General features: G+C 45.4%; 5 protein-coding genes across 10 annotated transcripts; 1 reads left to right on the top strand and 4 right to left on the bottom strand.

Annotated features, from left to right (window-relative positions):
- Positions 1 to 141,927: 141,927 nt before the first annotated feature.
- Positions 141,928 to 143,863, bottom strand: DKK1 (dickkopf WNT signaling pathway inhibitor 1). The gene is given in 7 exon segments (XM_068416714.1): positions 141,928 to 142,178; positions 142,888 to 142,998; positions 143,132 to 143,288; positions 143,401 to 143,703; positions 143,706 to 143,777; positions 143,779 to 143,838; positions 143,840 to 143,863. Coding segments are annotated over 7 exon segments (978 nt in total).
- Positions 143,864 to 146,401: 2,538 nt separating this feature from the next.
- On the bottom strand, positions 146,402 to 723,767 carry PRKG1 (protein kinase cGMP-dependent 1). 3 transcript variants are annotated; one of them, XM_068416564.1, is made up of 18 exons: positions 723,488 to 723,767; positions 653,321 to 653,487; positions 490,856 to 490,969; positions 351,962 to 352,067; positions 314,780 to 314,843; positions 279,385 to 279,462; positions 276,234 to 276,328; positions 229,493 to 229,558; positions 220,901 to 220,975; positions 183,319 to 183,415; positions 167,044 to 167,183; positions 161,438 to 161,527; positions 159,419 to 159,560; positions 157,106 to 157,269; positions 155,814 to 155,936; positions 155,662 to 155,724; positions 154,579 to 154,645; positions 146,402 to 150,434 (listed from the first exon to the last, which is right to left on the bottom strand). In XM_068416564.1, exons 1-18 carry the CDS (start codon positions 723,751 to 723,753, stop codon positions 150,336 to 150,338), a joined length of 2,016 nt encoding a protein of 671 aa, XP_068272665.1. In that variant the 5' UTR covers positions 723,754 to 723,767; the 3' UTR covers positions 146,402 to 150,335. The 3 variants fall into 3 exon arrangements, with proteins under 3 accessions (XP_068272665.1, XP_068272666.1, XP_068272667.1); XM_068416565.1 differs by lacking the exons at positions 276,234 to 276,328; positions 279,385 to 279,462; positions 314,780 to 314,843; ... (2 more) ...; positions 653,321 to 653,487; positions 723,488 to 723,767 and adding an exon at positions 232,258 to 232,405; XM_068416566.1 differs by lacking the exons at positions 146,402 to 150,434; positions 154,579 to 154,645; positions 155,662 to 155,724; ... (7 more) ...; positions 229,493 to 229,558; positions 723,488 to 723,767 and adding an exon at positions 689,777 to 690,087 and having other exon boundaries at positions 276,230 to 276,328.
- A 29,745-nt stretch (positions 723,768 to 753,512) lies between these two features.
- Positions 753,513 to 781,595, top strand: A1CF (APOBEC1 complementation factor). The gene is made up of 12 exons (XM_068416633.1): positions 753,513 to 753,548; positions 760,091 to 760,234; positions 763,569 to 763,703; positions 763,902 to 764,032; positions 765,506 to 765,744; positions 769,116 to 769,280; positions 772,878 to 772,975; positions 773,860 to 774,130; positions 775,613 to 775,821; positions 778,125 to 778,261; positions 778,910 to 779,043; positions 781,444 to 781,595. Exons 2-12 carry the CDS (start codon positions 760,136 to 760,138, stop codon positions 781,593 to 781,595), a joined length of 1,770 nt encoding a protein of 589 aa, XP_068272734.1. The 5' UTR covers positions 753,513 to 753,548; positions 760,091 to 760,135.
- Positions 781,596 to 789,949: 8,354 nt separating this feature from the next.
- LOC137672349 (putative neutral ceramidase C) lies at positions 789,950 to 811,044 on the bottom strand. The gene is made up of 20 exons (XM_068416502.1): positions 810,909 to 811,044; positions 809,049 to 809,128; positions 808,497 to 808,646; positions 807,764 to 807,940; positions 807,233 to 807,360; positions 806,553 to 806,630; positions 805,224 to 805,344; positions 803,657 to 803,782; positions 803,184 to 803,270; positions 801,412 to 801,516; positions 801,198 to 801,279; positions 800,584 to 800,699; positions 798,470 to 798,564; positions 797,780 to 797,819; positions 796,910 to 797,005; positions 796,008 to 796,103; positions 795,090 to 795,239; positions 794,271 to 794,330; positions 793,483 to 793,571; positions 789,950 to 790,154 (listed from the first exon to the last, which is right to left on the bottom strand). Exons 1-20 carry the CDS (start codon positions 811,042 to 811,044, stop codon positions 789,950 to 789,952), a joined length of 2,217 nt encoding a protein of 738 aa, XP_068272603.1.
- A 9,385-nt stretch (positions 811,045 to 820,429) lies between these two features.
- Positions 820,430 to 950,221, bottom strand: SGMS1 (sphingomyelin synthase 1). 4 transcript variants are annotated; one of them, XM_068416572.1, is made up of 9 exons: positions 950,145 to 950,221; positions 916,042 to 916,149; positions 888,926 to 889,068; positions 870,660 to 870,949; positions 838,953 to 839,795; positions 833,480 to 833,597; positions 828,108 to 828,261; positions 825,566 to 825,732; positions 820,430 to 822,921 (listed from the first exon to the last, which is right to left on the bottom strand). In XM_068416572.1, exons 5-9 carry the CDS (start codon positions 839,573 to 839,575, stop codon positions 822,742 to 822,744), a joined length of 1,242 nt encoding a protein of 413 aa, XP_068272673.1. In that variant the 5' UTR covers positions 839,576 to 839,795; positions 870,660 to 870,949; positions 888,926 to 889,068; positions 916,042 to 916,149; positions 950,145 to 950,221; the 3' UTR covers positions 820,430 to 822,741. The 4 variants fall into 4 exon arrangements, with proteins under 4 accessions (XP_068272673.1, XP_068272671.1, XP_068272675.1 ...); XM_068416570.1 differs by lacking the exon at positions 888,926 to 889,068; XM_068416574.1 differs by lacking the exons at positions 870,660 to 870,949; positions 888,926 to 889,068.
- Between the last annotated feature and the right edge of the window lie 29,844 nt (positions 950,222 to 980,065).

The raw sequence follows: 980,065 nt of genomic DNA, 5'->3' as shown, positions 1-980,065 counted from the left end.
GTTAACTTTTCAGACAGTTCTATACATGCCTAGCTTGTTTTTCTGTATGGTACTTGTGGCTATACTGTTTAGATTTGGAATTTGTCTATTTATGTTCAAGATTTATATCCAGAGCTCTTGATTCTGAACTCAGAGTAATAAATTAAAAATAAATCCATGAAAGTCAATGGAGCAAAGCCTCGGCTGGCTTAAATCTGAGTAACAATACCAAAGTCAATAGTGATGCACCAGTTTATGCAGAGGATCTCTCTCAACACCCAGCTAGCAAACTTACGTATGAGTGGAATCAGGGTTTATAAGAGTATAGCAGTGTTACATAGAAAAATGGAATAGAAGATTAACTCAGATAAAAATTGCAAAGAGGAAGGAAATGTGTAGCAATTAATCTTATTCAGAGTTACCTGGCCGTGGTTTGTTCATTTTCTTTTGTAAATTAGCTCATTCCAATTTTCTTCTCCAGTCAATTTTTCGTCTTTTCATCTCTTCCCACATCAGTTCAGTTTTCTTCTTTATATGGTTTTTAGCTCCTGTTTTTATGCTCCATCAATAATTGTCATCCTATGGCTATATTCCTCCGAAATAAACCAGGATGATACACGAGTCTGTGTGATAGTAAAATTAAAGAGTAATTAAGAGGAAGGGGATGGATACACTTTCAAGCCCAGCTAGCTGCTGGGTTAAATGGTACAATCACCATTCCACTCCAGTAGAGTTGAACATAAACCTGCTGAAAAGACAAATGGATCATGGTGAAGAGGATAAAAAGTGAATATTTTATAAGGCTAATGTGCATAAACGGATCTGTGAAGGGCAAAAGGTGTCAGAACACACACACACAGAATTGTTTCAAAAACTTGAAGTAAGCATTACTTGTAAAACACACTACATAAATTTTGGCACCTGCTTATCATTTCTGTTTGTACCTCAAAGTAGTGAGTGTGTTGTGTTACGACTTGAAGAGGGAGCTGAGAAATGCCACTGTTCATGGTCACCAAGTCATACCTAAAAGACACTACTAGCAATAGAGAGCGAAGTATTTTTCTCCAATGTGATACAGGGAAAAAAAAAGACAACACCTATTCACATGAGAAAAGTGTCCTGTTGTATTGTACAAACTTTTTTTTCAGGATAAGATCAAACTAGTTGGGAGAACAATACGGATACCTCTCAAAAGATAGAAAGAGTCGACAGATCAACGCGTGTAATTAGTAAGGAAATGTTTTGGCATCATCGTTCTTTCCCTGTTGCTGTAGTTGAAGTTTCCCCACAAGATCTGGATGGAGATGGCTGTCAGTTCTACCTTGGCAGTCAATGGACTTCTGCGACTGTGATTGTACTTGTTTTCCCCTTGCACAGGTTCTCCTCCACGAGATTCCTCCTCATGTTTGTCTTCAGCTGTTCGCATGTTATGCTGATGTAAATGTGACATTTCTGTCAAATACCTCCTTTTCAAGCTGAGGTTTCTGACCAAATATTTTGAGAGACGGTGCTTGTTTTTAGGCATGAGAAATGCAATGTAGCCTACCACGCAAGGGGAAAAAAAAAAAAGACCAGGTATTTCTGTCTCCTAACTCTCTTATCTTGGCATATTTGCACTTGGTACCTAACAAAAAATAACTGTTTGGAGTTTAGCTAGAGTCTGAATACATGAATAAGAATGATGGAAGAAAAAAAAAAAATCTATTCTTTGAAATAACTAGTAAAATGTTATATTTTAATCCTGTTTAAGATACTGTTATTATTTCACTACATCATTTTTATTGCAAGATCTGTCAGTTCGGTTCTTAGTAAATACTTCGATAAGGTCATATGGTTTTTAGAGAAACATTTTCTCCCAGCTACTCTCAAGTTTTCTGAGAGGAAGAAAAAAATGTTTCTTTTTCTAAAGACTTGACAACTTTACCAGCTTTAGCTCTAGCTCTGTGGAGGATTGTCAGGCCTCACACTGGTGGTCAGTAGTGCTGTGTGTGCTTATCAAAGGGAAGCCTGTCAGTGCCATCTCCTTTGTGCTGCCCAAGCGCTCAGAACCTTTCCCACAATGCAAAGAGCATAAGAAATTTCACTTTTTCAGCAATGGGTGGGGTTTGTCTAAAATCTAACTCAATTTTAGCTAAACTTGTAGTGACTTTCAAAATCTTGAATACAAAGAGCTTCATGAAGTCTTTCACAGGTGCAGAAGATTTGGGGGGGGTATTTTTTTCTTTATTTATTTTCTATGGATGTAATACTGTAAAACAATACAGAATTCCAATCTTTATTTTCTGGGGATGCTGTTATTAATATAGATTTTAGACTGTGAGCAGGCAGTGGGTGCCAGAACCAACAGCAGTAACAGTACAGACTGATACAGTAAAAAAAAAAGGTCGCTTCTACTTTTCCTTTGGGAAGGGAAGTATTAGCACGGCTTTGGTGGCTACAGTAAGTAGAACAAAGTATCTGGGTCTTGGGATACAATTTACAGCTCTTTAACCACTGAAATTTGTAAAGCTGATGCAAGGCAGGAGCATGTTCCCCTGGGTGGCGGAGTGGCTGACCGATCAAGGCGATAATCATTGCTCCTGACATTGATTTACTTTGTACACTCCTCCAAGCAGGCACTGATAGTTTTGTGGTTTAGTTCGGCATCAGCTACATTTTCACTACAAGCAAGGATCAAATGTCCGACGTTGTGGCTCTAGAAGGGTGGTGTAATGCCCACTGTGAGGCAGAGCAAGGAATGTCAGGAGAAAACTAGAAACTACTTTTTGTTTTCCTTTGTTTAAATATATACTACTATGAGCAGGACTGCAAAGAAAGCTCTGCAGATCTATCAGGGAGCTGCTAGGAAGCTTAAAATATTTATGTGTTAATGGTAGGTAGTTCTTGCACCCAGGATTTGCCTGAGGGGGTGTGGGGGAAAGGACTGCGTGGTTGTGGGGGTGTTGTGTGTGTCCGTCTTGGTGCCTTCTGCTGGCAGAGCGATGTGGCGGCGCGATCACTCAGCATCGTTCGGGTTGAACCCTTCCAGAACCTGGTTACGTAGCTGGAAAACTTGCACAGTCAGCAAAATGGAAAAGAGATTGAAAAAAAATCTGAATTTTTAGCAGTGGGAGAACAGCACCTATCTCTGACACAAACTTCAGCTTACATGGTAGAAAAACACAGCAGGAACGGGATATTTTGGGCTGATCACAACCATGAAAGGGCTTTCTGGAAAGTGGGATGCACTCGTCAGGGAATGCAGCTCAATATTGTTAACAAGTCTCTAATGCAGCCACAGTGGTTCTGTTTTCTCGTGGTGGTCGGCCCCAGGTTGCTTCTGTGTGATGATCTCAGTGGTTGGGAAGTTGCTTTTCCTTTTAACCTGTGTTTGCCTCTAGCAAATGTCAGTTGTAACTCAAAACTTCACAATTAAGTATATTTTGCAGCTGGTGGATGGTGATAAATGCTTCTTACCTGGTAAGATTTATAATTGTGCTGCAAATGGGGATATAAATTTGAATGCTTTCTCATCCAGCCCTAGTTTGTGGCTGTGCAAAGACGCACAGCTAGGCAGAAATAAAAAGGGCAGCAGCTTCCTCCTGCTCAGCACACGCTTGCTGACCCCTCAAATGCTGCACGCAGAAATGGTGACTTGGAGTTACCACGGACTGTCTCATTGCTTATAGTCTGAGAAAGGCTTGCATTTATTACAAAGTATTGATAAACCCCAAGGTCTGATAAACCCAAGGAACGGTGCAGTTTGTCAGGTGAGTTTTGAAGGCAGCTAGTTCTCAAAAGCCCATTAGGTGAGTCCTGACGAATATTACCTTTTCTCTTTGTTATTGGGAGAAGAGAGTTTCAGTAATTCCGCTGTTTGGACTAGGAGCGCTAAGGCCAGCTGACCAAATGATAAAGCTGTAGCACAGGCCTGGATCAATATTGTAGCAACAACATGAGCAGAATCAAGTAATTCACTCGTAGCGTAACAAACCCAAAGCTTTCAGGGTGGCACCAGCCTGCGGAGCTGAAATGCAGTTTATCTTTCTGACACTGGTGGTTGCTCTTTACCGATACAGGATAAAATTATGTTGTTCATTTCAGAGCCACCCAACACGAGTAATGCCAACCCTGCAAACCGTTTGCAACGGCCATCCGCGATGCTGCCGTGATACCTAGAATGAGTTGCAGCTTTCCAAGGGGTGTTTGCCAGTCCCCACATGGATGCCAGAGAAACGCGGAGGTGGCCGTGGCGTTCAGGAATTGCCACCATTTGGCAATGTCTCAGCAGCCAGCATGGGGTGAGCAGGCATGGGGAGCCCATGCTGGAGTCCAGCAGAAGGGGATGCAAGCTCCTGATCCCCCTTGTGTGGAGAGATCTACTTGGAGATAGTAAGTGGTTCTAGCCTGAGGGGGCTTAATTTCTATGCTCTCAACCTGGCACGGAGCAGCAGTTCCAACAGAGAGCTGGGGAGGCACACAGAGCTCTTGAGGCAGCAAGTCCGCTGGGGCACTGTGGGCAGAAAGATGAAGACCCTTCGCGTTACCATGTTTTCCATAGTCCTGTAGGTTTTAACCAGTATTTGGCTTTCAGGAGGTCTCGTTGAAACTCTAGCTCTGGACAGGCTGACCTTGCTTGGAGCAGATAATAGATGGTAAGTTGTTTGTGCTGTATTCAAGTGTGTTTGAGGAAGGGACAGTGTCTGTACGGTGGCTCTTTTGCTGTTCTTCTAAGAGCAAGGACAAGATCCTGTGGTAAACTGCTTACAATCTTTCTTTTCACCCTCAAAGCTCTGCTGAAATGCTTAAAGAATAGAAAACATCATCACCTTTTTAAGGCAACAGAGGTAAAATTAGCCTTTTTCAGTGCATACCGCTCGAGACTTCGTTCTCTGCTCCCAGAAGACTGAGGACATGGTACCTGGCAAAGTTGAATGTGAGGGCAGGACGGGGCTTATCTCATTGCAAGAGTTACCATAAACCTTGCAAGTGCCTGTTCCTGGCAGCCCTGTGAGTGCTACAGAACTACAGTCGGAGGGTTTTGGGGAGCGGGGATGGGATGCTATAGAGAAGGTGCAGAACTGAATGTTGGGTTACATTTAAGGGAGGTTTAGTTTTATTTCAAGAGTTTAGGGAGAATATAAATCTTCATATTAATAACACCACAAAGCCGTGTTGTACGTCAGTGTTGCTGAGATTGATATTGAGTGGCTCATTGGTGAAATCCATCGTTGGTTCTCCTCAGCAGTTAGATTTCCAGTATGCATGAGCATGATCTCTGTGGCTGCCTGTAGATTATCTGTTGTCTTTTGAGGCATATAAATTTCAGAGGGCAGTGGTCTTCTAAGAGTTTGGCACCCTGCAGCCAGGCGTCTCGTAGAAGTGCTCCCTGTAGCGCAGTAATTTGTCCCCGGTCGTGTGGGTTGGAGCTGGTGGCGCTTCATTCGTGTAAGAGTTAAGCCCAGCCTCTCACAGATGCTGCATTCTGTAACACGCTCCCGTTTGGCACACAGAAGCCACTCCTGTGGAGCTACTGGCAAGTTACGTGCTTATGGGATGTAATTAGTGGTTCTCAGCCATGCCCCGCTGCAACGTAGCAGTGGGTCACTGTTTTCTGTGAGAAAATGTGGGAAAACCACTGCGTTCAGCACTGCCGTGATTTAGCTGCTACTCACTGAGGTAACGCTTTAGCTTCTCCTTAATGCCTCTGTTGAAGGCCAACAGGAGAGTTTAGAGAAACTCTACTTCGCCATGATTACTTTTAGTATCTAAGAAAGAATTTCTTATTTCCTCGATAAAGGTCACCAAGGGAAATTGTATTGAGGTCATTAATTTTTCACAGGTAGAAAGATTGTTATTTTTTAATGTATTACATTTTAGAAGTTAGACCTAGACAGCATCTCTTTAACATCATTCACAAAGAGCTGTTTTACTTGTTATCTCAGAAATGCTGGTAAGAGTCTGTTTTAATGAATAAGGAAAGTGCAATTTTTAAATACATAAAATATTAAGCAGGGTCTGCCCTGATTTAGTGTTACAAAAAGCTACCACAGCCCGCTCGTTCTAGGAAGAGGGCATAAACAAAATGGTGAATGCTGATTAATCACCACTGTTTAAATGAGGAACACAAAGTGTAAGAAAGCAATAAACTACAAAACTTAATACCATCATCAAGCCAAGTGAGAATAGTAAACGTTTGTTTCTCCCATCAGTGTAATTTAGTGATACACATTTTTCCCTTGCAGACTGAAAAATTGGTGTAGTTACACTACCAGTATTCATAAATAAAGGAAGTATGAGGATGCAAATTGTAAGTAGACGTCAAGGCACAAAGTGGCCTGTAGGCACCTTGAAAGACCTTCACAATGTGGGTGGGATTGTTAAGTCCAGGTGAGTTAGAAGCACAGGACGGGGACAGAAGCGGTGCTCCCAGATCTCCCGTTCAGCAGCTACGCTTGGCTCAGCCACTGGCTCCTTTGTTTCCTTAAAAAAGGTGAGCAAGGACAGGAGAGAGAGGAGACTGCACAGCGCGTGGAGAGATGCCCCGTCTAGCACGGGTGCCAGACTAGAGCCATGCGGGGCGTTGTGTTGCCCAGGCTAATTATCCTGCCAAGATGACAAATTACAGTCCCTTTTTTTCTGGGATTTGGAATAGCCCTGCCCTTGTTTGCTTGGAGGGGAGCTGCTCTCTTTGTGCACATACGCACGTGTATCTGTACCCATGCACCCACCTGTCCATCCATCCTTCTCCATCTATAAATGTACAGCTATGGCACAGGCTATTAGATAAAATAGGTCTTCCTAATGAAACAAGCTAATGGCTAAGGAGAGACTACTGTAAATGAAAGATGGGAATTCTGATTTAAAACTGAATTTGTCTGAAAGGGAGCAGGAGGAGGGAGAAGGAGCAAAACAATGAAACGTGCAGCACTTGTTATCACGCTGCAGTACTGTGGTGCGCACTGGGAGGACTTTGCAGCAGCAGCCCCTCCTGGTCCCACCTGCTGGACACAGCCAAGTGGCTCTGATGAAACACAACACGCTGCCTGCGTGCTGCCCTGTGCCCACAGGCATGAGATGTAGCTCCATTGAAGCCGGAGCACGTTGCTTGTGCCACTGTGAAGGTAACACAGGTAAAGAGCTTCCTGTGCCAAATGAGTTTGGGTTAGCAGGAGGCAAAGTGCTCAGCTGGAGTCTCCACAAAGGCAAGCAGAAAAGTCACATTGATTTCAGCAGCTGCTCTGTTTATGACACAGCTTTCTGGCCTTCCTGATAACTTCTGCATCCTCAAATTAATGAAGGTGTAGTTGTTAAAGGAAAAAAGTATGAAAAGAAAAGACAGCAAAGCTGCTGAGATTCAAAAACCAGGTAACAGGCTGCAAGTACAACGAAACACCCCATCTGCTGCTACTGCAGGACGTGTCACCTTGATTTCTTGTGCTTCCTCCCCAGCATCCACTCACCTGGAATGTTGCATGAGAAATCAGATGAGGTCAAGACTTGGTTTTTAGGAATTTTGTGGTGGGTTGTAGAAATTAATCTTAAACTGTGATAAACGTTCATCTGAGTGCTTGCTAGTTTAGCCTAGAAAATACGGTCTGTTGTTACAATTTTTGGGTAATAAAATGTAATCGTATGAGACAGCAGCTGGAACTACAGTCCTCCTAAGGTCCACTTAAGAGCAGAGACTTTGCTGGTGTGTAAGCACACCACCCTGCTGTGTTGGCAGTACCCTGAGCACAGGTAAGTGCAAAACTGTGGCTGCTACAGCTGGACCTTTTCCAAATGTTAGACCTTCTTTTGCTGATCTATAGACTGCTTGTAAAAATTAAAAAAAAAAAGGGGGGGACTATGGTCTTGATACTTAAGGCCTGGGGTAGTTAGTCACATAATATTGCAGATAGGCTCTGAAGGTATAGTATCACCCTTAAGTCCGTCTTAAGGAAGCTTCCTGCTTTGGCCAAAAAAAAGGGTGTTAATTTGCCGATTAAAATCAAACCATCTCCCAGAATTACATAAACTTGTATCGAATATGTTTAGCATATGCTGGTAGCATACTTTAGTAGTTGAGGGCTGAGCTTGTCGCATCTATCTAGCCAGGGTAAGTGCCCAAGTACAACTTGCTTGCTGAACCTTAGTCTTGGTTTCACTGCAGATCACTAGGAACGTAGTGATTCCTTCTGCAGAGCGAGGTACAGGTTACCAGGGTGCCAGCACCTTGCCAGTGTACCCTCCATTCCCATCCTTCAGATCTTCTTCTCCAAACATCCCACCCACTTTCTAAGAGCTGACTGCACTTCATTTTTGGTTCATTGTCCAGATCTCTGATAGCTGTAGAGCAGCTGCATTGTTGGCATTGTACACCTGTGTATGAATGTGTAGGAAAATGAAGGGCTGGCTTCATCAGTAATTAGGTATTGGAGGTTAACAAGAAAACAACACCAATACTTTAGGTTTGATCTTTTCTGGCCGAGTCAATTAAGAGCAGGCTGTTAAAGTCTTTGAAATGCAGTAGCTGCTGTAGCACTGCTGTTTCTGCGCATGACTGATGTTAAAATCAAAGGATGCTCAGTGGACACGCACACTGACCATGCCTCCATGTAGGAAAACACTCTGCACTGCAGTAACATGAATTCTGACTGATGGCAAGTCTGTTACAGGAACACATCATCCAAACAGAGAGAAGTTTAGGAACTAATGAAAAATATTCCTCCAGTGCTTGGTGGTGGTGCTGCTGAAATGCAGGTTTCTAGTTGCATTTAAAAAATGACGGAGTGGGTCTCCTCCATAAAGCAGAGAAGAACAAACCCTCCAGGGACAAACCAATTCTCACATTGCCTTAGCAAAGGGGACTTCTGTGAGGCCATTTCATGAGAATGTGGCCTCGGCTCTTATTACTGATACATATTTTAGAAGCTTGAATAATAAATGAAAAGGTTTATAACTACAGGAATATAGGCCCTTCCTTGTATTCAAGCAGCAAAATGCTACGTGGATTTCTAAAAGGAGACTATCTTTATGAATACACTGAAATAACTACAAGAAACACTGTAACACGGGACTTGGTTTGAAGTGGCTTTTTTTATAGTAAGCTCATTATGGAAGCTATTCACAACTGGTCTTTTTCATGGCTAGCTTGAGCCATGATAGTTCTGTGTTGCAGAGTTCAGGGCTTAAGGCCATATTCCTTTTAAGTGTAAATATGTAACTCCTTAGACTTGATTCCCCGCTGTATGTCCCACTCCTGTTTTCACATTTCCCTTTTGGCAGGTTGGGTTATGGGCATTGATTCTGTGCTGTTTCTATAAAGGCAGATTTAAAAGCAGATCATCTGTACTGAATGCCAGCACCAGGACACAGAAGTATTGGTTAGTGCTAGTAAAGCAGCCTGGCTACAGTGTGTGTTAGATAAACAAGCTGACTTTTCAGTCTAAGATGTCTTTCCAGTTAAGGTTCACCATCCAAGGCAGTTTTCTCTGTCTTTTTTGCAAGCAGCTTCTGCAGCAGGCTTTGCGTGGAAGGAGTGTTAGGCCTTTCCTACCTTCTTTCTCATTTCATGCAAATATGAAGTAGAAAAATGTCATCTCTGCCATGATCTGTCTGATGATGCCCGATTATTTTGACTGGTTTTGGTTACCGATACATGTCAGGCTGTGCCCTGATTTCTGAGAACTGTCAGGGATGACTCCAGGAGCTCTTCCTGTAGTTGTACCTATCAGTTCAGAGTTCAACATCATGCAGGTAGTGTTTGGATTATTCTTCCCTAAATGCATTTCCTTGCATTTCTCACTGCTGAAAGTCACCTACCTCCCTTTTTTTTGCCCACTCATTCAGTTCTGCGAGGTTTCTCTGGAGTACTTTAGCATCATTGTGGCATTTGACTATCCAAAAACTACTGGTTTATTTGGGTTTGTTTGCTTTGGGTTTGTTGGTTTGCGTTTTTTTAAATATATTCCCTACTATGGAGTGAAATAGCATTTGGTGGACAGGTATTCTGTGTTGCTGCTGGTGACAGTAGCATTTATTTGTATTTGAACAGTGCAATATGAATGGGACGTTCCTAGCAGTCTAGCGGTGACATGTGAGTTTAGCTGGTGCTTAATCCCTCTCCATCTTTCTAGGAAAGCTTATATTTATATATAAATGATAAAATAAAAGGTCTGGTCACGTAGGTAGTGTTGGGGAGACCTTATTTAGAGCTGAATACAGCTCTGGGTGGCTGAATTGAAGAGGAAAATATAATCCCCAAACCAAGCGGGGGAAAAAACTGAGGCAACAAAAGGTGTGGAAATTAGAAGCAAGAGTCTCATGTGCTCCTGCAAGTGGCTTTGCTTAAGTGGGCTAATGAAGTTCTTGTAAAAATACATACGCTATAATGTACTCTGATTATTTTTTCCTTTTTAAACACCACGTTGTTGTTAAAAGTTCAGCCTGAGCAAGCATTCTGCTGATGACCCTACTGGTACAGACTAGTGTGTTAACATCGCTAGTTTTAGCCTGTGAATTTACTGATTTGCAAACCAGGTGGAGTGGATTTGTTCTCTTTCCTACTCTACATTATAATAAAAGTTGCAGACTTATCTTTTGAGAAAGGTATAGGAAAGAAGTTTTTAAGTTTTACAGTCTTGCTTAATAACACATTTCCAGCATGTTTCTAGCTGAATCCAGAGAAAGCAGTGTCAGTTTTGATCTTATAAGACCACTAAAATCTCCCAAACCAACCAAACAAAAAGGTTTCTTACAGTAGCGCTTCTCATTAATTTTAAATTCTGAAGGCAGACTGAAACTCTCTTGTATCATGATCACTACTGTTGCTTCTCCTTCAGTACCCAGACCACTTATTTCCTCCCATGAAAACCTTCAAGGTTTGGTTTTAAGAAATATCGTTCCTACTGACTTTCTGCTCCATCACTTTGAAGGCATGGTTCTGGGGTGCCTTCTTTCTACACTGTCCTGGTTTCCTTGGGCTTGGGTTTCAGTTTGGGGCCAGCCATGGTGATCTGGGCCCTCAGCAGTTAAATCCAGGGCAGCTGACCCAGGCTGGCCCACAGGTGTGTTCTATATCGTTGACATCAAGCTCACTATAAAAGAGAGGGTTTGGTAGGAAGAGGTGGGGCTTTTCCTGCTCTTCTTGTCTCTCCTCCCTCGTGATTTCTGAAGTAAGTTGCTGGTGCTCTGTGGATAAGTATACTTTTGTCTGTTTTGTGTTGTCATTTTTATTGATTTCTTCATTTCATTAAATCTGGTTAACTTCATCCTACAAGTCTCCCTCTCCTTTTCCCAATTCCCTTCCTCATTTGGGGAAGGGACATTGGGTGAGAGAAAAACTGTTTATTGTTTAGCCCTGGGTGTGGGCTAAATGAAGACAGTTTATACATCAACTTTCCATTGACCTTCAACTTGCCAGACTGCATTAAAAAGCTTTGGTTTTGTGACATGGCACAGGCATCTGAAGTCTGGCCAGCATTTCAACTAGCTGCTGCTGATTGCCCTTACTGCCAGGAATTCAAGTTCTTTTTGAAGTGATTGTTTAATTTACAGATTTGACTGTGCTCTTTATATTGGGCAGAGCCCTGTGACCTGTAGTCACGCCTGTATCTTGTGGGATGTGCTCACTCCCTGTACTGCAGCATCGCTACACCAATGTGCATATATAACCTGTACTTTGCAGATGCCTGGTCAAAATTAGTCCATCAACAATTAGTTCTCCAACAGTTGTGAGGTACTAATTAGCTCTCCTAAGATTTGAGGAGCTCTTTTTTTCTAACAATGTTCTTGTTACTCTCTTGTTTTCAGTTATATTTCCTCGGGAAACAACACTTGTGACTGCAGTGTCCACCCACCTGTCCCTCCTCCTCTGCATAATTTCTGAACCGGATGACTGATTTCATCCAAATTTGAAGGAGGGTTAGCAGTCTCCAAATTAATTAAGTTTCCACAAGCTTCAGGAAAATTGACAGCTGGGTAGAGGAAAGTGAGAAGCAAATGAATGCTTCTGTGCCCACAGAGAAAGACGAGAATTCGGCCATTACCCATTCAGTTGGCCACAAGCAGATGGCCAGCCAGGATGCACCTGGCTTTTCCGTGACTGTTGGGAGTCTCCTGGTGGCCTTGGGACACCTGATGTGGCTGTGGTGTGGGTGGCAGAGGGACAGATGACAGAAATCCAAATACTTCCTTCACTCTCAGTGCAAGTTACTTTCTTTTCCTACTGTCGTACACAGCTGAGGTCTTAAAAACCATTAAAAAGCCAGTCGTCATCGTCTGATATGTACATCTGCCATGAGATGTGAACGTGCTCGTCACTGTTGCACTTTGACTAGTAGAACATTTCAAGTACTGTCGTGCAGCACAGACTTAAAAACCTTTGACTTTTTGATTTTAGTTAATGTTTTGAAGATAGACTAGGAATTTATTGTGTTGAGTAAGAACAATTATTTGCTCACTTATAATGAGAATTATGGCAGCTGTGTAATACAAGTTTTTTCCCCATTAAAATGAAGTTCTAATTATAATGATAATGCCTCTTCTTTGGGGAAGCTTTTAAAGTAATTACGAGGTCACCTACGACTTCGTTTGAATAGGCAGTTAAATCTCAGTTTCGTTTTAGTTGTTATCTGCTGTGACCTTCACCATAAACCCACAGCCTTCCACTAAATGTAGCTGCACAATAACAGTTTCAGTTAGATACTCAGGTTTTCTTTTGCATTTTAGCAAAGAAAGGCACCGTACAGACAACTCAGGGTGATATTTATTGACCCTGTTATATTCACTTCCTAAAAGTTAAAGGGAACAGAGCTTGTGTTTTTAAGTCTTGATTTTTCAGTATATCATCATCATAGAGTGAACTCTAAATGCCAATAAACCTTACAAGGTGTGCTGTGTCTGAGGTAGAAAGTGACGTACGCAGCTGTGCAACACCAAGCTTTCATGGTAGCTGAGTATTAGTAAGAAGTACAGCAAACAACAATTAAATATGTGCATGTTAGAAGAAACCATAAACTGTGTTTTTGTTCTTCTTCTGCCAGTTCATAATGTGTTACTCGAAGGCAGGCATGACTCTGTGGATGGCTCAAGCTGATCAGCACTGGGCCACACACCTCTTCCCTCCCTCCTTGCGCTCTTCTATGTCGTATTCCCCTTCTCCTGCTCTGCTGCCCAAACCCCAGCCTGCAGCCCGCACCCCTACCTGTCTCACTACTTCTCTGCATCCTCCACCTATGCCACCATCTGTCTTCTCTTGCACTGTGTGCACTGCTGGACACATGCCTCGGCAGCCCAGCAGGTTCTCCCAGCCCTGGAATATAATCAGAGGTTTCTATGTGGGTGGTCATGGTTTTTGTTTGTAGTTTTTATCTATTGGATCAACAAAGGCTCTTAAATTGCCCTCTGTTAAGAAAAATTAATAGGGCATTTGCAATGTGCAACATGCAGTGTAAAGCCAGGAGCTGAAAGAAGCCAGAACACCAGCTGGCCATGAACATAAACTGATACCTGTTAATGAATTTTGCAGATTAACAGCTCCTGCAGGCTTAAAACCTTAAAGCCTAAACTGGTCTCTGCACATTCAGCTGCAGAACTGATTTATTCATCCTTTTGCTTCTCTCTGAAATTATTTTTGCCCTATGAAGTTGTAGAAGAGTCCCCCTTGTGGTATGTGCCATAAAAGCAACAGGCAGCACTGTGATTTTATCTGCTCTAGTTTTGGTCTGCAGGTTAAACGTATAGCTCTCGATTAGATCAGAAGCATTAACAAATCAAAGTGTGCCCTGGCTTTTTCTTGGGGAGTTTTGCAATTGGTATTAGAACACCAGAAAGTAAATACAATGGCTGATTTTCTTCCACTTATTGCAGCTTTAAATTCCCAGCTTGTCAACTGAGGGGGCTTCGTCACAGCTTCTGCAAAATGTAGCACTGGAGGGGTGAGTGCAGAGGGGGAGACAGCTGTGAAGAAGGCAATTTGCAGGATTTTCCTCAAGTCTGAAAAGCTGAAGTGGGGGAGTGGAAACAAATCAGTGGGTCTGTGCTTCCAGAAATGCCAGTGGTGCTGGGAAAGATCAGAGCTATTTGCTGTGGCCGTCAGCACTCAACTTGCCCCTTGGTCTTCTGGCAAAAGATGGAGCATCTCTTCCTCTGGCCACTGCCCCTTTCCTTCTCCTCTCTAATGTGTCCAGTTCTGGGCCCCGCACTTCAAGAAAGATTTGAGGTGTTGGAGCGAGTCCAGAGGAGGGCGACCAAGCTGGTGAAGGGTCTGGAGGGTCTGACCTCTGAGGAACGGCTGAGGGAGTTGGGGGTGTTTAGCCTGGAGAAGAGGAGGGTCCGAGGTGACCTTAGTGCAGTCTACAACTACCTGAAGGGAGGTTGTAGTGAAGTGGGAGTTGGCCTCTTCTCCCAGGCAACTAGCGATAGGACAAGAGGGCACAGCCTCAAGCTTGGCCAGGGGAGGTTCAGGTTGGCCATTAGGAAGCATTTCTTCTCAGCAAGGGTCATTAGCCATTGGAAGGGGCTGCCCAGGGAGGTGGTGGAGTCACCATCTCTGGAGGGGTTTAAGAAAAGACTGGACATGGCACTTAGTGCCGTGGTCTAATTGCCATGGTGGTGTCAGGGCAATGGTTGGACTCGATGATCCCAGAGGTCTCTTCCAACCTGATTGATTCTGTGATTCTGTATTCAGATTTGTTTTTATTGAAGTGTACAAAAGTCTGAGCGCTGTGTGGGATTGCTTATGGAGCTGCAAATCATCATTTGCATGTTGTTCATCTTATAATGTGTTTTCTGCTTTGCTCCTCCACTGTGGGTGTGCCAATAACTTTACCCACTAATGAGCTGTTCAGGGCAGTTGTGCTTTGTGGGCTGCTCCACATCCCTCCCAAAGCAGAGGCCTTTCTTGAGTGCACAGTGATATTATTTGGCAATACGTCTAGTTCTGACTGCCAGGTCACCGTCCCCAGCACAAGTGTGATTGCATTCAGCTCCAGACGGTAAGGAGAAGGAACTGTAGTTTGTGTGGCATGTTTTTAAGACTGAATTAGTGCTTAGGCTATCTTACCTGCTGATGAGAAGAATTTCCCCTCTGAGAGCTCACACGATACTTCTTTTTCTTTTTTTCCTTTTTTCTTTTTTTCTTTTTCAATTGCAGCAGCCACTGTTCCATTTGTTATCTCTGCATAGGAAAGGAGGAATTCATAGCTTAGAGGCTCGATACCTTGCAACTTTGATGCAGCAGCATTGCTGGGTAAAGTCTAGTTTCACTGCAGCTGTTTCCTGCAGTGTGGGAGAAAACAAGAAATGAGGCCTAAACTGTACGAGAATTCTGCACTTTAAAGTAGGGTGGTCTTTAAAAGGGTTGTCCTTTCCATTAAACTGAGGATAGCCAACCACCCTGCTTTGAGGGTTGGCCACACAGACCCTCTGGAAGTATTTAAGGGCTATAAACTGTTTATCCTACCAACTCACTGACCACACAGTTGCTTGTGAGGCTCACCTTTACCATTGTTAGGGTCCCTGGTCCCTCCCTTCACCTGGGACCAAGGACAATTTATCACACGGGATGGGGTGGGGAGGATGTCCTGTCTGATGTGACCAGGAGAAAGCTGCAGTTTGGATCGTTTCTAGTGGACTGGGTGTACCCAGGTGCCCTGGAGAGCATATGGATGCCCAGCCTAATCTCCCTGTGGGAACAGGGGAAGCATCAGACATGGCTTGCCTGGCCCAGCTAGAAGAGGGAAGCCTATAACATGTTCTCCCCTTTATTGGTTAAAGTCCTTCCATGGGATGGCTCAGGTTGGGCGTATAATGGTCCTGTAACTTTTTCCTATCTGCTTCTCTGATTAGGGTGCCATAAGAACTACCCAACTAAAATTTCTTGTTTTCTCCATCTTGTCAACCTCCTATTAAAAACAAAAACAAGATAAAACCCCAAAAAACAAGAAAAAAAAAAAGTATTTGTTTGGCTGCATGCAGAAACCAAAGGCTTTGTTCACTTATCTGCAGAGTGCAGAAAATTTTGCATCTTCTTGGATGCAAAATTATCAAAAGGGTTTAGAAGTGGGAAGAGAAGGGAGACAGAGATGAGACACCAGAAAGTTGTCTGTGATGCTATAGAAACCTCTTAATTTTTAAGTATGCCTGCACTGAAGAGGTGATTTTTGTGTGTAAGCTTGACCGATTGCCAGACCTGAGATGCAAAATGGATGGGGCCTTTTTCACCTGTTTCCACCACCCCATACTTACTGCAGGTCAGTGCAGAGCAGCAGCTCAGGCTCTCCTTTCCTCTCTGCGAGGACACACATGATGATACAGTCTCCGGATGACCAACAGCCTTTCTTCCAGCCCAAGCTATTTGGCTTGATATGGGGGAAAAGGGATAAAACCAGTGTCCCGTGACAGAACTGAATACCAGACTGTCTGTGCTAATGCTCCCTTCTCCAGGAAACAGCTAATTTGACATTTGGTTACACAACATCATTTTTATGTGTCAAGACTTGTATTCGAGCCAGCAGCACTTAGAACCACTTTTTAAATTATCATTGACTTTTTTATGTACCGTCAAGTCTATTTCCTGCGTTATAGGTTTATTTAATTGAATGAGAAGGTGCTGAAAGAGTTGTGTGTATTCACTTGTTAAATACACTGCACTCCTCACCTCTGTGTTTGCATTGTTCCAGTTCATTATCCATGAGGCTACAGCAGACGAGAGCTGGGTGAATAGTTACTGATCAGCTCATCTGAAGCAGAGAGGCTCGTTTTTCAAAAGGATGCAGGTAAACTAAAAGGGTGGAAATAAGAGGCCTAAACTCTGAAATTATATTGCAAAACCTCCTACTCTGCAACAGCTTGACCCTGGAGGCCGGTAGCCTCAGTAAGCAGCTTCCTTGATTTTTGGCAAGGTTCTCTAGGTACCACTTTGTATGGGCAGAAACCTTTGTCTCGGGGCACAGGCCCACAGGCTGAGCCCAAAGGCAGCCCAGGACCCTGTTGGGTGGCTGTTTCAGGGCATGTGTAACAACTGGAAGGGCCCAGACTCCTGTGAGGAGTCTGTGACACTGTGAGGCCTGTGTCTTTCAAGGCAAGGGAGGAGAAGTGCAGTTTTTCTAGAGTCACTTAGCCATTCGGGGGTGAGTTGGGGGACCCAGGGTACCTGTGGGGCTGTCCTGAGATCATCTGCAGAGTTGGTGTCTCCCCAGGTAGAGTGCTAATGTGTCACTGGGCAAACCTCTTTGCTTCTTCTGAGGGGCAGTTGTTCCATACTCAGCTGTAACACATGTCTGTGTGAGGACCAAGCAAACCCTTAGCCTGAACTGCCATGCCAGGTGAGATGGGGGGCATTAAGCTCTTGGTCAGACCACCTCTCATGTACACTGTGAAGGCATTGGGGGTAGAAGACCTCCATACCCCCTGAAAGAGCTGTGCAGGCCAAAGCTCGGGGTAATTGTCTTGATTCCCCTCTATACAGCTCCACGATGAAAGTGCATAGCCAGGGCATTCCTGTTCTGCCTGGAAGAAAAAAAAAAAAAGGATTTATTAGGGGATTGGAAGTTTTGGAAGTTGAAGTAGCCTTTGGACAAAGCAGCAAGGTTCGAGATGCATTGTATTGGGAAGCTGAGGGGTGACTTATACCCCATACCCTAATTCTGAGCCCTCCTTTGTTACAGCTTAATATTGGTGCAAAACAAAAAACAGTAAATTGAGTCAGTTCTTGGGAACAGGGTGGGGGGGTTGGTTGGTTTGTTGGGTGGGGTTTTGGCCAGGCAAGAAAGCTCTAAGGAGAAGAATCCTTGTGAGAAAACAGGAGTGAGTTTTGGTTTGTTTTTTTTTTTTTTGTCTGGTTTAAAAGTCTCTTAATGGCCGCAGTCTGGAGGGTTTCTGGGCTGTCCACCAGTGTCGCTGGATGTGTTTTTGTGCAGTGTGAGCAGGGCCCAGAAGATGTCACCACAGGACAGCAGGCAAGCAGGCAAGAGCCTCGAGTCCTATTACAAACAAACAGGAGTGCTGGATCTATGCAGTAACCAGTCCAGGCCACCTCTAGGGTTTCTGTTGATTTTATATTTAGGAAAAATGGTGTGGGGTTTTTTTTAATAATTAGATTAACATTAATACAATTATGGTAAGAGAAAAGCCAAAAATGTGGTAGTAGTTGCAATGCTTTTTTCGAGGAGGATTTTTTTGGTAAAGGCTTGCATTCTGGAATAGTTATTTATAAGTGACTTACAACGCAAAACTGAGACTATTTTTGAACAGCTACAAAAGCAGTCATGGGAAAAAATTCATTTTTCTCCATAAAAGGAGTGGTCAGATGGTCAAATGAGTGGGTTTATTAAAACAAGCAGTGTCCTGCCCTTGTTTTTGCATTGCCCTGGGGCTGTTCCTCTCATTTCCTCTTCCCTGCTGTAAGTTTAACAAGTTTTTCATTTTTACTAGAAAGCTAAAGGGCCATTTTATAAACATAACAATGACATAGAAATAAATAAAGCAACTTCTTCTTTTGCAAAGTCAGCATATAAAGAAATGGTACAAATATATCCATGATGTGTCAAAGCAATCGACTTGGGACTGACACAGGCATCCACGTAAATTTTATGAAATCTGCAGCTGTATGCTCAGATGTATTTTAGTTGCTTGCACTCACTTAACTCTTGAGCCTCCAGTCTAGTCTACTGGGAGATCAGAGTGTAAAACTCAGCCTATCCAGAGCCTTGCGAAAATCACTGTGTGTACACATAGTAGCTTCAAGCAGCTTTGCCTGCTTGTTTCTGTAGAAAATCCCAATCTCTACAATATTTCCCAACGAGTTATGTTTCTCATTTGCCAGGAGTAATAAGACTTTGAACATAGTAATGGAAGAAATAGATATGCTATGTTACATCCTGAAAGAAAGGGGTATGTTGCACATACAACACAGCATATCCCCACTGTGCAGGCTGTAAGAAAAGCAATCTGCCTTGTATGCTGGATGAGTTGGGCTCTTACACCTCCCAGCTGCTGCCTGTTTCTCCACCTCATTCCTCTGGGCCACCACCATCTTTTGGGGTCACATTGTAACACGACCTGACTTGTGAAATGTGTTCCCTTTGCTGGTGCTATTTGAATAAAAATGTATCTCAAGAGAAGCTGCTCAATATAGGACAGCACTAAACAAATTACTTTTCAGGCAGTTGCCAAACTTGCTGACATCAGATAGATTGTCCCGTAGGCTTCAACTCACACACGTGAGGTGCAGGGACAGTTATTTAATAACACATGCTTTGTAAATGGACAAAGTTGTGAGGTTTTCTTTAGGTTCAGTTTTTGAAGTTATTTATCCATTTATTTATTTACTTTTAAGCCACAGCAAAGTCACTTTTTTTTCTAGCAAGCCTTAGCAATGCAGCAGGGAGAGAGTCCCAAGGTGGGGGAATTGTTTTCCTTCCTGTGTTTAGGCCTGAGACTCATACCTTTGAAATACAGCTTTTCCTGTTTTGTGGCTTGCATTGTCAGCTGAGATTTGAGAGCCCACCAAAGTCACAACTCACCATGGTCACTCTAATTTAAGACTAAGCCAATGCTGCAAGCAGACATCATCATGAGCCGCTGTGCTGGTCCAGGGCTGCACACAGCACTTATGGGAAGGTCAGGGGCATCATGGACCCGCGCGCTGTCCAAGCAGCAGGTCTTCAGGGTATGTTACAGCTGTGCAAATGAACTCACAGGTATCAGCAGAGGAACCCTCTCTGGCAGAAGGTGACAGAGATACAGTTCCTGATAGAGGCACTTCATGGGTACACAGTGTACATTCATCCATATGGATGCCATAATTCATCAGGCTTGTACATCAGCACACAAACTTGCAGCAAATAAAAAGGCAAAGATATGAATAAAAGCTAAAAATAGCTAATACTAACAAATAAAGCCTTTCCCCAATGGTATCTGTAGCTCCAGATTGACTCAATATATACATAATTCTTCCCATAGCTAACTAATACTTCCATAACAGACATCAGCAAAGAAAAGTTTGTGCAGCAAAGGAAAGTTTCATTCAAATATAAACCCAAAAATACATGTCCCCGCTTAAAATAACTTTTGAGGACAAGCCAAATTGAAAAACCTCATGTTAAAAGAAGAGGAGGGTTGCAAAGCCAAGGATTCAGCTTCAGAACTGAAGTTACCTGATCAGCTGTAACTGCTCACATGCATCATGATGGAGTCATTACGGTGCCATTTTCTTCTGTTAACTACGTCCCAGTGCACAGGAAATCAAGGCAGTCTTCTCTCATGCACTGAAAATACTTGCAGCATCTCAAAATTTGGAGAAATAATTTTTCTCTTTGCCCAGTTACCAGCAAGAATATAAACAGACCAACTTTGGGGGATTATGGGATTATCTCCCCTTTTCTATAAACTGCTGATCAGGTGAAAGCATTTACTGTCTCATTTTATACCCTGATGAGTGAGGTCTTTATTGTGAGACAACAGAGGAAAATGTCAGACTCAACTTTCTGATCTCACCACGTTCCCATGGAGAGCACCTTTCTTCTTGGTCAGGTAGAAATAGTCATGCATTAGCCCTGCCTGCTCTCACTGCCTGTGTACCCTCCAAAAATTCATGGCTATCCCAGTACATCTGTGTTTGGCAGTCAGGATGGGATAATAATGGCACAATAAAATGTCTAACAAGCTTCCTGATGGATGCTGCTACCTACTGCAGGCAGGAAAGGATCTCTGCCTTCTGCGGCCTGTAGGTAGGACTGACCAATACACAATTTAGCCGGAATGAAACCCAGCCAAAAGCTGGAGAATGGGATGAATACATCTGGAGTTCTAGATGTTTTTCCTTTCCTTACTGTAGTACTGTTCTAGACACTTTGACAAACAATCTTGAGAACTGATGCTCCAAAATCCAGCTTTTCATGCAAACAATAATTTGGTTTTGTATCGTAAAGTCTATATTTTATAAAAAAGTGATGTGCTGCATTATATTTGAATTTTTCCTGGAGGACTAATTGCCTTTAAAGAATGTACATTTTCCTTTTACCTTTTTTGTTGTAAGTGAACCATTGCATCTTTGCAAATGCTTGTCTTTTTTTTTTTTCTGAAAGGTTTTTTTTTTTTTAGATTTTTTTTACCTAGCTAGCATAAACTGAAGGGAAAAAAAAAGAAGAAGAAAGAACGCAGATAGTTCTAAAGGGATGATCTTAACGTTTTGAATTAGAAGCTCAATGTAGCAGGTGAAAAGTATGGTAACTCAGATAGTTATACCCTGTCTTCTGTGTTGGATTGCAGAATCAGTTGTTTAACTACCTGGCTTTTGACATGGTTCTCTGATAACTGCTGCCACACGGGTCAGTTTAGCTTCATTGTAATTTTAACTCTTGTGCTTCAATACTGTACTTTCATTCTATGCTGCCAGCATCTTTACTGACTCACAGTGTTACTAATCCCCATCTCTCTACCCTTTTTTCTGTACCTAAATAGTGCAGTCACAACATCATCACACTAGATGGCAACGATGTCCACGGAGAAGGAAAACAGAATCGAGCACCAAGTTGTGCAGAGGAACTGAGTTATGTCAGAGATTTCACCCCCTCTTATTTAAAAAAGAATATTATATTGGCTAGGGAAATCAAGGTTGCAAAAATAAGGTGACAGTGATTCACATAAAAGAACTTGCCAAGATGCGGAGGTGAAATGTGTGTATGAGGACAGCACAGCTATTACTTCCAGGGCTGGTTGCATTTTTGAACGCTATTGATGTCAGAGAAATGAAGGAAAGCCATACCTTAAAAACTGAATACCGACATCTGATACTGCAGTGGACGAGCGAAATTACAATATAATTGCCTTTCAGCACATTGTTTCCATAATTCTCCTTCAAGCCTTGTCTTGGATGTGTGCTTTCTGTCCTGCTTCATCCTTCATTTTCTTTCTTAATTGAACCATGTAGCTGTAAATCCAGAAAATACTACTTTAGGAAAAAAAGAAAGGGGAGGAAAAAAGCCTTTTATCTGTCAGAAATCTACAGTTCATTTGCATAGTTGAGTCCTTAAGGGCAGCAATGCCACACAAGTGAAATTTGCTTGAAAATGTTATGCACTTTGCAATGTGTTGCTTTTGGGTGGAAAAAGGATCAAAATGTTAATCTTCCCTTGTGGTTTTGTACACATATACACATGCATATACGTATGCACACACACACTTATATATTTACTTGAGCCAGCAGTGTGCCCAGGTGGCCAAGAAGGCCAATGGCATCCTGGCCTCTATTAGGAACAGTGTAGCCAGCTGGTCTGGGGAAGGGATCGTCCCTCTGTACTCGGCACTGGTGAGGCCGCACCTTGAATCCTGTGTCCAGTTCTGGGCCCCGCACTTCAAGAAAGATGTTGAGGTGTTGGAGCGAGTCCAGAGGAGGGCGACCAAGCTGGTGAAGGGTCTGGAGGGTCTGACCTCCGAGGAACGGCTGAGGGAGCTGGGGGTGTTTAGCCTGGAGAAGAGGAGGCTCAGAGGTGACCTTAGTGCAGTCTACAACTACCTGAAGGGAGGTTGTAGTGGAGTGGGAGTCGGCCTCTTCTCCCAGGCAACCAGCGATAGGACAAGAGGACACAGCCTCAAGCTTTGCCAGGGGAGGGTCAGGTTGGCCATTAGGAAGCATTTCTTCTCAGCAAGGGTCATTAGCCATTGGAATGGGCTGCCCAGGGAGGTGGTGGAGTCACCATCTCTGGAGGTGTTTAAGAAAAGACTGGCCATGGCACTTAGTGCCCTGGTCTAGTTGACAGGGTGGTGTCAGGGCAACGGTTGGACTCGATGATCCCAGAGGTCTCTTCCAACCTGACTGATTCTGTGAAAAAGAAGTATCTGTGAGAAAAGTGTACATATACATGTTTATATATAGATGTGTACACGAACATGTGTATTTATATTACCCCACAGTTTGGATTTAGGTAAAACTTAAAAACATTTCCCCCCTCCCTAGGTCAGCCCAGCGCAGAAGACTCATGTGCCTCTCAGGCTTTATCCTGGTGAAATCTTTGAGCACGTTCTCCCTGGGATCCCTTGGCTTTTCTAGCACTGTGTGTAGCTTCTGGCTCCTTTCCCTTCCCTTGCAGCAAATCAGCTTTGGAGCACTTACAGCTGGAGCTATCAGCTGGTGCTTACTGGGAAAGCCCCTCTTGGCTACTCCTGCCGAGGGCTAGCACAGAACCAGCACCCTGCAAGAGCAAGGGGGGAATCGCCCTTTCTACAGCTGCCTTTGGTTTAAGAGGCTGAAGCCCTCTATGCAAGACCAAAGCAGCTCTGTACGCAAGGGTGGGCTGTTTGTACTTGCCTACGTGGGTCCTGGCACATGCCAGTGCTCGCTGCTCTCTGGTTCTCTCCTCTGGTGGGCTACAGAGACCCAGCTTTTATAAGCCATACAGTTTACCCTGTGCAACCTCTGTGTAACGTGAAGGTTTGCTGCAGGTACAAACTGCAGAATATACATGTTCACCTCTTGGTTAATTGCCCTGTCTGCCATCCAAATGCTGAACGGATCTTCTCCTGGGTGCCATACCCTTTCTTCCCTAGGAGTGTGTAAGACAGCAATGACCTTTTGCTACAAAAGCTTGGCAGTTACAACACCTCGGTGCCCAGCTCAGGGGTTTATTTCCTCATTAAGGGCCACTGTGTGTCTGCTTGTCTGGCTGCAGTGTGTGCAGCTGCGCTGTCTGCCCAGGAGGACCCAGCTCAGGGAGGCTCTGCTGCTGAGCCGAGCTGTCTTCTGTAAAGGTAAGCAAGTACACACAAGGAGGCCTCACACTACCCTGTCTCTAAAAAATACACTTTTCAGGAATGAGTTCCCTGTGTTTTCATGTAATTGACTTTTCCTTACTGAAATGAGCATCCTGTGTGATGCTGCCAGCTTTCTAGTCCTTCCGCAACAGCAAAAAAATCAAAATTCTGAGGTCATACCCTGCCTGTCTGCCCAAATCTAAATATTTTGGTTTTAAAGTTCTTTTCATTTGAAATTAGACATTTGTTTTGGAAATATAGGGTCTCGGAAAAGGTAAGTGGGCTTTATCTCTAAATCTCGCTAGTTTTTCTCAAGATCTTGACAATGGTTCAATGTTTATTCAGTGGAATTTTTTCTATTGACTTAAAGAAATTACAGACCAGCCCCAAACCTTCCAAATGGACTCTCTGCTGCCGATAAATTACACTGTATTTTCTTACTTAAGGGCATTTCTTACACTTAATGTGGGAATTCAAAAGGTTATATATATAGAACTGGGAGCTATACAAACAGAATTATGTTTACAATGTAAATGTTTACCATATAATCTGACCTGTTCTTGCCTCTTGGCTATGGTGCTGTTATTAGTTAGTCTGGCTAGATATTTTTACTTTTCCCTGTTTACACAGAATTTCATACAATTTAAATTTATCCATTCATTTTTTACATGGAAAATTTTATCAACAAATAGATTTTGGGGAGGAAGATACTAGTATTATTTGGAAAAAATATTTTAAAGGAGTGACAGATTTAAACAGTATCTCCTAGGGTTATAAAGTTGCCTGCAAATTTAGCAGAAATTTAAATCACTAAAACTGATTTCTGTTAGATTTTATCATGCTGGAGAAGTTTTGGTGTAAAGAAAAATTAATATTTAAAGAGGTGAACAGGCCAATATAGGCTGGTTGGCTTGACAATGAGTCTGAGGCTGGATATTGGGAAGATATGGCCAGATGCAGTCAGGGAAAGATTTGAGACAACATAATTAACACCAATCAAGGCTATTTTGTGAAAAATAATTCTTGCAAAGCAAATATGAAATCTGTTCTGATTTAATCAATAAAATTAACTTTCAGTAGTGGGGCTCCGAAATCATTTGCAGTACTTAATTAAAGTCATCATGTGGTATTAAATCTAGACTAGGTTCAAACAGGAGTCAGACTCTGATGTTGGTGAGTGAAGTCCTGCAGCAGCCAGCTTTGGTGAGCCATAGTCCGTTCTGCCCTTCAAATCTCAGAGGTGAGTTGGGCAGATTTCCTCTAAAGCTCCTTTAGGTGTTCAGGTAGAAAAAGAAAATCATTAACAACCTCAGTACCTGTAGATACTGGGGTGTATATTTTTTTTTCTCTCTGCTCACAAGGCTGATGTTTACTTTTTGTTTTTTAATGAACAGTGAAAATCTAAAGCCGTTGTTATTACCTCATTAACTCTAGTCCTAACAAAATCACGAGGGTTGGCAGCACTGAAACAAACATTTTCTATCAAATACGGACCCTCAGTGTACTTTTCTGTATGCTTTTTACCATGAATGTACACATCAATCAGTATAATTACAGTGCAGTGCACTTTTTTGTGGTAAAAAGTATACAGAAAAGTATACAGAGTTAGAAATACTGATGCTAAATTGTTTGGTGCTGTTTTCAGGACAGCATACACATGGAAAAAAACAGGATTGGAGACCTAACAGAGGATCCTAACTAGGCGATGCATAAAGGAGAAGATATCTCCTCTTGTAGCTTCACCATGGATGAGGAGCAGAGAAGAAACCCTCTGAGTGCCCAGGAATCCCAGGGCAGGTAGAGAGGCTTTCAGTCAGTCATCCTAACCCACAGGTCAGATTGCACTGGAAATAAACGGCTGGATCTGACTTGACAGCAGGGCTTTTTAGGAAACCTACCGTCGAGGTGTGCTCAGGAGAGCCTGCCTCACTGTAAAATGAAGTCAGCTACATGTCTGGGCTGTGAACTGTACGAAATGTCCAACCTCAAAGTATGTTCTTGCGTGACAGCATTCACTGTTTGTCCTGCTGGGAAAATAGTGTCAGGCTTACTCACTCCCACATCCTTTTCAGGGGACCTTTGCAAAAGTGAGAATAAGTCTTGATCTCGGGCAAAATGTGGCAATTACTCGCTGATAACAGCAGCTCCTTATCAGTGTTGTAAATGTGATCAGCCCTTGATCAAGTGCAATGTTTTAGGCCCCTTGAGGGTGGTTACAGGTTCCCAGAGAGGTCGTTTCCCTCTCCTACAGTTAGAATTAAATTCACAGCTTTAAGATACAATAATGTTATTTAATCCTGGGCTAACGCCCCTTTATGCCTATTTACCTGGCAATAACACACCCTTTATGGGGCTTGATCACAAAGGTGCTGATCCAAATTGTTTAAAAAGTCATTTTTAACTCCAGATAATATGAGGCACTGCAAGGCAGCTGTTACAATTTGGAAATCAACCTAGATCTTAGTCTGAGGGAGAAGATAAATGTTCCCCACCACCCCTGCCCCCTGCTTTCTAGGGCTTCTGTTGTGGCATTAAACCATGGGTTTGATTTTATTCATTGTGTTCTTGTATATCTGGTGCAAAATGGTGTCTGAACTTTTTTCATAACTGGTTTTAGGATAACTCTCCTGAATTCAGCTTTTATCACCAGATGTGCAGGTTGGCAGCATGTTGGTTTCCTTTGCAAGGAATGGATGAGGCAGAATTTGAAGTAATTTTATAGGGAATCATCAAAGATATTCAATGGTCTAACTCTATTTCATAGCTGGTTATTTCTCTGGCTCTTCTCAGTTTCGGTGCTAATTTATATAATGAATGATTTGGTTATTTTGAAATTGCAGCTAATCCTACAATAAGTTGAGGGATTCTGTTATACTTTACAGCATTTAAAAAAAATGGAATAACAGGTATAAATGATATAAACCAAGTAGTAAATTAGCATTGAAAATGCATTTTGAAGCAATCAAGCCAGAATTGCATTTTCTTCCCAGAAGACAGTCACTCCATCAGTTCCCCTGTGAAGTTATTGAAATCAGAAATGAGGTAAATTTGCCATCACTTAGATGGAATTGATCATTTATAAAGTACAAAGATTTCAGCGTCAGGGGAAGAAAGGGTTTAGAAAGGGCTAAATAGCTTGTAGGAGTGTTACTGAGTAAATGTAGTCTGTCCAAAAAGAGTGTATTTTGTGCCAAATTTGTTGAAACCAGGTCTAAATAAGATTTTGCAGAATAGCCTATATCTGAGTGCCCTGAATACTGTTGAACTGGCACAGGTGATGGACAGCTTGTTTCCATGTCATGTCTCAGGCAACTAGAATAAATCTGTTACAAAGGCAGAGTGAAGATTAAAGAAGTGGGAGGAAAACTTGCACAGTCCTGTCACTTAGGTCTGTAAGCACTAACGAAAACCAAAGAGAAACAACTCACACGGAATAAAACCCTACCAATGAGAAGGTGGGTAGTAGAAAAGTATTTGGAAAAATGACTGGAGGCTTCAGCAAACCTCCCCCACCCGCTTCTGCAGAGACTTAATTAGTTTCTGGTGCTAGAGCAGGTGCAAATGGTTTGCACTAAGAGGTGCAGCCTGTGGGGGATGATGCGGGGCTGCCTTCTGAGAGCCTGCAAAACCTGGCTTGAAGAGAAAAATAATTATTTTTAAAAAAGTTCCTTCTGCTTCTTTTCCTGCCCGTGATGTTGTCTTTTCCTCTTTTTTTCTTAACCTCTCCTCTAATTTCCCAGGAAGTGGCTAGGCAAAGGCACTGGTGGTGAGTAACTGAATGGGTATAATCTCACACCTTTTTCTCTGAGGGACGTGTTTTGGGGGGTGGTTTCGGTGCCAGAGCTGGCATATTTCAGGAGTGAAAATACTTTTTTTTTTTTCCTGAGTGTTTTCCTCACAAACTGCTGGGTTTTGCTGCCAGCTGCCTGACAGCTTTAACATCAGTTTAGCCTTAAAAGAAAGCCGCGCATCTCTGATGCCCCTTTGCCTCACATCAGGCCCCAAAATGGGGGACCCGGCTGCGGAACAGGCTCAGCGCAGCCCGCATTTGGGAGGGAAAAGCTTTCCCAGCCCTCTGACCGCCTGCCTGGCAGAGCCGTCAGTCCTCGGCCGTTAAAAGCTGCCGTCGGAGCCGGCCTTGGCCGCGCCTCCCACCTTTCCGAGCGCGGTGACAAGACCTCGCTGGTGTCGCAGCCTCGGGGCTGGGACGGCGAACGCTGACAGGGCGGGAAGGGACCGTGAAGGGACTGAGGAGGAGGCGCGCGAGAGGTTGCCAGGGGGAGCGCGCTGAGGGGAAGCGGCGGCCCCTGAGGGCGCTGCGCGCGGCGGGCTGGGGGCGCGGGAAGCCGCCGGCGGTGCCCCGGGGGAGGCGGCTTGGGTCATGGGAGGGTGTTTGGGGAAAGCTCAGCCCGCTGAGGCAGCCGTGGGGGCGGCGTGTGAGGCCCCGTGTTTCTCTAGGCACGGTTGTGTCTAGATCATAGAATCACAGACTGGTTTGGGTTGGAAGGGACCTTAAAGACCATCTAGTTCCAACCCCCCCGCCACGGGCAGGGACACCTTCCACCAGACCAGGTTGCTCCAAGCCCCATCCAGCCTGGCCTTGAACACTGCCAGGGAGGGGGCAGCCACAGCTTCTCTGGGCAATCTGGGCCAGTGTCTCACCACCCTCACAGGAAATAATTTCTTCCTAATACCTAATCTAAATCTCCCCTCTGTCAGTTTAAAACTGTTTCCCTTACCCTGTCACTCCATGCCCTTGTAAAAAGTCCCTCTCCCGCTTTGCTGTAGCCCCTTCAGGTACTGGAAGGCTGCTAGAAGGTCTCCCTGGAGCCTTCTCCAGGCTGAACAGCCCCAACTCTCTCAGCCTGTCTCCATAGGAGAGCGGCTCCAGCCCTCTGATCCTTCTCTTCTTAGAGAGCTAATGCAGATATAACCCTTTTGTTCCCCCAGGGTGCTGGTCTGCACAGCTAAAATGATAAAGTGCTGAAATAATACCTTCCAAAGCACTCTTAAAGTTTGCATCTGACTGGACAGAAGTCTACAGAACATGTTTCACCTGCAGCGCTGGTTGCTTTTGCTTCAGTTCCTGCATACTTCAGGGTGAGTTAATTTGTAAAATTCACATCACCTGCACAGTCTTCCAGCTCTGCACGGGTGAATCACTTTTCCAAGGTTAGACAGCTTGTCCTGAGGTGGCCCTGCTATTTAAGCAAGGTAACAGATTCAGCCTGTTGCTAGAAAGGCATGATTAGAGCAGGGATTATGGAAATTTGCTTGCAAAACACTCAGGTTTATGCTGTTGGTTGCTTAGGTGGCATGCTGTTCACTCATGGAAGTATGTTCCGTGCACCTTCAGTGCTGGTCAGTATGGTTCTAAAAGAATGGATCATTTTGATTCCAGTTGCCAAACTTTTGGACATCTTCACAATTTCCAAATTGCTTACAAGGCAAGGGAGCCATGTGGTGGCTGAAAATCTCCATGCGTGCTCCTGCGGCTTCAGCTTTAGGGAAAGACAGTTATTGATTGAGGAAAGTCTGGGAATGCTTGGATTTGTGGGGAGATGGAGGGAAGAGTCACCTGAAAGATAACTGAGTAAAACTTATTTTATTGATTGTCCTATCCCACATGTCTTAGTATTGTATAGGTTTCCATATACATACAGGTTTTTGGCATTGCTGGATCCCAGTGAACAGCAGTTCTTAGTCTGCACTAATATGCATGAAACAAAAATTATGTCTCTCTGTGTCTAAGAGTACCAAGAATTTGGGGACATACGCTGACATTCCTCCACAGTCTTGAGGTTCATCTGTGATGTTCAAGATGTAACTGTTGACTATAAATGGCTTCAGACTTTACTATGGGGCACCTAGGCCGTAGCCGAACACTGGGGAAGACTTTTGAGTGAGAGCTGTCAGCAGCCAGAAATACTATTGATTTTGATTCGCCTCCTTCGTGGAGTTCAGATAGCATGGGGTTTTGTTTCTTGAGTTCTTGGTGCTGCAATTTCATCTCCTCATTTGAAGATGTAGGGAAAAAAGTTGCACTAAAGGATGATGGTGGGGTTATTGATGTGCAGGTGGTTGGACGCTGTTGTACAAGGGCATCTGTTGAAAGAGCACGTGTGTATGTAAGCAGCAGATTTTTTTTTTGTTGGTGGTGGTTTTGTTCTGGAGCTCGATTGAAGTATAAGTTCTTCTGGACGTTTCTGTCTATTGTACAAGGGTTATGTTTGGAATATTGTCTAAATCTGAGTGAAATCAGATACAGTCTTGATACGTTTTGAAAATTACATTAATAGGCATAAAATGCGCAGATTATTGGTTAACAACTATTTGCACAGTATTGGCGTCAGTGCTGAGTTCAGAGCGGGCTCCAGTGCAATGTTGCATCTACAGGTTATGAAGAGGGCACGGAAAGAGCTCAGGATGAAAAACCAGACGCCCTTTTTATACTGCAGTTCAGCCCCCAAAACGTGGCAGTAAGCCTATACATCAGGTGAACGTACTTACTAAGAGACTTACACTTGGGTGTAAGTAAACATACTTTGTGTTGTGCTTCTGTTGTTAGACAGTGCTACATGTTATCAAACCATGAGGTTTGCTTTGCCATATACAGTTAGAGCTAGAGTAGTTTCTGGCTTGTGGCTTACATATGTAAAGTTATGATTTATAAAAGCTGTTTCAACCTTCAACTGGAATCTACTAAAAGGTCCAAAAGGCTGCGTGCTGCATCTTTTTGTACTGAGACTTACACAGTAAGTAATATCACACTGTTTTGGAGAATAATTTTATTCTATTCTTTCTGCTTAAATTTTTCTCAGGCTTTAAATTTACTAGGTGGCTTTAAGCCTACCAGCTACCTCAGTTTTATTGAAGTTGTCAAAATTCCACACAACAGAAATGTACATCAAGAAGTGCTAGTGCAAGAAACGCTCCTAATGGATAGTATTTTCACAAGAAGAAACAAACAAAGGTCTAGAAAAGCATCATTCCTCCATATTAAAAAGTTGCTTATGCGCATCTTATAGAGGTGATACCTGAGGCCATGAGTCTACATGAGTCTTGTACTGACTCACCACATTTTTTTTGGTGAGACTAAAACTGTGGGGTCACAAAATTTCAATCTATACAGAGCCAAAAGAGTCAGAAAGGCCATGATTTCAGACGTTGCAGTTCCCTGTAAACAAATATTTCAAGGGTTCCCTGTTATTGCATGTATTGAATGCAACATGAAGTGGCAATCTAAGTGCTGTTACTGTTCTATGGACTAATACTGTACTAGGTAAAAACATATACTTTGTGTGAAATTGCTTGTTATGCGTAATATCCCTCTACAAATGAGATAATAGTGTGATGTAGTTCACGTGGCTCTTTGATGACATCACTAGAAATGCTTACTGTGAGCTCTCTGATTTCTTTATTACAGCCCAAACGTTGTGGGTGTCAAGACATTTGTCTGCTGTGTAGGCAAGCTGGTATGCCGATAACTTCTGGCTCTTGAAAACAAATGCAAAACTCCCACTGCAGAGTAGAAGCCTGGAGACTGTTCTTTGGGGCTGGGAGTCAAGTCCGGCAGCACTCAAATTCAGCAGCGGATCCAAGGAATTTAAACTGGAATTAGCAAGGTCAGAAAAGGCAGGGCTCCCAGAGGACATGCCTTGGAAATGGCAGTTAACCCACAATATCATGAAAATTATTACAAGTAACAGCTGCTGCATTTTCCTGTAATTGTGTACTGTATTTTGGAAATCTTGGGGATTTTGTTCCGTCAGACCTGGATACCAGGATAACCAAAGCAGTATATTAGCTTTTAAGAAAAACTAAATTCTGCAGTGACAATTGGATTGATGGTGATTTGAATACAACTGTTAAATTTCTTGGTGGGGAGTTGGGAATATCATGTGTAGACTCATGGTCTCAGGTATCACCTCTATAAGATGCACACAAGCAACTTTTTAATATGGAGGAATGATGCTTTTCTAGACCTTTGTTTGTTTCTTTTTGTGAAAATACTATCCCATTAGGAGCATTTCTTGCACTAGCACTTGTTAATATACATTTCTGTGTGTGGAATTTTGACATCTTCAATAAAACTGAGGTAGCTGTTAGGCTTAAAGCCACCTAGTAAATTTAAAGCCTGAGAAAAATTTAAGCAGAAAGAGTAGAATAAAATTCTTCTCCAAAACAGTGTGATATTAACTGTGATTTGGACTGTGTTGAGGTTTATATCCAAATTCGTGCATGCTAAGACTGTTTTTGGAGTCTGGACATAAAGCTAGCATTTCTATGAAGACTAGTGGGTAAAGTTTTCTATCCTAAGTAAATCCAGAGCTTGACCTTTCACACCTAATTCTCATGCTGGTTTGCTCCGAACAAACTCCTCCTTCCCCCAGGAAAAGAAGTTTGAAGGTTACGTGACAAATTAGGGCAGGATAAGTGTATCATTGAGTTACACAAGCCCACAAGGTGACTTGTAAAGGAAAAATGTGTTAGAGAAAAGTAAAATAATAGGAATTCAGAATCAAATTGCTGGTGTGTAAAACTTTATCTAGGATGAGCTTCTCTTAACTGGCAGTAGTGAACATTCCACTTTGTGAATCTCTCTCCTAGAAAGCAGGAAAGACCAAATGCATAGACCTATCTAGGACCTACCCCACAGTGATTTGCACAGTTCAGGTTCGTATTTGGCTTCTCATGAATGGTCACTAGCAGTCCTACTGCTATCTGGTGTTTTAGATTGCTGCTGGGTGAAAATCAGCTTCCCTTCAAATGTGGGTTTAGTTTTGAGGCAGGTATCCCTTCATCCCAGCTGGGTCAAAATGTGTGTGGAGTTGCAAAGTTACACGGCAGTTTGGTAGCAGGTCCCATGGAGGAACCAACTTTTCCTTTATGTTAGTTCAGTGATTTTGGTGAACTTTTTTGGTAAAAATTTTTTACTTTCCTGCTTTTAAGTATGGACTCACACTTGGTACAACAGTGATGGTACCAGGGGGTTGGTCTGGAGTTCTTTCTCTCCCAGTATAGTTCCAGGCATTGAAAAAAAATTGTGTTTGCTTTTAAAATTGCTTTTGTTTTCTGTAAAGCCCATTTCTTTCTAAGACTTAGTGAAAGACAAATGAGTTTACAGGGTCTGGCTGTTTCCTCAAAAGCGGTTTTAACCATAGTGGTGTTTCCAGAAAACGACAGTAGAGGGGGCTCGTGAAATACACGTTTTGTTAGTTTCTGCAGTAAAATACCGAATTTCTTCATTTTTCTGCTGCTGGGGGTGGAGGAGGATGCTGAAATTGTTTTTCAGGCAGGCAGTGCACCACCGCTGTAGCCTGGAAGCCTCCTCACAAATTATCCTCAGCTAAGTGAGATAAACTATGGGAAAAAGCCTAGGGCACCCGAAGAGTTAACTTTGGGTTATGTTTAATTTTTTTGTTTTAATGTACAAAGTCTCTATGGAGCATGGAGTGACCTCAGTTCCTTCTCTGTGCAGCTTGCAGTCCTAGATTCAACCGAATGAGCTTTTTAAAAGGCCTTTGGAAGTGGCTTTTCAACTTTTATCATGTTGGCAAAAATTTCATTCTATTTTCAAATAATTATAGCAACGTCCCTCTATAGAGACGTACGACCAAATAGTGGATTTTTCATGATAATGACCCAATCTTAAATGTGACATCAGTGTAGAAGGGGTGAGAAAGGTGAGTCAAGAGTGGACAAGAGCCATATGGGTAAAATAACCCCGTCAGTGGCATCTCTCATGATGCAACTATAATACACACACATAAGCAGTTTCTTTGAGTGAAAAGTTATTGCTTATTTAATCAAATCTTCTATGTTTTTCTACGTTTTAGGCCTGTTTCTTCAATGTTTTTTTGTACTTAATGTGACAGCATGTTTGCTGTTGATAAGACCAAGTATCACAAATACTAGGAACAGAAGAACAGTCCTGCTGTAGTAAACCAGCGTCGTTCTAAATGTTACATATTTGACAGCATTTTGTTCTTCTCCATCTAAGTTTTAAGCACCTAAAAAAGTGCTCTACAAGCTACCAGTTGCACTATTTCAGTGTCTGGTCTGCCAGCATGCCCGGGACACTAAAATATCCCAGGGTTAGCACATTACTTGTAAACAGAATCAATATACTGTTGACTCAGAACAGTATTGCAAACAGTAGGACATAATCCAACATCGATTAAATATGTACTTATCTCTTCTCTTAATGTTTACTGTGCTGTTGAACAGATCAGAAAGGTGAACCGATTCCTTTTTAACTTGAGGTTTTTCTCACTGAGACACATTTGCTATTTGACATGCCACCTTCTGACATGACTTAACTGTTGATGGGAATGACCTTCGATTTGCTGTCAGTGGCATCATATTGAACCTTGGTCAATATTCCCTTGTAGAGACATGGTCATAAGTGGTGTGTTTAGTTCCACATTTCCCTTCCATAATAGCAATGACATAATAACCAATGCACTACTGGAACTGCAGTGTATTTTTTTTTCCAGGTAATTGAATTCATATGGATTTTGGCCTCATGTCCTGTAGGAAACCACAAGTACAAGGTGCTGAAAAATCCCCTGTAAAGCTAGGGAATGAAAGTGGACCTTTACAGAATAGAGCTTTCGCTGAAACGCTGGGTCCTGGAAAGTGTTCATTGTTAGTGGTGTTTAAATGATACCTGAAAACAAAACCCTCCCAGTAAAACAGCCAAACAGGGTGATTTTTTTCCATTCAAAGGGCTACAGTCCTGTTGTGTATGTTTGATGCAGAGTAATATTTCCTGGGGACTGCGGAAATGTATCAAAACCCATAACAAGCCTATTAATAAAAGTACCTCATTCTGAATACATATTTTGTCCAAAGTACTTTGTCAGTAAAATATCAGGTAGGTATAAAGAACCCCCCTTTAATTCTTCACAGACCGAGTGCTGTAAAATTGAAATGTTATTCACAAATCCTTGACAGAAAGATTGTGTTGTAATAAGAGAGCTTTTTTATTGCACAATAAGTAGGAATGTGTGTATGTAGAGGGGCTTGATCATGCCAAAATATGCCCTATCTCTGGCAGGCCTTGTGTAAACTGAACAATATGCAGGGTTGTCTACAGACTTTGGACTTAGCCTTGAGGTGAAGAGCCATTATTGATGGCTCTTCACCTTCTCCTTCCTTAATGGTCCAGGAGTATTGTCTGCCATAGTGTTCATGTGAATGATTTGGTTTGGGTTTGGGTTTTGTATGTTGTTGGCAGAAGGAGGTGAGCAGCTGAGGTGAGGGCAAGAGCAGACGTCCCGACCATGTACTGGCTGCTGAAGAAAAGCAACTTCCAGCACCTGTCGTATGCACTCTGCCTTCTCAATCATCTCGTGATTTTTCTAAGTACAGGAGGTTTTTTTTCCATTTTCTTTCAATTTTATCCAGTTTCCTCATAGTCCAGGTCCTGCATGTCTAATACACCTGCTAGCCACAGCCTCACCTGTAACTTGTTTTCTTTCTGGAATAGCAGGTCCCAAAGATGTGGTAATTCTTCCACCTTTCCTTAACAGGTCAAAATATGAACTGACTGTAGGAACTGTGTTATTGGGGCCAACAGGAGACCTCTCTGCTCCTGTGGCTGACCGTGAGCGAAAACCTGGAACTAGGTAGATTAGGAATCTTTTGATCTTTTGTTCCTCTGTATTGAGAGTCATTCTGTCACTAGTGGCTGGAGATTAGAAGTTGTCCAGAAGTGCAAACACCCAAGTATTGAAGTCTAGCTTACATATTGAAATCTGACACAAGGTTTGGTAGAAAGGTGCTGTGCTGCTTTACACCTCGTCTCAGCCCCATGTTGCTCTGTGCAGCCATGCACACGTGACACAATATCCTTGCATCTCCCGAGCTGTGCTTGGTGCAGAAACCAAGTGGACATCTCATCACTGGTTTTTGCAGCTTTACTGCAAATTAGGTTTACCTTGAAGTTGTAACGAAATTGTTCCATTTGTTCCTCATACTTTGATCTTGTGGCCTATGTTGAAGAGCTGGGCTAAGAGGAGGTGTTTTACAGGCAGCAAAAATCCTCTGGGAGCTGGCTAAGCAAATTCAGGACTAGAGCAGAGCTGACATGTGATCCTAAATGGTAGAAAACTTCATGTTCCCAAGACTTCTGAGATCTTAAATATCAATCAGATGTAGAATAGAACCCATCAAAACCTTCCCTTTCTCTATTTTTTTTTTCTATTTTAATAAGCAGCAAGCAATTATTAATTCAATCACTTGCTGTTGAAAGAAAACGATTCAACACAAATCCTGGTGCTTAACCCTGTCACTGTTGTCTTCTGTGTCAAGCATAGAGGAGTTACAAATTCTCTTGCTTTGAGGAATGGGGAAGCAAGAAACAAAGTAGAAGTATATTATGCTATTTCTTAAGTAAACTGAATATGAAAGGCAGAAATATTAATGGCAAACTGTAAACTTTCCCAAGTAAGGAAAACTTAGAGCAAAATAAATTTAATTACTTCAGCATTTGTTGCAGCAACTTTACAAATCGATGTATTCTTATACTAAACTAGCTTTTTTCCTCATGCCAGTTGTTTTATGTGAGGGTTAGTGTCAGCACAGATCTTTCTGTCTTTGAGCTGCTGCAAGCCACAGATGCTACCTGCAGGATGAGAGATCACTCTATAGGAGTCTGAAGTCTATAAAGTCTATTAAATTTAAAGCAGGGGGGGAGATTTTTAAAGAAAAAAGGTAACTATAGCTGAAAAGATGAGATAATGCTCCATTTTTTTGCCATAGATTTTGAGCTGTGTATTTGTCTGTGTGATTTTGTTTTAAACTATTACTGTTAGTTTTCATCTTTTTTTCCTGATAAATACACAGTGCTACTCTGAAGTATGTCCACCACATGGTGTCTAACAGACATAGAACTGGCCAGCCCAGATTTTTATAACCACAGCAAAATTAAACTTTTGGATGCACTATTTTACGTCCTAGCAGACACTGGAGGAGGTGATAGGAAATTCCTCTCCTCAAGACTATAAAACTGCAGTTTTAGTTGGACAATAGATAATTGCCAACTTAAATGTCTCACCTAATTAAATACCTCAATATCTGAATGGACATCCTTTTCTACTCCAAATCAATATTATTTATAGGGAGAGCTAAGAAAAATGAACTGAACTGGGTATTTGTAATGAGAAGGAAAAGATCCCTCCCTTCTTCTTCCTATGAAAATGAAAAAGAACCCAAACCATTAGCCCGAGTCTTGCCAAATTTACAGTTACTGGAAGCAGCTGAGTGGTTGGACAAGCTGGAGCTGGATTAATGAGCAGAGTACGAGTAGGCTTATTGGCGCAGAGGTCCCTACTGCATGGAGTGTTCCTATGAATCACTGGGTGAAATGTCTCCTGCAGTCCTTGACATGAGTCTGTCATGCTGAGGTACTTCGAGTTAAGTGGCTCATTAATGGTGCATCTTTTGCATCATCAAATTCCCTCAGGAGTTGTCTCAAATTTCCCCTCATCTTTGTTGGCTTATGTACAGCGATATCCTTCTAAGTCCTTGGCATCTGTCCCCTGTATGTAATTATGTAGAAATTAATCTCCATGTATCTGAATAGCTCATGTTCCAAGATTAGCATGAGGGCTGCTTGCATTGTTATTAATAAAGCACCTAAATTTATCAACTCTGCAAGGAACAGGCACATAAACTTCAGTGTGTAAATAATACGCTAATACTCTAGCTGTCTGGTCTACAATCAGATGTTGGAATGCAAACGCTTTCTTTTGTCTGTGAAGACAGCAAACGTTACATGTTTTCTACTATGTAAATGGCCTTAGTTAACATTAATCAAAATTGCTTATCAGCTGCTAAACACACTTCTAGATGTGCATCTCCAGGGCAGCCCAAAGCCAAATGGGTGACAGGCTTCTAATAGATAGCTCATGAAACCCTGTTCCGCCAGCACGTGTCTTTGTTAAAGCTGAACTCTAGTCCATGTTCTCATCCCGTGATACGGGGGCTGGTTCTAGAAACCGTGACTCCTTCATGCTAAAGGAAAAACAGGAGCATGAAAGCAATGCAAATATGCAACCTGAACACATGCGAGTCTCTTTTTCCCACAGATCCCTGAATTTTGAGGGTTTCTTGCAAGACTGTAAAAAGCTCTCTCAAAAAAAAGCATCCAGTCAAATCCACACAGAGGTTCCCTCAGAAGTCTGATGTCCCAGTGGGCTATGCCATCATTTCCCAGTTGAGGAAAAGTGCATTTCCACTGATATGTGCATATAAGCTAGAAACTGGAGCCCCCACTAATACAGTAGGTTGACTTCTCTGGAGGGAGCAGAACAGAAAGTGGGTCAGGGAATGGGCTAGAAGTCAGCAGAGAGACTGCGTCACAAGCAACTAGTTTTGCACTTGGGACTGAAGATACGTAATCCATAAACTACTTCAAACTGTATGTATAAAAATATGAGGTTCCAACAGATTCTCTTGATAACTTTCTGAGTAATGGTTTTCTGTTGCTTTCCATGCAGCAGAAAGTTAGCTGTGTTAATAAAATGAGAAGTGGTTGTATTTAAAAGCCGCCTCCCCATATGGTTCATGGGAGCATAGACCTCTATGTGTTTGGGAAGGTGGAGCAGCCAGTAGTGGAGTAACAACAGCCTAGGCATTCTGTTTGCTTGTTCACCCTCACATCAGTCCCTAGAAAAGCACGTCCTCTTGGATTCCATTTCCAAATATTTTTAAGAGCGAGAGGGATAATGAAGGATGCTTTGCTGAGAGTGAATTGTGCTTGACCAGCTGGGTCGCCTTCTCTGATGAAATGACTGGTTATATGGTTGAGAGGAGAGCAACAGTCACAAACTGCCTCAGTGTTTAGAAAGGCTTTTGGCAGGGTCTATCACAGCGTTCTCGTTTGGAAGCTGTGGAAGGTATGGGCTTGAAGAACAGACAGCCAGATGGGCTGAAAGTTGCCTGAGCTGCCAGGCTTGAAGGGTAGTGATAATGGGCCAGATGTCCAGCTGGTTAAAGTACCCCAGGGGCTGATTCTAGAGCTGATATCGTTCAATACCTTCATCAACAACCTGGATGATGAAACAAATTGCCCCCATGGCAATTATTAGGTTGCCCTTTTTAGAGGTGTACTGGTTAGTAACAGAACCTGTGAGGCTACTGTATTTTCTGGTGGTAGACTTGGGATTTTTGCTAGTGCTGGGTTTTGCCACACATGATCTTCTCTGAAGCTATGGAAAACTTTTAAATAGGCTGAGTTTACTTGCCAGTATTAGAATTGAAAAGAGACCCTGGTGAAGTAATATGTGGGACCTTGCTAGGTCCAGTTCCGTAAGCAGCTTAAAACCTTGTAAGCAAGGTGAAGCAGTCCAGCCCCAAGAGAAATTCAATTATTATTTTAGTAAATTTTATAAATTTGACTTGCTGGAACAGTGTAGCATCTTCATGCAATATAAAAGTTACAGTACAATGTCATTCTCTTGCCAAAAAATGGAACTTTGAAATAGGTCCGTTTTCCTATTTTGTTCTAGTTTTCTAGAATAGCTGCTTAATTCATTACTTATGCTGAGAGGATTTTTGCTTATACAAGCTTCAAAATACCAGCTAGAGGACTAAAATGTATTAAAAGATGTCATTTTTTTTCTGCTGTAATGTCTTAAATTTTGAACTAATTACGTAATGGCTGGAAATATTCTGTGCTCTCACATAAAATAATTTTCTATGTGAAAGGACAAAAATAGTAGCTTAATTTCAGGGGTCCCTGAGGAGGGCAAAAGTAAAATATTGTTTCCAATACGGAGTTTCAAGATTTTGTGTAATTAATTAAAGCATGTTCTGAGGCTGTTACCTGTTGAAGGGCTTAGAACTTGCAGTGCCTTATAAAGTGCTCTAAAAAAGAAATAACTTCAATTACACGTCACGGGTGCTGGTTCTTGCATACAGGTTTGTGTTCTCATGATGCTTGTTTTGAAAGAACATCATATAAGAGAAGAAGGGCAATACTGAGAACAAATGTGCTCTCCCACCTCCAGTCATTTTCAACTCAAGGAACCTCCTAAGCCCCATATAGTTTGAGTGCTAAGAAGCTCGGTGAACTTTTCTTCCATGCTTGTGTGCATCTGCCTCCTGACTACATGTGAATTGTTCGCATCCAGAGCATCTTGTGGCAAGGAATTATGTGGTTTAACTAAGTATTGTATGAAAAAAACACGTTCTCATGTGTGTTCTTGAACCTGCCAGCAGCATAATTATGTTCTCTGTTTGCTTTTTTAAGAATGCTGAATGATTTCTGGGTTTTTGATGACTGTGCACTGAGCTGATGTGTTTGTTAGGTATCCTGCCTAAAATCTTGCTCTTGAATGGAAATAGGCTGTACATTCCTCAGCATTGTATCTGTGAAGTTAGGGCTGTTTTTCCACTTATGTTACTTTATATCAGAGCTGATCTGTCATTTTCACACTGTTGCTCAGTCCTGTAGGTTCTCCTGCAGTTCTTCACCATCTGCTAATTTCTTTACTAACTTGAATAACATAATTACTAGACTTTGTGAGTTACTATTTATCCTGTTTTCCATGTTATTTGTGAGTACCTTCCCACATATACTGCAGTGTGACTAGTGGTTACCACCAAGCAGCCAAACATATTGGTTGTTTTGAGGCAGAAAAACTGTAATTGCTGAAGAATGATGGAACTGATTCTGATGTAGACATGGGACTGTGTTGCGAGTGTGTTTGCTAGGTCATTACTGTTGATTTTGGACATTACACCCATTACCTCAGGTCCACTATCTTACCCACAGCAGTGAGACTGGGGCTGCTGTTGCAGGATCCCCTCAGATAAGTCTGCAGTTTGTTTCCTTGCTCGTAACCTCCAGTCCTACCTTTCCAGGCAGTGCATACACAGGGAGCCTGTCTCTGCTTCTTGGCAGAGAGCTGCTGACCACTGGCTTCTGCTTTCTTTGGTTTTTACTGAGTTTACTACTTCAGTCTCCATGGTTTTTAATCAGTCCCAAATGAATTCCTACAGACCTGCCTGGGTAAGCTTCTGCTCAGGGTTTGCCGTGTTTCTGCCAGTGCTTGCCCAGCCAGCCTGGGTCTGGCTTACTTTTATCACTTCCAGCTTGTGAGTGATTAAGCAAAATTTCATTGAAGTTGCCTGTATAATTCTGCTTAGAAACAGTTTTCTGTGGAGTACAAAATAGTTTTCTGTCAATATTTTCTACGTGAAGTACATAAAGGTACCTTATAGAAACCCAGCTTTGCTGATACATGTTCATTTTAAAACCTAATCTAATTCCTTCAATTTAGTTGGAACAATATCAGTCATTAACAAAAACACAAACCAGAAAGAAGTTTGATTCTGCATTGGTAGAAATCTACGAAGTTTGGCAAAGGTCTTTCCAGCCCAGTGGCTCATCCCCAGCAATGACCAGTAGTGGATTTTCAAGGAAGAACCTAAATCTATGTAAAGAACATGCTGTTCTCCTGCTATTTTTTGTCATAAGCAGAGGTAGTTTTGCAACGTTTGTCTGAGAGATGCGCACACAGGCAGCAGCTGGTCAGGGTGAGGGCTGGCTCCAGGGTGCCTTGGGCTGAGCTGGCTGTGCTGCCCATGTGCTGTACAGCTGGGCCTTCCCATGTGCAGGAGCTGGCACCCAGCGCTGATGCATCCTGAGTGCCCTGGCTTTGCTCTGCATGCGGGGGCTGTCTGTGCAGCACCTGGGCAGCAGATGTGGTACGGCTGGTCAGTGCTGGGCATGCACCCTGCACGTGTGCAGAGGGCTTCTCTGAGACGGGGCTGCTCCGGGGACATTGCTGATCATCTTGGTCATCTGAATGTCTCAAGCCCACAACCTTTATATGGACAAAACATCCTTTGTAAAGATGATGTGTCCCGATGAGTCTGGATAACGCAGGATATGCTTAGCAAGAAAGAGGTTTTAAATAGCCACAACGGCTACATTTCTCGTGCATCTCAAAGGTTGGGACTAATTTCTCTTCCATTAAAGCCAGGGCCAAAAATCAGTTGTTTCTGCCGAAGCAGGCATTGGGATCCCTTTCCACTTTCACCAAAGAACCTACTGCCAGTACCTATGAGAGGAATCAGACCATAGGGCAGGGCAAAGTGCAGTGAGATCAGCTCCTGTTTAAATCATGGCAGTCGTGTCAGTGACTTGTCTGGAGTCAAGACTTTGGCCATGGATTTTAATTCTTCCGGTGCTGAACTGCTGACAGTGAAGAGGAAGGAATAAAATCATTGCATTCACTTGCTAAAGGAAGAGGTTCAGCTCATTGCTTTGCTACAGTTGCTCTTTGTCTTGGGTAGTTCCCCTGTTGTTAAGAAAAATCAGTCTTGATGCATCTAACAAGGGTTCCACGAGGCTTGCAAACATCTCTGAGGTGCTCACAGCTGCTGAAGTGCTTTTGATTGACAATACCACTTTCGTGTAATTCTTCTATGTTTCCTTTTGTATTGTTTTCAATTACAGTAATTTCAACAGAGCTGTCTACAATCAAAAACTCTGGAAATTGAATACAGAAAGATATAGTATTTCAAGGAAGAGTAAGTATAGCAGTGTCATTTTTTTCCTAGAGAAAGGATATAGATTTGTCAAGACCAGCTCTGTATTCTCAGTTTAACTGGCAGACAGGAAATGTTTTGTTTTTTCCTTTAGGTCCCAAAGGATGTTTCTTTGTTGGAAAGCCAAACCTCCGTTTCCTCTATTCCTTGTAACTGATAGCAAACCTGGTGAACATAGAGTAGGTTTGGCACCAAATGCATGAACTTGTAGCCTATTTCTTTTACAAACCAAGTTCGTTTGAACGTTGGAAGTCTGCCTTTGTTTTCTGCTAGATAACTTGGTAGGCAACTAATTGATTTTCTTGTGGCCAGATGCTGGAGCCTACCCTGATGTTAATGAGACTTCACTTACACAGTCTCAATGAGGTTAACAGCAACTCGTGTGTGCGTGGAAGTCCCTGATGCAGCTGTTTTATGCTGGGAAATGTTGGCAGTGGCTTTGTCTCAATCCCCACATTGCCTGCCCCCCTTCCTTCCCTGGGATCGTGTGCATACACTGGATATGGCTGGGCTGCATGGTACGTACATAGAGGTACCCACGCCAGCTTTGGTAACAAAAACAATAGCTATGTACAGCCACAAACCTGCTTTTAAGAGAGCTAGTTGTAGTCTGGGTGGCAGAGCATGCTGTCCAAATTGCTGTGCAGCTAACACGTGGACTCATGTCCTGCCAAATGGCAGCATGGTGGAAATTTCGAGAGCGTTTTGAAACAAATCAGTCTTGTGGTGATCAAAAAGCTGTGACCACAGCCAAGTGGTTGAGTAAGTTGGGTATCTAGGATGCCAAGCAAGTGTGGCATGATGGTTTGGAGCAGGTACTATGCAGCTGAGAGGGTTGGAGAAGTATGGCAAGGATATTCAGAAGCATCTTAAACAGCACAAAACTGAGGCATGGCAGAAAACAGCACTGGAAGTCAAGCTTCTGCCTGTTACTGGCACATAATTGTTTATGTTTATAATTATGTTTATAAATATGTAAAGGGCAAGTGTCATGAGGATGGAGCCAGGCTCTTCTCAGTGACATCCATTGACAGGACAAGGGGCAACGGGTGCAAGCTGGAACACAGGAGGTTCCACATAAATATGAGGAAAAACTTCTTTACGGTGAGGGTGACCGAACACTGGCACAGGCTGCCCAGAGAGGTTGTGGAGTCTCCTTCTCTGGAGACATTCAAAACCCGCCTGGACGCGTTCCTGTGTGATATGGTCTAGGTAATCCTGCTCCGGCAGGGGATTGGACTAGATGATCTTTCGAGGTCCCTTCCAATCCCTAACATTCTGTGATCCTGTGATAATTGTCAGCTGGAGGACTGCAGGAGCAGAAGCATCATATGGCTGAATCTGCCCTCGCATTCATGTATATAAAACCCTAAGCACCAACTGTGTCTTTATTTTCCTGTATAGAGGTTAGGAGCCTTGGTTGATGGAGTCTGCTATCTCTGCAGACTAGTCTGAGTCAGTATCTGCAACATTACCTCTTTGCTGTCTTTATATTTTCAGGGGATGATTTTTCTTCATTTACCTCAGATCAGGACATAATACCCATGTGCTTTGAAGGATTGCTGCCTAATGACGTGATTCTGAACTCCAGTGTAAAGTTTCTCAGCCATGAGGCTCTCCTCTGCAGAACTGCTGAGATAATTTTCATTTGCAAAGAAATGAGAGGTAAAGTTTAACCACCCATTTTGTTCGGGTTTGTGCCCACACCTCTGAATTGCTTCTGCAGTGGTTTGTCTGACCACACAGCTGTAGAGACCGAGCAGAGACAAGGAAGGCTTCAGCTATTTGATCGTCACCCAGCTGGCAACATGAGTGTTTAAGTTGTGTTCTGGGAGTTTTCTACCTGATAAGTAGGTTTATATGTTTGAGTTTGATTATTCTAGGCTGACTGTTGTGTTTACTTCTGGTTAAAAAGTTACTTGAACAACCAGCTGCTTACTTTCACCACATGCAGAAGTTCATGCTTTATTGGTGAATTAGCTGCATATTTCTTGGTTAAAAGTTCCAAAATACTCCCTCATGCTGCTTGTCCTTGATATGTGAATGGCAAATTTAGGAATCCCCTTATAACAAGCATACAAATAAAAATTAAGAACTCATAAAGGACCAAATTATAGGCTAGAATTGTGATAGTTGGATATCTTAATAAAAAAATATTTGTTCTGCTTGCAGACAACCTGCAGAAACACTTTAAAGGATTATCTGTGAAGACAATATTTTCAAAAATAAATGCTACTATTAGTTTTCTTAAAGGAAACTACAGCAGTGAAGGAGCACAGGAATAAAAAGAAAACATGCAAGAAGCAGGCCTGTTATGTTGCCTGACGTGAATTGTATACTTCGCTTATCCTGAGGTTAAATTTGATCTCGATAGTTAGTTCTGTGATGAAGTAATTTGCTGCAGCACTGTTGCACTACCATTCAAAGAAGGCAATTAGGCTTTTTGACTGTCATAGTCCAGCTTTTATAAAATGGGAAGGTAGAACTGCAACTTTATTCAAGCCAACAGTAAATTTCAAGTGTTTTAGCTGGCAAGAAAAATAATATAAATTCTAATAAAATTGATAAAAATAGTTTTATGGTATGAGGTGAGTAGTCATATAGATAACTACTGGTCAGTTTTCATGTAAATACTTGATATGAAATTAACCACTGTTAATAATTTAATAATCAGTCTAACTTTGATAAAATGCAGTCATTAGCACCTACCTATTTGGTCTAATGCTGAGACTCCAAGGTTCTTTTAGGTCATGTTCTCCAAGCTGGTGAAGAGTCTGGAGGGTCTGACCTACGAGGAACAGCTGAGGGAGCTGGGGTTGTTTAGCCTGGAGAAAAGGAGTCTCAAAGGTGACCTTATTGCAGTCTACAACTACCTGAAGGGAGGTTGTAGAGGAGTGGGAGTTGGCCTCTTCTCCCAGGCAACTAGCGATAGGACAAGAGGACAGAGCCTCAAGCTTGGCCAGGGGAGGTTCAGGTTGGACATTAGGAAGCATTTCTTCTCAGCAAGGGTCATTAGCCATGGGAAGGGGCTGCCCAGGGAGGTGGTGGAGTCCCCATCTCTGGAGGTGTTTAAGAAAAGCCTGGACATAGCACTTAGTGCCATGGTCTAGTTGCCATGGTGGTATCAGGGCAATGGTTGGACTCGATGATCCCAGAGGGCTCTTCCAACCTGATTGATTCTGTGATTCTGTGTTCCCAACAAGAACTTATTTTGTCCATTTGTCTCCAGCTGCATAGTCTTTGTAAAATCATAATAGCAGGATGTGGTTAGAACATCATACATGATATTACAGCTCTTAACAAGGCTTTTCCAGGAAGGGATGTTGGAGACTTGTCTGATATAGTGCTTGCAACCGTGCCCTGGCAAAAATACTGACATCTTGTCAGACTGGATGTCTGCAGTCGGCTTACCAGCTACAAGAGAGGAGCAGTGAGCCTGTATGAATTGGTGGTCTTCACAGCTTTTCTCATTGGTCTTCAGCAAAGTCCCTTGACCCTTACTGGAAAGTTATGCAATAAGGTACTTTTGTTTTACTCAAACAAAGAAAACCCAACCAAACACCCCATCAGTCTATCACTAACTCAAAGTGAAGCAACAGAACTGTACTTTTCTGATAGAAAATATTGACTGTGATCTTGTTGTTACAGCACAAAGCAAATGTCACCTATTTGCAAAGTAATTCTTCGTACGTGTTGATGGCTAGCTTTGCCACTGAGTTATTTTTAAATGGGATCCATTTTAAATGCAATCCATTTTCTTAATTGCCTCCTAATTAGTCTTCTGTAGACATTATGTAGGTCAGTGGTCCCTCAAGTAGAGATGACCTGCTGCAGGAAGGATAAATAGGGCTCCGAGGTTTGTTCACAGGCCTCACAAATCTGTGTTGCTCTCCAGAGGGTTGGTTTTCTTTCTTTCTCGTTTCTTCGGAAAAAAAAAATCTGTGGTCCAAAGCAACCTTGAAAAACATAAGGTAAACACAACCAGCTCAGATACCTGAATCTGTGAAGAAGCTAAAATCAGGTTCCAGAAATTAGCTGGGATTCATATGCCAGTTCTGTGATCTCTTTGGCATCTTCTGAATAGAAACCCTGCTCAGATTTCCAACTAGTGTTGCCCAAAGCAAAGGTTAAAGCAGAGCTCGTTGGGCACCGTGTTGAAGACAGACAGTCAAAGACATGTAAACTTGTAATGTCGGGGGGGGCTTTTCCTGAACCAGGGCTCAGTTACCAGTGATTTGGGAAGCATTACTGTGGTCGTGTCAGGGTTTTGTGAGAACAGTTCAGCCAAGAAAGAGGAGAGAAACTGCAAAGCTTTCTTTGTTTAGGCTTAGTCCATTGTATAGGACTGAGATCTCAGAAAATGTAATGACAGATAAAGCATCCCATTGCTTCACTTGAGTTTTACTTTGTTGTAAAAAACCTATTAAATAAAGAAACTTATCAGAGCACTATATTGGAAAGAACCAATCGTTGCTGTAGACACTGAGGGACCTTACTTAACTTGTGGCAGCCATATCCTGTAAGAAGTCAGTCCTCATTCAAGCAGTGGTTGGACAATGCTTGGCACGCAGGAGAGCTGATAGAGCTGACAGGAGTGTGACCGAAGTATGTGTGTGTTTATACAGCTTGCGCTTATCACGAGGCAGAACTTGACTTCACTACAATAATCCCCTGGTGGATGGTGCTGTGCTGATGTACGGAGGTTCGCTGTTTCCTCTTCGTTACGTGGTCACTTTGCCATGTGGGCAGAGGCAAGGTCCTGAGCTATGTGGACCTGGAGCGAGTCCAGAGGAGGGCGACCAAGCTGGTGAAGGGTCTGACCTACGAGGAACAGCTGGGGTTGTTTAGCCTGGAGAAGAGGAGGCTCAGAGGTGACCTTAGTGCAGTCTACAACTACCTGAAGGGAGGTTGTAGCGGAGTGGGAGTCGGCCTCTTCTCCTGGGCAACTAGCGATAGGACAAGAGGACACAGCCTCAAGCTTTGCCAGGGGAGGTTCAGGTTGGACACTAGGAAGCATTTCTTCTCAGCAAGGGTCATTAGCCATTGGAATGGGCTGCCCAGGGAGGTGGTGGAGTCACCATCTCTGGAGGTGTTTAAGAAAGCCTGGACATGGCACTTAGTGCCATGGTCTAGTTGCCATGGTGGTGTGAGGGCAATGGTTGGACTCGATGATCCCAGAGGGCTCTTCCAACCTGATTGATTCTGTGACCTCACCAGGCCCAGTATGGCCATCCTTGTGGGTGCCTCCTGTGTAGCACAAGGAGAGGAGCTCCAGGGAAAGCAACATGTTTGCTGTGTGCTTGACCCACTGATGGGAAGAAAAAAAATCTTTGAGGTTTTACTATGCACCCTGGTGTTTTGCTTTCCATAGAGAGCAGTGGTGAGCCAAAGAGGCAGCCGTTTTAGCGGGTGAAATACAAGTAACAGTTACCAATGGCAACAGGTCTCCTGTTGTTGATGAAGAAGCTCTTTTCCAGGTTCTGATGACCTACTGAAATATATTCATCTCCAATCTGGTATTTCCCCCCTCCCCATTCATCAAATGAACTGTAGGTTTCAATAGCTACTCAAGATCCTGTGGCTGAAGTAGGATCCAGAGGTGTAGATGTTTATACTTACCAGCTGCCGTAGTAAAAGCTCTGTGGTTTGGTGATCCAATTTACTATAAATCACCATTTTAATGCTTAGTGATATATCATAGCGAGACATCAGCCTTTGAGAAGGGTCTTTGTGGCTGTTACGGTGCAGTGATGAGGCCAAAAATGCTTGCTGCTCTGAATAAGGATCACTATTAAGGTGGACTGACATACTAGTGTGTTCTACCAGCCCTTGCAATCTACATCACATCCTTTCTGCAATCCTTGTTTAAACTGCTGGCCTTGGAGCTACGTCTTTCTTAGTTGCTATACCAGACCCTCATGTAAACTTAGCACAAATGCTCTTTGCTGCTTCTTCAGAGCTGTTAATTGGTGCCATGGCTTGGTCCTTGTTTTATGCAAGAAAATCATGGTGCATCATGTGCTTGCTGATTCAGTTGGGAGGGGGGAGGTGGTGAAAAACTCATTTGTTCCTTTTGAAGTAGATTTTACATTTCTGCCCCATGTGCCATTTTTCCTGTGTTGAAACAGTTGGATTTCCAAACAGACATTGTGGAGCCTGGTTTGTCCAACAAATTTTAATGAGGGTTTCCAAATGTTTCAGGCAGGAAGGCCTAAATATTAATGCTAGGAAAACAACAAACTTAACACACTTCTGCTGTGTGGAATCAATTTGTTATTTCCCGAGGTGCTGCAGCTTCTCAGATAAGACTTGTGTGTGTTTTTCTGGTTAGGAGCTAATTCAAGTTTAGCTGCGTCCATCACGAAGACTGTCGATAGCGTCTTTGTTGCCATGATGTCTAAAGATGTGCATGAAGATCCCACATAATAATTTATTCCTGTCATTTGAGTATGAGGCAAAGTGTGTGAAAGAGAGAGAGAGAGAAGAAAAATAGATGAAGTCCGGGAAAAGAAAATTGTGGTGTTTCTGTAAAGCTCGCGGAGGTGATGAATGCTGTTGCTGTAATATGCAAACGGCAAAACAAGTGGTTTGGCAGCTGCTGCAGAGCGATTTACCTTGCTGACCAAGATCACCTCGGTCGCATTTCTGTGCTCCTGCTATGGCTTGCACACTCCTGCAGTTCCTAGTCTCCAGCTCTGAGCCTGGGCTGGCCAGGGCTGTTTTGTTTCTGTTGGTGCCTAAAAAATGGTGTTGCATGACTGCTTTTTACTAAAGGTAATAGCAGCTCCATCACAGCTTTCAGATCCTCTGTGGGAATGCATAAGCTCCTGCCCATTGCTGTGGAGTGTGCATGACTAGCAAGAGGCTCTGAGATCCCCTGGGATTTTTCCAACCTGTTCTGGTTTGGGTGGGTATCAGTTACCTATGGTAGTCAAACACTGAGAGGACACTCTTGTTACCCTGGACTTCAGGACACAGAGCAAGTGAGAGCCCTCAGTCTGATCCAGGTTTCACTGAAGACAGCTAAAACTCTGATGTGCTCCCATCTGCCAGGGAGGACAACCAGCTAAACATGAGCTAGCAGTGTGCCCAGGTGGCCAAGAAGGCCAATGGCATCCTGGCCTCTGTTAGGAATAGTGTAGCCAGCCGGTCTGGGGAAGTGATCATCCCTCTGTACTGAGCACTGGTGAGGCCGCACCTTGAATCCTGTGTCCAGTTCTGGGCCCCGCACTTCAAGAAAGATGTTGAGGTGTTGGAGCGAGTCCAGAGAAGGGCGACCAAGCTGGTGAAGGGCCCTACGAGGAATGGCTGAGGGAACTGGGGGTGTTTAGCCTGGAGAAGAGGAGGCTCAGGAGTGACCTTATTGCAGTCTACAACTACCTGAAGGGAGGTTGTAGTGGAGTGGGAGTCGGCCTCTTCTCCCAGGCAACTAGTGATAGAACAAGAGGACACAGCCTCAAGCTTTGCCAGGGGAGGTTCAGGTTGGCCATTAGGAAGCATTTCTTCTGAGCAAGGGTCATTAGCCATTGGAAGGGGCTGCCCAGGGAGGTGGTGGAGTCACCATCTCTGGAGGTGTTTAAGAAAGCCTGGACATGGCACTTAGTGCCATGGTCTAGTTCCCATGGTGGTGTCAGGGCAATGGTTGGACTCGATGATCCCAGAGGGCTCTTCCAACCTGGTTGATTCTGTGATTCTGAGGAGGCCATGTCTTCTGGCTGGACTGCATACTCTATGGCATAAAAGCTATGGTAGCAAGACTGAACCTTCGCTCTGTGGGGACTGTACCCAGTTTGTCGTGGAAAAGCTGCAACACAGCACTCAGAATGTGACTGATGACGTCTCAGATGCAGACACAGCTCTGATAGCCCATTAAAAAGAGTGGTAGGCTGCTCTACCCATGACCTTTGGTCTGAGAGGATGGGATAGCCCAGCTGAAACTGTAACAATGAAGCTTCTGTGGGGTGAAAATATCAGTCCTATTCACATTCCTGTAGGAGCAGAAGGTTACACGTGCACTTTAAGATAATAAGAAAGATTGTAGAGCTCCCTCACTCCCTGCCTGCAGCAGCAACGCTGTTTGGAGCGTGGGGTGCAGTGCTGGCTCTGTGGCGGCACTGGTGCTGCTCCAAGCAGACGTAGCTGCTGAGGCCCTGCTGGTAAATCTGAGCAGGCCCGTGACATACCCTCATGGGTACACAGTGCTGCATCTCAGCTCCTTACACCATTTTGTTAGACCTGGAGGCAGCTCCAGCATCTCTCTGTCAGCAGCAGCCTAACTCTGACCAGTGGCCTGTGGATGTTAGTTAACTGGTATTCAGCTATCCCTGTTCTGTGGGTATTGGTGGGCTTTTGGGGACTTGTATGAGCAGTAACGAGAGTCTGCTGGGTTGTCCAAATGACTGTGAGTCAGGTGAGAACATCTCACCTGGGAGGGCACTCCTTATCTGATGAGGAGAGCAGGAGAAAAGGATTGGGTAAAAATCGCTGGGTATGAAGGATGCTCACGGAATGAAAATATTGGCTGGAGAAGATGAATTGTGACCTTAGGATTTTGGTGCTTAATGCTTTTCGGTGTGGCTTTTTATACTCAGGTAAGACAAATCCAAATGAATATTTAATGTGAGTGTGTGTGGGCACAACGCTGGCTTGCAAAAGCCAAATCTACACTTCAGATGTTTCTGTAGCAGTGTCCATATAGGGGAAAAACCCACTGGTGTTACAGGTGTTTTGTTTCCTTGTTATTGGTGCTTTCCACTGTTACACGTGGCCAAAAAGACTGTGCCAGCTGACATGCTCTGGTTTCTACAAGGGTTTTAATGCCCCTGTGACCAACTGAGACAGGCTGGCTGTTTTGGTAGGTCTCAGGAGTGATCTTTGACCCAACCGATCACCTTTTCTGTTTGATGGGTGATTGTGTAGGATAATAATGTGGCAGCCTGATTAAAGTCTTAAATGGAGACTATTTGCTTGGCTAATTCTGGTCAATATGAAGCAAGCTCCCTTTCCTGTGGTAACCACCAGCATTTCGTGTATTCCCATTGTTACTGTAGCAATGGTGAGCTGTCTCTTCACAGGAATATTGAGTGGCCATAAAACTATGCATGTTTCAAAGAACAAATATGTGCTTAAGTTTTTAAGCCGAGGTTAAGTGTGGGAAGGTATAGCTAAATCTTTCTCAATAACAACTATTTTGCATTTCAGTTGGCAAGTCCCAGGTGTGTTTCAGACTAATTCCTTCAAAATACGCTTGCTTACAGCTGTAGGCCAGCTGTGCAACGAGAGCTATGAAATACTCTGAATTTAACAGATCTGGTCTTTTAAGCCTATGAAACCACATAATCCACAGAAATGCTTGATAGGAAGCAATTAATTAATTCAAATGTTAAATTAAATTAAAAAAAGAGCATCCTGATTTGCAGCAGAGAGTTGTCTTCAATCTACAAAGACACACTGAATTTTTTGCCCCTCTCTAAATTTTATGGTGGAGAACAGGAGTTATGGATTTTGTAGCTTGAAAAACCTCACTCTCCTCTTCATCTTTGTCTCTTCTAGTGCCTTTTTCTGCCATCATGGATTGTACTTAAGTGAGCGCCATACCCTGTCTGCAGTGTAGAAGAGTTTGTGGTGTCTGGCTTTCCACTTAACTGCTCGCCTTTCTCCTGTCCCTCTTTGAGACCTTACGCAGTTCGCTGCTTTTAGAGAAATGCTCTAATTTGGTGCTTCAAAGGTGCACTAAGCTATTTTAAAAGAGTGCTCTTTGGACTGTTTCCCCTCGCAATAACTTGAAAATAATTGTCTTATATAGTTTATATTTCCTGAGACCTGTTTTCTTCCCCTGGCTTTTTCCTGGGTGAGGAAGTATTTATAAAACCACCACTTTAATTCTACCTTTCCACATCCTAGTGACAAAAGAGATAGTTTGCATTAATGTCACAAAGTATCACTGCGGGGGTTATTAGTACCTTGGTTTTGTTATCACAGCTGTAAATACCAGTCAAATTCCAGCAGAGGTGTATTTCTTCCCAAAAGTGCAATGTGGTAAGATGTTAAAACTGTCAGTGATTCAGAACGAACTCTTCACTGTAGCAAGTGTGGTTGAAAGGATGCTTGTGTGATTAGAACAAGCAGCTTGGGAAAACACCTTTGGAAATCATCCCTCAGAGGCGCCTTGCTGCATGTTCTCTGCAGCCTGCTTGGGAAGAAGGAAATAATCAGTAATTAGGGGGGAATGTCGGGCTGCCCATCTGCACCCTCTTACCTCCACGCTTCCCTCTACCCCAACGCTTCGCTCCTTCCTAGCGAACCTGACTTTTGCTGCACTTGGGAGCTAAGAGCACTTTTGTGTTCTTTGCAAAGCGAAAATCATAGTTTTTGGTAGCAGGCTCAGAGTTGGCTTTAGCAAAGAAGGGTAGGGAGGTAAACTGTGGCATTTGCCTAGGGTAGAAGAGATGAGCTGGCTGCTCTGAGGGTAGGCTGAGCTGCTAATCCTTCCCTCTCGCTTGTACAGGCCTATGCTAAGATGCCTTTGGGCTGGCTTTGAGGGAAGACTGATTCACTGGCAACATCTGCTCCCATGTTCTTGCTTTGCAAGCAACCATACGTTGTGGTGTGTGCCACATTCAGAAGAATGGATTAGGAAGAAGTAAAGGAATGTTAAAAAGGCAGGTTTGTGGTGGACTGGAGAATCAAAGAATAACCTTTCCCAGAGTCATAGCTGGATAAGGTGCTGAGGACACATTTTTCTGTGATGATGTATTTTTAGCGTAACTTCACAGCATCCTCTGCTCAGTATTTCTGTTATGGAAGCTGCTCACCCCACCTCCCTGCTGCTTTGTGCCCTGTCTGCACCTCTCCTAGCAAGTACCAGTACATCTGCTCATCTCTGACACAGCATTGGCTTTGCTAATCTGCAAAGGGATTCACTGCTTCAACAAGAGAATCTGTGTATGTTTTATATACGTAGAAATACTCGGGAGGGGGGGGGCAGAGCTAAACCAAACTCTCAAAGCATCGGCAGGGCAGCTCCTACTGTGCGTGGTTGGCTGCTGACATGCGCACACGAAGCTGGGCAATGGACTGTCAGGAAGGAAAAGTAGCTGAGGGTTACCTGTAATTCTGTACATTTGTCCTTCTCATTCTTGGATCTTTTCAAAACGAGGTTATAAATTGTCTTGAAAATGTAGTAGCAGCATGAATCCACTCAAATGTCAGCAAGTGTGGAGTGAAAGGTATCTGTCATTACGTACCTCCTGACAGCATGCAGCCCAGCTCTCCCATTTGCAGCTCACAAGAAGGAAGCTGAATGCAAACACTCTGAGCTTGCAAATCCAAGGCTGAGGTGAGGCTGTCCCCTCTTGAGCCAGCTTGGGGTACAGCAGGAGACTCTATTGCCTCGGCCACCCCTGCACAAGACCATCCATCCTACCTGTATGGTAAGAGCTTAGGTGTGAAGGGAGCAGCAGCAGCAGCTGCTGCCTCTTACCATAGGGGCAGCAGTAGGAGAATGCCCTTCTGTCCAAGACCTCTGCTGGCTTTTCCTCCCAGCTCTGTCCTTCATCTTTTACCTGTTGAGGAGGAGGACTCTGTTCTCCTTCATCCTAAGGGGGTTGAGGCAGGGTAGCTTGGTCGTTGTAGAAGGAGTAGGTAGGGGACTTGTGGAGGCCTGCTGGTATAGTCCTCGAAGGAAGATGATGAGAGCAAGTGATGGGAAGGGAGCTTTCTTCCTCCCTTGTGCTTTTAACCCCAGTGCTCCCCCCTCGCCTGCTCTGCACATTCCAGGACGCATTCTGCTGCTGTGGAAGCAAAATCAAACCTTGCCCTTGGGGCTGAGATGCCTTGAGTGGCGAGGTCTCCCTTGTCTGCCAGGGACACTGTCCCACATAATGGCCTCTGTTTGGGGTGTGACTCTGCATGGGCATAGGTATTTGCCTGTGTTCTGGGAAATTTTAAACACTGGGAATATAGTGTTACAGAAGAAAGAGAGCTGGGAGGGAGCTCCAGTGGTCGGCAAGTCCAGCCCCTTGCCCAAAGTCAAGAATGATTGCAGCTAAGCCATTCCTGTGAGATTCTTGCATCATCTCCGTTGCAGAAGACTTGTGATCTTCTTGGGCGCTCTCCTTGTATTTACCTCTCCATTAAAAACCTTCGTTAACCTCTCTGTTACTTCTTACCCTATCCACTGCACATCCAGAGAATGGGTGATCCGTTTCCTTGGGGCATGCAGTGGCTTTTTATCAGTTTGAAGATGGTTAGTGTGTGTCTCCTCCTCCTCTAACCCTTCTCCCAGTACCCTGGAATGGATGGATCTGGTTATTCCAGATGGATGCCACAGGAGCGACTCTCTGGACTCGCTTCAGCTGGTTCTTACCTTCCAGGAAGGGTGTTGTGGAGTACAGGATACGACGCTCTGGCAGAGGCCTCCCTGATACATCATGAAAGTACATGGCAGAGCATAACCTTTCCTAGCTGAAAGTTAAGCTGTTCTGCTCAGGAAGAAGAGAGAAAAGGGCTGCTTTTAATTTGGTTTTTTTTTGAAAGAAGGTAGAAAAAATATTTGAGACAGAAGGGGGGGGGACAGGTTATTGTCATTTTTATTAGGACAGCTTCATATAAAATCTTTTTCTTCCTCCTGGTAGACAGGGATCCATCCGTGGTGGCATTGATCCACCTTCAGCAGCGTGGATGTATTGGCAAATGAGTCAGGCACTGTAATGGCTCTGTGTTGGTGGAAGGGTGTCTCCTTGAGGTGTTTCAAGGGGGGGTGCTCCTGTCCTTGGCATGATCTAAGCCTTTCTTCTCCCCAAAGCACAAGGCTGGCTTAACACTTGCTGACAATTGTGAAAGGAATTAGTTTTTGCATGTACATTAGGCGTAGGCTGTAACTGGTGTTGCTGTGAACTCTTTCCTGGCTGCAAACCTCTTCTTCCCACACAAAAATCCTGCAGTAGAAGACAAAAACATTCTTTGTAGTGCTGTAATGAATCTGAGCAAAGCCATTGTCTTACTGCCATCCTGAAGCGCTCAGCACTGAATTTTGATCGACTGAAATCCCCCTAACTTAAATTGTGTGTCTGTTCATTAAAGCTGCAGATAGGATCACAGCGCTTTTCTCTCTCGGGTTGGAGCCTTCCTTTTACCCCCAACATACCACTAAATTTCTCCTACTCAATGAAAACACTCTTTTTATACAAACTTCTGCTTCTATTTCTTTTCCACTCCTCGTTGCATTGGTGTTTTTTTTTTCCTCTGGCCTTTTGTATTTTACCTGTGTTATTAGTATCAGAGTAATTCCTCTTTTTACAATTGTCAGTTAAGCCTTCCTGTGGGGTGAGGCTTTCCTCTAGCCTGCACACAGATTAGGGACAGGTAAATCAGAAGAAGGTTAGTGGGGTTTGTAGGTGATTCCTCGAACCTTGCATGGCTGCCGCCCTGGCCCTCCTAGGGGAAGGATAGTTAGAGCTGATAAACTGTGTTTGTGGGGGCAGTTACAGTCCTGAAAGAGATGCAAAAGGTGACACTGATGGGAGTTTTTGAAAGAATGCAGTTTTCTTATCATCTCCCATGTTGTACAAGGTTGTTCATGTTCATAAAGACGTAATAAGAAGGGCCACATCTCTACTCTTTGGCATGCAAAATGCTTCTCTTCAACTGTACCAACAAGGCTCAGTGTCAGAGAGGCACTAGGATACCATGAATGACCAAAACCTTATTGTTGTTATCCTGAAACGCTTACATTTTTCCCAGAAACCACCTCTTGCTGACACTCCCATTTTCTGCATGCTTCTAAGAAGTCTATTGAACTGAATTTCCCTCCAGACGTTTTCAGTAAACACCAAAAATAGGGTTTTTTTTCTCTATCTGTGCCATGTGTGATTAGACACTCTTATCTGTATGCCCATTTCCATAAGTGCAATAAGTTTCCCCCATCTTCTAAAGCTTTTATGAATAGCTAAGAGCACACATGTTGGCTTTTAGGTTTCTTTACAATAATGAACAACATTCAGTCTACAACTACCTGAAGGGAGGTTGTAGTGAAGTGGGAGTCGGCCTCTTCTCCTGGGCAACTAGCGATAGGACAAGAGGACACAGCCTCAAGCTTGGCCAGGGGAGGTTCAGGTTGGCCATTAGGAAGCATTTCTTCTCAGCAAGGGTCATTAGCCATTGGAAGGGGCTGCCCAGGGAGGTGGTGGAGTCACCATCTCTGGAGGTGTTTAAGAAAAGACTGGACATGGCACTTAGTGCCATGGTCTAGTTGCCATGGTGGTGTCAGGGCAATGGTTGGACTCTGATCCCAGAGGTCTCTTCCAACCTGGTTGATTCTGTGATTATTACCTCTGTTAAAGCAAGTTAGGAGCCTTCATCAAAATATCGATAAGCAGTAAAGTGGAAAGTTTTACTGCGTGGCTGCTGGGAGTGTGCATGCATACAGATGATTCAGCTGAATGCTTGTAAAAATGTACATGTAATTGCTGAACTTAATCCTGAAATTTATGGGACAGGGAATGAAATACCTTGGTGTGCTCTAGAATAACTGTGCTTATGATGGCCTTCAAAAACCATGACTTAGTTACATTAGAATATTTTTCTGATCAGTCATAGCTTCTTTTAAGCCAAAGGCATGATATTACCAAAGGATACCTGCCAAAGGAAGGTAGCCTTTGATCTAAAGTTACATAGGACAAGATTTGGACATGATCCCATTTGCATTTGGGATCTGCTTGCAAATGACCTCTGTATGCTATGTCCTATTCACAAAATTGCGGTTTCTTTAATGACTTTTGTGCACGTGTGGTCATTTTTTTTAATGCTCTGTGTGTACCAGGAAGAGAGGCTGATGGTGGGTGGCTGTCAGAGTAAACCACTTGAGGCAGTGGACTAGCAGAAATGTGTGAAAGTGAGCCTGGCCAGGTTCGTTGATGGGGAAAAAGTAATGTGCAGTGGCACCTCTGGGAGGGGAGAAGAAGGTCACAAGGCTGATATGGCTGGTATCAAACTGGGAGCTGCCTGGAAATTGAGACAAATGCCAGAAAGCCTTAGGCAAGAAACACAAAATCATGAGCAGCCTGAGCAAGGTTAGGAAAAAGGAAACTCAGCTGTAAAATTGCTGTTGTTCAGAAAATGAGCCATGAACTATACAGAGCAAAGGCTGGACTTCTGTAGGGGTAAGGATCCTCTGCACAATGAATGCCTTGGGGAGAGGAGGAAGCAGAAACTGGGAAGTATGAATGGGGGAGTTTGTTGTGTCTTGTCCTGGGATTAGTGTTCTTCAGGTTATTCAGCAAGGAGCAATTACATCTCTATTTCCCTTAATCCGATGGATGCCTCTGAGCAGGTAAGGTGTCACAGCTGCAGGGGCTGACCGAGGGAGGAGAAAAATTGTTAATAAGAAAGGAATCTAATGGCTCTACACTAGGCCCGTGGAAATCCTGTAGTGAAGGGTGTCTGCCTCTTCAGTCCTCGCTCAGATTTCTATCCCAGGGCAGGAAGGATGTCCCTGAGCCTTCCTCCTCAAAGCAGCTACAGTCAGTTTTGTCCCATGCTGTTGGAAAGCTCAGGGCTGGTTCTACTGAAAGGGCTTCTGATTTATCTGTCACTAATGAGATATGATGACTATTCTGGGAGATTATGGACCTCTTCAAGCTCTCTGTATCGTCAGAGGCCACACCTTGAATCCTGTGTCCAGTTCTGGGCCCCGCACTTCAAGAAAGATGTTGAGGTGTTGGAGCGAGTCCAGAGGAGGGCGACCAAGCTGGTGAAGGGTCTGGAGGGTCTGACCTATGAGGAGTGGCTGAGGGAGCTGGGGGTGTTTAACCTGGAGAAGAGGAGGGTCCGAGGTGACCTTATTGCAGTCTACAACTACCTGAAGGGAGGTTGTAGTGAAGTGGGAGTCGGCCTCTTCTCCCAGGCAACTAGTGATAGGACAAGAGGACACAGCCTGAAGCTTCGCCAGGGGAGGTTCAGGTTGGACATTAGGAAGCATTTCTTCTCAGCAAGGGTCATTAGGCATTGGAAGGGGCTTCCCAGGGAGGTGGTGGAGTCACCATCTCTGGAGGTGTTTAAGAAAAGACTGGACATGGCACTTAGTGCCCTGGTCTAGTGGACAGGGCGGTGTCAGGGCAACGGTTGGACTCGATGATCCCAGAGGTCTCTTCCAACCTGGTTGATTCTGTGATTCTGTCAGGAGACCAGCCTGGGACCTTGACATTTGTATATATTTAGCTCTAGAAAGTATTGCCTCGCAAAACAAGATTTTTATCAAGAAAGGTGATAAAAATATAATGAGTACAGAGTTAGGAATACTTTGATGTAACAGTAGCCTGGAGATATAAGATACATGAAATGCTTCTATAGCTTTACGCACAGATTTGAGAGAGGATTATTAATGGACAGTGAGGTGGTGACGTACCGATTTCCTCAAGATCTACAGGTTTGGACACTAGCTAGATACTAAAAAGCACACGTCATCAAATATATTCTTTGTTGCATTCTCTGAATTTTTCTTAATCTCTAACATGTCGCAGCTCTGCTTGTGCATTAATGTCCAAGCAGACGTATTTCTATTGCTGTCCCAGAGACTCGGGGGGAAAAAGGGCCGGACGGCTCCAACCTCTTATCTCTTTTTGCAAGCAAAATGCTCCTCGGTGAACACAGATTTGTAGCAGCAGCAATGTACGTGCGTTCTCCCTCCGTTTGCATTTTAATCACATCTGAAAAACAAAACTTCAAATAGCACTTCACAATCTATCTTAAATAATTAAGCGAATCATTTCTATGAATTGTTGAGAGATATGAGGAATCTAATTTAAATCCAATTTCAGCTGGCCCTTGCTTGCTTTTAGCGTCCCTCTGGCGCTTGCTTATCTGTTCTAAAAGTTGGTGACATTCTGTTGAATTTCTTCTTTTCTTCCCCGCTCTCTATTTTACACTTGGATCTTTTTCTGACACTGTCCTAAAAAGGAGCAGTGCAGATGACTACAGGGTAGTGCTGTTGATTTTGGTGAACAACTTGAATTTTCTCAGAACTTCTGCTTTTATTGGTAAAAGGATATATTAACATATCTGGGCCCCGCACTTCAAGAAAGATGTTGAGGTGTTGGAGCCAGTCCAGAGGAGGGCGACCAAGCTGGTGAAGGGTCTGGAGGGTCTGACCTACGAGGAACGGCTGAGGGAGCTGGGGTTGTTTAGCCTGGAGAAGAGGAGGCTCAGAGGTGACCTTAGTGCAGTCTACAACTATCTGAAGGGAGGTTGTAGTGAAGTGGGAGTCGGCCTCTTCTCCCGGGCAACTAGTGATAGGACAAGAGGACACAGCCTCAAGCTTGGCCAGGGGAGGTTCAGGTTGGCCATTAGGAAGAATTTCTTCTCAGAAAGGGTCATTAGCCATTGGAAGGGGCTGCCCAGGGAGGTGGTGGAGTCACCATCTCTGGAAGTGTTTAAAAAAAGCCTGGACATGGCACTTAGTGCCCTGGTCTAGTTGCCATGGTGGTGTCAGGGCAATGGTTGGACTCGATGATCCCAGAGGTCTCTTCCAACCTGGTTGATTCTGTGATTCTGTGATAAAGCTCTAAGTCTAGTGTACTCCATAGTGCTGTGCCTAGTGAGGGGAAAAAGGCCCCTGACCGTACAGTATTGCTTTCTGTAGATACTACTCCATCGCTAGCAGCTTGCCAGAGTTTTGAGATGGGGAATCAGACAGGTAATGAGAAGTCCTCTAGCAAAACTTTGCCTCTTTTATTTGTTTGTAGTTTTTGTTGTTTGATGGGGGCATGGGCAGGACATGACATGACAACACAGCTCCCCTCCTCTAAAATAAAGTACTATTTTAGTCCTCTCAAACTCCCGAAAATAAAGGATTTAGGAGGATGTAGTTGTATATTTTGATCACTCTCCACACCTTTTCCTGGGCTACTTCTAACCTCAGCCACGAAGTCTGCAGTGGAGAGTGCGAAGCAGACATCAGATGGGGTTGAAAAGACTGGCTCTAGGACGATGAACAACAAGCACGAGGGAAAGGTGAGAGTGAGGGGAGAAATAAAAGGAAAAGCTCTGAGAGACAGGCAAGTGGGGTGGGAAGTGGAGTTAAAAATGGGTAAAATTGTCAGGGGCCGAAGGGGGTCTGTTGCACTGAAGAGGGCTGAGAGGGAAAACCTGAGCCAGGTAGAGATCTTTATAATAGATTTTATTTTACCTTCCAGCTGTTCTCACCAGTATATACATGGTTGTAGGCAGACAGATGAAATAAAGGCTCCCATCGGCTGCTGAGGCTCCTGCCAGTGCATCCTGAGCACCTCTAGGAAGTGGAGACTCACAGTCTGATGGAAGCGTGTGAGGAATGGGATGAGAACAATAAATAGCTTCGTTTTGTCTCTGTTTAATTAAAATTAGAAATAAAGTGCTGGCCCAGAGATAGCAGACTAGCATAATTCATTATGCTATTCAGACCCACTTTTGTTTCACATTTAATTGTATGATAAGCAGCAGGATGCTTATGGAAGTGTAAGAGGCTTCCAGAGAAGAGCTCTGGCAAACTGTGCAATCCTGGATATGAAATAGCAAAACTGAGAGAGGTTGTACATAAAAATCTGATGTTACAATACCTACTTTTCTTTTTCCAGATCTTCCAGCATTTCTGACTTCTGAAAGCTGTCTCGCTGTGGTAGGCTGCCTGGTGTGGATATACCAGCAGATGAGAGTACTCCGAGGATTAAATGTCTGTACTTGATGCTTAGCAGGCGAGTGAGATTTGTGGGCTAGTAACTTGTTTGCACCACGTTCCCTTTTGGGCAATGTCAGGCTCCAGGACTGCCAATCTAGCACCTTTTGGGAGCTCTGCATTAACAAAACCAGAAACTCGCTTTTGAAAGCAAACATGTACTTAATAGAATAATCCTTAATTTCAAGGCCTCTCTGAGATGTGGGATCTGTGTCTGAATTCCTTTGACAAAAGAAAATTGAGGGTTTGTTTTTTTGTTTTGCTGTGTTTTTGACTAGGGCTCCACTAATTAAGTAGCAATTTAGTTGCTTACACTTTGAAGTTTCATTCATTACCTGTCCTGTGTTAAGTCAACAAAAGGCTACATCTAAGGCAGTGAGTCTCAGGCCATCACTTTTTTGGCTGCCTAATTAAATGTAATTACTTTATTTTGTGCCAGGGTTCATACTTGTAACATTGCCTTGTAATAATTTAAATTGCATGTATGCTGCGGGGGACTGTTTGACGCCAGAGAGGAGACGTTCCTGCTGTCCTTCCTTGCGATAGCATGCGAGTCAAAAGTACAGAGACGTCATTTTCCTACCTACTTATTAGCTGCCCTACAGGAGAATGACCAGTAAGGCACTGGTTTTATAGGGACAGGATGTATAACGGAGCCACTATTGTGCCTAAAAATAGCCCGTGTTCGGGACATGCTGGGATTAGCCACGGAGGGAATCCTGGACCTTTAAAAGTGAGTGACCTTCCCATGGCACGTGAGCTTTGCATCCGTTCTCTTTTCTTTTATAATTATGACAGATCAAAAGCATTACGCTGCCACTCATTATCTCTTTAGAGGGGTTTGAAGAATTACTGTCCTCTTGACAAGCAAAATACTCCTGCTGCTTCTATTTGTTGAGATCAAGCAGCAAACAGCCCTCAAACAGAAAAATCACCTGTATTTCATTTTTCCCTTCATGCATTAGGAAAAAGGTGGTTGCAGAAAGAGTAAATGAGTAGCCCAGTGCAGTTAATGAGCTCTGGTAAAGCTCCCTGACCCATGGAGTAAGTACAAACCCGTCTGAATTTTGAGTCAGACTTCAATGATTAATAATATGGTAAATCTAGTCTCACTTGCACTAATAATAGGGCTTGCCTTTGGCTCTTTGTTGGCCACTGAAACGAGCGCATCTTCGCGGCGGGTCGGAGCCCTCCCTTTTTGGCAATGGTGCCAGCAGGTCTACAGTGAAGCAGTTAAAACTAATGTGAGATCTTAAGTCTCTCAAGCTGCATTCAAGTTTAAAGAGGAAGGAGGGGGGAAAAAAAAGCCAAACTTCTGGCTTTCTAAGGGCTAGATAATTTGTGGAGTGTTTGGAGGAACATCACAAAGAATACAAATGGAAAAACAATTAATCAATTAAATGTAAAAGATGGATGGGACTGTTTCTTTCCAGAAACAGTGTCATATCAGTATTTGCATACAAACAGGAAGCAGGAGTTAATTTATAGTGTATTTGGTTGAATATAAAATGGTTTTGTGGGGGGAACACTAAATTTTCATGGCAGTTTTGTGAGGGGCAGCAAGAAAAATATCTAGCGTGCATGTATTTACTGTGGGGTTTTGGGTTGGTTGATTGTGGGTTTTGATAAATGTTGTTAAGAAAACCTGATTCCTGCCGCACGCTGTTTCAATTTGAACACCTTTGGAGATTCAAGTGCTGGCTATGCCTGAGCTAAATCTTTCTCTTGCTGCATGAGCTTGGCATCCAGCCCACTAAGTTTGTCCTATCTGTGACAGAGAGCACATGTCACTTGCAGAAAACGGTGGGAGATATTGGGAAAATATTTGCTCTTTGATTATGGTAGTAGGTCATCAGGGTTTTAGTCTGTTTCGTAATCTGCAGGAATACGGGGAGGGGGGACTATATGTTTAGCTGATCCTCTCGTGTTTAGGTCCCCTTTATATATGTCGTATCAAGAGACTGTTTTATATGGGGGATGAGAATGTTCACCTCCACAGAGCAGGCTAGGCAGCATGAAAAGCATTTCAGTTTTGCCCCAGTAAGTACATAAGCTAAACCATATCATTTACTTTTCTCTTTTAACTTACGTTTCCACCCTCTTACAGCCCTGTTTGCCATCTCACGATGGCATACGCTTATTGAAATAGGGAGCCTATCAGTCTGTGTTCGATTTTAGATGTAGGGGTATCATTAATGATTAACTTCTTCCATTGAATATCAGTTTAAATCGGGTCCGTTTAGAATGTTGCAAATGCGGAGTCCTCAGACCTCCTTAGCAGGCTCACGTAACCAAATTAATTTAAGGATAAAGTAAACAAGATTGGGGTAATACAGGCAAAAAGCCTTTATGGACACCCACTGCAGAGCGTCAGAAGCCTGCTTTGCATGTAACTAGTGGTTCGGTTGGAGAGGAATGTAGAGCCCTGCCTGCTGCTGGTGAAAAAGCTTGAAACACATGGAAAATACTCCTGCTCCAGTTCTGCCTCTTGTGAAGCCCTCTCCATGCTATGCTGGCAGTGCCAGGGAGATCAACCTGCATTAAAGGAGTAGTGGGGGGCTATCTTCATAGCTAAGTTGGTACAGCCCCCTAAAGCAGCAGGTCCATGGTTAGGTGTGACTGCCCCTACAGAGATGATGGGCTATGGAAATTCAGGGTCAGAAGTAGAGCTTGTGATCTGCAGTAGGGGCCCCTCAGGCAGAGCAGGCTGAGATGGTCTATCTTGCCTCCTCAGACGGGCTGTCTTAGATGAGGAGGCAGGTGGCAGAGCTATTTAAAGCCAAAGAAATGAGGAAAAGCTGAGAGCTGCTATAAAATGTGATCTGCTCTGAGTTTTCATCTCCAAACTGTAAGAGACCTGTATTAAGAGGGGTCTGAGGTGGTCCCCATCTTACCTCCACATTTTTGCCTCTTGCTCCACCAAGGCTCAGGGCATCCGAGTCTGGCTGTGTCCTGCCAGAGAATTACAATGGAGAAGAATTTGTACATTGTACAATAGAAGCTAAAAAGAAAGAAACAACTCATGTGAGGATCGTGAGCTGATGTTCCTCTGTTTCTGCACAAGAACAAGTATGATCCAAGTCACTAAGCAGCTATGCAGCAAACAAAAAGAAAAAAACCCCAAAGATCAAACATGGAAGTGTTAGCTGTCTTAAACCAATGCATAATGGTGCATGTTTTTACTGTAGCTTAGATTAATGCTCGTGTTCCACTTCGCTTCCTACCAGATGGTTTCAAGCACAACTGCCTCTTGTTGCAGTGCTCTCAGTGGGCCCTTGCAGGATGGCTGGCAGAGTTTCTTTTCCAAACTGAAGAGTCTCAGTCTACGCTGTTCTTCCTTGCCCAGAAGCTGTTCTATATTTTTTTATGACTGCTCTACTTACACCCCCCAGCACTATCTATTATAGTCTTTCTTGAGATGAGGAGACCAAAGCATTCAGGTTGTGGGTAAACCATCAATTTGGCAGCATAATGACATTCTTGGTTTCATTTGCTGTTTCCTCCCTAATAGTTCCTGATGTTTGAATTGCTTTTTGACCTCTGATGAACACTGAGATGATGTTTTTGTGGACCTCTTGACTGTAACACCAAGATTTGGCAATGATCAGCTCAGCTCTCACTATTTCTGTGTATGCAGTTGGAATTTTTTTTCTCTTATGCATTGTTTTACATGTATCAATCTTGAAGTTGATCAGCTTTTCAGTCTCATATGGTCCTTCAACAATTCCTGTCAGCCCTTATTATCTTAAATTGCTCAGTATCATTAGCAGACTTTCTCATCTCTCTGCTCAGATCATTTTGTTAGTATGTTGGATAAGGTTAACCATTCAAATATAGTCAGGGCGAGTCAGTTTGCACATAAACTCTTTGTGAGACAGTTCTTGCATTGGGTGTAAGTACTATTTAGCTCCCTTAATGCTACTTGGGTTATTACCCACCATTACATTTGAAAGAGTTATTTGAACCCAGCATGAAACTTGTGAGGCCTTAAGAAATCTCTCTACCAGCTGCGATCCTGTTGCTCTCAAACAGATTCGAATGGATTTGGGAGCAGCAGTCACATTGTCTCCCTCTGAGAGATTTCTGGGCTGTGTATAGACAAGACGTGAAGCCAACTTCCAGATCGTTGTTTGCCAGGAGCCAATGGGACTCAACTTGAACATCAAAAATACCAAAACAAAATACTTCCAGCCCCTGTGTCCTGTTATCAACAGATGCTATTGATAGGCCGTTCCACAGTAAAACAACAAAGGTCTAACCAGGATCTTTAACAAATTGCCAGCGGGGAGGAGGGGGGGGAGGATAAAGGAAGAAGAAAGATGGTGCCTTGAAATAGAAAGGAAGGAAATGGAAAAGATAATACTTACAGTTTTATCATTGCACAAGTCCTGGGGCCAGCAAGAAGAAGACTCCGTCCTATTGGAGACCCACAAATGGCAGCAGAGTAGGAGAGTGAGGAGAGGAATGGAATTGCTCACAGAATTTTGAAGATTTTCCAATATTAGAAACCTTGAACGATATCAGGGGAGTACCAAACCACTCAGCAGCAAGTATAACATAGGTTAATTCTGCTTTCTTGTACGTGCAGCAAATATCCCTGTATCTGTTGTTGTCACACTTAGTTTCAAAAGGGGAACTACATTTTTTGCAAAATGATCACTTAAAGTAGCTTTGTCTTTCTGCCAACTCCAAAGGCATGATACAAGGGCATCTAGTCTTGAGAACAGGGAAAGCAGAGCTACAGGGAACCACAGACTGTGAAGCCTGACATAAGAACTGGGCAATAAGGAGGGACTGTCCTCTAGACCAGACTTAGCCAATGCTTTGACAAACATCACATACCTGGGAGGAGCTGGTGGGGCGTCTACGAAGGCAAGTTAAGTCTCTCATTTTTTGAGTTCTTTGAGGCAACCCCATTGCTGTGTGTGTCCCGACTCCCACTTAATATAGATTTTGAAAAAATGTTTGGCCATTAAAGGCACTGTGGGATGAGTCCCTCTCAGTAAACATATTCCCTATGTGTTTACACGAGAAGTAATTAAAAGACAGAAAAAAGTAAGCAGGAGTAAGTAACCAGCCTTCAGAAAGGAGAGAGATCACCAGCAGGTTGTGCGAGGATTTGTTCAGTGTTCAATGTACTGAGAAATGAGTGGGAGAACCGTGTGGTGACAAAGTTTGTTGATGATACCAAGCTTTTCAGGAGAATAGGGTTGAGGACCAACTACGATAGGCTGCAAACGGACACTGAGACTAAATGACTCGTGTGACAAGACATATAAAGCAGTGAAAGTGACAGTACGTGAGAGGGTGGGGGAAGTGCTCTCATCTTTACACTTACAGCTCTCAGCTGACTCTCCACCTCCGTTAAAGCTAATAGTGCCGTGAAAACACTGGCTGAGTGCAACAGCAGTCAAAGGAGGAAATCAAATGTCAGGAACGGAGATGCCTGTAACACTATGAATCTGTTGTAGGTCAGTGCAGAGCAGTCTCTGTGGTTCTGGTACCTTCGTTCCTGAAAGGACGAGGGCAACTGGAAAAAGCCCAGAGAAGGTTGATGGGATAATCAGAGATCTGGCGTGACTTCTGTATGAGCAATGACTAAATAGGAGGACTCATCAGCCTGGAAAAACACTTGGGAGGATATGATAGAACTATGTGAAATAAGGAGTGTCACAAAGAGGGTGACTGCAGACCAACTGTTCAATGCCAGTGTAATTTTTTTTTTCCCCTTTGTAACCAGGTGTCCAAGTGCTGATCAAGATCTCCAAGTTTGGTCTCAGTCTGCCAATATCTTTTGCACTGCAGAGTGGAATGGATCACAAGTGAAAAGCAGGTATGTCTGTAAGTGTTTTAAGGTTCAGTGCATACTTTAAAGACCCATTGGCTGAAATACTGTCTGTACTTTTATGCAGCAGAATATCAATGTATCGGTCTCGGAGCGGTTGCAGAAGAAAGTACTTAATATTGAATTTTCTTGCCTTTAAATTTGAATTATAATGATATACTGTCATGGCTTTGCATTTTATAGTACAACTCTAAAAATACTACACAAATACTTTAAGATACTTTCCTTGTGATTGTAATGTCTGTCTTGGCAAATGGTGTGCATTTTAAAGAGACATTGTAGCTGTATTGAAGGTATGTGTTACACCAAAAAAATCCTCATTAAAAACAGATGATATATTAATTATAAATGTATGTTCTTTTTGAAAACTGAAATGACTCTTAAAGCACCGATCAAAAAAGTTCCAGTTACAAACCCTTTTTTTGCTTATGTATTTCATCCTCCTTATCTGTAGGGGAAGAAAAATCTCCAAACAGTATAGGGGTTCAAACTGGAATGTTGTTGCTATTTTCTTGAAGCTTTCAAATAACTAAATGTTGCAAATCGAATTTTGGTGTGTGCTGCATAAGGAACTCTGCACTCTCTCTCCCTATATCACTTTTGCATCTCAAATTGACTATTGCGTGTCAGAATAGCTTCTGCAGAGTGGGGGGCATGTATATATAAGAACAAGGTGGTGCATGAAGATCTGAGGAGAAATTCTGAAGAGCAGATTGTTTTAACTACACGGTTTGGAGGTTGTGATAATTTAAAAATGTCTTGGGGGTTATAAAGAACCTTTTTTCAGGTATAAGGTAACACTAGTAAACAATGGTTAGCAGAACCGCTGAAAATGTTTGAGTCCATTTAATCTGCAAGAGAATCCTTTGAAATCCATGAAATGTATAACAAGGGTTGCTGTAAAAGTGGGATGAGAACATGCCAGATGTCCTCTTAGGCAAACATTTTGTTCCCAGTCAGGCAGACTGGATATTCAGCATCTGAAATAAAAACAGTGTCTTCATAAGCCACCATTAGCACCTGACTCGCTCTGTCTCTCCACATAACTGATTTGATCATGTCCCACGTGTGTTCAGTGATGTGGTTTCTCCTTATTCAAACCCCTTCCTTGATCTGTGCTACTCTGGATTTGTTATTCTTTGCTCTGATGAACTGTAATCATCAGACTCTTGATTTCTTTTATTTCAGTTGCAGTTTCTTGTGTCATTCCACAACATTGCAAATGCTGCCGTTTTCTCTCTTGGTGTTTCTTGGGCTATCTTACCACCTCTGTCCCTCAGACACTTCCATCTGTAATGATACTGCCCAAATTCTTCTTTCACCCTCTTTTCTAGTGCAATCTTTTTTAGCCTTTGAGCTTTTTGCACTTTGAGTTGTCTGTGACACAAGGCCTGATTCGTGCACTCCCAGTCCCTCTTTCCCATATGTGTTTCAGGTTCTACTCCAAACTCCTCCATTATGTCCATAGTGCCATCCAGGACCACTTGTCACCTTCTTCTTGATAGGATTTTTAAAAATCCTAAAGTAGGTCAGTTTGCTTAGAACATTTCCTCTGAATTTCTCTTTCAGGCCGCGTTTAGTTTTTCATGGGTGTGAAAAGACTGATGACTGAAGGCCTGGCCTGTTTCCTAGGTAAGCTCTGACCCAGTTTTATTGCAGAATGATGCAAACATTTATAAGATAATCCATTTAATACACAGTAGAAAGGACAGAGAAGACCTGTTGTAAACTGAGCCAGAACAGAAGGAAGGCCTTTCAACTATTGACTACATGCTTTTGTTGTCATCTTCTCATTTCACTTAATGTCTGGAAAACAAAGGTGTTTTAGCAGAGGCATCTGCAGTTACACGCTTGATCACCGTGTGAGTGTATGTATGGCCAGTATTTCTGTCGTTATGCTGAGATAGAGACTGCAGTTAATTAGCTGTTACTGTGCTTTGTTGCTGCGGCAGCTGCTGGGGACAGTTAGTGATGGCATTGCTCTAGGCTGGGAGGGAAGTGAGGAAAGAGGTTGTTCCAGTAAGTGCCTTGCCTCCTGTTTGTAGCTTGGCCCGTTGCATCTTGCCAGACACACAGACTCCTCCAAGTACTTTCACAATCATCTCTTGTCTCTTCAATTACCACTTCCTCCTCCCCCTGCCTCTCTCTTCCGTTTGACCTCCTGGTAATTCCTCCGGCGCTAGTTCAGAACGGTGCAGCGGGCTATACTACCCCCTCCAATTAAACATGTAAGTATGTGGCACGTTAGAAGTTACCCCCCTCAAACGAGAGCCCGCAGTCTCATTGATCTTGCTTGACCCATTTTGAATCCCCAGTTTTTGTAGGCTGCAGTTAACTGTCTGTCACAGCAGTTTCAGGGTTTTGGAACTTTGCTGTTGCTTTGCTTTTTTTACTTTGTGCTGTCAGCCAGGAGTAGTTGGCTTATACTTCCAGATTTAGGCACAGACTGATTTCCCAGGTTCACATGTTACACTCGGGGTTTATTTTTAATTCAAAAAGACCACTTGATGTAGCGATCAGCAATCAAAGAATACGCAATTATCACTCTAGCAAACTTTCCTGTGCCTCGGTAATTAAACCAACAAATTAGTTAAAGGCTCCAATGCGGAAGAAGATTGGTAGACTGTGGTCAAGACACACATTTACGGATTTTCCCTTAAGCTGCTTTTCTTGAGGAAGCTTTGATAAAGACCATATGATATCAATTATCATTAACTCTGTGTGGTTTCTCTGCGTTTGGAGCTCTCAGACGTTAGTAGACAGGAGCCCTGTGTTAAGTCTTTAATGTATAACTGGTATTTATGCTGCATAGCCCATTCTCATTTTGATTTGTCAGCTGACATTTGAAAGGGAAGATTTGAGACAATTTATATGCGCAGACTGTGGCCTGTTGCGCTGAGTGACACTTCCTCCTCTGATCTGATTTGACAGCGAGCTATTCTCACAGCAGCAACAACATATTTTAAATGCCAGATTCAAAAACAAACATTTTAATTATACCTCGTGTTCAGTTACTGCCTGAAAAATTGAAGGATGCATTTTTGTTAAGGTGTCACTCCCTGAGCTTGACAACAAAGTCAGCATGATTTAATAGCCTGATTTAAATCCTCTCTTCAGAGAGTGCACGCTCGTATAAAGTCCCTAAACATCAAAGTCTCTCTTGTCTCGAGCTCTGTTCTACAGTCCGTCAGTGTGAGCCTTCCTTCACAGGCAGCGGCAGGAATTCAGCAAACATGTAGATGTGATTCATTCTTAAGATCTTCAAAAATGTGGATGAGTCACTGATAAGTACATGTAAGTTGTGCTGACCAGATTTAGAGTGCAGCAACCAGCACTGGAAATTACAGGATGTAGCTGGGAACAGATGAGGGAGCTTGAAAACTCTTACAATCGAGGAAGTACACATGAAAATCCACAGCAGCCTGGAGAGTTCATTTCACTCAGTTAAAACAAAAAAAACAAAAATCTACATAATTCATTTTATTTGCATTTATAGACAAGTTTATGCCTGATAGTTCACAGGTCCTCTTTGCTACTTTTTCAGTTTGGGGTTCTCAACAATTTGGGAAAAAAAAAAAGGCAAACAAAAAAACCAACCCTGAAACATCTTTATTCTGTAACTTTTTGGGAGCTGAAAAGCAGCTTCTGATTGGCAATATTGGCTCGTAAGTTAGCTGAGCTTTATGTCCATGTCTAACCTGGATGCTGTGAGCTGGGGTGGGGGGGTGAGCTGTAGTATGGATGTGGATAACCAGGAGGCAGAAATGTCTTAAGAAATTATATTTTCATTATATTTTGATTTTTTTTTTTATTAGCAACAGGTAGGGCTAGATCATAAAAGCTGAGCGAACCTTGAAAATTTTCTCTTGACCTTTTGTTTGCATGGCAGAGCCATGGGTTGCTGCTTTACTTCATATGTAAGAACCACAATTTTAGGGACAAGGAAGGAGGAATCATGTTTGAACACACCACGTGCTCTCAGGCAATGTTCTTCAACTCGGACAGTGAAACCGTGTGCAGCATTTTATACCCTTGTTGGTAGAGAAATCAACTTCTGACTCCCAAGAGAAATTTGGAGACTTCAAGTGACACTTCTATAGATTACCTCAGCCAATCTGACCAACAGCTGCACGAGGGTATCACCTTCTGCTGTTTGTCTTTCTGGCTTAGTGCATCGTTTTGAGTCAGTCTGATGCTACTACACCTTGTGTCATGTTTTACTGAGGGCTTTTCTTCTGTTCATCTAAAGCTTGCGTGCCTCTTTTAAAGCTACAGTAGTAAGCGTGAAGTAGTACAGGTGGTGCTTTCAAGTGTCATAACATAAAACTTGTGTATGTTTTGCTGTTACTAAATATGCAAATTCCTGCCTGATGTCAGCACACAGCAGGGCTCCACCTGCACAGCAGGCCTGGACTTGACCTTGTGATATTTCATACTGATTCATCAGAATGTTATATTTCTGGGATGTTGCTGTAATCATGGTGGGATTGGAAGATCTTATGCTGTTCAATCACCTTTAACCACCTACTCTTGTAACTATATATGAGCAAACATCTTTAAGGACAGCATGCCAGGGGTGCAGTTTCCCCATGGCTATCGAGAAGAATTCAGTGGGTTCCAATTTTTCTCAGAAAGTTTCAGAACTTTTGGGTTATTGGATGCTACAGTCAAAAATATCAGTTCAACAGCTTTTAAAAATACCATCACTTTTTGCTAGACATCATTTAAAATAGCCGTGCTGCCTTAACGTTTCCTATTTTTCAACATTTTCAGCCCTTCTCTTCCCTAGCCATCTCTTTATGATACTCTGAACACCTCAATGTTCAGCTTGGGAGTTTGCATTTTAACTTCAGATATCTGATAGTTCCTGCTTAGTTGATTAGAAACATGTATCCTATACTGAGGTTTTTCTCAGCCAAAGGTAGTGGGAGCATAGCCAGGCATAGATTTAACTTTTTTTCCCCAAATTTCCCACACCAGGTTACACACTGCATTAAATAGAAATGTGAGAATCCCCTATTCCTTCTGTGAAACTCTAATATTTGCAGTGTCCTCTGACCCAGGCAAGATAGAAGCCCGTGACACACAGTGTAAACTTCACAGATTACAGGTTTCTGTAGCGACCCACAGAATCACAGAATCAATGAGGCTGGAAGAGCCCTCTGGGATCATCGAGTCCAACCATTGCCCTGACACCACCCTGTCAACTAGAGCATGGCACTAAGTGCCATGTCCAGTCTTTTCTTAAACACCTCCAGAGATGGTGACCCCACCACCTCCCTGGGCAGCCCCTTCCAATGTCTAATGACCCTTTCTGAGAAGAAATGCTTCCTAATGTCTAACCTGAACCTCCTGATGTTGTTGAACAAAGCAGCCTAGGTTTTTTTACTTGAATTATATCTAATTTCAAACTTCAGTCTATCTGCATTAAATTTAACATCCTGGCACATGAAGGGCTGATTTAATACAAGACTTTCATCCCTCCAAGAGGGTGGCATTCCTAAATGATGCTAAATTCAAGATGGGGCTGAGCTGAGTGGTTGATGCCAGGGTGTCTTCACCAAGAGAAGGTCTCTTCACATAGAGAGCCTGGGCATGTTGCTGTCTGGTTAGATGACCCCAGCTTTTGGTAAAACCTCTCCCAGTAATGACGCCACCAGATCAAAGAGTGAGCGGCAGCGTAGCAGTAAAAGAAATGGGGAGAGGTAGAGGGAAAACAAAGAGACTTTCACCAGCCACTTGAAAACTGCTCCATCTTGTAAGAACTGTGACAGGCAGCCTAGAAGAAAACGCAGACAGGAGAGATGAAAATTTCTACCAGCAATCTGAAAACAAGAGAGTGTGGAATGCATGCCCGTGTTAAACAGAGGCTGGCCCCTGGCTTAAACACAGTCCTTGCTTAACCAAACCTAGCTAAGAAAAGCTTGCGGCGCTCGAGACGTGCAATTTCTGAGCATGGTTAGTGTTGTAGTGAGAGCCACCAAAGAAACAAAACTTTAAATACATCACAACAGCAGAAATGCTGTATTTTGATTGAGTAGTTTTGCTGTTGACAAGGATTTGAATTAATGGAAGTTAAGTCATTTCCCATCAAAACTTTTCATTAATTACCCCAGTCTTTCCATTTTAATAGCAGATGAAGGCAGGAAAATGTTCTTGCATCAGTCTCTCAGCACTGCTACTGAGATTATGTTTAGTGAAGCTAGGAATTAATGATATTTACTGAGGTACATCTTGACCGTTCATTGAGCTTTCTGTTAGTGCTGCATTTTATTAATCTGCCTCAGCAAAATATGCTGGAATTACATTTGCTTACCCTTTGTCTAGGCTGTTACCATTTACACAGAGCCATCTCCAAGCTAAATATTATGCCTGCACTGTAAAGCCTTCAAAGCCATACTCTTAATCGGCTGGATTTATGCAATGAAAGTTGAATAGGTTACTGAAATTCATAGTGATCCCATCACCTCTGCTCCTTAAGCTAAAACCTTTTGGGAATATATCCTGCAATGCCCTTTTCTCAATTTTCAGCTTCTTCTGAAACAATACTTAAAAGGATGTAGGAGTTAGTTTTCAAAATCCTGTTAGTAAACTGGATTAGCATCCTGGCAGTGTGTGCCCCCAAAGCATACACTGGGAAACTAAAAATGAGGTGCAGTTTTAAAGACTCTTGTAGAGAAAGCGTGCCTCTCTCAACTCACATGGACCATCTTTCACTGCCTCGCTGTGACTATGTGTTAGGACAGAGTCATGACAGGCTGCACGGCAGTTATGCCGTGTGTTTCATCACAGGTACAGCTCTGCCAGCCGTGCACAGCTTGCACTCTGGAAGATACAAAGAATTAGTTACATGCAGTTTTGTTTGTCTTTTTAAAAAAAAAAATTAATTAATTGGTAATGTGATCACCATCTGAATAAGACCTAGGCAAAAAGCCTCCAGTAGAGGGAGTGACCAAATTAAAAATCCCATCTAAACTGCCTCCAAATTATATGTTGCTGGTAAACATTTTTATTCCTCAAGTGTGTGTGCCCTGGGAAGCAGGGAACGATCTCAAACACGACTGTGTTTTACAGAGCCTCACGTGTGAGGCTGACAGTCACACTCCCACGTGTGAGCCAATGCAATTCAAATAGTGAACAGGATTAAGGGTAGTTTTTCCTTTCTGCAGTTCACGTGCTGTGGCTGCTGTCACCCGTGTTTACTGCTCTGCATTGCAATAATCGGTGTGTCACAGGCATGCATGACACTAATCACACTGCCCTTCCGCTCAAAAGAAATCCAAAAATCCCAGCTTTGATCCTCAAAACCCTCCCTGAGCTGAAGTCCAAATACGAGTCGTATTTACTTCTCTTCCTAGAAAAATATTCTGATTAATCAAAAGGATTAAAAGATTGGTTAGCTTTTAAGTAGCACCTAAACCACTGATAACTGCATCTCTGAGGTGTATTTCCCTGATGCTGAGGCTAATCTGTCCTCTTTCAAATCCATCTTTATTAGCCTTCCACAGTCACCCAGGCATATGCACTGAAAAATGACTCTTCAAAGGCAGCTCAGAGAAACTAGTCGTAACCAGGGTGATGGTAAAACATAAAACCCGCTTTCTCAGTGAACTTTGTAAATGCATGTTCTTTCCATCACATCTCAGTTTAATATTTTTTGTATAAAGTCTTTTTACATATAGTGAGTACTCTGAATGGGAATCTTTGTGTTGCAAGGCATCAGACAGTGGAGATACAGTTTCAGAAGCCTCTCTACAGATGCTCACTGAACAGTTCAAACTGTCCTAATAAAAAAAATAGCATATATTCTATTTAAAAATGGGATTAGAAAAGCAGTGTTTTGGGATGCTAGAGAAACGCTGCACTTGAGAGCAGAATTGGGGCAGTGGGGGGGAGGAGGGAGAACCCTACCTAGAAAAGAACTTCCAGCATTGAGTTTAAATATAGTTTTTGATAGCCAACTAGTTTTTTAAATGATCCCTTACCTTTGTACTGTCTTGCAGCTTTCAAATGTAGGGTTTTTTTCTTTTTGTACCCAAGCTGAACTGTGTGTAAAGTAGCAGTCCCAGTTCAGGTGAATTTTTAAGTTCTGTAAACTTCATAATTGTAGCACACAAACACTTTCTCCCAAAGACAAACAATGTAATATCCTCTGGGGAAAACAAGAGGTCTCCAAGTTTAGAAAACAGGCTGGAGTGATCATTAGTGAAGCACAATTTCATGGCAGGAAGTCGGGTTGGATCCCGTCTATGTATCCCAGACATTTTATGGTCTGGATACAGAAAGCTCATATGGTGAATGTTGGGGTTTTTAACGGCCATATTTTGGGCCCATAAAATAACCAACTACAACAGTTAATTTTCACCCACACACCCAAATTGCTAGTTGGTATCACAATTTCAGTCCCCTGACACCCCTTACACAAACATACACTATTCACCACCAAAAAAAGTAAAACCAGGAGGGTAGTCTTTGGGGATTGCAATGGAAGTTAAAAAAACACACACACCACACACACAAAAACAAGCAGCAGATGACTGATTATACCTTCCAGCAAGTCACAGAAGGAAACAGTTTACAGAATGCGTTGCCTCACAGCTCTTCCATCTCTCCATCACCTCCCTGTCCTTTTCCTTTCTTTTCTGCTCTGGTCTCCATCGTCATCCTCCTTTCATAAGCTGTTGTAGCCCAGAGCAGAATCAGCAGCTTCCAAGAGTACCAGCAACTTTAAAGTTCTCTTTAACTCTTTCCAAAGCAGCTCCATGTGTTTTAGCAGGAAATACGACAGATAGGTTGCTACTGTGTTGTGATTAGGGATGCCTGGAGGATGTCATCTTTTTAGGGAGAGAGGTATTATTTGATAAATTATAGCTAGCTACTCAGTAACTTAAACTGAATTGAAATTAAAATGGAAATTTTCTGGGGTGCATAGGTCTTCCTGAGATGTATGAAATGCTGGGCTAAGCATCAAGAGCAGGATGCTGGCTCAGCAGGTTCTAAAACACGGAAAACGGGCAATGAACTTGAAAGGTGCAGATTTATAGACCAGTCCTGCCTTTACAGAATGAATTATGTAGATGATCTAAGAGGCCCTTTCTCTTACCTTTTTAGGTCCTGAGCACTTGCTATGGGAAAATTGTATCAAGCATAGAATGAGTTCAAGAAATTATAAGGTACTGGAAAAACTAGCTGTAAAATACGGATTTAAAGATGACCAAGCCACTCCAGCCAGCCATGTCACCTTTCTGTCTGCCTCACCTAATCAATCTTGCCTAAAACAAGCTACATACTATAACCCATTGCATCTCCTTTTACTGTGTGTTCAGGCTGGTCATCTTCTTCCACCCAGCAAAGCCAGAGGGGAGCTCAGCACACAGCTTGTAAACACAATTCCTTTGGAGTCTGCATGGGAGAGGTGGTGTTTTTCCTGAAGCCACATCCCAGGAACTTCTCTCTTTAAATTGCTTCCTTAGCATCGTTTCATAGTTCCTCATAAAAAAGAAGACAGCTTCCTTATGGCCTTCCTGGGCAGAGAACGTGTGAGAGAAGCTGTAATCCTCTTGACCTTTCCCTGCCAGAAGATGTTTTATCCTGTTGAGGGACTCAAATCACATTTCCTGGGTGGAACTTGCCTACGCTTCAGTGTTCAGAGCTGGTCTCTCCTGGCACCTTGTCCTGCAGTCCCACAGCACCCTTCAGTTGGGGTCCCCAGCTTCACCTCACAGTAGTTCTTTGCAAGACTTTGCCTTAGTTTCCAGTCAGCAAGTTTCTTCACTTGCTTGGTGTGTATCTGTCTGCAGTCTTTCAGCCTCAATCAATGTCTCCAGTGAGTGTCTGGACTAAGCCCCAAGAGCATGTTTCTCTCTCTGTCTACCTGAACAGGGGATACACTGCAGGAGCTCTCAACAGCATCCTGGCCTAGAGGCTCTTTTACTAAAAATATATGTATTACAGGTACTATTGCTGCTGGTGAGCAGAGGGAGGGGATTTATAGTGCCCTTAGATCAGCTCTTTGATTTATTTTGATTTTATTTTTTAAATGCAGGTAATTTAGCTGGCAAAAGCTGATGCTCAAGAACATTTCAGAAACACCATCTCAGATCAACGTGCCTTGCGAGACTGGCTCAGCAGACAGCTTTCCCTGGTACTGTTGTAAAAGTCTTTAGTAGGGTTTGTGCTATTCACACCAATTCTGATGAAGTCAAAGATAAAACATGTAGGTTTTCCAGACTGTAACACTTTTCAGGTAGTGGCAGTTTTAAGAGAAGGGTTACGGCCAACCTGAGTTCAAACAGAATACAGCGTAGCATATCCACGTCTTCAAGCATGACAGCTTTGTGGGGGGCAATGAATGTCTGGCTTCACACACAGGGAAATTCAGACTGGAAACCCATTATTCTGGCATGGTGGGGAGAGTAGTGAAAAAATAGCTGTACACCCCACTCATCAAGATTATGGCATGCAAAGTATTATTTATCTACAGTCTTACATCTATTCCTTTGGGGCCTGAAATCCATGTCTAAAAGATAGAAGAGCTAAAATGTTGTTGCCTGACATGCAGAGCTCTCTTTTTTGAAATGTGATATATATAGCAAATTTCAGCTTTAAGCATGTAACAATAGCAACAGAACTCTTGAACTAACTGTTTACACCATTGTGGAAAAGAGAGAACTTCTGCTATTTATCACTCAGCTTGAACCAATACTTTTACATTTCAGAGTCTTGGTTTGAGGCAAACTTTTTCTGGCTTTAATTTTCAAAGATTTTTATTTTATTTCTGATCAAAGTGATACAAAATGAACCACAATGAACTTAGCCAATATAGCACCACTAAAACTAGTTTCCAGATAGCTCGTTTTCATTTTCTGTAAATCAAATTACAATGGTTAGCCTTATTGTGTGGTTTGCGTGATTGCAAGAGGATTGAAAAGCAAACTTCAACACTCAGCAAATTCATGGAAATCCAATGACAAATTTACTGGGCTAAAAGCAGCTAGAGAATGTTGAACATGGGAGACTGCAGTCTAACAGAGCGCAGCTGGCAGCCTTAGTTTAATGATTCATCTTAATAATTACCATGGAAAATTAAAAGATTTAATCCGCCTATAAAAGGCGCCTTCCCAGCACTTGATGTTCTCTTCTAAGGCAGTATCGATTAATACAATGGAGTGAAATCTGAACCACAGCGGAGAACCACTGAAATACTGGCTCAGGTCAGGGAGTACCACCAGGCATTTTTCCAGGGAGGAAAAGCTTTGGAGCTGCTGATATTGGTTGGAGTTGTTTTTTTAAGAATTACTCCTCTGATGCGTAATGTGGAGCAGTAATCTAAACTTGAAGGGCTATAATCCACTGTGAACTCCAGCATCAGAAACTCTCCACAAGTTATCTTACATGCTGGAGTAGTGTCAACTGGCAACAGCAGAATGCATACTTGCATCAGCACAGCTGAAAAGAATTCAGGTTAAATTTTGGCTACTGGTTCTGTTCTGATGTTCTGATGGAGGGTGACCAAGCTGGTGAAGGGTCTGGAGGGTCTGACCTATGAGAAACAGCTGAGGGAGCTGGGGGTGTTTAGCCTGGAGAAGAAGAGGCTCAGGGGTGACCTTAGTGCGGTCTACAACTACCTGAAGGGAGGTTGTAGTGAAGTGGGACTCGGCCTCTTCTCCCAGACAGCTAGCGATAGGACAAGAGGACACAGCCTCAAGCTGCGCCAGGGGAGGTTCAGGTTGGACATGAGGAAGCATTTCTTCTCAGCAAGGGTCATTAGCCATTGGAAGGGGCTGCCCAGGGAGGTGGTGGAGTCACCATCTCTGGAGGTGTTTAAGAAAAGCCTGGACATGGCACTTAGTGCCCTGGTCTAGTTGCCATGGTGGTGTCAGGGCAATGGTTGGACTCGATGATCCCAGAGGTCTCTTCCAACCTGGTTGATTCTGTGATTCCACAAAATGGTGTATACAAATGGCTGCCTACAAATTCAGCGTTCCCAAGCGCAAGAGAGACGTGTTTTTCCACAGTCAATATTTTGGATTGTCTTGCCTACCAGTTCCAAAATTCCCATCTAAAACTGTGCTAAAAATCGCTATTTGGATTAAAACAAACATTTCAACCTTGCAGAGGTTTTACAAGGCAATCCTGCATGTAATTCACTAAGTAAAATGGACGTAGCCTCAGATACAAATTTTAATTAGTTTTCCTTCTCATATATGGGTAGTGTCATAACTAACACTCTGCATATGTGTTCAGTCCATCAGGTTGGTTCCTGCTGGAGGAGTATTTTCAACTATTTTAAGCAACCCTATTTTACACTTTCATAGGCTGGGTTTGTAGCGTAGAAAGAATGGTGACTCCTGCTTTTAAAACAAATCATTACATGTTTGCTGCTATTTTTCCCAGAGCCCTTTGCAGACCTTTTTCTGCCAAAACCAGAACAATCTGTTCTTTTATAGAAAAAAAAAAAAAAAAAAGAAAAAAATTGGGTTATTAACACTGATCAGAGTTTGCAACTGTTTTCATCCCAGAACTGCAAGAGCAGAGACAGAAGCTGTAGCTGAGGAACACATTTCCAAGCCTATCAACTTCATGTGCAGAGCAGGGCTGCAGTGGATCTCCCACATGAGATGGTGAATCAGCCTGACCTGGCACAGGTACTCATTGCAAACATGGAAGATGTGAGCTAGTCTACAAGGGAGCTTGTTTGCAGGCAGCAAGCCAGTTGTGTGCAACCGTTAGCTCAGGAAACTGCTAAGTTGTAGAGTGCCAAAAGCTGGGAGGGCAGCCCAGGGAAAGACTGGTGCTAAAATTGCTGGTTGTGTTTTACTGAGGCTTTCAGTGCTGGGGACAGTCCGAAACAGAGGCTGGAGCAGATGATTCAGGAGGGCTGTCTCCATATAGCTGTTCCTATATGATGTTCAGTGCATGGCATTTAGCAGGTGGGAACTTCCCATGCTGCCTAACCCCTGTTTTTGCAAGTTTTGCTGACACTGGGAAGAAACAACCCACCCAGATAAAAACCACTCACCCATTGACATTTACTCCTCTGTAGTATTTTAGAAGCCTAGGTCCAGCCAGTGCCAAAATTGCAGGGCACGTTTTAGGTACTGGTGTGTAGAACTCTATTTTTTGTAATTTGAGTAAGTGGGAAAAGTCGTGATTCAGTGAGTTGAACCAGACAGCAGCTTTTTCCTTGCTGAGGGCAGATGACTCTCTGTATCTCTCTCTCTCCCCTATCCTGTTGTTCCTAACATCTACCACAGGGAGCAACCTAATCTGCAGTTGGCTCCTTTTTGAGCGTAAAGCTCAATCTAACAAAGTTTTAACAAGTATCTTCTAAGCAGAATCACTGAATTAAGTAGGCTCTTCTACCTGCTTACTCCTCTCTTCCTCACACCCTTCCTCCTACTGCTCTGTCCTGCAGCACATCCCTGCCTGACTACCCAAAAGTGTCCTAGGAGACTCCCCTGAAAACTAACCCATTTTCTTTTCTGGGCAATTATTCCACCAGATGGGTCCCCTAGGCTGGCAGTGCTCTGTGAAACTGCTTGCAGAGGGCTTTGCATGGAGCTGGGAATGAGGAGATGCTTTAGCAGTTTTGCTGACAAATGTTTTAGCCTTCTCTAAGCAGCTTGACCTGGGCAACCTATGAGCATAGGGGTGCCTGCCCAGCATCTCCCCAGGTCTCTTGTGTGCAAGAGAAGGGCTGTGGAGCAGTGAGAAACATATTTTTTGAACTTTTCCCAGTATGTAGGCTGTGCCACTTCAGAACTTTGAGAACTAAAAACACTAAAGGGAAAAAAACCCTCCCTTTTTATAGCCTACTGTCTCGTTGAAAGTGATTTATGAAATGAAGCTTCCTGCCCACCCAGTGCACAGAACAAATACAGACAGTGCTTTGAAATAACTACAGTACTATGCTATTTTCAGTAATATTTAGCTCAGACTTAGCCAAGAAAGCCCACTAAGCTTGGCAGACAGACATAAAAAGAAACGTTCTTTCTGCATTTTTGTGTGCGCATGCATCTATTTTAGGTTTTACTCCTCTTTTCTCCGGCTGCATAGCTATCAATGCAGCAAAGTCCCAGCTCAGGAAAATGCTTTAAGCCCACTTTTCAGTACAAGTAACAGCTCTTGAGCACACACCTAATTTTAAGTGCCTTGATAAACATAAGCATGTGCTTACATTGAGATGTTTTTATTTACTGTAGTGAAACTTGTTGCATTCATTCACTTCGGTAGCAGTGGAAAATATTGTGGTCCATGTACTTGCATAATTTGATTATATTCTCTGTGTGTGTGTGTTTAGGAAGTACTTTTACCTTTTCTATGACTATGAGGTTTTATGTTGTCACAAGATTATTACCTGTCACAGCTGGCATCAGGAGCACAGTTGAGAAGCAAACTCTAGCTGACTCTTGGCCATCACCTACTATGTTTTCTTTACACCCCTTTCTTGCCTACCTGCAAATTTTGAGCTGTTACTTGTTTTCACAGTTACATTTAGGAGAGAAGATAAAACCAAGCCTACCAAGTCATTTAGGTCTGTGAAGTCCATTTCTCCTACCTTCAGCAGTAGGTGCCTAGGGAAGAATATAAAATCAGATTGAGCATACAGTGATAGTTCTCCAAAATATCTTCCCTTTTCCCCAGTGATTTGGAGGTTGAAGGACTTCTTAAGGCAGCAATGTTATTTGTGCAGTCGGCGGGCTTTTATTTGAAACAGTCTGACACTTTTGAATGCACGCAGAGCTCAAGCATCCACTCTTGCAACAAGGAGTTTCACAGTTTAACGGGATGCACCATGACAGAGCATCTCCTTGGCTTGTTTTGAACTTGCTGTCTCCTGGTTCTGTGTGACACTGCCTGACTTTTGTGGCATGGGACAGCAGCTTACAGCTTCCCTTTCCTCTTCTCCATGCCACCCTGCAGTCACAGAGCACTCTGTCATCTCCTGCCCTCCCAGGTATTTATTTTCCTTACTAAGAGTCCTCCTTCCTGCAGGAAACTCTCGCTTGAGTAGGGGCTTGCAGGAGCAAGTGCTGGCAGGATCACAGCATTACTCAAGACCAAGAGAGCAGTGCTTTGATTGGGTATCGTGGGTACTGTCTGTAGTGGTCACATCTGGGTATCTGGATCCTTAATGTAATCCAGTGTTTGTAATCCAGAATCCAGTTTCTACTCTGTGATTTGTGGGATACATACACATATGAGTTTCAAACTGCTCCATCATGATAGTATCATCTCACACAAACCTATGAAATATCTGTAAATCTTACCAGCTTACCACCCCTGCCTCCATTTTCTAATTTTCCTGGTTCAAGTCACTTTTGTTATTCTGACCAAGCTCTGGGATCTGTCTCCCTGATGAAAGAGACGTCAGTGGTGCAAAACTATCTAGAAATCTCATCGTGTTCAAAACACAGTAAGAAAGGTCTCTCTTCTTGGTGTTCCCACGCTGTTAACACGTGGTTTTCTTATTGTGGTTTACTTTATAGATCAAAACCATGTGCTGTATTAGGAAATGCTGTGGAAGGTCCGTTTCTCATGATAGTTTATCAGACAAGGTCCTTTAGAACATACATTAAAAATACATCAAACAAAATAATTATTATAGTTCACAACCTCATTTTAAGGGAATGGTAGGAAAGTACCACCAGCGATAAGGACTTGGACTTTGTGTCTGTGTTGCCATGTAAGCAGATAAACTTCCCTACCCAAATAGATCTCCAAAGAAATCTTATAAAAAGATCTTTTAAAATGAGAAATAACATGTCTTTTTAGTTTAATGATGTATTACTCAATTGCATAGTCAGATTTAGAGAATGCTGAGACTCCACTAGATAGAAAAATAAGCAGTAGGATTTAATTCACATCCGACCTATGACAGTACATGGCACTGTTTATTCTTTCATGGTCAACTAAGGTAAACTTTTTGATGTGCTTTTTTCCTCATTTAAAACCTATTTGGGATGTTTGTGTCTCTCAGTCCTAAGACCAGAGATGGACTATTTCTTTTACTGCTCTGAGAAACAGGATAAAAATTCCAAAAGCAATAGCTGCCTGCTCTGCAGAAGAGTCACAGGTATAATGGGATGCTTGGTCCTCAGCCCCATAATTACAAAAAATAGTTCCTTATCAAAGACTAAGATGCTGATTTGCAGACTTTGATACATTACTCAGTGAGATGCATTGCTCCTTTTATATAGCTGTTTTTCTTTCTTCTCCTAATTCAGGAGAGACTTCGACCCAGCACTTTCTGTCATGCATTAGTAACTCTGAAAACATGTTTACTTAACTACAAAACCACATTAGCTCAGCATTATTGTATGCCTCCAACACACATAAATTACAATATATTGCGGGGTAGGGACTTTGATCAAGAAGAGCCCACACTGAATTAACTTGGAGGTGGGGAGGAGGGCTGGAGCATTAAACACTCCTTGTCTCCTTTTCCTCTCATCCCTATGATTCTCACTGCCAGTCAGTCTGTCCCATTGCTCGCTACGTCTGCACTGCAGGCTCCGAGAAAAGAATGCAGTAACAATAGTAGCCCTGGAAAAATCATGCCATTTCATGGATTTTATCTCCTACATTCATTACCATACATAGAATCTAAAGTGTCACTCGTAGAAAATCCTTCCCCATGTCTCTCACCCTAACAGCATTGGGATTCTGGGGTAGAAAAGTAGCTTTGGGAAGGAAAATTGTTAGAGCGACCAACCCCAAAAATGTAACTTGTAGCCAAGATTTTTTTCCCCATCAGAGGTCCTATACTAGGATTTTTGCCCCATCAATACTGCAGGAATCTTGTACAGTGGTAGAGACAATTATCTAGCCTGGGATAGAAGGTGCTGTTCACATATGCTGCTGTTGGTAGAGGACCTGGGTGGTGAAGGGTGGCCCAAGAGGGCTTCAGCTAAGGGCATAGCCCACCTTCTGCCACCAGAGATGCTAAGTGCCTGCACACAGTCCAGCTGGCCCTCACTGGCCAGCCCTCCTGCTCACTGCAAAACAGCCTCTGGATGGGAGGTGGGCAGAGCTGAGAAACACAAACAGCATGTTTCCCACTTACAGACCCAATACATTTGACCCAGTATGATATGTCTTGCAGGTTAACAAGTCTAGAGAGCACATTGTTCCCTCCCCCCCCATCAGATAAAAAAAACACTCATCTTCCCACTCCTGTCCTATTGTCTTCTGCAGCTCTTCTCATCCCCTTTTGGAGGACCTTTTGACTACCATTCCATGCTGCACAGAAAGAAATGGTATATGGCTGCTCTCAAGTGGCTTCCATTGGCCGTTGATGCCAGCACCAGAAAGTACACAAGAAGCAGCCTCAGTGCCTGGGTGTGATTTGAAGAATGAGGAACCGATGTCATTTCCATTGAAACTCAAAGAAACTTTGCTCCTGGTGCAAATGGAAGCAGAAGTCAGTCCTTACTTGTATTTGAAGTGTTAATTGATTTTGTTGACTAGACAGCATGATACACTGTTTATCAGCTAAGTAAAAGCATATATTCTTCCTGTGCCAAGTACTTGATTTTTTACTTAGTATTTGTTAGTAAGCATAGAAATCTAAAGCCATAAATTTGAGGAACTTTACACTCAAAGGGAGTGACTTGCTCATCTATTTATATATACACAAGTATACAGAGCGTTGCATGATAGTCTGACTCTGATACTAGCATCTTTTCTGTATTATTCCTCACTTGTTTTTTGCAAGTTAGAACATCCTCCAAGCCCTAGGCTTCATCTTGTGCTGTACGTGTTTAAGAGCCATGTATAATAAGAAACTGATACTGCTGTTGGATGCAGCTTTGTCCTTTTAAAGGGTTTGGATCACTGTGTCCAGTTCTGGGCCCCGCACTTCAAGAAAGATGTTGAGGTGTTGGAGCGAGTCCAGAGGAGGGCGACCAAGCTGGTGAAGGGTCTGGAGGGTCTGACCTCCGAGGAACGGCTGAGGGAGCTGGAGGTGTTTAGCCTGGAGAAGAGGAGGCTCAGAGGTGACCTTAGTGCAGTCTGCAACTACCTGAAGGGAGGTTGTAGTGGAGTGGGAGTCGGCCTCTTTTCCCAGGCAACTAGCAATAGGACAAGAGGACACAGCCTCAAGCTTCGCCAGGGGAGATTCAGGTTATACATCAGGAAGCATTTCTTCTCCGAAAGGGTCATTAGCCATTGGAAGGGGCTGCCCAGGGAGGTGGTGGAGTCACCATCTCTGGAGGTGTTTAAGAAAAAACTGGACATGGCACTTAGTGCCATGGTCTAGTTGCCATGGTGGTGTCAGGGCAATGGTTGGACTCGATGATCCCAGAGGGCTCTTCCAACCTAATTGATTCTGTGATTCTGTGATCCTGCAAGTAAGTGATGCATGTCTTGTCCAGCAGTCCACCCTTGGCTCAATAATCCTGAAAAAAATCTTTCCTTCTATTTAATTTGGGGGCTTATTACAAAAAACTGTGTTATAAGAAGTATAAAGTTTAGCAATGTGTGAAAGCAGAGAGGAAGAGTACTACGAATTTTTTTGTACTTGCATTCATCAGCCATCACCTTCCTTTCCTTGCTACATCTGCTCTACAATTTGTAGTTCAATTTATTGCGAAAATTAAGCTACTTGAAACAATTAAGATAGCACGACATTTCAGACAAATTATCACTGGAGAGCATCAATATGTCCCTAGATGTCACCTAGATTAAAGGCATCATCTGTCTAGCTCCAGAAGTCTTGTTTAGAAGTGGACCCAAAGATAATGAAAGGAGGATGGGTTCATTGCAACTCCAGATATTCAGGGCAATGTACCAGTGCAAAATGAGCCATAAGTAGTTCAGCAGTCCTGCTGAGTACTACATACAGTCCATAGCACCTTTGGCAGCACATCAGCTTCTCATTTTTAGAGAAAAATTCAAGCCAATACTGGCTTGTGGATTTCTATATGCTCATACAGGCACCCTTCTCTAAGCCTACTAATACATTTGAAATTAATTCTTGGTGCAGTGATACAGCTCTTGTAATAGCAGCACTGGATTTATATGGTTTGATTAGTGTCTACAGAAACCATCTAGCAGCATCAGTTTATGCAATAACTTATATTTTGCTGTGTGGATCATCTGTGTTCAGTTCCATTGAGTTGTCTCGTGCTTTTGCAGGGTCCCAGTACAATATGTAGCTCTAAATGATCTAAGATGGCACACTCCCAGCAATTCATCACCAGTACAGCAGGGTTCCCAAATCGGAGTTCAGATATCACACTCGTCATGCATAAACTTACTGCAAGGAGTTTGCCAAACACAAATAAAACAGTGTCTGCTGTCAACTGCTGTCAGAAATTACTACTAATCCAGGCAGGGCTTTGCTTTGACCTGACAAGGTACAGTGGTAACTGTGCTCAAGCACATGATGCTTTGCTGATTTCCCCATTAAAGCTGAAGGAGCCTCTAGGAATGCCATTGGAGACATAAAGTGCTGTGCTCACATCAGCAGCCCATCAGGGTGCTGTCACTGGAAATCCTCTTTATGGCAAGCACATGAGCCTGGCCACTTCTAAGGTCCATCCACAGTATCTGGGGAGATGCACTCGATCACTAATTCAACTAACCCATTTTGAACGTGCTGGTTTTTCAGAAATCCACCAGTGTTAACTCTGGGGTGTTTTCTGACTGTAACTGCTGGTTCAGAGCTCAGCATGAGGTGAGTAGGCTCTGGTTTGTTTTGTCCTTAAGTACATTGCTTATGTTTGTCTACACTGAGACTCCTCTACCTCCTTTTTACCCTTTCACTCTGGGGTGAGAGATCCTCAGGGAGTTTCTCACTGTCAGCAAAGCATTTGACTGCCCAGAAGAGTTCAGTGTCATCCACGATCCTGGAGATTTCACTGCTTCCTTCCCTTCCCAGTCATCAATAGGACTGGCTTTATTCCACAGCTTCAAGGAACCCACTCAGCCCTTCCCTCTAGGTGCCTGGCACAGCAACAGTTTGCAGTGACAGGTTACACATCCTGACTAGGAGTTTTGCAGTCTCCCAGCTAAATTCCTTCAGGACTTTCAGGTGATGCCATTCAATCCTGGGGTTTAGTCACATCTGTCTGGTGTAACTCAAACTGACCTTACTCCTCTGCTGCAGAGGACACATGTAATATCTCCAGTACTTGCAGGAGAGGGTGATGCAGTTCCTATTTTGTCTGGCACAGCCTTATTATCCCTGAGCATACCTTTTACACCTTTGTCACTGAGCAGTCCTACTGATTCCCAGGCTGCTTTTCTGCTTCTGAAGAATGCAGGAGTGTTTACCATCAGCCTGATCACCCTTTCCAAGGTGGTCTGCAAATTGTTTCAGGCCTCCTCATGTTTTGCTAGCACCTGGCCTGCCCCACTTGGAGATCCCTGTTCTGCTTCCCATTATTGGATGCTGAGCTTTCCCTATAGCATTTCCTTAGCTTCCCTGCTAAACCACGCAGGGGCTGCTTAGACCACTTTTCTTGAGTTGCAGCACAGGCTTTACCTGAGCTTATAGTAAACTTTGAGCAGCCTCCAGTTTGCTTGAAGGCCTCCTTGAACCCTTCAGACCCATGGCCACACATTCTTATATACAGCATGCCTCTAGCACTCCTGGACACTCAGCAGCCTGACAACTTTTTCCACTGATTATCCTCCCTCCACCAGGTCCAAGAGCCCCACTGTACCAGGGCTATCATCTCACATCAGGTATTGCAGTTCCCCCATCTTATCTTTCAGGTTCCTTGCCCTGATACAGAGCCACTGGTAAGATCTGCCTTCACCTCTTCCCTTAATGCTGCATGTCCTACTCCCCCAGCACTGCAGGCAGTCTTGGCTTGTCATCCCCGTTTATTGCTGGTGTGCTGCTCATACCTGTCCCAGCCTTTCTGGGGCTGAACATCAGACATCTTCCTTGACAGCCCAAACCAGGAGCTCCCCTGAGCCGGCCAGCTTTTCTCTGGCTTCTCACCAGGATACTCCTGCATTGCCATCCCCAGTGCCAGCACCCAGTTACAGTGCAGCCTGTTCCCCGTGCATAGAGTCCCCCTGCCCCAAAGGCTCTCAGCCCTCCTCTCTGCCCCACTACTCAGCCAAGCACCCAGTGGCACTACTTGCTGCTCCTTGGGCTTCATGGCAGGGCCAGACAGTGATTGAGGGATAGTGCCAACCACGGGGCTCCTGCCTGGCAGCCAGCACTGAACCACCAGCATATCCCCACTCCCCACCATGCCATCAGTATCTACAGGGTCCCCAGCTCTCCCAAACCCAGCTCAGCCCTCTGCTGCATCAGTACGCTTGTTTTGGCAGGCATTGCCACCTGCTCCCTGACTCTCCTGGGGCCAACAACCAGCCCTCCTGCATCACTCATGCCCCATCCTGACCCCAAACTTCCCTTCAGTGCAGGAGAAGGATGCTGCTTTCAAGGGGAAAACATGATTCCCCCTTCCTCCTCAGCCCAGCCACCTCCTGGCCCCAGGCTCCCCCTCCTCAGCATAGCAGGGGGCATGGCCTGGCCCACACCAGCCACCAAGGCCACAGCAAGGGAGCTTGATGACAATCTGGTCTGCAGCTGCCCAAGCACCCTGGTCCCAGGAGAACACCTCCATCCTCATGGCCCAGAGCACCTGACCCCCCACCCCAAGCCTCAACTGGTACCCACCCACACTGAGCTCTGTGCAAGAACCCAGGAGCTTCTTAGTCTAATGCTGGACTGATACCTCTGTTCTGAGCTCTGTTTGTTTTTTAATGTTTAAAGGTTCAGAATAATTAATTAATAAAAGGGATTAAGGCATCAGCTGCCCCTTGCTCCAGCCTTAGCACACTATCTACAAAATAAGGTCTGGCTTTGCTGAAACAAACCCATAAGCAAGTGCATGGAAAGAAATCAGCTGACCTGAGGCACACATACTTTCCTACAAGGTGTATGTACTCACCAGGGCAGCCCCTCAAGCCAAACTGATGCAAGAAGCCCTAGCTTAGGGAGATACCACCCTTTTATTCTCTCATGGGTTGGAGGAAGTCCCAGCCCCTTGGCAGGATTAAGGCATCACATAACACAGCCTCCCCTCCCTAATTTAATAATTAGCAAATTCAGCTGTCTTACAGCTCACAGCCACCCCCACTGATCACACAGGCCCTACACTCCCAACCTTACTCACCTGAAGGAGCCAGACCTCATCCTTTGCCTGCCTTTCTTGGTCAAAACTGCATTGCCTGGGCTCGTTTGCCTACACCCTGTCTTTGCTGACTCTTGTTTTACCCTTAGGTATTCATTTAACTGTGCATCTGTCTGCCTGCCCAGCATAAAAGCTGCTGTGGTGGTGTTCTTTGTGAAGTCCATCTATGAAAACTTCCATTTCAAACATGGGTTTCCTATAGCACACTTTCATAGAATCGTAGGCCCATAGAATGGTTTGGGTTGGAAGGGACCTTAAAGACCATCTAGAATGGTTTGGGTTGGAAGGGACCTTAAAGACCATCTAGTTCCAACCCCCCTGTCACGGGCAGGGACACCTTCCACCAGACCAGGTTGCTCCAAGCCCCATCCAACCTGGCCTTGACCACTGCCAGGGAGGGGGCAGCCACAGCTTCTCTGGGCAACCTGGGCCAGTGTCTCACCACCCTCACAGCAAAGAATTTCTTCCTCATATCTCATCTAAATCTCCGCTCTGTCAGCTTAAAACGGTTACCCCTTGTCGTATCACTACACGTCCTTGTAAAAAGTCCCTCTCCAGCTTTCCTATAGCCCCTTCAGGTACTGGAAGGTGCTAGAAGGTCTCCCCGGAGCCTTCTCTTCCCCAGGCTGAACAGCCCCAACTCTCTCAGCCTGTCTCCACAGCAGAGGTGCTCCAGCCCTCTGAGCATCTCCGTGGCCTCCTCTGGACTCGCTCCAACAGCTCCGTGTCCTTCTTGTGTGGGGGCCCCAGAGCTGAACGCAGCACTGCAGGGGGGGTCTCCCGAGAGCGGAGCAGAGGGGCAGAATCCCCTCCCTTGCCCTGCTGGCCACGCTGCTGGGGATGCAGCCCAGGACACGGTTGGCTTTCTGGGCTGCAAGCGCACATTGCCGGCTCATGGTGAGCTTCTTGTCAGCCAACACTTTCCTTTCCCCAGGGGCTCAGGCTGCTGGGTATGGCACGTCAGCAGGCACAGCCCACACCAGCGTCCTCATTAATTTCCTGCACATCGTCCCAGCCAATATTTTGTCAGCAGCTGCTGGTGAGCCCCAGGGACCTCTAGTAAGGCAAACTTCACTTATGTGGAGTCATGTTCTGCTGGCTGTCAAATTCACCTGGAGCCTGCTGGATCCTAGTAGTTGTCCCAGATGGATGATGCCATATGATGAGTGAAAATATTTTTTTAACATCTTTTAATAAATGTACACCCAAAAAAACAGCTTCACATCGACGCCTTTGTGACCTTGGGTTTGCATCACAGGCTGAAAAGGTGGCCATCAATTTTATGGTGCCTGTGCACACATTGCACCTCTGAGCCATTGCTGAGAACAAAGGGTGGACAGAGTTGACTTATACACATGCCTGTCTTTGACATAGATCCATCTTCCATCACATGGCTTTCATATCGCCTTGAAAAGAGCAGACGAGGCTACAGAAGCTGTCAAACTCTCTCAGCTTGCTTAGCAGCTTTCAGATGCTTGCTTGACTGATAATATGTAATGCCTTAGGCTAATGAATACAGACACAGGTGCTGCTCCCCACCTTTTTCCTAGATTTCCTTGCCTGTGAACTGTATGTATTTATACAGGCTATATATACTGCCCTAAGATTGAGCTGTAGTGTGTGTGCAGGACTGCAAACCTGATGTGAAGTTGAACAGCACCTGCTTGACACCTGGTCAGAGTGATAGACCGGAGCCTTAAAGTTCAGTAGAAAAAAAAATAGCTCCTAGAAAGGTGTCGTGCTAAAAGGAAATAAAGAGAAAGATCAAATAAAATGTAGAATCAAAACATTCCCTCTGTTAAGGTCCACCCGTCTGAGCCTATTTTGTTCTAGCAGTGCCATAAGTGAATTTTCACTTTAGAAATACAGCTGTTGTAGTTTTGTCTAACAACTGCACAGCTTTGGGCAGCAGCTCCATCACTGAACACTGCTGGGTGTTATATAGATTGAGTAAACACAGATGCCTTACCCCAAATATTTACAGCTAAGCAGACAGCTTTCTGCAACTAAACATACTGAACAGAGCTGATGTGTGGTAGCTGTAGCAGTTGTCATTTCTCTGCCTGGTCTCATTTGTGCCTGGAGACTCCTTGTCTCTGTTCCAACCTTTGACCCAACGCAGGGACTCACTGAAGTAGAGCCAACGGGGAGAGCGTGGCCGGAGGCAGCCCCAGCCCAGGGACATCAGGCTCCTCTGTGACGACAGACTGAGGTCAGGCACAGGCAAGACTGGCCAGTCCATCATTGCCAGGGTGTTGGAATATGACGCTGGTGCATTGCAGACCAACCTCATTCCCATGATCCACATACACTGGACATCTTCTAGATCTTTGGAGATGTGGTTGTCATCCAGGTCACTGTAGATAACTTCCAGCACCACTAATTCTCTCAGTTATGGGATGCCTTCTTTCATGGTGTTCTGCTTCCCTCGGCAATTCACAGGGTCATCTTTGAGGGGATATCTTGCCTTCACATTCGACAGGAGCCACTTCCAGAGGTGGGTTGTTGCCCATTTTCCGATTTCTGCAGTCCTTCAGGTCTTCATCTACCTGGTCATTCTAGTCCTTCATCTACCTAGTCCTTCTTTCTAGTCCTTCATTCTAGTCCTCCATCTTCATTCTAGTCCTTCATCTACCTGATCTGATGTGGGATTCTCCAGAGGCTGCTCCAGCATGGTCTCTTCACAAGCTGGAGAGACCTTTCATTATCATTTTCAGTATAAGAAATAGTCAATATCCCAAATCCTAGAAGAATGTGGTTCCTTTCCAGCAATATTTTGATTCCTGCAGAACTGCATTCTTAAATAAGAGATGCCCACAACTGCAGTCTGTGGTGTGTAGGGGAGGATTTTACGGTATGGGAAAAGCAGACAATTTTATACAGCCCTCAGAATACTGTCAGGTGTGCTTTGTAGGGTGAAATGTAATACTGATGTCCCCCAAAAAAAGAAAAAAAAGTAATAGTGTAGCAGGACAGGAGGAGAGGTCTATGAATATTAGTTTTATCCTATTATAGAACCACATGGGGAAATGCGAAGCCAAGATGAGATTTCTATTTGAAGAAATAAAAACTTCTTGACATTTCTTCAAGATGAAGACATTCTCAAAATGTTGTGCTCATCATTTGTAAAGTCAAATACGTAATAACGAGAAAGCTGTGGAGGGTAGAATGGGAACGGAATTCATGTAGCCTGGTAGCAGTGTTTCAGTTTTGTCCTTTTTGTAGGATGGGCCAGAATCACAGAATGGTCGAGGTGGGAAATCACCTTGTCCAACTCCCCTGCTCAAGCAGGGCCACCTAGTGCAGGTTGCTCAGGACCACGTCCACTTGGGTTTTGAATGCCTCCAAGGATGGAGACACCACAACCTCCCTGGGTGACCTGTGCCAATGTTTGGTCACTCTCACAATGAAAAAGTGTTTCCTGATGTTCAGATGGAACCTGCTGTGGTTCAGTTTGTGCCCATTGCCTCTTGTCCTGTCACTGGGAACCACTGAGAAGAACCTGGTTCTGTCTTCTTTGCACCCTCCCTTCAGGTGTTTATAGACATTGATCCCCCCCAGAGCCTTCTTTTCTACAGGCTGAACAGTCCGAGCTCTTTCAGCCTTTCCTCATAGGAGAGATGCTCCAGTCCCTTCATCTTCCTAGTGGCCTTTTGCTGGACTGTCTCCAGTAGTTCCATCTCTCTCTCATACTGGGGAGCTCAGAACTGGACCCAATACTGCAGGAGTGGCCTAACGAGTGCTGAGTACAAGGGAAGGATCACCTCCCTCAACCTGCTAGCAACACCCCTCCTAGTGCAGCCCAGGATACCATTGGCCTTGTTCACTGCAAGGGCCCATTGCTGGCTGGGTTTGAGGTGACAACAGATTTGATTGGAGTGTGCTAGACCAAAGGTGTAGCTGTTTAGCTACTAATTGGCTGAACAATTGGCTACTAAATGGCTAAACAATTGGGTACTAAATGGCTAAAAGGCTCCTGTGCTTGCCATGGGGCTTGCTTGCCTTACTATATATTCGAGTTTTGTGCTTGTTAGTGGGTGCTTTTGGCTTTTGCAGTGCTGCTCATCATCTTTTGCTGCTGTGCTGGGGAACCTTTTGTTAACAGTGGTGGCTGTGACCTGTGGCTAAGGCCACAGGTACACCGTGAAGGGACTATGATCCATAGATAAACCCATGCTGGAGCAGGTGCACCCTGAAGGGACTGTGGATAAGCCCACAGAGGAGCAGGTACACCCTGAAGGGACTGTGGTCCATGGATAAGCCCAGGCTGGAGCAGGTACACCCTGAAGGGACTGTGGCCCATGGATAAGCCCAGGCTGGGGCAGGTATGCCCTGAAGGGACTGTGGCCCATGAATAAGCCCAGGCTGTAGCAGGTACACCCTGAAAGGACTATGGCCCAGCAGTAATGTAACCCAAGCTGGCTTTGATGCCCAATAACTCCACACAACACACTGTCTCTCCTGTCCTGAGTAACCAATGTAGCACACGGAACCCAAGTTTTGGAGTAAATTAACTCAATGAACATTTTATGGACGTTTTGCAGGGGTGGCTAGACATCTGCTTGCCAATGGGAAGTAGTGAATGAATTCCTTATCGTGCCTTGCTTGCAAGCAGCTTTTGCTTTAGCTACTAAACTGTCTTTATCTCAGCCAACAAGTTTTGTCACTTTTACCTTTCTGATTTTTCTCCCCTATCTCACCAGGAGGGAGCAGCTATGTGGGGCTTAGCTGCCAGCCAGGGTTAAACCATGACAGCTGTCCAGTGCTGTACTCAGAGACATCTGACTACAGTCGGCAAAAAATGCTCTCCTGAGCTCTTCTCTTAAAAGATGACCACTGGACAAGGTAGTCCCCCCAGTGGACAAACATCCTTCTCAGGTCTGGGGAAACTGGTCAAGGTTCGTTTTTTTGCCTAAGGAGATTTCAGTGGACGCTTTTTTCCTCATTGCCACTTGTAGGTATAGGCAATTTCACCATCTCTTCCTCCTTTTTTCCCCCCTTTTGAAAAAAAAAACATTTTGTGGATTCGGAAGTGTGCTGGAGCAGGGCTGAAGACCCTGCACCACAGTAGCAGAAGTCGTGCTGGGTGACAGCTGCTCTTGGAAAGTATTTTGTGCATTAACATTTTGGTAAAAATATGAGATCACTGCAGTCCTACAGCAGAACCCAGGTACCTAAATATTCTGTTGTTGCAATGTCAAACACTGCGGCAGCCAGGGCTAAAACCTTCCTGAAAGCACTGACAGAGAAACAGCTCATGGTGATGGTGAGAGAAGACCACTGACAGGGAGTGCTTTCAGGAGGGGGCTGTGATGGGACCGGCTCACAGCTTCTTTCAGAATCAAACATCTCTCAGGACCACTTACACCCGCAAATCTTTTGGAAAGAGATTGCATTGCATTGCAATGTGTTTTTAAAGTGCAGCTCCCAGCTCTCTAAGCAAATTGGTAGCATCAGTTTCTAACTCCGAGCGTGCCCTTCAGTGACTACTGGTGCAGATAACGATCTGTGGGACTGCCACACAAGCCCAATTAGAAGTTGCTCCTTCAGAGTGTGGCCCATTTCTTGGGGCCTCAGCCCATCAGGCGGTGGCATTGGATCATTCGCTACCACCATCTTATCCCTGGCTGGTGCAGTTCACAACCTTAGTTTTAGTATACTAAAGGGTTAAATAGCATTAGGGCTGTTGGGTCCATTAAGTCCCTGACTGAGCAAAGCACTTAAGTAAGCATGCACTTAGCTAGTTTGGTTATCCTGAACAATCCTTACCTCCCCAAACAACCCCCCAGCAAAGGAAGTAAGCCAGAATTCACAGGATATAACCTCCTTTTACCATTTGCAGGAAGAGTCTTAAGTGGTTTCACTTAAGCTTTTGCTGGTGTGACTTTGTACTCTCATTTATAAATACTTCTGAACAGTGAAATAATAGGAGTAGATTGAAAGGTTTGAGATAAGCTAGTCTTAGTCTTTGGGATTCAGGAGCTGTGCTGGGGCAAAACCCCTTGAATATGTACATCTAGAAAAATGTGCAAATAGCCATGATCACAGGCCCATCTTCAAAGTGAGAGAAGGGTTTTCTTCCCCCCTCTCCCCCCCAACAAGATAATGAGAATCTTCCTTCCTTTGCCCAGGGTGGGTGGATGTTGTCTGCCCCAGACTCATAAAGCTAGCTGATGCCCAAGAAAGTTCTCTGGCCTGGAGCTGCCCCCATGCAAGCTCAGCCTGTTCTCGAAGACTGCAGTCCCCCACCTCAGCTGGGCAATTCCTGGGCTTCAGGGTCTTACAGACGGTGTTTCCTACTGACCCGAAGCCTCCTTGTCTCAGGACAATCCCACCACAATCCATCCACTGTGACCATAACCCGATACTGTTCTCACCATCTTTGCAGCGCCCATTTCCAAGTCCTTGAACTTGGCAGCAACTTCAGTCACTCTTCAATAAAGATGAATCTCTTCATTTTCATTTTCTAAAATAAGTGGATGGGGTAGGTTTTTTTAACGGTTTGAGGGTACAAAACCAACTCTTTGGCCAAACATATGTAAAGTCATTTGACATTCTGACAGTTTTTTGTGTCCTGACACATTTTTATGTCGCAACAACAGGTATCAAATACTCGAGAACATACTCTAAGCTGGACAGAAGCAATACAGCTCTCCAGTCCCTTGTCTGTTCTTCCATGATGAAATCTTGGACTAAGCCACTGATGCTGAATTTGTTTAGAGTGTGGGTAGGTAAAAGTACTCAAGTGCTTGTACGGTGTAGACTTTTATATTTGTAATGCTGTAAAAGACACTAAAAACATCTGAACAGAAACATGTTGTTCTGTGTTTTCATGATCTGATTCCCTTTCATTTATTAATTGCATTTGTAATGCAGGTCCTCAGGTGTGCTTCTGAAGTTGTTCCAGCATCAGAGAGGAGGCTCCAGACGCAGGACGACAGGGAATAGATTACAGCCTGGTCGGGATGACAGCTCCGTACCAAGGACAGCTGACAGCTCTTTAAGTTAAGCAGCAGATCTTGGGTATTGGCAGACCACGCGTACCGCACGTTCCTGTATCCCAGGGCCTCATGGTAGACAAATTTTCTGCCTCATTAATTACTGTACGTCTCTAAACAGCCAAGCAGTATTTTTTGGACTTGACCTTATCTGCAAATTACTAACCACATGCAGACCTGGAAGAAGATAATATATTGCCATGGATTTCAGCAAAGCTATTTCTAGCTTGGCCAGCTCTTAATTTAGCTCCTCTTGCTTATAGCATTAATAACTTCATAAAGGAGGCTAATTAGTTCAGAGACTAAACAATTTGCAGCGAAACCAATGCCTTCATCAAAACAAGAACAGCTCTCCAGGAGGTGATCTGGTCAACTGATTATGCTGAAGCTCCATGACTTCAGAGGGGATCGGGTGATGGGCGGTGAACCCTATGGCACGTTTTAATTCTCCTTGCGGCCTTTGTGAACTGCCAGAGTTATCTTACGGGACTTTCCTGTCCTGCTGCTGGGATCCTTATCAGTTATTGATTGTGTCCTGCAGATTAAAGGAGTTGTTTCTGTTTAGCAAAAAAAAAAGTCATTCTTGGGCAGCACCATATGGGAGTGCTTCTGCAAAGTGTCCCACTTTCTACGTTTCTCCTCTGCCTTTGACAGCAGGAAGGTATTTGAGTTACATTATCCACAGTGACTAACTCCTGTACCCCAGAGACCCTGGAACAAGGAAATAAGGCTATGGATCAGAAATTCCACCCCACTAATCTTTCACAAGTTAACCCTTTGTACTCAGACTTCTAAAATCAAGGAAACACTGACCGTTCAGGCTATTTGATAGATTTTCCTCTAAGCCAGTTGCTTGGTATAAAGCAAAGAAAATAACTGATGGGGTTGAGAGAAACATCAGGTGTATTAAATATATCCTTTTCGTCTTTATTTCACCAAAGGTTTATGTGTCCGTTTCGCATTTTGCGACATACAAAGATAAGAAAAATAGTGTTAAAGGTGGAACCAAAGCCACCATGGCTAAATGGCCATGAGACCACATTTAGCCCAGACTCCCCTCCAATAGCATTAGCAAAAAGAAGCAAGTTACAACACTGTGTGTTAAGACGGCATGAGCCAGCACCAAAACCTTAAGCTTGGTCCTGCTTTCAAACCACACACTCCAGGCTTATCGTACCTCCCACTGTCTGTCACAGTTCACACCCCTGGAAATTTGGCCATAGCTCTGGAGCTGGCAAAATATCCTGAGCCTCTTTTGCCTTCACAGAATCACAGAATCAATGAGGTTGGAAGAGACCTCTGGGATCATTGAGTCCAACCATTGCCCTGACCCCACCATGGCAACTAGACCATGACACTAAGTGCCATGTCCAGTCTTTTCTTAAACACCTCCACAGATGGTGACTCCACCACCTTCCTGGGCAGCCCCTTCCAATGTCAAATAACCCTTTCTGAGAAGAAATTCTTCCTAATGTCCAACCTGACCCTCCCCTGGCCAAGCTTGAGGCTGTGTCCTCTTGTCCTATCGCTAGTTGCCTGGGAGAAGAGGCCTTAGCTCAACAGTGTGTGCTGGAGGAGCCAAAGGCACATGAGAGATCACTGAAGTGTGGGAGATACCTGGTCATGAGCCCTCTGTCTCAGTCTGTAGCCATTTTAATAGTGGGGTGCCATTCTTTGATGATTAGAAGATAAAAAATGTCTCCTCTCAGTTACTCAGCCCAGTTTGCTATGCTTGGTGGATGTTACAGGGAACATGTCCTGCCTCTAGAGCTGCACCAGGGCTGCAAAGAAAAATACTGCCCAGGGTTCCTGCTTAACGAGAGTGATTTTGCAGTGTGTTTTAGGTAATTTTGTGAGAATGGAATTTGTATTTCACTGTAGCCGATTGAGGAGGAAGTATCATCAATTATGGTCCTTTTCAATAGAGCTGTAATTATGTGTACTTTAATGTTCTTTGCAGGGTCAGAGTAGTTTCTGGGGATTTCACATGTGTGAGACCCAGCCTCCCAGTCTTTGTTTAATAAACTTTTACAAGAGACCTTTTTTTGTTTCTTACGATGTCCATGCGCTTATGTGGAAATTTTAATAAATGCTCTTGTAAGTAAAATAAATGTGTGTGTTATGATGCAAAGTAACCTGCAGATATTTTGGGAGTTTCTGCATTCAGTAGTCCCATGCATCTCCGGATGCCATTTATCAAAACCAGATGTTCTTTATATCACTATGTCTTGTATCATTGTCTATTTAAAGTTAAACTGAGAGCAACCGAAGCCAAAGAAGCATGCTTTGATTTAAATAAATCAAAGCATATCACAGTCATAGCAATTAATAATCCGAGACTGGAGCAAACATGAAGAGTAGGAGAAATCCATTCAGACAGGATTGTTTTAGTTTATTGCTGCTTTGCTAAAGCTTATTAGAAGCAGCAAGTCTTTGATTAAACTAGATCAACTTCCACAAAAATCCCTCGGTAACAATAGGTATTAAGAGGCTCAATCCTGGCAGCCTGAGCAAACAGCCTGGATAAATCAAGGCTGGGGTTTTGATTATAATGGTCCCTTATTTATGACAGGTCACAGAAAGCGATTCTTCGCTCGGATCATTCTCAGCATTAAATGCAAAAGCTCCTGCTAATGATACAGGATGAGGTCTCGAGCTGTAATTATGTTACTTGCATCATGTATCAGGCAGAGATATTAATGAACCACGACTCAAGTAATTATAGCTGCGGGAGAGGGAGATTATAAGACAAACTTCAAATTGTACTGGAGCAGCAAAATCAATGTCTGGTTTTATTCCTGCTAAAGTCGGGTAGTATTTTGTGTGCCTTCAACTGGAGAGCATCTTCTTCCCTTCTTCTCCAGCACACATTTACCACAGTACCAACTCTGGTCTGACCGAACGCTGTTGTCTGAAGAGGCATCGCTGGAAGAGCCGAAACTTTAGAAACATTTTTGGGAAATGGTGAAAGAGAGGGCCCCAGTCTCCAAGGCAGATGTAAGGGAATCACTGGAGAAGAAAGTTACTAATGGAAAATGGCAGAAAATTCAGCTTTATGTTTAGAGTAAGTGAGAAAGTCTCACCAAACCTTTCATCTCTTCCTACTGAGAAATTTTTCTGTAACAGTGGAAGATACACAGCACATTTCTAAGGAGAGACCACATTTTCTTATCACAAAGCTAAAATGGATATTTGTTCTATGAACCTCTACAATGATAATTCCATTTTCCTGTAGGTGTGATTATTTTGGAACTAGGAATATATATTATTATAGGGACTTGTAAACATTCCCCAATGATTTGAAAGAATGATACAATGACACCACTGATGTTTTATCAGTACGCTTGAAGGCTGGCTTAGGAAAGACGTCATGTCTACAGGCCAAATCCTGCCCTTTGCTGCATGCAGACGCGAAGGGCTCAGTAGGATACAAATCAGCGTGCAAGAAGTGTGGAGGCATTGAGCAATAAGCTCGTCACATTTTCTGCAAGCAGTAGGCTCATCATGTTTTCTACAATACATTATTCCTTTGCCGTTCTTTCCTTCGCCAGCTGTAGCCCAATCTGCTCGTTCTGAACGTGGGGAAAAAAGAACATTTTGCGTTTTCAGAGAGGATGGCTCAATTGGAAACATTCACAAAATCTGGGATGGTAGAATATTGGTGAGAGCATCATTATAAACCTAAAAAACCACATTGGGTTCAGAACCTTTTTTCCCCATCCAAAATGTATTTTTGAGTTTATCCAAACAATTTATGGAATTGAAAAAGCCAGAAGAATGGGGTTTCTCCCCCACATTTTCACATTTTTTTTTAATGCTTCACTTTTTGTTCCAAAAGGACTTTTCTACCTGATGCCAGCTCCAAGGACAAGTCATAACCTTGACTGGCAACATTGCCCCCCCATTCTGCTTTAACAGCAACCTTTTCCTCACCTGCAGAGCCAGCGCTGGAGTCACTGGAAATGTGAGCCATCAGGTAAAGTGTCGGTAAGGTTTAGGTATAAGCTTGTTATATCCATACCCTTTAAAGAAGAAATCAAAATTATTAAAGAGAGTATAGCTGCACTTTAATTAATGACACAGATGGCAAATTTGAGGCTTTTATTTGTTTTCCCCTTACCACTCGGACCTTGCTCTATCAGAGATTTCAGTCGTTCAGGAGCTGCTGTGATGTTGCATCTCTTGATACAGCGTGTGCCATCATGCGGCGTGGACCGGTGCACGTGGTCTGTCTGCTCTCCCAACGACCGCACAGGCACCCAAGGGGATGCGGGAGGAGACATCAGCTTTTCTCCTCTTTTCAGCAGACGCTCAGAGGTCTGGTACTTATTATCTTCTGAAGAAAGGGCACAGGTTTTTGCAAGCAACTTGAGCTCGTATCAGCACAGAGATCACAGCGCATGATGTAACTGGTCAGTTCAGAAAGACAAATTGTCTTGAAGAGGAAAACGAACGCCATGCTCCGACCCTCTGGCTTAATTACTTTCTGCTCCCATCAACAGGCCAGGGTTTGGCAGGCAAAACACGAAGCAAGGCAAATGGAGACACTTCACGTGAGAGGAGGACGTAGCTCCGTCTAAGCCAGAAGATGATATATTGCTTGCAGAGCTGACTGTGAAAACAACGGCGCCTAAATAAAGCTGTGAATCATCCCCCCTGTCTCACACCACTTCCACTGGAGTAGCTTCCCTCCTGAAAAAATGTGGCAAAGCCTTTGATTGCAAACATTACAAATAAATAATGTCAGTCCTGGCAACTCTTTGGACAGACGGTAGGTAAGTGGGTACGTGTCTTCCCAACCCCGTCAGGGTGCCTGCTCCCTTGCAGTGGTGGAGGATGGGACCATCTCCAGCATTGAACTAAAGTGAAAATATATCTCAGTCCAGCTCTGATGCCTTCCAGATCCTGAAATGACTGATCATTTTCTGAGCAGAAAAAAAGGCATGTGACACATTTGCCTTGATTCATGGTTGATGCTGAATACGAGTGTCGCTGGTGGTGTGATTAGGGGTAGGTTTTAGAGTCACTCCATTTGCCTTCAGGGCTTGGGGTGCAGGCTCTCAAACCAGGAGAAATATTTGAAGGAAAATCCATGAGGTTAATTGAGCCAGCCCTGGCTGAACCAGGGGAACCTGGTGTGCTCTACTTTTTTGATGGATACAGTGAGTAAAAAAATATATCCCTAAAGGCTTAGCATGCATATTTGTTTTCTCCATTTTTCTTCGTGAGATGTGACTCCTAAGTACGTGAGCCCATCCTCATTTAATTTAGTTGGAACATTTGGAGGATAAAACAGGGCATTACGTGTACCCCATAGCTACAATCTGCTCAGTCTTGAAACCAAAACGCGGTTTGCTTTGTGTTTCACTTATATTCTTAAAAACAAGAGTGGGGGGAAAGCAAGGAAAAAACCTAAGAGAACGGGTGAAGTGAAAAACATGCACTTTAGAAAGTGCAAGGGGGAACTATATATACATAAGTCAACAAATAGAGCGCCTATTTGTGCTGCTGTGCACTTGGAGAGGTGTTCTGCTCTCCTGAGGTAGAAAAATATGTTTGTTTTTTTGTAATCTGTGTACCTTGGACGAAAACAATATGATTTGAAATGGTGGTGAAATACACTTTTCTGCCCTAAATTAGCAAGCAACTCTGTGAACCTGAAACAGACCTTGCCAAATTCATGAAACCTCAAACACCGCAAAGTTTGCCCATCTCTAACTTGAGCTCCAGGTCCTTGTCAAGGGGCTCTTTGAATGGTGCAGCATAAGCCTGCAATCTGGGGAGGGTATTAGAAAGGTGAATATTTACAGAATATGAGAAAGAATCAGTGGAAACTTTTGGCATTTTCCATTAGCTGTGAACGTTCAAAAAAAAAAATCCAGAAGAAATGCTGTTTGAGCGTTGGCCTGTCGACAGAGATTTGGCTGAGTTTGCAGGCTCTGGAAGCATGAAAATCCTAGAAGCCCCTTAGGAACAGAATTTAAGTTTAGTGCTATAAAACAGCTAGCTCAGGCTTAAGGAAACAATAACCTTAGCAGTACACCTGTGAAATCCGGCAAACCATGAACCAAGGTGACGGAAAATTAAAGACACTGCAGATAGTTATAACTATAAAGTTACTGCCTCCTGTCTTTGGTGACTTGATGCAAGAGAAAGTAAAATAACACGCCTGTGGGAGCCTCACGGCTTGGTGCACATGGGACTGTTCATCTGCTCATTCCTTCTTGGCCATTCCACAACCCCTGTGTGCTTTTGTAGGCACGCAGATGTGGCGTACCCTCTCTAGCAGGCATTTTGCCCATGGTCTTCCTTTCTTTTCACACGGGACAGTGAGATGTTTTTAGATCTTCTGTGAATTCATTGGTGGAAGTCAATGGAGACTTTATTTCTCCCTTTATTTCACTGGAGGAATATAAAAAAAAAATCATTAATCACTGAGCAAATTCCCCTATGGGTCTTACTTTACATGGCTAGAAGGAACTGAATCGATGGTCTGGAAGAAATGAGAGGCTGCTTTTGGGTTGTGTGAAAACATGTTGACTGTCACTGTGAAGTCTAGCTCAGGACTTGCTATTTCACTGTGCTCTTGTTAATGTCCTCACAAAGTCACTACGCATTCACTGGACCAAGCTTTTGGCAGCAGAGAACTGCAGGGTAAAAGAGGTCCGAGAGTTTGGCAGCAGCAAATCTGTGGTCTTCATTGATCAAAGATACAATTTAAAATAAATAAATTGCTGCAGCGAAGCCATGGAATTCAAGGAATGGTGCCCCAAAGAGATGCAAGGACTGAGCCAGTCTTTCAAGAGCTTCTTAAACCACTCACCATACATACAAATGTAGTGTTACCAAAAAGCTGTTTGCTTTCAAATTCTTTCTTTGGAATTTGGAATTCTTGGTGAGGTAGACCATGGATGCTTAAAACTTTGCTCCAATGTTAACATTAAGAAAATATAGACTTAAATACCGGATTAATCATGGTATGTAACGGAAAGTAAGTCAGGGAAAGAAAAGCTGACGTTGTCTCGAGCATTGTGTGTTTTGTCCCCTCTCACAAGTCATGTGTTTTTCAAACTGTTACCTGTAGGTGGATCTTCTTGTCCCCATTTTCGCTATTTGATTACCGAGCTGGACAACCCCAGCACTTGAAACCCCGGTCATGTTTACCCTGATGCCAATAATGCAAATAGGATGCACATAGGATAGAGAGTCTTCAAAGACATGGGACTGTTTAAAGGGTGCCACGGCACTAAAGGACAGAGGATCAGGGACCACCTGGAGGACTTTTCTTCTGTCCCTCCAGCTTTCTCCTTCTGAGCGCAAAGAGCCATGAACTAGCGTAACTTGCCACTTTGGGGAGTAAATTGGCAGCATGATGGCTCACATCTTTGTTGAATGCTGCCTCTGTGGCGGACGAACAGTAAGTGTGATGTAACAGTCAATGTGAATGAGCACAGGAGGAATTTACTATATGTGACTCCATTTTTTGGCAAGTTATTTCTTGCAGCGGTGAAATAAATACTCCGCAGTTACAGGCTCATTGACTTCTTTTATCACCAGTAATAAAGACTTGAGTTTTTTTATTTTGCATCGCTATTTCCAGGAGAAAAAAGAACGTGCTGCCTTTGTGAATTAAAGAAGGGTATCATACCTAGAGCAAGTGAATGCATTATTTTTTCCAAGTCATTTACTGCAGTTTCGACATACTCATATTATTCTGTTGAAATGTGAGTAGGAAGGCAAAGTGGGGAGCACATCCGAAAATTTATCAGATGACTTTGTAGGAGAGGTGGAGAGCAGACTGATTTTCCATCTACAGCTGGATGCAGTTTTATAAAATGCCAGGATATCCAGGGGGTTTGGACAGGTAACTATGCTAGCAATGTTTTGGTGGTAAGTCATTAGGAGAATGAAATTCTCCTTATACTTAAATGGGATTGTTAGAGATGATTTGAACTCCTGAAGGAAAGTAATGTCTCCCATTAAAAAAAAAAAAACACGTTTGCTAAATTCTGCTGAGGGTTTTCCTTTTGCACAAACACAACTTACATGGCATTGCATTTAAAAATGACAAAAAAAAAAAGGAGAAGCAGAAGCATATTATTAATTCTCATTTGTTTTTGCTTAAATCTCACACCAGAAGAAAGATGTTGATCAAATAGGAAGCTTTCAGCTTGCTTCCAGCTTTCTCGGTGGAAAGGACAGAATTTTGCTCCTGTGAGCAGATTTAACACGGTTAAAAATCGTATTAAGAAGAATGCCACCAAAGCTACGCCTGGAAGTGTGTCTGCTGCCAACCTAGTATGACCTTCTTACAGTCACATGTTTTTCTAAGGCACTACTAGGAATAGAAAAGAAGAAAAGGAAGCAATGCTTTGTATCCGGAGCTCCGAGATGGGGGTACGTGTGTTCTCAAATACTCAACAATTTTTTGTATAAAGCCTCTCCAGTTTGGGCACTACATCCAGCGTAGCTAACGCAATATGTGGGGACTGTGTTCATACAAACGGCCTTGAAAGGCTGTAGGAAAGTTGTTTTATGAAGGAGGTTCACCAGGAGAGAGTGATGGGTACTCAGAAAGACCAGCATTTGCTCTATGAAGCTGGCTTTCTCAGGTTCCCTCTAAAGTCAATGCCAAGAGAGAAGATAAGATGACAAAAATCCTTTCCCTGCAGCACATCTGGTTGTAGCTAGAGTGCTTTATAATGTATGATAGTGGTATTGCAAAATGATGTGCTTTCCCATATGTCGGGGCGGGGGGAGAAAAAAGCAAACAAACAAAATCCAATGGCACAAAATTCCTTCCTTTCTTAATTTCTCTCCAGAGCATGGAGATAGTCTGCACAGGAGATAATTAAAAGCGTGCTTTGCATGAGCCCTGATGCTGTGCAACTTCTTCCCTTGGCCTAAGACTAATTAAGGAGGGGTTATTTTTTATTATTATTATTTACAGGACAAACCATGCCTGTTGTACAAACAGCACCTTTTCCTGAAAAGCCAGAGTGGGCTGACAAGCTGTTTCCTCCTCTTGTATTGAAACAGGACACTCGAGCTTATTTTGAAACTCTTTTATTCAGGTTTGCAATTTGCTAATGGCTTTGCTTCCTTCCCCTGTAGGATTTTCAACAAAATATCGCCAACCGAGGACAGCAGCGTCTCACCTCCTATAACAAGCCGCGCTTAACAGCAGTGTTTCCTTCCAGCAAGTTGTATTTTCCCTTGCCACCCAGCTTCATTTTAACGAAGCTGACATGTTTTCAATTAGTTTTAAACTCCTTATTTGAAAATATAACTGTATATTGCAAGTTGCATGTAAAATTCAAGCTGGAATCGTGTTCACTGCAATGTGATTGGGTTTGGTTTCTTCCACACAACTCGTTTCCTTTATTCCCAGCGGTCCGTCCTGCCGTTCCTTGAAGTCCAACATTGCTCCGACACGCCAGAAGTGCAACGCCTTTACACTGTTTTCTTTGGCTTGTTGATTTGTTTTATATGATGTCCGAGAGAATTATTGCCTTGCAAGTCGCTGATGTTTCATCTCTAAACTCCCACCATGCTCATGGCAGTTTATGCAACCCAAAGCCTTTTCCTGGGTTTGTGGAGCACATCATTGCTCTTGTCTTCCTTCATAAGATGGTGAAGCAGAGGAGGACATGGGAGGACAGGCTCCTCTATGTGTTGCGTGACTACAATCTATATAGTGTCTCAGCTGGAGCTTATCTTTCAGCGTTGGCCTCGGAGGTCCTTCAAGACTGTTCAAAGCTGCCATGGGAATGGATGTTCACGCTGGGAGGGGTCTGACAAGTACTAGGCACCAACGAGAGCTCCTCCGGAGATTTTTGCAGATCTTTGTACTGGACATAAGCAGCTAAAACCTGCCTGCATCCCTCCTGCAGGGCCATACCCTACACCTCCTCACCCCACATCCACCCCTCGGTGTTATGAATGCGATGAGGCATGGTGGTTCCCAGTTCCCCATGTCTTCCCAGGGCAAAGGTGCCACCAGGGTCACTTTTTCAAGGTGACAAAGGGCCTGCAGCATGCTGACTGCTTTCAAAGCAGCCACAGCAATTCACCCCCCATCACCTCTCAGGAGAAGGGGGTCTGTGCTGAGCGAGTTGTGCCAGACCCTGGGGAGCAAAGCAAGCGACGGAGCAAAAGACACCTTTAGCATCCCTCCCCCCTCATCGAGCAAACCCATACCGGCCACCAAACAAAAAGGGAGAGGGATAACTCTGCTCGTGAGCCCACAAGCTCCCTCCCCGTCTGAGTGAGTGAATCCTGCCTTTAATCCAAGGCTTCCACCAGCAAGCTCCCCAACGGATGTTGCTAGACACTGCTCCTTAATGAGACTGACGTGTATTTTTAATGTGGTAATCTTCTGGCTCTGGCAATTGTACAGACACCGAGACTACAAAAGAGTCACTTCAATGCAACGAGCTGCCAATGAGCCTCACGTCAGAAAGCCACTCTGCCACAAGGACGAAGCCATTGCAAATAAACACTTCTGGGGAACTCTCTCCCCTTAAATAACACATTTATAGAGCATCCAGATGTTGGTTTAACACTTAATGATTGTGGGAGAAAACAAAGAATGAAGGGCTGTGTTTGGTTTGGTTTGTGTGGTGGTTTTTTTTTTCCTCTCCTTGATCTCATATATTGAGCGTGTACAAACAGATATGGTCTAAAAAAAGTATAGGAAATCCATATATATGTATGTATGTATGTATATATGTTCCAAGATAGCTGGGTCCTACCAGAGTGGAGGTAGGAAGGTGACCCTGCAACAAGTGTGCTCTGCAATGCTGGGAGACACGACTTTGCTTTGCTTTGGGACAGTCGCAATGAACCCGTCTCACCCAAATAATTTCCAGGCTGGTTGCAAGAAGCACAAGGGGAGGGGGGTCAACAACACCCCAAACTTTGGTAATGAGGTGCCAAAGGTCCTAAAAGAAGATGTGCAAATTTAGGAGCAGGAACCAGATGAAGACTTATGGCTTCGCAGATGGTGCTGCGTGCTCACCTGGTCCTTCAGGGGATGGGTCCTGCCTTTGAAATTGAGGGGTCCTGCAAGGTTGAGGACTGCTTGTGAATTGAGAGTGTGGACCCACCGCTTCACCCCCGGGGCTTGACCACCAGGTCGAGCTGGGGGAGCCTACCAGGCAGCCAGGCACAGACAAGGGCAGGGACCCTTCCCCAAACTGCAGCAGCTCCGTCCAGGAGGACTTGCGAATGTTTCGGAGAAGTTCGTTATTGTCCTGGGGAACCTCTCTGAGAGAGAGATGTGTTTGAAAGAGAGGGGAAAGAGCTTGTGTTTTAATGAGTCATTTCACAGCGAGATTTATGTAGAGGAAATCTGGCTGTTTAATCCAGACTTCCTCCTGGCATAACCTATTTTTTGCTCTCTCTCGTTCTCCTCGCTTCCTTTGTAAATGGGGTGGGGGGAGCCCTCAGCATCCTACACAGCTTTGCCATTGGAGAGGCAAGAGTAGTTCCAGCTGTTGCTGCTGGAGATCAGGCTGTCTTCCCGCTCCTCTAGGGAGGCAGGGCAGCCTCACCTTCCTGGCTATTTCAGAGCTCCTCAAGCCTCCTTGCTGCTCTTAGTGGATCCTGGGCTGCATCCCCAGCAGCGTGGCCAGCAGGTCGAGGGAGGGGATTCTGCCCCTCTGCTCCACTCTCGTGAGACCCCCCCTGCAGTGCTGCGTCCAGCTCTGGGGCCCCCAATAGAAGAAGGACACGGAGCTGTTGGAGCGAGTCCAGAGGAGGCCACGAAGATGCTCAGAGGGCTGGAGCACCTCTGCTGTGGAGACAGGCTGAGAGAGTTGGGGCTGTTCAGCCTGGAGAAGAGAAGGCTCCGGGGAGACCTTCTAGCACCTTCCAGTACCTGAAGGGGCTACAGGAAAGCTGGAGAGGGGCTTTTTACAAGGGCATGGAGTGATAGGACGAGGGGGAACAGTTTTAAACTGAAAGAGGGGAGATTGAGATATTAGGAAGAAATTCTTTCCTGTGAGGGTGGTGAGACACTGGTCCAGGTTGCCCAGAGAAGCTGTGGCTGCCCCCTCCCTGGCAGTGTTCAAGGCCAGGTTGGATGTGGCTTGGAGCAACCTGGTCTGGTGGAAGGTGTCCCTGCCTGTGGCAGGGGGTTTGAAACTAGATGATCTTTAAGGTCCCTTCCAACCCAAACCATTCTATGATAGTGTACAGTCGTCCCCTAAAGCATCAGTAAAGCTGAGCAATGGCTGTTTCTATATGGGAAGAAGCAAGAAAACAAGTAGTGGCTGGCTTTTTAAATCCAGTTCTGGGCATCCATGGCCTAAAGGATTTGCAGGAGTGTGGACATTCCCAGCCAGCATAAAGCCATTAAACTGAGCATCACTGCTGGGGTGCCTGTAGGACTCTATTCAAAACATCAGAAACCACAAACCTGGATTAATACAGGGCTTGCCACGGGATGGGGCAACCCCATTAATATGGGGCCACCACAAAAAGCTGCTGTGCTGTTCCAGATTAAATCACAGTAACAAAACGTGGTCCACAAGCACTGGTGTCCTCCAGGGATGATGGCACTGGGCACTTCCAAAAGGCAAACCTAGTTTTTGAGGCTGCAGTACTGCCTCCCCCAGGGGGCCACACACCCAAATTTTGCCCCCATGGGAAACTGCTCTGAGCTATCACCACATAAAACCTATTTTGCAGACAAGAGCTGAAAGCACGGTGACTGTGTTGCTGAATTTGGCTATTTTGGGACAGCTTTAGGGGAGAGGAGCAGGCCGGCTCCTGGCCTGAAGGTTTCTGGCATGTTTGCCACCAAAGAGTCTCTGGATGAAATACAGACCCCTCACCTGAGCCCAAGGTGTCTGGGGGGGTGCGGGATTTCAGATCACAGCTGAGGTGCGTGTGGCATTTAGGCCCCCTTAGATAAGGCAGGAGGCTGGGATTTTCAAGATGAGTGTTTGGGGTTCAGCTTTAGGACCGAGACCCATTTTTCAAGCTGGTTTTAACATTTTGATTGCTCTTTGCAGCAGATGCTTCATCCCGGCAGCTTCCCTGGGGTGGAGGCATGAGGGGACACGTGGGCTCATCCACTGAGGTTTGCTAAAAAAGAGCCTGAAACGTGAACAAGGATTTGGAAACCTTCACCCAGTTTTGCGGAGCTGTGGAGATGCTGTGTTTGAAGGAAAGAAAAAAAAAAAAATCACAGTTCCCATCTCTTCAGTCCTAACCATCCTATATATCCTACAGCCCGGCGAATGATGGCTGAGCCCTCCCCGCAGCCGGCTTGACTCTACCTTTCTCTTTCCAACCCGACCTTCAGGATGCTGCCAGGCACCCACAGCCCCGCTGAATCGAGGGAAGTTATGATGGGGTTGGTGTTGGTTTTTTTTTCCCCTTCATTCTGGCAACTTTTCTTCCCTCCTTGCCCCAAAACATCCAAGTCGATTAGGAACCGCGGCTTCCTTTAGGTGGCAAGACATTGGGGAGTGCATACAGATAGAGCAGAGGCTGAATTATTTGGTTTGGTTTTGATTTGGGGTGGCTGGGTCTCAGGGTGAAGGCAGATTTACACAAGTTGAATCATAGAATCATGGAAACGCTTTGGTTGGAAAGGACCTTTAAGCTCATCGAGTCCAACCGTTAATCCAGCACTGCCAAGCCCACCACTAACTCATGTCCCTCAGCACCACATCTACACGGCTTTTAAATCCCTCCAGGGATGGGGACTCCATCCAAGTCAGAGCCTTGCCTCTCCCTCTGCAGGCAGCATCCAGCACCACCCACTGAGCCACTGCTACCTGAAATCCTGTCCATCATCCTTCCATCCATCCTTGTCACCATCTCCTGGTCTGAAGGCAGCGGCATCACTCCTGCCCACCATCGCATCGCTCCCAGCCCCTCTTTGCTGCATCCTGAAAGTGTGCACGTTTGGGAAGTTTAACTTATGCCCTTTTTTTTGTGCATAATACATATTTCCTGGCCTGAGTTTCCCCTTTCCCATGTCTAACACACCGTTTCTGAATTTTTAGCTCCCAGTTGTGCTACATTAGTGCCTTTACTTTTCCCATTGCCTGGCCTGCGACCCACTGGCTGGCTTTCCTCCGAATCGGGTTGTTTCCTTTCCTCAAATCCTCATCCTCCAAAAAAACTCGAAGCACGACGATTATCTCAGGGCCTGCCATAAGTGTCGGAGATGATTTAATGAGCTGCCGCTCGCAAAGACTTTCTGCAAAGCACCCCTGCACGCGTGCTCCTCTGAGCGTCTGCCTTAAATGCTTAATAATACAGAGTTAATACCTGAACTGAGGTCACACTCCCCACGCAACATCCCCACCATAAAATACAGCAGATATAGGCTCTATCTCTCTTTTTTTTTAACTTGTAGGAAACCTATTATATCCTAGCTGCAAAATCTATCCTGGAGTCTGGCAGAGTGGAACGAGGAGCCGTCGCTTAAAAAAAAAAATCAGTTCATGGTGGTCTCGAGCTATGTTTTTGTTCTGGCACATTAAACAGAATGAAGACATATGTCTGAATTTAAGACATCCTTTCGGTTCCCTGTATACACGAGCCAGCCGAGAAATTCGAACTATTTCAAAGCGCTAGGAAAAAGAATTGTAGACACATCCTTTGTTTAGGCATATATTTTTAATTATCCTGCCTTTTAATATTCCTCTCCATTTGAGTATAATCAGAGAAAATAGATCCTGCTGGGCATTGTCATGCTTAATAAAAGTAAGACTGAACATCTGCGGATTCGGCGACAGTGTGGCGCATATGATGCACCAGCGGCCGAGCTGCATTCTTGGGTAATTATAACACCACATGCAGCTGTGAGAGTGTAATTCTCTGTTTACATCAATTCTAGCACTTCTCCTAAACTCTCTTGGGTCGGGGTGCGAAGCATTTGCAAACTGGTGGCATTTTTTCCCCCCCACCGAAGAAAGCTGAAGGGACAGGAGGACCGTACGTTGTCTGCCCGTCGGTGAGATGCTGGGGTTGGGGGGATAACTGGTGCAAGGCAGGGGCTGGTGTCACCAAAATTAGTGCTGCTACAATTAAAGCAGTGAAAGTGAGAGCAGACTCACAGGCTTTCTCTCTTCCTATTTTTTTTTTTTTTGGCAAGGCAAACCCCACATCCCGCAGAGCCTGAAGCACACGCTTAACCGTGTGCTCTGCAAACTGCACCCCAGGAAAGCACAATTTCGCCCCCGTCTAACCCGTTGCAGGATGAAAAGCCAAAGGCAATGCTTCATCCATCACCCCGGAGAAAGCCGGGCCATCCCGGCCTTCTGCGGAGCTGGAAGTTGGATACAAACTCCTCTGAGCGACCGACGCACGTGGGCATGTGTGGGAGGAAAAGCGGGGAAGGTCTTCTCCTCGCGGGCAGCTGGTTGCCTCCCGCACGCTTCACCTCCTGCCTGGCTGCTGTATGTGCTGGGTGTCCTCCGTCCTTCCAGGCTTGGGGAACAGGGAAAGCAGGCAATAGGGAAAAGGGACCGAGGAAAGGGAGCAAAATGCACATGGACGTGGTCCCAGCCCTGGTAGACACGCAAAGCTCAAGCTCTCAGCAAATATAAGCCTCTCCCTGAAGCATACCTTGCCTGATCATCAGCCTTCCCCTTTTCTCCATGAAAAAGAACTGAATTTAGACCTGTCAACTGGGTAAATGAGTCTGGGATTATTACAGGTGTCTTCTGCCCTTGTACAGCCACAATCTTCCTGCACATTCAGGTTGGTTCAGTCCAAAAGCACTTTGGTGCCTACCTTAGCTTCCGCAGCTGTGTTATTTAGTTTCCCCCCAAGTGCAACAGCTCTGTGTTTGCAATATTGTGTGTCCCAGCATCAGCCCACTCACAGAAATACAAGGGTGATGATGCTGTAGGCGTGCAATCATCTCGACCCCGGCCAGAGGTGTGGGAGGGTGTAATGGATCTCTGATGCTCTGGACTGGTTTGGGGGACAGGGATGATCTACCCCTCCTGCCCCCTCAGTACTGATAGGAAGAGATAATTTTTACACAGCGTCTTAATTTCACCTCCAGGAAGATCTCAGACTTTCTCTGGGACCAAAACTGGATATTCATGTGCCAAAAGAATGTCCCAAGCCATAAGAAGAAAATGCAGGAGGTGAGTGAATGGAGCTATGGTGCCCACCTAGCAAACGGGGGCTTCACTGGCCCAAATCTCCCAGCTTGCAGCCTGACATTAGAAGTGTTAAACCATTTCCTAGGAAGCTCAGGGTGCCACCTCTGCTACAATGGCTCAGTTCAGACATTTTGGGAGCATCTACCAACACTCAGCACTGGGCCTAGTGAGGGGAACGGGGACATTTCTTCTTCTGCAGCTGCTGGGAGGCAATGCTAAGGTGTTGTCCTTCCCAGCACGCGCCTACGTGGACTCACCGTGCCAGATATTGCCCACACCCTCCAAATAACTGTTCTCCCCAGACATTAGTGCAACTCAGGCGCTTCCAAGGCATCCTTTTTTATAAAGGCTTATAAAACCGAAGCTCTGCCGTACCCTTCTGGCTGCTCTACCCAAAACTGGAGACCTACGGGCTGGCAATGCTTGAACTCTTTGGAGCACAACCCGCAAATGTGAGCATCTCCATCTTTCAGAGACTTTCTAAACCATTGCTCCATGAGGTGAATAAAACGATCCCCCTTGTACTGAGCCTGACGTTCACCATTGGTGTGGGAGCTGCTTTATATCACACTGCAATCGCAGAGCTCGGAGGGTCCAGGAAGCCGCCCCCAGCGACGACGGTGCTGCAGAGAGTGAACGCTCTTATTATAGCGTCGCTTTAACGAACAGGCAGCGCTTTCCCCTTCGCACATGTGCTCGGCAGCTGCCTGGCTGATCTTTTGAAAGGATGCCACAAGATGCAACGCCAGATGCTCAAGTTTCCAGAGAGAGACCGATAACGGTGGACTTGACTCTGCCTTGTTCTTGGCTGCTGTGCCAGAAAGGAAAAGGATAATAAAGGACCAGCTCACCACGGCACGGGCTGCAAGCTGGGAGTTTCTTTATATAATTTAAAAACTATACGGTGACAGAGGGAAATGATGCTGAAGGTACTAGGCCAGTTGTTGCATCTTCAAGCAAAATGAGATCTTCAGGCACTCTGACCTCCCTAAGCTGCAACGATGACCACAATCCATGGGGTTACCTCATTGCAAGGCTGAGGCACGGTGGTGGTTTGCAGTTTACAGGGCCTGTCTAGTGTTCCAGTCTACAATCCTACGTGGTGATGACAGCAGCAATCACTAGCAGGGAGTGGGTACCACTCCCATTCACATGAGCCACAGTTTCTCTCCTCGGTCGTGCCACCATGGTTTTTGCCATGGGTTTTGGGTTAAAACAGGCTGGGATGGGAAGCGGGAAGTCAAGATTTTAGGTCTGATTTATTTTATGCAAACTATAGCTGTGTCCTATGGAAAGTAACTGAATGTAGCATCAGTAACCAAGCTTTAGAAACCTGCCTTAAGTCTGGTGTGGCTTTGTGTCTGCAAGACTTTTTGTTACAGTTCAAAGTGCTTTTGCATTTCACTTTCAACGTAACACGTTTTCCAGCGTATTTTCATGACTTTCTCTCATGGCTGTACGCTTCAGAGTTGTAGTTGTTGTAACAGGAATACTTCAGAGGTGGCTCGCAAGTAAGGCATGCAAAATCATACCTCCCTACTGATGTGCCTGATGGGTTTCCAGGGGATTCAGGCAAGAGCAATGGGGCAGAGAGGACAGCACAACCTGCAAAGTGCCCGTTGCTGCTCCTGCTGAAATCCCTGGGTGCAGGATTCAGTCTCAGGTCTATTCATCTCTTGACCAAGTTCCATATTCAGTGAAGTGCAATCAATCACACAGAAAGCAGCTACCGTTACCAATATAACCTAGAAATACAGTACAGCATAATCACAGCTATAAAACATCATTAAACAAAGAAATTATGAAATCTTCATGGTGGTCTTCTACAATGGCTCTGGGGGCAAGGACCGTGACCTGTTCCCAACCTGTGCTTGATATGAGAGGGGATGTGTGGCTGGAGAGACATTAAATCTTGTCCCTTGGTGTGTGTGGCTTGTGATATCCCCCAGTATGGTCCAAAGATTTAATTATTGTTTATTACACCATATATATATATATATATATGTAAATGTATGTGTGCGCACACTGTATTAATCCCAGATGTCTGCCGCTTTCTGCAGAGACCAGGAGTTTTTCCCATCCTTTACATCTTAGCTTGGCTGCTTGGGGTTTTTGCCCTCCTCTGTGGTGACAGCAAGAGATGGGCTGTTGGCAAGGTGCTTGGCCCAATGGCTCTGTCCTGATCACGCTAATTTGGGGATCAAAACACCATCATATTTTCGTGACTTTTGGTCTTTTGTACTGAAAGCCTTGGACTGACCAGCAGGGAGTGTTTGCGGTATGGAGGGCAGGTGTTCCCTCAACCCATTTCTTTGCTTCACGGCTTTTGGTTGTGAGGGCTGGTTGTCCCAGGACGATGGTCCTTTACTTCTGTAAATGTGCCGGTGAATGCTTCTGCTTCAGCCCTGGCAGAGATACCCTCCCTGCTGTGTGCTGTAACAGCGGAAAAGGGGAAAAAACAGCGTGTGTCAACACCACGTGGCATCCCAGAAGCTTTGTGTAGCATCTCACCAAGCGCTTAATGCTCCAGGTGCGACATCCAGCCCTGTGCTTGTCTCTTCTGCAAGTGCACAGCTATGGGCAATGCTCTCTTCCAAAAAAGCTCCTTCCCTGGCACGTTTGAAACAAACCTAAAGAGCCTACCCCAAATCCTCCGCAAAGAGATTCCCCTTGGGACGAGCACAGCTGTGTGGCTCCATCCGCGACGTGACCACGCTGTGATATTGCAGTGACATTCCTTATATTCCCTATGAATTATGGTGTTATGTATTATCTTATGCACCCACCCACACTGTTCCATATTTATTCATCATTAAACAAACACAATCAGCTCTCGCATTCCAGAAATGTGCCGCTTTGCAGCTAATTAAAACCACCATATGCTTCGTTATCCCGGCTTTTCTTTGGCTCTGGTTTCCACAGTCCAAAAGAAATGAAAAGGAGTTGGTTCTGGCACGGCTTTTCCTCCTCTGGCTCCGCATTCCTCGGGGTCTTACGGGAATTGCTCAAATTCTCAGATGTTGTTAAACAATCAAAGAGTAAATATTCCACCCCGTCCTGATTTTTCTAAAATGGTTGTGGTTGCAGAGAACAGCTTCTGTAAAGGGGGCTGAGCCCAGCAGGCCTGCAACTAGTGGTTACTGAATGGCCACAAATTAAAGGCAGCCAAAAAAAAAAAAAAAAATAAAGAAGCAAGCCTGGACCACAAGTGAACGAGATCGAGATGAACACTGAAGCGTGGATGAGTTTTGTGTCTGGTGATCGCCAAAGGGAAGGATGCACTGGCTTTAGAGGGACTTTCCAATTGCAGTGTAACCCCTTCTCTGCACCCACCCTGAGTCCCCCAGTAAAGGCACCAGGTCCCAGAGCCCAAGTCAGATTTAAATGCACAGATTTTGTGCAGGAGCTGCAAGCTCTAATGCAAGCAGCATCTTCATAGCTGCTCTCCTCCTCAAACCATCACAAGTGATGTTGTATATCCAAGGGGCTTGAAATTCTTATGGAGGTCAAGTTAGGCTGTGGCTGTCCCAGAAGAGGGCAGAGGTGCTCCTTCCAACCCAGCTTGGCATTGAGATGGCTTCAGGAACCACCTATACCTGCCACCAGCTCTGCAACACCTTATCTGACACCTTTGGGAAGTGTAACATTCATCATGTTGCTTCTCCTGCTCCTAGCATGTCGCAATCGAATGGTGTGGGCTGTTAACAAAAGGACTGGCATTGAAGAGGAAAAACTTGGGCTTCAGCTGGAGAAATCGCTGGGTCGCAAACATATTGGTTGAGTGCATGGCTCTGTATTTTCATAAGCAAATAAATTTAGGTGTCAGATGTTTCTTAAAAGCAGTCCCATGTCTGGAGATGTTATTGAGACATTTATTCAGACTGATATTGTTCAGAGATTTAAAATATGCAACCACGAGCGACTCTGTTGGTCCTTGTGTATTTGTCCTCAGTAGCGTACAATACAGATAAAGGTGAAATATGGGTTATACTTATTTTTAAAGGATTATCATGTCATCTTTTGTCATTCAGATGCCTGTTACTTAAAATCATGTCAGAGAGACAAAACATAATGTGTTAAGCTCACTGATTGAAACATTCATCCTAGCCTCAAGAATCAGCATTTTACCTCACCGTGAAAATAACACCTCAATACCTTTTAAACAAACATCTCATTTGTGTAAAAGGAAATTTTGAAAGCTATCACACAATTTTACATTCGGGGTGTTTTCAAGCTGCTTGCGAGATTTGGTAGTGGTGGTTGTAACTGTGGAGGTCTGCAGGGGTAGGAGGGGTGAGGTTGGTAAGGGAGAGGCAATAGCATCTGTTGGAACAACTGAGATTTGGAAATATAGAGAAGTGTTGGGCAAATTGCCTCTACTTCTCACGTTTTTCTTTTCCTTCCCTTGTTCCCTCCCCATGGCTTCACTGTACAGAGGATCCCATCCTTCGGAAATAAATGCTGTAATTTATCCCCCCCAAACAACATCAAGGGCCAGAGGAGGAAGCCAGCGGATGGACCCTCCGCTTGAGTGTTGTGTTTGCCCAAGCAGTAGGTGACTCCTCCGGTCTTCATCTGCTTCAAATCCTCTCGTTCCTCCTTTTAAAACACCGTTGCTTTCAGGAGGGCTGAGATGAAAGTTTCCATTAAAACAAGCCCCCCCGCATTGAATGAAGGCCAGCTTGGGCAGCTCGGCTGCCAACACACCGAGGGGACGAGCCTTTAATCTCCCAGCTGCCCTCCCCACACGGCTGTTTGTCCCGGCCCCGACAGCAAAGGTTGTTTGTCTCCGGTGCAAGACTTCAGCCCACAAAACTTTGAAGTTTCCTCCCTGGCTCGGTGTCACCTACTGTTCCTGTCAGCAGCAGCCAGATAAACCCGATGGGCTCAAGGTGTCCGCTCTAATGCCTTCATTGACACGTAGGCTCATCTTCAAACGCTTGGGTAAATGGCCGAGTGCGGAGATAGTGACGCGTCATTAATCCCCTGCCAGATAAGAGCCTTGGTGTATGTGCTGGCCCTGGCTTCCTAAGGCCCTAACAGCCCCCAAATCTTGCAAATTAGCACCTCACCGAGATCAAAGATTTGGTTTTCCTTTCTTTCTGCAGGGTTTAGACACCGAGCCCTCTCTGCCTGGGCATGTCTTCCCCCAGTTACAGAGCAACTGGTTAAATTACACCCGTGTGAAGGTCTGGGTGCCTGGCCATGGCCATTTCCCCAAAGAAATAATCTGGGAGAGGAAACGTTTTCTCTTACAGGATGGAGATGACATACAGCCATTTGATTTTTTTTCATTGTCCACATGAGTTTATAATAAAAGCAGTAAAATCCTCGCAAGGCTTATGATCACAAATGTGTTGTGTGCAATCATGATTTTAAGGGTTACTTGACACTAAACTGTATTATCTAACATGATGGAAGGGATATTGCTTGGTCTTTCCTGAAAATGCCCTGCAAAGCCATTGACTGGTCTTGTCCTGCCACAACAGACCAAGCCCAGAAGAAGCGCTGTGAAAACAGTGTCCTCCGTGGACAGGTCTAAAACATGCGATGCGCACACATGGAGCGTCTTACAAAAGAAGAGAAGATATTTTTCATCAAAAGACTATTTTAATTTCTCCTTTGACATGTTATGGAGCACCATGCATCTGCATGAGCAATAGCTGTGGGTAAATACTACCTTATATACAACATCTTTAGCATATGTACAAGGTGTGCAGTACAAGAGAATACCTGCATGAGCCATATTGCAGGTTCCAGAGTTTGCCTGAAGTCATGCATAGTTTGTAACGTGTTTTATATGGAGGTGTGCATCGTTAATAAAGTGTCAGAGTTTTTAAAACAACAACAACAACAAAAAGATATTATGATGAAGGTGTTAGAGGAGTTGGATCAGCCTCAACCAGCCAGCTCAGCAGGCAACCAGATCCGAATTAGGGGCACCTGGAGAGGAGTAGATGAAGGTTCATGTAAACCAGCTAGCAGAAAATGATGAAAAGACAAGTAGAGTTAAGGCTCAGAGAATTCAGTATCTCTTTTCGGGTGGGGTTCATTACTCTGGAGGTCTCGAAACTGCAGCTGGGTTTTGCCCTAGTACCTTTTTTCAAGAAACAAAACAAGTTCCTTTCTTCCCAAAGGCACCCTCCTCCCTCTCCTTATGCAATATCTCTGTGATTGAAGCATTCGTTTAGGACGTGGGAGATGCACATTGAAGTTCCTCCTTGCCTGGAGGGGTTTGGACCTAATCTCCAACATCAGGAGAGCATCCAGCCAGCTGGGCAAGCACATGAGCTGGAGGAGAGGGAGGAGGGAACATCTCCCCACCCCAGCCCCACATCACAGCTCCTGGAGGGCTGGGTAGCATAAAATTTTAAAAAATGTCTCTATAAAATGAAAAGGAAAGAGAAAATAAGTGTTCCTGTAGGTTATACGTCATACTTTCAAAAACAACAGTTGGCATCTTCCTTTTTACACACAAAGGTGAGAAAAAAATAATAATATCCTACTGAAAACAGGACTTTAATGAAGTTTCCTAAAGTTTTAATGAAGTTTAATGAAGTTTTCATTGTTAATGAAATAGGTCTTTTATGCTATTAAATAACCCCTCCTACCCATGAAAGAGCTGCGAGTAACTTTCCCAGGAGAAGTGAAGGGTGGTTTCTGTACATGGAGGGCAAAGCTTTGTCATCCGTGGTCTGTGCTATGAGCCAGTTCCTTGGGTAGAAAAGAAATTCTTTAGAAAGCAAATGCTCGTAGCACGTTTAGCAAACACTGCCCAGAAAAAAATGATGCTAGGTTTGGTTTGGCTGTGATGGCTTGAATGTGCCACTGCTTTAACCACAGAGGATACTTTACACCCTGGCTTCTCCTGCTCCATTCCTTACAATAACTCGTGTCGCAGACATGTGGCAGCATTAGCTGTAGTGAAAGCACATGAAAAAAAAATTGCTATTAGTAAAGAATATATTATTTTAATGGTGTTTCAAGTAATTCCTTCCAGAATAATAAGGGGGTTAAGCATTACACTGAGCCGTTTCCAACATGCCAAACTGTTCCTACAGCAAGTCCAGTGGCTTTTTTAACTATTTTGTTGGAAAGGCTGGATGAAAGGATGAAGGAATGGCTCTGTACTAAGCTGGAGGTGATGCTTATCATTTAACTTTTGTGGTGATGGACCTTCACAGCTTAGGTCTTCCCTTGCCCTCAGCTCCTGGGAGGTCTGCGGTGAGCTGTGGCTTCCTCTGAAGCCACAGAGTGATGGGGTCTGGACCCACCAGGACCTGTTGCACCAAACTGGAATTTGGGGCAAGGTGCATTGGCTTTAATTCAAAAATGAGCTGGATGTATCCATGGGAGTACCCATGCAGCTTTCCACTTACAGACGAGGGATGGGATTCAGTCACCTAAACATAGTTATTTGAGGTGCTATGGGGAGTATGTGGAACATCTCCAGCTCCTGTTCCTCAGGGTACAGGTCTCCTGCAGGTCCTGCATCTCAGAATCATAGAATCATAGAATCATTTTGGTTGGAAAGGACCTTTAAGGGCATCGAGTCCAACTGTTAACCCAGCACTGCCAAGCCCACCACTAACCCATGTCCCTCAGCACCACGTCTACACGGCTTTTAAATCCCTCCAGGGATGGGGACTCTACCACTGCCCTGGGCAGCCTGTTCCAGTGCTTGATAACCCTGTCAGTGAAGACATTTTTCTTGATCTCCAATCTAAACCTCCCCTGGTGCAACTTGAGGCCGTTTTCTCTCATCTTATCACTTGGTACTTGGGAGAAGAGACTGACCCCCACCTCATTACACCCTCCTTTCAGGCAGTTGTAGAGAGTGATAAGGTCTCCCCTCAGCCTCCTTTTCTCCAGACTAAACACCCCCAGGTCCCTCAGCCGCTCCTCATCACACTTGTGCTCCAGACCCTTCACCAGCTTTGTTGCCCTCTCTGGACTCGCTCCAGCACCTCAAGGTCTTTCTTGTAGTGAGGGGCCCAAAACTGAACACAGGATTCGAGGTGCAGCCTCACCAGTGCCGAGTACAGGCGGATGATCCCTGCCTTAGTCCTGCTGGCCACACTAGTGCTGACACAAGCCAGGGTGCTGGTGGCCTTCTTGGCCACCTGGGCACACTGCTGGCTCATATTCAGCTGGTGATTGACCAACACCCCCAGGTCCTTTTCCACCAGGAACTTTCCAGCCACTCTTCCCCCAGCCTGTAGCAATGCGTGGGGTTGTTGTGCCCCAAGTGCAGGACCCGAAACTTAGTCTTGTTGAACCAGCTTCATATCTGCTGGTCTTCTTTGGCTGGAAGCGAAAATGTGGGGATCCTGGCAGGGTCTAACAGGCCAGGAGGATGCTAGACTGAGCCACTATCTGAATCCAGGCCGCAGCAATTGGCAAGTGGAAGAGCAGATGTGAGATCTTCCTACTCAATCTCCTGCCTCCCCTTTTGAAGTGTGAGATTAATGGCCATATCAGATTGTTGACTTTACAGAGGCTGTAGTTGGGGCTAATGTCATAGTGTGATACTTCAATAGCGGGAGGACGATCCTCGCGTCTGACAAAAGCAGCTAATAAACAAAGATAAATGGAAATGTACTTCCAGGTTATTAATGACTTCCCAGCACGGTAATCTCTAGAAACAATAGGGAAATGTTTACTCAGCGGGTTATAGTTTTACTTAGGTTAATGGCTGTTGAATTAACCGGCAGCTTGGGCGATGCATCAGTGTGGGCTTCTCAGCAGCATCCTGCAGGGATGGATCAAATGGTATGTTTTGGGTTGGGGCGGGGGGAAGGAAAGCTCAGCTGTGACCTGTGTCTTCTCCAGTATGGGGAGACACTGGGAAAAATAATTGGAAGCACTTTTCTCCCAGCGCCGCTCGGAAGATGAAGCGCTCTGTTTATCTCCCCGTGTTTGCCTAGTCTTTCTTCTTCATCTTCAAAGCACTTGGCTAGCGTTATCCCATTAACGTCCGAGCGGAAAGGTAAGCAACGGGCACCGGTGTGGGGACTCTGTGCTGGTGATGGCTGCAAGCACCACCAGGAGCTGGCTACGGGGGACGTCCACCCCCCCACGAGGGTGAATATTCCCCATACCCAGGGCAAGGAAAGTCCCGTGCTCAGGTCCTGCTCCTTATGGGATAAGGATGGTGCCCAGGGGCTGAACCACTGCTACCCCGACACAGATTTACTGGGAAAACTCTGAGGCAGATGCCTGGCCTCCATAAGCCATTTCCAACAGATAAAATTAATCATCCCGCAGGGCTTTTGCTGGAAATAGGAGCTGAAGCTACACACGCATGTTCACCTGAGCTACCAGCAGCGACTGCCCACGGGTAGGGCAACACTGGTTTTAAATAAAGGACTTTTTCCTGTTTGAAAAAAGTTTTCTTTTCTACCCATGGTTGCCCAGTGGAAGTAGAGCCAAAGTGTAAACGGAGCCACCAAGAGAAACTGAGGTTTGTTTTTCTATTGATTTTCTGAACAATCTCAACACTGTAATTTCGGCGTGTGGTTCAGCTGAAGGCAATCCCACCGGGATGCTGCAGGACATAGAGCAGTTTCTCCATAGGTAATGGGTCTTAAGGAAGAATTTATCAATTTCTTCTCTTCTTCTGCCTCCCTTCCCACCCAAAACTGCTGAGAAAAAGCACGTGAACCTGGGCGCCCGGGAGCAGGGATGGAGGGGGCTGCACCAGGGTGGGTGAAAGCAATACAGTTTTAAAAGGAAAAGAGGGAAAATTGAAAATATTTGGAGTAGCAACACAACCCCAACATTGCTTTCAGCTTTGCAGATCTTTGGGTGTCGCTCTCAATCAATTCCCCATCCACTACCAGCCGGAGGGCAAGAAAAGCAACACGAATTACATCTGGTCTCATGCTGCCGGGAGCACTGCATAAGGTCTTACCTCAAATTAAAACCTTTATAATAATAAAAAATTAATAATGTCCTTTTTTAACCTTTTGTACCTCCCCAGTAAGGGAAGCATCTCATTTTCCGCGCGCAGCACTTTGACGTGTCGTATTTTTTTCAGGCGCTTAAATTCTGGCTCGGTCGTCGGCAGTCACCTGCTGAGCGGTGCTGTCGTTCACACTCCCCATCTTCCTGTCTGCTGGTCATGTCAGAAGGTCGCGCAGCGTGAGCGGGCTGATTTATGGGCTCGCCGGAGCGCACAAAGGCTTTCGGAGGAAGTCAGAGCTCTCCTGCCAGCGCCTTTCAAGGCCGGCAAGTCGGGCGGGCGGCCGCGGGGCTGCTGCGGGGAGCTGCCGCCCAGATGAGGATGCCGCACGGGCTGCTCGCTTTGGGGGTTTTAAGCAAACAGAGAGAAAAAAAAATATATTTTAAAAAAAAATCACAAAACCAATAATTTTTTTAAAAATCAGCATAAAAAAATTAATACTTTGCCTATAATATCCATTGCTTCTTATTTAAAGGGCCAGTGTTGCTCTTCAGCGATGCGTTATTGCTCTAAGAGCAACGTGTCTCAAGAGAAACCCAAACCTCTATTTTTTTTTTAAAACCAGGTTTTGCTGCCCATCTTTCCCAGTGATTCAGTCCTCACCCTCCTCCACCTGTTTTGCCCCACTGGGTTTTCCAGCTCTGCGCAGGTGGGTTGATGCCTGAGTCACACACAGGTTGCAAGAGCCCATGTGAAAAGGGTGAGAGCTGAGCTGAGGTCACTGGCAAATATCCCGCAAATTTTTTAGCTTCAGTTTGACCACTTGTTGCCTGAAGTCTCATTGATTTTTGAAAGCTAAATAAACGCAGTGGTCCCCCCATGTCCAGCGGGGTATTTACTTGTGAGGGAGCATTTGTTGTCTAGAAAGCAGAGTAATATTAATCCAAACAAACCCACTTTATTTTTCTTTCTATTTTGCTGTTAGGAAAAAGGATCCTCATGCTGATTTACTAAGTTTTTAAATTTTTTTGGCTGATTTTTTGTGCTTGTGAGCATCGCTTCCACAGCAAGTATACACTCAGCCTGCTCACAGCTACCCTTGGCGTGCAGCACCTGCCCCACGTGAAAGAAAAGTCCTGTTACATGCCCCGCTGGCTGTGCCGATTTGTGATATTAATCTTTATAGAAAAAGATTAAATTCTTTTTTTGCAGCCTTTTTTTCTTTCAGGCAGTAAATAAAAACTGCCTAAATTTTCCACTTTCCTAGTGGAAAGTGCTCCTGCGGCTTATTAAGGAGAAAGGGGTGCTCCCTTCTTTAAGTGAACACACAGAGGGGGAAGAATTTCAATTTTGCTGTTGATATTCCACATCCTTGCCATAATAATTGCAAATCCCTTTTGAAAAAATAATTTTCTAAATTAATTTATTTTATGGCTGAGAGCGCCACAGCCAGAGCAACTGCAAAGGGCAGTTATCGTTATGTTAATGTGTGTGCGTGTATGTGTATAAAAGCAATGATATATATCTATATTTAGATTATATGTCGATAAATAGAGAGTAGCATTATGTGTATAAACATTTTCTTTTTCACTTGGGAGTGAGGGGGGGAACCCCAAACAAGTTCTCTGGCCCCGAAATTCAATGAAAAATTACACTTCAAAGTACCCGACTGTATGGAAAGGGGAAATACTGCAACAGTAGTTTTTCTTGCACTGGTTCATCATGGTGTTGGATACAGTTAAAGGAAAAGTTTGCATGAGTCTCGCCCAGCAAATCAAAACGTTTCAGCGAAAGAAGCCAGCTTTGAAGGGACCACCTACCATAAACATTATTCTGAAAGCCTAAATTCTTAGCGCAAGCATCCAAAGAGTAAATGATAAACAGATGAGGGAGCAAACTGAAATTTCACAGAGCTGTTACTTTAACTTTCTGCATGTGTCGAAGAAATATGTCTCTTAAAAGAGCAGCGGAGCTGTTTACTATTAACGGCATCACTTTATTTATATACACAGCACCCGGCACCGTTCTAATCCACTTGATCCAGCTCTCGAAGGGGTTACTCCTGGGCTGCCAAGCTACACTCTCATTTACTGCAATATAACTTTTATTTTTGCTGGTCACTGGTGTATGCCTACACCAGACCGATGAGATTCCATCCATCTTTTTTTTTCATCTTCAGGTGTTCTATACAGCCTATTTCCAGGTGCATGCAACTTCTACTACTGACCACACTGGGAACAAACAAATTGCAGCAGCTGCAATGCAAATTTGGGCACTTAATAGCCCTGGATTGGCTTTTTTTGTTGCCGTCCTCGAAGCTGTCCATCACTTTCTAACCTTTCCAGCAGCACTCAGCACCCGCGGCATCCACCAGCACCCTTCGGCCAGCCACACCATGCACTCTGCTGTGCCCCACCATTCCCAAACTGTTTCTACTGTTCTAATTCTGTCACCTTTTTATAAATTGGTGACAAATTTATAAATGAGTTCAACAACTTACACAGCATTTGGATGTGCAGCTCAAGAGAAGACCTCAGCTTATCACCACTATCTCTTTGGAGTCAAATTGAAGCAAGAATCTGGACGCCATCCAAAATTTGCCATCCAAAAATGCCATCCAAATTTGCCTGAGCACACCAGTTACTTGAATATATCATGAGCCATGTACAGAGGGTGTTTATGGCTGAGAATAATAATAATTAAAAAAAAACAAAACAAAACACACAGCCAAATGTATTTTGCTGGCTGTTGGGTCACTGTAAAAATCCTGCAGTGGTCTGAAAAAAACCCCACCACCTGAAATACAAGAAGGCAGCGATGTCTCAGGCTGAATAAAACACACCCACAAGACTCTTGTAATAAATAAATAAGAAAATAAAAGGTTCTAATGAACTAACTGTATGGTTTTCACGAGAGGTTTGTGGAGCTCTGAGTGCCTGAGCGCTGCATCCCGGCAGCTGCTGGCAGTCGCAGTCCTCCCGGTGAATCATCCCCAGCATTTATAAATACATTCCTCAACCAGCAAGTTGCCATTAAATTAAAAAAATACTGAGTTTAACAAAACTAAAAGGCTGAGGAGAAGCTTGCCTTCCCCCTGCTTCTCTATCCTCACCCTCCTCCAGTGAGCCCTTGTCAGATGCACAGACCCTCTGCTTGCTTCACCCATCACTGAGACACCCGTGCTTCTTACCATGCTGAGATAAGAAGTGGCAAGCAGGGCTTGACCTGTTACAGCTGGAAGAAAATGATTTGGTCCAAACCCTTTTGATTTTGGAAGTGTCACACAGTTGTGACAGCCCTACCTGCCCGGTTAGATTTGTGGAGGAAACCAGTCAGGTCGTGGTGGTGACTGGTGTCACCTTCTAGAGACACCACGATGATCCAGCAAAACTGAGTGTCTTGTGGAGAATGAGGCTTTCAGTGCTCGCAGGGCAACATTTAAGTTCCTAACTATAAATAATGGGAACTTTGGGCTGATCTGAGGGTTTAGCACCTTCTTGGCCCCAGAAATTCAATTTGTATTTCTGAGGCAGCAGGTCCTGGATTTTTCTGTACCTGAGGCAACATCCCACCTTCACTGCTCAATACCAGTGAACCCAGCACTTCAAGACAGGAGTTTGATAAAAGCCCTAGAGTTAACTGCCCAAGGACACTTGGGATGCCCATACCCTTTTCTTCTATACGATCTTTTAAAATCCTTTCTCCTCGATCCCTAATTTGGAAAGTGCATGCACACCACAGATCCATGGACATGGCAAGATACCCCAAAGTCTACTTTGGACATGGCTTCCCCTTTCCCCGCCTCCTTGGGTCCCAAACTGAAATGAGCTTGCACGGTCTCTCTTGAGTAAAAATTAACTGTGCAGCTGAACGGGAGAATGGACTCTTTGTATTTGGGAAGAAAAAAAAAAGTCAAGGAACCTAAATCCAGAGCACTTCATGGTCGAAATCCCAACCATTTCATTATGGGAAGCCCACGTCTCCTGTAGCTCCTCCTTCCATCTCCAGCCTCACCTAGCAAAGGGCAAGGAGTCAACACAGGGTGAGTTTTGGGGGTTTTCCACATTACTGGCCATGACTGAAGGTCATCCGGACAGTACTGAAATGGTGAAGATGTTTCAATGTGGTGGCCCAGTCTTTCCACGCTGGGATCTCCAATAATAGGGTTTGGAAACAGTTGCCTCGTGCTCCACAGTCGATGGGATTCCGTTTGTGTGCGTGTCTGTCCAGGGTTTAATGAAAGGATCCCGGGTGAAATCTGTTCATCTGAAGTCTCTCATTTCAACGCATCCCTAAGTATACTGTATGCGCCCTGGAGAACTGGTAACCTACCATCAAGGGCCTGATACTGTGAAATGTGGAGCAATTCCTGGGAGGTGCTGAGCATCTGCAACCCCCAGAAGTTCCTCTGCACTTCCCAGTACCAAATAAACACGGAGAGTTATTCCAAGGTCTGCAAACCAAAGCAAGGATCCGACCAGAGCCAGCTCTTGCCCTGTGTTATTTGCATCTTGCTATGTTTAACTCCAGATCACAGTTTTTAGTAAATTGGGCTCGAAAATTCTTCGAGCGGGTTAGCATTTGGCTGGCGGCTGGCAAACCTCGGGTAGTTATTTCCTGTTCCTGTTATTTAGCTACTTTTACATTTGTCAGAGTTAATGCTGTAGGCTTTTAACAGCAGACATCTCTTCTTTTTAGGCTGGAAACACTGTAAGAGAGTGGGACGATGAACTGTGAACTGGAACCATCAGCTCTGCTGCTGCTTGAAAGCCCAAGAGGATGATGGGCTTTGTGGTGGTGGCCAGGAGTGGGATGTGGGCTCTCCAGGTCGTACCACTGGATACCAGACTTGGAGGCATTCTGGCAAACAATCCGTATTAGAAGCCAAAGCCTTGCTTTCCAAGATTTTGGCCCTAAAAAAAAAAAAATAATGTGTGTTCACCTACAGTTCTGGGCATTAATCTTGGTCCCATTGAGTGCAATGAAACAATTAGGATGAGAGTAAATGACCTCAGGTTGCACCAGGGGAGGTTTAGATTGGATATCAGGAAAAATTTCTTCACCGAAAGAGTTGTCGAGCACTGGAACAGGCTGCCCAGGGCAGTGGTGGAGTCCCCATCCCTGGAGGGATTTAAAAGCCGTGTAGATGTGGTGCTGAGGGACATGGTTTAATGGTGGGCTTGGCAGTGCTGGGTTAATGGTTGGACTTGATGATTTTAAAGGTCCTTTCCAACCAAAACAATTCTATGATTCTATGATTCTAATTTGCATTTTTTTCCCAGCTTGCCTGGAGACACTTGCCAACAAACATGGTGATGCAAGGATGAATTTGTGTAGTGAGACAGCTGTAGCGGTTGAGCCCTCTGGACCTTGTGCTGCCATAACACCTCAGAATGACCACTGTTAACAGAGTTGTACGATGATGTGGCAATGCAATATCTGTCTTTACAGTCAGCTCATGCAGATGCTCTACCCAGTTAGAGAACGGATCCTCATGCAATTTTGCTCCTATTCAGTTTTCTTTTTCTGAAATTGCAGGGGTTGAAGAAAAACCAACAAGCCCACACATGCAACAACTGGCAAGAAAGCGATTCAAATGGGAGCCTCCCCGGGTGTTGGCCACACAGCAAGAGCATCACCGCTGCACGATGATGCTGCTGTCTCGCCTTTTAGGACTAAATGCATCCCTTGGCTAATCATCAAGCCGTTAATTTAATCATTATTTCAACTCTGTGCTTTAATTCAGTTCACTGCTTGTAGAGCATAATAAACCCTATTTCACCAAAAAACCCCTTGGGCTATGAATATTTTTCTTTTTTTTTTATTAATTGTGCTGAAACATCTGATGCAGTAAATTAAGAGTTGTCAAGTCTACAAGTAAAAGAGCTACATCCTACGTTAGAAAAATAGTTTTTTATGGGGATAAAACGTTGGCTTGACTCACTTCTGCTCTTTCTGCAGAGCTGCCCTGTGGTGTTAGCTATATTATACATGATTATCCTCCCAAAGCTGTACTCTTCTCCTTCCAATAGCTTCATTACTACTTAATTAATAAGCAGTTCAAGGGCAGCTAGACACTTGCCTTTGCTTCTATCAACCACTGGGACACAGGGCATAGTTTCACTTTCAGTGCAAGAATATGCCCAAAAAAACCCCTTCATTGTCGTTGTTATCCCGTCCCATGCGAGAGCGTTGGGTAAGTGGACATCGCTGGCGAGGAGTCAGATAATTATAGGGTTGAACTCCACCGAATAATGCAAAATTGAAACCATTCAGGCCACGGTGGTTTCTGGGATTCTTCTTGCTGGAGTGAAACCTACTCACATGAGGAAGGGCTGGCTGCTGGGATATGGTTTTGGGCAGAAGGGCTGACTTTAATATCAGCCTAACCAGACCAAACATGGTGCTATTTGTGTGCTCTCTTCCCCAGTACGATGGTGTAAATGCTTTCTTAGTCATCCCCTGGGGTGCAGCACTGGGGAAAGACACCCAGAATTTACCTTCCAATCACATATAGAGTATATTGTAATGCATGTGCTACTTTTACTTACAGATTATGGGTTTTTTTCCCCCTAAACTGTCATGCTTTCCTCCAGTTAAGTCACAGTCACAGGTACAAGACTGTACAGGTCTTGTACAGAGCCTTGGTGATCACGGGACTGTAGTAGACAAACTTTCTGTGGGTGTTGAGTTGGGGGAAAAGGTGACTTGGAAATAAAGGCAGGAAAGGACTATTCCTGTGTCCTGGGGAAAAAGGAGTGATGCCCTGGTTGCAGGCAGATGCAAAGGCTCCTGTATTCTTGCTAGGCATATGAGCAGCTCTACAAATTTTGGTGGTCTACCATTGAAATCCACCTCTTTATCCCACCAGAGCCTTGGAAAAGCTGTGTCTTCTGAAATCACCATATGACAGGGCAGAATCAAACTCAAAACTCAGCTGAAATGGGGTATGGACAGTGGTGTGGTTTTGCCATTCTGCCAAAAATTGAGCCCTGTTGTCATCCTCCTTCCATTCTGCACCTGGCTTGATGTGCTTTGAGGAATAACAGGTCATGCCAGTGTCTGACAAATGAATCCCATGATGCTGAAGGTCATTGCGTGTTATGTGTGTGCGTGAGACCAGCTGAATGAAAGACGGCATGAGTTTTCCTAGGCACAAGCATCACTTTTTGATGCCATGGCAAACCATGCACTGAGTTCTGCTGCTTCCAGGATGAGTCAACAAGAAGAATTAAATACAGATAAAAATTAAGAGGATGCAGGTGATCGAGGCTCTGCTGTTGCTAGCTGAAAGGAAAATAGATTTTTGGACTGCAGCAGTGGAGGGCAGAAATCAAGACGCTCTTGGGATGCCTCCGACCGCCCGTCCTGCAGTACTGCACCACAAGCTGAATCAGGAACCAAATCTAACCCAAATTAGGTTAGAAAAACTTTGTGAGGCCACAGAACTGGAGCTGAGGTGAGGATGCAGAGCTGAACCTAACTGTCAAACCCACGATGGTGAGATCAGCCACAGAACAGCTCTGAGCTAAAGGTAAGCGGCACCCAAGCATGCGAGTTCCTCGACATGCAACACACAGGTCTCTTTTTCTGGTCATTTCACTTTAAATAAAAATTTGTTTCAGGTCCCTGTTTTGCTAGACTGTCAATCCTTTAAACACAACAGGGTTGGTTCCTAGTTGGGGAATAACCACAAGCCAATTAGAAGTTAAATTGTTGAGCAGTGTGCATCTAATTGAAGTCTCTACTTTCTGCCTGCTATTTTTAGTGTTTGGATCGAGCTGCAGCTCCACGTAGGGTATAATCATGTTTATTTAAAAGCAACGTGTACCTCAGTGAGAAAAATAAAATCCAGCAGGCAGAGTTGTTTTTTACCAAATATACATGGGCGGGTGGTACACTTCAGGTCTAGACTGCTCTATCTCCCATCGGGCACACGGCCTTTTTGCTTCAAGACTGCGCCTGCGATATGTGCACGCACGTGTTTTAACGCAAAGTGCGTTTTCCCCGTTCATTTATTGTCATTTATTGTCACCTGTTATCACCACTTCCTGATCCTCTTCTACGTACATTGGAAGAGTGACGAGAGACTCTGGTTGTGCTGGATTGAATAGATGGGCTGACACACTTAGAAGATAAAAACCTGAAGAAGGTGCCATGAGTCAGTGCTGAGCAGCCTCCCCTTTCCCAGGGGAGTTTGGGGGTATTTGGGGTAAGATCTCAGGTATTTATAGAGTGATTTGAAGGGCAGAAGCGAATCAATGTTGTTGGAGTTTCTGGGGTAGCTTCCAGCAAGAGGATGCACAGGAAATGGTTATTTGCTGGAAGTTTTCAATGTCTGGGCTCTAAAAGGTCAGAGGACTGGTGGGACTGGGATGGGACAATCTCAACATCAGGTTGGATGTCTTGAAAGTCAAGACATTTTTCTCTGTGCTTGATGGATGAGTAAAGGGCTAGGAAGAGGTGGAAAGGAGAGAAAGCAGAAGGACAATGGAAGCAAATCCCATCAAAAATAGAAGAAAAGGATCTTTCCAGCAACTTGTCAAGTGGACATAAGAGGGCCAAAAGAAATCAGCAGTAAATCAGAGGGTACACAATAGCTGCCGTTGCGTTGCACATGAGACCACCAGGTCAGCGCTGTAAGAGGCAGAGAAGAGCAGGGGATAAGGATGCAACTGCGTGGGACACGTGCTGGGAACCAGAGCAGAGCTGAGCAGATCCGTAATGTGACGCACAGCCTGAATGATGAGACAGGGGAGAGTTTAAGAGCTTTAAGAAGTTTTTCAGCCAGAGGTTGCAACAGAAGCTCTGGCTTTGCCAAAATACTGCATCAGTCATCTTAGCTTTAGCAACGATAAGAAGGGAGATAGGGAGGCCGATTTGTGCCTTAAAAAGCTCTGTCCGTACCGTGACTGCTCCTCATGACCTAATCGGCTTGTTTCCTTAAAACACCCCAAGGAAGTAAACAAAAACAAAGCCCCGGCAAAATCCAGTGTTATACTTGTTCTTAGTAACATCTGAGTTTTGTTATTCATCTCGTATTTTATATATGCCTGTTGAACAGCTCATGTGCATGCCAGGTCACATTGGGAGGAAAATAGTGGGGTTTTCTTTCAGGAATTTTGCATACATTCCTCTTTCTCACCACAAAAGGGGTTTGAGTTTGTTTCAGTGACAAGCCATACACTTTATTCAAAAAATTCCCCCACTGATTTACCCTATCTCAGTGGCTCTACAAAATATAAAGCCAGTACTAAACAAAACCCAGCAGCGCCCTTCCTAAAATACAAGCCTGAAAAGGAAGATAAGCCTCAGAACTTCATCCTAAATCAAGAAGCACATGTCCTTGCTCCTTATCTCATTTCAGTGTTAGATGTGAAGTGCTCAGATGGAGTCAATTTGAAAGTAACTAAAATGATGTTGACAAGGAGGAAATAAAAACTGAAATACATGCAAACTGTTGTTCTGAGGCTCAACAATATTCAAGGGATAAACTAAGAAATGGGGGGTGTTGAGTTCCCCAAATACTCCTACAAACATTTAGCTTTGTAGCAGGCAATGGACTTCAAATTTTAATGACAGTGAAGGTTTTTAATAGTAATAGGCTATCAAGAAGTGTTTAGGACTAAGATGTTATGACAAGAAAGAAAACCCCAGCTTTTAAAGGCTCTTGCTGTACTAATTATTTATTTATTTACATCCACAGCTTAAGACAGAAACAAATCTAAGAAAAAAAATCAAGATGCTCAAGTAATATGGGTTTGGCTTTCTAGGCCCTTGCATTTCTGACACAATGAAGAGTTGCCTAAAAAAACCCAAAATCCGAAAACCCCCATCAGGAACACGACTCAGGTCCAACCAATCCCGTCTCCAGGGAGTGTTTGAACACTTCTTTGAACCTGATTGCCCTGGTCTAAGGACGATGCTTGGGTTGCACAGCCATGTTCACATCAATGCAGTAGGCAGGATGTCATGAGCATGCAGGACACGCCACCACCCATAGGACATGCCAACAGGACGCTGTGCAACATCAGAAACTCCCCAGGGCAGAACCTGGCCTTTTCCCAAACCCAGAATTAAAGTTCAGCAATGTGGACAGAGGATTTGTTAAGCAGCAGACGAGTAGGGGGAAAACACAGACGTGAGGGCTGCAGCTAATACCGGGAGTTGCTCAACAGCACGAAAAACAGGCGCTAGACAGCTTCCAAGCGTTAGAAGCATACGCCACTAGTTTGCTGACAATTACTTTACAAACTTTAATAACAAAAGGTCAAATAGCAACCTACAGGTTAGCACGCAACTCAATATCCAACGTGGTTTAGTGGTGGCCTTGGCAGTGCTGGGTTAACGGTTGGACTTGATGATCTTAAAGGTCCTTTCCAACTAAAACAATTCTATGGTTTCATGTCAGTAAACTTTTAAAAAATAATGAAACCTGGAAGATCTGCAAGGGAGAAAACTAATACATTCTTCTGTCCAGCTGGTTGCTATTGTGGCATTTTAAAGTGCTATGCTACCATGAAGACTCCATTATAAATGCAACAGGTATTTCTAATCCACATCCAAATAAGGCCACAGAGGCATGAACGGGATATTTTGCTGGATAATAAGGAACCTGACAGAACTATGTGCAGTGGTGATTCCTTGTCTCAAGCTGTCCAGAAAAACCTTGATGGGCTTAAAAAGGGATCCAACAAGCTTTACAGGTCAGATGGAAGCTGGAAGCCTCTTCTCCCAATACGATGCTTTGGCCAACAATTAAATGATACTTTTTAAGAACATGATAGCTAAACCAAAAAAAAAAATGTGTTATTTACAGCTCTGGAAATCCCTCATATTTAGAAATTTTCAATACACGACATGAACTTAAAGAAGGGTTTTGCCCTCCCTACTGATTACTTTGGCTTGCGGTGGCATAAAAACATAACCTGGGAAACACTAAATTGGTTTCTTCAGGAGCCCATCACACCTCTCCTTGCCAGTGTCTCCACTTAGGACCATTGCAACCGCTGCCAGCTTTCGATGACATTCAACTTGTGCATTCAACAAGTTCTCAGCTTCTGTGCTCCCGGGAGAATATAAAATCCTACAACAATTATTACAACACATCAGTAATTTGGGTCAAAAGGGCTTCCCTTTTTCATTCCTACCACTTTCTAGTTGATCAGACAAATAGGCTAAAAGCCAAGCGCTACTGGCTTTCTGATGGAAATAATATTAGACCACTCAGGCAAAGGGCATCCAGCTCAGGAATGGGATTAGCCCTTTATCACTCTGCTGGAGGTAGAGTAGATCACTGGCATGTGGCCAGGTTTCATGGACTAGAAAGTCCCCATCTGCCTCCAAAGGGACTCCTTGCCAAGGAGGAGCTGGAAGCTTTCCTCAACACATGATGGGACAAAATACTTCAAAATTGCTCATAACAGTGTCTTGTCTTGATAAGAGGAAGCCAAGAGAACATCTTGTATGAATAAGCCTTCTCTGAAATTCACATAAATACTCTGGGAAAATGTTGTGTTTGAGTAGGAGCATTGCTCGTGGATGAAGGTGTTGGCCCCAACGAGCCCAGGGACAGAGAGGTCAGGCCTTTCTTTCAGGCAAAGATGCCTGAACAAAAATAGCGTACCCTGTAACCATGACAGTCTTAAAAAAAAAATGAAGAGCTACACATAGAAGCAGGTTTGTGCACAAAGAATTTGTGTTTTAGGCTGAAAACTCAAGAGCCCATGAGATTAAGTGGTCCCTGTGGATGGGAGTGGAATAAAGTCCCATCTGAAAACAGCTCCAGGCTGTTCTCTTACCTCCTCTCTGAATACAGCCCATGAGTTGTGGTATGCAAGATGCAAGTCTCCAAATAGGGGAAAGATCTGGGCTTGTTGCTATCGTGGCCATCACTCATCCCCCTGTACAGGCTGGGCTGCAGCCAAAAGAAATTATGTTTCTTGGTTGGTCATGTATGGTCAGGCATTCCTCCTGGCTAAGGCAGCTAAAGCCTCGCTAACGTGAGATATCTGGGACAGCAAAGCCACCGTGATAGGGAAGAATCAGCACAGGCCAGTCCTTTGGGAGGATGGGTAGTTTGGGGCCACCTAAAGCCACAGACCTGCTCATATACAAGTTAAAGAATGAAGAGCAGAGCAGAGACCCCTGGCAGACATTTGTGATGGAAATCAGCTCCATCTGCTTCCCAACTCAGCCCATGGACCACTCTCACAAGCTGAGAAAGAGCTGCCATCTGCGTGAACCTTCCCAAGCTCCTCCAGCAGATGAGATGACCTCAGCTTGGCAGTGGATGCAAAAAACCTGCCTTTTATTGGAAGAGGAGTCAAGGGAGGCTCTCCAGACTTCTAAAAAATGGCCCCTGGCAGGACCTTTTATACCCTCCTTTCTTATTCTGCTACACATCAATGGAGAGATGCTCCTCGAACGTTCAAGCTAAAATGAATTAAATTAATAAAATTAATCACAGTTTTGATTTACTGTTCCTTGTGTGAATCCAATTATTCTGAAAAAGAAGTATGAAGTCCAGGTCCTACCTGGCCAGGACTATCTGACTTCTTACCAGCTTGTGAAGTTGTCATTTTGAAGTGGCACCTGTACGCTACAAGGCTGGCTTTATAGCTACAAACTCCCTGTGGATCAATAGAAAATAGAGGATGAATGTTAAGGTGCAAGCTTAAAACAATATAGGAATACTTTCAACTGTGGTGAAGTGGCCTCAAGTTTGGAAAAAAAAAAAAAAGAGCAAGCAGAGCAATTTTGGAACGTGTTCTGCCACACTTTGGCACAAGAAGGTGTGTCCACCTTAAGGCAAAAGCAGTTATTCAACCAGACCTGCTAAAAGAAGTCCTTCATTGAGCACGACAAATATGGACAGAGGACATACTGCTCATGCCAGCCTGGAGTTTCAGGAGGTCATTTCAACAAGTACATCAGGACAGGGGTTGAGATGGGGCTCAGCATCACTGCTGGCTCACCAGGGTTGCACTTCCAGTGATGGAGCTCTTGCACAATCACTTGTTCTCCTCAAAATCAGCATCTTGAGCCAATTATGTGTTTTCAAGGAGGTTTAGTTAACAACTATAAATAAATAAATAAATAAAAATAGACTGACACTTCCCTGTGGGTCTGACACCCACATACCTGCAGCCCTGGATCATATTCTCCAAGAGGCAACAGCAGGGCCTTAAGGAGCCAATATGCAAGACAAACGAAACAAAAGTAATAATTAGAAAAAACCCACCAGCCCCAGACACTATCCTCTTTCCCACTGCCAATAATCAGCTTTTAGAGATCTCCTCAGCCAGTCATTGCATTCAAACCTCTGTCTTCTATGAATTGGCCTTGTCCCCACGTGACTTAATTTATGAGTTTTCTTTTTGTAGCCACCACTTACACAACTTGGCCGTGTGCTATGTTTGTTTTAAACCCGCTGGCTGCACTGTTCATCTCCTTCTTGCGTTGTAAAAAACAAAAATAACCACTCAGTCACCTCCTCAGCATTGTTTACAGCTTTACAGACCTCTCGTACCCTCCCTTAGTCATCTCTTTTCCAGCTGAGGAGAGCTGCCAAACCTTTCCTTGTATGGGAGCATGACCTCACCTCCTTACCTTTTAGTTTTCATCATTCTGCTGTACGATGTGCTTCTGGAGTCACTTAGTATTGCCATATCGTCCTGCAATATTTTCCTAGTTTGCTATTGGGATTTTACATTGTTTTTTCCAGATTTACCTATCTTGACTCTAAGTCTGACCCTACAGACTTACTATTATTAAAAAAATCTTAAGGAAAAAAAAGTAATTAGAGCTGAAAAGCCCAAGTCCCAACCCCCACCTTTCTAGGATGCCATCACCTCCTTCCACTACAAGCAACAACTATTTGTTCCCATGCATCCCTCTGCAGTTATTTCAAAGGGGGAAAACCTTTTTTTTCCTCCAGCAGCATCTTCATCCCTTTGGTGAGGCTCCTCACCAAGGTCTTTCCAATCAGCTGGATCACCTGCCTCTACCTCCTTGTTGATTCCTTTAACCTCCGAGACTGGCAAAGCATCACTTTCTCATGCAAAAACTCACGCTGACTCTTTGCCCACTCCACAATATCCATCCCTTCATCTACAGCTGCTTCTCTTTTCTCGCCCGACCATTCAGATCTGGGATTTGGAGAGGTGGGGGACACCCCTGCCAGATGCTCAGAGAGGGGGGAAAAAGGCTTAACATCCCATTGTGGCCCAGCTGCAGCTCTCACCCTCCCCAGCCAAGCCTTTCATCGGGCTACAGCTATTTGCATGCTGATGGACTTATTACTCACTTAAATCACCTGCTAATGGGTCCCCTCCCTCACTGAGAGGTAGATTAGAAGCTCTGCCCAGAAGTGCCCTCCTTAAGCATCTCAGCTATCCTCACCCCCCTCTTAAGGTGTTAATTAGGGACACAAGTCAGGCAGTGGGAGGAAAAGAAAAAAAAAAAGAGGGGAAAAAAAGCTACTTGGGGGGAAAAAAATAGTAATAAACATCACTTTGGATTAACAGGGGTGTAGTATATTTGAAGAAGTGGAAGGCGTGGAGGAAGCCATACCTTTAATGCTCTGCAAGGGGTGATGAGGAGCTGGGACACCTGGATGCTCTGCTTCCCACCCCAAGTGAGATCAAGGTTTGCTTCCCCAAGCCCTGGGCTTAAATAAAGGCTTAGGATAAAGAGCAGCTTCAGCAGGTGGGTTAACACCCCACAAGAAAAAAACGCAGCCCCAAATATAAGGGAAAACAAATAAACAATAAAACCCACCACCCCAAAAGCTTTCTGGATTGGGTTACATCCATCAAGGTTTTCACCTGCTCTCTCTGCTCAGGGCTTTCATCTTCCTGAGCCAAAACGTGCAGTTTTCTCCTCTGTAGCAGGAGAGGTGAGTATTTAGAAAAAAAAAAGGGGGGTTGAACTTTTCTCATCTTAATGCCTGTGGGTGGATTTAAGGACTTCTGTAACCCTTTCTTGCACTGTATGAATATCAAGAGGAGTTTTGTTCCTCAGACAAGTGTTTTGAGCATCATGGGAGTTTAGCGTTAAATGCGATGTGAAGGTCAGTGGAAGAAAGAGGAGTGTGAGCATCTGTTTTAAAGCTTTGGGTTTTTTTTAAAAAAGGGGGTATTTGTTGTGCTGCGACTTGAGGTCAAACCAGTTTCTATAAGAACTTATGAAGAAAATTAGAAGAAAATAGTATTTGCCTCCCTGAAAACTCATTCTGCCACAAATCACAGTAAAAATTGCACCGTGTCCCATCCTCCCCACTTCTTCTCTTGTAAACTTAATGCCTTTATGCCAATATTGTCACCAGGTGCAGCAGAGAGGGGCTTTCTCATGATGCTCCTGTGAAAGCATCTCCTTGAAATCTGTATCTGCAGTGCAGAAATATCATCTCAGAAAAGCCATAGCGTAGTTGGAAGAGTTTTCTCTTCAAATTATTGAAGCCATCTGCATTTGTACAGCCCAGGGATGGCGTTTGGGGATGTTGCTTTATTGTTTTTAGTGGAGTGCTGCAGAGGTGCAAGGTATGTAACAAGCCAGTGGTTAGGAGTCCAGAAAGGGCTCAAAAAAAAAAAATCAACAATTAGACAAGTTAATAGTAAATTGGCCCGTAAATGGATACCGAACAGAATGGGACCTTTAAAACCTGTAATACTATAGTTGTAGCTGTGAGGAGAGTATGTGAAGGAGTGGACCGCAGGCACCAATCCAGCCTGTGCAGACCCCCTAAATACTGTCTCCTACCACTGTGGAGGCTCAGACCCCACTGACTTGCTTTTTTATCCTGCCCCTTTATTATTTATGTGCTGCTTTTTTGTTCTGCCCTCTTTCAGACCCTCGAAAGGTAAAACTTCAGAGGGGGTATCACCAGCTCCTTTCCCATGCCCTCACTAACCTGGGCAAGGCACCCAGTTTAAGGGATGAGCAGGACAAGCGCTATACCCTCATGCTCTGCATAGGGCTGTGCTGCCCCTATAGCAAGGACGATGGGATCGTGCTTATTGATGCTCTGAAGCCACCCTTCTCACCGGCTGTGTGTGACAGAGGATTTAATCTGAAGGAGAAATGAAAGGGAAGGGTTATATTTGCAGAAGGCTGCCAGCAGCCAGTCATTAGGGGAGGCTGCTTTACGATGCTTAGGTTTTTTTATTGTTATAAATAATATTTAACTTCAACTTTCTGGGGTTTAGCCTGGAGAAGAGGAGGCTCAGAGGTGACCTTATTGCAGTCTACAACTACCTAAAGGGAGGTTGTAGTGGAGTGGGAGTCGGCCTCTTCTCCCAGGCAACTAGTGATAGGACAAGAGGACACAGCCTCAAGCTTCGCCAGGGGAGGTTCAGGTTGGACATTAGGAAGCATTTCTTCTCAGCAAGGGTCATTAGCCATTGGAAGGGGCTGCCCAGGGAGGTGGTGGAGTCACCATCTCTGGAGGTGTTTAAGAAAAGACTGGACATGGCACTTAGTGCCATGGTCTAGTTGACAACGTGGTGTCAGGGCAACGGTTGGACTAGATGATCCCAGAGGGCTCTTCCAACCTGATTGATTCTGTGATTCATAGAGCTTTACTGTTAGCTCTTCCAGCCCTATAACCAGGAACAGCGAGTAAACAAAGAGATGTTAAACCTCCTCATCCACCAAAAACGTTCTTCTTTTATTAGCTCTTTGCTTAGAATAAGTTGAGGTTTTTTTCTGTCTTTTTTGGGGGGGAATAATTTCATTAGAGAGGAGATGGGTGGGGGAAGCGCATCTTAAGTTGCCTTTTACTACAGGTGTCACTGGATTGTGCTGAAATAACATGTTTCACTATATCTTCTCTCTTTGGATTGGAGCAGGAGATCCAGATCCAGACACACCAGCCAGTTCAAACTTAAGGGCTTGCCACATCCTATTTTTTTCCAAGTCTGATTACTATACATTCAACTTCCCATAATTTTTTTTTTGAGGTTGCATGTGTTAATTCAGGCATTTCTGAAATACGGAGCATCCACCAGTGGGTAGATGAATGCAGGAGGGACCATGGTGACGCTGCCTATTTATTCCTTGAGGCATCCCGATGCTCCCACCCAGTTTCCATTTATCCACATTCCTGAGCTGCTGTTGGAACTAAATGAACGTTTTGACTTTGGAGGCTTCTGGGGGCTGAATGATGCATGGGGACAAGGAAGACTGAAAATCTCTCCCTTAAAGAAATGGTTTTTTAAGTCTTATGGTTTTTTTAAGTCTTAACAGACACGGGTCATAATTGTCATGATTATTTTTTTCTAAGGGATGCTACTAAATCCAGTTTCTTGGTGCTCTACTTGAAGAACAAACCCCGAAAGGTCAAATGGGGCAGAAATGGGAAGAGATCCTGACTGCTCGCTGAGATATGGTAAGAGGAAGGGGGGGGGAGGGGAAAAAAAACCAAACCAACCCACAAAACCATCGCTTTTGTGAAATCCAGCCATGAAACTAATTATTCTGGAGACCTGCTGTGTTAGCATCCATCCTGCTGGTGATGGGCATGGGCTACAGGAGGCAGATGCAAGACTTACGCCTTGCATCAGACACTAAGTGCTGACCTAAGCTGCTCCTTTTGCCTAAAAAGGACTGCTAAAAATGCTCTTTTTTTTTTTTCCAGACAGAGAAATTGAAGAATATCAAAGCATAAGCAGCATAAAGTAATTTTTGGTTAATGAGCGGACGAGTTTGGAGATGGCCCAACTGCCTGAAACAAAAGAGGATGGAGAACACGGTACTAATGATGCAAAAAAATGGTACCCAAGGTTTTTTCAGACTGGAATAATCACTTTATTAAGGTACCTGAAATGCCAAAGAGTGCTGGGTGTCACTGCAAAGCCATCCCAGTTAACGGTTGCACTCGATGATCTTAACGGTCCTTTCCAACCAAAATGATTCTATGATTCCTCTGCAAGGATGGAGCGGGGTGTGACAATGCTGAGCTCCACATCTACCCGAGCACCTTTGCAAGTGTGCAAGCGTTGATATAATGTGATTCCGGACCAAAAAAGATATGTGATTGCTATTTAATGCACCATGAGCATTATTTTTCACTGCCTTCAAAGGTGTCACAGCTGTGCTGGTCTGTCTGGGAAGGAGAGTGTGCTGTAACTGTATGGAGAAAAAAAACCCCTAAACCTAATGACACTATTTTATATGTGCTAGGGATAAAATATGGCACCATTCATGTCTGAGCTGAACTTATCTAAATAGTCACTGATGCTTTTATTTCTAGCCAGGTACCTTCGTTGCTCCACTGCCATTGACTTTTACTGCATATAATTGTAATTAGTAATAATAAGTATTTTATGAAATAGTAATTTTTTAAACTATGTATCTTTCAAAATTATTTCTAATTTTTTAAATTTTTTTTTTTAATATTTGAAGCCTTGCACAATGATTAAAGCACTAAACTCAAGCCTTTGAGTCACGAGCTCTTTCAGGGGGCTGCTTCAACCCCCAGCTCATGCTGCAACCCCAGTAAAAGCCGCTCCCGAGCGCAGACCCAGGACGGTGACACTTAAACACGCGCTGCCCAGCCATGTCACCGCACAACGTCACTGTGACCTGCAGATCGCCGTTCAGCTCTGGCTATAGCAGCCTTCCTTGGTGCATTGGGGTGGTTTAAGGAGCATCAGTGTTTGTTTTACCCTCTGCTTTGAGGCAGCTTTGGCCATTCTGCAGCCTGCCTGGATGCCACCCAGCCGTATTCAGTAACCCCACGTACCAGGGCAGTCCCCGAGGGCCCTAAATAGGCAGTGTTGGCACTAGAGGCACCAAACACTAGTGAGCAGGTTGCATTTTAAAACAAGCTGTGGCCATCCCTGCAAACGGGACATAGTGCCCCTAAAGCCACGCAGGGATGTGCTCCTTTGCAGGCAAATTTTGATTTCAGGTATAAAGTGCTTTTGGGTCATGCAGGGAAGACTTTGGCATGGTTTTGCATCCTGAACACCTTCCCCAAACTGCAGGGAGGCCAAGGGCAGTCTGCCAAGGAGGCACGGTGCTGCCCGCCAGCTCCATGCTGCACGACGTGGCCCCCACTTGCCCTTCACACACTTTTACAACCACTTGCAATAGAAGAGTACAAGGAAATAAATGGGGTGGGGGGGGGAAAAAATATGCGTGCTTGCAGCTTCCCCTCCCTTCCGACCATCCTGAAAGGGAACAAACTCATAGTAACAGGCTGCAAAGTGAAATGAAAAATAAGTTTTTATTGTGGATGGAGCAAATGGATGCGGTTGAGATGATGGCTGTGCTCCTGCAGTTGGCCAGGTGTCACGGTCCAGCACAGCCCCTCGTGTGCACCTTTGCTCCCTCCTCACCCCATGTTAAAAACGAGCCAGGAGGGTGTTTTGCTGCCACCTGCCCCTCCCAGAGCCCCAGCCCTGCAGCTGGTAGCCACACCATGATCCCTAAAATGCAGCTGAATAAATAGTGATAACCACACGGGCCTTTCCCGTGGGGTGCTGGTGATGACCCCCCCCCCCCATATGGGCATCCCCCACCACCCCAGGGCGCATCTCCCTTCCCATGGAGCAGGATGGATGCGCAGGCGGCTCGGGCTGATATTTAAAAGAACAGTTTATTCGCTTGCAAACAAGACGGTCGCATCCCTTTTTGACTTAGATTTAAAAAAACCCAGTGTACAAAGTCACAGTCACGGCGTGAAGAGCACAAGGCAGCACCCTCGGAAAAAAACAACCACCACAAGTCACTCAAAGTCCCGGCGTTATGTACAGCTAAGTGCCAGCTCGAGTATTCACAACACAGTAACGTACTGCAATTAAGTCACTTTAAAAGTAGTTTCCTTGAGAAACAACCTTCCTCTCCGGCGGGGCCGGAGCCTGTCCCCATCCATCTGTCTGTCCGTCCGTGGGGCGATGCTCAGTGCCGCTGGCAGGTGTGCAGGCGGGAGGCGTCGGCGGGGCCCTGCTCCCGCTGGAGCCGGCACGCCAACCCTTCGGCGCACTGGCACCGCTGGAAGATCTCCAGGCCGTGGGTACCTTTTCGGCGGTGCCGGGTACACACCTGCCCTTCCCGCAGCACCGGCTTGCAGATCTTGGACCAGAAGTGACGGGCGCAGCACAGCCCGGCCGCGCAGTCCGACGAGCGCAGGCAGAAGTCGCCTTCCTCACCTGCGTGGGGACAGTGCGGCGTGTGCTCAGCCTGGGATGCTCCCATGGGGGATGGTGGGATAGGGTGGGCATCACCATGGGGGACAGAAGGGCAGGGTGGGCATCCTGGACTGACCCCATGGGGGACAGTGGAGTAGTGTTAGCATCCCAGATCAATGCCACTGGGGACAGCAGGGCAGGGTGGGCATCCCAGACCAATCCCATGGGGGACAGTGGGGTCGGGTGGGCATCACCATGGGGGAAAGAAGGGCAGGGTGGGCACCCCAGACAGCTCTCATGGGGGAGCGCAGGGTATGGTTGCCATCACCATGGGGTTGGCATCCCAGACCAGCCCCACTGGGGACAGCAGGGTAGGGTGGGCATGTCCACTGGGGACAGTGGGGGTAGTGTGGGCATCCCAGACTGATCCCACTGGGGATAGTGGGGTAGGATGGGCATCCCCCTGGGGGACAGTAGAGCAGGGTTGACATCCCAGACTGACCCCATGGGGGACACTGGAGCAGGGTGGGCATCCCAGATCAATGCCACTGGGGACAGCAGGGCAGGGTGGGCATCCCAGACCAATCCCATGGGGACAGTAGGGCAGGGTGGGCATCACCATGGGGGAGAGCAGGGTGGGCATCCCGGACTGCCCCCACAGGGCACAGTGGGGCTCGATGGGCAGCTTCACAGGGGACAGTGGAATCACAGCACTGGGGACCCCCCTTACCTTTGGCAGTGGGGAGCCAGGCGGGAGCAGGCGTCCGTCTGGGCAGCACCTCGGGGCTGAGCTCATCCAGCTCGGCGGCTCCGTGGGGAGGCTCCGGTGGGGTGCAGAGCCCTGCAGGAGCCAGCGAGGCGTCTGTCAGCCATGGGTGGGGACCCCTAACACCCCCCCCCCCCCCCGCCTCCAACGGACACCCCCCAGGGTGTCCCGTCACCCCCCCTCCTCCCCGAGCCCTGCTGCCCCTCACCGTTGCTGCAGGTCGTGCCGGGGCAGCACATGGCATCGCGCAGGCAGCGCTTACGGCGTCTCCGGCAGGCGAGGCAGAGCGGGGCACCCCCGCCGCGGGCCGCCCCCCCGCAAAACTCCTCGGGGCCGCAGTCCTCGTCCTCGGCACAGGGGAAAGGCTGAGGAGGGGCACAGACGAGGCGAAGGGGGTCAGCGGGGCCGTCACCCCCCATCCCCGGTGTGTGATTCCCCCCCCTCCATTCCCCCTGTCCCCTCCATCCCCGCTCCTACCTGCCGGGTGGCGGCCGGCGGTGCCTTGTTGCTGCCGTCGAAGGGGGCGGCGGGGGCGGCGCTGGCCTCGGCCGCCCCCCCCGGGGGGGGTCCCTTGATGGCGTTGGAGCTGAGGGCACCTCCGGGCACAGCCGCCCGCCCCGCCGGGGCCGCGCAGCTCAGCGCCGCCAGCACCGCCACCAGCCCCCGCATCCTCGTCCCGGTCCCGTCCCGTCGCCGCCGCTGACCCCTGCGCACAGCAGCTCTCGCGGCCCCCGAGCAGCAGCTACCTGCGCTGCCCGCCGCCCGCCTTTATACCCCCGGGGGGCTGCCTCCTGCGCCCGCCCCCTCGGGGAGGAGGGCACGGCGGATGGGATTTCAAAGGGCCCTCGGCGGGGGTGGGTGTGTGTGTGTGTGTGCCGATGAGCCCCCCCCCCCCCAAAACCACCCCCCCCTCCCCACCCCGCCCCGAGGGCTCCGTCATTGGCCACCGGCCCGCGAGGGGTTTCGCAACGGCGAGGACAGACCCCCCCCCCCCGCATCCCCCCTCCCCAGATGCTCCGCACGCCCCGACGCCGCCGCTGTCTCCCGTTGCCCGACGGGGAGGGGAACTGAGGGGGGGCTTATTCCATGCAACCCCCCCCAACGTCTGGGAGCCGCGGTGGGGTGCAGAGAGCCCCCCCGGTGGCAGAGTCGGTCCTTTGGTCTCCTATAAGTCTGCGTGTGTCGTCCCCCCCCGCGACTCCCCCGCGTCCTTCCTGGCGCCAGCGCAGCTTTGCAGGATGGAGGGGGCCGCTGCGCACCCCCCGGGCCGGGGTGTGTGTTGGGGGGGGGGACACACACGGGACACAGCGGGGGCTGAGCCCCCTGCACCCCCCGGCGGTGTCCATCGTCCCCCTCCCCCGCTCCTGCCTGAGCCCGTCGGGATGGGGTGGGGGGGCAACATGGGGGGGCTCCCGGGCCCTTTGATGCGGGGAGATCAAAGGTGTCGCCCCCCCATTCCGCTCCCCCCGTCCCTGCACCGGCGCCCTCGGGGCGCCGCAGCCCCCCCCACCCCCCTCCCGCCCCGGGGCAGCGCAGCCCGGCCGGCACCACGGCGCCCCCTGGCGGCCGCGCCGGGGCAGCGCCGCCCCCGCCACCCCCGGGAGGTCGCTCAGGCGCGGTAGCAAAACCCCAATCACTTAATTAAATTAATTTCTTATGATAAGGGCCTAATTTTCTTAAGCGGGGGTGTGATAGAGAATCCAGGCAACCAGCCTGGACACGGCCGCGCTGCCCGAGCCCGCCCGGGCCCCAGCCCTGCCACCAAAACCCCGGCACCGCTTGCCACGGGCTCGGCTGTTGCACCATGGGTCGCTGCTCTCAGCTCTGCCAAGCCTGAAGGGCTCAAGCCGGGCTAATAATTGCCCGGGGAAGTTTCGGTGGGTGCTGGTGGAAGCATTGGTGCTGAGTCAGTGGCCTGGGGACATACCCGCTGCAGTGGGGTGAAGCGGGGCCTTGCTATTTTTAGCCTGCAAGACCGAGGGCCACGCCTTGCCCCCAAATCCCTGCGTTCCCCTCGCAGTTTCAGGCGAGGGCCGCGTCACCCTGGGCTTTTTATTGCATTATAACTTGTGCCTGTGATTGCTGCACCCTGCGATATCAGTGTGTGATGCCTCCTGGCTCCTGCTGCGGCCATTACCAAATGTATTTCCCTCCTGGAAGGATGTTTTCTTGCTCCCTTCATCACCTTCCCCACTTTTTACCTCTGTATCTGCATAGCACTGAAGTACACCCTTAACCTTGACCTCACTGAGAGTTAAAAACAGTTGTGTCACACAGGGGCTGAGCAGTTTCCCAGGTATGGATTTAAATCCACTGGGACAGGCAGAGCCTCAACATACTGAATGCTGCAAAACATCGGCATCATCCCGCGTACAATGGTGACATCTTCATGACATCCCATGGCTGTGCTGTGCCTCTGTGTCAACATCTCGGCATCACCTCGCAATGGCCGGCTGAACATGAGCCAGCAGTGTGCCCAGGTGGCCCAGAAGGCCACCAGCATCCTGGCTTGTATCAGCACTAGTGTGGCCAGCAGGACTAAGGCAGGGATTGTCCATCTTGACTCGGCACTGGTGAGGCCACACCTCAAATCCTGTGTTCAGGTTTGGGCCCCTCACTACAAAAAAGACCTTGAGGTGCTGGAGCGAGTCCAGAGAAGGGCAATGGAGCTGGTGAAGGGTCTGGAGCACAAGTGTGATGAGGAGCGGCTGAGGGATCTGGGGGGGTTTAGCCTGAAGAAAAGGAGGCTGAGGGGAGACCTTATCACTCTCTACAACTGCTTGAAAGGAGGGTGTAGCGAGGTGGGGGTCGGTCTCTTCTCCCAGGTAACAAGTGATAGGACAAGAGGAAACGGCCTCAAGTTGTGCCAGGGGAGCGTTAGTTTGGGTATCAGGAACAATTTCTTCACCGAAAGGGTTGTCAAGCATTGGCACAGGCTGCCCAGGGCAGCGGTGGAGTCCCCATCCCCGGAGGGATTTAAAAGCCATATAGACGTGCTGAGGGACATGGTTTAGTGGTGGGCTTGGCAGTGCTGGGTTAATGGCTGGACTTGATGATCTTAAAGGTCTTTTCCAACCAAAATGATTCTGTGATTCTGTGATTAAGTGATGACAACGACACCATCGTGTTTTGACACGGGTGTCATTCACTGTCACATCCCATCTAGGGATGATGTAGCTTGTGTAGGAAATACAGTCCCTTCCCCCTGTGTGCCCTGGACTCGCTTATATTGGCAGCAATCAAAATATAAAGTGAATTCTTCATCCCTGAAGAACATGCTGTAATCTATAAATATCATCCACCTTGTTTGCTTATCTCTGACTGCGTATCATCACAAACGAGAATAAAAAATCAGATTTAATCGCTAAGCAGAAGCACTGTCCTGAACGTGGCTTCTGCCGTGGAAGAAAAGCCGTTGACACGCTGTTCAAAAGTAATTATTTTTATTTCAACTCTATAAAGTATACAACAGGCACTCGGCAATTACAGCTGCAGGGAAAATACAGAGCGAAACGAAAGCGGTTAAAGTTTATGAAAAAAAAAAAGTCCTTAAATCTACACCAAAAGAGTGCAACTGGTCGATGGACCAGTGGATGACCGACATCTGTCCGACAAACAAAACCTCTTTTATGTACGAACTGGAGAAAATAAGAATATAAAACAAAGGGCCAGTGTAAAAACAGCATTAGGTTGGGACTCGGGATGATAGGCAACTCCAAACGAGGATTTCCCCTTTTGCCTGTAAAGCCCTAAACCCGCCCCAATCTCAGCGTCACGCCTGGTTTACGCGGCCGAGGAGCTGCGGAGGACGAGGAACCTCCAGCTTTCCAGCTCAGCGGCGGCGCCGAGGGCTCGCCTCCACGGTGGGTTGCATATACGAGGAGTTGAGTGGGAAAAGCATGGATCCTGTTTTGTTGAGTGGGGTTTCAGGTCGGGCTGCACACCGAGTCGCTCGTTTATTTTTTCCGGGTGGGAGATTTCTAAGGGGGTTTGCATAAGATGGGGAGGTTGGCGCTGGACGGCAACGATGGGTTGTATCTGCACAGCTTAGCAAAACAGGAATACCTGTCTACGGACTGATAGGATGTCATATATTAATTTGACCCGCACATAAACATTTATACATTTCACAGAAATGACTCTGTATCTCATTAACGGATACACAGCTCTGGTACATTGAACAGAAATAAGAGAACGACGTCATCATTTCTGTAATTCATCAATATTATATAATAAAGGCTTAGAAATCGGTAGCAGAAAGAACTGTAAAACGCAGCAAGCTAAGAAAGGACGACATTTTTGAGGTGTGTTTGTCTTTGTCATGCAGCATAACACCAAATTTGTAGATTTTTTTTTTATAGGATGCCATGGATTTAAGGCACTTGCAACAATGCCAGATAGCTAGTCATGTTCTAAAACTATGGGACAGATGAGTTAACAGTACAGTCGACATAAAGTTTAATAATACTGACAATTATGACATTAATTCAAGTCTACCTTGACCTAAAAACATTACATTACAAATAAGAAAATGAAGTAATAATGCCATGGAACTCTAAAAGAAAAAAGGTATATGTGTACCACAAAATATCAACACGAAAATACCTATTTACATAAATATTTGCTCGTGGTCCTGTTGTTAAATAAAGAGTTTGCTATGGATAATGCAGCACTGTGAGAAGCTACAGGTCGTTTATGTCTTAACGACACCGACCTTAATATGCTCATTTTAAACACGGGAGCTCACTTTCCCTTAGGTAAATACGCCGTCGTCCCATATATTCAAAAAAAGGAGACAAAGAAAGGACACTAAGTGGAAACACAGAGGCAATCCCTTGCTGTGAATATATATATCTATATATAATGCAACTCAAATATATTACTTATAAATGAAGGCGTTTATCATATACATATGCTAAGTGTGGTGTTTAAAGCACGCTTAGGGAAGGTGACGGAAGTCGAGTGAGGTGTTTGATATCGAAACAAACTCGTATCGGTACAGTGCATGCCGCACGCCACGGGTATTAATTACCGTGCGTGGCACAAGGCAAAAGGGGTAGGGAGAAAGAAAAAGAACTCATTATCCCCTTTTAAAACCTCCTTCCCACGACGTTTTCGGGTTGCCCCTCAAAATCGTGGTGATGCTCTTTCCTCCCAGCAACCCCTTGACTGACAACTGCATCTCAGCTACCAAGTATCATTCTGGGACAAGCTCCTCTCTATGTTCTTAAATGCAACAAGTTTTCTCCTCCAACGTCGCCGCATCCATCATGTGAACAACTAGGGGGACATGAGGAAAGAATTCAGCTTTTAGGCCTGTTTGCTAAGATGCCCAGGGATTATTCTAGCCCTAGTACTCGGCGTTGGCTTTCAAGGTCTTCCATCCCTCAGAGAAAGGCTGAAAAGGGAGCGTGTATTTGCCCTGTACGAGTAATTCATGGGAGACTTAGTTACTGTCTTTTCTCTACAGTTTTGTAGGCAAACAAAGTTTTAAATGATTAATGAATAGCGAAAATAACCTGAAGTTACTATGCCAATGGTGTTGCCTCACCCTTCGGACAATTAGGAAGGAAATTCAGTGACACAGACTGGTTTCAAAGGCATCATGATGATCGAGCTCTTAGTTTGCTGGCAAATGCTGTCAAAGATGGGGAGCAAATACCTTTTTAACGCTCTATTAAGTCGCTTTCAGTAGGAACATGGGAAAGAGTTGGGATTTAGCATCAGGGAAGCCATTTTTTACTGCTAAACCAGACATTTTCCACGTGCTATGTAGGCAAAAGTCATAGGAATGACTTTTCAGCAAAAGTCGATCTTCCGACTTCCAGCGTATACAACAGCTCTGAGACGAAACAGGGCAGCATCTGCTAATTTTTTGGGGCAGGGGCTGTTGGAGAGACTGAAAACTGATGTTTCTTGATGGTATGATGGGATAAACTTTTAGTCCCATGTATACACAACAAAAAGGCATCCGGGACCGGATTCCTCTATTACATCCTACAAATCCGAAGAGACTGCACTAAAGCAAAGGAAAAGCAGTGGATGCCAGGGAAAAGTGTCCACATGAGGATATTGTTTTCCCCAGCTCCTTTTTTCATACGTGCTGACTCAGTGCTACCCATCCTCGTGCCTGAAATATGGTCACTGGGGACCTGGTACACCGGAGACACAGAGACCTTGCACGAACACATCCAGTATCGTGTTTTCCATTGAATTCCACTGACTTTCCTCTGGAGCTCCTCAGTCTGGTGAGGCATTTGGATGACATTTTTACAGGCAATATTACAAACAGAGCCAGCAAACTGGCCCTGTACCACCTTTTAATTAGCTCTGTACTAAACACAGAAGAGATGCAGATGTGGAGATGTAAAATCATCTAAGAGCGTGACAGAGAATGATGCCTCTTGCTACATATTTCTGAAATGGTGGTTGATTCAATTTATGTTCACAGATGAAGGATGTACATAGCACCTATAAAGTACATTACGGGTCTTATGTTTTCCCTTTGGGTTCTAAAAAGGTAAAAATTAAGCTTAGTTTTATGCCTAATAGCTAATCAGTAAGACCAGTGGGCTGCTGTCACTTTATTACAGGACCATTATTTAAGCACTATTTTATATGTAAAATGGATTAATTTTATGACTTTTTTTTCATGCAGTTATGTATTTGTACCGAGGGAAAGGAAAAAAAAACAAAACCCAAATGTCATGTTGTACAGTATGTTCTCAGCTGTATGAGAGAAGCGACCCATATCTGCCTTAACAGGATCTAGAGCAGTTGTGCTTTTGTCTTACTAAACAAAAAACAAAAATTCTCCAAAAGGAAGAGGAAAGGTAACATTCAGTCTTGTCAAGAATACGGATCGGAAAGAAAAAAGGACAAATTTTACCACTGCTTTGACGTGAACTCTTTGCCCAGTATCGTTGTGGTCCTCCTTCGCTCCTACACTGGCCTCCAGTAGAAGACCTACAGAGTTTGGAGGGTGGGAGTAGCCCAAATCCTGCACTGTATTTAGCTACAGCACTTAATAAATTACTATTGATCCTACTGAGAAAGCCAGTACCTTGCAGCTAGAATTAAGTGCATCTTACACTACGTTTATCTCTCAGCTTTTTATAATTAAGAGCGTAGCAAGACCGTCGCAGTGATAGAAAACGTATTTCTTTTACTGGTGAAAGGCTTTGCGTCAGGACCACCATGTCAACTGCTATTTTAAGTTCGAACATAAAACATGAAGAGCACAATTGTCATCTAAGCAAGAAGTCCTAATGCCACTGTAGTTACTGTAGCAGCATCAATCAAGGCATCATGGTGACCCCGAGCACTAATCCTCCCCAATTCTTTCAGTTTCGCTGGCAGCCACGTCCCAGGAAGCTGTCTTCAGCAAGGCAGAAGCAGGTAAGAGAAAGACATTAAAAATCTATGTCCCATCCTGAGTTGTCGTCAGGGGGTGGTTCATCACTGTCCTCTGGGAAGCTGTCAAAATTGCTTGTGTCTGTCGGAGATGCAACCTGCGGGAAGAAGAGGGCGACAAGAAGGGGACAGTCATCAAAGAGGACCTCTGCAGACATCTCCTCTCCATCTCACACTCGTGATCATTCAAAAACATTCATTGCTAACTGCAGTGAGCAAGAGAAGTTCTGCAGTCAACAACTTCTTGATGAATCCCAGAAGGACTTCCCAGAGCCCCCCTACTCTACTTGATCCAGGCTCTCTACGGTCTCTCGTTCAAGACCAACTTTCCTACCTGTTGGTACCAGGTCATCAGAACAGATGTGGAAAAGCCCTGGGCTTCCCCAAATTTACGATTTATGGCTCCAGGATCCTGAATTTGAGGCTGTGAGCTGGGCCCTGCCACCTCTGAGTTTCCTGACAAGTATTGCTCAGTGTAGGGAGCCTACCAGAGAAACCCATCCTCCTAGGATGAAGGCCAAGTTACGTTTCTTTTTTTGGAAATAACGTCATTTAAAATCTCCCGTAGCTACGTAATTTCTAATTTTTTTGCGTTACAATGATGACTAAAACTTTCTTACAATGAGATTCTGATACATCCAATGCAATTAAAAAAAATATGAAACAACACAAACCCAGACCAGCAGCTCTCCAGATCAAAATAATCAGTGTCTTACTAGAGAAAATTGGTACATTAAGCCGTACCCCAAGTAGCCAGTGCAGGCTGGAGGGGACCACACTTGCACAGGAAACATTCGCTGTATTTTTTTTAGCCATTTCACTTGGCAGCTGGTGGAAAAGTCATGGTCAGAGCCCAGCTTACAGTCTGGGAGACGTATTTGATGCTGGATGCTGCTATAAGCCTTGGGAAAAGACTATTTGATCAACAAAAGCTTCAGCTTCAGTTCTAAATTTAATTTGCTGCCCAGCTGCATCAGCATTTCCTTGCTGCCGAAAACATCTTGGGGAAAATGAAGATCCTTGAATAAACTCATTTTGAAAAAAAAACACAACCAGTAACAGCTTCGTGGAGTACTACGCAGTGATGAAATGCTTCACTGAGTATTGAATACTGTAATTAATTTATTTTGCGTTATCCTGATCCGTTTACTTTGTTGGTGCTGGCGCTGTTGAGTTGGAGTTCGCCCTTAGGGTCCTCACCCTTGGGGTGCTCCATGCTTGCCCTCCTCCATGGTGCCATGGGCCGGACCACATCCCTCTGTTTCTCTCAGCCCACCTCATGTGAGCTCTGGGAGCAGAAGCATCGGGGATGTCTATACAAGCTACTGGCTACCAAAGTAAAAGAGATGCAGTTGGGTGTGTCCATTCATGAGGACGTGCATAAGTGGAAGCCTCTCAGCAGTGATGGATACTGTGTAAGTGGGCTGCACGGGGTGAAAGCATCTATTGAGCTTCCTGGAGCTCCTCTGCAGATGTCCACTCTGGGAGCACCTAGCAGGGCAGGCAGAGTTTTTTGAGCTCTGGTTAGATGAGGCTTTAAGGGAAGTCCTGCTTTGGGAAATGGGTTGCCTTTTGTGTTCATCTGACAAAACAAAAAGGCTGAGTATATCCAACAGCTCAATGTAGAGGTTCTTCTTTTTCTTAGAAGAAATATGATTTGGAGAACAAAGGCTGGAGGAGTTCTTACCCTGCCGATTGATGTTGGTGATGCTAATGCTGTTCTGTGTGATTCCCCACATCTCTGAGGTCCAGGTCACCTACATAGCCTGCAGTCCTTTACTGTCAGAGATATGGGAACAAATGTCCCTCTCAATGCTCTCTCCAGCCAAGAAGGGACACTCTAGATTTAACTCCTGTCCATCCAAGAAGATAGAGTGCAAACGCCAGTATCAGCTGTCTGGCTGCTAACCAACATAAGGGCTCACGATGAATTATGGTGCAGAGATCTGCACGTCTTTCTCAAAGGCAAGAGCTGTGATGCAAGACAGCACGTTTTTGGAAGAGTCAAGAAATAGGAGAAGATATTCAGGACAGCTACCACCACAGATTTCAGTTGAGGTATCGAGGCTCAGCTGCTCCCTGAAGCGATGTCCTAGCAGGAGGCTGTAAATTGAGATCTTTCCTAAAATCCCATGGAATAAGAGCTAAGGAGCAGCTTTTGATTGCCTCACCAGTAACTAACCACATAACTGCTAATGAGGGTTAAAGAGCTGGGAAAGGCCTTTTTTCTTAAAAAAAAATAGCCAGTCTCCATGTTTAGCCCTGCTAGCTCCTTTCCAGCTAACAAGAAGAGGTGCACTGATTGAAGGAAAAACGGATTTCTTCCCCCAGAGCTACTTATTTTGGGTCACTTTTCAGATACAGCTCTAGCTGGTTGTGGAAAACAAAGCTAGGCAGGACTGACAGCTTCTGAGTGGATGAGGTTCACCAGTTAATGGAGGCAGGTTTTGGAGAGGATCTCGAGAAGATATAAGAGCTTGAGGAAAGAATGAGTTGTGTTGAAGTGGGATTAGGGCAATGTATGGCAGAAGTTGTCCTGGAAGAAAGACGGAGTCCTCTGAAGAGGGAAGGATGCTCCCATCTACTTCAGACAGCCTTGACAGTGGTGTGCTGGCCAAAAGAGAGATCACTCCCTTGGGAGCAATCACAGTCATGTTCCCTGGTAGGACGTCACCAGTCCCACGAACATACAGCCCTGATGATGCCCAGAGAGAATGCCAACAAAGTGGCCTGGGTGCTCACACGACCCTTTCCTGCTGCCACACGGGACCTAACTGAAAAAGCAAAGAAAGTGTGATTTCCTGCAAAACAGGTTGGAGAATGGCAATGCCAAAGGAGCAGAGACTGTTGCTGGTGGTGGAGCAACGTCCCAGCTTGGGGACATCAGGGAGCAATTCATGCCCCTAGAGAGCAGATAGCAGTGAAGACACTGCTGCCAGCTGTGCTGGTTGAGGGCTAGAAGTGGAGGGTCCCCACGTATATTGGGTAAAACAGTATTGGAAATGCTCTTACTAAACTAAAAGTCCATTAAAACCATGAAAGAAACAAACTGGGGCATTTTCAGGCTACACTGACATCTCACACAGGTAAACCAGGAACTGAAGCTGTATGTAAAGGAGCAAACTTGATTTTATTGTCAGACTTGAACAGTACTGCTGACAAATGAAGTCACTGAAAAGCTTAACAGAAAAAACACAGTTTTGATTTATAAAACATTTATGTGTTCTTTGGGCATCCTGCTTTAGGCAGATATTTGTGAAGTCCTGCTTTCTCCCACCGACTGCCAGGACCCTCTGCAGCCCACAGGGCAAAAGGAGGCGGGGTGGGATGCAAACCTCTCTTGCTCTTTCATAGCTGTTAAAAACCCTTTGGGCTGGCAGATTTAACCCCGGAGCCGTGCCTGCCGCTGTCACAGGAGGTGCGGGACCACGGGCGGACGGAGCAACGGGGTGCAATTAAACACGATTGCTAATGTCATTCTCTCGCTGATCCCCCAGGAGAGGCACGGAGAGAAAGGGATTAAGTCGAAACAAGGAGGGGAGGCTGCAGAACAGAAGGGGCCAAGGTAATTTCTATCAGCTAATCCTGTTTGGTTTCCCTTTGCGGCAGGCTTTGTGGGGCAAGAGCTCACAAAGACATCAAAGGAAGAGCTTTGCTCCAAAGGAAAATGAGTCGAGCTGTCCCTCCGCGTCTGCTCCCAGTTAAACATCAACCGGGTGGTAACAGGGCTTTTCATGTAGGACAGGGACGGAAGGGAAAAAAAAGGGTGAAAAGCACAAAAGGAAAGACAAGAAGGAAAGGTTAATGCAGAAGAAAAGGGAGATGGCATCCAAACCCCACTTGCCGCACCAAAAGAAATAAGAATAAAGGAGAAGGAAAGAGGACACATCTGAGAGAAGGGGTCAAGTGGCAGCTCTCCATCAAAATGTGAAAAGTAGATGAAGAAACAAGTGGAGTAGGTGAGAAAAACGTGTAGTAGTGAGTGATCCTGCCCTGATCTCCTTCTGCGAAGGGCATTTCATCGCAGTCGTGCCCTCCTCAAACCGCCTTCTCCTGGAAGAGGCTGCCCGGAGACCACGTATAGCTGGAAATGTCTCTGATGTGACTTCTTCAAGCATCTTCAGAAGAAATCAAGCATATGCCGTTGCCACTTAACTACATTGTACTAGTGCCTGAAACTCACAACATTCACACAGAAGAAACTTACTGGCCATGAAGGAGAAAACAAGTAGGAAAACTTACACTTGGTATTATAGGAGGTGTCAGTGTCCCTTTTCGTAACCCTTCCCAGTTAAAGCCTTCAAACCATCTAGAAGGGAGGGAATAATGAACCGGTTAGACATACGGCAAAAATCTCTCTGTAGCACAAAATGCAGTTTAAATTGCTTAAACAGTGGCTTTCAACTCCTGCAGTCATCTTCAAATTGTCCAATTAGCCTTAATATTTTTTCCTGTCATCTTTATATGTGTTTTTGGGACTGAAAATGAAGTGTTGTGTAGCAACCCAGAGGTCATACTGTAGCAAGTACAAATTACCAATGCTCAGAAGAAAACCGTTCCTCATGGCAGGTGTCCTGCCAATTGCTCTTTCCTTTCTATAGGGTCGATCCCTCCCATATGAGACCCCTGATGTCCTCTCTTTGTATGAGACTGGGAGCTAAGGGCATGCACAGGGATGTCCTCCTCCTGGTTTGGGCACCTTGGGTTTGCTCAAGCTATGGCAGCTTAGGTGGTTGGATGAGCCCTGAGCTGAGCCTTCAACCCGTCCACCCAAAAATGTCCATCCAACCCATTTCTGTTGCTTTGGGAATGGGAGAAGAGAAGGACCAGCATGGATGGATGGATGAGAGAACCTGCTTCTGTGACAGGTCTCGAAATTGTTCTTATCCCCCTCCAGCAGTGTGAAAACTTCTGAGCCATCACTTAACAACTCTCTCCCATCGGACCAAAAGGGATGATGAATTAACATTACGTGTGTTGGGCATGGAGGGGAAGAGAAATTGAGGAAAACCTTGGAAAGTGATTCCTCAGTTTAAAAAAAAAATCCAAGTAGGCAGCGGCCAAGTTGGATTGCTTCCAAATGCTCTTCTGAATTAGAGTAATTAAAGCGTACTGGTCAACGTGTGATGCGCTTTGCTCACAGGCAAGGCTAACATCTGTACCAAAACACTAGGGGAAAAAAAGTCTGATGGAAATTCAGTTAGACTAAAGCACACTACAAGGGAAAGGCCAAAGGAGCTTAAGACAAGTATTTTTTGCAGAAAATTGAAGTGAAATGCCTGTTTCTGTGGGTCGGATCTGATGGATGGTGGAGAAGACACTTACTTGTGCTTTTGGATATCTTTCACTCCGTTTTTCAAGTTCCCTAATCTTTCTGATGGATTGTCCCTATAAAACGAATATCAAATAGGTTAATCCTTCTGAACAACTCGGTTCTTTGCAAACAAGATCGGGGTGATTATATTTCATGTGCTTACCTGCATAGTTTTTTAATTAAATTAGCAGCATTTTTGGCAATCTTCTTTGGAAATTCAATCATATCTATTCCCCTTAATATGATGTTATAGGTCTTCATGGGGTCTGGGCCTGAGAAAGGGGGACTTTAGAGGGGAGAGGAAAATAAAGAAGATTAAAAGCTTGTCTTGAAAATAGCACTGAAGATTGATTAAAAAAAAAATCCAGAGCAAAACCTAGTACCCTACTGCAATGGGAAAAGGTAGATGACAACTAGCAATGCTTTGCTTCCTATGATCTACACCATTTCTCAGCCAAGGAGTTCTGATACTGTCTGGACTTCAGTGATGCTGGCTGCAGGGAAGTACCAAGAAGTCAAACTTTCTAGAGCAGCACATGCAAAAAACCTCTTCTTCCCATGATGGCCCATGTACCAACAGCCCCAGGAACACGGGTCTGAGCAACACTCGCTGGCTTATTCTCTGATGTTGTGACATGCTTTCAGTGAGGATTAATGAGGTTTCCATCGGTTTAACAGAACAGGGGCCTGGGTCCAGCCCTGAAGGATAAGCAGGTTGAGAATCATAGAATCACAGAATGGTTTGGGTTGATGGTGATGGATCACTTCATGAGAGGAAAAACTCCTTTACTTTGAGGGTGACAGAGCACTGGCATAGGCTGCCTAGGGAGGGTGAGGAGTTTCCTTCTCTGGAGACATTCAAAACCTTCCTGGACACGACCCTGTGCAACGTGCTCTGGGTGACCCTGCTTTGGCAGAGGGTTGGACCGGATGATCTCCAGAGGTCCCTTCCAACCCCAACCAGTCTGTGATTCTGTGATCCTTTTCCAGCTCCTGTATCCTGGGAGTGAGCGATGGGGGATGAGGTGAGGAAGTGCCAAGAAGCCACTACTGCCAACATCACCAGTAATATAAAAAATACAAAAGGGATGGATATGGGGACTCAAGTCCCTGCGGTGTCAAGTCTACCTTCTCCTTTTCAGATGTGTGGCAGCCCATCACAGTTGAACTGCAAACCCCTTCCCCACCATGTTTAGCTCACTCGGGGCCAAAAATGCATTTTTGGTGTCATTTCACAGAATTTCCTAAAAAGCCTGCTCACGTCTCGCCCTTTGAGGGGTCTGCATGGAAAAGGTGTGATTTCAAGTGGAAAAGCTAATTCTTAGGTTCAGCAGCACAGTGCTGTGCTGCTACAGCACCCACCAGCTCTGAACCTTCCCCTCGCCTAATCAGGGTGACAATGGCAGAAATATTGGGATCTCTTCTCAGCAGCGGTGCCGGCCCCGATGCCCATACCTGCCAGTCAGGAGTTCATACATTAAGATTCCCAGTGACCAGTAGTCTGCCGAAATGTCGTGACCTTTGTTCAGGATGATCTCGGGGGCTACATACTCCGGGGTTCCACAAAAAGTCCATGTTTTCTTTCCAAATCCTATTTTCTTTGCAAAGCCAAAATCGACCTGTGGAAAAGGAGCAGAGTACCATCAGGGCAGAGCACGAGAGGGAATGTCCGGCCGTGCGCTCGGCTCCTCTTGAAGTGAAGCAAAGCAGAAAGGAGGTTTCCTCGTGGGAATATTCTCCTAACTAAAGCAGGGTGGGTCGTTCCAGGACCAGGCAATCACAGTGACCTTTTCACTGATTTATCCTTCGTAATATAAAAGGAAGATTCTCATGAGGGAAGAAGAACAAATGCCAGCACTGAGGGTTTCTTGGGAGACGTAACTTCGTATCATTCACAGCTCAGGTGGATTTATTTCGCTTTTGGTTTCTAACTCTCAGCCTTAGATCAAGATTCGGGCTAAATACTGACCATTTTGGCATTTAATGAAAATTTCAGATTTCTCTCCCAGTACAGAGAGCGATGCAGTACAAGCGTTCTCCCAGTTCGCCCAATTAACTTGAGGTGGGCTCACAAACCTCAGAGTGCCCCTATGGTACCAGCAAGCATGGAAAATCAGATTATACTGGGAACTGAAGCCGTCCTTTGGGGCCCAGGCAGAGCTCGGGTTAACTGGCTTACTGTATTCCTAGCTCTAACCCCTCTGCCCTCCCTTGCCTCGGCGCTGTGCTGGCCCAGAGCTGTGGTCTGTAGCACACTCTGCTGCCCTTTGATGGCTGTGAGATGCTCCTACACCTTGAGGTGGTCAGGAGCAAAATGTCCCACGTGGTCACAGTCCCACAAGAGATCTGGGACACATCTTGTGCTATCATGGACGTGTTCAGGGAGATCAAAATGTCTAAGGAGCTGTGGGCTGGTGACGGGACCAGGAGAGACCCCAGTCCAGATCCTCCTGGGGTGGGGAGAAGGACAATCATGCACCTAATCCTCCTTGATCATCTGACACCTCGCTGGACTCCCCTGGCCTTAGCGAAATGCTGTAGAGGACAAACTCTGATGTCATTCATGAGGCTTAGTGTCATGGTGACACACGGTGGCTGCCACCAGGCCGTGAAGGTCCGTGACGGAGATGTTCTGACTTACTGCTCCCACCTGCTGATGCTGCTCCCAGGTTTCCCTTCCCAAAGGCAGGGAAGAGTCCCCAAGCTGAGAGGCAGAAACCTTGCCCCACCGTGACTGTCAGGGAAGGCACCAGCCCCTCTTGGGATGCAGATCTTTCTAGGAGTGCATTGCCTTCACTGATGGCTTCCCAAGTGCCCACATCCTCCAGCACCTCCCACCAAAGGAAGTCTTTCTTTTCTACTCCCCCTCTCCATGGTCTCACCTGGCATTTGGGGTGTACCTTACACGCAGGGCACCTCTACAGGGATTTTTGAGGCAGAAAAGATGAGTGAACAAAGCAATACAGGGAAACCCATCAGAAAATCTGGGGGTGTGGAGGTCTTCCACATGCTGCCGTACTGGTTTGAGGAGGTGGACCTTGGAGGATCATGACCTTCTGGGAAGAGCAGTTTCAGGCAGAGCCTTATGCAGTCGTGCCAGAGGAGTTTACTGAGACCAGTCAGGTGTGTTATTGGTGATAAAACACAAGTGGCCCTTATAAAGCGTGCAGCTGTATGGCCACAGTTCAGCAACACAGTCCCGAGCAATTAATAATAATAATTTCTTGCCGTGACAGGGTCATGATTAACGTTTCCATTAAGAACTCCTTTGTTTTTTATTGCTTACACTAAGGACCTGACACACAAAGAGTAGCTTGCAAAATTTGCTTCACCAGTCATCTATAAAGCCCACAAGTCCTCCTCCTCTCCCACCAGTATTTTAAGACACCTATTTTCAAGTTATTTTTTAGTCTTTCAGGAGCTCCAAAACAGCTGGATGGATTTCTCTTGAGGCTCTGCCCTAAACATTTCCACTTCAGGACCACAGATGGGAATTTTAAGCCAGAATTAGTTTCCCAGCTCAGTTGTACCCTGAGCCTCAGTCTGCTGGAGGTTGGGAAAACATCCCAGCGGTGGGTGCAGACACCCTTGCCCTGACCTCATCTCACCATCTACTGATGGCCACCATCAGAGAGAGGACCCTGTGCTGGGTGGACTTTGCTTCTGACCCTCTGTGGCTAATCTTGTGTTCTCCTCGACCCCAAACACCAGTTGTCTGGTAGCAGCGGTGACTTTTTTTTGGCAAACCAGCCGTCGCAGGCAACTCACCAGTTTGGCATAACCTCGGTGATCCAGAATGAGGTTTTCTGGCTTGAGGTCCCTATAAATGATCCCTTTGGAATGCAAATAGGCGAAAGCTTCGACCACGCACGCCGTGTAAAACCTGGTCGTGGAATCCTCAAACGAACCTCTACGGAAAATGAGAGAGGGAAAGGGGATAAAGCGATCAGATCTCCTCCCTGATGGGACTTCACCCGACTGCTAAAGTATCTGCACAGTTCAGTAGACTCACTCTAATACCTGGAAAGTGCCTGTTGCTGGACTCACCTTCATATAAATTTAACTGCACTTCCATTTTTGAAGTTAGCATCGTTGCCTTCACTCCACCTTCGTATCAAACATTCATATCTAAAACATTTTAGGTTTTATTTTATAATTTCATCTCATTTGTAAGTAAAATTTACAAATCATTACCTTGTAAGCAAAAGGTGTTTTTTTTTTTAATAATCTTTGACTTTTGGGTGATAAAGCTATACTGAGCTGTGGAGATCAAGAACTCCTGCTCCTAACTGAGACAAAATTACAGTTGCCGGGACTTGCTGCGTTAATTGCAAATTCAGCATAAACTGCATTTTGGATCCTCGTTTCAGCACCAGTTTGCAACCAGTTTTCCGAAGCAAACCGTAGCCCCCTGCTCGCTGGCTGAGCTCAGGAGCATGTCTAAGCTAGGTGGCAGCAGAACCACAATTTAAAGGCCAGAGAATTAAAGAGGAAATTACCAGCTGCTGACAAAGACCATGAAAAATACCACCCACCACCTGCTAACTTTGCTTCTCGTTTTAATAGTCCGGAGAAGGGATGCTTCTTTCCTAACTATTTTGTTACTCAATGGTGTAGTGCTCCTTGCGAGGGTGTGGGTTTGATGCATGATGCTGTTGCCCACTTTGATGAGCCGCCCTCGTTTAATACACGATACCTGGACTGAAAGCCCATGCAGAACTACTGATTTCCTCCTGGCCATCGCTATCATACCTGACTGTGTCATGAATATTAAGAAATATTAATAGACATTGTTTATCACATTTCCACCGTGATAGAGGTGGATGTTACTATTCACAGAGAGGGTGGGCAGAGAAGCAAATGCCGAGATGAAAACAGCAAGTCTTTCTCTGGGAGGGGAAATGGTGATTGTTCAGAAGACTTTGAAGAAGTCTGCATTTTTTACCTTGAAAATACACTTTCCCACAGATTTTGTTCGCAACTGTGAACTCTCACCAATGCCTCTGCTGCCTTAGGGCCTTGGTTTCCAAGTCCAGAGCCTACAACAGCCACAGCAGCAATGCCTAAAGGTGCTGCACTGGAAGGACCAGATCTCCGGAGCGTGTCTTGCAAGACAGGCCTTGACATTGCACCTCCTGCAATGCCTGGTCGCACCCTGCAGGGTCATTCTCTGCCATCACACGTGGTGCCCAAAGTCTCTGTCACCCTTAAGACAGTCCCACATTTCTCTATGAGGTGCCTGAGACTTCAGCCAGGCTCTCAAACATGAGAAACTGTAGCTTGGGCACCAAGGACACAGCCATAATTTCTGTGGTTATAAAAAGTTATTGTTCTGGGAAATTAAAAATTAAATTAATTAATTCATTAAATTAAAATTAAAGTATGTTGCCAGCTATTTAGGGGTACCCTTTAGAGATCAAGATACAGAGGAAGGGGAAAGATTGGTCATAGATGCAATTTATCACGACTACCATTGCTACCATCACTACCTTCTACATTTCTTCAGAGAGGCCATGAGAAAAGTAGCTCTGGGTAAGTCTCCACTTACACAAAGCCTTGTACACGTTGGGCGCAACCTACGTCAGTCTTTATTCTCAGTTACGACTGGATTCACTTTGTCTCTAGTCAACTGCATAGGAACAAAAACATCTCCTCACCTTTCTGGGATCTTAAATGAAACATAGCATGGTAATATCCAGATTTTGCCCATGAAAGACAAAGACCTTTCGTTACCTGGAGGCATTTTAGAAAATATTCCACTTTTAAAGATAATTTCTTAGGACTCACCTGTCCCTGAGAATTGTCCAGAGCTCTCCACCTAGACAGGCTTCCATCAGCATGTACAGGTACTTGCTGTCCTTGAACGTCCTGTAGAGCCTGTCGTTGGCAACCAAGAAAATCATAAATAAATCCACTCTACAAACGAAGGCACCAAGCGTTCCCGCTTCTCACGGACCGTGCGCTTCATCCCAGGGAGCATCACAAGACTAAGGGCATCTTTCGGAGCTAGCGCTACATTTAAGGAGAGCATTTCAATGTCTCTTCTCGGGTGGGAAAGATTTCAGCAGAAAAGGATGGGCATCTGAGCGGTGAAGTGTATCGTGGACCTCAGAAGAAGAGGTCACCACTACTCTGGGTGTTAAATTTAAAATCTGCCATTTCTAACGGCCTAACCTGACGCTTGCCTTTCCAGATGTGCTTGAAAGTTTTCCTACCATTTTTTATAATATCCATATCATCTTATCCTTCACCCTGTCCTCCTTCCATTTAATCATCTCAAAGGAGCGTTGCCCAATTTGTGCTTCATTTCAGAACTTACACCCACCGATTTGGAGAGTTTAAAGACAACTTGCTGACCCACAGGCATCTAAAAGTACTCTTCCTCTTCATCCCAGGGACTGAACGTGGAAGAAAATTTGACTAAAAGGAGAGATGGGCCAGGCTTTATGAACCTGTCCTCCTTCTCAAGCGTGATCTACATTGTGCGGTCAAATCTGTGCTCTGTTTAATATGATATATTAAACAAATGCAACTACGAAACTATGGAATTAAACACAGGAACTTCAGTATTAGCTGTTTTATTTGATTTTCATGTTGAACTACTTTTGTACTTCTCCTTACATGTGCGGGTATATCAGGTGCAGAATGAGTCTGCTGTACGTGGACACTGGAAAGGTTTCTTTGCAGCTGCGCTGCTTAGAAATTGATTTTAAAATTCTGAGCTCCACAGAAGAAGGGGACGCTGAGGGATATTCTGTTATGGTGCAAGTGCTCCATTCATGGGCATATCCAAGAGTTAAAAATGAAAGGGCTGATGCAACACGATATCAATTAAACCAGGGGGTTTTGTGGATTCTAGCTCTTCCCAGCTAGTGATAAATCCAGTTATTAGTATCTTTTATGGAGCTGTGTGATGGACTGGGGGAAAACACAGCAGGATTTGAAGGCGCTCAGTTAAATATTAACATAAGGTATGTGGCAAAATATCCCGGCGTAGAATCACAGAATCAACCAGGTTGGGAGAGACCTCTGGGATCATCGAGTCCAACTATTGCCCTGACACCACCATGGCAACTAGACCAGGGCACTAAGTGCCATGTCCAGGCTTTTCTTAAACCCCTCCAGAGATGGTGACTCCACCACCTCCCTGGGCAGCTCCTTCCAATGGCTAATGACCCTTGCTGAGAAGAAATGCTTCCTAATGTCCAACCTGAACCTCCTCTGGCGAAGCTTGAGGCTGTGTCCTCTTGTCCTATCGCTAGTTGCCTCGGAGAAGAGGCCAACTCCCACTTCACTACAACCTCCCTTCAGGTAGTTGTAGACTGCAATAAGGTCACCTCTGAGCCTCCCCTTCTCCAGGTTAAACAACCCCAGCTCCCTCAGCCGTTCCTCAGAGGTCAGACCCTCCAGACCCTTCACCAGCTTGGTCGCCCTCCTCTGGACTCGCTCCAACACCTCAACATCTTTCTTGAAGTGTGGGGCCCAGAACTGGACACAGGATTCAAGGTGAGGCCTCACCAGTGCCGAGTACAGAGGGACGCTCCCTTCCCCAGACCAGCTGGCTACACCATTCCTAATAGAGGCCAGGATGCCATTGGCCTTCTTGGCCACCTGGGCACACTGCTGGCTCATGTTTAGCCGGCTGTCAATCAGCACCCCCCAGGTCTCTTTCCACTGGGCAGCTACAGCTTGGCTCCGATACTCTTTCACATCATGATGCTGGACAACGTTTGTCTCCTATCTGCATTCGCGTAGCACCCAGCACCCAGCTCAGCAGCAGTCACCTGCTCTATTTTTGGTGTGTTTAACAGAAAAAGATCGCAGCAGGCACAGCTGTGATGGAGGCAGGAGTCTGGGGTACTGAATATGCTCAGTGCTTCTCTACCTGGGAAATATTCAGTAGCTAAAAGGGTGCTATTTGCAGCCACAACAAAATTTAAAGGGAAAAAAATGAACCTGCATTTCAGATCTTTCCTTCCTCTAGTATTACCTACGCTGACATTTAAAACCTCAGTTAAAATGTGCTTCTCAGAAGAAGTTGGAACAAACTTACTGACCATTTCACATAGTTAAAATTTATGAGTTTACCGAAAAAATCCTACTTCTTGCCAGTTGGACAAAATAGAATTTATCTTAATAAATATTTAATCTACATTAATGTTTACAGAAAACCTACATATTCAAGAATCCAAAATATAAGCAACTATTTTTAATTGTTCAGTAATTTAAACACTACTGAAATAAGGCATTACTTTCTCTAGTTAAGGTAGCCCTGCTGAAAAAGTGGTCTCCAGAAAATTTTATGGGCATCAAACCTGGACTAAAATGCGCAGGAAAAAAAAAATCAAATATTGTTTATCAGCTGTAACAGAAGCATAAAGTTTATATATGATGAAACTGCACTATTTCAGCAGATGAAGCAGTCGTAAGTTTAAAATGTCAGAATATTTGATTTTATTTTTTATTCATTTCTTTTCTTCTTCATCTAAATATTTGCAGATCCAGCGCATATATCCATGGCTCAACACATGTTTAGCCCTTTGCCAAACCCACCACGGAGCATTTTGCTCTGTGAAAGACTTCGTTTATCTACGAGTAAGTTTTACTTAGTGATACCGGGCCTCTTCTGCTCCTTTTGCCTGATTTAATGCATTTTAATAACCAAACTGAACTATGGTGAAGGGTCTGGAGGGTCTGACCTCCGAGGAACGGCTGAGGGAGCTGGGGTTGTTTAGCCTGGAGAAGAGGAGGCTCCAAGGTGACCTTATTGCAGTCTACAACTACCTGAAGGGAGGTTGTAGCGCAGTGGGAGTCGGCCTCTTCTCCGGGGCAACTAGTGATAGGACAAGAGGACACAGCCTCAAGCTTCGCCAGGGGAGGTTCAGGTTGGACATTAGGAAGCATTTCTTCTCAGCAAGGGTCATTAGCCATTGGAAGGGGCTGCCCAGGGAGGTGGTGGAGTCACCATCTCTGGAGGTGTTTAAGAAAAGCCTGGACATGGCACTTAGTGCCCTGGTCTAGTTGCCATGGTGGTGTCAGGGCAATGGTTGGACTCGATGATCCCAGAGGGCTCTTCCAACCTCATTGATTCTGTGATTCTGTGTGATTCTGTGATTTTTCAAAGATTTTTAACGAACAGATTCATGAGGAATTAAGAAAATAATCGGGTTCTTCGGGAATTTTGTCTTTCCCGTTCTGATATCCCAGAGGTTGTGTCCTTGCTGCAAGACCATTTTAAACCCACCTTCCACCCGGCATCTCAAAACACAATCTACCGAAGTGATCAGATTTCTGCCCGTAGCACCCAGAAAAATATTCTCCCAGCTGGCCCGAGAAAGGGTATAAAGAGATTATGAATAATTTTAGAATAGAAACTATAATGACTTCAAATCCCCGTGGATGCGCAAAAGGAGAAGCGAGGGGAAAATGCGGACGCAGGGTTTGATAAACCAGACGGGATTTTCTAGCTGTGGCACATGCAATAGCAAAAGGTCGGACTTTATGACTTCGAAAGTCCCTTCCCAGTGCGGGATTTCCACGGGGTATTAAAAATAGTTCAGGGAGGCTCGTTACTGTAAAGGAGGGGAATTATTGCACGATACGGAAGGAAAAGCCCTATGGCTAAGACATTCTTTTTCCAGCTGCCTACTGAGAGAATAAAAAGTGGGGAAGAAGAATTATTTATTTTATTAGCTATGAAGATCAGTGGCTGCATTAGGAAATGTTTGCAGGCTCGGGCTTTTTATTTAGGAGCAGGTATTTCTGGATATGGTGTCAAAATGTCCCTCCGGTTGGCTGGCCCTGCACTTTCCCTCTCGTTACATCCCCATCCCGAGACAGCTCAGGCTTCCAAAAAAAAAATCTATAGGCTGAAATAGCCTGTGAGGTATATTTGGCTCTAGCCTAGGTAACGGGGGGCACGGCTGTGAATCGAATATTCCAGCGTGAAGGAAGCCGCAGCCGGGTAGGGTGTCGGGCTGCAGTTGTCACCCATGAATCAGAGGCGAAGCCGCAGGGTCCCCGGGGGGAATCCCAGGGATCAGCCCGGGAAGGAAACACCCCCTTAACGGCTGATGGGTGGCCGTCCTGGCCACACGTTTCCCTTGGCATTCATATCACAGGGGTTTGGTTTCGCCCCTGGGTTAGTATGTCTCTCCGGAGTAATTTTTAGGAGCAGGGTTGATCTCCTCCCGCAGAAGGTAAGTGCTCAGGCATCTCTTTTGAGGGTGGGACGCAGCACCCTTGGCTTAGACGAGAGGCTGCCCTTTTAGATACCACCAGCTCGGTGAAATGCATTGTCCTCAGCACCCACTACTTTTATCCTGACCTAAATCACACAACGAACCATCTCTGCTTCCTGCTGACAGATGCAATCCTCAAAGAGTTAGAGAACTTCGCTGTTAGGGTTAAACCAAACAAAAATGCCTGGCACCTGATTTTATTCACTAAAGAATTGCATCTGCTTAGGTTTTGGGGAGGGGTATGGTTTTAGCGCATTTGCCCATGATGGCTCAAGGGAGGCTGAACTGGATTTATCTAATACACCCTGAAGAGAAGGGCTGGATAAAACTTTATTCACACGGCAGCACATGATCTCAAAAGATTAAAGCCCCCCCTTCCAGCTTCCCTTCGTGGGAAGGAAAATTCAGAAATTCAGAAAGAAGAGGAATATTAACCTTGAGCAGGGGTGACGCCAAGCCATGCTGTGTACATCTACATGGAGCATCACCCGCTGGCACCAGCAAGCTCTGCCTGGGCTGCTGGTGCTCCAGGAGCCACAAAGCCACGTGAGCTTCAACTACCTGAAGGGAGGTTGTAGCGCAGTGGGAGTCGGCCTCTTCTCCCAGGCAACTAGCGATAGGACAAGAGGACACAGCCTCAAGCTTCGCCAGGGGATGTTCAGGTTGGACATTAGGAAGCATTTCTTCTCAGCAAGGGTCATTAGCCATTGGAAGGGGCTGCCCAGGGAGGTGGTGGAGTCACCATCTCTGGAGGTGTTTAAGAAAAGCCTGGACATGGCACTTAGTGCCATGGTCTAGTTGACATGGTGGTGTCAGGGCAATGGTTAGACTTGATGATCCCAGAGGTCTCTTCCAACCTGATTGAAGTGATTCTGTGCTCTGTGATTCTGAGCATGGCACGGGGACAAAGGAAACCAGTTTAAGACATGAGTTTAGTTTAGGCTTGGGCAGACATCCTCCATAGGCAGATGTCCTCACATTGACTTGGAGAAGACCTTATTCCTTGCACTGTATCTGCAGTCCCTTGCAGGGAAGCTATGGCTAAAGTGTTTTTCCAGTGATGGGTGGATTATTCCTGTGTGGTTTTATGAAATGCCGAGACTGGCTGTGCTTTCCTCCCCCACGGCAGCGCGTAAGGTGGAGGGACGGTACCTCACGATGAAGTCCGAGTGCGCACTCTGCATGATCTGCTTCTCCGAGCGGATGTGCTCCTGCTGCCTCGTGTCCACTATGTGACGTTTCTTCAGGATTTTCATGGCAAACGTTTTCGATTCTTCACTTTTCAACTGGACCTTGGGTAAAGCAGGCAAACGCACTGGTTAGAAGCAGGGCACAACATCCCCCCTGGGCCAAACCGTGACAGTCATGGGGACCCACAAATCCCACCACCCTACCTTCAAATAATTCCTCTCACCTCTTTCATCAGCTTCACTTTGGTGTGAACCAGATTTCTGAATACGTGGCCTATTGCTACATTGAAAAGCCGTTTCTAAGACTCTGTGTTTTAGGGAAAACCCAACTGTCAGCATTACTCTCGGGTCAGAAGATGTTGCTAGCAACCGTACAACTTTCACAAAGCCTTTTCTACAGCTAGTAACAAAAGCACCAGCTCTTGCAGGGCAATGCAGTCCTCAGATGTTTGTAGGGGCTGAGCGGAGCTGCCTTTTCCAGGGGACTGCTTGGTCACGTCTTTACTTTTAACCTTAAGCCTCAGCAGCCTATTTTTAGCCCGATTCGCGAGACAAGGTTGAAGGGAGCTGTTTGCTTGCTCGTTGCTGTTACCCTGGTAACTTCTGAACCCCAAGACATCCCCAGCCTGCTCTGAGGGACTGGTTACCCATCCCAAAGACAGCTGGAACGCATCCACCCTTTCCATCTTGGCCATCCCCTCTTAGTCACCACCAAACGAGAAAGGAACCTCGTCACTGACCTACCAGGCCTCTTAGTTTGCTAAATTCCCCCAGCAGCTGCTCACGGTAATATTGCCAGTTAAATGCTTTTCCCCCTTTATAGGAAGAAGAGTCATTTGGTGACTTCTGTGTTGGTTTTCTAGTAGGAATTTGGCTTTAGCCAGCAGGCAAGCGGCTTGGCTGTCATCAAGCCCCATCCGAAATCCCGCTTGCCTTTTAGGTTAGGAGACGATATTCATGCAATCGCAATTTATTTAATATAGTATCTATTTTTGTATTTTCTTATGCGGGCTAATATGAGACGTGGCACCTTCCACACTCTTCCCAGGCTGTGCACCATAACCGTGAAGTTTCCTCTGAGTTTGCTTTGTTCCTAACGGTTCAGGCTGCAGGGAAAATGCAAGGAGGGATGGGATCCTCAGCATCCCACCTCTGTCTGAAATCAAACTGAAATCAAACTGATACTCAGATGCCCGCAAAGATACATATAGCTTAAGGAAATCCAACCCAAAAAGGCCGATTCTCAGCTGGCAAAGAGATTTCCACCACCACCACAAATGATTCGGAAATAAACCCTAATAAATGAGAGTCCATCCATCTATGTGAAACCATGTCGGGTTTCACACCGACACTCGGAATTACCAGCTTTGCACGAAGCCCGCGTTTGCCATTTAATCTTCAGGGAGACACGGTACAAAGATCTAAACAATCCACATAAAATAAAGAAAAACATTTCTCCTCATCTAGGCAGTCGAGTTGCCTGGTTATTTATTAAACTGGCGCTACACGGCTCTGCCTTCACTACGTGGTTTGAACCACAGCTCAAAGCAGAAAGAAATTCTGCATTTATGGCAGACTGGAAGTGATAAAAACATTTTTTTTTTTTCGTTTGGGGTTAGGGTTTGGGTTTTTTTGTTTGTTTGTTTCATTTTGAATAAAGACTTTAGTTCAACTCTTTGAAGTAAATTATGTGATATTATCCAACCTAAATCAAACCAGGCTGTTTCAGGGCAACAGGGAGAGAAGAGAGGTGACACACAGGGAACGAAGACATCATGAAAGTCAAGGTAAAACCTGGGCTGAGCAGAATTTATTAAAACTTGCAAAAAAAAATCAATTAAGGTTTAGAATGACTAAGCATATACATCTGGAGGATTTATCCCTCTTGCTTCTGATGGCAATCCAGATCGCGTGGCTTCCCATCAGACCTGTCCATCTGGTGATGGACACAAATTATTTCAAACAAAAGTCTGTGCAAATCCCGATTAGATATTACAGATCAGGTTTATTTCCTTCCAGCCTGTATTTTTGAAGGTTAGGCTGTCCACGGACAAATAATAATGAACAGTGGAACCAAGGAAGTAGCTCCAGTAACAAATCTGAACACTTTTCAGTCTATTTGGACATGAAACATTAAAAAAAAAAAAGAAAAAAAAGGTATTTAGCACTCTAAACTTACTCGGAACACAAATTCCTATTTTCCTAATGTTAATCTGTACTAGACATCAGTGCTAAAAATAAACACAACAACCTGGTGCAGGCTCAGATGAATAAATTCCAATATTTTATAATACAGTGTAGTACAAATAAATCCTAATGTGTCCTCTCCTGGTATTATCATTTTAATACCATGGATTCCGACTACCTAATTTTTGTGTCTTTCATTAAAAAGGCTATTTCTTTTATTAATTACTATTTTTTTTTTCAGGGATGCCTGGGCACATGATGGAGAGTCTGGGGAAGTAACCTGCTTTCCTATACGTACTTGCACAGCTTCAGTAAGTACAGGAAAGGAAACTACTAGGAGAAAGCAGGAGGCAGGGGTTTATTTGGTGTTTGATAATGTTATCACTGCCACAAATGTTTAAATATAGAACAATCAGGTGGCTACAATTAGCTAATGCAAGACTGACCTAATGCCACGGGAGAATTTAGATCCACTTTCCATTCCCACTCCCGTCGTGCTCCGTAATGCAGAGGATTTGCAAGAGTCTGAGAGCATGAGGGGATTAATTTGCACTAAATGCGCTGATGCACCAAAAAAAGCCGCCGAGGTACCAAATCTAAGGCTTACATTTTACATCACCTGGTTGGGCACCTGGAAAATGAATCCTGCAAACTTCTCCTCCTTCTTCAATGTGCCCGAGTCCTCCCCTTCTTTTGGTGTTTCTGCCAAATGTGCTAATTGTGAGGAGTATTTTTAGGGTGTAAAGCTGGGGAGCTCCAAGTAATTTCTATTATTCTTACAAATAGTAATTTACAATATTAAGCTCATGACAGTTAATAGAAAAAAAAAACCCTAATCCCAATCTCATTTCAAAAGGAGGAAAAAAAATACCAGGAGCCACCTGGACTTTTTATTTAAAAAAAAAAGGATTAACATTGAAAAGATAAGAATGGACTGCTGAGAACACCCTGTTCTCCAATTATAAAGAGAAAAATAGCACAGGGAGCCACAGAAGCCACAAGGATTTTGCTTTTCGGCTCAGAAGGGGGGTACATTGGGCAGGAAGCTCAGCCTCCCCAAGAAACCCACCACAAAAATCTCCTAAACGCTTCAGAAAAGGGCAAAGTACGCAGTTTTCCAAGGCAGGCAGTTTACAAAGGAGCCATCCTCGCTACACAGCTCACGAGATTGGCTTTCGCTCACTTGGAAGCAACATCTTCTATTTCAAAGGCTCCGGGACTATTGATTTGGTGGAGACCTGCCGGAGCCTTGGGTTTCAGTCGCGCTTCTCTGAGAGCAGCTGAGCCACTAAGAGGATCGACGCAGGGTAACCACCAACCTCCATCTCTCTGAACCCTTTTTTTTTTTTTGCAAGTTAAAAGAATTTCTGTTCCCTTCCCTCCTTTTTTCACTCCTCTCCTTGCATTGACCTCACCCCCAGTCATTGCCCTTTTACCAGCACAGAATCTCCAAAATGATCTCTCTTGGAGATTCAGTGCGTTGATGGGAAGAACAAATGTCAAGGCCACTGAAAATGCCCACATTCAACAATAATTATTCAAGCTGGCAGGAAGAAAATTAGAAATAAAATTTATAGCACTGAGTAGACTCCTTCCCTTTCTCTCCACCCTCATACACACGTTTCAGCCTTCCATTTTACGTCCACCTCATCGCTGAGCTCTGGCACACGGTCCATGTTGGCAATGCTGTCTCCAACTTGCATGGACTTAATTGCAAAATGCAAAGCAGGCTAAACAGTTAACCTCCACTGAGAACAGACCCACGCCATCCTTTCTACTGCAATAATCCCCAAAATAGCGAATTTTTGTAAAGCTGTAGTTGCTACTCATGCTCTCCTGGTTGGATGCCCTCCTGGTGAATCTCCCTGAGCTCTTGCCCACTCTGTTAGAAATGAATCTCTGGAGGAGAGCAGAAACTCTTTCAGCTGTGGAACAGGACTACATTTTCTCTCCAAAAGACAAGAAAATGCAATAGGGAGCGTAGCTAAAGCCCAACCACCACCTTAAAGAGGTGATGTACAAAACTCAAGAGAGAAGAGGCAAAATTAATTAGATTAGGTCATTCGGCAGGATTATTATCCAGGAAATGAACTGCATCCCGGTGACAAAAATAACAGCAGAAATGTTGTTTATAACCAAATGAGCCAATTGTGGAAGCAGAACAGAAGAAGAAACAGCTGCTTTTATTTTGCATATAGATGTATTTTGCATATATATGGAGAAGGCTCCAGGGAGACCTTCTAGCACCTTCCAGTACCTGAAGGGGCTACAGGAAAGCTGGAGAGGGACTTTTTACAAGGGCATGGAGTGACAGGACAAGGGGGAACAGTTTTAAACTGACAGAGGGGAGATTGGGATGAGAGATGAGGAAGAAATTCTTCCCTGTGAGGGTGGTGAGACCCTGGCCCAGGTTGCCCAGAGAAGCTGTGGCTGCCCCCTCCCTGGCAGTGTTCAAGGCCAGGTTGGATGGGGCTTTGAGCAACCTGGTCTGGTGGAAGGTGTCCCTGCCTGTGGCAGGGGGGTTGGAACTAGATGGGCTTTAAGGGCCCTTCCAACCCAAACCATTTTATGATTCTATTCTATGACATTTTTTGCATATATATATGCAAAAAATATAAATATATAACTATATAATATATATGGCATATAGATTTATATGCATATATAATACAAATAGAACATAAAAATACATATACATATATATTTTGCAAAATATTCTGGTCCAAGCACTGCGGTGATGGGATATCACACTCAGCTTTGGAGCCATGGCTGCACCTTCAACCAGCAGATACTAACTGGACAGGTCTACATGGGAAGAGTCAGGCTTCTCCATCTTTTAGCCCCTTCCCATCGCACAAGCTCACAGCGATTGCCAACCTCGTGGAGAGGCAGCTATTCCTGTCCTCCACATGTGACACTCTTCCAGAGCTCTGAAGCAAGGAAGCCCCGCAACATCGGAGTGCACAGGAGTTGAAGCAAGCAGCTTTCTTCTGTGCCAGCCCCAAAGCTGCCTTCTCTCCACGTGCCCTGCAGTCACACATCACTTGAGGAGCATTGTCCACCCTGAGTCATCACCTCATCATCTCCTCTTTGGCTGTGCTTCAGTGTGATGCCCCATTCCCATGTCAACAGGTGTTTTTTTTGGCAGTCTGAGTCATCGTGACAAAGCTACCCCCGAGGGAACCCAAACAGATGGGTCACTATCTGAAAATACGTTCAACCAGAAGTCCTTTTCAAGAGGACAAGGCAGGGAAACAGGCTTCATTTTGCTGCTACTAGGTTGAATTCACAGGACTACCTTTAACTTCTCAGCATTGAGAAAATAATGCTACTTCAACTAAAGAAACTTTAAAAAGTTCAATACGAAGTGGGTGAAGATGTCTTGGTAGCACATTGAGTAGAACAGGAATGCTACAAGGTTGGGACAAGATGCAAACACAGGGAAGAGGAAGAGAGGAACAGAGAAGAAGAGGAGAAGGAGAAATGGAGAAGGAAGAAGGACAAGAGAAAGCAAAGAGATCCAACCTCTCCTGCTTTTCTAAGTCCTTGTTTCATTAGACCTCAGCTGGCTTCTCCTGGGCTCCCCGTGCTTATACAAAAATGTTGGAACTGCTCCCAAAGCGTTGCTTTGCTTTACGGTGTATAAACGTCTGCAACTTCCAAAACACACGGTGTGCTCAAGGCCTGATTATTTTTTTTTCTAACACAGCTATAACTCACGTACAAATAAATATGGGTTTACACCTTAGTGCTTTTTCAGACTTTCTGGGAAAATGGATATTGATGAGACAAAATCCAGGCCTCAACGGGAAAAAAGAGTGAATGGGTGTATCTGTCTGTTTCTTATCCTTCCTCTTCCTCTGTCTCTATTTACTATAAATCATATATGTGTATTATATATAGTCTGCACTGTGAGCAATTTCCGTGCAGCTTCAGTGAGAGCCGAACTGATCCGATGCAAGCTGACCTTGAGAATCTGTAAACATTAATAAATATTTACCAGGATGTAGAACAATCCCCATGGGAAGGATTTCTTTTCAGTGAACACTAATGAGGTGCCTCAACCTTGCCATACCTAGCCTGAGGATATGCTATTTCAGCTACATTTCTCTCATTCACATCTGGTCTTCTATTGATTCATGATCTTCTAGACAGCAAAGAACCTCTCCCTGTTTTCTGAATTCCCATTTACTGCAGATGTGCCTGTGGGTTACAGCTCTTGCATGGCCATGGGTTTTCCAAGAAGCCCTACAATGTTTTTTTCTCCAGGGAGCTGCTACAGATAATATTTGCCACTACGGTACCCTGTGCAGACCCGTGAAGCCATGAAAGAACAACACACCCAAGGGCGTGAAAGCAGAGCTGAACACATATTTATAGTTTATCCTTCCTTCATGTTGGCAGCTACACAGAGGTTACAACTGGAATGGTGTTTGCCACTTAAAAATCCCCAGATTTCTTCTCGCTGATATAATGGGGGTATTTGAAGATGAACTTTCACGGTGTCTGGATGCCGCGCTCACAAAAACCTTGCTCAGGAGCCTCTTCTGCTGGTCTTCAAGGGAGCTGGCCAGGCTCCCAGCTAAGTGGGAACACACACAGTTTGTGCAAGTAAAAAATATTTTGCTTACTCTGGAGATGTGGCTTTTTCCTAAACTCACAGTAACAGTGAGCTTTGAGGAGCTGGACAGAAGCTCTTCTTGAACTCTTGTGTCCACGACTCACAGACAACTTTCTTGTCGCTCACTTCTCCTATTGTGTGGGCACGGCGATACCTCTGTAACGCCAAAGATGCTCTGCCAAAGGGCTTTTGCTAGCTGTGCATTTTGCTGTCTGTGTATTATTCGGGTAGAATGGAGCCACAAATCAGTGCTATCATGAGACATGAATATCTTCGTATCGCGTTAAATAATAACCGACGCGCCTGGGAACTGACGTGCAGATGCTTGTGCTTGCCGGGTATATCCAAGGGCCCTTTATTTTCTGCCGTTTCCCAGCTAGACGCATTTGAACCGACAAAAATAGCGGCAGCTGTTGCTGAGCGCAGCACTTGCAAGCTGAGCTCTCCTAAGCCCAACAGCTGAACTGCTGCACGAACAAAGCGTCGACTTCCCCCCCGCCAGCGAACGAGCACAGCATGCTTTTAGTACTAAATATATTTATGTTCTTCCAGGATGAAACCCATTTCCCCATCATAACACTCTGTGCCTTACAACTCGCTTTCTTCCCAGCATTGCTTGTTATTAAGCAAGAGTCCTGCACCTTGGGAGGAATAACCCCATGCACCAGTACAGGTTGGGGGCTGATCTACTGGAGAGCAGCTCTGCAGAGAAGGACCTGAGTGTTCTGGTGGACAACAAGTTCCCCATGAGCCAACAATGTGCCCTTGGGGTCAGGAAGGCCAATGGTGTCCTGGGGTGCATTAGGAAGAGTGTGGCCAACAGGGCAAGGGAGGTTACCCTGCCCCTCTACACGGCCCTGGTGAGGCCACACCTGGAGTAACTGTGTGCACTTCTGGGCCCCCCAGTTCAAGAAAGATAAGGAATTACTGGAGAGAGTCCAGCAAAGGGCTACAAAGATGATCAGAGGACTGGAGCATCTCTCCTATGAGGAGAGGTTGAGGGAGCTGGGGCTGTTCAGCTTGGAGAAGAGAAGACTGAGAGGGGATCTTATCAATGCTTACAAATACCTTAGGGGTGGGTGTCAAGAGGAGGGGGCCAGACTGGTGCCCAGTGGCAGGACAAGGGGCAATGGGCACAAACTGAAACATGGGAAGTTCCATCAGAATATGAGGAGGAACTTCTTTATTTTGAGGGTGCCAGAGCCCTGGCACAGGCTGCCCAGGGAGGGTGGGGAGTCTCCTTCTCTGGAGATATTCAAAACCTGCCCAGACATGATCCTGTGCAACGTGCTCTAGGGGAACCTGCTCTGGCAGGGGGTTGGACTGGATGATCTCCAGAGGTGCCTTCCAACCCCAACCAGTCTGTGATTCTGTGAAGCGAGGGAATGTCTTGCTCATATTTATGCCTCAAAGCCTACTGTGGTGCTCAGTACTGCAGAGTTAGGGTTTTGAAGGTGCTTTGCACATGTCCTTAAGGCCAGATTCAGCTGCTCTCCTGACCTAAGGCTTAGAGAGAAATTGTGATTTGCATACCCAAATTACGAGCGTGCTATCTGGTGCTTCTCACTGTGTCCTTCCCACCTCGCGCTCAACATCACGTTAAGTTTTGGGTTAGCTGCACATTGTGGGCGGTTGGACTGGGTTAGACAGGAAAATAAGTCAAGACTGAAAAAAAAAAAAAGATCTAAGATGGAAAGAAAAATAGCAGAGTAAAAATTAAGTCTTTAGGATACACTGTAGGCTGCAATTTTGAAGGATGAATCAAGAATTAATTACAAGTGGGCAGCAGGGTGGAAACTGTCCATGATAGGGACCTTATTTGCTTTGAAAAAATCTAGATTCAAGTGGCTGGGAAAGCACTAAATACCATATCACAAGCTGAGCGCTATGGGACTCTCCAGGAAAATAAATTGCAAAATTACCCTCTATGAATACACCTAAGTATAGACTAAAAAAATGCACAGTCCTTCGAGAACCTCAGCTATTTAACAATTTAAGTTGCTCAGTCAAATACTCAACTGTGCTAAAACCTTGTAATTCTATGTTTTGATCCCTGTGCTGAAAATTGATATTCAGTGCTCGACAGCAGGCACAACTGAGTTTTTTATAAGCAAGGACGCTGGGAAATGTATTAAAATTTGTGTCTTTCCATAAAGCCCAGAGGTAAATATTATTTTTCAAAAATGCCTAGAAGGAAAAGGCTAAAAAGCAGCCAGGAATGTAAACTGTTGCATGCAGAAAATCCTGCCAATAAAAAGTATATAGCAGAAGGCGGCTTATATAGCTAAAATATGCTAAACCAAATGGAAAAACTCACTGCTGTGGTTTCTTGAAAATATCAGACGGACCTAAACTCTCCAACCCCATACATGATCCTGCCCCGCTCCTCAGTTTGGCTTTGTCTGCAATATAGCACCTTATTTTTATGTCTTGTTCCTGCCTCCAACCGGAGCTCAAGCCTCCAGCTTGACAACTCACATCCTGATCCGGCCTCCCACAATATTCGATGGGCTACAAACAGCATCTCATCTTTCCAAACCTTGACAACCCCCTTTCCGCTAGCAGACAAGCCCTGAGAATATGTTTCCATCCACAAAGGATGTATTTAATTCCATTAGGAATTAAAAATCAAAGGAAAAATAAAAAAAGAATAGCTCTGCAGTGCTCCAGCCCCATCTGACAGTGTCATTAAAATTAAGCATCCTGCATGTAGTTGAGAAGGGAAGGAAAAAAAAAAGGCCAAATGTTTCTAACCAGCATTTTGCTCAGCTCCGTAGCAGTAGTTTTGTTGTCAGATGAATGTGGGATTTACTCAGGTACCTGATCTTCAAATCCCTCGCTTATATCTCAATTTCCTCACCTTGATAGCACCCAAAATGCCCAAAGGAAGGTGGCCAAAGGATTCCCGACAATTAAAAATTAAGAGATTTCAAAGAGAAGATTGATCTTCCTAATAAAAAGCTTCGTAACAGCTGGAACAAATGGAAATTTCCACTACTAAATATCTGAATTATGCAGCTGTCAGTCTATTGGAAGACAATTACAGCCTTTTATTCCTTGTCATCTAATTAATTTGCTAATGGCTTTGTTTACAAAACAGGCTAGAGGCTATAATAAATTTGATAGCACTTCATAATCTGTGGCAAGATTTCTCTTAAAATAGAAATAAAAATGAAAAATGCCGTATTGTCCATTTTAAAAAGGTCTTGTCTAGTCCCAGTAAAATGTGGCTGAAATTAAGGCTTAGTTTTTATGCATATGTCTCTATTAATCTCCATATTGTAAAGGAGTTTAGCTTTTAGTGGCCACCATCAAGCCAGAAGGACTTCAAGGGGGTCTGTCCAGTATATGGTACCATAAAACACTTTTAATGGCTTGGATTATGAAATAAGAATGTTATTAACTTTGCACCTATTAAAATCAGGCCAGAGAGGGCTGGGAGCGCTTTTGAGAAAAGCAAGAGAATTCAAACTGAGTTTTACAAATTGAAGCCATGACTTGAAATAAAAGGGACTCCGTTTAGTAGTGGCAAAGTGCTGCCCCTTGTTGTCCAGCTCTACCTGAGGGAAGTCCAGGTTGGATGAACGTGGCTTGGGCATCCCTCTAAAGAGGTGAGAGCCAGCTGGAGACCGAGGAACAAGAATGGTCACAGGCCTAGAAAGCATGAATTAGATAAAAAGCTCAAAAGAAGCACATTTATTCTTTTAAAGAGAAAAGTTCTTCAGTTTCACAGGATAATGGTCTTCAAACACATACAAGCCAGCCTCAAGGGTTGAAGTATTTGTACTTCAAGCCGACTACAAACTACAGCAGGGAAATGTTAAATATTAGGAAAAACTTTCCTGTGGATCTCCTTCCCTAAAGATTTCAGTGACAAATTAGGGAAAACTGGTCAGAAGTTGTTGGGTGTATTTGACTCTGCCTGCATGATGGTCTCTTTAGGTCCTTTCCAGCCCGAGGTTTAATGACCATATGGTTGAAATATGTGCTCTAAGTGCCACCGACTTCCGCAAAACTGCTGAACGTTAAAACACATGATTAAACACATGATTAAATGTTTTGTCAAGTCAGGGCTAAAAGTTGAGACTGTCCTTAATCTGCCTATTGTCTGCTGCCTTCAGAATGGCCCAAGCCATATGTTATCCACCGGAGTGCAGGAGGCACAGCTCCCTCCAAGCTTGCGTACGTGCAGGGACGGTGGGTAAGTCTATAGGTTTGCACTGGCGTATTGGTCCTGAGAATCACAGACTCACAGAATGTTGGGGATTGGAAGGGACCTCGAAAGATCATCTAGTCCAATCCCCTGCCAGAGCAGGACCACCTAGATCATGTCACACAGGAACGCGTCCAGGCGGGTTTTGAATGTCTCCAGAGAAGGAGACTTCACAACCTCTCTGGGCAGCCTGTGCCAGTGTTCAGTTACCCTCACTGTAAAGAAGTTTTTCCTCATATTTATGTGGAACCTCCTGTGTTCCAGCTTGCACCCATTGCCCCTTGTCCTGTCAATGGATGTCACTGAGAAGAGCCTGGCTCCATCCTCATGACACTTGCCCTTTACATATTTATGAACACTAATGAGGTCCCCCCTCAGTCTCCTCTTCTCTAAGCTAAAGAGACCCAGCTCCCTCAGCCTCTCCTCATAAGGGAGACGTTCCACTCCCTTAATCATCTTCGTGACTCTGCGCTGGACTCTCTCTAGCAGTTCCCTGTCCTTCTTGAACTGAGGGGCCCAGAACTGGACACAATATTCCAGATGCGGCCTCACCAGGGCAGAGTAGAGGGGGAGGAGAACCTCTCTTGACCTGCTAACCACACCCCTTCTAATACACCCCAGGATGCCATTGGCCTTCTTGGCCACCAGGGCACATTGCTGGCTCATGGTCATCCTGCTGTCCACTAGGACCCCCAGGTCCCTTTCCCCTACGCTGGTCTCCAACAGGTCTGTGCAGAAGATGAGAAGAGAAGTGCAGAAAGATGTAGCTGAAACCAAGTCTCAATCAAGCTTGCAATGGGGTGTGGAGAAAATATATTATTTTTGCAATTTCATAACAAGAGTGATTTAAAATCTTCTCCTTCCTTCATCGTTGAGTGATTGCTGGAAGTGATAACTATGTAAATCAATACAACAAAAAGGCATGTGTTCAGGTGTGGGCCTGATTTTCAGTCTACCTGTGCTCAGCCGTGACCTACATGAACTGATTTCACAGCAATAATGATTCTAACCCTGTATGTTCAGATACTCCAATTCATTTATTTCAGAGCTGTCTAAAATTATCTCGATCTAAATCAAAAATAACTGACCTGGGGCAGATGATTAGAAACACAGGACTTAAATTAAAAGGAAATTAAAGAACAAAGACAAGAGCAATAAAGTTCAGGAGGGATGATTTATGAAGGCTGAAGACACCTGACCTATATCGCTGTCCTCTGCAAAGCAGTGCTGGGTGGGACATGAACCTGATACGACATACTCATTCCCCGTTCCAACGTATTATTGAGGCACCTGGACCCCAACACAGAAGATGCTCAACTGACACGGTGCTGAGAAGCTGAGTTGCAAAAAATAGTGGATGCATCTGTTAATCCGGCCCATCGGAAAGAGACTTGGGGGTGCTGATCAACAGCCGGCTAAACGTGAGCCAGCAGTGTGCCCAGGTGGCCAAGAAGGCCAATGGCATCCTGGCCTCTATTAGGAATAGTGTAGACAGCCGGTCTGGGGAAGTGATCGTCCCTCTGTACTGGGCACTGGTGAGGCCACACCTTGAATCCTGTGTCCAGTTCTGGGCCCCGCACTTCAAGAGAGATGTTGAGGTGTTGGAACGAGTCCAGAGGAGGGCGACCAAGCTGGTGAAGGGTCTGGAGGGTCTGACCTCTGAGGAACGGCTGAGGGAGCTGGGGTTGTTTAGCCTGGAGAAGAGGAGGCTCAGAGGTGACCTTATTGCAGTCTACAACTACCTAAAGGGAGGTTGTAGTGAAGTGGGAGTCGGCCTCTTCTCCCACGCAACTAGCGATAGGACAAGAGGACACAGCCTCAAGCTTCGCCAGGGGAGGTTCAGGTTGGACATTAGGAAGAATTTTTTTCTCAGCAAGGGTCATTAGCCATTGGCACGGGCTGCCCAGGGAGGTGGTGGAGTCACCATCTCTGGAGGTGTTTAAGAAAAGACTGGACATGGCACTTAGTGCCATGGTCTAGTTGCCATGGTGGTGTCAGGGCAATGGTTGGACTCGATGATCCCAGAGGGCTCTTCCAACCTGATTGATTCTGTGTGATTCTGTGTGATCCGTGCTACTAAAAAATAAGAAGTCTGCTCCTACTGTTTTTCTTTCTGTCCTGCTAAGGGAGGTGTCCACCAGCTGGGAGAGACATGTCCTGGAGCAGCCTGAACCTACTTGGCAGCCCTCCGAAATGTGGGAGGGTTGTCCTAGGAATGTGGCACCGGCTGGCCCTGGGCAGACTGTGGTCTCTCCGACCCGTCTGTTTGCTTTTCGAACCTTGAGGATCACACAGGTCCTGCTGCAAGTGAATAAAAGCCTTTATTTGCTCTCGTTCCAGTGGCAGAGCTGGTCCCCGTCTAAAATAGCACAGCCACTACTCAGCTGGTTTCTCTCCTCCTCGAGAAGCCTGGATCAAAGTTGATGACATAGTCTAGTTGGGGATGAAGAAGGAGAACAACATCCATAGGGACAAGACAGGTTGCAAGAGGCATCAGGTAGCCATCAAAAAACTGAGCAAACTACGTACACCACCAATGCAAACCTCTTGGAAATGTCTCTTGCAAAAATCAAAACTACCGAGAAAATCAGGACAAAACGATATTTCCATGTTTAATCTCCACAGGACTGAAAATTATGTAAATTTTGGACTGTCTTGCCTAAAAACCATATACTTGTGTACAAAGGTATTGAAGGGATGACCTCTCCAGCCAGCCAGCATTCACAGAGGTGTCTGGAAAACCAGCACATACCACAAACCACAGCTGGAAACCAAAACGCAGGCCAATGGGAGCGTTATTCCTTCTTGGCCAGCAAGACCCAAACTAAGCCTGAGACATTCCAGGTCCCAACCAGACACAACCAGTTGCCCTCTTGAAAGGTACAGAGATGCCCTGGGAGGACTTGACCACAGCGGCTGAGGTTAAGCTATAAAAATCCTCTTCCTTGCAATATACTTTATTTATTTGATTAATTTTACTCTTAGAAAACACAAAAATGAATGTTTTCCAGGAACAAATTCCAATGGTGTTGCAACATACTTAGGCAATGAAAGAGTCAATTCCTCCAATACATTTTGCATTAGTTCATTTTTTAGCCTTAAATTATAAAATGTATTTTTCATGGAGAAGACAGAAGCAAGAGGCAGCAATTCTAGGCTGAGTTTTGACAAAAAGAATATTTTCTTGCTTTAATAACAAGATTTCCCTTGGTGGTAAAGCAAAATAATATAATCCAGAGTATTAAGCTAAATTTTTAAATATCTTTTATCCTCCTGCGTGCAATTCAGTATTATTTAAGAACTACAGAAAATGACCTTTAGCAGCATTTCCCTGCTTAGGAGAGCAGGGGCAGTGTGTTAAACCGACCCCTGAAGAAAACCCCTATGAGGTGATGGAAACGTTTCTCCCATCTGCGGCTGTGTAGGTGGCACCAAGGCTTCTTGAAGGCTTCTGAACATCTCCTAAGAATTAAATATCTCTACCTGACTGTGATCTGATACTTTGAAGTGACAGAGCATGTCCACTTCTGCTCTTCCTCACACCTGGCCAAGTGGTTCAAGATTTCAAGATGTCCCTATCTTAAGCTTCCAAATGAACTCTGTGAGCAGCCAGAGGTAGAGGACCAACCGATGGCCATCGAAAACAGTCCAGTTTGCTTTCATATCTGTGTGATTTGAGGGTCCCATGAGCAAACCCTCATGAAGACAAACTCATGCACCTTCCCAGGAACATCTTGAGGTTTTCAAAGCTTGACAGCATGCATCAGAAAAGACTTAAAAATGAAAACAAACCTCACAAGCTCCTTCACAAGATTCAAAACAAGCCCCAAACTGGTGGGTCTCTCACTACAGGTCACCTCAGGTGGAAAAGCCAGTGGTGACGTTAATTTAGGAGACAAATCTCCTGAGCTTTATGCTGTTGTCAACAGAGGGGGAAAGGTCTTCAAAAGTGAGGTTGAGTGCAACCCGAATTAAACTCCTGCTCTAAAGCATCCTTGGCAGCAGATGACTATAGAAGGAGCGGGGAAAGGACAGCCTTCCCAGGCTACGGCTGAGCTCTCGTGACTCTCTTCCAAAACAACAGCTGCTAATATCAAATAAATAAATAAATAAATAATCGATCCAAACCCAAACCCCAGGAAGGAACCAGCTTTCTCACAGACATGCTATTCTCCACATGATTTTATATACATCCGAACAGGAGAAGTCAGAAATAAATGACATGGAAGGGTGAGTCACACTTTTTAACACAGAATTTACCCATTAAGTCACAAATAATCACCAAAACACTTAATTTTGCCAGTTTTCCAGTTCCCAGCACTATGGGTGCGTTTGGCTCCCACATAGTTACGGAGCGGGGATTTCCCCAAAGTTTCATAACGGCAGCAGTAACTGTTCCGTTTTCTGTCCCGAACTTACAAGAGTTCCTAACATACTGTACTGGTGTCTGGTATCAGAAGATCCTCCATGGTCAGCACCATGATGTGAACTAAGCTCCCTCTTTCTATTATAAGTTTTTGTATTTACATGGTATTACGAACAGGTCATGCAAGGGTTGCCATTTCAGTCTCCACCCGCTCAGGCTTTGTTTTAAAAAAAGACTCCTGAGCTCTAAATCCAAGCAGAGCAAAAAACAAACTCGGATTTTGCCCTTTCTCTAAAATTCTAAAAAAAAAAAAAATTTCCATGAAGCGTTTTCATAGTTCAGCCATTGAATCTACAGCTTTCATGCTAACCAAGCAGATCTATCTCTAGACCTGAATTAGAAACTGCTTAGAGGAGACATTATACTGTCATTCCAGTTTTAAGTAAGATTTTAGGTTGGTCTTTCAATCTTAGCACTCAACGTCCACACAACTCTTCAGGTTGTTCTTAAAAGGCAATCAAAGTCATGAACATAGGACCACTTGGAGAGAGAAGATGTGTGCTCCTCTCTCAACCTAGCACATAAATTTTTCTTGGTTACCGCGAAGGTTGGACTGGATGATCTTAAAGGTCTTTTCCAACCTAAATGATTCTATGATTCTAAAGCATTTACTCGTATGTTTTTATTTAATGGGAAATGTAATTCAGCCTGCTTCAACCATTAGAAAATATATAATCCCATCACATAATTTTCTTCTAGTTATTCGGGTGTAATAACAAAGAAAAATTACAAGATTCGTAACACAGCACTAGGACATCATGCAAACTTCAAAGAAGGAAAGGTTACCTACCAGCTCAACTCGTCCAAACCCTCCGACTCCAAGGGTGTCGATGATGTTGAAATCGGACAGTTTCAGGTTGGCGAAGAAGGCAGCTTCGGCTTCGTATCTGGATTTTTTTATGCGAAAAAACGGAAATTTCTTAGAGGTGCAAACATGAGTACTGCACAATACTGTACCCGAATGGCATGAGCGTGGAACAGCCTTTACCTGCTTCATTTCCATCTTATCTCTTACAGTTTGCTTCTATCCACACTCATTGTTTTGCTGGTCCCAATTATAGCATCGCTCTGATGGACACAGTTTTCCAAGCAAACATACCTACTGCATGCCTACAACGCCAACGTCTGGTACTGCAATTCACCTCCAGCTACCCAGCGAACGCTACATTTTGACATTTTCTATTGATCTTCTTGTGGGTGGGGTTATTTTTGGTGTCTTTAAGTATTTTTAGAAGATAAAGTCCCTCATAGGAGTTTCTCTTATCCACAGGCCGGCAGTAGTTTCTATAAATGTTTATTGAAAGTGGCAAGATCATTAAGGTCCCTGGAGAGAAATCACAGCCAGGTTTTATGAAATCAGATCCGATAAGCTGCGAGCTGGTGTGCAAATGCCTGAAATGAATGACTTCAGTCACATATCAACACTCCTAAAAGAATATCTTCACTTCTTTTCCTCCTATAAACTCACTTGGAGTAGATGTCCAGACCCAGGAGGTCCCAAAATCCAGATGCTCTCTCTTAAGCCCATGTCCAACTGGCTCGCAACACAAGTTCACCAAGCCCTTGACGAAGGAAGCATGCGAATCGAACACATGCAAGCCTGCCAAAATAAGCTTCCCATGACCAGCCTCATGAATATGATTCCTCTAAAATAGCTCCTTGTCAAGGTTTACGGTTATTTTTAGAAAGGCTCGGAAGGGAAATGGATGAACAGGATCCACCCACTCAATAAAGTTTGACATTCAGCTGCCGGAGAAGTCCCCGTGCGGGTGCAACCTTTGGCCGCCGGTGACACAGACTTGTATGGGAAAAGAGCGTTGACGGGATTATGGAGAGAGGCACGGAGGGTGTAAAGGGGGAGGTGGCTTGGTTTTCAGTACTTCATTTCAGCCATAATTATCTTGCAATTAACAGACTATAATAATAAAATAATATAATATAATATAATATAATATAATATAATATAATATAATATAATAATAATCTGATATTTCACCTGGATGCTTCATTTGTGCGTGACAACGCCAGCGTAAAGATAAAACATCATCGTGCCAACCACACTCATACCTACGTAACCACCTGTCTATCTTTTTAATGTGCCTTGTCCATCACATCCATCTCTAATTCAATAATGGGACGGAATTGATTTACTGACTTACTCCCTTCAAACCACCTTCGTTAGTCTATTTAAAACCGCAATGACATTGGGGGAGAAAGAGCAAAACCAAATTTTTTTTGAAGTTAAAAGGGAAAAATACAAAGAGGTGTAATGAAAGGTGAAAGGTCACATCATCAGGCCCCAAATTCAATGCAATAAATCGCAATTTTATCTTGGGGGTGCTGTCAACAAGCTCTGCTTTATTATTTATACTGTCACCAGATCCTCTCGGTGACCTTGCTCCTGTGGCCACGGCAGCCTGATGCATCCGATTTTGGAAACCAATCAGTACCAAGCCTGCCTCGAACTTGGGATAACCTTGTGTGACACAGCGGCTTATCGATCGCTTTGTACTCATCATGAGGTGCATATTAAACCTGTCACTAAAAACCTCTGCTAAAGGGAAGGCGTATTTATACGTTCCTTTCTAAATCACAGCAGACGTGTCATTTTAGGGGTGACAGAGCAATGAGATGGGTTTAATTTTCGTGATAAATGTATAGACCAGTTAAGTACCCCTAATGATTTTCAATGAGACCTGGCCAGGCTGGAGAGCTGGGCAGAGAGGAACCTCATGAAGTTCAACAAAGGCAAGTGTAGGGTCCTGCACCTTGGGAGGAATAACCCCATGCACCGGTACAGGTTGGGGGCTGATCTACTGGAGAGCAGCTCTGCAGAGAAGGACCTGGCAGTTCTGGTGGACAAGTACCCCATGAGCCAACAATGTGCCCTTGGGGCCAGGAAGGCCAATGGTGTCCTGGGGTGCATTAGGAAGAGTGTGGCCAACAGGGCAAGGGAGGTTATCCTGCCCCTCTACACTGCCCTGGTGAGGCCACACTTGGAGCACTGTGTGCAGTTCTGGGCCCCCCAGTTCAACACAGACAGGGAACTACTGGAGAGAGTCCAGCGAAGGGCTACAGAGATGATCAGTGGACTGGAGCATCTCTCTTATGAGGAGAGGCTGAGGGAGCTGGGTCTGTTCAGCTTGGAGAAGAGAAGACTGAGGGGGGATCTTATCAATGCTTACAAATACCTTAGGGGTGGGTGTCAAGAGGAGGGGGCCAGACTCTTCTCAGTGGTGCCCAGTGACAGGACAAAGGGCAATGGGCACAAGCTGAAACATAGGAAGTTCCATCTGAATATGAGGAGGAACTTCTTTACTTTGAGGGTGCCAGAGCACTGGCACAGGCTGCCCAAGGAGGGTGGGGAGTCTCCTTCTCTGGAGATATTCAAAACCTGCCTGGACATGACCCTGTGTAATGCAGTCTAGGGGAACCTGCTTTGGCATGGGGTTGGACTAGATGATCTCCAAAGGTCCCTTCCAACCCCAACCATTCTGTGATTTGTAATTGCTAGGAAGATAAAATCCCAGCACGGAAAATTTCCCTTCAACAGTCAAACAACGGATGCAAAACTTCAGGTCCGAGAAGCCCTGCATCACCTTTACCCCAGGTTTGGGAGCCAAAGGAAGACATCTCGTGCTCCCAGGGAGACAGGGGACCAGCTACTGCGTCTTCTCCCCTGGGCAACTAGTGAGGATTTATCAATGCTGAGCAAGCAGGGGATGAGAGATGCCAAACAGCAGTGTGTCAGAGGTTAGGGTCTCCAAAAACATATGGGACAGAGAGGGGAAATGTTTTTCTCCCTGCAATACCTCTTATCCTAAAAGATGGCCAATTCCTACAAAAAAGATGTCACATCACAACATGTGACACAACAAAAACTAGGTAAGACATGGCATGGTGCTGGCAAGGCAAGCAGGATGCTAGTCCCAGCCCCTGCGAATTCCACCAGTTCTCCCAAAAACCCCTCAGTTCAACGGGAGACAGGATCTTCTGCTCCAGCCCCAACTTCTTCATCATTTTGTGTGTCGAGTTGCAGAAGCCAAAAGCTCTGCTAGTGGCTTTTAAGGCAAAAAAAAAGTGTTCATTTATTATTCTGCTTAGAAAACGCACTTGCAGCGTTATTGTGATTGATTTTGCAATCTCTTGGCTAATTCTCTTTGACAGACTGCTTATGTGTAGTGAGTACATACAAGTGCAATGAAGCATACGAAACAAATTGGATGCAGTTTGTTAGATACTGAATCACAGAATCACAGAATCAACCAGGTTGGAAGAGACCTCTGGGATCATCGAGTCCAACCATTGCCCTGACACCACCATGGCAACTAGACCAGGGCACTAAGTGCCATGTCCAGTCTTTTCTTAAACCCCTCCAGAGATGGTGACTCCACCACCTCCCTGGGCAGCCCCTTCCAATGGCTAATGACCCTTTCTGAAAAGAAATTCTTCCTAATGTCCAACCTGAACCTCCCTTGGCGAAGCTTGAGGCTGTGTCCTCTTGTCCTATCGCTAGTTGCGTGGGAGAAGAGGCCGACTCCCACTCCACTACAACCTCCCTTCAGGTAGTTGTAGACTGCAACAGGCATGCAAAATCCCAAAGAAATTCCAAAAATATATAGTGAAACTATAACATATGTAAAATCAAGCAAGCATCCTGAAATTTAGAATAGGAATTCAACTTCTGTCCTTCAACTTCCTTAATTTGAGTGTGCCTCTCCTAGGATTTTGCAGTGTGTGCTCCTTTCTTGACGAAATCATAGTGAAAAACATGCCATGTCTTAATTTTATCACCTCCAAAGGAAAAGGGACCCTTTCAAGGCTTTGGGAGGACAGTGCAAAGAAGTACAGAAGAAGTTTAAAAATTAATATTGGTGTGTCTGTAGGAAAATGTTCAGTTCTGGACCAGGCTGAAGAAATCTGCAACGAGGATGCTTGGGACATTCCCTGGGAATATAACAGAGGTGGGATGAATGGTAGAGACAGTTTGACTGCATTTGTGCAAGATGACGTGGAAATACCTCAGCACCCTGTGGGAAAAAGACGTGTGCCAGGTCAGGGCATATTTCTTCTGGGTACCACTTTGCAGATGCCACAGCCTCTTCCCCTCTGGTACTTAGCAGCCTAATGAGGAGGGCGGTTATATTCTAAATATGCCAGTGCTCTGAGACTTTTCAAACAAGAAAATGATTTTTTTGATCTCTGGAAGAGTTGGTGATTGAAGTTCCTAAATTAATAGGTACGAGGAAGACATCTCAGGCAAGCTCGGAGGCAGGAATGCCAATAAGCATCACACCCACGTTCAGTGACACTCTGGAGCTACGCAGATGCAAGGCTCAAGCTTTCTGTTCTGAGATTTCTGGGGTCTTCTGACTCTAGTTGAATTAGACGTAATTAAGAAAGAGAAAATCACAGCTGGAAGTGCACAAAAAGGAAAGATACAGAGAATGTGTTATCCAAATAGGGAGAAACAACAAAAAGTCTGTTCTTTATTAAAGAGGTTTTAAAATGAAGGCTGAGATTTTCACAAGAGCTTTTGGGAGGTCAGGTATCAACTCCCAATGCACTCTCAATGGGACTTTTTTGCTTATTGAAACCAGGTTTGGTCACCTACCCTACCAAAGCAACCCTGCCAGAGCTTACAGTCCACTCCTGTAGCTCACAGGAGAAGCATCTTCTCCATAGGGGATGTCAGAGAACATTATGGAGGAGGAAATGCTCAGATCTAGGTCAAACATGAGCATCTTGCAGAATCTCCCAAGCTCTTCTCCAAGCTTTCTTGCAAATCTGAATGACAGAGGTACCTACTGAAATCTCACTCAAACGACTGCCTTTCCATAACGATTTGCCCTAACAAGCATCAGTGCCCTCCTATGGAAGCAGTGGGGCCTGGGACCACCATTTCTTTCTCTCATTCCAAATAAAATACATACTCTTAAGGAGTCACTAATTAACATGCCTCAATTCAGCCCCCTCTTCAGCACGGACAGGCATCACATGCAAGAAACCTGAGTAATTGTGGGGATCAGGAGTAAATACCATCATCCACATGTCCCGTTACTTTGAAAGAGCAGCGCAGGAGCCACAGCCCAAGCATTTGGGCAATGCCTGTTATGAAGAATGGGAGAGAAAAGCAAGTGGCTTCTTGCACTAGTGGAGGTTCCCGACAATTTAAACAAGTGATTGCCTCCTAGGACAACAATTACTCCAAAATATGTTTCAAGCTCTTCCTCCCAAGACTACAAATACAAAAAAAAAAAAAAAAAAAAGAGAGAGAATCACTTTACCTAGGCAGCTAAAAAGGATATATGAGAAAATATGAGGAGCAAAGGCTTGCAATTACCCAACTGCTCAGCTTTACTAAACTAGCTCATGATTCCTATCACATGAGCTAAATGTGTTGGGAAACATTAGACATCTGTTACCAAACTGTCATCTTGATAGAAAACTTGGCTTCTTTCCACCTGCGCGCTGCCAACTAGACGTAAATTGCAACCGAATGGGAACCGACCACCAATTCCCTGATAAGAGCAAACGTAATCATTTTGGGTGAATAAAAACAGAATTTCGGAGCCTTCCTCAGTGACAGACTCTTGTTTAACAGCTATTTTGTCATCCTTATATTCAGTTTTGTTGTCTGGCCCCATCACTGTATCACCCATTGTAGAGGCAATGCGATTCTGCAGATTCTGGGAGTCGGCCTCTTCTCCTGGGCAACTAGTGATAGGACAAGAGGACACGGCCTCAAGCTTCGCCAGGGGAGGTTCAGGTTGGACATTAGGAAGCATTTCTTCTCAGCAAGGGTCATTAGCCATTGGAAGGGGCTGCCCAGGGAGGGGGTGGAGTCACCATCTCTGGAGGTGTTTAAGAAAAGCCTGGACATGGCACTTAGTGCCATGGTCTAGTTGCCATGGTGGTGTGAGGGTAATGGTTGGACTCCATGATCCCAGAGGTCTCTTCCAAGATTGATTCTGTGGTTCTGTGATTCTCCAATCCAAGTTTTGTGTAAATATGGGTGTACTTTGCCTGCCTGCACCCCGTTGTTACATATCCACACAATGCTCACGTGCCAGAAACAAGCACAAATTGTAGTGGAAGAGCCAAACAAACTGGCTATAAAATGCCAGCACTGTACAGGTATGAAGCAGAGCACTTTCCATAGAGCACCAGGTTATCAGGATGGTTTTTAGGGAACTGAGTCCCTGCTTTTCACTGAAAGTCAACGGGAAGTCATCACCAAAATGCTTGTTTTATTTTCTAGATGCACACGTTTCTCCTTCAACTTCTAATGAAACAGCCTGATGCTTCCACCAGGACTCTCTCTCTTAGGGCCCTACTTCGGGAAGTCCTGCTTTCAGCTTGGGTTAAAATAACATTTGCACTTTTGTAATAGGCCTAATGCCGAGAACGTCCTGAAATAGTTCAAACAAGACACTCTACGGGATAGACCGACTGACAAAAACAAGACTTTAATCAATTTTAATTAAAAGGGGAGGAGGGAGGATGTGGAGTATTCCTTCCTCTGGTGGTGTTTCCTGTTCTGTTTTTTTTTAATAAAAAGATATTGCTGAAGGAGGAGGTTTGCTGCTGCTTTTTCCTTCTTTTTCTTTTTTTTAGTCTTTTTTTTTTTAACTCTGGATGTTGCTAGCTGGAGACCAAAGAAATGGCCTCATTGACATTGTATTGCATCTGTATCTTGGCTCAGCAGTGAGGGATTGAACCCAAAATAGTTGCTGATAGCACTATTGTGCATGGTATGTTGGGTTAACCTGGGTGGGAAACTCATTGGTGACAATGGAAAAATAAAATATGAATAACTTTTTCTGACTCCAAGACAAGCAGCAACTCAACCTGAAATTCAAAACAAAATTCTAAGGAAAGGAAATGATTTTTGCAGCACCCCAAACACTGCGTTCTGATCTTGACATCTTAATTTCACTTCAATGAAAATAACATCAAATATAAAATGAAAGATAATTTTAAAATGTTATTTATAAACACTTTTTTCCCCAAATAAACTCATGCCAAAGTCACGTATTTCTGTAAAACACTTCCTTGTTGGCAATTTAACATTTTTGTTAGAAAAATCCCTACCAGTTTTCCTTTCCTTTTCCATCGTCACAGTTGCTGGCTGGAAGAAATACTGCTTTACTGTCCTCCCTCTCCACACACCCCCATATCAGCACGTTTCGATGCCAGCAGGTACGTGGTACTGGGTTTTTCTGAGTTTTATGGTGAGTTTTTTAAGTATGTTCAGTTGCAATATTACACCCATTAGATAAAAGGTAGTTTATGCTTTAGCTCACTGTAGTCCACTGAGTTCCACGTCCTGGCCACCCCATCCCTACTTCCAAGAAAGCTGTTGAGGTTTTTTTGATTTTTTTTTATGAATCAGCAACCTTTTGGAATAAAATATTAGATTTATGTTCTCGGATTGCAGCACAACATCTACCATCCCACTGCAGGGTGACATGGCTTGAGTCAAAAGCAGTTCAGTGAAGAACTGCCGGCGACTTTTTGCCTATAGCATATTAATTTCTGTTTTACCTTCCTAGATCCTGGGCTACTATTGAGATAAAATTCAGGTTTAAATCCTCAGATTCACCAGCTAAATCAGCTATAGTTTGGGTATACTCGGTAACAGCGAATTCTATTGTAGCACTGGAACCCTAACTTTAAAAAGTAATACAAGGTCACTGAAAAATAAACTTCTCATGGTGATGCCAACTGCCCTTGAATAATTTAGAAGGAAAAAAAAAGTATTATGGTAAGGAAGGAGCCAATGCACTCTATTCTCCTCATTAGTTCTGAATTTAACAGCTTGGATCTGTAGACAAGAAAATATATTTGGAAGGTAAGGCATCAAGGGTTTTTCCTTTCACCTTTCTGATTGACTTCAGAGAAGTATCTACAGAACCCTTATTTTTTCCTTTGGAAAACAGAATCACAGAATCACAGAATCAACCAGGTTGGAAGAGACCTCTGGGATCATCAAGTCCAACCGTTGCCCTGACACCACCCTGTCAACTAGACCATGGCACTAAGTGCCACGTCCAGTCTTTTCTTAAACACATCCAGAGATGGTGACTCCAAGGAAAACCCACGCTTACAAGAACTACCCAGGAAAAAAAGCATTTCCCATTAAAACTCCAATTGACCTCTCTAAGATCAACAAATCCCAGCTACCAAACTCGGTTCAAGGGTGTCACTACACACCAAAGAATACCGAAGTTATATTAAGGCAACGTGTTGGGAGTCACCGGGGCAGAGCCACGGCCACGTTACCAACTTGCAAAGTGAGATGTGATCTCAAGGAAAAGTCAGTCTAATTAACAGCTTGGAATTGCTCAAATCACAGTTAGTTCTGCTTGTTGCTCTTCTATGTTACAAAATCTCACAATCTAATTGCAAACTGCTAATTAGAGCCCACAAACCCCAAATCTGCTCATCGAAGCACGTAAACACTAAATGGCCCTTCTGCCTCCAACCTTCACGTAGGACTGTGTTGCTTGCAGAAGGAAACGCTCACCATGGCAACAGCAACGCTCAGATTAAAAAGATCTGGTTGCACTTTTCTTTCTCTTAGATTTTTTCAACAATGCGGCGAACAGATCGATACATCGCTGATGTTAGACCTACTTACTTGTCCAACTCACCGTGTTTGCTACTTATTGCACATGTTCAAGTCCCATGGGATTCGGGCAACACCGTGCTATGTTTTGCCCTCATTACTTTTTTTCAAACGGCCCTAATCCTCTAAGAGAAATCCTCTTGCTAGATGGTTTCCAGTTTGATGGCTGCTAAGAAGTAGAGGTCTACCTCAAGTGAACGGGTGTCCCTTCTCCAAGGGCTGCCCAGAGTCGTTTCTACAATGTTTTCTGCAGCTTCTTCCAAATTCTCAGGTAGACCCATGTGTGATAGGACCTGGAGATGTTTCTGTAGCAGATGGGTGAATGATGATCTTGTAACCCAGTGGCCCTCCCAAAATGCCCACAGATCACCAGCAAGAGCTACTAATTGCACTGGGGTCACCAGGCTAAACCTCCCAAAGCGTTGCTGCAAAACCCTCAAGCTTTTGTTCTTTTGGCCAACGTTGGAGCGTTCCAGCCATGCCGGCACTGCTGGTGGAAGTTGTTGCATCCGGCATGTTTCATCCTACTTTACTTTGAAAATAAAAAGGTGACATATAAGGGGAAGGCGGGGAGGAGGGGAATATTACATAAAATACTACCGAAAAAGTGGGAGCAAGCAGGAAGCAGATTTTTCCTTACAAAGCAAGTACGTGTGCACACAAAGCGAGGTTTTTTTCGCTCTGCTTGTTTATTCTGGCAGACAGATGAAACTGTGGGAAGAGATCAGTGGAACTGGGTTCCACATAACCAACCCCATCCTGGTATCACCCTGTGTCAAACCCACTTTTAATGTGACTTATCTGCTAAGGTTTTGCTTTCTTGTGCAAGTATCGCTTTCGAAAGCACAATCGATGTCTTGGATGTCCTTTTAACTCCAGGTGGGAGAGACTCTGCAGAGGCAGAAAGTCTCCCCTGGAGCTTAACAACTCTACACAAATAATGAAGGCCAGTATCTGGCAAAAGTCGAGAAAAATCATCAAAACGAAGGACCAATTTAAAGAAAACCCAAAGAAACAGAAAAACCAAAGCAACTGTGCATGTGCTGTCCCACAAACACCTAAGAAAGGTATGAGAAAGAAAATGGGTGAACCAGAAGGTCTAGCTCTCAACAAGACTACGGCATGACAAATGTGTAGGAGGCATGAAATGACCATTGCTGGGACAACATAACAGCAGCCACAGAAGACACTGGGAACACACAGCCTACACCAAGTAGCCTCTCCTAAGGAAACAGCAATTTGTTGTGTTAAATCAGGTTGAGAAATCAAATTACCAAGTCAAGCAGATCATCTGTCAAAGGAAATTCCAGTCTAAGCAGGGAAGGAGAGTATTAGGATGAGCTGACTGACCACCCACCAGACAGGCAAGAGTGGCTGTGATCTGCTGAAGGAGCTCTGACAAGATCTCACCGAAGACAAGACATCCAGCATGAGTGCGAAACAAACTCTAGATAATACTATCTGTAAAGCCTAAATTTTTAGACGCAATTAAAGGTTATTTTAGCAGATGGCTAATTAGGTGGCCCAAGAACAAAGAAAGCTTGTGACTTGATGCCAAACAATATGCAAGACCCATTTCAAAGCATCACCACTGAAGAACCTCCCTGTAGCAGAAACCATGATGCTCTGAGATTTAACACGGCTGGAGGTCTGAAAAGAGGTTTAATATAGAAGTGCCTCTCTTGCACTTAAAAATTTAAAAAGGGGAATTTAAAGAGTAGCTAAAGAGTTGATTAGGAGAATAAATCTTAGCAGCAGCACGTAGGTATCTGGAAGCATATAGCAAACATACCATCTATGAAACATGGACCTAGGATAGGTCAACAGGAAGCTGGTGTGGCTGAAGAGCGTGATGAGACAGTACATTAAAAGCAAGGAGGCATCCTTCAAATATGAAGCGGTTTCAAATAAATCAATAAAGAGAAAAGAAAAAAAAAAGAAAACAAAGAATCAAACCCTGTCCGGTTGAAAGGAAAACCACCATAAGGCAGGACAAAAAAAAAAAAGTAATGCAAGTAACAACTTCAAAAGGCTTAAAAACAAATAATAAATCCTTCTCAATCACAGCAGCAGCAAGGAGCCTGACCGTAGGCTGTAGGGTCTCCAGAGGCTCACGCTCTAGAAAGAGCACACTGAGAAGAACAAAGCCATGTGAGAAAAGCTCAGTGCACTTTTTACCCCTGGGTTCAACATGGAAGATCTTGGGGAGATCCTCCCACCGCAACCTTCCTTCCCAGGGGAACCACCAGAGTAACCGCCTCCAACTGAAGTGCCAGTAGGAGACTGAAGTCAACCAAACGAATGTTAATCCATCTCCAGGCCCAGATGGTGTTCACCCAGCACTTCTGCATGAACTCAAGGTGAACTACTAACTGTGGTTTGTAACCAGCTCTGCTCGCCGAGGCGTGGAAGTGGCTTTTTGATGTGATTCAGAGCGCTATACTTGACTAAGCCCAACATCTGTCCTAACAGAATTAGTTGACACATGGATAAATCTGACTTCTTTGGGGAAGAGCCAACACGCTTCACAAGTCTACTGGAGTTCTTTGAAGGAGTCGACAGGCACATGGGCAGGAGAGATCTGGTTGATATAGTTGGCTTGGATTTCCAAAAAGCATTTGACAAGGTCTGAAAGGCTGTTAGAGAAATTAAGCTGCTGTGAGATAAGAGAAAAGGTCTTTGCATTGATTAAAAAAAAGGTTAAAAATAGGAAACAGCAGACAGTAATAAATGGCTGGTTTTCCTAATGGATGAAGGCCAAGAGTGCTCAGATCTTTCCTGCTCAACATCTTTATAGATGATCTGTAAAAGGGGGGGATTAAGTAAAATGACAACATTGGTCAAGGATATTAAATCACCAAATATTGCAAACAAAAGCCCAAGGTGAAAAACAGCACAAGGACTTAAAGATACTGAGGGACAAGATAACACATTCACTTGAAATCCTGTAGAAATGCAGTGATGAACATCAGGGGGGAAAATCCTGATCTTACACATGTAGTAATGGGTTGATTTGTCCACCTTTACCCACCTTGTCCCCCATCTCAAAACCTACAGAGGAGAATTGGAAAAGGTACTGAGAAGCGTGATGGTAAGGAATAAAGGTCTGGGTTGGTTTCTGTTGCAGGAATGACTGTGTTAGGGGCTTCTTCCTGGGAAAAAGACAACTCAGGTATGAGATGACAAAGGTCTAAAGCTTGAGTGAGCCATGAAAGGCAGCTAAGCAGATTCAAGGGGGAAAAAAAACAACACCAAGGGCTACTAAATATATCGAGGGCACCTATATGCAGGAAGTCCCCAAGTCCCAAGTCACTGTAGACTGGTGGATTACAAATCAAGAAGCATCTCTTTGCTCTTATTCCCCTTCCTAGAAACCTGCTGTTGGGCACAGCCAGAGAGAGGATACAGGGTTAGCTACAGCTTGATGCAGTGAGGCCACTCCTATCTTGGCACTTCTAATGTATCTGTATGTAACTGGAATAAATTGAGAAACTCAAGGCCCCTACTTGTAATGTAAAATAGCATTAAAAACCCCCAGAGCGTTGTGTTTCACAGTGCCTGGTGCCTGATCTGGAAGCCTGTTTCTGTTCTACATGGTGAGAGATGAGCTGTTCAATCTTACGACTTGTCTTGACTAGATAAAAGGAAGTTTTTATCAGACATTATTTAACACATGGTGGCTAACATGAGGAAAAAGCAGAGTTCTCACTTATTCCCTGATGCTAATCTTAAATTCACCACATGAGAAAACTACCAAGTGCTTTGTTAACATTTGAATATTATCATGTGCTAATTAGAGAGAGAGGGGTAAAAAAAGGCACCAAACAAACCACCCTAACCCCAAAGTTTTTCTACTGCAGATGACTCCTTGGCTTAAGAAGTGATGCAAGTCATCTCATTTGGGGAATACCAGGAAGCTGGAAGGCTCAAAGTTCCTCATGTCACAGCAGTTCAAGAACTCATTTGCCACTCTTCTAATGGAGGAAAATATTTCCTAACACACCTCCCATGTCCTCAAGCTCATTTTGGATAAGGGTTCACGGCATCCCAGGAGCTCAACATGACTTACATGGTTGAGCGCTCCCCAAATCACACCTCCAAGCCATGCTCCTATGTGAGAACACTGAAATGTCACTGGCTACACATCATCTACTTGCTTCAGTGCCCCACATCTGAAAAATTTAATTGGGTGAAGTTAACGATGGGTGTAGCAGCACGTATGGGCAGGTGAACCTAGAGAGGACCAAGGGGCTCTGCTGACAAATACCGATGATAATTCAGGGGACAACGGATCAAAAGCAATGAGTTTCTTGGAAGCTTCTTAGCATCCCTTTGCGGGCTCCCATCTGTTTTCCAGCCGAGGCAACTTGTGAAAGGCACTTTCCCATACTTCCACTGGAGGGCAGGAATATCCCATGTTTCCACAGGCGACCCTTTGGCTCCTTGCCGTGCACCCATATGCTTAAAACAGCTTCAGCAAGGCCTGGCCTTCGGAAGACACTCTTGTACACTTACAGACTTTAATTTGGTTTCTATCCTGCTTTTATGAGTAACTCCATTTTTTCAAAACATCGTTGTTTTCATAAAACAACTACAATACTCCCAGTTTACCCCCAGATCACACAGAATCACACAGAATCGATCAGGTTGGAAGAGACCTCTGGGATCATCGAGTCCAACCATTGCCCTGACAATACCTCCCTTCCCAGTGCCCCTTTGCCTCCACTCCCTACCTTACCTGCAACATGCCAAGGTCCCTCATGTTCCCCACCTAGCTCTCCTATAGGTAGCACAAATATATTGGTATGTACATATGTGCTGACTGGCAGGTCAACATCCTCACTGCTTCCCCAGGAGGCAATAAAAATATTTTGAAAGGCTTGCAGAGCTCATCTGGGGAGCTACAGCCTGTACCACCTGTATCTTTATTAGTGAAAACTATCACCAAGAGCAGAACTGGAGAACACGGGAACAAATCTGACATGCTGTCTTCCACAAAGGGACATCTTGGAGTTATTGAAGGGGTCACGCGTAAGGTTGATCTGTTTGACAGAGTTTATTTGGTTTCCAAAAGGCATCTCAGAAGGCTCAAAGGCAATTAAAGACACAAAGCTGCCACGAGACAAAAGGAAAGGTGTCCCCGTGGAGAAATAACTGCTTCAGAGAGCTGAGGTCAGTCACCTGTGATCCTGTGTGGTGCTGTGCTGGGACCTGTGCTGTTTGATGGATTTAAAATTCACATGGATAAAGGTTCAACAGCAGAACGCCGAGGTCTCCTGTTGACATTAAGCTATTCAGAGCAGTAGAAAAAACAGGGTGAACCATGAAGAACTGCAGAAGGACCTTAGGAGATTCAGTGACTTGCCAATAAAGCATCAGATGAAATGAAACAGAGATGAACTGATATGCATAGAAAAAAATAACCTGAACTTGTAATGTCAAAAGACAGGCTCCGAGATGATCATTCCCCCCGTCAAAAGTTTACAACTCTTGAAAGCATCAGCTCAGTGCTCAGGCGTGGTCAAGAAGACAGACCAATTGTCAGGGCTTACTAGGAAAGGAGCAGAAAGCAGCCTGCCCCTATACAAACCTCCAGCACCCAGTACCTTTGTGCCCTTCTAGTCCACCCTGGTGCAGGCAGAGCACTGCTGGGAAACACTCGGAGAAAGGCAATAGGGTTGGTCAAAGGGAAATGCCTCTATGTGAGCAATGACTGAGCAAGCCGGGACTCTCTGGCCTGAAAATTGCCTACAGTCTGGCATTTTCAAGGTTTACTTAATAAAGGGAGACACTACTTCACTAAAATCTGTGGGGTTTTTGGGGCTATCTAGACACTTAATATCTGGGGTAATGCTCAACATGGTCTGCAATAAGGAAATCTCCTCATTTAAGTACCTAAGTTTTAAAGCCTAATTCTTTCACAACTGAAACCAAAAGTGTCAAAATTTTCTTGCTATTCGCTGTAATGACCCTATGTTAGCTCATTAAATGGGAAATAATTCTGCAGATGAAGCTTTTTCCACTCTGTCTCCTTCTCTGCCAGTTACATTGATATCTGAGGACTGAAGATGGGAGAGAGTAGAACGGTGCCAGCTCCAGTTCTGCGTTGGCTTTTCTGACTTCTGGTTAATTTACTTAATCTCTCCGCATCTGTTTCCTTATCTGTAAAATGAAGACACACTAGGAGATGTATTCAAGAACAGATGACCTGTGAGATGCCAGGGATCAGGTCAAAGGTCCATTTTGCTCAGTATCTTCTCCAGAGAACAGCTGTGAGGAAGCACATGGAGAAGCAGAGCAAGCATGTAGTGATATTTCCCTGAATACTCTTGCAGACTCTCAAGGCTTGATGGGTTTGCAGGAGCTATTGTAAAGGTGTTACAAGAAGGAGCAGAGTTTTGCACACCAAAACGATCCTGGTGGTCATGAACCTCATGAGAGGCTCCATAACAGAGGCTTCAGGACCAGGAAACAGTGCTTAGCATCCTCCTTGGCCTACATAAGAGGACTGTGCCACTGTTTCTACCACTGTAATAAATCCAAGGTTTTTTTCGTTAAACTCTTAAGTATTTTTGTGGCACAGGGATACCCTGAGATGCTTTTTCCAACAGAAACCTAAGCAGTCAAAAAAGGATGATCCCCTCTAGTCCATGATATGATACAAAGCCCAGCTCACAGCAAGGATTTCTTGTGCTGCAAACACTCCTCCAGCGTCAGCCTATACACAAAAACTTTCCAAAAGTCCATTTCTGTTCTCAAAGACGATCATGCACTTCCTTAACGAGTAGGTTTTTTTCCTCCAGCATCTTTAATATACAACAAAACTCTAACTGCTGCTCACCAAGGGGAAGGAGAGACCCAGCAGCACTTCTTTTTTTCATGTAATAAAATAATACTTAGCCTAAAGGCAAATAGTGACTTCTGGGGAAGAACTATATAGGCAAACACATGGTTCCTGATAAAGATCATCCTCCTGCATTTCCCCTCTGCTAATGGCTACGCTGTCACTTGAAACTCCCAAAAGAGGCTTAATGCCCTCTTCTGTTCCTGGAATTAGCAGCAGTGGTTTCAAATTAGCTTCCCTTTGCCTGAAAACCAATTAGGAAAGGCCTGAACTCAGCTACGTGCCAAACAAGTGTAATTTTGTGAATTTTTACTGTCTGGCACTTCAGCGTCAAACGCTGCTGACTCCTGATTAACACCAGGCAAGCCAGGGAGGGTCAGAACTCCTTTCAAAGCGATACAGGGGAATTAGGAACGCCTGCGTGCAGCAGGGCTAAATAAACACCGGCTTTTAAAATAGTTTTATCTTATTATTGCATGTGTTTTATTTTATTACACAGAATCAAGTGTTTTTTTTCTAGCAGAGTGGGTTTCAATGCTTTCTAGGCAAGGCTACGCAACACCTCCAATAGCTCTTTTGACAGCAGTCGTGGTATCTCCAAATACCATGCCGGGGCTCCAAACTGGCCAAACCCTTCCTCTGGGTTCATAGAGGGAAGGACAATCCTATTTCAACCGAAAGACAGTGAAAAAAGGCTTTTCTTCCCCAGCCTCCAATCCCAGCAGCAGCTGCTGGTGTTGAGCGAGGGGCTATGCCAGTATCTGCTGCCCTCTGCCTCCGCTGCGCACTTGCCTTCCCTATTTGTTTCCTGCTTAGCTGCTCTAATACTCTTATGTTTCTCCTGTATTTCTCTTGATTTCTCTACCTACTGTACAGCTTCTCTACCCATCTGCAGTGCTGCGCAGGTTGCCCTCCCAAAAAGCCATCCCAAAAAGCAATGAAATGTTCATTGGAGGTTCTCCTCCCCCTCTACTCTGCCCTGGTGAGGCCACATCTGGAATATTGTGTCCAGTTCTGCGCCCCTCAGTTCAAGAAGGACAGGGAACTGCTCGAGAGAGTCCAGCGCAGAGCCACGAAGATGATTAAGGGGGTGGAACATCTCCCTTATGAGGAGAGGCTGAGGGAGCTGGGTCTCTTTAGCTTGGAGAAGAGGAGACTGAGGGGTGACCTCATGAATGTTTATAAATATGTAAAGGGCAAGTGTCATGAGGATGGAGCCAGGCTCTTCTCAGTGACATCCACTGACAGGACAAGGGGCAATGGGTGGAAGCTGGAACACAGGAGGTTCCACATAAATATGAGGAAGAACTTCTTTACAGTGAGGGTGACCGAACACTGGCACAGGCTGCCCAGAGAGGTTGTGGAGTCTCCTTCTCTGGAGACACTCAAAGTCTGCCTGGACGCGTTCCTGTGTGACATGACCTAGGTAATCCTGCTCCGGCAGGGGGATGGGACTAGATGATCTTTCAAGGTCCCTTCCAATCCCCAACATTCTGTGATTCTGTGAAATGTTGGCTGGAGATGCTCCTTTATGACCCAGACATATAAGACCTTAGAATATTGGCTCTCAACCATCAGGTCTATGCACTACTCAGTTGTTTTTTTAGCTCCAAGGCGATGGAAGTGGAGGCCTTTTCAGTAGCTGCGTCTTCTTGAACAGATATTATTCCCAAATTAATTGTGCCTTTGTCCAGGCAGCTCGGTGTTTCCTACTACGTCGTCTTTACGTGTGTAGTTTCATGCTTTATCACTGTTGACGCCACTGGGCTGCAGCACCATCAACCCATCCTTTCTGTGACATTTTTCCATTTAATCCTTAGTTTTTACATCAGTTCCTCATTCTGGCTGAAGTGAGGGGTAAGAGGCTTGCCAAAGATGCCTGCAATTTGGAGTAGCCTCCTTCAGCTTGTCTGTGTTTGGAAGCATCCTGATATGGTTTGGATACTCCTCAGGACCATTAATTGATGCTAGGTGCCTACCTGGGACAACTCCAGGTGTAAGTCACGTGGGGGAAACCCAAAAGCCTGAGGAGACCTGGCAAGATGCAGCTCTGCCTGCTGCTGCCCAGCTTTGGGAAGCTGCGAGGGAGCCCCGGGCTCCAGCGTGCCCTGCTCGGATGCGTGTGGGAGCCAGTAGTGATGAACCGGAGGGATTATGTTTCCCCCATAAACCAAAAGGTTGGGTGTCCAGTAGATCAAACGATCAGGCAGTGCACAGCAGGTGACCTCTCTGAATTCAAGGGCAGAGGTTTGAGATCATTGCAGCTTTCCTCCTCCACATCTTCCTGTGGGGGCTGAAGCAGAGATCCTGTGTGGTTATCCCAGGGTCTGAATCAGGAGTCCAGATCTTGTTTCATGATGGGGCTACATCTGCCACTTGGGTACTCAATGTCTGCTACACAGTCAACCTCTTCGTGCAATCATCCCTTCTCTGCCACCTACAGATCTGAGCTATGACGCTACCAGTACCACAGCAGTAGGTCAGATTTACCAACCCTATCAGCTCAAAGTCTTCTACACCGAGCAGTGGAGTCCCTCTGAGATCCCCAAGAATATCCTATCCCAAAGCAGATACCAGAAAGCTGCTCTTGCCCAACTTCTCAAGCCCTAAAAGCTCATCACCAGCCAAAAGACCTTTCTGGACCTCTTAGGCTCACTTGGCCCCCTGGCAGTTTTGAGCAGGGTAAACCTAGACTCCATCACCAAGTCAGTTGTTTTAATTGAACAGGCTACGTCTTCAGTAAACCTTTATGAAGTTGTCAACATCATTCCAACTTGTAAGCCACTGGAGAGTCCAAAGCCTTCAGTGGAGGTGGGAAGAGACCACTTTCTGGAAACCAGAGCGTTCTGCCAAGAGCCTCAGTACTCTCCCACCATGGGGATATGCAGCACCAGAAGGACCAACGCAGAGTTGGTGGCCAAGGCTGCTGCATCACTGCTTACCCTGACAAACACCTATGAAAACCACCTACGAAGCAGAGGGGAAGGGAATCTAGTTGCTATTTGATTTATTCTCTTCTCTTGGAACAATTAAAAGATACTTTGAGGCACAAAAGGATGTTTCAGAAGGCTGCAGGGGACAGAAAGTCATCCCTGTATCATCCAGGGAAATAACAGCATTAAGTGGCACAGATTTGCCCAGAAGAAGTGGAGAATGAAGTTTCTCTCATTGCAAAAAAAAAAAAAGAAAGAAAAATCAGTCTGAACAAAGGTTTGGCTCATGTACTCCCACCTTTGATAGAAACTGCAAAGGCAATTTCATGGCCAACAGACAGCTAATATATTTATATATATCTGGGGGTAACACCAACTCTAAAGAGATGCCTGAAAAGAAACACCCACAAAACCAACTGCCCGGCATGGTTAAAAAACTATTTTCTAGATGCTGTGTTAGGAGGTCAAGTGTTCACCGCTCCCCTTTTGAACATTATTTTAAAAGATCATTTTAAAATCACTTCACTGCAAGAACAAAGCAACCAGAAAGCACAGACATTGAGACATAGCCCAAAGCTGTAACGTGGGATGATGAAGATAATGTAACAGTATCAATTTCTGAGGTAGTACCTTGGATTAGTAGATCTTAAATGCTGTTTTTCAGATCAGGAAGCCAAAGGACAGAGTAAAGCAACTCGCCTGGTGTTATTCATGGTGCTATTCAACACAACTGAAAAGGTTTTTAGCTACCCTGCTCCTTCCAGATCCAAACAGCGAGAGTAGGGGAAGCCACGCAAATTCATCTCACACTACAACTTACTAAACCTAAGTGAGCAACATCAACTCAAACCAGCTTCAAGGAAGGCAAAGTGAGAAGAAAAGCCATCTGTCCAGAGCAGGGCTATCTCAAGGTGACTGTCACATCAACCTGCATAGAAACACAGGTTCTGGAGAGAGCCCATAGAATCACACAGAATCACAGAATCAACCAGGTTGGAAGAGCCCTCTGGGATCATCGAGTCCAACCATTGCCCTGACACCACCATGGCAACTAGACCGTGGCACTAAGTGCCATGTCCAGTCTTTTCTTCAACACCTCCAGAGATGGTGACTCCACCACCTCCCTGGGCAGCCCCTTCCAATGGCTAATGACCCTTGCTGAGAAGAAATGCTTCCTAATGTCCAACCTGAACCTCCCCTGGCGAAGCTTGAGGCTGTGTCCTCTTGTCCTATTGCTAGTTGCCTGGGAGAAGAGGCTGATTCCCACTGCGCTACAACCTCCCTTCAGGTAGTTGTAGACTGCACTAAGGTCACCTCTGAGCCTCCTCTTCTCCCATAGACCAGATGGTCTCAAACAGGCCTTCCTGACCTTAAAAATAAGCATTTATGAGGAAAAAAAAAAAGCCTGAAGATAATACTCCTTAGCATCCCAAAGGGTGTCCTTGTTTCAGATGATTCTGTGAGGAATATCTCGCTGCTGAGAGACACTTCCACATATTCAGGAACACAGCTGTGAACACCCACCTTGATACATATGAACATTAAAACAAATGAATGATATGTTTCAGGAACTGCTTATAAGTCTTTTTGGTAGTAGCCCTACCAAACCTCACGGTTTCAAAGCCTTTTTTTTGTATATCCTTGCAAACTTTGCCAAATCCACTGTTTTTTAAATCCAGACCTGTTGCAAGATGTAAAATTGATCTTTACATTTCTAGCACAGCCTTAGACACTCTGTTTTCCGAGCATTACATTCATAATTCTTCCAAGTTAGACTGAAATGCAAACATCTCATAAGGAATTCCTATACACACCGTGGTGCTGCAAGAAATGTCCTCAAAGAGGTTTTTCTAATGATTTGCTACTGATTATTTCAGCTCATCTACATTACTCACCTTGATTCACCGACACACACTGAAGCAGTGTTAATACTTCATAGTAATATATGAACTACAGCATGTTTCTCTGCCAAATGTATGGAATTGCACATGAACATCATGTTTCCAACTCATGAGCTGTAATTAATCATACCAGAAGGAGAGGTTTTGGGGTTTTTTTTTGTATTTTTATTTGCAGTGGAGCCCTTTGCACTAAAACAGCCACAAAGGCCATCAATGCAGATTGTTACCTCCTCCTCGGGAAGTGTAAACCCAGCTTCTAGGCATCATAAAGGAACGCAGCCAGCAGGTCGAGGGAGGGGATTCTGCCCCTCTGCTCCGCTCTTGTGAGACACCCCCTGCAGTGCTGCGTCCAGCTCTGGGGCCCCCAACATCAGAAGGACACGGAGCTGTTGGAGCAAGTCCAGAGGAGGCCACGAAGATGCTCAGAGGGCTGGAGCCCCTCTGCTATGGAGACAGGCTGAGAGAGTTGGGGCTGTTCAGCCTGGAGAAGAGAAGGCTCCAGGGAGACCTTCTAGCACCTTCCAGTGCCTGAAGGGGCTACAGGAAAGCAGGAGAGGAACTTTTTACAAGGGCATGGAGCGATAGGACGAGGGGGAACGGTTTTAAACTGAAAGAGGAGAGATTGAGATGAGATCTGAGGAAGAAATTCTTTGCTGTGAGGGTGGTGAGACCCTGGCCCAGGTTGCCCAGAGAAGCTGTGGCTGCCCCCTCCCTGGCAGTGTTCAAGGCCAGGTTGGATGTGGCTTGGAGCAACCTGGTCTGGTGGAAGGTGTCCCTGCCCATGGCAGGGGGGGTTGGAACTAGATGATCTTTAAGGTCCCTTCCAACCCAAACGAGTCTCTTGAGTCTATGATACACGGATTTTCAAAGCAAAAAGCTTAAAAGCACCCAATCAAGATGTTTCTGGAAGGAGGAAACTCCATTACCATAAATTTTCTCGCCTTTGACTTGCCTTGATTTTTCCCTTCCCAGTTTGGCTCCAAGCGTGTTTGTGCCTGGTACACCACACTGGCAATTCAGCAGAGAAAGAGAGTCATGTTTTCGAAGACTTCATCTCTTTACTCTCTATTGCTGTCAACAGCCCAGGTTCCCATAGAAACCGAGAGTAAAGAGCAAAAGCCTAAAATACAAATGAACAGGTCTAAGCTGGCAGTGTTATGTTTTATTAGACGTATAAATATGACAAACAGGCACTGGGTACGGGTTCCTTTGTAATGGAAAAGCCAGATAACACTACACCTTATCAAATAAATACAGGGCATATAAATTTTAAAGACCGCAGTCAATGAGTGCTGGCTGTTAACAGGTTGATATTGCTTTCTGAAATGGAATGGTTTTCTAGATTATTCATTTTCAGAGCAAGCCAGCTACCTTCTCCTCATCCACAGGGCTCATCCTGAATGCCTCAATCACCCCAAATCGCTATCGATTCTCATCTGTTACCACCGGAGCTTTGCATTGTGAGGAACGGCTGAGGGAGCTGGGGTTGTTTAGCCTGGAGAAGAGGAGGCTCAGAGGTGACCTTACTGCAGTCTACAACTACCTGAAGGGAGGTTGTAGTGAAGTGGGAGTTGGCCTCTTCTCCCAGGCAACTAGCGATGGGACAAGAAGACACAGCCTCAAGCTTCACCAGGGGAGGTTCAGGTTGGACATTAGGAAGCATTTCTTCTCAGCAAGGGTCATTAGCCATTGGAAGGGGCTGCCCAGGGAGGTGGTGGAGTCACCATCTCTGGAGGTGTTTAAGAGAAGACTGGACATGGCACTTAGTGCCATGGTCTAGTTGCCATGGTGGCGTCAGGGCAATGGTTGAAGTCAATGATCCCAGAGGTCTCTTCCAACCTGGTTGATTCTGTGATTCTGATTCTGTAATGGGGCAACAAGCACTAATTTCACAGGGGTTTAGGACCTCGTGAGGTGGATTTTATAATTTTAAATTAATATTGGCATATAGATTGAAGTCCTCTGAAAAACTGCTTCCGTTGTAAACATGGTTTTCTGAGCAAAGACCAGTCTAGATGCTTTCTTCACGCTTTTGAAGAAGCTGATGTATTTTGAACACATTCCTGGATTTTTTTTAACAAAACTAGCTTCAAAAATCTAGCGAAAGGGGTTTATTAAAGATGCAGGACTTCAGGAAAATTATCAATTTGATGGCCCTGGCGAACTGCCAACATGACAGTAGGATTCTTCACATCATAACAAGATCACTGAAAACGGGAGAGAGATACTAATGCGACTATAAATTATTTCAAGCTCTGGATAGTTTTTAGAAGTCAGTGATAAAATATGATTTAGATACATGAATGTAGTAATTTCTTTCTGAAGACACTTTCAAGCACTGATCTACAAATACCCCATTAGCGTTTATCCCTGAGCACCCTCCTCGTGCTGTCTCCAAAGGGGTGACACACACAAGCCTCCCTTGAGCCCCAGCAGTAGAAGGAGTGATGTCCTCTACTAGAAATGTTCATCTTCTAAGGACTTCCATCCACTAAAACTTGTGGAAAAACAGAAAAACTTTAAAATAGTTCAGGTGATTATGATTTTTTTTCCCCCCAAGCCAAACGATAACATCCAACATTCACTGATTTGAAAGGGGAATTCGTTATCGGTGGCTCCTGTTGACTTCTTGAGTGATATGGCCCCTGGCACACCTAGAGCTTGGCTTTTTTATGTTCAGCTCCTCTACTAAATGGCAAAGGAGATGCTGCAGGTCAAACAAACATTTGAATTCCTTTCCCCCATCCGTGTTCAAAGCAATTTTGCAAAATGCCTGAAGCTATTCAAAGTGATTCACTATGAAAGGACCCTTCACTTGAGATACTCCAACCTCTCTATATGCCCTCATCTGCAACCATCACCAACCCTTATGCATCACAGTAGGAAAAGAAGGTACAGGCTGCTTGTTTCCAGCCTTTCTACCTTCTATTTCTCTCCTGAGAAGTCTGAATATTTTTTCCATTTCCAGGAGCAATATATGGTAGCTGTCCTGGACAACAAGGCAATGATAAAAATCTCTCTGCTTTAAAAAATTAGAAAGGTTGAAACATATAGAAACAAGAGAAAATACTCCAAATTTTGCTTCTGTATTTAACAAGTTCACTTAAAGAAGTTTAAGTTACCAAAGTTTTGTTTTAGTTGATGAGAAGAAAAGCATTTGATTATATTATTTATATATATATACCTGGAGTGTATATATATACACCTGGAATACTGCGTGCATCTCTGTGCCCCCAACAGAAGAAGGACACGGAGCTGTTGGAGCGAGTCCAGAGCAGCCCACGAAGATGCTCAGAGGGCTGGAGCACCTCTGCTATGGAGACAGGCTGAGAGAGTTGGGGCTGTTCAGCCTGGAGAAGAGAAGGCTCCGGGGAGACCTTATAGCAACTTCCAGTACCTGAAGGGGCTACAGGAAAGCTGGAGAGGGGCTTTTTACAAGGGCATGGAGCGATAGGACGAGGGGGAACGGTTTTTAAATGAAAGAGGGGAGATTAAGACTAGATTAGGAAGAAATTCTTTGCTGTGAGGGTGGTGAGACCCTGGCCCAGGTTGCCCAGAGAAGCTGTGGCTGCCCCCTCCCTGGCAGTGCTCAAGGCCAGGTTGGATGGGGCTTGGAGCAACCTGGTCTGGTGGAAGGTGTCCCTGCCCGTGGCAGGGGTGTTGGAACTAGATGGTCTTTAAGGTTCCTTCCAACCCAAACCGTTCTGTGAGTCTATGATTTAATTTTAGAGGGGACTTTGCGAGGCACTAAGCGTGCTCCCTGACCAGGGGAAGGCTGTTCCCAGCACTCGGTCTTGCAGGACTTTACCCTTTGCAAAGGCTGCAACAATAAAGGATGAAAGTAATTCCTTTTTTATTTTTTTGTTAAATGCCAGCTTTGATACTTAGCAAGGGCACACTGGAAGCAGCAGTTAGCCCATGGAGGTCTTCTTTTCCTGAGACGTGAACTTTGGAGCTGTGTTTTCTCATCGATACCCTATTTTTTGCACGCAGGAGGTCATGCCTTCGCTAAGCACACACTCAACGCTTAACAAATGTTTTCTGTGATTCTGACCTGGATGTGAAACATAACAATTCACCTATTGCACACTTATTAAAACAGCTTATTTGGAAGCAGTGGGGGTGATAATGGGATCATAAAACATCTTTCAATGCTAAACTTAAAGCATTAATTTCCCTAAGCGTATGAAATCAGAGAGCAAGCTAGGAAGCCGTGGGAATTCAGGAGATAGCTAATGTTTCAAAGCAGCCAAGCAGTTAGCTTTTTTTTTTTCTTTGCAAAACCAGCGTCTGTAGGGACTCCCTAACAATTTCCCTGCATGTTACAAGTGTCACAGGCAATTACTGGCCTGCTGCCAGCCGCTTTCTGCTTACCAGCTCCTAAAAGAATTTCAAGCAATAAGAACTACATGTTGCCATGCGAGATGAATGATATCACTTCTGCACAGAAACAGCCTCGAAATTAAACCTCTGTTGAAATCGCAGCGTGCAAGAAAGACACCTCTATTGGAAAGCATCTTCTTAAAGCATAAAGGATTAGCAAATGCACCTTAAAGCTTGGGATTTAATCCAAGACTAAGATTGGTACGAGGATCTGAGCATGTACCTGAGCTCATACCTGAGCTCTGCTGGGTTTGGGTGGAGGCACAGCCCAGTTATTCGCAGCAGATAATCAACAGCCCAGCGAACTGCAATTGCAATTCCACAAATGCTTTCCTGAGCCCCATTGTATCAGACTAATCCCTTGTTTTGCTACCAACAAATTACGTTATTTGATGTGTTCTGTGGAGCGACCCGACAATCGCGCCTGAAAATGAAGTAACAAAACCTGAGAGATATTGAAGACAGAGTGCAAAACCATCCGCCTGTGATGGTACACTGAGCAGAGCGAGCTAGAAAAGCTTCATTCCCATTATTAAAATGAATTTTAAATACAGCTGTGAATGAGGTCCTTTTAACTTACACCAGAAATTTAATTACAATAGCCCTATTATAAACCTCCAGGTAGTTTTACATCAACGCTCAATATAACGGGCAAGATCAGACTTTGATCTTTTCTTTAGAGGTTTACAGACACTGAGCTTTCTCACCTATTCAAAATTGCATGTAATAAAATATATTTATCTGTATTTTTGATGTTTTACCTTGCTATACCTACATAAAAGCTGTGAGATCAGTTAAACCACAAGAACAGATTTTCCTTTTTTTTTTTTTTAAGCAGATGACGTGAAGATTTAGAGCTCAGCTCTTCCCCAAATCATTTAATGGAGTATTCAGTTAGTCACCAAAAAAATACGGCAAATGCAACCAAGGGGAAATAAATGTAAGTGGAGTCAGGATAAATAAGTGCACTGCCCAGCTGTGGGGTTTGGGATGACCTAAGTGCTGCAAACAAGCAAATGGAAAAAATAATAATATTCTCACACGGCAGCAGTTTCTCAGGATCCATCAACAATATTGGAAGCATCAGGGTTTTTTTTTAAATAAACCTCCTCTACTCGGTGTTACAGAGTAAGTTATTGCAGTGGCAGGTTGTCAGCTTTCCCATTGCACCCAAAGAGGGGAGCGTTGCCCCGTGTGGGTCCCACAGCCGGCTGCTGGCAGCAGTGAAGGCAGAGACCCATGTCATAGAATCACAGACTGGTTTGGGTTGGAAGGGACCTTAAAGACCATCTAGTTCCAACCCCCCTGCCACGGGCAGGGACACCTTCCACCAGACCAGGTTGCTCCAAGCCCCATCCAACCTGGCCTTGAACACTGCCAGGGAGGGGGCAGACACAGCTTCTCTGGGCAACCTGGGCCAGGGTCTCACCACCCTCACAGCAAAGAATTTCTTCCTCAGATCTCATCTCAATCTCCCCTCTTTCAGTTTAGAACCGTTCCCCCTTGTCCTATCACTGTGTGCCATTGTAAAAAGTCCCTCTCCCACTTTCCTGTAGCCCCTTCAGGTACTGGAAGGTGCTAGAAGGTCTCCGCGGAGACTTCTCTTCTCCAGGCTCAACAGCCCCAACTCTCTCAGCCTGTCTCCAGAGCAGAGGGGCTCCAGCCCTCTGAGCATCTCCGTGGCCTCCTCTGGACTCGCTCCAACACCTCCATGTCCTTCTTCTGTTGATGCCCCCAGAGCTGGACGCAGCACTGCAGGGGGGTCTCACGAGAGCAGAGCAGAGGGGCAGAATCCCCTACCTCGACCTGCTGGCCACGCTCTTTGTGATGCAGCCCAGGACACGGTTGGCCTTCTGGGCTGCATGTTGGCAGTATCATTTGCTCTTCTTCTACAGCACCTCTTGGCCTGCCTTTGGTTTAATTCTTCACGTTTGGCAAAATTAAGAGAAATGAAAAAAAAAGAGAGCCTTGCAGTTGAGTTTTGGCAACAGAGGTGGCACCACGCTGCCAATATCGCAGTGGTCCAACATCTCTCGTGCTCACTACGTAAGGGTGAGATGTGGGTAGAAATCCTGAGTTTAATGTGGACTACATTTAGACTGTAAGCTATATATGGAAATTAATTTGAGCCTTCAGGAAAACCAATTACGTATTCTTTAAAGGGAGAAGGGAAAGAAGAAAAAAGGGTTGTTTTGGTGGATGGGGTGGAGGTGTCAGCGGTAACTTTGGAGTTGAGGCTGCATTGAGTTTTTCACTTACAGTGGGATTAAATTTCTTCCATTTCACAGTTGAGTGATTGAATTTCACCTTCGAATTTGACACAATTACTGTTCAGGGGTCAACTGAATTTGCTATGCAGTTTTTGGGTACCACGCTTACTAACTTCCGTAGGGAAAATAATTCATATTCACTCATCTTTGAAATATTGACCTCCACCCTTCGCTCTTTCCCCTCTCCAATGTTTTGCAACTTTGGAGCTATTCCCGTCACATCCCAGCCTGGGAAGTTTCTTGGGTAAGCGGGGAAGAAACTTCATCTGGCAACACCTTTTCCAGCTCTGCCAAGACAATTCAGCAGCGGGGAGATGGTGCTCCCGCACCTCCTCCCCTGCTGCTGCCCTCCCCAGAGCCCACATCTCTTCCTCCCAAACCTCCCCCAGGTGCCTACACCATCCACACATACTTGCCCTTCAGCTCTCACCGGCTCTATGTTTCTTTCCTTTCCCTTACCAACGCTTGGCCATAAAAGTGAGGTCTGACCCAACTCCTGGTGGATCTCACAGGAGCTGGTGAGGTACAACCAAGGACAACAGGTCTGGCAGGCAACTCTGACGCTGGAAAAGCCACAAATGATCCCACAACTATTTCCAGCAGTTCCAAAAATCAGCAGCTCCCTACAGCAGAACGATCACTGAGTTTTATTTATAATATATTTGCCTCCGTTCAAGTGGCTCTCTGTTATTTAAAGTCCTTCTGATGAAAGTGGGACAGAAATAGCTCGTCTTCCAGTGGCGTAATACTTACAAAGCTATTTAGATAAATCTTCAGGACAGCTCAAAAGTGTGCTGGATGCCAAACGTACAGACCTCAGAAACTGTGCAAAAATGTTTTAATGCTCCCTTTGCCTCTCCGTCCCTCACGGATGCCAAAGTTGGCCAAAGCTTCTCTTTAAAGCTACCAAGACTCTGCTTAGACCAAGCTCTAAATCACCACACTGGGATTAGTATTCGCAGCAGTTGCTGGAAAAAGGATTTTGATAAATGCCAGAGGAACGGTTAATATTTCTAATGCACAGACCTCTACTTCCATCAAGTGCTACCCTGTACAACTTGAACTGCTGAGCACACAGATGCGTTCGCAGCAATGTTCTTCTGGAATGAAACTCATCACTGTCAGAAAGCTTTCTGCTGCGTTTTGATTTCATCAGTACGGGCCCTAATTTTATAAAACAAATGCAGTGGAATACTGTAGTAGCAGCTTGCTTCAAAGGCACTGATTTTTTTTTTCACTAGTGCTTCAACAAAGGCAAGCGTAGAGTCCTGCACCCAGGGAGGAATAACCCCATGCACTGGTACAGGTTGGGGGCTGATCTACTGGAGAGCAGCTCTGCAGAGAAGGACCTGGGTGTTCTGGTGGACAACAAGTTCCCCATGAGCCATCAATGTGCCCTTGGGGCCAGGAAGGCCAATGGTGTCCTGGGGTGCATTAGGAAGAGTGTGGCCAATAGGTCAAGGGAGGTTCTCCTGCCCCTCTACACAGCCCTGGTGAGGCCACATCTGGAGTAACCGTGCGCAGTTCTGGGCCCCCCAGTTCAAGACAGACAAGGAACTACTGGAGAGAGTCCAGCGGAGGGGTACAAAGATGATCAGAGGACTGGAGCATCTCTCTTATGAGGAGAGGCTGAGAGAGCTGGGTCTGTTCAGCTTGGAGAAGAGAAGACTGAGAGGGGATCTTATCAACACTTACAAATACCTTAGGGGTGGGTGTCAAGCGGATGGGGCCAGACTCTTCTCAGTGGTGCCCAGCGACAGGACAAGGGGCAATGGGCACAAGCTGAAACATGGGAAGTTCCATCTGAATACGAGGAGGAACTTCTTTACTGTGAGGGTGCCAGAGCACTGGCACAGGCTGCCCAGGGAGGGTGGGGAGTCTCCTTCTCTGGAGATATTCAAACCCACCTGGATGTGACCCTGTGCAACGTGCTCTGGGTGACCCTGCTTTGGCAGGGGGTTGGACTGGATGGTCTCCAGAGGACCCTTCCAACCCTTAACCATTCTGTGATTCTGTGATTCCATCTGACGCAGCCCATTATCATATCGAAAGGTCAAGTTAGCAAAAGGAAAGCATATAGGTTAGTACTTAAATAAAACCGCCCTGTTTTTAAAAGCTAATTTAATATATGCCTCGCAAGCGACCCAGCGCATTACACGGTGCGTTCTCTCAAGAGGAAAGCAGCCACGAAGTCTACCCGGTGCAGATATCTGCGTGAGCAAAGCGAGTCTGCAAAGCAAACAGCGATTCGGCTTCAACAAAGAAAGTCACTATTCAGCAGTCTCCACTACCTTCGCTTAGGCATATCGCCCTGCACGTTACCTTGATATGCTCTCACCTTTTAAAATGATTTCTGAGACCTGATTTCTCCGCAGCACTCACCAAGCAGGAGAAGTATTTTAATTATTTACACAGCTTCAAAGAAATGATTGCAACCTCTGCTCTTTAGAGCATTAATGAGCTTTTTTTCCCCCTTTTTGCACATCCCACGAGGTTTCCCCCCCCAAGTCTGGCACGGCAGATAGCCAAGGCAAAAGCTAGTTCCCATCTGGTCCCTAATTCAGAAAACAATTGACACAGGAGACGAAGCCAATTATTACAGCTCTCAGGCTGCCCAGCTCTTCCTAATGCTATAAGCCAGAAAATCTTTTCTCTTGCAGAAAAATTACTGATTTAAACACACCCCGTGCGTCGGCGAATTATTTCAGCCAAAGTTTTCCAAAGTTGCGGCCCAACAGAAAGTCAGGCCTTAATTAAATCATTCTCTTTAATTGGTAGCTCCTATTTTGGAACTTTTAACTCTGAAAATATCCCTTTTGGCAGGGGGAAAATCTTTCCTGGCTTATCTTATCTACATTTCTAAAAGAAAACAAGATAAAGAAATAAAAAGCATCCTTTCCTAATACACAGGGTCGTTGACTCTGGGCCCCGCACTTCAAGAAAGATGTTGAGGTGTTGGAGCGAGTCCAGAGGAGGGTGACCAAGCTGGTGAAGGGTCTGGAGGGTCTGACCTCCGAGGAACGGCTGAGGGAGCTGGGGGTGTTTAGCCTGGAGAAGAGGAGGCTCAGAGGTGACCTTAGTGCAGTCTACAACTACCTGAAGGGAGGTTGTAGTGAAGTGGGAGTCAGCCTCTTCTCCCAGGCAACTAGCGATAGGACAAGAGGACACAGCCTCAAGCTTCGTCAGGGGAGGTTCAGGTTGGACATTAGGAAGCATTTCTTCTCAGCAAGGGTCATTAGACATTGGAAGGGGCTGCCCAGGGAGGTGGTGGAGTCACCACCATCTCTGGAGGTGCTTAAGAAAAGCCTGGACATGGCACTTAGTGCCATGGTCTAGTTGACATGGTGGTGTCAGGGCAATGGTTGGACTCAATGATCCCAGAGGTCTCTTCCAACCTGGTTGATTCTGTGATTCTGTTTATTATCCACACAAAATCCACGGACTGGCTGTAGGTCAAAAATATCACGTACCAGTGTGCTTGCAGACACATCATCTGCAAAGCTTTCCCACCTTACCAAAGCAGCAATTTGCATGAAGATAAGCTGGTTTCTGCCATGGGCTGTGGTATTCTTTGGAGTTGAAGGGCCAACTCCAGCCTTAATATGTTTATGGAGAGGTTGGCCAGAACTTGCATCTTGGTGCCCACAGATCATGGAAGAGCAGATGTCTACACTACAGGTACACCAACATCTATGACCAGATCACTGCCAGCCATCCTCAGGCAAACACTGCAATTAGGTTATTAATAAAGAGCAGTCGTTATAGGCAAGGTGCATTTAAGTATCTCTTAGCCCTGATGAGGAGGGTGTTTCTGAAGCAAGTCCTCTGACGGGTCCCTCTCATGTCTCTTGAGTGGGACAAGAGGGCGAACTTATGCACCTCAAGCACTGTTTAACGTTGAATCCAGGGAATCAGACTTAAAGTACTCCAAAGGAAAACCCCACTGAAATGCAAACAGCCTACACAGCGGGTCCTTGTCACCAACCTTTTTTCTCTACACATCTGTTCCTCTGGATCTGTGCTACTTCCTAATACCTAGACCTATCCATGTGCAATAAGCTTTCAACTCCTAGAGACAATTTCAACCATTAGAATAACTCTCAAAGATGACCTCATGAAGGAAAAGAAAAGGCTGTATAGGAAGGAGACACATGCAAAGCCAGCAGTGCCCCTCTGAGAAACACCATTGAGGAGCCACACAGGACACAGAATCACAGAATCAATCAGTTTGGAAGAGCCCTCTGGGATCATCGAGTCCAACCATTGCCCTGACACCACCACGTCAACTAGACCATGGCACTAAGGGCCGTGTCCAGTCTTTTCTTAAACCCCTCCAGAGATGGTGACTCCACCACCTCCCTGGGCAGCCCCTTCCAATGGCTAATGACCCTTGCTGAGAAGAAATTCTTCCTAATGTCCAACCTCAACCTCCCCTGGCAAAGCTTGAGGCTATGAGGACACTCGAATAGTTTTTCTCTTGTAAACACGCTGGCAAGGGAGAAACCAGATGGACTGGGGGATACGGGGATTTCATCTTGCAAAACACGATACTTGGCCAGAGCTCAGGAGAAGCCTTCAACAGCAGATGGCACCTGCACACCAGCTACCAGGACACACAGGAGCAGGCTTCAGTCCAGTCACATGCGCAAGCACTTCCTTAGCACTGGCAGACAAACATTTTTCCTCCACTGGAATCTTCACAAAACCTTGTGCTAAAAGGTCCTGCAGTACCTAGTGCCGTTTTGTAAGCAGCAAATGAAAAAAGATGAGGCACCTCTGGATGAAAACTAAGTCAATGAACTGCTGGGACGCTTTGTTATGAATAAATGTAGTGAGAGAGGAGGTGTAAAATGAAAAAAGGGACGAGTCTGGCCAGTCAAATAAAAGGTTTGGATGAAGCTCTGTATTAAAACACAGCTCGAGTAAAGACAAAGGGCATTTGGGGCCAGAGCTGCCAGGCAAGGAAAAGGCATCATATACCCACACAAAGGTCCCTGCCTCCTTGAGTCTTATGAAAAGGAGACAATTTTGGCTGTGAGTACCAAGACGTTATTCCCCCAGGGCTGCAACGCAGCTGGAATAAGAAAAAATAAGCAAAAAGTGCAATCAAAATAGCCTACATCTGCAGAGAGCCTGGAGCACCAGCGTCTGGACTTCAATAGGGTATTAATTTCAAGCCCCGCTGCCACAGCAGATCAACATCAGCAGATAATTCTGGATGTGAGAGGATGAAAGGAGCGCAGGGACCCTGGTCATCAGAGCGGATACGCTCTGCTTGGCTGGGCAAAGCCCGGGCCAGCTCTCCCAGCTTGGTGGTGAGGGCCACCTTCTTGCTGTCCTTGTCTCTGTGATACGGGAGAGGCTCTCCCTTGCTACAGCCATGTCATGGAAAGCTTGCATCAAGCCAGAAACGACCTCCTCTGATGACCTCATTAATGGTTGAAGCAGTGTGTAGAGATTAACTTCAGGAGTTTCCTGGACGGGGAAGATGCCAGCACAAGGGATTTGTGTGCTTAGAGCTAACAGTGTTCGCTGAACCCTCACCTCACTTGGCACCAACAACTCCAGTAGAAACCACCTGTTTCCTCTTGGATTTATGAGAGCTGCAGCAGCAGCTCCATCTGGAAGTAGTCTACCCCTAGATGGGTCTCCTGCTTATTTAGGTATCTCCTTCATGCCCTAAATACCAACGCGGCTGGTCCTGACACTGGAACACGAGCGCCGTTCCTCTGAAACTCACGTCTTCTCAGAACGTGAACCGAATTAAATGTTTGCCTCTCTCCTTCACCTTTGTAAGGATGTTAACTATAATATTCATTAGTCAATTAATTTATTAACTTACATGAATACATCCAAGGAGTAGAAAACTAATTATATAGCCTCACTGATGACACATCGATGATTTCTGACTTAAGAGACTGAACACAAAGGATGGACATTAAGGAGAAGTGCCAATCCTAAGCTTGCAAGAACCAGGGAAAAGAGTCTCTATGTCACAGTTTAAAGCTGGGCTGGTTATTAAACCAACGGCAGATGCTCTCTATTAACCCCTTCCCTTCCCAGAAGGGGAAAGGGAGAGAGAAAAGGGAGAGAGACTTACAGGTTGGAGAGTTAAAACAGTTTTAATAAACAATAGCAATGAAAAAGAGTATAAATAATAACGGAAATAATTCAATATATACAAATAGATACAAAACCAAGATCAAGCTCCCCTGATGATGATCACATCACCACTGGCACTGCAGGGCAGGCTCCGGGAAGTCCTGGACTGGACTCAGTGACAAAGGGAACTGGATTCAGGAATGCACAGATTGGGATCGAGGGCAGGAGAAAAACAGACAGAGTCCTCTTTGGATGCCAGCCACAGAAGAAGAGAGCATGACTCGTGATCACTCAGCTTTAAACTGAGGATGATGTGTATGGGATGGAATACCTCGTTGGTTAACTGTGGGTCACCTGCCCTGTCCGTTCCTCCCTGCAAATGCGACTCTTTTACAGCCTTTCACATGTGGGCCATTAGAGACTTAGCAGTGACCTCGGTTTCTCTAGGAATAAGTCTAAGCAAGAGCCTTTCTGCACACCATTCCTACTGGTACCTCAGTGATAACTATAAAGTTCAAGCATTATCAATCCTAGAAGCGGACATTGTCTGAAAAACATGCAGTTGGCTTCAGAAAGGGCAGTTACAGAATCACAGAATCAATCAGGTTGGAAGAGACCTCTGGGATCATCGAGTCCAACCATTGCCCTGACACCACCATGGCAACTAGACCAGGGCACTAAGTGCCATGTCCAGTCTTTTCTTAAACCCCTCCAGAGATGGTGACTCCACCACCTCCCTGGGCAGCCCCTTCCAATGGCTAATGACCCTTGCTGAGAAGAAATGCTTCCTAATGTCCAACCTGAACCTCCCCTGGCCAAGCTTGAGGCTGTGTCCTTTTGTCCTATCGCTAGTTGCCCGGGAGAAGAGGCCGACTCCCACTGCGCTACAACCTCCCTTCAGGTAGTTGTAGAGGTGTCACAGAGGGGTCACGCTCCAGCATGGAGATAAAGGAAAAAACCCCACTAGGGCCACCGATTTGGTAGATATTTCTGCAATGAACTCCTGCCCATGGCCCAAGTCCTGTTTAGGAACATGAACCCTGCATTGGACGCAGTCTAAACCTATGCTTTTGCTGAACAGGAGCCTACAAATTAACAGGAATTTAATAATCGTCTTGATATGGCAGCTTTATATGAAAATATATTTGCTGCTATTTTGTAGATATTTTTATACATATCATTTCAGTTCATATTTCTTAACCGACAGCAACTGATAAGAAAACATTGAACTGTTCACATTTTGGCCCTCAACGTGGCCACCACACCAACCAAAAGCAGACTCTGACATCCTGTAATGACACCTCACAACGACATCCTTTATATTGACTCTGTGATTATGTCTGCTGAACCTTTGCACGGATCATCCTGATCCACCTGATCCATGGTGAGACACAGGTATATAGAAGATTTCCATCCATCCCAAGGCCTTTTGCCACTGCCATACAAGCACTGAGAAGGAGATGCTAGCTACAACGATGCAAAAAGAGGGAAAAAATTGGTGTAAAACCTCATCAAACTCAAACGCGCTTTATGTGCCGAGTTCTTCCCTTTCACAAACCTCCCCTCAGAAAAGATAAGCCCTTGAAGGACAATTAGCCGGAGCTAATTAACAGCTGCTTGAAAACTAATCCAGGTTACAATTTCTGCCAAGTAGACTTTTCTCCCAGAGGAGTTTTATCTTGCGAGCGATAGAAACAACAACTCTGGAGAGACAAAACTTTCTGCAGCAGATTCCAACGCATCTCGCTTTACTCTCAAAGTAACTTTGCCATTTTTCCCTCTTCTGTTCATCTTCTTGCAGCCATGCGCTTGCTCTCATGGGGTCAAGCAAACTTGAACACGGTATTTGAGTAATAAATGCCCTATCTTTTTTTTTCATGTTTCTCCATGCAGTCAGCACTGATCCCTTCTGCTTTTTCAAAGTCAAAAATCTCAATATGCAAAGGGCAATAATGAGACTCAAGTGACAGGCCTCAAGCACAAGCTTCTGGCTTTTAAGATAGAAAAGTTGCTACCAAAATTAAATCAATTCCTCCTTTTGGGGAACAATTCCTCCATCATCAAGAATCCTTCGCTTTGCCCTTCCGTTGGGATGAAATACTTGGCATTGTAAGAAAAGAAAACAAATAAAGAAGATAAAAGCTCAAAAATGTTAAGGTCAACATCAGGCCGTCGGTTCCCAAAATGAAGAGTTTATCCAAAATAGGTCCAAAATTGCAGCCTCCCGAAAGACACGTTATAAAGTGCACAAGGGATCCTGAAAGCCCTTCCCTAAAACTCACAAAACGATCCCGAAAAAGTCGCCAATCCAATCTGCGTACACAAATGTTGCCTGTGATAATAAATCACTACGTGCTGCTCTATTAATAATACAGCTTAAAATTGTAGATGTGAAAATATAAGACTATGAAATGAGGAATGGCAGATTCTATTTGCAAATTTTCCTCGGTGCTAATGGGTTGTGGTGTAACCTTATAAAAGCTTCTGCGATAATAACATCACGGTATTACTAAAACCAAAAATCCCCAGTTTCATTACCAATGTTTTCTTCCTTTTTGTTCAGATGGAAATCAATATAATCTAAATAGTAACACTAAAAAAAAAATCTAAAAAATAACAGCACGTGCCTGGGATACTTGGGACCCTCTCTCTGAAGCTGCTTAAGTTACTTTTCCAACACTTTGTAAAATGCTTTGCATAAGCTACTACTGGCATTAAAATGCCATGTTTCAGCTGGTACTGATATAAATATATATTATAATATATATTTATAATATCTAATAGCTAGTTATCTGCTGCTATAGCACTGTTTCTATTTGACTTTGCATTCTGCACCCCAAATACCTATTTTCTGGGTTGGTAAAGAGGCTGATAGCCTCCTGCCTTTTTAATTAAGTTAACAAGAATTTTCAGGGACTTAAGCATTTGAAGAAGAAAACTTATATGTTTGATTGGAGGCAGGGAAATATTATTCTAAACAAAAATGCAACCCTGGGGTGCCTTCTAGTACCTTAAAATAAAATTAAACGTGATTAAAAATGCATTTCCAATATCACTCAAAGATGATAAAAAAGAAAATGCTATCTTAATTTATGGGTACTCTGCAATATTAAGTTTCTCGGGATGCGTATTTACTTTCTGACACAAACAAAAAGTTATTTGTAATCAACTAATTAGGGCTTCTCATCTCACCACAGAAGTGTCAAATGCCTTTGTTATACACTATTTCAAACCCCTCTGGTTTAGTGACAAGTTACTACGTATAACTTAAGAGCAATCTGAAATTTAGACGGCTGCAGATCACTGATCAATGGTCACATGGAGCATTTGACTTTGAGAAAACACCGAGCCCTTCCTTTAACGTGTAATAATTAAAAAAGAAAAACAAACAGAAGAAAAGTAAAATAATTTTGGAAAAGTAAAATAATTTTCTAGAGAGCAAATTCAGCTTTCTTCTAAACTACTTTTGCTTTTGAATCATATTGGCTTATATTCAGTATCCCTCTAATCAGAACACGTTCCTCTTCAAAAGCTTTAACTGTTGGTATAGCATCAAAGTACAGACATAAAGTTTTCCTATTAAAACCAAACTGTAGATCAAGAATGAATGAAGAGTGGGGTTTTTGTGGAAATACTTTAAAATACACTACAGCTCACTGCTGGAAGGAATGAATATTTATGGTAGGCCTTCAGATGACTATATGGCTTCACACCAACGTAGCTCTAGTATTCATTCAAAAATGACAAACTCAATTTCCCATTCTCTGTCTCAGAACATGTTTTGACTTTGTGAAAATGTCTGACAGAGTCCTCTAAAGCAGCAAATCATATTCAACAACCATTTCCTTCATTACCTTTCCTTCATTACCTTCATGAGCTTCCCAGGATCTGTCATTTCTCGCCTTAAAATATTTCAAGAAAATTATTTTGTGCTAAATTTTGAAGATCCAACACTTCTATGGACTCAAATATTGTAATTAAGATGGACCTTGGGACCACTCGTCTCTTGGCACTGAGCTGAGGAGACCCATCTCCCTCTGGTCCTCTCGTATTCATGGAGAGGTCGATGATCCCTGAGGTCTCTTCCAACCTGGTTGATTCTGTGATTCTGTGTGATTCTGTGAGAGCGCCACAGAGACAGAACGATGCTCATCCAGAGGAAAATTCACAGTACGCACCTAATTCATTATTTTTTAAGCTGTTTTATACTATTGTGTTGAAAAAAAAGAGGTTTTACAAGTACAATTATGTACCATCAACAAAACCAAGGTTAAGATTTCATGCTGAACGCAACGAGCAGACACTTACTTTGCTTTTGCTTCGGCATCTTCATAGGCTTTATTGGAAACGTCATCTAGGCCGCCAATCAGGTGTTTGAAGGAGCTGTAAAAACAAAGGGGCATTTTTAGAGGAAGAGTCTCCAACCGGGAGCCAAGCGAGCCAACCCAGCTCTTTGGCAGCAACCAGGGGCCATCCCTCAACACCAGGGATGGCCATGACCAACCAAACCAGAGCCTGGGATGGGCATCCGCTGGCAAACATGGCCTCAGACGTGCTGGAGAAGGGGTGCAAATGCAATAAGCAATGCCAAGAAGACCTAAACTTTTTATCCAGCTCTTTTTGGGACTGAACCCACTGAAGTTACTACTGAAGTTTTTCCTTCCTCCAAGTTTCAGAGTGAATCTGTCAATGTGGCTGGTGAGGTGCCACCACCATAACCCTGTCCTCCAACCAGCAAACCTAGAAATCCCTCTGCTTTCAAAGTGAAGGATAATCTTTATTTCTGTATCTTAGCTTTCTCATCTTTAGAGAAACAGCAGCCACAAACACAGCAAAGAGAAGGAAAAAAAGAGAAGGAAAAGAAAGTGAGGGCAGAAAGGCAAGCAAATTGTCATAAGAGAAATTGCTTAATGACATTTAAGAGGAAATTTGGCTTTAATTGGGTTAAACCGAGTAAGACGGGGTGAAATGTTAGGAGTGCCTGATCCACTCAGTGCTGAGCTGTCTTCTGTAGGAGCCGTGAGTAGCTTGAGCAGTCCCCTAACGCTATCCTCTGTCCCAGGGGAGATACAAAGGGTATAGACGTATCGGAAAAAGAATCAGAAAATCTTTTTATATCGTGAGTGACTCAAACAAATGGACCCAATGACCATTTCATCAACTACCAAGCAATGCTCCGGAGAAAAAAAATACAACTGTAATGTCTTTGGTTGTGATATTACACAGTGTCAGAGAGTAAATAAGAAACAGAAATTGAATATTTTAGCAATTTTAATAATTGAAATAAATTAATTCCTATAACTGAAAATATTCCAGGTGAAAAGCAGAGTTCCCTACTATATATTCCCATTATTCCCAGCGTGTCTGTCACACATAGGTTTTCTTTTTCTTCAAGAAAGCAAGCACCACTTGCAAAACGAGAAAAGAGCTAGGCTAATTTGAAAGGACGAGCTGCTGCGAACTACAGTCTCTTGACTAATCTCTTGCCTTAAGGTCACAGCTTCAGAATTGAAAGTCCTGTGGTTTCTCTGGCTTCTATGTGTTCATGACACCCCTGAGGCACTAAACATAGAGCCGAAGAATAGAAATGGCTATTAAGAAGTTGAAAAAAAAATTAATTGAAAAGTTGAAAAAATAATAATAATAAAAAGTCACTGTTTAGGACCAAGTTTACAAATTTAATAAGAATGGGATGTTTAATATGGCCCTCTCTCAACAAAGACTTTTAGAATGAAAGAGAATTAATACTATTGAGCAGGTGAGGAAAATCCAGGGCAGGTTAATAAAGGTAACAGTTTGCAGACGGTTTGCATTTTTCCCCCCTCTAAATCACTTGGTTTCAGATCCCATGACATTATCTAGAATAAAAGCCACAGATGAAAACCTACTGACCGAAGAGCTCCCAACCCCAGCTCTTTGTGAAACTACAGCGACGAGCAGAAGTAATCAAGCTGATGGACTTGGGTTGAGCAGAGGGCAGCTGTGGGAAACGCAATAGCCTGCGACGTACGAGGTTAACCAGGGTGACTTCACACTCCGTTTGACCTCGAGTGTGACGAGAACTGTTGGGACCACGCTTTGCCCAAGCAGCTTAAACATGCCATAAGGTGTTAAGTGGGTACTTAAGTGTTCTGCTGCATCAAGAGATGCCTGACCCTAAGCGAGGTGCATGCGGCGAGTGGGGACATGACTTCCAGAAGACTGAAAGGAGGCTTTAATTACCTTGCTTTATGAACAGCAGCTGGAAAAAGCCGTATTTTACCCATTATTGTAATAAATACAAGGCAAGAGCTCACAGGGAGAGGTATTTATATCGGTTTGTATCTGGAGCTGCTTGCTGTAATGGGCCTTTCAACGTGGCCTTTTGCAGAACTACAATCATCACCGCTCTGGAAATATCCTCTGCCCACACAAATTCCCCGAGTTTTCCACTTTAAGTCGTAATATTTTAAATGATACAATCTAGGGAATCATGCAGCACGGGGAAAGCAACAGGAACTCATTAATGAGGAAGAGAAGGCAAAGCCCCCTTTGCTCTTGCATGGAAATTGTGTTCAGGTTTTTTAACAAGGCAGGCTATAATTTTCAGCATTAAGACGTGTTAATCATCAGAGTATCTTTTTGACCCCAAATTCCTTACTCAGCAGTGAAAATACGAAAAATCCAGCTCATTCAACACACCAAGGTTTATCTTTCTGGTGCTGAAGATGTGCCAAAGGATGAAGCCAAACCCTTGAAAGACGTCAGTGGAAGCAAAGCAAGATGTGTATGTCAGTGCTCACTTGCACCACAAACAGGTGTTTAGGCAACTAAACAAGACACTGTAATACCATAAGTCTCCTGGAACGCTATTAAGACATGACCTAGGGCTTAAAATGCAATTTAAACCAGCTAGGCTTGGTTTGCTTTCATGTGGTTCGGAAAACGTGGCAGGGTTAAACATCCCATTTTTTATTTTGGCAATGCAAATAAATCTTTGTCTGGTGAAACATTATAAGGGCAAATAAGAAAAAGTCAGTGAAAGGAGTAACAACAGTTTAATATCCTCAAGTTTTTATTAAAATATCTTAAGCAAGACTTAGGACTGGGCAAGATATTGAAGTTCACTCAAGTCACTTTTTTAGTGCCTGTCTCAACGCTGCTGAAGTACCATCTCAGTCCCAACCTCCCCAAGAATTTAATCAGAAAACTGCTCAGTTTTTTTCTCCGCACAGCCTTCTCTCTTCATTTTTTCTATTCTCTCCTCAGAACCAATTTTCTCCATGGATAAACTTCACCCCAACTGGGAAAATCAGTAAAGCAGCAAACACTAAAATCTCCAATGAAAGAGTTCAGCTCAGCTTGTCTCGGGTCAGTCATGCTAGGAAAATACTTTTTTATTTTATTTTTTCTCCCATTTCCATTGCCAAGAGGGTCGATACAGTAACCTTTCTTGACACCTCACTGCTATCCCTGTTAAAAATCAAAATCAGGCTTTCAAATACAGACAGAACTGTAAAATCCAAAGTGAAAAAATCTGAAAATACCTGAAATATTTAAAACGTTTCCTTAAAAACCCTCCATCACCTTGATACACGTAACCAAAGAAGACAATAAGCAGAAAAAACAGCATTTAGCACTCAGCATCTGCAAATACCACGTAGTTTTGTAGCACCACCAGACTCCATCAGCAGCAGCTGTACCTTGAGTTTCAGTGGCCCTTATCCTTCAGCTCTTTCTCTCTAACATTTGCATTAGGCAGTTTTGTACTCCCAGCACCGACAACATTTACCCCTGGTAAATCTCAGCACTCCAGGAAAATATGTTGATCATCAATATATTATACGGAGGAAAAAAAAATCACAGATAAATAAAATATGAACCTCAATCAACTTCAGTGTAAATATTCTTAATAATTCAGGAGAATCTATGAACATTTTCAAACACTTTTGCAGTTTCAAGAGGTATGTGTGAAAAATAAAGTTTAAAAAAGTCACACCAATTTCACTCTCGGGTTGCAACGATGATCAGAATGTTAGGAATGAGTTTGAACTTTTCCTCCTGTTTTATCTCTATCCAAAGTAGCTGCGAGGAAAAGTGTGTCTGTATGTGTTTATTCAAATTGATTTACAAAACACATGCTCAAGGTTGTCCCGCTTGTGTCTACATGATTTTTACCTGAAGATGTTTTATAGAACATTTCCTACAGGACCAATCCATCAAATCCAGCATATCGGAATTGTTAACTTTCCCCCAATCAGTCCAACTCTACTTCTGCAACAAGTCTAATAACCCCTCCAGGGAGCCTGAAAATTCACTAAGATGAGCTATGACAGGACCAAGGTTGAAACACTTTGGAGGCAACAACGTCCCGCATCTCCCACAACTAGCTTCTTGCTAGAGGATGACTTACTGCTGTATCACGGTAGGAAATACTTCACTAGCACCAGTCTCGATTTTATTTCATGTAGGGTCTTAGCAAGTCATAAACACAGAAAGCCTATGAATTGTACACAAAAAATTGCTCTTGGAATTAAAAATGAATACAAGACATCTGACAGCTAACAACTGTTATAAAATAGTAAGATGTTTACCTAGATCATACATTTATCAGAAGAAAACTGTGTTTTTGCAGTGAGTTGTCTGGCTCCCCAAGTATCCACCAAAGGCTTCTACAAACTCCTCGACACGGTGAGATGTATAGTTTTACAATTCCCATGAACAATAAGTGGATTCTGATGAACTTTCTGAGCCAATTTCCTAAGCCCCCCAGGTAGGTCTATGCTTCATGGTTGGCAGGAAGAACATCTCCTTCCCTCCAGAGAGCCCGGCTAAATCAACCTGGTCTCAGCATTAAGTTTGAGCATGGAGAAGCCACCAGCCTGCCTGGTGCTGAGATCCCTTAGCAAAGCTGTCATCCTCACTTGATCAGCCTTGTTGCCATCTCGTTTGGTTTTCCCTGGCGGGTTAGTGGAACCTCCTCTTCCAAGACATGTTGAAACTTTGAATATAAAGTGAAATTCCCTGGAAATTTTTCCTACTGATTACTAACCTTGTTGCTTTGAAATACACCTGAACAGGTAGGACTACGCTATTTTTTTCTGTCAAGATGACAATTCTTAATGTTATAGCAAATAATCTATTTGCTGTCCCATCCCTCAGCCGTGTCAACAGCACCACTCAGCTTGGTGTCATCTGCAAACGTGCTGAGGGCGCAATTGATTCCACTGCTTATGTCATTGATGAAGCTATTCAACAGTACCGGTCCCAATACGTCTGTATTGGGCGTCCCCCTGAGGGACACCACTCGTCACTGATCTCCATCTAGACATTGAGCTGTTGACCACTACTCTCTGGATGTGACCATCAAGCCAATTCCTTACCCACCAAACACTCCGTCCATCAAATCCACATCTCTCCAATTTAGAGAAAAAGGACGCTCAACTCACAGGTTGTTCATGAGCAATATTTATTCATTCACATGGGAGTGAAACCCTGCATAATCTGACATTAAACCTTAGCAAAGTCAGCTGAAATTTCTCCTACAGTTTGGTTGGAGCCAGATGATCAGCTTCATCTCACCTCCTGTGTGGTGGAGACTGCTGATGAAGCCAGAGAGCATTAAGGACCAAATCCCACCAAAATTCGTTATTCTGGTAAAGGAAGGGACCTTGAAAGGTAGTTGCAAGACGGAAAGAATGTCAACGTTGTCCTTCATAACAAATATTTTCAGGACAGTAACAAGTGGGAACAAAATGGATTAAAGTCCGTGGGACACATCAAATGCTTGCTGCACTGTAGGTCTTTTCCTTTGTTAGATCACGAATCTGCTTGTTTCTACATCACAAAAGGATGCTGAAAATCCACTGTTGCAAAACATGTCTACATAGATTTGCAAGAAACAGCTATACTAATTTTTGGGCATCTTTGGGGTGTTTCTGTGACTGTAATGGCCTTCTTGTCTCACAAGGAAATTAAAAGGCAATGCAGCACTGACATTGTGAGAGTCTGATAATTAAAGACCCATCACGTACCACCATTTGGCTTTCCTCACGGTATTTTCAATTCCCACTGCTTCACCCCTGTAGCATTTTAATGCTTTTTTTTTTTAATTTCAGAAATCATTTTAGGCAAACCATTTAATCTTTTCATGCTTAAGCAACACCCCATTGCAAACCCAACTCTCCCAAAGCTTGCTTGGTGGCCTGCCTCATCCCTATAAAGAAAGCTTCCTGTGTTATTACCCTCAAAAACCTCCAGCAACTAAACCAGCCCTACAATTGCCCATAATATGGCCAAATTCAGACAGCAGTCTTCCATCTCTCTCAGGAATTACTTGCTGTGATACCAAGCTGTGACTCTTCCAGTTCAAGCGTTAACCAGATGGGAGTACGGCAGCTGTATGAGCTGTGTGGCTCTCAGGTGTTCTGTGAAACAATTTTTGGATGTCTTGGAAGATTTTTACAAGGAAGCTGGAAGAGTTACCCTGATGACAAGATAATGCCAATGGGTAATATTAACCTCTACTGTCTGTAAGACGGAAATTCTCCAGTTTCTCAAAGAAATTGATTGACCATGAAAGGAAACGATATTTTCCCATAACTTGTTCTTTGAAATTGCAACATCAATTTTGCCAAAATGTTTCAGACCAAGACACACACAGAGCATGAAAATTGCCGCTTCAATAGTTACATCTGATGAAGCAAAGAGTTTGTCTTGTAATAGAAAATATTAGGCAACTTTAACGACACGTGTCACTCCTCCTTCTGCGCAGAACAGGTTCTGACTGCAGGTAAAGCTGACCGCCAGGCTCCATTGCTACCTTGTGTATAACTCAATGGGAACACTTACCATGACCACCATAACAAACCACATGTTGTAAGACTCTGTGTATCTGGACATAAAGAAATGCTATTTTTCCTCATTAACCGAACAGCGTCTGCACAATTTTCCAAATTTACAGAAGTCTTAGTAGATTTTCTTCATATTAAAATTAGCTTCTACAGTTATTCGCATGCCTATAAAATAAAAAGCTAAGAGAAGAGCTATGGCAAGAAAGTCAGAACTGATCAGGACACAGGACAACCTTCCTTGAACTATAAATAGTGCTACAAATAGCATCACTTTTCTTGCACTATAAATAGGATCCTTCTAAATAGCGTTACTCTGCTACTAATTGCAGAGCGTTACTAGAATCTTTCGTACAGATTAACTAGAGCTTCATCAGTTTAAATTTAACTTGTACTTCCTTACTATTTCAAGGGCATTATGAACCAAGAAAAAGGCACAAGAAACAAGTAAAGAAACAGTCTGTAAAATGATCAGCAATGACTGACTCTGCAATTTCTAGTTATTTGGGGTTTTTAATGCTCACAGTGCAAAATAAAAATATCCCTTACAGAAGTGTTCAGAAAAAAAACCATAAATTACTTGTTGCTTTCTACATCTCTGAATTAATGCTTGCTAAATTATCTAATTATGTTAATTCTTCTCTTTGCCCCACAGAATGATAAGGGATAGCGTGTCTTTTATCTACCAGGCTACCTTGCTTGTGTATGTGAAAGTAAGCCACTCAGCTGAGAGTCCTGAAGATCACCATCTGTTTTCAAGGGGTAGGCCATTTTTTTTAATTGATCATAAACAAACTAACGTATCAGAAGGATTTTTGAAGTATTATTCCCCAGGTCAGCCATTATAGAACACTAGATTTCTAGAAATGAAGGTCTCTAAGACAACTGAATACAAAACACTTGTGTCAGAGCAGGACAGAGCGTATGTAGATCATCCCTACAAGCTACTTGAGCATCTTTCATACATCTCACCAGAATAAAAGAAGGGCTTCAGAGGTCCCTCCTAACCCAGCATCTGAATTTTGACAGTGTCTTGCATCAAGACTATGTGCCCAGGGAAGAGTTCAAGGACAGAGCAACCATTTGTGATATTTGCCTTGGTACTCTCTGACACCCCTCTGAAAGTTCCTAGCCCAGAGGTAGGTTCTACATATTTAAAAAATCCAAAGAATTTATTTTCCTTTGGACCACCTGCAAACTCTTCTCGTTTTCCTACAGCTCTGTGAGTGATCCCCACGTGAAGAGCTGCCTCCTTTCAGGTTTTGCCCCCCTCCTGCAGGTTTCTTTGGGTTCTTGCACTGGAGGAGGCAGTGAAAAGTCCTACACACCTCTCTCATGGTTTCACAGACCTATACTGGAAAGCATTCCCCTGGAAGATTTGTCTGTACCTTTTGACGGTCTATGCCAGTGCTTCACTGCCCTCACAACTGGAAAATCTACCCCAAGAATCGTGCTGAATTTTCAAGGTAATACTAATGCTTTTAAAACCCATTCTCAATAATTGTAGAGAACAGTTGAATTTGCAGCACTGTTTTCTGGAGCCCAGGCATTTATTTTCTAGATTAACCCCCCCTAATTCTTTTAAGCTCCCTCTATAAGACATTATTTCGCTCTTCTGATCTACTCTAGCTCCTTGGAGCCGCAGAGCTTCAAGCAGGGCTATGTCCTTTGGACGAGGGCTCTCCATCTCCACATGGACTAGAATAACAACATCTTGCTCTAACATTTGCCAGAAGCTCGATGCTTTCCGTGACATTTTGCTGACACGAACTCAATCTGCGTCCCACTGTAATGCCTGGAGCCGTTTCCACAGTAATGGTCTCTCCCCAGTTCTTCCCATTTTGTCTTTCGGTGCTTCTCAATTGTCTGCATTCGTCACTATTGACTTTTGTCTTATTGATTTAGGGGGACCTTCCCTCTACTTCATCAAGGACACATAGATACTGTGACTGTATTACTCAAAATTAAATGACCTCTCTGGAGAAGATCATCAAAGGCTCTAGTTAAAAACTGTAAAAAGGTGTGAACTGGAGATACACCCCACCCCAAGGCAGAAAAATGTTGTACTTACTCTCTGTCTATGACCAGACAAGTCACCGCTTCAGCCGCAATGACGTTGGCTGTTCTGACATCCTCCCTGAAAGAAGAAAAACACATTTCTTAAGTAAGCTGTATTATTTTCACGACAATCTTTTGATTTCCAAACATATTGCATCCTTAAAGCGCTTCAAGAGTAAATTCCTGGGTTTCACAGCTTTTTCCCTATATTCATTTGATGTTTGTCATCCATACAGGCTTCAGGCACGCAAAAGCTAAAACCCACGCACGAGCAGAGAAACAGAAACAGGTTCCCCTTATCAATAAGACATCCAGCCACGCATCAGCCCATGCTTCCCCCCCCCCCTCATTTCTTACTATGCACATTTGAGCATAGAAACAGTTTTATCAAAATATCAGCTATTTGCATCATTTATTTATGAATATTTAGACTTCTACTGATGTCCTTCTCCCCAAAAACCTACATAATATCTCAATGCTGGATCATGAAGCATCCAGCTAAGCAGGAGGTCAGCTCTGCTACTCAGAGCAGGTACAACGTATACGGTACGCTGTAGGACTCACAACGCATTTGCTATCTGAGCATGGAGGAGGCTGCGACTGTGCCTATAAAAGGGGCCTGATCAGGACGGCGCTTTTGAAAGGTCTCGGCATTAAAAAACTGTGCTGGTACTCTTCACAAATTAAAAATATTGCACTTAGAAGTGGGCTCTGCACACTTATTTCTGTATCTTCATTACCAAACGCTTTGTGTTCTCCCATTCCCTGCCCCACTGCGACTTTGGCCATGGCCAACTCAAGCTATAAAATATGAAGTTAATTCATTTTAATCAGACCAATTCGGTGTTTCATCAGGGTTATAGAGATGTCGTTGCAATTTCTGCGTTGGCCAAACAAACGTACAGGATTCAGAGCTGCTATTTTATTCAAATCCACTCCAAACCTTTTCCATGGATGAAGGGTAAGTGGATTATCGGCAAGAGACCCACCTCTTTCAAACACACTGAATTTATTTAGACTGGAAAACCACCATACATTTCCACTGAAGGAGAAAATGAGATTTAAAAGATGCTGTTAGAAATAGCAGTTCCCCTGTTTAAAGACTGGACATATTAAAGCAGTAATATAGTAAAAAAAAAAAGCATGGTGCACGTGCACTCATATAGGAATGTGCACTCTCCCTTTAAGGTAATCATTAATTAACTTTAATTACTTTTGAGCTATCTTTAATATATTTTAAACAGAGCAAGCAGAAATACAAATGAAAGAAACATTAATATTCAAGCCTACATTTGAATGCCGTCGTTTGAATCTATTTTCAATGAAATTAAGTGTGTATTAGTGCTCATTTATCCATCCCGATAAACAAAATTATGGTAATTTAAAGCGAGTAGAAAGAAGTAGTTGAATATCTGTAGATAATTATCTCTATTAGCTTCTAAAACTTTGGTAAATATAGAAAGGATAAGGGATGATAATATTTAATATCCCATTAAGTTGCTGTAGTCAACTCTTGCTGGTATATTAATATATTAAAATGAGTATGCAAACTTTGTGGTTGTTCATTAATTCCAGTTAAAAACTTATTTGTCCCATTATCTCAGATGCCTTTCTGCCACAAAACAAGTTTATACCTTTATAGTTATAGATTATACACATGATTATAGTTACTATATTATAGCGATATGATCACAGACAAGTAAAATACAGCTACTGGTGGCTTCAGTTCAAACATTTTAAATAAACCTTAACATGAGAGATTAAACCTCACAAGTAACTGTTACGGCTTCCACTGTCTCACACTTAATATATCCTTTTAATCGGCATGAAATGAATGTGGAACGAAGGCGCTTTCCCAAAGGGCACAAACACCCGACGCAGAGGGACGGCAGGGTTTTGTAATGCAGAAAAGTCACACGATTCTGAGGTCTCCTTACGTTCTGCACAAGCAGAAATAACTAAGTCAGGGGAAAAACAGGGTGTTTTTAAATAAATTATTGATAAAGTGGCTCACATATGAAGTGTTAAGTCAAGAAATGGCTATCTTTGGGTATCTCCAAAGCCATCCTGAGCATCCTTGCCTACAAAACCTTCTCTGCCACCACTGCAAGACCCTCGTCCCACAAACACCCAACAAAGGGACCGACGGGGACAAGCAGCTTTCTGTTTCCACAGTCTAAATCGATTGTGAGTTTATAAACCTCGCACGCTCTTGTGTTAGGGGGTGTTTACCGAGCAGGATTAAAAATCTCATCAAGTTTCTAAAAACAGAAGGAAGAAAATCAACAGATTTGCAGTTCTATACAAACATTAAAGGTTTATATGTATCGGCTGTGAAACACAAGACACACTCAGACTTCCAAACACTGCCAACACCTCACTTGGGCTTAAAAAATGACAAACATACCTAAGGCCATGCCACCAATCTATGAATTAACCTCAATCACCTTCAAACAAAATAAATTGTCAGCCCATGTTTTAAAGGGTAGTACTTCGACGGGCGGCCATCGGCGACAGCCCGTGGCATTAAATGCAGCAAGTAATTATTAGAAGTGCACGGCATTAAATGCAAAAGTAATTACTAGAAGCACACGGCATTAAATGCAAAAGTAATTACTAAAAGTGCACAGCATTAAACGTAACAAGTAATTATTTAAGTGCACAGCACTAAACGTAGAAGTAGCTATTAGAAGTGCAGGGCATGAAATGCAACGAGTAATTATTAGAAGTGCACACCATCAAACGGCACAAGTAATTATGTGAAAGCCTTGCACTGACTCGGACACTTTCTGGGCTTCATCGCAGGAGTATTCATCGCTGCTCCCCGAGAAACAGCACTCTTCATCCGAGGAATCGCCTTCACTCTCCGAATACTCCATCGCTACTCCTTGCCTCCACCATTTCCTCCCAGGAAAACGCCTGCTTCCTTCCAGCCCGTCACTATATTTTTGTCCTCTGGGCGAGCTCTGCTATTTTACAGCCCTTCCAACTTCAGGACTTGGAGAAAGGTCACAGCTGCTGCGGTGGGGGGAGCTTCTAGGGCGCATCATCGGGAAATACAAGCAGAGGGTATTTTGGAGCCACAAAGAGGTACAAGGCTGCAAACAAGCGGGCACGGTTCCTGCTGTGGGCGCGCGCCAAAAACCGGGGCAGGAGACCTTGTACCGCCGCGTTCCAGCTCCTTAACCCCACGGTGGAATTAGATGGCAACACTATCCATGTTCCTAAAGCTCTTCCAAAGCGTGTTATCACACCACTATAAACATGGGTACATTATTTAAGAGATGAAATGCATATATATATTTTTCTCGTTATAATTTGTCGCCCAGCTCATCACATACAACTCGGGAAGTTTCAAGAATTTTGCTGCTGATAAGCTGCCAACAACTTAATTTAAGAACGATGACTTTTTTTAACTGTTTCCAGGAACTTTCCTGATAAAAGTGTATTGATCACATTATTTATAAAGCTGTGTTGGAAAACGCGAATATGAACGCATTATTAACATCCAGTTTAATGGTTGGACTCGATGATCCCACAGGTCTCTTCCAACCTGGCTGATTCTGTGATTCTGTATAGGTAGTTTTCATCCGAGATAAGGTCATACATCAGCCTCTGCTCCCTGATTTTACCTTAGGCTGTAAAATTTGTCTTAGATTTTAAAATCTTTGAGATTATTTCCATCTTTTTGCTTTTTTACCTTCCTACATCCCCTAACTCATTGACGACCTGCTCCAACACCAGCTCTCACAGCTCCTACCATACCTAATCCCTTAATACTGCCAATACAATTCTTCAAACAAATGGAAACTACATTTGGATCATTTAATTTAACAATATACCATTGTATTTGCATGAAACTTGCTGTTACACCACCAGCAAACACCGCTCTGCGGTCTTCCCAGAAGACAGACACAACTGGTGCCACCTTGGCATGGTGTCTGCCCAGCTTTTGGGATCAGTCCCCTCAAGATGCAGCCTCCCGGCACAAAATAGCATTTATTAGGAGGAGTGGGTACCCTACTGCAGGAAATATCATGTTTACAGCCAAGCCTCTTCTGCTCATCTCTGACAGGTCAAGTCAAAATGGATTTCAAGCTAAAATAGAGTTAGAGACATTTTCAGGTCTCCAGGTAGGCAAAACCCTCTTTAAAGGATGAAGCTAGGGCTCGTTTTTCAGAAGATCGTCAAATTTGGGTACCGCTCCTCAGAATTCTCAATAAAGATAATTTCTAACTTCCATGTGAAAGTCACAGTGTAATCAGAAAACATCCAACAAAACAAGGGGAGACAGAGATGCTGGGTTTTGAGCTATTATCGCTAAATTCAAGTTAATAACTGATTTTTCCCATACATTTTTTTCCTTTCACTTATTTCCAACATACCTTGTCCTCAATACTTTAAATCAAGCTTATTAAAAATACTGTAACAAGGTCAAGTGTACAGTGCCAGAAAGTGGTAAAATGCATTAAAGAACTTGAATATCAGCAAATTACAAACGTCTGGATAGTCTTCCTGCGGCAAATTTTTAAAACCCACCAGGGAAGACCTAATTTTTTCTTTCTTTGAAAACCCTCATTAACACCGTTCTGAAGTTTAAATGATCTAAACACAAAACCCTCATTAACACCGTTCTGAAGTTTAAATGATCTAAACACTCATTTCCAGAAGTCTTATGGGACTTGAGCTTTCTACCACAGATGTCTCACAGGCAGCAGCAGCTTCTGCAGAGCAACCACCAAGGACCAGACACCGACCCATCTACTGTTGGTGGCCAGTCAGGGTCCTTCAGTTACTTGGTCAAAGAAAAATGGGTTGTCATCACCATTTTTAGAGAAAGAAATAAAAAAAACCTAACAATCCTAAATATATATTTTGGGATGCTGCTGTAGCCAATAGCCCTTTGGCAGTCTACAAGTCTGTTTAGATAGGATGGCCATCGCTCTTCCCAGGAAACACAGTCTGATCATAGAATTGTTTTGGGTGGAAAGGACCTTTAAGATCATCAAGTCCAACCATTAACCTGGCACTGCCAAGGCCACCACTAACCCATGTCCCTCAGCACCACATCTACTCGTCTTTTAAATCCCTCCAGGGATGGGGACTCCACCATTTCCCTGGGCAGCCTGTTCCAATGTTCGATAACCCTTTCGGTGAAGAAATTTTTCCTGATATCCAATTTACACCTCCCCTGGCACAACTTGAGAAGGACAGGTGTCAACCGTAGGAAGTTTTATCTGAAACATGTGGACTATCCTTGTAAATGACATGATTACCTAATCACAGAATCATAGAATGGTTTGAGTTGGAAGGGACCTTAAAGATCATCTAGTTCCAACCCCCTGCCACGGGCAGGGACACCTTCCACCAGATCAGTTGCTCCAAGCCCTGTCCAACCTGGCCTTGAACACTGCCAGGGAAGGGGCAGCCACAGCTTCTCTGGGCAACCTGGGCCAGTGTCTCACCACCCTCACAGTGAAGAATTTCTTCCTAATGCACATGGAAACAAAAATGTGGGCTGGTTTTACAGTGCCCTCAATTGGTACACTGACCCAACTACTCTTGGTGGCCAGTCAAGGTCCTTCAGTTACTTGGTCAAAGAAAAATGGGTTGTCATCATCATTTTTAGAGAAAAGAAGAAAAGTTTGTGCCACTCTGCGCTCTCTTTCCCACTTTTTCTTGGTAGCCATTGCTGAAGTCAAGTCAAGGCAGACCTACAGAACCATGACATGGTCCATCGTGACTGATGGTGTAAGCCATGGTCTGTATCAGTTACCTGGATCTACTGACTGATTTCCATAGGGGAAAAACACCCCTTGTAGACTGATGTTTGGTTTCCCAACACTTCAGCTTTTTGAGAACACAACATCCATTTGCTATTGTTTTTTACTATAAAAATATGTTGCTGGAATTAATAAATACAATGTGGTCTACTAAACTCCTAAAAATTTTCATGCGAACCTAATAAAATGTGCAACTTGAAAAAGCTTCACTTGAAAAGAGTTACACTGTTTAACAAAACCTACGAAAATCCTCACACGCATTAAAATCACACCTTATATAAAGGGAATGAAATATGATAGGAAAGAGATTTTGCTTCAAGGTACCCCAATTTGAAGGCGTGTATCAAAAAAAAATTCCTTACAGAACAGCATTTCAGTTCGTTCAGACAAAATAGTCTAAAATACTATTTTACAATTTTTTTTTATTCAATACACGGAAACTGTATGACTCTCCAAATAGGCTAGAAAATGTACCAACAGTGGCTCCAACTGAAAGATTTAAGCCCTGGCAAGGATTGCACAATTGGATTTACAAAAAGAAGAGCCCTTCCTAATAACTACTTTTAATATTTACATAGTCAAGGACTCAGAGATGGTGAGCAGGTCTTTCAAGACTTCTCTTGGTCAAAAAAATTCTGCTCTGTCCTGACATTTCTGAAAGCAAACGAAATTCCCAACAGCTGCTAAGATTACGCCAAGTTTTAACTCAATGTTCTCCCAACGAGTCACGATGGGTTGGGATCATTTCGGGATGCTGTGTGAAGCCTGACAATTATTTTCTTCTTCATATTAATGATGGATGTTATTTCATGGAAAGGGAAATGCCTGGAGGGCTTCTCCTTCTTCTCAGTTTAATGAATGATGGAAAATCAAGTCCAGTTTACAAAAAATACAATTTAGTTTGGTATTAATGCAAATGTCCTAATTTAAAAAATATATATATGTAATTTCTGCAATCATTGTATGTATTTGGGGAAACAACCGCTGGCTGCTACAAATACCGCACTGGACTGTGGCTGCTCCCTTGTCTGCCTTGCCACTGCCCACAGCCCAGCCTTGAACTAGCCGTTTCTCTGCCTGATTCCTATATTCCACTATAATCCTATATAGGAATATATTTCTCTCTATATATTTCCTGTATTTCACTATATTGCTAAATTTCACTATCCGACTCCTACATTACAATGAGAAAAAAGCTTTAATATACTGTGCGATCCTCTGGGTCTACAGACAGAAGAAACTAGGCAAGAAAGGGCTGCTGTTATTTTTATTGGCATTATAGATCTGACGTAGTGATCAGAGAATCACAGAACCATAGAACCGTTTTGGTTAGGAAGGACCTTTAAGATCATCGAGTCCAACCATTAACCCAGCACTGCCAAGCCCACCACTAACCCATGTCCCTCAGCACCACATCTACACGGCTTCTAAATCCCTCCAGGGATGGGGACTCCACCACTGCCCTGGGCAGCCTGTTCCAGTGCTTGACAACCCTTTGGGTGAAGAAATTGTTCCTGATCTCCAGTCTAAACCTCCCCTGGCACAACTTGAGGTCGTTTCCTCTCGTCCTATGGCTTGTTACCTGGGAGAAGAGACCGACACCCACCTCACTACACCCTCCTTTCAGGTAGTGATGCTGCTGAATTAACAAGCGTTACATTATCAGACTACCTATGCTGATATCAATAGGTGTAATGCAGATAAATTTTGCAAAAAAAAAGGTATTAATTAAAGCAGAAGTGCTTATTGCAGTCTACAACTACCTGAAGGGAGGTTGTAGTGAAGTGGGAGTCGGCCTCTTCTCCCAGGCAACTAGCGATAGGACAAGAGGACACAGCCTCAAGCTTGGCCAGGGGAGGTTCAGGTTGGACATTAGGAAGCATTTCTTCTCAGCAAGGGTCATTAGCCATTGGAAGGGGCTGCCCAGGGAGGTGGTGGAGTCACCATCTCTGGAGGTGTTTAAGAAAAGACTGGCCATGGCACTTAGTGCCATGGTCTAGTTGCCATGGTGGTGTCAGGGCAATGGTTGGACTCGATGATCCCAGAGGGCTCTTCCAACCTCATTGATTCTGTGATTCTGTGATAGGCACTATTATATATAATATGATAGTATTGAACCCACTCCTGCCCCTTGGAAGCCAATGGGGAGATGCAGAGGGCAAAAAGCATTGATAACACAGAGACTTTCTGTTGCATTTTTAAAAGGTGGTGTAAAATCAGCCCCTGTCAGCCACCTTCACATTTATGTACATGATGATAAGCTGCCAGTCACTCAGGAAACCTACAGGGGGTTGTTTCCACTGAAAACTGTTCTGAGAAGAGAAGGGTATGTGCTCCTCGTGATCTGAAAGCAGAGAGAAAAGTTCTTGCTACCACTTGATTACCATCAAGCCGGCATAAATCTGACGGTACCTCCTCTTTGGACAGTCAGCAGGAGGATTTTCCCCTTGCTGAGAGGCATAATCAGGCTCTTCTGCTAACTCCTAGCTAACAAGGGAGTCGTGGCTGCAACAACATGAAAGGGTTAAGAACCACATGGGTGTTAATAAAGAGTAGATCACTTTCAGTATATTCTCATCATATTCAATCCATAACTGATAATTGCAAACTACTCAGGAAATAACCTATCCCGTCTGCCACGACTAATTTAACCCACAGGCACTTTCCCTGAGTGGAAAGTTACTAATTCGCCATTATTTAGGAAAACAGCCATCTTAAAATCAAGGTCTGAGAGTTAAAGTAACACGATACATCTATTACACACGAGTAACATCAACACCGCGCTTACGCAACGTCCTTTTAAACCACGCTAGAGGTTCCCAAGGTCACGGTTCAATCTCAGGAGCAGCTCAGGTAACGATAATAGCTGTAAACATATTTTATAGGTGAGTAAACCAGAGCACGAGGAGCTTGAGCAAGGTGCATTAGATGACAGCAATTAGCCTCAGCACTACCAGAACTGGCAGCTGGCTTCTCTTCAAGAATTAACAAGGCCGCGTCCATCTGGCCTGTCTTTACCACGTTGGCGTGCTCGTAAAGCCACCCGCATGTCATCGCTGCGGAGGCAGGGATCAGGTTATCCCTTCACTGTGCCGCTCGGATCCCGTGCCAGCCTTACTAGCTGTAACCCCTGTATTTATATCCCAAACCCTACAATAACACAGCAGAGTCTTCAGTCAGGTTAGTGGAGGTGACTGCATCCAAAGCAGCTTCTTACAGGCTGAGGTCTTCACATAGCTGGATTTTTCTCTTCCCCTCCCTTCAAGTATTTCTATGACTGTTACGTTCTTTTTCTTGCTTGGCTTCTTTGTGCATGAGAGCACTGGGACAAATACCCTTTGTCATGCTGAAGCTGAGGAACAATGTATTTGTTTATTGAAACCACGCCTCATTGCAAGGACGTCTGGCCTATCTGCAAACCATAAGAGGCTCTTTCAGTTGAGAACATTTTTTAAGGGTTGATTGTGAATTCATTACTTTTTTTTAAAGAAGAACTATATTTTAAACAATGCTCTTGTTAAACTCCTAAGCACTGTGAAGAAGGGAAGAGGAGTTGTCATGAGATTACGGCTTCTCCTTTATGGATGCCAGCAGCAGGATCTAGATGACAAGCCATGGGAGCTATTTTTTCACTACCGCTTGTCCTTGTCTGACACTACCAGCCTCCACCACCAAGCTTCCTGGGTACCAAATTCCCACTCCTCTTATACTTCAGGCCATTGCAATCCCACCTAAGGCATGTGGTTTGCACCATACTCTTACCTACCTCGTCCCGTGGCCAATGCTCTGTCCATGCCAGTGGATCTGAGGGCCCCCACTCTGGTGACTGTGCTCATCTCACCTTCCTCCCCATGTTATGGACTCCTCCAGGTCCACCCATCTTTTCTTCACTCTGAAGGCCAAATTCACTGCATCCCTCCTTTACCCCCCAAATGCCTTGACTTTATTCCATGTTAACCAACTATTGTTGTTGATGTCAAGGACTTAAGTTTATATTAATAAAATAAAGAGCTTGTCATCGCCCTGAGTGTGCCTATAGCTTTACTTGCCCTGAGTAGCCTCACTGGGACCTTCAACCAACATCACCTGCTCATGGTCCAGGAGCCAAATTTTACCTCAGCTTGGGACCCTTAGTTGTAGGTACAGACTTGTCTCTTCTCTCTAGCCCTATTTCTTGGATGGACCTTGGATCTACAATGTAGATAGCTTGCATCCCACCTCCTGAATGGACCGTTCCTGATGCTGTAGCCTTGTTTCTAGACCTGTCTCTGCCCCATCTCCTGCTGCTCCTGGTAGGACTCTCTTGAGGGACCTGGGACCTAGGCCATGTCCTCCTTGTGTCTGAGACTGCAGAAGCACCCTGTTACCAGCACCCATCTCAGGACCCAGTTTCACTCAGAATCAGTTTCGCTTGGCTAATTACAGTGAACCCTTTCTTGTATTTGCTGCACGAGAGGTCATACTGACAACGGGAACAAAAGCACCACGAGCAAGAGCAGAAAGTGCCCAAACCCTTCCTTTTGGACTAGAACAACAAAAATAACATCCTGGACACCAACAGATAACCACAAGAAGGACCACACTGGCGCCTGCTGATGCAAGTGCAGCAAGGGAGCTGGAGACACTCGCTGCTGCCCTTTCTTCTGCAGCCTTTTCACGTCTTGTTAAGCGAGGTTTCACAGACAGCTGCCAGACTAGCTAGCAGGGCTCCTGCAAGAAATCAGTGCCCTCCACAAACTCCTCAAAGCCTCCCGCTGATGCAATTAGCTCTTCTGAGGCTCTGCAAGCCTGTGCTTCCCATCCAGCTTGTGCTTTCAGTTGAGCTCTGCTCTAAACTGTAGCACAGAGAGACTTGACCCAACTTTCAGCCGGCTGGAGTGAGTACCAGCAGCATGCAGAAGAGCTACAGAGACTAAATTAACCCATGCTGGGCTCCACACTGCCATGCTCGACTCCTCCGATAGTCATGTTAACTCCTGCAAAGCCAACTAGAGCATATCTCTGCAACATCATGGTCTGTGGCGTTGACACGCTGATGAGGCCCTATTTTAGTCTGAGTCTTATCTTTTCAGTCTTATCTTCTCCTTTCTGTGCACAGTGTGATGGAGCAGATTTTATACTTTGGCTCTGTGCTCACTTTAAAATGATCAAAGATTGAATCAAACCTTCTGCAGGCTTAGCTTTCTGGTAGATCAGCGCAACTCACTCGTGGGCCAGTAATCATTGGCACTAAGGAAATGGATGTGGTGGGAACACGTGGCCAAGAGAGAACGGAGAAGTTCAGGACCAGTCTCTGGCACAAACACAGCCATACGCTCACCACATCCTACATGATCTGTGTTTGCCTAGAGGATATGTACGGCCAAGCCTTGTCTGTTGAAGGTGTGAAGGTGGAACTAGAAATCCCCCCGTCTTTCAGACTCTCAGTTTGCCTTCCCTCATGATTTTACCATTTAAGCAACCACCGACTCACCACAAAACCTGCCAAGCTACTGAATATAAACCAGCACAATATAATGGCTTAAAATGTGCATCGAACCGAAGCGAAAAAGCAAAAGATGTTTTGCCTGTGATAAAGACATCATCACAAGGAACCTATTTTTTATCCATTAGAAAGCATTCATGGACCTTCATGAACAATCTCACTAGGATAAAAAAAAGGATACAGTGCATTTTAAAAATTATTGCTAAAAAACCCCTTGATTATGCCATATCACCACAAACATACTTACTAAAAAAAACCACCCCAAACTGAGTTACGTAATGTCTGGAGAGCAGCATAATACAGCCTTAGAAAAGAAAGTGAAACATCTGAAAAATAGATTTGCTGCAGCCTGAGGAGAAGCTAAAAACTTTGGGGAAGCAGTGAAAAAGCCAAAAGAGATTTCACGCTCCACCTCCACCGAGCCTAGATGAGCAGGGGAAAGTCCTTCCAGGGCAGCATTTACAGTCTTCATCCAGTAACCACAACACAAAATAAATTCCAACTTAAACCAAATAGAACCCCAGAGATGCTGATACTCCAAGTCTATCCTATCCAACTCGTAACAGTGACTTCTCCGCAGGTTTAAAGTCACTCCAGGTTTGTGTCCAGTTCTGGGCTCCGCACTTCAAGAAAGACATTGAGGTGTTGGAGCGAGTCCAGAGGAGGGCAACTAAGCTGGTGAAGGGTCTGGAGGGTCTGACCTACGAGGAACGGCTGAGGGAGATGGGGGTGTTTAGCCTGGAGAAGAGGAGGCTCAGAGGTGACCTTAGTGCAGTCTACAACTACCTGAAGGGAGGTTGTAGAGGAGTGGGAGTCAGCCTCTTCTCCCAGGCAACTAGCGATAGGACAAGAGGACACAGCCTCAGGCTTCGCCAGGGGAGGTTCAGGTTGGACATTAGGAAGCATTTCTTCTCAGCAAGGGTCATTAGCCATTGGAAGGGGCTGCCCAGGGAGGTGGTGGAGTCACCATCTCTGGAGGTGTTTAAGAAAAGACTGGACGTGGCACTTAGTGCCATGGTCTAGTTGACATGGTGGTGTCAGGGCAACGGTTGGACTCGATGATCCCAGAGGTCTCTTCCAACCTGGTTGATTCTGTGATTCTGTGATTCCAGAATTGAGTTTGTGGAAAAACGTGCTCTCACCCTGGATGGCGATACAGAGTATTTCATCACTCTTCTCCTGGCGAAGCAGCTGTGCAGCGCACATCTTCATTTGCATGGCATTTTACATTTCAGTAGTTAATGCTAATTACTGCAGAGGTGGATGTAGTTCTTCTCAGTCTATTTCAGTAGGAAATGATTGGCCGTGTCTGAAAGCTGAATTGCACTAGAAACACATATGGGGCTTTGTGGCTGGTACTGATTCTCTACTCGTCCTAGTAAATTCGCTCACATCCTGTAAAAGCCAAGGACACGACACCTAAGCACTCACCAACGCAGAGAAAGAATAATGGTTTTGGCTTTCTTACATCTTATATTAACTCAGCTATGGATGCCTTTGCCTTCAGGAAGTATCCTGAACTCCGGCTGGTTTTGGTGGGGTTTTTTTTGTGTGTGTGTCTGCAGAAACCTAAAATCCTATATTATAACAGCATCTACACCATAAATTAATTCACATTCTGATTTTCACAGTCGCTTAGTTGAGGTGAGAGAGGTTGGCCCACTGCCTTGAAATATTCCCTTTTACTGTTCTTCTTGATGCTAAAGGTTTTATATGGCATATTATGATTTTTATTTTATTTTATTTTTTATCTTGCAATCTTCTGGTGGAAAAGTTCCACAGTTTTCAAAGGTAAAACCTCTAATTTAATTTTGGGATCACTTTCCCTCGCTTTGCTATATTAAGGGGTGGTAATATACTGACTCTTTACTGTCAAGAAAAGCAGATATATCCATTTTTGTTGTCCTCATTAGTAGACAGAACTGGACCTTAGACTCAAAACCACTTTTGGTTTCTAGGTTCGTGGAGTCAGGGCTGAACACAGATTCCAACCAGAGCTGGACCTCCCATGAGTTCTGGAGCTGGAGGGGAACGGGAGCACCTCCTGGGGATCCTCATTTCTGGTTCTGGAGATCACCTGCAGCTGGTGGGAATTTCCTAAATCTCATGGATGACAAAGTCCATTTTCCTACTATTTCAGATATGCCATAAAATAACCTTCACAAACTTACAGATCCAAATTAAACTCAGTTTTGTTGGTATAGCCATTGAAGATGCTTCCAGAACTTATTTCTCTAATGGTTAGTCACTGTTTTCTGTTTCCTAGTCTAAATTTAGTCATTGCAAGCTTAAATCTAAACCAATGGACCAAAACCGTCCTCAAGATAAAATAACTGTTTTCCCCCCCTTTATATACAAAACCCCAAAACCTTCTCAGATTTTATTTCACAGAGTCAAACGAACCAAGGTCTCCTACATTTTTGTCTTAAGCTCTCTTGGCTTCTCTGTACCTCGACCAGTGTGAATTCATCCTCCGTGAACGTAAGTGTCCTCAGTGGTTTGGAACACTCCAGATAAGGTCTCACTGAGGTTTTGTACAAAGGTACAAATATTGCCCTGTTCCCCCTGAATACACCTCTCAATGCCTCCTAGAACTCCACCTCATACTGTTTAATTTCTGCATCCGCACGTGGTGCTTCAAGTCCAGACAGATGATACCTGCTGGGGTTCCCTTGTCCAAAAGTAGGGTTCTCCTGCACAGACACAACATGTAGTGTTTTCCTTCAAGCCTTTGCAACAAATTTGGAAGGAAAGGATAATTAAAGATTGTATAACATTGCTGTTTTCCAGCCTGTAGCTGCCTGAATGGCCCCACTGCTTCTGATGCCTCTTGTTCTTCCCACTTATGATGGCACTTGTAACTTGAGAGATTCACATGTGTAGTTTCAGAAACTAGACAGATCTGAGCTTGAGGATGGAGATAATGAGGTCCCCTAAGTCCGAATCTACTTTCTTTATAAAGCTTTAATTATCTTTTATTTGTAGTAATTTCTACGCCCTCACTTTCATCTTGGCCTACAGTCACAGCATGGCCAGCTGTAACAACCACCTCCCCTCCAGAGCCTACTCTTGATTTTGTAATATAAAATAAATAAAATAATCAAGGTTTTACTTGATAAAACCAAACTAAAAACCTCATAGGTACTAGGCCTGATCCCACTTCACTCACAAGACAGTTTAATGAAGATAACAGCTGGCTCAGCTAGGAGAAGCACAGTGAGCCAAAGGAGCTCCTGAGCTCCCTTCTGACCCAAGCGGCTCTATGCTCCTGTGATGAGGATAAGACATAGAGTATTTTGAAAAACACTGATTTAAGTACTACACCAAACATCTGGTCTCCAGTCTTTAAAGACAAAATTAAAGACATTAGATTAGAAAAGATAAACTTACCAGCACCAAAGTAATCAATAACACCATTGAAAATAGAGCTTAAACTTGCAAAAGAGCCTAAACTTCAACCAATAAAGATTACTGCTGGTAAACAATATGCTGCCCCCAAAGAAAAAGTTCTTCACCAAAAGGGTTATTAATTACTGGAACAGGTTGCCCAGGAAAATGGTGGAGTCCCCATCCCTGGAGGGATTTAAAAGCTGTGCAGATGTGGTGCTGAGGGACATGGGTTATTGGTGGCCTTGGCAGTGCTGGGTTAACGGTTGGTCTCGATGATCTTAAAGGTCCTTTCCAACCAAAATAATTCCATGATGCCACACATCCCTACCATGGGATTTTGCAGATCTCATTTTCAAGAATGTATTTCCTCAGTAAAGCCAAATGAAAGCATGGAATCACAGGGCAAGCACTGAAGATAGGACGTTTGACTCTCCACGAGTCTTCTCTATCCACCAGCTGCAGAAATGCATCAAAATGAACTCTGAAAAAAATAAATATATAGCTGATAAAAGGAATAATCTCTCCTATTTATTATCTGAGAATATTGCAACTGCTAGAAGTATGCTGATAAAAATGTGTTTTTTTTTTTTTAATTAAAAATCCCCTTTTACAACAGACACGTCTAAGAGAATTCCAAACAGCACCTATGACCACCTTTTCTCTGTTGCCATGAGAATCCTACCCAAGGAATCAAACTGACGTGGAACGAAATCCATTAGCTCCTGGCACCAGTGGGGGTGACATTTCTCTGACCTACAGGAAATTATGCTGCTGGGAGTATGATAGAAGTGTTAAGAGAGCAATTAGGGTTGTCACCTAGCATATTCCCAGGAGGAAAGTGATGGATGCTCATTCTTGGCCTCATCTCCTCCCGATGGTGGCGTGTTGATGAATATTGCTATTGCTTTGAACAACCCCAACAAAAGGAGTTTTATTGCAGCGACAGTCGCTGGCCTCGACAGCATGATGGTAAACCAGCTCTTTTGTACTGCAGAGCAGCCAGTCTTCTTCTGGGTGGACATATACCACCCTGACATGATGGATTTTAATGTTTCAAGGGCTAGTTTTATATGATTTTATATGAGTTTTATATGACACGTGCTGATGAATACCTGAATATCAAGGTCTAAGATTCAGCAGCCGGCACTGGGGAACGCACAATAAAAATCTAAGCAATTATTAGAGCCATAATTTAAAACCATTACAACCCTTCAAGAAACTTTCTCCTTCTTTTACAATTTATATCAGCCAAGCAGATATTTAAGAACAAATTGTGATGAATCCCATCATCGTGTTTCAATGTGAGGCCGTTTAACACAGGAAACAGCAGAACGACTTGCATCAGTAGGTATGAGCAGGTGCAAATTTATTCTCCCCTTCCTTCACACATCCAGCATGCGAAGGTATTGCACGGCAGGACTGCAGCTCCCCTCTACCTTCTCAGTCCTCTGGTCTACGTACAATTTATTGGACCATCATCAGTTGCATCTGGAGCAAAACCCTCCACATGCCACAGTCCCATGCAACAGCCCTAGCGCATTACATGGCTCCAAATCATAGAATCACACAATGGTTTGGGTTGGAAGGGACCTTAAAGATCATCCAGTTCCAACCCCCCTGCCACAGGCAGGGACACCTTCCACCACACCAGGTTGTTCAAAGCCCCATCCAACCTGGCCTTGAACACTGCCAGGCAGGGGGCAGCCACAGCTTCTCTGGGCAACCTGGGCCAGGGTCTCACCACCCTCACAGCAAAGAATTTCTTCCTCAGATCTCATCTAAATCTCCCCTCTTTCAGTTTAAAACCGTTCCCCCTCGTCCTGTCACTCCATGCCCTTGTAAAAAGTCCCTCTGCAGCTTTCCTGTAGCCCCTTCAGGTACTGGAAGGTGCTAGAAGGTCTCCCCAGAGCCTTCTCTTCTCCAGGCTGAACAGCCCCAACTCTCTCAGCCTGTCTCCATAGCAGAGGGGCTCCAGCCCTCTGAGCATCTTCGTGGCCGCCTCTGGACTCGCTCCAACAGCTCCATGTCCTTCTTCTGTTGGTGCCCCCAGAGCTGGACACAGCACTGCAGGGGGGGTCTCACGAGAGTGGAGCAGAGGGGCAGAATCCCTTCCCTCGCCCTGCTGGCCACGCTGCTGGGGATGCAGCCCAGGATACCGTTGGCTTTCTGGGCTGCAAGCACCCATTGCCAGCTCATGGTGAGCTTCTCGTAAACCATCACCCCCAAGTCCTTCTCCTCAGGGCTGCTCTCAACCCATTCTCTACCCAGCGTGTGTTTGTGCTTGGGATTGCCCCGACTCACATGCAGGACCTTGCACTTGGCCTTGCTGAACTTCATATGGTTTGCACAGGCCCAGCTCTCCAGCCTGTCAAGGTCCCTCTGGATGGCAATAAATAAATCAAGACTTCAAAAAATAAATTGAGCTAGAAATAAAATCAAGTCAAAAATAAATTGAGTTAAGACCATACTTCTCTTAATGGGGCAGACATACCCCGTTATGTATTGTATTTCTAATTCAAATCTGAATTTGAAATGATAGATGGACCTGAAATGAAACCATAAATCCTAATACTTTAAGAGCTGAGTGACTTGTTCCATGAATACAACCAAGGTGAGTCCAAGCTCCTCCTCTGCCGGGGTGAAGTTCCTCTCTGGGTCCGCACTAAACCACTTCAAGTTTTAAAATGGGCAATCTCTTACTGAAATTTGATAAGGGATGAAAACGTTTAAAAAAAAAAGTCTGGCTGAAGAAGAAATAGGAGTCAAAGCTTAAATAAAACGATCAAGAACATTAAAGCAGGTCTGCTTCTAACCATTTTTAATCAATTTAACATTAAACTGCTTTTTACTTCAATACATACGAAGAAAACTGTATCTATGCAGAGCTGGAAAGGGTGAAAGTTTAGGCAGGATTAGAATTCAGGCATAAATCCCATTAAAAAGAAAACTTTATCTAAAGCAAACCACTTGGGTTTCCCTTATTGTTTGTTGTCATATCAAGTGGCTTAAACCCCACTGGTTTAGTAATAACATCTACAGAAGAAGAAAAAGAAACCATTTTCTTTCACTCAATAGCAACAGGAAGATTACCTGGCCTTTCTTCTCGACAGTCATTATTTAGCTCAAATGCCAGCAAAGTGCAGCAGAATTTCAATTAAGCTGGACTGCTAATTTATGGGTATCATTTTCCATAACTCACATACAGTTTTACAAAATGACTACGATAAGGATTGCTTCATACCGTTTTATTGCATTAAGGTCATCGTTTGTGACCACAAAATGCAAACCCTGCATCAACGATCGAGAATGGGATATTGGGGATTTTTTTCTATCTACCTACAACTCCCCTCTTACCTGTCGTGATCAGAGCAGTGGCAAGGCCAGAAATCTTATCTATAGAAATGAGGTCTATACAGATGGCTTTTGAATATCGCAGTCGAAGTATTCTGCGAAAGTCATCTGGAAACTAAGAATTACATTTCTTTATAAGTGTTCTTCTTATTGTATGAATATTACAGAATCACAGAATCAATCAGGTTGGAAGAGATCTCTGGGATCATCGCGTCCAACCATTGCCCTGACACCACCATGGCAACTAGACCATGGGTCTAGTTAGAGGGAGGTTGTAGTGAAGTGGGAGTCAGCCTCTTCTCCCAGGCAACTAGTGATAGGACAAGAGGACACAGCCTCAAGCTTCACCAGGGGAGGTTCAGGTTGGACATTAGGAAGCATTTCTTCTCAGCAAGGGTCATTAGCCATTGGAAGGGGCTGCCCAGGGAGGTGGTGGAGTCACCATCTCTGGAGGGGTTTAAGAAAAGACTGGACATGGCACTTAGTGCCCTGGTCTAGTTGATATGGTGGTGTCAGGGCAATGGTTGGACTCGATGATCCCAGAGGGCTCTTCCAACCTCATTGATTCTGTGATTGCTTCCAAAAGCTGGTACCACTGGAGAAGGTGGTAGATGAACTTGGGACATCCACCTATACACCCGCGAGAAGCAGTATCCTCACCTCAGCTGCTCACCTAGGTGTTACCACTTGAAAGTGCAAAACATCAATTAGTAAAGCATTGGCACCTGCAGCCAGGACGAGATATTTTGAAAAAAACCAAACCAAAACAAAACCCCTCTCTTCGTTAATTTTAATCAGTTTTTCTTAGCGCTTCAGGGAAACAAGATGGATTATTGGCCGCGTTGAGGTGTGAACACTTTCAAGTCAGGTACTTGTAGGTTGTTATCTGATGCAGGGTCTGCTCTGCCTTTTTACTAGGCAGAGAAAGTTGACTTTGTGCTGTCCCTTGGGGAACCCATCTGCTGCGGAAGGGAGATCCAATAAAACACAACAGCTGTGAGAACACACGGAGGAGATACACTGCAGATATTCATCTATCCAGCTGAAATCCTTCTTGTTGCGGTCTTTTAAGGGTAAAGAAGAGATGGATATCTCCTCCCTTATCCTTTCCTACCAAGTCGTGCATGGAACCTTATCTGGTTTAAAACAGCGTAATTGCACCCATCTGGGCACGGTCGGATTTCACAGAATCCCAGCCTGGCTGGGGTTGGAAGGGACCTCTGGAGATCATCTAGTCCAACCCCCTGCCAAAGCAGGGTCACCCAGAGAACGTTGCACAGGGTCGCATCCAGGCGGGTTTGAATACCTCCAGAGAAGGAGACTCCTCACCCTCCCTGGGCAGCCTGTGCCAAGGCTCTGGCACCCTTACAGTAAAGAAGTTTTTCCTCATATTCAGATGGAACTTCCCATGTTTCAGTTTGTGCCCATTGCCCCTTGTCCTGTCACTGGGCACCACTGAGAAGAGTTTGGGCCCATACCCTTGACACCCATCCCTTAGCTATCTGTAAGTGTTGATAAGATTCCCCCCTCAGTCTTCTCTTCTCCAGGCTGAACAGCCCCAGCTCCCTCAGCCTCTCCTCAAGAGAGATGCTCCAGTCCTCTGACCATCTCCGTACCCCTCCGCTGGACTCTCCAGTAGTTCCTTGTCTTTCTTGAACTGGAGGGCCCAGAACTGCACATATTTACTCCAGGTGTGGCCTCACCAGGGCAGTGTAGAGGGGGAGGAGAACCTCCCTCGACCTGCTGGCCACACTCTTCCTAGAACTCCCAGGCCCTTCTCTGCAGAGCTGCTTTCCAGCAGGTCAACACCCAACCTGTACTGGTGCGTGGGGTTGTTCCTCCCTAGTGCGGGACCCTACCCTTGCCTTTGTTGAACTTCATTAGGTTGCTGAACTCCATTTGCTGCCATCCTGACGAGCATCCCTTGGTACGCACCAAGGACTATCGCTTCGCTAATTCACTCTGAAATGCAAGTCGAACGCAGTGCGTAAGGAGGTGCGAGGGGCCGCAGCAGGTCTTCTACAAACAGTCCAACCAAATGATCTCCCAAGGTCTTAACAGCCCATCTTAAGACCACGAGAAGGTACACAGCAAAACTTCCATTTCCAGCTCAGTTCTATTTGTAATTATAAATTGAATTCATAATAAATTGAAATGGCAGTAATTCAATCTTAACAGGTGATTTTTTGTGGAGCCATCTGGTCTTTGGTGACTATGGGTCCTGCATCGTCGAGTTCCTTCCCTCCCCAGCTTTTTCCTTTCCTAATCACTTCCATCAAGATTTTTATTAATCATTTTAATTTTTTACATATTGGGCCACATCAGGTCCGCACAAGTCTGTGCTAGATCCAGGGATGGATGCAAGTTAGACTAGATCATCTTCTCTCAGAATAAACAGAAATATTCCATATTTAGAAATATGGACTAAATATTTCCAGTTTAATTTCTACAAGCACAAGTTAACGTTTCCTGTATCTACAGAAGGATTTCAGAAATACTGATGTGTATATTTTCCTGCCTTGCAAGCCTAAAGAACATAACCTTACTCACTTGAAACCTTTTAATTTCCTTCCCAGAAATGCTCATTTTCACATGTTTTAAAGAGGAGATTTGCATGGTAGTAGGCTTTTGCATGCTTAAGCATCACTCCAGCTTTTTCTTTACTGCAACCACTGCTGCTGACTCCTGCTTCAGTATTTATTTCTTGTCACAACCACAAAGACCCTGTGCAATATGTTGACCATGACAGATAAAAGTGAAAGTCCTCTATTTAAGCAAATAAAACCAAATTTCTTCTGGAGCTAATTATGTACGAATTGTTTATAGGTCAAACTGATAAAGTATCAGAAAACATACCTTCAGGAGCTTTTTTTTTTTGTTTGCTTGGAAGCAGTCACTGTGGGAGTGACATCCCAGTTTGGCCCATGCAAGCAACTGGAGTCAATTGAGTGAAAGCAGAGCTCTCTGCCTTGTAAGCAGCTTCTACAACAAAATTTACTTGCAACTTTACAACTACCAAGTCTTAAAAGTCCTGCCAATGACGCTGCTGGGGTGTTTTGCACAGGCAGGCATGACTGCAGTGTCTCTTACTCTTCTTGTATGGCAACAGTTATAAAGACTTCTCCTACTTGTGCCTGCAACAGTTCTTTTTTCCCCCACTCTCTTTCCACTCAATTCCATCTTTTTTATCCCCTTTCAAATCTTCACCAGTTTTAATTTCACTTTATTGCAATTTTTTCTGCTCTTCCATCATTGCACAGAGCCAGCGTGGGGAAAAAAAGAAGGCACATTTTGCACTAAAAGGCAAAATACAAGGGACACGAGGGACCCAAAGAAGAAGTCAATCCAAATTCATTAGTGTTTTTGGACCATACTGGTTTTTCTCGTGACCCATATTCATCACGCAACGCTTGCAGCTGGCAGAGCATTAGGCAAAGGTGCTGAATTTCACCGTATTCCAACCACGCGTGACGTGATGGGGTCCATCGACAGCGGTCAGAGCTGTTGACAGGCCTCGAGGAGCGTGTTTCCCATCACTGAGATGGCACCAACGCTTAGAAACCATCCTCTACTGATGGGAAAACCATTTCCAGGGGACCCACTCCACCACGAGCATGCCCAGGGCCTCTCACAGAAATCACTCAATAAGATTTATATGATTTAGTACGGTGTTTTCAGAAGATCAGAAAGACAGAGAAAAGCACATGCTGTTACAGAATCACAGAATCAACCAGGTTGGAAGAGCCCTCTGGGATTATTGAGTCCAACCATTGCCCTGACACCACCATGGCAACTAGACCATGGCACTAAGGGCCATGTCCAGGCTTTTCTTAAACACCTCCAGAGATGGTGACTCCACCACCTCCCTGGGCAGCCCCTTCCAATGGCTAATGACCTTTGCTGAGAAGAAATGCTTCCTAATGTCCAACCTGAACCTCCTCTGGCCAAGCTTGAGGCTGTGTCCTCTTGTCCTATCGCTAGTTGCCCGGGAGAAGAGGCCAACTCCCACTTCACTACAACCTCCCTTCAGGTAGTTGTAGACTGCACTAAGGTCACCTCTGAGCCTCCTCTTCTCCAGGCTAAACACCCCCAGCTCCCTCAGCCATTCCTCATAGGTCAGACCCTCCAGACCCTTCACCAGCTTCGTCGCCCTCCTCTGGACTCGCTCCAACACCTCAACATCTTCCTTGAAGTGATGGGCCCAGAAGTGGACTGTTGTTTATAGGAATTAGTATTGATAATTTTGTAGGTAAAATGTGGCTTAAGTTTAGTATGTATGAAATCAAAGAACAAAGCAGAATCTGAGCGATGTAATGCTGACACTAGGATGTTAATACCTACTTGCCTGCCAAACCTAGTAAGGATTTAAACCAATTATTCTTGTAATTTATTCTGAATTATTGTAATGAACTAGTGTCTCACTAGCAAGTAATTAATAATATTCCCTATGTGAAACAACCCAGAGGTATGAAATGACAAATTTTTTCATTAAAAAAAAAAATTAAGTGCACTAGCATCCTACCACACACATTACATTACTATTTTAATCAGCCAGTGGCTGACAAGAGTGTCTTTAAGATATATTAAATGTTAATTATCACATTCAAGGACAATTCAATTAAATCTTGGGCAAATCAGAAGAGTTCTAGAAACTAGAGCCTTGCAGACCTACTCTGCCTAAGGTACGTATATACCGGCCTCGATCACAGAATCAGAATCACAGAATCAACCAGGTTGGATGAGCCCTCTGGGATCATCGAGTCCAACCATTGCCCTGACACCACCATGGCAACTAAACCATGGCACTAAGTGCCATGTCCAGTCTTTTCTTAAACCCCTCCAGAGATGGTGACTCCACCACCTCCCTGGGCAGCCCCTTCCAATGGCTAATGACCCTTGCTGAGAAGAAATGCTTCCTAATGTCCAACCTGAACCTCCCCTGGCCAAGCTTGAGGCTGTGTCCTCTTGTCTTATCGTTAGTTGCCTGGGAGAAGAGGCTGACTCCCACTCTGCTACAACCTCCCTTCAGGTAGTTGTAGACTGCACTAAGGTCACCTCTGAGCCTCCTCTTCTCCAGGCTAAACAACCCCAGCTCCCTCAGCCGTTCCTCGGAGGTCAGACCCTCCAGACCCTTCACCAACTTGGTCGCCCTCCTCTGGACTCACTCCAAATACACGCCAATGACCATGATGAAATCCAGTAGAGTGGATTTGATAATGTATAACATTATCCAGCAAACTATGCCTACTGACATGAATAAATACCATCCTTTGGTACCGTTTTAACATCTCACATTATTAAGTTAGATCTGCTGTTCATGAAAAACGACCTCTGAGAAAAGCCTATTTTTTTTATCCTAGCTAAATCTGAAATGTAAAGGTTTGCCGCCGTGATAGAGCGGTGCTGCGCAGAGATAACCCAGCTGACTTTGAACATCCTAAATGAGTTTGGGGACTGGTAAGCCTCGCTCTGTTGGCACAGGGCTCTTCAGGACACAAATCTAACTGGCCAGATTCCCATATGGTTACTGGCACTTATGTCGACTAATTCACTGAACACAGTGGCTTTTTTTTTTTTGTACAAGCAGCGTTTTTCTAATAAACATGACTGCTTTCCCCTTGTGTTTTTAGAAATGAGAGGGATCTTAAACACATAGATTCAAATATTCTCCTTGGTCAGAAAAGCAAAGGAGATGAATAACCCCACGCACCAGTACAGGTTGGGGGTTGACCTGTTGGAAAGCAGCTCTGTGGAGGAGGACCTGGCAGTTCTGGTGCACAAGTTCCCCATGAGCCATCAATGTGCCCTTGGGGCCAAGAAGGCCAATGGTGTCCTGGGGTGCATGAGGAAGAGTGTGGCCAGCATGCTGAGGGAGGATATCCTCCCCCTCTGCATGGCCCTGATGAGGCCACACCTGGAGTAACTGCGTGCAGTTCTGGGCCCTCCAGTTCAAGACAAGGAACTACTGGAGAGAGTCCAGCGGAGGGGTATGGAGATGGTCAGAGGGCTGGAGAATCTCTCTATGAGGAGAGGCTGAGGGAGCTGCGTCTGTATAGTCTGGAGAAGTCTGAGGGGGGATCTTATCAACGCTCACAAATACATTAGGGGCAGGTGTCAAGGGGATGGGGCAGACTCTTCTCAGTGGTGCCCAGTGACAGGACAAGGGGCAACAGGCACAAGCTGAAACATGGGAAGTTCCATCTGAACATGAGGAGGAACTTCTTTACTGTGAGGGTGCCAGAGCCCTGGCACAGGCTGCCCAGGGAGGGTGAGGAGTCTCCTTCTCTGGAGATATTCAAACCCGCCTGGACGCGACCCTGTGCAACCTGCTCTAGGTGACCCTGGTTTGGCAGGGGATTGGACTGGATGATCTCCAGAGGTCCCTTCCAACCCTTAACCATTCTGTGATTCTGTGAACTAACATTAGAAAGTATAGCAATGAAGTGCAAATAATTTGGCAACACTGTAGCCATTTCAGTATGCAAATATTATCACCAAAATCACAGGCAAACTGAGGACTTCTGCAGCTGTGGGGGAGTATCAGCAACAAAATTTGTGAAAATTGCTGGGTTTAGAGGTCTGAAATAAAGTCCCTTTTCCTGTGGTTGACTCCTCTCTCTGCAAGCCTTGGGTACCAATAACATCTTGAGCCTGGATGGGAAATGAAGATGCACAAATTGTGAAGCGGTTCAACACTTCTCCTGAGCGGTGTGAGGAACAGTGTCACAGTGTCACTGTCTCATTACTAAATCAAAGCTCCTGACAATTAAAATACTTCGCTTCCACTCTCTCACTAGCCTTAATCTGGAATCTCCACATGGGAAAAATATCTTCTACAGCCATATAAGGAAAAAAAAAAAAGGAAAAATAAGGCTATAAGGTTAACTACAATACTTTATTATAAGCCTGTTGTGAACAGTTTTAAAATGATAAAACAATTTCTAAATGAGCTTGCGTTCCTCTGAGATGCCCTGCTTAGAGGCATGATATCTTTACCCATAACACAGTCTTTGCTCAAGGACACATGCCAGTGTTAGTTTAAAATCTAAATCTTTCCTCAATTCTTTGTAGCAGCAGGGCAGTAAACCAACAGCACAAAAGGCTCAGGCTTTCCCAGTGTTCAAAAGATCTTAACTCTCCTAGGTAGAGGGATCTCTCCAAAACTACCAAATTATTTAAGTCTTTCTCCAAGTCTCTAGGAACCTGTCCAGACAGGACACATCATGCAAGATTTAAAAATATACTGTGATGCTGCAGATTAGATATATTCCCATTTTCATTACATTAAAAGACTGGGCTCAACAGCGTCTGGAAGCAAGTAGCTGCAATAATCCCTGTTAAATATCAGACTTTGGTTTAAATTACTTCAGTTGGTAGTTTTTTCCCCAGGGATTTTTTTAAAGCAGCAGCCACAAGCTGTCACTTCAGAAATTCAGGTTGGAAATGACAGAAAAATTAAGAAAAACTTACAGCAGTGCAATAGGTCGACTGGTGACCAACTCTCCATCCTCAGGAGATTTTTGAGATTAGGCTGGACAAGGCAATGATGAATTTGCTCCAGCATCTCTGACAGCCCTGCTTCAAGCAGGAGGTCAGAGCAGAGACCTTCAGAGCTCCCTTTCAGACAATGTTCATCTGATTTTTGTCTCTCTCCTGTACGTGATTCCCCCCTCTCTCCAGTAAATTCAACTCATTTTAAAGAAATGGGGTGCTGATCGACAGCCGGCTAAACATGAGCCAGCAGCGTGCCCAGGTAGCCAAGAAGGCCAATGGCATCCTGGCCTCTATTAGGAATAGTGTAGCCAGCCGGTCTGGGGAAGTGATCGTCCCTCTGTACTCGGCACTGGTGAGGCCGCACCTTGAATCCTGTGTCCAGTTCTGGGCCCTGCACTTCAAGAGAGATGTTGAGGTGTTGGAGCGAGTCCAGAGGAGGGCGACCAAGCTGGTGAAGGGTCTGGAGGGTCTGACCTCCGAGGAACGGCTGAGGAAGCTGGGGGTGTTTAGCCTGGAGAAGAGGAGGCTCAGAGGTGACCTTAGTGCAGTCTACAACTACCTGAAGGGAGGTTGTAGTGGAGTGGGAGTCGGCCTCTTCTCCCAGGCAACTAGCAATAGGACAAGAGGACACAGCCTCAAGCTTCGCCAGGGGAGGTTCAGGTTGGACATTAGGAAGCATTTCTTCTCAGAAGCGGTCATTAACCATTGGAAGGGGCTGCCCAGGGAGGTGGTGGAGTCACCATCTCTGAAGGTGTTTAAGAAAAGACTGGACACAGCACTTAGTGCCATGGTCTAGTTGCCATGGTGGTGTCAGGGCAACGGTTGGACTCGATGATCCCAGAGGGCTCTTCCAACCTCATTGATTCTGTGATTCTGTGAATCGTGTAATAAAAGGGTCACTTTTTAGACTAAAACATACTTTCACTCTGACACTAAGAACCGCTTAAAACCACAGTACAAACTCCAGGTCACCTGGATAATAAGAACCAAGCACCTTTTTATGCCGTCTCTCACTTTTCCTTAAGGCAGATACATTCAGCAAAAGTCTGAAGAGAGCACTAGATGACTAGAGTGTTCTTTACTTTAAAAGCACTACATTAACCTTCGGTAATGGGAGATGTTGGCAATACCTGGCTTTGGAAGAGAATAATATTGAGTTTGAAATTCATTCCATCTGCTTTTGCAAAGTTTCAACCATTACCAGGGGAAATTTCAAAATGTCCAAGCTCAAGACATTAAAATCACAGGGAAGCCTTCACCACCTGATGCAGTGAGTAACACATATTACCTCCCTATTATTTGAGGGAAGAAAGATTTACTCTACAGATTTCACATCAAAGCTTGTGTGTGATTTCTGCTAAGTCTTTCCAGGTTATTTATGGACTGACCACACACTTCGCTCCTTTTAACTTCCAAATATTTCCATCGAGTTTTATCTTAATTCCTGTCCTTTCAGCACAGAGATGAGAAGACACTCCTGACCATGTCTGCAATCAAGTGTTTAGAGGAGCTGGCTCTAGAGTGGAGTTGCACACCAGCTTGGCATGAAGGAGCTGTATGTCTTCAGTCTATAAAATTTTTTGCAGTCTATAAAATCTTTTGCAGTTCCTTGGCAAGGAACTTTACACACGTTTCCCTCTCCCTGACTTAATTTCAGTTTGTTTGTTTCCCCCCACCCTGGGGTTAAATATGACCCCACCTACTCAAGTGTAGAAGACTAAAAAGGATTTTGAAGGTTACAATCCAGCTCATCTACGTATTTCATGTCACCATCTCTACTATGGCATGGTGGCAAAAGTCACCCAGGCATTGCAGATGTGTAAGAATTAAAAATAAGGGTATCCTCACAGGAATGCCTTTTGTAGATTTTTAGCTAGATTATCATTGGGCTCTTGCCAATGTCACTGATTCTTCAGAGTTGACTTGGGCTGGTCACCTCAACCCTGAAGTTGCCTAGGAGAATAGATGGCTTAATTTGGAAGAAATTTAAAAAAAAAACTTCTTGTGACATCAACACAGGCAATATTTTAAAAAAAAAAATTAAACACTAGGAAAATATAAAGTGGATTTGGACCCAAGAAAGCAAAGTCAAGGCAACAAAACCATCATCCCTCTCTCCTTACTTAATGCTAAGCCCCTCTTGCCAAGTTTATTTCCTTTTCACTAGTTTGTGGTCTCTGTTTGGAATTAAAAAAAAAGTACAAGACTCACATTATTGCACAGGTTAAGATAACTTCTTTGTAAAGTTCCCAAACATATCTGAAATTACACTATGGAATGGGAAAATAAAATCGCACCTAGGACAAATGATGATTAACCTGCTGTAACAGCCATTATCATCTTTATACGATCATGGCAAAAACTATTTTAAAATGTTCCAGCTTCTTCTCAATTCTATAACTGAAAACGCTTTTTCATTTAATTATAACATGATTGAGGAAATAATGGAATTTAGCAAGCGCCTTGAAGATGTGTGTTTTATAGCTTTAGACTTCAGCAATCAAGAACTTGATTTTACAAAGCCCAGAGGCTGGGGAAAAAAACCCCTGAATTTGATAGTAATATAAAAATTATATGAATTTAAATCTCTGCCAGCCCCTTTAGCAGTCAGAGTGAAATTGCTTCATTAGGGAAGTTCTGCCATATAAACCTACAACCCTTGTTTCAATCTGAACAAACCTAAGATTAAATTGAGATGAAGGCTGGCCACAGCCTTAGTACTTATAAATGAGCTTTTTCCCTTTGTATTGAATATAAACGCAATTAAACCTCCGAAAATGGCTGCGTTCAATCCAACACACGCAGCTCAACGTTTCCCCTCCCATACTGTTGGACTTGGGAAGGTTTGTGTTGCACTGATAGTGTAGCTCCTGAGAACATCATTTCCATCTGCAAACTGGCCACAATCACTCTGTACTTCAAACAGCAAACGCCTGCAGAGACCTCGGTAACAAACATACATATTTCCTGAAATAAATATAGGAAATACACGCAGAATCACAGAATCAATCAGGTTGGAAGAGCCCTCTGGGATCATCGAGTCCATCCATTGCCCTGACACCACCATGGCAACTAGACCATGGCACTAAGTGCCATGTCCAGTCTTTTCTTAAACACCTCCAGAGATGGTGACTCCACCACAGTTATTGTCAGCAAATTAGTGGGTTGTAGAGGATCTAGTGGTGAAGACCTGTATATTTCCTAACTACAGCAGGAACAATTTATTATGCTGGGACCAAAATGTACACCCCAAGGCCAAAAGAAAGTGGCTGGCTGGTGAGGAATGGAAGAAAATATATAGAAGAAAGCTGTATACAATGGCTCAGAACAACAAAAGATGGTCTTAGCACATTGCTAGGACCCTACTCTTGGGAGACAACTTCACATGTACAGTAGTAAAGATGAGCTTGAAGGAGGACTGAAGCCTGGCCAGCTCTGTTGGTCTTTACAGGGAACTTCTCCCAGGCTGGGGGGCATCAGGAAGAAGCACAAAGATACTTTTTAGACAAGCATGATAAATGGGCATTAGATGCCAAAATCACTGGTGTCTACGGGGAAAGGTTGGATGGTAAGTCACGGTAAGCCATGAAAGCAAAGATGAAGAGTTGGTGTTTGAGTCAAGAAAGTAGATGAGTCAGGTCCCAAATAAAAGGGTCCTGGTCAAAGCAATCATCAGCAGTCTTACAATGTCTTTCGAGTAACAAAAGACTATAAAACCTCTGGGGGATTTTCCTATATGGAAGTGTCTTGGGAGACTTTCTATATAGAGGATGTTACAGATCCAACCTAGCTTGGAGGTGGGGTCTTAGAGAAAAGCCTGAAGATGACTTGTGCCTTGGAGACATGAAGGACAGACAGGATGGCACTGCTGTGCACGAAGGAAGAAATCAGTGGGAAGTCTGCATAATTTATTGGAAGCACAATGGCAGCCAGTTGCCCCTAGAAGGTATCAAAGAAACAGCTAATATTTCTGTTTGGATGGAGAAAAGTCCAGAAATGAGCTGTGAGACATCAGGACAGAGATAATGAGCTGAAGTTCCAGTGAAGAGAAGAAACAGACATGAAGGAGGAAACAACCCGTGCAAACAGAGGCTGAAGAACAGACACAGCTTCTCCACCATAGTAAAAAGAAAGTTGTAGATGCCAAGAGAAGGCCATAGTTGGCAGCTCTGAATTTCAGTGACAACTCTACAAGGACAAAATGGATTGCTGGTCTTGGGGTTTTTTTTTTTTATGAATCCTTAAGTGTGGCTTTACTAAAAGGCCCTCAGTTGAGCTGATAGACCAAAAGCTGAAGAAAGGACAAAGAAAAAAAATAATCCATGCATTTAGGGTAACGCATGGACATGTATTTGGATGTGGCCCTGAGCACCCTGCTCTAATTACACTCATTTTGAGCATGGAGTTGTACCAGATGACCTCTGCAAGTCCCTCCCCTCTTAACTCATGAGTCAATGATGCTGTAATACTGGAAGACAAGAAATCCCAACAACTTTCAATACAATAAATAGTATCAGTGGTAAGAAGAGAGGAGAATGGGGCAGCAGCTCATATCTCTGTGACTGAGGAGATAAAAACATGCTCATCTTGTGAGGAATAAGATCTAAGAGAGAGCAAGAAATGAAGGGAAAGAGTAAAGGAAGATACACGTTATAGACAAGGTAGGTGTTAACAGGGACCATGAAGATGACTCCAAGGAGATACCAGGTGAGAATTTTTTTGTATCTGCAGAAGCAAAGGAGGAGGACAGAGTTGTGGTGGGACATGGGACAGCAAGTCAGGAGAACTGTATCATGTTCATTTTCTCTTCAAAAAGAGAAAAGCAGTGAGCTATCGGGCAGAGAAAGGAGACACAAGACAGACTATTCGTCAAGGAACGAAAAGAGAGCCAAGGGACTGTTGTTTAGTTAGAGAAATGGCAGAACGGGGAGGACAATAATCATAATTAAGGAAACAGCCTACTGCAGGATTTCTGCCAGCATAGCTTGGCAGCACAAGAGCAAACTGATTTGGGGATAAGGACCTTGTGTTGAGAGAAGGACAAAAAGAGAGAGGAGGTTTGGAGCCTTAAACCTGCAGAGAATCAACTTCTGCAGGGCTGGGCACAGGCAGACAGGGCCATGGGAAGGAAAGGAGAGGTCCCAGCGACCACGAGAAGGGCTGGATGGGATCTCAACCAGCCAGATGCCTATCAATGGTGCCGATGCAATGGCGAGGCTTTAATAAAACGGGCAACTCAGTTGTGGTAAAGGCAGCACCAGTCTATCCCATAAAGACCTAGAAACAAAAGATGAATCCCAGCGCTGAGGCTGGGCTCCTCTTTCACCTTCGTTCATCAGCAGCCTGAGGCCTTGAAGAAAGCTGCCTGAGGCTCCCACATCCATCAAATGCATCTCTTTGGGAAACAACAACATCGTCTACCAGGGCGCTGAGGAGTGTCCCAATAATAAACCTTCGTTCAAGCCCAGGGTTTGCAGTATCCAAGCTATGATGGTTAGGGGGGGGCTTGTCAGCACAGCTCCCATTCCAGCCACAGGGTCGGACCGGTTCACACACTCTCCCACACAATTGGCACAGCTATAGTTCATTCCCCAGTTGAATTCCACTTCAAAATGGAAAGCTCGAGCCCCAGATGAAGTTTCTGAGGGTTAGTGGTAATGTGGTTCACCCCAACAAAATGTTAGTAGGTCATTAAGCACCTATAAGGATCACTCCTAAATAGTGCCGTGTATAACAACCTGAATCTTCTGTGTTCAGCAGAAAGATACCTTAGGTGTACATCCACACCGACATTACAAATAAATAACACACTCTCCTAGTAGGAAAACCATTTCAAAAAATCAGCTTTCAGACATTTGCTATGGAAGCCAAACATAAAGGTAACATGAGCTTTGGACATGAAGTCCCCACACTGTAACGGGAGTGCTGCTGCGTCTTGCAAAAGCTATGCTCACATTGCGCCTTTGCCTAAAATAAGACCTGGCTTTGTTCAGCGATAACACAATCCATTTATTTTTAAACGTTAAAACGCTCCGGGTGATCTTTCCAGCCAGCCTAGTTGCTCTCCAAGATCCCAGGGGTGAGGCTGGCTCCAGCTCCCCTTTCAGAGCCCCAGTGGCCCCCCACAGGGACAGGCTGGGACAACACGTATTTGCTTTAACGTGCCAAGTACTTAAAAGCTTAACTGTATCATCTGCATCAACAGTCAACGCAACTTACTTCATGTTCAGATGCTATAACCGAAAACGGAGCCATCGGAGCCTGATTTGCTGTTGTGGGCATAAACAGCCCCTCTGCAATATCTTGAAATGGGGAAAAGATCTGTTCTAAGGCTTGAAATTGATGTTAATAATAATTAAATTCAAAGCAGGGGTCTGGTAGACTGATGACTATCAAGAAATAGAAACACAGACAGTATAGGAATAGCATATAGTCTACAAAGCTCCTTATGGAGGGTAGATGAGGAGGAGAAAAGCAAACCTTAAGAGAGACTTGGTCTACAGGTCCTGCACCCATTGCCCAACCCGACGTGCATCTGCTCCAACAATAAAGCCGTTTTCACGAAGGGTGGGCACCACATCTCACCTCGCCAGAGAGATTACCAAGTTGCTCACGTCTGGATTAGGAATTGATTTGTCACCACCAGTTTACAGGACACACAAGCACGTCTCCCACTGCTAGTGCAACCAGCCCTGATGGTTAGACCCACCCGAAGTGAAAAGCTTCCCACCCTGTAACAAAGCTGTGAGAAAAGCTCAAAGCCAGCTAAAAAGGTGGATGGAAAAAAAGAATCAGGCTTATTCTGCGTTGCTACCAGGCTGATATTACTCGTTGAGCGATGCTTTGCAGATGACAACGCCAATGTGTGTTTCAGGGTGACACACCGTGAGCTACGAAGGTAATTAGCCCAGTCAGATATCATTAATTGCCTATGCAGACACAATTTCTTTTTGTGGTTTATCAGCCAGCTTGGTCCACACGGTGTGAATGGGATTTTTCCACCATAGGACACAATACCTACATCATCACTCACCGAGTTTTCCGCATCCATCTCCAGCTGCTTCCTCACCATCCTCCCCTATATCAAACTGCACTAGGTTTGCTCTTCAGCAGCAAACATCTCCAGGACATAAAACTGCTTGTGCTTCGTGTTCTGGGAATAGGAGCCACTTCTTTAACCAAAAAAAAAGCAACAAGGAAAAGCAGATTTCTCAGTGCATCAACATTTTTGCCCAGCGTTACGGCAGGGTGCTTAAGCCATTGCTTCTGCCCCCAGTTTCCAGCTAGATGGCAGGCACACAGCTCCAAAGTTTGCTCCATTTTCTCGTCTGGGAAAGGGACAGCACCGAAAGCAAAGATTCTGGGTTGTAAAAAGTTCCATGACTTGCAGAAGTGCTCCTTGAGGCGCTCCACCCCTCGGGGACAAGCTGTAGCTTTGCGTAAGGGCCTCAGGTTCTTTGCTCCAGACTTTGGAAATGTGACTATGAAGTCTTTTGGGTACAAGGGATGTTAAAGCTCTGCCACACAGAGAGACTTTAGCCTGTCACCAAGCACATTCCTCAGACAAAACAAGCAAGCAAACCAAAAAACCCACAAAATTGGACGCTCCGGGCTCAAACAGATTCTTAAACTAAACGCCATAAAAGAGGACATTGCTCTTTTGATGTCTTCTTGTCAATTTAAATGAGCATTACTTGAAAAAGGTGATGTTAAAATGGTCTTTTAATAGTGTAGAGTTCCTAACAAAATAGAATTAAATAGGCATTCATCCAGACAAATAGCCAGCTCCAGCCCTATAAGTATTTCATCCTTAATTTTAAGCGTGTCCGTGGCAGTTAACTATGTTAACTTAATGGTTGGATGGCCATAACATAAAATCTGGAGAATAGATGTTCAGCACTAGGCTTCCCACTGGCGATACTTATTATATGCAGCCACTCAGAGGCTTTTTCTTTTTTTAGTCCCAAAGGAAATACAGTCGATGCCTCCGAGTGAGATTCAGCTGCCCTCCGCGAGGCTGGGATCCCATCCAGCCCAGCTGTCTGCATGTCCCGGAGGGGACAGATGGCAGAGGAGTTTCAGGCCAGGATGAAGCACCCCTTGAAGGGTCACTATGTTCCTGCAAACCTATTGACTACTAACCCCTAAGCAAAATTGGGTGGGATGTGCAGCTCCCCAGGGAAAAAAAGTCAATAAATTAGAAGGGACATTGATTATTTCATGGTCTTGCAGAACTATACAACCCATTCAAGTTCCCTGAAGTGCTGATTTATCTAGTTTTAGTGTTGTTACACAATATTCCTCCTCTTAACTCATAATCTGCTGTGTTACTATGAGTAAAACCAAAGACACCACGTTTGCTGCACGTAGGAGATAACCTGCAACTAGTGGCTGATGCAGGAGAACATCAGGGTTGGGATGCTGATGGGGGGGAAAGCTCAGAAAGGGAATTAGGTTGTTGAACGTTACAGAAAAGTCATCTCAAAAATAGCAAGTCTATAATTGTGAAGACCCTTTTCCCCTGCTGAATAACCTGGATGACATAAATTAAATCAAAACGTCATTATGTCTTGTTCATAACACTGAATATGAAAACATGATTAAGAAAATAACAGGTTACTAGGAACGTGTACTAAATGCAAACTTGCACCAACTCCTTCTTTCAAGGATGGGGACTTAATTTACTATATTATGGCTAAATCATGATTGTGTTAAAATCACTAGGCTCATATAAATGGCCCACTCTTTGTATTTAAATTACTCCGCATGCAGAATGAAAGCCATGCAAATATATTATTCTGTATTTTTAGAGGTGGAATTATTTTAATATGCTTCTATAGGGAACATTCTACTATTTTTAAATCATGAGGCTTAATATTAAGTGTTTCGTAGAGTCGGCCTCTTCTCCCAGGCAACTAGCAATAGGACAAGAGGACACAGCCTCAAGCTGTGCCAGGGGAGGTTCAGGTTGGACATTAGGAAGCATTTCTTCTCAGCAAGGGTCATTAGCCATTGGAAGGGGCTGCCCAGGGAGGTGGTGGAGTCACCATCTCTGAAGGTGTCTAAGAAAAGACTGGACATGGCACTTAGTGCCATGGTCTAGTTGCCATGGTGGTGTCAGGGCAATGGTTGGACTCTATGATCCCAGAGGGCTCTTCCAGCCTCATTGATTCTGTATTATGATGGTGCCTTATAATGATCACAGAAAGACTAGGCACTGCATCCCAATACCGAGTTACTATGCATCCTTGAAAAAAAAACCCCTCAATTTTCCATGCATGAATAACTTATAAATAATAGTTATTTTATATGGAGTTACAAGCCTGACACGGAAGACCAAATCCATCCCGTGTATAAGAAGAGGAGATCTGAAGAGGAGCCACGTCATGTTATGCTGTAGTAAATTTGTCTATAAATTAAAGCAGCCATCCCAGGAGGTGCCATAAGCAGGCGTTGTTCTTTTAATGCCATTAAATGCAACGACACTCAAAGACGTATGTTTAAATGAGTGCATAACTGCGTAAATGACAGAGGAGTTAGGCAAACAAAACTCAACATAGAGCATTTTTTCCTCCCCTATGATTACATACTGTTGTAATCCTGCTCTGAGGGGTAGCTAACACGAATTATCTCATCTGCATCACGGGTAGTTACGCAGAGCAGCTGCCAGGCTGCGAGTTCGCACGCAGCATCCCTGGCAGTCACTCGTACTTCTGCATCCCTGGTAGGCATCTTTAGTTATTTTTTTTTTTTTTTTTTTTTTAAAGGAAATAGAGAGAATTATACTTCGGTGCTGTATTTTTCAGTTCCACTTAATGCTTCCAAACGCGAACAGAGCTAGCGGGGGTATTTTGATGGAAGCATTTTCCCAAGAAAACGTGCGATTTCCTCTCGAGGAATATCATCAATATTTATTGTCGACAATAATATGTTTGACTTGCTGTTTAAGAATGTAAAAAAAACCCAAAATACTACAAGTCGCTGCAGGACAGAAACTAGGTGGGCTTTTGTTTTGGTTTGGGGTTTTTTTGACTTCTTTTTTCTTTTGCATAGCACAGGTATTGCCTGCAAAAAATCATAAAAAGAGGCAAAGGGAAAGAGCTTGGAGGATTCAGCCAGCACCAGCACAGATTCACAGAATCAATCAGGTTGGAAGAGACCTCTGGGGTCATCAAGTCCAGCCGTTGCCCTGACACCACCATGGCAACTAGACCAGGGCACTAAGTGCCATGTCCAGGCTTTTCTTAAACACATCCAGAGATGGTGACTCCACCACCTCCCTGGGCAGCCCCTTCCAATGACTAATGACCCTTCCTGAGAAGAAATGCTTCCTAATGTCCAACCTGAACCTCCCCTGGCCAAGCTTGAGGCTGTGTCCTCTTGCCCTATCACTAGTTGCCTGGGAGAAGAGGCCAACTCCCACTCAGCTACAACCTCCCTCCAGGCAGTTGTAGACTGCACTAAGGTCACCTCTTTAGCCCTTCCAGGCTATTTCACATCCTCCAAATGAGAAAAGCAAACTGCAATCTCAAGTTTATCCTCTTTTAAGCAGGCACAAACTACCAGATTCGCCCCCTGCAATCATTTCTGTTGCTAACCAGTTTCACTCATCCCCATTCATACAAAAGGATACACTCCTCAAATTGTGCTATTTTAAAAACTTTATAAGAACACACACTTTTATACAAATAGTACTCTAGCAGCTTTGTTATCTAATAAAAAGCAACAATATAACACCTCTGTGGTCTTTCCTGTGTGTTACCTATTGCAGCAATAAGGTTTCTTTCAAGAGCTGAAATAATGCTCAGGCAAAAAGACATGAGAAAAAATTTCACTGCAGCAAGCGTAAGCAAATGTATTCCTAACTATAAACCCCTGTAATTCTGCTTTCCTCCATCTGGCACAATCTTGTTGCCCAACGTTCTATATATATTTTAAACTCAGCAGGAGCAATATTGTGCTTGCTCTGTAGGACTGCATCCTCAAAGAAAAGCAAATATACAGTCTTCGTTCCCAGGCTATGATTCAGTCGTAAAAAAGCCAGAACTATTAATAAGCTCTGCTCTTATAAACTAACAATTATTATCTTCAAGACTCAAAACAACCTGATTGTTTATTAACTACAACTGAGTCATGAAGTTGGCTCTGAGCATAACTTCCCTGTAGAAATTGAAACAACTTTATGTACTTTTTGTTAGAAGAGTAGCAACATTTGGACTTTACTGTTAATTGTCTCCTACTGGCTATTGTTCCCAAAAGAAGTTTTTTGTTTGACAGAGTAAATAAAAAGCCAGATATTTGTTTTTTCTATTAGACAATAAACTAAAAAGAGGCATATTTTGTGCACAAGCCTTCTATTAATACGATTCCCTCTGTTTCTTCAGTAGCTGATGTATTTCATGATTATGTATTTTATGTAAAGAGGCTTATGATATGCAAAGTGCCTGCTCAAAATGCAGCATGAGGCAGGTGATTGATAAGGCACAAAAGACTCCGATTCTGGTGTTCACTGATCTTGCTTAAGTACATAATGATTTGTTTTTCCTCCTTAACGCCGTGTTTACTGTCGCTCGACTGCAATGGGTTTTGTTCAGCGTCATTATAAAATAAAGCTGCATCTCATTTCCAAGTCAATTGCCCTGAAATTCGAGAAATTTGGAAGCAAGATATTTGACAATGGGGAAAATGAAGCAGCTGAAAAGCCCCGATTCATCATCTCACAGCTTAACTCCAGCCCTACTCCAGCTTTTTAAATGAGCATCTAAACACAGACATTGAAAGAGCCTTTGTGGGGATGATTTTTTGCAATCACTCTCCTTCGCCGTATTGCTTTGATCCTAAAGAAACCCTTTGCCTGGATTTTTGAGCCTGGAAGAGTAGTTCTTGTGTAACTTGCCACGCGGAGCAAACCTGAAAAGCTGCACGTCTTTTTGGGAAGGTTCACCAACACCTGCTTGAGTAAGATGTTACCAGCTTTCTGTATCACCAGCACACGAATTAGTAAAAAAACTCAAGTATTGACTGAGCAGCTGTTTGTCAAAATGCAGAATGATACTGCAGTCAGTCAGCTCTAATTCCAAATATCTTTATATAAAGAGCATGGTTCTCGTTAAAGAAAAAGTAGGACAGAGTTTCTGAGATCTTACCAAGTCATTTAAGATGCTAGAAACTGTAAACATAGCAAAGAAAAATTATTATATGCCTTCACATTAAATAGCTTGTTGACACATCTATAGTCTCAGAAAACAGACTCTTGAGCTCTCTGCAAATCAATAAGTCAACTGTACATCTGAGAACCTGGAGACATCTTGTAAGAGGAGCAGATGGCCCATCCAAAAAAAAAATCCCACACTAAACCCAGCATTTCTTCTCATCCTGCACACTTAAACTGTGGAACTAAGCGCCACAGAAGGCTGTGGATTTCACAACCGCTTGTACATGTTTGAAAAGTGAATCAACAACCCACCAAGGGTTATAAATCTTAAAGCTACCAGCTCTGTTTCAGGATGTTCCTCAGCAATTGATTCTGGCTGATGTAAAAGACAGGACGCCAAGGCTAGATGGACCTTTGGTTTCACCTGGTGTGATCCATTCTCTATTCTTATTTAAGACAAGAAGAGTCAATAATATTAATTAATTCCTCTTGGAAAAGTGCAAAATAGCCTTCATCGTGGTAGTCACAACACTGTGCTCACAGGCAGGATGCTGTTAGAGCCAAGATATCTTGCTCTGTCCCTCTGGGTCCTTTCCCCCTCATTTCTTGATATATGGGGTGGCTGCAGCCAACACAGCTCCAAAAGAACCAGATTTATTTTTGCTAGGTGACCAAGGCAGAGCTATGTTTTTGTGAGTTAGAGCATGCTGGACAACCACTGGGGCGGACCTGCCAGCTGGTTTTAAAAAGTTTTGGATGAGTCTCTTAATTGGGAGCCACTTCCCTGCCAGGGAACTTCCTAGAGCATCAATAACTTTTGGCAACCAGCAGAAGATGCTCGTCACAAGCTCCCGCACAAGCCAACACAATATTGGCTTGTGTTTTACAAAGAAATACAGGGTGAAGAATGTGTACTTGGAGATAGTGAAGCAACTACATGAGTGATCAATATGCGCTTGCAATAATGTAATTAAACAAATTGCAAAGGCCCTGATGAAGATTTTATAACTTACTTTGCAAGAGCAGTATCATAAAAATATCTTCATCTGTGTCAGAGTGATGCCTTATCTAAGGACTTTGAGACCAGGGCACGCAAACACCAGAAGCCAGCCTGGACAGGACAGGGAGACATTTTAGTACTGTTTAATTACTGCCGTGTTGTGCCCTTAGGAGATCAATCAGACCAAAGGTCCACCCGGCCACCTCTGCCGACCCCAGTGGGGGCCAGATGCCTGCAGGAAGAAAGCCAACCCAGATGCCTGCAGGAAGAAAGCCAACCCCGTGGGGAACCATATGGTGGTCTACAAGTGTCACTTTGCCTCCTCGCTTCCAGCTGTCCGGGCTTTTGAGCTCTTACCCTCCAAAGCCTCTGGGAGGGTTTTGTTTCAGGGGTTTGCCAACAGCTTTTCCAAATCCTTTCAAAGCTTCTGGCATTCCCTGCATCTCAGGGCGATGGGTCAAAACCCATCAGCTGTCACTCCCTGCTCCCACCTCCCAAGTCTTGCTTGACTTTATGGGCAAGGATCTACCCGGGGAGGGGAAGAACATGGAAAATACAGCCATAACAGCTGAAATACCTTTTAAGATCACCCAGCACTTGTAATAAATGTAAAAAGCAGCTGACATAACAGATGAAATAACTTCCAGCCGGTCCTTGGAGGCTGTGTGTCACATCCATGGCCCGTGAGCTATGCACACAGTGCTGCAGGTGCCGGCCAGAAGAAGGGCTACAAAACACCTAGGACTAAGAGGAGGCCCCATTATTTAGCAACAACGGTGATAAAAAAATGCTTCTGAACTTGCTCCGTCCTATAAGCCAAAGTTAAAAGTCTTTTTTTTGACTTTTTTAACCCATTCTCCTGTGCATCAGCATCAGAAGCGCTGCTTCAATTTTATAATGACCACCACCATGGGTGCACCTTCATCCCCGTGGGGCTCCTGGCTGGAAAACTACATTATCCTGAACTGAATTTCTACCCTACGGCTGTTTTCTTTAATTCCTTTTTCTTTTTAAACCCACTCCTAACTGGGTTGAAATGGGAATAGTGAATCTCTTCGCATTGTGACCCCTGGCATGACAAGCAAGCAAGGAACGCCTTCGTACCAAGGCCGTGAGCAAGGGAAATCGCTGTAGATGGGAACTTTCCATGAATCATCCAGCCAGGATGGCACAGCTCATTTTCCCATCCCTTTTCCACCACAGATCCCATTTCCTTTCTTACACCGTAATTTGGCTGCTCTCCAGACCCCTCCCCAAACTCTCTGGTAGTTGGATGCCTCTTTCCCAAGCACACTGATTGCAACAGAAGGACTAGTGCTTCTTCCTGAAGAAACAGAAATTAAACTATCTTATCCTATAGGCTATATACACAGAATCAACCAGGTTGGAAGAGACCTCTGGGATCATCGAGTCCAACCATTGCCCTGACACCACCATGTCAGCTAGACCATGGCACTAACTGCCATGTCCAGTCTTCTCTTAAACACATCCAGAGATGGTGACTCCACCACCTCTCTGGGCAGCCCCTTCCAATGGCTAATGACCCTTTCTGAGAAGAAATGCTTCCTAATGTCCAACCTGAACCTCCCCTGGCGAAGCTTGAGGCTGTGTCCTCTTGTCCTATCGCTAGTTGCCTGGGAGAAGAGGCCAACTCCCACTGCGCTACAACCTCCCTTCAGGTAGTTGTAGACTGCACTAAGGTCACCTCTGAGCCTCCTCTTCTCCAGGCTAAACACCCCCAGCTCCCTCAGCCGTTCCTCGGAGGTCAGACCCTCCAGACCCTTCACCAGCTTGGTCGCCCTCCTGTGCACTCGCTCCAACACCTCAACATCTTGAAGTGCGGGGCCCAGAACTGGACACAGGATTCAAGGTGCGGCCTCACCAGTGCCCAGTACAGAGGGATGATCACTTCTCTAGACCGGCTGGCTACACTATTCCTAATAGAGGCCAGGATGCCATTGGCCTTCTTGGCCACCTGGGCACACTGCTGGCTCATGTTTAGCCGGCTGTCGATCAGCACCCCCAGGGCTCTTTCCACCAGGCCGCTTTCTAACCACTCTTCCCCCAGCCTGTAGAGCTGCATGGGGTTGTTGTGGCCCAAGTGTAAGACCCGGCACTTGTTCTTGTTGAACCTCATGCCATTGGTCTCGGCCCATCAATCCAACCTGTCCAGATCCCTCTGTAGGGCCTTCCTACCCTCCAGCAGATCGACACTCCCACCCAGCTTGGTGTCATCTGCAAATTCACTGAGGGTGCACTCAATCCCTACGTCTAGATCATCTATAAAGATATTGAACAGCACCAGCAATCCTCCATCCCATTCTCTTTTCTTGAGAAAATTCAAGAGAATTAGGTTAATAGGTCAGCAGATGGTAAGATTTTACTGGAAGAATGGTATCATGAGCAAGGTGTCCGATGAAGATGAAACACGACTCTCATGTTCACTGAGAAGTTCAGTCAAGGACATTGCAAAAGCTTTTCTAGATGCAACTGTTCATGCATGGCGAGTGCTGAGAGAAATGACAGGGCATGTAGTAAATTAAAACTTGTTCGTTAAGTCCCAACAGGTGATTTGGAATAAGCAGAGACGGGTGTGTGTCAAATGAAAGGGAAGAACAGGCAGGGAAAAACAGGAAGGGAGTGGGAAAAATACCCTGTTTTACTGCAAGAATGAAGATCAGCCTGAGAAGCAACACCCATTTTGACCAAAAAAAAATTAAAAATTAAATTAAATCATAATAACATAAAGTAAAAGCCACTCCAGCCTGCACTTTTCCTTTCCAGGACAGCCAAGGTGGCTGTGAAGTGTGTGGATCTTACAAAATGAAAAATATTTGAAGATTGTCAGCATGCAAATCTGTTTTACCATTTACCATGTTATCTATTTTCTAACTGCTGAGAATTGGTCTTATTCCCCCAGCATTTGAACTGAGTAAATAAATCCCTGTAGTCCTTCAAAAGTTATTAGTGAGCAAGAGAGAAAAAGAATTTCTGGAAAGCCAGAAGAAAGATAGGGCAAGCAAGAAGATAGCAGGGCAGCAAGGTGGGGCACTGAAACAGGCTTCCAGGTTTTGGCAATTAAGTTTTTAATGAAAAATGGAATTTTTAGGTTCTTATCTGGGAAAAGGACTAAGGTAAAGGTCAGTTTAGCAGTAGCATCATTGCAACTTGACAGAAACAGAATTAAAGCAGGGAGAAGAGGAGCATGAGTGGGACCCCAAAACCTCTTGCAGCATTTCTAGAGATTTAATAAAAACGATTAATTCTGGAGTCTGACTTTTAACCCTGGCTGCAGCAAGAGAAAACAACCACATATTAGAAAAAGAAACAAATCAATAGCTTTGCCAGTACTCTAATGCCCTATTTATTGATGTCTCATTCTTGTCAGCCATCAGCTACTGGACCTTCTAAAAAGTTTTCAGGATTATATTAAGCTCCTACATTAAGTTATGAATAAATAAAGCTCTGACATTGCCAGCTGCTGTTCTGATTTAAAGAGGCACGAGCATTTCCCCAGGCATTACTACTTCTTTCTGATACCTGAGGACAACTTCAATCACAGCAATTCACACTCAATTTAAGTGAGAAATAGGGTATAAAGTTTTTGGACGGTCAGCAAGTGTCTTTTGACACTCCTACCCATGCAGATATATACTGTTTTACTGCTCCGGCAAATTATCAGCACACAAAACATACCCCAGGGATTTTGGGGTGTTAGAGGAGATGGTTTCTGTAACATTGGGAAAATATCTACATAGGAGCCTCCAGAGGTGTAGATATAAATTGGAAATAGTACAAATTCTTTTGAAAGGAAGATGCTGTTATGTTCCATAAGAGACAGGTACTACGGGGCTCATTTTCAAATCATAAATCTGTTACTGTAGTTCAAATATCACTATAATTGTCACCATGGCACAGCACCTCCTGCACGACCCAAAGACCACAATTCCTTCTTCACCTGATGCACCACAAACACATTTTGAAAAAATAAACAAAAATCTGTATTTTATTCTTTACAAACGAGAGGACAAAGGGAGGACACCCTTTGGCTGGGGCTCCCTGCACCAAGTGGCAGCTTCCTACGGCACTCCCATCCGTGAGCTGACCTGCCACCACCTCAGAGGCAGGAAGGCTTCCCAAATTCCCACACCGTTTCCACATGCCATGCCCTAAAATCATCCACACTCGCCTCCTCAAACTGGCTGTCACCCTGCTATGGTTTTGCTCGTGGTCAAGCAAATGTTTTGCTTCGGCTTAACTACATCGCAAATAGACACCCGCATGGATTTATTATCTTCAATTGTGTTGATCATAAACTCTAAGTGGAAAAATAAATAATTTAATTATTATCAAAGACAGCTCAACATGGACAAACGAGCAATCTAAGCTGTTCTCAAAAGAAAACTGTGTTTCCATAAATCTGTTTTGCCCCATCGGCGTCCACCCCAGCCACGCTGAAGTAGCCACCTCTTCCTATGCTCCTTTCAAAGACGACAGCCTAGAAATACAGTAAAAAAAAATAAAACCAAGCTGCTGTTTTCATCTTACTATGTGGAAAAAATCTTTCCTAAAGCTGTTTAATATATTCATGCAAATTTAAATCAAAGCGTGGCATCTATATTTCACAGAATCGCAGAATGGTTTGGGTTGGAAGGGACCTTAAAGACCATCTAGTTCCAACCCCATGCCATGGGCAGGGACACCTTCCACCAGACCAGGTTGCTCTAAGCCCCATCCAACCTGGCCTTGAACACTGCCAGGGAGGGGGCAGCCACAGCTTCTCTGGGCAACCTGGGCCAGGGTCTCACCACCCTCACAGCAAAGAATTTCTTCCTCATATCTCATCTCAATCGCCCCTCTGCCAGTTTAAAACCATTCCCCCTCATCCTATCACTCCATGCCCTTGTCAAAAGTCCCTTTCCATTACTTTTTTTCAGTACAACACACTCCCAGCATTTATATTTATACATAGACACATAAAATACATACACATATCTTGTGGAGGCCAGGGCAAACCCTGTGTCAGCTTCAACCTGAGCTATTCTCCCAAACTCTTCCTCTCTCTTGCCACCACCCAGAAGACTTCAGGCTGCCGAGTTTTTAGGGATCCCCTCTTTTAAAAGCCAACACACTCGCCAGAAAACCCCAGTTATTGGACCTCAAGAGCTGGCCAGTTTGGTCAAAGCGTTATGAACCAAACTATGAATAAGACTTCTTTAAAAATCCCTCTCCTGCTCACCAAGGTGGGCTCCATTGTTGCCTCTTCAAAACATCAGCCCTCTGTCATGTGCCACCGGTCTTTTGCCCCAGGGTCTGGAGCTCCTCCTGGATCCCAAAAGCAGGTGAAACCCCAAAATGACAGCTCTATCTAATTGTAATATATGATATAACGTAACAGTAAGGAACCAATGGCTCAAACTGTTCCTCTTTTGGGCTGGCCTATGGGAAACAATTTCTGAAGGAGAAAAAGCCTTCTCTTATATTCCTAAAGATTTGCTTTACTATCCTCTTTTCTTCCCCCATCGTTCTCTCTAAGACTGTCCACTGGAGACTAAACCATGTTTGCCATCTAATGAGACGGACGGATGGCCACTCCAAAAACATCACCTCTGGAGAAGGATGTGGAGTGGTCCAGACAGATGTTCTCGTGCAAGGATTCAGCTGTGTGGTGCCACCAAGGCAGCACACCATAATGATGATCTAGTTTTTGTTTGTGAGCCACAAAGTTGCATTGAGTTAATTTTCCTTCGCTCCTTACGGTGAGGGTGACCGAACACTGGCACAGGCTGCCCAGAGAGGTTGTGGAGTCTCCTTCTCTGGAGACATTCAAAACCCGCCTGGACGCGTTCCTGTGTGATATGGTCTAGGTAATCCTGCTCCGGCAGGGGATTGGACTGGATGATCTTTTGAGGTCCCTTCCAATCCCTAACATTCTGTGATTCTGTGATTTGAATGAATTTTTAATTCCCCATTGATAGAAATAATTATTGTAAATAGCTTTATAAAATGTTTTCTTCCTAATTAAGAAAACATCACCAAAAGAAAAAAAAACCTGATTGCAAGTACACTGTAAATTATGTATTACAGCCTTGAGTGTTACTGTAAGATGATGGGGCTGATCATTTCACGCCTTGTTTTGTTCCTGCTGGTGTGCAATGGGATACCGTGAAATAATGCGTGCCATCTGGTGCGAGCACAAACCCCAGAATAACGTATATCGTCACCCGGTGTCTGTGTCAGCATACATATTTCTGTGAGAGACTGGAAGATAGTTGTCATCTGTCCTCCTGCTGTGCAGCACTACGCTGAACGAACGCTGCAACTATTATATCGTCAGGAAGAAAGGTCTTGTAGTTGTTACTACATCCTACACATAGGAAAGCACAGCGTACAATTTAATAGCATGCAATTAAGTATTGCTAAGCAAGTCCCAGTAGAGGTTTGCAAAATTAGTCAAAGATGAAAAAGAAAATGCATTAAAAAATTCCATTTTATCTTGAGCTCTCAGACATAACTGTATTTCACACATGTAGCAGAAACGTCCTAAAGGTTTACCAACTTGCTGAACAGTGATGTCTTACACAGTCCTTAAAGATACTCATTTATTAGCAATTTATCAAGCCGCTGGCTGCTTTACATGACCATATTTTCACACTATTCGATTTAAATCTAGCTACAGAATTACTGAGCTCATTAGCAAACTGGAGGTACAGTATTCCAGGTATGCTGTCTCCCTAGCAAAAAGACACGCCAGTATTACGCTTTCCTTGCACGTTGAGAACATACTCTCAATTATTGAGCTTCCATTTAGTTTCAGAAGATCAAAGTTATTAAGTACTGAATATTTAAATATATGCAGACAAGTATTTATTGTCAATTAATCTCAGCCTGAGCCAGTTAGTCAAAATAATACATTTGAAATGCTGAGAAGTTCTCACCATGGAGGTGCTGTGTGTCACCAGAAGTGTTTAGAGATGCAAGGTAGGAAATCCCTTTTATTTCCCAGTTTGGGTCTTCTCCCAAAGATGGTTTTGGTTGGCACACTATCGCCTGCTCTCCCTCTTAAAGCTGATGTCTTGAGATATTTGATGCTTTTTTAAAACATACCTCCTCTAAGGATCAAGTTTCTGCGAGGCTCTCAACAAACAAAGAAAAAAGTGTTTCGATCTTACAGGTTTGTGGGGGAAAATTTCAAATTATAATTCATCTCCATCTCAGTAGTAAAAAAGTAACCGAAATAAGGGCATTTATTTAATAACCACATTATTTTATACTTAAGGTATAGGTTTGTAAGGGCAAGACTCCAGTTTTGTGCTGAACACATGTCCCTGGCTGCCAAGGAGTGACACAAAATTTGGCCTTCAAATGTTCTGCTGCCTTCTTTTTGGAAGAAGGCTGAATGAGGAGGAATTGAACATCTTATCACAGCATTAAAGAGAAGCCCAATAGCTCTTACGCAGTGGGATGAAGTGTTTGTCCATTAAGATGAACGGGTACTCCAAATTCCTGCCTAAAGTACATGTTTTACTGTTCCTACTCTTATTCCTCCCTATGGAAATAAAACATTTTTATAATAATCACTTGTTGAACATGGATTTACAGTTTCTCTTTCAGTTCTAAGTCATCCCCAAAGGAAAATGTTTTATATAAACAGGTCACTCACATACAATTCCCACCTCCACCAAAATCATATACACACAATAAACAGTTTAAAAACCACCCCCACCACCCTGCCTTCTACCCCATCAAGAAGATCACGATTATGCTCTTACCATACATGAAAAATACTCCAGAGTTCTAAAACACAAAACATTTTGACCTTCAAATGCACAGTCAGGGAAGACATGCAAAGATAAACTATTTTCTGACGTCTACAAACACTGGAAGATCTACATTTGGCCACTCAACTGCAGAACAAACCTCATTTCCTCATTAAGGTGCAGCCTTGTTGCGCCATGCAACTCCAAGTGACAACGCTCAACTCTAACAGCATAAAACTACTCCCAATCTCTTTCCAAATTGCAAGAGCCCCCTGAAGGCACAGAAGTTCTTGAAAAATTATCTCAACACAAGAGCTACATCGTAAGGAGCACTTACCCTTGAAGGGCTTTTTCTCCAAACCAGTCTCCCTTCCCTAGAGTACGGAGAAAGACCGGATCTTCACTGGGGGAGTCTTCACGAGTAACATTCACCTGTTGAAAAGCCAAAACCCCCCAGCATTTAGAAAACTTTAAATTAACAAATAAAACCTATTTGTTCAGAGAGGGATTTGTCATCTCCCAGAGATCTCTCACAGAAAGCTCCAGTCCATATCCCCTCTGGGAATCACTTAATTCTCGAGTCCTGCCCTCTTCCCTCAGCAACACCAACCATCTGAGAAAAGGAGCAGTTATTTTCCACTAAGGTACCTACTACTCTTGCAAAAATGCAATACTTGTGGTTTTTTGAAGGTTTTAACTCTAAACATGGAGTTGGGTGTGTGTGTCCTTTGCATTTTCTGAAATTATTTCAGAAGAAAACCAGTAATTGATCATCTGAACACCCTTGGCTCTGGTTTCCCATGCCAGTATGGGCTATAAATCCCACCTGCCATGTAATGGCAAAGCCCCTAATGTCCACCGGGTGCTGGGGACGACATGACACACCAAGGATGCAACAGGCTCCAGGAAAGACAAATGTTGTTGATGTAATGGCCTTCTATGAGAAATATTTATTCCTTTTCAGCTGTTATCAGAGGTAACTCATACCTCCTATGGTACAAGAAGGCAGGTGAAATACAACCCCCTGCTATTAAGTGCACGGTGAGAATCACCCCTCCCAACGTTAACCATCTATAAATCTAGTTGTCCAGGCTCTGTCTATGGTCAGTGGAGAGGGACAGGCATTGTCAAAGCCTGAGTTTTCCAAAATTTAATTGGGATGAGCAACTCTCTGAAGGTACCTCGCATACATGGGAAGATCTCCCATCTGCTTCTCCTTTTCAGGCTGTTGAGCTTTAATCAGAGCTTCTGCAGATGCAAATTCACCAAGCCAAAATCTGGGATGCCGGACATGTCCTTTCAGATTTAGAGACATTCCAGTTTAATTTCACCATTAAATTTACAATCGTGGCCAGCACTTTCTCCTCTCTTTTACAGATGGGAAAACCAGTGGGTTTGAGTCATTAATGAGTGCTCAGTCTACACCACGCTGCATTTAACATCAGCAGTGACTCATTGAAGATCAGATGAGCGTAGGGAACACGTAATGGATGAGCCAGGAACACTTCTAACCAATGAAAAAAAACTTGGACAAACAAAGGGAACTTTAACAGTTTTAGCATGGGACATTATGTGCTCCTGCTTCAGAAAGTCCCAGCCAGCATACACTGATTCGTTAATTCCATATTTCATTGCTATTTATTCCATGTTTCACTGCTGAGGCTCTACTCCTCCTATCCTGGGCTGTATCCTTAGCATGGGTTAGTTGTTACACCCACTGTGTAGCTCTTATGTCCCAATACAGGCATTAAAACTAAAGATTCTCCAGCTCTGTCCATCTTCTATCAGTCACTGATATCTCCTTTGCAAACCAAGAAGCTTGGAAGAGAAAACTGGGCAGAATTCAAGTGTCCCTGTGGGAATTTCTGTCAAGCCATCAGGAACCAGCCGAGAGTCTGAGACTTTCTCAACAAACCCAAGTGTGTTGTTTTATTTTAGCTCCCTTTTTCTGGCCATCACCTGTCACAGTAAGATAAAGTAGCAAAGGGCAAAGATAAAGCCAAGGAGCATCTCAAGCAGGACTACAGGGCTCTGGAGTAATGGCCAAGGGCGTAGGTGGTTTTCTCCTCCACCCTGCAGGTGAGGTGTAAGGGCTTGAGGAGGTGCAGGTCAACAACAGGCTGCCCAGCTGGTGTCAACAACAGGGATTCGGTTTTTAGGACCAAGGCCCTCTTTTTGGAGATGGAAGACTGCCAGGAAGGGATGGGATCCACCTGACCAAGCGGGACAAAAGCATCATTGCCAACAGGCTGGTCAACACAGCAAGGAGGGCTTCAAACACTTGATGGGGGAGGAAGGCGCACCCTCCCATTATTTTTGCCCATTAAAAAAGGGAAAATTAAAAAAAAAAAAAGGATTTGAAGCATGTAACATGGTTGTCCTTATTGTGGGAGAACAGGAAATATTACTTCTGAGTGGATGGAAGTGAAAGGGCATGAGGGAATACCATCAAACTTGGGTTTCTGCAGTCCGTGATTATCTTCATTCCACCAATTTGTTCATGACTATCTTACTCATCTGAAAAAGACTATTTTTTTCTTCCGATGAAGATTGGCTCCCAGAGATAGAGAGTGGAAGATGATGGTGAAAATCTAGTTTTAGTACCCAAGAGCTGACAGCTTCCTCATAGAACAACCCAACGGCATGTACAACACCCACGCTCTTCCTCTATGGATGCCACGGGGTTTTCGTTACCCTTAATTACACAAGGCCAACGTTAATATGTGCCTTGGTGCAAACATCAGATCCACAAACCAGGAGGCTGGGGTTGGCCTCCTTTCAAGCATATTTATCCATTTGTGTTTACTTTCAATGCATCGCATCTCATGTGCAGTGGGAAATCACTGTGTATTCCCTTGAATATCTCCACCCTGCTACGTGGAAAGAAGCCAAATGTTTCTCAAGTGTAACAGTATCAGGCCAGCTAAAAAAATAATAATAGAAAAGTTGAATGGAAGGAAAAAAAAACCACTATCTATAAAATCCCATCAGGATTTTATGGGAAAAGAGGTTAAAAAGCATATTTTCCCTGTGAGCAGTGGAACGGAAATAGAGACCTTTTTTCTTCCCCAAGGAGAGAGCTCAGACTTCTCTGGCTTCCTATTATTTATTTTGGAGAAGCTGAGAAGTGATAGCCATGGGAATGAAGTCTGGAAGTCAGCCTTGTAAGGGATACTTAGTAAAAAAAAAAGAAGTTGAATATTGTAGGGTATACTGTTAACAAAACCTGAGGGTTTTGGTCATTTACCAGGAGACACAACAACTGTTTTCAACCCCAGTGTATTCACATGTGTAAAACAGCACGAGATCTGTTTTTTTCCCCCCTTCAGGTCACTCTTTCCTACTGATACATTGCCAAGAAATTTAATTAAATGTCAAGTGTTGCAACATTTTGGCCTCAGGGAGGGGAGAGAGAAAGTACTGTCTGGCATGGAACTGCCAGAGCACATCACCACCGTCCCACTTGCCTTCAAAGGGTGTCACCTTACCTTTCCTTTGCTGATTATAAAGAAAGTGTCCCCTCGAGCGCCTTGTCGTATAATATACTCTCCGCTTTCATAGTGCGTCTGTAAAAAAAGTAACAAAAAAAAAATTAAGATGAACAAACAGAATCAGAGACTTATTCAGCAGATAGCTTGGCAGTTTTGCAAGATAATGCTCACGGAAACAACCCTGGGCCAATTTTATCCCATTCTGACATTGGCCGTGCTTTAAAAATTATCCGGTGTCAAGGAATAAAATAATTAAAATGGAACTGTTTATGGCTTGCCCATTTTTCTTCTTACTGTGCTAGTGTCAGCTTTTGCCCAGATGAATTATCCTCACGGCCTAAATCCATTTAGACTAAGTAAAGCAGACACAGGAATTTTCACCAGAGAACACAGTACAAGAACTAAACTGCAATAATATGTCTGTTGTAAAAATAGTTTTGGGTTTGTTTTTTTTTTTTTTGGTTGGTTTTGGTATTTTTCCAGCTTTGCTAGCAAGGGCTTTATTCAGCAAATAATTTTTGTTCTTCTCCTATTATTATAATAGTTTAATCTGTCTTTTTTGCCTTGTTTTGTGGAATATTCCTTGTCAAATTCATGTCATAGCTTATCAACACTTGCACCTAAACTTAATAGGACAGCTTCATCCCTTGTGTTACCCCACCAAAACCAATATGTGTTTATACATCACCAAAAAAATAAAAGCTGGTATGTTCTAAATAAAGACTCTATGTTCATATTTAGCCCCCCAAAAACCCTGGCATTTTCTTCAGAGATGCTTTACCCCCTGTAAATTCAACAAACATCCGTCCAACAGCAAAGCAGAGGCACGCTAAGAGCTTCCCACCCAACATCTCTACCAACATCTCTTACTGGACAAATAAATGACAGTTGGGTTTTTTTTTTTTTTTTTGAATTGCTGCAGGCATCAGGTCTGCTGTGTCCCAGCACCGACTTGTGACAAAACCTCCCCCAAAAATGCCCCCGGGCTCTGGCTTGGGTGTTGTTTGAAGCTACGCTAAAGCACAAAGCCCCAGAAAAGATCGCCAGCTCTTGAAATCCCAAAGTATGTATAAACAGCAGCAAGGATAGATTTAAGCTAAGACAGAGGAATTAATCAGAATCCTGGAATTTGGATAAGCCTGAGATGTTTTCTTCCAAGGGTATTTTATTGTCCTGCGTATATTTATTTATCTTTACACTCAGCCTTTTTGGTAGCACTTACAGACTGATAACAGACTCCAACATGAAAATAAATAAGTAAAGGCTTACGTAAATTTATCTGCTACATCTGAGGAAAACAATTCCTTGGTTTGGGAACACCAGGGATATTTATGAAGAGTAATTGTTGTAGGAAAAAGAAAATATATTAAGTGAATTATAACACCGAATTAATCAGGTTAGTTCTCTGAAATATAACCAGTTAGGTTGTGGGTGCTTATATCATCCTAAAAAAAAAAAATCCTGGGTAAATACAATCAGAAAGTCAAGGCAGTATGTTAGTCATTAACACTCTTCAGACTCTCCAGAAGATTAATAAATTAAAAAATAAAGTTCTCTATCAGGGTCACAAGTACCCAATATTATCATGTCAGTCTTCAGAAAAGGGATCAGAGAAGGTGGGTCAGGAAGACTTAACTTGTGGGTTGCCCTGATAGACCTAAAAACCACAGCATTTTTCCCATTTCCATGTGCCAGAGTGGGAAGAAGAAAAAAAAAGCCTGGAGGAGACCATGGACACAAACGCACAGAGTTTTGCTTCTTACATGAGGTGTTTCTGGATAGTAGATTTTGAGGACGAACGTTTTTGAACATCCAGGTTGAGACTCCTTGAAATGGCCTCATTTTATAAGGTGCTGGGATCATACCCTATCAAGTGAAATCTTGTAGGCACCCAAAAATCCAATGACTGAAAATACTGGTCAAAAGGTTTCCAATTTTAGGATGTGCAAACTATACTCATTAGACATATTAAACTGCTACTGCTTTTATGACTTGTGCAATTTTCAGCTGATACTGCCTTATAGCTGATTCTCAGCTTGTGGCCAAATAACACGTTCAACATGACAAAACCATCTTCCTAAAAGGCCATTTCTTGGTCTTAAGTCACCAGTTCCAACTGCACCAACCACTTCACACTGACACTCGCAGTCCTACTGTCATATCTGATTCCCGCCCACGAGGCCTCCCAACCTTCCCGCCCACGAGGCCTCCCAACCTTCCCACCCACGAGGCCTCCCAACCTTCCCGCCCAGGCTTCCATACAAGGAATGGAAAGAGAACAAATTTGAGCTTTGAAGGATCTGAAGCTGCCTCTTACTTTAGCTTCTCTTGCCTACTGTATATAGTTTTTCCTTGGCTCTAAGATCATTCAAAATACTGCAAGTCCTTCTTCCAACATTCAAATCATATTCTTCTAGTCCTTCCTCGAGTGCCCATTCACGCAGAGCTTTCATTTCGCTTGGCCTCCTCCTCATCGGCGCCTCTCTCCATGCCCTTCCTGTGGTCCACATCTTCATCTTTATGTATTTCGGCCCATTTCTTTCACAGCTAATTCCATCTGGCCTTACTGCAATTATCCTTGCTTGAATCAACCTGTCCTTCCCCATCTTCTGACAACGCTCCTCCTCATAAATCCTCCTTTTCTAACACAAACCAACTCATCCGTGTGCTTGGCCCTTCTAACCGAATTATTTCCGTCTGTTTAGACTGAAAGCACCGTGCAAAGCAGGCAAAGTACCTAAGTGCTCAGTTACAACACATGCAAATAAAAATAATTACAAGTCTCTTGCTTTTACCCGGCCAGGTATATGGTAACAACACATCCTCAGGTACATACAGTACCATTATACAAAGTCATCTGAAGAAACGCTTTGGCAAATGTTGCCCATATTCATGGTAGAGCTAATTCATAATTGAGCAACACAAGCTCCATTTCATCCAGAGAAAACCAGTCCAAGGACAATATGAGGAAAATCAACAATTCCTACAGCTTTACGATGGTGTGGTAGCACAGGCAAAGGAATAATAAGAAGCAGCAAAAAAGAAAAGCAGTAAAACAAATGGGTTCGATGTGTCTACTAGCTTGAGACTGACCCCATCACTTCTTTTGGACTCGCATTCACATGATTAAATTCAATGGCTGAGCTCTAACAAGCTGTTGGAAGCCAAACTCTGTTGAAGGGAATCCTTCTAATGGAGTGAATAACAATTTGTTGGCATCTTCTTAAATTCTAGCTTCAAAGCCCTTAATATACTGGTCAAAGAATTTCCAGAATTACTTTAAAATAGGTAATAAATATTGCTATATCCCACCTTTGCAGTCACCAATAAAAAATTATGCAACTACTGTAACACCCCAGATTTGGGCTTAGAACTTGAACTTTTTTGGGTTTAGACATTTCTCCCAAGAGAAAGGGACACTGGCCAGAACACTGTTATTTTCAGAGGCAATACCAAAGTTCAGTGGTGAAAGCTAATTTAATATCTCAGACAGGTTTCACTGAAAGCTAAGCATCACATACGTTTCTGAGCATACTTCTTAAGACATAGGTCCTTCAGGCCACAACAAAATTAAAGCAAAACACAGAAATTAATTCCTAGCTGGAAGAGTTGACCAGACTATATTAACTATTCTTACATTTTCTTCTCTCCAATAGAAACTCAGAGCTAAAATCCAGCATAAAAATGGAATGGAGAAAACCCGAACAGAAACACAGGTTGCAGAAATACAGCTGTACGACCTGCCAAGGTCAAGATAACCAGGCAGAGAAGTGAATAGTTACAAGGGTCTTGCATGTGCGGGGGGAAAAAAGGGTTATAAGCCAAGGCATTGAGGTCCCAGTTTGGCATCAAAGTCTGAGAAAGTTGGTGCTCAAGAAAACAGCAATGAGAAAGCCAAGAAATTACTGCTGGGAACACTCATATACCACTGTCATGAGACCCCACTTGCAGTGCTGCACCCAGCTCAGGGCCACAAAGATGCTCAGAGGGCTGGAGCACCTCTGCTCTGGAGACAGGCTGAGAGAGCTGGGGCTGTTCAGCCCGGAGAAGAGAAGGCTCTGGGGAGACCTTCTAGCACCTTCCAGTACCTCAAGGGGCTACAGGAAAGCTGAAGAGGGGCTTCTGACAAGGGCGTGGAGTGATAGGACGAGAGGGAACGGTTTAAACTGAAAGAGGGGAGACTTAGATGAGATATGAGGAAGAAATTCTTTCCTGTGAGGGTGGTGAGACACTGGCCCAGGTTGCCCAGAGAAGCTGTGGCTGCCCAGTCCTTGGCAGTGTTCAAGGCCAGGTTGGATGGGGCTTGGAGCAACCTGGTCTGGTGGAAGGTGTCCCTGCCTGTGGCAGGGGGTTGGAACTAGATGGGCTTTAAGGTCCCTTCCAACCCAAACCAGTCTGTGATTCTATGAACAAGACTGTTGTTTTATAGAATAACACTGGGTCCTTCAGGTACTTCTCTACGGAGTGAGAGCTGCTTTATCCCCTCTTGAATAAACCCCTAGCACCCCATTTTCCTACGTAATAAATTTTCCCAGTCTCAACCAGTAAGGGGCCGTATCCTTAGCAATGCAGGGAAGTCCATGGGGATGCAGGTGCAAGCCAAGCTTGCAACCCAAACACTCATGTGTTTATCAGAGTATAGTTAAGTGCTCCAGTAAGAGGTTTCTTCCTAAGAAAATAAGTGATAAATTGAAAATAAGTGATAAATTAAAAATAAGTGATTAAAAAAAGTCTCTTGTTTTTTCTGCTTTTTTTTTTGGCACATGCAACACATCTGAAATTAAAGATTGAAGGTTTCCTCAAAAAGCAAGTTTTAATTCTTCCACTAATATTCATGGCTTTGATTTCAGTATCTCTCCTAATACATGGTTTCATTCCCATAAGCATTTAAATACTTGTAAAATAAAGGTTTCAATTCTTGCCAGTGGAGTTCAACTCTGAACTCAAAGCCATGGCATTATATTTACAGAAAGAATGTGCCAGGCAGGAACAAAAAAGAGAAAGCTCTAATTAGCTCTCTCAGGGAAAGAAGAACAGGTCCTTAACCAAAATGTTTTAGTAGGAAACAAACCCGTAATATGTATAAGCAAGAAAAAGTCATGTACATATTACATAAAATCAAATTTCCCTTAGATTTACTTCATCAACACTGAGGCAAGTGCGACAGGAGGAGGGGAAATAAAAAAATGAAATTAGAGAGCCAGCCCAATTAGTATTTCGAAGTTCCTGGAGCATTTCTCAACTGCTGCAAGCCAGCACAGTGTCAGCGGAGCGTTTCCAGCACCTCAGACCAGCTCGTCCTCTGACCCCTCAACCTTTATTTCTCTGTAACTCCTCTTTTTTTTTTTTTTTCATTGCAAATTCCACCTAACACCAACTTGCTAACTTTCCAATCCTTCCCTCTGGGGGGTGGAGAGTGAGGCGGAGTCTTGCTTTTGTGGGTCACCATGGTCCAAGGAGCCTTAGTGGTGTCTTCTAAGGGGGCACGGTGCTGATGCCACCTATCTATCTCTGCCTCAGCTCCCGTAATACTGTGCAGCCTTCTAACTGTTTCCTTCAACTCAGCCACCTCACATAACCGATCATCAACCCGTGCACACCTTGAGCAGATACTCACACCTTTTCACCAGGGGAAGGGTTGGGGCACCACTTGTACTGAAGCCTCTTTCCTTACTGGTTCCGTCTGGGTGAAAGCATCAGACTTCCCTGGGGCCCTTCTCTGCAGAAATGCCGGGTTTGGCTCTGAGGCGAGTGCACACCATGAGGGCAGGGGCCTGAAGCACTTGCCTGGGGTGTGGGCCCACAGGGGGTTTTGCAGGGCCCGGCCCTGCCCGGGCAAATTACCCGCGCCGCTCATGCTCCCCAGGGGCCCTTCAACTCTCCCGTGGTGCCTCCGCCTCCGCCCCCTCCTCACCTGGTTCGCTGACGGGAACTTCCAGGCCCAGCCAGGCCTCAGGGCCGCTGCTCGGGTGGCCCCAGGTATGGAACCCGCCTGGTACAGCCCGGCTTCTCCCTTGCCCGCACTCACCTCAGTCGCTGCCGACTGACAGATTTCTCGAAAAATGTTACTCAAGTATAAATGAAAGCTGTTCGGCAGGCCCAAGCTAAATGTAGGTACAGAGAATAACCAACGTACATCGAACATCCTGAAATCCAGGCAAACAGTCACAGCTCTTATTAACTGTTAATATTATTTCCCCTTAGAAAAAAAAAAAAGATAAAATTGAAATAAAGTCATTTAAAAATCCAAACCAACCCCTAAACAAGGCCAGTTGCGATGCAGCACCAGAGCCAGATTTTAATCCAATGCATGTACTACTCCTGTGTCTAACGGCCTTCACACATTTAGGTTAAAATCAACCTCAGCACACAGAGAAGCTTGAATCTTTCACAAAATATCTTTTCCAACCTAGATTAACGCAAGTCCTGAAAGCTCTTCCTCTCTTTAAAGTTCTCCTGTGTGGCCCATCAGCACAACAACCTCCTGGAGATCTCCAGTCTGCCCAGTAATAGCAGTTTCTACAAAAATATCTTTTTTCCCCCCACCTTTCTTCTATTGCCAATTTTACTTAAAGCTAAGAAAAAATCCTAGTGCCAAAGGGAAAAAAATTATTTACTCGCTGGGTTGGAGAGGGTAAGACGTTGATAAGCCTCCCTGATGTGCTCAGTGTCCCCCACAGAAGAACTAGCAGAGGCGCTGAGCATCACACAACTGAGTCAGATTATGCTCTAAAAAAAAAGTAAATATCCCGCTTTATGAAATCCTCCGTCCCGTGCAGAATGCCAATGCGCCACCCCAGCCTTTTCTTCTTTGTTTGCAACGGCGACATCACGGCTAGAATCAGACGCGTGTGTTTGAAATCTCAATTTCTCCACCTCGTTCTTCCCAGAGAGGTTTCTGTCCCAACCCTTCATTAGGCATGGAAACAACTCACAGCTCATAAACTCAAAGTATTCCACTAATTGGAGAATAAAAAAAAAAAAAAAAAAAAAAAAAATCACCTTTCTCACCTCCCAACACTACACCCAAAGAGCCAAAACTTTGTTTGGTGGGAACAGCCAAAGCAGAGCAGCTCAGATGGACACCCCTCCAAGGGCGGCCAGATGCATGTACAACATCTGGGCGCTGTCCAAGACCTAGCCTTGTGCCACCATCATCTGTGCCAACCACAAGTGCTTTAGATGCCTTCCCATGTTTTTGTCGTTCCTTGCATGCCACCACATTGTGACGAAGTCCTCCTCTGCAGCACGCTAGGGGACACCTCTCCCACCATGCAAAGAAAAAGGTGTCCCTGCCTGTGGCAGGGGAGTTGGAACTAGATGATCTTTAAGGTCCCTTCCAACCCAAACCATTCTATGATTCTAAAACATGAGCTTTGCAACTTGAGACACCCATGTTTGGGTGCAGGATTTGGCCCACTGACCTTCCTTTGTCAGTCACCAACTTCAACTGGAGCTACTGTTCCTGACCACCATCAAAACCTGAGAAGCTTTTAAAGCCCGACCAAGTGTTGACACAGGCTTCAGAGAGAAAACTTGATGCTGGAGACTAACCCAACGGTTAAACTTCAGAAAAGCTCATTTTTTCCTCCAGCTGGATGCCTTTGACTGCTGTGTTTATTCTGAGAACATTTGGAAAAAGGTGGAAAATAGATTGTGTATTTGGAGTGCTACGTAACCCACGTCAGCTGTGGTGCCCCAAGGCCAAAAACCCTGCCAAAGGGCATGTTAGGGGAGCAGAAACACAAAGGTGGCTTTGAAACGAGGAGTTTCACTCCCTGCAGACAGGTTTGCACCACATAAACCAGTGAGGGTAACATGGATTTGATGACAGTGCTCAATGTATAATCCATCTCCCTCAAGGGGTATTTAAAAAAAAAAAAATACATCTAAATATGTTATTTTGCTGGCGGTTTAAAAAAAACATTCACAGAACCATCAGCAAAAGTCCAAACCATAAGCAGCTTTCAAAATACTTTTTGTTTCTGTTCTGGACTTTCTGCCTGAAACATTTTTTCACGTCTGAAATGACAACAGCAATGCTAACAAAACAGAATTTAAAAAAATGAAATGTTTATTTGCTGAAAAACGCTGCAAAACCAAGCAGGTTAGTATTGGTCTTCTGTACTGAATTCCTTAGGAATCACAAAACTTGGCTTCCCTGGTTTTACTATGTATCTCACTCCCATGAATTATCTAAAAATCCTGCTCCTTGAAATAGCCGAAGGGCAAAATTAACATATTGTGGTTCTCTCTTGATATTTATCCCATGACTCAAAGCGCAGGGGGTGGGTCTGATTTTTGACCCTCAAGGTGTCTCAATACCCCTCCAAAGAGCAGCTTAACTGAAGTTAAGCAAGTGGGGAAATTAAAATAGGAGAAAGATTCATAGCTGATGGGAAGTGAGGGTTAACTCATGCCTTTTAATTCAACATCCTGGTGGAGCACAGGGTTGGGAAAGCAGATGAAGAATGATAAACCAGATGGGGGAACCTGCTGAGCAGCTCATTCCACATCCACCTGCCACCACGCACTGGGGGGTGAGGAAGTGCAAACTGGCCCGTGGTGGGGTAACACAGTACTTTATTACAGAATCAATCAGGTTGGAAGAGACCACTGGGATCATCGAGTCCAACCATTGCCCTGACACCACCATGGCAACTAGACCACGGCACTAAGTGCCATGTCCAGTCTTTTCTTAAACACCTCCAGAGATGGTGACTCCACCATCTCCCTGGGCAGCCTGTTCCAATGTCTAATGACCCTTTCTGAGAAGAAACGGCACACCTCCACCATCCCAACTGGTTGTGAACTTCAGCTGGAAACCTGTGGATGACCCTACGGCAACATGGGGTTGCAAATGCCTATTTTCACATTCATCTGGCTCTAACTGAGCTGCAAGCTTCTGCACGGAATTTTTCTTTTCCCACTAGTTTCTCTTTTTCTCACTAATGGATCACAAACATAATTCTTCTTTCTTAAAAGTCAAGCTATTTGAATTCAAACTAGGTATTTGAATATATATTTTAAAGTCAAAGCTGTTTTGTAATAGCTACAGGAGACTGTCGCCTTGGTAAAGCCTTGTGGTAAACATGTTATTTGTACTGCACTGATTCACTGTGACTTCTTAATGGACTGTGACAGCGATGAGAAAACAACATGCTCCTGGGCACATTTTGTGCAGTCTGGGTGTCTTCTCCAATTGTGGGGTCTTCTGCAGTTTACAGGTTGCTTCTGATTCCTGCAAAAAGCATCCCCTGAGCAGCAACAGTCTTAAAGCACCCAAAGGTGTGTGTGGATGCTCAAGTCCAGCATACAGAATAACACAAATCACTCCACAGTGTGTTTATCTGTCCTTGACTGAGGTTGTCTTCCCATCCTCACGAGCTAGGAGGTGAGGATCTGGTAACAAAACAAGCTACAAATCAAACAACAAGGAGCAACTGGTATGCTAAGAAATGCCTTTGCCTTAGACTAAAAAAACCACGTTGGTGGCACATCTCCTAATATAATATATGCTTCTGAGAACTCAGTCCGTTGATTTCTCCACGGGAAAGGAATATAAGAGGATGTATGGGAGCAAAAAGGTACATTCAACAACTATTTCGTTGAAGCAAAAGCAAGTACAGTCTACACCTACCCCACTGGGTACAAAACAAAATGAATAAAACAGCAGCCCTACAACAGTCCTCTGCTGTTTCTGAAATTTAAAGATGCAATAAATGTTCCTAATTTGAAGTTCTTTGGTTAAATGATTGCTTTAATTTCCTGGTTGTTTCTTTTGGGGTTTGGCACTACTGTTCCAGGAATCTGACTTTCATCGTGCGGTGCAGAAAGCCAGTAGGGAGGGAGTACGTGACACAGGTAGGGATGGAGCTGCGGCTGGTACCCTCCTTCTCTTCCTTTTTCTCAAAACCTCCTCTAATTTCAGTGCCCCACGGACATACAAGCCATCCACGAATTAAGCTCAAACCAATCCTCTCCCATATGAGCTGCTGGGTGGTAGCCACCAACACTGCTGGGGACAAGGCAAGCTAGGCGATTGAAACAAAGTTACAAAAATTGAAGCTGTGGAAGAGAGAAACTCAACATACTCAGTTTAGAGCAAAAGACAATCTCCAAACTGCGTTTTTTTCCAACTCTGACCAGAGCTCTGACAAGTCCTTAGGTAAAACTGCCAATCCTGAAACACAGCCTGTTTTCACTGTGAATTCAAGACTTTTGCATTGCCCTCTAAATATGACATTACAGTTGCGACCATTCAGGAGCTTCCTGAAGGTTGACTTCTTGTGTGGAAAGACACGGCAGCACCACATCTCTGGTATTTCCACAACCCAGAGCACACAGCTGATCAGTTTGCTTTCCTTTTACACCATAAAAGTGAAGGTCTTAACACCAGAACATCCAACCTTTACACAACACTCCTCCTGGTAATAAATAGGACCACTTGTAACTTTTGTGAGATACATACTCAAACAAGATCCATTACATTTGACACTAAACAAACATGGCTTATCAAAGCTGCCCCCTAAACCAGGCAATACTAAGGAAAAGGGCATGAACTAGGGATAAACTTCAGTGGTATCATCTTCTAGTCATGAAAAACACAACATTGTCTTTTTTACTCTGATTTTTATCACCTTCTAGATTCCACTGGACTTCAACCCAGTGCTCATCAAGCGCAATTTTCCAGGATACATAAAAGGCAGCACAAGGTACAAGGGACCATATTTGGCAAATGTTGGCCCAGCTTCCTGTGTTCAAAAGGGAAAACACGTGCACGAGATGGAAGGAGCTTTTGGCCCTTTCCATTTCCCACTCCTGAGCATCTTCCTCACCACCCAAGGTGGCGGGTGGCACTGTTACAGAAAAAAATGCCTTTTCTGTGCTCCCCATGCGTTTTTCAAATGAAAAATTTTCTACTGGGGCTTCTTCTCTCTTTCATACTCCTCAAAAGTCGTCAGAGACTCCTGTGGTGAAAAGAGGCTTCTCTGTCCCCTCCCACATAATCCCAAGGTTTGCTCAACTCTTCCTTTATTGGAACCTTCTCATCTGACATGACTAAATTTCTTGGGCAGGAGGCAAGCCCTCCTGTCACCCTCAAGTTTCTTTCCCAGCCCACTCTCAAAACCAAGAGTTTTGAGCAAACCTGAGCATGTTCAGGGACTCCTGTGCCCACAGGACTGCCTGAACAGTAGAAGCTGTCCTGTGTAGATGAAGATTTGTTGAGCTTCAAAGATTTTTATACAGCCACCTCTAAGGATGTTGCAGAATATCAAGCAGATGACGAGACATCTACAGACTGTGAGCCAGGATGATTTGTGCTGGATGAGTCCATTAAGGCTTGTAATGAAGCCCTGAAATACAGTTTTGATTCCTAAATGCACCATGCACTTTTAAGGGAGAAAGAGGAGGAAAGAGAAGCGGAAAAAAAGGCATTATTCAGTTTAATGCATTACTGCTAAAGAAATTTCCTGCCTTAATCTGCTCTAAGAGTAGACACAAGGCCTTAGAAACCACATTTTAACTCTCCTTCCATCCCCACTGTTACTGTAATGCAGTCTGACAACCGTTTTTGGAGAGCAATCAGGCTTCCTGAGTCACAAACAGCCTGGGAGGTGACCACCTCTCAGCCACTTTTTCTCTGCGTCGCTAAGGCAAACATCTGTTTCTCTGTTTCTGCCTGGAAAACAGATTGAGTTGCAAAACGCTGTCACCAGCTGGTGCAAGGGCCACCGCCACCCTGACCCCCAAGTCTGACAGTGTCCCTGCTGCCCACCCCAGGTCAATGACAATCTCCTTGAGTGGGGAGCACGTAGGGCAGAGGTTCAAGAGATGCTCAAGCTGTTGCCTGCAGCCCAACATCCTTTCATAAAGGAAGCTTGTAGGAATATAGTAGGAGCTCAGAAGTGCTAATTTTTGGGGGTGTAGCCACTGAAAGTGGGTTATCTACCTGCTACATAGCAAAGACTGACGTGAAAATACACGAGGAGAAAGAAGGGACAAAGTAGGTGACTGGGCAAAAAGGAGGGTTGAAAATCCTGATGCTCTTGGAGAAAGACCACGTGTAAAGATGTTCAAAGGATGAGAATGGGCGAAAGGAAGGATGAGGGGATCAGAGAAGGAAGCTCAGCCCTGCCACCACACTTTTATTTGGTATCACGAGGGGCCACCAGAAGAGATCAACTGCAGAAGTGCTGTCAGTGGGGGAGAGCTCCATTTCCCTAAGTGCAAAGAAACAGGAAAAGAGAAATAAAAGTAGATTAATGGGCAGGACAATCTTCTGAGAAGAAACAGGATGAGAAAGGGAGGAAGGTGAGGATGCTGGAAAGTTCAAAGGGATACAGATGGAGATGAAGAGGGTAAAAGATGAAGACAAACCTCAGAGATGAAGAGGGAGAACTCAAGGAGAGGTAGGTCAAGGATTAGGAGAGCACAGAGGTGGTACAGGTGGGTGAGAGCAGCACACTGGACAGGCTAAGGAGAAAGGGGAGAAGACCTTTAACAAAGACGGTTGCTCAGGAAGACAAGAGAAACTGGTATGGAAAAACCAGGATTTATTCCCAGGAGAGATGATGGTGATAATGAGAGACAGCAAATTAGTGGGGTGAAGTTGACAGTGGTATTAGGCCACAGATCAAGCTCGTCAAACACTCTGCTTGCTAGCTAAAATAATAACTGATTCACAGATAATCAACGTGAAATGGGGAGAATTAACTGAGCAATGAGTAATTAGAGAAAGGATACCTAGGCAACAGAGGGGAATTAATTTATCAGTTACCCTGACTAAAAATTAGCAAACAGTAAAATCAAGTAAAATTAAGTAAAAAAAATAATATATATATATATATATATCAAGTTGCATGGGGTTGATGCTGAAATATCAAGCTGCCAACTAGAAATTGTAATTATTAACATGAGAAAACAGTCTGCATGCCCATGACCAGTCACACACATTTAATTTTGAGTATAAGCTTTTGTAGGATTGAAATCTCTCCCTTAACAATCCCCATCCCAGCCTATTTTGAACATTAACACGTCGCTGCGACTCAGATCGCCTTATTTCGAGAGACTGTTTGGGAAGGGGAAGGTGCTTTGGTTTTTAAATACAGAGATCGAAAGGTCTCCCTCAGCAACACGACAGCGTATCAACTTTGACAGCTTTGTTTTGAGGAAATAAAATCAGAAACAGTATCATACTACATCACTTATTCAGACAAGTTATTTGCATTGCCATGAGGATCCAACCTAATCTTCTAAACTATCATGAGGAATAAAAAAAAAGCAGATTAATTTACTATATTCAGTCACTCTTCAAGTAAACAGTGATGAAATATATTTTCTTTTTGTGGTCTGAATCAAGGAGGAGACTCTACCTTTCCACCATGTGCAAACACATTTCTTTAAATTGGAAAAATCATGAAAAGCATTTGATTTAGCCAGTCTCTCTCCAGAGTTGCACCAAAACAGGTAATTTGCCCAATTCAAACACCTGAATTCACCAGTTGCTTCCAGTTTGGCAGCTTCTTGAGGGGTTTGTGTAGGTGACAACCAGTTCTGACTTCACAGAAAAATAATCACGTTATGAATTCAGGACATGGTGAAAGTTTAGATTACTAAAAGACAAAGCATGTCCAGAATTAACCCTGCAACAGTAACGTCTTCATCCATCTCTCACGCAACCACCAGACAGAGAAATATTTGACTGCCTACATCTATTTTCTGCTTTAAAGCAGCTTTTTCTGACTAATCTTATTACCAGTCCCGAAAAGAAAACCAGACCGGCACTGGGGAATGTAATCTAGGTCAGATTTTCGGCACAAGACTCCGCGCTGCTAACAGACAGCTGACTGTTTCCTTACCGGGCAAGGAAATCAATCTAGAGATGAGAATCATAAAATGGTTGGGTTAGAAGGGACCTGAAAGATCATCTAGTTCCAACTCGCCTGCCATGGGCAGGGACACCTTCCACTAGACCAGGTTGCTCCAAGCCCCATCCAACCTGGCCTTGAACACTGCCAGGGAGGGGGCAGACACAGCTTCTCTGGGCAACCTGGGCCAGGGTCTCACCACCCTCACAGCAAAGAATTTCTTCCTCATCTCTCATCTCATTCTCCCCTCTTTCAGTTTAAAACCGTTCCCCCTCGTCCTATCACTCCATGCCCTTGTAAAAAGCCCCTCTCCTGCTTTCCTGTAGCCCCTTCAGGCACTGGAAGGTGCTAGAAGGTCTCCCCGGAGCCTCCTCTTCTCCAGGCTGAACAGCCCCAACTCTCTCAGCCTGTCTCCACAGCAGAGGTGCTCCAGCCCTCTGAGCATCTTCGTGGCCTCCTCTGGACTCGCTCCAACAGCTCCATGTCCTTCTTCTGTTGGTTCTCCCAGAGCTGGACGCAGCACTGCAGGGGGGGTCTCACAAGAGCGGAGCAGAGAGGCAGAATCCCCTCCCTCGCCCTGCTGGCCACGCTGCTGGGGATGCAGCCCAGGACACCGTTGGCTTTCTGGGCTGCAAGCGCACATTGCCGGCTCATGGTGAGCTTCTCGTCAGCCATCACCCCCAAGTCCTTCTCCTCAGGGCTGCTCTCAATCCATTCTCCCCCCAGCCTGTGTCTGTTCTTGGGATTGCCCCCACCCATGTGCAGGACCTTGCACTTGGCCTTGTTGAACTTCACATGGTTCACACAGGCCCAGCTCTCCAGCCTGTCCAGGTCCCTCTGGATGGCATCCCTTCCCTCCAGCGTGTTGACCACACCACACAGCTTGGTGTCGTTGGCAAACTTGCCAAGAGTGCACTTCACTAGGGAAGTGATTACTTCATCAGGGTTGGGTTTTTTTTTTTGAACTCCAAAGCACAGAGAATTATATTTTTTATGGCTTTCTCTGGGAGGAATTTGGAAAATGACGGTTTGGATTTACAAGTGGACAAACATGGCATCTAGTCTTATCTCAACAGAGATGGGATCACCCAACATCACAGTTAAACCCCACTCCTACAAAGCCAAGGCAAACCTTCACCCCGGTAAAAGAACAGCATAAAGCTACGTGCAGGTAACGGATATGTTATTTACATTCCCCAGTCTCTTACAGTGGGCAGAGATCAGAGGGGATGGGAGGAGGAGAGCACATCTGCTCCACCGATGCCCTGATTTAGGACATCAGCATTTCCCACTGCAGCGGTATCATAAGTTTTCCCAGCAATGAGCTATTTTTTGCACTTGTCTTCTCTCTGAATTACCAACATAATCAGTTATTTTCATTTTATATTAATTTTGAGATACTTAAGAGTCTTATTTTTCAGCACAAGTGTAATGTTGAATGGAGGAAGGGCACCTGAAGGACGAAGATCTCCAGCAAGAGATCCTTTCTTGCCTGTTTTCCATGACTTTTAGCTGAAGAACCAAATCACAGAATCACAGAATCAATCAGGTTGGAAGAGACCTCAGGGATCATCGAGTCCAACCATTGCCCTAACACCACCATGGCAACTAGACCATGGCACTAAGTGCCATGTCCAGGCTTTTCTTAAACACCTCCAGAGATGGTGACTCCACCACCTCCCTGGGCAGCCCCTTCCAATGGCTAATGACCCTTGCTGAGAAGAAATGCTTCCTAATGTCCAACCTGAACTTCCCCTGGCGAAGCTTGAGGCTGTGTCCTCTTGTCCTATCGCTAGTTGCCTGGGAGAAGAGGCCGGCTCCCACTTCACTACAACCTCCCTTCAGGTAGGTTGCACCTGTACGACCAAAGACAGGCTTGGTCCATCCCAAGAAGCCTGCGGCTGAGTGGGGAAGCTGCGTTTCAGCCCTTCCCAACACAGAGCTGGCTTTTGGCAGGGGAGGTGGGGCACTTTCCCCCCCTTTTTGGGGACACCCAAACACGCAGTGAGCTGTGCTGAGGGGTCAGGCAACCTCCTGCCACCCCAGCTGTGCACTGGGACCCAACTGGGGGAACCCAAGGAATGGGCTGCCCAGGGAGGTGGTGGAGTCACCATCTCTGGAGGTGTTTAAGAAAAGCCTGGACATGGCACTTAGTGCCATGGTCTAGTTGCCATGGTGGTGTCAGGGCAACGGTTGGACTTGATGGTCCCAGAGGTCTCTTCCAACCTGGTTGATTCTGTGACGAACACTGAAGGAGCCTCTCCGTGCTATGGCCCCTGAGCATACGGCGGTGAGATGGCGGCTAATATTTCATTGCTGATGGTAGGCAGCTGTTAGCAAAGCTGCCCAGCTGCTGCTGGAGAATCAAATGACTCGAGAAAGGGATCAGAGTGCTCTTTAGTGCATCTAGCAGGAGGGCTTTGGGGAGATGCTAACCCGACCCTTCACCTCCCATCTGGTGTGTAATGCCAAGGACAACGAGCATTTACCCACTGCAAAGCTGGGTTTTCTTCTTGTCTGCAATGCAGCTCTGAGATGTAACTACAAGTAATCTGACATAAAAAAAAGTTCTCAGAAAAAATAGTCAACTTCTTCACCTAATGTTTGCAAAGCTCTCTTCTTTTTTAAAATGTAAGTAGAGTTAGTTTTCCTGCTGTGCTGGCAAGTTAGGTCTGAATATTTTAGTATTTCCACTTGACAGAAAGCACTGAAGGAGTGACCTGAGCTGACTTTCAATGGTGCAAAGAAAACCTGTAAATCCCACCTGGAGTTCTTGGTGGGACCAGGCTATGCCTTCACCTTTCCAAAGCCCTCACCAGTGAGGGCGGCACAGCAACCCAAGGAGAGGGTACCATGGGATTAAAACTATGTCAGTCCCAATTCCTCATGCTATATCGTCCTTAGGCTATGGGCTACGCCAGCAATTCAGGTTGCCTAAAAAACTATTAGGCTGCTTAAAATTGTACCAGAGAGTACATGAACCTGGATTCCACTCCAAGGTCGGAAAGATCAGGTTAAATACACATTGCCATGTCCTGCAGCAACATTGCATTATGCACAATCCAAAATGATATGCATCTCTATTTCTTTTCTATTTTAATTTAAATTCGTGGAGGAATACACATTTTCTGATCCAAGTATGCATTTTAGAGGCTAATTTCTCTGCTATCGTACTTAATTTCTATACATGTTGATCATGAGATCTTCTGATGAAAGCCCACACCTTCATTTCATTCCAGACACCCATAACCAATGCCAATCATCACAGCACTGGTGCTACCTTCAGCTCTGTGATACACGCAAGGATCTGCCAGGAACCAACAGTTATGGAGCCCGTAAGGAGTCCAACCCTTCCTTCAATGTAAAGACAGATCTATTATGGGGATGCTCCAAAAAAGGTACTGCAGAGAGATCTGTTACAGGAATGCTCTCCAAAGAGGTTCACTTCCAAGAGGTTCACCTCCAAGCTGTAGTTATACAATTTTCGGTGGCCTCTTGTGACAATGTTTAGAGACGATGAGTTTCATCCCTGTTCTACTATTACACGGTCTGAAGCTACATACCCAAAAACTTGTGTATGACCCCCAAATACAGTCCCATGCTCTTATGTTCATAATTCCTGAAGACTTCAAATGAGAGGCAGAAGTTCCAAGCTGTGCTCAACTCCCTCAAAGCTCTGAAGATTAGGAACACAGCTTTGACTTTCTTACCTTTTTAGGGTCAGAAGGAACCATCTGACTCAGCTAATCCTCAGAAACACACAAAGCCAAAACCAAAACCCCCGTTATCTAACCCAATGACCCATACACAGTCAAAACCAAAAAGCTTCTCCTCCAGAAAGATGTCCCATTTCCACTGAAAGGTAGTGTAGGAAGAGGATTTCTCCCAGGCAACTAGTGATAGGACAAGAGGACACAGCCTCAGGCTTTGCCAGGGGAAGTTCAGGTTGGACATTAGGAAGCATTTCTTCTCAGCAAGGGTCATTAGCCATTGGAAGGGGCTGCCCAGGGAGGTGGTGGAGTCACCATCTCTGGAGGGATTTAAGAAAAGCCTGGACGTGGCACTTAGTGGCATGGTCTAGTTGCCATGGTGGTGTCAGGGCAATGGTTGGACTCGATGATCCCAGAGGTCTCTTCCAACCTGATTGATTCTGTGATTCTGTGATTTAGCCATTACCAAGCAGTATGTCTCAGTGGCTGATAAATCTATTGTGTCAGCAGGTAGCCCTGCAATCACCCATCACCACTTCTGGCCTCCTGTCCCCTCACAAGCCTGACCTGGCAGACAGGACCTGACCCCTACAGCGGTAAGAAGCTCCACTTTGGCAAGCTTCAAGGGACATTCTCTATTAAGGAGGACAGAAAGCCACAACGTGTTAAAAATGTAAATAAGAAAACTTATCTCAAATGGTGTTTTGCTGCACACTGCAAGGTATGGAAATAAGGCCATTTCAATTTTACCACACCAGTAACTCCATTTCTAATGCCTTTCTGCCTTCCTCCAGTGCCTCAGTCTAGTAGTTATCTATTAAGACATCCAATGCCTACCACTTTATGGATTAAGGATGAAATGGCTTTCTGCTACTATAAAGACACTTTTCAATTACTATTATTACAACGCTGAGATACTGCAAATACTGCACCAATAGTGGGAAATAAGAAGCTAGCTCAAATATATCCCCAAGACCCTAACTGAATGTTTAATAATATACACATACAAAAACGAAAGCTACTCAAGTGAGTGTGAGCAAGTTCATTTCCCAAGAAAAATAAACTCCCTGAAAAAAAGAACCACCTCCCAGGTGGGGCGTGTTTTGAGAAGCCACCAAGGTCTGGGGAAGGGAGGTGGACCTCCCCATTTTAATGCTTCATCTTTTGCCTAGGACAAAGCTGGGATTTAATGACCATCTCCACTGCCACATGCTCTTAAGACTCAAAGCTTGATGTCCCGGTGCAGAGCAGAGGGTGAGCATTCAAAGCTTGGTGGCTCAGAGCCATTGGTGTGGCCACGGATGTCTCCAGTACCACATTTACTGTCCTCTTGATTTTTTCCTAATTAATCCCTGGCATGATTTACTCACAAGGCTACAGCCTGCCAACCAGCCTGTTCACAACGCCAGAAGGTGTCACTGTGGGCAATGGTATAGGAGAAACTAGCAGGAAAAAAAGAAAGTTTGAATCAAAGGGAAAATACCTATCAAGTTAATTAATATTTGTTTTTTTTTAATATAATTGCTAATTACATTTTTTCCGCTTTTAGAGATAAAAAGCACATTGTCTGCGCCTTACAGATAAAAGGAGTTTTATTATAAATGATTTGCTTTTTCTGCTTCAGAGTATTTGGGGTTAGAGACAGGGAATTGTGGAATATTTTCAACTAAGCACAAGGTTGGATTTTGTTTCTTTGGTTCACTACCATCAAAATTAGCCAATATATGTATGTATGCATGTATGTAAGTAGTGACATGTGGGTTAAAATTAAAGATTTTTGGAAACTGCTATTAAAATAAACACACAGAAGGAGATGCTCAGAAGACTAGAGGCATGCACACCCTCCCTCCAGGCTTCATAGAATCACAGAATGGTTTGGGTTGGAAGGGACCTTAAAGACCATCTAGTTCCAACTCCCCTGCTACAGGCAGGGACACCTTCCACCACACCAGGTTGCTCCAAGCCCCATCCAACCTGGCCTTGAGCACTGCCAGGGAGGGGGCAGCCACAGCTTCTCTGGGCAACCTGGGCCAGGGTCTCACCACCCTCACAGCAAAGAATTTTTTCCTCAGATCTCATCTCAATCTCCTCTCTTTCAGTTTAAAACCATTCCCCCCTCGTCCTGTCACTCCATGCCCTTGTAAAAAGCCCCTCTCCAGCTTTCTTGTAGCCCCTTCAGGTACTGGAAGGTGCTAGAAGGTCTCCCCAGAACCTTCTCTTCTGCAGGCTGAACAGCCCCAACTCTCTCAGCCTGTCTCCACAGCAGAGGGGCTCCAGCCCTCTGAGCAACTTCATGGCCTCCTCTGGACTCGCTCCAACAGCTCCGTGTCCTTCTTCTGTTGGGGGCCCCTGACCTGGACGCAGCACTGCAGGTGGGGTCTCACAAGAGAGGAGCAGAGGGGCAGAATCCTCTTTCTTGCCCTGCTGGCCACGCTGCTGGGGATGCAGCCCAGGATGTGGTTGGCCTTCTGGGCTGCAAGCGCACAACCTTCCCAGGAAGCCGGCACAGCACAGCAAAGCCCTCAGCCTCCTTCTCCCCTATTTCTGCACAAAGTCCTGTCACTGAGCAAGCACCTCATCAACGGGGAGATCCATCCTGGAAATCATGAGGTGGCTGAGAGAGCTGAGATCATCAGAAAAGCTCCTTTTTAATTCTGGTATCAGGCCTCAGAGACACTCCATCCCAACCAGGCTGCTAGTCCTGATCTTAGGTGGCTGATGCAGGAGGAACTGGGACCATGAGAGATGTCCGTAGGCTTTTTTCATAAGTGTAGTTCATTAACATTATACAGCTTTGTTTTATCTTAAAATCTGTAGTCAAAGCTTTATTATTATTATACTTAAAAAGGGGAGTATTCGCTACATCTGCCCAACACGTTGGAGCAAGGCAGGGCCATACAGAATCACAGAATCAATCGGGTTGGAAGAGCCGTCCGGGATCATCGAGTCCAACCATTGCCCTGACACCACCATGGCAACTAGACCAGGGCACTAAGTGCCATGTCCACTCTTTTCTTAAACCCCTCCAGAGATGGTGACTCCACCCCCTCCCTGGGCAGCCCCTTCCAATGGCTAATGACCCTTGCTGAGAAGAAATGCTTCCTAATGTCCAACCTGAACCTCCCCTGGCGAAGCTTGAGGCTGTGTCCTCTTGTCCTATCACTAGTTGCCCGGGAGAAGAGGCCGACTCCCACTTCACTACAACCTCCCTTGCTGCTGATACATCAAATAGACTTTTAAAAGAGTAGTTCTTACCTAATGTCTGATCTAGATTTTTCTAGTTCAATTTTATACGTACCCAGATGGCAAGGGAACTATCCCAGCAGTGGTTTTGGCCCAGAGGCATTGCCCGTGTCCCAAGGATGGCAGCAGCCTCACCTCAGGCGACTGCTGGGGGACACAGGCTTGAGTTGAGCCACACTGGCTGCAGCAGAAACTTCCAGCTGCACAAATCTGAATTATATTTCAGTTTGAATTGAATATATTGTATTTGCTCAACACAAGAAGCGAAGGGCAACCATCAAGCCATTAGCCCCGACCTGTCTGCAGGCAAAAGCAGTAAATAAAACGCATCGAAAAACAGAATCTACATGCGCTTTGCCTGAATGTATGCTGCAAAGTCTCTTAAAACTGCAAGTAGTAGACTAATGGATATGGGAAAGTTGAGCACACAGCTGGATCACAGAGGAGATGTTTACTCGGATCTCCTGAGTTGTACCGTGACCTCCCTGTTGTCCCACATGCTATCAAAAATTCACATCCATCCTGCATGTTTCTAAAAGAGAGTCTGCAAATCTGCCAGGGTAGATGATAACTTACGGATTTACTTAAATCCTTTTTTCTTCCATATCTATGAAACCCTGGAAAACATTAAGATTACCAAAACCCCACAATTTCTTTTTTTTTTGTTGCCTTTTTTTTCTCTCCTTCTTTCTTTTGTTGCTGTGACAGACTGTCTGAACAATGTGCTTACAGAGAGCATAAAAATATATTCCAGATAGGCTTGAGCCGGGTTTAATCCAACCTGTCAAAGAGCAAACACTTCTGCCCCAAAACCTGCGTAACCTGAGAGCTGCGCCAGCAAGCGCAGCAGCTTTATAAATTAATGTCTTATCACAGAAAGCTTTAACATCCACTCAACACACTGTTACTGAAAATAATAACAAAAATAAAATAGAGCTTGAAGCAGTGTTGCAGGTATTTCCTTCTCTTCTGCTGCAAACTGTTCCACGACCCTGCTGTCGTCATGTGCCCTGATGAACCACACCATTCCTGGAGGGGCTTTTTCTATCCACTGCTCTGGCTGAGAGGTGTTTATTAATGAGAGCGGGATGCCTAATGCAGGGGGATGGTGTAATAAGCTAGAAAGGATGATACTACTCAAGAGGCAGCTGAAAACCAGGCAACTATAAAACTCTTCTGGAGGAGATACATTAAAAAAGTCATTGCAATACAAACACTGCACTTGAAAATTCAGGCTCCAGGACTTCACTGAAAGGGTTATCAAGCACTGGAACAGGCTGCCCAGGGAAGCGGTGGAGTCACCATCCCTGGAAGTGTTTAAAAGCCGTGTAGATGTGGTGCTGAGGGACATGGGTTAGTGGTGGGCTTGGCAGTGCTGGGTTAACAGTTGGACTTGATGGTCTTTAAAGTGCCTTTACTCTGCACTGGTGAGGCCGCACCTTGAATCCTGTGTCCAGTTCTGGGCCCTGCACTTCAAGAAAGATGTTGAGGTGTTGGAGCGAGTGCAGAGGAGGGCGACCAAGCTGGTGAAGGGTCTGGAGGGTCTGACCTACGAGGAACGGCTGAGGGAGCTGGGGGTGTTTAGCCTGGAGAAGAGGAGGCTCAGAGAGGTTGTGGAGTCTCCTTCTCTGGAGACATTCAAAACCCGCCTGGACGCGTTCCTGTGTGATATGGTCTAGGCAATCCTGCCCCGGCAGGGGGATTGGACTAGATGATCTTTCGAGGTCCCTTCCAATCCCTAACATTCTGTGTGATTCTGTGATTCTGTGACCTTATTGCAGCCTACAACTACCTGAAGGGAGGTTGTGGTGAAGTGGGACTCAGCCTCTTCTCTTGGGTAACTAGCGATAGGACAAGAGGACACAGCCTCAAGCTTTGCCAGGGGAGGTTCAGGTTGGACATTAGGAAGCATTTCTTCTCAGAAAGGGTTATTAGACATTAGGGAGGTGGTGGAGTCACCATCTCTGGAGGTGTTTAAGAAAAGACTGGACATGGCACTTAGTGCCATGATCTAGTTGCCATGGTGGTGTCAGGGCAATGGTTGGACTCGATGATCCCAGAGGTCTCTTCCAACCTGGTTGATTCTGTGATTCTGTAAAGGTCCTTTCTAACCAAAACAATTCTATGGCTTTTGCATCTTCATTGCTGGGTGCTGTTGACTAGAGAAGACAGCTAATATTTGATGCTAACGAGCAGGTTACAACTTGTCCAGGTTGCTCCGCAACAGCATGGCAAGCTACCATGCTGCATTGGCAGCTGAGGAAATCTCTCTTTACAACACCAAACTTCTACCCTTTTGAGTGTCCTTCAGGATTCTGGTGGAGATTTACATTAATACATATATCCATGTGCTTTGGATAGCCGTAGGAGATGTAATTCTCCCCAGCTGGGGTTCTCAAACCTAACTTCAACAGATTTTACAATTTGCGCTGGAAAAAAACAACAAAAAAAATCCAGATCCTGTGTCTATGGTTTAGGAAATAAGCCCAGAGAAAAGGGCAGCAGTACTTCTGACAGGAAATTAAATATTAATAAACTCCTACTGTCTCTCGAGGAATCCAGCTCCCCGTGGAAAGCCTCCAAAAAAAGATCCCCGTGAAGCTGCTGGGATTTTCAGTGTAAACGCAAGCTGGTTCTTGAGAGATTTTAAAAGTCATTACATAAAAATCAGTTAAAAAGAAAACATAATTCTGTGACTGCAAAGCGTATTTGGCAGAAGCCCTCTGCGACCAGCAGGTTTGCATTGCTCATCAGCTGCACCCCTGCAACCACCCAGCAGGTCCCACCATGAGTAGATCTGAAGCTGTTAATCCTGCCAAGGGGGTGGGAGTTGGGAAATGGCTTCACGTGCGTTCATGACAGGGACTTCCTCAGAGAAAAGAGGGTTTTGATGGTAAATGACAGAGGGGACAGGGAAGAGAAGGCAATAGAGATTTTGTAGAGAAAGGGCAAGAGGAAGACCCAACTGGCCCATAGAGTCAATGGAGGAACCTGGAGACAAGACCTACCTGTCTCAGCAAAGCTGCAAGGGCAGCAGCTAAAGCTTTAAAAGCCGGGGAGGACTTAGCCAAGACCTTGGTAGGGAACAGAGTTCATCATGGACAAGAGATTATTTCTTGCTAAGGAGGCATGGCACAGCAAACCCCGCAATGCTGATGCCCACAAGACCTCATAGATCCCTTGCAGCCTGGTGATGGGGTATGAACACAAAGGGAGCCCAGGAAAGATGAACATGCCTTAAAGAATTTCAAAACTAACCTTTAACACATTTTGCCAAGGCTTGTCAAGATGCAAATATTATGCTGTTTCTAAAGAAAACACTCCTGGGATGAGCAGAACACAAGCGTAACATATTTTAGAGATACGCACCAAAAAAGGATAATTACATCCAGCACTAAAGGATCACCCTGGTTGTACACAAAAACATTAACATCTGGGGTCTAAGGTACTTCTTTGCATACAATGGTTTTAATCATCATTTCATCAGTGCCATTTAATCGTCTCTGCCCTTTACACTGAGCAGGTCTGTGATTCCATCATCCACGTCAACCTGCCTAAGCCAAAGGGAGAGGTCCTGTCCCACCGCCTCTGCCCACTTCTGCTCGGTAGCATCAGCCCAAGTCCTCATTTGCCTCTGCCGCGAGCCTGAGCAAAGATGCAACCCCTGGCTTGATGAGGGGCTTCATTTAAGGATGATCAACTCCTAGTTCCCACTGATGCCAACGGTTCAAACCAGAGCTTACCTACCACCAGCAAGGAGCCCAAGTAAACTAGAAAAGGAAAACTGGCATTCAGAGAAGCTTCTCAGCACAAATCCTGCTGTTTTTAATCGAAGTCTTATTTTTTTTGCCTCTTAAATCCAGCCAAGTCTCAGCAATGGTCTGTAGGGACCCAAACTAAGCAGCCCTTGCACAGGTGAGTTTTTTTTTTTTTTTCTCCCTCTTCTTCTAAGACCCATAAGGTACAACTCATTCAAAGACCTGGCCATATGGATGTTGAACCTTTCCCCTGCGTTCATTGATAGCTACATTTTGGAGAGGACAGAGATCCTGCCATCTCCTCCTACATTCCTAATAATCCCATTTTTATACTGAAGCCTCCATCAGTATTTTTAGAAAGTTTTCCCTATTTACAAACCCTCCTATGCTGTTTTTCTGAAGAAGTGTATATGCCCTGTTGGTATGACAGCTCCAGTGTTTCCTGCATTATACACTCTTCTAGAAAAGCAATAAAACTGAGAAAAAGGAGCCAGTCAGTCAAGGACTTGACTACACCTTCACCTTCCAGCATCTTTATTTTAACCACCAGCACTCTATTTTCCTCAACCACAGTCACGTGAACCAGAGAACTATTTAGCTACGTTTATCTTGGGTATTCACATGAGTTTCCATTCTATGAAAAGTGCTGCTCCCCCCACTCTGTTTTTCCACCCCCATTATTCACACAAGACATTATTTGGTTGATTTTTGTTGGCAGAGCCAGCATTGTCTGGCGGCTTTCCACCCCGCTCCCATCAAACAAAAGCAGCGTGGTGGGATGCATCTTGGGTGCCAGATCCCGAACAAATACAGAAAAAAAAAAACCCCAACAGTGCCCCATATCAGCACGGTCTCATTTAGTTTTTCTTCATTTCATTTCCACTAGGATGGAGAGACCATGGAAACCATCAAAATAATCCCACGCATTTTTTAGTAGGATGGGAGAGTTATTGAGATTGGCTGCAAATTTTGATTTTAAAAACTTATCCTGTTGTCCTTCAACTTTCTTTAAAATGAAATAACAAATCCAAATAAAAGCTTATGCTCTAGTTAGATTGAATTGTTCACCTGATGAAATTTTGAGTTTGCTTGAAAGTTACTTCATCAGGCAATAATTTTTTAATAATTTCTTCATTACTTCTATGAAGAGCTTGCTAGGTCCTTGTTGGTCTTGCTCTGAGCCCATAAGCTCTAGTTCAGCATTGAAGGTCTCCATTTAGCAATCTCAATGGATGCTCCAAGTGTCCTCTTCAACCCACAAAGCTTTTCTCCACCCGCATCACTCTCTGACAACACGTTTTGCAGCTCTATTAATTGCTGCATGAAGAAACACCTCCTTCATTTCTACCACAGCAGAAGAACAGAGCAGTCAGGATGGTCATTGTAGTACACACATGGATGATGAGGTTCCTGACTGATATCTGCAGGGATCAGGGAATATTTAACTCCTTTCCTCTGCTGTGGTAAGTAAGCACAAGCTTATTTGTAATTGCCTTTAAATGGTCAGTGCCCACAATAAAGAAAACCAAAAGGAAAAAACCAAACCAAACTTATGTTAACATGACACCTTCTATCCCAACGCAAGTTCTTAGAGCAGCTTCTAAAGTGAGCACCACTATGCCCTGACATCATCATGTACAGAGAAATAACCACATTTCTCCTCTTCTCCCTAATATCTTTTAAATTTAGATTTAGGTAATTCATCTGTATTTTGTACATAAATATAGACCAATATTTATCTGCTGCCGATCACCTTTGGTCCAGGCAGAACCTACCATCACGCTCTACACTATGACAGTTGTCACGTGCAGGATGGACCAGCAAAGGATTATATTAGACCTGGTTTCCTTTATCTGACAATGATCCTAAGTCTTATCTAGGCAGAAAAAAAAATACTAATTATATTGAAAGCTAATTAATTGTGCATATTTTTCCTGTTCTATTCACCGCTGCCACACAATTCTGCATAAAAGGAGGATTCTATTCAGCCTCCGTTAATTAAATGGAGGCATCCTAAGAATTTCTGATCCATACTCGTTTCACAACATGGAGCAAGAAGGATGGCTGGCATCTTCACACAAAGGCTGGCAAAACGTGACAGGTCTGCCCAAGCCAGCTTGTGAAGCTCAACTACGCAACGAAACTTTCTCCAAGACCGTCACTCCTCATCGGGACCCGCACCACTACCAGAGATGAATTTTGTTTTTCTTTTACCACTTGTGCCTTATTCAATTTATTCTTTAAAAAAAAAGCGTAGCAAGCAATCCTCATCACAAAATCTACAGCAGCATTGATGAAACGGCTGCAGACAGGCGCTGCGATCTGTGCTTTCAGCACTTTGGGATCACACTCCCCAGATGTGCTCTGCACGCAGCCAGCGAGCTGCAAGAACACAGATTTGAGGCTTGGCATCATCCGCCGGCGGTATTTAACACATTTCTCTTTGCTTGTACGGCTCAAATAGTTTGGCAGCGCCGTTTGTCCATGACCATAAATGCGTTGGGATCAATGGGGCAGCCAAATCACGGTTGCCTGGCTTTGGAGGAAGCACATCACTGGCACTTGGACCTCCGTAGTGTATTAAATTAAATTAAAATTTTTAAGTATCAACGCTTCTAGTGAAACAATTCCCAAAATGCACACTGGGAGACATGGGGAATGGCAGCCCCGGGGCCCTAACACACTCTGTAGCCAAACTGTACCATTCCGAGCAAGGAAAACCTAGGACTTGCTAATGAAGTGGTATGCATCCTCGATTTAGGGCAATTACTCATGTTCATATAATATTTTATATTATATAGATTTTCTATATTGCATATATAGTATACAAAAATTATATAATTCATAGAATCATAGAGTTATTAAGGCTGGAAAAGACCTAAAAGATAATCAAGTCCAACCATCAACCCAATGCCACCATGCCCGCTAAACCATGTCCTGAAGCGCCACATCTAGATGTTTTTTGAACACCTCCAGGGATGGTGACTCCACCACCTCCCTGGGCAGCCTGTTCCAGTGCCTAATGACACTTTCAGTGAAGAAATTCTTCCTAAGATCCAGCCTGAATCTCCCCTGGCATAGCTTGAGGCCATTTCCTCTCATCATTTTAATTGCAATATATACTTTAATAATATTATATAAATGTATTATATTTATATACATATAACAATAATATACATATTGCAAAGCTATCTAGAGTTGTGGACACAATATACAAGAAGAATCCATTTGACACAGTTTAGATTTGATATCTACGCAAAAAGAACCTCCAGTATTTCCATAACCAAACTGAAATTGCATTTGTTGCTTTCCGTCGCTCCAGCCGCTCAGATTCATACATCTAACATCTCCTGTGGATTAGTACACTAAATCCCACACAGCAAAGGAACATCAAGTACACCGGATTTAGAAAATGCTAGAATTGAAACCTTCATTCAACCCTCTCCTGGGTATTTCGAACTACAAAACTTTTATATCACAGATTATTTTCTCCAGCTCCCCCAGGCCCTCTGATTTCCTGCCCCTTTCCCCTACCTTGAAAGCCCTACATAACTCAGTGGAGCTGGGAGAGATGTTGAGGCGAATAAGTCATCCAGCCCTGACATACAGTTAAAGCAATCTCTTTGAAACAGGATTAGCAGTTTGAGTTGGGGGAAAAAAAAAAAAAAAAAAAAGAATTAGAAAAATCACCTGTAGGCCAAAGGCCGCAATGAGTAATGTTAGATCCAATGGATAAGTCATCAAAATCAGAAGCAACTGGAAATGGTTTCAAGTGAGACAAGGTCAAGCAACCTTAATTATACTTATTGTTACCTGAGCTACTGATTCTAGATATAAATCTTCCCAGGACATAAGCTTCACATTTGAATGACACAGAGGACACCCTTGAAAGAGGAAAAGGGCTACCAGAAAGTGAACCAACTTCAAGATGGAAAAAAAAAATCCCTATTTTTTGCCCAAAATGAAAAAAAAAGGAAGGAAAAAAAGAGAGAGAGAAGTAGACACCAGCCCAAAGACTCCGAGCGCTGCCCATGCCCACTACTAATTCATCCCCCTCCTTGGCCATGCTGGTAACGCAGACCCAGACCGTCATTCCTCTTCCTCCAGACATTTCAAACATCTTCTCAAGCTCCACTGTCCTTCATTGGACATTAGGAAGAATTTCTTCTCAGAAAGGGTCATTAGACATTGGAAGGGGCTGCCCAGGGAGGTGGTGGAGTCACCATCTCTGGAGGGGTTTAAGAAAAGACTGGATGTGGCACTTAGTGCCATGGTCTAGTTGCCATGGTGGTGTCAGGGCAATGGTTGGACTCCATGATCCCAGAGGGCTCTTCCAACCTGACTGATTCTGTGATTCTGCCTGCCCACTGGTTTCCCTTTTCTCAGCATCTACTCTGCCTCCTGCCAGAAATACTAATTTCCTCCTGCTGAGCTCTTGGAAAGCTCTTCCAAATGCATGGTCAGAGCTGAAGGCCACTGCTAGAAGGTCCATCCACTGCCACCCCATGGGCATCTCCAGCTGTTCCTCACTTGTTCTCTCTCCTACTCTCAAAAGGCAATGAGCTTCAACAACAAGCACAGCGGGGGAAAATGCCACCCTTGCTCCATCAGCCAAGAGCCTCTCATCTGATTCCCCTCCCTTCTATTTGCAAAGACAAAGCAAAGGTGCTTGACACTGGGCAAACACATGTCCTGTAGGCACCTTGCTATGCTATAGGCAGACATACCATCTATATGTTTACAACCAGGAGTCACATCTTGAGAAATTATACTTGAGAAATTATACTAGAGGCTGGGCATTTTGCGTTTTTTTGCTTTGTTTTTCTTCTCTACGACCATAAATTCCCTTTTTTATTCTCTCTCCTGTGGTGTAGTTCCCAGCAATTTGATCCATTTCTTATAGACTCACCGTCCTCCTCCCTTATGGATTTAATTTCATTCAACAAATGGATTTAATCCATGAAGATTAAAAATACTGGCAACATTAGTACCTTCCAGTTAATCACTGAGTGAGACACCAGACGCATGCTGTCCACGTAACATTAACAGTGCCGTGACTCACAGGGCTTTTGACAATACCTCAGGGTCCCTATAGATGCCAGTTTCTCCATTCCCACAAGGAAAAAAAAACCCCAAGAGATGAAAACTCTCAGACACCTGAAGCTGGGGCAGATGCTCTTCCTCTCCTCCCAAATTTCCCACGGGTGTAGCTATATCATAGAATCATTTTGACTGGAAAGGACCTTTAAGATCACTGCCAAGTCCACCACTAAACCATGTCCCTCAGCACCACATCTACACGGCTTTTAAATCCCTCCAGGGATGGGGACTCCACCACTGCCCTGGGCAGCCTGTTCCACTGCTTGATAACCCTGGCAGTGAAGAAATTGTCCCTGATCTCCAATCTAAACCTCCTCTGGCACAACTTGAGGCCATTTCCTCTCATCCTATCGCTTGTTACCTGGGAGAAGAGACCGATCCCACCTTGCTACACCCTGCTTTCAGGCAGTTGTAGAGAGCAAGAAGGTCTCCCCCTCAGCCTCCTTTTCTCCAGACTAAACACCCCCAGGTCCCTCAGCCGCTCCTCATCACACTTGTGCTCCAGACCCTTCACCACCTTCATTGCCCTTCTCTGGACTCGCTCCAGCACCTCAAGGTCTTTCTTGTAGTGAGGGGCCCAAAAACATCCCCGCACTACCTTCCAGTTTGGGGGCTGGAAGAGGGGACAGGACCCAAAATGTTGGCAGTAGCAGTCCTATGTGGACAGCACCTCAGTTGCTTTAAGTTATTCCATGGGTGTTTTGATTTTAGGTTCCTAAATACAAATAAATTAATACTTCCTTTCTGGTATAAACTGCCCACATTATAATGAAGTGCCATAAAGCCAAGGTTACACATTCTTAGAAAAGAACGGTTTACTACCAAAAACCCGTTTATTTTTGTGATATATAACTGATACATATCAAGGCTGCCTGATGGAGGAAAAAAAGATATTTTTTCTTTTCTTTTTAAACTCTAAGAAAATCAGAACGTCTGTCATCAGAAAAGACAACCATAAATTGTTTCAAAGCCTTCAAAAGTGGGGAAAGAAAGGCCAAGCTTTTGTATTTCCACAAAGTTTTTCAGGTTTATTAAAAAAAAAAAAAGGACTTTTAAGCTTGGCTATTAATCACCTACAGCGAGTCTTTCAGTTTGCAAACAAATACCCCTCTTTCACCCAAGGAAACTAAAATTATTCAGATGTTTCATGAATAAATTTCCCAAAGGAGATTTCCGTTGCATCCAGAGCAAAGATATTTATACCATAAATACCAACACAGGAATTTAATCCGAGCTACACAGCACTCGGACGGGGGTAAGGCACACAGCTATGCATCCCGACAGCTGGTAGCTTTTCCAACTACGTTAATCCTCCAATACTTAAACATCAACATGTTGATTTTCTTTACCAAAATACAGCATGGTGAAACTATTTTGCCACTGGTTCAATGCTGTTAAGCAATGGAGCTGTGAGCACGCACATCGGAGGCCAGAGGTATTGGGACATGGGTTTTTTTAGGAAGGAGTAGTCCAAGGTACGATGCTTAAAGAGTCAGAGGGAGGTCAAGAAGGGCTTTTTCAACTGAAGAAAAATATGAAAAAAGCAGGGACTAAGGAAGAAAAATCAAGAAAACACTAGGGATAATACTAATTCTATTCCATTCTTAAAAATGTAAGTATTAAACTTTTACTAGACTCTAGTGCTATGTGGTACCTCTTGCATCCCAGACACACAGCAAAGGTGAGCCGATATGCACCACCCTACTAGAAAATAAAGATAAAAATCGTTCCCTGTACAGAATAACTAATGAATCTGTGTCCTTCATCCCTTGCACAGCAGGAGCACCGTTAACCCTTGCTTCCCCCCCTCTCCCAAACACCTACCCCCTGCCAGTAGCTTAGTTTATGGGAAGAGGATGAGCTGACCACAAACCTGTGCATTTATTTTGACTCAGCATCCACTAATTTAAATCTTTCTTCTTGTCCTACCCTGTAATTTGGATGAATCTCGCAGGAACTTTGCATCAAATAGCCTTTGGGTAAGTAATTGCAAAGGATTTGAGGACTGTCCTACAGTCACAGACTCACTCACTCACAGACCCACAGACTCAATCAGGTTGGAAGAGCCCTCTGGGATCATCAAGTCCAACCACTGCCCTGACACCACCATGGCAACTAGACCATGGCACTAAGTGCCATGTCCAGTCTTTTCTTAAACCCCTCCAGAGATGGTGACTCCACCACCTCCCTGGGCAGCCCCTTCCAATAGCTAATGACCCTTTCTGAGAAGAAATGCTTCCTAATGTCCAACCTGAACCTCCCCTGGCGAAGCTTGAGGCTGTGTCCTCTTGTCAGACATATACCTCACCTCCTTAAGACACCGAGCTACCAAAATCCAAATAAACCACGGATTAAGTCTCAAGCTGTAGAAACATATTCCTTGTTAACTCACGCAGTATGTTTGGCAAGCATGAGGATAAACAGCGCAATAAAAGCGGAGGCGGTTCCAGCAGAGATGGCATTACAACCAAACTAAATCAACCTCGTGGAGTGGGAGTCAGCCTCTTCTCCCAGGCAACTAGTGATAGGACAAGAGGACACAGCCTCAAGCTTCGCCAGGGGAGGTTCAGGTTGGACATTAGGAAGCATTTCTTCTCAGCAAGGGTCATTAGCCATTGGAAGGAGCTGCCCAGGGAGGTGGAGGAGTCACCATCTCTGGAGGTGTTTAAGAAAAGACTGGACATGGCACTTAGTGCTGTGGTCTAGTTGACGTGGTGGTGTCAGGGCAATGGTTGGACTAGATGATCCCAGAGGTCTCTTCCAACCTGGTTGATTCTGTGAACCCTGCCAGGGCCTAGTAGTGATTCCCAAATCCTTGGGACTGGGGCTATAGGTGCAACCTAAAGTTTCTCTGAGATTGGGGTCAACTGCAACAGTTTACAGCTAGAAAAACCTCCAATCCCAGAACAAGGGCCTGGAAATAGGGTAAATTATGGCCCTAGAAAGTTAATTCCTGGGATAAGATTTCTTGGCAAAACCACAGCATATCGGTAACCTAGGTTTGAACGTGCAAACACTGAACTCCATAGACTTGTTTCTACTCTCATGTACATAAATTATGAGCAATGTCCTTGATGGGAGTGGTCTCACACAAGTTAGAGCCCACTGCAAGAGAAATGGAAATTACCCTGTGTTTTGTTAATTCTTGAGTTATTCAAGGAACTTGTAGTATTTCCATCAATTCTAGAAAATATACTATTAAACACTGACCTTTCTTCCTCCCCACTGTCTTTACAATGCTATTTCCAAGTTCGATTTGGGTAACAGGCAATTAAACCAGCTTTTTTCCTTGCTTCTGTGTTATAGTTAACAGTTTTAAAAATTATTTAAAGAATGTAGGACAGAAATGTTGCATTATTCACCGCACTGTATCAAAAGAAAAACTACATGAAATCTTGACATTAAGACTTTTGTTTTCCCCTGCCTCAAACTGTGCCAAATCAGTCACTTTTATCCAACCCTCGTTAGAGCAACAGAGACAATAAAATAAAGTTATTGCTGCTTAGTTTCAATATGTTGGATACTGTTAAATACAAAACACGTAATCATAGAATCACGGAATGGTTTGGGTTAGAAGGGACCTAGTTCCAATCCCCCTGCCACGGGCAGGGACACCTTCCACTAGACCAGGTTGCTCCAAGCCCCATCCAGCCTGGCCTTGAACACTGCCAGGGAGGGGGCAGCCACAGCTTCTCTGGGCAACCTGGGCCAGGGTCTCACCACCCTCACAGCAAAGAATTTCTTCCCAATATCTCATCTCATTCTCCCCTCGTTCAGTTTAAAACCATTCCCCCCTCGTCCTATCACTCCATGCCCTTGTCAAAAGTCCCTCTGCAGCTTTCCTGTAGACCCCTTCAGGTACTGGAAGGTGCTAGAAGGTCTCCCCGGAGCCTTTTCTTCTCCAGGCTGAACAGCCCCAACTCTCTCAGCCTGTCTCCAGAGCAGAGGTGCTCCAGCCCTCTGAGCATCTCCGTGGCCTCCTCTGGACTCGCTCCAACAGCTCCATGTCCTGCTCATGTTGGTGTCCCCAGACCTGGATGCAGCACTGCAGGGGGGTCTCAGGAGAGCAGAGCAGAGGGGCAGAATCCCCTCCCTCGCCCTGCTGGCCACGCTGCTGGGGATGCAGCCCAGGACACAGTTGGCTTTCTGGGCTGCGAGTGCCCATTGCCAGCTCATGGTGAGCTTCTCGTCACCCATCACCCCCAAGTCCTTCTCCTTGGGGCTGCTCTCAATCCATTCTCCACCCAGCCTGTGTTTTTGCTTGGGATTGCCCAACCCATGTGCAGGACCTTGCACTTGGCCTTGTTGAACTTCACATGGTTCACACAGGCCCAGCTCTCAAGCCTGTCAAGGTGCCTCTGGATGGCAAACATGATATCTTAAATCAAAGACAAACCCAGAGGGAATAACAAGGGTGATTCCAAGTAGGAAATTGGGAGCGATATCCCAGTACAGACTGGGATGACTGGCCTCTCTTGCCATAGCATCCCCTTGAAGGGTACAGAGTTATCCCCAAAGATGCTGCTTTTGTGCCTCATTTCTTCATTGATTTTTTTTTTTTTTACTATTTTTTTTCCTCTTGCCATGAAACTTTAAGTGTCCCTGGAAAAGTTTTATTGACTTCATTCCTTTCCTTAACTCTTGATAAGGAGCTTAATGCTGGTTCTGTGATCCAAGCAAATTAAACTATCTGTTTCTGGTTAGGCATGCGGTTTGGAGATAGGCAGATTTAATTCACAGCATATCGAGTTAATGTGCCTTTTCTCTCTAAATCTGAACACTTCGCCGGCAGGAAAGGAAATAAAGCTTATCTATGACTGTGCAATTATTCTGTATGACAAACGGCTGATTTGTTTGGATTACAGAATTTATCTGTACACTAAATAAAAAGGCAAAGGAATAACAATGTCCTAGCAACGCTCTGGAAAAAAAAAACCCCCACAACTTAAATGCCAGCAGCGCCATTTCTTAAAATCAGTGGCAGAAGTGGCACACAGGAACATTTTTCTATAAACACAGTTATTAGGGTTGCTCGTGATGGCGAGGCATGTGTGAGAAAAACCAACAAGGAATGAAATAAAATACTGCTGTATGCAGATTTGCTGCGGTTACATCACACAGGGCTACATTTTGAAAGGTTTTATTAACAGTTTCTGTATTTTTTTTTTTTTTTTTTTTTGTTTTTAAAACAAAGACTCCTTAAAAGCCTGACACTGAGATACTAGTTATAGCCAGGTAGGCAAAGCACAACTCCATCCTGACCATCAAATATCCCAACATGTATTACATCACCCCTCTCTGTTTTAACTCTTTGGGAACAGCTTTTCCACAACCCCTCCTTTAAGGCATGATATTGTCCTCTAACATCAATGCCCCATCAAATCTGAAAGGGGATGATCTTTTCACATCCCCTCTTTTCCACCACTGAACCAGGGGCTGGAGAAGAAGGCTTCCCTTCTGTACACCACAGGGAACGATTTTTTCGCTCCTCAGTTGGACAGAAAACCAATTAAAAATATGTAAGATAAAAATATCAAAACTGGATTCATTTTTCACACAGCTCCTCTCGTCATCTCGATGTGCTGGGACAGTCAACCATAATCGGGAGCAAAATTGTGAAGCTGTTCTTTCAGAAAAAAGAGCCTGGATATTGCCACCAGCAGGCTTGCAGTCTCTCAACTCATTAGCTCTCAAAATTAAAAGCACTTACCTCTTCAAGGACATCTGCAAGCTTACTAAGTATCTCTTCAGGAAGGCTCTGGAATGTGGGAACACTGCAATACAAGAGAAACCTCGATTAATGGATCCCTCTAGATATCTGTTTCATAAATCCAGCTGCGTTTCTCTCATCTATCTTTCAGAGATATTTTGCCCTCATCATTTGGGGCTGAACAAGTTTTAATCATAAAACCAGGACAAGAATGTGCATTGTGTCTATGTGAAAAATGAGGAAGAAATTCTTTGCTGTGAAGGTGGTGAGACCCTGGCCCAGGTTGCCCAGAGAAGCTGTGGCTGCCCCCTCCCTGGCAGCGTTCAAGGCCAGGTTGGATGGGGCTTGGAGCAACCTGGTCTGGTGGAAGGTGTCCCTGCCCGTGGCAGGGGGGGTTGAAACTGAATGGTCTCTAAGGTCCCTTCCAACCCAAACCAGTCTGTGATTCTATAACTCAAAAAAACTCATGTTTTTCCTTTCACTTAAGGTTTCATTTCCTACGTTGGATCTGCATAAAAGTTATTCTCCACATTTTAGGGTGCTAAAAAACCCAGACCAAACCCATACTTTTTTTTTGCAATGTCAAACTCTGGAGAGGAAGACCTGGCACGTGCCTTTAAGGTAATCACCCCACCTATGTTTCATGAGCCCTAAACACTTGCTGGATGCACAATTTGGTGGCTATTTCTGCACCCAGAGAAAACCCACTCATAAAAGCACAGGGAGGTCTGAAGACATTGCAGAGGGCTTGATAGCTAAACGCAGTATTTTGTCTGGGGCTAAGCATGAAGTGCCTGGTGAGCTTAAATTTGTGAGCACAATTAAAGCAGAATTTGCTTTTATTAGCTTAAACATATGCTATGCTGCCGTAAAATTACAAAGTTTGGAAGCCCTCGTTATTTGTTTTTTAAAAAAAAACAATTTCAGCTGAATGTGTTAATTGATAACAAGAAACAACTGGGCAACTAAGTGCAGAAAAATATGATGGTTCATGCTCTCAGTAACATCTTTTGTTTTTTCCTTAGGAAGCACTCTTTCACTGGAAACACATGGGTCCACAATGGAATAAGAGCAAACAGAAACAACTAAAAAGGAATTATATGAGGCCTGGGCCTAAGTATAAAATGAAAGTTCATTATACCAACTCTAGCATTCCCCAATGAGGAATAAACTGATGGGAGAAGATAATACTCCCAGACATCTGGAGAAATTTTACTGTGGTTGCACCATTACACTCCCAAATTGGGGGAGAACACATCAGAGCATATTTTTTACAGATAATTATGTCTGTGCAATCCAAGGGAGGGTAGCGGAAGACATCTATTATAGCCCAAATGTGTGAGAAACAGAGAAAGAGCATATGAGCTCTGAACAAATTCTAAATGTTACTGTGGAAAACTTAGGAAATTCTCCTTGTTTGCTTAATATCCTAAGAGAAATGCTTACAACTTTAACACAGCAATAGAGCAGAAAATGGGCAAACCAACTTGTTGACAAAACAAACCCCAACTACATCACAGAATTACACAATATCAGAGATTTATGGTGGCTTATGATAGGCTGGTATCCTTCTAAACAGCTAGAAGTGACAATACAGTCAAATTATATTTAAGCCTCGTAAGATGAGGCCTTACAGGACCTCCCATCACTTTAATACCAAAAAACCCTGTACTCAACAAATGCCTTTATAAAATAGCAGAGAGAAAACATTTATTGACCTGGTAAAAGACGTCACAAATTCAGGCCAACAGAGCTGATGATAACACCGACAGAAAAACAAGATCTGAAAACATGCTCAAGTGTATAAGACAGTATTGAACGCTTGGCTTGATTCTCCAGGTCAATAAAAATAGACCCCCACTCTTTCCATGACAACATTAAACAGATTCATAAAATAGATTCTTGTTTTCCCCGGAAATCTGCCTGTATTATTTAAAGATTTGCATACAAAGATCAATGTTTTGGAGATTATTTCCATGTGGGTACTCACACTGAAAGGAAAATGGAGCCCCAGCTCTAAAGGGAGAGCTTAGAGGAAAAGAGCTGAGCAGCAGGTTGCTAAAAGTGGGAAAACATACACTAGGAAGACAGGAGCAGAAGACTCAAAGGAAATCTTTGAAGATGTTGCAGCACAGCAACAGGTAAGAAAAATTATATTCCTTTTTCCACAATTTTGTGACATTTGTGAAAAAGTCTGAAAATACACATAAGAGAACATTCAGCACTCGAGTTCAGATGTATTCATTATGATATGATGATATTAATATATTCATATATATTCAATATACAAGATATTCTATCTTTATGATAGAAGAAATCCCAGCAAATGCAGCTTAATCTCATCAAGAAATGACTTGCTCTGTCCCTAACAAAGCAGGATTAAGTAAACCCAGATTTTCTCTAACTGCTTCTTAAAACCCATCAATGACAAAGATTTTTAAGACACCCATATCATCTACTCCAGATAGTAACAATTGCTACAGGTTGGGGAAAAAAAAAATATTCTGGTATGCAACGTTTAAGTCTCTCAACAAAGTTTAAAACCCATGACTCTCTTACCTGCAACACACATGAAGAACTTCATCACACTCCACAACCATCCCCAACTTTGGCCAGGAACTATATCTTTAGTAGACTAAGCACTAGCAGCTTGCTCAGCCTCTCCCTGCAAGCTCTGCTTCCTCCACGTCTGATTACCCTGTCCTCCTGGGGACTTTCTCCAGCTGCTTCTTATTCCATGTAACAAGGATAGATTGCTCCACCTGAACTGACTATGCTATCGAGAAGTTGCCCTGAAATGGCTAGATCTGCACTCCAACACACCCATGCTAAGGTGGGAACCCCATCTTGTTCCTCCTGGGCGAACGCCTTGATCACTCCTGGGCCAGACAGAAGATGACTAGGGCTTTCTCTGCTGCCTAATCCTTTAAACATGTTTTGAAACTGGTTCAGCACTTAATTGCAGAAGAGGCTTCATCTCTGCTACAATTTCCCCCACAAAGCAAACAGCTGAATGGTGATCAGCACCACACCCCCTAAAGCCTCTTAACACTGATTATTCAAAAAAAAAAACCAAACCTGCCCCCTGTGTGATGAGGTTATGGAATAAAGCTGGACATGGAGCACAGAGATGCCTTCACAACTGAAATTCTACTCACCTGCAGCCTCTCTCTGCTCCTCGAAGTTATTTATGGTGATGCAGATGTTAACAAGTATTTCTACCAAAGTCTTTATGCCTATTTTACAGACCCCCTTTGCAGAAGTACAGCCCAAGATCCACATGAAGATCCAGGCCACCCTACAAAGGCAGCATGTAACAAGGCAAACCAGATCCCTAAATTAAGGAAATTGAGTTTTAACAGCAAATGCCAATAAACTAAATATTTTTTTAATCAATCCACAAACATCACAATGCTTTATCACAAAAGACAGCTGACTGCCATCGTGGGTAACAGGATGAGGAGCAACCTCTGCCCTTCTCCAGTCTCCCTGCCCCAAGCCTTGTTAGACTCTCCTTTGAGCAAAAAATGGAGAAGTAGCTGCAGTGGTGGAGGAGCTGCTCACGCTAGCAAGGAGAGGGGACTTTTTGCTGGCCATATTCCACACTATTCAGCTACAGAATATTTTGTAGGCGATGACAGTCCACATGGCTGGTGAGGGCACCGTGGGGAATTGCTTGCTGTCTGCAGGAATGGCAGAGCAGCTATTCCGGTTGGCTCTGAGCTCAACACGTTTTCACAGAGAGCTCAACATGCTGAACACGCTGCCAAAATAGGGGAAAACAGCTGCACCAAAACGTCCACGTTGAATCTTTGTCCTGACATAAAAGCAAAGATGTGCCCAACCTGAAGGCAGTGGAAGGAGGCGTGCAAGGTCATGTTTCCATCCCTGGTGATCTGCTCTCAACTTTTAGGTAGAAGCAACATCCCCCAGTAGCAACGCTTTGATTCATCCTTTTGATTCATCCCATAGGATTACTCCTGTACTAAACCCGCAAGGGCTTCCAAATAATGCTGGCTGTAACCCAGGGGGTTGATTTTACTCTAAAATATACTCGGTGGCCCAGATGCCAGCACTCCGACAGGACAGGTGAAGGGTCTGGAGCACAACTGTGATGAGGAGCGGCTGAAGGAACTGGGGGTGTTTAGTCTGGAGAAAAGGAAGCTGAGGGGAGACCTTCTCGCTGTCTACAACTGCCTGAAAGGAGGGTATAGCAAGGGGGGGGTCGGTCTCTTCTCCCAGGTAACAAGTGATAGGATGAGAGGAAACAGCCTCAAGTTGTGCCAGGGGAGGTTTAGATTGGAGAGATCAGGGACAATTTCTTCCCCGAAAGGGTTGTCAAGCACTGGAACAGGCTGCCCAGGGCAGTGGTAGAGTCCCCATCCCTGGAGGGATTTAAAAGCCGTGTAGACGTGGTGCTGAGGGACAAGGGTTAGTGGAGGGCTTGGCAGTGCTGGGTTAACGGTTGGACTTGATGATCTGAAAGGTCCTTTCCAACCAGAACAATTCTATGATTCTATGACATTTATCTTCCCACACACATGAAAACTGTGCAGGGTCCGTGTCTGTCTTCCATCCTCAGCCCAACACAGAAGCAGCTATTCACTTTCTAAATGCCTTCCAAGATGCGTCTCCCAAATTTTTGAAGAGCAGTAACTGAAAGCGTTCGTCCAGCTTTGCAGTCGGCGGCAGACGGTCCTCGTGGGTTAACTCTGAAACAAACCCTTTATCTTTTATTATTGGCTGGCACCGTTTGTCACTGTGCTCTGCCTTGGGCCAGATGGGTAAGCATAGTTTAAAGATCAAAACAGCTCAGTAAAAGGAAATTAAGTCTGTCTGCATTCCCTGAAACTCTGTTTTTTTGCACCCAACTGGAACGAAGGCTGAAAAATGTTAATGTTTTTGTCCTTGCATTACCACGTTTGGGATGCCCCTGCAGCATTGTCTCTCCGCTCTGAATGATCTGAGGTTAAATCTTAGGTAGCAGAAGCTGAGGCTTGATTTAGGATACTCACACAAACTGTTATTTTGAACAACTCAAGCTGGAAATGCTACGTACAGGCAGCTGCCCACTGGCCATCAAGTCGTGTCAGGTAGGTACTGCTGGCTCTGTCAGGATCATGGCCTTACAGAAAAGAACTAAGAAACGTGCTTGCACCTTATTCATGAAAGTATAAAAAAATTACTGTGCAATCTTTATTGTTGTATTCTCTTTACCTTCTTAAACTGGGACATAATGCAGCAGAGAAACCCACGTAGTCCCACCTTTCCCATGTTGACGTCCGTCCTGAGATCTGGCTGGTATCAGTTGAAGTGGGATCTTAGAATCATAGAACCGTTTTGATTGGAAAGGACCTTTATGATCATCAAGTCCAACCGTTAACCCAGCACTGCCAAGCCCACCACTAACCCATGTCCCTCAGCACCACATCTACACGGCTTTTAAATCCCTCCAGGGATGGGGAATCCACCACTGCCTGGGCAGCCTGTGCCAGTGCTTGACAACCCTTTCGGGGAAGAAATTGTCCCTGATCTCCAATCTAAACCTCCCCTGGCACAACTTGAGGCCGTTTCCTTTCATCCTATCACTTGTTACCTGGGAGAAGAGACCGACCCCACCTCGCTACACCCTCCTTTCAGGCAGTTGTAGAGAGCGAGAAGGTCTCCCCTCAGCCTCCTTTTCTCCAGGCTAAACACCCCCAGGTCCCTCAGCCGCTCCTCATCACACTTGTGCTCCAGACCCTTCACCAGCTTCGTTGCCCTTCTCTGGACTCACTCCAGCACCTCAAGGTCTTTCTTGTAGTGAGGGGCCCAAACATGAACACAGGATTCGAGGTGTGGCCTCACCCGCGCTGAGTGTGATCTTGTAGAAGATAGTTTCAGAAGGAAAAGATAAAAAAATCTCTATTGCTCCTACATCACACTCATACCTTAGGGGACAGATCCTGTCCCTGTCATGTTAATACAGCCATATAGAGCAAAAAAAATGCTGATTATGGAATAAACCCTAACCCAAGTCAGGAAGGCAGAGAGCAGAAGCACAAAGCAAGACCTGCCTCCATGTTCTGCATCGTCCCGTATGTGGCATTTCATTCCAGTACTTTAAAAATGCATTTCCATCCTGGTAAGCAAGTTGCATGCTGAGTTTCAGATCATTAGCAAAATCATCTCCCAGGGTGCTTGGAGATTCCACGGGGATTATCTGCTGTCGGAAGCGCCCAGCAATACCAGAGCGCTGAGATCATCCCGTGACTGGACCACGTATCAGCTTGCTGGGGAGAATACACAAAAATTTTTGCGGGGGTGGTAGGATGAGGAGTCTCTTTGGAAGAGTGAGAACAACTGCAAGTAGTGCCTGAAGGCAGCACAGCTGCTGGATGCCTTTCTGCAAGAGCCAGCGTGGGGTGAGAGAGTTGCATATTCATTTTGTGTTACAAACTGTTGCATGAAAATAAATTCCTCTTTTCCATCACATCAATAGGTATTATTTGGAGGATAAACTGTTGCGTTTTTTTCAGCCGCAGTACCCACCATAATAGAAGTGGCAGAAAATAAGTTCAGAAAAGGTGCATTTATTTCTTCAGAAGCTCAATTCTTACCCTATTACAAATGTAATTGGTAAGTCAAGGCTAGTTTTCCTGAAGCCATTTCCTGCACACTTTGCTTAGCTTAAAGAATTACCAGAGAAACAGGAGAAAGGGAGATGGAGAGCGACAGTCACTCACGCTCACGTTAATTACACGTACGTCTGGCCCTGAAAGCAGCTCATGCAATGCAACTTTTAGGGAGAGAGAATACATTTGCTCTGCAGGTAACTTGTCTGCTGTACTAAAGCTACAAAAGCATTAAAATAATTTGCAATTCTTAATTTTGGAGAGGGTGAAAATCTTAAAGCTGCAGTTTTAAAGCTCTGCCACTCATAACACAGACTTATTCTGGTAAATAAACTCCCCAAAGGGGTTTGTAGTAAATTTTTTTTCTCCCAGACATCTGGTTATATGCTAAGAGCTGCTATACATATGAAAATGGGAGAGATGCAAAAAGCAAATGAACTGATCGTTTCCCTTATGAGCAAAAGACTAAAGTAAAGCAAGTGTGAGGGGTTGCATTTCTTTCCTCTAGTGATGCTCACGGATGAAGTGGTCTCCTGACATCACGAGGCCAAAACTCTGATTTCCCTGCGGGGAACGTGCGTGGGGCACGCGAAACGATCACAAAAGGATGTGGTTGCACACCCTGTTTTGGTCCAGGCTCTGTTTATGTTCAATAGGCTGCTCAGATACTCTGGAGTATTATTTTCCCTTGCTGCTGTCAATCCTCGTCTTTCCCTGACAAGCATTCGTTATCCGAGACATCTCATTTTGCAGTCATTGGGGAGATTGTACAATTACAAAAAAACCCAAACAATTGCCGCTGGCATGATGAGAGGGAAGGAGAGAAATTAGCAGGTATGTAAACCCCTTCACACATTTTTATTGCGTTCACGCAAGATTATACATCTTGAAAAGGACAATTGCTCCCAAGGAGCGACAAATGCTCAACAGCAACAACTGCTTTGGAAACATCACGGAACTTTAAGCAGGCACATTTTTGGTTACTTGACTCAAGACAGAGGATTCACACTGCCCAGCAGTGCTGCTCTTGTGCCAGCCTACAGAGGAAACCTATACCTGTTACTATCATTTGAGTATCCTATGGGAATTTTCCTGCTGTAGCAGTTGGTCTTTCTTCATCATTGCAAATTAAATTATACCTACAGTCCTAAAGGAAAGCTTCTGCACCTTCCAACTCACACGTTTTCCCAACATTATTATATAGGTTATTAAAGATAACAGCTGTCGCAACACTGGATTGAGAGCAGCCCTGAGGAGAACGAGTTGGGGATGATGGTTGACGAGAAGCTCACCATGAGCCGGCAATGTGCGCTGGCAGCCCAGAAAACCACCCGTGTCCTGGGCTGCATCCCCAGCAGCGTGGCCAGCAGGTCTGGATGTGGCACTTAGTGCCATGGTCTAGTTGACACAGTGGTATTGGGTCAAAGGTTGGACTCAATGATCCCAGAGGTCTCTTTCAACCTAGTCGATTCTGTGATTACCTCTTTAAAACAGTTTGTCAAGAGTTTCTCTCCAGCATTTTCTTCCCATTCTCTGGGAGATTTTGTGGCAAATGACCCTTCATCCTTCAGCCTCTGTGGACAACCCCGGACTGGGTGCACTGAGCCCGATTTCTGCTGCTGCATCTCAACTGAAACTACAAAGACGTCACTGCAGCAGCAGAATAAAGTCAAATGAAAACCATTATCTCACATCAGATCCTAATACCGTGCCTAGAAAACAGAAGACGTTTGCGACTGACTCTTGTGCTGTGTCTCAAAAGAGATCCTTAAACACTGATTAATATTTCAAAGACACTGTAAGGGTTTAAAGAAGTGACAAGTCGCATTGGTATGCACCATCCGCTTTGTCCCGTTCCTCCAAATTGGATATTTACAACCTCTTCAAAACCAATTGAAGCCGGGCGTTTTGTCTCTAACAGATGCCTACTGCACTTGACAGCAAATTGGCATAATAATATCTTTTTCACGAAGCCACTGACAATAGCATTTCCAAAGCATGGATCCTGTTTTGCAACATTAGCTGCTGTTGTAATGCTGCTTCCCGCCTCCCTCCTTTTAATCGTCACCATTAAATAAACGTATTAAAAAGATTACTATAGTTTTCTGCCTTCATAATTACATATATACAAAAGAAAAACAAGCTGTATGTGTTTTTAAGGTCATCCGCATTTCACGTTCTCCCAGGCAACTTCTTTCAGCGCCCACCAAACCAAAGGGAGCTGAGAGTTGAGTCCTTAATACTGAATTTTCAAAGAAAAACTACTCCCTGACACAGATGTCGACCGAATCTACAGGATTTACAAAGCAAGCATTAAAATATCTAAAGATCTTATTTTTTTTTTTGTTATTGTTAATTGCTACAGGAAGAGTCAGAAGAATTTTTGCATTTTAGCAAATGAATAAAATGGGATAAACCACCATGGAAATCCTGCCCGACATAGTCCTACATAACGAGCTGGAGTGGGTGACGCTCTGTTTGGCAGCATCACCAATTGCCAGATGCAGCAAAAAGCAGCAGAACTGGCTTCAGGGGGAATCTTGAGCTCCTCACTCTGGATCGATGCATCTGAGATGATTTACTGAGGGACAAGTCCAAACAAAAGGCACTTTTGACCAGTAGAACACCGAGACCAGCCCTCCAGGAATTCACTTTGTTACCTCCTCCACAGAGAAATAAGCTACAAAAAAGGCACCGGAGTCCAGAAATGGTTTGTTCCTTGTCATGGTGGAACCAGGTTTGTATGAAACTATGAGAGTGGCCCCATGTCAATTCATCTCAGAGTGTTTGATAGAAGTACTTCAGACTTTCCTGCAGACAAGTGTTGGTGTAAACCCCAGCAAGTACTGCAGGACACCCAGGACATCCTAACCAGCCTAATTCAGTGATTCTAACCCAACACATTGATGGGCAAAAAAACCCCTTCTTCCTCGTTTCTAAACTGCACAGCCCCAGGTCAGCATTGAATAATTACTACTCAGCTGAAGACACAAGAGGAACACTGACTTCAAGATTTGCCCGAGGCAAAAATACAGAATCACAGAATCAGCCAGGTTGGAAGAGACCTCTGGGATCATCGAGTCCAACCATTGCCCTGACACCACCATGGCAACTAGACCATGGCACTAAGTGCCATGTCCAGTCTTTTCTTAAACACGTCCAGAGATGGTGACTCCACTACCTCCCTGGGCAGCCCCTTCCAATGTCTAATAACCCTTGCTGAGAAGAAATGCTTCCTAATGTCCAACCTGAACCTCCCCTGATGAAGCTTGAGGCTGTGTCCTCTTGTCCTATCGCTAGTTGCCCGGGAGAAGAGGCCAACTCCCACTCCACTACAACCTCCCTTCAGGTAGTTGTAGACTGCACTAAGGTCACCTCTGAGCCTCCTCTTCTCCAGGCTAAACACCCCCAGCTCCCTCAGCCAGCAAATACATAGCCAGCAAATCTCTTTCTGTTTTAAGAAAAGTCATTTTCTTGGCAGCGTGCTCATTTGGTGGTCACAGCGGAAAGGATGGCACATGCGTTATTGATCTGGGGATGTACTTCAGGACATCCATCCTCTGTGAGGCTCTGAAGGCCAACAGATGGTGGCTCGTCTTAATTCCTTATTTCTAACAGCTTTTATTCATACTCTTGGGAACGCTGCCCCTGTTGGGCTTTGTCTTTTCATAGATGAGCTCTGTGGTCTCTGAATGCCTTTTTATAGATGTTACAGGGACCTTTGCCTGGGTTGAGTTTGGATCTACTTGAAACCCGTAATACTACATGTTTTAGGAGGCTCAGCATATCAAATACCTTTAAAATCCCTCTAAGGCCATAACTGGTACACCTCTCTTTCTCCAGGATAAGCTGCAGTCCCCTTACTGAATTAAAGAAAAGAGAAGAACGATTGAATCTTTGAATTTACGATGCTGTTAATTTTCTTCTCCCCTCAGTAAAACCCTTAAGTCTCAGGAGTCCAAAATTTGCTATGCACAATAAGTCTCCGTAGCATTTCTTTTTTGTACTGAAAATAGAACGCAGCTAAAAATGAATTAAATGTTGAAGATTTTCAAGTGGCTTGGATTGTGTTAGAGAAATAATGAAATAAGCTTGACAGATTTGAAATAAGGTTTGAAAATGCAATTATTTAAGAAAATATAATCTTGGGAATATTACAGACAGGCAAGCAATATAATGGGTAACAAAAAACTCAAACCAAACCAAAAAAAAAATGTGCTGGGAAGTCAATTTCAATTATTCAATACAACTCTATTAAGCTGCTGTCAAACAATCTTTGCCTATCGCCTCCTCTGCATTTCCTCGAAGAACAGCCCATCTAAGGGCTCCAACCCTAAAACCAGGTCCTCAATTAGAAGACATTTCTGTTAAGACTGGGTGTAACCCTACACCCAGGCTCATCCCAAAGTCTCTGTCAGGAGCATGGCACCCAACCCACATACCCCTCCCACTGGAGCATCTCGGGTTTGGATGAGCATCAGTGCGAGCACAGATTCCGCCACGCATAGGTACTGCAACCTAGACGAGGTTGCTCCAAGCCCCATCCAACCTGGCCTTGAACACTGCCAGCGAGGGGGCAGCCACAGCTTCTCCCGGCAACCTGGGACAGGGTCTCACCGCCCTCACAGCAAAGAATTTCTTCCTCATATCTCATCTCAATCTCCCCTCTGTCAGTTTAAAACCATTCCCCCTCGTCCTGTCACTCCATGCCCTTGTAAAAAGTCCCTCTCCCGCTTTCCTGTAGCCCCTTCAGGTACTGGAAGGTGCTAGAAGGTCTCCCCGGAGCCTTCTCTTCTCCAGGCTCAAAAGCCTCAACTCTCTCAGCCTGTCTCCAGAGCAGAGGTGCTCCAGCACTCTGAGCATCTTCGTGGCCTCCTCTGGACTTGCTCCAACAGCTCCGTGTCCTTCTTATGTTGGTGCCCCCAGAGCTGGATGCAGCACTGCAGGGGGGGTCTCACGAGAGCAGAGCAGAGGGGCAGAATCCCCTCCCTCAACCTGCTGGCTGCAAGGTCAGTTGATCCGTCTAATGGCTGCTCTCGTGATGGAGGGGAAACGCTCGGGAAATTTTGTGTTGGATCCAACACACGTTGGATCTGTACCCACTCAAATCGCAACAGATGTTTAACTTTGCTCTATCCATCATGTCCTATTTTTCCATTATTTTTTCCACTGCGACACGAAAGCTTCACTAACTTCTATCAATTTGTTTAATTAATTGCTAATCAAGAGATTACAACAGATCGGCACATGACACAAACACCTCTGTATCCCAAGAAAGAATCTCTGCAGGCACACTGCTACGTCAGTCCTTCTGAGCTGATAGGGTACTGAGATCATTGATACCCAAGGACGGTTTGCCCATGATTACACCTCTAAAGTGTTTCCACTTGTCCTGTTTCAAGAGTGATGAAAACCACATTGAAACTGGAGTGTTTGTCAACTTTTAGTGGGTATTCCCTGAGCCAACATGGTTTATATTTAGATACAGAAATAATTACACGGGGGCAGGTAGGGGACAGCTTCAGGACTTCTGTTGCAGACACGAAGCAAGCAGAACAGAAACCTGCCCCTGAAATTAGCCCACAGGTATGACAGCGAAGGATAAAGAACAGCGGAGGTGGATCTGAAAGCAGTAGAGTTGGCATACTCATTTTTGGGGCTGAATCTTTGCCCTGAGCCCTGTAACGCAGGATGCGCCGTGCTGCCCCTTTTTGTGGATGGCAGCATCCAGTGAGGCTGGCTATGTGCCAAGCCTGTCCTCAGGAAACAGTGAATCTAGCACCCTGGCAAAAATTATTTTTAAAATATAATTTATGCCAGTCATATTTTTTTTTCATAGAAAGAAGGTCGTCATGATAAGATTATGGCTCTAGCTCACAAAGGCAGATGCAGTTATTTACTGTATGTTGATTTATTCAAAGGCACTTGGCATCTTGATTAAAAATGCCATTATATATGTTTAGAAGGAAACACTTCAGATTAAAACCTGACTCATTGACAGATATCAAAATCTAGTTAAAAGAAGCGAGCAACGGGTGTCGAAAGCACTTCCCATAAATCCATTTCCAGTTCACTGTCATTTCTGTTTTATTGATGATCATTCCTCAAGTTTGCAGATGAGGCAATTTACTCCTCTCAGGTGATTAACATCTAACAAAATGCCCTCTAATAGTCCAAGTATTCAACAACTCATTTTTGGAACAGGCATTCAGATCGCACTAGAGCGAGCACGCAAGCGTTGACTTAAGGTAGCTGGGTCTTCTTCAATAGCCTCCTCCAAAAAAGCTCTGTTAACATTCCTTGGCATAACGAATTTGTCATTTGATACGGATTCAGGGTGATTATTACCTACATGGGAGAAAGATCAGATGGTGAAGATCATCCTACAGGTGAAGGAAGACAAGGTCCAGTGGAATCAGAAATCAGATAAACTGAGATTTTTGATTTCATGTCCCAGTTTCTAGCAATAAGGCAAGTACTAGAACAGCGTTATCTGGGATACAGCTGTCTTCATGTGGGAACCTGTAAGATAAGGTCGGATATTTTCTTATAAAGATATGCTTTTTCCTTTCTCTAACAAAAATTTGGTGGCATGTGTCCATGGAGGTTGTAACGGATGGCACTTAGTGCCATGGTCTAGTTGCCATGGTGGTGTCAGGGCAATGGTTGGACTAGATGATCCCAGAGGGCTCTTCCAACCCGACTGATTCTGTGATTCTGTGAAAGGAGACTGTCACTTTTCAGTTGTCCCTTAGACATCCAGGACCCTGTGAAGACAGCACTGAGAACAGTTTGCTTACGAAGGATGGAAATTTATTGAAACTCTGGTTTAACCTGGCATCTGAAAACACATGGAGCAACAAAAGCTCCTGGATTTCTAGTGCCATTTGGAAGGGTAAATCCCATTTGCTTGGACTTTTAAATATATCTGTAAATCCAGGTTATGGATTGCAACCCTGGTTGCCACCAACAGAGGATCCGGGAGACACTGAGCATCTCCCTTCCCTACAACTGCAGTGGAGTCGAGGCTGTGTTGGAGAGGACATCTCCTCCCTCCAGACTTCTCTACGTTGGTTTGATTAGCTCAACCTCACCACTGGTTTTGAAAGGAGGTTTGGACCAGACGGCCATGGGGGCCCTTCAAACATGAACTACTCTACATTATTCTATGCTCCAAAAAAAAACCCGCTAATTTCTTCTGTATTTACTTACTCCAGATAAGGGCTTATACTTTATTTAGCTGTTTCAAACATCAAGCCAAATTGATTTTTTTAAAATAACACCTTTTACCTTTCCACCCTAGCGCAAAGCATTAGAAATCCTGTATACACGGATGTGTGTTCATGTACACACATAGTCTAATTTGCTTTGAAATTTATCTTCAAAGTTTTGTATATCCAGCACTTTGGATTTTCTTGCTAAAATCAGTATCTTATTGATTTGTAGTGCGCTTCGGCCACCTGGTGCTCCTTAGCCTCCTCGTTAGCAGCTTAACAGAATGCTAATTCACTGCAGGTCAGCTGTAATTTTCTAAATTATTAAGAAGTTAAGGATTTTTACTACCCCTCTGAGGACGCTTTAGCCTAAGCCTGACTTGTCTTCACCTATAGTTCAATTCCACCGCATAATTCCTGCAAGCACCTTCCATGAGATCATTGGCATTGCGTATGTAGTGCCCTTTCTATTTTCTCTACGCTTTAACATACATATTTCTAATTGTATTGTGACCTGCTGGGGCACACGGTGAGTTTGTCTTCATTGAGCTGTAGAAACTCTTTTCATCTTCTTCCAGAAATGATTATGCTGGTTTATCGGTGTCTATATGAAGCTTAAATCGTTCTTCCTAATATGCATTACCTTGTATTTTTTTGAACTCACAAGTAATACGCTGCTCAATCCCCACAGTTTAAGTCACACTCATTACTGTCCTCCTGAGTTTTTGGTAATCTGAGAGTTGTATTTATTGGCGAGTCACTTGTGTGGTATTTCCACAGACAGAATATAATTGAATTTAAAATGCATTCCTGATGCTCATAAAAGCAATAAAAATGTCACCTTCTGCCTGCACATTAAAAATTCATCCCATGCAAGCAGAGGACAAATGCATAAAGTGATCATTATGATGTGCACTAGATACAGCAAAACAAGACCTGTCTCTGACTGGACATAAAGACATTTAATAGATCTGTGCTCAAATGGCACTTTTCTAAAGTCTCTAAAGAAAAAAATGCTCCCATTAGTAACCTGACTAAGTCCACTTTAGCTTGCTTCAAAAATGTGATTTGTACCAGTATTAACAAGAATGTGGACTCTGTGTGAAATCAGAATTTATTCCCTGAAATAAAAATGAAAAATATACAGAGTTTCATGTTAGGTGATCCTATATACAGTCAAATTATCTATGCGATTACTTTTCTGATGAACACATAGTGGCAAAGGGGAGACTATTAGCATTTTAGATCTCCTCCCACTCAGAACACAACTTCAACACTTATTTAAGGTTCAGAAACTCATCCCCGAGTCTGCTATGGACAGTGGTCTCTGTGCAACTGGGCCAATGGAGCTGCTGTCGTTTGTCCTTCCTCTTCTGAAATGCTCTCGACACACATCTGCGAGCTTCAGATCTCTCTATTTAGTTTTTTTCACATCTGAATTTATATTAAAATCACCAAAAGATTAAAGCTAGCCTGGCCTCGTGGACAGGGCATGGAAATAACACTCAGAAAACCCAACTGTTTTTTTTGACTTGAGCCAATCTCAAGCAACTGGCTGTTGCATCGCAATGCTTTTGTTTTCCCTCTTTAATTTGTATCTGTCTTAGCCAAAGAAGCAATAAGCCTTTCAGGGTGGTCTGCTCAACTCTTGGTTTTTGCCCTCTCAGCACAAAATAACATTAACAAGATAATTAAGCACATTGTGAGTCATTAACTCCTCTCAAGATACCCAGGAGACTTCTTAAAACTGGGTCTAGAAGCAGAAATTAAAATCCATCTTTTTGCTCACGTGGGTTGTTCTTCATAACCGTGAAATATTCCTTTTCCCATGTCAGAACGGACTGATTTTGGTTATTGCAGCCCTGGGGCCAAGCCCCAGTCATTCCACCCCGTTGTGTTTGGGAACCTTGCTGAGAACCTTGCGTCAGCAGCACCATGAAGCGTGCACAGGCTGATGAGTTTTCCTCCTCTGCTTGCCCTAATTCAAATGCAAACGCCTCCAGGAATTCAGTATTGAGGATTTTCGATGCTCCATGTTGTTGTGGTGCTGATAGCTTGTTATTCCTAAGATACTCTGTAGAGTTATTTAAATACGGTAGTTTGAAATCATTTAACCTCGCAGAATATCTCCGTTCACGCTCCAGCAGCAGGCAAGTTTGCCGGAGGTGGTTTGCAACCCTGGCCTGACTCACTCTGAGTAATTATTTTCTGACCAAAATCTACACTAATAGGGGATTTATCTTTTAAGTATCAGCACCGAGATGCAGCTGATACATTCTAAAGAGGGAGTAAAAAACCCTCCGAGCAGGAACCTTCTCCCCAGATCCTCAAAGTACACGCAACAAACAAAAGCTGTAATTTCAAAACCAAAACCAACCCATTGTTTTAATTAAAATTCATCAGCAATTGCTCAGGAAAGCCAAGTACACTTGCTCCTCCAGATACAATATTTATCTGCGATTTTGGCCATTCAAAAACTATTCTCACGTGCTACTACAGTTTGCCACATGGTTTTGCTTGGAAGATCTCAGGAAAATACTTGCACCAAGTAAACACAGCAAGTGTGCCAAGAAGGCAGTTCTCAGCCTTTCCTCGGGAAATTGCTCTGGCTGGCATGGAAAAAGGCCTTAATTGTCCAGCCAAAGAACCAGCTCATGGGAGCAAGAGTCTCCTGAGATCAAGGTCAAGTATTGGTGAACTTCTGCACTTCTTTTGGAGAGCCTCTTCGCTTGGAGTCTCTTCGCTGGTGTACGTTAAGAATGCGCCACCCCAAATATCTGATACCACCATGGTTAGGACATTATTCTGATGAGCAGGTTTAGGTCAGCCCGAGAATGAGAAAAGAACTTGGTCTCGAACTATCAGATACAAGTCAGCATTTTTTGGCTCAAAGCGGACTGCAGAAAGAGCAGACTTCCATTTCTCACTGCTTTGGTGAAGGCTCCTACACTCACACTCAGTTTCACTTCTGTTGGAAGCTCCCAAATAGGAGCCAGATTCTTTGTTTTCTTCAAATCAACATGAATTAAACACTTTCAATTCAATAAAGGGGGAAAAGTAGTTCATAAAAAGCCTTTCCTGCTTTCTGGTCAGCTCATGAACCAAAATCCCTCTACCCCAGGCACTCCCATTCTTACACACATTAAGTAATACGAGCAATTCATCGGAAAATTGGCTCACACAGAATCACAGACTGGTTTGGGTTGGAAGGGACCTTAAAGATCATCTAGTTCCAACCCCCCTGCCATGGGCAGGGACACCTTCCACTAGAAGGTGTCACACACACATCACTTTGAGAATATTTTCACACAGACTGTGACACAAAGACACCATGAACTAGGGGTGAGGAAGACAAAATAATCAATTTACCAAACCTATAATCTGTGGGAATTTAGTGATCGAATAAGTTAATTTTACTCGGCAGGATACCACACTAAACAAAAGCTTCTGAACGAGACCTACTGTTGTAAATGCCAACGGTTACTTCCTGGAACAATTTATTTTTCTGCCAATTATACTTGCCTATCTTTAGATCAATACTTTCTATAACTTCATACTTCAGCTTGTTAAACCACTCTGAAGGGAAACTACTATTTGTATGTATAAGGCAGATTGCCAAGTCTCAAGACAATTACAAATAATAAACGAGATACACATCTAAACAGCTATTTCTAATCACATCAAAGGCTTTGTACTTAATCTTTCTTGTACTTTGCTAATATAAAACACAACAATTACTATGTAAAAAAACATGCACTCTACTCAGAGAGATGAATGAAGATGGGCTTGGAGAGCAGCACATGCAGGGTCTTTTCTAACCTTCAAGCATACCACAATAAAACCAAGAACTTACCCTACTCAATGCATTTTCCTGTTGGAAAAGCATCTTCACATCTGAATGTGCAAATAACTTTCGTGTAATCACATCATCACAACACACCGCCCCCACAACAATGGACCACAACGTTCAAACCAGCACTAACACGGTGTTTCTCTTGCAACTATGAATACTTCTGGCACTTCAGAAGCCACTGCTCTCTTATCTGCTTGACTTCTCAACTCCCCCATTCTTCTTCTTCAACCAGTTCTGTGCACCTGTGGATGTAGTCTCCATGCACGACTGCAGACTTTGCACGCCTATACGCTACACCGTCCATCCAAAGAAGCTGCATTTGATGATCACAAGCTAAAAATACCTCAGATACTCAGAATAGCGTGGACTTGGCCTGGAACAATACTAAAGGCATGAGTACCACCTTCAAAGCATTCCCCTCGGAGTGGGTTTCTTCCTTGTAAAGGCTAGGCATGAATCAATACTCATGCCAAAAGACATTGCAAACATTTTTTCTTGCCTTTGAAGATCACTGTCCAACTTCATACCATGGGTTATTTAAAGAGAAGAATAAAAACCATCACCTTCATCATGTTTCTCATCTTGTTCCAAGTTACAGGACAGAGGGAGAAGCCTGCAGAGGACAGGTGGAATGTTTGGAACCACGTAAATCACAGAGATGATACAGAAAATATCCCCAGCAGCTGGCCAGGTAGCAGGACAAGCTTTATGAGCCACCATCATCCATCGTGCTCTACACCCCATGTCCAGACCACAATGGTAATCTCACACTGCTCTCAGCCTGTCGAATGAACCTCACAAATCCACTGCTATCCCAGCAGCACTGCTATCGCCCAGTGGTAACAACTTCAGAGGCACTACATTACTAAAAGCAGTGAAAGTTACAACTCAGTGATAGAAAAAGTTAATTGAGGAAATATTTGACATACTCCCTCTGCTCCTAGGTCCGTCAATAGTCATGGGTGGTTGTAGAGGGTTTTGCTTGGGTATCAAGAGGAGGAGCAGAACCTGCCACTCTGAGGAATGAGTAAAAGTTCCCTAAGCCACCTTCTTAAGATTTATTTCAAATATTTGCTAAAGCCAATTTTCTCCTTTTACGTGCCAAGTCAGCTATTGACGCGCTCACCAAGCTGTAGGCAAGCAAGAGAAATAAGTACGGTGTTGCAATATATAGGATATAAAAGTAGATAAACACATCAGTGTAACACACATAAGCATCCTTCATCCTGACCATTTTGCAGAGATACAATCTAGATACAGAAAGGATCCCTTTGCCTTATGAATCACTGTTGTTAACCCACGAATATAACGCAATTTTATCACAATATTTCACTCACACCTCTAATTGCACCCAAATAGTGAACTAGCAGCTTTTTCTACGCCGAGGCTTCATCTCCAATGCGGCGTGCTTTCAAGTCTCCAGCAGAAGCTACAGCATCTTTTTGTAATGTCAAGGCCAAAATTAGACGTGCTGTTCCTTGCCAAAGAGTCTCAAAGGATGGCCTCGCTGCATGCTTCCTAACAGAGAACCCAACGGAGGGCTGGAGCTTAATGAGCTATTCATTTGGAAGCGTGCCCGGTCCTTTACTTAATTTGGCCTTTAAACTCTAATGCAGTTCAGAGTACGAGACGTGCTCCCGAGTCACACGTTGCGACAAGACGCATTCAAAGACCCTACCCCTATTTTTCATCTCAATAGGGTTTGTTTTGTGTTCACAGAATCAATCAGGTTGGAAGAGACCTCTGGGATCATCGAGTCCAACCATTGCCCTGACACCACCATGGCAACTAGACCATGGCACTAAGTGCCACGTCCAGTCTTTTCTTAAACCCCTCCAGAGACGGTGACTCCACCACCTCCCTGGGCAGCCCCTTCCAACGTCTAATGACATTGTTCAGCAACACTGTTTCTTTGCAGTCAGCAACTGTTTCATCCAGATTACTAACGAAGATTAAAATCGCCCCTTCAGAAGGATCTAGACCAATCCGTGTGTTGATGCTCCCATACGCATGGTTCCAATTTGCAGAGGAAGCAATAATTCATTTCCTTTCAAAGCTCCTAAGAGCCTGCGAACGCTGTTTCATTTCTGCTCAAACAAACATAGACTTCAACACGTATTAATCCCCAAAGGATTTCCAATCAGCATAATATGATTATGTGGTCTTTATTAAAACGAGTACATCTGAAGGGTTTTGTGTTTATTAAGAGTTAACTGGATTGACAGCTAATCAGACTCTTGAAGAAATCTTTGCTCTTGTTGAAATACATTTTTCACAAAAGTTTACCAAATGGCCCAGGGGGAAAAAAAAAAGAAAAGAAAAAGATTTCAGGGACAAGTGGCACATCAAGTTCCATTTTTCCATCAGCCCATTTCTCACCCACAGCTGGGTTAGCTGGGCAATGGGATAATTGTCAGCCATCCATAAGGAATGATGAATGAGCCTACATGAAAGCAAAACGAAGGTGATGGGTAAAATTCCTGTTAAGAAAGTGACATTTTTTATTTAAGAGGTCTACCCAACACTGGCTGAGTAACCAGCACACCCATGTTGGTCTTCTGCCACCACTCTCCTCTGTGGCTGGGCAAGGCAGTAGGGTAGGCTTTTCCCCTCACCTTGAACCAGCTATTGCTCTAAGCTAGTTCACGGCTATCCTCCTGCTGCCAGACTGCATTTAATTTGACTCTTGCTAGTGCCAGTTGTCCAACCGCGACGCCAAAACATTGAGAGGAGACAACAAATCCAAAACTGGCCCATGAGATTTCTCCTGAAATCCTTCCACAACAGTATCCTCAAACAAACATATGCTTCGATATGTCCTACTCTTGAGGACAGAGATCCTCCCTTCTCTGGTGACCTGTCCTGACCTGCACCATCTTTCCAGGAAAGGTATCTGCTCTCATGACCAGCCTGAACCTCCCAAACAACTCATGTCTGTTGCCCCTTGTTTTATCACTTGCCAGTACCAAGAGTTTGACCTTTGCAACTGCCCCTGCAGTGATGGGAGATTGCTCTTAAGCTCTTAACCCTCTCTGTGTCATTCTTAAGAGGCTTATCTGGGGCTCAAAACACGTTGCCCCAGGTGTGGCATCTCCAGCACTGAGGGACTAAATGCTTACCTTGATCTGCCAGCCATGCTCTTCGTAAGGACTATTCAAAGTGACAGCATGTTGGTGGCTTCTACCCAACTGGGCCCCCACTGTATGTCCCAGGTCCTTTTCTATAGACCTCTGGTCCAGTCAGTCAGTCCCCAGCCTCTGCCCATGCATGGGGTTATTCCACCCCAGGAACCAAATCTCTACCCTGTACTTCACGTTGATTTTCATGAGGTTGATTTTGACTCACCAGACAAATTTCTCAAGGTCCCTCTCAAATGAAGGTCCGCTCTTTGGCTTAGCACCACCAGCCCCTTTCCCCTAATTTATCCCTGGATGCACATTTGCTGAAGATGACTGTCCCACCATCCAGGCCACCATCTGTCCCACCATTAATAAAGATGTAGACAATCTGCCCCAGCATCAACCCCTAACATACTCTGGTTTTCACAGGCATCAGTTAAACATCAAAGCCACTAACTACATCTCTCTAAGCCTGACAGTCCTGCCAACTTTCAACCCATCGAACCATCCTTGTGTCCCGCCCATTCGTCCTCAGCTTCCGAACGACAACACTGCAGGCAAAAGTGTCAAAAGCCTTTCTAAACCCAAAACAAATGACATCCGCTGCTCTCCCCTCGCCCTCGTAGTCATTTCATCGTGCAAGGAATCCATCACCGAGAGAGCAGAAATTCCTCTCATTATTTCTGAAATATTCCATCAACAAATTATTCAGCCCTAAAGCTGCATTTTTCATCAAATAAATGGTTTGCCAAAACGCTTTGCTTGGCATTGTGCATTTGCAGGCAAGCTCAGATTTTTCATTAGCATTGAAAGACAGTTTGGATACACAGTTTTCAAACACGAAGCCTAAGATATCCTTCTAGCAATTAGTTTGTACTCAAACTTTTCCACCAGCTGTGAAGAAAAAGGCACTTCTTCCACTACTTTCTCTCCCTAACATTGCACATGTTGTAAGCATTTCAATTTGCACGCAGGTAAGTGTGGGTTCCTTGGACCCCATTACTAATTCTCTACAAGTTTTGTTTTTGCCAGAGACCTCAGTTGTTTTTTTTTTTCCAATTACAAACTGAAGATGATGACCAATTGTGCAAGGAGAAAAAGTACCGGCAAACACAACCCAAAGGCATGACTGACCCCGGCCAGACTCAACGCTTGCATACGAGCACCAGCAAGAGTGGTTCTTAGAATCACAGAATGGTTTGGCTTGGAAGGGACCTCAAACATCATCTAGTTCCAACCCCCCTGCCACAGGCAGGGACACCTTCCACCAGACCAGGCTGCTCCAAGCCTCATCCAACCTGGCCTTGAACACTGCCAGGGAGGGGGCAGCCACAGCTTCTCTGGGCAGCCTGGGCCAGGGTCTCACCACCCTCACAGCAAAGAATTTCTTCCTCATATCTCATCTCAAACTCCACTCTGTCAGTTTAAAACCATTCCCCCTCGTCCTATCGCTACATGCCCTTGTAGAAAGTCCCTCTCCAGCTTTCCTGTAGCCCCTTCAGGTACTGGAAGGTGCTAGAAGATCTCCCCAGAGCCTTCTCTTCTCCAGGCTGAACAGCCCCAGCTCTCTCAGCCTGTCTCCAGAGCAGAGGGGCTCCAGCCCTCTGAGCATCTCCGTGGCCTCCTCTGGACTCGCTCCAACAGCTCCATGTCCTTCTTCTGTTGGTGCCCCAGAGCTGGACACAGCCCTGCAGGGAGGGTCTCACGAGAGCGGAGCAGAGGGGCAGAATCCCCTCCCTCGCCCTGCTGGCCACGCTGCTGGGGATGCAGCCCAGGACACGGTTGGCTTTCTGGGCTGCCAGCGCACACTGCCGGCTCATGGTGAGCTTCTCGTCACCCATCACCCCCAAGTCCTTCTCCTCAGGGCTGCTCTCAATCCATTCTCCGCCCAGCCTGTATTTATGCTTGGGATTGCCTCGACCCACGTGCAGGACCTTCATGGTTAATAAAACATCGATTAAAAACACTGGGATTCATTTAACGTTGACTGGACCACTCCCTATTTAACTATCACTTTGGACCAAAAGAGAAAAATCAATAATGGACTGACACCAATTTCTGGAGGCCATGTTGCATACAGGATAACTGACGAAGAACATCTAAGTACTTGCAGCCCAGTTTTCATTATCTGCTGGTTTAGGGTGCAAGTTGATAAGATTGTTCAGTCCCATGCAAGCATCTCTAAAGCTGCCTCATTTGGGCAAATGAGAGCAAAATATTTATCAGCATCAAAGTACTCATCTTTGTAGATGGAGGTGCTTAATCAATTGTAATTGGAAATCTGTTAAATAATTTCAGGCACGTAAGAATTTTATTTACTCCCAAGTCTTCTAACAAGCTGAGGGCTTCCACATGCGATCAAATACACTGCAGTGAAATTCTGGCATTTCTTCTCAGAAGAGGGGAAAAAAAAAAGATACAGAAGCTGACCTTCAGCCTCTGACCTGTCAAGAAATGCTCAGGTTACTCACTCATTTGAAAAAAAAAAAAATAATGAAGATAATAATCCTTCTTTCACATAGAAGCTCATATATGTCAGTGTGATTATTAGCCGAGCAAAAGGAAGTGAAGTTGGGAAGTGTCCAACCACATTTCTACCAGGATATAAAATGTTCGGAGTGGCTGCCACCACTGAGAAGGCCAGTCTCACTTTGTGCCAGTCTCACTTTGCCTGGTCAAAACCCAAAATATTTTAAAGCTGACACCTGGCACTGCTGAAATCCTTCTCCTGAGCAATGCTGAACGATTCCTTTGAGGACAGGAGGCCAGTCAGATGCTTTGGTAGGTATCTATTTGTAATTTGAGCATGAAAATAGACCCAAGACTGGGGACTGTCTGGTGCGATAACATGTTGGATAGGTGGATAAATGGGTTTTTATGAGAAATGTCAGACACAAGGATGAGCTCTGAAATGGCTGGGACTGTCAAATGGCTGCACACTAACCAAGGGCTCCAAAACCGGCTTTGGGGCCCATGAGAGAGGAGAGTTAAATGTCATGGGAAACTTATCCTTGAAAAAGAAGGTTAAGAAACAGACCTGGATCTTCAAATCTATTGTGTTTTCTTTGCTTTTCACCCAGCAAGGTGAGTCCACCTTGCTGAGACTTTGAGAGCAGTCAGATGCAATACCCTCTCCTAAGCCTGCTGTGTTTGTGCTTTCACTTTGATTTCCAACCCATTGATTAATGGATTAATAATCCCATACTGATCACTTAAAAGGAGCTGAAGGGCTTTGACCTCTTCGGATGGGAGCTCTAGACACTTGGCCCAATTCAGCCACCCTGGAAAAACCATGAGTGATGTTACGTGTGGGCTCACAGACAGCACAACAAACCAGGAACAGCTGTGGCCACAAAAGAGAGAACAATGGACGAGTGTCACACCCCTTGCTATTTTCTACATTGCCAGTAAACCATTATCAGTATTGTTTTATAAATGAAGGGGTAAAGACTATTGCATTTTGCCTGGATAAAGGTCACAGGACTAAGTTTTCTGTGATTCCTCCTAAACTTTAAAACTAAGATCAATACTTGCATGAATCATTCTCAGTGGGTATCAGTTTAGTTACAAGTAACAGATTAGTAAACGATAAAAGTCACATAATAAACAGAATCACAGAATCACACAGAATCACAGAATCAATCAGGTTGGAAGAGACCTCTGGGGTCATCGAGTCCAACCATTGCCCTGACACCATCATGGCAACTAGCCCATGGCACTAAGTGCCATGTCCAGGCTTTTCTTCAACACCTCCAGAGATGGTGACTCCACCCCCTCCCTGGGCAGCCCCTTCCAATGTCTAATGACCCTTGCTGAGAAGAAATGCTTCCTAATGTCCAACCTGTCCTGGTTTTGACTGTCAGTCCAAGGACTTCTTCAATCTTTTTTGGCCTCGCATTGCATTAGTTTCATTTCCTGCCACTGATGCAGACCCTCCAACCCTTTTCTAAGCTAGCTTTCAGCTGCTTAGAAAAGGTCATGCTCCTCACAGGTGTCTGATTACAGAACGTCAATGCTTCCATGCTTATCATCCAGATTTGTTTCCACAATAAAAGACCAGAAAAAAATTTCCCAAGGCTTACTTCCCACAAGCCCACTGTTTCTCACAATCCCATCATCTTCTTTTATGACCTGAATCCCATTTCAGTTGCTATATATTTTGTCCAAGATCAATATCAGCCTGTTTAATCAACTGCAACCTGACACAAACTGTCTTCCACTTCTGGAACCTCTGAGCTGTTGCAAGATTCATTAAAATCACTGTTAATGACCAAAAATCCACCTTCAGCAACTCTTAAAATAATTCTTTGATGCAAGCTACCTAGACTTGTTGATTTTAAAATAACTAATTCGAATAGCTGTTGAATTTCATCATCAACATACTGAACAGTTGGATTACTACGTATTTCTATAATTTCTAATTAATTTCTCTTTTTTTAGACAGCATTACCATTTCCACGCCTTACAACCCAGAGTGGGACCAATATTATGATGACTTAGTTTTTGCCTCGTGTGGCCCTTAGTACTATTAGTTCTGTATTTTTTCTTGTATCCTTTTGCTTCTTTTATCACATGTCTATACTTCACTTTTCTATAGTTCTTACTTCATCACCACCACCCTTCCTTAGATATCCCGAAAGACAGAGTCGTTCATGTCAGTATGCTTCAGCAGCTGCCTGTTGACTTCAGTATCTCCTAAATACCACATTTCATCTCAATGCTGTTTTGTCTTCTGTCTCTGTCTTCCACTCTCTTGGTATTGGGCCCCAAACTGGGACTGTCGCCAGCTGGCTTCTTTGGACAGCTGAGTTGGGCTGAACTGCCACCCTATGCTGCTTCACCTGCATGCCACCAAAGTGCTCAAGTATCAGGGGTAACTTCTAGTTCCCACTATGACATCTCTTTATAAGATCAGAGACTGCCTATTCCCATCTCTCTATAGCTCTGCAGAACGTCTCTCTACTTAATCCATCCACTACAAGTCACAAGTGCTGCTCATCATTGCTCATCTTGAAATAAAACATAAATGTGAAGCATAAACCGTGCTCTGAAAAACCTCCAAAATGTCTCTTTTGCTGTTCATCACAGTTCATCCATCTTTTAATGCCTTAATACTAAGCATCACTGTTCAGCTCCATTCTGCCGCAGCTACAGCCTGAATGACTAACCTGGGCGTTTATAACAGCTGGTAGATCAAAGGCCCAGAGATTATCACCATATAGCATCTGTGAAACAACAACCTAACAAGTCTGGCCCAGTCATTCTGGGCTGCCTGCTCAGCTCCTCTCTTCTAAGGGAAACCTCAACAAAGCCATCCAAGGCTGTCCATGGTGTAGCTAACTGCTGCAGATCTTGACTTGGAGATCATGCTACCTTTACAGTGCCCTAAATCTCAAGTCACATGATAATGTGATCAGAATAAACTAATCTTAATATCTAATAGAATCATAGAACGGTTTGGGTTGGAAGGGACCTTAAAGACCATCTAGTTCCAACCCCCTGCCACAGGCAGGGACACCTTCCACAAGAACAGGTTGCTCAAGGCCCATCCAACCTGGCCTTGAACACTGCCAGGGAGGGGGCACCCACAACTTCTCTGGGCAACATGGGCCAGTGTCTCACCACTCTCACAGTCAAGAATTTCTTCCTCATTTCTCATCTAAATCAGTTTAAAACCATTCCCCCTTGTCCTATCACTCCATGCCCTTGTAAAAAGCCCCTCTCCAGCTTTTCTTAGGCTCCTTCAGGTACTGCAGGTGGGGTCTCACGAGAGTGGAGTAGAGGGGGAGAATCATTTCCCTCGACCTGCTGGTCACGCTGCTTTTGGTGCAGCCCAGAAAGTCTGCTCTCGTGAAACCCCACCTGGAGTACTGCGTTCAGCTTTGGGGACCCCAACATCATAATTTCTGCTTTAATATTTGCAGTATAAACCCCACATCTTAGTCAGTCTACTCTTCACTACATTTTATCAAGCAACAGAAAACAATCTTCCCATTATATACAGCCACAAACATCCACCTAATCTTACAATGCAAAATGTTAATTTGGTAAGGATGAATTACTTCAAACAAACCCTAACACCTTCATAAATCTCCAGTTACGCCTAATGTTCTGCATCAAGCCATGAAGAACTTGTTTTCTTTGCTGCTGCAGGAAACACAAATGTCTAAGTCGTTTTTCAGCCCGGTTTGTGCTGGAGCTCAGAAAGCTGCTGTCATCCGAACCACGACAGCAACTAATATCTAGGCAGCGAGTCAGGATCGGTTTTGACCTGACACAAAATTACCAATAAGAGTTTGCTTTCTCCAAACAGGCCGCGTGTCAGATGTGACCATCCCTGATGGCTCTGACACACCACCACGACAACAGAGGACCAGACTCTGGTCCCGTTTGTACCAGTATAAAACCATGCTAACACTTGGTTTACCAGTAATTGTGTCCTGTTGATTGACCTGTGCCTCAGAGCAGACTCTACAGGTGCTGACAAGTAAAACGTGATTCTCACCATGGGAAGAAATGATAACTGGTGACAAATAAAAAATTACTTCACCGATAGCTGTGGCCTGATTCTGGTTTGACTTCAGTTTTTTGCTCAGCCGGTTGGTTTTGCCGTGCCTGCCTATCCCACAGACACCAACCCCCTTGCCAGTTTGCTTCCCACGGCTCCTAGGCTGGTTATCTCCAGCAAGTTTTCATAGAATCACAGACTGGTTTGGGTTGGAAGGGACCTTAAAGACCATCTAGTCCCAATCCCCCTGCCATGGGCAGGGACACCTTCCACTAGAGCAGGTTGCTCCAAGCCCCATCCAGCTGTCTTCAACCCCCTTCATGCTGTTGATCAGGTTATTGCAGCTGCCTTGATTGAAATGCTCCCACGTAAAAAAAATTTAAAAAAAGCAATTATTCCTCCCCCTTCCTCAGGCTCTGAATCAACAGGAACATGAGACTTTCGCCTTCTCTTCACTTCTCCTCTCTTCTCCTCGTGGTGCATTCTCTCCAATAAAGATTTTCCTTAGACTAAAACATATTTGGTCAATACTAAACTTCCATTACTTAAAAAATCGTGTCTGCCCCAGCCCCTTCATTGCATTAACAGCATTCAGAAGGGCTTACAGAGGCTAGATTGTGGCTACTAAAATAATTCACAGAGAATCACAGACTCACGGAATGTTAGGGATTGGAAGGGACCTCGAAAGATCATCCAGTCCAATCCCCTGCCAGAGCAGGATTACCTAGATCATGTCACACAGGAACGCGTCCAGGCGGGTTTTGAATGTCTCCAGAGAAGGAGACTCCACAACCTCTCTGGGCAGCCTGTGCCAGTGTTCGGTCACCCTCACCGTAAAGAAGTTTTTCCTCATATTTATGTGGAACCTCCTGTGTTCCAGCTTGCACCCATTGCCCCTTGTCCTGTCAAGGGATGTCACTGAGAAGAGCCTGGCTCCATCCTCATGACACTTGCCCTTTACATATTTATAAACATTAATGAGGTCACCCCTCAGTCTCCTCTTCTCCAAGCTGAAGAGACCCAGCTCCCTCAGCCTCTCCTCAGAAGGGAGATGTTCCACTCCCTTAATCATCTTCGTGGCTCTGCGCTGGACTCTCTCTAGCAGTTCCCTGTCCTTCTTGAACTGAGGGGCCCAGAACTGGACACAATATTCCAGATGCTGCCTCACCAGGGCAGAGTAGAGGGGGAGGAGAACCTCTCCTGACCTACTAACCACACCCCTTCTAATACACCCCAGGATGCCATTGGCCTTCTTGGCCACAAGGGCACATTGCTGGCTCATGGTCATCCTGCTGTCCACAAAATTCATTACAAAAAACTCTTTATAAAAAAAATCTTAACCTGGCCTTCTCTCTACCAAATGATGAGAAAGACTATTTTTCTTGTTAAAAGGGCAGAAGAAAATTGACAGTTTGATACCGTGGTGCAGCATTTCAGTTCTGCTTCAGCGCCTGCCTGTGCACCACTGCACGGTGAAATCACCTCCTCACGCTCGGCCGCCTGCCAACAGAATCTTCCTTCACGATATCCTCAAGTGTTCCCAGCACAAACGGAATTTAAAGCAATGCAATAAAAAACAAGCAGACCAGACAGACAAGATTTTGTGTGATTTCCTGAAATACCACAAAACCCGTATCGCAGACTGTCTTCATACTTTATGCATGAGTCCAGGAGGTGCAAGGACCTCCTGAGAGCTCCTGTGGGCACACTGGGTATCTTCACCGCCTGCAGCCTTACACGCAGCTTCTCACATAAAACCATTCCTGAATCCTTCCCACGCCTGCCCAAGGAAACATAACAGCCTTTTCCTTCTTTCTACCTTTAGGCCACCCCTAGTTTGCTTCCTGACATCTTATTGACTCTCTGGTTTGCATCCCGGAGGCTGTCGCCGTCCTCCCCTGCTGTGGTAACTCATTAACGCTCTTCCCTGCTGTGTCCACCTCGCCGCTCGCCCGTCTCCAACCCGCTGTTGCTCCCTCTTGCTTTTCCCCGGCGGGGCTCGCTGATCCTCGGCAGTCCATTAGCTGCACCCTGTTGACACACGCACAGATTCGCTGCGGGTTGCATGAATTACAGCCTGAGATGTGGCTCTCTCTGATGTGCACATCAGTTTGTGGTGAACAGGGAGAAATCCAAGCTGAGAAACACAAAGCTAGTGGTGGTATGTGTGGCTTTTCAAAATGTCTATTTTCCCCAGCACTAGCTGTAACACATGATTTATCCAACCAAAAAGCAGATGATTTAACACATGATTTACCTAATGAGGCTTTAGAAGACTAAAGTTTCAGTCTTGCAAACCCTCTCAAGTCATCTTAGCCTTCAAAGAATCATAGAATTGTTTTGGTTGGAAAGGACCTTTAAGATCATCAAGTTCAACCATTAACCCAGCACTGCCAAGCCCACCACTAACCCATGGCCCTCAGCACCACATCTACACGGCTTTTAAATCCCTCCAGGGATGGGGACTCCACCACTGCCCTGGGCAGCCTGTTCCAATGCTTGACAACCCTTTTGGTCAAGAAATTGTTCCTAATTTCCAATCTAAACCTCCCGTGGCACAACTTGAGGCCGTTTCCTCTCGTCCTATTGCTTGTTATTTGGGAGAACAGACCAACCCACACCCACTAAAGCTCCAAGTATAACTCAGTGTAGCTCCTCATGGCACGGTAAGTTTAACATGACCTTCAGAGAGTCAAGGGCTAAGCCGTACTTCCATCTTACCTTAAAAAAAAATCCAAAACAACTGAAAGGGACAGTATATAGAATTCTTTTTTTGATTTGATGCACATAAGCACAAATTCATTCCTCATTTTGATTATCAGTGAGGAGTCCTATAACACCATTAAACGTTTCTGCACTAATTGTGCTCAAAGTTGAGTTGATTTTCTGCCATCTTGATAGTCCCTCTTGCCTATCCTTTTGCTCACAATTATGAAAAAAGGATCATTTTAACCCTCACTGTGGACTCAAGGTGGCTGTAGACCTCAGCCAAGAATGAACTAGGTGAACGTCTGCTCTGGAAGAGTCCCATTGTTTCTAGGTGCCCCGTTCAGAGCTGGGCCTTCTTGTGATGTGGAAAGACTCCATCCACTTATGCTTTCCAACTAAACATGCCATGTAATAGACGTGCTCTAATGCAGATCAGTCATTCAATTTCCCTCTCTTAGCAGACCTGTGGGGTTCAGGCAGCATGAGGCAACAGAAGGAACCATGCATCTTCAGAGAGAAAGGAAGATACTACTTGACAGCTCTGCAAATTGGAGTCAAATTGTGGCTGGCATACGATCCGCCTCGCTTGAGTTATGCTAACAGGAAAGAGAGGGCTGAAAAATGTCACGTGTGAATGCTTCAGAAGAAAGAAATGATTCAGAGCTTTCCACAGACAGGAGTCAGAAAGCCAGCCCAGCTGCAAAGCAGTCAAATTATGTATCTATCACCTCTCCCTGGTTTTACTCTTTCCTGGGCTTCTTATTATGGTCAGTATGGGGCACAGTAGAGTAAGGTGAGCTGATTTTCAAGTTTTGTCATCTCATCTACAGCTCTTGGGAGATGCTGTTTGGATGTTTCCAGCCTTCGTGGCTCCATCCAGCAGATCGTGATCTGAACATAAGCTTTCTTGTCACCCTATCAATAGCATGGCTCATGGATCGCATGTTTGATCTGGTGTTCATTAGCCTGGACAGCAACAATGAAAGTAAAAGCGTGTTTACTTCACAGAATTCTTCGTTGCCTCTGAGGTCAGATGGAACCTGATCATGATGTGACAGCCCAGCCTGATCCCCCTAGAGACACTCCTTGGACTGTCTTTGAAAATTTGGACATCCTAAAGGTGAATGCTGGCTAGATCTTGTTGTTGTGAACACCCTTCAAGATGATGCCCTTGGTCTTCAAATTTTTGGACCCCACACCCATCATAATGGGGATGGTCCTCTCTATTTTGGCCTTGAGCAACATCTTGGGATGAAAAGGACGCTGGTCTAGATGGGCTCCTGGTTTGAACCAGTACATCTGTTCTTATATTTAGCTTTGCATTAAGAACAGATGCAATTATCTGCCTTACAGAAATAATTTCCCTTTTCCTCTTTCTCTGCTATCCCCTCTATTCACTTTGTCTATGTTCCAGTGCCCCACAAAAGCTGTTGTCTTTAAGCCAAAACCTGTTTTGCAGATTTAGTCAGCTGAAACAATCTTAATGTACATACTTTACCAGCTGACCACCCATCTCCAACTCTTTTTCCAAAGCCTTTCCTCCTCTTGCCTCACTCTCTTAATTTCTCTCCCACTTCTATCCAGTATAATTTCACCCTAAGATGCACTTCGGGGAAACAACTCCCATTTCTTAGACACAACCAGATCAGTTCTGCCACATCTGCCCAGATCACAACTTCCTACTTAAGCCAATTTGGAGTCGGATAAAACTGTCAACGAGACTCAAGATCAAGCCAGAGCACTACGACACAACGGTAAAGGCTGAAGAGTTGGCATTTCTCCAGCCACATGAAAGTTTTTGACATTAAAATTAAGTTAAAAGCTTGGGCTAACAAGACACTTTCATTTTCTTTCTATTAGCACTACTGAATTTTTATTTATAAGGTTCAAGATTGCGTGTGTATGTGCGAGCTTCCTTCAAGTTTCCACTTCTAAAGCTAGATCCTGCCTCCAAGGTGACACAGAGCACTCATTGCTTGTTCTCCTGATCTGTTGCAGGGTCTTGGATGAATCAGAGTTTACATGGTGGACCAGAACACGAGGCCTCTTTTTATGGAACATTTAGGAAGTTTGTTTTGTAAAAAAAAATACAATATTTACCCTTCCAAGGAATTCTGGTCTTTAAAATTTTATGATTTAGCAGGAAATTATTACACTTGCCACAGCACAAGGCTTTTTTCTCATCTTTTATTTCCTGGACAAATGTCTTTTATAAATAGCTGTTTTCTTAACTGAAATATTCTGATCGTACTTAAATGGAATTATTTTTAATACAGGCTTGAGAAGGAAATATTTCTAACGTTGTCACAATGACCACCCCAGTGAGATGTACAGCTGATTTTAGCATAGCTGTAACCTCCACTGCACAATGATGCTCTTTCTCACTTGCATAAGGGCAAATATATTCAATGATGTACAGAAAGCACTAGGTTGGGTAAAAAATAAAGAAATGTTCAGCAAAAAAAACCCTATGCCATAAGGAGCTACTAAATCTACAGCACAATATTATATTTTAAATTTTAACTGTTAGCTGCACTACAAACTAGCTTGATCTAGCATTGATTTAGCCACATAAAGAGCCACCAAAAATTTGTGTTTCAAAGGGAATAATTGCTATGATTTGTCATTCAGCATATACACAGGGATCAAAAAACAGTCTGGATTTTCCATCCCTTACTTGAAGCAGGTGCTGCTAGGGAATCAGGCCATCTTTTGATCACTTCAAGGATCATCCGTTGACTTTACAAGCACCAGAAAGGGATACACAGACCGGTTGCTCATAAATACTATGAAAAAGAGGATGTTCACTTGCTCCTTCCTCCAGTATATTGCAGTTGATTAATGTAAGTCCAAAAAGTCATCACAAGTTTTATAAGCCCATGAAAACTATGTACTACTCCTTCTTGGAGCAAACCAGGAGACAGTCTTCTGGCCCAGGACCCATTAGGAAGGTAGACCTGGATTTCTTAGCCAGGAAATGTACTTTTTATGGGTTTCTTAATGGAATTCAGAAGAAAGGACTGGACTATACATACTCTGGACATAAAAGGGTGAAACTAAGAAAACAGTAGCTGACCATCAGTATGTTCCTTCTGTGGAAAACCACGGCAAAACCACAACACTGGTTGTGGGTTTATACTTTGTATGATGCCTACAAGGAGCCCCGGTGATACCAGTGCCATGTCAACAAGACCATGGCACTAAGTGCCATGTCCAGGCTTTTCTTAAACACCTCCAGAAATGGTGACTCCACCACCTCCCTGGGCAGCCCCTTCCAATGGCTAATGACCCTTCCTGAGAAGAAATGCTTCCTAATGTCCAACCTGAACCTCCCCTGGCGAAGCTTGAGGCTGTGTCCTCTTGCCTGGGAGAAGAGGCTGACTCCCACTCTGCTACAACCTCCCTTCAGGCAGTTGTAGACTGCAATAAGGTCTGTTACTGTGACTAACAGCAAGATGAGAAAGGGTAACTTTTTAGACCAATGTCAGCAGAAAAGAATGCTGTCCAACCCCACTGACTTTCCTTGAACAGGTACCATTTAAACCTTTGATTCTATTCCATTTGATTTCTTGACAAGAGCATTTTCATTCACTTATTAATATAGGAAAGAAAAAAAAACACAACAAAGAATAAGGTCAACAACTGACACGCTCCTTGTTTTCAAGATTTAACCTATTTTTTAGTTAAAAAGATTTATAGAATCATAGAATCACGAATTCTATAGAATCACAGAATCGTTTTGGTTGGAAAGGACCTTTAAGATCATCAAGTCAAATCGTTAACCCAGCACTGCCAAGCCCACCACTAACCCATGTCCCTCAGCACCACATCTCCACGGCTTTTAAATCCCTCCAGGGATGGGGACTCCACCACTGCCCTGGGCAGCCTGTTCCAATGCATAATAACCCTTTTGGTGAAGAAAAGGAAAGCACCCTTAAAAATGAGTATTTAATGTAATAAATGGAATTTAAGTTGAGACTGACATAGCTATTGATGCACAGAGCCCCACTGGAAGACACAATGGGTAGATACCATTTTGTAATGACCTTCCTACAGCTATCTGCCCCATGCTACAATTGCTGCGTAGGAAGAAATGGTTTTCTAAATTCAAACTGTAAGATTTAAAGAAAAAAAAATATTTACTTGCCTTAGACCTTTCTAATGAGCAGTGTGAGAAACCACTTCTTGGTTTCTTCCTCACACACTATTTGCTTTATAATTAAAGCTGGGCAGGCTCCGTGGAATCCGCATCCAAATTAATCTTGACAATCTTCTAGAAAATCTCTGTTAAAGCTCAAAGCTTAAGAGCTTAATGTCTGCATACTTTCTGCTCTGAAAGAGAGCCAGAGGCTCTAAACCCCAGAACTGATCTTACAGTCATTTTTTGGTTTCATTCACCAGCACACAAGAAAGGCCAACGCTTGTTAACATCTGAATTTCCGCTTTTTAAACCCTTTTAGTATGGCAACAGGTTTTTGTTTTCTCTCCTGAGTTTGCTTGTTAACAACCATAAACTGAGACACCTGGAAAAAGCTAGACTTTGGTGACTACACTTTCATGTCATCTCTCAGCAGCACAACATCTCCATGGAGCTCCTGGTCCTCTCAAAGGCCATGCTGCCTGGCCAGTTATTTCAGTTTCATTATTTTATTATTATCATTATTTTTATTCATGACTGAAAGTAATCACAGGTGAAACTTCAGGCCACAAGGAGAGGCCAGGACGTAGGACATCAACCCAGCCAAGAATCAGTGTAATGAGCTGGGCAGGTCTCTGCTCCCAGATCTAAGCAGCTAACGCTGCCCCAGCTTTGATGAATCCCTCACCCGTGGTCCTGGCTGAGCTGTGGTACAGCCACACTCGTGCCCAGGGTATCGGTCCCACGGGATCACCTTCTTGGCTCCACTTGCCCTGCCCCATCCCTTAAAGTCTGGCCTGCAGAGCACAGGACTGTGGTCACCGTGTGGGACAACCTAATTTTGTGACACCCTGACAACATCATCACAGAGATTTAGTTAGTGTATATATATATATATTTATATTTTTATATATATATATGTGTATATATATATGTGTATATATATATAAATATAAAGTATATATTAAATAATATTATATTAATACTATATATTAAATAATAGCTATTTATAGATATTATTATTATAATATATATTTTTTCTAAGTCCTTTTTTGCTTCAATACTAACTGGAGAAAAACTAATTTGAAGTTGAATGTACACAGGCTACTCCTTGAGTTTACATTACGGAATGCCCAAGTGAATGTACTGTGCATGTTTTTCCCATTTTAGAAGTTTGAAAACACATAAAAAAGCAGGTCAGAAAGAAAAGTAGATCAAGCACATGACATGGCAGGGTAAAAATTAGCATGCCCACATTAGGGAGACCTGTTACCTGTCATCTGATATGGCTGCGTGGGATTAATTATAAATCCAAAACATCCTTTTAAAAGAGGTGTATCATTACTCAGGTTACTAGTTTGCAAACAGTAAAATCTTCTAGATCTTACAGCAGAGCATTTCCCTGAAAACCTCTTTTTGGAATAAAGAAGCAACCAAATGAACCAATTAATTGCTAAAACATTTTCCTATGTTGAAAATTGGCTGAATCCAAAATAAAGAAGAAAGCCACTGGGTACAGCTTCCCCCTGGAGAGAGGTGGGGGGAGAAGGAGCCCAAATCTGAAGGATTTTGTGCACATTCCCATCCACTATCAACAGAAATCATCTCTCAGGTATAATTTTATTCCTCTCCCCCCTTCTGCACAGCAAGGGGTTGTCGGTTCAGGGGGAGGGAAATGATGGATCTGGGACAAGCCTGGTGTGGTGAAGCCTCACAATGATGAGGTTACAGTGTTACATTGACCTGGGCAATTTTTTTCTGTAGGATTTGGTGACATTATGCTTCTATTTGGGATTATTTTGCTGACATGAACCATAATTCATCCTCACTGCTGTGGCACACTTGAATTATTGGGATATTAGGCATTGCTTCGGTAAAGAGGATTGGTTCTAGTGTGAGATGGCAGCACGAACCAAAGGGAAGTCTGAGAGTCAAATTTAAGGACTGAAAGACTTGGCTTTATGTCTTTCTTGTTACTCCTCTAACCTGTATTTTACCGCAACCTACAGCTTTTCACTCTCTAGAAACTTGCAATTTACCTCTAGAAGCACAAGAAAATGCTTTGAATGGATTTGCTTCTACAACAGTTTATGAATCAGATTTTTCCCTAGTTAGGGTCGTTTTTTTTCTCATGGCTGTTTTCTTTACAGAATCATAGAACCATTTTGGTTGGAAAGGACCTTTAAGATCATCAAGTCCAACCGTTAACCCAGCACTGCCAAGGCCACCACTAACCCATGGCCCTCAGCACCACATCTACACGGCTTTTAAATACCTCCAGGGATGGGGACTCTACCACTGCCCTGGGCAGCCTGTTCCAGTGTGACAACCCTTTCGGTCAAGAAATTGTTCCTGATCTCCAATCTAAACCTCCCCTGGCACAACTTGAGGGTGTTTCCTCTCATCCTATCACTTGTTACCTGGGAGAAGAGACCGACCCCCACCTCGCTACACCCTCCTTTCAGGCAGTTGTAGAGTGCAAGAAGGTCTCTCCTCAGCCTCCTTTTCTCCAGACTAAACACCCCCAGGTCCCTCAGCCGCTCCTCATCACACTTGTGCTCCAGACCCTTCACCAGCCCCGTTGCCCTTCTCTGGACTCGCTCCAGCACCTCAAGGTCTTTCTTGTAGTGAGGGGCCCAAAACTGACCCCAGGATTTGAGGTGCGGCCTCACCAGTGCCGAGTACAGGAGGACGATCCCTGCCCTAGTCCTGCTGGCCACACTAGTGCTGGCACAAGCCAGGATGCTTTAATAAGGTACCCTTCAAATGACTCATATTAAAGCTTTTTCTCTTACACCTTAGCTGCATAACTCTTTGCCAACGAATAACTTCCAACGGGAACGAAACTAAACAGCTGCAAGACTCCTCCTGGGGCAGGAGGATCTGGCTTACAGATGGTCAAACAGCAAATAAATAAAAAAAAAGAGATGAGAAGGAAACAAATCAAACACCGCACTCACAAAGAAAGGCAAAAGATGAGGCCGGCAGATTGACTGTATTTTTGGATAAAGTAAAGAAGTGTCATACCTTTTTAAAAATTCCATATACTCAGTATGCTTGATAAGGCCTGTCCTCATCATTATTGTTTGAAAACATTGCCGATCAATAGCCCAAAGTTTCACATTTACGAGAGCTGGAAAAAAAAACAAGACAAGGGGAAAATGTAATTAGCAAAAGGTCAAAATTGGAAAAACCTGTTGTGACTTGCAGAGGAAAACAAATTCATTCATGACACACTTCAAATCAGTAACACTAAACTCATCTGCTGGACAACGCACTAAGCATGCACTGAAATGATCTGAAATATCTGAAATTTTAGCTGCAGTGCATGGGCTTTTGGAAAGATCACCTACAAGCAACTGGGAGATGAGAAGAAATTCATTAAAATTTCATCCTACTCTCAAAGTACGTGACAAATTTGTCCTTGACCTTGAGAGGTTTTCCACAACCCAGTCCTGTTACATTTTAATGATTGAACATGTACCGGTTCTGGATGTTTTGAATTTTTTTTTTTGCAATTTTAGTTTTCAGGTCTGTCACGGTTTAAAGCTGGGCCGGCTATTAAACCTGCGGCAGATGCTCTCTGTTATCCCCCCCCGCCCCCCGCCAAAGGGAAAGGGAAAGGGAAAAGGGAGAGAGACTTCCGGGTTGGAAAGTTAAAACAGTTTTAATAAACTTTAATAATGAAAAAGAGTATAATAATAATAATAGAAATAACCAAATATATACAAATATATATACAAAACCAAGATTGAGCTCCCCTGAAGTCAGCCACGTCACCACCGGCACTGCAGGGCAGGCTCCGGGAAGGCCCAGGCTGGGCCCAGCGATGGTCGAGAGCTGGATTCAGGGATGCACGGATCGGGATTGGGGACAGCAGGAAAACAGACAGAGTCCTCCTTGGACACCGGCCATAGCAGAAAGAGAGCGAGACCCTTGTGATCCCCCCGCTTTATACTGAGAATGACGTGTATGGGATGGAATACCTTCGTTGGTCAATTTTGGGTCACCTGCCCTGTCCGCTCCTCCCTGCAGGTGCGACCCCCCTTCGGCTCTTCACTCGTAAGCAGTGAGGAATTCAGCAGTGACCTTGGTTTCTCTAAGACTAAGTACAGCAAGAGCCTTTCTGCACAACATCCCTACCGGTGCCTCAGTGATAACTACAAACTTTGAGCGTTATCAGTCCTGGAAGCAAATGCTGTCTGCAAAACATGCAGTTAGTTTCAGAAAGTGCAGTTACTTAGAGGAGATTGAGCTGAAACTAAAAATCACTGAAAGGAAAATTGGCCTGGTTTAGGCCAAACCAGGACAGGTCTCTGATAAATTCCAAGACGTCAATGTTATGCACCATACACTACACCACCTATTTCAGAAGCAAAGTCCTGTTGTAAAACCAAACATAGCAGACGACCATGGCATACAGTGCAGATGCTCAAAGAAAACACGATGATGTGAATTGGAAGGGCAGAACCCCAAATGGTCCAGATTTCCATCTTAGATGTGGCTTAGACATTTGCATTAACTATAAATGTTTGCACACATATATAGTTTCCCATAGAGTTTCTCCTTAGAGAAATAATCTAATTAAACAAATCTACTGTAAAGACCTACACACTTGTAATTTTTTTATTTCCCAGAGGAATAAATTTCATCCTCATATCCCATGTCACTACAGGAAACAGAAATGAGCAAAAAAACTTTCACCAAAATATCTACAAATATTATCACGAATAAAAAGCCAAGAAAATACTTTCCTTTTATTTCCTGCTCCTTTAGTTCACAAACACCCTGGTTAATGATTTTTTCTCCCTAACCACACTTGCAGGATGTAAAACCTTCAAAGTGCAGTTTCAAAATTTTCCTTCTCAAATTGCATTGCAGAGCTACGTGAACACATCCCATCACTTCTCATTTTCAAGACAGAAATTCCTTTTTGAGAAGAGATTTTTAGTTTTACAATCAAACTGCTGGGAAAGAATGAGTTATGGCTTTAGTATGAGAGATTTCTGTAAAAAAAAATTAGTCTTTTAGGAAGAGACAATTAATATGAATGAGATCTCTATTTTTCTGGTTTTTTTTCCTGTCTTCTGCAAAATGGTGGTTTTAATTGATTTGTACATGAGCTCTACCCTAGAGGAAGAAATAATTGTTATTCAATAGGGGGTGTGTGGGGGACTCATTGAAAAGGATGGTCTCCTGCTGTACTGGCTGATGATGATGATGAGGGTTAGTAGATGAGGAGGAACTTCTTTCCTTCGAGGGTGCCAGAGCCCTGGCACAGGCTGCCCAGGGAGGGTGGGGAGTCTCCTTCTTTGGAGATATTCAAACCCACCTGGACGTGACCCTGTGCAACGTGCTCTGGGTGACCCTGCTTTGGCAGGGGGTTGGACTGGATGATCTCCAGAGGTCCCTTCCAACCCCAGCCAGTCTGTGATTCTGTGAATATTTACTCATTCTCCTCTGATCTCCAGCTACTTCACAAAGCACTACATCCTATTTGATATCAATCCCCAAAGATCAGAAAGAGTCGCTGCTGTATGGCCTGTGCTTAGGTATGTTCTCCCTCGGTCTCTTAATGCACTTAGGTAAATGGCAAATGTGATTTAGTACCTCTCGAGTGAAATGAAGATCCATTTATTGCTGCTAGAAATTGTTCTGTTGAAACAAATCTCTGCAGCTGGCAATCTTCACGGGAACACAGGAGCAAAGGCTCACTTAGCAAGCCTCCAACAAGTCACGTTCCCCTAAAGGTACCCCCAAGGAACCCAAGTTATATAGATACCTACAACTATATTTCTATATAAGTCTCTATATATACAAAATTATATATATACACACACATATTTTTATAGACAATGTATGTAATGTTATATATCATTTTATAGACATATTATATGTAATTATAATGTATATTTTAATATATCCATATGTATACCCCCGAATTATACATACAGCTATGTACCAGCCCCCTCAGAAGGACCCTGCAGCTCAGGAAAAGTTAAGTGCAGACAATGCACTTCTGTACCATTAATTATAATCACTGCTCATACTTTATATTCACATTTATCCTGCCTAATGATAAACAGATGTTTTAATAATGGCTAATCACAGGAGAGCTTTAAATGTCAATAAGACCCTTATAATCAGGTGTGAGCATACTCTCCTGTCACGCTTAAAATCCTCTGTAAATGCATGAGCGGGTTACTGAAGGAACAGTATGAATTCTGTAAGATTTGATGATAATAACAACTTCAAAGAGATCTATTTAGGAGTGCTCCATGATGAAAAATATGTATATGGGATGTATACCACAAAGTCAATTCCACTGTGAATAACTGAGTTATAACAGATACAGACAGGGGCAATGCAGAGATTTTCTCATCCATCCCTCTGCCAAGAGTGTGTGTTGGGTGCTGGAGGTCAAATTTTCTGTGAAGCGTGATTTCAGGGGAGTACAGCATCATAGAATTGTTAAGGTTGGAAAAGACCTAAAAGATCATCAAGTCCAACCATCGACCCAATGCCACCATGCCTGCTAAACCGTGTCCTGAAGCGCCACATCTAGATGTTTTTTGAACACCTCCAGGGATGGTGATTCCACCACCTCCCTGGGCAGCCTGTTCCAGTGCCTAATGACTCTTTCAGTGAAGAAATTCTTCCTAAGATCCAGCCTGAACCTCCCCTGGTGTAACTTGAGGCCATTTCATCTCGTCCTATCACTGGTCACCTGGGAGAAGAGACCCATCATCCTAGAAGCCACCAAGATTTTGGCTGGTGCGCAAAAATGTCGCGACACTGTACGGCAACAACGTGCATGCTCACAAACCAAGGTATACTATAAAATATATATTGTCACATACACTCCTCCTTCATTCTGAGGAACAGATAAAAATAGGGAGGCCCAGGACTGGGACCTCCAAATGATTGATTATGATATAGCTCTCCAGGTGAGGGACTTGGATGACACTGGGCATTCTGCAGCCACTGCAGAATATTTTAATTGCATGTTAGAGATGAGCAATCCCATCAAAATGAGGATTTGGCATGAGCTCCTAACAAAGGCGCTAGAGGATTAAAACACAGAGTGGTTAAATTAACCTCAGCAAAGGCACAACTCCTTATGTTTTCTGGCAAGATTTCCTTTGAGAAATTGGTTCATCCAAATCAGAAACTCCAGATGAAAGTCATGCTGAAACCAAAGCAAAATGCTCCTGGATAAAGAGGGAAGAGCAGTGAGAGCTGAAGCAAAAGAAATGGGATTTCATGGGTCAAAACCAGGCAGAGGTGGAGATATTATCATTAAAGTTTAAATTTGAAGTGATCATCGTGGTCAATACTGGATTTCTGATAACAAGTTGACTGAAATTATTTCAATCAACTGTTTCAGAGTTGGACTCCCCTCTACACAAAAAGCACCACTTTAAGCAAACAAACAATTTCAATAAACAATTTCAAACTTCTTTTCCCAAAAATAAGTTTGTCCAAAAAAGAAGTTTTCTTCCAATTCATTTCCCCAAGGAAGCTATGAAAATACATCCCCCCAGGGAGGGACTCCGCAAAGCCTGGGCTACATCCTGGCTGGTTTACCCATGTCCGCTGGCTTGCTCGTGTGCCAGGAGGTCTCTGAACAAGGCAAGATAAAGCTATTTTTCTCTGGTTGGAAAGGATCATACATGCACATCCTTCATGACCCAGCACATCCCTGATGGATTCAGTGGCTCAGACCCTCTCTGAGTCCAGAGGAGGCCACAAAGATGCTCAGAGGGCTGGAGCACCTCTGCTATGGAGACAGGCTGAGAGAGTTGGGGCTGTTCAGCCTGGAGAAGAGAAGGCTCCGGGGAGACCTTATAGCACCTTCCAGTACCTGAACGGGCTACAGGAAAGCTGGAGAGGGGCTTTTTACAAGACCTTGGAGTGATAGGACGAGGGGGAACGGTTTTAAACTGACAGAGGGGAGATTGAGATGAGATATGAGGAAGAAATTCTTTGCTGTGAGGGTGGTGAGACACTGGCCCAGGTTGCCCAGAGAAGCTGTGGCTGCCCCCTCCCTGGCAGTGTTCAAGGCCAGGTTGGATGGGGCTTGGAGCAACCTGGTCTGGTGGAAGATGTCCTTGCTCGTGGCAGGGGGGTTGGAACTAGATGGTCTTTAAGGTCCCTTCCAACCCAAACCATTCTGTGATTCTACGATTCTATGAGTGTTTGCCCTCTGTCCACGGCAGGGCACAATTTCAGGGTGATGCAAAGGAGGAAAACTAAAAGCAGATTTTTTTAGGTTGTAGCCGGTCTCAAGCTGAACCCACAGATCTTCCCATCATCCTATGGGATGTTACCGTTGGCCTGTGCAGCCACAGTCCCCGCAGAACCACCCCAGAGGGACGCCGGGGAGGGCAGCTGGGCACAGGACACGGCGCCAAGGAGAGGAAGGCCAGAAGCTCACCTTTCTTCTGCTTGGCTTTGCACTCTTAAAAGACGTTCGCAATATTTTGGCTTCAATCTGTCTCCTGAACCCACAGCCCTACGTTTAAACGGCCATTTTTATCTGTTCTTTACTGTATATACTATTATTTTGGTGTCAGCAGGGGTATAACACATATTTCCATAAAGATTCGCTAATCTTTATTCAGTTTTCCTTTATTTATTGCATTAAATAATAGGGACTATTCATTGTTGATCCTCCACAAGACTTAATTCTTTTAATTTTTAATACTACCATCATGTCCCCAGCCTGAAGGACAAAGTTTTTGCTCTTTTCCTTCCTTACTTCTCGTGGACCCAGCAGCTGAAAATCCTGAACTGGCATTTCAACCACAGCCAGCGCAGCAAAGCTTTATCGGAAAAACATCAGAAGACGCTTTAAATCCTTCAAATCAGAGCAAGCACCAGAATAGTGCCCAGAGAGGTGTATTATTTCGAAAAGAAATGCAATACTCGTACAGCCCCTCAATCCTCCAGCAGCTTTCCAAGTTTTTACGTGCTCAGTGAAGCCTTTCCAAGCTTTTCAAGGATCATCAAGTGAATCCCCCTCAGATCGAGCGCTCGCTGGTGGCGTGATCGCACCTGAAACTTGGCGACTCATGAACGAGACTCCGTTCTGGGATATGGCACGGAGCTACGCAGAGGGGATGCATTTAACAGCTGGAGCAAGGATGAACTACTCTATTCTCAGATGTTTCTATTTCAAGTTTCTAACAACGATGGTACTGGTATGATGACTAATTCAGCCCAATGCTATCTATTTTCTCACAGAATTTCACAGAATCACAGAATCAATCAGGTTGGAAGAGACCTCTGGGATCATCGAGTCCAACCATTGCCCTGACACCACCATGGCAACTAGACCATGGCACTAAGTGCCATGTCCAGTCTTCTCTTAAACAGCTCCAGAGATGGTGACTCCACCACTTCCCTGGGCAGCCCCTTCCAATGGCTAATGACCCTTGCTCAGGAGAAATTCTTCCTAATGTCCAACCTGAACCTCCCCTGGCGAAGCTTGAGGCTGTGTCCTCTTGTCCTATCACTAGTTGCCTGGGAGAAGAGGCTGACTCCCACTTCACTACAACCTCCCTTCAGGTAGTTGTAGACTGCAATAAGGTCACCTCTGAGCCTCCTCTTCTCCAGGCTAAACACCCCCAGCTCCCTCAGCCGTTCCTCGGAGGTCAGACCCTCCAGACCCTTCACCAGCTTGGTCACCCTCCTCTGGACTCACTCCAACACCTCAACGTCTTTCTTGAAGTGCTTTTTCAATAAGTCCTTTTCCGTAACTCCCCAGGGGGATTTTGCCACCTCATACCACGCAAAGGAAATAATTTTACGTTTGGCCAAGGAAAGATGCAGCATTCAAGCAGAAACAGATAAACATTTAAATAAGCTTTTTCTCCTAGTACAGTTTATATCCACGTGCTCCTAAACTGGGACAGCTTGTTAAAATAATGTTTAGCAAGAAAAAATGAAAACGTACCCACAGAAACAGCAGAAAATATTAGTTTAATTTTTTTTTGCATTCTTGGGCCAGAGCTGTGGCTTTTCCTGGTACGCAGAGAGGAGGACAGGAATTAAGGAGAATGAAAAAGAAAAAAAAAAGGCAAAAAAGTTCCGGCAGGCCTAATACTAATGCTAACAATGGAGCACAGGATCATTCTGGATGCCCAGCGCTTGGTGCGGCGTTACGCTCAATGCCAGCATTATGGCAGCGCTTTGTACTGTGAGGTGAATTTTGGGGTGTGGTGTCAGGATGGCAGCAGGTCATGGTCCTCCTCATGGTGCTGGGCTACAAACGGGGGTTGTTTTTGGCTGTTTTCTTTGCCCTTCTCTGGACTCGCTCCAGCACCTCAAGGTCTTTCTTGTAGTGAGGGGCCCAAACCTGAACACAGGATATGAGGTGCGGCCTCACCAGTGCCGAGTACAGGGGGATGATCCCTGCCTTAGTCCTGCTGGCCACACTAGTGCTGATACAAGCCAGGATGCTGGTGGCCTCCTTGGCCACCTGGGCACACTGCTGGCTCATATTCAGCAGCCATAGACCAACACCCCCAGGTCCTTTTCCCCCAGGCACTTTCCAGCCACTCTTCCCCCAGCCTGTAGCGGTGCATGGGGTTGTTGTGCCCCAAGTGCAGGACCCGAAACTTGGCCTTGTTGAACCTCATACACTTGGCCTCGGCCCATCCATCCAGCCTGTCCAGGTCCCTCTGCAGAGCCTTCCAGCCCTCCAGCAGATCAACGCTCCCGCCCAACTTGGTGCCGTCTGCGAACTTAGTGAGGGTGCACTCGATCCCCTCATCCAGATCATTGATAAAGATGTTAAAGAGAACTGGCCCCAATACTGAGTCCTGGGGAACACCACTTCCTGGTGGCAACTGGATTTAACTCCATTCACCACAACTCTTTGGGCTCGGCCATCCAGCCATGTTTTTACCGAGCGAAGCATATGCTCATCTAAGTCATGAGCAGCCAGTTTCTCCAGGAGAATCCTGCGGGAGATGGCACAAGAGACATCTCCTGTTTACAGCAAGAGATGCTCCTGCACGTGTATCTGGGATTATTTGTCACTGAAGATAGCTGGCAATCATGAGACACCTCGCAGGAGGACGCTGCACCCGTGCATGCCACCTCTAACCCACCTCCCAAGCCTCCTGGCAGGTGATGGTGGATGCTCACCTACACATGGTGTAGATACAGGTAAGGTGATCTGCTCTTTGTATGAGAGAGAAGCCCTTTTTCTTTTGAAAACTACACGCCGTTTGCACTTTCATAGTACTCAAAGTACAAGCTGGTCCTGAATCACATTCTGGAATCAAGACTGCTGCAAACTTACAAAAATGGTCATTTTTTTCAGACTAAATGGATAAAACAGTCAGAAGCAGATTAATGGGTAAGTCTTCGAATTGTATTACTCTTTAAATAACTGGTTTTGGCTGCTGTTTAAGCACTGGTCTCAGTGGTGACTAATAATATATTCAGGTTACATGAGGAGGAAAGAAAGCAGGAAGGACATGAATCAACAGAAGTTCTCCAGGTAGCTCTGCTTTCACTACAATAAACTACGAAGAGCCCGGACATCCCAAAGAACTGTATACATTTTGCACAGGAATGAAACACGCCTGGATAAAATCAGATATGACTAAGAAAAGAAACTGCTGGAACTGGTTATTAACAAACCCTGCTCTTTTCCACCAGAATAAAATCCCCTCTAGTATTAAAAAGTCAGAACCAAATTTTAGGGGTAGTAACATTAGTGATGAAGACATCCAGGAAAAACTGGGGCAAACAAAATGAAACACTGCAGGTGTAGTGTAGAAACGACTCGGTGGAAATTACGACCACACTTCCTGTTCATTTAGGGAGTTTAGTAAGAAACCAGTAAACAGAATACCACTGTTGATATTTAATTAGAATTAACAGAATTCACTATTGGTTTTACCGAGGTTTCAGAATGTTACGCTGGAGAATGTGGGCTGACTCTTTCTCCCACGTTCTGTGGAGTCAACAAAATGGTCTACTTAAAATAAAAATAAAAAAAGGATCAATTCATCCCATTGCCCATGTTATGCTGTTATTATTCTTTGAAGGAAGGGATGTATGTAGTGCCTGAAGGACACCGAGTGAAGACCTTTCCCACTGGTGCTATGGGCTGGCCCTCCCCGCCGTTCACACGTGCAATTCAGAGGAAGAGCTGGTCCTACCCCAAGCTCCCCCTGTGCCTACCCCAGGGAGGCCTTGCCTCTTTGATCCTTTTGCTGTGGGCGAGATCCTCTGTGAAAATCCTGTATCGCAGCAGGAGAGGAATGAATACGTATAAAGACATGGCAACTTGAGTAGCAGACTCGTGTGAGCCTCGAGGCCCTTGTAAAGCTTCAAGCCAAATATTGGTTGACTTCAATGGAGAGGATTTCATCCTTACTCCTCCATCATAGGGTTTACAACTTAAAGCACCCTTACACTTAAGCTCTGACAACATCTATCAGCCAGTGCTAAGTACAACAATCTGTATTAGATACTACGTAGGATTCCAGGACTTTTCTTGCCATAAGAGTGAATCGAGTAACCCAACCTTCTGCCCTAACAACCACCTACAGACAACATTTCAAAGGGAACTACATGTCTTCAAATGAATTGTCCAGGAACCACCCCAGCCTGGGTGTTTTTGTTAATTTAAGGCCCGTAGTGTTTAGCTGAAGGTATATATTGTCATTTGGTTTCATCTAGCATAATTCCCAATCTTCCTATTGCCCCTCAAAATATCTCAGTCCTCTTCTGAAGACTCGTAACTTCTTGGCCTTAATGAGAAGTCATGACAAGGATTAATTAAGCATTATGAAAGTCTTCAATTCTATCAGGTTTTTTTTTTGTCCTTGGAATTTCAAAACCTCTAAAGCATCTGTACTACAAAATCTGCTAATTAGATGTCCCAATATGCTCTTTTTAAGTTAACTGCTCTTTTACATAACCTTTACTATGTCATCTCTTATTCATCCCTTCTGTATAAATGTTTTTCTACTCTTCTCACACTCCTACGATACAGAAGTTTTTCTAGGTTTTTAATTAAACATACTTTGTATGAGCAAGAGCTCACAAACTACTTAGGAAATTGTATTCATTATAGTATTGAATGTCCATGTAAAAGACGAAAGCTGAAATAGTTCCTTAAAATAGTTTAGGAAGAATCAATGCAGAACAATTTGAAATGCACAAAAAATACTTTCAAGTACTATTTTGTGTTTGATGGAGAGTGAAGTGCGTTAGGTGAGATTAGTGGAAAACCAACAAGGGTCTAATGCAGGTCAGAAGCCTAAAATTTAGTTGCTCAAACAACTAATTTAATGCAAGGAACACAAGAGGGGTTGAAGTAAAGTGTCGCCAATTATTTGCGAAAGGAAAAGGAGAAAAAACCCAAATGAGGTTGTAACCCAAACCATGGAGGTGCAAGATTCAGCCAGACTGGGATCATAAAAGCATTACCAAGAAACCTTGTGTCTAAGAGTAATGAGCAAAGTAATATATTCACGTTTTAAAGAGACTTATAAATCAGTTCTAGCTCGTTGCTAAAGGAGCCCCAAGAACAAGGAAATTGAATATACCCAATTAAAGAGGTATCTTAATACTGCCCTAATTTAGAAGGGAAGGCACTGATAAATGAAGAAGCCAGCTCAGGGGACCATTAAAAAAAGCAACGGAAAAATAATAATAAAAGGTCCTAAAACCAGAGGAAGATCCCAGGCGACAATACCTGTGGCTCTTGGGGTCGGACCAGGAACACTGCCAAGAGCCTTATGGAAGAATCTGGAAAGACGGTATAAATATATCCCGCAAGTTGTTCCGTTTCTTGAAGCTGGACAAGCATTCCTTTGATGGTCCTTCTGCTGAAAGAGCCTCTTTCATACTTCTTATTTGAAAAATATGCACGTTTTTGGTGTTTGCCCTGAAAAACGATCTTGGGAAGTACAGTGGCTTGGCTAGTCGGTAAAAACATAAATACAACGAGTGGGCATGAGAGCACAAACCTACAGGGCCGAACTTGGGGTGAATTTTGAAGGTGATCTGCACAAGATTAGAACTAGTTTGATTAGTCGTAAGGGGGTAAAGGTTTAAAGGAATGATTAAAGCCAGCAGTTGGTATCCTAAAGAGACATAGGCTTGAAAATTGTAATGGGGCTGAGTCTTTTAAGAATTATTGGAAAATACATGAGAGATTTTATACTCTACTTGAAAGAAAATACCGCTTTAAGGATAGAGGGCTGCCAGCGAATGTCTGCTTGTTAAAATAATAAAAAGAAGTGCACATGTAATGCCTTTTCTAAAAGGAAAGCTGAAGCGTTTTCTAAGCAATAATTATGCCTCGCAGCACTTGTGAAAGCTATAAAGCACCATATATTGGTATCGCTGGAGAAGAAGAGAGGCAAGCGTCTCTGCCACCGCCAGCAGAAAGCTTTGCTAAGACTTCAGCTCTCCTGAATTCACCGATTCTCTGGTAGACATGTCCACCTCTTCGCCTCAAAAATAAGCATTGGCTCTTTCATTGCTCCATTACCACCCCAGGTAGTGCTAACACCTAAAGCTAGGGAGAAGTTATCCTCTTTCTTCTACGGAGTCATCACCAGAGCTCCAGCAGTCATGGAAAAAGAGGAAAAAAAGGTGGTTTTAATATTTAACTTCCCAGCAAGGTCCTTTCCTCCATCCTTACTGCTGAGCTTACTCACGCTCAGCTCTGCAACAGATCTTGATACTAAAAGACCTAAAATGAGCAGGAGTTTCACCTTCATCGACTGATATTTTTTCTAAAGGAAAATATCATACAGGTCTAGGAAATCTATTTTCCACTCTGAGTTACCAAGAATGCTTTTGTAAGGAAGATAGTTTTTTAAAGAGCTCTTCAAATGTAGCAAAATTAATAATACTTTCTCAAAAGTAACAAACCGTTATTTTACACTTTTTTTTTTCAGCTCTAGGTGCTAGTTGGCTATTCAGCTACAAAAGTAGCTCCTACGGCCAACTTCCCATCAAGCTTCTTCAACCGGATAGATTGGCATGAAGCCGTGTGGAAATCCATTTACACAGCCAGACGCTCTCACTGATAATTCTGCACCGCGGGATGCTTTAATTCATGAATAACAACAATAAGAAGGAGAAAAGTGCCATATATGCCTTTCCTAGGTGTAACTCATTGACCAGGGACATCTTTCTGGCACGATGCTTTTTATTGATTGAAAAGCCTAATTAAAGCAGCGTATAGTATAGAATAGATGAGACCCTGGGATGCATCACACCATCAGGTAAAGCAGCGCCTGCCCTACGCTTGGCTCTGGAGTTGCCAAAAGGAAGATGACACCACTGGTTTTAAGAGCTGCTTCGTAGCTTTTACGGAAGGGCTTTGTCAGAGGTTTTTACTTTTTTTACGTACGAGACGGTTCAAGTGCATGTCTTGAATTTATTTTCTCATAGCTGCTCACTGGGGCTTTTGATACGCAGACTTAAAATGTACTCCGATATGATGGCATGAAAAAATAGAAATACAAAGGAAAACTTGTTCAGTTTTGGGCCCCTCACTACAAGAAAGACCTTGAGGTGCTGAAGAGAGTCCAGAGAAGGGTAACGGAGCTGGTGAAGGGTCTGGAGCACAAGTGTGATGAGGAGCGGCTGAGGGACCTGGGGGGGTTTAGCCTGGAGAAAAGGAGGCTGAGGGGAGACCTTCTCACTCTCTACAACTGCCTGAAAGGAGGGTGTAGCAAGGCGGGTGTTGGTCTCTTCTCCCAGGTAACAAGCGATAGGATGAGAGGAAACGGCCTCAAGTTGTGCCAGGGGAGTTTTAGATTGGAGATCAGGGACAATTTCTTCCCCGAAAGGGTTGTCAAGCACTGGAACAGGCTGCCCAGGGCAGTGGTGGAGTCCCCATCCCTGGAGGGATTTAAAAGCCTTGTAGATGTGGTGCTGAGGGCCATGGGTTAGTGGTGGGCTTGGCAGTGCTGGGTTAATGGTTGACTCGATGATCTTGAAGGTCCTTTCCAACCAAAACAATTCTATGATTCCAGAAGTAAAACCACAGCTGTCCGTATGAAAGCAACGTAAACAATATCTTTTCGACCTGATGCTATCAGTAGAACTAGTAGCAGTCTCATTCTGCTGAGCAAAAGGACACGCACGTAAATGAAGGATGGATTTTTGGACTGTGTAATACTAAGCAAAGCAATGGAATAAATTATTCTGCGAATAGTGCAGCATCGATGACAGCTAAGCCCTATAACCCACTCCGCAGCAACGGCCCTGGTAGGGCACTATAAAATGGAAATAATCACACCACTGAGATATTTGCACATTTCTAACTAAGGGAAACGTAGAGCCAAGGCACAGCCCTGGCCCAAGAGGCACAAGGCTCCAAGGCTGCTGCTCCCTATCTCCAACTGGGGTATTTATTTCATCGTGAAAAAGACACTGAGGAAAAAGGACAGAGGGACAAGTTATCCACCTTTCACAGGCTGTAAGGGGAATATCATTCTCACCACAAAGCTGTGACATGTTTTGAACTTGACTATTTCAATTCTTATTGCCACCTTCTCCTTGACCTTCTCTCCTTTTCACTACAAGCCTGAAGTGTTATTTTATACCAGACCTTTAATTACTCTCTGTGATGTTGTTAGCACAAAAAACCCCTGTTTTTTCCCCATTTAAATTAAAATTCACCTGAATTTCTAACCACTAGTCACATAAACTTCCATCAGCACAAACTTGCCCCAGTACAGCAGCAGAAGTGAAGCTTTTGTTACCTTGCACCATATTCAGCTACATATTTTCAGCAAAACACCATATATAACTCCGAAATTTAACATAGTACCTTGCTGCCATCTGCAAATAATGCTAAACTTTCATATATGACTTTCACTAACAATATTTTGAGAAATCCAGCAAAGTTCAACTGCATCTTGGTGGCGCGCTAAGAATATTAAGCGACTGGAAACGTCAACACCACAAAAGCTGCTCCCTCTGTGATTAAAAAGAGGCACTTTGCTATCCAAACTCTATAAGAATTCCACATTTTAAAAATATTTCTTTATTCCCCAAAGCAGTATTTCCAATAGAACGGTTAAATAACTCATCCCCAGCTCCCTGCTCTCAGGCAACAAGGATTAAAAGCTTTTGCTTTGCTGCATCAAAATACATGAGTTCCCAGGTCTTGCACAAACCCCATTGCACAAAGGCTCAAAATTTTTCTGTCTTGAGCACAAACTACTTGCAGCAAGCACACTTTTTATTAACTTGTCCCATCAGGTATCGCTTAGATCTATTTCCTTTGCATTTGCTTTTAAAGGGTGTCTTATGGATGCCATGAGAGCACCGACGACAGGCTTAAACCCCTCCGTTCCTGCTGTTCATCGCCTCTCATCACCCATAAAAATAATCCCAACCATAATTCTTTCCATTTCTCTGTAAGCACCTGAGCTAGCAGATGTGTCCACCTCTGCATGCTTTTCCCCATGACCCAGGAGCTTCCCCCAGTTTGCAAACACCCGCTCCTATAAACTGCTTCACCTCCAGCCCCATGGGGCAAGTTGCAGACCTGCCTAGAAAAATGACTATTTTTGTTATGACACTGAAAAACCCCTTTTTTTTCCCCCTCTCTCAATATTGCTTTTGGAGGATCTAAGCCATGTATAAACCCTGTGGTGTTATGCACCGGGTATTAAAAATCTATCCTAATGGTTTACTTAGTATGGAGTAGGGTGCAGAGTAGGGGCTGAACACATGCCACATCCACTCCCCAGGGTTATGGGTCTCTGCCCTCAGGAAAAGATGTGTTTTAGGGGACTTCATCTATCAAACACCTTCAAAACCCAAGTGAGGCCCCATCCACAGGAGATGTAGGTATCTGAGGCAGAAAGATGTATCTGAGATACCTCCATGGAAAAGGGCAGAAGACCCAAACCCAAACACTTGTGTAATATAAGTAACACTTAGAGATAAAAAAGAGTCTGATTATGCTGTATAGAAGAAAGTGAATTACATGACAAGATAATATTGTTTTAACTCTCCTTCTGAGGTTTAAATTATGACTTGAATACTCATCCTCTCTTTCTTTACATCTTCTTTTCTGTACTTCCAGTCACTGCAACTTCTTTCTCCCCTCATTAATTCTGACACCTTCAAGCTGTTAAGTGCTGAGCCACAGGAAGAGCACACCAACTACAGCATTTGGCTGGGGGAAAAAACTACAGCAACACCACAACCTAATGCAAACTAGTTATTGATAACCTCTGTATCCACAGACCAATAAAACGGTCAACGAGGGCTGGGGGAGAACCTTCCTGCTTTCAAAGAGAAGGGAGATCTGCAAAGCCAGGTACTTCAGTCTGCCTCTATGGTTTTTTTTCCCCCTCAATTTTAATTATTAGATGATTACAGCGGAATGATCAGATATGCTTGCCCTGGTTATCATCTTTCCACGAGGAACCTGTTGCTGGTGGTACCTGGAGAACGCAGGGCGCCTGGGACAGTCATACTCAGTCATAGCGGTGGAAAAGCACCATCAGTAAGAGCTCTGATCAACTGCACTGACAGTAGGGAGAAAATCCTGGGATGCTAAAACTTTATTTTCGCTCACACATCATGGCATAGCCTAAAATAGTGTTAAGCTTCTAACAGCTCCATTAATTGGACAGCAAACACTGGCATTTGCTGTTGCAAGGCCTTTGAGAACAAGAAACGTAAGCACAGCTTCGCTTCTGCTGGTGAAGCAAAGAGAAAGTCACATTAGTTCCCAACCAGCTTTAGTGGAAAAGCTGGCAAAAGGAAAATATCCACCAAAAAATGTCTAAACCAAAGCAGTGGCCATTGCTGCTGCAGTTTCTGTTTCTAGCAAGAGTCAGAAAATTCCCCTTGCTCGAGCTGCCTCACCATTTATCTGTTTTGACAGCACGCTTACTTTAACAAGGTTTAACAAGCCATCATAGTCAGGAGTCTATATTAAATTTTATTCACTACCAGAGTTAATATTTTGGGATATAATTATTCAAGAAATCATTGCCTCCTTGATAAATACGTAATTCTAATCGCAGGCTCACCTTCCCTTCAGCAAAAATGGTTTGGGGAAGAACTACAGCCCAGCCCTGAGTATCCACAGTTTTATTACCCAAAGCATCGCCTATTAAAACAAGATGATACCACCTGATACCTATTAATCAGATTTAAAATGTCTTTCTGGGGGATTATTTCCTCCCTATATCCAGACTTCCTGGCAACTGTGCAGAAAACTGTGAATTTAATGATTGGACTTGATGATCTTAAAGGTCCTTTCCAACCAAAACAACTCTATGATTCTATGAGTGGGTCCTGCTGCTCATGCTCCTTCGTCTAACGTCACCAGTGGAGAGATCAGAAACAGACTGCAAAGCTTTCTCCCTTTGGTGCACGGCTTGAAAGCCAAATAGGTGGAAGGGGATCAAAAATTAGCCCCACGTACTGGTTGTTTGCTGGCTCAGGTCAAAAGAGATGGTAGCTTCAAGTTCAGCGGCACGAAGAGAACTGTGCAAGCAATTAGCAAACAGCTTCCTCTCCAGTAAATCTTCTGTTCCTTTCCCAGTGTGCTGACCACAGCAAAAAGTCCACAGATTAAGTCATTAAAAATACTCTGTACAACTGATGGATCCTCCAGGGGAAGGGTTTTTGCTATCCAGATGACAGGTAAACCGGCTCTGGGGCCGACAAAAGCTTCTCCTGCCCACCACTGTCCCCTCCCCACCCTTTACCAAGTGTCCTACATAATTTAACGATATTTCTGCTCCTACGCAGCCTTAATATTGTGTAAGATTTGACACCCAGTCGTGACGTAGCCTGTTTGCTTTGTTCTTCCAGTCTCTGTGTCTACATCTTCCTGAAATGACCTGATCTCCAGGAAAGGACTTTTCTTGCTTCTGTATTTGGAAACCAGTGGACGACCGCAGTCTGAACAAGGCAAAAGTCAAACGTCGGATATCGAAGAGCATGGCAGGGAAATGGAAAAGGGCAATTTTAAAATATCACTTACGAAACGGAAGGAGAGAGCATTATGCCTTGTGAAAACAAGGTCTTGTAATTCATCCAGTGAGAAAGCAGGAGGTAAAGATACGTCATTGCCTTAAAGCACCCTGAGAACTTCAAAACCGTTACCACCTTGGTATTCTCCTAAGCACAGGCAGCAATGGCTGGCCTCTCCACGTAGCATTTAACACAGGACTGGGAGAGAAACCTTCTCCACCTTCCTTCCCCAAGCAACAGGACAGGACAACTATCGTGTCCCTTCCTCCCTTTCTGGGGAGAAACCCTCCTCTTGCTCTGCACCGAGGTGTTTGGTTGAAACACTTGGGTTGGACAGGTGAGAACTTGATGGTGACACAGGTGGGAACTACACAGTGGTCCCTCCATAGCCTGTGACTCACACCCAGGTCACCTCCATCCCCCCTTGCTGCCCTCAGAGACCAAATCCTCCACCCACCCACCCAAGGGCTGTAGGGTAGATGGTACCACAGCAGGAGAAAATGGTAGGAAAAAGGGATAAGAGCAAAAAGAAAGGTTTTCAGGAAAGGCTGGGGAGGTGGAGAAGACGAGTGAAGGAAGGGAGGGATGTCACACCAGGAGATAGGTGCAGGAAGGAGCAGCAGAAAGCAAACAGGAGAGGGCCTTTCAGATAGCATGAGAGCCACTTTGGGGTGGTGCAGGCACCCCTCATGGCTTGAGAGTCTTTTTGGGGTGTCTGCTTCGTAAGTCAATGCGGGAGGATCTTGGAGGGTTGCAGGAGCAGGTCTTGGATCACACATGGATGGAAGCTCTCTGCTGGAAGGAAAGTAGTTAGCACGTGCTGAAACCACTTTGTGTATCAAAGCTACACCCAGTGAGTGGCGATGAGCAGGGGACTCCTGTCAATACCAGGCTACTGCTCTGAACCAAACGTGGATGTAGATAGACCCACTGGCAACGCAAAGGGCATAAAGTCTGCTTAAGTACAGCTGTTTATGGGCAGAAAGAGGAAAAAAAAAAGCTAAATGTAAGGAATTTTTCTGCAGAAGTAAAGAGGGATATAAAGAAATTAAGGCAACCTTTGTTGCAATGGGTTTTTTGCCTTTCACTACTCACCTGCACACAACGCTGGGAGAAAAGGACCAAGGTGCACCATGGCCAAAGGTGCACACATAAAGAAGTTGCAATTTCCCTCTCATCTCAATCTGTTTCCTCTGGGAGATTAATCTCCCCAAAATAAGAAGGACATAGAGCTGTTGGAGAGAGTCCAGAGGAGGCCACGAAGATGATCAGGGGGCTGGAGCACCTCTGCTATGGAGACAGGCTGAAAGACTTGGGGCTGTTCAGCCCGGAGAAGAGAAGGCTCTGGGGAGACCTTCTAGCACCTTCCAGTACCTGAAGGGGCTACACGAAAGATGGAGAGGGGCTTTTTACAAGGGCATGGAGTGACAGGACGAGGGGGAATGGTTTTAAACTGAAAGAGGGGAGATTTAGATGAGATATGAGGAAGAAATTCTTTGCTGTGAGGGTGGTGAGACACTGGCCCAGGTTGCCCAGAGAAGCTGTGGCTGCCCCCTCCCTGGCAGTGTTCAAGGCCAGGTTGGATGGGGCTTGAAGCAACCTGGTCTGGTGGAAGGTGTCCCTGCCCGTGGCAGGGGGGTTGGAACTAGATGGTCTTTAAGGTCCCTTCCAACCCAAACCATTCTATGGTGCTATGAAAATGAAAGGGCGGGCTCACTCCCCTTTCCGCGGTAGCACACGGAGTTTTGCAGCTTTATTTTTGCAACACATCAAAAGGCACTACTGTCATCTCAATGTACTGACAGCTCCCCTTCCGATCCCGAACACTGGACAACCCACCAGCCTGCTTGGAAGAGAGGACCCCAATTCTTCACTCAAAGGTAGCAGCACACCAGCATATGTCATCCGCTTCCAAATCTCTAACCATGCGATCTAGGCGGCAAGAACATTTTGTCTGAGCAGAGGTAGACATTGGTTTTCTTTGGATGACAGCGTATTTAATGTGATTCATGAGAAGCCATTTTCCAAGCCGTTAAATACATAATACAGAAAGAAAATAACACTGTGTATTTCATTAGATAAACTGGTGGGTTTTCAATACATGCTGCAAGGGACAGTTTGGAATAAAAAAGTTTCCGATGCATTTACTGAAGTCGTTAAGGGGCACACAGCTACAATGGCTGTTGATTAATACATACATCAAATAAAAATCCCTTGCTGATACGCAGAAGCATCATTCCATCATTACAGATCATTTTGACTTTGATGAAAAACGCTGCTAACTTAAAACTAACTGTGGTAGCAGGCATCTCGGCCGTACCGAAGCACTTTAGTGATCAGAAATCATGTTTAAAACTGAATATTAATGACCTCGTTTTCTTCCTATAATAACATTTATTCATTATTTTAACATTTCTCCAGTCCCCAGCCAACAGCAATTTTTCATCATTCACGTAACACTTGACCTTGCATCCCAAAGGCAAGCAGTACAGGAGGTTAAAACGCACCGAAGATCTCCTGCCCTTGAAAGTTTGCTCATCTACTTTGGAGCTAACTAAATGTCATTGCGGCTGTTCAGGAGTTCTTTGATTTTTTTTTTTAGTTTTGAGAGCCATCAGCGAGCTCACAGAATCACAGAATCAATGAGGTTGGAAGAGACCTCTGGGATCATCGAGTCCAACCATTGCCCTGATACCACCATGTCAACTAGACTATGGCACTAAGTGCCATGTCCAGTCTTTTCTTAAACACCTCCAAGGATGGTGACTCCATCACCTCCCTGGGCAGCCCGTTCCAGTGTCTAATAACCCTTTCTAAGAAGGGTAGCTCAGCTGATTAGGAAAAAAAAAAGACATAAAAGAGCGAGCTAACAAGTGCAGGGGTATAAAACATGACTCAAAGCTGGACTCGGTTGGTTGCAGTTGGTAAGGAGTAAGGGCAAAAGAGAAGGTGGCCATCACAGGGAAAACCAGACTTAGATACACCTTAGGATAACTTAAGGTAAACTTAGATAAACCTTAGGACAATTGAAGGTAAACTTGGGACAGGCAGAGTTAGGAGAGACTGTGGCAGACGTGACGCAGACAAGCCCATGAGCCTCAGTGCACAGCAGTGATGCTTCTGCATCTGCCCAGATTTCGAGAGGGAAGATGAAGGAGGTGGACGCTGAAGAAGAATCTGCTCTCCTAACCCACAGGGAAGGCATTTTACAGCTCATTTCCAACAATTCAAGCAGTTCAGCCTATACAGCCAAGTAGGCTGGAGCAATTCCAGGTATCTATTTCTCCCCTAATAAACAGGAGCTTGAACTTCTTATTAAGTAGAGAGAGGGCATCGCAACTCCTTTAAGTGCTCCAACAACCAGATCCAACCAACGGCCAAACCTTACAGAAACAGTAATTTCTTCCCACATGTTCCCTGAAATTTGTTACCGTGTGTTTTTCTATACTAACATTACACAACGCCTACCCTCACACATTGAACCTCCCGTAACAGCCATGTTTCGGATACCTTCACAGCACAAATTTCTTCTGATTCAGGGAATTGTAACGTATTTATGCCCTAAGATTTTGATTCTGCAAGACATGGAACTTGCTGGACAGGATCCAAAGCAGCACATACATGCATATATACATTAGGAGAGCAAGTAACCAGACTCCAACAGCATTATTTATGTGCTTACAGCTCCCTGCGATTCCACATATTCAATTTATTCGGCCTGTGGGCCAGATCTCACTATCAAAAGCGCCAAGAATTGACTGAATTAAGGCTTTAATGAGAAAGAAATTGTTTTCTGCAAATCCACAAGCTCTGAAATGAAGACACAAATCAGACTGAGATGAGACACAGCGAGAGCTGCAGCAATAACCGCAACGCCGACTGGTTTTTCCGTAGTTATTTCTCACCATGCTTTTGTCAACAGAATAAGGTATGGACATTACTGGCCTTGGTGATTTTGGCCGGGGAGAATTTAATCCTTAATGTTTATTTTTATCACTTTGAATCTCTCTGTGTATTTTTTGAGTTCTTCAGAGATGAGCTTTCAGGCTTATTAAACATGCTTTTTCAGTATGTATTATTCAAATGGGGATTCAAAACACTCTTATTTTAACAGCTTTAATAGAAAAGAGTTGAAGGCAGCTACAGTTCGTTTACCGAGGTCTCAGAGTTTTGAGTAGTTGCTTTTAATTTGGATCTTGAATTTTTTATTCCCCACTTTCTCTTCCACAATCCTTCCGAAAAAATGGCTTAAGGCATTATTTGACTGACAGGAAGCAAAGCAGATAACTGCAACAGACTCTCACTCATTCCCGTGCCACAAAAAAAGCCAAATATTCTTCTCCCCACGCCTCACAACTTGCCAAATTTCTGCAATTACAGTGGGCCAAGGCCAAGTGCATGAGGTTCAACAAGGTCAAGTGTCGGGTCCTGCACTTGAGCACAACAACCCCACGCACTGCTACAGGCTGGGGGAAGAGCGGCTGGAAAGTGCCTGGTGGAAAAGGACCTGGGGGTGTTGGTCGATGGTGGCTGAACATGAGCCAGTAGTGTGCCCAGGTGGCCAAGAAGGCCACCAGCATCCTGGCTTGTATCAGTACTAGTGTGGCCAGCAGGACTAGGGCAGGGATCATACCCCTGTACTCGGCACTGGTGAGGCCGCACCTCGAGTACTGTGTCCGGTTCTGGGCCCCTCACTACAAAAAAGACCTTGAGGTGCTGGAGCGAGTCCAGAGAAGGGCAACAAAGGTGATGAAGGGTCTGGAGCACAAGTGTGATGAGGAGCGGCTGAGGGACCTGGGGGTGTTTAGTCTGGAGAAAAGAAGGCTGAGGGGAGACCTTCTTGCTCTCTACAGCTACCTGAGAGGAGGGTGTAGCGAGGTGGGGGTCGGTCTCTTCTCCCAGGTAACAAGCGCTAGGACGAGAGGAAATAGCATCAAGTTGTGCCAGGAGAGGTTTAGATTGGAGATCAGGGAAAATTTCTTCCTGGAAGGGGTTGTCAAGCACTGGAACAGGCTGCCCAGGGCAGTGGTGGAGTCCCCATCCCTGGAGGGATTTAAAAGCCTTGTAGATGTGGTGCTGAGGGACATGGGTTAGTGGTGACCTTGGCAGTGCTGGGTTAATGGTTGGACTTGATGATCCTAAAGATCCTTTCCAACCAAAATGATTCTATGATTCTATAAAAAGAAACTCTCAAGAAGACAGACTGCATCTGTGCTCCTACTCCAGTCATCTCTGTGAACTTCTAACCAGCAGATCACGTCTCCCAGAAACAGCGACCATCCATTTCCAATGCCCCAAAAAATAAAGATTTCATTGGAAACTTTTCTACAACAAAGAGCAAGGGCAGCTTATAGGAGTGCAAAAACATTCATTTCAGAACTATACATTCCCTAGGCATGAGGTGCTTAAAACCTCAATAGCCTAAAAAAGACAAGAGAGGAGTAACAGCCAAAACCGTCTCAATAATATTGTAGTCTCCTCCTTAAAGCAGTCTTGGTCGAAAACCAATTCTCAGACCACTGCAAAGGGTCTATTTTCAAAGGTTTCTGCTGAAAAGTCACCTGGTACTCAAATTCAGCACCTCCTTGAAAGCAAAAAATCAAAACTACTGCTGCTGCACGGTGAGCCTCAAAAGAGAAAATAACACAGAAATGAGGAAACTTGTTGAAAGGAAATGAAAGGGAGCAGCCAAAGGGGAAAAGAAAAATTAGCGGTGGCATAAAAATTGTCTCGTTGCATCCGTGAGAGTTTTGGAGGAAATATATACCAGCTCTGGGGCCCCCAACAGAAGAAGGACATGGAGCTGTTGGAGTGAGTCCAGAGGAGGCCACGAAGATGCTCAGAGGGCTGAAGCACCTCTGCTCTGGAGACAGGCTGAGAGAGTTGGGGCTGTTCAGCCTGGAGAACAGAAGGCTCCAGGGAGACCTTCTAGCACCTTCCAGTACCTGAAGGGGCTACAGGAAAGCAGGAGAGGCACTTTTACAAGGGCATGGAGTGATAGGACGAGGGGGAACAGTTTTAAACTGACAGAGGGGAGATTTAGATGAGATCTGAGGAAGAAATTCTTCCCTGTGAGGGTGGTGAGACCCTGGCCCAGGTTGCCTAGAGAAGCTGTGGCTGCCCCCTCCCTGTTCAAGGCCAGGTTGGATGGGGCTGGGAGCAACCTGGTCTAGTGGAAGGTGTCCCTGGCCATGGCAGGAGGGTTGGAACTAGATGACCTTTAAGGTCCCTTCCAACCCAAACCAGTCTGTGATTCTATCTGCAAAACGACTTTAAATAAAGCAATAAAAAGCTGCAATGGTTGAACAACAAAGTGCAAAAAGGCATGAGAAGGAAAAAAAACAACTTTTAAAAATGGTGAATGCACCTGGATGAGGAAAAAATAGAGGATAGCATAGACTCTAGGAAGAGAAACGCAAACCCACAGTGTTGTGACCCAACAGAGATTTTTGCGGAGCATCTAGTGGAAGGTTGCTAGGAAAGCCTTTTCCAAACACATCAGAAGCAGGCAGCTTTCCGGAGAACCTATAGGATCTATGATGCCAAGTTTAGTAACAAGCACTGATGAAGTCAGAACAGAAAAGCTGGCTCAGGACCAGACCCCGCTGCTTGGCCGAGAGGAGCTACGGGAGCTCTTTGGCTGCCTTACTATGAACAGGAGACACGCACCAAGAAATTAAAGGGTCAACAGAAAAGATTTAGAGCAAATAGGGTAAGGAATTGCCTAGATCAGCTCATGCCATCTTTAACATATATGAACATACACTGTTCTCATTGTCAATCTAATACTTTTAGCAGGTAGCCCGTTGCCTAGAGCAGCCTTTGCAATAAAGGGAAAAAAAGGGGGGGGAAATGCAACACAGCTTTTGAAACGACTCCCAGGGGCTTTAAGAAAATTGCACACTGCTCAGCCTGATTTCGAGTATCAGACATATCAGTAAAAACAACTACACGGTGTAGGTATGAATACATATGAGGAGTCAAGACGACTTTTCCTGAGTGTCTGAGCAGGGTGTCAATCCCTTGGTTCTTTAAACTCAGCATGTGGATAGGGTTGACCCCGCTGTAACATGTATCTCCAGTAAGTTTTTGACACGGCCTCTTAATAAAAGCTCTCGTGGGGTAAAAAAGCGAATATCCTCTTCTGCAGGAGGGTTAAAAGATACAAAGCGCACAAGAAGAATCCGAGGATCTGCAGTGGGATTCCTGCTGTCCAACATGCTCTGAAAAAGAAGGGGAAGGTGAGAGTGAAGGAAAGGGGATGAAGTTTGATGATCTGTTTGGAGGTAAAAGCTGAAGAGGAGCGGCTGGTGGATACTGTGTAACCCAGACAGGGCTTGGATTCGGTGCTGATGGAAGCAAAATAATGCATGAGGGGAAAGCTGACCTTGCTAACGGATAGACAAGAGTGTTATGGCCGTGCAGAAGTCACCGTGCAACGGGCTTTTGAATTACCAGCTCAGTGTTCAGCCGTGGTCAAAAGAAACAGAGAATCCAAGAAAGAAACAGAGAACGCAAGAAGAAAACCCTGCTGTGTCACTATAAAAAACTAGAGTGGGACCCTGTCTTCAATCCCACCCGCAGCCCTGATGCCCACATTGCAAGGAGACTGCAGCACAGAACGAAGGTGCACAGACAAGGGAGGATTCGAGGCATCTGGCTCCTATATGAAGGACCTGCTCCAGGATTGATAGGGGCTGGAAGGGAGCTGCAACCTACTTTTGATGTGCTCAGAAAAAGCTGGAAAGAGGCTGGGAAGGCTGGAAAGAGGATAGGTGGACATAACAGGTGTCTGCAAAAGAAGAAATAGCGTCTAAAAGTGACTCATAGAATCATTTTGGTTGGAAAGGACCTTTAAGATCATCAAGTCCAACTGTTACCCGATACAGCATAGGTCGTATTCACTAAGGAAAATTGTTTATGGCAGTTGACGATATTATGTATGAGGTATGCGAAATTACTGAAGAATACAATTCATCCACTCTGAAGTCTTATCTGATGAACTGTGTTTCAAATGCTGCTAATCCGTGTAATCCAGAAGACAATCCTGAAGGGAGGTTGTAGCAGAGTGGGAGTCGGCCTCTTCTCCCAGGCAACTAGCGATAGGACAAGAGGACACAGCCTCAAGCTGAGCCAGGGGAGGTTCAGGTTGGACATTAGGAAGCATTTCTTCTCAGAAAGGGTCATTAGACATTGGAAGGGGCTGCCCCAGGGAGGTGGTGGAGTCACCATCTCTGGATGTGTTTAAGAAAAGACTGGACATGGCACTTAGTGCCCTGGTCTAGTTGCCATGGTGGTGTCAGGGCAATGGTTGGACTCGATGATCCCAGAGGGCTCTTCCAACCTCAATGACTCTGTGATTCTGTGACAAGACAGACCCACAGAACCAAAATTCATTCCTCAGACATTCATTTAGACTATAGTTGAAGTTCTTAGTGCTGAAAAATAAGGTCCTCCTTATGTAAAGGTTTTTGAGTTGAATATTGGGTAATTTATCCCTGCACCTTCTCACGTGAGAAGCAGAAGATATGAAACCGAGCATGGAAAAGGAGTGCTTTCGCAAAACACAACAGCAACGAGGATACTGCCACAGGCTACAGGAGCCAAATGTAGACACTGTTTGCAAAGCAAAAATTAGAAGAAGAGAAAAGCAGTGTGGGATACCACACCGCTACGGACACCTCCTCCAGCTCAGGACATCACCGAGCTGCCCGTAGCCAGAAGCTGATGGACATCAGCAGCAGCAGTGCTGTGTTATCTGCTGTGCTCTCAGCCTCTCTTGTCCCTGAGCATCATCACCGCCCCGGCAACCGCAGACTTGGGCAGTGTGGTGCTGATTAATGTCACGTTCATTAATCCAAAGAGGCCTCTTGTCGATGAGCACATCTGCCGGAGAAGTGTGCATCAACGGCAGCGCCGAAAACATCAACATGGACAGGACGCTTCGTCCTTATTTAGGAAAGAAGGGATAAATTACTGTCCTCACAAAGCGGTTTTTCCACATGATTCTTGTGACATGACTGTTAGACAGCTAAAATCCTCCAGTAAACACTGGAGAAGACTAAAACGTAAGCAAAACCAGTGAAAATAATTATGTGACAACAATTCAAATAGCTTGTACGCTGGCAGGAGATTAGAAAGTGGCAGTTTCTAAGGGTTTTTAAATGACTAAGAGAAAAACCTAGTACTTAAATGAGATAAAGGATCAGATAAGAACCCATGCGGACGCAAATGCAACTTGAATCTTGTCAACAGCACAAGGATAAATGACAGGCCAATGGATAGGAATGGCTGCTCTTGTGTATTTTGAAGTACAAAGCTCTACAGATCACACACTGATGCCTTTCTCCTCTCCCCTCGTAGCTGCAACCAGAAAATATCCTGTAGAAACACTATTTTGTCTTAGCAGGATGAGATTGCGCTCCCAGATTGAGTTACTGGCGTCTTTGTTGTTGCAGCTTCAATTGCACAAAATACCCACCCCTGGAAAACCAATGTCATCGGGGGAAAATAATTGCATTGGGCATGTATTCATGCAGTCCTTCCTTGCGTTAAATTTAAAAGATACTCAACCCTGTGCCATGGAGGACAGGTAATTCTGTCAAATTAAATTAACATTGTCTGCCTCATGGACAAGCAATAAAAAAGTGATGAACAGCGTAAGTGGTTTTCGTTTATTCATCATGAAGATGTTGTCCTTTCAGGAGAGACTTAACCTAAAGATCTTTGAGAAAAGCAGCTAATGCTTTACCTTCAAAAATGTGAATTTTCACTCTTTCCAATAATCCCTTACCAAAAGTTACGTGTGCAGAGGAGGTCCTATCAGCCTCACACTTCAAATGTTCAACATGCGCTCTGGAGCATGCATTTAAATGTGGTTTCTGCTATCACATTACCGCAAATCCAATTTTCCTATAAAGGGAACTGCAATTAAAAGAGCAGGAGGCCATCATATATATCACAGACCTCTTGACCAGGTTTGAGAGAGCAACGCGACTGCTTTGTCCTCATACTCATATGGTTCCTCTAAATCCCAAGACTCTTCCAGCCACCTGCAAATTTTACCTCCAGAGTGTTTGAGATTATTTTTGGATCACTAAGAAATACGTAAGGCTGACCCATGTCCACACTGATTCTGCCTCGCGCTAAGTGCCAGAAACCAAAATGATGAGCAGCACCAAACCAAACACCCAAACCCAGCACGCTGGATCTACAACAAACGTAAATCTTCCTCAAGGAAGAAATGAAGCAACTCTGGCCAACTCTGTTTTCCATAAATACACACTGATTAGCATTACAAATACGTCTAGCCTTTAATCCTTCCTCAGCTGGATCTCGTAGAAATGTGCCCAGTATTTCACCCGGCATCCATATCGGCTCAGTTACGTATTTGCCCATTTGAACAGGTTTTAGCCCATTTTCAGCCTCGATTGTGCAGAAATCCAAGATTAATCCCAATCAAGCACCAGGGGGCTAAATCTCCCAGATGCCAGGACTCCTGGTCACATGGCTGTCCCTACTGCTTCACAAATGCTCACATTTAGAAGACAAGTTTTAACACCCTTCTTAATTACCACGAATTACTCCAGGTCCAGGTAGAGCAAGCTCAGCAGAGAGATTTTAAGATGGGGTCACAGAATCACAGAATCAATGAGGTTGGAAAGGACCTCTGGGATCATCGAGTCCAACCATTGCCCTGACACCACCACGTCAACTAGACCATGGTACTAAGTGCCATGTCCAGGCTTTTCTTAAACACCTCCAGAGATGGTGATTCCACCACCTCCCTGGGCAGCCCCTTCCAATGTCTAATGACCCTTTCTGTGAAGAAATGCTTCCTAATGTCCAACCTGAACCTCCCCTGGTGAAGCTTGAGGCTATGTTCTCATGTGCTTGGCTCTCCTGAAACCTATTTAGGAAATATTTAGACGATGGGTTATTTCAGAGAGCAGAGCAAGGCACAATTATCTTCCTGAATCACATTGTTGTTCCAATATTTTCTGCGTCTAATAGTGATTCTTTGGTAGTAGTGGCAATAAGCTCTTAGATAGGCAAAGACCTATTGCAAGAAGTCCATGGACATGATACGGGAGGTGAAAGAGTTTTCTAGCAGCAGCCTCTGCTCAACTACACGTAGCATGAAACTGCTCCCTTGCTATGACTCAACTCTTCACGTAAACATTTTGGAAGTCTTCTAAAGCTCAAGCGAAGCGTTGCAACTTCACCGCTCTCAATTAAGCGCATTTGCAGTGCTGAGAGCCCCAAACCTTGGCGATCGCCAGCGGTTCTGCTGCTCCCAAGCAATCTCACCCGCTTCTGCATCAGTTTAGTATCGATTTGCTCGCAGCTCCGTACTCCACAGCTGTGAGCAGCTTTATTTAACAAGACTTTTATTGGAATCCTGTTAGAAAACTGCTGGGACTGTGGATCGTTTGGACATTGAAAATCCGTTCTTATAGGGTTGCTCTTATCTAATCTCGATTAATCCTCTCCCAAGATTAGACTTATCAATGGGAAGTAAAGCAGTTAAATATATTTGTCTATCGAATGCATTTTTATCAAAATACCAGGCCTTCACACTATACAAAGACTCAGGAAGAATATGCACAGGAAGAAGTGGAGCTCATCCCCAGCTACACCCATTAACACAGGACTCCAATCTCTTGGGAGGAAAAGCCTCACCATTTTTGGTATGTGCCAACATACGAAGGGTTTTGACTCAAATAAGCATGTTTCAAGGTTTACAGTATCTTTCATCACCCTCCTTTTCCTCCATTTCTTTAATTTTACTTTATTTACAGCTACACCTGGTTCATTAGAACAGGGTGCCCAGGGAAGTTGTGGATGCCCCATCATTGGAAGTGTTCAAGGTAAGGTTGGACAGGGCTTTGAGCAACCTGATCTAATGAGAGATGTCCCTGTCCATGGCAGGGGGTTGGACTAGATGATCTTTAAGGTCCCTTCCGACCCAAACCATTCTACGATTCTACGATTAGACAATATCAGAGGCATATTAAACTCTTCCTAACTACCTTTTTTTAAAGTAGGTACAGAACCACAGCAAAGCAGAGCTTTCAAATCTCTATCTCAAAGCAGACTCCTGACCTCTCGCACCTGAGGAGAGCAAGGCAATCTTCAGGTCATCACATGTGTGACCTGGTAAATTGAGGGCAGGCAAAAAGGCTGAGCAGAGGAAGGATAGCTCGCTACGTTGGGCAAACATAGCTCATGCAATTAGTCTTACACTTTTCAATTACTCTTCAAATCTTTAAGTTTCACATTGGTGCTTTAAAATACGATTTCTGCCACTTACATGCTTGCACACCTGCCAGCTGTTAGGTATTACCCCAATTAACGAGAATTTCCCTATTCCCAGCTGTACAGACATCCAGAAGCCATCAGCTGAACTCTAGCCCACGCCAGCTGCCGCACCACAGACAACTCCTCCCAAAGGAAGGATGGAAATACAGGGATGGAAATACTAGGACTTGTCTTTGGCAAGCCCCTATAACAGCAGTATGCACGGAGCAGGTAAGAGGACAACTACAATAGCCTTTGGGCTCTCGTAGGACAGTACTACTCAATGCCCCAGTTGAGGCAAAGCACCAAAACCAGCAACTAGACTTAAAAAGAAAGAAAATCCAGTTTTCATCTAGTCAACCGCTGCAGACAGTCCAATTTCCTTTCTGTAGCCCAGCCCAAAGCCACACAGAATGAGGCTCAAAAATTTTGGAGGCTTCAAGAGTTGATTTAGTTTAGGTTGTTTTCTGACACCTGAAAATAAAATGTTCTTTCTGTTTCCCCAGGAAAGCTCTAACACAGAGTTTGCAGCCTTGGCCCCCAAAACCAGTGTGGAGGCAGCAAGCTGAGCTAGCATTACAGGTGGTGAGCTGGGCAGGAGAAGGCCGCTCGCATAAGCGCAGTCATGGCCACGAAGGACTAGACCAACGGTCCACCTCCTCCCATGGGCTGGTTCTTTGAACCTGCAGCCTGCTAGGAGCTTCACTCGCATCTCCCACATTCCTGTACTGGAAGAAGTGGACAACTGATCTGTCCACTTCTTGAAGACCCACTTGGGTCTTGAAGCTACTTGTGATCTTACAGACCTTGCTCATCAGTGCTCTGTTGTCTCTTTTCTAGATGAAAGAGCAGTAAGCTTATTTGCTATTTTGTTGGATGGAAGCTCTTAAATGCCTCCATTACCCCTTTCGCTCTTCTTCCAACCTTCTCCAGTTCGACTAGAGATTTTCTGAGACAGGGAACCAGAACTGTATGTGGTATTCAAGATACACGCAAGCTTTGGATTTTACATAGGGGTAGAAAGGCCTTTATTCCCTCGTTTCTTTTCAAATCTCTATTCCTCTCCCAGTGCTAAATTGGGCTTTTTTTGAGAGACCACTTGGCTGACATTTTCACAGCACAACATGTCCCAAACTCAAGACCTCATTCCTAAATTCTAAGCCTCAGCTCAGAGGCCATCAGCTTATACAGAAAACCAGGATTGCTATTTTTTCTATGGAGCTTTCCATTTCGCTGCCTTCATTCTCATTTTAACACCCAGTCTCACATCTTCATAAGACGCTCACAATGCTCCTCACAACTCAAACACTCCATTTTTATTAAAAAAAAAAAAAAAGTATGAATAGTCTGAATTAACCATGGCTACACCAGAGGAAGGCTGTGCAGAGGTGATGAAGGCAGGAAGCCTCTCTGCATCCTTCCCAGATGCTCCACACGACTGCAAAGACATTTTCTGGCTTTATAAATCAGAGCTATTGTTTTACTCATCGTTTCTTGCTGCTCTTTTAGTGACGGATCGGCTGAATGCTGTTGATCACACAGATTATGAGCCAATGGCTAAAAACACCCACAGTAATTACAGCATCACCCAAAATACTAATGGAGACCATCAATCTGGTTGGATTGGGGCACTTCCACTCGGACCTGCCAAATTTTTGCTGTTTCTGTTATCGTACTTATTCCAGGGGACTGCCAGCAGGGGTTTTTGGATGGTTATATTGTAAAAAAGCCCAGTGTATATACTAAACTAATGACAGTAGAGTTGGTTTTGTCTTTTTTACTCTAATAACCTTCAGTAGTTGTGCCAGTGATCGACTGCGACACCTTAAAGATGATGAGATACAGAATTGTTTCTGTATTTACCAGCAGTACCATCGCTTGTAGCACAAAGCCATAATCTTAGTTTAAAAATAGCCTCTTCTTTCAAAAAGCAGAGAAGCAAATGAGACTTCGACGACGTATGACTTGAGTGAAATGCTCATTCTCCTGCTGAGATTTGTTTAGAGGCATTTGTCACCCTATAGAGATACTTTTAAAAGCACCTACTATGTAACATAACATGCATTTAAAAGTAGCTACTGCAAAGTCAAATACTATTTCACTACTAAGATGCAATTTTAAATAATCCACATCTGTGATATGTTCAGATTAATAAATCCGGGGAATGGAAAAAAGAAAACAGAGTAACATGCAGCTGGACAAATATTTCATGGCCCTGCTGTATATTTTACAATGGGGCAATCACTACCCAAACACTAGTGTGGCCAGCAGGACTAGAGCAGGGATCATCCCCCTGTACTTGGCACTGGGGAGGCCGCACCTCAAATCCTGTGTTCAGTTTCAGGCCTCTCACTACAAGAAAGACCTTGAGGTGCTGGAGCGAGTCCAGAGAAGGGCAACGGAGATGGTGAAGGGTCTGGAGAACAAGTGTGATGAGGAGCGGCTGAGGGACCTGGGGGTGTTTAGCCTGGAGAAAAGGAGGCTGAGGGGAGACCTTATCGCTCTCTACAACTACCTGAAAGGAGGGTGTAGCGAGGTGGGGTCGGTCTCTTCTCCCAGGTAACAAGTGATAGGACAAGAGGAAATGGCCTCAAGTTGTGCCAGGGGAGGTTTAGATTGGAGATCAGGGACAATTTCTTCATGGAAAGGGTTGTCAAGCATTGGAACAGGCTGCCCAGGGCAGTGGTGGAGTCCCCATCCCTGGAGGGATTTAAAAGCCATGTAGATGTGGTGCTGAGGGACATGGGTTAGTGGTGGGCTTGGCAGTGCTGGGTTAACGGTTGGACTTGATGATCTTAAAGGTCCTTTCCAACCAAAGCGATTCTATGATTCAGTGACAAAATGTAAACACTTGCTGATTATTTTATATTAAACCTACAATAGTACTTAACCATAGATTTTATACTTCATGTATAATCTAATTGCTATTTAGTTTTTCACTGTATATTATTACAATCCTACCACTTTTCAAAGCCCAAAATTTCACAGTGAAATCCTGGCCCTGGTGAGGAGACGCTTATTTTAATAGAGAAACAGGATCTGGACCATCAAGACTAGATTCCACTTTCCTGGCTGTTAGTCTTCCATACGATTGAAACTTTCATGGAAGAAGCTTCCATGTTTAAAGTCATTAACATCCGTGGATGCGCCACAGAAGGATTTGGGCGACATAACAAGCGCCTTGGATGGTGCCAAATGAAGCAAGAAGTGAAGACAGGCATCTCCCTTCGCCATCCATCACAGCAACACGTTCACCATTTCGAGTCATCACGGTGCCAAAGGGGCAGAACCAATACTTGGGTATATTCTTCTCTCTATTTTTGGAAATTCAAGTGCTAGACAGAGACAATGTTCGACGACAGCATTATTATATATACCACTGTATATTGCTATTGCCTTTCTGCTGCATTAAGACTCAGAAATAACTTTGATCTCTAGTATTACTACACAGTAACTATTCCAGCTTGTCAACAAGATAAAACACAATTATTAAAACAAAAAATCTGTTAAGGGAACCAGTAAACTCTTGCATATCTGTAAAAACAGAAGCTGCCAATTGTAGAATATAAGATCGTAATCAGAGCGTGAGAAAAACAGATGTCCCCAATTACTCTGACAACACACACCACAGTTAAAAACCTCTAAGAGTGCCCTACTTTACATTAGCTCATCCCACTTTATCCACCCTGAAGAACCAAGAACAGCCTTCCTCTACCTCTCAGGGTTGTTTTTGTTTTCTTTTTTAGTTTATTTCTTTATAAATGAGGTTAGGTGTTCCCTATCTATGATACAGAGAACAAACAACAATGTCTATGGGATCCTGGAGCTGTAAACACACTCAACAGCTGCTTCGTCATGGATGCTATGACTTGCTAACACAACATTGGGCTTTCCTAGGACAGTCTCTAAGGTGTAATTCATGACAGAAGGTTATGTATCCCCACTCCAGTTACACTCATTTCCTAGAGAGCTGCACATCATTTCATCTTCAGCTGAAAGAAACCTGCAGACATCTTCAGCTGAAAGAAACCTGGAGGCCTGTAGCTAGCAGAGTTCCCCAGGGGTCAGTACTTGTTTAACTTATTCATCAGTGACCTGGATGAAGGAACAGAGTGTACACTCAGCAAGTTTGCTGATGACACAAAACTGGAAGGAGTGGCCAATACCCCAGCAGGCTGCGCTGCCATTCAGTGAGACCTGGCCAGGCTGGAGAGCTGGGCAGAGAGGAACCTCATGAAGTTCAACAAAGGCAAGTGTAGGGTCCTGCACCTTGGGAGGAATAACCCCGTGCACCAGTACAGGTTGGGGGTTGACCTCCTGGAAAGCAGCTCTGTGGAGAAGGACTTGGCAGTTCTGGTGGACAACAAGTTTACCATGAGCCAACAATGTGCCCTTGGGGCCAGGAAGGCCAATGGTGTCCTGGGGTGCATTAGGAAGAGTGTGGCCAGCAGGTCAAGGGAAGTTCTCCTCCCCCTCTACACAGCCCCGGTGAGGCCACACCTGGAGTAACTGTGTACAGTTCTGGGTCCCCCAGTTCAAGAAAGACAAGGAACTACTGGAAAGAGTCTGGCGGAGGGGTACGGAGATGATCAGAGGACTGGAACATCTCTCTAGGAGGAGAGGCTGAGGGAGCTGGGGCTGTTCAGCTTGGAGGAGAGAAGACTGAGAAGGGATCTTATCAATACTTACAAATACCTTAGGGGTGGGTGTCAAGAGGATGGGGCCAGACTCTTCTCAGTGGTGCCCAGAGACAGGACAAGGGGCAATGGGCACAAGCTGAAACGTGGGAAGTTCCATCTGAATATGAGGAGGAACTTCTTTACTGTGAGGGTGCCAGAGCCCTGGCACAGGCTGCCCAGGGAGGGGGGGGGAGTCTCCTCCTCTGGAGATATTCAAAACCCGCCTGGACGCGACCCTGTGCAACGTGCTCTGGGTGACCCTGCTTTGGCAGGGGGTTGGACTGGATGATCTCCAGAGGTCCCTTCCCACCCCATCCAGTCTGGGATTCTGTGCACCAGCATTGCCTACACCTACAAACTGGTGAAGCGCTTGCCTGAGCTATAACACTTTCTAAACTAAATCTGTATTTCCTTTTCCTTGCGAATCCATAGGGAAAGACTCGAAATCATATACTGAAAAAATTACTGCCTTAAATTGGCAGTACTTTATGATCCAGTCATAAAAACACAATTATCAGATCGGCACGGCAACCTTTTGGATAGTGATGGAGTGTGTGTGTGGGCTTTGGTCCCCTTGGGAGCCACAGCACATCCAAACAACAAAAAAAACCAAATTCTCATGCTTCAGGGCTCTGTTTTTAGCAAAAGATATCGAGTTATCTAAGGAATGGCACAGAATAGAGTAAATTATCTGTAACACGCTGTTCAGTTTCATAGGCTGGGCTAGTTCAGAAAGAAACACACTATTAACAAAAGAACATGTCGAAATTTTAAAATGCAAAAGTATTTTTCTGGTGTTCGCGCATGAAAATGCACAACTTAATAAGCAATTTAATAACCTTCATATTCCTATTTGGGCAAACTTTGCTGTTGCACACAGAGAGTAGCTTTAGCTCTCCATGGGGCTAAGCAGCTGCAATGAGATGGTAAAAACAGCACAAGGTATCATCTACCAATTGCCTTTCCACCATAAAACTAACACCTTTCCTTAGTGGTAGTAGAATTTAAAATTAACTAGATTTTATGTTATGAAAAGAAAAAGTTGTGTGCTTGCATCATGTTAATTAAAAAAAAAAAAAGGGGAAAAAAGAAAAGGGAATGCATAGCCTAAATATGAGCGTCAGAAGCAGTTTGCAGGCCCAGATTAGGCTTAGTTTTAAACCCATTTGCAGACAAAATTTAGGATCGTAGTTTCAGCACCAGTTTAAGTCTAAGGATGCTGACATCCAGAGCAACCCTCTCGTCAGAGAAAGGCCTTGAGAGGCAGAATTATTATTAATCTACCTATTTGTGCCATGTTTCTGCCAGCTTTGGACGAAATCTCATGAAAGCCAAAAGGGGAAAACAATTCCTTGCTAAAGCGCTAACGCTGAACTTCTCTTTAATCAAAAAAGTCTCTGTGGAGACCTCATAGCAGCCTTCCAGTGCCTGAAGGGGCTACAGGAAAGCTCGAGAGGGACTTTTTACAAGGACATGGAGTGACAGGACAAGGGGGAACGGTTTTAAACTGAAAGAGGGGAGATTGAGATGAGATATGAGGAAGAAATTCTTTGCTGTGAGGGTGGTGAGACACTGGCCCAGGTTGCCCAGAGAAGCTGTGGCTGCCCCCTCCCTGGCAGTGTTCAAGGCCAGGTTGGATGGGGCTTGGAGCAACCTGGTCTGGTGGAAGGTGTCCCTGCCCGTGGCAGGGGGTTGGAACTAGATGGTCTTTAAGGTCCCTTCCAACCCAAACCATTCTATGATTCTAAAACGGGTTCATTAACAGCCAAGTACCAGCAGCATGGGTCGCAACCTCCACATGAAAAATTTAGTACGAGTTTAAAAGAAAGAACCTGTCCAGTATGGCAAGGACGTGTCGACAGAGCGGGTTTTGGTTTATATATCAGCATAAAGAACATCTAATTTAAATGTATGTCATTGAGTGTTTAATGGATCAATATATTCATGTAACACAAGTGATGAAACAAGTCAGCTTCTAAGACTTGTTTGCAGTTTGCTAAGAATACACAAATTTGGGCAAACCTTAATTTTACAGCGTAATTAGAGGGACCTCGGACGCTGCCACAGGGTTTGGACTTGCATCGCGTTCTCACCACCTTGTGCGTTATTTTGCCTAACTCATCGCTGCACCTAACCGAGCCGAATACGTATATCCTCTTCAGCTGAAGAATGTTTAAATTGTTCTAAGGTATTCTGAATATCATTAATGGCATTTTTTATTATGACAAATTAGCTAAACTACACAGAGTTAGGTCTTTTTGGCAGAAAATAATGGTGGCAATAACACTAAGTCACGAATATAGAGCGCTAAGCAAGCGTTCCTGGGACAAGACAGACTTTAAGACAGAGTACACAGGCTGAGAGCAAACTCTACTGAGAGACATAATTCAGCCTAAGAAGAAAAAGACCTTCAAATGCTGCATATAATTAACATTCAAAATGTGACCTAATGTAATCCCATTAGGGATGCCAAAGCTTTCATCAATATCATGAATGCTGTCACTCCTTAATCCTATTTCTTACACACTGATCATTGCTACGTGTACATCAGAGTTTGAATTCCGTTATCATCTCTGTTTAAATAAATTCTTATATTAATGACATCCACTGCTTAAAATTAAAGAAAGCAAGAAAGATTTAGCAGTAAAACTCCCATTACCACCAGGCACAGAGACTTGGACCCTTCAAAGGAAACTTCAATGACCAAAGAAAATTCAGAGGCTGAAATACACTCCAAAGAGGCACTAACTGCATCCTCTGAATTTTTTAAGGAGTTAATTGAATCATAGAATCATAGAATCATCTTGGTTGGAAAGGACCTTTAAGATCATCAGGTCCAACCGTTAACCCAGCACTGCCAAGCCCACCACTAACCCATGTCCCTCAGCACCACATCTACATGGCTTTTAAATCCCTCCAGGGATGCGGACTCCACCACTGCCCCGGGCAGCCTGTTCCAGTGCTTGACAACTCCTTCTGTGAAGAAATTTTCCCTGATCTCCAATCTAAACCTCCCCTGGCACAACTTGAGGCCATTTCCTCTCATCCTATCATTTGTTACCTGGGAGAAGAGACCAATCCCCACCTCACTACACCCTCCTTTCAGGCAGTTGTAGACAGTGAGAAGGTCTCCCCTCAGCCTCCTTTTCTCCAGGCTAAACACCCCCAGGTCCCTCAGCCGCTCCTCATCACACTTGTGCTCCAGACCCTTCACCAGCTTCGTTGCCCTTCTCTGGACTCGCTCCAGCAGCTCAAGGTCTTTCTTGGAGTGAAAGTAGTATCCAGTATAAGAGTCAAAGCACCAGTTGGTCAAATGCTGGTTCTTGCTGGTATTACTGGTCTCACTCTTCTGCAAATCCTCAAATTTCCACATTTCAACCAGTGTTTAAATAGCTTGGAAAAAAAAAAGCCAGAGGAAATCTGAAATGGTTCTACCTTTTGCAAACTGGTTCCTGTTGCCTTTGGCATGTGCTGCATCTTCTCTTCCTTGGCATAGGAGTTTAGCATCTCCATTCAACCTTTCAAGGTGTCTCCACTTTGTAATACAGCGTAAAGACATTATGAATGTCAAGCAAAAGTATTTTTAAAAAGCCATTTTTAGTGGCTGTCATATTCCAGCCAGCTACAAGCGCAGTGAATGAACATAATTTTTCCGTAAGTTCAATTATGTTCAGCTGAGGCCAGAATGGCCACGACACTGTCAACAGTAGAAATCCATCTGTGCCAGCTAAACACATTCAGATTTTTAACCCCTAATTCTTGCATAGAAGGAAATGAGTCTGTCTTTGAAAATGAGCCATTTTTGTTAAGATAGGGTGACATATCATCACCAGAGGGCTCAACTCACTGGAGTTTCTCTAGAACAAAAAGAAGAGTCATTCCATTATTTCCTTCCCTAAACTACACGGAACTGCAGCTTTCCTCTTGCTAGAAAGAACATCAAGACCATCACAAATGCCACGGTCTCAAGCCAGCGCTAGAGCCGATGGGAACCCCACGTTTGTTTGCTGGAAGGGCACCCAGACTCAACAGCATCTCAGTGACATGCCCCTTCTGCAGTGTAGTCCCAACTCTTGGGTAAGTGCATGCCTGAGACAGGTTTTGTGTGGTCTGCAGCACACCAGGGTCTGTCCAATACCCAAAATACAGTAGTATCCTCCGTGGCACGTATTTCTGTACCTTTATTTTCTGTTTCTGGTATGGTAATTGCTGTGCAGATGAGCTATGGGTAGCAAACCTAGGCTGTTCAGCCGACTTCTCCCAAGTCTCAGCCAGCTGAATGCCTTGAGGGTTTGCAAATTATTTCTTGAGCATTAATGACAAGTCGAGGGCAACAGCAAAGAAGCTGCAGTTTATACCACAAGAAAAAGAAAACAGCATTAACTCTGAATCTTGGGAAACCACCCCATCAGAAAGGAACTGAAAAGGCACCCCAACCTTTTGGATAAAATACAGTGTCTTGACCAACCAAAGGAAACAACTTTATGGGTTGGAGGAGTCGAGCTCAAATTTAACTGAGCACACGTCCATGATTTCACGGAGCAGGTGTTTCAGTGCAGGTGTAGGGAGCCTCTCCAGTCCCAAACCAGCCCCGCGTGGTCACGCGCCATCAAACCCTTCCCCTAGTTGATCAAGGTCTACCTAAAAACCAGCTCTGGACCCAACCTCTTTCTACAAGAAAGCCACTTCAGCCCTTAGTTCATTATTATTTTTGTGTGTGCTGCTTTTTTGTGGGTTAGTTGGGCTGGGCTTTTTGGTTTGTTTTTTGGGGGGTCTGGTTACTCTCAAGCATAAATGTAAAATCAGCCTTTGTCCAGCATTAGGTTTTTGGCTGCAATATCAGACACCGACCATATTCTGAGAAGGAAATAGACTACTTCATGAGGGAATTTCAGTGGTTTGCTTTGCTTTTTTCTTGAGGGCTACTAAAAATGTTATGTATTTTTTCTTATCTAAATTTATATAAGGTTAATCAAAGTGGAAGTTGGCTTGTGTTCGACACTAATCTAGATAAAAATAAGCCAGAACGTTGAACTTAAAGTTTTTAAAAGGTTAAGGCTTTTTACATATTTCAGTGGCATACTAAAATAGCTTAAAAACTTTACTGCTGACATTTAATACTTTTCTGAAATTTAAGTTACATAAAATGTGGAAATGATGGCTTCCTCACTTTTCCTCGAAATAACGCATGCAAAACCCGTGACGATGTTCCAATGAAACATTTACGGTTCTCCAAGCATTACTTCCCTGCGGAGAAGAGAAATCTTTCAATCTATTAACTCCTAAAGTAAACGTGAACAGAAAAGACACAGGTCTACGAATTGCTTCCGATATATCTTCATCGATATACAACGTACGGACACAAATACTTGTTCTATACAGATATACATATCTACATATAGACCTATCTAGATATCTATGAATGTAATGTGTGTGTATATATATTTTAAATACAAAAAACATGTCTGTAAAGCTACAGGCTCTGTTTTCTGGATTATTATTCATGCAGCTAAGCAAGGATGTCAAAATTTCCATGAGCAAATCAAAGCAAGACCCAACGTTGATGGATGTGTAAGGAAAGTCATTTTGATAGCCCACGTCGTAAAGACATGTAGAAATAACAACTGCCCTCAAACTGATGGGCTGTCAAACATCAGCATGTCTCATCTCCCTTTCCTTTGTCAGTGGAAAGAAGCAAGATAAAAAAAATACGTGGTTATGCAGGCTGTGGGTGATGAAGATACTACAAGTGGGACAATATTTAAAAGAACAAACTCCATTTGTACAAATTTACCTGTAGGCTCTGTTGTCAGCAGTTGAACTATTTCTTCCTGGGCTAATTTTAATTCAGCCAAATATACAAATCTTATTGACAGTACATAGGATGTGGACTCTGAGGCCATGTCACTACTTTTAGCTAGTGTAGTATACGATGACCTAATCTGGGAATCAAATCAAAAATCACTCAATTACTGCAAGGTCTTAAATTTCTTATCCTTCACCAGGAACGGAGTCTTATTTTTGGATTGACATCAAACCCTGTCAGTTGTAATCTAGCCTGAAATCTGCAAAGCCTACAGTACTTAACCCCAGAACAAGGAAAACAGCCTGACAAGTTTCTCCCACAGAAATCCCTCATTTGCATGGTTTGTACCGAGACCCCAAGGCTCAGCACAGGCTAAACAGTCTTTCGTGAACATTGACAACAAACACTACTCTTAAGATGAAAACAAAGACTAATCTTTCATGAACACTGACAACAAATATGACTTTTAAGATGAAAACAAAGACTAAAACGTCAGAGTAGAACTGTTTTGCTACTTGTAAGACTCTTTTTTATTACTCATTGATCCAAGCAAAGCTTATTAATTCACGCTTCCATCAAAAGAGCAAGGTAAAAACCATGTGTTGAATATGAGCAATATGCACATAACATTTATGAACCGCTGGAGATGACAATGTTTGAAAGTAATTGCAACCTGGGTTTTAGCTTAAAACCATATGATTTGCATTTTTTTGTCGCTCCCTTTCTTTGGGAAGCATTTAATAACACTTCTTTTAGACATGTCAGTATCTAAAGGAGCAGTGGGATGGAAGAAGACAGAGCTGCGGGGCTTCTTTAGCTTTCTTCTAATTTGATGCCAAGCTTACGTGACAGCACCTTCTCCTGCACTCCAAAAGCTACTAATCAATAGTGGTTTGTATTCAAAACAGGACTGCTACGTACTGCAATCATCAAACTGGTAAACTTTGCCTAAAGCACTTAAATCAACTTTCAAAACTTCGCTGAGTGTTTTGGAAAGTCTGTAAGAAAATGTTGCAATCCGTCTAATTGACTTAGGCACCAAAGTCCCATTTTCCAGTGCCCGTTATAAAGGAAGAAGCCAAAGCCCCATTGATTTTTTTAAATGATGCTTTGGTTCCTAAATGTCTGGTGCTTCTGAAAATGGGAGCTGAGCACTTTAGCCGATCCCACATCTTTAAGCATTTATGCATAGCGCAGACTGCATTACCATTACTTTTTCTCTTCCTCAACAAAGAAAAAGAAGTTGCAAAACACTGAAATCCTCAGAAAACAATGGTGGGACATGACACTGCTTTTTAGAGACAACTCAGCTACAACTAGACCGCTTACCATGGCTTCTGACACAGGTTTCTTCTCCAAAAACTCTAGGACACCATTCTTGTGTTATAATTTATCCCAAGGTGCTCGCGCTCATACTCATCAGTGAAACTTTAAGGTTATTTCTGTTTTTTGTACGACTCCCCACTGCAATCCAGGACACCAGAGATCCCATAATCTCAACTTCTTGGGCTCTTTTTCTCTGTGGTCATCCTCTTTGTTAGCGAGGTAAGTTTGGGAAAGTCCAAGCGAGGGTTTTTCAAGCCTCTGCCTTGCTTTGCTTTCCTGAGACTTCATCCACAGATCTCCTGACCTTACTGAGTACTACCAAAACCCATCCCTTCTCTTGCTTTTCTACGTCGTCTATGGTAGAAAGCATCTTTATATTATTATTCAAATATCACGCGCTCTCATTTTCAGACAGTCTGACCACCTTAACTCAGAAGGCAGCCCTTCCTCGGCTCATCTCTCCTCAACGAGCTGCATCCTTCTCTATCAATTTTCCAGGAATGTAAATTATCTCAGCAAGCCTCAGTAGTGTAATTAAGTCCTAACATTGATCACATACTCAGCCTTCCAATATCTTGTTTATTCTTCATTATTAGTATATAAAGATCCAAGATATTCATTCACTGTCTAGCAACTTTTTGAGGTTATTCTTATTTCAGGGCAAAATAAAGGCACATTTGAAATAGTTTTAAACTGAAAAAGAAATATGTTGGTCCGCACACACACAGAAAGCACTGATGACTATTATAAAGCAATCCACACTTCACTATTCCTCAAAAACAAACTTATCCTATACTTGTCTTAATCCCAGCTGAAGAAATTCTGCAATAGTGGTCTAAAAAGTAAAAAAAAAATTGCTAGAATATGTCTGAATAGCAATAAAAAAAAAAAAAAAATTTTGAAAAGGTTTTATTTCTCCCAGTAAATTGGGAGCTAAATGATAAAGTAAATAAAGAAAAAGCTTTCTCTGATAAAGTAAATCAAATAGATAACTTTGGGAAAAGTGATCATACCAAGGGTATACTCCTGTGATGTCCTGAACATCTCTTAATGGTTTCTGAAGCCAGCTGTGGTAGAGGATGCTCAGTCTCAACCTAATTAATTCAGCCACTGTCATTCTGGAGTTCTTGATATGAGGGTAAGTTATGAGAAGTCTTACTACAACTGTGTGTATATATGTAAGTACCCATGGATGGTATATGTGCATATACATATATATATATATGTACAAAAATAATTCACAAGCCTTTCTGGATTAGCAAGACCTACAGCCTGTCCCATTTTCCATGACAGAAATGCTACTAGGAGCAAAAATAAAGACGCTTTCCAACTAATACAGAAGGTTTTAATACACCATACCCATAAACGGTTAATCTTATAAATATTATTTGTTGGACACATGCACAGGATTCATTTTGTCATTAAAAATGTTAGTGCTCAGCTCTTTTCTAAAGGCAGAAGTTATGGGTGTCAAGAGGGAACCTTAAACTTCTCATTAGATACCAGCGCTTGATTTTCAGCTCTCTATAATTTCCGATAGAGAAACCCAAGAGAACCTGAATTTTAAAATGGTAAGTAATTCTTCCAATATTTAACAGATTTGAATTAGGTAATAATTAACAAACGTATTAATATCTTCAGAAAAATCCTACATTTGCTGAGCTCAGCATATCTTTTACACTATAGTTCAACTTTGGAGAGCTCATCTCTCCTTCCTAAAACATATATTCCTACTTCATTTAATTGCAGGAAGGTAATAACCATGAAATTAATTGACATTCAGTCCTGCTTTCTCTTTGCCCTGCCTTGCCCCAGGTCCCCCGAGCGTGGGCAGGAGGTCCCCCAGGTAGGAAAGGACCTGACGTTGCTCCTGCCCAGCCTTCCCTGTCAATGTTAACGGGGTCTCAGCAATGCTGTCAACATGCTGTGACTAAAATTATCTCTGCAGTGGAGATGATGATTTCGCTCGTATTTATTGAAAAGTAATTACCCATGTTTGCCCATCAAGACACTATATTGCTTCATTTCAGAGGGTTTAAATTAGCTTTCATTTAAACTGTTTTGTAAGAGCTTAAGAGTTTTGTTCGTGTGGCACTGGATTAAGGCAGGAGCATTGAACAAAGTAAATAATCTCTTTCCTTCTGGATGAAAGGTCCCATTCTGGTCTTATGTAAAGTGTGTGGTTTTAATTATATTATCTCCTGGTGTTTGGTACATAATATGCATCAATTTTAATCATGGGGATAGATATCTGCCACTTCCAACCTCATCAGAAAGCTTCCCACAGCTAAGAAATACTGACTTCAAGTATCCTTAGGCTTGATTTATGAAGTATTAAAGACGACAATTCATGTTCACATTTGTGAACTATGGAGCCAATTTTTTTCCTGTTTGAGTGCATTGTCACTGAAGAGCAAGATCAGGTTAACAACAGCTGTGAGGATACAGCACATCTAGGAAATACAACGTACCAGCAGGACTTTACAGTGGCAAAAAGCAAGAAAACCCACCCACCTGCATCTACGAAGTGAGGAATTCCCAAAATATCACAGAATCATGGAATCACAGAATCATTTTGGTTGGAAAGGACCTTTAAGAGCATCGAGTCCAACCATTAGCCCAGCACTGCCAAGCCCACCACTAACCCATGTCCCTCAGCACCACATCTACACGGCTTTTAAATCCCTCCAGGGATGGGGACTCCACCACTGCCCTGGGCAGCCTGTGCCAGTGCTTGACAACCCTTTCCATGAAGAAATTGTCCCTGATCTCCAATCTAAACCTCCCCTGGCACAACTTGAGGCCGTTTCCTCTCATCCTATCGCTTGTTACCTGGGAGAAGAGACCGACCCCCACCTCGCTACACCCTCCTTTCAGGCAGTTGTAGAGAGCGAGAAGGTCTCCCCTCAGCCTCCTTTTCTCCACACTAAACACCCCCAGGTCCCTCAGCATCTCCTCATCACACTTGTTCTCTAGACCCTTCACCAGCTTTGTTGCCCTTCTCTGGACTCTCCCCAGCACCTCAAGGTCTTTCTTGCAGTGAGGGGCCCAAAACTGAACACAGGATTCAAGGTGCGGCCTCACCAGTGCCGAGTACAGGGGTATGATCCCTGCCCTAGTCCTGTTGGCCACACTACTGCTGATATAAGCCAGGATGCTGGTGGCCTTCTGGGCCACCTGGGCACACTGCTGGCTCATGTTTAACTGGCCATGACCAACACCCCCGGGGTCCTTTTCCACCAGGCAGCTTTCTGGCCACTCTTCCCCAAGCCTGTAGCTGCGCGTGGGGTTGTTGTGCCCCAAGTGCAGGACCCAACACTTGGCCTTGTTGACCCTCATACAATTGGCTTCAGCCCATCCATCCAACCTGTTGAGATCCCTCTGCAGAACCTTCCTACCCTCCAGCAGATCAACACTCCCGCCCAACTTGGTGTTGTCTGCGAACTTATTTATCGGACCAAGGTCTGCTTTCGTTGAAACCAAAGCAATTTTTCTGTTCTCAAATGAATGGTGTGAAAGATAATCGTGGTTCTTGTGTCAGAGTTAAAATCGTATGGAATTTCAAAACTGATGCTTACCGTACTTGATTACACTGGACTGTGGGTGTGGGGTTTTTTAATTAAGATTTAGGCCTTGAGAAAATCATTAACCAGTGAGAAGGAGAGGTGGCTGGTTACACAAACAGTATTTTAGAGTTCAGTGGTTTAGATTTCCAGGAACAGTATCTTAGATTTCAGCTGCCATGATACAAGATCAAAGCGAGAATATTACAACTTAGATAAAAGGCAATCAACTGGCAAAACGTGCCTTATTGAGGAAATAAAAGAGGAAAGACTGGAGAAAGGCTAAGAAAGTATCATAGGCATACTGGAGAACACGTAAGCTTGAGCTGGTTATTGGCATCATAATACAAATACCTTATTTTAATGATAAATAATATTCTCCTTTGGTATCCACGTAACTACTTGCTTTTCAGCCTTAAAATATGGATGATATGAGTTTTATACTACATTTTCTCTCCTTTCCTACATAGAGAAATTCTCATTTCATATGTCTAGAAACAGAATTAAATGATATTTGTGAAGCAGTTCATCCGACTTTTCTTAATTTCACTAGTTTATCATTTCTTACAGCTCATAAACTCTCTTGCAGTCGTGTTATTCTCAATGAACACTTGCTAAGTGAGAGGGTAGATTCTCTATTAAAACGCCTATTTTGGGGAAAGAAAGAAGAACTAATAAAAGAAACTTCCTCTGTTGCCAACGGGTGTCTGAGGGATTGCAATTACGCCAGGAGGACACTTCTCAACAGACTGAGAGTACTTTAGGGACTAAATCCAGCTAAGGACTTCAGCCACCCTGTGGGATTCATTTTACTCAAGTAGTTGCCAATGTTTGTAGTACTAAGAGCTGTACTCCAGGCTAGACTTCCTCATGCTCAGCTATTGCACTAGTAGAGCCAGCAGATTTCCAAACGCATCACTCAACAGAATTAAATACATATTTTATATGCATGCTGAAATATATATATGCTCTATAATTTATATAAAATATATCTATAAAAAAAAGTATTTTTATATATATGTATATATGTATACATGGAAATACTGGCATTTTGACATACTTCCCAAAGGAAATCTGCTCAGGGCTCAGATCCTCTATGAATTGTGCTTTTCCCAGTATGGCAAACCTACCAATTTCAATAATTACCTTAATTCTGAATTTTCCTGATTTTATTAGCTTAAACGGGACTGGTAATCCAATTACACCACAGACTCCTTTAAATCAGACCACATGCTCTGTCTATAGCCTAAACCACCCGTGATAAACTTGTGCTGTCCCCACTCACTCAAGCCCATTCGAACCTCAGAACTGCCTACCCCGTTCCAGAATATTTTCCAAATCAAAGGCAATCACAAAGACTGAAAAAAAAATAAGGTTCTGTCAAATCATAGGTTCATGGCTTATAAATATTTAAAGCCTGAGCGCAGGCCCAGCCTTGTGCTTCAGAGTCTAAAGCAAATCCAGCCAAGATATTACCTCCTGATGGTGAAAAATGACTTTTTAGACATAACTGAGGAGCCTCTAACCTCTGGGACTGACCAGTTACCAGTAATTAAAAAAAAATAAGAGCTAGGACTATTAAACATTGTGTGTTCTTTCTGAAATTGGTCCGTAATGTACTAATTCCTTGACTGCAAACTATCCGAGGGATAATTTCTGAATATATAATATGCACAGTGCTTAATTCAAACCCGTATCTTACATCGTGTCAATAGAAGTAATTTATTATAAAATAATAATTAAAAATAAAATAGATAGGACTCTTCATTTTGAAGAAGAGGTTTGTGTTTAATAGCCAACTAAATCAGGAAATACAAAGTCATTAATTTTTTGTTTTCCTCTATAATGCATTTGAAGATACGACCAAAACCATCTCAATGAATTTTTGCACCTCAATAAACATATTTTTCATTCTGTATCACTCTTTTCCCTAGTTCTGTGTATGCATTTCAATTCTGTTTAAGAATTCTTTTAATGAATGCCTACAGAGTATGCAAAATTGTTTCACTCATTCGTTTCTGATGACCTGATTAACCTAATATTGAATGTCTCATTCAGCGCAGCATAAAAGAATAGGTCACACTGAGCCATATAATCCTGGAAGAGTAGCTCAAAAATTAATCCATGCAAAATATTAATGATTTACATTTTTCTGATTCAAGATAATATATTATTTTGTCCATCACTGTCCCCTTCCTGTGACTTGTACAGACATAAATAGGTTTTTGAGCACATTTTTGGATGCAATTCCCGGGCCATCTAGGAACACAAAAAAAATCTGCTCCTTATCCCACATCTCATCTAAGCAACACCTGTCCCACATCTTGAGATACATTGCCCCGACAGCACGCATCACAGAATCACAGAATCAATGGGGTTGGAAGAGCCCTCTGGGATCATCGAGTCCAACCATTGCCCTGACACCACCATGGCAACTAGACCAGGGCACTAAGTGCCATGGCCAGGCTTTTCTTAAACACCTCCAGAGATGGTGACTCCACCACCTCCCTGGGCAGCCCCTTCCAATGGCTAATGACCCTTGCTGAGAAGAAATGCTTCCTAATGGCCAACCTGAACCTCCCCTGGCGAAGCTTCAGGCTGTGGCCTCTTGTCCTAGCGCTAGTTGCCTGGGAGAAGAGGCCAACTCCCACTTCACTACAACCTCCCTTCAGGGAGTTGTAGACTGCACTAAGGTCACCTCTGAGCCTCCTCTTCTCCAGGCTAAACAACCCCAGCTCCCTCAGCCGTTCCTCGGAGGTCAGACCCTCCAGACCCTTCCCCAGCTTGGTCACCCTCCTCTGCACTCGCTCCAACACCTCAACATCTCTCCTGAAGTGCGGGGCCCACAACTGGACACAGGATTCAAGGTGTGGCAAAGGAGTCCCAACTAATCTGTTTCCATTCTGTTTGCACTACCACTAAATATCTCAATTTTCTTATCCCTTTGCTTTTACGACATCGTACCAACTTGACATTTCTTAATCTGAGCCTGTTTTCCAGGTCACCAATTCAATTTCTCAAAGCTTTGGCTTAGTTGGCTGAGATTAGCATCTCGCCCGCTGATCTTTCTCCGTGTGTCTTTTGAGCCTGCAGTTCCCAAAGCATTTTTAAGAAAACACTGTGCAAGAGTGGTCACTGGGTCGCATCGAGACCTTCACGGGGATCCTCTGATGGAAGTCGAATGCAGTTTGACACATCAAATTCCTATCTCCTCCTGATGTGAAAGAGAAAGCAATCTGATCTGCCTCGTGGGTAGCAAAAGATGCATATTATTAAGGGTATAAAAGCTATCAAAGCGACATTTCCCCATCCTGAGGCAATGCAGAAAACTCAGTCTCGCTTACAGTTCAATTCTGCCATTCATTTAACACTGTGCCCATGTTCCCCTGCCCCTGGTGACCACCAAAGAATCCAAAACCTCGTCTTTACGGCATTTCTTTCTTCCAAAAAAAGGCATTTGAGGAAAACTCAATGAAAGTCCAATTCTGCATTGCCCCTTTGGTGGACTATTCCCAAAGAAGGCACAAACAAGCCATGGAAACATGACAGCCCAACATCAAACCTGCAGCAGCAAGAGTCAATCCACGGCCATCCGAAGCTCGTTAAGAGTGGTATTTGGACTTTAGTGGTCTTTGGGGTCCCCCAGGGATTAGTACTGGGCCCCATGCTGTTCAACACCTTCATAAATGATCTCGATAATGGGATTGAAAGCACCCTCACCAAGTTTGTGGATGACACCAAACTGGGTGGTGAGGTGGACATGTCAGAGGGCGAGTCATCTTACAGAGAGACCTGGAAGAATGGGCTAGCAAGAACTGTGTGAAGTTTAACAAAGCCAAGTGCCAAGACCTGCACCTGGGACAACATAACCCAAGGGCTGAAGAACAATCCTTTGAGGAAAGATTGATGGAGTTAGGTCTCTTCTCCCTGGAGAAGAGAAGGCCTACGGGGACCTCAGTATTACAGAACTTAAAGGGCAGCAACAAAGAGGACAGAGGCTTTCTCTTCACGAGGAGCCACATGGAGAAGACAAGAGGCAAGGTACAAGTTGCACCTGAAGAGGTTTCATCTTGATGCAATAAATAAATTTTTACAGTGAGAGCAATCACTCAGTGGAACAACCTTCACAGGGACATGCTGGAGCCCTCATCGCTGGAGGTTTTCAAGACGCGGCTGGACAGGATGCAAGATAATCTCCAGGCTCCCTTCCCCATGAAAGGCTGGACCCAATGATCTTTGGAGATCCCTTCCAACCTGGGCTGTTCTACAATCTATGATTTGACAATGCACATTATTTTTACATAAAAATTTCCTGTTTCTCAGTAGTATCTTACGTCCTTTTTTAAAAATATACTTTATCGCCATAAGTTTATGATAAATAACACTATGCACCTTGTCCCATAGAGTCCAGCAGTGCATCGTAAGACTCATGGGTCAGTTCGGCCTATTTTGAGGGGAATCGCTGAGAACAACGGCATACCCAAAACCCAAACCCAACCGCAGTCACTGAATCCACAGACTTTGGGTCTTTTGAGAAACAGGCCAACATGTTCTAGAAGCAGGATTAGAATTCAGGTTTATAATTTAGGTTTAGTCAAAAGTTTGCTGCTTTTCTTAAATCCAAAGACACTTTGATTGAAAGAAGAAGTCTTCCTCACAGAGCAAAACAAACCCCTGAGTGCTGGCAGGAAATGTTATTTGTTACAGGAGACCACCCAATGCCTTTGCGTGCTATTTGGCACCTCTCCCCACAAGATCAACAGCTTAATTTTTAGTGCAAAGATACTAGTCCCATCAGCAAGGAGCAGCAGTTGAGGACTCCATCCAATCTTTCTCAACAGAGCAGCTCTGATCATCACCTTACTAACCAAACATCAGATATAATCTGCTCTGCAGTTTTAGATAGCTTCTTACAGGAAAAAAAATCACAGTGAAGCGTATTACTGGAGAACAGCACCGTGTAAGTGAAACTTCGGTTTCCCTTTCTGCTCCTCAAGATACCTTTTACTACGCCAGTTTTCAGATAAGCATTTCTAAAGGATCACTTCTGCGTATACTGCTTTTCTATAACGAATTCTCCTATTATTCAGGAGTGATAATAAAGCTCTCCAGGAAACATGCAAAGCTGTAAGAACCATAGAAAAGAATAACGAATAAAACCAGGCAATTCTCCAAAATGTATACACACACAAAAATAATCTTACAGTCCATGCAAAATTTCTGCTCCCCATCTTAAAGACACATCGGGGTCCAGAAGACTAAAGGATGCTCAAAAGTTGGGTTATATGGTTTCAAAAAATCAACAGTACAACCTATAAAATGTTGTTTGAATAGAAGTTTTACATCAAACCAAGGTAACAAATTGATTAATAGAGAGAATAGGAAGCATTTCTTCTCAGCAAGGGTCATTAGCCATTGGAAGGGGCTGCCCAGGGAGGTGGTGGAGTCACCATCTCTGGAGGGGTTTAAGAAAAGACTGGCCATGGCACTTAGTGCCATGGTCTAGTTGCTATGGTGGTGTCGGGGCAATGGTTGGACTCGATGATCCCAGAGGGCTCTTCCAACCCCATTGATTCTGTGATTCTGTGAAATCACTGATTAAACCCCAAACAAAGTACACACATACTGATATACAGAAATACGCACCATCTTTTCTACGCAAAAAAGAAAAACCCAAATTATTTTGACTTCATTTTTGCAGCAGCACTTTTGCCTGCCTGCTAGCAACGTATCTAGAAGTAGAAATAAATGAAAGGTAGGACTGCTGCACAACCCAAATTGTACTTATTGGAAGTTTCCTCCCAGTCCCAGAGGAGCCAGCGCTGCCCCAGCGTATCTACCATTTCCTTGAGTGTATTTACAACAGCTGCAGTCTCATCTTTGGTGGCTTTTTGGCCACCTCTTGGTTCACAGAGCCTTGTGCCTAGGGTTACCAAGCAGATGATGCCCTGTGCCATGGTCCAGCTCAAGCATAGGGGTGCTGGAAGAAGGGGTGCAAAGGGATCCCTTATTTACGCTGCACTATGAAAACATGCCATGAGCATCCCACGAGTGGGGAACTGCAGCAGGTAGTAAAAAGTCTCCTTCCTTATGTCCTTCATTCCTTTTGGATAGAATTAACCCATTCTGCCTGCAAAACAATAATTCTCCCCTCATCTCTCCTCTGCAGACCTTCATCAATCAAGTCTTCACCGTTGTTTAACCATCTTTGCCTTTGCTAGACAGGTTCCCAGCAGCTCCCAGACCAGAGAACCCTCCGGGGCCAGCGCTCCCAATTCCGAAGAGGATTTCCCAGTTACACCACCCTCCTCTGACACTGATGTTTGCTACCTGGACAGATGCTCATTGCAAGCAGAGATTTTATGAGTTGTGAGGTGTAAAGGCAAACCTTTAATGCAATAAATTACAAAGCAGAAAGACTTTTGCTGGAGACAAAAGAAATTACAGAATTATGCACATTCCTACATTGCTCCCCTGCATCCTAACCATTAATATACTGGGATATAAAATGTCAGGATGCTTCATTTGATGTTCATGTGCTCAGAGCTCTCAGGGTTTCTTTGCTTGGATTTGGGGGAAATGCCATGACATACAGACAAGCAGCAGGACTCTGTGACAAACGTGCAAAAATCCTTTCTGCTGCAACAAACTGCCTGGGGCTGCTCTTCCTGGCAGAATCACAGAATCATTTTGGTTGGAAAGGACCTTTAAGATCATCAAGTCCAACCGTTAACCCAGCACTGCCAAGGCCACCACTAAACCATGTCCCTCAGCACCACATCTACATGGCTTTTAAATCCCTCCAGGGATGGAGACTCCACCACTGCCCTGGGCAGCCTGTGCCAGTGCTTGACAACCCTTTCCATGAAGAAATTTTCCCTGATCTCCAATCTAAACCTCCCCTGGCACAACTTGAGGCTGTTTCCTCTCGTCCCATCACTTGTTACTTGGGAGAAGAGACCGACCCCCACCTCGCTACACCCTCCTTTCAGGCAGTTGTAGAGAGCAATAAGGTCTCCCCTCAGCCTCCTTTTCTCGAGGCTAAACACCCCCAGGTCCCTCAGCCACTCCTCATCACACTTGTGCTCCAGACCCTTCACCACCTTCATTGCCCTTCTCTGGACTCGCTCCAGCACCTCAAGGTCTTTCTTGTAATGAGGGGCCCAAAACTGAACACAGGATTCGAGGTGCGGTGTCCCCAGTGCCGAGTACAGGGGGACGATCCCTGCCCTAGTCCTGCTGGCCACACTAGTGCTGATAAAAGCCAGGATGCTGGTGGCCTTCTTGGCCACCTGGGCACACTGCTGGGTCATATTTAGCCGGCCATCGACCAACACCCCCGGGTCCTTTTCCACCAAGTAGCTTTTTGTGAATCATTTAAATTCCAGACTAACAACAACTGGGCTCCCTTCATCCTTCATATCAAGCCAATTTTGTCCTGGGTTCAGCATGGTCAGGCTAGGCTCAGGAAAGCTTTGGCATCGATTTGAAGAGGCACCTTCACAGGCAGAGAAGAAGGGTGGGTTAGGAAAGGGGATTTTTCAAACAATACCAAAAGCTCCAGGATCTGGGTGAGAAGCAGTCCTATTTGGGATTCAGCATAACCACACGTGGTTTATCTGCACCTTCTTCTTCAGACATCTGTCAGGAAAGGATTCAGACTCTCAGCTCTTTATTTTCAAGCACTGAGATGGCCATTTGGTGACTGCGAAGTCAACACCATGGTGATGCCCTAACTTGGCTAGTATAGCAAGGTGGGAATGGGAATGAACTAATTCAGTCCAACACCACCTAATTTACAGCCCGTGGGCTTCAATGTCAGCTGAATCTTCACCACAAGCCACCCAGGTGAAAAAAAGGACTTCACAAAGGTGGGAGATCCCACTTGCTAACAACAGGGTAATTTAGATCCTCTACAGGTTATCATCTTCCAGAGTATTTCAGGTTCTAGTTCAAATGAAGAGAAAATAAAGTGTTTGTTGCATATTACCAAGTCCCTAACGAATACAAGGACTGCAAGCAAAATCAATTTAAAGTAAATTAAGTCTGGGATATGCCCAGCTCTGCCATATCTTTGTTATACACAACCACAACACTGAGCATCAGGGAGCAGGTTGCTCATTCAGGAGGAGACCTCACAAAAAGTCGCTCTCACCAAAGATTTCTGTATTTGGGAAATGATAGAGTTGACACAACTGGATTGAACCGATTGATATGGAAAAAAACTAATAGGGCTGGCTGGCAAGGACCTTCCTGGCTGAGTGCTTCAATTAATAAAAGCTGTCTTTGGGGTTCCAGTAATGCTCTGGCATATCAAAAAGCTACGGACAAAGCATTTCCCTTTTACAGTCTCTCAGCCCTAAAGTGCATCAGGGCAGTCTCTTTGCTTTTATCATTTAGGAGGAGTTGTCAACAGGCTTTCAAGACTCTTTTGGAGGCCAGGAGATTGATTCTGCCCCTCTACTCTGCTCTCATGAGACCCCACCTGCAGTGCTGCATCAAGCTCTGCGGCCCCCAACGTTAAGAAGGACACAGAGCTGTTGGAGCAAATCCAGAGGAGGCCAGGAAGATGCTCAGAGGGCTGGAGCACCTCTGCTATGGAGACAGGCTGAGAGAGTTGGGGCTGTTCAGCCTGGAGAAGAGAAGGCTCCGGGGAGACCTTCTAGTACCTGAAGGGGCTACAGGAAAGCTGGAGAGGGACTTTTTACAAAGGCATGGAGTGACGGGACGAGGGGGAACGGTTTTAAACTGAAAGAGGGGAGATTGAGATGAGGAAGAAATTCTTTGCTGTGAGGGTCGTGAGACCCTGGCCCAGGTTGCCCAGAGAAGCTGTGGCTGCCCCCTCCCTGGCAGTGTTCAAGGCCAGGTTGGATGGGGCTTGGAGCAACCTGGTCTAGTGGAAGGTGTCCCTGCCCGTGGCAGGGGGGTTGGAACTAGATGATCTTTAAGGTCCCTTCCAGCACAAACCATTCTATGATTCTATGATTAGCATGGGAACGACATGGCCAAATCCAATTTATGTGGAAGAGCAAACTGTTCCGAACAGAGAGAGAGAGGGAGAAGGGCAATGGAAGAAAGTCATACTGCAGACAACAGGAATTATTTTCTATACGTACAATATGGGGCTTGTTACCCTTCTGGCATCATAATAGAGCTCCATAAGAGTCTTGTTATGTCATTAAAGAAAAACTCAGCTATTTTACCATTAGATCAGAAATATGGGATGCTTTCACTATTTCTGGAATAGTTAAGGACTGTTCCATCACTGGGGCTTCATTCGGTCAAGGAATATCACCGTAATACCAGTGCATTAGAGACTGGTAAGACTTGCTTTTATTTCTTCACAGCAGTTCTAATATTTAAAAAAACTAAAGTAAAAAAGTTTAATTTTGAAATTTGCTCTGAAAACATTTTGTATCCATTAAACACTGTTCAAAATTGCCCTCATTTTTAATTTGCATTATTTCTGTTTTATAATTAATATAATACACAGACCAAAATTTTCAAATTAAGTATCTATGTTAAAAGAAAAACAGCTTGAGGCCAAATGGAACAATCTGACCCTTTCTTAGTGATTTATTTACTTTTTTCATAACCTAAGCTACATGCAATTAAAATCAACATGTTCCTGTACAGCACTCTTGGCATAATATAGTATTGAAAAAAGCCAACAACCTTCTAATGAGCTTTAAATGTCAATCTAACAGTTGATATAAAAGCACCAAAGTAGATGGTATTGAATTATTAAATGTAATACGGGTTATTTTTCAAGCACGATGACTCCAGAATCACCAGGGAGTTGCAAGTAACTGTGACTGGAAATCTGACATCTGAAATGATTTTAAATGATTAATGGTACCTAGCAATGCTTTACGTTTGAGGGTTTTATACTGTTTGCATTAAAATTAATCATTGTGGGGAAAAATGAACATCTGCTGAAAACCCCCGAGCAGAAATGGTAGATGTTGACAAGCATCTGTTTCCATCAGCCTGGGAAGGGACTTTGGTTTTCTATCAGAAATTCAGAGCGATAAATAATGCACACCTTCCAGATCGGGCAGGTGAGATTCACCACCTTCCTTCAACGGCAGGACGGGCGCCCTTCTCCAAGGAAGCTGCCGTGTTACTCAGCTGTATTTATGTCTTCAATGAGTATTTCCACTAAAACGTCTTCTAAAGCTTTGCACGCTTTTGATCTCAGACTACTGGCCTGAGCTACTACATCATTTCTTTTGTAAGCCTTTCTTAATTCAAGGTACTGTATTTGCTGCTCTTTGATTACAGGGTGCAATCTTGGATGAGAGAGAGATGTATTTACCATTTCAGGTATCAGTTCTCCAAAACTTCTAACACAGAATCGTAGAATCCCTTTGGTTGGAAAGGACCTTTAAGATCATCGAGTCCAACTGTTAACCCAGCACTGCCAAGGCCACCACTAACCCATGGCCCTCAGCACCACATCTACACGGCTTTTAAATCCCTCCAGGGATGGGGACTCCACCACTGCCCTGGGCAGCCTGTTCCAGTGCTTGACAATCCTTTCAGTCAAGAAATTGTTCCTGATCTCCAATCTAAACCTCCCCTGGCACAACTTGAGGCCGTTTCCTCTCATCCTATCGCTTGTTACCTGGGAGAAGAGACCGACCCCCACCTTGCAGTGGTGGAGTCACCATCCCTGGAGGGATTTAAAAGCCGTGTAGATGTGGTGCTGAGGGACATGGGTTAGTGGTGGCCTTGGCAGTGCTGGGTTAACAGTTGGACTTGATGGTCTTAAAGGTCCTTTCCAACCACAACGCTTCTATGATCTTATCTGCTCTGGCAGGGAACAAATCAGCTTATAGGCATTTTATCTTAATTGCCATGAATTCTGCATGGATTCATTTATTTTTTACTTTGTGGTCTGGGAACATTATTTGATTCTGAGAACACCACCCCTTTGCTACCTTCAGCTATGGAGGACACAGGGTAACGCAGAGCTACACAAACAGCTTCAGGCTTGGGCTTGAGCGCTTGGAAGGGATACACACCAGGGAGAAATAGGTTATGTTTGTCTTGTCCCTTATTTAAATTCATGCTGGCACATTCGTATGAAATGCAGTTTGTTTGGTTTAAAACAGACAGATGTCTTAAGCGCCAACTGGAGCTTTAAAGGGGCTGTAAAGCATCGTGAACACGCAGAATAGCAGCATGTTTTGAGTATCTGCTAAAGTGAATGAAACAAAGTAGAAATTGCTCCTGGGATATTAATTACAGAACAATCTGTTCAGCATGTCAACGCACTGGTAAATTTGCATGCAAATTTTTCATACTGCGAAGAAAATTTCCCATTTTACACTTCCACCCATTCAGAAGGAAGCACCACGTGAACTTACTGAAACTCCCCAACCGAAGAAGGCATTTCATTCAGGCTGACCTTCTCTTGATGTTCAGAAAGTTAAAACTTCCCTATACCAAAGAGCAACTGCAGTTCAAGAGGCTTATACACAACATCAGTCGCGTGTCGATTTTTGGTACAGATCCACAATCAACAGCAGCAAAAGGTTAGCAGCTTTCTACAATGGAAAACAGTTCCTTGGAGGACTGACCTATGCACAGGACGCTGGAGTTATCAAAAAGCACATCATCTCAACTACAGAAGAAATGAACTACAGCTCAGGACAATCTTCCTGCTACCAAAAAGAAAAACATAAACCCAGTCTTGTTCATCACACTCTCCCTTTCTGCATCCCCACTCTTCATCTCCTTAAGTGGTCATAAATACTGATGTGCTGATACAGCGTTTGCTTTTTGATCTGAACTCATCAGTGCTCAAGTGCACAAGACAATTATAAAAGCAGGTAGAGCTTGTGGAGAGATTCCCAGGGCACTTTTTTATGCTGCCCTTGTGAAAAAGCTGCTGCAGGTCAGCCCCCTCAAATCCACTGTCACTCCTAAAATGTCCCAGCTCTATCAAGAACCCAAAAAGAGTTACAGAGATATGGCCAGACTGTCTTCTAGGTGAGGAAATTAAGTCTTTTCAGGTAGAAAAGAGTGCAGCAGGTTGCCAGAGTGGCTGTGCTCCATCCTTGGAGGTTCCCAGGACCCAAGTGGATGAAGCCCTGAGCAGCCTGGTCTGACCCCAGAGCTGGCCCTGCTTTGAGGAGCTTGGACCAGAGACCTCCTAAAGTCCCTTCTGACCTGGCTTATCCTATGGGCATTGTCTTTCTAAATAACAAGGGCTAAGTAGGAATTTCTCATTCCAATATATATGTATTCAGTGTAAGCACCCAGAAAATGTAAAAAATACCCAAAACTCTAACTCAGAAAAACAGACCTTCTTATTAGTATCATATTTGCATCTACACAGAGAATCCTGTGATATCCTGTAAATGAGATATAAACATTTTCCCAGCAAAATGTACTTTCAGGTCAGGAATGAAACCAACCTGCTCTCCAGAAGCAATGCTCCCAGTTGTGCTTGCACCAAAATGGTGGAGATGGCTACGCGTTGAGTTGCTCCAAGTCAAATTTCCAGGGAAAACGTGCTACATTCCTCAAAATGTACAGAACTAATACAGACTTAAAGATGACCTTGTGTTCAACACGACCAGAGCAACAGTCTACAACTACCTGAAGGGAGGTTGTAGAGGAGTGGGAGTCGGCCTCTTCTCCCAGGCAACTAGTGATAGGACAAGAGGACACAGCCTCAAGCTTCGCCAGGGGAGGTTCAGGTTGGACATTAGGAGGAATTTCTTCTCGGAAAGGGTCATTAGCCATTGGAAGGGGCTGCCCAGGGAGGTGGTGGAGTCACCATCTCTGGAGGTGCTTAAGAAAAGCCTGGACATGGCACTTAGTGCCATGGTCTAGTTGCCATGGTCGTGTCAGGGCAATGGTTGGACTCGATGATCCCAGAGGGCTCTTCCAACCTGATTGATTCTGTGATTCTGTGAACCCGCCCACTCTTGCAAATCTCAATTTTGCAGTCCTGGTTGGCATTAAGGCTCCCCGTGTTGTACCCCAACCAAGTAGAAACGCAGCTTTGAGGTCTGCTGAGCAGCACATTTTATCGATATATCATAATCACAGAACCACCTGTGCTAAATAAATCTGTATTTATTCAACCCTACAACATGGGTGATTTCCCATTACTCATCTGTGATCTCCTGTGAGCCAGGATGCGACAACTGCGGGGAAACAGCGTTGGGGCTGGCTTTTCTTGCTGCACCTCTAGATCTTGAAGACTTTAATTATATATCCATGCCATTTATTCCAGTTTTTTAACACTAGCCCATCAGAAATGCTATAGTGTCCCAAAGGAACAAGTGTGACTATCCCATGTGGGTGCATACCTGTGAAAGACGTTAGCAATGAATAAAACATCTATTAGGATCACGACGAAGGGGAGAGAAAATGAGAATTATGACTACACGATGACGTGGTTACACCTATGCTATGGACTGATATAATGAAAACACAGAGCAGGGACAGTGAGTTTGTTGGTTGGGAGCTAGATGAAAAAAAACAGTTCTTAATCTCACTGATTAAAACAAGTTACAGTGAAAAATTGTTGCAAATTAACTTCTCCCCCACAAAATGTTCTTTAAACAACCTGGGAACCAGCCCGGTTGCAATTCAACAAGATCCACATCTATCAGTAAAATATTTTACTGTCAAGAAAATGTAGCTGTATTTACATGGGAAAAACTGTTTTCTTGTAAACAGTTCCTACGGTTGGCTGGAGAGGAAATATTAAAAAAAGAAAGCCTAAAATAATTTGTACTGTGCAGTAAATCTCTGAAACAGACCTCGCAACCTAATTGAAATACAGCTAGAGATAACTTTATGGAGCCAAAAAAACCCTCTGAAGCCCATAATACATCCAGCTGCAAATCTAGAGAGCTCTGCTATTTTTATGTATAATTTATAGCACAAAACATGATGTAAATCCCACACCTGAGAGGGAGATGGGATATGATGAAAGCACTTACTTGCACACCTCGCTCCTCCTCGCTGTACAGAGGTAGCGTTAAATTTTTTAAATTGGGCTGGGACTTGGGAAATTTAGTTTCAGGATGAATTCTGGCTTGATTTTGGACAACTCAAACGTGCTCGCCCTGTCTCAGCTCTCCCTCGATCCCCATTACTGCTTTAATAAAACATAATGATATACTAAATTACTGGGAAATAAAATAGAAATAAGGAAAAAAGATGAGGAGGTGGTTGAGGCAATTAAGGAAATAAGCACTAATCATAAACACTAAGCTAATGAGCACAGTGTTTTTTAAATTGCACCTCGTAATTAAAGATATTAATTTAAAAACGATTACCTCAGCTCTCATCCCCCAGCTTTTCATCCTTTTACGCTGGAGGAGAGGATGAGAAGGGGTATTGGCCTGCTCCTCCTGGCATCCATTGCTATGTTCTCAGAGGGTACGACACCTTGCCCTCCCTGAATGCCTCAAAAATAATCCCACTTGTAGTAAGAGAGTGGGATATCCTTCATGCTCAACAGCCAAACGACGTTTATACACATGCTGGAAACACACAGAAATACCAAAGAGTGCGTTATCTAAATCCTGCAGGCTCTCTCCTGGGTGCTACCCAGGCTGATCCAGAATAATGATGCTACCTCCTTGTCTTCCTTAAAATCTCTCTTTTAAGATTTTAAGGCTAAAAATAGGGCTGGACTCACGAGACCCCTGTGTCCGCGCTACAGAAAGCTGTTTTCATCCCTGTGCTGCTCCCGGTCATATATGCAGATCAAAAATATTCTCTTTTTCTTTTTTTTTACTCCTGAGTTCTGCCACTGGAGTTTTGCTTTTGCTGGGGATGGGAGAAGCACAGGGCAAGCACAGACAGGGGTTTGTCACAAATTAGTGCAAATTAGTAACATCAGCAACACCAGTTCAGGGTTGTGGGATTTTTTAATCCAGATGTTGCCTGGCAATATATAATTGTAGCTGGGGAAAGGGCAATTCCTTTAATTTTCATTTTTCCCTTCATTTTTTTTTCCCCATCTCTCTCCACTAATTACATGCCTTTACTCCAAAAGTACAACGCTTTGCAGACAGGCACGCTGCCTTTGGGAAGGTGAATCAGGACTGAAATCTAATATGAGGTTATTGGTATACACACCTCTAAAACCAGAGCATGAAGATGGATTTTCTTTGTTGTTATTTCCAAAAACTAAAATTTATACAAGTGAAGATGAAGCATCTACCTCCTCAGTCCTGCACCTGCCTCTCCTCTGAGCTGAATATTTAATAAAGCAATGATTACGTATCAAATAACACAAGTAATTTGTGTTTTATGTTGTAAAAGAGATGGATGAGAGGGAGACACGGCCTCAAGCTTCGCCAGGGGAGGTTCAGGTTGGACATGAGGAAGCATTTCTTCTCAGCAAGGGTCATTAGCCATTGGAAGGGGCTGCCCAGGGAGGTGGTGGAGTCACCATCTCTGGAGGGGTTTAAGAAAAGCCTGGACATGGCACTTAGTGCCCTGGTCTAGTTGCCATGGTGGTGTCAGGGCAATGGTTGGACTCGATGATCCCAGAGGGCTCTTCCAACCTGATTGACTCTGTGATTCTGTGACCAAAGGTTTTTTGGCCTTCAAGTAAAATGATCAGATCAGACCTAACCAACCTTCACCTCTTAAACCCCACAAAAAGCTCTGGGCAGCACGGTTAAATTGCACGTGGCACCGTTGTGCATCTCAATTTGAGAAGTGACACGTTCTGAAAGACTTGTTAGGGGTTTATTCCTAACTAATCTGCATTTACAGAAACCTTTTGGCAGTCAGAAAGTCCTGGGTGTCAAAAGGATGTGTCTAGACCTTCAATTTTTTGTCTTCTTTACCCATTTACAGATGCAATCAAACTCCTCCTTTCTTGTCCAAGAGGGAAATGGATAAAGAGGATCAGGAAGCAATAAAGCCAGGCTTTTCGGGGATTATATCACTCTCCTCTGCTATTCTGATGAGAAAAAAAATGCAGCAGAACGGGCGCTGTGCCCACGGGAAAAGAGAGGGGATTTCCACCGTGTTCGGTCCGAATTTCCTCCCAGGCTCTCCCACGAAGAGTCTGAAGCTCAACCCCGCAACATCAACCCGACACATCTGTGCTGTGCACTACCTTCAACATTTACAGCAGGACTATTCAAATACTTGCATATAAACTGATATATATTTCTTTAAGTGTTTTTTTTTTTTGGGTGAATCTCATTTTTTCAGTAATTCATTTCAAATTCCAGTTGATTTTCCACTCAAAATGAGGTTTCAAGAACCGGCTGCAATTCCAGGCTGAGTAAAGACACCTACGCTAACCACTCACTGGGAAAAACCACCCAGCCCCAACACTCAGCCCACACCCTTCTTTTATTTCCCAGCTAACAGTGATGAAACACGACAGCCCGTTAAGCTGAAACCCTGAGCATCCTTCCCTGTGTGCTCCGGCAATCTCACGGCCCGCGTTGATCCGGTGTCCTGAAAATGAGAGATGGCAGCGAGAGAAAATCCGGCCAAGCCAAGGATGCGGCAGCAGCATCGTATCGGGGAGTTAAACAAAAGCAATTGAAAAAAGATAATTTACTTGGTCTTATTTATTTATTTGCTGTGGGTTTCTCTGGGTAGCCTGGAAAAAGCTGTCAGAAGCTGACACGAATAATTTTTCTGCAGCACTGAGCGTTTCCTCGGGATCTGATTTTTCCCTTTTTTCATAACTAACCTGTTATTTTCTTAAATTTTTTTTTTTAAGTACAGACAACACACACAAGCACTTTACCCAGATGCAAGTAATTCCTCAAAAGGAAAATATGGGTCTTTAAACTGCAGTATTTACCAACCCGGCATTTTACCCCCCACAAAGAACTTCTTGCAAATGTAGCATGGATTGATATTACTTCAAAATAGGAGATCTAAGCAAACAGGAGGCCTTACAGCCAGAATCGATACGGTATGGATAAAAAAAGAGTCACTGAATCACAGAATCAGCCAGGTTGGAAGAGCCCTCTGGGATCATCGAGTCCAACCATTGCGCTGACACCACCATGGCAACTAGACCAGAGTCCTACCAAAATGTGTTGTCTCTTCTGTACATAAAACACAGAACTAATACACTTAATACTACAAGCAGGTTTGAGAATATATTAATATCCTGACAATTTTACATCTTCTTGAATAGCAATCAAATTATTTACGCAGAAAACATCTGAAGGATAATATACTGACACTGACGATAGGCCAAGAGGACATAGCCTCAAGCTTCGCCAGGGGAGGTTCAGGTTGGACATTAGGAAGAATTTCTTCTCAGCAAGGGTCATTAGCCATTGGAAGGGGCTGCCCAGGGAGGTGGTAGAGTCACCATCTCTGGAGGTGTTTAAGAAAAGCCTGGACATGGCACTTAGTGCCCTGGTCTAGTTGCCATGGTGGTGTCAGGGCAATGGTTGGACTCGATGATCCCAGAGGGCTCTTCCAACCTCATTGATTCTGTGATTCTGTGATTCTGTGAAGCTGAAAAGTGGTGTGTTTTCTATAAAGGCTCAAAAGGGGCCAAGATGACCATTTAGCAACCCCTGATGCAAGGTAGTGGTGCCAGCAGCCCTCGTTTTCGTGAGAGTACGGAAACAATCGCCAACAAATAAACGCTCGAGTGCAATAACCGCTCGCTTTAGGACATCAACTCTACTGACCTCCAGACTTCCACCTCCACTCGTGCTCCACAGCATCCCCAGCCCAGCAGACACAGGTTCAATCAGGTAGCAATGCATATCTCTAAGAATAAAAGTCTTTCGCCTCCAAGATCCCAAGAATTTTCTGAGTTCCTAGTAGTTATTAAAAGCCAAATTTAACATACAAAGGAAGATACAGAGATAAACAGGTTCATTCCTGTGTACTCCAGTGCAGTAGCATAATTTGGGCTGTTCAGCCTGGAGAAGAGAAGGCTCCAGGGAGACCTTCTAGCACCTTCCAGTATCTGAAGGGGCTACAGGAAAGCTGGAGAGGGGCTTTTTACAAGGGCATGGAGTGACAGGATGAGGGGGAACAGTTTTGAACTGACAGAGGGGAGACTGAGATGAGATCTGAGGTAGAAATACTTTGCTGTGAGGGTGGTGAGACACTGGCCCAGGTTGCCCAGAGAAGCTGTGGCTGCCCCCTCCCTGGCAGTGTTCAAGGCCAGGTTGGATGGGGCTTGGAGCAACCTGGTCTGGTGGAAGGTGTCCCTGCCCGTGGCAGGGGGGTTGGAACTAGGTGAGCTTTAAGGTCCCTTCCAACCCAAACCAGTCTGTAGTTCTACGATTCTAATACTAACCACTTCCTAACACGTACTTATACAAGTTAAAAATTTCATACACCAAACAAACCTCAGGCTGCTTCTACAAGCATGGGGGAAAAAGCAAAAGTATCAGTTACTGAAAACAAAAGTGCGTTGTGTTGTTATGGCAACTAAACTTTTTAACAACATTAAGGAAATGAGAGCTCATCAAGAGCTGCATCGCGTCGTTATAGCAACAAAACCGTTCAAAGTAATTGCTTTTAAAGGTTTTTCTCTTGTCCTTTGCATTTTCATAAACACCCCAATATAATAATACGCTCTTATAAAAAGGACGGAATATCTCACCTTTTGCAAAACAAGCTGCGTTCACCGTAATTTAACGAAGCAAGTACTATTGGTACTCATTTGTGGACTAGACCATTAACCGCGGATCACAAGGGAAGGGGGTGCTTGTTGCACCAACTCCAAACCACTGCTTCAAGACTCTTACCTAACCACTATATTGAGATTGTAAAAAGTTTCATGCCGGGAGCAACATTTTTCATGGAGAACAATTAGTTATAATAAGTATTTTGCTTTACTAAACGCAGATTTAATCCAAGATGCACCGTGCAATTAGTATAATATCACTAATTTTCACGCAGTGTTTACAAACAGCAGCTTTTGCCAGATTTTGAGAACCAGGGAAGAAGTAAACAAGCAATATTTTTAAGAGCCAGATGTAATGGATCAAGGACCAAACCTTCGCTCGGTATTTGATAGATTTGTTGAGCTTTTAACTCCTGATGACAACAGTACTTCTCAATCCCAATTAATTTTTTTCTTCTCAGGAAGGGTCATTAGCCATTGGAAGGGGCTGCCCAGGGAGGTGGTGGAGTCACCATCTCTGGAGGGGTTTAAGAGAAAACTGGACATGGCACTTAGTGCCATGGTCTAGTTGCCATGGTGGTGTCAGGGCAATGGTTGGACTCGATGATCCCAGAGGGCTCTTCCAACCTGATTGATTCTGTGAGTCTGTGAAATCTTAACATTGCGGATTGCATAATTATAATGCAATACCAGCAGCAAAAAACTTTCTGCCAGCACATAGAGGTAGTGCTGTATAGACTGAGAATATACCACCGGTATTGATGGTGAAATGAGGGCAGTGAATACATTCTGTTCAGTATTGTGTGTCTGCAGAAGATATAAAAATGCAGTCATTTCGTAGAAATATAGAACCCTAAAAGAAAGTCTCCAATCCACTGAAATATTGCATCGTAAAGAATAAAAGAGTGCCCCAAAGTCCTATGAATTTTGGTTTTAAGAAGTGCAGAAAATAACCTTTCCTCACTTGGCAGCATAATCCTGTCAAATAGCAATTACGTTTTAATCCAAGATGATGGAATGATCAGAAATGCAAATAAAAATGGCAGTCTGGCTGATATAGATGGGTAAGAAAACGCAATGGCAGGGATTTATCACTGGAACTGGGTAATTAATACAAATGAAGCATTTACTGTCCCGACTGAGAGCATGCTGCTAACGATGCCTGCCGAGGACCAGCCCCAAAAACTTTCAGCATCTTTGCGACATCACTTTCTCCTCCCAAAACTTCCCATCTTGAAGATGAATCCATATTAAAAGTTTAGTCTTAACTAGAAAAGTTTCCAGCATGTGGATGGATGGAGGGATGGAGGGAGGGATGGATGGATGAGGGATGGATGGATGAGGGATGGATGGAGGGATGGATGGATGAGGGATGGATGGAGGGATGGACCTCAGCATGCTGCCTGCTTTGTGGTACGGTGTTTTCCTTTAATAAGGAAGGTTTTAAACACAATTTTTTCTTCTTTTTTTTTTTTTTTTCAAATATATTTTAATGCATTTTCATGTCTTCTAAGCATCACCATGCTCTACAAAACTGCCTGTCTGTGTGTGAAAACAAAAAAAGGCCATTTAACTTCATCAACTGATGGATATTTTAAAATTAGCATGACTGTCTCTAGCTGCTCAAAGTTTAAATTCTAGTTTTGGTCTCTTTTTCCAAGCCAAGCAGGCACACGGCCTCCCTCCATCCCTCCCAAATACCCGTGGACCTTCTGGCCAATTTTATTCAGATATGATAGGGCTCTAATTAAACTCTGTTCAAAAGGAATTAATAGCACAAGCTTTCTGCAACCAGGTGACTGGGTTTGAAAAGGAGATCGCATGATACCGTGAGTGCCAGAAAACAGCTCAAACACTATTACAGACTCTGTGAAAGCCCCTAAATGCCCCAAATAGGAGAAGAACTTCAGTCTGAATATATGTTTTCCTAGTACAACAGGGGAAAACCAAGCAGCGTGGCTTCAGGTTTGCAAAAAGATCATATTAATAGTAATTTTTGTGATGCTCCAACCAAAACCCACTCGTTAGGTGGCAGCAGGGGCAAAAACCATGTGGACTTTGCTCCTCCCAAGTGAGAAACAAGAATGCCCACGTCAGGGAAAGGTTACAGGACAGGTATTAATCCTGACGGTCAGGCGAGCGCTTTCATCCTAAACACAAAGCAAACGAGATTTGCTTTTCTATCTGGTTTCCTTAGCAACTGCGTTGTCTCTTCTGAGCAATAAACTGAGGATTATGCGATATCACCTAACGAACAAAGCTCCGGCGTTAATAGAGGAGTTATCTGCCAGCGCGAAGCCGCTGCCAAAGCAGAGCCTGCAACTGCAGAGAGGTCTGTATCGTCCTCCATCAGATGGGGACCTCAGGTTTAAGTGGGTGACATCCCTCGGAGAAAGCTGTTTTGTCGCTGGACATGGTTCCCCGCGCTCGCTTGGACACTGAACGGGAGGGCAGGACCCGTGTGTGGGCACAGACTGCAAAGCAGTATTAAATGGGCAGCTCTGAACTTATAACTATGCACGCTTGAGATCACAGAATCACAGACTGGTTTGGGTTGGAAGGGACCTTAAAGATCATCCAGTTCCAACCCCCCACCATGGGCAGGGACACCTTCCACCAGACCAGGTTGCTCCAAGCCCCATCCAACCTGGCCTTGAACACTGCCAGGGAGGGGGCAGCCACAGCTTCTCTGGGCAACCTGGGCCAGTGTCTCACCACCCTCACAGCAAAGAATTTCTTCCTCAGATCTCATCTCAATCTCCCCTCTCTCAGTTTAAAATCGTTCCCCCTCGTTCCATCACTCCATGCCCTTGTAAAAAGTCCCTCTCCAGCTTTCCTGTAGCCCCTTCAGGTACTGGAAGGTGCTAGAAGGTCTCCCTGGAGCCTTCTCTTCTCCAGGCTGAACAGCCCCAACTCTCTCAGCCTGTCTCCATAGCAGAGGGGCTCCAGCCCTCTGAGCATCTTTGTGGCCCTCCTTTGGACTTGTTCCAACTCTGCTTCAGGGGCACATTAACAGGTAGTTACTACATGCCAAACACTCCCTGCTAGGAGACAGGACTGAGAGATGACCACCCTAAAGCCTTTCACGTGCACCTCTCTTGCTTTTCTACCCCTTTCCAGCCAACTCCATCCAAAACATGCTGATACCAGGCTAAGATGGATGGTTTTTGCACCAACAGAAGATCCCTTTTCCTGCATCGTGTCTCTCCAAGTGCCTTGTGAACTCTCCGCAAGGGCCACCCCATTGCTTCTGTTGCAGCCAATGCTCATCTGACGAGTACTGCTGCTGACACATGTCCTTCTTCTTTATAAAACTGCACTAACAACTAACGCAACCAACAAACCCAACCGTTACCCACCTCGAAAAGCATTAACAAATCTGCTTTTACAGGTTACGAGTGCTGGCAGCATTCACTGGCCTTTAATTTTTAAAGGTTCGACAAAACCCCAGAGCGCACTACTGCCGTTCTGATGACATACTGCTAAGGCATCCCCTCCACCAACGCTACTCCAACAAGGTTAAACCCAAGGATTTCAAGAATGTCTTGATGTGGGACCTCTTTTAAAATTTACAGGTATTTTGCAATATCCAAAGTGTTCGTTTTCATTTGTTCAAAAGGCTCAGAGGCAAACGTGTCAATTTTATTATTTGGGCATTTAATTTTTCCTTCATGCCTCCAAAGTAAAAATTTTGCTGTGTATGAAAAAAGGAGGCAATTTGCATTAAAAACCCTTAATACATATATTTTAAACTCTTGCAATTTAGATAATCTAATGCCATGGCAGGGGGGAAGCCCTTCCAGAAGCTTAACTTGAAAGCTACAGCAGAAAGAGATTTTCTTGGGATTCAATCACTGTTCACTACATTCAGTTTTGGTCTGTGTATCTCCTGGAAAATTTGTGTATTCTCAGCTCCCGTAAAAAGCAGAGGCTATTCAAACACTTCAAGCACATTAGAAAATATTGAAAATTACTGGGTAGGAAAGAAAAAACAAGGACCTTAGTGTGCCGGAGTGGGGAAACGTGGCTATAGATCCTTAACATAGATTATGGTATTTAAGAGCCGTGTAGATGTGGTGCTAAGGGCCATGGGTTAGTGGTGGACTTGGCAGTGCTGGGTTAACGGTTGGACTTGATGATCTTAAAGGTCCTTTCCAACCAAAATGATTCCATGATTATAACGTGACAGCCAAGTCCAAGCCGCGTTGGATGCAGTTCAAGTGTATCTGAAGATGTGGCACTTTACATTGAATAAACTCACAATGGTTTGCTGAAACACTGGTAGAAACAGAGTCTAAACACTACAAGAAACCAGCTTGCTATCATTTGCTATGAAATTAAAGATTACCTATGGGTCCAAGATACAGCACATAGGGGTTTTTTTAAACTTATTTTAAAAACAAACTTCACAGTCCTACTTATAGATAGCTCCGTGACCCTACTCATAGGTAACGATGAAGATGTATACCTGATAGAGTATATATGACCATGTTTTGTACAGAATTGCTTTCAGCAGATCCTAATAAACTCAATAAGCAGAATTTGCCCAGCTGGTTTAATGACACACCAACCAAAAGCATCCCTGATGCCCAATATGCCTCGGGTCAACTCAGCAGCACCAAGTCCCTGAGCTTATCTGCGACCGCCTTATCTGACTACCTGAAGGAAGTCCAGGACAAAAGCATGTTGGAGAGGTGTATCCTTGCCAAACATACTGCCAATCTCCCGCTAGCAGGGTTACCTTAGACAGAGGATGTATTCATGAACACCTTTTGACTTGATGGTGATGAAAAGGGTGTGATTCCATCACAAAACACAATTCCCTCCATCCTTACCCCACTGACTCCATAACGGCTAGACCGATCATTGGAGGAGGAGGATGTAGACCTTCTTTGTCTAAAATACTTTCTATAGCGATTTGGTACTGTCTAATATCTTGTAGACACTAAAATAATTGATTGAATTAAAAAAAAAAAACAAATCCTCTGTGCTCCTTTCATCACTGCTGCCACAGAGTTCACAGAGGAGCAGAAGAATGACACAGGCTTTAGCATTTATCAAGGACATGATTTCATTCTTAAAAAAAAACAAAACAAACACAAAACCCCCACTATATTTTTGTTGAAATAAAGATATAATGTACTTGAATAAAGCCCATGCTATACATACACTGATTTACTAATACACTTCAAAGCGGACACTTTTTTTATGTATCAGAAGAGTAGAAATATGATTGGGACCAGCCTAATTTGCTGTGATTTCAAGAAATCTAAATGAGATCAGGAGCTGCCCGAGCCCCACCTTATCCTCCATGATAAGGCAACGTGTTGAACCTACAATTTTCATCATTACGGAAACAGACACTGTAAATCCAGCTCAAAAGCACCGTCTAAATTTATAATAGATAATACCTGCAAAGGTGACCAGAATATGCCACGAAGAATGACCAGAGCTCTCCATCTCCTCCAGTTTTTCCAGGGAACGGTATGAGAAGTTCATTTTGGACAAGAAAAGACAACTGGACGTCATCTGCTACCGCAGACAGACGCAAAATAATCATTGTCTTGACACCATTCTGCAATATTTGTAGAGTTACACTGACAAGTTAATCGATGCCATGTCAGGCGGTGCCGTGATTATTTTCCGTTGCGCCGCACGTCTCCTCGATGACTAACTGGCTGCTCAGCCCTTCAAGGCTGAACAAGGATGCAAATGTTCGAGCAACTGCACGTATTATTACAGTCAACGGTATTTTTAATTACACGGAAGCAGCCGACGCTGCCGATCGTTAACAATGATGACATCCATTTATACCATAAAGCGTGCTTAGCAAGCTGTTGCTCCGTAAGGGAATATGCTTAAACGTTGATTTAAAATACTGAATAGTAACAATTCTTCTGATGATACCGAGGCATTAAAAAGCCGCCTTTGCCTCCGCTGCAAAGTGTGTATTATAGATATTAAGCTGTCACAGGCATCACGTTTGGACAACAGTAAAATGAGCAACTGCAGAAACAAACATTACGGCATTAAAGAAATGGGAAGAAAACTCAAAATCCTTCTAGTAAGTGATAAACCTTGAGGAGTTTTGTGGAAACATATTAAGGAATGTGGGTATGTATCTTTAGAATTAAAAATAAACAAGAAGTCACTTGGGTCCAAGAGGTCACAGAATCACAGAATCAATCACAGAATCACAGAATCAACCAGGTTGGAAGAGCCCTCTGGGATCATCTAGTCCAACCATTGCCCTGACACCACCATGGCAACTAGACCAGGGCACTAAGTGCCATGTCCAGGCTTTTCTTAAACACATCCAGAGATGGTGACTCCACCACCTCCCTGGGCAGCCCCTTCCAATGGCTAATGACCCTTGCTGAGAAGAAATGCTTCCTAATGGCCAACCTGAACCTCCCCTGGCAAAGCTTGAGGCTGTGTCCTCTTGTCCTGTCGCTAGTTGCCTGGGAGAAGAGGCTGACTCCCACTTCACTACACCCTCCCTTCAGGTAGTTGTAGACTGCAATAAGGTCACCTCTGAGCCTCCTCTTCTCCAGGCTAAACACCCCCAGCTCCCTCAGCTGTTCCTCGTACGTCAGACCCTCCAGACCCTTCACCAGCTTGGTCGCCCTCCTCTGGACTTGCTCCAACACCTCAACATCTTTCTTGAAGTGCGGGGCCCGGAACGGGACACAAATCAGGTTGGAAGAGACCTCTGGGATCATCGAGTCCAACCGTCCAAGCCATCAGGCTGGTGTGGAGATGATCTTGACCTAAAGAAATGAACTTTCTTTCCCAACATTAAAGAAATGCTGGGAATATATGATAGAGAAAAGACTTACTGTATCGAAAGGCCTTCCTCTTTGCTGTTTTGGAAAAGGCTCTTGACCCCTTGAAAAAAAAGATTCTGCTACAAACTACCCTATAGAAATGTCTATAAATATTACTTATTGCCATGATTACTTTATATTCTAAGGACAGTAATCATCATTAGGAAATAGCTCAGTGCAGACCTTGGTTGCCTCCCACTCGTGAGTAGCTGAATAACCTTGGTATAAAGCTGCACGTAGTAGTCTCATGATGCTAAGAGTTTATTACAGCAATAATTTTACTGGTAATAAAGACCTTGAATGGGGGAAGAAAGGGCAAGGAGCAATCCACTGGCCTGCACACAGCGGGAAGGATTCAGGTTGGCTTCTATAGCCCATTAATAGCCCAGTTATTCAGCTCTTAAATAAGTCTCAGAATTACTTGAAGGAAAGGATGTAAGTGATAAAATTATTAAAGTTTTCTGCATTTGACAACATGATCATGAATAGCACTAAAAATCACCAGAAGACTTGTAAATGTAAAAGGGTGCTAGAGCTAGAGAACAAGAAGTGAATCACAGAATCACAGAATGTTGGAGATTGGAAGGGACCTCGAAAGATCATCTAGTCCAATCCCCCTGCCGGAGCAGGACCACCTAGACCATATCACACAGGAACGCGTCCAGGCGGGTTTTGAATGTCTCCAGAGAAGGAGACTCCACCACCTCTCTGGGCAGCCTGTGCCAGTGTTCGGTCACCCTCACTGTAAAGAAGTTTTTCTTCATATTTATGTGGAACCTCCTGTGTTCCAGCTTGCACCCATTGCCCCTTGTCCTGTCAAGGGATGTCACTGAGAAGAGCCTGGCTCCATCCTCATGACACTTGCCCTTTACATATTTATAAACATTAATGAGGTCACCCCTCAGTCTCCTCTTCTCCAAGCTGAAGAGACCCAGCTCCCTCAGCCTCTCCTCAGAAGGGAGATGTTCCACTCCCTTAATCATCTTTGTGGCTCTGCGCTGGACTCTCTCTAGCAGTTCCCTGTCCTTCTTGAACTGAGGGGCCCAGAACTGGACACAATACTCCAGATGCAGCCTCACCAGGGCAGAGTAGAGGGGGAGGAGAACCTCTCTTGACCTACTAACCACACTCCTTCTAATGAACCCCAGGAGGCCATTGGCCTTCTTGGCCACAAGGGCCCATTGCTGGCTCATGGTCATCCTTCTGTCCACTACGCTGCTCTCCAACAGGTCTGTCCCCAACTTGTACTCATCCATGGGATTGTTCTTGCCCAGATGCAGGAATGCAGGACTCTACACTTGCCTTGTTATATTTCATTAAATTTCTCCCCGCCCAACTCTCCAGCCTGTCCAGGTCTCTCTGAATGGCTGCGCAGCCTTCTGGGGTGTCAGCCACTCCTCCCAGTTTGGTGTCATCAGCGACCTTGCTGACAGTGCACTCTATTCCCTCATCCAAGTCATTAATGAATATATTGAATAGAACTGGTCCCAGTACCGACCCTTGAGGGACTCCACTAGACACAGACCTCCAACTGGACTCCGCCCCATTGACCACCACTCTCTGACTTCTTTCCTTCAGCCAGTTCACAATCCACCTCACTACCCGATCATCCAGACCACACTTCCTCATCACATATTTACCAATTCTGGAGAAAAAGGGAACAAGCCAGGAGAGCAGAACACTTTAGGGAACCACTTCTGATGCGTAACACTGTGTTGGAAAGAAAGGACAAGAAGCTGACCTGCCGTAGTAAAGAAAGAAATAAACCCAACAGGCCGATGGTTCAATAAAGAGTATTTCAGTTATACAAAATAAAAATAAAATGCTAGCAGGTAGCAGTTAAGGAGAGTTTTGTGGATTCAGGAGATGTTCAAATCAAGGAAGAGACCAAGAAATAGGGCAAAAGGAAGCCAAAAGAAATACCAAGGGACTGGTGAGACGAAGCAAAAGCCGTTTCTTTTGCACCTTGCTAGAAGATCTGGAGCTGGCAGAGGAACAAAAGCTGCAGAGGTGTTTTACCAGTCTGAGAGCAAAGGGATAGATTTGTGAATCTGGCAAAGAGGAGAACAGAAATCTGTTAGGTATGAACTACAGAAAATACTGAAAGATGGAAGAACGGTTTAATTGCTTTTTTGCACTGAGACCAACGTTTCTGAAATACTTGTGAATGAACTAAACGTTGAGGAGCCAAAGGTGAACAAGAACACCAAATAAAAGTGGTGGTAATGCTCTGCTGAATTGCTGGAATCATAAAATTGTTTTGGTTGGAAAAGACCTTTAAGATCATCGAGTCCAACCGTTAACCCAGCACTGCCAAGGCCACCACTAACCCATGTCCCTCAGCACCACATCTACACGGCTTTTAAATCCCTCCAGGGATGGGGACTCCACCACTGCCCTGGGCAGCCTGTGTTAAACAAAAGGGTTTGAAAACAAATGATGAAGCATTAAGATGTCTGAAAAAAGTTCTCAAAGGAAGGAAGTCGGCAGTCCCATGTACAGTGGAGCAGCTAAGACATAACTAGGGGGAAATTTTGCTTGGAATTGACTGAAAACCTAGTGACTACTTGAGAAATAAGGAGACAAAACTGATTTGGGTCCACGAAAACTTTTGTTCACTCTACGTTGTGATGTTTTATCCTGAACCCTGAAGAAAATCTCAATCATTTAGACAATTCCTTTGGTGTTTAAGAAAAATGTTCCCTGAAGATTATGGATTCCCAACCTCTTCTTAGTCCATGTCCTGGTTTTTCTTTCAACACAGCAGAACCTGAAGCGAAAATTAGGATGCTGTAGAACTGATCGGGGTTCATTCAGCAAAATGCTTTCCATTGCGTTTTCCTCAAGCCAAAAAGTGAAGTCTGCATTTCAATCTCTATTTCAAAATCTGTTTTTCCCTGAACTTTAGACTCCACAAGAGGATTTTGCTATAGATAGCACCCATGGCACAAAGCAGCTATTGCAGGAGCCAAAAGAGAGGGCTGAGTCCGCTGCCAAGCTGCGCCGGGGAGATCTGCTGTTACAATAGTGCTGTAAGTGTTATTTCTGAATGCACGCTACCCCCTTCTCCCTGCCACCAACCTGCCCTTGGCAGCTCGTTATTTGTAAGACACAATGGAGAGGAACGCAGGGGCTTTACACACCTGCCTCTCCTGCAGAGCCACGGCTTTTATTTCTACACCGCTGTTTCCCCTCTCGTTATTTTTAACAGATTAGCTGACAAGCGGCTGGAAGAGGTTTGGGTTTTGCTGGCTGGAACTGAAGAGAGATGGGAGGGAAGGGAGGAGGCTGTGCTGGCAGTAGGAGCAGTTATATGTCCCATATAACCCACACTCCTCACCTCAGCCCATCCTAACCTCCCCGTCCCATAGTCTTCTCGCAGTTTGTGAAGGTGCACCCCTGCCCAGCACAGGTTGCCCACTCACCCTCTGCCTAAAATCAGCATAAAACACTTTATTCTCCATCATTTTTGCAATCTAGAGAGCTAAAGCATCATTGCTGCTCTTCAATTCAAGGTTCTTCCTTGGCTTCACAAAACAGCATCCTTCATGGTTGGTATTTTGAAGTATATTTAATAGGTATAAAATGAAGCATCCCTGTTATTTCCCTGAAAATATTACAAAACTGATAAAATAAATGTATATTTTGGGGGGAATTTTGCAGGAGAGATCACATACACGCCTGCAGAAAACATCCATCTGAGTTATAGGTCAAAGAGGAGCCATCTACACCAGTGGGTTCACTTTAGGCAGGGGAAAGGATTTTTCCAGAATTCATTCTAAAGGCAAATTTTCTTCTGGGAAACCACATGTTGAGTTTTTCGTTGCTTCTCTGCTTTTCATTACTTTGATTAAAAGAGAAATATTAACATACTGTAAACACACAGCAGAGCTGCAGGCATTAGCGGAGTGGTAGTAATGCACATGATGAGCCAGAAAAGCATCACGCAAATGAAAAATATTATTAATGCACTGCTAGAAAAACTTGTTAGAATAAAGCAACTTAGAAAAAAAAACCCCAAACTTAAATTTGCCTCATGGTCCTAATCATTTAAAGCTCCAGTTTACTGCAAATATTGTCAAAGTAATTTTAAAACTGTTAAAAAAGAGAGGAAACAATGCAAGACAGCGTGTTCCCATCATTCCAGCCTGAGTTTTAGGATGTGGAGTCTCAGCCAGCCCCATTTGCTACTTGTCACTATTGGTACCAGTTTAGTGGGTTGTGCAAATTTGGTCGGCTCGTGGATTCACGCTCACGGAGCTTCGGTTACTATCAACTCTCCTGCACAACGCTTATTTTCATCAACATCAGCAGTCCTAAAAGAAGTTCTCCACAGAGAACTATGCACGTAGAGGATGCGCATGGGTGGGTCTGTCACTGGGGTGGACAGACAGAGGATTTAGAATCACAGAATGGTTTGGGTTGGAAGGGACCTTAAAGCCCATCCAGTTCCAACCCCCCTGCCACGGGCAGGGACACCTTCCACTAGACCAGGTTGCTCCAAGCCTCATCCAACCTGGTCTTGAACACTGCTAGGGAGGGGGCAGCTCTCAAATTTCTTCTCCTGCATGTTCGCAAGTGCCACATTCACTCTATGGATCTCCTCCAAGTAGAGGCCCACCAGCTCTGGCGGTGTAGCCATAAAGACTCTTTAACTTTGGTGTCAGTCCTTCCGAATTCAAACCGCGGGGCAAGGCGCTGCTTTCCCTGGCGCAGGCTTCCCGGTGCATTCAAGTGCACTCGGCCGTTTGAAGGGACAAAAAAGCAGCAGAGGCAAGTGACGAAGAAGTCCTGAAATGCCACTTTAAAGTGATTATTTGCAGCACTAAAGAGTGATGAGAAGAACTGGGGATAACACTAACACCACGAATGAAATGCATAAATAATTGCTACGACGACTTCAACAGCACTAACACATCTTCTTGCTCAAACTCATCCTAGCCGGCTTCTTGAAAGAAACAATCCTTATTAATCACTATTTCTGGACAAACACCGTCAGAAGGGTAAACAACCCATTTCTATGACCGTAAGCAGAGAAACCCAAAATAGATGTCCTCGGGAGTACTCACAGCAGGCTGCGGGCTACCGCAGGAGCCCTGCCACTTACTCACTCATCAATCACTCGGAGCTCTGGCCAGAGCCACTCTTTAACGAATTCACATCATCCCATTTGCTCTCCCCAGCCCCTCGGACCCCATTTGGAATGTAAATGACATCTTAACGCAAAACCAGGTAGTGATGATGTTCCCTGGGCAGCATCGTTTGTTCGTAAACGCCCCGTCACTCTGAGCAAGTTGATGGCGCTCATGCATTAAGTCAACTGACTTGACGTGTCGCCTCATCTTTGTGTTGTCCTGAGGTGACAAACATTTCCTGCTGGTAATTTGTTTTCTCTCTGAAAGATCGCATTGGAAAAAAGAAAGATGCTGGATTGATTCATGTGTGGTGTCCAGCCAGGGTGGTTGCACAAACTGGGCAAGGGGATCAAAGCCCACCCGCACACAACACACGTACCTTCTAATTCCTGACTGTAAGTAACATATGCTGAGGTTTGGCGTACGGATTTGAGGTGACCATTTCCAATGTTACAATCAAGTCATCTTCTGCCAAATGACATTTCAAAAATGAAACCTGTAATTTCTTTAGGTCTACATTAAGTTCAAGTTGCTGTAAGCAGTCACTGCCTCTGCATCAAAATTATCTCAAAGTAGTGGGTTAAGGTGGCTTTCTTTGCCGTTTCAAATACTGTTCAAGAAAATAAAATGTTATCATTCAGTGATAAAAAACATATAAAACATCTCCATGTCTAGCTGATTTGTAAACAGGAGGTAGATTTTGCTTCTCTAACTGTTCAAGCTCTGATGTGAGGTGGTGGAGTCACCATCTCTGGATGTGTTTAAGAAAAGACTGGACATGGAACTTAGTGCCATGGTCTAGTTGACAGGGTGGTGTCAGGGCGATGGTTGGACTCGGTGATCCCAGAGGTCTGTTCCAACCTGATTGATTCTGTGATTCTGGGATCTGGGATTGCACCCCCTGATCTCAAATTTCACGCTCCTGGTACAGCAAAAGAACCGTGGACATAGTCTACCGCATGAAAGGTCACCTCTGTCCCTAAGGCTTACTGTAAGGGTCTCCTCCAAGCAGCCCAAGTGCTCTCCCATCTTTTTGCTGTTTTCATCTGCCACCTGAAAATCACATTTCAAAGTGCAGGGCTTAATCAGTGTGTTCAGGAGAGGGGGGAAAAACCCCATGCAGACAGACCTAGGGAGAATGCCTCTTTGCCAGAGAAACTTGTACTAAACCAAGATGTCAAAAATCAGAGGAAAAGGATCCATCTGCAAAGGCTGCAAGGAGCAGGCTACTCCGAGCTCTCAGACACACGGAGACTCATCCATCAGTGAAGCCAAGGGACATAAATTAAAGGACTGCCACATCAGTCTGCGGCAGCTCTTACCCAGGAGTTAAATTGCTTTAGGTGCACCATAACTTAATCCTCTTCAGGATTAAGGCCACTTCACTCCTTAATGAGAGCTCTGACACAGAGCTCTAGTGGTGCTTGAACTTCTGGGGAGGGCGAGGGAAAAGCAAAGCCAGAGCAGAATTGCTCCAGCGCTGCAAATCAGAGAGCAGATAGGCAAGACAGCCTCGTAGCAAAGGAGATGGGCACACTGATACACCAAGGTGGAAAAGTTACTGGTTAGCCCTTTCGTACTCCACCGTCACAAGAAAATCCATTGAGGTAGCTCATGTGCAGAGAACATTGCCCATGCACAGCAGTATCTGAAGAGGACTGACATGAGTTTTTATTAAAATCTTGGAGCTGGAGAGGAGAAAACTGATTTACAACTGGCCAACAGAAGCAATATTTCCACCAGCTCCCACTCCCAGCTTACACAGGTGAGAAGAAATTGGACTGAAGTTATTAATTCCTCCGCTTTTGTCCAAATTAGTATTAAAATGTACTTTTCAGGACCAAAGCAGAGGACCTCTAAGGATGTAAACACGAGCTCCAGACCCAGAAGGTTAAAACCATGTGTTTGCCAAAAAGAGAAAGGAAAGAATAACAAGGAAAAACTGTGCCACAGGGAGAAAAAACAATCTATAATGCACAGTAGCATTACCATAAATGTATGTATTTACAACTTTAGCATTTATCTCAAATGAGTTTTATATTACACTATTAAAATTATAAATATTATCAGTAAATTAGGTGAAGAGAATATTTTACAACGTTACATACAAGAAGATATTCTTCTTTTACCTACTTTTACAATTAATCCCCATTAATCTGTCATAAAACCAAGAGCTACAAAGCTGGACCATATTATTTATATTATTTGTAATTCTAGTACAAAAGGGTCATGAATTTTCAAATATGTATTCACGCGCATTACGCTCCTTTAGGAAATGAATCAGTAAATTAAAATAAAAAAATGCACCCAGTTCTCAGAAACGATACATTTACCAAGTCCCTGGGAAATCCAAAACCAGCAAATAAGAGATGAATTTTTGGTAACACCACAGGAAAATTAAAAGTCCCGCTGGCACATACTTCTTTTCCTATAAATGGCAAGCAATTTTTAGTATTGCAGAGTGAATATTATTGTATTCTTACCAGCTCTAAGAAGCAGGGTAACTCTGAAATACTGTTTTCCAGGAACAAAGATGTTGAAATAATGTTAATGACTTCACAGAGTATTCACTTATAAACTAAAATAGCTCATCACCTTATTTCTAATGCTCTGAGAGTTCATGGTAAACCAAAATGAGGTGGATTAATTTGGAGATGGAAGGTCTTTGGGGGCGTAGGAGATACAAGAAGTTTTGGTGACTCCATGAATAACATTTGTTCTTTGGCTACATACTTAAATTCCTCACCATCTTCTTACCAGGATCAGTGTTACATGATCACTGGAACCTGTTGCCCAGAGAGGTGGTAGATGCCCCATCCCTGGAAACATTCAAGGCCAGGTTGGATGGGGCCCTGAGCAACCTGATCTGGTTGGAAGATGTCCCTGCTCATGGCAGGGGGATTGGACCAGATGACCTTTAAAGGTCCCTTCCAACCCAAACTGTTCTGTGATCAGTTACATGACAGACCAGAAAAACCTGATTTTCTAACTAAATCTGATTGTTAAACTTCAAAGGTGGCACCTCCCCGAGCCAAGGGATTACTTTGCATGTAAAATTAAACCACATATTGTGGCTCAAATTTAAAATCCTTCCTACAGTCCCTATTTGGATGCAGAATTCACTTCCTAGCTTAGCTGGATTCAGTATTTACGCCTTATTCCAAAATCCTTTTGTTAATTTACTGTGTTCTCTTAATCAGACATAATGTTTCACGATAAGTTCAGCTGGAAAAAAAAAATATCACTATTTTAGACATGAATACTTTCCAAAGCCTAAATCAATACCATCTGCCAAGCCTCCTCTTCCAGATGCGTAAGGATTTCTGAGCATCATTAAACCGTCCCCACAAAGATCTCACCAGCTGTTGCAACTTATTTGCATATTTATTCCGTATTCATCTTAACTTCAAACAGCTACATGTATCTGAAGCCATCCTTAATTTTGCAAACCAGTTAATTCACTAAAATTAGGAAATTATAAGAAAACACTGACAGATCGTTAACTATGTGCTGGATACTACTACCAGACCATGGTGGCTTCATTAACACCTTCCTGTTTCCATGCCAGGAATTAATTTTCATTCCTGGTGCGTTCCCTCTGTTCTTCTGCTAAATATTAACACGCACATCAAAGCGAGGTGAGATTTTAAAACGGGGTTAGCCAGTGGCAGAGACTTCATAACCAATGGGTGCTTTGAATTAACAGCGAAAGAAAGCAAAATCCTTCGTTAGCTTGTAAAAATCATCAAATTAATGTATGTTGGGGGTTTTATAAATAAAAGGTTGGGCATTGATGACAGTTTTAGATGGTTATCTAAAGACAAGTGATTTATTCTAGACAATGCTCATGAAAACAATCTTTCTCAAGTGGTTTCAGAGTCCTGCCCTGATGAACCTGGCACAAGAACATGTCCCACTGCAGAGTTATGCCTTTTTAAAGCCTTAGGTAAATATAAATTCACATCGCTAATATACTACCACAAAGATGCTTTGAGCATGAAATGATACAGGACCAAAGGCACCAGCTGTTAAGCAACCGCTGTTGCATTCGTTCCCTTCCCCATAGCCCTGAAGTAGCCATCCGCAAACCCACATTTGCTGGAGAACTCCAAAGGACACACTTTCCTAGCTGATCAAATGGTGTTGGTCTGGTAGAAGCTGTTTTGAGGACATGGCTCATAGAGATGAACACAAAAAAAAACCCTTAGAGAGATACATGCTCGCAGCTTGGCTAGAAGCACCATCTCGGTCCCTCTGTGTGGTGGGAATGAAGCAGGGGAGGAATGAATCACTGGTGAGGCCGCACCTTGAATACTGTGTCCTGTTCTGGGCCCCGCACTTCAAGAAAGATGTTGAGGTGTTGGAGCAAGTCCAGAGGAGGGCGACCAAGCTGGTGAAGGGTCTGGAGGGTCTGACCTCCGAGGAACGGCTGAGGGAGCTAGGGGTGTTTAGCCTGGAGAAGAGGAGGCTCAGAGGTGACCTTAGTGCAGTCTACAACTACCTGAAGGGAGGTTGTAGTGAAGTGGGAGTCGGCCTCTTCTCCCAGGCAACTAGCGATAGGACAGGAGGACACAGCCTCAAGCTTCACCAGGGGAGGTTCAGGTTGGACATTAGGAAGAATTTCTTCTCAGAAAGGGTCATTAGCCATTGGAAGGGGCTGCCCAGTCAGGTGGTGGAGTCACCATCTCTGGAGGGGTTTAAGAAAAGACTGGACATGGCACTTAGTGCCCTGGTCTAGTTGCCATGGTGGTGTCAGGGCAGCGGTTGGACTCGATGATCCCAGAGGTCTCTTCCAACCTGGTTGATTCTGTGATTCTGTGAAAGGTGGGAAGTTTGGAAATGAGAGAAAGCAGAAGGGGAAAGTCCACATGAAATAGCTCCTCCTCCGTATCAACATTTCTGATGCTAGAACAAAACACAGACTTGCTGATGCCAACATCTTGCGCAGGTTCATGTCCCACAGTCCCACGGTGCGGGGGATGTTCTGCTGAACTGAGCGCAACGGTGGGATACGCCAAGAGGAAAAATTCATTCGCCTGTTCCCAGCGAAACAACGAGCTCTCAAACAAATAAGATATGTTGAGGTGTTGGAGCGAGTCCAGAGGAGGGCGACCAAGCTGGTGAAGGGTCTGGAGGGTCTGACCTCTGAGGAACGGCTGAGGGAGCTGGGGTTGTTTAGCCTGGAGAAGAGGAGGCTCAGAGGTGACCTTAGTGCAGTCTACAACTACCTGAAGGGAGGTTGTAGTGAAGTGGGAGTTGGCATCTTCTCCCGGGCAACTAGTGATAGGACAAGAGGGCACAGCCTCAAGCTTCGCCAGGGGAGGTTCAGGTTGGACATGAGGAAGAATTTCTTTACAGAAAGCGTTATTAGCCATTGGAAGGGGCTGCCCAGGGAGGTGGTGGAGTCACCATCTCTGGAGGTGTTTAAGAAAAGCCTGGACATGGCACTTAGTGCCATGGTCTAGTTGCCATGGTGGTGCAAGGGCAACGGTTGGACTTGATGATCCCAGAGGTCTCTTCCAACCTGGTTGATTCTGTGATTCTGTGAAATAAGATATGTTAGGAGACCTGTGAAGTTCGGTGGGTTTTCAACTATGCCTTGCAATTTTGCAAGGAGGCCCTGTCTGAAGTGAGTACTCCATACACCTCACCTTCTCTCACTCCCTTTGCCACGGCAGGAATATTGGATTGGCTTTGAGACTTAAAAAAACCAAAACACATAAATGCAAAGAATCAGAGACTGTCAAATATTGTAAAATCAAACAACTGCTTCAGTACTTGAAGGAAGTCAACTCTGAAGAACAAAAGCTAATAAGTTTTAAAAAACCAAAATAACCATCAGTAGAAGAGTATTATAGCTAATTATTTTTCAGAAGGTATGACTTTGAGGAGATTATTTCTCAATCAAGATGGCCAGTGTTTGTTGGTACACTGGTATTTCAAGCGTTTCCACTTTGCAGGAAGCTTTATGCGCTCTTACAGCCAGACATGACTCTATTAGGCATATGGACTTCACAACCTGCTTAACTGGGATAAATAAGCACGGCAGCTGATTTTTTATGTGCTTGTTTTTTTAATGTTGGACAGCTTGTCTAAGCACCTTCAGTTCACGGCGAAAGATCTCCTGGAATTAACTTCACCACGAGGCAGGTAAAAGGCTCAGAGAAGCTGACAGACTTGTCAACACCACGAAGATGGAAATCTCTCATGCTGGCTCCTAAGGATATGTGAAATTATGTTGATATAATTAGAGAATAGGGATAATTAGGTTTCTCCACTGGAGAAACCAGAGAGACATTTTACATGGACCACATCAGCGACCAACGGCGATGCCAACGCAGTTTTCTCTAATCATACAAAACCACCTACTTGCACCACAAAGGAAACTATGGCTTTTAAGGTTTATAGCAAGTGCATGGGTTAGAAATTTACTGCTTTAGACGCAACATATTTACAAACATAATGTTACATCCTTGTTTGACTTCAAAGTTGGACAACTGGGTTAATGGTTGGACTTGATGAACTTAAAGGTCCTTTCCAACCAAAGCGATTCTATGTAATAAATAGCAATAAGAATCATGATATATTGGCCTACGCCATCTTGACCATCAACATCAGTGGTCTAAAAATCACTGAGAAGCCAACTGGGGACTGTGAAACGCAGTGAATTACTGAAGCGTGTTACAGCGGTGTCACCAGGACTTTAATTTTTGACCCTCTGTTTTACAACAGCTATTGCTGTTGGAGGAGACTCGCGGGCCAACCGCAATCCTATGGTCCCCAAACCTAATATTTAGCACAGGTTTCAAAGGAAGGCAGCCAAAAACTACATCTGCTGGTAATTAACCATCTCTACAGGTGACATTAAAAAAATATACATTTATAGAAGGATGCTGGGATGAAGGTAAATGTTGCTTGGAAGGGCTGGTAATGTTATTTCTGCTTTTTAGATCTACTCATATGGTTGAACATTAAAACAGGGTTTTGAAGGATAAATCTTATGAACTATTCAAAAAGTAATTGTGTTAAGCTGCTTTTGTTTTCCCTCCCCCTTTTTTTTTTTCCCTTTTTTTCCCTTTCATGAGCTTTCCAGTTTGGCTTTCAGATGCTGCATCAACTGCAGCCCCAACTGATACTGTCAAAGCTACTGGAAAGAGCCGCCCGTGCAGCGTTACGCCTGGTTATGATTAGCCCAACTACTTAAGGCTGTTAGTCATAAAAAGACTATTTTCAGACTTTACTCTGTTATTTTGCTTTCGGTTTTGTTTGTTCACCCCCCCTTATCACAAAGAATAAATTGCTACTTTCATCTCGGAGGAAGGACAAATCATGTTGTCACTACAACAACGGTGGCTGCACTGCAATGCTAAATGCTAAAAACTACGAGGTTTTGTGCTACAATGAAGCATCACAGCACTTGGCACAGTCCCTGGAAATTGAGAACCACGGAGCTGAAGATTATCTCACTCCTCTCCCCTGTATTTTTAATAAAGATTTCTTACCTACCTAGTTCTCTCTTCAAGGTAATTATATGGGCAACGGCGATCAAACTAGATAAATCCACTCAATAAAACAGCTTATTGCAGTATGCTTTCAAGGAGCCAGAATGCTCCCAGTATGTTCTTCAAGTATTCAAAATTCATTGAGGTGGATGCTCAGATCAGGGAAATGCCCTTGCCACTTGCCACGAGAAAGCACAGCACACCTGACTCGACACCCCTCAAATAACCATCGCTCTTCATTTTGCTTGCACGTGTCCCTGGGCTTTGGTAGCCCCCCAAAACAATCACCCCCAACTGCATCTGGGGAGCTACGTGCCAGGCACTGATACAGTCCACGTTCCTGCCCGATGTTCACCCCCCTCCGTGTTCACCCCACATGTCTGCTGCTTTTCACAGAATCACAGACTGGTTTGGGTTGGAAGGGACCTCAAAGACCATCTAGTTCCAACCCCCCTGCCACAGGCAGGGACACCTTCCACCACACCAGGTTGCTCCAAGCCCAATCCAACCTGGCTTTGAACACTGCCATGGAGGGGGCAGCCACAGCTTCTCTGGGCAACCTGGGCCAGGGTCTCACCACCCTCACAGCAAAGAAATTCTTCCTCATATCTCATCTCAATCTCCCCTCTGTCAGTTTAAAACCATTCCCCCTTGTCCTGTCACTCCATGCCCTCGTAAAAAGCCCCTCTCCAGCTTTCCTGTAGCCCCTTCAGGTACTGGAAGGTGCTAGAAGGTCTCCCTGGAGCCTTCTCTTCTCCAGGCTGAACAGCCCCAGCTCTCTCAGCCTCTCTCCAGAGCAGAGGTACTCCAGCCCTCTGAGCATCTCCGTGGTCTCCTCTGGACTCGCTCCAACAGCTCCATGTTGTCTTTTGCAAGACTGAGATCTGTGCGTCAGTTTTATAGATAGAGATGGAAGAAACAGAAAAGCTGAACTATTTATTTAATTAAATGAGGAGTCTGTGACATAGCAGGTGTCAGACCTACATATTTCAAGACTCAGTTTATTGCCCAATCCTTTCCAAAACAGCCCCACAAACTCTTCTGAAAAGCCCTACACCCTTTAAATATGCCTCCAAACACCAAAAGTTAGACTTCCAATATTCCCCCCTCACCTTGCACAAACGTGCACGTCACCCTTTTTTCACAGCCCCAGACGGGAGTGCTCGAAGTCACTCCCCAGCCCATCGATCTACACCTTTTCGCCTCTGATTCTTCCACATGAAGAGCAAGTACAGAGTTAGCAACACCTTTTGCTATCCTTAACCACAGACTTTGACTGCAGAAGCACAAGATTGTAACTTTATTGTAGACCACGGTAATAGAAGAAGCAGAGATGAGGGCTGAGATAACCGCTGTAGGAGAAATAATAACAACCAATACTGAACATGACTGGAAAAATAACGAGCTTTGTGCATAAACCTTCTCTTAATATTTGCTCAAGTGTGAAAAGGCTGTCATGATAGCATAATTATTAATAATTACAATACCCACTTTTCTTACAGGTAATCCCTTTTATGATCCTGGGCTGCATCCCCAGCAGCGTGGCCAGCAGGTCAAGGGAGGGGATTCTGCCCCTCTGCTCCGCTCTCGTGAGACCCCCCCTGCAGTGCTGCGTCCAGCTCTGGGGGGACCAACATAAGAAGGACACGGAGCTGTTGGAGCAAGTCCAGAAGAGGCCACGAAGATGCTCAGAGGGCTGGAGCACCTCTGCTGTGGAGACAGGCTGAGAGAGTTGGGGCTGTTCAGCCTGGAGAAGGCTCTGGGGAGACCTTCTAGCACCTTCCAGTACCTGAAGGGGCTACAGGAAAGCTGGAGAGAGACTTTTGACAAGGGCATGGAGTGACAGGACGAGGGGGAATGGTTTTAAACTGAAAGAGGGGAGATTGAGATGAGATATGAGGAAGAAATTCTTCCCTGTGAGGGTGGTGAGACACTGGCCCAGGTTGCCCAGAGAAGCTTGGCTGCCCCCTCCCTGGCAGTGTTCAAGGCCAGCTTGGATGGGGCTTGGAGCAACCTGGTCTGGTGGAAGGTGTCCCTGCCCATGGCAGGGGGGTTGGGACTAGATGGGCTTTAAGGTCCCTTCCAACCCAAACCATTCTATGATTCTATGATCCTCATGAGCCATTTACGTACGGCCACAAGTATTTCAAAGTAGTAGTAATTGGGAATAAAATAAAGGCAGGTCCTTTAAAAATATTTCTAATAGATTATTGGGCTCCGATTCTGAAAAACAGTTAATGGATGAAAACCAAAACCAAACCCAAACTCACTTTAAAGGTACACTTTGTCCTGTTTCTGGAAAACCACTAAACTCACACGTTACTGCCTGATGCACACGTGAAACGGGAGCTCTCCAATTTTTCTGGCTTTCAGGAGCAGCTCATGAAAAACAAAACCAGACTGGGAGCATGTCAGACCAGACTAATGTTGCAGCCCCTTTTCTGTGTTCACTGGAATGTGAAGAATGAGAAGAGCTGATGCTGGAAATCACTTTATTACGGCTGACCAGCCTCAAGCACCTTTTTGGTCAGTGGCTGCATCTACATCAGAAAGGTGGGGGGTGAGACTGTGCCCCAGCTAAAGCAGAATCACAGAATCAATCAGGTTGGAAGAGACCTCTGGGATCATCGAGTCCATCCATTGCCCTGACACCACCATGGCAACTAGACCGTGGCACTAAGTGCCATGTCCAGTCTTTTCTTCAACACCTCCAGAGATGGTGACTCCACCACCTCCCTGGGCAGCCCCTTCCAATGGCTAATGACCCTTGCTGAGAAGAAATGCTTCCTAATGTCCAACCTGAACCTCCCCTGGCGCAGAAGAGCCACCGTCTCTAAATGTGTTTTTTAAACTTTGCCCACGGCAAACAAATGACATCGCAGGTGGCCTGGCACGAGGGGAATGTAGCAACACAGGGCTGCTCTTGGTCACAGTCCGTAAAGATCCCACTTCCCAGGAGCTGGGCAAACACCGAACGCAAGAACGATTCCCACTCCATAAAGACGATTACTTTGTTGGGAGACTCAATTCTCTCTGCCTCTCTCTATAATCGCAAGAAACATTTTTATTATCTCCTCCACAACCTCAATGCCATCTCTCAACAGCAGAACCCTTCCGGTAATGTGTCTCTCAATCGTGACTACAGTGACTGATCCAGGACTCATAAAAGTCAATAGGAAACTTCGCCTTTGATTTCAAGGGGCATTTAATAAAAACATTCTCCCAGAAAGGCACTTGTCCCATTTCTTCCCCGTGCAATCTTTGCTCCAGAGCTATCAGTCTGTCACTATCAACACAGCATTTTTCAAAGAGGCAGTCAGAGACTTCAGTAACACTCGCTGTGCCGTCTACATCAACAGGAGAAACAACAGAGCCTCTGTGACAGAGCTCGTGACCTTGCCAGGAGAAATTTGGGTGAATTAATTGTATACAAAGATGACGGTATTTACTCTCTTAAGTATTTTGGGGAGGCAGTTAGAGTGAGTATGCCAAGAAGATTGTTCAATCTCAAGCACAGATACAGGCTGGGCGAACAATGGGTTGAGAGCAGCCCTGAGGAGAAGGACTTGGGGGTGACGGGTGACGAGAAGCTCACCATGAGCTGGCAACGTGCGCTGGCAGCCCAAAAAGCCAACCGTGTCCTGGGCTGCATCCCCAGCAGCGTGGCCAGCAGGGTGAGGGAGGGGATTCTGCCCCTCTGCTCCGCTCCCGTGAGACACCCCTGCAGTGCTGCGTCCAGCTCGGGGGGCCCAACGTAAGAAGGACACAGAGCTGTTGGAGCGAGTCCAGAGGAGGCCACGAAGATGCTCAGGGGGCTGGAGCACCTCTGCTCTGGAGACAGGCTGAGAGAGTTGGGGCTGTTCAGCCTGGAGAAGAGAAGGCTCTGGGGAGACCTTCTAGCACCTTCCAGTACCTGAAGGGGCTACAGGAAAGCAGGAGAGGGGCTTTTTACAAGGGCATGGAGTGATAGGACAAGGGGGAACAGATTCAAACTGACAGAGAGGAGACTTAGATGAGATATGAGGAATAAATTCTTTCCTCTGTGAGAGTGGTGAGACCCTGGCCCAGGTTGCCCAGAGAAGCTGTGGCTGCCCCCTCCCTGGCAGTGTTCAAGGCCAGGTTGGATGGGGCTTGGAGCAACCTGGTCTGGTGGAAGGTGTCCCTCCCCTTGGCAGGGGGTTGGAACTAGATGGGCTTTAAGGTCCCTTCCAACCCAAACCATTCTATGATTCTATGATTAAAAACACGAGCTGTGGACTTCACAGCTTCTCCCTGAATTAGAATTGCTGTGCTCTCCCTCATGCCAGCTCACTGTCATCTTTTTTGGGAAGGTTTAAGCCAATGAGACTCCCCTCATTAACGAAAAATTATATTCTAGAGATGAATTATCTTAAATGTTTTGGTACACTTGCACTTTATCACAAGGACTTTATCCCAAGGCCTTGGTATCTTCAAGAAGTAGGCTTCCTCTCTGAGACACCTGTCTCTTCAAAAGTCTGCCCAAATTACAGTAACAAGCTTTGAAAAACAGGGATACGCTCTTGTACAGGCTTAGAAGTTTGACATTTAAAAATACAACAATTTCATCTGCATTGGCTGGAAGAAAGAAGGATTCCCCATGATGAAAGCAGCTGGGAAAGGTTTGTGGACTGGACCAAAAGTGGCTGCTCCATGTAGAATGGGATTATCCGTAGGTGCTAGAGTCTACACTCAAAAAGTTCCTAAGTCCTTCATCTTTTTGCTCTCAGGAAGTATTCTAAGAGCCCCTGTAAATATATCTTCTCTTTCTGCTACTTGGATAACACAATGCATCAGTCACTACCCATTCAGAAGCCAATCTGATGGACCACCCACTCCAGAAGCTCATTTGATGCCGTATGATGGCAATTCTGCTTTGATTCTGGTCTGATTTTCTACGAAACTTGCATAGTGAGAGAAAATCCACATTAAGAAGCACAGTACTGCAAAATCAGGGGGCTACTTTAAGGGAAAATGTATATGAATTGTTAATTCCTCGGTGAATACACATCATGGTACTACCCTTAGACTCCACAAGACTTTTCTCTTGGGTTTCTTGCCTTACTCCAGAGGTCTGAACAAAACACGTATCATAATTTAATTAAACACTAAATCAAAAGCAAGTAGCCAAAGGTACAACAAATCAGTGCTCTCAAACTTCGGAGGTCTCTGGTTTTGCAATTCCAATTGCATTTTTGTACCCCAAATTTTTCTTTGTAATACAGAAATATTGTCAGCAACATTATATTTGTATAATATGCTATTAATTAATCCTATATAAGGATTTGCCTGTATGCATGCCCAGGGGAAAGTTATTTTCAAGTCACAAAAAAACCCAACCAAAAACCAGAGAAGGGTACTATGTGGAGAAGTGTAAGGATTTCTTCCAGAAACCATGAAAAAATGGTACTGAAAGGAGAAAAAGTAAAATTTCAGCAGCAGTTGTTGTCCTCTATCAGTGATTAGATAAAGCTGCAGTTATCAGCATGATTTTTTGGAAAACAAGAGAAAGGTTGGACTTAATGAGACAAATTTAGTTTAATACTATTAATATAAATCCGCATTTTACTGAGGTTAGGAAGCACGAAAATTAAAGTCGCTAAACTACTGTACAAACACTAACAAATTAACTCATCTTTATGAAAACCAAACAACGCAGAAAGGAGGGGGTTTGCCAAAGGCAACCGTGAGCACCCAGTGCAGAGCCAGGAGAAGGGCTTACAAGGCTTATATTCAGTCCAAAAGATCATGCTTTATCACTCTGTAAGGAATCACTGCTTGGAAAGCTGCTCCCAACTACAATAAAATCATGTAAAATCTTCCTGCCAGCAGACAGATGTCTTTACAAACTCAGATACATGAATGAAGGGGAGATTTAGATGAGATCTGACGAAGAAATTCTTCCCTGTGAGGGTGGTGAGACCCTGGCCCAGGTTGCCCAGAGAAGCTGTGGCTGCCCCCTCCCTGGCAGTGTTCAAGGCCAGGTTGGATGGGGCTTGGAGCAACCTGGTCTAGTGGAAGGTGTCCCTGCCCGTGGCAGGAGGGGATGGAACTAGATGTCTTTAAGGTTCCTTCCAACCCAAACCAGTCTGTGAGTCTAAAATTCTATGATAATGAAGAGTTTTACCAAAGGCTACCACGTTTCTGGGTCAAACCTGCGATGCGCTCAGTAAAATTATATCCAGGTCTGTAGTTCGGCACTAAAATTCACAGAGAACAAAGGAGTAATGACATAGTCATAGTCTGATATTCTGAATTTTTCAAAGCTCAACATATGGGAGATGAACTCACACACGGAGCCACAGGAGCTACTCAAAGACCTCTTTGCAATGATGGATCTGAGCATTGCTCATCTCCACCATCGCGGAGGCCGGGCACAGAGCTAGGATGTAAGGGGTCTGTGCTACACCGCCTCAGTTTCAACTTATAGTAACGTACATTTTGAGCTCAACCTCAAAGCCTGCTCAGCAGCTGGGACACTATCAGAGGTATTCGCTGCTGGACCATAGGTGCTGAAGACGCCGCATTAGGATAACGTATCCCGAAGGAGAGAGGTAGGCTTCTCCAGAAGGTGATTTACAGCATCTCGTTTAGCCATCTCCCCCTCTCCGGTGACTCTACAGGAAGGCTGAAGTTGAATGATATCCCCTATCACGTCTACAATTACTCTGTATCACTTAATTGCTGTCAGAGATGAAGTATTGCTCTAATATGGAAAGCTACACAACGAGATGGTGCGGTAGCTATAACGCAACGTCTTTGTTCCTTTTACCAGCAAACAATCCCCCACACACAAAAACTTTGGAGATACCCAAATAGCTCTTCCTGAGGTGCAAAGGAAAGAATAATTTTGGTCTATGGTTTGTGATTGAAAAAAGCCAGTTACAGCACTGAAAATGCTGCAAAGCTGAAGACCTGCTATCTGATTCCAGCCATGCCTATCAGGGTGGGAAAAAACAACAGCAATCAGAAGTAATTTGGAGAAAATACCATTCTCCAAGGAACAGGAACACTCTTGATGACACCCTCTTATTTATGACCTCCCACTACTCCAACATAGAGACAAACCAGGAGAGGAGGAGAGACACCAAGATAAATCCAAGGATATTGTTTTCGGGTCAGCACACAAACACAAACCACTGTACATTTCACCAGAAGACCACACCAGGGAGTTTGCAGAAACAACATCTTGCAGCTGTGCTACTGCAAGCATAACATTTGGCATGTTGTTCTCCTACAGCATATACAGGCAGAGGAGTATCGCTCTCACAAGCTGCTCTCGTGAGACCCCCCCTGCAGTGCTGCGTCCAGCTCTGGGGGCCCCAATAGAAGAAGGACACGGAGCTGTTGGAGCGAGTCCAGAGGAGGCCACGAAGATGCTCAGAGGGCTGGAGCCCCTCTGCTCTGGAGACAGGCTGAGAGAGTTGGGGCTGTTCAGCCTGGAGAAGAGAAGGCTCCAGGGAGACCTTCTAGCACCTTCCAGTACCTGAAGGGGCTACAGGAAAGCTGGAGAGGGACTTTTTACAAGGGCAAATAGTGATAGGACGAGGGGGAATGGTTTTAAACTGAAAGAGGGGAGATTGAGATGAGATACGAGGAAGACTTGACTGTGAGGGTGGTGAGACCCTGGCCCAGGTTGCCCAGAGAAGCTGTGGCTGCCCCCTCCCTGGCAGTGTTCAAGGCCATGTTGGATGGGGCTTGGAGCAACCTGGTCTGGTGGAAGGTGTCCCTGCCTGTGGCAGGGGGGTTGGAACTAGATGATCTTTAAGGTCCTTCCAACCCAAACCATTCTACGATTCTGTAAGACGCTGCTGATACCATGTTCATATCTTGGATAAAGCATAAATTGCCTTTTGAAACAGCTCTTCTAGACATGAATAAAAAATACTGAAATCACCAGAGCTCGTCGGGATTTTTGACATGTGTAAATTTTAGGCACCAAGTCATGACCCCCTGACTCCTTCAATTAAATTAATGCTACAAAACGTGGTTCCCCTCTAACAACAGCCAGCGTTTACAGAAGCAGCAGCTGATGCCAACTACCTGGCAACTCACTTGGCTGGCTAATAAAAAGATGGCAAAATAACCCAGGAAAACTGGAGTCCATGTGGATTTCAGGTATAAAACATGATTTTTACACCTGAAGAAGCGAGTCAGTCGCTGCCGATGAGCAATGCTCAGCTCTTCCAAGATCATTTTGTTCTGAGTCATTAGACATTGGAACAGGTGGCCCAGGGAGGTGGTGGAGTCACCATCCCTGGAGGTGTTCAAGAAACATATAGATGTGACGCTTCAGGACATGGTTTAGCGGGCATGGTGGCACTGGGTTGATGGTTGGACTTGATGATCCTTTAGGTCTTTTCCAACCTTAACAATTCTATGATTCTATGATTCTATGATCCATATTGCCTCAAAGCCAACTGTTGTCCTATGGAGGATGTCAGAGCCATTTTGATTTGCAAATGTAAAAACCTTTACTAACTTTAATTCTGTGACTTGGGAAATTTGGTAGGAAAATGAAAGAGCTTTAAAAAATTATATAAAAATCATACGAAAGTATGGATGGAGAGACAGTCTCCAAAATTACCTCGCATTTTTCTTAAATTGTGGTAGACAAATTTGGCCCTTACCCTCAGCGACAGCAGGAAATATTCCACATACTCTCCAGGTAATTTTATGAAAAATGAACAGCACCAAAAGACATTAAAGCAGTAGCTGATTAACATGGATTTTTTATTTTTATTTTTAGGATAATGTTCTTTCTATTGCAGGCCATTTGTTTTGTGTAACAAACTTACCTCGCACACAGATGAGGTTTCAGTGTGCTGTTCCAAAAGGCAAATACTAAATGAACATTAATTTCTACCTGACAGGATGTAGTGTGGCTTTTATCAGTACTTTTTATTAGATCTGGGAAATGAAAATGCTGATCACACTTTCATAAAGAAATCATCCCCCTTTTTTCCCCCCCCTCCCCAACCTGTCACGGATTCAGTAGGTGAGCTTTCAAAAATTACCCACCTTTTCCCACCTTTCAGGACTGCATTTCGCATCACAAATTCATCTGAAAAATTTCTATCCACTTTGGGATTTTTAGCCTTTCTTTAGAAAATCCCAATAGGAGATGACATAATTGAAATCAAATTCCTTAAGACTATTTGTACCTACGTTCCCTCCACCCATGTTCAAGTGTTTCTCCTAACTTCAACATTTTTTCTAGATTTCTCACCAATATCTATCTACAGCAAGATGGGAAGCAACAGCCTGTTGTCCCTACACCCTTGAGCTGTTTGGAAATGTTCAGAAATAGGGCATTTTTTTTTCAGAGGTAAGTTATAACCAGTTAAATTTTGAGAGAGAAAGCAGGAATGGTTAAGGAATTAATTTAGGGACGCAGAAGAAAAGGGCTGGTGTCCACATTTTGCTAGAAAATGTACCTTGTACAAGCAAAGGGCTTTTCATGTGTGCAGTATGCTCATCATAAATCTTACCTACGCCGTGAGATAGATCAGTCCATCACACAGAGAGTGAGACTGCTCACCTGGCACATCTTCCACTTAACAAAGTCTTTTTTTTTTTCCTTAAAGAGTAGCTCTTGGAGTTTGCGCTGAAATGGGATTCTCTTATTTTAGAAGAATAAACCCAAAATATTCCATTTCCATTCCATTTTCTCACCTCCGGGTCATTCCTATCACCTCTAGATGTGGATTCTCAAGTGCCTACTACATGGCGACACACATTACCTCTTCTCTCTCTGGTGTAGGGCTAAGAGGGTTTCTGCCTTCCCTTTGCCAACCTGTTTTCACAAAGCTTGGAAGAACTTCATGCTGTTGAGGTTGATCGATTTCTCCACCTTTCTGACATTGTTGTCTAAGGACTTGATGGAGCGAGTCCAGAGGAGGCCACGAAGATGCTCAGAGGGCTGAGCACCTCTGCTCTGGAGACAAGCTGAGAGAGTTGGGGCTGTTCAGCCTGGAGAAGAGAAGGCTCCGCGGAGACCTTCTAGAAGCCTTCCAGTATCTGAAGGGAGCCTACAGGAAAACTGGAGAGGGGCTTTTTACAAGACCTTGGAGTGATAGGACGAGGGGGAATGGTTTTAAACTGAAAGAGGGGAGATTGAGATGAGGTATGAGGAAGAAATTCTTTGCTGTGAGGGTGGTGAGACCCTGGCCCAGGTTGCCCAGAGAAGCTGTGGCTGCCCCCTCCCTGGCAGTGTTCAGGGCCAGGTTGGATGGGGCTTGGAGCAACCTGGTCTGGTGGAAGGTGTCCCTGGCTGTGGCAGGGGGGTTGGAACTAGATGGTCTTTAAGGTCCCTTCCAACCCAAACCAGCCTGTGATTCTGTGATTCTGTGTCTTCAAAAGTGATTTTCAGACTGAGGCTGGGCAGGTCCACAGAGCTACGCGCTTGACGTGACTCGCTGCAAAGACCACCACAGGCAAAGAACTGGAGGTGCTTTGGTTTTTACATCTTGACCCTCTTTTTCAAACACTTCAATCATCAGCAATGCTATCAAGGTCCTGGCCCTCATGTACTCTATTACCCCTTATAATTAGAAAGGGGAATAGTACATGCAAAATACAAAAAAATACAAAAAAAATACAAAATGGGTGCAAAGTACACGGAAACTTCAACTACAGCCTTTCCCCATGCATGTTCATACATAAAACCAGTTGAGCTTGGGGGTTATGCTGCCATACACTGTCCCCTCAGCCCGAAGAATTAACGTACAAATTAAGTTAGTTCATTCCATGCCTCATAATTTATATAATCCATTATTTCTCATGCTCCTCATAAAGCCACACGAATCACAAATCAGGCGTACAATGAATAATAAGGGAGAGGATTTCCAAAAGATTTTACATGTCAGAGCTTGGCCCATGAAGTGATGGAGTAGAAATAAAGAAGTGTTTTCTGCAATACATTTAGAAAATTGATCTCTAATGAAAAAGAAAAGATTATATCATAGACTTTTAGTGACTTTTTTTTTTCTTTTATTGTTTTTTGGTTTATTTTGAACTTCCTACGCTGTGGCTTTACTCCCCACTGTTCTTTCTGCAAAACTAATAACAACACAGAAGTGTCATACAGTAGCAATAAAGCAGTGAGGAGCAACAGCAGCAAAATTACTGAAATTAATCAAAAAATGAGCCATCTGGTATTATAAAACAAGTGTGCAACGCAGTGGTTACAATGCAATAATCTTACTAAGACAGGAGAAAACTAGAAAGGCAAGTTGCCCAAGATCAAAGGAGTAAATATGTAGGGGTGTGAAGTAGTAAATGGGTAGGGTTTGGGGTTTTGGGGGAGCACCAGCCTACTCAGCACTCAGCTTATCACCCGACGGGAGAAATGCCTGGATTTGTAACTCCCTGTTTCCTCTGGGAGACCGGATCCAAAAAAAAAGAGGAGGCTCAGAGATGACCTTAGTGCAGTCTACAACTACCTGAAGGGAGGTTGTAGTGGAGTGGGAGTCGGCCTCTTCTCCCGGGCAGCTAGTGATAGGACAAGAGGACACAGCCTCAAGCTTCGCCAGGGGAGGTTCAGGTTGGACATTAGGAAGCATTTCTTCTCAGCAAGGGTCATTAGCCATTGGAAGGGGCTGTCCAGGGAGGTGGTGGAGTCACCATCTGTGGAGGGGTTTAAGAAAAGCCTGGACATGGCACTTAGTGCCCTGGTCTAGTTGCCATGGTGGTGTCAGGGCAACGGTTGGACTTGATGATCCCACAGGTCTCTTCCAACATGACTGATTGATTGATTGATTGATTGATTAAAAAAAAAAACACAACCAAAGCTCGTGAGAACAGCAATGCAGCAGCACAGGAGGGAACTGCAGGGTATCCCAAAGATGGAGACAAAGATACCTGAGAGTCAATGATAGACTTCTCCATTCCCACTTGCTTTTATCTATTCATCTGCAAATTGAAAATGAATAATATTATTCTCCGAGTAAGAGGTCCCGTGTGGATATTGTCACTGTGCTTATCACCGACCAAAAGCACCCAGGCTCCCCTCCTGCCTGGTTTCCTTCCACCATAATTGATTGATCTCAGACAAGAGGTAGTATTGCTCTGCACATAGTAACTTGGCTTATACATTTGTGCAAAATACAGATATTTTTCACGCACATGTAAACCAGGAGGTGCCAAATACTGCAAGGTTTCCTGTTGAGATACAACCGCTGTCTTACCAGATGAGAAAAAGTGTGTTATCTCATAGCAGGTTCACAGTTTGCCCAGAGGCACTGGACAAATATTTAATTAAACACTCGGGAAATATTTAATTAACAGACTCTGTTTCTAATTAGGATTGGAGATGATGGAAGGCAGTCAATAGCCCAAGAGAAAAGCCACCAAAACTCCTGCTGCAGAAGTGGTGAATCGATATCCTTGGTGCCGGGGGGAGAACCCTGATGCAGCGCTAGCAGATCACACGTAATTTCTGGGTTTAGACCTGGTTTGATATCACATGGTATGAAGCAAATAAAATAACAAAGCACATTACACATTAGTTGTGTCTACTTTGCACACATAGATCACAAGCTAGATCACAGAATCACAGAATCAATGAGGTTGGAAGAGCCCTCTGGGATCATCGAGTCCAACCATTGCCCTGACACCACCATGGTAACTAGACCATGGCACTAAGTGTCATGTCCAGTCTTTTCTTAAACACCTTCAGAGATGGTGACAACAGATGGAGCTCTGTTCATCCCTTCAACAGATGGAGCTCTGTTCATCAGATAGATAACAGATGGAGCTCTGTTGGGCACGGAGAGCTGGAGAGAAGCGGCGCAGGAGCGGGGCTTCAGGGTCAGCTCATGCATAAAAACCTTCCACTCCTCCCCTTTGATAGAGAATTGCCACCTCCCTACGCAGCTATTTTGCCCTCTTCAATTTATAGCTCCCAGAAAGCTCTTCAAGGTTTGCTTTTTAGGTTTGCTGGGTGTTATCCAGCAACCCCTAAGCAAAGGCAGCTGTACAAAAGCTCTCATCGCGGACAGTACGGGACAGCTCCTGTTTGCAAAGAAAATATACTTTTCATGGTGATCGGTATGTTATGGGAGACTGGCTGCTTTATTTCTACGAATGATGCTCCTTCAGGGCACGTAATATCATACTTAGTATTTTTCACATTGCCATCTTTTCTATAAAAAAAAAAATAGATGTTTTATGGGCAAAGGAGGCTCTTAAAAAATGAGACATTGGACAACTCAATTTAAAGAATAGTCCCGTGTATTTTTTTCTGACTATCCATCCAATAATACTTTCACACAGAATCACACAGAATCAACGAGGTTGGAAGAGCCCTCTGGGATCATCGAGTCCAACCATTGCCCTGACACCACCATGGCAACTAGACCAGGGCACTAAGTGCCATGGCCAGTCTTTTCTTAAACCCCTCCAGAGATGGGGACTCCACCACCTCCCTGGGCAGCCCCTTCCAATGGCTAATGACCCTTGCTGAGAAGAAATGTTTCCTAATGGCCAACCTGAACCTCCCCTGGCCAAGCTTGAGGCTGTGTCCTCTTGTCCTATTGCTGGTTGCCTGGGAGAAGAGGCCGACTCCCACTCCACTACAACCTCCCTTCACGTAGTTGTAGACTGCAATAAGGTCACCTCTGAGCCTCCTCTTCTCCAGGCTAAACACCCCCAGCTCCCTCAGCCGTTCCTCAGAGGTCAGACCCTCCAGACCCTTCACCAGCTTGGTCGCCCTCCTCTGCACTCATTCTAACACCTCAACACCTCTTGAAGTGCGGGGAATTTTTCTTCTGGAAAAATCCAATTCCCACCCTCTCACAACTTCAGTATTTGGTGCTAATCTGCTAATCCAGTAACCTCTCACGCACCCATTGCTCATGTTCTGTGCCAGAGGAGCGCTGAGAAACCTGGAACCAGAGGGTCTGAGCCTCAGCCGTACAGCTCACAAGAATTAGACAACAAGAATATCAAATGGAAAAATGACAGCATAGAGTAAATGTTCTAGAAATTCAAAAGCCATCTGGAAATAAATGAAGAATTTATCAGAATAAAATGTTCGCTGTGGAGGCATTTGTAATGGCATCTGTAACGCCACTTGCATAAGCTCCCTTTTTTTCCCATTAGTTTGGGTAATGTACAATTCATGAGTTGTCCTGGCACCTCATTATCCACTTAAAATTACTCATTTTTAACAAAGAAATAATGTCGGAAGGGGAATTATTAGGTTAATGATTAATTCTGGCTACTCATATATGAAACAGCTTCGCAATTAATTTGGGGAGGTTTGCATGTTTTAAGCTTCTCGGCGTAATTACGACAAGCCGCATCACTGGGTCTTGCGGTTCTCCTCTCTAATTAATTTGTTAATATAAGCACAAGAGGAATCGCCCCTAGAAAATAAGAGGCACTGCCAGAAGTAATAAGTGAGGTGGTTTTTTTAAAGAAAAATAAACCAAAACATTCAAGAATAGTTTAATGGCATCTTCTCTCTGCTCAACTAGAGGGTTTTTTCCTGCCACCTGCTTCTGTCACACTACTGGGAAGAGTAACGCGTTGTATCTGATCGCTTAGTTAAGTGGTTTGATTTAATAATAACATAATTATTCAACTTAAGAACCACGCAGCAAACAAATTTCCTAGGTGTTAACCTCGGGAAATTGCATTTTAAGATGAAGGTTGTATTCTTTTAATAAATACAGTGTGAGATCCTTATGAATCACTTGGAGGGAAAGGCGCTGGGTAATTCCGAGCAGAACCTTCGCAGATGTGCTTCTCTACTTTACTTCCCTTATTTTTGTTTATCTCCTTATTTAAAACCCCTTTCTCTTTCCTGGTGGGAGTATTTTGTACCCTTGGCCAGAATGAGCTGCAATTCCCTCCCCCTGAACAACCCCAAAGCTTTGCAGTCCAGCCCTGAGCGTGCTCCAGGCCCCCCCAAACACGTCCCAGAGGCATGTGACAACATAAGAAACTTGTGTTCCTGGCTCTTGGCAGTTCCTGATGAGCCACAAGCGACCATGAAATACTACTTAGAAGCCAAACCCACCAGGAACCTGATGAAATTCTTCCTTTCAATCTGGATTAACGGTATTTATTGTTTGTGTCCCACCTATTTTTTCACCTTTTTCAAGAGCCATCTTCTGGCAGCGCATCCTCCCCTCTCGAAAGGGCATTAATTACAGGGTACAGGCCACATTTTGTCTCTCAGCTCACTGCCATGTGCTCACCCTTGCTCCACGGAGAGGTGCAGGAGTGGAAAATGGACATGATTAGTGTTTCCCTGGGCTCACCGGTCATCAGGTGCTGTCACCTGGAGGTTGGGTTACTGATAATGTGATCTATAGTCCAGCCAACGCTTGAGCACCTTCAAAACCTGAAGACAAAAGACAAATTTTTGGCCATTTTGAAGGTTTGACATTTGCTCTTGTTGCCCATGAGGACAAAACCAGGGTGGTGGAGGATTTTAATCCTCCCGCAGAGTAGATGGGAGCATAACTGCATCAAACCTGGACATCTTATGAGGAGAGGCTGAGGGAGCTGGGTCTCTTTAGCTTGGAGAAGAGGGGACTGAGGGGTGACCTCAGTAATGTTTATAAATATGTAAAGGGCAAGTGTCATGAGGATGGAGCCAGGCTCTTCTCAGTGACACCCCTTGACAGGACAAGGGGCAACGGGTGCAAGCTGGAACACAGAAGGTTCCACATAAACACGAGGAAAAACTTCTTTACAGTAAAGGGTAACTGAACACTGGCACAGGCTGCCCAGAGAGGGTGTGGAGTCTCCTTCTCTGGAGACATTCAAAACCCACCTGGACGCGTTCCTGTGTGATATGGTCTAGGTGGTCCTGCTCCGGCAGGGGGTTGGACTAGATGATCTTTCGAGGTCCCTTCCAATCCCTAACATTCTGTGAGTTTGTGATTCTGTGACCTCAGCAAGCTTTGGTGGAGAAAGGTAGGCTGGATGCCTCCACAGCACTGCCAGAAAATATTTGACTGCTATGACAAACTGGAAATCACGTGTGTTTTCCTTGGAGACACTTTGAAAACCAGGCAGAAGAGATTTTGGAGGGTGAAGGTCCCACATGCCTGGCTGAGTTGGAAGTAATGTTTTTCTGGTACGTTCCTCACATCCACTCCTCGAATATGGGAGTCATGGTCAATGAAGAGGCAGAGCTGTGATGCAGAGCCGGAACTCAAGGAGAAATCACTGTAGCTGCCACCTCCACGCGTGCCTGCCACGTGTCCCCAGAGACACGCTGCCACTGCTGCCACCACACAACTCCGAGAAACGGTGTAGCGGCAAAAAGGGCTGCGATTTATAGCAAAAGCCACCACTGGAGGACAGCTTCTCACAAACAACGCTGGATATTTCATGATGCAGCACAAAAGCTCTTGCAAGCAACTCAACTGGAGATGTAGGGTCATCAACCAGTAGAATCACCTCCCTCGTCCCGTGGAACTCAGTACAATTAGTCAATGTGTTTTTTACTGATGTTAATTTTATGGAAATAACCTCAGCGGTTTTTAATTTCTCCGTTTTACAGCCCAACCATACCATTGACCATTAATTTCCCCTCTCTAAGCACTCACATCTTCTGCCTTGTATTTCATATCAGAAACACATGAAAAGCATGAAGTTGGGTCAAAGCTTCTCTACCCCCTTCTTCCCCCACCCCCACAGATCTCAGCCTATCTAAGAAGCAGTATGACTTCAACACCAAGAAGCCCGATGCCAAATTCACTGCAGGGTAGGTCACCTCATGGAAGCAACCTGCCGTCAGGAAAGCGGTACCCAACTCCGAACCTTCCCCTCTGCACAGACACCCTGGACATCTTCCATAACATCCCATTTCAGTGCTAAGGGGAAAACACCCCAGTCATTTCGCACCGCTGCTTAGCACACGTTATCTTCGTTTCTTTTTTCCTCTAGTGATCAGTCTCAACAAAACACTCAGATAAGGATCAAGCTCATCAACCCACCAGTATTTCCCTTCCTTGATAAGCCAACCCAAGGGTGTGAAAACACACATTAGCAGGCTTGCTTCTCCCAGCAGCGATGCATTTCTGTGATGTGCTATCCTACAGCTTTGACTGCTCAACAAAATCATATTGAAAACAACCCAAGAGGTAATTAAATCAAGTCAAAGGCACAACAGCTACAGCTTACAGGCTCTGAGATGATGAGGAAGAAGTCTTTACATCACAGAGTACAATATCCACTGCCCCAACTGTTCTTTATCTGTATACAAAGTCAACCTTGTAGGGATTTCAGGTGCAGAAGCACAGGAGGGGAAAGCAAAGACATTTACTGCCAACCACTGGCTACAGAAGGGCAAGAGAAGCCAAGGGGACAGAATCACAGAATCACAGAATCAATCAGGTTGGAAGAGCCCTCTGGGATCATCGAGTCCAACCATTGCCCTGACACCACCATGGCAACTAGACCATGGCACTAAGTGCCATGTCCAGGCTTTTCTTAAACACCTCCAGAGATGGTGACTCCACCACCTCCCTGGGCAGCCCCTTCCAATGGCTAATGACCCTTGCTGAGAAGAAATGCTTCCTAATGTCCAACCTGAACCTCCCCTGGCGAAGCTTGAGGCTATGTCCTCTTGTCCTATCACTAGCTGCCTGAGAGAAGAGGCCGTCATGTCATGAGCCTCCCGCTCTCTTCCAATGTCGAACTGGTTTGTGGGCTAAAGGGAGATGGCATGTCAGCCAGCCACGGGTTTTCCTCAACAACAGCCATCAGCCGGGAAGGGGAAAGGCTGATGTGAAGATACAGGACGTGTCACTGTAGAAGTTGCGAACTGACAGGTATATTTAGAAAAATGTAACCTCATAGCAGTCAGGTACTGCTGATATTTCTGACATCCCTCATCTATCTTACGCTTTCAAAGCCGGCTTGGCGACGTAAAGCAAAATTACTTCTTGCATTCACTCCGCATTGGTGATCACAGCTGTCAAACCCATGATGTACGAACACTGCGGTTTTTTCAGAGAGGCAACTGATTAATTTTATTACACCAGGTGAGAAGTTTGGAGATGGAGTTACAAAGCATTTAATGATCAAAGAAAACAGTGAATTATAAATAGAGATGTCCTCCCATTCCCCATTAGCCTATTCACATACCTTCTATTAAAATAGTCTCCAGACCTCCCCGTGAATTATGCCCATTTTCATTTGGAAAAGCACAAATATTACATTTATTAAGCCGTGACTGAAACAGACTGACAGGGAGAGGAGCTGCCTCCATGCAAGCAGGCCTAAAAAAGCCCTTCCATCGAACAGAGATGGGCTTTACTCACACTAATTCTTCCATCCCACTATTTCCACCATTCCTTTTTTTCTTTAACATTACGGTCATAATAATATCACTTGGTAAAACAGCAGGTAAAAGAAAAAATTCAACGTGAGTATATTCCAGTTACGCTGTTATATGGCACCCAGCTTTCGTACGAGAGCTGGAAGGAGCCAGGGACCAGCACTTGCTGCTCCCACAGCAAAAGAGGGAAGAAACTTGTTGCTAGCGGAGTCTAACATCGCCAGCATCACAAATGAAAGGTGATGTGCTACTTCGATGATTTAATTCGATTTCTTTGCAAATGCTATTTCTCTTGAACAAACGCATGACTGCAAATAAAAACATAATCTAAGCTTATTATTTCCTGCTGCAAGTCTTGATTTACTAATATCACTCTACTAGAATGGCACGGAGGTAGTAAACCAGTGGTGTATTTAGTTGGCTCTGTGCATTATGCAATTTTTTCTTTTGAAATTATTTCCTTACAGGAAAAAAAAAATGATGTTTCCTTTGGGGGTAATATTCCCGTGGCAAAGCTGCCTTCCCATTTTAAAGCCCGTCTTTGACGTAAGGGATTGACTCATCCACACTTATCTACGGCATTTGAATGAATGGCACCCGGGAGGTATTTGCCCAAAAATCACACAGAATCACAGAATCAATGAGGTTGGAAGAGCCCTCTGGGATCATCGAGTCCAACCATTGCCCTGACACCACCATGGCAACTAGACCATGGCACTAAGTGCCATGTCCAGGCTTTTCTTAAACACCTCCAGAGATGGTGACTCCACCACCTCCCTGGGCAGCCCCTTCCAATGGCTAATGACCCTTGCTGAGAAGAAATGCTTCCTAATGTCCAATCTGAACCTCCCCTGGCGAAGCTTGAGGCTATGTCTCCCTCTCATCCGTCTCCTTTACAACATAAAACACAAATTACTTTTGTTATTTGATATGTAAGATAGCACAAGGAACACATATCTGTATTTTGACTGCTTTAGGCTTTGGGTTTTGGTACTCATCATGGTAGAAGGGATTATACAACATTTCATTTTCTACTACATAAAACTCCACTATGATTTTGCACGATAACACACTAAATATTCTAAATGAGATTCCTGAAGCTTCGTAAGGGATTTGAATAGCCAGCGGCTATTAAAGGTGAAATTACTTGCAAATATTCCGCTTGCGAGTGACTTAGTGAAACAACACTGCAGAACACAACAAAATCAAAGCTGCAGGACCCTAAAGCATGCCAAGGCACAAAGCTCTCCTCCTCTCTTGCCTTCTCCCCCCAGATAAGATGGGTCCCCACTTAGAAGACAAACAAGAGGTTAAAGCTGTTCATTAATTCATGGTACCTCCATTCATTTATCAGCATCTTCCAAAACACAGTGACACATCAGAAATCCACGTACCCATTGTTACCGATCTGCAATGGAAATAGTCTGAGCAATACAAATTCTCCTGATCAAAGGCTTATTGCATTTCTGAAGCCTATTATTACTGAAAACAATTTTTGGGGGGAATTCTCTTCTTGTTATGAAGCTTTTTCTTTAAACTTAACCATCTCCCGCGGCTGTAGATCATACACTGGAATATGTTACAGTGATGGTTGCTGTAAAGAATCTCTCTGGATTTGATTTTTACTATAGATATCAAACAGAGTATACAGATTTTTAAAAGTGAGAACATCTCACAAGATGGGAATTTGAAAATCTTCTCCAAAAGAAACTTTTTAGGACTTTGTTTGTTTGTTCTGTTTAACGATCCTGGAGAAGGGTTAACATTAGCCTGGAGAAGAGGAGGCTCAGAGGTGACCTTATTGCAGTCTACAACTACCTGAAGGGAGGTTGTAGGGAAGTGGGAGTCGGCCTCTTCTCCCAGGCAACCAGCGATAGGACAAGAGGACACAGCCTCAAGCTTCACCAGGGGAGGTTCAGGTTGGACATTAGGAAGAATTTCTTCTCAGCAAGGGTCATTAGCCATTGGAAGGGGCTGCCCAGGGAGGTGGTGGAGTCACCATCTCTGGAGGGGTTTAAGAGAAGACTGGCCATGGCACTTAGTGCCATGATCTAGTTGCCATGGTGGTGTCAGGGCGATGGTTGGACTCGATGAACCCAGAGGGCTCTTCCAACCTGGTTGATTCTGTGATTCTGTGATATTCCTCAGCAAAATAGGGATGGGACATCAAAAACATTCCATATATGTTTTATCTTCCCAAGCCACCTACAGACACCAAACCAAAACAAAAATATCCTGTTTTAAAAGCATTCCCTTTTGTACCACCGCATTTATCTGCGCTACTTGAAGACAGTTCCCTTGGGTGAGTAATATTTTAAATCTCATGTCAATGGAATATTCTCAATCTAATTATAAAAACTATTAAAAAATAATACTAGCAAAGCAAGACATCACCATGGAGTTCTAGCTATCTATAGGTGGGTTGTGAAGTTAAATTAAATTCAATTACCTTTTTTTGAGTAGCACAGATTAATCGAGGGATCAGTGCAACTAATGAACTACTTAATGAGCAGGCTTAAGAGTGCTGAAGTACAAAACGACAGCATCCATAAAAAGAAAAAAGGTCAGGTGAACTAAGGCCACTGGAGATGTACTCAACAGGAATATAAAACACGGCTTATTTTCCCAGTGGCTTTGCACTCACGGACTAAAGTGATCATGTGGAGGCGGACAGAGCGTGCTGGGCTTTTTCAACAGGTGAGATGCCAGATCTACTGGTAGGTGGCCCAAAAATCTCATTCCTCTGCTACACACCTTTGATGGGAAGATGAAGGTTTCCAAAGACCACCATGGCATGGATCATTAACGGTTTCACCAGAGCATGAGCAGGATCTGGCCCAATGGCTCCGTAAGTGTCCAATTCTCCACTGCAAGGCAAGTATGCTGCATGGTGGAGCTTCTGTCCTGGTCCACAGGACCATAACCTAGCCACATCATCACTGGAGCCAGGCGTGAGATCCAAGCGCTCACCACTGTCTTTGGCTAAGAAAACTTCATGAGATGAAGGTGAAATCGCTGCAGACAACGGGCTGAACACAAAGCAGCAGCTGGGGAGAAACTCATGGGTGGCCAGGGAGCGAAGAGCTGCAACGTTCAGCTGGGACACAAGGACAACAAGAACTCCAAACAAGAATTCTGCTCCGTCGCATCTTTTGTTTATGGTAATTTTACTGTCACGTCCCACTGGAGATACTTATCATTGGCTGATAAACAGCACTTCCATCCGTGCCAGGAAGTGCACTGGGGACCACAACAGGTGGTGGTAGACTCGCTGAGTCCACATCACAGAATCACAGAATCATTGAGATTGAAAGAGACCTCTGGGATCATCGAGTCCAACCATTGCCCTGACACCACCATGGCAACTAGACCAGGGCACTAAGTGCCATGTCCAGGCTTTTCTTAAACACCTCCAGAGATGGGGACTCTACCACCTCCCTGGGCAGCCCCTTCCAATGGCTAATGACCCTTGCTGAGAAGAAATGCTTCCTAATGTCCAACCTGAACCCCCCCTGGTGAAGCTTGAGGCTGTGTCCTCATGTCTTATCACTGGTTGCCCGGGAGAAGAGGCCGACTCCCACTTCACTACAACCTCCCTGCAGGTAGTTGTAGACTGCAATAAGGTCACTCTGAGCCTCCTCTTCTCCAGGCTAAACAACCCCAGCTCCCTCAGCCGTTCCTCGGAGGTCAGACCCTCCAGACCCTTCACCAGCTTGGTCGCCCTCCTCTGCACTCGCTCCAACACCTCAACATCTCTCTTGAAGTGCGGGGCTCAGAACTGGACACAGGATTCAAGGTGCGGCCTCACCAGTGCCGAGTACAGAGGAATTATCATTCCTTCCTTCACACACATATACCTCTAACAGGAGGACAGAAGAAACTAATAATAAAAGTCAAGAAAGCAACCAGCCAGTTCAATGAACTGAGCTTTCCACGATGTGAAAAATCACTGCAGGCCTCCAGATGCTCTGGCAAATAAAGAATCTGCTAAAATGAACTGTAAATATATAAGTAAATAAAGGCAGGCAAGCTCTCAAACTCCAGAATATCTGTTGTACTAGTACCACGAGCTCCCAAGTTAGCTCTGTCTCACTGCTCTCATTTTACAGCTTATCTGTTAGCAACATAAAATCATCCAAATCACTCTGGGGTCTGAAAGCCAGGCTGGGTTCTTGGCTCCGTTATGCATCACTGTCTGCAGTCTCTTCTGCTCACAGCAGTTATTGCAGCACTTGCTAAAAATATCTAGTTTGTCATCCCCAAAATGAATCACTTCAATAATTTTAAAGGCTACTAAACAAAATGCTAGAGATTTAAGAAAGCCATCAAAGCAAGCACACCAGTTTGCGTGTAAGCAGAGAAAGCTGCCCTATTAAGGAGGCATGTTTCCAACCTTAATATACTTAAAGCACGGGGAAAATTAATTCTCCCATTAATGGAAACATTCACATGATCATCTCTGTTCCTTTTTCTGGTCTCACATCTTCATTCTCTTAGCCTGCTTTCTCACAGTATACAATTACCACGACTGCAAATATAGGATACAAGCACATTTATGAAATGGTAACCAGTTCTGCTTGTACTTTATTTTCTTTTGACTCAATAAGATACATTTTAGAATGAGAAAACAAGTTAGCCAATGTGCATGCAAACCAAAATCAAACTAAAATATTATTTTCTTTGATTTTACTCATCAATCTGGAATCAGATTCACAAAATAATTTTGTTTGGAAGAGACCTCCAGTGGTCCCTGGCCAAAGACCCTCCCAAAGCAAGTCCATGTTACTCAGGGCTTTGGCCAGTCCAGTTTTTAGCACCTCCAAGGATGGAGATCCCACCACCTCTCTGAGCCCTGTGCAAGCACAGCACCACTCTTCATCATACATATATACACGTAACATAGTCACCAGCAAGCAAAGACAAAAGGATAAAGGCACAGTCACAGAAATCCAATGTTTTGTTTTCAAAAGTCCAAAAGGGTTCAGTGAACTCAAGCCAAAACCCATCACAACTCAAGTCAAACTACAGCAAAAGGTCTACAGCGTAAGTAGGCAAAAATCCAGAAAGACTTTAAAAACTTAGGTGCAAAATACATTTTTTTCTGGCTCTTTACCTCTGCTTGTGCAGTTAAGTAAGACCAAACCATCTTCAACCCCGACAAGCACCTCCTTCAATCGCTGTAGAGAACATGCAAAAAGTTCTTGTGTGGCAGCACCCTACGGCACTTAACACATTAAATCTTCCTTCGGTGATATTCCATTTGCTTTCTCTACAGTTTCTGCTTCTGTAATATTCTCCCCTGACCTTATCTGATCCAGCTTTCATATCTGACGGTGTCATTTGCCGTTTCTAACTCCTCATTCCAAGCTTTGATCAGATACTACGCTATTCACCGTGTATTTAGATCCTACACCGAAATAACTCTAACTGGGAAGTTTTATCATCAGACTTCAACAGGGCTATACTTGAGCACATTTCTTTGTTAAAAAGTTATTATATACTAACATTTAATTAAAAAATAATTATAATGGATAATGTACTACACAGAATCACAGAATCACAGAATCAACAAGGTTGGAAGAGACCTGAGGGATCCTCGAGTCCAACCATTGCCCTGACACCACCATGGCAACTAGACCAGGGCACTAAGTGCCATGTCCAGGCTTTTCTTAAACACCTCCAGAGATGGTGACTCCACCACCTCCCTGGGCAGCCCCTTCCAATGGCTAATGGCCCTTGCTGAGAAGAAATGCTTCCTAATGTCCAACCTGAACCTCCTCTGGCGAAGCTTGAGGCTGTGTCCTCTTGTCCTATCGCTAGTTGCCCGGGAGAAGAGGCCGACTCCCACTTCACTACAACCTCCCTTCAGGTAGTTGTAGACTGCAATAAGGTCACCTCTGAGCCTCCTCTTCTCCAGGCTAAACAACCCCAGCTCCCTCAGCTGTTCCTCGGAGGTCAGACCCTCCAGACCCTTCACCAGCTTGGTCGCCCTCCTCTGCACTCGCTCCAACACCTCAACATCTTTCTTGAAGTGCGGGGCCCACAACTGGACACAGGATTCAAGGTGCGGCCTCACCAGTGCCCAGTACAGAGGGACGATCACTTCCCCACACCGGCTGGCTACACTATTCCTAATAGAGGCCAGGATGCCATTGGCCTTCTTGGCCACCTGGGCACACTGCTGGCTCATGTTTAGCCGGCTGTCCATCAGCACCCCCAGGTCTCTTTCCACCGGGCCGCTTTCTAACCACTCTTCCCCCAGCCTGTAGCGCTGCAGGGGGTTGTTGTGGCCCAAGTGTAAGACCCAGCACTTGTTCTTGTTGAACCTAATGATAAATGTGTGCAGTAATCCCCAGTAAATGCTGCTCTAGCACAGGAAGTTGGCGTACCTATAAAATACTCTTATGAAAATTGTGGATTAATTAATACGTGCAGTCATATAAACAAATTCTGATCTGTATTTTGATGATTTATTGCATTTGAAACATATGGCACTCATACACTATAATTGGTGGTAGTATATTTTGCATTAAGACCACAATAAACTTGCTTTTGTGGAGCTGTTTCCAGCAGCTATCCAAAACAAAAAATTGAATGGAAAAAAATGGTTTTAACCCAGTCTCCTGTAAAATCTTCACCACACTATTTTACACAAGCTTCTCAGATTACAGTATTTTAGTGTATTCCTCTTGCATATAAACATTCACAGACCAGTGTGTGTGAATAACAGTTTAAAGAACGGAATAAAATATTTCCATGGGAATTGAGAGCGTTGACTTTGTGATCAGACAATTTTCAGACCATTGAAATATCCATTTTAAAAGCACGGTATTTTCAGATAGTTAGGAAAAGCAATTGAGATTGGAACAGAAAAATGAAAGAAAAAAAAACAAACACGAGATCTGCATTGGCAACAAGTTATGCTCTTACATTATAGCTTGTATAAATCCATGTATATAGATACATGTACATCTATATGTACCAAAAAAAATATAAAATTGCATAAAATAGAAACTCCTCAAGCCAAACCAGTAACACCTGGGTGCATATTTAGATTCTCTCACTTGCAAGTTGAATTAACAATAATTTCACATGCTCTGACCCCCATAAGGCCAAGATAACGAGGCAAACCCAAAACGGGCACTGGGAGAAGAACACGCTCTGTGATGGAGTCTCCAGGAGGACCCACCACCACCATTGTAAATCAATCTGGTTTAACCTTTGCCTGAACAGAATCTTTGCAGAAACATATTCTTTTAAGGTTAAATCTCCTCCATAAAGCTCCCTCCCCACGACCTGATAAACACAGGGCTCTCCACGCCTCAGCAATCAGGAAGGACTATCAAAGACTATGAGATAACTCTCCGATCTATACGCCCTACTTCGATTTCCAAGCTCCCCAGAGCTGCAGAGCACATCCCAGCCGTTACACGAGGACAAGGCTGTAGGCAGGTGATAGAAAATGCAACATCTGGAGAGGAAAAAAATCACCCTTCGCGAGTCCTGGTCAGAAATCTCTTTGTTGAGCTGCAGAAGAAGATCAGACAGCTGCCTGCCATCACACCAATATGATTTGACTTCAACACCAGTGGAGAGGAAATGTTCCCATGCCAGCAGGATCCATAAATCAGAAGAGCAAGTGAGCAGCTAAATCATATGTGTTGCAGACAAAAATGGTGTGAGCTAAAGCCTGTGGCAAGATTTGAGGCTCTTCCACTGCCTGCCCACACAGTAAATCTTCCCAGGTATTTTATAATACTTTTTTCCCCCCAATACACATCACTTCTGTTTATAATGGAAACTTTACACAGGCTTGGAAACTGTAGTAAAAAGAAATAGTAAGAAATGTTGCTTAAAACTGGATGCAAAATCAAAAGGTCAAATCAAAATCAAAGCAATGACCCATCGTTCTGAGATGATGAATTGCATGCATGTTACCAGCTTTTCATGCTGGTCAGAAGAGGTTTCACAAAGAGAACAAGCAGAACCTGAACGAGCCCTTCCCGATGGATCTTTTCCTACAGCTTCACCTGGAAACTGCAGCCTTGTTACTCACAGAATCAATCAGGTTGGAAGAGACCTCTGGGATCATCGAGTCCAACCATTGCCCTGACACCACCATGGCAACTAGACCAGGGCACTAAGTGCCATGTCCAGTCTTTCCTTAAACACCTCCAGAGATGGTGACTCCACCACCTCCCTGGGCAGCCCCTTCCAATGGCTAATGACCCTTGCTGAAAAGAAATGCTTCCTAATGTCCAACCTGAACCTCCCCTGGCGAAGCTTGAGGCTGTGTCCTCATGTCTTATCACTAGTTGCCTGCGAGAAGAGGCCGACTCCCACTCCACTCAAGGCACAACATTTAAGAAGTGGCCAGGATTAACTTCGGCAACGTCTACATGCAAGAAGGAAAGACAGATCTAACCCAAGCCATTTTGCTCGGTGTTGTAACTCAGAATTACAGTGTTGGTGCAACTACAGGAGGAGTTAGCACATTCAACCGTGCTCTTTTTCCCAGCTTGTGATATCTTTGCTTTTCCATCAGACAAGCATGCCTTAAGACACGAGAATAACAGTGGTGTTAGAAAGCCACAGACAGACTATGATATATTTCCTAAACCAGCTGCATTATTTATGAGTACGGATGTCTTCTAGACCTTTGGACTCTGAAAGATGGAATTTACAGCACTGTTTCACATAATGTTTTTCTAAACAGAGAGGAAAAACGAATTACTACTTCACTGAAATTCATCATTGGCCTAAAAATTAATGGACTTTGAGTAGGAGCGACCTTAGCCCAAGATGTGGTCCTTATCACATTAGTCTTTAAGCAGTTGCAATCTCTGCGGTGGTTAATAAAGGTTAATGCCTCTACTGTTGGAAAAATATTATATGTAACTTGACAAATATTTGGTGGAAAGTAAGTTAGAGAAGCTGAGAAATAACTCGACATTACAACAAAATTCATCCAGCAAAAGGTCTTCTAGACAGGCCACCTTCCTCGTGAGGGCTCACAGAGGCTGACTTTTCATGTTAACCTTTATGTCCTACGTGTAAAATTCAACATTTGAGAAAACACTGAGTGAGGCAAGTGCTAACGTCAGCCCCAGCCAGACTCTTCAGGATTTCTGCAGCGTTTCCAAGAGACTGTGGAATATATAACGTGTAAGAAGCAGCTCGAAGTATTGAAGTGAGTTTAGGGTATAATGTGACCAACACATCCTTCACCTCTTAGAACCACAGCAGAACCCTTTGTGATTAGGAATATTTCCCCCTCTTTACACACCATTAAGCAAACCTTGTGAAGACAGAGGTCCCAATGATACAGGCGGCTCTGGTGAGCCAAGAAGCTGTCGGGCAGCACCTCCTGAGCTTTTCTTGCTGGCAGAAAACAGCTGCTCTTCCAGCTCCCGTTGCCCTTGCCAGCATGGAAATGTGTGTCCATGCTGGTCCCTCACAGCCTCCTACGACATACCAACGACCCTTGGACATATTATTGTGGATGCGTCAGCCTCAAACCCAAGCAGAGAATAATTAAGGTTTTATAAAGAACTAAATTCTATCCGAATCAGGTTTGTACATACAGATAGTATCTTTTATAGGACTCAGTGGAGTAACATATAACTAATCACACCCCAGGCAATTTTTTCTCAGCCTTGACTTAGTTTCAAGGTTTGCTGCCTCATTTCAAGCCTGAAGGAAGGCTTACAAGACAGGAACATGCCTATGGTCAAGCGCAAGGCCAAGTGCAAGGTCCTGCACGTGGGTTGGGGCAATCCCAAGCACAAATACAGGCTGGGCGGAGAATGGATTGAGAGCAGCCCTGAGGAGAAGGACTTGAGGGTGATGGTGACGAGAAGCTCACCATGAGCTGGCAACGTGCGCTGCAGCCCAGAAAGCCAACCGTGTCCTGGGCTGCATCCCCAGCAGTGTGGCCAGCAGGTCAGGGAGGGGATTCTGCCCCTCTGCTCCACTCTCGTGAGACCCCCCCTGCAGTGCTGCATCCAGCTCTTTGGCCCCCAACAGCAGAAGGACACGGAGCTGTTGGAGCGAGTCCAGAGGAGGCCACGGAGATGATCAGAGGGCTGGAGCACCTCTGCTATGGAGACAGGCTGAGAGAGTTGGGGCTGTTCAGCCTGGAGAAGAGAAGGCTCCGGGGAGACCTTCTAGCACCTTCCAGTACCTGAAGGGGCTACAGGAAAGCAGGAGAGGGGCTTTTGACAAGGGCATGGAGTGACAGGACAAGGGGGAATGGTTTTAAACTGACAGAGGGGAGATTGAGATGAGATATGAGGAAGAAATTCTTTGCTGTGAGGGTGGTGAGACCCTGGCCCAGGTTGCCCAGAGAAGCTGTGGCTGCCCCCTCCCTGGCAGTGTTCAAGGCCAGCTTGGATGGGGCTTGGAGCAACCTGGTCTGGTGGAAGGTGTCCCTGCCCGTGGCAGGGGGGTTGGAACTAGATGGTCTTTGAGGTCCCTTCCAACCCAAACCAGTCTGTGATTCTATGATTCTATGGTTCTATGGTCCCAGGGAGCCCTGCCTCCACCAACACTATCACTACTGCACAGCCAGCAGTAGTTCAAATAGCCTTTATGCAGTTCTGCCACATAAATTGATGCTCCCAAGTACACCTGTATTCTATAGCACAAGGAAAGAACTTCTTTCCCTCCTCTATCAGGTGTTTGCAGCACTACCTATGATGAGAGCCACGTTCTGACCAGATCGAGACACTCTTTAAAGCCAGTATATAGTTTGGAAGTGGACTGATGATGTCTGGGTAATGAAGGGCTTCTACAACTAGCACACAGCGAGTTGTGGGGAGCTCTCCTCGTCACTGGGCTTACAGTGTGGTGGTCAGTCATGGAAGAGCTATTGGGGAGAGAGAAGGATTACGTGCATCCTACCTTGCCAACAGCACATGAGCCATTCAGTGCTATACAGAATCACAGAATCAATCAGGTTAGAAGAGACCTCTGGGGTCATCAAGTCCAACTATTGCCCTGACACCACCATGTCAACTAGACCATGGTACTAAGTTATCCCCTGCAAGAGGACAGACCTTCACCACATGAGGCTGTCAGGACTGGAGAGAGCAAACTATGGATGACACAAAAGCAGAGATAAGATTGAAAGACTAATGTTGGGTCCTCCTCATCTCCAGATGCAGAATCTGTTCGAGACGTATAGATGGGCCCTTCTTTTTTTTCCTTCTCTTTTTAGATGGAGATGCAGCTCAGAAGCACTTCCAACAGAGGACATCACAGCACTCCCAGGTTGGCAATACAAATACAAGCCACCTCAACTACTACTGTCTGTTCCTGTCCTGCTGCCAAAGCACTGTGGACTCAAGAATTGGCGAAAGAAGGAAATTTTAGCAGAGCACTATTTGTGCCTAACAATGAGCTTCAAAAAAGCCTGGTGAAAACCCAGTGACCTTCCCTACTCTGCAGGTTGCTCCACTGGAAGTCATACGGAAGATGGACACTAGGTAAAGGGTACATATATGGATCTGTAGTATCTGCATCCCTTGTTTTTTAAGTCAAAATAACTGACTGATTTATTGGGCTAACATTCATCAACGGCAGAAAATGCTGCGTGCAAAAGGTGGGTTGTGGAAAGACACATCTCCTCCAACGGCCTGGAACATTTTGGACTGGAAATATTCACACTACTCTGCGTCAGATTTTCGTTTCAAACACACCAGAGAGCTGTAACAGTCCATTGCAGAAAGAATTACAATAGTAATTAAAAGACTTTTATGTTGTTCCGCTTGTAACGTGACGGCTGAGATGAGGCACATGATGAATTCAGGATCTGGGTGTTGACTGCCCATACAGATCCGTCACAGTTAATTAACTAAGACTAAAATATAAAAAAGAAGCAATATGGAAATGAGTATTTCTTTCCACGAGGAATCATTTCTTTACCAGGTTCTGCTCCTATGCTGCTCAAGGATAAAGTGATATTAGAGGACGCAGCTCTGAACACTTTCCCTTTATCAGACTAAAAGCAAATAAGGACTATTTTTAAACATGGTTTCAGAACATTATTCTTCCTCTTTCAGAACATGGCAGGTATAACAATTGAGAAAAGATTTAATTTCCAAAATAAGTAAAAACAGTAACATAGTTTCCTCAAAAAAAATTTCAATTCTGGGAAACGGGTCACACTAGCGATAGGACAAGAGGACACAGCCTCAAGCTTCGCCAGGGGAGGTTCAGGTTGGACATTAGGAAGCATTTCTTCTCAGCAAGGGTCATTAGCCATTGGAAGGGGCTGCCCAGGGAGGTGGTGGAGTCACCATCTCTGGAGGGGTTTAAGAAAAGGCTGGACATGGCACTTAGTGCCATGGTCTAGTTGCCATGGTGGTGTCAGGGCAATGGTTGGACTCGACAATCCCAGAGGGCTCTTCCAACCTCATTGATTCTGTGATTCTCTGTGATTCTGTGGATAATCTGAGCCATAAACCTTCTCGTCAGGAATTAAAAGTGCATATTTTCTGCATCTGTACCCCCTCTCTGGTTTCTGGCCAGGAAGACACATGTGAGAAGGACTTTCACATCGCTGCTGGATGCCCTCAACCATCCTCGCCATGAGCCACGACACTGTCAGGTCAGCTCCAGCTGGAGCCAAGGGAGCTTCAATCAGGGAGGTATTTCAGGGATTTTTGGGCAAATTGCCCAGCACAGGAGGATCAGTCGCTTCTAGCGCTGGCACACGGCATGTGGAGGGACACAGTGGCTCGAGACAGGGGAGGGCTGAGGCCAGCCCTTCCCCAACTGAGGACTTTTTCAAATGTAATCCCTTTTCTCTATAGAGGGAATCACAGAATCAACCAGGTTGGAAGAGCCCTCTGGGATCATCGAGTCCAACCATTGCCCTCACACCACCATGGCAACTAGACCAGGGCACTAAGTGCCATGTCCAGGCTTTTCTTAAACACCTCCAGAGATGGTGACTCCACCACCTCCCTGGGCAGCCCCTTCCAATGGCTAATGACCCTTGCTGAGAAGAAATGCTTCCTAATGTCCAACCTGAACCTCCCCTGGCCAAGCTTGAGGCTGTGTCCTCTTGTCCTATCGCTAGTTGCCTGCGACAAGAGGCCAACTCCTCTCCTGCAGAGACATACAACAACTGGATGAAAACACCTTCTCACCTCAAAACCCAACTGACTTTGAAATATAGTTTCAAAGATGGAGAGATTTGAGCCTACTCGTTTCTACTGAAACAGGGCAGGATAACAGAAGATACGATGACAAAGAACCACGAAACTCCATGATTTCGTTAAATCTCTATCCAAGCCTACAGAAGCCGCAGAGCGGAGTTTAAAATGAAATCATACCCACTTCGTTTACAACATCATTCTACCCAAAGCTGCAAATTACCACCAATGGAAACGGGGCTGCTTTAGCTGTGAGGGTATTTCAGGAAAACCACTTAGCTCGTCAAACGCTCCACTCTGCAACTCTCATCTGCAACGAGCATTATACACCGACGGCACACGGCTGGAGGCGAATCTCGCCCGACGTTCGTGACGCTGCAGTTCCCCTGGGAACTGAAGTGAATGCTAATACACCATGTAAACCCGGGGCAACAGTCAAATCAAGAGTCACGCTCGCGTACAGCAATACTTGTTTGTGCATCTTTAAGCATAAATACGTTGGGTTTTGTATTCTGATTTATTGAAAAGGAAGCAGCGCTTTCGGCTGCTTTTGCTTTATTAATAAAAGATAAGAATGCTTTGGGAGAAAAAAAATCTTATGAATCCTATCTAGTTGTTGGTATGAGCACTGCAAAACCAATCTGTTTTCAAGACTTTTCTTTCAAGCCCAGCAGAATTCAAAAAGATTCTCGGCACATTAATTTTCATTATAAAATTTCTATAAATTTATTAATAGAGAGGAGTAAATATGACCAAAAAATTACTCACGGTATAAACTTAAGTCTTGAGAAGTGAAAGAAAACCTTGCAGTCTTTAATGGATTTGGGGCTTTAATCTTTTAATTGATTTATATTCTCCGCTCTGGTCCAGTGCTGAACCAGATCCGTAATTTTTACCCTTAAATTCAGGATTGTCCTTAGTGCCTTCACACTGTCTATCACTACAGCAAGTCAAGGATATTCTGAAAACCTTTCAACCATTTCACAAGCTTCAAAGTGGGGAAAAAAAAAGCCACAGCCATCCCGAAACCAGTCAAAGTGTATTACTGGGTGATATTCTGTCACCACAGCATCACTGTGATACATATATCAATGTGATATAGATACATCAATGTATTTGGGGTATTGGAATGGGGAATGAGACAGGGGTATGGGGTTCAGTAGCACCCACCACTCACCCAGCAAGGATGGAACAAGTATTTTCTAGATGCTAACGCCAACGTCTTTAAAACATCATTAAAACAACAGCAAGGGGCAATGCGGTGATGAGTCAGAGAATCACAGAATCAACCAGGTTGGAAGAGACCACAGGGATCATCGAGTCCAACCATTGCCCTGACACCACCATGGCAACTAGACCAGGGCACTAAGTGCCATGTCCAGGCTTTTCTTAAACACCTCCAGAGATGGTGACTCCACCACCTCCCTGGGCAGCCCCTTCCAATGGCTAATGACCCTTGCTGAGAAGAAATTCTTCCTAATGTCTAACCTGAACCTCCCCTGGCCAAGCTTGAGGCTGTGTCCTCTTGTCCTATCGCTAGTTGCCTGGGAGAAGAGTCGTCTTGATTTAATGCTTAGTTTTACATGTATTTTTTATATATTCCCATTATGGAGAGAGTGGAACACATCCATATAATCACAGAATCACAGAATCGTTTTGGTTGGAAAGGACCTTTAAGATCATCAAGTCCAACCATTAATCTAACACTACCAAGCCCACCACTAACCCATGTCCCTCAGCACCACATCTACACGGCTTTTAAATCCCTCCCAGGGATGGTTCTCCAGCGACAATACCGTGCTCCAAAACCAGGTGAAGGAGAGCCCGACTTGCCAGCACGACTGCAGCCGCTCCTGGGGCTATAGATGATCGTTACCTGGGAGAAGCGGCAATAGTAATGCAGCCCAGCCCAGCCCTGCCTGCAAGCTAATTCCAGTAAACATTTATGGGAATCCTGGGAGCAAATACATTCATAGAGGGACAATTAGAGAAAAACTGATGTCTTTCCATGCTTCTGTTAAGAGCCAGAAAGAAACAAGGGCATAGCAAAGCCTGGGAGTCTCCCAGTTTCTTGATAACATCACTTACCATAGCTGATATACTGATGTAGCCTTTTATTAGCCAATAATTACAGAATCACAGAATCACAGAATGTCGGGGATTGGAAGGGACCTCAAAAGATCACCTAGTCCAATCCCCCTGCCAGAGCAGGACCACCTAGACCATATCACACAGGAACGCGTCCAGGCGGGTTTTGAATGTCTCCAGAGAAGAAGACTCCACAGCCTCTCTGGGCAGCCTGTGCCAGTGTTCGGTCACCTTCACTGTAAAGAAGTTTTTCCTCATATTTATGTGGAACCTCCTGTGTTCCAGCTTGCACCCGTTGCCCCTTGTCCTGTCAAGGGATGTCACTGAGAAGAGCCTGGCTCCATCCTCATGACACTTGCCCTTTACATACTTATAAACATTAATGAGGTCACCCCTCAGTCTCCTCTTCTCTAAGCTAAAGAGACCCAGCTCCCTCAGCCTCTCCTCATAAGGGAGATGTTCCACTCCCTTCATCATCTTCGTGGCTCTGCGCTGGACTCTCTCTAGCAGCTCCCTGTCCTTCTTGAACTGAGGGGCCCAGAAATGGACACAATATTCCAGATGCGGCCTCACCAGGGCAGAGTAGAGGGGGAGGAGAACCTCTCTTGACCTGCTAACCACACCCCTTCTAATACACCCCAGGATGCCATTGGCCTTCTTGGCCACAAAGGCACATTGCTGGCTCATGGTCATCCTGCTGCCCACTAGGACCCCCAGGCCCCTTTCCCAAATTGAGGGGAGATTATTGTATCAACGAAGCAGGAGTTGAATATCAGCTGTTGAATGCAACCACCATCATCTCCCTCTACACGGAAGGGAAGGAAGAAGGCTTTCTTCTAAACCACAAAGAAGTGTAGAGTAGCAGGAGCCAAAACAAGGTTAGCTGGTTCCCCACTGCTTCCTAACGCTCAGGTATTAGTAAGGCTTTTTAGATATTACGCTGTTTGTCAAGCAACAATTAAAAACGCAACAATGCTTAAGCAAATATTGTAAACCTTTTGTAATCAATTTGAAGCAGTCAAATATTTGCGCAGGGTAGAACAGCAGCAAAACCATTCCAAATCAAGCTTGAAGCGTAATATTATTCAATCCTCTGTAGATTCAAAATACTTCAATCTAAAAAAGTATTTTAAAAACGTCCATTTAATGAGCAGCATACACTTCCTTGTAATGAATACACGGAAGTGTAAACACTATTGGACGGGTATAACTACCTAATTACAATCTAATCGGATTACATATTACTGCTAGTAAAATTCGTTAGCGCTTCAGGATCCACAGTTTCCAGGGGAAGTTAATGGCAGGTTAAAAACCCCTCCTCTTAGTAAATGAAGATGACAACAGCTAATGAAAGATCTAAATTTGTCAGTAACTAAATTATATGATGCAATTATAATTCTCCTGTGTACAGAAAGATTATACTAATGAGATTCGATGGCACATCACCAGGCGACGCAAGATTTTTGTTCAATAATATGCTGTCATCAGCAATTGCATAGAAATAATTATTACTTGCTAAGAACACAGCCTAGAAACTCCAAACAAGATCAGTAGGGAAGTGATCGTCCCTCTGTACTCGGCACTGGTGAGGCCGCACCTTGAGTCCTGTGTCCAGTTCTGGGGCCCGCACTTCAAGAAAGATGTTGAGGTGTTGGAGAAAGTCCAGAGGAGGGCGACCAAGCTGGTGAAGGGTCTGGAGGGTCTGACCTCCGAGGAACGGCTGAGGGAGCTGGGGGTGTTTAGCCTGGAGAAGAGGAGGCTCAGAGGTGACCTTAGTGCAGTCTACAACTACCTGAAGGGAGGTTGTAGTGGAGTGGGAGTCGGCCTCTTCTCCCGGGCAACTAGCGATAGGACAAGAGGACACAGCCTCAAGCTTTGCCAGGGGAGGTTCAGGTTGGACATTAGGAAGCATTTCTTCTCAGCAAGGGTCATTAGCCATTGGAAGGGGCTGCCCAGGGAGGTGGTGGAGTCACCATCTCTGGAGGGGTTTAAGAAAAGCCTGGACATGGCACTTAGTGCCATGGTCTAGTTGCCATGGTGGTGTCAGGGCAATGGTTGGACTCGATGATCCCAGAGGGCTCTTCCAACCTGATTCATTCTGTGATTCTGTGGTGTCGGTTGTATTGTAGAAACCAGCCCTGTCCCAGAAACTTCACAATCTCAGGTCCCTCAAAGTCATATTATCCTACTTTTACGTCCATCTACACTGAAGGACAGAAGGGCTTATCCAAAATCACGGCTCATCTCTGGGACAACGCAGAAATCTCAACTCATTCTTAAACTCTGTGCTTCACTCCAGGTATATTTATTTTCTCGTAAATAAAACAAAATGCCATCCTGCATGAAACTGAGTATAAGCTCTGTAGGTGCCCTGATGCCCTCACCTTCTCCCTGTATCAACTGGGCCAGCTCAGGATATGTTCAAATAGCTCATGGTCTCAAACAAAAGAGCACTTTAAAGCCTGTTAAATCTTACCCAAATATTATAATACAGAATAAATAGGATTTACAATGTTAACTTTTTTTTTTCTCACTGCTACCTGGAGCTGTCCCAACCACACTCCTCCTCTCCCACACTTCCCATTCCCACGCACTCCCCCTCCCTCCTGCCAGCAAAACTGTTTATCCAGCTGCAGGGGAAAGTGCACATTTAGGTTAAAAATAACCTAAATTTAAGTTAAAAATAACCTAAAGTTTTTTTCTTTTTTTCCCATGTTAGAGGGGAGTTAATATTTAACCCAGATTTCTTCCCAATCCAGTTCCCATGTCACTGGACAAGGAGTTGGGTACCGGAGTAATGGAAGGTGGACCAGAAATAGCTGTATCTCCTCAAGCCTTGCTCCTGCCAAGCGGAAAGCATGAGCAGGGGCTACGAGACCTGATTGATGCTGCACGCCCTGGAAAGGCAGTTACAAAGATAATGGTGCCAAACTTTCATAACTAAGGACAACGCTCAGAAGATGTAGAGTTTGAGAGGTTCAAGTTTGACATGAAGGAAAACTTCTCCCCCAACAGGGTGACCCTCTGGGACAGGGCACCGGAGAGGTGGAGCATCTCCTTCCTTTGGGGTTTCAAGATCTGTCTAAATAAAGCCATGGCTGCCCTTGTAGTCCCTCTTCAAGTAGGAGATTAAGAAGACTTGCTGGGGTGCTTTCCTGGTGCTCCTCTCTGGAGCACCTCTCCTATGAAGACAGGCTGAGAGAGTTGGGGCTGTTCAGCCTGGAGAAGAGAAGGCTCCGGGGAGACTTTCTAGCACCTTCCAGTACCTGAAGGGGCTACAGGAAAGCAGGAGAACGACTTTTTACAAAGGCATGGAGTGACGGGACGAGGGGGAACGGTTTTAAACTGACAGAGGGGAGATTGAGATGAGATATGAGGAAGAAATTCTTGACTGTGAGGGTGGTGAGACCCTGGCCCAGGTTGCCCAGAGAAGCTGTGGCTGCCCCCTCCCTGGCAGTGTTCAAGGCCAGGTTGAATGGGACTTGGAGCAACCTGGTCTGGTGGAAGGTGTCCCTGCCCGTGGCAGGGGGGTTGGAACTAGATGATCTTTAAGGTCCCTTCCAACCCAAACCAGTCTGTGATTCTGTGATTCTTTCCAACATTTCCAACAAACCCAGGATCAATACAGAGGTGTCTGCTCATCACAGATAGACCACTTTAGTTTCTCCAAAAGATTTCTTACACCCAAAGCATGGCAGTCTTCAACTGCTTCCCTAATTCAGCTAAATTTTCCTAAACTCCCCCTATAGCTACAGCTTTGCACTATCCCACACAAGGGGAAATGGGAGTGATCACCTGCAATGTAAGGAAAAGGTGGCCTTACGCCTACTACTGGTCCCCACGTTAATAGTATGCATAATTTTCAGTAGGTTTTGGCATCTGGCATACAAGTAAACTCCTCCCTGCTGCCAGGAACAGATCACGCTACGTAATCCCTTCCATTAAATATAATCAGCTTCCCACATTGCGCTTTTAACGGTGGAAAGTCGGGACTGCCCATCACTGAGGGTGAAGAAGAAAGCACGCAACGTCCCCACGGGAATACTTTCTATTTCAGCCAACAGAACTTTTAACACAAGAGTATCAACCTCGGCCTGTGCCACGGGCAGCGTCACAAGGGTTAGCGACTGTAGTGCAAATCGACAAGTGTCTGTGTGATCAAAAAGGGGGGAAAAGAAATAAAGTTCCCTTTAGGATGACATAAAAGCCAAGCTAATGGTTCGTAATGGCGTGATGACCTCTGCGCATCAAACGAGGCCTCCTCAAAAGCAGCAGTTGAGATGCAACGAACACTAAATAGGTGCTGTGCAAGCTGCTTACAGCAAGGGATTAGAGTAAACTTTTTTAGATCAATCATTTGAACAACTTTATGCTTTTAAAACACTTTTAAGTCCTAATTTATGACCCTCTTTCTCAGTGCTCTGCACTTTTCTGGATGCCCATGAGTCACCCAGGCTATGGATGTGCCCAGCTCGATCAACGAGCAGTTGGTAGCGTTTCATAAGCCTATGGACCCAACACATCACGTAGACATCAAGGCTATAAAATGTCCCTCCTGCTTACCTCCTCCCTCGGCAAAAGGGGGATAATGAGCTCCCTCCTCTTGTAAGAACGAGGTGGGATTTCTCATTTTGCATCATGGTGCTGTTTGAGGCTCCTGGCTCAAATGGTGGCCATTTGTGTGCACCTATTTTTTATATACATATAGTTTTTATACATATGTATTTATGAGTGTGTGCATATATACAACAAAAGGTCAATAAGACTCGAGGCAAATTTGCTTCCCACTTAAGAGGGCTGAGGAAATACATGGAGGCTTTAAAATGCCTGAGTGGGCACAGAGGGATAAATGAGACAATAATGTTCTGAATTTGGATCAGTGGGTGGAGAGGCAGCAAAATGCACGACGATTTTCATCCCTCACCTGAACAGCCAAAATAAAGTTCAGCACATCTAGCCAAGAAACTGAAAGAAAACCCCCAAACATGCTACCTTCGAGGCACAGCGTTTCCCACCATTCGTATTCCTTTCCCGACCTGAATTTCTGCCCGAACAGTTTGATATCCCCATCTCAGCTTCACGACCCATGGAAAGCTGCTGAACAGTGACTGTTACTGAACATGTTTTAAATACCTACACACAAAGACGCAAGATGGAAGGTGGCTGTGGGCAGAGGGATGGAGAGAGATCACACAGAATCACAGAATCAGGTTGGAAGAGCCCTCTGGGATCATCGAGTCCAACCATTGCCCTGACACCACCATGGCAACTAGACCATGGCACTAAGTGCCATGTCCAGGCTTTTCTTAAACACTTCCGGAGATGGTGACTCCACCACCTCCCTGGGCAGCCCCTTCCAATGGCTAATGACCCTTGCTGAGAAGAAATGCTTCCTAATGTCCAACCTGAACCTCCCCTGGCGAAGCTTGAGGCTGTGTCCTCTTGTCCTATCGCTAGTTGCCTGGGAGAAGAGGCCGACTCCCACTCCACTACAACCTCCCTTCAGGTAGTTGTAGACTGCACTAAGGTCACCTCTGAGCCTCCTCTTCTCAAGGCTAAACAACCCCAGCTCCCTCAGCCGTTCCTCGGAGGTCAGACCCTCCAGACCCTTCACCAGCTTGTTTGCCCTCCTCTGGACTCGCTCCAACACCTCAACATCTTTCTTGAAGTGCGGGTCCCAGAACTGGACACAATATTCAAGGTGCGGCCTCACCAGTGCCAAGTACAGAGGGACGATCACTTCCCCAGACCGGCTGGCTACACTACTCCTAATAGAGGCCAGGATGCCATTGGCCTTCTTGGCCACCTGGGCACAGGACTCCACCGTCATTGTAGAAGGAAGAAATACACCATTTGCTGAGCAACAAACCACTCCAAAGTAAAGCAGAGACAAAAGTGGGACCATGTCTTCTCCTAATTATTCCCTTCCAACAAAAAGCATCTTTCTGTAACCCCAATCAGGCTCTAATTACTGTGTTGGGATGCAAGGAGCACGTGTGTGGTCTGTGAGTGATGCTGCACATCCTCAGGTGCCGCGATCGCTGGCAACACTAAACCGATCCACGGCCGCTGTGACTCCTGCTCAACAACTATAAAACCATGTTTATATTTCTGCTGGGGCATGAAAAGACGTGACAGGCTTTGATATCAACCAGCGTTTGATACCTGTGAGCAGGGATGTTATAAAAGCAAAGAACAAAGCAAACTTTGCTCTTTCGCGGAGTGTATCTGACAATAAATCTATATTTGGGAGCTCTTGCAATGACTCTGAAAAGAATCACAGAAGCATGTGAAAATAATGAAGGACTATAAAAGCAGAGAGAAAAAGGCAGAGCAGAAATTCAAAGAAAAAAAAGGACTCGAAAGTGGTTCAGGAGACTTTTCAAACAGAATATGGCATCTCATCAGATACTAAACAGTTTTTAAGTGGAGAAGGTGTCTTATCAAGGAGGGAATGGGCCAGGAAGGCAGAAGAGTCACATCCCATCACCGTCTCTGCTGCCAACACTCGGAGGTATATCTGGGCAAGCGCTCGGCCCTTCTGAAATGGGGCTGGTAACACTGACGCACCCACCATGAGGCGTTTTCCCATCCGAGGATGATGAGCTCAGCCAGTTCAGCCTGTTTCCTAGGCAGCTCCTGTCCCCCACGCTGACTCCCCACCCCGCAAGGGCTCCTCCCTCCAGCTCGCTCCCGTCTCCTCTAAGGATGAGCCCAACCACAAAGCTTTGGGCATCCTATGGAGTTCCCAGCACGAGTCCTTTGAGAACTCACTGCCATTTGCTCTTAGCTCACTGGATTTTCTTCTTGTCTTCTGGTACAAGCTGTTAGGAACATGGTCCTCTCCTAATGTCTTTCATGCCCATGCGAACCACATGAAGTTCAACAAGGTCAAGTGCAAGGTCCTGCACATGGGTCGGGGCAATCCCAAGCACAAATATAGGCTGGGCAGAGAATGGATTGAGAGCAGCCCTGAGGAGAAGGACTTGGGGGTGATGGTTGATGAGAAGCTCACCATGAGCCGGCAATAGGTGCTGGCAGCCCAGAAGGCCAACCGTGTCCTGGGCTGCATCCCCAGCAGCGTGGCCAGCAGGTCAGGGAGGGGATTCTGCCCCTCTGCTCCACTCTCGTGAGACCCCCCCTGCAGTGCTGTGTTCAGCTGGGGGCACCAACAGAAGAAGGACACGGAGCTGTTGGAGCGAGTCCAGAGAAGGCCACAAAGATGCTCAGAGGGCTGGAGCCCCTCTGCTCTGGAGACAGGCTGAGAGAGTTGGGGCTGTTCAGCCTGGAGAACAGAAGGCTCCGGGGAGACCTTCTAGCACCTTCCAGTACCTGAAGGGGCTACAGGAAAGCTGGAGAGGGGCTTTTGACAAGGGCATGGAGTGACAGGATGAGGGGGAACAGTTTTAAACTGACAGAGGGGAGATTGAGATGAGATATGAGGAAGTAATTCTTTGCTGTGAGGGTGGTGAGACACCGGCCCAGGTTGCCCAGAGAAGCTGTGGCTGCCCCCTCCCTGGCAGTGTTCAAGGCCAGGTTGGATGGGGCTTGGAGCAACCTGGTCTGCTGGAAGGTGTCCCTGCCTGCGGCAGGGGGGTTGGAACTAGATGGGCTTTAAGGTCCCTTCCAACCCAAACCAGTCTATGATATGACAGACATATTTACACAAAGCCCCCTATTACTGGAGTAACTCTACGTTACTTTTTTGGCAGTGCTCAAATTACTCCTGCAAGACCACTTAGTTTCACAAGTGTTACTTTTCTGCTTACACATTGGGGATGCAATTTTCAGAGAGCTTCACCTAGCAGATCTCTTTAAGCAAATAAATGTTTCCTCTAAGCGGCTCCATGTCCGATGGTGTCACAAGTATCGCACCTCGACAGCCTGGCATGCTGGAAACGAACTACCCTTAAGTTTTGGTAAATTCCCAAATGCTGCTTTCTTCAATGCTGATACTTGGCCACAAAGAAATTCTGCCCTTTGCCTTGTCCATGAAAGGAGATCTAAGTTTAAAAAGACAGGCTCTGAGTTGGGTATGAATTTAATCAATCTACTCTGCTACAGGTAAGGCAGGCAGAGTAACCCCAGAGCTGAAAAACAAACACAAGAAATAAAGACAATTGATAGAATCACAGAATCACAGAATCACAGAATCAACCAGGTTGGAAGAGACCTCTGGGATCATTGAGTCCAACCATTGCCCTGACACCACCATGGCAACTAGACCATGGCACTAAGTGCCATGTCCAGGCTTTTCTTAAACACCTCCAGAGATGGTGACTCCACCACCTCCCTGGGCAGCCCCTTCCAATGTCTAATAACCCTTTCTGTAAAGAAATTCTTCCTAATGTCCAACCTGACCCTCCCCTGGCGAAGCTTGAGGCTGTGTCCTCTTGTCCTATCGCTGGTTACCTGGGAGAAGCGACCGACCCCCACCTCACCGCAACCTCCTATCATGTAGTTGCAGAGGGCGATAAGGTCTCCCCTCAGCCTCCTCTTCTGCAAACTCAACAACCCCAGGTCCCTCAGCCGCTCCTCATCAGACTTGTGTTTCAGACCCTTCACCAATTCTACTCCTTCAAAGCTAGCAGGGATTTCCTTCCTCGTTTCGATCTCTGTGTTTAGTTTTCAATGCTATCTGCGCAGTTCAGCTGGCTCCACGTGTCTTGAGTTCAACTCAATTCCCATCAAAATAACAACTTAGGGTGACCAGGAGATGTCACAGGAAAGCAGAAGACAGCTTTACGGTAGCATCTGCATTTTTATGTTGTTTAGAGAGGCTGAAGACTGCGCTAAAAAAACCAACAAAATATGGTTGAGCCTCTTCCCACACTCCTTTTCCCTCCGCTTAATTAAAAACGATACACTGTTTAATCTCATTTCCTCCTGCTGGGCGTCAGGCAGAGGCTGAAAAGAGCAAACCTTCACCAAACACTGATTACTTTTAAATTCAGAAGTAAAGGGTTTTTTGCAAATAACTCAGGAGTGAATCCAGTTGTCAGGAGTCTGTCGTCTCGATGGTTTTTACTGCAGTCTAAAGACAAATAAAAGCGCTCCCGTTCTGATTACACTCAGAGAGAAGATGCAATTCATGAAACGTAATGAGTTTTTCAGACTTGTAATACTTATTTGGTTGCTTTTTTTTTTTTTTTAATTAAAAAGCCTATCTGCCATTTGGTCGATTTATTTGGTATCCAAGCGCTTTTAAACACTAGCACTTAAATAATATGAAATCTATCTTTGCCAAAACCTTCAGAGTAGATAAGTGCCAGTAAATTACAGCCGCCTTTACACCATCACAAACTTGATGGTCATTATACACTCCATCTAAGGGATCACAACACACTGGGACCTTATCATTTTTTTCCCCTAACTTAAGCTGCCACTAGCGTATGGATTTATCGTTAGAAGATTTCTATAATAGAGAAGATTTCCGTTGTTTTATCACCGAGTATCTGGAGGTGAAAAAGGAAAGGCAGTTTGATGAGACAGGGTACAGTCCTCAAAAATACAGCAGCATTTTTCAGCTCCTGTTGAGAAGTTTGCTTCTTTTAGGAACCATAACTGAGGTGTAGCATTAATCACTATTTTAAATTGACATATCACAGCAGTAATATAAAGCTACGGCAGATGAAGGCTTGCTAATATACAGCTCTAGCTGCCCTAAGCAGTCCTTTCCTGAGTTTAAATGTTTTCCCACACTTCTTGGTCTATGTAAAAAAAAACAGAGTTCAAACAATGTCTATGAAATCGAGACACTGAAAGGCTCTGCTGTGGAAGTGCAAAGGCAATCAAAGCAATGCATATGTATCAAATAATCACATAATCACAGAATCAATCAGGTTGGAAGAGCCCTCTGGGATCATCGAGTCCAACCATTGCCCTGACACCACCATGGCAACTAGACCATGGCACTAAGTGCCATGTCCAGGCTTTCCTTAAACACCTCCAGAGATGGTGACTCCACCACCTCCCTGGGCAGCCCCTTCCAATGGCTAATGACCCTTGCTGAGAAGAAATGCTTCCTAATGTCCAACCTGAACCTCCCCTGGCAAAGCTTGAGGCTGTGTCCTCTTGTCCTATCACTAGCTGCCTGGGAGAAGAGGCCGACTCCCACTCTGCTACAACCTCCCTTCAGGTAGTTGTAGACTGCGATAAGGTCACCTCTGAGCCTCCTCTTCTCCAGGCTAAACAACGGTGCCTTGAACACTAAATAATGAACATATTTCTTTTTATCAACACAGAACTTGCCTGCAAAACATCTACAGCTGCTTCTTGCTCCCTTCGACTGGAGTTGCATCCCTGACAGCAGATGAGAGGAGAAGAAGCCCTCACATACTAAGTCACGTCCGTGCCCTTAAAAACCTCACCGGGACCTTCATGCCTGCAGAATACATCACTAAGGTGGGCAGAGGAAGGGCTGCTTGAAAAACCAGCCTCTGTGGTGGCTATGTCTTTGTTTTAGAGACGGCTTCCTGGCAAGAGGCCCCACAATGATATAGAGCGGTCCCTTCTCTTCACCTTGAACAGCTTTTTCAACCAAGACAAACTGCATGTTTACTCACAGGCGTTAAAACGACACAGAGAATACAACCCAGGTGCAAACCTGAAGCCCAGACGCTGGTATCAGACCCCTGATTGAGCTGATCACAAGATCCCAGGAGAAACAACCGGGGGGGTTGTTATTTTGTTCAATGCACCATCAGGTGCCACCTCCATAAACGCCTTCTACCTCATGTCTGCCACAGGGAAAGGGAATATTTTCCTCTTAGTCCTCCGTTTGATAAACTATGGCCCCACTGCTATCAGCCAGCTGAGAATTTAGCAAAGCTTGAAAGGAGGAAGAAAGAAGATTTGCAGCTGCTTTTACCTGCTCCTTCATGCTGGTTCAAATAATTCAATTTTGAGGGGTTTCTACTCCCTGAATATCCCTGACCAGGGAGGTGGTGGGGTCACCATCTCTGGAGGTGTTTAAGAAAAGACTGGACATGGCACTTAGTGCCATGGTCTAGTTGCCATGGTGGTGTCAGGGCAATGGTGGGACTCGATGATCCCAGAGGTCTCTTCCAACCTGATTGATTCTGGGATTCTGTGAATAGGAGGTGGCAAATAAATTACATGCTGCTGGCTCAGCTGATTATTTTGGTAAATGCTGACAAGTTGGGCTATGGTGTCAGCCCCCCAAAACCAAGTATGGTAAAATACAGGAGGACACCGACCCTGCTCGAAGGCATCGGCAATACCTAATGGTAAATCAGCAATCACAGATGGTGAAAAGCTGAAAACAAACCTACTAGCAAAGTCGGCGGTGTAGTAGCTAGCCATGTTTTCTTCCGTCTCTATTTTGTTTTTCCATATATTAAATACAACCTCAAACACTATGTAATACAGCACATGGCATACCCATCTGCTACACCAACACCTCTCACTCTCAAAAGACCCACGCAAGGAAAACGAGAGCAGAGACAGCTTTCAGAAAGAGCCACCTACTTCCCAGCAGCAACTTCCAGCAGCTTTGTCAGTCACAACAAACTCCACAGGCCCTCCTGATTCATCATCAGGAGCTGTTGGAGTGAGTCCAGAGGAGGCCACGGAGATGGTGAGAGGCTGGAGCCCCTCTGCTCTGGAGACAGGCTGAGAGAGTTGGGGCTGTTCAGTCTGGAGAAGAGAAGGCTCTGGGGAGACCTTCTAGCACCTTCCAGTACCTGAAGGGGCTACAGGAAAGCTGCAGAGGGGCTTTTTACAAGGGCATGGAGTGATAGGAAGAGGGGGAACGGTTTTAAACTGACAGAGGGGAGATTGAGATGAGATATGAGGAAGAAATTCTTTGCTGTGAGGGCGGTGAGACCCTGGCCCAGGTTGCCCAGAGAAGCTGTGGCTGCCCCCTCCCTGGCAGTGTTCAAGGCCAGGCTGGATGGGGCTTGGAGCAACCTGGTCTGGTGGAAGGTGTCCCTGCCTGTGGCAGGGGGGTTGGAACTAGATGGGCTTTAAGGTCCCTTCCAACCCAAACCAGTCTATGATTCTATGTATATATTATATATAATATAATGGCATTTATAACCTACACCTTACAAATAGGGAATCCAGAATTCCTTAGCATATAACACTTTTTAAAAAATGTTACCTTGTAGTTCTGTGAACTTGTGTTTGGGCTTGCTGGCTATTACTTCGTCTGAAAAAAAAAGTAAATTAATCACACTATTCCCCCATTGTGCCTCCCAAATATTAGAAAGAAAGAAAAAAGAGTGAATTGGAAGGATTCTTTTTTTCTTCTATGAAATGACTTTTATTTTTTTCTTTCTTGACCAGTAAGAGATCAACAAAGAGTAGTTATATCTGTGTTGTTTTGATATCTTTTAAATTATGAACTCTTTTTCCCTTCATTTCATCTTTAAAATTTGCCCCTGAAAAGTTTGTGGTAAATTCTTCAGCTTCTGTAGCATTTCTGACTCTCTAATTAAAGTAACTGTAGAAGCATACACAGGTTCCTACATTGTGTCCACGTTAACAGCTCCAGAAATATTTTAGGATCAGGCTGCCTCAGGGTGGGCTATCTATTAGTATAGTTGACACAAGAAAAATGCAAATAAAACCATGGAAGGTTCTAGGGCCACTATAAAGGTGAGCGCTAGCCCTGGACAGCGCTTGCTCCTTGGGTACCGAAGCCCTCAGCTAGTTACCAGTCCTGTGTACCCGGGTGTTTGCAGGAAAGCAGCTTGTCTCCATAGACTATTAGCTTGAAATTACCTTGAAACCTATTTCCATGCTTCTCTGGAAAGCTATTTAGCAGGAAGTTTGTCTTCTTCCTTCTCCTTGCTCGTCACACTCTCTGCTTTTGGATGTGGAACGGAGGCGCTTCGTGCCTTTGCGAAGGATGTTCTCCTTCCCAGGCAGGGCAGAATTAGCGTGCAGCACAACACGAGAAGGCAGATTTATTCTCCGCACGGTTAAAGGTCATCGATAGATCTCCACGGACATTTAAAGAGCAGGGAAAAGGTGCCCAAAGTGCTTTTGTTGACACTTTTGTTGACTGTTTGTTGTCCTATATTGTTTTTAGAGCGAGCAAAATGGAGACCAGGAGCATGTCCAGTTCAGGCTGGAGATGTGGAGCAGTGCTCCTGCTTTTAGTGCCTGTGCAGTGAAGAAATATGTGTGCAAACACTGAAACTAAAAGGATTCTTCTCTTAAATACTTCCCAAGTTTAATGCTAATTATTGTTTCCTTATTTTGTGTGCTTTTTAGCTATTGCATGGCTCAAAGTAAGGTGGGATTACGCAGGAGGGGATGAAGTGCAGTTTTTATGGGGAATCACAGACTGGTTTGGGTTGGAAGGGACCTTAAAGATCATCCAGTTCCACACCCCCTGCCACAGGCAGGGACACCTTCCACCAGACCAGGTTGCTCCAAGCCCCATCCAACCTGGCCTTGACCACTGCCAGGGAGGGGGCAGCCACAGCTTCTCTGGGATAATCAATGAAACCTGCAGCAGATAGGTTTAATATTGAAAAAAATCCTACTCTTCCCTGTGGGTTGGGAAGATCTGGAGCCCGTTGCTACCAGAGACGGTGGAGGCAGCACGATCAGCACGGTCCAAAGGGACCAAACACATCAGTCAGTGGAGATGATGATGCTATCGCTTGGCTGAAAGCAATATAAACTGCAGTACCATTTACTGACTAGTCATGTATTTGAGCTGATTGTTGGGAGATTTTATTTCAAGACTACTTTAATGGAAGTTTATTGAAAGTGATGGACTTCGAGTATAGGGTAGCACAGGACAGAAACGTATAATCAAATCTTTAAAGTTAATCCATTATAACTCAGAAAGAAACCCTGAATTATGAAGGGTAAAAATATCTTTAAAAACTATGCTTTTATGGACACCAGGAAAGGCAGCATGGGGTGATTTCGTGTCATCAAGCATCTTCTAAAGTGGCTGTAGAGAACAAAAGGGGGTGGTTGCTTTGCTTCTGAAACACAAATCGATCAGTTCTGTGCCTGTCTGAGCACCAAGCTGCTTTTTGTTTCCCAATTAGTACCAGGCAACAGCCTAGAAGAAGAAACTTTTCTATACTGGTGAGTCAAAACAAGACCCTGGGCAGCCTGTTGCATTTTAATCTGAGAAAAGGCCACGTATTGTTGAGCGCATAAATTAATATAAATGGCAAATACGACTGTTGCATTCTCTTGTTTATCACACTATGCTCAAAGCCAAGGGTTACTATCACTAGCAAAGTTCAGGCATCTCATTTATCAAAACCGCTCTGGCCATATTTCATGCATCAGTGACGTCTGTGGAGACATGAATAAAAGGGGATGAAAAGGAAGCTCTCACCAAGTAATTATTTTACAGCTGCTGTTCATATTAACTACTTCAATTGCACGGGGAAAGTCAGAATCTACTTAGACACATGTTTAACTGTGATGGTTTCTCAGATTATCCAACTCTGCAATTAAAACAACATGAAAAACATCAACGAAATTATTTTCAGGAGTATTTGAGAACAACTCAAGTGCTTCACTTCCCCTGCATGATGATCATACTTCTGTGTCAGACACAACTAATATTACGTTATTCTAAGCTCTGGCAAACAGGTCTATATAGTTTTTCAACGTGGATTTACACTGAAAGCTTTTTCCTATAATAAAATGATTTCATACTGTTGAGTTTTAAATAACATCATATAGCTGAAGGAAAGTTATTCCCTGCAGGAGGAACATGAATTCAGCCATCATCCAGGGACGAGCAGATACAGCTGAGGATCTCCAGGGCTTTCCGTGCAGAGGGCAGCCAGGGTACCTGGCAGCACACAGCCCTACTTTGGGGCTGAATCCCTCCCTCTGCTCCAGCTTTACCACGTACCAGACCAGTCTTAAAATTGCACATGACGCCTAAACCTCCAAGGGTCTGGAGGGTCTGACCTACGAGGAGCGGCTGAGGGAGCTGGGGGTGTTTAGCCTGGAGAAGAAGAGGCTCAGAGGTGACCTTAGTGCAGCCTACAACTACCTGAAGGGAGGTTGTAGTGGGGTGGGAGTCGACCTCTTCTCCCAGGCAACTAGCGATAGGACAAGAGGACACAGCCTCAAGCTTTGCCAGGGGAGGTTCAGGTTGGACATTAGGAAGCATTTCTTCTCAGCAAGGGTCATTAGGCATTGGAAGGGGCTGCCCAGGGAGGTGGTGGAGTCACCATCTCTGGAGGGGTTTAAGAAAAGACTGGACATGGCACTTAGTGCCATGGTCTACTTGACAGGGTGGTGTCAGGGCAATGGTTGGACTCGATGATCCCAGAGGGCTCTTCCAACCTCATTGATTCTGTGATTCTGTCTTCACGGAGCAAAACCACTCAGCTGGCTCCAAAAGTCATCACTGCTTTCTTTCTCTCTGATCTAATGAGCGCTGCTAGAAAAGACACCTCACATCAGTGCCTCTCCTCCGAACCATCTGCAGATGAGCCAAGAAAGATAACAGCAATATTAAAGCACCTGCGAGGATCAAGGGGAAAACTCTGAGTATTGGGTAAGCACTGTGACAAAGCTAATTTAGAATAAGTTTAATAGAAAAAAAAAAAAGATAAACATTCAGTTTACTAAAAAGAATTAAAAAAAAAAGAAAAAAAAAATCCGGTGAAATGAGCCACAGAAAACTGAGCCCCTCAGCTGCAACACTTTCCATCCCGAGACGATCAGCAAAATGCTGAAGATGCCAAAGGCAGGCAAACTGAACAACCATATTGTTAATAACAAAACAAACACACAAAACGTAAAGAAAAAGAAAAAAAAGTGTTTATTTTCCTTAAAAGCATTAATTAAAGACTTTGAGAGACAAGGCGGCTCTTCCCAAGAACAAAGGCAACACAAACACCCCAACTACGAAAGCATTTAAAGCGGCAGCAAGCAAGCCCTAGGGATTTCTTGTTTTTAATAACAGCTCAAAACGAAGAAAGATAAATCCACAGCGACAATTCCTGGAGGCAGGGCCGGTGCTTTATAACCCAGCCGAGACATGCAGCAGCGGCACCCATCCCTCACTTCTTTTCAGCTCCAATTGCAGTTGCTCCTAAGCCAGGAACCGAAACACAGCAGCCTTCAAATTAATACGCTGCTCCCATAAAATGGGAAAGATAAAGCATTTCTTCAGAGAATCAAATATCGCCAGAGCTTGCACCTTCCTTATAAATAAGTCATTTTTTATTTCAGTCTCATAATTCTTTGGAACTGGATATATGGGACTTTCTTTTCTTTCACATAGAATCAATCAGGTTGGAAGAGCCCTCTGGGATCATCGAGTCCAACCATTGCCCTGACACCACCATGGCAACTAGACCAAGGCACTAAGTGCCATGTCCAGGCTTTTCTTAAACCCCTCCAGAGATGGTGACTCCACCACCTCCCTGGGCAGCCCCTTCCAATGGCTAATGACCCTTGCTGAGAAGAAATGCTTCCTAATTCTTCCTAATTCTTCTTTCAGACCTTTTATGTTAGAAACGTTGAAAGGAGGGAAAAAAGAACAAAGAATGAAACTTTCAAATTTTGGGTCATAATGTTGAAGACAGAATAAGGCACTACCTCTCCTTCTGTGTTACTGGGGTAGAATATGTAATGTAGAGCAGAAAGTATCTATCTCCCAGATAGGACTGGTAGCTTTCTACACTACAGACTTTTCAGTGGTGAAAGTCTGAGTCGAAGAGATGTTTCAATGGACAGTGTTCCTCAAACTCCTGAAGCGGTAAGGACTTGAATCATAGAATCGTACAATCGTTCTGGTTGTAAAGGACCTTTAAGACCATCGAGTCCAACCATTAACCCAGCACTGCCAAGGCCACCACTAACACGTGTCCCTCAGCACCACATCTACACGGCTTTTAAATCCCTCCGGGGATGGGGACTCTACCACTGCCCTGGGCAGCCTGTTCCAGTGCTTGACAACCCTTTCCATGAAGAAATTGTTCCTGATACCCAATCTAACACCCCCATGGCACAACTTGAGGTTGCTTCCTCTCCTCCTATCACTTGTTACCTGGGAGAAGAGACAGACCCCCACCCCACTACATCCTCCTTTCAGGCAGTTGTAGAGAGTGAGAAGGTCTCCCCTCAGCCTCCTTTTCTCCAAACTAAACACCCCCAGGTCCCTCAGCCGCTCCTCATCACACTTGTGCTCCAGACCCTTCACCAGCTTCGTTGCCCTTCTCTGGACTCGCTCCAGCACCTCAATCTTAAGGCACCAGAACCGCATCAAGATAAAAAAAAAATCACTGTATTCAAAGGAAACCAGTTTAAGCACTGGCTTGATACTTAACCACAACCAAAACCAAATCCAAATTAATTTGCTTTTGCTAAGTCATTGCAAATTATCCACGTTACCGAGCTCCTTGTAAAGTCAGGGTAATTTCTGGGGCCGCAGCTAGCAAGCTAGGGAAGTATTTCCATAGGACACCATAAAAAAAAAAAACAGTGGCAGAGAATTCAAACTCATCCAAGCTTGGCAACAAATTGATAAACTACTACCTTAATCGCTGAGTTTTGTACAATCAGCACTGCTGATGAGCAGAGAAGCTTGAGAACCTCTTGTGCTGGCTTTTGAGGAGACACCCTTAGTTTCTCCAGACAAAAGATTTACATGATTTACAGTTTAACAACTTCAGTTTGTGCTTTTTTTGGCTGATATAGTTTTTCTAAAAACATGGACTGGTGTTGAGTATAACCCCACTGAAACGGGCAGCCTCGGATCAAGATCGACTCGTGGCAAGTTTTTATTCGAATTTTGCCCCCAAGAGAATATAATTTCAGATGCTAAGGCCACCTCACAAATAAATATAATATCCTTAGTGCACGTAGAATCCAATCCTCTCACAAAATCAGTGCTCCTCAAAACTGCCTCCAAAATCACTGCTTAACTCTGCTCACCGGATTATTCTTTAATAGGAATGAGAACTACTGCACAATATTAACAGCAGATAAATTTCCACTTACTAAGAAGGTCTTTTGTGTTATGAAATGAAGAACTACAGTTTTATATACAACCCGAATTCAACTAGATTTTTTTTTGTCTTTTTTGCTTTTTTCTTCTGACATCTCATAGCTCCTTCTACCACCCATGTTACTAATAAACAAAACCACATTTGAATTTTAATGCCTTTTTGCTTCTTTCAGACTCTTGCAATAACACACTTGGAAATCACGGTTGCTTACGAATAAGCAAGACAAAATCCTTTCACAGAATCACAGAATCAACCAGGTTGGAAGAGCCCTCTGGGATCATCGAGTCCAACCATTGCCCTGACACCACCATGGCAACTAGACCAGGGCACTAAGGGCCATGGCCAGGCTTTTCTTAAACCCCTCCAGAGATGGTGACTCCACCACCTCCCTGGGCAGCCCCTTCCAATGGCTAATGACCCTTGCTGAGAAGAAAAAAAAAAAGGTGATGATAGCAATTTGAGATCTATGGGTAAACAGGTGGATTTGGAGAACACCACCCTCTGAAGGGGTGAGACACAGCATTTTAGCTGTCAGATAATCCATCCATAATGAGTTTTCCTAATTCTAATGCGCTGAATTTAATTATTTGTTGGAATCAGGGAGGAAAGTCTGTGATTCTGCTTTAAACTGCAAGTAGCATCAAGTTTTGCATTTAGGCACTTGAGAACTCTGGATAATAATGAATATTGATAGAGGAAAAAATCAGCTGCTGATTTGGATTTAGCTATATATGTAATGGAAGCCGACCTGTGAACACCAGCGCTTCAGAAAGCCACGACAGGGACATACTTGGAGCATCAGACTGAACAGTCTACACCAGAAAAAAAAAATTATTATTTCTGTAATATCTGGAAACGTAAAGCAAAAGCTTCAGAATAACACCCCCAAAAATATCAGATGGCAAAAATTGTAAGCAACTATCTTGAAGATGAGGCCACATGTCATGAGACGTGGCCCTACCTTCCTCAGGGCTTCTGCACACCCAAGGGTTTGGCCACTCTTTCTTAGACCCCGTCCCGCTTTTACTTAAGACTGTAATAATATTGAAAAAATATTATAATAATTCTCTTGGGGCAGGCTTTGAAAAGGCCTGGGCTGTCTTATTAAAGAGGTTGTAATGAACCAGAGGGAGTCAGATCGGAATAATTAAATTTTAAAGTCTTTTAAATTATTTTTAGAAGACGAAGTCCTTCCTACTATTTATCCCTTTAGTTTGCAATCTCCTACAGAGTGAGCACCAGCTCAAGGGCCCTGTAGACTAATGCAGTAAGTAATGACACCAAAAACTTTATTATTTACAAAGCCAAAGCAAGAGCACGCATACAAACGAGTTACAGCAAGAGATGTCAACAGAGCTGACACATCATTAGACCCAACGGCATGGTTGAGCTTCACGCTACCATAACACATCCTTCATTCAGTTTTTGCTGCAACTTCATTTTTCAAAAAGAAATACTTAATGTCCTTGTAATGAGGTACTGGCAGGCACATCACAGAATCACAGAATCAATCAGGTTGGAAGAGACCTCTGGGATCATCGAGTCCAACCATTGCCCTGACACCACCATGGCAACTAGACCATGGCACTAAGTGCCATGTCCAGGCTTTTCTTAAACACGTCCAGAGATGGTGACTCCACCACCTCCCTGGGCAGCCCCTTCCAATGGCTAATGACCCTTGCTGAGAAGAAATGCTTCCTAATGTCCAACCTGAACCTCCCCTGGCAAAGCTTGAGGCTGTGTCCTCTTGTCCTATCGCTAGTTGCCCAGGAGAAGAGGCCGACTCCCACTCCACTACAACCTCCCTTCAGGTAGTTGTAGGCTGCAATAAGGTCACCACTGAGCCTCCTCTTCTCCAGGCTAAAACAATCCTGACACTCTGGAGGTAATGAAAATCTAGGGCCTGAAAACTGAGAAGCCTTGATTTAAAGTGTTTCTCTAAATGAAAGTTGGATGATGTCCCTTGACACATCTTCACCATCGGTGTTGACTGGGTGTCTGTTTTCATTACAATCATCAATTGTTCATTTCTCCTGAAATAAACCTTGTAATGATCAAAGTTCTCATCAGACTTAATGGAATATTTACTAGTGTTCGCCTTTCTAGAGAATTATTTATCCTTTAGCCAAAAGAACAAACAGATGTTTGAAGTTGTTTGGCAGCAGCGGCAACAATTTAAGTCAATAATACGCCCTAAATTGATCCGTACACCTCCAAGACCTCTCTTCACTTAGGTCTAGCCGAAATGGTTCCCCCCAGTCGAGCTGTGACCTTGTGTGCCACCGCACTTGAAAGGATATAAAGCCAATTACAATCACAACTGCTACTTACTTGTGCGATAACGAGAGAGAAAATACCTACAAGTCACTTGCTGGCGTTGGAAACACGATTAAATGCCCAACAGCTGCTGGCAGAAGAAGGTGTATAATTATCATAATTTTATGATGCCGGTGGGAAAGGAACAGAGTACAACAACAAATGCAGACACCTCTTTCTTGAAGAGAGAGCTCTCTGAGGACAGTTACAGTTGTGACCTTACTACTGCCCCCAATTTAACCAGGAAAAAAAGGATTTGGTAAAACTAAGTGCCAAGTGGCAATCTGGAAGTTTGCTCAAGAGAAGAGACTTAGTACAGGAAAAAGTGAATAACAGGAAAAACCGATAGTAAAATCTGCTGCCAGTATTATTTCCTAGGGGAGTCAGTTGTACAAACACGTTGAAATGGACACAACACCAGAAGAGTGTGACTGTGCAGGATTATATAGGATCATAGAACCGTTTTGGTTGGAAAGGACCTTTAAGATCATCGAGTCCAACCATTAACCCAGCACTGCCAAGCCCACCACTAACCCATGTCCCTCAGCACCACATCTACACGGCTTTTAAATCCCTCCAGGGATGGTGACTCCACCACTGCCCTGGGCAGCCTGTTCCAGTGCTTGACAACCCTTTCAGTGAAGACATTTTTCCTGATCTCCAATCTAAACCTCCCCTGGTGCAACCTGAGGCCGTTTCCTCTCGTCCTATCCTTTGTTAGGTGATGTAGTCCTCATGGTACCACTGCATCAGGACCCTTTTAGCACTGCACTTTTAAGGGGAACTAAACAATAACAACTCTCCCATTTCCTTTCCTAAGACTCAACCCTCTCCTCTCTGTCTCTGCTCTTTCCAACTTATATAACCGTATTATCACATAAACCTGCAGCTTATCTGAATTTATCGCCATCATCAATCCCTCAAATCTTTAACTGGAGAGAAAAAAAGGCTGTATGGCTACATGGATAACGCACGTATGGGCCAGGAAGGTATGGAGAGGAGAGGGTGGATCAGCACCAGCTGCCATTCACACTTATATTCTGCTTGGTGGACTACGGGGAAGGAGATAAAGCATCTCATCAAAGAGCAGCCCCACATACAGTGTAAAGCAGCCTGGAGGTCTCTGGGGCTGTCCTCGTGGGGCTAGGTGTGACATGTGCACTATGCACATTTGCTACATCATCTGGGATTACTCCAAAGCATTTGCTAATCATTTGGATTACTCCGAAGCACAAACTGTGACACTGATGAATTATGTTGTAGCCAAGGATTTATCTGCAATAAACAGTACTTCTAAAAAGGCAAGGTTTGTGCAGGTGAAAATAGAGTACATCAGTCTAGTTCTTTAGGATTATGGAGAACAGCATGTTCTTCACAAAAAAATCTTTTCCTGTTTTGTCATTTCTGCCCATTTGTTCTCTTTCTCTCTCTTTTTGAAGCAAAATTAGGTATTTCGAAAAGGCTTTCTTCTGAACAGGGACTAACATGCCGCATTATTTTGGTACCACTTGTTTGTCTTTGTATTATTCTATCCCATCAGTACCATTCTAACTTCTCCCCTACAGCATCTTTAAACCACAGAACTATTTATCAAGTCCTATCAAACCTCCCTGCTGAAGATGCCACCAGAAACTCTTATTGTTAAGATCAAGGAGGGCTGTGATATCACGTATCCCAAATCTCAACTATTAATCTGAATTTAAAGAAAAACATATTTATGTTGTACATATCAATGTGATTTCCCTCTACTTCTCGTACAACCCAGGCTTTTGTCTATACATTCATAAAAGAAACCAGATTACAGGAGAAGCGCCGAAGACTTGGAGCAGGAGATCAGTGTCATCCAGGTTTTTTCCCTGAATTTTGTTTAGTCAGTTTAGGGGGAAAACAATGACCTGAAAAAATACATAAGCTTTACTTATAGAGTTTCCCTTGAAAACTTACACTTACAAGGGTCAGATATGCTCTTCTAACCAACAGCCACATCATGAGATGCAGCAGGGATCGTAAGGAGAGCTACAGTATTAGCTCCTACGCATAAGGTAGCATCAACCGCTGTGTCAATGTAGAAGATTCCTTACAAGAATAAACCCGAACGAAAGCATCCGGTGAAGCGCTTCTTCTCCATCTTCTTCCTGCTTACACTGCCTAAATTCCATACTATCATCCATGCCATAAAGAGTTAAACTAATTAAGACAGCGGAACATCTAACAGAGGTTGCAAGTCCACAGGAGAGATGAGAAGAACCCTATTTCCCCATGAAATTCCAAATTATTCCACATCAAAGATCAAAAATGAGCTTACTTTTGACAGTTGCTGTCCGGGTGCAGTTGTAGAGGATGGCTAACTCCCCAAAGACTTTGCCAGGTCCCATCGTGCACAGCTTCACGCCTTCTTTTGTCACTTCAACCTTCCCATCTGTGAGAAAGAAAAAAAAAAATAGACCACTTTAAAAGGGAAAGGAAGTTCTTTCAGACTTAAGTTTAAAATCATAGGATCATAGAATCGTTTTGGTTGGAAAGGACCTTTAAGATCATCGAGTCCAACCGTTAACCCAGCACTGCCGAGGCCACCACTAACCCATGTCCCTCAGCACCACATCTACACGGCTTTTAAATCCCTCCAGGGATGGGGACTCTACCACTGCCCTGGGCAGCCTGTTCCAGTGCTTGACAACCCTTTCGGGGAAGAAATTGTTCCTGATACCCAATCTAACGCCCCCATGGCACAACTTGAGGGTGTTTCCTCTCATCCTAAGTGTATTTGATTATACTGTGAACAAAAACACAGGAGTACTACAGCCTGAAAACCAATTAGATGTATCATGAAGGAGAGGGCATGAACTCAAAAAAATGTTAAGTACAACCATTGCATATACAAGCTTTCAACTCTTGAGTTTTCTTAGTGGAGTATCTGTACGGTCAGGAAATACTACACTACACTCAATGTGAGCTTTGTTTCATGTATTCCACCTTCAGGTGAAATTTTCTCCATATTTTGTGTTAAAAAAAGGAAAACATTTAGGTCTTTAATGCCACACATGGAAACCACAGAGTCATTTTGCTCACTTTCAATGAGAAACTAATCCCCGAGAACACTTAGCCATGAATAACACAGCTATCATCAAAAGGAAAATTATTTTGACCCATGGCCATTATTTAATTCCCATCTTGGCATCCCTTTCCTTTTTCAACATCTCATCTTAGGAGAGCAAGTCTGATCTAGCTGCTTCCCAACACGGCACCGGGAGGAGACACATGAGGGGGACTGAAAAGCAAAGGGTGAATGGAAAGAAAGAGGCTCAGGGCCAGTCTGAGGGTTTCAAAGGCCAGCTGAGGAACAAGAGCCAGGAGAAGGGAAGGAATTTAAGATGGTCCCACCACCTAGTGCACGCACAGGTGATTCAATGGCAAGAAGCAGAGTATACGCGTTACAGGGTTATCGTGCCTACGGCCACCATTTAGGCTCTAACGAATTAAGTGCAGGACAAAAATGAGAATTTCAAAGGTTATCCATCACTTAAAAGCTTCCTCCCCCCAAATTGGGACCAGATTCATAGAATGACACAACGGTTTCGGTTGGAAGGGACCTTAAAGATCACCTAGTTCCAACCCCCCAGGTCTCGCTGAACGGCAGCAAGGCCTGCTGGGGTATCGGCCACTCCTCCCAGTTTGGTGTCACCAGCAAAATTGCTGAGCGTACACTGAGAATTAAATTCTGAGGTTGCTGATTTATTGTTAGCTTCAAATGGACCCCAATTCCACTCCTTCTAACTTTCCTTTAAAAGTCAATTTATGTTTTCTTATTTTTTATAAATGTTTGATTCGTTTCTTCATAGTATCAACCTAATATGAAGCACAAAAAAATTTATCTCAAGAATGAGCAAAATCAACCTTTAATGGTGCCTCACACACTTCAGAGGCTCCTAAATGATTCTGAAGAATACATTTATTTTTTTTAATAGAACAGAGTTTCAGCAGAGCTGAAATGGAGATATCTCTGCAAAAAGCTCCACAACAACTATCTGCAAAGGGCATGAGTTTACTTCACTTTTAGCTCATGGAGTCGTAACCGGTTCCAGAGAAAAGACAGCCAAATCCGAGCACTAATGCACAAATAGATCCTATAATCCCAAAGAGTTTTGAGATCTGGCCACTGCTCAAGACGTCATCTGTTTGTTCCCAACACAATCCATGGTGATCATTCATCTTTGTACAAAGCTACATATATTCCCATATCCCATTTATTTTCTTCTAAAGACTTAAAAATAAGGAGTTGGGTTCTGACTCTTATGGCTCAGTGGATCTTTTTTAGGGGGGAAAGCACTTCTCAGTGTACTAAAAAATTATGTGATTCACTCATCATTACAAGTCAATGCTTCTTCATCCACAGATGCCCTCCAAGGACTGGGAGGAAGAGGAGATGAAAATCCCCACCAGAGAGTGACGATGCTGGGAAGGATCACACTGGGGTTGGAAAGAGCTCACTGGAGTAATCTTAGCTCAGCTCCCCTCAATTCACAGCCTATTTTTCACATGTCGAAAATTAAGCTCTCACTGCTGTACCTCGATGACAAATTCCTGCCTGGTTATGGCAAAGGACTGAGGTATGAGATGGAAAGCACAATGTCACACAGATTATTTTTACTACCGTCTTCACGACCCTTTTACTGCATCAACGATTTCCCCCTCTACGCAAGAAACATATTCGTGATGAAATTAAAATATTAATTTAAAAAGCATAGAGACGACTTCCTAGCAAAATATGTGGATAAAGGCAAGAATACGTAAGATCACATCCTACAAAAACAAAACCAAAGCAAACTAATTTGACTTACTGCAATCCCAAGCACAGGCTGGGCACAGAATGGATTGAGAGCAGCCCCGAGGAGAAGGACCTGGGGGTGATGGGTGACGAGAAGCTCACCATGAGCCGGCAACGTGCGCTTGCAGCCCAGAAAGCCACCCGTGTCCTGAGCTGCATCCCCAGCAGCGTGGCCAGCAGGGCGAGGGAGGGGATTCTGCCCCTCTGCTCTGCTCTCGTGAGACCCCCCTGCAGTGCTGCGTCCAGCTCTGGAGGCATCAACAGAAGAAGGACATGGAGCTGTTGGAGCGAGTCCAGAGGAGGCCATGAAGATGCTCAGAGGGCTGGAGCTCCTCTGCTATGGAGACAGGCTGAGAGAGTTGGGGCTGTTCAGCCTGGAGAAGGCTCTAGGGAGACCTTCTAGCACCTTCCAGTACCTGAAGGGGCTACAGGAAAGCTGGAGAGGGACTTTTTACAAGGGCATGGAGTGATAGGATGAGGGGGAACGGTTTTAAACTGACAGAGGGGAGATTGAGATGAGATATGAGGAAGAAATTCTTTGCTGTGAGGGTGGTGAGACCCTGGCCCAGGTTGCCCAGAGAAGCTGTGGCTGCCCCCTCCCTGGCAGTGTTCAAGGCCAGGTTGGATGGGGCTTGGAGCAACCTGGTCTGGTGGAAGGTGTCCTTGCCCGTGGCAGGGGGTTAGAACTGGATGATCTTTAGGGTCCCTTCCAACGCAAACCAGTCTGTGATTCTATGACACAGAGAGGGAGTCAGCTTCCAAAGGCAGAAGTTACTTAGATTTGTAGGTAGTTCCCCACCCACTGCCATGGTTGAGTTTAAGGCAGCAGCTATGGAGTTGAGCAGAACCCTGTAAGCTTCAGAAAACCCGTGAGTAAGCACAAAGTACTCAACCCAGTTTCTGTTTCACGGCAAACCCCAAAAGCCATTGACATTAAGCGAAAGATTACAGCTGAAGTTTCTCATGAGCCAAGGTTGTGTAGGCTTTGGATATTTATCCAAAAAAAAGACAACAAGCATTTGTTTTGATGAATTCAATAAGAATTTTTCTATATGAGAACTGCTCAAATTTGGAAGCAGTTACCAATAACTACTCTTAACTGCTTCGCAATTTAAAGGCGCTTTGCTTATAAAAAAAAAAAAATTATTTAAATGCTCATTTAACGTTCGCATTCAAACTAGTTTTATTCCTAATAAAAGCTGTTCGAAGCATAGATTGCAGAGAAGACACACAAGGCGGTGGCTGCATTTTTTGCTACAAAACCTGGTCCTTCCAGAATTATCACACAACAATGACACACAGGCATTGTTTGTCAAAACAAAACTAAAACTTGATTTTTTTGAAAGCTATAGAATATGAATTTCATATGCAGTCATTTAAAAGTGTTTTCTCCCAGTTCTGCTAATGAAGTGGTGTTTCAATTCCACCACCTGTTCTTATTTTGCCAATTTGAATATAAAGTTACTACAGGCAGATGAAATGGCTCTTATAAAACTTCTCCTGTTTCTGCTGGAAACAATCACAAGGAACGCAAGACTGTCACGGTGATGGAAATCCCGTTGGTTCAGAAAAGCCTCCCTAAATCCGTCTGAACATGAAAGCAACCTCTGTTCCCGCAAAGCATCGATGAATCTCCTCCTCTAGACCCACAGAGTTCTCCAAAGGGAAGGTTTCATGCGTAGGAAGATGAGCAACGCCTTAGAGAGGCTGGATTTTACATTCCCACCTTGTGACCAAGTGGCAGCTCTCCACTGAGAATCATAGAATCACAGACTGGTTTGGGTTGGAAGGGACCTTAAAGACCATCTAGTTCCAACCCCCTGCCACAGGCAGGGACACCTTCCACTAGACCAGGTTGCTCAAAGCCCCATCCAACCTGGCCTTGAACACTGCCAGGGAGGGGGCAGCCACAGCTTCTCTGGGCAACCTGGGCCAGGGTCTCACCACCCTCACAGCAAAGAATTTCTTCCTCATATCTCATCTCCATCTCCCCTCTTCCAGTTTAAAACCATTCCACTCATCCTATCACTCCATGCCCTTGTAAAAAGCCCCTCTCCAGCTTTCCTGTAGCCCCTTCAGGTACTAGAAGGTGCTAGAAGGTCTCCCCGGAGCCTTCTCTTCTCCGGGCTGAAGAGCCCCAACTCTCTCAGCCTGTCTCCACAGCAGAGGAGCTCCAGCCCTCTGAGCACCTTCGTGGCCTCCCCTGGACTCGCTCCAACAGCTCCACGTCCTTCTTATGTTGGGGGCCCCAGAGCTGAGGTTGCAAAACAGCTCTCGGTTAGTCCTAAGTGACCTTCTCACCACGCAAAGGCAGCGCCTTGGCACCGGGGATGCTTTCTACGCTCACAATGACCCCATTTCTGCACCACAAACTGCACCGCAGCCTGGTCCACCTCTGCACCACAAGTAGTCAAAGTTACTGGGTTAAAATAACCTTTGCCTTGATCCAGCACCTCCAGCTACAAAGCTGGTGGTGATTTATGGCTCCCAGCCCACCTCTGCTGCTCCTTCTCCCTTTTTCACGCTCATGCCAGAGCTGCTCCTCCTCAGCCAGCTGTACTCTTCTATCAAGCCACAAAACAGTCCGCGAGAGACTTCATTAGAGAAACCCAGCTGCTGCAGGAGAAAATAAAACTTGTTTTTTTTTCCTTAAATACGTAAGAGAAAGATTGAAGAGGACAGTAGCCTGAGGAGGGCTGGAATTGAAAGGCGAAGGTACTCGATCTCTGACACTACAGTAAGAGCAGAGAGGTGGGTAGGCTGCTCCTCCTTCAGCACGGTGTAGTAACATACGTGCTGCTTAATTAAAATTCAGCATACTGGAGGACGTCTCCCATTCTCCTGGCGTGTCATTAAGCAATCTGGAACATTAAAAACCTAACAATGAACTTCGCAGACCTTAAGCCCAACTCACCTCTCGTGGAAATAAAGGCTCTAACACAGCTCTAACCCATTTTCTTTCCTAGCTGGCAGCCTGCGCACTGCAGGTTTCCACGCAGGAAATAAATTGCTTTTTTGGATGTATCAACCAGATAAAGAAAACAAAAGAAACACAATACAATATCGATCAATTAACGGAGATAATTTTGCAACTTCCTTTGACATCTCCATGGATAAATACTAAATAATGCAAGTGATGCTTTACTCGGGGCAAGAAAGATTGCAAACCGCCACATTTCTGCCAAAATATTGAGCATTATTGAATTCAACATTGATATTTAACTGTTATTAATTTTGTTATTAATTAAATATGATATTTAATCAGCTGAGCTGATTTTCAGGAGCTTTAGCTTGCATCCAAACTGAGCTGTAAGAAACTACTCTTGATGGAGGGCGACACAAGTTACTTTTCATATAGACAGAGCATAAAATAAAATAAAAATCTCTGGGTGTTAGCTAGCATGGAGGACCTACCAAGGGTAAAGGCTGGCAGCTATATTTTGGTGGCTGTGCTTTGGATTCCCCTCAAGTCCCTACTCCTCTCCATTCCCACACGGACAAAATACGCCCCAGTATGATCTGACCCGTGAGTCACTTTGTTAATGGTCCTGCAAGCACTGAAATGGGCCTTTCCCCGTGGTCAGTGGTGTCAAAACACGCTTTCAGCAAGGCAAGTTTTACACATCAGTTCTCTAGCTCCAAGGGGGCCATCCATCTGGCTTTCTCACAAGGAAGGTGACGAGAGTGAGGATACAGAACACCACAGCCCCTCCAGAACTCACCAGCCTGCTCCCACCAGAAAGAGCTGCCAGCCATCAGTTCAACCGTGCACAACTCCAAAGAGTTTGGGGTTGGTAGATGCTCAGAAGTCTCAATTATACGGGAGGCTCTTTGGTTCTTTTTCCAGGCTCTATTGTTTTAATCACGTCCCACCTTTGGCAAAAGACATTTTTTACCCTCACTCCTTGGATTCAAAACCCAGCAACCTCTTTTATCTTCATTTATTTTTTCCCCAGCCATCCTCCTGGATGATAAGAGCTAAATCACAGAATCATAGAATGGTTTGGGTTGGAAGAGACCTTAAAGATCATCTAGTTCCAACCCCCCTGCCACAGGCAGGGACACCTTCCACCAGACCAGGTTGCTCCAAGCCCCATCCAACCTGGCCTTGAACACTGCCAGGGAGGGGGCAGCCACAGCTTCTCTGGGCAACCTGGGCCAGGGTCTCACCACCCTCACAGCTAAGAATTTCTTCCTCAGATCTCGTCTCAGTCTCCCCTCTTTCAGTTTAAAACCGTTACCCCTCGTCCTGTCACTCCATGCCCTTGTAAAAAGCCCCTCTCCAGCTTTCCTGTCGCCCCTTCAGGTACTGGAAGGTGCTAGAAGGTCTCCCTGGAGCCTTCTCTTCTCCAGGCTGAACAGCCCCAGCCCTCTCAGCCTGTCTCCAGAGCAGAGGAGCTCCAGCCAAAAAAAAAAAGCCTTATCCTCGTTCCTTTGCACTGATTTTTATGTAAATGCCATTCACTTAGGCGTAAAATTTTCACGTTGCCAAAGGCTTTGCCCTCTTCCTCACCCGTTTTGTCACTTGTCATCCAGAACTCACAACTTTTCTTAGCAGCCTGTAAATTAGCTGAAGAAACAGAAAATTATTTGTGGTGTGTGCAGCTAAATTTATCCGTTCTCGCTGCCTCCTAACGCATTTGTGGAACGCACTGTTTGCACTATTACTTGTGCTTAAGTGCACTGTTCAACTCCCAACAGATCCAACTCCTCCGAAGGATGAACAGAAACCTGTAGTAAGCACGGTGCTCCTCTAAGGCAGCTACAATAAGTCCAGGCTGTACCAGTAAAGCATCGCTTTGGAAAAAAAGAGTATGTTATAAAACTAGCAGCCTCAAATCTCCAGGGTGACCTTGCACCCTGCCATCGAGGGCAGCGCCGTGGAAGCTCTGAAACCACCAGCTTTGCATTTTTTTTACATACAGCTTTTGGTTGTAACTCAAGACCCCCTGAAAGCCAGAGCCAGTTTGCAAATTTCAGGGAGATGCACTAAGATTTCGGCAAATGAATCCAAGAGGAAACATCTTCCCTCGCTGCCCTGGCTCCCATCACGCTTTCCCAAGCCCTGCAACTGCCAACCATAGCCACGCTTTTGCCAATTAAACTCTGCGTGCTAATTGCATTGTAGTTGCAAATTTAATTGAGGAGCAATTCAAACTTTAATTGCTAAGTGGCTAGTTGACACCAGAGCCAGTGCGATTAAGATTTGTTAATATTTTTGTTTCTTTCAAAGCACAGACCCATAATGGTCTGTGTTATTCATGGGTTTGTGCCCAAGCCACTGTATGTCTTAACGGTGGTGGCTGGAGAATATTACGTTTCATAATGACAAATATTAACAATATTAAAAGTAAATCCATTATTTTTTTTCTTAAAGCCCTTCTTAAAATAGGTTGACATTGAATTGCTCCTGGCTCGTCTCCTTCCCCAGCCCCACATTTGTGGTCTCCCCAGTAGAATCGGGAGAGGGGCTTTTTACAAGGGCATGGAGTGATAGGACGAGGGGGAACGGTTTTAAACTGAAAGAGGAGAGATTGAGATGAGATATGAGGAAGAAATTATTGACTGTGAGGGTGGTGAGACCCTGGCCCAGGTTGCCCAGAGAAGCTGTGGCTGCCCCCTCCCTGGCATGTACTTGTCTTGTGTAACACCACCAGCAAAGCACACAGACAGGTTTTGTCTTCACGAGGACATTCGGTGCTTCGTCACTTTGAGCCCATCCAATTAAACATTAAATAACAGCTTTGGCTCAACTGCATCCATGTTCCTCAAATAAATCGAAATATAAAGTAAATTGCACAAACGTGACTCTCTCAATTAGTAGGATAATTTTTTTTTATCCCAATAATTAAATGGTCATTTTCTCTTTCCGGGCGCAGAAGAAAACAGATTAAGTTAATTTGAGGAATTTATCAGCCACCATGTAATTTATATCATGGTCAAAATTCATTACGCTTCCATGCAAGGTTTAAAAATAAAAACATTTTATATAGCAGAAATTAGGAAAATAACAAAGAGAGGTTCAGTGTGAGCTCACGTGTTCATTAGGATACAGATTTCATCACGCAACCCCAAAATGGACAGGAGGGGTGGGAGGGGGATTCCTGCTCCATTCAGTGCAGAAGTCACAGAATCACAGAATCAACCAGGTTGGAAGAGACCTCTGGGATCATCGAGTCCAACCATTGCCCTGACACCACCATGGCAACTAGACAATTCCTGAATAACTATTCAATATTTTATTTCATCCATGCTGTTTCACACTTGGACTGCAGCTTTATTCCTTGGATGCTATTCAAGCTCTGAAGACAGAATAATAATTATTTGTCATTAGTTTTCTTTAGGAAATATCATTATGGATCTGTACATTTTCCTGAAAAATATTGAATATATTTAAAAAATGGGGCCTGAGGTGAAGCAGGAGTTATCCCATCACACAAGTGCAGTAAGGTCAGATACACCCAGTCTGGAGCACCCAATAGGAGACACTCTATTTTGAGTTAAATTTAGATTATTTTAACAATATTTATCATACACATTTTGTATTCTGAAAGCTCGACTCTACCAACTTTAAATAGAGCTTTCAAATATTCAGCATGTTGGCAAATCAAGAGTTTCAGCTCAGAAAACGGGGAACTTCAGTCACTCCAAACTTTTCACAACCAGCTGGCCTCAGCCTTACTGGCACTCACCTGCACCAGATGCAAACTGGCACCGAGCCGTCCCTGAGAGCAGCTTTAAGCAGTGCCTGCCTTTGGCTTTCCCTGCTACCCAAGGCCTCCTCTGGAAAACTTATTTTCTCCAGGGTTTTACTGCCAACGGCCTGCTTCATTACTCATAGTTCCACAGCTTACCCACAACTACAAGCCACAGAATCACAGACTGGTTTGGGTTGGAAGCAACCTTAAAGATCATCTAGTTCCAACCCCCCTGCCACAGGCAGGGACACCTTCCACTAGACCAGGTTGCTCCAAGCCCCATCCAACCTGGCCTTGAACACTGCCAGGGAGGGGGCAGCCACAGCTTCTCTGGGCAACCTGGGCCAGGCTCTCACCACCCTCACAGCAAACAATTTCTTCCTCATATCTCATCTCAATCTCCCCTCTTTCAGTTTAAAACCGTTCCCCCTCGTCCTATCACTCCACGCCCTTGTAAAAAGTCCCTCTCCCACTTTCCTGTAGCGCCTTCAGGTACTGGAAGGTGCTAGAAGGTCTCATTGGAGCCTTCTCTTCTCCAGGCTGAACAGCCCCAACTCTCTCAGCCTGTCTCCAGAGCAGAAGTGCTCCAGCCCTCTGAGTATCTTCGTGGCCTCCTCTGGACTCGCTCCAACAGCTCCGTGTCCTTCTTCTGTTGGTGCCCCCAGAGCTGGATGCAGCACTGCAGGGGGGGTCTCACGAGAGCGGAGCAGAGGGGCAGAATCCCCTCCCTCGCCCTGCTGGCCACGCTGCTGGGGATGCAGCCCAGGACACGGGTGGCTTTCTGGGCTGCCAGCGCCCATTGCCGGCTCATGGTGAGCTTCTCGTCACCCATCACCCCCAAGTCCTTCTCCTCAGGGCTGCTCTCAATCCATTCTCTGCCCTGCCTGTATGTGTGCTGGGGATTGCCCCAACCCCTGTGCAGAACCTTGCACTCGCTTTCTTGAATTTCATGAGGTTTGCACAGGCCCAGCTCTCGAGACTGTCAGGGTCCCTCTGGATGGCATCCAAAGGGACAGTCCCTTTGGTCTGTGTCCCACCCCACCTCAGTAGCCTTTCCCCAGCATCCCTTGCCCTCACCGAGCCAGAGCTTGCCCTGAGCCCATGGCTGCCCCTCAGCCCATACGTGTGTGGGAACTGTAAGGCCTGATATATTTACCACCCAAATTTGGGTAAGTTTTGATAGAAGAACTGAAGTAACAGGGAAGGAAAAAAAAAATGCACATTTTGCGAAATTTTAAGTCGTGTTCCAAAACACGGTAACACTTAAAATTGTTGCCAGGGTGTTTTGAATATGAAGAAAAATATCATTTTTCCTTAGATGCCTCCTGGAAAAGACTAAACAGCTTCTGAGGACATTTCCCAGAACAATTTCATTTCCAGCTGGCATCTGCAGCAGGAGTTTAAAGCTCAACCTTTGAAAGCTTTGCACATGCCTGGGAACTGAAAGCAGGGCTCGGTGACGCTGAGCACCTGGTCAGTCTTGAGATTAATAACGCTGCAGATTCTCAGCTGTATCACACTTATTAAAAGCCCTGAAGTAAGTTTTTATCTCTTTTTGCTTGTTAGATAAAATCTAACGAGACGAAGGTAAATGAACCAAGACATGAAGAGTAACGGCTCTCAAACCTCCTGGTGTAACCGGTGAAACTACCAGTCCCTTCATATGCTCCAGTAACCCCTTTTTTTTTTTTAGTTGAACAAACTTATTTCACCTCCTATAAAACACTCTTGGAGAGACAGTTCGAACCTGATGGACCACTGGGACAGTCTGCCCCAAGACTGCACCTCACCAGCTGCTCTGGGGCAGTGGAGAAGATGGAGATGCTGGGCTCCCTGATGCAATAACTTTATTTGGAGGGGACTTCCAGCGCCAAGGTTTATTTAGGAGGGTTAAGGAGATGGGACAGACACCAACAGCAGCAGAAACCTACGCTGAGATGTCCACAAGAGATGTCCAGAAACCAGTTAAGTATCTACCAACCCATGCTGCCCCACCTCACCTCACCACTTGGGACCTGCTAGCAACACGGCGGGAACTTTTGTTGTGCCTTCTCAAAAATGACATGCTATGGCTATTTTTTAACATTTGCTTTTCAGAAAAGCCTGGACATGGCACTTAGTGCCATGGTCTAGTTGCCATGGTGGTGTCAGGGCAATGGTTGGACTCGATGATCCCAGAGGGCTCTTCCAACCTGACTGATTCTGTGAAATGGTTTTGCAACTGGCGTTGAACCAGTGAATCTCAGTGCAGTGAATTCTCAAAGCAATGAATAAAAATAACACTTCTTGGATTTAAATCAAGACTTACTCTGGAGAAAGGATTACTGGAGGTAAGAGCAGAGCTCCATCTAAGTTTCTACCCTGTCTGCAGAAACGTTTTGAAAAATAGAGAATGGAAATAAAGGAGGTGATCGCCAAAACCTCTAACAGCAGCCTAGGGGCAGAGAGGAGCTTGGAGGATTGAGAGCAGCTGAAAAAAAAGGATAAAGAAACTTCCTCCAGGCTTTAAAGGCAGGAATTAAAACCCAGATGAGAGGAAGGCAGGGAAGTGAAGCAAGGCATAAAGAGCACAAGGTAGACCCAGCAGAGCAGGGAACAGGCACACAGAGCAATGAGAGACATCAAGTGTGGCAGGGCAGAGCGAAAATAAAGCAAGTAAAGACCACTTGGGTTCGTTGGTGGAAGAGACTTTGGGAAGTAATTAAAGCTGTCCCAAAGGTCAGCCCATCTTGGACAACACCACATGGCAATGTAGCCTGGGGACATGCACAAATAAAGCAGCACGCAAGGTTACTGGACAGAAAAGATCGTGCTTCACAGAGCAAACGATCTGCCCAAAGCAATTCAAAGCGAGATTTCACCTTCAGAGGAGTAAACACGATGGATTGATGCTGGTTTAACACTTCAGATGTAGTTCAAGTGCCTCTGGGGGTTATGGTTAAACCTCCTTTAACGTCCCCATGTGAACCAAACCTCTTGCAAAGCACACTGCTAGCATTGCCCTTGAAAGCACGAGCAAATTGGTACTGTCTGGCTTGCTAATTAATTATCCCAGAAGAAATACTCTGCCTGCGCAGACATGGTAATTCTCAACTATTTCCTCTTGTGACCTTCACAAGTAAACTCTGCAGCCGAAGCAAATTAGAATCACAGAATCGTTTTGGTTGGAAAGGACCTTTAAGACCATCAAGGCCAACCGTTAAACCAGCACTGCCAAGCCCACCACTAGCCCATGTCCCTCAGCACCACATCTACACGGCTTTTAAATCCCTCCAGGGATGGGGACTCCCCCACTGCCCTGGGCAGCCTGTTCCAGTGCTTGACAACCCTTTCCATGAAGAAATTTTCCCTGATCTCCAATCTAAACCTCCCCTGGTGCAACTTGAGGCCATTTCCTCTCGTCCCATCGCTTGTTACTTGGGAGAAGAGACCGACCCCCCCTCGCTACACCCTCCTTTCAGGCAGTTGTAGAGAGCGAGAAGGTCTCCCCTCAGCCTCCTTTTCTCCAGGCTAAACAACCCCAGGTCCCTCAGCCACTCCTCATCACACTTGTGCTCCAGACCCTTCACCAGCTTTGTTGCCCTTCTTTGGACTCGCTCCAGCACCTCAAGGTCTTTCTTGTAGTGAGGGGCCCAAAACTCCACCGAGGATTTGAGGTGTGGCCTCACCAGTGCCAAGTACAGGGGGACGATCCCTGCCCTGGTCCTGCTGGCCACACTAGTGCTGATACAAGCCAGGATGCCATTGTCCTTCTTGGCCACCTGGGCACACTTCTGGCTCATGTTCAGCCGGCCATCAACCAACACCCCCAGATCCTTTTCCACCAGGCACTTTCCAGCCACTCTTCCCCCAGCCTGTAGCGGTGCGGGGGGTTGTTGTGCCCCAAGTGCAGGACCCTACACTTGGCCTTGTTGACCCTCACACAGCGGCCTCAGCCCATCGATCCAACCTGTCCAGATCCCTCTGTAGGGCCTTCCTGCCCTCCAGCACATCAACACTCCCACCCAACTTGGTGTCGTCTGCGAACTCACTGAGGGTGCACTCAATCTCCTTATCCACAGCACTGACAAAGACATTGAACAGAACTGGCCCCAACACTGAGCCCTGGGGAACACCACTTGTGACTGGCCACCAACTGGATTTAACTCCATTCACCACAGCTCTTTGGGCTCGGCCATCCAGCCAGTTTTTTACACAGGAAAGCATATGCCCATCCAAGCCATGAGCAGCCAGTTTCTCCAGGACAGTGCTGTGGGAGATCTTCCACTTCCAGACAGGTGGGGTTCTATCTGTAAAGATCTACAACATGGGTGTTTTTTATCATTAGTATGATTTTTATTATTATAAGCGTTTAGTTAAGGGTGGAACCTAGAGGACACAGTCCCAAATGGAGAAGCACATCCTCAAACACCACATAAAACTTTCAAAAACATACATATATATACACACACATCCATATCTCCTTTCTTTCTAAGCTTAAATTCCAAGATCCTTACAACTGTAATACACACGTTCAGGGCAACAGAGAGGTGACCTCCAGAAGTCCCTTCCGACCTCAGTTATTCTGTGACCCTATAAATTACTTCTGATGTAAGGTTTGTTTCAGCCTAAAGGTGCACACGTAGGGTTATGCAGTTTGCATTGGCAAGCACCGTGTAACGAGTTTGTTTGCAATGAGGCTGTAAGACCATGTTAAAATCTGTAAGTTGCTGAAAAAAAAGCTGCTAGAGAAACCTCTTAAAATAGGGTGTGAGTTAGCAAACAAAGATAACAAGGACTCAAGGAGATAGTTAGCTATCGAGCAGACAAGAGAATATGAAAAAATGCAATTAAAGTCAAATCAAATTTTGTCTTATGTACAACATTCCTGAAGATTATTCAGATGTTTAAAAAGAAAACTTAAAAAAAAAAAAAAAAAAGGAAGAAATAAGAAGCCCATTAGCACAGATTGGAGATGTTTGTCTGGGATAGATTTGTTACAGTGAGCGCAGTGAAGTGCTAACGAGGTATGGAGTCACACAGGTGCCTTGCAAGCCCATAAACCTCTTCCCTTGGCCATTAACTCATTACTAGAGACTTTTGTCTGTGACAGCACCGTTAAAAATCAGTATGGATTTGTCTACACTGCACTCATTCTAGTTTCTCCCCCGCAACTGGAGAGACTCCTGAAAAATTCACAAGTCCACCTGATTCACTGCTCATAAAACGATGGACCGGGGTACAGATGGAGAGATACGAAGGCTCCTGAGTAGGATTCAACAGAATCCCAGAATCAATCAGGTTGGAAGAGCCTTCTGGGATCACCGAGTCCAACCATTGCCCTGACACCACCATGGCAACTAGACCAGGGCACTAAGTGCCATGTCCAGGCTTTTCTTAAACACATCCAGAGATGGTGACTCCACCACCTCCCTGGGCAGCCCCTTCCAATGGCTAATGACCCTTGCTGAGAAGAAATGCTTCCTAATGTCCAACCTGAACCTCCCCTGGTGAAGCTTGAGGCTGTGTCCTCTTGTCCTATCGCTAGTTGCCTCGGAGAAGAGGCCGACTCCCACTGCGCTACGACCTCCCTTCAGGTAGTTGTAGACTGCAATAAGGTCACCTCTGAGCCTCCTCTTCTCCAGGCTAAACATATATACACAAATACATATATAACATTAGTCTTCCCTTAAACACTAAAGATTTCCTCACCGTTCTCCCACTGTACCAACAGTTACCTGCTGTGGGGCACCTGTACAGAAACAACTTCAACATCAGAGGGTTTGTAGCTGCTAATTCCACACTTTATCAATTTTCTAGTGGATAGCAGAGCACGCCAAGAAAATTTCAATTGTAATTTATATTTTGGGGATCACTCAGTTTAAGTTTCCTTTTTTTGAGGAACTCAAACAGTTAAGGTGAGAGGGGCATGCAGGTCATGTTGGCAGTTCATCCTCATACACAGTTACCCCATTGCTTCTGAATGAAAAAAGCAATCAAAGAGAATAGATGAGTTTCATATTTATCCTAGATAAAATATTGAAAAGCTTGAGTATTTTTGGGGGAACATGTGGTTTGCTCTTCTAATTTGATTCAGTTTTACCTCGATAAATAATACGTTTCAATCTCAAAAGCAAACAAACCCAGCAACCTCAAATACAAACTGCTTTTCCCCCGTGCAGGTGGTTTTACAGAAGGAGGCAGTTCACCCTAACAAGCCACAGTATTTCTCTCAAATACCCATTTTGGCTGAGCAGCTCTTAACCTGCAGCTCTGATCACGATGCCACAAGTGCAAATTGCCCCTTTTTGGTACTTAAAGGCTCTTGTGGTCTGACCCCCAAGTGCACGTGTACGCTGATGGATATAATGTACAGGACTCTGCTGCGATGGGAGGTTTGCAGGAACGAGAATGCACTTCAAAAATTGCACATGGTTCGGGGCAATGCCAAGCACAAACACAGGCTGGGCAGAGGATGGATTGAGAGCAGCCCTGAGGAGAAGGACTTGGGGGTGATGGTTCACAAGAAGCTCGCCATGAGCCGGCAACATGCGCTGGCAGCCCAGAAAGCCACCCATGTCCTGGGCTGCATCCCCAGCAGCGTGGCCAGCAGGGCGAGGGAGGGGATTCTGCCCCTCTGCTCCGCTCTCGTGAGACCCCCCCCTGCAGTGCTGCATCCAGCTCTTGGGGCCTCAACAGAAGAAGGACATGGAGCTGTTGGAGCGAGTCCAGAGGAGGCCACGAAGATGCTCAGAGGGCTGGAGCACCTCTGCTCTGGAGACAGGCTGAGAGAGCTGGGGCTGTTCAGCCTGGAGAAGAGAAGGCTCCGGGGAGACCTTCTAGCACCTTCCAGTACCTGAAGGGGCTACAGGAAAGCGGGAGAGGGGCTTTTTACAAGGGCATGGAGTGACAGGATGAGGGGGAACGGTTTTAAACTGAAAGAGGGGAGATTGAGATGAGGAAGAAATTCTTTGCTGTGAGGGTGGTGAGACACTGGCCCAGGTTGCCCAGAGAAGCTGTGGCTGCCCCCTCCCTGGCAGTGTTCAAGGCCAGGTTGGATGGGGCTTGGAGCAACCTGGTCTAGTGGAAGGTGTCCCTGCCTGTGGCAGGGGGGTTGGAACTAGATGGTCTTTAAGGTCCTTCCAACCCAAACCAGTCTGTGATTCTATGCAGCCCGTGAGTAATTTACTACCCTGGCTTGCAGTAAACCCATACAGTGTGAGAACGCATCGTGAGCCAGCTCACCCTTGGGTACAGGTGCTTTCATATCACGGCATTCAGAGATCCCTTTGGATAAACCACGCTTCAGTATTTCTATGCAAGATCTCGTTTCTTCAAGCTGTGCACGTAGTCTGTAGTAAATGGGCCACAGCAGCCCCTCAGGCACCCTGGAGTTAGGTGGGAGGTGTCAACAGGCTCCAGCTGTATTTTGAAACCCTTTGGTAAATGACGCACCACCTTTCCAAATGGGAAGAAACTGGTTTTATGATTTATAAAGAGGGGAGAAATCAAGAAGGCAGGTACATAACATGGCAGCTGGGCTGGGAGGTGGGTGAAGGAGACGCATGGAGAACGCTGACCCCGCAGCCAGCTCTGCTCCTGGTGGTACGAGCATCTCTGGTTTATGATGGTCTCCAAACTGTACAGACTCAGTTCTCCAAAAAACAAGGCAACAGACAAGAAACTTTACACTCATCTTCAGGGTTTCCATAACAACGCTTTTGTTACTGACGTATTTCAAATGCTGACAAACCCTGATTTATTTTTCTTCTTCAGGCTACGACACTTCGTGAACTTCATCTCTCTGAAAACACCGAGATGTTTTCTGTTGAATACACTAAGACATGTTTTGTTCACCTGCCCTAAACAGCTGTTGGATTATCCTATCCAAATTTATGTTCTGGTTACAATCCTCTTCCCTTTGCTCTTTAGAGCTCTGGCTTTCATTTCCTGGCTTTTCAAAATATTTTGGAAGTATTTCAAAATGTTAGCCAAAAAAAAAAAAAAGGTTGAAGTTATAAACATCTAAAACATTGGAAGTGACCAATTTTAATTTATTCTTTTAATTAAAACCAAAACCAGACTCGGTTTTGTGATGTGATAAGTGATAGCGGGACACGCAATCATTGCAATCTCTTCTTAAACAGAACAAAAGCAGAGGTTGAGAACCCTTCCAACAGCAATATCATCATTCCCTTTTCACCCATGATAATCATGTGCTTGAAAGGCAACGATAAAAGAACAGATACACTTAAAAAAAATTGGGACAGGTACTTCATGGTCTAGTTGACATGGTGGTGTCAGGGCAACGGTTGGACTCGATGATCCCAGAGGGCTCTTCCAACCTGGTTGATTCTGTGATTCATACAGAAGTTGGAGATCCAGCCTCTAATACTGGCCACATCCTTGAAGGACACTTTGTGGGGCTAAAACATGCCTCATGGAGCAAGTGAAAAAGCCCACCAGGCTTCAAAAGTACCTTGACATTAGCCAGTCAACATGGTCTATTCTGATCTCAGAAAAACAAAGGTTGTCCCCACATTACAAGTTTCTGGCTTAACAAAGAGGTAGGTGAAGGATGGGAAGCGTCCAAAGCCCTGAGCCCCATATAAACACATAGATCAGAGGCCAGAGGTCTGTGCTAGACAGAGGAACCTACGAGCTGGAGTTGTTTAGTCTGGAGAAGAGGAGGCTCAGAGGTGACCTTAGTGCAGTCTACAACTACCTGAAGGGAGGTTGTAGTGAAGTGGGAGTCGGCCTCTTCTCCCAGGCAACCAGCGATAGGACAAGAGGACACAGCCTCAAGCTTCGCCAGGGGAGGTTCAGGTTGGACATTAGGAAGCATTTCTTCTCAGCAAGGGTCATTAGCCATTGGAAGGGGCTGCCCAGGGAGGTGGTGGAGTCACCATCTCTGGAGGTGTTTAAGAAAAGCCTGGACATGGCACTTAGTGCCACAGACTAGTTGACACAGCGGTGTTAGGTCAAAGGTTGGACTCGATAATCCCAGAGGTCTCCTCCAACCTGATTGATTCTGTCATTCTGTATTTCCATTGTTACTGTCTTTGGAAATGTGGCACCTTATCACACAGTGCTCTGGGTGCCAAGCAACAGTAAGTCTACATATACAACTACAGATCTCATGTTCACAAAGCTCAACTCCTCTCTCCCCTATTTTCCATGTTTTCCTGGTAAATAAATACCTGGGATGAGACTGACCTACAGCCCCCTCCATGGGGCTGGCAGCTAGAAGGGAAGCTCGGACCACAGCCTGAGCCAACACACAAAGGTCTCAGCTGAGTGACTCGGATGAAGCAGGGAAAGGTCTCGAGTAAATCAGTGTTCTCAGCTGATATCCCCAATGCCCCCAGGTTTCCGAGTGAGACTGAACCAGTAGCATTTTGGTGTTTTCACTTCTTACCCAGCCATAAGAGTTTTTGAATAGTTGGTCAATAAAACTTAGTAGCGTTTTTGACAGCAAACTGTTACTGAGAAAATAGGCACTTCAAAATCTTTAATTCTTTTTTCCCCCTAAGGCAAAAAGTGAACAGTTTCTTCTGAAAACAAATCCTTTCCCATTTAACAAAAATAATCCTCCACCAAGCGGGGCACTGCTAGATTCCCAACCACCTTCAAAACAAACTGAAGAACTTTCATTCGTTACTGCAAGCTTCTAAACTGGGAAACCAGTTGACCAACGTACTGGGGTCATTCCTCTTCTTAGCCAGTTGCCAGCCCTCCCTAATTATCAGATACATGCTCAGCCTTATAGAATCATAGAACTGTTTTGGTTGGAAAGGACATTTAAGATCATCAAGGCCAACTGTTAACCCAGCACTGCCAAGCCCACCACTAACCCATGTCCCTCAGCACCACATCTACATGGCTTTTAAATCCCTCCAGGGATGGGGACTCCACCACTGCCCTGGGCAGCCTGTCCCAGTGCCTGACAACCCTTTTGCCTTCCCCCAAGGCACGCTCTGCAGCAAGACCCTTGAGACAAAGGGATCGGGTGGTTAATGCCACACACTCATCTGTTTTCATAGACTCACAGACTGGTTTGGGTTGGAAGGACCTTAAAGATCTCTAGTTCCAACCCCCTGCCGCAGGCAGGGACACCTTCCACCAGACCAGGTTGCTCCAAGCCCCGTCCAACCTGGCCTTGAACACTGCCAGGGAGGGGGCAGCCACAGCTTCTCTGGGCAACCTGGGCCAGGGTCTCACCACCCTCACAGCAAAGAATTTCTTCCTCAGATCTCATCTAAATCTCCGCTCTGTCAGTTTAAAACCATTCCTCCTCGTCCTACCTGGCCTTGGGCACCTCCCTGCCAAGGCACACCGTGCTGGCATTGTGGTGGGCGCCTATCAAGCAGATAAGATCCTTGCAGGTACCACAACGGGACTTGTCCTGATGCCACATCAGCGTCAGCCTCTGGGAGAGGCACGTAGAGGAGTAATGCTGCTCTTTTCAAGCTTTACGCATAAAGCTTCTCTACCAGGAGTACGAGTGAACACGGTAATGAATGGAGCTGTTTGAAATCTTGGCAGGTGAGAACATCCTTGCTACACCTCCGGCTGGTATTCAATCACTTCACAAAAGGAGTGAAATGATCTAGAGACTCTCCACTGGTCTGAGGCAGAAACATCTGCTGAAAACAAAACCATCTGATTCACCGAACAGAGCAAGGTTAGGAGGAGGAGAGAGCTGCAGCCAGGCACGGCTCCAAGAAAAAGGCTGTCATCGGTAACGCAACACAGGGAAACGGGCTATCGGAGCAATCGAGATGGCAGAGGTATTTTTGCTACGAGCCTAAACACCTCTCAGCTCTGTAAACAGGGAAAGAAATGTGCTGCGAGGAGACTTAGGAGCTGCTCCCCTTCCAGTTTCTGTCCCACAGCCTCCCTGGGAGATGAATGCCCCTTATTTACTTATTTTAGCCTGTTTTTTAGTCTACTGTGCACTGAGAAGACTCCTAACTCTGATTTAATACCTCAAAAGCACCCTATGGGTAAAGGAAGGACAGTTTATAGCCTTTTTTCTACTAGAGAGAGTAGGGAAGATAGCATCACTGGGGATGCTTTGGGAAAGTGAAATGGTTTTGGCTCTACCTTCTTCCTCTCAGCTAAATTCAATCCTGCCCCTGCTTTCTCCAAGGTGATATGAAATCACTCCAGAAAAATCCAAAAGAGAGAGCAATGAGCACAGAATCACAGAATCAACCAGGTTGGAAGAGACCTCAGGGATCATCGAGGCCAACCATTGCCCTGACACCACCATGGCAACTAGACCATGGCACTAAGTGCCATGTCCAGTCTTTTCTTAAACACCTCCAGAGATGGTGACTCCACCACCTCCCTGGGCAGCCCCTTCCAATGGCTAATGACCTTTGCTGAGAAGAAATGCTTCCTGATGTCCAACCTGACCCTCCCCTAATGGTTTGCATACAACTCAAAGAAAAACGAAGGCTGAGCTGAACGTATTCTCTGCGAGCCAGAAAGGACCAGCTGCATTTCCATGCTGCGGATCAGGCAGTCTCACCGCCACTACAAGGATTATGAGGCTGAAAAAAATCAGCTAAAATACGGAGCTGTGTTTCTCTGAAGGCCACGTATGGATGCCTCGCTCCAGGCGGCAGCTGACACCTGAGAAAGGGAACGGGGGAGCTGTTTTGGAGAACATTAAGGAGTGAATAGCTTGGAAAAAATAGATGGGCTGTGAACTATAGGAGGTCATTTTGTCTAAAGAATAAAAACCAGGAAGAAAATGAGAGAAACTGAATATGTAAATATACAGACAGAGAGAGAGAAAAGGCAAATCTATCATCCAGGAGCTACTTGTTCAGACAATCAAGTGTCATCACCTAAGAACCAAGGTGGCAGGTCTGAGGCAAGAAACCAGGGCTTAATCTAAACTAAATGTTTCCTTCTTCTTGCCCTCCTCTTGCAGACCTACATATCTACATTACAGAGCATTTGCTCCTACAGCAGCAAACAGACGCGCTGCTGAAAGATGGGCGTCATGAACGATGTAAAATTGCACAGTATGTGTTTGGTAGGCTCAGGCGAGAGCAGCGTGAGTCCAAGACGACACTTTCCATACACAGAAACTAGAGCACAGGCCCCTCTAGCTCAGCTTGTGTAAAATGTAGCCTGTTCTTTCTAAAATAAGACTAGAACTAGCTCAGACTAACACAGAATCAACCAGGTTGAAAGAGCCCTCTGGGATCATCGAGTCCAACCATTGCCCTGACACCACCATGGCAACTAGACCACGGCACTAAGTGCCATGTCCAGGCTTTTCTTAAACCCCTCCAGAGATGGTGACTCCACCACCTCCCTGGGCAGCCCCTTCCAATGCCTAATGACCCTTGCTGAGAAGAAATGCTTCCTAATGTCCAACCTGAACCTCCCCTGGCGAAGCTTGAGGCTGTGTCCTCTTGTCCTATCGCTAGTTGCCTGGGAGAAGAGGCCAACTCCCACTCTGCTACAACCTCCCTTCAGACATACCAGGCCAACTGTAAGCATTTAGAAATTCTTCTTTCCATCTTATTTTTACCACACTTGCTCTTCACTTTTGTTTTTCTCTAGAAAATCCAACATTGTTGAGCCCACACCAGCACATAAAACATGCACCAGAAAAGCCTGCCCTGTAAAACGCACCTCTGCAGTTACCAGAGATGTCTCTGTTTGACACAGTTTCCTATGACATCCTCGTGAGCAAGCTCAGGAAGTGTGAGGTAGAAGAACAGACAGTGAGATGAATTAAGAACTGGCTACACAATAGAGCCCACAGAGTGGTAATCAATGGTGCCAAGTCCAGTGGGAGACCTGGAACTAGTGGAGTCCCCCAAGGATCAGTGCTGGGTCCGGTCCTGTTCAACATCTTCATCAACGACCTTGATGAAGGGACAGAGTGTCTTCTCAGCAAGTTTGCTGATGATACGAAGCTGGGAGGCTTGGTTGATGCACCTGAAGGCTGTGCGGCCATTCAGCATGAGTTGGACAGACTGGGGAGCTGGGCAAAGAGGAACCTGATGAGGTTCAACAAGAATAAGTGCAGAGTCCTGCACCCGGGAAGGAGTAATAAAATGCCCCAGTTCAGGTTAGGAGGCGATCTGCTAGAGAGCAGCTCCGTGGAGAAGGACCTTGGAGTCCTGGTGGACAACAAGTTCTCCATGGGACAGCAATGTGCCCTTGGGGCCAAGAAGGCCAGTGGTGTCCTGGGGTGCATTAAGAAGAGTGTGTCCAGCAGATCGAGGGAGATCCTCCTCCCCCTCTACTCTACCCTGGTGAGACCTCACCTGGAATATTGCGTTCAGTTCTGGGCTCCCCAGTTCAAGAGGGTCAGAGATCTACTGGAGAGAGTCCAACGGAGGGCTGTGAGGATGATGAAGGGACTGGAACAGCTGCCTGATGAGGAAAGGTTGAGAGACCTGGGGCTTTTGAGTCTGGAGCAGAGAAGACTGAGAGGGGATCTGATTAATGTGGATAAATAGCTGAGGGCTGGGCGTCAAGAGGAAAGGGGCAACCTCTTTTCACTTGTGCCCTGTGACAGGACAAGGGGCAATGGATGCAAGGTGGAGCACAGGAAGTTCAACCTCAACCTGAGGAAGAACTTCTTTACTGTGAGGGTTACAGAGCACTGGAACAGGCTCCCCAGAGAGGTTGTGGAGTCTCCTTCTCTGGAGACTTTCAAGCCCCGTCTGGATGCGTTCCTGTGTGACCTGCCCTAGATTGGTCCTGCTCTGGCAGGGGGTTGGACTCGATGATCTCCAGAGGTCCCTTCCAACCCCTCACATTCTACAATTCTACGATCTCGGCTCACAAAGTGGGTGAGGATTTCTGAACTGCACCAGGAAATGAGAAGAAGTGTGCAGAGATAAAAACTACACTGTCCTTTAGAAAAAGAAAGCTTAGGGTAGGGGGCAGCAGCATTTCTGGGAACAGACAGCCTAGGGGCTGGAGATCAGACCAGCCGGGGCCGCTCATGTCGTACAAACACAGTAACATTCCCCTTCCACCCTAGACAAGACAACCTGAAAGGGCTGTGAGGATGCTCGGAGACATTTTATACAATATTGAGTACTAGTCACTTGAAATATCAAGGTAATAAGAATAAATAATTATTATTATTACACTATATTTATATTATATATTATATAAGAATAAATTATTATTATTATGAGGCTTGCTGGGTGATCACCGCTACAGAAAACAATTGCTTTGCAGCACAAGCTCTTGTTTGAAACCCAAGCTGACAAATGGGAAAATGACAAGATTGAAACACGTTGTAATATAGAGGGATGTGATTTCTCAGTCAAATGGATCTGAAATCTCTTTTGAAAACACGAGCAAATTGAGTTTTAATTAGTTTTGCATAAAGTATGCACTGAACTTTCAAGTAGCAAAGCTTCAGTTCACTCGCTGCAGCTGCAATTTGCACTACTCCAAGTCAATCCAATGCCTGCTCTTTAAAAATCTTCAGTGAATACTTGTATTAGGTGTTACTTCATGTTTTCAAATCAGCCTGTTGACTCGGCTCGGTCAAATGTGATTTATTACTGTCTGCAGACATCAGAGAGAAGCAAGAATCAGCGCACTGACATTAACTGATGGAGCTAATACAGACTGACAAGTCGCATTTCGCTTCGGCGTTATGTCGCCAGTCTCTTGACTGGGGAAGAGGAGAAAAAAACCCCTGATATTGCTCTCAACAAAAACAGACGAGGAGTTTTGATTTTGGATGGGAAACAGGCTTGAAATTAGTTTCACACCACAAATGCTTGCTTTCCCCTCCACACCCCAGGGCAACATCCTGCAGCTGCTACCGGGTATTTCAATATGCAGAAGCCCAAAGCGTGAGCACCTGATGGTGAACGTTGGCAATCCACTTCTCCTTCAGCATCGCCACAGGGATGGCAATTATAAACCTGTTACTCTGCTTGGCCTCACGCCTCTTCCTGCCTAGAAACTTCCTAACTCCTGTATATCTGCATTCAATGCTTTCCCATGCCACAGCGAGAAGCTGTGTCCAGTTCTGGGCCACGCACTTCAAGAAGGATGTTGAGGTGTTGGAGCGAGTCCAGAGGAGGGCGACCAAGCTGGTGAAGGGTCTGGAGGGTCTAACCTATGAGGAACGGCTGAGGGAGCTGGGGTTGTTTAGTCTGGAGAAGAGGAGGCTCAGAGGTGACCTTAGTGCAGTCTACAACTACCTGAAGGGAGGTTGTAGTGGAGTGGGAGTTGGCCTCTTCTCCCAGGCAACCAGCGATAGGACAAGAGGACACAGCCTCAAGCTTCGCCAGGGGAGGTTCAGGTTGGACATTAGGAAGCATTTCTTCTCAGCAAGGGTCATTAGCCATTGGAAGGGGCTGCCCAGGGAGGTGGTGGAGTCACCATCTCTGGAGGGGTTTAAGAAAAGACTGGACATGGCACTTAGTGCCATGGTCTAGTTGACAGGGTGGTGTCAGGGCAACGGTTGGCCTCGATGATCCCAGAGGTCTCTTCCAACCTGTTGATCCTGTGATTCTTTGAAATATTGCACCATTCCCTGTAAGAACGCATCCCAATTGCATTTTTTTTTCACTAAAACACAAAACGATGTGCCACTTCCCCAAAAAGCCTTCTGCATGGAAATAGGAGCGTGGAAAAGCCCCTTCCTCTGGGATCATTCCTGGAGCGAAACCCAGGAGCTCTGCCCAGGAATCATCAGCTCTGGGTGAATACACACAGCTGCATAAATCAAGAGAAAGTTCACACTAGACTGAAGTCTGGGGATGAAGATTAAAATTGCAGGAGGGAGCATTAGTCAAGGAAGAACATACACAAAAGAGCTGGAAAGGTTATGGACAAGAGCTTCTGAAAAGCAGCAAAAGAAACACAGAACCACCCACCAATCTCATGTGCTTTGGTTTATTTCTCTGGGAGTGCAGGAGGAGATGAGAGAAGGAGGAGAAAAAGCTAAAGAGGGTCTCAACGCTGAACTTTTACATAATTTTTTTTCTCCTCTGAGGGAGGTTATTTACTCCTATTCATAGGAACATCATTGTATTTTCAAGAGCCAACTCCCACCTATTTCCCAAGAGGATATATTAATTTCTCTTCCATTGAGTAGTTTGAATAAAGCTTTTTTCTACTTCTCCGAGTGGCTGCCTCCCTCCTACAACCTATAATTGCCCTGACACTTCTTGAGGCTTTTAATAACAAGTCTATAATGTTATATTGAACACGAGTGGATAGAAAACCGTACCTCGCACAATACTGCACAGCCATAAATACAGACGATGATTATGGGTTCCTCTAGTGCATTGTATTTGTCATCAAAGTGGTGCAAACTACCTCGTAGAGAAACACAGTGAGGCTACTCCAAACTCACCCCTGAGAGGAAGCCGTGCTCCCTAACAATCAATTCATTAAGCTATAGATGGTCCAGCCCTTTCCACCTGATCTCATGATTGAACACCGCCTCCACTAACGTGATTTACCCTTTGGAAACAGAAAATGATACCGTTGTTAATAAATTGTTGGTCCACCTCTGAGCTTCAGCCTTTGCAAATTTAACTGTACGAAATAAAGCACATAAAACTGCCTCAAAGCAACTACAGTTGAGAACAACCGCTGGGTACAACAGGTTGTAACTAATAGCAGCTAGAAACCCTGCTCACCTGCTTTGATATGAATTAGCAAAGGATTCAGATGTTACTCCACGAAGATGTTGCTGCCTCCTGAAGCCAAGCGAGCCCCTCCTTGCTCTATATCCTACGAGAAGGGTGCTATCGCTTGACACAGCAATATTCAGCATCCACACCACCATACCGCTGGAGGCCACCAAATCCAGAGAGGACAGGGTAAAGGGAGGGGAGAAGCGGACATTGATGTAGGCAGTGCAAATTCTGGAAGCCACCTGGCATCCAGAAGACCCGATCAAATCACACTGGTTTATACTGGTGTGCTGCTTCAGATGACATGCCTGGAGAAGAGGAGGCTCAGAGGTGACCTTAGTGCAGTCTACAACTCCCTGAAGGGAGGTTGTAGTGAAGTGGGAGTCGGCCTCTTCTCCCAGGCAACTAGTGACAGGACAAGAGGACACAGCCTCAGGCTTTGGCAGGGGAGGTTCAGGTTGGACATCAGGAAGAATTTCTTTACAGAAAGGGTTATTAGCCACTGGAATGGGCTGCCCAGGGAGGTGGTAGAGTACCACCATCTCTGGAGGTGTTTAAGAAAAGCCTGGACATGGCACTTAGTGCCATGGTCTAGTTGACAGGGTGGTGTAGGGGCAGCGGTTGGACTCGATGATCCCTGAGGTCTCTTCCAACCTGATTGATTCTGTGATTCTGTGTGATTCTGTGTGACATGGCCACAGAAAGTGGTACTCCAATCACAGGAGAAGCCCTCTACATGGGCACCGACATGGGAACATAAGATGCGGACACCTTCAGCGAGCAGCTGAAGTTACACGTAACTGACAGGGTAGCCCATTGCCAAAAATGTGCAGACAAGGAGACACCTCAGAGTACGAAAAGGACAGCGAAACTAAAGGGCAGCACCAAGCTGAAGAAGATGCTCACTGATGACCACAAGACAATGCATGAGAAGAGCACGTTGAAGAGAATGCTCCAGGGAGACCTTCTAGCAGCCTTCCAGTACCTGAAGGGGCTACAGGAAAGCTGGAGAGGGGCTTTGTACAAGGGCATGGAGTGATGTTGCTCATATCTTGCTCAACCAACTTGATAGCCTTTTATGAGGATGTTACCCGGTGGATAGATGATGGTAAAGCTGTGGATGTGGTCTATCTCGATTTCAGTAAAGCGTTTGACACGGTCTCCCACAGCATCCTCGCAGCTAAACTGGGGAAGTGTGGTCTGGATGATCGGGTAGTGAGGTGGATTGTGAACTGGCTGAAGGAAAGAAGCCAGAGAGTAGTGGTCAGCGGGACAGAGTCCAGTTGGAGGTCTGTGTCTAGCGGAGTCCCTCAAGGGTCGGTTCTGGGACCAGTTCTATTCAATATATTCATTAATGACTTGGATGAGGGATTAGAGTGCGCTGTCAGCAAGTTCGCTGATGACACAAAACTGGGAGGAGTGGCTGACACACCGGAAGGCTGCGCAGCCATTCAGAGAGACCTGGACAGGCTGGAGAGTTGGGCGGGCAGAAATTTAATGAAATATAACAAGGGCAAGTGTAGAGTCCTGCATCTGGGCAAGAACAACCCCATGTACCAGTACAAGTTGGGGACAGACCTGTTGGAGAGCAGCATAGGGGAAAGGGACCTGGGGGTCCTAGTGGACAGCAGGATGACCATGAGCCAGCAGTGTGCCCTTGTGGCCAAGAAGGCCAATGGCATCCTGGGGTGGATTAGAAGGGGTGTGGTTAGCAGGTCGAGAGAGGTTCTCCTCCCCCTCTACTCTGCCCTGGTGAGGCAGCATCTGGAATATTGTGTCCAGTTCTGGGCCCCTCAGTTCAAGAAGGACAGGGAACTGCTAGAGAAGTCCAGCGCAGAGCCACGAAGATGATTAAGGGGGTGGAACATCTCCCTTCTGAGGAGAGGCTGAGGGAGCTGGGTCTCTTTAGCTTAGAGAAGAGGAGACTGAGGGGTGACCTCATTAATGTTTATAAATATGTAAAGGGCAAGTGTCATGAGGATGGAGCCAGGCTCTTCTCAGTGACATCCCTTGACAGGACAAGGGGCAATGGGTGCAAGCTGGAGCACAGGAGGTTCCACTTAAATTTGAGGAAAAACTTCTTTACGGTGAGGGTGACTGAACACTGGAACAGGCTGCCCAGAGAGGTTGTGGAGTCTCCTTCTCTGGAGACATTCAAAACCCGCCTGGACGCGTTCCTGTGTGATACGGTCTAGGCAATCCTGCCCCGGCAGGGGGATTGGACTAGACGATCTTTCGAGGTCCCTTCCAATCCCTAACAGTCTGTGATTCTGTGATTCTGTGATTCTGTGATAGGACGAGGGGAACGGTTTTAAACTGACAGAGGGGAGATTGAGATGAGATATGAGGAAGAAATTCTTGACTGTGAGGGTGGTGAGACCTTGGCCCAGGTTGCCCAGAGAAGCTGTGGCTGCCCCCTCCCTGGCAGTGCTTAAGGCCAGGTTGGATGGGGCTTGGAGCAACCTGGTCTAGTGGAAGGTGTCCCTGCCTGTGGCAGGGGGGTTGGAACTAGATGATCTTTAAGGTCCCTTCCAACCCAAACCAGTCTGTGATCCTATGACATTTCTCTCCACTGCCAAAGCATCCTCAAACCTGCTGCTCTCTCCATGCAGGAGAGGTGAAGGGGTGCATGAGGTATCTTTTTTGATATTTCCCACAGGGAAATGACGCCAATGACCTGCACCCGGTGCAGGACACGAGCCTAAATGGCTCCTACTCACACTTCCTGGCTGCCTATAAGGACGGGATCGCCGCCAACTGAACTGCAGGGAGGTAGTTCGTTGTGCTGCCAACTGAAACATGAGGTCTGAAACCGAATAAGCGGTGTCACGCTGAGCCATTAATAAGGAGAGAGCTGGCTGACAAAAGCAAAACCACTTTCAGCTACTCTTAAAGATCCCCCGTCCTCCCTCCTGCCTTCCCCGCTGCCAAGAGCCACACAGTCGCGACTGGGAAATAAGTGGCACAAGCAATTCAGAGATTTCGGAGGGATTTACACCTTTTAAATAAGCTATTTAATCCCACCTGCAAGACTGGCACTTTTCAGATGACCTAACTGTGCTGGGAACTACCTGCAGGTCCACCAGCTCCGTGAGCCTAAAACACCTCTTTGAAGGATGCTGGCTGCCTACCTCCTGCTGAAGAAGCTGCAATATCACCTAGGCTGAAGGCTGGTTAATTATTCCTCAGCATGTAATCCATCTTAGTGATTAGGATTAATGAAAGGGTCACCAGGAGAATGTTCTGCCAATGGGCAGAGCCCACAGCCTGTCGATCCGAGTGCCCGTGGTGTACAGCGGGGAGAACGCATTAATTATGTTGCTCAATGGCCACTTTGACAACAGCAGAAAGCAACAGGATTCTCCACCCTTACTCTAAGCCTGGGACCAGTTAATGACAGCTATGGCAACAGATATATAATGCCCCATGAACGTACCCAAGGTCTGGGACCGAGCATCAAATATTTAGGTCCAAATCTTGGCCTATCCAGAAGGCAAAGTGTTTTCTTGCGTTCCTGATCTCCTTCCCCCCTCTTTTCCCCTCCATACTCCTCAAGCCTTCCTCCTCGTGTTTTAAAAGCAAGAAATACCAAAGCACACTTAGTTCAGGATCTTGCCTTGCACGCCAGACCGCCTTTCAGGGGAGGAAGAGCTGATGTTCTGGAGACAGCATCAGGTACTTTAAGGCATCTTTGGGAATTCAAAAGTGAGGCAGAGCCTTATATAGTTGAGGGCTTCACATTTAAGAAAGGGATGATACCTTCTCCTTTCTGCCAGCACTTTCCTTGCCTTTCAGTTTTATATCTGTGTCATCGTTGATGCGTTTTTTTTAAATGAATCTCTGCAAACGCAAGGAAATAAGGATTTCCCAAACAAACCAGAAGCAAAGAGTTACTAGAGTAGGGCTCCCCATTTCCAGCACACTTTAAATCCCACAGAATCACAGTATCAACCAGGTTGGAAGAGCCCTCTGGGATCAGCGAGTCCAACCATTGCCCTGACACCACCATGGCAACTAGACCATGGCACTAAGTGCCATGTCCAGGCTTTTCTTAAACACCTCCAGAGATGGGGACTCCACCACCTCCCTGGGCAGCCCCTTCCAATGCCTAATGACCCTTGCTGAGAAGAAATGCTTCCTAACGTCCAACCTGAACCTCCCCTGGTGAAGCTTGAGGCTGTGTCCTCTTGTCCTAGCGCTGGTTGCCTGGGAGAAGGGGCCGACTCCCACTCTGCTACAACCTCCCTTCAGGTAGTTGTAGACTGCAATAAGGTCACCTCTGAGCCTCCTCTTCTCCAGGCTAAACAACCCCAAAATAACATTTTCAGCAGAACACTGGGACTGGATGATACAGAAGCACGCTAACACGAGAGGAAACATTACTTTGGATACCTTGAGACAGCAGGATTCAAAAAGGAAATAAAAACACCAGGAAAAAAATAAAATACAGAAACATGAATGCATGGTCTACCTAGCACACGTCTTGGGAGGAGGCACGCAAACCTCAATCATACCCACAGAAATGCCGGTCCTTTTTACAAGGGCAAGTAGTGATAGGACGAGGGGGAATGGTTTTTAACTGAAAGAGGGGAGATTGAGATGAGATATGAGGAAGAAATTCTTTGCTGTGAGGGTGGTGAGACCCTGGCCCAGGTTGCCCAGAGAAGCTGTGGCTGCCCCCTCCCTGGCAGTGTTCAAGGCCAGCTTGGATGGGGCTTGGAGCAACCTGGGCTGGTGGAAGGTGTCCCTGCCCGTGGCACGGGGGTTGGACCTGGATGGTCTTTAAGGTCCCTTCCAACCCAACCAGTCTGTGATTCTATTCCAGCACGTTAAATGCCACCTAACAATTCACGCAGACATCACTTTAAAAGCACTTTTCCAGCACCTCCTGCCTTTTTCAGCGGCAGAGCCACGTTTGGGGTGTTATATGAACTGGGTTTGTGTGCCAGTTTAGGAGGAGAGAAAAAGCAGGGAGGAGGAGAAGGCGGCACAGCCTCGCTTTGTCATCAGAGCAGCTTCGGGAACAGGCTGCAATAAGAGAAGCGATGGGAGAAGAAATGTCTCTCTCAGACTGGAACACAAAGCAAATACGAATAGTCAAAGTGACACCTCTGAATTTCACCACCCAAGATCAAACCAGGGCAGTTACTGATTTTTAACATCAAACACAACATTGTTACCCCCTGCTGCCACCTCCCCACCCAGCCTAGCTCAGGACCACACGCAGCACCCTTTGAAACGACGGGCACCAAATCCACGTGGCGAAAAGTCACCGCTGCTTCCACAAGTCAACCCTACAGCCAGAACCTTCTCTGCCTGCTCCCTCAAAGCCGTTTATTTTGGAAACTTTAAGATGGGAGAAAGGGATTTATTAAATCCTGAGGGGTCCATCAGAAAAACGACCGCCTGCAAGAGCTGCCATCTATGGAGAACACATTAATTCATCCCTGCTGTCGTACGCTCAGCCAGCCCAGCCAAGGCACGATGCCTCCAGGTCTCTCGCCCGTGCAACCCCGCAGCTGTAAAAGCAAACCTTGGACCGCAGACAGCGGCGAGTTAGCATTGCCATCAATTAATTCATTAATTTCTGGCTCCTCTCGTCAAGACAAATGACAGTGTATACGAGTGCGCTCATGCCTGGTTCTCAAGCTGGTGTCCAGCGAACCCCAGCTCCTGGCAAACTGTGCTGGATACGTTGATGAACAGAAAGTAAGATGCAAACAACTGCTCGAACATCCAATTAACACAAATAAGATGATAAATGGATCCCTGCAGTTCAGAGGGAGGAAAAAAATAAGTAGAGATATTCATTTTTATCTTATTTGGTTACCTTCAGGTCACAAATAAATGTGTCTTTCTGTCTCCATCCTCCTATTCCCTCTCTCTAGAGGCACAATTCGGGAGGCAGAAGTGGTGGGAGAAATTTCACTGCGAGCTGAAGGACCCTTCCCCGCCTCAGGAGACCTGAGGGTCGGTAAATCATAGAATCATAGAATGTGAGGGGTTGGAAGGGACCTCTGGAGATCATCGAGTCCAACCCCCTGCCAGAGCAGGACCAATCTAGGGCAGGTCACACAGGAACGCATCCAGACGGGGCTTGAAAGTCTCCACAGAAGGAGACTCCACAACCTCTCTGGGGAGCCTGTGCCAGTGCTCTGTAACCCTCACAGTAAAGAAGTTCTTCCTCATGTCGAGGTTGAACTTCCTGTGCTCCAGCTTGCATCCATTGCCCCTTGTCCTATCGCAGGGCACAAGTGAAAAGAGGTTGCCCCTTTCCTCTTGACACCCAGCCCTCAGCTATTTATACACATTAATCACATCCCCTCTCAGTCTTCTCCAGACTCAAAAGCCCCAGGTCTCTCAACCTTTCCTCATCAGGCAGCTGTTCCAGTCCCTTCATCATCCTCACAGCCCTCCGTTGGACTCTCTCCAGTAGGTCTCTGTCCCTCTTGAACTGGGGAGCCCAGAACTGAACGCAATACTCCAGGTGAGGTCTCACCAGGGTAGAGTAGAGGGGGAGGAGGACCTCCCTCGATCTGCTGGACACACTCTTCTTAATGCACCCCAGGACACCACTGGCCTTCTTGGCCCCAAGGGCACATTGCTGTCCCATGGATAACCTGTTGTCCACCAGGCCTCCAAGGTCCTTCTCCACGGAGCTGCTCAGGTTTTCCTTGACAGGCTTAAAGCATGTTAATGAAAGGCAAAACTTCTAAGCATTTATTATACGCTCACCTAATTAAATCTTACTATTATTATTTACATTTTCCTTGCTCGGATAATTGTGTTTATCAGCAATTTGGAAAATAGGAATGTTATAAAATAGAGGCATGTGGTATGTGCTTAATTTCACGCATCTGTTTCCTACCTACTTCTCAGAGAGGGGAGAGCAATTCGGAAGATAATTAAAACTGTATTAGAAAAAAAGAGCTACAAGCTCATGATGGGCCTCAAGAACGGTGCACCCCGTTGATGGTGAAAAATTGCAAATATTTTCAGACTAGTAGGCATGGTTCACAGTCCAGTTTGTTTCCCTGCTCTTGAAAGCTTAGCTCTTGATCATAGAGCTGCTCAGGGAATATTTTTTAATATCAATGCATTTAAAGGAGCTCAATTTAATGTAATTTTTCTACCTTTTATTGGTGTTGAACATGTAACTCCATGGACACGTACGGGTTACAGAATCAAGATCTGTATCACTATTGCACTCCTCATTTATGACTTAAATTATTCACCAAGCGAGGGCTGATGACTTCCTCACATTTAGGAACCAATCATGAGCAATTTATTAAGAATAATTTCTGAGGCTTGCCACAAAGCTGCTGACAGGGTAGCAAATTAACGTAGCAGCCGTATTTGCATACTATTTACAAACAGTTTGTCCCTGTATATCCTCTCTAGAAGCAGCACCTGAATTTGTTGGAACAACAAATTTTAACCTACAATTGATTCTTTTTACTTAACTCATTTCTTAATGTAATAGTTGTCTTGGAAAACATACCTGCTTTTTCTCCTGAGACTCAGAACAGGATTTTGGGTTCACTTCTCCGTACCTAGGAGTTTCTACGGTTCCTCTAAGAGATATAACCCACAGATTGGGCATATGACCTGTATGTATTATCGCAATTTGGGGGACATGGTAGCTTTTGGGCACAACTCCTAGAAGAAAGGGCTGGAAGGACCAGAACAACTTAGTTCACAGAAGCTGGGGAACCACTGGAAGCAGAGTCCCACATTCAAGTGGGTCAGATCCACAAGGAAAGGGGGTGATGGATCTGCGCAGGGACAGGTAGGAGTTAAGCATGATTCAGCCCTGTTGAGGATACTTCTCCCTCCCGCCATGGGAAAGGGTGGAAAGCTCGGAGGTGACCTTATTGCAGTCTACAACTACCTGAAGGGAGGTTGTAGTGAAGTGGGAGTCGGCCTCTTCTCCCAGGCAACTAGCGACAGGACAAGAGGACACAGCCTCAAGCTTCGCCAGGGGAGGTTCAGGTTGGACATTAGGAAGCATTTCTTCTCAGCAAGGGTCATTAGCCATTGGAAGGGGCTGCCCAGGGAGGTGGTGGAGTCACCATCTCTGGAGGGGTTGAAGAAAAGACTGGACATGGCACTTAGTGCCATGGTCTAGTTGCCATGGTGGTGTCAGGGCAACGGCTGGACTCGATGATCCCAGAGGTCTCTTCCAACCTGGTTGATTCTGTGATTCTGTGATTCTGAGATGTAAGCAACAAGCCCCACTAGACTGGGACTGGGCAGGCTGAGATCAACAGGGGGATTTGGGAAGATAAATCTAGGAGCTGGATAGACTTGCCAGATCTATCTCAGGCCATGTCTCTCCCATGCCGGTCAGTGCTGCAGTGGGGAACTATCTACTGGGAAGCCATGAGACTGTCATCCTAACCCATAACCCAACCTGAAACCTGGACCTTTTGGGTCAAACTCGGACACAGCAATCCTGGAAAGACTGGACATGGCACTTAGTGCCCTGGTCTAGTTGCCATGGTGGTGTCAGGGCAATGGTTGGACTCGATGATCCCAGAGGTCTCTTCCAACCTGGTTGATTCCCTGATTCTGTGGAACTTGGTGTTGGCCAGAGGCAGCAACATGGTAGAGGACACTTGCACTGAAGGTGAAGATACCCAGAACTAAGAGCCACTAATACTGCGATGTTTGACTTTCTAACTTTAATAGTGCTCTTCTAACAGTTTGCTATGCAAATTTAATTGAGCACAAGGACTCAATATTTACTTTTCACAGGCAATTGAGAAAGTAAAACTCAGTCCTATATTCACACAAACTCAGAAGATACAAGTACAACCAGCCAACCACGGTTTAATGGGAACAGCTACAAGTAAGACACCATCCAGGAAGAACAAGGAGTTTCCTTGCTCAAAAGCATACAGGAGAACACAGGACAGCCCCCACAGCATGTTACTCAGCTATTAATTTCTCATACACCGCAATATTGTGAGCAAACCCTTTGGCTCATCCCAAAGCAGCGTTACACTTCAAATCATCTCCACGGGAGTCTTCAATAGCATGCTTAGAACATGCAACAGCAAAAACTGAGACCAGGTCCCCTTTCCTCAACCAACTCTGCCCAGTCACAAGGAGCAGCTACACCAGCCTTCTACTAAAGACAAAGGTTGGGAGAAGTACAGCCAGCAGCACACGTTTTTGAGCTCTGGATTCCTTCTACAGCTTTGGGGTCAGCAGCGATGGTATCTACCTCAGGCCCAGGATGGAATCACTTGGATGCACCAAGTCCATGCTCTGCTATCACGTTGCATTTCACCCTTTCTATGCCCTGACCAAGTACTCTCCTGAGACTGATTTTTTTTCCTTTTGTATCTTACTGACGACTCTTCCTGCACCATCACGCTCCGATAATGAGACATCTCTTCGAGTATCCACTTCAAACTGATTGTGATTCCTGAGCCACTATCAACCCTTCGCTTATTTAGCTTTTATTGCGTCTTACTCTTAACATGATGGGCCTAATCACATCAGCTCTTAGTTTTTAAGGTTAATAGTGCCAAACTCAAACTCCTATCCAAAGGCAAGCTCTCTATTTCCTTGGTTATCCTGATATCTGCTCCCAACTCCTAGAAACCATCTGAGGTAGAGGAGAATTAAGGACACCAGAAAAGAACATGTGGCTACACGGGTACCTGCTTTCACAGACCACTACAAATCACTTAGGAGGCAGCAGGTTAATGCAGCACTTTACCAAAGCCTGCTCTGAGGTAGCCCCTTATTAGCGTTGATCTAACGTAGTCGTTAGGGCACATACTCTAATTTGACATGACGAAGCTGACACTTACAAAGTAACTGATCCCCAATGCTAACGCTCTACCACAGACCTGCAAGACAACTGGAGGAAAACGCTGCTTTTAGCCAGTTGTTAGTGGTGGTGCGAAGATCGAAGCGTAATTGTTAGATTCATTCATAGTTTGGGGTTTTTCTGGTTCAAAGCTGTTCTTAAGAAAAGGATCCCTACAGGCTTTGCCTTTCCTTACTCGGGGAACACCAGAAAAATGAAGTTTAGCTTGCAGATCGATCTCGTTGCAAGGTTCTACAAATGTCAGCTCTTAATTTTCCAAGAGGAATAGGCTGCAGGTCTACCAAGTGTCACAGCTTCTCTGCTTTAGAAAGAGCCAGTTTTCTGGATACGTAACTCTTACTACTGGAACACAAAGATGGAAACCGTGTGTCTGTAACAGACTTGAAACCTCTATGGCTGTACCAAACTAAAACAGGAGATGTGTATCGGGATGAGAACGGCATTTCCAAAGCACCTGCTACAGCTTTCGGCTCCTCCAAATTCAGACCACAGAAAAATCAGCTGCAATGAACATTTTATAGGATTGTCTTCTTTACGTGAGTCTGAAAGGCAGGAGTTCCACCTAGAAAGAAAGCCTATGGAAACACGAGGAGCAACACAAGACAGAAAGCAGTTGCTCCACGCAGAGCAATTTCCAAACACTGTGAGCTCTGCCCACTTCATCTGACGATGATTCGTGTTCATGTTTTGCAGCTCTGATTTACGGAGAGAAGCAGGGAGTTACATTTTGACCATTATTATCACTAATAATCAATGCACTAATAATCCATTGCTCCTGCTGACAGCAAAAAAAAAGGGGGGGCGCGCCAAGTTGTGCGATCACTCAACATCTAAACGCCACATTAAGGAACCACAATTACTAGTTCATCTTTGCCAATTTCCTAGTGCAGATCCTTAAAAATCACAGCTCAAGCTGCATGGCAACATCCTTCATGGAAGCAAAATGAAGATCGTCTCTGGAGGGGTTTAAGAGAAGACTGGACATGGCACTTAGTGCCATGGCCTAGTTGCCATGGTGGTGTCAGGGCAATGGTTGGACTCGATGATCCCAGAGGGCTGTTCCAACCTGGTTGATTCTGTGATTCTGTTCATGCAGCCCTTAACTAGAGGGGGTGGTTGGTTTTGCACCGTTATATATGAAACAAGAACTCCAAGCCCTCACCTTTTAGTTATTTCACTATCTTTTTTCCATTGCCAAAACTCCTGTTGGGTTTGCCAGCGTGAAGCAGAGTAATTACTGAACCGAGCCAAGCGGCCACTTTGCAGTGAGCCTCTACGGATGAGGACCCAGGCTCAGCCTCTCCAATTTGCAGCTTACTCCAATTAGAGGTTTCACTGACGCTGTAACACTCCACCAGATCTTTCGGGTACAAGTCTCACGGTGCTTTTCAGTGCAGTGAACCAAGTCACAGGGAGGAATGAGAATTAAGGGGATGAGCTGGTTAAGAGCCCAAGCTACTGCCGCAGTGGGTACGTACACATTGAATTACTCTGGGTATACACCAGCGTCACGTGTGACAACGCAGCAGGTCTTCCATCGCTTGCTGAGATCAATTTAAAGTATTTCTGAAAGTTGAGAGAGATTTTTCCCCCCGGGAAGTTTGCGTTGTTACTAAAATTGAACCGCGTGCTTTACAAAACGAGCACTTAAAGCGGCACAAAGCAATAAAGTTTATAGATTGGGATGGTTTTCCCTGACAAACACTACTTCTACTTGCCAATCGAGTGTATTTTAGTCAACACGAAAGCTAAAAGATATTTTTCATTTTTGTTGTTTTCTCATTTGAGAAATTTTCCCAATTTTCCTTTTAAGACTGGACATGGCACTTAGTGCCATGGTCTAGTTGCCATGGTGGTGTCAGAGCAATGATTGGACTCGATGAGCCCAGAGGGCTCTTCCAACCTCATTGATTCTGTGATTCTGTAACCTGTGATGTTTAAACATCTCACAGAAAGACTGCATCCCTGTAAAGTAGGAAATGGCATATATATGCTCTTGCACTGACTCGTTTAATGACATTCCTTGCCCAGGCAAATTGTCCCTACCTCGGTTTCTCCTAAATAAAATAGTGATGGGCACTTGTGAGAAGCAGAACGGAAGGGGATCTGTTTTCAGCCTGCTTTGAATTTGAGCCTTACTTCTTTCTCTCCCTCTTTTCGTTGAGTTCTTGTCTTTATTCCTGTGTGAACAGCACCAACTCCCACTGCAGCAGCAATCAGAGCCCCACTTCTAAGGTGCTTCAAAAGCCGCCTCCTCCACCAGCACGACAAAGAAAAAGGAGAATAGATCACACAGAATCACAGAATCAATCAGGTTGGAAGAGACCTCTGGGGTCATCGAGTCCAACCATTGCCCTGACACCACCATGGCAACTAGACCATGGCACCAAGTGCCAGATATGAACCTCCCCACTGAACCACTCTCTATCGCTTCTAATCCTGTTAGAAAAAGCTCAGAAATCACCCCAAGCACCTCACTGTCCTCAACTAACACCACGGCAAAGACCTTCCAGTCTTCTTGAGAAGCCACACTGACTGGATCCATCCAGTCAACACAGGTTTATGAAAGGCAGGTCCTGCTTGACTAACCTGATCTCCTTCTATGACAAAATGACACACTTACTGGATGAGGGAAAGGCTGTGGATGTTGTGTACCTGGACTTTAGTAAAGCCTTTGGCACTGTCTCCCACAGGATTCTCCTGGAGAAACTGGCTGCTCATGGCTTGGATGGGCGTACGCTTTGCTGGGTAAAAAACTGGCTGGATGGCTGGGCCCAAAGAGTTGGGGTGAATGGAGTTAAATCCAGCTGGCGGCCGCTCACAAGTGGTGTTCCCAAGGTTCAGTCTTGGGGCCAGTTCTGTTCAATATCTTTATTAATGATGTGGATGAGGGGATTGAGTGCACCCTCAGTGAGTATGCAGATGGCACCAAGTTGGGTGGGAGTGTTGAAGTGCTGGAGGGCAGGAGGCTCTGCAGAGGGGTCTGGACAGGTTGGATTGATGGGCTGAGGCCACTGTATGAGGGTCAACAAGGCCAAGTGTCGGGTCCTGCCCTTGGGGCACAACAACCCCCGCACCGCTACAGGCTTGGGGAAGAGTGGCCGGAAAGTGCCTGGTGGAAAGGGACCTGGGGGTGTTGGACAATGGCAGCTGAACATGAGCCAGCAGTGTGCCCAGGTGGCCAAGAAGGACAATGGCATCCTGGCTTGTGTCAGCACTAGTGTGGCCAGCAGGACTAGGGCAGGGATCGTCCCCCTGTACTCAGCACTGGGGAGGCTGCACCTCGAATCCTGTGTTCAGGTTTGGGCCCCTCACTGCAAGCAAGACCTTGAGGTGCTGGAGCGAGTCCAGGGAAGGGCAACGAATCTGGTGAAGGGTCTGGAGCACAAGTGTGATGGGGAGCAGCTGAGGGACCTGGGGTTGTTTAGCCTGGAGAAAAGGAGGCTGAGGGGAGATGTTATTGCTGTCTACAAGTACCTGAAAGGAGGTTGTAGCAAGGTGGGGGTTGGTCTCTTTTCCCAGTAACAAGAGATAGAACGAGAGGAAAACGCCTCAAGTTGTGCCAGGGGAGGTTTAGATTGGAGATCAGAGAAAATGCCTTCACCGAAAGGGTTGTCAAGCACTGGAACAGGCTGCCCAGGGCAGTGGTGGAGTCCCCATCCCTGGAGGGATTTAAAAGCCGTGTAGATGTGGTGCTGAGGGACATGGGTTAGTGGTGGGCTTGGCAGTGCTGGGTTAACGGTTGGACTTGATGACCTTAAAGGTCCTTTCCAACCAAGACGATTATATGTGATTCTGTGATCATCTTGTTTTTGTCTTCAAATGACTAAACCAGATTGGGCACGGATTGTTTGCTGCATTTTAACGTGAATTTGTACAGCATACAGCTAAGGGACTAGCAGAAAATTTCTACATTATTATTGTTTCTCAGACCAAAAACCAGGACTCTGGGCATGAGCAGTAATTGAAGAAAACATCTTTCATCTTCCTGAAGAAATTTGTGAGCACTGTAACCGCCTCAGGCTGGCTAAGTTAGATGATCCTGCACCACACAACGATATTTTCATATGCCTTCCCATTCTCTTGCTTTTCTGCGGCAATGAAACCAGTGGGAATTCAGGTAGGGATGCTCCCACAAATCAAGTCCTGACGTTTCCTTTTCTAGCTGGTGACAAACAGCCCCACAAAAAGAGGCAAGCATCTGTCAAGAAAACCTAGCCAGCTTTGCTTTTGATAAGGTTATTTGTCACTCTTCAGTGCTTTCAAGAAATTTATTAGCAAGCTCAAGTTATTTGATAAAAATTGCTAATTCAGTTGATCCAAGCGTACTCCCCTACCAGCACACAGCACTTGCAGATGCAAACCTGAAAGCCTGAGAAGTACTTTTTCCTCCCTCAAACAGAACCAATAGCTTTCCTTTAAAGAGGAGGCCCCACGCTTGAAGATGTTGAGGTGTTGGAGCGAGTCCAGAGGAGGGCGACCAAGCTGGGGAAGGGTCTGGAGGGTCTGACCTATGAGGAAAGGCTGAGGGAGCTGGGGGTGTTTAGCCTGGAGAAGAGGAGGCTCAGAGGTGACCTTAGTGCAGTCTACAACTACCTGAAGGGAGGTTGTAGCGCAGTGGGAGTCGGCCTCTTCTCCCAGGCAACTAGCGATAGGACAAGAGGACACAGCCTCAAGCTTCGCCAGGGGAGGTTCAGGTTGGACATCAGGAAGCATTTCTTCTCAGCAAGGGTCATTAGCCATTGGAAGGGGCTGCCCAGGGAGGTGGTAGAGTCACCATCTCTGGAGGGGTTTAAGAAAAGACTGGACATGGCACTTAGTGCCATGGTCTAGTTGACAGGGTGGTGTCAGGGCAATGGTTGGACTCGATGATCCCAGAGGGCTCTTCCAACCTGGTTGATTCTGTGATTCTGTGTGTGAGGTATTTTAAATTGGGATTCCTTATTCCTTTGATGGTTTCAGCAGCTGAAGACCAGTGCTCCATGTGCTGCCCTGCCGGGTGCTAAAAGCACCATACGAGAAACGCCAAATTTACCACATCAGTAGTCTGGGAAATTTGTCCAAGGTTGGCGTTTCCTGCTCCTAATTTGCAGTTCTGCAGGGCTGGGAAGTCAGTGGGCTAGAGCCTCTGCTCCAGCCGGCAGGGAAGAGGATGGGATCAAGGGTGGTAAAAGCTTTTCATGTTGAAACAAGTTTTTCTACCATCCACCACTGCGTTTGCCACACCAGGCTCTCTCTGCAGCGAGCTGTTTCCATACCATCTCATTTACAGTTTTCATTAGTCTCAGTATGACCACCCAGATTTAATCACATAATCACAGAATCAATCAGGTTGGAAGAGACCTCTGGGATCATCGAGTCCAACCATTGCCCTGACACCACCATGGCAACTAGACCATGGCACTAAGTGCCACGTCCAGTCTTTTCTTAAACCCCTCCAGAGATGGTGACTCCACCACCTCCCTGGGCAGCCCCTTCCAATGGCTAATGACCCTTGCTGAGAAGAAATGCTTCCTAATGTCCAACCTGAACCTCCCCTGGCCAAGCTTGAGGCTGTGTCCTCTTGTCCTAGCGCTAGTTGCCTGGGAGAAACAGCTATGGTGAAGGACCCTGTGGAAGCAGGTGGGAAATGAAGCTAGTAGCCAGTGTCAAAAACATACTGATGCCCTATATCTCTTCCAGGAGAAAAGAAAAATAAAATAAATTTTCAAGAGAGAGAATATGTCCTGTGAGATAAAATGGATGATTGTACTTCCAGAGATTGATGGGACTTGTAAAGAGAGAAAGCTCAGTGTATGAGGCAGGTGCCATAAATAAAGGGAGAGATAAAAGTTTACTTTGACAGTAGAACAGTACAGAAAGGAACACAATTTTGTAGCTCCACAGTCCACTGCACCTCGGGGAATCACTCCCTGGAAGGTGACTGAGAAAAGCAAGCTAAGGTCAGAATAAAAGGTCTGCACCTCTAATAGAAAACACTTGGGTGTCTGCAACTCAAACCAAGTTGAAAGCGGCGACTGTAGATAGCCTCGCTCCAGGTCTGCTGTGTGTGGGCCCGGCAAAACCTGCGCCACTTCATGTCAAGAAACTCCTATTTGCTGGTACCTTCTGAGGTGTTCGTGCAAAGGGCAGCACAGCCGGAGCCCCGAGGAGGGAGGCTGGAAAATCACAGCTCTGTCCAGGGGATGGAGATGGTGTCGGTCTCAACTTCAGCCACGGAAAACTCGCTCGGTATTTGGCCAAAACCCAGAAAATGAGATGGGTTATGAAGCGAGCAAGAGGGAGCCCACATAATACTTCTCCTGATGAGATGCGCAAGGTCCTAGCAGGGCACTTTTAGAGCACTACAAAGGACACGCACAGGTCGAAGCCAAGACCACGCACACGAAAATACAGAATAACGTGCTGACAGACCTTAAAGAATCACAGAATCACAGAATCAATCAGGTTGGAAGAGACCTCTGGGATCATCGAGTCCAACCATTGCCCTGACACCACCATGGCAACTAGACCAGGGCACTAAGTGCCATGTCCAGGCTTTTCTTAAACCCCTCCAGAGATGGTGACTCCACCACCTCCCTGGGCAGCCCCTTCCAATGGCTAATGACCCTTCCTGAGAAGAAATGCTTCCTAATGTCCAACCTGAACCTCCCCTGGCCAAGCTTGAGGCTGTGTCCTCTTGTCCTGTCGCTAGTTGCCTGGGAGTAGAGGCCGACTCCCACTTCACTACAACCTCCCTTCAGGTAGTTGTAGACTGCAATAAGGTCACCTCTGAGCCTCCTCTTTTCCAGGCTAAACACCCCCAGCTCCCTCAGCCATTCCTCATAGGTCAGACCCTCCAGACCCTTCACCAGCTTGGTCGCCCTCCTCTGCACTCGCTCCAACACCTCAACATCTTTCTTGAAGTGTGGGGCCCAGAACTGGACACAGGATTCAAGGTGCGGCCTCACCAGTGCCGAGTACAGAGGGACGATCACTTCCCCAGACTGGCTGGCTACACTATTCCTGATAGAGGCCAGGATGCCATTGGCCTTCTTGGCCACCTGGGCACACTGCTGGCTCATGTTTAGCCGGCTGTCCATCAGCACCCCAGGGCTCTTTCCGCCGGGCCGCTTTCTAATCACTCTTCTCCCAAGCGAGGGGAACAAGGAAAACCGTGGGCACCACTGCCTTGTCTGGGCTCGCTGTCATAAAACCCAGACCCACGGGATAAAGGCTTTTGTCACGGAGTCAGGAGGAGCAGGTGACTGCAGACTGGAGGAGCCCAGATTAGGAAGGATGCATTTTCACTCAGTGCCACTCTCCTCCCTCTAGACTAAATGACATAAAAGAGGGAGAGCCCAGCTTAAATGAAGAGGCAGAAACTAACCCAGATGAGGAACAGAGTAACAAAGGGGTTTATTTCTAAGAATACCCTTTGTAATGCATTTCTCAAGCTTATCTTCTTGCACTGTGGTTGCATTGTTACAATTCTATTTTTTTAAGCAGCCATATTCTTTTTTATAAAAGTGAGCAATAAAGCCAACTTGGAGCAACCTGATATACAGGAAAGGCTTCATTCAGAGCAACCCTACCTCCTTGCCTTGTTCTTTGAAGAGAAGCGGAAAATAAAAATGCTAAACTTTGAAATGGATTTCACTTGATGAATATATTGATGTGTTGCTTGAACAGGATAAGGTTTTTTTGTAATAAAAGCTGCTTTAACTCAGCATATCATTAGCAATTCCTTGATTTCTTTCTTCTCAGCAAGGGTCATTAGCCATTGGAAGGGGCTGCCCAGGGAGGTGGTGGAGTCACCATCTCTGGAGGGGGTTAAGAAAAGCCTGGACATGGCACTTAGTGCCCTGGTCTAGTTGCCATGGTGGTGTCAGGGCAATGGTTGGACTCGATGATCCCAGGGGGCTCTTCCAACCTCATTGATTCTGTGATTTATTTTCTTCACCTTCAACAAACATTCTTACTGCTGGCGGTGGTGATGACTGGTATCTTTCCAAACGCTCAAACAGAAGACATAAGGAAATCATTTCCAAAGTAAAATCAAAGCAATCTAAACAGAAGAATACACGTACCTGATAATAACACTCCCAAATAAAAGCCATCTGAAATGTGCCCATGGAGACTCGTGCCTTAGAAAGCCACAGGTAGACACAATAAGCCAAAAGCAATATTTTGGTACTGATAAATGAGCCCACCCCCGCATCATCCCTGTGTTTCAGAGGGGACAGCAGCAGCCCAACACTTCACATAAAAGCTGATGTCTAGTGCTCTGAACAGGAATGGGTACTCCAACCTCAAAACACATAATAAAGGGAAAAGAAAATTAAAGAGTGTTCAAATTACCTGAAAATTACTCATTCTCTCTCTGACTGGAGTAATTCCTCACCAGCTTCTTTTATTACTGCACAGCAAACACATTTTTCCAATGTTCCCATTACACAGTAATACTTATGACCCAGATGTCCTTATAACCACAACTCTTAAGCCAACAGATTCAGCCAGAGCTGAGAGGAGCAACATCTTCCAGCTTTTTTTTCCCTACACAACTAAGGCCGGTGATACAGCAAACACTTTAATCTGACTACATCAAACAAAATGTTTTAAGTGATGATCCCTATGTTTTAATAACCTTTTGATTTCAAACAGGTCACATTACAAAGACTAGCCATACTCAACATACAGATGGGCTTCAGGCAGAGAACAAGGTCATGGACTGAAGAGAGACTACAAATTCAGAAGAAAGAAAAATTAAAACTATGGTTTCTACATAAGAGGCTAGTGAAATGGAATCAGAAAAGAAACTCTTCACTTCAAAACTGAATTTTACCATCAGAAACGATGCCTGTTCCCTTGCACTACGAGGTTACTTCACTCGTGTTTCTAAGAGCTCTGTGCACCATGATGTTACTAAAAGCTCTCGCTGCATTTTCCTTGGGCAGACTCAGTGCTTTTCCATTTTTACCTTCAGGTGATCCCATTTCTTTGCTGCCTTTCACAGTCCCCAGCTCTGATTTAATATCTCCAGAGGAGTCCAGAGGAGGGCGACCAAGCGGCTGAAGGGTCTGGAGGGTCTGACCTACGAGGAACGGCTGAGGGAGCTGGGGGTGTTTAGCCTGGAGAAGAGGAGGCTCAGAGGTGACCTTAGTGCAGTCTACAACTACCTGAAGGGAGGTTGTAGTGAGTGGGAGTCGGCCTCTTCTCCCAGGCAACTAGCGATAGGACAAGAGGACACAGCCTCAAGCTTGGCCAGGGGAGGTTCAGGTTAGACATTAGGAAGCATTTCTTCTCAGCAAGGGTCATTAGCCATTGGAAGGGGCTGCCCAGGGAGGTGGTGGAGTCACCATCTCTGGAGGGGTTTAAGAAAAGCCTGGACATGGCACTTAGTGCCCTGGTCTAGTTGCCATGGTGGTGTCAGGGCAATGGCTAGACTCGATGATCCCAGAGGGCTCTTCCAACCTGATTGATTCTGTGATTCTGTGATCTCACCCCTTGCATTTTGATACAGAGCCCAGTGAAACCTCCTCAGGACATGACTCCCAACAAATCTGGTCTGGACACTATTATTCTCCCAGGTATCTCGCTGCAGACAACCCCCAGCCCATCCCAATGCCATTTGGTGTTACCAGCTTCAGCAAAGTCTCATCCAAACTTAGCCCAGCAGTAGATAGGCAGCTTCTCACGTGTCTTGGACTTCATCAGTTCATTAATCCAGTGCCAACCACTTCTGAACCTCCAAGGTAGCTGGGGAAAACCCTTTCATTTCCGTGCACAGCTCTTCCATTATTGCTGTCATGACTTACTCATCATCTGTTTAAGAACTCTTTGGGAAAAGATGACATTTAGATCAACAAGAAGACAAGACTAAAACACTGTCCTGCAGGGACGCCTACTGAACGCAAACCCAGAGCACTCCAGCATGACGAATGTACTCTGCAGCTAGACCCAACGCTGGCTTTTGATGGACACAGAATGTACTCACAGTCACACAGGGCCATGGGCCAGCAGTGGCAGATAGGTCAAACCAGAGAAAAAGCAGCAGGAGGAATGGAAACAAAACCTATTGACCATCTTCTCTTCCATACACCAAGCTTCACCTAAGACCACATTAGAAAGTTCTCGCCACGTTGACAAGGGCTCTCAAGTCACCGCATCAATAAGCCATTTGGATCCTTAATATCTATCTGTCTAATCTGGATTTTCAACACTTTTATTTAGTGTCACACATACTACAGGTGTTGCACTCAATACTTACAACTTAGGCGAAAAAAGGTTACCAATAAATACGTGAATTTCCTTTAGGACATAAGGAATAAGCTGTCAAAGCACTCCTCATTAAGCATATGCATTCTATATTCACAGGATTTTATAGTATGCACAACTCTCACTCATTGCTTTGAACTTAAATTGGGCTTGAACCTGACTCTCTTGTCTAAAACCTTTGATTTTTGCAAGGCTCGGAACAAAAGCGTTCAGATTCAAACCCAAATCCCTAAGGCTAAGTTGCCTCTCCAATTTTTGACCGCAAGAACAAGGTTAGAGGTTTTCCAGTCCCAGATCTGCCTGCCTTGTCAGCTTCTCGACTTAAAAACAACAAAACAAAGTAACACAATACGCCACCACAATATATAATCAAAGCAGCAGCAGCTGAAGATGCTGCGGGCATGTGGTGTGTGTAAATCCCTCTCTGCTAATCCCATCCCTTTGCAAGGATGCTACAGAGCAAGGAGACAACTCAAAACAGAATCACACAGAATCACTGAATCAACCAGGTTGGAAGAGCCCTCTGGGATCATCGAGTCCAACCATTGCCCTGACACCACCATGGCAACTAGACCAGGGCACTAAGTGCCATGTCCAGGCTTTCCTTAAACCCCTCCAGAGATGGTGACTCCACCACCTCCCTGGGCAGCCCCTTCCAATGGCTAATGACCCTTGCTCAGAAGAAATGCTTCCTAATGGCCAACCTGGACCTCCCCTGGCCAAGCTTGAGGCTGTGTCCTCTTGTCCTAGTACCGGTTGCCTGGGAGAAGAGGCCGACTCCCACTTCACTACAGCCTCCCTTCAGGTAGTTGTAGACTGCACTAAGGTCACCTCTGAGCCTCCTCTTCTCCAGGCTAAACACTCCCAGCTCCCTCAGCCGTTCCTCGGAGGTCAGACCCTCCAGACCCTTCACCAGCTTGGTCGCCCTCCTCTGCACTCGCTCCAACACCTCAACATCTCTCTTGAAGTGCGGGGCCCAGAACTGGACACAGGATTCAAGGTGCGGTCTCACCAGTGCCGAGTACAGAGGGACGATCACTTCCCCAGACCGGCTGGCCACACTATTCCTCATAGAGGCCAGGATGCCATTGGCCTTCTTGGCCACCTGGGCACACTGCCCAGGAACGAAACGTGGAATGATAGGACAAAAATGAAGAGGTCAGATCTACCTGGTACTCCCTGACTCTTGGTCCTGATCCCTGGTACGGCAACGAACAGAGCGTGTTCCAGCAGATAAAGCCCATGCTCTTTCCTAGCAGTGTTTTACATGAATGACTCATCTCTACAAATGATAATGGAGTTAATTGCTCCAAAAGTCTTCTGCAGCATGTAATAACAGTAGGTAAGCACATGAAAAATCACCCACTGTTTCAAACCAACCATTTCACACTTGAATTGGAAGAAATCCAAAATCCCGGGTGTCGCTTGCAGCAGGAAGGTCTCTCCACCCGAGCCCTGACAGCTGGCACATTACACGCTTTGATACAGTGCAGGATCCTCTTCGCCTGACTGAGCGGGGCTTAAAAGGAGAAGACAAGTACCTCAACGTCTTTTTGGGGGGGTGAGGGGGTGTCAAGCATCCCCTTTACTGGCCGCTGTATGAGAACGGCTGAGGAGCCGTTGCAGAAGAAGGTAACAGGGAAGGCGCCGACGACATTGATTTGAAAAGCAATTTAAAAATCTTCACAATTTTCAATTCTCACCCACTACGCCAGTTATCTCACATATTCTATTGTAAGGTTAATTGCCTGCCAAATGGCCACTGTGAAGACTTAGGGAGCAGAAATAATTTACCTAGAAACTGATGTTCTTCAGCTGGCACCAGGGTCCTTTGCATTTATAAAAAGCGTTCTTAAAATTCAATAGCTACCCTTCACCTTCAAGAAAATAAACATGCCAATCCTTGCCCTTAAGTCAAACCAAGCTTTCAAGGACATAAGCAAGCAAAGATCTCAAGCTCCAAGTTAGGCACAGGGTTTGGTGGCACACTGACTTCAGCTTTCCAAAGGAAAGCCGTGCCACTGCCTGCCAGACAGTGCAGGGAAGGATGGCAAGAGCCAGCCAGAGGCTTGTGCAACTGAAGCCAAAGGCCGGGGAAGCCCAAGGAGAACACCAACAAATCCTTAAAGTGAAACTGGAAATGAAAAAGTTACACTACGCAAACAAAAATGCCGGTGGTAGCATTCCTCTCCTTACTCCACTGGAAGACTGCTTTAACTTTGGTTCTTGAGTTCCTCCAGTCATTCTTCCCCCTGAATCTGACCCCCAAATCACATATCTGCTACTTAAACTTGTCCTAAGGCTGATGTACCTCCCTTCTACCTGAAGGGAGGTTGTAGCAGAGTGGGAGTTGGCCTCTTCTCCCAGGCAACCAGCGATAGGACAAGAGGACACAGCCTCAAGCTTCGCCAGGGGAGGTTCAGGTTGGACATTAGGAAGCATTTCTTCTCAGCAAGGGTCATTAGCCATTGGAAGGGGCTGCCCAGGGAGGTGGTGGAGTCACCATCTCTGGAGGGGTTTAAGAAAAGCCTGGACATGGCACTTAGTGCCATGGTCTACTTGCCATGGTGGTGTCAGGGCAATGGTTGGAGTCAATGATCCCAGAGGTCTCTTCCAACCTGATTGATTCTGTGATTCTGTACCACTGGGTGAGGCTGAATGAAATGGCAGATCTCTATAAGAGAGTCCCTGATGCAAACACACCCCCTCCCACTGACAAAAGGCTGCAGGGTCCTCCTGCGTTTGGAGAAACCCCAGGGATGGGCACAGCTGAAGAGCGAGGGGCTCAGCCTCAGAATATCACCGCTCTGAGACGGCATCTTCCTCGCTGGGGACAAGAAACACGGGGCTACAGATCTGACCTAAAGGAGACATTCACGCTTGGGGAGAACGAAAGCCTCAGAAGTCTGATACGAATGTCTACATACATTACTCCATGTTCTTATCTGGGAAGAGAAAAAAAAACACCTCAAAGTTGAGTCTTCCCCTCCAGTCTGCACCCTTCTCTGAAAATAAAACAAATTATTCCACTCTTGACAGGACACTACATGAAGGGAACCAGCTCTGACGTCCACAGCCCTTCCACTGCACTTATCCTTGCTCTCTTCACGGCCAACAGCATCTCATAGACAGGAATCTCAATCCTCCACCTTCTCACCCACATGGATGAACTCGTGAGCACACAGCTATAGGCAAGAACTTTATGACCCTCTTAAGTGGGCTCATAGGAAATTTGGGGAAAACTAATGGAAAGAGAATACACATTCATTAGCTAACGAATATCAGAGATGCTAACACAGGTACTAGACCACCATCGACCAACAAACCCCAGAAAGCGTTATTATTTGCTGTTTAAAGCAGAAAACGTACAAGAAATTCTTCAAAAAGGAGATATGAGTAAAGGTTTCTTCCAAAACGTCTTGCTACTCTTCTTTTTAATAACAGAATATGGTTTGACTGACAAAAAATAATGAAGATAATGTCAAGGAGGCTCCTTAAATTGATTGATCATCTGTTTAAAGGCAATCCACCACCCGCTGGCCAAGCAGAAAGCTCACATATAAAAAGCAGCCATTACAAAGCCCAAAGTTTCTTGGTACAAGCCATCACATGACCCATCTCCTCTGGGACCTCTTCTAGAGTGTTCCTCCTCCCAGGTGGATCTGAGCAAGCTTTTTCTCTAGGGCAACAGAAAAGCTGGCAATGAGAAAAGGCAATGGTCCTGAGGAGCTGGACTTTACCAGATGTCCATCACCCCAAACTCTTCTGCCGGTGGTGTCTCCTCCTGAGTTGCAGCACAAGGAGAAACACTTTTTCTCTCTGTCACACTCGCAGGTCTGGCACATACAAATTCCCCGTGCTGTAATCAATCCGACCTGCAGTACATTTTCTGCTACCACCACGCCGTCCTCCTTCCTTGTCACTTCATTAGTTGCATGGTGGCCTGTGAAAACCACGCAGAGCAGTGGCCACAGAGGTTTCCGGCTGTCAATGGCCGCGGATTAATGACTCTTATATTCACCACGGCAGAAACAGAGGGTTCCAGCAGACGTGCACTAACATCCCTTAGCTGCTGCTCGAACTGAAGTGATTCATCAGCCTTACTGCGCAGGTCATCAAGTCAGGACCTTGCCCTGTGACAAAGATGAAGAGCCCATGAGACGAGGCTTAATTTGCTCATGGAAGAAATGTTACCTTTGAAATAAGGGAGTTAATTCCAACATCCACTGCTACCGTAGAAATAAAATCCAAACGTGAGCATGATGTGAGGGTGGTGAGACCCTGGCCCAGGTTGCCAAGAGAAGCTGTGGCTGCCCCCTCCATGGCAGTGTTCAAGGCCAGGTTGGATGGGGCTTGGAGCAACCTGGTCTGGTGGAAGGTGTCCCTGCCCGTGGCAGGGGGTTGGAACTAGATGGGCTTTAAGGTCCCTTCCAATCCAACCATTCTGTGATTCTACGATGAAAACAAGAGCTGGCTCTTTCTTACCCATAAGGCAGTAAGATTCTGATGGACCAAACTAGAGATGCCACTATTGGGCCCACACTTGACATCCCCAACTCATGCAGCCGGCTCGGCAACGAGCTCCAGAGGAAGGAGGCTAAGGAGAATGGGCTGCCCAGGGAGGTGGTGGAGTCACCATCTCCGGATGTGTTTAAGAAAAGACTGGACGTGGCACTTAGTGCCCTGGTCTAGTTGCCATGGTGGTGTCAGGGCAACGGTTGGACTCGATGATCCCAGAGGGCTCTTCCAACATGGTTGATTCTGTGATTCTGTGAGAAACGTCCCCTTCCAAGTTGCAGGCATGGCAACACCACTCCTACGTGAAAATGCCCTCAGCAGAAGCTGCTGACAAGGGGTTGTATTAGCCATTTTGCAAGAGCCATGAAATAAGACCCAAAAAAGCTCCTGCCATCTGTTGTACCTCCAGCTTCTACACTGCTTAAGACTATTTTTTACTTTACCTTAAATATATAATGAACATACACCCACAAACACTCCTTCTCTAGTGAAACCAGCAAAACCCAAACATGGCCAGGAGGACAGAGATCAGTGCACTCTCAAGGCTGACATCCCACCCCTCGTCCCAACGGCAAAGGGACATCACGTCAACTCCTCCCTGCCACGTGAGTCAGAGGAGCCCATCTGCTTAATAAGCTATTTATGCTCTAGCATTTCTCACATAGGTTCCTGTCGGATTTTATAACATTTTTAGCATTTCAAGGAGGGACAGGGCACAGGTATTTTGCCGGTGATTGCTGTGGCCGTGTGCCGGTTGCCTGGGAAACGGCCGGAGGGGGGAATTACACCGGGTACGTTGGCCAGAGTTTGTAACAGAGAAAAAAAATCCTCTCCTCACGCTATTTAACATGCCAGAATATTGAGACCACTGTACGCACGCACACGTGCGAGATGATAGACGCCACGTCCCCCGTTGCTGTTATGGGTTGACTCCATACGTTGTCCCCCTTGGCACTATTCCCCCCCCAACAGACTAGGGGTGGCCAACAATAATAATATCTGTAGCCTTTACGTATAATTTTATGCCCAAACTTCCAGAGCAAACAAGTTCTACCTTCACTCTCTCACTTAAGTGGCTAAGTGACAGCCGGCTACACATGAGCCAGCAGTGTGCCCAGGTGGCCAAGAAGGCCAATGGCATCCTGGCCTCTATTAAGAATGGTGTAGCCAGCCGGTCTGGGGAAGTGATCGTCCCTCTGTACTCGGCACTGGTGAGGCCGCACCTTGAATCCTGTGTCCAGTTCTGGGCCCCGCACTTCAAGAGAGATGCTGAGGTGTTGGAGTGAGTCCAGAGGAGGGCGACCAAGATGGTGAAGGGTCTGGAGGGTCTGACCTCCGAGGAACGGCTGAGGGAGCTGGGGGTGTTTAGCCTGGAGAAGAGGAGGCTCAGAGGTGACCTTAGTGCAGTCTACAACTACCTGAAGGGAGGTTGTAGTGAAGTGGGAGTTGGCCTCTTCTCCCAGGCAACTAGCGATAGGACAAGAGGCCACAGCCTCAAGCTTGGCCAGGGGAGGTTCAGGTTGGACATTAGGAAGCATTTCTTCTCAGCAAGGGCCATTAGCCATTGGAAGGGGCTGCCCAGGGAGGTGGTGGAGTCACCATCTCTGGAGGGGTTTAAGAAAAGACTCGACATGGCACTTAGTGCCATGGTCTAGTTGCCATGGTGGTGTCAGGGCAATGGTTGGACTTGATGATCCCCGAGGGCTCTTCCAACCTGGTTGATTCAGTGATTCTGTGAAGTGCTGTCTTGCTGCAAGACACGCGGTATGGGGTTGCCTGTAGGTAAACCACAGGGCATCTGCTCTGTTGGGTTTGACTTAATATATGTGATTAATAACAATAAAAGCCACTGATCTTTTTGGTTATTGCCTTTTTCTAAGAGAAATCAGAGCAAAACATAGTGACAGATGGCAGATACTAAAACGCAGAGGTGAAGGAACACATGCATCGGCAATGAAATTCATGAGACTCATTTGTTAGAGCCGTTATACTCCGGGGAGTAGACGAGTCTGAGATGCTTCAGGAGGACTGAGGAATCCTGTTTTATGCTAAAATCAAGGAAGAACTCCAAACAGACTCTTTACCTAAGAGCTGTGCCTTCCCTTGTGTTTTTCCATGCAATTTTACTCTGTTAAAGCAAACAAAAACATTATTCACTGAAGCTCAGCAACCTTTTTCCCCCCAGATATTTATAAGCTTTGCACTGCAAGCCCAAGTATCCCTCTCAACATCTGGCTTACCTAGTTCCTTAAAAGGAGATGATTCAATAAAGCTCAAAATTGGATTATAGTAATTTACCAAGGGACAGTGGAGAAAAGGGGAAAAACAAGGAAAGAAAAGTGTATCAGTCATGTCTGAGCAGAAAATGGGAGAAGATACTAAAACCTGGCAGGTTCTTCCTTATCTTATTTATCACATGCCGGTAACAAACTGGTTTTAAAAGGACACATAGTGGTTGAAATTTGAACAAAAAACAGTATCACAGAATGAATCAGGTTGGAAGAGCCCTCTGAGATCATCGAGTCCAACCGTTGCCCTGACACCACCATGGCAACTAGACCAGGGCACTAAGTGCCATGTCCAGGCTTTTCTTAAACACCTCCAGAGATGGTGACTCCACCACCTCCCTGGGCAGCCCCTTCCAATGGCTAATGGCCCTTGCTGAGAAGAAATGCTTCCTAATGTCCAACCTGAACCTCCCCTGGCCAAGCTTGAGGCTGTGGCCTCTTGTCCTATCACTACTTGCCTGGGAGAAGAGGCCAACTCCCACTTCACTACAACCTCCCTTCAGGTAGTTGTAGACTGCACTAAGGTCACCTCTAAGCCTCCTCTTCTCCAGGCTAAACACCCCCAGCTCCCTCAGTCGTTCCTCGGAGGTCAGACCCTCCAGACCCTTCACCAGCTTGGTCGCCCTCCTCTGGACTCACTCCAACACCTCAACATCTTCCTTGAAGTGCGGGGCCCAGCAGGTCACGACAAAAATTGCCAGATTGCTAAAACCACAGCAATCGAAACATCCACTGTATGCTAATGGTAAACATGTTAAAAAAAAACCATCAGGAAACAACAAAATTACAAGCACACGTATTTTCACATTTTAAAGTATACCAAAACCATATCTCGACTTCGGGAAAGAGCCCAAACCAACCAACCAACCAGTAGCAGGAATTTCAGACAACTTTAATGCAGACGAGATGTTTCTCTTCAGTGGATGTTAATAATGGTTTAAAATGTAATTAACTGGTGTGTCAACGAGCTACTATTAATTTAAGCAAGGACTAAATAGTACATCACAACATGAATTGTTATTCTGCCATAGATAACCTCCATGGAAAAGCTTTCAGAAGTTAAATGAAAGGAAAAACTGTCATCAAGCGTGTTGAAAAAACAGCTCTTCATGTGTTTATTTTGATACTAGAGATCTACTTCTCCAGTGCTCTAGATACTCGCACAGAAGCTCAGCATCACCCAAGCCACCTCTCTCCTTTTCAGATCTCTTCTAGCATCTTCCCTTTAATTTACTGCATCAGATCATTAGACAGGGAGCTTTACCTGTCCTCCCCAGGGATACACACAGCCTTCACAAGCTTTATGTAGCTTATCCAGTACTTAGAACAAACACTCTTCTTCTTCCTTAAATTTTATGCAATAACTTCTACAACACTCTGAGTATTTTGCTCAGTGCTTTTTGCAGGGGCTCGTGAAGAAGCCTTCAACTACCCCTTCTTTTTGAGGCGGTGCCAAGCAATTATCCTTACGTATTTGATATATTTTAAGGGTAAAACATTCCCATAAATTCTCAGACATTACTCCTGGAGTGGGTACCCTTACAAGGAACCATCAGCCTTGTTTTGCACTTGGGTGCTGGCGCCACGGGCAGCTCTCCCCTGCCTCCCTCACCTTGTGTAGGACAAGCCCTCCTGTTCCCCCTCCCCAAATCACGACAGCCTAGAACAACCATTTACACCACACAAAACCCCGCTGCCTATTCAGAAGGTCTCATGTTCGGGTGATCAAAATGAACACAGAATCAGAGTCAATCAGGTTGGAAGAGACCGCTGGGATCATCAAGTCCAACCATTGATGCTTCCTTCGTGCTTCCTGCTCCTCCACTTTTTGCCAAGAACATTTATAGGTGGGTTTTGATTCAATGAAGAAACAAGTTAGAGGCTGGTTCCTGCAAACCATATAATCACCCTGGGCAGTCCACTAAATTTAAAGGCTCCAGAGTTCATCAAAATGAAACCCATGAGAACAGTACTGCAGGAATACATAAATTTTCTTTAAAATACTTGTAATCTGCCAGGTTTCTTCCAAAATTTCCGTATCGCTGTTGGAAACAACTGCAAACACAAAGGACTTTGACTTGCAACACGTGTATGGTAGAGAAGGTGAATCAAAGACCATATGTCGTGTTTTTCTCTATTGCATCTGAGAGTTTTTACCTGTTTTCAGCCACTATTTTACTGTAATGCCTCTTAGCCAGCCAGATGAAGCAAACACAGAATCACAGAAGCAACCAGGTTGGAAGAGACCTCTGGGATCATCGAGTCCAACCATTGCCCTGACACCACCATGGCAACTAGACCAGGGCACTAAGTGCCATGTCCAGGCTTTTCTCAAACCCCTCCAGAGATGGTGACTCCACCACCTCCCTGGGCAGCACCTTCCAATGGCTAATGACCCTTGCTGAGAAGAAATGCTTCCTAATGGCCAACCTGAACCTCCCCTGGCCAAGCTTGAGGCTGTGTCCTCTTGTCCTATCGCTAGATGCCTGGGAGAAGAGGCCGACTCCCACTTCACTACAACCTCCCTTCAGGTAGTTGTAGACTGCAATAAGGTCACCTCTGAGCCTCCTCTTCTCCAGGCTAAACACCCCCAGCTCCCTCAGCCGTTCCTCACAGGTCAGACCCTCCAGACCCTTCACCAGCTTCGTCGCCCTCCTCTGCACTCACTCCAACACCTCAACATCTCTCTTGAAGTGCGGGGCCCAGAACTGGACACAGGATTCAAGGTGCGGCCTCACCAGTGCCCAGTACAGAGGGACGATCCCTTCCCCAGACCGGCTGGCTACACTATTCCTAATAGAGGCCAGGATGCCATTGGCCTTCTTGGCCACCTGGGCACACTCCAGGCTTCATCAGATAGCTTTATATTATTCTACTTTCATTCTGATCTAAATTGAAATTAATTATGGCTGAGGGTATCCATTTGCTCTTTGAAAAACAGAGGGGAAAAAAGAAAAATCACATTGAGGGGAAAAACCTGCCTACAATACCGTTGGTTTTGGTTATCAAGAGTCCATCCCAGGCTCTGATGCGCCCTGCACTCAGTGACATCTCAGCAAACAAACAGAGAGATCAACTGACAGATATCACACAAGGAACAGAAAATTATTACCTTTTATATCCTCATTCTTTTCAAAGTTGTGCTATCAAATCTTGGATTTCCTCCATGCCACTTTGATCCTGCAGCACATGCCAAGCGCACCAAAGATTTCACTCCTTCTGTGACAAACTCCTCCTCAGCTGTACAGGTCGGAGGGGAAATATCTCCTCTGTTCTGCCCCGTCCACCAACAAAGAAAATTATTATGAAGGCAAAGAGTGACAGAAAAGGAGAAAAGAATGATGGCACCTGCAATGTATCTCCCAGAGCATAAGTGCTATGAAAAATTCATTTTTCCCTTGTATCTCTCCTGACATCCTACAGCAGTGCTGGAAAGGCATTAAATCAGCCACGCTGGAGGCTTGGGAACTGAAGATAGCCAACCCACTCCCATGAGTAAGAAGTGGGCAGTCTCTCCCGTGTGCTTTTATATCAGATTTTAGATAAACAGGCAGTGGGATGCCTGGATATTACCATAAAAACCTCCAGCTAATGCTGATGCCTGCAAGAACAAGGAAGCCTGCTGAGTTTTCACATCAAGCACTGCTTGAAAGGACGAGAGGTGGAGAAGTAAATAGAAACTCGGCGTTGCTGTCAAGCTTAATGTCACTTAAAACCTCATCTGAAACCCATCAGGTTCAAACATCACAGCTTTTTATGCTGAAATAGGTTACCTACAAAATGGTTTGAGGACATGACCAGCTGGGTAGATGAGGGGAGAGCAGTGGATGTTGTCTACCTTGACTTCAGCAAGGCTTTTGACACTGTCTCCCATAACACCCTCAGAGGAAAGCTCAGGCAGTGTGGGTTGGATGAGGGGACAGTGAGGTGGATCGAGAACTGGCTGAATGGCAGAGCTCAGAGGGTTGTGGTCAGCGGCGCAGAGTCTAGTTGGAGGCCTGTCACTAGAGGTGTCCCCCAGGGGTCAGTACTGTGTCCAGTCCTGTTTAACTTATTCATCAATGTCCTGGACAGAGGGACAGAGTGTACCCTCAGCAAGTTTGCTGGTGACACAAAACTGGGAGGGGTGGCTGATACCCCAGCAGGCCATGCTGCCATTCAGCGAGACCTGGAGACGCTGGAGAGGAACCTCATGAAGTTCAACAAAGGCAAGTGTAGGGTCCTGCACTTAGGAAGGAATAACCCCACACACCAGTACAGGCTGGGGGTTGACCTCCTGGAAAGCAGCTCTGCAGAGAAGGACTTGGCAGTTCTGGTGGACACCAAGTTCCCCATGAGCCAACAATGTTGTGGCCAAGAAGGCCAACGGTGTCCTGGGGTGCATTAGGAAGAGTGTGACCAGCAGGTCGAGGGAGGTTCTCCTCCCCCTCTACACTGCCCTGGTGAGGCCACACCTGGAATAACTGTGTGCAGTTCTGGGCCCCCCAGTTCAAGAAACATAAGGAAATAGTGGAAAGAGTCCAGCGGAGGGGTATGGAGATGGTCAGAGGTCTGGAGCACCTCTCATGAGGAGAGGCTGAGGGAGCTGGGGCTGTTTAGCCTGAAGAAGAGAAGACTGAGAGGGGATCTTATCAATGCTTACAAATACCTTAGGGGTGGGTGTCAAGAGGAGGGGACCAGACTCTTCTCAGTGGTGCCCAGTGACAGGAAAAGGGGCAACGGGCACAAACTGAAACATGGGAAGTTCCATCTGAATATGAGGAGGAACAACTTTACTGTGAGGGTGCCAGAGCCCTGGCACAGGCTGCCCAGGGAGGGTGGGGAGTCTCCTTCTCTGGAGATATTCAAACCCCGCCTGGACATGACCCTGTGCAACGTGCTCTGGGTGACCCTGCTTTGGCAGGGGGTTGGACTGGATGATCTCCAGAGGTCCCTTCCAACCCCAATCAGCTTGGGATTCTATTTTGGTAACTGTCCTGGTTTGGCCTAAACCAGGCCGATTTTCCTTTCAGTGATTTTTACTTTCAGCTAAGTCTCCTCTAACTAACTGCATGTTTTTGCAGACAGTGTCTGCTTCCAGGACTGATAACGCTCGAAGTTTGTAGTTATCACTGAGGCACCGGTAGGGATGTTGTGCAGAAAGGCTCTTGCTGTACTTATTCTTGAGAGAAACCAAGGTCACTGCTGAATTCCTCATTGCTTACGAGTGAAGAGCCGAAGGGGGGTCGCAGCTGCAGTGGGAAGCAGACAGGGCAGGTGACCCAAAATTGACCAACGAGGGTATTCCATCCCATACACGTCATTCTCGGTATAAAGTGGGGGGATCACGAGGGTCTCGCTCTCTTTCTGCTATGGCCGGTGTCCAAGAAGGACTCCGTCTGTTTTCCTGCTGCCCCCGATCCCGATCCGTGCGTTCCTGAATCCAGCTCTCGACCATCGCTAGGCCCAGGCTGGGCCTTCCCGGAGCCTGCCCTGCAGTGCCGGTGGTGACGTGGCTGACTTCAGGGGAGCTCAATCTTGGTTTTGTATATATATTTGTATATATTTGATTATTTCTATTATTATTATTATACTTTTTTTTTTCATTATTATAGTTTATTAAAACTGTTTTAATTTTCCAACCCAGAAGTCTCTCTCCCTTTTCCCTTTCCCTTTCCCTCTGGGGGGAGGGGGGGGGGATAACAGAGGGCATCTGCCGCAGGTTTAATCGCCAGCCCAGCTTTAAACCGTGACAGATTTATTGGCGCCCAACGTGGGGCTCGAGAGAAGCTCCGACAGGTTGCTCTGATAAGTCGAATCCCAGCTCCCGTGGGAGGAGACCCGGAGAGCTCAGCCAAGAGAGTATCAGATTTCTTCCTTTGAGATTTACGAGGGGTTGGAAATTAAAACAGATAGCTAAGATGATAATGTTATTTGTGAGCCTTGTGTTACCTCTTTTCTTTATAAAGCTTGTTTTAGAGTTATGTGTAATGATACCTTACTTGCCGTATGCGCTGTGTGTTAGTGCTTTCATGTGGTTTAACAGGGCGTGCTGGTCGAAATGTGTCTTTTTGGTATGGGTTTTGATACTGATTTATGTCATGATAAACCGGGCAGTTATTATTCCGATCTCTTATCTCTATGATACAATGATGGGCAGCTTTGATCGCGAATCCGTAGCTGCGCACACCGGGCGTCTTTTAACTGATTTTGATAGTATCTGCTCCTTTTTTGCCAAGCTGATTCCTGCAAAATTCGAACAGGGCATGTCGTTATTTTCGTGTGTCCTGAATGCATTACTGGTGTGCTATGTGATTAGATGTCGGTGCAGCAACAGCGGGAGGTATCATGCTGCCCCTGTAACCAGGAGAAAACACCGAAAGAAATCAACTAGTAAAGTGAAGGATGATGATTCAGAGGCTTCTAAGGCAGAGCCAGCACGGGACCCAGGTGAGGGCCCTTCTCAGTCAGAGTCAGGGCCTGACACAGAGGGGGGTTTCCTTGATCGTCTTTTTAAAGAAGGCCCATTACACAAGAAGGACAAGAAAGGTCCTTCTAAAGCAGAACAATCACAGGAGGACTCGGACTCGGAAGTAGAGATAACCTACCACTCCTTATCCCTGAAAGAACTGCGAAATATAAGAAAAGATTTTAGTCGTTATGACGGTGAGCCAATAATTACCTGGTTGCTCCGATGCTGGGATAATGGGGCAGAGAGCATAGAATTGGATGGCAGAGAAGCCAGACAGTTGGGATCCCTGTCCAGAGATGGTGGTATTGATAAGATGCTTCCAAGAAGGTCGAACAGTATCAGTCTCTGGAGGCGACTCTTGTCAGCTGTAAAGAGCAGGTATCCCTATAAAGATGATGTTATGAGCCACCTAAGCAAATGGACCACTATAGAAAAAGGTATTAACTACCTTAGAGAACTAGCTGTGCAAGAGATCATTTATAAACACCCTCAGGACATTGTAGATCCTGTAAATCCTGATGAAGTGGAATGCAACCGATCCATGTTCCGGAAGGTTGTGAAGAGTGCTCCACCAACACATGCCCCTACATTGTCAATATTAGTCTGGGGAGAAGATGCTATGGCACGACCTAGTGTGGGCGAAATGGCTAACTATATGCGACAGTATGAAGATAGTATTTCTTCCCCACTGCAGGCCCGTGTCTCGGCTGTGGAAAAACTGACTAAGGAAAACAAAGACACATTGAAACAACTGTCAGACAAACTGTCCAGGATCGAGAATAAACTTGACTCTCTACCTACACAGGCCCGCGTTGCAGCCTTTAGGAGGCAACGCCCTCCTACTGGACCGGCTCAAAGGAAACGGAACACGTCACGAGGTATCCTGTGGTTTACCCTGCGTGATTATGGGGAGGACATGAACAGATGGCATGGACAACCTACCAGTACCCTACAGGCACGAGTACGTGAGTTGCAAGCTAACAGAAATACCAGAGAGAATTTTTCTAGGAGGATGGCTGCTCCAGTTACCAATGAGCAGGACTCCAGTCAGGGTAGATGGGCCTCAAATCCTTTTTTTCCAAGAGTGAATAGAGGAAATGAAGGTCCAATCCCCGTGAGCAGCACGAATCCAATCTTTAATTAGAGGGGCCCTGCCTCTAGCCAGGAGGAGGAGAGGGACAACCGAGTTTATTGGACTGTGTGGATTCGATGGCCTGGCACATTAGAACCACAAAAGTATCGAGCCCTGGTAGACACTGGTGCACAGTGCACCCTCATGCCATCGAATCATAAAGGGACAGAATCTGTCAGTATCTCGGGAATAACAGGGGGATCTCAAGAGTTATCTGTATTGGAGGCCGAAGTGAGCCTAACTGAAAATGAATGGAAAAAGCACCCCATTGTGACTGGCCCAGATGCTCCGTGCATCCTTGGCATAGACTACCTTAAGAAAGGGTATTTTAAGGACCCAAAAGGATATAGATGGGCCTTTGGTGTAGCAGCTGTAGAGACTGAGGACATTAAACAGCTGTCTACCTTGCCTGGCCTCTCAGAGGATCCTTCTGTTGTGGGGTTGCTGAAAGTTGAAGAACAACAGGTGCCAATTGCTACTGCCACGGTGCACCGACGACAATATCGCACCAATCGAGACTCCCTGATCCCCATTCATAAACTGATTAGACAATTAGAAAATCAAGGAGTGATTAGCAAGACTCGCTCACCCTTTAATAGTCCTATATGGCCAGTGCGAAAGTCTAATGGAGAATGGAGATTAACTGTGGACTATCGTGGCCTAAATGAAGTTACACCACCTCTGAGTGCTGCTGTGCCAGACATGCTAGAACTTCAATACGAACTGGAGTCAAAGGCAGCCAAGTGGTACGCCACTATAGACATTGCTAATGCATTTTTCTCTATTCCCTTGGCACCAAAGTGCAGGCCACAGTTTGCTTTTACCTGGAGAGGTATCCAGTACACCTGGAATCGACTGCCCCAGGGGTGGAAACACAGTCCTACTATTTGCCACGGACTGATCCAGACTGCACTAGAAGAGGGTGGAGCTCCAGAACATTTGCAATATATTGATGACATCATTGTATGGGGTGATACAGCAGCAGAAGTTTTTGACAAAGGGGAGAAAATAATTCAAATTCTTCTGCAAGCTGGTTTTGCCATAAAAAGAGGCAAGGTCAAGGGGCCTGCCCGGGAGATCCAGTTTTTAGGGATTAAATGGCAAGATGGGCGTCGCCAGATCCCGATAGAGGTGATCAACAAAATAACAGCTATGTTCCCACCAACTAACAAAAAGGAAACACAAGCCTTCTTAGGCGTTGTGGGTTTCTGGAGAATGCATATTCCAGATTACAGCCAGATTGTACGCCCTCTTTATCAGGTGACCAGAAAGAAAAATGATTTTCAGTGGGGCCCTGAACAACAACAGGCTTTTGAACAGATTAAACAAGAAATTGTGCATGCAGTAGCCCTTGGGCCAGTCCGTATGGGACAAGATGTTAAAAATGTGCTCTACACCTCAGCTGGGGACAATGGTCCTACCTGGAGCCTCTGGCAGAAAGTGCCAGGGGAGACTCGAGGTCGACCCCTAGGATTTTGGAGTCGAGGATACAAGGGCTCTGAGGCCAATTACACCCCAACTGAAAAAGAGATACTGGCAGCATATGAAGGAGTTAGAGCTGCCTCAGAGGTAATCGGTACTGAAGCACAGCTTCTCCTGGCACCCCGATTACCAGTACTAGGCTGGATGTTCAAGGGTAAGGTTCCTACTACTCATCATGCAACTGATGCTACATGGAGTAAATGGATTGCATTAATTACACAGAGGGCTCGAATAGGAAACCCTAATCGCCCAGGAATCTTAGAAGTGATCATGGACTGGCCAGAAGGCAAAGACTTCGGAATGCCACCAGAAAAGGAGGTGACACGTGCTGAAGAAGCCCCACCATATAATGAACTACCAGAGGATGAGAAGCAGTATGCCCTGTTCACCGATGGATCCTGCCGTCTTGTAGGAAAGCATCGGAAGTGGAAAGCTGCTGTATGGAGTCCCATACGACGAGTCACAGAAGCCACAGAAGGACAAGGTGAATCAAGTCAATTTGCAGAGGTAAAAGCCATCCAGCTGGCTTTAGACATTGCTGAACGAGAAAAGTGGCCAAGGCTGTATCTTTATACTGACTCATGGATGGTGGCAAATGCCTTGTGGGGGTGGTTAAAGCAGTGGAAGCGAAGCAACTGGCAGCGTAAAGGTAAACCTATTTGGGCTGTTGAACTGTGGCAAGATATTGCTGCTCGGCTAGAGAAACTAGTCGTGAAGGTACGTCATGTAGATGCTCACGTACCTAAAAGTCGGGCAACTGAGGAACATCGAAACAACCAACAAGCAGATCAGGCTGCTAAAGTGTTCCAAATAGATTTGGACTGGGAACATAAAGGTGAACTATTTTTAGCTCGGTGGGCTCATGACACTTCAGGTCATCAAGGGAGAGATGCAACATACAGATGGGCTCGTGACCGAGGGGTGGACTTAACTATGGACTCTATTGCACAGGTTATCCATGATTGTGAAACATGCGCCGCAATTAAGCAAGCCAAACGGTTAAAACCTTTGTGGTATGGGGGGCGGTGGTTGAAATATAAATATGGGGAGGCCTGGCAAATTGACTACATCACACTCCCTCAGACCCGCCAGGGTAAACGTTATGTACTTACCATGGTGGAGGCGACCACCGGATGGTTGGAAACATACTCTGTGCCCCATGCCACTGCCCGGAACACTATCCTGGGCCTCGAAAAGCAAATCTTGTGGCGACACGGCACACCAGAGAGAATTGAGTCGGATAACGGTACTCATTTCAAAAACAGTCTCATAGATAACTGGGCCAAAGAGCATGGCATCGAATGGGTATATCACATCCCCTATCATGCACCAGCCTCTGGGAAAGTTGAACGGTATAATGGGCTGTTAAAAACTACCCTAAAAGCAATGGGGGGTGGAACCTTTAAAAACTGGGATAAGCATTTGGCACAAGCTACCTGGCTAGTTAACACCAGAGGATCTATCAACCGAGCTGGCCCTGCTCAGTCAGACCTTTTACATACAATAGAAGGGGATAAAGTCCCTGTGGTGCATGAAAGGAATCTGTTGGGAAAAACTGTCTGGGTTCTTCCTGCTACGGGCAAAGGTAAACCCATTCATGGGATTGCTTTTGCTCAAGGACCTGGATGTACTTGGTGGGTGATGCTGCAGGATGGTGGAGTCCGATGTGTCCCTGAAGGTGATCTGATCTTGGGTGAGAATACTTAATTCTGAACTGCATGATGTTAATTGCTGCATAATACTAACAGTGTTCATAAGTGTCTTTCAGGTTGAAGCAGTGGTGATGAGACCGGAGCTAGCTGCAAGTGGAGTCCAGTAACCTCCTCGAGACTGACATCTTTAACCTGCAACCCGTGGGCACGAACTGTGACAAAGCTCATATCATCTCTCCTACCCTGGGAGACTCCTAGCCAGATGGAAACCCACAATCCTGAACTAAATGAACTTGATGAACTTTTTTTTTTTGTATAGAGATGAATCATAAACTAATGTTATCTGTATATATTTTAAAATGAAAAGTTAGTGGTGATCTGAGTATGACGTGAATGGTATGGAATAAGGGGTGGAATGTCCTGGTTTGGCCTAAACCAGGCCGATTTTCCTTTCAGTGATTTTTACTTTCAGCTAAGTCTCCTCTAACTAACTGCATGTTTTTGCAGACAGTGTCTGCTTCCAGGACTGATAACGCTCGAAGTTTGTAGTTATCACTGAGGCACCGGTAGGGATGTTGTGCAGAAAGGCTCTTGCTGTACTTATTCTTGAGAGAAACCAAGGTCACTGCTGAATTCCTCATTGCTTACGAGTGAAGAGCCGAAGGGGGGTCGCAGCTGCAGTGGGAAGCAGACAGGGCAGGTGACCCAAAATTGACCAACGAGGGTATTCCATCCCATACACGTCATTCTCGGTATAAAGTGGGGGGATCACGAGGGTCTCGCTCTCTTTCTGCTATGGCCGGTGTCCAAGGAGGACTCCGTCTGTTTTCCTGCTGCCCCCGATCCCGATCCGTGCGTTCCTGAATCCAGCTCTCGACCGTCGCTAGGCCCAGGCTGGGCCTTCCCGGAGCCTGCCCTGCAGTGCCGGTGGTGACGTGGCTGACTTCAGGGGAGCTCAATCTTGGTTTTGTATATATATTTGTATATATTTGATTATTTCTATTATTATTATTATACTTTTTTTTTTCATTATTATAGTTTATTAAAACTGTTTTAATTTTCCAACCCAGAAGTCTCTCTCCCTTTTCCCTTTCCCTTTCCCTCTGGGGGGAGGGGGGGGGGATAACAGAGGGCATCTGCCGCAGGTTTAATCGCCAGCCCAGCTTTAAACCGTGACAGTAACGCAACAAATAACCCAGACAGCCCAATATTACGCTTTTTGCAGAGGGACTATTGGTACTTCCCACTGCCAACTTATCTTCTATCTTTGCCCCTGCAAACCGAAGATCTGACAAACACAATTCATCACACGAGCTAAGGAGATAGTGCCTTCCAAACATCTCCTGTTCTGCAGGGCACGGTATTTGTAAATCAGCAAATTGGATTTGTCCCTTTGAATTTGCCCCAGCAGCAGCTGGGAACCAGCAGCACTGCTGGGAAGAGCTGTTTCCAGGATGAGAGAAGAGCCTAATGTCTCATTAGAAGTCCCTTGGTATTTTTTGAAATATAGATGGTGTTAAGTCTCATTTCTTGGCCGCCTCGGAAGTGGTAATTGCTAAAAAGCTGTTCAGCATTTCCTACTCCATTTCTGCTAGCGGCTGTTAGGGGATAAATACTGTCCCCAGCAGCAGATATGGTCTGTGGAAATGTCCTGCTCAGCCACAGGTGCCCACGAAAGTGGGAGAAAGTTCTGCATCGAAATTAAAACTTCCTTAGTTTCCTTTAGAAGATTTACATAGGAAAAAAAGCCCTCCTGGAGCAGCACTGCTAATTAAAGCCTGTGTAATTGAAGTTGCAGACTGCAGACAGCTATTTGCCTCGACTCCTAGACATCCACGCGCAGGAATATTGCGCTTCTCCATAGCCAGGAAGGCTGGAACGACTGAATTACCCCAAAACAAAGGCTTGTAAAGTAAAGCTAAGCTTATTTTAAAGACCTAAACAAGTCGACCATCACAACCATGGAGCAAACTGCATCTGCTGCCTCTTTTGTTGCAAGCTTAACCAGCGACATGCCACATACGTACAAACCAGCAAAAGGGACGTGCATTTCTTCTTGTCAGAGTCACACAGAATCACAGAATCAATCAGGTTGGAAGAGCCCCCTGGGCTCATCGAGTCCAACTATTGCCCTGACACCACCCTGTCAACTAGACCATGGCACTAAGTGCCATGTCCAGGCTTTTCTTAAACCCCTCCAGAGATGGTGACTCCACCACCTCCCTGGGCAGCCCCTTCCAATGGCTAATGACCCTTGCTGAGAAGAAATGCTTCCAATGTCCAACCTGAACCTCCCCTGGCGAAGCTTGAGGCTGTGTCCTCTTGTCCTAGCGCTAGTTGCCTGGGAGAAGAGGCCGACTCCCACTCTGCTACAACCTCCCTTCAGGTAGTTGTAGACTGCACTAAGGTCCTAATAACCTGAGAGAGAAGGAAAAGGAAATCTCTCGGAAGGGGAAGCTTCGCTGTCTAATGGGTTTTAGAACAAAGAAAACAAAATACTTAAAAATGTCTGTCCTGTCTCTCATTTTTATGGAGCATTCTGCTGTGCTTCAAGTTGAAATTTCCCATCAAACGCTTTTCCCGTGTTACAATTATCTCTCTTCTCACAGACAAAAATATGTTGGCATCTTTCTGATACTGCACATCTGGAAAACTCTCTCAAAATACTATCTTGCCTTGCCAGGATATTTCAGACTGTGAAGTGACTTAAAGACGTTGCCTTGAGATGTCACTGTATATCTTTCGTTACCCTCCTCTGTGCTTACTACAGCTTACAAAAAACACCAACTAACATTCTCACAGTCCGAAATGGGGACAAAAACCTGCCAATTCTTGGGTTCCTGCCTGTGCAGCTCGTGCACTTTACACCCTGTTCACCTCACGAGTCTCAAACACGTTTACTCCATTACCTGACCTGACTCACACTCAAGCGCTTGGCAGCAGACTCCTAAATTTACTCTTTGGGGGACGGTCTTCTGTAAGATGAGGGAAGCCTACAAGAGGCAGGGAGCACGGCAAGCTTCAGATGGACTTCAGTGACAGTTGTGAAGCTCGTGGTTTAGAAGTGCAGCTGCAGAACGGGAGCAGAGCACAAGCTGTGGAGGTGGCATCGCTCTGCGATGATCGCTTTCTGCCAGTAGGAACAGGGAAAGGAAGATCAAAGTGAGACCCCTTTAAGATCAAAGCAAGACCCTTTTCTTGCTATTATAAGTGTAACTGCCTTTTTATTTCTAAAGAAGAAAAGAAGAAAGGTCTCGGTGCAGCTGAGAAGACAGAATAGGGTTTTTATTTTACCTCCTTTCACAGAGCTGTGTGTGATTTACCTCCACAGCTCCCGGGAGCATCGACAGCACCCAGGAGACACGTGAGAAACGCGGGCGGTACAGCGGGATACTGCAGGTAAACCACCTACTGCCTTCAGAAGAGAAGGAAAGGAATATCCTGCTCTCAAGATTGTTCACCTTATCATGCTGATTAATAGGTTTAAACTGCTTGTATTTTCATCAGGTGTGGGCTGCAAACAATTCGCAACAGCACTGTCAGCCCCATGGACATGGAGTCTTTTAAGAGGATGTAGAGATATAAAACACACACACACAGAGAAGAGCAACGACACTATTTTATAACACCTCTGAGAGGTTACGTTGCATTAGATAGTGATCCTTTCCAGTATCAACTATCACAGAATCACAGACTGGTTTGGGTTGGAAGGAACCTTAAAGACCATCCAGTTCCAACCCCCCTGCCACAGGCAGGGACACCTTCCACCAGACCAGGTTGCTCCAAGCCCCATCCAACTTGGCCTTGAACACTGCCAGGGAGGGGGCAGCCACAGCTTCTCTGGGCAACCTGGGCCAGGGTCTCACCACCCTCACAGCAAAGAATTTCTTCCTCATATCTCATCTCCATCTCCCCTCTGTCAGTTTAAAACCGTTCCCCCTCATCCTATCACTCCATGCCCTTGTAAAAAGTCCCTCTCCAGCTTTCCTGTAGCCCCATCAGGTACTGGAAGGTGCTAGAAGGTCTCCCCGGAGCCTTCTCTTCTCCAGGCTGAACAGCCCCAGCCTTCTCAGCCTGTCTCCAGAGCAGAGGGGCTCTGCCTGCTCAGATGTCTCTGCCTCAGACCATGCCCGCTCTCTTTGAAAGAGCAGCTGGAAAAAAAACCCCAAACATCTCCAAAAAATTCATCACTGCATTTATTCAAAAAGAAATTAAAAATAGCATCATTATTTCCTCAAAAGAAAGATACCTTGAAATAACAAGTACGTTGTATACCTCTTGCCAGAAATAATCATTTATTCTTCTTTAACTAATTACATATTTGAGTCCAGACTTTTTTCCACCTACACTAAGACAGTCACATAACCACGAAAGCCTTCCAAGAGGTTTGCATCGTGGGTTTCTTTTAGCAAATGAATTGTATAAGCTCTGCTCTGTATATACCTAAATAAGCTTTATAATAAAAACAAACAGGACTGAAAGGCATTTCTAAAATTTGCCCTGTTTATTTTACAGTAAATCAATAAGGTTTTTATTCAGGTTGTCCAGGAGACTGCTGCAACCTTTCCTGAGCAAGGGTTGGGGAGAGCTGATTCAGCAGCCAGAAACATATTTTAACACTGCAGCTACTGTAGGACTTTGCAACCAAAACCCCTTTCACATCCCTGGCTGCTGTAGCTATTTCATGCAGTGAAAATCAGCAGGACCTCCCGCAGACGGATGTCCACGTGGCATGAGCCCAAAACACACCAGTCATCTTTGGGAAAAATCAGTATTCCCACGGCAAAGGAAGCAAAAAGTTGCTCCAGCAGTTCCTGAAGGCAGAAAGGATCCACGGTTTGCACTGACAGTTGCCAAAGATGCAGGAAGAGAAAATGATCTGATTTCTTCTCCTTGTGTGTGTGTGTCTCTTTTCCTCCTTCCTTTGCCTGGAGAAGAGGAGGCTCAGAGGTGACCTTAGTGCAGTCTACAACTACCTGAAGGGAGGCTGTAGCGGAGTGGGAGTCGGCCTCTTCTCCCAGGCAACTAGTGATAGGACAAGAGGACACAGCCTCAAGCTTCGCCAGGGGAGGTTCAGGTTGGACATTAGGAAGCATTTCTTCTCAGCAAGGGTCATTAGCCATTGGAAGGGGCTGCCCAGGGAGGTGGTGGAGTCACCATCTCTGGAGGGGTTTAAGAAAAGCCTGGACATGGCACTTAGTGCCCTGGTCTAGTTGCCATGGTGGTGTCAGGGCAATGGTTGGACTCGATGATCCCAGAGGGCTCTTCGAACCTGAGTGATTCTGTGATTCTGTGTGTGTCGATAAGGGAACACATTAGCAGGAACTGGGAGCAAAAGTCCTCAGTGCTCTTGTACAAACAAGGCAAAGCCGTGGCCAAGCAGCAGGACTGAGCACACCAGTACTCAGCAGAGGCTCCAAGACTTGGATATTAATGAAATGGTCACCTTAGAGAGCTGAATCTATCTGATTTTAAAAGGCAGAACGGGTTTTCATCTATGCTTAATTTCTGCACACTGCAACAAAATTTCAAGCTCACCAAGGCATCTGGATTGATATTTAGTTGTAATGAGAGTAGCTTGTCACAGTGCAAAGCTCTGAGGCCTTATATAAACCTTCACATCAGTTTTATTTAGTGGAACCTCACAGTATTTGATGCGTAAATGACATCTGAAAGGTAAAAATCAGATCAAGTCTTATGTGCTCTCAGGTGTTCCTGTGAAGAGGTAGCCCAAAAACATGTGGGTATTTTAGCGTATTTTCAGGACTCAGTGGGATTAAAAACTTCTCTCTGCATTTGACCAACTGAAAAAACCCCACAGCAGGAGCCGACAGCTAATTTTCAGTTCCACTCCCTGAACGTAAAACAACGTTTGATCCTGATTTCAATCACAGCACTGTAAATCAGAATAATTCCATTATGTAAAACCAGCATGTAACTCTGCTCTGGAGCTTTACCGGCGAGAAGTAATTTTAAATTCTTATTTTGCAATAAACTAACAACTTCTGTGCTCCTTAGCGGCAGCAAGGAGGCGTTCAACAAGGAACATACTTGGACTAAAATTAACAGCGGTGCTTTGGTGGTATCAAACAATGTGGAAACAGTTGCTATGTGTTACTACCTACAAAGCTACAATCCCTTCTCTTATGTCAAGTGACAGCATGAAGACTTCCAAAAGAAAATCAGAAGGAATAGAGGGGGAAACAGAATATCTAAGCTTAAGTGAAAGGTTTTGGACAGCCCAGTGAAACACAAAATGCTTCAAAATGCTGGTTAAGAAGCAGGTTTTGGGTTGAGCACGCTACTGGCTTGGCTTCTGCTGAGGGGAGGGAAGGCTGGAGATCCATTTTCACCGAGTTCTGAAAATCAACCGCAGAAGCAGCAGAATATTTCAGCTATTTTGCCCCCCCTAACGTACCTCCTCAGCTCACCTGCCATTTTTGCTTCGCTGTATTAGCCCAACTCCTGCTAACATGCTCAACGCAAACAGAACAAATCTGGTCTAGTTGCCATGGTGGTGTCAGGGCAATGGTTGGACTCGGTGATCCCAGAGGGCTCTTCCAACCTCATTGATTCTGTGTGTGAGTTGTAAAACTTTACTCTTACAGGGCTACCATAAACAAAAAAAGCAGAGACAAACGTTGAGACCACAATTTCCACCTTGATGACACCAGAAATATTTCACTGGACATCACACTTCCACGGCAGATCTGCCCCCGGCTCTCTGTACAACCCACAAATGATTTAAGAAAATGAACAGAGGAGAATATTCATATTTTCTGTCCATTTTTCGTGACAGAATAGCCAGCAAGAGCGACGTTAGAACAACACAGCGGTAATCCAGTTCGCTCCCACAAAATTATAGGCTGTTAAAAATAAATCACAGACACCTTCCGAGTCGAACAAAACGATCTGTCTCTGTAAATGGAAGTGGAAAAGACGTCTTTTAAACCCACTTAACAGTAATGGGTAGAAGCAGCGAAGACCGTTAAATAGCAAAATGAAGGGGAAAAATCATAATTAAGAACCTAATCATGCTTTAGCTCTCAGCAAAAAATTTTGACTTCCAATTAATTCCTAAATGTCCTCTTTGAGCAAAGGGAAAAAAAAAAAAAAATGAACAAGTGAAACTGCAGAATCTGTTGCTCGCACCAAGATTTCACCTCTCATGCAGAGAAGAGGCAAACTCGGGTTTTTTGTGCCTGTGCAGATGGCAAATGATCCACTGGCAACAGATGACTTTCCCGTAATGCTCCATCAAACGCCAGCTTTGAAGAACACCGAGATAAAGAACAGTTTGGTTCAAAAAAGAAATACTATTGTTTGCGCTTCTTGCTCTGCTGCTGTGTTTTAAGAAACGATGTTGTTGGGATGCAGCAGTGACTGCCCTCATCCACTGGCTACCGGGGAAACCCATCAGATACTGGTAGGAGATGCTCTTGCTAGTGGGTGTTGACTAATTTACCACGTGAAATACCGCACCCTATAAAAGAGAGGAAAAGAAAAGCTGTCCAAGGAAAGACACTTCAAGCACAGCCAAAAATAAAGCTCCCAAACCCCCTGCTGCGGAAGGAAGGAAGCTTTTGGGATGTATGTACTCTCAGAGAGGGTTTGGAAACTGAGATTTCACCACAATCGATCACAGAATCACAGAATCAACCAGATTGGAAGAGACCTCTGGGATCATCGAGTCCAACCGTTGCCCTGACACCACCATGGCAACTAGACCATGGCACTAAGTGCCATGTCCAGGCTTTTCTTAAACCCCTCCAGAGATGGTGACTCCACCACCTCCCTGGGCAGCCCCTTCCAATGGCTAATGACCCTTGCTGAGAAGAAATGCTTCCTAATGTCCAACCTGAACCTCCCCTGGCGAAGCTTGAGGCTGTGTCCTCTTGTCCTATCACTAGTTGCCTGGGAGAAGAGGCCAACTCCCACTCTGCTACAACCTCCCTTCAGGTAGTTGTAGACTGCACTAAGGTCACCTCTGAGCCTCCTCTTCTCCAGGCTAAACACCCCCAGCTCCCTCAGCCGTTCCTCGGAGGTCAGACCCTCCAGACCCTTCACCAGCTTCGTCGCCCTCCTCTGCACTCGCTCCAACACCTCAACATCTTTCTTGAAGTGCAGGGCCCAGAACTGGACACAGGATTCAAGGTGTGGCCTCACCAGTGCCGAGTACAGAGGGACGATCCCTTCCCCAGACCGGCTGGCTACACTATTCCTAATAGAGGCCAGGATGCCATTGGCCTTCTTGGCTACCTGGGCACACTCCTGGCTCATGTTTAGCCGGCTGTCCATCAGCACCCCCAGGGCTCTTTCCGCCGGGCCGCTCTCTAACCACTCTTCCCCCAGCCTGTAGCGCTGCAGGGGGTTGTTGTGGCCGAAGTGTAAGACCTGGCACTTGTTCTTGTTGATCCTTTCTGTTAGAAACTATTGACCTTGTTGACGTGTTTGGATTTTATTTCTTTTTTAACTCATATTTTATTTCTTTTTTAACTGATAAAGCAGCATCGGTTGAAGAAGAAACCACTGGAGAATTTTCCAAGGGTCACAGCGATCCACTATAAACTTCTACTCTGCTTTAATCACAAGGGCCATTGCACTTTCTAGTGATGTTTTCATATTATTCTGGGTGAAAATAGAGGGGATATAAAGCAAATTAACAACAACACAACAACAAACACAAAAAATGGCCAAAGACCATACAGAGGCTGCATTTTCTGATCACTTTAACTCCTCACTGGATACACCAGGCAGGCTCTTGCATGACAGGACAGAAAAAAAGAAGAATATAAAAAATCATACAACCTATTAAAGTTGATTTACTGTCCTTTTAAAACAATTAAATGCATTTTGGGGGCTTGACTCATGATATGCAAATTATTAATGATGGAGACACCACAGCTGCACATGGGAAGAATGGGCTTGAGGTCTCTGCAGGACTGAAGGCACCTGCCACACACCGTCCTTGTGCCTTGGCTGGGAAATTGTGTGGTTTATTAAGACCAAATTAAAACAAATCTATTAAATGGCAATGAGTTTAAGACAATGGATTAAGCTGACAGAAGCCAAAAATACTGAAAGCTGGTTTCTGCAGGCAACAAATTCACCCCGTGACTCTCTTTCTCTCAAACATCACCACTGGTGTCCTGGGGTGCAATAGGAAGAGTGTGGCCAACAGGTCAAGGGAGGTTCTCCTGCCCCTCTACACGGCCCTGGTGAGGCCACACCTGGAGTAACTGTGTGCAGTTCTGGGCCCTCCAATTCAAGAAAGATAAGGAATTACTGGAGAGAGTCCAGCGAAGGGCTACAAAGATGGTCATAGTACTGGAGCATCTCTCTCACGAGGAGAGGCTGAGAGAGCTGGGGCTGTTCAGCCTGGAGAAGACGGAGGGGGGATCTTATCAACACTTCCAAATACCTTAGGGGTGGGTGTCAAGGGGATGGGGCCAGACTCTTCTCAGTGATGCCCAGTGACAGGACAAGGGGCAATGGGCACAAGCTGAAACATGGGAAGTTCCATCTGAATATGAGGAGGAACTTCTTTACTGTGAGGGTGGCAGAGCTGCCTCACAGGCTGCCCAGGGAGGGTGGGGAGTCTCCTTCTCTGGAGATATTCAAAACCTGCCTGGACATGACCCTGTGCAACATGCTCTGGGTGACCCTGCTTTGGCAGGGGGCTGGACTAGATGATCTCCAGAGGTCCCTTCCAACCCTTAACCATTCTGTGATTCTGTGAAGGGTAAAGGGGATCTACGTGATCTGGACACAGCTACATCAGGGCACAGCTGGCTTACACAGAACATGCAGCAGAAGTGATTTTTTTTGCATTAATTGGCCATTTTTCTAGCAGTGGCTCGGTACTAAATAAAAAAAAAAAATAGCAATCAAACCTGCCCCAAAACAGTGAAGTCCTACTCTAGGGCTGATGGTTTTCAAGGCAAGCACATAACTTGATGATCACAGCAACCTCTGGGAGAGCCCATATACAGCAAAAGGTTTGAAATCCCGCACTGATCTGCTTTGAGCACCCCCCCGTACACGCCAACCCACTCCTGAACCACGGCCATGAGGATTCCAAAGCTTTGGCAGAAAAACTGGGTGGCCACCAGTGATTTGAACCCCTCTGAGCCAGACGTGGTTTCAGGTTCCAAGAAGCATTTATCTGCACGCCTGCTCCTCCACAGAAACCGACTGTGGAGCTCCCTTGGAATAAGGGCACATAATTTATTAGGATGAAAATATTACACAGTGAGGATGTTCACCTGGACAACACTGTGGAAGCCTGACAAAAGCAGCCACATGAGCAGCATCTCTAGCTATCGATAACCAACTACAGCCTTTCTAGGTATCTTCTTTCTTCTGGATACAAATTGGATCAGCTTCCTCCCCATGGCATCTAGATAATATTTCTGGCCTTCTGACTGTTACTATTTCATCCAGCTCAGGCTCATGATAAAAAAAGAGAGATGATTCATTCTTACTTTGAGAGCCAACACTGGAAACACCTCCAATTCCTCAGCTTCGTCTATGTGATGTTACAATTATACAGCTAATCTAGTTATGGGATTGACAGCCGGCTAAACATGAGCCAGCAGTGTGCCCAGGTGGCCAAGAAGGCCAATGGCATCCTGGCCTCTATTAGGAATAGTGTAGCCAGCCAGTCTGGGGAAGGGATCGTCCCTCTCTACTCAGCACTGGTGAGGCCGCACCTTGAATCCTGTGTCCAGTTCTGGGCCCCGCACTTCAAGAAAGATGTTGAGGTGTTGGAGCGAGTGCAGAGGAGGGCGACCAAGCTGGTGAAGGGTCTGGAGGGTCTGACCTCCGAGGAGCGGCTGAGGGAGCTGGGGGTGTTTAGCCTGGAGAAGAGGAGGCTCAGAGGTGACCTTAGTGCAGTCTACAACTACCTGAAGGGAGGTTGTAGTGAAGTGGGAGTTGGCCTCTTCTCCCAGGCAACTAGTGATAGGACAAGAGGACAGAGCCTCAAGCTTCACCAGGGGAGGTTCAGGTTGGACATCAGGAAGCATTTCTTCTCAGCAAGGGTCATTAGCCATTGGAAGGGGCTGCCCAGGGAGGTGGTGGAGTCACCATCTCTGGAGGGGTTTAAGAAAAGACTGGACATGGCACTTAGTGCCATGGTCTAGTTGACAGGGTGGTGTCAGGGCAATGGTTGGACTCGATGATCCCAGAGGGCTCTTCCAACCTCATTGATTCTGTGATTCTGTTACAATTACAGTTAAAAGGCAGATGGGTATTTGTGTATTTTTTTGCTATCTATTTATTAGCAAAGCTTTAACCGCCTTCACTGTATATTAATTGAATCAAAAACACGAGTTATCTTGGAAGTCTCTACTAGTAACACACATTCAATGGAATTCATCACTTCATGTCATATGAATTAAGAACCTACAACAAAAAGAAAGCTGTGATCATGTTTCTCTTCACATTTTTGTACAGTTTTGGCACTGTATTTGCTAATATGCAAGTAAAATGTATTTCTTTATTTAAAACTAGAAAAGAGAGGCATTATATTAGGAAAGTTGCCAGGGACTTTTGTAAGGATACTAAAGGATCCTATAGGAGCAACTCTTTCTTTTTTAGTTGTTTATTATTTATAGATATGGGAAGGTTTTGATCTTGGAACAATTCATGTATTGTAGCTGTTTTTCAGATTGAATTCCTGCAGAGATCTGGCCTTTCCTTCATTCTTTGTCTACAAGTGCAGGGAAAGACATTCAGACTGATTCAATAACACTCCGCTCTGCAGACAAACACAACAGGCGACAAAGGTTTCGCTACCACAGATTTTCAAGAGAACAGATGAAAAGAAGAAAGAAAATCTTTGCGCTGACACTTGAAGAAATCAGCTCTGTAAAAGGAAAGGATCTGAGCTGACTGGGTTTGTTTTTTTCCAGGCTACACAGCACCTATACCAAAAGCTCGTATAGAAATAAGATGATGATCCATTTATCTCAGATGACTAGAAAACGTCATGTTTCCATCTCCAGATGATTTCATAAAGAATATTTTCCTTTGTCAAAAGGATCAAGTAACTATATGGTTGCATGAGGCAGTTAATGTATAAATAACTACAATAATTTCACATTGCACCCACTTTTCCTGGGTATATTATAGAAGCATATGTGGTTTTACACAAATCTATAAAGAAAATACTACTTAATAGTATTCAGCTCATTAATAAACTCTATATATATATACACATCTCATTAATAAACTATATATTCCTGATTCATTTTGAATCCAGCCTGTCATTTTTCATGCACATCACACCTGAATTCATCTATAGCCTACTTCTTTTATAAACACACGCCGACGTCTCTCTGGCACGTATATTTGAAGTTTAAAACAGGAGTGTATTTTAAATAAATCTGAACAGCAAGTACAGAAATGACCTATCAAACTAAATGTGAATAGAGGCAGCCTGATATAAACAGGGACAATCCCTCAGCTTTCAGGGGATCTGTGGCAAATGCCTCTCAGAAACTGGCCCACGATCTCACACACCTTCAGCAGATGCTCGGCTCCTGCATCCCCTGGACAAGGGTGATGATGTCTCCTGCTCTGTCTGAATTGCCATTATCAGCCCCAGACGTGTCACCTATTCAGTTTTCATAAAGGCAACGGCAGAGCTACAAAAACATTTTACAGCATAAAAAGTGTATTACAGAATATCACAGAATCAACCAGGTTGGAAGAGCCCTCTGGGATCATCGAGTCCAACCATTGCCCTGACACCACCATGGCAACTAGACCAGGGCACTAAGTGCCATGTCCAGGCTTTTCTTAAACCCCTTCAGAGATGGTGACTCCACCACCTCCCTGGGCAGCCCCTTCCCATGGCTAATGACCCTTGCTGAGAAGAAATGCTTCCTAATGTCCAACCTGAACCTCCCCTGGCAAAGCTTGAGGTTGTGTCCTCTTGTCCTATCGCTGGTTGCCTGGGAGAAGAGGCCGACTCCCACTGCGCTACAACCTCCCTTCAGGGAGTTGTAGGCTGCAATAAGGTCACCTCTGAGCCTCCTCTTCTCCAGGCTAAACACCCCCAGCTCCCTCAGCCGTTCCTAGTAGGTCAGACCCTCCAGACCCTTCCCCAGCTTGGTCGCCCTCCTCTGCACTCGCTCCAACACCTCAACGTCTTTCTTGAAGTGCGGGGCCCACAACTGGACACAGGATTCAAGGTGCGGCCTCACCAGTGCCGAGTACAGAGGGACGATCCCTTCCCTAGACCGGCTGGCTACACTATTCCTAATAGAGGCCAGGATGCCATTGGCCTTCTCGGCCACCTGGGCACACTGCTGGCTCACGTTTAGCCGGCTGTCCATCAGCACCCCCAGGGCTCTTTCCACCGGGCCTCTCTCTAACCACACTTCCCCCAGCCTGTAGCGCTGCAGGGGGTTGTTGTGGCCCAAGTGTAAGACCCGGCACTTGTTCTTGTTGACCCTCATGCCGTTGGTCTCGGCCCATCTATCCAACCTGTCCAGATCCCTCTGTAGGGCCTTCCTTCTCCTCACGCTCCTCTTCACGTTTATTTTTCTTACCCTCAGACAGAAGCTAAGGATGTAATATTCCTGCCTGAAATATTTAAAAACAAAAGCAAAAAAAGCAGAAATGGAAAAATATTTTGCTCTACTGCATCTAGGTGATCAGCAAGTGAGGTAACAACAGATTTCTGCTACTCTTGCTACTCACGTGCTCCAGACTACCTGGAAAAGGAGGGCAGTTAAAAGCTGTAATTGTTGCAGAAACTGCACTTCATACAACTATACAACAGAAATTTGTCCTTTTTGTAGCTTGTTTTATGCTGAATTCACGCCCCTGAAAGCAGGCACCCTCTCGGTATGTCCCTGTAACCACAGGGGACAGAGAGAGACAAGAGGGGACAACACTGGACATTTTCATCACCCTCTTTTGACCACACTCAAACTTTTTAGGGAAGGGGAAGATGTCATGCGAAGTAGTCTACAACTGCCTGAAGGGAGGTTGTAGCGCAGTGGGAGTTGGCCTCTTCTCCCAGGCAACTAGCGATAGGACAAGCTTCGCCAGGGGAGGTTCAGGTTGGACATTAGGAAGCATTTCTTCTCAGCAAGGGTCATTAGCCATTGGAAGGGGCTGCCCAGGGAGCTGCTGGAGTCACCACCTCTGGAGGGGTTTAAGAAAAGACTGGACATGGCACTTAGTGCCCTGGTCTAGTTGCCATGGTGGTGTCAGGGCAATGGTTGGACTCGATGATCCCAGAGGGCTCTTCCAACCTGGTTGATTCTGTGATTCTGTAGATACATACAGAGAAGTTTACGGCCAGGAGGACACCCCTAGTCCTGAATAATGTATTGTGAGATCCTATCGAATAAAGATGATGTCCAAATCACTCGGAGGATTCCTACACATCCAATGCAAACCCCACCTCAGGCTGACGGTACATCTTCTCAAGGGGCTCACAGTGGCCAAAACTGAGCCACATTCTGCTTTAAAGTTGCTTTTCCAACACCTGCACACTTCCCCAACTAACTAAACAGAGCAGAGACAAACCAGGAGGAACTAGCAAAGTAAAAGATTTTTCTCCCTGTGCTTTTTTGCTGACAAAAACAAAACAGTGAAAAAACTCCTCAGAGAACGGTTTGAGAAGGATCAACAAATACCAGCTGCTAATGAAGCGAGTTGCTTTCGCTATCTCATTGCCTTCTGTTCAAGGACCAGGATGACTGCAAACATCTCCTGCCTGCAGACTGAGAGCAACATTATTGACAGTGGTAGGACAGACGCGCCGAGACAACAGCAGCTTCCTCGATCGTAGGCACAACAGCATAAAGGTATTACCAAAAACAAACCAGAGATCAATTAAACGTAAAGTACATTTATGCAGATTAAACATCACGAGGAAATGTCTGACATAGCCTCTCATTTTGACAGTAAGGACAGAGCAAATCCTGCTGTCTTTGATCCCCTTGAACTTAAAGGATCAAGTTGACAGGTCTCAAAGGGGATGACACGTCCAGGGAGAAATCAGAGGGCAGACAGTAAATACTGCAAAAAAATGGAAGGGAGAAGATAGAGTCACATGCAGATGTGATGAGGAGCACCAGAAAACAGTATTTTTTTATTTTCTCTGAAACAGCAGCTTCTCCGCTTCCCTCTCTGCTAGCCTGGACCACCTTTGGAGGAGGAAGATGAAGAGTAAGCAAGCATTGAGTGTAAGGACACATCAGATGCAGTCTACAACTACCTGAAGGAGGTTGTAGTGAAGTGGGAGTTGGCCTCTTCTCCCAGGCAACTAGCGATAGGACAAGAGGACACAGCCTCAGGCTGCACCAGGGGAGGTTCAGGTTGGACATTAGGAAGCATTTCTTCTCAGCAAGGGTCATTAGCCATTGGAAGGGGCTGCCCAGGGAGGTGGTGGAGTCACCATCTCTGGATGTGTTTAAGAAAAGCCTGGACATGGCACTTAGTGCCATGGTCTAGTTGCCATGGTGGTGTCAGGGCAATGGTTGGACTCAATGATCCCAGAGGGCTCTTCCAACCTGGTTGATTCTGTGATTCTGTGTGATTCTGTGATGGCCCCAACAGCTAGAGACCACAGTCTCCCTACATCCTCAATCGAACAGTTGAGAGACAAGAAAAACACTCTCCCTTCACCGGGACCTTCGAGCAACAGAGAAAAACAACTGGCTTCTGCATGATGGAATTTGGTTTCCACTCTCCTCCAGGGAGAAAAGGGAAGCAATATATTTTTTTTTCTCCAAAACGTGGGGAAAACTAATATATATTTGAAATTTGAAAATTAACATATATTTGAGCTTCCTGTCTAATCCCTTGTAGGCTCATCTTCCTCAAGTACACCAGAAGCTGAGGTGCCTTGAGCCGCAAAACGATCCTGAACTAGAAATCCAGATGGTTTAAAAAACCCCGGTGGGAAAAAGGCTCCTAGGTCCTCTGAGATGTGCAACTAGAAGCCGTCTACAACCACAGACCACTTAACACCTCTGAAAATGGGATGTCAGGAAAGGCTGAAGGCACAGTGCTCACTCTGCACAGCCGGCGATGCTCGCCGATGGAAAACACAGCAAGTAACTCCTGCCTCAGCTGCTGCTTAAGCAAACTACTTTTGCCAGCTCCTTTTTCAACAACCTTTTCAAAAAGTCATGGTTCTCATGTTCACAGAATCACAGACTGGTTTGGGGTGGAAGGGACCTTAAAGACCATCTAGTTCCAACCCCCCTGCCATGGGCAGGGACACCTTCCACCAGACCAGGTTGCTCCAAGCCCCATCCAACCTGGCCTTGAACACTGCCAGGGAGGGGGCAGCCACAGCTGCTCTGGGCAACCTGGGCCAGGGTCTCACCACCCTCACAGCAAAGAATTTCTTCCTCATATCTCATCTCAATCTCCCCTCTTGCAGTTTAAAACTGTTCCCCCTCATCCTATCACTCCATGCCCTTGTAAAAAGTCCCTCTCCAGCTTTCCTGTAGGCCCTTCAGGCACTGGAAGGTGCTAGAAGGTCTCCCCAGAGCCTTCTCTTCTCCAGGCTGAATGTCATTTATGTTATGTCATTTAATCACTATTTAATTAGACAAAAGGAGTATTATAACAAGGAACACAAACTTTGCCTTTCCACAGAGCTGGCGTGAATACAAGCGCAGCTCATCATACATGAGCTATGGAAGGATCTTTGCCTGGGAGGTCAACAAAGCCACCCATCACACGTGTGCAAAGCTGCAGAAATTATTACTGGTTTCTATTATTTTAAAAAAAAAATCAACTTTTTACTGGAGGGTTTTGTTTTGTTTTCTTAAATAACAAAAAAGCTATTGTTTCTATTCAGAACTGGAAAATTTGGCGCTGAAGAAAGACCAACATTTCTGAAGGCTTTCTCTGGATTTCTGTGGAATAAACACCTAGTTTAGATAAAGAGCTTAATTTTTTTCTGTTTTAATCTGCCTCAAACATACATTACTGTGCTACTGCTTGGCACAGAGCAGCCCAACAGACTTGCTCAAGTGATGTATTTCTGTGCGAAGACTTGATTATTGTGCAGGCAGGAGATGTGATTACTTTCTCCCTCGGGATGCACTGTATATTTAGATACCTTTCTAAGGACTGGCTTATTTAATTTCCTTGGTGAATAAATGTATTTAATACAGGTGGAAGGAAACATCCCCAAACCAGAGCCCTGCTGTTATCTGCTCGATGTGGACACACGTGCACAGGGGTACTCGCCCACAGCCATCCCCTGGGAAACAGGCAAAGGGATGGGGAAGGACTATACAAATTGGGGACACCAGTGACAAGTGGCGTTTCTCAGGGGTCAGTACTGGGACCACTCCTGTTTAACATCTTTGCCGGTGACATGGACAGTGGGATTGAGTGCACCCTCAGCGAGTTTGGGGACAACACCAAGCTGTGCGGTGTGGTCAACACGCTGGAGGGAAGGGATGCCATCCAGAGGGACCTGGACAGGCTGGAGAGCTGGGCCTGTGCGAACAACATGAAGTTCAACACGGCCAAGTGCAAGGTCCTGCATGTGGGTCGGGGCAATCCCAAGCACAAATACAGGCTGGGCGGAGAATGGATTGAGAGCAGCCCTGAGGAGAAGGACTTGGGGGTGATGGGTGACAAGAAGCTCACCATGAGCCGGCAATGTGTGCTGGCAGCCCAGAAAGCCAACCGTGCCCTGGGCTGCATCCCCAGCAGCGTGGCCAGCAGGGCGAGGGAGGGGATTCTGTCCCTCTGCTCCGCTCTCGTGAGACCCCCCTGCAGTGCTGCGTCCAGCTCTGGGGTCATCAACAGAAGATGGACACGGAGCTGTTGGAGCGAGTCCAGAGGAGGCCACGAAGATGCTCAGAGGGCTGGAGCCCCTCTGCTCTGGAGACAGGCTGAGAGAGTTGGGGCTGTTCAGCCTGGAGAAGAGAAGGCTCTGGGGAGACCTTCTAGCACCTTCCAGTACCTGAAGGGGCTACAGAAAAGCTGGAGAGGGACTTTTTACAGGGGCATGGAGTGACAGGACGAGGGGGAACGGTTTTAAACTGAAAGAGGGGAGATTGAGATGAGATATGAGGAAGAAATTCTTTGCTGTGAGGGTGGTGAGACCCTGGCCCAGGTTGCCCAGAGAAGCTGTGGTTGCCCCCTCCCTGGCAGTGGTCAAGGCCAGGTTGGATGGGGCTTGGAGCAACCTGGTCTGGTGGAAGGTGTCCCTGCCTGTGGCAGTGGGGTTGGAACTAGATGGTCTTTAAGGTCCTTCCAACCCAAACCATTCTATGATTCTATGACTCTCTGCTGGAAAACCAGAAAACCAATGGGAAAGCATCAGCCAAGATGAACTTTGCAAAGTCATGTTTGCTTATTCAAAAATTAAGCAGTCATTCTCCAAAACTGAGAACACCTCATGTAAACACCACTATCCAGGATCCAGAATGTCTTTTATGCAAGTTCATTTTTCTAAAGCAGTTTTCATGCAGCTCCACAGCAGCAGAGCTAATCAAAATACGTTACAGTGTTAGTATTTCATGCCAGATCCCATCCAACGGGTTCTTCTAGCAGAGAGGGCTGGAGAGAGGCAGCTGCATGGATAAGGAGGGGCTTGGCAGTGACAGGTCACTGCATGGGACATTGCTGGGAGGCTTTAGTCCTAGAGAGAGCAGAGAAACTCCCTTATATCAACAACTGCATTAAATATACCCCTCACTAGAGCAAAGCCCAGGCAGGTGAAGCCGCTCGTCCTTCCCAAGGCCTCCACGAGCAAAGAGAGTGGGCAAGAGCTACAGGAGCCTCCTCTGGGGTTCTGTAGGAACAGTTATATGTCAATGCACATCCACAACTAAACCTTACAAATAGACTACAGCCAACTATCAAACTGGGACTGTCCCCACTACCACCTTGGAACACCTCTGAATTTTTGCATGCCAATGTCATACGGTATTTGTCACCTGCAGCACTGTAGATATAGTAGAAAAGAGCGGATGATCTCCAGGAAAGATGAGATTTCCAGTAGAAATCCTAGGTTCAGCGTAAGTATTGTAGGGGGTCTAACACCCACCTCCCACATATCACACCCCCATGAGTTACACCAAATTACATCAGTGAACAAGATTTATAAACAAAGATTTCTGCAGGGAAGGAGCAGAAAAGGAGCTTTTAAGCTACATCAGGGCATATACACACACAAACGTTGCAATATAGAGCTTGTGTACGGACATAAATCAGCCACCAGCAAAGATGCAGCTCTGCCCCATACAGAGGCCAAAGCAAGAAGTGAGTATTTTTGGGAAAAGTGAGAGGGAGAGACTCTAGACAAGAGCCCTGACATCCCCCATCTTCTCTGTGTTGAAGCAGGTGGGTGGGTGCAAGGTTCCACAAGATGACACGTTCCCTCTGTGTATGTGCTTCACGGGGACAAGTGAAACCTCTTTTCTGCTTGCAATTACAGTGCAAGTACCTCGGCATCCAACAGCTAGTTTGGATCCCTGTAAATCTTCCCCATATTTAAGTGCCTGAAGGAATATTTCGATATTTGAAGAGCGGGTGGGCAGCAGAGCAGTCTGAAGGAGGGGGAAAGCCATACTGTAACATAACCCCATGTACCAGTACAAGTTGGGGACAGACCTGTTGGAGAGCAGCACAGAGGAAAGGGACCTGGGGGTCCTAGTGGGCAACAGGATGACCATGAGCCAGCAGTGTGCCCTTGTGGCCAAGAAGGCCAATGGCATCCTGGGGTGTATTAGAAGGGGTGTGGTTAGCAGGTCGAGAGAGGTTCTCCTCCCCCTCTACTCTGCCCTGGTGAGGCCGCATCTGGAATATTGTGTCCAGTTCTGGGCCCCTCAGTTCAAGAAGGACAGGGAACTGCTAGAGAGAGTCCAGCGCAGAGCCACGAAGATGATTAAGGGAGTGGAACATCTCCCTTCTGAGGAGAGGCTGAGGGAGCTGGGTCTCTTTAGCTTAGAGGAGACTGAGGGGTGACCTCAGTAATGTTTATAAATATGTAAAGGGCAAGTGTCAAGAGGATGGAGCCAGGCTCTTCTCAGTGACATCCCTTGACAGGACAAGGGGCAATGGGTGCAAGCTGGAACACAGGAGGTTCCACATAAATATGAGGAAAATCTTCTTTACAGTGAGGGTAACTGAACACTGGCACAGGCTGCCCAGAGAGGGTGTGGAGTCTCCTTCTCTGGAGACATTCAAAACCCGCCTGGACGCGTTCCTGTGTGATATGGTCTAGGCAATCCTGCTCCGGCAGGGGATTGGACTAGATGATCTTTCGAGGTCCCTTCCAATCCCTGACATTCTGTGATTCTGTGATTCTTTAACAACAAAGGGACAACAGTAATAACATCAGCTTGTTTCTCTTCGGAGATGAGGCCACACAAAGCAAAAGATGAAAATAAATGGTTTATAACAGCAGTCACTATCATCACTACCCAAAGACTTTTTATTTTGCAAGCCCATGCAAAAAAATAAGAAGATTCCCCGACAACAGAAAAACACATCTTTGAGATGAGCTTTTCCTTCCTCCCGTTACTAACGTGGATTTCCCACGATGTAGGAAAGCTGCTTCCTCCACTCAGCAGAGCAACACAAATGAGTGACAGACCAGCTGGCGCAATGACAGGTGATATCAACATCTTCATCCTGCCATGGAGAGGCCGAGAACACGCAGGGAAAAGGGTGCTGAAGAGCCTATTAACAGCTGGAGCAAGAGGCATCTAAATTAGACCCAGACTGGAATCAAAGACACATCACATCACCAACAGTAGCAGCACGGGGGGAAAATACTTCTCTTATGATTTCCAGTGAAAGAATCACACAGAATCACAGACTGGTTGGGGTTGGAAGGGCCCTCTGGAGATCACCCAGTCCAACCCTCTGCCAAAGCAGGGTCACCCAGAGCACGTTGCACAGGGTTGCACCCAGGTGGGTGTTGGATATCTCCAGAGAAGGAGACTCCCCACCCTCCCTGGGCAGCCTGTGCCAGGGCTCTGGCACCCTCACACTAAAGAAGTTCCTCCTCATATTTAGATGGAACTTCCCATGTTTCAGCTTGTGCCCATTGCCCCTTGTCCTGTCACTGGGCACCACTGAGAAGAGTCTGTCCCCATCCCCTTGACACCCGCCCCTAAGGTGCTTGTAAGCATTGATAAGCTAACATCTAGGTTTTCCCCAAGCCAGTGACCCATGATCAGATCTCTCCTGAAGAAGCATGCACCCACCTGCAAACGCCACCCAAAAATAACGGCACAGCTTCCAGCTCCAGATTAAACACAACACAATGTCACTAAAATCCACATAACACCTGTGCCAGGAGGACTTCCACGAAACAGCATGGCCAAGAAGCAAAAAGCATCTGCCTGCTTTTGAAGGACCGTGGTCAGCACACCCCCCTCACATCCCACGGTATCAGCTTTGATGCACAAAAAGCCACTCAGAAAATCCAACCTGTGGCATACTACAAAGCCTGCTGATACTAGTCCACCGCAGAAGTCAGATGAGCTCAGGAGCCACAGCCTCCCTAGGAACAGAAAAGCTCCTCCACTCATCTCGACTGCCCTGACTCCAGAAAAAATCTCCCCAGCTTCTGATCCCTACACAGCAGTTACAGTCTGAAATGCTTTGGCTTGATAAATTAAAGCGAGTTCTGGCTGAACGAGACAGACAAGTTAAAGGGCAAAAAAAAAAAGCATATCAGTGATGCAGCTATTTTTTTTCTAGTATAGTCTTATCTCAGTAATCACACTGCAGAAGTACACAGACCTCAGGGATTTCAACCCTTCGCCTCAAACCCCAGCTCAGGTTTCCTACAGGGGATCGCTCGGAAAAATTAATCCAGATTAATATTGAATAGTTGTTTATCCTCGAGCCTCTGCACAGGCTCTTCTTCTTCCGAGCGCAGCTTTCCTGTGGTTTGCTTCATTGGCATTGCAGGTGAGTCACGCCAAACCGAGCCAGGGAGACGTTAAATCCCAACAAGGATATCCCTGTGGGGTGTAACTCATCCTTCACCCCTTTCCGCAGGGATCAGTCCTCCTGGATGCCCCCACGCAGCACACGTGCTGCTCGGGACTCCGTGCCTGGTGTTGCAAAACCCATTTGCTCACACCAGCTGAAACAACGCTGCTGAAATTCAAAATTACATCAGCCTCTGTGTCCTCACCAAGTGCCGTGGCTCAGCTCAGCTCAAAGTTCTGCACTCTGGAGTGAAAATCATCCTGTCGGCTCTGCCCCAGCAAAGGAGTAAGGGCAGAAATGTTCCTGTGGATGGAAGGAGAGGAAAAAGGGGGTTGTTTGCCCCAACCACCATGGTATTAGTAGGGTCAGGTCAGCACAGTGGTTCCCTTGCGTTTGGGAAAAGAGAGTGAGGAGCAAAAGTTAGTGCCAGGCATCTCCTCCTGCCCCGAAAGGAGGGCAGAAGAAAGAACCAAGGCTAGAGGAAGGGCTTTGTCTATAAACAATACAAATTAAACAAAGGGGATAAACACACCAACATGGATGAATCTTATCCAAAGTCATTGTGGAGTCACCATCTCTGGAGGTGTTCAAAAAACATCTAGATGTGGCGCTTCAGGACACGGTTTAGCGGGCATGGTGGCATTGGGTCGATGGTTGGACTTGATGATCTTTTAGGTCTTTTCCAACCTTAACAATTCTATGATTCTATAAGCCATAGGTAGCCCTACCCATAAAATCTTGCCCAAATATATTGCTCTTGCTTGCCAACGGGGGAACCTGGGTATTGCCACTGTAAAAAGGAGCAAGTTCTTCTCCCCATCTCTGGGGTTTTCTGTTTGCCCTTCCTTGCACAATCTCCTTTCAGAATTATTATTTTCCTTAGCATTATGAAAATGGTCACAGCTCCTTCTGCAGAACAAATCAGCAGGGGGAAATGCCCTTTAATGGGTATTTCCGAAGTAAGGTTTGTATTCACACCAAAATTGAGGCTAAAGGCACGTAACACCCCTCAAATAAGCGCAGTGTGAAAAATTCTCAACACATGCAACCTTTACTGCTGAAAGCCAGTGGGCAATTTTCTATGCTGCTGTTTTCCTTCCTCCCTAAAGCCAATTGCTGTTACTAGGCAGTAACATCTTCTTTCAGCATCTTGCCATCCACCGTCTCCTTATTAGCATTCAAGCCCATATGAGCATGATGAAATTTTTAACAGTTCTTCGGTGAAACTTTTGCATAGTCAAGGCCAAAATACCAGTAGACTCCAATTTCTCGCCCCGTGCTCTAGTCCCAGACCAGCAGAACTGCTCCATTATTTTCATTATGGATAAAATTAAAGTAGTCTACGGAGATACTGCTCACTAAGTGCTTTAACTACGCTGCAGAACTGATATACCAATATAATTCGCTCCGATACCGAAGTCTCCTCGTAACAGACCATCACAGCCTGGTGACTTTAAAGCAAGGCAGGCAAAGAGTTCAACATCAAAAATAAGAAGGCTGTGCTGCCGTTCAGCGAGACCTGGCCAGGCTGGAGAGCTGGGCAGAGAGGAACCTCATGAAGTTCAACAAAGGCAAGTGTAGAGGCCTGCACCTCGGGAGGCATAACCCCATGCGCTGGTACAGGTTGGGGGCTGATCTACTGGAGAGCAGCTCTGCAGAGAAGGACCTGGGTGTTCTGGTGGACAAGTTCCCCATGAGCCAGCAATGTGCCCTTGGGGCCAGGAAGGCCAATGGTGTCCTGGGATGCGTGAGGAAGAGTGTGGCCAGCAGGTCAAGGGAGGTTCTCCTGCCCCTCTACACGGCCCTGGTGAGGCCACACCTGGAGTAACTGTGTGCAGTTCTGGGCCCCCCAGTTCAAGACAGACAAGGAACTACTGGAGAGAGTCCAGCAAAGGGCTACAGAGATGATCAGAGGACTGGAGCATCTCTCTTATGAGGAGAGGCTGAGAGAGCTGGGGCTGTTCAGCTTGGAGAAGAGAAGACTGAGAGGGGATCTTATCAACACTTCCAAATACCTTAGGGGTGGATGTCAAGAGGAGGGGACCAGACTCTTCTCAGTGGTGCCCAGTGACAGGACAAGGGGCAATGGGCACAAGCTGAAACATGGGAAGTTCCATCTGAATATGAGGAGGAACTTCTTTAGTGTGAGTGTGCCAGAGCCCTGGCACAGGCTGCCCAGGGAGGGTGGGGAGTCTCCTTCTCTGGAGATATTCAAACCCGCCTGGACGTGACCTTGTGCAACGTGCTCTGGGTGACCCTGCTTTGGCAGGGGGTTGGACTGGATGATCTCCAGAGGTCCCTTCCAACCCTTAACCATTCTGTGATTCTGTGAAAGGACACCGAGGCTTTCAGTATATCAGACACATACGCAACCAAAGGCATTTAGAAGTGAGATTATACGGTACATTCATATGCAATAGCAGAGAACTTACAAACATTGCAATTCACACACAGGTCAAATTAAGTACGGCAGGTGACGGAAAGATGATGCAAGATGCACCTACACGTCTTCCTTGAAATAGCAACACGTTAACTGGGATCATGTACACTAAGTAAAAGGGGCAGCACATTGCACCACAACTTTATGACGCACCCAGAGACACTGGGGTTGAAAACAAACCAACCGTGCTTTTGACAGTCATGACACACTGAAGCATTTCTTCTCAGCAAGGGTCATGAGACATTGGAAGGGGCTGCCCAGGGAGGTGGTGGAGTCACCATCTCTGGAGGGGTTTAAGAAAAGACTGGGCATGGCACTTAGTGCCATGGTCTAGTTGCCATGGTGGTGTCAGGGCAACAGCTGGACTCGATGATCCCAGAGAGCTCTTCCAACCTGATTGATTCTGTGATTCTACGTATCACTTCCGTGGCCATGATGCAAAAATCTGTTTACTATCACAAAATATTCCAGCGCTGGTCCAAGAGTTGCTGACCACTAATAAGCACAAATGGGAGAAGTACTAGAAAGGAAGAAAAGCAAATGTCAAGGACAAACAGAACAGAACCAAGGGAAAAGGTTATTTATCTGAGAAGAAAGGAAAAACAGGAGGAAAATAAAAAAACAAGCTGAAAGAGGAGATGATTATGTTGTTGCTTTCAAGCAAAGACAGTGATTAAGTAAAAGAGAGATGTGACTGTTCAGCAGGACATCAGAAAAGGGAGAAATATACTACACGGTGAAGGAGGACTGAAACAAAGAGAGAAATATTCATCAAGTGAAAATACCAGGTCCTTGAAAGATACTGTCACAAATTCAGCAACAGAGGGTACATCTTACTGGGAATATAAAATATTTTCTCTACATTTCACAGGGACAAGGAGAGAAACAGACCTGGATCCAGATCTAACACTCTGAAGAGCACATAAAATGCAAACGTACCAAAGTTACTTGGGAGGGGAAAAGTGGAAGGCACAAGAGGGCAACAATTTCAAGCGTAGGTATTGTGGGATCTCCTCCCAAGAAAACAGCGTTTCATCGTGATGGTATGAAACAGAGCTGATTCTCTCCATCGCTATTTTGCTGTGGTCTGAAGAAGTTTACGGATAGCATAAATCTTGTCCTAGCATAAACAGGTGGCAAAGCCACAAAGGCTTTATTTGGGCTGATGACACCACGCCAAAGAGAGGAAAGGTGAACTTCATAGCTGAGCTGAACCTACCTCCATGGCCAGGAGAGGGAGGTCCCACTCTCCATCTCCTCTGCCAGACTGTCCCCAAAATAAAAAAGCTCAATAGCCCTCAAAGTCCACTATAGCAAAACGACTGTCCTTGAAACCTGGCTGTCAAGTGGTGTCATCAAAGCAACCATCAAGAAAGCAGAAGGGCTCCTGTCCCAAGCCACGCAACCCAGAAGCAGTGGGAAGGTGGAAAGTCACAGCAAGGAGAGAAGGGGTGGCCTCTGCACTTCCTAAACTCAAGAGTATCCAAATTTAAGGTGGATAGGACAAAACAAAGGATTTTCAAAACAAATCCAACTTTGTTGCCAGCCACTTGGCTCTAAGAGAGCTCTGCCACGGCCTTAAGCAGGTTCACAGAATCACAGAATGTTAGGGATCGGAAGGGACCTCGAAAGATCATCTAGTCCAATCCCCCTGCCGGAGCAGGACCACCTAGATCATATCACACAGGAACGTGTCCGGGCAGGTTTTGAATGTCTCCAGAGAAGGAGACTCCACAACCTCTCTGGGCAGCCTGTGCCAGTGTTCGGTCACCCTCACCATAAAGAAGTTTTTCTTCATATTTATGTGGAACCTCCTGTGTTCCAGCTTGCACCCATTGCCCCTTGTCCTGTCAAGGGATGTCACTGAGAAGAGCCTGGCTCCATCCTCATGACACTTGCCCTTTACATATTTATAAACATTAATGAGGTCACCCCTCAGTCTGCTCTAAGCTAAAGAGACCCAGCTCCCTCAGCCTCTCCTCAGAAGGGAGATGTTCCACTCCCTTAATCATCTTCGTGGCTCTGCGCTGGACTCTCTCTAGCAGTTCCCTGTCCTTCTTGAACTGAGGGGCCCAGAACTGGACACAATATTCCAGATGCGGCCTCACCAGGGCAGAGTAGAGGGGGAGGAGAACCTCTCTCAACCTGCTTGACTGTCCATCTGCAAAAGATATGGGATGTCAAATGGAAAGGACTTCATCACCACCTGAGATTTTCAAGAATTTGGTCCTCGTTGGTACCTGCAGGAAGCACGGGACACAGAGCACACACCCTTCATATCAACACACCTTGTCAGGCAAGCAGGAACAGAGGACACCCAAGAGAACCCTTTAGAAAGGCCTTACAGAGCAAAGAGCCATCAGTCTCAACACGGCAGGGTCCATGGAAATGGCAGTGCATGATGGAGGGAACACCAGTGCCTCCTGGGAGCAGCATCGTCCGCACGGGGTGGACATAAGCAACACCATTAGGGGCTTTTTGGAAAGCTCTCTGCAAAATACTTGGAGCGAAGGAAGTGACAACTGCCCCCTGAAACCCATAACCCTGGAAAATAAAACTGCCCAACTATTTGACAACCCCAGAGGATACGATGGTTCTGAAAACACCATGAAAGGGACTGTTCTCCTACGCTTTACTCTGGTTTGGTTACTGTGAAGTACTCCTGCGCTCTTTCACAGGAAAATTATTACAGAATCACAGAATCAACCAGGTTGGAAGAGACCTCTGGGATCATCGAGTCCAACCGTTGCCCTGACACCACCCTGGCAACTAGACCATGGCACTAAGTGCCTTGTCCAGGCTTTTCTTAAACATCTCCAGAGATGGTGACTCCATTAGCTTTGTTGTTTTCACAGCTGCTCCTCACCTGGGCTGGCAGCACCTGCAAAACCTCCCAAAAGCCAGAGCTCAGGAAAGACAACAAGAAAAGCTCATGATCCACAGCAGCCCCTACCACCGCCAGGAACTAACACTGCTGGACCAGCCCATGAGCCCTGCACAGCACTCCGTTGCCATCCCCATTTTTCCTTTTTACATGACATAACCCTAATCATGAAAAAAAAAATAAACAACCCCACAATATTGAACCATGTCATAATACATCGTGGGTTTTGGTGCACTAATAAAACATTTGTACATGTGAAAATTATTGAGAAGTAGCTACAACTTTGCTTGACCTGAAACATCTCTTTGTCCCCAGCCTGGAGTCATTTCTGGTTTTGCCAAGCTATGCCCTGTTTTGGTTGTTTGGGTTTTTTTTTTCCCTGTAATGTCTCAGTCTTCCTAAGAACCTAAAAAGGATCTCAGGAGAGGAAGAGGTGGTGTAAGGAGGAGAGTAGGACTGTGTGTGGACAAGCAAGGAGGGTGGTGGTGCAGCAGCGAGTAGATCAGCTTCGGCAGATGGGAAAGACACGCAGCATGTGCCCTCTGTGCTCATTCCCATCACTGTATTTAAGCAGCATAGATCATTAGTGAAACAAAGAGACAGGGTTGGCTTCCTTAAAAAAAAATTGCTATTATTAGCAGTACCAGCTGGATCTTCTCTACTTTTATTGCAACTAAAAAGCTGTCAAGCTGCTCTCCTTGAGCAGCACACAAATTACCATCTCCATTGTCTAAGCTGGAAATATCTCAGTCTTTCTTACACTTCCCACGAAAGAAAATTTTCTGAGTATGAGGGGTCTTACAGGGTGAATAAAATTTTACACCATGTTAAATTAATTCAACAAATCACAGAAATCAGACCTTCCTCCAGCTAAATGGTAAGCTTTAATTCACAGGCTTGTTACAATTCTTTTCTCTACCATAATACAATTATGTATGGCAATTAACCTGACATTTTCTTCACAGCATCCTTTCTTTTAAACTACCTGAATGAAAAAAAGGCTTATACCTGTCTCTGCAATATGTTCACGATTGTTCTACCCCACATCTTAGTTAAGATATAACACAACGCTTTGAAGCCGTACGTAACAAGACTGAGAGCTCTACAGATTGCAGCAGCCTTTTCTACTGCATCTCTTTTAATATTATAAGTATATTAAATACTATCAAGCACTTTTTATTGCTTTAGTATTTGCATCAGTGCTAATACCATGAAAGCAAAACAGAATCAGTGTTATATTATATTATATGAACTGTTTTCCATGCAATGTTTGAAAGAGAAGTAGCAGCATCCCTCTGTCAGAGTGTTCGACCACGAACGCCCATGGAAATCACTAAACAACATCAGAAAGTCTAATTCAACTCGTACGTTCTGTGAGTTTGAAAGATTTAAAATTCTTATTTAATTCATATAAATGCTGTTATTATTTTAATATCATTTTGCTCTTACTGAACGTAGTCACACGAAACGTTGGCCAAACCGCCAAGCCTGCCTTGCAGTTTAGCAGCAGCTCAAGCTGGGCTTTGAGATCTCTTCCACCAGCCCTCGAGATGCTCACAGAAGCGTTTCAAACATGCTTGTATAGCTAAAATATGGATGAGCATCTCGTTACTGCTTCTGCTGGTAGTGACAAGAAAGGTCTGGCAAAGGATGGCCACAGATCTCCTCCTGAAAAAAGAAAGCAAAACCTGGGGATCTTTGCTTCTCAGCTCTGCTGTGCTGGAAATTCAGGGTCGGGATGCTGTAGCACTGAGCCTGTCTCTAATAATCCCAGTCAAACACATCTTGACCCTGCACACAGAGTCATGGGGGTGTAGTGAAAATGAAGCTGTTAGCCTTTGGGGGCAAAAATGTTACGGTGCAAAATACTGCGCTGGGGGGGGCTGTGTGATTGGTTTTTTAAGTGAGCCTTCACGGGAAAGCACAGAAGAACAGAGAGGTTGGGGCAGCTGCTGGGGAAGGTGAAACAGAGCCTGGAGACAGGCAAAACAGAAATATATGAAACAGGGAAACTTCATTTTAATGAGCCGGTAACATCACAACCTGTTGCACTTCTGCTTGCTGAATTTAAATAGCCACACGCAGCATTGTCTGCAGGGTACAGGAGGCAGCAACAAGCCTGCAAGTCATAAACATCCGAGCCGAATGTTTTTTAGAGTATTCATACAATCACTGTGCCCTGTAATCGGTGTTTGCAGAGCCGGAGTCCTGCGGTGCAGTCTGTGGAAATGCCAGACCCAAGCCAGGAGTAAAATTAATTTAATTTCATAAACTAAAACACCGCTGCAACTGCCTTGCTTGGCAAACTTGGGAACCAAACTCAGGTACCTCCAAGAGGGAGAAAAACTCACTCTCAGAAATCACTACGTATTCCCATATAGGCAGAGGACACAGGCACAACCTGTGCTCAAAACTGCAAGTGAAACTCCAACTCTTTTCAAGTCCAAAAAAACCAAAGCGCACTCCCATCCATCCCACAGGCATTTTGGAGCTTGGCTACGAAAGACAAACAGCCCACAGAACTACAGCAGGGAAAATAAAAGGACATACTGATGCTTTCGGTCCCACAAAGCGCCTAGTTTTCAAAAAGTACAGCTTTGCAGGCTGCAAAAGGCTGTTTCACTTTTATACCTCATAAAACTCATACAGTGCACCCAGTTTAAGAAAAAGCAACTGGTTTTGCATTAGTTCTCAGCAGATATTTAACAAAACGGTCTCATAGGCTGTCCTGGTTTGGCCTAAACCAGGCCAATCTTCCTTTCAGTGATTTTTACTTTCAGCTAAGTAACTGCACTTTCTGAAACTAACTGCATGTTTTGCAGACAGTGTCTGCTTCCAGGACTGGTAACACTCGAAGTTTGTAGTCATCACTGAGGCACCGGTAGGGATGTTGTGCAGTAAGGTTCTTGCTGTACTTAGGCTTAGAGAAACCAAGGTCACTGCTAAATTCCTCACTGCTTACGAGTGAAGAGCTGCAGGGGGGTCGCACCTGCAGGGAGGAGCGGACAGAGCAGGTGACCCAAAATTGACCAACGAGGGTATTCCATCCCATACACGTCATTCTCAGTATAAAGCAGGGGGATCACAAGGGTCTCGCTCTCTTTCTGCTACGGCCGGTGTCCAAAGAGGACTCTGTCCGTTTTCCTGCTGCCCCCGATCCCGATCCGTGCATCCCTGAATCCAGCTCTCCACCGTCGCTAGGCCCAGCCTGGGCCTTCCCGGAGCCTGCGCTGCAGTGCCGGTGGTGACGTGACCGACATCAGGGGAGCTCAGTCTTGGTTTTGTATATATATTTGTATATATTTGATTATTCCAATATTATTATTATACTCTTTTTCATTATTATAGTTTATTAAAACTGTTTTAACTTTCCAACCCGGAAGTCTCTCTCCCTTTTCCCTTTCCCTTTGCGGTGGGGGGAGAATTAACAGAGAGCGTCTGCAACAGGCTTAATAGCTGGCCCAGCTTTAAAGCATGACACAGATGTTGTTATAAAATAGTAGGTTTCGGTAAAATAGAAAACAACAAGAAAATCTCTTGGAAAAGCTTCAGTGAGCAATGCATAAAATTTGCTGCTTGTTAGTAAATACCCAACACCGAAGAAGGAGCACAGCGCCTGAGAAAAGCCATCCCTTTGAATGCTTAATGCCCACAGGGACCTGCGGTCGCTGGGCTGCTGCAAACACCCACCCAGTTGCAGGTTTGGTATTCAAAGCCACAGGTGCTTCAGCAGTGCTGGCATAAATCACAGTTACGTGGCTTCAGCTGCGTGCCCTGACCCAAGCTTGCGTCATGCCGGCTCCTCCCCACCGGCACCTTTCGGGGTCTGTGTGAAGCCCAAAGGCTGCAGCAGCAGCACATCCTGCACGCAGGCGTCCTGTAGCATCCTCTCCTCCATCACCAAACGTGCCCAGGTTTGATGGTTTTCTGCAACATTATCCACAGCGATGCCAAAACCCCTTTGTGGCAAAGCTAATTTAGAGCCTACAGTTGTACAACTCCAGGTTTGTTTGCTCCACGTATACTGTTTTGCACCGACTGACATCAAATTTCAGTTGCAAAGTTGCCACTACACCGTCTGACCACATCCTGCCCACCCCTTTTTCCACATCGTTGTGCTAAGAGCACATGGTTGAGCAGAGATCTCATGAAGGGCATCACTGACCACGTGGAGCGAGTAGGGAAGGTCCATCCTTCAGGGAACCTGCCAGCGATCTCTTTCCTTGGAGATATTCAAAATTCAACAGAGTGGGGAGTAACTTGACCTCATGTGGACGTCGTCCCTGCTTTGAGCAGCAGCCTCCAGCCTAGAGAGCTCCAGAGGTCCCTTTCCAACCTATATTATTCTGTTATACTATGATTAGCACCTAATGAGACATTTACCCAGAGTACACAGAGGGTAATTAAAACCTCCCGCTATTATTATTTTGTTCTCTGCCCTTATGACTGCTCCTATCTCGCTCAGCATATCACGACCACTGTAACATGCAACAGTTGAATGGTGCACCAGAAATTCATAGAACCATAAAATCACAGACTGGTTTGGGTTGGAAGGGACCTTAAAGATCATCCAGTTCCAACCCCCCTGCCACAGGCAGGGACACCTTCCACCAGACCAGGTTGCTCCAAGCCCCATCCAACCTCGCCTTGAACACTGCCAGGGAGGGGGCAGCCACAGCTTCTCTGGGCAACCTGGGCCAGGGTCTCACCACCCTCACAGCAAAGAATTTCTTCCTCATATCTCATCTCAATCTCCCCTCTTTCAGTTTAAAATCGTTCCCCCTTGTCCTGTCACTCCACGCCCATGTAAAAAGCCCCTCTCCAGCTTTCCTGTAGCCCCTTAAGAGACTGGAAGTCCTCATACTTTTCTTTTTTTTTTTAAATCTAGGAGTCAGCAAGACTTGCCAATACAACTCACGTACTTTTTCACCGTGCCACCGTGCAGCCAACACAATTAGCTCCATCGGTCCTGTGTAACACCAGCTCTCCTATTAGCCCACGACCTCTCACCGAGCTTGGAGAGCCCTTTTATACACCAAGGTCCGGGGTGACAACCAGACACGCCTGTCCAACTGCCCTGTTCTTCGGATTTCTGGCACCTCTGCCGGGACACACACAGCTTTGATTCTCCCTTGGCTGCCCTGCTTAAATGAGATTGCGCTTGTTGAAATAGCTCTTTGCATTTTCTTCTGCCCTGTCCCCTCCTTTTTTTCCTGAATAGAGAGTTCTCAGTGACTTCATTTCTAAGGAATATGAACTAACAGTTCATCTGCCCCTTTTCTAATTTGAAACTCCCCTACAAATGCAAACAGCTGAGAATACTTTCTGAGGTAAGGAGAGATGAAAAAATTCTCTCTTGGCTTATTATCTCTAATTTTAATCAATTGAGCATCCTCCTTCTACAGCAGGACCAAAACTCTACCTAAAGTCCCCCCTCTCCTGTTGCTGGTAGTCCTCCTGCACTGACATAGAATCAATCAGGTTGGAAGAGCCCTCTGGGATCATCGAGTCCAACCATTGCCCTGACACCACCATGGCAACTAGACCAGGGCACTAAGTGCCATGTCCAGGCTTTTCTTAAACCCCTCCAGAGATGGTGACTCCACCACCTCCCTGGGCAGCCCCTTCCAATGGCTAATGACCCTTTCTGCACGTTAAAGGAAAGAAATATTTCAGAAAAAAAAGGCTGTTTTTGCTCCCAGTGCACAGTACAACAGTCCCACATCACACTCACGAGGTGCCTCGCCGATACAGCAAGTCACACACGGTCTTGCCAGCAGCCAAAAAATATTGGTGAGGCTCATTGAGGCAGATGAGCTGCGGCAGGTCTGACACTAGGAACAAGCCCGGGGAGCTCATTTAGGTAAATACCAGCTCTGTTTCAGCAATTACATCCAATACTGTTTACAACTGACACCACCTTTTCATACAGCGCCTCAAAAAATCGAGCCATCCTCACTAATTCTGTGGGGAAGGAAAATGCAGGCTGAAGATAGGTGCCATCAATCACCCTGCAGAGAGAGAGATGCCCTGGTCCACGTGCCAGAGCAGGTTTGTCTTTGCTCGTTCCTCCCCTCATCAGCAGAAAAAAAAATTAAGGATGGGTTTTGGGACATCCTGTGCTTCTTCTAATGGAAGAGAAGCCTCTTCATAGGTTATCCCAGCTGGAAGTAAAAGGTGTAACACACAATTTCTATATTCAGGCAGACTATGTGGGGGTTTTTGGTTTTTTTTTTTTCCCCTGAATAAATCCTGTTCCTGGAATTCCTAGTATTCAGGCAAGCTATGTGGGTTATTTTGTTGGTTTTTTTTTTTTTTCCTCTAAAAAAACTCCTGTTCCTGGAACTCCAGACAAATGCCTCACTCTGGAAAAAATATTCATTGTTTTAATCACTCTAAATGTTCTGGGTTTGTTTTTTTTTCCAAATGAATACTTAAAGAATACTTAAATAATACTTATGAATACTTAAATAAATACTTAATACATCTTAAAGCTGGATTATATGAGAATTATAACATTGTCATAGATTGTAAACCCTGACTCCTCAGTAATACAGGTCCTTATACCAGAAGAGATGCTACTACATTGACACGTGATAAGAAGCTTACTAATTAGCTTTTCTTAACATTTAAAACACATTAATAGAAAACTGATTTAATTACAAGCCGATCTACTGGAAATCACAAATGAACAGCTTCTTAATGAATGGCATTAGGACTTGTGCTTTTAATGCATGGTAAGAAGGGATATATCTTGGTAATGGAGCTCTGGTCTCAATTTTTATAGTTTTTTCCCCTCCAGTTCTTACCCTTTAACACTGGCTGTGTATTAGGGACTGTTAGAATAACAAAATCCCCTTCAGAAATTGATTTGGCTGAGAATCAATTGAAAAGCCATTTGCATTGCAATAAACTATTTCCTGCAGCGAAAGAGAAGAGCTCGGAGAAATATGAAACACAATTCCCTGCCGACACTATCGCACAGCCTATATGCGCATTTCCACATAGATGCGAACGGAGGTGCAATAAATATTCACGTTGTCATCTCCTATACGTAGCACAGTGCGGGAGTATTTTGCTCTAATCACCAGCAACACACGGCAGTTGACATCATGCTCCAGTCTGATGCTTAGAGAGCATTGCTGGTGACCTGGCTTCTTCAGAGACGCAGAAAAGCTACAGATATAATTATTATTCTACTTTGCTGAACTGAGAAATAAACACAGCTACATGCAAAGACCTGGAAACTACCTGCACAGACTGTTCTCTTTTACATGCAATCAGCTGGCACAGTCTCAGCAGCCACTGGATTTCTCTACGGTTACACATCAGAGGAATCACAGAATGAATCAGGTTGGAAGAGCCCTCTGGGATCATCGAGTCCAACCATTGCCCTGACACCACCATGGCAACTAGACCAGGGCACTAAGTGCCATGTCCAGGCTTTTCTTAAACACCTCCAGAGATGGTGACTCCACCACCTCCCTGGGCAGCCCCTTCCAATGGCTAATGACCTTTGCTGAGAAGAAATGCTTCCTGATGTCCAACCTGAACCTCCCCTGGTGAAGCTTGAGGCTGTGTCCTCTTGTCCTATCGCTAGTTGCCTGGGAGAAGAGGCCGACTCCCACTTCACTACAACCTCCCTTCAGGTAGTTGTAGACTGCACTAAGGTCACCTCTGAGCCTCCTCTTCTCCAGGCTAAACACCCCCAGCTCCCTCAGCCGTTCCTCGGAGGTCAGACCCTCCAGACCCTTCACCAGCTTGGTCGCCCTCCTCTGCACTCGCTCCAACACCTCAACATCTCTCTTGAAGTGCGGGGCCCAGAACTGGACACAGGATCCAAGGTGCGGCCTCACCAGTGCCGAGTACAGAGGGACGATCACTTCCCTACACCAGCTGGCCTAGGGAAGGAAGAAAACTGCTCCGCCTTGCTACAGTTCTTCCAAGTATTTACATGCCAAGAGACAATTGGCTCTACCTTTTATAATAAAAAAAAAGGCACATTAAAAAAAAATGTCAGTACACCTTTCCAGGAAACCTGTAACCTGGCAATGATGAGACTGTGTCTGGCACTGAGCTGGAGCACCTCTAGAGCTGGCATCACCATGCCGCTGCCAGCCGCACCTGCACAGGCTGTTGGTGCAGTTACCAGTTGCTAGCAACCCTTCCAAGCTCCTCTGACACGCTTTTTTCCCACGTTGCTGGTAAAGTTTCCAAGGGTAGAAACAAAGCCTGCTGGCATGATATATCTGGGTAGATTTCAAGCTAAGAGAATTGCTTTAATGAGCTTGGGAAGCGATAACATGTGGCAAATTGGGAAGCTGTTCTGCAATTTGTGATGCACATCTACACGTAGGTACTGGACAACTGAACTGAATCCAGGCAGTAACAGCACTGCAAACCTTGGCCTGAACCAGTCCTGTAGCTCCTGAGGTGCAAAGGAACACTAGGTCTAGATTTCACCCCTACGGACTTGCACAGTGGCAACGCACCAGGAAAGTCATGGCAAAAATGGACAACAAAAGCATAATGGCACCGAAAAACCCTTCACCCTTTTAGCAGCTACCTGCTCTGTTTTCTTTCCCTTACCAAGATCTGAGCAAGGGAGTACTGCTGTACGCAGCAGCTCCATGGAGCACACACCAAAAGGCATAATTCAAGCAGACACGGAGACCGCAGTCTCTGGGGAGCTGCCTACAGGTGGACCTCACGACAGAGGTGACTTCATGATAATACATATTCATGGCAACAGAAAGCTGAATCCACATAAACACGCTCCTCCTGGGACACTCCTACCCAGAGTGCATTAATAAGCCTTCAAAAGTTTATCACAAGAAAGCCAGATCTGTTCCAAGGGACGCTCCCCATGTAGCTTTCAAATATTTATTCAGTTATACATGCTTATGTCTGAGGTGTTTGCCATTACTTTTGTGTTAAGCTTATTCAAAAGAAAGGTTATTTAAAATAAAGGTTGCTTCAACCCTCTTTGCTCACTTCATGCCCTACCGTTCTTGCAGCGTTTCCAGATATTTCTTATAGATCACAGAATCAATCAGGTTGGAAGAGCCCTCTGGAATCATCGAGTCCAACCATTGCCCTGACACCACCATGTCAACTAGACCATGGCACTAAGTGCCATGTCCAGTCTTTTCTTAAACCCCTCCAGAGATGGTGACTCCACCACCTCCCTGGGCAAAATTAGATGCTTATTTGAGAACTTCTACAAGCAAATAAGAGATGTGTCTGTCTAGGTCAACCTAAAGTATCCTTCTTTAAGGGACACCACGCATATTCATGCAACTAAACTTGATCCAAACTCTACTGCTCTACTAAAAAACCTACACTAGTTCTCAGCCTGGTGTTTCCTCACACAGCTTTTAAAGAGCTGAAAGACCAATAAGCATAAAACGTATTAAGCTCCACGGACAAAATTTCTGATGGACCTATTTGCTCCCATCAACAGTGAGCCTCGTCCAACAAGTGGTTTGAGCCTGAACAAGCTTCACCAATAACTCATAGTATATAGTCCTGTTATGCGTATCTTGAAAGACAAACCCAACCTCACAGAATCACAGAATGAACCAGGTTGGAAGAGCCCTCTGGGATCATCGAGTCCAACCATTGCCCTGACACCACCATGGCAACTAGACCAGGGCACTAAGTGCCATGTCCAGGCTTTTCCTAAACACCTCCAGAGATGGTGACTCCACCACCTCCCTGGGCAGCCCCTTCCAATGTCTAATGACCCTTGCTGAGAAGAAAAAGACACACACATTAGGTCAGGGTACTGAAAGCCCAAGGCTTGAGTCAACCCAGGGTTGTAATCCAAGATCTCACAGGGTCACAAGGCAGCCAACTTCATTTGAGAACAAACCAGGTTGCATTTTGCTGCCCATCGAGAAGTCTTCATCACATAAAAACCCTAAGTGAGCCAGCACTAACAGCAAAAGCAAACAACTGTCCTCTAGCAAGAAAGGATTTGCGTGTTTGCTGGGCACGAGCAGCTGAGACAAACCCCATGAATGGCTGCCTCTTACCAACCCAAACACCCTTGAAGATGATTAGCACACATAATCACTCTTTATAAAGGCCCCCATGCTCCCAAACCATTTGCACATTTTTAAAACACTGACCTCAAGTCTTCATCTCCGATATACATAAATACAGACGTGTTTCTAGGGACTAATTTTAAACACAGAGCAGAGGTCGCCAGAGAAGGAGCTGAGCTGCAGCATTTAACACTGTTTCGCTTTCCACCGGCTTCCAGCAAACTGCCTGCGTGAAATTCATATCCCATTTAATATCTTCAAATCCCTAAGCAGTCCAAGGCCCGGTCTTTGCTTCTGGTTCTTGTTTTTGGGGGAGTAGAAGGGAAATTAAGAATTCCACATGCGCAGTCCCCGCCGGCGGCTTGGCCCGAAGGCGCTAGCTGGGGAGCAAACGCCCTGCTCTGCAGATCTGCGTGGGAGGGAGCTGCTTCTCTCGAAGGATGTCACGGAAAGGCTGCCGGGTTTGCCACGGGGCAGAGAATTCACCAGGGGAAGTGTAAATCACATCTAAACACCTTTCAGTTTCCTGCCTCCGTGAGTTTACAGCTTAATCAGTGTTGCAGACCACGGCTGAGCAGACGGACCGTATTGCAGCTCCCCCCAGTCAATGCCAAAAAGTCCTCAAGAATTTGCACTATTGTCCTGGGACTACAAAGCAAAGGACACAGAATCACAGACTTATAGAATGGTTTGGGTTGGAAGGGACCTTAAAGATCAACCAGTTCCAACCCCCCTGCCACGGGCAGGGACACCTTCCACCAGACCACATTGCTCCAAGCCCCATCCAACCTGGCCTTGAACACTGCTAGGGAGGGGGCAGCCACAGCTTCTCTGGGCAACCTGGGCCAGGGTCTCACCACCCTCACAGCAAAGAATTTCTTCCTCATATCTCATCTCAATCTCCCCTCTGTCAGTTTAAAACCGTTCCCCCTCGTCCTGTCACTCCATGCCCTTGTAAAAAGTCCCTCTCCCGCTTTCCTGTAGCCCCTTCAGGTACTGGAAGGTGGTAGAAGGTCTCCCCGGAGCCTTCTCTTCTCCAGGCTGAAGAGCCACAACTCTCTCAGCCTGTCTCCATAGCAGAGGGGCTCCAGCCCTCTGAGCATCTTCGTGGCCTCTGGCCTCGCTCCAACAGCTCCATGTCCTTCTTATGTTGGTGCCCCCAGAGCTGGACGCAGCACTGCAGGGGGGGTCTCACGAGAGCGGAGCAGAGGGGCAGAATCCCCTCCCTCGCCCTGCTGGCCACGCTGCTGGGGATGCAGCCCAGGACACGGTTGGCTTTCTGGGCTGCCAGCGCACGTTGCCAGCTCATGGTGAGCTTCTCGTCACCCATCACCCCCAAGTCCTTCTCCTCAGGGCTGCCCTCAATCCATTCTCCGCCCAGCCTGTGTCTGTGCTTGGGATTGCCCCGACCCACGTGCAGGACCTTGCACTTGGCCTTGCTGAATTTCACGCGGTTCACACAGGCAGCTGAAAGCTGTACTGCATCCACTCTGCTATGCCAGTTAATATCTCAAATTCATGATGCTTCCAAGAGCCATCCACAAACTACAGCACAGACACACGCTGTGCCCCCTCATCCTAAAGTCAGGCAATGTACAGTGAGACCTATGACCATCACGTACTTACAGGGAGTAGAACAGGACAAGAGCCAACTCGCTATTTGCTGCCCTCTGTGTGCTCTCAAAGATAACGAGCCAAAGTGGCCACATTTTCACAATCAGTAGTCAACTCCATTGTGCAATTCTCTTACCCAGCTCTATGTTATTCTGGGGTTTAACAAAGCTTTTAAAGGAAGGAAAAATATGCATGTAATTGTCTTATAAGGTCTCTGTGGAGTTAAAGAGAAGATGGGAAAAACCAAGAAAGTTGTGCTTTAGTGTGAAAGTCGTTTCCATGCCCCACTTTCAGCTGTGGAACATTTATTTTGGAAAATAATCACTTAAAAGTAAACTCCGGAGGATTTTTTTCCCCTTACAACAATAAATATTTCCTGTGAATGAGTGTTTTGAAAATCTCAACAGGTTTAGAAGTTCAGTTTTGTACAGATAAGCATCCAAGGGTTCAAGTGTGTATGGAGGCTCCTTTGATCTACACACCAGGCTGGAAATCCTAGGAGAAAAAGCTCTCTTGCAAGATTTCCTGTAATCCTAAATTTTTGCCAAGGTGGAAATAGCTTATTCCTTTTTCACAGCACTTCAGTGTTTTTACTTCCAGCTTAGCTGCAAACGAGAGACACCAGCAATTCAAAGGAAGCAATTCAATGGAGAGATCAGCTTGCACCTACACAACTACGCAGGAAAATCTCCTGGGAGGACTGATGGTTACAAGAGTTTCTCAGAGTCAGAAACTGGTGTTGGCTCATTAAAAATTTGAGGTGGTGGTCACTGAACAACGTGGCTATTGTTTGCATCGGATTGCTCTATCTTAGAGAAAAAGCTGGCAAAAAAATAGGATTGAGCCTCCCAAATTAAAGGATCCAACAGCACACAGATCTTCTCAGCCCAAACAGAGGACTCTGACCACATCTGCAGATCAAACAGGAGTGATAACTAAGTATTTGATATCAAGCCCAAAGCACCCTCAGGTCCTTCAACCCTGGATGCTAACCTAGAGCCTGCTGCTGCATTTCACTGCCACAACGGGTTAAGCCAAGATTTTGTGCGTCAGTCTCTTTTCCTCTACTTTACAGAAAAGGACTGAAAATTAGAGAAATTTTCTCTGATGCTTGCTTTGAAGCACCAGAGTTCTGCTGCCAGGCTTCTATCACCCCATCCCAACACATGCTACCTCAACGAAGTGCTCCCAGTAACAAGCAACAGTGCAAAAGGACCCACTGATTCTCCAGTGAGACACTGCAGCAACCAACCCTCTGAACCTAATGGAAGGGGAAAGGGGGGACCCAAACGCCAAACCATGTTTTATCAATGCCATCCATGGTCTTGGAAGATCAGAAACATGCTTGGGGTTGCAGGACTCTCTGCAATACTGCACCAATACTTCTCCTTTTTGTTTTTTAACAATGGAAAAGCTACAAGCTGTTTCAAAGCACAAAGCACAGAGGAAATTCCTATCACAAGTCTTGCTCTCTGGGAAGGGAGAAGGCAATCCAATTATCTCCCCAGACAGGAGGATGAGCTTTGTATGAGCAATCAGCATATCTGTACGGCTGAGGATATCAGACACCAGCCAAACTTGTGCCCTGCTTCATTGACATGCTCAGGCACACCCCACACAGCCCAAACAATGTACTTCACTAAAGTTATTAGCAAGGGGAAGGGAGGGTGTGGGCCTTGAGCCCTGCTTTTAACATTCATTTGCACACAGAAGACTCAATAACCATCAGGTGTATCTTGAATGAGGAAACCCAACCCTGACCCTGCCAGGAAACAATGCTCTTAGGCTAAGTGCTGTCTTGGAGGAACACGAAATGACAACATAGAGGAAAGTGCTAATTTCAGGTATATATAAAACACACTTTTTATCATTTTCCTTGATGATCTTAAAGGTCTTTTCCAACCAAAACGATTCTGTGACTATTATACTTATATACTCACTGTGGGTTAATGCACGGGGAATGGGAGAGGTCTGAGCTGGTGGGTGTTACTGGGTGCCCTCCAGCAAAGGGCACGCCAAGGTGAGCCAGCCTGGGGGAAACTGCTCCCTCACAGAGATACAGCCACCAGGTACCCAATTATCAGTAAACCATTATCTCTGTTGCTTTTCTACAGCCCAAGAGCACTGCCCTTCTTCTGGGCTTCCCAGGGCTGTGGTTTAATTAGGAAGGTGTTTACAGCAGGATGCTCAGATGCACCTTAAATAATGACTTTTTAACCTTGCACTGTGGTGCCACCCAGGAAAGTTCACTCTTTGTTTAAAACAACAGCAGAAAGTTACAGTTCAAGGAAACACCGAACCAAGGTATGGTCGTGAGAAACAACCTGCAACCTCCTACGATCCAAAAACACTCATTTTGGTGCCTCTCACAGAGCAGCCCCGTCCTCTTAACACACAAAACACAACTCGAGCTCGACGCGCCCGCACCCAACTCACTCAGCCTCAGAGGGAGCCGCAGGCGGTGGAGGGATCCATCCCCCCGGGGAACCACCACCCTTCAGCCACCACATCTCGGCCCCGAGTGCCGGGCGGGGCGCGCAGCCGCGGGCTTTTATAGGCCGCGGTGACGTCCCAGTCCCGCCTTAGCGCGTCGGCCCGGCCCCGCCTTAAAGGAGCAGCCGGTGAGTGAGGGGCGTTATAGCGGGTAATGGCCGCCTGCCCCACAAGATGGCGCCCCGGGATTCCCCCCGCTCCCGACCCCCCGGCGCCATTTTGAGGGGCAGGCGGCCCCGAGATGAGCATCTTAGAGGCCTCCTGGAGAAGGGCGAAGGCTTTTTTTTTTTTTGCTTTTATTTCATACATGATGTATAAACACTGTTCCCTCAGAAGGCCGATGATTTAATAAACCCCTCGTTGCTGTGAAATGTTTTCACTCTACTGAGGAAGATGGATTTTACCTCATCTTTGGTGAACTGTCACTGAACTGCATCAAAGTTAAAAAAAAAAAAATCACCTTATTTTCTCTCAGTATTGGTGTGTCTGAGGCTGCTCGCTGGCATTGGTACTCATGAACACAGAGCTGAGGGAGAGCACCATTTCCCTCCCTCAATTGCAAGCTCTTATGTCAAACCTTCTTATTCACAGATGAAAGCTCCTGTTGTCTCAAGCTCCCTTAGGCTTGAAGCACTTCAGCGAGTCTAGAAACATTTTTGGCCAGCCAGAATGTTTAATTACAAAGGAGCAGAAAGCTACGGCAATAACCTCCCGGAGCCCACAAAACCATGACCCTGATCAGGATGGACCTTCTCCCACCTGATGGTCCATGTCCTCCATTGCAATCAATGAGACGCATCAGCAAAACAAACAGTTTTACGACTATATTTAATGTCTTGAGATTTAACACCCATGTCCAGTTATTAAATAATGCAGTCTGAGACTGAGATCCTGGGGTAAAGAGGGGCAGTGCAAAATCCAGTCCTTGGAGGAACATCCAACCTCTTGAGGTACAACCCAGAATCTTGTGGAGAAGAGATGGAGGGCTGCTCTGCCTCCAGCAAGGCTCAGTGCCTCTGTATTAAATACGGGCCCTACACTCACAAAATGCACTTGTGGGAATTATTTAGTAAACTTTAAACTTCAAAAAACAAATGGTTTTTGCAAGTCCGGTGATTTCGTAATTCCTAGTTATTTTTGTAAGTTTGCAAGAAAAATGTGGAAACACTTTAGGTTTACAGGTGAAAATATTGAACACAACTGCAAAGAAGCTACTAGGGGAATAAATAGGCCCACCTAGTTCATTTATTTAAATATTGTTTATATAATTAAAATATGTTAGGAAATGTTGAGTGAGTGTAGTAAATTGAGAAGGAGGTTTAGTGCTTGCGCTTTGTTTGGTGGTAATTGTTCTACATCTGTTTATCAAAACTTGCAAGCAGTCAAGAGGTGCAGATGGCTTTTGTTTCATTAGCTTGAAAACAGATATTTGACATACCGGTATAAATAGTTCAGTTATGAAAGCTATTGGTTTATTAGCATAAGATGAAAAAAAAAAAAAAACCAAAATTATGTGAGATTCCAGCCTCTTTACGGCCCTTACACTTAATGTTCGCAGGATTTTATTAATCCTCTTGGAGCCATTTAAAAAATGTAAACTGAATCTGAATGGAGCGTTTACCTGGCACCTCTTTATGAGTGTTTTAGATTTTGTATTTATTTCAGAGTCGTGACTAATTGCCAAGATGTTATGCTAGTGCGTCCAATCTGTGTGCACAGTGAGGAGGAAAACTCACATACCTGGTCACTCCGTGGCACCGTGTTGCAGGAGCCTATTAACTATTCAAGTGGATAAATAACAAAAATCAAACAAATGTCTGTGGACACAACAACTATTAGTAGAGAAGAGCCTGTGGGAAAATGCAGAAATGGAAACTCCCTGTGCAAAAGTAATATATTTACCCACTGCTGTCTGACATCACTCTCTAGGACTATCTGTAGAGACGTGTCCCAGGAACAGCATCCACCTTGCACTGACACACACCTCCAAAAAACGGGAAGGAGAAAAACATGGAAAGCCTAAAGCTTTCCAGGATTAGGCAAGCATGGTATTCTTTTTCCCTCAATAAGAGATGTATTTTCAGCTCTTCTTTCAGCTGTAGCTCTTCTTGCATCAACTGCAATTTGCAGTCCAGGAATGCAGCAAAATGCTTGAAGCAAAACAAAGAAATGTCACCTTCCCAGCAAATCACCTGAAATAATCCCAGCAACACGTAAACTGGAGAACTGCTCTCTCATTTTCTTGCATATAAGCCTCACTGGCATTCAGGAAGTTGAAAATTCAAGGTTAAGCTGAATTTGCTTTTCATTAAGAGTTACTGGCACTCCCCACATTTTTTTCTGACCACTGATCTATTGTTTATATCAGAAGCAAAGTCCGTAGTAACTTAAGGGCTCCTTACCACTGCCAGCAGAATGGGAATGTCTGATCTGACACTTAACCAATACTTACATTTCTGTGTACAGTGGAAAAGAATTGGATTGCAATTTGTTCTCTGGGATATCACATACCACCATAAGACCATCTATTGTGGTTAGAGCGCCTTATTGTTTTTAACTTTAATCCAGTAGAGCTACCACAGCTCTGGACCACACCCAAAACCTCATCTAATCTGCACTTTTAGACTTATTAACCTATTAAACTGCTTATTCTTATATTTTAAGTAGGACTTCTACTGGTATTAAATGGCATGTCTTGAACGGAAAAGTTCTATGCTTCACAAAAATTCACTTCTCTGTTACAGATCAGATTAACTTTTCCTGTCTCAGCAAGCACACGGTGAGGGCAGAAGACCACAGTGGCAGCACTGGCTTATCCGCCTCGGAGCACAGATGCCCAAATCTCAGTTTTCTCCATCTGTAGTTTCATTAATCAAATGGTAGGATCAGCACCAAGTACAAGGTCCAAAGCAAAACCAGCAGCCTTCACACCTCTCCTCCAAACATTACCAAATCCCTCCTTCTGCCCCTAAAACCTCCATCCTAAAAGCAGCAATGGAAATGTTTCGGGTCTTGAGGAGCAAGGAGGGCAGCACAAGGAGCAGCCTCCCTCAAAGCCCCCAGTCCTCACCCTGCCGTGAGCTTTCATAAGCACAACCATGCCAGGGAGGCATTGCTGCAGGAGGAGGTGGCAGAGCTGTGCAAAAATCCTTTGAAGTCTCTTGGATTTGGAGCCTGTCAGACAGGAGTGCTGCTGGAAGGAAACAGAAGTCTAATAAACCATTTGAAAAGTTGGTTTTAATAGGTTAAATAGATGCCAGCCTTGCCTAAAAATGCAAATGAAACACGTCCCCAGATTTCACAGAGAGCTGCTTCGGCTCTATTGAAAGAGTTAGATGTCAAGTCAACTTTCTTTATTAGCTACCGCTACGCGTCTGCTCCCCAAACGTGGCTGGAGCACGGCTGATATTGCAGAAACAATGGGAGAACAAAACAGCAGTATTTATAAATCGAAAAATGTGCCTGGCCCGCAATGAAGGCATCGCTGTGTTAAATATTGTGCCTGAGCTGGATTTTACAATCCAGTGGGGTCACACTGTCTGGAACACGACAAAAACATATTTAATCTTCTGGGAGCTGATGAACATGGAATATAAAGTGCCTCTGTGGATTCTCAATTCAAAAATAACCAGAGTTGGAACCTTTGAAATCACTCTGGCCGCAGCATCCACTGCTTAAATCTTTCTAAGCTAGAAGCTGATCTGTAGCTCTCACAAAACTGAAAGGATTTTGTCTTGCGTAAAACCACCTTGGGCCAAATCCCGTCTTGGTTGTGATGATGCAGTCTCACTGACACATCAGGTTAACTACTGTTGCAGTGTGGCAAGAGCACACGAGCGTGCCCCCAGATCGCACACATTTAAAAGAGCCACAGCAGATCCCAGGCATGTTAGTAGGAAGCTCTAAAACCTCACAGAAAAGTTTGGGAATGCTCCTGAAAGGATTATCTTGGAGAATAAAATGCAACGCAAAGTGTTGCCCATTGAGCGCGTTGTACCATGGCAAGCACGCAAACAGAAGAGGGAATCTCCACTTCTAAAAGCTCTAGTCCACAGCAAACCACTGACACCAGCTCAGTTTCTAACAAAAGGCTACAATTCAATAAAAATACACTTTGTGTAAGCAGTCCTTGCTGTGAGAGCTATGCAGACGTTGGCATTGCAAATGTGAGACCTCCCACAGCCTGTAGTATGGATCGGTCCTGCCTGAACAACCTTTACCAGAGGGACAGAGCCCAAGCATGAGCAATAGGATCCCTTCATGCCTCCAGCTCTCAGACCCATTCATCAGTCCAGATCAGATACCAGCCCGCCCCATTTTCTACAATCTGCCTGGCTGAATTTCATCTCATGAAATCTCATTAATGACCCTCAAATGCTTTGTCGTAAGAGACAGATAAAAAGAAAAGCAATATATATACCATCTCCTGCAGGTCATGCTCCTGATAAATACAACCATATGGTAAATGCAACCGCAATGAGCATCACAACAAATAAACAACGTACTAATTAAAGCTAATCTTACAGAAACACTGAGTAATTGCAACCAGTCCTCCCACCTCCAGAAAAAGGAGTAGGAAACCAGCAGGAGAATCTCATCCAGAGAAATGGGGGACTTGGACAGAAAATTAAACTATGACAAGAGAACAGGAGTCTCCTGAAGTCCTCACTAGTTAGGAGGAAGCTTCAGGTGATGAAGCAACCAAAATGATATCCAAAAAGAGGTGGGAAGGACCAGACAGAGTGGCTTGCTGCCAGAGCTGCCAAAGGGAAAACTCTTTTCAGACTGACAGGTCAGGCATCAGGAAGGAACTGGTCCCAGACAAATCCGCATTATACATCGAAGGCATCACACACATTCATGCCCCAGTCGGCTCAAAACGAATGGCTGCAGGCAGCCAGGAACTTCAGAGACTACAAATCCCATATTGAAATTCAATTGCTGGTTGTAAGAAAAGGATTTTTTTGATTTAAAAAAGTGTCTTTTCTTCATTCAGAACACAGAAGGTATCTGCATAAAACCACAAAAATATCAAGACAGTCTTCTTACCTACCCCAAACTCTACCAAAAAGGTATACCTTGTGTTTAATCAAACGTAGTATTTTAAATATGAACTTCATTTAGTTGGTTTAAAAACAAAATTTGAAGTTAATCGCTATGGGCAACTAACCGCTGCCATCTAAAAAAATAAGCAATTGACCTATTATACCTCCAGAAAAGCAGTTAATTGCTTAAAATACATAGACTGCTGTTCAGGAACAGCTTGAATTTTTTTCCTTCTGCAGTGAAAACCATCTGTTCTGCATGGCAGATTTCATGACTTTTCAGGTCCATTTCTAAATTGAAATGGATGTTTTAATGCTGAAAAATGGGGAGAAGTGATGAATGCTTCATTAAAGCACATTATTTGCCTGTCAAACTTCTATTCTCCTGACTGTAAGCAAAAATAAATGTCTGAGCAGAGTTAACGTCTTGGGTCATCAGGACTGCAGATGCCTCTTGGTATTTAATAGAACAAATAAGCTATTTCATAACCTGCAAACAAAAATGATTCAATAAATTGGAATTTCTTTTCCTTCTAATGAAAAACAGAGTTTTCAAGCTCTTTAAATTACCTACACGTAATGCTAAAGGCACCAAAGATATGATATTTCTACCTGTTTACTTTCAATGCACCATTCTTACGACCTGCAAGGCACATTAAAAACCTCTATAGGTACACAGTATAGACTCAATCAGCGGTTCCTTTTGCAAACTGTATTTAATTATTTTAATAAGATGAGAGGATATAATTTCCTACCAACGCAAGCACAGAATGAGGAACCAGCAAACTGTAGAAAACATTCATATCTATCACACAAATAAACACACACTGTTTTTCTATAGAACACTTCTCGAGTATATTTGCCAATTACCACATATTTTTGGACTGAAGCAAGTGTTTGCTCAAGCATAGAGAAATGATAACATAAATATCCAAACAGGGCTTTCTTTTGCGCTTAGGCAATTTATTAAACCAACAAGACATTTCAGTATGGCATGAAATTGAACAAAAAACAGGCTAGAAGACAGTGATTGTATTAGAATTCAGAATAAAGTACTAAAAGCTTTCAAAACCATCAAGCGTTAGACAAAACCATGCAAGTCCCAAGGTACTCTGCTATCCCACTGGACTGGGTTCACCATGCTCCGCTTCTGCCAGGACCTGGTCAAGACCTTCCAAATTAATATCTGACTTTCAATATGTCACTTTCTGAAAATGCCCAAGAGGAGACTTCTTAAAAACATCTAGTATTCAAAGGATCGCTGCGGCGCCTTTGATAATCAATTCTCTTTTCAGACATCTAAAAGATCAATAGGCATTTATGAAAACTTGAGCCTGTGTTACATAGCTTGAAGTTTCTTAGTGAAATCGTTGTTTATTAGAGATCCCCAATGAAATAAAAGCCAAATCCAGCATGCGAGTGGGCTGCTTCAAAGCAAACTTCTGAACATAACATGCCAAAACACTCGTCCTTTACTTGAAGACTTCCAGGCAATGGGTGAAGTCTATACAACCTCCTACCTGGATGGTATCGATTCCCCTATCCTCAGATAGGCTTCAAGAGAAATACAGTTATACTTGCTTAAATCTTCCTCTCGCTGTCAAAAAAAACCCATTAAGGTCACAGAATCACAGAATCAACCAGGTTGGAAGAGCCCTCTGGGATCATCGAGTCCAACCATTGCCCTGACACCACCATGGCAACTAGACCATGGCACTAAGTGCCATGTCCAGGCTTTTCTTAAACCCCTCCAGAGATGGTGACTCCACCACCTCCCTGGGCAGCCCCTTCCAATGTCTAATGACCCTTTCTGAAAAGAAATTCTTCCTAATGTCCAACCTGAACCTCCCCTGGCCAAGCTTGAGGCTGTGTCCTCTTGTCCTATCACTAGTTGCCTGGGAGAAGAGGCCGACTCCCACTTCACTACAACCTCCCTTCAGGTAGTTGTAGACTGCAATAAGGTCACCTCTGAGCCTCCTCTTCTCCAGGCTAAACGCCCCCAGCTCCCTCAGCCGTTCCTCGTAGGTCAGACCCTCCAGACCTTTCACCAGCTTGGTCCTGAATGTCCCTGAAGGTCATAGGGACATTCAGGAAAATGAAAGCAAATTAACGTAAGACACCCAGATGTGGGACATAAAACTCTTCTGTGGGACACAAAACTCTCCTTCCCCCAGGTTTAGGGGAACAGCAATTTAAGCTCCTTAGTAGCTCAATAGGCATCATAAAACCAGCCTTGGTCTTCTCCTTAAAATTTGTGCCACAAAGGCCATGGCCACACCATCACCATCGGTACAAACACGTGGTTACTCTTTCTGCATCACGGGTCATGAAGAGGAGCTGCTGGCTGTGCCGAGAGAGGATAATGTAACACACTGCCCAGCTCATCCACAGCCCAACACTCCGTATCGTTTGCAAATGAGTTGTTTCGCTGACAACGTAAGAAGAGCTACATAAAGGTCTCATGGTGCTTTGGTTATTTAACCGAATGAGGGGAAGTACTACAATATATGACAATACTCAATTGAAAATCATGTATTTTAATTACACTGTAGTACTAAATATGATACTTGATTTAATCTAACAAGTTTCAGCTTGTCGACAGGAACAGAGTGATTAGGCAGAAGAAATCTTCCTGGATTTCTCCATATTCATCTGAACAGGGTATCAGGAAGAAAATGATGACAGCAGAGACTTTGCACGATCAATACATAATGAAATAGCTTTAAAGTAATAATGTTTTGCTTGCTCAGTGCCTGTTTCTTTTCTTCATAATTGATTTTGCACTGAAGTTTTAAGATTGCATTAGCAGCCTCAAAACCATAGTTACGAGAACAGCTAGTTTGTACCTCCTGTGTCTTCTCCAAGCAAGTTAAGCCCAGGTGGAAGACTTTCCACTGATGGTGCTGAACTTGGATTTTAATTACTCATTACATATTTTCTCTGTTTGTTTCTACAGGGCAAGACATGGGGACTTTTACAAACAAGCAAGTTCTCTCTGTTCATACCCTTAGTCTCAGAAAGCCTGACAATGTCATCTTGTAGCTCTGGTGAACAAAGAAATCCACACAGCACATTTATTTAAAAAAATTCCACTTCATACACCCATCAAGGGGAGGTTATGAGTGGATTATATCAAAAATATTGAAAATCCTTTCATCGCAATCAAAAATATTATGGCAAGTCTATAGGTCATTGCCAAAGGCAATGAGCAATATGCGATCTGATTTCTGCGAGTTGAGCTGACTGGCGCCTTTGAAACCAGTTTTGGCACCAATATAAAACACATTTCTGTTGGTTCAAGGAACTAGAAGCAACAGTGTAAATTTAGCTTTTGAACCCGATATAAAAGTACTTTGGGTGAAACATCTGTCTGTCATTAATTTCCCTCCACAGCAGCAAACCAAAGGATAGTCCTCCAGGTGACCCCAGGATGTGTACATTCTTCACAGTATAGCAGTCACTTCATAGAGTAACTGCTGTGTTTAACTTGGATCCAGACCTTAACATTCTCTAACGGAGTTTAAAAGTATGATTTGGAGCCAAACGGGATACAAGGATTTTCAGTTTGGGTTTATTTTCCTTTTGGTAAGTATATTCCATATATAGTCCTCCTTCTTAAACTGAGAATTCTTGCATATCTAATATAAGAAGGCAGGCAAGATTTAGAAATACACGGCCTACCAAACAGCTTTCAGAACTACGAACAAAATCATTCAACAAGATAAATGTGAAGGCACAAGTACAATAAATTCTACCCTTTCTTCCAAAGAAATAAAAAAAGAAGTGTGAAATCAAGAATAAAATATTGTCTACAAAACAGTTTGCAAAAGCTGTACTTTTTTAAGCCAAGAAATTTGCAAGTAGAAGCTTTTATTCAACCTATTCTAACACTTTAAATAGCTGCATACTTAAAGACTTCCAGTGGATGAGATTTTAAAATGCTCTTTTCATAGAGACGTCTTCCAAGATTGTTCTCGATTCACGCTTCACAGAATCACAGAATCAATGAGGTTGGAAGAGCTCTCTGGGATCATCGAGTCCAACCAGTGCCCTGACACCACCATGGCAACTAGACCATGGCACTAAGTGCCATGTCCAGGCTTTTCTTAAACCCCTCCAGAGATGGTGACTCCACCACCTCCCTGGGCAGCCCCTTCCAATGGCTAATGACCCTTGCTGAGAAGAAATGCTTCCTAATGTCCAACCAACACACTATTCTACCCCTGGACAAGCCAGAAGAAATTTCTATATAAAATCAGAGGAGGGAAGGATACCGGAGACATCCATTTTGAAATCCTGTTTAAATAACATTAGACTTTAATCTAGAAACAAGAATTTAAATTCTAGCAATCAGATCAGTCATATTTGCTACGATACCACACAGTGAAAGGACGGCCTAGGGGAACCAAGCTCTGTCTACAAGTTGTAAAACAAGCCCGATACCGTGAATGTAAAAGTTACGGGCGCTTCCAAAAATCACTGCCTCAAAGTCATTTGCTCCCTCCACAGGCGATTCTCTTTATTTCACAATTATACTAAATGTGGGTGTACGTTTTTGGTGTGGATCTTTTCGATTGCTGTCACTTCTGGAATATGCAGACATGCCTTTATTAGCAGTGAAAAGGCCATGGTGATTTTTCTCTCTACTAGGAATAACAAGTAATAAAAGAATATATTATATTATATATAAAATATAAATACAGAGAGAGATGACGGGGGAGAAGCAATGCCCACTCTCAGTCAGCTCCAAACCAGCATGTATTTCTGCTAGTGATACCTTTCTGAAAAGGAGGGGGTTGATTTTCTTTGTGTGATTTCTATTATTTTCTGTGTTTCTGTTGGCTGGTAGCAATGCTATGCAACTTTGTTCTGCTTTTTTCTGTCTCTAAAATTGCTTTTCTATTATTTTCTAGACTGGAGTTCCTGGGGATTGATTTGTCTCAGGATGAGGCTTTTTGGCTACAAAACAAGAGGAAGAAAAGGGATTTTTTTCAATTAGAAATTATGTTCTAACTGCATATCTCTGAGAAGTTTTTTCCTAAGACATTTTTTTAAAAGAATATTTCAGGCAATGTTCAGCAAAGCAATTTATTAAAGTAATTATTTTTAAATCCTAGTCTCCGAGGTTTGCACAAAAGCACACATCTTTCTGTTAAATTAATGCTTGCAGGAAGATCAACAAGAAACATTCATAAATGCCTTTCTCCAAGACTGACACAAAATTAGCATCAAAATTCATAACCTTTGGGTAAATAGGGACGTACCACACACAAAACTCTGTTTCTTTAGGGGCACTGAATGTATCTGTCCAGGTTTTTGAGACCCTGAATCTCTGTAGACTTCCATAGTGAGACAATTTTAGTGCAGGACACAGCAGGGCAGGCATGCTTTCCAAAAATAACCAAATTGAGATTACATAAAACGAGGGGAAAGACTGAAAAAAGAAGAAAGGTTTTGATCAAACAATTTATGGCATTTCTGACTGTGAATGCAAATGGAATAGTATCAGTGACCTTAAAAATGAACTGAAGCAAGGGGTCCTTGGAGGCACGGAGACAGAACAGAAGGCTTTTTTTCCTCTGAGGGTGAGATAATGCTTGGGCTAGAGCTTTGTAATACATTGCGCTCAGTAAATCCAGTTCAGGGACAAAACTCCTGTAGAAAATTTGATTTCTGGCATGAAAACTACTGTGTTGAATTAGTAAATCACTGTGCAGTTAAGTTACATTTTCGAGGCCTCAGAATGCTTATTTTCCGGAGATTTGTACTCACTTACTAATCATTTTCATAGACGTTAAGTAAAAAAATAATAAAAGAGGTTGTTCAGAAGGGTGCTTTATTTTTCTTTCTTATGTAATAGGCATGTTTTGTTTCAATTTTTTCCCATAGGAAACAGCTGATATTAGCAGTGCCCAAATTTTGGAAGAAACGTCAACAGATGAGACATGGAAAAAACTTCCACCCTGCTAAACGTATTTTTTTCCTGTATCACATGAATATGTTCCCAAGAAACCTTGAAATACAATACATCCACATTTAATTTCCGTGCTGTTATCCAGGATCCATAGTGCTCCCAGTGCAGCACCTTACCAGTGATGGGTACCAAGCTTTACCCCAGTCCTCGCCTGGATACCTGGCTTGGAAAGGAGACCAGGCCTGCAGTATTTTAAGCAGAAAGCAGCAACTGCAGACCTTCGTCTGCCAGGTGTTTCCCAAGACAGCAGCTCAGGGCTTTTGCCTACCTCCCTCCACATCAGCCTCCCCCTGAAAATTGTTCACTTCTCCAAAACTCTCCTCCTTTTCGCACATGGTGATGCTTGACAAGGCCTTGCTCTTCTCAAGGATGACTATCTTCTTCTCTTGGGAACAGCTTTGCAAAGTATACTGCCGATTCTATAAAAATAGTGGGTTTGGAAGCCAGACGTTTCCCTGTCCCTCTCAGACCAAGATAGCCTGGAACTTGGTTACAAACACGTCAAACACCAACCATGTTCTGAATCTGAGCTGACATTAACAGAAAAATAGAGATGGTTGGTTGGTGGGTCTCTTGGGAAAAGCCTCTTAGAGTATCTCCCAGGATAATTTAGTAAAAACACTCTGCAAGGCCATTTCTGTTCCTAAGAACTACCCAAATAAGACAGCGCTCTCATAGTCTCCTTCACTCTAAGGAGAAATATAAAATAACACATAATAGTTTTTAAAGCTTTTGAGAATGAAAAGCTACAAAGAAGCTACAGACGTGGGTTTCTAGATGGATCACACACACAAAAACCCACGAAGTCTCACTGGAAGGTTTTTTAGAGCCGCCCTCTCCACAGGGCACAGACACCAGATGTGCTATAGGAATGACCACCGTCACAGTATCATCAGCATGTTCGTGGAACTCAACTGGTCCCTGGTCTAACCTCGCTTTGGTTGGCTTTGAGCAGCCACGCCCTGGGAAACTCCTAGGATGGAGAGTCCACAGCCTCTGTAGTCATCAAGGCTTTGGTTGTGCCTGGAGCAAGAGCCCGGTGAGCGACGGCTGGAAGTGCACTGCAGCAGCTTACCTCGCTTCTACTTGGCTAATCCTTATTTTGCTTTCCACTAATTAGTGCCTTCATGGTGACCGGGTAAGTGCTAGGGATGGTGGAATTAAGGAGAAGACATTTTTCTTTTCCCCTTGTCCAGAATGGGTAGTTGACAGACACTGGAGATATTAGAAGCCATAGCCTTTTCTCCAGCTATCCCAGTAGTTTTGCACAGCAGACATCTCATAGCTAGCATAGCAGAAAAAAAACCATGCATCATTGTTTAATGTCTATCTAAAGCTTAATTCAGTCTAAACTCACCAGTTACTCTGACTCACTCTTAGTTCTGTCAAGTGACATGTTAAAAAAGAGAACTCAGAACAGGAAATACATACGCAGAATCTAAAATTTAAAATAAAAGGAAAACCTCTACATTACTGTGGATTTTCTTCTGTGAGCTGAGCTCAGCCAGCACTTTATCATTGCCCCAAAACACTGTTTATTTCCTCTCCTATGACTTGCAGCATTCACACCCAAGAAAGGGATGGCCCAAAGATTCCCATGGCTTCTGGGGGAAGAGTGGTTAGAAAGCGGCCTGGTGGAAAGAGCCCTGGGGGTGCTGATCGACAGCCGGCTAAACATGAGCCAGCAGTGTGCCCAGGTGGCCAAGAAGGCCAATGGCATCCTGGCCTCTATTAGGAACAGTGTAGCCAGCCGGTCTAGGGAAGGGATCGTCGCTCTGTACTCGGCACTGGTGAGGCCACACCTTGAATCCTGTGTCCAGTTCTGGGCCCCGCACTTCAAGAAAGATGTTGAGGTGTTGGAGCGAGTCCAGAGGAGGGCGACCAAGCTGGTGAAGGGTCTGGAGGGTCTGACCTCCGAGGAACGGCTGAGGGAGCTGGAGTTGGTTAGCCTGGAGAAGAGGAGGCTCAGAGGTGACCTTATTGCAGTCTACAACTACCTGAAGGGAGGTTGTAGTGAAGTGGGAGTCGGCCTCTTCTCCCGGGCATCTAGCGATAGGACAAGAGGACACAGCCTCAAGCTTCGCCAGGGCAGGTTCAGGTTGGACATTAGGAAGCATTTCTTCTCAGCAAGGGTCATTAGCCATTGGAAGGGGCTGCCCAGGGAGGTGGTGGAGTCCCCATCTCTGGAGGGGTTTAAGAAAAGCCTGGACATGGCACTTAGTGCCATGGTCTAGTTGCCATGGTGGTGTCAGGGCAACGGTTGGACTCGATGATCCCCGAGGTCTCTTTCAACCTGGTTGATTCTGTGATTCTGTTTGTCTCTACCTTTCCTCCAGCACTAATAAACATCATTAAGAAAGAGCAAACCATGTGTCATATCACCCAACACACCTCCCGCATTCACCCTACACTCTTCAGACCGGGATATCAGACACCCAGCATACAGCTGTCTCATACGCAGTTATTTCCTTTTCTCTCTTAAAACAGGAGACTTCTCACACCAGTTGCTCTCCTGTGTTATCTATGAATACGCAACTACGACACGGAAGCGTGCATTGGGTTTTGCTCGTAAAACAGTTTAAAGTCTCATCCAAAATGGTTTTTTTTATAGCATAAACCCTGTTGGTTTCACCTTCTGAAGGCTGCTCGCTGGACAAAGCTTTCCTTCCGCACATCTGGCTGCTACATCCACCTCTCCTTGGAAACTGTTCCTGGGGTTTTGACGCTTCAGTTGCTGCCCTATTTCTGTATCAATTCAGATGCCAAGTAAATAATATTTAATCAAAATTACTAGGCAGGGTTTGGCAGCTGGCACAACAGTTCACAAAAGCACGTAGGAGTGGAACTAGATGACAGCTACACAGTCTCTTTCCAGCATAGAAGCAGCAAAAATAAGATGCATGCAGCGGGTAACAGTCGGGCAGGCTTTCAATGCCAGCTACGAACCTCTGCCAGTTAAGGCAAACAATCATTTCATTTTCTTGCAGAGAGGGAGATGATTGACTTTTCATTCCAAGCGGCCCTGAGAAGGTCAGCAGGAAAAAAGAAATATTGAAAAATAATGTAAATACCCAAGCCGAGATGGGCTTCAACGTGCCGGAAGGCCCATATTCACAAGCACAAGCAGGAGCTAAGCAGATTAACATCACCAAAATCTAAATAAAGTGCCCTTCTCCAGGCACTGCAGAGCAGCTTCGCGGAAACGATAAACTAACTCCATCATGAATGCTTGGATGCAGACGATGCCCGAGCTGTACAACTGCTTGAGAAGTCCTGCTCCCAAATTAACAGTTTATTCCTCTACTTCTGCTTTAAAACAGAATTCCTTCTAGAAAAGGACTCTGTGACCCCACTGTTAAGCACACTGGAAGATGAAGATCCAACAGCTTCCCCTCAAGCACCTTCCCGATTTCTAATGACATGGGGTTTTGGACAAATTTTGCTGAAATTCTGGTCATATAAAATTTACACACAGGCTCAGAAAATGTCAGCAATTACTACAATGACCTCAAGACTCAGAGAGGAATGAAGACTAGAGGGAGTCTTGTTTTTCTGCAATAATTTAGTAGCAGATGGTGACTGTTGTTTAGACCTTCTGAAGAAAAGTAGCCTTGAAACAGGCACTTTACCAGTTTAATTAACATGATATTGAGAGGAATATTAAATGTTTAAAGGAGGGACAATTCCCAGAGCCTCACACAACCTTTAACAAATCAAAACTTTAGTGCCAAAATTTGTTTGGTGCCTTTCTTTGGGATGTGAATGTCAAACTTCTGATTGATGCTCCATCCTCTGTGCTTTCCAGTTTTATTCTGCGGTCAAACCAGCTCAGCTTCTCAATTAAGGTCTTTGCTTTTAAAATGCCAAATGTTTTACAGCTCTGAGCAGAGGTTGAGACCACTCCGCATTTCACCTGCATTTTGTTTGCCTATAGGTAAAACAAATGTCCAGCAGCTCTTCCCTTCATAATGTATCTTCATAAACCAACTAGAACAGCCTCACTTAACACCTTGGCATACTCTGAGCTTGCAACCAGACTGAAGTGGCCCAGCGAGCTCAAAAATTTAAAATAGGAGCAAGGGAAGAAGTAAAACAGGCCCAGATTGAAGAAGCCAACAAAAGAAGCAGTTGAATATTAAGCTCTTAGCGATGGGTCAGAAGTCAACAGCATCACACTCGTAACGACACGCAGGTCAATTTGTGGCTGACTGGGGAAGATAAACCAGACCTGCCTACAAGTCAAGAGAAAAGATTGCCGTACATTTTGGACTCCTCTGGATTGAAAACATTGTTCTCCTTGAATAATTTTGACTATTAGAAGTATACAACAGCCTCCCCTTGCCTAAAGAAAACACGTACGTCAGCTCTTCTTCTGCGTAAGGATCAGAACCGTGTGTTTACACTAGGGTGACATTTCACAAACTGCGTCTCCATTCCCCTTCCAGCTTACTGCTTGACAAAGCCAGCATCAAGCCTGGACTGATGCATGCTAACAGGAATAAAAATGCTCTGTTGCAGCTAGGAGATAGAGATAGATGGAGAGGAATTCAATTACAGGCAGAAAATACACATTTCTAACCTCTACATTCAAGGTAAATTTAAGCGACTCCTTTATATGGGCTGAGCTATAGCTGAGATTTCTTCAAAGCTTTTTTATACTGCTAAAAAAAGCACATTTGGTGTTGACTTCCATCAGCACATATGGTAAGCCAGAAAGCACATGAAATAATCATATGAACAAATAACTACTGGTACATAAATGAAGGCGAAATCAATTCTCCCTCCACTTACTATTGAATGAAAACCATCCAGAAACATTAAACCTTACAGAGAAAAAACTTGGCCCTAAAAAACTGAAAAGAAAATTCAAGAGTTGAATTTGTTTAACTCAAATTATGTATTTCTTTTATTGTAATGTTTTTGATTTCAACGATATTCACATTCTCTTCTCCTACACTCTTTTACATGGACATACCAACATCATATTTGATTCAAAGATTTTCAGACCCAGGGCAATGCATCTTCTGGAAGATTTAGCCCAACAGCACCGCTGTTAAATTTGTTCAGCGTGGCGTTTATTTAAAACAATGTTTTAAAAGGGCACCTAGATCTGCACTACGTCCCTGTGCAAACGCTGCCGCAACATCACCAGGTTATTTGTATTCCCAGGGCTCCCTCACCAATTCTGTAGGTCCACTGCTTTTTAAATCTATTACCTTGTTTTTATTCATTCTGCAGTGCTATAAATAAAAACGCTCAAGTTAAATCTCCCTGATCATAAATTCAAAGAGGAAATCTACAATTGAAGGAATTAGTTCCTCTAAGTGTTTTCAGCTACCAAAACGCGTGTGTAAAATATCTCAGCGAAACTTAACGCTGTATCAGCTCTATAACAAAAAAATACTGATCCCTGTCAAAAGCTGCCAACCCTCATTAATCACGTCCTGATGAACGAAACCCTTTTCATTGCCATCACCATATATTCGCTCGGAAACAGGGGAAATGTTTCAGGTTAATCTTCTTGACAAAGTAGTCAATTCCGTGAAATAATTTTCTCCGCATAGCCTGGATCCTCAACTGGTATCAATTCAGAAGGCTTGGCTGGAGCCAATGAAGTTATGCTGATTTATATCAGCTGTGGCCCCAGCCAAAAATTTCTCTCTGTTTCAGTGAAAATGCATTAGTCAAAATCCTCCGGGAACCTTGGGACATATTTTCACATGTTAAGCTGATGATCTGCTTGGAGAGGCTTCCAAATTTATTTCAAAGGACAAGCTGAAAAATGCCTGGTCATGTTATCCTTTAAAATGGTGCTGTGAGGGGCCAAACTGACCTTTGCTTAAGTGTATTTTAAGAACGAGAGTCACTTGGGGAATATTTAATGTCTTGGAATAAACGTATTTAGCTGGAAATGAGACCTAAATAGGGACAACATGTTAAAAAACTGGCTGTGTATTTTAGCATACTGTACTTACACAGGATCTTTTCTTTAGAAAAGAGGACAGCAGGCATAGAAATGAGAATTTTGGGCACCAGAGCTCATCATGTTTAATCTGCGCTGTGTCTGACCCAATAGGAAACCCTCCTCCTTATTTCAACGGGCTCTGAAAGTCTTTGTTAGCGTCACTTAGTGCTAAAACTGTTAACTGCACAAAGAAAAACATACACGTGCTGATCTTGAGTTACACTTTTCCCACATTTTTCAAATATTTCACGATAATGATTAAGGTGTGGGGGTTTTTCTTAACCAGCAGTTTACCACTGAAAGCCCGACATTTAGCAACACACAACTAAGAAAAGTTTCTTTGCAATCCTGTAAATAAACGTGGCACAACCTGAAGCCCTGCACTTCAAGAAAGGTGCTGAGGTGTTGGAGCGAGTCCAGAGGAGGGCGACCAAGCTGGTGAAGGGTCTGGAGGGTCTGACCTCCGAGGAACGGCTGAGGGAGCTGGGGGTGTTTAGCCTGGAGAAGAGGAGGCTCAGAGGTGACCTTACTGCAGTCTACAACTACCTGAAGGGAGGTTGTAGCGCAGTGGGAGCTGGCCTCTTCTCCCAGGCAACTAGTGATAGGACAAGAGGACACAGCCTCAAGCTTTGCCAGGGGAGGTTCAGGTTGGACATTAGGAAGCATTTCTTCTCAGCAAGGGTCATTAGCCATTGGAAGGGGCTGCCCAGGGAGGTGGTGGAGTCACCATCTCTGGAGGTGTTTAAGAAAAGCCTGGACATGGCACTTAGTGCCATGGTCTAGTTGACAGGGTGGTGTCAGGGCAATGGTTGGACTCGATGATCCCAGAGGGCTCTTCCAACCTGATTGATTCTGTGATTCTGTGAAGCAGAGGCACTGCGACATACCACTCACACGAGGACTGCAAAGCAGCAGGTCCGTACGCAATTCTGACCAAAACCGAGGGCCGGAGCAGAGACCATATATTTTATCAGCTCTCAGACTTAAAGGTAATTCTTTGCTGTTAAAAAACCCGATCATCTAATTTTCAGAACTGTAATTTGCAGAATCCTTCCTGAAAGGGATCACTTGAAAAAGAAAATTCAAAGTACAGACTTATTTTCAATGCAAGTAGAAAGCAAAGCATAAAGGAAGTCATACATCGATGATGCTGAGCGTGCAAGGGCAGGATTGGGCCCTGGCGTGCTGCTGGCTGAAGGTCACTCTGCACAGGCTTAGCTTTTAAATACCAGAAAAAACAACAGGGATCAACAGCAACGGTAATGAGTCGAAGGTGACACATATTAGCGAGACAGAGGATTTTAGGGGGTGGAAGGGGAGGTCTGTCTCCCTCCTCCGCGGTGTTAACAAATATTTATACAAACTGGAACAGATTTAGGATAGGCTGAGCCAGACCAACCAAACAGGAGGCAAAGACAGGTTTGCTCCTGAACAACCCCAAGTTTGATATTTAATGTATCCTCTGGGGATTCAGGCCTGGCTTAGGCTGAGTCAGGTCAATAAAAATGAAGTCGAGCTCCCCAAGTCTAGTGATAACTCAGTAATTTAAACGCTTAGAAAGATGAGGTTAATAGTGGGCCTAAACCTAAAAGGAGGGTGCCTGTGCCGAGCCCAAACCAGACAACATTACCACTTCAAATGAACTGAGAAGCAAAGGGGCTGCATCAATTCATGGATGGGATGCGAGATGAATTATTTGTACCTAGGAAAGCCCAAACTCGCCCTTCCGATGCACAGACACACACCATGTGCTTCAAGTGAGGTCCAACACTTACCCTGGAGCCACTACCACGCACACTGCTGCACTGTTACAGGGTAAAATCAAAACACTTTGAAGCCTCCCCTCTACAGACAACTCAAACACTGCTGAACAACCAAGACTGTCCCGCCTTATCTTGGAAGCAGCAAATGTGAAGGGTCTGGAGGGTCTGACCTCCGAGGAATGGCTGAGGGAGCTGGGGTTGTTTAGCATGGAGAAGAGGAGGCTCAGAGGTGACCTTATTGCAGTCTACAACTACCTGAAGGGAGGTTGTAGCGCAGTGGGAGTCGGCCTCTTCTCCCAGGCAACTAGTGATAGGACAAGAGGACACAGCCTCAAGCTTCACCAGGGGAGGTTCAGGTTGGACATTAGGAAGCATTTCTTCTCAGAAAGGATCATTAGCCATTGGAAGGGGCTGCCCAGGGAGGTGGTGGAGTCACCATCTCTGGAGGTGTTTAAGAAAAGCCTGGACATGGCACTTAATGCCGTGGTCTAGTTGACAGGGTGGTGTCAGGGCAACGGTTGGACTCGATGATCCCAGAGGTCTCTTCCAGCCTGGTTGATTCTGTGATACCTTGCCAATGGTCCTCTGCCTCTTGCGTATCCCCAAGGCCCTCGAGATCTACAGACCTCCAGGCGGCTTGAAATCACCGGTCTGTTGGTGGCAGCAATTTTGCAGACCTTGACATGACACAACCTTGCTTTGTGGATGGAGGAAGAGCAAAAAATTCTACTACTTTTGTGACTATTAAACATTTCCTGTCCCATCTCCAGCATTTTCTGTAACCCCCCAGCTCACCACAAAGAGGCAAGTTCTCCGAACCAAGCAGTAATCAAGGCTAAAATACAAAATTACTCAACAAACTAGCTGGGCTTGTCACTGCAAATCCCTCCACGCAGGGCCTGGAGGGAGAGGAAGGGAACAGAAATACTCTGTCCTTTTACCCTTCCCTTTCTTAACCTCTGTGCTCGCAGCTGGAGCATCTTCCGTCTAGAGGCGTCACATCCATCCCCCACGCTTTGGGAACTGTACATCGTGGCGACACGGTGAGTTGGATTCAGCGATTACAAAATATACCGCTGGGAAGGAGGTCCCATGGCTTAATTTGGAAAAGATGATCATCTCTCCAAACATCAGTGTTATTCTCACAGTGCAATTTAGAGCAAATAAAAATACTGTGATGGTTTCTTCATGTATAATATTAGCAGCAAGCCCCCTTTTTTTTGGAATACAAAACCCATTTTTATTTTGAAGATCACTACAAACAAACTCATTGAGTGCCCCTCCTAATCACTCTTACGCTAACACCGGCTGCAAATGTATTCAGCTGCATTCACACAGGAATATATAAGCATAAACCCCGGGGCAGGATCCATTTTCCTCCAAAAGTAACATATTGTATTATCTTGTAACTACAGATTAGTTTACTCCAGAATATGACACTCTGAAACATGCATCTCATGGATTTCCTAGTACACAGCAACAGGGGGGGAAAAAAAGAAAATTTTAATATTTATTCCTAGAAGTGCTACACAACCCGAGAGTAAACAACTCCACCAACTACAAAGGTGATCTTTTATTCTGACAGCACAACATAATGCTCCTTACGCAGAAGGAAAAGGGGGGAAAAAAAAGGCACTGTACAATGCTGACATGAAGGAAATTCCAAAGTAAAACATCACTTTCAAACCTCGTAATTCTGGCGCAATTTAATACTAAGTAGAAATGAAATAAAATTAAAACCTCCATTTGGTGTGATCCAGCCACAATCATAACCTTAAGTGCCACAATTTTTTAGCGTATTTCAAATTCCTCTAACGTTTCTTCAAGCAGCGAGCAGATCTACCCTGTGATTTCTTTAATAGAAGAGCTGACTCATTTTTCCCAGTATTATTTTACCTGTTAGCAATTTATTATTCAGATTAATAGGAGGGTAATAAGAAGCCGTGCTGCAAAAATGACGCCTGGGCTGCGGAGTTGCAACGTGCAGGAGGAGCGCGGGAGCAGCCCGCTTCTCACCAGATCCTCCTCCTCATCTATCCCGTGTAAACTAATAGACGGATCGCAAACCTGCAGCCAGCGCAGAGCCTTTCCTGCCTGAGCACCGCCAGATCAATCCCGTAATAAATACTTCTTGCCTCTTCAAACAAGTTTCAAGGCACTGGGAAATATCCGTTTGGCAGGCGCTCGGGCTGCTGAGCGCGGGAGGTCGCAGGAATTGCAGAGCAGCTGCCCAAGTTAGGCATTGCCTGCCCCAAAGACATCCCCCCCCTTGCTGCCCTCTCCTTTGTGGGCAGGATTAATCTCTCCTGCACACCCTTTCCTCATGTTTTCTTTGCCTCCCCAACCCTAGCCTGCCTCTTGCTCATTTTTCTGCAGTCCACTTCCATAATTTTTGAAGCAAGTGGCTCTATAAAGATTTGCTTTTTTATTGTCTTTTTTATCACCTGCAATTTGAGACTTCCTAATCATGCAGGCTTCATTCGGATGTTGCCTTGGGCAAGGCAACATCCCAGCACTCCCAGGTTACTACTGAATGAGGAACAGGCATAAGGAACAGCCCTGACCCATAAAAGAACCAAAAAAAATAAAATAAAACCACAATAAATTGCCATAGAGTCTGAAAAGACACTATTTTAGCTGCCGCCCTTGGTGCCATGGGGCTGATGGCAAGTTTAGGGTTTGATGTATGCTCTTCTCCCATCTGAAGTGCCTTCTGTGGGACAGCTGCTAACAAAAAGGGGTTTTCCTAGCAGCCATCTATCGAGAGAGGCCAAGGCAAGTAAAACATCACAGAATCACAGAATCAATCAGGTTGGAAGAGACCTCTGGGATCATCGAGTCCAACCATTGCTTTGATACCACCATGTCAACTAGACCATGGCACTAAGTGCCATGTCCAGGCTTTTCTTAAACCCCTCCAGAGATGGTGACTCCACCACCTCCCTGGGCAGCCCCTTCCAATGGCTAATGACCCTTGCTGAGAAGAAATGCTTCCTCATGTCCAACCTGAACCTCCCCAAAGAGAGCAAAGAGACAAGACAAAAAAAAAAGGAGAGGGAAAAAAAAAAACAAACAATAGGAAGCCAAAGGTTCATAAAAAAACTGAAAGGCAAAAAGAAAATAGTTACAAAAGTACTGCTGGCTGCAAGTCCATAGATGTATTTGCATAAACAGGTTCTTCTGTCAGCTCAGACAACCTGATACTTGCAGCTCAAGTGCTGCGTCATCTTTCTTCAGCAGTCAGTGTTTGCGTCCTGAGAGCGATCATGCTGGTGCATATAACCCCAAAGTTATATATTATACCCATATGTATATATACATATAAAATATATATAATGTATGTAATCCATATAACCCCAAGGTTTAATGGCATTTTCTTCCCCTTCTCCCCAGTTTTGCTTCTGGGGCTGAAGTCCCATTTGACTCTCTCTTGCTGATGCCTCTCCAGATCAGGGATGTCAGCACTTCCCAAATGGCACCACCACCATTGCCAGACTACTGATTCCTTATTCCTACATTACCTCTACACATAATGTAGTATTAGAATAAATAAAGCCATCCCACTTGTAAATCTGAAGGAGTTATTTTAATAAAGAAGCAGAACCAAACCATCGGAGGTTGGTAGACCTTTCACAAGGACATCAAAAACCAGGCACCTCCCTGCTCCATCTGCACATCCCGCATGTGCCAACAGGATTTTGAGGTCTCTGCCTGCGTGTTGCTGTAAACTCTACTCACTCGCATGCAATTCATTTTGCTCAGCAGTCAGAAGACATGGCATGAGGCATCCCGAGGAGGAGCAAATCAGTCCAGTCAAAATTTAGTGCGAGGAAGAAGAGAAGTGACTGGTGACCTCAGGCACTAGCACATATACCCCTGGGTGAGCAAGAGAAGAAAACAACTTCTCCTTCAGTGCTTGGAAAAGAAGGACTTCTTGTGCTTAATGTAAAGAAGCAAATTAATTCAGAAAGCGCCTCTGCAAGCAGCATGCTGAAAAATTTGAGTTCGGGATTATTCAGTAACACTTTTCTTCCTTGTGGTTCTGATGAGTAAGAATTTGAGTTAATTTGCTGGAGTTAATTATTTAATGTTGTGCAACATTACAGCTCCTGGATGTCACTGTTATTGTAACAATCGCCGGGGAACCTGCAGGATCTTGCAGGGGCCTCTTCTGTGTTAGTCAATTGAAGAAGAAAAAAGAATATCTGCCAATTCCTGAAAAAGTTCGTCCTCGTCATACTCTCTTCCTACTACTGGCTACTCTCCTTTTTCAAATAAAAGGCATCAAGTGCAGACTGATTTCAAAGAGAGAGAATTAAGCAGCTCCTTTCATGCAGATTACCATGAAAATGAACTCTGGGCAAGAAAACCCTGTGTAACCAATATCGCTCAAGTACTGGCAAGCTCATTGTCCTTGCCTCCTCCATGAACAAGGACCCTCGTTCCCAAGGACAGAGCACACCACACACACTAATAAATAAATCTAAGATCACAGAATCAATCAGGTTGGAAGAGCCCTCTGGGATCATCGAGTCCAACCATTGCCCTGACACCACCATGGCAACTAGACCATGGCACTAAGTGCCATGTACAGTCTTTTCTTAAACACCTCCAGAGATGGTGACTCCACCACCTCCCTGGGCAGCCCCTTCCAATGGCTAATGACCCTTGCTGAGAAGAAATGCTTCCTAATGTCCAACCTGAACATCCCCTGGCAAAGCTTGAGGCTGTGTCCCCTTGTCCTATCACTAGTTGCCTGGGAGAAGAGGCCGACTCCCACTTCACTACAACCTCCCTTCAGGTAGTTGAAGACTGCACTAAGTCACCTCTGAGCCTCCTCTTCTCCAGGCTAAACACCGCCAGCTCCCTCAGCCGTTCCTCAGAGGTCAGACCCTCCAGACCCTTCACCAGCTTGGTCGCCCTCCTCTGGACTCGCTCCAACACCTCAACATCTTTCTTGAAGTGCGGGGCCCAGAACTGGACACAGGATTCAAGGTGCGGCCTCACCAGTGCCGAGTACAGAGGGATGATAATATATATGTAATTATGTGCCTCAGAATCCCAGCCCAAATCTAACAGAGCCACTGAGCTTGTTGCCTCCGTCTACCTGTGACAAAGCCCTGAAAGCCTGTTCGCAGATTTGGGGCTTAGGATGCTGGAGATCAGCGTGTCACTGGTTTTTCCCCTGCAAGAAGCCAAACTGTTGCTCTTTCTGTTCCAGGAAGAGAAAAAAAAAAAACAGGAGGACTAAGTGAATTAGCAGAGTTTCTTTGCAAGGTCTCCTAACATTAACCCCAGTATGACAACTACCACGCTTCAGTGCTCTTGGGCTGGGGACCGAGACAGTATCGTGATGAAAAAGCAGGTTTTCACAAACTCTTATTACTGACACAACCCTTGCCCTGTTGCTTCTTGACCACGGGCTCAAACGTGGAAGGACAGAACGTGAAAAAAAAAAAAAAAAAAGGCTGGGGTGAACATTTGTTTTTTTATATATAACATTTTGCTGCTTTAAACTGAAGATGTAAATCTGATTATCAGCTGCTTCAGCAGAAAAAGAGCAATTAGATTTGGAAAAATGTAGCCAGCAGTGAATATGCAAACAAAGTAACTCTGGAGTGTAAACAAAGCTGGGTTAAACCATTCCACTTTATTCTCGTTCGTTAGTTTGCAGAGATTATATTCAACTATTTGCTTTTTAAGCACATTTGAAAACATTAATTTCGTATAAACAGTCCTGATTTCAAGTGCAAACACTGCTTAATTAGAACTAGGAGGGAAGTGATTTTAGGTGCTGTGGAAAAGGAGCTCGCTCTCATTTCAGAATGAAAACTATTCACAGCGCAAAGGGCATTCATTTTATTCCTGGGGAAAATAAAAATCCCAAAGATGAAAGCTAAAAATGCAACTACCATTCGAGGTGGATCAAGGTTCTCTCAAATTCTCAAATTGAAATTCAAATTCTCAAATTCAAAATCTCTCAAATTCAAAGGACAAGGTAAGTAGAGAGGTAAGAAGAAGGGAAATCCTTGCTTTTAAGTGACATGCTCCCCCAGAGCAAAAACCCTGTGCCTCCAGCCAGGCTGGGAAGCCACCCTGCAGGAAGAAGCTTGGGGAAATAAACAACATTTACTGATGTGAAACCAATTTTAAAGGAAAAAACAAATAGCAACACCAAGCAACAACGGGAAAACCAGAATGCAAGGATCTAAAAACTTTTTTAAAAATCCAAGTCAGGATACACAGTCTCTCTCTGTTCATTGCCATGCTTGCTTCTGGTCAACAGATCCGTCCTCCGTAAATTAAATGAAGAAAAAGAAAAGAGCAGAGGTGGTATTACCTCCGGTGTGACTCGCTCAGAAGCTGTTGCTATTAGATATTCACACTCATGCTCCCCTGCTAAATGAGCAGGGGCTGCTGTGAATTGCTAAGCATTGCCTCGGCAGAACAAAGGGGTGGGAGAAGACACAGCCTCTAAAAAGCTTAACTTAAGCAGAGTGAGACTAACAGGTACATCAATAACCCCAGTTTCCGCAAAAAAATGGACTTGGGTAGGAGGTTATTGAATCAACACACACATTCACTTAAGGAAGTCAAACAGCAAGTTATTTTGAACGAAGGAAACCATACAAGCAGTAATGGGAGCATTTAGGGGAGACATCTCAATAAAGCTAATTCACCAAACAGCCCCTCTGGTCACTGGAGACCACATTACCATGACTTCACCAGCCCAAATTACTGTGCTGAATTTTCACTGCTGCATTGAACTCGCTTTCCTGGGGAAGCCTGGCCACACACGCAGTACATATGGACTGCAACAGAGAGCCTCTTTTTTTCACCGTGCCTTTTTTCCTCAATGTCTGGTAAGTCTCCTTTTCTCTAATTAATCAAACACATCTCCTGTAGATCACTAAAATACCTACTTTGTGCATTCAGCTACTGAATGAAGCTCTAAGGACCGGAGCAGGCTGTAGCATATGCTTGTACTCCACACTACCAAAATCTTCCCTTTGCTTTCTTCCTCTGAGTTTGACAGCATCCTTATTGAATGAAAACAAAAAGGTTGTGTCATTCAAACCCTCTGAAACATCCTAGAGAAACAGAAGCTGTTTGACTCAGACCTTTATGCGACACAACACCCCAGCTTCAGCACACCAGGCAGATATGCAGACAGAAGAGTGATCTTTGCCCCGAAATGCATAATCTATTTTATGTACTCCCAGCTGTCCTCAGTATTGGCCATTACCTTCTGCCTTGTACTGTCATTTCTGGACTCTCGAGTTCTTTGAAGAGCACAAATAAAGGTGCACAAACACAGCTGACCGTACTTCTGAAAGTTCTCAGAAATGCGGTATTCCTAACGGTAAAAAACAGAGCCAGCAGATTTTTCATCTTTTATTCATTTGCCTATCTCTAACCGCAACAGAGTTGTGAAATTGAAAATTAAAGTTTGGACAGACCCAGGAAAGCAATTCAGATGCAAATACCAGCAGCTTGGTGCAAAGACAATGACATTCAATGCATGGACGCTGAATTACAACAAAAAAATCATTAGAAGAGGTGTCAGAACAGGCAACTGAGCAACCTGGTTCAAAACATGATGTCAGAAAGTTCAATAAACCTGCTTTAGAAATTAATCAGGAACTAAACACTTCGTATAAAGCTTCATCAGACACCTGGCGTGAAGGTGAAATGTAAGGCTTAGGCCATGCAGAATCACAGAATCACAGAGTCAACCAGGTTGGAAGAGCCCTCTGGGATCATCGAGTCCAACCATTGCCCTGACACCACCATGGCAACTAGACCATGGCACTAAGTGCCATGTCCAGGCTTTTCTTAAACACCTCCAGAGATGGTGACTCCACCACCTCCCTGGGCAGCCCCTTCCAATGGCTAAAGACCCTTGCTGAGAAGAAATGCTTCCTAATGTCCAACCTGAACCTCCCCTGGCGAAGCTTGAGGCTGTGTCCTCTTGTCCTATCGCTAGTTGCCCAGGAGAAGAGGTCGACTCCCACTGCGCTACAACCTCCCTTCAGGTAGTTGTAGACTGCAATAAGGTCACCTCTGAGCCTCCTCTTCTCCACGCTAAACACCCCCAGCTCCCTCAGCCATTCCTCAGAGGTCAGAGGCTCTCCTGGGGTTTATCTCAGAAAACTTTCTGTGCACCTATACAGAGATTTTCTGTGCACCTCTACGCGACCCCTCTCTCACTGTGACAACTTCAGCCATGGAGCAAGGCAAGCTGTCATTTTTTCTCAAACAAAATAAGTCTGAATCGGTACGATTTACATCAGCATAATGCCTCTGCATTGCAGGAGTTCTCCATCTGGTTGGTTTTCTGCTCTCCCTCGCTTCAGGGTTATCAGCACCATTGCCGAGCGTCCTTCGGGAGTGAAGATGCAATTCTGGCCTAACGGCTCCGTCTCTCTTCACAATGCCTCGTTCATCCTCCTGAAGCTTGATGAGGTCATTGTCTTGAGTGCTCCGAGAAGTGAAGAACATATCAATTTCCAGCCACGACTGCTGCACTTGCATGCTAACATCAGCCAGCGGCTGGCTGGTTTAAGGGCTGCTTTAGCTTGCGTCCCACAGAGCCGCTGGGGAAGGAAGGCTAGATAGCTCCTCACACGCCTCGTCCTCAAAGTTGGGAAACTTTGAAGTTTCACAAATATAGCGTGAAATATGAGGTGACTTAACACAGGAGGTGTTATTCACAGTAGTGTGAAGATGATCCAAAATCCACACCTGTCCTTCAGTTCATCAAAACCACTTGGCACAAGCGTCCCAGAACGATTTCAGGTGACAAAGTAATGCCTGGCTCCATCAAGATAACTCCGAGAAGTAGGAGGGAGGTTAAAATAAAAGTTGGCATGATCAAAAAGATAACAGAGCTCCTTGCTTCACCCTTGTACAAAGACTTGAATTTCATTCCTGGCAAAGCAAACGGCTTTCACTGACCAGCACTGCTCATGAACCCAACATATCTTCTCTGATGACTTTGGCCTGTACACAGTGTGTTTTCCCAAAATACACTCCTGCCACCCCTCCTTCCCAATTCCATGAATTCCCTACCAATCTGGTAAAGACAGAATCACAGAACCATAGAATGGTTTGGGTTGGAAGGGACCTTAAAGACCATCTAGTTCTAACCTCCTGCCACAGGCAGGGACACCTTCCACCTGACCAGGTTGCTCCAAGCCCCATCCAACCTGGCCTTGAACACTGCCAGGGAGGGGGCAGCCACAGCTTCTCTGGGCAACCTGCGCCACGGTCTCACCACCCTCACAGCAAAGAATTTCTTCCTCAGATCTCATCTCAATCTCCCCTCTTTCAGTTTAAAATCGTTCCCCCTCATCCTGTCACTCCATTGTCCTTGTAAAAAGTCCCTCTCCAGCTTTCCTGTAGCCCCTTCAGGCACTGGAAGGTGCTAGAAGGTCTCCCCAGAACCTTCTCTTCTCCAGGCTGAACAGCCCCAACTCTCTCAGCCTGTCTCCATAGATGATACAACCCAGCACAATACACACATCCCGATGTACAACCAGGAGACAACACCAGTTTTACAAGCCTGACACGTTTACTGGTGCTGACACAAAGACCTTCCTTAGAGGTCAGAGATGCTCAGCGATGCTGTCGAGCGCACCAGGCAGTAAGTCCCCCACAGAGGACACACATCAAATTGATTTAGGAAACTCAAGCTCCTTCCCTGTTGGGGGATTCTGGGAAGCTCTGTTTGGCAGGCATGGCATCCTTGTTTCCTCATGTCATGTACAGTAGCCAAGTATCTATCAAAAATGATGTTTTCAAAGTCATGGCTATTTAAGAGCAATACAGAAGCAAGGGGATAACTATTTCACTCTGCAAACATTATCTCAACTTCCTCTATCCCTCCTTAGGGACCTACAACCGAAAGTGATCTCTGAGCTGAGGTACAGCCATTTGCCATCACTACCCCCCAGACCTGCAGAGAGCTCACCAGCCTCTCTGCTGCGGGAAAAAAATAACATACTTCAGTGAACATGCAAGACAGAAGCCCATGTTTTCTGAAAAAAACTGGAAGTGAGCATCTTGCAGAAAAACAAAAACATAATAAACAGCCTAATAATGCCCGCGTACTTTATCTCCTTCACACATAAGCAAAGCACAGATTTTCTGCTAGATCATATTCAAGATACAAATCCACTTAAAAACATGAATTCATAAACATATGGTTACAGCCTGCCACAAGTTTGGGGGATTTGTTTTTGTTCAGGGGTTTGGGGTTTTTTTTGCACAAATGGAGCAATTCTGAACACCCTCTGAAAGGATGAAATTGCTGCCAACTCAAATCTGAATCAGCTATTAAACACCTCTACAAATTACCTTGATGTCTGAAGTAAACAAACCCTCCCAGCTAGCCAGAAACGTCCGAGAAGATGGGATGAATCACAGCAGTGACGTTGCTGTTGTGGTTGAAAAGACACAGTCACCATTAGCTGACGTTATCAGACGTCCCAGAAAAATCACCCACCAATATCTATTTTTTTGGTAGCTGCTTCTGAGAGCTTTTCAGGTGTAAGGCTGGTGTCTACAGCGATTTATTTTTGGCTGAGAAAGCAGCATTCTCACCATATCAGCTACTTTATCTACCCATTAAGTAGCAAACTCCTCTTAAATCTTGGTTTCTTTTTCTTTAAAGTACCCTCCAAAAAGTAAACAAAGGTACTTAAAATGTCAGAGACAGGTTTTCTTTCTCACACATGAAAGATGGAGGCATTTTTAAGCCTACCAATATTTTCAAAGCCACTCTCCTCTATGGCCTTCAAATAGATGGAAGAAAAGAAAATGCCTTTCTGCACGTGCTTTTTTCTCCCTCTAAATGGAACGGTTGTTTCCCGACCCACTGAGAAATATGAAGCAGATAATAATGATAAAAACAAAAGTGTTTTCCAACTAAGAAAAAGGGATCCCACGGGCAAGTGTAATTCACCTGATGTGGGGATGGAAGAAGGGATCAGAAATAAATGGGGTGCCAAGTGATCTCAGCAGTTCTTCAAACAGCAATTATGATATATATTAGTATAGCCAAAAAGTGAAGCAGATGTTGTCATCTGCTTGTTTGCTGTAGACAACTGGGATCTGCATCTCCTCTGGAGTTACTCCCTGGTTGAGACCCCACAGGTGGAAACCCATGCTCCATGAGGCAGGAGTGAAACAGGAACGAAAGATGAAGGAGAAATGCGTTAGACAAGGAAGATGCTGGGTTTCCTTGCACACAAGCACACACGCTGTGCCCTCAAGGTCCCCTTAGAAGCACCTGCCCAAGCCAAGGTGGCCCACCATCATGATGCTGCACAGCAGGCCTTGGCGGGGGGATGAGAGAGTCACTGAGGTGGGAGCACCTTCCCACATCTCAGGGAAGAATGAGATGAAAACTCATTTCTTCATAAACTGAAGAAAAGAAGAAAAGAGATCTCATGCAAAGGGATGGCGTGAGGAATGGGATAGAGAACGGCTTCGCAGTTCCACAAGGTCCTGCCAGCCACCTCATCCTTGGTCCTGTTCACCTGCAAATTGAGCACCAAGAGCTACCGCAGCCCTACGGCCACAGCAGATTAGGCTGAGTAATAAAAAGAGGTGAACAGAGGTGAACGACAAGCCTGAGGCTTATTTCTGTGCATGGCTTTTACACGACTCCTACAGAGTGCAGGCACGCTGATGCAGACCTCACTGTTTCAGGGCAGCCGGTCCCTGCGCTGCCTGTTCTAGAGAAGAGCTGATTTACACTGTCAGATGGGTGTACCAGCACCCAAATGTACTTTAAACAAGACCTGGCATACGGTCTGTCATGCAAAAAAGGAAGCCAAGATAATGGAGTGCAAGTCCGCAGGAGAAAATGTGATATCTTTCCAAGCAAAAGAAACTTGAAAGTACAATAAAATCTTCAGCTACTTGGTCCTTCCATAGGGTTTGGTCAACAAACCAAACCTGGGTTTTACCTGGATTGCTGATGAAAAGATTATGAAATTACCTAATATACAGTCACTCAGGATTATCCACAAAAGGTGCCATCGACTAATTCTTGGTCTGCAGGTCACTGCGAACAGATGCTTTGAATACTTATAACCTGAGCGTATTAATTCAACTGTCTGCATGAAACCTGTTTGCTTCTAAAAATAAACGTCTTTTCCCAACCGAGACAATTAGGTTTTGTTTTGTTCCTTTTAAGATTAAATATAATCCCCTTGGCTCTTTAGCAAAGTGCTGTGCTTTCTGGGCACAATGGTCTCTGGGTGGTGGTAAGACCCTACATTTACAGCACATAAACCCTCAGGTTTACAGCACCCTCATCATTCTGCTGAATCACCTTGGACTCAGCCTTGAAGACTTAGTTTCAACTCCCTTGCCAAGGCAGTACCGGCTTGCTCGTGCCACTGAGACCTCCTCCTTCATCCTGCTTACTGTTAGGTGGTGGAGTCACCATCTCTGGAGGGGTTTAAGAAAAGACTGGACATGGCACTTAGTGCCATGGTCTAGTTGACATGGTGGTGTCAGGGCAATGGTTGGACTCGATGATCCCAGAGGGCTCTTCCAACCTGGTTGATTCTGGGATTCTGTGATACTCACTTGCATGGTTTTGTGCATGTTTATTGTATTTCTTGGTCATCCCAAGGCTGATGCTAAGACTGAGCATCTACACAGTCCAAAGACTCCATACCTCAAGCTCCTCTTTCAGACTATCAGCCAATCCAAGAAGGAATTTCTCCTCCTCCGAGCTTTGCCTTCCTTTTGGACTCAAGCAGATGAGATGACTTTATCACTAATACCCTTCTGCCATTCAATTACAGTATTCAATAAGACCCTTTCTGTCCGTCTTTGCCATTTTTCCTCAATTGCTTTATCTGTTTACTGATCTTGTTTTTCCCCATTCATTCAGCAGACACGTCCCACATGGGATTACACCACTCTCCAGGCTCCCACAGTGCAAGAATCAATATCTTTTGAAAGACAAACTTAAACTGCCTTTTTCTGAAGCCGGCATTATCTTCCCCTCCCCTCCCTGTGAGCTTTAGCTGTGTTGGCTGCGAAACAGAATAATTTTTGAGGTTATTAACCCACGCTGGATAGCTGACGGAAGAATTTTGCACATCTTATGTGAACCAGAGGAATTCATTTTATAGCAGCCTAAATAGTTGTTCATTGGCATGATTAATACACTGAATGTACCGGTGATAGTTTCAGCTCCGTTCCCATTTTAGGTTATAGAATAGCTTTTGCTGAGGTTGTTCTTTAAATTAAGACAGTTTCACATTGCCTTGAAATGCAAATCCTCAGGGCAGCTTAGCAACAACAGCTAAGGGGGGAACTATTGCAATTACAGAAGGAAGAAAAGAAGGAAGGATTTAAAAAAAAAATCTCCTGCAAGATCTTTGTTAAAACTTGCCAACGACACTATCTGGCTGCTCTCACGCTGTAAGAATTAGGCTTCACTTTGGTAAATGCCACTGGGCAAGGGCAGGAAATCTGGGTAGGACTCGGAAGTGCAAGATGCTGTTTTAGTGCAGTCTCATGGATCCTGAAGTCCCTTTCCTCTCCCTCCAGCTGGCTTCAAAATAACAGTAGCGTAGGACACAGTGTGTTTTGGAGGCTCTGGGTACAGAGGGAGATGCATATTGCCAAGGGGTGATGCAGGGAGTCCTTGCCGTAAGCTGGGTAGCGGGGTTAGCGGTGGGGAATAAGGCTGGGAAGATGCATCAGGAACCCTACAACGCTTATGCAGATATTCAAGCACCTCAATTCATGCATTCAGGTTTGAGAACTGTGGCCCGAAGTCTACTACAGAGTCAACTAAACAATTATTATTGCTACAAAATACCTACCTCTTCTGGGGTGAGAGAAACCTTGTGTCTGCATCACTAGTACAAATACCGCTCGCAGAAAGCAGAATTAAATGCAGCGGGTCCAAACCCTGCCTAAAAACCTGGGTTAATTTTTGCAGGAAAAACATCAGCAGAGCAGGGCTACAGAGCAGACTTTTTAGCCCACCACAGAGACAATTGCCTGGGGATCTCTGGGTGCTGCAAACTGCTCCCCAAATACCTGCTGAGTTTAACACCTGCAGCACAGGCACTGGGGGAAGGAGCCTGGAGGGTCTGGCCCTTACCGTGCTGCTAATGCGCTCCTTAATGTGAAGGACACTAATAAAGCACCGAGTTGGACATCAAGTCGAACACTGATATTGCTTGGTACATAAATCAGTATCTTTCACGAAAGAACTAATATTATCAGCTAAAAAAAAAATTTATTTCTAGCCTCAATACTTTGGTTACTCTATGAGAAAAGTCCTTTACAAGCTCCTGCTGGAAATCTCCATCACAGCAGGAAATGTGGAATATAACATGAGATCAAGAAAAAACACACAGTAAGGACTACATGGCAAACAACATAAGAAGGACATGGAGCTGTTGGAGCGAGTACAGAGGAGGCCACGAAGATGCTCAGAGGGCTGGAGCACCTCTGCTCTGGAGACAGGCTGAGAGAGTTGGGGCTGTTCAGCCTGGAGAAGAGAAGGCTCCGGGGAGACCTTCTAGCACCTTCCAGTATCTGAAGGGGCTACAGGAAAGCTGGAGAGGAACTTTTTACAAGGGCATGGAGTGACAGGACGAGGGGGAACGGTTTTAAACTGACAGAGGGGAGATTGAGATGAGATCTGAGGAAGAAATTCTTTGCTGTGAGGGTGGTGAGACCCTGGCCCAGGTTGCCCAGAGAAGCTGTGGCTGCCCCCTCCCTGGCAGTGTTCAAGGCCAGGTTGGATGGGGCTTGGAGCAACCTGGTCTGGTGGAAGGTGTCCCTGCCCATAGCAGGGGCTTGGAACTAGATGGTCTTTAAGGTCCCTTCCAACCCAAACCAGTCTGTGATTCTATGATACTTACAGATAACTATGATCAGGAGGTCATTCAGGAAGGCTGCAGAGGAAGAAATACAGATACCCTCAAAAGACAGAGATCAATTAGCCAAAGAGTAAAAAGCATTATACTGCTTCAGTCCAGCCAGATTTGGTATGTTGAAATGGTCAAGGTGTTTTTTTGGTTTTTTTTAAGATCAAAAGTTGATGAATTGCAACGAGGCTCTAAACTGCTCTGTTCTGACCATACAAAAAGATAGCAAAGGGTCACTGTCCAAACAATAATGCCTCTCCACCCAGAAGGAAGTGACTTGCTTTGGGGCAGTTGGTTGGCACTTCTCATAGGTACTGTGCAAGGCAAACAAAAATCCAAGTTTACGTAGCATGTGGCCTTGATAATGACTCCATTAATCAAGGTTTTTAATTTGCAGAGTCCCTCTAGCTGAACTTACCACAACTAATAATTCCTATTTCCGGGGAGTGATGTAGAAGACAAGATGCAAGCGCTTCTTCTTCTGTAAGTGGCCTTTAAATTCAGGAAGAACAAAGTTTTAATCCCAAGCCCTGAGTCATACACTGAGGGATGAAAATCTATATTGTGATATACCAGGAAGGCCCCTTGGTTCCCAGTTCTTTCCTTTTATTTTTTTTAAGTCTTCCACAGAGGTGTGTGGCCTGAGGGGTAGAAATGTTCTTGACACAGAGCAAAAACTCAGTGAGCAGAAGCAGGTCTCCAGACTCCATACTATAGGGGCTGTTGGCCCTCTCCAATATGTACTGGAAGAAAAAGCACTCAGCTTCTCTGTTCAGATGACTTCAGGCTTTCACCAACAGATGCTCCACCTTTACGTCCTTCAGAATAACCAACGAGAAAGCTGAAGCTTTAGAAGTTTTAGAAGTTGTCTTCTCCCTACCAGCAAAGAATAGTTTTCACGCTATTTTTCTGATGCAAAGCCTTGAAGAGGAACTGGGTTGTCCGTTCCTCCCGGCAGCACCAAGATACCCCGGGTAAAGTCAGCATCCCAGCAAAACTTTATGCAAGACCCACCATCTGGAAGAGGGAAGGCGCAATTCACAGAGCTGACGTGTTTTAAGCGCTCGACTAATTTAATTTAGGTTGACCTGTAAAGCAGAGAAAAATCACGGTCTTCTGGCAAGAAACACTCCCTTCACCAGGGTGAGACAACTGCCAGTTAAACTCCTGAAGCTGTGACACGTGGTAGCAATGAGCAATTTTAGAAATATCGGCTCAGTCCTCTTCTTCATTCTGGTCTGTTCAACTTTCATGACATGGAGAACTGCAACAGCACCAGGAAAACCGGGGCGGTTTCACAGCTTTCAGTCCTGACTGTATGACAGAATGATGTGAGAATTCAAAGCAGTCTGGAGAGAACAGCAGTAATATTTTAGCACATTAGCAATCGTCTGCCAGCGGGAAAGCTAATTTTTTCTCATTACAGCCTGATATCAAGCTATGATGTTGAACAGTCAAGTTCACACCTGCTCCCAGCCTGTTCTGGTCAAGTTTATGTGGTAATCACAGAATGGTTAAGGGTTGGAAGGGACCTCTGGAGATCATCCAGTCCAACCCCCTGCCAAAGCAGGTTCACCTAGAGCAGGTTGCACATGGTCACGTCCAGGATCATGTGGTTATCATTAAGCTTAACCAGAGGGGGAAAAAAATAGAGGGGGGAAGTGTTGGTAAAACACTTATTTCAAAAGAAACATAGTAGGTATTAATGCACACCAAGAGCAGATCAAATGTATCGCCTTGCTGGTTCTTAAAGCGTTGCCTACACTTGAAAATTTTCAAGGGACCAGGAAGGACATCCACTGACGAGCAACACTCTCAGAAGCCACCAATGATATACTCTAAATACCCTGCACACAGCAAAGATAGTAAAACCAATGCCATAGAAGGAAATAACTAATTCAAATTAATAAAATTACAATTTTCCAGAATGCATATTCCCTTAAGGATATATTCATACTTGAAATTTAAAAGTGTTTAGTGGTGGGCTTGGTAGTGTTAGATTAATGGTTGGACTCGATGATCTTAAAGGTCCTTTCTAACCAAAATGATTCTGTGATTCTGTGATTATATGGATGTGTTCCACTCTCTCCATAATGGGAATATATAAAAAATACATGTAAAACTAAGCATCAAACCAAGACGACTCTTCTCCCAGGCAACTAGCGATAGGACAAGAGGACATAGCCTCAAGCTTCACCGGAGGAGGTTCAGGTTGGACATTAGGAAGCATTTCTTCTCAGAAAGGGTCATAGACATTGGAAGGGGCTGCCCAGGGAGGTGGTGGAGTCACCATCTCTGGAGGGGTTTAAGAAAAGACTGGACATGGCACTTAGTGCCATGGTCTAGTTGCCATGGTGGTGTCAGGGCAATGGTTGGACTCGATGATCCCAGAGGGCTCTTCCAACCTCATTGATCCTGTGATTTGGGTTCTTTTTTTGCTCACCGCTGGACACAAGGAGGCACAGCCAGGGCACACAGGAATGCCAACTCCAGCCTTTCTCTCCTGAGTGCAACAGCTAATTTAAATCCCACCACTGTGTGTATCCACTAGAGCTACTTCTTTGCAGTTACTGGCACCAAGCTTCACCTTTTCAATCATCCAGTCACTTCCTATATATGTCTTGTGTGTACGACATTCCCTGTACATATAGAAGTGGAATGTATACAAACCATTTACCCAGGGCACTGTTTAAACTGTTACACTGCAAAGTACGAGCATTCCCAAATATATTCTTGAGGACTCGTATACAGTGAACGTGCTCACTTTACACATCTCAAAACTATTTTATTTAATGCTAAATTAAGTAAAACTCGAGCTGGGATCATAGAATAAGAACCACTGCATTTTCCCCAGCTTTGGGATCATCACTGGTAACACTCAGCCACCAACTGATGACTTTGCTGAGGCTGCAGAAGACACAGTGGAACCGAGCTGCTTCTCTGCTCACAAAACTCAAGTGAGCGAACAGGCAAAGCTGCTTTTTGTTAGTTAAGCAAGCAGATGACCTAAAAAACATACTTAGTAAAATCTGCTGTCCTATCCGGAAGCTCACTACTATTTAGCCAGCTAGCACAAAACTCTTCCACCAGCACAGGATGCACGAAATCAGCACATTCAGCATTCACATGTATTAGTTATAAATGTCAGAAGAAGTGACAAGTGAGCTACAGTCGAGCCTTTTTTAGCCTGCCCTGGTTTATGTAGTGAAATTTTCTCTTCTGTGATCATTTTCAAGTCACTGCCACAGCTCTGCATAGTTGTTTTCTTTCCCTTCTTGATTTTATTTGCAGAAGTGAGGGGTTTCTGGTGAGAAATCATTAATATTAATCTACCAAGCTCTTCATTAATTGACAGCAGCACTGAAATATGCTCCATTTACCACTCTGTAACAGCAAAATTAGAAGCATGATGACTCCACTACTGAAATCCAACTGCAAGTCCCCCCTCAAGCATATCTGAGAAGAAACTATGACAAGAGGACACAGCCTCAAGCTTCACCAGGGGAGGTTCAGGTTGGACATTAGGAAGAATTTCTTCTCAGAAAGGGTCATTAGCCATTGGAAGGGGCTGCCCAGGGAGGTGGTGGAGTCACCATCTCTGAAGGGGTTTAAGAAAAGACTGGACATGGCACTTAGTGCCATGGTCTAGTTGCCATGGTGGTGTCAGGGCAATGGTTGGACTCTATGATCCCAGAGGGCTCTTCCAACCTGGTTGATTCTGTGATTCTGTGAACTACGTTCTTCCTCTGCCATTCAGAGGAGATAACACCTCTTCACCCACCGACATCCGCTGCTGTAGATGCTGCTGCTTCCAAGAGGGAAAGGAGGGTAATTTAGGAATAGTCATTAGCTAATCGAATAACAGCGTGGGTTTAATTCAATTCACTGCAGCGCACCTTGGAACAGTTCTGTTCTCAGGCTTCCAGATCAAATTTCTTTGCAAATTTTTTTCCTAGAGGTGACTTCATATTGAGAAATGTAAATTCTACGTATTTTTTTCTTCTTAGATAACCCTTTGTACTAATGTGATTATTTTGATGGATTTACAATGGCGTGTTCACTATTTTTTGCTTTCTACATAACTGAGTCTTTCAATCTTTATAAACAACTTCAGGAATTTACTCTCAGGAAAAATTTCCTGCCCATCCCTATGCGTACATACGGACACGGACTTTGAAAATCCCAGTTACCCCACCACGAGCTATCCAAAGGGGTCAGCGAGGCAGTCTCCTACCAAAGGATGGAAGTGGGACTTTATTTTCTATATTTCCACTTTAAAGGTTGTTTTTTTTTCAGGTTTAGGAAACTATGCAAGGTTTACGGGAAAGCCTCATGGCTAAAGCACATCGTGCTTATCGAGGATCAAGTTTGCAAGGCTTCTTACTGGTCAGCAGCGGGCTCCCCTCGCACTAAGAGCTCTGTAAAATGAGGTTATGGGGAATGACATCCTTAATAAACACAGGACAAGCTAAATCAGGCTCTGACAGGACTATAAGAAAACCTAATGCTGATGTTAATGACAACCACAGCGCTGAAACAGAATTAAGTTGTTTATGGTAAGCTTTTATAAATGATGATTCTTTCTACTCCTTATGGAGCTCTTAAAAATCACTAATTTGTAATATTAGAGTGAATACTTACTGATTCCTATTCTCGGATCAGAGCGATTCTTAACTCAGATATCCCACAGTTTGACAGCTGATCTGCATAATATTGTGAACACAGCGAATAACAAATCTCAAGACAGTGAAATAAGCCTTCGGTACATCTATTTTCTGTGCGCTGCAATACAATGCAAGATTTGTGGAAGATGCCTACAGAGTGCCAATTCTAACTCGTAGGTATTGGAAAATTAAAACTGTATTATAAAATATATCATTCTCGCCACTTACATAGGGTTAACAGAAGCACAGTGAGTTTTTAACCCTTAACTTGTTTAGACATGAGTCACCCTAAGGAATGCCATTTATCTTGTTGCTTAACTTAATAAACTCTTTCTGCTTCTTCCTGTCTTGGCCTGATTAGCATTGAAAAATCATCTGAGAAAGTCCACATAGAAGTATACTGTTCTACAGTACATTTACTCCCATTAGCTTTCATTTACTATGAGCATTTTTTTGGTTTGCTTTGGCATTAGTTTTCATTCTCTTTTTAAGCTGCGTTTTTTGAGGACGAAACATTAAGGAAAGGATTAACTTACTGATCACCTTCCTGTGGTAAATCATAACGTTAAAAGAATGAGACCAGATCCCTACAGCATGGAGATGGCACCTCACTGACAGATGGGACTGCGCTGGTTTATGTCACCCAAGGACCTGGCTCTGAATGCTAACGTATGATAATCGCTCGACTACGGTACTGAGAAACAAATCTAGTGAGAAGAGGAGTCTCAGAGGTGACCTTAGTGCAGTCTACAACTACCTGAAGGGAGGTTGTAGTGCAGTGGGAGTCGGCCTCTTCTCCCAGGCATCTAGCGATAGGACAAGAGGACACAGCCTGGAGCTTCGCCAGGGGATGTTCAGGTTGGACATTAGGAAGCATTTCTTCTCAGCAAGGGTCATTAGCCATTGGAAGGGGCTGCCCAGGGAGCGGGTGGAGTCACCATCTCTGGAGGGGTTTAAGAAAAGACTGGACATGGCACTTAGTGCCCTGGTCTAGTTGCCATGGTGGTGTCAGGGCAATAGTTGGACTCGATGATCCCAGAGGGCTCTTCCAACCTCATTGATTGTGTGATTCTGTGAAGTAAAAGTGGTAAGTAGCTTCACGTTACCTTCAAAAAGATGAGTAAGACAGGGTTTTTTTAGGTTTTTCTTCCAGATGAGCCAGTGACAGAGACTGTTAAGAATCAGAGCCCAAAAAGATCAGTGGCAAACTTTCAGAACGATCGAGCAAAAAACCATCTGGTGACAACTATCACCACCCGCAGAGGAAAGAAAGCCCTAGAGATAATCCCCCCAAACCCTTGTGCTACCATGGCAGAAGCCTTAGTTACCCTGCACCAAGCCAAGGGGCTCTGCCCCCTCATCTGTCCTTTTAATCCCACTGGTCTGGCACACACAATTACAAACCAGGAAAGACAGACGCTATGGTTTCCCCGATATCAGGAATAGATGCTGCCAAGTACATACATTAAGGTCCCAAATTCTTCTAACTTCTGAAAAAAAATAGAAGTGACTGAGGACACATACTTGGCTCTTTGATTCCCCAACCTCCTCCCAGCATGTTTCCACTTCGAAAACACAGCCCTGCTTATTTTGACAGTTAACTAAGACACATTTATTTTGCAAAAGTAAGATGAAAAACTGAGATTACCTTTAAAATTTAAAGGGCCAAAGCAGCACGGGAAGCTGCTGGGACATCTCAGCACTCCCCAGTGCTTCGATCTTCCCAACCACCACCAAAAGCACCTAAGGAGATCCAAATGCTTCAATTCCCTGATGATCATGATCTGTTCAGCCAACAGAGCACAAGATGAGGAAACAAATTATCCTCTAAGCAGCAGGTACGAGCAAGGTTAGTTCTGCAGTGTTAAATATTTTCAACTAAGTGGGATCTGTGAAAAAGGCGTATTTTTTCCAAGAAGGAAAACAACGTACTGGAGATAGCTGACAAATGATAACAAGCAGGAGCTGCTGATGAAAAGCAGAAAATAAACTTCCTCTCTTTTCATTCATCATGCACGAGGTCCAGTCGTTGCCTCCAGACAAACTTTACCAAGGACATCTCCTTCTCTTCTTATCTTGTACCGACTGGGAACAAACACATTCCTTGGTTAAAAAAATCTTCCATGGATTTAGTTCAGTTCAAACTTCAACACAGGAAACCAGTGTTTAAAGGAGATCTCTGGAGATACTTGTCATTTAAGGGCATGTTGACCACTTGGCTCTAATAAAAGTCTATAGTGAGATCTCACAGTTTCTCAGCCATCATGGAGCATCTACCCCACGGAGCACTACTACAAACCTAAATGGATCATTGGAAAACTACCAGGTTTAGGGGCAAAAAATCACCCCATGATCCTTAGGAATATTTTCCCAGGGATGTCACAGAATCACAGAATCAACCAGGTTGGAAGAGACCTCTGGGATCATCGAGTCCGCACTAAACTTCACAAGTTATTCACCATTTTGCACTGGTGAAGTTAACAGGGCTTTGCCACAGACAGTTCTTTATTTCCCACTGAAGATCTTTCATCAATATTCTAACTTGACTCCGCTTTTCCAATGGAAACAACTGCCACAAGAGGACACGACAAAAGAACACAATGTTTTGTGATGAAAACCCTGAAAACGATAATTTAAGTAAGTTTTCAGCTAGTTATGAACAAAGTCCTTTTACAAGCTCCTAGACATCTCTATCCTCCCCCGAGAGCAACAACAAAAAGAGGTGGAAGCAGAAGAAGAACAACAGGCAACACAAAATACGATTGACTAAGAAACCTATGAAGTTATACATCATTACCAGAAAAAAAATCCCAGAATCCAGCCAGAAAATAACTTCAAGATTCCTCCTACTTCAAGAGAAGAGTTTATATCATTTCAGCTGTGATAACCAGTCCCTGGTGGATCTCTACTGGAAGGAAGCGACTGCATACCTACACAGGATTATTGCTTTTCGAGATCTGCATCATCTCAAACCTCAGCTGCTGCTTTGATTTATAATTTGAGAGAGCCTACCCAGTGATATTTCATGTTTGAGTTGCTTCACAAAATAGCTGTTTCCAGTCAGAACCGAGAGGTTATAAAAATATTTAGCACAAAAATGGCAAACATTTTTATTAGTTTTTCAGTCTTAAATTCTTACATATTCAGATTGCGTTTAATTACCACCTATGCCTAGATGTGCTAGAATAACAGCTGCTGGGATACATTGTAATTTCCATTATTTTAGAAGAATACAGTGCAAACATTGACCTGACATTTTGATATCTTACAAAGATCTGTTTCCTAAGAGCAAAATTCTCATTTTTCCCCAAAACTCATCTGCCAGGGCTACACAGCAGTTTGAGATCAGGACCAACATATTAAACTGAAAGAAAAACAAGAAAACTTTGCCAAAGAATGCAATCAAAAAAATCTCCCCACCTCCCTGGCTTTATTCCTTTTTTAAACTTATTCTCATATTTCTCCCTGTCAAACTTCTGGTCTGCAGAGAGCCTTGGCCATACAAATCCATGGAAGTTTTTCCCCAGTGATAAGAGCAGAGAGATGAAATCTCACCTGATTTTGCCCTGGAGCAAAGAGATGTTCAACCAAGGTGAAGTGTTTAAGGAACATGGAAAAGGAGAGAGATGAAATCTCACCTGAACTTTCCCTGGGGCAAAGAGATGTTCAACCAAGGTGAAGTGTTTGAGGAACATGGATCTATACAGAAATTTTGCCTCTGTGACTTACCAAGAGGGATTGCTCTTGGATCTCCCCATTTCCCCCATTGCTGCATGAAATAGCGATGAGTAAGTCACCACTCAAATCAAACCCAGAGCAACTGGCACCACTGGAGAGCTAAAAGCAGCGGTGTTCGCAATGCTTTACCCTTCCGAGAAACCGTCTGAGCACTCAGTGATCATATTGTATGTGCCGAATATAAACCTGAGATTGGGTTTGAAATGCTGAGTCGGTGCCCCATCAAGCAGAGGGTCACCAAGATGGCTTAAAACAACTTGCTCATCTCTATTTCAACTGATTTGTATGGTGCACAGAATCACAGAATCAATCAGGTTGGAAAAGCCCTCTGGGATCATCGAGTCCAACCATTGCCCTGACACCACCATGGCAACTAGACCAGGGCACTAAGTGCCATGTCCAGGCTTCTCTTAAACCCCTCCAGAGATGGTGACTCCACCACCTCCCTGGGCAGCCCCTTCCAATGGCTAATGACCCTTGCTGAGAAGAAATGCTTCCTAATGTCCAACCTGAACCTCCCCTGGCCAAGCTTGAGGCTGTGTCCTCTTGTCCTATCGCTAGTTGCCCGGGAGAAGAGGCCGACTCCCACTCCACTACAACCTCCCTTCAGGTAGTCGTAGACTGCACTAAGGTCACCTCTGAGCCTCCTCTTCTCCAGGCTAAACACCCCCAGCTCCCTCAGCTGTTCCTCGGAGGTCAGACCCTCCAGACCCTTCACCAGCTTGGTCGCCGTCCTCTGGACTCGCTCCAACACCTCAACAATTTCCAATTAGAGTACTTTCCAATTAGAGTACTAGAGACCTTGGACATCTATAGACTAGATGTCCCTTTCTTTGTCAGTTTTCCTAGTTTCACCCTCTCAGTTTCCACTACAGATAAGGAAAAAAAAAAAAAAATATCTTACAGGTAGAAGTGACCTGACTTTCCAGTTTCAACAAGAAGCAGGGAGCCTTTCTCTCCTTCCCCTTCCTCAAACTGTTTATTTTGAGCTCTCTCTGTACAGCCCAGAGCAGTAAGAAAGGGCACCGGCTCCCATGGTTTGATATTATTTTTTTGTGGATCAGCTTTCGAAGTAAACAAGCAATCCAGAGCGAATCAAGCCTAACAAAAGGGAATACTTTGCCTCTAAGGTTCCTTTAATAATAGTTTGGATTGCTAACACTAGAGTCTTTCTATCTGCATACACAGACTAAATTATACAGCCGTGTATTTTAATGGGCAGAAACTAAGGTCAAAATCCAGGCGCTTTCATGTATACTATTATGATGAAAAGTCCTTTTATTTTACATTTCAGTTGTGGGAGTTTCAATAAAAGGGAGTCATGGAACAGTGGGGGAGACAAAGACATTTGTGCCTCCCTTTTCAGCTGCTATTAATAAAATGAATGAGGCTTTCTCTCACCCATTTATTTTGTAAATAAAACCCCCTTAACGACAAAGCAGTCTTTGCATAACTGCAGAGAAATACAAAAACAAATAGCACATCAACTATGATCTTATGTGGGGAAAAAAAAAATATACATTCATTATGTTTCCCACACAGTGGGAATCTTTTCAAAGAGGTTACACCTATGCATTTTCTTCCCTGAAGAGGAAAAGATGAATCTTTGGCTGCCTGCAGATGAACCAGGTTGTTTGAATGCATTTACAGAACAATATATCTATTTGATAAACTCTGAATGCTCCTCCCTAGCAATGAAGACTAAAGCTTTTGCTAAATCTGCTCCAGCCTTGTCCAACGCCACACTGCAAAGAGACCGGGGACTTTAGATTCAGAGGAGCTAAGATAATGAAGAACGAAACGGCAAGAGTAGTAAATCACTGTGAATATGAGCAGATCCCAAAGAAAGTTAAGCATTCATTTTGAAAATGAAAACACTTTGAGGTCATCTTGACACCGAAACTTTTACAGCATTGCTGAAGGACCTGCCAGCAGTCCTCTCTCATCCAAATCTAACGGGGAGGCTTGTACTGACAGCAGGACTTGAATCAGGACAGAGGTATGAGACTCAGCTACTCGGGCGCTTGGCAGCATTCGTATAAAGGCATTTTATACTGCAGAGTCCCTCCTCTCCTCTGGTCAGAGTTTGGCGATACCTTGAGAAACTTGAAGTTAGTTCAAGACGATGACTGGGGGCTCTGGGGCCCCCAACATAAGGAGGACATGGAGCTGTTGGAGCGAGTCCACAGGAGGCCACAAAGATGCTCAGAGGGCTGGAGCACCTCTGCTATGGAGGCAGGCTGAGAGAGTTGGGGCTGTTCAGCCTGGAGAAGAGAAGGCTCCAGGGAGACCTTCTAGCACCTTCCAGTACCTGAAAGGGCTACAGGAAAGCTGGAGAGGGGCTTTTTACAAGGGCATGGAGTGATAGGACGAGGGGGAACGGTTTTAAACTGACAGAGGGGAGATTGAGATGAGATATGAGGAAGAAATTCTTAGCTGTGAGGGTGGTGAGAGCCTGGCCCAGGTTGCCCAGAGAAGCTGTGGCTGCCCCCTCCCTGGCAGTGTTCAAGGGCAGGTTGGATGGGGCTTGGAGCAACCTGGTCTGGTGGAAGGTGTCCCTACCCCTGGCAGGGGGGTTGGAACTAGATGGTTTTTAAGGTCCCTTCCAAGCCAAACCATTCTGTGATTCTATCATTCGATGATGATGATGATTAGATAGCTACAAGAAATTATATTTGATAGGTCTGAAATCATTACCTCCCAGCTTTGATTACATTTTCTCCTCCCCCCACACCAAATATTGGCTTAGACTAACCAGAGGTTAGGTTTTCATTACTGAAAAGGAATTATTTAATCAAATAACATCCTTAGAATATACGTACATCCTCTTGCCATTCCTTAACATGAATTATATAGGGTTTGGGGCTTTGTTTGTTCTTTAAAAAGAGGAAAGTAAGTAAGGTCAGCACAGGTGGGCTACAGGTTATTTGCTCAGCCCCCAGAGCAGCTCAGCCAAGCAGAGGGGCAGGCGGCAGGACAGTGCTCACAGACAGCATCACACTGCTCCGCTCTGAACGCCGCAACTGGATTTCTGCTTCGCAAGCTCACATTCTAATACCGGTGAGATTTACACAGGCTTTCTTTCCTAAAGCCCAGCTCAGGTGGCAATGAATGTTCCCCCTGCCCATACAAAACACTATCATCTTTCCTTCTGCAAACTCTGTTTTGCTTCGATTCAGCAATCTTGCTAATAAAGCCTGCTGGGCTCATACGAGTTATTACAAAAACTATATATCAACTTGCAGTGGGGTTGGAGTTATTTTTAGGAGAAAGGGTGAGTAAGAATATCACCCATAACATGTTACAGCAGTATTACCGTGCTATGTTTATAGACCTCTAGTGTTTGTATTGTGCTTAAAGTGCTACAGTTTAGTTCTGCAGCTTTAAAAAGAATTACTTTACACAGAACACATATCAAACTGGATCTATCATGAGCACAATCACTGCCTATAAAGCACTGCCACTGTGAGCATCATAATTTCATAGCCTATTTCATCTCATGAACATTTTATGAAATAAGTACAAGAAATATTTATTTCTCCATCACTACTATGAGTAAATAATTATTAAGACATTGTAGAATTAAAGTAACTCGATGATAATAGTGGAGGATTTGTATTGTATTGGCCAAGAAGGCCAATGGCACCCTGGCCTCTATTAGGAATGGTGTAGCCAGCCGGTCTGGGGAAGGGATCGTCCCTCTGTACTCGGCACTGGTGAGGCCGCACCTTGAATCCTGTGTCCAGTTCTGGGCCCCGCACTTCAAGAAAGATGTTGAGGTGTTGGAGCGAGTCCAGAGGAGGGCGACCAAGCTGGTGAAGGGTCTGGAGGGTCTGACCTCCGAGGAACGGCTGAGGGAGCTGGGGGTGTTTAGCCTGGAGAAGAGGAGGCTCAGAGGTGACCTTAGTGCAGTCTACAACTACCTGAAGGGAGGTTGTAGTGGAGTGGGAGTCGGCCTCTTCTCCCAGGCAACCAGCGATAGGACAAGAGGACACAGCCTCAAGCTTGGCCAGGGGAGGTTCAGGTTAGACATTAGGAAGCATTTCTTCTCGGAAAGGGTCATTAGCATTGGAAGGGGCTGCCCAGGGAGGGGGTGGAGTCACCATCTCTGGAGGTGTTTAAGAGAAGCCTGGACATGGCACTTAGTGCCATGGTCTAGTTGCCATGGTGGTGTCAGGGCAATGGTTGGACTCGATGATCCCAGAGGGCTCTTCCAACCTGATTGATTCTGTGATTCTGTATTGTCCTGTATATGAAAACAGTAGCGTACAACTGAATTTCTCTAAGAGACAGGCCATACACAAGGCTCTCCAACATCAACACAGTAAACGAACACAGCACCTGAACATTAACTTTATCATATCCTGGAAGATTGCTATAAACAGGTTTTAAGCTGATAAAAATTTGGAAAAATATAGACACAAATGCTTGCAATGATGCTCACACAGGCTGGACCTCAATATTGCAAACCCAAGCCTTCTCAATCCTGCAGCCACACAAGAGATGTCCACACTTTACCTATTTATGTAAAAATACTTAGTGAGAAACACTTGTGGATTTTTATAACCAATAAATAACCACAGTTTTGACTTCCAGAAGAAAAAAAAAAAAAGGAGAAAAATCAAATGTTAGTATGAATTGTAGTAACTGCAAAAAGAAGCAGTTGGAATAGCACTCAGTTTCTTTTAAGAAATCTCCAAAGGTTAACAAACAAGTTTCTGCTCCAACTTTACACTGACAGATTTTATAACTTTTTCCATTCACAAAAACCTCTGAAGACGCAGGAAGCCCTGGGTTAAATGCTGCAGCAGATTTAGATGGAGACGCAGACTGCTGCAGCGAACGTACCGTTGCTTCTTTGATCGAGTGCATAAGTTATAGTGATTTTTTGAGCGCACCAAGTTTCCGTGCTGCATCCATAAAAAGCCTTTTTATCCTTCTCCTGCTGCCAGTCCCTAGGTATGCTCTCAGGGTATTCCTACCACTTAAGAAACTACAGGGAGATGCTCTGAGTATTTCCAAGTAGATCAAGACAGAGCTGATACAAACATATGCATTAAGTTGTCTTTTTTCATCCCATGCCTAGTCAGGGGCATGACTGGAATTATGGGCAAGTGATATAAAAGTACGATTGCTAAACAATGCCAAAAATAAAATTGTTACCTTAAAGATAAGCAGGTCTCAAAGTAACATTACCAAGTTCCTTGCAAATACTCAGGCTAGACATAAAACACTCTCAAAGCATCAACTAGGGGTTAGAAATAAACCTGATCTTCATCCAAAGGAGGTGGGCTAAACTCCAGGGAAATCCTTCAAGAGATACACCAACCAAAAGGTTGAGTGTGTAATGAAAGAAGCAACCAGAAACGTTTTTAGGTGTCAGCCCTTCACTCCTCGGCCCTACAGACTCTTCCCCAGGACTTGTGAGATAGAGGGGATGCAGTACCAGATGTGAAAACATACGCTGACAGCACATTTTAAGGAACTTGGCTGATAATCTCCCTTGCTCCTTTGGCCCATATGCACATTTGTAGCATAAGGAGCCCCAGGAATACTCTTTTAATGCCACTGCATTGCCCAAGGGACAGTCTTAAAGCCCTACAAAAACACTGGCTCCACGAGAGGCCAGTTTCCAACAGGCAGCTACTGAGATGTCCTGCACACCTGGAATGACACCTGATATTTCTGGTATCTGTATCATACTATTTCTTGTATCAGCACTAGTGTGGCCAGCAGGACTAGGGCAGGGATTGTCCCCCTGTACTCAGCACTGGTGAGGCTGCACCTCAAATGCTGTGGTCAGTTTTGGGCCCCTCACTACAAGAAAGACCTTGAGGTGCTGGAGCGAGTCCAGAGAAGGGCAAGGAAGGTGGTGAAGGGTCTGGAGCACAAGTGTGATGAGAAGCGGCTGAGGGACCTGGGGGGTTTAGTCTGGAGGAAGGGAGACTGAGGGGAGATCTTATTGCTGTCTACAACTGCCTGAAAGGAGGGTGTAGTGAGGTGGGGGTTGGTCTCTTCTCCCAGGTAACAAGTGATAGGATGAGAGGAAACGGCCTCAAGTTGTGCCAGGGGAGGTTTAGATTGGAGATCAGGGACAATTTCTTCACGGAAAGGGTTGTCAAGCACTGGAACAGGCTGCCCAGGGCAGTGGTGGAGTCCCCATCCCTGGAGGGATTTAAAAGCCGTGTAGATGTGGTGCTGAGGGCCATGGGTTAGTGGTGGGCTTGGCAGTGCTGGGTTAACGGTTGGACTTGGAATTAAGACATCAATCCTAGAAAACCTCTTAAGCCCAGAGTGCCTTAGAAAATGGTCTCGCCCTGATATGTAATGGTCTCAGCACTGGACATGGGAAATTTTCAGTCACTGATCAATAATCGCTCCCCACATCTCCCAGAGGAGCGATGGCTACTAAACCACTTATCTCCATGGGAAAACAAAGACTCAAACAGGAAACCATGAAGGTTGCAGGATTCCAGTGAGGAGCAGTTTCTCTGACCACAGGAAAAAATCATGATCTGAATCCTGCCTGACTCTACAATAGCAGGATGAAGAAGAAAACAAAAAGCAAAAAACAGCTGAAAACATTAAACACAAGGAGGGCAAAGAAGAAACTGCTGCCACAGTGCATTTTCCCAAAACTAATGGAAAGTCCTGTGAAAGGCAGGTTCTTCAGAGGCTAGTGATTTGTTGGCATGCTGTGCAGAAAATCCCACTTTGCCATAAATGTCTAATTGATTCCTTGCTACACAGTGCTCCTTATGGACGCTGAGTAAATGCTTTCCAATCTCAAGAGCCATCTAACACCTGTGCAATGAGATGCTATTTTTTGATGTTTGCTTAGGAAGGCAGATCCAAACCTCTCAAGAAGATGTTTGGAGACTCAGGTAGGGCCCAAAGCACTCATACTGAAAGGCAGAATAAGTCTTAGAAGCAGAACTGCCTCAATTGTGTTAGAAAAGCCTGATTGCAACGGATGCAGCTATTATTACCTTTGCAAGTGTCCTTGGGAGATGCAGGAAGGTGGGAACATACATCAGAGGACCTAGCTACATTATCAGGAATATATTTGGAAAGAGCACTCAAAACTATCTGGTCCTACACCAAAAATGCAGGAACTTCATGGTGGTCTGAAGGACCACCAACCTGGAAGAGGTCAAGCAAGGATACGATTTGGGCACACAGGACAAAATGCACTATGCAGCCAGGCAAATCCCCACCTGCACGGGCTCAACTCTGTCTCTCCAGGCATGATCTCCGAGCATGAGACTGACCCAAAACGCCCCGGCAGATGAAGAGTTCAGCCAACACCTCTGGATTTAATTGACTGAATGAGAAACCGCATATTCACTCTTAGCCCTAGAGACTAAACAAATTAAAAACAGACTAAAGAGTTTATAAAGTCTGTTCCAGCCAGCATCCTTTCACCAAAGCTGGGGGGGGAAAAAAAAAAACACATCAAACCCCTCAATATGGTTTTCTTGGAGATGAATAATGATGATTATCAGTGTTGGTGAATACCAACAAGGCCAGGAGAAGCTCAGGCATTTGGACTTTGCAATGACAATAGTAGCAAGCCATGATAAAGTAAGGGACCTCTTGCAAGTACAGTGCACAGCAATATAAAAATAAACATGGTGCAGGTCAAGAGACATGATGCACTCTCTCCACTGAGCTGGTAGTGCTACTGCCCCCATTCTGCCCTTGTGCAGTCATTTAGCCTATTTAAACCCAAAACGGGCCTCTGTTCTCCATTCCTCTTTCATTTCTAAGAATCATTCCTCCGAATCCTTTCTCTGAGGAGAGAAAGAACTGACTCAGAAGGCCCTAGGGCTAGAAGAGCAATTACGTCCTATTAAATCAGATCCTTATGAGAGCAGTCCATAAAAAGAAACAAGAGAGGGGTCAGAGGGAGAGTGACACAAAGGCAGATTGAATGCAGTGTTTGTGGATGACTGCACATAGCATCCAAGAGTCCCCAGTGATCATTGTCCAGTTAAGGGGGAAAAAAAACACATAACTGCACAGTTAGGAAAAAGCAAACAGGAGAGAAAATGGTGCTGCACTCCAGCACACCTTCAGAAGCAAGAACAAGTGCATTGAACAACAGATCAATGATAAAATCTTAGAGCATCACAAAACTTGGGCTCTGTGACAACCTGCAGGAGGCAGCAAGGTGATGTCTTGAGGAACAGAGACAGTATCTATATGCCTGCTTTGGTTTTGATTCAACAGGGAAAATCCCCAGAGACTGAGGAGTTGCTTTGAGGATTTTACCCATCTGAGACCAGACAGCTCTACCGCCTCTGATGGAAGGTCTTCTATGGCCTCTTGCATTTCTCTCTGTAGTTCAAACAGCTACAGAGACTTTGTCTTCCCTTATCAACACCAAAGCTTGACATCCTGGCAAATCTTGCAGTTTCTAGGAACATGTTCCTTCCCAAGACATCTGTGACTCCCAAAAAACCATGTTCCCATGGGAAGTCACAATTAGATGTTTCATTGTTTTGGAGAAGCTACCAAGAATGAAGCAAGAAACAAAGTCAACTTTAAAAAAAAAAAGGCAAATCTCCATGCGTGAAGACAAAAATAAAATGAAATTTAAGAGAGGAAAACTACTAAAACAAGGGCTGGAGGAAGTGTAGGCTGTTTCACAACCTGGGTTCTCAAAAAGCTGCTTCTTCCCTTTTTGTGCCTACAGAAGTAGGAGCCCACAGGGTATTGGTAGAGCTATTTTTCTTCACTCAGGTTCTCAACCTGTGGTGCAGAGGTGCAACTTCAATATTAATTTGCAGAAAGACAAAGAGTCAGGGAGGATGTTACAGCACCCACTGCTAAAACAACATCATGAGTGACAAAATAGTTAATCCAAGTATTTTAACCTTCCTTTTCACCCCAGCTCACTGTATTGTTTCTTCTATACTTTATGGGAATAGCAACAAACAAAAAAGGAGGACTCTTTACACCTATTAATATAGTCTCTAAATAAATTAGAACATCTGTTTATAACGGCAAGACTGTTATTCACATGAGAGCCTAAAACTGGTACCTTGTCACCTGATTTATCTACAGCTCTGCTGATCTATTTTCCTTTCATAATGCAACCATCAAATTTGGCATACTGCAGTTGACAGGTTCAGACAGAGAGGGAGCACAAGAGGAAACATTTGGTTTCAGATGTGGGATATCACATTTATCCTCATTAGGGTGAGCTAACACCCACACATAACTCAAACCTGTCAACACGGGACAGATCTAGATGTATCTCTCTGAAAGAGACCTTGCCAGGTTTTCACATTTTTAAGTGCTTTCAGAAAATTTTAGAAACATTATGTCCAAAGAAAGCATAGCGACAAAGAAGTCAATGAATGCAAACCTGCAAAACTGGAACTTGGAAAGTGTTTGGTTTTTTGCCTTAAAGAGAACTGGAGGTGGTGGACTAATTTTAGAGGCAGAATATGATTAACCAGCAAGAACCTTTTTTGGCTCTAAAAGAAACTTCAATTTTAAGACAATCTGTTGACCCACTCTTAGAGCAATAGACTTTATCAGAAATATTACCTTTCTTATGAGAAGTTTATTTTATTCTCAAAATTGTTTTACTTGCAGAGTCAAGAGTGCCAGTATAGACTAGTTGAGATCCATAAGCCACAGCATCACTTGTCCTCCTTTTCACTACCAGTCTCATCAGCCCGGAGGAATACTGTTGCTGTAGGTGGTCAGAGCATGTATGTTTAATGCTTCCAGCAATTTCAGCCCCTAACAAGTACTTGCTTATATCACAAATAAGTTGATTTCCACCTTCAAAGCACAGCTATAAGGGAAATTTTTTGATGTTGCTAGAGATTAAGGGCATCTCTTTACCCAGTTCAGTTAATATGCAAAAGTGGTGGAGTTTTCTTGCTACTTAAAGAACGTAAGGGACTTAGGGGTGTTCCCTGCCCCAAACCATTTCAGAACGTGATGAAATACCAGTTCCTACCTTGCTACTTTATATAAATCCTTCTTCCGTAGTTCATGAGAGCTACCTGAGACAAATGGACACGTGCCATTTGCCTCAAGAGTCCATTATAACCAGCTTCCTTCCCATCAGGCTTAAGGGGAAACTTTGGAGGGGAAGAGAAATGCTCAGTTTGTACAAAACACTACTCAGGAAAGATGGGTTGCTACAACCACCCAAATCCAACAGCTCTCCACATCCTAATCGAAGTCTCTGTCCTGAGAAGTCTTTCACAGGCATAGGACTTAGTTTGTGTTACTATTTAATGCTCACACAGATACCTGATGACAGCACCGCTGCTAAGGAACAGACAAATATTTAAAATGCAAAGAACAGACTGAAAATAGCAAAAACCCTGCCTGAGGTCAGGGAAGGTATCAAGCCATAAGGAGATCTCTTTTCATTGGGCTCCGATTGCAATGCTACCTTCTCTCCCACCCTGGCACCTAGTGCCTTTCATGGAGTCCTTCAGGTTGCTGTGCCTCACGGTGGGTACCTCCTGTTAGGGTTTCCCTCCTCTCTGGAAGAAATACATTGGCATCAGCCTAATGGATTTTGTTAACTGACCAAATGTGTCCTTGGCTATCTACATTTAATACATAAGGCACTTCCAAGGTGGTCTGTGCCACAAATCCATCAGACCCAGTTACCCCAGAGGACTAAACTATGTAACAGTACAAGCAGGACAAAGCTAGAGAAATAAAGTGGTTTAAAGACTGGGATATGGTGGGGCCATCAGTAGTCCTGAAAGTCCGAAGCAGGTGAACTGGGGACCCTTATTTTCCTAGAATCACACAGAATCCCAGAATCAATCAGGTTGGAAGAGCCCTCTGGGATCATCAAGTCCAACCATTGCCCTGACACCACCATGGCAACTAGACCATGGCACTAAGTGCCATGTCCAGGCTTTTCGTAAACCCCTCCAGAGATGGTGACTCCACCACCTCCCTGGGCAGCCCCTTCCAATGGCTAATGACCCTTGCTGAGAAGAAATGCTTCCTAATGTCCAACCTGAACCTCCCCTAGTGGAAATCTGGCCAGCAAGACCCAGACTATGGCTAGAGTCAGCATAGAAGGGAAAAAAAAAGCTTATTAAACTTCTTAAAAGCAAAGCAGTCCTAAATTTGGGATTCTGCTTGCTGAGAAATTTCAGTTTCAGCTCCTGACTTACAGCTTTGTTTTCTCACTACTGACCCAAAGAGGAAGAAGAGCCCAAGTTCAGCCCAAACCAGTATTTCCAAGGCTTTAGACATGGTAGAAGCAGCGATCCTTGGGCTTTCATGCCTAGGACTCTGTCTGCCTCAGTACAGCAAGGCTGTCCTGGAGAGAGGGACTCAGAAGGGCTCTCCAACAACCATAACTCTCATTCTGTAGTTCCTCAGGGCTGTATCTTATGAAAGCCCAGGCAGGAGCCCACCTGAAAACCAGGCAAGTTTCCAGCTAAATCCTACCTGTATTTCAATAATACTTTAAAACAAAACAAAACACACAAACAAAACACAACAACCACAAAGTATACAACAACAACAACAACAACAAAAAACAAAAACAAAAAAACACCACCAAAGCCCAAACTCTTTGCATAAAACTTTTCAGATTCAAGAAATTCAGAGCCAGTCCAAAAAGTCCAGATGCACACCCAGAAGAGCGAAGTCCACCAGGACTGGGGCAGCCTCCTCTTTTAGAGGTGATGGAGCATATTAGCAGTTACTGGGTTTAGAGGATGAGACTAACCACACATCTCCCTTAGCCTTGCACAATTTAAGAGCTATTCTATGCAAACACCCTGAAAAGGGAGCTCCCACATCAGTGCATGTTCAGGCCAGAAAGTGTTTAGATTGAGAGGTCCTTCCTGTTGGGACCGATGAACAAAATCCAATCCAGCTGAAGCATGGCACGTGCCAGGGGCACACTCCAACCTCTCAACTCAACACTTGCCTCTATCCAGCATGCTGCAGATAGAGAGAACATCCTCCTTTTGAACTCAGTACCTCATTCTGATTTCCCTCTGATAGCACCTCACCATTTCTACTCCAAGAACACTTCCCTCGGCTTCCTCCTCTCCCCATCTCAATCACAATTTACAGTATCCTCCTATTTTCCTGTACTGTGTTTTACTTCTCCGTGCACAGTTGGTGCAGTTTGACACATAACAGGTTGAATAATAGAACGTACGAAAGATTTTCTTCTTGTGTTTTCAACAACCTCAGTATTTTCTCAAGCTTCACTGTATTAATTGACTTTTCATCTCTAGAGTCCAACCTGTTTGTATCAGTGCTGCTCTCCCTCCTGATAACAAAAAGAAATACAGGGAGGGCAGGAAATCTGATGCAAGACATGGAATAATAAGACAAAGAATACAAAATTTTTACTCAGTCATCAGATGCATGGGAACACGCGACTGGACGGGAAAGAGTCAAGCCTACTAGTGTGGGTAGGGTTGAGCAAATGCATGAACAAAAATGACTGCACGTGTAAACCCAGTATTGGACAGCATGAAATTACCTTTCTGCTAGAACCAAAGAGAACATGGAAAAGTGGAGTCAAGCCTTTCCCTGACTCTTCACTGAGGTACAATGCTACAGACATGGCCACCCGAGGAACGTAACAAGCCTGGAATTACCTTCAGAAAGCATCATCAAGCCATAGTGAAGAAGAAAGAGCCTGGAGGTCAACACTCATCATTATCCAGCCTTTTAAGATTCACCGAGCTCAGCAAGTGTCACATACATATGAATCTTAACATCCATGGTAAAGGACCAGAATACTCAAGGATCATAATTATAAAGGTCTCAACAGCACTAGTAGAGTCCTCATGTCTAGAGGGGAAAATTAAAACAGACACTACTACTGCTTCACCATGACAAATGAGAATGCAGACAGTAACAGTGAAAATGACGGATGTTTTCGAATCCATCTTACTTAAATTATTACTTAAAATTAGTCTAAGGAAACATCACCAATATATAACTCAGACTCCTGGTAAGAGGCTCTCTCTAAACGCTGAATCATAAATTATAAACAAGCATAAGAGTATTGGTTATCAAATGCTCTACATGAGTAATTTTTATTCATATTAATCACAGCTGTAAGTCCAAGTAAGGAAAGAAAAGAGGAATTAATGGAAGAAACACTTGCAGTGTTTATTTGATTTTTGAGAGAAGAAAATACCTCAGTAATACTGGTTTCTCCAGTATATTTTTGTAAAGAATAAACTACATAGTTGGGGGGAAGTAGGGGGTGTTAATAACCGAGAGGACACAATGATAAGCCAAAATGAGCTAGTGAGCCTGTTCTCATAACCATAATCCAACCCATTTGATAATGTCTTCTTCCATTTCCATTACTTCATCATCACTCATTGCATTATGTCTAAACATAGACTATAAACTCTTCATAATTCTGTTTGTAAAGCATTATGCATATTTACGGGGCTATCTAAATAATCTTAAATTAAGTTACAAAACCAACCAAAGACTGGGGGAGAGCCAAGTCTGCCCTCATACATAGAGGGCTGCCAGAAGAGCAAGGATAAGCTAAAGTGCCCAAAAGACACAAAAGTTGCCTTTGACACACATTTGTTCTAGAAGACAAGAATCAAGAATGCAGGGATAGAGTTTGGACCAACTATTAGAAACATCTGGTAAATTCAAGGAAGTGACAATAATCAGATGTACCAAAGGGTCATCTGAGTACCAAGCTGTGTTCAATACTCCAAACCGTGGTGGAAACAGTTCTGCCCATAAATCCCCCCACAATCCTCTCTAAAGAATGAGAAGAGGCTGAGCAGGAGATAAATATATGCTGATTTTGACAGTGTCCTGTTGTTATGGGGTGTTGTCAAGGGACAACATGGAACGCAACACCCAAAACCAGCCGTGCCGCAAAAATACCGTGAGCACACCTCTGATGTGGTGGTGTTTTGGGAAGCAAGCACAGAGCTGTGCAGTGAAAAACTCTGCATTTTTACTGTGAAAAAAATACCATTGAAATATTATTTTAAAGCAGTTTTTTTATCATCGATGGAACAGATCCTGCACCTCACCAAAGTAGTCTGTGTATTCAAAAGGAGGACTGAAAAACCTAAATCTTTCCCTGTAATGCTGGGGGTGAAAACATATAATTTCCTTTGGCATCCCTCACTAACTACTTCATCACGCAAAATACCATTTGAATGTGCAAAATTTAAAAAAAATAAAAGCCAAAGGAATTAAACCTGTGCCCTGAGAAAGGACTTAACCTTAGAAGGACAGAACATTAAAGCTGTTTTGGGAAACTAGTGAAGAGCATTTGCAACTACACAGCATTAAGAATTTGGCAGGAACCCATGTTTAAAGGATGGCTTACCGCCTTGAAAATATTTTTGTTTAAAAGAACAATTTAAGAAACGAATTTGCGCACGTACACGTACATATAAACACACAAGTTATGTATAATTTGTAGTTTTCCCATATTTGCTCAAAAGGTATGGACAAGCAAGAAACCTCCATCCCCCTTAGGTGTTATCTGGCCAAAATGCTTGCGACTCTACCAGATGGCTCTGGTAAGGAGCAAGAAGAATTTTATAAGCATATAATCCATTTGCATTGTACCAAATCAAACTGGGCATTTCTGAATTCAAACAGGGACATTTGCCTCAGAACTCATGACCAGTCACTCTCAGAAGAGGGATGCTGTAGTAGATGGACACAAGGTTTGATCAAGCTTAGTAACTCCTACAGATAAACATGCACTTCCTTTCAAAAGAAAAAACATATATATATAAAATATGCCAAATTTGACATGTGAAGAGGTAGAGAAATTAGAAAGAGCAAGTTACAAAATGCAAACAGCTGACATTTTGCAGAAGCAGAGCACTGGCAATACCGCTCCCATCCAAAGACTTCCAGAAACCTGACGGCTCCCAAGAACAGCAGAATATCCCCTGCTCTCGTGTGCCACCAAGAAAACAAAACCCTGCCACAACACACACTGTGACAAATCAGATGTGCTAACCTGCAGGTGCTACACTTCTTTTCTGCAGAAAAATACCATTTTCTGTTAGACAATGCATTGCCTCTGCAGAGAGCCCTGTGTGCTTCATCAACATTTATAAGCTCATCCTCAAATACCCTACAAGGTAGCAAGCCATGACCATATTCTCCTTGGTTTACAGTCATTTCCCCTTTCCATAACACCATTCTTTCTGTTAAGTCCCTAATTTATATAGCAAACCACTGCTATTGCCTCAAAGCCAAAGAACTATATTTAGTGGAGGTTTATTCCAACGGATCTCAGTGCAAGGCTAACAGCTTTCACCCTCTTTCTTTATATAGGGAGGCACACAAATCCAGTCAGAAATTTTCCAGGCAAAAGTAGTCCACACAATTTTTCAACAACCATATTTAGACAGCGTCTTTAACTTCTTTCTTTGAACCAATTTTTCCCATGAAATTAAAGTTTTCATCTCTATATGTGTTGAAAAAAAGAAATAAATATTATTTTTTTTAAACCGTACCTTCCATGACATACACCAGGGAACCCACATCTCCTTCCTTGATGATGCAGCTGTCTTTGCCATACTCCACGGGATACATACAATCCACAATCTCCTGGATCTGAGACAGTTCCAGATTCTTCATGAAGTCATTGTCAAGGATCGCTTCCTTTATTAGCTCCTTGGACCTGTGGCAAAAAAAAAGACAAGATTTATCCACGTGTCCATCAGCTGAGCCCATTAATAGCATGCGAACTTTAGCACAACTGCACGGTGCCCCAGTAAGTATCTCCTTGAAAAAAAAAATCCAAAATTTTCCCTAAAAATCTGATAAAGTCCATCTGCAGAGAAGTAAAAAAAAAATTACAGAAGTGTTAACTCGTAATTATTTTTGGTAAATAAGTTTTAGATACATCCAGTATCAAAATAAAAATAGATTTCATGTGATTGCAAGATCCTCTTTTAGCTACAAGTTTCACATCTATAATAACATCAAAGAATAACAGCTACTTGAAATATCTTCCATATACAAAACTGAAAGGAAATACAAACAAGAATTTAAAGGATTTATGACGTAGTTTATTATATTTTCTATTAAATTATACACACTGGAGCACACAAAAGCGCAATGCTGCACTGATTCTTTGCGTATTAATCAAATACCAAAGGCCATTATAGTCACTAGAGGAGGCACCGTTCTTACAGGAATAACACCACCATTAATTCATTTCTTTGATGACTAAATGGAAAATTCCAACGTTATATTAGTGTGCATAAAATTATACATGCAGTTTTGGTTTGGCATGTGATGGGGTTGGAAGTCAGGAGTTCTTAGTAGCCACTTTGCAAAGTCGAGTAAGGAACGAGTTGTTTCTGAAGATACAGATTTCAGAACACAAAGTTCAAGCATTCTCTGGGAGACTACCCAAATGGGTATGTAACACAACCTGCTTTCTCTACAAGTCCCTCTGCCAGCGTTATGTTATGACAGACACTGCGCAACAAAACCACTGACGTGTTTTTCCTGATTTTCCTGAGATTCTTTCAACTCCTACAACTAAAGTGCTCACCACAGGGTGAGTCACGCTCAGGTGAACCCTCCAATCTTCCCTTCAGACTGTCAAGTTCAACTTCATCTATCTGCTAGTGCAGTGTAACCATCATGTTATGACATTTTACAAAAAAACTCCTAAAGCAACCTGTGCAAATGAACACCTGAGAAGGCTAAATCTGTATCTAGATTAAAACTGAAGCCCTTAAAACACCTACAGGCTGGACACCAGGTCCTCGGCCCTTCATTTCTCACTATTTGCTAATGTGAGCTGGGTCTCTTTAGCTTGGAGAAGAGGAGACTGAGGGGTGACCTCATTAATGTTTATAAATATGTAAAGGGCAAGTGTCATGAGGATGGAGCCAGGCTCTTCTCAGTGACATCCCTTGACAGGACAAGGGGCAATGGGTGCAAGCTGGAACACAGGAGGTTCCACATAAATATGAGGAAAAACTTCTTTACGGTGAGGGTAACTGAGCACTGGAACAGGCTGCCCAGAGAGGGTGTGGAGTCTCCTTCTCCGGAGACATTCAAAACCCACCTGGACGCATTCCTGTGTGATATGATCCAGGTGATCCTGCTCTGGCAGGTGGACTGGACTAGATGATCTTTCGAGGTCCCTTCCAATCCCCAACATTCTGTGATTCTGTGTGTGATTCTGTGAGCCTAGCCCAGGCAGGTGACAGCTACCTGCTACGCATTCAAAAGAGTTTCATCTTTTTGAAATATGAATATGAAACAAGGTTTTCAAAGAAAGATACATTAATGGATCGTGTCTTCTTGAAAAAGAGCCAAATTGGGACTTCAGAAGACCAAACCCAGCCAGCCTTGCAGATATTATGCCTGTACTATAGTCCTTTTAAAGTACACCTCGAGGTTATATGCAGCACAGATCCAACTTGTTAACGTTGAAGGGGCTTTTTATGCTTTTGATAGTTTTCAGGTTATTTCAACAAAACATGCTACTCTACATCAGAGCCCACCGCTATTGACCCAGATGAAGCGCAGGACGGGAGGCAGACCAGACTTTTCAAGTACTGTCTGCAAGACGACACGGACTCAGACTGCTACAAAACCCTTTCGCTCTTGAGAAATTTAATTTGAGTTCACATACTGTCACTCCAATTCCTTGTGCATGCAAATAAAAACGACCAGAAAAAAAAAAAGCCTATATCTGTGTTACTTCTTGCTTTCCGTACTGCAAGCAGCTGGTAATTTGTAAGGTTGACCAGATGACAGATAACCCAATTTCCTTATTCCCTCCTCCTGTGCTAGAGCAAGACGATGCTTTCTCTGCTATGCCTTGCCTCAGTACTACTCTTTTGGTCTTCGCCACCCCCACAGGTCCCCCAAATCCTCCTAACAAAGGCGCTAATTATTACCATTACTCAAGCAGCCTGCCGAAGAAGAAAGTGTAATAAAAGCTTTCGCATTAGTCATATCAACTAGCATTACAATTTCAGCCATTTATTTCATTTTCCAAGGCTTTTGCCTTAATAAAATAAAGTCAGCCTTTCAGGGGGAGTGTTTGTAAGAATAGCCACAAGAGGGAATTCAGGCACGGTTCAAGTCAGAGCTCCCCTGTAATTTAGAGACCCGCAGCAAAAAACAATGCTCTTCTTATCAGAACGGAGCACCCTGAAGGATTTGATAAGGATCAGGGAAACTCGGTCTAAACGACAGCAAAGGAGCAGCACAGGGGCTAGGAAAATCCATTAGAAGTCTGTTTTGGGGAAAAGCAGCAAAATACACACAACGTGACCAAACTCAGGGAATTTATGAGCTTAACAGTATTATTACAGTCCAAGGGTACATCTGAACCAACTGATTTGTAGCCTCTGCCTTTCAACATAGAAATATCAGAGAAATTAAAGCTCAGATGCCCACCAAGCCATTGAAACCCTTTTAACGACAACACGAAACGCATCCATTAAGAGGCAAAACACGCCGGCCCGGACATCAATAACAGAGTTTCATCTCTGCCATATCTAAGCATATTAAAATTAAATATCTCCATAGAATGGTCTGGATAATAACTCAGTCACGCTTGAATGTAACCAAAATAGATATCATTATTTAAGGATTATTAGTTAAAATGAGACTTCAAATACAAAGAGTGTAGCATGAGAGAAAAGCTCTGGCTGCCCATAAACACTGCTGGCTGTAGGAGCAAGCACCTTGCAACCCAACTGCGTATTTAGGAGTGTATCCCACAGAATCACAGAATGTTGGGGATTGGAGGGGACCTCAAAAGATCATCCAGTCCAATCCCCTGCCGGAGCAGGATTACCTAGGTCATGTCACACAGGAACGTGTCCGGGCGGGTTTTGAATGTCTGCAGAGGAGACTCCACAACCTCTCTGGGCAGCCTGTGCCAGTGTTCGGTCACCCTCACCGTAAAGAAGTTTTTCCTCATATTTATGTGGAACCTCCTGTGTTCCAGCTTGCACCCGTTGCCCCTTGTCCTGTCAAGAGATGTCACTGAGAAGAGCCTGGCTCCATCCTCATGACACTTGCCCTTTACATATTTATAAACATCAATGAGGTCACCCCTCAGTCTCCTCTTCTCCAAGCTAAAGAGACCCAGCTCCCTCAGCCTCTCCTCAGAAGGGAGACGTTCCACTCCCTTAATCATCTTCGTGGCTCTGCGCTGGACTCTCTCTAGCAGTTCCCTGTCCTTCTTGAACTGAGGGGCCCAGAACTGGACACAATACTCCAGATGCGGCCTCACCAGGGCAGAGTAGAGGGGGAGGAGAACCTCTCTCGACCTGCTAACCACACCCCTTCTAATACACCCCAGGATGCCATTGGCCTTCTTGGCCACAAGGGCACACTGCTGGCTCATGGCCATCCTGCTGTCCACTAGGACCCCCAGGTCCCTTTCCCCTGCGCTGGTCTCCAACAGGTCTGTCCACAACTTGTACTCATACATGGGGTTGTTCTTGCCCAGATGCAGGACTCTACACTTGCCCTTGTTATAGTTCATTAAATTTCTCCCCGCCCAACTCTCCAGCCTGTTCAGGTCCCTCTGAATGGCTGCGCAGCCTTCCGGTGTGTCAGCCACTCCTCCCAGTTTGGTGTCATTAGCGAACTTGCTGACAGTGCACTCTAGTCCCTCATCCAAGTCATTAATGAATATATTGAATAGTACTGGACCCAGTACCGACCCTTGAGGGACTCCGCTAGACACAGGCCTCCAACTGGACTCTGTTCCATTGCCCACCACTCTCTGGCTTCTTTCCTTCAGCCAGTTCACAATCCACCTCACTACCCCATCATCCAGACCACACTTCCCCAGTTTAGCTGCGAGGATGCTGTGGGAGACCGTGTCAAACGCTTTACTGAAATCGAGATAGACCACATCCACATCAGACTAAACCACGCTTCATACTTTGTAAACTACAAACCTTTTCATCAGGAAATATTCCATCAGTCTTAAAAAAATAAATAAATAAAGAGCTTAGCTTGATATATTTGAAAATTAGTTGATACTAAAAATACATTGTCATAGCTACAATAAGAGTTACTCTATTGTTCCATGCAAGAGAATATTCGTCACTCTAATAATTCAAAAACATTATGCATGCAATGTAGATTACCATTCCCACATATCTGCACATGCCAGGCCTTCAGCAACTTCTACATTATTTTATTACGCAGTTTTCTTTCAATGTAATTCACAGCTGTAATTTCAGGTAAATAGATTTTTTTTCTTTTATATTTATTTTTACATGAAATGAAACTCAAAGCATATAAATTAACTCAGATTTCACAACTATTCCATAACAAAGGCTTTTCTAAACCACGCCATTCCTTAATCATCATCATTAGTATTTTAAAACAGCATCTATCTCAGATGTGTGAATACACAGATCTACCTAGTAATACAAAAAAGGTACTTAAAATGGTCAAAAACACACTCCTGCTGTTGTAAGTAAGTGGTTTAAACAAGATATAGCTGATTCAATACCTCTTATTATGTTCAAATAGTATTTATCCTGTATTTTCTGATGCAAGCTTCTAATAGAAACAATCTGCAAACAAAATCAACTACAGGATTTGTAAGGGACCAGGACTATTTCCAAATGACCCTGTTTTAAGAAGGGTGCATTTTCATGAATATTTACTTGGCGCTGAATTGAACGGCTCCTAATGCAGAGGGTCATTCAGAGTAGGAAGAGGTTGTCATCATCTTCACTCTCCAGAGGTAGGAAGCTGGCACTAAGCCATCACTATTTTTCTGAAAGATTGATGATCAAATGCGACAGAGACTTGACGAACAGTTTAAAAAAATAAAAGGGCACAATCCTGTGCGATAACATCCTTTCCCAAATCAATTTAAGTCCATCATGGTAATTAATAAGGCAACAGTAGGAACAAGATAATTGCATTTTAATTTGTAGAAGTCATGAAAGAAGCACCTTAAGAAGCTTGCTAAAAATACACTTGGAACCATAGCATGCTTTGGGTTGGGAGGCACCTTAAAGCCCATCTAGTTCCAACCCCCCTGCCATAGGCAGGGACACCTTCCACCAGACCAGGTTGCTCCAAGCCCCATCCAACCTGGCCTTGAACACTGCCAGGGAGGGGGCAGCCACAGCTGCTCTGGGCAACCTGGGCCAGGGTCTCACCACCCTCACAGCAAAGAATTTCTTCCTCATATCTCATCTCAATCTTCCCTCTGCCAGTTTAAAACCATCCTCCTCGTCCTGTCACTCCAGGCCCTTGTAAAAAGTCCCTCTCCAGCTTTCCTGTAGCCCCTTCAGGTACTGGAAGGTGCTAGAAGGTCTCCCCAGAGCCTTCTCTTCTCCAGGCTGAAAAGCCCCAACTCTCTCAGCCTGTCTCCACAGCAGAGGGGCTCTAGCCCTCTGAGCACCTTCGTGGCCTCCTCTGGACTCACTCCAACAGCTCCATGTCCTTCTGTTGGGGGCCCCAGAGCTGGACGCAGCACTGCAGGGGGGGTCTCATGAGAGCAGAGCAGAGGGACAGAATCCCCTCCCTCGCCCTGCTGGCCACGCTGCTGGGGATGCAGCCCAGGACACCGTTGGCTTTCTGGGCTGCCAGCGCACGTTGCCAGCTCATGGTGAGCTTCTCGTCACCCATCACCCCCAAGTCCTTCTCCTCAGGGCTTAATACGTAAACACCTGTATGCCTGGTTGCGAATGCCTCCCAGAAGAAAAGCATACAAACTTGTGTTAATTCACACACCTCCTAATCCCGTACTAGGGGCTGCTCCAGTCCTCCAGTCAGATCAGAGTCAGCCACAACCCCCACAACAAACCAGCATGGCAGCTCGGGAGCAGCAAAACGCCTGGAAAAAAAATCAGCCACGTTTTCTGTCTCGGCAGACAGGGGCTCTGCACAGAAGCCCTGTTTCAGCTGTGCTGGAAAAGGCTTGTATTAGAGGTTTGCCTTACCGCAGTGGCCATAAAATGCAGAATTTGGCTGAGCATTTTGCTCAAAACCCTGCTGCTGACATCCGCTGGCTACTCATCAAGCACGAAGGCAGAAAATAAAAATATTGGTTTGTAGTAGAGGCAAAAAAACAACCTGAGATGTTAGCAGCCCTAGATAAGAAGCAAAGCTAATGCTACGTTGGTTTGCAGTGTACATAGTAAAATACCACACTCTGTACTACAGTCTGTTGTTATCCTGACAGTATTTTACAAAGAGCAGAATGAATAGTCGTCTCAGGCCCTTCACCCACAGCAAAAAAAACCCACGTTCTCTATGCTAGATTTGTACCTTCCGGCACGTACGATAAATATTAGAACAAAAAGTTAATCTCCGTCCCAAAAGGTCTTACTTCAACATCAGCAAAGCTGCTTGCTGAGTTTAAGGAAAGGAAGAATTTAAGTGCAACAGGGTTTGCAGGAGCCCGAGGTTCAAAGGGAGCAGCAGTAGCTACTCAGGTATCATTCTCCAGGGAATCCACTGCTGGCAAGAGTTGCTCAAACAGAGGTGGATCAAGAAGAATAAAAGAAATTAAGAGTTCAATTTAGACAGCACTGACGCAGAGCAGTTGGAAGCAGATCTGAATTTTATGGTGTTCCCAAGTATACCACCACAGCTACGTACCAAAACCATTTTAAACTACCACAAGAAAAATGAAAAGCAATGTACCAGGCAGACAGGCTGGAAGACATCTCAAAAAAGGTAAAGAAAAAGTGCATTCTGTATTAATAGTCAAATAGAAGAAAAAAAATACACCAGACCTTTTCTTTAGCTGTTCCTCTCTCCAAACTTCAAATAAAACTTTTCAATATGAACTTTTATGCCAATACTAATGTGGGGGAAAGAGTATTTTTTCTAGAGCCTCCCCCACCAAAAGTCTGCCAAGTAATGACCTAAATCCCTGTATTTAGGGCGAAACATCTACAGGAATTTGACCAAGCAGAGAGACAGAGCTCACTGCCACAGCTGAAGTATAAAGCAGTAAAAGTGCAGCTCCCTAGGAGATGCGTACTCCTTATTTACTCATATGATAAACCTTGCTCAAAGCTACTACAGTCAGTGGCATCTTTTTTGTGCCGTTTCATCATTACTGTAAGAATCCAAATTAAATACATATGTACATACATCCTTTACATCTATTCACCGACTAAACCTATCAAGAGTGTTTCTAGAAACTCAAGCCCGAGCACTACTTTTTGGGGAGCTTCCATATCCCTCTACAAAGAATTAAGCTGATTTCAGCAGATAAGAAACGTGGAAAAAAAATCTGCAGCCTCTGACCCAGACTATGACGAATGATTCAATAGTCCAGACAATCCCTACAACAACCATCTGTTTAAAATCCACACCGTGAAATGTTTAGAAGTGTTTACTTCTACAAAATGCGGCCATGGAAAAAAAAAAAACAACATACTTCTTTAAAAGGAGAAAACCTGGCCAAGGATTATGCCTGCTCCAGATTTCCAGAAACTATTCAGCAGGATGCAAATACACTGCATGAAGTGTTAAACGGATTTTTTTTTAAGTTGTACCTAGACATAGCTCCATTTCATAAAGGGGCATCCATTCCAAGTAACACAAAAAAGCAAAGACTGCAAGTTTCCAGCAGGTTTGGGGAAGCTCTTTGCTCAAAGCCCACATTCACCGAGCTTTTAACTATGTTTTTAAGACCTTTTGTGCTTAAACAAGTACCTAAGACTAGAACATATACTCACACACTGCTCTGGAACAGGACCTCAGCACTTCAGTTCCCAGCCTAGTTAACACCAAAACACTGGAGTTACCAATAATGAAGCTTTTTATCTCTTCAACCAACAAAACTAAAGAAAATCTCTGATGGAAGGATGTATGTTTAATCACTGAGGACAGCGATATCAAGAATAGACAAGTCAAATAATTTGAATAAGGTGTTTTAAAAGTTCTCCTAGAGATGCTCCCTTACAGACAGGAAAGTCCCCACCTTCTAAAAAGCAGTAAATATATAGATACAGAAGCCTTACTAAAAAATTGCTATTGCTTTCTATAAAATTATTCAATCCACCAAGTGGCCCATCGATCCTCCACGTATTTATCTGCACACTTTAGCTTCTTGGCTCTGTTTATGAATACTGTGGCCTGGTAAAACAGAGAGGTTCAAAAGTAACAGACAAAAATCATAAAGCCTCCCGTTGTAGTGAAGTGGGAGTCGGCCTCTTCTCCCAGGCAACTAGTGATAGGACAAGAGGACACAGCCTCAAGCTTTGCCAGGGGAGGTTCAGGTTGGACATTAGGAAGAATTTCTTCTCAGCAAGGGTCATTAGCCATTGGAAGGGGCTGCCCAGGGAGGTGGTGGAGTCCCCATCTCTGGAGGGGTTTAAGAGAAGACTGGACATGGCACTTAGTGCCATGGTCTAGTTGACATGGTGGTGTCAGGGTAACGGTTGAACTCGATGATCCCAGAGGTCTCTTCCAACCTGGTTGATTCTGTGATTCTGTGAAAAGGACTGTCAACAAGAGACAGCAGTCAAAATCTCTTCCTTGCACTCATCCCTTCTCAACAGGTTGTGTTACACACTGTAGTTATCTCTTAGGTTCCTACATAAGAAACAGAGGCAGAAAGAATTTTCCACAGTGATTATTTGATCCCTCAACCACCAACTTGAAGTTCACAGCCCTCAGAAAAGCCGGTTTTGCAATCAAAGTGTTTATGTTGGTAGAAAAATTATTTGCACCAAGTCAATCACGGAAAGGTGGAGGGTCCTTCCCAACACACACCCGCAGCGTAGGGCAGTATATCCTTTTTGCATGACAGCAATGCAATAGGAACTGTCACTTTCTGGAGCACATAATACTGGATAATGCCTTTAAATACTAAAGTCTGCAAGCGAACAACTGGATCTTCTTTTACAACTTACTACTAGGAGCAGGACAGGACAGAAAAGCCCAGACCTTTTGGTAAAATCTGGGTCTTGTTTGGACTGTAATGCCATTAATAGTCGATAACTCTACATTAGCTGTTTGTTTTGGCTATGGGTGAAGACAGATTTGAATGTTTAAAGGGAATTTTAAATATAACTCCAGAGAGCTATTCTTGTCTCATTAACTGGGAATAAGAGTAGGATTCAAGTCCAGGACTGAATAACATGAAGGCCCTTAAATATACTTGTGGATTTTCTTTGCAGCGCTTGCCTTTCCCACAACATACAACCCACAGCGTATCTTCAAGTTGCAAGAGGAAATTTCCAAGTAGAATCTTAAGCATCTTCAGCAGAGACTGTTACTGCACAGTTGGATGGAAGAATATGTTCTTCACAAGAGTACACTGAAATTTTTTTTAAATTGACATTTTGATTAAAGACAAGCAACAGGGAAAGTAACTGTGCCCTGATCTAAACCTGTAAAAAGGGAAAATAACCCCCCATCTTCATTTTTCTTATACTCAAATACAACTTACAGTTGCAGAATCAAGTTGCTCTGAAGAGAATGTGTCAATCACACAGCTCCACTTAGGATTTCTAAATATATCAGTAAAACATGCAGTTCATTTACACTGTGGTTCATTATATCGTATTTTAGCATTCAACATCTAAAAAGCAAAATAATTTCAGAAAAAAAATTAAATCTTCTTTCATCTATGCTGAAAATTGTTGTTAGTATAAAAATACTGTAGACAAGAGATGGTTAACTGTTGTATTTTAATATGTCTCACCCCACAGATCTTAATTTACCACCCTTTTCTAGGCTAGTATTTTGCATCCTACAAAACCCCAGGTTTAGATACTGGAAATGTTGGCAAGCTCAGTAAAAAAAAAAAAAAAAAAAAAAAAAAAAAAAAAAAAAAATTGGCTCTTGCCAACACAATTTGCCTCCTTCTGAAATATCTGACACCTCCAAGGAACTCCCACATGAGCTCCATTTTGAGAAACCACTACCAATACCTCCAAACAGGATCGAGCAGCTACTTGATTACCTGAAGCAAACAGTAGAAGCTTTGGGCAGCTCATTATAGGTGAAAACACGTAGCAAGGTCATGGTGACAAGGAATGGGGTGTCTCTCAGAGATGCCTGGCCAAACAAAGTGGTCTTTTGAGGGGTCTTATCCAATGCCTCTCAGTTTTGGTGCTCACATCCAGCGCGACTGAGCTGGAGACTTTTTGCACCAACAAAAATAGCAGAGAAAACATATGTACCCATATGTCACAACACCAAGGGATCCAGAAACAATCCAGACTCCTCCAGAAGGCGTTCAGCTAGCAAGACTGAGTCGCGGGGATCCAGACAACATATCTTGAAGGTCACGACGATGCATCTTGAAAAGAACCGCCTACTCAAAAGGCAAGAGTTTCTCCATCAATCAAACAATTACCCACTCTCGGCAGCTCCACGCAGTGAACTCTGACTGGCGGCAGGTATGAGGAGCCCAGCTAAATGGCAACTAAAGCAGTTCCCCCAAGTTTATTAGCGTATTTTGAGGTCTGCGTGGCTTCATAGTGATAAATGACCACGTGGACAGAGAACTGCGTTCAGATGCCCTGGAGAAGGAAGTTACCGATAGCCGCTACGGAGATGGCCTTCGCCCTGGTAGAATAACCAGGAAATCTGCCAAGTGGATGATAACCTAATTTAAATAGATGCAGAAATCCAATTAGAGATCCTCTGAGCAGACACAGCTCATGCTCGTCTCTTGGATTAGAGGCTACTTACACATCGCAAGCTTTTCTAAACGCACTGCTGTCCAGGTGAAATGCATGTGCTCTGCAAAAACACTCTGCTCCTCTTGGGCAGAAGAACATCAAAAGTGAACACTGTCACGACAGCATAAATATATAGCTGCTTCCAGGGGAAGTTTAGGACGGGCTTTCACAGCAAATGTGGTGTATGGGGGGGGAAAAAAAAGTGACAGAGATTGAACATCACTTACTCTGATTCACCTAACACTTCTGATGGATGTTACTGTCACTAGGAAAAGTTGCTTCAGCTCTTTTGCTTTTCAGCCGCCTGGAGAAGTCCCGGTTTAAATGCCACAGATGTACGACAGCAGAATGCAGACAAGCGCTTGGAGCCTCAGTCCTTCAATAAATATTCGTAGGGATTTAAGAGAGAAATATTTCTTCCTGCTTTACGAGTCAGTAAAAGGACTGACGTTAGCAGCCGTGCTTTGAGACATAAATATTTGAAAGATGTATGGGATTATCTAAATAACATGCCCCCCCCGTCCCCACTGACAGGCAAGGAGCAGCCGGCGGGGATTTAAAGGCAAGCACTGTCCATGTACCTACTTAGAGAAGGGTCACCTCGGGATACGGCCATCCTGAGCGGAGTTGTGGGAGCACCGTCGTGCAGGCTCTGTCTAGTCTGCGACCAAACCAGATTAGAGCCCAGCAAGCACCTTCTGGCAGACAAGATGAACTCTCAACAACCATACAACTTGGTAACGTTTAACTGGAGAAAGAACAGCAGCAGGAAGCTCATGAGGTGTCTGGGGAAAAGCAGGGAGGCTGGGGCTCGGAGCAGGGCAGTACCACTCACGTTTCTTTCCCTTCAAAGTCAGATCGGGAAGAGAGTGTCACATTCCAAATATTATCTTCTAATTCGTATTTCCACTGCATGAGCATTGACTGTCACCATCCCGCTGAGCTTTGAAGAATATTCTGATAGCAGCTGCCTCATGTAAGATGCTTTTTTGTTCAGACACGCTCTCGCTAATCTTGTTTTAGGAAGTCTACTAAGAATCCCAGGCTTGTGAGGCTGCCTTCGGCTGTAACCAAAAAAAGGTACAGGAACTCCGAAGCAGAAGGACGCAGACAGGAAGCATTTCTTCTCAGAAAGGGTCATTAGCTATTGGAAGGGGCTGCCCAGGGAGGTGGTAGAGTCACCATCTCTGGAGGGGTTTAAGAAAAGACTGGACATGGCACTTAGTGCCATGGTCTGGTTGACATGGTGGTGTCAGGGCAATGGTTGGACGCGATGATCCCAGAGGGCTCTTCCAACCTGGTTGATTCTATGATTCTGTGACTTCGGCATTGTCCTCACGGAAGGGAGCTGCAGGTGGGACGGCAGTCCAACAGCCACAGCAAGGATCCCCAGCTCCAAAGCAGGCATGAGAGCAGCACAAGGAGCCCACCTCCAGAGAAGCAGACTTCTCACAAAAAAGCCAACACGACCCCAAGCTTGGAAAGTCGCAGCCTCATGGCAAAGTGTTCATAAAGTCTCAGACTACCCAGTAAAGAACAATCTACAGGAGGCAAGAGGAGATGCACTGAGGATTCAGAGAAATTTCCCTAATTCCCGTGAACTCTATGAGACAAACTCTAGGGTTACCTGCAACCTATTCCACCCCATCCAGCCACGTATAAACACAAGTAAGAAAGAACATAAAAGAATTGTTTTGAACAGTAATAGTGACAAATACGACATCAGAAGAAGGGCACCAAATTCAGATGGAAGGCAGGGAACAGATGAAGAGCTTTTAAAGACTTCAGAGGAAACGGCCCTTCTTTGATCAAAATAACTGTCCTCCAGAGGAGTTGAGTGCTTCCAGGAATCTCAGCCTGAAAGGATATTGAAGGGGAAACATCGTATTTCTTGCAAATGGGAGGATATTTTTATACAAGCAGCATACTAGTAACCTCACATTTCATGGCATCACTGGACATGGCACTTAGTGCCATGGTCTAGTTGACATGGTGGTGTCAGGGCAATGGTTGGACTCGATGATCCCATAGGTCTCTTCCAACCTAATTGATTCTGTGTGTCTTCAGGGAATGGACATACAAAGGTAAAAGAAGCAACACAAACACATCCTGCCCAGGTAAAGCAGAGGAACAACGTGCTTACCAGGGAAAAGATTCTGCTGAGCAAGTTCTGGGGATCACTCAGGAAGGCAACCTCCCCCTACGAGCAGTTGTAACCTACTGGTGCTACAGCCTAGCAAGCCATAACCCCAGCATGGGAGGTGCTGCGCAGCCATTCAGAGAGGCCTAGACATGCTGGAGAGTTGGGCGGGGAGAAATTTAATGAACTATAACAAGGGCAAGTGTAGAGTCCTGCATCTGGGCAAGAACAACCCCATGTACCAGTACAAGTTGGGGACAGACCTGTTGGAGAGCAGCGTAGGGGAAAGGGACCTGGGGGTCCTAGTGGACAGCAGGATGACCATGAGCCAGCAGTGTGCCCTTGTGGCCAAGAAGGCCAATGGCATCCTGGGGTGTATTAGAAGGGGTATGGTCAGCAGGTCAAGAGAGGTTCTCCTCCTCCTCTACTCTGCCCTGGTGAGGCCGCATCTGGAGTATTGTGTCCAGTTCTGGGCCCCTCAGTTCAAGAAGGACAGGGAACTGCTAGAGAGAGTCCAGCGCAGAGCCACGAAGATGATGAAGGGGGTGGAACATCTCCCTTATGAGGAGAGGCTGAGGGAGCTGGGTCTCTTTAGCTTAGAGGAGACTGAGGGGTGACCTCATTAATGTTTATAAATATGTAAAGGGCAAGTGTCATGAGGATGGAGCCAGGCTCTTCTCAGTGACATCCATTGACAGGACAAGGGGCAATGGGTGCAAGCTGGAACACAGGAGGTTCCACATAAATATGAGGAAAAACTTCTTTACAGTGAGGGTAACTGAACACTGGCACAGGCTGCCCAGAGAGGTTGTGGAGTCTCCTTCTCTGGAGACATTCAAAACCCGCCTGGATGCGTTCCTGTGTGATATGGTCTAGGTAATCCTGCTCCGGCAGGGGGATTGGACTAGATGATCTTTCGAGGTTCCTTCCAATCCCCAACATTCTGTGATTCTGTGCTGAGGTATTCCCAAGGGAAAGCTCTCCTCTTTACAAATGGGACCATTTCAACGAGAAACGAGAGCACTGCTTGTTTCTTGAGGACAGACAGCAACACGCATTAAGCGGATTGCTATTCTACCTCCTTCGACAAGCCAAGAAAGCCACTCCTTTAATAAGACAGGAATACTCAAGCTTCATTCTGTTGAGACGCGAGTGATGGGAAGCATACCTATTTGCCATCACAGACAGCGAACAAGGCTCCGTTCTCAGAGACGGGGTGCGTGAAATGTGCCTGCAGCTTGTCGCTGTCGCATCACGGGATGGGGGGAATTCCCTTTCAACCACGACAAATGCAAAGATTACGGGTGAACATGGGATGGGATTATACAAGCATAACGAAAAAGGGAGACAGACACATACTGATTCGCCGGTAGGTAAATCCATGAATGCATCCAGCAACGAGGATTTGAAAGCGCAAGGAATCACACGCCAGAGAAAAGATCAGGATTACTCAAATCCCACGGAGAGGAACGCCAGACAGCTTCAAAAGCTTTAGGAAGGATTGTATCTTTAATCCTCAAGCCTCTGGGATGGTCACCTTAGACAACCTCACATGGTAGAGCTTAGAAAACCAACCCACCATTACAAACGATGCTCTGCATCTAGGATGTGTTGCATCTGGTGAAATCCAAATGAAGACACCACTTGGCCATCGCTATCCCATACTTCATTGCTACAAGAGAGCTAACAAGAATGCAGTCGTATACATTTCTCCCAAAATATTTTTAATGTGTGCAGTTATCAATGCCCCTGCCCCCCATAATTTATAATTAAAAAAGCGGTGCCAGTTTGCTGCCCAGGTCCTTAATGGAAAACCTTTTGTTCATAGGAAGGCTCTAAATGGCGGCACTGGAGAGAAGAAACAGGTCTTGAGGCTGAGAACTGTGACAGAAAAGACAAGCCAGAGGAGGGCACAGAATTAAGTTACTTTTATCTGCACGACATGAGCAGAAAAGTAAGTTTGCTCACATGCCTTATGTACTTTTATGATTATTTTCTTTTTCCTACATTACTATCCTGTACTTACTTTCCGATTTCCCACCACCCTTATGTCTCATCACCTTCCCACACCACATTCAAACTCAGAAATGCTTGCTCTCATCACAATAACTCTGGATCATCTTCCTTTTTTTGTCCAAGTACCTTACTTGAAACTCTTACTGCATTGCACCATCTTTTCCTTTTCTATCCCCTTCCACCCCTCAAATCCTCCATCAGGCTCCTCCACTTCTGCATCTTCCCAAATAGTTTCTCCCCTCCTGCTCGCCCTGCGAGTTCCTGCCCCTTACTATTCCCCCGCTTCCACCGGGCAGTCCCTCGAGACCTGCTGCAAAGAGCAGCCAAAGCAAACCAGAAACCGCAGCCTGCAACAGAATCACAGAATCAATCAGGTTGGAAGAGACCTCTGGGATCATCGAGTCCAACCATTGCCCTGACACCACCATGGCAACTAGACCAGGGCACTAAGTGCCATGTCCAGCCTTTTCTTAAACACCTCCAGAGATGGTGACTCCACCACCTTCCTGGGCAGCCCCTTCCAATGGCTAATGACCCTTGCTGAGAAGAAATGCTTCCTAATGTCCAACCTGAACCTCCCCTGGTGAAGTTTGAGGCTGTGTCCTCTTGTCCTGTCGCCAGTTGCCTGGGAGAAGAGGCCGGCTCCCAGTCTGCTACAACCTCCCTTCAGGTAGTTGTAGACTGCACTAAGGTCACCTCTGAGCCTCCTCTTCTCCAGGCTAAACACCCCCAGCTCCCTCAGCTGTTCCTCGGAGGTCAGACCCTCCAGACCCTTCACCAGCTTGGTCACCCTCCTCTGGACTCACTCCAACAGGAGAGGAGCAGAGAGACGAGTCCCAGGCCAGGAGGCAAAGGTCTGAAGGAAGACATGGCCAGCTTGGAAACAGGGCTGCAAGGAGTCACAAGGACCCTGAGGGTTTAACGTGGAAGAATAGGAAAGGAAAAAGGAAGTAGGAGAGGTACTTGCATCATATTTGGTGGAAAAGAGGGGGGAAAAAAACCACACACAAAGAAGCAGAGCAGTAAATCAGTGTATCACAATAAGACGGAAACAGTGGTCCTTCTGATACGGCACGCGTGGCTCTCTAGGGAAACCGTTCGTTTCCTCTGTCCCAAATACTTTACAGGACTAGGAATGCAGTTTTGTTCACTTTCTGAAAAGCACTGCCACAACTCTTCCACATTTTGAGTCTGTTCCATGCTCCGCAGGCTGCGTTTAGGAAATATTTACATGAAGGAATACACAGAAAGAGCTAACAAGAGATGGAGAAAATGCGCGTGCCAAGGAGCCGAGTTATTTTGGGATAGGAAACAGGAACTACTGGAGTGAGCTGAAACAATTTCAGATCCAGTTTAACCCCAACAGACCTAAAGACTGTTACCTGGAAGACATTTAAGTGCATTTTAAAGATGCTCACACAGTTCTTTGCTTCAAAGTCAAAAGCAGATACAAACTCTTTGTGTATATGCTAATATAGCACATATTCACGAGCAGAACAGGATTAGAAAGATCAGCCCAAGCGTGTGTTAAACCAGTGAGCAATGACAGTAACTGGCACTGAAACTCCTGAAAAAACACCTCCCTTTAGCGAGTTTATGGAACAAAAACATACAAACCTTTGAAGTCAGTGAGCAAACAGCAGAACTTGAACTAATTTTTTTTTTTTTAAATCTAAATTCAGCCTATTATCTCCTCTTGGCTAGCAAACAGCAACCAGAGCTAAAAGAAAACTCCACGACAATACCAAGAAACAGCAGCCGATCTCTATGCACTTCGTTGTTCATCCAGGGACCTGCACTTTCACATCTGCCTTTACAGCGAGTTCGAAACATCCTTTATTTTCAATGGACTTATTTTATTTACCCTTATGCACGCACTCTGTAGGTGAATCTCGCATGACCCAGTGGGTCACCTATCTTAAATGAAACACCTCTGCTCACCTAACAAAATGTTTTTATGATACACAGATGGATCATTGGAAATGCACTTTAATTTTACCTGTATCCTTATGAGACAGATTCACTCCCCGGATTTCTCCGTTATGAAGCACTGAGAACAGGCATCCCTCTCTTCCAGCTCAAGTAACTATTTAGTTTTGCTTCCTTGTGTCAGCTTTCCCCCCCATTACAATAACAAAATTACCAGCCATTTAATCAGCTTTAACCCTGGTGTCCCTTAGGACAAAAGCTCTAAAATATTAGGTGTAATGTTCCTCAGCGGATCCTAAAAGCAACATTAAGACTTGGCTTCCCATGTTTTTGTTTCTCTGCAGCGTATGATTTCAGCAGTCGGTGGCATTAACTTCACAAGGTGCTCAACAATTCTGTTCCTGCTATAGGAGTAAATTAGGAGTACTCTTGCTCAAATCCAAGGCAAGAGACCTTAGGAACACAACAGTCCATTTTCATCTGCTGGTTTTATGGATATGTATCTGCATTTTTTGGCAGCGGTCCAAGAGAGCTGGTATATACACTGCTAGCAATAAAATCTAGGAATAAAATCTAGAAATAAGATCTAACAATTCCTATATATGGTGGTTAATAGATCTGCATGCTACTTTCTAGTTCTTTTTTGTGATAGAGGTACAATGCTGTTCTATTTATAAAGGTGAAGTAAACTGTATGCAGCCTATGGAGTCCTAATATTTCTGTATTATTAAAACAGAATATTTTATTTAGACAGCCCCTTTTAGAGAGAGAAAAAAAAATACCTCAGAATGATGTCTTTCCCTCTCCAATCTGAGTTAAGGTATGTATGCAATTCCATGTACACTGAGGAGAATACGAATACAAACGTTTATTTGTTCTTGACTTGAATTATAACAACTATTATTTTTTAAACACTCTATAACATTTTTACAGGTTGTTTGGATAAGCCACAGCTATAAATCCTGCTCGGCTGTCAAGCAAGGAGAAAGCTTTGCATTATCTTGTAGGCAAGGAAAGAAACTGCCAAGAACAGCAAAGGAGGTTGGGGGCGAGAAGGGGCTTAAATAGGGTTTAACATGCTTAACCTGGGTCCCCAGGACCAACTCGTTGCCTTCAGCCACACCTCTGCTGTCTTCCTCTAGCAGAAGGATGCCCCAATGATGGATATATTCACACAAATTACTGAGGAGGTCAGACACGGATTCAACAACGCAGGACGCTGACAATGCTCAAATCTTCCTTGGTTTTGTTAGAACCAGCCAGATGTTTTTTAATCTTTATCCAGTGAACAACAGTTTCAAAATAAACAGGTTTTATGATCATACTGATGATTATGCCACAGTAAATTGCAGAGAGGTCTGTGTGTAAGACCATTTAAATTACACAGCTAATAGTACTTACGGAGATGCTAGCACTGCAAAAATCCCATCCAGGACTCTGAGGTAGGCAGCAAATGAATGATCAAACATAGAAATCCCACCTAAACCAATCCCAATTACAGCATTTACAGTTAAACACTGTGACTTGTGTTGAAACCACCATACATAAGAAATTCCTCAACTGAACCTGGTTAGGAAATTGAATTCCTGATGACACTTCCATCTTTGATATTCTCCTACCATGGCCACTAAGGTCCAGGGAAGGCCCGAGAGCTGAGGGCTGCTATCCTGTGCCATCAAGCCAACATCGCAGAGCAAAAGTGCAATCAAAAACTCAGCTGAGGAAGATATCTCCCTGAGTTTCAGTTTTACAGTTGTCATGTTTCTCCCCCAAGCAGTTCAGAGAAGTCTGTAGAGGCAAGAGAGGTCAAGGAGAACAAAGAAGTGCCAGGCAGAATTACTACTTGCAGGTGCTCTAATGTCCTTTTTTTGGACAGATATGCCCAGCACACGCAGCTGGAAGTTAAACAGCAGAAATCCCAAGTGACCAGCTACACCTTCCAAGAATCAAGCTGGGCTCCATGTAGCTTTCAGACTAGAAAAAAAACAAAGATACAGAAAGTTCCTAGCCTGAATTTTAACTATTCAGAACTGTCAGCTCTTCACACTCTTGGCATATCTCTAACAGACATAAACACGATTTTAAAGATTGTTGTATGATTTACTCTCAGGTTAATAGGAAAAGAAAAAACCTTAAATAAATCTGTCCTTAACCTATATCTGTGTTAAGTTTTGTTATTTAGGAGGAATCTTGGGGAAAGCTTCTCTGCCTGTGAAAATCAATGCCCCTTAAATGAGAGCACTGGAATTTTAAGTGTCCTGTTTTTGTTAAAGACTATGCCTTGTAGTTTGCTATTTAATTAGGAGTGACACTTAATTTCTAATCACCGAGTGCTCATGCTTACAAAGGCATCATAGTTAACATATTCTCTGGGATATCAAAATTAAGACTTTACAAATGCTGCTTAATCAGCATTGAAGCCAGAGAGATCAAAGCCTGCAATGATGGGGGCAGACCAAAGCTTGCGCTGGCCACAATTCTCTCCTTCTCAGGTACAACACTGGGGGCCCCAAGCTGCCCAAATTCATGTAAATTAGGAGGCAAAACCATCTGAACAGCACAAGTATGTCTGAAAAGAAAAAAATAAAGGAATAAACTAACTTCATACTGCACTCTGGCCACCTTTGAAGTTGCAAGGAACACTTTATGCAGGCAGCCGAAATCCTCCTCGTCGAGCGCAGACAGGATTGTTGCGGATCTGCAGACTCCCCCTCCTAATCTGTTCTGGCAAGACGACTACGCTATTTGCTTCCTTAAAAAAAAATTAAATTTATGCATACATGAATAAAGGGCTAACTGTACAATCAGTACCAACAGCAGTGCCAGGAAAAGAGCCTGCTGCAAGATAAAAATGTAATATAAAAAGGATCATATAAGGGAAGATGCTTATTTTTTAGCTCATATTTCCTACATGGATCAATAAGGCTTTGGTCACAGATAAGAGGGGTTTGGTTTTTTTAAAGCACTGACTGTTTTGTACCTAGAACAGCCCATGGGTGTAGCGCTAACGAAGGGCAGAGGAGAGAGAACAAGGCTGGACACGGGGGCTGTGTGCCTAAGAGCTTGCCTTTTTGTGTTGTCAGCTGCGACAGATGTCCTTCCCCCACCACTCAGAATCACTCTTTTTGCAAAGAACAGAAGCCACGAACAGCCAAGACATTTGCAGACAGTATAAAAAGCGGGTTTGAGGGTGTGAGGGGGAGGGTCAAAAGCAGCAATCTGTTTATTTGGCACCTAAATATAGCCCAGTTAACTCAGCAAACATCTTTTCTCTACTACATGCGATTTTGTCTATATTTAGAGGCTGTAAGACACCAGCTGTAGCATCACCATTTTATTACATTCTCTGATGAGGAATTTGCTTTTGTTCTCCAGGACAAATCTCTGCCATTACGTGACCCTGACCACTCACCTGAGTCTTGGGGACAAAAATTCAGTTTTCAGCTGAAGCGGCAGCAGCAAGGATGAGCTCTTAACCTCAGCCTCACATGAAGGAGCTCTGCTCAGCTATGCCTGGCTGGGAACCAAGCCTCTAATGATCACAGAGGACACGTCAGGAGGCTGCTGGTCCAAATTGGCCACAGGTTGATTAGTTATTTCATTCAACACGACACAGCTGCCAGTAAAAGACAGGTTTCAATGAACTGCATTCAGAATGGAGGCTGCTCCTAAGAAAAGCCTCTTCAGATAGCAAACAAAAGCACATTTTGGCATTTTGAGATTCTTGTTTAAAAAGCATTATAACCCTCCAGAGTATTTTTGCCTTTTTTTTTTTTTAAATAGGATTGCATACCTGGACACCTATAGCTTGAGGAAGAAAACATTTTGTGAGGAAAGTTACCATACATTAGGATTAGGGCTACATAGAATGATTATTTTTTTTTCTTCCAGAATCACTTAAATCAAACCTTGCCCACTGAAGTTTTAACATACAGACAGATCTCTGTCAATGCGGCATCTGATTTAGAATCACAGACTGGTTTGGGTTGGAAGGGACCTTAAAGTCCATCTAGTTCCAACCCCCCTGCCACAGGCAGGGACACCTTCCACCAGACCAGGTTGCTCCAAGCCCCATCCAACCTGGCCTTGAACACTGCCAGGGAGGGGGCAGCCACAGCTTCTCTGGGCAACCTGGGCCAGGGTCTCACCACCCTCACAGCAAAGAAGTTCCTCCTAATACCTCTTTAGATGAGCGCACAAGTAGACGATTTAACTTCTCAGAATCCCTCCTGGCACAACAGATACTTTTTAAAAAACACAGGCCATGGGCAACAAAAGGAGAGCTTTTTACTCAAAAACCCCCATATTCTACAAATTTTTCTCCAATGCTTTCACGCTAATTTGCTGAGGTAGTTGTCTTTTATTCTCAGCGTATGTACCACAGGAAAGTGCACTTGAGTCTACAAAGCAATCCAGAGAAAATGGTATCAAGGCACTCAGTGGCTGTGTCTGAGCAATCTCAGGATCACCAACACAAACAGATAAAAAGCCAGACTTTTAGGTCTTCCAAAAACATGCAGAGCACAAGAAAGATTTAAAACAAGCAGATGATGTTGGTGGAAGGAAGAAAAGACATACAGCAGCGTAAAAAGAGAGGCACGTAGCGCTGCTCATCTCCCAGCAATGGATCTGAAGCATCAATGGGTGATGTTCAGGCTCAAGACTTGGCAGCCTTCAGTTCTGCCTTGCCTGCCTCTTGGTGACCCGAGTGATGCGATGTCAGGCTGCAGACACTTGTGATTTAGGGTGTGATGGCCCCTCTCACATTATTGTACCAGGAAGTCAAATAGAGAGCCAAGGCAACTCTGAAGGAGCTATAGAGCCAACAACCTGACATCAAGTTAGCTTTTTTGTGCATCATATTCTTCACTTGAATTGATAAAAATTCCATTAAGAAGCTTGGAAAAAGCGTGGAATATTATCTCCCCATGATATATCATTTCTTCCGTATGAACAAAGCCAAAAACTATTTCTACTGCTGACTGACAAAATCAGAATAGGTAATGGAGCTGACGGCTTCCAACTATGCAAGCGTAGCATGTCATTTTTATAAACTCCAGGCACTCTTCAGGACCTAGCATCTAAGCCTCACAAGGCTCCTCCAGCACACATTAAAACTGAAAATACCTGTATATGGGTGGACTCTTCAATGGGTTAAAAACTGGCTGGATGGCCGAGCCCAGAGAGTGGTGGTGAATGGGGCAAAGTCCAACTGGCGGCCGGTCACTAGTGGTGTTCCCCAGGGCTCAGTTCTGGGGCCGGTGCTGTTCAATATCTTTATAGATGATCTAGACGTAGGGATTGAGTGCACCCTCAGTGAATTTGCAGATGACACCAAGCTGGGTGGGAGTGTCGATCTGCTGGAGGGTAGGAAGGCCCTACAGAGGGATCTGGACAGGTTGGATAGATGGGCCGAGACCGACGGCGTGAGGTTCAACAAGAACAAGTGCCGGGTCTTACACTTGGGCCACAACAACCCCCTGCAGCGCTACAGGCTGGGGTTAGAGAGCAGCCCAGTGGAAAGAGCCCTGGGGGTGCTGATCGACAGCCGGCTAAACATGAGCCAGCAGTGTGCCCAGGTGGCCAAGAAGGCCAATGGCATCCTGGCCTCTATTAGGACTAGTGTAGCCAGCCGGTCTAGGGAAGTGATCGTCCCTCTGTACTCGGCACTGGTGAGGCCGCACCTTGAATCCTGTGTCCAGTTCTGGGCCCCGCACTGCAAGAAAGATGTTGAGGTGTTGGAGCGAGTGCAGAGGAGGGCGACCAAGTTGGTGAAGGGTCTGGAGGGTCTGACCTCCGAGGAACAGCTGAGGGAGCTGGGGGTGTTTAGCCTGGAGGAGGCTCAGAGGTAACCTTATTGCAGTCTACAGCTACCTGAAGGGAGGTTGTAGCAGAGTGGGAGCCGGCCTCTTCTCCCAGGCAACTAGCGACAGGACAAGAGGACACAGCCTCAAGCTTCGCCAGGGGAGGTTCAGGTTGGACATTAGGAAGAATTTCTTCTCAGAAAGGGTCATTAGCCATTGGAAGGGGCTGCCCAGGGAGGTGGTGGAGTCACCATCTCTGGAGGGGTTTAAGAAAAGACTAGACATGGCACTTAGTGCCATGGTCTAGTTGCCATGGTGGTGTCAGGGCAATGGTTGGACTCGATGATCCCAGAGGTCTCTTCCAACCTGATTGATTCTGTGTAAAGATCCTGCCTTCTTGGTACGTTACACAAGCACCCACATTTTAGATAGCTGTCTTGACCATCCTTAAGACATCTGCTTTACTTCAGTGCGTAAGTCAGGTTGTCTTAACTTACACATCCAGATCCTACACCATGCAAACAGGGTACAAATTCATGAAACTTTACATTTTGTTTGCTACATATTGATAAATTTTGCATCAGTTTAACAGCTCTGCCACAATGCTCTGGAAGATTGCTCGGCTCTATTTAAACAGTAGCCTTCTTCAGTACTAGCCCTGCAGCCAAAATTCTTGTGGCCACTAAATCCAGTGAGCTTAAACAAATAATGTGGCTCCAACTTAAAAGCATTTGCCTGTCACAGACTGCATCAAGAATCTTTTGCGATGGATGAAGTTCAAAAAAACGAGTGGAAACAGGTTCGTTTTCACAGAATCACACAGAATCAGAGAATCAATCAGGTTGGAAGAGACCTCTGGGATCATCGAGTCCAACCATTGCCCTGACACCACCATGGCAACTAGACCAGGGCACTAAGTGCCATGTCCAGGCTTTTCTTAAACACATCCAGAGATGGTGACTGCACCACCTCCCTGGGCAGCCCCTTCCAATGGCTAATGACCCTTGCTGAGAAGAAATGCTTCCTAATGTCCAACCTGAACCTCCCCTGGCAAAGCTTGAGGCTGTGTCCTCTTGTCCTATCACTAGTTGCCTGGGAGAAGAGGCCAGCTCCCACTTTACAACCTCCCTTCAGGTAATTGTAGACTGCAATAAGGTCACCTCTGAGCCTCCTCTTCTCCAGGTTTTGATTAAACCTGCAATTGAAAGAGTACTCTGCAGCTCATAGATGGAATCTCCAGTCAAAACCATGAGAGAGAAAACTCACCGTGCTCCAGAGGTGAAATTTGAGTGACATGGACTCATGTCCCTGGCTCTGCCCAATTTCAGTCAGGTCTCCCATGCATTTGTCCTCACTATGCTGATGGTGCAGCCTCACTCTCTATGGAAGCTTTTCCATTTGTACCTGCAAATACGGGGATAATGCCTTAACTGGGGTTTATACATCCTAAGTGATGCTCTAAATATCAGGCTAGTGGCTTCCTATTTGAGCTCTTCTTGGCTTTCAAATAAAAAAAACACAAAAAAAAAAACAAACACCTGTTGTGTCTGTGCAAGAGTAATGGCACAAAATCAAAAAGCTGAGATTTGCTTGATGATGTCCCTTTTGGACCTGCTTTGCCTGCCTAAAGAATGGTAACAGTCATCCTTGTACAAAGTCCAAAGGAAAAAAAAAAGTTGAGGATTTAAGAGGGAAGTAATAATTGTTCCTAGTCATGAACAACACATGCTCTTGAAATACCTGCCACGATGGTTGATGAGAAAATAACGCCACTTGCAAAGCAGAAGGTAGAGCAGCTGCTTTCTGCACGACAGGGGCAGAGGGCAGGTCCGCCACCATCCAGAGACAAATGTCCTTTTCCCCAGTGCCTCATCCCTAACAAACAGCGGTGACACCTCCATTGGCAACTACCGGCTCATGTGCTCTGGTATTCAGGCTGGCCGTGCCTGCAGAAAACGCTCCTCCACGGTGTGTGCCCTCCTGCAGGAACATTAATAAATCTAGCAAATGAATGGAGGGAAATAAGACGGCTAGTTAGCGTCCCCTTGAGACTCCTCTAATAAAAGACTGCTGGGCCACAAGACAATACCCACCTCGCAACAGATCACTGCACCGCTGCCAAAAAAAAGGCCCCACGAGCTCTTCCTGCCCAGGCAAGCTGCGACTCCGAGATACCCTGTCAGAGCCAGTTAAGCAGCAGCAAAATCAGAGAGTTGCACCACCTGTGTCCCTTCTCCAAGCAGAAGCATCGTGAAACTTCAATTATCTTCCCACAGCAACAAGTCTAACTTCAAGTGGTGAGTCAGAGGCTGCACCTTCTTTTCAGCGATACCCTGAGCCAAGGTAACGTCAAGTGAAACCGGAGTATCTGCCTTACTTCAGCTCTCCCAACGTACTCATTATCATGGTATCTGAGTACATCTGTGTTGGGGTAAAGAAAAGCCATCGCCTCTCCACACTTCATTTCTCTCGTGTGCCTCACAGAGCTCGGCTTCTACTGGGAAAACAGAAAGCAAGCGAGTATCTGATGAGCAGGAGATGTGCTCTCCCCTTCGTGCAATTGCTGTGTTAACAGGATTTAAATGTGCAAAGACGTGTAAGGGAAAAAAAGTGTATATATATTTATATAAATATACACAAACTCCAGTTTAACTAGTTTTTAAATATCTAGCAGGTTTAGATAAACAGCACCATTCAAGCACTCAGACACAAGTTATGCTTGAAGATACCTTCAAGCATCCACATTTCCAACTGAGATTTAGACCACTCTTCTGTCTGCATGCTCCCCACCAGTGAGACGTTGCTGTTCCTTGGTCCATAGGTAGGACTGCAATAAGGACAATGATAAATGCTAAAACGCAGCCACCTCCTGGAGCTGGAGCAGCACTTCATCGAACAGAACTCAGATGTATCGAGCCATTGCCCAATGACATTCGGCCATCGTGATGTTTTGTCAATACAACTCAAAGCCATTATCACTAAACAGAATCACAGAATCAATGAGGTTGGAAGAGACCTCTGGGATCATCGAGTCCAACCATTGCCCTGACACCACCATGGCAACTAGACCATGGCACTAAGTGCCATGTCCAGTCTTTCCTTCAACACCTCCAGAGACGTTAAACACCCCGACACAGATGCTCTCTTGCTTTGTATCCTTTTTTGGTGCAGTTCTTTAGGGCAGGGGATGTGTATTATCTGTCTGAGCTGAGCAAGGTGCTGGCAGCCGGCATGATTGAATTGCTGTCTGCCCATAACAGGAGGCCCACGGGACGTCACATCTGATCAGCCACGAATCGACTGATTTTGTACAAACTGGCAGGCCTGAAAAGCTGGATTGTCAGGAAAATCAAGCCTCCCATGACATCTTGTGCTACAGCCGCTGGAGGTTCTCTGCCTCATGATGTATAGAGGAAACCAGGCAGGTTTTTTAGGGAGACGTAAAGTCTGGACCCTATCAGATGGGACAGCTTTGCAAAAGGAAGAGCTTTGGGGTTGAGAGGGAAGAAAAGGGCAAGCATCCATATGAAGAGAAAAAAATGTTGGGCAGAAGGAGGAAGAGCAGGAACAAGAGACCCAGGGAAGCAACTGAGGGCTCAGAAGAGAAGGGAGAAGAGGATGGTGAGGCCTCTCCTGGGAAGAGCAGCCTGCCGTGCCATGGTGGGCAAAGACAGCGGCATGAAGGCAGAGGGCTCTGGGAACACAATGCCAGAGCAGGAGCCACAAAGGGGACAGAAAACACGCAGGGGGACTCCAGGGAGAACCCGGCAGTGGAGATGAAGGGAACAGATGCAATTGAACTGAGCCCACAGCAACTGCGAATTGCACAACTCCTGCGCTGTTCAATCCCACCCTGCAGGTTCATACCCTGCTGCAGGTCACGGCAGAAAACTGGAAAGGAAGGATCCTGTCCTTTCCCCTCCACAGCCCTCTCTTTCACAACGCTTGAACGCTCAGTTTTTCCTTCCTCACTTCTTAAAGGATGAAGAGAGGGAAAAGAAACCCTACTGCATCCTTTGCCTCTTCCAGCCTCTTCCCCAAGCCCTTGCTGCCGAGCAGGGATCCAGAAGTGAGCTGCAGTTATCACCACTGTGGGCTGGATGACAGCCATGTCCAACAGCCCTGCTGGAGACCGCCTGTCATTTATCAGGTGTCAACATCATTTATCTGTTTCATTCATTAAATATATATATCAAGCTACAAAACACAGTAGTTGCCCTAAGTTGTAAATCTCCTCTATGTGACAAAGTTCAGACACCCTAAATGTCATACGTGACCCCTTATAGACTTTCACTATTTTGAGCAATAGTGAAACTTCAAGGCAAAGAGGTGGACACTAACTCCACTCAGACGAGCAGTTCTTGATCTTCCATTTTACCTAAAGGAATTTCTCAGGTTTTAAAGAGTCGTGATGTTGAAAGCATCTCTATAGCTACTAAGATAACTATTGCTTCCAACAAGCAACAAGGTATAGCTGAATGGCATCATTTGCATCACATTTGGGTTATCTAGACCTTACTTAAGTGCTTGGCTATTGCCTTGATGTGCTGTTGCTGAGTCACAGGGTTATTGATTTCTTCTATTCATCAGAAATGTTACCCACCAAGGAAGTTGTTTTCCTCATTTAGCCTGGGGACGACAAGAGCACTAATGAATTCCCCTCACCCGAGGGATCTTTGCACACAATTGACATCAAATAGGCAGTTCCAGTTGTAACAAGCACTGACAGATCCCTGGGACCCACTTACGCTGGGGGCAGGGAGCAAGGGCTTCAGATTTTCATCACATCCATGTCACCAGTTATTTACTCTTTTGCTCCTGAAGCTGAATGATACTCCCTGGCTGCTCAGCCACAGAAGCCAACAGCATTTCGACATTCCCAGAGCCCAGCTGATACTGGAAAAAATTCCATATACTCCACTGATATTAAAGCATGAGTGTTTTCTATCCTAATAAAAGTCCATCCCGTAGTATCTATGTGTTAATGCAATACTCCCATACATGTGGGTAAGTACATACGTGCACATATACAATTGTCAGTGTATATATTTCTGTTGAACCTAAGAGATCACATTGAACACAGAGTATGCATATATTTACAAGACTCCAGTTTCATTTTTGGTCAACGCAGACAGCTGCATTAGGATTTCTCCTATTTGTTCAGATCACCCACGATCGCCACCTCCCCAAATATTAACTAATGAACAAAATGAGCTGGCCTGGCTGGGTAGTTTTCAAATCCACATCAAGCCCACGTCACAAAGCCGGTCCACAGCTTTCCTGACACAGTTTGTGTGTTTAACAGGAAACACCTCCAATAAATATGCTCACAAACCCAATCAAAAAAAAGGGAATTTTGGAAAAAGAAACACAGCTCCGGGCAGGAAAAGTGTTGCAGTATGACTTTTTCCCAGTGATATCCTACTTCAAGATTGCTCCTAATAAAGAAGTACCAACAACAGTCCGAAGATCCCAATCCTGCTCTGCAATTTTAAAGTCTGGGAGCTCATTTTCTACTTTGAAAGCAGGCACCAGTGTTCCAAGTTTGGCTATACGTGCTCAGGCTGTAGTTTCCAAGGAAACCAGGGACTGCATGAGCATTGCAAAACGCAAGCCCTGTGCTCGCTGTTTCGCAAGTACACTGTAGCTATCTCCGTGACACAAACCCTTCCAGGTAGGTGCTTTACCACTGTTTCTAAAAGACCTTAATACAATTCCAGATGTTTAGGATGTCAGTATACACAGCACATACCCAAGCAACGTTCACACTTGCAACCAAATCACTTTGTGTAGATGTTGAGAGGAGGAGACGGGCATTATTTGTGTTGTTTTAGGCTCCAACGTAGCAAATACTTCTGAATTTTCCTGTTCTATCAGCCCTTCAAAACAAAGACAAGCTAAACAAAATGTGAATGTCAGGGACTTCTCTGCCTGCATGTACCCCCTAGAAATGGCAAAACAGCAGATGAAAAACATTTATACAAATATTTATCCTTCAGTCTGCTACAAATGCAAGTATTTTGGCACCAAGAAAAGCCAAAAGAGAAGAAATACCAGCAGCACAGGCAGTGAGGAGTATCATTTATGACACTAAGCAGCATTTAAACCACTACCACCAACTCCAGTTCAAAAAGCACAGCTTTCCAGGACCCCTTACCTTAAGATAAGGTTCGTATTCAATGACTTCTGAAATCTTAGCATCCCACAGTATCTATCCCAAGCAGGATAACTAAAGAGACAGGTACATATCAAGTCACTGTGCCCTTTTTAACTCTTTAAAGGAGCAATTTTTTTCCCCTTGACTCATATTTTGCATCTGGTGCTCAGGAGACAGTGTTCAGTAAAGGCATGGAGTCCACTCGCCCTCCCAGAGAGTCTTCAACACAGGCTGCTGCGAGCAGCTGCCTAGTCTAAATTTTATGCTACTACATACATTTTTGCTCAATATCAGCACTCTGGAGTTTGTTGTTTTGGGGTTTTTTTGATTAATTTCACACATGTAAGATGCATACTGTGTTTAGGAACACGGGATGCTAAAGCTCAGGACTACTTTAACAGAGAGTCTGGAGAGAAAGCATTCGTGTCCATGGTCTGGGACCTCATTGTCAGTTGATGTACCTTAAAACTACCCACCTACAGCATTCACCCAGTAATACAGATAAGAGGAAAAAAGTTAATTTTGTGGGAAATGAATTTATGGAGATGTATTACCATTAAAAAAATAGTTTCTATGTTAATGATCGCCTTCATTTAAGTGCTATTAGCTTGCTTAAAACTATTGTACTTGCTGAGGAGTTTTGTTTTGCATATAACCACCATAAAGATTTCAATATAGTTTCTGAACAGAACTACTTTGCTTTAAAACGTAGTGTATTCACACTGCACTGCTAAAATGAACATCCGAAAGCAGCAGCAATTCAGAGATGTGTTGCTTACTGCTACTAAGCAGAACTAAAAATAACTGAAATTGCAGTGACGCTTAATCTTGCCGTCACTCATCAAAGCAAGAATCAGGCAGAAAATGACAATGTGGCTTTAATAGCTTTGTCCAGTGAATTGTTTTTGCCTTCCTTTGAGTAAAACACCTCTGGTCCTTAAAGTTTACATTCAGCACAAACATGACCTGACTAAACAAGCGTACTTAGAGATGACCCACAACATCACTTGCCAACAGAGAAAAATCTTTGTCCTTTGCATAATAACTAAACACAATATAGTTATTCGTTACCACCACTATTTACCAAAACCTCAGAAGGCTGAATTACACAAAGAGCCAAACTATCTCACGCTTGCCAATTCACAAGGCATTAAGCAGCACCAGCTCCCAGGCGTGAGTCACACGTGTGCCTCTTGTGTAGAGGAAAGCCCCATCCACCACCACCACCAAGCCAGACCTGTCAAAATAGAGTAAAATAACATTTGACTGACTTGCATTTGCCGCTGTCCTTGACGTGCTTCTGTCAGGAAAGCGTATCAACCTTCACAATAAAAGCTCATCCCTGCGAAGCGCGAGGACGCTCTGCTCTCAGCCCTGCTGCGCAAGCAGAAATGGAGCAAGTTGGGTGTTTGGGGAGTCAAGAGAGGACACGGCTCACGAGGCAGCACTGCCAAGCTGCCCTGCCCAGCCATATAGATGAGAGAAGTTTAGGACTGGACGTAGGCAACAAGTCCCATGTACCTAGATTCAGCAGCACTTGCTACAGGAGCTGGCTGTCCTTCACAGCATCCAAGAGCTTATCCAGGCAAATCAGCCAGCTGAAGCCAAACACAAAAACCACAATAAGGTTTGAGCGGCACCACACCACTGGAACAGCAGGAGAAAAGTGCATCTGTCCCCTTGATAGCTGCCAAGATGAGTGGAAAGCTCACCAGCGTGGACCTACTGGAGATCATGCCCCAAGGCAATGCTCTTGGCCCCACCTTGTATCGGTGGGCATCCTTTCTCAGAGACCTCCTACTAGCAGAGAGACACCACTCCATCACCACTCAACACATTTTAAAGTCCTAACCCTAAAGTTCTAACCCCCCCAAATACTGCATACGGGAAAAAAAAACACACTGAAATTAGTGGATGTCAGCATTTAATTAAGAATTAGCAGATCTTTCCAGGCACATAAATTCTTCTTCAGAACAACGTTAAACTACGTTCAGATGGATTCAAAGTTATACCATGTAGCACATGAAAGCAACCACAGCAGTTAATTATTCTCAAACAAATGACAAACGCATTTCAATCGGTTGCTGGACTCATCATACTGAATTACATCTTGATATTGAGAAAAAAATTCAAGGTCGCACCCCTGCATCCATCACTGCCGACTGCTTTTGAAACGATGTTTCCTGCAGCGCAACACCAAAACCAGAACGTAACAGGACTAAAGAGGCCACCATCCCTCCTCTGATTTCACAGCTCCTGTCCCACCTTTCAGGAAGCAATCACGGCAGGAGCATTGTCTCAGTTCCTGAGCACAGGTCCCTCAATCATCTCAACCATCAGTTTCTAGTGGTTAAATTATGTTACAATCATCCTCCAAATTATTTTAGAAAGAGCAAAGTGTGGGGTTTAAGAAAAGGGGGTGCGTTTTTGGTTGTTTTGGTTTCTTTAGAACCATAGTTTGAGAGTTTTAATTAATGGATGGCTCCTGGGTACCACAGCATAGATACCATTTATACATACCAGTGTTTTATGCAAACACTCTAAATGTGAAGTGCTTTTCAAATATTTCAGGGGGGTTTTATTACTATTACAATCGTTTGAAAATATGCCTCTAGTCCACTCGCCTTCAAAGAACCAATTTGGCCGTTGAAGGGATTTTGTTAAGTCTCTTGTATGTATGTCGTACTTTCCCTAAGGCTATACAACCAAGTATGTTATTTTTTTTAAACTAGAACTCTTAAATACGATTCACAGGCTGCTCCTCCCCCCAAAAACACATCTCTGGCATTTTGGCAGATTCCCCAACTTTACATTCAAAGCATTCCTAAGTCTGTTCACTCACAAAAATAAGTCATTTTTCATCTCACTCAGCATTTTCTATAAATGACCCAGCATTTTGCCGTTACCTCACTTCACGACAGGGCATACACCACCTCTGACAAGAGAAGATTGGGCCCTATATGTTTCTTCACGCTCACGAGCTCTCTGCTTTGTTTTTACTTTCTGCTTCTACATTCTTTTTCCCTTCTGGAAAACAAAACGCACTGATTACACAGTCTTCCAAAAAAGCACGCAGCTGTTGCCAATCTCCAAACGAAACAGCCTTTTAAAACTAAAAGTCCTGGGTATTTTCCCACAGCAAGTACAAAATAACGAAAGCGAAGAGACGAGAGTTACAGCTTCCTAGTTAAAAAGGCCATTCTTTGGTTTGCAGCTCTAAATTCTTAATTGGAGTAACAGTTGGTCTAAACTCGGTCTCACAGTATTCTTTTCATGCTGACATGCTGTTAGCAGCCAGGATATATCCTGCGAGAGGTCAAAGGTGTGGAAAAACAAACAGAGCAGCAATTTTAGAAGATGAAGAGGAGATAAGGATTCGTCACGGCATTTTTCTACCATGGAAAACCATCCAGCTTTCTCCACAGTCTGCGCCCACTTACTCCAGTCACTTCTTGCAAGGAGAAAGAAAAAGCCATGTATTTTAGACCACTGGCTTCTAGTTACTCAAATACTAAAACTGATAAAGATGTCAATGCTTGACTCCTCTCACTGGTCTCATTAACTTGGAAGAAAGCAACAGGATATGTCCCCCCACGGATTTTTAGCTATAAACTCCTCATGTGAATCCACAAAGTCCTGTTTCACATTAAAAAAAAAAGTTTAGAAGCAAAATAAGCCCAACCCTGCAACAGCAACTAACACTCCAAAACATGTATTTTTTTTAAACTATACGTATCTTAAAAGGCGGGGTTTGTGAGCAAGGCAAGATCTTGCAGGAGATTTAATGGTATTTGTTCCAGATGAGGCAATTAAATTCACTTTCACACTTAAAAGCCATTCGGAGTTTAACCATTTTATAACCCAGAATTTTCTCTGTGGAATCACAGCAGCTTCCACAGACACTTGACCACAGAGTCAGACTTGACCACAGAGTCAGACCCACAGGTATCAGAAGTCTACCACAGCCCTCCTGATCACTCCTCCTCATTTCTAATGAGGCTTTCTACTACTACTGATCCTACCAGTCTCCAGCCTCCTTAGGTGCTCCACCAGATCAGGAGGAAAGATCCAGCACCACTTAAGTGCAAAAAAACCCACCAGCTACCAAACAACTGAAGATTTCCTGTGTGTCCTCGCGGTGCTCCTACTTCTGTACAATGCTGGACAACAGGCTGATACTACGGTGGCTTGTCAAAACCAAACGTTGGATGCCATTACCTCAAGAGTCACCAAGGTCTGGCATGAACAGGGCAAAAAAGTCAACCCTTCTTTGCATATTTTGGTAGTTCCTGTTTCTGCTTCCAGATCCTCTCCACCTTAACCTCCAGTACCACCACAAATTGTTATCTTGAACATCAAAATGTCATCAAGATTGTGTCACATTTGTTTAATCAAGACAAGGACCTCCCCTCCACCACACACGAGCACTGTGTAAGCCACATTTGCGACTGCACATAGAAAAGCATAAGAAAAATCAAAATTTAGGTATTAATGATCCCAAATAAACTAAACCGCTTGCACTTCCCCAGTCTCCCAGGTACACCCACCACTAACAGAGCAGGTCATCTGGATTGTATTTTAGTCATGAGAACTACAGGTATGCAAAACACACTGCTCATGTCCTCCTTTATTTAGGTAGCCTTATCTTCCTTTCCATTGGGACACTCAAATTAAAAAGTGCTCATCAGCAGAGTTATGGATTTAGGCAAGCACCCAAGATAACCGCCTATCACCAGAAGACGTGGTGTCACCTCAGCAGGTGTCCATCCTGGTGCATGAGGCTTTGAGGGCTTCTCGTTACCATAAAATGACAGCCCAAACAGAAGAGCAAACACTTCCTAGAGCAACATGCGCTCCTGACACCGTGAGCAAGTATCTTTCCCACCTCACCGATCAACATCTGAATCTGCAAGGTAACTTAAATATTGTAAATAGCGTTAGAGCATTGACCACGCAAGGTCAATATGAAACACTCCCCCAGGCAGGTGGCACGCATTACACCCCACACAAGTCTATGGCAAGGCATTTATGCAACAAGCAATTAAAATTCAAGCTGGAAAACATTAATTCAAGGTTTCATCAGGCTTCCTACGTATTTCACCAAAGGTTCCAGGCTTGTTCTGCTGAACCCTGAAGCGCTTCCCTGAGCTCTGTGGAGCTTGATTCACACTTGGAGGGCACCAAGGGGCAAACACACACACACGCCTGACAGAAAAATAAACATTTTTGGATGCCATTCGCTGTCCTACAGTTTAATTGAAGAAATTAATGCCTCTGGGCTGCCTTATACCACCTGAGACATTTATCAGACACCCCCCCCCGCCTGCCCCCACCTCAGCCCGCTGCCTGCTCACAGGGGAGCCATCCCCCCCCACCTGACAGAGCCCAGTCTCCCCTTTTGGGGTGTTTTTGTCCGGTTTTGGGGTTGGTGGGGGTTTTTTTGGGGGTCCACCACAGTTTCTCTCCATCACCCTTTTGAATCCGGAGCCGCGGCCGTTCGCCTTAAAAGGGCAAAATATCTGTGGAGAAACGGCGGCGGGAATGGCGGGGGTGAGGGGGAAGGGGAGCCGGCAGCCGCCGCCCCGCCACACGGCGACCGGGCCCGGCCGAGGGTCCCGAGGCGGCGGAGCCGGCCCATGGCGGCCGCCTCTCCCTGGGCGGGAGGCCCCGGCGCGGCGGTTGCCAGGAGACGGCGGGGCCCCGCCATGGCCGCGGGAAGGGCAGAGCCAAGCCGGGCCGGGCCGGCAGCACCACCCGGCCGCAACCCCGTAACTTACCGCGGGAGAGGAGCAGGTCCCGGCAGCGGGGAGGCAGCTCCTGCTCTGATATCCCCAGGCAGGGCAATGGCGAGCACCTGGGCATCATCCCTCGCAGCTGCCCCACCTGCCCGCCATCACCCCGCACCCGTGTGGGGCTAGTTAAGTCCCGCATGGGGCTCCCGAGGGGCCTCGCCGGAGCGACCCAGCGTCGAGAGGCCGAGGGCCCCGTCCGCCATGTACCCTAACAAGCGGCTTGGGGGGGGTGACCTGCATCCCAAAGCCCACCCAAAACAAGAACAACCCCAACTACCGGGATGGCTTGAACGATCTTCCGTGACCCCAGTGCTCCCGTTTAATTCAGCGAGGAAGAAGATGTCGGCTGTAAAGGGGAGGCGGATTTACCCGCTGACGGGGAGGTCGAGCCCCAGTTGCCCCCAGCCGAGGGGCACAACCCGGCAGCACCGGGCGGGGAGGGGGGCGGCGAGCCCCGGGCTGGCCCCCGCCGTCCTCCGCTGTGCTTACACATGGAGCCAGGCGCTTCAGCAGGGGATCGCCTCTTTTTTCTCTTTTTTTTTGTCCCTTAAGGAGCGCTGAACCAAATGCATCGCGATTTATTGGCTAGGAGAAGATAAAAGGGAAGGGGGGGAGTGATCCCTCTCGTGCGAGGTCTCCGTTTTCTCCATTAAATCGCTATAATTTGCCTAGTCTGCGGCAAGCGTGAAACCAGGGCAGAGCATCTCCCGGGCGTGCTGGCAGACCAGGTTCCCCCCAACTTCCCCTTCCCCCCGCCCCCCGCACACCCTCCACCGGACCAGGACGCTGCAACGAGCCCGTGCCGCTGCCTTCCTTCCCCCCGCCCCAAAACACCAGCACCCTCCGGACAAGGGAGGCCAGGCAGGGCGGCGAGAAGGCTGCTGGTGCCCCGAGCACCAAGTTTCCCTGCCCGCCCCGCTGGGAATCGCTCCGTGCCGGGCGCCGCTCCTCTCCGGAGGGGAGAAACCCCCGGGTTTCTGCCGTCCCCTCCCGCAGCGGTAAAGCCTCCCCGAAACCGCGATACGCTCCGGTACAACCCGCCGGCAGCAGCAACTCCCCCCGCGGCAGCCCCCCCGCCCCTGCCCCGGCGGGACGGGACGGGGAGGGGGGGGGCCGGCTGGGTCCGACGAGCGCGGCTCTCCCCCCACCTCGGGGCTCACTCCCCTCACACATCCCCCCCCTCAAGCTCCCAAACCCGGAGCTCGCAACTTTCCCACCCCGCGGGGCTACGCGGGAGGGCGCGGGGGCGGGCGGCAGACGGGGCGGCCGCGCTCCGGGGCTCTGCTCCGCGCCCCCCCCCCCCCGGCCCCGGTCCCTCCCTGGCGGGCGGCGGCAGCGAGGACCAGGGCTGGAAGGGAAGCGGCGTCCGGCGGCTGCCCCGCAGGCAGCGCGGGGAGAAGGGGATGGAGAGGCGAGGCACGGCGGGTACCCCGGGGTGATCCCCCCCCGCCCCCTGCTTACTGTGGGCTCTTGGGGTAGAAGGGGAGGGTGACGTGGCTGAGATCCTGGATGTCAAAGGCGGTGGGCTCGGCCGAGATGGCCTGTCGCTTGGTCCTCTGCTCCCCCTGCAAGGTGCCGGCGCTCTGCTGCTGCGCCTGCTGGGTGGCTGGCCGGATCACGGAGCGGTACTTATCCAGCTCGTTCTGGAGCTTCTGGATCAGTTCGTCCTTCTGGTCCAACTCCAGCTCCAGCTCGTCGATGAGCGCATCCCGCTGCCGCAGCTCCTCGATCTTCTCCTGCAGCGCGTACTGTAAATCCCGCAAAGTGCCCATGGTCCTGCCGCCTCGCTCGCCCCTCGCCTCTCCCGGCAACTTTCCCCCCCTTGCCCGCCCGCCGCCTCCCCGCACTTGAGCCAACTTCGCCTCCACCGCCCCCTCCCCTCCCTCCCGGCCCGGCCCGGCGCGGCCCCGCTACCCGCCGGGGCCCCCACCGCAGCCGGACCCCCGCCGCCGGCACCGTGCTCCGGAGCCGGGTTGTTTAGGGGGCGATTTCCAGCCGCCTTGCGTCAGGCTGGGCTGGAGAGGGAGCGGGAGACACACATACACACACACACAGAGGCGGAGGGAAGGAGGGAGGGCGGCGGGGAGGGAGGCAGGGGCGCCTGCGAGGATGCACATGCACTCCCCGCTCCCTCCTTCCCGCCCACACCGCCGGGGGGGATGCGGGGAAGGGGCTGGCGGGCGGCTCCCCCCGGGACTACCGGAGCTCGCCGCCGCCGGGAGCCTGTGCCCAGCCCTCCCCTCCCGGTCCTTTTGCAGGAGGAGGCCATCAAACAGGTCCAAAGGCTGGGAGATGGCTGCACAAACCTGCCCTCTCCGTCCCACTTTCGGGGTGTCCCCCTGGTCCTCTCCCTTCCCATCTTCTGCTCCAATCAAGGGTGCTACTTTTTCCCTATAGAACTTACCCGCTTTACCTCCCATTTACTTTTTTTTTTTTGGTTGTTTTCAACAGCCAATTTTTGTTGTCTTCTCTGAGGGAAAGCACAAGCCAGCGCCTGGCATGGCTCCTGCTCAGTCTCAGCCAGCTTTGGGCTCCAAAAACCCAGATTTTCATGTGAATATCGGTCAAGTGTGCCTGCACTGGAAAAGCCTGGAGGCAGGGCATACGGGTCTTAGAGCACTAAAAAAAAAACCCCTACCTTAAAGTACAGCGAATAGACTTTCTGCGTAGCCCCAGTACCCCCAGGAAAGTGTGAGCTGGTTTCTGCCGTACCAAATGCACCAGGCACGATGCCCCACGCACCAGGATTTTCTGCGTGCCGACAAACCGCGACACGCCGCTTCTACCTATGCGATCCAGCCCACGGGTCCGCAGCACAAAAATAACAAAATAAAATAAATGAGCCGCAGCGGCTGAGCCCTCTGTGCCAAACGGCTCTGTTTGCTTTTGTCTTGCCGGCGTTTGCCGGGCGCAGAAGGGACGGCGATGTATGCCCTGACAACGTGGCTCTCCAGGGCTGAAAGAGGGATCTGCAGGCAAGAAAATAGCTGGTTTGGGGGTTTCCTGATAAGATTACACAGTCTGGAGGAGTCAGGGGTAAAAATCCCCACAGCCCAACTAAATGCAGGAACCCTGCAAGAGCTTCTGCAGCGCTGGGGCACCGGTGCGGTTTCGTGCTCGGATGTTTTCAGGGCAGCAGAAGCAGCTGCTTCAGTTCCCTCTCTGGGAGTTTGATTTAGGCAGGATGCAGCCATGGATCCATTTTTTAGAGGTGGGTGTTTCTGCTGTGTCTAGGCCTCCCCTTCGGGCATTAGCTGGAAATGAGAGACACCCAGACAGAGACTGTTTATGGGATTGAGCTTTTTTTGTTTGGGTGTTGGGGGGTTTTTTTACAGTTACATACTGGCACTTGGCTGAGTCCAAAGTTCCAGCTTTCAACCTGCAGATGGTCTTTATAAAATAAATTTTTTTTAAAATTACAACTCCTCCCTGCTCAACGCTGTTGTTTGAAAGGGCCTGGCCTTTGTCCATAACCATGAGGCTTTGCAGGTTCTTCGATGTATTTGATACCTCCTGCATTTTTCGAGATGCACGTGGGAAAAAAACATTGGGTTATGCAAAACGCTTCAGTTTTCAGTTCCCTTGATACAGACAAGCCAGGCACAAAAGCAAAGTCCCCCGGTTGTTTTCACGGGTTACCAAAGCCTGGAAGTTCAGACAGCATTTTTTACTGTATATTCCCTTCCTTTCAATCTTGCTAGGAACAAAAGTATCAAATAACTTCTGAACATTTCCATTTTAAAGACAACTGGCATTAAATAGATGCACTCCTGCTGCCTACGAACTAGAAATCAATGATAAATAAAGTATTTTAATAGCATTCAGCTGACATGCTTAAAGTTTTATTGGTTTCCTCCCTACAGAAGTGATACCAACTTCTGGGTGAGGGAGACGGCGATACGGTTAACTGAAGCCCACCAGGCTTCAAAGGAATAACAGCCCTGGGGGGGAAACTTGTGCTTAATTTCTTAATTTTGTGCTTAATTTAATGACAAGCAGTAAAGCCACATTACTTGGTTTCTCTGTGAGGTGCACAGCCTGGGACTGAGACAACAGTACCTAGATCAGAAAGGATCTGGAGAAAACTATGAGAAATTATGGGAAATAAAGCCGGTGAGGAATTTAGCTGAGTATATCTAAAGAAAATCTTTATTTACAGGTGGGAAGCAGATTTTCATAAGACCTACAAGGTCTAAAGAGAGATTTTTATGACTCAGTTTTAGATTTGGGACTATAACCAGCAGCTGTCAAGTCTAAGGCTGCTCTTCCCTGATTTAAGGATGAGGCCAAAGAAGCCCAAAGGGCTTCACAACCTGACAGCCGCGTTCTGCTGTGGGAAGGCAGCCAGCAGTTGCCTATTTTCGACTATTCACGGCTCTTCCACAGAAACCATCAGGCGGGTGCAGATCTCCTCCCCGCGGCTCATACTTCAGGCTGTCCTGGTACCGGCTGGTGTGTAATCTCAGGGATCCCAGGGTACCGCCCCACTCCGATAAAAATAAATCCTCTGATCCCACTCCTTTCAACTTAAAGTTCCCAATAAAACAATCTCAGACTCTCAGTGCAGCTGCTTTGTCTTCTTGAACCAGTGAATGGAAAGAAACAGCTTTAGGGAGAAGAATGGCAGGAATGCACCAACTGGCTTGGTTTCGGGAGGACGGGGCAAAGCTGCTTGAGGTTTGTTAAGGGAGCCTTTGGCTACGGTCATCCCAAAGCCTTTTTCACTGCAATACTGTGCCTGGATGTCAAGTAAGCAGGAAGCAAAAAACCAAAAGCATCCGCAGACAGCGTCCTCTCTGCCCCAAAACACCACGTGCCGGCACTTGCTGATGGGAATCACACAGAACAGGGATGTTTCTTCTCTGCAGGCTCCGATATACTCACAATATTTCCTCTCTGCACAGCTCCTAGGTTTTAATAGCTTTCGCTTCTAAACCTTTCAAGGATCAGCTGTCACCAAATGCACCCACTCAGCTGCCATCTTCCAAGCTAAAAACGTAGTTGGAAGCTCTCTATTCTGCAAACATCTGCCTGGGCTCGCCAGTCAAACCTCAGGTAGCGAGCAGGATCGCCGACGGGAAAACATCACCTTGCTACAGCCGGCCAGGACAGCGAGGACAGAAAAGCTGGAGATGCATCACTGAGTATGTACATAAATATTTTCCTCCTCCTGGAAGCGTTTTTTTTTCCCCCTGCCTAACCTACTCCAATCCACTCCTTACTCTTTTCCCAAAATATCTATGGGAGCAGATAGAAAGTTGAACCGCTTGGATTTTGTGATGTATTTCTCTGCTGGTCGGGGATTTGTGCAGATTTGGGAAGGGGTGTGACATTTGGGAAGGTGTGTGACCTATGGGACTCTACCCACTGCTGGCACGCAGCCGCTTGCAAAGCTGAATGCGTTCCCGACGTGCAATATTCACAGCAACACCTTTATGGTGTGAAGAAGGAAAGACTAAAAATACAGGAAGATCTAGAGGAAAACAGCACATACCTGAGCTGAACACTTGCAAAAAGCATGCTGTAACCAACTCAAGTTGCACTTCACCCCTGAGAGTCACCACGTCTCATCCAGTGGATACTACCTGCTATTCCACCATGCACCCAAAAGTCATGCCAGTCCCTCAGACAGAGGACGGAGTGCCACCTACTGAAACATGAACACATCTGACTCCTCCCCAAGGCACATTTGGCCATTCTTTTTGCCTTTTGCCCCAAACAGAGTGCCTCCCGTAGCTCCTTCTGTGGCCACGATGCCCTACAGATTTGCAGGGGGCAGCTGGAAAATTAATTCAGCCCTCGAGGATGGGGCTGAGGCTGGAACTACTGTGTCAAAGCAGCCTCACCAAGACCAAGGAGCAGGAATTGTAGTATTTGGGGAGTGCTTCAGCCCCATTTACCTCCAAAAATAAGTCCTATTGTCTCGTGACACTGGACATTCCCTCTTATTTTGGTCCTTTCTGAAGCCTCTAAAAATGAAGCCGAACCCCACTTGTTCCTCCCTGCAGAAGGGATGGATATACCCAGGGTTGGGCACTCTTGCAGTGAGTGCTGTCTTTTAAACCCCATTGATTCCCCAGTGCTGAAAGACAAATCAACATCTCAAATGGATTATCTCAAGGATTTTCCTTTAGTATGTAGATTCTTTCCATTATCAGTAAGGAACACTGAGAAGTAGCTCTTGTGAAGAGCTTGCAACCCCTCCAGCCTGCGCTAGGAAATCCTCCCAGGGTGAGGATCATTTGGAGTAGAGTGCATGAGAAAAAAAATACCCCAAGACCTATTAACGTTACCAAAAAATGCTCACTGCAGAGACAAGAAAAAAAATAAGTGTGCTGTGTTGCAATTGGTAGATCACATTAGGGGCATACATCACACCCCAAAAATGAACGTTTGTGTCACACAAGGCAAAAGGATGAGACGTTATGAGTGTATAATAGCAGAGAATTATCCATGTAACACGGTGGTTTCAAGCCCTCCGCCCCTCGCGTGCACAGATGCATGTGCCAGAATCAGATTTAAGATTCAAGCTCCCTGTTCTCCTTCATGGGTCCTTTGTCCAGGAAAATAGATAGCACAAAGGACCTAACGCACCGGCAAGGTAAGAGAGAACCCTCCCCTCGTCGTTTTTCCAGGCTGGAGGAAAGCCTGTACCTGTAGTTCCTGCTGGATGGGCTGCAGAGCTGAAACAGTAGAAGAGTATCAGTCATCTTTATGGGAGGAACATGAGTTTTACATAAAAACGGCACAATAAATTATTCTCAATACCCAGAAGTTGAATACACATTCAAGAAGCCCTTCAAAGCTTTCTCCTTCCATTAGAGCAACCAAAACAGTCCCTCTGACTTCTTTTCCCCACTAACAAGACCCTATTCATTCACACCAGCCCTGCCTACATGTCTACAGAAACCACAGATCCTCTGCCCTCCAAAAAGCACCTGACACTTCAGTTGAAAGACGTCTTTCTAAGCCAGGCTTTTTCTCCCATGATCACATGGAAAGTTGGATTTGCAACAGCTCACCCCCTCCGATGGGTGCACCTGGTGGCAGTGGGTCTCCGCATCCCTTCACTTCAGTGCTGGTTCAGCTGCTTGCGAGTCGCTCTGGGGTAGGAGGGGATGCTACAGGCTTCCCACCTTCTCATATCCTCAGCCTAAATGAAATCTTTGGGGCTGGGCTTTCTCCAGGAAAGAGTAAGCTCATTTTTTGGTGCACCCTTAGATAGAAGCTGCAAATAGCAGCAGATATCCAGGCAGGTCAGGCGTGAGAACTACCATCCCTGATCCCGGTCCCTTCTACCCATACGCACCTCGAGTGACTGGTTGATTTTTTTCCCACTTGTCAGGAAGGGCTGGACTGCCCAGCAAGGTCAGACACAAGCAGAGCTTAGACGCATCTTTCCCTGGTGTGGATTAAGCCAGAAGCGGCTTCAAAATGATTCAGCTGCCTTAAGAAGTCTCTTTAGGCTCATGTTAAGCAGCAACTTGTTGTGAAAGCTGCCAACATAAATACTTAGTGCTGTTTTGCAGTTACTACAATTAGACACTGACTATGCCCCTGCTTTTCTCAGCAGTCCCAGGGCACTGACTATGCAGAGCAAAAGCAGCATTTAGACAAGGAGAGCCCTGGAAATGTAGCTTTCTTTTGTTTTTAGCCTTAAGCTACTGGCAAATGAACCCAGGGACCAATTAAACTAAATGTAAGGATGGAAGTGTAGTCTTGGAGCTGTGAGATACGGGATATAATGGAGGTGAAGTTTGTAGAAAACATCAGCTCAGCTGACATAGTTGGAAAAACAGATTCATTCTGGTTCTCACACACATATCTGTGAGATTGGAAGAAGCTGAAACATTAGAAGGAAGGTGGGAGCCACATGTTGGATCTGAGGCCACTGATTTTCACGGAGTCACCCCTCGGATAGCCAGGCCAGCTTCCTTGCACTTCTCATCAATCAGAGTTTAACCGCTTGGGACAGCCCATGCTCAGTGACCCTTTTACCTTCACTATTCAACATATATTCCTCCTCCCACCGTATGATATCTCAGTGTCGTGGTGAGGAGGTGGGAGGGCTCAGCGACTCATCCATCACCCAGCCCACGCACCAAAAAGCGTGGGGTCACTGCCCGAGGATGAAAACAACCCAGCCTGGTCACAGGAACAGCATCCTAATGCTGAAAAGCTCTGCACATCATTCAGGCATGAAACGATCAACACCCACAGGATACCAAAAGTTTCCCAAACCTCATTTTCCCAGCCAAGACCCTTACAAAGCCACTGACACAGCCAGAAACCCTACAGCTGCCTAACACGCTGCGTGCCACCTCTGTATCGCGTTGCTTCGGAAAGGCACCTGGGCAGAATATAGATCTGCCCTTACTGTGCTACACGGCCCAGGCAATCAGGAACTCAACGGGGTGGCAGGACATCTGGGGTCAAATCCCAGCTTTCTGCCTTTGTTTCTGATGGCATCTGCTCCTACTAACATTTCGCGTGTGAGATCATCCCTTCGTTTGTCTTTATGGAGGACCCTAACTAGCAACGACAGCTTCTAAGTGGCACATTTTGGAGTAGTGATTCTCGCATCAGTATTCAACGCTGGTCAAAAACTTGCCTTGACCAGGAGTGAGGTTTGCCTTGTGAGCCACCCTGCAGTTCTTCATGCTGTACTTTTAAAACTCTACACCTACACAGCTAAACTCATCAGCTATCACCACGCAGTTACATCTTTTCCTTTCTCCAACCTCCGTTGCCTTCCGCAACTTGCTCATTTTTTTAACCATGGTTCTCTGGTTGCAAGAGGTGGAAAGCAAAGTTCTCAGGAAAGTATGAAAAGCAAGAGACTCATTTTCCCAAAAAAAAATTATTTTAATCAATAGCAGCTCATTTGTATGGCCTGGTTTTGAAGTTGCTTGATGCCATTTCTTGACTTCCCAGGTTTAACGGTAGCAAACCACTTGCCAGCCCAGAGCTTTTGCAATCCCGGGCGCTCCCTCTCATCGCCCTTTTGGACCCTGCAGTGTTTCTTATCTCTCCTTGCCAGTAATGCACTACTCACCTACCATAATTGCCTTGGTCTGTTGGGCTGATTTATCCAACCTTCAAAACAATTCATTTATATTTGAAATTGGATTAGAAATAAACACGTATCCCGCTACCGCCGATATGAAAATAACCAGTGCGTTACCATTATTTCGTGATGAATGCATCGTGAACAAGTGCACCGTCTCTTTATGTAATCAAATTAATTCCTCTGCTTATTAAAAATTATTATTTGAACGTCTCAGGTATTTATAACAATAAGCACGAAGCACAGATTTTAAGCCTGTGTTTTACATGACGGGACGACAGGCTGGTGTTTCTTAAAGACAAACACAAGTTGCACTGAAACGTGCCTTCCTTTTTAGAAAGATTCATGATAGAATTTATTCTGAAGCCTTTTTCTGACATCTGTACGTCCTCAGCAACTAGAAAAAAATTACTGAAGTACCAGTCTTTTATTTAAGCATCCAGGAATGTTTAGGACCGCAATTCTAGCCATGCTAAACCCTCTCTTGCAGAAAACATTTCCAGAAAAGGTTTGTACTCAAAAGTTGATCCCCATGATCATTTAAAGCTCGGAATAAATGGCTGCGTCCCACAGAGGACCCGTCTCGTTAAAGTACCAAGGAAATATCCATGAATCATCCAGGCACAATCTGCAAACAGGGGCTCACATCAGGTTTCACAAAGGTTTTACAGCGCTCCACTGATTTTCTACAGCTATTTCTTATTTATGCTTGGGGAAACTTCATCAGGTTGGGCTCTCTGAGTGTGTCACAACGTTTATGCTCACAGTTTTCTCTTTGTCAGTGTTTGCTGGAACTGATTGCTCTACTCATCAGAGCATTAGAGGCCAGTGTTCGCCTGATTTCCTAAGCATTGCCAACAGCTTTCGACTGACTGCCCTGCTGTGTCGGGGGAATCAGGGGAAGGGCAGCGCTTTTATTCTCCCCTTTGCACAATTTCTGCTTCGAATCCACCAGCTAAACCCCTGCGTAAGGTGCAGGGCTCCCTCCTCGCTCCCACTGCACGGCCGCTACCCCATCTTGGAGGAGGAACGTGCAACCGCAGCTCCTCACCGGCCGCAGGCAAGCCAGGCTGTGCAAACCTGGGGCTGCGGTGCCTTTTCTGACTCCAGCTCCATCTCCAGCTCTTTTGCCCCGACCCTGACTCCTCTCCGTTGCACAGGATTAAAACATGCATTGAAACATGCTGTGAAAGTCCACCTACGCAACTCTTCCCCACCATAAAACACGCTTGGAAGGTTCACCTGCGCAACTCTTCCCCACCATAAAACGTGCTTGGAAGGTTCACCTATGCACATCTTCCCCACCATAAAATACGCTGGGAAGGTTCGCCTCTGCACATCTTCCCCACCACCTCCTAATCTTTGATCTGAGTGGAGAACAGCATGGTTTTCACTGCTGATTATGATACCGACTCATGAGAGCTTCCTCAAACTTGGAACGAATGATGCAAGCGATGATGCTGCAAAGGCAACTTGCACTTTGGGTCCACTCCTCTGTGCTCTAGAGAGAAGGATTTCTAGGTTGGTATCAACCTTTTATAGGCTACTTCTGTGCAAAAACTATTTCTGTTGAAGCTTTATCGTCCATGGTTTTACTTGAGCAGCTTGGCCCAAACAACAGGGCGATTTCTTCCTACCCTTATTTACGCAATCCGTATACGCAAAGCTCAGTGTACAAACTCATCTGCAAAGCATCCGACGTGCTGTGAAAGGGTCTCGTGTTGTTAGAATAGGAAGGATCGATATCGGTACGCAAGCATAAAACCCTGCATTGTGACAGACAAGAAGGCAACGTATTTTATACTTCTGCTCCTTGGAACAGGAGCGCAAATTCGCAACCTGCTTCAAAAATCCGCCTGCTCCTTTACAGATACGCAAACGTAGATTTGTTTTTTTTTAAACCCACTCTCTTCCTTTTTCTTTTTTTGCCTAAAAGCCACGACTATCAGCAAAACCACTGTTTTCAGCTCATGGTTTGGGCATGACGTAGCGTGAAGCGCCGTGAGACACCTCCCCACGCTTGGCCCCGCTCTGTTCCCTTACATGGCCTGCAGCTCTGGCAGGCACAGCATTCTCCACATTCTTCCTTTTTTCCCCCCTTGCTTTTTAATTCTCATTTCTTTTAGGAGAAGAAAACGTGAAACACAAGGAGTAATGCCGCCCTCTACTGCCCTGCTCTCCTGGTTTGAGGTGCACAGCTGCAAACCTTCACACCAAATACTTGTTGAATCACCATCACTACAAAAAAAAAAGCAACAAAACATCAAAAAAACCCCAAAATACTCCATCAAAAGGCAATATAGAAACAAAAAAGATGCATGCATTAGGAAAAAAAAGAGGCCATGAGGGCCAAGAGCGTTGCTCAAACTCAGCTTTAAGTTCACGTCGATATTAATATATTCTATTTCTCAGCGAGAGGGTAGGATTAATACTGCAAGTTTTTCTCCAGTTAGCTAGGACAACTCTAAAGAAGTGAATGTGTGGCTTATTAAGGGGCATATTTATATAAAAGTAGGCATTTATAAAACCACATTACTGTCTCTCTATATATCCCGTACGGTAGTGAGACTCACAGCCTTCTTTCTCCTTAATATTCAGTTTACTTGATAAGCAAACTGTCAGAGAGATAATAACTCTACCTGCAAGTCCCAGCAGACCAGACATCCCATTTTAGGTGGGTTTTCTTTACAACACCTTTACGTGTTCCCCCTAAAGAGACGCAAAAGATTGATTTGTTGAGAGTTTGAATCAACTATTTGATTCAGTAATAGACCTTACATGGGAGCCTTTAGGAGATCATTGATTCACACCAATTCCTGGCTCTTGGCTCAATAGCCGGTACATGCTGCCACTACAATAACATGCAACAACTCCGAGCACACACGTAAAAGTCAGGACACAAACCTAAAAATCTCTGTCTTTTAGTATTAATGACCAATTTGAAAAAGAAAGACATTTCATTTTCACTACGTACCACAATTCTGTATTTAGTCTCATTTCTTTAGATGTTAAGTGATTCCATTTTCAGGAGTCTGAATCTTTTTACTTTCCATTTTTATTCCCTAGGAAAATCCCAGAAAAGACTAATTAAAAGAGCTCATGCTAATACCACCATACTTATACATCACGGCAATTGCAATTAATCCATCACATAAAAAAAAAACACAAACCACCTTCCCAAATTCCTCAGGTGTACAGAGAAAGTTAAACTTTGCAAGGAAACTCTTATTTTAAAAACATTAATGAAATTTCAGACAGAATTTGTATTGATTGGTTAACAGAACAGCAAATGCTGAGCACAGAGACCTAAATTATGGGGAAAGAATTGATACAGGAGCCCCACTAGAACTGAAGATCTAAATAGATGTCTTTTTCCCCTCAAGCTTCTATATATTTTTATAGGAGACACTCAGGAGACAGGGTATATAATGTTTTTAAAAGGCAAATCAAACCCAAACGGATTAGGAGACTCAGGGAAATAAATTTATCCTTAGGCTGAAATGCTACAGCACCCAATTCTTTAGCGGCAAAGCAAGGTCAGCCCAGAGTCTAGCTGCAAATAAGTCAAAGCATGTCCCAGCTTACGTTGTAGAGAGAGGTAAAACCTTTTATCAGCCCAGATAATGACGCTGGAAGAAAGAGGCATGATTTTGAGACTAAGCCACAAGATGTATTTGTGATATCGATATGAAATAAGCCACAAAATACCTCTCAGGAGATGAAATTGGAGATGTGAACCCTATGTCTGATATCCAGCCTGTGAATGAGCAAAATTCCACATTCTGTGCTCTTTCAAAGGCATAAGCAACAACTGATAGGCCATAATCATTGCTGGTTCACAGGTTGCTATAGTCTGAGCTGGATTTGAAAGCTCAGGGAGTATTAAAGCATCTCCAGGAACCTGCATGGAGAACAACTGCACCCAACATCTCCACTTTGCAACACATCCCTCTTCTCAAATAATGTTCTTACACGTTCATTGATGGAAAGGAGTCCATTTCTCACCTGTGGCTTCTTCTCTTGCTTTTATTAAGAGGCATTATTTGCAATTACCCCAAATATGCAACTAACATTTGCATATCGATGCAACCTGTTGAAAAGTTTCACCAAAACCATTAGAGCTGAAGCAGGTTTTGAGATTTTCAGTGGAAAATTCACTTCACCTGGGTAATTCCTTGATGAGAGGGAAAGCTCAGGGCGGAGGTAAATGCCAAGCCTTCCCATTTCATCTTGGGAAATCAAAAGCGTTTCTTAAATGTCTCTCTCATTAACCCATTTTAACAGGGTTCTTCCAACTCCATAACAAACATTTATATTCAATACTAAGAAAGAACTACCTTCACAGTGAAGATGTTTATTAACAAAACAAGAGCAGGAGGAAAACAGGAATCCTCCAAGAGATTTTTCTTTAGACCCAAACAGACTAATTGAAATGTCCTTCGAGGAATCAGGATGGCAGATGCCTCCTCATGTAAATAAGGAGTCTTAGACACATTTTCAGCATGATGCCTTTAGGGAAAATAAAAACCACACAAAAAGAGAACCAAATCTGAATATATCCACTGATATTCATAAGTAGGAAGAGTCAGAGAGTGTTCATTTTCATATGAAGGCCTATGGTGTCAATCAATTATCTGTCTACAATGCAACCAGTTCCAACTTTTTGGAAAAAAGACCTGTTTTCCTGAGGCTACGCATTATTCATCCACTGGAGAGAGTAATGCAGGCAGAGCATTTGGACAGTGACCACTTCCAGTCCTAAAATATCAGTTAACTCTAATTAGTTGAACTCAAAGCTTCAAATTAATGCAATATTTTTCGTTTGTAACTACTAAATGCTTTTTTTTCTTTTTACTGGAAAAGCCTTTTACCGTACATTCAGGTTTTACTGCCCACTGAACGGCATGTTACATGTTTGCAAAATTAGACCTTCAGTTTGTACATCATTATTAGGACTTCTTCCACAACACTAATGGGTTTCAAAAAATATATATTTAATATTTTTTCCCCTATCTCTTTACCTCTTCAGCGACACAGGACAGAAATTGTACAAATGTGCAGACTGGAGCAGAGTATCTAGAAGATAACTTCTTGCACCACGCTATTAACAGTTTTCAAAAACATCTTCAAGTTCTTGCAGAAAGCTGTGATTAAAGCTTAAAAAAAATGTACTTGCTTCCCCCCTGAAGGAAAGAGGGGCCACTTGAACATAAATCCAATTGAATTTGAATGCAGTCTGTCTGTTGATCATTCAAACCGCATTGTTTAACCCATATTTTTCAATCACAGACTGGTTTGGGTTGGAAGGGACCTTAAAGATCATCTAGTTCCAACCCCCCTGCCACGGGCATGGACACCTTCCACCAGACCAGGCTGCTCAAAGCCTGAACTGTAGCTTTAGTTTATTTCTATTTATTTTTAGCTCATTTCTGTTCCTAAAAAACACAGAGCAGCCTAAAACGTGAGCTCATTGCAGCTCTTGCTAGCTGCATGGGTTAATTAACATAATTACTCTCCTGGTCAGCTCACTGAATTCATGTACTGTATTTCCAGCTTGAATAATTTAACAGGTATTAATTATTTATACCTTATAGCTCTTTCAAAGGAGTTGTTCGGAGTCAATGCCAGTTATTAGACTTGGCAAAGCCAAGCGCTGCCCCACGAGGGCCAGCTCCACCGTCGTGCCTGCTTTATCCCAGGGATTATAGAAGGGAAATGAGAAGGGTTGCATTTAGTCACCAAAAAGCATCACGCATTAAATCTCCCTACGTCCAGCGCTTGATTTATAGACGACGCCAGCAAGTTCAAAGGAAACTGAAAAAACACGTCTCCCTGCTAAGCACCTTCTTTCAGCTAGTCAATATAATGCATTTTAAAGGGCAAGACTGCAAGTCAGCAGACATCCTTCCTCCATATTCTTTGCAATAATTTTCTCTTTCAGTAACCAAAGTGCTGGTTTCTAGCTAGGGAAAGACCATACAGCCACAAAATGGTCATCAGAACACCCCAAAAAGCTGGGAGGGGATGCTGAACATCACCCACCCACAGCTTTATCTCTGCCCATCCCACTGGCTGCGCTCTGAAAGCTGCCAAAAAAGCCAGGGCGATCTCCTGCTGCTAGGAATCATAGAATCGTTTTGGTTGGAAAGGACCTTCAAGATCATTAAGTCCAACCATTAACCCAGCACTGCCAAGTCCACCACTAACCCATGTCCCTCAGCACCACATCTACACGGCTCTTAAATCTCCCCAGGGATGGTGACTCCACCACTTCCTTGGGCAGCCTGTTCCAATGCTTGATAACCCTTTCAGCGAAGAAATTGTTCCTGATACCCAATCTAACGCTCCCCTGGCACAACTTGAAGCTGTTTCTTCTCGTCCTGTGAGAGGAAACCGACCTCTTGCTACCTGGGAGAACAGACTGACCCCCACCTCGCTACAACCTCCTTTCAGGCAGTTGTAGACAGCGTTAAGGGCTCTCCTCAGCCTCCTTTTCTCCAGGTTAAACACCCCCAGGTCCCTCAGCCGCTCCTCATCACACTTGTGCTCCAGACCCTTCACCAGCTTCGTTGCCGTTCTCTGGACTTGCTCCAGCACCTCAAGGTCTTTCTTGGAGTGAGGGGCCCAAACCTGAACACAGGATTTGAGGTGCGGCCTCACCAGTGTCGAGCACAGGGGGACGATCCCTGCCCTAGTCCTGCTGGCCACACTAGTGCTGATACAAGCCAGGATGCTGGTGGCCTTCCTGGCCACCTGGGCGCACTGCTGGCTCACGTTCAGCCGTCCATCGACCAACACCCCCAGGTCTTTTACCACCAGGCACTTTCCAGCTACTCTTCCCCCAGCCTGTAGCGGTGCGTGGGGTTGTTGTGCCCCAAGTGCAGGACCTGACACGTAGCCTTGTTGAACTTTGTTGAAGGACCTCTCCACCTTCCTGCTTTGCTTTGGTGGAGGCCTTGATGAAGAAGTGGCTCCATGCGAACCAGGAGGGTGAAGTTATGACCAGTGTGTCAGTAGAAAACAACTAACTAAATGGAGAAATGATGACTAGAGATCAATAACAACACATATCTACTGGTGGCTCAGGCTGAACTGCTTTTCAGAGTGCTAACATCCCAGCTGCAGGAGAGGATACTGAGCAGCTGGAGATGATGTTGAAGAAGGCAATAAAATACCAGAAAGCTGAAAAAAAATTTCTTTATCAAGGACAGAAATGGCTCAATTTGTTTAGCTTATGAAAAAAAAAATATAAGAGAAAAATTAATTATATTATATAGACAATATAATGTAGATCAAGTGTTCAGTATTAAATAGCATTTGGGAGTAGCAGGGAAAGACGTTACAACAACTGGAATACAGGTAAATTCAAATGAAAAACGAGGCACCTATTTTGAACACGAAGGACAAATAATGATGAGAACAAACGCCCAGGCAAAGTGGTAGAGCGCATACATCTCCTTCTGCAACTTGAGGTTAGTAGTGCCACCTTCCCCACTGCTCCACAGGTGAGCTCCAAGAATCACAGAATCACAGAATCTACCAGGTTGGAAGAGCCCTCTGGGATCATCGAGTCCAAACGTTGCCCTGACACCACCCTGTCAACTAGACCACGGCACTAAGTGCCATGTCCAGGCTTTTCTTAAACACCTCCAGAGATGGTGACTCCACCACCTCCCTGGACAGCCCCTTCCAATGGCTAATGACCCTTGCTGAGAAGAAATGCTTCCTAATGTCCAACCTGAACCTCCCCTGGTGAAGCTTGAGGCTGTGTCCTCTTGCCCTATCGCTAGTTGCCTGGGAGAAGAGGCCGACTCCCACTTCACTACAACCTCCCTTCAGGCAGTTGTAGACTGCAATAAGGAAAGGTGCCTATCACAACCCCAGCTGAGCAGATTTAGGTTATAAAAGCCCCACAGCAGCCAGCTTTTTTCCTGCCCAAACATATTTATTCCTGAATCTTCCCTCTCGCTCCATCTCGGGGTCACTCGCTGCCATTGCTGGTGTGGAGGACGTTGCAGCCACCCAACGTCCCCTCCATTTACGGTGGCTGCAAAGAGCTATGCCGACGGGGAAATATTTTGCACAGCCAAGCCGTGTATGCCAGCACACAGGAGATGCTTCTCCCCACCTAACAGTTGATTTTGGGGGTTTGGCAGCTTTCACCCAGGAATCCTTCCCTGGGGTTTAACCGATAAAAATACCAGTGTCTGAACAGTGCAGCCTTTCAACCTTGCTTGGTCCTCCCGGGCCAGTGCAACCTCTGGTTGCATCTGTGGAGCTCCTCAGAGGGTGGTGTGGTTACCCAGATGTACCCGAGGGCACCGCTGGCTCTGTACTTTACTTTATTCAAACCATCTGTTTAAAGATTTCTGGTCTATGAGTCCTTTTACGAGAGCAGAGGGTGGGGAGGCAGACCTGAAAGCGTTTTTTCATTCCCGGGAAAGCTTGGGGTCTGTGCAGCCCTCCAGCTTTCCCCTCTGCAGCGACCTCCCTCCATTCCCCGGCAACTGAAGCACCATATTTTTTGATCGTTTTTAACCACTTCCCGGCATTAAGCTAAGGGTTGTCCTCTGCATTTCGCCTCCTTCACCAGTGTCTCGAGGGACACGTAACCTTAAGTCAAGGCTACAAGACGTGGGTCTGTCATTGCCTTCATCAAAAAACTTTTCCCATCACGTGGAAGATAACGCTGAAATAATCCATGTGTGTTTAATCTCCAGCAATAAAGGACTGCCTGGGAACCTCAGCTGGTGTTTCAAAATGCTCCCATCCACTACCACTGTGTGGTGGGTACCAGAGCCTCATGCAGCCTCTCCCCATCAATCACCACTTCTGCACATGCATGGGGAGAGGGGTCGGTCACAGCACCAATGTCACCCAGCCCCTCTCCCCCTCCACAAGACAAGTGTCACCCCCTCCCCACTGGATTAAATAACCATGGCAGCAGGGGAGGTGCTGGGAAACGAGGCACTTTGGGACCACCACCAACCTTGTGATGTGATTTACCAGTAAAGGGAGATAACATGTTGTGGCTGGAAAGCTGCCTGGCAGAAAAGGACCTGGGGGGTGTTGGTCGATGGCCAGCTGAACGTGAGCCAGCAGTGTGCCCAGGTGGCCAGGAAGGCCACAAGCATCCTGGCTTGTATCAGCACTAGTGTGGCCAGCAGGACCAGGGCAGGGATCGTCCCCCTGTACTCAGCACTGGTGAGGCCACACCTCGAATCCTGTGTTCAGGTTTGGGCCCCTCACTACAAGAAAGACTTTGAGGTGCTGGAGTGAGTCCAGAGAAGGGCAATGAAGCTGGTGAAGGGGCTGGAGCACAAGTGTGATGAGGAGCGGCTGAGGGACCTGGGGGTGTTTAGTCTGGACAAAAGGAGGCTGAGGGGAGACCTTATCGCTCTCTACAACTACTTGAAAGGAGTATGTAGCGAGGTGGGGGTCAGTCTCCCAGGTAACAAGCGATACGATGAGAGGAAACAGCCTCAAGTTGTGCCAGGGGAGGTTTGGATTGGAGATCAGGAACAATTTCTTCCCCAAAAGGGTTGTCAAGCACTGGAACAGGCTGCCCAGGGCAGTGGTGGAGTCCCCATCCCCGGAGGGATTTAAAAGCCGTGTAGATGTAGTGCTGAGGGACATGGGTTAGTGGTGGGCTTGGCAGTGCTGGGTTAACGGTTGGACTTGATGATCTTGAAGGTCCTTTCCAACCAAAACAATTCTGTGATAATATTCTGTGTTACCCTCGGCTGATCCTATTCAGCACTGTTACATCCCTTACCAGAGGTGCTAAGCCAGCTCTAAGAACACAACCCAGCCCAGCAGCCCCTAATGTACATGGTGCCCTTGTCCTCCACAGTAACTGAAGACAGTGGATAACGCTGCTACGCTTCATACCTGGTGCTTAGGAGTACTGCTGCATACCATATGCTTATACCTGCTCTTTTCTCTCGTCTCTCCTTTCCCTCCTGTAAGACTTTGTGGCCAGGAAGGAGATGGTGCAGCATTCATTTATTCAACCCCAGCCTTAACCCTGATTTAAATTAATGCTCTGCCCAGAGCCAATCCATCACTGTTTCTCCCGCACAGTGGTACCAAACCTTTTTTTTCCTTGCACTACCAACTACTCTGCCAAGCTCATCTGAGCTAAAAATCAATTAAAAACATCAGGAAGAGATTGGCTATGCAAAAAAAAAAACAGGACAAACAGCCCAGTTTTACCAGTCCTTTTACTATCAGACCAAGGTTTTCAGAGCTCAGAATCCATTTCAAGGTGTGTCCATGTGCACCCAGGAAAGCTATCAATACGGAGAAGCACACAGTAACCATTTTCTTCCCACTGCCCCATCAGTCGAGGCTCTCTGTCCATCTCCTTGCACTAAGCAGTGCCACGAGTCCAACACAACTTCAAGTAGTGAGCGGCCCAAAACTGAACACAGTATTCAAGGTGGGGCCTCACCAGTACAGGGGGAAATGTGGCTGGGATTCACCTCCACCAAACAACACGTCACATAAGCTGTCCTGAATGTCTTCTTCTTCTTGTCCTGCTGCTTCTCAACAGGCAAATCCAGGGGAGCCCCTGAGCAGGAACCAGTGGTACAGCCTCCACGAGGCACTTGATCTTATTTCAGAGATGCCAACGATGCAAGTCCCAAGCGAACCTGCATCGTTTCTCATTTCAAGCCTGAATTTTCCTTCGGTGCTCTTAAATGAGAAGTACACTTCAAAAGAAAAAACAGTGTTTAACCTCCTGTGTGCTTTTTATTGGTTAAAGATCAGTAAACTCTCATTTATTTTAGTGTACCAGGCCTGCTTTATCATGCTGATAAACACAGTAATTACTTTATGCTGAATTCATCTTTGAACGCATACAAGTGAAAACTATATTTGTAAGGGCAAAAATGAGAGACCACCTAAAGGTTTTAAAGATCAGCCAGTAATGGGATGACATTTCACTTTTTCAGGAACATTTGTCTGTAATGAAAGCAATGTCTAAGCACATGAAATTGGGTCGTAATTATCCCATTATCATTGTGTGGGTCTGAAGGCTAGACCAAGATAATGTCAACGGCAAATGTTTCCTCCACACTGGGAAATCATTACCTCAATAGTTTCATTAGCGGAGTATTAGGCTCGAGCAGCTTCTGCTGCGAAAAGGCACTCAGACAACAGAAACAGCCTGAAACGGCAGCATCTCAGCTGCTCCTTCAAACCCTGTCATTTAAAACTGCCTCTTACGACACAGGCTGGGGAGAGAAACGCTTGTGGTGGGACCACCAGAGAGAAGAGGAGCAGAAGAAATCGCACAAGCTCGAAGCCATCCTCACGTTCTCACCACGGCAGCTGCAAATAGCATGCCTAAAGACCTATATAGCATGTGCTAGCATATATAGGAGCTATAGATTTTATGTGTATAGGTTAGCATGTGAGGAAGTTATAGAGGATATACCAGGAGTAGCCCCATCTCTAGAGCAATGACGTCTTCAGCTGCCCCGAGTCACAGAATCAATCAGGTTGGAAGAGCCCTCTGGGATCATCAAGTCCAACCATTGCCTTGACGCCACCATGGCAACTAGACCATGGCACTAAGTGCCATGTCCAGGCTTTTCTTAAACACATCCAGAGATGGTGACTCCACCACCTCCCTGGGCAGCCCCTTCCAATGGCTAATGACCCTTTCTGAGAAGAGTCTATCTGTTGCAAGAGAGCTGTGGCAATCCTGAGGGTCTCCAGGTGAAAGACCACCTCTGCTTTCAGGACCAGGCACCTCAGGCTAAGAAGAAACATGTTAAAATAAAAGAAGACAGAAAGGAGGGCTTCCGTAGGATAAAACTGAAGTGTTAGTACAGCTTTGCCAAGACACCACAAGCTGAAGAGAAGTCTTCTGCTCACAAACAGCACAGCCTTGCTATAAACACCAGAATTGCCCAAATTCCACTTAATTCACATTAATTGAAGGGGGCAGGAAAAGTTGCATAATCAAGATGGTAAACTCAATGGTCACAGCTTCCTTAGGAAGGGAAAATATCATTATCGGGCAAGTCCCTGGATAAAAAATGATCTTATGGGTCAGTGTCTTAACAGATAAAACAGAGTGGGATGTGTTATGCACAGCCAAAATATTGGAAAACAGAGTGGATCAGGTCTTTATACACTGGCTTGTCAAATTTTTAAAAAAAGGTGGGCCAAAGGGGCATTAAATTTTCTCTGCTGATGATCTTCATCAAGTTTTGAAATACTGAGAAAAAACATTTTGGAGGGCCAGAGGAAAGCAAGCACTCCATGAAGATTTTTTAGCAGGTAAATAGAACTGCACAGATGATTGTGTCGGCTTGACATGGATCCCGGCCATCCTTTGGGATGTGCGATTCTCAATTTAATTGCTGGAGAAATTTAGGCGACATAACGAATACCGATCTGTGTGGCTCTATGGAAAATAGATCTTGTGAAATGAACTATTTACAAGGGCAAGTAGTGACAGGACGAGGAGAAACGGTTTTATACTGAAAGAGGGGAGATGTAGATGAGATATGAGGAAGAAATTCTTTGCTGTGAGGGTGGTGAGACCCTGGCCCAGGCTGCCCAGAGAAGCTGTGGCTGCCCCCTCCCTGGCAGTGTTCAAGGCCAGGTTGGATGGGGCTTGGAGCAACCTGGTCTGGTGGAAGGTGTCCCTGCCCGTGGCAGGGGGTTGGAACTAGATGGTCTGTAAGGTCCCTTCCAACCCAAACCATTCTGTGGTTCTATGATTCTAACTTAGCAAGTTTTATTAAACCACCTGCAAATGGAGTTGAAAAAGCATTCGCAGTGATGCAACGTAACTAGGCTGCTGTAAACTGGCTGACTTACAAACTTGAGCTCGTTGAGCATGGCTCCAGCTCCAGGGTTTTTTATCTCAGCAGAGGGGAGGTTAAAAGTGATGAGCTGCTGTCAGAAAAGCGCTCGGGAGAAGCATGAGAACGGACAGCTAATCCAGCAAACAGCGAGGGCAAGATTTAACAGCAGGACCGTGAAGTTAGACGGATTCAGGCTTGAAACGTAGAACAAATATTTAAGGCAGAGCAATTAGGGCAATTAATCTTTTCACCAGTTTGCAAGGGACCATGGTGCTTTCTCAGTCACCAACAAATTTTTAAACCACAGTCAGAAGATCTTTTTTTTCATTTTTTTTTAAGACAGTAATACACCACTGAAAACAAAACCTCCAAAAAGGCTAATGGCCCATCTCCTGCAAATCAGGCTAGATGAGCACAGCAGGCCTTCGGTGACCTTATAAGATACCCACTTATGAAAACTAAAGTAATTTCCATTCATTATTCTGCCATCTGACATCTTTTGGGCAAGCTAAAAGGGCTCAAAAGTAGACATAAATGTAATTGTAAAGTCTCTCTCTAAATCAAGGTTCCGTGCCAAATTTACAAACGCTGTCAGCCCAACATCCTGCAGACTTTCCAGCGTGGAAACGCGCACAGAATACAGATGTACGGACTTTATCAGCTCCGTATTATGCCTCACAATGTGAAAATGATTGCACGACGAGTAAATCCAACCGCCCACGCAAATAACTGCTGCTTCCAGTTCCTAATGAATCACAGACCCAGAACGGGGTCAGAAGAATAGTCATTGTGGGAAAGAAAAAAAAAACACACCACCCTGCTCAAATGAACTGTTTCAACACTTGCTCGGGCAAGAGCGATCCACTCTGCTTTCCGATATTTTTATCTACTTAATATTTAGCAACAGAATGAAAGAAAAGGAGAAAAAGCATCCCCAAATACAGAAGTCAACCAACGCAACGTGAAAGGTGGAAATCGGTTGTACCTGCTCTCTCGTATCGGAATAGCAACTAGAGGCCAATCCAGCCAAAAAGGTACAAGAGCAAAGAGTAAGCTGCAGCAGAAGGAGCTGGGTAGGAGAGACACAAGACTTTGGATGCCAATAGTCTCTGCAACAAGCTGATTGTCTTCACTGATGCTTTAGGATAGCTTTTACTGCACAGACCCAGAAGAGGTTAATCAGGCACCAAAATTTCCGTAGAACTGCCCTTCAGTTGACCCGTGACACCGTTTCCACTTCCCTTTCCCACGCGTATTTGCTCTTCTGCTCCCAAACATGTGGTCTGATGGAGTAAGAAATTTCATGTCCATCATACCCACAACAGCTCAACCCATTTTTTCTAGCATATCCCCCCCACCACCACACAGAAGAATGAGCTTCTGGTTGAAGCTGCCACACGTGATTTCCCCAGCAGAAGATAAAACACTCGCTTTGAATTTTTTTTAAATTATTATTTTAATGCCATGGAGGGCAGGGACAAATTTCAATTTTGCTTCAGCCCTCTCTGCTCCACCAGGACTGAGGTATGCGGGGAAGAGAACATACAAAAAGTCAAGGTTTCTGTAAGGGAGACCAATTGCTCTGGTTTGTATTTCCAAAAATGCAATCCCAGTCCTTTCCCCGAATTAGGCATCCGATAATAAAACTGCAGATCAAAGCCTGAAACGCCGTGTTAAAGCCCCAACCACATATGCGATGAAAGGGAACGTATAGATTTCGCCCTTTACCTTGACAGAGATTTCATAAAGTAGCGTGAAAAATCAATGGGGAAAAACCAAACCAACCAACCGATGTTTTATACTTCTTTGATATTCTTTTTTTTTTAGAAAAAGAACAGTCAATAGTCCTTTTCTGAGCTACAGAGGCAGCTTAAGACAGAAATAAAGCTGCCGACAAAGAGGCCAGTGCATTATCTACACCCAAGCGTTCACAGAACCTGCTCCCCGAAGGAGCGATGCCTCAGTGCTCCAGAGTGTGAGCTGTGACAAGGCACACACCTCACCTCCGCAGAGCCTGGAGAGCAAGCTGGAGCCTTCTTTCTGGGCATATATATGAATAGATGTCACCTCACGGATGCCCAAACCCCAGGAGAACAGGGCATCAGAAATGACTTGGAAAGATTTGAAACAGATGGTGATGAGGGTAGTGAGACCCTGGCCCAGGTTGCCCAGAGAAGCTGTGGCTGCCCCCTCCCTGGCAGTGTTCAAGGCCAGGCTGGATGGGGCTTGGAGCAACCTGGTCTGGTGGAAGGTGTCCCTGTCCGTGGCAGGGGGGTTGGGACTGGATGATCTTTAAGGTCCCTTCCAACCCAAACCAGTCTGTGATTCTAAAGAAGTACCCTTAAACAATAAAATCCTCACTCTAGTCCTCAATGACGTGCTCTATGTCTCGAGCATGTGTTGCACTAGTCACCCAGGAGCTATGCCATGTTCTTTACCTGTGTTTTTCTTCTTCCAGTCACCTTCTCAGACACCACTGCCCTCCAGTGATAAGTGCTGGGAGATGAAAAGCAAAAATGCCTGGGAGTACCGCAAAAAGAAAAGGTTTTCTTGCAACCAAGCCCTGTTAAAGTCCAGTGCAGCCCTGAAATGCTGGGCACGTTCCTACAGACTTGGGACAAAACTGCCCTGTAATAATTGCAGAGCAATTTGATAAAGCAGAGTTGCCCACACAAGCCTCTCAGGAGCTGTCAGCTCCTTTGCAGCTTTTCGCCATGCTGCCTTCCCAAATCCCTGCAAATCAAACTTTTCCTCACCCTGTTTCCATAACAGTCCTCCCAGCACAGAGATTTATTTTCTTTTGAGTCTCAAGAAAACCATAGACTTCAGCAAGAGGGAACGTTTGATATATTTACTCCCTCTAGCTTTTTTTTTTTTTTTAATAAATTCTGAAGTTATACAGTCTGGCAACTCCCCCCCAGCCTTATTCAAAGCATAATATCACTTTTCACATCTTTCTCTGCACCACAGTAGCTTCTGACGCACCTTCAAGCCATTACAAACAGCCCAGCTGGATGCCACCCTTCAGGATGCATTTCTTAAGGGACCCTTTCCTGCTACACCCACTGATTCCAGTTATTAAAGCTTCATTTTTGGCTTCATAATTACACCAAATACATCTACCGTACGGCCAGATTTTGGTGGGCGTGTTAAGCCACTGAGAGGATTTGGGTGTATTTGTTTGGGATCTCAGCACAAGAAATTATCCCCAGTTATCCTTCCCACTTATGCAGAGCATGGCGCTCGGGCCAGTCCTCAGCATAGGAAGCATTAAAGAGTTTGAAGAAATTAAATAATGATACATAAAGGGAAAGTGGAATTACAAGATTCAAGACCTGATCCCTTATTATAAGCAACTCAACAGCATTTTTAATTATTTTTTTGTAAAAAAACCTCAGAGTTTATACATTGATTGGTGATTTAAAATTCTGGTGGCAAATTTTATCTTGGAGGATTTCATGGAAACTTCCAACACAGAGCAAAATACAAACAAAAATAACTCAAAACTCCCACCCTGTTGCACACGCTGGAATCAATCACAGCATCGCACTGTACTCCATTACTGCAAACCATATGCCAGAAAACCCAGATGTTAAGACACTGGTGTCTTTATGGATGCAAGCTGGAGCACAGGAAGTTCAACCTCAACATGAGGAAGAACTTCTTTACTGTGAGGGTGCCAGAGCACTGGAACAGGCTCCCCAGAGAGGTTGTGGAGTCTCCTTCTCTGGAGACTTTCAAGACCTGTCTGAATGCATTCCTGTGTGACCTGCCCTAGATTGGTCCTGCTCTGGCAGGGTTGGACTCGATGATGTCCAGAGGTCCCTTCCAACCCCTCACATTCTATGATTCTATGTCCTGAACCCATTTCCCACCTGCACAGTTACCTTCTGGGCCTTTCATGTTAAGGAATACTTTGTTTTCTACCACTGTGTCTCTATGCTGTTTGAATCTTATAGTCCCACGCTCAGCTTGTAATCAATTTACTGCTACAAAGACATCACAGATGTGTTTCTACCCCATTCTATGTACCAATAAGTCTCAAAACCACAAAGGCACCAAGAAAGCCAATGCCAAAGCAGCGCAAAATAAAACCGAGTTAAGTCAAACAGGAGGCAAAACTTTATGCTTAGTTACATCTTCAGCTTTTAATTTTCTACCGTCTCTGACCCAAATCGTCCATCACTGCAGGTCAGGAAGACTTTAATATGACGTTCACCTGCTGCTATACCAGTATGTGCTATCCATAACATGCCTCTGTTAAAGCTCCACTTGATATATTCTCCCTGTAAAATATAAAAAGGTTTCCAAGCCCTACAGAGAGCAGACAGCCCTGCTCCAGTGTGTATAACAGTACACAACGCTCCTCCCATCTTTAATGGACCATTTTAATGGACCCTCACTCTCTCAGAGCAACATCTCTTGGGAAGGGAAACATAACACCAAGCTCCTTCAGCACGTCCTTCACAGCTCATCGTCTTTCAGGAAAGCCATCAGCTGTGTCTTAGGACTATGTGTAATTTCCTGTTCTAACTGACATTTTAAACTAAATGAAAAGTTATACCTGCTCTGTTCTGCTGGAATCAAATGCATTGGAGTGCATTGCAAAAGCCCCCACACACACCCCCCAAACCAACGGGTGTCTTTATCCGCAAGGCTCAACGGCAGAGAAGGATTCAAATGAGCTTTTTTATTTAGCCCAACGTTGTTTAAATCAGTTCATTTGTGCTACAGGGAAACATCTTCCCTTGACAAAAGTTTTCAGGGATTTATTCAAACATTTACCTGAGAAGAGAGGAAGCCATTTAATAACGAAGCAGATCTCCTCGATCTAATCATCAAGCAGCAATTAAAACTGAAGCTGGTGGAGGCAGCAGAGCAGGAGGACAGTGGGGGACAGCAGACCTAGTCCTGGTCACAGGCGCACAAGGATGTCACTCGAGCCTGCGCCAAATCCAGGATTGTCCCTCCATGGCTGCACGGCCTCTCTGCTCTCCCAAACCACCGAAGCTTTGATTGACTTTGGGAAGTTCCATCTGAATATGAGGAGGAACTTCTTTACTGTGAGGGTGCCAGAGCCCTGGCACAGGCTGCCCAGGGAGGGTGGGGAGTCTCCTTCTCTGGAGATATTCAAAACCCACCTGGACGTGACCCTGTGCAACATGCTCTAGGTGACCCTGCTTTGGCAGGGGGTTGGACTGGATGATCTCCAGAGGACCCTTTCAACCCTTAACCATTCTGTGATTCTGTGACCCTCCTGCCATGAGGTCTGGGTACAGCCACAACCACTTTACTGGCAGATTTGACTTCAAAGAGCTCATCACTCGGGAGCACTAAGCCACCACCATCTCAGAAACCCGAGCAAGATTTCATTTGGAGGGTCTCTGGCCCACTCCCAGCACAGCCAACATTGCAGCTATAGCTGGTTGCTCAGGGCTGTGTCCAGGTGAGCCAGGGCAGTCCCAATAGACCCCACAAGCCACGGCATCAGCAAGACAGATTTGGGTGCTGACTCAGGAACTCCCTTTCTCACTCAGGTACATGACCACCACCTGATCTTCCCACCTCTCAAGACCCCACTGGACACAGCCAAGAGATTTGATTGCGCTACTGGAGAAGTCGTTCCACCCCTCTTGTAGGAATCTGCACACAGCTTGGGCTTTGTCCCAAATGTGCATTTGATCCAACAATGTAAGCATCACCATTTGTTCTTGCAGATCCCCACAGCTGGGTCTGGAGCATCCCAGTTCCTGCTGCTGTACGCATGGTCCTGAGCTCAGCCTCCCTCCCTCCGGCTTTTTTAACATCTCCTTCACACGCACATGCCTCATTTGTCACTACAGGGTTTTATTACTAATGGAACAAATATGCTCAAAGAATATCCATGAGCAAAACGTAGAAAAACCCTATACAAAAAAAAACCAGCCCTCATCTTTTCCAGCCAGGAGGTCACGGCGGAGGGTAAAGCTCTTCAAGAAGCCCCTTGCCAAGCTCTGTTAGATATTTTCCAGGACCTGCATCAACACCACAGGCAACCAAGTGGATACTTTGGCTTTTTCCCCAAAAAGTTTCTCCTTATTAAAGCTACATAGAGGGACTCGCAGTCTTATTTTAGTCCTTTCTATCTCATTTTACTTTGATACACTTCACTGCTCCGGGGGATTTTCACTAGAAAAATTACCTTTTCTAGGACAGTTCTGACAAAAACGACACTTGCTGTGACTAAAAAGCAGCCTAATAAAGAGCAGTGGTGGCCAAGCAGTTTACAATACCATATATGCCTACATCTATGCACTGCTTTTAAAAACACAGCGGCAAGCGAGACACAGGACCCTTATTCTCCTCCAAACCAAGTGACGTCCACAAGCTGCCGTGGAAAAATAACACGACGCATTTCCTGGATCCCATCTCCCTTTTATATATATTTTTTTTTTAAACTGAGCTTGCACCAAAGATCTGAGAGAGAAAAGTTTAAATCCTGGCCTGGGAGCGCACCTATAGGTTTAAAGCTTACATGTAATCACATTTTCAGGGATTCATAACCAAAGCAGGCAAGCGCTGGGCAGGCAGAAGGTGGGTTATACGGTAATCCGGCAGCTGCCTGAAAAATCTGTCTGCCTGTGGTTTCGTCCCCCAAGGGAGCCGCCAAAAGCCTCATGACTTGAGGCATTTAAAAATAGGCAGAAGGAAGGATTTACGATGACGCCGCTGGGAACAGCTCTGCAGCAGGCAGGGACGGGCAGTGGCAGCTCGTCCCCTGCCCCTCCGTGATCCTGCCCCCGGGGACCACATAGTCACCCTCTGCACGGCACGATGTCGATACGAGGGTGCTGAAGCCAGGCCCAGCAAGTGATGCACAAGCTGGGTGCTGATGGTGACTTCTTCTCAGCAAGGGTCATTAGCCATTGGAAGGGGCTGCCCAGGGAGGTGGTGGAGTCACCATCTCTGAAGGGGTTTAAGAAAAGACTGGACATGGCACTTAGTGCCCTGGTCTAGTTGACATGGTGGTGTCATGGCAATGGTTGGACTCGATGATCCCAGAGGGCTCTTCCAACCTGATTGATTGATTCTGTGACAGTCAGGTTTGGGATGTCGTGTCACGGTGTTGTAGGCTTTCCTTGGTGCCATGAAGAGTGAAGCCAAATATTCCAAGTTTTCAATAAAAACCACCTGGAAAATTTTTAATTCTACCATCTTGCCCATCCTTTTTCACAAGGACCAGGGATCATATCAAATAATATAATTTTTTAAAAAAAATTCTTATATTTATATATAAATAAATGTGTTTTATATTATTTTTGCAGGACATGGAAGGCAAAGCTGAATTTAGCTGCTTTTGATGTGCTGCCATAGCAGTGAGGCCATTCTGCCCGTGAGGAAGCACCAAACAGGTATGATGGCAAAGGTGGTGTCGGTCACCACGGCTGCTGGTGACAGCCAGACGGACGCCTAGCCGTACCCGGCAGAGAGGTGTCACCCGATGCCCTTCGGGAACACGATTTCCCCATGTTGCGGCTCACTTTTCAGCTCTCCCGTGAGCCGAAGGAAAGCAATGCCCAGGGAGGGCCGAGCGGTAACTTCAGCCCATTAAAAATTAAAAGAAGGGAAATGGTTTCCATTGATTAACCATAAACATTTGCTCCTCTCTCTCTCTCTAAAACTCTTCCGCTTATTTTACTGACCTCAGCCCTCTCAAGGGACCCGATGACTGTGCCGTACCTCTTCCTACAGCCCGCTCGTCTCCAAACTTCACTCAATATCCTTCACTGCTTCACGCCACAGACTTAAGGTGCTCCAACCAAGTAATTAGAGAGGAGATTGACCAAGCAAAGAGTCCAGCTCCCATTTCAGTTGCTCCCTTTGCAATATTTTCATGCTATTCCCAAGTTAAATACCACCTGGTCAAACTTCCCTCCTCCATATTTCCCTCTCTCTTTAGGCCAGCGATGCGCTGCCGACACTACAAGTGACAACAGCAGCATTAATTCTTTCTATGCCAATATAATTTTATCTAATAAAACCCTTATGATCATCAGTGTCAATCACCCAGGGATGAAGCATCCAAGGAATGTGCTGTCGCAGTGTGCCAGAAGCAGGTCGGTGATGGGTAAATGAGGGAATAGAGGCATTTTTTTTAGGGTAGTAATTAATGATAAAATTACTGCTGTCCCATATACCCTTCCTCTGAGCTTTGTAAGAATCAGCATCACTTTCCAGAGGTACTGTTAAAGAGAAATACCAGACACAGAGGGCTCGAAGATAGTTTAAACAGGTAGGTTTTGCTATTTAAGGCATAGCTGCTTAGCAGTATCAAATATTAGATGAGCTATGGTCCCAAAATGTCCTTTCCTTAGCTTAAAGGCTCTCCTTAACATAACCTGTTTGCAGCAGGTTACACATTTGCCCCCCCAATAGTCAAAAAACAAAGCAAACGCTCATTTTCCAGCCTCCCAAGGCCTTGAGGGATGGTGGTTACAGGTACCGGGGAAGCAGTTGGGTTGTTTTTCACATGGAGGCCGAACGCAGGATCAATATTGCTTTAGCGGCTGGCAGATGATGAGATCATGTCTAAATGAACGTAACTCAGCCATCCAGCTGGGAGCTGAGTTCCCAGAAAGAGGGCTGGGGGAGGAAGCAGCACAGCGCTGGTTGCCCCAGGGAGGGAAAAACTCTCTCTTGCCATGCTTGGGGTGGTTGGAGCAAAGCACGGGTGAAGCCATCAACAGACCAGCCCTCCCCAGCTCCAGGGGTGGTGGAGATAGCCACAGTGGGCGAGCTGTAAGGCAAAACTGTGTTATGGGGAAGGGAAAAGTGATGAAGAAGCACAGGGTCATGCATGGGATCCCTTTGCTTTAGGCTGGTGCAACCCAAACAGCCCAGTCCAGCTTTAAGGATGACCTTGCCTTGAGTTTTGGACTAGAGACCTCCCAGATTGCCCCATTTTTACCCTCATCAGTCCTGGCCTGAGCAGTACCCAAAGCTCAACTTTAGCAACCATGAGCTGGGTTGATCCTGCCATCAAACACCAGCTTATCGCAAGCGTTGGAGCTAGGAGCTACATAAAGTTGAGAGCATCCACTCCAATCCTCCATCCACAGTACCGTATAGACCACCTGAAGCCTTTCATACCGAGTTTAAACACCATGGGTGAACACATGCTCTCTAACACATCCTCCCCAACACCTCAGATGAGGTGGAAGGGGGGAAAATGATAAATTCAGGCCAGGATTTCAGCTGGAAAACCATCTGCAGAACAACTGGGCCAGGGCTGTGAAGCTGAAACCACAATACACCCCAATACCTCTCCTTAACCGTTAGACCCCACTGCCATCTTGTGGCAAACACTGCCCAAAAATTAAGTAAAAAAAGGGGAAAAAAACGTTAAAAAGTTGCAGACAAAGTTAGCTGGTGCAGCACAGAAGGATGGGTAAGTTATTGGGAGCAGGGTGGGGAAACTCATCGCTTCTCTTAAACGATGCCGAGACTATAGCACCGTGCCGGATACAAACTGATGTGGAAAAACACCGAGCCGGGATGGTCCAAACCAAATTTGCAGAGTTGAGGATATAATCACACACACAACGCGGAATTGCTCGTACGGCCGTGACTGCCTTTTAGTCATGGCTCTGGCACATTAATACCAGCAAAGATTTAGTCGCTGTTTCAAAACATGTAAGAGTTTCCGAAGTAATTTAGCGTTGCCCTGGTTCGAATAAGGCTTGTCGACCCCAATAAACAGGGTTAAGATGGAATTAGATATTGCACCTCTGAATTAAGGAAGGCAGTTGCTGGAATTTACCAAGAGGATGATTTAAAAGACGGGGATTACGGCTCACGTCGATCATTCACGCGGCACGAAGCGTCTTCGGATGCTGCAAACTCGCAGATTAGCACCCCTCGGGTTTTCAAAAAGCAGCTCGCTGCAGGGATAAAGCACTTTTGCAAATCCCCACAGTCCTTATCAGGTTGTTGGTCCCAGCCAAGCGCTCCGAGCACACCTCAGCATTTACTTTTTCGCATCATTTATCATGCACAGCGCTCGCTTAGCAACTGGGGAGCGCTTCCTAGGAGCTGCCTTCCGAGGCACCAGCAAAGCGCCTCGGTTGCTGTATCATCCAGTCACGCCGTGGACGGCTCTTACCACACTAGAAAAAAATGACAAATTGTTTTTCCTTCTTTACATTGCAATAAGCACCTGCCAGATGCTGTACAGGACAACATCAAACCTGGGTATGATCCAAAACACTTATCGGGTTTAGGTACAAGTGAATAAAAACTCACTGAACAAATATAAATTAATGAAGCGTTTACAAGAAGCGTGTCATTCCCTCACCACAAATCTCTGCTACCAGATCAAGAAAACAACAGGGAAGAATTGTATTTTGAAAAACAGCTGTAGAAAGTGGCAGTGCCCTCACTATTTTGAAAGAAAAATCTGATTTATATCAGCTCTATACACCTGACCATCTACACAGCCATGCTTTCTTCCATTAAAGTCTATACAACTAAGTTATCGGGAGGAATAACGGCATAAAAACATATTTCCAGACAAAACATAACAGGGTTTTCAATACCTTTGTTTTCACAGCCACTTTCTTTGCATCTCTGCAAGTCTTTGCAACTCTGACCCTGCTACACCACTACAGGGATGGGTTACAAGAGGCACAGACAAACTCTGTTTTCTGCTTCCAGCTGGGATTTAACTCCTTTTTGAGTTTCTATCATCCCATTTACTAGTTTCAACTTCTTGAGAGTTTTAAATGTCGGTGTATATTACAGACAAGCTTGTCCTAAATGAAATTATATTACATTGTCAATAGCTCTGTCTTTATCTTCACAGATGAAAAAGCATTTGAAAGTTGATCCCAGACCTGGATAAAAAGGTTTCTATCAGCATTAATTTGAAACCAACACACAAAACAGACAGGTCTAAACATCATCTTGGGGTTTTTATGGTATAGAAGTTGTCTCTGGGTTTTAGAAAAAAGGTATTACCCATCTCCAGCCTCTCAGGGACCTGAAGACTTGTGGGATGAGCAGCTCAGATGCTATCAGGTGCTGTCGCTAGAACACAGGCAGGAGACTGTTATAGCTATATAAATTACCCCATAAATAAATTAGCTCAAACACTGTCAGCAGTTTTTAGATGCAAAAGCCCAGAGAAACCCACAGAGACATTAAAGGGAGCTGGCACCAGACAGACCCACTTTTGATGCCTCTGGCGGCATCGAAAACTGGGAAACATCGTCATCCCCTTGGCAGAGGCCGACTGCAGCAAAACCCTTTACCCCCAGCGCCCAGGACACCGTAGCAGCAACCTAGAACCGCATCAAAGGCCACCCATGAAAACACACACGTTTATTTAACCTGCTGGTGGGTATTAATTTCTAATAATAAAGGAAAAAAAGGCAGGTTGTGGGTTCAGGATGTTCGGTACGACGTGCCCATTACTCATCCAGCAATGAGATGGGAGAAGAATTAAACGGACGTTAATTAAAACCCAAGAGCAATCCCAAATTGGCTTGGTTACCATCGTCATGGCTACCACGAGCAAGGCCAAGGTATGGGAAGATGCCGGGAGATGAAGTGCCAGCCTGGAGGGCAGTGGGAAATGCCTGCAGGCCTCACCGAGAGTTTTTCCTGCACACTGAAACAACATCTCTGGGTGACGGGAATGATGCAGGACAAGGCAAAACGACCTTCACAACAACACACAGACGCAGCGTTTTGTGGCGCCGGCCTGCCAGCCCAAGCTGGGAACAGCAGGGGAAAGTCTCAGGCAAGGATTAAACCTCGCTAGAGCGGTGAGCAGGTTTAATAACTCCTAAATGAGTTATTACACACGGGCAGGCACCAGGGTCCCTGCCGTTACCACACGTGCCAGGTCGCTGTCACCTTCCCTTGCGGTAGTTGAGGCTTAGGACCATCACAGCCTTCAAAACAAGCAATGGCAAAGGAAAAAGTTGGACCTGGGATGCTTCTCTGGCCGCAATACATAGGCTCTGCTTCAGGCAGGGGCTGTGACGGGATGCGCTAACCCGGGGAAGGACGAACTAACACGGTCTGCTTGCGCGGCCGGCAGCCACACACCTCGCTGGCACCATGGTTGGTTTCGTTAACTCATCCCATACAGGCAGGAAAAAGAATCACAGAATCAATCGGGTTGGAAGAGACCTCTGGGATCATCGAGTCCAACCACTGCCCTGACACCACCCTGTCAACTAGACCATGGCACTAAGTGCCATGTCCAGGCTTTTCTTAAACCCCTCCAGAGATGGTGACTCCACCACCTCCCTGGGCAGCCCAATAAATAAATGTAAAAAGCCCAAAGCCAACTGCTTCGCATTTATCTTAAATGAGTAATAGTCTCGTTAATGAAGGGCAGGGGACAACGGCAGAGGAAAGGGCAGGAGTTTGGCGTGGGTGACGGCAAGGTACATTTTGTGAGAAGCCTGAGGAGAGCGGTACAGATCTGCACCCAAACACACCCGGCTATGAGAAATACTGTCAGGAACAGTTTTGCTGAAATAAATCCCTACACATGGCAGAAATCAGACTGTCTCTCGCTCGGGGAGCGCCAGTGACAGCTTCTGTGAAAGGCGGGTGACGCTCCAAACTCGCACGCTCCCACAACAACTTCCCCGGCACACTCGAGTCCCCCGGGAGACAGAGCAGGGCCGCACTCCCCCCTTTCACACGCTGCCTTAAGACAAGAGTCATGTCAACTCCCCAAGACCCCAGGCTGAGTGATGCAGACCCCACGGCCCCCCAAAAACCCCTCCGTGGGTGCCTGACGCCGGCGCAGGGGGATAACCGGAGGCAAAGCACCAGTGCCAAGCCCACGGGTGGAGGAGCGTGGGCTTTTGGGAGGATGGGGTCAGGAAAAGGGGGTTCAGAGGGGGGTGGCAGCCCCTGCCCCGGGGCTGGGGGGTGCTGCCCGCCCGGGGCTGGCTCTGGGGCAGCGGCGAAGGAACTTCCCGGCCCTGCTGCAAACTTTTCCCAGCGCCGGGGAGGCACCGCCATCGTGTCCCCCCCCACGCCGAGCATCCCCCCGGGGAGCCGCGGTGGGGAAGGGAAGGGGGGGGGCGGGTTATCCGATCCCCCGCAGGGCTCCTGCAAGCCCCTAAATGCCCCCGCGCTTCCTCCAGCCCCCCGGGCACGATCGGTGACCCAAGGCGCGGGGTGGGGGGGGGGGGGGATACGGTGTCCCGCCGCCTCCCTCCCGGCCACCCCACTCGGGAAGGGTTTTTGCGTGGGGTGGGGGGTGCCGGTGCCTACCTCTCGGCCTTGGTGAACTTGCGGAAAGCTTGGCGGAGGTCGTGGAAGGAGCGGTAGGTCTGGGGCTCGGCGGAGATGCCCTGGGCGCGGGTGGTGCGGGGCCCGATGTGCGGGCTGGGCGCCGGCAGCACCGACTGGCATTTGTGCAGCCGCCGGCGGAGCTCCTGGATCTCCTCGTCCTTCTCCCCCAAGCGCCGCTCCAGCTCCTTGATCCGTTCCTCCTTCAGCAGCAGCAGTTTAGTGAAGTCCCCTTCCAGCTCCGTCATTTTGGGGGTTACCCCCCGCCACCCTCCCCAAACCCCCCGCTAGTGCCGAGGCGGTGCCGGGTCGGGGCGGGCAGCTCTCATGGAGAGCAGCGACGGGGGGGACGGGGTCGGTTCCTGCCCACCCCGGGTCAGGGCAGCGGCCCCGGCATCCCCAAACCCTGCCCTGAGCTCCGCCGGCGAGCGGGAAACCTGGAGTGGGGGGGAAAAAAAACACCCCAAAAAACAGAAAGAAGGAAGGAAAAAGGGGAAAAAAAAAAAAGACAAGAAAAGGGGAAAGAGCTTTTGTGGCACTCTGCGAGGCTGGGATCCTGGAAATAGCAACAATTACCATGTGATCGGAGGGTGACGCAGCTCCTTGTAACTGGAGCCGAAGACTTGGGATTCAAACAAGAGCACTTCATAAATATTAAATTGCCTTCTGCTAATGAGCCACGTGGAGCCGCCCCCCGGCCCTCCCTCCCCGGCAGCTCAGCATCCCAGCCCCGGGTCACCCCACATCCCACACCCCTCATCGCTCCCCTCCTCGGCACCCCACTCCCTCCCGGGTACCCTCATCCCGGGAGTACCCGACCTCTGTCCTTGCCAGGGCACCCTACATGTCACTCTGCATCCCCCCCTGCCAGGACACCCCATGTACCTCTCTGCTGGGGCACCCCACATCCCACCCCCCCTTGGGCACCTGCATCCCTCCCCATCAAGGACCCCCCATCCCTTCCCACCAGGATTCCCTGTTCCCCACCTTCCTCCAGGTCCCCCCACATCTTACTCGACCTGGCTGCCGCACATCCCTGCCCTCCTGGTCACCCCACAACACATGCCAGCCACCCCCCATCATCCTGTGGGGCACCCAACTTCCCACACAGCATCTACCCCTCATCCCATCATGCATGGACAGTCTGCACCCCACACCATGAAGGAGCAGAGCCCATCACCGGGGCCCTGGGGGCACCTCATCCCTTGGGGGGATGCTGGTTGGGGGGGGGCAGGCAGCCTGAGTGCTTGCCAGCAGCTCTGAGGAGGCAGGAACTCACCCTTCCTGGACTTATTTGGAAGAGCCCATCATGCCCATGAATTTTTAATACCAGCTGGCAAAGGGCACCATCAGCTCCCTTATCACATTTCGCTCCCAAACCACCCTTGCTTCCAGAAAGGGGGGCAGGAGCCCCTTAATGCAGGCAAAAAGGTGGGGCTGGGGCAGCCCCACAGCCATGCCTTGGGCCCCAAAGGAGCCCAGGTACCCCCCCAGGATCCCACCCCAACCTGTGACAGCTGTGGGGTCTTGCCCCCTGGGTTTGGGGGTTGTAGGCCTACTAGGGCAGAGCAAGGATGGGGCAAAGCAGCTGAGCTGGGAGGACAATGCTGTATCAAAGTAGTCTCAAATTAAGTTGAAAAAAAATCAATTAGCAGCCTCTCTTTTAACAAGTTGGAGGTGGTGGGGTGTTTTTGCATACTTGTATCTGTCCCTTCAGTCTTTCATGGGTGGTTGGAAACTTTCGGGGTCAGAGCTGCTCCCAGTTCCCATCCTCATCCCAGGAGCACCCCTGGGGCCAAGGGGTCAGGGTAGGGCTGAGGGGGACAAGCGCTTGGGGGGGGAATAATTAAAAAAATATTAATAATTGCATTTTGCTTTATTAAAAGGCAAAGAGCGCCATCTCGTGTAGGCAACGATCGTGTAGCAGGGGGCAAAGATGTATAGACAGATGGACCCTAAACACACTGCTGGGGAAGGGAAGGGGCGATGCTGGGGAGGGACAGGCTCCTGCCACGCACTGATGCTCAGCACCTTCATAATATAATATATTTCCCTGTTAAAAATCTTGTTTCTTCAAAACAGACTGCTTCATTTAGGAAAACAGGAGCACCATCCCTGCACTCCTGGGGGCCTTTGGGAAAGTAATTGCTGCCAGGGAACTAAAGAAATGCACCAGACAATAAATAAGTTCCTTATAAAACAGAATCAAGCAGTCAGATTTCACAGATATCAAACCAGGCTTTTCAGGGTTATGTTTTAAACTCACTGCTCATTATTTGTATTCAAGGCCTGCCTATAAGCTTTGGCCTCCACACAGAAAATGGGAACTGGGATAAATACCAAAATAACCACAATTTAAAGAGAGATAACTAAGCAACACCTGAGGGCTTCATACCAGATTAGAGTACTGTCATAATATGGTTTTAATTTGAGTTGGAGGGAGCCCTCAGTCCCCAGGAACATCAAGATGATATTCCCTGAGTGCAAAGGCAGGACACAGGGTGTAGGATGCTCCTCTGTACGTGGTGGGGAAGGTCTCTCCCATGGTCCCTGCAGTCCACAGTGCTGCTGAAAGCCCCAGTCCCTGAGGTGCAGGATTCCTGGAGAATTTCAGCATCTCTAACTTCAGAAGTAACTTCTCACTTCGATAATTGCCAAGACCAACCTGGAAGCATTTCCAGAAAACCAGCAGAATACATGTAAAGAAACCAAACCCCAAATATACTTGGGTCAAGTATATTTGGAGAGCAAGGAGAGGGGTTTAGCACTGGTATTGGCCGTGCTGCTGCCATTCCCCAACCCCCTTTCTTTCCTGACCAAGGAAAGCAGAGGGAGGGCAACAGCCCAACAGGGATCTCCAACAAGTAGCAGCCACAAGACTGTTCCCAAATGCAATTTTTACATTTTTGTCTGACAACAATTACATGAGCATCAGAAGAAGGATGCAACTTTCCCCAAAGAGGTTTTTAAAAACCAGCTAAACACTTTTATTGGAACTGTGCAATCCCATGCTCCTACCCCAGTAACAGCGCTTTTGGGGTTGAGTCATTTCGCAGCCCTAGAGGCCAGCAGCACAACTCCAAGCATACTGTGAATTAAGTATAATTGTATATTTACTGTGAATTAAAACAACAGCTAAGAGCTTGCCATCGCCACCACGCGCTGACAGGCTCTCCAGTCTTCACCACTACGTTACTGGACCCCAAGTACAGACACTGCCTATGACTCTCCCTCTCTCTTTTGATGGAGTTTTTACTTAAAAGCAATACAACCTCTGGAGGACAGCAGAAGCAGGTCCCAACACGCCTTCTCACCCATGCAACCTTGGTTTTAAGTATATGAGCAGTCCAGCATGTGATCATTATTAATATCTCATGTGGCTTTGGTTGCTTGGGAGTCACAGAAGGGAAAACACACCCAGTCATCTACTTTGGATCTACATTAAGGGCTATATATGTATTTTTACATATATAATATGTACATGCCACTAAGAAGAGACATTGAATTGAATCTGTGAGCTTACTGACAGCCACAGCAAGTCACCAAGGAGTATTACCAATTTTACAACCAGCAACTGCTGTAGCTTCAGTGTCAGCTCCCAGGGAAGCCCAAATAAGAGCCACCCGCAGAGCGAGTGGTTCACGAAGCCTCTGAAACCCTCCCCTCGGTCCCTACATCAAGCCAAAGTCACCCTCAGCATCCATCAGCCCTTCCAGGAACGTGCCTGGTGCAGTATCTGGGTTTAGCCTAAAGCAACTGTGGTTTTTATCTTAAGACGAGCATCTTTCAAACAGTACAGAGATAAAACACAGCCTGCAAATGAAGCAGCAGCAAGAATTAAGGCGCTGAGTGGGCCAGACATCTTAATTGGCTTCTACCCTCTTAAGTCCTCCAGACATCCCATATATATGAAAAACTAGACATGGAGTGAGGCAGCTCCTAACTGGAAATCCTTCAGGGCGAGGGGGTTTGGAGCAACAACAGACAGTGACCTTGCAGCAAGGAGAGGGTTCAATGTTATCCCGTCTTCTTCCTGGGGGGAAAAAGGGTTATGTACCTGCCTCACCTTTCCTGCAAATTCACCAAGCAGCTGCAGGAAATACCACCACAGCCAGTCCCACTTATTCTGGATAGTCCCATTTATCCTGGATAGCCCCAGGTATTAATATTTTCCTTTTAAGATAGGGACAGTTGCAGCTATTGCCAGTGGTAAGGAGGGGGCGGAAAAAAACTGGTTGTAGCCCAGGCAGCTCCTCCAAGAGCTGGCAAAGAGTTTTACAACCACCTAATTATTGGTGCCTTTTATTAGCACTTTTTTTTAAAATGCAGCTTTTGAGTCTGACTGGTTCTAAAGGGATTTATCCAAGGAAAGAGCACAACACCATCCCCAGGGAGGGTGGGGAGTCTCCTTTTCTGGAGATACTCAAACCCACCTGGATGTGACCCTGTGCAATGTGATCTGGGTGACCCTCCTTTGACAGGGGGTTGGACTGGATGATCTCCAGAGGTCCCTTCCAACCCCAACCAGTCTGTGATACCATCTATAAGAAAGGGCAACGTTTTGCCAGATACGCCAGTCCCAGAGCATCCCAAAGGAGCGAGTCCCTCCATTCCCATGACTGACTCCCAACTGTGGGTGAACATCCACAGCAACAGCTTTCCATGTACAAAGGAGGCAAAAAGCAATATGCTGCTGGAAATAACCCTGTTGGCTTTGACCAGCACTGCCAGAGCTTATTTTCTTGGCTCCCAGCAGCTCTTCTGTTACGAAGGACTATAGAACACAGTTTACAGAAAGTAGATATGTAAAATACGCCAACTATCGAACCCAGGAAGGAGCAGCGCCTTCATTTCTCATTCAAGCTCCTTCTAATAAAGGCAGATCGCTTTGCAAGCCCCAAGCATGCAGACATTACTCAGACTGGGGCTGTAATTATCCTGCTGGAAGCCGTGCCAGCTATCCCTTAGTGTAACTTTAACAGAGTATCGAAGGTGGTGCTGGATTTTTATAAAATCAATAGCCTGGCTTTTATTCTGCCTGTACAGCCCCCACCATTTCTCTTTTAAACTCGCTTTTGCAAGCAAAGAGCCTCTGCAGCAAGAGGGTGGACCTGAGGTCACAGTGCTGTGTGTTTTGGAGGAGCCACGTGAAGTTAGTAACCCACCTCATGTTAAAAATATATATTAAAAAAAATAATCAGTATTTATGATCTATTTAAATAGTGAAAAAATTCTAAACATATTTTTCCCTCCCCGCTCTTAAGGTCAGCTGAAGTTTTGTGGCAGCTTCCTAAGGGATGCAACTGTCTTATGGACCAGATGACACAGACAGAGCACTAGGTAGAACCTTACGATATTTAGAGGGGTTTGCACTTGCATTTCTAGAGGCACAACATTAATAAGGGCAGTGGTTAAAGAATCCATCCAACATATTTTTGTTTTCAAGGGCAGATATTTCGTATATGTCTCTCTAGAAGGTCTCTCTTCAGACACACGGGTGCAGCACAAGAGAAGATGTGCCAATGTGTCCTGTAGTACACTGTGCCCCAGGTGTGATGCTGGTGGTCCTCGCTGGCCACCAGTCACATCATCACAGCATCTCCCAGCCCTCTTTGCCCTTCACCTTCCAGCATGATTTAGTAAATCACCCCTCAGGAAAAGGGAGCCAGAAGCAGGGGGGTACCAGATCAAGTGCTAGCTGAATTCAGATGGAGCCCATGCACTCTCTGCCTTCTTCCAGGTTCTTCTTTTTAATCATTTTTCTTATCACACACAAGATAACTTGTTGGGGGAGGGCATTTTAAGATTACAAAAGAGGAAGGATTCATTTTGTGTTGTTCCCATCTTCAGTGAATGTCATTTTAGTCCCTATTTCACTGGGTATTTTAATAAACTGTGTCACCTCCTCAGTGTCCAATTTACTAACAGCTATGAAGCCTTTCCACCATGCAGTATCTCCCCAAACGAGAAGTAGAAAGCATCCAGTTTTCTTTGCACAGGGAAATGCAAAAGATATATTTCTGTTAAAAAAAAAAAATCAGCCTTCTCCCTCCCCTAGCAGCTGACACCACGGAGCAGCCTGCGTGCTGAGCTCCTTGCAGAGCTTCTTACACTCTTTCTTGCTGCTTGGCACCTTCAAAACCCACCTTGGAGTTGGCTTTGGGCAGAGAGCAGCGTGTGAGGAGGTACATGCTGCATGCTTACAGCCGTAAGTCCACCAGCTACAAAAGGGTGCAAGAAATACATTGCTCCTTTTGATCACAGAAAGCATCTAGCAATGCTGCTCGAGCATTTCAACTGGTCTGGATTTATTCCCCCCCCCCCGCTATTAATTACAACCCATCAAAACTTCCAGCAAAACATTACAGACACTGTGAGTTGGAGAAAACTCTTCTCATCACCGATATCTAGGATTTTGGCTTATGAAATTTCATTAGCTCAGAGGAATATAGTGATGTCCCACACATTTAATATTTTCCTTGCAGTGATAAGCTGGAAATATTTCCTCGTATTCTTCTCCTCTTGCTTTTTGGCACGTTTTCTCACTGTCACTTATGACTTATTGCTTTGTATACGGTCCCATAGGTTTAATTTCTTCTCATATTAATATAAATTAAAATTATTATCAGAATATCACAAGCAGGATGTCATTTTCCTTAAGGAAAAATAGAAAACCAAAAATATTTATCTGGATACATCTGTATGATCACATACATGCTCTTATTGCCGAGCTCTCACCGTGACTGCTCAACAGCATCAGAGGCTAGTGGGGACAAATATCTCCAGCAACTCCAAGTATAGCATGGATTTCATTCTAGTTTTGTTCAGCCCGATCCCCCAGGCCCCATGTGGGTTTTGGCATGTTATTATATAAATAACGTTAACACTTCCCTCTGTAGGCATTTGCAGCCGTGACATACAGCACTCTCATTTCCCCCTCCTTCACCGTCCCGCTGCAACTCAGTACATTTTGGCCAGTAGACAGGCTGCAAGGAGCCCTTTTCTTTTCAACATTGAGAGGGTAAAAAAAGAAAATTAAACTGCACAAGTGAGATCTGTTGGGGCTACAAAAATCCATCATCTAAATCTAGATGCTCTGAACATCTACACCCGAATTCCTGGTGGTTTTTTTTTTCTCTACACTATTCCAGAAGAGTTTCCTTCTTTGCATTTGTGGTTCCTGAGGCTGTATCCTCACTCCCATTCTGCACATGGCAGTTTGTGCCAAATCATAGAATGGTTTGGGTTGGAAGGGACTTTAAAGATCATCTAGTTCCAACCCCCCTGCCACAGGCAGGGACACCTTTCACCAGACCAGGTTGCTCCAAGCCCCATCCAACCTGGCCTTGAACACTGCCAGGGAGGGGGCAGCCACAGCTTCTCTGGGCAACCCGGGCCAGTGTCTCACCACCCTCACAGCAAAGAATTTCTTCCTCAGATCTCATCTCAATCTCCCCTCTTTCAGTTTAAAACCATCCCCCTCGTCCTATCACTCCATGCCCTTGTAAAAAGTCCCTCTCCAGCTTTTCTGTAGCCCCTTCAGGTACTGGAAGGTGCTAGAAGGTTTCCCTGGAGCCTTCTCTTCTACAGGCTGAACTGCCCCAACTCTCTCAGCCTGTCTCCAGAGCAGAGGTGCTCCAGCCCTCTGAGCATCTTTGTGGCCTCCTCTGGACTCTCTCCAACAGCTCCGTGTCCTTCTTGCTTTGGGGGCCCCAATATGTTGAACACTCAAAAGAATCGAGAGCTTTGTTTTAACTCAATAAAAACAAAGTCACTTTCTGCCAGCCTTGTGTCCCTCCCTCACCTTGTAAACAGAAGATTGCCACATAACTTCCTTTTTCATCATCTTCCGTCAGTTGATCTTATTACAAATTTAAGCAGCACAGGCTTTTCTGAAAAGATTTTTCGAAAAAATATATAATTAAACAATTAAAAATAATTGTAAATCAATAGTAAATACCCCTTCGCCTTTCAAGAAAACTCATCCTCCAGAGCATTTCAGCGCTTCTGCAACCCTCACCTGGAATGGCAGTAGGTACATGTCAAACCTTCCCCCATTTCTTCAAAGGCAGAAGGAAGAAATTGGACCACTACATCTCAGAAAAGCACTAAGAGACCACGTACAGGAAGAGGAACAAAGCCTGTTGAGGAATGTTGTCCAAGACACATGCAAAAGAGCACATTTTAACACAAATCTTGGCAAAGCCAAAGCCAGCACACACTTGGGGGGGTTACCACGTGGGGAGCAAAGTAGAACAACTTCAGGAGTTGTAGGAATTCAAGCCTGAGAATATACATTTTTCTACGATGGGACCCATCACAGCACTTTCTTGTTCTTGCAAAACCACAGGAATGAAAGAGCCTTTGCAATCACTTGCTTCTCTGTCCAAAATAAAAAAAGTATAATCCTCTCCAAAAATGAGCTGCCATACTTGGTAGTTACGTTTCACTCCAGCATGAGCAACGTGGCATTATTGCTGTGAAATGGGGTTCAGACACATGGAAAATGCTTAATCCCAAATATTAAATCCCAATGCCTAATTCTTCAGAGACAGAGGGGAAAAAGACCTGGCAAAAACAGTTAAGTTTTATCAGTAACAGTTGCTCTGACGTTCCTAATGGGAAACACCACAATGGACTAAAGTCTTCTGACTTCCCACAACACGTTACCATGTCAAGCGATGACTGTGTCCTTCATTTCTCTTGAACCAACCAGGCGGCTCCCAGACAAGCACTCAGCCACTTTCCATGCTTTTGTAGAAAAACCCAGTTCCAGATCTTAAACATTTCCATCTCCTTTTGTTGCATGGTGGTGCTCTCAAGATGAGTAAAATACTCCAATTTACTTCTAGGTAAGAGCCCTCCATTGCCCAACCATCGCCATGGAATGATTCACTCACACTAATTTTTGTTTTGCTTCCTTTCTGGAGTACTCTTGGTACAGACCAGAAATATATTCAAGTTCAATATGCTTGGGTCTCTTCAAAACAAAACATCTGAAGGTCAAGAAACAACAGATCACCAATGACATCAGAAGCTTCTTTCTTTGCAACCATGCAGATGACCAAAGATTGCCCAAGGGTCCAACTATCACTCCTAGAACATTTCATTACTGCCACTAGTATGTAACCCAAGAGACATGGACTCCCCTGAAGGTTTTAGGGTCTTTTCATGGAAATTGGTACAGGCACCCAGTCTTACACCAGGCTCGGGCTGGAGGCACCCAGGTGGGGTCTCCAGCCCAACCCTGCTCCCAGCAGGGCCAATGTCACAGCTACAGCAGACTGCTCAGGGCCATGGCCAGGCAAGCCAGGGCATCTCCATCTCAAGAATGGAGATAGGTCACTGTTTGTTTCAGGGGAGAAAAAATATATCAAACTTACTCCCACATCAGATTGTGGGAAATCAGAGATCAGGACCTAAGAACAGCTGCTTCAGGTAGGGAAATGGATTAGAGACTTGGAAGAGGATGTCCCCTTACATGGCCAAGTCTGTCACTACCTGATGGCAGTGCTGATACTGCTACTGTTGTCTACAATTGACAAACAGCAAGAGGAGCAGCTTAATGAAGAAACCAAAGACTTTTCAATACCATGTAACACAAGACAGCCATGCCATGGGCTGCAACACAAGACACACAGAAGAGGTTTCCAACCCAGGAGCACAGGACACTGAGCAGAGTTCTGCTCCAAAGTCACCTCTTCTCCCTGGGGGTTCCAAAGCACTTCAGCTTCACTTATCCAAAGCAGCAAGCCCAGGTTTAATGTTTCCCAATATGCTAGACACTATCAGCAGTCAGAGGAAAAAAAAGCACCTTCATCCTTTCTCCTCTGCACATTGTATCATGCCCAATAACACTGGTGTCAGAAGGCAACGTCCAGCAGCGCAGCACAGTTGCTGACAGCCACCTGGCCAACCACAAATACATTAAGCCACCAACAGTCTATTTGGAGACTAAAACATTTCTGTAAAATGCTCAGCATCTCGTCTGTGAGAAATCTAAAAAGCTTTCTGCTCCTTACAATCGTGCTCAAGTGCCAAAATAAATCCAGCGTGCTTAGCGTGACAAGTGACTGTTATCTTGGGAAGATGACACCAGGCCTGACCGCAAAGGGCAGCTCTTCCTGAGCGCCCTCCATGTTTATATTTGATCAGCTCCGAAAACAGGCTGCTCAGGGGGTATTTGTGGAAGTCTACTTTGAGGTATAATCCATCTTTTCCTTTCTGAGGTCTGCTAATCTGTTGCCTTTGAACGTAGCACTAGAGATGACAACTCAAACATCAACACCAAGAAGAAATTCACTTGAGATGTCAAAAAAATGGCTCTTTAAAATTAGGAAGGTGACAAAGCAGTTGGAGAATGACCATTGCCCGTTTTGCTATAAAGGGGAAGTTCAGCAGTGGTAACACCAGATGTGAGTGGGTCCTGTGCCAAAAATGGATCTATGGGACCTGTATATAAATTTCAAGCGATGACTGTAGGATAAGCAATGAGCTCCAAGTGTGGCCTTGAACTCCATGTTTATTTTCTCACAAATGACTCCTGCATTGTGCTATTCCAACTTAAAAAAGCCCAGCAAGAGTTGCTTTCCTGAAGTGGCAACATGTGCAGTCACTCTGGTTTGGCAACACCCACATCACCAAGCAATCCCACCAGGCTCCAGCTGGAGGCACCAGGGTGGGGGTCTCCAGCCCAACCCCACTCTCAGCAGGGTCAATGCCACAGCTACAACAGGTTGCTCAGGGCAGTGTCTGGGTGCATCAGGGCAGTCCCCAAGGACGGGGATCCTCCACTGCTCAGGGCCCTGTCCCAGGGATGCTCTTCATCCATCAATGAGGCTATTTTTAGACTCCAGAAACAGCCCCCAATCCTCACCTTGCTACTGCAGCCCAACTGCTGGACAATGCAGTCATAGAACCATAGAATGGTTTGGGTTGGAAGGGACCTTAAAGACCATCTAGTTCCAACCCCCTGCCACAGGCAGGGACACTTTCCACCAGACCAGGTTGCTCTCAGCCCCATCCAACCTGGCCTTGAACACTGCCAGGGAGGGGGCAGCCACAGCTTCTCTGGGCAACGTGGGCCAGGGTCTCACCACCCTCACAGGAAAGAATTTCTTCCTCATATCTCATCTCAATCTCCCCTCTGTCAGTTTAAAACCGTTCCCACTCGTCCTATCACTCCATGCCCTTGTAAAAAGTCCCTCTCCAGCTTTCTTGTAGCCCCTTCAGGTACTGGAAGGTGCTAGAAGGTCTCCCTGGAGCCTTCTCTTCTCCAGGCTGAACAGCCCCAACTCTCTCAGCCTGTCTCCAGAGCAGAGGGGCTCCAGCCCTCTGAGCATCTCCGTGGCCTCCCCTGGACTCGCTCCAACAGCTCCATGTCCTTCTGCTGTTGGTGCCCCCAGAGCTGGACGCAGCACTGCAGGGGGTTCTCACGAGAGCAGAGCAGAGGGGCAGAATCCCCTCCCTCGCCCTGCTGGCCACGCTGCTGGGGATGCAGCCCAGGACACAGTTGGCTTTCTGGGCTGCGAGCACACATTGCCAGCTCATGATGAGCTTCTCATCAAGCATCACCCCCAATTAACTCCATTAACCTGTCATTAACTCCATTATTTATTATTGTTATTATTCTTTTATTACTTGGCTGGCAACCTGCTCTTCTAGGACACCATATGAGCTTCAACTACTTTACAGACACACTGAGAATGTTTGACTTCTTGAGACAGGCTAGCACCCTGTGACATCTGTCACATGCTGGTTTATGAAGCCTTTTAACTTTTACATCTTTATATCAATATTTAAGTGTTTTAGATTAACTGTTTATTTTATTTTCTTTCAGCAAAGCTTGCATTCTCTGAAAACATCCTGTAGCTTCCTAGTCTTTATTTGGATTTCCACAGCATTTTAACAATAATAATGTAATTTCCCAGCAGAGCTGTTAACATCCATCTCTGACTGTGAGAAATTAATACACTGAATATCAATATCCCTTTCCACTTCAGTTTTGCAGCTATTTTTACCTTGTTTCCCTTAAGGGCTGTGTGCTTTCTAAATATATTTTCATTTTAAAATCCCAAACAACTGTATGTTCATCTTCTATGCCCTTTGCTTTTGGAAGATACTGACCAGGCAAACCATTCAAAGAAAGATCCTTAGCTGCCTGCAAACTCTTCCAACACAAGTTTTCATCAGATCTTCCTTAGAAACAGGCTTTTTTGATTAAAAACCTTTTGACTGAGAAATAGCACCACGCACTGCTCACCACCAATGTTCATACTGTCTTGGAGGGAGAATTACAAAACCCACAGATTTATAAAGGTACTATGAAGTGTACAACCTGGAAGTTAGAATCATAGAATCGTTTTGGTTGGAAAGGACCTTTAAAATCACGAAGTCCAGCACTGCCAAACCCACCACTGTCCCTCAGCACCACATCTACATGGCTCTTTTCTCCAGACTAAACACCCCCAGGTCCCTCAGCCACTCCCCATCACACTTGTGCTCCAGACCCTTCACCAGCTCTGCTGCCCTTCTCTGGACTCGCTCCAGCACCTCAAGGTCTGTCTTGTAGTGAGGGGCCCAAATCTGAACAGAGGATTTGAGGTGCGGCCTCACCAGTGCCGAGTACAGGGGGACAATCCCTGCCCTGGTCCTGCTGGCCACACTAGTGCTGATACAAGTTCAGTCAACAATGACTTCAGCAACAAAATCTTATGTATTTCAAGTAAAGGAGGTCAAACAATTTAATGACAGATCATCTCATTAGGTACAAATGGATCAGGGATACACTACAGTTGGGGAATTGATTTTTTTTTTAAAATTTAGCAAATATTTACAATGAAAAACGAGAAGAGTTTTGAAGCTACATATAGTGAGAGTTTTGTCTGGTTTTGGTGTGGGTTGTTTTTTTTTTTGCCTGAAATCCAGATCTTTATTTATGACCTTTTTTATATCCTTTTGTTAAAGACAAAAACAGAAAGAAGTACCTGACACCAAGGGAGCATCTGTACTACAGACCAGCTCAGTGCAGTGAGCAAAACCAACAAAACCAGATGCCTTTTTTAAAAGTATAAATTAATATTTTTCCCCTGGTCAATTTGTTCTTCGTTTGAGCATTTTATGCATCACCTGCTTCCCATATTAGAGCCTGAAAACAGCTAGATAAGCACATTCTGCTCCCATGAACCACCTTATTCATCAGCTAATAGACAATGCTGTCCATTTTTCAAAGTAAAAGGACAGGGCAGAATTGCTATTCACAGTCACTGTTTCCCACCCAGATAAAGTTCTGTTTATGCATATAAAGCAAAAAACACCAAGGTGATGGAACAAGCTCTTTTATTTTAGAAATCTTATTTTTTCCCCTTTTCAGGCTCAGTCCCAGAGGCAAAACAGGCCCTTGCTGGTACCAAAGCCTGGTGCACCCAGCTGAACCCAGCCCTGTAGGCACCAGAAAAGCTTGTGGCAACTCACCTGGGATGGGGTTTTACAGCCAGCCTCCCATGACTGCTCATCATTTGTTACTTGGGAGAAGAGACCAACCCCCACCTCGCTACACCCTCCTTTCAGGCAGTTGTAGAGAGCAATAAGGTCTCCTCTCAGCCTCCTTTTCTCCAGGCTAAACACCCCCAGGTCCCTCAGCCACTCCTCATAACTGACTTGCACTCTGTGATGCATATATGCATTCAGCTCATGTACTCCCACTCTAAACCCTTTACTGTAACTTCTGATTTGAGAAGAACATGGCCATCAGCATCCCATGTCCAAGCCACAAGGGTCCCGTTCACCATCCAAGTGTGTCCTGTCCTAGGAGACGGCTGCCCTGGAGCAAGTCTCAAGAGGAACAACTATTGCTATGTATTTGTTCCATGGCAGGCTATGAAATTTTTTCTACTCTATACATAGACTTTGCATCTTTAGGGGGATACACCATCCTGTATGTGCACTTTTGGTTTAGCTTCTTGCAAATGTGGCAACTCCAGCTAAAGTCAGACATTGCTTCCACCTGGGCTTGCTCCTGCTCAATGCACCACCAGTGCTGCCACCTGCAAACACACCCCTGTGCCTTGCAGCCAGACCCTTGTACTTTCTGCTTTTACTCTGCTCCTGCAAGTTACTCAGGGCCTGCTTCTCCCAAATTCACTCTGGGAAAGGAACTGCAAATTTTGCTGGAGAAAACAGGTTGAACTGTTCTCACCAAATCCTTCCATTTGGCACATTTTTGCAGCTTCTTCCATATTTAAGCAACAACTTTCTCACTGTCTCTTCTCATCTTTGGAGTACTTAATCAGAAGATACCTCCAAACCATGTCTCCAACTCAAAAGCCTCAAAGCCCTTGTGACCTTCTCAAAAACTTTCCTCCGTTCTTGTTTTCCCTGCAAACAAGAAACATTACCAAGCTTCACTCTTTCCAGACAGGTTCATGTTCTCCCACTATCTACAGCAGCATCTTAAAACCAGTTTGTTCATCCCCATCCAGCCGTAGGACATCCTGCATGTCTTACATCTCTCTGCCCCAACAAAACTTAAACTTGAGAGAAGAGCTTTGGGGATAAGAAAGAGACACGAATTGCTGAATACATCAGACAACAAAAAGTCAAATCACAGCATCTTGAGAGATTGGACGATGCAGCATGTAAGCTTTAAAGAATCATCCACCACCTTTATGTCCAGCTTGTTTCGAAGCCAAGAGATGCTGTGGAGATCCTGGATTCAAGTTTAATAAGCACATCTGAGCGGACAAGATTGCTTCTCTCTAGCTTTTTTCCCCAACCACTCTCAAATCAAATCCTTCCAGAGAATAACTCTGCCAAATGCTGAGCAGAAAACATCCTGCCAAAGTCTGGCAGGTTCATAGGCAGCTAAGAGTGGGTCATTTTGGAAGAGAGCGAACAGTAGCCCTACCTGGCACAGCCCATTATAGCCTGGTAACTGGTGATGTTTTGCTGTGTGCATTTCCTATTTCCATAATTAATATAATTACTTTTCCCCCCATCCCTGGATTAAAGTCTGGTTGCTTCTCCATAAGACCTGAGGAGCCAACCTAGTGGTAAACACTGCATGGCCCAACTATTCAGTCAGGGATGAGAATGAAACAGTTTCAATCCTGATGAATAACAGGTAGAGTTACTGAATATCTTGAATATTTTTCCCCTTTTATTATTTAGGACATTCCTGCAAGACCACTTTTAGAAACCGAGGGAACCTTCTGCAGTTTCAAGATAAACACATTTATTTTCTGTGCTCTTACATATACACTTCATATCCAAGAGCATAAAAGTTTCATTTGATATAAACTGAATGAGCCTGCTTACATATTAAAAAAAATCTGTGCTATTTCTGGAATATAATTACTTGTTGATTCCAGAAAAGGTAATAAAAAAAGAAAAAAGGTTTGTTGAGCAAGAGGAATGGAGAGCCAGACCCAAAGGAAAATACATTCCCTTTGCAAGGGGAGGGTATCTCTGCAAAGCTCAAAGTGCCCAGAGGAAAAAAAAAGCTAGTGGAAAAAAAAATAGAGAAGTCTAACCAGTGGCAATGCTGCACCCTGGATAATCAACAGTTTCTGAGGACTTGCAAGGAGCCACATCCCAGGGACTCCACCAAATTCTTACAAGATTGGCACTTCTTAAAAATTCGAACTTTCAGACACATTAGACTGATTGTTACAATAAATGTACACACTATACTTCCATTTACACTGAAAAGGTCTTCAAAAGTTGTCACGTACACTATGAAAAAGGAAGATCCTACCCTTCCCCATGATTTTTGCAATCACTAGATGAATAAAAATCTTGATATTTTTTCCCACAACTGTGTTAAATGTAGTTTTATAATAGCATTGATTTTTGAATATTCTGGTAGGGTTTTTGCACCAGCATCTTCATCTTTCTCTAGAAGGTTTCAGTGATTGTGGGGTAGTTACAAGGATGGTGCATTATGGCCTGTAGAGAAGTTAATGGTAAACAACAGATAGAAAGTTGTCAGTTCTCTCATGGGTAGGAAGTGGACTGCCCACCCCTGCCTGTTACTACCAGCAATAACACCTAGACAAGCTAATTCATACTGCCAAGAGGCTATTCCATAGGAAAATGCAGGTGAATTTAATTACAGAGCAGAAATCCAGGTCAGGCCATCTGTCCATCACAAGGAGCACAAGCAGAAGGTATTTACCCCTTTACAGTGAATTTTGTGACTTCTCACCTGCGAGAGGTGACAGTGATCTTAAGAAAAGATAAAAACCCAACAAAATCAAACCCAATTGATTGAGAACACAACAGAAATGAAACCCCAGCACTCGAGCTCTGAGTTCACTGCCATTTTCAGCTTGGAGCTGATGGCCTGCTTCCAGCTCCAGATGTCTGTGATTCTTCCTGGACTGGTGATGGTGCAGTTAAAGTAGTAAAATCTTTAGAGATAGCATTCATTTGTCAAAAATCAAGTCTCCCTCTCCTTCAAAAAACCTCAGTAAGGTTTCCTACTTGACATACAGAAACATTCCATTAAAAAAAATTAAATTAGGCCACCACAACATGCCATGAAGACCTTCTTGACAAGGAGGGGGGAGGGGGGTGGAGAAGGAAAAGAAAAATATAATAATACAGTATTGACTAAAATTGATTAACCTTTTTTCAAAAATATATTTTTAAAAATGCAATGTTTTATCTTGAAACAGTCCCAACAGTTGACTCAACCCAAAAGGAATTTCAGGTTTCTTCATTCCATAAGGGGAGGGGAAAAAAAAAAAAATCAAAACAAAACACATACACAGTTATTCCAGTTGACCAAAGGCACACATTTTTCATTTGCTGGCCGAATCAGAGAGCAAAGTTTTCCACCCAGCTCTGTCCTCGAGGGCAAGGTTTTTGCAAGTGGAAGCGAGATGAATTCTTTTGATGATGAGCAAAGCAGAAGAGTGGCTAGCACACTGCCGGCTGCCTTGGCTCTGCACTAACACCCTGTAAAAACCTACATGCTTCACCCAGAGCAGCAGCAAATCCTAGCACACTTTGGGATGAAATCAGTGGAGTTGGCCTCAGCCATACTTTAAATGTGAAGTTATTCTGCTTATTGCAGCAAGGGGCCATAGCACATGAGTGCTCAAGACCCTGTTTGGCAACTGCTTTGAAGCAGTAATGTGCTGGAAACTGTTCAGAATTAGAGTGAACTTTTCTGGTTGCTGATCTAGAAAGGGTCTAACAATTTATGGGCTAGTTCAGGTCTATTTAGATCAACCAGCTTTTTGGTAATTCCATGGGAAATCAAAGTGTAGGACCAAAAAGCACCTCCAGAAGTGGTCTCCAGGGCTTCCCAGCCTCGTGAAAGGCCCATGTTTCACTCCATCTGTTCATGACAAGCCTCAGTAGAGCTCAGAAATTCACAGAGGTGATTCAGGTGCCCTTCTTGCAGGGGCTCAGAGGTTGAGCCCCATGGTCCCACTCACTGCCTCAATCCCTGGACCACCCTCTGTCTAATATCAGGAGGTGTGCAAGGAACATGGCAGCAATTGAGACTCCAAAACTGCTTTCAGCAACCCAACCCACCACTTAGTTATCTGCAGGAGAAGTTAAGTCTATACTCTACAGCAGAGACAGAGATAAGACAACTGAAGACTTCTTCTCCCCATCTACCAGGGACAGGACATTTTATTACTTGTTGTGTATTAGACTATCTTGGGAATTTGAAGTCTTACTCTACCCCTCCTCTTTTTCTATAAAGGTAAATTCCTATTCTCACAGCCCTTTTTATTTTTCTTTAGTTTCATAAAGTTTCTTCTCTGAGATCTCTTACAAATATGTACTCCTAAACTTCAAGCTAATACTCATTTGTATGACTGTGCATCAATTACTGTTGATATTTTCAGGTAAAAAAAATTGCTGTTGAACAGAGCACCACCATGTGCATTTTATATTTCCACCCACAATCTGTTTAAAGAGTTACTTGAGCAATCCCAGAGGTAACATGGTACCAATCATCCTCCCCAAGAAACACGGCACTCCTGTTCGAAGACCCGGTGCTTCAGCAGCAGGAAATCTCTGGCAAGAGATTTTCAAACCAATCAGCCTAGGAACACGCTGCTTTGATTCATTTGTGACCTTTTTACAACAGAATTGGCTCATGCAGACCACAAATGGGACAAAACCTAGAGTATGGTCCAAGCAACAGTTGATTCCTGTCACCTTCAGAGGTCCCTTTGGATGCTATCACTTCTCAACTCAAACCTCCAACACGAGAGGTCTGCCCAGTTCAGGGTGGGGCAGACAGTGATGGCCCACCTCAAAAATATCAGAGATACTTTGATTGCTTTCTAGAGCAGCTGAATGAATTCCCATTTAAACCTCGCTTTTTTTTTTGGTAAGCTGCCAAAAAAGTTATGGTCCCAGGGAGAATATTTGTTTGCAATTCAAAATTTATACATACATTGCTCAGTGGCATAGTATCTGAACATTTTTTCCCCAGACATACAAATTAGTAATTAAAATATCCAGAACATGCCATTCCCAACCAATACCCAGGGCTATGTATTATCTTAAAATTATAATTTGTTACTGAGCACTAGAAAGGCTTCAACAATTTCCAGCTGCAAAAATGTTGTGACAAGTTTGGCTGCTTTAACAGAGAAGGAAAAAAGTAGCACATCACAAATATTGCTAGCAAGGTTTGCCAGGATAGGTGGACATCTCTTATGACAGCTCCAGTAGAAAACTATTCTGGAGCTGCCTGATAAGCCACTTTTCCATTGGAAAAATGACAATTTTCCAAAGCTGAAACTTTCTCAAAGAAATATCAAAACTTCAGTGAAAGCCATTTCTTGGGTTCAGGATGGTGTCTCCACTCCATGAGAGTGGCCAGAAGTGAAGTGGCCAGGAAAGCTTGTAAGGTAGATCTTCTAGCAAGACCATACCTACCCCTCCTGCACCAACCCCTCCACTGCAGGAAGCTGAAGTGATGACAAGTGCTGCAGTGGAGAGAGGAGCCTGCAGCACCCAAACCCATTGCAAAAGTGAGAAGAGATCTCCAACACTGCCTGTGTCAGAGCTTCTCTGTTTCCCCCCTGTGTTGCTTCACCTTCTTGCTCCAGCTGGATGCTGCTGCCCATAGGGCCATCCAGCATTTATCTCCAGGAGATAGTTATCAGGGCCAGAGGTGTTATATGAAAAAAAAAAAAACAGAGCTGAAAAAGGCACTTCCTGCTAGGGAGAAGCCAAGGTTTCACTTAAGTACATTTTGGGGGGTATGAACTCAGACCTACACATTAGACCTTACCAAATTCACCAGCCTCAGACACCTATATGAAAAAAACACAAACACCAAAACAGTCCTTAAGTCCCCACAGCTTTGTCCCACTTGACAACTGCAGCTCATAACTGTAAATATAAAACAGTTTACTGTTAACTTGAAGCAGAGCTAGCCTCAAGCCCTATTTCTTGGTCACAGCTGAGACAGAAGGGTAGGAATACACTGTGGAGCAGGGTTGTCAGTATTTATTTATTTAAAAGAAACACCATTTCCCTAGGCATGGAAACATTTGAAGGTTTAAGCTTGGCTACAACTGAAAAGGGTTTGTTTAAAAACACCACTTCAAAATGAATGTATTTCCCATACATCATTATACAGGGCAGCTTCAGGGAGGGTGCTGGCAGGCTGTCAGCTGGTAGAGCTCATTTTAAACAGCAAAGCAAACTGCAACACCCCAAAAGCTAACAGGGTCCCAGATTCATTTTAAAATAAAAAAATAAAATAAATCCTTCAAAGAACAAAAAATACCCCTCACGCTTATGTTGAAGTGACACAGACCTGCCTAAACTACTCAGATTAGTCTATTTTTCCATTCTATTATATTAAATATTTACTCTGTTAGTGGTTAGTACTCACACATCCAAAAATAAACACCACTACCTTGCATCACAGACCCTGTTTTGTTCAGATTTGGCCCAACATGGAGGACGAGCCCAGCCACCCACCTGAACTCAGGGACAGCTCAGCAGCCCCACTCAACAACACCAGCACGGTTTTGCTGGTAGGATCCAAACCCAAGACCTCAGGGAAGTTCAGATTTAGACCAGGTGGAGGGGCCAAGCCTTGTGATTTGGACCTGAACTCCCTTTTTAACCTCCTGAAGAAGAAATCTTCCCACTTCTGACCTGGGCTCCAATTAGGTCTCATACCCAATGAGCCAACTCTACACCAGCCTCTGACAGGAGGACCCTATGCCCTCAGGCTCAAGACCACCCATGATCAAAACCAACCCACCAGCAAACAGACAACCTGACAAACTATTGAGGGAAAGAAAAGGAAAAGAACAAGACTTAGGAAAATATTTTAAATATATTTCTTGGCCAGCACTAATTCTGGTTCTCAGCATTTTAAGGCTGCTGGACCAGAGGTAGATACCTAACTGTCCATCATAGAGACGTCCATATTTAGTGGGGCAATAGGGTCAGAATAGTCGTTGTAAAACACTGTTTGGATGGAGATATTGGCATCCCTCCTATTTGTATGGGAGAGTAATTTTTCCTGTACCTACAAAGCTGGATGACTTGATCACCCATTTGCAGTTCCATGCTTTCCTTTCCCAGTATTACTCAGCACCCACTTGTTATTTCTCATATCCTTTACGTCACAGGACTTTTTTTTTTTTTTTACTTCATTTTGCAGTTCTCATACCATTTTTTTCACTCTTTCATCCCCAAGGGGATTTGGTACAGGCTGTTGACACACAGCAAGGGACAGATCATACAGTCCTGATTTACTCCAGTGGCAGCTCTGCCCAAGTAAGAGCAGCCAGGTCAACCTTGATTTTTTTTTTGTTTTTTTTTCCTGCCATGAGAAAAGTCAGTGACAGAAGAAGAGGGAAAGGTGGCAACAGGCTCTTTGTGCAAGGAAGAACATCCTATCTGTCCCACGCAAGGCTGGCCACAACGACACTGCAAGAACCCCACAAGAAATTTCCCAAATAAGAATAGATGTGCTGTTTCACCTGCTGGGTTTTTTTTCTTATGCATCAGATGCAGCTTTTCAGGTAGTCCCAGAGAGGAAAAACAAAACTAAAAGAATGATCTCAGGCACCTGCAAAAATGCAAACTACCAGCATAACAGCAATGTCAGCGCAACAAAAACTCAATTTCCCCATTCTCCTTAGCATTTCTTACTTGCTTCTCTACCTCACTGCCTAGTTAATGGATTGGCATTTACCTTGGTGTTTGGATTAGGCTCACCCCTAGTTTGGTGGGCATTATCTAATACACAGCCAAGCAAATATTGAGTGCACCCTTAGCAACTTTGCTGGCAACATCAAGCTGTGTGGTACGGTTGACATGCTGGAGGGAAGGGATGCCATCCAGAGGGATCTCGACAGGCTGGAGAGCTGGGCCTGTGTGAACTGCATGAAGTTCAACAAGGCCAAGTGCAAGGTCCTGCACATGGGTCAGGGCAATCCCAAGCACAAACACAGGCTGGGCAGAAAATGGATTGAGAGCAGCCCTGAGGAGAAGGACTTGGGGGTGATGGCTGATGAGAAACTCACCATGAGCCAGCAATGTGTGCACTTGCAGCCCAGAAAGCCAACCGTGTCCTGGGCTGCATCCCCAGCATCGTGGCCAGCAGGGCGAGGGAGGGGATTCTGCCCCTCTGCTCCGCTCTCGGGCAACCCCCCCCTGCAGTGCTGCGTCCAGCTCTGGGGGCACCAACAGAAGAAGGACATGGAGCTGTTGGAGTGAGTCCAGAGGAGGCCATGAAGATGCTCAGAGGGCTGGAACATCTTTGCTATGGAGACAGGCTCCACAATTTGACCAGGGCGATTTGCTTTCCTTCTGTTTCTCAATGAATTAATAAACCAGGGACTTACAAAGCCCAAGTCGGAACACCAAAGCCTAGCACAGTTGTGAATTAGCTTCTGAATTACTGGTAACAGCTCTGTACCTGTTTTATAACCTTTTATATTTGATGCCTTAATGGTATCAAGACGTCCCAAGTCCTTTTCTGCAATACTACAACATAATAAAGTGTGCCCTAATGCAATGTGCTGCTGAAACACTTTTCACAAGAAAATTATTCCACATTAGAAAGGTACAACGAGTCATGGAAACACAACTACCATTTTAAGAGTGAATTGGGAAATATTCTCCATGCCTGCATTCACTGGCCTGACATGGGACTTATGAAATGGTCTTTGAAGGAAAAGAAAAGTGAAACAAAGCAAAAGCCATACAGAAGAAAATAGCATCCCAAACTATTTGCTCTTGCCTCCCCAGGTGGCCAAAACTCAGAAGAGGCAAAAGACTCAGCTTAGTGGTTAGGTCTGGCTTACAAGTGCCAACCTGCTACTTAGAAAAATCTCATTTTCCTCCCTGGTCTCCCAGCAGCAGAAGTCTCCAAGGTCCACAAATGTCTTTATTTTTTAAAATTATATTTATATATCAAAATAATTATAAAATACCTCCAAGCCTCATTCCCCTCATCTCTCAAACCTAAACTTGCCTAGTATTTTATGCAAATTGTTACCATTTCTCTTCTCCATGCCCTTATACCCCAAGATCAATACTGTTTTTCCTACCTCCTCCATTTTATGTATAATTGTGCATAATTCACTATTTGCCCCCCTCCCGAAAATTAATACGGTGGCATTAACCCCGTCTTCTTTACACCAGCACCCAACCACAGGCAGATTTCCCTTTCACCACCAACTTTCCCTTATCAAGGTGGGATTTTGGATTGATGCCAACATTGCCAACTTCTCAGCTCCCAGCTAATTCCTGCCAGTTTGTGCCTGAAGGGGACATACTCCATCACCCAGGCTCACAAGAGGACCAGGAGACAGCTGCAATATTTAATGACAAATCTTTTGCTCCCAACAGAACAAAAAACTCATTCGATAGCATATTATTTGTCCCTAGAAACGTCTTTTTCCCTAGGAAGGTTTATAGCCACATGGATAAATTTATGCTTTCCGTTCTTCTCCCTTGGACACACCAACAAACCACAGTTCTTCACTCTGGTTTGTAACATCTGGCAACAGCCATTTCAAGCTATGTTGTGCTGCTTGGGTGGTTTCCCCTTATTTGAACCTTTGTCCTAAGACAAGCCCCTGAGGAAGCTACCAGGATGCTGAAGTTACATCTGTATTAGAGCCCAGGCACCAAGTTCCACATGCAATTGAACAACTTTATTTCAACCAACACTTCAGGATCTCTCTAGAGCTGCAAAAAACCCCTCCTCTCCTCAGAGATAGGTTGTATGCTGTAGGTACCCATGCAGGCTGCGGCATGTTGAGTTCATGCAACCTTGTGCAGCGTGTCCTTCCAAAACAAATAGACAAATAACCATGCAAGTCCTGTCCTTCCCATGTCACTTATTTGTCCCAAAACAAAAAAACAGGAAACTTTTCTGCTGCTCACACATAAGCCACAAAAAGGTGCTGCAAAATAACCACATCTTGCCTTTGAGATTTATTATTTGTTTTGTGAGATTCAGTTTCCGCCAGGAGAGTTTTAATTATATTATTTTAACAAGTCCTAACAGCTTTAGATTACTTACTGTCAATGATTTATACAGTAAATCCAATTATTACTTTTCACTTATGCTTAATGTAAACCATTACTATTAAAACATCCTATTACATTAGAATATACTTAAAGGTGAAATAAGAGCTGTTCAGGAAGTCAAAGCTTCGAGAAAGCCATTTCCACATCAAATAATTTTCATGTCAGCTTACTGCAGGAGGAACAAGGGAAAAGTAACTAAAAAGTAAAAGCCAGATTTTAACTGTACTTATGCTCCCATGCTATGGAAATATTCACCCATATCTTCATTTTCATTCCCACAGCTCTTCTATTTTTCTTGTGAAGCATGTATTTGGGAGTTCTCTTTTCAAAGATATTTTTTCATTCTATTTTGTGAGAACCATGACCATTGAGAATGCTGAACTAGCCACCTTTATTTTTGTATGAAGGACAACTTACCCATAACATTTTGTAGCAAGGAATTTATTTTTTTAACCTACATCACAAAAACCTTAAACCCTATGACTTCAAGGTTTGCCTTCATAGCCTCCTACTTAAGTAAGAGGACTTTGTTTTATTAAAAAAAAATCATTACTTTTTATTACTTACTTCTAAAGTACATAGTATTATTAGGTCCATGATAAATCTGTCTTTTTCCAAGACTGAGTAGAGTCATACTATTAGTATGAAGAAACTACATGAACAGAAGCTGGGGAAAGTCAGGAAGAAGTTTGGGAAGTTTTCAGTATAACTAAAAATAGCTGAATGTAACTTACAATTAACCTCCCAAGCATTTGGGTGTAGTGACATCTTTTGAAGACTTTTTTGTTCTTAGAAGTGTGGTTTAATTCTGTACCAAGGAGATAAAGACATTTTCATAACCCGTGTTGCCACCAGCTCCTGTTTTAAATCACTTTTTCACAATTATCTTTGGACACGGATTTTAGAAACCAATGTTGAGCAGACAAGTGAGGAACGAGAGCGTACGAGATGGTGTACAATTACCCACGCTCACGTGCAGGACTCCGCTTCTGCGTTATGATTATTCAGGCGGGCATTACGCCAGGGAAAAAGGATGGAATTTAGAAAATATTATAGATACTTTTCCTCTTGTGTTCCCCATCAGTAGCACTGGTAGAAAACCCATGAGACTGCAGAAGCCATAATCGCAGCAGGCTCACGCGCTGCATAACAAGACATTGGACTTGCTAGCAAAGGACTAGGAGAACATTTATGGGCCAGCCTAGTGTCAATATTTGATCCATATCCAAACATTAGCCTTACACAAACCCAGCTCGTATCAAAATATCATCGATCAAAGGAGTACATACAACCACAGATTTATCTTGAAGCCACAGACACACAAAACTTCTATAATTTATTCTATTTTCTTTGGCAGGGGTGCAACCCAACACCCTCTGGGCACAACGTGTGTCAGTGGCAAATCACTGCTGCTTCTCTCTGGCACGATCAAACCCAAAATGTCTCAGCCACAACAAGGGAACAGCAACAATGCGAGAGGATAGAGCCTGAGGGATGGGGATGCAGAAACCCCATTCATGCCAGTTTCTAAGAATAGGTTGTTTTTCACCTGTCAGGTTTGGAATTGGGGCCAAATGGTTTATGTACATGTATATAAATATACACATACACACGGGATATTTGCTCCAATATAAATTCCTTTGCAGCCTAGAAGCAGTTCTCTAGCAGGGTATGCTGCAGGCTGCTGAAACACAGGATTGTTTTTTGAAAGCATTAAGACTTAAATTGAATTGTTTGTGATTATAGAGCACAGTAGCATTACAGCATGCAGATTTATTGTGAGGAAAGGGAGCGTAACGATGTTTATATAGCTGTAATGATGTTAACAGAATCTGTAACTCATGGCTCTTAGCACACACAAACACGTGTAACCTTCCCTAATAACATACAGGTGACCTACTGAACCTACAGCCCACGTGGGAAATTTCAAAGTCCTTTTAGCAATAGCCCATTTTCCATTTCCAGCAGACCATCCCCTGCAGAGGACATGCCACTAACACAGCAGACACAGCCATCGCATGCAGGTGTCCCCACACCTGGGCACAGCAGTCAGCCTAACCAACGTGTCCCCACCAAGGGGAACAAACAGAGGACTCAGGAGATGCTTTCAACATTACAAACAAAAGAGGGGTGTTGGCATCACAGACCTGTCTACATTACAGTTGAGCTATTAACACTCAACCTCATCACCACATTTACAGCTTAAAAAGGCAGATCTCCTTAAAACATAGATTACATCTCCACATAACAAAAGCTAAAATGAGGTGTTTTGTTGCTTAAAGACCTGCCCCAGCAAGGGCCTTCACGTGACTTACTGGGCTATGTGAGAAACACACACAGCCTCTGTGAACAGGGACTTACAGAGCAGCCTCCAGCACCATCCCACATCTCCAGACATGGGGACACACACAGGCTCCTTCACCTCCCCAGCACCCAAAGCCAGATCAGTCTTTTGGAAAGCACATCTGTATCCATAGCTCTCCACCCTCCCCAAAAACCTCCCCATCACCTTTTACCTTGGGTGAGCCTCTGCTTTCCTTCCTACTACACAGCAGACATCCCCATACACATCCCTCTCTCCATAGCAAAGCAGGTGTGTCCTTGGCCTGGGTCCAGCCCTTTATCTTCTCACCACTTGGCAGCCAGTTCTCCCAAATCTGCTGCAGCTGGCTCTCCAGTGAGGACTTGCTTGGTCTCACCTGTAGCTCAGGTCATATGGGTCCAGCTCCCTGGGCTCCAGGGCCTCTTGCATATCCAGCCCAGCTGCATAACCTTAGTTAAAATACCTGAGAAAACTGTCAGGGAGAGTCACATGAGCTAAGGGAGATAAAAGAGGGGATATGGTTGAGATGGACCCACTCCCAGCTCAAGGATTCAGAGGAAAAAGCTCCAATACAGAAAGCTAAGGGGATAATCAGGGTACTGGAAACATCACAGAGGTCCCCCTTCCAGGCCTGACAGAAGTAAATCCTCCCCACCTGGCTGATGACAGGCCAGCAAACTCTCCTCAGGTGGCCAGTTGGGGGTGGTGAACACCTTACTGCTTGACCTAGAAGTCCTAAGTCTCAGCTAACCAGCACATGTATTAACCAGTAGATATCCGCTTTATACCTTTTAGGCTGTGTCTACCCTTCTTGCAAAGTCTCTTTGTGCACTGTATAAGCTGCCCAAGCCAAGCAACCCACTGAAACCTATGCGACTTTGGAGCAACATGGAACATCTGCCCACTGTGGCAAGTCAAGCCATTTCTAATGGATGTGGACAATGTCCTGTGCATTGATGGTTTCCAAAACCATGTCCTCCTGAGTTCCCACCCTCTTCTTCCCTGAGCCTCCCCAGCAATGCCCAAGGGAAGCTCAATGCTAAATTAAAATCTTCCCTACTTCAAAACCTGAGCGAGCGGAGACCGAGGAGTGACCCCTCCAAGAGCTCCTGAGCAGAGCACCCTGCTCCTCCTGAAATCAAAGATGTTTTTTTATGGCTTCATTTCTATGCTAATGGACAGCTAGTGAACCTCAGCCACACACAGCAGGACTTGTCACTGCTGAGATAGAGATTTGCCATTAACCCCTCGCTGGGCATCCCAGGAAATTTCTTGCAGCAATTCCAGGGGAAGCTGGAGGATCAGGCCCACCTTAGGGTTTTTGTGGCAGTAAGTAATTAACACGAAGGGGTGACATCTGCTCAAGTATCATTTTTCTTGAGCTGGAAGTGCTTTTATCTAACCCCACCTGGTGAGCAGAGGGAAACCCCCTAACAGGCAACCCACGGCTGGCGTGATTATGGAAAAGGAAACAATTATGTCTTACAGCTATTCGGGCTTCTCAATTAGCCTCTCAAGAGGCTTTCAAGGAAACATAAGCACAGATCAAGTCTCCTCTTCTGAGCAAAATCTGCCCCAGAGAGAGGAAGACAGAGGAGAAAAGCATCACAGCTGCTGTTCCCACACAGCTCGAGGACCTTAAAAAAATTATGCTAAAATCCCAACTCCTTTGGCATCCAAATGGCTTTCCATGGGTCCTCCATGCCCATACGTGTTGCTGTGCTTCCCCCATGCCTGTGGGTCAATCCAGTGGAAGCACAGCCAGTTTCTACCCCAAAATGGGGCTCAATGACCAGCTTTCCATCCCAAACCCTTTTATTTACACATCTACCCCAATTTGTTATCTGCATTTTGTCTAACAAGCAGATGGCTTTTCCTCCCCAGCAAGACTTTACAGTCTTGTTCACATATCAGGGATGTGGTGGGCTCACCCAGGGAGGTGGTAGAGTCACCATCTCTGGATGTGTTTAAGAAAAGACTGGACATGGCACTTAGTGCCATGGTCTAGTTGCCATGGTGGAGTCAGGGCAATGGTTGGACTCGATGATCCCAGAGGGCTCTTCCAACCTGATTGATTCTGTGATTCTGTGATCATCAGACTCCTCCATTACCTGCGCTCAGGTAACATCTCACATTGCTCTCTTTCCCCCGGAGAGATTATTTTCATGACTCCTTTTTAGTGATGGTCACATGAAGATGCATGACACTTCATTTTTTGGAGCTGATTTACTCCTCCCACTGTCACAATTTCAGGGCAGTGGCATTTATTTGATCTCTGAATTATTTCAAATCATTTCCCTGCAGTGTCCCAAGTGCGTGGTGGCACGCAGGCATCAAGTCTGAAATCTAATGTCACCGATGACCAAATCTTACCAATTCCTTGTGACAGATGAGATAGGATGGCATGCTAAAGGCAGAAAAATCCCTTTGATAGGGGAAAAAATATGAAGTTACATTTGTCCATCACTCCCAAGCTCTGCCCAGGAGGACAGAAGAAGCAGCAGACCCCAAACCCTCTCTGGGTACTGTGCTCAGTGGTAAGCAGTCACGACTGGGGTTTTTTGTTGTTGTTTTTTTAAAATAAGCTCCAAAACAATCTGCATTTGAACCCCTGAATTCAGCAGAAAGGTGGGTACCATCAGGCAGACATTTCCTTGGGAGCACTGGCATTTTGGGGCCAAGAAATGGTGAACGCAGCAGAGCCTCAATGAGACAGTAGCTGCGCTGAGCGAGGAGCGAGATGCCGCTTACGTTGAGGGAACGAGGCCCCTGGTATCTAGCCACCGCACAGGAATACCTAATGCTTTCAAAGCTGAGCAAACACCACTATGGCACTTTTCCAAACCTGAAGCGTCAGCAACACCTAATTGTAAACGCTTCATTTAACACGCCTCGAAACGCAGCCCGAGACTGCCTTAAATGTAGTTCAGCATCAGCCTAGGTGAAGGCTGGTAGTGGGGATCCGCTTTAGGGCTGGCAAACCTACAGGCTGTAGTATGGTCGTGGTCCAGCATCGAGGTGAGAGATACCCACAGCAGGATGCAATCACAAGGATGGATCCTTATGCTGGGATGCTAAACTTGCATGTCAGATAAGAAACTACCCTGCCAAACCACTGCGGTACCATTTCATTACTGTTAGTGTCCAGAAGGATTTTAGCAGAGGCAAACGTTCAATTTGGCTGTTACATCAACAGATGTGACACAGTACCCCTGAGGACCGCAATATCTGGATGCTCACAGGTTGCCACACCTGGAAGCCACCGGTTACAGAGATTCGTGGCCGCTGAATTTATTTGCAGCCTTTTCTGGATGCAACAAACCCTCCCCCAAAACCTGCATTGGCTTTCCCCACTGCAAGTATATTTAGTCTTTGCTCAGATAATGACTGGCAAAAGGGATTTCTCGCTCCTGCCACAGAATCACAGAATCAATCAGGCTGGAAGAGCCCTCTGGGATCATCGAGTCCAACCATTGCCCTGACACCACCATGGCAACTAGACCATGGCACTAAGTGCCATGTCCAGTCTTTTCTTAAACACATCCAGAGATGGTGACTCCACCACCTCCCTGGGCAGCCCCTTCCAATGGCTAATGACCCTTGCTGAGAAGAAATGCTTCCTAATGTCCAACCTGAACCTCCCCTGGTGAAGCTTGAGGCTGTGTCCTCTTGTCCTATTGCTAGTTGCCTGGGAGAAGAGGCCGACTCCCACTCCACTACAGCCACCTTCCTCCAGCAAGACAAAACCTCCTGTTGAAGCCAGGACTGGCAACAGGCTGTGTCCTTTCTCCCAGCATCTCTGCTGCGATCAGCAGCAGCAACAGGGAAGGATCAGCCAGGAAACCCTTTGGCACAGAGTGAACGAACCGGCATCAAAATGGTAGCGTGGGGCCAGCCCTTAAGCCACGATCTGATTTCAATCCTTTGCATTTATTTACCAAAAAATGGGCCCGGGTAGGTGCCGTCAGAGCAGCGGTGACCCAGCTATCTGGTCAAAGGCCTGCAGGGAGATAGAGCAGGTTAACGTTTAACCCGTGAGGACTGTAAACCAGCCCTGGGGCTGCTGAACCTTTGGAGTTTGATATGATGATTAGGGAATAACCGGAGTGACACGTCGCAAACTCTCCATAATCAAGGAGACCTTTTTCCCGGGCAGTGGTCTCCAAAATTGCTCAGGTACGTGGCCGCTTGTCCTACCCCGAGGTTTGGGGCGCGGGGACCGGGTCCCCCGCAAAACAGGGCTTTTGGCTGGGATGGGGAAGGAGCAGCTCCATCGCGTGCCTCCGCACCCCCCCAATAGTGCCCCAGCACCAGATTCACGCTTTGGGTGCTGCCTGACACTGGTGAGGCTGGACTGGGGGTGCTGGGCCCCCCCTGCACCGCGTGGCTTGACCCACCCACCGGCACGGCCCCGCACTGCTCGCCTTGATTTTTTGATGAGCAGATTAGGGCTCGTCGGGGGCCTCGGCGTGATTTCTGCCCACCAGCAGCAGGAAGGAGCTATTCTTACTGCTTTCCCCCGCCCTGATTGCCAGCGGTTGCCAGAAAAGCAAAGCCAGACAAGGTAGAGGGGGTGGGAGGGATTTTCCTTGTGATAATTCGGTCTCAATTTGTTAAAGCGCAACTTTCGAGGGCTAATCATTAGAGATCTTTCCACCCGCCGCCTTATTCCTCCTTCTCTTTCCAAAAGGTCGGTCTCCATTTCAAAGGCAATCGCTGATCCTAAACAAAATAAAATCTCAATTTCCCCTCCTCTCTTCAAGCTAGCAGGCTTTCTGCCCAATACATAGTGCTTCTCTTAAGCTATTTTTCATAGAATCACAGAATCACAGAATGGTTTGGGTTGGAAGGGACCTTAAAGATCATTTAGTTCCAACCCCTGTGCCACGGCCAGGGACACCTTCCACCAGACCAGGTTGCTCCCAGCCCCATCCAACCTGGCCTTGAACACTGCCAGGGAGGGGGCAGCCACAGCTTCTCTGGGCTTCCCTTGGTGAAATAGGAGGCTCAGGTGGGAGCGGTTGCTGGAGGAAGGCTGACTTCAAAGCATCCGGCAAGTGATGCTGTAAATAAAATGGGGGGGAAGGAGGCTGGGCTCATCATCAGGTACCCTTCATCCTCAGAAAGGGCTTTTTGGGGCGTGTTGCGTGTGTTTGGTGACACAGCTGCAAAAGCCGTGCACAAGAGGAGAGGTATTTGGAAGAGAGGAGCTGCCTCCCGAGCAAAAGAGGCTGAGCAAAAAATGTGCTGGTTTATACGTGAAATTTTCCCAAGACTCGTGTGCTGCAAAGCCTGCAGCGCTTTTCCATTTCTTCAAATTTATCCCACTTTCCTGCAAATACCTACAAGTTCCCACTTTCTGTGGGAACCACTTGAGCTGGGAAAAACACCCTCCGCCCTGAAAAGCAAAGGAACGAAAGCCTTGTGCTGCGTTGCTCAATTGGACTCCGTCCTGCAGCCTGTCTCACCCCAGCAAAGACCTGGTGGCAGCTTGTGAAGCTTCAAGTGTCTGTTTTTAGGAAGAATATGAAGAATGCTTCAAGTTTATATATATATATATACATTTTTTTTAAGAATATATATTGCTTGGAGCCTGAAGGGAGCAAAAAAAGCTAAAACCTTGAAAAGCACGTGATAACCTAAAGGAAAATAGTTTCTCTGGGTTATTAAGGGTAAAGAGTGAATATACTTATCCAGTCTTTTCAAAGGCTCTTATTCTTTGTGAGGGGAGGTTGCGCCGGGGGGTACCAGTGCAAAAAGGCCTTCATTAAATGTGGCCGAGTGGCTCGACACATTCAAACACGAAGGTGTATTGATCCGCACAGGATAAACATGGTTTCGTTATCTCATTCATGCAAACAGTAACCAGGTTTCCCCGAAAGTGCTGCGAAGGGGCAGGCTCAGGGTGCCAAAGCAGTGGGGGATGAGAGCAGGGTCCAGCTGTGAATACCACCTTTCCTGCTCTCAACAAAAATCCCAGCTCCCTTGAATGGGGAAACCGATTCCCCCCTTTTCCAAGCAAATAACCCAAAAGTGAAGTAAAATCCACTTTTCTGGGGTAAAAGCTTCTGGATTCCTCTTGCTCCTGGCTGGTTGGAGCAAAGCCATAGGATCTGCCTGCAGTAGCTGACAAGGAAACCATGTGTAGAAATAGTCATAAAGAGGTGAAGCAGTGTTATAAGAAGTTTGTTTCTTGTGGACATGGGGTTTGCTAGGCATAAAAGTACTTTTCTTGCCTTGGCGTTTTAGAGCTTTAATAGAAACTGAAAATAAATGAGAGCGTTCCATGGAGAGAGGAAAATCAAATGAAGCGATGCTCTGATTTAAGATAAAAGCAGTGCCTTCCTTTTCTAATGGGGCGGCGTTCTTGATTCTGTGCCCATGAGAACTTAGTAGCACTCAATCCTTTGGTCAAAAAATTTGGTCAAAAATGAGGTAGTACTCAATCCTTTGGTCAAAAATTTGGTCAAAAATAAGGATGAAATAGGAAATGCACCTGGACAGTTTGCACCTCTGAAGGTCCTAATTTCAATATAAACATCTGAATAAAATGCAACCTCCCCCTCTTTTTTTTTTCTTTTCTTTTTAGCGTAATGGTCATTATTAACAGCAAGCCATCTAAAGATCAAACCCCTGAAAATGACTGAATTCCAGAACAATTATTTCTATTAAGTGTGGTTGGTTGTTTTTTTTTTAAATAGTATTAAAAATACTGCCTTAATTTGCTGCAGTCATTCACACTTTCCAACAGCAGCCATGGAAGGGGAGTTTTCCCCCCTGTGAGGGTGGATTTGGTGATTGATCAATGGCTCAGGGAACAAACAAGGAGAGAAAGTAATCCTGTTTCTCCAAGCCCCTCAGGACCTGAGGAGCAGCTCTCCTCCCTTACCCTTAACGATAAAAAAGAAATAGCCCAGCACACCAGTACTGCTGCAGGGACTGAGGCTGACGCCTGGAATAAGGGGAAAGGGCTGAAATCCCACCAATTTCAGAAATAAAACATCCCACTGTGACTTCTATCCCAGAAATAGTCTGGATGCACTGATGGATATAGACCCTTGGATATAGATCCTTGGGTGGCAGAGGCAGGGAAGTGCCCTGTCCAAAAAGGTGTTTAGATGTCCTCAGGCCAAAGGAGGTAGGAGAGAAGGAGGGAGAGAAGAGGTGTTTGGAATATTGGTGGCTCAAAAGCCTGCTTTACTGTGCTTGAGATTTGGTGTGTTGGGATTTATACCTCTTACAAAAGAGAGGTATGATTTCTGTTTCCATCCCAGGGAAACCCAGCTGACGGAGGAAAGCTCTCTAGCAACAAGGCTTATAAATTAGCTGTGAATGACCTTGGGCTGGTAATTAGTTGGAGGGACCTAGTTTCTAAGAGTGGCACTACAAAACCAGATCAGGGTGGTGCATTGGGCTGTCCACGTGCCTGTCCAAGCCCTGAGGGTGCAGCGTTGTCCAGCCCTGGCCTCCAATACTCCTCCTAAATCAGGAGCGGAGACTTGCAGGGCAACTTAGGCTGGAGGTACCCTGGGGTGGGGATCTCCAGCCAGACTCTGCGTCCTGCAGGACCAACGCTGCAGCTGCTGCAGGCTGCTGAGGACCATGGTCCAGGCAACTCGGGGCATCCCCAGGGATGGGGATCCTCCACTGCTCGCACAGGGAAGGGCTGCCTCCTTGGGGCCAGCCAGGCTTTCTTCAAAGGTGGCAGTGTGTGGAAGCACTGGGCATAGATTAAGGCCAAATCATTGTTAACACACACCTCGAGAGCATGGCGACTGATTTTTCTGGTGCTTTCAAAACATGCGTGGAAGTCTCCAACACCGCATTCGCAGCGGCTGTGATTAATACCTTGCACAACCTTGAACGCTCTTGCTCCCTTATTCCTAGCAGATTGCTTGAGCATATCCAGGAGTACACCAATGTCTAGACATGCTGGTCTAGAGCCTAAAAAATTTGCAGGATGCCTTATGGGAAAAGCCCAGAAGATCTCTCCTGGTCTTATCTAATAAGGCAGAAGCCGAAGAGGGATATTGCTCCTGCTGTAAATGCATCAGCCATGGAGATGCTCTGTTCCCGTCCATCCCCCAGCTCCGCAGCTTGTGCTCGCTGCTCAGCATGAAACCATCACCTGGGGTGAGACGTTACTGGAAATTACTCCTCCTCCTCGGAGAGGTACAGAGATGTATGGCATATGAGGCTCTGCATGCAAATGCATTCAAAGCAGCAGCCGCTGAGACACCCAGCCCGGAGGGAAGTGCAGCGTGAAATAGTGCGATTTGTGGCAGGGGGAGAAAAAAAAAGGCTCTTACACTACTCATCTATCTAGGTCGCGTCTGGAAACCTCAGCCGCTACGGAAACCCGCCGAGGTTTGCCTGGCTGCGGTCCAGCCGCTTTCCCGGCACGGGGAGGAGATGCTGCGGGTGCGGGGCGACGTGCCTGTTCTGTGCTCCCACACCAGGGGCAGCATCCCAGTACATGAGGATAGGCTTGAGTCCAGATATAAGGGCTAACAGAGACCTGTGGGGCACTGTGCAAATTTGCACCCAAGTGCTGCAATTTGATCGCTCAAACCCCTGATGAAACCAGGATGCAGCAAAAGCAAAATATAAGGGGCCAAATTTGCAGTATGCCAGAGCTTTCCTCTCTAAGGCTGCATATAGGGTGTCTGTGCCCAGGCAGTAAAACCAATTTGGACTTTAATTGGGTTTTTTTGAATGACTGATTTTTTTCCTTCTTAAGCAGTCTGGGAAAGCATCCAACTCTCTTTTGTACAGCAGCGTGCTGGTCCTGCCCCGTGCCATGCTGAACCCCAGCTCTGGAGGAGTCAGCAGGCACAGAAGCCACAAGCATCAATGGGGTTTTGCTGCCGCCCTCAGCAAGGGTAAAATAAAACAATAATTGGGTTCCAGTTGCTGCAGAAAACACTCACGTTGGAATGAGAGATAGGAGAGAGCTATTGCATTGGACAGTCCATCTCCCAGTCCCTGCACGTTGGTAGTAATTAAAACGCCATAGATCCTGGGAGCACGGAAAAAGAAGAAATCAGAAGGATCTCACAAACCTCAGCAATAAATAGCTCCAAAATCTGGTATTCCAGATATGTCTCTATTTCCAAGTATTTAAGTCATGGTCTCTGGAGCTCAGTGTGGCAAAGCCTGAGTGACACAAGGCTGAGATCCTCCAAACACCTGGGCTCGTGCCCCATTTTTGGCGCTGAGAATAATCAGTCTATTTAAATTTAAAGCACCTGTTTAAGTCTTCCAGTATACAAAGATATAGGAGTACAGAGCCAGGAATGTCCAAAGGCGAAGTGGCAAGCCTCAAACCTTAGCTCTTCCCTCAATGAACCTCAAAAGCAGCATGTGCTAATTAAATATTTTGGTGTTAAACAGCTGGTTATTGGAACAGGCTTCTTCTTCTATTTCCATAGCATCATGGCACGCTCAGACAATCTGCTGTAGTTGGATATGTTGCACTTCTTTACCTGCATTTCTTTACGTGCAATGCTCATGTTATGTGTACCAAGAGATCTCCTATACAGGGGGATTGTTTTAACGTCCTCTATCCAAAATTTGGCATTAGCTCAGGGCACAGCCACAGCAATCCATCCTCCTTCCACCCTTAGATCCTCCAGATTTCCCTTCTCCCCCACTCAGCATCCCCACCACCATCCCATGCCCTTCCCCATCCCTGCGCCATGGGAGGGGTCCCGGGATGCTCAACCCCCCTCATCCCCAGTACACCCACTCTGGCCCCTTTTGGTCCTGTTTGCTCTCCAAGCAAGCCTGGGAATTACCATCACCTTTTGTTGCCTCCACCTTTGTACAATTGAAAGAAATTTAATTTGGATGAGTTCTTGGTCCTACCAGCCCACAGTACGTGCCCTGGCTATGAGGGCCCAAGGAGGCAACTGGTTTTGCCCTTGCTGGTGTTCAGCATCAGCCCATCATCACCAGTCCCCAAGCTCAGCGTTACATCTGCAGACCCTGGCTCATACAAATGGTTTTCGCACGAGCTCAAAGCTCAGCATGCAGGAAAAACGAGGCAGCTTGAAATCATAGGCACGGAGTCCACCTTACAAATGCCCCTTTGCCAGTGTGTAACCCAATTCAGATTCAGATTTCAGCTTTACGATGTTTTCACCCCAAACCCAAAACTTAAAAAAAAAAAAATCTTTAATTAGGTATGACCTAAAACTACAGCTGTGAATCAAAACATCTGAACCCGAGGTTGTCCCAGCCCTGAGCCTAGATACAGATCTGAAGTTCTGCCACATCCTTGTTTTTTAAAAATAGGCCAAATCTGGACTTAGGTCTTGTTTCTCATAAAGTGCTGGACACTGCTTGTATGAGGTTCCCTTCCCAGCATCAACGGGATGCAATGGCACAAAGGACTCACTGTCACATACTCAGCGCAGGATTAGACATCTTACACGTGTTTCCTTCCTAAGACACATGCACCGATATGTTACAATATCCCTCTGCGTCTCACCGGAGTACTGTCCAAAAATCTGACTGTGGGTTTAAACGCTGTTTATTTTCATGCAACATGTAAGAGGGGGATATTTTTGCTTTTTCCACGGTCTGTGGTGTTTTGTTTTGTTCTTATCTCAAAATGACTGATTTAGGAAGAATGATCCTGTTAACTTTCTCAGGAGGGTGGACTTTCTCCTCCTAGCCATATTAATTTATTTAATTTATCTTAAATTTGATTGCAGTGAGCACCCCTAATTAACCTGATTTTTTGCTGATAATCACTCACAATGGAATCAAATCACAAATCCGGGGATGGATTGACCGGCACACAGAAAGAAGCCGCCCTCCGTGCGTTAATTCAGCGAACGGGATATAATTTGATCCAGGTAGGAACTCACGGTCATGTCCTTTTGTGCGCAGTGTCTGGCTTCATCCCGAAGCAGTGCATTGCATCGGGGGCTTGAGCAGCAAATCTGTACGCATGAAGCGCTCCTTGCTCATTCTTCTCCTCTCTGTTTTTCTCTAACATACGTGCTGTACGTAACTACGTGTGATAGATCCTGGTTTTTATGAAGTGGCATCTTATTCCTCCAGGAATTCTCTGCCTGATGCCAAATTATGATAAGGTGGGGAAAAAAAACCACCTGAGCACTGAGAGATGTTGGGAATGGTTGGGATTGCTGTCTCAAAGCCATGGGTGCCGTGGTAGTGTAGCAAATAAAGCCCGCTAAGCAAAGTTTCAGAAGAGCCTAGGTCCAAACTTGGCCATGGGAAGTCCAACACGTCACCGCCAGATCTGCCTTTTGAACAGACCCTTGCACATGTACAAATGCATGTGAGGCAAGTGCCTCACTCACCCAAACAGCGAAGGTTTGCTCCCAGTTTAGTCTTCAAGGTCTCCAAGTGCAAAGCCTCCTCTGGGTAGGGCAGGTGGAGACTGGGCATGTCCTTCAAAAGCCATCTGAAGAAGTCTTTCTCAGTTAGCATGACCAAAACAAGCTAATTTTTCAACAGCGTTGGGCATTAATATGACTGACGTTGCATCCTGGAAGAAGTGACTGAAACCAGTGAATTTTAGGCAGGTGGCTGCCTTGAACTTTGCCTTGCTTTGTGTAGCACTAGAGGGCACAACAGCCCAAAGCAAAAACTGAGGCTCCTGGGAAAAAGCGTTATCGTATAGCCCTTAATCCTGTGTGCACCCCAGAACCAGGCCAGCAGCTGGGTTTGTTGCCCTTGAGCAGGCTTTCTGCTGTACCTGACCCAGAAGGTAACTAACTTATCTATGTCTTATATTTACTGTGGCTTTCTTTATTGTGGTCTTCAGTTTTTCATAGTCCCATCCGGCTATAGCTCATTCCCAAACCACAGATTTCAACCCCAGCCCCTACATACCGCCCCAACATCATCTTTCTCCCTACCTTTTCCATTCCAAGTTTACCATTTTTCTTTATTTTTTTTTCCCCTTCTAATTTCCTTTTCCATGTCTCTGGGCTTTTCTTCCAACCTACCTATTGGTGCAGCCAAACACCTTCTTCCTCAATGCATGCCAGGGTCACTCATCTTTGTGAAGGGGACAATGAAGTCGCCTTCCTTCCAAACTCATTTCAAGATGAGTTTGTGGAGATGCTGCCTTCAAGCCACAAAGGAAGATACTGCAGACTGAGAGGAAGCTTTATGTCTTGCTGTGCTTCCTCATACACCAGCTCCCACATACATTGACAAAAGGAAAAAAAAATGAACTGTTTGGTTGATTGTCTCTCACTTGGCTTAAAGTGGGACGGTAAGAATCCTCCGGCCATTTTCAGGCCATTATTGATGAGCTCAGCATTCCTCCAGGTGATCAGCTTCTTCCTCCAGCTGACACGCCAGTGAAAATCACAGATGACTGCAACAACACAAAACACAACCATCACTTTTTGCCTTCCCCTAATGAATAGCTCGAGAGACGGAAAAATCCCATGCCAGCAATGTACTCAGTTCAACCAAACTGGGGACAGAAAAACAGCCTGAAATATCATGGTCTTCCCGTTAGATTTGCTATAAGAATTCATTCATAAATTCAAATGTCCCTGTGACTCCATCACTATGCTGAAAACATTTGCAAAACAGGAGTGAGCATGGATAATTCAGGGCCTGTTAGAGGCTCAGGAAAACTGAAAGAGCTTGTGGTATGTTCTTATTTTCCTGCAAGGATTCCTCTTTGCTTATGTGCTTTAGGCCTTCCTCTTAAGTCAGCTGTACATGCATTCCCTTGCCTGGAATAATCCCAGAGTGAGAAATGACCACAGAAATGATCAGGGAGCCAAAAATAGAAAAACGACCAGAGTTGCAGTTCCTCCGGGAGCAGGGCATCACTGCAGGACAGGGGAGGGAGAGGGAAGGAGAGAAAGGAAGGAAGGAAGGGAGGAAAGAAGGGAGCAAGGGAGGGAGGAAGGAAGGAGGAGAAAGAAAGGGATGGAGAAAGAGAGAAAGAGAGAAAGAGAGAAAGAGAGAAAGAGAGAAAGAGAGAAAGAGAGAAAGAAAGAAGTACAGGAAAAATGATTAAAAATAGGAGAAGAGAACAGAGACACACTCACCTAGCAAAAATATAGCAAAAAGTGGAAATATTGGCTGGTCTTCACATCTTTGGATATTATTCGGGGCCAAGACTTGCTCCTTGCCTAAAGAAACTCCTGGGTAGGCAGGCATCATCTTTTGCCCTTCACATGGCCTCCCTGCACCGATGGCCCTCCTCTGACTCCTCTGTGGGGCTGCTTCTGTCATCTCCTCTGCCCAGACCTCATCCTCTGCTGGCGTCCCTCTGAAACCCCTGGCACAGTTAGAGAAAGGGCTTCATTGCTCCTGGGTGCAGGAAGGGGTGGGCGTTGGGGTGCACCATCCCTCCATGTCCATCTCCAGGCCCAAGTCTTCACCACACCTTGTGCCAGGCGTTGCTACCTCGTCACTAAGCCCAACTGCTGGCACAAACATATTTTTTCAAGTGCGTTGGGCAGCTCCAGCATCACCTACTTGCAACGATGCCTTGGGCTCTCTGGCTGGCCCCTTTCACTCTCTCCAAATTTCTACCTTAATCCCTAGTTTTCCCCCCCTATGTTAGCACTTTATGAAGTCCAGATGCCTTCTGCTTTTGGAAAGTCCTTCTGCTTTCAAACATGATCCTTCCAGTGTCTTTTCTTTGGTCTGTATTGGAAGCTCTCCATCAATTACTAAAATAAGAGGCAATATAATTGCTAATAAATATTTATGATTGGATGAAGAATCATGACAAGTTATAAATTTTGCAAATGTTATATTACACAGTCCACAACTAACACACAGTCCACAAGAGTTTCACCTCCCATAGCCAAGAAGACCTACATTTTCCAAGGAGGTATTTGACTCTGTCCATCTGGGACATCTGAAGTAGCAATTGAGTTACAGAGCATGCACTGAAGCATGTTCCTTGGCAAAACTCAGCTAGGTACAAACCAGACCTTTCTCCAGTACATCACCAGCATACTAACTGGGATATCAAAGCCTTTCAGTAGATATGGCAGTGGGGCAGACAATGCACACTATGTTATCATGATGAGTCTGCAAAGACTTGCAGGGAAGGAGGGTGTCTGCCTCCAGCCCACTGGTAACGGAGCACACCTAAAGTGTCATTCCATGGCAAGCGATTGGTTACATCCACATTTTAAATCTGCATCTAAACCATCCTCTTATTTTTCTCCATGGCAGGAAAATGGGCAGAGGAAATACGGAGGTCCACCACCAGGCTGGGACGGCCCTCCGCCGGAGAGGGGGTGTGAGATCTTTATTGGGAAACTGCCCCGAGACCTCTTTGAAGATGAACTTATACCTCTGTGTGAAAAAGTAAGACTTTATGGTGGGTAGTTGTATTGCAGAGGTTACCGATAATCAAAGCTGCATTTCAAGGTTGAATTGAGATAATTTGTCCCAGACTACCCTTGACTTGGTGGAGAACTGATGTGATGTAGTCAAGGAAGCACCTGGTCTTGTTTAAACACCTCCCACCTTGCTGGCAAACCTCTTTTTCCTTTCCATTTGCAGATTGGCAAAATCTACGAAATGAGAATGATGATGGACTTCAATGGCAACAACAGGGGCTACGCCTTTGTGACCTTCTCGAATAAACAGGAGGCGAAGAATGCAATAAAGCAACTCAATAATTATGAAATTAGGTAAGCGTGGCGAACACCTTCACATCAACTTTAAATCATAGATATTAATCTATTTTGTTATGTACGGCGTATTTTTCCTTGCAGCCCAGAGGAAGGCTATTTAGATACCTAAGCTTTAAAAGGAAATCACTTCTTGTCTCCCTGTGCAATCATTGCTTTATGCCGTAGTACAAAGGCAGTATGTAGGACTCATCAGAGACAAAAATCTTTTGCAGGAAATTTCTTCCCTACAAAAAAAAAAAAATCTACCAGACCATTGGAAAAAATATTTTGCTTTGGATCAAATTAACTTTCTCTAACAGAATCACCGTTGTTGTTTATTTCATATTCTCCTCTGGGCTGTTTTTTGTTCATTTATTCCTATCCACAGTCTCTCTCGTGAACTATACTGCAGAATATGCTCTGGGAGACAGAGTGATTGCAAAAAATGGTGAAATAGGATGGAAACCAATGGGCAAAACAGTGACATTTCCTAATAGGTAGGAACAGAAAAAGCCCTCATGTTTGTGACTGAAAATTGGGAACAAAGCACCCAGAAATCAACAACATATGGGCCCATCATGATGTTTTGTTTTGATTTCAACCTCTTTTAATGTTTTTTTCCAGTTCAAAGTGGGATGAGTAGATGCCTTTGCTTAGAAGCATTTAGAGACAAACCATTCTGTCAATTTTATGGCTTTCATTTAAAAAAATAAAAAGAGTTGTGAATTGCTTTACTAGCAACCCTAAGGATAAGCAGGTCACAAGGTACACATGGAGGGCTTGGAAACATGATTTGTATCAGAGGCTGGAGAGTTTTAACGTTCAGACTTCATCCACCTGCACCTCCTCTGCTTACTTCCCTTGTTCCAAAGACTCTGCTAAAAAGGTTTTTAACATCTCAAGACCTGCAAGAGGTGCTTGGACCACAAAGAGGTGAGCAAAGTGCATATAAGGCAATTTTTACTTCGGGGTCTGCACAACAGTTGACATCAGTAAGCCCCCACATGGTGTCTCCCCATGAAAAGGGATTTTATTTCCCCAAAACCTCAGTGGTGAGGCCCAATGGTGACTAGGAAACTACAAGGCACTGGTGGATGCAATGAGTCCTGGCTTATACTGGTGGCAACACAAGAGTCACTGCTGTGACCATGGGTGGTAGGTACAGTTGCCTTGTAGCAGCCATTTTTGCAAATAGCAAAAGGGAAATTCCAGGAAGCAAAAGCAAAATTTGGTTTCTCTGTGATCTCAAATCCCTCATTTCAACTGTGCTGCCTTACTTTGATGTCAAATCTAGCAGTGGCAGCCTTCATGGTAGAGCTTGCGTTGAGCAAGACCACCTGAATGTCCCAAGCAACACATGCCGCAAGAGCATATGACCTTATGTTTGACCTTGTGTTTTGGGACAAGAGAGCAGGGCTTTATTCTAATTTTTTCCTCTCTTTGAGAACTAATCCTGACTCCTGACAAACCAGCAATGTTGTTTATACACAGGAACGGGCGTCTCCTCGGAGTCTGTGCCAGCGTGGACAACTGCCGCCTGTTTGTGGGAGGGATCCCCAAAACGAAGAAGAGGGAGGAAATTTTAGCAGAAATGAAGAAAGTCACGGATGGAGTCGTGGACGTCATTGTCTACCCTAGCGCAGCCGATAAAACCAAAAACCGGGGGTTTGCTTTTGTGGAATATGAAAGCCATCGGGCAGCAGCAATGGCCAGGAGAAAATTGCTCCCAGGTTAGTACAGATGGTGAGGGCGAACCCCAGGAAATGAACGCTGCTGGGTTTTCTCCTCTCAGCTGCTAGAGACCCTCAGAGCAAGGAGGGACCCCAACACACCATGAAGTTGCCCCAGCTCTGGGGTGCAGAGTGGATGATTCACTGCAGATCCTGATTTAGCACCATGCTCATTATCCACGCTCTTCATTTAGGAGCTTGAATTTATTAAAAATACAGCTAGATGGATTTAGCTGTGTGTATCCATACAGCTCTGTTGTAGGATATCTATTATCCTGTGGTTATCTTTGGTTATATATAAAATATAGCCTCATTTAAGGCCTCTCAGAGAGCATCACTCACGGAAGCATCCAAGAAAATATTCATACTACAATGTTCCTTAAAATGGATATTTTCCGTGTGGGAAGAAAACTCCAAATGAGGAATTGCTTTAGGATTTAAACAATATAAAAAATAAGTTTATGCAATTTAGCGCTCGGGGACATTCAAGCAGAGAAAAGCTTGGCAGGTGTTAGATGAAAAACTCACTTAACATTAAGTGACTTTTGCAGTGATTTCACCAATTTTCTCACGCTATCTTATGCTCATCATCTCCCGCACTGCTTTGTTGAACCCAGCTTGCTTGCTGATGAAAGAATCCAATAAACCTTCTGTTTTGAGACTTGTTCATAACCCACCAGCCTTCTTTCACTCTTTCTATATGACAGCCCATGAAACACCACGAGTCATTTAAATCCTTTTTTCTTATTGTAAAAAAAAAGAGCATGATCTCAAGCATTGAGTACACTTAGCTATTGTGGAATAGCTCACACTGACTATTTTTCCTTTTATTCTGCATCAGTTTAATATCTCCCTAGTTGTGGGAATACATTCAGTTGGTCTGTGCTTCAGCACAACTTTTTCTTGGTTTCTATATCGAGAATGAAGGAAGGAGCAGGCGCAGCCACAGCTGCCGACGGCCGCCTTGAGGGAGCAGAGCACTTGAAATCCTGAGCAAAGACAGCGAGACAGATGGAGACAAGCATGGAGCCCTGAACAGACATGTGCAATGCGCTAGTGATTTCCAATTTAGGGACATCTCGGTAAACAGTTTGGGGAATTTCAAAGGCCTGAGCAGGAGCCAGAGCCTTCTGATGTTACAAACATATGGGAGGAACTTGAAAAAATGTTCAAGCCAGAACCGTATGTGTCTCCAGCTGATGCATTGGATGAATGTGAGACTGAATATCATTATCAAGACGCTTCCTTTACTCTGAACCTCACTGCTCTTTGAGGGAGCTTTGTAGAAGAGACAGAAATGCTCAAAAAGGAAGATGCTTTTTATGAAAACTTTGTCCTGTCTCCTGGTTAAACAAGAGGGTAGAGGAAGACTGGGTTTTAGCAAGAAGCTAGTGAAGGCACCAAGCTTAGCTCCTTGCTGCAAGTCAACCAGGTGATTATTTCCACTAATGAACAGAAAATGGCAATTCAGAAAGGGGCACATGGCCTTTCATTTCAGCTGGCTGCCATTAGCAACTATGTCTCTATTTCTGGTTGCTAACAGCCCAAGTCAAGTTGGGCAGTGCTGAAAGCTGAACATCAGCCCAACCTCAGTCCACAATCCTGGCTCATTCATGAGCCTTCCTAGAGGGGAGCAGCCCCTTTCTGTTTTGTTTCTTAATTTCCACTTCTGTTATAGAAAAACAAGTCCCCAGATTCTATACTTACCCTCTAATTTTCCTGTTTTGGAGCTCCCATCCCATCTTAGATGGGTTATCCAAGCAGAGATGCAAGATAGGATGCTTTTTTTTAGATCTGTCCAAAAATGTTTTGCAGGATGCTCATTTTCCCTCTACTGGCATAGGCATCCCTGGGTTTCTTCCAGGTTTTAGCCTAATTAAGGCCTCGGAGGACCCAATCTTCATGTCATAAAGATCAGAGAGAAAGAAAGAAAAAACGCAGAAAGACCCACTTACTCTTTGGGAGACATTTGCAGAAGAGGCAGACATTTTATTTCATTATTTGGAAGGAATATCTAGCACTTACCATGCTGCTAAGGCAGAAAATTCTCCCTGCTGTACATCCAAAGAACTAGCTGCTGGGCTGATTAATATTGCTGGAGAAAAAGTGGGCCACAGATAGAGCACATGAAATCTGGGGCTCTGGATATTAGTGGGTGGCCAGATTTCAACCACTCCTGAAAAGAAAAAGGAGGAAGATCTCCCTGCAAGATGTGCAGAAGGGACAGGGAAGAAAAACAGGAGGAAATAGGTATCATTGCCGTCTGCAGAAGACAGGAGGTGAAGAAACCATCACTACGTAGAGGTCCCTCTGCATTACCCAGTGTCCTGCTGCTCAATCACTGTGATTCTTACAGCTTTGAGACTGCCATGGCAGTCAGCTTTCATTACATGTTAAACACCATTAATTGACTAATCAATTACCTAACATATTAGGTGACTCAATGCAAATGGTTATGGGCCTCAGCGTGATAACATGGCGACAACATAGCTTTTAATTACCTCTTTGTTTGCTCTTTTTATTCCCTACCCTTCAGCAGTGTATACAGAGTCCATGGGCTCCACACCCTGTTCTATCCCTCATTACTTTCTGTGTCCCTCCTTTCTACTACTTCTACTGCAACTTAACCCAGTGGGGACCATACAACTTGAAATAGTTCCACACAGAGACATCCTTGCTTTTACTATTTCATTTTAGTGACAGAACTCGAGGGAATGGCAGGAAGATATGCCAGGGGAGGTTTAGGTTGGATATTAGGAAAAGGTTCTTCACCCAGAGGGTGGTGGAGCACTGGAACCAGCTCCCCAGGGAAGCAGTCATGGCGCCAAGCCTGACAGCATTCAAGAAGCATTTGGACAATGCCCTCAGACACCTGGTGTGAATTCTGGGGCTGTCCTATGCTGGGACAGGAGTTGGACTTGATGATCCTTGTGGGTCCCTTCCAACTCAGGACATTCTATGATTCTATCAGTTCATCCAGCTGGGACTTCTGTATCCCTTTCCTATTATCTAGGGAATGAAACTTTTGCAGCCAAGAGGGATTTTTACAAGTTCATTAAAATATTTCCCTTTAGAGAGCACTCCAGGGAATGCAGACGTTCATGAATCATGCCATATTTTCACTTCTTTAATTCTGGACGCTGCATTTCTGCAGACATCTAAGATATTAGCAGGAGCACGCTTGAAGTGTGACCATCTGCTTTTGGAAATGAGTTAACGAAGCAGCTGTGCTTTGAGCTAGAAAGGCTTATTTTGGCCCCGTTTATAGAATTGGCCTCTTCTGCTGTTCATACTGCATGTGAAATAGTCTCTGAGCAGAAGCGAGAGGAACCAAAGCCTGTCTGACACTGACTATGCCAATCCCTTTAAAGGAAGGATCCAGTTGTGGGGACACCCTATCGCCGTTGACTGGGCAGAACCAGAAGTGGAGGTAGACGAAGACACCATGTCATCGGTAAAAATTCTCTATGTAAGGAACCTCATGCTCTCGACCACTGAAGAGACCATAGAAAAGGAGTTCAACAACATCAAACCAGGTAGGGACCCATAGACACACCAGCTCCTAAATCAGTACTGCTACTGCAAATGGAAACATTTCTCCACTCATAAAATGCCAAAGAGATAAAAATAACTGTTTTTTCCGCTGTAAAATGTTCATGTGTAATGCCACAAAAATTGTCATTAGGCTGAAGCCTCCCACCCAACACGCACATCATGTCACCCCATTAAGTGCTGCTAACAACACTACTAACCTTTTTAGGGTGATTGGCAACTGGAAGAGATCCAAAATGCTGCATGGGGATGCCTGTGTCATAAAAACGATTTTGAATCATTTCGGTCTTCCTTAAAAAGAGAGAGTTGGTGAAACAGCTGGGTGATTTCAGCATTCTTCATCTATGGCAAGGGATAATGATAGAAATAGAGTGATTTAATACAAATGCTTTTTATCTGATCTATCTACATTCTGCGTTCTAGCAGTTTCATACAAAAAACCCCCACATTCTTCTGTAAATTTATGAATAGTCAGTGCTTATCATTTAACGCAGAATATGACAGTATTCCTTCATGGCGTAAATTACATGCACTCAGGGCGAGATTTTCCAAAAAGCAAGCAGGTTTTCTGGGAATAAAAATCTTACTGGCTTTCAAAGGAGATTTTACTTCTGAGTTGCTCAAGCTTTAGGAAATTCCACCCAAAAACAACAAAGTAAAAATAACCCATTTCTGCAGCTCTCCAAGCCACACAGTCCATTAGGCATTGCTAGCTTATGCTTGGCTATGTGAAATCGCCTTTCATCTCATTCCTATTAACTTCCATCTATTAATTTTTAAAAACACACTACAGACCTTCATTTTTCCTTCACTAACTTTTCATTTCTGCTCTATACATTTCTTTCTTTGTACTAGGCTCCAAAGTAAAGGTCTTTACGAGGTTTCTTTATGAGACTTTTCTGTCCTTTTAATGTTTCTGGCTAATACTTTTAGCCACCATCAAGCTGTTAGAGATCCCATTTTACCCCTGAGTTAAATATGGATCATCCCACTCTCTTAATTGTTTCCTCCTTTATTTACCCAGGTCTGCTCCTGAATGTTGAACTGCTCACACTCCCCAGAAACATATTTATGCCCATTTAACACTTTGGTAACAGCTTTGCTCCTAGGACAAGTTTTCTAGTACAACAACAGAAGATTTGTATCATCTTTAATTTTCCTTTTATCACTTTAACATTTTACTTCTCATACTGGAAATTCTTTCTATTTTTTCAAATGGACAGCTTTATTTATTGTGGATAAAATAAATCAGGAATGCCTTTTTTAAAGCTGTGCCATGCCTTCAAAAAAAAATGGGCATCAGAGCAGCAAAACCTGAGCTTTGGGGAGAGTAAAAGCAGTTTAAGTTATAGTGAGATTACAATCAAAACAGTCAGGAAGGGTCTGAAATGATCATAGAATCATAGGATAGTTTTGGTCAGAAAGGACCTTTAAGATCATCAATTCCAACCATTAACCCAGCACTGCCAGGTCCACCACTAAACCATGTCCCTAAGCACCACGTCTACACGGCTTTTAAATATTCCTCCCTGTTTTATGTTTTAAATATATTTTTTAATTATATTTTAAATAACCCTCCCTGGTTATCTGCCTTATTCATTGTGCCGCGTTTCAGTACGCCTTGTCTGAAGTGTACATTTGATCCAGGGCGTTAAGAAGTTGTTTTTCCAACAACAAGTCATCCAATAGAAAATGATCCTAACCAAAGCAGTTATGAGCCAGAAGTCCCCATGACAGAGCAATTACTTCATCACTACGGGCTTCATAGACAGTCCTACCACGAATGCTACTTATGCATCTCAAGTTGTAATAAAGCACAAGTATCACCCCTTAAACCTGTGCCAAGTTCAGTGCTGGATGACTTCTATAGAGATCTGCATCACTTGCCCCACTGAAAAGCCCTACCCTTGCTACCTAGAGATTTTGGCCAAAATCCTCATCCCTGGCAAAGTTTTCAGCAGGAACATCGTGCTCTCCAAATGTACTGGGGACAATATTCCCCCTCTAAGGTTACACAGACGATCTGTCTGTGGAGCTGACCCGAGGGCAGGTATCACATTGCTCTGCCCCAGCAGAGGCAGAAGCAGGGAAGAGCACGATTTTTGGCTCGAGTGAGGATCAGTAAGACAGAGCACCCCCAAGGAGGCAGAAGGGGGATTTTCAAAGCACAGAGAGTTCATTAAAGCCTTGACATGTAAGCAAGGCATCAGCATATAACTCCCATAACTTCAGGCTTAGAAAATCGCCCTCAGATCCCAGAAGGACACAAAGTGCTACTTACCGTTCCGGTGTCATTTTGAAGACGTGCAGGCTGCTCAGATTATAGGCTGGGACAGGCTTCATTTAGCTCACTGGAGCTCCTAACGATTCCCCCTGAACTCGAAAGAAATATATTTTTCTTCTGCAGTTATTTAAGTAAGTGCTTTTTGCAGCGCTATGACATTTCCCTGTGCACCTGTTCGGCTTTAAAAGGTAAGAAGCCAACAGAAGAGTTGTACAGCATCCCTTAGCCATATTTCCAAAGGATATCTTTGGGGGTGTTACAGTCTTGGTGGCTGGGCTGGCTGATGATGTGCTTCCCAACCCACAGGAGTGGGGAAGATGAACAATCAGAGGAGAAAAAGTAGACGTCTAAAGCTTGTGACCGTGGGGAATAGGACCAGTGTGGTTATTTTGGAGACAAACAATTTAGTGCTGAGTATCTCAGTGCTGACAAGTTCCCAGCAGCAGAGAAGCTGACAAGGGAAAGCTGTAGAGTACAGACATAGAAGAGAAGTACAAGAAGCCATTTACGTTTGAATTTTTGTGGGTAATCACAGAAGTGCAGAAAGCTTCAGTCTGGAGGCATGAGGGTAGGTGTCTCCAGCCCAACCCCCCTCCCAGCAGGGCCAATGCCACAGCTGCAGCAAGCTGATTGGGACAGTGTCCAGGCAAACTGGGGCGTCCCTGGGGATGGGGATCCCCCATCACCTGGGGCCCCATCCCAGGGATGCCCCACTCACACAGGAAAGGCTGCTTCTTAGGGCCAGACCAGGTGCCCTGTTGGTCCCAGCCCATCTCCATGCTTGGGGCTGCTCTGTCCCATACAGGACCTGGTGTTTGTTCTTGCTGAACATCCTGAGTTGATGGTTAAGAGAAGGGCCTCCTTGTTTTACAGCACAAGCATCAGCTTTCCTGAAGCTGCCTCTAAGTAGCATGTACGATGCACATACGAAACCATGGAGATGGCAACCACGCAGTGATGTTACCTGTAGCTCACCAAATCCTGGGCTGTCGCATGTTCGGCTCAGCCATCCAGATCTCGGTGGTCTGTAACAGAAGGGAGACACAAGACCAAAGGTAGCATCCAACAGAGCATTTAGGACAGGAGAAAACCACTCCAGTGTAATGGGAAACTTATTGGTGTCTGACCTCAAGTATTTCTAGTTTCACTCGAAATACTGCAGTATTTATATTTATTTTCCCGTGTTATATACATCCTAAGAGGTAAGAAGACACTGTCTTCTTGCTCTTTTACCCTTGGCCAGCCTTTGCTCTTTCAGACCTGTATTTTCCAACTAATATTCCAATGTTTTCTGCAGGTGCAGTAGAGAGAGTAAAGAAAATTAGAGACTATGCCTTTGTGCACTTTAATAAAAGAGAAGATGCGGTTGAAGCTATGAAAGCCTTGAACGGGAAGGTAAAGCTGCTGTAAATGCTAATTCGTGGGGCTTATATGCAGTACATGAAACAAAGCTGCCTGGTTTATTAGCTACAAAAACACCCTGAAGGCATTAGCCTTATTGTCTCTTCACAGGCTGCTTTTATACTCCCGAATTCGTTTTTCAGCAACCCTGATGTACACAAACTGTTCATTTTAGCTTCTTGCTCCTTGCATTTGTGCTAAATGTCTGCCCAGCTCAGACTGTAGCTCACCCCTCAAAAAAAAAAAAGCAGAGCAAAGCCAAAACGAGGACTAGCAAACGAGGGGTTATGGTTCCCTTGGCTCACGCTCACATCCTTGTTCCATGTCTGCCAACAAAAACACTCACAAGGCAGCGTGTGAATGGCAAACCGGGACAAACAAGGTCAACCTAAAACATCTGCTCCAAATTCAGATGCAGATTTGCAAGGAGGTCGCTGTACTTAGTACTTCTGGCGCTGCATGTAATTCACGGCGCTGTAATGCAGGAGCTGTTCCCAAAGAGGTGTTAACCCCACTCCTATTTTTAGGGCTACTGCTATTCTCCATAGGAGCACGTATAACCTCACTGATTTACATGCTAGTTTGCAGGGAAGAAAAGCCTTCTGAAGGCTTCACAACTGTGCTAATTCGATTAAGTAGCCTCTCCCAACTGGGCACAGGGCTGGGTGCTCCCAACAGGTTGAACCTTCACCCAGCCAGTGCCTTCTTCTATCCGTCGGAGGGAGATTTTGGCTTTTTTGGGTGGTTTTCTCCATCTTCCTGTCCAATTAGCAAACCGTGTGGAGAAACTGCCTCCCTAGGCAGGATAATCCCCGTGCACTTTGGAGACTTACGCTTGTGCTTCTCCTGTGCTCTCTCCCCACCACACCGGTGTGAAGGTACTGGATGGGTCTCCGATTGAGGTGACGTTAGCCAAACCTGTAGACAAAGACAGCTATGTCAGATACACCCGGGGCACGGGTGGCAGAGGTACCATGCTGCAAGGAGAATACACCTATGCCTTCGGACACGTGTACGACCCCGCCACCGCCTACCTGGGTGCCCCGGTTTTCTACGCACCCCAAGCCTACGCGGCTATCCCCAACCTCCACTTCCCTGCCACCAAGGGGCTCAGCAACAGGAGCATCATCCGGCCCCCATCCATCCGAGGTAATTCCCAAAGCACCAATACTCAGCTTTATCAAAATAACTCCCACAGGGCTGGCGTGGTTGCTCCCTAGACTCGTGTTGAGGGCGTTGGCTTCACCCTGGATGCTGGATCCTTTTCAGAGAGGGACGAAAACCACAGTTTTTAGGCTCTGTCCTTCCCAAAGGCATAGCAATCTTCCAGAATAAGCAGGGCATGAAAAAAATAACCATTTTCCCAGAGCAACCCTGAAACAGCTTCCAAATTGCCCTACATCCAGCGTAAAGAAACCACGAATCCTTCTGGTTTTGCCCCAGCAGGGAAGACCAAATAAAACAATTTTCCTGTCCCCTTTTCAGAGCCAACTCCCTCAACCATCCACCAGCACAGCTCTCCGCTCTGTTTCCTCTTTGCTTTGAAGGTCACGGGGAAAGTTTTACCAGTCTTGGTGTTTTCTGACCCAAAGCCACGGCGTTTCCCAGGGAGGTCACATTGCCCTGATGGAGGGTGGGGAACCAGCACTGAAATCAAGGAAGCCATTAATTGTGTGCTCTGGGAGATGGACTCCTTTTTTGGGGGGGATCATTAACCTAATAATAAACAGTCTATGAAAACAGAGAGTGTTTCTGAAAGCTGCTGAGGGTCTGCCTTTGATCCTGGGTGACCACACCTGGGACCAAACCAAATCCCCAAGCTCAGGTACTGCAGGCATTGTTTGGTAAGTGCAGAAGTAAACTTGGGGGCTAGCAAAAAAATAAATGCATCTGCCCATTTGGTCTTTCTTCCAAAGATGACACCTGTGTACCCTAGCCTGTGGCCAGGTCCCATGGTAGGCTGGGACCCTGTGTGGCACCCCAGTAGGGCTGGCAAGGACCACACCAGACAATTTTCCCCCTTTCCCAAGGAAGGGGAGAGGGGAGCAGGAATTTCCCCTGCTGCCCACCATGTATTTGCACACACAGGTGAGACCAACTTCTATGAATGTTGCACTGGGAGAGGTGCAGGTGCTATAACCCACCAGCCCTCTCTTGCCTTGCAGTCTCCCCAGAGTCTCCCTGAGCAAAAACAGAAGCGTAATGGGGCAGGGAGGGAGGGGGAAGGAATTTGGTTCATATAAGCAAGGGATTGTATAAACTCAGAATTCTCCAAGAAAGCAAAATTACACTGGTGGGTAGCAAATGAAACCAGCTGTCCCCTCTCTACCTTTCAACTACAAATCCGGTCAGAAAGATGTCACAAAGTCAAAACTGACCATAGAAGATGGAAACTGGGTCAGAAAGAAGCAGGGCTCTTTCAAAAAGAAAAAACCTCACCCATCCAAGCATACGAGCCCCAAAAGAAAGGGTGTCAATGCCGAGCCTGGGTTATCCCAACCCAGGCTATGGGGGGCTCCTGCCCATCATCTTCCCAAATTCGGTGAGTGGGGCTAACTTTTCCATTTCAGCGAGAATCAGGGTAATTTTTCCGGTGATTTGATTCAGTTTAATGCCTTCTTACATTCCTAGAAATTTACATGAATGTACCTGTAGGGGCTGCGGGAGTTAGAGGACTGGGAGGTCGCGGCTACCTGGCGTACACGGGCCTGGGGCGCGGATACCAGCTCAAAGGAGAAAAGAGGGGAGAGGATAAACTCTACGACCTCTTGCCAGGAATGGAGCTCACGCCGATGAACCATGTCACGCTAAAGCCCCAAGGGATCAAACTCGCTCCTCAGGTGCGTGTGCGAAAAAGAGAGCCAATATCCCAGCCAGAGGTTGTCTTCACCCAAAATACTTTTGGGAAAACACCCCCCTGCCTGAATTTGTACTGGGGACTGGCAACAAAATCCATTCTTGGATCTCAAAAGACATTAAAAGAAAATAAATACCATTAGCTGTATCTCACAATACCCACCTGCCTTGCTGAAGAACAGCATCTGCTCTCCCTTGGAGGAAAGTTTTCATGAACACCCATGGGAGTAAGACAAAAATCCAGCTACAGCTGTTGCTCCATAAAAGCGACTGTGGGGTATAGAAATTCTCCCCCAAAATGGGTTTGATAAACAGGATGCATCACTTGGGGCTTCACCAAGGAACGAATGTTTGTATCTAGAAAAATAACCTATGTCAGCTGTAATCAGCTATGGGGAAAGAGGTCTTGACTGCCTGCACAACCCAGCCGAACGTAGAAACTCTGGTTGCTCAAGGAGGCTTTTGATGTGGTTGTGCGTGCAGGACTGGGATCCTGATGGATGGATGAGGGCTGAGGAGAACAAACCCAGAACAAATTCCTTGAGCTTCTGAGGGTCTGGCTGTCACAGCAACTCCTTTCCCCTTACGTCATCGAAAGCAATGTAAGAAGTTAACTTCACCGTGAATTTTGAAACACATCTCTATTAACACTTCAATTGCCACAGCATCCAATTTGCCAAAATCTATGAAAACACCCTTTTCTCCCCAGAAAAGTAGAAAGTGGGGGTTTTCCCCTCCCCGCAAAATTTCACAGTCCCCTCACTCTATTTTATCAGCATATAAGAGGGGTGAAATAGTCTGAATGGTGATGCACTGCCTTAGGGCAGGTGAAATTCATTTTTTCCTCTTCCCATCCATGCCAAACCCCCACTGTGTGTATTTCAAACAGTGCAGAACAGCACCAGGCACTTGCAACACTGATTTTTCGGGCACATTTTCCCAGCAGCTGAGCTCCCTAATCCCCCCACTGTTACTATTTCACAACAGCAGGTCTCAAACAGCTACAGCTTGCTTCACGACAGCCTCGTTAATAGAACAGCCTCATTAATACCTGTCAGCTTGGTCAGCCTCTCTCATCCGCCACACTGAGGCCATTTCAACAGCACCTTTGAGTGATGGATTTCATTCCCACTGCCTAGCCAGGTTGCTCGGTGTTAATAAGTAGATCTGCCTTACTGAGGGTTTAAATGTTGATGTAACATTATAAAAGTGGTGTCCATATTAAGGCACTGGGACAGCAGGGAATGAGGTTGCCATAGTGAAGAAAGGTAATGTATTAGTTTATGTACACTACAAAGTGCTAAACTTCAGTTGGAGCTACAATTACAGAATTAAAAGCATCATCAACATCTAAATTTTACATCTTAATTTTAAATAAAATTAGATGTGAATTTTAAATAAGGTGGGCCACAGAAAGACACAGGTTGGAGGCACCCAGGGGGTCTCTGGTCCAACCCAGCTGGCAGCACAGCCAACGTCGCAAAGCCCCAAGACCCAACATCTTCTCAGCTGAGTGGCGGGTCTGATGGAGCTACTAGAAAAAGACAACTGGTCCGAGCATTGCTCACAGGGAGGCACGGGAACTCCACGCTGTGTTCAAACCCGTTTGGGACAGGAGGTACCCAGAGGGTTAAAAAAAAAAGAAACACAAAGCCAAAGCAAGAGGGTTTCCAGACAGCAATTCCCAATTACCATGGAATAAGCTGTGCTGAGGCTGGGGGCAATGCGGTTCAGCATTTCTCTGTCAAACTAGAAGCAGAATCGCCTATTGAAGCCTGTATCATTAATTGGATGGAAAACCAGCCTTTTCTTCTTTTTTTTTTTTAAAAAAAAGGCTGGTTGGACTTTTCATGCACTGTAACCCACTAAGCAAGGGAGGCAACAGAGCAGTGAAGATGAATGCAACTCCAGTGCTTTAGCACTGTTAAAAAGAAGTGCACAGATAGAGTTTCTGGGGAGAAGGCAAAGGAAACCACACTGATAACAGAACAAACCAGCTACTCAGCAAAAGGACAAAGACGTCTGATTTAATGGGGTAATAATTAACTTCAGGAATTAAATGGCTTTTTAAAGTATAAAACATTTAGATGAATCTTATACTTCAAGGTGACTGCAGTATCCTGTCTGCCATTTTATATTTTTTTTTCTAAGCCTTGAGGAAGCTGCCGTGGCACCCCTGAAAACCCTTTGGAGGGAAGGAAGCTCACCAGTGCAGGGGCTGGAGCTGGGCGAGAAGGCAACTGGGCAGCAATTAACCTGAGCAAAAAATCCCTTTTCTCCCTTCTAGATCTTAGAAGAAATCTGCCAGAAAAACAACTGGGGACAGCCTGTTTACCAGCTCCACTCTGCAATCGGCCAAGACCAAAGACAGCTCTTCCTATACAAAATCACCATCCCTGCCCTCGCCAGCCAGAACCCCACCATGTACGTAACCATTTGAGGTTTTCTGGGGTTTAGGATTTGTTTGTTTTTTTTTTTTTACCTGGCATTTTATCTTGCATCTCTCCTCAAAATTGCATTGCACAGAGCTCTATTTCATGTTTTCTTTATATATATTAGGGAGAAAAACATCCACAGACTGATAGTGATGTTTGCCATGCTTGGTGCTCTCTCTGATGGTGCAAAAGTTACAGAAAGCCAGAAAGAATCAGGCAAAAGTGTGCTTTTTAGTACAAAAATAAAAGGTACGATAGCTTTTGTGGGAAAAAGAAAGCAGCTTGAAGGAGCACGCTGATAATTTGTCTCCAAATACGATCCTAAACATTTCTGACCTAAAATATTGTTTGCTGTGTATTTTAAAGAATAATCCAGGCTGCAGCAGGCTTTCTTTTGGACTGAAAATACACAACATGCTCTGAAAGGATGTTGTGTCCAAAATGAGAGCCAGGGCTGATAAACTCAGCAAAGAAACGAGACTCCTACAAGGAGAGTACTTTTGTTAATACATCAGCACAGTAAAATAATGTTTCCATTTGCTATGTGGGATGATACTGTCTATGAGCAGATCAAAACATCTTGCAGCAAAGTCCTAGAGAAAAAAAAATCCAAGCTAACATGTTGCTGTGTTCACAGACATCCCTTCACACCACCCAAGCTCAGTGCCTATATTGATGAAGCCAAAACCTACGCAGCAGAATACACCCTTCAGACCCTGGGGATTCCCACGGAGGGAGCAGAGGTGCCTCCTGCAGCGCCAGCTTTTCCAGGTATGGGAAGGTCTGTACAGCAAAGGTCTTCTGGAATATTATTTTTCCTGCGTGCTTCCTTGTGGATGTCAAGAATGAACCTGGTTTTGGGCACCAAGGACAGACCTGGCTGTGCTCCAGCACATGCCTCTACCTTGGCTCATGTTACTTATGTGTATGACATCTTTATTGCCTGTATAGTAATTTATCTGTACACCAGGATTACCCAAAATATGGTGTATATACCATAGGCAGGCTGGAGGCACTGGGTTGGGGGTCTCCAGTCTGACCCTGTTCCCAGCAGGGTCCGATGCTGCAGATACAGCAGGCTGCTTGGGGCTGTGTCCAGGTGAGTTGGGGCAATCTCTGAGGATGGGGATCCCCCACCACTCGGGGCCCCCTCCCAGGGTTACACCTCCTCTCCACTCCTTCCAGTTTGTGGATGCCTCCCTTCAACTGGGAGCCCCAGATAGGATGCAGGATCCAGATATGGTATTCCCAGGGCCACATCTGTGATGAATCCCCTCCTGGTAGTCAAACCCATCTTGGATCCATCTGGACCTTCCTGAATCTTCTAGACCCATCTGAATCTTCCTCAAAGGTGGACCACAAAGGTCCACAGTTGACTGATTCACGGTCCATCCATCCTCCCAAAGCACACCCCTGAACAAACACATTTGATTTCATCCACCAAAGAAATGATGCAACTGTGAAGGTCAGGATCTGATTCCAGCTCTCCCACCCCCACTGGAAGGTTTTTTTTTTCCCCAGTTTGGGAATTCATACTCAATAGCTCTTGCAACTGCCCCAAACAGCTTGGGAAGTCACGGAAAACACAGGCTGGGAGCAGGAATCCAGCTCGCAGGCATTACATTTACTGTGCTCTCCAGCATGACGGTTAGTCTGATGTAGCAGGAGCAACGCATGCCAAACTGCACATGAGGAATGCATTAGTCAGTACTACTGACTTGTTTGGAGTGTCTCAAGGATGGACTTTTTTTAAAAAATAAAGAAAAAAAGCCTATCCGGCTTCCTGCCACAGGAGTCCGCAAAAGCCACAGAAAAATCAATTTGTCTGGGCTTGTGCAGGCTTCCGCAGAGGGAAACCAAATGGGCTCTTTATTGAATCCAGTCCCCACTTACTGCTTAATTATAATCTCTCCTTTTTCTTTCATCCACCCTTATTTATTTGTCTTGGAAACTCAACAAATTGACGTACATTAAAGTTTCTGCTTGCAACACACACTGGTCCTTGATCAGGGCTCTCTGAAGCCCAGCTCAGGCCATGCCCAGGTAGCAGCCCATTTCTCTTATGATGGTGGCATATATGGTTTAAGTGACAGATTTCTCAATTCTTAGTCAAAACATTGCACCTCACCTTTGCTGATGCAAAGAAGATACTTTGAGCAGCCACAACATTCAAAATACAGCAAATTTCTCATGTTTTCCCCCCAAGGTAACACCTTCAATGAAGGAACACGCTCTCAGTGTTGCCCAATATCTCCATTCCCCACCACCGAGAGGACCTCAGATCTGACTGACCTTGAGTTGATCCCATTGCCCAGTCAGTCAGAGATTTTGGATCCTGGGAGATGTAGTTTGGCAGCAGAGCCTGGTCCAGCAGAGCTTGGTCCAGCGGAGCCGATGGGTACCCCAGCTTCTCTTCCCAAATCTGGGCTTCATCTTAGTTCTTGATTCTTTCACAACAAAATACTGTGGTCTGGTCAACAAGCCTGCTTTCAGACAAACCAGCTCCAAACAATGTTTGTTTTCCGAGTGATTCACTTTAAATCAGCAATGCTAACATTTTCCCATGGAAAATTTTGAAGTGTTGAAACCACATCTTCCATTAGAAACCGATGGGAAAAAAAAAAGCCAGTTTACTGAATATTTTCTCCCTGCTGTTGCATAGAGGGAGTTTCCCTCCTCTCTAACGTGGCTGTCCTGAACTGCACGTATTTTGACTGTGAAGGGTATGAGAGCCTTATTTTCTCTATGAAACCTGCCCAGATTTCCCCTATATTACTTCATTTTCTTGCCCTCCTCATGCCATGTGTGGGAAGCCCTGTGCAGAGCACCATTAACACACTCTTAGCTCGAGGTAATTGAAGCTTAAGGAAAAAATATTCAACAGAGAGAGGCAGTTTTGTTTGACATATAATAGGTGAGAAAATGAATTAATTTTTCCATCTTTTTTCCATTATTTTTCCATTTTCCATTATTTTCCCACCTTTAACACTGAGAAAAAACATGCCAGAAATGACCTATTTAATTTAATTAGATTATTGCCATTAGCAAACTTATTGCTCCCCACGTCATTCCCATGGACAGCAAAGCCTTCCCATCAAAAACTATCAGGCGATGGTGGTTTTTGAACATCTTTTCATTAATCTGCATTTTTTCCTTTCCTTCCTCCTGCAGGATACACCATTGCTAACGCAGCCGCCACCGTCACAGCCACTCAGCTCAAACAAGCCGTGACGATGGGACAAGATTTAGCGACGTACGCAGCGTACGAAGCCTACCCCGCCTTCGCAGTCGCTGCACGCAGCGATGGCTACGGAGCGTTTTAATCTCGTCTTTAATCAAGCACAGGCAGAAAAAAAAAAATCTCAGTCTGGTAATTCTTACACCCTCACGATTTTAATCTGTTGCCTAAAGTTAGATTTTAGTCGGAGTTTCATTCTTGTAGTTCTTTAGTTTCATAATAGGATGTTAGCGGGGGGGAGAAAGTAGAAATGAAAAAAAAAATTGCTCAAAATCATAATTTTCACTCTAGAAAGCAGAATCTCAGCCCAGAAAATGAGTGGTTCTCAGGTGTGTGTGTATATATCCATACATATATATATGTATATGTACATACACACCATTGTGTGAGTGTTTACAAGCAACAACCCGTGCTGAAAACAGTTGGTCCCACGGACGTTGTAACATAGGACTGGGGAAGAATGGGGTGTCTCCAGCAAGCCCCTCCATGCATCAGGAGTTTTCCTCCATTCACCCCAAAATTTCAGCCAGGCAGACCCCAAAATTTCTCAAGCCAGACAGAGCAGTGGGTAAAATGAAAGGCTGCCCTTTGGGTGCATGGAGGTCTCCGCTTTGCCTCTTACTGCCTCGAGCATCCCATGCCACCAGCAATGTGGGGACGCATTCAGGCATCTCAAGCATCCTTTAAATTCATCCTGGTACAGCCAAGGAGAAAAGCCATTTGTCATAAACATATCTGCCCAGCCTAACAGGCTACCTGGCACGCTCTTGAATGCTAATTTGATTTTTAAAGCAAGAGGCAAGCATTCAGCAGAGTTTTCCCTCTTTGCTACTTCCCAGCCATACCTACAAGTCACAAAACAGCAAACAACGGTGTATTTTTTCCAACTCCCATCCAATGGCACATTCAGTGAAAGACAGGAAAACTTTCAGGACTATTCAGGTTGAGGACCAAAAAAGTGCTATTCATTAGGGCCAATTCTCTACTTAATTAGAGCACAAGCCATGGCCCAGTAATAACAGGCACCTTTACAGGAATAAAATTATATACAAGGAACTTTTTCAACAGGGTGGAAAGAGCCCTGCCTGGCCATCAGTGCTGCTTTACACGTTAAAGCAAGGCTGCTGGCTGCTGCAATTCTTGCAAAAATTAATTCAGTGGACGAAGATTCACGTCAACAGTAAAGGTGCCTCTTGTTTTGGAGAGCATCGGTGTTGGTGTCATTTTTGAACGCTTTGGGGATGCTGAGAGCACCCTTTGGTTTACAGCAGGAGGGCATTATCCATTTATTTTTGCCATCGGATTGAGGCAGGAGTAACTATGCTTTAGAGATATAGGAGAGAAACCCAGTGTTAGTTAACTACAGCAGACATATATATCCTACATAGTAATGCACACTGAATCTGCTCAGTCTAGGACCAAAATAAACCCTTTTTGGGAGAGAATTTACAACTGGGTTGGTGATGCCTATTGATTCCAACAGATCTGGTCCCAAATTTTTCGTCTGGTCTAGATGATGTAATGTGGCACCGTACAAGCCGTTTCAAGCAGAGCTTTTTCCGTGTATCCCCAAATCTGTACAAAGCACGAAGGGCTGTGACAAGGTGTTGGCTCGAGGGAGCTGAGTGTTTTCTATCCTCATGCTTCAGCTGGCTCGATTTCGCTAGGAATGGAACAAAACCACATAAGCTGTATAGTTAGCAGTACTATTAGACCCTTTCTATTTATAACGTAGCTCATTAGGGTGATCCAAAAGGTATTACAAGTCCTCTGTGGTTGCTGTTTGGCACACTTGGCTTTGCAGAAAACGACAAACATATTAGCAGAGGGCGAAATAACCTAGAGTGTTATGGGTGTCGTGGCTTTATTTTCTCTTCTGTCTATGTCTTTTAAGTCGTGTTTGACTGCCAACGAGTAATATATCCACACGTCTCTCTCTCTCTAAAAGACTATCGTTGGCAGAAAGTGTTTCTCACTTTCCGTGTTCAGTAACTTTAGTCTGCTTTTTCCGCTATTTATATAAGTTCAGAAAGATGTCAAAGAAAAGGGCAAGCAGCAGTATTAAAAAGTGTGCGTATGAAGCACTTATTTTTGTACGCGTAGTACAATGTTTGTATAGAGTTTTAACACTATGAAGTGTAGCGAAAAAAATCACACCATCCTTTTGCTGGTGGACAATCGTGTATGTTTAAACAGAATGACGTGAAAATGGCATCTCAATCGCTTCTTACAAGGGAATGATAACTGGGATTAAGTTCTGTGAAGCAAGTCTGTAATTCTAGAATAATCCAAGGACGTTTTAACTGGACTTTGAAATATCATTAAAACTTTTTAAACCAACATGAATGCCTCAGTCCTTTTATACCCCAAGTTTCATCTGAAAGGGTCACCCCGTGCATGGTAAATAAGAGCACACTTGGCCCTGTAGGGATCAGTTTGAGGTCAGAAGCTGCTCAGTAATGCCGTGAGTGTTTTCAACATGCGCTTTCGTGACACTTGGCATGCACACGCAGCGGAAAATCAGCAGTCTTATACTTCCTTTTTAAGTAAAAAATCAAGGGTTTAGGGTTTTTCCCCACCACCTCTTTGGCCAATATTTATTTGTCCATAAACGCTGCAGGAATCACTTTTGCTATAAATTTATTACAGTGGTAATACCTTTGTTCCTTACCTGATCCCAATGGAGATGTCTTGGGGGTGATACCGATAGCAAGACAGCAACGTGCAAAAATAAGGGGGTAGGTAGGGTGATACATGATGTAGGGCTGCAAGGGATTGGTCCCACCATGGGAAGACCCTGTTGCCAGGTGGCCGATGGGTAAATCAGCTACAGTCCTGGTCGTTTTAAGAAAATGAGGACCTGCTACTTGGAAGACCATCATAGCTAAATGACTGAGCAATAGCAATTCCTACTTCTGTGCCCGGTACAAGGGGTATTAACCCTCAGTTGTGGTTTTGCACCTTTCCAGAGAGATCCTGAGCCCAATAAATGGGGGGGGATGATCTGGTACCTTGCTACTGATAGCACACAGCACTCATCCAAAGGCCTCCCAAAAGAGATTTCACCAAAATAGCCTGACATTGTTCTTACAGACTTACAAAGGGGTCAGCTGTACCCTGGGCTTTAGCAAGAACAGCAGCTCTGCCAGCTCTATTATTTTCCCTCATTAGCTTTTCCTGATGTCCTGCTTTCGTTTTCTTTGAAATCAGGACAATGGCAGAATTCACTTTTGTGCTTTAACATTTCCCCTCTCAGAGAACTGAGATTCTCTTTTGCTCAGCAGTGGCTGGCCAATCATTTTGGAGAACAAGAACCATTTTTCAAGAAATCTCAAACCCACAACCCAACTTAATAAACATTATTTCCCATTTGTAAAGATGTGGGTTGCCAGTGGGTAGCAAGACAAATCCAAAAACCATATCCCTCCTCCACAAACAAGTCTAAGACATATTTGAGCTGTAAGTGATGAGAAGATCAGTGGCCCAGAAAAAAAAAAAAAAATCAGCAGATGGCCATACGTTTGGCTGCTTGCAGGGCAGGAGGTGCAAAAACTGCATTTTCCTTCTTCCAGCCCACCCCCCACCCTTTCTGAGAAGTCTCTACGGCACAGGGCCTCATATCTGAGAAGCAAAATGAGAATAAAACATGACTGAGGATCACACAACAACTCCACCTCTGGAGCTGGATAGACCCTGAAACATCCCATCCTGAAATATCCTATCCCATGGTCCACTGGCCGCCCTCGCCAGAAGCCTAAGGGACAAGGTCTTCAGTGACTTTCAAGAGGAGTTGCTTTATCTTTGAACTTCCATGGCTCCCTTTTCCCACTAGCCCAGCTAAATCTCCCATAGATGATCCCATCTCCCCATCACATACCTACCTGGATTTCCCTTTTTTGGGGGAAAAAACCCCACAACATTGAAGCATGGTGTTCCAGTCAGGGACCACAAATCACTGCTGTTCACTAGCTGCCTGGGGATCAGCCTGGCCCTGGCCCTGGCCCTGGTGCTGCTCATGATGCAACACAGAGGTACCTCATGGGATGCTCCTTTCTTTCAATGGCTGGAAATTATTGTATCCCCCCAAACCTTGGACTTTCCTAAAGCTGCAATTCTCAGCTGCCCTTTGTTAAGTGCTGAGGGTGGGGCTGAGACAGCCCCCACCCTACCAACCCCTCTCCTTCAAGGGGTGCTTGGGGTGGGCTGCCCTCCCCCTGGAGATGCTCCCTCAAACACCTCTCTGTGCCCAGAGTTTTGCTCTCGCCTGGCTCCAGCTGCCCACAGGAGACAGGGGCTGTGCATGTCGATGATCTTAAAGGTCCTTTCCAGCCAAAACGATTCTATGATCCTATGTCCAGATTTGGGGCTGGTTAAGGGAAACACTGGAAGAGTGATGTTCCTTGGTCCCCAGACCCACCTCACGCGTATGCAGCCCCAGTTGTGAAGATGTTAAAAAGCAGATAGCCGCTGGTGGCCCTGTAGGTAGGTTACACACAAATATCCTCTGTTTTACGCATGCAAACAGCACCAACCAACCACAGGATCAAACAGATCCTAAAAGCCTGCATCAAAGCCCAGAGAGAGCAGAGGGATTCTCCCCTTTCCCCTCAGTGCTTTGGGTCAGATCCTAATTTAGCATCTCTTCTGCAGCACCAAATACTGTCAGTTATTCAGGAGGGAGAAGATGTGCAGGAGGAAAATTGCAGCAAGTTTTGAGAAGGAGCTCTGCCTGCAGACACACGTGCCTCTCAGACAAGTTTCTAAAGTTCATACTTGCTCATGTCCCACGATAAATAAAAAAGGTGGAGCTTTCGCTCACCTCCCGAGCACATACACAAGGCACAAATGGCTATATATTGAAGGAGAGCAGCCCGAGAGAGGGAAGAGCAACTGTGACAAGTAATGCTAAATTTAACAACTGGCAGGTTGCCCAAATTCCTGAAAATTTTTCTAGGCTTTGGCTCTGTTCAGCAGCGAGCTCGTTCTCCTGTAAAACGGCACTGGCACCTAGTGGCTGCTGGATCCAGGCACAGCACCCCGAAACGGCCTGCAGGTAGGAGGGAAGGGCTGTTTGTCACAGGATGCCAACAGTAGATGACAGAAAATAAAACCAAGGACTTCTCTCGACAGCCTTTCTCATGCCACAGTGCTCGGAGCTGCTGAATTTTCTAGACATAAAAAATTACAAAGGGTTCTGAAAAACTCCCCAAAAACTTCAAACAGCCTGTGCCTGCTGGTGACAAATAAATAAATAAGCCTGCTACGAGGTGTTTCACAAGGGGATCTGCTCTGAGGCACAGGTGGGACTCCCCAGATACCCTAATTGGAAGTATTTAATGGACGAGTAGATGTGGTGCTGAGGGACATGGGTTAGTGTTGGGCTTGGCAGTGCTGGGTTAACGCTTGGACTTGATGATCTTAAAGGTCCTTCACAACCAAAACGATTTCTATGATTCTGTGATTCTAATTCTGACTCTCAACACCTCTTCTCCCATGAGAAACACCAGCTCCCTAAAACCTCTCTTGTGGGGTCAGATGCTCACGTTTTAGAGGGTAAATCGGACCCGTGAGCATTTTAACTGTGCAATTTAATTTTGCTTGCATAAATGTGGTCCTGTAGAAGCACTACTAAAAAAAAAAATCCACGGCTAGTGTAATGCAATAATACAAACAAAATTATCTGAAACAATCAAATAAAACATCTCAGTGTTGCCTGAGAAAAAAAACTAGCCACTATTTCCTTTTCCCTAATACATTTCTTTTAGGGAAACAGGAGCACTCCCAGGCCATTTGTTCTAGTTTATACAGAAAACAGGAAATAAGAGAGAGAGAGGGTGATTGCTACACTGGGATTCATCAGGCAGCACCATTTTCAGACCAGAAAGCGTCTCCCACATCTCCTCCAGATGATCCAACCCTCTCTGAAGGGACTGTGATGTGTTTCACCATGCATGGTCCCGCACGAAAACATGAGCAAAGTGGGAAAAAAACTTTGCAAGAAACTTTCTGGATAATTTTGCTACTGGCCCTGACCCAGCCAGTCCCATGGCACAGTGGGACGCTGGAGCAGCATCCTCTGCTGCTGCCTGTACCCCGCAGACACCACCGCTGCCGTCAGAGTGATTTTTGCCAACAAGAGGCCGAAGGACGGGCTGGCTGGGTGAGTTATTAGGAAAGGACATCAAGAGCATCTTCAGGGATTCAATTCTCAGCGTTATTCTTCCAAAGCTCTCTCTCTCCTGACTTAATATTGCGATTGCTTTGAGCTCCTCCAGATGAGGATCTCTGAGACTGATTGCAGTTCATTTAAAATGAATAATTCATTCTCTCCTACTGATTTTAAAGAGAGGCAAAATTATCTGACTGACAATTCTCTGAAGAATTAACGAGATTGCATATCAAATTGGTACACATTGTTGGAGCTTATTAAATATTTACAATCTTTTATCTGTAATACGCTACAAGAATCCTAAATCCAGATCTGAAAGGCATATTTTCTCCTCCCTGTGGCCCCCAGATGTACTACTTACAGAGGCTGAAAGAGACCTGGGGGCTGTGGAGCCATCCCCGCTTATGGCACCTCATGGCAGTGTTGGTGGGAGGCACCTCAGGAGGGACTTGCCACCAGCACTGAGTCAAGGTGGTCATGGCTTTGTCCATCCAGCTCCTGAAACCCCCAGAAGATGACCCTCTACCTTCCTGGGGATCTTTCTGTGTTGAAACCCTTTGAGCCTACAGGTTTTGGGGCTGTCCTTCTGCCCCTTCAATGGTATCTTCATTCTGTGCTTTGATGAAACCCTCCATTGATCTTTCACGTGGGTTGAAGGGGCACCACAAGCCCTTCTGGTGACCTATCTGTATGTGATTCAGGCTTTGGCCATCAGCTCTGGGCATCCCTTCAATCAGCCAGAGCCTGCTCACCTTGTGTCCTTCCTGATGCTACAATGAAGCAGGCTGAGGTCTGTTCAGAGCTGCCTCACCCACATCTTTAATTAACAAGTTCAATTCTTACTGATTGATTTCCATCTGGAGTACCTGAAATATAAACTTATTGAAATGAAATCCAGCCCTGCTCTGGTTGGACATCAATCAGCTTTTGCAAGCAGCTGCAAGTTCTCCCTCACCAACAGGTCCCTCCCAAAATCCCCATACTGCATATGGCCCGTGGTGTAAGCCCAGTGTCCTCCCATGACACCCTTCTATTGAAACAACCTTTGACACATGCAAGCATCCTTATTTTTGATCTTTTTGATGTGTCACAAAGTGATATTTAAAGGACAAAATGCCATCTGCTGTCCTTTGTTGTGGTCGGATGGCTGGGCAGGAGCTTAACACAAGGACAACAAGAGTGGACAAAGTCAGCCCCAAAGTCTTTCTTGCCCAGCATCCTGCCTCTGGACCATGCCACAGGTGCATGATGTATTCAGGTCATGAAATCACAGCAAACATATGTAGTCCTACGAGGGACTCGGTGGCCTCCAGCCAATCTGTAGTTCTTGGGCCACTTGTAATTATTTGAGTGCTTTCAGAGGGCTTCTCTTCCAAAAACTTGCCTAGCTTCCCCTTGAAATGACAGAAACATGGTGGGCAGCACTGAGACCACCTACCACACTGGTCAGTTCCAAAGTGACATTTGTGAAAGAGAATAACACAACCTAGCAGGAAAAAACTACTAGCTGCTTCAGTATATTATTTTGTGAGTGACTGGCCTTCCTTTCCTTACTCGAGCCCTCTGAGGTAGGACCCTACACAGTCATTCTCATCAGGCACCTGTGAAACCAAGACCACCAATCTATGGAGAACCATGCACAATTCACTTCATATGACACTGCTGCCCCACCACCACCCATAGTCTACGGTGGCTTTTAACTCAGAGAATCCTCCAAATGCCCTAAATGCGAATGATTAAATGAAATAATATTCCAGCCTTTCTGATGAGTATCTATCCTATATATTCCTTTACCATCCTAAGAGGTCAGCTTTGCACTTCAAGCATGACTGAGGACTCTTCTGATCCCTTGTGAATTCATCAGCTCTTTCCAGTTTTATGGAGTGGGCTCAATTTTATGGACTATTTTATGGTCTGGATTAGCTCCCAATATGCACTAATTCTCTCTGAGAGAGCCTATTCACAATCAATAAGCACTTGTTTAATGACTAAAGAAAAACAGTTACATCTTTTATTACAATAAGAACCAACTGCAACAAGATCTGGCCAGGACAGGAACAACCTGAATGAGAATGTATTGGACTAGTGAGACTGAACTGTAGGTAAAGGTCAAAACTTCAGGAAGTGGAGCTTTGCACAGCAAAGGGTGACCAGCAGCACGTGAGGGACAGAAATGATGTAGAGAGTCACATATGCCACAAAAAAACCTCCCAGGCGTGCATTGTGAACATCACAGATACCAAATCTAATGCTCAAAGGAAACAATTCCTTTAATGAATGAGGTCACCTACAGACGTGATTTCAAATGCTGAAGATGTGCCTTCAAACGGAATAGAGATAACACGAGTGAGGGACAGTCTTTTCCTGTAGTGCCCAAAGTACCGTATCCTGTAGACGCCGGGCTCTGTGTCACCAGGGATGTGCCATTCAATAGTCACATTGCTCAGACCGAGGAATCCTTTGGTCCAGTAAAACCTAGCAGACAAACAAAAAAACTGCAGTCATCAAGAAAATCCACTTTTCACTTGTTTCAGTATCCCAAGAGCTCACTAAGTGGAATGAGGTGAATGCATTCCAGCGAAGTATATATTTTAAGACCCTCTTTTAACCTTTCCTCGTATGTTTAGGCTATCAAAGCAGCAACTAACAAATGAACCCATAACCCAGCAGGGCTGAAAAATACCTGGAAACATGGAAAAACAAGTCAGTAGTCCTTTCTGCAGATGAAGAATATTTCTACTAACATGTTCTTACATTCCCAACTCTGTATCATAACCCCGTACAACATTACCTCTGTGAGCAATATTCATCAGCTTAGTCTTCCCTGTGCACGGGAAATGCTGAACCAAAAGGACGAGTATTTATCGCAGGTCACAGGCAAAATCTGTCACAAGCAAGCTCAGGGCTTCTGGCACCCATTTCCACACCAGACTCCCATTTTCTTTTGCAGGGCGCCTTGTGCAAAACCACTTCTGCTCAACCTCAAAACTACAGACAGCCACACATCGTCTGGGGGAGAGGGATTTTTAAGACGGCTGTGATGGAGCACCTCTTGGGGAGGTGAAGAAGATTAACCTGCTCTTCTTTTGATACTGCCAATGAGGAGCACTGCTGGATATCCCCCTAATCACATCCAGGCCAGACATGAGAGCTATCAAGTCCTACTGAGAGAACACCCCCGCTTCAGGGCTTTAACTAAAGGAAGAAGATGAACAAAATATGTCGATTCGTTGGCAATGGTAATAAAAATTTTCTCCATACCAGTCTTACTGAGGAGATTGAAATTAATATTTACAGACATGCCTGGGTGAGAAACAGTAAACAATGGGGGAAATTTGGTTTGGTAAGCAGAGACCACAGACTGACACAGGGCCCATGCATCTGCCTGGTTACTCTCTTCCAAGGTTTTGGCTGTGGATTGCACAGGCTTGTCCTGGGACAAAGACAACTTTGTCTTGGGAGATGACAGTGAAGTGACAGCACAAGGCCCGAAGTGGTGGGGGATCTCCATTCTTAGGGACCACCCCAACTCGCCTGGACATGGCCCCAAGCAACCAGCTATAGCTGCGATGTTGGCTCTGTTGGGAACTGGGTTGGACCAGAGACCTCCAACCTGAGCCTGGCTGTAATGCTGTGACCTAAAAATGCTGCTGTGATAGATCTGTGCCACCACCCCATCTCCTCCCCATCCTGCCCTCCAGGCTTAGTGAACCAGGACCGCTGCTCTGGGACTCAGGAACTGGAACATAGCTCAAATCCCATCTGGGAAGTGACTCCTTGAAGATGAACTCATGGGGATTTAACCACGTCTTATCTCTGTTGGCTGTTTGATAAAGGCAAGGCCAGACAAATTCCTGCCTGTAGCTAAGTCCCTCCTCCTAAACAGTCCCAAGAAATCAGTTACTGCCTCCATGGCAGACACAGGGTGGGGCCAAACCCTTCTCCACTGCAAACACCATGAGAGCATCCAGCAAAAGGGCAGGTCTGCACTGAGTTTTTCCCTGCTGCAATGGCAATGGAGAACGCAGGACAAAGGGTAGATAACAGCTCTCTCCTTCCCCGAAAGCTGCACCTCCTTTAAGTAAACCTTCATATCTTTTGATCCCTGAAAACAGGCATTTTACGAATGCAGCTATAAGATATTTAACACTTTACAACACTAAGCTAACAAATAACACATTCCCTTGTGTTACTCTCCCATTGTAACGTCAACACATTCAGTGGTATCATACATTAGATTTTTTCCTGTACTAAAAAACCAGTCTCACTCCACTAACATCTAGTAAAAATGTTTGATGCTCCCTGTCCCCATTGCCTTAATTACTGACATTTCAAGGTTAATGCACTGACCTTGTAAGAAGTGACTTGTTTTCATCGTTAACAGAACCATTTCCACTTTCTTGTGGTGTTTGGTACTTTCCTGGGGCACCAGGAAGGGAGACATTACAGTCTGCATTGGTTTGCCTTCTGGACAGCCCCTTTAGGCAGGAAAAGGCCAAACAGCTTCTCTTCATTATCAGCAGAAGTATTTAAGCATTGTTCAGAGATCCAAAGTCTGACCTTTCTCAGGAAAGAAAATATGATCTCTAGATTCCCATCTTTCCAGTATCATGGCAGCACATTTTTCAAGTTTTGCACTTTTATATGTTTTTCATCTTCTTGAGTGACGTGTTGTTAAACATTTCCAGTGTTCCTGGCCAAGATTTTGGGAAATCTGTTGGGTTTTTGGACGAGGAGGGAAGAAGGCAGGGCTACATATATGGGTGATAAAATGCCATCGTTTCTCTTATTCAAGGAGGGAACGTGAGAGGAAAGGGTGACATCAATGAGAGTGACAAGTTAATGCAGTGCAAGTAGTAAACAGAGGGCAAGCACTTAGAAATGCAGAGCTCCAAGTGCTGGTAGGAATAAATCTCCCATGTTGGGACAGCCAGAGTCCTGCCTACTGGGTTAGGTTTAGAGAGCAGCTGGTTGCACTTGGGCAGAGAGAATCACACCCTGTCAAATGCTCATCATAAATCCTGAGGAAGACTTTCCTCATGAAGCCAAGCTGTTGGGAACATTGCCTCTCCAACCTCAGACGTTACATGTTTGTGCTTGGACATTGCAAGGTCAGAAGACCCCAAGATGGACGGTTTTTGAGGTCTCGTTTCTCACAGATAGGTTGCAGAAGCAGGTGGGAAAATGTCTGGGTTTATTCAAACAGAGGAGTAACTTGAAATTGAATGGTTTGACGAAAGATGCCTTTGGTATTCCTGTTTCATGTGCCGACTTCTGGTGTAGCTCTGAAAGGTGACACCAGCTTTGCTGCTTAAAGGATGTTTTTCCTTATGACTGACATCTCTAACCTTAACTTTGCTTTCTTACAAACTTTTTGAAAATTGTTGACTGTTTCTACTTTATGATGCACAACAAAGCTGGCCAGCTTTTCCCTATGAAAATCCTGCTGCGGTGAACCTCTCATATTTTCTATTTGGTATCCTATTCATCAGCACAGTAGGGCAGATGGATGGATGTAGGCTATGAAGAAGTTGGACCACCAGCTTTCTGTAATTCTTGCTCTTCCTTCTGTCTTTCCCAAACTTATAAGCCTTCACTGCAGAAGCTAGACCCAAGAGGAAGACCAATTGTTGTGGTCTTGACATGTTAACTACCCAAATACGGAGCCATCAGTCCCCAGAGAGCATCATCTGCAGGGACAAGACCAACCTACGTCTGGGAGCTCTGAAATGAAGTCCTTCAGGTTAAACTCAAATTACTCCGTGGAGTCTATGAAACAGTGAAATCTGGTCAGGGCACCCACCTGGTGTCCCAGGAGGCATCATTCTGTACCACGTGCCAGCTGTCTGAAGTGCTGGTGTATCTCTCCACGGTCAGGAAGTTGTGTTCAGTCTGGAATAAAATGAACAGAGTTAGCCAGATGCTGAAGGTACAGGCATGTCCCTACTGTGTCACTTTAAACTGGAGAAGGGACTATGCTTCTGTGTCCTTTACTGGCAAATGCAGTAATTAATAGCAAAATTGCTTATATTTTACTGCCAAAGTGCAAATTTAAGCTAATAAATGGCGCAGAGAATGAGTAAAGAACTCGATCATTGAAAAGAGGATGGACAGGTGAGGTATTTGCTATCAATGTCTATGCAAGATGAGTGATGGGACAACTTAAGTACTTTTCTAATTTTCTTTGTTTTATTAAAATAATGCACCGGGCTGATAGGATGGAGACTAGAAACCACGCTTGCTACGACTGGATGGCACTGGATACCAACCGAGAAAGAGTGTCTGGCCTAACACACAACATGGGTGCCTTTGACTGCAATAGTATGAAGACATCATAAATGGTCTGTATCTGACCAAACTAAAGACTTTGCTCCAAAAGCATTCTGGTGGTGGAAATTCCCAAAGCACATGCTAAACAGAGAAACTATCTTTTTCTGAACCTCCAGCAAAGGAAAAAAGCACTGGAAGCACACGATCTTACTCCTTCTGAAACCTGAATCTTGAAGATTAAAATGCATCAGGCAGAGGCAGTAACTAAATATTCACTAATCCCAAACATCCCCAATTTCAGTGTTGTTGCGTCACATTTACCGCATTCTCTGCAGAGATCCTGGGGTTTGCACCTACAAAAGTTACTTCAGCAACTTCTCTCTGTGGGGGAAATTGAGATTTATATTAAAGACTGAGCAGCAGATTCCACATTAAGAACATCCTTTGAGTTTTTTAGTGGTATGGTTGGTTTTCTGTGGTTTTTTTTGGTTTTGTTATGAATTATTTATAATTTCACTTATGGACAATTTATACTGTGAACTGGTATTCTGTGCCTTGCTGTTCCACTTGTCCTGCTTGCTGGATAGACTCCACCATAGCACAGAAGATTTCTGTGTAAAAGAGGGAGGGAAACAGGTGAGATTTTTAAGAATGCCTCCCTGCCTTCTTCCTACCTTACTGCTGGAGACAGCAATGAGATGAAAGTCCTTGCTCTGAACACCTTATCTAAATTTTGAGCATTGAAAAAATGTGAGAAAGGGTTCAGTTTATTTCATTTACATTCCATACTAGAGGCATCAAAAGTGACCTGATTTCTGCTTGTAAAGAAATCACTGTACGATATTTTCCTATTTAATCATCAACTGTTATTTTACGTTGAAGCAGAAGGGGAAATCTTCTTCATGTCGAATAAAGGGCTTTTATTTTCCCCTTCATTCACCCATTTGAATCACGTTCAGTACAATGACATTGGCATAAAAACTCTCTGTCTCTGCCTTTTCAACCATGCCCACGAAGAGAGACGAGACCTTTTTGGGCTGAGAGCACCACAACCCTTTATAAAACATAGAGTTTTTTGGATGAGGAGTAAGAAATTAAAGATTTCCTAAACAGGTTTTATCAAATCCTTGAAGCTCTCACCGCTCGATACTGCTGTCTCACTTCTTGTAGCACATCCCCAAATGTCTTATTCACTGGCGCACGATCAGCAACGAGAGCAGGCACCAAGGTCAGGTCACCTATATTGAAAACTGGGGGCTCTGGACCACGTGGCAAATCCTGAACTGTATTCTGGGGGAGGGAAGATGTGCTCATTATACAGACTTATAGATAACCAGTATCTCCTTGATGAATCATATCACTGCTGTGGCTCTTTATCTAAGTCCATTGCTTAGATGATAGATTTTAAGAACAAGGGCAACAAAGTGAGTGTAAAAACAAACAAGAGGATCTTCATCTGTGCTCCGCATACAGGAGCAATCCCTGCAGGACACCCGCTGCCCTGTTGCTGAGGTCCCCCAAATCATAGAATCATAGAATCATAGAATTGTTCAGGTTGGAAAAGACCTAAAAGATCATCAAGTCCAACCATCGACCCAATGCCACCATGCCCGCTAAACCATGTTCTGAAGCGCCACATCCAGGCATTTTTTGAACAAAATCTATCCACCAGAATATCCCACAACTTCAGGAAGCACTGGTCCTGCATGTTCACATGGTCCAGTGATACAACAGTAACGAACATGGTCATGTACAGCAGAAATGTAGCAGATTTTTTTCCTCTTAGTAGAAAAGCGGCAACTTCAGGCCATGCTGAAAGGTTGGAGGTACCTATTTCCTAAACTGTGAACCAAAAAAACCCCTAGAATTTCTCAAGAGGTGTGAGACCCTCATTGCAGGAATTATTTTCATAATGCATAAGAATTTCTCGAAGCAGTTTCTTATGAGAAAACAGAGGGTAGCAATCACGCAGCCTCACTGAGGAACAAATACAGCCATCACCACTTACAGGATTTAAATGTCTCTAGCAGCACGTAGAATGTAGAAGATTTTAATTACCGTAGCAATAGCCCTTGCAAGTCCTCTGTACAGTTGAATATAAGCAGAAAGGGTGTGTGGCCCATAAATAGTCGACGCAGCCTCATATCGTTGAACCTAGCAAAGGACAAATTTGAAAAAGGAAGGTTTGAAGGACTCTTGATCAGTTTATACAGCTCATCCTACTGTGTCAAGACAAGATCAGAACTGTATCTGCGGGGATTTATTTACTCCCTTAGTGCTAGAGGGACAGCTCAACAGCTCACCTAAGTATTTCTGCTGCAATTTCAGGTTACTCTTCTACTCTTTTAAAGGTTTATGATGTAGGTCTTCTCCTCTCCAACTTTCTGAGTTGGACAACCCCAGTTCTTCCAACGTTCCCTCCCAGTTTAGGGTTTCTAAACTCTAGGAGTCCATCCAGTGGTCCACATCTTCCACAAAGCATGGCATCTACCGTGCCTTGTGAGGACCCTTAAAACAGGGTCTTGCAAGCTATATTGCAGTCTTTTCCACAGCAACACGGCACTGTAATTCATGTTCACCTTATGACCCTACAGCTCCAAATCTTTCTTCTGGCAATTTTGCCACCTTATGAAGATAATTTCTAATTCATCCAAGTCATCAGGAGATTACCAAAACAGACCTGAACTCACAGGAGCTCCCTTCAGTACGTCTGACCATTTCCACATTAAAGCATCCATACGTACTCTCTAGCTATGGTCAGGAAACCACATTGGCCCTTGGACCATGTCGTCTAGACCAGAATAAACAAGGAGTTCTCATGATTTCTGCCACAGATTCTTCAGCTGTTTGTGGCAAAGGAAAAGTACTCTAAACATACATAGTTTCACATGAATTATCATCCCATGTAGCCAAAAGCTGAACTCAGTTAAACACGTTCAATCCGCAATTTTAACATTTACCTGGTATTCTTCATAGGTGGTAATGTAATGGGTGTAGACATTGCACAGACCTGCAATTACGACATCCATTCCTGGTGTACCATGAGAGTCAAATTCCTAAGAAAGGAAATAAATCATTTATCTTGTAACAACTGCTTAGTGCACAATTATATTGTTGTTCTTGTTGTTATTATCATTGTTATTTACCAGGACAGAATACAAAGTTATGGTGGGCAGGGGACTGGATGTTCAGGAATGCAACCCTACAAGTGTAATATGCCTTTATTAACATCTCATATTCACTTTGGAAAGAAAAAGTGGAGGAATGACCTCATACTCCAGTAAATTCAATAAATTTAGGGGTTTTTTGAATCTGATGTCTGTATAGTCCTAAAGAAACCGTTGCTATAACTATGCGAGACAGGCTCCGTGAGCCATGGAGACAGCGTCTGGGATTAAGATGGTATTCAGGCTGCAGCTGAGAATAGGATGTATCAATCAGGGAACCGGAAAAAATACAGTTGCCATATTTTTCCAATTGTTTTCATGTGGCAAAATCCTGGTAGGGATTAAGGAGCTAAATCCCTCCATCCCAGAGACAAAACTCCTGTTAGCATCAGTTATGCCTGGATCCCAGTTGAATTAGGTTGTGTTGACTTCATGGATTGAAACCTGATCGGTTTGCTTCTTTTGGGGAGGATATTAATTTCTCCCGTATGTCAGTAGGCACATGCAAAAATGTGTCTGAAGCAACTGTGAGAAGCAAACATCTGTGAGACATGAGACCCGTGATCCCAGCTGGGAGGAGACAAGGGAAAAACCAGAAGGATCAAGAAATGTGAAGTTCCAGATACACTGAGCTCTGGAGAAACCTCTTTCTCAGCAACTTACTCTTTTAACAGCTTCTCGTAACCTGCGTCCAGCCATGGTCCTGAGGGCATTAAGGGGACAATGTCAGTCTCCAGAAATGCAGGGAGCTAAAGCAGGAGTCGCCAATTGGACGTGCAGCACACCACCAGAAATTCACGCGGCGCTTGCAGCGCTGCTCAGCATCCCTTAGGGCTGCGAGGAGCTCAACCAAAACACCTCAAAACATTTCACATACATCATCACAGCCAGGGTGAGGCTGGAGGCACCCCAGGGCGAGGTGGGGTAGAAAAAAAGGTGGTAGAAATAAATCATTTTCCTATTCAGATTTTCACCATTGTACCAGTGCAATTCATCATCACAGTGTTTGTGGCATGAAAAAAAAATCCAAGTTAAAGTTCCTTTTGTTTCATTGAAATGGCGTTTTTCAATGAACAGTTAAAATTATTTAGGAAGCTTGTTTGCATCTCGTTCGTTCCTGTGGCTAGTTTACAGAACAGAGAAGAAAATGGGAAACCCCAGGTAACCAAAGGAGACAGTATACAAGAAAGTACATGCAGTGGACTTATATGTGTAGTGCCCGCACAGCTATCATGTACTGGGGACAATTTTTAGCCTACACCCCCTTTCTACCTGCATGCAGAAGTATCACTGGTAGCTTGAATGAAATGCTGCCGGTTGCAATACACAGAACAAGACCAAAGAATTACATACGTGAGCTCTCCAGGAACAGCAACGATTGCCAGCGATCCGATGGCAGCAATCTGAACATCTACAATGTCAGGGTGCCATGGGCGAGGCCGAGTCATCTGAGGTGGAAAAAAAGGGGATATGACTATTGTAGGATAGTAGCAAAAAAAGATACCTGAAGTATTTTCCTTCCTACAGTCATAGAATCACAGAATCACAGAATCAATGAGGTTGGAAGAGCCCTCTGGGATCATCGAGTCCAACCATTGCCCTCACACCACCATGGCAACTAGACCATAGCACTAAGTGCCACGTCCAGTCTTTTCTTAAACGCCTCCAGAGATGGTGACTCCACCACCTCCCTGGGCAGCCCCTTCCAATGGCTAATGACCCTTTCTGAGAAGAAATGCTTCCTAATGTCCAACCTGAACCTCCCCTGGTGAAGCTTGAGGCTGTGTCCTCTTGTCCTATCACTAGTTGCCTGGGAGAAGAGGCCGACTCCCACTCCGCTACAACCTCCCTTCAGGTAGTTGTAGACTGCAATAAGGATAAATTAGGCAAATAAATAAATTTATTTTGTAGACAGGCACACAAGAAATTTTTTTACCTCCACATGTACAGCAAATTGTCTGACCATAACAGACGGATAAGTCACATGTAAATACTATGAGTAAGGCAAAAAAAGGGCGTTACTGGATGGGTAGCTTAAAGCAAAGTGGGTAAATAAAGTCAGGGTAGCACCTGGAAACCCCTCACCTGCTTGGAAAAAGGACAGCGTTAGGATCAATAAGGTTGAGCATCTGACCAGCACAGCAAAAGCGAATGAGTGAAACCAGAGAGCCCAGTGGCACTGGGGAACAAGAGTTACCTCTTCGTTAGCTGAGCAAATGCACCATCAGATGTGATGCAGAGGGATAGTTTCTAAGTCATCCAGAGGGTGATGCTCAGGGAACCCTCAGCTTTACCCTGACTCAAACTGCCCCTTAGCAGGGACCACACTGTACACGGGCTCAGGACCATTGCAGCAGCCAAAACACAGAATACAGCAGCATTTCATCTTAAAAATAAATAGCTTGATAAAAATGAAGAAGCCTGTTAAAAGGAAATTAAGAACAACAAGAGCTGAAGGGTGGCATGGCTCCAGAAAATGAAAGGCAAAAATCCCACTCCAGCCAGCTAAAAAGATTTTTGAGCAGCAATTTACTGGGGGCAAAACACAAATGACAAAACCTTGTGAAGCACATCAGAAGCAGCAGGCCTGCCACGGCATCCATAAAAGGATGCTCAAAAGGTGATAAAGCTGTAAGAATAATATTTAATTTGTTCTCAGCAGCACCCCTGTGGACAGCAGAGGCAGGGTGGGAGGAGGCTCTACACTGGGGCCTCTCTGTATGCAAGATGGAGCTGATTGAACATGAAGCAGCAGTACGGAAGCTTTTAAAGAGACTGATGAAGGAATAACGATGAATCACCCCCTCTAAGTGCTCTAAAGGACTTTGGGCATGATCCCGCTCTGCTACACTGCATTTGCCTTAATGCCAAGGGAACAGCAGGTGGAAAATGGGGCATCCATTTTCTTTTAAAGTTTTAAGTAGGATTTGGGGAAAGTTCAGTAAGAACAAACACCAAATCTCTGGCCCCCTGCCCAGGACAGAGCAGCCGCAAGCACAGGGATGGGCTGGGACCAACAGGGCAACAGCTCTGCAGAGGCTGGCCCTAAGAAACAGCTCTTCGCCATGCAAGTGGGGCATCCCTGGGATGCAGACCCAAGTGGTGGGGGATCTCCATCCTTGGGGACTGCCCCAACTCTTTCAGACATGGCCCTGAGCAACCTGCTGTAGCTGCTGTGTTGGCCCAGCTGGGAGTGGAATTGGGCCAGAGAGCCCCCCTCCACCCCAGGGTAGCTTCAGCCTGAGCCTGGTGTGATTCTACCTGTGGATGAGTAAGTCTGGCATCAGTCAATGTTACAGCTCACCAAACTTGCATAAGCATGACAGAAAAGCAGAGAAGTCAACAGGACGCTTCCAGGGGAAGTCAAAGCCCGGTACAAACCTTTTAAGACACCACAGAGAAGGTGGGTAAGTTAATACAGGCCCCAGAGTTTCCAAAAGGCACCATGACAAGTTACTTCATTTTACCTCTCCAGTGCTAAAGAGGATTGGCTTGGGTTTGTGGCAGGCTTCTGTTCCATTGGATGGCTCTCCCAGGAGCTGGTCCCGGATTTCATCCCAAAACGGGTCCCCTTCTACTGAGCCTTGAGGGAGAAACATCTTTTAAATGCTATTCCTTCGGTTGCCCCAACAGCTATTGGACAGAAAACTCATTTATTTCCCCCTCCCTGCTTATGTGGGATAGGATATTTTTCAGTGGGTTCTGGCTATCTCCCTTTTCTGGGGTGGTTTGAAAAGCCAAGCTTTAACCCAGCTGAGCTCGATCTTGGCAGCATTCAGGTAATGAGAACAAACCGGGAAGGTTGCCCCAAAGCCAGCCCTTTTTCTCCCCACTCGCCAGCCACTGCTCTCCTTCCTTCAGAGCATGGTTATATCCTTCTCCAGAAGCTTTCTGACAAACACAGACAAACTTGTGAGGGGGCTATAAGATCACACCTTCCTAAAAAACATCTCTTTGGAGACTATGGTTCAACCAGCCATTGATATTTTTAAATGACTCTGGGGGTTTGGATCTCTTTAGAGGATGCCCCAAGTCCTCTCCATTTGTACAAAGCCATATTGACATCTGCTCCCTGAATTACCTTGTGTGAAGTTGAAAGCACCCACTCCATCGATAGTCCCCGCAGCGAAGCTGTGTCCTAAGGCTGGTTTACATGTTTTAACCTTAATCAGAAGGGGGGAAAAAAATGAGAGAGAGATTTTAAAACCAGCTCCCCTCCACGTGCCAAGTCCTGCTATGTGAATATAACATTTCTTCTTTCCTTATGCCTGGGTCCTGGGAGCTCTCGCTCTTACCGTGTGCGTGGCATTGAGCTCCACCGAGACATCACTCATGTTCACCCACTGGTGAGCTGAGCTGATGGGTCCTGTGATCTCCTGGGAAGCATCTTCATACAGCTCCTGAGGGACACACACAAGGTGGAAATCCTTGAGGAAGAAGAAATCAGGTACCCAGCTCTTCTGAGATTCAGCTACATGAGTTATTTCTTCATTCTGTTGACACCTTCCAGTGGTGTCTTCCAGGTGTTAAAGCAAGAGCATATTTCCCAAGCTCCTTTGTTTCTATCACCCTATCTCTACATTGTGCATGCCCCAAGTCCTGCAAGCTCTCCCTGTCTCAAGTAACACAGGGAGGACACTCTGTGGTCAGCACTTTGGTGCGTGCCTTTCTTTTTACAGCTGAAACCTGCACCTATTCCACGAGGGTGGCAAATTTTTTTTCTTAGTTGCAACCTTTTGCATTTCTCACATCTTAGACCAACCAGAAAAAAATGCTTTCTATGAGAAGGAGGCACTTTGTTGCATTCATTGCTTCAAAATGCATGGATATTAGGAAAAATTTCTTCATGGAAAGGGTTATCAAGCAGTGGAACAGGCTGCCTAGGGCAGTGGTGGAGTCACCATCCCTGGGGGGATTTAAAAGCCATGTAGATGTGGTGCTGAGGGACATGGGTCAGTGGTGACCTTGGCAGTGACAGGTTAAAGGTTGGACTCAATGATCTTAAAGGTCCTTTCCAACCAAAACGATTCTATGATTCTATGACTTCACCAAGCATTTTCTATACGGCTGACAGCTAAGCCATTCAGATCTTCAGTGAATGATTTTCTGGCACGCGTGCCTCAAGCTGGTACATGGAAAGCATTGCCAGAAGTTACACAGGTTTAGTAGCATTTCCCGTAACTGCAGCAAGGGATAGAGGACACAGGCTTTGAAGGCCAAGAGTCCGCAGTGTTAAAAACGACAGCAGTGTTTTTCCCTCACCATTTGATACACACACTGGGCCACCCTGACTGGGACAATCTTTCACTTGCAAGTCACGATCAGGCTGGCGTGACTTCAGGAGAAGCATCTGAAATGGTGATTAAAAGGAAACCGCCACCATCAAGCCTTCTGCTCTTACTCCTCTGCTGGACCCGTTCCAGTTCCTACAAGCTGCTGTCCCTGAACCCGTGCCAAAAAAACATCCTCTTACTGACTACTCTCACATTACATAAAGCAGCAGAAGGGGAACCAGTAAATTCAGGTGAATTTTGAGCCCAAGGACACGTAAGGGAGCACGTAGGGTGGAGGACACTGGCTGAGTAAATGCAAAGTCAGTCAGGGCAATATGAGTATCTTTCGTAGATGTTTAGTCTGGCACGTTTTAACTCACATTTGTGTTAGTTTGGGAGCATGATGCCAAAGTTGGCCAACAAGTGGTATGTGGTGGTGTCTCTGAGCTCTTCTAGGAGTCTTCAACACCATCATGATACCTCTGAGATGCATCCATAGGAGGGAGGGGGAGATTACAAGGGGCAACATTCACATTACGTACCGGTGAGCAATACGGAGATTAAAACCCCAAACCAACGCTTTCAAATTGCAACACCTCCAATGACCTATCTAAATAAAAGTGAGTGCTTTCTGAATAATTAGGAAAATTTTCCTTAAGCATATAAATATGGAGTTCAGAGTAATTTAAACCTACAAACATTCACAAAAATAGGTGCAAGGAAGCTACTTAAATGAACAAGCATTCCTGTAATAACACTATTCACGCACACTCGTAAAGCAAAATATCACTTACCCTTGCTTTCGAGTAGATATTTTGCCCTATAATTCTTGTACTGTCAAACATGTCATTACCGGGACCGGTGGCCATGCACATCGTTGCCTGTTAAGAAATTTGTTTAAGTGCTAGTGATCAGTTAATACAGAGAACATGTGGCACTGCAAGGTGGATGAGTTCACAAGTGATTGTCGTACTGTGGGAACGAATTGCTTCTTGCTAGCCATCTCAAATTTGGGCACCAGGTTACTAAACTAACCTTTGCAGCAAGATAAATTTAAGTTTGGGCCGAATGGCCAGAAAACAGGGTGTATGAGGACAAGACACAGTAAGTTCCTAAAAGAGGCAGCCAGAATAGTCCAAAAAGAGTTGATTTTTCTTTTAATGTCCTATTCACGCATAATGGTCCACCACGTGGCTCTGTATTTGCTGCTCCACCCTGAGTTTTCTCCTTATCAGAAGTTAATGTAGATGAGGTAAGACATACTTACCCCGCCAATGGGACAGGTGCTCTGTGGGTTATTGCATGACTCCCCTGTGTTTACGCAGAACGGGCCTTTGATGTTGGGCGACACATCTCCCAAGTTGGAGGATGCAAAGGCAGCAACAAAAGAGCCCTGCCAAAGCCAGACGTGGTCAGATGGATTTTAGTGCCTTGCAGCGATTGCAAATGTCACCTGCAGATCTCCCTGCAGTCAAGGCTGGCATTACAGCCAGTTGAAGAGCATGAGTTGCTGGTAAATCTTTCTGAAGTGACCGGGAGGACTGGAATGGGGATTTAGGAGTGTCCCAAGGGTTAGGGACAAGAAGAGCAAGGGAGAATAGGATGCACAGGGTGCAACTGCCATTTCCGGGGGACCTTCACACCCTTTTGGTATCCAGACAGCATTTCTTCATCTACCTCTCCCATCTCAGCAGCAGCTCTTCCCTGCCGTGTCCCCAGTTTCTCATGTTACTGATCAGATCTTAATGGATCATCGTAGCACCTTGCACAGGATTTCTTTTTTCTGCCAGGCTTTCACCACGACTGATTTACAGGGTGAGAGCTATTGGACCCAGCCACAGGAGTTGACATCAAGCAGTACTCATTAGAATTCAGCTCTCACCGATACTCTCATTTTTTCCCCCTCTTTTAGAGATGAGATGCGTCAACACCAGATATTTTTATATATTATCAGCTCTTAAACCATTTTCTTGTACAACTGCTAAACACAACGTGCCCAGCAGACCACACAGCTAAATATTGAAGCCTGCAAACACTTCTTAGCTTTGCGTGCATGCCAGCTCACCCTGACTTCCACCCATAACTATGCACTAGAATTGAGTCTTGTTAAAAGCTTTTAGATAATCCACCATAAAAAGAAACATTTGCAAGCAGGAATTAGGTAGACTTCCTTTAGTTTCCATCTTTGGTATGAACTGCAGGTGTTCCTCTGCCCAGAGTATTAAAATAGGAATTGAGCAAGTGTTTCATGGTACATGCTGGAGATAGATACACACAGGACACCCTCTTAATCAACTCATGGCTCAAAGCGTCTATGAGAGGGGTTCATGTCCATATTTATATTTCAGGGGAAATAATGCTTTTTAAAGGAGCTGTGTTTGTACTCTGAGGATGGCAAACCTTCTGGATAAATGAAAATCAGAAGGCAGAACTGCCTGGAAGCCATAAGAAAGAAGTGGGGCTGACCACAGACTTGATGCCACACTACAGATGCAATATATTAACCCCTTTGGATGAAGTATCTCACACGTGTCTTTCTAGTATTCGCAACAGTAAAATCAAAATAAATTTGGTTTATTCCTAAAGTCTAAATAAATGCCACTAATTACTAGTTTGGAAAATCAAGAGTACACCTTGCAATTTCTCTTTTCTAGAGGAAGAAAGTAAACAAATCAAAGCGTTCATCTTTGTCCTCCTTTTTCTGTGTCTATCCTGCTGCCCTATTGCACTGTTTGAAAGAACCTGCTTTGACCCATAGAAAGCACCAACCACTCCCTCTCTGTTGCAGCACTTTTTTCCCCCTATTATTTTCAGTAGTCTGAAAACACTCCCACCTCTCCGGGAAGCATCCCCTTGTTCTTCTCCTGTTCAAACAAGTAAGACGCATAGCCCACGTTGTCGCTGTTCACGAGATGGTTTGAGTTGTTCATGCTGACTGGGTGCACGGCAAACCAGCTGAAGAGGACACACGTAGGAAATGTGTTGTTCAGTCTATATATTGGCAATTGCCTTGTTCAGTCTATATATTTGCAATTGACTTATGGGAAATTTCTTTGGGAGAATACAAACACAAACTGTTGGTACCTATGGATGGATTAACAAGGGCAGAGTTCACAGAATCACAGAATCAACCAGGTTGGAAGAGACCTCTGGGATCATCAAGTGCAACCATTGCCCTGACACCACCATGGCAACTAGACCATGGCACTAAGTGCCATGTCCAGTCTTTTTTTAAACACTTCCAGAGATGGTGACTCCACCACCTCCCTTATTATTATTATTATTCTCATCTTCTCCCTTCCTGACCAGGAGGTCTCATGGCTATGATGGGCCAGGTCTTAAGGCCACAGGAATTTGGCACCGTAATTATCAGGGCCACCAAGAGCTATTTTAGACCTAAACTGACTCTTTTCTGAGTGCAGAGAATTATATTTTGGAGGGATTTTTATTTTCTTGATTTAAAGAAACAAGGACGAGTCGATGTAAAAAGGAAAAAAAGGAACACTTTCATTCTTACAGAAAAGAAAACCCTTCTCTTCCCCTTAACACAGTCAGACTGTCACTTGTGACTTCTAAATGAGGAAAACAAAATTATGGCTTTGTTACTGCACGTTACTTCATTTGCCTGGCCTTGAGCTCTGAACTCTGCATGGCTGAATGCTGCCCCACAGATCTGTTGATAGGACGGGCGTCGTCAATGCTGCCTGGGGGAATGGCACGCTTCCCACAAAACGTGGGGTGTTAAAGAAAATAACCCAGAGAAGAGAAGCCCAAAGGGTCCTGGAGATGCTGGGGCTGGGATCTGCTTGGAGGGGCACAGTGAGAGCCCCAGAGAGGATTTTTTTCTGCACCCCTACAAGGGAAGACCAGCTATGGTCATCTTCCCCAGATGTCTTTGGGTCGTGCCAGGAGATGTGCCCAGCTGTAGGTGGGCCAGGTGCTGCTGTTATCTCCCAAGCAGATGCGGGACACTGACCTGGTTTATGCACTCATGGACTCTCACTCACTCTTCCCTCAGAGCCCCTCTGGTGACTAGCTGGGAGCAACGCTCTGTGGGCAAGGGTCAGTGTTGGGGAGGAGAGTTTGTGCAGAAAGACAGAACTGTTACAGAACTGTGGTCTACGAGGATTTGGAGAAAATCACGTTACTTCAGTGGTCAGTACCTGATAAGGCCTAGCTCCTGTCCATTCTCATCTACCATCTTCAGCATCACCATTTCTTTATCTGTGTTGGATGAATACCTGGATGAAAATGAAACAGGGAAATCCCATTAGTGCCAGAGTCGTGGTCAGGCTCTGCATTGCTCAGACACGTTAACTGTCCACTAGGTTGAGCAAGGAAATGAAGAGGTTATTACAGATATTACTAGAGCACAGTGAGACCTTAGAGGAGCACCTGAAAATAGCTGTGAAGGTTAAGGGAAGAGTTATGGTTGTTGCTGACCTCAGGCGCTGCTTCTCCAGGGGATGGAGAGAGGAGCTCTCTCCGAATACAAATTCATGCACCAAGGATGGCACTTTAATGCCACCTGACTCAAATGCTAACATCTAGTAAAGACTTTTTTTTTTTTAAACAAAGCATAAGGTCACATCCTTGACCAATGCCTCACATGCTTGCAGGGGGCAACCACAACTTTCAAGCCTACTCTTGCAACTGATTTCTGGCAACGCACACACCAAAGCACCCAGGATGGCAACAGCATCATTCTGCCATGGTCTTGGCTCCACATTTTCAACCATCGCACAAAAGACTAGAAACACCAGCTGCAAGATGGCTGGGTCATGGTTCCAACTGAAGGGTCCTCTTCATGGCTCGGTTTCTTTCCCACTTGAGGAGCTTTTACCTGCTTCGTTCAGATGCTGGATTCTCAAGGTAAGAGAAGGGGCTTCGGTTGATCTGGCTGTTTTCTACAGTGCCTCTGTTTATAAAAAGCCTTCCTCTCTTCATGTTCTCATGCGCTATGTCAATGCTCTGAAAAGCAGGAAGGCAGGGAATATTAGTCCATGCATGTAAGGCATACGTGAGATTATCTGGTAAAACTCTCTCTCTCCCTCTCTGCCTGTCCCCAACTCTTTCTTGGGAATTTGGGGGCTTTTTTTTTTTTAAAGTAAGCAGTCTAAAATTCTAGAAAATTATCATAATATTTTTAAACCACCCACAATTGTCTCTTTCTAAAGAAAGACTTCAAGGCTTCTGTTTTTTGATCTGATTTCACTGGTAAGCATAAACCCACCTCCAAACGTGTTTTAAGACTGCAACATTCAGAGGTGCTACCATGAACACCACAGCAAGAGCTCTGTTAGTCACAAAGGTATCTTCCCCCACCTTTTCTGTGTTTATGGGCTCTCATGTGAACAGACTGGACGACACCGACCTTTATGATGCCATTCACGATAGCGTTGAGGGATGGTCTGATTAGCCCTTTGCTAGTGATCCAGAAGAGGGTGTACTGGAAGTAGCCACCAGGCCCTGAGTGTGTGTGGGTGCCGCTGAGGATGACGTTGTCCTCTCGGTACAGCTCACCATACTTGCTCTTCAGATTCTTGAGCACCTAAGAGGAAGGAGGTGGTCTTAAAAAACTCTTTTTTGTGCCCAAAGGCTACGGAGATTTGTATCAGCCCTTGCAAAAAACCCAACCATTCATCTTCCTCCTTGCTCTTCTCTTTCTGCCTGATACTTCCATACTGGCGTCACAACAAGTAGGTTATAGCTGTTGACTTGGCAAGAACCTTAAAATAATAAAAATCTGGTAAATGAAGACCTCTATGGCCAACTTGCAGTGAAGTCCAGACCATCCAAGGATTCCTCAGCTCTCCAGCATCTCCCTCCGTCCCTCCTTCCTCTGTGGTGCTGGAGACTCAGCATTACACAGGCACCATGATAATGTATTTGTGATAATTTTTGCGCTAAGAAAACCATGGTCAAAGTCTAGCCTCATTTGCTGAGGAATCAAAAGCTTTTCTTCAGCAGAGACATGACATCTCTCCAAGATCGCGCTGCAAGGAAAGCCCAAAGCAAACAGCCAATGTACTGACATGCTTGATATTATTTAGCAATGACTACAACCTTAACCAACCAGTGACAATCATTCATTTCCAGCCACGTACCTCCAGCCTCAGTTTCTGAGACACCATTCCTATGTCAGCGCTGACGAACACTACTCGCCTGGAGTCATCAGGGTCTGCCATGATGAAGGCTCGGCTATAGAGGCGTGTGAGAAGCCCACCACCCACCTGGTCCGGGTTGGCATATCCCATCTGGAAGGGAAGAGCTCCATCAAGCCCGTGCAGCCAAAATATTGAGCGATGTGTTCATTTGCATGTATTTTTCTAAGCAGATTTGCCAGAGGGTCAGAGGACTTATTCAACATATGAACACTCAGAGCTGCAACTATCTTGCCCTGTGATTGCAAGAATCATACAGAATGGTTTGGGTTGGAAGGGACCTTAAAGACCATCTAGTTCCAACCTCCCTGCCATGGACAGGGACACCTTCCACTAGACCAGGTTGCTCAATGCCACAAAGAAATTTCACCTAATGTTTGAAGATGACAACCATTTGGCAAGGCAGAGCCTCTAAACCAGAAGTCCTGCAAAAAATACTCAGAGATGATGAAAATCAGTATTTCAGCAACCCCGTGTTCAATTTCCCCAACTTACCAGAGGAACTTCTGCCACAGGTCCCGTGCAGTCAGCTCGACCTACACCCAGCAAGTAGTTTGCTCTTACTTCACTGGAATCTATAATAAGAATAAATAGTAGATTAGTGGACACATGAGCAAGCAGAGTCGGGGACAAAGAGGCAACCCAGCCTTTTTAAAGAGATTGCATGCCTGAAACCTGCTTGACATCCCCAGAGGACTCAGCAGGCCCATGGACAAGGGGATCCAGCTGATGATACTGTCTGCTTGGGTTTCCAATGGGCTGTCAATGTGGTCAAACTGTGCTGAGGCTTCTAAGGTGTTTGGGGTGGTAAAGGGTGGACCAGGCATGAAGAACTGCAGAGGGAGCTCACAAGATGGGGTCACTGGACAGTGTAAAATGTGTTGTGAGTCACAGTGAGCAGAAAACAAGCCTAGCTTCACCAGTTAAGCTCTCTTAAGCCCAGCACTACCATGCAGGGAACAGATCCAAGGGTCTAAGAGCTGTTTCCACACAAAAAATTCAGCTCAGCAGCAGTGAGAAAAAGAGGATGGCATGTCAGATAGAGAAGAAAGAGGGGCACATCCATATGTTGCCCTGGTGCCTCCAACGCATCCCATGTCCAGCGCTGGTGCCCTGGTCTCAAAAAAAAAAAAAATCACAGCAGAGCCAGCAGAGCTCAAAGAAGGGAAAAGCAGCTCTGGGCAATGACCTCCAGGCAAGCAGTGAGGAAAAGGACTCGTGAAGGAGATCGTGTCTCGTCCCAGCCATCACAAAGGTGCAGAAGTCCTTCTATAGGATGGACAAAGTGCCTGGACAAACTCATGGAAGAAAAGCCATTGAGGACTATTAAATTAAAAAAAAAAAAAAAAGTCTGCATCTCAGGAAATCCCAGAGCCACAAATCACTGGAGGCTGAGATAACACTGTGGGAAAATATCTCTATGTGCTTGATCTGTTCTCACAGTCTTCCCCAGTCAGCTGCTGCCGCTCGAGGCAGGGCATCGGGATAAGGGGGAGCTCGGTCTTCCCAGTCTGGCCTTTCCTAGGCTGTCACAGGAGAAGTGAAACACTCACACTGTCCACAGACTGACGACAGGTATTAGTGAACAGGGCTACCCATTAAAACTACCGCTCCTGCACCTCCTCCTCCAAGAGCTATGACACAGAGATGAATCACTTGTGCAAAACTCTTACATGTTACAATCTAAAACCGTGAAGAAAGTGTGAACTACATCCAATTCGAGATCAAAATCTAGAAGTTGGAAGGTCCCACTGCTGACATGTCGGGTGATGCCTCATCCAGGGCAGTGGAGACCCTCGGCTCTGGGAAAGGGCTCCTGTCACATGGAAATGCCTGAAGCTTCAAAATGTTTTCCTTCCCCATGAGATTTTATCTTTCCAGAGGACAAGCATGGGGTACATTAGAAGTGAATTGAGGGTTAACTTTTGGGCAGCTCCAAACACCCACCTGCCCCATGCCTGGTGATGGGGTTGGAGGCGTAAATGGGCTGTGATGGGATTGTAACAGCTGTGAAGACCCTTGGTGCGATACGGGGAGCAAGGGGCTTTCGGGACTGTCTCCACCCAGCAGAGAGAGGGAAGGGAGGTTTTCTGGTTCCCCTGCAGCCAGCCTCACCCACTGGCCCCGAGGCTGTGAATCCACACCCTGAGAGATGCTTGCGTTGGGTTTGACCACCGTGCTCCTGACACAGAGGCAAGCAACAGCACTGTGTCGTGGCTGTGCAAGAGGACCATGCACAGAGAAGGTTATGAAGGCTCAGCAGTGGCCCAGTGACCCTCCTCCTGCATCCCTTTAATTTAAATTACTGCACTGGACACACACTCGAGCAGGGTGCGATGGCAGGACTGAAATAGCTCAACTTGCCGTTGCTCTCTTTGCTGAGGAAGTGGAAGACGAGGAGCACCACGGTCACCACTATCATCAACACCAGGCAAACAATGAGGATCACCTCCAGGCGGGAGAAGGAGCACTTGGACCTCTTCCCACACATGCTGGGGACACTGTGAAAGCAGAAAAGAGCCTGTGGGGAAGGCAGAAGGGACAGCCCTGATGTCAGGCATGTCCCACCCAGAGCAGCATATCACACCCTCATGAGCTGGTGATGGTTTGTTCCCCGTCCCAGTGTCAGAGTGGGCAGCAGCAGCAATAAGGATGGATAAAGGTTAATTTAGGGAACTCAGCCAAGACAAGCACACCCCATCACATGTCCAAGTGCAGTTCACTCCTGGCTAGAAAAAGCAGTGGTTGTGACAGCTTTCCAAGATAAAACCCTACCTATAGGTGCTGGCTTTCTTCATCACGCACAGAGCTCTTTGGGTTTGCTTTTTGTGTACTGTTCTTCTTCCTGGGACAGAGGTTTATTTTGGGTTAAAGATTAACAAGAAAAATTATTCAAAATACAGCTATGGGAAAATACGCTCTTTCCCCCTCTGATAAAACCTCTGGTGACCTCTGCTTTGTCCTGCTCCAGCACCTGAGCTTTGCGACAAGGGCTTCAGTCTTGCCTGGTGGGAAGTGGCATTTGTAACCAAGATGTGCCTTTTGCTCTTCTTGTAAACAGGCTGCCTGGGGCTGCGCCCAGGTGAGTCGGGGCAGTATCCGAGGATGGGGATCCAGTGGGACTTGTCTCCATCCTTGGAGATGCCCCTACTCGCCTGAACATGGCCCCAAGCAGCCTGCTGTAGCTGTGACGCCAGCCCTGCTGGGAGCATGGTTGGGCTGGAGATACCCACCCTGGCACCTCCAGGCTGAGTTATTCTGCGTTTCACTCCTGCGACTGTCACAGGAGCGGAGAAGGGGAAGGATGGACACACGCTTAGGGAGGGATGAGTGAGGCAGAGCCTCTCATTTTCCTACAGGTAACATCTGCCTTATGGTGGATCGGGCATGAGGCTTGGTAAAGCTCATACCCTGGAGGTGACATGCCCTAGAAACAATCCATCTGCAGAAAATCACTGCTGAAATGAACATTCATGCTCTTGGAAAGGTTGCAACGAGAAACAACATCACCAGCGAGCCAGCTCGTCACCCAGACTTGCTCCAGGTGACCTTTCGATCAGCTATTTTTTTTGCCACAGTAAGATACAGCAGTCACAACCATTGCTGAATTTCACCTAGCAAATTTTCTAGTGGCAACAAATATAATATTAGGGGTTTCCTTCCTCCCCTTTTTATTCTCCAAGGTTGGCATTGGCAGCCAGCCACATGGCACTGCAAACCAGCCAGGTAATCAGTCCCACAGCACCAGCCTTAAACACGTCTGCACGATGCGCAACTACAGGTTTCTTTTTCCAAGAGATTAAACTGACGAAGCGATACTACAAGAAGCAAACGTTAGTCCTGTGAAATCCCAGTGAAAGCTTATACAAACTTACCTGAGATCCCTTGTGTGTCCCAGCGTCTAAGGGAATGTCTCCCAGCTCGAGACCTGTTTCAAGCTGACAAGCTCAGCTTGAAAATTATTGCAATTATAGCCCTGTGAGTCAAGCACTGCGCAAGATAAGAAGCAACCAATCAATAATTTTTACCGCACGAGGAGATGATAGGGTTGTTTTCGCTGGTGGTTTTATTTTAAATTACTAACGGCACCTACCTCTCTAAAACAACCTTTCTGGGATTGCACTGATCAGCTCTGGTGCACGAGGAATTTGGGAACAGGACTTTTTCCCTCCTCTGTGCTTCATCACAGTTTGACCAGCCGGTGGGATGGCTGCTGCTTCCCATCTGGCCGTGACTCCTAATGCTCATGGAAGGTCAGTCCCCAGGGTTTCCAAACTCTACTAGAAGAACTTGAATACAGGATTGCATTTTTAAGTGTAAAATACATTTTATTAATATCTCTTTTTATTTATTAAAATATTTATTTATTAAAAACCAGCCTTTTCCATCTGTCTTCCTTTTGAGTCCCAGATTGGTCGCATCATGCACAAACCCACCGGTTGCTGAAGCATGCTTTATCCAAAGGGTTTTATAGAATCATAGAATCACAGAATGGTTTGGGTTGGAAGGGACCCAAAGATCATCTAGTTCCAACCCCCCTGCCACAAGCAGGGACACCTTTCACCAGACCAGGTTGCTCCAAGCCCCATCCAACCTGGCCTTGAACACTGCCAGGGAGGGGACAGCCACAGCTTCTCTGGGCAATCTGGGCCAGGGTCTCACCACCCTCACAGGAAACAATTTCTTCCTCATCTCTCATCTAAATCTCCCCTCTGTCAGTTTAAAACCATTCCCCCTCGTCCTGTCACTCCATGCCCTTGTAAAAAGTCCCTCTCCAGCTTTCCTGTAGCCCCTTCAGGCACTGGAAGGTGCTAGAAGGTCTCCCCAGAGCCTTCTCTTCTCCAGGCTGAACAGCCCCAACTCTCTCAGCCTGTCTCCATAGCAGAGGGGCTCCAGCCCTCTGAGCATCTTCGTGGCCCTCCTTTTGACAGTTTGCTCTTCCCAAACATGATGGGACCCATCACGTCCCTCAGACAAGCTGCTTGCCCTTGCTGGCAGGGGGGATCCCACGAGCAATAACCCTTTGCTTCCCCCAACACCCATGCATTTCAGTGGGAATTTAAGGCTGGGACCACCTCCAACGTTCTCCTTCCCCCTCCACCTCCAACAGGCAAACACCTCAAGAGGTTCAGGTTTCCTCTTTCACCGCCATTTCTTTCTTGCACCCTAATCCGAGGGTTAATATCCCAGCTAGCGCCAAGCACACGCAGTCTGAGTCATCGCTTCAAGGTCACGTTCAGTATCACCATTTGACTCGGCGATTTTTGGACTGGCTGGTGGGGAGAAGCAAGTCCTGATACGTTATCTCCTCGCTGCGATACCAAAGGAACATACTCACCCCTGCCATCAGTGGAGAAAGAACCTGCTTTGCCGTGTGGGCTGACAGATATCCCTCTGTGCTACTTGGAATACCCTGCTTCAGGTCGCAAGGTTGTCCCAAACTTTGCACCAGTCTTGGAGGTAACTGAAGATCCTCGTTTGACAAAACCACAGAAAACTCAAATTTAAGCAGGTCACAGAAGAGACTAAACCAACAGAGTACTTATTCATCTGTTCTGCCTCTTTGCTTTCCTTCCTTTTCTCTCAATCCTCATTTTAACCCTGAATTTATCACAGCCCTGGCTTTCCCACAGACCGCAGAGGGGAAGGACGTAATGCTCCATCAGCGATGCTTCGCTATTGCCCGCTCCACTCAAGGAAAAGAGCTTAAAATCTGGGTGGTTTTCTCTTCCTCCCCTCTCATTTTCATCCTTCTTCACATGGTCTCACAGCACGCTTTGTTCCAGCTTTAATACTTGCTCTTGTCTGAGCTCCTTCCAGAGGCTCAGAGTGGCTTCACCTGAACTTGGTGTGCAGTAGATGTTCATCCAAAGCTGCAACGCTCCTCGCAAGAACCGTTTTCAGCCAACCCACAGGTTGCGTGAGGTTTCCAGGGGCCAGCCAGGAATGCAGGATGCAATCGCAACAGGAGGCATTTTGTCCCCACCAAGAACAGGGTTGTGTTCGCCATGTCCTACCTAAGCCAAACAAGCAGAAAAAAAACTTCATCTGTCAAAAATAGTACATAAAACTAATGCTTTAAGCAGCGAGGATTAAAGGAACAACTGCCTTCGTTGAGGCAGGAGAACAAAACCCTTCTGTAAAGGATCTCTGCTTTTCTGATGTGCTCGTTGTCATCGGGACAGCACCCCGACCATCCCATTTTTCCATGACTGACTGAGTTTTGGTTGACAGACTGGAGACACCTCAGCATGAATGGCCCAAAGCCAAAAAAATATGCTCATTTGCATTACAATTAAAACTTCATTTTCTACCAGCAGCTCCAGCCCTGTGTTTGGGGTGAAGCACCCGCTGATTTGTGCTTGCAAAACGCAGCTGCCTCGTACACCTCTGGCTGCTGGATGCGGTGTGGGGTTCTTGAACATCTTCAGAAGGCCCTCCTGGAGATTCACACCAATTCTGCTGCCTTTCTGTTAATTAAACTCATAAAAAAAGGAGTCCAGAAGAGTCCCACCAATTGGTATAACTCACTGCATATGCAGAGCTGGGAAGGGGACAGATCTGCTGCATGATCTGGCTGAATTTGCCTCTGCTGGGGAATATCAAAAGGGTGGATGGGTAACAGAGGCTGACATTTCCTTTAAAAAAATAATAATAAAAAAAAGCACCGTGTTGCCCAGGTTTTTCTTTACTACGCTGGAACATTACATTTTGTGCTGCCATCTATGAAGCCAGAAAGTCTGGCTCGATTTCTGCAGCTACTGGAACCGGCTGCATCAGCCTTGCATTTTTCTGGGGACAAATCTTTTTTTTTTCCTGGGAAGCCACTGCAGATACCCTGTAGCGGTGAGCAATTCCCCAGCAAGGGCAGGCATGTCACAGGCCTCGTCACTTGGAGGACAGAAACCTCGATTCAAGCCTATTTGCTAAACCATGACCAGTTCCTGTAGCAGAAAATTGAAACAACCATCACCTCAACACGGGCACGTTGCTCGTACGGACCCAAGACATTCACCAAAGCCTGGGATTCTGGATGTGAGGAGGGGAAAGCAATTAAGAGGCCTTTTAGATAATGTTGTTTATTTAATAAAGAATTGCCAAAGTCCATTCTACATGGACGCGGGAGGATCCTGATGGCAGGAGATAACGTTTCTGCACAGAGTCGTCAGCAAAAAGCTGCTCAGGCTTTGACAAGGACAGGGGGTGATCCAGGCTGCACCATGTCGATTTTCTTTCCAACTTTCCTGGTCAAGATGCTCACACGCCTGCTCTGAGCAGCAGTGGGTAGCTCTGTTGGGTGAAGGGCTGTACATGAGTACATAATGGCCATGCTCAAGTACAGCCCCATGACCAGGCTGGCACGCAGCAGTAGCTAACACAAGACTGATCCAGAAGTACCAAGGTGTAGCACAAGATCTCTCTCGAGCTCACTAGATCAAATTGCCTGTCAAAATGCAGGCAATGGGTGGAAGTAAACTGAAAGGCTAAAAAAGTAATAAACCGGAGTCTCTCTCGCTCTGGAAGGTACAGAGCTGCATCTGCTACTGAAGGGGGAGACGACAGCGCAGAGAAACAAGTAACAACTTGAGCTCCTTCCCTGCTTCGTTTTCATAGAATCATGGAACTGCCAAGGTTGGAAAAGACCTAAAAGATCATCAAGTCCAACCATTAACCCAATGCCACCATGCCTGCTAAACCATGTCCTGAAGCGCCACGTCTAGATGTTTTTTGAACACCTCCAGGGATGGTGAATCCACCACCTCCCTGGGCAGCCTGTTCCAATGGCTAATGACTCTTTCAGTGAAGAAATTCTTCCTAAGATCCAGCCTGAACCTCCCCTGGTGTAACTTGAGGCCATTTCCTCTCGTCCTATCGCTGGTTACCCAGGAGAAGAGACTAACCCCCACCTCACCACAACCTTCTATCAGGTAGTTGTAGAGGGAGATAAGGTCTCCCCTCAGCCTCCTTTTCTCCAGACTAAACACCCCCAGGTCCCTCAGCCACTCCTCATCACACTTGTGCTCCAGACCCTTCATCACCTTCGTTGCCCTTCTCTGGACTCACTCCAGCACCTCAAGGTCTTTCTTGTAGTGAGGGGCTCAAACCTGAACACAGGATTCGAGGTGCGGCTTTACCAGTGCTGATTCTAGGGGGACAATCACTTCCCTCATCCTTTAAGCCTATAAAATATTAAGTAGGAAAGAAAAATTATATATATAACCTTGGAGGGTTGAGCCAAACCCACCCTGCCTGGCAGTGAATGTACATCCTTTTTCTGTACCCAGACTCACAGCTCAGACTCATCGCACCCGACCCGCTCCGCCTGCAAGAAGCTGAGAACAAACCAAAATCAACCCGAAAAAGAGGGTCGCTCAAATAACTTGTTTGGCCCAGTATCTTTCTCCCAGGGAAAAAGAAAATTGGTGGTTACGGTAACTCTATGCTGTGACCAGCGTGTGCCGCGGCTGCAGGCAACCAGCGGTGAAGCCTGAGCAGAAGCAATTATTAGTTGAGTTAGGGACTATGTTGGCCAACAGTCAACTGGAGCATCATCAATAGGTCCAAAGGAGAGACCCTTTGGCTCCGCAGCTGCTGTGGAAAGCCGGGGAGGGAGATACATTAAAGCATTACGTGGGCAAAAGCGGGGCTTGGATGAATTGCTTTGGTCCTTCCAGGGGGTGAAGGCAGCCTGCGGGAAAGCTCTTATAGCAAGTTGCCCCCATTGTGTTAAAGGGGATGGGGACAACGCCAAAGCAGATGGACCCCGTGGCACTACCTGGAGGATCCGAGACGGGTGATCGAGGGAGATGTCCTTGTTTTGACAGATGCCTTTCGAGAGCAAAATTGGTTAAGAGATTCCTATGTCTAAGCTGGCAGCATTTTCAGTGCTTAGGAGCGTAGGAGACATCAGAAGAAACCCTACAACAGCCGATTTTGGCTTCAGCCCATCATCTCCTGACCAAAGCACATTCCCCCAGGATAATCTATTCCCCCTTTCCCCCTTCACCAACCTGCAACAAGATCACAAGGCAGCTGGATGCATTTGGAAGCATTTGTTGGAAAACAAACATGTTGCTGACAACAACATCCTCATTTGCACCCAAAACGGCGTTTATCAGAGTCGCTCCCGGGCCCTGGATGGATGTTTTGCTCAAACACACCCAGCGGCAGCCCCACGGGCACGGCACTTACCTGGGGTGTGGGAGAGCACGGTCAAAGCGTCGCTCTGAGGAAGAGCCAAGCAGCACAGGCAAAGCAGAAGAGCTCTGGCACAGGATGGGGAAACCCTTCTTACCCCCTGGGCCTGGAGACAGAAAAACAGCAATGCAGAACTGGGTAGATCCTTCCCAAGCTAACTCCTGCTGGCTTTTATTTGGGCCGAAAACGGGCAGAAAAGGAACAAGGTGGGTTGCTCTATACCCACCCATGCCTACATGTCAACCTGCCTACATGTCAACCGCCTGCCAGCAAGAGTAACTTCCAGGGCCAGAGCTGCTGCTGCTGAAAACCATCTGCAATTAAGTTGGGGATTCTTGCCTGCTCCCAAACCTGGCTAGAGATGGGCTTATTTATTCAAACAAGGCTGAAGAATGGACGTACAGCGGGTGTCGTGCCCAAATCCTGGTGCTCACCAGCGTTCCCTGCCAAGCCTACAGCGCATGTGGGTAACCAGTGGCAGAAATGACATTAAGACGATGCGCCAGTGCTGGAAAAATTGATGTTAATTTTCTACAAGATGTGTATTTCTGCTGGGTCACAGAGCAGATGCGTGGGAATAGAATCACAGAATGTTCGGGATTGGAAGGGACCTCGAAAAATCATCTAGTCCAATCCCCCTGCCGGAGCAGAATTACCTAGATCATATCACACAGGAACGCGTCCAGGCGGGTTTTGAATGTCTCCAGAGAAGGAGACTCCACATGAACATGGAACAAGGAACATGGAACACCATGCTGCATCATGTGAAGGGTTCATCTCTGTTTTGGTCACCCGGCTTCGGAAGCAGATCTTAGCAAATGGTCCAAAAGAAGCCACAAATCCTTCCAGCAAATATTTGCTGCTGGTATTTGCTGAATGGTGTGGGAAAAGTTGCCAGAACAGTAACTCACAGTAATTTGCCTTTGGGGAGCACTCTGATACCCCGTCACCAGAAGAAGGACAAGCCAAAGGGGGCACTGAGCTGCCCCCCTGAATAAAAGCAGGAGGGGGGAGGTTGATGGGGGTTAATTGCTCTTTTCAGAGAGTACAGAAAAGCAAAGGGACCGTTGCCCTCGCTGGCCTGTGTTCCTCAAAAACCTCCCAACCCTGTATTTTAAGGGTCTTCAAACTTGCCCCACCTGCAAGGACTAAAAGCTAAACCGAGATGGATCTCAGCAGCATAGGCCCTCATCAAAGTCCACCCCCGCCTAGGGAAGATCTTGGTTTCTCTTTCTCCAGGACTCCAACAATTGCCGAATCCTCCTCCATCTCAAGCTGTCCTTTTTCAGCCTTTGCTGGTGGAGATCCCTCCTTCAAATTTCAGCCTCCCGGAATCTGCATTGGACAACACGTTAAGGTTTACTCCTCTACACACAAACCAGGCGGTTCTGCCTTCAAATTTGCCCTCCTACAGGCGCCCTAGAACTAAACAACTCAGTGTTCAACTACAAGTCAAGAGAAGATGGTTTTACTGGCACAACGTGGGAATCATAGAATTGTTTTGGTTGGGAAGGACCTTTAAGATCATTGAGTCCAACTGTTAACCCAGCTCTGCCAAGCCCACCACTAACCCATGTCCCTCAGCACCACATCTACACGGCTTTTAAATCCCCCCAGGGATGGGGACTCCACCACTGCCCCGGGCAGCCTGTGCCAGTGCTTGACAACCCTTTCGGTCAAGAAATCTTTCCTGATCTCCAATCTAACCCTCCCCTGGCACAACTTGAGGTCGTTTCCTCTCCTCCTATCGCTTGTTACCTGGGAGAAGAGACTGACCCCCCACCTCGCTACACCCTCCTTTCAGGTAGTTGTAGAGAGCGGTAAGGTCTCCCCTCAGCCTCCTTTTAGCTCTGTCCGCTTTAAGCAACTTGAAATCCGACAACTCCGGATTTCAGCTCTTGTACGGCCTTCCATGCTCCATGCTGGTGCAAGTTTGCTGTGCTCACCTCTCTGGTGGGTATCAGTGGCAAAGGTCCACGTGTGCCCAAGCAGCACAAGCTTCACTACCCAAGGCAGATGCACACAATGGACCCAGGGCCAGGGGCCACCATACTTGTTTCTGCCTCTAATCGGAAACAGGATTGTCCCCCGGAAGTTGCCCAAGGATCTCACCCCGGAAATACAAAGTTCAAAAGGCAAGTGTGGATGTTCAGAGTCTTCAGGAGACCACCACCACCCCTTGGCCACACTTCTCCAGAAAGCGAAGGCAGAAGAATCGCTGTAGACGTACCATACCTGAGTGGTTTGGGGGAAACACGGCCGAAGCGCTCGACGGTGGAAAATGTGGGATCCCCAATCGTTAGTGCAACGCTAAACAATGAGCTGTTGCACTCCGTTAGTGCCATCGCGAGCCATCACCCGTAGCTGGTGCTGATACTCACAGGGAAGGAGAACAAGGCAGCACGAGCGCCACAGTCCAGAGTTAACACTGATGCACAACAGTTTTGTCCCATTATCTATTCCCTCAGTCCCCTCCTCCAGACTAGGCACACCCAAGAGCAAGGCCACGCTGCTGAGCGCCGTGTCCCTGCTCGCCCGGGGTTATTTCTCAAGACAACATGCTTTTACCAAAGCCCAGCTCTGCTGTGAAAAAACCACAATGGAACCATGTTTAGCAAGATCCATGCAGGAAGTCAGACACTACAATGCAGAATTCAGCAGATTCCATTTAATGTCATGTGCATATATCCATACATTTAACTTATGTCAATGGTTTGGATGTGCGTGACGCCAGGTCTTGAAAAATCTACTCATCATTGACGTCTGGGAGCGTGAATTCTCTCAAGCAATCGTCTCGGGGTGGGTTTGCTTTTTTTCAAAATAAACTTTCAGCCACATACTTGCAAAGACAACACCGTAAATTGAAGGTAAAGCGCGCAGAGCTGCTCCCTCCAATGCGCAGGCAGCTCTGCAAATGCCTTTGCAAAGGGTTTTGCAAGAAGCAACAGGGCGTGAAGAAATCCCCAGAACTAAGAGACGGGTCAGGCTCATTTAGCATCCCAAGCAACAGCAGCACAAGTAACACCCCGTCAATTCTTCAAGGAAGTTTATGGGCCAAGGCTGAGGAACAGGACAGAGAAATAGAGATAAACCATCCCAAAAAAAAAAGAAGAAAGAAATGAAACTTTCACCACCACATGCTCAAATAAATTTAAATATTTTTTTTTTTGGTCGTTTCAGTGAAAGGATTGATAGATCCCGGGGTCATGGATGTTTACCCTGCAACGCGCTCCGTCCCAGCAGTTTTGGGGTAGATTTTTCAAGCCCTGGTGATGGCTCCCAGGAAGGCTTCTCCCATCCACTCCCAGCTCCCGCACGATCCGAATCTATTGCATAGCATTTATTTCAGATAAGGCACTGCTTTGCCCAACAGCAATTCGAAATCAATGCAGTTTCCATACAGTCTAAAATTGGATGGCCGACAGTGCAATAACACGTAAAATTAAAGGCAAGGTTTGGAAGAATAAACCCAGCTTTAAATTTAAACTTAATATTAAAAAGATAAAGGAAACTACATTTTTCAAAAGCCTTTTTATTTTTCCTTCACCATTGTTGTTTTACAATACAAATATCACCTTGTGAATACACAAAAACCCTACAGAAGATAACTCTGCTTCACGTAAAATACAGAATGGATATATATATATTTATATATATATTTTTTCTCTTCTTCATTCTTTAAAAAAAAAAGCTATTTTTGTTCTGCACATTGGCAAGTTTTAGGATAGACTATTTCCCCAGACATACAGTATGTATGGTAGGAGTGAAACTTAGAATTCCATGCAGTTTCTGCACAAATCTTTTTAAAGAAATAAGATTCTCTTTGTCGTTTTGCAACAACATTTCAAGATGGGATGGAGAAACCATTCGTAGTTCACTCAGTGATCATTTGTAAAAGTCTTAAAAAAGAGGAATTCATGGCTGTTCTTCTTCTGAGAACACAGCTACCGAGTAGACAAGAAAGTGACACCTTTTAGTGTGACCTGCTCACAATGTGTGAGCGAGGTCGGACCCTTTTTAGTCGGTTGGGTTTCCCCACCCCTCCCTTACACATGGCAATTTCAACATTAGAAGCAAATTTCCAGTTTAATTTAGCTATAAATGCAAAAAATTAGTAATTATACAGTATATATAATTCTGCTTTCGTGGAATACTTTATTTTAAATAAAAACATTTAAGACTGCCTACTGACCATACAATCAAGACAAGAAAGGCACTAGAAACATAGACACATCTCTCTCTCCCAAGAAGCATTTTCTTTAAATTTTAACTCTCTATTCTCTGACATGTAAAAATCTTTTTTTTAAATTTAATTTTTAATAGACATTTTGAAAAATAAAGTTAGGAAATACTTAGAAAATCACTTTACAACTTTTTTTTCTTTTTTTTTTTTTCTTTTTTTGCACTTTTTGACACAGTCACCGCAGATTCTACAAAATCAAGATTACCAAACCTTCCTGTGTCTATCATCTCATTCGTAGCATGGTGCAACAGGTAGAAAGATTTCTCGATTTTACCCAAGGCAGGTATTTAGAAACCTTCATATAGTCATTTGCTAGAAAATGGCTTACAGCCCAATCTTTGGGGCAAGAGATATGAAAAGTATGTTTTCCCAAGAAAATAATATGTTTTATTCCCAGACGTGACTGGAAAGACCAGAACTTATCATATAAAAGCTTTCATTTATGCTGTCGCATCATATACAAAGGAACATGGCGATGGGTAAATGTAAATCCCGAATCTATTAACAAGAAATGTATAACAGTGCATGATAAGTTAAATTTTTCTTTATTGTTGTCCAACGCAGATCCTTTGGAGAGAAAAAAAGATCACAGTGCTTACCAGGTAACTGAATAGTTTAAGTCAAGGAAACTGTTAAAAGAAAGGGTTAGGGAGCGGTTGATTTTTTTTTTTATATGGCATCTTCTCGTACGGAGTTCTTAGCACTTGGGACAGGTCCTTCCCCCCCTCTTTGTCCGTCGACACGCTGTTATGTGTCGTTCACCAGGCGGCTGTATTTCACCTGCCTGCCCCGGTGCAGCACCGGCCAGGGGAAAGGCCAGTGGTAGGAGCGAGGTACAATTCCTTGGACATTCTTTTCAAAGTACTGGAAGGGCTTGTACCACCAGACCCTTGCGAGGAGGTTAGTTTGAGAAGCTTCTTTTAGCACCTGCGCAAAGATAACGAAAAAAAAAAGAGAGAATTACACAAGAGCACGTCACTTACTCACACGACTTCACGTCGCTTGCTCCCGTTCATCAGTGGTGTCTTGCTTACAGCTGCTTCCAAAAACCTCTCGGTATCTAGAAACACCTCCCCAACAGATCTGTGTGGACCAAGATCAAGAGGAGCCAAGCTACTTTTCCACACCAAATGTTGCTCCCAAGTGAGGCTCACCCTCATTTCCAAGATGTCAGCTGTTCAATGGTCCCAGACGAAAAGAATGAATGGCCCAAAAGATCAGTCTCTCCTTTGGGAATGAAAAAAAACCCAACCCAATGCCCAGCTGTTTCCATAAGTATCTCTGAAATTACGCGTAGCTCAAGAATTGCCTCAGAGCCTGGCTCTGTGCCTCCAGAGCGATAAGCAAGGCATGCCCCAACTCATCCAGAGGAGGTAATGAACCCTGCCCTGCCCTCCACATGCTCTCAAACCACCCCACACCCACCCTTTTGCTTCTCCCAGCCATGAGCAAGCTACAAGGAGTTGGCAGGCACCAAGGGAATTATCTAACTACCCTGCTGCACGTTTTCAACACCAGAGCAGGGAAGCATTGTACCAGCCCACCACAAAGTGCAAGCATGGGGCCTGGATGCTAAGCTTTCTTTCCATGTCATGAACTTACACATAAAATAAACCCACTTTAGCCCTAGTGGGTTTTTGCTTTTAATTTTAAGGTCAGACACATGGAGCAGCACCAGGAAGGAGACACTAGCACACAAATGTGTGCTCAGGTAAGGATCCAGAGATTGGTATTTCCCAACATCTCAGCTTAGGTAAGCAACACTGAGCCATCTTCTGAGTCACATCATGCAGCAAAACAGCTACATTTGCATACAATGAGGCAAAAGGCTTTTCTGAAGCAAGTCCCCATTAGCACTCAAGGCAATCCTGACTTCCATAGCTTCCCACTTGGAAGCATGGCCACTCAGCACCGTCGTTTTGAGAGAGCCCAGGACCAAATTCAAAGTGTGGAAGGCAGTCTGGTGCTGTTTGACAACAGTTATGAAGTCCAAATAATGAAGTCTCCCTGTGGCAGGGAGGTTGGAACTAGATGATCTTTAAGGTCCCTTCCAACCCAAACCATTCTATGGTTCTATGATTGCTATCGAACACAGTGGTTCCCAAACTGACTGAACATCAAAGTGCATTCTGTGCAATTAGGCATTAGGTGGTAAAAAACCTACCACAGGGTTTCACTGTGGTGTATTGCTTCAAGTAGTATCATACCCACTGGAATAATATGACATGGTAGCTAGAAGACCTCGGTATGATCTAAAAATCTGTATCATCTCACAGAATCACAGAACCAACCAGGTTGGAAGAGCCCTCTGGGATCATCAAGTCCAACCGTTGCCCTGACACCACCATGGCAACTAGACCATGGCACTAAGTGCCATGTCCAGTCTTTTCTTAAACACCTCCAGAGATGGTGACTCCACCACCTCCCTGGGCAGCCCCTTCCAATGGCTAATGACCCTTGCTGAGAAGAAATGCTTCCTAATGTCCAACCTGAACCTCCCCTGGCGCAGCTTGAGGCTGTCCCCTCTTGTCCTAAATCTGATCTCAATATTAACTAATTTCCTATCATCATACTAGGTCTTAAACGTAATTAACTAGAGTCATATGCAACAGATAAGCAAAATATCTTTCTCCACGTTGCACAGAAAATATTTGAATGCCAATTTGCTGTTACAGACCTAAGAGAAGTTACCCTGTCTCAAGTTTCTCTTAACTTACTAGGTCTTTCCCATGGATAAGAGACTTGTGTGTTTTCTCTCACATTCCGCAGCAATGTAAGCTCATCTCTTACTGATCTAGTCCACTGGCAGGAAAGTAAGAACAAGGAGAATGACATGAGACCTCATCTAGACTTCTTCATTCGACCTTTGAAACATTCACCACTGCTCTCTGGTTGAGTATTACAAACCATTCTTTGCTATCTCCCATCACGTGCTGCGTCTCCTCCTAAGCAGCTCCGTGTTGTCAGTGTTTCCCTCATCATCCCATTTTTCACGCCTTCCCAGCCACAGGCCTTAGACAGGAGCAGCCTGTTCTCTACTCCACTCTCCTCCAAAAGGAAAATATTTCCCTTGGTTAGGGGCATGTACTGCCACTTAGAAACATTTCGAAAAACTGGTTCAGTTTTAGTGAGGCCTCATCTACACAAGCCACAGAACACAAGGAAAACCCAGGCGGCTTAAACAACAAAAAAAACCCCACACCACACACAAGGCAAAAAAATCCTCCACATCTAAATGGCTTGCTCTACTATCACAAAAATGGCCAACTGGCCCAAAATCAGAAGGATTTCAAAAACTGAGGTTACAGAGCAGAAGCAGAGAGGCCGGCCTGCCTGTGGGTAAACCTTCAGGTATTTTTGCGGTCAAGATGCAAGATGAACCCAACCAATGATGGTTCTTTCTTTCCTACAAACCCAATGTGAGGCGGGGGGAAGAGAAGGATGCTCCATAAGACACGGGTCAGTCCACTCCTGCTCCTGTGGAAAGGCTCAAGGCAAAGTGTGGATATTCACCCACCACCACGCTACGGCAAGCGGAGCCACGCGGATCCAAAGACTGGGAGAAACTCACTTGCTGGTTGGCCATTGTGTGATACCACCAGAAAAGTCTTGTAGTGATGTAGTAAGCCACCACCACGTCCACAGTGTAGTGGTCATGAGCAAGGAGGATGCAGAACATCCCAACCATGCTGAGTGCCCAGCAAAGCCAGTGATACCACCAGAGTCGCCGTGGGGAATCTGGAAAGAAGCACAAGCAGTGATTACTTCAAAGTGTAAGGTTATCAGCTAATAATCTCGCTGTAATTAGCAGAGGACGCGGACTGCAACCCGGGGTGGGTAGTGCAATGCCTGCATTAAGATTAAGAGCAGGAATGCTGAGATCACAAAATAGCTATCATTCTCTTAAGGTGTAACTCAGAATTGTACTCAGGGGTAATGAGGTCCTTGGAAAACAGAAAGGTTATGAAATCTTTGAGAAACAGGCCCAATACATAATGATATAACACACACTGGTCAGTAAAATTAACTGATTTGTATGTCTATATTTATTCTACACAGACGGCCACCCATTCCTCTCGCCTTTAATAACAGATAAATGCATACATTAAGGTCTGATTCTTGCAAAATAAGCAATGTTGCATTTAGCATGGCATTCATCTCTACACCAGGAGACACATAAAAATACCATCCATCAGGCAGGGTGCAATGAAGCTTTCAATTCTATTCTAAAGACATTTTTTTTTGAAATAAAATGCTTAATTCAGACATCTACATAGCAAAGTGTTTTATTTTGTCTCCAAAGTTTCTTTTTCATCCTTCCCACTTTCCTTCCTTCTTCACCTTTCCTTCCTTCCACCTCACACACAGAGAAATATTGCTAATGAAAGAAAAATTATGCAAATATATGGACAAAGCTGGCATTTGTTCATTTGGCAAAATTAATGAGATAGGTAACCTTAATGAAAACCGAATCACAGAATCAATCAGGTTGGAAGAGACCTCTGGGATCACCGAGTCCAACCATTGCCCTGACACCACCATGGCAACTAGACCAGGGCACTAAATGCCATGGCCAGTCTTTTCTTCAACACCTCCAGAGATGGTGACTCCACCACCTCCCTGGGCAGCCCCTTCCAATGGCTAATGACCCTTGCTGAGAAGAAATGCTTCCTAATGTCCAACCTGAACCTCCCCTGGCGAAGCTTGAGGCTGTGTCCTCTTGTCCTATCGCTAGTTGCCTGGGAGAAGAGGCTGACTCCCACTTCACTACAACCCCCCTTATAGTTAGGCATATCATGGCTACCACATTTCTAGTCCATTTTAACCAGGCTGCTGAAGACCATTATCAAGTATGTCCATTGTTGTACCAATTGTTAGGACTTGTTGAAGATTTTTTTTCTTCTGTTCAGTTACATATTAATATGTAAACCTCTGTAGTTTGATTTATTTCTCTGCTGTTGTTACTTGTTGGGTTTTATATTTCTTTCCTTCATTTTCTTTATGTCAATTATTCTCTTCTCTTTCTGCTTTATTTTAAAAATCTCTGTAGTTTTCTTTTTCAGTAAGCCCTATGTCTTTGAAGCTCTATTATTTTTATTTACTTGAAAAAGTGTTCAGTTTTACTTTCATTCTATTTACTGATCAGCACAGCAATAATTCTAATACGACACCAAGCTGTGTGGTGGGGTCAACACACTGGAGGGAAGGGATGCCACCCAGAGGGACCTTGACAGGCTGGAGAGCTGGACCTGTGCAAACAGCATGAAGTTCAACGGGGCCAAGTGCAAGGTCCTGCATGTGGGTCAGGGCAATCCCAAGCACAGACACAGGCTGGGCAGAGAATGGATTGAGAGCAGCCCTGAGGAGAAGGACTTGGGGGTGATGGGTGATGAGAAGCTCACCATGAGCCGGCAACATGTGCTGGCAGCCCAGAAAGCCAACCGTGTCCTGGGCTGCATCCCCAGCAGCGTGGCCAGCAGGGCGAGGGAGGGGATTCTGCCCCTCTGCTCCGCTCTCATGAGACCCCCCCTGCAGTGCTGCGTCCAGCTCTGGGGGCATCAACAGAAGGAGGACATGGAGCTGTTGGAGCAAGTCCAGAGGAGGCCACGAAGATGTTCAGAGGGCTGGAGCCCCTCTGCTATGGAGACAGGCTGAGAGAGTTGGGGCTGTTCAGCCTGGAGAAGGGAAGGCCGGAGACCTTCTAGCACCTTCCAGTACCTGAAGGGGCTACAGGAAAGCTGGAGAGGGACTTTTTACAAGGGCATGGAGTGGTGGGACGAGGAGGAATGGTTTTAAACTGACAGAGGGGAGATTTAGATGAGATATGAGGAAGAAATTCTTTGCAATGAGGGTGGTGAGACCCTGGCCCAGGTTGCCCAGAGAAGCTGTGGCTGCCCCCTCCCTGGCAGTGTTCAAGGCCAGGCTGGATGGGGCTTGGAGCAACCTGGTCTGGTGGAAGGTGTCCCTGCCCATGGCAGGGGGGTTGGAACTGAATGGTCTTTAAGGTCCCTTCCAACCCAAACCAGTCTGTGATTCTATGATGATTCTATGAATTCTTCAGTTAGCAAGGAATTCTACAACAGGAAATTCCACACGAACAGTAACGAACTTACACTCTTTGATAAATAAGTATGTAAGAGTCAATATGACGGTGTGACCGCTGTACAGATAGTCACCGCACATGTTGTGGGATCCTGTGATGGACAATCCTCCGCCGGCTATCAATTTCATTATCCTTCGCAGATGAGATTCCCAGTCTCCAAAAAGCTGGTGGAAGAGGAAAACACAAAAGCACAGTAAAATATCAGCGCTAAGCTTGCAGAGTTTAAAGCAGTGGTGTTAGCCAGAAACTTTGCCTTCCTGTGGAGTAACTACCGGGGTGGTAATTTATTGAAACTAATTATTGGAGACAGACTTATTGAGAGTGAAGTTATATCCACATCCTATAGAACTAAGAAAGGGTCTGTGGTGGGACATCATCGGCATGTAAGGAATCTGCTCTGTGATGGTTCCCCAGGGAACCTGGCCTCCATTCTTAGATATTTGGCACCGAGGGAGCTTCGTGTGCTAACTCTGAGAGAACGGAGGGTGGAACGGTGTGGAGATAACCGTGGCCAGGCTCTGTGCTAATGAGGCAGGTACGGGAACTTGATGCGACCTCGTAGCTGATAAATCACATAGCTACTGTCAAATAAGAGATAATATCCCATTCCACCCAGAACACTGGTCGCTGAGCCAGCGTTTGTGGCAAAATCATGTCCTGCGGATGAACTTTGCTCATTATAATCTCATTATAATACCAAAACACACCTCCATCCCAAAAGCTACCCACCTCCCTCTCCCCCGAGCATGCTCTCTGAATTATTCTTAGTCTATACCTTTAAAATCGAAGCGAGAGAATTTTACACCAATCAATAATAAAGGTATGTGTGACTAGAGCCACTCAAGCACCACCTAAACATAGAAAATAGTATAAAATGCCTTCAAGAAAGAGGCAAGGGGGGGAAGATATCATCGCTGAGAAGTCAGGGAGACATCACCACAGACTTCTGGGAGCAGTCACAGAATCACAGAATCAACCAGGTTGGAAGAGCCCTCTGGGATCATCGAGTCCAACCATTGCCCTGACACCACCATGGCAACTAGACCATGGCACTAAGTGCCATGTCCAGGCTTTTCTTAAACACCTCCAGAGATGGTGACTCCACCACCTCCCTGGGCAGCCCCTTCCAATGGCTAATGACCCTTGCTGAGAAGAAATGCTTCCTAATGTCCAACCTGAACCTCCCCTGGTGAAGCCTGAGGCTGTGTCCTCTTGTGCTATCACTAGTTGCCTGGGAGAAGAGGCCAACTCCCACTTCACTACAACCTCTACTTAATCACTGCTACCATGTAAAGGCATAATATTTCTCCGAGGTCTCGTTGGCAGCCTTTGCTAACGTTCGTGGCTGTGCAGGAAAATGATTTTTAGTGGGAATCTTCAAGCAGAGCTAATGGGTTCAGTTCTCTTTTCATTCATTATATTCTTGCACTGGGATATACAATATATATATGAAAATATATGAGCCTCACGTATATACGGTAAGGTTCAGAATAACGACTCTCTGAAAACCTACAACTTCTGTAATACAGTCTCCAAAACCCAGCTTCACCAATAAAAAGGAATTAAAAATATTTCCAGCTATACCTACAATTTTTTCACGTTGTCTAAACATCTGCTTTTCCTTCTGTTCAAGAGGCAACGCACTCTAAAATAAGTCAAGCTTAAGTTAATTCATCTTGTTCGTAACAGCGCAGGCCCTACGGACGACAATCCAACAGAAAACAGGATGAACTGCCCCAGCTGTACGCCCAGCTGTCAAAACCCAGATTCAATGCACAGAAGAGAGCATCTCACTCCAAACTGTAAGGCCTCCCACTGCCCCACCTTGGAAAGTCTTCAAAATCGTTTCTTTCCACTCCATATTTCAAAAGAAACACAGGTTCAACGAGGCGCAGTGTCGGGTCCTGCCCTTGGGGCACAACAACCCCACGCACCACTACAGGGTTAGGGAAGAGTGGCTGGAAAGTGCCTGGTGGAAAAGGACCTGGGGGTGTTGGTCGATGGGCGGTTGAATACGAGCCAGTGGTGTGCCCAGGTGGCCAAGAAGGCCACCAGCATCCTGGCTTGTATCAGCACTAGTGTGGCCAGCAGGACTAGGGCAGGGATTGTCCCCATGGACTCGGCACTGGTGAGGCTGCACCTCGAATCCTGTGTTCAGTTTTGGGCCCCTCACTACAAGCAAGACCTTGAGGTGCTGGAGAGAGTCCAGAGAAGGACAACGAAGGTGGTGAAGGGTCTGGAGCACAAGTGTGATGAGGAGCGGCTGAGGGAACTGGGGGTGTTTGGTCTGGAGAAAAGGAAGCTGAGGGGAGACCTTCTCACTCTCTACAACTGCCTGAAAGGAGGGTGTAGCGAGGTGGGGGTCGGTCTCTTCTCCCAGGTAACAAGCGATAGGACGAGGGGAAATGGCCTCAAGTTGTGCCAGGGGAGGTTTAGATTGGAGATCAGGGACAATTTCTCCACCGAAAGGGTTGTCAAGCACTGGAACAGTCTGCCCAGGGAGGTGGTGGAGTCCCCATCCCTGGGGGGATTTAAAAGCCGTGTAGATGTGGTGCTGAGGGACATGGGTTAGTGGTGGCCTTGGCAGTGCTGGGTTAACGGTTGGACTCGATGATCTTAAAGGTCCTTTCCAGCCAAAACGGTTCTATGGTTCTATATGGTGTTTGTCAGAGCATGGTGCCAGACTTCTGCACTGGCTTCAACCCACACAATCCACGCAAGCAATGGGGACATTCCTCCACGTCTGATGGATTTGCTCTGACCCACCTCCAACCCACCATGCTGGCTCAGAGGGTATTTCTGAAAAAACATCAATTTGCCTTAGGAAAGCCAAATTGAAGCAACCCAAGTCCTTCTGGTGAGGACGCCCCTCTCTCTCCTGCCAGGTGACCAAAGGGCAGCTAGCACTGTCCCAAGACTTTGTTTTTGCTGCTCCCATCTCTAAACCAAGCCCAAATGTTAAACAAATCCGCAAAGAAAACATGCGCCATGGAACAACACATCCTGAGCCCCTCCAGGACCCAAGGGGAAGCAGGAACCACCTGAGCTCAAAGGGGCAGGACTAACGGATCAATACACGCGACTACACGTGTGCTGCATCCTTACCTCATTCTATGAAGTTTTAAAATCCATGGTAACCATTTAACAGCCAGAAGGAAACACAGATCCTCCTGGCTGGCCATTATAGACACGTTTTTCTTTTATTTTAAAGCTCGGTCTTGCTTTAAGAAGTGGGAATTATTAATTTCTGACAGATTTAAACAGGGTCTTTGCAGCAATTAAACACTTCCCGCTAACAGTTCTTTACAAAACCTTAAAATGCTCCCCAAAGCCCACTCTTCACAATCAAATATATCTCAACAAGGTGTTAAAAGGTTATTCTTTTCCCACCAGTATATTTATAGCTTTCAAGAAAGCCCAGCTAATCCTTCGTCTTATCGGGGCAATAGAAGAGCACAACATAGGCTTGTCTTTACTTGAGTAACGAGACAGACTTGCCAAGGCTGTAAATTTCCCAAAATGGCAGATTTACTCACTTGAGGCCATAAATACTTGTGTTCTTTCTGTTTTAATTTCATAATGGCTGACTGATCAAACACAATGTTGACTCCTCTCCCACTCGCTTCTCTTTACACAAGACCTCGGTCCCTCAAAAAGCCACACGTGGCTTGGCAAATGCTCTGCCTTGTCAAACAACTGGTGTAGGACATTCATTGGCTTTATTTGCCCGAGGAACCAAAGCGTCTCGGCTGTGTTTGTACGTACCAGCACATGTACCGAGTTGAACCAGGATTTTACTACCTGTAAATCAGCGATTTTACTACCTGTCATCTAACTTATGGCTGTGCACACAAAGCTGGTGAACTGTGCGTGTAGTAGATGATCACAGAATCACAGAATCAATCAGGTTGGAAGAGACCTCTGGGATCATCGAGTCCAACCATTACCCTGACACCACCCTGGCAACTAGACCATGGCACTAAGTGCCATGTCCAGTCTTTTCTTAAACACATCCAGAGATATTCCAGAGAAATTACTTCCCCCGCCGCTTTCTCCTGCTTAAATCAAGCTGTAGCACAGACAACCCCAGGAGGGGCATGGAGATGAACTCCTATGGAGAAAGACCACTTGTGTCTAATATATGCACCTTGTTCCCTACCGTAGAAGTCCAGTCTGTTTGAGACTGCATCTCCCTACCACAAACAGCACGTTGCAGTAAGGACCACGCTTACACCAATGCTTGCGTGATACGAGATGGATGCACCACCACCATCCCTGTCCCATCTCCACCCTGAGGACGCAAATTACCCTTCAAGGCTGACTACAAGGGTCTTGCCTAAGCACCTCTGTCTCAGTAGCTTAGTTTCAGCCATGGCTTTCCTGTTCCTTGGCACAACAAACAGGAGTCAGTGCTAGAATAGGGAGGAGGTGACGAGTCCTTGTGCTAACACAGTTGCAAAAATATATGCAGGGACAAACGGCTGCAAAGGAGACAGAGTTTCACCAGCCCTAGAAAAGTCTCTTTGGGCCATTTTCAAATGCAAATCATATTTGGATTTGACACACTGAAGTGTTTAGAAATAAATGAGTCACACATGGCACCTCTGCAGGCTGCACACCTTTGACTGCTTCGGTGGAGACAGAAAAATGCTGATCATGCAAATTAGTTGAAAATACTACAGAAATTGCGTAATCATAGAACCATAGAATGGTTTGGGTTGGAAGGGACCTTAAAGACCATCTAGTTCCAACCCCCTGCCACCGGCAGGGACACCTTCCACTAGACCAGGTTGCTCCAAGCTCCATCCAACCTGGCCTTGAACACTGCCAGGGAGGGGGCAGCCACAGCTTCTCTGGGCAACCTGGGCCAGTGTCTCACCACCCTCACAGTCAAGAATTTCTTCCTAATACCTCATCTAAATCTCCCCTCTGTCAGTTTAAAACCGTTCCCCCTCGTCCCATCACTCCATGTCCTTGTAAAAAATCCCTCTCCAGCTTTCCTGTAGCCCCTTCAGGTACTGGAACGTGCTAGAAGGTCTCCCCAGAGCCTTCTCTTCTCCAGGCTCAACAGCCCCAACTCTCTCAGCCTGTCTCCATAGCAGAGGGGCTCCAGCCCTCTGAGCATCTTCGTGGCCTCCTCTGGACTCACTCCATTAGCGCTTCGAGAAGGGTGGGAATGCCTGCACTGCCCCAAAGCAACTGCCAACACCTTCACCGAGGGGGAAGCTGATGATCTGCAGAAGGACGTTCCCGTCATGCCAAACTGGTATTTTCAAATTAGTAACAATTATTGAGAAAGCGTTGCTCACAGTTCTGGTAAGAGCAGGACAAGGGGAAAATATACAGATTAAAGTATGGAAAGGCAGGCAGGAGTAGTTTTACCTTTGGAGAACACTTGAAATGCATGCCAGGTACTGGGAGTGTAGTCACATACATTGTAATACACCGATACAGGTATAGTGTGCCAACGATACAGAAAAATCTTCTGCTAATTATAGACCTAGAAGGAAAAAAAAAAAGAGGAAAAAAAGGAGGTCATTCAATGCAAACAAAATATGTAAAGGTAAATAAACTACCAACTGTTCTCCGTGCTTTTGAAATTCATGTCACTATCAGCTTACACCTGAGAATACTGAATTACTTTACAAATATTCCCACGTTTTACAGGTCAGGAACACAAAAGCAACTCAACTAACGTTACCCACGAAGGTGATTACAGGAAATATAAGGACTAGAATCCAAAAGCTTGTGCAAATTTAGCATTGAAGACATTAAAAGGGATTTCATGCCCCACACCCCTCCATTAGCTTTGAGCGGTCACTAATTTTCTATTCAAGGCAAAGGATAAAGTTACAATTTTTTCATTCTAAGATGAAAAGGAGTAAGTTTATTTCAGCTGACACACACATTTAGTGATTACAAAGGGCTGCTTGAGAAGAAATAGCTTGTGTGACCCAACCGAGGGAGAACACATCTTTCCTGAGAGGCTTTAAAGAGGAAGGAAATCCCATCAGCAACGAAACCAGTTCCAGCAGTTCGTGACCTTAACCACATCAAGCCTTTGCGTCCTGCTGGTTATGGACCCTGGTGTGGTTTCGGTTGATTTTACATCATCATTTACAATTATGATCATTTGGGGAATACAAGGGTTATACACAAGCTGCAAGTTCTGGCATTCATTTGTTGCTATTTGGAAGCATTCACTTTTAAAAAAAATAATATTTCTACCAAGCCGAGGCTCTTTCAAAGCTCAAAATTGGCCATGTTTTTATTTTTAATAGCTTTGGGAGAGTTATTAAACTGTAGTGCTCCACTCTCGGAGGAGTATGACTTTACAGTGCCAGATCAATAACAACTTGAGTGTGTTAATTTATCAGAAAAGCTTCAACTATTACATGCGTTTCGCACTTGAGTGCTCACTGCTGTTGAAACACAGTGTTTCAGGTTTTTCTTCCCCCTCCTGGTGTAAACATGGACAAAGCTGCGAGTTAAAAATTGTACTTTATTAATCACAGAATCAACCAGGATGGAAGAGACCTCTGGGATCTGGCACTGGTTTTCCTCTGCATTTTGTCATTTTTCTCTCGGAAGGGCGATCCAATAAAGATCTCACACTTGTGCCTGGCTTTTACAACCAGACATGAACTCGCTTTTCTTTATAACCTGGTATAAAGACAAACAAAGGGGTAGGGGATTAAAGACTGAGCTGTATTTCGAGAGACCGAAGAAGCAGCAGTGTTTTACAGAATCACAGAATCAGTCAGGTTGGAAGAGCCCTCTGGGATCATCGAGTCCAACCATTGCCCTGACACCACCATGTCAACTAGACCAGGGCACTAAGTGCCATGTCCAGGCTTTTCTTAAACACTTCCAGGGATGGTGACTCCACCACCTCCCTGGGCAGCCCCTTCCAATGGCTAATGACCCTTGCTGAGAAGAAATGCTTCCTAATGTCCAACCTGAACCTCCCCTGGCAAAGCTTGAGGCTGTGTCCTCTTGTCCTAGCGCTGGTTGCCTGGGAGAAGAGGCCGACTCCCGCTGCGCTACAACCTCCCTTCAGGTAGTTGTAGACTGCACTAAGGTCACCTCTGAGCCTCCTCTTCTCCAGGCTAAACACCCTCAGCTCCCTCAGCCGTTCCTCATAGGTCAGACCCTCCAGACCCTTCACCAGCTTGGTCGCCCTCCTCTGGACTCGCTCCAACACCTCAACATCTTTCTTGAAGTGCAGGGCCCAGAACTGGACACAGTGTTCAAGGTGCGGCCTCACCAGTGCCGAGTACAGAGGGACGATCACTGAACTTTTTTTTTAATTAAAATTACCCACGAACCTACTTGGTTTAGCTGGATTTAGCATATTTTAGCTTAGGAAAGTCTGCATCAAAGTGCTCTGTACTGTAATATAAAAAAAAAAAGTAAAAGGCCTCATATTTTCCCTTCTCAAAAGGATTTGTGTGTGTGTGATTACAAGCCAGCTAGCAAGTACAACCTCTAACTTATTACTGGCCAAGGCAACTTTTATTACAACCATCCAGACCTCACCTAACGCAGGTAGCAAGCGTGTAGGCTGAATCAGATGTCAAGCATGGCCAAAACCCAGCATTGTACTTCTCCCAAAACATCTGGGAATGCTTCCCAGAGAAGTTAATTCTGCCTTGGCAGCTTGCCTGGACTCCTCAAGCTCCCCGTGGTATCTGTGGAAAAAGGCTTGGGCGGCCTGGAGTCCCCAGCCAAGACCTGCACACCCCCCCTGCTCCTGCTTTCTGGTGAGGAACCAACCAAACCCCATGTCATGGACACTATTGTGTATGAATGTTCAAAGAAAGCTGTCACTGATTTCCTCACACCAAATCTAGTGCCCTGCCAGGAACTTCAGTCTAAAATTAATTTTCAGGCAAGAAAGCAGTAACAGGGGCCAAGGGAAACCCTGCACTGTGGTTAGCTGGACAGACACACCCAACACCCTCTTCGAGTTCAGTCCCAACTTTGCAGTCCAACAAAGAAGACATGTAGGTCCTATTCAATGTCATCATGCAACCCCTGGACTAAACAAGGAAGACCTGAGTGATCAGTATCATGAATGACACATCTCTATTGTCCTTCATTGCTTAGGAGAAGAGCAGGCTCAGCTTGGATGAAATCAGGTTATTGGCAAATAATGGATCTGGTACGATAAGCAATAGGGATTTCATTGCTTGGCAAAGAAAAACGTTTCAAAGTCTGAAATGATGAAGCTGCGTTCTTCAGTCAAAGGTTCAACCCAGCCACTGGCTGTGATTCAGCTCACGGGTAACAATGCTGCTGTTTCACCAGTGACCCTGAGCTTGTACTTGGAGGCATCTGTGAATGGTATTTCTATCACCTGAGTAGGCGAGGAACCAGGTCTCAACCCGCCCAGCAATCACCTGGCTTCATGTCTTATCTTCAGATCTCGAATGGAGTGTGGCAATGGCTATCCCTGACACCATCAGAGGTCAGAGAAGTGAGGAAGGTGTAGCTGGTTTAATTCCCTTTCTTTATTCTTGAATTAAGTTTCAAAGGGAGGTGACAACCCACGCCACAAAAGTGATTCAGCTCCTTTTATAGCACTTAGTGGTTCACCATCCAAAGCCACGAGAATGAGGTCCTCCAAATAAAGCCTCCTCACTGGGCTCCTGTTCCTGTGAGCACCTCTCCCATTCTTCCCTTTCTGCTGCTTAACGACAGCTTGTGCCTCTTGAACTTCGACACCTCTGCTCATTGACATAAAAGAAGACTTTTGGCCTCCAAAGCACTACTTGACCAGTACACACACTGACCAGCTATTCCAGGGCTGATACTGGGAATGGAAAGCTCTGTGACTCCCTGACATCTTCCCCTAACACCAGAAAGAGCTGCTCTAAAGCAAGTAAAAGTGAACACATCAAAGCAGATGGGGACATGGTGAGGGGGGACAGGAGGGAACCTTCATATCTGTCAAAGATACCAACATACGTGATCATCACGTCAACCCACATCTCGCTGCTGTAACATCTCCAAGGACCTTATGGATTCAGCTCCATCACCGGGTGTTTGATCCCTCATATTGCCCTACTAACCTGACACCCCATTCTTGAGAGCAATGCCATGGCGCTTTCCTTTAAGGAACACCACCTCTGTAAAAGCGTACAATGGTTTTACAATGACACCTGATAAAACACATTAAGTAGGATAAAGTATCAGAAAAGATGAATATAAACCATCATCTCAGTCTGGTGGATGACTTAAACACTTGTTACATGGAAACCCACAGAGGTGTTGCACAAGGGTATCCTGCCCCAGCTTAGCAATTCTCTCTTTTCAAGCCACCTGGTACCTTGTGAAGCTGGTGAACCACATGCTTACATTTAAGTTTTAATGTTTTTCTCCATTATAAGGGCGAGTGACCCATTGGCCTCTGTTTTTATTTCTTTTAAAAAGGGCAATCTGTAATTCTAAGGTCATTACAAAGTCCTGTGAACCAAAGGATCTTGTATTTCACATAGTGGGGCCCAAATTACGTTCCTTCCTCAGTTTCCTACATAGGAGTCACAAAAAAGAGTCAGTGAACAGGTAAAGAATGAGATGATGTATTAGCAGAGGAGAGAGGAGACCCTCTTTGGGCTGGGCAGCTGTGGGGACGTGCTTATGCCTGGTTTTTGAAAGGAAAGGCGATATGCCACCTCATATTAGAATCACAGAATGGTTTGGGTTGGAAGGGACCTTAAAGACCATCTAGTTCCAACCCCCCTGCCATGGGCACGGACACCTTCCACTAGACCAGGTTGCTCAAAGCCTCATCCAACCTGGCCTTAAACACTGCCAGGGAGGGGAATTGTTTAAAGCCACTTGCCATGACAGCACAAGGGTTTATACCAGACAGTCGTGGTAAGGCAGCCCAAGGTGTGGATTTATGGCAGCATAAATACCCTAAATCAAGCATCTGCACGCACTCTGCAGAGGGTGAGCAGTAGGTTACTTCACTGGAAGGCAAATTCACCCTTGCAGTTCTGGCTGGTATGAGCAAGGAGGCAGACAGCCACTAAGGCCTTGCAAATTCATTGCATATCGATGCTTTTGCATATTTTATGACTAGCTTTTGACATACTTGGTGTTTGACATTACCCGTCCCATCTAATGTCAAGCAGAAAACGTACTTCAGGGCTTTTTCACAAAGCACTGTTTAGGTGCACGGACTAAACCACTGCCTGTTGGTTTTGTCCAAGAGTATAATAACCTCAGGGCAGGTTTTTACATCAGGCAAACTACAGAGACACTAAATTGACCCCAAGTTGGTTCGCAGCTGTGTTTACAACAGTTTGAGACAGACAGAAGAGTCAACTGAGTTAAGAACATCATTACACTCAATTCATGGCTTTTCACACATGAAAAGGGTTCAAGTTAATTGTGCAGGCAAACAAGACCAGGGCTGTTTCTTCTGTAGCAGTTGGACTGAACTTCTCCGTTTCGCACAAGCAGCCCACACAAACTCCAGTTTGCCTGTGGCGTAATGTCTATATCAGTTTGGGAAACCAGAATCACAGACTCACAGAATCAACCAGGTTGGAAGAGACCTCTGGGATCATCGAGTCCAACCACTGCCCTGACACCACCATGGCAACTAGACCATGGCACTAAGGGCCATGTCCAGTCTTTTCTTAAACACAACCAGAGATGGTGACTCCACCACCTCCCTGGGCAGCCCCTTCCAATGGCTAATGACCCTTGCTGAGAAGAAATGCTTCCTAAAATCAGAAAGATCACAAGCAGCTTCATTTTATTTGGATGTAAACCAGTATCTGACCTCCAAAAGCTGTCAGAAGTCTACCCTACCACTTGGTTTTTAGAAGGTTTTACTTACTTGTATTTTAAGAGCAGCCACTGAACAAACCACAGTCCTACAAGGATCATGCCGTTGATTTCACAAATAGAAAAAGCCCATTGCACCCGATCAAAGCGATCAAAAAATGCATCTGGTAGGGGAGGCTGCACCTCCTTGGGAGGCACTCGTTCATGAACGACTGAGATAGTCACTGTGGTAAAGATGAAACAAGAAAGTGCATAAATAAAAGCCAAGAAAGTCTTGCCCCATTCCATAGGATACTGCGAGCGCTCCGGCTCTGGCATGGGGATCTTTATCATCTCCTTCTTATACCCATTTGGCATCCCGTTCAGCTTCATTTTACTGCTAAAGCCATTCTCGCGCGGGGCGTCGCTCACGCCCACGCGGATGTGCCCGTTGACGTGCCCGTTTTTGTGAGCCTCCATGTGGTGAGCCATTTTTAAAGTCTCAATCATGTGCAATAGCCGCTGTCCGCTGTCGGAAGACACCCTGGAGAGAGGCGTCTTCTTAAAATCCTCCTCCGTGAGGTTGATCAGATCCTGCCCGGTGAAGCTCTTCAATGGCTCACAATATTCCGGCACGGCATTTTCCGTTAGCCAATTCGTCACCTCCTCGGGTGACCACAACACCACTTCTTTCATCTCGCCAGGCAGCCGGGGCACAGTCTGACATCGATTTTAAATCGGGCTGCGGTCACTGCGACTCCAGCGTGTCGGGAAGCTCCTCCTTGGCTTCATCTTGTCCGAGGAAGCAGTCTGGCGAGAGGCAAGTCCTCGTCTCTAACCATCCGACACGAGCATCCAGGCGCTGTGGCAAGCATAGGAAACTGTTCACTTCATATTCGTGTTGGCATTCTTCTTCCTGGGGAGGAGAAAAATCCAAAACCAGTCATTAGGATAGCATTTACTAATAGTTTGCAATTCACTTTTAAAGACAAAATTACTGCAAAAGACTAGTTAGACTCTGGCATGGAAAAGACTAACTGATTTGAGCTCTAGCCTTGTATGCACAGCACTGCCCTTTCCAAGCTTGCTACTGATTTCTCAAGAGCTTTAACAGTTTTGTGTATTATAAACACCACTTTACAGCTGTGGGAAGGACTCCTTCCTGCTCTATATTTGTTGAATTTTTTGTTACTATGCAGCTCTAGTCCATAGCCAGTACTCAAACTCCTCTTAAAATCATAGAATCACAGACTGGTTTGGGTTGGAAGGAACCTTAAAGACCATTCAGTTCCAACCCCCCTGCCACAGGTAGGGACACCTTCCACCAGACCAGGTTGCTCCAAGCCCCATCCAACCTGGCCTTGAACACTGCCAGGGAGGGGGCAGCCACAGCTTCTCTGGGCAACCTGGGCCAGGCTCTCACCACCCTCACAGCAAAGAATTTCTTCTTCATATCTCATCTCAATCTCCCCTCTTTCAGTTTAAAACCGTTCCCCCTCGTCCTGTCACTCCATGCCCTTGTCAAAAGCCCCTCTCCAGCTTTCCTGTAGCCCCTTCAGGTACTGGAAGGTGCTAGAAGGTCTCCCCAGAGTCTTCTCTTCTCCAGGCTGAACAGCCCCAACTCTCTCAGCCTGTCTCCAGAGCAGAGGGGCTCCAGCCCTCTGACCATCTTCGTGGCCTCCTCTGGACTCGCTCCAACAGCTTCATGTCCTTCTTACGTTGATGCCCCCAGAGCTGGACGCAGCACTGCAGGGGGGGTCTCACGAGAGCGGAGCAGAGGGGCAGAATCCCCTCCCTCGCCCTGCTGGCCACGCTGCTGGGGATGCAGCCCAGGACACAGTTGGCTTTCTGGGCTGCAAGCGCACATTGCCGGCTCATGGTGAGCTTCTCGTCACCCATCACCCCAAGTCCTTCTCCTCAGGGCTGCTCTCATCCATTCTCTGCCCAGCCTGTGTTTGTGCTTGGGATTGCCCTGACCCACATGCAGGACCTTGCACTTGGCCTTGTTGAACTTCATGCGGTTCGCACAGGGCCAGCTCTCCAGCCTGTCAAGGTCCCTCTGGATGGAGGGACCTATCACACTACTAATGGATATAAGGATCTACAGAGCAAATGTTTAGCGTTATTTATGCCACAAACCTTCTCTCCCTCTTACAGACTGAAATCTTAATGCAATGCCTTGCACCTAGAATTGAATAGGAAGCCTGTTTTTTAGTTCTGCAAGGCAAAAACATGTAGTGTACCACAAGAAACACATTTTCACGGGCTAGCAACACAAAAAGAATTAGGCAGATAAACAAGATTATACTCCCTGGGTCAAAGCACCAGCAGGAAAATCAATGCCCAAACAGGTTAGCCTGAAAATAAACCAAAGCATTTAGATGTTACTTGCTGGAACCTCCTCCTGCATTTTTGACACATGGGCAGCCAACTCCTCAGCACGAGGCAGCAATCACGTGGGAGTGAATGCCACCAGCAAACTCCCAGGTTTGAGAGGTTTGTACAACAAACCAACGAAAAATGGTCCTCCCCAGAAGAAAACAGCGAGAAGCCCTGTCTCCAGCCTGCCATCTCACGGACCGCGTCTCTCCTGCGGCATCGTAAACACAAAGCGACCTAAAGAAAGTAACAGCATGGGGAAAAAAACACTTCATCTTTTCAAAAGTCCTATCGTGCCTTTATCAGCTTCAAGAATATTTTTGGCCTCTTACAAGCTACCAGCTGTTTGTGTTTCATCACAGGGAGCAAAGTCGCCGCTGAGGAAAACAACAATAATCCACTCTACTGGCACAATTTGAGCAGAAGTGGTACAAAAAAACAGACACAGAGCTATATTCCTAGGCAAAACGTGACCATGATGCACATAGAATCATAGAATGTTAGGGGTTGGAAGGGACCTCTGGAGATCATCGAGTCCAACCCCTTGCCAGAGCAGGACCAGTCTAGGGCAGGTTACACAGGAACGCATCCAGACGGGGCTTGAAAGTCTCCAGAGAAGGACACTCCACAACCTCTCTGGGGAGCCTGTTCCAGTGCTCTGTAACCCTCACAGTAAAGAAGTTCTTCCTCATGTTGAGGTTGAACTTCCCGTGCTCTAGCTTTCATCCATTGCCCCTTGTCCTGTCGCAGGGCACAAGTGACAAGAGGTTGCCCCCTTCCTCTTGACACCCAGCCCTCAGCTATTTATACACATTAATCAGATCCCCTCTCAGTCTTCTCTGCGCCAGACTAAAAAGCCCCAGGTCTCTCAACCTTTCCTCATCAGGCAGGTGTTCCAGTCCCTTCATCATCCTTATAGCCCTCTGTTGGACTCTCTCCAGTAGATCTCTGTCCCTCTTGAACTGGGGAGCCCAGAACTGAAAGCATAAATATATTTTATGTAACATAAATATATTTTTCTATTATATATATAATATATATTTTTTTTTGACTTGTGACCTCTAAACTGATCAAGAAACGCACGGTGCGGTTTTTATTCTGTTTCTCCGTGGAATGAACCAGGTCTGGTGATTGAGAAAAGAAAAAGCTGTGGACGAAGGACTGGCAGTACTTTACGTACGTCACCTCTCACTTGCTGGGCAACGCCACGCACGTGCACGTATTTAAATCCGTGGAGCAAACGGAGATGAAGATGAATATTCCCCCTTGCGCAGATCTGGGCTGCTTTAAAACAGCAGAAGAGAGGCTACAGCTCTATTTTCTTTCTTTTTTTCAGTGGGATTAGACGTACTGAGGAAGGCTTTTAGCTACGGATCTCCTCGTTATTCGAGTTGTGTTTAGCAAATCGGTATTTAGTTACATGGGAAAAAAAGGATGGATTGAATTATTCATGTTAACCCACCTTAGAAACTCCTCTAAGACTTTGAGCGAAGGAGAACAGCTTGGCTCTCCACCACAGTGGAGATGGAAGCTGGTCTCCACTGTACTCACTGTAGTCACCTTATCACAGGGCACCTGAAATCCTGGGTCTGGCCCCAGCCAGACAAACCCTGCATCTTTACTCCATGCTGGGGAGAGCTGGTGTCACCAGTAATGGGAAGATGTTTGGCCACCACCTCCCCATTTGGCCACCACCTCCCCGTCTGTCCTCAATCTGTGCATTAAGGGTGACGTCAGCCTTGAGCTACCTCACTTATTGATGCCTGTGGCTCGACCTGCTGCAGACCAAGGAGAATGAAATGCCATCGCCTTTTTGATGTCCACAATATTTCAGTCTCAAGTGACGCACCAGTAATTCACAACTCAGGGAATCGGTGTCTACGTGAAGGAAAACGCACGCACGCTTTCATGCTTGTCCTCGGGTTGAAGCTCAGGTTGAAATCCATGAGATGTGGCACCAGAAACTGCGCAGCATCAAATGTGCAATTAAAACTAACAGATTTCTCTATGGGCGTGCTGTTTCCGAGGGTAGCCCCTTAAAATCTTGATAAAGTTATTTATTTTTAAGTCTTATTACAACACCTGGGCTCTTAGTCTGCAGCAGGACCTCATCATCCCACTTCATTTAACAGCTCCATCAGCTGCCCCTCCAAGTTTTGCTTTACAAACTCAGTGTGGATTTAGGGTTGTTGGAGCACTCTGCATACCACGAGGTGGGGCAATAGGAAACCTTTTCGATTTCAAATGCTGGAGTGACTGAATCGCAGTTTCCCAAACCACTCTGAAAGGAGGAAAGCAGACCTTCAACCATCATCCTCCCAACACACCAGCCTTTCTGTCCAGCCCTTGACAACATACCACAAGCTTCCTGTGTGCTTATAGATCCCAAAGACACAGTGCAACGGGCTGCATTCATAGAACCATAGAATCGTTTTGGTTGGAAAGGACCTTTAAGATCATCGAGTCCAACCATTAACCCAGCACTGCCAAGGCCACCACTAACCCATGTCCCTCAGCACCACATCTACACGGCTTTTAAATCCCTCCAGGGACGGGGACTCCACCACTGCCCTGGGCAGCCTGTTCCAGTGCCTGACAACCCTTTTGGGGAAGAAATTGTTCCCGATCTCCAATCTAAACCTCCCCTGGCACAACTTGAGGCTGTTTCCTCTCGTCCTGTCACTTGTTACCTGGGAGAAGAGACCGACCCCCACCTCACTACACCCTCCTTTCAGGCAGTTATAGAGAGCGATAAGGTCTCCCCTCAGCCTCCTTTTCTCCAGGCTAAACACCCCCAGGTCCCTCAGCTGCTCCTCATCACACTTGTGCTCTAGACCCTTCACCACCTTCGTTGTCCTTCTCTGGACTCGCTCCAGCACCTCAAGGTCTTGCTTGTAGTCAGGGGCCCAAACCTGACCCCAGGATTCGAGGTGCGGCCTCCCCAGTGCAGAGTACAGGAGGACAATCCCTGCCCTAGTCCTGCTGGCCACACTAGTGCTGATACAAGCCAGGATGCTGGTGGCCTTCTTGGCCACCTGGGCACACTGTTGGCTCATGTTCAGCCGCCATCGACCAACACCCCCAGGTCCTTTTCCACCAGGCACTTTCCAGACACTCTTCCCCCAGCCTGTAGCGGTGCGTAGGGTTGTTGTGCCCCAAGTGCAGGACCCGACACTTGGCCTTGTTGACCCTCACACAGTGGCCTCGGCCCATCAATCCAGCCTGTCCAGATCCCTCTGCAGAACCTTCCTGCCCTCCAGCAGATCAACACTCCTGCCCAACTTGGTGCCGTCTGCGAACTCACTGAGGGAACATTTATCACTGTTCAGGAGCCTGTAGCCAACCTTCAAATCACATCTCCTTACTCACCGTGCACGTACATCTCCTCCTGCCGTGGCCAAGCTAGTAGGTTTTAAGATGAGCTCTGTGTGGAGCCTAAAAGAAGAAAAACCTGTTGCCAGCTGCAAATACTATTCTGATATTGGCACAAGAGTTGTAATATGCTGGTGTAATCCCATTTCAATTCAGAAACTTGCTTGTGCTTTAAACTCACCATCAGTGACGCTATTAAAGGTACCATACAGAAGAATAAAGATAGCTCGACTCCAATTTCTGCGTCTTTATGGAACATAAAATATAAATATAACTCCTAAGGGTCTTTGTTGGTTTTAAAAAGGAGAAATCCCATCTCACAGACAGACACACTCTTCCACCTCATCTTGTCCCCTTGGATGGACAGACGATGATGGCATGGGATTCACCAAGGAGCAAGAAGCTACGGAGTAGAAAGGCAGGTGCAATCCCAGCCCACTGCTATCACACCACCAGCGTGTACATCACTCTTGAGCACCTTTTGTAAGAGACTAACTGCCCTCACTGGCCCCCTTGCTTCCACAAAAGGTCTTCTCCTGTCCACAAAAGCTGAAGACAGAAGGTAGGGATGGGCATCGGCTGCTGCTGGGCCACATCCACCAGCTTAGCTTGGTCTCATTGCCCCAGCAAGGCACAGGGACAGGCATGGGATGGGCGCACATCCAAGCCTCCTCAGCTCTGACATGGGGTGTTAGCCTGGGCCAGGCAACTAAAATGCTGTCCTGGTTTGTTTTTCTCCTGCCCTCGATCCTGAATCCAGTTCCCATCTGTCACTGAGTCCGGTCTGAGCCTTCCCGGAGCCTGCCCTGCAGTGCCAGGGATGACATGACCATCATCAGGGGAGCTCAATCTTGATTTTGTATATATTTAATTATTTCCATTATTATTACTATACTCTCTTTCATTGTTATAGTTTATTAAAACTGTTTTAACTTTCCAACCTGTAAGTCTGTCTCCCTTTATCTCTTCTCCTTCCCCTTTGCAGGGAGTGGGGAAGGGGTTAATAGAGAACATCTGCCATGGGTTTAATAGCCAGACCAGCTTTAAACCATGACAAATGCTCCCTCCATCCCCAGCAGATCTGCTTCATTAAGGAGCCTGTATCTGATAATTGCATTGTTATTTATGATTCATTTATCATAACAATACCAATTACACTATGATAATGACGCCACGTCAAAGTGGTATCCCAAAATACCCACACCACAAGCAGGATGAAGTAACTTCAGCAAAGGTTCCAGTCCCCACCTCCTCCTGTTTACATGACCTTTTTTCCCCGTGTTCCCAGCAAACATTAAAGCGCTAACTCAAAGCTTTCGGATCCTTTCCCACTTTTCCAACAGGAAATATTTCCCACCACCACTTCAATCTGCCTGCATCAGGGTTGTAACACCACGACCACAGCCACCCCAGTGGGTTAAACAAGAGAGCACATACATAACCTCGCGTATCAAGGTCTGTTCTCTTTTGCACCGCTTTGCAGAGATGCAGTTGGGCACAAGGACCAAATGTGGGAGCATCCACCTCTTTGGTTAAAGGACAAGATAATCGTAGCATCACAGAATGGTTTGGGTTGGAAGGGACCTTAAAGACCATCTAGTTCCAACCACCCTGCCACAGGCAGGGACACCTTCCACCAGACCAGGGTGCTCCAAGCCCCATCCAACCTGCCCTTGAACACTGCCAGGGAGGGGACAGCCACAGCTTCTCTGGGCAACCTGGGCCAGGGTCTCACCACCCTCACAGCAAAGAATTTTTTCCTCATATCTCATCTCAATCTCCCCTCTTTCAGTTTAAAACCGTTCCCCCTCATCCTGTCACTCCATACACTTGTAAAAAGCCCCTCTCCAGCTTTCCTGCAGCCCCTTCAGGTACTGGAAGGTGCTAGAAGGTCTCCCCGGAGCCTTCTCTTCTCCAGGCTGAACAGCCCCAACTCTCTCAGCCTGTCTCCATAGCAGAGGTGCTCCAGCCCTCTCATCAGCAATAAAATCATCGTCTGGCTACACCTCCACGCTTGACTTGGCATCCAAGATGCAGAAAACTCCGCAGTTTTCTGTCTGTACGTCTGCTTGGAGGATAACTAAGCACTCACGTTGGACGTCACTGTTTCAGATTTCGTTTCAAAGTCCATGGGTTCATCACCGAGTGAGCGCCGGACGTCCCCCACGCAGGCGGCCATCCCAGACAAAGTCCCATGCCGCAGGGTCCCTGGAGCAGTAACGTCCCTCCGCAGCCCCGGAGCTGGCTTACAAGTTAACGCACCGCTCCCTATCACCTCTAAACTTGCAAGCCAAAAGCATTACACCTCGCAATTAACACTGATGAAACAAAACCTAAAACAGCAAAAAAAAGACCCCCTCCAAGCAGTTTGTTCACCTCTGATCTCCTCCTAAACCTGACCAAAGAAAATCCAATTCTTCCCAAATCAGCTCGTGCCTTCCTCACGTTCGTACGGTGCTTTTATTCTCCAAGCGAGTACCTCTGCTGCCAAGGCAACAGTCACTATAGAAATGAGTAAAATAACCAGCCATCTCAGACACGGCGACGAGCTCCTCACCAGGAGCCAAGGAGATTTGCAAATCCTTGCAGAGGCAGTGGGTGTGCAACACGAAGCATCCTCCCCAAACACACCAGAAAAGTTGAGAAGACAGAACCGTTAGTAAAAAATACCGTTAAAAAGAGCAAGGTCCAGGGATAAGCACAGTTTGAAGATAAAATAGTGACCTTTTCTCCCTGGGAAAACAAACACTGAGCTGCTCACTGATTATGTGTGCGCACACTTAAGCAGGAGAAAATCAACTGCTGTAACGATTGAAGTTTTCATGCTTTAGAAACCAACCCACAGAATCACAGAATCAATCCGGTTGGAAGAGCCCTCTGGGATCATCGAGTCCAACCATTGCCCTGACACCACCATGGCAACTAGACCATGGCACTAAGTGCCATGTCCAGGCTTTTCTTAAACACCTCCAGAGATGGTGACTCCACCACCTCCCTGGGCAGCCCCTTCCAATGGCTAATGACCCTTGCTGAGAAGAAATGCTTCCTAATGTCCAACCTGAACCTCCCCTGGTGAAGCTTGAGGCTGTGTCCTCTTGTCCTATAACTAGTTGCCCGGGAGAAGAGGCCGACTCCCACTTCACTACAACCTCGCTTCAGGCAGTTGTAGACTGCAATAAGGTCACAAGTGAATTCCCTGAACTCCTCAGTGAGCAGAAGTTACACGGCGATCAAATACTCTGAAAGTCGGGAGCTCTCATCCTGCATTTTTACAGCACAAAACGAACTGTTCGTAACAGCAGAGTCTGAGTCACTGCTACAGTCACCTCCTCGACGAGCATTTTATCATCGCTAACAATAACGCTCCGACACCTCAATAACTGGACGTCCTGTACTTGCAGAGCACCTCTGCTCGCCAATTTGTGATGAAACTGCAATGCCTGTCACAAATTATGTGCTAGAAATCACTAACGAGCTCTCAAGCAACGTACCGAATCGCTTCCCTCCCTCCAGGATATAGCCTTGCCTCCAAACCAGAGGTTGTCCCTTGGAAGAGGCTGCACCACTAGCAAGCAAGAGACCGTTGGCATTTTAAAACAGAATCACAGAATTCTTGTTCTAGACACAGAATCGCAGAATCAATCAGGTTGGAAGAGCCCTCTGGGATCACTGAGTCCAACCATTGCCCTGATACCACCATGTCAACTAGACCATGGCACTAAGTGCCACGTCCAGTCTTTTCTTAAACACCTCCAGAGATGGTGACTCCACAAAACATTACAATAAAGCTGGTTTTGTGCTCTAAATACAAATATATGCAAATATAAAATATCTGTTAGTATAAAATTGAGGCACAGGTGGGCTCACAAGTTTCACGGAGCTCCGAGACAGGTTTCCAAGGTCGGTCCCAGATGGAAAACGTTGTCCCACGGACACAAAGTCAGAGCAAGCAGAATTACTACTACGAAAAAAGAGGCTGGGATCAATATGCGAAGCAACACCCACGTACCCTAAATAGCTACTTACGCAGCTTCAGAGAGAGAAAAAAATTGCCAGCACACTACATAAATCCCTGAGCAGGCCATTTTTTCTAAATTACTCTATAGGAAGAAGAAGAAAAAAAACCCAACACCCTGTGTATTTCCTATCCTAATTTAATGAAAAAATAAGACATGAAAATTCACTCACAGGCAGGGAACTCAGTGTAACAGCTCTGCACCCAAGCCCGGAGTTTTTTTTTTCTAATCAATCAGGTTGGAAGAGACCTTTGGGATCATCGAGTCCAACCACTGCCCTGACACCACCATGGCAACTAGACCATGGCACTAAGTCTCTTTTCTTAAACCCCTCCAGAGATGGTGACTCCACCACCTCCCTGGGCAGCCCCTTCCAATGGCTAATGACCCTTGCTGAGAAGAAAGGGTCAGTGGCGAGGATTTCAAAATCGAAGTATTTGTGTCAAATGTGAATAACCAAATATCTCATCTTCAGATGGGAAACACTCCTAGTGAATATCTCTGCTACAAAAATGCATCACCTATATTGCGTGCACGTATGTGTATACGTACATACACGCACATGTTCTGTGATAGGTGATAGAGACACCTTCTCCCTCCAAACCTGATGAAGCCTCATCCCTCTGTGTCTTCGTAGCCCTACATCTCTTTGCTTAACTTTCCTCCTCCTCCTCCTTCTTCCTTGCGCTCAGAAGTAGTTATGGAAACCAGCGCTCTCGAGAAGGCTTCACCTGACCAGCAATCTCATCCCAGGAGCAGTTGCTAAGCAGGGCTTTTGTTTTGACGCTACGGAAATCCTGCTTGGAGTGATCCAGGGGTGGAAAAGATGGGGTGGGGAGGGCAGGTCCTGCCTTTGGTTGAAGTTACAAACAATTAGTTCAGACTGAAGTCTCCTCAAAGGCAGGATGGAGAGTCCCAGCTGGTACCCACGGGAACAGCTATGGGCTTTCTGCCTCTGGCAGGGACAACCCCAGCACACATCTCATTTCGTACTGCGTAACACAACCCTAATGTCTAAATCCTAAACTAAACACCTGCAACAGAAGGGGGATGAATATCATCTTATCTTTGAACGGCTGCAACAGGAAACCCACCTTCCAACTCCCTGCCCCAAATGCTTTTAGTTCTGTGCAAGAAGGATGCAAATAACACCACAAAGTTAATTTGCACTGGTGGAAAAAAACTCCACAACTATATTCAACTGCTAGTAACTCAATTTTGCAACATTATCCTTGAGAGAAAGTGGTTTTGTACTATTTCAGCCCTCCACGCGAAAAGGGGCACGTGAAAATATTAATGGACCATCACAAATCCTTCCACACGGATAATCTGGACCGACACCAGAATCTTTAATTCTTCAGAAAAGGCTTTTTTACAGCAGGACTCAACTCACCCACCGCATCAGTCGCTTCTTTGCTGTATCAGAACAATTCCCCCATGGACACCACGACACGCGTTAGGCTCAAACCTTGCACATCTGGATTCGGGACTGAAGCAATGCTAAATGTTTTTGGGCTCTACACTCAGGTGGCAGCAAGCTCTGGTCATCGTCTCCACCACAGCTAAACACCCATCTGTGTTACACCTCGGGATCTGGGTCAGCCAGAGATAGGGCTGAGCTGGAAATAGAGCCCCGTGTCCTCATGCAACCTCTGAGCTAACTCTGTTACTGAAGAACACGAAACAGAATCACAGAATCAACCAGGTTGGAAGAACCCTCTGGGATCATCGAGTCCAACCATTGCCCTGACACCACCATGGCAACTAGACCAGGGCACTAAGTGCCACGTCCAGTCTTTTCTTAAACCCCTCCAGAGATGGTGACTCCACCACCTCCCTGGGCAGCCCCTTCCAGTGTCTAATGACCCTTTCTGAGAAGAAATGCTTCCTAATGTCCAACCTGAAACAATACTTGCCTTCTTCTCGAAACTATCCAAACCTCCTTATATTTATACGCACACAACAGAAGATCTTGGAAGGAAAAGAGATGAAAGACTGAAAAAAGCAGAAAAAGTGGGGGTTTACCCCCACAAGGCAAGAAATGGGGAGACAGCGGGGTAGGACAGAAGGATGGAAACAAGAAAATAAGGAGAGACTAAATGTTTGCGACATGCTCCATATTTTAACTCAATTAACCAAGTTCAAGTGTTTTGGTTCTTTTTGGGTTTTATCTACGTTAAATACCTAAAATTCACTTATTGTTAGAAAGTCAGATTTGTGGTGAGCCTCCAGGAATCTAAGAAGTAGCAAGAACTAAAAAAAAATAATTTAAAAAAAAAATATCAAAACAGAAAGGGAAGTTTTGCATAAGAAAACTGAGGACAGTCCTTGTGAGTGATGGCAACACGGCTCTAAATCGCATACTCCAGCGTATTCTGCCAAACCAGCCATGGAGACTGGGAAAAAGAAAGCCAGATGAAACTACAGCGAAAAACAGAGCTTCACTGAAGGCTTAAATCAATTAATCGCCATATTTTTTAATATTTGGACTACTGGACATGTATTAGACAGCATCCAGACCACAACAGTTGCTTCCTCCAAACTGCCTTTCCCTGAATTATGACTAAAGCAAAAGAAAACTGAGTTTACACGCTCAGAATCCCAGCCTAGAATAATGTTTCCATATTTCATTAGAAATAAAAATATTTTCTTTCAAATACACTACTTTTGAAGGCCAGCACATCAGACGCAGATCAAAAAGACTCCATGCCTGAAGGGTTGAAATACAAATACCTAAATACCTTCATACAAGATGCTGTTCTCTGCATTTCAGGTGTTACTATTCATGAACCCACCCAAAAGGCACACTATCAACATTATTAATTTTCAATGCTATTACCAGTCTTCAAGGCCAGGTTGGATGAGGCTTTGAGCAACCTGGTCTAGTGGAAGGTGTCCCTGCCCGTGGCAGGGGGGTTGGAACTAGATGGTCTTTAAGATCCCTTCCAGCCCAAACCATTCTATGATTACCCTTGTGAAACAAAACAGTTCCTGGGTTTGTCTTTATTAATTTAGTTTCATCTAACACATACTGATCCCTGGTCTGAAAGACACAACACCACAAATATTCAAGATTATTTCTGGTATAAATAATCCTAACTCAAATTTTAACACATATTCCTCCTCTTTCCAGCAATATCTGTTCAGAGTTGTACCATAAATCAAATATTTAGATCTGGAAGATGTATATCTGTGTGAAGGAGAGGAAGACTCTTATTGCACATTTGGTCTGCACATTGGGCTGCCCAGGGAGGGGGTGGAGTCACCATCTCTGGAGGTGTTTAAGAAAAGACTGGACACGGCACTTAGTGCCCTGGTCTAGTTGCCATGGTGGTGTCAGGGCAATGGTTGGACTCGATGATCCCAGAGGGCTCTTCCAACGTCATTGATTCTGTGATTCTGGGTCTAGAACAACCAGACACTCAGGAAAGGCTAGAGAAAGGAAAAAAACCCACATTTTTGATTGTCAGTGCATTATGGGTGTACAATCTTAACAATGGAAACTCGTCTTACTAGAGCCAGATCCACTGAAAATTCAGACGAACAGCCTTGGCATCTTCCTTTTGTGGTTAACGCTAACAAGTAAGAAAAATATCTCTCCGCTCGCTTGCCAGACTTCAGCCACCTCCCTCACTCTCTTCGCCGCCAGTCGCGTGGATGCCAAATCTCGCTGTTTGCAGTGGAGACCTGCCACTGTCGGCGCTCGGCTTGATGGCAAAAACACGCTCGCGTTCATTCAGCAAAATCCAGTGCGGCTGGAGAGACAAATCCTCTCTCTTCCTCAGTCTCCCTCTTCGGAAGCAGGAGTGCCAGAAAGGGATGGCAATTCAGACCAGCTCTAAGGTCTAGTCCCTGCTCTATGGGTCCTGATTTTTTTTCCCGCCTTTTATAGAATCACAGAATCACAGACTGTTAGGGATTGGAAGGGACCTCAAAAGATCATCTAGTCCCATCCCCTACCAGAGCAGGATTACCTAGATCATGTCACACAGGAACGCGTCCAGGCGGGTTTTGAATGTCTCCAGAGAAGGAGACTCCACAACCTCTCTGGGCAGCCTCACCGTAAAGAAGTTTTTCCTCATATTTATGTGGAACCTCCTGTGTTCCAGCTTGCACCCATTGCCCCTTGTCCTGTCAAGGGATGTCACTGAGAAGAGCCTGGCTCCATCCTCATGACACTTGCCCTTTACATATTTATAAACATTCATGAGGTCACCCCTCAGTCTCCTCTTCTCCAAGCTAAAGAGACCCAGCTCCCTCAGCCTCTCCTCAGAAGGGAGATGTTCCACCCCCTTAATCATCTTCGTGGCTCTGCGCTGGACTCTCTCGAGCAGTTCCCTGTCCTTCTTGAACTGAGGGGCCCAGAACTGGACACAATATTCCAGATGCGGCCTCACCAGGGCAGAGTAGAGCGGGAGAAGAACAGATCATTTCATGATTGTTGCTTGGTGTTTCAGCCGTGCTGCTTCCACCACTGAATGCGACACTTTGATGTTGCAAGAAGCTCCAAATTTCAGAATTTGGACTTCAAAACCCAAAGCTATTCCTCCCCCAGTGCTGAAAAGTAGCTCTGTATCAGACTCCAGATCTCAACACCATCGACTATCCACACTCAACTGCGCCCAGTCTGGATCAGACACACCATCCCTCCCATTGATTATCCTGTGACACCAGCAAATCCTACTGAAATCTCACTTGTGACAACAATTCACCATTGAACCCAAAGAACAGGGTCCTCCCCCAAAAATTAAGTGATCCCAACATATTTAAGATATTTTCAGAGCACAGAACAACACTGAAAACACACTTGCTTCCATGCTGACAGCGATGGCGACTGTGTGTACGACCAGGTATCAGTCAAACAATTTCCAAGACCAGAAACAACCACAGAATCAACCAGGTTGGAAGAGACCTCTGGGATCATCAAGTCCAACCGTTGCCCTGACACCACCATGGCAACTAGACCATGGCACTAAATGCCATGTCCAGGCTTTTCTTAAACACCCTCCAGAGATGGTGACTCCACCACCTCCCTGGGCAGCCCCTTCCAATGGCTAATGGCCCTTGCTGAGAAGAAATGCTTCCTAATGTCCAACCTGAACCTCCTCTGGCCAAGCTTGAGGCTGTGTCCTCTTGTCCTATCACTAGTTGCCTGGGAGAAGAGGCCGACTCCCACTCCACTACAACCTCCCTTCAGGTAGTTGTAGACTGCACTAAGGTCACCTCTGAGCCTCCTCTTCTCCAGGCTAAACACCCCCAGCTCCCTCAGCCGTTCCTTGTAGGTCAGACCCTCCAGAATCACTAAGTAGAATCACTTAAAAGCATTGTAGTGCGTTCAAAGTCTGCAAAATACTTAATGTTTTAAATATTCCTCTCAGCTCAAAGTTATGATAAACTACGTTCACCAATAAAGAGAGATAAGGTAAGACAAGAAACTTGTATCTTGCTCTCTAACTGTTCTGGAAATTATGAATATTTCAATAACTGACAAAAAGCCTCAGAAGTAAGTTCCTCCTGCAGACATCTAATTACTTCTAAACTTTTTTCCCAGTGACACACTTGAGGTAGAGGAGATGTGCCTGTGTCATGTTCTAACACCTTTACGGAGGTGTCCATTAGCCACCCAGCAACTCCAGCTACGATCCCAGGGAGTATCTCAGGCAGGGCAGCTCTCGGCCACCCTTTCTTCTGCAGGTAGTGACTCCACTGAACAAGAAAGACTGGAGGACTGTGTAAGAGATTCACACGCTGAACTGGTAAGTTTTGAACAGGTCAATTAAATCAGTTCAAAAAGTAACCTGTAATTCCAGCCAAACAAGAAAATCTCAGCTCAAGGTACCAGGTAAGTACAACTAGCTTGCATTCATGTCATGGAAATTAAGTTACATTTAAAAGTAGTATTTAACATGCAATATTTCAGCTCACATACTTCCCCCTTGGAGAACGCCATCATCCACTACCTACCCATAGCCCACAAAACTGCTGCAAAGTGACTCAAAATAGAGCGCAAAGCTCCATCAGCAGTTCGTTCCCCCTTCACAACCAGAAATAATTACAGATACCTAAGTCAGATGCCTCTTGTGATGGTTGTTCATGCAATACCTCTCTCCTGCCGCAGAACCACAGAATCAATGAGGTTGGAAGAGCCCTCTGGGATCATCGAGTCCAACCATTGCCCTGACACCACCATGGCAACTAGACCAGGGCACTAAGTGCCATGTCCAGGCTTTTCTTAAACCCCTCCAGAGATGGGGACTCCACCACCTCCCTGGGCAGCCCCTTCTAATGGCTAATGCCCCTTGCTGAGAAGAAATGCTTCCTAATGTCCAACCTGAACCTCCCCTGGCCAAGCTTGAGGCTGCATCCTCTTGTCCTATTGCTAGTTGCCCGGGAGAAGAGGCCGACTCCCACTTCACTACAACCTCTCTTCAGGTAGTTGTAGACTGCAATAAGGTCACCTCGGAGCCTCCTCTTCTCCAGGCTAAACAACCCCAGCTCCCTCAGCCGTTCCTCGAAGGTCAGACCCTCCAGACCCTTCACCAGCTTGGTCGCCCTCCTCTGGACTCGCTCCAACACCTCAACAACTTTCTTGAAGTGCAGGGCCCTGAACTGGACACAGGATTCAAGGGATGGAGGGACCAGACCCAACCTGCTATCAGCAGCACATGATGATTGTCCAGCTGCTAGCACGAGGGTGCAGCCTCTGGCAAACTTTGCTTAGAAAATGTTTAGACTATTAAATATTTTCTTTTAACTAAAAAAAGGCAAACCAAACTGTACACTACGAACTGTACGATGCACTCCTCAAAGATCTGTCTCTTTCCATTAAATAGTCCATCAGGTGGGAGGAGTTAACGGCTTGTAGCACAGTGCTAGATGTAATCTCATCTCCATGCTCCACCCCAACGTTAAGTATCCATGGACTACATCACAGCGCACACGCTTTATCGAGCACGTAACGACCGTAGCTCCCCGTGGTGAGCCATCCACGTGCTGCTCGCAACAAACATCACATCGCTCAGATCATTTCGGTTGGTTTAGAAATTGGAAAAAAAATAAATCAGCATTCCTTCCCAGAAAGTAGATATGTGAATTAACTATTTAATTAATTAAGGGATGCCTGTGAATTTATCATTTAATTAATTACGGATCACTGAGCTGCTTGCCTGCAAAAACAAGCTTCCTAGCTCCTGTTACACAACAGGTTAACACGGAATAAGGAGGACAAGTCCTGCTCATTTACAGCAGCAAGAAAACTGCACAAACCCAGCGGCACTATTCTCCTTCCAGCCACAACAAGAGGAACCCAAATAAATTGCAGGGAACGAGATGAAAGGCAGGGAGAGGAGAAAGGATTTAAATCCGCGGTCACGTGGACGCCGTAGCTTTTGGCAAGCAGCTGGGTGAAGCTCAGATTAGCAAGGTATTAACGAAAGCAAGGCGGTAACGCCGATGAGGTGCAGCTCGAAAATAGCCGAGCTCTGACCTGCCTCGCTGAGCAGAGCGAAGCTCCCCTCTCCCGGTGTCGGCCACGGAGCCACGGCTCTGCTGACTGGTGGGAAAAGATATGGGAGATCGCAAGAGAAGCGGAGCACGGTTGGAAAAAGCTGCTGAGGCTGAAGCTAAAAGATGAATGGCAAAGTAGATAGCGAAGCAGAGGCCACGCAGGAGAGCACAATCCTCCTTTAAATCAACCTTCAGCAGCGAGACGCAAAAGGCTTGCTGGGAATACGCCCTTCCCACGCTTCAAGAAAGATGTTGAGGTGTTAGAGCGAGTGCAGAGGAGGGCGACCAAGCTGGTGAAGGGTCTGGAGGGTCTGACCTACGAGGAACATCTGAGGGAGCTGGGGGTGTTTAGCCTGGAGAAGAGGAGGCTCAGAGGTGACCTTAGTGCAGTCTACAACTACCTGAAGGGAGGTTGTAGTGGAGTGGGAGTCAGCCTCTCCTCCCAGGCAACTAGTGATAGGACAAGAGGACACAGCCTCAAGCTGCGCCAGGGGAGGGTCAGCTTGGACATTAGGAAGCATTTCTTCTCAGCAAGGGTCATTAGCCATTGGAAGGGGCTGCCCAGGGAGGTGGTGGAGTCACCATCTCTGGAGGGGTTTAAGAAAAGACTGGACATGGCACTTAGTGCCATGGTCTAGTTGCCATGGTGGTGTCAGGGCAATGGTTGGACTCGATGATCCCAGAGGGCTCTTCCAACCTGATTGATTCTGTGATTCTGTAAATACTCAAAAGATGCTCTCTCTAGAGATGTCCAACAGGATGCGATATCCCTGCTGCGCCCCTGAGTAAGCAAACAAACCAGGGGAATAACAGTTACGCTGATGCTTCTAACGTGCAGGGGCTCACCCGAGCAGCGGAGGGGTTAGGGTGTTATGGTACTGCAGAAATTATCTGATGAGGAGCCCTGGAGAGCGGGATGCCGGTAAAAAACCATCCAGCCACCTCGTGACAGGCTCCGTGACTACGCAAGCACTTCTTCAAGGCCTGGGAAATGTATGTATGCCTCGTAAACACATTAGTAAAGAGAATATTTTAAGAGTACAAAACAAGTGGGGGCCAACCTGACCCAGCTGCTGCTTTCCCTACCCATCCCATGGTCAGACTCGCTCGACAGGACTATCCTTGAACTGTGCTCTGACAAGCATCTTTTAGGCAAATCCTAAGAACATCTCCAAGATCTTCTAGACCTGATAAAATATAGCATTTTAATAAAAGACCATTAAAAAAAAAATCTTCCGTGTAGAAAGATCATGAAAATTCACCATGAGTTCTCTGGTAATGCCCGTGCTTCTCCTCCAAGCAATACAGAGCTGTCGAAATGACTACTGATGGAAAAAAAAGGTCCTACCTTGGAAACGATAAGATCAAGAACTGTAAAGTGTTCATACCAAAAGATATTAAACAGTCACAGTAATTTGCATTTGGGTTTGTTGGGTTGGTTTTTTTTTTTTGGTTTGGGTGGTTTTTGTGGGGGTGAGGGTGGAGCTCATTACCATAGATTGCACAGAACATAAATACACATGAAAATTGCTTTTAAAAGCAAGTATATTATTATCTGTCCTTAGGCACTCCAAAACCTTTTCACTGGCTCTGAAAATACCCACATTCAGAAATATTTAATGTGGGCGAGGGGATAAGAGTACCACGGCAGCAATCCTGATGAAATATGCAGCTCACCCTACACGCCACCACAACAACACTGAAAAAAGTGTGTTACTACAGGTTTTATTTCATGTCATTAATGAAACAAAGTAGGGACTTGATTTAATTTGATCCTGACAAAAACTTGTGCTGGTCTGAATCTATCTTTGACAGGGAAATTACAAAAGCCTGACCTCACGGGAGTAAATGCAAGACGTGCCACACACACGGCACCATGGGAATTAAGGGGAAACAGCTGATCTGGGACCAGAAAAGCCAGCGGCTATATTGGGAGTGTTGATCTGCTGGAGGGCAGGAGGCTCTGCAGAGGGGTCAGGACAGGCTGGATCGATGGGCCAACGCCACTGTCTGAGGGTCAACAAAGCCAAGCGTCGGGTCCTGCACTTGGGGCACAACAACCCCATGCACCACTACAGGCTGGGGGAAGAGTGGCTGGAAAGGGCCTGGTGGAAAAGGACCTGGGGGTGTTGGTCGATGGGCAGTTGAACATGAGCCAGCAGTGTGCCCAGGTGGCCAAGGAGGCCACCAGCATCCTGGCTTACATCAGCACTAGTGTGGCCAGCAGGACCAAGGCAGGGATCGTCCCCCTGTACTCAGCACTGGTGAGGCCGCACCTCGAATCCTGGGGTCAGGTTTGGGCCCCTCACTACACAACAGACCTTGAGGTGCTGGAGCGAGTCCAGAGAAGGGCAACGAAGCTGGTGAAGGGTCGGGAGCACAAGTGTGATGAGGAGCGGCTGAGGGACCTGGGGGTGTTTAGTCTGGAGAAAAGGATGCTGAGGGGAGACCTTCTCACTCTCTACAACTACCTGAAAGGAGGGTGTAGAGAGGTGGGGGTTGGTCTCTTCTCCCAGGTAACAAGCGATAGGACAAGAGGAACCGGCCTCAAGTTGTGCCAGGGGAGGTTTGGATTGGAGATCAGGGACAATTTCTTCCCCGAAAGGGTTGTCAAGCACTGGCACAGGCTGCCCAGGGCAGTGGTGGAGTCCCCATCCCTGGAGGGATTTAAAAGCCGTGTAGATGCGGTGCTGAGGGACATGGGTTAGTGGTGGGCTTGGCAGTGCTGGGTTAACGGTTGGACTCGATGATCTTAAAGGTCCTTTCCAACCAAAACCATTCTATAGGACAGCACACGGATATTGCGTTCCCATCTGTTGTGGGGATTTCTTTCCCTCCCCGGAGGGCACAACGTGATCTGCAGGAGACAGGTTGTCCACAGCAGGGCTGAAGGCTCTCTTCACTTTCTGGAGGAGTAACGAGGAAGGATCAATATTTAGAAAGATCCTGAGAAAGAATGGTACAGCCACCAGGGATGGGCACCACGCCACAACACCAGCCCCGAAATCAAGAAACGTGCATTTCCTTAGTTCACTAAGAGCCAGTTTTTGCCAAGTAAACAATTTCTTTACACTCTTCATTAAATAAAATATGAAGGGAGAAGGCAGAGACATAAAATATAAATGCACACACGGCCATAAGCAGCAGGCCCTGTTATCGTAGATGCTGCAGAAATCATTGAGCACAACGGGACTTATGTCCCCTAATGGAGGGCACAGACTTCAGGGTCAGTTAGCAGGCAAGGAAGTTTTATAGTAGCAAGTGTTGCTTTTATATTCACCTTCGTGAACCACACTGCCTAGAAATAGCAGAAACCACTTTGGTTCATGTATTATTTAGTCAGGCCAAAGGGGTGAAAGGCAGAATCAAACCCCAAGACAAACATCTGACGATTCTGGTGTGGATTTCCACCAAATATAACACTTGCAATGGGATGGCAGGACACCCACCAGTGTGGTAGTTAAGCCAGAATGCCTGAAATGATCCTTTCGTCAAGATTTCTCTGCAAAGCTGCCTGAAGAGACGACAGTATCACAGAATCCCAGAATCAATGAGGTTGGAAGAGCCCTCTGGGATCATCGAGTCCAATCATTGCCCTGACACCACCATGGCAACTAGACCATGGCACTAAGTGCCATGTCCAGTCTTTTCTTAAACCCCTCCAGAGATGGTGACTCCACCACCTCCCTGGGCAGCCCCTTCCAATGGCTAATGACCCTTGCTGACAAGAAATGCTTCCTAATGTCCAACCTGAACCTCCCCTGGCCAAGCTTGAGGCTGTGTCCTCTTGTCCTATCGCTAGTTGCCTGGGAGAAGAGGCCGACTCCCACTCCACTACAACCTCCCTTCAGGCAGTTGTAGACTGCAATAAGGTCACCTCTGAGCCTCCTATTCTCCAGGCTAAACAACCCCAGCTCCCTCAGCCGTTCCTCGGAGGTCAGACCCTCCAGACCCTTCACCAGCTTGGTCGCCCTCCTCTGCACTCGCTCCAACACCTCAACATCTTTCTTGAAGTGCGGGGCCCAGAACTGGACACAGGATTCAAGGTGCGGCCTCACCAGTGCCGAGTACAGAGGGACAATCACTTCCCTAGACCAGCTGGCTACACTATTCCTAATAGAGGCCAGGATGCCATTGGCCTTCTTGGCCACCTGGGCACACTGCTGGCTCATGTTTAGCCGGCTGTCAATCAGCACCCCCAGGGCTCTTTCCACCGGGCCGCTCTCTAACCACTCTTCCCCCAGCCTGTAGCGCTGCAGGGGGTTGGTGTGGCCCAAGTGTAAGACCCGGCACTTGTTCTTGTTGAACCTCACGCCGTTGGTCTCGGCCCATCTATCCGACCTGTCCAGATCCCTCTGTAGGGCCTTCCAACCCTCCAGCAGATCGACACTCCCACCCAGCTTGGTGTCATCTGCAAATTCACTGAGGGCGCACTCAATCCCTACGTCTAGATCATCTATAAAGATATTGAACAGCACCAGCCCCAGAACTGAGCCCTGGGGAACACCGCTAGTGACCGGCCGCCAGTTGGACTTTGCCCCATTCACCAGTAGTTATGAACTGCCCTGTTGAAACTCGGTGCTGCATCTGTTTTCCACTCACGTGAGTGCAAACACAGTGGCTTTCATTTCAAGTGTTAGCAGTTAGAAGTATTGCTTTGGCAAATTTGCCTGGGGAAGGGTAATAGGACCTATGGAAGACTTGCTCCTAATCACTGGCACCTCCTTTTTCTTCTTTTATTTTTATCTCAGTGCTCATGTTTACCATGCACAACATCTTTCCCATATTTACAAAACTTGATTCAGCAGCTTTCAAACAACTGGCAGGTGGCACCTCAAAGTTCAGTCATGAAAACCGTCTATCTAGTTGAAAACTGCCTTTCATCTTGAAAATTAGGATGTGGTCTAAAATATTTCCAGACTACCTTTTTACTACTCCGTATTTGCAAAGTGGAGTTGAGACGGCCTTTAACTTGCAGCCAGGTGAACGAGTTCAGGATGAAGACTGTGCTTAGCAGCTTCTTTAGGACAGGACATGCAATGCTCCAAGATAACGGCGCTCAGGTCTTCAAGAGACTCCACAGTACTCTTTGCCACCACACAGGACTATAAAGCTCAAGAGGTCCCTGCTGAAGCTCCAGAAACAGCAGGTCTGCCCCACGCAAGGGGAAAACCTGAAGCCACGCACCAGCTCGCGGCTGCCTCCTCCCCTGATTATTCAGAGGTTCAACAGAACTAAAAGTCATCTTCATACCCAAAATGATTTCTGAGTATAAAATAACTTCTGGTTACCTATTTTGAAAGGTACTTATAAGACAGGATTTCCTCCCTATTTCAAAGTTCTGCATAAAGCTGGAGTTACTGATGCAGACCCATGAGTAAGTTGTAGGAGACAAACTGTATCGTGCTGGAATCTAGCAAAACCAGGAAGGGAAAAAAAAAAATCAGGAAGAAAAATCAGGAGTATTCATCCCAAACTGAGACCTAGACAAAAACCAGGGTGGGTGTCCATGTCCTCTGTAGCTTTTTTCCTCCTTATTTCTCTTTTCATAGGCAGTAGCATCCGCTCTTTCCTCCCTCCTTCCCCCCATCCTCTGCAGCTTGAGTCAGCCCCGCGTGTCAGACCGTCCCCAGCCGAGCAGCACACGCTCCAGATTAAAGGTCAACAGGCTCAGGAGAAAACAGAGTGGTTGCTAAAACCAGGGCAGTGCAAAATCATCACCCGAAACAGAGGGCAGAATGTTTGAGATAACTCTGGGACAGACTGGCAGCAGCGCCGGCAGCCCGCTGAGGCCCAGCAGCCTCCTCGTCCTCCTCTCCTTCAAGGGTTTTTAAAAGAAGAAGAATCAGTCCGAAAGTGTCCCAAGAACTGTAAATAAATTATGGCCCCGTTCATCAATTAGCTCAGGCTGCACTGAAAGCCACAGCGGGCTCTGTAATCACTCCAAATAAACTCCTCTGACGGGATCGCTCGTCTGCTGATGGCTCAATTACGCCTGGGAAGCCCGTTACAGAGCATTAAACATTAACAAAAGTCTGAGCCTGTGTTACTTCTCTCCCAGATAAATCCGATTCAGTAACTGAGTGCTTTTAGCTTAAGTAACCCTGAATTACCAGATCAATTCCTTTCCCACCTTTCCCTCACAAGTCGCAAAAGCCAGGTCACCGCGTCCAGGGAAAACGTTTGCCAACAGTCCCTTTGCTACACAGTTATATTTTTGTTATACAGGGACGATATTTTTATCATTTAAAAACATATATGGTGTGGGAGAGGGTTGTTTATGTAAATTTAGTAGCTCAGAAAACAAAACAGGGGCACGCTGTTCTCCTGGGTTATGAGGGTTTACTCCAACCCCCCTAGAAGAGCTTCTTCATTTCTCTAAAATCCAGTCCCCAGCAAAAAAATGCTTATATTTTTTGTAACTGCAAGGAGAACCGTGCAGACAAGAAACTCTAACACAGCAGAAAGTTGCTTTCATTTCTCATTTTGCTTTTGCAATCTATGACTTGCTGTTCATAGCTTCAAGTTGAACAAGACCAGAGATACCCTCACTGCTTGAAGCATCTCTCCATTCTCCCTCTGCAACTGCATTAACACAAAATAAAGTTTCCTAAGGCTTGTCCAGGTCAGATCTTTGCTGTTCCAACCTAAGTACAACACGCAAACACGTTGCGGTGGGCTGAACAATGCCAGGATTTCGCTGCGGATTTAGGGAGGGTGTGACTAGTTTAGAACAGACAAACCAATGTCCCCAAAGAAAAACATGTGGCTGAGATTAAAAGAGAAAATTTCAAAACATAAAAGGAGTTAAAAATACTAAGCAAAAAACCCAGAGAGCTGGGAAAACTAAAACTGAAATCAAAGTTGCACCAGGACTAACTAGCTGGTGGTCTTCCTCCAAAATCCTCCTCATCCTTGATGCTTAACACTCAGCAATGCCAAAGCACCAGCTCCCCCAATATAAATAAATCGGATCTAACTGAGCTCAACTTCACGTTTCTTAAAAATTAATAAAATGTAACAGTGTCAACATTCTTACTAGTGAAAAATCTGCCTGGTCGCTAAAGCGATATTTTACATTTACAAGAAAACAGTGTTATAATATCACTGAGACCAATGAATTTTTACTCCTGGTTATAAAAAGCAGCATTTTGAAATGTAACTGAGTAAAACTAGCTGCTTGTCTTCAGGATTTTTGTACAGAGGCTGAAAGAGTAACTTCAATTCTTAAATTCACTTCTAAAACACCAAACAATTTGTTTCACAAATTAAGAGGTAAAATCTGACTCGATACCAAATTCCACCAAGCTCTAGATAACTACAGCCCCTTGAAAAGGATAAATGCTGTTTGTCTTCAAGCCATTTGCCCAGGGCAAGTGTTACATTACGGGTTTTCTGACCTAAACGTTACACAGCTAAACAGTATTTAGTTATGTTGAACTAACTGCTGTTTTCCCCCCACCACGTCCTCTGCAGGGAATACTTGGCACAATGGGCTTGCTGGTTTTTAGGACCCATCTAGGATGGATATCAAGGATATCTGAAATGCCCCTGGATATATTTGGCACTGAATAGGAAGGTTCACTGGTTATGGATGTGTGGCTATGAGTGCTACGACAACAGGAGCTCATCTGAACCAAGGAGCAGCTTGAGAAGTCACACTGTTCTCAAGACGGACAGAATCACAGAATCAATCAGGTTGGAAGAGCCCTCTGGGATCATCGAGTCAAACCATTGCCCTGACACCACCATGGCAACTAGACCAGGGCACTAAGTGCCATGTCCAGGCTTTTCTTAAACACCTCCAGAGATGGTGACTCCACCACCTCCCTGGGCAGCCCCTTCCAATGCCTAATGACCCTTGCTGAGAAGAAATGCTTCCTAATGGCCAACCTGAACCTCCCCTGGCCAAGCATGAGGCTGTGTCCTCTTGTCCTAGCGCTGGTTGCCTGGGAGAAGAGGCTGACTCCCACTTCACTACAACCTCCCTTCAGGTAGCTGTAGACTGCAATAAGGTCACCTCTGAGCCTCCTCTTCTCCAGGCTAAACACCCCCAGCTCCCTCAGCCATTCCTCGGAGGTCAGACCCTCCAGACCCTTCACCAGCTTGGTCGCCCTCCTCTGGTCTCGCTCCAACACCTCAACATCTTTCTTGAAGTGCGGGGCCCAGAACTGGACACAGGATTCAAGGTGTGGCCTCACCAGTGCCCAGTACAGAGGGACGATCCCTTCCCTAGCCCAGCTGGCTACACTACTCCTAATAGAGGCCAGGATGCCATTGGCCTTCTTGGCCACCTGGGCACACTGCTGGCTCATGTTTAGCCGCCTGTCCATCAGCACCCCCAGGGCTCTTTCCACTGGGCCGCTCTCTAGCCACTCTTCCCCCAGCCTGTAGCGCTGCAGGGGGTTGTTGTGGCCCAAGTGTAAGACCCGGCACTTGTTCTTGTTGAACCTCACGCCGTTGGTCTCGGCCCATCGATCCAACCTGTCCAGATCCCTCTGTAGGGCCTTCCTACCCTCCAGCAGATCGACACTCCCACCCAGCTTGGTGTCACCTGCAAATTCACTGAGGGCGCACTCAATCCCTACGTCTAGATCATCTATAAAGATATTGAACAGCACCGGCCCCAGAACTGAGCCCTGGGGAACACCGCTAGTGACCGGCCAAACAAAAATAAACCCAAACCCCCAAAACCAATGACAAAAAAACAGCAGCAGGAAACAAACTTTTCAGCAAAGAAAATTACGGTTTACTTAACTAGCTTTTGCCTTTATTTTAGGAAAGGCAACCAAAAATCCATCCAGATGAAGTTACAAGGACCAGTGGTAAGCACGAGGAGTAGCGATAAACACCGAGTTTATACAGCTGCTGCCAACACGCTGTATAATGGCCATTCCCTAAAAGCAACGCTTAAAAAGCTTGCTACTTACACAGCACACAATATATTTACCCTTGGCTTGTCTGTCGACTACTTTTCCCCTGACACTTCACATGCTTATTGCAAAATAAAGTCTCTTATAAGAGTATAATATTACAACCAAGCAAGACATACACATTTAGTAAGTGAAATTAAGGCCCCAGTACTTTTTGTTTTTTTTTTTTCCAACTACTCAGACTCTTCCCCTAAACTATCAGAATATGAACGATTCAAACAGCAAAGTAAAGACTTACTCAAGGCTTTGCCCTCAGCTTGGGCAGACTAAGCTGACTTAGCTGAGCCCCACCTAGAAGCGGCAGCGTGCTGTAGCTGTGATTTTAAACCCGAGCTGAGCACGCAGGAGAGCTGACGTTACCTGACCTGAAGTGTTCCAGCTGCTCACCTGAATCCAGCTCCAGCCCCCACGCACCTGAACTCGGCTTACCTGGGCCAGCAGAGTTCAAGAAGCCTTTTCTCAGAGGCATCCCCTTCCTCCTGCCTCGTATCCCCACCCTCCTCTCTTGCGCTTGGGCAATTGCATGGCGGAAAAACTGCTCCTTTCCTGGTTTTCCGCCGGGCTGGGCGGCCGGAGCAGCCGGCTGAGCAGTCACACAAGCATCAGCAAGTCCTTCCCCTTTCGGTGGCAGCAACGAGTTGTCAGAGCGGCTCGGCTGCGTGTTGAAACCGTACCTCAAGTTTCCTAATCTGCCTTTCTATTTTTAACCAGAGTCATTTCCCCCACCTTCTTTGCCGTGCAGACAGCTGCAGAAAGCAGCTGGAGAGAACCGAATGCTCCATCAGGCCAATTTTCCTGGCAAAAAAATCATCCACAGGCCAGGGGTAAGTGCACAAGGGGCAGCAGAGACACTCTCAAACGCTACCCTGAACCCATGGCTCAAGGTTGAGCCACTGAGAGCAGCCCTGAGGAGAAGAACTTGGGGGTGATGGTTGATGAGAAGCTCACCATGAGCCGGCAACGTGTGCTGGCAGCCCAGAAAGCCAACTGTGTCCTGGGCTGCATCCCCAGCAGCGTGGCCAGCAGGGCGAGGGAGGGGATTCTGCCCCTCTGCTCTGCTCTCGTGAGACCCCCCCTGCAGTGCTGCGTCCAGCTCTGGGGGCATCAACAGAAGAAGGACACGGAGCTGTTGGAGCGAGTCCAGAGGAGGCCACGGAGATGCTCAGAGGGCTGGAGCCCCTCTGCTATGGAGACAGGCTGAGAGAGTTGGGGCTGCTCAGCCTGGAGAAGAGAAGGCTCTGGGGAGAGCTTCTAGCACCTTCCAGTACCTGAAGGGGCTACAGGAAAGCTGGAGAGGGGCTTTGTACAAGGGCATGGAGTGATGGAATGAGGGGGAATGGTTTTAAACTGAAAGAGGGGAGATTGAGATGAGATATTGGGAAGAAATTCTTTGCTGTGAGGGTGGTGAGGCCCTGGCCCAGGTTGCCCAGAGAAGCTGTGGCTGCCCCCTCCCTGGCAGTGTTCAAGGCCAGGTTGGATGGGGCTTGGAGCAACCTGGTCTGGTGGAAGGTGTCCCTGCCTGTGGCAGGGGGGTTGGAACTGATGATCTAGGTTTGGCTATCTCCTCCTTCAGACACTTGGTGTTACACAGACACATGGCGAACCCTGAATTCTCTCCTCAAGTGGCAGAACAGCTTTAAAAAGATAATGTGCAGCAGCCCTGTAAAGTCAGCCAAGCAAAAAGGGCACTTTCCTGAGCAGCAGGAGCAGTTCTGAGCTTTCACAGGTGGTTGGAAACTCAGGGACACAGCACACAGGCTGTGCAAAATGTCGAGCCACATGGAACGGCATGAAGCAAGATTTTGGGTTTGTGGTTTTTTTTTTAAAGTGAGGTCCAGGTTTTTGAGCTGCGCTCTCAAAGGTCTTATTAGGACCAGGCATCTCCAGGGAGAAAACTGAAAATCTCCTCGTTGGAGCACGCAGACCTTTGGCATAAGACAGCTGGACTGAGAGCTCAGCACCTAAACAGCTTGGGGAGGGCAAGGCACACCGCCCACGCTGATTCAGGGAGCTTAAGAGTTGAGCTGGAAGTTTTGAGTCATGCTCTTGGATGTGGACAACTAGAATAGCTTAAGCCCTTCCTGAGCTAAACCCTTTCCCTTTTGTTGAAGTAACTGCTGCAAACATCATAAATCACAGAATCACAGAATCAATGAAGTTGGAAGAGACCTCTGGGATCACCGAGTCCAACCATTGCCCTGACACCACCATGGCAACTAGACCAGGGCACTAAGTGCCATGTCCAGGCTTTTCTTAAACCCCTCCAGAGATGATGACTCCACCACCTCCCTGGGCAGCCCCTTCCAATGGCTAATGACCCTTGCTGAGAAGAAATGCTTCCTAATGGCCAACCTGAACCTCCCCTGGCGAAGCTTGAGGCTGTGTCCTCTTGTCCTGTCACTAGTTGCCTGAATGAAGCGACTTCTGCTGTTCTCCATATAACGTGTTTTCATATGCTACGTATTTTCTATATTTCAGGTTCCACAAAATAGGCTTATTGCAAACACGATCGATCAAAACTTAAAACAAATGCAGTCAGGACTCTACAGATTGTAAGCATCAAATGCCTCAGAGAAATCCACTTCTTACGTGCCTACAGAAACAGAAGTCAGGCACAACAGAAGTCTGGTGTGATTTAAGCACAGCAAGACCCCCAGCAAATCTCCCCAGCTCAAGCAGATTTGAATCACAGGATCCCATGACACAAAGCTGCTGAGTGAAACAGCCACAAACTCATTTAAAATTAAGTTTCATTAATGAGTTACGGTATTTACAGATAGGTAAGCAGCAGAAACCGATGTGATTTGGCAATTGCCATGCTGCTGCTGGGGCCAGGGGAGAGAAACCCCACCACGAACACAACGGCCCGTATCCACACGCAGCACAGGTGGTAGGTGGGTCTGAGAAGCTCTTCCCCACTACACGCACCAGCAACAGCCCAGAAAAGCACACGGCTCTTGTCGGTTTGTGGATAACCACACATCTTAGCTGCCCTTTTCTGTGAAACTCTTCCTGGCCTCGAGTTACTTCGATGAAGATTTGAAACACTGATTCCCCCCCACCCAAAACTGCTTCAGAGCTCAGGTTTCTTGCTCACATGAAATAAAAGCAGCATTCACCTACGGTTCCTCCTGCATGACAGCAATGCACAAGCTGATCCCACCAAGCAGCACAGAATCACAGAATCATGAATGGCTTGGGTTGGAAGGGACCTTAAAGATCATCTAGTTCCAACCCCCCTGCCATGGGCACGGACACCTTCCACTAGACCAGGTTGCTCCAAGCCCCATCCAACTTGGCCTTGAACACTGCCAGGGAGGGGGCAGCCACAGCTTCTCTGGGCAACCTGGACCAGGGTCTCACCACCCTCACAGCAAAGAATTTCTTCCTCAGATCTCATCTCAATCTCCCCTCTGTCAGTTTAAAACCATTCCCCCTTGTCCTGTCACTCCTTGCCCTTGTAAAAAGCCCCTCTCCAGCTTTCCTGTAGCCCCTTCAGGTACTGGAAGGTGCTAGAAGGTCTCCCCGGAGCCTTTTCTTCTCCAGGCTGAACAGACCCAACTCTCTCAGCCTGTCTCCATAGGAGAGATGCTCCAACCCTCTCGTCATCTCTGTGGCCTCCTCTGGACTCGCTCCAACAGCTCCATGTCCTTCTTATGATGGGGCCCCAGAGCTGGACGCAGCACTGCAGGGGGGTCTCACGAGAGCGGAGCAGAGGGGCAGAATCCCCTCCCTCGCCCTGCTGGCCACGCTGCTGGGGATGCAGCCCAGGACACAGGTGGCTTTCTGGGCTGCAAGTGCACGTTGCCGGCTCATGGTGAGCTTCTCGTCACCCATCACCCCAAGCCCTTCTCCTCAGGGCTCCTCTCAATCCATTCTCCACCCAGCCTGTGTTTGTGCTTGGGACTGCCCCTACCCACAGCATGGCATGCTGTGTTTTCCCCCTCTGCCTTAGTTTGAGCTCTGCTCTCTTAGGAAAGTGCTTTATTCTTTGTGCACGGGGAAGAGGTCCTCTCCCATCCTTAATCCACTGCACTACATCACTTTATTAACCAGTAGAGAAACCACGACAGCAGCAAACACCCACGCACGAAACCAAGATGTGCAAGCAACTTCCCTTCTTACCTCCTGGAAAAAGGGAGTTTCAGGGCTGAGAAACCTCTTTCGCAGCTTTTACGAGCACCGGGACCGTGTGTTAATGATTTACCTGACAGTGCTGTAAGCAGATATTTGATAAGAGTGTGTTTTGTTATGGTCTGCCTTCCTGCCTTCGCCTGCATAAGCAAAACAACTCACAAATGAAGTAGGGAAGGTGTTACTTGACAGGACATGAAGAAATTCATGCTCCTCTAAGCTTGCTTACCCCATCTTACTTTTAAAAAAACCCCATTTTTTATATATATATATATACACATGCACATATATACACACACACAGACTAATAACCTGGAGTAGCTCTTCTGTGTGTATACGTGTGTGTGTATATACACAAATATAAAAACACACACACACACAGATGAGCTACTCCAGGCACAGGTTTTTTAGTTTCTTCCCCAAAAGTCAAGTAAAAAAAATTGTTTGCCTCATCACTATAAATCTAGTGGAAAGCTTCCAGATTAAGGCATTCAGTTTAAAAGAGGTTTATGTGGAGAAGAAAAGGCGACTACGCCAGAAAGGCACAAATAGGATCACACACACCACGGAGAGACGCAGCTGTGTGTCTATCTAAGACACAGCTTATGGATAAAGTTATATTCCTCTTTCTGAAGCGCGCTCAGTTCACTGAGAGGATTTCTGTGGTGTCCCCATGACTCAGTGTGTTCCTGTACAAAGGAACACCCAGGGCCACCCTCTACAACTGAAGCATTCACGTTTTTGGGCGGCGAGTGACACCGTGACACACGCGGAGCAGCACAGTCGCATGGCACTGCCTCTTCCTATGTCCAGCCGCCAAAAAAACTCACATAAAGTCTAAAATACATTCTTGCTCTTGTTGTTTCAAATAAATACTTGCTGCAACTGCCCTGGGGAGATCTGACAGCAATTACGGAGGGGGTTAGGGGTGGGGAGAGGTGTCCAGGATGGCAAAAGGGACAGCAGCTTGTCCCTGATTTTAATTTGTGCAAGCAAGTGCCACCGCCACGCCGCATAACTCAGATTACCTTGTACTGGTGTGCTGCAAACACAACCTCCAAACCTAGAAACCACAGAGAGATGCCACCGTGCCTCAGTGTCCGGCCATGGCAAGAGATGAACCTGTTTGAAGGAAACACGGCGGACCCTGGACACTATCTGGGGGGACAAGACGGGTACTCAGCAGCCAGATAACTGCTGCCCCAGTTGCTGGCAGCCTGGCTGGTTTTAATTTGGAAAAAAAAAAAACCAACAACCCAACAGAGACCACAAGCTTGAAAAAGCTTTGAAAAAGCCAAAAATCCCCAAAAGCCGTATTTTAGATCTTTTTGTATCTGAGCCCTCCTGCTCACTTCCAAAACACAGCCCCTGGCCCTCTACCAGCAGTTGAACACGTCTTTTAACTAAAACGGGATTATCCGGAGCCGGAGAGCTACTCACTCATGGAAATGAAGCGGCAGAGAACAGCAGCCAACTTTTCCTCTTCCCAGCTGCCAGCCAGACACGCCGCTCCCGGCAAGAGACAGCAGCAAGGCCTCTGCAAGCTGAAGCGTTTCACGATCCCTCCGCCGCTTCGGCAGAGCAACTCCCGCACCCGAGGAGCTCGCCGGTGTCTCCTTCGCGAGCCGAACTTCCTTCACATTAAAAGTTGCCTTTCAACTTCTCCGCGTCGTGCGGGGCTTCGCCAGCGCTCCTCTCCCCTCTGCTCGCCAGCCCCACGCTGGAAGCACCTGGAAAAGGGAAAGCAGGAGAGGTGAGCGGTGCACCGGAGGCAACGAAGCCAACGAACGCTCCCCCGCTGCCGCTGCTCCCTCCCCAGCCACGCTGAGTGCGTCAGCAGTGGGTGAGAGGAGGAGACGGAGGAGGAGGAGGGACGGGAGAGCCAGCCGGGCCAGAGGGCTGCAGCTTCCTACAGCAGCCGGTGTAACGTCTCGTGGCAGCTCTGGGTTTTACCAGGAAAATACCAGCTAAAACAGGGGGAAATAAAATCATCCTTTAAATTCAGGTCTATTGATCCCTAATGCGTGTAAGTAACCCAAAGCAAAGCCTTGCCTTAGGATTACTTCTGAAATATTCGAGATGACACTGTGAAGCTGTGGGAGGAAGGATTCATTTTTCCAATATGTATCAATACCAGATGTTAAACCCTACCCTAAATAAAAAAACACCACTCCACAACAAGAAAAGTCATATATCACACAGAATCAATCAGGTTGGAAGAGCCCTCTGGGATCATCGAGTCCAACCATTGCTCTGACACCACCATGGCAACTAGACCACGGCACTAAGTGCCACATCCAGCCCCCTCCCAACCACGCTAAAACCAAAGTGAAACAACAAAATCCCCATCCTTTCGATGAAGTTTTTGGCCACACGCCACTGCCGCCACCAGCAGCAGAGTCCCTGGGTAGGCAGCATCACCCGTCCCCAAGGGCACACATCCAGCCTTTGTCCCCAAAGACACACCAAGGACTGGAAACACACAGGACCGAGGAAGGCAGCACCTCCTGCACACAAATATGGGGGGTGGCAAAGATGAGTGGGAAAGGAAGGTGTGAAGCATCCCTGGTGAGGACAAGAGGGAGCGGAGGACGTCTACTGGCTGCTCGCCGTGGGACAGCGGGGAGGTCCGTGTAATTGAGTACAAAACCACAGTACAAAGCAGCCTGAAGCCACATGTTGGAAAGAGTGATGGGATGAGCAGTGCTGGCAAAGTATTTGCCAGCAGCTTACATGAGAGCAAGGACTCTGCTGGCTGCTGTAAGCAAAAGAGATACTGTCCAGGAGTGAAGTCAGAGGTGTATGAAGTGGCCTGCTCCCACTCCATGGATGAAATAATGTGGATAAGGAAGGAAAAAAAAAAGAGAAAGACAGAAACCAGCAGAATCACAGAATCAACCAGGTTGGAAGAGACCTCTGGGATCATCGAGTCCAACCGTTGCCCTGACACCACCATGGCAACTAGACCAGGGCACTAAGTGCCATGTCCAGTCTTTTCTTAAACACATCCAGAGATGAACTCCACCCCAGGAGATGAGCCTGTTACCAGTAACACTGAGGAATCTGCAGAGCCCCATCGAAGAAAACACAGGGTGAAAAAGTCTTTTCAGAAGCTGCACACAGAAATCCCTCCATACTAATCTTGTCATAGAGAAAATAAGTATTTTTAAGGAGTAGTTGGTTTGGGTTTTTTTAGTAGATACATGCTCCTGGGCACGGCCCACCAGTCCTTGCTCCTAACACATGCAGACAGCCAGGTATCAAATAGAAGAACGTGTTCACCATCAGCTCCTTCCCAAAGTCCAGAAGCCAAAAATATCCACGGGTTTGTCACCAACCTGGTGAGGAAAGGGGTGGGGAGAAAGTTTTGATGAAAGACTCTGAACATCAAGTTGTACGTCTGCAAGCACCAACTCAAGGAGAACACAGCGAGCACCTCGTGTCAGTGAGCCCAGCCAACTCCCCTGCCTTTAATTAATTTTAAAGAGTCTTTTGTCTTAAAGATAAACAAAAAAAAGCACTTAGCTTAAATGGTCCAACTTGCCCCTTTCTCAAATAGCTTTTTCCCTAATTTATGAATTAAAACCCACATAGGCTCGTTCTCCTTTTCCTGCAGATCATGGGAGCTGGCAGACCCCAGCTCAAGTGAACCATCAGGTCTCCTTTTTCATAGCTCTTTTAGGAAGGATTGTAACAGTTCAGCTGTATCTCCAGCAGGCTGGAGAGTGAAGTCCAAGTCAGTCCATTTTATTTTAAATCTGAGGAGAGATAAGAAGTGTGGATTAGCCACTAGTGAGCTCCCTACGCCTTTTTTCCAGCAGTCTTTTAGTAATTGAGCTCCATAACACTCAATAGATCACACAGAATCAACCAGGTTGGAAGAGACCTCTGGGATCATCGAGTCCAACCATTGCCCTGACACCACCATGGCAACTAGACCAGGGCACTAAGTGCCATGTCCAGGCTTTTCTTAAACACCTCCAGAGATGGTGACTCCACCACCTCCCTGGGCAGCCCCTTCCAATGGCTAATGACCCTTGCTGAGAAGAAATGCTTCCTAATGTCCAACCTGACCCTCCCCTGGCCAAGCTTGAGGCTGTGTCCTCTTGTCCTATCACTGGTTGCCTGGGAGAAGAGGCCGACTCCCACTTCACTACAACCTCCCTTCAAGCAGTTGTAGACTGCACTAAGGTCACCTCTGAGCCTCCTCTTCTCCAGGCTAAACACCCCCAGCTCCCTCAGCCGTTCCTCTGAGGTCAGACCCTCCAGACCCTTCACCAGCTTGGTCGCCCTCCTCTGCACTCGCTCCAACACCTCAACATCTTTCTTGAAGTGCGGGGCCCAGAACTGGACACAGGATTCAAGGTGCGGCCTCACCAGTGCCGAGTACAGAGGGATGATCACTTCCCTCTGTGCAGATGCATCTGCCCAACCTCGTCCCACTTTATAGGAGAGATCCTGGAGTAGAACTGGTAATTACTCATTACCTAAAGATTTCTTAGATGTAATTCAATCAGTACCAGTTCTGTAAATTCCTCCCACTGAGCATATATAAGAGGAATTGAAGGATTAATTAGAAGACACGCTACAGGCCGTGGATTCCTGGTTATGTAGATGACACTCATGTCTACTTTGGGCCAACACACACCTCATGGGACAGCAGAAGTCACCTGGTGACAACAGAGGCAAACAACTCACTTCTGACAATAAAAATGCGTTCATATTTGAGAAAAACGCTCTTTTATTACTCCAGCAGATCTTATCTTCGCAATTTTTTCCCTCAGTGATCCACGACTGTACGGGTTCAGTGACCTCAAGGCACGTAACAAAGCCTGCCCTGTTTTCCCAGGAGTGAGGTGGGGCAGAAGGGAGAAGAGAAGACGATTTGATGAGTATTACAGGTAATTAAAAGTGAGCTTTGGGAACACCTTTTCAACATGTTTAATCATTACGTATTTAAATACTGCATGTGTCCAGACAGATACAATCTAATACCCTCTAAAGCCCTAAACAAATAAAAAAGAAACATACTTAAGGAGCTTTTCCAAAGCACTTGCAAAGGGGGTTTTTTTTGTCTCCTACACACTTCGTCCAGGACATATTTAGCCTAAGGGCTAAAACGGAGGACAGCCTGAACGGATTACATCATTTTCTTTCTATAGGACTGAACATCTGGCAGTACTGCTCTCGGTTAAGCGGCTGTTGCTCTGCTTCATCTCCACCTTCCTGCATCATGCTTCAATATGAGGATGAAGATCACCACAAAAATGCCTGAAGAAGAGAGATGGCCACCGAGTGTTGACCTGTTTGGTTCTTTCCCGATCAGGACATGAGCTTTGTGACACAACACTAGATTTGAGGTTGACTGCTGGCGCTAAAGAGCTACTACCGAGCTTCAGCACTAACGTTCCTTGGTGGTTCAAGCACCACATGCACTGGCAGGAGAGCACCCTTCCAAAAGCCTTGCTGGGGAAAGGTCTTCCTTGCCTCGACAGCTCAAACCTGCCTAAACATCAAATAAAGTCAGAGTAAGCAGATTATATTGTTACCTTTTCCCTTGCCCATCAGTAAAGAAACTATATCTTAGCAGATGAAATCCAGCACTGAAGGTGAGAAGTGAAGTCTAGTGCAAGTAGAAAAACCCTACTCATTCACACCACCAAGCAAACTCAACCCCAAGGCCCAAGCACCACCACCCAGATGAATGAAAATACCAATGACACTACCTCAAACTGAGCTGCAGGCACAGCCGAGAAGCAAAAAGCATGAAGATGTAAAAATGTTTTGGTATAAAAAGAGGAAGGAAGCCTGAGTCAGAGATATGAAGAAATAAATAAAAATGAAGTTTAAAAGCAACTGATACACACAGAGGAGCTTTACCTTCTCCCACCTCTAGAGACGCCATAAAATAGGTGACAATTTTTGAAGCGATGCATTTCTCTCTCCTTCAGTTAGCAAGCAGCTCTCCTTCCAATGCAAGGCTTTAACGAAGGAATGACGCACTTGCCTTTTCAGGAAGCATTTTTACAGGACCCAGCAGGGAGGCAGGTGGCTTGCTGGCTACTGAGGACCACTACCAACGAGTCCAAAGACTGATTACTGATTTCTATCTAGGATTAACACCTGCCAGCGAGCATATCATAGAATCATAGAATCACAGAATGGTTTGGGTTGGAAGGGACCTTAAAGACCATCTAGTTCCAACCCCCCCGCCACAAGCAGGGACACCTTCCACCAGACCAGGTTGCTCCAAGCCCCATCCAACCTGGCCTTGAACACTGCCAGGGATGGGGCAGCCACAGCTTCTCTGGGCAACCTTGGCCAGTGTCTCACCACCCTCACAGTAAAGAATTTCTTCCTCATATCTCATCTAAATCTCCCCTCTTTCAGTTTAAAACCATCCCTCCTCGTCCTGTCACTCCATGCCTTTGTCAAAAGTCCCTCTGCAGCTTTCCTGTAGCCCCTTCAGGTACTGGAAGGTGCTAGAAGGTCTCCCTGGAGCCGCCTTCTTCTCCAGGCTGAACAGCCCCAACTCTCTCAGCCTGTCTTCATAGGAGATATGTTCACCACATGAACAATACAATATCACAAAAACCTTTTAAGCTTTTTTTTGGGGGGTCTTTTTGTCTTTTTTTCCTTCAAGTAGCCTGACTCTGGTCACTGATACATCAGAAAACATGTGCTACAGGAGTGTTAAAAAGCTAGCCTGACTTCTGTTTGCTTCAAAACACTTAAAAACACCATGTTCAACAACAACTTGAGGACAAGTTTGCAAAAATTCTTCAAAATATATAGCCCATTCTCTTCAGAGCAAAGCTCTTTGGTCTCAACTACGATGTGACTACCTGTTCCTGTGTGAAGCATTAGCTATCGCACTGAATTAATATTTGCTGTAAGCGTCAAACCCTCCACTTAGCATTTAGTACCACAACACGCTGAACAACCCATGCCACTCTCAAATTGCTGCTTATGACTCTTTCAGCTCTTTCACCCCCCCAAAACAAGTGACCTAGTTTACGGCAAACTCGCTGTGCAATCTGTAACGCAGATCTCTCCAGAGATGCTCTGAATGCAACAAATCCTCTTGCTTATTATTTAGATCAAGCTTAATATTTCTTCCAGCTCCGAGGTGTGTTTTTTTTTAACCACTTTTCTTAAGCTGAAATGTCGTTGTAAAGAAAACACAAAATTGAAGACATTGCAAAGTCCTGAACAGCTTTAGCAGAGACCTTTCAGCTTTATGATCCACAGAATCACACAATCAACCAGGTTGGAAGAGCCCTCTGGGATCATCGAGTCCAACCATTGCCCTGACACCACCATGGCAACTAGACCATGGCACTAAGTGCCATGTCCAGGCTTTTCTTAAACACCTCCAGAGATGGTGACTCCACCACCTCCCTGGGCAGCGCCTTCCAATGGCTAATGACCCTTGCTGAGAAGAAATGCTTCCTAATGTCCAACCTGAACCTCCCCTGGCGAAGCTTGAGGCTGTGTCCTCTTGTCCTATCGCTGGTTGCCCGGGAGAAGAGGCCGACTCCCACTTCACTACAACCACAATCCAGAAATTAAGCATTTTTTATTAAAGATGCAAAAATACTCATCGCTAAAACAAATCTGTTCTGGCCATCAATTCTCCATCCTGTCTTCTGAGGGTTTTTAACCAGCAAATGTGTATATTTGTGTTTGATATAACACATGATTAACAGGCCAGTAGCTTTAAAATAAAAAAAAGGCACACAGTGGACACCCCCCCAATCTATCATCTTTCCTAATGAGAAATAACCTGAACTATTACATATATAATAATATTTATTATAATTACATCTGCATTACAGCATTAACAGCCATTACAACTTCTTATGTGGAAGCCTGTTAAGAACGGACAGTTGCTTTGAAAGTGAAAAAACACCATTAAGTTTATCTTAGTGGAGAGTAGAGTTGAAAATCTCTCTAGTATTTATTAAAATAACTTCCAGAAATGGCAGGTTAAGTGTTCAGCTGTATCAAACACAAAGGGTGGTTCCAGAGTACTGATGTTCTCATCAGCTCCAGCAATTAAGTTTCCAGCGAGGAATGCTGTGTCATGTAACGTGTGACTCACGCAGTAATGTCCGGAGGAAACCACACTGCTCTTTCTTTTCCTATAAAAAGCTCAACCTGCTTTTAAGTTGAACCGTACCTGAACAAAAATCTTTCCTCTGACAAAGGAGCTAATTTCAGCTCCGCTTGCTTGAGCACACGTGCAAGAATGAAGGAGTATTTTACATTGCTTGCAAAGAGGACGGGTTGAAAACATCCCCTGCTCCTCCTTCAGAAGCGAATGAAGAAATCTGTTGTGTTGTTGTATCTGAACACGTGTTTGTACTTTGACCTCCCATGGGTTTTGCAACCTCCCAACGCTTTGGCTGGCTGACCTGTTCCCCAGCAGCTCCCAGTTCCCTCTCCTTCTGCATCTGACCACAGTCATGGGACTCCGCTACGTTGCGACAGCTCTGAGGGATCACATGTGCATCGCACAGAATCACAGAATCAATCAGGTTGGAAGAGCCCTCTGGGATCATTGAGTCCAACCATTGCCCTGACACCACCCTGTCAACTAGACCATGGCACTAAGTGCCATGTCCAGTCTTTTCTTCAACACCTCCAGAGATGGTGACTCCACCACCTCCCTGGGCAGCCCCTTCCAATGGCTAATGACCCTTGCTGAGAAGAAATGCTTCCTAATGTCCAACCTGAACCTCCCCTGGCAAAGCTTCAGGCTGTGTCCTCTTGTCCTATCGCTGGTTGCCTGGGAGAAGAGGCCGACTCCCACTCCACTACAACCTCCCTTCAGGTAGTTGTAGACTGCACTAAGGTCACCTCTGAGCCTCCTTTTCTCCAGGCTAAACAGCCCCAGCTCCCTCAGCCGTTCCTCACAGGTCAGACCCTGCAGACCCTTCACCAGCTTGGTCGCCCTCCTCTGCACTCGCTCCAACACCTCAACATCTTTCTTGAAGTGCGGGGCCCAGAACTGGACACAGGATTCAAGGTGCAGCCTCACCAGTGCCCAGTACAGAGGGACGATCCCTGCCCTAGACCGGCTGCATGCCTGTGCACTTGCTGTGACGGAACCTGTAAAAAGGATGGCAGAAACACCAGCGGGATCCCCACGCATCCTGGAGGTCTGTCAGGACACAGGACCTTTCGCTGCCTCCACGCCACTTGTGCTGTGTTAGCTGTGCAACAGCTCAAATCTCTGGAGTTCTTGTCTAAGTGACGTCATCTCTTTAGATCATCGGAGAAACACCTGGATTTTCCCAGTGGTGGCTCTGCCGTTAGAAGCTGGTGTTGCTCTGCAGAGTCTAACACCCAGCGTGGCTCCAGAGGTGAAAGCAGAGAAAACCAAGGCGGCACACGGCATTACTGCAATTCGCTTTCATACAGGAGGTGTGCAATCAGCTACCCAGTTCAAAGCCAATGTTTAATACCACCAAGGTCACATTTTAACCTAGAAGAGCAAAGCTTTCCATAAACGAGGAAAAATAGAAAACAAGACACCCTTTTTGAACTCATCTGTCTCAACCAGGACATCTTTCACAGGGCAGGGCATCATTCCCACGTGACTGCATCCCGCATCCAGCCACAGCGCTCCCAGCTCACGCAGTGCCACTCCTCTTATCCACTTAATTTTTCCTCCAAGAAGTCTCATTACCCAGGTGTGTCAAAATCCTCTGGCTAAAGAAGTCACCGCCTCAGAACGTCCATTTGGTTGTATTTCTTCCAAGCCCAAATTTTCAACCCTCTGTTTACAGGCACGCAACAGACTGTTTCCTCACCAAATACTGCAACGGCACGCAGACTGGTAGCGCCGTTAATTTTTCCATTAAAGAGTTAATTGCTTTGTTATTCGCCCCCACATCTTGCTACAACGCTGCAGGGTTTGTACACCAGTAGTTTGGCACATATCAGGTGCTCTGGCTTCTTTCAAGCTTTTGATAGATCCAAGTTGGCCTTACCCAGAAACACGGCACGTCATGATGGATGCCAGCTGCTACCGTCAGCCAAGGAGCAATCAAGAACCTTTCGGGAAAACACCCTCGCGTGGTTTAACCATGGATATGGCAAGTCACTAATTTATTATGCATAAATGGAGCTAAAATGTCCATACTTGGGCTTATACTTTCGCACCTTGAATCCTGTGTCCAGTTCTGGGCCCCGCACTTCAAGAAAAGATGTTGAGGTGTTGGAGCGAGTCCAGAGGAGGGCAACCAAGCTGGTGAAGGGTCTGGAGGGTCTGACCTCAGCGGAACGGCTGAGGGAGCTGGGGGTGTTTAGCCTGGAGAAGAGGAGGCTCAGAGGTGACCTTATTGCAGTCTACACCTACCTGAAGGGAGGTTGTAGTGAAGTGGGAGTCGGCCTCTTCTCCCAGGCAACCAGCGATAGGACAAGAGGACACAGCCTCAAGCTTCGCCAGGGGAGGGTCAGGTTGGACATTAGGAAGCATTTCTTCTCAGCAAGGGTCATTAGCCATTGGAAGGGGTTGCCCAGGGAGGTGGTGGAGTCCCCATCTCTGGAGGTGTTTAAGAAAAGCCTGGACATGGCACTTAGTGCCATGGTCTAGTTGCCATGGTGGTGTCAGGGCAACGGTTGGACTCGATGAGCCCAGAGGTCTCTTCCAACCTGGTTGATTCTGTGATTCTGTGATTTATGCAGAGCACTGCAAGGCAAATGCTTTTCCTTTCAGAAAAAAAATAAAGTAGTTTATATGGAATGCACATTGCATTAACACATGATACCACCCGTCCACAGGCCTCCCCAGCAATCCCTGTGTAAGGGTTGAAATTGTACTAATGCTGATCTCTACGCCAAGGAGGGGCAGAGACATGACACTTGGCTGTTCCCTCCCATTTCCTCTATCCTCCAGCAGCAGCACTGCACCCTTCTGCAAATAGCAACGTCGTGCTCTGCTGATGCTATCTCCTGCTCTTCAAAGGAGTTTCTTATTAACCTGAAAGACCTAAAAGGAGCCAACGCTTTCCAGTAGAAGCAAAATTAGCATCTTAAAAAAAAAAAAAAAAAAAAACCAAACACAAACACAGCCAAAAAAACAAAGCAAGAGTTAATACGTGATCCGGTTTTGGGCTAGAGGTCAACAACAGGGCTCCTGGGTGTGGAGGGGGCTTTTTCCTGTTAAAGATAAACTAACCCAGTCTCCACATCCTGAGTATTTGTTTGCACGCCACAAGAGTCACACAGAACACAAACCCGAGAGAAATCTAACAGCTTCATTTGCAATATATTTTTGCAGCACCTCAGCGGGATGGGTAATTACCCAGAACACATGACTTACACCTGCTGGTCATGCAATGAGCATCTTCTCTCTCGTACCCAGGTAGCAGATCCAGAACAACCCCACTCAAAGACTCTGAAGATGAAATACAAGTCAGTTATCGATTAATCATTGCCTCCAGCTCCCTTTATCTCCTACGTAACTGAAAGTAAATATTCACCGGTTCATGGAGCTGTTGGAGCGAGTCCAGAGGAGGCCACGGAGATGCTCAGAGGGCTGGAGCACCTCTGCTCTGGAGACAGGCTGAGAGAGCTGGGGGTATTCAGCCTGGAGAAGAGAAGGCTCCGGGGAGACCTTCTAGCACCTTCCAGTACCTGAAGGGGCTACAGGAAAGCAGGAGAGGGACTTTTTACAAGGGCATGGAGTGATAGGACGAGGGGGAACGGGTTTAAACTGAAAGAGGGGAGATTGAGATGAGATATGAGGAAGAAATTCTTTGCTGTGAGGGTGGTGAGACCCTGGCCCAGGTTGCCCAGAGAAGCTGTGGCTGCCCCCTCCCTGGCAGTGTTCAAGGCCAGGTTGGATGGGGCTTGGAGCAACCTGGTCTAATGGAAGGTGTCCCTGCCTGTGGCAGGGGGTTGGCACTAGATGGCCTTTAAGGTCCCTTCCAACCCAAACCAGTCTGTGATTCTATGATTCTATGATTCTATGAAATAGCACTGGCTCAGCCATACCGACCCATCCAATGACTCACTCATTAATAAGCACGATGTGGATTAATACTGCAAATTAAGCCTTCAAATATCCACTTCCTCCAACCCAAGGCCAAAGGGAACAACACAACAGAAGCGATAAGGAGCTATTTGTGTTGTATCCCTGATATCCTGTGTCGGCGCAGCCTGGGTTATCACCGCTTTACACCCGGGTGAGCCGTGCGATCCCACCATCACAACACACATCCTCTTGCAACTTCCACCAGCAGCACATGGTGAGCACCATGAGCTTACCTGGGTTCAAAGGATGCCCAGATGAATTCAGAGCAGTAAAGAAGAAGAAACGACGCTCAGGAAGCCTCAGCCATTAATCACTAAAGGCTGGAAGGGGTTATTGAGGAAGTGTGTTTTTATGCCCCTTTATGCTCCTCCCAAAACAGGGGGAACATCCAGCAATGCCACCACAGGCAGGGGCTGGTTTTGGTATAACTCAAAATCTGGCTCTACTTATGTCTCTAACAATGATCAAAGCACGATAAAAATGTCCCCAAGTCCTTATTTTCAGGCACTGGCCTGTTAGACCTTGTTTTTATAACCTTGACCTCCGTGATGCTTATGAGAAACAAGAAAGGATGAAGACCAAAGTGCTCGCTGCTTAGCACAGCCTTCGTGCTCCAGGCCCAGGAGGCTCGGCTGTCCCACAGGGCAAGTGTGTAACGCTGCCTGCGGGAAGCATCACTTGTGCTGCAGAAACAGAGAGTATGATCACAGGATGCAAAATACAGCAAGGTACAAACAGGGAAAATTAAATTAGAGATTCTGTTACATCAAAAATGACAAAACTCCAGCACTACCTTCTACTTCATAGAATCATAGAATGGTTTGGGTTGGAAGGGACCTTAAAGATCATCTAGTTCTAACCCCCCCTGCCACGGACAGGGACACCTTCCACCAGACCAGGTTGCTCCAAGCCCCATCCAACCTGGCCTTGAACACTGCCAGGGAGGGGGCAGACACAGCTTCTCTGGGCAACCTGGGCCAGGGTCTCACCACCCTCACAGCAAAGAATTTCTTCCTCAGATCTCATCTCAGTCTCCCCTCTGTCAGTTTAAAACCGTTCCCCCTCGTCCTGTCACTCCATGCCCTTATCAAAAGTCCCTCTCCAGCTTTCTTGTAGCCCCTTCAGGTACTGGAAGGTGCTAGAAGGTCTCCCTGGAGCCTTCTCTTCTCCAGGCTGAACAGCCCCAACTCTCTCAGCCTGTCTCCATAGCAGAGGGGCTCCAGCCCCCTGAGCATCTTCGTGGTCTCCTCTGGACTCGCTCCAACAGCTCCGTGTCCTTCTTGTGTTGATGCCCCCAGAGCTGGACGCAGCACTGCAGGGGGGGTCTCATGAGAGTGGAGCAGAGGGGCAGAATCCCCTCCCTCGCCCTGCTGGCCACGCTGCTGGGGATGCAGCCCAGGACACGGTTGGCTTTCTGGGCTGCAAGCGCACATTGCCGGCTCATGGTGAGCTTCTCATCACCCATCATCCCCAAGTCCTTCTCCTCAGGGCTGCTCTCAATCCATTCTCCCCCCAGCCTGTGTCTGTGCTTGGGATTGCCCTGACCCACATGCAGGACCTTGCACTTGGCCTTGTTGAACTTCACGCGGTTCACACGGACCCACCTCTCAAGCCTGTCCAGATCCCTCTGGATGGCATCCCTTCCCTCCAGCATGTCGACCACACCGCACAGCTTGGTGTCGTCCCCAAACTTGCTGAGGGCGCACTCAATGCCACTGTCCATGTCACCGACAAAGACGTTAAACAGAACCGGTCCAAATACCAACCCGAGGAACGGCACTTGTCACTGGTGTCCACTTGGACATTGAGCCGTTGACCGTAACTCTTTGAGTGCGGCCACTTCAATCTACTTGTTTAAAGATGGGACCTTTCATTCCTTCACGGGTTGTCCCGTTGGCGCACACACTTACAGACTGGATGGTCATTTCCTCCAGTCCAATTTATTCCTGTAGGAAGCATAAGCATCACTTCTGTGTAAGCATTAAAACTGACCACCTGGTCCTTCCACCAAGACTATTAAGACTCTGCTTCCTAGCATAGATATCCCCCCCAAGTTCTGCATGTATTGAGAACCCAATTCCTGCTATTTCTTCTGTGTAAACTTTGTCACAAGCACACAAATTTGTCTCTTTGACTACAATGCTGAGCACTAACCTGAACAGTGACCTGAAGAAACTTCATCCTGCTCCTACCAAAGCCAAGCCTCGGCAGCTTCGACCACAAAAGGCAATCTGCACCCCAGGCAGAACCCTGTATTTTCCAGCACGTTTTGAGTTCTGCAGCATCCATCCACATGGAATGAGGCTCGATGAGTATCAATTTCTAAATCTCTGTAAGAGTTACGTACTTTAGAAGGATGAAGGTGCGGAGATTGGAGTTGCAAGACAGCAGCAGATCTCATTTCAACTCACTTCCTATTGATATGGTTGGTTTTAATGACCTAGGACATGCCCACAGCCTATATATAGCCTTACTAGAGGAACCACCAGGAGTTCTCTCAAACCTAAAAATACTTAAAAGTATATTTAAGTGGTAAATATACAACGCTGCAGCATACGCAGAGCAGCAATTGCTAAAACAAGACACAGGCAAATACCTTTCCCCTGGCATTCATCAAATATATTTTGGCTGGCATGTGTTCACACCTGCATTTTTGTTAATCATAGAATCACAGGTTATGGGTTGGAAGGGACCTTAAAGATCTCTAGTTCCAACCCCGCTGCCACAGGCAGGGACACCTTCCACTAGACCAGGTTGCTCTCAGCCCCATCCAACCTGGCCTTGAACACTGCCAGGGAGGGGGCAGACACAGCTTCTCTGGGCAACCTGGACCAGGGTCTCACCACCCTCACAGGGAAGAATTTCCTCCTAATATCTAATCTAAATCTCCCCTCTTCCAGTTTAAAACCATTTCCCCTCGTCCTGTCACTCCATGCCCTTGTTCTTGACACCAGTCACAACAGAAAGACTACGGACATCTTTTCCAAACCCACGCAGGAGACCATCACGGAACTCAGTACTGATCCTGCAAGTCCCTGTACGATCAAAGTGTAGATGAGGGGAATCCTTCTGTTCGATACCCCCCGCTCTCAGTTATTCCTGGTGGATTATCCACAGTCAGAGCTGATTCTGTGCGAGATGGGTGGGGAAGATGTGTATATCCAACTGTGGACACCACCATCCTTCCTGTGCTCTCGGAAACTTGAGTCAAGGAACTACCAATTTCTTTTTAAAAATCTTTCTTAAGTAATCCTGAAAGATCGCCTGGAGAAGAGAAGGCTCCGGGGAGACCTCATAGCAGCCTTCCAGTACCTGAAGGGGCTACAGGAAAGCTGGAGAGGGGCTTTTTACAAGGGCATGGAGTGATAGGACGAGGGGGAATGGTTTTAAACTGAAAGAGGGGAGATTGAGATGAGAGATGAGGAAGAAATTCTTCCCTGTGAGGGTGGTGAGACCCTGGCCCAGGTTGCCCAGAGAAGCTGTGGCTGCCCCCTCCCTGGCAGTGTTCGAGGCCAGGTTGGATGGGGCTTGGAGCAACCTGGTCTAGTGGAAGGTGTCCCTGCCCGTGGCAGGGGGGTTGGAACTAGATGGTCTTTAAGGTCCCTTCCAACCCAAACCATTCTATGGTTCTATGATTGACGTTACTTGGATATTATCGTGCTGCACGCTACGATTTCCTAGAGCAAGAAGAGATTCGTTTCTTCCCCATCCACACCAAAAAGGGCTAATCCAGAACAGTATTTCCACAGACCTTCTGCTGACTGTTACGTGTTCTGTTTCCAAAAATCACTGCCAGAGGTTTTACCCTGCAATTACAGTTCGCAAAAATGCCATTCTGTAATAATGGTGCTCTGGGGTGCATGAGGAAGAGTGTGGCCAACAGGTCAAGGGAGGTTCTCCTGCCCCTCTACACGGCCCTGGTGAGGCCACATCTGGAGTAACTGTGTCCAGTTCTGGGCCCCCCAGTTCAGGAAAGACAAGAAACTACTAGAGAGAGTCTAGCAGAGGGGTACGGAGATGGTCAGAGGGCTGGAGCATCTCTCTTATGAGGAGAGGCTGAGGGAGCTGGGGCTGTTCAGCTTGGAGAAGAGAAGACTGAGGGGGAATCTTATCAATGCTTACAAATACCTTAGGGGCGGGTGTCAAGAGGATGGGGCCAGACTCTTCTCAGTGGTGCCCAGTGACAGGACAAGGGGCAATGGGCACAAGCTGAAACATGGGAAGTTCCATCTGAATATGAGGAGGAACTTCTTTGCTGTGAGGGTGCCAGAGCACTGGCACAGGCTGCCCAGGGAGGGTGAGGAGTCTCCTTCTCTGGAGATATTCAAAACCCGCCTGGACACGACCCTGTGCAACGCGCTCTGGGTGACCCTGCTTTGGCAGGGGGTTGGACTGGATGATCTCCAGAGGTGCCTTCCAACCCTTAACCATTCTGTGATGAGTTTAAAACCTCTAATAGGGAGAACAAAAGCATAAAGGTAAAAAAAATCTTGGGCTTTCTAAAGAGGTGGGCTTGCTTTCTTGGCCTGTTCATTTGTGCAGGGCCGTTAAATTCGCTTGGTGATCGGCATCGCTGCAAAAATACCGTGCCCAACCATGCTCAGCTTCACACTGCGCCTTCAGAAAACCTCACGCCTTGAAGTGTTACTTTCCGTGTCTTCTACAGCTCACAAGTAGCAAAATAGCAAACGCAGCTCGAGACCTCAGAAAACCTGTACCTAAACCAAAAGTAAGTGGCCTTATTTTGCAAACTATCCTACCAGCACAATATAGACTATTCAATATAGACCTTTAGGAAACTTTCATCTGAATTTATTATTTTAGATTTAGACTGAGCGCAATAAAAAAATGGAAAGTCTTGGGAAGTTTTTGAGAAGCCAGAGCTCTGAACTGCTTCGAAAGCCAAAGACAGGTTGAAATTCAGTTTTACTGTAAGGAAATCACTTCCATAGAAATTGTCTAAATGGTTTTCTTCAGGGTTCAGGATAAAACATCACAACGTAGAGTGAACAAAAATTTTCATGGACCCAAATCAGTTTTGTCTCCCTATTTCTCAAGTAGTCACTAGGTTTTGGGTCAATTCCAAGCAAAATTTCCCCCTAGTTACGTCTTAGCTGCCCTGCTGTACATGGGACTGCCGACTTCCTTCCTTTGAGAACTTTTTTCAGACATCTTAATGCTTCAGAATTTGTTTTCAAACCCTTTTGTTTAACACAGGCTGCCCGGGGCAGTGGTGGAGTCCCCATCCCTGGAGGGATTTAAAAGCCGTGTAGCTGTGGTGCTGAGGGACATGGGTTAGTGGTGGGCTTGGCAGTGCTGGGTTAACGGCTGGACTTGATGATCTCACAGAATCACAGAATCAACCAGGTTGGAAGAGACCTCAGGGATCATCGAGTCCAACCGTTGCCCTTGCACCACCCTGTCAACTAGACCATGGCACTAAGTGCCATGTCCAGGCTTTTCTTAAACACATCCAGAGATGGTGACTCCACCACCTCCTTGGGCAGCCCATTCCAATGTCTAATAACCCTTTCTGTAAAGAAATTCTTCCTAATGTCCAACCTGAACCTCCCCTGGCCAAGCTTGAGGTTGTGCCCTCTTGTCCTATCGCTAGTTGCCCGGCAGAAGAGGCCGACTCCCACTCCACTACAACCTCCCTTCAGGTAGTTGTAGACTGCAATAAGGTCACCTCGGAGCCTCCTCTTCTCCAGGCTAAACAACCCCAGCTCCCTCAGCCGTTCCTCGGAGGTCAGACCCTCCAGACCCTTCACCAGCTTGGTTGCCCTCCTCTGGACTCGCTCCAACACCTCAACATCTTTCTTGAAGTGCGGGGCCGAGAACTGGACACAGGATTCAAGGTGCGGCCTCACCAGTGCCCAGTACAGAGGGACGATCCCTTCCCCAGACCGGCTGGCTACACTATTCTAATAGAGGCCAGGATGCCATTGGCCTTCTTGGCCACCTGGGCACACTGCTGGCTCATGTTTAGCCGGCTGTCCATCAGCACCCCCAGGGCTCTTTCCGCCGGGCCTCTCTCTAACCACTCTTCCCCCAGCCTGTAGTGCTGCAGGGGGGTGGTGTGGCCCAAGTGTAAGACTTCGGCACTTGTTCTTGTTGAACCTCACGCCGTTGGTCTCGGCCCATCTATCCAACCTGTCCAAATCCCTCTGTAGGGCCTTCCTACCCTCCAGCAGATCGACACTCCCACCCAGCTTGGTGTCATCTGCAAATTTACTGAGGGTGCACTCAATCCCTACGTCTAGATCATCTATAAAGATATTGAACAGCACCGGCCCCAGAACTGAGCCCTGGGGAACACCGCTAGTGACCGGCCGCCAGTTGGACTTTGCCCCATTCACCACCACTCTCTGGGCTCGGCCATCCAGCCAGTTTTTAACCCATTTAAGAGTCCACCCATCCAAGCCCCGGGAGCCAGTTTGTCCAGGAGGATGCTGTGGGAGACAGTGTCGAATGCCTTACTGAAGTCTAGATAGATACATCCCCAGCCCTGCCCTCATCTACTAAGCGGGTCACTTGGTCATAGAAGGAGACCAGGTTGGTCAAGCAGGACCTGCCTTTCATGAATCCATGTTGGCTGGCCCCGATTGTCCTGCATGTGCCGTGTAATGGCACTCAGGATGATCTGTTCCATCACCTTGCCTGGCACCAAGGTCAGGCTGACAGGCCTATAGCTCCCTGGATCGTCCTTCCGACCCTTCTTGTAGATGGGCGTTACATTTGCTAATTTCCAGTCAGCTGGAACTTCTCCAGTTAACCAGGACTGCCGGTAGATAATCGAGAGTGGTTTGGCAAGTTCATTTGCCAGTTCCTTCATTACTCTGGGGTGAATCCCATCCGGGCCCATAGCCTTGTGGGTGTCCAACGGGCACAGCAGGTCACTAACCGTCTCCTCCTGGATTACATGAGGTTCACACAGCCCCCCGTCCCTAACTTCAGGCTCTGGGGGCCGAGTCTCCTGAGGACAACCGGTCTTGACATAAAAGACCGAGGTAAAGAAGGCATTGAGCACCTCTGCCTTTTCCTCATCCCCTGACACTACACTACCCTCCTCATTCAGCAAGTGGTGGAGGCTCTCCTTGACCCTCCTTTTGCTGTTGATGTATTTGTGAAAGCTTTTTTTGTTGTCTTTGACTGTAGCAGCCAAATCGAGCTCTAAGTGAGCTTTGGCCCTTCTAATCTTCTCCCTACACGACCTGGCCACGTCCCTATAGACCTCCGAAGTTACCCGACCCTTCTTCCAGAGCAAGTAGGCTCCTTTCCAACCAAAACAATTCTATGATTCTATAACAATATTTGGGGTGGGGGAAGAGAAGAAAAAGCCTCTCTGCATCACCCATGAGAATCGCTGCAATGCTGGTGCAGCACCTCTCAAATGGGTGTGAGGGGGGACGAGCAATCCCCGAGCCCTGGTGCTCTGCACACCAGCAGCTGGTGAGGAAAGTCTTGCTGGATTTATTAAAGAGCCATTGTCCTTAAGCCTAAAAGATTTCATGGACTTGTTTCACAGGTCCTTCCTAAAATATTGCCCCAGTGTTTAACACCTCCACCCTCCAACACAGCCCCTTACTTAAAAGTTCACAGCTTTAGGGGGTGGGGGGTGCTTGTTGCTGGATTATTTAAGCAGAAAAAGGCCATTTACCTTCACAGGCTTCCTGTCCTTCCCAGGTGATAATTTTCTATCGCTCTTCAGGCCTCCCTCTCGCTATGAGAAGAAAGGAAGGCTTTATCTTGCACGTTTGGTTTTGGTTTGGCTCAGAGAGATTTCTTCCAAAGCAAACACTCCTGCAACGTCACAGCGTATATATAGACAGAGGAGAAGGAGAAAGAAATACAGCCCTTTTGTAGATAGTAGGAAAGATGTAAGTAGGGGAGAATGAGACAAAAATAAAGTCTTTATTTTTCTAAAGCTACACGCACAACGTTGACTCAGACACTAAAGCCAGGTGGAACGATCCAAGAAAAATATTGCGTCCATCCAATAACGGGGAGTTTCTCACGTATTCCTGGCTTTTGCCAGGAGACGTGCTATTTCTGCTCTGCGAAGGCTGCCATCCTGGCAGCTCCCACACGCTTGTGCGTGTCCAACTGAACTTCAGGAAAGCCACCTCCACTCACACACCTGAAGGAGCGGGTGCAGATATGGAAGTGCCTGCAGGGCGTTATGGGGAAAGCTAGATATCTACTTCTTGCTGGTGTAAGAGAACAGAAGCCCTAAAGATTTTTATTTTAAGGCCGAGAGATAAATTCAAGTTGTACTTTCTTTACATCTCCAACATTCCCTGTTCCCACAGCTGGAGGTGGTCTGGCAAAAAGAGGCCAGTGGGGGTCATCAGTAATGGAGGGAAGTACAAAACTGATCCTATCTACTAAGATTTCACCCTAAAAAGAAGTTCAGGAACAGGGAAGTCTCCACGCGGAATTCAGGTTTTTGGACAAAAGCTCAAGAGAAAACATGTTTCTATCCAACCGTTAGCGCATTTCTCTTGACTGGTTCTCAGATTAGCACACCTCCTCCTCCTCTTCCTCTCTTTGCAAAGAGAGTGAGCACGCTGGGGGCTGAGCAAGGAGAAGGAGAGCACGGCTGAGATCTATCAGGACAGCTGTCACATTTGTGGCCAGAGCACTTGCGGTCTCTTCACCCAGCAAACAAAGACAACGTTACAATTTTTAAACCGAGTCGCTGCATGGGTTTGTTCGCCGGGATTTAAAGGCCATCCACAATCCTGGCTTCTTGCCGTGGCCTTGTGTCATCAAGCCCAGTGCTGAGACCCACAGAGAACCCCAAGTTGCAAGGGACTTCTGGGGGTCGGCTAGTCTGGCCCCTGCTCCAAGCTGGGCTAGCTCTGAGGTTAGATAAAAGGTACCTGGAGAAGAGGAGGCTCAGAGGTGACCTTAGTGCAGTCTACAACTACCTGAAGGGAGGTTGTAGTGAAGTGGGAGTTGGCCTCTTCTCCCAGGCAACTGGCGATAGGACAAGAGGACACAGCCTCAAGCTTCGTCACGGAAGGTTCAGGTTGGACATTAGGAAGCATTTCTTCTCAGCAAGGGTCATCAGCCATTGGAAGGGGCTACCCAGGGAGGTGGTGGAGTCACCATCTCTGGAGGTGTTGAAGAAAAGGCTGGACAGGGCACTTAGTGCCATGGTCTAGTTGCCAGGGTGGTGTCAGGGCAACGGTTGGACTCGATGATCCCAGAGGGCTCTTCCAACCTGGTTGATTCTGTGATTCTGTGATTCTGTACATGTTCTGGTAGGGTCTATCACTCTACACAATACGACGTTTCATACTGGAGCTAGGAAGGGTTTTAGGGACTATTCTCTTTGTAGCTGCCAAGCTAGATTTTAGTGTAATCCAACAGATGCACAAAGAGACAGCCCTGAAACAATATAAATTCACTGCTCTGACCTCCTGGTCTTAATGAGGGCTCAGATCTGCAGCTCACCTACAGTTTTGTCTTTAGAAATCCCACAGCTGTGAACACGAAAATTAGACCAGCATCTCAAAACATCAAAGCAGCTCATCCTGGAGAGGCTAAGGAGTTGGTTTCTTTACACTTGCAGCACACAAGCAACCCCATATATATGGTACTTTTCTCTTGGGCAGTAGAAGCTGCTGTTTCATACTGAATCAAAACCCATAAAGCAGAACCAACTAAACATAGAAATAACTACAGAATCCTCTCTGGATTTGCAAGCGAAAAGAGAGGTTGCTAATTACAGCCTAACTCATCTCCTCCCTGCTATAAAAGCATTAGCAACTCTGCCTTTATAATGCGCATCGGCACTGGCGTTTCCTTAAATCGGGGATTTTGGTTCTCATGAAAGGAGCTGGAGGGGCAGCACCCCCCAACTCCATCTCCCCCGTGAAAGAGTGAAGACAGGTTGTCCTCCATAACCAAACTGCTCTCAGTTACTCCCAGTCAATTAATCTGCCACTTAACCTCACGATGAGCAGCCACCATCACTACGAAGCCATTCAATTTAGGCTACAGGCAATGGAGAGAAACCTCAGAGAGGGACTGCTGCTTATATGTGACACTGCCATGAGCTGCTTTCATGAACAGAAGCATGTTTTCTTGCCTGAAGGCTGGTAACACCAAGCCTCTGCATTTGTGTTTCATCTTTTTGTACTCTTGGCACATTATTTAGGTGAAGAGTAGCTCAGATTATTTCTAATCACAGAATCAACCAGGTTGGAAGAGCCCTCTGGGATCATCGAGTCCAACCGTTGCCCTGACACCACCATGGCAACTAGACCAGGGCACAAAGTGCCATGTCCAGTCTCTTCTTAAACCCCTCCAGAGATGGTGACTCCACCACCTCCCTGGGCAGCCCCTTCCAATGGCTAATGACCCTTGCTGAGAAGAAATGCTTCCTAATGGCCAACCTGAACCTCCCCTGGCCAAGCTTGAGGCTGTGTCCTCTTGTCCTATCACCAGTTGCCTGGGAGAAGAGGCCGACTCCCACTCCACTACAACCTCCCTTCAGGCAGTTGCAGACTGCACTAAGGTCACCTCTGAGCCTCCTCTTCTCCAGGCTAAACACCCCCAGCTCCCTCAGCCGTTCCTCGGAGGTCAGACCCTCCAGAGCCTTCACCAGCTTGGTCGCCCTCCTCTGGACTCGCTCCAACACCTCAACATCTTTCTTGAAGCAAAATAATGAAAATTTTGCTGAAGTTTCAGAGGTAACATGGGTATTAGAGAAAAAAACAAACATATACACAGAGAGAGAGAGAGAGAGGGGTATATACGGCAACAGTATAGTAGCCAAGAGGGAGCCAGGACACCATCCTGCCCCAAAGAAGCACACACACGATACCCAGGCTCCGGCTGACAACCTGTCCCGCCCCGACATGTATTTTCTGAGTGGTCCCAAATCAGACAAGCATAAACTCCTGCCCAGCCTTATACCAACACTGAGTGCATGAATAACGAACAAAAAACCACCACAGCAGCTTTTTCTCTCCAGGCTCACCCAACAGGAACCTTGCTACAGTTTTAGATCGTTCATCTAGTGACAAAAATAACCATGTCACTTCCTTAAATACACCGTGCGACAGGACAGTGTGACTAAGACGGACACAGTAGCTTTTTTGCCTGGGTAAGAAAGCCTCCAGGACCTTCTGTGACCAGTGATGTTATAAACTTGAGATTTTGGCAGAGAAGACCTACATTAGTCACAAATTGCTTGCCACATCAAGATGTTCACCATAAACCTCTGTAAGTCACTGCACTTAAGTTTCTCTTGCTGTTAAGAACATGACTATTTGTTAATACAGTGGAAGGCTGTATTTGCTACACCAGCGAGTAAAGGAAAACTCAAGTTTCCACAGCCATCATGCATGGCTAAAATAAAATGGTAAAAAAAAAGAGCAAAGACCTGACAAGATCTGCTGTGCTCCCTGGTGCCACGCTGAGGAGCTCTGCTTACTCCGTTTGTCTCCAGCATCCAAAAATGGATCACAGCCTCGCAGGGCTTTCAGTGCTAAATGAAAGCTAACTGCAGAAAATTCACTGGGAAATGTTTATTAGGGGTTGCCATTCTAATTTTAACCTCCGGATATTTTTAGGGCCAATAAAAAAAAAAAAACCCTACAAAACCCAAGAGACCAAATAATCCACACACAGATTCTCTCCTGCCTGGGCTGTTTCAAAAGTCATTCTGAGATTCAGGGATTTTTTTTTTCTTTTCCAATCACTGTTTATAACTTCTTGTACTGGAAGCATTAAATTATACCACAACGTCGGACTGGACTGTGCAAGAAAGCAGCCTCTTAGAATCACAGAATCAACCAGGCTGGAAGAGACCTTTGGGATCATTGAGTCCAACCATTGCCCTGACACCACCATGGCAACTAGACCATGGCACTAAGGGCCATGTCCAGGCTTTTCTTAAACCCCTCCAGAGATGGGGACTCCACCACCTCCCTGGGCAGCCCCTTCCAATGGTAATGACCCTTGCTGAGAAGAAATGCTTCCTAATGTCCAACCTGAACCTCCCCTGGTGAAGCTTGAGGCTGTGTCCTCTTGTCCTAGCGCTAGTTGCCTGGGAGAAGAGGCCGACTCCCACTTCACTACAACCTCCCTTCAGGTACTTGTAGACTGCACTAAGGTCACCTCTGAGCCTCCTCTTCTCCAGGCTAAACACCCCCAGCTCCCTCAGCCGTTCTTCGTAGGTCAGACCCTCCATCCAGACCCTTCCCCAGCTTGGTCGCCGTCCTCTGGACTCGCTCCAACACCTTAACATCTTTCTTGAAGTGCAGGGCCCAGAACTGGACACAAAAGAAAGGAAGGAGACATGGATTCCCATGGGAAATAACAGTTTCCAGTACAAACACTTCACCAGTATTATATTGCATAGTGGGGAGCAGAAACCCCCATTTCTTTGCCTTTCCACGTTGAAGGGTGTGGGACTCTAGGAATACTGAGGAGTTACCCTGTATACTCTGTATAAGCTCTTCTGAGTAAACACCTCCAGGCTCATACAGGCTCCAGCAGTTCCTGCGGAGCTGTTTCATCCAACCAAACTTCAGAAGTGTTCAACAAACTTCTCCTCAAGCCTTAGTTACACCTTCATGCATCAAAACCAGATACACTATCATGGTTCAACAATAATTTTCCTGCCCAAGCTCACTCCTTCCACTGCTACCAGCAGAACAGACTGTAAAAACCTCAACAGAGGCAACTACAGACCAGACTGGCCAATGTTCATAGCGGCATCTTCAGGACAGACTCTTTGTGCAGCTGGTATTACTGCAGATGTTCATCACTGTGGTATGTGACGTCATTCCGTGGACTAGAAGTAGTCCAAGATCTCCAGGTAGAAGCACAGATGCAGATCTACTGGATAGCAGATGTGTTCTTCTTTATTTTCCTTCTCATGGAGGTAATTCCTTAGGTGCAACCCAGGCGCCCCAGGGGTGTGTTTTGGATAGTTACATGGCCAGCAGAGAAAAAAAACCCAAAACACCAAACCAAAACCAAAACTGGCCAGTCCTGGGGCAAGCAGCTGCCTGCAAGGATAAACTTCACTTGCAGACAGTAGCGTGCTGTTGCCAAAAGGCTTTCCCCAGTAATTCTGACTATGTCAGCACCTACCTTTATTCCTTGGCCAACCACGTCCAAAAAAAGCAGTGAGAAGCACTATTTCTGGGTCGTAAAACTCTGGCACTCTTGGCTGTACTATAGCCTACAATCTCTTCTTCTTCCAAATTATCATCAGTTCAAGTAACACATCCTTAATTTAGCTTCCCTCTCCACCCCTACAAGCTCACCACAGACTGATGGAGTCCTGTAAGCTGAACGATGCGTCTTTCTGTACTTTCCGAAATCAACAGACTCTTCAACCTGAGCCAGACATGCTGCCTGTTACACCAGAGGCTTCTTGGTTTGTTCTACCTGCTATGAGAACAGGCATGTCCTGGAAGAGTGGCTGGAAAGTGCCTGGTACAAAAGGACCTGGGGGTGTTGGTCAATCGCCGGCTGAACATGAGCCAGCAGTGTGCCCAGGTGGCCAAGAAGGCCAACAGCATCCTGGCTTGTATCAGCACTAGTGTGGCCAGCAGGACCAGGGCAGGGATCATCCCCCTGTCCTCGGCACTGGGGAGGCCACACCTCAAATCCTGTGTTCAGGTTTGGGCCCCTCACTAGAAGAAAGACATTGAGGTGCTGGAGCGAGTCCAGAGAAGGGCAACGGAGCTGGTGAAGGGTCTGGAGCACAAGTGTGATGAGGAGCGGCTGAGGGACCTGGGGGTGTTTAGTCTGGAGAAAAGGAGGCTGAGGGGAGACCTTCTCGCTCTCTACAACTGCCTGAAAGGAGGGTGTAAGGAGGCAGGTGTCTCTTCTCCCAGGTAACAAATGATAGGACAAGAGGAAACAGCCTCAAGTTGTGCCAGGGGAGGTTTAGATTGGAGATCAGGGACAATTTCTTCACCAAAAGGGTTGTCAAGCACTGGAACAGGCTGCCCAGGGAAGTGGTGGAGTCCCCATCCCTGGAGGGATTTAAAAGCCGTGTAGATGTGGTGCTGAGGGACATGGGTTAGCGGTGGCCTTGGCAGCGCTGGGTTAACGGTTGGACTTGATGATCTTAAAGGTCCTTTCCAACCAAAACGGTTCTATGATTCTGTCTCTTCCCTGGCCACCTCCAAGGCCCTTAACAGGGCACAGGGACAGTACAAGAGGTATGGGAGCCTACAGATCCTCATGGGATCTCTACACAGCCATTTTGTAGCCAGACTCAACTACAGTGACAACACAGACATACTCAGAGGCAGCTCTATGGGACCAGCTGACAGGACACAGTGGTCCCCATGACTTGGACATCTCAAAACCCAAAGGCACCAGCACTACTCCCAATTTCACAGCTGCTCCCAGCACTCACAGCGGCACTACCATAGGAAATCATCTCACAAGATGCTAATCATCAACACCATCTCTGGAGGTGTTTAAGAAAAGCCTGGACATGGCACTTAGTGCCATGGTCTAGTTGCCATGGTGGTGTCAGGGCAATGGTTGGACTTGATGAGCCCAGAGGGCTCTTCCAACCTGGCTGATTCTGTGATTCTGTAATGCAGGGGCTGACAGAGCTGACCCCTCTGCTCTGGGTGTTCCCCTCTGACACAGTATTTCCTAAACAAGGGAAGAGACCCTGGCAATTGTCCCTGGGAAGAGGATGTTAGCACAGGCTGAGCACAGCACCTAGAGACCTCATTTCCTATCTGAAGACCTTCTCTTCCCTCTGTGTCAGAGCTGTAGTTTGGTTGCTGAGGACACAGTTTTGTTTGTTTTGACAGTTCCTCCCCTCCCTTTTTTTTAAACCATAAACCTACAAACCCATAGCTCCAAAAATAAAACACTCCGGCAGACAAAGACCTTCACAACACAGCAAAAACTTAACTACACCTTCAATACAACAGCACTTAGTGACACAGTCATTCAAAACCTCAACAGCACCAATGAAGCACAATAAAACCTTTACACGAGCCTAGGTTAAGTGCAACATGAGTTAAAAGCACCTACGTGACAAGTTACAGCTGTTTGTTGGGGCAAAAAAAAAAAAGTGCCACCTGCTCACAACATTTCAGAGTCAGTTCCTCGCTGTATTAATTGACTTTACCAGGTCAACACTATTATCCAGATGAGAGAACAAAAAAAAAAACCCACACCGAAAAGCACCTAGACTATTTTTTGCTACTAACTGGGCTAAAAAAAATCTACCACCAGCAGGTTCTACTGAAGGAATCCTTACTTTTACCTTTTTTTGTTCAAAGTCTTCTGTAAACGCAGGAGTTTGCTCAGGAGACAGGCTCACAGACATGCACAAACGCACTCTCAAAATAAAATAGTTCTCGCACGCACTGCCGTCCTCAGAAAGGTAGAGCATTTAAGTCAAAGCTACTGCAATCAGTAACTAAAGACAAGCCAAGTGCTTTTTCTGCCCACACAATTTATGCTGAAATTGTCCTAATCTATGCAGAAAACGCAGGGAAAAAGTCAACTATGACTTAATAAACTCTTGCCGATCCCTGCTGTAAACAGGCTTGCTTTTTTCCCCTGCAATTACAGCACAGGGATTTTTTTCCCCCACCACTTTCAGTTGCCACAAGCAGCCTATTGTTTGGGTTTAACCACGCGGCACTCCTGATGCACACACACGGCTCGCGGTAGCACGCTGGGACTGCCCGGAACTGAAAATCCAACAGAAGGCGATTCAGTGCTGCTACAAGAACAGGGCTTTGTCCTGAATACCTGTGGGGAGCAAACGGAGAAACATACCCTGCATTGGCACAGCTACAGAGCCCAAGCATAGCAGAGAAGTCTTGCAATACTTCCAAATATCCAGGTGCCCGTATGGATGTTGTATATCACAGAATCACAGAATCAACCAGGTTGGAAGAGCCCTCTGGGATCATTGAATCCAACCATTGCCCTGACACCACCATGGCAACTAGACCATGGCACTAAGTGCCATGTCCAGGCTTTTCTTAAACACCTCCAGAGATGGTGACTCCACCACCTCCCTGGGCAGCCCCTTCCAATGGCTAATGACCCTTGCTGAGAAGAAATGCTTCCTAATGTCCAACCTGAACCTCCCCTGGCAAAGCTTGAGGCTGTGTCCTCTTGTCCTAGCGCTAGTTGCCTGGGAGAAGAGGCCGACTCCCACTCCACGACAACCTCCCTTCAGGTAGCTGTAGACTGCAATAAGGTCACCTCTGAGCCTCCTCTTCTCCAGGCTAAACACCCCCAGCTCCCTCAGCTGTTCCTCGGAGGTCAGACCCTCCAGACCCTTCACCAGCTTCGTCGCCCTCCTCTGCACTCGCTCCAACACCTCAACATCTTTCTTGAAGTGCGGGGCCCAGAACTGGACACAGGATTCAAGGTGCGGCCTCACCAGTGCCGAGTACAGAGGGACGATCCCTTCCCCAGACCGGCTGGCTACACTATTCCTAATAGAGGCCAGGATGCCATTGGCCTTCTTGGCCACCTGGGCACACTGCTGGCTCATGTTTAGCCGGCTGTCGATCAGCACCCCCAGGGCTCTTTCCGCCGGGCCTCTCTCTAACCACTCTTCCCCCAGCCTGTAGCGCTGCAGGGGGTTGTTGTGGCCCAGTTGTAAGACCCAGCACTTGTTCTTGTTGAACCTCACGCCGTATCAGATGACATTAAGAGCAAACATCATGCAGATCAATTGTCCCAAACCCAGAAAGCCACAAATTGCTCAAGACTACATCTCTATGCCTCCCCACACACAGAAACACCACAGTCACATCCTCTCTCATTCAAAAAAATCAGTTGGACACGCCAAAATGAGTCACCTCGGGTACCTTAACTCTGAAAACTCCCGCTCCGTCCCCCGCTAAGGGAACTGAAACGCTGTAAACTCACTCGTAGCTGTGGCAACAGCAACTGCAAATCCTGCCACACTGCAAAACTTCACCGCAGCATCCTCCAGCACGTGAACCACATGCGAGAAAAAACACCCCCCCTTTTTTTTTTCCCCCAAGAATAAATCGGGTTTCTGAAAGCTGTTCCCTTCCTTAAAGCAAAAATCAAATTGTCAGGACAAAGTTTAGCCAGACTGACATTGCTTTAGTAGGATTTGTACTAGCTGGGCTTGAAAGCACTTAGAAAAAGGGTCCAGAAGAGTTTGGAAATGGTGTCCAAGAAGAGGCTCAAGGTCTCTCATGCCAATTGCTTAAATTCGGTGAGGAGCTACTGCATTTCACAGAATCAACCAGGTTGGAAGAGACCTCTGGGATCATCGAGTCCAACCATTGCCCTGACACCACCATGGCAACTAGACCAGGGCACTAAGTGCCACGTCCAGGATTTCCTTAAACCCCTCCAGAGATGGTGACTCCACCACCTCCCTGGGCAGCCCCTTCCAATGGCTAATGACCCCTTCTGAGAAGAAGAGAAAGCCTGCAGCCTTCAGCTTCAGGCTGACCAAATCATACCACTACTGCTTTAATGTAATAGTTAGCAGTGGATATTTAGGCAGAGAAAATGGGTTTAAGTGATACATTTGAAAAAAAACCAAACAGATTTCTAAAGAATATCAGCATATCTGAATGCAAAGAGATGCTTTCCCAAGAGCTCTTCTTGGGAGATAGGTCAGATCTTTCTAATTAAGATGCAGCTAGTAACTGCACAGAACAAAGGTTAAAGAACAACTGATGGAAGGGAAAAAAAAAAAAAAGGAAGGAAAAAAAGCAAGCACCACCTAACAAGTTTGCAGCAGCAAAGCCTGTGTGAACTGTAAGACCTGAACTGCAAATTTAGCTTTGGTGACAATCTTACCTCCAAGCCCAACAGACGCTTGCAGGATTATCTACTTGTGGTTTGCACAAACTTCTCTGGCAAGGTTCAATACTCTGAATGGCAAACAAAGAGGAAAAGCCCCAACCTGCATGTTGAGAAGTTCGAGCGGGGAGCTTCTAGTTTTCTGGGTTGGGTGGAGGTGTTGGTTTTGGTTTGGAGTGGGGGTTGTTTGTGTGTGCTTCGTTGTGCTGGTTTTTTGTGGTTTTTTATTTGGGTTACCATGTGTAAATAGTTTTAGAGAGTGAAAACACATCCTAGCCTTCACCTGTTTGTGAGCGAAGCAAATCTAATCCCACAGCCAGGTTATTCTGTCTGGTAGCAAAGCGAACGAGCTAAAAATGAAGGGAGAGTTACCATGGGATACCAAGATGCGTCACTTCTCTTGGCTCTCTTGGCGCCACGTGACATCTCAGCCGTGAGTGAAGAACTCGGTAGATGGGACAGAAAAAAAGACTGTAAAAAGGTCTCTAGATTATAGCAAAGTTTAGGCTTTTAAATCCAATTTGCTAACTGCTTATGGCTACAGACATCCAGGCAAACAATATTCATCTATAAACCAAACTGTTTTAGCATATATTTATTGCCACTGTGCAATAAATAGATGCTTTCCCTTCCAACAGTCATCAGGGACACTTTTTGGTCCCTTCCAGTAAATTTGGTGCAGGCACATTCAGAAATACTGCACTTGCCATCTTCAGTGAGAACCTTTCAGAGGCAGCAAAGCAGGTCAGTAGTTTCCACCTTGCTCATAAATACAGAAGCAGCCACTTCACAGCAACAGACACGAGCGGTCAGAGTTCAAAAAGAGGGATAAATCACTTGGAATTTCCTCTCAAAATTATGCAGGTCACCAAATCCACGCCTTGGGATGGAGCCCACCGAACCAAGACCCTCTTCTCATTCCCAAGGTATCGCTGTTCAGCTGCCGTGGGCGTGCGCAGCACGTGAGCTGACCCCACCACATCCTTACCTGTACTTTGATTTTCACCCCGCTCAGTCCAGCCTATATTTTTAAACATCTCTTGCTCCAAGTCTTTCTTCTCTACACAAAAATCATAGAGTGGTTCAATGTTTGATTTTTCCCCCTCCTTTTACAGCTGGCAATTTCTTTCTAGCATGTCAAAACAGCTCTGATTCAAAGGACATTATTCCACCTCCATCCTCCTCCACCTCCCAAAGCCTCCTAACACCCACAGGCTGCTGAGCACCCAAATCTCCAAGGAAATGTGGTCCTTTCGGACTCCAGCCAAACAAACCACCCCTCTGTAGGAAAAAGCAACGCACAGGGTAAGAAACCTTCACCCTCCGAGCCGCCCCGGTGACTTCCATGGTGCAATCCCAGAGTTTCAGCTCTACCCAAACATTTGGTCTCACCAAAAAAATCAGCTTGCAAGGGAAATACTGAAGCCGTCCTGCCTCCAATGCATCAGGGTGACCTGAGCATTACCCCAGGCACCAGCTGGCTGCCACTCCAACCTACCCAGCTATTATCATTGAATCATAGAATGGTTTGGGTTGGAAGGGACCTTAAAGACCATCCAGTTCCAACCCCCCTGCCACAGGCAGGGACACCTTCCACCAGACCAGGTTGCTCCAAGCCCCATCCAACCTGGCCTTGAACACTGCCAGGGAGGGGGCAGCCACAGCTTCTCTGGGCAACCTGGGCCAGGCTCTCACCACCCTCACAGCAAAGAATTTCTTCCTCAGATCTCATCTACATCTCCCCTCTTTCAGTTTAAAACCGTTCCCCCTCGTCCTGTCACTCCATGCCCTTGTAAAAAGCCCCTCTCCACCTTTCCTGTAGCCCCTTCAGGTACTGGAAGGTGCTAGAAGGTCTCCCCACAGCCTTCTCTTCTCCAGGCTGAACAGCCCCAACTCTCTCAGCCTGTCTCCAGAGCAGAGGGGCTCCAGCCCTCTGAGCATCTCCGTGGCCTCCTCTGGACTCGCTCACCAGAGCTATTAGCACTCTCCTATTAGCTCCACATTGCAAAACTTTGCTAAAGTAACACAGCAAATTATGCAGAACAACTGCTGCGATAATCTGCTCTTAAACACCAACTTTTTACCACCTGAATCATTTGCTACTATGTGCCTGTTTCCCATTAGCTACCAAAAATATCCAATAGTACAGAAGCCAAGAAATCCCACATTTAATCTGCTACTCCAACGTGTAGCCTCTCCGTTAGCAAACATCTATACAACGGGGCATTTGAAAACAGCTGAGTATTATTTATTACCTACTTACAAAATGAAGTTTCACATTTCTGCAACAAGTTTAACCCAGATGGTGTCACCTTCTTCAATAATTGTTCCCTGAGCCAGAAGATAGTCTTTAGTAGCCACGGCCAGGTTTTATCCAGCCTCCTTTGAACCTCTAACGTTTCAGCAACATCCTGCAGCAGGGAATACTTTGGCATCCCTGTGCACCACTGAAAATAAAACATCACCAAAAGAAAAACTTTCCCTCGTTATAAGCTTGTTGCTTCCTTGGTTTATTTGACACTATTTTTTTTGAATGAGGAAGGCCTGGGTACAGTCATCCTCTGCTCACGCTTTGCATAACATCCCTCTTCTCACTTCCTCCACTCACAATCATTTCTTACCCATGCTGAAGGGTCAAAGTTTATTTACCTCCTTTTATACAACAGCTGCTCCATGCCTTTGATTACCTTCACCACCCTTTGCTCAACCTTTTTGGAGATGGAGGACCAGCTGGCATTCAAGACACACAGACTAATGGAGAAATATTTTTAAATTAATTTTTTTTACAGTAACTTGTTCTCTACCCCTTCACTATTAACATTCATTCATTTACTACTTTGACTTTACAGGTATTTTCAGTGTATGGATCTCTAAATTCAGAAAAAAGCCTCCTAAGAGCAGAACAAAACCCAAAACTGATGTTTTTGCACCATGCCAGCGTTGCACTAGGTTTCAGAGATAAGAAAGGGCCAGGAAAGTGCAGTAATCTCTTAATCTCTCACAGTGGCTGTTTCCAAAACTCCATTTCAACCAGAGCAGCAGAGCAAGGCATTAATCACATCCCTGTCTGCGCATGGGGGAGCCTTCCTCCATCCCCTCGCTTCCCTCTGCTAAAGCACTCGCCCTCAGAGTGAACCACCTCCTGCTTTTGTATGGCCCAACCCACGGCTCTCCGGGCTTTTGCAAAGCATCTCCAACCCAACGGGCACCCCCAACCCATCTCTTTTCTGCTCCAAGAGGCAGATCAGCATCTCCCCCTCCTTGCATGTATCACTCACCCCTACTCACACCACTGCTCGGGCTTGCTCAGCACGCAACACATCTTCCATCACCTCGTCACAGCAAGTCCTGGAGAAGAAGGAGCAAAAGGACCGGTGCTCTGCAGATGCTGAAGCCAAAAGAGCAGGGAGGAAAGGGGCAGGGGGGACACGGGAGCGTAGATCTTGTGTTCGCAGCTGGTAAGCCTGAATTCAGAGCCCACGAGCTCCACATAAACCAAGCAGAATGTGCAGCTCAAGCTGCTTGTGCTTTGGGGAAAAAAAAAAAATACTTTAGTCACCTGCATTTATTATTTCCTGATGCAGTACCAGCAAAATGACCTCTCCTGAGGCACGTAGAAAAAAAAACAAACAAACTGCTTTTTTATTAGTAACCAATTGCTGCTTTACAGCTTCACTGACCTTGTACCACATACCAAATTCCTTACCTCACCTCTGCTTACCTCACACACACTCGTTTCCTCTTTTCATGTGGAAACAGAGTAGCCAACACTTGTTGTGTCAGTAATAATCGCACTACACCAAGGGGCAGAGCTGTATCCTGAAATTCCCACCCAGCACGCAGATTTTTTCCCCAGTTTTCAGCACCTCAAACTCCTCCCAACAAAGGCTGACAATACAGATCTCCTTTCAAGTGTCCATTTTCACTCTGCCCCAAATTACCACAGAGAAATAGACACTGGAGAATAGAAGAATTTTCCAGTTAAAACTAAAGAATCAGTACAGAAACATTAAAAAAAAATCCTTAGATGGGCATTTTACTGAAAAAGAATGGGATCACAGAATCAATCAGGTTGGAAGAGACCTCTGGGATCATCGAGTCCAACCATTGCCCTGACACCACCATGGCAACTAGACCATGGCACTAAGTGCCATGTCCAGGCTTTTCTTAAACCCCTCCAGAGATGATGACTCCACCACCTCCCTGGGCAGCCCATTCCATCTCCTTACAACAAGGTATCAAATCTTTTAATACCTGAGTAACCTTGTCCAACTGTTCACTAAATGGATTGCCACCCTGAAAGGTCTCAGCTGTTTCACTGATACCTAACATACATCTTTCGGTGCAAGCGTTCGTGCTGCCTCTTTCTGAGCAGTAACATTTCGGCTGTCAGCATCACCTTCCTCCAATGCCAACTTCTCATCCAGGGCAAATCAAGCCAAATGAGGGTGAGGGACAGGAAAAGAGAATTAAGACAGTTTCACAGAATCACAGAATCAACCAGGTTGGAAGAGACCTCTGGGATCATCAAGTCCAACCATTGCCCTGACACCACCATGCCAACTAGACCAGGGCACTAAGTGCCATGTCCAGGCTTTTCTTAAACACCTCCAGAGATGGTGACTCCACCACCTCCCTGGGCAGCCCCTTCCAATGGCTAATGACCCTTGCTGAGAAGAAATGCTTCCTAATGTCCAACCTGAACCTCCCCTGGCAAAGCTTGAGGCTGTGTCCTCTTGTCCTATCGCTAGTTGCCTGGGAGAAGAGGCTGACTCCCACTTCACTACAACCTCCCTTCAGGTAGTTGTAGACTGCACTAAGGTCACCTCTGAGCCTCCTCTTCTCCAGGCTAAACACCCCCAGCTCCCTCAGCCGTTCCTCGGAGGTCAGACCCTCCAGACCCTTCACCAGCTTGGTCGCCCTCCTCTGGACTTGCTCCAACACCTCAACATCTCTCTTGAAGTGCGGGGCCCAGACCTGGACACAGGATTCAAGGTGCGGTGTCACCAGTGCCCAGTACAGAGGGACGATCCCTTCCCCACACCGGCTGACTACACTATTCCTAATAGAGGCCAGGATGCCATTGGCCTTCTTGGCCACCTGGGCACACTGCTGGCTCATGTTTAGCCGGCTGTCAATCAGTTTGCCAAGGTAGGTATTAAATGATGGTTCTCTAAGGTGACAGACAGAAAAGCCGTGGACAGCAGGGTGTTATGGCATTGTCACTCACCCTCCACTCCTCTCTGAAACTCTCCCTTATCCTGAATTCCTCCTGTGCATTCCTTCTGCTGCAAGCACAGCTCGAGTCACATCTTCATCTCAGCCTCTGGGCCCCCCTGCTGCCATTGCACACACTCAAGAAGACGACTTAAAATCCAGTAAAACTACACCAGGCTTGTCTTTACCTTCCACAGGGAGGCAAATTTGCAGAAAACCAACCATTGGGCTAGAAACTGCAGAGAGGAGCTCCCTTTCCTTACCTTAACCCTCACATTAAGACAGCTCAATTCACAGCGCTGCACATATCACGTCGTCATAAAACAATCAACATCAGAGCTCTTGAATTAACGAGTTACAACAGCAACACAAATGATCTGCATTCGGTATCCCTGGAAGTTTAAGATGACAGCCCCAGAAATTATTAATTTAACAGCTATAGTTTGATTTGATTCTGGACTAGTAGTTAGCAATACTCATTGCACAGCGGAAGGAGGCTCAGAATCAAGTTTCCTAATTAAGGCACTGCTTTACAGAGGAGAAATACAAATAATAACTATCTGCTGCTGCCCCAGAATCACAGAATCAACCAGGTTGGAAGAGCCCTCTGGGATCATCGAGTCCAACCGTTGCCCTGACACCACCATGCCAACCAGACCAGGGCACTAAGTGCCATGTCCAGGCTTTTCTTAAACCCCTCCAGAGATGGTGACTCCACCACCTCCCTGGGCAGCCCCTTCCAATGGCTAATGACCCTTGATGAGAAGAAATGCTTCCTAATGTCCAACCTGAACCTCCCCTGGCCAAGCTTGAGGCTGTGTCCTCTTGTCCTATCGCTGGTTGCCTGGGAGAAGAGGCCGACTCCCACTCTGCTACAATCTCCCTTCAGGGAGTTGTAGGCTGCAATAAGGTCACCGCCGAGCCTCCTCTTCTCCAGGCCCCCTTGACTTTGGATAGGCATTTCTGTGTGCAAACAGTGGTGCGTTGCAGTTGTGAAGCTGAGTACACAACATATTTCCCCCTACACACAGAAATTAGCTCACTTTCATACTGGCTGCTTCAGCTGTGTAAATAAGAGCTAAAATACTGTCTTATATATATTCTGTAAAACTAAATCCTACAGAAGGGAGCCAAGTAAGAGTCACAGAATTGTTAAGCTCTTTATCCTTGTGGTATACTCCTTTATTTCATAATTTTAACATAGTATTCCCCACAGATAACATTATTAGAATTCGATGAGGGAGCTGTCTGTTCATGATAAAACCTTTCCTGACAGAATGCTTTGGGAAAATCTTGAGGGGCGGGCACGAAATCAGAGTATTTTCATGTACCACTTGCAATTTTGTGATTAAGTATCTGAGGATACTGGGTGCAATTTACCTGTGCAACCATTGCTCTCAAAGAGGAGCAAGTCAGTGCCCTTAGAGAATCCAGCCTCAGCTCAATGATGTTACCACCTTGCTAACAGGTGTGACACCTAACTGGTAGGTGATGCCTCAGAGCTAGCAGTGATTTAAGGACAGAGGTGTCCTGCTCCCACAGGCCTGCCTGTAGCATTAGTCCTTAGGGGTTAGGAGTAGAGATGTTGGATGTTGGCTTTGAGCAAGCTGACATCCTCACAAAGCACAAACACAACCTCGTGCTGAATAATATTGGGAGTATGAGAAAAATCATTTAGAGAAAGAGCAGCTACAACACAGCTACTTGCCTTATCTCCTTTGTAAACAGCTTTTAAACTGCCAGGTATGGCTGTGATAAAGGAGCAGCTGGAGATGAGAAGAGACATCCTCATAACTGCTGACAGGAAAGTTTATTGGAGCTTCAGCACAAGCATTTAAAGATGAAAGAGCACAACAAGGATGCTGAAAGACAACTGACAGCTTGAAGAATACACACAAGTTTTCAAATAATTTCTGTGATCACAGAATTATTCAGGTTGGAAGAGACCTCTGGGATCATCGAGTCCAACCATTGCCCTGACACCACCATGGCAACTAGACCATGGCACTAAATGCCATGTCCAGTCTTCTCTTAAACCCCTCCAGAGATGGTGACTCCACCACCTCCCTAGGCAGCCCATTCCAATGGCTAATGACCCTTGCTGAGAAGAAAAGGCACCTTTGGGACCACTCTGTGGCCACAGTTATCTTTGTTCAAAGCCCATTGAGAAAGCTTGCATGCTTTTCGGACTATGGGCTTAAGGTACGTTGGTCCAGAGTATATTTCCATAGCCAAAATGAATGTAGTTTTTCATAAATACTGGGAAATTACCTACACAGCATATTTCAAATCATTTACAGAGAGAGAAACTCTGTGCTCCATCTGTTTTCGTAGGGTAATATTTATGATCACAGCATTCAGCAGGAATTAGATCACCCATTCAGGAGCAGGTTTGCCAGATCAACTGTCCGCGACTTTAAACAGGATCAGCAAAAATGGTTGCGTGTTTGCAAAGTGCCTTTGCATTCTTGGTATTTAGCTGCCTTCCTGGAGAAACTTCACAGAAGACTAAAACACAGAGGGGGGAAAACAAAACAAAACATCAGGAGGAAAAGCAATTTGAGCGCTACAATTGATTTCAGGAGAGACACGTGCTGTCTGTGGTGACAGCTATGCCCAGACGTGTTAGTCTACCTCTGCCTTGTCTACAGCGCTCGATTTCACATCACTGCTGGCTTCATTTAAACGCTTTTCATGCAAGGTTATTCTTTTTGGAGCAGACGGAGTTGGGCGAAGCAGGACTGTGGCAAGGCGGTTACACTGTAAGACGCAGAAACAAGCAGCTGCATCGGGCTGAGGAGAGCATCAGTTCATTTGGATCAGCAACAGCGTTCATGAAACATCTGAAGCAACCTTGTAAGGGCAGCTAACACAGCCCAATAATAAAAACAACATTTGTGCAAAGCCTGTTCCTTATGTTTTCTGCCCCTCGCCCTTCAAGATGTGCTCAAGGAGCTCCCAAGGCTGTATTTACAGGAGCTTTCCAAGAAAAGCTATTAGCAAAGCTTGGGGAATTTAGGGATGCGTCGACGTCTGGAGATGGCTGCAATGAAGCTCCACAACGCAGAAGAGGGCAGGGAGGAACCTAAAGGTAGGAGCATGCTCTAGACAGCATGATATTTACGTCTGCCTTGATGCAGCTTGGATGCACACATGATTTGAACAGTTGGGACAGTCACAGAGGACGCTGGTGACAGAGCAGTCATCCTCCGTCGGGACTATAAAATCCCTCAGCATTTTAATACCAAATATTCCACCCGTTCTTTGCTACATATTTATCACCATGGAGCAAAATCTATTAGATATAACATTTTGTCTTCCTAAGCGGTACATGGAAATCTGTCAAAACAGTTGCTGACAGCCTTTCAACTATTCATTGGAAATGGGGACAGCAGAGGAAGGGGGAGCAACCAGGAAAAAAAAAAACCTTTTTGTTTTAATGCATCTTGATAACAAATCTGGGAGAACAGAGAAAAGCATTTAACGAATTAACTGAAACAAAGGATCTTGTGCAAGAATCCCAATAACCATATCATCTGTGGAATAATGAAACTGCAAAGCCATGGAGTAATTTTAAACAAGTACGTCTGTCATTAAAATAATGAACGAACTAGTCAATACTCATCCAATGAGACGGAGATATTTAATAGGGTCTAATTCAACATGGGAACACAGTCTGTCGGATCCATCTAACGACTGAAGTTGGGGGAAAACAACAGATTAATAATGCAGCTTCCCAAAAGGCACAAAACCCCAAAGTCACAGAATCACAGAATCAACCAGGTTGGAAGAGCCCTCTGGGATCATCGAGTCCAACCATTGCCCTGACACCACCATGGCAACTAGACCATGGCACTAAGTGCCATGTCCAGGCTTTTCTTAAACATCTCCAGAGATGGTGACTCCACCACCTCCCTGGGCAGCCCCTTCCAATGGCTAATGACCCTTGCTGAGAAGAAATGCTTCCTAATGTCCAACCTGAACCTCCCCTGGCAAAGCTTGAGGCTGTGTCCTCTTGTCCTATCGCTAGTTGCCCGGGAGAAGAGGCCAACTCCCACTCCGCTACAACCTCCCTTCAGGTAGTTGTAGACTGCACTAAGGTCACCTCTGAGCCTCCTCTTCTCCAGGCTAAACAACCCCAGCTCCCTCAGCCCTTCCTCGTAGGTCAGACCCTCCAGACCCTTCACCAGCTTGGTCGCCTTCCTCTGGACTCGCTCCAACACCTCAACATCTTTCTTGAACACCATCAAGAAGTAACACCATCAGAGTCCGTGTCTCCTGGGCTGCAGACTAAGAGGCTGCCCAGATTCATTAAATGCTTCAGGACTGTTTGAATACAGGTTTGCTGAATACAAAGAAGCCAGATATAAACCAGAGAGCAAAACAAGACTAGAGATCAGCACGATGGTGTTCCTAATGTGAATTCAAATAAACAAGACATTGTGAACTATTTCCAGCATGACTTGAGCACAAAATAACATTTGAGCTTCAGTGTAATAGCTGATGTTGTAACTGCATGATAAGAGCTGGGGGAACAGCCAGGCACAGCAGCCCAGAGTTTAACATCAGCTGCTTGGCCTTCAAAGGGAGTGAAAGAGAGTTGCAAAAGAGCCATGATGCACTTCAAAGCAGTAACTGCCTTTCAAATACAGACTGAAGTATTTACGTTCACTTTTCAAGCACTTGAACCCAAGCAGAACACGCTGGTTGCTATCAAAAGTTTTGGTGTTTGCTAGGTGCCCTGTTTCATCCCCAGACTCTTGGGTAGATGACGTGACACTTGAAAGGAGCCAGGATGGCATTAGCCATCAAACCCCAACTGAAACCTCACGTACAAGAGAGCCAAGTAGTAAAAATTAAGGCAAAGCAAAAAGGAGCACAGTCAAAAAGGATGCAAAGCAAGATGGAAAAGCCATTTTCTCTTTGAAGACATGTGAGAATTGGTGAGCACACCCTTATAGGAAATCCTATTACTTGGGCCCGTAAGCTATGAGTCAATCTCAAAGTAAGTCAGAGCCAGCCTCAGGACAAAGGAACAGTCATTTGCTAATTCAGTTGATAAATACCGAGAAGGAAGATTCCCTCTTTGGATTAAGGATTAATCATCAGCAGGTACGGCCTATTTTCATTAACTGCAGCCATTTCCAGCTAGCACATCCTCTGCCTTTTCCAAGAAACAGGGGAGCAGCTACGTGTCTCAGGGAAAATGAATTAGGAGACAAAACTATCGACAGCAACCTGCTTTTTGTTACTCACTTACCAAGAACCAGCCAAGCTATTTAAATCAAATCTGATCAATCTGAACAAACTGAGCACAGAGAACATCCACTATCTGCTCCAAAATTCAATTAAATCTTCAGTTTTGGATAACTGCCCAAGATGTTACGCCATCACTTCTCTCCTCGGACTCCTCGCTCCTCTCTTGGTACACAACTGCTCCATTAACATGGGAGGAGGCTACAGCAGCACATCAGACCTTAGACTGGATTCAGGTATTCCCTGATCGCATGGATTCACTCTTCATCCTCCTCACTTTTAAAACACAACCTGTGGACTTTGTGTTTGTACCAACACCACCTATGCGGATCCTGCAACATCCACTTGCCATTCCCGCTTCTACAGGATAGTTTTGCTGCGTGTAGCTCACATGCACCTGGGAAAGTCAGGGAGGAGGTTAGTAGGGGGTCAAACAGAAGCTGAGAAGGATGCCCACACCTTCCCAGAGAGCAAGGGTAGAACTAGCAGCAGGTCGGCCACGTGGTGCTGTAAAAGGTGTTGCCTATTGTGTGCAGAAGGTGAATAAAGGCAGTGCCTACAGAGCAGATCCAGGGTCCAGAGGAGGGCGACCAAGCTGGTGAAGGCTCTGGAGGGTCTGACCTATGAGGAACGGCTGAGGGAGCTGGGGGTGTTTAGCCTGGAGAAGAGGAGGCTCAGAGGTGACCTTAGTGCAGTCTACAACTACCTGAAGGGAGGTTGTAGCACAGTGGGAGTCGGCCTCTTCTCCCAGGCAACTAGTGATAGGACAAGAGGACACAGCCTCAAGCTTCGCCAGGGGAGGTTCAGGTTGGACATCAGGAAGCATTTCTTCTCAGCAAGGGTCATTAGCCATTGGAAGGGGCTGCCCACGGAGGTGGTGGAGTCACCATCTCTGGAGGTGTTTAAGAAAAGCCTGGCCATGGCACTTAGTGCCATGGTCTAGTTGCCATGGTGGTGTCAGGGCAATGGTTGGACTCGATGATCCCAGAGGGCTCTTCCAACCTGGTTGATTCTGTGACCCCAGGCTTTAGCCTGCCACGTCACCTCTTCAGTCAGCAGCAACTTCAAGCTCAGGCATTCCTGGCAGCAAAGGGATTACTTTAAAAGTCAGTGTCATAATGAACTCACGTCCTACAGAGGATACAAAAAAACCCTCTAAATTCACATTCAGTTACATCCATGATTAACAAATTTCCCCAAAGGTGCTTTTACGTGTAGAAGAGGACACCCAGAAACCAGTCACCGCTTTTAATCAAGAATATCTCACATGCATTTGACATTTCACAGGGTAGTGGGTTTTTGTCGTGTGGTTTGGTTGTTTTTTTTTTTAAAACATCTGCTCTAGCCAACTTTTGCCCATTTAATTGGGAAATCTGACGGCTGAAAATCTCGGTGCCTGTTAAACTACTGAGTGGTCTGCACTGAAATTTAATTTTAGCCCTTCCAAGCACTTGTTGTATTCCTTCACGCTTTTATTTCTGAACAAGCGACTTAGGCAAAAATATTTTCAAAAGATACCGCGTACGCTGAGGCTCCCACGGAGTTAAATTTGGTAGGTATAAGCATACCTGGCAGCAACAAGCATAAACAAAAATCCTTAAGAGACACAGAAATTGAGTTCCAGCCATAAACCACTGCTTTATACTCACTGTCTGCTTTAAATAGTCACCCTTACACTGTTATACAGCAATCTGCACGTTTGCTTTGCTCTCTGAGTCCAGGACCATTAAGTGCTATATAAAAGTAACATCACGTTTCTCCTTCAAAGCCACTGAAGTTGAAATTTAAAAGAGAATTCAGCAAGCAGCTCTATCAAGCACATATAGTGCCAAGCTGGAGGATATTTATATAACAAAAGGCTTCCTGGATTATTTTAAGGCTCAAATTCTGCAAAGCTAACAATGGAGGAAAGGGATATTTTCCCTTTGTTTAAGAAAACAATACTCATACAAAGGAGTTTTAAAAAAAGAAGAAGAAAAAAAGCCATCGAAGAGGCAGCAGGATCTTGATATTCCATATATTAGACCCCTAGATTTCAGCAACGAGTCATTCATGTACTCTGTGACCCCACGAGTCTGGAACATACGTTGCCATATACTGAGACAAATACACAAAAAATACAGAGGTCCCAGACACCAACGCACCTGCAAGTAACATCTTTGCATAAATTACAAGCTGTGCCACATGCCCAATGGTATTTGGTTTGAATCTTCTTCATTTAGCGTGGAACAAAGCAGCCTTGCACCTCTTGCCCTGTGCCTGTTGATGTTTGACCCCTATTAAATCTGCATTAAACTTTAAGTAATAGATTACTGCATTATTCATAACGTCTGTGTACCGGACCCAGGGGAAACAAAAGTTGAATCAATCCGGCGACATGAGCTTCTGGTGTCTGGTACAAGTGTTTTCCACCCTTAATATTTATATAGTTGAAGGAGGGTGGGGAAAGTAGGGACTTTTCATAACTGATGAAAACACGGCTAGATATGACAGAATCACAGAATCAACCAGGTTGGAAGAGCCCTCTGGGATCATCAAGTCCAACCATTGCCCTGACACCACCATGGCAACTAGACCAGGGCACTAAGTGCCATGTCCAGGCTTTTCTTAAACCCCTCCAGAGATGGTGACTCCACCACCTCCCTGGGCAGCCCCTTCCAATGGCTAATGACCCTTGCTGAGAAGAAATGCTTCCTAATGTCCAACCTGAACCTCCCCTGGCCAAGCTTGAGGCTGTGTCCTCTTGTCCTAGTGCTAGTTGCCTGGGAGAAGAGGCCGACTCCCACTCCACTACAACCTCCCTTCAGGTAGTTGTAGACTGCAATACGGTCACCTCTGAGCCTCCTCTTCTCCAGGCTAAACACCCCCAGCTCCCTCAGCCGTTCCTCAGAGGTCAGACCCTCCAGACCCTTCACCAGCTTGGTCGCCCTCCTCTGGACTCGCTCCAACACCTCAACATCTTTCTTGAAGTGCGGGGCCCAGAACTGGACACAGTATCTGTCCAGAACAACTATCTCATAGATGTCAGCTTTCAGAAAGCAGCAACTGCAAAATTAAGACCTGCTTATAACAATTCACCTTACGTGTGACAAACACACACAAAAATCAGTTCCCTCAAGTTCAGCAGCGTTGATGTTTAGTCAAGGTATTTTTCTCATTATTTCTGATGGTGTTTCTTATAGTATCTGTGGAAACGCTACTGAACATCTGAATTGTACAACACTTGAAATTTAGAGGCATGAAGTACTGTGACATCCGTAGGAGAGGTGCCAAAACCAGCTTTCCCAAACCCAAATTTGCCCGGGGCACGCGTAGAGACGAATTACACACGGCACTAGGAAGAATCACAACTGAAAGCTGCTTTTCTGCCCTGTCCCTCACCACGGCCTCTCAGAATCAGACAGTTTAGAACCACAGAATGTGAGGGGTTGGAAGGGACCTCTGGAGATCATCGAGTCCAACCCCCTGCCAGAGCAGGACCAATCTAGGCTCCTGCTAGGACCCTACACAGGAACGCATCCAGATGGGGCTTGAAAGTCTCCAAGAAGGACACTCCACAACCTCTCTGGGGAGCCTGTGCCAGTGCTCTGTAACCCTCACAGTAAAGAAGTTCTTCCTCATGTTGAGGTTGAACTTCCTGTGCTCCAGCTTGCATCCATTGCCCCTTGTCCTGTCACAGGGCACAAGTGACAAGAGGTTGCCCCTTTCCTCTTGACACCCAGCCCTCAGCTATTTATGCACATTAATCAGATCCCCTCTCAGTCTTCTCTGCTCCAGACTAAAAAGCCCCAGGTCTCTCAACCTTTCCTCATCAGGCAGGTGTTCCAGTCCCTTCATCATCCTCACAGCCCTCTGTTGGACTCTCTCCAGTAGATCTCTGTCCCTCTTGAACTGGGGAGCCCAGAACTGAATGCAATACTCCAGGTGAGGTCTCACCAGGGTAGAGTAGAGGGGGAGGAGGATCTCCCTCGATCTGCTGGACACACTCTTCTTAATGCACCCCAGGACACCACTGGCCTTCTTGGCCACTAGGGCACATTGCTGTCCCATGGATAACCTGTTGTCCGCCAGGACTCCAAGGTCCTTCTCCACGGAGCTGCTCTCTAGCAGATCGCCTCCTAACCTGGACTGGTGCATTTTATTACTCCTTCCCAGCTGCAGGACTCTGCACTTATTCTTGTTGAACCTCATCAGGTTCCTCTTTGCCCAGCTCTCCAGTCTGTCCAACTCATGCTGAATGGCCGCACAGCCTTCAGGTGCATCAGCCAAACCTCCCAGCTTCGTATCATCAGCAAACTTGCTGAGAAGACACTCTGTCCCTTCATCAAGGTCGTTGATGAAGATGTTGAACAGGACCGGACCCAGCACTGATCCTTGGGGGACTCCACTAGTTCCAGTTCTCCAGCTGGACTTGGCACCATTGATTACCACTCTGTGGGCTCTATTGTGTAGCCAGTTCTTAATCCATCTCACTGTCTGTTCTACCTCACACGTCCTGAGCTTGCTCACGAGGATGTTATTAGTTTCACTAATATTCAAGAAGGTTTTCAGAAAAAGGCGACAGCTTTCCCAACCAAGAGCTGAAGGCACCGAAGACTCGGTTCATTCAATGTGCTAGTCAGGTTACACACAAACAAAGAACAGTTTTAAAACCACACTCTTTCTCAACGTCTCTACGCCTCATAGCTCCACTTTTATTTTCTGATTCTCACATCTCCCCCTCTAGCTCTTAAATCAGTCATGAAGCTTTCCAGCACAGATCAAACCCCACAAAACCACGAAAGAATCTTAAAAGGTGCCTTTCAGCAACTCCTCGCACAGCTTCAAAGGATTACTAAAAGACAAAAACATAACTACAAGCAGCAAGAACGGGCATACACCACATTTATTTTCTCTTTTCAGGTCACTCATCTATGTAAAAGCCAGAACTGGGAACACAAACCAGATATTCCAGCTGCCAGTCTAGCTGTCTGCCCAATGTATCACTCCAGTTTCAAGAGCCAGAAGGGCAAAGATTTCCTTATAAGCAGGGTTTTTGGAGCATTTACACACAACCTAAGAGCAAAACTTGAGAAGATGTAGTTATCCTTACCTGGAAGCAGGAAAAAGGAACTGATCTAAGTGCTCTCTCAGTTGTTTTTTTCCTAAGATTAGACAATTTTTCTTGGAGAAAAGGAGGCTCAGAGGTGACCTTAGTGCAGTCTACAACTACCTGAAGGGAGGTTGTAGTGAAGTGGGAGTCGGCCTCTTCTCCCAGGCAACCAGCGCTAGGACAAGAGGACACAGCCTCAAGCTTCACCAGGGGAGGTTCAGGTTGGACATTAGGAAGCATTTCTTCTCAGCAAGCGTCATTAGCCATTGGAAGGGGCTGCCCAAGGAGGTGCTGGAGTCACCATCTCTGGAGGTGTTTAAGAAAAGCCTGGACATGGCACTTAGTGCCATGGTCTAGTTGACATGGTGGTGTCAGGGTAGTGGTTGGACTCGATGATCCCAGAGGGCTCTTCCAACCTGGTTGATTCTGTGATTCTGTAATTTAGTACTGGAGTTAGACTGTGTGTCAATTTTTTTTTCCTTGAATGGAGTGCCAGGCTGGCACAAGGAAGGGCTAAGCTCACAGAAAATGGAGGGAATCATCATATTCTCTGCTAAGCCACGCTTTAAATGAAAGCCTCACTGAAAGAAACCGGCCAGTACAGGTGCCAAAAGAAACAGTGCCACGGAGCTGCAGGAGAGCAGGTCAGACGATGCAAATACACAAGCGAGGACCGTTGGCTGCTGCCAGTGCTGAACGCTGCCATTGGCACACACACACAGAATCACAGAACCAATCAGGTTGGAAGAGCCCTCTGGGATCATCGAGTCCAACCATTGCCCTGACACCACCATGGCAACTAGACCATGGCACTAAGTGCCATGTCCAGGCTTTTCTTAAACCCCTCCAGAGATGGTGACTCCACCACCTCCCTGGGCAGCCTCTTCCAATGGCTAATGACCCTTTCTGAAAAGAAATGCTTCCTAATGTCCAACCTGAACCTCCCCTGGCCAAGCTTGAGGCTGTGTCCTCTTGTCCTATCGCTAGTTGCCTGGGAGAAGAGGTTGACTCCCACTGCGCTACAACCTCCCTTCAGGTAGACTGCACTAAGGTCACCTCTGAGCCTCCTCTTCTCCAGGCTAAACAACCCCAGCTCCCTCAGCCGTTCCTCGGAGGTCAGACCCTCCAGACCCTTCACCAGCTTGGTCGCCCTCCTCTGGCTGCCTTGCATCTATCTGCTAGTGATAAAAGACTGGCATGTTACATTTTACCCAAACACTGAAGCAACAAAATGATTAATCCAAAACAAAACTGATATCTGCCCATGCAAGTCCAACACCAGACCTTATCCAAATTCAGGTCACATTTAATATCAGTTTACAGTACACAAAGTATTGAAAAAACACACTCCAAAACACACGTGCTTGAAAATGCAAAAGTCATTTACTTACCTGAAATTGTTTTTCTCCTCGATTCATCGGGTTAGAAGCTCACTGTGAATATGAGTCAAAGCTCAGAAGACCTGCTGCTGGCTGCCTCTCATGTAGTCATAAGAGTCACTATTAAAAAAAAAAATTACATATTAAGAAGCAGAGCTAACACCAAGCTTTTAATTAAAATATTAGGAGTTACTACCATGTGAAGATGACCTCAAGGTCTACCAAGAGCTGGGATACACAGTAAAGACCACGCTAACATGGACAGCTGCATCTTAAAAATAGTATTTCCCAAAGGACGCAGAAAGAGAAAAGATCCCTGTGTCCAAATAAGGCCTATAAGCAACTTTATTGGGTCTGAAGGAAGCCTGGAAGGGTTCTTCATCCACTTTGTGGCATCCCACGGAGAGCAGACCCGCTACTCCCCACATGCACCAGCCTTCCTGCAGGAGTGTACCTTGGACATACATTCCTTTTCCTCCCAGCCCGCACCAGGCAAGAGTGGTTTGCATGAGACAGAATCACAGAACCAATCAGGTTGGAAGAGCCCTCTGGGATCATTGAGTCCAACCGTTGGCCTGACACCACCATGGCAACTAGACCAGGGCACTAAGTGCCATGTCCAGGCTTTTCTTAAACACCTCCAGAGATGGTGACTCCACCACCTCCCTGGGCAGCCCCTTCCAATGGCTAATGACCCTTGCTGACAAGAAATGCTTCCTAATGTCCAAGCTGAACCTCCCCTGGCGAAGCTTGAGGCTGTGTCCTCTTGTCCTATCGCTGGTTGCCTGGGAGAAGAGGCCGACTCCCACTTCACTACAACCTCCCTTCAGGTAGTTGTAGACTGCACTAAGGTCACCTCGGAGCCTCCTCTTCTCCAGGCTAAACACCCCCAGCTCCCTCAGCCGTTCCTTGGAGGTCAGACCCTCCAGACCCTTCACCAGCTTGGTCGCCCTCCTCTGGACTCACTCCAACACCTTACGAGAGAGAGAGGAAGCACTTGCATGGAAGCAAAACCAAAATGTAAAAAATCGAAATGCACGTGAGCAAAATCCTCAAGAGGCAGCACCCAGGTTAACAGGCTTCTCCCCACCCCCGTTATCTAACTTTTGCACAGCCAAACGTTAGAGAGTCGGCAGCGGTAGACAAACCACTCAGCCCCACGGCTGGGAAGCAAATATACTCTTCATCCAACCCGCTCAGCTTTCAGGGGAGATAAAACCCGGGTGGAGATTCGGAAGAGAACCAGCCTCCTTTTGCACGGGGCTCTGCAGGGTTATTTCAACTAAACTTTGGTACAAGGGAAAACCAAATGGTCTCCCTGCTCTATTCACATTAGTTAGAAAACTGTGATTCACACATTTCCATTCAAACGCTAGTCAGGGGCGGGGGGGAATCAAATTCTGCTTGCTGAAGCAGAACCAAATCCAAATAAGTGACTGCTGGGAAGCAAGCAGTCTGCGGCACGGCAGCTCTGCCTCCTTGGACTCCTTTTTAGCTGTGTTTAGGATTACTTGGAAATTCGCTTTTGGGTTTTACATTGCATTCTTGCCTTGTCTTCGAGATGATTTCATCTAAGTGCTTTGGGGAGAGTGCCATCAGGCACCCCTCCTCTGAGCACCCACCCTGAGCACCCACCAGCCCAGACTCCAGCGGCCAGAAGACTCCTCTGTGTAACCGGCTGGAAGTCAAATGGCTTTTGGCCATCTGGATGGAGCCACAGCGCGTTGCCAACGGCGGAGCTGCTCAGTAAAAGCCTTGCTATCCTGCAATAAGAGCTAACACAACATAAGAGAAGTTACCCATCCCATGAACACCCACCAGCACGTCTTCAGGAAGGCCTTGTTTCCAGGAGGAACTGAACTCTTATCTCGTAACAACAGCCACCCTCCCAAACGCATCGCATTCTCTCTGCTCGCAGGCACTCACTCATCTGCCAAGTTTTCTGAAGCCCAAAAAACAACCCATCTGCTGAGAGACGCAACAGCATTAACCACGAGAAAGCCAGCCTGGCGTCCCCCTCCCCGCACCAGGAGGGAAAGCGCCAAACTCTGCGTACCCGCTCTTCTAGGAGGGACGGCTCCCCCTCCGATCCAAGAGACGATGGAGCGTAAACCGGCACTGAAATGTAAACACACATTTTCCATGAGCAAGTCACGAATCAGCAGGTGCTGCTGAGCACAAGCGCTCCCAAGGTGCTCGATACCGGCTCTAGCCTCTTACTCTCTAGTGTAAAGCCACACAGACTCTGTAAGGACACATTTTCTGCCACATACAGAATTATTTCTGAGCCAGTTCCAAGAAGAGAAACAACTCACACTGACGGTTACCTTCACTTACTACCAAAGTTACACTGGTAGTAGCACAGAATCACAGAATTACAGAATCACACAGAATCAACCAGGTTGGAAGAGCCCTCTGCGATCATCAAGTCCAACCGTTGCCCTGACGCCACCATGGCAACTAGACCATGGCACTAAGTGCCATGTCCAGCCTTTTCTTAAACACCTCCAGAGATGGTGACTCCACCACCTCCCTGGGCAGCCCCTTCCAATGGCTAATGACCCTTGCTGAGAAGAAATGCTTCCTAATGTCCAACCTGAACCTCCCCTGGCCAAGCTTGAGGCTGCATCCTCTTGTCCTATTGCTAGTTGCCCGGGAGAAGAGGCCGACTCCCACTTCACTACAACCTCCCTTCAGGTAGTTGTAGACTGCAATAAGGTCACCTCTGAGCCTCCTCTTCTGCAGGCTAAACACCCCCAGCTCCCTCAGCCGTTCCTCGGAGGTCAGACCCTCCAGACCCTTCACCAGCTTGGTCGCCCTCCTCTGGACTCGCTCCAACACTTCAACATCTCTCTTGAAGTGCGGGGCCCAGAACTGGACACAGGATTCAAGGTGCGGCCTCACCAGTGCCGAGTACAGAGGGATGATCACTTCCCTAGACCGCAGAACTGCCTGGCAAGGTTTGATTAGAGCTCATTCCTATCTTTCTTGTGGCACACGTGGCACTTCATTATATTTGAAAAACTCCAACACGTGTTATAGACTTCTCTGAAAATAAAAGGTCTCTCTTACCTAAATCGATTAGCCTGTATGCCAGACTTCTCCATCCTCCGCTCCTTCCCCCAGAGGAGGACCCTTCTGTTTGCAAAGCGGTGGCTTCTGCTCTGCTGGGGTGCAGGCTGCCAAGTTCAGGGCCCAGTTTCCTTAAACTGTATTTTAATATTTTTAAGGAAGCAGTTCAGCTTCTGGAGTTGCCAAGCGAGCCATAACGGCACAAGAGAAGCCCACTTCTATTTTAGCACATAACGTGACAACGTTCAGCTCTGTGATACCACTTGCTCTAACATCCGCAGCATTTCTCTAATGCAGAAGCACCAGCTGAGAAGCAATTCTGATCGTTTTGATGCTATGAAGATTAATTTCTGAAGTTACTTGCCAGACCTGTTCTCCATATCACAAGATGGCTAAGAACTACCAGTCATTGTCACTAGCACCCAAACACCCTCAAGAGCATTGCCCCCCCTGCAGTGCTGCGTCCAGCTCTGGGGGCACCAACAGAAGAAGGACATGGAGCTGTTGGAGCGAGTCCAGAGGAGGCCACGAAGATGTTCAGAGGGCTGGAGCCCCTCTGCTCTGGAGACAGGCTGAGAGAGTTGGGGCTGTTCAGCCTGGAGAAGAGAAGGCTCCGGGGAGACCTTCTAGCACCTTCCAGTACCTGAAGGGGCTACAGGAAAGCTGGAGAGGGGCTTTTTACAAGGGCAAGGAGTGACAGGACGAGGGGGCACGGTTTTAAACTGACAGAGGGGAGATTGATATGAGATATGAGGAAGAAATTCTTTGCTGTGAGGGTGGTGAGACACTGGCCCAGGTTGCCCAGAGAAGCTGTGGCTGCCCCCTCCCTGGCAATGTTCAAGGCCAGGTTGGATGGGGCTTGGAGCAACCTGGTCTGGTGGAAGGTGTCCCTGCCCGTGGCAGGGGGGTTGGAACTAGATGGTCTTTAAGGTCCCTTCCAATCCAAACCCTTCTATGACATGATTCTAATATATGCATCATTTTACAATGCCTGATCTAATATACTGTAACCAGCACAGCCCGGAGCTTAGGACAGGCTTAGAGCTGACGTGGCATCTCTGACTAATACATCTAAACAGATTAGAGCTGTGGAAATCTGCAGGATTCCCAGAAAGAGCACATACTTGCCTTTATTAATATTCAAATATTTTCCAGGTGAATGCTACCATCCTTATTATCCACGCAGAACTGTAAGTGAACCAACCATCCACAAGCTTTAGGAGAGTAAGTGTCCACATCTAAGTGCCAAGGGTCACCTTCTGAGACGTTACAGAAGTAAAAATGTCTCCTTACGCTGTACATCAGCTGTGCCTGCAAAGCACAGCCACGAAGCTTTGGAGTTGAGGGTTCTCCTCTTCCTCTTTTCCTTCCCCACTTAACACGTAGAGGCAAGCAGCAGCGTTGCAAAAGGAGCAGGAGTAGGCTGTTCTCTTGCTTTCTCATCCAACACAAACAGCAAGGATCAGGAATGTCTGCAAAGGCTGGATTAACCGGCTACCGACTGCTGCTTAGGAAAGGCACCTCAGTGCTTAGAGCAGCATTTCCATTTTACACCCCAGCACAGCAAGGCAGGCTTGTTTCGACATTTCACTGCCATGTTTGCTTCTTATTTGCCAGACGCACTAAAGTACTCCTAAAAATACACCGGAGAAATTCAGCCTAAAGACATCACTCGCATGAGCTCGCCAAGCCGGTCTGCTTGTGGATTAAAGAAGTCAAATTAATTGATTTAAAGACAACGTAAGGGATTTTGAGAGAATGTTTAGCCAACATCTAAGATGTCATTTTAATCCTCCTCACAGTTAATTCTTTGAGCTTAGGAAGCCAGTAAAGTTTGTGATGCAGTTCTTACACAGAAAACATCTCCAAAGGCATGCTAATGACCGAACTATTTTGCAAATTGCTCCTAGTCTACAGTTACAGAGTCACAGAATCAATCAGGTTGGAAGAGAACTCTGGGATCATCGAGTCCAACCATTGCCCTGACACCACCATGGCAACTAGACCATGGCACTAAGTGTCATGTCCAGTCTTTTCTTAAACCCCTCCAGAGATGGTGACTCCACCACCTCCCTGGGCAGCCCCTTCCAATGGCTAATGACCCTTGCTGAGAAGAAATGCTTCCTAATGTCCAACCTGAACCTCCCCTGGCGAAGCTTGAGGCTGTGTCCTCTTGTCCTATCGCTGGTTGCCTGGGAGAAGAGGCCGACTCCCACTTCACTACAGCCTCCCTTCAGGTAGTTGTAGACTGCAACTAGTTGTTTGCCTCTGCACTCTTCCTGCGGAGACAATAAACTCATACAGCTAATCTTACTTGCCATGAAAGGGTATGTAAGAGAGGAATGATCCTCATTTGTTTTATGTAGACAGATCTGCAGTGGGGAACCATGATCGAAATACTCCTTCCCTGCCCGCCTCCACCCCGAGCTTTTACTACTATATTTTAGGGTAATGTCCATTTTACATTTTTTGTCTTTAATTGTAAAAAAAGAAGAATATTTTTAGCTCCCACGTCCATTTTAGAAAGATTTAGGGCAACTTCCCCCTGTCAGACACACTGCATTTTTAATCAGTGCTTGGTGAAGCACTAATGGAGGCAGCCCAGAAACATCCCCTTCATCGTTCTTGTATGAAAAGAAGGTAGCAAAACTGCTAGCACGCTGCAAACTCATTCCTAATGTCTCAAAGCCCTGAGAAAACTGTCGTTATCACGACTGACAGCAACATAATTATGTGAATTAGCAAGATTTACTCATGGGATTACCTTTGTCCAGTTCTTCCAGCGTCCTGAAGGGGGAACTGGGAACCAAACTGAGGGCAGGAAGCTCACAAGGCCCAAGTGAGGAATGAAAGATGCTGTTTGCAGCAAGCACACTATGAAAATCTGCACTTTCAGCACAGAAGTACCCACTGTGCCCAGTCTCCCATCTAAGGCACCCGTGTACTTTCTGCACCAGCCAATACGCCAAGTCCTGATTTCCATCTTATGCTGTAAATATGGTGAAGCATCATTTTTAGAAGTGGGGGAAAACAAGAACTGCATGAGCACCAATTAAGACGACAAACTTTCGAGGTCTCTTACTAACTAACTATGGCAGAGCGAGGAGGAGATATAACAAAGGGGGAACCAGCTTCCATTAAGATATATTATTTTTAGGTCACATCATAAGAGATCTAACACACAAGTATGCAAAGAGCAATCCCATTAAATTCCCTGTTTCCAAAATATCGTTCCTTTCTCAGGCCTCCTCCCCACCCTCTTGTTGTTCAGCCTTCCAAAAAAAACCCTTCCAGGACACACTCCTCCCCACAAATCTGGCCCCAACGTTGCTATGAGTCTCCTTACCACTCAGGGTGCCAACTGCCCCACAGACACTTGGAAATCTTTACACTAGATGGATGCCAGGACACGGAGAACCAACTTGGTACATACTGATATTTTCAATGGTCCCTCCAGGGTGAGATGCTTAAAATTTCCCAAATTCACCTGAAAATACTTTGAAGATAAAAAGCTTAGTTAATTCTAAAAACACACACAGAATCAACCAGGTTGGAAGAGACTTCTGGGATCATCGAGTCCAACCATTGCCCTGACACCACCATGGCAACTAGACCAGGGCACTAAGTGCCATGTCCAGGCTTTTCTTAAACCCCTCCAGAGATGGTGACTTCACCACCTCCCTGGGCAGCCCCTTCCAATGGCTAATATTAGGTTGGGAAACATTAATAAAATGAAACACACTGCAACTAACTCATAGTTAGGTCATTTTCAGGAGATTCGCAGTCAGACCTCCCTAGATCATTTCCCCAGGTTATAAAAACCCAAGGTCTGATTATTCAGACAGGTCATACATTCTGGATCGATATTGGGATGAAGTTTCCACTCCATCCAGCTCCCACTAGCAGTCCACTTAGTGCATATACACACATACACACGTATCTATTAGAAGGACTTTCCTGAAAGCCTCAGCTTGATAATAATTTCAAGGTATGGGTTATACCATCTTTTTGAATGCAATGCTGTCTGCTGCAACATTTGCTACTGAAACACATGCTCCTTGCCAAACCCACCAAGGGTTCCCTCAACCTGAGTAAACCTACTCATAAAAGGTCACACGTCTCTTCCCGAAAAGTAGGTAGGAAACAACAAGCCTTCCCGTCAGCCTGTGACCTTTTGTACAACATACCTTGTGAGTTCATTATGCAAACACATCAGAGATAAGGAATGCAGGGGACGACCAGAATTATGGACCTTGCTGCCGCTCTTGGAACAGACAATGACGTGAGTGAAGTTTCCTGTCTTCTGCCACCAGAATCACACATAGAATCACACTGAATCACACAGAATCACTCAGGTTGGAAGAGACCTCTGGGATCACTGAGTCCAACCATTGCCCTGACACCGCCATGGCAACTAGACCACGGCACTAAGTGCCATGTCCAGTGAACTGGACCAACAGGAACTACTTCAAATTGCTTATTATACTGCTTATTTTTACCAATCAAACTGGTGTTTGGCATCTCATGGATCATTTTCCATTGACTGGCACCTACTCTGGCTTTATAGGAGCTGGAGGAGAATGGGATGAAAGCCAAGGACTCCATGACAAGCACAGTCTACATGCTTCTGCTAAGGGGATGGAGATAGAAATGGTTCCCCTCAACTTGCAAGCAACATCACACATCAGAATTCACACTATATTTATATACACGACTTCACACCCAAAAGCCTTGCTCTTGCGTTACCTACCGACTCGGAAACAAACCCCAGCAGTTTAAACTTAGCTCTTCCCATTTTGTAAGCACTTTGACCCAACAGGCCCTTAGACATTTCCACCCCTGAAAGCACCTTTGAAAAGTAATAGCTGACACAAAGCTATCACAAAGAGAGAAATCAAAATAACTGGGTTGGCAAAAGGAGATGCACCCTTCATTGACCAGAGAGTTGAGAAATTGTATTTCTCATACTTCGATTTTTCAGTTTTTAACATGAGAACAATACTAAAAGTTTGAGACTTTGCTAGTTGGGCAATACTGTACCTGGAGAGTAGTGGTGATGACAGCATGGGAAGAAGGGGAGACCAGGATGGATGCTGGTGTGCTTACATGCAGGTCTGAAGAGATTAAGGCAAATAAGCAGGGCACAAAACCAGATCTGTTGTGTGTTTTTTCAGCTTCAGCAGGGTTAAGAGCATTAGTTCAGATTCACTTCTGGAACTTGATCCTCCACTGGTGACTGAATGTCTCCTTTGTCAGCCACCCTGCGTCACAGGCACACAGGGGCTCGCTCTGGCCTCGCTGCTCCTCCGAGGACACACGGTGCATTGTGTGGAGGGCATCAAATTCCAGGAGTACCAACGGATGCCAAAGGTTCTCCTGAGCAGGGAGGTCAGGGGATACTTAGCAGGACAGTTGGAGAGACGTGCTGACAAGTTTCGTGCTCGTTGCTCAAGCTTTGCAAGTAACCTAAAACAACCTGCTTCAGGAAGCACACCAAGACCTCCAATGAAGTGGAAAAAAAAAACAAAAAAAACTTAAACACCTTCTCTGCTCATCTGGCAAATACGCTCAAAATGTGCCCAAGCACCTTTCCCTACGTTACTGCAGCAGTTAAAGATCTTTTAAGTACACAAAAATGTGCTGTTAGCAACACTGAAATTCATAAATGCGACTTCTTTAAGCCTCTTTAAGCTCTTAACACATCACTCAATACTTTGTATGTAGGTCTCTTCTAAACAGAAGATTTGCAAGATAATTATACTGATATCAGAACAGCACACGCTGCCAGGTATGCAATCCCATTTTAACCTTTTCAATTCACCTCACTGGCCAGGAAAACGTAACCAAAGAAAGGCTGTAAAATGGAAAAAGGGAAGGTGTTGTTCTCGCAGCACCTCTGGGCTGAAGCCACCGTACCCAAGATCAAGGACTACTTTTCGCGGAGATTCCTTTTGGTGCTGCCATCACACAACTAAAAGTTTGGTGTTTGCTTCCACTATTAGAACCCTTCAATTTAGTCACCCCAAGCTTCAGGGCTTTTATTTTCACGATATCCCCATACAACAAAAAAAACCCCTCATAGCTGTTCTGCTACGTCAGTTGAATCAACGCGTAGGAGCAGCTGAACAGCGTGCCCTGACTCAGACAAGGCTCTGTCTGAGGCTTTGACTCCTTTCAGCTCCACCAAGCTTGTATTTAGGAACCTTCAGGGAATCTCTCATCCAAATATTTGCTCAGCCCGCCCCGAACGTGATCCCGTTTAAACTCCTTGTGTCCATAACACGGAGTCCGACACGTCCGTCGCTGTGTGGAGAGAGGGGTCTATGTGCCGCTGCTCCCTCCTCAGGATTCCAGTTATGCCACATCCCGTCTCCCGCACAGATGGGGCGGAAAGAAATCCTTGTTTCTGGCTTCCAGGCTACTTACAGACTCCAGCAGGTATTTTCACACTACTACCTAACTTTTAAGTTGTCACAAGCTGTCAGCTTTCCTCCCTCAGCTCTTTCTCGGAAACAGAAGCCAGGTGACAATCCACAGGTTGAGAACACTCTTCCCCTCTGTAATAACACGTGGGAGATGTTTTAGAAAACCTTTACTATAAAATAACAAATGTCAGAAATGTGCCTTTCCTCTGTGAGAAAAATTATACAGAAGTAGACTTTAACTCAGTAGGTTCCTCCATGATTCCTAATCATAGAATCATAGAACTGTTTGGGATGGAAAGGACCTTTAAGATCATCAAGTCCAACCACAAGATGCCGTACTAAGATTTTCAAGTATTAAAAGTGGCAGAAGAACTGATTTTTTACATTCACAGAATCACAGAATCAATGAGGTTGGAAGAGCCCTCTGGGATCATCGAGTCCAACCATTGCCCTGACATCACCATGGCAACTAGACCATGGCACTAAGTGCCACGTCCAGGCTTTTCTTAAATACCTCCAGAGATGGTGACTCCACCACCTCCCTGGGCAGCCCCTTCCAATGGCTAATGACCCTTGCTGAGAAGAAATGCTTCCTAATGTCCAACCATCTCTGGCGAAGCCCAAGTATCTCAATATCCCCCAAAAGCTGATCACTTTTGCCTCGAAGGCTGCTAGCATCGTTCAACAAATGTCAACAACACACTTTGTATTTCCTTCAGGATTTAAACAGCCTACAGAATGACAGGGCAGAGCAGCAACCATCCCAGGAGATGACAGAGCTGATCATGGCACTGCCTGAGTGACGAATGACAACGCCACTGGCTAACAGCAGGAGACTGCACCACAACGTACCAGATCCACTTACCAAATGCATTTCTGCCATCACTTGGGGTCTGTTTTTCTGCAGCGGAATCTGATCAGGCTGTTGTTAAGCCAGCGCTCCTCAAACACATTTCTAGCTGCTCCTGCTTACTACACAGCAATATTCAGTAACAATTTGGGGGAGAAAAACTACTGTAAACTGTTCCATAAATAAAAATTAATCTGGTTACGGATGCCAGTAATTTTTCATACAATAAACGGCTTGGAGTGTGATACACCGATCAAAATTAACATTTAGATATAACACGTTGCCCCACCACATCCCACTCCTGGCCCTCAACTATATTAGAGGTCCTTGTTCACGCTGCAACATTCACCATGGCTGCGTTCCAGTCCGAGGGTAAAGAGGTTGCCTGTAAGCGGTTTATATAGTATGTGAAATGCTTTGTTTATCCAAAAATATTTTAGCTCCAAGAAACATTGAAGCAAACACATAGATTTCAGCATTTGCGCAGTAAAGAACTGCAACTCCTACCGATATTGCCAGAAAATTTCCTCCTTAAGGCTTTACAGCTCTAAAGACTATTTTGCTAAAGCAAAACTACCAACAAAAAGCAAAGTGTAATGTTCTTAATATACTAAAATGGGTTGTTACCTGGGCAAGAACAACCCCATGTACCAGTACAAGTTGGGGACAGAGCTGTTGGAGAGCAGCGGAGGGGAAAGGGACCTGGGGGTCCTAGTGGACAGCAGGATGACCATGAGCCAGCAGTGTGCCCTTGTGGCCAAGAAGGCCAATGGCATCCTGGGGTGTGGTTAGCAGGTCAAGAGAGGTTCTCCTCCCCCTCTACTCTGCCCTGGTGAGGCCGCATCTGGAATATTGTGTCCAGTTCTGGGCCCCTCAGTTCAAGAAGGACAGGGAACTGCTAGAGAGAGTCCAGCGCAGAGCCACGAAGATGATTAAGGGGGTGGAACATCTCCCTTCTGAGGAGAGGCTGAGGGAGCTGGGTCTCTTTAGCTTGGAGAAGAGGAGACTGAGGGGTGACCTCATTAATGTTCATAAATATGTAAAGGGCAAGTGTCATGAGGATGGAGCCAGGCTCTTCTCAGTGACATCCCTTGACAGGACAAGGGGCAACGGGTGCAAGCTGGAACACAGGAGGTTCCACATAAATATGAGGAAAAACTTCTTTACGGTGAGGGTGACCGAACACTGGCACAGGCTGCCCAGAGAGGTTGTGGAGTCTCCTTCTCTGGAGACATTCAAAACCTGCCTGGACGCGTTCCTGTGTGACATGATCTAGGTGGTCCTGCTCCGGCAGGGGGATTGGACTAGATGATCTTTCGAGGTCCCTTCCAATCCCCAACATTCTGTGATTCTGTTATAGCAAGGGTGAGAACAAGCAGAGAACAAAGCAGGGGTGCCATTTCCCTCCTGCTCCCTTTGTTCAGAGCAGATCATTGTATTAATCAGTAGGAAAAACTCGATGGTGCAGCAGGGTAAGCCAAAACTTGTGGGGTCTTCCCCAGTAAGCAGGCTCTGGAAAACCACTATAGAAGTAAAGGGAGTTTCCCTGCAGCTCGGTCTGCAATTTAACTTGTGGTAGTGAAATCCAGCTAGCCAGCAGATCACCTACTACACTTAAATCTTACAAATAGTCATACCCACCTTAAAAATAAAGCTCTGCCCAAAGCAAGTTAGCGAGTCTGTTATTTAAGACAAGAGGAATTAAACACATTAGTCACCAGAGGCAAAAGCGTGACAGTTGACAGGGGAGACTTTCCAACAACATGCACAATTCAGCACAACTCAATTATCCCAGCGGTACAGAACTGGGAGACAGGAATATTAAGAATGTGAGTGTTCAAAAGCAGCGTCTCCTTTTCCAGCTGAAAGCTCTTCTCATTTAAAGACATGCTCCAGACACGCTTTCAACGTTTTCCAGTTCTGGGCCCCGCACTTCAAGAGAGATGTTGAGGTGTTGGAGCGAGTCCAGAGGAGGGCGACCAAGCTGGGGAAGGGTCTGGAGGGTCTGACCTATGAGGAACGGCTGAGGGAGCTGGGGGTGTTTAGCCTGGAGAAGAGGAGGCTCAGAGGTGACCTTAGTGCAGTCTACAACTACCTGAAGGGAGGTTGTAGTGGAGTGGGAGTCGGCCTCTTCTCCCAGGCAACCAGCGATAGGACAAGAGGACACAGCCTCAAGCTTCGCCAGGGGAGGGTCAGGTTGGACATTAGGAAGCATTTCTTCTCAGCAAGGGTCATTAGCCATGGGAAGGGGCTGCCCAGGGAGGTGGTGGAGTCACCATCTCTGGAGGGGTTTAAGAAAAGACTGGACACGGCACTTAGTGCCACGGTCTAGTTGACATGGTGGTGTCAGGGCAATGGTTGGACTCGGCTTAGTATTGAACAAGTTGCAAGACCGAGAGCACGTCACAACCACCACATGACAGTAAAGACAGAGAGACTTCATCTTCCAGTTTTTCCTTACACCAGGGAGAAAAGTAGTTAACACCAGGGATATTAAGTGCCCAAATTAGCTGGTTTGCTTAAATGCAATGTACAAAACCACGTGCAGTACTTCCTGAGGTACAAACAAAAGCAGCAAGTCACGCAAGATTTTCAAGTCTTAGCTTCGGGGGGGGTGGGGAGGGTGGGGGGAAGGAAAACAACTGTACTGCACCTTTGAAAGCACAGGAGGGGAATCACAGAATCACAGAATCAGCCAGGTTGGAAGAGCCCTCTGGGATCATCGAGTCCAACCATTGCCCTGACACCACCATGGCAACTAGACCAGGGCATTAAGTGCCATGTCCAGGCTTTCCTTAAACACCTCCAGAGATGGTGACTCCACCACCTCCCTGGGCAGCCCCTTCCAATGGCTAATGACCCTTGCTGAGAAGAAATGCTTCCTAATGTCCAACCTGAACCTCCCCTGGCAAAGCTTGAGGCTGTGTCCTCTTGTCCTATCACTGGTTGCCTGGAAGAAGAGGCCGACTCCCACTCCACTACAACCTCCCTTCAGGTAGTTGTAGACTGCACTAAGGTCACCTCTGAGCCTCCTCTTCTCCAGGCTAAACACCCCCAGCTCCCTCAGCCGTTCCTCAGAGGTCAGACCCTCCAGACCCTTCACCAGCTTGGTCGCCCTCCTCTGGACTCGCTCCAACACCTCAATGTCTTTCTTGGGCAAAAAGGGAGGCTTCTAACATCCCAAAAGGATCACACAGCACCTCCGGGTTTCACAAGACCCCTGCAGTCTTTGCAAATGAGATCTCTCTTCTTTCTCCAAAGACACAAGCTTTACAAACCCGCTGGGAGAGAAAGTCTGATTCTGAAACACACCTAAGTAGGCGTGCAAACGGCACCGGTGCTGTAGCAAGTTTCAAGTGTGTCAAACTAAAAGCCATAGAGATTTTAGTCTTTGCTGCCAGTCAGTACAAAGAGTAATAGTCAAAGTTGCCTTGTGCCGTCGAATTTACACGTCAATATGAAAGTAGACAAAGAGGTTGGAATATAAAAAGGGACCTTCAGCCTCCCTGCCCACTCTGAGCACTCCTAAAATGACACAGCTATCACGATTACTTCAATTAAGTCATCGGGTCTACCACAGACAGATCAAACCACCATAGCCAGTGCCCCATCAGTGATTTAAATTAGTGCTGAGGCGGTGATGAACTAATGCCAAGAGACCTTTTCAAGTCACTGCAGACGATGGTGGCATAGAAAATAAATCTGTTCCCTTCGCTTTCAGAGATTGACAAGGGTTATGCTCATCTCAGAGAAATTATAACAACCTTTTGCCTTCTTCAAACCTCTTTTTTTTTTTTTTTCATTTAGGGTCTGAATTAATTACAATCCAGAGAGCAGATGAGCATTAGCTCAGTCTCAGTTTCCCGATGAACTGCCTGCACCGCTCTGACCTAGACGGTCTTGAATCCTGTGTCCAGTTCTGGGCCCCGCACTTCAAGAAAGATGTTGAGGTGTTGGAGCGAGTCCAGAGGAGGGCGACCAAGCTGGTGAAGGGTCTGGAGGGTCTGACCTACGAGGAACGGCTGAGGGAGCTGGGGGTGTTTGGCCTGGAGAAGAGGAGGCTCAGAGGTGACCTTATTGCAGTCTACAACTACCTGAAGGGAGCGTGTAGTGGAGTGGGAGTCGGCCTCTTCTCCCAGGCAACTAGCGATAGGACAAGAGGACACAGCCTCAAGCTTCGCCAGGGGAGGTTCAGGTTGGACATTAGGAAGCATTTCTTTTCAGAAATGGTCATTAGACATTGGAATGGGCTGCCTAGGGAGGTGGTGGAGTCACCATCTCTGGAGGGGTTTAAGAAAAGCCTGGACATGGCACTTAGTGCCATGGTCTAGTTGACAGGGTGGTGTCAGGGCAACGGTTGGACTCGATGATCCCAGAGGGCTCTTCCAACCTGGTTGATTCTGTGATTCTGTGACTGCACTGACCAGAAGAAAGCGTCTCAGCACAGTGCAAGCGCCAGTGCAATGGTAATGAAAGCTGAACTGTGCCGTGCTACCTCATCTCCCATTCCTCTGCACAACACATTTTATTTTTAGGTTATAATATCTGATGCAGGAGGGAAAGAAAGGATGGGCACAGGCACAACAGCTGAAAACAAACTGAAACACCAAGAACGAGACATTCCCATTTCACATCTAGTCACATTAGCTACACCTTCCACTCACATTCAGCCTTTCTGTAGTCACAGTGGCACGATTTATACTGTCACACTGATGTCACCTTCACATGTGGTTTCCCTGCAGTCACAAGCTGCTTACAAAGAGCCTGCCACCATCCTTGCGAACTAGATCAAACGCTGCTTTTTTGCCTCTTGCTGAATAGGGAAACAATACGATTGAACAAGCTGGGTCGGGTATGGAAGAGGAAGACACAGGTGAGATTGAGCAAATTACTCCTGAGTGGTGATTCAGTAAGGAAATCTCCAAGATGAGAATTTAGAAGTTAGTGAAGCTCTTCATAACTACAAGTTCTGTGAGCCAAAGGCAGTAACAAAACTTAGCTCTGGGCAGAATCCAAAGGTCAGAAAGAAAAAGGTACAGAAGCGTGCAGCAAAGAACAGATCTTCGTTTGAAGCTCACGCAGCGTTTACGTACATGGACCAAGCGATCCTCCAGCAGCAGTCTGCTCTCTTCTTACACACAATACTTCCCTACAGTTAAGGAACTTTCTTCTCACATCACTGCAAATGTACACTGCAGGTATGCAGCAACAGAGCTACCTAGCGAGACCTGGGCAGCAGGTTCTGCATAAGGGAGGAAAGCAAAGCTAAGGAAAAAGAAGAAAATTGGCTAATATCAAGCATGCCTTTCCCCGAAGCAGCTTCTCTTGACAGAGCTAATTTTCACCTCCAACAGCTAGCCATGAAGCACACCCCGAAGTACAAGCAGAGCCTTTGGCAGCCTGAAGCTCTGCTGCAGTTCCTTCTTCCCCTCTCTCATAGCAAGGCTTTTTCTTTTCTAAATTTATCAAGCACATCTCACAAAGCTCTCGTACCCACTTAAAGTAAGGGGTTAAGTGGAGCAGAAGTGAGACAGCATATCTGCTCTACACTAAAATTGTCTTACATATTCCTTTCTGCTAATTCTGTTGGTGCAACAGTTAACAATGGAAGCTGGAAGACAGATCTGCTCATCAGAGCAGCACGATACAGGTAATGGCACTGTAATTCAATCCATACTTGCCCTCTGCGTGTATTCAATTCCCCAGCTGGGTCTGGGGAGGAGCTGGGTGACTGGCTGAGGTGCAGCCTGCTCCCAAGCTTCCCAAACCGTGCCTGTTTCTTGGCTCTCCGGAGGCCAAGCAAGCAGAGGCTCTGCTATCAGTGTGCTGGAAGTGGTTTATTCCCTCGTGGCTGTAAAACACAGCAGTTCCATAGCAACCCTCCTGACAATACGTCGTCCTCAGAGGAGACACAGACCTCAAACTCCCAGCGAGGCTTTGCCATCATGGCCGAGTTCAGAGGAGGGCGACCAAGCTGGTGAAGGGTCTGGAGGGTCTGACCTCTGAGGAACGGCTGAGGGAGCTGGGGTTGTTTAGCCTGGAGAAGAGGAGGCTCAGAGGTGACCTTAGTGCAGTCTACAACTACCTGAAGGGAGGTTGTAGTGGAGTGGGAGTCAGCCTCTTCTCCCGGGCAACCAGTGATAGGACAAGAGGACACAGCCTCAAGCTTCGCCAGGGGAGGTTCAGGTTGGACATTAGGAAGCATTTCTTCTCAGCAAGGGTCATTAGCCATTGGAAGGGGCTGCCCAGGGAGGTGGTGGAGTCACCGTCTCTGGAGGGGTTTAAGAAAAGCCTGGACATGGCACTTAGTGCCCTGGTCTAGTTGCCATGGTGGTGTCAGGGCAATGGTTGGACTCGATGATCCCTGAGGGCTCTTCCAACCTGGTTGATTCTGTGATTCTGTGATCATCTTGCCACACACACCAAATTCAGCAGAAACTTTTTTCTCCTGAGACACTCACTGACTTGAGTCTCCCAGGAATAGATACTAATTTATTCTTTCGTTGCAGTGGCCAGGAGGGAGACCTGCACATCTATGCACTGAGGGCAATGAATTCGAGATGGATTTGCACTTGACTAATTCACTGCAAGTAAAAAGCAAAGTTACATGATACCTGGGAGAAGGGCTTTAATCAGCCTACAAAGCAGTGTGTAAGAGTGACTGATGGGCAACAACTACTCTGTGTTACAAATCAATACCTCCCTAGTCTGATGCAAATGATATCTAAGTCTCAGAGTGCTTTTTAAGTGAGCTTAACATGCACATTACCAAGTGGCAGATGACTTGCCAGGGGGAGGAGTTGAAGGGTCATCTCTGTTGGAGGGCAGCACAATGTGTCCATAAACACAGTAACTCAAGTTCATCCACAACAAAGTAACTACAGCTGAGCTCTAAGGAAGCAAAACAAAAAAAAAGATTTGAAACTTCTAGCCACAAAAGTTCCTCCAACTTTCAAAGGTTCCCATAGTTCGCAGCAGAAATTTGTTTCACGTACTTATTCTACCCTCTGTCTTGACCTAAAAGCCATCAACTTTGAAAAGGAATTTTCTGGACCACACCCCTGCCAGGCTACAGTAATTGCTTTTTAATCTTGTTTCTTCTGGGCATTGAAAAGCATTTGTGCATTGCTGCAACACCACTGCTATGCTGTTAAATAAATGGTAAGAGATGGTTATCTCCCAGGCTGCGGGGAAACCATGGTCCATATCGATTTAGAAATTCCTTACAAAAAAGATACACTTTCAGGGTCTGCTGTCAAGAGCGCTCTGTTTGCTTTAAGGCAGAGCAAAGCCCTTTAGGACAAGCAAACCTGGACGGACACCACACAAGCAACTGAGAGAGAAGGACTCTGAGGCTCCTGCGAAGCTATTTGGCACCTCCAAAGCCTTGGCTGTTCCACCCAGGCTGTCTTTTGCAGAAGCACCACCTCAATACTGAGAATTGCCACCAATGCAACGAACGAACACGCACCTTCAGTTTAAATATAGGAACATTCTGATGTAACTTGGACCACTTCCAAAGAGGAGCAAGGAAAGAAGAGATCTGACCGTCCTGCTGCTGCACAAACCAAACGTGCTGGGCCGGGGCAGGCGCAGACACGGAGCTGAGGGGCACAGCCAGCTCTCCTGGCTGGAGGAACCGCCAGGTCACAGTCTCAGCATCAACAACATTATTTTTAAAAGCCTCAGGCCCCAAAGTATGAGCAGCCTAATTTTGACCTGCATGAGCAACTCAACTTAAAGGATGAGAGAGTTGGGGCTATTCAGCCTGGAGAGGAGAAGGCTCCAGGGAGATCTTCTAGCAGCCTTCCAGTGCCTGAAGGGGCTACAGGAAAGCTGGAGAGGGACTTTTGACAAGGGCATGGAGTGACAGGACGAGGGGGAATGGTTTTAAACTGACAGAGGGGAGACTGAGATGAGATATGAGGAAGAAATTCTTTGCTGTGAGGGTGGTGAGACACTGGCCCAGGTTGCCCAGAGAAGCTGTGGCTGCCCCCTCCCTGGCAGTGTTCAAGGCCAGGTTGGATGGGGCTTGGAGCAACCTGGTCTGGTGGAAGGTGTCCCTGCCTGTGGCAGGGGGTTGGAACTAGATGGTCTTTAAGGTCCCTTTAACCCAAACCAGTCTGTGATCCTATGAACCCACTCTCCCTGGTGTCTCATCTGTTAGTCCTCATCATCTCCCCGTTTTCACTATGCAACCTCAAGGCTTTTACACTTTGTTTTGAAGAGTTTTACCATGTTTTCAGTATTTCAGCAAGAGCTGCATTCCCTTCTCCTTCTGACAGTTTCTGTGGTAAACTTTGACATCGCATCCAGTTACCAAACTGTGGTTTTTGTAAGACAAGCAAGTTCCCTGAAGAAACCAAAGTACTAGATAAGAGAGGGAGGGGGGAATTCCCTGCTGTGGTCTGCTCCTGTTCAAAATACTGATAGCTGGGAGTCTGAAAGCTGCATCTGCACAGATGTGAGGGATTAATAATCTCTTCCAAACGAGTTTGCCAAGAAGGAAAACATTACTGGCTTTTGCACTACTTCCCTTTTTGAGAGGCCATCTCCTATAACGCATCTCTTACTCAAGTTTTCCGCTCGCTTTGTAGACCCCAAACAGCCTCTTCCAGTTTTAACAGTTAATCAAATGATTTATGGAAGGTGCAAAAAAACCACTAAACTGGCAGTAAAGAGAAAAACTGAGCTCCAGCAATTTATTTGCAAATTTGACCTGAACAAACCAACGTATTTTCTCTAAAAAATAATGTAAAAAAAGGGGGGAAACTTGAACTATGTCTTCCTCGAAAGGGAAAAGTGCTGCTGGGTCTGCAGAGGAATCTTGTGCTTGGGAGTAAAGAGTCACTGTCAGCAGAAAGGACCTTCCCCCATAGGCACAGAAGACTCCACGATGCCTTGTCAAAAGGGATAACAGCACCGTAACACCAAAAAGAGCACTGGTATGATAAAAACACAGAAATCGTGACATTAAACAAACCCATTTGAAAATGGTCATTTCTGCCCATTCCTGTTGAGCAGCCCAATGTGGCATTAACCCACCAGTCCTGCTTTACAGGATTTGTTTTTCGATTTGCCCACTTTCAGTTCCCAATATAAGCATGAAATTTATGTGCCAGCAGCACCCAAGCCCTTAGAAATATCCCCAGTACAACAGACTCTCCTTTGCAGCAAAAGAAACCCTTATGCTGCAGATCTGACAAGCCGGTTGGCCTCAGCTCTGGCAAAAGCATGGTTTTTGGATCCACCTCCCCCCGCCCCACCGGCCCCAAAACTAGACACACCTCAGGGACAGGAGCAGGAATCTGTTCCACCCTTCCAAAAAGCCATCTGTAAAGTCTTGGGGCTCGCCAAGCAACTGCTAATTCCCCTTAATTCCTGGAACTGGACCATCCCCTCCGCAGGGAGGGAGGGAGGGAGGGAGGGAGGGAGGGAGGGAGGGAGGGGAAGCAGCCCTGCAGAGCCAGGAATTTCTGCCAGCTCTCCCCTCCCTCAGGGGATGCTTATCCCTGACTCCAGTCTCACCCATACATTTGCTGGGAAATCTCCTTGAAACCCATAAATTGTGATCCTGCTTGCACTTCTGGATGTAAACATGCAAGGCTCACCTCTTGCAGAGCAAGCACGAGGCAGTGGCACGTATGACCTGGGCGGGAGCATAACTGGGATGCCTTCACTTGTTTAGTTTTATTCTGGCTCATCACAGCTCAGTGAAAATCCAACTCGCAACAAGCAGGATGAGGATCCTCCCTCCTCTCCCTTGCAGCTCTGCAGAGTGTTTTTTCATTGTTAAAGGAAGAGGCACTAAGTGTATCAAAGCATCCTCCTACGTCCCCCCCCCACCCCGACCCTGCGCTTTGGAGGGGTGTTTGCTGAACAGCCTGGCTGGAGGAAGGGTGAGAAACAACCTGGATGGCACAACTGAAAGGTTTACTGTAATAGGCTTAACTGCTGAGCTGGTAGCTGCAAACGCGGTATCTGAAGTCCCAAAAGCACGAGCAGATTCTGCTCTCATCAGATATAGCCACGGGTCTTCCTATATAGGATTAAAGATGGAATGAAACATATCTCAAAAGCAGTTTCATTAAGGAAAAAAGGAAACATTCTCTATAAACTATGAAACAAAAGAAAGATCAATACAGACCCTAAATTTCTGATGCTGACCTTATCAAGCCAGGTTTTGTTTCCTTTAGCACATTCACAAACCAGCCCTCAGTTTACGCTTGATCAGCTGTACATATTACCAGTCATGACAAACATTCTACAACACCACTTCCATCCCCTCCCGGAAATTTCTAGGAAATTAATTGCATGTGAGCATGAAAAGAGAATTCGAGTTTGACAACACTTGCCAGAACAATATTCCTACATTTTGTGTATATAAACCACACACACAAACCTGGTGACTGAGCTAGCAAAGGCAGCTGGTGTTTAAACATCCACAGGGCCCCAAACACAGCCCAGGGTCCACAGAAGCGAGGCAGGACTCGGTGGTACCTACGCCATGTGCTCTCAGTGGGGCCAAGACTCACCCTTTCTAAGCAGGAGAGCAGGAGCCAAGGCACTCTCCTTCCACAGCAGATGCTCCTCCGTGTCTCGGTGGTGGGGTCCGATTTACCTCCCCGTGTGCTCAGCTGGGGCTGCCTCGCATCCCACTGCTGCTCCTGCTCCTTCTAAGGCCAAGTAGCTGGAGAGATCTGGTTTCCTTCCCTCTGCCCTTCAGGTAAGAGCCTCCTCTCAGGGACGTCTGTGAGCCCAGGGGGAAGGTGGTGGCAGCAGAGCTCTCACGACAGAGATATTAGTTAGGACAAAGCTCTGTGAAGATTAACCTAATCCATTCTTTTATGGTATTGTAAAACAAGGGATCCCAAGGGGAATGATGGTCTACTCCGCTAATGGCCTGTGAAGAACTACCTAGTGCTGCCAAATTTAAGTGAAACTACAGGAAAGGTAATTCTGGCAGGGGGAGATCATGACCACTGAGTCACAGACCACCAACTAAAGGGAGGTTGTAGTGAAGTCAAGGGAGGTTGTAGTGAAGTCAAGGGAGGTTGTAGTGAAGTCAAGGGAGGTTGTAGTGAAGTCAAGGGAGGTTGTAGTGAAGTCAAGGGAGGTTGTAGTGAAGTCAAGGGAGGTTGTAGTGAAGTCAAGGGAGGTTGTAGTGAAGTTGGAGTTGGCCTCTTCTCCCGGGCAACTAGTGATAGGACAAGAGGACACAGCCTCAAGCTTCGCCAGGGGAGCTTCAGGTTGGACATTAGGAAGCATTTCTTCTCAGCAAGGGTCATTAGCCGTTGGAAGGGGCTGCCCAAGGAGGTGGTGGAGTCACCATCTCTGGAGGTGTTTAAGAAAAGACTGGACATGGCACTTAGTGCCATGGTCTAGTTGCCATGGTGGTGTCAGGGCAATGGTTGGACTCGATGATGCCAGAGGGCTCTTCCAACCTGATTGATTCTGTGATTCTGTAACTCAAGAAACCCACTGACCTAAAAGAAGGAGAAAATAAAATAGCAAAGAATCCTAATGTGCATCTGTAGTCATTAGCATGATAGGCGAGGAAATTTTAACCAATCAATTAATAGAATAACAATGAATATGTAACGGGTGATTAAATATGTTAATATTTTGTGTATAAATAACTGTCAGTTTGTACCAAGGGTGTGCAGGTTTGTAGCTGGCACCCGTATCTGCGCATTTACGGGATAAAGAAAAATACCTCGACCCTGAGTGTAAATTGGGCGATGCACACCGGGTGAACGACCCACTTTTGGGACTACAACAGGGCCTTGAGAAGGTGGGAATGGACATGAGGAGGTGAAAGACATGGAGGAATGGTGAGAAGACCAGTCTGGGAAGGCCAGGAGGACTGGTCTAAGAGGCGATTGGGAACTCTAAGATTTTTAGTTGCGTTTCTGAGCCTTGTATAAACCTCCACCGACTTTGATCCTCCATGACTGATCCACCAGCATCCTGGCTTGTGTCAGCACTAGTGTGGCCAGCAGGACCAGGGCAGGGATCGTCCCCCTGTACTCGGCACTGGTGAGGTCACACCTCGAATCCTGGGTGCAGTTTTGGGCCCCTCACTACAAGAAAGACCTTGAGGTGCTGGAGTGAGTCCAGAGAAGGGCAACGGAGCTGGTGAAGGGTCTGGAGCACAAGTGTGATGAGGAGCGGCTGAGGGACCTGGGGGTGTTTAGCCTGGAGAAAAGGAGGCTGAGGGGAGACCTTAACGCTCTCTACAACTGCGTGAAAGGAGGGTGTAGCAAGGTGGGGTCAGTCTCTTCTCCCAGGTAACAAGTGAAAGGACGAGAGGAACTGGCCTCAAGTTGTGCCAGGGGAGGTTTGGATTGGAGATCAGGGACAGTTTTTTCACCAAAAGGGTTGTCAAGCACTGGAACAGGCTGCCCAGGGCAGTGGTGGAGTCCCCATCCCTGGGGGGATTTAAAAGCCGTGTAGATGTGGTGCTGAGGGACATGGGTTAGTGGTGGCCTTGGCAGTGCTGGGTTAACGGTTGGACTCGATGATCTTAAAGGTCCTTTCCAACCACAACAATTCTATGATAACAAGAAGTACCACAACTGGTAGGTTTAATTTGGGAATTTCTGCAGAGTCATGCTGAGAATACTTCTGTTAAATGCTGTGTTTAAAAACATGTCACTTTGCTGCACGTATACAGCAAATCAATACTTACACTTGAGGAATAAGTGAAGTATTCAGCTTTGTAAGTACCTAAGCCAGTCTCCAGATAAGGGAATAGCTCTCCTCCTCCTCCCTGCAGAGTTAACTTTAACACATGTCTAAGCCACTGGAGGAACAGTGCTGCCCTCACCCTGTGAATGTAAATCATAGCAATAAAAATACCAATTAAAAAAGGAAAGGTACTTGGTTCAAGACAATCTAACGTGCCCTGTACAAGACAATCTGTCTTCTAAGGGGCTGACTTGATATAATTTTTTTAAAAAAAAAAGTATAGCACAAATAAAATCTGTGGGCTATTATTAAGCACACAGCAAGTCACTTTACAGAAATGACCACAGAGTAATTCACCTCTGCTTTGTAAAACAAGGGAATGTTTTTAAAGCAGTCCTGAAAGGATGCAAATCCTTAAATCCAGAAGAGGATCATACTGTCTCCAGAGAAGCCAACGAAGAGATTGCTCCTCTTTTTATTTTAATTCTTCCCCCATTTTTAAAGCTATAAATACAGAAAGGTCAGCACACTTAACTCTTCAAATACTTCAGATGTTTCACTTTGCTGTGTCTGTGGAAATAAAGACTTCTTTCTAGCTGAAGTTTGTGTTGCCTCGTTTAGTGACTATCAACAACATTAAGAGCAAAGACAAAAGGATGCAAGAACTATACACAGCTGCACGCCCAAACCCCCTGTGCCTGCAAGCTCTGACTCTAAATTTTAGTCTGATTTCGTCCTTTTTTGCATCTACAATAAACAACAAAGGCAGGAATACATTCATACACACATTCTTTATCTAAAGTACTCAGAACTAGCTTTACAAGCGATGAAATCCCTAGAGGACAGACTACTCAAGGCTGCTACAGCAACAATGCAGTAGCATCAATATCTTAGTTGTGCCATACTAATATCAGACACCACAGCTACCCCAGTGGCATCTTGCCCCTCTCACTGCACTGGCTATTCACCGTCAGTAAGTCCTTTAGTTGCCATCTCTTACAAAAGCAGTGTCCACTTCAGTTTAGTCTACTACAGACCCACAATGGCCTCTCATGGTGTGGGGTTTTTTTTAAAAAAAAAAAAAAAAAATCAACAACATATCAGTCACAAACAATTCACCGCAGAAGTTATTCCACCTCAGTGGTGCAGAGATTGCCATTAGTATTTAGCATGGCACACACCTCAAAGAAAAGTTGGTTACTACACCGCTAGCGCAGGCAGAAGACACGTGGCACGATCCCACGTGCTGACATTCAAGGTGTTGCTATTTCCCTCTTGATAAGGTCCTGCTTTGCTAGGTAAACCACAGTGCAGTTCTCCAAAACCTCCTGGGACACCTTTAACGCTGGAAACTGGGGAGATGAAAAGAAGCAGGGGTAAAATCAGCTCTGTGATAGCCATGAATTAACTCAGCCCAGAAAGCTGACGTTGAACAGATGTACCTGAACCTTTGGGTTCTCTGGGAACTGAATCTCAGCCTCTCAACCTAAAAGCAGGGGTTTAGTGATAGGGATCAGAGCTTACAGCTCCAAGGCATTCACACCTCACCTGGGCCCCCGGGCGAGAAGCCTCTGCCTCCCACAAGCCACCCTGTCACCGCAACCACCAGCTCAGAGAGTAATGCACCAGCGAAAACCAGTCTCCCTCGCTCTTGGAAATACAAGCAGTTAATCTCCACCGAACATCTGCAGTTGGTCCACAGGCTGAACACATCAAAAAGATTCTCAGTGCTACTTAAATGAAAACTCATAATAAATGAACGAGGATCCTTTAGAAAGTATCATTCCATTCTTATTAGCACTCGCATACATGCTAAATGCCATGCAATTAGTCAAAGTCTTAATGATAACATTTATACATGAGCTTACACAAGAGATGGGACTGAACTGTGTGCCCCAACTATATGTGAGTAACCAAGACTACGAGGTGCAGGTACTTTTTCTGATGCTCACAAAGGTGTATTTATTGGATTGTACATTTTATATCCAGCTACTCTGAAATCACTTCAATCTGTAAGGTCCAACTATGTACAACGCAGCTGGAAACACAACGCAACTACAAGCAGTAGCACCTTTCTATGAAAGATATAAAGGCTTCACCTCAACACAGGTCACAAGAAAAATGAATCCTTCTCACACAGTGTAAAAATTGTCTTTCCAAACCAATTTGTCCTTTAAAGTCTTCAGATACAGTTTATTAATTATATTTATTAAGCATTCTAGACAAACTACAGTCTCATTTTTCTTGAAATCAGGTGAACTCATATATAACTTAGATTTTCAAAATTATCAAACTGTTTGGATTTTTAATTTGCTACGATGAGTTTTGCACACCCAGTGAGACCAGACTTTGGAACCTTCACCTTGAAAATGCTGGAGCTTCAGTGTCCCTGCAGCCACAGGTAACAGGAACAAATGTACAACCCCTTTCACAGAATTCACAGAATCAACCAGGTTGGAAGAGCCCTCTGGGATCATCGAGTCCAACCATTGCCCTGACACCACCACGGCAACTAGACCATGGCACTAAGTGCCATGTCCAGGCTTTTCTTAAACACCTCCAGAGAACGGTGTCAGGGTATCTTTGCATGAATACAAAGATCACACACTGTATCACATGTCATTTATGTGCTGAAAGTGCAGCTAGACAGAAGCAGGCAAAGCATTATCCACTCCAATTTTTGCGAGGCTGATGGCAGAAGGGCCAAACACTGATCAGGTTGTCACCCAATCTGCAAATACACAAAATTTAGTAGCGTGGCATTGCATCTTGCAGGCTGAATTCCAACATGGAGCTATTACAGTGCAACTGCTTGAAGGAACACAAATTCCCTGTGATTTTTAGTATACAGTCTGCTTTCAGGCCACAACCATGAAAAGACCAAAAAGAAAGCCCTGACCACTGAAACAAGATTCCCAGAATGTTAACAAATAAAATCCAAAACTATGAAGCTGAGAGACATTTTTATGGAGTGGACAATTACTGCAGAGTGGACAATTACTCTGAATATTTGCTCATATCCAGCTACAAACGGACAGTATTAAAGCACTATTACCAGTGTGAGAGGGATGACAAAGTTAATGCAAACAACCTACTTTTAACCACTTAAGGGCTTTGTGCAATATCAGCAAAGAGGAAGGTCTAATGGAAAGAATCATAAAAGGATTTTAAAGATTGGCAGCCACTCAATGAAATGGCCAAGGAAAGTTCCCTGTAGGCGGTTATAAAATAATGCTGGTCAATTCACTTGTGCCGTGATGAACAGTGAGTTCAGCAGCAGCATTCAGAAGGTAAAGAGCTTTAAGGAGTAACTAGTAGTGCATTGAAAACATCAGCTCAGCTGGACAGGCACAGAGAAGAAAACAGCTAACAGCCTTTTTTTATTGCATAAATCTGGTGCACCTGGATCTTAAATACCATCTGTAGCTCAGGTTCTTCATCTCCTCCATCCCCATCCCACCTTGGCACTGAGAAACATGCAATAAAGCTTGCAGAATGAACTGTTTCTTCACACGAGGTAGGAACCCCCCTCCCCAAAGCCCACATGAGGTTCTTACAGCAACAGATCTGCTTCCTCGGAGATTTTTAAAACCCAACTGGACCCTGAAAAATCCTGACGTACCTTTGAGGTCAGTCTTGCTCTGAGCAGGAGGTTGGGTTCATAGAATCACAGGAGGGTTTGGGTTAGAAGGGACCTTAAAGATCATCTAGTTCCAACCCCCCTGCCACGGGCAGGGACACCTTCCACCAGACCAGGTTGCTCCAAGCCCCATCCAACCTGGCCTTGAACACTGCCAGGGAGGGGGCAGCCACAACTAAAGTTAAAGAGCCCCAGAGGTCCCTTCCAACATAAATTCATCTGTGATTGTAATCTCCGTAAATAGTCTCACAGCCACTTACACTTACCCAACTCTCAGCTGAACTCTGTCATTCCCTCCCAAAAACATTATAGATGCTTTGAGACAAGACACTTGCCTATACAGGTCTGTGTCTTCTCAGCACAGATACTCCTTTCTGAACAAAGTATCAGAATGTAAATAATCCACTTCTGATAAATGTGCTTTGGGTCCTGTTTTTGTTCTCAAAATGTCCTTTGATAAACCATCTATTTACATTTCGAAAGGGAGAAAAAACTGAAACAGGAAATTGCACACACATGAAAACAAAGGCAATATCTGACAAGTCATTTTGTTAATTTGCGGGTAATTGCTCATTACTGCAAAATAAGACTTTTGCACTGTTTCATGAAGAGTAGATAACAAACCCGAGCCCATCACTAATTATTGCTTTTGGCAAACGCGAGCTTCCCCTAGCACGGCAAGTCTCCATAAAATCACGTTTCCATTAAACGCGTACCCTGGCATCCCAAAAGTACTGGTGGAAACACAACATGTTCTGACAAGTCATTTAGTAGGGACCCTCACACCCTTCCATTCACCCTTTTCTGTCCATTCTTTGAACACCACCTAGTACCAACACTGCCTCTGCTCAGCACCCTGCCCCCCAAATCACAGAATGGTTAAGGGTTGGAAGGCACCTCTGGAGATCATCCAGCCCAACCCCCTGCCAAAGCAGGGTCACCCAGAGCACGTTGCACAGTGTCACATCCAGGCAGGTTTTGAATATCTCCAGAGAAGGAGACTCCACAGCCTCCCTGGGCAGCCTGTGCCAGGGCTCTGCCACTCTCACACTAAAGAAGTTCCTCCTCGTACTCAGATGGAACTTCCCATGTTTCAGCTTGTGCCCATTGCCCCTTGTCCTGTCGCTGGGCACCACTGAGAAGAGTCTGGCCCCATCCCCTTGACACCCACCCCTGAGGTATTTGTAAGTGTTGATAAGATCCCCCCTCAGTCTTCTCTTCTCCAAGCTGAAGAGCCCCAGCTCTTTCAGCCTCCCCTCACAGGAGAGATTCTCCAGCCCTCTGATCATCTTTGGAGCCCTTCGCTGGACTCTCTCCAGTAGTTCCTTATCTTTCTTGAACTGGGGGGCCCAGAACTGGACACAGTCACTCCAGACTTCAACATTTTGCAAAGAACACGTATGTTCCTCTTCTTTCCTCTAAGTCTTGTTCACTTAACTCTTAGACTAAAAATGCATTCCCCAGATACTCAAAATCCACAGACCACTGGCACTTGACGTTCTTCACGCGCCCTCAGCAGGCAGCAAAGCTCACCCTGAGCTCCCCACTGCCTGACTCACCTGCTGGCGCTGGATTTTCTCTCCCATTTAAAGCAAGCCTGATGCACCACCACTAGCCAAGCTGGCTAACAGTGCTTGTGCTGAAGGTGGCCACCTTGGAGTCACTTCCTTAGCGAAAGGTGAGCACGCTCTGGGAACCCTATGCCATTCGCATAGCCAAGCAGGTAGTTTTGCAGCAATCACCCTCAAGGCGCTTTCAAGGTCTTTTTCATCACTGTAACAGCAGGAATCATTTTTAAACCTTTCAAATAGTTTTAAATTAACTTCCCTGACAAAGTTTTCCAGAGCAATGTAATCTGACTACATTAAACTCCACGCAGAAGAGCGGGAGCACAAGGAAGCCAAAGCACAGACTTTGGAGCAGAAGAGGAGCTATAGCTCGATTTAGATGGAGCTGTTTCATTAGTATGTAGATTCAAACCCATTCCTACGCAGTTATTGAAGCGCTACCCAAGCCTTCCTAGCAAGCAAAAATCCATTCTGTGTACAAATAGGGCTTTTATAGCTTGGCACGGTGCTCGACTGCAGAGTCAAACTTTTCAATGCCTGGTAAATTTTTACTTGAAAGTAGCAGGAGAGCTCATGCCAGAAACGCCAGCTCAGTGGCAGAAGGTCAAAGAGTGGTATCAAGAGATTTTATGGAAGTGTTTCAAGACAAACTTCTTAAAAGCATTGCGCTGTCTAGGGAGGCACAGATTTATACTGCTGGGAAAGCCTAGTAACAATCTTTATGACTCCTTTCCAATTAAGGGTAATATGTTTAACACACTACCTTGCGAAAAGCACAGCAGTAGGGTCTCCTGTAGGTAGTGAGAGCTGTGTCTGTTTAATCCTTGGTTATTTTGCTGAAGTTAAGAATAAAGAAGTGTTAAATGCCAGAGTTTTTGTGCAGATTGTCCTCTAGAAAAACCAAAAACAAACAAAAAAATGCACAAAACCCTCCGAAACCACAGAATCACAGAATCAACCAGGTTGGAAGAGACCTCTGGGATCATCGAGTCCAACCATTGCCCTGACACCACCATGGCAACTAGACCAGGGCACTAAGTGCCATGTCCAGGCTTTTCTTAAACACCTCCAGAGATGGGGACTCCACCACCTCCCTGGGCAGCCCCTTCCAATGGCTAATGACCCTTGCTGAGAAGAAATGCTTCCTAATGTCCAACCTGAACCTTTCCTGGTGAAGCTTGAGGCTGTGTCCTCTTGTCCTGTCGCTAGTTGCCCGGGAGAAGAGGCCGACTCCCACTCTGCTACAACCTCCCTTCAGGTAGTTGTAGACTGCAACAAACCTTCAGGTACAAAAGGTGTTATTTCATGCACAAAAGAACTCAGAAGTCAGACCAATGGACAACTGAAGAAAGCACAACAGCGTTTAAAGCCCAGCAGCCCAAATGATCACCCTTTCTCCATTAGTATCTAAAACAGGGACTGCAGGAGAAGGAGAAATTTAATTTGAACTGAGAGAAAGGCTCTATATTCTCTACCATTTTTACAACCATATTTAAGGTTAAGTTAGTGTCAACAATGACCCTGAACAGATGTCAAGCATGAAGACTTTCAACATACTGGATTTTGCCAGCTGTCACCACATCGTAATAAAAAAGAGATAGTACAGCCCCACCGAAACCTGATCTGGCCGCTCAGGCTCTCCCCTTGCATCTACACAAACACAGTTAGATTCACGTACAAGAGCAAATTTGCAAACGCTTATACCTCCCCCATTAAAGCATTTCAATTGCCTGAATCTGCCATTTTAACAAATTCAAGTATAAGACTTTAAATTTAATTAGCACAAATCTCAGCGCTCCCAACATTAAATTTGCAAGTGACATTTAATGGCATTCCACACGCAGGAAGCTAAGCTAATACACTAATGGACCAGCAAGGAAGGTTGTAAGAGACTCCAAAATGTGATGCTCTTTTTTACTGAAGGAAATTAAAGGTGTAGGCTGCACCGGCCGGGAAGAGATGACAGCTATTAAAAATCCTTCTTAAACCCAGGCTGCAAAAGCTCTGCTCTCCTCTCCAGACACACCACGCAGCCACGTCTGCACATGAGAGCAAAGAAAAGCAGCTGCTTTATTCAGTGAGATCTCCTTCCAAACCGCTGGGTTTGGGGGGCAATACACCTCATACGAGGCTGTTCCAGTCCTTAAGACAGGAATTACAACCTCTTCTGCCATTCTGACTTCTGTCTCTCCTACCTCTTTTTCTGATGAAGGTTGAAGCTGCCAGTTCTCACACTGCTTCCCACATCAGAAAAACCCAAAGCTACTGGACTTCAGCGATTCCTTTAAGTCTTTTTTTTCCCCAAGTAGCAACATGTTTCACCTGAGCTCTATTTAAATAAAGCCTGCTACCTCCAAAGAGCTTCAAATCAGGGAGAAGGCAGACCACACTGGGAAGTGTGAGAGAGAAAAAACCTTTAGAGTCATGGTTAAGCAGAGGGAGATTTTTTCTTTGTTCGTTTAAATCTAAGCAAATTAGCCCAAGCAAAACCTACAGTTAGGGTATTGTCTTCACAATAAGGATTTGTTAGTGTTTTCCATTGAATATGGATGTGTAACTGGATACCAGAGCAGCACCGCACAAGCTGATGATGAAGGAAGCATCAACAGGACATTCTGCTCCACACAAGCCTCGCTCCTCTGATTTGGATGAGTGAGCTGTAAAGACCAGCCACAGCAATAACTACATTTTAAAAGCTGCATTTCTTTAAGACATATCTCCTAAATTAGACTGTCTTTTCTCCCAACAGCTCTTGGTCAAGGACTATCAGAACAAAGCTTGGGTGGTACTTCAAGGATTTTTTTTTTTCCCCCTCAACTACATTAACACATTTGATAAAAACAGAAACAACAGGGACAAACATTTTAAAGATGTTTAAATATTCATTTACGTTAATGAACTACACGCAGCAAAGGGAAACCAGTTACACTTAGTAGCTTATTAAGATGGATGTTTTTTTAATCAACAAAACCCAAGCCCAAGTAACCCGCAGCAAACACTGCCCCTGCTAAGGAGATTTTCAAAAGCATAAAATATATTTGGGATGAAAGAGTCACAAAAAGCCAGTAGGTTTCATGCTTTCTTCAGTCTTCTGCATTTCCCCCAGCCTTTTTGTGGGGCGGGGGGAGGACTTCTAATTCTTAGCTTGAATGATGCCACACACTTTGGGAATTCAAGTTGTATTAAAAGCCAGAGTCTCCAAGCCACAGCACAGGACTCTTGCAGAACATCAGCCTGCAGAGGGCTGCCTGCCCCTGTCTCCATGCTGGTGTCCTGGGTGCAAAAAGCCTCTGATGATACCAAGATCCTTTGGAAAACACTGACAGTGCACAGGAGCTCAGCTCATGACCCTCAGATTCTAAAAAAACCTCTCCAAACCCAGGTTTTTGAGCTCGTTGTGAGCTCACCTCTACTTCAGAGCATTTTTTCCACATACAGTTGTTTTTGATGAAACGGCATTCAGGTGCTCTGCTCTATTTCAGCAAAGAACAGTTTGGACCTACCTCGCTGCAAAGCCTTAAAAATCCTTCCTGCACAACACGTGTCTCTGGGAACCACGTCGTGAGAGAAGGATCTCCTGTCACGTTCAACAAAACCGGCATTCACAGCCACGTGCAAGCCTCCTGCTTAGTTTTCTGATGGTGCTATAGAGATGTTTTTATACTCCAGACAGGCCCTTCCTGACGTGTTGAAGAACAAGGGTCTGGATTATTTTTGTCAGAGCATTTTTTATAAGATGTCCTGTTGCCCCAATTAAAAAGCCTTTAATTCAGCAACCACTCCTTACGGCCAGACTGAAATTGCTATTAAATCTGAGGAGGTCCCAGGCCACCCATATCTAGCACACCGATTAACCAACAGTGAACAACACAGAGCGGCAGCGACCGGAGAACAGGAAGAATTTTTAAGTTGCCATCACCAACAGCACGAGTGTTCTTCTTCCATATGTTCAGTTCAATAATTAGTTCATTAAAAGCAGCACCTATTCAAGCTTGACAAGCGTTGAGAGAAGCAGATATACATGGAGAACAGGTATACGAGAAGTGCTATTAACAAGTCACTGCCTTTTAAGGATACCGTTAACTCCGAGTAGTCAAATAGTATTCATTACTCCAAGTCCTGAAAATGATCTGCGTGCTTCAATGTATTAAATTTAGAAGTGTCGCAAGTTTTCATTAAAAGCTAATTAAACATGTGGAGACGTGTCGTCTCCAGGTTGATATGTGAAAGACAAAAGCAGCATGATAAACAATCTGGGAATCACAAACCCGCCAAGATCAACACCAGAGATTCCACTGACTTGAATTGTCGTGCATCACGTCTGTATTTTATACCGGTTCGTGAACGGGCATGAAAGCCAACAGAAATAATTTTCATCCACGGGGACCTGAAGTGGCAAAACAGAGTCTGAAGGAATCACTACAGAACCTGCCGTCACACCGCGAGGCACCGATGCTACCATCGGCCAAAGCGACACGAGGCTGTTCATGGACATCCCATTCCCAGCTCTGCTACGAGAGGCTGCCTGCATCAGCAAGCTTCAGCAGCACCATGTCAATATGGCAGAGCTCCCATTTTTTACAAATAATACTCTTTTCTCTCTCTTTCCATCCTCGCCTCAGATATTTACGGTGCCTGAAGGCACCGAGGCCGCCTTTAATGAGGTTTTCACACCAGACAGGATAAATTAGAAACCTTGATCAAAACAGGGCCTCCAGCAGGAACACAGTTAAGAGACAGCCACGTGCGTTATACACCCAAAAAAATCCAAATAATGCAGCCCGTCAATCAGCGAGCAATTTCACAAGCAAACAGGGAGCACCCCCGCCTGCCAGGATGCTGATGATGGTGAGGTCTCTCCTTCTCAACCCCCCCGTTCTGCCTTCCAGCCCCTTCCTCCCGACACCCTCAGGCTGCCATCACCCAGCAAACCTCAGCCCCGGGGAGACGGCGCAGCCCTAATGCCACCACTACCACCCTCGAAGTCATCAGGATGGGACAGACCTCCTCCCTGCTCGCAGCAGATGCCTCTGGCTCCTTTCGGAGCGGGGACCAGCCTGCCTTCGCACCCCAGCGGGCCAAGGGCACCAGGCGACCCCTGGGCTGAGGGGGGGCAGGGGGGGCAGGCCTGGCCCGAGGAGGACCCTAAGGCCCCACCTGGGCTGAGGGGACGAGAGCCCCTGGGCTCACCCCCATGGGCCCACCTGAGCGGACCACATGCCCCCCAGACCCTCTGGGGCAGGGGGGACCAGACGCCCCACTCAGACACCCTGGAGATGAAGGGAACAGACCTGACCAGGCACTGGGGCTGAGGGGACCAGAGCCCCCCAAGCTGAGGGGACCAGAGCTCCCCCAGGCCCCTGGGGCTGAGGGGACCAAACGCCCTGAGCTGAGGGGACCAGAGCCCCTCCTGGGTCCTGGGGCTGAGGGGACCAGAGCTCCCCAAGCTGAGGGGGCCAGAGCTCCCCAGGGCTGAAGAGAGCAGAGCTCCCCGGTCCCCCCGAGGGTGAGGGGCCCAGATATCCCCGAGCTGAGGGGACCAGAGCTCCCTCAGGCCCGCTGGGCTGAGGGGACCGCAGCCCCCCAGAGCCCCCGAGACTGCGAGGACTAGAGCTCTCCCCGGGGCTGAGGGGGCCTGGGCACCCCCCGCGGATCCCCCGGGGCTGCGGGGGCCGCCGCCGGGCTGAGGGGCCGGGACCCCCGAGCCGCGGCCCGGCCCTGCCGCTACACGGCCCCGCCTCGGGCGGCCGCGGCCCCGTCCCCGCTGTCACCCGCCGCCCCGTCCCGCCGCCACCACCACCCCCGGGCCTGCGCCCGGCCCCACCGCCCGGCCCGGCGCTGAGGCGGCGGCGGCGCGGCTGGCTGCTCACCGTGCGGCGCGGAGCCCCGCGGCGGGTCGGGCTGTGGCGGGCCGGGTCGGCGCAGCCGCCGGGCGGGCGGATCCCCTGGGCGGCGGCGGCGGCCCCGTGTCCCGTTCGGCGGCGGCGGCGGGCGGGACCGCGCCTCACGTGACCGCCGTGTCATCCCGCGCCGCCATCTTGTGCGCGGCGGGCGGGGGCCGGGCGGCGGGGTCGGTCAGGGAGGTGCCGGCAGCCTCTTGCCGGGGGGGTGGATAAATGCCCGGCCGCCCGGTGAAGCCGCCCCCCGCCGGGAAAACCGCTGTTCTTAGTTTAAAACAAGCCCGTCTTATCATAGAACCGTTTTGGTTGGAAAGGACCTTTAAGATCATCGAGTCCAACCGTTAACCCAGCACTGCCAAGCCCACCACTAACCCATGTCCCTCAGCACCACATCTACACGGCTTTTAAATCCCTCCAGGGATGGGGACTCCACCACTGCCCTGGGCAGCCTGTTCCAGTGCTTGACAACCCCTTCAGGGAAGAAATTGTTCCTGATCTCCAATCTAAACCTCCCCTGGCACAACTTGAGGCCGGTTCCTCTTGTCCTATCACTTGTTACCTGGGAGAAGAGACCGACCCCCACCTCGCTACACCCTCCTTTCAGGCAGTTGTAGAGAGCAAGAAGGTCTCCCCTCAGCCTCCTTTTCTCCAGACCAAACACCCCCAGGTCCCTCAGCCGCTCCTCATCACACTTGTGCTCCAGACCCTTCACCACTTTCGTTGCCCTTCTCTGGACTCACTCCAGCACCTCAAGGTCTTTCTTGTAGTGAGGGGCCCAAAACTGCACCCAGGATTCGAGGTGCAGCCTCACCAGTGCCGAGTACAGGGGGACGATCCCTGCCCTAGTCCTGCTGGCCACACTAGTGCTGGTACAAGCCAGGATGCTGGTGGCCTTCTTGGCCACCTGGGCACACTGCTGGGTCATGTTCAGCCACCATTGACCAACACCCCCAGGTCCTTTTCCACCAGGCACTTTCCAGCCACTCTTCCCCAACCCTGTAGCTTGCATGCTTGAAGCTTTATTGATGAAATCCAGCATCAGCGCAGCTTCCTCTGCACAGATGCGGTGCAGCAGGGTGTGAGAAATCCTCATACTAAATCTGGACGGCATCCTGACAGAGCTGGGCCAGACACAGCCTCGTCCTTCCGCGAGTGAGGCCATGCTCCACGCCAGCACAGGGAGCCGTTCCCTTCCCACAGGGAGCCATTCCCTTCCCACAGGGAAACTGTGATCGAGGGCTGAAGCAAGCAGGTCCTGTCCTGAGATCACAAGACCGGAGGGTTCAGTGTCGGAGACAACTCTGTCATCTGCTTTTGTTTCACTTTCTAGGGGCTGTTCCTGGCTATTGGACTTCTGCTCGCCTTCTTTGTTGTAACATCAAGAGCTCTGGGGACACAAGAACTCAGCTGTTATTAATGAAATCTTAGTTAAAATAAAATTGCAGCACAATTTAGCTTGGGATTGACCTCTGAACATTATCTTCTCCAGGTAGAAAGAGGGTAAAATTTAGTTTCACGAAGACTAGCACCTCACATCCTATTTCAAACCTTGCACTTCACAAATTGTGCCTTGTTAATACAAAATAAGTTGTTTTTTTTCCTGTCCAAATAGGTCAAAAGCATTTTGGGGTGCCCACAGAGGCAGTGGGGGTACCTGCGTGCGCTGAGCCTGGTTTCCTGTGGGTCTATTCCCCAGCGTGGGAAGATCTGCAAGGTCTGATTAAAACTGTTCCTGTATTTCAGGCATTTGTTTTCTCTCCAAGGTGGTTGTTAGCCAGCAGATGGTGGAGATAGTAGAGCTGTACCACATCCAGCTACCCCTCTCCCAGGCAGCAGGAGGATGAAAACACGCCAGGGCGGGACTGGATGTGCTGGTACGTCACAGTAACATTGAGCAAGAGACAGTTCATTCTGATCTTGGCATGTAAAATATATAAATATATAATATATAATATATAAATATATAAATATATAAATCTAAAAAAACGCCTCATGACTTATCCTAATCAATGAGTGATTGCAGATATTATCCAAGCAAAATCAAAATTAAGCTTGGATAAATAGTAATTTATGCACTGGGACAGGTGAAACACGATGGTGTCCTGCTCCTCTGTAAAGAACTACCAAATACTGCAGTTTCTTAAAATGTAGTTTAGCCATTCAGAGGGAAAATCTCCGTGTAATAAAACTCAAATTTAAAGCCAGTGTGAAAGTTACATTTTGAGATCTGCCATGACCTGCAGCTCTTTACACTTTTTCATCAGTGCTGATGAGGAGGGAACGAGTTTTATTCAACCTCAGGATCCTGACAACAGCTTTTGCCCTGTGCAAACGGCTTAGTAGTTAGGTGGGGAAACGCAGGGGGAAGAGGATGGCTTAGGAGAATCCAGCACGAGATTTCACTTGACTTTTCTCCCAGGCACATAATTTGCAATCCATTTTTTTACCTGGTTGTGCGCAGCACTCATGGGCTAAATATAAATGCATCTTTTTCATCTGAATAGGAAAGCAGAGTCTGAGCATTCTATTCATCAGTATTTTACCACTCTTTGCTTGACATCTCCTGGAAGTCAGCATGGAAATGAGTGAGAAATGCAGGTGTTGTGTTGGATCACCCAACTTTTTGGCCAGTCATGCAGGCAGAGGAGGTTTTCTCCAGGTGTATGGACAGGAGCAGAGTCCTCCAGAGCCGAGCCAGAACTCCTTGATCTGCTCCCACAGAGCAAGAAAGCACCTTGTAAACCCTCTGAGCTGACAAAATACTGCCTTAAACAAGGAGTTTGCAAAGAGGCCAAACCCCACGTGTACCACCAGCCTGCAAATGACTCTACCCTCCTGAGCCCTTCCAGGCAGGTCCTTTCCTCCCCCTCACTCTTCTTGCCATGACCTTGCTTTTAATCCAGTCACTCCGTCTTTTTTGGGGTTCATCACTGATGACAACCCAGGCCTTGACAGCTTCAGTTCGCTCATCCCCAAGGAGGATTTATTTCTGAGTAGATTTAATACTGGTTACTCAGTTCTGTTTTTTCCCAAGTTGACCAGGCTTAAAATCTGATTCTTACCAAAGCTTTGCATGGCTGGCTTGCGCAAGTGTGGTTGTGCCAGAAAGGGTTTAGGAATAGGGAACTGGGCCAGCTCACCGCTCCCTGCCTCATTTCTCCTTGGAAAACAGGAAAGCTGGTGGCAAAGAAAATTTGCCGACGACACCAAGCTGTGCGGTGCATTTGACATGCTGGAGGGAAGGGATGCCATCCAGAGGGACCTTGACAGGCTGGAGAGCTGGGCCTGTGCGAACCGCATGAAGTTCAACAAGGCCAAGTGCCAGGTCCTGCATGTGGGTCGGGGCAATCCCAAGCACAAACACAGGCTGGGCAGGGAATGGATTGAGAGCAGCCCTGAGGAGAAGGACTTGGGGGTGATGGGTGACGAGAAGCTCACCACGAGCCAGCAATGGGCGCTTGCAGCCCAGAAAGCCAACCGTGTCCTGGGCTGCATCCCCAGCAGCGTGGCCAGCAGGGTGAGGGAGGGGATTCTGCCCCTCTGCTCCGCTCTCGTGAGACCCCCCCTGCAGTGCTGCGTCCAGCTCTGGGGGCACCAACAGAAGAAGGACACGGAGCTGTTGGAGCGAGTCCAGAGGAGGCTATGAAGATGCTCAGAGGGCTGGAGCCCCTCTGCTCTGGAGACAGGCTGAGAGAGCTGGGGCTGTTCAGCCTGGAGAAGAGAAGGCTCTGGGGAGAGCTTCTAGCACCTTCCAGTACCTGAAGGGGCTACAGGAAAGCTGGAAAGGGGCTTTTTACAAGGGCATGGAGTGACAGGATGAGGGGGAATGGTTTTAAACTGAAAGAGGGAAGATTGAGATGAGATATGAGGAAGAAATTCTTTGCTGTGAGGGTTGTGAGACACTGTCCCAGGTTGCCCAGAGAAGCTGTGGCTGCCCCCTCCCTGGCAGTGTTCAAGGCCAGGTTGGATGGGGCTTGGAGCAACCTGGTCTGGTGGAAGGTATCCCTGCCTGTGGCAGGGGGGTTGGAACTAGATGGTGTTTAAGGTCCCTTCCAAGCCAAACCATTCTGTGATTCTATGATTCTGTGATTCTATGAAAGGCGGAGGGGACCTGCTGGAAGCGACACCAGGCTTCACCATCGCTGCAAGCGCCGAGCACCCACTCAGCCAAGCCAGGGACGAAAAGTCTCGTTGGGAGTGCTGGTGCATCCTCCTTGGGGCAGCGGAGCCTATGGGGGACTTGACAGTCCCCATCATGTTTGATCTATTTACTCCCCTTGTGCGATGCTGTCAAGACAGGGACGTTCCTAATGGGCGTGCTGCTTTTTAGCAGGGCACTGCTTTCTCCCTGACTATCATTTCTTGCGACCCCGTCCTACTAATGCTATAATAGGATTAACGTCGCTGACACTTCCCCCAGGGTAATCGTATAATCAGTTCCCCCTTTCCGGGGTTGTTCCCCCAGTATGGGCATTTTCCAGCAAATAATATGAACCTGAAGGCTGTGCAAATTGATTCCTGGGGAGCCTGACCTCCTGTTGGGAATGACAAAGAGCCGGCCGAGAGGCTTAGAAATAGCTGTCGGTGGCTGCTGCCGGGGCTTAATCCTGCTGAGCCCCTCGTGTTCCTGAAAACAACCTTTCCTGCCTGGTTACAACCAGTCCCCAGGCGCCGAGGGAGGGGAAGACGCTGAGAGAGTGTGCTGGTGCCGGATAACGTCATTTCGGGGGGCTCCCTGTGGGACGGAGGTGCCCTTGCGGGAGCAGGAGGGGACAAGCCACAGCTCCTCTCAGCTGGGGGCTTCTCCTGCTGGCGCCTGAATTAAATCAATCAGAATCACAGAATCAACCAGGTTGGAAGAGCCCTCTGGGATCATCGAGTCCAACCGTTGCCCTGACACCACCATGGCAACTAGACCATGGCACTAAGTGCCATCAATTAATCAAAATTGATGTACACACGAATGAATCAAAGTAAAATGTTAATAGATCACAGTCATTAATGATCATTAGGCATTGATCAATAATTAATAAATTAATGATATTCAATTTGAAGATATATTTTTATTTAGATGTAATACATTTACTATTAGCACACTAATAATTTATTAATGAGCTAATATTAAACTAACTTAAATAAAATTTCAATAACCTTCTTCATCTTACCACACTCACCTTAAGTACATCTTTCAGTACGGCAATGACTGTTTACTCAGTCCCTTCATTTACAACATCACTTGATACCATATGACATCATTTACTCACTGATGGTTTTATGACATCACAGAATCACAGAATGGTTAAGGGTTGGAAGGGACCTCTGGAGATCATCCAGTCCAACCCCCTGCCAAAGCAGGGTCACCCAGAGCATGGTGCACAGGGTTGCGTCCAGGCAGGTTTTGAATATCTCCAGAGAAGGAGACTCCCCACCCTCCCTGGGCAGCCTGTGCCAGGGCTCTGGCACCCTCACAGTAAAGAAGTTCCTCCTCATATTCAGATGGAACTCCCCATGTTTCAGCTTGTGCCCATTGCTCCTTGTCCTGTCACTGGGCACCACTGAGAAGAGTCTGGTCCCCTCCTCTTGACACCCACCCCTAAGGTATTTGTAAGTGTTGATAAGATCCCCCCTCAGTCTTCTCTTCTCCAAGCTGAACAGACCCAGCTTCCTCAGCCTCTCCTCACAGGAGAGATTCTCCAGTCCTCTGATCATCTTTGTACCCCTTTGCTGGACTCTCTCCAGTAGTTCCTTGTCTGTCTTGAACTGAGAGGCCCAGAACTGGACACAGTTACTCCAGGTGTGGCCTCACCAGGGCCGTGTAGAGGGGCAGGAGAACCTCCCTTGACCTGTTGGCCTCACTCTTCCTAATGCACCCCAGGGCACCATTGGCCTTCCTGGCCCCAAGGGGGCTGGCTCATGAGGAACTTGTTGTCCACCAGAACACCCAGGTCCTTCTCTGCAGAGCTGCTCTCCAGTAGATCAGCCCCCAACCTGTACCAGTGCATGGGGTTATTCCTCCCAAGGTGCAGGACTCTACACTTGCCTTTGTTGAACTTCATGAGGTCCCTCTCCGCCCAGCTCTCCAGCCTGTCCAGGTCTCGCTGAATGGCAGCACAGCCTGCTGGTGACACCACATCAGGTGGCATCATTTATGTAGGTTGCAGAATTTACGTAAGTTGCATCATTTATTTAGTGGCTTTATCCATGATACTATTTAACATTAAATGGCATCATCAACCCGGTGCCTTCATGATATCATTTGGGTATCATTTTGACACCATGTGATATCATTTATTCAGTGACTTTATGCTGACTCTGAGGTTAGATGAGGTCGCGCTGACTGGGACGTTTTTAAAAGTCTTAGAAAGAGAAACCTCAGGAGCGGTCGTTCTCCGAATTTGTACAGCACATCGCAGTCCCACGGAGCTTTGTTCCTGTCCCCTGATGGTGGCAGGGGGTGGTAGGGACAACAGTAGCGGCAGCAGAGCGAAAAATAAGAATTAAATACGTCGTGAAGGGAGTCAAGCGAAGGGCGCGTTGCATTCACACAGCAGGTAAATATAAATGGTAAAAGAGACCAAAATGCCTATTTCCAAAGGATGCAGCAGATTCCGATTCAGCTATTTTATTATTCCAGCAAGTGATTAATGGTGAGATGGCGTCATCTTCTCAGATCAGCAGCGATATTAGCCAGCAATCTGTTGCAGACAAACAAACAGCATTATAAATGCAAGATTGTAGAGTTTTCCTCCTCTTCGTTTCAGATCGTTAGAAAAACACGTAAACTCATTTCTTTAATCAATCTGGTTCTGGTGGCTGATTGCTCCCGATTAAAACAACATGTGCCTTGGGGGGAAACGCGTCAAAATTTGAAATAAAAGGAGAAACGCTTAACAGAGGCAGGGCAATAGCAACTGTTTAAATGGAAGAAGAAAGAAAAATGAGAGAGAGGCGTGAAAGGCAGTAAAAGTGGGAAGAAAAGACAATTCAAAGGAGACAGCAAGACAAGAGTTCAATCTGCTGGAGGGTAGGAAGGCCCTACAGAGGGATCTGGACAGGTTGGATAGATGGGCCGAGACCAACGGCGTGAGGGTCAACAAGAACAAGTGCCGGGTCTTACACTTGGGCCACACCAACCCCCTGCAGCGCTACAGGCTGGGGGAAGAGTGGTTAGAGAGAGGCCCCGCGGAAAGAGACCTGGGGGTGCTGATCAACAGCCGGCTAAACATGAGCCAGCAGTGTGCCTAGGTGGCCAAGAAGGCCAATGGCATCCTGGCCTCTATTAGGAATAGTGTAGCCAGCCGGTCTGGGGAAGAGATCGTCCCTCTGTACTCGGCACTGGTGAGGCCACACCTTGAATCCTGTGTCCAGTTCTGGGCCCCGCACTTCAAGAGAGATGTTGAGGTGTTGGAGCGAGTGCAGAGGAGGGCGACCAAGCTGGTGAAGGGTCTGGAGGGTCTGACCTCCGAGGAACAGCTGAGGGAGCTGGGGTTGTTTAGCCTGGAGAAGAGGAGGCTCAGAGGTGACCTTAGTGCAGTCTACAACTACCTGAAGGGAGGTTGTAGTGAAGTGGGAGTCGGCCTCTTCTCCCAGGCAACTAGTGATAGGACAAGAGGACACAGCCTCAAGCTTGGCCAGGGGAGGTTCACGTTGGACATTAGGAAGCATTTCTTCTCAGCAAGGGTCATTAGCCATTGGAAGGGGCTGCCCAGGGAGGTGGTGGAGTCACCATCTCTGGAGGGGTTTAAGAAAAGACTGGATATGTGCCATGGTCTAGTTGACATGGTGGTGTCAGGGCAACGGTTGGACTCGATGATCCCAGAGGGCTCTTCCAACCTGGCTGATTCTGTGATTCTGTGAGTTACCGAGAGAGGACCCGCGGGGTTTTCCAGAGGCCAGCAGCGCTTGCAACAGGGCTCTCATCTCTTGCCCAGAGCATCCCCCGTGCCAGCAGAGTGTCCAGGCTGGACTCAACCAAGGCTCTCCCCAGGGTCCTGGGGGCTGGACGTGTCCGTGGGCTTTGGGACCAGAAATAGGAGAGCCCACGGCACCACTGTTTTGTCCCTTCGATGGATGGATCCGTACAACATTTCCTGTAGGGCCATGCTAGGCATTTCCCATCGGATAATGAAAAGGGTGATGTGGGATCCCTAAAAGCGGCTGGGGAATAAAAGCTGCAGCTCAGACTTGCTGCCGTGTAGATGTGGGTGGGAGACGATGAGTCGCCGTCGGGCTGGGAGTGGGACGGAGCCGATGGTACCATGTCTCCCACCACAGCCAGTGACACGCTTCTCACCAGCATCCCAACGGGACCCCCATGCCACAGCACATGACAGCCAGGGTTATTCTCCCTATTTCCATTGCTGCTAACAGGATTTGCTTCTCTTAGGGAAAAAAGATGTTTTCTTTTCAGGCAGCACAGAATCACAGAATCACAGAATGTTCGGGATTGGAAGGGACCTCGAAAGATCATCTAGTCCAATCCCCTGCCAGAGTAGGATTACCTAGACCATATCACACAGGAACACGTCCAGGCGGGTTTTGAATGTCTCCAGAGAAGGAGACTCCACAACCTCTCTGGGCAGCCTGTGCCAGTGTTCGGTCACCCTCACCGTAAAGAAGTTTTTCCTCATATTTATGTGGAACCTCCTGTGTTCCAGCTTGCACCCATTTCCCCTTGTCCTGTCAAGGGATGTCACTGAGAAGAGCCTGGCTCCATCCTCATGACACTTGCCCTTTACATATTTATAAACATTAATGAGGTCACCCCTCAGTCTCCTCTTCTCCAAGCTAAAGAGACCCAGCTCCCTCAGCCTCTCCTCATAAGGGAGATGTTCCACTCCCTTAATCATCTTCGTGGCTCTGCGCTGGACTCTCTCTAGCAGTTCCCTGTCCTTCTTGAACTGATGGGCCCAGAACTGGACACAATATTCCAGATGCGTGTTTCCTGACAATGGCAGCTCCCAGGCTTTTCGTATCCCTCACCCCCTTTCCTCCATCATCTCTGGCTCCGATGCTCGGTGCTGCTGTCTCTTTCAAAGAGCGAGGGCCTGCTCCCAACAAGGCTTGTCAAAACCTTGAATTGTTGCTGCGCTGCATGTCTCTGCTTGCCCGTTTCATTGTCAAACCTGCGCTTATCCCCAAAAGGGTAAATTGTGTACTTCCACACGTGCACACACTAGCAGGGCTCAGCACTGCCGCATCCTCCTCCCCACACACAGCGCCTGCGTGCTGGGGCAGGGCGGGCAGCACAGGGCTCTATGGCAGCCTAAGACGCGTTAATTATGGAATGGTTAAAACTCAGTTACCTCAACCAGGCTGTGGGCAGGAGTTGGAAGAAGAAGAAAACGTTGCTCTGCGAAATGAGCAGCGCGGAGGTGGGATTTCACAGGGGCAGTCACGCAGCTGTGGCTTTGCAGTGAGCCCCAGTTAGCTCCCAGCTTTCAAAAGAGGAGAAGATTACCTTGCCGATGCTCCTCGCATTCACTTTGCCAGCACGTTTATTCTCAGAGCAGCGTCCTAAAATCATGGGAGAATAGGAAGAAGTGGCTTTGCAAGTGCTCAAGGCTGAATTTACAGAGGCTGGGAAGAGGCAGATTTTTTGGGGCAAAGTGATACAACAGTTAGGTTGAAGGAAGACAAATGGGGACTGGGTGCTTCACAGATGCAGAAGTGGTGAAGTCCCTGCTCCATCCTAGCACAGTCATTCCTTAATTCCCAGGTTCCATCTGCTAGGAGTAGTTCCCAGCCAGCACGGAGCTCTGCTCTCTCCAGCAAATCCTGGAGAGGGTCACCTTGAAACTGATGTCCCACCATGGGGTCAGATGTGCCATCACAGGCTGGAGGTACCCTGGGGTAGGGGTCTCTAGCCCAACCCCACTCCCATCAGGGCCAACACCTCAGCTGCAGCAGGTGGAGGTCCATGTCTCAGTGATTCAGGGCATCCCCAGGGGATAGGGATCCCTCACCTCTTGGGGCCTCATCCCAGAGACGCCCCGCTCACACAGGGACAGGCTGTTTCCTTAGGGCCGGCCAGGGTTTCCTGTGGTGCAGCTTGTGCCGGTGCCTCTGGGGCTCTCGCTGTGCCCCTCCAAGCAGAGTCTGGCCCCAGCACCTCCAAGACCCCTTTGGGCAGGGGGAGATGCTGTTGGATCCCCCTTCAGCTCCTCGTCTCCAGCTGAGCAAGCCCAGCTCCCCCAGCCTCTCCTTGTATGCCCTGGCCCCCAGCCACCACTGCCAGGGTGTCCCCACGCTCGCTCTGCTTTGGAGATCCCTCGGAGTCCCAAACTGGTCCCAGTACTCAGGCGTGGCCTCCCCAGTGTGGAGCAGAACGGAATGCTCCCCCCCTTAACCTGCTGTCCACCCTGTGTCAAGTTGAAAAACAGGATGATGCCTCCAGATCATCTTCAAGTCACCTTATTTGGACACCCAAAAAAACCTGTCTGGAGCGAAACAGTGCAAGGTGCGGGGCTGTTCACCTGTGCTGGGCCACTGAGCTCCGGACTGTGTCACCTCCACGGTGTCCAAGGAGCAGGAGCAAAATGATACCTGGAGGCTCCTAGTCAAGCTCTCGTGTGGTTTTCTGCTGAGCCCAGAGATGCAGCAGTCACATAACAACAGTACTCCTTCCTCCTCAGTCCCAGGATCAAATCCCGAAGACTTTTCCTGCTTGCACCCTGTATTTATCCTTCACCTCAGATGATTTTGGGAATTGCCATTTCCAAACGGTTTTGGGATTTTGTTCTCCTGTGGTGCTGGCACCCGGGGAGGGCACAAGTTTCTTTCTCAAACTGGATTTTCTCAGTTTTCCCTGTAGGGGCAGCACTCGCCTTGCAAGCCAGCCTAAAGGAAGAAAAAGATCCGTATTTTAAAAACTCATTCCTCTTCCTAGTGAACGCAGCTCCGACAACAGGAGTAACGTCAGCGTGAGCCTGTACTCAGTGGGTTTAGTAGTTATCCCTTCTTTTCCATGTTCAACTCACTGCCTAAAGCTGCTTAGTGATTTGTGGCCTGTGTCACCATGCGAGCTCTATTCCTCAAATTAGAATAAGGTCTATAAATCCAGCTTCTCTTTAATAATAATAATAATAATAATAATAATAATAATAAAGATATCATGATTGTTCTGATCAAGTGTGGGCAATAGGCTTACTCTGGACTGGAGATCACAGAATCACAGAATCACAGAATCAACCAGGTTAGAAGAGCCCTCTGGGATCATCGAGTCCAACCGTTGCCCTGACACCACCATGGCAACTAGACCAGGGCACTAAGTGCCATGTCCAGGCTTTTCTTAAACCCCTCCAGAGATGGTGACTCCACCACCTCCCTGGGCAGCCCCTTCCAATGGCTAATGACCCTTTCTGTAAAGAAATTCTTCCTGATGTCCAACCTGAACCTCCCCTGGCCAAGCTTGAGGCTGTGTCCTCTTGTCCTATCACTAGTTGCCTGGGAGAAGAGGCCGACTCCCACTTCACTACAACCTCCCTTCAGGTAGGTGTAGACTGCAATAAGGTCACCTCGGAGCCTCCTCTTCTCCAGGCTAAACTCCAGAGCTCCCTTCCCAGCACTGCTGCTGTCATGCTGCAGGCCAGGGAAATTAAGGGCTTGATTTAAACAGAATAGATCTCTGCCCAGATCCCTCCATACCTTTCAGGGAAGCACCGGACCCTCCCATAAAACAGACGGAGTTCCTCTGACCAACTTGAGAAATATATAAAATGAGAGAAATCTATAGGGCACCAGGTTCTCCATGGGAGGACGAGCATCAAACATTATTCCAGCCTCAGTTCTAATAGTTTTTGCTGTAACAGCCTCAAGATACAATAATCTGATGCTGCCATTAGAAGCAAGGAAGCAAGGAGAGAAGCTGATGCTCAGGTTCTCATTTTGATGGCAAATTTTGTTAACTTGAAGATTTACACCCGAAATCCAAGTGGAGCTCACGTACATTCCTTGAAGAGGACCAGAAAATCGTATAAACCATCTAAAACTCAGAATCATATAACCACTTCGCTGCTGCCAAGCGTGGGAGAGAGCCTAACCCCTTCGGGATGGCTACAAAATTTATCAGCATCAAAAAATGTTGTTTACTTCTCTGCTAAAGAAAGAAAAGGCAACCTCAAAGCACATTTGTCTGTAGGTGTTCAAATATTATTGTGGCTTGGACCTCCCTCGCTCGGGCTGCGAGAGCCTTTTGGAGGAGACGATGGCAGAGGTTCTGCGGGAAGAACATGGGAAGTGGAGCAGCTCCCACCAAATTCAACAGGAGTTTTGTCCTGGAGCGCCAAGCAGACGTGTCAATCCTATTAGGAGTATTATTCACGGGTCACGGCACAAAGGCTGAGGGTTGAGTGTGTTTGTTCTGCAAATTGGACTAATATTGTGAAGACCATGAAAGAGGATATGTAACATGTTTGGCCTCTTGCTGGTATCTAAGATCGCAGGGTATTATGTTTCCTTGAAATTATATTAGGTCAGATCCAATTTTATGGTAACTTACAGCTAGGAAAGGCTTCAGTTTCATTAATAACAGCCACCATCTTTTTAACATTTAATACATCATAAATCATAGCGAAAAATTTTTGCTCTTGATTTGGAATGAGACAGCTTCAACAAAATTAAATCTGAAACCCCTCAAGTCAGCCAAGGCATGGGCTTGCTCCTGAAAGCTTCTGCGATGCCCAGGTAACCTGGCAGCCGGCAAAGTGAAAGGCTGCGCTGAGTTCTTGGATAAAAATGGAGATCACAGAGATGGCATCGCAAGAGGTCATCTAAAGCTGAGTTCAACACATCAGCCCCGTCCTAAAATAAGCTGTGAGTAGCTTAAACCCCTCTCGTTAGATGGGCTGTGCATGTCAGTGCTGCACCCCTGGCTGGGGGACAGATTTGGAGCTGGGGACTGTCACACAGCTGTACCAAACGCCACTACCAGTGTGGTGGCTTCGCTGTCAGACTTCCTGGAGATCATTTTCTTTGCTGCACTCGCTTTTACAGTGACATTGGTGTTGTGACACACTCCAGTCGCACCTCTGTCATGGGCTAGGAGCAATTATCTCCGCAGCAGTAATCTGATTGCAGTGCTTCAGCATCACTGGGCGTGATATAACTACTGTAGGTGCATCCTTGGTGCAATAAGGATGTATTAGGCACGATGAAGAAGCATCAGCAAATAGCTCATCTGGCGTCACCCACTGTCCCACGTCCCTCAGAGCTCAGCCTTGTACACCAAGGGTTGTGGTTGTCCTTTGACACCGACTTAAATATACAGCAGTAATAACACAGGGCTAATAATAATAGCAAGAAGCTGAGCGCTAAGACACGAGAAAGCTGTTTTTAACTGAGCGTGGCGTGGTATTTTTGAGGCAGGAAGGATGTTCGATGTAAATGTTACGAGAATAATTCATATTGGGTATGTACATGAATACAGATGTGATTCGGATGGCATGCACAGGCCGTTTAGAAATGGAGATCTCATTATCCTAGCAGTAATTCAGGACTATTAGAGGGAAGCTTAGGGTCTTTAATCAGTAAGGCTGTATTAGCATAACAGAGTTAATTGCAATAAAGTAACAGATGCTGATTAAAGAACACTTTTCTCCATGTAAGACCTGCTACCTACCATATGCAAAACGACCAGCGGGCCAAATTCTGCCTCTGATTTGCTGAACCCTTCTCCCTGAGTCAAGGAGAGAAAAGGTGGGTTTGCCTCCTGTAAGGCTGGCCCAGAGCTGTGTATCTTTGCCCTGATCTCACAGCAGGAGGAACATGGGCTGCCCTTTGTGCTTGCTCGGCTTCCTGCTCCTGTTGGTGGAGCTTGATGAAGTGCAAGCGTCCTTGCACTGAGACCAGAGGCTAAAGCCCCAGGTGAAAATGCACAGCTCTTCTGACTAATGTGACAAAACTCTGGCTGGAGGAAATAGGAGGGCTTGGCCCTGCTGTTGCAGGGACGTGCCCAATCCCAGGGACAGCCTAGGTTAACGCCTGCATGGCTGTGCAGCGTGCTCACACACGTCTGCCTTTACCGAGCTGTAGAAATAGTGACATCTCGTAGGGCAATAGCAACCACAGAATCACAGAATCAATCAGGTTTGAAGAGACCTCTGGGATCATCGAGTCCAACCATTGCCCTGACACCACCCTGTCAACTAGACCATGGCACTAAGTGCCATGTCCAGGCTTTTCTAAAACACATCCAGGGATGATGACTCCACCACCTCCCTGGGCAGCCCCTTCCAATGGCTAATGACCCTTGCTGAGAAGAAATTCTTCTTAATGACCAACATGAACCTCCCCTGGCGAAGCTTGAGGCTGTGTCCTCTTCTCCTATCGCTAGTTGCCTGGGAGAAGAGCCCGACTCCAGCCACAAGCGCAAGGGAAGGAACAGCCCCAGGGCTGTAACTGAGACCACGCTGTCCCTGCTAACCTTCTCCACTCCAAACCCACAATGTCACGGACTTAAATTTGCAGCAAGTTCTGCTTGAGCAGCTGTTACCACGGAGCATTCTTGATACGGCATTTGCAAAAGCAGCATTAGTGATTAACCTCCACAAAGGTACCCTGCAAAATATCCAAGGATCAAACAGTTCGTTCTAGATTATTCAAGATTTGGACCAGAATCATGCATGAAGCTGTCTCTTTCATAGGATCACGGTGTCACCACAGTGCTGGACCTCTTGGGGTCCCTACTCCACCTCCCGCTTGCAGCAGTCACCTCCCATCTCATTGTGTGCTCCAGGCCCTGACCTGCTTGGCATTAGCAAATGAAGCCAAGAGCACATCCCTTTCCATTGGAAAACAGAATCACACAGAATCACAGAATCAACCAGGTTGGAAGAGCCCTCTGGGATCATCGAGTCCAACCGTTGCCCTGACACCACCATGGCAACTAGACCATGGCACTAAGTGCCATGCCCAGTCTTTTCTTAAACACCTCCAGAGATGGTGACTCCACCACCTCCCTGGGCAGCCCTTTCCAATGGCTAATGACCCTTGCTGACAAGAAATGCTTCCTAATGTCCAACCTGAACCTCCCCTGGTGAAACTTGAGGCTGTGTCCTCTTGTCCTATCACTAGTTGCCCGGGAGAAGAGGCCGACTCCCACTTCACTACAACCTCCCTTTAGGTAGTTGTAGACTGCAATAAGGTCACCTCTGAGCCTCCTCTTCTCCAGGCTAAACACCCCCAGCTCCCTCAGCCGTTCCTCGGAGGTCAGACCCTCCAGACCCTTCACCAGTTTGGTCGCCCTCCTCTGGTCTCGCTCCAACACCTCAACATCTTTCTTGAAGTGCGGGGCCCAGAACTGGACACAGGATTCAAGGTGTGGCCTCACCAGTGCCGAGTACAGAGGGACGATCACTTCCCCAGACCAGCTGGCTACACTATTCCTAATAGACGTCAGGATGCCGTTGGCCTTCTTGGCCACCCGGGCACACTGCTGGCTCGCATCTTTCCCCTTATATATGGCGCACTGGGTTTGTTCCCTTATAAAGGCACTTCTCTGGCTTATTTTAAAACCCACAGATCCTGAGATATCAACAGCTTTATTATCTCTGTGCCCTGGGGGCTGTTCTCCAAGAAGTGTGGCTGAGAGCATCAAAGGGCTGTAATTCAAACTGAGAGCCAAGTTCACTGTGGCAAAAATTTCCTTCCAAACTAGGTACAAATAAAACTGCATCTCTTCCTTGCCCTGGATAAGAAGCCTCACTGGGAGCTCGACATGCCGCTTCTTTCCTTTTCCTGCCACTTGAAGCCTCTCTCGGATGTTGTCTGAGATGGTTCCTGTATCCTTCTCCGCCTGATGCTCAGACCACAGCTGTGCTCCAAGGATGCAGCTCCCATCACCCTGGTTGCCCTCCTCTGTGCCCCAGAGCCGCTCTTTACCATTGGAGACATCAAAGACACCTTGAGATAATCTCTTTATTTAACTGTAATTGAAATTGTCGATTTGGGAAGATCTTGGGTTCACGTCTGGCCGGGCACTCTTGTGAGGTCTCCTAGTCACGATGCTCCCTCTCAGCTGACTCGCCCCATTCAGTCTTAGCTCATCGCCTTGGAAAAAGTGGTCCATAACTGTAATCTTTCTTCTGGCGATGACCACACATTTGTCAGGGTTGGTCTGCTTTGCCTTCAGTTTGAGTACAAGGACTTCAGTACCGGCTCTGTCATCATGGGTCGAGCTGCCCTCAGCTATTTCTGGGCTCTCCCACAAATCTCCTATATAACCTTTAGAGAACAGCTTAGAATAGATCCCTTCCTCCTCCCTTTGGAGACCAGAGCTGTATATGGGCACGATGGCCATCTCCACAGAGAGCAGAGAACAAACTGAAGCAATTTTGCTGACTCCTAATGTCTCCTTTCTGTCTCAAGAAATACCTCTTTTTGTTTGTTTGTTTCTAAATCGTTTGAAAAGGGGTAATTAGAAAGGACTATTCACAGAATCAACCAGGTTGGGAGAGACCTCTGGGATCATCGAGTCCAACCATTGCCCTGACACCACCCTGTCAACTATTCATCTTCCCCGGGTGACACAAGCACGTCTAGTTCATATAGGAATGGCCATATGGGGTCAGATGCGAAGTCCCATACGTCTCCACCAGCGTGTATGGAGCACAAAACTGCTGCAGCGAGACTTTCCCCGTGCTGTGCTCGGTGCCGCAGGGCTTCTCACAGGTTCTTTTTGTGTTTAACAGCCCATGATTATTTTCAGCTAAAAATAACGTGCTCTAAAGTCCTGGAAGAATTAGCTGGCTTTCCTACACCAAGAAGAAGCACTGACTTTCTGTGTCAGTTCAAAGTTATTCTTGGTAATGAATTAGCCCTTGTTCAGACCACACGTACTTTAATGGGCTCCTTGATTCTGCCTGCTTTGCTCACGGCTGCTTCGGGAGCCAGATGCCAATATACGCTCAGGAGTCAAACGCAGAGTGAAAAGAAAACCTATCAGCGTTGCAAAATTATCCAAGAGGAGATCTCCAACCCTGGCTCTCTTCATCAAAGCTCTTGCAAAGCATGGTTTTCTCGTGCAAAATACGTAGGGGCTTAAAATCATCCTAGCGTGATTGTTTCAAATGCAACTGTCATTTCTCCTTATGAAATAAACAACTCATAAGAAAATACTTGTTCATTAGCAGGAAGATTTACAATGGCTGCAGAAAAAAAGATATTCAGGCTGCCATCAGCAGCTTTGGTGTGACCAGAAAAGCCTGGGCAGGAAATTTAAACACACAGACCGCAAGTGTTTTGTTCTGTGTATACTTAAATCAGAGTAAAAATACACTGGCAACAGAGGGAGCAGATTGACTTTTAACATTTTTCCTGAGACAAACAACAGCTTTGGCTGAGTACAACTGACTGAATTTTACCTTATGAAAAGTTTAAAGGTAGTTTTGGAGTTTGGGGGTGATGTAAGGATGGCATGAGCCACCATTTCGAACGAGACCGTTCTGTAAACTTGCTCTTCAAAAATAGGCGACGTCTGTTTGTAGTGAGACGATTCAACCCTAAAGTTTAGCTGGAATTTCTCAGGCCAAAATTAAAGGGAAGCTAAACCAGAGGTTTTGTGAAAGGAACAAGCTGCAACCTTTTCGTGGAAGATGGAATGTTTTACAGTTAGCAACAAGATCCAAGTGTCACCTTTTGTTCATTTTAATCTCATTCCAAATGCATGATTTCCCAAAAATAGACTCACTCACCAGGAATGTCACGTTCGTCTTGATTCAGCTAATGATATTTATACTTTTACATTGGATGGGATTAATTTTCCTATCCTATTAATGCAGCATGTGATTATTAAATATCTTTACTGCACACGTAGACATATATTTTCTGTGTCAGAAAGGAAGGCAACTAGCATTTTAAATTACGGAATGATAATTGTAGGTGGCTGATTTTCATAAAGATTAAGGAATTCCTTTCAATATGATAAATGGTTATAAGACTCCCTTTTATACTAAATCAGTTCACAAGTGAATTTATTTGACAGTCACGGGTTGTGGGTCTATTGAAGAACATTTTCCCCCCCTTCAAAGGCGTATGTGTTAATATAGTGAAGGTGTGTAGCATCATATTATGGAGCAAAGGTATTGAAACTCCTCAAATGATGGTTTTCGGTACTAACGCCTTGTACAACTAACGCTACCGATCGGATCTAGCCAGATTTCAGTGCGGCTCATTTCACATCCACATCTAAAGAAGTGCAGTCAGTGCCTGAGCAAAAGGCGATCCAATGAGAAGCATTGAAGCAAGGCAAATTATTACCCTGCCATTTCAAGTAAAAGGTTTTACAAAATAAATACGCAGCCATGCGCCGTTGACATATCAAATGCAAAAGTGAATTCCAACAAGGGATATCTGCCAAAAAGAAAAGATCTTTTCCGGACGTGAGTGAAGGAAACACAGACATTCAATCACGGTAAATGTCAAGAAAGCCAAAAGAAATAAGAACTCCCGTTCTGCACAGCACTGTTTCCCCAGTGATCTAGGGAAGTGATCGTCCCTCTGTACTCGGCACTGGTGAGGCCGCACCTTGAATCCTGTGTCCAGTTCTGGGCCCCGCACTTCAAGAAAGATGTTGAGGTGTTGGAGCGAGACCAGAGGAGGGTGACCAAGCTGGTGAATGGTCTGGAGGGTCTGACCTCCGAGGAACGGCTGAGGGAGCTGGGGGTGTTTAGCCTGGAGAAGAGGAGGCTCAGAGGTGACCTTATTGCAGTCTACAACTACCTAAAGGGAGGTTGTAGTGAAGTGGGAGTCGGCCTCTTCTCCCAGGCAACCAGCGATAGGACAAGAGGACACAGCCTCAAGCTTCGCCAGGGGAGGGTCAGGTTGGACATGAGGAAGCATTTCTTCTCAGCAAGGGTCATTAGCCATTGGAAGGGGCTGCCTGGGGAGGTGGTGGAGTCACCATCTCTGGAGGCTTTTAAGAAAAGACTGGACATGGCACTTAGTGCCATGGTCTAGTTGACAGGGTGGTGTCAGGGCAATGGTTGGACTCAATGATCCCAGAGGTCTCTTCCAATCTGGTTGATTCTGTGATTCTGTAATACCCAGTCATAAAAGCAGTGACTTAAAAACGAGACCCTGCTGCTCATGAAACTCTGAAGCCTGACTTCAAGCCTCCTGAATGGACCAGCTCACTGCCTTCAACAAGACCCCAACAGATCTCATAATCCCCCAAAGAAAGCAAGAAGGAAAATGCTCGCGTTTGACCATGTTCTCAAGCAGCGCTCCCCCACGTATAGCTTGTTCCTGTACAAAAGCGTGCACAAAGATTCGTCTCCTCAACCACGTCAAGAACAACAGAGAACAACTTGCCTGCACCGCTATTTTTGCCTGGTGTGCAGTCTGAGGAATTTGAGTAATACCCTCTCCTGGTTTGCTTCCAAAGAAGCTTTCCCTCCTCTTACACGTGGAGTTGCACTGGTCCCTCTTTCATGGGCTGTTTCAGGAGCTTCCCTGAACCTCCCCCCAGGATGGAGAACCCTCACCTTCACGGGGACCTGTCCCAAGGCTGCTCCCCGCGCCGGGGGAAGATGTGCTTCCTCACATCCAACCTGAACCCCCCAGGCTGCAATCTGAGGCCGGGGCCCCTCGTTGCGTCGCCTGTCATGGCCAAGAAGGGTTTGGCTCTGACCTCTGTGTAACTAAAGACTCTGCAAACACCCAGGGACCTGAAGAGGGGTAAAAAAAAATATCCCAAGCATTTTCTAGATTAATTCTTTCTTTTTTTTCTTTTGGTGGATTCTTCATACACATATAAAGAAAATAAGATGATTTTCAGAGTTCTTCGTTTTCAGCACAAGACTCAAAAGTCATTCCTGAAGCAGGACATGTTAGCACAATTTCTCTACCCTCCCTCTCTCTAGGCCCATGCTGTGGGCACCGTTATTGTACCGTGCAGCACTTTTCAACACTATATAAAGAAGAGTAAATGAATTTACCTTAATGAATGGTAAACCCAACCCACAACTCCCTTTTCCTTTCTCCAAGCTAAAAGCGTCACTGACGCGAACTGATTTTGAGGGGCAAGCAGACAAAAGTTTTTAATTTGTCACCACAGACTTCAATGGGGAAGTTAAGGATTTTCTAGACAAAAGTCTAAGACTCAGCTAACTGCAGCTGAATGCCTCTTTCTGTTCATTTTCCTTTTGTGTTGCAACTGCTAACGGTGCTAAAAGAAAGACCCCGATGACCGACGTGCCGGTTCATTCCCGTTATTGAAATCTGCGCTCTGAAACGCGGGCAGGATCAGCTGAGTTCTGGGCAAAGCTGCAAAGCAAATCAACATCTTTCCAACTGCAAAGCTCTGTTTGCCATCAGTCTCAGTCTGGGTTTGGGTGGAGCAAAACGTTTCCAAAAGCATACATGGATTATATGGTTTGTTTGCAACCCACGCTGCCTGGAAAACATGAAAACAGCTAAATACACAAGAGCTAAACCGAAATAAAATACACAAGAGGAAACCGTGAATGCGGAAAACAGATTTGCAGTCAATTTGAGTGTGAGATTTATCGACAACTGGTATGGACGGCCCTTGCTACCATAACCATGATGTCCTTTCGACACGGCTGCAGACTTTGGGGAGGACAGAACTGTCTTCATTTTAGCACTGAAGGGATCTAGGAGTTAATGCTTGATATTTGCTTCTCCTCTTGCGTGAGGGCATTGGCAAGTACAATAATCTCTCTGGCTTCGTAATCACAGAATCACAGAATCAATCAGGTTGGAAGAGCCCTCTGGGATCATCGAGTCCAACCATTGCCCTGACACCACCATGGCAACTAGACCAGGGCACTAAGTGCCATGTCCAGTCTTTTCTTAAACACCTCCAGAGATGGTGACTCCACCACCTCCCTGGGCAGCCCCTTCCAATGGCTAATGACCCTTGCTGGGAAGAAATGCTTCCTAATGTCCAGCCTGACCCTCCCCTGGCGAAGCTTGAGGCTGTGTCCTCTTGTCCTATCGCTAGTTGCCTGGGAGAAGAAGCTGACTCCCACGCCTCACCATCTCTCAGATCTAGATGAGAAGAAAGCCAGGCTTCACAAAATAGAGCAGCGAAGAGCAGGCAGAGAAGAAAAGTGAGCCAGCAGTGAGTTGTTACCTCCCGTGGGGGAAAAAAAAAAAGCAACAAAGTTAACTAGTCAAGATAAGAAAGAAATTTTGAATGGAACTTCAGTTGCCTCCAAACTTCTTGGAGGCCCCTAGAAGTATCTGTAAAACAGCATCTTACCTCCATTGGTAGATAAAAGTTCACGTGGCCTGGGTTTTTCTAATGATAATGTAGGTGATCAACACTTTTTAAAGAAAAGAAAATAGAAAATGTGGAAGGAATTTAAAAGCAGTATCATAAGGATTGTTTACTGCCTTAGGATTGGGAGAAATGTTACCAGACAACATTTTATTTACTGAATCTATTAAAAAGGCGGCTTAGTCATGAAGAAAATCTGTCTTAGATGACTGTTGTAATTTTAGAAAGCTGCTGACCAGCCGTGACTGTACATCTGCTGAATAAATTGGCAAACTGCCCCCGTTTCCAGTTCTTCATCCTGAATGATTTAACGAGATGTGGCTTTGAATGCAGCGTGATACAGTTGGATTCATTTCACGCCAACTCCTGACGCTGAATTTTTCTGAAGCTCTTTCAGAGCTTTTCCGTCCCTCTTTTCACGTGGGGATGGATGGCACTGGTCAGGGGAGGTCATGCTATCGGTGTTGTCACTAGAACATCCCTGTTGGCTTGGGCAAGAAACTTGGCTGTAAAAGCGTGCTGCTGGCTTGAACCTCTGGTCGGAAGCAAGAGTAGGAGAACAGGGCACAGGACTGAAGCATTCTGTCTCACTGAGCTCAGTACCTCACCTGGGAAGGAGTAATAAAATGCACCAGTACAGGTTAGGAGGCGATCTGCTAGAGAGCAGCTCCGTGGAGAAGGACCTTGGAGTCCTGGTGGACAACAAGTTATCCATGGGACAGCAATGTGCCCTTGTGGCCAAGAAGACCAATGGTGTCCTGGGGTGCATTAAGAGGAGTGTGTCCAGCAGATCGAGGGAGGTCCTCCTCCCCCTCTACTCTACCCTGCTGAGACCTCACCTGGAGTATTGCGTTCAGTTCTGGGCTCCCCAGTTCAAGAGGGACAGAGATCTACTGGAGAGAGTCCAACGGAGGGCTATGAGGATGATGAAGGGACTGGAACACCTGCCTGATGAGGAAAGGTTGAGAGACCTGGGGCTTTTTAATCTGGAGAAGAGAAGACTGAGAGGGGATCTGATTAATGTGTATAAATAGATGAGGGCTGGGTGTCAAGAGGAAAGGGGCAACCTCTTTTCACTTGTGCCCTGCGATAGGACAAGGGGCAATGGATGCAAGCTGGAGCACAGGAAGTTCAACCTCAACGTGAGGAAGAACTTCTTTACTGTGAGGGTTACAGAGCCCTGGAACAGGCTCCCCAGAGAGGTTGTGGAGTCTCCTTCTCTGGAGACTTTCAAGACCCATCTGGATGTGACCCTGTGCAACCTGCCCTAGATTGGTCCTGCTCTGGCAGGGGGTTGGACTCGATGATCTCCAGAGGTTCCTTCCAACCTCTAACATTCTATGATTCTATGATTCTATGATCTGCCATCAGAGGCAGGCAAACCACCTCATTCCTCTCACCAAGCTTAGTAAATTTATCTTGAGGCCAAGCTCGGTCATTTGGAGGAAGGGTGTTTCCAAAGCTGCCCTTTCCAGATGAGAAACCTCCTAAGGTCTAGCCCACATTTACTCGTGTCCAGTTTGCACCCACCTGTATGTCCTCTCATAAGAGGTGCACTACCCCAGCAGCGCTTCTGTGCAACCTCTGCATGTGGGCAAACGTGTGGGTGACCAGCGCTGCACACGCAGCTTCCCAGATGCGATCAAAGCAATACCCATGGTGGGTAGCGTTAATCTTTCCCTGTCTCTACTGATAATGTCTCTTCTGACCTGACTTAAACTCCTATTTGCCGTTACATGGCCATGCCGCATGGATGGCTCACAGTTGCCTGGAGATCAGCCGGTCTGTTCAAACCTTTCTCTTCCTTTGTTATTTTGAGCCGATGAGTTTGCAATAGAAATCCCTGTTGTTTGCTACAAGGGCACAATTTTTCACCATTAAATTTCAGCCCATCTCTGACTGGTTGTTCTCTGTACTTGGCCACTGTCAAGCTTTGTGCTGTCAGCAAACTTCACTGTTATTGCCTTCTTTTGGCCATCGCAGCCCAAACCCACTCTGACAGAACCATAAAAATAAAATTTACCTTTTTCATATATAGAGCAGACATCCACATTGGGTAGTTTCTCTCCTCCTCTTACTTATGTGGAAAAAGAAACTGTTGTTATTTATTTTTACTCTTGGAAAACCCAGTTTGGCTGGAATTTGAGGGTTTCTGAATTTAGCTCTGTGCTTTTCAAAGACCAAGCCGTTCCACGGCCTGAGTGTGTTTGCTTACGGGATCATGCTGCTCAAGAACTGGAAGGGCTTGACATGCTCTGGAAAGACAAGCCACATAATTATGGGGTTGTCATGCTGATGGAGTTGCCCACACAGGCTGAAGCCACGCTGCAAGACCAGAAACTCTGCTTGCAAAGAGGTCAAACCACTTACAATCCCCAAAGGTTTCTATATTTTCTGGGAGGACACAGCCTCATTACGACATAGCCACACTGATCAAGCTGTTAAAACAACATCGTGCCAGAGGGGAGAGACCTGAGCTGTGATCCCAGGCATGTTATAGCCCTCAGGGTTTCAGAGAGCTCCGTGTTCCCCATACGTGACCAAACAGGACCTATCTCCCAAGTGGTGGGTGGCCCAGCTGAAAAAGCAGAGTGGAGAAAGGCCGTGAGAACAGGATGTAAGCACAGTTATGGAGATGGAGTTGTGCTCAGGATTGATCGAGGTCAGGGATGGCCTTTCCCATCAGCAAGTAGGCAGTGCCTCTGCCCTAATTATAAGCCATTTAAACGAACTAGCCAGATTGAAAAGCAGGCCTGGGGAGCTCGGGAAAAGACATAGACCCCAACCTCAAGGAGGTCACATTGAGCAGCAATAAAGCAGCCACTCTTCACAATGGGAGGGAGGGACCGGAAAGCTGATCTCCAGACCAAGCAGCCCAGTCATAGACCTCCCACGGACAACTGTTGACAAGTCGCAGTGCTGCAAGTCCCAAACCAGAATGGCATGCAAGTGAGATAGCAACCAAAAGTATGAGGAGATGATCCCTCTCTTTCCCTTAGGATGGAATGGATGAGATCTGAACTCAACCCTTTCTGCGGAAAGCAATAATTATCAGTGCATGCGTCATTCCTGTTCCAGCAATTGCTAACTGCAATGTGGCATCAGCTAAGGAAAACACCATCGCTTTCCATATGAGTGACGAATGTGTTTCTGCTCCCTGCTCACATGCACAGAAGACAAAGGACTCCCCAAAAGAACTGAAAGTGCCTCTGAAGAGCCTACACTTCAAATGGAAGCAGCGAGGATCTGGCAGTGCCCCCAGATTAAAGCGATTTTGCACCTAGGGTACAAAAACATGCATCCAAAGTGAGCGCCACTCTGCTGACATGGCTTTGCACTGGAGAGCAGAGATGCGATGCCAACTGACGGAGGATCAACAGCCTGGGTTTCTGGATGCCACCATCTTGCCCAGCAGCAGCAACTCAGCACAAACACAAGCAGCTGCATGGGAGCCAGTGAAGTTCACAGGGAAGAGGGTCACCCTCCTCATGGGAGAAATAAAAGCAGCTCAGTTATCATTGATGTTACAGGGTGCACAAGAAACTCCCAAAGCTAATGTGGTGGTGCATCATCTCCAAGTGTGAAGGCGTGACCCAGAAGCAGGCTGAGTTGCTCCAAGCCTGCACCCTCCGCCTCCTCTGAGTCTCCACTGCACTACCTTGTCTTTCTGACCCTCTTTATGGCAGATCAAACTCACCATCAGCTCATGTCTACCCTGCCCCACACCTCCTGCCCAAGCCAAGAGCCAGAACAGTAACATATCTCATGTAGATCTTCATACCTGAGCTGCTGTCTGTGCCTTGGCTAGGCTGAGCCTAGCCCCAGCCTGCAGCCCTTCCACTGCTGCCGAAAGCCAGCAACAGCATGTCTGCAGGGTTTATCCAGCTGAATAAGATAGAATTGGGTGGTCTGGAGCATGCAGTGCCTTTGGGTCTTGTTGGTTTTGCTCTTTGCCTTCAGAAAATGAAATTCACTTACTTATGGAGAAGAAATAACTAAACACCAGATGAACAGAGGATACCTTTCAGCTCTGAGCTACCTCTGCTGAAGTTAGGCAGGCCTTATTCTGAAGATGACACTCAACGCTGAGGCCAGGGTGTCCGAATAGCAGCACTCCTGTGTTTCATACTTCCCTGTTACTCTGGGACTGGGAAGCTGAAAGGCTGACAACAACTTCTCTTATTTCTTCTCCTAAAACCTTGGCTGGCCATCAGATAACAAGGAATGGCTGCCAGCCAGCAGGAAAAGATCCTTGCTTGGAGATCTGTTCCTTGAAAGTAAAGAAAATGAAAGGAGAGGTTGCATGAGAAAGAAAGCAGAACACAAAATTAGAGGCCAACATTTTTTCCTCCCTAGACTATGTAATTAATACCATTGGTTTTCAAAGCGCTATATGGAGAGCCAGAACGTAGAACCGTTCCTCACTTCTACAGCTGCAGGCAGTGAATTCTGTACTATTTGAATTATCTAAATGCTCAGATTGGCAACGGGAACAGTTTCATCGCTCCTGAAAAGACCAGCAAATAGCATACACTCAGCTGGGGACATATTAAAATATGTTTTCTCTACCCTTTGACTGCTAAAGAAATATATCGCCATTAATTGTTGGACATTAGGAAGCATTTCTTCTCAGCAAGGGTCATTAAACATTGGAAGGAGCTGCCCAGGGAGGTGGTGGGGTCACCATCTCTGGATGTGTTAAAGAAAAGACTGGAGATGGCACTTAGTGCCATGGTCTAGTTGACATGGTGGTGTCAGGGCAACGGTTGGACTCGATGATCCCAGAGGGCTCTTCCAACCTGGTTGATTCTGTGATTCTGTGATTCTGTGACAGTTCTTTGAAACAGATTTGACTGCGTTGTAAGAGAACAAAAAAATGCTAGTGAACGGAAATGTGACTGATAGATTAACCACCCCCAGCGTTGCCATACTTAAAGATGGAAAGAAACTAAAAAGAAAAAGGAGAACAAAAGAGAGAACCATTTGATATGGTTGCATTTGGAACAGGCACGTTTGTAATTTTTTTGGCTTCTAATTTAAACATAAAAAAGACACAACAAGGACCAAAAAAGGACATCGCAATACTTGTGGAGGGTGAAAATGGCAACCTGGCTGCTATGTAAATGCTTTGCCCAGAGTTTCGGGGTATGAACTGGAGCTGTTCTCCAGAGAGAAGATAATGCTCTACGTGAGGACAAGCTTTGAAGGAAGAAAAGCAGCATTTTCAGCACCCAGAGGCTGTGCTTGACCGAGTGGCATCAGGCAGGTTGGTACCTACCCAATTTCTAACTCGCTTGGCCTGTTTGTCTCTGACACATCACGCAGCTATCTGAGCAATGATGTTCACATACCTCGACTTACTCTGCGTAGGCGCTAGGCATCCGAGTCATCTGGTCTGTCTTTATTTCTGAAGGTGACAATTGCCCTGCAGAGAAGTTCTAAAAAGAGCCCAGCTTCATGTGCAACCATTCGAATAACGCAACATTTTCAGCAGAGAGCAGCACTCGGAAATTTCCTATGTGACCAGAGGCCACAAAGGCCTCTATGGACTCAGACTCCATCAAATATGAAACATGTTGTAAAAGCAGGTCTTTCTCTTAATGTTTTCAAAAACATACTAAGAAGGGGAAATAATTAGAGGTGATTCCTCACAGAACGATATGATGTTGATAAGATTTTTCCCCATCTTAATAGATACATAGAAAAACTCCTGTGAAAGCCATTCAAAATACAAAACTCAACAATTTAATGTGCTATGGTAGGATGTGACAGGATGTGATAGGAGCAAGTAAGGGATCACAGTGGTGGGTAACTGTCTTCACTTGACAATTTAGGAAATAGACTTCCCTTCGTGGAACGGAAACTGTGATCACAACTCAGTTTTTATTTAATTACCTTTTAAAGTCACATTTCAAAAATGTTAAGATTTACAATCTTTAACAAAAAACTCTGAGTTCTCTTTTTCTCTCTCACACACGTAAGCACATGTGCACACTGCTGTAATATGCAAAGTCATTTTCCTACTAAAACCAATTACAGATTCGTTACAGTGAATAATGAGGTAGAAGATGGAATTTGTATTTTTCTTGGTATTTTATAAAATACTCTCGATAGGTTTCAAAACAACCTAAGACAGTATTTTCTCAAAACTGCACTGTAGGTAGTTTCATGTTGATTTTGTTCTAAAAGATGACATGCTAGAACTGACTTGTGGTTAGACATGCCTAATATAAAATAAAGAAGATCATATGAAATGATGATGGAGCATTTGCATTTTTTCCTCTCTGGACCTATTTTCAAACCAAAATCTGAATTACTTCTCTGCACTGGTCTTGAAATACTTACTTACAAATTTAGTCCAGCTTTGTAAACTTGGAAAGCTCCTAGGAATCATTTTTGAGGAACCATTTACAGCTAAAAGAGCTGTACAAGACAAATGATCAAAACACTTTTGTTTGTCTCACTTATTTTGAATTACCACTGTCTTATAGTAGACAGTGTCCTTTTTTTTTTTAAACAATAACTAGTTATTAGCCTCACCTTCTTGCACAAACTTGTATTTTCTGTGTTGAACCTGAGCCCTTTCCAGCACAGCTCCACGACCAGTGAAATGCATATGGAATCATTAAGAGTTTGTTTATCTGCTTAATGTGCTAGCAATTAAAATGAGGCGCAGCGGGTGTTCCACCTCTCCACTGGGGAGATTGTCTTCTGAATCACCATGGGATTGTTCCCCCGTCTTTCAGATGCTTTAGCGTAGCTTAAAGACAGCAGTAGGGTCTTGGTGATACATGCAATGATAGAAACTGGTGTGAAAAATACTGGTGTAAAATCACCTTGTGAATGAAAACACTCCTTGGAATATTTTAAATAGGAAATAAAAGTCTTGGAACTGGCCATATCCCATGGAGAACTGGAAACATACTGTTAGGTTTGCGCGTGTTTGTTCAAAACCATCTTTTGTGTCCTGATAGAGAATCAGACTTAGTTTCTCTTTCCTGAAGTTAACATTTTGAACACTTCTGACCTCTAAAGAGGAGACAGAAATGTAACTTTGGGTACTAGTGCCAAACCTGTCTGCCTCTCAGCGCTGTACTTGTTTGGTACTTACCTACAGCTGCCTGGAGATCCCAGCACAGGAAAAGCAGCATGATGTGCAAGGCTCAGATGAACAGGCCACGAACGGCGAGAGAAACGATGAAGTACTTTGCTCTGCGACCAAGATGCAGCTGAGAGAGAAGCCCCAACAAAACAACTGAGTACATTACTTCTCAAGTGAGATTAATTTGTTGACAGCTGACATACTTGCTGCTAGGCATTAAGAGGTCAAAAATCCAGCCCTTATTAGTTGCATCCCTATGAAACACACAGAACAAAAATTCTGTCAACAATTTTGCCATATACCCTAAAAGTCTCCATTACGCTTGGTAAGAAGTAATCTCTCACATGACAGACGGTTGAGCCAAAGCCTTCAACAAGATAATTTACTTTGCATACTGTACTATTTCCTTCCCCAAAGCCATGAGGAAACATGGCAAGTAGCCCTGCACAGTATCACTGTGAGACAGCTAATCACACCACTCTGGTTTAACACAGAGAGCCCATAACTTTGCCCAGAAGCTTTAAAACACTTACTTGTTCTTATACTTTTCTTTCCCCTTTCTCCCTCTCCTTTAAAGGCTTTGCCTTCCCTAACTGTTTGAGCCTTTGCATATCATTGCATTAACACTTTGGTTATTAATGAGGTGGGAGACAGGTGAGATACGTACTTTCCAACAGAATTTCACTAGTTGACTAAATATGTAATTAAAATCTGTTTATTCAGTGAAACTTCTCAACTGTGTAAGCAATAGCCTGGCTGTGTAAGCAGGCAGTAAAGTGCCTGAGCTTTCCATATATAGAGCATAGGTCTCCCCAGGACGTGCTGTGGGCCAAAAGCCCTTTTCCTGAGACGTGAGATGTTTGTGTTAACCTCAAGCCTTGCTCCTGCTATAAATAACTCCGTTTCCTTAGCTACAAGCTTGTACCTATTTAGTAGTGAGGGATTTCTTGAAAAATCTCGTGAAAAAGGATCATCCGCACTGGGGTTGTTGTGCTTATGCACCGGGAGATGTTTTGCTTACACTTTTGCCCAAGCTGTTTTATAACCTGACACGTCACTGGCATGCTCAGGCTTTTCCACGGGATGCCTCTTTTTTATTCTTTGCTTTTCTAAGCCTTTCTAAGCTTTTCTGGATAGGTCATTACAATGCTACCATGCCGTGCTGCCAGTGATGCCAGCGGGATGTGAGGATTATAACTGGCACCGGCGGCTCTCCGGACACCGCTCATGGCTGGAAGCACCCCAAGCTGCAAGCTTTGCGCTCCCACTCCTTCGACTTTTCCATGGCCGTGTATTTCCACCTGAACCCACTCCTGCTGGGAACGCATAAGCCATGTTAAAAAGTGATAATGCCCCACAACACCCTTGACCCCTGGTGCCATCCCTGGCAGCAGTGATTCACACCCCCCTCTCAGCCCAGTGCTGGCTGTGCTTTGAGTGGAATTCAACAGCTTTTGGGCAAAAAGAGCTGGAAACACCCTCAAAAGACGCTTCATGGCTTCGCTCGCACAACGCACCGGCCAGTGTGGAGGACGATGGGGCTGCCCA

This window comes from Nyctibius grandis, chromosome 20 (assembly GCF_013368605.1).
Source record: "Nyctibius grandis isolate bNycGra1 chromosome 20, bNycGra1.pri, whole genome shotgun sequence".
Taxonomy (NCBI): domain Eukaryota; kingdom Metazoa; phylum Chordata; class Aves; order Nyctibiiformes; family Nyctibiidae; genus Nyctibius; species Nyctibius grandis.
This window is presented reverse-complemented; position numbering and strand designations above follow the sequence as displayed.

Excerpts from the sequence above, each read along its gene's own strand:
- SGMS1 (XM_068416572.1), bottom strand. The coding sequence starts at position 839,575 with ATGAAAGAAGTGGTGTTGTGGTCACCCGAGGAGGTGACGAATTGGCTA. Across the intron at positions 828,262-833,479 it reads ATTTCAAGTGTTCTCCAAAG|CTTTTTGGAGACTGGGAATC; the intron begins GTAAAACTACTC and ends CTCTTCCACCAG. Across the intron at positions 822,922-825,565 it reads ACACAATGGCCAACCAGCAA|GTGCTAAAAGAAGCTTCTCA; the intron begins GTGAGTTTCTCC and ends ATCTTTGCGCAG.
- A1CF (XM_068416633.1), top strand. The coding sequence starts at position 760,136 with ATGGAATCAAATCACAAATCCGGGGATGGATTGACCGGCACACAGAAA. Across the intron at positions 760,235-763,568 it reads CGGGATATAATTTGATCCAG|GAAAATGGGCAGAGGAAATA; the intron begins GTAGGAACTCAC and ends TCTCCATGGCAG. Across the intron at positions 769,281-772,877 it reads GTTCAACAACATCAAACCAG|GTGCAGTAGAGAGAGTAAAG; the intron begins GTAGGGACCCAT and ends TGTTTTCTGCAG.
- LOC137672349 (XM_068416502.1), bottom strand. The coding sequence starts at position 811,044 with ATGTGTGGGAAGAGGTCCAAGTGCTCCTTCTCCCGCCTGGAGGTGATC. Across the intron at positions 809,129-810,908 it reads AGAGAGCAACGGCAAGTTGA|ATTCCAGTGAAGTAAGAGCA; the intron begins GCTATTTCAGTC and ends TTCTTATTATAG. Across the intron at positions 798,565-800,583 it reads TCCTCTTTAGCACTGGAGAG|ATGACTCGGCCTCGCCCATG; the intron begins GTAAAATGAAGT and ends TTTCCACCTCAG.
- PRKG1 (XM_068416564.1), bottom strand. The coding sequence starts at position 723,753 with ATGACGGAGCTGGAAGGGGACTTCACTAAACTGCTGCTGCTGAAGGAG. Across the intron at positions 653,488-723,487 it reads AAGTTCACCAAGGCCGAGAG|GTCCAAGGAGCTAATAAAGG; the intron begins GTAGGCACCGGC and ends TTTTTGCCACAG. Across the intron at positions 154,646-155,661 it reads AAAGATATCCAAAAGCACAA|ATGGTTTGAAGGCTTTAACT; the intron begins GTAAGTGTCTTC and ends CCTCCCTTCTAG.